Here is an 880,000-nt window from a genome sequence, read left to right as displayed (position 1 = left end):
TGCAAAAATATTAAAAAAATATAGCCCATGCTTAATATATCGTAAAAGTATCAGAACAGTAAAAAGGACTAATCCTCAGAATATTCAATCTCCTCTAAATGAATACAAAAGAATATTACAGAATCCTTTATATTATTACCAACAAATCGGCAGACCTATTAAACCCATGTTACCCCAAGCAACCCTCTTTATACAAAAGCACCTTTCATTTACAACTCAATTTCACTCTTCCCCCCGAATTACGATATCCTAAACGTTCGCTCTTCGCAGCCACCCGTCGTCGTCGTTTCGTGCATACATTAAAACGCACCTTAAGGGGTGCGGATACCGTTGCAAAATCGACGCAACGAGCAGGGGAACGAAACGAGAGATCGTATACGCGAGCCTGTTAAATCGTCGCGTAGACAAACAATTTTTAAGGGGTAGTTAAATCGTGACATTGTGCGTTCCTCGTCTGTAATCATTTGATACGACGGATGGGCTATTTCCGGTTCGTTCATCAGGGTGCGTTCTTTTTTTCTTTTACGAAGACCTTTTTACGCGATGCCACGCACTTTCGACGTATAAAAAATTTCGCGTCTTATTTAAACGTTCCCCAACGTCTGACGTTTCTTTCGTGTCCCCATCTCTAAGAAAGGAAACAGGGATGAAGACTAATATCGTTTTTACGATATAAGTTCGAGGGTGTCTCGCGAATCGCGAAGGGTTAGGCCTGGTACCCACCACTTTCGAATGAAACGGATTATAATTGATGCGATGGCTATAAATTTTCAAGCGTTTGGGGTTTTACGACGAAACGGGATATTGGCTGAAGGAGGAAGCGTCTATTAAAAGTATGCAAAGTTTCGAGCATGTTTGCACTGACATCCGGTTCCCTGTTAGACGACATTCCTATTATTCGAAGACATAAATTATGATATCAAAATCTTATCAAAATCCTCTAGAAAAGCACCGAAGAAAATGTCATTGCAAGTGAAATTCGATTATGTCTTGATCAATTATGATCCAAATTTACAAAATGTATATCTAAAATTAAATGTATAATTTTTTAATGTAAGGGTTTCATATACTGAAAGAATAATTTTCAAGAGAACAGTGTACAATTTAAATAATAATAATAATAATAGAAAATAGAAAATTGAATTGAAACTGGGCTCTCTCCATGGTCCGCCACCCGAGAGTTCAATCAGCAAACTACCAGCAAGAGATTCTCTAACAATAAGTTCAAATAAAGTTTCCATTCGATCATATTGAAAAATGAAGTACATCAACATTCCGTGGTGCATCTTTCACCGAAATCGTAGCCTCTCCAATCATCGTATCGAGTAGCTGTCAGCCGATAACTGTAAACCATTCAAGCACACCTGCCGCGCATCGAAACGTCACCGTACGGAATAAAAGTGGACGCAGCAGTGAATTAAGCAGGATTTACGCGCGACATTGGATTTATCTCGCAACGAGCAGCCGCGAGCAGTCACGTTAACTGATCGACAGCCTTCGAGTGATTGTCGAATAGAGGCGAGTTCGTTCGAATCGGGTATAAGCGAGTTCGAAAACTGCCGGCGCGGCTGTAAAACCGTGTCTCCGCGAGCGGAGTCTCGTCTTATCCGGGCGAGATAGCGAGCGGAATCTCGGAGGGAAACTTCTCAAACCGCGGCACGATTGGATAACAAACGTTTTATCGCGTTTAAATCACGCGATAGAAAGAGAGCGCGTGGCCGCGTTAAAGTTTAACAGCTTCTTCGGCAATAAATAATATTATGCACGCTTAACCACGCCTCCCTGTTCGAGAATAGAGTGTGCCGAGGGGGCAATTAAATAAAATGCGATACCGTTCGAGTTATGACTGGGAATCTTTTATGGTTTATGACCAACGCTGGATATTCCTTAAATCGGGGTATAAAGTAACTTTGCTCCGTTTAAAAGCGGCTTTTTCCTTCCACTGAAAAACGTCTTGGTGAAATTATGAATGCTTTTAGGATCTGATTCGAGCGATTGCTTTTTATTTTATTACCTCAGGATTTAACGAAGTTTGTCGAAATTGATTATTTCAGACATATCCGAATATAAATACAAAACCCTATGTGTGTTTAGGTTTATGGTTCTTCTTAACACCTATCACCTATCACAAATTTCGCCCTTACAGGCTTTTCTGCCCCTCCAAACCCCGCGCATTTTTAAATTTCATTTCTCTATTTTGCCATACTTTTACAACTCCTGTTTCAGGCCCTGTGTGTGTATGTGTGTGTGCGTGTGCGTGTGTACCCTTTTAGTCGCCTCTTACAACAGGCAGGGGATACCGTGGCGTATTCTAAGCCCCCCGAGCCATAGGGGGTTTGTTCTTAACATTGATTACTAATTACAAATAGCAATGAAGGTGTTAGATAAATTCGACAAGATCGCGTTAGAAATGGCTATTCAAATTCGAATACCTCCTTAAAGTCTCTATCTAAAAGGATCTCGAGGATGATCTACACCGAAATACGATGATCCTGATTCCGTCTGGCATAGAGGATCGTCTCTATTCGCAGACGATGCAATTCCACGGGCAAAGTGTCAGAGGGATGGCTCGTGTGACTCTCGATTACACGTTCCGTCATTACGGGTCGGTATTTTATCGTCCGGCCAGAGTTATACGGGGTTCTGCTCGTTAACCGAAAACTTCCAAGGGATCGTCTCGTTCAAATTTAAATTGAGAAAGTATTTTACGAGCGCGCGACAGTTTCACGGTAGCGTTGTCACATCTTGATGAACTTCCGGTAACGATCGCGGGAAAATGTCCCGCTCGTCGTAAGTCTGCCGCCCGTTTCGCGAACCGTTCTCGTTCAAGGGAATCTTTGACTAGCGAAATCGGCCATTTCCACGAGATTAATGAACGTCGATCACTTATTCGATCCATTTATTCCTGATTGCCGATTCCTCGCGCGATTATCTTCGACGATTGTTCGAAACGTCTTCGAAACAGACGATATCAACACCTGTGGATTTCGTGTGATTGATACGTTCTGATACGAAATTACTGCTCACTTTATGTCGTAGTTATAATATTGTCGTTAATCATCGATAATTGTCGCAACATTCAACGTGTCGAAAAATGAAAAATCTAACTACGTACATAATTGAAGCTCAATTATCTATAGTTAAGAAATAATCGTGACTGATAATATCAGACGTAACTTATATACATTACAACCTCGAAAAGGTTAATTGCCGTAGAGTCATCTCGTTTTACGAAGATTGCCGCGAATTGCAAGCATCGCGACACTTTTTTTTTTTCATTCTGATTTAAGGGTGATGGAACGAGCGCGACATGGCTCGATGGAAATATTGGATGGACGTTGGTTGATTAATGCTGGTACCGGGAAACGCTCGGTAATAATGCGTTCGCGTGTATGCGAAGCACCCGATGAGAATGGCGAGCGTGTAATTTGTGTGATTTTACTATTCGCGTTGGCGTTTTGTAATTGTGATTGATGACGAACGGCCACGTTAGGTGCTGGATATGTTTGTCGTACGAGTGGAGAATGATTGGTTTCGTGCCTGGACGAGTTATATCAATGAAAGTATATCATGAATCGTCAACACGGTTTTGATTGTAGAATTTCAAACTAACGGAAAGATTATTATATTGTTGCAAAGTGAATTTAAGAATCGTTACTCTTACAATTTCAATTTGATTTAACAACTTTAACACATTCACAAACATTTTTTTATTTTTCTAATAATAAATAGGGCCAAGAAGCTCAACTTATTGCTACTGATTTAATAGATTATCAATTTTTTAAATATTAAATAGTTTCTTTTTTATTGCGGATTATTAAATTTCCATACCAAAGGAAAGTTTTTTCCTAAGTACAACGTAATAAACGTTCATTATTTTTCAAATCAATTTATGTGCAACATTGTAAGAAGGGGATACGTTATGAAAGGGCTACATGCCTCTAATTTGTACGATTTTAATCAATATTTAATGGTGCGCTGTTGTATACCACGTAATCTGTCATCGGAAATGCATTACTTACAATGTTTCAACGTGGTTAGGGAAAGGCTTAATTTTCTCGGTAATTGGTGGCTCGATGCAATTTTGATTCGCGAACTACACGACAGCTAACTGCAACTCATAGATTTTAGATAAGGCTGTGCTAAGCATACAAAGACGACGAAGAACTTGCGTGTTTCGTGGAAAATGTCGCGATAACGCGTGGTCTACGCCTCTCGTGAATTATCGAATTACATGTATAATAAATGATATATCGCGTTAGGTCCGTTCGCGTTGGACCTATGCGATTATATAATATAATTAGCGATTGTGCGAGCACAGCAGACACGACGATTCGACAAGCGTCGTTGATATAGAGATATCACGTGTCGATCAACGACGAAAGACGACCTGTCGTGTCGCATCGACTGTCATTAAAAAAGTAATCGAACAACGAAAATGCATTAAAATATTATCCATTCTAATAGATACGGATCTTATGTATCGTGTAACGTGCTTTTACGAGCAACGCTTCAATATCTACTTATCGATGCACGACTGTTCGCTTTTTTTATTTAAACATTTTATTGTAAAAATTTTGTCGCTTTATTTAGAAGATGATTTTTGATTATAAAATGATGCAAAAAATAAATTTTTAAATAAAAAAAACAGCTTCAGGTCCCACCGAGATTTGAACTCGGATCGCTGGATTCAAAGTCCAGAGTGCTAACCATTACACCATGGGACCGTCGTGGTAGACGTTCTCCGCTTACTCTAAATTTATGATCGATTAATAAAAATAAATCAATAATGATATTATTCGTTATTTATTATTATATATTGTTACTTGTTAATAAAATATGATTAATAAAGGCATTATGAGATATTTATGTAGCTTTATATGATACCTGAAATGAATGTAAGCACTCTACATGAAAGAAGTATAAGTATATATTAAATGATAAAATTAGGAATTTTATTAAATATTGATTCAGTTCAATGAAAATTTTAATTTTATAATAATATAAAACTGAAATATAACATTTACTGAAACAAACATTCATTTCAACGATAAGAATCATTGTATTTCCGCAGAAATAAAAGAGATACAAATTATTCCATAAAATAAAGTATTCTCACCCCTACCTTTCCGCGTTTCAATTATTGTTAATTCAACCAACGCGTAGTCAGACCTCTCCCCCTTCAATTCAGCCCCGTTCAATCGGATATCAAATCCGACTGTAAGCTACGAACAAATCGCTACCATCCCGTTCATCCCTCGAAAAGAAGGAGGAAAAAGGAGGGAAAATAATGGTAATTTACAAACCCCTTCCCACATTCTCGACACTCGAGTCCCCACCCCATTCGAGGCCAGGGTGAAAGGAAGAGAGAAAAAAGCCTCTTGAGCTATTTCGCGAGTGTCGTCCCGAATCGGAAGAGGGGCGAACAATATATAAATTCAGAACACCCCAGTGGAGGGGGGGTTGGAAAGTGAACATAGATTTCGAAAGCATCGACAAGTAGAAGAGAGAAAGCAGGGGGATGAAAAGGAGGATGGGTCGTTGTTGCAAACCCCCTGCCTTCGTCGCGCCGGCGTGTCAACCCCTAATTGAACGGAAGCCGGCAATAAATATTATGTTTCTTTCGTGGGGCCCGGTTTTATAATGGCTCGCAGTCTTCGTACCTAGCGTCGGTACCGGAAGCGGATGTGCAATCAGTGTGACATGTGCTCGTGACGGGCCTCCACGAATTTATTTTCCTCGCCTCGATTCACCGCCGTCGTGAATCGTTCCACGGGGTTCAGCCCTGGAACGAACGATTAAAACAGAAATTGCCGGCCCACTGGAAACATCGTTCACCCTGTCCATTGACTATTTTCTACCACGAAATTAGGTGACGTCACCGAGACAAGCAGGTGGGATTTCTTTCGTCCACCAGTTGCTTTGAGAAACAAGGGTTTTCATTTCTTTTATTTTAACTTGTAACTGCGATGTCTCCCTTTCGTTTTTAATAAATAAATTAAGACATAAAAGTCTCAAAATAAAAACAAAATATGTTATTATTAATTAACCCATTACTCTTCCATCCCAATCACAAATAAATCGAATTCCGTGAACAGATTCATCCCCTTTCGGCCGAATGGAACATTAATGAAAGCCAAACGAACCTCGATCGAGGAGGTTCGTGTGACACAAAATATTCTTAACACCGATCGTTCCATGCCATCGATATGATTAATGAAAGGGAGAGAGCAGGAATGCGTGTACGGGTTCGGCAGAGGCATTCGTCAAAGGGAGCCGAAAGAACAGGTGAACCATCGACCCTTTAGCTTTGTCTTTGGTCGAAGCTCGAACAGAAAACACTCGACTCGCTCTCTATCCGATTCCCCAGCGTCGTTCCTCTCTGTGCTCAGCCCGGGCGTCGCAGGCTGTGACTTCCGGTTCCTTTCCAATAATTAGAAACAGCCTCGTCTCGCCGTGATAACAATAATGCCGCGTGCTGTGGCCCTCCGGGGGCAACGGTTCGTTCGACATCAAAGCGATGCGACCCCCTTCCAACCCCCCCTTCCAACCCCCTGCAACCCTCCGGTGCATCAAGGCATCGCTAATGAGATTCACTTTGCCTGTGCCGCGAGACGCTTCCTTCGTCTACGTTCGATTATTTTGATCATTTTGCCGATAGCCCGCGCGAACGACGCTCCATTCGCTCTTCTAACGCCTTTGAACACCGCTCGCAGATCCAGCTGCCATCGCAAGTCTTTTCACGCCGGTTCCTCGCAATTAAAAGCGATTTTTGAAAAGGTGCCGCGCACTCCACGCCGTCCTTTGTGCGCCCCCGGGAAACGCTTGAGTGTTCAAGGGATGGATTCCGTTCTCGAACTGAATAGAGCTGATAGAGTTTTCAGACGTTCCAGAATCGCAATTGTACGATTCGTAATTGAATTTCTTCAGCATCGTGAACTGCATAAACATACGTAGTCTAATTACAAGTGCGCCGTGTAATTGGTGCATACTTGAGATAAAAATTTCATCGTAAATTATTGCGAGATTGTTAATCGTATCGCCAAGTAATGATCGTGAATTACCCAAGTTTTTACGAGCGATCATAAAATTTGTAATTGGTGCGATAAAATACTAAAGAACGAAAGTTTCATTTAAAATGCAATTAACACATTGCTTGTGTTTTACAAGTTTCAAGAGAATTTAGCATTGAATTTGCTTCGATAAAAAACATTTACAGCCTTCGATAACCATCTTGATTAATTAAAACGTTCGTATTACTGAAAAGTTTCATGTTTCGGAATATTCTATATCGTCGGTCTTGCGATTCAACTTCCTTACCTTAAATTCGAAACGGATTTCATCCAAGGAATGATACGATAGAAATTTATCATTGACACTTAATGGGACGTGATTACGTTCTCGAATTGAATGCCATTTAGTCGAAGATTCATCGCTGTGTAACAACCACTTTATTAAAGATTTTATCATTGCACGGCATTAAGGTAACACGAAACGACCGTATACATTACCAATTATACGCACGACCGTCTTTAACCGTCTATAGATACGATTATACATTTCCGTTACATCGTGTGCTTAATTGGATCGATCATTTCTAACCGAGTAATTTCAGCCAGACTCTACTGTACATTAGCCATTCTGCTATGCATGCATACGTATCGGCAATCTGCCAACCAGGAACTATCTCCATGTTTTTCTTACATATTTAGAAAATTACGCTAAATCGATGGCTAGATCTCTGTGAGATTAATTCGCGTCTTCAATAAATATCCCGTTGAGATAGGTGCAATTACAAAGTTGCGATTGATGGAAAAGATACGACGGACTTCACAGGGTGTAATTAAATTGATTTATAACTCCTCGCTAGATTGAGATTAGGCTATTACATATATTTTATTAAATGTTGTCATGCAATAGTATTAGACGCATGGAACTTAATTTTAAGCTCCATTGAATTTACAAATTTAACATATCCTTTCTATTAGAGGATTCATTGGAATACTAGGATTCTAGAGGATTTGGGTATAAGAATTATGCTTCATATTTTATTTTATTTCCAAGTTGATTTATAATCTTAAATTAGAATCAATATTCCATTCAATCCAGTTCTTTACATTTTTTACGTTCGTAAATTCTCTAAATATATAATTACCATCTTGCGGAATTAAAATTCATAACACATGTATTTGAAAACATCTTCGAAGAATGAAAAAGAACACGTGTTAATCGCTTCTCGAGCACACGGATCCCACGTTACTTTTCCAGGCCGTTAAACCGCCTGTTAATTCCCGTTAATGCTTCCCGTTAATTACGTATGCATCTCGATGCACAAGCAACGAGCAGCGAAGCCGAAACAGCACGGTGACGAGTGCATTGTGATGCACCCTTACGCCGGCACGTGACCCGGGCCGGATTTTAAAACGCCCGGGAAAAAGAGCGCCGATGGATGGATAGGGTCATCGAAGGCTTCCTCGAGGCACACGAGAACCAGCTCGACGGGACGAATTAACGCTGGAAAATAAAGGCGGAACACGCGGGTCACGGATGGTGGCAAAATGGGCCGTGACTAACGTCCGCTATTCTCCCGACGCTCGATTTCGTTTCGAGCGAGCGACACGCTAGAAAATTGCTGGCCATATTGCACGAATTTGTTCGACGCGTGGTCGTGGTTATTAACGACGGGATGTCAGACAATTTGTGGCGGCACCCGGACGAGGAAAATTGAAACAGGTAGCCGACCCACCGGGGTTTATAAATAATATAATCGACGATTTTAATGGGGAAGGGAAATAGAATACTTTTGCCCGTTGGTTTGGTTAATCGCGCGAACCCGTTCAAATTATTATGTCCCGTCGCGATCTCCGCTCCCATCGATTCGTCCGTCCACCCAGACGCACCGACAATTATGTATTCATGGATATTTTAATGAACTATCCTCGAAATGGTCGTCCATCGCGAGCCGTTATCGCCTCGAGCTGCCTGGCTTCGATTCGGACGAACGATGATGGATGAAAGGGTGCACTCGAAACGTCGTTCACACAGGAAATTTGAAGGGTCGCATACCTTTGTGATATTTAAAAAGTTTCCAAAAAATAGTTATAATTTGGGTTTGCAATAAATTTCGAAAAATTCTAAATTAAATTATGAAACAATAATTTTCTGCAATTAAAACCTCTAATAACATTAAATTAATTTCACGTTGAAATTAACGAGTATTCATTAATTCACACTCGTGCAGCTCAAGGAAAGTGGGTGAAAGCAGAAGTGAAGCAGGCAAGAAGGAATCAGCCCCCAGCTTTCGTTCCCGGGAAACGAAAGCTCCCATGCCCGATCCCGCTTCGCGTTCACGCGCGTATCCGGGTTTCATAATTTTATCAACGAAAATCAGCATCGCGGATGTCGTGACAAAAAGCGAACGTTGACAGATGCCGCGATGCGGGCTCTATCTGCCGATGGCATCTGACCAGGCACGCCCATTTCGGATCGTTACTCTAGTTGCCGGTTATCGTTTCATTTTTGCCGCTCTAATAATAACAACGATACTCCTCGCGCCCTTCTTTGCAAGCTCACCCTGTATCCTTGCCCGCTCGTCCTTCGACTTGACCGCCCGTCGGGCGATTGTGCCGTCCTTAATGGTTTTCGCTCCTACGGTGTCGCGGAAAACGCGGAGACTGAGAGCAGGGAGGAAGTTCAAAGGGCAGAGTCGAAAGGACGGGCTTCGGTTTTGCTTCTTTCTGTTCGGTGAACCGCGCTCGAGTTATTAGCCTCGTCTTGATGGAGATGAATATCTCGGGGCGGCTGCTTTGGCCGCGCGGGACTGTTCGCGAGTAACTTTGTAACCGAGTCGAAGCTGAGTCACACGGGCTTTCGCGAGAAGTGTATAAAGGGCTCGAACGTCGAAGGGCTTTTTGCAGCACGGTTCCTTGGTTTCTGTTCGCGTTATTTTGATGAATAGAGGGACCGAATGGCTTACGAAGTTTGTTCAACGTCTTAGGAACGATGGCTCGGGATATTCTTCATGAGGGGGGAATTCAAGATATTCGGATGATTGAAAGGGTAGATTCGTGTAACGATAGCTACGATGCGGGAGTGTTGATGATAAGTTAATTGAAGGTGTTAAAATTAGGAATAAGAATGCTCGAAGATGACACATGAAATTCTTTCACCTTTTTATCGTAATTTCTATCTTCATGAATTACTCGCAATGAAAATGCAACTTTTTATTTACACATGTATCTCGCGAAATCTTCACCCTCGTAACAACAGACGGAAGAACATCGCGAAAGACGAGAGCAGGGGACAAAAACTGTCGATAACAATTGTCTAGCGACCTGACAAATGGTCCCTGGTATCAGGATGCTAGCAGTGGATTCTTGTAATTTTAGATTACACTTGGCTGGCCGGCGGCTATGGTTAACGCATGGTCGGCCAACCCCCTCGACCATCACGGAGTATCTTGTCCAGAAGGGTTAGATTAGATACGTCGTTCACTTCGGGCCATATATCTGTTCGACCCCGTCTTTCCATCGCTATGTCGCATGTGTACGCACACCTACCGTACGGTGTGCCCGTTTATTGACCATGCGTGTCCATCCCTGGCTGTGTGTTTTACTCGTACCTACGCTCGCTGGATCGGTCGTGTGCACGTCTGTCCACGCGAGTGTAAGTACGTGTGCGGGCGTATGTGCCGGTGGTGAGTTACGGGGCTGCGGACAGAGTGATGCATTGCCGTGGAACCGAGAAGGACTAGATCCCACGGGAATCGAACGGGAACCCTTACACCTCACACCATCGGCCAGCGTGACAGGAGGCCGGTGAATTATTGGAATATCGACGCCACCGGGCATTAAATGCTTCAATTACGATTATTATCGAAATGCAACGGAATGATGCGCGCGTGCACGCGATACTCGAGGCTGCAAACTGGAACTCGAGATTCATCGTTGCATCGCTACATGTCGTTTCGCGAAAAATTGATGACCGGCTAGGTTTACAACCAGAGGATACGAATTAACTTTGCAATTAATGAAATTTATACGACGTTGCTCGAATTTCCTCTACCATCCCCCCCCCCCCCCCCCCCTCCCTCTGTGAGATTAAAATATGCGACTGTTCCCGTTGACGTTTGTTTTTATCAGAGGTATAAAAACTCGGTCGGGTGTATGTAAATTTTCAAAAATCACACTCGGAGTATTTTTTATTTTTCATCGCCGTTAAACGAACCTTTAAGAGGCCGGTAAAATGCTCGACCGCGTATATACGCGGCTCGTAAATAAGCTGGCTGTACAAATGAAATAAAAAAAATTGTATCGCGTAATAAATACGGGAGCACGAAGCACGACTGCTAATGCAGATAAAGTGTATAAAAGAGCGACGGTTATGGATTCGCACTGGTTTGCGTTCTGGCACGGTAAAACTGTCCCCGGTGAAATACACCGGGGACCAGTATCGAGGGTAAACGTTATTGTTGCACCATATAAATCGCGCTTGATCGCGGAGGAGTATGGATCGTATATCAAAACTACTGCCGCCGCAGCGTGGTAATTTGTAGTCGGTAATAGAAGAGGGTAACTCTCGACGAAATTATTATCCAGAAAATACATGAGCTACCCGCAACTCCGTTTCGGGATACGTGTGTATGTATCGCGCGATACATCCTGTGAAAACGAACGTACCGGTCCAAGTTTTATTGCGGTCCACGAAGCCGTAACTTTGGAGGAAACCTTCGCAACCACCATGGTCTCGGAATTTTCGTAGGATAATTAAGAGACCGAATTAGGGGTATTGGGTAGATATCGCAATTATAATTATTAAAAGTTATTTCAAAAAAATTTTTCCATTTCTTAATGATCCTCTTCTCAAAGAACTAAAAGGCAGGGTCTATTGCTCGACTAGAGAGGCACGGACAGGTAGAAACGCAGGCTGGAAGCTCGAGCGAGAGGAAGATAGAGAGGATCGTAGATGGAAGAAGAGTCGGTAATAGAGAAGTTTCCGAGCGAGCTCGTTAAAACTAACTCGTAGCCTTTTCCCAATCGCTAATGCGTCCGTCCGGCCGCATCCAGCGGTACTTTATTTTTATTTAAAACGGCCAAACCCTCTGTAGCCGTGCTGGCTGACTGACTCTCCCTTTCGTTGCGTTTTATTTCATTCCGGCTGGGAAGCGATTCGTTCGATCGATTACCGCGATTCGAATAAAATGTAAATGGCACCGGTACGAGCGCGACTCGTGTGTTATGCAAATTTCGTTCGCTCGGTAATCACCGAGTGGAAGCTGATGTCTTCCTTCGCTACTAATGGCCCGGGAAAATGAAAAAAACGAGCCACTAGACCGAGGAGAGAATCACGTGAATACGGGACTGCTCGCAGACGATGACTATTCAGAGTGTTTACCTCTGAAACATACGTCTCTAGCTCGAGCGTGTCTGTGCGGGTGGATGAAGAGGAACCGAGCAAAACGAGCGTACGTTTCGTAGAAACGTTCTTGAGGGGTTGTCCCCCAGAGGGCACTTGACTTCAATAGTTTAACGAAATTGCCAAAGACACGTGGATTCCACCCGTCTCGATTTGATCTGATTCCCGTAGCTGCTACGATATTTATTCGACTCTGACCGTCTCGGAAACTGAACTCTATTCGAGAGCACTCGTTTTCCTTAGCTTGTGTTACGGATAGAAATTGGATTCTCGCTTGAAATTCTTTAGTTTATGTTTGATACTTTTTCCTTCTTTATTTTTTTTTTCCAAAGAAATGGATTAGGAGTAGATTCTGCTTATACTTCCATCCGTTTCAATGATTATTTCTGTACTCTATTTATCTTGTTAAGAAACAGGAATAAATTAAAATCTTATTCCCTGAAAAATATACTATCCACTTCATCAACCACTCGTCCATCCCAAGTCTATACATCAAGCTGCTGAGCAATTACAGGTCGAACAGAAAAAACCATTACCAGGATTCGGGCCAACAAATCGCAGGATCGCCGCAGTGTCGTCGCAGGAACACGGTCCGGGCTAGTACATCCATTACATTCCTGCCCAGTAATTTCCACCACTTACCCGTTGTAATTAATGCCGCTACGTCCAGGCCGCCTTCTATCGAAACAATCGACGCCCGCCACGATGGAACCGCGCGCGCACTGACAGTCAGCGTGACGGCGCGGCGTGGCGTGGCGCGGCGACTCGCAATCGTACGGCTCGGGGGCAGGGTGGCGGTGGATCGGTCAGAGGGATGTAGCTGCAACAGTGCCGATAGGCAAATCCAATGGCGAGGATCGGTGCTAAAGGGTGTCCGGTAAACAAAGACAGATCGAAAGACGAAGCCGATAGAAGCGAGAGGGGAAAACGAATGGGATGGAACGGGAACGGAGATGGTACGATCCGCACAATTGTGGCACGGAGGGTACACCGTTGTACGCGCGTGTTGGTTAGACACATGTCCGAATCGAAAGGACGCGAGGTGCATGCCGGTGCATTCATTGCACACCGGGTCCAGCGTGCGCCGAACGCAACGCGCTCGTCCAGTTCCGCAGGATGATTAATTAGTTGTCGTCCGTTCCATGCCACCGTGTCACTCTTGTCACGGCTTTGTCACTTCGCTGCAAATACCGTCGATGCAACCTCCACCTCCTCCCTCGTTTCTCCACACCCCCGCGGCTCTCCCTAAAATGCAAACACACTTGCATACGAGCGCGCGGGATACGGAACGACCCGCTGCAAAGCAAATTGCATTGTAACCAAGGCTGCAACAGGCGCGCCATTAATCAATGCCCGATCCACGGGGCTCGCGGAACGTTCTGCCAATTTTCAAGTTGCTGTCGCTTCACCAAAGATGGACACGCGAAGCTGCGTTGATAGCGCGCGAATAAATACGAAATTTAATGGGTTTAACTCTTTCGTTATTAGCCAACCCGTATTTAACAATAAGATTGAAAATCTTGAGAAAGGGGTTAAAGCATTTAAACTTTCTGTCACTTTTGTACAGAAATTCTTGCGCCATTTGTTTAGTGGGTCAAAATTTCAACGAATGGCCGACAAATTTTCTTTTTTGCCACTTCAAAATAAGTTGATAAAAAGTTTTAGTTTAGTTCCAAGGGTTGACTTTAGAGCGAGTCTACTTTTACCTAGTTAAGGTTGAGTTCAGCCGTCTATTGGTAAATGATCATTGAGTACTTTTCTACATTATCGTAGCGAAAGGATCAAGGATGCAATTAATATAGATTAAGGATGAAACCAGTGCGAGTTTATGTTCATTGAATGAGATTCGCGGAGAATCGCCGCGTGGATCGTAAGACGGCATTAGCCGAATTGAATTCGGGACTATCGTCGGTGCATGGCGTGCACCGAATGCACCGATGCACTCGGAGTATCGATCCATTGACTAAGAGGCTAGGGTTTCCGGTTACGGGTTCTATCTGTACGTTCGAGCAATCGAACTCCGAGTTCTAACATGGGAATGCTATACTTAATGAGCGGTAAATTGAATCATCTTCGATTGAATTGGGGAGAATAATTTAGCGAAGATAAATTGAATAAAACAATCCGGCATACAGTAACCGAATCTATTTTCTCTTTTCTTATATCGTTCTACTCTGTAAAGTCAAAAGAGTTGTTTTAATTAAATTAGCGCAGAGACGGTGATAGGAAAAAGAAAAGAGTTGACTATTTGATGGACAGGTTCGCGAACCCAGTTCCGTTTCCCTTTCTCCTCGGACACGGTTAATTAACCGAGCAGTTCCGTGGCCTCGGTTCGAGAAGAAGGGCCCGTCAACCTAAAATCTGATAAAACGAGCGCATCCGGTTGTCGGCTGTCGGCGAAACGAGCTCGCTCCTTCTCGCGGCGGATTTGCGAGAGGAAGCTGGCCGAAATTTCGCGCGATAAATACGTAAATTGCGTCGACGAATGAATCACGGCGCGCTAGCAGGATGCGTGAGCTCCTCGACGAATGGAAAAACGAGAATGCAGAGGGAAGTGTAGTTTCCGCTAGGAAACGAGCCAAACTGAAGATTCTACTTCGACGTTTTATGTTTTTTTTTGTTTTTTTTTTTGCACGAAAAGGAATGAATGGAAAAGAAAATCTTTAAAGTCGCCTTCGAGCGAGGATTTCCTCTTTGGACGCGACGGAGAATCCTATAAGCTCGTCCGACGATAATTGCATCGCGATTACTCGCCCCGAACCGTCGCTTCCTTTTTTGTCAAATCGCTATCTTCGTCACGTACGAGCCGACTGAAAAGCAGCGGGAAACGTATTTCGTCACGTCTCGTCCACGATAACCGCGGAAAAAGGAACGAACGGTGGTGAGTAGTCGAGGACGAAGCGGAAGCATGGAAATTTGATAACGCGGCCCCTGCTGTGATTAAAGTCCGTCCCGGTTTATGGGAAATCCGGGATTCGATGGATTCCACCGAATGAAGATTTAACCCCCGGGCTTTTATCGACAGTCTCGTGGACGAATCTTTGGATCTGCACGGTGCATCCATTTTTTTCTTATTAATATACATTTACCACCATCGAATATTTTAAATTATTAATCAAATTATACAACAAATAATATGTATCTACGTTTCTCATTACCCAAGCTCGATCGTAAATAAAGGGTTGAAAAGGAAACCTCTTCCTTACTCCTACATATTCAACTACCCTTTCCTAAAGCTTTCTCCATTCAAAGCCTTGAGGAACCTAGGAACCCGGTGACCCGAAGTCCTGACCTCGGTCGACCTCGTTCAATCGCGTATGCTGTCATTAAATGATCCGCGCGAGTCGCAGCGAGTCCTCTCGGCTTTAAGATCTCAAGCTGTTGCTAAGGGATTGATGGTGTTACCATGGCGACTGGTGAGGGCCTATTGTTGCACCCTGTCGTATCCCTCGCACCCTGCACCCCTCCTGCATGGCATATTTATTTGCATGTAATGTAGGTACCGCTCGTCTTGTTCGTCCACACGCACGTCACGGTCCGTGCTGGTAGCTGCGCTTGTGTAAGCGAGTGCGTGCGTGCTACGCGTTTATGCATCTATGCCAGTGGTACCAAACCCCTTCACGCGAACCCGGGGCAACGTCCTACCTTTAAAGACGACCGATCGGCGCCCCTGGCAAACTTTCGCGAAACTTTCAGCTCGCCAAGACAGCCTTTCAAAACTTCGATGGTAAATCGTTTCTACAAGTAGCCCGAATGATTTTACAAGGGGACGGTTAGAAGGGATTGACCAAGAAGAGGATGCTTGTTGACAAACGTTACCAACGAACTGGGTGAAAAGAAAGCCCCGAGCTCCGAGATCGTTTTTTTCTTTTGCTATGGAAAATTGGAGTTTGCTCGAGTGGTGCGACGCGTATCTCATGTTTTAATGCCTGTTATTATGATAGTTGGAAAACGACGTTGTTCCGTGAGGAAACGAACTTCGAAGAATTGCTTAAGAACCTGTACACCGGGTTAATAGGTTAATCCGTGAAGTTTCGCAGCTTTTTACGTCAACTTTCGCGCGATTCTCGTAATCGAAAGAAACTCGCGGATGAATTTCAACGGTAATAATCTGTCGCGATTTTACAATCGAACTTGTTTCGATGAATTGCTGCACTGGTGTAAATATTGTCGAGAAAAAGCCACGAGTTTTCCGTTACAGAATTCCTGTCTGCTCCATTGGACGTTGGATCTCGAGGAGTTGGACTGGTGAAATTGAATGGAATTTCCTGTTGAAAACAGTCGCAATGCATTTTCGTTCTAAAGCTTTTAGGGTATAAACGAAAAAGTAGTGGTCATCTGATTATTCAGTAATTAATTAATTCAAAGGAAGGTTAGTCGAAGAAAAAAATACAGCTACTTCATTCGATTCGAAAAATAATAAAGTAACAGTAAACGAAGGGAATAGAAAAAAGGGGGTTGTTACCCTCTCCCGCGATAATTACGCAAACAGTACGCGGGGATGCGGTAGAACACGATTCTGAAATGTTAGGAGGTCTGAGGCGTCGGGACGCCGGTTTCGTGGAGGCGAACATTAACGAGAGAACGCGAACGTAAATAGGGGAAAGCGCGAGCGAGGTAGTGTAACGCACGCACGAAACACGCGCATAGGATCATCCTCCCTTGTCTCTTGGTGGCGTCGCGGCGCCATTATCCTTCTTCCACTCGCTAGCCGAAGGACGACGACGTGGTTTTAATTACACGGGATGAAAGTGCGCACGCTGACGTCCTTCCTTTGCTCTCCAGCTCGCCTTTTAAACGGAGCAACGAGTGACACACATGTGTCTCTCCCTGCTAAGCGCTTCTCATCGTCGAGGAAAAAACGGGTCGATGATAGAGGCAAAGAAATATGCAATGTGTGTTAAGGATGCGTAAATATTGGCTGGCTTGTTTAACGCGTTAATTGACGCAATAAAAATAGCTGAATCTAACGAGACTTATTTTCACCCATTGTATTCAAAATGCTGATTTAATTGATTAAAATTAATTGATTGAAATAATTTGCTTTTTCATCCTTGCTATTAATCAATAGATTTTTAAATTTTCTTTATTCTCCTACTATATAATTATTGAATTAAACTAAATTCTAATTCTAAATTGATTTACCATCTTATTCCACTGAAAAAACTCGCTGGAATAAACAAGAAATCCTGTGGAATATTGTTACTCAGGTTCTGTATTCATGCATATGGTCTCCCTTCAGAAGAAAGCGAATTATTTCAAACGACAGGAGTGATTACCAGCCCACATATTCCCTGTACGAACAACAGACACGTATCCTTCCAGACGCTGCTGCGTCGTTGCGAGAATACGCGCGACGCGACGCGACGCCTCGTTCGATGATTACCCCAAGTTATTATCTAGATGCTGGACGCTTTTGTGCTTCGCGGAGGACGCAACAACGCCGTCATCGGTTTCCTGCCGATTCGTATTACAAGCTCATTGTACGTTCTACGGAGGACACCGCCGCCAGAAGGACGCTGGAAGGAACCTCCTCGAGGATCGTCATTTCCGGAGCGCCGTTGCCTCGCTCCGCTTTGTCCCCGTGATTATTCCTTGCATCGGTCGCATAATGGGGATGATGCACTCATTACCGCGACGTCGAGCAAGATTTTGCTTTCGAAGCGTTTCGAGCTGATACGAGAGTAGGAAATCACAGTCTCGAGAACGAATTTGCTTGAAAATAATTTACTTCCCTTAGAAGCTGTGGCTTGTTGCTCGTCTTGGTTCGACTAGCGCTTCGAGGAACGGATAGCTTTCAATTTTCGAGGATGAAAGGGGTGGTTTTATGGAAATGATGGAAGAAAAGCTTTTCCTGGAAAGTGACTCAGTTTCTTAGTTGAAAAATTTTCAGAGATAGAAAATTCCATCTTCAGAATTTCTGATTTTGTCTTTTTTTTAATAATCAACTATCGAAGAATAAAAACAAATGAAATAAATTGCTTCTTCCTTTCCAAAATGATTCGCAAAGCTTTCAATGTTCTTTCAGAAATACACGTTTATATCTCTTCTATTTGTTCATCCGGGTTGAAATTTTTGTTCTTAAAGCGATACGGCACACGGTCCGTGGAATTTTCATAATCTCTTTTGATACCGCGTTAATTATTCCTCGCGAAGGCTAAACAGAACGAGCCAGTCAAAAAGCTGCTTCGGCACGGCAACAAGGCCCTTTGTACCCCAAGAGAAAAAAAGCCGCTTACACCCCCTTAAACAGGATCGTTTCGCGTACGCGTTGCACGTAAACGACCAAACCCTCCGCCTTCCCAATGAAATTCTAACGAGCTTTTGAATAAACAATAAAACGAAAGAATGGCTGGCAAGAATTTCCTCTCGGTTGCTGTCGCGAGACGAACCTTTAGACAAGCTAAAAGAGCCGTGGCTTTACGAGACACCCTCTCGACTCCTGGAAACGATCTAGCTCCGTCAAAGCGATTTTCTTAAGCGCAAAGCGAGACCCGTTTACGCGTAACTCCGTTAAACTTAACAGCCGTCGGTGAGCGCGAAAAGCAAGCCGCTTACTTATGAATATTGCACCCGCGATACAACCCTTTCGACTTGCCATGCCTCGCGAGCGGTTCCAACCGTGACCGACCGTGATGAGCTGGTAAAGAGCACGGAAATTACCTAAATACACTGGCTGTCGCGATCTGGTAATATGTAATCTCAAAGGGTGAACATTCTTTGAGGGGATTGCGGATGGCGTGTCTTAAGAAATTCTTGAATTATTCGAACCTTATCTTGTTTTTCCTTTTTTATCAGAATAGTTGAGAATTTCTAAACTTCCAAAACTATTCTTCGCTGAATTTTCTTGCAAAATTATTTCTTCATCGCACGCGATGATACAATTTCTCGTACAATGAAACTAGTATAACACACGAGTGCAAACGTCGCGTACCGTTAAACGTATTAAACGTGTTTTTCATGAAAGCCGAGTACCGGTAGATTTCCATGGGAAAAAGGGAGAAAAGCAGAGGAAATCCTGTCGAGAATTCGCCGGGCGCAAGAGTGTTCGTAGTTCCGCGAGATTTAGCGATAGAACGTGACAAAGCGGGAACCGTTGAACACCGTACGGGGGTGGGGTAGGCGCGGAGGGTATAAAAGCATGGCTGGAAAAGAGGAAAAGAGATCCGGACTCGGTCGACTCGAGGGTCGTAACTTTTTCGCCAGGATTATAAAATTAACGTCGAGCGTCGTCCATCCCTCCCCCCGTGTTTCCCTGCTGTATTCCACCGACCTCCCCGGAGGGCCGCAATAATCGTGAACGTCAAATTTAACGTTTGCGCTCGGTCGATGCAATCCATTAGATATTGCTCGTAAAGAGGACCCGTATCTCGGACGCGCATGCACGCGTGTATGTACACTGTGGCCGAGCGTGAATGAATTTTTTTTCTTTCCAAAGGACGCTTTCTAACCGACCATCCCCGACCTTAAACGAATGATCGAGATAGGAATACACAAAACTTCCTTTGTTAATATTTCATAGATATTTCATGATACTTTTTGCCATTTTTCACAAAAATTTCTCTCTTTTCTTTTGCGAAAATACTACTCTCAATTGCAGTTTCATGTTACTCTACCGTTCGAAATAATCGAAAATCTATTGATCGTGTATCTCGAGTGTCCTGCTTGGGATTTGTCGGACGTACATATTTCGTTTGGCGTCCGCTTTCAATGGCTCTGATTCTGGTTTGGTTCGATTGCGAAACGGAGAGCTTTGAGCTACGCGTTGGGTCTTCGAGTTAATCGCGTTTGAAGATAATTCGGCAAATAATAAAATTATTGAATATTCGAAATTCTGAGTATTGAAATCATCTATCATAAAATCGTAAAAATCTGTGCGACAAATATTTGTACGAAAAAAGAGATAGAAGCTTTATAAACAACAGTGACGATAAAGGGAACGATCGTTAACGAGGAAACGAAAGACAGGCAACTGAACGTCGCGTCGGTTAAAAAAGCAGAAGCTGAATTGTTGCCGTTGGTATCGAAGGATCGTTCGAACGTACGGGGCTAGCCGGCAGTTAACCGCGTCAAAATCGTTGCTTGACTATCGCCTACGCCTTTCGAAGTGGCTGTAACCGTGGCAATCGATGCCTGGCTCGAGCGTGATTCTCTCGGAACAATTTCGTTTCGGGGCCAGGATCGTTTGCCGGTTACGCGAACACGTGCACCAGGCATATTCGACGCATGATATCACGTTCGATATCTTAACGATACATCTGCCTCGATATCGTGATCCGACTAGTAGCAATCCACGCGGATGTGTATCGCGCAAACAGCCGCGGCTGCGAACCATGGTCAAACACGGATCACGATAATACGGGAGTACTAAACACCGGCTGTATCGTTGCATTATTACTCGTACGTACACGCGTGAACACGCGCGGATCTGCCTGCCAGAGGAACGACTACCCCCTTGCCGATTTTGTTTCAGCCGGTTAAAAAGGCAAACGGAACGAAATTTTTAATTATGCATTCACTCTTTCGATACTATGGATGATTATAATCATCTTTGATCTGGCGAGAAAATTTTGGAATACAAAAAAAATTTTAGTGTGATAATTAGAAACAATTATACTTGGGTTAAATTCGGAATTGTTGAAAATTTCCACTAGAATGAAATAAAATAAAGTAATAACTGAAAGAAGGTGCGACAACAGTGGAGCAGGTGACCCATTGCGGTAACCGTAAGTGAATTTCCACAACGACACTCGACTTCGTACGCCGGTGGTTTTCGGTCTGGGTTACATGTAAACGCCGCAACCTCGTGCCACGAGAAACACCATAGGCACCGTGACCACATCCACTACGATATGCCAGGTTGGATGTCATAACGTTGTTAACACCCGTGATCGCTTTCAATCCGCGTAGTTCATCATCCCGTATCGATCGGAATAGTAGAGGGAAATGGGCGTAGGTGAAATTCGTGTAACATTCAGAGAGAGAATCATCGAGGGATCATCGTAGCCTGACGGATATGGAGCGATGGTTTGAAGGACCGGCCAGATGGGCATAAATCTGGGATTTTCACGCGGACGTTTTAATTTCGACCGCTCGTGTAGCGGTTGTATTTTCCAGATTCGGAAGCGGCTAATCCTTTTTCAACGTTTCGAACGATCAATTTGAAGCTCGCCATTGGAAAATGGGACTGGGATTCCGCGTTTTTTCCCCCCTGGGAAATAAATGCAAGTGAAACAGGTGTATCGTTTCTTTTTTCCTTTGATTCGATGTTTTGTTTGATTTAATGTATCAGTTTTGAAAAGAAAATTATTACTTGAAAATCGATGGATTGAAATATTGGTAATCGCTTAGAAAATTCATAGAACTATCGCAACGAGGTCGCCTTCTCGCGTGTGTTAATTTAATTTTCCATGAATCGCTGATGATCGCGGCGTCCGTTTCCCAATTAAAATAAGACCCGGTCGATTTTCATGTAAATTCGCGAAATCCATGACGCGTGGGGACGTTATCCAGGGCCGTTCAATAAATCGAGGAGTCGCAATCACCGTGGCTTTCAGGGCGGTCCCGATCCCTCGTCAAGGGGTGCGCGGACGCTTGTCCATGGAGATGACGATGATGACGACGACGACGATGATTATCATCATTGTGGCCCCGAGCCCGATATCTCGCCGCAGCCACGATGATATACCCCATTTTGGGGCTGCTCTACTCTCTCTCACTCTCATCCTGTCTCTTTTCTTTTCATTATATCATAATGAAGCGGCTCGGAGCAAAAGCAATTACCTGCATAAACCGACGTAGTCATTACGCGTTATTTGTCGGTCGCATCGACGTTCGATCATTATTACGGGATCCATTGGAATTAGATGAATAACGGCTATGACACTGCTAATGGTGAACGAGTTGGACCACGGGATCCTATGAAAATATGGAAAGATATCGTCATTTAGTTGGTTTAATAATTAAAATCTATAATTCAATAAAATTCTATCATCTCTATTATTTACCGATTTACAAATTCTAAACACAAGTTTACCCCTAACAAAGCAAATAAAAAAAAAATTGTTCCAGCGAAATTCAAACGACAAACGGAGGAGAAACTGCAGGGATGGGATTGAGAGCGCGGGGTCGAATCCGGTCGGAATCTCGCCCGGCGGTGGTCCGTTGGAAAAACAGCCGTTCCCGGTGGTAATAGCTTTAGCGGGAATTTTTGAAAAACAGCGGAAAGCCCGGCGTAATACGGCGTGAAAGGTCTGTAAAGCGAAATGGTGGCTGGACGTCGTTTGAAAGCGAGCAACACGTCGACGTGCGCCTGGCCGGAAAAGCAGGGAAATTTCGACCGTGGAAAATCCGTTGGCTCCGATGAGGTGGTAGAAGGGGCGGCGTTGGTGATGGTTAAAGGGTGGCTTTCACAGGGAAGGCCACTCCAGCGATGGTGCTCAACGGTGGACCGGTTTATGGGCATTGCGCTTTCGCCCATAGCGCAATCAAAGCGAGAATCGAATGGCGAGCGGAGCGGGCGAGCAATTTCACAGGGCATGAAACACTGACTTCATTATCCGGTTGTTAATCCTACGCCATGGCTGGATCTCGCGGCTGGTGTCCCTTTCTCGCTCGCGATGCCAGTTTCCGCGAGCTCGCGACCATAAACCCGAAAGTCGAGCGGAGTGGCTGAATTTCGCGGCATTTCGAGAAACTATACTGCACTAGGCACCGATAAAACGACGATGCATCGATGGAATATTTCTTTAGTTACGCGTAGAACAAACGATGAAAGAATTTTCCTCGACAATGGTCTGATTGTGAGTTGGTTGACCCCTGGCAGAGACTACTTTCAGCCCCATCATTTATTCATTACGATCAACGTCTCGACGACGATTTGGGGTTCGAAGCTTTCTTAAAAAATTCATGGATAAGACAGACGATTACTTCGGACTTATCACGAACCTTTGGACGTTCGATGACATTCCAGTGATATGATTTGTCTCTATAGTATTCTGAAAATCTTCAAATTGAAACTACTATACTTTGTATAAATAGGAACGTTGAGAATAAACGAAAGGTACAACAGTAAAATAAGGTACACACGTAAGAAACTCGTACCGCTCGAGGGGTGAACAACCTCTGCGTCTTCCTGCCAGCAATTTCGAATAACGAAAACACTTCACGAGGGTAGCCATTGATCGAGAGCAAAACGGTACACGACTAAGCCACAAGGCGAACGCAGTGGGATCAGGAAATAAGGAACGTGTTTACAGGCTCGCAACCGCAACGCATCAAAGGGGTTGCACGTGTATTTCCATAGCTCGAACACTTATCGATACATGTAGCTGTATATCCAAGCGTGTGCAAGGAACTAAAGGGGAATAGGGCGAGTTGAAATTATTTCCATGAAGAAGAAAGAAAAATTGCGATTAATAATGTGGTTTTATGTTAATATCGTTCAAAAGTATCAAAAGTCCAGTGTATCAATTGCTTGGAATAAAATAAAATGATTTTTTTGTTACCTCACTGATTAACTAAGAAAATAAGATTATTTAGCCGATGACCTGATATTAAAAATGATCGAAAGTAAGAGAATAAATTTCCGGTGTCATTATCCATTTTACCAACCCTGGAACACGTCATTCGATATCCATAATGATGTTTGAAGCAAAGGAAGCAGACTCGAGCGATGGATTGTTAGGGAACTACCGTGTCCCGACCTGGTTAGAAGAATCCGTCTGTATAGGAAGTAATAAGCGAGTTGAATGGTGGTGTACTCATAATGTACGGTGATCTCCTCTCCTTCGCCTCTCTGATCTCTCTTTCTCTCGCTCTCCATACACTTTTCCCTCCCAGCTTTTCCATCCCTCGTGGATTCCATCCGTCTCTTTCCGATTCTCAGTCAGTGCACCCTTTACTCAGCCTGCATTGCCCTCCCCCCTAACCTCTTTGGCCACACGGCACGGTGCACCCTTCCCACTCTCCCATATAAGACTGCACTTAACGCATTCATTGCGCCGCCCTGCTTTGACCGGATCAATGCACTCGAATGCGCTCGGCACGCAGTATCGTTGACGCATTGCGAAATCTCGATTCCGCCCGATACGATTTCAACCGATAACGCGTAGCGACGCGGAATTTCAGCCGCTCGCGACCCTCGCCGTCGCGATCGGTCGCGATTAATCTCGTTGAACCGGGAATGTGGAGGATCAAAAAGCCGCCTCGATGTCGAAGATAATTGACAGAAAATATAGAAATATAGAAATTCCTTCGAATATTCCTTCCGAATAGAAATAACGTACAGTGAGGTAAGAATATCAAAAAAGTAAATCTGAGATTGAGTCAAGATTTAGCATTGAAACAGAGGAGAAAAGCTTTCAGAAACTTTTCCCATGAAGAACGTCAACGCCGCTGGACGGACCCTAAAGAAGAAACGTTTCGCCGGTCAACCCCTGAATAATTAACCGTCTAGCATCTTCGTCCGCGTCCAACGACGTCGATAAGCCTGTCAAAGGATGACGAGGATTCAAGAGGACGCGGACATGAATCGTACAATTTACATAGGCTCGTCCTGTCAGAAGTACGATGCAAATAAACTACCCCTCTGAAAGGTGTAAAACTCGCGATCAGACGAGAAACGGGGTAGAAACGAAAGAATTCAGCCGCAATAAGAATCTTCTTGACTCCTGCCCGTTTATCCTCCTCTACTCGTTTCTAGTCAAGGTTCCACCTTCTGTTCGTCGACGACACCGGTGCTCGTAATGCGACACTACCACCATTACCGACCGCCATTACCACCGTTCCATTTTACTCTGCCCCTAACCCACCCCATGTAAAAATCCCTCTCTTCGGGATTGCATCGTGCATTCTCTCGAGCTGCGCTCCGCGTTCCGTACCACGAGGTTCAGAGTCCGTGTAAGGACCTCCGTATGTGTTTCACCAGGTCAGGTCAACGTCCTGTCCCTGACAGCAAAAAGGGACCGAGGAAGCGATGAAAGGGATGCCGGGAGGGAGGTTGCGGAAAGAGGTGGCGTTGAAGCCGGGGATCGAAAAGGGAGAGAATAGAGAAGAAGAAGGAGGAGGAGGAGATGATGGTGGGAGAGGAAAGGAGGTTCAATCCTCCTGATACGCTGCACCCCTCTCCCTTCAATGAATGCACTTCTTCCTCTGCAACGCCGCGCCTCGGTAAAGGGTGCACTCCTGGACTGAAGCCCTGTGTACCGTTCCGTAAGGGTTGCGATTGCATTTCGCCAGCCCATGGTCGACATCGCTCTACCAGGAAACTACGGATGCCTTCTCAGGGCCGTGATTAGAAGAGAATTTTAATTACGTTTTTTCACAAATTACAGATTGAAAAATGGAGAGAGGATTTTCGATTCTAAAAATCACCTACAAATGACTCTGTCCAATGAAAATATTTATCTCCTTAAAGTACTTTGTATTTGAACAGACTTTTATAGTCTTCAGCTATTAAGAACAATTGTAATTGTTCAGAGCGAAGAAGAAAAGATCCTAACTTAACGAAATGAATTCAAAGAAGAAGCTGAAAGGTGCAAGAGCCTAAGAACGAGGAATACGATCCTGGCAGCGACCGTTAGAACAGAAAAGATGGTGAACGAGGGAAATGAAAGCGAGTGCCGATCTGCGAATTGATCCGAACAAAGATTCCCCCGTGACGTGCCCTGCCCCGCGCTGGCGCGTTCACAACACCATCAAAGGGCCTTTCACAGGAATTTTCACCTTTGGATTCACGCGAGGCGATAAGTTTCCGCGCGCGAACGAGCATCCATTTGTCACGCGGAAAAGGCTTCGCTACGAGGAACTCTAGTGCTCATGCTCATTTTTTTTTTAATGACGTAGACTACCGCTAATGGGCAGGGATCATTGGTCACAAAGGAGAATATTAAATCACAACCCCATAGGGTAGCGGAATTATTTAGCTGGAAAATTCATTCTCAACGGGTTGACGTTTTCATCGACGTTTCTACGTTGATCTCTGAACTTTTATAGCGAATATGATTGTTGAGTGTAAATGAAAGGAAAAGCAACAAATAGAATGATTAATATTCTCCATAAACCTTAAAATAATTCATCCCTAATAATTTTCATTTATCTCATTCATTATACTCGCGTACCCTTTCATTAAAAACATTCGCCAAATTCGTCCATATTCCCGTCCATCCATCAATCCCTTTAATCATCCATACACCATGGCATTGCAATCGTTGATCCGTGTTCAGAAAGCAGATACAGTATCAATCATCGCAGGACCAGTTGCAGCAATAAATCGCATTGTCGTCGAATCAATTTATCCGAATCGTTCGAACCCTATTCGTTTGTTGCATCGAATCGCAGAAATCGTTGCGTCGTTCCATCGATCGCTTAACGGTTCAATTACCACGAATTTTACGCGAAACGCAGCGAATCGAAAGCGCGAAGTTTTCATAAAGGCGAAAGGATTCGCGTGTCGCTCGCGATCTTTATTATCGAGTCGATCGGTCGCGAGTTTCAAAGCTCGAATATCACTTACCATCAAGGGTATATTGCATTCCATTGCCGGTCGATTTTTCATTCAGTAACCGGACAGAGCCGGGGGAATATTCCGTGGATGCGAGGCGTGTGCGTTTTCCGCTCGGAGACGCCCGATATCCGCGCTGAAAGCTGGAAAATCGGGTACGAGTTGCAGCGTAGAATCAATCCGTGAATTGATTCGCGACGCTTCCTAGGAAGGCTGCCGCGCCTATTCACAAGATTGCTCCGAGTCCTCTTCATTCCCTCCGACGCCGCGTGTACCTCCTTTCTTCGACGCTTTTCACGAGAAACGTCGCGTCGTCCCGTAGCGATAAATTTCCTCGCGAGGATGCGCTTTTGTGCGAGCCAACTCGCGTACGTTCGGTAGACCGGCTCGACGGCGAGCCGACAGCTTCGTTGTCGGGGATTGGAATCGCGTGAAAAATTGCCGAAGGGTGAGGGTGAACCGTTCAACGATCAGACCGTTGCAAGGTGTTTTCGATCCCGTGCGGGATGAAGCGATAAGGCGATGCGAATATCGATCAAGCTGATTTCATTCTGGATCAACCTGAAACAGAATATTGTTTCGTTGAAGTAAAAAGAAAGATGTAAAAAGGATATAAATTGAGTGCATACAAATATAGGTCAATTAATTCGAAATATCAAGTATTAAATATTAATATTTTCACCCTCGTATCCTTCTATCCCTTTCAACTTTTCCATTGATTACATACTTTTTAATTACTTGATTACATTAATTGATAAACGCCGCTCTACATCGTCCCAAAACCACCCCCTCTCAATTTTACCCCATGCGAGTCCAATTAACTTCCACTTTTCCACCCCCTGGTTCAATACCGACACCTTGAACCCCATTTATCAACGGTACACGGGTTCCTTTCGAACTGTGCCCACTCGAAACGTCCCTCGCGACGCGTTATCCCCGAAATCTCATGCAAATGACCGAAATCTGACCATCTGCAACAACAGAGCACGCTCGAGAGAGCGATTAGAAAAGATTCGAGGCAACGGTTAAATGGTCGCTGCTGGTTTCACGTTAAAACCCTGCCAACCGAAAGCTTTCCATTCACCGCCACCCTATTCGACTTCTTTTTATCCAACCTCGCTTTTCACCGGCTCTTGGAAAGCGTCGTTATACTATAAGTTTCGAAGAACCTCGTCGCTCGGATTCAGCCGATTTGTCAGGTGAAAAAGATACGGGAGGAGGGCCGCAACAGGGGTGGTTCGTTTCGAGAACGATTCCAGTAATGACGTTCCTGATCTGTCGTTCCGCGAATAACTCGATCTTCTACGAGAAATCGTCGACGCGAGGGATTCTTCCAGCGACGACGCGAATCTCTCAATGCGAACTGCGTTAGGAAATTCGTTTATAAACGAAGCTGGAGAGAATTACCGGGGAAACGCGTCGATTCGCTAAGATTTCGCGGTACCTGCTGCGAGTTTAATGATTTTACGCTCCGATGATCGCTTAGCTGTCGAAGTGATTTCGCGTTTGAATGCTGAAATACGAATGCGAAGATTCGAAAGTACAGAAAGTCGTACTTTCCTCATATGTTTCTGATAAATTAAGATCATTCTTTACTGTTATAATAATCATACAACACCACGACCCAATTAATATAATGTAAATTGCTATCAATTCAAAGCCCATTCCGATCCACTTGAAATAACCAAGTTTCATCGATAGAATCGCAAACTCCCTCGTGTATTCAACGGTATACGAAATGGAAATGCGAATGTCATGTAGATTTGATGATGCAACGCATCGTGCAGATTTAGCAGGATTCAAAGTTAATGCAATTAAACTCCTACCGAAATTACACGATAGCAGGAGCATAGGAAGAGAACGTCTCGCGTTAACAAGTATCTGTCGGCGAAACTAAAACGTTCTCAGACTCCTAATGGAACAATGATACCGTCAGGATCATTTTCCAAAAGGAAACACCTACAATTTACACCTGAGGGTTCGTGCAGTTTTAACGGCGGGAAAGTCGGTGTCGCGTTTCATCCGTCGAAATTGTCTGCGTCGCTCAGCCTGTTCGCCGACAGGTTCACGGCATCGTTATCGCTAGTAGCAGGTTACTATCTTAATTAGACTGTTAACAGGCGAGGGGTCGTCTGCCGAGCGAGATCGCGTTTCCGCGAAGCCAATCTCGGGTGCACGGTTTCTAGTGAATCAACCGAGGCTCGCCTCTGCGGTTTCAATTTCCATGCGATCGCCTCACCTCGTCTCCTCTACTCTCGCTTCGTCTTTGATACGAAGGATGAACACGCGTTCCTCGCTACTTGGCTCGCATCGATGACCCGGGGCTACCGGTTCCGACGGCTTCAATTATCGAGCACCTTGAGAAATCGGGTAAACTCTAGTGATTCAATGTATCTAGGATTAACGAGCGGAAACAGTGCTTGGAAGATGAAGAAATGTGCCATAAGATTAATAAAAAATCCGTTAAATATTTTCACAAAATCGATTCAAATAATTTCGTTTACTTCAAAAGGAATTGCTGGAGCTTGATACGAATTTAAACTGTTCTATATAGAAACGAAGGAAACGACGAGGTGAAATTCCGGTATCGAAAATTTTCCGGATACCAAGCTCGATTCGCTTCCCTAATTTCAAATTGGACACACGAACTGATGACATTTGCATTTCCATCAGAAATTCGGAATCCGGTTTCGTTGCATCGCTGCCTCTCGCGGAGTACCGGCGGTCACTGATTAAATTGGAAAGTCGGGAAAATCAGTGCGTCACGTCTGGTCCGTTGAAATTAAGGGGAATTGAACGTGAAGTGTATCGGAAACGTGTTCCACCACCATTAAGTACATTTAAAGTGAACGAGAAGATAACTAAAGTGAAAATAATCAAGAGATTCAATGTTCGTTTTTTCGTTCTCACCTGATGGAAAGATACAACGTTCCGTCAAAATGTCGTTAGACTCGCGTGGAGGTATCGTGTAAACTGGTCCACGCGGAGGGAACTAGTTCGAATCCCACTAGTGTTAACGACGAGAGGCCATTGGACAGAAGATTTATGTCGCGTTTAACACGGCTGCGCCTTTTGTCGAGCCAGTGGCAACATCACGCCTTCACGACTCCTCGAGGGGTTACATCTATCTCTCTGTCATATCGGGTTAATACGGATCTCCACCGGTCGTGGACGCTTAGCCGTGCTTGGTCCACGATTTCGTGGCTAAATCGTCTCATTAACGGGTCTCGTGGGGGGTCCCGGCTCATTTGCATCACACTCGTCTTGGAACCGGTCCAGCGACACCGTGTTAACCCACTGAGACTGTTCTTACGACTGACTATTTATTTGTCGTGAATAATGGCGACCGACACCCTGGGAAGAATCTTTATATCCCTCTGTGTACCGATCCTTCTTCGAGAAATTTCTATGCTTCATATAGTTTCTTTTTTTAATTAACATTCTGATTAGAAATTTTCTTTCCTTGGACTGATCTTAAACCTTGCAACGGGCTGGGATTTCCAGACAAACTACCCCTGTTTAGAAGAATTTTTCAATTTCATTTCGCTATTCCATTGATTCGAATTCAACATTCAATCAACATCCCCCGGGTTACGCACCCAAAACGCGTTCCATCGAAACTCGCCCTCGACGAAGATAACGCCGTCGAAAAGGGTCGCCGCGAGGAGTTTCGTCCGTTTTCCGAGCGGAAAGCACGCGGAGAGTCGTGCGCGTTTCTCAGGTCTCAACCGCCGTCGGTGAAATTATATGCGGAATCCGTTCCCTATGGAAACGAGTTTCTATGGGCTCGTGCGAAATACCGGGTGTCTTGACAAGAGCAATTTATCATGCTCGATCTGTATTTGCATACGTCGTCAAAGGGCCCCGTCGCTCACGCCGGGGACATCGTCTAGTCGAGTGCCTTTTGAAATTCGCGTGTTTGCGAATACGGCCCTCCGCGTATCTCTCTGCATCTCTTTATTTCTCTCCTCTTCCGCGTCACCCTCTTCGAACCCCCGTCTACCTCCTCCCAGAATGTATTACAGAATTTCTCTTCTTATATTTAACCCTTTGTACACTGTCGATCTACATACGTGTTCCATGAATGTTATTAGAGGGACCAAGAAGGGGTGCACGTGATTAATAATTCTTTTTGACTTGGAGGAAACAGGATTTCTAATACTTTTGCTATTTATTATTATAGGTGGTATTTTTCTTTTTAATAAATCAAATTTAATTTTAGATAACTTGGTACCAGTATTTCTAATTAGCTAAATGAAAGAATTCCAAATATTTTGGGTGATGGATTCGTATCTGTGTTTTATGTAATAATTATTGCAAATAGGAGATCGAGCCAACTTTTAATTCAATAATCCTCCTCATGAATATCCACTGACGTCTACTCTATACACAATCGAGGACCGCTTTCAGCCTTCTTCGTTTCGGCATCAAGCTCACGGCCCGCTGAAAAGGCTGCACCCATCGATGATCCCTCATCACCCTGCGAGATCAGGTTCTGACGGCGATCAGTTAAGTCTTCCGTACACGTAACGAGTTCATATCTCGCGCATCGTTTGCCTCGAACAGAGGTGAATACCGAGAGCCCCTTGTCGGCAACGTTTTGCAGCCCCTTCGCACACCTGACAGATCCAAACTGGACAGCGAAAGAAAAAAGGGGATCTGTTTGGTGACATCACGATGGTCCAGGGTACAAAAGGCTCCGATGATCAGGTAAACTGATAAGCAAATTGAAGTTAACTTTTTAAATACTTCTTGTACACTACTTTTTTGTACTTGACGCGAAGACGTCAATTGAGGTAGGTTTTCAAAGATAATTAACTGATAGTGTCTAAGTATTAGTTTGCCAAGGATAAAAACCATTAGTAATTGTACAGCAGCTCAACAGAAAAATATTCAACGTAACAAATCGTTGCACATCACGTGGTAAATCATTAATCTCCGATCACCAGCTCCTGGCTGGCTTTCAAACCGTGACGCTAGTAGGATCTTCATCCTGCACCCTTCACTCCCAGGACTGACCAGTGTCCAGTTTCGTTCCCATTCAAGTGTCCAGAACGAATCGGTATTACGGTTGTCACGCCTCTACTCGCCGGAGAACGTGCTGCAGACTCCTCGATACAGATAAGTCATGGCCTGTCGTTCCTTTTTTTTTTTTTTCTAAAAAGAACGACGAGCCCCCTCGAGAGACATCAGTGTCACTAATCTCGCGACACAATTACTTATTTACATGCTGTCCTCGTAATGCGAACGTCTTTCCAGGCTTCGTACTTGAAGAGATTCAACGACTTGTCTCCTCCAGTCAGCTGGACTGACGTGCAAGTCAATTTTACGTGAAAGGAAGCGGAATCGAGAAACCAGCGCGCACGAGTTTTTAACGTATGAAGGGTTAAACTTACAGGGTTGTAACTTGTCAAGGAAAAATTCAATACCTAGTTGAATCCTTTTATAATACCTATCTGAGCCACCTAAGTTAATTTTAGCCAACTAATCTGATAAAATAATTAAAATAAATCTACCAATAATATCCTCACCTTTTTCCATCATCTCAAAACCCTTCAACATCTTTAACATCAAATAATTTGTGCTTCAACTGCAGCATAGGCACGAATCAATCTCGCATTGTCCACCCTTAAATCCGTTCGAGAATCATCCCTAAACATGAGTCCAGCGCTAGAGGCAACATTAATCCTGCAGACATCACGCGTTCGAACGATCCGTCTTTTTCTCTTCCAATCTCTCTCAGGACGAGAAGCACGAGTATAACTTAAACGTCGCGAAATTCGACCAATCATTACTCACCGTCGCGTATCTTTCGGTTCGCCCTGTTCGCCGGAAACCCTGTTGACCGGCGAACAAACCACCCCGTCGGGTCACGCCTCTCTCGAAAGGGAGACGGTTTGGTTCGAGGTACGACGAGTCCTCGATACAGATAAGTCATGCCCGTCATTTTTCATAGCGATGCTCACGGTACCAACGGTCACTGAAACGGCCTCGTTAACACGAAGCCGGACTTTTCCAGCGACGCGAGTTTTATCTCGCGCTTCCACCCTTAATTTGATTAATCGACCTGGATCTTGACCCCCCTGCTTCGGCATTAATCACCTTCCGGTCGTATGCATACATGGCCGGGGCATTAAAGCCACGAACATGGACGCGAACGAGAACCGAGCGCCATTTGTTACGTGGCCGCTTGTTTAGAGAAAGGTTTACACACTAGACTGGCTCTTTCGTGCTCGAGCGGGAATTAATGGCGGATTAATTCGACGATCCTTGTGAAAAGGCGCGAGGGAACGAGGTGCTCGCCTTCTTTTCGAGCTAGCTACGCTGTCTTCTTTCGGTTAGGGTCACCGGTGCACCCAGGGGTGAGAATGATTTGTTTGCGGAGAACAGAGTTTTGATGGTTCGTTTCTGGTTTTTGATTCTTGCGAGATGCTCGCGCGATCATGTTTCTATGATTTATGGGGTAAAGGGGATGGTTTGATGGAATAATTAACAACCAAGGAAATAAATACATATTAGTTAACACGTTGCTGGTAATCGGCGAGTATGAATAATTGAGAGAAAAATAATTAAATAAAAACTTTAATTTGTTAGTCTCTTGAGTCTACTTGAAGAACAAGTTCTATCAAAATGAACGAGAAAGCCGATTTAAGTGTTAAACGTTCGTTCTGGTTTCGAGTTTTATTCAGCCCATCCTACCCAAGGGTTGAAACTTCTGATTTACTGACTGTTTATACCCTTTCTAACCCCAAGCTCTGCATTATAACCGTATTTATCCTAATAGAGCCGCGTGAACTATAGTAACGTTTACCGACTCCTTCATGATTTATAGGACGTGTTGTACCTTATTAACAACAAAAAAAGTTGGAAACTCGAGGCGTGTCGCATGTTTTATGATATGCAATGTTGATCGTAAAATTTCAATTCAACTGACGTTAAATAAAGTCCCGCCTCTCGAAAGGGATCCTTTCATTGTCTTGTTGTTACCCCTTTTCTATTCAACCCCTTGTCGTTACCTGTATTTTTCAATAACATAATATCAGTTATTTATTTTAACAATAAAACCGTGAAATATCGGACAAATATAATAGTTAGTAATTAGGTAGTATGCGTAAGAGCAACCGGATAGAAAAAATTAAAGGGTAAAAAAAGTGTTTTGTTAGAGTCAATATGTATAATCACCATTTCATGAAACAGCAATTATAACAGGTGTAACCTTGTTAGTTTATTCACGTAAATTATTCGGATAATGTAACTTGATTTTAATAATTATGAATGTTGCAAAATCCAGAAACATTACTCTCAGTAATTAAAAGGCCAAAAACCTCGATTTTTGACAATTTCTGTTAGACGAAAAGGATGATTGAGTTATTAGGTAGAAGTCGAGAGAAAGTCGGTAAATCAGGAAGGACTCGGAGTACGTCAAGAGGGTGAAGGAGACGACTTGCGTGGAGGTGTACGAGGAAGGAACCCGGATCTCTAGTAACAGGATGTAATTATGATCGGTGAGATACGTCACGCATAACCCCCGTATTGACATCCACAAATCACGATGTACCGTATCTCGCTAGCTCCGAACCTGATCCTCAAACTCGGACGGTCTTAACGTGGACACTAAATCCAAAATTATGTACGTGGTCCGCCGGTAGAAACGTTTACGTGAATTCCCAAGAGAAACTGAGATATTGGAAATTCATAATAGTTCAAGAAATAAATGAATTAATCAAAAGAAACTGCATTTATCTTCCTTTGATCCTATACCATTCGAAAAATATTAATCCCCTGTACGAAGCGTTTGGAAATCGAATTTTCGTTCTATTCTGAAAATAGATGAACAGCAATGGGTTAAAAAGAAATCCTTCAAATGTTAACCAGTAAACGGAAACTGTCGTCGGCAGTAATTTCCTATGCGACCGGTCGTCACGTCCGGCTAGTAATTCGAACCTGCTCAATCCGGCCCGATAATTACATTTCGCGATATGCCGAATCAGTGGATACGCGAACGGGTTGCCGTAAGGCATCCACGGAACATCCGGTCCCTGTCGATCCTCTCTCCGTTAACCCCGGATCTACGTAGCAGTCGCAGCTACCTCCTGGCGGTCAGCCTTCGATTCGCGTTTCCATCCGCTCCACTCCCTCCCGATAATGCCCCGCTCGTTTCTGTCTGGGCTTTCGTCCGCTATTAGTCGCCGCATAACGGCGGTCCACGCGATCACGTGACTGCATCGGCGGGCTAACATCAAAGCCAAAGGCATAGTTGCACTCTGGGGACGGCCTATAACACCGGCCAGGCTGCACTTCGCCCCGAATCCGACGAATCTAACCCTCGATGCCTCCGGGCCGGCTTCCTACTTCGTGTCCTCGTCATCGCGGACCGTTGCAATTCAACCCTAAATTTTAGCCATTATGGCGACGCCGACGCGACGTCTTTGACGATAAATTATCCACCCTCTAAATTCAGGGACAAGTCTTTGAATCGATGTCTTAGATAAGTCTTTTTTGGAGAACCTTTCGATAGTTTCATGGGGGTTGAAATGGGACTGATTATTAATATTTTTAAGTAAATATATTCTAACGTTTTGTAATAATAATCTGTGTATGAGAGGTTCAATTGAAGATGGTCGATGATACATATGGATTTATCAAAGCAATTTAACTCGATATCGTGTAACATGGAAACATTAGCGCTCAACTGCCCCCCGATGTATCGTTTGCAATTCGATCGCGATCTGCGTAGCATCATGGAGACGCGGCATAATCTAATCAAAGTTCATAACACTGTGCATCCCTCGACTCGTTTCATTTAACGAGCGTGCTTCGATTCAAATTGGATGCAACAACGACGAAGGAGAAATGGATTCTTTTGTCGTTGTAATTTGATGGGCTACGTGAAATTATACGGAAGTAGAACTGGACGTAACATATCGGTTGACTCGAAAGACCGGAAACGAGAATGTATTTATAGCGGGGACACGAAACAGGGCAATTTGCAGTTCAAACCTGTAATCAGAAATTAATATGGAAAAAGGAAACGGGAGGAGCTTAACATAGACTTTGTTTCCTTTCCTGTCTTTTATAATTTCAAACATTTTTTTCATTTTCAAGTATTGTCGTTATGTTTCGAACCTTCGGGACACTAATTATTTGCGTTATTATTCAACAGTATATTTTGTAATATTTTTTTACTTTCAACATAACTATGGATATAAAATTGCTGAAAATTCGCTACAAAGGTTGAATGAAAATTTTTGTTGAAGAAATAGAATTCGGTGTACGTTGAAAACGCTCGAATAATACCGAAGCGAAGGATTCTAAAAGACGAATGTTTCTTCAAAGAATGGGCAAACACTTGTGAACAACAATGTATAGATCCAAACGGCAACCATATGTCGTCTCACGCATAATGCAAAACCGTCCCCGGAGAGCTGCTATTCTCTCTTGACCCAATTTGTACCATCCAAAGAACTGACCTAGCCTATCTGCTCGCATACTTTCCTTTCTGTTATTTCCTCAAACCTACGATCCACAAAAAAAAAAGAAAAGAAACCATGCTTTCAGGAAAAAAGAAACGTTCCGTCCAGGGAACAAAATATTTTCTACTTAAGAACCAATTATTTACCAAGTTTAACGAACCAGAAAAAAAATAACCGACTGCAACCGCCGCCAACAGTTAACGATCAATCAAACATATTATAAACCTATAATTTTTCATGAAATCCAAACGAAAATCAAACCCCCACGAAGCAAACCACCCTTGATGCCCACCGTATGGTGTTCTTTTGAAATAAAAAAAAAAAAAGAGGTAGGAAATGCGAGTACTCCAGTACGGTCGAATTCAACAAGACAGAAATAACTACGTGTCAATGTAAACTATATAATTACATCGGTGCCGATCGAGGCAAAGTGTCGAGCGTGCAGTTCGTGGCCGCTCGAGGATACCCGTAAACGGCGACACGACGATTTTCGCACGATTCCCAAAGCATGCTGAGGCGTGTATGCAAGCGCACGCGCGACTGAACACGATCGTTTACCCGTTTCGCGATACGAGAACCCTGCTACCCGTTGGAATTATGCACTTACACGCTTCCGTTTCGAATTGAACGCAAAACGGTATCGAGCAGATGAAGGAAAATAGATATATAGAAAAATTAGTGCTAGAGAAGAATAACTGTGTGTCGAACAAACTATGGAAAATATTGATATCCTATTTATACCGTCATCGTAGGAGGAAACTACGGAAGAGACAAACAACAGAGGTGTGTAAACTGAAACTGATTACGCAATAAAAGGGTGAAATAAAGTTGGCAAATGACAGTCGTAAAACTAGAAAAGAAAAGTGAGAATCGACGAGAGTATAAAAGAGACGTCGGTGAAGGAAGGAATAGGAACTGAGGGACGAAGAGGGAGAGAGAGAGAATAGAACAGGCGTTTTCGCGACAATAGGCAGGATGTGCGAAGGGTTACCATTGCAAATCACAATGGTGACCGCAAAACGCGAATGACAGGTTGAATAGATGTGGCTAGAGCAACGACCCCATCGCGAGCACTATTATTACCAGGATCTTTTTCTCTTTTATTTTCAGGCTATTTCTATGGGGAAACCGCAGCTCGAGGGGTGAGTTCTTTAATTCGATATAGACAGAGAAATTGGAGAGAAAAGAGGGAGAATAGAAATAGGAAAACGAAGGTGGCTTGTCTTTACGTGAACCGGATTTTCCTAAACGATGGGCGGGGATCTCGAGTGTTTGATCAAACGATTGAACTGTCGAAACTGGCCTGTTTCGAGGAAAATGGAATCATCGATCGTACAAAAGGTACATTCAAAATATATAGATTCCCATGTCAGGCACGAGCGTTCGTAAAGTCCTTCCTCTTTAATTTTCTTCTTTTTCTTCGCAGAATTCATGAGAAATCACTGGTGCAAAATGATCGACTTTCAGCATACATTATCGCGCTATTTGGACGAGTAATACCTGTTCGTGTGTGCGATATAATATCGTCTAATGTTCCTTCGAGTGGAACATCGCAGCCCGGAGCGACAGTGAAATATGAGCACGCCTCTTTCTCCGGGCACATACGACAATGCTTTCGCCAAGCACAGAGGAGAAAGCTCAGGTGCGATGGCGCTTAATTTGAAACGCTCTACCCCGGGAAATTCGATGCTAATCACCGGCTAAAAGTACCAAAAGCGACGAGGAAAATTTTAGTTCGTCTGCGTTTATTAACGCCATCGTCCTGTGTTAATTGCATCGTTTCTGATGAACTGTTCTGCTATGAAACGCGAAGATTAAATGCTGCAGATTACTCGCATCGTTTTTCACGTTCATCTCTCGTGTCTGATGTTATAGAAACGTCTGACAGACACTCTATCTCATACGTATAAATTACTGTGAAATCTTGCATTTTATGTTTCTAAATTCTTAAGTGTTTTTATGTCATACTATTATTAGCGTTGGACAAACGACGAATTGATTAAATTCATTTCTCGGCATAGTAATAACCGTGGAAGGATAATAAAATTGTTACGAGTTTCCCGGTAGAATTCGACCGATTCGTAGAAAGAGAATTCTGCGGCCGCGAAAGGTCGTCGGATCGTCGCGTCGTCTGGAAGGACGGTGCACGAAGGTAAACGTCGACGAAAACGGATACGATAATACCTGGTCGCACGCCATCCGCGTAGGCTCACGTGAAAATAGTAAAATCTGACCTTAAAATATTCGTCGTACCGGCAGGTACTTCGCTTGATTACCCACCAACACGTGCCACCAGATATAACGGCGTCTCCATTTGTCAGCTAGACACAATATAATGCCTCGAAATCGCCCTGTCGTTAATTCACTGTCCGCCATCACGATAATACCTTGCTTATATTACCTTGTCGACGCGATACCGTCCACCGAGCTAAAATTGTTCTCTTCTGTTATACGAACACACGATCCTCGATTAAATATCCTGATACCGGCTTTCGTGATTTTCCGGTCTGTACATTTATACGCGCTTTAGTAGAAAAGAAATTGTATTTATCACTTGTAACTACAATTTGAAAAAGAAAATAATAATTACCAATTTGAAAATTCAATAAGCTACTAAGTATATTAATAGGAAATTACCGTAAATAATTTAATGAATCGTGTCAACTATATTTTAATCAAATTTGCAACAGCTCATCAATTTCCTAACTGGACGATACTGTCGCTGATAATAACGATACATCTAGTACGAGCAATAACTCAGGATTAAAAGCGATCACAGCTATGATGATGACTAATCGATGAGTGGCTGAAAACTGATCATTAACCTCTCCGTTCTAAATGGATGATTCCACGACTTGACAGTGTCCGTGATTTACATCTAGCATCGCTTTTATTGCCTCGAGCGTGCACTCCTCTTTTCCTCATACTCGATATAAAATATTATTTTCACTATTGTATCTTACAACCACGGGAAAGTCCATTGTTGCCAATAAAAAAGGAAGATAAAAAAGAACAGAACTATAATTCAACATACTTTTTCGAGATACTTATTGCTTGGCTTTAATTAATTATCGACCGGTCTATGGAGCCAGCAAAACCGACCATAATTCTCTGTTCTGCAATCACTTTTACGAGCAGGACTACGCTTCTACTCTCATCCTCCCGAAACAGAAATTCTTTTCTTCGAGCCAAGTGGACTAAACGGCACCGCGAGGCAGCAAGATTTATCTGGGCTCCATTCGCGACGAGAAAACTCGTACGACGAACAATAATATCCAGCGGCTCAATAGAGAGCCGCGGTTTCTCCGATTCCTTTTTGCCGGACCACGAGAAATATTTCCGAGCGATATTTGCTCTATAAATATGAGACGCGCGCTCTGTGTGGTCGAAACCCGTACGGAAATCGACGCCGATGGAAATATTTTTCATAAAATCCTATATCATAGAAATATTGAAGAGGATATCAAGAAAAAAATTATTGAATACCTTTTAAATATAACTAAAGATAACGTGATTTCAATTGAGGATTCAAAATAGTAATTTCACTGAATAAGTAGATATTGAAATTTCTAAGAAATTCAATTATTTTTCAAATTTCCATGCAAAGGATATAAGTACACGTGTTATGCAAATGTTTAAAGCAAAGGCTCGTATCATAAATTTCATTCTATATTTCCATGCAAATGTTCATACGTAATGGCGATCGAATGTAAACTGCAGTCAAATAAAATCGTATCTTGTAAACTCCATAAAATACAATGTTGCAAATTGAAAGAAAGCGGGATTGGATTCTTAGGAACGCTACCTAGTATCATTTACTTGCACGACGAGTTTTGAATGGTTGTTCAGCATTCTGATAATCGGGATCGCAGCCACTTGGCGATGCAACGGCAATCGCAAATACTGGAAAACGGTTCCACGGCCGATCGTTGCAGAATCCAAGTCGCGTTTCTGAACGGTGTATGTTAATTTTGTGCGCTTGTGCAAGGCGTAAATTACAGGGAGGAACAGTCGTTGAATAGCAAATAGAAGGGACGAAGAAATTGTTACTACTTTAAGAGCTCGCTGAATTTTACCGATTACTTCCATTGATTTTTGAATATTATACCTTCGATTGAAATATATTTTAAAAGATAAAGATACTGTAAATTTCTATGATTCTTGAAACGATGAAAATTCAATATATGATTTGTATCAAGATCAACAGAAAGCTCGATTAATCACGAGCTCGTAATTCCAACGAAACAAAGGCAAAACGAAATCGATGGAAAGCACAGATGAGGCAAGAGAGGAAGGCAATATTTTCTGCTCCCTTTGCAGACTTATGGCCACTCGCGTTTTACAAATACGGATCCGACGCGGAACAACAACAGTTGCCGCAATATGAGACACAGCAGTCGAGGAGATAACAGTGATTTCATTAGCGCAAATGAACTCGCGTCACGGCACTCGGCCGCTCGTTCGTCTGATTAAAAGTCATAAAATTTTTCGGCCCGGCTGCCAGCGTGTTCACTTTCCTCGCTTTTCCGTTGCGCGATCACCGTGCGAGCCAACGAGCGATCGTCACGTATCGTTCAGGAATTTTGTTCGAATCGTTAAAGTAAGCTTTTCATTCGTGGGAAAGAAAATTTCTTTTTCAGAAATAAAATTGATACCGTCGAAGGAAAATAAATTTTTCAAAGAAAATAACAGAACGAACCGTTCTATTTCGCTTAACAATGCACACTTTACGACTGCGCGATGAGCGGAGTTGATTTTGTATTCCGATTGGAACGTCAGGTTTTGTGGAATTAGCGGCTGAAGCTTCTATTGAAAATAATTCATGAATTTCTTTTGTATAAGAATTGTGAGAATTGATTCAACTTTATTATCCTCTGATAAAATTTTAGCGACAATGAAAAAATTAAGAGATGCAAGTAAACGGAAGAAAGAAACCATGAAATTTCAGATTTTTATAATTGTTAAAATATCGCGTGCTTTCTACGTTCGTGGACAAAGGATAGAGAAGAATATAGCGAGACAACAACGCGGTCGTATAAATTAAGGAAACGTGACGTGCTCCTTTATCTCGGTCGCGTGATAAAATTTTATGGAAAGTTCATTTGCAAATGGCTCGAAAGAGGAACTGGCCTGGATGGAGGAACAAGAAAGAGGAGATGTCTGCGAGGAACAGAGGGAAACAGGCATGGCCGAAACCGCGTGAAACACTTTGAATAATTCCACGATTCAAAGTCGCCGCGGGAAGGATTTTATATTTCTCGCGGTTGCTGCACCGAAACTGCATCGACGGTGCCAGCCAGACCGTCTACATTTTTCCAGGTTCCTCTGTGTAGGCGTTTCTAGATGAGATTCCGTGCTGGAACCTCGTTTCAAAATATCGCATCGCGTCGGATCATCGGAGTAACAGTAAAAATTCTCCTTTCCCTCGTACGATTAATCGTGCATCCTCGAATTTGAGATTTCCCGGAACGTTTTATGGAATTTTGATCGACCGAGGGTGAACTTTAAACGACGTTTCAGTATGAATTTTAAAGTCGCTTTTGAATCGCGTTCGCTCTAACGTTATGATACTGAATTCTTTCTTTTGCAGAAAAATCAATTTGAAATTGAATAATCTCATGATTTTATAATTTTCATTAATAAAATGTAAATGAATACAAGTACCAGAAAAAAACAAGTCAGCTAAATAAACATCTCAGGTAGCATGATAGGGTAACAGTGTTTCGTTCCTAAGTATACACTCTCAGATCACACGTAAAAAAAATTCTTCATTTTTGTATGGCCTCTTGATATTATAAATTATTAATCCTCTGTGGGAAAGAAATAATATCTCTGGAATTTCTTCCAACAAAGATATCGTATCGCGGGGTAATTAACTGTGCCATAGTGGCCAGAAAGGGTGGCTTCTTCCTTCTCCCTATTACCTTTTCCCCTTTGGCAGCATACGGGCACCCATGGTGGGATAGGTCAGCACGCCCTTTCGCGCGTGTTAATACCATATTACCTTCTTCTACGGTTAATGGATCATTCCGTTATCCAGCCGCTATTTTGTCGTGCACGCCTAGGACACGTAAATATACATGGGATAATAGCTGGACGCGTGTTTACCAGTAATTCGGTGCAACGCATAATTGGCACATATTTCGAGGGGTAGGAACCCCCGGTAATCACTTTTCGTTAAGGTAAATCGTCATCGAGTCTTCGAAAATTTTTGTTAAAATTTCTTTTATCTACGCAAACTTTTCCACCTATATTTGCAACACCGTTTAAACAATAAAAACTCAAAGAAATCCTCTTATGATTCACGACGACACAGAGACGACCGCTGAATACCAATACCAGTATCCACACAAAAAATCGTCCATTAATACGATCGATCAGCAAGAGGGGAACGTTGGTGGAATCGTCAAGTGGAATTTCGTTCGATCAAAATGAAATCGCATCGGCAAGGCTCTTCGTTGCAATTTCGACGAGGCGAACGAGCGCGGCAATCGTCTTCTCTCTGTCTCTCCCCTTTCGTTCTCTGTTATCGCGATAACTCGTCCGCGATCCTAATTGAAACCGCGAAACCTAATTCCCGAGAGTGTCCAATATAGGTCCCCTCCGCAGCGCAAACCGTTCAACGGGTCAATATATACATCAACGTTTCAGCAACCTCTCTCTTTCCGCTCTCTCTACCCGTGGACCCTCCCGAATTTATTCCGAGGCTACTTTATTTGCTTTCATTAAGCGGTGTCCACTGGCTGACGTGCGCGATTACCCGAACCCTTTCGCGCAATTAAAAACGGATACGCGAGACGCGTAAAAATAGAACGACCGCTCGAAACGAGAGCCGACGAAAAACGCCGGGCACGATTTCACGCGTATAAATTACATCGTAAACCGGTGCGATTTCATCCAGCGTGTATCGATTTTCTAATTACTATCCGTGCGAAAATTGTAACCTTACGAATTTTAGAGAAACTCGCCGATGATATTACAATTTTTCTATTTTAGGATTCAATGTAAATCTAAATCCAAGTCTCTAACTGTTCCTTAATGTTGCAAAAACAACAGGTCATCAGTCAAACAGGTTAACGACGAGAAAACTTGAAGAAAAAACCTGACGTGCCCCCCATGGATGGTTGGGCCCTCAAAAAGCGTAATGATGAACGAGAGAGAAAGAGAGTTATTAACAGCACGGAGCTGAACTACGCACGAATGACGGTCCGTTATCACGATGATTCGCCCTCGAACTTAATTGAAAACGACGTAATTTCCATGAGTAGCGTCGGGTGCCCCTCGTTGCCGAAGGTCAGTGTGCGTGCGACCAAGTCGGCGCAGCATCGTGTCCCCGAAGAAGAGTCGTGGGGGGCTGCATGCGTGACGCATGCCTGCGACAAAAGGGCTTCCCGAGGAGCACGCAATCGATGATCTTATCGAGGACGCGGCTTTTACGCAACGTCGGAAATATGTATACCCTTTGGATCGTGATAATTAATAAGGATGCAAATGACCGGCCATTTTTGGGGAACATCAAGGTGCGACGAGGTGATCGGGTGAACTTTGATGGCCACTGTTGTCTGTTCGTGACTTCCTTCCATTTATAATCGCTACGTAAACATATTTCCACCGTCTCAGTTAATTTATGCAATTTTCAAATCATTTTATAAAAGTCCCCATGAAGGTTACAAAGAACCTTGTGATATAAATGATTTATTACGAAAGAAAAGATAACATTGGCAGATGATTTATTAGCCTTATTGTTAAAAAATCGAGTAAATACTTGAAATGGAGTAAATATAGACGTCAGATATAATTTATAACAGGTGTGAAAGGTGACTCGTTTGCAGCAGCTGTTGGACACACCTGAATCGTCCAGTTATAACAGTCCCTGAAAATCAATCCAGGGCACACACAGGTGACATCGAACAAAAAGATAAGACCTTACTGCAACCGATTTAAGGAGTGTCAATTAATACGGGAACATCGCCTAAATGAACAGTTACACATGATAACAAAATTGAGATATATCAATGAATGATAACAAGCCTTTCAGAACGTCCTCAACAACTTACTCATCCTATAATGTTTTCTCGCTACAAGTCTTCCGCAATTTTTTATTTTTACCATTGTTCAATACTTATCATTTCCATGATTACTCTGTACAATTAAACCTTAATTTACTTATCTTTTTATCAAAGCTACCATTTTAAATTATGAAGAAAATAGTCCCATTACTTTTGGATGATAGGAAGTATTAACAGAGCTTACCGATAGCCAGATAAGAAAACGCAGCCAGTTTAAAAACCGTTGCACCGATTTGCATCGTAAATCGCATCCGTCAAGGCTATCCCTGTCTCCATTCATCCAGCGATGATTAATCCTTGGTAGGCCGCCTACGGACACTTGGAGCACGGTCCTTCTTCCTCGTCATCAATTTTCTTCGATGCGGCTGTTCGGTTACGCAAACTGGCCTGGCCGCGGACTAATTACGTTATTACAGCCGTTCAGAATCGATGGCTACCATTCGTATCTCTTCAGCGATCGTTTCTTTCATGGTGCACGAAGTGGCGGCGCATCGCGGTAATAACGACCGCAACCCGGACACGATGAATCGAACGGCAGCACGAAACGGTGGGTAATTTGCATAGAGAAGAACATTAGTTAATTACCAGAGACATAACCAATGATTGGTGATCGAGCAAGGGCCACAACTCACGCCACGGTTAAGCTCGAAGTTATTGGCTGGATCATCGTTAAAACTCGAAATGTATCAGTCAGGATACCCCCGGCGAATACTGTTTCGCTCTGTAACCGCGATTTTAATCCCTTAAACATTGAGTTTTGGTTAATCTAATTGAGAAAAGGGGAAAATTCCTAGTAATTAACCACCTTGTAATCACCCTGTATAATCAACCCCCAGATGAAATCGAAGTTTCATCAGTGGCCAAGGGTAAAACGCAAAGTTTCCTCGGCGATGAGCAGTAAACGTCACGAGAGCTATCGATGCAACCGCTAATTATTATCCAGGACGGTGGATTAAGAGCGGCAACATGAAAATGAAAAAGTAAAATCTCAGCAGTAAATCCTTCTCCTCTTTCCTGTCCGTATAACAAGTTCCGCCTTTCGAAGGCTGTAGAAGCTCGATGAAACGACGACCAACACACAGCAGCTAGCCAATGTATCTTGCGACTTTTCGAGTTATCAACGGGGGTTTTATTAATGACAGTTAGACGGGGCAAGCCGGGTTTATGGACGGACATAAACTCTAAACTGATTAACAGTAGCCGGGTATGCCCGACGTTCACTCGGGATATGCAATATATATGCAATCGTGGCGAAACGCAGGGAAACCGAACTACCCCCGTCCGTTCTGCTGTGTCTCGTTAGCAATACACCCACGGTTTATAGTCCATCGTCGGCGAAAGTAACATTTGCCAATTAAATTGATGGATGTCTGTAGCGATGTTAAGCGCGACGTCATATCTAATTATAATAGAATCGAGAGTAAATCTGGTATAGAAGGACTAAATGGAGTCCTCCAATATTCTAAACACGAAGGGTATATTATATTATGAAAATGGTATAAGTAAAAGAAGGAATTTTCATTATCATCAGCATACAAATTGTACGTAAACATATGATCGAATCGAGGCTCACGAAATACGAGGGGGTGAATATGAACACACACCCTTCGAAATGAAAGGGCCAGGGATCAATCGAGATAAACGCGCCGCGGTCAGTGGCGTTGATAAAGCGCAATTAAATACATCTCGCGAGCCCTCTTCATCCACCCCCCCCAAACCACTGTCGGTTGTCGTCGTTTCGCGTAGAAAAGGGGAAAATCTCTTTCAGTCACTGTGAAACGCAAAGCGGATTAAGAGACGTCGCGAACCCTTGCGACATTTCATATTCCATCTCGTTGCTTGTCGCCCTTTTGCGTAAACCACCCCCAGTTGCTCTCCCGGTGTTCATAGCCGACTGGCGACGATAAACGCCGCACGAATAAATAATATCTATTAATTATGTTTGCCTGGACAGAATCGTCACATATCGATGCAGCGATCCGTCGAGCAGGCAGGGGTCGAGAGCAAGGGGGGGTGGTGAACGGGCGAGCAATAAACGGCGGCCGCGGTTTATCACGAAACGGAATTAAACGGTTTACGACTGGACCACAGATTAGTACGGACGGGATGGACGAATGCAAGGGTGGATCATGTTACCTCACCCCTTTCTACCTTTCGTTGTATCTATCGTTCTCTCGATATGGCATAGCCTCCACCACCCCCTTTCGTTGGTATGTACGTTTCAGCATTTCCATATCTTTTTCACTCGAATTCGAAATGTACTCGATGGAAGACAGGGAAAGTATTTTGAATAAAATATGGTTGAGGTCCGTGGGTTATTAACGAGACTGTACGATTTTATATAGGGCGAGGGTTGACAGTGATAACCCTGTTTTTCATGAATATGAATTTAAGACATAGTTAACACCAGAGACGATTCAATCAGCAAACAAGACATTCTTTATTAAACGATCTAGCTTTGGTTGGATGATCAGCGGTTCGAATAGTCGCACGGTGGGAAAGGAACGATTCCAAAGTATCTCATTGGAGATTCCAAGTACCGAAAAACGTCGGCTCACGAGAAATCTTCCGGGAAGCATCGGGGGTAACGAGTTTCGTGACGCGTCGACGGGAAAGAGAGGGAAGAAGTTCGCGGGAACATCGAGAATTACGGCAGTAAAACTAGATACGCATTACAATCCCATAAAGTCGCCCCGACGAGTTCGTCACAGACAATCAGACCGAAGTTTATGCCAATTCACCGTCCCTCCGTTGAAAGAGAGCCGTTTCTACACGCGATCACGAAGTCGGATCGAGAACTTCTCCCGGGTTTCTGATTTATTCAAAGACCATTTTCCGAGTTTCTCCATTCGCGGTGGAAGGAGTTCGATAAGAGAATTACGATAATTGGACGTGGCACTCTTGCGATCGATCTAACGAGATTCTCGACGCTTCGTTCTCTCTCTTCTCGCGGACAAGACCCAGGCAGATTTCGAACACACCGAGATACCCGCTTTAATGTTGAATTACCAATTCCTTTTGACTCCCCGATCTTACTTCGCGGCTAACTCGATTTCTTCGCCGCGACTGAACGGATCTTCCAGGCATTGGGACACCAATTGTGCTTCCAGATGATTGACGTCGATATGGCGAGATAATTTGGCTACGCGTTGAAAAAAATAAGGGAGTTTTCGAAGAGGGTTGCAATATTTTATCCGATACCAACATTTCTTTCGTGTGAAATATAGGAATACTAAAAATAAAGGAAATGAAAACATGATGCTCTCCATGCCACTAGAAAACATCCACCCTTTAGAAATTCCACCCTCTCTCTATCTCACTCAACAGAAAAGTCTAGTATGCTGGCTAAGATGTATCTCGCTTAAACGTGACATATTATTTCAACGGTCCTCGTGTTCCCATTAGTGTGGCACATGCTGATGGAAGATCGTGTGTATCTCTTACCGACGAAGAGAGCGAAGGGTGGTGATGGTATATTAAGTAGGCGAGGAAGGGGTGCGCTCGGGTGGCGCGACGATACGGTCGACCGAGGACGGAGACGGAGAAAGTTAGGGTGGATACCTGCGGGCAATCTACCTGTATTAAATTAACCCCCGTGAAGCAAACTGGCTCTGCCTCGGGTTCGCGTGTCCGGGAATGCTCGAAACCGAGGCACGGACACTAAGAATTCATTAGTCGACCACCCTTCGTTGCTTGCGCTCAGTGTGCCGCCCCCTCTTGGAAGATCGATGAATCTTCCAGAGGGAAGGCACGTCTAATTATTGTCCCACCGATCTGCGTGGAGGAAACTTCGATCATGACTGTGTAATTTTTCTATTCGTGACGATATGCTCGGAACTGTTCTAGGGTGATTTCTTGGAAGGCATTTAAAGTAACAGGGGTGAAATAACTGTATTTGACAATGAACCTGTTTCAGATGGTTTCCATATTTCAAAATTAAGAAAAATGGCAATTTTAAAAGGATGCAGTATGCATCTGTGCTTTCGTTCGAGCAAGTTGAATTAAATTTCGACAGATCGTATTTCTTCTCGTCGCGTGTTTGGAAAGGTTTGAAAGGAAAACGTTACCGCTAAGAATTCATTAGAGTTGACCACCCCTCTTTTATGACGGTGGTTAAGTTCGACATGAGCAACACCCTTATTGAGGATCAGAGAGCCGTTCGAGGACGCGGTAAATCGTCACAGCCCTAAGTACTCAACAGCAATTAGACCAATTTAAATTCATTTAATATGAGTTAGTCACTAACAAATGTAATTTAATCATTTATCTGTTTTAATCTATCAAAGGGGAAAGGCAAGTTTCAACAAATACCCAGTATAACGTAACAAACATGAACCCTTGCAGAGCGAGTATTTTAAACGAGTGTAAATTTAAATTTAATTAAGAATATAAATTATGATATCTTTAATAAATGACACTATGTACGGTCATTTTCACTGGGCTGGTTATCGCATTGAAATTTCTTCAACCATTTCGTCAACATTTCATTTCTTTATTACACAAATTAAGAAAAAAACGGCTCAATTAGCAGGTTAAATTAAGAGATCTAACGGAGTTCTAAGAATGAAAAGCAGTGGCTTGTGAGATGTATTGGCGATGAAATATCGTTGATACGAAATACAGTAGAAGTAAATACCGTCGAAAAATTAAACGACTTCAATGAGCCACGTTTCCGTTTCATTTGCTAAAACAAATCGTACACCGATTATCCGCGAGACTGCGATGAAAGTGCACTTAGCTGATGAGAGGCTACGCGGAGCGTGCACGCGATACCCGCATGCTTCACGCGTAATGCATAAAAGCTCCTTTTTACACGTGCCAAATCGAATTTGAATAAACACACTTTCGTGACTATTTTTACGACGACTTCTTTCATTTTCGACACGACTGATTTGATTTCTTTTTCAACTTTAAATCCTACTAAATTGAATAACGAAACGATTGCATTTTAAATAATCGCAATTATAATGTGCCTTAATATACACGTTTCTGAAATTTTTGGAATTCTACAAATAAAAATCTTCTACTGTTTCATTTAGAAGTACAAAAATTTTGATAAAAATGTATGATACTCGTCAAACTCATACGGTGGAAGAATTCAATTAAAAAGAGCTGAAAATTTCAATGACACTTGATACATTGATCGGATAAAGTTGTATTCAACGCGATCGATTAAAATATCGTCGAAAAGACTTTCACTATGAAATTCCCCTCGTTCAGCGATCGAATTTAAAAAAATCACATTTTACGCATATTCGTTGAAACGTATATAGTTTACAATTACTGTTGTTGAGGGCTAGTTTTCCACGACCCTTTTATTAGATCTATTAAGCAAAGGAGGAAGGAAAATAACTTCGACAAAATTGACGTGCACGCACATCCGGGGCGTATTTCATATTACAAACGAAAGAACAAGAAGAAAGGGTAGAAAGCTATCGGGTAGGTTCAAAGCCATCGTTAAGTTTTGTCTGGTCACGTGCCTTGTGGTGTTAACCCGGCTATTACCTCCGTACGCGATTGAAGAGCAGAGAACAAAAATACATACACATAATGGGCTTGTGCGTGATCGTAATTTACTTCTACGCGGATAATAAACCGGATAAAAGTGTCCCACGGTGAACTATAACGTGATTATTTCGCAGATCTATTTGCATAATCTATCGTTAGCGAAGCACGAATCGGTTCTCCTCTCCTGGAAAATGAATTATTGAACATTCGATGATTTGCTATATTCGAAGCCGAAACGATATTTTATGAATAAAATAATTTCTTCTTATTATACAAACAAACATTGTTCACGCCTGATCAAATATAATTAGTTTCATGAAAATGCTAATAGAATTGCTAAATTAGATTGTAATTAAATTGCAATCAATTAAACATAATTGAATATAATTACTTCAGATATCAATAGGGTAATAATGTTAATGTATTGATTTGTAAAATTCATATTTTCTGTACTACAAAATTACAGTATTATTCACTGAAATAAATATTTTCTTCTTTATATTATTGCTAACATTTCTAATCAAGCACGATATCTCGAAAATAAAAAAATTCCGTGACAAGACTTCCTTCAACGATTTAGTACCAATTAGAAAATCTCTAATACATCTTGGAGCATCGTATCGACCACGTTAAGCCGTGAATTACAGCATCTTCTTTGGAATGCCGTAACGACGTCGCATTAGCGCGTCGTAAACCCGTAGCGAGGATGATCGCGAGTCAAACACGGTTCTATCTCGTCGAAACGAAGGAGCACGCGTGATTAAGCGCGCAGCGTTATCCGCCTAACCCTGTAAACGTTGCTGATGGCGAACGGGGTTAGAAAAATCGCCGTTACGCCGCACAATGGTGCACTTTATCCGCGTAATTGACTCAATGACCATTTGCCAACGTGGAAGTTCATCGTCGTTTTCTCCTCCTCCTCCGCGTCACGATGTCGTTGTCGTTGTCGTCGTCTACGTCGTCAACTACGACGACGAACCATCGAGCTTTCTTTATCCGGCTGACCCACTCAGATTGCTGCAGCGCAAAAGACGTGCCACCAGATACGAATAGGAGGACGAAAGGGAGACAGTCTAATCAGAGCGATCGTACGATGAAACAAGAGAGAGAGAAAGAAAATAAGAAGAAGAGCGGGACGCAGGAGACCCGTAGAGAAGAGCGTTATTATTGCTCGCCAAATGACTCACCGTTCCGACCAATCAGCAGCGAGGAAAAGGCGATTCGCTATGCAAAAACGTCTGATAACGGTTATCTATCGCGCCATTCCCTCGCCGCTTGTCCTCGGGATTTATAACCAGCGCTGTTGACTAATGACCGGCTAATGAAATTCGATGCCAACTAGTTCGATCGATTTTTCTATCAGCTCTTCCTGCTGTTTCGAGCCGAGTTTATCTCCAGGAAACACGGGGAAACGCGATCTTGCTGCTTCCACGAACGCCACTTACGATAATGGCGAGAACTCCCGGCGATGTTTGCGCGTCTTCGCCGCGCGGAAATAGCGCGATAACTTCCATTACGCGCCGCGATGAATTGCGACTTTTCGCGCGAAAAGTGGGTCAGCTAGGATTAAAATTAACTTCTTAGTTTAATCATTTTCTTCTAAATTGAATATTCTATAAGCGATCGCTGGTATTAAGTCAGAGGGGGTTGAAAAATTGGAAATTCAATTTTAAGTTGAACAAACTTACAACAAGCGAGCTCGTTGTCTTCAATCGCTATAATTTAACGTCATAACCGATCAACCCTTCTCCGCTTTCAACTTTGTCGCCCTATGTTTCATTTTTCTGCCGGTGCGGGGGAGTGAATTCATAAAGAGCCAGTCCGCAGGAAGAAGGGTGCAACGGACGAGCTTCTACTGCGTGGAAGTTCAGGGAACTTTAAACCCGGGTTTATCGACTAATTTGGCCGAACGCAAGGACAGCCAGGGTCTCCGGAGACAGACTTTGCGCGATGGCCCGGCCGATTGGACGGTCGACTAGTTTCGAACTCGATAAACCGAGGTGAGAGGAACCGTGGCGAAGTTTCGATTCGAGCGTAGCCGAGTTTGTGCTCTGCTCGCCCGGACGACCAATGGATTTCGTTAAAATCAACACGGAACTCTACTCCAGTTTAATTCTATTAAACTCGTCTGCTCGACCATTATCGAGTATCGCGGTAATTAACAATGTATTCGATCCCTTTTGCAGAAGGATCCATCGAAGAACAGCAACGTTTCTTCGATAAATACTTTCATTCCAATAACGAAAATTTATTCTTCTGTAAATGCTAAGCTTTTCAAACACCCTGTATATCAACTTGAAAAGTGTAATAATTGAGTTACTGCGTACTGAACCGTAATCGTTTATCACGCGTAATGGTTAAGCGATGAGCATAATTACGCATCCCGATACTCTGGTGAATAATGTACGGACGATAAAGCTCGTCATATTTCTTCCGGTACGAAAGTGAATGCTAAATGAAACTACATGATTCTATATGTTTTTATTGCATCTTTTTAATCGTAACTTTTAAGAGATTAAATAAAATTTTAATCCTGTCATTGGCGATACTTTAAATTTAATTTCAGATACCTCTCGATTTTCATTTTCTCAAATTAACCATTTACACAGTATCCGATAACCCCCACGGTAGTCAACGTGTTAGAAGTTAGAAGCGAAGTGTAGGAACAAAGCAAGAATAGCTGTTAACGATTGAAGAACGTGGTAATTGCGTCATGAAAGCAAGAAATCGCACATGACTGCTAACAACGAATCCACGTGTAAGCCATGCGTGCGTTCACACGACGAGTTATTTTTCGTGAATCCTTCTATTTCTTGCTGTGTATGAACGTACTATGCAAAACTTATCGTGTCGCTCTGGCTATCTATTATTACTCGACACTCGAGGTTCGTTTACGTTATCGCAAAGAAAATTATGTTGCTCGAGCAAATAAGCCATTTCAGCATTAAGTAGACTTCTAAGTAGGTAATTAAGATTAAAAGATCTTTAAGCAACTCGTGGTAAAATTTATCTAAATGTCTTTTTGAAAATTCTTAGTCAAATAAAAGAATTTCATAAATGTTTCACACATTAAAATCAATTTGTTTTAATTGTAAATGAAAACATTGAAGCCACACAGTTTGTTTAAACAATTTGAAAGCTTACGATAGCACATGTATCATGCGTCACTCAGCGCGATTTTATTTACAGAATATTACCAGATGTTATTGAATATTGGCATTGAACATCATCTGGCACTGGCAACCAGTTATTGCTTTCATAAAAAACCGATCGGATCGTATGTTAGCACTAATTGCTTGAACTTCTTGTTAACAAACGTAAGATAAAATAGTTCTTCAATGTTCGAATTGAAATCTTCAATCGTTCGTGAAATGAAAAGATTTAAAATTGAATATATCGATCTTTTCGTGGTATCTTTATGCGCAATTAATATTTATTAGTTGTATTATGATTATTAAACACGCATGCTCTCCAACAGGAAGTATTCGCAGCCACGTGTTTCTACCTTAGTCGCGTCCCCTTCGTGAGCTTAATAGCGAACGATCCTTAATGACAGTTCCCGAAGCGAAGTTCGCTAGCACGAGCAAATGACGTTTCTCATGAACGCAAAACGATTTTACTTACGTGAGATTAGTTGCTGCGAAATAAACGACTAGAGCTGTGATTTATTTAAATGAGTCGTTCGTATGTACACTCGCGATCAAATAGGCTTCCACGAAGAAATGGTAATGTCCCAGGTGTCAGGGTTTTGGGGTTTCTTGCCCCCCTTCTACTGGCGACCCAGAAAAGATTGGCAATGTAATGAAGGGGGCCCTATATATTCCGCAGTTCACCAGAGTCCATAACTGCGACGCGCAGGTTGGAAGATGGTGGGGGAACGCAGCGAGCTCTCCGCCAATCGCTTTCCACTTCGTTTGGGAGTATCGCCAATCAGGGCGAAGATGCGCACTGGAGATGCGCGAAGAACGAAAACTGGTCTTTTCGCAGTTATGGACTCTGGTGAACTACGATATATATTGTATTTGTCTGTGACCTCCCACCACTTGCGTACAGACGTTTGCGAGAGAGAATTTTAATTAATTAATTACTTTGTTATTCGTACTTGTCAGTTATGCAAGGTGTTCGATGACAGGTGAGCATCTTTTGAGAAGACGGCAGCTGCGAATCGGCCCCGGCCGTGTCTGTTTACAAACTATTCAACGCTGCGGTGGTTCGTAGCCGACACTCCCGAGGCTGAGCCTGCGCGTTATGCGCGCTCTGATTGCGCGCTGGTTTTCGTTAATAGTTCAAAAACTAAGCCTTAACTAACATTTTGGAAAAGGAGAAAGTTGTTCAGAATCATCCCAGCTACTACCCCGTCAAAAGATGTCCACCTTGTATACTAAATTTTATAATACATAGTAATTAAAATATATCATTATATTATTTTCTTTCAAAATTACCTTCATTATCAATATCGTCAAAATTAGGGTTCTGAGAATCCCTGCTTCTCCTACTTCTCTATGTTCCCTAGGGAATTATGATTTGATCATGAATACACCTTCTATGATATTTTCTTTCCTTTTCTTTTATCAAAAATTCTAAAATGAACTATTTTAATTTTTAAGATTCGAATCGTTAATTTTCTAACATCAGAACATAATTTATATCACTAAATGTTGAATTACTAAAATATGCAAACTCTACTGCATCGATTACCAATCATCGTTCGATAAATGTCGAATCGTAGACGCGGGAACGCAGCTGCAACAACGTGCTTTGCAATAATTATGCATTTAATATCGGTGCATTGTCGAGGGTGAACAATTCAGTGTCTCCCCCTCGGCAGCATCGGTTTGTTTTGACGCTCGGTGACAATTCGAGACAAATCCATTAAACTATTGCCGGCTTTTGTGTTCCAGATAGGTCCCATTACATTATCAGTGTAAAGTAGAGGCGGCGGTCGGTTCGGAGCGTCGTAGAACAGCAACTAGCCGGCCCAGCTGTTCGCGTCCAATTAGCCTCGCTTGATAAGCTCAACAATACCGGCATTATTACAGAACAACCGAGCGTTTATACGTGCCTCGTAGCGCCGTTACATTTTGACGTTTCCATTAGCTGTCTTCTCTTCTCTCCCTCTTCTCTTTCACCCCCTTTATCAATCTTTCCCGTAGACTTTGCTGACTGAAACCTCCTATCGTGCCTCGGCGAACTTTTATTGTTCTCTTAAAGTCGCTTCATCAATTAATATATATTCTTATTCAGTTAAAACGTTTTGTTCCTTCATAAAGATAATAAGAGCTTGATTGGAAACATTTCTCTTCAGATTTTCTAACTATTCATCGTTGCAATGTTAACATATTGAAAAGCACAGTGGAAATGTATACATTTTTATATACAAATAAATTTATTATTTTCTATCACTCTGTCTTTTTCTTCTCGAAAATCTTCCGACCCTCTATATCCCTGCCCTCTCCGTCGACACTTTAAAAAATCCATTCGAAAGGATGATAATATCTTGTCAATGCGGACTGTTCCAGGGCGATCAGATTGACAGCGACCGCATCTGAATTGCAGATGCGTATCGGTGAAATTGTGCGGTTGAGACGTCGAAATATCCAGGAATACATTACGACGAATGCGACTGCATTATTACCTTTAAATTTCGTCTGTGAAACGGTCCCGTGATATATTCATGCGCGTCTTATCGCGAACTTGCGCCGACAGTAAAGCCAAAATCTCGAAACGTACTATTAAACTCAGCAGCACCGTTCTCGAAACGACGAAAGCTCTCAGACACCGCTCGTGCGGAACTTAATTTTCACGATAAACGTCTAGTCGATACTCGTTCGGCTAAGAGACAACGAACAGTGAGACACCATCATCGTCACAGCCGTGAATTTCCTTCTACGTACGTTTACCCGAGTACTTGGTAATCATTGGACGGAAAATATGGTTGAATCTTGGTGCGCGCGTTTCCCGGTTCGCGTCTTCTGAATCCACGCCAGAGAAAATAAAGAAAATACGTCCATGGCCTCGTCTACGTGTCCACCCACGCATACGCGACATCCTTTCTCGATACGGAAGCTATCACTCATCCTGCAGAATCCGTTATCGTTGTTCCACGCGAATCTTTCTGCCCTCCCGCGTCTTCCTCCTCCCATTTTTCTGCCTCGCCCTCGTGTCTTCTTCCATCGTCAAATAGTCCGTCGTTTATTTGTTAAAACGCTCGAAATGAAAAAATGTATATCAAACGCGAGAACGAGGAAAAAAGGCGGATGAATCTTGAATAGAAAGGTTGATGGAAATTCCGTGAAATCGAAGGAAGGATTTACATAAAAGCTTTCCAAGTTAATATCTGATGGCGCGCAGTGCGTTATTTATACCGGGCAAGTGAAATTACACGAAATAACATGGCGTGTTTACGTAACGCGTGCACCGCTCGTCGGTGCAATTATTGCACACGCACGGGAAAGAGTAAATTATTCCACGCGTTAACGACCGGCTGGAGGATATTCTATGCCGGACAACTCACCCTGTGCTTTCAAACTAACGGTGGTGGTACAGAGTTGGCTTTTTTTTTTGCGGGATTAACCTTTGCCGCATTTCTAGGAATTACCACACCGAGACGAATTCGTCGTTTCTCGTTTGCGCTGAAACGCGCGTATAAATGGATTTAAGAATACGAGGGCTATCAAGGAAGCGAACAAACGAATAAACCCTAAGTTTACGCGCCGTATATCAATTTCATTTAATAACGCTCCATTCAATTCGTATTTGCATACTAATAAACTGCGCACTTTTATCTCACCATAAAATGCGTTACGGTGATCATGGAATTAAACTGCGTCTACGGTATATATCTAAGGTAACACGTTATACGGCAACGTTATGAAACTTATCACGAAGAAAACTGTTATGTAACATTACATTAAATAATACTCTTTATGCAAATTATACTGTTATCCATAAAGTGTACCGAAAACGCCGTCTTTTTCGATGTTTTCAAAAAAGATCTGCAAAAGGAAATCCACTGAAAAGATTTCCCTCCGTGTATCACAGGAAAAATCGGCCTCCCTACAGATTGATATCCCGGATAATCGTGTCGCGGGTCTTCGAAAGGCCACCCAGGAGGGCCCGAAGGTTACCAACCCCTGACGAAACATTTGAATCCAGCGACTTAACTAAACCGATCTCCAAACACAAGGTTCGTACGTTCCCGATCGTGGCGAGTAAGCCGCGACTCTAATCGTGCTTCTCTTGTTGCGCCTCGTGCATCGGTTTCTTTCCTTCCTTCATTTCACCGCCCATCCTTGTTGCACGCGAGTACGCGCGCCACGAGCGAATGCACGTATCCTCGTTATCGTCTTACACACGCACGCACGTGTAGTACGAGACGTAGTACTACGCGCACCCCCTTTGCCCCGTTGCCCGCCGGCCGGATCGGTCAGCACCCTTCGCGATCGCCCCCTCAACCCGTTCCACGTATCCCTCCTCCGCGGCAGCTTGTTTTATCGCGGTCACGTGGTGCAGCGTGACGTCACGCGGTCACTAACCATATTATGTCCACGGCACTGACCTTACCCCGCCACTCTCTCCTCGCTCTCTCACTCTCTCTCTCTTTACATCTCCGTCTACACCAGGGACGGGCACCGGAACCGATCTCTCGGAGTAACGTGACACGTTGTAAGTGAAACAAACAAGAACTGTTGTTTGAGATACTCGACACCTTAACGACGTACTCTCTGCTATTGACAAGGAGAGTAACCTAACTTTGGATCGCCAGTTTCAACCCTTCTGACCCGACGCTTCGTAGAATAGAAATATAGTTACCCTGATTTTCGTGATTATAGTCGGAATAATTAGTTATTATACAAAATTTTCTTGCAAGTATGAGATAAAAGAATCGCGAATCACGATTAACGATTCCGTTCGGGCAAACAATTTTATAGTCATCCCTCTTCTAGAAAAGTTGGCCGTTCTTCGGGCGACATCCTCGTCGCGAAAGTTCGCAATTATTCGAGTTATAATTGTCCCGGCAACGGGAGCGTCGATCGTCCGCGCAAAGTCTGATAAATTGCCGATGTTGACGAGGAAGGAAAGAGAAGAAACGGGTAATCCGATCTAACGATTTAAGTTGTCGCCGAAGCTTGGCCGGCTTTAACCGAGTGCACGATGTAACTAGTAGACAGCCGTCTATTGGTTAACCGCTAGTTACGAGGGGGAAGTTTCCGCGAAACTTTGCCACGTTCTTGGACGTGTTACAGGGAACCCTGGTGTTACGAGCCTCGCCGAGGTTTCTTCGACGCGTCCTTACGAGGAAGGATTAAACTTCCATTTAGGCTCGTTAAAACGTATTTAACGCGGTAGACTCGCGGAAAATCCTGACCGTGTAATCCTAAGCGAGTCATGGATGGATGATCGCTGGATTCGATGGAGCCGAGAAAACAATTAAGGAAACGTTTAATCGTTTTTCCCGCCGATCGTGAGAGGAATTATCGTCGATCGCGATATACTCCGACCAGCCAGAAGATAATAATGCGAAGAGGGGAAAAAATGGGAGGAGAGTAAGAATTAGAGGGATAACGGGATATATGTACTATTACGTATACGGAACTATCCGAGGAGAGAATGGCAAAAGCGTAGGGTCTCGAGGTCGTAAATCTCTCGATTGCTATCGAACGTTATCGATAACTTCTGGATAAATGAATTTATGCGGCCCCCGTGTGCTCGTAAATAGCGACGCGGTCGATCGTCTTATTGCGACGATCGGGTGTCGTTCCTATCTATTTGCTGGTATCTGGCTCAATTGTCGCGATCGCGTGTCGATACTCGGTTCCCTCAACTAAACAACTCGTTTCAATTTGATTTTGTAAATATTTCTTGAAAATGAATCGCACGCGAAGTTGCATGACAATCTAACGATACGAGGATTATATAATTGTTTATCATCTATAAAAATGTTTTAGAGAAAATTCAAGGCCTCTCACTTGGTCACACCTTTACGATGCACCGCGACTGATCGAGCGTAAAAATCGACGGATAAAGGATAAAGAAACGGGAACAACTATCGCGACCGAAAGTGACCCTTCCACGTGGACACGTGTTCGACCACGTGTGTCCCGATCCACGCTCGTTACTTGTACCTTCTCGCGTTCATCCTTCTTTTTCTTCAACCCTCCTGAGTCACTCGCTTCGAGCTCGCCTCTTTTTACTCTCCAACTTTAGCTCGCGTGCATGCATACATATGTATGTATATATGCGTGACCACGTCCCGCTGGTCGTTTTGCTACCCGCGAGAAAGGGGCTTTTATTATTTTATTAGGAAACGGGTTTGTCCGTGCTCTGCGGAGCACGTTAGACTGGAAAATCGTATCGCATGATGTTGAGAAACTTTTTATTTTGAAGAACCTTAGATTTTAGAGTAGCCCCTTGGATAGGGGATGTTGAATAATATATAGAAAGTCTGACATGATTTGATTACATTTTTCACAATTGCATAGAATTTCTAACGGCACGTCTGTAATCGCACCGATATTTTCACACGAAATATGAGAACAATTACTGAAAATAGTGACACTAAAGGCTCGAACGATCCCAGCAAATGGCCCCGTTCTCGTTCGTCATCGTTGCCCATCGAAAATGCATTGGAAGATGCGCGGAAGAGATAGCGGAGGATCGAGTTCGTGTTCGTTGGAGGCTCGTTTTCGCGCTGACACACGATTGCTCCATTCATCGTGGCGAACGTATTACGGTAAGGTTCGGGGCACAGCGGGTCGCACGATGCAGATGTAATCGCGATATCTGTGTTTGTTAATGTAAATCCGACGCGCTACTGGCATTTATAATGCGAGTCGGCCGATGCAACGCGACTCGTTGTCTACCACGCGCCATACCACCCCGATCCTTCTTTCTAATTGTTTACGATCGTGTTCGTGCACGATATTAGTAAGTAGACGTCTCGATGCTTTTAGGGAACTGCTGCTTATTTTTTATCTTCACGGTGCGATAAGCAACCGAACGAGAAAGCGAATGCAATCGCGTCGACTTACGCACGGCTTGAGATATCGTTATGGGATTCGGGAATACGCGAAGGGTTACTCGATACAATCCTTTAATCGGCTCACTCGAGAACCTAATGTCGTTCGTATTTCATCGACGTGTCGCATGTACGTACGCGAAATTAAATTCCCTAGATTTATCGCGCGCGATCGATCGTGTACGCGATATTGAATTTTCCATGCGCTTTAGATCTTAACCGAGCGACTTCGGGATGAGATACAGAGTGCTTCGTGACACGAGGAATCGGGGATAAAATGATGAAACAACCGGTGCAGAGAATAAATTACTACGTCCAACTACATCGAACCTTTATTCCAACAAACCCCTTCCCTCCTTTCCCGATCGAAAATTCCCAATTTTCCTAAAATCTCTCGAGCGCTTTTTAACGCTCGACTCGAACCACTCGTTGGAGAACAGCTCGAGAACAAACATTCGAGGGAACTACTCGTTCCTTTTATTCCAAGCGCGGATATACTCGTCGAAACGAGAATTTAACGTTCGAACGAAAGTAGAAACGGAACGAATTTTAATTCGAAGCCAAGGGACGATATTACCATGGCCGTTTTTCACCGGTACTTCCAATTCGAACGCGATCAAAGCAAACAAACCAGAGACAATCAGATCGTGCTAGAGGAAAATTCGAACGTCTGGAATATAAAGGACTCGCGAGACGAGAACCGAGAGAAACCGCAATGCTACCCGGGGAGACACGGCGGAGAAAAGCCGATCTTAGGGAACGGACTGGACGATAATATACCTTGGATCAGGTAGCACAGACCAATCAAGGGAATTCCACTGATCCGGTGCGCACGACTGACGACCCATCGCGATTATAACGCACCGCGTGAGCCCGCTTTCATGGCCACCGAATTATCTACGTGTGCTAACCTCAGGTACAGGTTGTTTCAACAAATAATTCAACGCTTTCAATTTTTCATGTAATCTAAAAAATGAATGTAAATTATTACCAGAGAAATATGTTCTTGAAATAAACACATCAAATATTAATTACTTTCATGAAAGACACACAGTACCATCCCATCCATCCCCTACTTGAAATCTACCACCCTCTAAAAAGCTATTAACAGGAAAATCCTTGCGCAACTGGGAGCCGCGTACGTGAACCTTCTCCGAGAGTAAACAATATATCGAAACAGAGGATTTTATGAAACAGCCTGTGCACTATTCACGCACGGTATCCGTCAACAGGGTGAAGTGTGTGCGTGCACGTTGTACGGGGTTGTACAGTTATAGGTAACCCGGTCCGGTAATTGCCGGTACGTCCAGAGGTCCAGATGCTCCCCAATCAGCGGTGGTCCTCCACCTCTGGTTTCGCCTCCTCCTACAGCTATCTGCGCTCCTCTTACGCTCGCACACGCTCGTATGCGTGAACGTGCGTGAACGGAGATCCGTGACCGTGTTGAGAACGGCCGGTTAGTTCCTGACCATACGCATGGCAGCACCGTTTAATTGGCACTGGACACAATGGATTATGGAATGGTGCTGCCCTAGCTCGCGACCCCTCCCACCGCTGGTGGCCTGCACTTCATGTCAAAACCATTTCGCTTGTTTTACGTACGAAAGTGCCACCCTGCATCGATCCTACCCTCTCACTTTCATCCCTTACGCTCGGACCGCTTTCTTTCTCTCCGTCGATCGTTTTCTATTGTTTACTCCCTCTTGTTTCCCTTTGCTACCAGTTATCTCTCTGCTCTACACCTTTCATTTCGTTTTTTTTTTTTTTTTTTTTTTTTTCAATCCATCGCCCCGTGCTCTCTGTAGAATTTACAATGTAGTCTACCTTTCTACATCACACCCTCTCTGACAACATTTTCACGCAAATATCCTCTCGATGGACGGTTCTTCCTGTGGCGAGCGTTTCAGCTATTTGTGCGAATGGCACCGGTGATCGATCGACAGGAAACTTGGTAGTTGTCATAGGATAATGTGGATGTACAGTAAAAAATTTGTTCATAGAAATGCTATTTATCAAATGACTCGATGACTGAATAGGGATACCGATGATTCTTTCAGAGTGTAAGTTTCCGTTGCTTTCAATAATCAGAACAGTATTTCTGTTCCCTAGTCTCGCGTTCAGACGACAACGATCGTTACAATAGGAACGCGATGCTTTTCTGGGGGGCGGCTCTCTTTCGGTTCTTTCAGACTGCAATCTCGACGTATCTGTGCAATTTCGTCGGGATCAGACAGGGGGAGGCGATGAGAGGAAACGGGCAACGGGTACGAATCGTTATAGTTAGAAATTCCGTCTAATAAAACGCGCGTTTCACGGAGTCGATATCCTGTCTCGTTCGTGACGCGGAAATAACAAACAGATGCGAAAAATAGAAGTAGAGAAAAACCGGGGAGCGTTATCGGTGAAACGGTGCCAACAAGTTTGTCCCGGATACTGCATTTTCGATATCAATCACGTACGAATATACATAGACGCGCGGACCATTGGCGAATTTTTATTTTGAAGCGGACCGTTTGTACGAACTACGAAAGCGTGGCCATTTTTTAAAAAGCCTCGACCACCGGTTTTTTCCCCTGCTTCAATCTCTACCATTCATTTCTCGTAGCTCGCTCGGCTGAAATCCGATTCGCCGACGCACCGATGGAAAAACAGCATCAAAAACGTATCGTTTCATGCGCAAATATTTTTCATACTTTTTCCTAGGTTATATAAAGAGAAACTATTGAAGAATTTGAAATAAAAGAAGATGAAATGATTTATACGAACAATATATTCCCACCTTCTTATCGAAGAAAAGGAACGAAATCTAACGTCACATTTCGGAACGTCGAAACATTTCGGGGCGCGAAATCGAACGGACTTGTTTCGAGGGTTCATCGACGACAGTCCCGAAGGACTTCGTTTCTCCGGCATCGAAAAGCAGTAAGCGTCTTAAATTTATCGCCAGGCTATTCCCCGACGCCGCGACGCGTCGAGGCGGTCGAGGATAAAGGAATAGCAGCCGGAGCTACCCCCTCTGGAACAAGGGTGGAAAGAGGAGAAAGGGAAAATAATAAAAATAGACAGTTACGGTTAAAGCACGGTAGACTGACCCTCGACAATCGTCGTTAGCTATATTTTGAGAGTCTCATTACGCGATTCCTGAATCCCGCTGTTCCCTTATTTCTCTTAAACTCACCCCCTTCTACCTTCCTGTCTTTTCGCTTTTAACGCGAACCTTCGCCTATAAAACTCGCTCCTTTTCCTCTTCCTGACTCGTTACCGGACACGAACAGGAATTCCCACGGGAAAAGCGTAGGAGAGACCAGGATCGTTGCCGAAGAATCGTGAAAAACGCGGTCGAATCGTTTTCGACAAATCGTACGCGATCCTTTATCGTTGATCGATCCGATGGCTTTCATTTCCGGCAATAAAGAACAGGAAGAACTTACACGCATTTTCGTATTTTTAATTATTATCGTCATTTTGGAAAGGGCTCGAATGGGTGAAAATAATAATTATCATAATAACACGTGTACCAACGAATGCACAGATAATATCGGTCAATTATAACTGTTCGCACATGCCCGAGGACTGCCCGAAATGGAATCCAGCGTAGGATAATTTATTACAATACCGCGCGGTAATTATGTTGCTCCCGGGTGTAGCGCATCTCATTTTCATTTTCCATTTATTTCGGATAGCGTATTTGCGAAGAGGAAATAATTATCTGCTGATATCGGCGGATTTGAATTTAATTCCTTTGCGGAGGAATAATACTTGTCGAAAGAAAGAAACGTGTAAATATCAGTGGATGCGGACATCGGCTGTTTGCAACGAGGAACCGGGTATTTGGGAGTCTAGATGCAGCGTCCCGGTCGAGACAAGGCATAATTTAACGCGCCCATTGGCCAAGGGTGGACGCGGTACATAACTCGAGCCCCCGTTCCACTCGTTTCATTCGGGAAACTTGGCGCCCTCCTCACTTATTCCTCTTCGCCCTATTCGATTCTCCCTATCTTCCTCTCGATCCCTCTCTCTCTCTCTCTCTCGTTCCCTCCCGTCCGACCTCTTCCTCTCGCAATATCGTACGGTCAGACTGCGCCGGACAATGGATCGCATTCAATTCTATACCCGAACCGTATAGAATCCTGCGCTGCCGGCTTTCTACGACCAAACGGGGAAAGAAAAAGAAGAGGAAAATTGAGAGAAACGCGGGGGACGGGGAACGAAAGAGCGATAAAGACGGGGAAAAGAGGGAAAAAAAAAACATGTAGACCCTTCCACGGGGCACTCATGTGTCATTTAACTGAAATACCTCCGATGCGCCGAATTGATTTACAGTCGGACGCTCCACGCCAGCGTGTGGGTGCAAAGGGTGGGCTCGAGGGGGTTGTACGAATACACGAAGAGGGTGGCCCGGTCGGTGCCGATCCGCGAAATAGCTGGAGTGAGTCGTCCTGCTCGACGAAGAGTTGTGGGCATCGCGTGACGAAATTTATTTATTGCTCGACCAGGCAACCCGGGTCGTGCTACCCGGGAACAAGGGTCGAGATAAATATGGAACAGGATCTTGGCGGGATCATTAATCGAGCAGGTTAGGAACGAACGGATGATGAATCGTTCCCGGGGGATAATTAAAAATCACTTTCGGGAATGGAAGTAATGAAAACTATTATATTGTAGTTAAAGGCGTAATTGGAAGAAGGATTGACTACCTTCTACTCAGACTTCGTTCTTTCACCCTTCAACGAAATTTGATCGTTGTTTCATGGAGAAAATAATTAAATGATACTGACGAGGAAGATATCGGAGAATTTCAATTTACGACGATACGAAATTTCACCCTTTCGTTCAGGCTCGTTTCAGTTTCCACAGCAGAACAAACCCTTACGGGTCTTGCGGCAATGTAAACATTTCACCAGCGACGATATCAACGATCAAATATCGTTCCGCGTACCACGAGTGGCACTTGCAATTAACATTAGAATCTACAGCTCCGGTTCTACGGTGCAATCAATTATCTGCACTTTGAGCCGTCGGTTATTTGCGTTGGATCGAAGCCTTCGGACGATACACGTGTTCCACGTGTATTTGCATGCGTGCTGCGTGCTTCGACGAGACGTAAGGTGGACGAGAGAAGCTGTAACGCGATATCGACGAACGGTTACTAATCACGAACAAGAAGGATACCTCCTTTGGAAAAGAGCAATCGCGAGTCTCGCTTCGACAACGTTAATGGCGATCTATGTTAAGATTGCGAAATCATTGCAATTTACTTGTTGCCGCTGTGAAACGTGTGTAGGGAATGTAGTTACCTATGCGTCTTCTATATTATCCTGATTTATTCAATGATTTAATGGTGTAAGGGAATGATTGAAGTTGAAGCGTTCGCAGAGGATATGATAGATAATTTCAACATCGTTGCTGAAGATTAGAAGAGTATCTCGACTTGACAGACAGGTTTTAAGATAACTATATGCTCATGTAATCTGTAACGAAGAACACCTGCGCATAATGTGATTGGAAATAAAAGTAGAGATTTATCGGAATTAAGCGTTTAACTGGTACCAAGGGGTTTTCAACTTAAGGTAACTATGTAATTATTTTCAAACGTCTGTGCATAAATAATTAAATTATATGGCATGTTTCATTCTTTTTCACACACTTGAATTGCATGTTTTCTTGATAATAATGTATTATATCAAGAAGCAATTTTGATAAAAGGTATGGGTCGTTCTAAATTTTTCAAAAATATGTCATTTGTCTCAGAATTGTGTTTTACCTTTTATTTTAGTTATCCTTACAGTAAGTCTACCGCAATCTATCCACGCATCCGGGGTAGCGTATCCGCTTAAAACGCGGACATTACCACAAACTCAATTACCAACGAATCACGTGCGACTGGAGGACCAGATAGAGCTCAATAATATCAGAATCGAATGCCGGTGTAATCTCCATAGTTGACTGCACTCGCTCTACAATGTATACACTTGTAGAAACACGTGTGTGCACAGTGTAAGAGAACGGAGACCACAAAGCAGCAATTTCCTCGACACGGACGAGAATAATCGTCCAAAGTGACCACGATCGATCGTGCGTGGCCAGCTACGACTATCACGTCCGAACTCCGAGGATACGTCTCCTGGCTCGTCCCTGTCTTCTGTCTTTCATTGTAACAATTTTATATATCGTGTATATTGAAATCGAATAAAAGAACAATTCGCAAGGAAATTGATATTCGGTACGATGATTACGATCCTTTATATTTCTCGCTATAGAATCAGAAGTGACTACGACCCTACTAATGAACATCAGTAAATTGTTACATCCTCGAAGAACAATAACGAACTTGTCCGAGTCGCCGCGGATCAAGAGCAATAATGTCGAGGACAAATTTCAGGATAGTCGATACTGCGCTGAGATTCGTGAGATTCGAGTCAGGATGAGAACGTGAAGCGGATCGAAGGATCTCGCGGATCACGTGTACGCATGAATATAAGGCTCGCGTCGTTCGCCATATGTCGCGTGGGTCGCGTGCCTTCACGAGTGGCCATTCGTGGCTGTGTAATTACGTGCTCGAGGAATAATGAACGACTAATATTGTCGTCCTACCTCCAATCCCTGTTCTCCTTTCTTCGACAGTCACGACTTATCGACCTTTCGTTTTGTTGCCTTTTCAGCCCCGTTGTGGCCGCACGGGTCCTTTGATTGCGAGTACCTCGTGCACACGTACTTTTTCTTCCTCCATCTTTCTTTCATTATTTTTCCTTTCTTTCTTTATGTTTCTTTTTTATTATTATTATTATTATTATTTCCTCTGCCCATTGTCTCGACAACATTTTGTCGTCGACGGCGAACAATGATTAATACCTCGGCAGGGTTGCATTCGATGCACCCTGGCCCTGGAAACGGAGATAAGGATCTCCGTCGGACAGGTGAGGCGTGGGAAGCAGAGGTCTGCTAAACGAGGGTTCGAATCTCGACGTCCCTCAAACATTCTGACAGCCTCCTACAAATAATTAAACTCTTTGTCGTTGCGACTCGCCGGCGTAACCGCGCTTCACCCTTTTCTATTCGATCGCAGCAAGCCCTCTCCACTCTATGGATTCTTTTCGACACTGGATGAGTAACAGTGAACTTGAACGAGCGTACGCCATCTCGCGTTCTATGCCCTCTTTGTTGCCGTTTGATCCCTAATCGACGGTGATGAAATCATTTTCAACACGAAATTGCCTGCTTTTACAGAGGGGAGTGTATGACCTTCGAAACACCGATTGCACCCAAACGTTGTGTAATTATAGGTTGCTTCAAAATTTTTGAAAATAAGGGAGACTTCATGTCCAAAGTAAATCTTAATGTCTGATTAACTATTTCAATCCAACCCTCGTTCGAGCTCCAGGCTCTTACAATATTTCTTCAGTGTAACTTGATAAAAGGAGGTCGCGTGATTAATTAAACACTCTAAAAAGGTTCGCAAAGCAGAAATCATTGGATGGCGATTGATTGATAGATTTGATTGCGATACACTGGCAAAGTTGGGCAACGAGCCGAGCATACGGTTCTCCTCTGTTTCCCTCCGCCTCCGTTGAATCCAGTCGTCCCTCGGCCTCTTTCTTTCGCTGTTGAAGAGCCAGAGGATAAGAGGGAGAGCAGGGGAGGGTTCTAATTAATGGGCGGCACTGTGCTTGACATGTTTACTCTGTGCGCAACCCCTTGAGTCTTTCTCTCTCTCTCTTCGTTTCTTTTTCTTTTTTTTTTTTAGCGAGGGCGATACAATCCTTACCCCCCTCGTCTTACTTGCCTTCGTCTTTCTATCTGCCTCTCTTCCTTTTTTTCTTTTTTTTTTTTTTTTTTTATTTCCACGAGTTTAGTCAAAAGCAGCTCGCAAATACTCGCGCCCGCTCGCTCGACGAACGACCAATTACGCTGTCCGGAGAGTGGCGGCGAGAAACTTTAGAGTTCTGATTAAACACGCTGCTCTAATGGATGGTGCTTCCGACTGGAGGAGCTGGAAACACGTCATCCGTCGGATCGATCAACGCCGATCCAACTGGGAGGTTGCAAGTACGAAATGTAGCACTTTCCTCGATCTCTTCGGTTTTAGATTTACGGGCTCGGTGACTCGATGGAGGTGCGCGGGGTGAATCGAAAAGCAATCGTTCGTGACCTCTTTGATAGAGCTGAACTTTCTCCATTTGTCGAAAGCGGTCTTTTAACTGACAGTAGTGTAACTACGAATTTCTGTGTCGCATAAACATAGAATACAAGGGAAATAAACGAGACACGAAATTATATTATAATATTCTAATGGAACCCTCGACCTTCTTCAACCCCGTCTGTCCAATCATTTCCATATACTCCTCAAAATAAATTCACTAATGGATTAAACCATACCGTCGAACAATCAAATTCTCAATTATAAGCAACAAAAGACGTTGCCAAAGGCTTGTCCAACGATCAACCCTTTCCTCGTTGACAAGAAACAAGCAGACACTCGGCAAGTGCCATGACGGTGGGTTTTTATGAAACCTAAAAGTACGGCTGGCAGTAGCTTGGAAAACGTCAAATTAGAATTAGAGGGTAATCGTGGGAGCGGGTATCGTAGTTTAAGAATAATAGCCGGTCGTCGAGGCGGTTTAATGTCCGGGATGCAAAGCAACCGGCGAAACGATAAAGTGGAGGACGATACGGCCACGAGGATAAGGCGAAGACGCGAAGACCACGGAAAATGAGAAAGGGTTGGCTCTGGGTTTGTTTTCAGTTTAACAGCCCTCGACGCGGAATAAATTCCTTGGAAGGAAACCCTTTGGAGCCCGAAGCGTCACACGACGCGACGACACAGAGAGAATCGTCCTCGGTGTCTTCATTACTTTAATGGAGTGCGAGTGTCGGCTTGGTGTCCCGGAACAAGGGTGAGAGAGGGCCAAGAAACGTGGAAAGGGTGGCGACGAAGGAATCTTCGAAGGATGTTATGAAATCGGCAGGATAATAACCCCGTCGGCGAAACAGCAGGAGGGAACGGGAGGAGGTGAAGTGCTAATAGTCGAACAGCGACATTCGCAGAACGCTTCGAGCTGTTGCTTTTCTTCGCGAACGCTTAATCCGCCTCTTTGTCTCGGGCTACGCGATAATGTAAGTTGATGAAATGAAACACCCCCGAGGATAGGTAGGTCTACTCCAACGGGCTTGTTCGGTCAATAAACACGGGGGCCTTCGCTTGCGAATATTGAAAACAGGAAGAATACGACGAAGAAGGTGGAAGAAAGGGTACACAGATCGATGGAAAGGAACTCGAGCGAAGGCGATGTTATATAGAAACGGAAATACATGAGCTTCCGGTCAATAGTTCGCACTCCGTCCGGAATAGCAGCGAGAATATCTGTCGGTGACATATTGCTGGCATCGTCGTTACGCCGGAAAGTAGAGTGAACCGTTTCACCCTCTTTCTCGAGCGTTCTTTCTGCCTCCCTCGCACTCGTGTCCTACCATTTCACTGACAACCTCTTCTGCGAAAATCGTCTCCATTCGGATTCAAATGAGGCCTCGTTCACACCATGCCACGCGTCATATACCCTTCAGGCACTTGAAGTGGTTCGACGCGTCGAAATCGTTGGGAGAAAGGGGGGTGGAACTCCGATTCCTTCGCTGATACTCCTCGCTTTATAGTTATCTATTTTCTCGTCCTTTCCATCGAGATTATGCTCCAGCTCCGTATTAAATACACTTAAGTAGACGGGAAAGGAGATTCCTTGGTAGCTTCGTTTTTACAAGTTTTATATACACAGGGTGTTAAAAAATACTCTGAACACCGGTGGATAGATCGCGAAAAATCGAAGTGAAAAGTTCTGTAGCATTTTTCGATGAGATCAATAGTTTAGCCATATTTCGTTGCTACATGTCTTATAAAAGAAAATTTAAAGATTAACAAGGGGAACTACCCAAGTGTTACACTCACTTATTAATGAAACTTTGCCAGCTTGTAGAGCTCGTCGAGCTGAACACGCCTATACCCCGTTTTGTGGGCAGACAACTAATTGTTTAAAAGATATTAATAATTAAAATTAGTTACTACTTACATTGAGAAGTATGACAGACTCACACATACAACTCGCAATCTAGAGATCCACGGTCCAAATCCTTGATTCCCAACATTTTTTTTTTTTTTTTTAATGATAATTTGTCTCTTTTTGAATAACTATTACATAAAAATTATCGTAAAAAAAAAAAATTTTTTTGTGAACCAAGGATTTGAACCAAGGACCTTTAAATTGTAAGTCACGGATCTGTTCCGTGGTTAAACACATGAGTCGTAATCTAAAGGTCCTCGGTTCAAATCCTGGGTTACCGGTTTTTTTTTTTTTTTTTTTTTTTTTTAATAATGATAATTTTTATGTATTAGTTATCCAAAAAGAGACAAATTATGATTAAAAAAAAAAATGTTGGGAATCAAGGATTTGAACCGTGGATCTCTAGATTGCGAATTGTATGTGTGAGTTTGTCATACTTCAGAATGTAAGGAGTAACTGACTGTAATTGTTAATATCTTTTAAACAATTAGTTGTCTGCCCACAAAACGGGGTATAGGCATGTTCAGCTCGACGAGCTCTACAAGCTGGCAAAGTTTCATTAATAAGTGAGTGTAACACTTGAGTAGTTCTCCTTGTAAGTAATTTGTGAATCTTCTGAAGAGTGTAAGATATTTTCTGAAATTTCACTGTATATAATATTTACAAAGGTAAATATCCTGTTTCTTCCAGCGAATGCCATTTGCTTGGAAACTTTGTAAAGCTGGAATAATCAGTTTTAAAGCCTAACTTCCGCGATCGCGTTTCAGAAGTATTCTCCATCTCGTAAAATAAAAACTACAGTGTCTCGCTGAGAAAAATCAAGATACGAACAAGAAACATTCTGGCTACTTGGAGTTTAAAAAAGGACTGAAACTTTGTAGGTAATTGTATCGGTCATCCTGCAAGAAACCACCCCGTAAATATCTCAGCCTCCCCGTGGCTGTACCACTCTACCAGGATCATGTCGTTTTAATCCGTTCTTTACGACGTAACATCGCGCGAGAAACGAGCGAATCGGCGTGAAAGTATCGGGCGAGTAACAAGTGCATCGCGAAAAGGGGCGAGTATAAAACCGAAGTTGTAGCAACCGAAACGAGCCAGGGTAATAATTAACGAGGAATATTTTATTAAACGCGTAGCCAGATCGAGCGTCTCGCCGAGAGTAACGAAGACGAACGAACGATCCGCTACAGTATTCTGATTTCCGGGTTAATTAAGAGCATCGTAAAATGTTTTCAAGCCTGCCGCGTTACTCGTCGTCCAGCCAATTATTGTCTATCTTTTTTTTTTTTACGCGATCCAACGAGCTCCCGTCTTTTCGTAACGACGCACAGGACACCGTTGGTCCCTCCTTCCTAATGAATATCTAACGCGAAACGGACTCCTTTCACGAGGCCATAAAACGTACGTACACGGTTAAGGATAAAAGCTTGGATGGACTCTCGCGTCCAGGCGCTTTTCTTTTTTTCTTCTTTTTAATTCTCGTCTCCGTGGACTGGAGTCGAGTGGAGGAAAAGCGGGGAACGCGTATCCCCGACAGGAACGTAGACGCAGCCGTGAATTATTTAGTTAATTTCCGGTAAACTGAGACTCGCCTTGTCGACAGAGTTGGAGCGAGTTAACTGAACGCTCGTAGCTTTCCGCGAGAAGAAGAGGCAACCGTTCAGCTCCATGAAACGCGTACAGAGAGACGAAGAAGAGGAGGACGGAAAGGGAGAAACAGAACGAGACGGAAGGGAACGGAACGGAACGGAACGGAACGGAGCGAAGAGAAGAGGCAGCCAGTTAGCACGGTAACGGATCAGACCTAAGTACGTACTTAGTAGACCCCAAGCATAGCCGGAGGCGTCTTAATCACGTAATTGCTCGCGAAATCCCGTGCCAGTGTATCCAGCCACCCAAACCCACCCATCCCCCATACCGTAGCCGAAAAGCCGAGCATCCCATGGAAAGGCAGGACCCCGAACCCCTTTCGACCGTGGCAGCAGCCACGTATCCGCCAGACGGAGATAGTCGGACGAACTACAAAGTGAACGCAAACTGCTCGAGGCTCGATATCTTCTTACTTATTCATCCGTCGCTTCGCCTTGGCAATCGAAAATTACTCGGTCGCTTGGCTGAAACGACACGGAAGGAAACTTGGAGAGGAGGCTTTTCCACTTGCACGCGGGAAACGTTCCTCGGTGCTTTGCAGCCTTTTTCAGCCTGCGAATCTAATTCCAACGAACCGCCTCCTCGAGTGAAACCAGAGAGACAGAAGAGGAGGATATCTTAAATGACTGTTCAAGGAGCGTTCTGAACGAATTAAGAGGATAGCTCGAAAATGGCCTCAAGTGTTTAGCAAGAAAACATATTCGAATTACTCGAAATGATCCTACCATTAAATTATTTCAAAACTATCATCTCTATCTGATGATTTTCTGATTTGTTTCATAAAAATTCGTCTCTTCATGTATGGGAAGAGGTTTATGCGTTTTCGATGAAGAAACGTATCGTAGGGGGGTGGTTTTCGGAAATTATAGTCGCGATCACGAGCCGCCATTGTTTCTCGTTCCCTCGACGACGATCATGAAGAAGCGGTTCTGCTCAATATTCAATAATTCGTCGAGCAGCGAGCCACGATCCACCCCTGGGGTCGTTTCGCTGACCCACGGTCCCCGCCGTCTCTGTCGCATAAAATATAACCGAAACAAATCGGAAGTCGGCAGGCATTAAGTTCCGGTGGCCGGCACGAAATCGAGGTTAACCTTTTCCGGTTCTTCGAAGATGCACACCGATATCTCACGTTAATGACGCTATTAACGATAATGTCTTGATGGCTGCGCGAGTCTCACTATTATTCTTCAACGTGTGGAACAAAGAAACGGTAATTGCCACGCTTTCAACCTTCCCATCGTATCAAGGAACACGAGGTGGCCCTTCGATGGGAAATGAATAATGCCGCTATCACCGATGGTAATTTGCATGATTGCTATACCGTTGGCTTGTTATTTCCTGCAAGTTGCCTCGTAGAATTCTCTACGAGCTAACTAACCCAAACGTAAATTCAACGACAGAATTCTCTATGAGTTAACTTTCTCCTGGATTAATTTGCAAACTTCTTCGAATAAACTTTCCCCGTCTACCAATTTATCGAGTTCTTTGTGTACAGAGTATTTGCAACTGGAATACCAACGACTGACATTAATTTAATAAAAAAAAAAAAATAGGAAAACTTTGAGTTTTTCATTTCAATTATCCTCAACTATAAAAAATATGTTCAACACTGTCAGTGACAAAATCAAGACTAAAACGAACCGGCAAGACTATCTCTAACGCGACCGCAAGTTCCTTAAATAAAATTCTCCCCGGAAAAATGAGCCAATCGCGAACGTAACGAACCACGTGCTTCGCAAAAATAAGCAGGGAGAGAACGGGACCCCCGATTATCAGGATCCACGAGGCAAAAACGGTTCAAATATCCGAGTTTAACACGCAATAAAGCCGGTCGAAAATCGTCGGTGGCGGTGGCGCAAAAATAGTACGCTCGTCGAGCGGGTCTCGGCCGCCTCGAAGGAAAAATAATATTCTTGCAGCCGATATTCGTCGTCTACGAAAACGTCGAGGCCTTACATTCGAATGGTTCTAACGTTATTTCCGAGCAAGATTTGCCTGAAATTTGCTTCCGTGCCCGTACCAGAAGCCCATAAATATGTAATACCTCCCATATCGTACGGTTCGCTTTCCCTCCGCCCCCTTTCTCTCGCTGGTTCGCCCTCGACGGCTCACGGTGACTCCTCGCAACCCCTTACGTGTTTTTGCGGGGCTGTAGTAGCTCGCGGCAATATAAGGGGAAACACGGTAAATCATTTGTCCCGAAAGAAAACACAATGCAATATCCCGGTCGTCCCGGTCGAGACGCCACCGCGTATGTCTCCCCTTCCCTTTTCTCATCTTTCGTTCTTCCTCCCTCTTATTACGAATCTCGGTGTCTCCTCGTTTTCTTTTCGGGGTATGGAGGGTCACACGCCATAAGTCAACCCCTTATATCGCCGAAAATACTTTAAAACGCCGCATGCTTTCTGGTTACTCTTGTACGAAAGCATTTTAACTATTAATGAAAGAAAGGGAGCATAGATTTTGTTAAACGACAAGTGCTTTGTCTTTCTAATAATCTTCAGTATACACTTTGGAACTAAGAAATTCTAATCGTTCAATGGAGTCGAGAAAAAGGCGAATAACATCGGGTATCGATAGTACAGGACAAAATTGTGGCTGAAACAAGAGGGGTGCATTAGAGCCCTCGTAAGGTTGGCCAGCCAGCAGGAAACTCGACATATTTCTCCCTCTCGGTTATCGGCTAACCAAGGGAACAGAAAAAAAAAAGGGAAAAAAGAAGGAGAGAACGGTAAACCGCGATTCAGAAAGCATTTCTCGACGTAACCTAAAATAATGCCCGACAGAATCGAACAAAAGCATGAAATATGGACTGGGCCGACGTCACGAGTCCCTCTCGCCATCCGGTAACTTATGATACGCTTCCTCTCCGCACATACGAGGACGAAGACATTCTAACACGCTCGCGACACCGCATGCCCATTGTAATTTAACGGATTCTCCTCTCGTCGTCTCGTCTCACGACTTTTTTCTCGCTGCTTCGCCGAAAGAGATAGCAAGCTCCTCTTCCGTGGAGTTTAAGAAGAAACCGGCTTAAGATACCGGCAACCACGAGAAGAAACATGACAAATCCTCCGGTCGAGGAAGGGGCGATTTAACGACTCGTCGCAAACCAAGTGCTGCTATTTTCTGGATTTCTACCAGCAACATGGAAGTGAAAAACGAGAGAACACGGTGTAACGAGGTTAACAATGAAACGCGAAGTCGCTTGGACGAATGGTAGCATGAAAGTCGAGGAAATATGTTGAGCCAGACGTTTAACAAAAGAATCATGATTTTATAAAGAATTCATAGATAACTATACCGGACAAAATTCATTATTGACCCATGAATATCTAACTCTGCTCTCTAATCCGATCGATTCACGTTACAGAACCAACAGCTAGCGTTACGTTCAACCCTGTTAATCCTCTGTCTCTCTCTGCCTTTCTAGTTTGCTCTCTGCATAGGCGTAAATTATAATGCCAGGGCTTAGAGACCACCACTCTGACAAATTACAGGTTTGTTCTCCGGCCACCGGGACGCGCGTCGAAGATAGATTTCGTCGCTCCATCACCGTCCGTCTACCGGACCTCGCGAGGCTATGCATATTAATTCAATTTCGAGCTGCAACCCTTCTCGTCCTTTCAGGAAACTCTGTACCCCCCTTTACCTCCACCTTTTGCTCTCGTTTTTTTTTTTCCCCTCTCTATCTTCGTTTTCATTACTCCTTTTTGTGCGCTTTTTTTTCTTCAACGGTTCGGTTCACGTTTCGATCCGGTCCGTGGCTCGAAAGTTTTAGATTAATTATCCCCGGTCAACTCGGCGTATTGCATTAATCTTGTCGCGTGCGGAATCATCGACGTGGATGAGTAATGTCGCATCGCTGCCTCCTGGGTACCGGACAAATTGGGAGTTGTAATTACTCCTGGTTACGGGGTAACGCGATTTATTTTTAATAACCGGAGCACTGATCGATGTCGGTAGATTTTCAGCAATTTCGTCGAATCGATAATTTGTATGTACTTTTAGAATGTAATTGAATAATGGCGCGAGAGGGTCGCCTGGGGATATGCAACTTGCATTGCATCTCTGATGTACTCTTTATCAACTGTCTGGAGTACTATTCTTTAAATTACGTTTATATTCCTTTTTATAAAGAAATATTTACTTCGTTTTTACAGTAAAATAAAAATTTTCATGTAACACACTCACGTAAGTTTTGAAAATTTTATTTCAAGTAGAATAGAAAATCAACTATCGCGACATCGCGAAACTAAGAGTACTTATTAGACTCGAAGAATAGCGTCGAAATAAAGGCGAACACCGTCATTGTCAAGCGAAATGAAACAAACCCGAAGTGCTCTCGCTTAATCAGAATCGTTAAATGACGTCGAGATATTCATGCCGGACCAAGGAGCTCTAAACGTGGTCCCTAGTTCGCTTTCGCGCGACGCCGTTTCCGCTTCTCGTTTCCCAGACCGGCCACGGAATTAATTGCGACGATCGTGTCTTAATTGATAACGAAGAGCATTAAGATCTCGCGTAATGTCTCTTCCCAAAGGCGAGACGAGAGAGAGAGGGACAGCACGGACCAGTGTGAAATTCGAGGATAACGGAGACGAAGATCCTCGTCTCCAGCCAGACTAAGGGAGGACCATGAAAAGGGGAGGTGAAATAATGGCTTGCGCGGAAGCGTATTTGCATTAGTTATTCGGTTGACCCTAAAAACTGTCTGAACTGCACCGATGGTTGCTCGTAAGCTCGGTAATATCGCGAGGACGTCTAACGTCTTTGAATTTCATTTTCCATTTGAATTTGCGAAATTATATTATTACTTAGGAGACTTTCCATCCGTGACCATGATTTTCGCAAAAATATCATTAATGGTTCGTGGCAGTAAAAACGCCGAATTGTAGTATCGCGTTAAAAATTTCAGCATAAAAGAAGAAAAAAGTTTTATTACGACTTACCCTATGAATCGATGCTTGGAACGGCAGGGACGAAGCTACTTCAGGGCTGACCGCGGGCGTTTCAATGGAGAGGGTCAATCCTTTCGTCTCGTTGATCGCGTGTCTCAGTCGTCGGCAGACATGACGAATACGGCACGGTTGGTCGCACAATGTATCGGATTTTACGAGCGGCCACCTAGAAAAAGAAGAACAAGAGGAAGAAGCCGCATTGACGCAACAGGGAAGAGACTATGGAAAGTGGAAGTAAGGTCCGCGGGGACAGTTTTTATTACGTTATTTTGTTAATGCACTCGGGTCCGGTGATACGCCCGGTTCGCGGGCAGCTCGCTGACGAATAAATATTATGTCCCTATGGTCAGAAAATGGACCATCAAAGCTTTTTATGCCTTCCTTCTTCGACTGAAGAGTTCTCCTTTATTTCACATCCCCGTTTTTCTGCTTCCACTACGAAACACTTTAATGGTTTACGTAACAAACGTAAAATATTCCAACGCGAATAAAACTTGGTTGTTTTATACGAAATCTCAATTTCTTCAGTTGTGTCAACGGTTATTTGAAAAGTCTGAGAGAAAATGAACGATCCGCCTTATCGTTAGCCGTGTTGTACTTTAGGGTTGAACGGGGCGAAGAAACAGGAGTATGGAGAGGTTACTACCCCTCGGTAGGAAGTTAATAAAGCCAGCTAGTCGCGACGAGGACAATAAGACACTGATAAGGAGGAAACATTGTACCGGTCGGTATAAATAGGAAGCGGCTAGTTGGCGAACGAAGCCGTAAGCAGTTGCCTCACGTACGCAATTTTTGCCACGCCAGTTTACGCTACGGATCTTTGCTCGAATATTACGAGCACGGGCGATTTAACAGCGGCGAACACGAACTCTTGCTGCATGTTTGCACGAAGAAACGTAGGGGTTGTTGCCGGAAAGGTTAATTTTAGTCGCCCACCACCACGTTTTAACCACGGCCCGCGAGCGTGCCACGACTTTCGTCGTTTCGATCCTGAAAATGCTTCCGAGTAATTTTGAAAAGTGTTGCCAGAAATGAGAGAAACCAAAAGTATATAAGATATCATTTCTATCTTTAACGTTAGTTTCAATTCATTTTCTATTACGTTATCTTATACCGTTTAAAGAATCTGAAAATTTCATCCTAAAAGCACATGATATCTTTTACAAGCAACATAATGAAAGAACAGAAAAGATAAGTAAGATTGAAACGATAAAAAGGATGAAGGGTTTTAAAGGATTGGCCCGGAAAACAATTTATTTAATCGAAGTGGAAACCGGCCGAGAAGGCCGAAAGCCTGTACGGGAGGCCATTAAAGTTGCATATTTGGAAGAAACGTGTCCCGTTGCTGTCGAAAACCGTACCCTCGCGATTCGTTTACGCCAGAGGCTTTACAGCCGGCATTTAGAGTCGACTTAAGTACAGTCTTGTCGTCTCAAGAGCCGCCTCGTTTCACGAACAGCCTCGCGGAGGTAACGCGTGTCTGTCAATAAATACGCCTCGAGGTATTTTAACAGCGGCAATAATTTTCGTCGCACCATAAATCAGCGTGCAGCCGCGATGCGTGAAGGGCGCACCCTTCGCGACTTCTTCTCATCCACTTTTCTTTCCTTTTCTTTTCTCTTTTCTTTTATTTCCCTCGCTTTCTCGCGCCTACGAACGACTGTCGAAACGAGAATGCTTGGCAAACCAGTTCTTGTCCACAGGACAAATGTTCGGGCATAGTTCACGCCTCGGGACGCGAGATTGAATCGACGAAATTTATGGCAGAAAAATTACCTCTGACGTTCTCTTCTTCGCCCGTTGCGATACCAATCTTTCAGTTTTCATCCGGCGAAATCAGCCTCGACGGGTATTCTACCGTATAATGTGTAAATTTAAAAAAGAATATTAGCAGACCTAAGATTTACAACAAATATGACAGATAAAATAAAATAAGGAAGAACATAATCCCGATTAACTTCTCATACCGATCGAAATTGAAATTAACGACAAAGTTGATACGAATTATTAAGCTGCACGACGAGCGAGCATGCTCGCCGCTAATAACGTTATGCTTCGCTGAAAATCCCTGGCGATACGCGAAATTGAATTTCGATTAAAGAGGCTCGCGATCGCAACGCGAGACAAACTAAATTACCTGTTCCGAAGAAGGTAAAGTTAATTAATAACATCGTACAGGCTGCTCGATAACAAAACTTTGAAACGTTAGAGATAAATTGCTTACAGCTTGGTTCAACGAACCTTTGCGATTTATTATAAATAAAATGTTTCTCGGGCCTCGAAACACGACGAACGTGAAACGATACGCAAACACGTTAAGCTAATAATTTCATAGCAAACAGAATTATGAAAAAATCGGAGGATAAAAGCTCGGCTTGTGTTCGCCAGAGACGAAAATCGTTCGGTACCATTCGCATGACGATAATTTCATTTTAACGAGCAAACTGTGTTTGCTCCACCGCAGTCGTTTAACATTCCTAGAGGCGTACGTGTCGTATCGATTCAACGAGCGTGTATGTATGTACAGGAAGAAACCGTGACAGTAGTCTCGGTAAATTCCTTACCTGACTCACGGGAAGTACCTGTACCTATTTGCCGTCAGATAATATCGCAGGGAGCCCGTTGAATTGTTGCGGAGCTCGATCATATTTTAAAACTACTGTGCGCATTTCCACGCTGCTGTTACACGAACATTCGGATCACGATAAAACCGTGCCACTGATAACGGTTACACCGATTCGTGACAGAACAAAAAGGAAACGATCTACAAACTCTATCGAGCTGATTTATCGTCCTAATATTCCTTAAAAACATACTCAAACGATAAATAGATTACTGCTCAGAAATCTTACCCCTTTTGTAGGCAACCGGATGACCACTGAAGCTTCGATGTTCAACCTATGAACATCGAAGCTTGGATCAATCGTGACCGAAATTTACAAAACGCATAGAAGAATATTAACTCGAAGTTAAATGTAAAATTTTCAAAGGAACAGTGTGAAATTTAAGAAATGAGAATAAAATTAAAATGAAATTAAAATTCTTCGTGGTTCGCCATCGGAGGGTTAAAATATCTAGCGTAAGATTAAAATAACGATTAGCAATGTAATCTTTTCGAATGAAATATCCATCCGGGGGATAATTCGATTCTAACGGATCAACGGTGAAGTATTTAATTTATAAATGATCAATCAACGCGATTCGGCACGCTCGCGGATCAGTCGCTTACCGAAACTAACTTCCCTCGAACTCTTCGTCGGCACACTAACAAAATGTCGAATTAGGGTAGGTTAAAGTAACAGCGACGAGATTCGAACGGGCTAATGGTTTTTCGACAACGAACATGAAGAAGCATTCGTGGAAGATAATTCGACAGCCGTGAAAGCACGTGGCAGTGTCGTTAAGAAGCGCGTCGTCATGCATGCTGTACCTGCAGTCAAAAGAGAACGGTTTACACGCGAGCCCTTCTCGCATTTACATACAGCCGTGCACGATAATCGTCGGGATTTGTAACGACATCGTGTCCATGGGGAAAGACGATACATCATAATTCTACGACGAAAATCGAATCAATTCACAGCCGCCTACGTACTCGCCTCGATAAAACGCGAATGGAATTTCGCGTGAGTGATACAGAGTGTTAAAAAAGTAATGGTCGTGACTTGTAAAAATTGGATGGACATTTTAAAAAAAATTTAGCCGCGAAATTAATTAAGACTATCACACTTATAATACGATACAGAAATAGAAAGAAAAGAAGTTAAAAGAACAATAAGATTGAATATACATTGGTCAGATTATCGTAGAATATAATTGATTAAAATTTAACCATGAAAAATGAAGGGATTTCATGGAGGAAATCGCGTGAAAGGGTAGGAAGTTTTAAATAATACGAAGCATAAAGAGAGATTGTCAACAAGGCAGCGAAGGTAATAACGGTGAGCCGATAAAGCATAACGAGCCGTGCTCCAACCCGGTGCTCCCCCTTTTCCAATTTTTCAATTTTCATTTTACGTTTCCCGCCACGTTTTCCACGCGAGAGAGCACGAAAAAAATCCGCAAAGCAGGTCTCAAATTGCCCCGGCGGAAACCGGGAAAGTGAGTCATATTTCCACGTACGCGAAGACCCCTTCGAGCTTGTATTTTCGCGGTGAACAGAAATATCTTAGGACGTACGAGCCTGTGATAAACCACATTTACCAACAGTGTGCACATTCAACATTTATATTTCTATCATAATTCTGCAAAAGAATAGCAAATGTAGCTTGTGTGCAGGTGTGTGTATGTGTGAGAACATCGAGAAGTATTATAAATTGAAGATACAACTTCAAAACTCGAGCAATATAATTATTTCGGTTTTGAAGCGAAACACGTAAAGTGTGACGAATGAAAAATTGTTTGGTAGATATCAGGAAAGTCTCAAGAAACATTCTTTCCCGAGGCAAATGTGTAAAACAAATATGTAATAGCCTTTGGTATACCAGTTATCAATGATATAAGAAACAACGAATAAAATTAAAACAACAAAATCAGTATTCTTTTTCTTTTAGCATACATTTATTGTATTTTTGTAGCAAAAAACATGGAATGAGAAATTATGAAAGTTATGACAATCACGTGTACACCGAAATATTCAAGCATACAATCATACACCGTGATACAAGATTACTGACCCAATCTCAAAATTTTTCCACACAATGTGTCTGGATTAAAGATGAACAAATTATTGTGTGGAGCGCCCTTTTGCGAGACCGCTTTAATTATCTCTTGACTCATAATACCTCCAACAATAGCACAGACTGGACTAATTTGCGCGTATATATCACCCCTAAATTAATAACAAATTTTATTAACCGATGGCTGAACTAACAACTGATAGTTTTTTGGATACATACTCTAATAAATTATTTATCCTATTCTCAAGATCGTATTTTTTAATAATTTTGTCTGCTTCTGCCTTAAAATCCTCAGAACCTCTTCCACTAGGTAATGGATCTTTGTTATATTTCTCGCGATAATTGAGCAGTACTAAAGATAAAAATACATTGTGTGAATACCCTCCATATATGTTGTTGCTAAAGCATTTTACCTATACACTTACTTAATATCATATAATATATCTCTGACTCTTTAGGAAGAGAAGCCTTTGGAACATCTAAGACTGATTCAAAAGGCACAAAGGTATCTGTGTGCTTCTCTGTAACAGTTATGTTCTCAAATTTCTCTTTTTGCATAGGCTCACCACTTCCTGAGAGCTGTATTTTTTTAGTTTGTACTACATCCCTGCAAAGCAGAGTAAATTTCATCTTGTGTAAATTACTGATTTCTTAATGCATATCCTAATATTCCACTTACTCTGCATATTCATGAACTATTAAATCAGCAAAGGTATAACCCAAAGTCCCCCACACATCTCCAGCAAAGAACTTTACTTTATGCTTTCTGCATGCTGCATTAATTCTTTCTAATTGAGTAATTGTGCATTGTGTTGCACATACAACATCAAAGTTTCCAAAATACGTATCTGCTTTATCATCAACATTTGATGTGTCTGCTTCAATATTGACCATACTATTTAAATTTTTTGCTCTCTGTAGTGATGCTTCAGCTCTCTAAGAACATCATTTGTATAAAAACAATGTGCCTAATACATCTTAATTCTTTTACTTACATTTTTTCCAATTGATTCTTTAGGTGCTAAAAACTGAGAACATCGATCTTCAGCTGTTACATTTCTATGATCTAAAAATGTAACTGCTTTAACACCTGCTAGAATAATATCTTTTGCTATTTCTGCTCCAAAACCATTTAGGCCTATTAATAAAACCCTAGCCTCCCGTAAGCTGCAAATATTTGAGATTAAACATTAGTTTCAGATTTTGTAAATCAAGTATTTCCATTATACTTATCGTACAAATGTTATTTATCTTATTTTCTACTATTTCTCAGTAGAAACAGTTTGCTTTATTCAAATATTGCTTATATTATAGGTTAGATTGCAATATACTTGCCGCTTTTGTGATTCTAAACCCCATAAACGAATTTGTCTATCATATAATTCAGCCTCATGATCTGTCAGTTCAATACTTTTATTTTTATTCTCAACCATCTTCAAAATTGCAATAAATATCTAAAAAATCTACTGCCGCCAAAAGCCTGTCCTTAAATTTCACCGATACTTCACGCTTTATATAGCGCAGCCAACATAACAATATACAAATTCGAATGTATGGAATAAATGAAGAGCGAATCAATAATAAACGAATTATAATATTGAACAAAAATAATTAATATAAAAAGGGCTATTTTGTTAATTCTATATGTTAGACGATTAACAAAATAAGTACTTTAATTCTTCAGCTGATAGAAATATTTAGGTTGGAGAAACTGTGGATTAAATGACTGGGGGCGTTGAAAGTACTTGACAATTATTATGTGTGTGGATTGTGGGTCTGTTTAAAATGTTTCGTTTGAAACATATTAGGAGAAACCTTCTCAAATGTCAACATATGGTTTGACAAAGCAGTACTCCTCAACAACGAAAGTACAAAAATATTGCAAGTATAATTTTCAAGATATAGGTTAGGTAGCCGATGAAGAAATGTAACAATCACATTAATTTGATGTGATGTTTCCATAAATTATTGATATTTGCAAGAGTACGGTATACAAAACTCTGAAATGTAAGTGTTACTTCGCTTATGATTTACAATCTACTATCAAAACTTTCCACAACAAGTACTTATAAACAAGACTATATTCTTCACCTTAGCGCCCTCATATGTTGATAAACTATTAGAATAAAAAAATTATAGTTTCTAAATTTCATTGTTTTCAAATAGTTGCATAAGTATAGAACCCAGTGTATTATTATCTTTGTAATAAATACTAGTTAAAAAATTTGTAACTGTAATCTTAAGATATTATTATGTTTTGTAGTATTGTTTTATGATAAATGAGTTTGTATTTGTATGCGATAGCAAAGTTTATATTAAAGACAGATCTAAAGCCATTACAATTAATACATGAAAATAATTGTTTTTAAAAGAGCCTAGATAAAAAGTGCAATCAGAGGTGTTTCTGCAACTTATCAATGACTTTATGACCTGAATGTTGTGAAAGCTGACCTCTGAAAAATTTTGTTGATTAAAAAGAAATAACACTGATCTTTCTTGGCTATCATAATAGCCAAGTTTACACATTAATACAATATAATATTATATATCCAATTAGTATCAGTTATGATTTATTTACATTTAAGGACATAGATTTTTTTAGATATATAAATAATAATATTTTTTATATAAAAATAGATATATGAATTATCAAGTATAATGAAAAAGTACTGCAGAAGATATGAATATGCCTGAAGAAGAATATGTGGAGAAAACATTTGTATATAAATTTCCAACATGTACTACAGATCAAGAATATGTTTTGGAAATACCATTAAAAATACCATACCATGGTTCTATCAAAGAACTCATGCATCGTATAATGTCATCTTTCAAACTGCCATGCTATGTAGAATCAGATTTGCTAGTATCATTGGAAAAGACAGTCAAAAGACTGTCCTTAGAATTTTATGATGAAAAAGCGGAGAAGGCTCTTGAAAATGCAAAATCAGGAGCCTTAGATATTGAAGAGATAATCAAAAGTTGGGAAAAGATTTATAAGCAGAAGACAGTAGAATATGCTGATCCCATTGGAACAACTGATGAAGAACTATTTGCTGCTGCATATCATAGATTGGTGCATTCACCATCGTTAGAACCTATTCTTCAAGCTGAACACAAATTTGGAAGAGATGTGACTGAAGTTATTCAAATGAGAGATACACATTATGAACAGCTTACTCAAAAGTTAGTATCAACCACTAACTGCATAGTGTTACATCAATGTATCATGCATGTTCTACTAAATTTATTAAACTATGTTCAATATACTCAATGTCCTATGAATTTTGTAAATATTTTTTTACACTTCACCCTTCTTGTATTAAACTACAAAAGAAAGGTCAAGATATACTTAGTGTTAGGTGTGCATTATGTATCAATACATGTAATATAATTTATCACTTGCATTGACCTTTCTATGTAGATTATCGGTAGCGTCAATATAATGATGATTGGACTTAAAGAGTCAGTGAACGTGTTTATAATTCAAACGTTCAATCCCTGTTCATTGAGCAATTACAATTTTCAAATGATTTTAAACTTTCCGCGTTTAATCTGTCTGCAACGCATGCAATTGGCCTATTATCGTTTTTGGAGCAGAGTTAATTAACCCGTTGCTATTTTAAGAACACGCGAGAAGCAATGAGATCGTGGAACGTTATTAATTGAATTACAGACAAACGGAGGAGATGAGGGTCGCCGTGGAAGCTCTCGAGGCCGGTTCTACCGAAAAATCTATCAATGAAATGGCAGGACGACATTTCGAGGAACAAAGTTTATTGCAAGGCCACTGGGGTTCAAGAGTCGACGCTTTGAAATTGGAACAAAAAAGGCAGTATCGTAATTGGATCATGAGATTACTGGAAGAACAACAGACTAACATGCCGCCGACGCCAGTGTACGTCTATTTCTAACAAAACAAACGCGTAAACGAAACGAATATGATAATTATAGATTATGTGACTATTAGGGGTTCTCCGATGTTGTCGATGCCACCGTTACGTCCAGCCTTAGACAATTTTGTCCATAGCGAGGAGAAAAATATGGCTGATTATCCTATCCTCGAGGAGAGTTTCACCATTCATTTAGGCTCCCAAATGAAGCAAATGCATAATATACGTATACTAACCGGAGATGTATTAGATTTTTGTAGGACTAAAAAGAGCGAATCAGGGTGGGTTGACTAGAAGTACATACACTATGAACTGCGGTGGAATCGAATGAGAATAAATATCTTTCTTTCCTTGTCTTAAATAGAATGGATCCAACGCCTCAAAGGTTACAGACGGCTCTAGGATTATATTCCAATGATTTATGTGGTTTAGTATTATTGAACGACAATCATTTAGGAACTTATTCGGGAATAACGAAAGGTACCATATTAGATGATCCGTTAAAATTCTTTTCTGATCCTGAATAATTAAAACCATTCACACGGTTTCTAGAATTGTCTTCGATATGCCAATTAACGACAGAATTTCATTTCCTGCCAATTGATGAACAATTGGAAAAAATTCGGGAAGATGTGAAAGATGCAGTTGCTTGGAGGCAAGCGCGTCATAAAGAAACAAACGAGTCACAAGTATGAAGAAATGAATTTAAAAAATAAAATCTATTAATGTTCAGTTCAGGTTTAATTGGTACGTGTTATTTTACAGTCGAAAAAATCGACGACCAGCAAAAGTTTGCAAACCGGCGACGTTTATATTACAAGGCATTCAAATTTAGCGCAAGTTCACGTAATTTTCCATATGGTTGTGAACGATTCGTTGAGATCTGGTGAGTAATAAATATTTTTTTGCAAGCGATTGGTGATTCTTCACGACGATAAGAATTTTTACGCAAATTACAGGCGATATCAATTCGAGGCACCCAGCCATTTTAGGATTGCGAAACATTTTGAAAACTGCTTGCTGCAACGATGTGACCACACTGACCATTCCTGTACTCCTGGTCCACGAAATGACGGAGGTATAATTATTCCATTAAAGAAAATCAATTTTCTTTTCTAATTAATCAATCCATGTTTGGTATCTTTCAGGAAATGACGGTAGCTTGGTGCACAAAGAGAGCAGAGCTAGTTTTTAAATGCGTGAAAGGGTTCATGATAGAAATGGCTTCGTGGGGTGGTGCGGAATTGAAGAATCTACAATTCCTCGTACCAAAGGTGATTTCTTTCGAAAAACGAAAAATACTATGTCGATATTTGCTCATAGACTAACTTCTTTTTTCTAGGGGATGTCCGAAGAAGTATTTGGTACCCTAGCCACAATGTTACCAAGCATATTCCGAGTATCAAATCCACTGGTATTCAAAGCTACCAGCACACCTCAAACTCCGAAAAAGTGAACAATCGTCTTGCCATTGTTATCTTACACTGCGTTAAAATATTAAAATATTTGTTACTATGTATCACGCATCACCGACCTCAATCGCTTGCCGTGGGCGCGAAGGAGATACCATTCTGTTAATAAATGTCTGACTCTTGAGCTACTTTGTTTATATTACTTTCACACGACTGATTTTCCAGTAACTGATATCCATAATACCGCCTATTTATCGGGTATTTTGAAATCGCTCTCGATCACGAAAACATACTTGATATTTAGTTAAATTAATCTTTCAGCAATTAATCTTCAACATTTTTGAAAAATATTTAAAATTTAACCAAGTACAAACTTTCCTTTCCTAAAGAGAGAAAGAGAAGCAAAATGAAAAGAAAAGATGATTTTGAAAAAAAGAACATGGGTCAGTAATATAAAAGAAGAAGAAAAAACATTCAACTTTATATTAATTATAATAAAACAAGCATAGAGCGACGCATTTATCGTAGCTAGATACCTCGAGGAGCCTCGTTTATCTCGGACAGCTGTGCTTTTTTATTTTTCAATCACAGATACATTTGAACGTTTCCGTCGTCGGTCTAATAATTTGTTGTGCATCGCACTCGAGCGTGATGCAAGGTGCTAGCAGTGCATTGTCGTGTTATCCGAGATTAATTCTCTTCTCTTATACTCTGTTTTGTTTGTTTTTTCTTTCGTTCGTTGCCATTTAACGCCCGTTTCGACGCATACGCGGGACGAACGTCCGGCGATATCGTGGTACGAATATAAATTAATTGAAAAAATACGTGGCGATTATAACACGGCCCACGGGGGAAAAAAGTAAACATAAAGCAGAACGTACGTGTAGATCGGGGACGTAATCTCGTTTTATCGAAAAAGTGGTGCGTTAGCCTCGCGGATTCTGAACTGCTCGAGAACGGATTAACGCGGTGCGCGCCCCGTGAACCATCTGGAACGGTTGCTCCCTGATTTTTTTACCCATTTCTCGTCCAGCCGGTGTGCCATACGAATCACTGTTCGATGCAAGTGTTTTCTAAGTGTACCAAAGAAATCTGGTCCATTCGAGCCAGCGAAAACTAAGTCTACAGTGTATCAAATTAAAAAAAGAATTTGAATAAAAGTGCAACGTTAGAAAAGACCACATAATCTAAAACCATCGCTGTAATTTTTTTTTAAATTTCTAAGTAAAATAATCATGAACGAAGATTAATTATCCTGAAGAGGAACAGCAACTATAATTAACTCTTAATTACCATTTTCTAACAAAAGTGTCAAGGATAAAAGAGCATCGGGTAGTTGAAAAATTGTCTAAGACGAGATATCAACATCAGAATAAAGAAGAAAGATTAAAAACGATCGAGCAACTGCATAAGGATGACGAAGCCCCTCCTGCTCCCCTCTTAATTCGGCACTGTAATCGTAAGCAGAGTATGCCGCGGATGAATTGGTTGCCATTCCATCGGATCGTTGTGTGAGAAGCATAGTTGAAACTAGGCGCTCTCTGCGCGATCATTTTAACCGGAATCGGAATTGCAACGCGTTTATCCGTGCGACAGATAATCATCCGTCACCTGGACAATGTGGTCCCCAGCGATCGCGATTCTCCTCTTATTTGTTGCCTCGAGCGCGACAAAAACGGTAGGTTTCATTATTTCGACGAAACGATACAAATTTTAATTGCCGCAGATCCGCGCGATTTCTGTACGCCTATATTGGATCGCGTTACGGCATACTTTTGAATTTGAAACTGCACAACATGGCGTCCCTTACGGCGCGCCGAAGATTCGTATTTTCGCACTCTTTGCAATAACCTTTGATTGATCGTTGTTCGTTTCGATTTTACTTTATTCTAATTTTATAATGTAAATTGTATGTTTTCATTGACTTACCTTCTTGTTCCAGGTCGATTTGTCACATCGTGGATTGAAGAAGGAGGATTTCTTCATGGAGCTACAGACGCAGATCAATCTGGCGGATGTCACCGACTTGATCCTTCGGGAGAACGAATTTGATAGTTTTCTTGATTGTTCCACTAATCTTGCGAACTTGAGGACACTGGATTTGTCACAAAATCACCTTCAACGATTCTTTTTTCTCTGCAAAGACGAGTACAATTTGCAATTGTTGAACGTCAGTCACAATAAACTCGAGTACATCGACGACAATGCCTTCAACGACCGAATCCCGAAGCTCAAAATACTCGATCTATCGTGGAACAAATTATCGATTGTTAACGAGACCATGTTGGAACATTTCAAAGTAATTACCTTTTGAGTTTTATAGTGTATGAGAAAAAGAAAACAGAGTTCATTCAAACTAAACTATTTCTTCTTTTTTCAGATTTTAGAATATCTTTCGTTAGCCAATAATCCGATTAACAATGGAATCCATGAAAACGCGTTTTGGAACTTGAAGGCACTGCGATATTTGAATTTAAGCAATGTATCGTCGTCCCATTTTACGTCGGTATATTTCAAAACGTTATCTAATTTATCCACCCTAGATTTGTCGAATAATCCCCTAAGAATGGTCCCGTTGTTACCGATTAACCTAGAAGAGCTCGACTTGTCCGGCACTTACATATCAGGGTTCCAGGATGTCTTTTTACCTCAATTACGAGAACTCAAATTGAACAACATGCAAAATCTAAAAGAACTATCGTTTAACGATCTCGAAAATCTGACCAGCCTTGAGATACTATCCGTAGTTGGTTCAAAGAAATTAATCCATCTGAAACTGTTCCCCTATAATGGACGCATATTGCCACGACTGCAGCAGCTGTTGATAAACGACTGCTCTTTGAAAACTTTGGATTACAATATGTTGCCGATAATAAAGAGAACGGCACTTTTAAACCTACAAAACAATCCTTGGAACTGCGATTGCAAAATGCAGTGGATGTCTATGTCAAACTCCACCAGGATGCTTAGTAGGAATATCAAGTAAGTGAAAAGTGACTAACTTTCTCATCTGACTAGAGTCGGTAACAGAAAGCAATCGATAATTTTATCGACCTTAAACGAGTCTACCAGAGATGTCTCCGCTTACACTTTAAATTCAAAAATCTCTATAAAAACTATTAGTGTAATCGACTTTTCTTTGAGCAAATTTTTTATTCGCCAAGTAAATGTTAATGTGATATTAAAATGTTCCTCCCTTGCAAACTTAATTATACGTCCCCTGAAAGTAAGCGGTCCCTAATTAGAACCTGGGACAAAGACTCATCCCGGTTATTAATTTCTTAATTTCGCGTTACCAGATGCAGTGCACCCGACGAACATCGTGACAAGCTACTGAGCGAGATACCGAATTACGAACTGGAGTGCGACGACCAGGCATCAGTGTTCCATCCAGTTCTTTGGGCTTGCATTTTGATACTGGTCGTGGCGATTATCCTGGCGGTGGGTTTCTTCCTCCTGAAACGACCGCTCGGCCGTTGGGACATCGGGCGAAAAAACCGGGACACGGTCACCTACAAGAACGTGGACGAGTCCTCGAATGACATGGTGAGAATTCTAGCGGTCAACGATGCGATCGAGCGTAACGAAGAATAAACGAACGCGTCTCGCAGAAAGAACAATTGTACTAGAAAACGTATTAAACCTACAAGAAGAGTTACAATGAAATTTGTCGGGATGATCGAAATTTGAAAAAATTTCAAATTTTTATTTCAACACCGCCAAACTTCATTAGCGAAGACTCCATCTAAGGATCTCCTTATTATAATAAGCGACAGTTTCTGAAAAGAAACTCATCCAGCGAAGGGAACTTGAATTTTTCGTCAATCTTCCCTACCATTAGTGTCGGCTGATACAAAATTGGCAAGAAAATTGAAACGACGATCGAAAGTGGAAATATTAAAGGAGAATCGTGCTGTAAGGATGCTTTGACTGGAAATAATCTAATTCGCGACAAGATATCGGTTTGGAGGCGTCAAAGTATGGGGCGCGTGTCGTTGACGCCTTGAACTCTTCAGATACGGATATCTCGCGCGAAAAGTCAACGATATGAGAAAAAATCACTTCTCTCGATTAACTTTATATCGTCGTCTAGACTTGCGTCTACGATTTCGAGGCATCCCGTACTAATTTTCTACAACTTTTATTCCCCCTTTTTAAATATCCTACACACTTGGAATAGTCTTCATATAAACGCATTTAACGAGCGGCATTGTACAGCGAGAGAACATCAATAGCTTTTATTGAATCGCCACGTGTCGAAACACAGGAAAACACGTTGTAAACACGGAGGCAACGTTTAGTCACCTCTAGTGCATCCCTTAAACTCGAAACACCATAGGCTCGAGTACTCGAGCATCATCTGGTGTACGCAATAACAATGTGGGACCTCTGTGAATCGAATAAAACGTCTTTTTTTCTTTTCTTTCTCTTTTTTTTTTTTGTCGGCAAGTATCGCCGTACTTTTTTTTTTTCTTTCGAAACCCTTTACTACCTCCACTCGTTATAAAACGAAATGTCTGCGCTTTGAGCACAAAAGAAAATGGATACAAAGCAGCCGATGGCTCGTTTCCTCTGAAATGATTCGATTCTTCCTTGCTGCGTCTTCGAGCACGAATCTACGCATCGATGGTTACGTACTCTTTCATTTTTCTATTCAAAGATAGGAAATTAATTGAAGTTCTATATTTTGAGAGGAATTCGAGCCGAAGAAATTTTGTAATTTTAAAGAACGCACACGTTCAGCAACGGTTGTTTTAGTGTTAATTTTCAGAAAATGTGCAAACGAAGTTTCTCGAGTAACGTGGGAAATGGAGATTCAATGACACAAGAGAGTTCATCCTGTAGATGGGAAAGCAAAGTATGCTCGAAGACGTGTACTTTGTTCGAAAAGGGAGTGCGATATTGGCGAGGCAGAGGACGAGCAAATGGTGCTATGAAGATCGTCAGTTTCCATGACGTGCATCGTGATCGCGTGCGATGTAGCGATCAGCCTTTGTACCGAAGTATGATCTTCCTACGGGAAGCCTATTGGGTTACGAGCAGAGAGAGCCTTCCATATGGAAGAACACGTTGCTGCAGGAAAGTATGGTCAATGAGAAAATCACGGCGTGTGTCACCTACATTAGCACTTCGAAACCTAATCGCACAATAATACAAATTGTATTATCAGTTTCAATTCCTCCCCTTTCTCTCGCGTTCCGTTGTTTCTTTTACCAAGCATTATCTTAACCACGCTTGATAAGAATTCAGTAAATTGTTATTGAATGAATTTCATTACTACTCATTGACTTTTAATCAGAGGTATAACTATAATTAATGATTCGAGGAAAAAACATATAATGAATGCATTATAATTGAAACTTTAGTATACAATGCTTCGAACTCTTTCGAATGTTTCTGAAAAAATTTGTAAAATTTGAAATATCGCAACACGATACGAAGAAGATTTACCACGTTTAATGACCACGTGTAGTAAGATATTTGAAATTTTATACATATTTTATACTCTTAAAAACTCTGATATTCCATTATTAACAAACTGCCTTCGCGCTCCGAATTCTGACACTTGCCGATCCATTTTAATCTATAAATGGATATTCGAAAAGTTTATCTGGCTCTGAGCGATGATATTTTCAGCGCACATCGCTCGAATATTTTTCTCCTCGCGCTTCGATTATTCGCTCTTTTTTATTTATATTTTTTTTTATTTTTTCGTTCTCTAACCCGTTGAAACATCCTCGACAAATTAACGTAAACAATACTACATGAACGTTTGAACTTTATACGGTAGAACCTTGGTTATCTGAACGCGGTAGTTATCTGAATGTTAAGTGATATTAATAGAATAATGAATGATATGGATAACAAAGAAATCATTATAAGAATATAAAACATTTTCTTGCATTTTTCAGCGGTTATAGTATGGATATTAATAAAATAAATTTCAAATTATCAGGGTGGAATAGAAGTAATTTTGATGATGTGGTGCGGTTAATATTGATCTATCGATGGGGATTTTCGCGTGAAAATCGAGGAATCAAGCTGCGGGTGGTTCTCCGGGACGATAGAAGCGAAAGGCAACAGGAGATCGGGGGCCCTGGCTCGATTATACCGATCCGCGCTCAATGGAACATTGTGGAACTCCTTTTTGGATATTCCCGGGCGAGAGCTTTGCTCGGGATTGGATGCTGGAAGTTTTACGTCGCGGATATCGAGTGTCCGTAATTCGAGAGGAGCCGTGCGAGCCAATTTGCCGAGCCAACGGAAAAATAATACACCGCCTACCAGCAACGAAACACGGGAGACGTCGCGAGAACGCGGACAAGCGAATTTTAACGGACAACGCGAAACACGTGGGCAGCCCTGGGTTCCCTGGGTATATTCGGGAATATCGTGTTTCCGGCCAAGCAAACGCGAGATCCTCCCTTAAGACGCCTCGATAGCCCTGCCGATATTTTCGATGGAAAATAAGAAGAAGCTACGTTAAGGATAGATGATACTGGCCAGATAAGAATGAAGGCAGATTTTAATCGACGTGGATCAAAATGTCGAAGATTCATGATCGACCAACGAAGGGTTGTTCCCTTGGCTTTATAGAAAAAAGAAAATCCCTTGAAGTATTCGCTATCTAATGTTACTAGAAATTTTATAATTACAAATGAAAGAGTACGAGCCACTTCTAACTTCAAAGAATCAATGTTTAATGAGATATGATTGAAAAGCCCTGTTTTCTGATGCTGCTTGAAAGAACCAGATTCGCATAACTGATTAATCGAACAGGATGGAACTTCCAGCTTATTCAGCACTCGACGAAACGTATTTTCGAAATATTACACTTTCCATTACGATTCGTTAAGCCGCTGCTCTTGAATTAACTAAGCTGATCTGCTAATTACCGCACCTCCGATAGTTCGCTAGTTTCCTTTCGCCTCTCGTTTCCTCCAACGTTCCGTCTGCTGTTCGAAGCGACCAACGGAAACGCGAGTAAAAATTGCTCGAATCTAGATACCTTTTATTATTACTGACTACTAGATACATTTTATTACTGGGTTAGAGATTCAATTTTCAATCATCATAATATCTGATCTTTTAGTTTTGCAAATAAGAAAAAATTTCTGAAAATTCGAGAGATTCAACTATGCGGGGTAATATTAAGAAAGCGTGAACGACATAATGAACGGAGGTGATAAAGCGAGAAAATATGGGTCGGAAACGGGTCTGGTTTGGCGAGCGAGGGAAAGTGTAACCCCATGCTGGTTAGTGTGCGGCGATTTTTGGCGTTCCAGGGTCTTATCTGATTAAAGCCACATAGAAACACGGGGTTACGCGTGTAAGCTTCCCGCCTATCCATGGGGAAACGACGAACAAATGAATAATGAAAATAAAACCCACGATGGTATCGGTAAGCACCACGGGATTACACACGCATCAGCGCGCCCGCGATGAACTTACATTATGGAGTCCCCTGTAAAGAGAGCTTTCACGTACATACATACATACGTTACGAGTTTCACGCGCGCGCCTCACGACAGCAAAGAAAACAGACTTTTTTTCCCGTGCCACGTTTTAGCAGCCCCAGCACTGGCACGGATTTAAACGGCAAATCAGGGGTTCCGCGGTTATTTCTTGCTGCTACAAATGGCAGTTTTCCCTTGCACGACTTTTCAACCGGGAAATATCAATTCGATGGTTGTCGCATAGCTGACTGACAAGTATCGCAGGGTTATCCGATGAATGATCGATAAAAATCATGTTCGATCTAGGATTTATAGCTAGAATTTCATTTAAAATATTTTTGGATTTCAACAAAGAATCGATATAATTGCTGCCATTTGACGTAGAGATATTTCCCGGTTTTTGGAGAGGAAACTGATGCAGATCTCCTTTTACGGTGTAAATGTCGCAAAGGTTATAATGGTCGAATGCATCCCGGTTTTCCGGGATACTCCGATTATGCCAAGGTGTGAACTTACGAGGCCAGCGAATAGAGCTGCTGGTGAGTACAAAAGTAAAGTCCCCACGGGGCCAAGCGGCTTACGATCAATACCTCGATCCTTCGATCTCACCTAGTCTCGTCCGGCCGAAAGTGTCCATTCGACGGCGCACAATGCCAAATGGACGGAATATGCTTCTTAAATACCCAGCGGGCACTTCTTCGGGATGAGAGGCTCCCTGAAGCCCTCGCAATTCAGGCCGAGGCACGTTCCGAGCGCGGAATAATATCGCAACGCGAATCGAATTCGAATCGACCAGACGCGACCTGATAAATATGCCCGTCAACTTTTTCCTCCTTCGATCAAGACAACGTGAAATTTTAATATAAAATCTCTGTTCATCTTTATAAGTTTTTCATCAGAGATCCTCAGATCAAAGAATGACTGAGTAAATAATAATTTTTTATCATAAAACATTTCAAACCATTTGATTTTTCTAAGTTTGAAATTTATTTCTTATTTTCCCTCCCAGTTTTATTTTCATATAAATTGTTTATCTAAAGAAATCTCTCTAATATTCTCTACCATCCTCCCATGCAAATGTTACAAGAATTACTCTGTAATAAGCTCTGTTCGACTTACATTCGAACGAAAGGAAATCAGCTCGAACTGAAGAACACCGACCAAATATTTGACGATCGAACCGAGTCGAGCGTCGAAGTCGATGTAAAACAGCTACGCAATCTGTTCAAGGGAGAATAATACGGCTTACTCGAGGTATACAGTTACAAACGGCCACGGTACAGTATTTCGAAAGGAGGAGAGATGGTATCACGACTTCTGGCTCTTCCGCAAGCAAGAGGAAAACCGAAAAGCATCGGTCGCTAATCCGGGTACCTCAGCAATCGTCACGTTCCGCGAGCTCAACTACCCCCTCCTTCAGTTCAGCTTGAAACCTCAAAGGATCGTACACCTGAGCACAAGACCCTATCCTTCGTAATTACTTCCAGATGTGGTCGTCAGCCTTCAAGCAACGCACCCGACGACGAGTATATACGTCGACCGAATTTATTGTCGTTCGGGGCCCAACAAACTACTGGCCCTCGAACAAGGACCTGTCGAAACTCTGCTATATTGCCCGGGAACCTGCTGGAAAGCCAGCATTCAACCTCGTCGCGTGCAGTTTACACGGGAGACCCCGTGTACCCCGAGACCCACTTCAGATCGATAACTTTATTGGTCACCGGCGGTCGTAAACTTGAAATCCGTCCAAGGCGTCAACTTTGTGGCTACGGTGTTCCAGCTGGAAGTTCGACGACTTCTTGCGACGTCTTTACCGATCTCGATGTTTGCTCTTTGTTCATTTTACGGGATACAAGATTAATTTAGAAACACGCGAAAATGGGAGCTATTGCTTTTATATGAATCGTTAAGCATTTTTTATCTTACAATGAATTTAGATGTAAAATTTTGATACTGTTTCGTTTCAAGAATGTTTCAGTTCCATCGGTAGTTATTCAAAATTCAAAACATTTAAAATTCTCTCTCATCTTAACACATTAATGGCCGCACACATGTTGTGCGGCAATCGCAAAAAGCTTACGTTGCACCTGGAAAAGATGAAAAGTCTCGTACCTTTGATTTTCCTTCACCGTCCGAGTGGTTTATCTACCCTCCATTTTAGCCGCGCGAACTCGATGGTTTTATTACCACTTTGTCTCGCGTGTAAAAAATCATGACGACAGTAAACGGCTCTCCGCAACGAAGACTGAATGTTACGTTTAATTTCAGCCGGTCGTTATCCGGCGGACGGGAGAGATAGAAGTTAAAGGCAAAGAACGAGCTGCGCGGAAAAGCTGGCGGATTTTTCGAAGATTAGACAACTCTTTTCGCGTTTCCTGGAAAAAGGGAAGCACGTCGTTCATCGTGGTCGTTCGCAGCGTCGCGTGTTCACGAAGCGACAACGAGACGTTTTAAAAGGCCAGCCGTTTGTCGAGCAAAGATGTAACATAACAAACAGCCCGAGGAAACGTATTTGCCCCGGGGCGAGATCGAGTTCCCGGCCACTTCCTGCGCTTCTTCGGCGTGTTCTCGCCCCCGGCCGTGGCGCCGTTGCACTCGCCGACCTGACGTCGAATTCCGAACGTGACGAGTGCCACTCCTGAACGGCATCAGGAATAGACCTTCTCACGAGTGCATTTAGTCGCGAACGGTGTATTCTTTTTACTTTTCACTCGTTCCCCTGTTTTTTTTCTTGTTTTCCTCCTGTCACGCGGACAAAAAAGCGAACGCACGAAAATATATACTTGGAAACCGTAGACGACAGGGTTAAGCTAGGCGCAAACAAATTTTCAGTTCAACTGAAACAGCAAACAAGAAACGATGCTCTGTAATCTTTTATAATTTGAAGCAGAATAGAATACACTCGCTTCTAATAGGGGTGAAATTAACGAAATGTATGTTTTAATAGACGCTTTGGAAAAAACACATATTTCGTTACCCCAGAAAAATGTTGAAATACTTCAGAAACAAATTTGCACGCGTTAAAAACCCCTCCCATCGTTCGATTCGACGGTTGCATTAATTACCCTGAGCGAACAGAGAACGGAAGGGCGTCGATAATCCCGGGAAACAAAATCTGTCGCAAGCTCGCGTCGAGCTCATTAATATTCCCGGAAACGAAAGGATTGTCGGCGAGATGAAATAGCAAACAAGAATGAAAAAAGAAAAAAAAAAAAATAAATGGGAAGAAAAACCGTGGTGATAGGGAAAATATAGAACAGCGAGGACGGGCGAAATCAAGGGACGAGGAGGGGTGGAGATTGGCCGGCGATAATCATCGGTGCCGTCAATTTTCCTGGCGAATGTAAAATCAACGTCAGGTCAGCGAATTATGGCCGCGTTCTTTGTACATATTTCGACGGAAAATTCGAGTGTCAGTGCATGGGATAAAACGTAATGAGCCGCGCGCGTTCCGCTCGGTCAGGTTTGCGTACCATCGGGGAAATTATGCCCGGTAGTCGACGATGTTAAAAGCGCGATGTAAATTCGGCTACAACGTGTACGCAGCGACGCGATCCGACGCGAGGACACACGAACACGAGGACGGGATTCGACGCGGTGCTGACACGGGAAGGGCGGCAAGGAAGGTACTTCTGCCCGCTCATGATTGCGATAATGCCGAACGCAATATCGCGGCAAAATTTATCGGTCGCTCGAGCAACGGCACGCGTAGCGAACCGTGCGAAAAATAGTAATGAGTCGGCGACGAGAGGCACGAAAAAGCGTGATAATGAGAGGACGCGACGAGGAGACAGAGAGGAGAATGCGGGAACAGAGACGGACGAGCTGAAGGGAAAAGAGAAGCTGTTGAAGGGGGTAGGGATGCGTTCAGGGCAAAAAGATAATGGAAGTGTGTGGGAATAAAAATCGAGAGAGAAGAGGGGAGATAGAGGGAGAAAAAAAAGAATAGAAAGTGAAGAGGAATCGGGAGGACCGCGATAAGGGGGTAAAAATCGAAAGAAAGAATAAAAGAAAGAAGAATGAAACTGGAGGCAAAGGTAGACATAAAGAATATAAAATAACGAATTGAGGTGGAGAGAAGAGAGAGAGAGATAGAGGGCAAAGAAAAATATAAAAGAAACGAACGATCGAAGGGAGAATGAAAAAAGCGTGGAACGTTTAATCGACGCACGGGCAACCTCTTCCGAGGAATATCTTGAAAAAGACGCGTTGAAAAAGCCTGTCGAGGCGAGTCTTCTGCGTTTCAGATATAACGCGAACGATCAGATTTTTTCTGCGGCGACGTGGAAAAGCCTGCGTTCCTAGGGATGAACGCGTAACAATTTTTTAATAGATCCACTTTCTACCGAGATACGACGTGCTGTTTAAAATTTTGACAAAACTATTTTCGAAAACACGTCGTGTAAATATTTTCATCCCGTTCTATCAACGTTAAATAAATTTCAAACAGGAATACACCCTTAATTTCAAAGGACACACAGTTCCATTTTACGAAATAATCAATGTCGCGATCGTTCGATCTACCACAAGAAATAGAAATAGAGAGAAAAGAAAGGGAGAAAGACTTTCGTACAGACGAATTAACTGCTGGAAGAAGAGGGTTCAAAGGTCGATATCGTAAAAGGATCGTACGAAATCGTCGATGCAAGGGCCGCTAACGCATCCTGCCAGCTCGATTATACGATGCCCCCTTCTTCGACCGCAACAAGCCACGATATTATCTGGCAGAAGAAGGCGCGGCACAGCTTCTACGGGCAAGATAGCGGAATTAGTGGGAGCCTCGTTAACGACCTCATTAACCCATGGCTAGGAGTCGATGGAGGGCCGGGTTAGAAGGCAGCCAGCCCAGAAAAGTAAAACAAACAAATGGCCGTGGCGCCATCGCGCAGATGAGCTCCGTCAGACACCGGGTCCACCGATCCGAGCCAGCTTTTCCTTCGCCGAACGACGGACCCCTTCTGTCTCAAACCTCAAATTTCATCCTCGGCTTCCGAGGTTCCTCTGTAAACATACCGCGAGCAGAAACATCCCGGGCGCCACTTGCGACCCTCGACGACCACCAATACCCGAAAATCGACTTCTAGACTCGAACAACTTTTCTTGCTGTCTAAACGCTACCTACTTCCGTCTTTCGGATGCTTCTGTTAGCTGATCGTCGCCGATAAACCGTCAGGTTAAGCATTCGAGCTGTTCGACACGTTTACCGTGGATCTTGACGATATTTCGGTTGAATATTTCATTTTTAATTAATAATTAATCTTCGACAACGTATGTATACATCATCTAACTTGTTTAGCTAGATTTGAATGTAACTACTTAATTCCAAAGACGAAAGTAAAAACAGCCCTAATCGTACAAGGATTACCCGAATGTCCAATAAACAAGTAAAATAATCGGGTTTGTTGGCGGATTAAAGCGTACAAATAATTGTGAACGATCGAACGGACATTTCGAACGTGACGCTGAATTATGGTGTTGCTGGTTACTTACGCATCGTAGAGGGAAAGGGGAGCCCGAGACATATCGTTGTGGGATAATCCTCTTCTGGTTGCACGGACTATGGGGTGCCCGCTCCTAATATGGAGGCTTTATTATTTAACGGCATCCTAATGGGGCGTTGCTTACCCCGCTTCGTGTATTATTGTACAGGCTGGTGTGTACCAGGGTATTTCGAGTCTGGGGTCGAATCAGATTCGGCTTTATTAAAACCTTCTTTAAAGCTCATCGAGTCTATCTTTACTGTATCATAAATCAACTTCCCATTGTCTTATATATTTCAATTTTCCTTTTTCCAATTCCTATTAAAAATATAATATTTTTAAGAATACAAGTATCCTTATTCCAAAAATAAAATTCGATTTCAAAATCAAAAGCCTTCTGCGCTTAATATTCTAATCCTCGTACACTGGAGGCGTCATTATTCATTATGCGTCGCGCGAATAAAACGCTTTTCCTCAGCTTTTTCCTTTCTTTCATTTCCAGCCCGTGATTAATTTACCCTCGGCAACGAGCACCGCATGACAGTTCTCATTGCGAAAAGTAATAGGTGCTGCCCGATGGAATTCAATGAAAGAACTTTTGTGCACCGGCTGGTACATGCGAGGTCGCTAAAACGTGCGCGATAAGAAGAACGAGTGTTTCTCACCAGCCAACCGACAGACTCTTCCTTCAAGTTGCTGAAACGCTTTCGAAAGTGGAACAGCTCGAAACGCACGCGACGTATCGTCAAGATTCGTGAAGAAGAAGAAGGGAGAATTGTCGTGTGGCGAAATCATTTGTCTAGGAAACCAACGGAGGGCAAACAAACGACACCGACCGACCGATACATCGATCCGCGTAATCGGGGGTGGAATGATGGAACGGTGTAATACTCACTGCCTACCTGTCGTTATCGTGACATTCATCTGCTAGACATTCCGCGCCCGATATTCTATTATATTCCGTGCTGATGTAATTCGTCAGCCGGACGTCCGCCAGGATCGTTCGCGCGTTCTTTTATTATTAATCACCGGCGAAATTCATGCAATTACTATACGCGTGAAAAGCGTGCGGAGAATATTGGAAAATGTTGCATTAGATTTCGGAAGGTATTAAGTATAAATTGTAGCAAGTATGAAATAATAAGCGAATCTTCTTTAAGTTTAGATTATTGATGAAAATTTTGTTAATTAGACGGGGAATGTTTTTAATATCGTTTAACACACTTGCTAATCACGTGTATTTATTGATAACGATTGGAAGGGTCATCTGCAAACAGTTGTCCACCTATTATCGCATTATACCAGGTGCGTAGTTCGCTACAGCCTATGCACTGGAACAAACACGTATTTAGACCCGTAGCAACTAATGCGCGCAATCAGTGGAATTTATCCGTTACACGGAACGATTAATTGCTTACCATTCAGTGGGATTAAAGACAACAAAGTTAAAGTTAACAAAGAATCCACTATATTCCAAACTCGCCTGAAATCGCTTTAGCATTATCGCGTAAGCGCGTGAATTAGTCGGCATTTCAAATCAGAGACAATTATCTCAAAATACAATAAATACTTAAGCAGTACAATATATCTAAATATTTAAATATCTCAACATGCAAATATCCAAATATTTTAGGGCTATAAAAAATGAACAGTAAAACAAGTGGAACAAATAAATCATAAGGAGGTCAAGTAAATTTTCCTAATCGACCTATTTATCAGTAAATTTATAGATAATTGCATTTTCGAGAAAATAGAATCAATCATGTAGAAAAGCGAAGGGAGGACGAACTAATGAAAAACAATGAGGAAGATCGACGAGTTTCGGTTCCCATGGACAGTGAAAAGGTGAAGAATAAAGCCACCAGTCGAAGAATAATTGGGCCCTATAAGAATTTACCACCTTTCGATTTTCGATGGTCGGTCACTCTTTCTCGATGGGGGTCTGCTGGTACCTCATTGTCTTCGCTCTCTGTACCTACTCCATGTATCCTTGGGAATTCCCCTGGGAAATCCCCAGATTTTCGTCCTTTCCACGGTACAAATTCTCTGTTGCCAAAAGGAACATGTGTTTTGGATTAGAACGAATCACCTTCAGGAAACATTACACCTGATTTTCAACACCCTGCCTCGTACCCGAGGTACGCATCGGTTCGTAAATCTTTCGCAAAATACTATCTCTTATTGATTACCTCTGTTCCGTTACGGATCTACAAATAGATACGCAAATAAACGCATCTTGTATTCTTATCGCAGGGAAAAACAAGGTTTTCCTTCGAGAAAGGAAAATAAATCTTATAACAATGATAATATGATAATTTATAAAATAAAATATCATTTTTCATCGTTGAAAATATTTAAATAAGAAAATTTTTAATTTAATAATAACGCAGTAATTCCTAATATTAATGAAGTAGCATGGGATTATCTCCAGGTCAAAAAGGGATAATATCGATGGCCAGGAATGAAATACAATTTAGAATGACCATTTGAAATTGAAATCAAATTGACAGCTAAGCTAACAGAAATTTACATATATTGCGGCAATAGAATCGCTTGGTAATCTAGTTCAGCAGTGCTCTATTTAAATACTTTTCATATCGCAAGAAATCGACCGAGGAGTCTTTCGAAAAACTAGTAACCCTGCTTTTTCCTGTAATCCGGTTTAACTAGGGCCAATCGTGTCGATGGTGTCGGTCGTATAACGGAACGAGCGATTGCAAACGAAAGCAATTGATGGCATCATCGACGCCATCGGGATTATATTTCCTTCTATTTCGCCCCCGTGATGCGATACTAAGAAACTTATCGAGAATAAATATTTGCAGCCAATCGGTTCGTTCCTTTACTTTCGGAGTAATCGAAGAAATATTATCGATGTACCACCTCGAGAGGTTTTAAATAAAATCAACTGATGCGATTGTCTTTCGACCGAGGGAAAAAATCGTGTGAAATTTAGCGAATGTCTAAGACGTTGAACATTTCGGGGGAAGGAAGTTGACGCAGCGACCTGGATACGTCAGAGTTACGAATCAGAATATTTATCACGAGACCGAAGCTCCTGCGGCGGCTGTGCGTTCGATAAAACGAAGACGCCTTCGGCGCCGTCGCGCGTCCTCGGCTTCTCGATACGCGTGTACCTGTCGTCTTGACGAGAAATGAAATCTAGTCGCGTGTCGATAGAGGGCTTCTATCGCCGGTATCAAGAAGTAGGTTCTGTCGACGTTCCAAATCGGATAAACGGAGCAATGCTTCTATGTAGTAGCCTCTGCTAATCGATGAAAAACATCGAAACTTGTATTATAATTAACGAAGTAAATGCAATAAAGCTGAAATGATTGCATAATTATAAACAGGAAGAGGTACCAGAGGATTCATCTAGGAATGGCGTAGCCAATTCCCAATTTCCGTTTCGTTTTCTAAATTATATACCATAGATTTTCTCGGATATCATTTCTTAATATATGAAAGTTATTCGTTGAATTCCTAATCCGATACACCATGGTCCACGTTTCGTCAGTCCGTGTCACGGCTAACCTGGCCACCATCGTACCTGGGTTAAACTACCCCCGTGACACGACCACGCATCCTACTACATTCGCCTGTGTCGTGAAAGGTAACGAATCCCCAGACGAATCGTACAGAACGATACCATGAAAGAGGAAAATATCGCGCGAACGACATGATGACAAACAGAGCCGAAAAGCCGGTGCGGTATCGGTGAGAGTGTCGTCGAAAGCAGTTCGTCCATCGAGAGACACGGCAGCAGGAGCAACAGAAGTTACGGAACGGCAGCAGGAACAGCAGCAGTTGAATGTGGGGATCATGCTGGGTTCCCTCTCCTGCTTCTCCCACTTTTTGCACTCTCCGTCCCACTTTCTGCCCGACTCATTGATCGTTCTCTCTCCCTCTCTCTCGGCTCTCTCTCTCGGCTCTCGAGAGAGGGGGCGTGAGAGAGGTATCTGGCGGGAGCACAGGGATCCCTGGCAGGGGTACCGACGACGAGGTGAAGGGTGCGCAACGAACACGAACGTGAAGACTAAAGAAGGGGTGGGGGTAGAGATGGTTGAAAGGTGGGGTGCGAACGGTGGTGCTGGCTACGGTTGGAAGGGATAATTAAACGGACACAAACGTGAACACGGACACTGGTGTACGGAAGGACGAAGAAAGGTTACCATGGCTACGTGGATGGGATCCGGCCAATCCCGGTCTGGCTGGTAGGCGTGGCCTCTACATTGGCCCCCCGAGCTTCGTATCGTCGTCTCTTTTCATCCAACTACCCCTCCGCGGTGGAGTTGGCGAAGTCTGGGAGAAAGGACGAGGGTTCGAGGGAGCAGGAGTGAGAGAGGACGAGGTAGAGGTAGGTCGCAAGAGCCGGCGGGACTACCCGGTTGCAACGGGCGCGTACAAACGTATCATGCTGGGTAGGGCCGGTGCCGAGATGCCGGCTTGTAAACGAAACCAGTTTGCTATCCGATACGATCCAGGCAACAGCGGCCTCGCGTGATATCCCCACGGCCGAGGAGAACGTCAGCGTGCTGTTCGCCAGTGACTCCGAGGATATCTACCTGGAGAACGTTACTTGGGACCGGGAGTCATCTGACGCTAGCGTACGGGGGTGACATTCGGTACGCGAGGGAGGAACCGACGATCAACGCTCACTTTCGTTCCAAGGTTCACCTGGATCGCCGTGTGTTACTTCAAAAGGGAATTTAAACTCGCGCCCTAAGGGTCTTGGATCCGGGGTTGGATTAAGATTCGAATAGAACATTTAACGTTGTTGTCTATAGAAACTGGTGAGATTTTTTAGCCGTGTCCGCTCGGTTCAGAGAGTAGTTCAGTGTGGTAACCGTGAAGTGAGTTTCGTATTGATCCAGTGATCGACGAGAAGAGTCTGAATAATGATTAGCCTGACAGTCGAGTCAACGTCATGATGAGAGGTGCGAAAAGCAAACACAAATCGAGTCGGAGAGTTTCCTGAGTCCGACGATCGCGGTGACATCGATGCTCTGAGGAAGACAACAGATCCAAAGAGCACCGGGTAAGTGGATTCTGACCGGGAGGATCAGACGATCGAGCTAACAGAGATGTCAGCCGTAGCACCAGCAGGAACGGGTGCACCGGCACCCACCACCAACGGTCCGATCGTGCCTGCTCCAGTTTTCGCGTTGCCGACCTTATCGTTCACCGTCAGCCAGGTTGCCACCGTTTGCGAGACTCTAGAAGAAAGCGGTGACATCGAGAGACTGGCCAGGTTCCTCTGGAGTTTACCAGTTGCCCATCCTAACATCCAGGAGCTGAATCAAAGCGAGGCTGTGCTCCGGGCACGAGCAATCGTCGCTTTTCACTCGGGGCATTACAGAGAATTGTACGCCATCCTCGAGAGGCACAAGTTCACCAAGGACTCTCACGGTAAACTTCAAGCTATGTGGCTGGAAGCGCACTATCAGGAGGCTGAGAAGTTACGCGGAAGAGCGCTCGGACCGGTAGACAAGTACAGAGTGAGAAAGAAATTCCCGTTGCCCAGGACGATCTGGGACGGCGAACAAAAGACTCATTGCTTTAAGGAGAGAACCAGATCGTTGTTGAGAGAGTGGTACCTTCAGGATCCTTATCCGAATCCTGGGAAAAAGAGGGAATTGGCTGCTGCGACGGGACTCACGCCGACGCAGGTGGGAAATTGGTTCAAGAACAGAAGGCAAAGGGATCGTGCTGCTGCTGCGAAAAACAGGTATGTTCTTCATATTATTATCTATTTGTTATTCGATGAAACATTTAGGGGTGTAGAATAATTTTCAATCGAGAAACTTTCCCATTAGGGGGATGCAAAAGTTTCCTTCGTTCTTCAGACGACTTTCTTCATTCAACATTTTTTGCCAAAAGATTCTTTCTGATAAAAAACAGAAGAACTGAAGTTATGTTACAAAAACCTATAGAAACCTGTTCAACCTTCGACAAACTACCCCGAGCGAGACTCGACCACAACGACAAATCAAAATTATTTAATTTATCATAAATATTTAAGTCTATTGTTGCATCTAACTATTGACGAAAATGGCTGTTCTATTCTATTTAATATTTAAATTAGAAGATTTGGTTTTGAATTCAATATGACAACGACTGCCAAACCGATCATAGAACACCCACAATTATTTCACTAGTTTTATTCTTTAAACAAAGTTGTATTTGTATTGTTCAAAATGAATTTGTAACACTATCTAACTGTCAAACGATTAAATAAACTTAATTCATCAGTTTTCAACTAAAATTGAAAAGCATCTATAATTTCCAAAGACGATCCAAAAAAATTATTAATCAATATTGGCAATTCTTTTCGTAAAATTTAGAAACGGATAGTTTAAAGTGGTCTTTTGGTTTAATAACGAAACGTCTTGACGAGCTGTTGGTCGCAGAAGGACACGAAAGTTTTGTTCATTAAGTAGCGTTTAATGGAAGTTAATCGCGAAACGATTAGTGGTTTAGGTCCCTTTAGTCAGATTGTTGTGCTGTGTCCTCGGCAAACGAGCCTTTGTGCGCGGCCGAAAGTCCCCGCGCGGAGGGTCGCGTAATTTCATTTTGACGTCCGACGGAGGGTCGCTGCCGTCGGGCGAACAACGATTTTCGAATTACGTCTTTCAAATTGTATTTCGTCGATGCTTTCCTCTCCTTTCGCTTCGTGATACGTCTCTCTGTATGGAACGGTCCTATCCAAATCGACTTTGAACAACATCCCGGGTCAATTTAGTGGCCTCGCTTTCTCCGTTTCAACCAGGATACGAAATAACTTCTCCTACCAAGAAATACTTTCAAATAGGACTTATATTCCATTTTGCATTCGTTCTATATGATGAAATTTAACCCTTTCTCCGTGACCTGTTCGCAAATGAAGATCAATAAAAAACTTTTTAAATTGCAAATAATTATTTAAATTATCCCTTACTTTAACAAGCAAGTGTTTTTTACACCAAAGTTGACAAGTTTTTAATATTTCTCCCAATATTATCGACGAGACGAAGAAATCTTCCAGCCAGAACTCGTGTTACAACTTTCAAAATATTCCCGATTGTTCCGGCAACGGTGAAATAAAAGAAAGAGAGGTGATAATCCGTTCCACCCTCGATTAGTCACGACTGGTCATCATTAAGGGGTCGTCGTTCGGACGGTGTATCGCAGAAAAAGCGGGTGCACCACCTGTCGTTCCGATTCCAAGCACCTTGATCTCAGGTAACGTCTGGTGGCGGTATTGTTCGTTTATTTGTCGTCGGCGAATAGCGCCGGTATTATTTCCCTTATTGCAGGGAAACGGAAAGTGGGTTTTCCCCGGCTGTTTCATTGCGACCCTATCTTTTCCTGACGTCAACGGTCCCTCTTGACCACTCCGAAACACGGTCCCAAATTTTCATTGATTTACGAACCTTGGGAAAAACCAGCTACATACTTGCCTCTCCAGGGAGAAACAATACTGCTAATTGCTTTTACGCTTCTAGCGCGTTACGTCGCATATGTTTCACGCGTCTAAGGATACGAGGGTTGCAAGAAATAGTGAAACATCGTAAATTTTACTGCCACCGTAATCGGCAGATTTTTTGAAATATTTCGCCGGTAATAATATTAATAACACGGATAATATTGAACAGTAATGATAGTAATAATATTAATAGCATTAACCGAGGCTAATGTGCATCCGCGTTGTACTGTTATAATATTATTAACATTAATCTTATTTTTTCACAACCCCTGGTCCACAGCAAAAAAGTTAAGTTTGTCTAGAATTTTATAGATCTTGATGCTATAAGCAAGAAGCGCGAGAACTAGGGTGCTCGATGCAATTTGTGAAATAAGCTGTTAGAGAAGTTGACCGTTTTTACCGCCGCAATAATTAGTTTTAAAGTAACGGATCGTTTTGCTAATAACTATAGTGAAGAATCTCGTCTGTGTTTTTTTTTTTGTTGAAACGAGCAAGTTCGGTGGTCTCTGAAATCGTTGTCGACCTAGATTCTCTGTCGCGTACAGGCATCTGTAATTACTCTGCCCTGAATGAAGTCATTAATAGTTATTACCTACGTCTATGCTGTAATTGATATATCGTTAACGGCCGAGGATCGTCCGACTGTACCAGTCTAATTGATCTTGATGAGGCCGCGCAACGGGAAAAAGATTACACGTTTCAGTCTTGCACCGTCTTTATTCTGCATGCAGATCGTTTTCTTGCGTCGAAACGTGCGACGAACTTTAGTAATTTGCATCTGAAAGGAACGTTTCACGCTTTCTTCATCCTCCCCTTTCTTTTTTCTTGTCCGATAAACGTTTGCAACCGTATTATTTCTTCGTTACTTCCCAAGTAAATTCCAATTCGATTGAACAAGAACGAACTAAATCCTAAGTAGCAACAGCAAACCAACATCAGACGTCAATTTTTTGTAGTAACTGATGTACTCTCAAAGAACTCTCTATTTTATATACAATAACTTTCTTCATAAATTTCAACTTTGCTGCCAAGTATTCATCCCTTTGATACGTAACTTTTTACAGAAAAAAAAACTACCATTACAAAATTCATTCGGCTAATAAAATATGGAATTTTCAAAGTGTTAATAGATAAGAAGATTTAACAGCACGTTACAGCGATTGATCCTGGAAAAAAGAACACAACGATCAGAGCATATTCGTTGTGGTTTTTCAAAAGAATTGTAGATACTCGGATGACCAATTCTCTTTACTTTTCCGCCGATACGAGGACCGTGTATTCTAGTCAGGTTACCCAACAATGGCCGCACTGTACCTATCGTTACCCCGGCGTAACGACATTCCGTTTCTGGCCTCGAGCCACATTTTCCTGCACGTAATCCTGCGAATCCCCGGACGAATCCTCCTCCTCTTCCCTTACCTACAATTCAGTCATGGTACAAGAGCTTCGTTTCGTTCTCTCAAAAATATCGGTTTCCCCTATTGATAATGTTCAAATACTCTGTTCTATTCTTCACAAAATAATGGATAATTAATAATAAAATAGAAAAATATATAAATAAAGGATGGGAGAATTCTTAGATTTTAAGAAAAATTTAAAGATATCAAGAAATCAATTACCAAAAATTATCTACGATTAAAATGAAAATATTACGAAGAAGACTCCTCGAAATATCCATTTCGCGAACGAAAAGGGGACCGAAAAGATCGCTTCGTTACATGCTTCACAACGCTATCACGAGGAAATTCTCTCCCTTTCTCTCAGCGATGCATTTTCAACCCCGAACACACACACACACATACAGAAATAATACTCTAGCGAGTCTCTTCCGTCGTATAGCCGTCGTCATTTTGCTCAGGATGGGTTAGGTAGACACGTAGACAGGATACAGTGCCCGCCCCGAGGATCCTGCAAGGTCCTTTCAGGAACGTCGATCCGCATACTGCCAGCCTCGCGGTATATTTTCGCGGTCCAGCGAGCGAGTTATTCAATATGCTCAACCCCGAAAGCCCCGGAGCAATCTCCGTGCTCTCACGTACTGGCGTCTATCTATCTACCGTGTCCGCAATCTGTGTGCGTATATATACGTCCGGTACGAACAACGATGACATCCGCGTCTCTATGTAGAAGCTGTACATATCAGAAGGACGAGCCTGGGACATGTACATTCTGATAGCTGCTATTCTGTTCCGCGGACGGAATCAGTCGAGAACTTGCGGAGGATCTTCAAGTTTGCACTGTTTGAAGCTTCTCGATATTTCTTCGGCATTGCAAATAACTTCATCAGAGTTGAAAGATGTTCTGATAAGCTTAGAATTTTGAAAAACTGAGAACTCTAGGGGATGGTGAATTTTTCTATGTTGAACAGAAACCTTATACCTTTTGTTTTCGGTTTTAGAAGAACCTAGAGAACCTCCCCCTGCATATACTTTTATCTAAGGGAAGTTTATTGTACCAAATGTAACCAAAAAATATTGCTAACGTGAAATTGTTAGCTTCAAAATGTAAACACTTCGTATTGAACGACTATAGACACTCGTTACTCATAATAGCGAAAGGGTTAAATAAGGAGGTTCGATTTTCAAAGACATAGTCTATATCGATTCGCGTGTAGATTTTACAAGGGTGTATAAACGTGTCCCTTGAATTCGAACAGGGATTTCCAAGTGTGACACGTTACATCGAAGAAGGCGCAAGAAACGTGGGTAGGAGTGGCAAGTCTTTCCATAGGGACGGCATATAGGTGGGGATAACCACCTCAACAACGTTCCTCGCGTTGCCGGCTTTTCGGGGGTGGCTTAGAGCTCGACCGTGTTTCGCTTCTCCTCCTTCGCTGTTACCTTCGCTTCGGAAGTTATCAGATTTTGATAAAGTCCCCGGTGTATTAGAGAGCCGCGCTGTTTGCGTTTTCCACGCGGATCCTGTCTGGCTGCCACCTCGTTCGCTCCACCCCTCACCGGTACCGTGCTCCATCGGGATCTTGGGGATGCCAGTTCCTTCTTTTCTCTTTGTACCTCGACGAATTCTCGACTACTTTTATCGCGACACCATTCGCCTGGGTTAGGTGAAAGAAACTGATGTACACAGTAGAGGGATAAGTATTTTCCCCGTCGAGAAATCCTTTTGATGGAACTCTGAGGAACATCCCAGCCGTATATTTCGATTAGCGAACGATCGAGATAATGGGTCCGATTCGCCGCCGCGTAAACGCCTGAAGAATTCCACTTTAATTTTCAATAAGCACCGTAAAGAGACGCTGGAGGATTTACGACGTAGCGAGTCGGTTTCCTTCCACCGGCAATCATTATCTCGGAGAATACCTGTTCAGGCTCGTTCGGTCATGACCGACCGTCAGACTGTTGATCGTCCGTTATCTTGATGACCCTAAACGAGAAACGAATACGAGAGAGACGCGAATGTCATTGACGTTTTGCAATCATCTCGCGGCGAAAACGTGTCCTCTCCTTCGGATGATTTCTTCTTCTGCCGATAGTACGACAGCTGTTCGACGAAACGAACAGAGAATTCCTTATTTCAAAAAATCACGGATAACCCCGTGAAAGGGGTAAAAGGTCGGTTCACCCGGAGGTCTCTTCACGTTTGCTTTTCTTAGTTCACGGATTACACAATTTCTATCGACGATTAATCTACGGGATTGGTTGATTCTCGCTTAGAAAATCGTCAGAATCGATGCTGATGACCGAACGGGAATTAACCGGGGATAATGAGGAAAAATGTGGTAGGGAGGAAGCGTGCGATTTGCAAGAGAGTCAGCCGAAAAGCTGAGCGGGCATATCCCGTAGGACGTGGCGCAAAAACCGGGAGAAAGACAAAGGCAATGATTAATTCCACGTTGGATGTCCAGAATCATTAGCGGCAGACTGCCATGACACCTGCTCGCACGAGCCCTTCGTGATAGATTACCTGGGCAGCGGCGAACGAGAAAGAGAGGTGGATCGCGGTCAGGATCGTACCACGCCGGTTACTAATGATTCCGTATTTCGACATTCTGAGCGATATTCAGGAAGCCATGAAAAAGAACTACGGTATTACTGCCACACTCTCAGGGTGGTCACGGAATTCGCGTGGCAGCTTTTTGTCAAAGCCTGTCACGACGTAATGTGATTGATAGTCTGGCTGTGGCACGGTTCAACCACGAGGAATCGTGTTCTCGCGCCGCGAAATGAGATCGCAGGAAAAACGGTGAATTAATAAGACGAGAGGCACACAACGGTGTCGCAATTAAACGTACCACCAAACGGGATCAAGTTAACGCCATTTGTTAACCTGCCTGTATTACCCTTATTTCATCATTTTAATTTACTCTATTTTCTAATTTTATTTAGAATCATTCCGAACTCGGTTATACTATTCGTCTGAAAACACCCTGTATAGGAAACGAGAGAAATTGCCGGATGCACATCACAGAACGATTCCGTGTCCGAATCAATATCACCGTACGAATTAGTAGCTTGCGGTCCAATATCTCACCCTAATATTTCGTCCGTAGCCGCCCTCCTGAGCCGCGTGCACACACTCGCGCCCCCGTATGTTTCTATCTAGGTGGCTGCACCATGGGCGAAGGGGGAACCCCCATGGAGATCGCGTGAAAACAGTCACCGGCCGTTTCCTCTCTCTTGACGAAACAAAAAGCTAGCGTCACGGAAACAAGTGACAGCGGAACACACCATCATGTCAATTACCACTTTCCCCACTCTTCGACCTTGCTTTTGCTAACAGTCTACCTAATTACACGTCGATACGTCTTGACCAGGAAGGAAATCTTTCTTCCAGAAATAAGGGAGGGTGAATTGATGACGAAGGCGACGATAAATAAAAATATTAAAGTTTACTTTAAAAAAAAATTAATACCAACCACCGGTGGCTGTTATAGCATTCAATAAATTAATCATTCAAATACCACAGTGGAAATAAATAAATATTTGTCATGTATGATCGCACAGTTTTATTTTGGCATACCCTGAATATATAGGGGTCTTTCTGCACCCTAATATGATGGAACTGCTTTCACCAAAGTTCTACCTTGGAACATCCACGATCTTGTTTCGTGACGGGCACCTATATCGAAACAATATCGTCGATTTCATAAAACGTGAAATGGCTGTAGGATGGAATTGAAATCATTCCAACTGATACTCGAGCTCCTCGTGATATCTATAACAAGCCTATCGTAACGGTTTCAATTGTACCGCTGCTCGGAGATATAAGAAGAAAATACATTTCTCACGTATCGGTGATACCATTAATCAGGACGAAAATAGTTTGGTATCATCGATCGGTTCGCGATCGAAACGGATATAAATAATTCGGTCGCGTGATGCTTTTAATCGTGTTTCTAATATTAAACGCCGATGCAACATGCACGACCGACTGTCCGACGCGTTGTCATTCATGCAAAGATTAACTCTACTTGAACCAATGTTTCGTTAATGAGCGACGATCGACCTTCGATAACTCGATGGATCGTTCCTTGGATGCTTCTCGTTCCTCGGAGAACAAATGTTTTCTTATCACAAATTCGTAATAATTCTAACAATTGAAATTAGCGATAGAAATAAGGAGACGAAATTCAAACAGCATTAGCATTGTATAATACTAATGTAAAATAACAAACAGCAAGTGTAAATTTGAAAGCTAACTGACAATATCTTTAATAATTGGTACTTTAATGTACCTAACTACAAATGTCCATTTTACCGTGGCTGGTAATGTGTCAATAATTCACACTATCGTGTTCCAGCATAGCTGTATCTACTGCAGCCAGTCACGCATTAAAAACGTGTTCTATGTGTCCTTCCATTTGCGCACGCAATTGAATATCCTTTAATCTGTGTAAACAGTGTCGCAAAGATGAATGAATAACATACCCGATAAATGTATGATGCTACGATAATTCTTTGTTACGAAGCATGTTTAAAAATGTTTGCTAACTTCACTTAGTTTTAAAATATTCTAACAAAGTTTAAAATATAACGTTTAACTTCTATATCTCGAAACCTTTTTAATGCTCCGTGTATAAAGCAGTTTCATAATCTAGTAACTTTTGATATTTCCACCGGTTTATTCGAATTACCGATGAGAAAAGATAGCGGCGTTTCCCGCGTCGTCTGAGCGAAACTAATTCAATTACCCCGGAAAGCAGGCAGCTCCTTCCGTCGCGTTTCAATACGGTAGACTCGTATCCTACACACAAGCTGAACCTCTTATATTCGTATAAAAAATGCTGAAGAGAAGGAGTCTTTGTTACATCCATTCTATCTATATCTGTTCGACGAAGAGGATCCTCTCGCACCTTCGATCATCGTCGCGTTTCCTCCGCTCGGAGGATGATGATCGCGCGTGACCCGATCGGTTCATTCAACACGCGCCCGTACACGCTTCCTTCCAGCTTCCTTTGTTTTGTTACGCGAACAAATGACCGCCGGTTCACGGAGGGCGTGCTCTCCCTCCGCGCGAGAGAGGGATCATCGATCGTCACTGATCGTTAACCGTAGAGACACCGTAATTGCCGCTCATTAGGGGGCTAAAGGAGCGTATTATGCGCGCTGAAAAGAAGGAACGTCGAGGTGGATTGCCGAGCCGAGGAACACGGACGAGATGCGAGCGGCCGCGTGCGAGAGAGAAATGAGAAAGGAAGGAGTTGATGCGGATGAAAAAAAAGAAGGAAAATGAAAGAAAGAGGAGATTTGAAGCAGAGGGAGGGAGGGCCGTGGTAGGCGTTGAAAAGAGTACTCGAGGTACGTGAAGGGGCTCATGAGGTAACCGATACCCTCTCTCCCAACACTGCTTTGTTCCCGGACCTGGAAATGAAATATAGCGTCGAAACGCAGTCGCGGTCCCTCCCTCTTCGGCATCTATCTATCTACCGATGTTTAATCTCTCCCGGTGGCCAAATTCCAATTTGCTTTGTCGCTATAACTAAATTCACGAGTATCGCATCAAACTTCGATTCGATCAATTAGATAAGCACAGTATCAATTATTCCACGACCAGGTCATCCATTTGAAATACAATCCTCCACTTTCGATCTTCGCCCTCGATAATATACTCGCCGATAACACCATAGATCAGCGAGGATCCTCGCGAAGAGAACTCTGTAATCCAGTTCATGTTCCTCTCAGACGGCGGAAATGGAATATAAAATTCTATCGCGTGAATCGAATTCAAAGCCTCGTTCCCGCCACCGCACCGTTTCGAACTCATCCGTCTCGCGGTTCATCGACTTCTCGCTTTCCTGCCCGTTGCATTGCTGCAGCTTCGCGTTGGGATCCTTTGAAATCCAGTTGGCCGGCTCTAGGCAGGTGTCGAAGAACGCGTAACGAGCAATGAATCACCCCGGCACGCAGTATCGTATGATATTAAGTAACTCGGAAAGGGGTGCCGACGCACGACGTGGATACTACCTCCGCCCCGTTGCGTTGGTTCACCTCGGCTCTTGCCAACCGATCCGCTGAAACGAGCTTCGATCACCTGACACTGTTCATTACACGCGTGCCGCAACAACTGCTAGTCAGATAATTAACGATATCGAGCTACTCGCGGCGTAGAGGCAACGAAATCCAATAAGATCCCTGGACGTTCGTGTTTGATTTGCGAATACCCTTACCACCGGAGGAGAACGCGCGTTCGATGGCTACGAATCGAGCCGAGAACTTGTGTTACGCTAATCGATCGAGCTACAAATCAATTAACGTCACCGACAATAGGTATCAACTCGGTTGCCAACTAGGAAACTTCCCTCCTATCTGGCCGAGATCATTGGATCCTTTAAACGACTTTGGATTCCCGTCTAAAATCTTGAGCTTCCAATCGATCGACGCACAGTTTGTTATACCGTTTCTTGGTGTATACCCTTATAGTCTATTACCGTAACAGATCCGGCAGAAGTGCTTCTTTAGAAGAGAAATAAAAAAAGAGCATCTTTGACAGTCAGAGGACCTTCGTACGTAGCCACTACCACCTGTGATATAGAGTTCCAACGGTCCGTGATCAAGGTGTCCGGTTACCTGGTTCGAGCAACCTACCTACGTTGCTCTCCAAGGACTACCTTGTATAGGAGACGTATCTCCTTCTCCGTTCGGCTTTCTATCTCTTTTTTACTCTCGTTGCTGCTCCAGCAAGAGAGTTCGGGGGTGTATCGAATGTCCTGCCATCGTGCGGTCTCGTCTATGGTGTCCGGCTACCCCTCGCTCGTTTCACGGTTAATTAAGCGGCTGACAATCTGACCACGAGACGGTTAGCGGCCAGGGGGGCCCGCGATCTTCAGGAACTCGTAAACAGAAGGAATTCGTCGAGCATGAATGAAGACGAGAAGAAGGAGAAGAAGAAGAAGAAGAAGAAGAAGAACAACGATGATGTAGCGTGAGGAACGAGAACCAGGGACCGCACGAGATATCGATCATCCTGATTGCCGGCCCACCTTGCCAAGACCCGTCCACGGGGATCGTCGGCAATGTTTTTTAGAACTTTCTACCGAATACTATCCCGTCGTGTGTCCTGTCCACCTTAGCGCGGGATCAATGGGTGCAACGCGTACAAAAGGGGGGGCCACGGCGACTTTGGTTACCGGACCAGATCGGATAGATCGATGAACTCGATTCGTAGGATCGAACCTTGGCTCGTTTTTTGGAAACATCGTCGCGGTAGAGTAGCTCGCGAGGATAGCTTTTACGAGAATCGATGGTTACTCGCTTTTGTCGAACGAAAGCATGATATTTCGTTCGAGTTCGATTGAGAAGAAATTGTTCCAACGTTCTTCTCGGATTATTTCAATCTCGGCAACGCGTAAATACGTTCACAGCACTTAAACGAATTAATGATAGAGCTCGATCTCGCAAAGAAATTTGAACGATTACAACGAATAATAAAAATAACACGGTACCGAGTATGAACATGTTACGAAACATTACATACCACGCCTACCTACACGATCGGTAAACCTTTCATTAAAAATATCTTTCAAGTTGCTTCAACTTACCATAGGCTAGACGCGTTCAGGGTTTCCACGAGGTTCATCGAGCTGGATCGAGGAGAAACGAGAGCGGATTATATCGTCGGAGTATCGAAGGCATCGTCTCTCGTTTCTTGGCCCCACGGCTGATAGTTACACCAGGAGGCGGCCCCGGTACCTGCCAACAAACGACCAGTTGATGATTTAGCACATATTCCGAAGCGAGAGCCTCGTTCGCGTCTCGATCGCCTTTTACGTGTACCGGTACCCAGGCCGAGCGTGATTGTTTTATAATTAAGCCGTTACAGGATAAGGCACGGACGCGCGGGAGGCGGTTGTGATTAATTGTTTTCGAATTGAAAACCTATCGCTGTGCCGTCTTAATTTCATCGTCCTCGGCTAGAGTACAAGACGTGGAACTTATAGTCGTAATTACGCGGCCTCCTTCCCCTACCCAGACGCTAAAAAACTAATGAATAACAAACACACCGGTGAAACCAGTCTTCTCTTGTGGCTTTACGCGTTCCACTGGCCCCTCTACTCTTAAAAACATGGCCGCCACCAAGTTATTGAACTTTGTTCCTTTGGCTGCGAAGCTGAACTTCTTACGGCGGATTTCAGTATGTTATGAACGAATAAAATGGGTATTTTTGATTTTAAATTGAAATTTTACAAATTTCTCGATCGTTCACCCTCGCCTTTTCGTTGCTCGAAAATTGAGCATCAAAGTGTCATCGGTACCCCGTACGAAAGATAGAAACGTTTAACTCGATTCGTGCGGGATTTATGTAAATTCCTTCTAGAGTTTGTGAATTCAAGGCTGCTTTCCTTGCCCCGCAAAAAACTTTCTTCCGTTCGAGGTTCACCCCTCGATGAAGCCGAGGCGACGTCAGTCTCTGTCTGTCGTCGTGAAATTCGGCGAGTCTCGAAAGCGCGCCACATTAAACGGAGCAAATAGACGGTGCCGTGCGGCAAAAGGGTGCCGACTGAAAGGCAAACAGTTTAGCTGGAAACAATTGACTGCAGATTGAAGAGAGAGAAAGAGGGTTGACGGTAGGACGAGGGGGTGATAGGTACGGGAGAGACATCTGACGATCGATGCACGCGTCGCTGCCACGAGAGAGCGAAGTTACATCTGTCCGACGATGAAAATAGATTTTGAGAGCCGCGGCTTGGCTCCGGGGGGTCCGCCAAGGGGGAGGGACTTGTTAAAACACTCGTTTCCAGACCAGGAATTCGTGTTTCTCGTCACAATGCCACGTCGCTTTGATCGCGTCCGTTCGCTCGTGTGCGGCGGACAATCGTCGCCGGGACCGTACCACCGAAGGCAACACGTTTGTTTTGTAACATTTGTAAATTGAAAAAATTATCAACGGTATTATACGAGGTTGACCGATACAAAAGGGGCGGTAAATTGCGCGGGATTTCGGCACGAACCGGCTGCATATTTTATATCGACCAGTTTCATTCGTACTTAATGTCCCGTGTACTTTCCGCCTCTGCTCGCCGCGATAACACGGGAAAAAACCACTCCATCCGGCCGAATCTGACCGTACAATCGAATCGTCGATGTTTCGCTGCGCGGTTTTATTAAACAATGCTTCCACGCTGCAAGCTTCCACGCTAGAATGGTACACAGTGTTTCTTTCCCTTTGAAATTCAGTTGAAAGTTTTGCTGGAAATTTGGCACGATTCAACGAAGCGGACCGTACTAAAAAGAAAAAAAAAAAACCCTGCGACCGTCCAGCCCGACGAAGGATTCTCCACGATTTTCGTAGACTCCCCGGCCAAACAATAGGTGATCAATAAGAAAGAGATGTATCAAAAAAATTCCAACACCAGCCAAGAGGGGGTAGGGGGGGTGGAACAACCCCAGTGTTTTGTCTCGTCCGACCCTTTTAACGTCACTTAAAACAAAACACTGTATCGATTTGACCGCTTCTCCCCCTTCTGGCGAACGCACTCTCGCCGCTGGTGTGCCCAGGGGGACGCTCGATGCGCCGAAGACAAGTGACACTCGATTCCACGCTGGTCCTACGAGCGTGTTTTCTTTTTCTCCTTTTCACACTTCACCGTTCCACTTGGCCTTCCTTTTTGTCACCCCTGTCGAGCGTCGGTGTGATCCAGGGCAAACAAAAAGTCTGTCTGATAGACAGAGTCAAACCCGATGTAGTAGGACCTTGATAGTTGTACGAAAATGAGGGGGAGTTGAAATCGTTCTACTCTGATGTTTCTCTTTCGACCAACTTCTTTCCTCAATCTACTAAATTTCACGAATTTAACGGATTACTGAAACTGCTTTCAAAAGCCGGACCGTACGTTTCTGCAGTCGTGATTTTAATTCTATGATCAAGAGAAGGAAACAGGAAATAGCTCGTGTAAAAGGTAGAATAATCTATCACGATGGAATAAGCCCCGGTGAAATGATTACGTTACAGTGTAGAATTATAGGACGTCCCTTGGGTCGATGAATCTTTAATCCTCTTTAACTCGGCGACGCATCGAGCGAAGAACCGCCTCGAAATCGAACGGTAAATCGGGCTTGAAACGTTCGAGAGCTCTCTCTCTGCGATTAAAGCCGTGGTTTGGTTACGTCGATAAATTTAACGATTACCGTGTGTAAAGCGTACAATAGGAAGCTCGTGGAGTGGAGTCGAGAGTACATTAAATAATACGTCTTCATTACGCGTCGATCGTAGGAGTTCGCGTGGCATAAAAGAAGTACGAACGGGGGTTGGTACAGCCCACCGGGTAGTTTTTTCTCTTCCGTCCACGAAGCCGCGTGTCCTTTTTTCTTGCTCGGTCCGCGGCAGAATGAAAATTGAATGTCGGCGTCGATTCTGTTGCTTCGTGCTTTTATACCCTTTTCTCTCGTCCGCCCCCTCGCTGTCCACCGGTCCCATTATAAAGTATAATACCGGACTCGGTGTTTCCCAGATTATCGTCGCCCGACTACGACGCGATACCCTACGCCTCGCGTGTCAATTAGACACGGTATATGAGGTTACAAAGTATGCCAGGTCTTTGCACCGCGCTTACCAGCCTCGCCGAGCCACGACATCGTTTCCGATCGTTAGGCAAAGTGCTCGTAGAAAGAACCGATCCCGCCTTCACCAGTCGCTTCCTTCGAAGATACACGCGTTTACCTTACATCGGACGGTTCGAATTTCCATTATAAAAATCGAGAAGGTTCACAGGGAAAGCTCTTTCGAATACGGGTAACGTTGAAAATTTTGAGAATCCTGGTCAGAGAGCAAAGAGGATTAGCTAATTGCTTATTTCTAAATAAGATAGCCATGCTTCATTTATCAGAATCGTAGATTGAATCGTCAGACGTAACGTGGCTGAAAGACATTGTTTGTTAAGGATTGCACGGCGTAAATTAGAAATTCAGTCGGGTTTGTAAGTTCGATCGTGCCCCGATCCAAACTGTTTTCCTTTCATTCGGAGTCTATTAGAGGCGAGTGGCAGTAAATCTCAGCGTTCTCGGTGCTCCTTTTTCCTACGGTGGCTTAATTCGTGGCAGTGATTGCACGCTGCATAAATTACTCGATTAACCGTGGACACGTTGCTCTACAGGCAACGATTACACACGGTTTTCGATGCACACCATCGTCCCACTTCATCGAGGCGATTAATCCTCTCGTCATTTATCTTGACCCCTTTCGCAAAAAAAAAGCCCACCGTATGCGGCCTTGACGTGCACCCTGATACAATGATGTTGTTAGAAGTTTCAACGTGGATATTAATGCTTTTTAAAATACAAAGTTGTTATTAATGAAAGAATTTTGTATATTGAAAAATGATACAAAGAGGAATAGTCTAAAATTAAATTAAAAAATTTTTATCTTTTTTTATTCCCTATGTACGTAGAAATTTATGATATCATCACGAGATTCGCTGGAACGAGGTAGACTTAATAGGTTTTGCCACGACTCGTAATCGGTGACCCACGAAGGAGGCTCATTTTATCGCCGTACACCGGTTGATATTTTCAGCGTTACGAGTGGTAATGTCAAGAAACACACTTCGTAATGTTATTAACTGCAATAATTATTACATGTCGTGGCTCGCTAATGACTCCAACGTCCTAACGATTTCGACGTTTCACAATGCGCCACGTTCCACGATGATTTTTCCCGGTGAGCTTACTTTGTTATTCACGGCATGCGTAAAGTGTGGCGGGTAATTAAGAGTGCCGCGAAAGATTACAACCGCGACAAATAAAATGACCCACCGATGGGACTTGGTGGTAAAGTGACCTTCTAATTGTTCCGTTGCGCAACCACGATGCATCAATCTTACCTCGCCTGTCCTTCGGTCAGACCTCAAAACGTTGTTTTAACGGGAAAAAGATGCGTCGAGGAAGCGACTTTTAAAGTATCACTTTCAACGCGGCTCTGCCACGCTCGCTTCTACTACTGTGGTCTTTTGTGCCCGTTCAAAGGCCGTGGCTCTTAAACGGCCGTAAATCATACGTTTCGCCTTCCTTTTTATCCATCGAGGCCGCTGATTGTGCCATACATAAAATTACGATAAATTCATAGGGTTTCTCGTGCTGTCATGACCCGCGGCACTCGATTGTTCCTCGTTCCTAATGGCCAGAACCGCGAGATCTCGGTGGGTGGTGCCACTGATTGTCAACGAGAAACGGATTCACGGTATCCTTTCTCCGTTGACGAAATAATTGTACGATAAACAAATGGTATTATTTTCTCTTTCCTTAATTTATATCATTCAAGCTATAAAATTCTATGATCATTTGATGGAAACAACAAATTCAACAGTATATTATAGAAGACAATTGTTTGATTATCCTACGTGTTATCTTTGTTGAATATTAAATTAAAAAGGTAGAGAAACAATTGATTCTTAATATCCTTAACATTCCAATCTGACGTGTCTGATCAGCCTTGACTCGATCAGTATCTATTGTTGCAGTCATCGATGATTAACACGTCGAATCTAATATAATTGAATAAATAATAAATGAACGAAAGAAGATAATATTCAGTATTCCAAATTTATCCATAAACTTTTATACAAGCCAGTTAATTGATCTAGGCGAAAGTCGATCTAATTCATTTTCGTGAAAGTTCGAGTAATTTGAACGATTGACCAATCACGCAGAAAGCCACGAGACAAAATGAAACAAGAATATCGGGAAGCTGAAAATTATCCGGCTTCTAATTACGCACGGACGGTAAGTGCAATTTATATCCCGGCTAGAAGTAACGCAAGTGGACACGAAAACGCTATTGAACGAACCAACCGGATTATAATTTCGCTATGAAACTAGTTTGATTAATGTTCCACCGATCGCCGACAGCTCTAAATGCTACAGCCGAGCGGCGCGATATCTATTAAAACCCGATAGGAATTACGTGCCATTAATTAACTGACTCGTTGAACCTTTACATACATCTGGCTACACGATTTTTGCTTCGTCAGATATCTATCTTTCGATAGCTTGTCTTAATAAACACCGCGCATTGTGTAACACAGTTTAAAGCTGAACATTCGAACGAACGAATTCCTTCAGATTCATTGTCCTGATTGTACGAAATCTAAAGTTTAAATGAAATTCGAAGAACTCGAGGAACAATTTCGTTTCATGAAATTTTATTCTAAATAGCTTTTATCGTAATTGCCGTTTGATAATCTAAACTTTGAAATTATACTCCGTGAAACCATCTTGTGGTTCGTGATTTCGTCTCTACGGTTCAAGGATCGTTCAACTCTTGCTGGAAGCTTGATAAACGTCCGATTAGACGGGGGCACGCGTAAATCAAACGATGGTCCGTGTATATCGGTCCGAAGGGTGGCGCGAGATGAACGTCGTTAGTTCAGCAGGATGCTGTTTTGACGGTGTAACAAAGGACAGGCCCGGCCGAGATCAGACAAATGACCGTGGATCCGAGAACAAATGACAGTGGCTGTCCAAACGTGAACGCGGCTCTTTTGTGAACGCGCCTCATTACCGGCTGCTCGAAATTTTTCACATCCGCACGTCCCTAGCCAGCCGCGTTCAAGAAAAATTGATCGTCGCTCGTGCTCCGATACCGACCACGGCAACCTTCGATTCGATACAAATCTACTCCTCGAATCATCCGAATAATCCAAAGTAACATTCTGTCCGTGCGTTTGCAAATTGACACTGATTGATAGTACGAATGATAGGTGTTGTGAATTTCAGATGACTTTTGAAGATAGAAAATACTACATTTTAGGGATAAGTTTCCGAATGGCCCCACCAAAATTGAGAACTCAGAGATGTTCGGTATATAACCTAAATTGACTACCAGAAACCGATTAAAATTGCTTTCAGAGCTGGTAAGAAATTTTTGTACAATTTTGGGACTACGTACGCGCTATTCGATACTGCGCATACACAGAACCTAACCTAATCTAACCTAACCTTTCCACGATATCTCGAAAACGGTAAAACATCCAGCTCTGAAAGCAACTTTAATCGGTTTCTTCTAGTCAATTTAGGTTATATATCCTGAGTTCTCAATTTTGGTGGGGCCATTCGGAAACACAGCCCATTTTAGATATAATTTCATGAATATAATAAAAAAGATATAATAACTGTGATCAAAGTACTGAATAGCATTGAATTGAACGCTCTTCGAAACGACGAAAGTCGTTCGTTCAGGAAGTTAAGTGAAAGCGAGAGAATTGATCAGACCGGTGATTGCATTCCAAGTTGAAACAAGTGTCTTCGTCGTACAAATCATTGAATCTAAAAGGTTACTTATCGTTTCTTTTTATCTATACGAAGCAGTCGCCATCGGTTATTTACATTTTTCATTGAAAGTCGACGGTCTAGGCTGTGAAATCTCAGCCTTATGTTGCGACTCGCGGACTCCGGAGGCGCGAGACGAAGCGCATACATCGTGCTCGCTAGGCAAATAAGCGTCAAATGAAGCGTGCTTAAAGATCAAACGAGCAAGCAAACACGAAACAAGTGACGGGGCGTTAACGTGTCCCCGTTGTAAAAACATCGCAGCTACCGCGTGTAATGCCACGCTTTGCCTACGGGATTATCATTTCGACTAATCCCACGCTCCTAGGAGCGTCCGGAAGGGCAAACATAAACGTATAAAATCGAAAACAACGAGGGAGGGTGAAGTAAGAGGATAGGTTTAATCCTTCAGTCGAGGAAATCGTCATCTGCTCGTCGATATATCGCGTGTCACTTTGATATAGCCTAATACGGTGGCTCGAACGAAAACAAAGCAACAATCTTCTTATAATATGAAGTGGAAACGATACAGATAATTAACTCGTATATTAACCCTTAAAGGGTATACCTTCATTAGATAATATTATCATTTTTAACAAACCCTATTTATTATCTTTGCGATATTTTATTATTTCTATTATCCTTAACTCCGAGTATATAGAGGAGGTTGATTAGACAGGTTGATTATTTCTATGTGATCTAGCACTAAGTACCATTTGTCTAACAAAAGGCGCCTACTACCAGGTATTAGCCTTATTTGTTCAGAGTAGTCTAACGAAGAAAAAGGATAACCGTCTGGTAGTGATCGCGTAGAATAGCCTAACTCAGCCCATAGAATTCGTGTTAATCGGGTGGCGATGATCGCGACGGGGTTGCTTTTACTGTCGAGTCATCAAACAAAGATGGCCGCCGGTTCCCGTCGCGTTGAGTAGCCGTATTTGTAAAACAAAGAGGTGGCCAGCTACGAACGTTAGAGGCTGCCGTCCATTTACATAAATATGTGCACTTTCTGTGGATTCATCCGTGCCGCGCGATTCCTCATGGGGATTGATGCCTCTTCGCGTGATTAACTTGTCACGAATCTTTGTAGTCACGTCTCGAGCTATTTATTAGACGGATAAGGATCGACCATGATCGCGTTGGCGCGCGAGACCAATCGTCTGCTTCGTGTTCGATTCGTGAGGATGAAGATCTTCGGGTTGGCTGGCTGGTTGCTCGCTAAGTCAACCTCCCTACTCGGTGTACTCGATATCCTGAACGGAACCGGGTTCAAAGTCGATTCGTTATCTCTTAGATTGGTTTCTTCTCGCGCACATTTCCGAGATCATTCTTCTTGGCCAGTGAACGCTTGATCTTTTCGATTACCGATCCTGGATCATCCCGTCTAGGAAACGAGCATTTTTAATCGAGACGCTCGTCAATACAGATTCAATCAACCCCTTCAACACACTGGACCTAAGTAACCCTTTGGTTCAGTTAAGATTAGATCGCAGAAAGGGTGTTAAATGGAATTCGAACACTCGAAAATTTGTTTTGTAACATTATATTATATCGAGCCCTTCAGAGGATAAACTGATGAACTCTATTTTTGGAATTTTTTTTCTTAAATTTCACTGCCAACACGCTTGATTGATGCAACAAAAAATAGAAAGACACTTATATTTAACAAAGTTTCATTTTCTTATATTGCACCGTTGCTAAACAATAATGCCGACGGTGGCTTACCAAGAACGATAATTTAAACGATGACTCTCTGCTTGTTCGCATTCAATTACTAAATAATTGACGAAGAGGGTGGTAATCGGCGACAGGGGGAGAAAGAAGAAGAGGAACAGGGTCGAAGGGCTCTTGAGCAACATGCACGCGTCTTCTCATCCTTTTTCATCCTACGGATTCTCTCTCGCTCTTTCGATTCCCGACCATTTCGCAGTCGAGATGACGAGCGTGACTTATCTCCTGCAAATTATAATCCAATTTGCGATTATCGTCGTGCCATCGTGGACTGTACTCGCCTTTAGGGCCTTGCTGAAGGGCCAGATGGACGCCTCACCTCTGGCTGATTAGTAAGGGATAATTAACCGAGCGGGTGAAACGGCTTTCGTGACTATCTTACGTTCGAGGAACACGCCGGAAATCCTGATATTTCGCGGTTTGAATCGCATAAATCTTCGACTTTTCCGGATGTCCTGATGCGCGTTAGATAGTTGCGCCGTCATTGTTGCAACTGGGCTAGCAAAAACACGGTGAATGGCGCGTTTAACTCTCCGCATGTTCGCGAATCATCAATCAGATTTCAACAATGATTTTTTTCTCGATGCCACGTGAAAAAAAAAAAAAGAAAAAATAATATGATCGATCGAATATTCCTTGGATCGCTTTTGAAACGCATTTCGTTTCCTTCTTCTCGGATTTTCCTTTCTCGCATATCTCGCGAAACGTCTGTCAAATCTTGAATTCTGTTCGCACGAAATCGCGGATGACACGCGACGTCAAAGCGGAAAGCTGCGCCGCGTAACTAGCCGAGAACGACAGGTGGCTGTTCGCGGGCATTTCCTGCTTCTCATCCCGCGAAATTGCGGGACGCGTTACAGCCACGCTGAAATTCGCCGCTCGTCGAATACATTCGAGTGAATCAGGTTTAAGAACGCGTTAGTCAGACACGCCGAATTGAGCTATTGACATTCCTACGTGAACGATGCTGAACCGACTCGATTTGCCGAGAATTCAACCCTTTTTCTGTCTTTCTAATCGTCTTTGTTACACGGGATAATACTATCATTGCAGCGGTCACTTATCGCCGCAGAATGTTATTCGCAGTAGTTTACAATTATATCTAAAAAATAATACCACGATATTAAAGGTGTTTGGTAATCAAATAAAATAATTGGCAAAAAGTAAAGAATAAAATTTACTGCTGTAAGGTGCAACCGGTTTGAAAAATTTATCCGATACGCGTGTGACAAGAATTTCCTTTAACTATGATACAAAATGGAAAATCAAGAATGAAGAAAAAGATGAAGCTCATTTCCTTCGCTCTTTTTGCAAATAATTAGACAATCTCCATTACGCTGTTTGAGCTTGACACTTAACGAGGTCTCATTTACGTGAACGGCTGCACGCCTGTTAAAGCCGAGGATCACGAGAAGAAATCGCCGTCTCATTCGTTCGCTTTTCAGGTATGGCCAGAGACGAGAGGAATGAAGGTGAGCGAAGAAAAAACCGACGGATAGATGGCTTCGCGTTTCGTTACACGATCATTATAACCATCCTAGCGAGTCTCGTTTCTTATGCAGCCTCTGAATTATCTTACGATGATCATTATTGTTTAAAGGGTTGCTCATCATCCGGATAGTGGTACCGTTTCTTTTTCTTCCTTTTTTATCATCGACGACGAACCAGTAGCATTATTAAATTCGAAAGTAACTGTCTGAATGGGCGCCGTTAATTAATCTACCGATCAAAAATGATGTTGGTCATCGAATCGAGGATGTTCATAATATAAAGCTGGAATCAAATGAAAGAAAACGTGTAACAAACTGGACGATGAGTACGCTTCTTTATCTGGAACGAACTCCTCGACAGGGCAAAGTGAATATTTTTTACAATACCGCCGCGAACTGGCTCCGAAAACAGAAGGACCGCCAAAAAAGCGAGATGCTTAACAGCAAACGACCAGACAGGGCAGCAAACCGCTATTAGCGCCGGCCGTCCAGCGGATGGTCCGCGGCTCCGACAAAAAGGGCCACTTCCGAAGGCTGCAACGTCACATCCGCCATCGAAAATAGCCGCGGGCCCCTAATTTACGGAGAAAAGCGAGGTTTTCGACCGAGGAAACGATTCTTTAAGGCGATAACTCTCTTCTTACTTCGCGTTTACCCGATCTACATAAATTCGCGCATCGTCGTTTATCCGCTCTAGATACACACTCTCTAAATGAATACTAATTGAACCTCTCGAATAGTACGATAGATCTTTACAAAATATTGAAAACAATTTTCTTAGAAAATATATCACTCACTTTTTCATCACAAGTCTCGATTAGGGATCCAGGTAATAAATATCTGAATTTTTCTCCAATTTCCACGAATGCGATTGCTGGAAGGATCTAATCAACGTCCGCAGGACAGCAGCGTGTAAATGCCCGGTCATTGGACATCGAAAAAAGCGCGCTATTAATCCAGCGGGGATCGTTCTAAACCGGTTTTATCATTTTGTCGAATCGAAATTTCTTTAGCACCGCAAGCATGTCGGCTCGGCGACCAGCGTGACGCCTAGTTACCGTTCGCTTATTCGCGCACGGGAAAAATCGACGCGAGTAGCGTATCCGTACAAGGGGGAAGAAGGAAAAACAAGAGAAAAAGAGAAAAAGGGAAAAAGGAAAATACATAGCGGATAGTGGACAATGGGACGGAGCTATTTCGTTCTCGCGTTACGCAAAAGCTCGGAGCTGCTAATTCCGCGCGAGCAGCGCAAGATATCAGCACGGTTCAGCACCGCCCGGTTCGGCGCGTTCTAATTACAACGGAAATGGAAAAGCGATGAACGCGCGTCGACGGTATCGGAACACCGGTACCCCTTGTCCCACTGGTCGGCACGGAAAAAAAAAAATACACCCGCGTTCCCAGGCGGCTAGTTGCGTAATAATCGCGCGGATCGCGGGCCCACCGGCGAGCGAACGCGTGGCTATCGTTTAAAGCACGATTTCCTCCGTTCGCCTCTGTGTACTTCCTACCTGCACGGACCAACATCGTGCAATGCTCCGTATTTTTTTCGTGTAATAACACGGTGTAATTAGCGTCCGACAAAGTAGCGATAATTACCGGCGTGTTTTCAGACACGGCAGCCGTTTGCGATCCGCGTTAAAGAAGAATTTATGGCACCGTGGCTGGAAGGGTTAACGAAGCGAGGCTGAAAAGAAGCAGTCGACACCGGCATAGATTGAAACGGCCTTTCGAAAAGTTACCAGCCAAGGGACGGGGTTCGTTGATCGATTAAGAAATAAATCGGAAATCGAAAAACGTTTCCGTCGAGCGAAATGATCAGTTTTCCTCCTCGAATCGAATCAACGCGTACGCGAACGATTTTAAAACGTGAAACGTTATGGATCAGCGGTTCTCAATCGGTGATACGAATTTCTTTTTCTAATTTTAACTGGGATATTACTTTAGAAATATAATAACACGTCAAATGGTGTGGAGGGGTCACCAGTGACCACCGCTGCAAATTAGAAATAATTAAATGGAAGTAATAGAAAATACATTCATCAGCGACTGTATGTAAATAATTTTCTCCAATTAATAATTCATCTGAATCTTACTGGAAACAAACAACCCCTTAATCAATCGTTATCAAACTTCAACGAAAGAGATCATGAATCAGAAAGCAAGTACCCGTTCAATTAACAGGGACATCTTTTTCATAAAATTAATTATAAAGATACAAAGCCGATGAAACCTCAAACAACAAGATCTCGAACGAGTTACAGTTAATTTTGATGGGCCGGAAGCATCCACTGGACTGAACTTTGATTAATATCGTCAACGTGCGTACCTGTAACCGGGCACGTACAGCGCGCGTGAAAAATACCGTCGTTACTTCAGAACACGTTAAAATTAATCCTCGACCGGAGGGTAGAGATAACGGATTAATTAGCGAGCAACGTGCAACCGTGGGCCCGAGTGTTTTTCACTGGTCATTTTGTTGCTGTGTCCGGCAACAGCAGCAACAGCAGCAGCTTTTCGGCGTAATCGACCAACCAGATACGATCTAACAGCGTCTCGCACGCGCGCGTGTTCGTTTAAAAGCTGGCGAGAGTGTGTTTAGCCAGTGCAAAAACTGTAATGTACTGGTGGCGCGGTGCACGTGAAATCTGCATGTAATCCCACCACAGAGAGTTTCGGGGAAACGTCGACGTACATCGCGATGAGCCAGACAGATAATTTCACGAAACTTCTTCGTTACCCGGTGTGTTATCGTTTCGATCGAGCATCTATACCCTTTGCCGCCATTAAGCTTCTTCGTAAGTAAAAATTGTACGTGTAACGATGCTTCGACAAAGGGTCAGCTCGTAAACACCGACGATAAAGCTTGGCCTCGGTGTGTGACCTTAATGTTGCATTTCCACATGCGTTTCAGACGACCCCGTCGGTGTTAACGACGCGGTATCTGCATGCTGCCCTGTCAACCCGTTGCAAATGTCTTAACAAGGGCTCGGTCATTGCGCGAGGTGTAATTATTCGGGCATAGGCGCCTTGCAAGGCGTTAGCATTAACGGTAACGTACCGATCCCTTCCCAGATACATTCATTATCGTTCAGAAACCACTGGAAGATATCGTCAAAACCTTCGTGCAGCTTTTTCTTGAAAAATAGTCGCGTTTGTTAGAAACTCAATTGCTCCAGACGAATTCCTTATTACGCTCTAGTTGAGTACGCTAATTAACTCAAGACCGAGTCACGGACGTAACAATTCATTTCTAACGCTTTCTTTTTTTAATAACTTCGTTGGAATTAATCTTGAACCATGTATTTCCTTAACTATTCCAAAAGTTAGCCAAGTAGAAACAAAATGGAACTGCAGCGAAAGCTATCAGCAATTTATGCGCCTCCGGTAATAGAGTTTCCTTGAAACGCAAGGCTGACTCCTTTGTGGAATGCGTAATATATTTCGAAACCCCAGGTCTAGGTAAATTACGCGGTGTAGGTGTGTTAATATTTAACACGACGTTCACGATAACGTATCCTCGCGATGGATACGGGAGAATTGTTCGTTCCTTTGATGGTAAATGTCGAACTTTGTACAGGCTGTATTTTGGTCCAAGGAAAATCGACATGGCGAGCTTATTAAATTTGACACTTCAAGAAGCCGGAACATTGAAAAGGGGCCAGAAATATCAACGTACACGCGTTACCCCGTCGCAACCACCCCGTGGACGAGGCGTATCCTGACGCCTCGAGGGATCAGGGATTTGCTAATTTTACCCAGGACACGCGGCTCTGTGAAAATACTCTGCCGATAAAATAGTTCCTGCTCGACCGATTCCCTTGGGAAAATAGGATCGAGACACGTGGGATTGTATCTATTTCGAAAACCAAAGACAGAAATTTCTGCACGCTGACAATGGTGACTTGTGATGTATTTGAAAAATTAGATAACTTATCAAATAATTACCATATATCGAAGGGTTGCTGGAGCCCTGGTAATCTAAAAAGATTTAAATTTAAAATAATCGTCAAAGTCTGAGGATATTCCTATTCGAGTTGCATTTTATTGAAAAAGAAAACGAAATCGAAGGGTACGATTTTTCGGTCAAGGAGATTTCGATCGAGTCGGATTCATTGGAAGGCTGACGATCGCGTCTGCCGAAGGGGAGAGACGTTTCGAAGCCGAAGTCGAAGGCCGGCTCGGCCCGGCCCGTTCTCGAAGAAGTATCCTCGAGATCGGTTAAAATTGGAAAGGTCCTCGCGCGTGGGGTCAATTCATTGTTGAAGAGGCTATTCTTGACGCGAAATTGCCTGAAATTGGTTTACACGGACACGGCCGGCACGTCAGAAATTGATTCGCACTCCTTCTCTTCCCTCCCCTATGAGATACTGAATGCGTTTAATTTTTCTGCTCGGCTACGTTTATTCCCCACGGGTCGTCCAGCCTCGTTCTATTCGACGAAAGGGAGAAAAGGAAGAGAAGAAAAAGATTCACCAGCGATCTACCTTGGCGTAGTTTCGCGAAGAAAATCTGTTCGAAGGAGAGCGGTGTATTATTAATCAAGAAAATGCCCCGGGCAAATGTCTGAGAGCGAGCGTAATTTGGAAACGATAATGCAGCCTTCGTAAAGGTCGCTGATAAATATACGATGGCTGTCGTTGAATGTTCACGGTGTACGTACAGGGTGGCAATTTCCTCGTTGCTTCTCTCCCCATCATGGGAACAGAGAACAGAAGAAGCTCGCTCGAACGGAGCGATTTCGGGGGTGGCTGGTCGTCGTAATGTCTTTAATTCAGCAGTCGTCGAAGACGCCTCTGCTTTCGTCTCCGGATCGAGTTATCGTGGGGAATGAGAAAAATTAATAAAATGAATCAACAGACGACGCCGTGGGGGGCCTTTCTCTCTTTCTATCTCGCCAGTCTGCCTGCAGAAATTAGCTAAACGGATTCTTTCTCGACTCAACTCGATTCAACTTCTTGCTTGCTGGTAATTCGTAGCCGAGTCTAATCACGGTTAACTAATTGCCGCTGAATTCCAGCTTCTGTCTCATCCTCGTGTCAGCCACGATATAAATCAATGCTTGATTAATCAATTAAACACCGAGCAGTGAAACGACGCTTGTCCCTTGATGAAACTTATAAACAATTTTTGAGCAACAATAACTGTTATTATTAATATTTAAAATTAGGTCGGATAAATAATCTGTGTGCCCAAGTACCGTACGTCGCCGACTATCCGGACAGAGGGTTGACAAATTTCCAAGTCCTTATTTCAACCTAACTAATCTTTACATTTCCCCTCAATATTTATCAATAGAATATTAAGAAACAGAAATTAACTGCAAAAAATATTAAATGAAACGTTGCATTAACTCTTAGTTCGTAATGGATTAACAACATTGTTGGGATCGTAAAATGGATACGAAAGTCAATCGCATCGTCGAAATTAATATCTTGCTCGTTTTCCAGAAAGACGTTTCAGTCTCGTCCATTAATACCCTTCCTTCTCGCGAGTGAACCGCCGATGGACGATGGAAAGTCGGATGATAGCTTCGCGTTATTAGCCAGGATAATTAACACCGTCGTACTCCGTGCAATCTTACGTTAACTCACATCGTTCTAACAATCTGGAATTTCAGCCTCGTCTCGTGCATTATAGCAACAATTAGCTACATCACGGGGCAGATTTTTGACCGAGCCTTTTCCTCCTTGTGTTCGATCAAGCAGAAGCTAGCAAGCTTCCATATCGAACGCGGTTGAATTTATAACGAGCATAGTAGCCGGGCAAAAACGGCACGAAGCCGCTCTGTACCGCTTAATTGCTTAATCAGACGCAGTAAATCTTACGATACAGGCGTTTTACGAGCGATAAGACACGACACTCGCATCTCGTGCCACCATTCGTCTTTAATTTCGATCGAAACGAACGCTTTAACCGCAATTTCACGTGACACGCGAGTGTCACTCATTTTTCATACGATCTATCAGCGGCGAACTTTCCATGGAAGGTGTGTTTAATAAAAATATTCCAGTAATTCTAGCCTATAAACACGCTCCATTAGACCACTGAATGGTATGTAATTTGCGGTACGTGCATAGAAGATATTTTAATTGTATAATTGTACGAAGCGTAACATCATCGCGATATCGTGTCGAATTAAAGGTAACGAGATCAGCGTGAAAATGACGAGAAACAGATCCATCTACTATCGATCGAAGTGAAACTTGAATGGAACCGTTTCGTTTTTCTTTCGTTAAAGGCAGGCGATCTTCCGTAACACGAGTCTCGTTTGCGGTCTCGTTAAGGGAACACCCGGTATATTTAAGGGGGATAACCGTGACCGGTGATGTAACGCAACACTGTAGTCCTGATCCTGATCCATAAATGAGATGGTATCTCCGGCGCCCTGGACGCGACGCGTACATTTGACGCGTATATACCTGGCCGTGGTGCGTTACACGCACGTATGGCGTGCGTATTATGCTGCAGAAAGGTATCGAGTGACCCACGTAAATTCTTCGTCGCTCGAACGAGCCACGAAAAGTTATTTCCTATCCGCTCGGCCATCTTGTCTCGTTGATTCTTCTGGAACACCTTCCAGAGTGCACGGATTTTATTTTATTTCCTTCAACAATTTAATATTCTTCGTCGCTTAATTTCTGTTTATTTTTCTACTTGCCGGGGTTATCGTGCCAATAATGATACACGCAACAGTATATAGTTGTTAATTAGGATGAAGCTACTTATATAAAAATTGAAACGTTAACGTAGAATTTTCCTGGTTCGATGGAAACGATTATGAAATCGATAGTTGTCCGGGGGTAAAATGTGTCAAAGTTACACTTGAGGGACTTCAATAGCAACCGTTGAATATTTGATGCGTCAACCGTTATTAAGCGGACGTATTGTCCATTTCCGTGATAAAGTAGAAATTACAGATCAGAAGTCAGCATTACGGTAGAACGATATCGTTTCTAACCAGGGGCAGAGAATACAAAGAGTTACGGAGAAACGATGAGATCGTCGGCGATAAACGAAATCGACCGGTTCGAAACGTATTCGTCACGCGATTCGTGAATTATTTTCGGATATAATGGAAACGAATTATATCCCGGAAAGTCGTTCCCAACGTTGTAATCTTGTCGACGGTGAAATACGGAATATGTATATCCTGAACGTCCCGCGACGATTTTTACATTTGAATCTTGACAATGACGACACCCGCCCTCGGGCTATGAAAACGTTACCCCTATCGCGAGCAATGATATCCCCCTAGTCGGTCACTGGTGCATGAAACAGTTAAGCATCGACAATGTAAGCCAATCAAGGGGTGGATATATAAGGGGTGTATCACAGAGCGGGCCGCGGTAATCACTTGGAATTGCGTTAAATTTTTACTCCCTCATCCCGCCCCCACCCCGAGGGGTTTGCGTCTTAGTCTTTTGATGGTAGGATCGACAACCGGCTAACGATGAATTTAACTGTCATAATATCAACATCGCGATAGAATCGTAATTTCAGAAATATATTTTTCTATGCTTTTTCACCTCTTTCTATATAGAACTTTATTCTTCAAACTATCAGACAGTAAAAGGTTGTATCCAATTTAAGGCTCAGTGCGTTGGAAAGGAGGAACGGATGAAAGGTCCTTACCGATCGAGAATAATTCGCCGCGTTTACAACAATTTCTGTAACGTACCCCATATACCACGAGCTCCGGTTAGATTCCCTTTAGAGTGGCCTGGCAAAGCCCCACGGGGGTTTCTCGGATATTACGGGGCAACAAAATAATAACACGAAAGGAGAGGACGGGGGATGGAGGCCGGTGTAGCTGGTAAGGTGGCCGGGGGAGGTTTTAGGGCGCAGCGAGCAAAACACACACGGACGGCGACTAAAAGGCTTACGGGGTAATTTTGCCAAGGCTTAAGGCCAGGCCAATCTGATCCATCCCGCGTGTACACGTGAAATCTTACACCGAACCGTGCCGTACGATCTTCGTAACCGAAGGGACAAAAAAGACAACGGAAGAAACGGTGGAAAGGGGGAAGAAAAGTCGAGAAGTAGGTGAAACGAAGAGAGACGAACCGATGCGTGTAGCTCGTTTGAAAAACGATACATGGTTACCTCAATGGCCCGTCTCTGTCTTACTTTATCCTCTCCACTCTTTTACACGGTTCTTACCGTTCGTTCTTCTACTTATTTCATCGTCCAGCTCGGTTGCCCTCGCGGTGAACACGAGCCCCGGACTTCACGGGCTGTCGCGCAGAATTTGGCCGGCGAATTTTTTCCCTGGAAATGGTTAATTGAGCGTGCGCCGGTGCAAACGAGAGGTTATACCGGGGGCTATTTCCTCTTTTTTGCTCCCGTCTCCTCCTTCCTCCAAACTTTCTCGCTTCACTAACGCTCCTCGGACCTCCTTATGTTACGTCCACGGTAATAGGAATTAAGGGCTCCTCCTTCGCTCCGATTTTTCGGCAACTCGATACACTCCTGTTCCCGAAACTTTGTTGTCCCTTTACTTTCAGCTAACGTGCATTAATACGCGTGAGGTCATAAATGCTATTCGTTTATTCTTTTTTTCTTTTTCTTTCTTCGTTCACCCTTGAAGCACAATTTTTCATGGGGGCTGATATTATTTCTTGGCGGTTGTTTAGCCAGCAGATACACAATCGAATCGATGCGATTCGTTGCGGTACGAAACGCTACTCGCTAAAGCGATCTCCGCAGATAAAAGACAGGTACGGATGAATGGCGAACGAAAGACAGAAGAAGGATCGACGTGGAGGGTAAAGGGAATGGAAAGAGAGAAGGAGAGCATATTTCAGAAGCGAAACTTAATTTGCCCCGAAGTGTGCCACGGGACTCGAATCAGTTCGAGGGCTCTCGAACCTCGGAGAGCCTTTAAGCGACGGCGCGTGCCTCAATCGGATGCCATTGAAGTTCCTCTCTTTCTCGTCATGCGATAATTGAGAGACATCGATTGCGGTGCACTCGTTTCGCCTCCTAACCGATCCGCCCTGCGTTCGATATCGTTCGAAACTCGCCTTACCAAACCATCGAACAGAAACACCAGTAATTTAACACCCTGCTACGCCCAAGGTGTTCGAATCTTTAAGGTCAACCTAAATGAAGATCAGATTGCTGACACTTTTAATTGAAATTATTAATACAATTAAATTACCATCATTCTACTTAGACTTTTTATATGCCACGAGTGTCCACTATGAAGAATTATTATCTAATTTCGTTCGTTTCAAATAATTGAATAAAATTACTTTGTGACAAAACTTTGGCAAACATAAACTGCAAGATTGTAAAGTGCTTATAAAGGGATCCTTCATCGAAAGTGTACCAGAATAAGAATTTGTTTACGCCAGTCAATATTCCGAACGGGGTTGGTCGAGCAAATATTGTCCAACGGATTTCCTGAGAATGCAGGACAGAAATTAAAAGACGAGCACGAGGTAGGATTCCTCTTTTTCTGATACCATCTTCCACGTTACTTTGCCCAACGAAAAGAACCCCACGCATAGGTTTAGAATACGTGAAGAGGTACTTCATGGTGTTTGCTGGCAAACACCCTTCGTTCTCGCGTTGCCTCGATGGCGCCCTTTTGCTACCTCCTGAACGCCGGCCCATTCGTCCCTTTCACTCGCGCACACAAACGGAGTCTGATTACACATTAATTATTTACCGAGTGATTTCTGATGTATGTACCGAGCAGCTTCTCGAAAACGGTTCATTAAATTAAATGAGACGCCGGATTCTCATTGAGACCGGTGGCCCACCAAACGCCACCGTGCAAATATCTCGAACTGGCAAAAAAATGAACAAAATTCCATTTAACACGTCTGACGCGGACCGAGGTTTATGGTTATTACAAAAGAAAAGAAAGACGGTACATAGTAGCGTTACGCGAAGTGGAAGGGGAAAAAGATGTTCGATAACCATCTATAAGTTTCTCGAAGGATGATTGAAACGGTTAATTAGCCTCTCGGCTCATTAGGCTGATCGGTAATTGTCTTCCACGAGATGCACAACCACCGACCGACCACACGGAGCCTGTAATAAACCAGAGACGCCGCGTTTCTCAAGGAAAATTATCCTGTCTCGTTTATCTCGCTTGAGTGCAAATATTTTTTCTACGACTCGTTGAACGGACAACATTTCGGGACGCGAACTTCCCCGGGGTTGCTCGCGATGACTAACCGACCGGGAGTAATTTCTCCTGGGTAGTAAGCTGAAGAAGAGTCTACGGTACAGCCTAAAACAACGGGATTAGTCTCGACCTGGACGAAGGAACGTCCTCGTCGGAGGAGGTCGAAGCAAGGATTTAATTTCCGACGATTTTTCCCACGGAATGGTCAGGGTAGTAGATGCCTTTCTCGAGGACCTTCGCAAACACTCGAAACGTCTATACCGTTGTAGGAAATTATTTGTCGTTCCCGGTAAATGACCAGAATCCTCCTAAGACGGAAGAGAATGTCGTTGTAATGTTTTTGAGCTATCATTCCGGAATGTGCCATTCTCTTCGGCAGTCATTTTTTAGGCTTCCATAAAGAGGTTAATTTAAAACCAAGTATAGCTACCTTCGTTGCACGAAAGAAAATGAAAAGGAAGGAAATGACGAGACGAATGGTGGCATCTGTCCATTCGCGAAATTCTATTCTGAAATTATTCCCCTTCGAACGCGATCAGGCCTGTACGTCGAAACAAAGAACCGTAACGAAGAAAACAAGAGGCCAGCTCGTCGTTCACAGGTAGCCCATGATTTGCAATATTTTAATCCGGCCAAAGATCGGGAAGCGTTGGCCGCAACATGGCGTCCAGAACGAGAGAGGACGCCGCGGCGTTTAGAGTGGCCTCGTTTTCTAGGTCGATCGTGCTCTTCTTCCTGTCACCCCCTAGCAACTGCCCGGAGAAACCGGGCAAATGTTTGTCCACGAACAAAGAGTATCCATCGACTGTGGCGGGTTCACTTGTTCCGTTCTGTCGAGCCCGAAATCTCGATCTGTTTGAGCAGATTTTTAAACGTCCTCCCTCTTTACAGACCTAAAAACGACCTGTCTTCTCTTCCACCCCTAAATTCGCCCTCTTCCTTCTAACGTATCTCGTGTCTCGTAATGGCAATGCCAATATTCAACGTTTTAATCCCTTACAACGTCGTGACATCAACTGTCCAACTCCAATTTAGAACAGTCAAAAATAACTTTGCACTTTTTATTTAAGGGGTAAAATTTATTTTTCCGTGTAAGACGAACGAAGAAGAGGAGGAAGAGGTTTTTAAAGACAAACCGAGTAGACGAACGATTGGAAGGCGGTAAAGGGGGGCGAAAATGAGGGGTCGTAGGAAGAAAGAACTGAGCATCGGAACCGAGTCGGCCAAGAGGGCCCGTATCGTTTTAACGTCTCTATTAGCGGCTATTAAAAATGAGCTAGAGATGAAAAAAAAGCGGTGAAACGAGGACGAAGGATGGTTGAGGGGTAGAGAGAAGATGAAGAGAGACGAGGGGGTCCCGTTTGCTTGAAATCGCGGGCCCTCTGTTCACATGCCGTCTCCTCCTCGTCCCGGTATCCAGTTACCTTTTGTGGAGGCCTTGCTATAGCTCAGATTTTCGAATGATATGTTCTCCATTGTGTGCACCGGGTATTTAGCATGGCACGGGGTTGCTCTAAATTGTGGGGCCCGAGGGGTAGCGACGGAGGAGAGACTCGTAGCACGCATGAAAATCTACTCTCTCTTCGACACGGGGTAGATTCTGTTAAAATGATATCCCTCGTCACTTTGACGGAGTCGAGATAGATCCGATTCTGATATCAGGTTGAAATTGATCGTTCTGTTTTTTTTTTTTTTTTTTTTTTTTTCTGTGGGGGACTTGAGAGATTCGTAGAAACTAGAACCGAGGAGAAAAAGAAGGGCGAATGGCTTCGAAATTTAGAATGGGTGTCCTTTTACAAATTATCCTACATTTTTTCTGATACCATGAACATTTCTTTAGTTATTTACTATTTCTTTCGAACGATATAAATAATCGAAATCTGTTTGAAAGATGCTAAAGCGATGGCAATAAAGGTAAAATTCCCATTGTCGTTGAAGCTTCTCGATCGATGATCAATCGAGCCTTCCAAGACAGGGCAAGGACGACCATCTTGCGCGTAATTACAGTAGCTTCCGTCACGGTTTGAGCCCCGGTCGCCGTCCCCGTGCATAATACTTTACAACGCGCACGGGGGATTACAAAAGTGACTCGTCATGCGGCGTAAATACTTAACGGCAGGGCGCATCCTCGTCCGCGGCTCCTTGCACCTGATACTTTCCCCCGGGAGACGCTGATGAATTTCTTTTTTAATCATGCCACCGCCGAAACTACCGCGTCACCTGTGATACCTTGTCCGCGTTCTTCGACTTGCCGCACGAATTCGCCACGCGAATCCCGCGTCCGCGCGCGAACATATGCCGCGAATACGTTAATATTGAAAAATTCATCGCTATTTCTCGTTAATTACCTACGGGGAAAGAATTCCACCGAATTCGGATAAATTAATGCTGTACCAGCCCGACACCGTAAACCTTTAATGCCACGATATTAAGACGGTCTTTGAATAGAAGGAGCAGGATCGGTGGAGGTGCATTAAGTGGAACAAAACGAGAGGCTGGCACATAATAAGTCGCAGCCGCTCGTGCGGGTGTCTCGTGAAAGGAGCAAGACAAAGGAGAGCGGTCTTGAGGCATAATTAAAACGCGTCGAGTGTCCCGTTGATGCGAGACACGAGGGAAAAGAAGAAACAGCCATTAGAGAAGGGATGACGAGGAGGAGTATACGGGTTCGATTACCGTGTCCAACGCGTTTCAAAACAGGTCCACCACGTGAGAAGTGGACTCTTCAGCGACAAGCTTCTTCTGTGTCGCGCCATATTCTTTGGAATCGAATAAATCGTATCGCGAAAATTTGACGTCTCGTTATGTCGTTCGGTTCGTTCAGAGAAGAATACGATACAAAAATGAAGCAAATCGACGCGAATATTCGAAGGTCCGATGAAGACGTGAACGAGATCGGTAGCCGGGAGAAGAAGGCGAAGCTGAAACTCCACCGGGAGAGTGAATCAGCTTCAATGTTACCGGCTCCTCGGCAGCGTCCTCTTTTTGGGAGCTCGACGAGCCAACCTGCCGACGATCCGACGATTCGCCTTCGACGAGCGAACCTGTTCGAAATCACTCGAGGTGTTACCGTGGTAACAGTGCGGGCTCGAAACTCGATTAGCAAAGAAAATACGGGAGTATCTCCACGGTCCCGGCGTTGAATCGATCTGAAGCGAAGAGGCTTTTAAGGCGACCGCAACATCTCATTGTCTTTGCTAGACTACCGAATGATTCTCCTTTCTCTTAACCCTCGAGCGACAGGGAAACGTTTCCACCTTACAAACTATCAGATCATTTCAGAACTCTTTATCTACTTCTTATAGAAATTTCTTATCTAAATGCGCAGAAAGTTTAATTAATGGGAATGTGCGTTTTGGTGGTGCTTCGATGTTAATAGAATCACTTTGATCCAAGAACACGGAAATGACAAGAAATTTTCATATTAATTAACAATGTTAACATTGTCCGTTGATGGTCTTGAGATATCAAGTTGTCCTTGCTAGGCGCGTATAAAAATTCTCAATGGGTGATGGTAGGATGAATCACACTTTCCTGTCGACAAGTCGGGACATCCGTTTCGATCGGCCGTTCGTCATTTATCTCGAGCACAGAGGATGAGTCGCGTGAGAAGTTCACGGCATTTCTCTATCTATACGTAATCTCTCGAGTAATGAGCTGGATCTTTCTTTTGTACGAACCGTCGCGGGGGAATCGTCGTTACTCTCCCGTGAATTCTTGCTCGCACCTGGGAAGGATGAGCCCGCTTATTAATTATGACCGTACCGCGGCGATGACTGGAAACAAAGTGTCTTCACTGCCGGCGTACATCCTATTATCCCGTCTAAGCGAGGACGAATTGAAATTCTCATCGCGATCAACGCCTACGTTTATTCTACGACAAGCCATCACTGACTTGTTACCAATGATCGGTGACCCCTTTCGTTAACCTTTCGACGATAGATGCATATTATAGAAACTGATCCTCGGTAGACTTGGAAAATATTCACTTGGAAATTTTCTTGATGTAACCTTCTCTTTTACGTGTTATGTTTCAGAATGCAGCAGCAATCTGGCACAGGAAACGGAAATACACGACGTACTCTCAGTCCCGGGCCTGGAGGTAGCGATTCGGAGGATTCCGATATTTCTCTCGGTGCAACGTCGCCTCCGTCGCCTAGTTCCTCACCTCCGCCAACTCATCAACCATCTCCTGTTCCTCTCAGGCCCCTTGGTCCCCTGCCGCCTCCATCCTTAAATTTCCGCTTCGATCCTTCGCAATCGCAGTTTCGATTCAACCACGCGACGGCCTTCAAATTCCCGCCGACGGGCTTCCGGTTTGGACCGCACAGCCCGCAACACAATCATCCGAACATCTCGGGCGGTGGAATCTTCAGGCTGACGGAAACGAGCCCGTTTCAAGCTGTGGGTCCTAGAGGTGATCTTGGATCGAGGTATGATTTTTGAAAATCTACTCTTAATCGTACACCTTTCTGTTCAATTGAATTTTCCATGAAACTTTTCATAATTTTCTCAACATCGTTCCGTTACGATGATTATCAATTATGGTGAGCGTAATTAAGGGACATAAAAATTAAAATCCTTTTTCTTTATTTAATAATTATTGGATAAACTACCAGTTGAAAGTGTATTTCTTTAATTTCAGACTGCCAGATCATTTAGGACTACCACCACCAAGATTGCACCCTCACGAAGGTCTGCTCCATCACCCTCACGTTCAGCATTCGTTACCGGAAGGAATGTCCAGGATATCGGATGCTTCTCGACTCTCTGACGGCGGGATTTCTCGGCTGTCGGACAGTCTGTCGGAAGCGCACAGTCCACCATTAATGGCGACGAATCTGTCGGTGACGGGTCCGTTAAGGGTTGCAGTGCCAAGCCCTCACACGCCCTCCTCGCGAGGCAGTCCGCCAACGGGTCAACATACTCCGCAGGGTCAGTCTCAAGGCCAGGGTTTGATAAGGGTCGCGACGCCTCCGCCACCGAATCCGAAACCACCGCAAATTCACCGACCGTTTTCGCCAGCGTGATACGATAAGGAGGAAGGATCGAAAGAGATCGTCACGAGGGAAATAACCGGTAACGATCGGTCTTTGGTGTCGAGGAAAATTCTATCCAACGACGAGCATCAGTTTTTCGAGAAACGGTTCGAGGTGTTGTGAGAAGAACGTGCGAGCAAACGTTTTCGTCGTAAAGAATGAAACGGGGTTGGTACGTGAGAAGTAATTATTCGAGATCAAAGAACGCGATACTCGGATGTAATCAGCCGGAGATCTACGAAGGGGCGCGAGAAAATCAATCAACTTCTCGCGTTGGAAATCCGTAAGCTGAGGCTCGTTCGGTGAACTTTGTTCTTGCCAAACGACGTGAACACGATTTATCGATAAAAACGCTAATTAATCAAAGTCGTGTAATTCGATAGACAAGTGCCCGGATCGTTGCTGGCTGACGATGCGTCGTTGAATTGATCGGACGAGTGCAATTTTCTTCTGGATAACAAAAAATGCGAGTGTAAATAAATAGAAGATCCGAGGAACCGATTACGAACACGTGGACTATTTCGATCTGATTGAACACACCGATCCGATCCGATCCGATCCGATCCGATCCGCTTCGAGGCTAAACGAACTCAGTGTAGTGGTGTCTTTTGTAGTTTGTACATAGCGATGCTTCCAGTAAAATGTTCTTCGGTGTAATCGTTGCCTGAAACTGTTCGTCATCGTTTCGAACAATCGTGCTGCATGAGCTATCGCGAACGCTCTTTCAATTCGAAGCTCGAAAGAAAGATGTCTGAGCATAGATCGAGTCCTAACTTCGCAGATAATCTTGTTTGTCTAATAAATCGGGCTGAGACGACTTTCTATCGAGACCTAACGAATTTTACCGATCCGTGATGATATTCTACGGGCATACTTTCGACGAGACGAAAATCGCACAATATCGCTTGCTTGCAGATCGAACGAAACGAGGGAAATAATCGTCGGAAGTGAATTAATTCAAGATACAACTTCGCGAAACTCCCATCACCCCTTTAGTCTAAGTAGAGATTAGCGATTTGTAAATTTCACTAATCGATTCGATCTTTGACTAATCGTTCGCTTCGAAGGTTAAACAGCTACTATCTCGAAGATGCGAAGCATTATCGAGGAGCCGATCGATCCGATTCTGATACGTTATAGAGAAACGGTGCGAGCACGAGGCTTTTAACCCCTCTGTCTTTGTAGATACACACAAGCAAACATTGCATACAAGTTAGCAAAATTTCTTGTATAATCGGCTCCCCACCCTTATAAATATGAACATACTACGATCTACGTATACATAGGTACCTTACTGCTAAAGACTATTAACACACGGAACTATACATATATAAATATACATACACGAGGAGAAATGAAGCATTATTATTATTATTAATATTATTGATATTATTATTAATATTATTATTTGCGGCTGTACATACATTCACGCGAAAATATATTAACAGATTATTATGACATTACAAGAAACAGATTGTGAGTATTCAATTATCTTATGCCGAGAAGGGTGGAACGAAAAAATCAAAATTGTGGAATTATTTTTTAATAGTGGAGAAAATCTAGCAATCTTTCTTCGTTATTAGAAGTCACGAACAATAAAAAAAAAAAAAAGTTCTACCCCTATTTCGTTCTGCCCTAATGCTAAATTCCATCCCATTCCAAATATGTAATTACGAAGCAGAGTATCGTTTTCACAGAAATTCGCCATCGAACATTAACGAACGCGTTGAAACCATGTACGCATAGTTGACTCGCGGCAATTATTCGCGGTTGCAATTCCCCGGCGGGCGTGAATAACATTTATTAATTAATATATCGCTGTTTCCGGCGGACTCGTGGCCACCCTCTGATCGGTGTCTGGCTACGAGGAAACAATTAAAATAACTTCTGGAAAGAGCGAGGCAATATTCAGGTGGTAGCCTCGTCCTTCCCATAATTTAAGCGCCGCGATGCCCTCTCTTCCCCCACGGCTTGGGTAGAGTGCTACGAATTCGTCGAGTCACCGGGCTCCCTGTTAACGAACCCGAAAAGAAGTCGCCGTCGAAATACGGATCTTTTCTCGTCGAAGGTCAACGCGAACGCGCCGCGGCGTCCGGAGGGACAACGAACAGAGGATGCTAGGAACAGAGAGGAGAAGAGGGCGACGGGGAAGGTTATCGACACGGTTGCAGCCAGTTGAAGAGAGCAGGAGATACGTTGATAGAGCAAAGTGCGAGAGAGAAGGTTTGAGCAGAAGCCGGAGGAAGAGAGTAGTTGCGCGATAACGTGGCGTGGGCGGGTGTCGCTGACAAAATGGACCAATCGGCTGACTGGGTTGCCTTGTAACCGATCCCGTGGGTTAACCAGGAACCAGGAACATCGACCAAGACTCTCGAAAAAGCCGATATGCCCAGAGCGCACGCCTAAAACCGTCCTCGTCACCGACTCCACCCTGCTTGATGCTTCCACATGCGACCACTTCCACCTCTTTTCCCCCCTTTCTCACTTTATTCTCTCTCTCACCCTTCCGCTCCACGTGTCGCGATCTTCCTCTATCCCGTTCCGTTTCCCTCGTTCGTTTCGCGACTCCACCATAGTCTCTCACCGCCTAACAGAAACTTCTCCCGACAGCTGGGTGGATTCTTCGCGGGAAGATGGAGTCGTTAGGGAGCACCTAGAATGGAGATATTCTCTGCGGCCGGAGAACGAGTTTCACCCGGAGAGTTGCTAAATTACTTCGATCAAGTTGGACGTAATTGAAACTAGTCATTGAGAGAAACGTGTTTAGGGACGAATTTCGAGAGAGCCAATCGTTGTCTCGTTGCGTAATGCTGATCGTCGACTAACGATGATCGTGGACATTTGTAGTTTCTTTATTTTAGAAATAATATTATGGCGTTGGTAAAAATTGAAAATTGAAAAGCCATAGTTCAATTAAAATGAACATTAACTTGAAGTTGAACGTATAATTTTTAAATGAAAGACTTTCGTATATTACAAGAATTTTCAAAGGAACAGTATAAAGTTTAGAAAAGGAAAATAACAGGAAGTACAAAATTATGGTCCGCGATCTGAGGGTTAAAGAACAATGTTTTCTGGAAATAGTTCCTTCCTATTTAATTACCTATCCAATCACAACTAAATGACCGTATCGCAAGTGAGAACAGAATCCACCCACCTTGGTAGGTGGCTCATCCTCTCGAAAATACACAGTTGAGCGTTAAACGATGACGAGTTATTAATTCCTGGTTTCTCCTCGTTCCTTTAAAAAACAACCGTCCTGGCCTTCTTGATAAGCATCGTCTGCTATTCAACGAACGGAAGGCGGGGAAACCGTTGCGCAACAAACACGCACCGTGAACAATGCCTCTCGTTTCGACGTTGCTGCCCGTATCGGATACGTAGTCGCGAAAGAATTTCGTACGGGGAGAATGAAAGGATGAATGTCGCGATTATCGATACCCATCGGTTCCGTGTACCGTTTTCAAGGTACCATCACCAATATGTCGTAGAAAGGGCGGCCGTTCGGTTTCCTCTCGTTCATCCGGTGTCTACTCTCCTCGTCGCCCATTCGACGGCACGGTCTCGTCTTGCCGCTCGTGTTTTGACAGTTGCTGCTCTGACACCTCTGGCACATTCATTAGAAAGTGGTTCTCAATCCCAGGTAACCATATTTTCTAACCATTAAACAGCGGATGCGAGAGAACTATAGCTTTTAGATATTACAAGTCAACGAAAATATTAATTAAAACATTATCTAAGAATCTTGTTACCCGTGATTCTTTTATATTTGCATATTTGCAACTTAAATCGAGAAGATTATAATTACCGAGATACAGAAGCCGAATTCACTATACTCGTGTTTCATCAGAATCAACGATCCAAATATTACCGAAAAGGATAATGAATAATGCATCGTACGCGCAGGTGGAAAGTTACTCCAGTTCCCATATCGCACCATCTGAATACCATTGGCCTGTTTTTAATCCATCGCGTCGGGTGAAGGAGGCACGGGTAAAACGAGCGGTCGCGAAAAAAAAAAAAAAAATCTTCTTTTTTCGCGTTATCGAACGATCGGGAGGGCCGCGTGCTTTATCCGTTCGCGGCTTTATCACAGCCCGGCCAGATAAACGAAGCGTAGAAAACATGGCATTTAACCATCAGGGGGATAGGTCTAGTTGAGAGACTCTGATAGACATCCAGCTGTCCGGATTTAGATGTTAGGATAATACGGTGTGGTCGGGGCCTTACAACAAAATAATGTAGTCCATTCTGAATGGCGTAGAGCCGGAATGAGCGAGGGCGAGAGGTTACCAGGTTAGACAGAGAGGAAGTAATCGTGGACGACAGAGGGATAAGAGAGATAGAAGAGAACGGCAAACGGATCGGTGAAAAAGAGAAGAGAAAGAGTATCGACAGAGTAACCATTTCTCTAGTGGTTATTTGTAGACAGATTCGACACCGTGACAATGCCGCGAAAATCATAATGGGGGCCCACAAGGGAGCCCCACTATGGGAGGCCTTAGTGAGATTACGATGCCCACCAGGTATTTGTTGTAGGTCTTAGCCCCGGCGCTGGGGTGCCATGGAGAGGTGTGAAAGTGATGGTAAATCTTCGGTGGATCTTTTTAAAATCACTACTCACCATTGTTGCGGTAAGAAGTTTTTCAGGCTTTACGCTTTCTGTCCCCCCTCTCCTTTTCTTGTCTCGTGCACGTTCTATATTTTTCCATCTCCTCTTCCGGGCCCCGCTAGCCGAGATCATGGGCTCTTAGCTGCTTAAGGGTGCGAGGAGAACTTGCGAAGAAAAGGAAACGCGTCCACGGAAATCAGTATTGTGTTGCAAAGAAGTAACAGCGACGCGGAATGACCCGTCATAAGATGATTCATACTTTGATTTCTTGAACCTTTGCGCAACGTAAACAGTCTTTTCGCGCGTAGAATTTTACGTGGACCCAGAGAGTGTCCATTGAACGTGATCGTTTAAAAGGTGTCTCGTGAACCGGCTGTAACCCGTAATAAACCAGCCCCAATGAAAATTTCGAATTCGAAAATCGACGTGTCAGCTTTCAACGGGGGGGTCTCGTATCCGAGTTCACACGGGGTTAATGAGAGGTTAGATATAACTTGCCATTCTGGCTCATAATGCGACACCGGCGTACGTTTAATTTAAGTATATCCCGTGCATAAGATTTCAATGGGGGTGTGTCACGCGTCATCCCCCTCGGTCCCTTCTACAGGCCCGCAACAACTTCATGGGAAAAAGAAAATATTTAGCTAACTGAAGTAACTGGCCGTGAAATATTTTCGTCTCTCGGTGCACGATTGTCGGGGCAAACGTTTAGCTTAGCGAAGTGAAAAATAATGAATTTCAAATTCATTTACATGGGATACCCCTTATATTAATTTAGGGAATTTAATACGCAAACATATGGAAATATTCTTCGACAAGAAGATCTATAACGAAATTTGATTAATAATAATAGATATTAGTTTAAGCTTGCATAGGTGCTCTTCAAAGAGATGAAATTTGCTAAATAACGAGAAAAATTTTTCGAACATCTATGTCTGAAAGCTGTCACCTATCTAGAACCAGTATATATGGATATGTCAGGCGTCACTGCCCTTGCGAGGTACTAAGCCGCTTAGCACTATGGGGTTTATGCTGTATTATGTTCGATGGGGTATCTCCTAACTCTGTAGAACTTATATGGGAATCTATAGCCCGCCTACTGCATGTTATCTTATCCTTCGGCCGTACATATGCTACGAACGTAACGTTCTCCAAAGTCTAGAGGATTTTAGTTGAAATTTCAACCAACAATTAATCAATGATATAGAAAATTTCTTTACAAACATCATATATATGTTCAAATACGAACTTGATAAATTATTAAAAAAAACATTCCATTTATTTGAACAGGCGTACCACGGTTACGTTAGCCAATTAATTAGACTTTCATCACGTCAGGTCGATAATTTGTACGGAAAACAATCGTTCGCGTAGCTCTTCCTTCATCCCTCTCTTTTTCCTGCCGCGATTCACCCCTCGGCAACGGAACCGACAACATTTTCAGGAAGTTCCTGACGAGAGGTATTACGCAAAACTGTATCGGCTTTTCCGTGTTTTGATTTCACCCCGGAAAGCGACGGGACGAGAGTGGAGGGTAAGAGGAGGAGGTGGAGGAGGACAGATACTTAGCCGAGGACTAACAGCAGGCTGCGGATTAAAGGGGGTGAAATGTTATTATTGCAAGGGGTACGTCTGCGCCCGTGAGTACTAAGTAGCCCGGTTAAGTATGTTGTTTAAGCCAACACTGTAAGTAACCATCCCCTAGAGAAATTGCCGTGACGGCATTGCAGCCGAGTCTCGAAACTCTGTTCCGTGAAATACTTTGGCATCCAAGTGTCTACGTCCAGATGGCTCCTTCTAATGCCCCTCATTTTTAGGTTGGACATCGTGGAAAATCGAGACACCACGTCATGATACATGACGGTAAAGAAGCTCTCCGTCAAAGTATCGGAAAACTTCGACACCATTTATCAACGACCCACACCATTGCGCAAAAGTTTCGTTACATCTATATCTATTTATAACCCAATGACTTCGAGGTACAATTTTGTCCACTATAAATTAGTTGATAAGATTCTACGAACTTGGACCATTAACGTATCTCGCGGTTCACTTGTGAATCTTTCACACGGTCCCTCCTGGAACGACAGCGCCGTTAGGAAATCGATTTCTCTGATATAAGGAATTATCTGGCGCTTTCGTAATGCAGGAAATACATAAACAGACGGTGAGGACAGGTAAACGAAAGGTTCTCTTCCGGATGAAAGTTCCAAGTATTCAACGTGTCACCGTTAAACCGTGCTGAACGAATAATCTCGCCGGCAAATTGCAGCTTCTAAGGCGAGAAGCTTTTGTACGACAGGAAAATGACAAATGCACTTCCTCGGGCCGAGATTAAAATACGCTATTGCCGCTATTAGACCCCCGAGTTTGAGCCTTTACTTCATGATAGAACGGTAACAGACGTATAATTTCCTGGAAGCTTTGAATTGAACAACTCTCTCGCTCCGCGAGCCTGAGCGAGACGAGTGTAACCGGCTTTCAAAGCTTTGAGGGTGAGGAAGCTCATTAACGAGAGCTTTCTGTTCCTTCGTCTCTTGGGCCCGTTACTTCGACGCACCTTCTTCCATCCACTACTCGGTGTATCCTTACCGGAACACCCCCGAACACCAGTTTCCCTCACCCTTTTCTCTCTCTTTTCCACCCTGGCCACCCGAATTCCTTATTTACATAAATACGAGAGCTTTAATGGCCGTGAATTGCGGTAAATTTACCTCCGCATCGTAACGTGTGCAATTTTACTTCTCAGATATGTCTTCAAACGCTGTCGACTGCTTTAACTTCGTAGACGAAGAAGCGCCAGGAAAAATTGAAACGTTTCAATGAATACGTTTATTCGCAGTCGGAGACTGTTTTAAAATACCCTGGCTCGTTCTATCTACTGACTGGTCCGTTTAATAACCTTAATCAAACTTATAACGTATCGTTAAGAGCGCAGATCGGTTCCATCGATTTCTACGAATTTCATCGATAATCAACGCAATCGTTCGACAAAGGAGAGCAAGGGTATCGTGATTGTTGTCACTTTCTTCGGATGATTTGTAATAATAGTATAGGGGCGCGTCGAAGGTAATTATTCCTGTTCGTTACCATCCGACGAATCCAATTAAACGGTCGGCTCTCCGCGATGCTTGCACGTCGGGATGCTCGCGTACCAGCCTTCCCACGAACAATTGGCCGTAATGTTATTAATTTCGTGCGATCATGTCGGTCAAAGGAAAAACGAACGGATTCGTTATTCGTTGCCGACGATCCGTTACGTAGAGAGCACCGATTACCTGGACGCTTTCGATCCGTGAAACTCGCTGAAATGAAACGTGACGAACGAAGGATTCCTAATTCGACGTACGTGACTTCTGTCTACGTAGTCGAACGCTTTTTCTATCCGTCTTTCATCCCCACCCGTTTGACGAGGGAAAAAGTTTAAGTATCCCGGCTTGACTTAAATACAGACAACCGCGAAATAAAGGGCGTGGTTTTAACGCGCAGCCGAGGATTGGCTGTTGAACTTGGCTACCCGGTCGATACTGGCCGACTGTATATCTGCCCGACCTGTATACTTGATACTTATCCGGCAAACGTGTATGTATGTATATCTGATCTCTCGCTCTCGTTGATGGTTCAGAGGTGTTTGCCGCGCTGCCAGGATCGACAGGGTAAGATTCAATGGAAGAAGATAGGAGGACGGGGTGGGGATTTCTACTGTCCGGATCCACTGATTTCAATCCACTCAAACACGCTCTTCAAACAAAAATTCATATTATTCTAGATGTATGGTAGATTCAAAGTTTGAAAATATTCAGCGAGAAATGGATATCAGCAGAAATTCAAATTGAAACATTTTCACTTTGTTCAAAATTATGTTGGTTAAGGTTTCAATTAATTCATGCCACTTCAATTTGAACCTTAAAGTTTAATAAAAATAACTCCATAAACCTTTGTTAACATTGTTATATAAAATAGCCGATTGCTGGGTAGAGGAACGATGAAATTTTTCACGGATCAACAACATCGAGAAGATGATTTCGTTGATCGATTGACGCATAATCGTGCCTGTAATTAATTTCTATTGGGTTAAGCCTGAACGTTCCGTGAAAGTGATCGAGTATTCTTTTATTGCACGGTTATTATTGTATCGCGTGGTCTTTATTAATCTTACTTAAGAACGTCCGTTGCGTTAACGACGATTAGTTCTCGAACTATTATATCCTGGTGATGGTTGGAGCAGAAACGCATTTCTTTACATGGAAAGATGTTTGTATCATCGAATGGAGCAATCTCGAGCGCGTACACTAATATAGAGTACGAAAAAAAAGGAAAGTCTGAACGAGCCGGCTAATGATCAATCTTGATTTCTTAATGCGACATTAATAGTCGGTGATTAAAATCTTCTTAATGATACCGGGACCTTCGTGATATAAACTGTGTATTAATCTTGCGATTACCTCGCTATTTGCAACAGCAAACGGGGAGGATTCTTCTGCCGGTGCCGCTAATATGACGGTCAACAATTTTCAGAAAACTATATTATTATTACACGATATCCGTTACAATTAGCTCCATTATTCATTAGATTATTGAATATCAAATGATCAATTTCATTGATTGGGTACTAATTTGAAAGTTGAAATTTGATGAAAATAATCTTGAAAAACGAAAGAAAAATAGTGGTATGATCGCAAGAGATCATCCCGTCGATGTTCAACGATGGTGTCCCCATGTCAAGTCGACAAACGAGCGACCGGAAAACTTATATCGCCGCACAAAAGCGAGTAGGTTAGTATAATAACGCGATATCCATAATAAACGCGACCGGTATCCTCTCATTGAGGGCAACAATGCCTCTGATAGATGAGTTAATCGGTAAGTTCCTCCCCGGTGGGGCGAGGGGCCCAAGTCCGTCGTTTCATGTTTCATTGTGCGGCATCGTCGCTCGAGGACGTCGATGACGACGTCGTCGACGATGTTCATGTCGACAGCTTACAGGTTGCATTTCAACGTAACACCGGTGTATAACGCGCCAGGTATCGAGTGAAAAAGAAATAATCTTGTCGTGATTCCGATCGGTAACACGAAGCAATTGGCAATTTTAATTTTGTTATAATTTAACACTCTGATGGAAGTTGATAATTTTATCATTTACATTAACACTGTTTATGTAAAATTTTGAAGATCCTAGGTTCCATCAATCAAGCTCATGGACATCAAAGTGTCAGAGAGCACGGTTGAATGATTGAAAGCAGAACGAAAATCATTTCAAAACAGACTGGACCAAAATATACACTCTGCTTTTGAAACTGTATACTAACTAAGAAGACTGAAACATCACCTCGAAGGACTTAGGATTCCTATTATCCGGATCAGTGGCTGACAGTGATTCTCAGCTTTACCGTTCCCCCTTCATTTTTCCTCAATGCTTTCATTTTATCAGAGGGTAAGAACAGTTGGGAACTACTGATCGCTAGAGAGTAATTCATCAGAGAGGATGCTGGGACTCGTATACCTCCGCCTCTTCTCTTCTTCGACGTTTCCTATCGTTTCTCACTCCGTCCTTGTTTCTCTTGGCACATCCCTGTTGTATTCTGACGGCCAACGAGGTCAAGCCGGAGCCTGTGGTTAATTTGTCGCTTCTTTCTTGTCCTGGGGTTAAAAATGGTCGATCAAATGTCCAAAAAGAATCGATCCTCCGTTTCGTTGCTGTCCAACGAAGATCGTCTATCATTTATTATCGACAGACTTGTCTATATCGATTATCATTAAAATATCGATCGAATGGTTCGCGAATATTTCCAAGTGACGACGATGCAGAAGGAGAATTCAATAACGATAGCAAACGTTCATCCTCATCAGTGGAACTTCGCATAAAGCACGTCCGACTGCAGTCTAAACGATAAGAGGGGAAGGCAGAGGCTATATTAAGGACTGATTGACAAACAGGCTGACCCACATTTGCGAACGAACGCGAACAGCACGCGTTTACAACCGACTCCTTAAAAGATACATTTCGTGCGGATAATTATATGCCTGCCGTTCGAGGAAGCAGAAACGGCACGTGTCCGCTAATTCGTGAATTTCAGCCTGCGAAAGGCAACGAGGAATTGTTCCTGGAAAATACCAGTCATTTTTGGCAAATTACCCGGTCGCGTGGACGAGCACGGACACTCGTTGAAATCGTGATCGAACGATAAAATTCTTGCACGATCTGTCCCTCTGGGATGTGTTTATCGATACCACGCCGATTAAAAGTATTACCCGATGATAAATTGTTCCAGGATGTAATGTAATGTTTCGAGAAGCATGATATTCCTTTCATTATGGAAATGAAGCAAATCAATTTCAACTTTGCAGATCTCTCGCAGTAGATCCAGCCGTTCAGTGCACGGCCAACACCCCGGAAGCCTTAACACTCGGTTAAATGTAACAGCGTTAGGTGTGACAAACCATGGCGCGAAAGCCACGAGACTATCGTTTGTGGTGTAAACTTTCCCATCGGACAGTCGCGAAACCACGATTATCGCTTAATCAATTGTAACGCTCTTTCCGAACGGTGAAACGAATTTCCGCGAGAAGCGAAAGGATCGGTGATTGCGGAAGTTGTACAGGTCCTTTCACGAGAGCCTGGCATCGGCATCGTCCGGTCGGGCAAATTGCCTCATTCCCCGTGGAAGAAACGGAACGTTTTGTCCTGGCAGGCGTCTCTAGTCGATATTAACTCGAGCCACGGACGATCTGGAGCGTCCTGATGATTTCATCAGGCCCGTCTCCGCGGGATCATCATACTTTGTAACCGCGCGGCAAAAAGCAACTGGTCGTCCAGGACACGCCAGGAAATATATGCCGGTAATACGGCGTGGATTCAACGCGTTCGCGCGCAACGGGTGACGTATGATGATAGTGTGGCCCAGGAGAATCAAGATGGCCGTAATAATATCATTATCCCAGTGGTCTCCATCGGTCGTTCGGGCCCTCGAGTAAGACATTTACCGTAACGACCGGCCATTCGTTATCGAGCCTCGGCTTGCCTAACCTCTGTAGGAACCGCGACACCGACAGAATGCTCAACAGAAGGTCTCAGATAGCATCTCTGCTGATGCCTTTCTCGATCTTCGATGCATCTACTGACGCTTCGTCGTATCTTCGACTTGAAATTTCAAGATAAACGATTGACAAACTGCTGCATAACATTTTACATTTACGACCGTCCGATCTGCATATTTTGGAAGGCATCAAGGATGGATACAAAGTACACGTTCTTAATGTACACCTCGGCGCAATGTAGGTTCCTTTTGCTCAGCTGTTCGCCTTTTCGTCTTGAGAGGTACTTCCTCGCGTCTTAACTAAAGGAAGCCTAAATTGCAGGCAAGTATACAATGTAATTTTTCGTTACAACTTCCTACTATGAATGAAAGTATTGAAATTGTGACTTGGTAAGCAGTCGAGTGGACTAAGTTAACTGGACCCAACCAACTTCATCCGTTTCCACATATACAGAGGCGTCAGTTTTTCTGACGAGCCATAAAGCCTCTATCACCATCATCATTATCGCCATTACCGTGCATCCGCTAACAGTCGGTTGGATTCGAGAGCCACGCGCGTTGCCAGGCAGGTAGTCGGTAAGCTTCTTTTATCCCGTAGGGAAACGCTGGGGTACCTAGTCGATAGCGGTCGAAGCAACGTAAACGAGCGACATTTGTTTAGCGAATTTCACGGTGCATGCTGCATCCATCTCGTCTCGGCCACGATCGCGTCTCGTCAGGTCGTTTTCGTTGTCGGCTTTGGAGGTTAGCTTTAATATGGCGAACACCGGTGTGTACGGCTTCATTAAGGCCTTCCACGGTACACCGTTGGTGGCGCTAGTGATGTATATTAGCGATATCTCATAAGCGGGGAACGGGAATTAAAAGAAAAAGAAGGAAAAAAAAAAAAGAAAAAACAAGGGATACGAATAAGAGGAAGAAAGGCAAAAAGGCTGGTAATGACGTCAGCGTTAGGGCAGCTGCCTCGGTTATTAATTAAGAATACGGACAGACGAACGGAACAAGTGATCGTACTGGGCTGAAATTCGCCCAGGGGACTCCGGGAAATTAATCGTGCACGATGGATTTCGAAGTTACGAGACCGTGCCAGCCAAAGATACGAATACCTTTCGGCTACGGATCTACGCGTGCTAGCAACGCCGAACTTAATTACCACCGAATACGTGGCGTGAAACAGGCAGAAGCTAACACGATAGAAAGAGATCCAAGGAAAGGTGTCTCACAGCTGTTAATTACTTCCAAAGCGTCTAATGACGATATTCATCAAAAAATCATCACTAACACCTTAGCGGAACTGGTCGCTTCTGAAGTACAACCATTTTTTCTTTTTTTTTTTTTTTATTCACAACAAAATTTCTCAACGAAACGTCCAAGTTGAAAATTTCGAATTAGAAACAAGTCGGATTCTTCTTAGGATGGCGTCACAGAATCACGGCTGATTTCGTGAAACGGCAACTAATGAAAGCACCGCGGTTCCGTAGAAACAAGAGGAATCAAGCTACCACAATGAACGTAATCACGGGAAACGGTTGAAGTTTATTTCTCTGATAATTCATAGGATAAATTAGAATTCTAGCGTGATGAAGCGGCAAAGAGGAGCCGCGCCGGAGACTCTCCCGGCATCCTTTCTAGCTGGAAGCCAAACCATCTGTGGGAGGCACGGGCAGAAGTTGAGCGTGGCTCAAACTGAAAAGCGCCGCTGCTTCTCCAAGAATTATAATAACGAATGCTTAAATCAGCTTAGCCGCGCTAACTTCGCTTTTGCGACTACCTCCCATGTAAATATGGAAGTAGCTCTCTACAAAGTGGAAGAGTGGGAGCCGTCGGCCGATTGGATAGAGCCGGGAGACGGGTAGGGGGCTGCTCGACGGCGTTGCTGGTGAATGAGGTGGCAGCGAGAGGCGGGTGAAGGTGGAAGGCGGATGAAGGTGCGACGCGTGGAAAAGTCAGAGGGATTCATGAATCCCAGATGCGATGGATTAGACCCGTCTTTGCCGTATTTCTGTTTTCGAGGAAGACGGCAACCGGCTGCAGATTAATGCGAAAGTAGTGCCGTCGGCGAAGCTGTTGCTGCAGCCGCGGTTGGATTAGGAATTAAATAGCCATTAAGTATCCCTCTAACAGAACCTACCACCTTCAACGTGTAACGCGAGTTTTCTCGACGCGGAAGTGAGTTGCGTGCACGAGTGCCCACCCTGGGCGAATTCAACCGAAATACGTTTGAATTTCATCTCGGAGAAGAGAAAACAAGCGCCTTTTCTACCTTTGCCGATATGGCTCGAGTGTGATGATGAAATGCTTTCAAGAAAAATCTTGCGAATCCCTTTGAATCTTATTCGACCATTAAGGATATTAAACTTCCACGATTCACCCACTACTGATTTTACGATATTTCACGTATAATATTTTTCACCAATGTTTTTAACCAGTTTTTTTTTTTAAAACGGTAAAAGCAAAATGTCCCATCGTATTGATATTTCACCGTGTGGTTATTGGATTCCATTTGAGCACCTCTGATACGACTGGTTCAGCTATAGAGAGCTCTAAACCGAATCCAATCCTGATTGACGTGAGGGAAAGAAGAGGGGAAACTATCGCGAGGATTATCTTTGGCGCCACTAACACCACCTACGGACGCCCACGAGTTCTAGACGAACTTCTCTCTCATATTATATTCTAACAAGGGATGCTGGGTCCCAGCCCGGGGAACCACCTTGGTCATCGTCATCATCCATCGAGTAAAACAAAAGGTTAGCTGTCAAAATGGATCCCGTGTATCGATGAGATCTCTCTCATTGCACAGATACACTGATCCGCATTAAAAGAGCTCGACTGAAATGATGTTACGCCTACGCTTATCGAAGTATGACACGTATAATCTGTAAAGAGCCCCTAATAATGGATGAGTTGATCGAGGCGTTACGTTAGCTAGCATCGAAATATCTGATCCATCCTTATTTCTCTCATACCGTACCGGCCACCCTTTTGTCTTTAAGCTTCTCGAATTGTCCTAGCCAAGAATCTGGTCGTTCAATGATTGTCGGGACAATAAGACGTAGACACTTTTACGTGGGAAAACGTGTTCCAAGTTTGTCTGCCTCGAGCCAACTTGCCCCAGCATCGATGGAGAAGGATACACGGATAGAAACGAGCGAACAGGGAAGATAGAAAAGAGGGAAGAAACGCGTACGAGAGACACAGGTTACGTTGAAGTGGATTGTTTGTAGGCAAACACGACTCTGGCTCTTCCTTCGAGATCTCAAACGTGTGTTGGTCAAAAGGTGGTTGATACGTGTAAGTAACACGAACGAACGTACAGATGGAATAGTCACGATGACGATGACTGCGAGGACAAGAGGAAGGAGAGGGGAATGATAATGATGATGATGATGATGATGATGATGATGATGATGATGATAATAATGATGATGATGATGATGATGATGATGATGATGGCGATGGAGGTAGTGGATCGTGAAATAAAAAAGGAAAGAAAAGGAGGCACCACGCCAGGGATGAAATTACCAAGTCGCAAGTCACTCCTGTAACACGTTAACCCGAGACTCGTCCAGTCCCCGGTTACTATAAGTAAGACGTTCTGAGAGAAGGTGGGCTCCAGATATCCGATCGCTGGAATGTACGTAAGCTGGTGCTGTTTCTTCTGCTCGTTTCCAGTTCTCTTGTTACCCGTGTTACCTGCTGCCTGTTATCTTCCATTATCAAGAATAAAAACGCGATCTATCTATGCAAAACGCATTAACTCTGTGATCTTTCGCGTTGAATATTACAGCTACGTATACACGAGATCTAGCACCTTATCACATACGAACAATTACGATAAGATCAAGAAACAGCGATCCTCTGGACATCGTTGGTGAATTATTTAGCATAGTTTTATCGTAACATTCGATCAAAAGAAAAGTGTACCGCATTCCATTTTTTTTCTCTGAAAAATTTGGAACCATCAACTGACTAAGAAAATGACGCTCGCAATCGTCTCGACTATCGAGGGGTTGAAGGAAATGATAAAAAATTATCCGCTACTATGTTGCCCCTCTGGTTCGCGTTACGATCTTAACCGAGCGGCGATCAAATCGATTGTAATCAGAACCCATCGCAAAATCATCGAGGATCTGACTGGGTGTATGGCAGTAACCGATGAATATTAACCAGCAAACAGCGCTGGCCTGGCTGCTGTTGGAACGAAGCGTAGTCAGAGCGGTGAGAGTGGACCACGTTGGAGTATAGCGAGTGGCAGAGTAGGAGGGTACATATTCATGACGTTAACGAGCCTCCGTCGAACGTTTAATTCCGCCAACCGCCTGAGTTGGGTTAGGGTAACTCGCTCGGCAAACACGAGCCCTAACTAACCGTGCATCTCCTGTTCTCTTCTCGCTCCAATCCGTTCCTCTTCCCTCATTCTCTCTCCTCATTCTACCCCAACATCTTTCCTCTCTATCCCTCTCTTTCGATACCCCTGCCCTATGTCCCCTATTTGTCTTTCGACACCGCGAAAGAACAACTTCAACGACGATAGCAAGTGCGCTTGTCGCTGCTCCTGACGTTTATGAATGCAGGTATTGCCAGAGGTGTCGTAATCAACGACTAAATCCGAATGCTTTTCTCATACCGCTGTTTCGTTTAAGTACCATTTTATCAAATCGGTAAAGCTTCGTTGCAATCTCTGATATATTGTAAATAAAACATATAGAGTTGATAAAAAGGACGAGATCACCCCCTTGAAGACTTTCAATACACGTTCGCGATTGTTTCCGACAAAAGGAGCAAGCTGATTCCTCGGTGAATGAGAAGTAAATGGGGTTAACCAAGCTCGACGGTTGTGCGGCCTATTATTTCGTGGGTGGATACACACAATGAAGAGCGGGAATCTTTCGTGCATGTTCGCGGAAAGAAACGTAAACGAGAAGAAATTTCGTCTGTACGTGGCACGCGGCGATTCGATATTGAGTTTAAACGATACAAAAGATAGAAATGAAAAAGGAACAATCGAGGAAGACTTCTGGGTATTTTTAGATGCTCATCGTTCTCGCTAATTAATCAAAGGTTCAGTTATGAAAAGGATGAACGCGATGCCGAAGTCACGGTAGTCCAACACGACAACTTATGGTTCTTTCAAGAAGGAAGGTGACTCTCGAAAGCCGTGACGAGTCAACAATGAACACCGTATACGATCCATCCACAATGTCTGCCGAGCGTACATGTTACCGACTCGTGGCTCGGCTATTGTCGGATAAGGGTACGGAATTGAAATAATAGAAAATGAAAAAGCACGCCACTAAAAACACGAAACAATTATCGATATTATTTTCGATACGAATTCAACGGGTTCGATTGTACGCGCGGCGAAGAATGAAATTCGTTGGAAACTGAATCTTGCCATTAAGAATAACAACCGGGCCCCGTTCCACAATTAATTTATCATCGAGTCGACACGTTAGCAGAGCATTCAACGTGGAAATAGGCTCGCGTTAGTCCTCGGCTGGTTGCGAGTTATGCGTTGGTCATTTATATAAATAAGAAGCAGAAGCGATACCTGACTACCATCCGCTGGGTGACTCTACACTTTGCATTATTCTCGCACGACCAAGAATCAAACGTTGGAAGGATTACGAATACAGAAGAAGAGAACGCGAACCGTGTATTCAGAACACGTTCACGAGCGGTATCGTTAACGTATTTTTCTTCGGCCAACGAGCACCAACCTCGTACGCCTTTAATGAACGGCTACTGTCCCGCGCCACCACCATCATAATTGATGAAAGGAATTCCCATCACCGAAACGACTTCATTTCAAATCATAAACCCGGCTCCTTTCCGTGATACCATGATTCTCTATGTTTTAAAATGGAAAATCAAAAAAATTGCGATTAAGAAAAATTGAACAACTATCGCATGATAAATTAGCGAAGCAATTTGCAAAAGCATCTCGACAAGAGAAGCGAGTTGAAATTCCCTTGTCGAAAATTTGCCTCGAAGAAACGTGAGATTTTTTTCGAAATACTGGTAGAATGGTTGAAAGACGTCCGTTGTGCTTGACGAAACATATGCGGCGGTAGAGAGAACCGGGGACGGTAACAGGTCGTCATAACATTAGTCGAAGGCCTGACAAAAGATCCCTAAGCAAATAAACATTCTAACGAACCAGTTACTTAACCACGGGGCTGACCATCGTCCATCGTACGAGTGGAAGGGAAAAAAAAGGAACGAAGCAAAGAAAAACAGTGGAGCAAAGACAAACTGGTCCAGGAACCTGATGCTGAGACATCTCATTACCGGATGCTGTCGCAAGCTGCGGAAACATATTGGGCCCCTGTTGAACCAGTCTCAAGGACGCCGAAATTTGGCACTATTGATGACAATTAACGGTCTCTGATGACCCGGAAAGGTCGAGCTAGGGACCGGTTAAAAGGGGTGCTTTTTAAGCTTCGAACGGGATGAAATATTCATGGCTGTTATTACAGCTTACAGAAAATAGGTCTACCTTCTATTATTTCTTTTTCTCTTCTCAACTACTTAAAAGGTGTTAATATATTCGTACGAGCATTGTATGTTAGCGAAGATAAATTAATAGGAACTTGCTGGAAACGAAAAAGCAACTACCTTGGTTTCGAACAATAAAACAGAACACAGAAGAAAAGAGAGAAAAAAAAAAATAAATAACGCAATTCGGCATCGTATTCACCTTGGTCCATGAAAGCCTTTTGTGTCTGAGGGCTAGTTCGACTCTCAATTAACCCATCAGCTACCGAATGGCTCCCGCGTTTAAGTTACCACGAAATCTAAAGGTGTAGAAGTAAAAAAAGGAAGAGAGAGAGAGAAGGAAAGAAAGAGGAGGGACACGAAGTCTGAGACGAAGTGAAGCATCGAGAAGGGATGAAATAAAGAGAAAAAGAGAGACTGAAAGAGGGAGTGAAACGATTGAAAGTCTAGCCTGAAACCGCTTAATTAATTCAGATTTATCCGAGGCATGACGAGCCAAAATTTTATTCAATTCTCTCCTTTATACGAGCTTCCTTTCTTTCTCTCTTTCTCTGTTTCGAAGACGGAATATCTTTCGGTGGCCGCGCGAATCACGTAGACAGCTTTGCGAACGTGACAACTTCGTGATTATTATTCCCGCAATTAAGAAGGAGAACACGAGCTGGCCGAGGATGATCGCAAACTAAAATGCTCGCTGCGTCACCTCGACTATCATCCTTTTCTTTTCTTTCTTTCTTTCTTTCTTTTTTATTCTCCTTTCGAAAGAACACGTTTTGTTTTATTATCCAGCGTGACCATCGTCCCAAGGAAATCACTGATACAAAGCGTAGCCCGGTTGCGAGTCGGATTTCTCACGATAGCTGGACGTTCTACTGGAAAACTGAAAATACATACAATGGGTAGAACCGTGGGTCCGTAAAATATGTGAGAAGAGACGAAGGAAACAATTTTGCTTCGCGCGCTTCGTTAAAACTACTCCTTCCTCTTAGAAAAAAACTCATTGCTTCTCGTGAGTCATGTTACTTCAATGTGCAACGATTTTAACTATTCCGAGAATCATCCTTGATGTTCTACGAAGTATGAAGTTTCTTTATAAGTACTAGTTATACCGTGATATAAGTATATATTTCAACGTTCCACCCACCGAGGGTTAATTAAGCAATACAATCAATAATGTATAAAATTTTCTTTCTAATATTCTAATTCGTCTATCGCTAAAAAAAAATCTATAGCCCAGAATGAATTCACAGAAAATAAGATAATTTTGACCAGAGATTATAACCACTTTTAAGAAAGAAAAAGTTGGCTGGCTATAATCACTTTCAGCAACAAAAGGGTTAATTAAAGTACAACTTTTTCGTTGCAATAATACCCAAGTTTTTATAGTGCACGTTATTCGAGACCGAACGAAAGTTCGGCCCTCGTGCAGGTGGAATGCTAAGAACTCGTTTGGACATATCCTTAGCCTCCGTGCTGATTCTGCGCTTCACGAACCGCCGGGGGAGGGTCCTGAAGGAGCAATTAAGCCTGAAGTGTTTCCTGCAAGGTGTGACTCGTAGAAACGGACAGACGGGAACGAGAACGCCAGCCACCTGACACGAGAGACGACTTCTCTCGCACGTCAAACGGTAGTAATTCAACTTTTATTCGAGGAGGATGCAATATATTCATCGATGGGACGGCTAGAGGCTGGCAACCGATGCTGCTCGACGCCATCATCGACTCCGAACCGTAATTTCACGCGAAACTATATTCCGGGTATAATGAACAGATAATAAAACCGAACCAATAATTTTCATAAAAATTATACCAATAAATGAATATCAATGTCTTTAGATTAAAAACTGTATAATCAAAGATTCAGTGTTTTTCATCAACTATCTCCGATAATCATCCATGCGATTAAATTCATCCAGATCGAACGCGTGACAAGTCCCGAGAATTAATCCACGCCCTTCAGGAAGATTACGGATTTCGAGCAAAGTAAGGATTTCCGTCGGGGGATGAAGGTGGTGGATGGTTGCAACGCAGAAACGGCAATCTCCTCAAGTGTTTACTCTGTGTGTCCAACAACGCTCCCTTCCTTTCTCCCGGCTTCATCCCGAAAGTTTCCTCGAACCTCATCACGCGTCACACTTGCCTCGACACCCTTTCTCTTCTTTCATCCCGTCGGTGCTCGCAGCGTACGGATCTCAGCCGGCGCACGATCGGGTCGTTCATCCCCGAAATCGTCGATAAGGTGGATTCGTTGGCGAATTTCGCGAAAATCGCCGAGGGCGAGTGGCTCGACGAGGCGGCGATGTTTGCCGCCTACACGTCGAGTATTGTTGAATCACGGCCAGCCCCGTGAGGAAAGGGGAACAAATAAAGGGTTATTGTATTTACACCGAGGCTTCGAGCGATGGCCTGGCCACGTGTACTTCTTGCCGGTTGCAACCAACGATCGCGATCCTTGAATTTCTTGCAATCCATAGATATCTCGTGTTAAATACTAATTTTCAAAAATATAATCAACGAATCATTGGAAATATCTAATCGTCTTAGGTGTACTAGAATTATCGTGCTATCAGCTGACAAGGTAAACGCGAGCTACCTTCGTTGTATTAGCATTTCACACGGCGTAATGACTCGTTACTGGTGGACGCGTTGTTCTACGTCGTTTGGGGGGGGTTCGGCAGGCGGAAGCGGAGCGGAGCGACAGAGATGCGGTGGTCGGTAGCGGGTAGTTGGGGTGGCGGGTTACACAGCACTAGGAACGAGCCATCATGCCTTGTGATTACCCGTTGGCCCTGGGTAACGGGGGCAGGAGACGGCGCTGGGTGCAGAGAACATAGCCTCTCATTAGGACTCGCGTGGCGCGATGCGAAATAAGGGTGTATCGCCAGTCGGGAAAATTGTAAGTGTCGCGAGATCAAAGCCGGCTCTAGTAACGCGATATCGCCCCCGCATGATAGGGCCCGAATTACCCTCTCCCCTCTTTGTCCCGACACCCATCACCGCTCGACCCCTTGAAACGGCGACCTCATTCGCGACAGAGAAGCCAGCACTTCCTCCGTTTATAAGGCGGTAGGTGGGGCACGTAAGGAAATATCGTTGCTACGAAGGTGTCAACTGCAGCACAGACTCGTGTATCAGTCATTGCCGGCGAAACAGGGAGCAGAACTTTGTTCTTACTCAAAGAGGATTCGTGGTCGAGTGAACACGAAACGCGAAATTGCTTCTTTTTTTTTTTTTTATCAATCTTTGACAAACGATAAGCCTGATCTGGTTTCGTATGACTCGTTGGAATAATTGTTTTCCGGTATATCGTTTCGAAACGGATCGATAACCGTAGTTCGATTAATTAAAGATCAAGCAAAGTGTGGTATCGGAACGGAGCGTTGCTCTGCAACATTTCCATTTAAGTTCATCGAACTTCGCCTGTTCGACGAGCTTGTCCTTTGAACACGGTCAAAGAAACTACCATGAAACGGTATCGGAAGAAAAATCGATACCGCATTCCCCGTTGGCTACCTCCGAAGCGCCTAGAAGCGTAGTTCGCAAATTAAACCGCTACGGAGCAATCAGTAGGATTAAACGGCAGGAAACAACGCGCGCTCTCTTTCAATCTGTCTCCTCTGGCGTGCGATCAGATTAGATTTTATGAAATCTCCGTCTGAAATCTGGGCTGAATGCGTTAACTCCGACCAATGAACCAAGGAACCCATCGAATATAGCCAAAGGACTATTTACATCTGATTCGTACTAACGTACTTGATCTTAAGTCGATCGTAAAAGTTCCAACTATGATTTTCTTCGAGAAAAAATGAAAAAAATAGCATCGGTATCAGAATGCATCGATACGGGTTTCAAGAGGCCGTGGACGTGGATATACGTGTCGCGATAGGTAGAACCGTGCCAGGTAGCCGTTTTGTTTGCCGCGGGTGCACAAATCACACGTTTGCAAGCCGGTAGGCCTCTTGTCCGCAATTATAACCACGTACACGTTGTAATAACCGTGCACGAGCACCGCTTGTAATATATCCAAGCCACCCTGAGAGCGTCTTTGCCGTAGGAACGGCGTTACAATCGAGACGGACCTGTTCCTCGAGGTTCGGTCAACCCCGTTTTAGAGGCGACGCAGCACCTATATCATCGAAACGCCGCGGAACATAGGAGGGGGTTGGAACCGGCCAAAGGACCGATAGGATCGTGCTGCCGTGCGACGTTATTTACGATCGATAATTAGCGGTATCTATCGCTGGCGGCGCCAACTTCACGCCGTACTCCGCCCAGACCCAGCCAATGATATACCATACGCTCCGACAGAACTGCCAGAACTCTCTCGTTTCTGTGCTGCTGTTGCTGCCGATGCAGTTGCCATCGTTGTTGCTGGCTAACTTTCAGCTACGATCGACAATCGTGTTCTCGCAGGTTGCAAGTTTCTGCAACGAAGAAACGTTAATATTCATTTTATACTTGTTTCATTCATCGGGCAAACACCCTTCAGCGAACGTGTTAATTACTTTTCTATCTAACCGGAGAATTTGCCTACCGGATGTATTATACGATACAGGAAGAAGATTTCTTGAACCCGTCCGCGGCGATGACTAGACAACTATAGTAGATTATTACGTGGAATTGAGATAGATGGTTGTCTACTGTAGTGTAGAATTTTCCAAGAATCTAACCACTTATGCTCGTTCAGATTAGAAATTGTAATTTTTAAAGGACTACTGGTTTTACGCTGTTCAGCTTCGGATAACGGAATAATGAATTGAAATACGAAGGAAGTGATTCGATAGAGAGAGCGAGAGAGGAGGATATCTTACGTGATATCGACGGTTAACGGAATTCACTTTGTTAAATTCAATTAAGGATCGACGATAAGATGGCGATGGAGGTGCGAGCGTTGGTAACGCAGCCTCGATAAGCTTTATCAAACTTCCTACGAACCGTGGCGTTACAACGTGAATTTGAATAATTAACAATATTGCAATGTGTCGAGTCACTTGGCGGAACAGATGGCGATTAGCGGCGTACAAACCGTCGGCATTCGGCTCGCGCGAAGTTATTCGTGTACGAAACAATTAACACCCGTGCCATTGTATAGAGGGGATTCTTCCATTTTGAGTTCTTTTTTTTTTTTGTCCACGACGCGTTCGTTAATTTGACACTTCTCGGCACAACTGGTTTCGCGGTACACAATTAATTAAGAGAAAAATTAATTAAGTTAATGAACGCGAACAGGCTAGAGAAGGGAGCTGATAAATTGGTGAAGAAAATGGCCGGAAGGACGGACGAGCCGTAAGAGGAAAATGAAAAATAAATGATGCTCTATAATGGACAGACGCTTGAAAATAATTGCAGAAATTAAAGTCGAGTTAATAACAATGGCGAATCTGTGGGGACGTTAATTATCGATTGCTGTTTCGACCAGAATTTCTTTTTTTAATTTTGAAATAATTTTAAAAATCATCATGAATAATTTATTTTAATATATTGGCTATCTGCTGGTGCAAAATCAAAGTTTAAAATTTTTCTATAAACCTTGATGAAGCAATGACCATTCGAAAATTGTCAAAATCCATGATTGGTATGGAGGAAATGGCAAATCGTTCAGATTCGTCGAAATAATGGCGGGGTAGGGAAAAAAGCCGTGTCGATGACGAATGTTCGTCAACGTTGCTCGCGAGGGACCAACGATAGACGACAGTGTGGTGTAAACACATTTACGCGGTCAGAAACGAAACGGAGTCAAGAGCGCTCGACGGAAACGGAAGTGCCTGTCATAGCTGGATACATAAACACGCCAGGCTATTATATATTCACGCAACGGGTGCCGCGAATAATCCCTTAGTCGCCTTGAATTTCCTACCGGGATGCCTGAACAAATATCGCTTCCTACCTCGCAAGACCCGACGTAACCGTGGCGAGGTAAACACGACGCTTCGTGTTACCATTGTACAGATTTTCCTCGCGTCGAAACGTTTTCAATTGTTCCCAAAATCCTCTCTAATGTTCAAACGTCACTTGTCTATTAAAACCACGAAATCGTTGAAGAAGTAATTTTAACAATTAAAAAACTTCAAAGTAGGAGTTAACTTAATATATTCCATATTTCAAATGTTTCAACTATTGTTAAATCTTTCGGTTCGCCCGCGGACATGTAAGCAGCAACGCACATTATTCAGGGCCGTATCTGTGCCATGTGGTCAGCAGGGCTCTTGGCAATATTTATGCCCGCGTAACTGTCCGCCTACCAGTAAAGGGGTTCCTAAACGCATCAATTTCACGCCGTGGCGCGAAAAGGGCGTGAATATTTGAAACGGATATCCATCTTCGGTTACTTTGTTATTTGGCCGGTGTGCGATCGCGGAAAGGACCTTCGTTTCCTATTATTATTTTTTCAGCTCGTCTCTGTCTCGTGACCTATCGGTATCACTTTTCCTGCTCGTTTCGTGTGAAAAACTGTTTACGATTACGGAACACTCGTAACTCTCGTTATCTGAAACGATGTTTGAATCGTGCGAGCCGCAAATATTCCAAGTATCCTAATACTTATGGACGGCAGTATACGCGGGGCATGAAATCGTCTTCGCCTTTATCGACTCGCATTCGTAATCGATTCGAGGGCACGAATTTGCCTTACGGACGATTTGTTTTCTATTCATGGACAATTTGACGAGGCTGCTGCCGTTGCAGCAGCATAGCACCGCCAGCTTTGTTCGCAATTCGGTATAATGTCGCATGTATTTGGATCACGTTCCACGATATGTCAATATAAAGGAGTTACTCGTGGGTCTCTGCATACCAATTCAGGGGCGGAGCAGCTTGTTATCCTAAATACACGAAATCCTTTGGAGACGCTAGGTCCGCCTTCGCTTTTCCTTCCCCGTCCCTCATCGTTCTGCCCTGGCCTGCCACCCCTACGCTCCCTCCTTTCCTTACGTCCTGGATAATGCTAGACAAATTGACGATTCAATCGAATACTAAAGGATACACTGCGCCAATGCCACCGTCGCGTCGCGTCGTCTAAAGGATCAATTTAAGCGTATTATGGAAATAGACGATCGAACGTCAGAAAGGGGATCGTTTCACCATCGAACTGAGATGCTTCAAAATATTAGGAAGAATTTAGAAAATAAGAAACACCTTGAACTTTAACATACATCGACCGCCAATGGATTCCAATTTTATTTGAAAAATTGCATAAATTTTATTGATGTATAGAATTGATATAGAACTCAAACTTAACAATCTTACAATACCCTTAATAATATCAGTCTCCAGTATGCAAGTATTCACGGTTAAAAAGGGAAAGAATATTCATTCCGTCCCCACGGTTCTCGTTTCCATTTTTCTCGTTTCACGAGGCAAAGAAGAAAAAAAGGGAGAGCCGAGCGAAGAGAGGCCACGACCTATCTAATTTTTAACGCCGATCGTCTCACCTCGGAATATCGACGACTGAAGAGGGACAAGAAGGGGTCGACGGTGGATATAAAACAAGCGAGTTGAAAGGTAAATCGGGAGAGCCAGTGAAAAGAGATTCTTTTTATTTTTCTCCCCCTGACGCTCCGTTGCCTACAGAATCGCGAAGGGATGGTCGGAGACAGAGATTGGAAGACAGGAAAAAGGAACTCGCGCTTTATTCGAGGCCTTTTTTTACATCGATTCCGGCAGCATCTCGTCTCCTTCAGCTTCTTGCTCGAACCGTCACCGAGGGCTCGTCTATAAAATATTTGCTTTGGTAATGAGGCCATGGTTGAGCAACGGGGTTGCTGCGCCCCTGTCGAAAGGAGGGATTCGAACGGCAAATAAAAGAGTGACGAGTTTTAGTTCCGGTAACACCTTCGAATACTTCAAGAATCTCTGAAACGATCTATCCGATAGTCCTGCCAAGAAACTTCTTTCTGCCTCTTCTCGCAAACAAGGCATATGCGTCTTCGATTCTGACCTTTATCAGATAAATATTAGAAGACGTTTCTTTTATGTCGAAAAATATCATTCGTTTTATATTACATTATCTTTTCTGTATGTAACTATAAAAAGTAAAATTCAAACGACAGTATGTCCGATCGAATATAACATTCGACACACCTTTCATCCCCTATTTGCATACACGCTCGAAAATCAATTACTCTGCATCTTCGGCACGGCGCGGCGCCGGTGCCTGTTTCGGCTACGGTTTCCAAGCGAAACAACAATCGAGGGACGGGGCTTTCGTGGCAACGCGTTAACGCACAATACCGTAACGAGCTAATCACGATATCAAATTCTTTGTCTGTCAGCGCGGCATTTCGATGCTAAGATATCCGGGCGTAGAGACAGCGGGGGGTATGCTCTGTAGAAAAACGTTGGATGACCGATTATGATGAAGCGATTCTCCCTGTATGGACCAAAAGAAGAGACAACGGGTGAAGAAGGATGGAAACAGACAATCCCAATACACCTCCGAGCGAACCCTCTCATAATTGAAACACGCAATCTCGTGCTTACGATAATGCGTTTGCTCGCGCGAGGTCCGGATCGCGTTAGCGAGAACACCGCGTGTCGCGTCACGTTTTGTAATTTTTCTAATTAACACGTTTCGCCTTTTTATCGTTCCATCCTGGCCACGACTCTCATCATAACGAACCGACGCAATTGCAACTCTCTGAGAACGACATTAACACGTGGGATGAAACCAATTTCGACTGTAAACGTAATTAAACGATCGGCAAAAACCGTGGAGATCTTTAATCATTTTATAGCCTATGCTCTGATCAAATTCCGGTTAATTTTTTTAATACCAACTCGACAATTTCCTTTACGTAAATTCTATCGCTAACCTTATACTATATTCCATCAAGGTAAGATAAGCTCTTCTGCTTTCGATCACAAGACGCGACGATATGGAAGAAAGTTGGCGATATCGACAAGCCGCGTGAACAAAAGGAGATAGGATCCAGAGGTTGCGGTCGAATCGTGGTATCCAGGTAACGTGGTACGTGGCCACGGTGCCCCGGCTACGTGTCAGATCAATCATACACCGTGCATTCAGACACCCCGCTGGGATACAGGACAACTAGCCCCGCAATTCGTTTCTTCTCGTGGCTGCTGGCCTGAAAGAACGTGCCCGGAAACCTCTCTCTTCATCGTATCTGGCCCCCAACTGGTATCCACGTTCGATATGTTACAATAAAAGCACTATCCTAGCGCCGACACGTGATGACTCTATCGGACGGTCGAGGCAGACCCGGCCTTTTCTGAGAATCACGCGTCTCTCGTTCGCGTCTCAGGGCAAGGATGCACCAGTCATCGTCGGGACGTCATCGGCACGTTACATGCCCCCTTCTATCGAACCGTCCACACGCTATTTCACCGTCGAAAGTACCAGCAATCTGTTGACGTAAGAGAGAGACGAAAGGTACGACACTTCCCCTCCGCTAGGAACATCCTAAGGCACCGTTGCCCTACGGGATGATCGAGCTGGCGCGAAATGGATCTGGCATTTCGAACGCTGAACCCCTCTGTTCATCTTTGAATTTATCGATACTATCTGAATGATCCCTGCCCCCTCGTGTTTCCTTGCTCCGCTCTAACAATCTTAAGCGTTATAATTTAAATGAATCGCGACCAGATCAAATCTAGTGCTCGAAAATGAACAATCGTGTAATTTAATTTATTCCTTTCTAAGATGTATACAGTTCCACGTGAAAGCATGAAATCGATAAAACCGATATCGAACTTCTCTCTGTCGACCGACAGAAATAATCAAAGTAAACGAAAAGGGCACGTTACAGCGGCAGCTAATTTAACGAACGCGAAACGCAGACGTCGCGGAAACATTTTCCTCCGCGTAAAGTTTTCTCGGAGGAGCCGTTGGTTAAGTGGGTTCCGTGTTCGATCGCATGCAAATTAGATTTGGCGAATTGCAACTCGCGAGCACGGTTCGCTGCCGCTCGTCGATTCCCTCGAACCGTTCGAGGGTTGCTCGTGAAAAAAGAAAAACGGAGAACTCGTGGATCCGTGGCAGGTAAGAGCAAATCAATTTTCCACGACACGACCGCGCGTTACACCCGTCCATTGTGTTACGTTATTACAAACTCCCAGTACGTTTCTATCAGAGATACTTATCGTTACTCGACCGGTTTGTTCGACCGTTTGTTCTCTCGACTATTTTTCCCCCCTTCGATCGTCGATAGTGCACGTGACCGAGATTACAGGGTGCGCCACCCTTACAGACTCCGCGTCTGAAGTTTATTTAAATTCGGCATGGCCCAAATTTCACCTTCAAGATCCTCGTCATTTCACTTTTAACAAGTTGGAAATTGTCGAAAAGAAACGAGAACTTCATTTCAACGTTCTACATCTAACCCCTTCGTTTTGTTATTTCTATTACTTGTAATTCCGAGTAATTAACAGAGCATTTCTAATTAAATGTAATGTGAAGAATGGATTCTTAGAAAAAGTCTAATCTTAATTTGCACGTTCAACGATCTTTAGATACAAATTATGCATATTTCAACTTTCTTTATAAAAGAAGAAAGAATTATAGAAGAAGGGGTTAATATCGAACGAGTACGTTCACGATGCATGATTCCGATATGCTTTTCCTTCAAAATTGATCACCGACGAAAGAAAAACTAGTAATGCATTTCTGATGCGACAGAAAGTTACATAATTTAAATCGTAGTCTCGTAATTTGTTTGATCATCGCGAAACAATGCCAGATGTTCCATTTACGATCTGTGAATCTCTTATTGCGTAACGCTTTGGTTATTAACTCGCGTCATGGAAAAAAAGAAGCGTCCTTTAAAAGCGTCCATTAAATTGTGTCCACCGCGAACCGCAACAACGATCAACGATTTCATCAACGTCTCGTAACGACACGACGTTGCTAAACGAAGATGGTGTTTGCTCAGAAAGCGTCTTCAAGAACCGTGGAAAATCTGGTCGGCCAGTTTTGTCCCGGTGCTTGGAGAACACGTTTCGCCGAGCACAGACACCCGACACTCGATTTCTCCGACGAGAATCCTTAATTCCCGCCAGCCAGTGCCCATTTGCTCTGCGGTCGGCATTTGCAATTGCAAACGGCCATGCAAGTGAGTCCCTGATGCGTCCTGCGGTCAAACATCATCACCGTAGCTCACGCGCCCTGACGCAGGATGCACCTACCCTGCGGGACCTTCTAATATTCGAAATTGCTCGTCCTGGCATGTTTATTTGACGTCGGGGCTGCCGTACTCGAACCCCTTCCAATTTGCCGGCTGACATTTTTCAACTCCTTCTACCACGTCGCGACGTTCCTACCTTTTTTCTCTCTTTCTTCCTCTATCTCACCCCTTTCCCGAGTCACATTTCGCCTCGCTCGATCCTCTTTTACTTTACAATGGTTTTTCGTTAAGCAAAGTACGCGGTACACTAAACTTTATAAATAAAACAAATTTTTTTTTAAGAGAACCAACTCAAAAGTATGGAGAAATTTGGCTAATGACTGAAATTAAATTTTAAGTCGAGTTTCTAGACCAGGAAAAAATTGTACAGATCCTTTGTACAATATTCTCTTAAAACTGGTAGAATATTTTTCTATAACTTGAAGAGTTACAGTTATAAAATAAATGAATGAAGAATTAAGTTTTGAAAAGTTAGAAAGCGTAGAGTATCGTGTGCGCAATTTTAATTGTATGTACAAACAAGAAATCTTCCCAGACAATAGAATTAAACAGCTACCTCAGACAACTAACGCAACCATAGATCACTGCAACTTCAAAACCCATTAGTAAACCATAAATCTTTTCCTTCTACAATCCTATACACAGGGTATACCCGCTTCTGTCTCTTTTTAACCATACAAAAGATTTATCGCTAAAAGATTCGAGACAATGCATAGGCCACGATTTTTCTAACAAGATTATAGTTAACCGTGCATCAGCATGTTCACCCACGAGCTCGTAACACGCTGCAAAACGCTGCATTATGCATCGTGCACAACAGTGCGGATTCATCTAAATGTTCGCCGACGATAAATCGGATAATATACGGTGCTGCGTACAGCGATATCAGCCAACGTATAATTAACACGGTCTACACAATCATTTCAATTATCCTGCTAATTATCATCTTCGGCTTACATCATCGGCTGTGGCCGTGCGAATCGGTAAATCGCTCGATACTCCCGCCAATTCGAAGGGAAACGTTATCAGATAATGATCGCCTTTGGAATTAAGCTTTGCTCAAACTAACCGTAACAACTATGATTACAATGGACTTTTCTTTAAATAGAAAAATATTTCAACTTAAAATATGTTTTGACCCGCCCTTATAATTAGAATAGAATCATATTCTGATAAAATAATAAACCATCCTCAACCTAAACCAGAAACAGAGGACAGGTAATAGAATATCAACTAAGTCGGAGTCGAGAACATCTAAATTTTCCAGTTTCATATTGCAACGAGGTACAAGTCGATTAAACGAACTACACGTAGCACGTTGCATTTTTAATTCCAACATGAACCCATTGTTGAGCCACGCTCAATATCGCTGACGGATCTATAACGAGATATCGTATAGGCGCATCTCGGTCATTAAGCCTCGCGCTTTTTGCAACACTACCACCGATCTCTATCGGTACAAATGAGTGTCATTTGTACACGGCCCGCAATATAATCCAACGATGTAAACGCGTCTTTACGAGCAACCTTTTTTCATACATTTTATATTTTCCCTTCTTTTCTGTCCCTCCCTTCCTCGTCGCTGTGTATACGCGTGTAACAGTAGAAAATAGAAAGAAAATACAAGAGTTCGATTATAGCGAACGGAAGGAACATATTGTCCGCGAAAATAGAAAATATTAATTTCGGGTCGGCCACGTGACACGCTTTCTTTCAACCGGGCACAATAAAACGCAATATACCGTGTCGACTTCCAGACAATTAAAAGTCCGTTGTTGAAAATATTGACGCCGTTGGGGAGTGAACTGTACCGATTAATAATGAAAATGCGTTTCGTTCGAAACACTCGTTAATCGGAAATCATTAAGGAAATATTAATAATGTCGGATAAAACAATCGAACATCGGTGATAATATTTGTAAAAAAAAATCCTTATTTTATAATTAAAAGAGACATTTGAAGCATTTTTGAATGATATATTGGCACAATATTGAAATGATTAAAAGAGAAAGACACTAATTTACAAAAAGCATATATCAAATAGAATCTTCATTAAAAACTAGCAACTTATAATTAACGCTTGTCGAGTAACTTTACGGACTCATTAAATCAACCACAACCTTTCGCGATTAATTATTTTTCATCGCAGCCATTAATCAATAAATGAAATTAAAAATTTTAATATTTTGATAGGCAACACATAATTGTCTTATTGATGTAATTACATGTCGTAGGCAATTTGAAAGTCGAATCAACGCGTTAATATGTTCGGTTCCAATATGGCCGACTGGTGAAAATTAATTTCTGAACACGCGATTCCAACGACTACGGAAGCTGTCCGTCACGATCGGTCGCTTCGATACGTTCCGAGAATCCATTTCGTTGAGGTTAAAATATCCTATGCTCAGGGAACGAGTTAGCCCCGAAATGCGCTTACATTAACAACGGCACGCCAATTTGCGCTTATTAATTCGAATTATCGCTACCAAGTGGGTGTCCGGCACAGGATATTAAAACCTCTGACCTTTGACAGGATGAATCGTACCGAAGTTCGCTCGGCTGCGCTTTCTAACATGGCGCTGCAGTCGCCAGCTAATATATGTATGAGAAAATTTACTTACCCGCTAAGGACGACACGCTCCCACGATCAACAGGCAAATCGAAGCTTCGGCGTCGATGAATTATGAAATGAAATTAGATGCTGCTAAACGATCCACACAGGTACCCAAGAAGCGATATCTGCGTCATTAACCATAATATAACGATAGCGTCAATTAACCAAAATCGAATTTTTATCAATGTTCTAATAGTTTCTTGGTGAATACACACCCGAATCTACTCGCACGACACTATTATGTAACGCGGATTAACAAACGCGATGATTCGCGACGAATTTCCATTACTTTTCAACAGAAAGATATGAAATTTACGCACTTTCAAAGAAATCGTGTATTCACCTACCGGCGTGCTTCCGTGACTGACATAGAGGGCGAAGCGAACATGATATCCGAAACGAGCGCGAAAATAAATGAAAACCGGTATTGTTGATATCGTTGGACGCGACCGTTTCCTATTCATCAACGTAACCTACATATACAGTACTATACAATACCGAAACAGTAATGTTATAGCACTAATTAGTTATGAATACTGTAAATAATATCCGCGACGAATTTTCATCGCTTTTCAAGAGAAAGATGTAGAAGTTATGCACTTTCGAAGGACTCGTGTATTCGCGCACCGGTGCCTTTCCGTGACTGGCATAGAGGGCGAAGTAAACATGATATCCGAAACACCCGCAAAAACTAATGAGACCGGTGTTGTTGATATCGTTGGATGCGACCGTTTCCTATTCATCACTGAAACCTATACAGTACTATACAATACTGAAACAGTAATATTATTTCATATTCTCAGAGTGTTAATTAATTATAAATACTATAATTAATATTATATGCATTTAGTTAACAATTTTATTATTCGTGCACTTCAAACTTGGCAACGAATAATAATCCAAGATATTTTTAAAATAATTTATGAATAATAGATCTTTATCTAGAATCATTTAATAGATGATAATCTTTTCTCTTTATTCAGAACATGGAAATAGAATATTATTTTTCGAGAAAACGTTTCAACATAGACAAATTAATTTTTTTATTTCACTAAAATGTCAATTTATTTAAAAATTATTTGTGTATCAGATAGAGAATCTTCTCCGCTATACAAGAATTAATAATCTATGTTTATTCATTATATGTTAACTTTCGTTAAAAATATTACCAGAAACACATCGGTAACGCCATCTGTCGTAAAAAAGCGCAAACAACACGTTGCGGAGCTGGTTTTACCAACGGTGCGGGTTCGGCCGGAAACTCGTAAAGGTGTGCTTCCAACGTTGCAGGATGATAATAATAATGATGACAACAGCGACAGATGTAGGACGCGTTTGAATCCCCGCCCAGGAACGCCCTCGAGGAGGCTATTGGCCCGATAACCCTAGCCCGGGAAAAGGCTGCCATGGCCGGCAAAACCCGACGAACGATCCAATCAGAATTCGTGTCGGCCAAAACAAAAGGCACGCACCGGCCTCGAGAGGGTTGCAAGTCTGAACAAATGAATACCGTGAAACCCCCCGGGGGTGTCGCGACGATAAGGAGGACCGAGAGGGAGACGACGGATTCCGGACTTTTTGATGTATTAAACCATGGGCTCTACGTGACACCGAATGCTAAGTAGACCTTTGGAATAACCACACGCTGGATACGAATCGCAAAGAGTACCCTCCGTGGACTTTATTATTACGACTACCATTATTATTATTATCGTCATCGTCATCGGTGCCGTGCACCACCACAAACCTCGTGCTGTCTGTACTGTCACGCTCGATAAATTAAGCAGACAACTCCAGGGTGACCCGCAGCGTCTATGATCCCTTGAATTGATAAGATTTTCATCGGTTGTTAAGCATGTCCCCTGTTATCTCAACTGTTACGAAAACTTTTGTACCAGTTCAATATTCGACACGGTTTTACTAACATAAGTATTATTTAATAACTTCAATTTGAAAATTAATCATTTTTAAGTTTTCTGGGACCATTCTTTATGTAGGTATTTACAACACTACAAGCTGTTAGCCTTCCGTATTTACTCAAATTTGAAATCATTATTGTTGTTTATACTCCAGTATTTGACTAATAGTCTTCATTTGTTTCTTGAAGACCTATAATTTTATTTCCAATTGACTGCTGACGCGAGTTAATTAGACTCCGGAACTACGGGCTCCGTTATGGCTTTACACTTGAGGACTGTTTGAAAAGTGACTTGTCACGTCCTGTTCGGCTCTTCCAGCTACCGTTTCTTTAACTTTTGTAGAAAAATGTACGTTATCTTCTATTCTGATCACTATAAACGTTACTTTAACACTGAAAGGACGAAGGGTTCTGTCTACCTGTGTCATTTTGACTCTGGTGTATAATTTTGTTTCTTACTCATTTCTAAAAATTTTCTACGTCTATTATTTTGAACGCGTTAAATGACACACTAGATATGGACGTGAGTAGTCAGACATATTAAGCATACGATCGGTACTTTCCTAATTAGTAATAAAAAAATTTCTTCTTTCACGGCAAGGAAAAAAATATTGTTGAATGTTCCGATTATTTATCAGCGACGTCGCATTGGCCAGCGTCCGGCAAACGTGACGAAATAAACGTGTCCGTAAGGACACAGAGTGTGGAAATCAATTTGATAGACGAGTGTACGCGTGCCGAATTACCTCTACGTGATGTCGGACCGTTTCACCATTTTCGCCATTATATTAACGACGAGACGAACACGCCAGTCTCGACTTCCCAGCCCCACAATGGTTACACGCGTATCGTAATGTTACCGTGACGAACAATGGTAACATCGCGATCCAGGGCACGTTTCCACCCCGTGGCGAGGCAAATCGAGGAGGAGGCGGTGGCTACCACTGTACCTCGTTAATTGAAGTCCGCCGGAAGGCGACCATTTTCCAAATTTCATACTTTAGGTGGCTATCTTCCTGCATACGATAGCCACCCCCAAAAAATTCAATTCATTTTTTTTCGTTGAATAATTGGCTGCGCAAAATTTAAGAGTTTTGATGAGTCTGAATGGTGATTCATTGGAATAGCAAGAAAATAGTTGGCAGTTGTTTTCTTTTAAAAATTCAAAGAATTAATTTTTATGCTTGAAGAGTAATGGAGCGAAATTTCAAAATTTTTATAAGCTATAACGATCTTATTAAATGACACGTCTCATAATTGAAAGGTTACCATTTTTTAAATTTAATCGATACACGAAAAAATGATATTTTAATTGGATAATTAATAGCACGTGATTTGAAAATTGTGATAATCCTGAATAACCTTCCACTTGCTGGTACCCATCGAATATCCCCGCTAATTTTAGAGATACCCGCGTTACAACGGTCCAAAATGTTAATTTTGATGAAAACAAATTGACGGACGCATCGTTGACGTTGCCTATAATAATATCCACCGTGAACTCTTCCCTGTTGGTAAACATCGACGCGATTTCCTTGTATTTTACGCAAACGCGACACGACCACGGGGTGACTTCATTAAAAGTACGTGGCAACCAGCAAGAGTGGAAACATCGATTAATCTTTTTTTCGCGCTCGATATAATCCTTGACGGAACACGGCACTAATCCAGGCTCCTGTCATCCGTCCTGGGGTTCTGCTGTTCCATCCGACGGATGAGACGGATTACAGCTCGTACCAAATTAACCTTTGTCTCCTCTTGCTCCACCAACACCCCTCCGGCCAGCTCCGATATGTCGAGTTTACACGAAAACTCACTCAGCCAGGTCGCGATAACGCGAAACTAAAACTATCCTTGGCGACACAACAGGTGTCCATGGAATCACGATACGGATCGACAAATCTTCCGGTTTACATGGTACGCTCCGTCGAGTCCATTTGCCACGATCAATCCTGTCGTTTCAGCACTTCCACGCGTGAAAGTGGATCCTCCTGAGCGATCTTGGACAGTTCGAAGAAGATACCACCTTCGGCTATATACTTGTTACTCTTATTTTTAACCCAATAAAAGATTTATGAAACCAGTCGTTAAAGCTCTGCTAAACTGGCACAATGTTTCTGAAGAAACAAAACTCGAGTTTCCTTCAATCTTATCGCGATAGAAGGGAACCAGCAAGGACGGTTAACCGTTCGAACGTAAGTCCAAGTATTTCAAGAGATCTTGACTCGGATAAAATCCGTACCAGCGGACCACGAAGGGTCGAGGAGATCCTGAATAGAAAAATGTCCGTCCAGTGTTCATCGTGAACATTCAAAATGGCGTTGCTAGCCTGAAGGGGTGGTTACGCGTGGTATATTCCAACCCCTCGGTTCCAGCCCCTCCGATCCAAGGGTGACAAGCACGTAACGTTATGTAACCGTATACATGCCTAAGATCCTGGAGGGTTGGCAGAAAATCGGGCTTTGTCGCCTGGCCATGTGTCCCTAATGCGAATCCCGTGGGGGGTCATTTCTATTCTATTTCCCTTTCATAGGGTGTGTCGAGCAGTTCCCTAACCCATCCCATGCCACCCTTATCGTGTATGGTAAATGCATCACGGAGACCCCACAAGGGTGCTCTCTGCAGATTGACGTAAAATCAATGAACGAAGTCAATGGGTCTCCTGCTCGCTTATCCGAAGAGGAAGAGAACGAGAGGGTGAACGAGTATTATAGGGGTTGTAACACTTCGTGTACCCTGGATAATATGCTTGTTAATTACTTGCTATCGTGGCTGACAAAGCATTGGTAAACGGTACAAGGAATCGTTCTATTCTCCTTGAAGCTTTTTAATCGTCACAAAAATTTCGATTTTTTTTTTCTTAGTTTTTTTAGTAGATTAACGTTTAGAGGACGCGTTTAATAAATGCAACGCGTTTAATTGCAACAAAACTGTCACTTGCATCGTTAAAAATTTCACGCAAACGTGTAACGCGAAGTTGTGATCCTGTTTATTGGTCGTTCGTACAGAACAATGCTGGAGTGACTATTTAATTGTGCGATGTACTTTTCCTCCGTCCAATGAGAGAGAAAATCGTTCTCGTTAATGAAAGCTGCGAGTACAGACAAACGTAACGTTTTCACTAATTACTATAACCTTTCAGATGTATAACAAACTGAGCGGAAATGCAACGGAAAGAAAGTTTCAACGACTTAAAAGTTTGATCGAGGACGATTGTGTAATTGACAAGCCGAACGTAAATCTTCCAATTGAATGTACACATAACGACAGCTCGTAAACTAATAAAAAAAGTCGATGGTGAAGAATAAACAATTCTCTTTCTAAATAACTCTCATCAGCAAGGGAAAAAAGGAGAACGTCTACGGATCTCTCTCTGGAACGGTAATGGCTTGGAAAGTAAAAGACGCGCAAAAAATAATTACTTAATGGTCGTATTAAAATTAAATTTCTTCTTCGTTTTTTTTTTTCTCTTCTGTTACACTCCAAGGAAACGAAACGCGAAATATAATTAACGTAGAAATCATTGCATAATCGTCTACTTAAAACTGTACCTGTCAGCAATGAGAAAAAGCTGAAGGCTAATCCGAACGGTACGGGAAAGGAACGCTCCATAAACTAATTTCTACGTGGGTTTATTTATATCCATGGTGCGTGTAATCGACACTCGGCTACCGTGAGACGAAAAGAAGTGGTCTGAAACGTTGCCTCAAGATCTTGAAAGTCGAAGAGTCATCGTTGCTAACGAGACGCGCGGACAGCCGAGGTCATTATTGACGTTCTTCCTTCAAGAATACCTTCGTTCTTAGCGACAGATATTATCGCCATTGTCGACAATCTCGATGCAGATCATCGTGTCATAATACAGTACGATCGTTACCGTTAAATTGCTTGCCACCTTTCGAAATCACCAACACCTTACCGTTCCCTGAATTCATAAACTCACCAACACCTCTACGTTCGTTTCCTTTCTTGAATGAAGTTGAATGAAGGTTGGTGAGCGTGAAACTTTAACATAGTATTCTCAGAATATCATATATTTAATCATGTATTTATATTCGTGGGCTCTTGCGTTGTCATGCAGCAATATGTCTTCGCAATAATTGCACGCATAAATAAGATGACTGGTAAAGATTATTATTTTAAACGTTTTACCATAAAATTTAACACAGATACCACTGGTGTTAACCGTATAATTAACTTCAAATCCATAATTAACAATGCCTTTTTTATAAATATCAAAACTATAAACTTTAATAAATAATTGAAGATGGAGCGAAATTCGATACATGTTACCAGTCTCAGGTAATTTAAACTTTCTACGCCGACAGATTCAAAAGAAAAAGAGACGTGATTTAATAAACCATCCAGTATGTCGCAAGACGAAAGTGTTGACGATCGGGTCGCTACTTCCATATTTATATAAACGAAAATCTCTGAATCTCTTACGAGATCAGGAAAATGTACATTCCTGAACATTTCCTCAATCTGGCGAGGAGCGAGGAATCGAGATCGGTTCGCCGCAGCAAGGATCCGCTAGAGGATGTTCCGCCACTCGGCAAGTTTTCCGCGGAAATGAAATAAAAATGACGACGAAATGCTCTCTTGCGAACAGGTAATTCCCGGTATTTCACTCTCTCTTTCTCTATTTCCCTACCCATCTGACTGCTACACAAGCAGTCGCGGTCGACTCGATCGCCTCATCCCTCTGTCCTAGGCAGTCAACAACAACGGTGTCCCCATCAACCTAACCAACCCCCGTTCTCGCGCTTACTCGCCCGTCGCTGCCGGATTGCTTTTTGTTTCGTGCTTTGTGCCTCGTCCTTTGTTTCCGCGAGTCGCCGCGAGGAAATGACAAACAAATGAGCGCCGCACCTCTATAACGTCTACGTTCGTCGCCATGGCAATACGACCCGATGATCGGAGTTTTTAACTCGACGCCCACGACATCTCCTACCGTCCAGACATTTTTGTATACTTTAACCTTTCACTATCAAGCTGAAGACACTGGAAATCTCATCAGTTAACGACTTTGTTCTTAAGAAATCTTATCTACTATTTTCGCAACATTTTATCATCATAGAAAATTTCTTACCTTTAACAAGTTTCATAGTAACAAGCTGATTTACTTATCAGAATAACAATCGTGCTTGACAGACGAGATTCGTTATCCACTTTGGTAAGGAAAACAAAATGGTGAGCACCCCATGATTCCGTGCGCACTGTTAATGCTTGTACAGCGGAATCGTAAGGGAAACTGGTAGAACCATGGGGGTGGCATGGCGTGTATGCCATTCAAAGTCGACGAGTGAGCCATGAATTTTTCTCTCGGTGGTCTCCGTAACTATCGATTGTGTTTCAAAGTCGATTGTGTCTCCATTATGTTCGCAACCGTGAGAGGAAGAAAGCAAGAGAGAAAGCCAGAGACCCGGATGCTCGGAACAGAAATCCAAGGGGTGAGAAAGGGGAAAAAGAGAGAGAGAGAGAGAGAGAGAGGGAGAGAAGAGATAGAACCCTAAAGTACGGAACGTCCAATTGACTCCGCCATATTGAGTTTGGTTCTATGGGCTCTCGAGTACACAGGGCTCTTGGAATCGAGACACGTTATACGATGGTCCGCTTGTAGAAGGAGCTTCTAGGGTAACTTCGTTACGGGGTTTCTACGTGACCAAAATCCGGCTGGATATGGAACTGGCATACGTACGATACGTCTTTCAGATATCTATATTACTAGATATATCTGCTAATGTATTTCTCAACTTCAATCCGTTTTCTACTTACAAAAACGACCAAAAGCGACTCATTTGTGAAGCTTCAATTTTTCTAATTTAACCATAAAAACCTCTAGTTCGCCCTAAAAACGAACGTGATAGAAATACATCAACCGATTAAAAAGAAAACGAAAATTATAATTGTGCTTTTGTAAATTATTAAGAATATTGAAATTAGATCAAGATCATCACAGCAACCACCGTTTACCTACAGAAAATATCGCCACAAATTTATCGCCCAGAACTTAGGGGAATACCGATGGAAGCATTGTGCGACCCTGTTCGCGATATGTATCAAATTATCCTTATAATAGAAAATGGCGGCAACGTTACACCTACCAGGTGTTATACTAGGCGCCAAAGAACGGTCCACACTATGAGAACACAATGAATTATAATGCGCTCCGTGCCGCATACAATAATGTCTCCACAATACCGTTTTCTCGCTACAAAAGGTGTTGCTTTAATGGGAGTCCGGTTACACCGAAACCTTTTAACCATCGTCCTCGCATTTCCCGCGCGTGTAAACAGCCAGCCGCAACGACTGATCGGGATCTTTTCTTGAAAACACCTCTGTCCCAACGCGGTCAAAAACACGTCGGTTTCTGATATTCTGTATCGTTTCTATTTTCAACAGGGTCTCGACATGTATCGGCTACTTAAAATGGAGAAGCGTCGAAAATCTTATACTGAAAAATTTTGTAATTCGAGTAAATCGGTATCTTGAAACGATCAGAGAACTATTGAACATTACAGTTCGCAGTTGTCCGTAAAAGATGGAAATATGAATTGAAATTGAGGCAGCACAGTTTGTCGATACAGTTTCCGTCGGATGAACGCTGTTGCTGCTAAACCATACTCATGAGACGATAATGATTATGTACTTGCTTTTCCTCGTTAATTTTATTCGTTAAAATTTGTTTCATCTTCCCCAGTAATTAATTGGATATATTTGTGACGCATGAAACGATTGTATATAGATTTTTACACAGTTCGTTGCATGAAAAGGGACAAACAGGAGAAAGAGATAAAGAAATGACCGTTGAAGCAATGCCGGTTGGTTTGCATTAAAGCGAACTTGCACTTTAAGGAAGCACATTGGAGCGCAAATCAAAATGCAGTCGCTACCGGAAGAGTACTCGAGCAGAGTTGAAGAGCCCTTCGCTATTACTGTGGAGGACTTCGCAGTGCTTGACGAATCACTCACTAATTGCGTTCGTGACATGGCCCAGAACTAACAAATGGTTTCTTCGCCTGGAAAGTGTCGATTATTTTTTTTTCCCTCCCTCCCTTTCACTGCCTTCATCCGCCCCTCTGCACATCCTCGCGTCTTTTTAAACGGGAACATAAAAAATTAAGTCTATCATGTGTAAATAATGCGAAGAAAAATGGAAACATTGAACAGATTAATAATTTAACAAGGCATTTGAATTTTAGTAAGAAAATAATGGCTACTTTTCAAACGTAACGTCCGATAGACTGGCTTACTACTACTGCTCGTTCTATTGTCCTAATGGGGGATAATCGTAAGATTCTCCTTGAGAGTCTCATTACGAATCAAGGACCCCTTAATGGCTCCTATGAAACTCATTGGCCATTTAACACCGAGGACGCGCTGAGGAACGCTGAAAGATTGACGAGCTCGAGTGCGAATTTTCTCGTCAATCATTTAGTTCTCTATCCGCGACATCTTCCACTCGTAAACTTGCAAATTACACCGGAAAGTACTGTGATTACGAATCTGTCGAGGAACGTTCGTTCTGAGGAAACAAGTTTCATCGAGCAAACGTAGGACATTGAAAAATGTCACAAGTACCTATTCAACATTTAAACATTTATCTCGACAAAAAGGTAAATAGAAGGCGGTTATGCTATTTAAACTTAAATAAGCAAAGAATAAAGAAAATAAAATTTCAAATGTAACGGAGTTACGAGACTTTGGAGAAACGTCAGTCACATCCTACTTACAACTATATCGTATTTTCATTATCATCAAATTGAACATGTAGCACAGCGACGAATTTTAACAATGGCAGACTCACCATACTTGCCTACGTACGCCCCGACACCCTTTATACGTTCCCCTTGCGGAAACGCGACGTCTCCATGGTTACAACATTGAAACCCCGCTAGGGGATGACAAAATGGAGAGGCGCAATACTCGGCCTGACAAAAGCGAAGTAGAATCGAAGAACTCCTTTGGCTACGTGCTTGTATCAGAAAAGTCGAAGTGTACCCAGATACAGACAAGGTAACTCACGGAGTTTCGTTCTAATGCATCCACCGTGCTGATTAAAATTACTTAAAATGGAAAAAAAGGAGGCTCGAATCAAACCAATGGATGTCTTCATAAATGGATCAATGATTAAAACTCGTTCAAATTAAAGCATTTCACAGACAACGTTCGCTAAAGTAAAATGCAAGGCCATATTGCAACCAGGGTAGATTTTCGTCGTAACAAAAGAAACCGAGATGAAAATCATCTCGTGTCCGCACGATTTGCGTTAACACCGTTCAATAGCACCCACGTTGACACTATCTGTCATCAGACACCCTCAGACCGTGGGTACCGACGATAGGACATTGCGTTTGACAATGTTCAACGCAGCCAGCAAGAAAAAGATTGTATCTTCCCACTTCCTGATGCATGACAGTGTCCTCTTCAAGGTTTAAACCAGACTTCCAATGTTTTCAATAGCACGATCGTTCCCGTGAAAGGAATTAAAAACGAGCTAGAAAACAATACATAGATAGTTCGTAGATCCTGTGTAAACAAAGAAGGATCTTGGAAGAAAATGGCGACCCGATATACAGGCGTTTAATCCCGGATGAGACGACGGATGTGACGGTGGCAACGAAGGATGACGAAGGCAAAGCTGGAAGCGGGAGACGACGCAGACACATCTCTCGGATTACGTCTTAACAAGCTCTACGACGTTCATTTGTCTTATCCGCTGTCGCTAATGCGACAGCAGCTGTTGAAATGATTAATTCACCGCGAGGATGCTCCTACGCCTCGTACAACCGTACGCGGTCGCGTTGCTGCGCTCGCGCGCGACAACCGTCACGCTACGACTTTCCATTATGGTCCCCATTTCAATTAATCAACTCTCTTATCGTTACTATAAATACCGTCGAATGTTTAATTAAACTGTGGTCGAGATAGCATACGTTCAGTACACATGTTCCACGTGTATTATATCTTATAGTGATAATGCATTATAATTACGGCGCTGTGCTGTAGGAGGTCTTCAAACAAAATGTTTCTGTATATATCTTTAAAACTAAAGGATATCTTTACAGGACATTTTTAGAGGACATCTATAAAATTATTTAGGACAACAATTTTTGTAACATATTTGTAACAGGATTTATTGAAATCAGTAGAGTGTAGATGTCGGTATTCAATCGTGTTCCTAGAGAAAGCTGTAATAGCAGATGATGACGAGGAAACCTTAAGAAACCTCTGTACAGTTTGTCAAAACAGTGCTGGTGCACGGCATGAGATCTGATTCGATTAACTTTCGATTTCCATCATCCACCTGTTATAGATGAGGATCGGTCATTGTTGCCGATCGATGACTAATCCGCTCTGAAATCGTTAGTATTCGCAGTGTACAGGCGCTAACTGACTCGATTAGAGTTGGAGCTGGTCGAGAACAAAGGACCACCAGTGTGACAATTGAACTTCATCGTGCTGATATAAAGTTACAGATGCGAAGGGAGAAAATGAGAGGCGAATATATTAGGTCGACGTTCAAAATGGCCGTCGTGAAGCACAAGAAAAAATAGGGATGCGTTCGGTCCTCTCGCTTCCATGTATACCACATGCTGGTTCACTGAACGTCTGTAGGGGGAGGTTGAGAGATCAGGGAGAGCGCGTGCGCGAACTACGCGGATCGAAAGCTCCGCCCGGAGACTGCCTTTGTTTAATCTACGGTACCAACGCCCACGACATGTGGCCAGCAAACTACAAATTTCTCTCTCCATGGGATCCTAATCTTGGACTGCTATACGTCACAGATGCCGAAAAGCATACTACGAAGGGCAGCTCAATGACATCAAGTATAACTGTGAAACGAAGAAACTTTTCAATTTGCAATGATACTTTAAATAACTACAACGCGAAAAAGATAAAGTTGTTTAAACAGATGGCAATATAATTTTGTAAACTATAAATTTTACATTATATAAAAGAATAAATGATAATTTGCTAAGGAAAATAATAAACAATTATAGATACACGTCGTAATTTGTTGTCAAGGGGAGCTTATAGTTGTATGAAACGTAATTGCTTTAGTATAGTTCATTGTGTATTTTAATTAATTTAGAAGTTTTTTGTTTTTGTTGCATAAAGAAATGTCATTATAAAATTGAAATTATAAATACATATAATTGGTCAGTAAATATGTTTATAAAAAACAAAATTGTCACTCGGTAGCGTGGCCGAGCGGTCTAAGGCGCTGGTTTAAGGCACCAGTCTCTTCGGAGGCGTGGGTTCGAATCCCACCGCTGCCAATTTTTTTATTTAACTTTTTAAACAAATATAACTTTTATGAATTGTTATTAACTAATAAGAGTAATCGGTACAATAAACATGGAATAATAAGCGAATAATAAAAAAGAACTAAAGATAGTGTATGTTTAAAGATATAAGTATCTAATTTATACCTCAGTTGCAGATAATATCACATTATTGAATATATAAGTAGCTTAAGGCAAAATGTTGTATTAGTCTTATTTTGATGTTTGTTATTTTCAAATTAAAGCCCGCTTAAAAAAATAGTACCACTTACACTATCTAGCGGCAGATAGCAATACTTCACTGACTAAAAGTACAAAAAGACTGCGAATGCCTTTGTTCTCGAGGGGTCGTGATTTTGGAAATCTTAGACACCTTCAGGTGAAATTACGTCTGCATAAACAAAATTGGTAAGAGAGTCGTGTCTGTTTTACCAGTTCCTCTTCTACCACACCTGACACTTACAACCGAAAAAAAAATACACAATTTGGACTCCCGTTGATTCTATTTTTCAGCAATCATTCAAAATTGGTCAAAAAATTATTACAATAATTGTTTGACAAAAATATATTTTAAAAAGACGGCCATGAATCAAATATATTTAAAATTCAATTTTAGTACCATCTATACAAAAACGACTGAAACTACTCGATAACTTACTGATCGATTTTCCAAAACAAGGGAATACTAGCGCTAACTATCAGGAAGTAGCAGAAGCAATTTATTTGAATCTGTAGTCACTGCTCGTGGTATTATACCCAGTTGCGGGGCACCTTTCCCTCCGTCGGCTTAGATCGCCATTTTTCCTAGAGGGTCGCCGAGCATGCTCGACAGTGTACACTAGCGCTAACTATCAGGAAGCAGCGGAAGCTACTTGATAACTTGGCGACTACCGTATCATAAGTCGAAACAAAACACCGAAGTAAAGTTGGCGCAGAATATTAATATTTCAAAAAAGTTCCAAAAGCTATTATGTCCAAAGCTATTTTTGAAATATTTATGAAACTTCATTGTTATGTTTAAAGAAATGTTTTCCGCAGCTTTACTTGCTTCTTTCTCTTACTTCTTTTCAAGTCTTCTACCATTATTTATCTACGACATTTAACCTTCGTTTTGTAAAAGAAAAGACGGCTTTATCCTTGATAGTTCCAGTGCCATTTCTTTGTCTGCAAGATTATATAAATTCATGGTAGCATTGCATATAATGTGCGAACATCTTTTTTTGTTGAGTATTAACTAATTATATGTTCGATAATTGAACCTTGCAATATGCAATTAGATACTTTGTTTTTCAATATGTATTCATGGTATAAAGAACTATAATTTCTTCTGTCACAGTTGCGTACAGAGATAGAGTGCAGTATGCACTAAACAAAACAAGAAATAAGTAAAATAGTGCCATGATTTTTTTCATACATTGTGTTATTTTGTAAACTCTGTACCCTGTTAGTTGACTTAACATTAAATTTCTTCTGTATCAAAAATATCCACCTCTAAAAGCATGTATTAATAGCTTGCCATCTCAATATTAACCAGTGTGCAGAAGTTCATCGATTAATTTCTGTTGCACTGATAGACCTCTCCTTATAAGCATAACATAACTAATTATTAGTAATATACGTTTCTGGTGACATCATTTTTGTACAAGCATGATTCATTTCGTTGATAAGTCATGCAATTATGACTGGGAACTATTTTTATATTTTATTTAGAAGTATCCTCGATATGAATCAATATTTTTTTCCTGGATTGTTAATCATGTTCCACAAGATAAAAAAAAGGTAAATTTATTTACATATTCATCGGTATTATTTAATCGAAGACGCGATGATACAAGCGACGGCACTTTTTTTTTAATTTACATAGAAGAAAAGGTATGCAGAGGAGTGAATGCTCTTAGTTGTTCGTCTTATGCACAATGACAAAGTGAATGGATGAATCGAAAGAGGTAAGCGGCCGACGAAAGTAATGTGCAAATACATGCTTATCACGTACGCGTGTACGACCGTGTGTGGTTATACTTTATGCGTTCGAATCTTTGTACATATATAAATTCGACATTCGATACGTATTCTCGCTTTTGTCCATCTACGCGCATGAATTTATGTTTCGCTGCGTCTACGAATGAAATATTTATTGTTCTCCTATTTTCATTCCATACTATTCACAGCCTCTAAGCTATATATACAAAGATTTTATTTTTGAACCAATAAATTTATTTTGGTTTTCCATCAAAATTTTATTTTGATCCTCTTGATGCAAATATGCAAATTCATGCTATTAATCTATAGCATCAGTTTCTTATAAATCTTGGTAGAAAGAAAGACGAGACAATGGAAAGCCTTTTCAAGAATTTGAGCAGCACGATAAGCATGCAATTTTATTAACCAATACAGAGAAATTCGTACAGTGCACACACGGTATTGCGCTACTGAATACTGAAGCATCTGCGCACGTGTGAGTGCATTTGTATAGAAGTAGAGGCGCGTGTCGAGTTTGTTCTGAGTCTAGTGCGCAACCGGTCTGCGCAGGTCCCCGTAAAAAGCCGGGGGCGCGATTCCGTCGCCGCTCTTCGGATACCACGCGCGTTCGTTCTCTCAGTTTGTATTCAGTATCCACCTCGTGTCGGTGGATACGTTCGGTTCTTTAAATTAAATATCAACGAGCATTTGTTTGATAAAACGTGAAAACCCGTCCAGTCGTAGAAGCACGTTGCCAAAGTATCAGAGGTTAGGTGGAGACCGAACCGACGACAAGTAGTGCCAATTGTGCCGTTTGTTGACAGTGTTACCGAAACGAGGACCAAACAATATGCTGCCGCTAAAATTTGTCAGTCTACTGGTGATACTACTTGCCGCGCATGGTGAGTCGATTTTACATTCTAAAATTTTTCATTCGCCATCGAATCGATCGGTCGCTCCGTAATTGTAGGAACTTGTTGAGCGTATTTGGAGCTCGTTGAACTTGATCGGAGCGGCGTGTAACTTTTGTTCGTGGGTGTGCACGCGGGACGGCTGTTCGAATAGTTCGACGGGCTAATTAAATTTAGATTTATCGGTTTGGAGTAGACGCGTTGGCGTGGGTGATGGAGTAGATGCGTGCTAGGAAACAACAAAGCCAGATGATCGTATTCACCCGGACGATAATTTCGCATGCATCACGGATAGTTAACAGTTACTTCACCGTCCGCTCCCTATAAGCAGTTGCAACAATAGTTACCATTGTGGGTAGCATCGGCGAGCAAGTTGTAATCGTTGTCGCGGAAGGAACAATTACGTGTATTAAAAAAGCTTAATTACTCTTCCTCGTTAGTTTAGCGAGTGGCGCATTTACTACCCGGTAAACTCATAATTGCACGTACTCTTAACTGCAATATTAAGAACACAATAATTTATCTCTTAGATTCATATTACATAGATCTATTTTATTTATACAAATATAATTTTATTCCGTCTATCTTAAATATTTCATACATTTTGTATTGCTTTCTTTCATATAGGACATGATTTGCATATATTTTGCATACATGTGTCATAATATCCGCAGTATACACGTAACAACATATTTATATTTTTTTCTTTTTCGCCTTTCGTTTGCAACACTCTTACTTTTTTTTTTCTCTTTGATGTAATAATTGAATAAGGTAGACGATGGTAGGGTCCGCAGTCTAATTTTGTCCATGCGTTACTCACCACGCGGTTCAATTTAATTCACAACCTACACAGCTGTATAGTATTGAAATCAATTACTAGATGAAAAGAGAAGTGTCCAGCTGGCAAACGTTTAGGTTCACATTTAAACTGTAACTCGAATCATTCAAGGCGCAATGTAGAATCGTAGAAAGTATTTCGTATAGCAAGTATAGCAATTATTCTGGGTGCGGCTGAAGTAAGTAAGCAATTTCAATTAGCCACCATTTCTATTTTAACTGGTTACACTTACTGTGTTTTATTAGCCAAGAAATCGCACGAAATAATTAAACTTAGTTTATGTTAGAAAGCCTTTCTAGTATAATGGAAATTGGAAAAAAATATTACCAGCACCTGCGTACTTTATTATAGACCGTAGAGATGATAAGCGTTCGATATAAATTTTTCATTTGATGAAACGTTCGATTTGTTCGGCTCGTGAAAAGGTTGAATAGCGTTCGCGGCGAAAGATTTGTATTTTGACTCGCTTAACGAACCCGCATTCAAGTTGCACACGATTTCTGATGATACGTGTGTTCAATCGAGCCGCATACAAATCCTTGCTCCATTGAATAACATCAAGATTTCACTTTTCTACCCTCGCGGATCCGCTGACTTATCTTTCGATTCCAGTCCTGCCGGTAACGCTAACTAATTGTTTCATTAACATTCCCCGTAAACTGCATTCCTGTGCATATTCAACCGCGTGAATTTAACGCTCGATCGGCGTGCATTATACTCGGTGAACGCGCGAGAAAATGAACTTACACGATTTTACTTAAAAAGGATTTAACTACTTTACACTATAATCAGTGATCTATTCACTGGAGAAATAGTAAATTCAATGATTTGCCGGGGAGAAAGGCACGGTAAAATAATATAAATCACCCATTAACCTTGTAATTGAGATTGGTTGAATAATAATATTCAAGCTCGAGTAGTTTAAAGCGATAGAATTTCACTTTTATACCACTTGTATCACTTGTAGCTACACGATTGTTTTGCATAAGTCTACAAGATCAACGGGAAGATCCGTTTCTTGCATCGGTGGTCCAGCTGTTGGGCAAATTCCATTGAGGAAAGTATGCGAGCAAGAGAGAATGAGATGGTCTGGTATCGCGAAGAAACAGGCTGGTTCACAAAGAACCGGTGGCAGTAGTTGGCGGACGACTGCTGAATGGCCCGAAAATAAGATAAACGAAAGTAACACGGCAGGAGATGAAGGGAGGATAGGGGAGGGATAGGTGGTAGGGAACGCCAGGTGAACAGAAGATTCAGGTAGGAGAATGACCGGGGGGCAGATGGTTTCCTGGGATGAGAGAGACTGTTGCCTCGTGTCCAGCCTCGGTATTCACTGATTTCTGGTGAACGACGGCATCGTCGAAACGAGCCCTCTAACCGAAGGATGTTCCATTTTTTCCTTAATAATAGGAGCGGCTTCTTCTTATCCCTGATGCTTACCAAGGCCCAACTCGTTTCGTACGTGACGAACATTCCGAGTAGAAAGCCAGGCCAGCGTCCGGTTGTGTGAGGATACCGTGAAACCGACACGGGGGGGAAAAACGATATTACGTCGACGATACTCTTCAACGGACGGATCGACGATCAACGTCTAGCGCGTTGGAATCCTTTTATGATAAAATCATAGTTCAATGGTCCCCGAGATAAGCACTGATAAAGTGTCACTGATAGCATTAAAATACCGCATAATCGTGAACACCGAGAGCAGGAAAATCTGTGACACTTTAAGCTTTTCTATTTATCGGTCAATCGGTTGAGAACAGTTGGAAATTCAACGTACAATACGGAGCACGGTAGACATCCCTAGGGAAAAATGGCGAGGATTGGGTCCTTATTTTCCCTAGAGAAGCCTACCATGCCCAGTACCATGGCAAATGGTATCAGTCTATATTCATAGTGAGATTAGTCATCGATAGTTTGTCATTATACGTGACCGTGTGCTAATGTGCTCATTGTAATGCAGTTGTTCCATATACATACTTCTTGTTCCTCGTTTCTCCTATGACATTCAAAGTTTCTTGCTTTTTTTATTTTTTTTATCTCGCAATAATACAGTAAGAGGAAAAAAAAATACTCTTTCTCTACCTCTGAAACAACGTAATTGCATAATTTACGAGGCACTGCAAGGACCATCGTTTCTCTCGTCTCGTATTTCTTCTCTCAGCGACAAGAATTAATGCAAATTTGATAACCAACGTGATATGACGGCTCGATGAGGTAGCGACAGTCTTCATGATTGTGTAACAAGCTGTTTTATAATTCTCGAATTTCTCATTGTGTAGGCGAGCAAAGTTGTAATTCGAAAAAATTCGACGATGTTTATTCGTATCATAGGAGGATAATACGGTGTCGCGCGATGGAAACACGCGAACCTCTAACGGGTCAAGATATGTATATCGGCCAAGTCTGGTGTACATACGTACTGTTTTAAACCGCGCACGCCACGATTTAATCGGTACGGTTTAAATACACGATCATCGGAAATTAACGGGGCCAGTGGCGTGCGTGTAAGTAGTACACCACGAATACTTATCAAAGATTACGTCACGTTACATCCCGGTTTATCCGAGTAATTAACTAATTGAGCTTCATTGGAGGATGGTGGGAGAGGTGACGTATAGAAGAGGTCAGCCCGCATGAGAAAACACTTTTGGACGTCTACCTTTTGAGGAAAATATCTTTCGAGTTTCTTAGAATTTTCCCAAGAGAAGACCTACTGCAGACGAGAAAGAAGAAGTATTAATCGGTATACCTGCATCGCCCACTCGCGTAGCCAGAGAAACGCGATACCTCGACGCCAGATTGTCGGTATACCTTTTTCACGGGAAAAGGTTTCGTGATTTCAGCTGGTAGAAATTTCCTTTCCGAGAAATTTTTTCTTTCTTACCTAAAACTTTGAATTTTTTCACTTTTCTGGTTAATTGATTAGGTAAATAGGCGATCGATATACATATATATACACATATATTTTTTAGTGTACACAGTGTACTTATTTTCGAAAAATATTTTGTTTCATTCTTCACAGTTTATAACGTCTGAATCTTTTCTATAAATATGACACTAGATTTCTCGTTGTTTTTCAGACGGCTCATACACACCATGCTTTTTCCACTTTATGAATAGAACCGCGATAACGCCGTTCTTGTACTACATATTTACATAAGAATCTTATCTTGTCGCTCGTTAAACGCGTTCAAAAAAGTATGCTCTGATACAACGGGTAAATTAGCGGATCCGCGATTACGTGGCTTCAAATACTGACTTAATTCATCGAAGCAAAGGGAAGATAGAAAACGATTTCTATTCAAGGAACCGGCTTCTATTTCCAAAATAGATAACTAGAATCTTTTCCTATTATTACCCTTGACTCGTTGCCTAAAAACGTTCCGATAATGAATCTTACGAAATTTCCGCTATAATTGCGGCAACGAATCGTTCCGTATAGGATTTCTACCCGGCATACATAATCTTGGAATAACAGATATAAAATAAACATCAAAAACTGATTAAGCGTACCAAACAATGGTCGCTATTAATAACTAATCTTTGCCTAATTTAGAATTTTTCGAAGTTCATCAAATTCGAAGAACGGACCACCGTCATATGAATATTTGGGTTTTCCATTCCACGTCTGATGCACCTTTTTTCTTCGAAATATTTTTCTCTTATTTCGGTTATCTCGCACGAATCACATTGATTTCTCGATAATTAAACAATTCACCGTGGGTACAGAATGAATCACAAAGATATCATCCGCTTATTCCGAACCGTTTCCGTTGACGGATGTCGATGAATCTCGCGTTTATTCCGAGCCGAAGCGCGTAGCCGACGAGACACGATTTCGGCGTTCCCGATTCGTATTTAGGCCGTGCGGTGGATTTGTGCCTCGTAATTCTTCGTCTCGTAGCGAGATCTACGAACGGAGAGAGAGAGAGAGAGAGAGGAAAACGGTTCTTTTCAATCCTTCCGTTTTATTTATCGCCGAATACCTCGACTCCGTACTCTCGCGGTCTTGAAATTTAAACAGCTGCACGCGTGTTTCCTATCCAGTGAACACACATTTCCATTGTTTAAACGGTTACTTAAATTTTCATTAACCACGGTGTAGAGGAGAATCCCAGGAAAGGCAAAAGACATGAAAAGATCGTCAGAAAGGGTATTTATTATCCTTTCCACGAAGGATTCGTCGAAGGTAAAGGGAGCAAGGTCCATTAACAATCCTATCCAGCTGTTGTCCTGGAATCTTAATAGGCCGGACCCGTTGAAAAGTCGGTCCTGATGCTGGATTTACGAGCATCGGTTTATTTGCAAGGACAGCAGATAGAGCAGAGATGGCCGATGCATGGGAGAATGTTGAAAATACACACGAGAAGATGAGATTTCAGGGATAATGAATGATAAACGGGATCCGAGATTGTTCAAATAAACTCCGTTGCTAATATCGCAGCACCGTAACGATAACGATGACGTCGTTGCAAAATTACGTAACTAGTTGCGGAAATATCGTGTTATGACAAGCTAAAGATAGGGATGCTCGTTTTTACTTTTCATTTTTTCCGTTGCCTGAGAAATCACGTTTAACCATGGAATTTTCCATTCAATGGATAATCCATTGGTACCATTTCCAAGTTGATGGCATGCATATCCGGGAGCATAGGAGAAGAAGGGAATAGAGAGAAGAAAAAACGCCCACGATAATTTTGATTTCTAGTAATCCGATTCCATTAATAAACCGCCCACCAGACACGATCGTTTAGGGCACGGAACTTATCTCAACCATTTCGGGTATTTTTAGTCGTGTTTCTTCGTTCATGCGTGCCATGTTCGAGCATCGACGTGTGCTTTACGCGTGCTGCACATATGTGAACAACTTTTCTCTCCACCCTCTCCTTTCTGCTCGGTTCTAGCTTATAATATCTTATAAATAGGGATTAGCTAATGGTATGCGAAACAGTGATCCAGATTTTATTCTGGTTTCCGACCATCACCTTCTGCCTTCCGGTGCTGTTCACTCTTTTTCTCGCGTTTTATCCCATCTGACTTTTATTGTCGCGTTAAAATTTCTTATTTATCGTTTGCGGGGAAAGAACGAAAAACTGGAATACTGTAAAGAAGAGAATATCAAATGATATTATATCGTGGTCTTAGCCTTAGATGGTTAACCAGTTTTCAGAAAAATATATTTAAATTTTATGGAACGTCTCAATTAATATTAATAACTTATCTTCCTTTCAAATCATCCTGCTTAATATCTTGATGTATGTTTCGCATGTTATGAAACACCCTTACATCACAACGTCAACAATAATTCAACGCGAAGGTATAAAAGCGTCTTTCTACCCCATCGATCAAAATCGATCGGTCATTTTTTCGAGAACCAATCGACTTGATCTTAACGGTGTTAGAAGGGCGCGAACGTGTATCGATTTGAACGATCCTGAACTGGTTTTCTCGCGAGCAGGATTATTCGATCGGTCGAGCGAAAGTTGTCCAAATATTTTTCCTTGTTGATTTACGTGATCGTTTGTAATGAGTCACTAAACTCGGTACCATAACCTGGACAAAAGGGATGATTTGTGGCTGGAAACAATTCTATTTTTTGAACGTAAGGTAACGTCGATGTCGTTGAGACCCACGCATCTCTCCGAACGTCTGGTACACTGTCTTTAGCGCTTGGCGAAGATGAAATTTTTTACATAATTCAACGATTCCATAATAGATCGGTCGTTGAATATATTCCAGCACCTTTGCACGCGTTTCTTCGATTTCTGTTCAAAAGAATCGAAATTTTACTCGCTGATAATTTTCACATTCGAAAGTTACGGATAAGAGGATTAAGCTGGTTCTAAGAATTCTGTGAACAAATGGATGGCTGGGACTTTTCAATTGATCATACGGAATTAAATACGTTCGAGTGCTCAAGGCGAAACAAAGGTTAAATCGCTTGTTTGCGATATCGGAGTTTACGCTCCATCTTTGGTTCCCATCTGATCCGACACAGAGACGAAACACGGTCGCATTTTTTATGCAACTTGAACCCCGATATCTGTTTCCTTTCGATCACCATTTTAAAAAAGACGATCGCTATTTATACGTCTGTTCATCCTTGATAAATCTTGGTCGAGAATGTTATTAACGCGTTATCGCTCGCAAATGAAATAGGTAAACACTATTGATTTCAAAGAAATTTCAGTTTCCCAACGATAACACATCTAACTTTTATTATATCAATTTGAGTTATGGATCAATTAATAATAATCCAAGTTTTGTTGATTAATTTTTCAATTTCCATGAGAATAAGTATGATGAACTTCTCGCAGTAAAAAGGTTAATAAATAGAGTGTTAAGATCATTCTCTTTGAAGATAGCGCAATTAAATTTACTTCTGAACCATTTCGAGATGATTAGAGATTTTATTGCGGTTTAACAGCCATTACAAGATCATTATAAAAGCGAGTACCAATCGTTATAGAAATGTAGGTACATTTACGATCAAGGTTATCAGTGAACCGTGTTACTTGAAAAGTTTATGCTTGATAATCATCGGAATCAAGGACAAAATCATCGTTTCTGAACACTAGTCGAAAGCTATTTACTCTTTTATCACTAGAATCACTGCTTTTTCCATTTTTCCGTCCCGTTGTACTCGTTTCAAGAACAAAGTCTATTTACGTCAGAGGATTTGAAGCACAGTGCACACAGAACCCGACGTTGACAAATTCATTCTTAGCAAGCACAAAAGGCAAGGCTGGCCGCGGAGACGTTCTTCCAATAACTCAAAACGATCTACCTCTTCTCGGTTAGTTCGACAAGAATGGGTTACTCAATCGACATTGTGAGGCAGCGAAAGGCCCCCACACTGCATTTATTATAAATCATTCTCGACTCGGGCCTCCTCCCGATCCCAAGTCGCGCTCCTTTTTTCTCCGCTCCGGAGAAAGAATAGGTCACTCGAAACATTTTCACCCGATCTCACTCGACAGACCGAGGGAAAAAAGAAAAGAAAACTTAAAAGCAGAGAAACGAGATGAGGCATCGGCTTTGGTTCAGCTTCGGCATGATTTTCACCGGTAGGGAAAGGAATGCCAGTCACTGGCTAAGTCGTTGGACTACTAATGATACGTCTCGCTGTCTTCCTTCTCTATTTCCGTCCCGTTTCTTCTTCGAACAGAATTACAAATGTCGCGTTCTCGTTCTGATTGCGAGAAGATACGTCCGAGCATTACGGCTATAGTCCGTCCAATGAGACGAGTCAGAATGTTAACAAATTCACACGCTCGACGCAGGGCCGAAGCATTCTCGAGTGGAATTTTGATTTTTCACCCTAGTACTATTAGATTGATAGAATTTGGATTTTGAAACTTTTTTCTTAATCTCTACAATCTTCCTCGAACCATGCTCCCCTATACATACCAAGAATCCGTCCGGAAGGTCGGCGACGCACGGTACTTATTGTTAGCTAATTGTAAGACCTAAAATCCCCATTCTAAATCGAGCTCCTCAGCTGTCTCATCTATTCGGATATATTATAAATGAATTCTCTTAACTTCTGTTCCGTATGGTCAGCTAAATTTGTACCAAATTAACGATTGAATGGTTCGTTCCTTGAATGCAACGGATTCATTGATAGTTGAACGGCACGAGATATCGTGGGATGCTGTCATAAGGTTTCTTCGTCCACGCGAGGAGAGCGTTTCTCTTTCGCGGAACAGAGAGCCGTAACGAATCGCTGGCTACTCGTGTATCGTCGTCTGCGAACGATAAGCAAAGCAGCGCCATTACAGAGATATCGTTCAAGTAGTTCGTGTAATTAGACTCATGCATCATTCTACGCGACGACCCCTCGAACTTCTCTAACGAACGGATAAAAAGAAGAGAAAAGAAGAAAAATGATCGTGGATTGTATTTATACCACTGACACGAATACTCTATCGTGTTTTCTCGATAACCAGTGAAAGTAATCGCTCATTCTTCTTTCGAAGGAGTTAAACGAATAATCGGTTGGAGGACGGGTCGTTATCGAGGGAAGGCGAAGATCGATGAAGGAAAGTGTAATTACGATTAATTGGATCGTCTTCTTTTCGTGAAAACTGTATTTCACGTTCTCTTGTCGCTGGATTAAAATAAATGAACCGTTTTAACAGGGTTAATGGATAAAATTATCTGTGGTTGGCTTATCGTAAGCGGAATCACATGGACTCGTGTCGAGCACCTAACGCGGTTCCATACGAATCTCTAATGAGAATTTAATTATTCCTTGTGTTGTCTCGTGCAATATTTTCCAATAGGCACCCCCGATGCAGCATACTAATTAATTTCTAGACAGATTATGTTGAATAATTTTAAACGACCGCCTTACTGTAGGGAACACTCGAACGAGTTGTTGGGCGAGGCAAAAGAGCCGACGGTATCGCAATATCTAGTTTAGCCATAAACTTTGCTAACCATAAAAGCGATATTGCTGTACAAGAGACAACCTTCCGCGTCCTTGACATTAACGTGACATTGATGTGGCATTAATCACGTGTTAACGGTTTCTGCATAAAGATTCGCATACATATTAAAAAGCGCCGCTGATTCAAGCTGTTTTATTCGCGTGGATGTATACACGATTCGAAAGTGTTAAATCGAAGAAAGGTTTATTACAAGGAAAACGACCAGGCGGTACCGTCGTCACGGTATAATTTCAATTATTCAGATTATGATCACTCCAATAATTAAAACTTTCCACTTGGTACCACGCGAAATTAATATTAAATTAATGGTATTCAGAAGTTTCTGGAATTTTTTATTTTATTTATGGCACCGGCCACTGTTCCCCTCCATGCTGCTCAACATAACTTCGACAAATACCATAGAACATCGGTGCTCCCTAACGTGTTAATAATTCCTATTAACTTTAATTATTGCAATTTAATAATTTGGACAATTTAACTAGGACACGTTTATGTTGATTAGTGGTGTCATTGGAATGTCGCGTTTCGTTCGTTACGAGTCATAGTCATTCCCTTTGGAAACTTTGAATGGCCGTGGAAAGGTTTCATAGTCGGGGCCGATCGTGAATGTTCATTATCTCGTCGAGGAAATTAAAAAGTCATGCTGGAAACGCTAAATACAGGCGCGGCTCGTAAGGACCCTGGTCTTAATTAAGTCTGATCAACAGAGGGGAAGCGTGAGTGTTAAAAAATTTCTTTTCCTTCGAGATATCCTGCCGGTGGGCAGTCAGAGGCTACGTCAAGTCGGAATGCGCAATGCTTTGCCGGCTTATGCCGTATGTTAGTGGGTCATTGTGCTCGCCAGCAGTACGCTCGTTCAGGTAAATAAATTATACGAGAAGTGTAGTACTTTGCTAGCGGCAAATTTACGCGTACAATTTCGACGTGGCCCTCTTCTATTCCCTTCCAGCTAAACGGGTATGCATTAGGTAATGGGTTGCAAGAAAACAACGCGACACGTCGCGGCATTGTTTTTACGTTAAAGCGTGCACAACGTTTACAGGCTATTATAGCTTCCCTCTCGTTGTCTCTTGTAACGTCGCTGCAACCACTCTGCGAGCCTTGAGTTAGTTTACATAAAACGTTCCACTTTTTTCTTTCCTTCGCCTTAATGACAATACCGGCGTCCTCGATTAAAAACACTCGAAACACCGTTTTCCTGCGATATAGTAAACTTCGTCATTTTCACGCAATTTTCTAAAGAGCTTTCACGTGTGTACCTATGAATTCAGTCGCCGTGAAACCTTGTTGACACGATTCGATGACGTAAAAGTATTATGAAAAAGCGTTTATACTATTTTCATATCGAAAACATTGAAACGTTCTTTAAGCTTTTACCCTCGAACAGCAGAGCTTGGATCAATCGTGATCCAAACTTACAGAACATATGCACGGATATAAACCTAAATTTAAATGTACAATTTTTAAAGGGAAGAATATCATGTACTGGGGGAATAATTTTTAAAAGAGCAGTGTAAAATAATATGAGATATAAAATTAAATTGAAATTAGAGCTCTCTCTATGGTCCGTCGTTCGAGGGTTAACCCTTTAACTGCGGGTACTTTTAGCACAGCCGATCGCTCTAATTTTTAATTATATTATTGAAGTAATATTCTATTTTTTATTGTATTTATTTTAGTTTTATTTTAGTGGTATATAAGCCATTGCCGCTATTTGATATTAGCAAAATTGAACGCGTTGTTTATATACCACACCCGCAGTTAAAGGGTTAATATAGATTAAGTATTATGGTATGAAATTTCTATGTTATCAAATTGTCTTAAGCTTCAGATGTTTCGAAATCGAGCTAATAAAACGATTTCGTGGGAATCGTTCGAGTAACCGAAATATCTCGTGGAAGGAATGGTGGACCAACGTGGAGAGAATACGGAGCAGAATTCGGGGCTGCATCTAATCGAGAGTTGAATAGGTCAACTGGTGGAAACGTACGCGAGCAATTGCTGCCGCAGTAACCCTTTCATCTCGCCGTCTTCTCTCCACTGTTCGCCCAGCAGGCTTTCTCGATTACTACGCCTGCCAGGGCTGCTCTGTGCTGGCTTTGAAATCACGAAGCAGCGTGGCTGCTTTGACGCTAGGACCGTTATTAGGCGAGACGATGAGACGGTTTTCTTGTTCCCTTCGACTCGAGAGAGAGTAGTTACCGGGGTCCGATCCTCCGACTGCTCTTCCATTTCTACTGACGTCCGATAAATCGAACAGTGGAACAGGGGATCGTTTGTACGCGATTAAATTCGTCCGCTTTCGAATATGCTTTTGTTTTTCCTGATTATCCATTGTGGTCTTGGAACAAATTAACACGTTCAGAAAATCAATAATTTTTACATAATCTCCATCATCTTGACCGTGTCATCTTATGAAGGCATCCGCTCTGAGAGTGTTACGAGTCAAAAGAATACTACGTTGCACCCAAGTGTACTTTTACATAAAGGCTCGCTATGATTTCACATAATTAATCTCTCCTAGATGAGATGTTAAATATACACTCGAAACTGTCACGTGTTTGCGGATTGATTAATCATTAGAACGTGACTGCTTCTCAGGGAAGTTGGTTTCAACCAGCCTCTGTTCCTCGAATAGAATGAATTTCAAGTTCCCTGTTGCGCAAAACAGACGCGAGTCGTGGCCGCATACTTGCGCATACACTTAACGAAATACCATAGAAAGTAAAAGGAATTAACTGTTGATAATTGAGAAAGATCAGAAGGGAGGCTCGTGTGTGCTTATCTTTCACCACGGTCCAAAATAACGAGGAATATGTAAGCAGTAATTTGCTTGCTATCTCAAGACCTATGATTCGTGAAATTAATATTATTTACTTCCTCGGGTTTTTTCACGAATCACGAAAAAGCATGTTGAACACATACAACCACGCGTTTCTCTTTGGTTAAATATCCACTGCTGGTGACAAGTTAATTAATGGGAGAGCTGCGTGCGGTTCAACCCTTATTTCCTCGAGTTTTTGCACGATTAATGCAACAAGATATATAAAATGTAAAATCTACAGAAGTCGAAGAAGAATTTCGTAATTGATTCGATGGAGTAAAAAATTGACGACGATACGAAGGAATGAGATTAATGCTTGGATTCGGTGTAAAAGGCATAACGGCGAGCAGAATTTCGCGCAAAAAGAAACGCAAACCACGGAATACAGTGGGCAACAGATGGTGGGCAAATGATGTCATCCTATAAACTTGACGAGCAGCCGTTTGAATGTTATTTTCACCCGTCGACTGGTGGATTCGGAATTGGTCGCTGACGAAAATTTACAGTTTCCGCTTAAACCACCATCAAACGTCACCAGCACCACCACCATCATCGTCATCGTTTCCACCCTGTCCTCGTAGTATGTAGGTCGATTGTATTGTCATAAAATACTAACACGAGACGGTTGGCTTCACTTCCGCTCGTACGTACCTTGCCTTTTCACGTGTAACGAAGCATCGCGATAAAAATGTCATCGTTAAACTGTCCACCGTTACAATCGCACCGGGTACTCATAGTTACGCGAGATCCTTGGGAATTTTTTTTCTTCTTTTTTTTCTAATATTAGAAACTAACCACCCATTGTCCTGCATACCTTGATTACCGACCATTTGCTGGATTATCAGATTTGCCGACCAGCTTAAGTGTGAACATCCTCGTTCCGATGCTAAGCGTGAACATCCTCATTCACTTGCAACGCTCGATCAAGTGGGTCAAGTATACTCGAACCAGAATATGAGGCTGTTTAATGTTAGCCTAATTGCACCAACAACAGCCGAGCCGCGAACCATCTGGTTAAGTTGTTTTTAGGGAAAATCCAGTGTTAGAGAATTTGGAGGATGATTTCATAGATCCTTGAGCTTCTAATACTTCGGTAAAATGAGGTTGATAGGTCAATGGAGTAATAAATAATATTTTATTATTTAAGTATGTCTAATCGTGAATTAGCTTAAAACAAGCTAAGTGAGTTCGAACTTGGAATAAGTTAAAATTACTATGTACAATGTACTCTTTAAACCTTTTTCATCCCCTAATATTTCGTTACGGGAACAAATATATTAGACCGGCCATTTTGTCTCGCTTTCTCTTATCGAAGGAGAAGAGAATATTTATCGGTGTCGAGTTACCGATTCGCCACGCTCCGTAAAGACAAATCTATTTTCGAAGGACGCTCGTAATCATCGATCAAACGGAGCAGTCGAACCCCTCGCCGGCGATGATGTCACTGGGGTCGATTGTATATACGCTCGGAGCAAGTAATAATGAGCATTGGGATGATGATGTCACGGAACATGGTCGATGTACCCTAAATTACGAACCCGTCCCGGTTCACTGTCGCTCTCAGAGGCTAATTTTAAATGCGTGTCCTTGGTTAATTAGACGGAACCAGAATCTTCTCCAACTATCGCCAGTTGTGTGACACAAGTGAAAGTATGTGTATAGTGTACTGGAGAGTTACTATAATTCGAGACAAATGATAAGCGTTCTAAAGAAGATGCACCTCTTCATATCCTGCGATGACGTTAATTACGATTAAAATCCTTGCAATGAGAAACACTCTTGATAAACAGTTAATTACAACGGTTGAAAAATGAGCTCACCTTAGAAGAATTTGAATAAAAAAGAAACTGGTATGCATACCTGTGCTATGTGGTACAATAATTGGAATCATTCCTTCGAAACACGTAATCTTTATCGAGTTGGAAAATATGTATATTTACACCTGTCGCTGTCGTTCTCGAAGAGGTTTAATAGGGTGTTGGCTAGCCTGAACGAAGAATTCGATCCTATCTGTTGATAAATCAACGAGAAAGTTTATTTTGCAACAAGTGTTAATCTGCGAAGTAAAGGAAGTACTTACTGGATGGTTAGTTTATCTATCGGTGGTGCGCTGATCGGTCGCTCGTAACCCATTGCCACTAACGAATCAATATCGTTATAAACACAGGCATTATCCGAGGAGACAAGAGCAGTCAACCGTTCAATGCCCCGTAAAGTGTGCGTTGTAGTTTAATTAATACGTAACGGCCAGTAAATGTACGTTTGCATCGTTTCGTGGTGTTATCAGAAACGATTGCGTTACGCTAGTTTCACTTCTGCCGATAATATCCTATAATTAATCACCTCTATTTTTTTTCATTTTTCTTTTTTGTCTTCGAATACACGCCGGACAATCGACAGCCTGACGACGCATTTTCCATGCTGAGATTGCAAAATTGGGTTAGACAGAAGATTTCTTGCATTTTAATCGTTCAGGGATGAATCTTTCTTGACCAATCGATACTATTTTGAATCTTCTGAAAAATTGATCTAACACGTTAGATAGAAATGTAAAATATGTATACAGCCGATGGTGTTAATAAATAATTCAGTAGGGAAACGATGCGAAGGTCGCGACTTTAATTGCCAGCGTAACACAGTTTCTAACGAACGTACAAAAACTGAAATAGGAAGTGTCCCTTTCAATGGCGCGTTACTATTCAGATCACGCGATCGAGATTACAAACTGTTGGTTCGCAGAAGTGTATCAACCGTGTTCAAACGCAGGAGAATCGAGGGTGAGCAACTGCTTAGATACATATATCTTCATGGGTCGTAGCCTGAAAACCCCTAGGTTAGATAAGTGAATAGGTTGTGAGTCATACATTATTAGAGACAAGTTTTTAGGTCGTTTTTTTCCGTACGCTTCTCGACAACATTAACAAAGTCGGTGCCTTTTCACTTATATCAAACGATTACGCAGCATCATGAAGAACGGCCTAACACTTTCTTGGATATCCTTTCAGTAGGTCATTTTTATCTGCAATAAATCAAATCTATATTTTCCATGATATTCAATTCTTTCTAATCAATGACGACTCGTAAGCGATGAAAGAGTAGCAATAAAAATAAATCGAATCATCGAGATATATCTTCGAAACGATTTCTGTTTAGTTACGTTTGCAAAATGTCGGCCAAAATGAACCGGCCGTTTAAAATATCCTCGCTTGACGGACGCGGCAGAAAAATTACACCGTTGAAAGAACGACGGTAAACGCGTTCGCAATGTCAAATTCGTCCATCAAACTGTCGACGAATCGAGCGGATTACTTTTCGACATCTTCTGGGCGTGACGGTGAAAACCGGATATCGAGGTATCGTCTGGCACAGCCTTAAATTGTACAATGTTCTCATCGCCAGCTAACGTCGAGTCTGCCAGAAACGGTGTCGCAAGTTAAATAGATCCCAAATCCAATGAAATGGTTCGCGTGCTTTACATAGAAATCAGCTTTTAAACTGAGATCTTATCCAAAGGTGATTATGCTCTTATTTCACGAACCTGTTCGTTGCTTCACAGCGCGAGGCAGAATGTTGTAAGTAAATCTTTAGACTGTAAGGATTCTTATCCGACAAACGTGATCTTCGGGGAACGCGAAGGATTCGTACTTCTTTTTTCCATCGCTACGCAGACGATACGTTCTTCTATGCTGGCATACCACCGGGGTCAAGGCTGTCAAGTTCAAGGCCATCCAAGTGACCAAAAGGAGGAGCTTCTTATCTTTACTGGAACACATCTTCGAGGTAAAGATATATAAAAAGGAAAAAATTGACGAGAGATGAATGTTTTTATCAGTGACGTACAAACACTGGCCCATTTGTTTGTTACCAACCCAAGGACCAATAAACTCAACAGCTCTTTTGCATTCACGTGTACGTTCACCTCGTGGCAACGTTGCTTCGTAGCATGGTTGCCATGGTTGCCAAGCCCATCAAGGTCCATAGCTGCAGCACCCGCACATGGTGCCACACGAAGTCGAAGAAAAAAGCTCGAACCACGTCTTTTCTCGTCGTAAAGCTGACTGCATCGGCCAGATTTTTCTTCTATAGCTTCAGCAAGGAACTTTGAACGCTGAGGTTTGTTATCAGGGACCCAGGTGCTCTGGTTAACCAGCGGCAGTCGTTTGGGATCATTTTTTTTTACTTCTCTTGAAAGGGAAAACCGATAAGACCGGGGGTTGATTCGAATTCCAAAATCATGTTAACAATTTTTTTTTTGGTTTTGTTTCCAACGATCCTTGAACCTGGAGTTTATATCATCGGTTCGTTAGCATGGTCTCAGAAGGGCTCGCTGCGTTCTGCTCCACTTCCGAGTGCCCTTTATTAATAAGTGAATCTCTGCTTAACACGTGTATAAAGCTCAGATTGAATAGCAACATATTTTATAAAATAGTAGAAATTTCAAAATTCCCATCTTCTTCTGTAAAGCAACGAATAAGGGAAACGTTTGAACAAAGCAATCTCCAAACGAACGTTCTAACGGCAACACTATAGCGGAACATTATCGAACGTGTTCTTGACGGATTAGTAGGTTGATGAACGAGCTTGTATCCTCGTCGATTATCAGACAACCGTTTCACTTTCATTGGTTCCTGGACAGTTATTAATTTAACCGACTACGAGGAACAGGAATCCTCTCTTTTCTTCGAGCCATTTCTGTCTGGCCGTCTATAAATACTGCTCTGACCAAACTCTGTTTCGCGTACGCTCGACGAAAATCCATGTTCGTTTCCCCCTAGCGTGTTTCCAACTTGGACGCGAATAATCTCGTGTAATTGCGCCCATAGACTCCAACAGCGGAAGCTGACTGTAGCTCGTAAAATATCGGACCAGTGTTTTCCTCGGTCAGTTGGCTTAATATTTCCATTTTCCACGCCCGGCTCCCCTGCCATTGTATCCGTCCAGTTCACGGTTATGGTGTCGTCGAACTCTCTGTGCCAGCGCCATGGGAGGCTCACCAGAGGGGTGTCTTTTTTTTTGTTAACGATGCTAGAAAACACGAAGGTGGAAGAAAGAGACAGAAGAACGAGCTGATGGAATTCAAACGTTGTACGAATGCCAGCTTTGATTAGATCGGTCTAAGATGGCCACGACGATGATGATGATGACGTGCATTTCTTAAGACGACACGTAGAGAGGGCAGAAGGGCTCGGTGAAAGAAATATTACATCGTCGAAACTACTTCGTCGAACGTTTCATCGGTGGACTTGGATCCGAGCGATTGATAAAACGAAGATGATCAGATAAAAACAAAAGCGTGTCAGTTGGTTGCATCACCATAGCTCGATTCCATGAACGAACGTACGCTGAAGCTTTTCACGGTTAAACCGTGAATCATTTAACCGAGCTTTATGAATGAGTTTCGTCGGCGTCTTGTATATCAATATAAAATTCCGTTTACGAGTTGTACATTGTGTATCGGCGCATTATCGTAACGCGGATGCTACTTTTCGTTCCTCCATTGTTCCCTACTTATCAACGAGCCGAGTTCGTGGCACTTGTATTACGACACAGGAATGATTCATGCGTCTATCGGAACGTCAATCGATGAGAGACAATAAGGCCAAGAGGTCGCATGCTGAACGGTATTGAATGAAACCGATTCGAAAAATTTTCTCCGATAGCCACGATGCTCGCGTGATCTTTCTCGCGTGTACTTTCCGCGTTCTCGGAAACTGCGGCCCGGAAACGAGCGAGAAAACGGTGTTCTTTCATCGGAACACGGTTTTATAGGGTGGAAGAACGGTTTCACGAAATTCGAAGCCAGATGTTCGGGTGTTTTTGTCGTCACCCTACCCCGACACACCTCGACACGAGTAAACGTGTCTCATTCATGAACCGGTTGAGTAAGAGGATTCCACGGCTGGCACTTAATCAGACTGTCCCTTAGCATGTGATTTGACGCACATCATGCTTCGTGCTCGCTTCTGTTCAGCTCGAACCTCGAGACGCGCCAACAGATCGCCACTGTACCCTTATTGCCACTCTCGCTAATTAAGTATAAATTGCTTCTTGTGGATGCGTCGAGGGAACAAGACTTACCGCTATCGCTAAATCCCTGTACAAAGGATACAAAGGTCTTTGTCGTTTTGCGCACGTCGCGTAACTTCGCGTTCTTCTCTTTAGAGCGTGAAAGTTAAATATAAGGGATAGTCAGAGGTTGATCGAAAAGAGGAAAGCTCTTTAAAATTTCCATTAACAAGGGGAACTACCCAAGTGTTACACTTACTTATTAATGAAACTTTGCCAGCTTATAGAGCTCGTCGAGCTGAACACGCCTATACCCCGTTTTGTGGGCAGACGACTAATTGTTTAAAAGATATTAACAATTACAGTTAGTTACTCCTTACATTCTAAAGTATGATAAACTCACATATACAACTCGCAATCTAGAAATCCACGGTTCAAATCCTTGATTCCCAACATTTTTTTTTTTTTTTTAATGATAATTTGTCTCTTTTTGAATAACTATTACATAAAAATTATCATAAAAAAAAAAAAAAAATTGGTGGGAACCAAGGATTTGAACCGACGACCTTTAGATTTCGAGTCGTGTGTTTAACCACGGGGCAGATCCATGACTCGCAATCTGAAGGTCCTCGGTTCAAATCCTGGGATCCCGTTTTTTTTTATTTTTTTTTTTTTTATTATAAATGATAATTTTTTTGGAATAGTTATTCAAAAAGGGACAAATTATCACTAAAAAAAAAAAGGAAATGTTGGGAACCAAGGATTTGAACCGCGGATCTCTAGATTGCGAGTTGTATGTGCGAATTTGTCATACTTCAGAATGTAAGGAGTAACTAACTGTAATTGTTAATATCTTTTAAACAATTAGCTGTCTGCCCCCAAAAGGGGATATAGGCGTGTTCAGCTCGACGAGCTCTACAAGCTGGCAAAGTTTCATTAATAAGTGAGTGTAACACTTGGGTAGTTCTCCTTGTAAGTTTCTTTCTGTAACGGTATAGTATTGATTTTAGATTGAACATTTAAGCGTGAAATTAATTGTGGGCCTAAAATTTGAAATTTGCCAAAAACCTTCCATTTATAATAAATTATTCGTAGAAATATTTTCATCGAAACGCGTCGATTGATTTTCTCGAACGATTCACTTCAGTCTCCATAGTGAATCGAGTAAATAGATCTGTCCGTGGGTGGTCGAAAGCTACCAGCACACGGACCGTTATAGCCTTAATATCTAGGTATTGAAGAATCTGAGTGAGTCGAAGCCGATGAGGGTAAGTCGATGAGGGCGATCGTGAAGGGAGAAGAAAACCGAGACTATTATGCATTCACTGTATTTATTAACCGATCCCTTCTGTCAGTACGATTCCGTGCGCTGCAACACCATCAACGATGACTTTCACAAAGACGTACACTGTTTCAAAGGCATTTCGCAATATTCAAATGGTAAACGAGAGTCGTATGGACGTGGCAATGTTAAACCGAGTATACATACCAAGCTGCGTGCTTGGATTTATTACCAAAGAACGAGAGGCTCGCGAATATTTCAATGAAAGTTAACTGGCAAATAGCGTCAAATTGCGCGAGTTACTTGCAGGCCGAGGTCGAAACGTTCTTCAGCATTAAAACCATGCTCGCGATCACCTTGCGTCTCAATTCCCTCTTATCACGAGACACATTGAAATTCAAATCGTGAAATTCGACGAAATTAGCGTGGAACTTGAAGACCTTCTACGGTACAATAATAGTGTTCCTCATACGAGTCGTTGTAAAATGACCATTAAAGTCTAAAGCGACTCCGTCTGGAAAAACTGATCGATTAATCATTCAAAAGTACATCCACTGTCTTTTCGCTGGGTCATGAACATCAACTGGCTCGAATCTTGAGGCGTATCTTTCCGCAAAATTTATGACTGTAGAAAAAAAGCGCAACACGCACTTTGAACATCGTTCACAAGCGTCTCGATGTAATGTACACAGAGGAACGGTGGGAAGGGTGTGACGCAGCCGAAAAAGGTGAAGCCGAGATATGAAAAGGTTTTCGCCTCGTCGCGCCGTTGTTTACCTTGATTATCATGGACTCAGGAAATTTCAGGTGTAAGATGTTTACACGAGCCGGCTACGGCTACGAGATAATGCGCTCTGTTGCATACGTATGTAGGTACGGTGCATCGGTAGGGACAAACGAAAGATTGTACGGTATGAAATTTTATACAAGGCCTAACCTTGTACGAGCAGTGATTAACTGCACAGTTTTGCCGAGCTTGGATTCCGTGAAAGCGAACACGTTAGTGGATTTTTTTTATCTGTTGATTTTCCTTTCGTTTACACGCTGCCCGAGTATCCTGTGGCGCGCGACACCTCTAAAGGATCCCGGCTTTGAAATTCACCTGATCCTTGATTAATCGCCGGCTATTTGTCGCGAACAACCGACGAGGAAGCCGAGGATCGTGGCCAGATCTCACGGCCAGATTGGGATCGTGATTAACCTTCGAAGGAAAAGTATCAAGCGTTGAAAGAGTTTCCTGGTAAGATCAGATACGATCTATCTTGTCCAGGTAAACGGTCATGCTTGATTGAGGTAACTAAATAACTTTATTGGGATAATGGATTCCTTCGTATAATGTTTGTAATACGATATTAACAGTTTCCTATTAGGATCCCTGTTAAATCTATGCGACCCAAGTGTGCTCTCTAGCCAGGCTAGTGATCTTTAAAAATTCCAACGAAAAGAAAAGTATTCGGATAACTTTCTCATTCTTGAATTCGTATTAAAGTATTCGCAGCGATGCTCGGTGTATTAAGCAATAAATAATTATTACATTTTCTATTTTAAAAGTTGAATTATAATTGAATAGAAGAAAAAACGATAGTCTTATGTGACCAGGAACTGGGTTCTTGATGGTAATAAAATGGAATAATAAGTTAAAGGTGTGAAAAAGTAGAAAACCTTGATGTAACCAACCATCTGGTGTCTCGTGGGAATCGAGACTAGAAAATTCTCTGGCTATACTTCAGAATTTTCGTTCGTTCTTCGTAAAAAATATGATCGTTATGCAATCAGACGAAACGGTGACTGGTGCAGTTATCCCTCGGTATTCGTGTCATAGAGTGTGCGAGCCAACCTTCGCTCACACGTCCCGAGTCACGAACAAGAAGAGATCCGTTGTTTTCCAAGATCCTTCTCTACTTATCGATACAGCTGCAAGCTTTCGAAATTATGTCGAATATTACGTTCGCGAGCGTTGGCCAACGGAGGTGCACGACCCACTTTTCATGGATTCGTCCATCGGCAATCTGAACTTTCAACGGTATTTCAGGCTCGCGTGATTCACGGACAAGAATACGGTATCGTGTATGCAACGCGATAAAATTTCAAATATTCTCGGCACAGTTTGATAATTAGGCGACACCCTAAGAATGAACATTCGTGCGGTCACGCTACGTTCCGTTGAACTTTCACAGGGGTTACACGTGATCAGTGTTCCATTAAAGCAACGAAACGTCGATGTGTTTATAATGTCGAATGAGAACACTTTTTCGTTATGCTGAATTATGTATACCTACTTTCTTCTCTGTGATCGAGATAATTGGTTGGAACTTCATTTTATCGTGAACTCGTTAGTATTTGGATCAGGTTATTCTATAGAGGATGATGAAAACAATAAGGACTTATAAAATAAATACATACTTTTACCCATCTCTTTGAACGCTCTATACATTGATGAATTACACGATCTGGCGTTTCTGGTATGATAACTTTTAACCTTTTAAATCATACATGAAAAGCAACGGATACCGCACGAACGTGAATCATTAATAACGTGAATCGCCCCATTTCATTAACGCAAATAACAGACGAGACGCACTTTTCTTTGCCCGAACCATTAATTATATTTGCCGCTCCGTAAAACGAGTCACTTTCTTCGTGGAAACAAGCCCTTGGACGGCAAACCGCATACTTGAACATATCGGATTAACAGGGCAAACGGTATTATACACTATATAGAAATAAAACCAGACGAATCCATCATTGCTTCTGAAATACGATTTTTTGACTCGTAAAATTGTTACCAAGCTAATTTACATATATTTCAATTTTAATATTCAGATATAATAAATAACTACTTTAATTATAACCAAGAAAATCCATATAGATTGTCGTATTTTGTCAGATACGACAAAATTCATATGTGTAATAGAATTTCTATAAAATTTTGGATCAAAGGGGTTAAAATTGCCTTTCTTGAGCAGCAACCCTTTAACAATCCTGTATGTACATCCGTTTGTAAACACGGCTTGGCAACCTCGCCAAGTACTCCTTTTCTACCACGAAGGAACCTTCTTCGTTTCTCCACGGTTCCTGTTCCTCTTGATGCACCGGCTGCCGGTGCAGCGGTAACGTCAGCCGGTTGCATGTGCAGCGATCCAAAGATTCTTCGGTCGTTCTGTCGTTAAAAAGTGTAGAACGCGAGACACGGGCAACCAGTCGACACCAGAAAATTACTATGATTACATGGACGAGGTTCTCGATTTCTTGCTCGTTCAATCGACCGAGGCAAGCTATCGATACTTCAGCTGGGGCGTCTATTACGTACTAACGGGAAGAAAATAAGATAAGAATTAAAAGGTGCGTAAATGGCCGAAGAACTGCGATAGTTTCTCTAAACAGTTTTCCTAGTTCTTGGCGTCAATAACGCGGGTTGCAACGGTTACTGGAGCGATCGATTACAACGAGCTTATTACAGGGCAAATAAGTTAACTATCGAGGACGATTAAAACGAGACGATGGGGAATTACTTGAGCGGTTATCGCTGTGCATTATTTTCTCAGCGAACTGCTATTCAGTTCGTTTCTGTCACGGTTTTCGTTGTTATTTCCAACTGCACCATCGTTCAAATAAGATTCGATGTGATAAAATTAATTTTAATCTTAAGAACTTTCAAGGATCAGCTTTAAAACTTTCAAAGCTTCACTTTCGTATGATATTAATTTTATTAGCTTAGCCTTTAACATTTTCAATTATTATTTCTTAATTTCCATTGCATTTCTCCTATTTCGAAATGTAAATACTTGGAATGGAATAAACTATAGTCGCCTTGGTAGCAAAGGGCGAAGGCCAAGTTTTAGTGCTTTATAAATCACTATGCAATCCTTTCTGAAATGAGTTATTACGGTCGAGACTAATGGATTGTACCAGAGAAACAAATGTTTCACTATCGTTTTACAAATGCCAAGTGTCTCCATTTGAAAACACTCTTTCTGCAGCTACCGGCTTGACCCACCGGAGGAGACACGTATATACCTGTCGAGAAAAGCGATAGTAACGGGCGTGAAATGTTTGAAAATCCCTGCTGGTTGACCAGATAAAAAGAAAACGAAGAAAAGGATAAGGGTTCGCCGTAATCGGCGGGGTGCAGACAAATGAGGCCTCCAAGGTGTTTGGACCGAACATCTTCTCCGAATGTTTTTCCTCTTTGTTTTTCGCTCTACTTCAGCATGCATTACGATACACCTTGGGATGTTCGGTGTACGCATTACAGGCTGTCTGGAGTAGTGCTTTTACCGCCACGTGCTCGAGGATGAAGCATTATGAATATGCAGCCGTCTTGAGATTATCGTCAGCAGTCGTACGCGAGCATCGCTGCGCCTTACTTAGTAAACTGCCGCTCGTTTGAATGCCATGGGGCTCACCACTGGCTGACAGAATAAATTACAAGTATTCAAGTAATTAAAAGGAAACGATAAAAAAATATTAATATAAGCTTGAAATTGATAATCTAAGAATGACCCTAAAAATGACATAAAATTATAATATTTTTTAAGCACATTTGGGTGAATTGTAATTTTCTTGGAGCGTAAATCGGGATCGTGATCGTAACGAATAAAAGCGGCGAGGAGATAAGCCAAAACACGCAGAGCCGACAGATCCATGGAATACAACGAAACTGCATTCTCGCGAATTTAAAATGCTCGTCGGGATTCGATAGGGAGACACGGTTCGGGTACAGCATCGTTCGAGTACTTTCACTCGCGTGAGCCGACAACTTGGTACGTACAATCGTTATCTCGATAACGATGTAGATCGTGTGCTGGACAGTGCCCGAGGGATTCTTTTTGCGGCTTCGCTGTTCGTCTGTCGCATTGTAACGTTTAACAAATGACGCGACGCAACAATAGATGGACGGAATGCGCGAGGAGATCTTATCTGGTACACGGCTGCAAGTGAAACGTTTTCTTTCGCATCCTAAGTGCCCGTTTCCAGCCTTCTCCGTTTTATATTCGAGAGCATCGTTTTTCGGAATGTTCACCGGCTACTTTCACTCTCTTGTTATCAAACCGAAGTCCTTTCGGGATGCATCGAAATCGTGGGAGGACGAACCTCTATCGACGGTCGCATTAGTCAGGATTTGATCCACTTAAAACCACCCTTTGATACACATTTTCTAATGCTGTGTCATAGCTTTACCTTTGCATTATCTTTATGGTGTAGCGCCAGTTGAACGCGGGAATGGATAACGATAGATAATTTTACAAAAATTCTGGAATACTTATCAAAGACTTTGTTACATTATACAACTCCAAGGAAAAACAAATATTTATATAATCTGACAAGGGGAACTATCCAAGTGTTACACTCACTTATTAATGAAACTTTGCCAGCTTGTAGAGCTCGTCGAGCTGAACACGCCTATACCCCATTTTGGGGGCAGACGGCTAATTGTTTAAAAGATATTAACAATTACAGTTAGTTACTCCTTACATTCTAAAGTATGATAAACTCACATATACAACTCTCAATCTAGAAATCCACGGTTCAAATCCTTGGTTCCCAACATTTTTTTTTTTTTTAATGATAATTTGTCTCTTTTTGAATAACTATTACATAAAAATTATCATAAAAAAAAAAAAAAAATTCTTGGGAACCAAGGGTTTGAACCGTGGATTTCTAGATTGCGAGTTGTATGTGTGAGTTTATCATACTTCAGAATGTAAGGAGTAACTAACTGTAATTGTTAATAACTTTTAAACAATTAGCCGTCTACCCCCAAAAGGGGGTATAGGCGTGTTCAGCTCGACGAGCTCTACAAGCTGGCAAAGTTTTATTAATAAGTGAGTGTAACACTTGGCTAGTTTTCCGTATGAGTGCGATGAGTAGACGAAGGATGTTTATGCAGCTATAATTTATTAAAATATATGACGATCTAATGAATTATTTAGAAAACGGTAAAGAAACACGAGAAAACTATTAATCGTTGCTATTTATCTATTGTTTCATGGCTTAATTCTGAAGGTGATGAGATATGCAAAATAAAAAAAAAGTAAAATATACACAAAGAGGTCTTCTTTTATTTACGATAAAAATGCTGGGTAGAAATAACATAAAAATTGTGATTTTTATCACGAAGAAATTTGTCTTCTCCATTTTTTATCATTATCCCTTGGTAAACCACCACCCTTTTAGCAGTCTTGGAATAACTTTCGTGAGAAAGGGGAGGCATCAATCCTCTCTCTCTCTCTAGAAGCCTGCTAGGTTGTTTGTAGACTTTTCACGGTGTTCTGCCGTCTATGGGTGTTTTCAGTATACCCGTAATCGTTAAAACAGTCCCAAGCAAGGGTCTACATCACCTACGTCCGTTGACAAGCAGTCTTTCGTTTACTCACATGCTGGAGGATTTATTATCAGTGTCAGACCACAAGGGGTGGGAGACTAATTATCTTTCGAGGGATGAATGCCGAGGCGCGGAAAGAAACGATTCCATGGTTTACTCGGCTCAAAGACAGCTTCCTGTTGCCGAGGAATTTCTTTGTAACTATGGAGGAAGCGCTCGAACTGGAATTCGATCGACGGTACAACGTTCGACACATTTTTCGCGCTAAATATTTATATGTCGCGTATCGATGCAAAATGAGGTCACGACTATGCTAAAAACACACCGTCGTTTGCAACGTTTGAGTCCATTAATTTTTATACGTTCTTGGACTTTAATTACCCGCAATCGACGCTTATTTATCACCACCTACGTACTTTTCACTAAACAATGAAAATATTCCGCGTAACAATGCACTGGCACTTTTATAAGAAAAACACTTGCTAGAAAAAAATGGCAAAGTAAGAAAGTAAATGACTCAGGGAGAACTGCATTCTCTGGGTTAAGTATTTTTTGTCACGAGTGCAATAATGCATATGCATTTTAAAGCTCCATTATTCTTGTTGTAAGGACAACAATGCAGTTTTTTCTTCGCAAGTGAAATAATGCATATGCATTTTAATGTTGCATTTTAAAATTGTACCATTCTTTTACGCAATTAGAAAATAGATGCAACTTGCACCGACTGCATAGAATACTAAATGCAATCCTATAAATGCACTCGTTTCTCCAATATCATACCTAGGATGGCAGTTTGAAAAATTCCTTCTCTGGAATCCGTTGATGAAGCTCGGGCTTAAAATTCTGGGTTGCTCTCGTTGACTAACCATTTCAATTGCTTTACACGCTAATTACGTACACATGTACGTGTGCATTGAACTGTTACTTAATAATAAGTGAATAGCCCGTGACTCACGAAATGGAATGTTCTTGATCGGTAATAATAACATTATATTACTCGACGACGTGTAATCGTTATTTGTGCGTCTGATAAGTGGCAAACAGTGTCGACGAGAGGGCAAGTAACTTTAATACGAGTAAACGTGTGGACAAGATTTATGTCGCCTTCAGAGACAGATTTGTACCGCGTATCGTGGAAACACCAGAAGCATTGAAAGTGTTGTGATCGGTGAAGAGTAATTAATTAGTCCAAGAGAGTGTATCTAACGGACCCTGTTCTCCGGACAGGTATACATAGTTCAGGTACGTTTTTAACCTGCTGGGCCACCTGTCCCAAAGAATGCGTTCGTCTCTTCAGGCTGGGATTTGTAAAGCACCTGGCCATATTGTGTCATCGAACACTGAGAAGTGTATATACCTTTACACCATTGGCGTAACTAGGATTTTTCTGTGGGGTTGATCAGGTTCCTTAGCTTCAGTAACGGAAGGATCTTAGAATTCTTTAATTTAGAAATTTTTTAATTCTGCAATTTTAAAACTGTAGAATTTTAGAATCTTAAAATCGCAGAGTGATGAGAGGGCGAGTCTGGCCCCTATTTAGTTACGTCAATGCTTCACATTTTCATAGAGCTATTCAGTAATCCATCTTCCATCTTTCGTAGCTTTTAAGTTCCCTACTAAATTTTTCCTCAACCCAGTACTTCGCTATAAAGATCATAAGATAAAATTGGAGAATAATTCTTTTCTTAGTATCCCTTTTTTTCTAGTTTCTAAAATTCAAAATATAAAGAATCCAGTTTCATACCGACGTTAAAAAAGGAACCGATCTTTTGCGTCTTTTAAAGTTAGAAGGTGCTGTTCGTGATAGGAATTTTGCAAGCAGGTACCACCTCGACGGTGAATTGTAAATCCGTCTTCGGCGCGGTATTAAAATTAGCACGCCATAATTTGAACCCATGCCACTTATTATGTAAGGGAGGACGCATCTTTTGCTGTTAATTATTCAAATTTAACATCAGTATTCTTGATCTCTCGCTGTTACGGCCCCGTTAGATTTCGTTCGGTTTTACGTACGTGAGCACCCGGATCAAAATGCCGGCGATCCACATTAATTGCTATGATGTACGCGCACCTGTAACGGGCTAACGAATTGTCTCGCGAATAACGTTTAGTATCATTTAGCCAAGTTACTCGAGTTCGAGTCGCTTGAATTGTTAAGTAGTCGAGTAATTAACACGTTCGTTAAATTAGATATTTATTCTTCATAGACCATTTTTTCTAAAATAAAATAACAGAACCTTAGGATAAAAATTACAAAAGCGACGAATGCATTCGTATGCAGCTGCACAGAATGCAATTTACGGATTCGAGAAAACGGAAATTGAATTTTTCCAGCCCGATCTAGCCCGGCTCTGTCGAGATCGACTTTTGTTCTTCGAATATCCTTTGACCGATGGCAGGAAAAATGAACAAGTTGGTTCGAATCGCGTATCGATATCACGTTACAAATGCAACCCATGAAAAGTCGTTAAGAAAGGCTCGATGCAACTTCATAAATCATCGACGAGGCTGCTAGCACTTGACTTCGTTGTCCGCCTACTTGTTCCTTTCCCTGGAGTCGGAGAGTCGGCGTGGCTCGGTCGGTTTGGCGACAGTGCGGCCATTATTTCCAAGACGGCATACTGCAACAGGAGGATGCGGTGCATTGGGATCACGGGAAGACACCCAGGGCGTTGAACTGCCCGCGGCATTCCGCCCGTACTGCCTCTTCCACTCCTCTTTGCCCTCGGGAACGCATAGATGAATTTTTAGGCGTAGACGATGGATCACCGTACGAATACAGAGCAGCCTGTCCACGTACGTGTACACGTATATACACGCACACGCACGTGCTGTTAACTGACCACGTGATACTAGGAAATACTTGAAGATGCGTGGAACTTTGGCACACGTTACCAGAAGACAGTACGACGCTGCTCTTCATGGATCATTCGTCAACTAGTTCTAATCGCGAGTTATCACGCTACTGCATCTATTCATTGGTCGATTTTGAAATTTGATTTTATGACATAAAAGTAAATGAGAAATAGCAGTCATGATGTATCAATTTAAAGCTTCAAGTTTAAAGAAAATGGTTGCATAAGTGTCTTTTCGATATTTTTAAGAGAAAATCGCTGATGATTAATTATAGCAAACAATAGTCATAATTGAGTTAAAATCTACCAGCTTCTTTATAAAAAAGTAAAAGCATAATCGAAAGGAAGCACTGATTTTTCACATCACTTTAAAGGATAAATATAACTTTTCGTAAGGGAAAAAGCGTCACAGGACCCGTAGTTTGAGTGCAATTAAATATTTCAAGCATGCCCCAAAAGGAATACTTGGAAAATGGTGACATGCAGGCACGAAGAGGGTCGCCGGCACATTGAATATTTTAGCTGTTTCTGGGTCAGGGAAAATTATGTCAGCAGTGAATTAAAGCCGCTTTCGTTGTCGTCTACTCAATCGTGTCGAAGTTAAATAGTAAACACGCGATTCTACTGTGTTCACAAAAGACATTTATCTATTATCCGATATTACTAAAAATAATTTTCAAACATTGCTCTGCGGTACAAATTTTCGTGTACGATTTCAATCTGGAAGTGGAGTAATCACACGAAGGTGGGAATCCGTGATTCAATTTAATCCTTCGCCACGAAACACGGAAATTAACTGTCGCACGAGAGACCCGTTAGATCGAATCTCTTCGTGTCTGATGGACGAACAAAACAAAAAAATGGGCCAAACGGTTGAAAATACACAGGACAAAAAGTAGATCGATCGTCGGTGTGGCTCGCAGAGATTCGTGATAAGATTTATCACAGGACAGCACGATAACCGCGTTTCGTGCGTGAAAAAAAAGAAAAAGAAGAAGAGTCTTTCAACGGGAATTAAAAACTCGCGTGCTGAGTTCCGAGTACAATAATTCAGCTCATTAACATCGTATCCACTCTGGTCACGAATTAGGCCACAGCTGGATAAAGGGTGATCTTTATGAAGGAACACAGTGGTTCCTGTGTTGCCTCGGTCACCTGCCTGATCATTTTCACACAACGCTCCTCATTTACCAGGATCATTTTTCTGCTTGTTAGAGTACACGTGGAACTTCCGTGTGCTTGAAATTTCTGGGCTCGTCGAGCCATTGTCCCGGGAAACTTTTGTTAAGCTCACTGCCATAGAATCTTCGTTTTTTGTAAAGCAATAGAGGAGCACGTAACCTACACGTATAATAATGAAAAATTCCCACTGTACTTGAACTCTTGTACATTCTTTGTATCGATTCGACACATTTTTTATACAAACTATTATATTAATAGGTATTAATGGTGTTAATCATTACTGTTGGCGCCACACTATTTTGTTTTTTATTTTTAAAAAAGAATTTATATCGGAACCGGGTCATTTTTTAAAAAATCTGAAATTCTAAAGTACTTCACAAAGTCCTTGTTAAATTATGCAACCACAATTTTTTTTTAAATAAAAATTTATTTTTGAAGGGAATGCAACTATTGCAAGGGTGGAACAATTACCATAGTTTGAAAAGTGCATTAAACTTCAAGTATAATGTTGCTTTTACTAACGAAGTAATAATGTCCAGCCCAGAAGTGGGTTAACGTTATCATTGCGTGTACAGAGATTCGAAGGCAACGTTGGCCAACAAATATATAACAGCGTACACTCGATACAGGATAGTACGAACGGACTTGGTTAGCCTCGGGGATGCATTCGCGATAATACGTGGAACTATTACGGCTACTGAATTCCGGCATCGGCAAGGCAAGCTTGCTCCCATTTGCATTATCGCCAGAGGTCTAAGTGCGCGCATAATTTATATAGAATTACATACATGCAATATCGAGTTACTACTTTTATGGATAAAACTTAATTAACGGAGTATTCTAGCATAAAATTTAAAAAAATCAATATAGGTACCCCATTAGAACACCCCCTTAAACAGAAATTAGTGGTTTCAATAACAATCAATTAATGATTTCATTAGAAAATAATGAGAAATAAAGTAAAAGAAAAGGAGAAACTTTGTAGAAAGATTTTTCGTATCGAAGAATTTCATTCGGAGCAAAATAACGTCGAGCATATCGCGCGAACCTAATTAACGAGCAGGGTGATCAATTACCGCTTCTCTCATCAATCTCAGATACCAATCGAACCCACTCTCGTTTGGACGATTCACAAGAATTAATTGCAAAATCAACATCAACGACTGCTATCCGTGCAAGAAGGTTGAACGATTCGATAGGATCGTTTTCATAATTACAAGGTTCCAATAATTGATCAAAGAAATACATGTATTCGCATCTGGTGATGATCTTGAAATTTTGAATTTCTTTGAAAATATATGCATAAAATACAGAATTTTATTGGAACCCTAAATTATGAAATTTTTAAAATATTAATTCATACTGTAAAATAAAATTCTGCGCTCCAAACTTTTTATCATTTAACTTACCATCGAACAGGGACTAAAAATAAATTTCAAATCGTGCAGGGAAATAATTTTAACATATTCCAGGTCCGAAGCAAAACTTCTGTATCCGGTTGGAATAAAATCCCAAACTATTCACAGCTCGAATATACTCGAATTGGTTGAAACCTTGCAAGATGGAATTTCAAATATTCATCGCTACGTACGCGATCGGTGTACGTCGTTCTTTCACAGGAAATTTTTCCCTAAACGAAATAACATCGAGCACCAGAGGGGGTGCTTCCACTTCCTTTGTTGTGAATTCTACCGGTTCTAATAATAGGGCCTATTTCCACGAGCCGACTTGCTCGCGTGGCGGGTGTTAAAAATGCAACGAACCACCACGATATATACATAGAGAGAGAGATAGGGAACGTACATATAGGGCGTCACGCACCGCAGGCTTTTCGTCGTGCTTACTCGTGGGTGGAACACAAACCGCCACGTGAAAACAAGGAAATCGACGATGAAAGGGTCTCTTGTTCGGATCCTTCCATATCCGATTGGTTGCGTTGAATCGTTTGATGCCGGTCTGCATGACCGTGTTTTAACGGTTTCCCCCCATAGTACCTTCCTAGGACGATCAATTAAGGCCACCGTGTGCGTTCCTATTGTGTCTTTTATTTCCTATCATGACGTTTCGTCAAATTAATCAGCTTTCAGTGAAAGATACGTCGCTTTTCGTTTCGTCTCTCAACGTATATACCCCCCTATTGATGACTCACTAATTACAGAGTTCCTTTTTAATCTACCGTCTATTAATTAAAAGATAATTAAGTAGAAGATAAGAACGTTGAATTGGAAGGAACAGTTCTTGTTTATCAGAATCAGATTTTGGAGTTGAAACTTTTCATCAGTCTCCGATGAGACCGGTTAGAGATCGAAGTCTACGGACAATCAAGTGGAAGTTCAGCCGGAAAACGTGGATCGTTTGTAACTTTCTCAGTGTCGGGTCGATGGCCCCAGTAACAACGAGCCACGGCGGTTAACATCGAAAATAACGTACAACCCTCTATCCCAGATATAGCTAGCCGTTATTATACCAGTCCTTTTTGTCCCGTAAACGTTTCTGCGGACTTCCATTTTCACTTTAGACTTTAGACGGTCAGAGACGCGTCAATTTGTGCCTCCGCTTTTCGCCCTCCTAATTTTCCTCGGCTCACGAAAATGTCGGCTGTGTGACGCGCCCGCTCCGCACGTGGTCACAGAGTTCGCCGTGAAAGCTAAAGGGGAAACGTGTCGTGAAAATTGTCGGTAACCCACTCGAAAGTTTATACGACGAACTTCCTAGACCGTTGACAGGTTTAATTGGTGACGCACTCATATCCTTAAGTAGTTTTGTCACAAATTCTTAGCGCCTCTATCAATTAAGGCCAGATAGACGTGGAACGAAAGGGTAACGATACTCTCGACAGCGCGATTTCATGCTATCAGATGATTGACGATATTCCTGATATTTTTCTTCTTTCATTTCTTTCACTGTGTTTGTATCGATAACGCGCTATCACGTTTTATAAACGATCTCGGTGTTTATCAACATACGATGTCATTGTCGATTGAAGCTTTCCATAAGCAAATTAACTCTTTTAAAATTTATAATTCATCTATGATTTCAATGAATGTTTAATATAGTTTGATTTTTAATGAACAACATACAAATATTTGAAGTATTCTTCATCGAAGATGAGCATAGGAACACTGTATGAATGCGAAGGAATGACATGGAATCTTATTGTAATGCATGACCTGTGCTCGTGACTAATAGATTGTGCTATGAAACGAAAGACAGCGCGGGACTGCGAATTCCTTTCATCGCTGCTTACAAAGATCAGATGCGAACTTGAACGGACGCATTTCTTAGCGAAGACTTGTTGTTTTCTCCGAACTTTTTATTTCGTCAAATCGAGTCGTGTAAATGTATCAGTTTCTAATTGCAAGAAGAAGCCGGAAACATAATCTCTGCTGGTCAATATCAAAGCACGACCTTTTTACTCCGGGAACATTACTGATAGGAGGCTCTTTTATCATAGGCTTAACCAATTAATCCGCGTCTAAATCGGAGTAACATCGGAGTTATATGCTGCGGATGTGCTTTTTGCAGTATCGGGTATCAGGATGACGCGGACCCTCTATTCCGAGAGCGCATAACTTTCCCCCTGTGGTTTATGGATACCGTACCAATGCCTCGCCAGCCGATACGCGTTCATTGCAGCGCAAAGGCATGGCATGCACGTTTACTGCAGCTTTACGAGACCCGTCCTGCGTGGGATCGAAATAATTACGTCACTATTATAAACGATACCCAAGAAGTTGACGGTGACGATCGTCTCCGGTTCGCCAGGACGAAAAACAAACAGCGCGATAGGGGCTGGCTGTTGAAAGAGATTCCTTCAAAATCGTCTCCTCATCTATGTTAGACTTTTACCGATTACGCCATTCCAACGGTCAAATAAAGCCTGAACGATGATTTCTTTTGGTGTAGATAATCTTTTATATGGGCTTCCATAAAGAAAATGACGGGCGAATAATTCGAATTTAGAAAAGTTTAAACGAGGGTGTCTCTTTCCTTTGTAGTACCATTTTTTCCTAGGAAAGCTTTTTATGCTCACTGCTGTACATTTTGCGTATTTTCGCGTTATTGTTACTTATATACTCCTGTGGTTCATCAACAATACGATGAATAACAAAGTGAAAGTCTGTTTGATTTGATGACTGACTGCTTGGAAGTCTGAGATCATTTCTTATTTGCCGTTTCTTTACCTGACTGGGGCCACGACGTTACCAGATACCATGATGAAGAGCACTTAGAAGCGACTGGCAAATATTTGCTCGCTCTTAATGGCAAACCTTATCCGCGGGGAGAGTAGGGCCGAATATTAACGCGGTTAAATTTGAAGAGGCAGGATGTCGCGAACGTAAGTCGTTCCAGGTTGAAAAATTATTTACTGAATGCTTTTGCTCGGTGACTTTCGTTTGAAGAGATTTTGAAATAGCTTCCGTGCAGTCCACACCGGTGCTGGGGAGGAAACACTTTGAGACGAAAGAAATGAATTATTTCAAGATTTTTCCACAGCACAATATGATGGTAAAGGGGTGGTATTTTTCAATTCATCGTAGTGTTACTTAAATTCTCTTTCAAGAAACATAAAAATTCACTGAACTAAATTGCCTCTGAAGGACTGATAAAAATTCAATGACTTTTCATGAAATATCCTGTATCCTACGTAACAAAAGGATCTAAAAAATCATCAGCTCGGATGTAAGCTCATAAAGGAAGCAGCAAGATGAACACACAAACGTTCTTCCATAATTCAAGGACGTACAGCCGCGTAAATCTTGAGCATATTAGGAAAACGTAATCCATGAATGCGGTTCGTTTGTGTCGTCCTGTGAATGAGCTGGAAACTACGAGCAAATTCTCAAGATGTAAATGTGAACGACGGCACAATGGATTCGCCGTGTAAAGCGCAACTGGTTGCATAAGCGGAAGCGTATTCGGCTGTAGCTGCATAATATATGCACTGGAGTACGCCGAGGGTGATTTATAGCGGTGAAGAAGTACAGCAGGGGAACAAAGAGGTTGCTCGGAGATCTTTTGGTTAGGAAGGTGGACGAAAAACTGTACAAGCCTCTGGAGATTAAGATTTAAACGAAAGGAAACCAGCCCCCGCTTGGATGTTACGCGTTTTTTCTTTTTCCAAAGGAAAGGGTAGAGGAAGCGATTAAACCCTTTGCACTCGAAAGACTTCTTTTATTTTTATCCACTGTATTATATGTTAATTTTAATTTTAAAACTAATCATTTTATAGCTTAAATTATAAAAGCAATTAAAATTATAAGAGTAATTAATGCTGAATTGGTACTTATAATAGGCTTTTCTTAATAAAATTGAAATTAATCTAGTAATAAAAATTAAGAGGAAATTGAAAATAAGGATTATTCCTTTTAATCCTTGCTATAATTAAGAGGAAATGAGACTGCATTTCATAGCTTCTAATTCGGAGCACCGTGAAATTATCACATTTTATAATATAATCCGCAAATTATACAGTACCTACACGTTAAATAAAGTGAAGGATACTGTTAAATTATAAATTATCAAGTGATAATGGTTATCCATTTCATACGTGGGTGTTAGGTAAGGTATTGACAGTGTCATGCTGCTTCATCGGTATGTTGTATTATTTTATTGCCTTGCATTTATTATCTTGCCTTTGTCCTTGAAGCGAAAAACATTATCGCCGCTGTTACGTTCTTAGGAAATTAGACTATCGGTTTGTTGAGCTGGCATACTTTTTATCACAGAGATATTCGAAAATACATTTTCTTGTCTACATGATTAGGACGTTTGTTGATACATATTTTGCACGGAGTTGTGTAAGAACTTCGCATGAATCTATTATTAGATAGAAATGTCATGAAGGAAAATACGAATAGTCGTACAATATTTATATATGCAAAGAATCAATATACCTATATTTCATTTTCTCTGGAGATTGAGTTCTATTTTTTAAATGAAATTAAATATTTTCCTTAAGATTCGATATTTAATTAAAATTGAACTTGAAATGTCTTGAGCGCGTCTGATGCAAACCGGCGCAAACAGCTACGGATGAGACGATCTTGATTCACCAAGTAGACCGTTAAGATTCGTACCGATAGTGGTAAAGGTCAATGTTAGCTCAGGATCATAAATCGATGGAGACGCTGGTATTTCTTCAAGCCTTATTTACTCGTATATAGCCTGCTGTTATACCATATACGCAACTCGACTGACTAGTCAATTAACACAGTCCGCATCAACGAGGGCTGAACAGTTTGGCGCCGTAAAGGGTTCAATGGATCAATAAGATTCACGAGTTATTCTCACGTTCGAATAACACGAACCTTTGCAAAATCAAGTTCAAACCTTGTGGTTGTGCAGCCATGCACTTCGAAAGGTCAATGGAACTCTTTACGATCCGAGCCACGATCGGTATCGGGACATCTCTTTATCCTTCCTCCAAGGAGCCTCGCAAATAAGGCTTGCTTTTCCATATACGAAACTCGACAAACTGGTCGATTGAGTCTTTGTGGAAGTGTTCGTGTAACAGTCCTGCTACCTGAATGAAGAAAAAAAATCTGTCACCCAGCTTTCGATAAGAGAGACCATCGAGATTTATGGGAACAGTAAAAGACCGCTTTCGCGTTGAACCTTTCTACCCGATACCATTCAATGGCCGCTGTTTATATAAACCTTCCTTCTCATTCACCATTCAAGATCATTTTTAATTTTTTTTTTACCAACAAACATAGCACACTTTATTTATAAGAGAAGTTTTAAACATAACTTTAAGCATAACCATTTTGAACATAACTTTAAGAGGGTTTAGACTTTTACATAATTGTTACATAATTTTATTTATGTTTAATCCACTAACGTGGCAGGATGAGGTACATTGATTCGTAGCGTTATGGAGCCGACTATTTATCGAAACGAATCACGGCTCGTCGGCTTCATTGAGGATTCACGGAAATTCACCGCGTTCTTCGTGTCTGCTCATGATTTACCGAAGACACTCGCAAGTGGGTCAACCGTGACTAACCGTGTGGGTTTATTGAGTCGTGGTCGCCGGTTTTTACGATTTACATCTCGTTTATGCCGAGAAAAGTCAGCTACGTCGAGTACCCATCATACAGCCGCAGTGGGTCAAAGCTTGGTTTCCTGTTTCCTTGAAAATCAACATCAGGTTTGATTTCTTCGGTGACACGATGGTGCTTTAGGCAATTGAATAATTACTTTATTAACGTCGATTATCATCAAGGTAATCCGTTGATTTTTTACTCTCATTGTCAATGAATTTTCACCAAAATGAAACTTCCAAACAAAAGGAAGTAAGAACTTTAAAAAGTGTATAGGAACTATCCTGAGCAACAGGTGTGTCGGAATTCAATTGCCAAGATAATTAAGTGATCATTGTGACTAATTAAGATTTTCTAATAACAGTATACAAAAAACGTGGCACGTGGTCAAAATTCAACAAGATAGTGCAAATTAGTAAATCCACAATCTTTAAATATCTCCTACCGAGAAACACACCGTTTATTACGTCCTCGACTACTATTAATTCCTTCTAATTCCTAGAGTAAATAAATCTACTGATTCGTAAGTTGCAAGAATGGTAAAGTTTAAAACCAGTGAAATTTTCTCGTTGATTTGACGACCCACTTCCTATCGAGGGAAATTCATGCGTTATGTTGATTCAACAAATTATCAAATTTTCACAACAAGACATTATTTACTTCTGTGAAATGTGCAATCTTGTGTACGGATAATCTGCGAGGTTTGCCAGGGATTGAATTTCGTTTAGGTGGGTGTAATCCAACGCCGTGGGTGGAAAGCAACGACAGATACACCTCACAATATATCTTGACGCTGTTCTTCGAGCTCCTTTATACCGATGGTAATGAAGGAGATAATGCCATTATACGGAACGTCAGCCGTGTCAACGGAACGCACCTTTTTCGGTCCGTTTCCATTCAAAAATATCTAAAGGACGCGTATCTGATGGTCAATTAATCGTATTCATGGTTTACACCCTGAACCTCTGACAACCATGAAAATTCTATGCTTTAACCCGTTATGGAATTTTTGTATAAAAGGTGTTGAAATTTGATGACCAATACGGTCACGTAAACTTATTACCATTAATTTGTATTCATGAAATTTGTATGTACTTTTATGGTTCTCTTTGAATAATTTGCCATTTTTAATTTCACTTTGCTAACTATAGTATTATAATGAAAAACTGAAATTTTTATATGTCTCGCAAATTGCATAGTCAGGGAGTGCAGATAAACGTCAAGTTCGCAAGGTTTATAAGCAGATATACTTGAACCTTTATGCCTACCATGAAGATTCCTTCGCTCGAACCATGAAAAGACAACACGATCACCTTCTACCCGAGCCAAGTGACTCATCGTTTAACGACTGTTTAACCCGGACAGGCCGGAAGGATTCCGTCTGAAAGCGTGCATTCTCTGATGAACGAGGAGGATCGAAACGCGAAGGTTCCTCGGGGTACGTTTCTCGTGTAATTGCCAGGAATAAATCATGCTAAGGCGTGATTTTTATAGGTTCACGTTTGAGTTCCGATGCTTACGAGAGAGGTTCCCGGGATACGTGCGTAGGTTTCTCTGGTGTGTCCGCAACGATTCCCAGAAACATCCGTTCCGAACAAGGGAAAGTATTAGATGCTGCAAGGGGGGAAACGTGCGTAGGGTTAAATGTCTGCGTGACCGGATTACACGATCGATTCCGTGGTTCAAGTTCGTTGTTCTGCGAGGGCGAAATGTCGCCGTTGGAAGACCCTTGATTGGTTTCCCTCTCGTGTTTACTGCTATCGTGTTACCAAATCTCGCGTTTTCGAAACAGGAAGGGTAAGCAAACGTTTTCGTCCTCTACATTCTGAACAGATCTCTCATCATTTATACTTGCATCGCATGAAGGATTACTTATTTTTTATACAATTCTTGAACGATGTTGGCGCCGAAAATTAGCCATCAAATCTTAATTAAATTTCAACCCAGCGATGACTCAATTCCGCGTACGGTGAAAGACACTTTGGGTGTAACGAGGAACTGAAAGTAAGCACATCCGCGAGCAGTGTCGCCCGAGCGTTATGTGTAAAAACTTTCTTAATTGCTTAAAACGAGCGCGGTTCTCAAGGCCTTCGGTATGCCGGCAAACAGGATGTGGTAATTATTTGCTGGCCGCGTACTCATCTTGCGCTAGTAGGCGAATGTCAACAGTTTATCACTCTTCGTGTAAACGGTGACTACCTTATTCGTACGGATGATGAATATGAGAGAGAATGAATTGGAATTTACATTGGATGACGTCTATTTAAAGAATACGCACGAGGTCAAGTGGCTAGTTACTAAATCTAACGTGTCAATACTATTCTAACGTTATCCAAATAGAATTACAAAAATTTTAGAAACATAATAGAATATTAAAATCTCGCCGACTATTCTTGTCAGATTTTCTATTTCGAAATTCGCCATTCGATGTGCAACACCCTAATAGATTGCGCAATGGATGGAAGACGGTGCACCGCATGGAGACGAACGGATTCGAAATAATCCATGATTGCAGCCGGTTTCACCACACGCGAAAATAACCATGCGCCTCGTGCAAGGGATATAACGCCACGGGGCGAAATAGCAAAAGGGACGACATTGAAGTTGGCTAGCTGCCAAACGGGAAGATAACATAGGATCGCAGATGCTCCTCCTCGGTTCGAATCTCCTCAGAGGAAGATACGGTTTGCCCAGCAGAGGAACCACGATGATGCGAGGCCGGATTTTTACCAAGTCCAAAGGCCCGCCTGATTTAGACCCAGCTCCGTGCACAAACGCCTAGCCTCCTCTCTCCAGGAACCTCCGCTCCGATTTCGACTCGCGCCTAGTACACGGCTTGCAATAGACTAGGAAATAATTCACCGCACGGCTAAAGATACATCCAGTGGAATCTGAAGAGTAACCACGGATATTTTTTTCGCTGGCATTGATATTAGGTGGAAGGACAATGGAAACGCGACAGTGAAATGGATTATTCTTTCACCTTCTTCGAGGAAATTTATGTATTATGCTTTTATGGCCTCGAAGTATGGAATTCTTGAGTAACAGAATGCTAAGAATAAAGAATCAACCATTTTGTATTAAGAATATCGATAAAACGTTTATGTAGTAATCTTCGTCGAATTTTAAGCTTTAATTTGATATATCGTTTGCGTTGCTGTATCCTGCTTTTCTGTCATGTATTCGTGCGAGGCTTTTTATATTTAAAAAACTGCCTCGATTCGTTAGCCGTTAGAAGAAGTGGAAAGAAGAGGCTGCGATGTTTGAAATACTACACCGTGAGAATTAGATCATTAGTCATTGGTTCAGACTTTCGACGTTATCGTTCTGGTCGGAATTGTATTAATTGCTGGTTCATTTCTGCTTCCGGCCGAGTATTATCAAGGATAATTTTCTGTCGCTTCTAACGGTTGATATGCAACTAGCGCGAATGCTACACGCTGCGAACGTTTGCTTATTCTGCGTGTGGGTGAAGAAACAGTAATACGGAAGTGTGTTCTTCGGCTTTGGTGCTCGCTGAGGGAATCGCAGAAATGATTACGGATTTCAGAAAATCTTCCAAGAACGTGTACAAGAGGCGATTCGAATGGAACGCTGTAAAATGTTATTTGTCGCTATCGAACATCAGATAAGCGAAGGTATAATAATTGATTGAAAACATCAATCCGTCGCTGAGTAGGAACTTGTAAATCAACTTCGAAATTGCTGTTTCATTCGAATGTTAAGCAAATAATTCTATGAGTGTCTCTACAGGCACGAGCACAATTAAGTATGTCTATTTAAAGTATCCGTGAAATTTGAAAGTTACAATGAAATGCAAAATTACGAGATCCTGTATGACATTTTGATTTGAAATATTCTGGGATCCTGATTTATACGACGAAGAATTTTCAATGATTAGTAGATTCTAAAATTAAGAATTGCAATATTGGCAGAGACTTGAACGACCACGCTTTGACATTTTCTATGTCTCATGCGTAATCCTCATTCTTCGATTAACATTTATATTTCTTAAACGACTGGTGATAATTTGCTTTTCGACAAATAAAATAATAATAAAATTCACCGAACCGTATATGGTATAAAACGGCAAGGGAATTGGTGATGAAATTTCATTAAAAACGCATCGTTGTCCTGGTTATTTCGTAAATGCCTTACGGTATCGGTGACCTCGCAACTGTTCGGCTGCATGGAACTTTTAGGGGGTCAATTCGTCCAAATGGCACTCCCCGTTTTATTATCCGTGTTCCAATACCAAGAGACGTTGTATATTCCACGACACATGCATTGTCACTTGCACACCCACGACACCCACCTCGTTACGATGGTATTTTACAGTCACCCACGAACACGCTCGACCCCGGTTCCGACAATGTTTACAGACGCACACGTGTTAGCCGAAGCATTGGTGAAACGAGAAGGTTCTCTCTTGGAATAAGAGTGCGTGCCTCTTAGCAATAATAACCATTAAGGCGTGAGGGAATGCGAGAGGTGACGTCACCCATTCAACATTCGTGATCCATCGAACACTGTCAACCTCAGCCTTCGAAGGATAAATTCTGAATCTTAATATCGATGGCCTTTCGATACTTTCTTTGCTAGATGTTTTCTACCTTCGTAAGAATTCCTACCTTTCAACTTCCTCGAGTCGAACTACAACACTCTTAAGTCTAGTTCACAATGCTAGGGAATCGCTATAATACATAGTAGACGCTAGTAGTACAATCTACCATTTATTCTACCAATGTAAAATAAACTTAAATTCTATAAAATGGTGCTATTAACTTGTATACCTAATCTATGTACATTGCATTTTTGCTAACTCTAACATTCTATCGACTTACATAACTCCACCAATGTGAACTAAGGTTCAACGACTATAAACTATAAAATTGATTGCATTGCTTTTTTGCCGAGTCCTCGTTTAATGGTCTGTTAACGTTCCTCCGAAGTCGTCAAGTTGCCTAGAATATTTGTGAAAGTTTATTATCCCAGAGGTAGGAATATTCTGTTATAGGTTTTCTCTTTCACAAAAATTCTTGGAAATTAAGAATAGCCCGTGTCTAATGCTTCTTGAAGATTTTAATTGTACCGAAGGTTCATTAAAATCGAGGTAGGTCAATTAGATGATGTCTCTTATAAATAGCCTGAGGACCGTGATGACTTTCGACCCCATGGGGCAACTTCCGTATAGAAGGAAGGTTTGTCCAAGCAAACAGACATCGTTCTATGGGGGTGGAAGAGACGATCGATAAGGAGTCAAGTTGAAATCGTTATACCATGTATTCCACTCCCGTAAAGATTTAATTGTACCGTTCGGAAAACAAAGAATTATGGATGTTCGATTGTCTAAATCAAAATGTATATAATGAATTTTCACTGACCATTCGTCGACTTTACATTTAACTTGAACAATCACCGTTTGTCATTTTTAGATATCGTGCAAGTAGTCATACTTTTAATATCAACCAACTTCCTCTCGTCGATACATCGAGTGGTTTTTTTTTTTCATGGAAAAAATGATTTAAACATGTTATCGATTACACGATTTCTTTTCATAGAAACATGACAATCTGGCTTTTGTTATTCATACTCTTCCAGAAACTTCGTTACTTGAAAGTACCAATGTAAATGATTGGATTAACGAATGAAATCATCCAGTATATATAATTATGTCTTTAACGAGCAATAATATTAATTTAGAGTCTTCCTAATTTTTTTCAAAAATAAGAGAGCCGTGATGCAAGTAAGTTCTCAAGCATTTTGGGTTTAATGTCCGGATCAATGAACTGGCAGGTCGATAACCTTAAGAAATAGCAATAATCTATACCAAAGTTATACGGATGACTATAAAGGATTCGATAATTTTTCTACGTGATCGTGATTCGAAAAATTTTCGGCGTTATTGTTGTCTCTTAGGTCAACGTCCCAAGGAGTAATAATTTGCCCCAAATTTGTCAACGATCTATCATGAAAAATCAAATAAATTTCATGCACGATTATAATTCTCAAAACTATCCTTATTACGTAGGTAAAAGGCTCGATATAACGCTTCCTAAGAACAATAAATTTCATCCCGTCTGCTAACTGCTAACCGAACGTAATTTCACCCTGAAGCGGCACCCTGACATTTTGCAGACCACATCGACGACCACTGACGACGGTCTACCTGATCTCTCGAGTAACCAATTTACCTCCTCCCCTTTTGATTTGTTGAGGGACGCGGTTCTAACCGTGTTTCCTACCATTTTCGAGCGATGGTACATTTTCACTGATCTTCACAGTGACTTCGTTGCTCGCCAACTTCTGAGGAAATTAAAGTAAACTGATATACAGTGAAATATTTACACAGATTCTTGGAACTGTTTGGGAAAGGATCACGTAGTGTTATAAAATACACGGGAGTTTGTTCGTGAACTCTTAATCAGTGAATGCTCACCTTAAAGATAATAGGAAACACGATGACGTGTACTGTTAGAGGATGAAAATGCGAGCATCGAATCGGGTCCTTATTTTGGACATGTCGTCAGGATGATATCATCGTTTCTTACGCGTGTACCTAATACAAAATCGTTTTGCGGTTTTAAGGCACGTCCGTTATTCTTTCGTGTTAGTCACACGTGCCGGTTGAATCCCAATAGAAGAGACAGAACGAGCGAAAGAGAGGGAGGAGAATTTTTTCCATTTCGCAAGACCTCCCCGATGAGGCTGCATCGGTTTTACCACGTCGTTGTTTTATTGCGTTTACTCGAATGCTTGCTTTATGATGCATTGCGTAGTGCAAGCTTCTCTTGAGTCACCATGGACACCGGTTCTTCCCATCGTCATTGAGTTTCCCCTTTTTGTTTGTACGCCAAAGTGAAATGAAAGATAAGTGGAAAGATTTGAAATCGATAGAAAGATAGTAAAATAATATTAATTAAATTTCTATCAAAATTTAACAATTATACAAATCTCTGAATCGATTATTTCGTTCAATATCAGCAGTATTTCAAGGAAACATATCGTTTCAGTCCGACACACGAGATCGATGAAAAGGGTCTGCATGGTGGAGTATCCATGGTGAGAGTAAATTGAGCAATGGGACACCGTGGCGTCTTTCTAGACCGTTGCTAGGGAAGTCCGGCGCGGTGTCGTGATTAGGGGTTGCAAGCTAAGTAGGAACAGAAGCGGCATGCGGTGGTCAGCCATTAACCTAGATTTACAAGTCATTCTCTCCTTAATCGTACTTTTTCTTTAAAAATAACTTTATTCCATTTCTAAACGGTTTTTGATATTCTCTCTTAAATAACTTGACCCAGTTGCACGATTTTCTTTTTTAGTTACTTGATTACTTTACATTTAAAGCGTCGTAACGTATTAAAAATTCCCTTAGAAAGTGGCAAGCTCGCTTTTAAATTGAAGCTCATCAAAGAGCATTCGCGATGCCCTAAATCTGCAAGTCTTTCAGGACACGAAATTCGCGACGCATCGCCTCGCTCGAATCAGGCATACATTCAGCAAGGTTGTAATAAAAGGGACAGGTAAGATCATGAGAATCGACAAGGGTTCTGCAAATGGGAGTAGGTCAGATCGTGATTTTACCTGTCGACCATAGTTGTGCATAAAGATATCTGAAAGATCCAACGACACGTTCGGATTACAAGTGTGTTCGAGTTACGCCTGGCACGTCCCATTTTTCCCTTAATAAGGGTGTGGTTACTGGGTTCGAATCGAACCACGTATATAACCGTTGAACGATAAAGTCCAGCGTGTCTGAAAATGGGGTAAACTGGGTGTAGACACGCAGCCAAAGGGGTGCGGGCCTGTTATTTCGTTCGTTCTACCGTTTCAATCGTGCTTTTTCACTCGCCGTTAACTATGCACTAACGATACTCTCATAAGCCACGTGAAGAAGTGGGAAATCATTGTTGGAAACAGTGGTACGGGGCCGCGTATTATTAGAAAACGTTCTGCTCAGACACGCTGCTCTGAAATTAAACGTATGTCGTGCACTAGAAATCCAATTTTACGTCCTGCATATTGTATGCCCTTCGTTCAAAGAAATGCAGCTTTTCAAATAAAAACTGACTTAGAAATGGTTCTTCTTTGAATAGAAATAACAAGCTAAAGTGAACTAGAGCGAGATTCGCTCTAGAGCCAACCCTTTCACGATCATTTCCGGTCAGACCGGAAAATAAAAAAATTTTCGGCCATTCGTTGAGATTTTGACCCACTAAATACAATGCCGCAAGAATGTTTTCGATAATTCTTACTGTTTGGCCTGTACAAAAGTGACAGAAAGTCTAAAAAGGGGAACTACCCAAGTGTTACACTCACTTATTAATGAAACTTTGCCAGCTTGTAGAGCTCGTCGAGCTGAACACGCCTATACTCCGTTTTGTGGGCAGACGACTAATTGTTTAAAAGATATTAATAATTAAAGTTAGTTACTACTTACATTGAGAAGTATGACAGACACACATACAACTCGCAATCTAGAGATCCACAGTTCAAATCTTTAGTTCCCAACATTTTTTTTTTTTTTTTTAATAATAATTTGTCTCTTTTTGAATAACTATTACATAAGAATTATCATAAAAAAGAAAAAAAAAATTTTGGGAACCAAGGATTTGAACCGAGAACAGTCGAATTGCGAGTCACGGATCTACTCCGTGGTTAAACACCTGACTCGTAATCTAAAGGTCCTCGGTTCAAATCCTGGGCGACCGTTTTTTTTATTTTTTTATTTTTTTTTTATTTTTATAAATGATAATTTTTATGGAATAGTTATTCAAAAAGAGACAAATTATCATTTAAAAAAAAAATGTTGGGAACCAAGGATTTGAACCGTGGATCTCTAGATTGCGAATTGTATGTGCGAGTTTGTCATACTTCAGAATGTAAGGTGTAACTAACTGTAATTGTTAATATCTTTTAAACAATTAGCCGTCTGCCCACAAAACGGGGTATAGGCATGTTCAACTCGACGAGCTCTACAAGCTGGCAAAGTTTCATTAATAAGTGAGTGTAACACTTGGGTAGATCTCCTTGTAAGTGCTATAGCCCCCCTATCAAGATTTTCAATCTTAGATACGGGTTGGCTAATAATATTTCATATTATTCTTAATTTCAAGTAATATTTCTCTATTCGTGTTTTCGTACAAACATTCATTCTTCGCTTTTTTCAACGACCGGTATGTTGATAAGACGTAAGAAAGTAACGACGCGCTAACGAAAGGACAGCAATTCGAGAGTTTTAAAACGTGACCGTCGATCTCTGTGTACCTTGCTGTATACTGTTTGCCAATTAAATTCAATGCAATTCTTTTGTTGCAGCTTTGTGCAAACCGGCAAAGAGTTCCGATGATATGGAGTACAGTGACGATCAACAGACCGACGACTACAACGATGACGACGCCGACGACGATGATGGCGATACTGGTGCTTCTGATGAACCGCCTCAAATCATGTCCAAGCCGGACAGTATACACGTTAGGAATGGAAGTACCATTTGGTTGAATTGTCTTCTGAAGAATGCAGGTTTGTACCAAATTAAAAAACCTTCCTATTTTTCCCAAAGGCTGAGAACAATTTTTCAACTCCACACTCCGGAGTGAAGTGGATTTTCTGATCTCAGAAAAAGCCTAACGTAGAACCTCCTAATTATAATTATTAATCATAATTAATAATAGTTATTGAAACGCGGTTTACAGATAACTTTGCGGTCACGTGGAAGAAAGGTGACGAAATTTTGTATTACGATTCCAACCCTATGACCAAGGACATAGATAGGATCATTCGACTACCAAACAACACGTTGGTGATCTACAATGCCACTACCAACGATACTTCGAACGATTACGAATGTAGTATTCTGGTTAAACCACCTGTCGCGATCAAACATCGAGTACTGGTAGATTCTGGAAGATATCCGGTACCACCACCACCACCACCATCACCACCAGTCCAGCCTCACAGACCTCTGATACGTGTCACCCCTGGCAGGAAGGTGGAAGTTAACGCCGGTGAAAACGTAACCCTCGGCTGTGAAACTAGAATACAACCTACGCCTGTAATTAAATGGTACCACGAGGTAAGGAAACGAATGCGAATATTCGTTATGTTCTGACTTTTTCACTGTCTTAATATTATTTTAATCTTTCTATGATAGAACAAGAGGGTCCGTAGTAACGTAATAATCGATGGCAATCACATCATTATCACGAAGATTACCAGACACGACGGTGGATGTTATCAATGTCTGGTGGAGAACGGCTCGAAGAAACCACCTCTGGAGGCCATTAATGTTACTGTTAACTGTAAGAAAACTCGGTGAACATACCTCAACACTACGCCGACCTACTATTCTATATTTAAGATGTTGCCTCACCGTTGTAAATCAAACATTTAAAAAAGTATATTTGTTTTCGTAGACGCGCCCGAAATAGAGACAAAGGGGAAATGGGTGCATACCGGGCTCGGTGTTGAATCCCGGTTAACGTGCAACGTCCACGCTCATCCGCACGCTAAAGTAACGTGGTTCAAGGATCAAGAGCAGGTGATACCGAAGAAAGGCAGTATAGAGATCAAAGGGGAAAAAACTCGGCACGTACTGGAAATTATACATACGGAGAAGGAGGACTTCGGCGATTACACATGCGTGGCGGAAAACCAAATGGGACGAGCGGAGAAGACTATTTCCCTCACTGGTAACTTCCTTAGTCGATAGAATTTAGGTCAACGGGACATTTTAGATCACCAGTTACGAGCGTGACAAAAATATTTCTAACGAATCGGCTTCCATACTGGCAGTTATAATAATAACTAACGATACACGGTTATTGCAGGCGTCGTTAGTTTTTGCTTTAGCAATGATTTCTTTAATAGAGAATGAATTTTAGGTGACGATAATGTCGTGACTAAGGAATATACACGCTTAGTTATAAATTTATTAAAATTCTCCAGGTCTTCCATCTCAAGCAATCATTTCTGGGGGTGAGATGACAAAGACTGCTTCGGGATTGATTCTAAAATGGCAGTTGGAAAGTTATTCCCCAATTACCGAATACAAAGTAATTTCAAACTTCACTTATGTACGTTGAAATTGTATTCTTTGTATTTCATTATTATTAAGGAATTAATTAAATGATTATAGTTGGAGTATCATCGTGTGGGTGACGACAGTTGGACTGTTGCCAAACCTACAGTGACAAACGGTAAAGGGAATCAATTCACTGTTGAACATACCATCGTGGGACTTCAGCCTGGATCGTACGAAGCGATTGTTAGGGCTAGAAACGATTTCGGATGGTCCCAACCGTCGAAACCCCATGTATTCACAGGAGGTATGAAGATACACATTTAATAAATTTTAAGCTTTAAATTGATATACCGTAGGTGCAATTTTTGCAGTACTTTTATTTTCATCAAATTTAATTTTTTCTTTAATCATGTTACAGAATACGAAGATGAACAGGCAGAACATGGTAAGTAACATATAATCATAAATAATAATTCATAAATTAGATAGGTTTTTCGTATATGTTTCACTTGTTTTTAGTGAAAGGACAGTCATCAACTGCATCTCAGTTTGCGATAAATATTGCAACGTTATTCCTAGTCGTCTCGTCCTGTGCCTTCACAAGTCTGTAATTTACTGAACTTCTTAAACTATGTAGGTATGTATTCAATATGTACTTAATTTTCAGTTTTTGTAATTTTATAAAGTAGGTTTTTGTTTATAGGTAATTTGCTACAGCCAAAGCGTACACCAGCGGAAGCCATGGTGGGTTTAGTGAAAGATGAATATCTAGGAGAACTATGCATTGCTGGTGTAATATATTTTTTTAAATAATGTATTAGTTGTAATTGTTTTAGTTGCGTGGTAAGTAGCCCACGTATTTCATCGAACACAAGATGACTATACTAAGCTCGTACATTTGCTTCTTTCATTCAAGTAAAATTTGGTAATGATACAAAACAGAAAATCACATTACCATTTATGTATATATTGAGTAACAAACACATGTTTTCATTTTTAGTAGAAATTTTTTAAAAATTAATTATTCTGCTGATTGTTCGATAATTCTCCTAGATGTTCTAATATGTATTATTGAAAAAAAAAATAGCATTTTAATTGTGCTCTAAATCAGGAGTAACTATAAGGGATACTGTACTTTAAAATATATTTATATATCTATATATATTATATACATACGTATACATAATATAGTATTCAATGTATATGTAATAAGTTCAGAGATACATGATTATTATTATAATTTATTTTTGTATGCTTAAGATTATTAGATCCGTGTTCTATAAAGTTGCTTAGTGCCATGTACGCAAATTTATTTTCTCACGATCGTGTACAAAGTAAAAACGGCACTGATGAACGGTCCTTTGTATGCAAATGAAGGACATGTAGGTACCTAATGTGTAATAGTAAAGAAATAATGTTACTAAGGCTCGCCGTTACGGTTTATGTAGCAAATCAATTAAAATGCGTGGATCGGAAGCAAATATATTGTACAATGATATGAGAATTGTTTTGTTTTTTGCATGTAGGGTATATATGCTTTCGATCCGTATGACTACAATATTTTCATTTGAGTTCAGTGTAGAATGTTGTGCGTGGAAACGAGTGCCTGTTGAAGAGTGCAAGAATGATAATATCGTTTTCCAAAATAGCTTGGTAGCTTTAGTACAGACATGTCGTTACACAATCATTTATAAAGAATCGTTACAATCAATAGATTTACAAATAAACATGTACAAAAAGTAAAAGCCGTCGATCACAAGAAATATGGTTGCGCAGTTCTGTAAACGTTAATTATAGAAAGTTCAGTCACGCTTACTCCGATGCTCTGTACATGATACCTTTACTTTTGTATAGCGTCCGTTGCATTTATTCACATAACAATAAATCTGTTGCATAATTTTAGACATCTTCCAAACACTCTCTCAAGATATAATGTTCTAAACTATCTTCTAATACTATCTTCTAAACTCTAAAAGAAATACTGGAGACGTATATTTAATGTGGAAAAAATTGCACGTATTAAATTTCATCCTTCTTGCAATATTATACAGGGTGTTCGGCTAGAGGTGGGTATCCTTTGAAAGGGTGGTAGCTGGGATAATTTTGAATAACTTTTTCTTTTACCAAAATGCTTGTTAAGGCTTAATTTTTGAATTATTAATGAAAAATGCCGCACAATCAGAGCGCGCATAGTGCGCAGGCCCAGCCGTAGGAGTGTCGGCTACGAGCCGACGTGACGAGCCGAATAGTTTGGTTCAGTTTGGTTGCGACTATGGTCGAGTACGGTACTTATGTGTCTGAATCTGCGCGTTACATGCGTCGATTGTTCAGTGCTTTTTTATTAATAATTAACGACTAAATGACCAATAATGCAAAGTCACGGCAACAGCAGATTACTTCAATATAACACCGATACCAGATGAAGGCTTCATTATGAAACATTTGGTGGCGTCACACGTGAGTTATGAATTAATTGCAATATCAAACCGCCACTGAAAAGACAATTTTGACTCCCTTTAATTCTATTTTTTTAGAAAAACTTGTATTTTAAAAAGACATAAATTAAATATTTTTAAAATTCGAACCCAGCGTTACCTATACAGAAACGACGGAAACTACTAGACAATTACCGACTACCGTATGATAAGTCGGTAAGTAACTTCCGCTGTTTTCCGATAGATAGTGCTAGAAAAGAAACTAGGTCGGTAAGTTATTGAGTAGTTTCTGCCGTTTATGTATAGATAGTGCAAGGATCGAATTTAAAAAATATTTTGACTGATTTCCAAAAAATAAAATCAGAAGGCGTCAAAATTGTGTCTTTAGTCCAGTCGTTTTGTATCTGCGACCATTGCTTTACATTTTTCACTTTTATAATTTCGTCGCTAGATGACACCAAGAGTACCATTTTTCACGCACACAGCGATAAATAAAATATAAAAAATATAAAAATAAAATTCACAAAATGTTCCTAAGTTATTAACTTAATTATTTTAAAATAAAATCGTGTTACATTTTATTGTTGCACTAATCAATTTATTATATAAAGTTTAATTGGAGTTCTTGCCCTGTATCTCGTCCATGTGAATACAAAGACATTTCCCTCTACTAGCTCGTAAACATCAGTGTCGATAAAAATATATTTTTGATTTATACGAATATCTATATTTCAACGTGTACTGTTCTATAATAAAAAGTAAAAGATATGATTTCTATTTTAATATTCATAAATCAGAGCGTATATTTTTGCGTATACGAGAATTAAATTAAATGGCCCGTTTTATTCAGCAACAGATAAATATATAATAAAGTAAGACGCATTTTTAGTGTTTTTAATTATCTCTGCAAGATTTATACTTATATGCATTTAGAAGTATGAAACTGGATTTATATTGTTAAATATTAACTGCTCATATTATAATGTGTGTTTTAATAAATTGTTGTTAATTCATCTTTCGTTTAAAAATATAACGAGTGTTTATACGGTATATTTTCAGTATCCCGTTTATAATACTCTCGTTAGGGTTTGAAATTTAATACGGGACGCACGTGCTTTGCTTATTTTGCACCCAAGTGGTCCCTGAAATGTTTGTTATCCTCTTCTATTTGAAGAGGTGTCGTTGTATTGGCGATGATACTCGATCACTGCGATTGGTCCATCTGCAGAATACACTCCATATATTCTGACGAATTATACTCGTTTGTGGGGGTAAGAGAAGGAAGAAAGAAGGAGTAAAGGATCAACTTAGTCGACACAGTTCGTTTATCGTTTTCGTCCCGGCTCGACGTGTTGTGCGACAATATGGATGACACGAAAAAGATATTTTCCAAGCCGATTGAAAATATTGCAGAAGAGTATCAATTGACGATCAGATTGTTAGAACTGTTAAGAAACACGAAGTACGAATTAGTGCAAGAAAATGGACAACGTCGTTTAACCGCGCCTGAGATCGTTCGCGGAGAAAAGCAACGTGTCAAAGGTGCAGAGATCTTTCTCGGTCGTCTTCCACGTGATTGTTACGAGGATGAATTAATGCCCGTGCTTGAAAAGGTTGGTCGTTTGATGGAGTTACGATTGATGCTCGATTTTGCTGGTACAACCCGCGGATACGCGTTCGCGTTGTTCGAAAATTCAAAAATTGCGAGGAACGCGTGCGCTAAACTTGACGGTTATGAAATCAGACCCGGCCACCATATCGGCGTCGTTAAATCCATCGACAACTGTCGGCTCTTTTTCGGTGGAGTGCCGAAAAACAAAAGCAAAGAAGAATTTATGACAGAACTTAATAAGATCCTCGAGGGTATCACGGATATCTATCTGTATCCATGTGCACGTGACAAGTCGTTGAACCGCGGTTTCATCTTCGTCGAATTCAAAGATCACAGAACCGCCGCCATGGCTAGACGAAAATTAATACCTGGAAGAGTGATGTTGTGGGATCATGAAATTGCGGTTGATTGGGCCGATCCGGAACCTGGAGATCCTATTGACGAAGAAGTTATGGAAAACGTAAGAATTGAAACATCTTTCGAAAATTAATCACTTAAATAAAACTAAAATGCTTCATATCGCTATTTGAACATGAGCAATGGAATCATTTGTACACCGCCATTTTGTGTAAACGAAGTAATATTAAAAACTTTCAGGTAACCGCTCTTTTTGTACGAAATTTGAGTTTGGATACGCCACAACAGAAAGTTCGAGACACGTTTCAAAAACATACAAAAATTCCAATATTAAAATTAAAAAAAATTAATCATTTCGCATTCATACATTATGAAAACCGGCAAGCAGCACAGATCGTAATGGACATTATGACGAGTACATACATTATTTTCTTTTCATCGTTTTAATTATTTTTTTATCTTCACATATATACATGTTATTAATAAATAAAAATAAATGAAAATTAGGACCCAATAGTATCGCTGAAACAGAAGGCTGGGAAATACGTTGGGCGAAACCAATCGGAGCGACTAAAGTTCTGGAAAGGCAACGATGCATCGACGAAGCAGTGGCAAGAACGAATTCGCAAAAGTTAAATCAGAATCGGAGTAAACGCATGTTGGAGAAAAAATCGAACGCTAAACCCAACGTGGATCTAAATGACAACGAGGTCACTGATACGACGCCGATATACATGAATGTTTTACAAAATTTTATCAAAGAAAGGTTTAACGCTTTCTGTTCTTTTGACTGTTTACACGTGGGGAACACGATAGGTTATGCGTGCAAAGTAATTACTCGATTTCCATTTCATATTGCACAATATTCATCTTTCATACTTACTTATTTCATTTATGCTTGTTTTTGTTTAGATAACTATTTTTCAAGGCTCCCTTATTTTATTCGAATATCACGGAGAATTGATGCCGACCAAACAGAGCGCAATAGCTATTGCATGTACAAAGATGCACCAACTGGTCACCACTAGCTTAAATTCTTCTGGTAAGTCCATCCATAAGATATTTTATTCTCTAATCCTCGCCAGACGAATCGAACCCAGCGTTCAGGGTCGCATAGAAACCGGTGGTTGTAATTTGATACGTGATTTTTTTGACGCGCACAATGCTAGTCGTTTCTCGGAATAAGATCAATTCTTTCTCTTTCATTATTCAGGAAATTTCCAATGTGTTGTGCTCATTTTCTATGGTTTAACGTTATAACTCGTTTAAACATCAAACTACTAATTTTAGTATTATGAACAAATGTATTTTGATGGCGGATTCAGAAAGTTTACTTGTGGGGAGGGATATAAAATAGATTTTTAAACTTTTTTGCACGATCTGAAATTTGTTTATACGTAGTTTATTCATTAACGTTTTATCCGAGAGCAGCGTAAATAATTAAATGCATATGAATTACTTAGTCAGCTAAGGATAATGAAAAGTAAGTACATATGATTTATACACATCTTTTTATTTTTTTATTTTTTTTTTTAACAGTGTTACAGGGCAATGAACAATATTACATGAATCAAACAATAGGGATTAATCCTGTGGTTGGGTCACCAGTTAACTGGCACAATAATACACAATATAATTAGATACAATTTTTTTTTTAAGATGAATTTTTGAATTCGACCAACCAAAGATTAATAATAATTATTTACAACGTAGAGATCCGAGAGCATGATAAAACGAACGTAGAGAATATTTTTAGAAATTTAATAAAATGAAATTAATATTTTAAAGGAAATATTCGTACACTCAAAATAAAAGATTTTAATTAAATTTTAAAAATGAATTTTATAATATTTCACTAATTGTGATTAAAAACCACATGTTTAAAAATCGTAGTAATGGAATGTCAGGTTATACTTTAAATAATGAAATGAAATTTTAACTGAAATGTTTATAAAAGAAAAAAATGGATTGTTCATGAATATTGAATTTAGAAAATCTGATAATCGCAGGTTCTCTACGTTAAACGACATAGTTTAAGCGTTATTTTAATAATATTAATATGATTATAACATAGTTACATAAACAATATACTATTTACTATTAATTAATTATCATAAGTGAAATGTAATCTTAATTGAATTTTAAGTGAGACTTAAAAGTTGAGAATCATTTTTTGTTTTTGTGATAATACATCTGTAAGAATCAGTTTTATTTTTGTGATAGTACATGTGTAAGAAATGTACGAAAGATGTTACGTTTAGTTATTTATAATTATTTTATAAAAGTATAGCTCACGTTAAAGCTGAAATAAACAATCGTATTCAATCATTTGGTGTCTGAGTTTATTAAGTATGAAGGCTCAGCTCCGTTGTCCGAGGGTTAATAACGGTCCTTAAGAAGTAACGTTATTCGATCCTCGGGAGTTAATTTATAATCGGAAAGAGTACGATTATCCTCCAAATAATAACCTTGAATCCAAAGTCTCATCCTGTCGGGCTTCCAAATTTCGTTATTTCTTTCATATAATAATTCCGAAAGCTTTTGCTTCAGATATCCAATTGTTTTTGAATAATAAATTCTTAATTTTAAACGTGGACCATCGAGTCTGTATATCGTTACAGTCGGCTCACAATTGCATGATTTCATTTCTTGTAAATTTGGTGCAGTAGGTGATTAATATAATAATTTCAACATTTCGTTAATTAAATTTTTTTAATCATTTTGTTAATTTTCTGTGAGGGTTAGAATACACAGTAATATATATATTTTTTCATTTAATGCTTCTAACTTCTCGATGTAATTTATATCCATACACAGTAATTCAAAAATATTTTCATATAATTATCTTTAAATGATCGAATGATACTATGAATAATTAACGATCTGTATAAATACAGATAGTAAATTAATTATTCATACTCCAAATGTAGCATTGAAACATGGTAGCACCTAAACATATATGAATAGTTAAACATCGAAAGATACAAGTAGGTCAATGGTAACCCAGATCTACAAAACATGTATGGTTTCAACTAGATTTAAATTGAAATTTTCAATTTTTCAAGCAGACTCGTATAAATTGTTTATTTTGAAAATAACAGTTATTTATTTATAGAAAATCTACAGTTTTCACATAATTTAACGAATTAGAAATTTGTTAGTAAATGAAACGTCATAGCCAAATTATATAATACATTAGAAAACTAATGTCTAAAGGAAGGGTGTAAAATAAAATTTAAATTGTTCTTTGTCTCGACTACTCGTTGTCCAAGGATTAAATGGATATTTTGAAATAGAAAGGAACTCTCATAAAATAATTATTTAGTTGGTGGTGAAAATCTAGCCAGTGATCTTGACATTGGTTTTAAGACGGTCTCATAGTCCTCGAGTATTCTTCGCACGGTCTCGTTATCTGTGTTTCCGGTAGCATTCTTTGGTCTCATACAACGAACCAACTGTCGTGCTTTCATAGTGCAATCCAAATTTTGTTCTCTCATAGTAGTGGAAAATATTTGCTGCGTGAAGTCGAGTAGTTTTCCAACGGCGCAATCGAGAATTGTGTCTTTCGGTATTTCACCCTGGCCGCTCTCCGAGCAATCTTTGATGACGGCGTTCATCCACCCCCAATCCTCCCATTCCTCGTTGTATTTTACGCGTTGATTTTCCAATTGCCACATCAAAAGTGCACGAAATCTATAAATTACACAGAAAGAATACAATTGAACTTTCCACTAATCTGAATATTCCAACACAAGGTATCTTCTTATATCATAACTTGTTTCTTCTTTTTATTCAAAGATATTAAAACAACAAATAAATTCAATAAATATAGTTTATGAAAGGCTCGAAGAATAAGAAATATGTCATTTCTCGTGTTTCTCCCCAATTCATCAAAAGTTATGAAAGTTCGAGTTATACTCACCCCCAATTCAGTGGATTCTTTTCAAACTTCACATTTTTAAGGTTTGTTAGGTACGCGAACATACTGTATTCGATAGTTTTAATTCGGTTATAATCAAAATAGAAGTTTTCCAAATTGGGAAGAAGCTGGAATATTCTGTAGTCGATTACTTCGATGTAGTTGAACGATAGATCTAGGGTCTTCAAGTTGTAGGTGTTCACAAACCAATCTCCTGCCACAAATCTCAATCTGTTGTCCCATAATATTAAATTTTTCAACTTTGTGAGTCCTATGAATGCATAGGAATCTATCGTTCCTATGCCGCACCCATGTAAATCCAATGTGATTAGTGTTGCACCGAATCGTGCGAAAGCATGTCTGCGAACATTTAAATATGTTACATTTCATTAATTTCATAAAACAAAAAGTAGAAAGAATCAATCAACTGTTTTGATACTGGAACTTTAATTTTCATACCGCGAAAGAAATATTCGGAAAAGTTGTATTTCAAATTATAGAAAGTATTGATTTTGATTCTCGGGTTTCCTGCAATTCAATATTTCAATATTGTGATGTTTGCCTATTTTTTAAATATCTTACTGTTAATAAAATACAAAGGTTTCCTTTCATTTTGGATATTACACTTTTATGACATCCAATGCTAATTTATGATTTTTAATCATTTTACAACTCCATGACTTTGAAATTCAACTTTGGAAACTTTTAATTAATTTTTGCCATTTCGTAGAGTAAATTGTTGTTTCCTAATTCTATTACCTTTTTTTAATCACAAAGTGTTTCAAAGGAAAAGTTGAATAATTATTATCAGCAAGGTATTATAATTGTGTTTAATTATTAAAGTTATACGTTATAACGACATCGTTACGGAATGATATTTCAGTTTGTTAAGACATAATAATACTTTTTGTCCAAGCGCGGATTTTCACATTTTATCACATTTTTGCGTTTGCTACGGCTTCTTTATAAACGTAATGAAGATAAGTAGTCGCATTCATAAATACCATATTCTTATTTGAATAATACTTTCATGCTATTGCTAAGCACGACTTCAAGTGATGCTTTTAGAATTTCTGCTCTATGATGAGTCAGAAGCATTGTTTTTCAGAGAGTCGTTTGTTTAATTTCTAAAAAGCAAAACCATTGAAAACATTCGTGAAAAACACCCTAAAAGCAAAAGTGCAAAAACAAGGGATGGAGTCCAGTGTAATATGGAGTTATTGCAAGATTCCTTTGTGTGTTCATCTCTGTTTCGCGAAATTTCATTATGAATCATTTTTAGTACTCGCTATTCTAATTTATTAAATTTAATTAAAATTTCTCCCAGCGTGATTTATCTATTTCAAACAAAAACTTTTATTTTCAACCACTCTCATAAGTATCTTAAGTATCCTTTTCTAATTCACAAAACTATATTTAATATCCATATTTAATATCCATTAAAAGTTAGATAAAATTACTTACCCTGGTATGTGAGCTATCCTCGAATCCGTAATTTCAATACTGGTAGTATTACTCTTCGCTTTCTCCAATTCGAATAGGTTCGTTAAATCTGTACACACATACTCCACCGTATTAACACCTTGCTGGTTGATAATGGTTTGACACTTGTCCTGTCCGGCCACGGCACTTGCCAATAGATTGAAAATGAAAAACGCTATTAACAGATACTTCATGATTCTACGTTGGACAAAGAACAGCGTCGAGAACGAGCGTTTAATTAACTGAACATTCTTCTGATAGCTCATGCGATGCGCAACTGGATTGCGTGGGCGGAGTATCCTTCGCTTCTTGTTACGAATTTCCTCTTTCGATAAGGAATCGGTTTGCGCAGTTGATTGGAAAAAAGTCGCCTCGTAGTTTGAAGAATAAAAATTCTAATAAATCAAATAACAAAAGATCTGTGTAAAAATAAAAAAATTATTATTAATTATTGTTATCCTCTGATAACCAGGAGGATAAGGGAGGATTGTTATAATAAAAGAAGATACACGTTATGGTAAAAACAACGTTTATTGTCTTAGATTATATACACGAATACACAACCGAGACGTTAACATCAATAAATAATACATCCATGTATGTTGTCGAGAACGTTTAACAAACGTCGATAGATCGGCCGTGTAAAATCGCCTATCGGTTTGATCGCTCTGAAAATCAACAATAAATCAATATCATTTTTTATCGCGATTGCCTCAGAAGTTCGTTTCAACATGCACCCGCACTAAATAACTCACAACAGTTCAGTTCTTTCGAAAATAACTGTACATCCGTGTTTAGGAAGAAACGAACTTTCATGAGAACTTTGGCTAATTACGACGGTTATCGGGTCGATCGGTGATCAATAGCGTTCTTCTACCGATTTCATCGTATACAGCTACAGTTATTGTCATAGAAACAGTTCGTTATTTACACCGTAGAATGATCATGTGTCGCGCATCTATCGTCCGAAGTCGATGATGTTCATTGACCTTCCTCTTGCAAATCACTATAATCCGTCCATCGGGACGAGTCAGGATATGTTTGGAAATTCATGCGCTCGATGCAGGGCCAAAGCTCAGTTGTTTCCAGTTCTTCAAACGTTTCGGTCGAGGTTTGTAAGCCGTGAATTTGTACGCATTTACTGTCTCGGTCCCGTTGGATGGAGTAGGAATCCTCCTCGGATTTTACCGAGCTTTTTCATTCTAATAAATCGGTCAAAGTGAACTCTGATTAAAGGGTCATTTTTTCAAACTTAGTATAAAGGTAACTGTACAGAGGATATAATGAACACAATGGTAACTTTTGTGAGTATAGCCGTAGCCCATAGTTTTCCAACCCTTTTTAGCTCACCACGCCCCTCGGGTGCAGCGCCTGCTACTACTAAAATTTGCAAGTGTAATTGTGCGTGTAATTTCGTAACTTTAAAACGTGATATTGAAAATAAAGAAAGTAAAATACTTAAGTGTAAAAGTTTCAATGTAATTTTACTTGAAAAATTAATTGAAACTCTATCTAAGGCTAACAGCACCCCGTCGGTTTACCTCGGTTGGGAAACTATGGTGTAATTTGAACACAAGTATAACTCTCTCGAAGGTAGTTTGTTCGTACGTAAGAGTAGCTTTCGTAGGTAGTGTACACGCGATAGGAGCTTCCGTGTATCCTAGACGCGAGAGGGGGTGGGAAAAAAGGGTGATTTGTACTCTTCCGTACATACGAAACGGTGAAGCTTTACGAGCTACAGATCACTATCACTATGAAAGCGAGCATTAATCCTACGCAGTTTAATCGCGAGTGTCGCGAGGATGTGACGCTGTTCTGGACGTTCAGTTGTGTCGGTGCAAAATTCGCTGGCGCAGGTGCGGGTGCCGGATATGATGAAACTTTCGATTTTTTCGCGTTGCTGTCCGTCAAAGCGTTCGAACTGTTCCTTCGGAGCATAGGCGTTGTATGACCTATATTTCCACTATTTTTCGACAACGAACCAGCTCCTTCTCGGCCGAACAAATGGAGCTTCCCTTTCCTATCGGTCTGCTTTTTCGGCCCGTGTTTACCGATGAATTCCGTGTTACGTATCGGTACCGAAGTGGTCCTCGTTAAATGTGACTCTGGAATCATTTCATTAAAAGAATTCTCGAGTGGTTCGAATACTTTGTAAAATTTTCAAAGAGAATAAATTGTATTAATATGATACTTTGACGGTGAACGGTTAAAGTCAAGAGCAAACAGGCCATCCATCCTATACGTCCTATATTTGATAATGTAGAATGATAGTTACCTTGAAGTCTTATCGTCCCGTCAGCCTTGCCGAGTAGATTTTCCGCGGAACACGTGTAGCTTCCAAAGTCGTCCCTGTTCAATCTCTTGATAGTGAAATTTAATTGATACGCGTAGTCGTTCAACGTGACCTCCGACAGATTGTGTTTCTCGTCCGGCAATAATTTTATACCTGCAACGTCCACAGGATATCGGGGCGGAAGGAACAGTTTACGTTACACGATGAGTGCGATCATTAAACCGAACGCGTACTCGTGACAATGAGAAATAACCGTTGCCATTCGATATTGCTCAACTGATTCCTTACCGTCCTCTCTGTACCATGTGTTCAATGCTTTCGGCGATGACTCGACGTAACAATGAAGAACGACGTCGCTGTTAGCCGGGGCTGCTACTAATTCGTTGGACACTTTAATCAGCGGTTTAACTGCGCCGAGAAAACTATTATTAATTATGTAAGTTTGTTCGGGAAATTTTGAAGAGCGACTCCGCCACTTACAACGAACGTTCACGTAATATCTTTTGCTGACCGTCGGTGGTACACCATTTGACGCGATGCATAGGTACGACCCCATCTCCTGTCGTAGAATACCCCTTAGGTGAAGCTCTTCCCCTTCGTACGATTTCACTGTATCACGATGTTAAATAATTCATTAGAATGTAATTGCCGTGGAATGCAATAACGCCGCTAAATTAGCCACTTTAGTAAATGAAAGTTGAAAAACAAATTATGTCGAGCAATTAATGTAATAATTATTCTTGTAAAATAGAATGTATTTTATAGAGAATATGCAAGGATATGTACATGTTGGTATAATTACAACCAAACCTGAGCAAGTTTCATATTAATCATCTCACAATTACGTTTTTATTAAATTTAATACCATTACTCAGGAACCAACTTACTTCGCTAAGCTGTAATACGTTTGTATGAACCAAATGAGACCTTTGTAAGTGAAATATGTGTTCCTGAATTTTGGTTACGTTTGCATATTACATGTGCATATTCTCTCTGTATGAAAGACATACTTTTTTTATACATATAATTAAGTATATTAGTTGAATATGTTTTGCAGAAAGGTCTTCTCTCTTCTTCTTTTTCTTCTTCTTTAATTCGAAAAGTATTTCATTATGTTGAAATTCAAAGATAACATACAAAATCAAATTACACAATTCTCGAGTGGATAGACAGATTTTACAGTACTTTCATTCCACTTGACATTCTAGATTTCCTTTTCCTCTTGAATTTTCCAATCGATTTCATCTTGCTGTCTATGGTATTCCATTTTAATATCCGCGTTTCGATTACAATTTTCGACGAGCGATGACAGGAAACGAATTTAGTTCATTAAGAATCCAAAAAACAGGGGTGAGTAACCACCGTGATATAGGGAAGATATACATTTTAGGGCAGAATCACTGGCACGATATAGATTCTGAGTGGTAGACACTTTCGCGGTGCAGTGTACACAGCGAATATTGCAATCGGGTATGCGAATCGATGGGGTCGGCGAAGAGGAAATATATGTAAAGTCAACATCCATCACTCACTGTTAGAAAGGCTAATCGGCTGGCTGATTTTCCACAGAACGCGATGGACCCGACCGTACCACGTTTACGCGTTCTCTTACGTTCAACAAAAGCTTCCCTTTTTCACGTAACTCGCGTGGAATATTATTTTTCTTATCATTTCAAAAAATCTTCCATTCCATACACGTGATTTCATGCTCGTTTACCTGCATATTTGTTGAATTTAATTAGTCTATCGGCTAATTTGAGGGCATCAAATAAATTAGGCGAATCTAACGGGAGAAAGTCTTTACATGATGTTATAAAATATCACTTTTATCAAATAAACGAATTAAATGTTATTTGAAAAATTCATTAATTCATTAATTCTAGAATAAAATTGAGAAAATGATTAATGATTGTGTCGAAAAGAAGTATTTCTATCTACCGTTGATAATTCTTGAAATGTGATTTGTATAAATATTACCTCTTTGGACACCATGCTCCGTTCGAAGGGTGATATTTCGGCCGTCTTCTCGACGCCAAGTGACCGTAGGTTTCGGTGTCCCTGTGGCTCGACATCGTAATCGCAGATCACTGTTCTCTTTAGCCGTTAGATCAGCCGAGTCGTCCAAATCCATGATATCGGGCGGTATCACTACCTTCATATGTCCCGTCTGTGTAAAGATCGTTACAAGCTACCATATAGTATCATTTATCTTTCCACTGGAAAAAGGATCCGACCTCGTGGTCCAAGCTACGTTCCCATGGACATTTAAATCAAGCTTAGCCCGCGGATTCAAACCTCAACAAATGCGATTGCTCAACGGAGACTTGCCTTTAATCTGGCTTTAGGCTTCGAAAAAATACTGAGACAGGAAGTCCGCTCGTAACTACTAGCTTGTATCATATCAAATGGCCGACTTCGGAACATAGAAAAATCTAAAGATATCATCGAATTGTCATCAATTCACGTCAGAGACTTTCTACACTTCGAAATTGACCATTTGATATATACTAATGTTACCGAACGCAAAATAAATAACGCGTCGCTTTGTTTTACGTTCACTTTTTTTTAGGAAAAATAAAGGATCGATTTTTCATGCTTTCACGCGCCCTTTGATAAAATTTCGTCGATGTTATCTTGCCTCGATAGCAATATTTTTGACACGTCAAACGTTTAAATGTACAACGAGTTACCTATTAACTCGTGTCGTTTCGTTTGCATTCTATTGCCGCTTAATATTGAAAGGTTTAACGCGAACAATCAAATACTCTATACATCGAGTACAAATGAAAGTTCCAAAAAATTCGTTATACACCCTCATAAAATAATTCCTCGTGTATGTATGAAACTGGTTAGAGAAGAAATTTTCATTTTTTTACTGTAAGTTACTCAAGGTTCGAAACAAGATTATTGAAAATTTCATACAAAGTTAACAAAACAGAACTAAATTAATTTTCATATATAACAATAAGTGAATACGTTCTGGTGCATGTTTACGAATAGGTTAGTATAACTTTCGGTAAAAAGAGTATCATACACGTTCAGTTGGTGTACGCTACTACCTAGAGTTGACAGGGAAAATCATATTATAGAACGTGTTTAAGTTGACGAAGACCGTACCAACCTGACTCCTCATAGGATCCGTATTAACTTGACACATGTACGTGCCAGAATCGTTCGGTTGAACGTTGGTCACGTGCAGTTTCCACGTGTTATGTCCGTTATGAGTGACAGACAGGCGTGGGTTATGAGCGACCATGTGTGTATGAATGGCCAGAATTGCTTTGGAGTCCGACTTTATCCAGGCAACCTGCATTAATACAATCACGAACATGAACGTTCCGCCGTTTCAGCAACTGATTATAAACCGCGACTGCGACGTCTCTCTGTGTTACTTACAGTATACGTTTCTAATACCCGTTTTAGAATTAGTTCGTTATATGTTTTGGGTATTATGGTGTTTTCGATTCTGTACAAAATGCTCGACATACCACGTACAGTAAACTCTTGTTATATCATCACGGACGAAGTTATAGAAATAATAATACAACAAAAACTTATTCTGTGCAATACGTTCGGGTCCACTTACAAGGAAACATCGGGGACTGATACACTCCGATTTTGATGAAACTTTGCATAAATATTTATTAGACCTGTTTATGAAGATGACTGTAATTCGTTGGTGCCTGTCTTTCACTTTGAGGGAGATATCAACCCTTTTATCCGAACCGCCCTTTCTATATACGTGCTTATCAATCGTAAACAACAAAAGATATCAAAAAATAGTTGAAATAAAAGTTACACCGTTTCTTGAGGTCTATAAAACTGCGTAAAATTTTTCAAAACGGAGGGGGAGGGGTAATTCAATTTTGTAAAAAGGATGATTTAAAAAAAAAACTTACACGAAGCTTTATAGACCTCAAGAAACTGTATAACTTTTATTTCAACTATTTTTTTATATCTTTTGTTGTTTACGATTTATAAGCAATCGTAAAAAGGGTTGATATCTCCCTCAAAGTGAAAAACGGCCACCAACGAATTACCGTTATCTTCATAAACAGGTCTAATAAATATTTATGCGAAGTTTCATCAAAATCGAAGTGTATCAGTCCCCGATGTTCCCTTGTTAGGTAGATGTACCGAGATTTGAAATTCAACGAGGAAAGAAAATCACAATTATTCTTATGTTCCTAAACATATGCCCACCGCTGTATCTCTATCACCTTCATTTCTACCAACTGATTTATAGATGAAGAAGAGTTCCCACTCTTGAACGTACTAACAATAAGACCGATCGTCCCGGTCGTCGTGGTTCGTGCTTTAGTGTCTATTGAACGTTCCTAGTACCTTGGGTACTTTCTTGATTAGCTAGCAGTTAAACCTTCCCTGTTGAAACACCTCCATCCGGCACCCATCTTATTACACTCTTCCTCTTCGACTTTCCCTCGGGCCTTGCGGTCGTTACCGGATATGAATAATAAATTAACGAAACGTTTCGTTCGATGAAATTTTCACTCGGAAAGCGCGAACTACCGGCAAATTGAATATTTTAACTCGTACCATTCCTTTTTTCTCTCTCTCTCTCTCTCTCTACGTATCTCGGTCTTGTATTAAAAAGGAACGTACATTATGAATGCACGTGTAATATTAACGTTGAATTAATTACGCGCACGAATTATCTACATGAAACGATGCAGCAGTGGTTTTCTCGGCTATTTTTCCGTGCGTTCATGAATCTCACGGTAAATGCACCTGTTAAATTTCGTAACGCAAATATTATTCCGTAACACGAGAGTTACGGAATAAACTAACGATGGAAGGGATTCGCGTTACCGTATAATTTCATTGTCGTACTTCTTGCTTGAAACGAAATATGTTTCGTCGAAGATAACAGAATGTCGGCTATCGTTATTTACAGAAAGAAACTTGATAAATAGAAGAAGAGAAAAATCGAAGGTAGATGTTTTTTTTCTTTTTTTTTTTTTTTTTTTTTTTTAATGAACAAGCTACGATTATGACATTATACAATCGCGGATGCTCATTACAGCAAACGTGAACATTCGTTTGCTCGTTTCTACCTGGAACGTAATTGTTTACTTGAGAATCGTGGCACAAGTCAATGAACACTGTTATTGGATTCCAGGATTCAAATTCCAATCGGGTTTGTGCTTTACCACCCACCCTTCTCTCCCCACCCCTATTCGGTCTCGTTTGTACGAACATACTTCCTGGCCGCTCCGATCTGTCGTATTTCAAACGACGGTTCTATTGAACCGGTGAAAGGGCTTTTAAATCACGAACAAAAGCGGGTTTTGATCCAACGGCAATGGAATTTAAGGTGTGCATAAATAACGTTGATGGACTGCTCGCCGCTTCACTCGTCAGAATCATTCTACCTGTTGGCGGAATAATCTTTGCGCAAACAATCAGCTTCGAACGGTGCCCCGGCATTTGTTATATCTCTCACGTTAGGTGACATTGAATCGACGCGAGCCTATGTGGATTGTTCCGCCCGGACACAGATCGATTTTGCGAACGTTTAAAACGATTACCGTCGAGGAAATTTCGGAAAATCTTGGCCCGCCACCCGTGAAATTCCGACGGGAATATGACGCGAGCGTAATGGAGTCTTGGCAACGCGAGAGAAAATGATTTTCTCACTTTATTACGTTACAACACGTTCGGTGTATATGATAAAATTAATTCATCAAACTAGTAAGAAAAAGAAAATTAAATTATGAATTTAATATGTTGACTGTCGTAAAATTTCATTATGTTATTTACCATAATTTTATTGATTTTTTTTATTGTAGTTAAAATAATTAATTTCGAGAAAATATGAAAATTATTGCGACGAAAGAATTTCTTCTTTCTGTTCGGTTGAAATTGACTATTTTTTACGATCGTCCTTTGCATACAAATTGCGAGCGAATGCTAAAGAGCGGAGAGAAATCGTGAAAAGAAAGTAAGATACTGTTGAAGTGGTAAAATCAGGCCCATTCGTGGTGCACGTTATATTAGCGTCTCTGATTTATGTCCCTTCTTTCGGACTTCCTTTCTTTCCCCCGGATATTCCCTTCCTCGGTATAACATTCGGTTCCCTTATGCTTCCACTTTTCCTACTTCTTCTTCTTCTGTCACTTCTACGTCTTCCTTCTCTATCCTATGAATCCACCAGGACGAAATCCTCTGAACACGCGCCAAGAACGTTTCATCTCGCGATAGAAGCGATTGTCGATTCGAGCGCGCAATCAAACTTGGACTTCTTCTCGAAAGTGAATTACTCGTCAGGTCTGTCCCACAAGGAGTTTCGGACAGAACCGGGTGTGGACCAATGAAAGTGCACACGTATGTACTTTCATAATCGACACGGTACCTCTGTTTCATCCTATCATCATTTTCTTTAACGAGAAAATATCCAGATCTTATCGATATTTTATTTGAGGCTATTTCTTTTACAAAATCCGCCATTTAATATAATATGAGATCGTTATAAACAAAAAAGAATTAAATTAAAGAAGATATGGCAAATGAATCGTGATCTTTTTTTTTAAATTAATCTCGTTTGTATTTTAACGAACTAATTCGTGTATCTATTGTTTCCCGTTATAACGAATATAATCAAAAGGGATTTGCACGGATTGATTTGACATGTAAAGAATTGAGAATAGGCTGCCTTCGCATTGAATGACATGGATGTATGTCTCTTCTTTTTTCTTTTTTTTTTTTTTTTTTCCTCCATGTAAAATCAATAATTGCCAATTTTTATGATATCGTTAGTTTCGCGTAATATTGTTTCTGTTCGTACAAATACGATTCCAGTCCATTATCTACGATATTCGCAGCGTTGCCCTTAATCGACTTACTAATTACGGCAACACGTAGATGCAATTACCTTGTAAGATTGAAGATGATTAACGACGCAGGTGAAGGAGACGTCACGACCTTGAGTGACCGTATGGTTCTCCAGAAGTGCTAGAAATTCGGGCTGGACCTCGGACTTTGGCATCGCTTGACCTATGGCCAGGGTAATTAACGATCGTACGATTAATGATCCGGCAACTTTGCGTTTAATTAGTTTACCCTCTATTTACTCTAAAACAAGGAACCGCAACTTACACGTTGCAACTTTGGAAAAAAGAAAATCTACGCTTTCATTTATTCATCTGCTCAGAAGTCATAGTTCTATGACTTTCAACAAGGGGTGCGCATATGTACATCTCACCCTGTTTGATATAGATTTATTTATTTATATTTAATCTTTACATCTCTGTTAACGCGTAGCTTAAATCTAGTCGGTAGTCGTGCGCGTGTTGCTTTATAAAGATCCATGGTAACTGTTCCCAACCAAAGTTATGGGGTAATAATTCTTTTTTCCCTGTCACCCGTTCAGATTCGTTTCTGTTCCTTGTTGATGCGCTTTTTGTCGCGCGGCACGTGGATCTCGCGTTGGGGCGGAAAAAGAATGAAAAGAAAAAGGGGTCTTCAGGGTGTTTATTGACCGTATCATCGTGAGCGACGCAATCTCCCAACGCCTTATTAACCATTCTTACCCGACGTTTCACGGTTAATAGAAATCTTGTTGCATACAATATTGCATTTTAGTCATTTAGTCTGAATATTATTCATTTTTATGAAAAATGATTATTTTTGAAAACTGGAAAACTTTCTACGAAACATGAAAAATCAAGGTAAAAGTCCAGTACTTGGAAATTCTGTTCGGTGTAATGCATCAACGTCGGGATCAGAAGAGTTAAATAATAACTATGGTCGGTCATATAAGAAGGGAAATGAAAAACAGGTGAAATGTAATCACCGTGAACTATATACTCTTTTGTTGCGCGTAATTGTAGTACGACGAAGAGAAAGAAATTGGATATCAAATATATTTCGAGGGAAAAAGTCGGTTGTAATGTTTAGACGTGAACGCTGTTGTAATTTCTGGCTTGGTAGCTGCACGTGGGAATGCTTTTACGGAAGCTGGATACTTCCGATAGTGCTTTCAGAGGCGTTTTATTTGATTCTTCCCGAAAAGTGGAGCAAAGAAACGTGGCGTGGAGAGAAAGGTAGCGGGCAGGATGCTATTACGGATACAACGGGTGAGATTCATTCCTATCATTTTGCAGGGATTAAAAAACTTGTAACTTTTATCCGTCCGTGTTCCGAACGATTTCGAAACTTCTTTCTCGCTTGCATCCACTTTTCATGATCGACTGAAGAGCGCTCGAATATCTCATTTTGATACTTACCGAAACTTGAATACAGGAAGGCGGCGAGGAAGAAGCAAAGAACAATGTCCCGCGATGCCATACCATAGAACAAGCCATACGCCATACGTACTGTAACAAAAGATTCAAATTTCAATACAATTTATTTTTCATTTACTCTATTAATTACACTGGGGATTTAATAACGAAATGTCATATATACCTACACCTAAACAAACTTTTTGCCCGTAATGAGATGTTCTTTTCGAATATACCTCGTGACGAGAAATGTGTAATAACACGATCTATCAATGCGCAAAATCTCATTAAAATCTGACGGAGGACAGTTGGCGAGTTCTGATTGTCAGAAGGAAGGTGAGGTCAAGAGTTTCGCGACTTCGTCTACGGAAGCTAGTCCGGAGAAGGGGTCAAACCCGAATCGCGTGAATATTAACTCGACAGTTGGTCGCCACATAAACGCCAACCGTTGATATATCCCATCCTCACCCTCGTTCAGCCAGCGCCGCAATAATACTCGAATAGTGGGTGCCTCGTGCCTCTACTCTTCCCTTTTCAACTTCTACCCTCTGCCGAGTATTCTCACTGACACCCCTCTAGCCGAAACCATGCGATACGCACACTAACGAATCATCCAGGACACACGTCTGCTAGCCTAAACGTTTCCACCTGTGCATGTGTATCGTACGTATAAGGCCAGTCGTCAAATGAAAATTTCACTCGGACCAAAGTCTGCCCTTTATGACTTCGAGCCACGTTCTCTTTGCGTTGCCAAAAATTCCGCTTCAACTGACGCGTTTAACTTAAATAACCCCCTCGTAGACCAGAGTTAATATATCTACTGTTTACCGATCGATGATTAATTGTTTGAGAAGGGAAGAGACTAGATGATATCGCGATTGCTTTCTCATTATTAGAGAATTTATTTCATTTTTTCCGTCTCAGTGTATTTCTAGGATACAGAAATGTATGAATTATAGCTAGAAAAAAGGAAATTAGTAAGGTTTTGTCAAAATATGCTATGGTCGCCCGGTATGGATCTGTGGAGATTAAATTTCCTGAGCGAAACAGAGATGGTAACATCACCATTACAAACATTACGACACATTTAGAATGTTATTCAAGCAAAAATCAGCTGCGTCGTTGACCTGAATTTTTAGTCAAATGAAAGGATTCATTTTTTTTTAACTGAAATTAAGCTTCAATTTATTCGATCTTCCATTTTAAGCCAAAATTTCGTAGCTGATTGCACTGATAGCAATAAAAGGGTTAACGATTTATGATAAATTTCATTCTTGTTATTGGAATATTAAAAATGCTAAAATGAATTTGTTTCGCCTGTCTGATAAACACAGTGGAGGCTGATGACAGCGACGGATCCACGGCCTGTGTCAGACGGCATCGTGCAAAATGAAAGTGCACGGACAACTACGAAGTTATGTATATAAACCTTCAAAAATTTCGACCGTACTTTTCTCGTATGTATGTACATACGTACGTGTATCGGGGTGTAGGGAAAATTACCACACCATCTAGTCTGTGAACCACGACGCTCGACATGCATACATATTCACGTTAAACAGTCCCGCGAAAAGTGCATCGCGTTTCACTGGAACTCCCGCTTTTTAACCGAATATACGAGACAGTCGAGTGGTGGCCATCAGAGCCGGTAGCCACCTTTTTATTACCCTCTTCTTTTCCTTTTTTTTCTTTTTTTCCTTTTTTTTTTTTTTCGTTGTTTTTACAATATTTACAGAAGGCCAACGTCGTAACAGGGAAACAAGGCAGGGGAAAAAGCTTTTAGCGATTAAACTTTCGCACGGGGAATCCGAGAAAGGAAATTGTTGCGGGAAATATTTCGCGTGGACCGTGGCTGTAATTTGTGACGTTGCCTCGGTTTCGTGGATGAAAAGGAAAGAAAAGAAAACTGTTTAGGCTGCTAAAGTGGAACAATTAATCGCAGTGGAAATTGCAACAGCTGACCCGTTGGTAAATACGCGTTTCATCCTCATGCAGGTTGTTACGCTATTGTATCCACCCGCGAATAAATATTGTTGCCGATCGATCTGTCTTTTAATTAGTTTGCTCTCCAATTTTTCATGAGTTTTTAGTTCGACTGTACAGTGATGAGCAAAGATTTCGTGGACTATACCTTTCATTGATAATTTAATTCAGTCTGAATTCAAATAATTAATAAAAAGCACGTGTTGTCATCTTTTGCAAACTGCAATATTATTATGCGATCAAATTTTCGTCAGACTTTTGATGTTACGAAATGAATTTCCTCGCATAATATTCAGCGGTCTAATAATAATACTTTCGTTTGACAGAGTAATTATAGTAATTATTCGCTGAAGAGTTCCTAAGCTTGGCAGCGTTATTGTACGTAGGAACACGGATATTTTGAAGTACCCTTTATTTATACCATTTATATGAAACGTGAATATAATTAAACAGCAAAACAAGGTATCGCTCGATCTTCTGAATATCCGTCATTAACTGTACCATAGCAAATTAAACATCGAAACACCAATTTCCGCGGCGAGCATACATTTGCACGTCTATCCAAAGTGTATACACAGAGTATTATAAATGCGTGCAACGAGAATTGCATGCTATATTACCAAGAGAATAACAGACAACGAGTCTCTCTCTCTCTCTCTCAGGATTCAATGAGCCGTTCTGTTGGTCACTTCTGACTCGAAGGAAACTGGACGTGGTTTGAGTACCAAAAGCGTCTTTGATTCACCATAAACTCGGACCGTCTGAATATCGCGTAAAATGAACTCTCCATGAATAATTACCGGCCGCTTACCGATATTCCGCTGCACTCCGCGTTGAAGTACAGGAAGGGTGGAATATAGGAAGCATACGTACACCCTCCCGTGTTTCGAAAGTTCTTTGTACAGTTTAATACTCCGTACGTTTTCGCTCATTTCGACATTTTTGTTATTTGCACATTGAAAAGTCAAATCAAGAGCAAATCAGAGACGCAGATTGGTGGAATATAACCTGTTGTATTTTCGCGGAAAAATGACAGAGAGACGTGAAAAATCGGCTCGACGTGAATTTTTTATCCAAAAGAAGAGTCCCATTTATTCAGTGGAAATGGCAGATAAAAAGTGAACGTATTTCCATATACAAGGGGTAAAATTTTCAATGCGAAATTGTGTTTTTCAATTTAGCAAGATTGTAATCGTCTCTTTAACGTATAGGAAAATTGAAGCTTTCATAATAAAATACATATTCTTTTTTCTTTGTAGGGAAAATTTCAACTTTCTTGATACATCAATTTTTAATCCCATAGAACGTCTAGAAATGGCCGGTACAAAGGAGAGTAGCCCCTTAAGTCCGATAACGTTATCGAGTAAAATAAAATAAAAAATGTTTTACACGTGGGAAACGGTTGTTCCATTGCACGTAAAGTGCGTCTAGAAAGCTTCGGAAGTCTGTTTGGAAGGTCTTAAACGTTGAAGCTTAACCGACACCCCACAGCAGTAGAACAAGAACGCCCCGCGTAAGAGGGTACGAAGATATGTAGGCGAAAAAAGAAGTAAAAGAATAAAGGGTAACTTCGACTCTTCCTGCAGACATACACAGGCCTGGTTGTTTTGTTCCTTCTTTTTTTAACTCCATGTCTATCGTGTTCTTCTTTCTTCTAACGGCTAGCATTTTTTTAACCTTTTCTCCTCCACTATCCTGACTTGTGAAGCGCGAAAGGAAATAAGAGTCGTTCCATGGCATCGTCTATCCGTTCATTTTACCAGGTTTGCTGTCGGAGCTATTACTTACGAGTTTCCACTTTCTTCTGGTTTCTACCACCCTCTGTCTTTACGCCTTGTTCGCCTTGGTATATCCTTGCCACATATACTTAAAAACTGTACACGTTCCTGGCGTAGCACTCTGATCGAATCCTCGTCGTCGCGTCGGAAGCTTCTTAGTTCACCGGTTCCTTTGCATTCAGCTAATCTTCTCATCGGATTTACTTCCGTCGAGCTTCGACTTTTTGTCCCGCAAGAACAAGCAACCTTCGTCCTAACTAAGCAACACAAATCTTTCCGTCTTAACTGGTCGATGGCTCTGTTTTCTTTTTTTTTTTTTTTTAAGTTTCTTCCACGGTTAGCATTAGAGGATCGATCTTTTGCGGTCTGGGTAGGGAGGAGATTTCACAGGTTCGAAATTAGCAAATGGGATCCAAAGACCAGATGGGCAAGCGTGCCGGCAAAACCCGTGACAAACTGTTACTAACTCGTAATTCGATTCGACTGCAATTCGAGCACCACCCGATGGATAATGCCTACACACTTCTCCACAACCGTAGCACGCCTCCATTAGGCCAGTTTACATGGTACACTTGCTACCGCCGCGGCTAAATACCACATTCAAACTATCTAGCGAATCAGGCATTCGGTTAATACGACTTAAGTAGGTATCTCGATCGATTTTAACACTGTCTGCGATGTGGAAGCACCATTCAGACTGAGAATTGAAAACGTTGCTTAATACGTACCAGTTGGATACCATTGTTCCGTACGTGTGTGGAAGTGTACAAACTTCTGGATAATTGTTTCATGGGGTAGATTCCTGTTCTCGGATTGAAAAATTTCTACGAGTTAAGAGACCTTCCGACGGTCAATGTACATTGTCAATATAATTGTGCCAATAGAGCCGATGTTTATTGAAAATGTGTATTTGCTTCATACGTTCGTGTTGAAGGGTTATGTAAATAAATACTCGCGTAGAGTATAGCGTGTAAATAATTATATATATTTAGAAACGGTGGAAAGAAGACTTCTGTACAAGACGGGCGCACAATTAGAACTAAGCAAAATACGGCGACAGTCGCTGGAAATTCGCAGGCGTCTTCAACCCTTAATTTATCTGAAGTGCAATAAAAGTGAAAGGGAACAGATTTCGACTATTTCCCAACATCTGTAGGATGTGGAGTTTTTCCATGACATATACCTCAACAGTTCGATATTTGTTTGCAATACGTTTATAATAGTCGGCTGATTTATCGAACTTTCTTCTACTTACTTTTCAGTGATCGTCTCAACGATAAATGCTACCTCACAATTTTCCAAAAATATAAGATTAAAATAGTTCGCTCGATTTTATCACTTTCACAAACATTCCTGAAATTAATTACAGTTACTTTCATGAATATTTTAAACATTCTTTAAAACGGTATAACTGTTTGAAATCGGACGAAACTAATTTAATCGACTAATTCCGATGAAATTTTCAGCATGTGACATTCGGAATAATAGTGGTGAAAGTTCCATTATTGATTTTTCGAGGAAGACGAGTCTTTTTGAAATGTACTCGAGTCAATTAAATACGAGTAACGTAATATTCGCATTTAAGTGGTATCCGAGTATTAATTAAAGTAACTGTATAAACCATAAAATAATGAACATAACACCAAGTAATATTCTACGGATCTCATTTCGTGGAAGAAATTCCAAGAATCTGTTGAACGAAAAAGTTGAACAAGTTAATAAACGTGAAACTGACCATTTTTCCTTATACATGAAATTTAAAAAAGTATGGAAACCATCGTTTTGATAGGGTTGGTGGTAAGAGAAAATTTTATTCTATGCAAAATTTTAAACCTTATACAGGCTGCGTAGGTTCTTTCTAGCATATTCATTTGACCGCTTTCAGTGATCTGGGAAAATGCAACTGCAGTTGCACTTTCTCGCTTCCTTCCTCGCTCCTTTTATCCCCCATTTCCATGCGCCTCCTTTCTCCTCGTTAACGTACCAAAAGGCAGGAAATAACGATTGACTATCGATGAGTCTGACTATAGCGGAAGTAACAACTTTTCAGAGTTCAAACCGAATCGAATACACACGTTGGGCGGATGTTACTTCGAGCGTTATTAAATCTTTGCGAATTTAATACGTTCTCTGTGATCTGAGAACCACAGATCGAATGAAATAGGTAAAAGTAATAATAACGACAAAGTTTCCTGAAGATACCCTAGCTTGTTATTCCAAGAGTTAATAGAGCTAATTGCTGTTAGTCGAACGTTAAAGAACTTATTTCATTTGTGACTGTGTTAATGTTTCAATCGAGAATTTCGGGGTAATTGAGCAAGAAGGTATGTCATAGTTTAATTACGTTACACGAATTGTACGTCATTTCTATTAAATTAGGAGTATGCATAAGTTTCCATCACCGTATGATGTATTTTATTTCGTAATATTAACTAATGTACAAATGTGAGACAGAACAATTTAACTTATCGTCAGTTTATCAATTTTATTGCAATAATCATGTTTCGACAGGAAATTGGTGAAATATTAATAGAAATATTACCGTATTAATAATCAAATATTAATGCAATGTTAAAGTTTTATTGACGAATTGATACGTTTAACTTCGCTAGAAATACTACCCGATATTTTTCGGATGTCTGGGTCATATTTGACTAAGCTTCACCTTTCGAGAATTAATTAATAATAATAGAATACGAAATCGTACCAGTTTACGGGGAACTTGTTAGCGAACGAAGTGGTAATTTGTGAAAGAGGATCTTCCATTAGTGTTGTTGAGCACAAGTTACATCATGGACAGTGGAATTGATCAACCATTGGTCAACCTTGGGTAAATTCCAAGTTGAATTGTGGATACAATGGTGCCATTCAACGATCGGTGAGTGACATATTTTTGGTCCCCCCGATTCCCACCATGCCACAGGATAAATGATCCGAAACGACATGGGAAATGGTTGTATATTTTTCAAGTTTACACCGTGACCATAAGTACCAACGTATCAAACAGTACTCGTGTTTAAATCGATGACTTTTGTAATTTTATACCCTCTATTATACCTAATCGAAATTTAATAATCAAATTATATTTGAAACGTAAATTTAAGAATTACTAATTTTAAAATAATTTCAATTATTCGTAATACGATCCTTTTTTCAAATTAATTACCCTGCTTAATTAACGTTAATGTTACTTGAAATTAATTCATGGCACTAGCCACCGATGAGCCTCGCGATAATTAATATACCACGCTTCCATTACACGTGATTATGTCATACGATACGATATCAATATCAATCAATCGTATGAATGGTACCGATGGACACTTAGATTTTCAAAAGTTTAGCAACTTTATCGTCTATTAGCGAGCCGGCCGCGATAAAAGTTCGGTCACTTAAAAGAACGTTTGAAATTTCTCGTACGGTGATATCGTGAAAGTTTCTATAAGCCATTAAGGGTGGTTTAGTCAATGGGAAGAAAGTTTTGGTTCAATGATGCGGAGTCGTTTGACGATAGTGCGGTGTCGTGCTCCGAGAGAAAGGACTTCGACATCAGTTTGATATACCCTTTAATCTGCTATACAAAAGTGATACCTTTTTCTCCCTGTCCAGAAATAATTCACTTTTTTAGCTTAACCGAAGGGTAACGCGTGCGCGCACACAGAATGACGGTGGTGTATCGGTTTGTCGAACACCCTTCTCGTCCCTTAAAACTTCGATTATTCAAACTCGTGGCACGTTTCGGTGGGAAACGTAAATCGTGCCTTCGGCTGCGGTCGCATCGTGTCCCGGCTTCCTTTGTTAACGAAACAGGGCTCGGTGATGTGTATCGTTAAAATTTTAACACGTATCGTGTATCGTGTACCGTCTCACACGCGAAAAGTAATAATTAGCACCCTGTACAAGTACAAAAAGGGAAGACCAGGGCTCCTAACTTCCACACACAGAGAAAATTCTCGCTTTATTAAATTTCCCCCGGAACCGTTGATCCGATGGGGTATTCAAAAGCAATTTTATCTTCATCCTCGTTATTATACGGCTTGTAAACTAATAGCTATACGATAATATTTCATTCTATACAATTTAAAATATAAAAAAATAAAGATACATCCGATGTAGAATTTCTCATTGCGAATAAAATCGTCTACTACAGCCATTAACCATTGAATTAAGACCATAAGCGATTGACCCAGCTCGCTCGTTCGAGGGTTAAAGGAATTTCTTCCTAGGCCTAATTCATCAGAGAAATGAAAGATCTGTAACGATAAAAATGATTTCTCCTGATCTGAAATTGGATCTTCGAATCGGTGGTGGCATCGTAACTCTATGTACATACTATCGGAGGCATATCGATCGTACTTCTTGAACTTCCGGTATCCCGTGTATCGTTCGACGAAACGGAGAGGTACACGTAACATACCACGAAATGGCAAATTGACTATCGATGAGCAGAGACTGTGCCAGCCGAGTAATAGCCGCAGTTAGGTTTGCACGGGAAAGGGAACTCGGTTCGTGTGCTGCTCGCTTACTCCCCTGGAACGATGGAACTTAAGGATTGTGGTTTAAACTGTCTGTAAAGTTGCCTTCCACCTTGACTTCGCCTCCTCCGTTCTCTGCTACACCGACAGACCCTACTTTCGCAACCGTTTCTCTTTCTACCCCTATCTCTCACCCTCTTACACGCGCGAGACTCAGAAACGATTCTACCGAAGTTGCATTTGCTATGCAACTGTCACAGATATCGGTTCGCTACGTAACGCGGCAAATATTACACTATCCAAGCTGTTGGAGGGAAAATTCACTTATGCACTTCCGTCGCGCCATAAATTGAATCGCGGGAAATGAAGCACGCGATCGCCTGCAACAGGGCGGAAGAGTTTCATCGATGCGTGAGACGATCAAGGTCGATATAAAAGTATGTTATACAAGATTGATAGAATTACCTGAGAGATTTAGAACCTTTACAAAGGCCTGCCGCCTGCAGCTAGCTTGCCACGAATTGCGAGAATCTCATCCAGCCTGGACGTGGAATTTTCGCTTGGAATTTCGAACAGTCTGACGAACTCTTGCGCCCGTGACACGGGCGAATTCAACAAACGGGATTTTATTCCCTGTTTTCGTGGAAATCGTGGAAATTTCAGAGAAAAAAAAGGTATTGGGTTTCGGTGCACATACGTGATTCCCGAGCGAGAGGGTTAAATATCAAAATTGGGACCGAATTGGATCTCTTCGAAAACAATGCTGTATATAAAGAAATTTTATATTTTTTGAAAATCTACCGTAAAATAATTTGCATATTTTAAATATTAATAATTATTCGTCTTCAAGCTATCATTTACTTGATCGCAGAATCAAATCTTGTAGTTGAGGATTTTAATAATCTCTGTCGTGGAATGTCGATATAAAATCAATCCTGTTCCCACCTTCGCACCGAAATATTTGCATTCAACGGCTAATCTGGTGTTTATCGAGGAACAGGCTTTCGAACTGCTGCGTACAGCGGTGTTCAACGATGGCCCGTGTAAAGGACGCGAGGAGTCAAGATGTACCAAAACTATCGCACAGCTTCTAATCTCACTTGCAGTGTGTTTCTCACAGATTCAATTATGACACTGGTTAGGTTACCGTGCATGCATAGCGCTGCAAATTCTCCGAGAGTTCGAAGATCCTTCGGTTCTATGAGAATCCGAGTTATCTCGGCCGTGAGAAGCTTGCGGTCATTGTTAAAGGATCGTTCGTTAGAAGAAAATATTTACTCCTATCCTGGAATAACCGGTATTTCCACGACACTTGATTTTCCATGAATCCATCACTCGTATTATTAAAAATTTCTTTAATTAGCTACTTAGATTAATTTTTTTATTTGAAATATTATTATAAAGTATACAAGTTTGCTATAATTTGTGTGGTTAATTAAAATATATAACGCAGCTTACTTTATTTGAGCAATCAGACGACAGTGTTCAAATAAAAATTAAAATCAATTTAGTCGCGGTAATATAATGAAATGACGATTCGATCGGTCGATAAATATTTTCAACTGTGGTACGTTGCACGGGAGATATTTATAAACGTGGTTGCATTGATTATTTAATATTGCAACTCGTTCAAACAAATTCAATTTATTAATATAGCATGTTAAATGAACACGCGAAAATGATACAATACGTACGTTGTAAGGAATAATTTGATACATGTTATATTGCCCGATATATTATGCAGGCTGCTAGCCAGTTTTAAGTGCAGAAATAGTTTCACGAAAATTATATCTGCATGCAGCAGAATTCTTGCGGTTATTGTTCGCCGTTCATCGTAATAAATGTGCGTTATGTAATGCACCAACTATAACCGAACTAACAGTTTAATACATTATATTATCTTCAATTACACTTAGCAGATCAATAAATGCATTTTAGTATCGGAACGCATGGGTAAATTTTTTGGATTCAGAAATCAGTCTGTAACAAATTTAGCTATAAGTCAAGGCGATAATTACCTTTTTATCTTATTAGTGTAACTAGGATCTTTTCTCTGAGATGGTCTATTAACAGTGTAAAGTGCTGAGAAATTTAGAATATTAGAATTTGAAAATATGAACGTTTTGGAATTTTAGAATTTTTAAACCTTTTGATTATTAGAATCTTTGAATTTTGAAGTTTCTAAAGAAACGCATTTCGATTGTATTTGAATAAACTTGATTCAATTTTACATACAATAACTGTAGTGAAAAACAACAACAAGGCTTTGTTATTCTTAGACAACACGTTAATTCACAAAAAGGAGGAGACAATCGGGATAAAAAATCAGAGAATCAGGTCAATCCTCTAAAGACCACGAAACTTGTACAGAGCTGAAATTGGCACAAAAAAGCGTACATACCTAAAGAGGTTTAAAGGCGACAAATCTGGCACATGGTATCGCAGCACTTAACTAAACCGCGGAAATTCTTGTTTCACCATTTGCTGTAAACAACACCAAGCAATTCATGCAACATTCTAAAATCGAATATGCTTTTATCGCGTTCGTCTCTTGAAACTAAAGCCGGTTACAATGGATGCATTTTCTGACGATTAAATCTAAAATGTTCCATGAAACGTATGTACCTATTTTCATAGAAATTCATTTATTTCATTGTTCTGATGCATTCGTCAGAACTTTTGTTTGTAGAAAAAAAAAAAATACAATTTGGATAAATCCTTGATAGATTATTCAGATCTAAATCCTAATTTATTAAACAAATAAGTAGTACTGATTGTGAATGACTATAATCATTCTTAATAAGAAAAATGTTAAGAAGGAACAGAGCAGGCATAATAATTCTAAATATTTTGATACCAAAAAATCCATTGAATTTATCTACGTTTAATCCAGTAAATTAATTCTACGATCAACTGTATCAACACATCGGGAAATAGTCCATTATGGATTCTAATACAATAATATGTCAAGTACGGGGCAAATTATCGGCGAACCTGCTCCACACGTAATACACTGTCGAAGCAGACAAGTTGTGCCGGCGGTATCCGCCAATAATTGCCACAGAGAATCCTTGACCGAAAATCCGTATCGACGAGTATCCCGCCACCAATTACATTTTAACACTACATTGAAAATCTGTACTATTCTATAGATCTACAATAGTACATATATAACACGCTATAAAAGATTTAATCTAATACGATAGAATTAGATTTGGAAGTTCCCAGGGAAGTTCCCTAATTTGGAACCACTTGTCCTCAGACGTAAGAGACATGGATAAACAAGGCAGTTAATGAAACACTTCTTCCTTTATACTTCCTTTTAATTAAAGGAAGCTTATGTCGCACGCAACTGTACAATAATAGACACGGTAGGCTTCACCAGTCGTCTTAATATTCAATAATTACGCGATATGATTATTTGCTCACAACTTGGTTTCAAGGGTTGAATAAAAAGAATATTGAATAAAGCATTTTTTGATATAACGCATCGTGTCGTGGTAATTGTGAAGTAGTAATTCTGGAATGATAGATCCTCTCTCCCCTAAATCACCCTTTTTCCTAGGAAAGGTTATACAAAAATAGTTGTCTCGTTCAACCTAACTCACCCCTAACCCTCTACATAATGCACAACTTTCGAATATCGAGGGAAGTGGTGGGTCCTTCTTTTTTTAACCTTGCTACCCCTATAACGTCACAGGCCATTCTTTTACTATTTAACAGTCAATTTTGCACCATTCTTTGTACCTCGTAGTGCTATTGTGAAACAGCAATGGCGCGCAATCCACTTCGATCGTAAACATCCGCGTCTAAGCGACTGGTCGACGATCGGATTTTTGAATGGATCCAGACACGACGTCTGCGAACGTGGAGGCAGAAAACGTGGAAAAAAAAAAAAAAAAAAATAGAAAAAGCGAGAGACGGGAGTGATGCGCACTACAAGCGGAACCAACGCAGGAAGCTCATTAAGTTGCACCCCGCGGCTGGGACTGTGTACAGAGAGAGATACACCGAGGTGCCCCTTTTAACCCCCTTCGTTCACCAAGACCCCACCTGTTCGGCCTAGCCCGTTGTTTGCCCCGATACCCGACGCACATGCCTTCTACGCATTCAGTATCACCTTCGTTAGGCAACATTGAGAAAAAATTATGATAATGACGATCTCGCCTGAGGGTATTCCCGTGCTGCCCTTTCTCCGTTTCTTTTCTACCCTCTCTGTTTCCCCTTAATGCCAACTCTCAAGGGAACGAGCCGAGCCACACCGAATCATTGAAAAGTGTGTTGGGTTTAAATAAAATCTCGAGACAGCCAGATACACAATTAATTTATTATTCATTATGGTTATAAATAAGGTTTGGTAAATGATTCTTCTCGGTTACAGTGGTGAATCTCATTCAATGAACGACATAACAATGAAATATCTTTTTTTCACAGTATAAGGGAATGTATTTTAATTTATTGATTTTCCTGTTCTATTAGGTTATTGTGAATATGTTAAATGGCCGATTTCAATGCGCAAATTTATCACCACAGTGAATGTTTAATTAATTATTATATTTTTAAATAAATGAATTCGAATGAAATTGTATGTATTTCTCATAGATCACGCAACAATCCAATACGAAGAAGTCTAATTGGAAGATTGTATTTCCAGTTAGTTAACGAAGAGGTAATTATATCTAACTGTGTAGTTCTTATTTAATCAGACGCGATACGATTTCTGCGAAATTTCGCTATTTTCTACTCCTTTCTCGGTGAAATTGAATTCGACTAGTTACTCTTGCGTTACAACTTCCGTTCAACTATCGTCACTTCAGCCACCGGCTAGCTCCGTAACAGAACTCTCCTTTTGCTTTCTATTTTCTCTTTTTCTTGCATCCCTTTCTTCGTAGGAACGCTTCACAAAAATAAATCTTTCATGGGCGCCTATTATTGTTTTTTTTTCTTCTTCTTTTTTCGAGATGCGCCACTGCAATAATTACCGTTACCCGTGGATATATTGAATACCGACGATGTTGAAAGGTTATAGGAGCTCAGCAATAACATCTAATGGAGAACGGTATCATCAGTCAATCTGCTAGCACGGCATGTTTATTACGGGCACGAGTTACTGTCGGTGGAACAAATGCCCCTACCGAACGGGAAGCCACTCTACCCAAACCTGTCCATTATTCCTGTCGTTCACTTTCGTCACTTCCTCTATATAACCACCATCCCTCGTCACGACGATGCAACGTGTGCAATGAAAGGGTAGAGAAACTATGGTGAAAATTAGAAGGGAGCTTTGTTATAAGGGAAGTTTTCGATTTCCTCCCCCCACGATAAAAAAGGATAGGTGGGTAAGGGTAGGCAGGGTTCGTTAATTAATCAAGGATCATCGCGAAAATGTTTGTTTTAACCGGCGAATTTCCGTTTCTCATCATTTACAAATTCTCTTTATCCGTTGCATCGTTATACGATTCGAAACCTTTGGGAGACTTTGTTTCCGTGCGTCGACGAATCGTGATCGCGTCGAATCAAACATCGTAAAATTCGATGAAAATTAAAGTACCTTTTAATTGGAGAATAGCCAATTCCAGAGGAACGAGAGAAAAAAGGGCTTTGTATCTCTTCTACAACGATTTCGAAGCACTTTTTTTTTTTTATTCCTTTAATCCTTTTCTGTTTCAATAGTCAACAATTTTCTGCCACAATTCAATATCTGTTTCACTCATGCAAATGAGATACAACGCTAGTCACCCCTCTTATCCCATTTGCCGGATATACATCTGCTTTCTAATATATCTTCTTGACGTATTCCTTTGTTCGAATGAGCCTCAGTAATACGGTATATTGTTAACAAAGTAAGCATAATTCGCAACTCGCATCATAAAGATACATTGGCTTAAATTCAAAACCAATTACCGGGCTGGAAGGTTGAAACAATTATACAAGCACGCAATTGTAAATTATAGTAAATAATAACCAGTCGTTTCGTATGGAAAATATTCACAAAAGGTTTTGTTATTGTTTTCGTGAAATTTCAATATAGATTGAAACATTTGAAATTTAATGAAACAAAAAAAAAACATTTATCATTATTATTGTAATGTGTACTTTTATAAAAACTCTGTTGCTTTTCAAATTTAATCAGATATTCGTTTAAACAGCCTTTTATTATTGTTTCACTTGAACTCGTTAGTGAAGCAATTAAATATTTTTGTGAAATTATGTTGTTATCATTTGTTTTTATGAAAAAGTTTGAAAGGAGTATTTTATTTTTCATTAGATACCACTTTTTCTCACTTTAATTTTTACGCTGTCAAATTGAATCGGGCTTTATACATTTTCAAATCTACGATTTCTGATATGTAACAATCTAATACATTCGTTGCATTTACGTACGACCAGGTCCAGTTGCATTTATAAATTACCGACATCCAACAACAATGTAAATCGAGGTCAGATTTCTCGAAGAAATATTCAGAAATCTTCGATTTTGATCGTACGAAAAGGAATAAGATATCTGTTTCGCGTATATACCTACACATATACATACATACATAGGAACGAAGGAAATGAGATTTGCTATGCATAGAGAAATAAACTGAACCTTGTTTCCATTTCCCGTTACAACTGTATAAAATCCAATAGGCGTTCAACAGGGTACATAACAAGGTTCGAGAAAAAGGATTTTATCCAATTGTGTGGACACGCGAAACTCTTTCCTACCTGACCGTACGAAACGTTTTGCAATTAAAAAAAAAAAAAACAAAAAATACGTACCCGCCAATACCGATTACTGTATTTCACAGGTTCTTGAATTCCTGAACTAATTATTTCGAAAGTCGTTTCATTGCAACGCCGCGTGAAAGAGTGAGATAGGGGGGAAAAAAAGGATCGAAAGAGGTAAAACAGGATAACGGAAACGTCGTAGCAGTTTTATTTAATTCAATCTTGAAAAGTTTTAACTAAGGAAGACTTCGCAGACGTTGCTTTCCCTCTTCCTCATCTACCCTCTCCATCGCACCCTATTCCCTTCCATTCTATTCCATTCTATTCCATTCTATTCTCTTTCATCCCTATACCCCGAACTCTCACACGTACACTATCATCGCGACATTGCCCGAATTTTGAACATTAGTTTGCGAACCATTTAGCACAACTACTCGGTACCGGCGAGCGTAGCCCCGAATCACAGCGCATACATCGCCATACAGCTTAAACCGCAATGCTTAGTACCCACAGCACTCGTACTACGCTCATTGTACATTATGCTTCGCGGACCTTCATCCCTTTCTAAAAGCGTAACAACAGCATTGCCGGAGACATGTGCGAAGATAATTGGAAAAAATAACGACCGCGAACACCACTTCAACGACGAGACGAAACAAATTGAAAGGACCTTTCGCGGAATGGAATTTTCGTTCATTTTAAAACCCTTACCCAGAGACGAAATAATTAGAGAAATTTTCGATTCGAAGAGGAATCGTTATTTCGATAGTTCTGTTAGAAGAACCATTTCTTTATGTTCTATTTTACTTAAAAATGATTTACACACTTGTTCCTCAAACGTAACGTTTTTATAATCTTCTAAAACTATAAAAAGTATTACCCTTAATATAATTATCATTCGTTAAATTACCATAAATATTTGTATTTAAATAATTGCATTCTAACTATCCCAAGTTTTACATTGAAATCACTTGAAAAAGCAAGTTCCCTTGTGTTTCTTTCGGTTCAATTAAGAGTATTAAAACGATGCCCGAGTTGTACGAGTTCTTCATTTCCGTAGATGATTCGCGAGTTCAAAAGCGGTAGCAAGAAATTACTTGGGAGATATAAATTCTTGTAAAGAATCGTATTTCGGTCCCTCCTTTGTGGTGTTTTACATTTCTCGCGAGATTGCAAGTTAATTTAAATTCAGTATAAGGTACTTCACGCCGCGTTTACCAGTCGCGAATAATTGTTTCGTGCAATTATTTTAATTTCAAGAATATTTTATAAACTAGCAAAGATTCGTTTAATTATAATCATAGTTTCGTATTTTATTTATTTAGTTAATCGAAGAAGATTTTTCGCAAATAATATTAAATTTGAAAAGAGAAAAATATTTACTTACCGCGTATAGACGCGTGACGAAGTTTGATATTAGACCGTGTCAGCCAATGACGCGATGATCTGAGGGCATAACTGTTGCTCTTCTCGAGATGATGCTTGGGCCAAATGCAGCACGAATATCGAGGAGTGCCCGCGTACCGTACTAACGGACAGACGGTGCGCGACTGTGCGCCGAACACCCTCGCAATCTCCCTTTTATGGGCTTTCTCACGGCGCGTCCACCCGTACATCGACTCTCGTTACTCGTATATTCGACCCTTTAACCCCCGTCAAATAGTAAATTTTGCGGTTGTATATCCTATCGTGCACGCGAAATTGCTTTCCGTCAAGTAGGATTGCGTGTATGATTTAAAAAAGTTCGATTTTCATTCATGAATTTTCCGCATACAATGCACAATCATTATTTTTATGTATAAATGGAACATTGCGAAAGAGTAAAGCATAGAGAATAAAAGAAGAGAAATTTTTATTCTATAAAATTTGATTGGATACAAATAACGTAGTATAAAAACTATAGGCAGACTTTGTTATGGTAATTTCCTTTTAGCAGGCTCTTCGTGTACCCTAACTTGAAGCGTAGAACGTGGTCCACATTTCCACACATTACCATCCTTGTCAAGTATACTTGCACTTGCTGTAACTTGATACTGTCCACCACCGGCATTCATATTGTTATTTACATTTGTGGTGTTACTTGCACATGCAGTTGCATTTGTTCCCGGGCTTCCCAATGAAAGTAAAAATTCACAGGCGAAGAAATCACGGTGTGGCGTGACGGTTTGTTGTAATTCGTTGGTATTAGAATCCTGTAAGTGAAATGTTTGTTAAGTAAAGAAAAAATAATTCCACGAAAGAAATTATTGGTGTTTACCTTTTGATCTGAATTGATTTTTGAAGGAGGAGTGGTGGAAATAGAAATACAGACAGCAGCGACGGAGCGATATAGAGACGCGCGCCGGCCGTGCCGTAGTACTCCTTCGACTTTTAGCGCTAGTTGGGTACCTTGGGGTACGGATACTGGTTCACCGAGTACCCGTGGCTGTGGTGAAACCGATAATTTAACACTAGTCGCTTGTAATGCCTGGAAGTAATATCGGGGCATTGGTAATCTCATTTTTGATCCCGCTAATAACATCACTTGTGACACTAAACAGTTTATTCTTGAGTGACTGAGGGCCGATGCTTTATTTTCCCCTATATAGGTAGGCGCGAGACGGCGTAATTCAGTACAGCAGCGTGCTAATTGACGCATTTCTACGGTATCGCCGAAATCAAAATTAACCTCGCTTTGATGATATGTACGAATTCCCGTTCCCCCACAAACTCGTTCAATGCTGTTTGCTAACAAGCGACAAATTTCCTGCAATCTATGAATGATAAGTAAAGGAACAATATGCTGTATTTATTTATTTGGAAATTAATTGTGTTTTTATAAAGGATACGCTCTTATGTTTGCCAATGAACCGGGGTCGGCGTCAAAAGCTGATTGATAAAGCTTCTGATAGTTATCCGCACAGTTCCTCAATTCTTGAGCCGATTTTCTCAACTAACAAATATAAATTATTTTAATACTAAGAATATTTCTAAATACAACTAAGTATTATGAAAAAGTAAAATACTTGATTAGTAACACGTCCATATCGTTGGAGATCATCTTTCGTCGCAAGAATTACTGTAATTGTAATAGCAGGTGGTGGAGCTGTACACAGAGATCTAAAGGATAATCAAATTTATTTACTTATGCAATCCCTGGGATTCGTAAAAAATAAATGATTTTTGGATGTAATATAATACCTGCATGAATGTAAAAGTTGTATAATAGCTTGAAGGAATTCACAACGAAGTTTTGAGTACTCGCTAGCAAACTGTAAGCTTCTCAAAGGGGTACTAGCTGCTTTTAATGATGCACACGCGCTCGCGTAACATGCAATAGCTCCATTTAACTTTTCCACCGTTTGCACCCTTGCTTTGCTTTCTGCTTCCTCTGTTTTATCCCTATAAACAAAGTAAAATTGATTTATGAAGCATTACCGTTAAGAATAATATCTTTTATAAATAAGTTATACAAACATAAGACAACTCTCAGCTTTGGTGACTAGTTCCAAACCAGATATCCAAAAATGTAATTGTTCAGACGCTACTGTTTCCTTCAAATTCCTAAATATTTGCGTTGCTATTGTATGGTGACCGTATCTCGCAGCACTTCGCGCGATTCTATATTTGGCCCAACCATCAACATTTTTAATAACTTCTTCTACTGCTTCCAAACATTCTGTATTCCATTCATAGCCTCCTGCTACCATTTGAAATAATAGTGTACATAACATCACCTTTAAGAAGAAATTTGTATAGACGTTAGGTCCATTGAATTGTATATGTGGTTTCTGTTCATGACTACCTTCGAGTGTACATGTACAGTCTGTCTAAGCTTTGCCAATATATCTGGTAAAAGCGAGAGCAATGTATTTTCTTCTAAGCTTCCAATAGCACCTAGAGCTTCACATAAAGCAACTGCTTGTTTCTCACTTTGAGTACTTTCTATGTTTGTGTTAAACAGTGTACTGCCAATTGCATCGACAAATACTGAACAATGACTAGGCTGTGCTCGACACAATTTTACCGTCGAGCGCAAACAGACTTTTAATTGACGTAAATATTTATCATCTAAAGCTAGTAGTACAATTAAAGATTCAAGACAAGACACAACATCTTGTATCCCATATGCTGGTAAACCTTCTTCATAGCTGTAAATGTATGTATCATTTATCTCATTTCTCTCATAATAAAACCACAACAATAAATAATTATTTGATACATACCAGTAACACGCAACTCTAGCTAATATAGTAATCGCTTTTACTGCGATAAAAGGGTCAGGAGAATAACAAGCATTTAGACATAAGGATAACAGAGAATTTCCTTCTTCCTTGTTTGCATCACATGTTACCGCGCTTTGACTAAGTACCTAGATTAAATAATTTGAACGATTTAGTCGTAAATCTTCACAATATAAAAATTGCTGGCCATTACTTTAAAAATAAGTGATAACCTCGATCACATCTAACGTTCGAATAAGGAGATCTTTATTTCCAGCACCATCTTGTAGAAGTGTTGTAGTACTCTCTGAAATATCGCATTCATTAAATATTTCTTTTGAAGATATAAGATTATATAGCTAACATATTTACCTATTAGATTATCAAGAGCACCTTGTGGCCATAAATGAGCCCCTCTCCTAGCTAAAGAATGTAACAAATGTAAAGCATGGCGTTTTATTGTTAATCTTGGATCATCTTGCAAATAACGTAACAAAAGCACAACTTGTTGTGGAATATCAATTAATGTTGCAGAAGCTAGTGTGCTTAAAGCACTTAATGTTACTCTAACAAATTCCACTGCTGGATAGCTACCAAGAAGCTCCATACATAATTTATTTACCTTTAAAAAATTTATTTAATTAAACTAACAATTAAATAGTTCCAAAAGAAAAACTTTTTTAATATACATATACATACCATTGAAGCTGTATAAGTATCATGATGCATGTATTGTAAAATAGGGATAAGTTGTAACTTCATTGATGCAGGTGTTGCTTGACCCCTAATCATATCAGATATTTTGCTACACATAGAAACAGCAAAGAGCTTTGACTGTGCAGCAAACATTTGTGCAGCATATATTGCAGCTTCAACTTCAACTGAATCATGAGAATCTAATGATCTTCTTATACTATGATGAACCTATACAAATTATTCAATGCATTTACTTTTAAATTTCTATATAATTAACATATAATTCCTTACCTGTTGTCTTTCTGGTATAATACCAGCTACACTACCCAATGTACGTAATGTTAAAGCTCTAGCAACTGGATCATTGGAATGTATCACACTGTAAATACGTCTAACAAATTCATCAACATTTAAAATTTTATCTAAATGCTTTTCACTTTGTTGACATACTCTAAGGACCCAAACACGTAAAAAATTGCTACCGGTACGAAAAACCTCTGCTAATTTTAATAGAGAAGAATTGATGAGTATAGGAAAGGGATATTTTTCAAATAATCGTGGGAATCTCACTATGGCTTCACACTGTTCACCGATCTTTGTCGATCGTAAACCTAAAAGAATGTGTTTAATTACAATTTAAAATAATATTTACTAAACACCGCAAATAAATCAACAGGAGGTTAAGTTAGAAAATATAAACATACCTTTATCTAATTCTATGAGTGCCGTATTTGCATCTTGCTCCGGTTCACCGAGCCCAGTATCGTTAAATGCATTCATTCGCATTCCAATCATTTTGATCTTTACAATAAATTCATTAAATTAAAGAAAAGTAATCCTTCATAAGAAGAAGAAATAAATATATTCATAGCAGTGACTACAAATCCAAAAAGATTGGACGGGTTTTATTCTCAAAAGATCATGATTTCGGGATCCTAAGCACCCCCAGGTGAAGTAAGGTCTGCATACATGGAGCACCGTCGGTATAACAGTCGTGTCTGTTTTACCAGTCCCTCTTTTAGTTTTGATTCGACCACCGACGAGATACAGTATCTCGTCGGTGGCCTAAGTTTCAATGAAACTTTGACTGTTTTACCGACGCGGAATTCGAAGTTCAGCCTCGACGCTCGCATCTTTCCTTGTTTCGGAAAATCGATCGGTAAGTTGTCGAGTAGTTTCAGCACTTTTTGCATAGATGGAACAAGGATCGAATTTTAAAAATACCTGATTGATCGCGGTCTTTGTAAAATGCAAGTTTGCCAAACAGTTATTTTAATAATTTTTCGGTCTTGTGTTGATTTTGACTGACTTCGGTAAATTCTCCTAGGAAGACCATGAACCTAGGAACCCGCAGAAGGCTATGATTGTCAGAGCAAGGTGACGCTTTGGGAGAGGGCCGGGCGGTACTAATAATTTTATAATTACTTATAATTTTATAATATATGTATTAATAATTTTAGTACAGCATGTGTGGGAAAGGGTTGGATGTATATAGCTTTGAAGAATTACGTCATTTTTTATTTTAGTTATTTTGCTTGATATTAATAAAAGTTTACAAATCTATAAAATAAAATTCTAAGCAGTTCTGAAATTATTTTGCCTTACTCGATCCTCTGTGCGACGTCGTTTTAATGATATCGGGCTCACAGGGTCGGTTAATGGTCGTTTAGCAACATTTGGCAAGCCCAATTTATATTTGCGAATCGGTTGCGGTTTATGAACAGTTTGTTTTCTTAGATATAAACGTTCTTCTTCCTCTTGCTTCTTTTTAGCAGCAATCTCCTATTTTTTTATTTTAGAAATATGTAGCAAATTCTAATAATATTATAATATTAAAAAAACAAACTGTTACCATTTGTTTAAGCTGTTCATTTTGTCTTTCCTTCTCTCTTATGGTATCATCGAAACGTTTCCTTAGTTGTGCCCGAATTGCGGTTTGTAAATGTGGTATTTTTGGCTTTTCCAAGTTCTTTCTGGTGATGTGCGGTACACCCAGTAATTTCTTGCAGACCTGAGTTATATTAAAAACAAAGGAATCTATTTATTAATTACTTTCAAACGTAGTTTAATTTAAAACAGGCATGCAGAGTGGCAAGTAACTTTTATATATTACATCGGTATTTTTCTTCATGTTCATTACAGCGGAACTTTTTTCCTTATTTTTTTCTTCGGTATTACTATTTACTTTACCATGTTTAATGTCACTATTGTTATTATTATTGTTGTTATTTTGAGGTCGAGATTTTAAATATTTTGGAAGAGGGTTTGCTCGAAATACCTTCACCTTTTTCTCTTCTTCTAACATCTACAGATAAATAATTGATTAATAAATATTTAAAAGTTTTATTTCAAATTATAATTCTCATACCTTGTTAATGCGTTCTTGTTTACGTTGTTGATTATATTTATATCGCATGTCAAAAGTAAATGGCTTTATAGTAGTAAAGCCATTTATCTTTTGGGGTTTATTTATTTTATTACATATTTCATTTTTATCCTTTCCCTGAAACGTTCATGCAAATAATTAAAAATCAATTCATTGATCTAATTCATTCATGCGACATACCGTTTTAAGAGAGGATTTGTGAACCACATATTCCTCCTTGTTTTCCTTGTCGTTCTCATTGTTCTTCACCTCATCTGTGGGTACGTCGTGTTTTATAGTGGATAAGTGAAAATTATCGAGGTTTCTGAAACCAAACGAAACATATTTCTGTGATTGATAAAAAAAATTTCTTATTGAAAGATATTGATGAGTATAATAATTCTTACGCAATCAGTGAATTTTCGCCTTCGAACGTGTTAGGAAGATTTCCGTATTGGAGATTTACGTTTGGTGTGCTGACAATCACAGTTACTTTATCTAATAAAATAATAAAGTGAACTTAAAATCTCGATGATCTATTTCTTTTGAAATTAGTCCATTTTATAGCAATTTTATACACTTAAAATCTCGATGATCTATTTCTTTTGAAATTAGTCCATTTTATAGCAATTTTATACACTTAAAATCTCGATGATCTATTTCTTTTGAAATTAGTCCATTTTATAGTAATTTTATACACTGTAGGAGTTTCGGAATATAATTAATTCTGTTAAAATGTGATTAGAAAATCTCACCGAAGTAAGAATCTCCTACGTCTGCTGCAGAGCTAAAATCAACGAACTGCGGAGACTCGACCAAGTCCCATTTACTCGAATCTCTATATTTCTTCCAATGATCGCCTTTCAATGCTGAGTTACTAATTCCCTCTTTCCATAATTTTCGACTTGGTAATTTGAAATGATTCTTCGGATGTGTCAACGGCGTAACTGATTGTTCATATTTCGTTTTCGGTTTCGTCGACGTTAGCATTATTCTCGAGGAAAATTAAAACAAGAAAGCGCAGTTTATCCGAGTAAATTTTTTAAATATCAAATGCTTCGATTGTCAAGATTTTCTTTTAAATCACTTGCCTGAGTTTAACACGTTGACTGCCATGGGGGTCACCGGTGACCGGCATCGCAAATTACACGCACTTCAATAATTAAAAGAAAACGATAGAAAAATTATTATCTTCAATAGTATTGTTATTATTATAGTAAAGTATCAAATTAAAAGCTTGACATTTGAAATTTGAAAATTAATTATTCCTATTCTTAATAATTAGAGCTTTAATACGTCTCATAACAAATGCCCATTTTCACTGTGGCAGTCAACGTGTTAATGATCGAGAAACGCTTCTGCTTGAATCCTAACACGAATAACTATCAACGGTAATTTCTGTGTTTACATTCGAATAGGTCAAGCCAAGTTTCAAATTAAACGAAACACAACGATAATTCAAATAATAATTACGAGTAACGTTTGCACTGGTCATAAAAAGAAACGGTATTATTATTTATTAAAATGAAGAATAAAACAACGTTGTATATTTATACTTTCTGTTTAAAAAAGAGAAAAGAATTATCGTATTATGAAAATATTTCAATTTCAATGTAATTTAACATTGTTCTTGATAAGTGAATCCAATCCGCGATCATTGATATTTACACGTGAACATTACTATGGATACAGATGTCCACAACAAAGAATCAACCAGCGGTACTGAATCGTTCAACAAATTTTTAAAACAGATCTTTCGATATGATCGATCGTTGTTTCATTCAGAGATTAAAATTCTGTCAATGCGTAGCTGTTCACTTCTCAATAAAAAATACCTCGAAAAAGTTGAATATAGTAACAATATGACGTTATGTTTCACCGCATTAAAACACGGTGCATAGAACGTATATGAAGAGTGTTTAGACGAGTGCTTATGTGTTTCAATTAAAAGTAATATTTTTTATCGAATGTTTAAAGAAAATTCAATAATGCATGGGCTACGGTAAGTAAAAAAAAAAAATGAATACTTTTTAATTGTATTATATGTGTTAAGGTGTCAGGGTCGACGCGTGTAGATACAGGGGGTTGATTAAAATATATTCATCGTAAAAAATTTAACGTATACTTTTTAGAGCCGAACACAACGTTAGTGGTCTCGGTACGAGCCGATGGCTGGAGGCATTTTGGGAACCAGGAGCCAAATTATACACATTGCCAAATGGGGTTGATATGCTGGACGTTACCGGCAATGGGGATGCAAGGCTCGTTTGCGTCGATTTGGGGACGCTTGCAGCTAATTCTGCTAAAGTAATAACTTTTCATAATTGTCAATCCATTGGCAAATCTATTATAACTTTGTCGTTTCCATCAGATACGAGTTTACAAAGGTGGGGACCAAGTAACGGAGCACAACATGGTGAACGCACCTTGCGGATTAGTCGGTTTCTACACAGAAAACGGAGAGCCTCGATCATCTGTTTTGGGTGTGGGTGTTGGTTCCAGTGTGTTCATCTTCAAAAATATGAGACCATACTTCAAGTACACTTTACCTTTCATCGACGTGCATCCAAAAGAACGAGAAGTACGAATAATAATCTTCTTGTCAGACGATTGATCAATTTATTAATATGAAATAATTTTTCTTCACAGATATGGCACAAGGCAGGATTGGATGAGGAATTAAACATACTAACGTTAGCCAACGAGTTGGACTTGTTGTTGAAAGAGCTTGGAGCAGGATTCATCTCCCCTCGAACTTTAAAGTTTCTATCCATGGATCCAAATTTAAGACCGAGCTTCGTGGAACAATATAAAAGAATTCCTCTTATAAAGAATAACGCTTTGACCGCGATTTCTGTGATACGACGGGACTCGTGGACTAATCCAGCCAGTGGGTGCCTTGTGCTGGGCACGGAATTTGGAGAAGTTCTTGTCCTGGATCCTCGGTAAACATTTCTTCCTAAATTAATTTCTTTGTGACATATACTTACATATTTACGTATTTCAGAACGTTCTGCGTGATGGACAAACACTTGTTAAAATGGCCACCAGTCACCTTCGCTTGTACTGGTTTATGGACCGGTGATGGTAGGATTATAATTGTTGGAAGAGATGGTAAAATAGGTGCGATAAGAAGAGGTAGTCCTGTAAATCTTTGGGAAAAATTATCAGCGCCTGCTGTGTCCATTTCAACCCTCAGTAACGATGGGGTTGTGGTTGCTGCTATGGATGGCACTCTGGTTGGCTTCTCCAGAAAGGTATGCTATCATATATTAATTTTTAAAACATAAATTATTATAAAAGGAATGATGAATTTCTTTTGTTTTGTAGGGAATTAAACTCTGGCGCGTCCGTGTTCCGGGTGCTATTTTGGATTCGGTGAGCTTACCAGTGCCCCAAAGCGGACTCTCTTTGCTCGCTGTTAGTACTGCTGGGTATGGTATTCGTGTGTACGATGGGAAACACCATGTGGATACTCTAAAGATTATGGAACCGGTGTCTGCGATGAGGGTGAGACTATTCTCTTTTGCAAGTACCAGATTGCAGAAGCATCTCTGAAATGAATTAATTCCATTCGCTTTTTAATACAGTACGGTCGTATGGGTCAGGAAGAAAGGACCATGGCGATGGTCACCGTAGGTGGTGGTCTTTGCGTAAAGATTTTAAAACGAACCGCCGATTTCAGTGTTAATAATACAATGTCTAGCTCGGTATTAAACGATGGGTCTAAATTTTTAATACCAAAAAAGACGAGACTGTTCATGGAGCAGACGGTTCGTGAAAGATCAGAAGCCAAGAAAATTCATTCCACTTTTCAACAAGGTCTTCTCCGATTGCGATTAACAGTAGCGAACAAAGCGTTTGAGTCCTTAAACGAGGGTCAGGATATGGGTCCTCGTCCAATCACTATGGAGGCGACTGTTTTAGGATTGGGTCCGGATTATCAAATTCGCATCTTGTTGACGAATATATCCGACGAATTGTCTGATACGGATTTGTATATCGTTTGCAGAAGTGAAAATACCGACGTGAGACCACGAGTAATGGATGTACCTCTGTTACCCAGTGGTACTCCTATTCCTTTAGTCGTTCGTGCACTTTTGAAAGATATAATATCAGGGAGAGTTGAGATTCTACTTTGTAAGAAATCAAAGACGAATCCTGTAGCAGTGACGACTGTGGTTTTGCCAGCTGCAGAAGAGGATATTGAAGTTTAGTATGTTTGCTGTGAATTCAGGGTTGTACAGTGATATCTTCTATGTGTAATTTTTCAAATATTTTTTAATATAATATAATTGATCACTTGACCAATAATTTTTATGTTTCTGTAACAATATAAGAGGTATAGGAAGGATTGTTTATAAGTTTCCTCTTTTTATACAAAGCTTTCTTCTGAAATGATAACTACAAACTGTACAGTAATCATGACCATTTATTGAATATTAAATGTTAAATATTAAATGTTGATAAAACGTGTTACATATTTATGTCACAGTGTATGTTGAATAATATTCTATTGAGAGATATTTATTTAAAATATCGCGGTACCACTTACTTACATTGAACTGCCGGTAAAATCACCATCCCTTGTATCCACTCCACCCTTTCCTATTTATATGCAGTCTACTACATGACTACAGCTGATCGAAGGAAACCCATATATGTAAACTGTTCGGCTAAATACGCAAACATTGCGAACTAGTCGCGGTTATTTTTTGCCTGTGCAAAATGTACAGTTAACACAACATGTAGAAAATGATAGACAATTAATGAGAAGTGAATGGAGGCATCAGATCAAAAGGAGTTTTCATTTTTTTGTGATGTCAAAAAAAATTATCATGCTTCCAATATGTTATTTCGCAAGGCGATATCTTATGATCCTCCAGTTACACGTTTTTTTAATATTGCTTCTCTTTCCAGGTAATTTTTTATGTATTGCCTTTTATCAATATTTTAGCAGTAATGTTGGATGATAATATACTATTTTTTTTTTTACTAGTTAAGTATTAGAATATAATATATTGATATTAATATTATATGAAGATTGAATGAGAATTCTTTAAACATCATTTTTGTATCAATAAATATATATTTGTAGCCAGGGAATGTACTATGCCGGAAGCAAGCCAAGAAGGATTATTACATTCATTCAAAAGTTATTCGGATATTGCAATGTTTCATTATACGGTTCCAAAAGAGGTACTTAGAGCTACTTGGCAGTTTGCAGCATTTATGGATAGGCAAGATTGTCCGCAAAGAAAAGTGCATATGTAAATATTTCATTTTTATTATTTCCTTTTAAATACAAGATGTTATAACATAAGATTTATTTGTAATATTATAATTTTCAGATATTTACAATGGGGCAGTTACCCTGTGATATCTGTAAATAATGATACATTTCCTAATAATATGTATCCCAAGCGTAATCATACAGTTGTAGTTTCTGCAGTTACAACATTTGAACCAAAAACTACTGCAATTGTACCAGTTTATGGACCAGAAGCTGGAGATTGGTTTGTTGGGGCATATTTGTCTCATTGGGATGAAAAAGTTCAACAGCAGGTACATACCTATTCCTAAAATTATTATTTTTTTTAATAAAAACACTGCATTAATTAATGTTTTACATTTTAGGGGCTTGGTCATAAATGCCATTATAGTATAGGTTCTGTAGCTATATGGACACAGACCAACAGTATTGAAAATATACCTATTGGTTACCAATATACATTAAAAACAAAAGAAACTACTTCCTATTACAAGTAAAGAATATGATTACTGTATTTACTTTATGTTAATACTGTTAACAATTCCTGACATACTAAATCTTTTTCTAGAATATATATTCCATCAGGGACATGGAATTTTCGTGTACATATTTGGGGTTGTAATTTTACTGTGCATACTTCTCGTGGCATCCACGAAACTTGCATTAAAAATATGGCGTTGCAAGGACGCTCTTTACCTGTTTTCAATCATTCTGAACAAAATGAAATTGGAAATTTTACTATGTTAGATTCATATGCCTTTACAGAATCTTCTCCTTATGAAGATAGTTATTATTATTTGATGATTATTTCGGACAGCATAATTAAAATAAATGTAAAAGTTGTCACTTCAGGTAAATGTATCTACGGTATTCTCTCAACATTAACTTCGGTTTCATGAACCATTTCTATCAAATATTATTATTTCCAGAATGTCCAATTAGAATAACAGAAAAGTCTTTTGTAAGACAGTATTTAGATGCACCTTCATTTTCTAAAGCATTAGCTCAATTGCATATGAAGGATTTAACAAAACATTTACATCATGATGAAATCAGATATAATAAATCATACGGTGGTGTTGATCTTATGAGAAATGAATTTCGTGTATCAGATGAAGATTTAGATGATCCGTGCGTTCCAAGATATCAACTTGCTAGAATTAAGCACTCGCAAACATTTTCTGGTGTCTACTTATTACAGGTATTAATGTTTAATGCACATATTTTTACACTTTGTTGAAATATATACATTTTGCAGGGTAGAGAATGGTTAACTTCTTGGGTAATGTTAACTGATATACATCCAGTAGTAACACAATTCAATATTTTACCATTGGTAGATATTGGTGGTACACTTGAGATAAGTGTACATTTGGAAATGGATAAGGTAAAACAATAAGAATAAACCTTCTTTACATTTAAATGAACTATAATTAATGTTTATATCGTTCAGGTTGCAACAAGGCAGTTGGTTAAAGTTATACTCTGCATCCGACGTGGACGCGTTCCAGATAGATTTATAGGTAATATTGTATGCGAAGATCCAAGGATGTTAATGAATTTATCTTCATTTGAGAAACACGATGCAAGTTTGTTAATACCGTATCCACAGCCAGATACTTGGTATATTGCTTTACATGCATCATGTCATTTTAATGGGTAAGGTGATACACTGAGCAATATTGAAATGATAATCAGATATTAATAAAGAAATTATATTAACAAACTAGTAAACCTGTAAGCTGTGAAATGGAAGAGATTTTGGTATCATTGGATATACGAACTAGGCAATGCGTGTTTTCCGGAAATTATCCATGCAGTCATCATGGCATTTGTCAAGAAGTCCATAGAGATATTCTTTATTATACAACGTGCAAATGTTTTGAAGGTTCGATTAATATTTATAAATAATTGTTATCAGTTATATTTTTCTTTAAACATACTAATACGTTTTATTAATAAAGGATATAGAGGATGGGGCTGCACTGACGCTACTAGTGCCAATTCAGAGTCTTCTCTTCTTATAACTACAATGATGCTCACTTTAAGTAATGGTTTTTTCATACCTGCTATATATGTAGCTATTAAGCGCGGATTATATACAGAAGGATTAGTCTATTTGGCCACTATGCTTTTTTCGTCTCTATACCATGCTTGTGATCAACATGTTATGACTTATTGTGTTGCTAAATATGAAGTACGTAAATGGCTTTATTTTAACAATAGTCGTCTTGTAAATTTTCTTCAATTTACAAGCAAAATATCTGTATTACGTGATTTCTTTCTAGGTTCTACAATACAGTGACTTTTTTTCAAGTATATTAGCATTTTGGGTAACACTTGTTGCAATGGCTGAAATACCGACTCGGTTTGTATCATTGTGCCATATGTTTGGAGTTCTTATAATAGCTTTTGGAGTGGAATCCAACAAGACAAGCCTAACGAGTATACTGGTACCTCTAGGAATGGGCATTATGATTCCAGTAAGTAGCACAAGACAACTGTTTATTGCAATATTGTTTGTTACTTACAAATTTTTAGATGGGGGCATATGCTTATCGTTGTTTCAAACTGAAAAAATGGAAAAAGCCTAATCGAATATCTAAGTTATTAGCAGGTTTGATGTTGGCAACGGTGGGCTTATTGCTCTTTTCTTTAGTTGAAACAGAAGCAAATTATCAGGTATGTATATAAAATTGGAATATAAACTTTTACTGAAATAAACCAAATACCTTGCACACAATACCCCCCTTTTTTTACTTTATAGTATGTTCACAGTGCATGGCATATGATAATAGCCATTTCATTGATATTTCTTTTACCACCGTCGCGTTTGGAACAGATTGGTTCTTCCGATGCCAGCTCCTTCAGTGATGACAGCGAATTACTTGATTACAAAGATCCACCGAGTAGTCCAATTTTTACGGTAACAAGTGGTCAAGAAAATCTAGTTATTGCATCAAATTGAACCTTGTATTAAAAGTAAGTAGAACAAAGAAACCAAATACGTACTATTGTTTAAGTTACTTGTGCCAAAAGAGTGTTCTAATTCTCTAAACTCTAAGCAAATGGTAGATTACAGTATTATGATAATCAAAATTAGAAAGTGAATGTACATAATATTTATGTATAAATTTTATAATAGTTCCTAAGTAAACGTACACAAATGATTATAGGGTAATCTATGTTGAATTTTTCAATGTAATATAAATACTACTTAGAGTTATGAAACATAAATAAACTTACAAATGGTGCTATTCTATTTTTACTATATTATTTTTAGAATACATTCAGCAATACTAATAGATATATTTTTATATATTTTTTATTGTTGAAAGTTATATCTATTTTTCCACTCAAGTAATGATTTATTAAATTTACTATTAATATTAAAATCAGTAGTCTTCTGTGTATATTTAGTAGCCTTTGTTGTGTTCAGACTATAACTTTCGATAATATGCCTCCATTAATATATGCTCATAATATACATTTTATGGTATATTCGAACAACCATAAATGCAGATGTATTTATACGTTTTCGTATATATTTGTTACATAAAGTACTTAATATACAATACTATTTTGAAATGATTACATTAGTACTATTATTTATGTGTTTTAATAGTACAGCAGTGATCGTTAATTACATAGATTACCCTATATACATTGCCATAAATGGATTATATTTAAAACTACTCATTGATTGCATTTTATGTTTTACTTTATTAACATATATTTTTTTTATAAAGTTATATAATATATATATCATGTGGATGTTCTGTGTAATTACTATAACTTTGGGAAATGTAAAAATCTAATACAACATGTATCTTAATAAGGTAAAGAACCAAGTTATGAGTGTAACATTGTTATATCTATCTTTCACTTTTAGTCGTATTCAGAGTTGCTTAAGGGACCACAGTATATAAAAGGTACTAATAGCATATTAGAAAATGAAAGTATAAGTGCTGTGCCTAAATACAGATAAATTATTAAAAATTGTAGGATTGAAATTTTGTGAATTAAATACTCAATGTTTGCAAGTTCAGTAGTAATTAGTTCGATTTATGTCATGGATAAATGTTGGTATTGGTATTTTTAACGATTTCTATAATTTTACAGCAAATAAGAAATTAAATTTGCCATAGACATTACATACATATTTATTTAATGTTAAAAGTTCCCAAAGTTGATTAGTTTTAATGCAGAAGATACACTTTATGAAGAAATTGAAAGATTATATTTATGTGTAAATCTTTCAACGTTATAATTTTATTTTACTCATTTCATGTGATATCAATTGCAATATCTTGTTTATAATCACTATCTGATATAGTATATAATTACTATTGTTAATGTTTCGAATTTTTTAATAATTTATGTAAAATAATTTTTATATAGTAAATTACTAAAGTATAATATTTACTTTAGTTACTATTCAAATACCTCACAATGTGTAAAGTGCCATCTAATATTTCTCTTTCATCCTATGCCGATTATATTAAAAATTTTATTTTTACACTATTAAGAAAGAAGGCAGGGTGATTGATGAGAAGGAATTCGTGTAGCTCAAATCTTTGGAAGATTATGCTACAATACTTAGGAGTTTAAATGAGGAAAGAAGGTAGAACAATATGAACATTAATATACCAAGGTGAATTGCATTACAAGGCTGTTATAACATTCAGAACAAATATAAGTAACATAAAATTTCGTATTAAATAAACTGTAAAAAGAATAACATTCCAATATTTCTTTGGGTCACCTAATAATAATTGTTTTAAATTAAAAATGGAAGTAACATGTTAAAAGTAAATGTTATGAACATAGTACCCCGTCCAAAATTATAACAGTACAATTTTTAAACAACAGCTGATCTATATAGTACATGAAATGATTTTGTTATTCCACTTTTCTTATGAAAAATTCTTCATACATTCAGTTATGATTCCAATAGTACAGATCTTTATTCCTATGTTTCATTGTAAATGTTAAACATCTTTCTTCTCTCGTCAATTACATCTAATACATATTCACATCGTTGTAAGATACACCTAAAATTATGCATGATACGTCCTATTAGCGATACAATCGTAGTAAAATTATATTAAAAAAAGATGTTTAGCGTATCTAAATAAAATACTTTCAAATGAAGATCTATCATTTCAATAAATGTGTTTAAATAATTTATATAGTTTTACTTACTTTTCAGCGCCGTACTCTCCTACCCAATTCAATGAATTTATCATTATAGAATATTGACGTTTTAAATATTGGAATATGCATAACAATTTTACGTTCATAACAGCTTCTTCCTTTGATTCATTAATCGCAGTGGTATAACAATACTCGATTTCGTTATTAAAAATTTTCCATACCTGTGAATTTATACAATTACTAATATTATAAATTATTATTTTTTTTAATATTATATACCTGTATCCATTTATTTTGTAGAAGTTCTTTCAAACTTTCTCTTTTTTTAAATTTTTGGAAAGCAAAAATCGTCTCGACACCTTCTTCCACGTTCTTAACATCTTTAAATACATCGTTGATTAGATTTATTACCATATTTTCTAATTGCAGAATTATATATCGAAAGTTTTCAATCTTTTGAAGCCATATAGATTTTGTAACGTCAAATATAATATCCCGAACCGCTATAATTTCCTCTAAACTTTCGTGAAATAAATTTTCAATTTCTCTCCAATATGTTTCGTGATCTCTTCCTTTGACGCTTCCGATCGTTCCTACTTTATTGCATCTATTAAATATAATAATGTAAATTAAAAGTTTTCATTCCTCTAAATTTTATACTATTCCTTTAGATATTATTCCCCTAATGTATAAAACTCTTTCGAGGATTAATTTTAAGTACCTTCCAAATACAATTAACGCTCGACAAATTTCGATGACGTCGTTACATCTTTGCTTAAAAGCATCAATTTGATCGAAAACCTTATTATCATTTATACTCCATTGTTTAGTAAGATTGATACAAGGGACAACATTTGTAATTAACTAAAAATATTAGATTTCATATTAAACAATTCAGTACGTTAGGAATATTAACATACATTACTGTAAATTATTTTATAATTATCGCAGCAAGATATACACTTTTCTAGGTTTTGTATGCCCATTTCTGGATCACTTTCAAAAGCAACATTCAGCTCTAAATATTCTTTACATTGTTGTATTATCTGGGAACTGAATGCTTGACAAAGAATTTCTATCCTCTTCCTAAAATATTGAACTTTAATTATTATTTATAATTATTAATAAATCATCATTTTTACCCGCTTGAATAGAATGACGATTCTGTCCAAATGAATAGTATTAAGAGTAAGGCTTCTGTTACAGAATTTTCAGCGTCCTCTGGAATATTCAGATCTTTGCAAAAATTATTTAAGATGTTTAGATACATTAAATTTGACGAGGTTTCTTTTAATTTTGCATCTACGTGCTTAGTTAATTCCTCGAATTTGCTTGCCATAGGAGAACGCAAATCGTTCAGTAATTCGATGATGAATCGTACTTCCGGATTAAGAAGTTGGTCCCGCAGTTGGTTCAAGTTCGAATCTATAAGTAATGTATTTTTAAATGAAAGAATTTTTTCTAGCAAAACACAATTTTAATTAACGTGACACTGACGTTTTGAATTGCAATCATTAACTTTATCTTGTATATTTTTAATTGCTTTAGTTATTAATAATGTACGTGTTACATTATGCATTTGCCTAATCCAATACCAAACTATCTTCTCTAATCTTCCAACTAACTTTCGTTTTCTTTCGTCTTCGTCCGAAATTGTTGTCGTTTGATTTTCACCCAGGAAGAAGTAATTAATCTCGTTAGATAATTTCGAAAATATTTCAAGACGTTCCTTTGGCACGTATAAAATAGTCAAACCCATCGGTTTGTAAATTGCCTCGCTTAGATGTATAATAAATTCGTGCAAATTTAGAAGCAGATCGTTTCTTAGAACTGCTCGTTATGGAAAATTATAGTTGCGATATTATGACTTATATATATGTATGTATATAATTAGTTTCATTCGAAATAAAAAAAAATTATGCAAAGATAATACGTACAGTAAGTAAATTAATTTATGTAATGGATACATGATAAATACTCGTCGCTGTGAAGCACAGTTGGTGCATAAATATTTTCCATAAACTTTAAAATACAACTTTTAAAATTTCCATTAATAGTACCGAACGAGACGGTATTAAAAAAATTCTCTGGTGTATATACGTGCCACGATGATCTTAAAAAATATGTAAATCCTTTAGGAGCGTTTGTCGGAATATTTAAAGCTGCATGTAATTTGTTATCTTCGTAAAATGTGCTTAGCACCACGTGCGATGGATTCTCGAAGTAATCTCGTATTATTTCATCAGAACTTTCATTCCACACTGCATCACGTACAGAGGAGTGTATCGTTAAACTTTTTACATTATTCACCTGTGAACATATTCCGATGAAAAGTTTTCAATAGTGCATTTTGAAAAACGCGCCATAGATGTCATCTCAACGAAATTAATTATCATTGTGAGATGATCGCTTACTCAATTCGCTTACGAATATTATTATCTAATCTTGCAGTACACGCTATGTAATGTGAAAACAACAATTACTTTCGTAATACTTATTGCATTCCATCGATACAGAGGATACATTTTGGTATTCAAATATTATCGCATTTTAATATTTGAAATAATACTGTTACGTTAAATTTTATGTTTTAAGAATTAAGTATTAAGAAAACTTATACTAACTAAAGTAGTCAGATCCTCTTCATTGAATACTGGTTTTTCGGGCTCTAAGGAAATCTCTTCTTCGTCTTCGAGTGACTCTGGAATACAGTTAAGTATCTTATAATATTATTATATTTACAAAAAATAAAATTGTTTTTTAACACGTATTGAGAAATAAAAAATTGCATCTCTATAAATTCAACAATAATTTTGAGGATCTCTTTAAAATTTTTAATCAAATGATTGATAAGAAATCATTCAAAAGATCATAATATTTTAGAATATATGTAAAGTTTAATTAATTATCTTTTTTTTTTCAAATAAACTAATTATCAAACTTACATATAATTACTTTACCTTGCCGTCCAAAATCTTCTTCATCGGTATCCATATCTAAATATTCTCGATGAGGATCTATCATTTTATCTGACTTTTTGGATTCGTTTGGTTTTTGTTCTTTTTTGCTACTCATTTTTTTAAAAATAGTTTTTCTCACGATATAGTTTGTACAGTGTTATCTATTATTGCAAAGTAACTGTCGGCTCTGAGCTTGGTGTTAGTGTTATATCAATATGCGCTACTGAACACATCCTCATCGGTCGCTAAGAATATATACATATATATATATATCGGTAAATCATCATATGTAGGCAATAAAGTATTGGTGCTGGCGGCCAGATGTCCGACAGCCGAGCCGACCGGGAACAGGATTATAACTCGAATATGATGTCGGCTATTTTTTTGCAAAGTACGGAAACTAATTTTCAGCCACAATAGGGCATTTCGATTTTGATTAACCAAGGGTCCGAATTAGCCGCCGCACTCAAGCGCCTATATTGGGAGGGAGATGTCAAGGGCCTTAGGAATTCTTTGGGAACTCCTAATTGGCGGAGGCGAGAAACGCCTATTATCCGCTAGCTTTAAAACCGTGAACGCGAACAGAAAAATGTATGTTTCGACTAACAATAAGATTTGAACAGAGCCGGATCGAGAATGATCGGCGAATTATTATTGAAGATATTTAACTGTGTATGTATGTACTCAGAGTGATTTCTTTTCTGTTACCTCCGAATCCCTCATTCGCCCATACCATCCTACACATAATTACTTTTGTTATTAAATTTTACTGTTTGTGAACATTTACAGGTGCAGTGAATTATTAATAAAATTGGACACGATGTCAACATTATCGGAAGAAAAAATATTTATTGGTCCGTTTATTCATACCAACGAACAGGGACAATTGATTATCGTTGATGACGGTGTGATCTATGTTAAGGATGGAAAGGTATTAATGAATATAAGAAAGAAAATGTAAACTATACCTATATATTTATTACTGTTTAGGTTAATAAGATAGTAATAAATCCATTGAATAAATTAAAAAACACACAATGTGACAATGTGACTGTCCTTAGCAAAAATCAATTTCTAATACCAGGATTTATTGACTGCCATATTCATGCTGCTCAACTTCCTAATATTGGAATTGGGTATGATAAAGAGCTTTTAGAATGGCTTGAAACTTATACTTTTCCATTAGAAAAGAAATATACAAATGAAGATTTTGCTAGACAGGTATTTCAGACAGTTGTGGTAAGTTTTATGTAACAGAGATATCAGAATGATATGATAAAAACATTCATTATATCTTTAATTACAGAAGCAAACTGTAATGCAAGGTACAACAACAGCATGTTATTTTGCATCACTTTATACAAAAGCATCTGTAATACTTGGACAAGAAGCTGGAAAAGTAGGACAACGCGCTCTTATTGGAAAAATAAGCATGAATGAAAAATCTGATGATGGATATTATGAAAATACTGAAGAATCTATTACAAATATTAACAGATTTATAGAGGAAATTAATGAATTAAATGTAAGATACAACCTTCAATATTATATTTACTTATCTCATTTATATAAATTTCAGCTTTCATTTGTTACAGGATCCTCTTATTAAACCAGTCATAACACCAAGGTTTGCATTAAGTTGTGACATGACATTGATGAAACAGTTAGGAAAACTGGCAAAAGAAAAAGGTCTTCATGTACAGGTAGTACATAAAATCATATTTCTGTTTAGTAAATATTATATTTTGTGTATCAGTTATTTTAGTATATATAAAATATTTCAGAGCCACGTATCTGAAAACTTAAATGAAATAAAAGCAGTAAAAAACAAGTTTCCTGAATGTTCTTCATATTCAGCTGTTTATGATGCAGCTGGACTTCTAACTGATAAGGTATATAAAATTATTATACATAACATATGAAATGTTTAAAAAGTCTAATCTACTTTCAGACAGTATTAGCTCATGGAATATACCTCTCAGATGATGAAATAGCATTGTTAAAAGAACGCGGTACAGCAGTTATTCATTGTCCCTCATCCAATACTTGTTTGAAAAGTGGCCTTTGTAATGTTCAACATTTAAAAAGTAAAGGAATAAAAGTTGGTCTTGGCAGTGGTAAGGGAATATTCTAACATATGAGTATTTAATTTGAATAATCCTAATCATATGACTTATTTTATTTAAAGATGTTGCAGGAGGACAATGTTGTAGTATTTTAGAAACAATGAGGTTAGCCTTGCACTTATCAAACCATTTTTACCTTACTAAGAACAACTATAAGGCACTTAATTATACAGATGTATTTCATATGGCCACATTAGGAGGTGCAACTGGTATGGTTTATAAAATCAAATACAAGATTTTTGGGATATTAATATAGTAAATTTTTATTATTTCCTTTTAGCTCTTGCAATGCAAAATGAGATAGGCAATTTTGAGGAAGGTAAACAATTCGATGCTTTAATTGTAGATACTGGTATTGGACTTTTAAATGATTTACAAGACAATACCTTAATAGAAAAATTTCAAAAATTTATATATTCCGGAGATGATCGTAATATAATCGAAGTTTATATAAATGGATGTAAAGTTAAATAAAAATAATATACATTCAATGCATTTACATACTTTACATTTATTTATTATTTATAATAATTTATAAATAACATTCAATTTATAATATGCTAATTAATCACGGGTAATGCTTGTACGTTGTTTTAGAAATGATTTTATGCTTCTTGTAGCTTGTTCAAATGCTTTTTCAAAGCCGGCACTATCATCATCCTATAATTAAAAGATTAATTAAAACCTATTATTATACAACATATACAAAAATATTTAACATCAAATAATATTTACAAATAACGGGTCTCGTATATTTAATTCTCCATTCGGATCGTACTTTCCCAGGAGTTCAATTTTAGCTTGACTGTCTTCTGGTTGCATCTGACATAGATCATAAGCAATTCCACTATCCATTGCCAGTATCCAATCAAATTTATAAAAGTCTTCTTTTGTAATCTGAAAATATACAAGCTAACATATTAGTATCTATTTTTAATTTGAAAAGCAAAATTAATTTACCTGTTTTGCTTTGTGAGAATATTGTGTAATACCTCTATTTTTAAGTACAGACACAGCTCTAGGTTCTGGATCATTACCTACATGATATTGTAAAAGAGCAGCACTATCCACTTCCCAAAAATCGAGAAGATTTAGTTTTTTTATAAAATCATCAAATAATGCTTCTGCTATAGGAGAACGACAGCTATTTCCTATTCAAAGTTAAAGAGCTTGAAAAGTATTATGTTCGTTTTTATTTGATTCAAAGACTCATTAGTATTTCTTAACATACCTAAACATACCATTAATACTCTTTTTTTTTGAGACATGCTGCGGTTTATTACTTTCAAAATAATCAACAATTATGTTTATTTACAGCATCGTTTTAAGGTTATGTAAAAAACCTTGTGCAACAAAATATATGCATATCTTTTATGCTCACATTTATTTTTACAAAATAAATATCACATTATTTTAGCTCAATATTACAGAGGAGTGTAAGTACAATGCATTTTTGCATCATACCATTTGAAGAACTATATTGAACTCCCTGTTGTTTTCGCATTATATCCTATGCAAGTCTATTGATTTTTATTGTATTGATCATCCTTAACTTCTCATCATCGGCCACATACGGCAGAGAGATCCGCAGGAAAAATTTTGCTGACGACTTTATTTCATATGAACCGCCATAAAAATGTAGCGACCAGCGGCGCGCTCCGATGCGCCCTCTGAATGTCACTAGGTTAAGTTAGGTTAGTTTTAGTTTCTAGTCTATAGTTAGTTTGGTAAGACTGCTGTACAATTAGCAAGATGCAAAAAAAGCAAGCGTCTCACGCATTCAAAAAGCACAACGTTTAGAGTGCAGACACGGCGTAGGTGTAGTGCAATAAAGATACATAATTTTTATCGTGAATTCGTGTCGCTCTGCTTTACCATTTCTTTCCCGTGGGACCTAGTACCTTTTTTTTTTAAATTTTTTTATTAAAGACAAAAACTCCCTAGGCTACTCGAGACCCATTGGAGTGATTACAAATAAACCTTACATGTTTAGTACTACAATATAAAGATAATAGTTTAAAATCCTTACATATAATAGGTTATACAAATTATAAGGACTTTTCTTGGTGTTTTAAGAAGTACTGAATATGGCACAAAAGAAAAAAGTGCTTATGATTTGTCTAGGTATATTACAAAATACATATATAAACATAAAGTTTAAACAGTAAAATACACCAAGGTGATTTCTGGTTTACAGGAAATATTTGTCGTTCGCCCATAGCTGAAGCTGTATTTATTGATCAAATAAATAAATTAGACTTAAACGATTCATGGCAAGTAGAAAGTGCAGCTCTAATAGGATACCATACAGGTAAAAATCCAGATCATAGAGCTATGTCTACATTAAGAGAAAAGGGTATCACTAATTATTCTCATAAAGCAAGACCAGTAAGTAGGTTTTTTATAATCTGAAGAAGTATTTTGATAACTCTTAATGTATCTTTCTGTTTAATACAGATCAGTGAAAGTGATTTTATCAGATTTGATTGGATATTTGGAATGGATAAGAGTAATATTCAGGAACTTAATGATATGAAACCCAGTAATTGTACTGCTAAAATTGAACTTCTTGGAAATTATGATCCAGAAGGAGAAGTCATAATAAGAGATCCTTACTATGTACAGAATTATTAAATAATAAATATTGTAGTTTAATCTGTTTACCACAGTAGTTAAGACTGAATTATTTGTTTCAACCATAAAGCTAAATTTATAAAAATATTATTTACAGGATAGCAACAGTGCTGGATTCCATAAGGCATATGAACAATGTGTAAGAAGTATAAAAGCGTTTTTAGAACAGCATAAAGGTATTATCACAATATGACTAAATTATAATGTAAAATACAAATACATGTATATAGGTTTTTTGTTTTCAGATAAAGGATTGTGACCAAAATGAGCTTTAGAAATAATTTAAACTTACAATTATTTAAATATTGTGTATTAACAAAATAAATATTCATTATCCTTTTAATAATACGGAAACATGTCTGTGAGTGACGCTGAGACATTGTACGCATGCTCGAATACAAGGCAGAAAAATGTTATGTGTATTCTTACAATGATATTAGCGCCAGTGTTGGTCGCCGTGGGGTTTTAGTCGGTAGGAATCTGACATGCAAGATTTCCCCACGTTAAAAAAAAAAATTCTTTACATCCCTGCTTCCCGTACATCCCTGCACTCCTCACATTTGTACATCCCTTACAACTCTAAGAACGAGCATCCCTAACAATGTGGTTCTGGCAGAACTGGGTTTTCCATACTTACTTGACAGAGCCACATTCTTGGGGAAAAACTATTTAGCAAAAATTGTTTCCAATACTTCACACTGCACCAATATCTACACTAGTGAATTGGATAAAGAGATGAATCTTAACATAAGCATCAACTTCCTTGCTTCGGTATTCACAGCGGAATGCGTGGCACTATCTAGGGCCCTGGATATTGCAACCGACAACCCCAACCATTCTTTCGTGATATGTTCTGATTCACTAAGCGTAATACAGAGCCTTAAAAGCACCAAAAGCAATATTAAAACAAATAAGTATATCATAGACATTAGACACAAGATCCAATAGCAGTAGGTATGTACATACATGATTTTTATTTTATGATAATAAGCAACACAATGATATTATTAAAATAAATCTTTATTACATTCATGATTCATATCAGTATTTACAGATCTCAAGTTAAACATATATGTACATTTAACAGGTAATACTCTCTTTTTCTATTACATTCACATGTAATTAGAGTTCATAATTACCTTTGGAATAAACGTTATTCTACTTAATATTAACAGAAAAAACAATCCAAAATGATTAATAAATTACTTAAATAAATGATGTTAGGAAGAAATTTGATTACATAACATGGCTATGAATTGTAAAATATCAAAAAATAATATTTAGTTAGAAAAGAATATTGAGACAAATACATATAAAATATTGTTAATGTAGGAATATTAACGTGAGCTCGTAAGTCTTTAGTCACACCTAGGAAATATTTCACACATCATTATTGACTCTTGTATCACGTTTTATGTTACGTTTCATATAAAAAGGAAAAGTAGTCCTGGCTCACATCTATCTTGGAGTATTCCAACGTAAATTAAACAAATTTCAAATGAAACTGAATTATTCTTTCCAAAGTACATCCAGTCGTTCTTCGTACATTTTCATATCTTACACGTAGTTTAAATACTTCTCTCAGTACTATTTTCCCTTCGCATCATTTTACACTTATTAACGAAGAGAGCGATGTTTAGAGATATCTTCAATTGAATTCGCTTTATTATGTACCGATGATAGTAGAATTACTTAGCAAGCTTCAAAACTAATAAAGTAATCATAATGTCAAGATTCGCGATTCAAAATATCTTTCAAATCGTCCGGCAACGTATGAGTAATATCGTCTATTCTTTCTTGCAGTTTTTCTCGTACAGAATTGCCTATAGGTACTTCATCGATATAAGTCTTTTCTAATTTTTGTCGAATTCGAAGAATCATATCTACTAATTCTACCTCTTCCTTTCCTTGCACCCAAGTTTTTAAATCCTGTAATTAATCACAATCAAATTAGATGAAAAAATATAAGTTATAGGTTAGAGAAACTAACCGCTTGCGACAATGCTTCGAGTTGTATAACTTGTAGCTTCTGTGATAGCTCAGTATATCTACTATGAAACCATCCGGAAAAATTAGGGGATCGAAAAAATCGTCTGTACAATCCAACCCAATCTCCTTTTATGCCGGTAGTCAGTTGCGGTCCGGCGCTACTTAGAGTAGCTAAAAAATCGTCTGGATTAAATAATTCAGGTATGGGCGTAGCCTAAAATAAGTATGATTCATACAATATCATTTAAACTCCCCGTTACATGAAATACAAAAAAGCAAATAATTACTTTGAATGGTGATATGTCTTTTTGTAGTGGCATAAGACTGGCAATATATCTTTCAAGAGGTATCATAAAACTTTCAGTAAGTTCTATTAAATGACGTTTTAAAAGAGCTGTCTGCACTTCCCCTGGTCTTTTCGTCTGTATACCTCTAAATAACTTTTTCAATATAGCTTTATCTTTCTGAAGGAAAGGTTTATATTGCGTATAAACTCCTGGCTTTGAATCTAGCACCTTGAGATTCTCGGATTTCTTTATTTTGTACCTTTGATTTTCTAAAACATAAGGAATTTCAACGCTCTACTTGTACATTGTTTCATAGAACTTACCATTATTAGTTCCATTGCTTATTCTTATAATGTGAGGCCAATGCTGGAGAGTTTTAGCGAAAAACGGATTGGTTACACCTAATATTACAGCGGGAGGCGATGGAGCGTCTGTAGTGTATTCTTTAAATTCAGAATCATGAATTGTAAAATAAGGCCGATGATCGGCGCAATATTTTAACGGCGCTATTAGTCTGAAAAAGAATTTTCTTTAATAATATACACTTTCCAAATATTTATATAACATAGAATACTTACGCGATGAGTGCTTGGACCATTTCAGAGCAGCCAGTAGGTGAACCAGCCATAACAACTATCGGTTCGCTAAGTAATACTAACTCCCATAATAAATGTACATAATTTACAACACTAGCTAAACTTCTAAACATATCTCCTTCGTAAACGGATGTTAAAATTAGTCTTCGCGTTGCATGAAAATTTGGCGCATGATCCATGGCAGCAATCGTGGGTGCGGTTGCTTTATAGTTTTGATTTGGGATGTATGTCTATAATGTAAGTTAATAAAAATTAACGTAAAAGAGAACCAATCATTGGTAAGATGTGTTTTTACCTGAAATAAAACTCCTATAAGTGGTAAATGCACTACTTGGCCAGGTATTGGAGGAGGCCATTGATTAATTTCCCTTACTATAACTTCCATAACTGTGTTACCCAATTCAAAAAACTCAGGGGCAATTAAAGCACACAACTCGCCAAAGAGATTCACAAATGGCAGTTTTGTTATAATAACAATACTCTAAAATATAAATAATGTTACTACTTATACATTATAACATTTATTATTTTGTTATGTAAAATAAACCTTTTGGAAATATCCTCTTGGAAGGGATTTGTCTTTTACTTGACGAAAATAGACGTAACCCCAATAATAATCTTTATCACACTGCAAGAATGGAGGTGATCTTCTACCATATTCTTTTAAAGCTGCAGTCTCTTGCACCATAGTTCCATTCTGCCTTATTCTTACATGATATTGAGTATCCCCCATACAGCCAGAGTTCGAATCAGGAAAAGCAAGATAACAGACATTAGATCTCTCTTGTTCGGATAACTTGATATGAGGTGGATATATAGCCTGATAAATAAGAAAATATATTATTATTATAGATAATAACATTTAAATGAAAAAGAAATGTTAAATATAACAAAAATGTACCTCTATAGCTTGACCTAATTCAAGATCAAAAGTAACAATGCATATACAATGTACCCAATTATGAAAACATTCCCATTTTTCGTATATCATCTCTTCTTTGCTATTTACAATATCCATTATTTTAACTTTTGAACAGGAAGCAACTGACATTTTATTAAAATCTTCTATCTCAACCAAGTACACATATTATAGGAGTGGACTGTTTCAACAGCTTTTATTTAATTCATAAATTAATATATTAAAATAACTCCTAAAAAGGAATCTAGGATTCTGAAAGATAATTAATTTATCATTAAATTGTATTTATTAGTTTATAATATGTATCAGTATGAAAACTTACAACTTTGTTTATGGTACACATCATTCTGTGCTTTCTTGATTAAAAATTATCTTCTATGAAGCTTTCTCATCACTCTGAATAATCTCATTATTTCCAATTTTAACATACACGTATATCACCCTGTGTAATAATACTTAATAGCATGTAATCCACATTTGCAGTCTATTTGTTAATAGAAGCAAAGTGTCAGGGAAATATGCGAATTAAAGAATTAAAGAACTCAAGTATCAAAAACATGAGTGACATAACATAGTATGTTTATTTCATTGTTATTTACTATATGCAAACAACTGTTAATATGCCCACGTGTTTTGTGTTCCTTGATAATAATAATCTGCCAAACATGTCAATTCGATTTTTGAAAATACGTTAGAAGAAGGTGAACGCTCCTGAACAATGTTAACACCAGTAGGTTTCTTAACCAACAACAGCTGCATAAGTTCGTGTTCAAACAGACATAAATGGTTTAGTTTCGCTTTGTAGGAGAAAGTCTTCATAATGCTTATGTCTCTAACAATAATTATAACCTACGAAATGAAACATATACACGTTTTAAGAACTTTATCTCATCACATTCATTCATTTATTAAGATAATATTAAATTAAAGTACACTGCTTTTATTGTTTATGAAATCTGCATGGTGTTGCCTTGCAATTTAATTACAACAGAACTCCTACTTCCTTACGCCTAAAACACAAGTGTCTACAGATCCAATAAGATTGGACATGCCTTTGTTTTCAAGGGATCTTGAATTGGCGCAGAGCGCCATCTGCTGTATAAAACACTTCGCACTGCAACATTCTAACGCATGTTGTTGGTAATCCCTTTTATTTATTATTTGATCCCTTTTTATGGCTCTTACGCGAGCCACACTTCCAAGTTACTTATTACTTTATCCGCCTTCATGGGACACGGTTCACCCTTCCCAGTTATTTATTATTTCCTTTTGTCTTTGAGGGCCGCACAAGGCTTGACCCTACCCCCTTTCAGTGCATCCCTTACATTTCCTTACCCCCTTACATGTCTGTATGCCTTACAACCCTGAATTCTTTGTATCACTGCATTCCTCACATCCTTGCATCCTTCACATCTCTGCATCCTTTACATTACTTCATCCCTTACATTCCTTGCATCCCTTACATTCCTACATCCCTTACATTCGTGCATCCCTTACATTCCTGCATCCTCTACATCCTTTATCACTTGTTCCCGGCACTAGAAAGCAAAAAATTTGTACAAATTTAGTTCATTTTTTCACCGTCAGAGGGCGCTGATTCAACGTCGAAATTTTAGTTCACATTTTTGCTGCCAGAGGGCCAAAATTCTTGCTTGATTTAGTTCCCTTTTTGCCACCAGAGGGCGCTGATTCGGCGCCGAGATTTTAGTTCGCATTTTTGCCGCAAGAGGGCAAAAATTCTTGCTTGATATAGTTCCTTTTCTCGCCACCAGATGGCGCTGATTCAACGCCGAGATTTTAGTTCGCATTTTTGCCGCCAGAGGGCCAAAATTCTTGCTCGATTTGGATCCTTTTCTCGCCACCAGATGGCGCTGATTCAATGTCGATAATTTAGTTCGCATTTTTGCCGCCAGAGGGCCAAAATTCTGGTTTCGTTTAGTTCCTTTTTTCGCCACCAGGTGGCGCCGATTCAACATCGATAATTTAGTTCGCATTTTTGCCGTCAGAGGGCCAAATTTTTTTCAAAAAGTTCCGTTTTACAACAATTTTGTGGTCTCACAAGACTTTACTTACCTTTACTTACCTTTACTCGAACCAGTGGCCATAAATATATTTTTCATAACATATTATTATATTTGTAATATATTTATTATAAGGTTTGCAGAGATGTAAGGGTTGCGGGACTATAAAGGATGCAGAAATATAAGTGATGTTGGAGTATAAGGGATGCAAATATGTAAAGAATACAGGGATGTAAGGAATACGGTGATGTAAGGGATATGAAGGTGTAAGGGAGGAATGATGTGCAGGATGCACTGCTATATGGGATTCAATATACAAGGGATGCAGGGCTATAGTGTTTTAGGGGTAGTCCCCGCTGGCTCATGGAAAGCCTGCATTACCATCACCCCACAATGTTTCAGAAGATCAATCGGTAAATTGTTGAGTAGTTTCCTCCACTTGTGTATAGATGGCGCTGCGGTAGAAAATCGGCGTATACCTCCTTCTTCGACGTCCGAAGACAAACTGGTGCGCTTTAGCGCGAAACGGCTAATTTATAGTTGAATTTCTGCTTCTGCGATTGACTAGATGTAATTTTTTTATCAATGCTAAACTGCTATAGAAAAGCCGGTTTGATAAAAAAGAACAATTTATTCACATACAAGTTTGAATACAATCTATTATTTATACATTTTACAATTGGAAAATGAAACATGTACATCTAGAGGTAATCCATTTCTTTCGAATGTACGATGAAAATCTTAAATAACAACTCATAATAAACATCTGATAAAGTTGGCACAGAAGGAAACAACAATTTTTATTGTTGTATTCTTAATAGTATGCGTATATACATTACATGTAGTTTCGCTGTTAAAAACAAAAATTTATATATGTATAAATGTTACAGAAAGAGAGACAAGGATGTTGAACATCATTTAAGATCAACATGTTGGTGGAAGATATATTTCAATGAATAAAAAGCATAATCCTCTACGATGCTCAAGAATGTTTTCTGGTGCATAGTGAATAACAGCTTAAATATATTTCCATTGAATATACTTCAAATACATATAAAGATTATCTCTTAATGTTCGCCTATTTGCATAGAACTAAATAACGATATTTATTGACATTGATTTACTATAAATATCTACGATTAATGATATAAGGATCTGAATCGCGTATCCACATTCTTTCTTCATTTTGCTCTATCCGCGGTTTATCTATCTACTGGCATCAGACATCAGGAAAATAGACAACTGTAAAATTCTATAACATTTAATTATGAATCGCTCTTCCACTTATTCTCTGTTGCTTTTTTCATTCATGAGGTAATTGGATAATACCCAACTGTTTAAGAATTTATAAACAAATAGATAATTTCTTTGTAATATACATATCCTAATATTGAAAGAAAGTAATAAAACAAATTCTCAATATCTAATCTGATTTTTTGTAAAACTTACACGCACGCGATTTACATATCTAAATTCAATTATTATCACCAATTAAAATATGAGTAAATAATGTGATTACTGTAAGATTATGCCTATTTTACAAACGTAAAAGACTATAGACACAACGAACGGAACGAACTTACTAATGTATCAAGTGAAATATCAGACATTTATTTTACAAATCCATTACATGGATAAAAGCTTCAACATTCTTAAAGACCTGTTTTAAACAGGCTGCAGAAATATTAAAACCTCAATAAGAACTTCAGATATGTTACATTCATAGTATATCATACTTTCATGCGCGCATTCGGTTGCTTATTCGCATAAAGATTAAAATTACCATGGTACTACTGAATTTTGCACAATCGTTAAAAGTTAAGTAACACGTACCAACTAAACTTATTTAGACAAGACTAAAAGTGACAAGACTAACACAATTTACAATGTGATTTCTCTATCTAATATAAAACAAGCAAAATTAATGTTATTCTTAGTAAAATCAATTCTTATTATCATATGAAAATTATTTACTCTGAAATTAGGAACAGACCTACACAAATGCATTGTGTTATTTTCATGATACTTCTTTCCCGGGTGTCTTTAAATGCTTCTTAAGAACACACAAACTTATCCATTAAATATTACATCGGAGTATCAAATTGAGATTCGTGGATGATTAAAAATAAATTCTTCAAATGTACTTATTTACGTCGGTACGGTCTGTAAAAATGCGGTCGCAGAATTCAAAAGGCCCAACCGTTGCTTCTGCTTTCGTTGCTCCGTCATCTAATGATTAAACATGTTAACGGATATTATTGAAATATGATTACGAGCATCGGAGTAACTAGGTGGAGGCAAGGGTGCTCTGGTGTGTTCATTTGAATTTGTACCGCCGTGGGGTTTTAGTCGGTAAGAATCCGACACTACCCCCGCCCCGACAGGGCGGGGGTGTCTTATGCAAGGTTTCCCCACGTTAAAAAAAAAAAAAAAAAAAAATGATAGAGGCCAGGGTGGACCTGCCTTTCTCCTAAAATGTGAACTGTCTCCTTCATTCTAAAGTTTTAAAATTTTAAAATTCCAAAATTCCTAAAGGTCCTGGCCCACCACCACAGAAATATGTCCTAGCTACACCAATACTTATGAACAATGTTGAATAATTTACCTGATCACGAAGCTCGGTAAGTTGTTGTGATAAACATTTCACCAAACATTGCGTGGATTCCAACTGAGACTGTAAGCTTCTTAATTCTACTTGTTCACCCTCACCCTCGTCAGCTGCTAATGACTTGGCCCTTAATCTTGGAAACCAATCAAGATTCCGGTCCTGTAAAAAGTACACAGAGCTTAAAAGTTAAAGCACGATTCAATTTTTTGAAGCTCCATGGACTATTACCTTCACCATTGCGTACACGTAAGACTCAGGCCCTGTAAATTCAGTGGGATCTTTCACTTTCACTAAAACGATGAAATACAGATAATGCCACATATTGTGTTCGTGTTTAACGTGCTCCTCGAACGACACCGTCTTATTATCAAAGGATGATCTATTTAGTCCTGTAAAAGAAAAATATTGTAAATACTAACAAGAATGAAAACGTATAGATATAATTAAAATCAAATATATGTACCGCAAATAAAGCAAGTGTTCTTCAAAATCAATTCTTTTTGCTGTTTCTCTGATCTAAGATCAGCAAATGTATCAATGATAACACCAAAGATGAGATTCAGAACAATAATTATTACAATGAAGAAGAATAGTAAGTCGTACACAACTCTAGCAACAAACAAGGGTTCCTGAAAAATGATTAACATTAATATTAATGATAGTCATGTCTCACCCTTTTTTATGTATATACTTACAGTACTGGAAGGTGCTCGTAAAATATCTCCAATGCCACCGCCATTTCTTAAACCTTGGTTTAAGGTTGTGACGATACACATCACCAGTGAATCGCATGCTCGTTCCTTTAGTTCTCCACCAATATTAATTACTTCTGCTCGACTATCCTTTTCGTTAACTGTACAATTATAAAGGTATCAGCCTATGTATTGTATTCAATCAAAAAAGCCTAAGTTGCACGAGACAATGAAGAAATATTTAAAATACCTTCGCGAATATACCGAGATACAGTTTCTGTTGCCTCGCATTTTTCACTACCCGCAGCATCACACGTTTCTGTGCTTCCTTTGGTATATGATGCTACAATTAATATAAATAATAGATATAAATAATAAAGCTACCAACACTAGAAATACCATACAACATAATGTTGAAACAGCTACTTACACACAATATCTTCATCAACAGTCACTAAGAAGTCATCTTTAAAGAACATGAATCCAATGATAGAAAACATGTAAACTAAAATTAATGCCAATACAGCAGTGAGTATAATGGATCTTCCATTTCTTGTAACAGATCTGATTACATTGAGCAACGTTTCTTCCCGATATACTACGTCAAACAGCTGCAAAGATAAAAGTTTAATAATACATTGTTTTATTTAACATAAATAAGCTAATATTTCAATACTTACTAAAACTGAGTAGAAAAATGGATGCATACAAATTCCAAGAACACAAAATATAAGGTACGATATATGATACAGAAGTTCAACGTTCGTCACTATTTGTTCTAAGCTTTTCGTCAATGTGCCTTGATTACCTATAATGCTTATTAGATGTACAACTTTTAATACAACCTAAAACATATATTTATTATACACAAGGATCCTGTGAAAATATATGTTTGATCTATGGGTTGTAAATTTACCGTAACAAAACCGAGCAACCATAACGTTGGTTCCGGTCCTATAGAAAATATTAATCGTAGTATTGTTGAAGCTACCAGAGTTCTTATACCAGATTCCCTTGGTAGCGTAATGACGATAACACCTGATGAAAGCATTACTGTCCAAATGAGAGCGGACAGGTGTGAACTTAATTCTGAAATAACAAAAAAATGCTTATACATTCTTTCTTATTAAATTTCTATAAGGAACTTACTAGGCACAGAATCCACAAATGGGTAAAAAAAAGCTACAATAAGGTTTATGAGTACTGCACAGTTAAATAAAATATTGCTCCATAAAGACATGTAACTACTCATCCAAAATAGTACTGGTTGTCCTGTAAATAAAAAACAATATATTTAGATTGAATAACTTTAAAACTTATAAGCCATAAAATACCATACCCCTAAGTTTCTTCTGCCACTTCATTTCATTGAACATATCCTCTGTTCTTTCAAAGAAATCAGAAACTTTTGATCCCTGATCATCGCGTTCTGTAGTGTGTAATACTTTGATCTTTGTGTCTAGAGTAATAAGTTCACAGATTTCAGGAATTGGGAATACAATCTGTTCCAGTGTTCTATCATTTCTAACAATCTGAAAGGAATTTATGGTTTTATATATACAAAATTATTATTGAATGAATGTAAGTATGAATACTGCACCTCTATCTGAGCTGTATGAGTTGCATAGTATTGCAATGCTTTGTTAACTTTTGGATCTGCATTGCTTAGTTCAGAAGGCTTCAACATCGACGCCAACTCTTTATTGTGTTGTGCTAATTGGTGGCATAAAATGTAGATATTGTGTCCAACCTAAAAGGAATTAATGTTGAGTATCAAGATATTTTGATATATAAAAACTATATTACTTCTTTGGGTGATACTCCTTCTTCACCATCCGTCGAGGAATCATCAATGTCACCATCATCATCTAAGGATTCTTGATGAAATGCTCGACATGCAACATCGACTAATTGCTTTGGATTCATGTTATACATAATCCTCTCTGCGTTCTCACTATCACCTCTGCTCTCCATTATAGCTAGTAATAATTTACTAGCGTTATTCTTCAACTCTAATACTAAATCCATCCTAGTTTTTCCCAAAGGATTGATATCGTTCAAAATTAAGGCAGTTATTATATCTAATCCATTGGATTCGTGAGTTGCGATACAATTCTGATTATCGTGGCATGGCCCTTGACAGTATTCCGTCAATGTCTCCAAAGTCTGATTAATTAACGCAACATTCTGCTCATTTATGTACAATCCTAATAAGCCTAATCCACCAGTAGTTGAACCACAGATGCAGTCCAAGAACATGAGCGTTTCAGATACTAAATTAAAGTTGGTCTTGTTATTTTGATTACGCAGGAAATTCTATAAAATCAATCAGACGTTTTAATATTACCATATCATTGAAAGAAATATAGAACTTGAAGAAATTACCTGTAAATCACGATTGTGGTTTTCACACAATAGTTGCAGAAAACGTAATATCGGTTGCATTACTAAAACTTTTATACTCAACTGCCCCTCGTCCCTTTCTGTCGTTCCACCACGATGCCTCTCCAATTTTTCAGCTATCATATCTTCCAATGCATTTCCAAGGGCTGCATTGTTCGTTGCATCTTCACCGGATGCAAGATTTCGCACATTTGCATATGCTTGAACAGTAGACGATGCTGCTTGATTTAATTCTTCTCTCAATTCATCTGTTATCACAATTCCATTAGGTTTTCCTGAAGTACGTTTCTTTGATATTTTCTCCATTTCCTTGCTCTGCTCCTTGTCTTCATGAGCCTTAGCTGCTATGTCTGAAGTGTTTACCGAAACCGTAGATTTAATTTCCTGCTGTGAATCTTTCATCTTGTCATAAAATACCTATAAATTGCATTGTTTAAATTATTTGCTCGCATAAAATCTGCAATATAATATATAGAGAATGACTTGCTTTGAAAAATGATTGACTCAAATCGCCACCCATCAATTTATTGAACACGCTCTTCTGTATAATAGGATTTCCTCCTTCTAATAGTGCAATACCAAGTTCTATAGCTTCTACGAATATACTTGGAGAGTGTACGCTCTTAATTACTAATTCCACTACTAAATCTGATGCGCCTTCACGGTCAAGATGACTCTGAATTTCATGCAGCGTGCGGCCTGCACGACTTAATAGTTTGGCTGCAAAAGATTATACATTATTATCTTCTATAATTAATTTTTACAAAATTAATTTATACCTCCTGGTCCATGAGTGATTGGAGCTATATGAGAAACTCCAATTTCTATGTTTTCTGGTTTCTGAATAAAAGATTTCCCAAAGTAGCGAGTCAAGAGATTGTGTCTTAATGCATCTCCCTGTGGAAGAAGGAGAAGAAACACAAATTGATAAAATGGCATGCATTTTGATTAACTGAGATGTACCAATACATCGTGCGGAAAAAATTGATAAAAAATTCAATATGTTTGAAAGGGAGTACCAGTGCATCATATGTAATATCAGCCTAATTATTACTTTAATAATAGAAGTAATGAAACTGTGTATTTACATACTTTGTGCACCAAAGTAGTGTGAAAAATTTGTGCAATTTATAATCTGTTGATTAGATTAATTTATACATACATGTGTGAATAAAATAGAAGAGAACACTTAAATTATAAATATTATACTTTGAAAAATGCACAACATTAAAATTCAAAATTTGAGAATAAATGGAAAGAATTAACTAGAAATCACACATATAGTTCATATATTATGTGTTGAAAAATAATTAAATATTTGAGATCAGGAAAGTCAATGACTTTACTAACAGTACACTTGTAGTACCTTTACAACCAATAATATCAATATTAAGAAATTACATAAAGAACCAATATTGAAAATATAATTCTATTACTAAATTCTACATTGCTATCCCTATTACTATTGAAAATGTGTGTTATATACGTAGTAAGAAAGATCTACAGACGTATTGGTACACTCTATCTGGAATAAAAATATATATATATGTACATATTTAAATATTATACTATTTTCTAAACTCTATGCCCATACTGGAATTGTACTTGAAAAAATATTTTACACTAAGTAAAATAATAATTGAAAATTAATCAAAAATTATGATTCACAAAATCATAATTCAGTTGAAATCATTCAACTTATACAAATACTTACTTAAATGTCTAATTATTTATATTGAAGTAAAACAAATAATAATCTTCTATTTAAAAAGACGAGGTCACATACCTATATTATACTTATATTTATAAAGAAGATATATAAGATGGTAGCATAAGGAATGAATTAAAGTGAATATAATAAAATTCATCAAGCACATGCATAGTATACCTACACAACGTACATTATGTATTTTATTTAAGCAAATTTCATGAAATTTATGATATAATCTTGATACTACAAGCAGCTACTAGAGAATGTGTGGTTTGTGTGGTTTGAAAATATTTGATATTTCATAAACGTGTATATAGTTATACAACAATGAAAAATATTTGATATAAGATAATTTATACAAATACATAATAATTAACGATAGAGTGACGGTGAAATAAGTTCTCAGTAATATAAGTAAAATTCATGTTGCCAATTTATATACGTTGTGCCCACAAATTACCGTTCTTATCTACTTTAATTTTTACCCGCTCTTGTTGAGTCATTTGACGAGGTTCAGGCTCATCAACAGAGCCTGTTCCACTTTGTGACTCGTTCTTCTGTTCGGTTTCTTCTTCTTCCGAGACACCTTCGATCTTCGTTTGCAGCATGAAAACATCTTTACCTACATTTCTATTCTACTAAACCTACTCACCCATTGTTATTTTATGTTTTTTTTTTTTTTTTTTTGTAGTATACACTCATAAAGCTTATTATACTTTATCTCGTTTGCATTTAGAGTTCCAAATAAAAAGTCTTTTAACCGCGTACTTGTTAATCTAAAGTGTGCGGATAACATATGGGCATTTAGCTTTTCAACAAACATGTAAAGTACAAATAGATACATGTGGAGACACAAATTTTTATAAATTCAGGTTCAGCTAGAACTTGAAACAGTAATATATATTTAATCAGTTGTACGAGGTGCAGTGCTAATTAATAGTAGCAAATCCTAGTTTAAGAAGAGGCATGCTCTCAAAAGTAGTTCTGAATTTCTCATTATTAAAGCGCTAGTACTATCATGAAACATCATCTTCGTAATGGTACATAAGCACACATTATTGCTGTACTGAAATGCACTTTTATAAGCTTCGGAAAATACGAGAATTATTGCATATTTGTTCGTTATAAAACAGCCATTACCATCGCATTCCAAAATATTCATTATTCAGATATCAAAGCGATTAGTAAATGTTAAGCATGCCTAAAGGATTTGTCACTACTAATTAATATCAGTAACGTTTTGTCGGAAACAACTGAATGCCCTTTTCCACAATGTCGTGAATCTTTTTCATATGATATAAATGATTCTTGTAACTCCATGCAAAGCACGATTCTATAGAACTCACTTTTTCTCCATATTCAGGATCAATAGCCATCATTTCCCTGAGTGTTCTCAACACCTTCACGCATAATTTCTCTTCTTTCTCTTCTAGTAATTTTTCGGTATGCTTGATTAATCTAATGAACAATTGAAAAATTATTATTTAAAATATATTTAATTATAACAATTTATTTACCTTTTTATAAATCCACCATTTTCGCATCTTTTTCTAGCATCACTCGCTGCTGGAAACAGTAATTCTGGTCGGTAGAGTATGTCCACTAATAAGGACAATTCTGATTGAACTAGTGGTTTCAATTGCTCTTCCAATAATGATACTATATCTTGTAAGCCTTCTATGATACTGCGATCCAAACGCATTAGCTAAATAAAAATACATTGTTCAATAATGATCATATACATATAAGTATTTTTCCTATAATGTAAGTTAATTATATAAGCAAATGCTATGAAACATAATGATTGCTAAGAAACTAAAAAGATATTATTTTTAAGCATAAAAAAAATATTTTGATTTTGTTTAATCTTTGCAGTATATTAAGTGTATTAATCTTAATTGTACGGTTGAGTGCAACTTAGGCTCTCCCCTTACATTTACTCTTAATTCTCCTCTCACATTTACTCTTAATTAATTAAGAAATGCCTACGTTGCACTCGACATGTATCTTTGAACATTTACTACACTACTCATTTTCCTACACTATACTACAGCTATAACAAATTAGTTAAGTGCAGAGATTTGTGAATAATTTTTACCTCAGTTTTACTATCTTCCTCACAAATTAAATCACTCTATGTATTCAGAGATTATGTCAGTAATATTCATTATTATAACAGGTTTAATAGAAAAATTGATGAAATCCCAAATAATTTTTAATCAACGTTTATTATTACCTGACTTTGTGTGCGTTCTATTTTTGGTTGTTTTGCAGCCTGAAGCCATTTACTTGTTTGTCTACTAAGCATTGCAGCTTTATTGAACATAGAAGCAACTTGACTTTCCAAGTCTGTTGGTATAGCTATACCTCTGCCTTTGGCTGACAATGAGAAGAAAGTTTATTTTTTATTTATAAAAGGGTACAATTTTAATCTATGAGAAACGTTTACTCACCTACTTCTGACAATGTTCGTATACAATTTTCCACATTGAATCTTTGACCGGCATTTAGCCATGAACATTGTGAAACTTTAAAACCTGCATGAAGCAACTGAACGAAAATCGGCTGCCGTGTCTGTATTAAAAAAATTTAAGCACCATTTAATATTGTTATGAAACTACTAACTCAAGAAGCTAAAATAATCAAGTTAAAAGTATTATTTCCAAAGAAGAATATACTGTAACATCATTATCCTATTTAGTTTAAGTCTTGAGAATTAAGCATCTTTTACTAGATGCATTTATTTATTTATTACTAATTCTGTTACTTTGCATTTCATATAACACACTCATTGCCAAGCAATTCGTATAAGGAAACTTTTCTGTAGATATTAAATCACAGACTCATGCTGCATGAAATAAAAAAAGATAGATATAAAAGGATATCCCAATTATAATTAAATTCCTATGGTTAGTACTTGAGAAAGTTTAAATAGATAGCTTGTTTCATTCATTGAAGACAGTGAGTATGTTAGTATAACTTCCCATAAAGATATAGAATTTTAAAGAAGAATACTGTAAACCAATTTAATATCAATAAAGCACATTTGTGCTTATGTTCCTAATTATTTTTTTGTATATACCTGCGTTATTGAATTACACATAAACACATGTATTTACAATGAAAGTATTTACAATAAAACATTTTAATTTTAAGATATAACATATACCGTATATCTACACCAAATAATATTGTTAGAAACCACTTGTTTTAATTTGAAACTTCAAACCCAAATATTTTCTGATTTTATGTCAGATTTTTTCATATTAGTATTTCAAGTGTTATTTACAAGTGCTCATAATAGACAGAGCATTTTTTTTAAGTACTCACATAGCCAGTAAGATTATTATCAGTATTCCGGTCACTCTCCTTGATGCTCCAATAAAGTCTAGCCTCGTGAAGATGTTTCTATTAGTAAATCAACCCACCACCATATAGACCCAGCACCCAGACCCAGTAAACCAATGTTGATGAGTCAAAGAAGGCCAGGTGTTGCATGCCAAAAACACAGAACATGCCGCTGATGCAATCACCAATTACCAAGCACACATCAAAAAAGATATATTACCACTGTAGTATTAATTGATTATGTACTCTGGCTTATCATGATAAGGCAAATAAATAAATTGAAATAATAAATAATGAACAAAATAAAATATGTTATTTTTTAATCAAATACTAATGATCTCAAACGGTCGTGACATGTACTTGGTTTCTAAATAAATATAAATTAATGAAGTTCATCATGCAAAGCAAGAACCAAGAAATTATCAGATCAAATAAATGATAGAATATTCGGATAGGTTTCTGCGTTAGATTAAGTACATGTTAGTTATGTTACTTATATCTAGCATATGACTGCTTATTTTACTGTACTTGTGATATCTGAAAGTTTGATTATTATTCCTATAAGTACTTTTACAAAAATACTTATAATCTACAAATCGTAATAATTGTAACTAACTTAAAAATCTCATATTCTTTTCTACAAATTACCTCCATTTTGATGTACTTCAGTTAAGTAATGAAACAACGAATATGGAATTTTAAATTGTGTACAAACATCGCAGATTAACTGAATTTTAACATCTTTAAATATAAGAAAAATTATTTTCTTTATTAATTCATTCTATATATTGCACAAAAACTGATGAAACATAATTGATAAAATAAAAGTATAATCTAATGTAAATCAACATAATTAAAAAAAAAAAGCGTTATCAATATAAGTGACATTGCATATAAAAACAATAAATTTGTGCTCTGAAACTACATAAATACACTTAGAAGAAAAAACGTTCTTCCTTTTTGTTAATTAGTTACATCTGTAAATTAGTGTGCTTATATGTCTGAAAAACAAAGGTGCCATATCCACCATATAAATATTGATATTAATTTAAAAAAATTTCTATGACATATTTCTGCAGTGATAGAAATTATAATTACGCCAATTACATCATAAATTTGTTTGAAAAACTATTCATATAAAAATGATGAACTTATTTTGAAATAAGATTTAAGACTAATACAATACCTGCACTGTAGTACTTTGATCTGAGAATGGGCTGCTAAAGAACGTCGTAATGATATTCATTAGACAACCTGTCACATAATTTTCTAGAGCGATATCAGCGTGTTCACGATCGTGGGTAGCTGTTGCTATTATACCCATGTCTACGATAAAAGATTTTTCAAACAAGGACCACATATGATTTGAAGTATAAATTTCTTTCATTTCAACTTCTGTATCAATGTAACAATGATTGAGAAAATTGATATATGCTTCTTTCACCTGCAAGTACATATACATTTAAATAATTAAGTCATTAGGACCGAACTCCTAATCAAGGAACTTACTTCTGGTATACAATCTGGATGTGACACCATAGCAACGATATCATCTAATGGTAAAAGACTATGACACTTGATTTCGGTATTAACATTCTTCCCCATTGTGCAACAAGCTAATAATTTAACCAACTCTACATGGTACCTAAAATGTATATTAAAATAAAATATATGTAATAAGTTAGATTACTAAGATGTAAAACATACTTGAGAGGACTACTTTCGTCCATCCTATGTCTTTCAGATCGCATCATCTCCACAAAGTGATTGAAAGATGATCGATCGTTATAAAATACTAGAACATCTTCACCAGCTTGAACCAACTACAAAAACAATAATATTAATCAAATGCTTTAAACAAATTCATCAATATAAATATAATCCCTACTCACTTCTTGCATAACCATTTCTTGACATTTTCTAATAAATTGATTTTCAGCTTTTACTATAGTTTGAAGGAATTTTAAATATTGCACGTGTTTTCCATGAGTTTCTATGCAATGCACAAAGTGTTGTATCACCTTGGCATTTACTTCATTGCACAGTGTTGAATTGTCTTGGAAAATACTGCACACTGTTTGAGCCTCCCTTATACCGGGATTTAAAAACAAATCCAATTGTTTATGCAACAGAACCTGGTTCTGTTGATTGCCTAAGCAGAAGTTCTGAAGAAAATCGTGTGCTAATCGCATTAACTCGTTCATTCGAACATCTTCTTTAGTGTCAAATGGTACTTGTAATAAATCTAAGACAACAGTATGTACACCGACGTTTCGTAGAAGTCTTTGTTCGTGTTTTCGTGGTTTTATTTGACCACCAATCGTCTGTATGCATAATTTATTCATACGAATTAAAATTTGTTGTATCTTTTTATATTCTTCTGCCTGGTCTGCGTGCAATGGAGGACCAATGTCTAAATCTATTGCAGACCCTATAATCAACAAAGAATAATTTATTTAAAAGAAATAGATTAATTAATATTTTCAATTAAAATCATTATCAGAACCTTTCTTATTAGTTGTGGATAGTTGTGGTGGTGCTTTGCGAGGTGTAGCTCCATCGTCTTCTTCCTCTTTACTTTTCTTCTTTTTACCGCCATGTTCTTCTGTTGCCCTAGATTTGTACACCCAAAGCTCAGATTTTTCAACGGACTGCCGTAACACATCTAAATCTGATTTTATTTGTTTATAAGATTCAACATCACTGTCAGAAACTAACAGTTGTACCTGTTCATAAAAACCTTAATAAATTTTCCTGCCAAAAATTATGGCAATATGAGAAGAAAAAGAACGTACTTGTTTAAAAGCTTGTAAAACCTCTTGTCTTTGACTAAAATGTCTAAAAAGTAGATGCAGTGCTCCAGAGACTAACGGTGGATAATCGTGCATTGCCAAGTGTAATAGAACACGCAAAAATGTTTTACCACCTTGCCCATCCAAATCTAATGCCACGCATTCTTCACTGAATAAAGTGATTTATGAAATATTATTTCAAGGATATAAATAAATGATTATATGATGTATTACCTGCTACCAAATATACCCTCTGCTTGTGTGCCTATTAATTCCAAGTCTATGGTTTTCTGGCCAAGACTTAGATCACCTGAGGCTCTTTCAGTTTCATCAAATTCTTGTTTAAAAATGCTCAATAAACAAGAAATCCTATAGTCTAATCGAACATCGAGTATAAATTGTAAAATTTCAATTATCTTCAGTTTTGTATCCATCACCAAAGGGTATTCTTTCTTCAGGAGCGGCTTTGGTCTTGGTGAAGAATTGCCAGCTAATACTTGTCCAGCTGGTCCCAATGTCAAACTTGTCATCACTGCTCCCATGTCTCCAATACATCTTAATACTCCACCTTCAGCTATTAAAGTTATTACAAACAGTTTTATATAACGTTAAAATGTATCAAACAGTAAAAATTTTTAATGAGTTTGTAGGTAAAAATGAATTTTAAATGAAGGTATAGGAATTAAACATAGTAGGCATACTTTATCTTGTGTATTTACATTTACTAAGATATTTATGTTAAATATAGAAAATATATAGAAATTACAAAGTGTAAGAAGGTGCTATATTAAACCAAGGTGTAACAAAGATTACAAGGCAACATACATATATTATGAAATTAATAAAACCTAATTTTTAATTCATAGTTAATATATTACCTGCTTCCTTAGAATCCACAGAATCAGCTTTAGAAGTTGTTAACATTTATTAATTAATACTTCAACATATACTATACTTAACATGTCTATTTAATTAACTACATACAAATTGTTATTTAGTTAATACGACAACATTAGAGACTGCAATAGAGGGAAGGAAGATACAATGAGACTTCTCTTTTGTGCATACAATTAGAGAATAATAATACTCTACAGGGAATATCGGGAAATGATGTGTTGACTCTATACTGAACGAATATAAATTAAAAATCCACTTACAATCAATTTCACCAGTTGGAATCTTTCCGTCAGCTGAGTCATTTTCTGAAATGCAGTCCAAAATACTGAGCAACGTTTTCGTTAGTCTTAAGAGATCGCTAAAACTGTAGAATCCGAAATAAATTAAATCACGCGCTAATTTCACAACCTGGAAATATGAAAATATTAAATAATTGTATTTTTTTGGTGGAACAAGTATTTTGTACACATTCTTCCTTACTTCAAACGTCAGTTTATTCTGCTCTTGATCCGCAAAAGACCACATTTTTGCCACGACATTGCATAGATAATCTTCTACAAACATAATAGTCGCGCTAAATTTAGCGCGAACACCTTCCTTATTCTGATCTCTCATTCTGTTTGCATCATAACTGAAATCAATGAATACATTGTACCAATATTCTACAAAATATATGGTATTATTTTTACGTACTCATTAATACTCATTTTCGAAGGAATCTCAGACCATAATCGAGCATATTTAACTGGAGTCACTTGTTCTTGTGGGTCTCTGTCAACGTGGAGATGTAACATAAGTCTACAGAATGATGCTCGCAACTCGTATGGCACTGTCTCATCTTCCATACACCTGAATTTTTAATAACAAAATTTCATTGTATATTATGGAAACAGGCATTGATTCTAACATTAATTATACTTACTTCAGTATCAGACCAATATCCAAATGCGGTGATAAATTATTCAATGCTAAATACTGTCTATTTAAACACATATTGCTAAAGAGATTTAACTGATGCCTATAGTAATCCAATATCGCTGCATCTTGAACATTCCCCAGCTTTGCGCCCCTCGATAATTCACTTAAAGACATTGACTTCTAAATAAAAAATCTGTTAGAATAAATTTTAAATGCACATAGAAACTATAGTGATACTGATGCTAACCGTTCCATTATTCCATGTAAGAAAAACTTCAAATTCTTCCATCACAGTAATTCTTGGTTCATCATTTTCTTGCTTCTCGTCTAATTCTTCCACCTCGACCTGAGTTTTAACCATTCTAAAGAAAATGATCATTTATCAATACATATAAATAAAAAGGCACTCTTTTTTAACAGACATATCATTGTTTACCTAGTTTCTAATAGTATATCTTTATTCTTTTCACTCAGTACACTTTTACAAATTAATTCTTGAGTGACTGCGATCGCCTTCTTATTAGAAATACACAAATCTGACAAATAATCCAGAAACCTCGATTCCCAGTTATGCATATTCTTCCTAACAAGACCAACAAAGGTTTCAATTTCCGCTGCCGTTATATGTTTCTCTAACAATTTTCTATTATTGTGCAAAAGTGCGGTGATGGTGTCTTCCGCCAAAATATCGTATCCAATTTGTTTTTGCATGAAAGCAAAGTGTTTCGCTATGTATTCCTGCATCGCAAAGAGAAAATAAATATCGACCTGTCGATAATATTACGTGTAAAAATATACAGTACCTGATTTTTCCGATAATCTTGCTGGGAAAGCCTGAGTATTCGATAGCATAAACGAAACATATATTTATATGGCGCGTGTCTTGGATCATTCAACTCCTCTATTCTAAGAAATGGTCCCTCGCCCTCGGCAGACTCTAAGAACGGAGCCTACAAGAGAGAGATATCTTCAACATATAAAAATTTCAAAATGGAAATATAAATTACTCTACGGTACCTGAAGTATTTTAAATAACTGGCCAAGTATGTACTGTTCTCGCAATAATTTCTGTCGGTCCCTCACGGCGTTTGCGACAACTAAATCTAAAGCTTCAGATTTGTTCTGTTCATTTTCTAAACCAGCTATGAAGTACACTATATCCTGCAGTAGACTCATCACAGCTCGCCTCTCGTTATGCGAAATTGTACCCTTTTCTAATTTACTACTTATGGAGGCTAACACCTTGCAGGCATCATTCGCAAAATCCAAATCCCTTACTTCTACCGGAGATACGGATCTCAGAGCAAACGCTTCTTTATCTTCTTTGTTGATAGCACAGCCCACCTTTTAACACGATTATAATTTAAATTATATAATTGGAAGAGACTCAGGGTCTGTACATGATGGTTATTGAAAACTACCTTTGACATAACTGGCTTCTCATCATCTTTATCAATCGGTACACTCGTCGAATGGACCCAAGTATTTGTACATATATGGTGTAATCTAACAAAAGACGACTGTGGTACCAAACTGTCCCCTCTCGTTAACGTAGTTGGGTCCAATTCGAATAAAGAACTAATTTCATTGCTATGAGGTACTGATACTAGTCTGTACACTGGTCCTGGTGGATCTATAAGATACAATAGCAATGTATTATAAATATGATGAAGATTCATGAAACGATCACAAGTGTTAGGTAAAGAGGTACACGATCCCCAAGGAAGCAGGTTGATGCTACTCCACACACGTATATATCTATCTTACCACGCTTGCCTATTGTGGTCTCACGTGGTTCGTCGGTGTCAATTTCAGCAGCCAAATATTGCCCTGTGGCTAGATGCTTGAATCTAAACAGAGAGTTCCAGTGGCCAGCTCCTCCTCTGCATGGATCATGCTGGACAACCTGGAAAAAGAAAGAAAGTTAATAATAAATAATTTTCAAAGGATGAACGCTGATTTATGTACAATCTTCTTACTTCAACCTCCCATAAAGCTTTACTACTGGTAGCAGCAGTGGCACTAGTTCTCCCAGTGGTCCTTAAAAACACATGCTGTTTTTTCTTGTACTCGTCCATTGTTAGAAACTTTTCTTGCTCTGCATGGAATAATCTAACAACATCTCCACCCTTTAAAATCTCCTCCTGATTTTCCCTATGCTCCATAAACAATGTCACCTTCCAAGATGTTGCTGAATTGACCACATTAACTTCTTTGCAACCTGGATTATCACCGAGTTCATAGTTGGCAGCTACATGGAGACCTTGTCTGCCAGCATTAACTGGCTCCAGGATTACTTTGTCACCGACTACCACGCTATCACCGTCGCTACGGAGCTTGTAGAAAGGCATTATGTAGAGCCAGGAACCCTCGTTTCCGTTTGCATCTAAATACACCCTCATTGCGTTCTTCTCGAGGAGAGCTGGTAACCTTTTGTTGACAGTCAGGAATTTGTTGGATTTGAGGTGTAGCAGCTGAAGAAAGGAGCATTAGTTATATTACACTTGCAATAGAATTAAATGTGTAGGAAGGTATATGAATTTGAATTTGCATCAAATTTCAATGAAAATCCCAGAATAATAATCAGTATGAGGGGAAGTCCTAAAATAAGAAGGTACTTTGTAGTACATTAACTTTCACGTCTACCATAATTCCCTGACAAAGTGGGAAGCAATAAAGTAGCTCGATAGCCCGACGGAGACCCCAGACTACGTTATTGCATCAAGTTAAGTAGACGTCTAATGGTGTTCAGAGGCCCTGTGTTCCAAGCAGACGTTCTTTTGCTTCTGTATAACAGGCACACCGAGCGTCCCTTTACAGTGTAACGTTGTTCACCGTGTTGTGGACGATAAAAGCACCACGAATGTGATTAATAATTCGATCATTATACTTAAAACAGCAGGCAATCAGCAAGCATTGTCTGGGATGAAACTGAGTTTATAAGGTGAACCATGGAGTTGGGTTTTAATTCCCTTAGACATTATTTTCTTCAATATAGAATATAGACGAATAAGCCTATCGCTTTGTAATTAAATTTTATAACTTGATTTTATGATTTTACTACAAAGAGGAATGATACGACCAGAGGAAGTAGATTCTGTTAATTAGCAAGCAGTTATCGTTTCCCACTGCTCTCTGATTAATAGCACAAGCATAGTCAAGGAAAATGTAAATGTGAAAGAAAAGATTGAGTTTGAAAGATTGAAGTTTCATTTCACAAATTCAAAATCTTGGAATTTTGAAATCTTAGAATCTTAGAATGGCGAGGGGGCCAGGCTCTTACGTTAAAATACCAGCAAATTATTAAGTATACAAATATTTTTATTGTAAAAGTGAGGAAAAATCGACAGGGTATTACGAACCCTTCAATTGTTACTGCGTTTTTCTATTTTCCCCGTAGCCAGCAAGCTTTATGCATAAAAAAAGGGTATGCGTCCTTGGGTTCTAAAGCTAAGCCTGACCTTTTGAGGCGTGTAGCGCAAGGTAAATTGATTTACTTCGCGTAACGAGGGCAATGTAAAAATATATAAAAATACTCGAGAAAGAAAACAATCCCTCTCACCTGGACGACGTTACCATAGGATACCACGCTTCCAAGCAGTTTCTTATTTTCAGTCTCGTTCTGTTTCTTCTCGATTTCAGCGGCATGCTGAAAATTAACATCAATCCTAGAATTAAAAATAGTCCGACGATGACGATAATTGTTTATCGAAATAAACTCACGTGCAGTCTTTTTAACAGTACAGCATCTGTACCGCCTGCGTTTTGTTTTGCGGCCTTCCAGAATTGCTTCTGAGCGGAATAACGATTCATAGGACATATTTTGAAGAGACAATCTGAAAATTGTATCAAAGACCAACGTTAACGCGTTGTTACAGAAGATCGTAGATCTACGCCCTGTGAAGAGAACTGTTGTCTTTGACAGCGTAGATTTACGATCTTAGACGTACAAATGTTACCTCGGAACTTCTTCGGTGGATTTGATAAATCTCCTGCCTCGGGACATACCACGCACCTGTCGTCCACTAATCTAAAAATCAATTAAAATATTTCAAAGAATCTATATTATTTTAAAATCATTATATATTTAGGAAAACGTTAAATTTTTATATTAGTAAGCTTGTTTTATAAAAAAAAAAAAAAAAAAAAATTTGATACTCCTGGGATTTGAACCGAAGTCATTTCATCTCACTGCAATAAAACTGGTCGTGACGCGACCTTCCAAAATGCAATTAGGAATTGATAATTGACAATGTAAATCCGGAAATAGCGGTTGGATAAGAGTGGTCCAAATGGAAGGAGAGCAAGGTGTAGATCGATATTGGGGCAGGCCAAGACTTGCCCAGGAGCTTTAACCTTTCGGATACGGCGCATACTCGGTGCATAGTGCAACCGGGTGCATCCGATAGTAGCAACGTGACGCCAAAGTACATTATCATTACGCGGGAGTCACATCCTTTAATGTAATGACTAGCACACTAAAAAATTTCATTAGGTATTATTCTTATTTTCAAGTTACAATAGAATCTATGAAAAATCTATTATTTCACGAAATTTCAGAAACAAAAAGTACATCAAAAACACAATGGAAACTCTGAAACGATTCATTTTTCAATTGGAACCCACGTATGAAATGGAGCAGTATTTCAATATTTTCTGCAACACAAAACCTGGATGCCGAACAATAGGTTCGAGGGAACAGAATCGATGGTAAAAAGAGGTTTACAACCCCGATAGAAATGAAGCTACATATTGATCATGGAAATCTTGCCTGAGTGGTAGTCAACGGTAGCAGATTATTTCATAAGATATTCATAAATCAAGATACACGATTTGTTCTAAGGATTGTGAATAATTATTAGAAACGGAAAACTGTTCGAGGACGGTCAATTGCACCTTTTCACTGCCACAAACAATCCATAAGTACCCACCGTCGCTTGTTGTTGGGTCACTAATGGAATACAAAGATCGCTAATGAGATTGTATTTAGGCTTCTCATTCGTAACGCAAACGTAAGCTCCTTTTAACTACCTCGAAGGCTAATACGTACCGCGAAACGTAGTCATACAAGTTACTTGTGCTTCGAGAGAAATAGAAATGTTAAGAAATCAAGGAAATTTCGATGGAAGCAAAAGGATTAAACATTGAACCAAGTTGTAGCTTTAGAAGATAGGGAGAGTTAAAATTTTTTCTATTTTTGGAATTTGAAAATTTTTAATAATTCCCTCTCGTAGCTGGTACTTTTGTTTCGAAACAATCCTTATATGAGCATTGTATATGCGGCTTTAGAAACACAGTTTTCAATGGCACCTCACTTTAGCCATTGTCGCTTGTTTCGCGAGCTGTTAATTAGCGAACGAATGGTTTTCCAGATCATAAATTCGCAAATAGCAGTTCCATCGATTTTTCGCATGACCGAGAACGCAGGAAACGTGCCGCTGACCATTACTCATTGCCGAAAGATATATTTTCTAAGAACGATAGCGAATTGATTAAGAATTTATAAAATTCCATGAGATACCATCTAGGAAAACTACCACCTTTCGCATTAAACTAAAAATCAATATTGGAACTAGGGCGATTTTTTTGACAAATATAATCCCAAAACAAAGAATTTACTTATATAAGATAAAATCAATTGTTACTGATCCTCTCAATCGCTATGCAAACGCACGCCCGTTCAAATACTGCAAGCTTACCGTCAGATATTTTTTTTTATTAAAAAAAGTTCAAATTTTCACCCTATTTTCTGTGAATTTTAATTAAAAATAAAATTAATTGAAATAATAATTCTGTAAAATAAACTAAATTTTCATTTTTTTGCAGCTCAACAAATATTAATATAAACGATAGTGTTTCTTGTTTAGTAATAAATATTGGTTATCGAAGCGAGCCGATATTCGATTTGCGAGACCAGTTTTAATATCCCTCGTATAATGGTTGATCACAACTGCATCGAACCGTAAGAATTGAAGCTGTCGGGTCAGCGGACAAGAGAGATGCACGCGATGCATTTTCGCGAAAGGTACATATGTATAACAGAGAAAGGCACATAAACAGAGAAACGACCATAACGCGATACCCGATATTGTTGCCGGCGACCGCGTCATGTGCACGTATAGTGTAGAATGCAGCCGTGATTGCGTTCAGATCATTTATTGCAGCCGTGATTAATATTAACACCCTTGAGCTGCAACGGTGCACCGATGCATTTGTATGGAAATAAAGAATTAAATAAAGAATTTTAATTCTACTATCTCTCATATTTACGCTACACAAAATTCATCCTAATCAGTCATCCCGTTATCATAAATTCTTCTTTTTTATAAATCATGTAGTTTTCATCTAACAATTTTGATCAGGACAATTTAAAGCAATACCGATGTTGGATAATCGCGTTGATCGTCGATTCTCATCTTCTCAAGCTGTTTTAAGTGTATCACACGATCGCTGCACGTCTGTTTTACGTCAATGCTTAATTAGCGAGATTAGATTGCGTACGATAAGCGAGCATTATAAACCGTGTTTCATTTGCGGATAAGCAAAAAATTTGTATCTTAACCGGGTTTCTTATTTCGTTCCTTCGACGCGCGCGAGTTAACAATTAAACGATCCCCGACAAAGTTATTAATAAAATTATCGAGGGCGTGGAACGTGGTGATTTATTGATCAGCACAGGAAGCGCGCGATGCACAATGCAGCCTAATGCGTATGCATTTCCATATCTTGCTATCTAGGAAACCGATTGTTCTGAGAACAATTACATTTCTCGAGTGTCGAGAAATTAAATTTCATACCCTCGATCAGGTTTTCCTAGGAAAAATAGTGACATCTAGGGTTACCACCCTTCCCCGTGGGCATCCGCGGAGAAAGTGACAATGCAGCGCAAGGGGCCTCATATATATAGGCCTGTAGCGGACCAATTGCGCGCGAAAATTTGAATTAGCAAAGAAGCCAGATTTGATCGCGAGTGAACCGAAAGGGTTAAAAGGGTTATGGAAATTCTCTGGATGAATAAAATAGATAAAAATAATAATAATAAGAAGAATTAATAGAATAGTTTTGATATATTGTAAATTTTCGGCTGATCGATGTTTGAAACGCGATCGTTGGAAACATTAATTACATCCCTCTCAGCCGCAGCATCGAGCTGCTGCATCGAGTGCACTATTATCGAGAATGACAAGTGGCTGTGCAATCGGGATGCTGGCGGAGAACAGGAATTAGTAGGCATACTCCATTCAACGAGCCGGAGATTCAGTTTGACGAGCTGGTACCGGCTGAAATTATATCCTGCCACTATGCGCTGCCAGAATCGCTAACCGCAAGGCTCAATGTGATTCCTTCGTAATTAGCAACGAACTATCCTCGAAAATTTGATTTCTTAAGTTATATTAATTAACCTTTTAATTGGGCACGGCGAGTTGAATTAAAATTGGGCTTCTCTCCATGGTCCGCCATCGGCGGATTAACTCATCATGGAACTTCAAAGACGATCCATGTGAATTTGGGGGTTTTTTTGAAAATTTCTCCCCTAACTTATAATTCGAGTGGAATAGAAGCGGAGTGAAACGCGAACGATACGTTCGAATATACGTGTTCCGCAAGATACGTGACATCGTGAAAATTCGTGCGCGTGCATACGTTTGTCTTCGCTTTATCTGCCACAAATGCAACAAAGAGAGATAATAGCGAGTGTACAAGCAACGCCGAGTGAGATTCGATTGAATCTTATTTGAGATACCGCCACGAGCCGTGGAAAGCCACTAGAGTAGGCGAAGTGTGCCTACCTGACCCATTTTCAAAGTGGTCGAGAACCCTGCCATAATCAATTGCAAACCAAGTCCTCTTCAAGTAAGAACGTGAAAAGAACGAGTCTGTTTGTTAGGAATTAGAACTGTAACGAAAGCTAGAATGTTCTAATACGAGTGGAATTTGAATAATTTGGATAATAAGTGAAAATTTCAAATTATTCTGTTTACCAAATTCCACTTAAAAATACAACACTTCCGTGTTGCAAAAGGATACGCAATTTCTCAAAAGTCTAACTGCAATCTGTTTTTCCTGCTCGAGGATAAATTTCTTTCCTCTCTGATTTTTATTCCACCTTCGATTTCACCGCTTTCTCTCAACAAGGAAAATCATGGATCCCTGAAGATTAATTCAATAATATCTAAAAAAAAGAATTATTGTCCTCATGAAAAGTTACAACCAGCCAGAATCATAGAAAGTACGTTACTTTTTACCGATTGCTCTTTTTTCGCTTGGCGATGCTTTTCCCCGATAATGGCTTCAAAGATACACACATTAACGTCAATAGCAGATACCCTTTGAGCACACGATAGACGAGCTTGATTACAAAGAGGATCGCCTTATTACCTGGCCGTATCGACGTCCTATCTTTGTGTTGGCCGAAGTCAACAGGGCGCGGATAATACAAGCGGGCAAAGAATAGCAAGTGCGACACGTTAGAGCGAAGGGGAGAAAATTTATTCGTCGGAAGCGGCTCACATGGGCAGCTTGGGATTTCCTCCTAAGCCGATTAATACCCCGATGCTTTTCTTCGAGAACCGCAAACACCTTTCGAAACGATACAAACAATCGGATATTGATTCTCTACCAGACAATTCTTAATTGGTTAAAATATTGCCATATTTATGATACAATGAAAATAAATAAGAAAATATTATTTATCGAGTTTAAATTCACGTGGATCGTTCTTTTATTTTATTTTCTTTTCCTCCTTTACCCTTTACATGCGGAATTTTAACAGGTGTTATCGAAAGGGAGTTGGGAAAAATTTGTATAGGGTAGAAGAGGGGAGAAATTTTCAAAAAACCCCCAAAATTCAAGTGGATCGTCTTTGAAATTCCATGATAAGTTAATCCTCCGATGGCGGACCATGAAGAGAGGCCCAATTTTAATTTAACTCGCCGTGCCAAATTAAAAGATTAAAGAAATCGAATAGAAACTAGGAATAATTGTTGAGCTCAAAGGAGAAAAAGGAAAGATCTACCATTTCTCGAGAAGCATATATCGAAGAATCCTGATGTATTCTTTGCATAAACGATTCCAACGGAGCATGAAAATGGCTTTTCCACTTCCGAGGAAATCATTCATAGGTTTGATATAAAATTCAACGTGCCGAAGTACTCGTAGCCAAGAGTACTTGTTGAAGCAGGGACGTATTGAAGAATTCCCAAGGAAACGATATCAATGTTTGATTTGAATATCTAATCGTTTCGAGAGCGATATATAGAGAACGCCGAATATGCTAAGATTATTCTAGCTAGTCCCTTTTTCTGATAAACCTGAATGTTATATGACCCGGGAAATGGATTATCGAGGGTAAAATGGAAAAAGTCCTGACAAATGTTCGAGAGGAGCAGCAAAACGATCCTCGATTCCCTTGAAATTGAATTCTAAAGGAGATAAGGAAAAATGTTATTAAATGATCCGAGATCTCAGGTTCGGTTGAAGACATTTAATCTGCAGATGGTTAGAGATATTCGATTCTTATTGGAAAATATTTGCATCTCTTATTTAAATGACATCTGAATGATTCTGATATTAAAACAAAGATTTTGAATTAAATTATTTTACATTTTTCCTTCTTCCGTAAATCATGAAATAAAAAGGAGAATACGTTTCAATCACACTTCTAAGATTTCCTACCGTATTACCTGGGAGTACAGTTCTTTGGCCTACTTTATTCACAATTCATTCAAACATTATATTTCATGACCTACGGCCTTTCGAGACGCACGGTTCATTCAAAAATACACGAACTGCAGTAAATTGGACCACGTAGTCGCACAGTCTGCTTTGACCTTATTTCGGAGAATTAAGTGCCTTTTAACCCTTTGCTGTCCTCCACAGGTAGACAGGATCCTCTATTTACCCTCAGCTCGACATTTTAATTACCTCGATATTAATCTTCCCATACTATTTTAATGAAGAAAGATTCAGGTTTTGAAACTTCTAAAATGAAGGAATAAATTATTCTTAAAGATGATTATTCTCTACCAACAAAATTATTCATACTTGTTTGTAACATTGTTGTTTAGGATATACATAAATTTATTCTTCGAATGACTCACCGCTGAATATAATGTCAGTCTCGATTCTTCGCGATCACATTTTATTAAATTTCCCGTTTAACGTCCATTAGTTAATTTTAAATTTACAAATAAATGGATAAATATTTTATCGAAAATCAATAAGCGGAGGTAATATATTTAGAATAAAAGTAGTGTGAAGGATCAGGAATAAAGGGGTATATCAACATTATTAATTTTAATTAAATTTCTAAGGTAGTATAATAATTTTCCAGGCGATTTCGAGCGAGTTTCGTCTCAATCGAGTCATCGTGGCGTCAGCTTGAACGCTATGGAATCATGCTAATTAGTCAGAACGATTTAATGAATATTCAACTTACCCGAGGGTGGAAAGAAATCCCGATACGCTTCCTTCGGCGTAGAGGCTGACGATATCACCGAGGTGAAGGAAGCTCGCCGAGCCAAGGATCTCGCCCATCTTGAAGCTGTTGTTTTTCGGCTCTCAGGCAACCTCGAAGTCGGGGAGAATTCAGCCTTTCAACCGAGTGAATTATTCATGGCTACACCTACGGGGCAGAAACGAGATCGTTACTACTGTTCTCGCGAGAACAAATAGGGATTGCTTGATTCCTCTAAAGGGGATGGCTTTCTTTGGAAGAGGACTTCAAAGAAGGATGAATTTGATTTCATTTCATTGTCAATGAAACTGAATTTGTGACTGAACGAAGGATTTAATCAGTTATCTCGCAATTTTCCTCGTGTCGCAGCTAACGCTTTTATTGCTATCAGTGTATGCAAGTGCACAGGAAATTCGCTTACAATGCACTACGAACGTTCGTAGATGCTCGGCTAATCGTATATAGTCGTTTAGAAGTTCGAACGACAAGAATGAACGCAATTTTTTGAACTTTTTCGACATCGGGACAGCTCTGACAAGTCTGCAGAAATAGGAAACTCGACGGGAACCAATTTCCCTCGTATCGTTTTCAGGATAGACACGGCTGGACAGGTAAAAAGATGGCAATTTCCATGGTGAAATTGAGTTTTAGTTGACCCATTTTGCAAGGAACATCGCGACGGTCCATCTCGGAGGAGAGGAAAATCAAAGTTAAAATTGCTCGGTTGTAAGTAATAGCTGTTGCGGTTGTCAGTTATAATTCCAACCTACTCGAGCACGATTAATTTGTTGCATTCGGTTGATTGGGAAACGTGATTAATCGCGCTGAATTTCCCACCGTTTAGCGTTCGTTCTACGGCTGGTTAAATGATCGCCAAACAAGCGCGGTAATTAACGAACCATTAGTCTAATGATTTTCAGAGAAATTCATTTCGACGGTCTAAATACCAAAGCAATAGTTTTTGATAAATCTAATAATTTTCATTATTGTTCTAAGAGAATCAGATTTTTATAAGGAATTTAAAAAATCTTAATTTTGACGATATTAATATTAAAAGTAATTTAAAAATAAAATAATATAATTTTTAATTATAATATATTATAAATTTTACTATATAACTGAGAAATATCAATTCAAATTTTCCCGCGTAAGCGGTTATACGCTAGTGGTGGTCCGCCATTAGCCTATATATACGGGGTCCTCTCCCCTCCATTGCCATTCTCCTCGGGGATGCCCATAGGGAAGGGCGAAAACCAGGGACATTCGATGGTTTTATCTTATTTTCCTTTTTTAATTTTTCATCAGATAGTAAATTTAATTTCTATTATTGAGACGCGTTCAGATTTAATGAAAACGACCATTTAGCGTTTATTGTACCGTACCAGCTTCATCCGGCAAATTGCAGCTGAAGCATCATCGAGTAATTAAATCATTCTCTATCGTAACTAGTTGTTGTACCACTACTCGAAAGTCTTATAAGGAAAACACACGACCTTTGAAACACTGATTTTTCTATATCAGGTGTCTATACATTTTTCAATCGAAAATTAATTCCAGTTTCGTCCGCAAAGTTCCAAGTAAACTACTTTCTCCGTTAAAGTGGCTATATTCAGCTTCCTTGTATGTAGCCAAACGCGCTGCTTCATTCATAACCGCGACATTCTATTTCTGGTATTCATTCACAGAAAAACCCGCGAGAGTAGCAGGGACAAACAGTGAGTCATGAAAATAAACGTGTTTTTAATTTTCATTTCAAACAATCAGCATTACAACACAAATAATTTCATATGTAAATAATTTTAAAAAATGGAAGTATGTACTACTAAATTTTAATTTCACGTTTCAAAGTTTCCTAATGGATAATTTGACATTTATTTTTATATCAAAATAGAAATTACTCAGGGAATGTACTATTAGGAGTGCCTTTTATTTTTATTTTTATTTGAAATTGATATATCAATTTTAATTCTGTACAATAAGGAAAGGAAATACTACTGGGATATAACGCGTAGAGAAGAAAAAAGGGGACGCGCAGATGTTTCTTTTATTCTCCCATCGGATGTCCCAGTCATCGAACAATAAATTGTCAATTGACTAGCAATACGATCTAAATGAAACCGTACCAATGCATCAGCGTACTCCGTTAAAACCTCGAGCTTAGCTACTAGCCATTTATAATCCCGTAATATGTCTTTAGGTACCATCACTTTCCTCCGTGCCTTACCATTAACAATTGCCACATGATATTTACGAATATTTTCTAATATTTTTTACGTAAAGATATAGAAAATAATAATATAATCCTACATTCATATATTTTGGATAACCAATGACGCACCCTATGCGTCTTACAATATTAATGCATTTAACCGGATTCCAAGGTGCATCCTAAACATCTCCACCCTTTTCAACAATCTAGATATGCAAACGAATCGTATGCTTTAATTTACCGGATGCGCAATAACAAAAAGACCGGATCCAATTTCAAGAAACGACCGGCTTAATTTTCATACGTTACGAAATAGCATTGGTTTAACGTTACCTGCTTATTATGTTTCGTTTTTCCAAGGTTTTCCCGTACACAATATCTTTTTTTCCTGGTTAGATCTCAGGTTTCAAGAAGGGTATTCAGTATACTCGAAAAATTAATTCAGAGAACATATACAACACCCTCTATATTGATAGCACAGGAAAAATAAATATTTTCAGTTTTCAAAAAATTGGATATTATGCAAATAAAAGTAGGATACTTAATTTAAAAAAAAAATATCAGGAATTGGAGAGGTGATTCCAAGGACATTCCAAGGTCAACCTGATATTTATCAAGGAAGGATTATATTTTTGGTAGCACGCTCTTTGTAAAGTACAACGACCTGGTATATGTACTAAATCGTACAGGAAATACGTAATAAAATGGTAGCAAAAATAGAACTGTTCAAATAATCGAAATTCGAAATCGTTCGAGTTGGTATTATCGAACTGACAAATATCCGAGTAGCGTTTTAAATCGTTCGATTATTCAAAAATTACTACTCTCGATTTTTTTTTGGAGTAATTAAAGTATCTAAATAAAATTTGAAATTAAAGTATTATAGGAAGTAAGTAGGGTATATTTTCAAGGTACTTTCATGGCCTGCTTATAATCTTCAGTGACCTTGGTTTAAAGGTCATTGGACTTGCCTTAAAAGAGGCTATCACCCTGAAGAGTAAAAAATAGAAAGCTTCATTAAAGCCTGCTAAGGTCCTCGATTTCGTTTTAATGTTTTAAAATTTTTCCATTCATTTATATTATATTTTTTACTTATCTACAATTTTTATTTCACATTCTCGCATTAATTTCCACCGACAGGTGGTTAATCAAATATGTGTCGTCCCGTGTTTCATATGGCGAATTGGAAAGAATAATATGATTCGTCTCGGTTGTCAGGTACCGACGTGAAATTGCATTCATATTATCCAATATCGATATCGGATCAGCGGAATCGAAGTCGAAAAGGAGGAAGCGATTTACCACCCGCGCGATGTCATTAACCTTTGCGGGATTTGTCGGGCGTGCGTCGCTGCACACGATCCATATAACGCGATATGTCCGTTTTGCAACGAAATATAAAACTAATAATAGAAACGGTTCGTACGGACCGCTTGACGTAACAATGCACGCACTTATGCACGCTCCTCTTCCCTAATAATTCACCTGAAATGATATATAAATCGCATATACGTAAAGTCACTGGCCTTACGCACGAAGTTACGTGAGCGTTTTTGCAGTAAACGTCATGCAAATATCGTGCACGTTTCACGTGTGCAATTGTTATCGTCTTTAATTGTGTCAACCGAGCGAAAAACGGTCCGGTAATAGCAGCGATATTCATTGTCGTCTGGAAACGGAAGAAACGAACTTCATTTCACGCGTTCCGGTTTCCACCGTTTGCAATTAGTGCAACGGAAACGCAGCGAACGGAAAGAGAAATAAAACGTGCCGATTGAAATCGGTTAAATGGAATCGTTTATGCGAGCGACCGTTTAAATCTGACGATTCTATTAATCGACCTACTCGCGCGGAATAATAACGCGTTAGCTCTAGAGATTCGAACGTGAAGGAAATTAACTTTGCGATGGCTAACGGCTAACGTCAAACGGATTCGTTAAAAAAGCTCGTGGTAATGCAGTCAGCTGATGCCTAATAAAAGTACGGAAACAGAATTTAGACAGCTGCACGCATTCTTCTAAGATAAAAAGATAAATGTTTCTTTCGTGTTACATTGACAGATCTATTGAAGTAATTGATACGCGTCTCACGCACGATCATCGGAAACCGCGTTTTTACACGATCCCATCGTACAAAAACTAACCTATCAGGATGCAAAGAAACGATCAAATATTTTATATTAAAAATAAGATTTGTATTAAAGACGCAGAAAGTTTAGTAGGATAATAAAAGAGAAATAAAACGATAAATGAGCGAAGGGAAAAATATGAGAAAAGTCGTATGTACTTTGTACCATCGACATTAGTGAAGAAATGAAAAAAAAAAAAAAGAAACGTGTTTACTCACGTCCTCGCCGCCTGTACCGTTCCCCAACACTTCCAGTGCACTTCACGTCGCCGATTGAAATCGTTTCCGAGGCGGTATCGCACCGGTTTAAGAATGCCGGAACACTTGCTCGAAATATTTCAATGCGTTGACGATACTTCTTCTTTGATGCACGAAAAAATACGAAAATGTTGGCGATAGCCTCGTCAGTTGTTCGCGTACATACGTGTCACAGATACCGCGATCTTTTTATACACAGAATTTGAACGCTTACTTGATCGAATCGCGATAAATATTCACGAAGTTGTAATAATATTGAAAACGCGTGACTTGGTATGGTCACGAAGTATCACTAATCGCGCGTATGCATACACGACACTTTGGAACGCGACGCAGGACGACAAACGTCCGTACACCTTGGTGGTTCTGGCACGACTGGAGCACTGGAGTCGCGTTGGTTCGAGACTCGGCGGCAAAAACAATTTACCAACATATCGATCGACTTTCCGACGGTCGGTAAATAACTAGCGCTAGCTATGTTCAGTATTTACCGACTACAAGAAGCTTGATCGATAAGATGATAAATAGTTTTCAATACTTTTTAGTAGGTGGCGCTACCAGTTTAACCCTTTCGAAATCTCAGTCGGTAAGATGTAGAGTAGTTTGAGCCGTTCTTGAATAGATGGCACCACAATAGAAAAATTAAAAATGTAATCACTACGTTAAAACAAATGCAAAATTAATAAAAAAGATTATAAGACGCGAAGCGATAGGAGATAATAATCTCAACAACGTTAATCTTTTCATTTTATTGTACCAAAAAATTTCATCTCGTTCAATCATTATTAATTCAATATAATATATTTATCCTTTATATTTGTTATATCTTATTTATAATAAATATTTTGTAATAGTGTAGTGTTCATTGTTATTCTTTTTATTGTGTCGCCATGAGCCATGAGAACGTGGAATCAGCAAGTTCTTAATTACCGTTACTATACTAGCTAGAAAGACATTTTGTGATTTTTAATAAATTCATGAGATATATTAACAGAAGCACGCCGCATCGTTGCGTACTTGTTTCCTTTTTATGTTTTGCCTTTTCCTTAATTTTTTTTTTTTTTTTGTCAAAAAGTACGGGAATTTTCACCGTATTTCTCAGAAAACATTATTTGTTTCTTTCACTTTGTTTTGTTGTAGCTTCCGGTATGTTCAACGATGCGAACATTCAGACATAGACAATTCATACATTAAAACAATAGGTACCTAAGGAAAATTTTACAACTAGCTTAAGGCTCTAGTTCCCTTAAATCAGTTCGAATTAAAATTCAAACGAGGAACGTATCTCCGATTCTTCACAATTATATATTGACACATCTCGGAACAATTCGCGGTTGAATTATTTCTTTTCCATCGATTTCTGTACCAAGTTGTACCCACGAGTGCAACGTAGGCTCCCTTTGGATAAGAATAAAACCTCCCATCGTTTGCCTTGGGGAGTCTAAAGAGGACTTAACCTAGAAACTGTTTCCCCTATACTTTCAGCCTGGGAGATAATTCGAAACAATAACTCTGAGAACCAGGAGAAAATAAAATAACAAATTTTTTTTAAATTGAAGCGCTGATCGTTAAACTAGTCAATACTTTTATCACGATTCCATATTGAGCGTGGCGTCTTAGAACGACACCTGTACTGTTAACTAAAGGAAACCCAAGTTGCACGTGATTGCACATTATACACATCATTGTAAACCTCGTTTCCCGGTAATTGCGATGCAACGTAACTGATTTTAATGTACTAAGGCCTTAACGTGTCAAAGCAGCGGAGCTAATTATACAATAAGAAAATATATATACCCTCTACGGACACCAATAATTCGATCTCACGATTGTACGTAGAACGTAGACACAGCTCCGAGAACAACATTGTTTTACTAAAAATGTGAGCCGTTTATCATTGCGCATAAAATTTTTAATAAGCATTCCGAATGTCTTCTCGCTACGTTCCTCAATTATTTTTTTTTTTTTACCTAATCTCTCTCTGATAAAGCTTAACTTTGACTTTTAACGAGTATCTCGATTTCCCGTAAACCCTGCAGTACTCGTGCGACCATTCATTGATTGTTCTTCAACGGGTTTCTTATATGGTCTCCGATCATTTTGTGATAATTGAACTGAACACACATTGGATTAACAAGAATCATCATGATCTTTTTCGAAGTTCTATATGATCACTACTGCAGAGTTAATGACAATCGTGTTTCTTTTGGTTGTATGTTTCAGCATCTTAAATGTTAGTCTAACGTTACACGCTATGTGTCGAGAGTACTTCTAGTGATGTGTAACTATGTTAGGGCCATCTACGAGGTGCCCTAGGCCCTTAGGATACACAATTTTCCCTGAAGATAAATCTTGGGGCAGAGATAGTTTTCTAATCGATTTGCCCATTGCCAGCAGGGCAACCTCGTGAACAGCCCTGAAGGATTAAGCCACACACAGCTCGATCTACTGAATCCTTTCGAGCTGGATGATCAAATTTTGGACGACCGTAAAAATAGTGAATAAAGCGTGTTCCTTTTCTTTTCACTCGTAACCGAGGCTCACTATGATTAACCATCGGACGGTGGAGTCAGGTCAATTATGACCCGGATGAAATTTTTTAACAAGACTTTCAAGTATTATAAAATAAAGAGACAGTGTAAAATTTAGAAAATAAAAATCATTATTTAGCGACCCACCGTCGGAGGATTAAAAATACTTAAAACAAAATATCTTTCTTTCCTTCGTCGTTCCTTTCTTTCTTTTTTTTTTTCTTTGCTTTCACGTAAATCCATTATTGTGCATCACCTTCCACTTGATCACATATTGTATATATAATATTTATATAGATTTAATTACACAACTAGTTGCAATCGGCTCACAGACAAATTGGATAGGATGTTATTTCAACTTCCGTATATAGCGCGCTTACAAATCTCAAAATATCAATTACCCTTACTAATTCAATATTTCAGGCGCACACGCGGAGAATATACTTCCTCCCTTATTTTCTTTAACCTCAATGCTTCTCTTACGAGAACAGAATCATTTGGATAACAATTTTCGACACCATATACGGGGTGCCCTTTGCGGTGTGGTCGTCCCTTTTGATAATAAGTACAACACTCTCACGATAGAAAATAAGAAACATTCTTTGTGATTTTTTTTTCTTTTTATATCTATGCTGAAACATTTAACACATAACGTTGTATCGAACAAGTGTACGTGGTTCGGTGGTTCTGTATGTTACATTTAATGAATATCGATTTTGCGTTGTGATTTCATTCAAGACGCAGAAATGCAATCGTTTGTGCTTAACAATTTGTCGGTTAAAATAAAATACACAGAATGAATTTTCTGTACAAAATATCGATATAGTCGCAATTTCGATATTCATTAGGAATACGTACACAATTGTTCATAAACCCTTAAACTTAAGATGAACAACGCGCGTCGAGTCCTACCAGACTAGATTTACAATAACAAAAAGGAGAAAATAAAAAGCTTCGTGTCGTAGATTCGAGGAAATCTAATAATTAATATATTCTCCGTTAACGTAATAGCATCGTTGTTGTTTCGGTTATTTTGTGTAAAAACTAGCATCGATCCATATAGATCAGACGATTAACGATTAAGATCATTGTATTAGTTTTAATCAACCATTATTGCGGGATGCTTACGTCGGCATCGTCGTTTTAACATATTTCTCATTTATTTTTTTCCCCTTTGTATTACTTTTTAAATAACATCGATGATAGATTAGTATTACGAACGAGTAGCAAAAATATTGCTATTTCCTTATCTCGATGGAGAATATTGATCCGAACGGTGGGAATTAATTAAATCGCTCGATTGATTTAGCAACTAAATTCCAACTACACTTGCGTCTTAACGGCAGAGCAAGAATAATCATTCATTTTCCTAAATTATTGCAACCCTAATCGATACGATTTAAAAAACCACTCACAAATTTTGTGCGAATTAAAAAAGTATCCGGTAAGACGAGAATTTTCGATAGAATTATTCTTGCCCTGATAAAAGAGACAAGCAAATAACAAGATTGCAATTGTTTTATTTTTAAAACTTATAATATAGTGGAAAAAAATTTAACGAGTGATCCGGTTGAATTAGTCATGGAATAGAACAAAATTATACACTCACGATCAAAAGAGGCTTCTCCAGGGAGGATGGTGACGTCCCGGGCTCCCACCCTCCTCCGTAGGCATCCCCGGAGAGAATGACGATGCGTTGAAGGGGGCCCTATATATATAGAGCTGTGGCGGACCACCCCAACTTTTGCGCGCGAAAATTTGAATTGATGTTTACTTTGTTTTTCATACTTTCCGGTTACATACTAAATTTTATCATGTATAATGATTAAGAATTATATTATTTTCTTTCTAAATTAAAATATAGAGAATTCTTCCCTAAGAAAGCCTGATTAAATCGCGAGTGTACTGTTCCTTTGACTAATTAAGAATAATTAATTAAACGTTTGGGAACGAATGGCATTGCTCGTCACTGACAGCTTTTGGAGTTGTCCCACGATTTCTTATACTTACGAATTTGAATTCGCGTTATCGTGATCTTGCCTGTTTACATGAAATGTTGTGGTTCATGGAAAGAAAACAAATGAATTCTTTTTAGTCGATATAGCATTATTTATAACTGTAGATAACGACTCCTTTGTATTGTTTGTAATATTCTTCTGATTCCTGAAATAAGTAGTGCGACAGTAGAAGTACTTCGAAATTTCTGAAACATTCAAATATTCATGGAACAATGCTTGAAGAATAATTAATCTGATTGATAAAAAATGTTGCAAATGATATGTTAACAATTTGATAAAAGTATCACGATTAACAGGGGACTGAATTGATTTGTTTTATCAACTTTGGATATTTGTAGAGGATTTAAATAGAAGTAGATACAAATTCATAATGAGCAGAGACAAACAACATTTGCAAAAAAAATAAAAAATGATTATTAAAACTATCCTTTCAATTGGTTAAACAAAGTTCGGTTAGTAAAAAAACCATATACATAATAGCGTTGTGCGAATTATGATCAATAATAACATATAATTCATTCATAATCTTATGTTACATACATAAAAAAGTAATAACGTGAGATCTGTGAATACGACTTTGCCTCGATCACTGTAATCTACGAGAACGCAAATTCTTTTTATCTTTGAATCTTGCTTTTCCTTTTCTCTCGTTCGCATTGGCGTAACTAGACAAGGGTCATAAAGGAGCTGGCCCCTTCGAAATTTGGCTACTATTCTAAAATTCAAGAATGCAAAATTTCTAAAATACCAAAATTAACATTTGACAGAGAAAAAGAGTTCCAGTTACGCCAATGGACATTCACTCTTCCTCTCTCTCTTTCTCGCTGTTCATTTTGGTTTTCTCAATTAACGATGAAACGATGCTAATGAGAATATAATTAAAGCTACTACATCGACTTACTTCGAAGAATATTCTATGAAGAAAATATAAAGGACTAAGAGAAACTACTATCAGCTATATTTAATAAGAATTACAAAATTTTTCTAAATAAATCGCTTATTTTTTTTTTTTTTAATGTTTCTTGAAATCTAACGTAAAATGCGAATTATTTTTGTGAAACCTTCGAAGATTTATTTTACCTTCAGAAAACACGATTAAACGATGATGTAACAATGCCTGAGAAAAGACAACGTCGTATTGGTTTCACTCCATTTTAATAATCACCTCTCTAATTAATTAATACAATACTATACATTTCCACGAGTGGATAGAGCCACCATGAATCGTATCAATGAAATTATAAAAGCACATAATCGCGAACAATATGAATTTTTATCTTCAAGTAAATATCTTTATTTTTATTTTCCTAATTAAAAAAGAAAAAAATCTGACGATTAAAACGTGGACGCAGCTATCGTATTACGAATTTAATTAACACTTTGATGGCAGTATATTTTATCTAATTAATGACTTTCATAATTTAATTATATTTCTTGTATCGAAAAATTATATTTGAGAATTTTCCATTTAAAATTACTATATGAACTGATGTATAAAAATACTAAAAATTATTATTAATTAATTATTAAATACTGGTGCAAAAAATGATGTATAATAGCAGTATCAAAGTGTTAATAATTCAATTAAAATGTCACTAAATAAAAATGATAAAGATAAAAATGATACGATAGCCACGTCCATGTGTGAATAATAATAAATTGAATTGTTAAAAAATAGGGAGTGAACCTACTACAAAATACAAACGAGAAAATTTCGACTTTCATACCATATCGTTTTTCTCTAAAATAAAAAACACAAGGTTCATTATTCTGCGATCGATTTGCCAATTGATACGTTCGTTAAACGAATGCTCATCATTCACCTTTCTATGGAAACCCACGTATAAGGCACAATTTTCTGCCTGTAAAGGCACTAAAAATACCATGTGTTCTACGCTTATGGTTGATCATATTTTATACACCATAAAACCACGCAAAGGGAAAGAGATCAATTAACTGCTAAACGAAGATTATTGTGCACCAAAGATTTTGTACAAAATTCCCTCAAAATTCTTTCTCCAAAACTTCATAAAATAAAATTATGTAACCGCATAAAAATAAAAATTAAACTTCTAAAAGAAAAAAAAACAAATGAGAGTACACCCGCAATCAAATAAGGCTGTCTTAAAAAAAAAAAAAAAAAATTGGGACGTTCTGGGTACCCATCCTTCCTCGTGGGTGTCCCCGAGAAGAATGACGATGTAAGGGAGGAGGCCCTATTATATAGGTCTGTGGCGGACCATCCCTGGCGTATAAGCGTTTACGCGGGAACATTTGAATTGATATTTATTTCCTATTTATGTATCTCAATTATATACTAAATTTTTATATTTTATTTCTAAAATATCGTCAAAATTATAATTCTTAGAATTTCTACTTCCCCTGTATCACCATTTCCTCAAGGAAGACTGATTTGATCGCGAATGTACTTTAACCATACATATATATCTATATAAAAAAAAAAAAAAATTAAAACATTTCAACTTATTAAGAAATTTTGAATAATAAATGAGGGAGTATCACGAGGGTGTAGGGAGATAAAACGCATACAACTGTACAAACAATAATCGCCGTTCTAAATCAGACAGTTATAATAAAATATATATATTATATAAAGAGACATCACCAGGAGAGATTTTTCGCGTTAAATCGTGTTTCTATCCAAATTGCCGCTTCTACTTCCGTCCGCCGGATCAACGTCCATATGGTGCACTTCCGCCGTGGACGTACCATCTTCGTCTCTGATAATTCGCGATGAATTCGGTTCGGTCTGATGACAGAATGACGTGTCGTATTGACAGGGGTCACCGTTGATTCGTTCTCTTCCGTCGAGAATCGTTGAGCGTGCAGATTTCGACTGCGGTTGGGACAATCCGACATTAAGATCGTTACTTAAGCGACGTTTACAACGCAGACCTGTCTTCAACACTGTCGAAGCATGCCCCGGTTGCTGCGCCCTACGAGGGAAACGTTCAGGGATTGTGATAGAACAATGATAAGGAAGATGGACCTAGTACCCATTTTCCAATTTTTTTTAACTTTCTTTCATCGACAGAAAAGAAAAAAAGAAATTGTTCATGAGAAATAGAATAAAATGGGATAAGAATAACATCATCGACCCTGCACCCTGTGTTTCAGTATACCTTTATCTTCTTTTCTATTTACTGTCGAGACTGTCGTTCGTGAAGGCAACAAAAGAGTCGTTACTCTACAAGAATTTTTCATTGAAGTTCGGTAAAATGAAATTGATGCTAAATGTACAAGGTGTTCGAGAAGAGAGGTAATATTCAAGGTACTTAGAAAATTGTTTAATACATTCATTGCCATAGTAGAAGGATCCTAAGTTTTAACACTTTGTTGTTTTTAACTAGCTTATGGTATTATCTTATTACCTATATCAAATGATAATTGAAATTTAGAATCAATTATAATTGACATAATTCTGTTGACAATCCCTTAGGTAGTCATAGCGTTAAGATTAAAATATCCCTAAAGATATTTCTTTTAAATTCCTAATTATTTTGTTAATCTTTTCAGTAAGAAATGAAAATTATAAAATAGTCTTTACGATAGACAGAGAAGATATTAAACATTTTTCCTATCTTCTGGTAAGTACCATGTCCCTCAGATTTCCATTAAAATCTTTTCAAACACCCTGCACACGGTGCCAAGTGTAATTATTCTCGGCACGTGTACGAATAACAAAGCGCACTAAAACACAACGTAACACGAATTGCAACAGTTGGTAAACGAAATTTTAACAACGTTCCTTCAACTTCGATGCGCGATTTAAAAAGAAAGAGAGAAAATAAAATCCACAACGAGGAGGAACAACAACCAAGTGCGATAAAAAAAAAAAATATGAAACAAAAGCTTTAATCATCGTCGATCACAGTAATTGTTCAACCAGAATGCTATCCAATTTGGAATTAATAAAAAAATTTAAAAAAAAAGAAAAAAGAAAGAATCCTCTCTCGTTGAAAACTCCAAAAGCGATATTCTCTTTTTGTTCATCATCCATTTGCTGTTCATTTTTTTAAACGCTTCCTTTCAGTTTCGTTTACCTGCCGAATAATAATTTAACAACAATCTGGTCGCAGTTGAAACGTGTTCCCTAGGAAACGAAGTGACGAGAGTGCCATGTCGGCTAAACAGACGGTGAACACCGTCTGATGGTTCGAATGTAAGCATCTATTTGGTAGGACGAGCGATCGGAGTGTTTACAGGGAATCGAGATTAAGGATATGGGTACGGATGGTAAAATATTTGGTTACAACTCCATGTCCTGTGCTTCGTCCTCGCTGAAATCGCTCATCGAAGACTCGCTGTCGGACGAAACTCCGTTCTCAGTACCGCCGTTCTCCTGGTCCCTTAACGCCTCCTCCGTCGCGTATTTCCTCACGTAATCTAGCAACAAATCAACAAGGATATTGCGAGCAAATTAATATGGCCGGATATTCGACATGGAAATAGCTTTCCCCGAGCCAAGGTAATTTACACGTCGACCCCTTGGATCTCTGATCCCTCTACGCTCGTTCGAGTACATCTTCCAGCTAATATCCGGATAAATTGAAAACTTTTCAAGCGAGAGAAATAATTCTATGGTAATTTCCTTACTCTCTTAGCTTTCTGTTATATCACTTTTCGGTAGATAAAGAAAGAAGAAGGTAGACGATAACATACTCACCTGCTACCTTCTTCTTGTACTCCTCAGGTTTGTGTAGATACATGGCCGCGGCGTCGCCATTTAAGGGGTCAATTGGATTAGGATATGTTAACAATTGGGGCAGGAAAGACTCGAAAATATTCGATAAATCTGTAACAGAATAAAAAAGGTACCATCAGAATTATTCGGGTATCTAACCGTATGAAGTTGATTTTTCTCAAATAGAAAACAAATGGCAAAAATATTGTTCTATTTTCTTTCAAATGAAGGAAAAAGAATGCTACGTTTAAATATACATACCGTAAAGGGCAGTCCAAGCCTGGTTTATTACGTCTAGACACACTGTGCCAGAGACTTCGTCAATGTTAGGGTGGTACACCTTGTTCATAAAGCCGATCGAAGGAGATTTGAAGGGGTAGTGCTCGGGCAAGTGAACCCTCACCTTCCATATTCCACCCTCGTAAGGTGCTGTAATGTAGTCCAAATAGAAGGTGATTAATATTTCAATCTCATCGAAACTTCAATCTGCTATAAAAATTAATTTTCAATTGAACTCTTTTAAATTATTAGAGAATGAAATTTGTAGAGACACAGGAAACCTTTATATAGTCGTTTTCATTAAATTTTAAGCTTTAAATTGATATATCACAAGTGGTATTTTGTACTACTTTTATACCATCAAATCAGGACAGACACTCTATAGGAAGCTAATAGAATCACAGGAGATTGAAGAAATAAAACAGAAGTCAATCGTTCAATCTCCATGAAAGATTTGCACGATGGTTAATCGATAGCCACAACAAATGGAATATTGCATCAGTGATTGAGATTGAAAGCACAATTATCGATAATATTCCAGCAGCTGGGAATCATAACCGGCGATATAGATGAAGGAAACTAGAACGTTGAACGGTAAAACTCCTGGAACGTGATACTCTTTCTCGCTGGAAAAATGAACGGGAAATAGAGAAGGAAGGAAGGTTGACTTCTATTGTCCACGAAAAGAGGGAATCCATCAAACTCCGTGGCACGAAGGTGTTTTTAGATCGAAGAAGCTTACTTAAAGCGCTCTCCTTTCGCATAGAGAGCTTCTAGTATATCAAACAACGATGCAAATTCCAGGTAAGCTTTCCTTCACTTTTCCATCAGTTCAAATTACTCGAGACCTTTATTTTTAGATGTATTTCAAAAGGAAGTCGATGAAATTGAAAAATTCTACTGGCACTGAAATGCTCCAATAATAAAACTAAAGAATCAGAAGTGGCCACTTTAAAAAGAGAAGGTGACAAATGGAACGTAAATCGAACCTCTGTAATTTAAATATGGATGATCTTGAAATTTTTGAAAAATTGATCTAGGAAAAAAGTAATCATACCTCTACGTCTCCCTCTTGAAATATTATAACTTTGTCCTCTAAACTTTTTCCATAAAACCATAAATAAACACTTTATATAGCTTCAACCATGACTACAAATCTGAAGGTCCTCGGTTCGAATCCCGGTACCCTACTTTTTCTTTTTTTTAAATTTTTTTAATGAATCTTTGCTGTTTTTAATTTATAAAAATAAATAAATTATTTTTATTATTAATTAGTGACACTGCCCATTAGTAGCGAATACATTTAATTAATTAGATCTCAAATTTTTATTTTTTTAAACTCTTAATGATGATTCCCCTTCTGTCCCCGACCACCCCTGCTCACTCTATCTATTACACAAATTACTCTCTCTCTCTCTCGTGGTTTTCCGCCCGTCACGGTGCACCGACTTTTGCCTTCGCGAACATGCATACACACATGAGGATACAAGCGTGCATTACGCGCTTGCAGTAACGTGTAGGCGAGAAACGTGACCCACCTGTGCGTACACGCACGTGGAACACACAGACGAACGGATTCACGGTGAAAGTATCAATATCCACACGGAATCGGAGCTGCGGGAATGCACAAGCAACCGAGCTAATTCCTGTCCGGTGTGCAGTCGGTTCAGCGAACCAAGACTCATCCTATCGAGTCGACATGAAAAATAGGGACATTGTAAATTGACATCTCTGGACAGTCAAACAATAATTTCTTAATGGATGTTTGATATTTCAGTCTTGTATATAGAATCCTAAGGGTAAGTATTCACTTGAAAGTGGACACTGTTGACACTCGCTCTCGTGCGAGTCTTACTCTCAAGTGGGCACCTACTCTAAAGTATTGAGTTAGCAATTAAATTCGCGATCTTCATATTTTTCCCTATTGGATTATTTATTAAATTTCTCTTAAATTCGAAATTCACAAATTAATTAAGTACCTTGTCTCAATTTATTTCCCGGTACGTTTAATTGAACTATTATCGCGTTAATTGATATAATAATGAGACACGAGTTAAACGTGATATTTGTTTGATTATATCACGATCGTATGAATATAATTAAATAAATCAAAACTGAATAATTTTGTCCGTTTATCGGTGGGTTGTTTGGAACATTTGCATCGATAATCCTTTATTCAGTCGCACGCGTATCGTTTGCTGTTTAAATTATTTCTATGCGAAATTGAGACGAGGAATTATTTTGAAACTCTCGTATTTCGAATGATTTTAGAAGACAATATATTGGAAATTTAAATAGAATTGTTATATTTTTATTTATTAATTATTCTGTTTAGCAGAAATGAAATTATGCAACATTATACCTATATTTCTGTTAATCAAACGCATAATTGTAATCGCATTCAATGGTAGATTAATTAATTAACTGGCTGTAAATGATTTCAAGGCTTATTGATGAATAGTGATTATAACGGATTGAATGGTTGAATCCACAGACCGTTGGAGAACTACTAAAATCAACGAAATTCCATTGAAGTACCCTCCCATTTAGGGATTAGAAAACAATGCAAGGGAGGATTTGAACGGTAAATTCTGTTCACCCTTAATATCTTTTCAGATTTCAAAGCTGTTTTGCTCTTCATCTACCTGAACTTGCTTTGCTCATATTTCGTTTATTTAATAACACTTCTGATATTTTATTTTATAAAATTACATCCTGCAATTTAATCAACAAAAATGAAATCAAAATTAAAAATAGTACTTACTGATTTAACGTTAAAGTAAAGAACGATTGAAAACAAATTTTTAAATATTTTTCCTCAATCGTGTTACACAATTCTGAGGCTCGTACGTTTGATCAAAGGATACAGTATTTCGTTACGATGCAATGCAAGCAAGGGTTGCGAATAATGAACGCGAATCGAACACCGTAACTGAACCCGATCATTTCCTGTTTCTATCCAATTGAATCGTAATGGACCGTAGGATAAGCTCCCATTTGCAAGATAATCGAACTATATCTGTATTTCCTGTTCCCTCTAACTGGAATATATTCTCTTTTCCCTCAGTCGTCATACTCGAATTCCATTTATGATTTTTACGCGATGAAATTATGCCCGAACGAACACGTCTCTTTAATTCAACCTAAACGTGGGTCACGTTTGCAAATTTTTTTTTCCCTCCAAAGGGTGAGTCGAATCGTAGAAATGGAAAACGAACGCGTAGCAACACGGTTTTCCTGTAGCACGGCAACAGCAAGGAAAAACTAGGTCACTGGGCCAGGCTTGGAGAAGTTTCGTCGTATCGAACTGCATCCGCGCGACTCTTCAGCTCTTTCGAAATACAACCTCCGTGGGAGGGTGAAAGAAAAAAGAAAAGATATCTTGAGTAATTAAAGGGATTTATAAAAGAGGTAACCGTTGTTGAACGAGCCGGAGAGGTATCGTAATTGAGGACAGGGTGGTGGAAATTCGCGAGCAACACGCAACGAAAGTGAAACGGTTCGCTGGAAATTACGACAGAGATTATACACGGTGTACATCGAAATCTCGACGCGATTTCTAATGAAAATTTTTTATGAAAATTGATTAAATTTCGTTTTCTATTAAACGAGGGGTAACTGAAAATGAAAATCTACTTGTAAGAAGAAAAATTTCTTTATCCCCTTAATTTGAGATAAATGAAATGAAACAATCAACCGAAGGGTAGACACGGATAGGAGGATCGGGTGTGCGAGATTACCAAGGGTCCCTTATGCACAACATAATTTGCACTGTGACGTAGACAGCTTCTACGTGGAAACTGGGTCAGCTGGAAGCGTAGCAATTTAGACGCATCGAGAGAAAAAAAAAAAATGTGCTTTTACACGTATTCCAACTACCAGGAGAGAAGCATTTTCATGCTCGCCTATTGGATTTTCTTTTTCTCCATTTTTATACTGTTACCAGTAATTACCACTCCCGTGGAAATGAGATTTGTACACACGCATTACGATCAAATTTCTGCAACGTTAATTAATTGTATTTCACCCAGTACGGATGAAATACCGAGCTATTGATGTATAATATTTCAGGCATCGTTAGGTAAATTCAATTTGTATAATTAACGGTGGTATCTCGCGAGATTTTTATAACGTGAAATCATGTTTGTTTTCCACCATGTTCCTGTTATTTGTCCGCAGAATAAACGCCTGTATTGAATCCTGCATTCGCATCCGTGTAATCATGATATTTCCCTGTTATTGTAATAATGCAACGATGATTGCGTTCAATCTACATTCCTATAATTTCATGCAAATAGATTTGTTATTATCATATCGTAACGGTGAATACTATTCTCGCTAATGAAAAGAAAATTTGTGGAAAATGAACGACTGAACTGATGACAATTTGAAGAAAAAATAGCTTGGAAAAGGAAATGAATAAAACGAATAAGTAGACTTTGGCAAGAAATGGCGATAAAACGCGTGGCAGAGAAGTGGACGCAAATTAAAGGCAACAAGACGAGAAATTACGGTCTGGCTGAGAAGAAAACAATTCGCGGTCGTTGTGCAAACGAGATACTACCGGGATGATAATTTCTGTAATAGCGATGGTTTTACAAGAAAATTCGAAAAAAAAACAAAAAAAATACTCGGTGAATTAATAATTCGTGGTACGTTGATAAAGCAGAGGCGAGCGACCTTTTTTATCTCTGACAGATGTGCGTAATGCGTGCGTTAACCCTTTCGCCGTAGTCATCTGTGCCGGAAAATATTCGCGTACACTCGCGATCAAATCAGGCTTCCCCGAGGAAAGCGGCGATGGGGCGATGTTCCCATCCTTCCCCGTGGACGTCCCCGGGGAGAATGACAATGTGGCGAAAGGGGGCCTGCTTATATAGGCATATGTCGGACCGCCAATTGCATATGAATTTTTACGCGGGAAAATTTGAATTCATTTTTACTTTGTTATTTGTACTTTTCAATTATATACTAAATTTTTAAATTATTATTAATAATAATTATTAATAATTAAAAATTATATTTTCTTTTTTCTAAATTAATTTTAATATCAGGATTTTCAATGAAACGTAAAATTAATTGCGAACAAAGACCCTGAAATTACACCTGCTCTGCTTGTCAGAGGAAGAACAAGCTCTCCTCGGTTGGTCTTTCTGTTTCCATTAATAGTTCTTAGCCACGTTGCTCGCGCTTCGGATTCTATCCGCGGACAGATTCTTGTCGTATCTCGCTGCCAAATGCACCATAATTGCAGTTTAATTGATTCCCATCTCTCGACGGAGAGAACGAGTCAAAGTCGGTTGTCCGACTCGCAACTGCTTCCTCATAATCGAAAATGCACAACCGAGACCGTACAACGAGAAACAATAAACTCGGGTCTTTGGTTACGGCAACGTGGATCTTTTTGGATCCTTTTATACAATAACTCGTCTGCTATACAAAAGGAGAATCTAGTGGAAAGTATCTCCGGAAAGCCAGCGAGCTACGAAGTTGTTTAAGGTCTCAATTTAGAATTGTCGAGCGTCATTAGCAAGAGGATCCCTACTTGTAACTACGCTTTCCGGTCAAATATGTTTTCATGCACATTCGGATGCTATGGAGATTTCTGGAATGACTTTCAATCTTGGAAATATATTAGGAGAGACGGGGAGAGGTCGAGATTCCAAAATTTCAAGATTCCAATATTCTAAAATCCCCAAATTCTAAAAATTCTAATATTTTAAAATTGCAAATTTCTCAAGTTCTAATATTTTAAAATTCCAAGGTTCTAAGATTGCAAATTTCTCAAATTCTAATATTCTAAAATCCCAAAATCTAAAATTCTAATACTCTGAACTCCCAAAAATCTGAAATTCCAAGAGTCCAAATTTCTCAAATTCCAATACTCCAACATTCCCCCCCAAAATCTAGAAAATTGAAAATTAACTATTCGTTCCCTGAAAGTCGAAAATACTTGAATGAAAAACTACTCAATAATCGAACACTATCCCCATAAATGGCTTATCGCAATTTTTTCCAACACCCAATGGAGCAGCATCGGTGTCGAAGAGAATCTTGGGCGTATTAGAGGGCCGTTGTTAAAGTGGGTCAGCGTACGGAACACAGTGTATCACCGATGTGTATCGGCGACCGCTCATTTACAGGCATTTTCAAACAACTCTGTGTGCTTTGTGTAGTAAAACACGGATGGTGTAAGCGGCGGATGTACTGAGAGCATACACATGTTCAACAACGCCAGGCGTCACAAAGAAAAATGCCTCCGGTTCTAATGGACGAGGGTATAAATTAATTTTATCAAAAGCCCTACACAGGCCGAGTATCTGATATCGGTTCGCTCGAAATAATTGATAAGAAAAATCACGAAAGGTGGATGAAAATCGTTTACGCGGGTTTACAATGCAATTGAGTTTATTAAGTAACTCATTAAACTGTGATAAAGAACCAATAAAGATTGTCTACGTGGTACACAGCCAATGAAAATCATTTGCGTTGTAGTGCACCAAGAAATCGACGATATTTGTTTCTGTGATACATTCGTAACGAAACACTGTTAATCTTATCAGTTACCAACGTCGTTTGTATTCTTATAACTTTTACTTCGTATGCCTTAAAAAGAGACATAATTACTGGTAAAAGGATTCTAAAAACTTTCTTAACCTTCGGACTATGTATCACCGATATTTTTTTAAATTATTTTTCCAATATATGAATTGCAAAACAATTTTCGTACCGTACCTTTGGATTCCAATTGATTCAACATCCACCTCGAATAAGAACTCTATCGTAATAAGAGAAAAAATAAAAATAGAAAGATAGACAATTCACGTACTGATGATACAGGTTACGCAATTTTGCTGGTTGATCAAGTAGAAATAAAAAGAGCAACCACCGAGGAGATGCGTCTAAACAGAACGACTCTTATCGTCACCGCCATTCTCTCTTCCCATGTAATTTATTTCAAACCGTTCACAGTAATACATCGATTTATCTGGAAAACACGGAATGGTCTTACAGCCAGTAAGATCCAGTTGTTGTTTCCTTTAAAATATCGTGAAAAGTTGCAGAAACTCTCGACGTGACCGTAAAACTATCTACACGAATTTTATGGTTAAAGTAACGTCGAGTTTGCAAAGAAGCTTTGGTAAAAAGAAAGAAAAAAAATTGTTAAAAGTTCACACGATACAGCGCGATAACTGCAGGACGCATAAGGTGCGTCAACGATAGGAAATCATATGACACACATGGTGCGTCAAGAGTCTAGAACCCTAGAACAATTGTGCAGATAGTAAAAAGTAATAAAACCTTTTATGAATTTATTTTGAATCTAATTAAAAGTTGCAACAATGTACAAGAATAACTAATTAACGAGATGAATGAAAAAAAAGGTGATCTCTCGTCCGAGAAAAATATAATCAATCCTGTTTTCTTTGCTTTTGTAATTCGTTTCTAATTAACTACAGTTTCGAGGCCATACTCGACGATTATATTTTTGACTTCGATGGAAGGAGAGAATTTTTTTGCATCGAGATGCACCGCGTTTACGATAATTGTTGTAACACACGAACGATCACATACACGGTCATAATAATCGAGCAGCTTACCCAACTGTAACTGTTCCGAAGGACGCAATAAAAGCGAAGAAGCAATGAAATTAATTTTAAAACACTCTTTCATGCCACCGGCATTCCAGAATAGCGTTATTCCTCGATCGATCAATATACAAGCGAACAGAAATCCTACGGCACGTAAACATTCCTTGTTCACTGTACCGACCTAATTGTACCCGTACGCTACGATATCGATAAACCCTTTATACGGTAATTATCGATAGATCTTAAGCTTTAAATTGAATTTTAATTAACCGATATTTCGCGATAGTTTTATGTCATGAAATCGCGCCTGAATTTGAATCTTCTAAAATCAGCCTTCTTTTTTTATTTATGGAAAAGGAAATATGTTTCCGACTATTCGGTTAGGGAAAGGCCCGGGTAGTATGGGACTCGTGCCACCCACGCATAATTTCAAAATTAGCCCGCTTGATATGCAACAATGTGATAATTGAAAAACCGTGCGCGACAAAATTTAAATCACCTCGAGACTCATTTATCAAATGAACTTCTATCGAGTTTCCTCGTTACCGGTGCACCGTTAACCCGATCCATTACTTCCTGGTCTTGGTAACCTTGCCCTGCGAACCCACGAATAATTTATCACGATATATACGAACGGACACGAGTCGGAAAGAGGAATCATCGTTTCACGTGATTATATCGTACTATGTTCTCAGCATTTCAGAATCCAAGGTCTCGCGTGTTCCTCGGAACGGATACACTTTTGCAATAATAGTTACATGCGTTTCCATCGATCAGCTGATCGACACGATATCAATCAAATGTCTGACGAAGTGTTCCTTAGAAAGATATTTCTACCGAGACCAAATTGTGTTTTATTTTTGGTCATAATTGACACAGTTCCACAATTATTATATGTAGGAAATTATTAATTTGTATAACGAAGAAGCCTTCAAAAAATTCTACTGTTTCCAGAAACCTTTAAATTTTTCCATTAATTGTAATAGAAAACAATCTATTGAACTCTGATCCATGAGGGTGCTTATATTAGTTAATCTGTTCGTTAGTGACTTTAGCGTTAAGCCCAGATAATAATGATAAATTAGGGTATTCAATAGGGATAATTGTGAATGTTTAACCGTATCTTTAGTGTTAAGCCCAGATAATAATGGTAAATAATTAGGGTATTCAATAGGGATAATTGTGAACGTTTAACGGTATCTTTTAACAAATGATCAATAATTTGATTGTACAGCATGTTAGGTAAGCATTACATAAAATATCTGGTAAGTGATAAAGTGTACAAGGAAATGCAATAGAAACTCCTTCGTATCGTCTTTTATATTTGCAATGCGATACTCGTAAGGAGAGATTACATTGTTCTGAGATTGCTTCATGGTCGTTTCTTTTAGTTTTTCAATCAATGTTATGGTTTCTATTGCCATCAAATAAAAAATAATACACGATATCTCCTATACGTTGCCTTAAAATATTATCAGTTGAAAGAAATTCGATTAATTAAAAAAAGTATTTTTCTATTAAAAAAATTTATTTTTAACAAAGTTATTCTAATGCCGAAAATTTTCTATGTTTAATATGGAAGAAGATTTTCCAATCAACCTAATAGAACTTCTTTCAATCTCTGTAATTAGAAAGCAAGTCATTTTTCAGAATCATTCTAAATGTAACTATATCAATTTAGTAGCAAAAGGACTAGTTATCCATAAATCAGACACTGATTACCACTATGATTACCAAATCAAATTTAGCCAAATAATTAACAAAGAAAAGAAGGGAAAAAATACTTGCTCTCCTCAAAACACATAAAATATCCAAAGAAAAGGTGTAGTTCGTACTTACTGCCCCTTGGACCGTAGAATTTCACGGAAAATTCGTTTAATCCTCCTAGAATCGTCACCTCATGCTTGCTTTCTATTCTGTGAGTCGGTTAAGGAAGGTGAATCTGCAATAATATTTAAAGGAACACGGGGATCGGAGGAGGTAGGTGTACATTCAAATAAGAAGCGAAAACACGGGGGGTAAATATGTGTTTTGGCGTCGACGAGAAAACGGTGCAATGAACTAAGGTAGACTATTATGGGCGCGAAATCTTATCAAAAATCCCGATCGTTAGATTCATTCGACTTCCCATCAATTAACACGTTCGCTGCCACTCCGCCCACGCGATATCGAGCGCTCAATCGCCAGAGCTTAAACCAGGGATGAGCAACCATTTTTTAAAACGAGCCAGCTACAAATTTAAAAATGTGAAATTTAAAAATTAAAGTTAAAAAATCAATATTTTAATCTTAAATTTATTTAAACATCAGTGCCTATTTGAAAAAACACCATGGCAATATTTCCAAAAATTAAGTTAACACGCCTAGGGAATTTTTCAAAATCAAAATGTAAAATCTTTGAAGGGCCGTACGAGAAAGTGTGGCGGGCCCCGGGTTGCTCATCCCTAGGTTCAACAGTGCGGCACATTTACTACCCCAATCTTGCAAGAAACCTTAAAATTGAATTTATAGAGAAATAAATGAGTGATCTACTTCAATTGAAGATTATAATAACGGTTTCACGTGAAATCTGGGCGCAATTTGTCTCTAATGCATCTGCAGAGCTCTGCACATTAGAAAGTACTTAGATTTCTGAGCAATGCTCATGGAGTTTCTCCGAATACAATAACGCGCTCGATCCGAAGAAATAATCATTTCTTATTAAATTTTTAACTATAACTTTCTCGAGAATTCTTGCAAATAGCAGAAAAAGGAATGAAATCTGAAAACGAACTATCCTTCGTCGAGATCTGCGATTACGATTTATCACGCGCCATCGAATTTCAAGCCACGTTTGATTTTAATCGTTAGGTTCGTTTGAACGGAACTCATTACTACGCATCCAGGATCGACGGGTACCTACACGGCGTCGTTCCGTCGTGGATCGAGCAATTTTCACGCGAGATTGGCCCCGATACCGCGATAGAATAATTCGCGGGCATGCAAAGTGTCGTTGGAGGAATCGGGGTCGGAGATCGAGTACGAAAACAAGCTACGCAACCAGAAAACGATGCTGAAGAACGGAACCGGCTGACTTTGGAGAAAGTTCGGCAAACAATTATTTCCGAGGCGTGAGTTTGCCCGTCGAAATGAAATCGCGGCAGAAAATGAAGTAAAAGAAATAATTTTTATTTCCTACTGTAATAAATTTCATCGCTAATGAGAACATTTTATAAAAAGCCCGCTCGAGTTATTCTATACCACTGAAAACACATCCTTTTAATTTCCATCGAGTGGTAACGGAGCCGTGAGAGCCGCGCGATCGTTGAAAAGGAAAATCAAATTACAACGATGTGTTATTCAACGTACGGTAAACCACTTTCTTGTTTTGGCAAGCGGTTACACACACGAGGCGAGCGTTACTGGCCTCTCACCTGGCGCAGCTTCGAGCTTTGTTATACGGAAAGACCAGGCTACCGTGAACGCACTCGGTTCTCTTGTATATTCCCGTAGTAATGCCGTTGGATACGCATAAATCGAGGTGTACGCGCTACGTTAACCCCACCCCGGACACGCAAGTGAATAGAATCCAAATTAACCTGTACCGTCAATCGAAATAATTTTTAATTAGTCTTTCATCAAATGTATGATTAATAAAAGATAATTAAAATAGAGGCCCCATTCCAAGCTTTTCGTTTAATTAATTCATACATCTAATCAGAGAAATTCATTGAGATAGTAAGAACAGTGATTAACCCTTTGAGGGACACAATTTTTTTTCGAATTAATTATTGAAATCAAAAGTTATCTAAGGTTTTTGGGGTCGCTGATTACTATTCTGACGTCAGAATTGCAAAATTCAAAAATTTTCAGAGCTGTAGGATTTTTCGTTCAAGAATAACCGAATTTATTCTGGGGAAAAAAATGAATTTTTTGTGTTTTAATTGCTTACAATTATAAACACTTTCCATGAAAATTATATAACTTGGAATCCCAAGAGTCTAAAAAGTACTTTCATGTTGAAAAATCTGCAAATTAATTCTGAATTAAAGAAAAAACGAAAAATAAAAAGATGGTACAAACACGTACCGCTGCCCTTCAAAGGGTTAATGAGCAGGTTAAATTTAACTAAATCGCGCATCGGTCTTTTTCTCATTTACTCCCAGCAAAGACCACTAAACTCTAAAACGCGTCTGCGTCGCGTCTATCCAAATAAACAGCACGTGCGAATCGATGTCGCGTCTATCTGCGCAGATGGTACGATTGTTTAAAATATCCATCACGCTCGCGCCCTTGGATGTTATTTATTTTCGGAAAACGCGCCCCTAGATGCCCTCTTATCTTCGATGTTCGATAAGCCGCGTTTACATTGACCAACGTACCCATTGGTGCGCGTGCGAAAAATCACGCGAAAATTTTCGTCGAAGTGAAATAATTCTAACTTTGTTTCTAACGCGACAGGAAACATCCCTAACACGTACAAAATTCTTTCTTCCGTCGTTGGTCTTCGTTACGAATTCCAGGCACTGTAGTTACATAGAAACGGACATGGGATAGGCGTTGTGTACCGCTTAGATAATAGCCGTAAGAATTGCTTAGATAAGGAACGGCACAAAGCGAAACAGCCTCTTTTATAATGTATTCGAGAAACACACTGAAATGTACACTGATAGCGAAAGGTCTATGTAATCCTGGCCCGTAAACAAGGTCAAGTATTGGACACGGGATGAACTCGGCCACCTCTTCATTTTTCAATTTATCCGCACGTTCGCCAAGGTTTCCCAATTCGACGCATCGTGTGCGTCCTGATTCGCTCTGATACAGTGACGCACCATATGCGTCCTAATCTACTAATCCAAACTTGAATATTTCAAGAATAAAAATAAAAATATAGTACCAATATCTATGATAAAGAATCATTTCATGGTTTTCCCAATTCGACGCACTGTGTGCGTCCTGATTCGCTCTGATACAGTGACGCACCATATGCGTCCTAATCTACTAATCCAAACTTGAATATTTCAAGAATAAAAATAAAAATAAAAATATAGTACCAATATCTATGATAAAGAATCATTTTACGGTTTTCCCAATTCGACGCACCGTGTGCGTCCTGATTCGCTCTGATACAGTGACGCACCATATGCGTCCTAATCTACTAATCCAAACTTGAATATTTCAAGAATAAAAATAAAAATAAAAATATAGTACCAATATCTATGAGAATCATTTCACGGTTTTCAATATCCTCTAACAAAAAGGATAAAATCAACTGCTTTCATATCGAACCCGTTCATTTCAATACGCTATCTCCATACAAATCAAGTTGTTTTTTTTCCATTTCTTTGGGAGGTATAGAATCGATCGCGAACAAATACCCCGGGACGTTTATTAACTTCGATCTTTGATGTTTAGAGAATAATTGAAATCTCGAATAGATGGGACATCGTGGAGGTGGACGTTATTGAAATACGCGTCGTCGATATCACGGGTCTCAGGTAAAACTATATTATACGAAGAACACTTTTCGCGTGTGCTCGCGTGCTATCGAAGCCATTACGGTGAACCATTAACCGCCCATATCGAGAACCTTGTTAATTAGCCGCGTAATTGATTAGCTTGATTTCGACGGGCGGACAAGGAACCTTCTGAGAGGTCCATCGAGTATCGTCGATCCATAATTGAATTACTTCCGGAACACCACGTCTACGTGTTTCTCGTCTGACCACTGCATTAGAGAAATAATGAAAATTACACAGGGTTGGTCGAAACTTTAGATGCACCGTGCGCGGCTCGTTAAGCTTCCCCGAGGAAAATGGCAATATAGTGAGAGAGACTCTCCGATCTATGTACATAAAGATGAAAATTAGAATTTTTGAAATATTAACACTAGAACTGCCGGGGATTGATGCATACTTATTTTTAAATTGAAAATAATGTAAATTATTGAATAAATGAAGGAAGAAATATAACAAAAATACCTCGATAAAATTTATAATTTAATTATTACATTCCGTTCCCAATCGGGAACTTAAATTTCAAATGTTCTATAGTAAATTAAGTAGACAATACTGAAGACTCTGAGTTGGTTCCAAGTGGGAAGATTGCGCAATTTTCTAATAAAATTTTATTATTTATTTCATGCCTCATTTTTAAGTAAACTCGTCATAAAAATTCGCGCAATAGAGGGTTAAAATAAGGAACTGAAAATTAGTCATTTTGACCTCTTTGGTAGTTCTAGTGTTAACTTCGAAAAAAATTAATAATGTCCCTAGGAATTATTGCCATTTTCTAGTCTATTATTCGTCCTATTGAAACTGGACTAGAACAGATGATAAAAACAATGTTAAAACAGTGGAAGGTGTGTATAAATATGCGGTTGCAATTCTAGAAGAGGAAGCAAACCTTGTCATTCGTGTCATGTAGGCGTTCAAGGTGAGCCTTCGCGATCATACGACGAACACTAATAGATACGTTTTATAACACTTTAAACAGTGTTTTTTAACGCGGCTCGATTTGTGTCACAATATTATGCGACAACTAGAATCAAATTTATACAATCTGATTTATGATCATCGATAACCGTGCAACAAAAAAGGAACAGGTTCGATAACAAAATTGATTATTAATTCGCTCGCTTAATTAAAATGTTTCAAAATTTTTTAAATTACGATTGAAAGAATTTGAACAGAAGACGATGACAACGAACGAATTTTTCTTAAATTTACAAAACGAAGAAGACCGAAAATACAACTTCGGTATTCCGCATCGCGGAAGAAAGGAATTCTTGGCAAAGAAACAATTTTCCATCGAGCCCCGTAGAAAAATAACGAAGCAACCAGTCGAATTGGTCGCTAATGCATATTCCATAATAAAGCTAGGAAACGACTTTCGGCGTTATTTAAAATGGAAATATTTACCTAACTCCGATTTGCCAACAAGTTTATACGCTATAAAATTTCAAAACTTGTATACGTTCCCCTGTTTATTTTAACATCGCAGAGATCCTCCAATTTTTCCGTTCGCTTTATCCCCTTCTAACGAATCGTTTTTATTTTTGTACGCTGAAAACTACGACTGTTCCGTTTCAAGATACCGATTATTATTTTACGACTTTTCTTTCGAATAAGTTTCTAAATAAATTCCTAAAGGTACGAGAAATGATTCTGAACTTAAATGGAAATTTTAATTAAAAAGATACAATAATATTTTTGTTTCTATAACACTTGGATTAATTTTTTTCCTGTTATCAGTTTATTAAAAAAAACTTGTACTATACTTGTCCCAGTTTAATCTTGTGTTGAGATAATGGTATCGATATAATTTGCCTTGAAAATTTTCAATTTATCTAAGACTTTAAATTCGTATCACTAATTCTTTCTTCGGGAAATTTGAAAACCTGTTTATACCGAACGAACCGATGCGAATAAACGCATCCAATTCACTTTGCCCGACGAAGCGCTTGCAAATTTAATGTAAGCTTCAACAAAGACTGATCGATGGTTACGAGACACGAAAGGACACGGTATAAAGAGAGACTATCATCGCTCTAGAAAAACTGACACATTCGTACAAGAACGTCTGTACAAGAATGATAAGCGAAACGCGACGTTATATTACGCAAAAAATCAATTTCTTACGAATTAGGTTCGTATATGTATATTAAACAATGAACATTTAATTATAAAATTATGCACATTTACATAAGTGCGAATTTATTGGTATATTAATATGTTATTAATTAATATAAATATTAATTAATTAATAAGTATATTAATATGTGAATTTAATTGTTAATTATATAATTAAATCAATCTTTTTCAATTTTACAACCCCTTATGGTGGAAAGACAATAACCCCCATGGATTCACCTGTGTAATAATACTAGAAGTTACTAGAACTTCAAAATCAGTGAAGCAATTATTTTCCTCGCAACGTCTACCCCTTGCGTAAATGTACATTCTATATCAAAATGATAAATTTGTTCGAACGTTGATTAAAAAGTAAAATACGTCAACGATCGTTGACCAGGTTTATCGACGAAGGTATATCTCTAACCGAAATGGCCACCTCAGGCAAGAATAATGGAAATTATTAGTCACTATCGTCACGTGACTTATCAAAGATAATAATGTTTGGTGAAAAATAATCGAACGAGTCTATAAGTTGGCACCGTTACTATCTTTTGTTTGTATTTTTCATATCTGTTTGTAAAGCTTGCGTTTATTTTTCTGAATTATTCGGTTAATGTTGAAATATTCGGTAATTGAGACGGTGACGTCTCAATTACCGTTGGTCGCGCTTCACTCCGTTTCGAAGCAACGTACATATGTATATACGCTTCTCTTTGACGCGCGACTTTAAATATTTACGCTCGCTACGAATGTATAAATATAAAGAGTATCATAGAATCCGGGTATCGTTCGAATTCCTAAATCAAAGAATTCCATCGAAAGGAACGAAATGAGGAAGAAAAAAAAGAAAAATATAAAAGCTAACCTCTAAAAATCTGTGGTCGGGCACACTCGCGATGCGTTGAGGGAACAAGATAAAGCTGCGCACACACGAGCGCAGAAACGTAGGGAGTCAGCTGGTTTTAAAAACAGCTGTGTTCCGTCATCAACGAAACAAGGAGTTAAATATCTCTGGTCACCGTAAAATATCATTGACATTGCACCGTGTTGTTTCTCGTCGGCCTATAAACCAATCGGTTACCTGATAAATAAGCGATTCCACCGTGTAACACGCACATGCATACTACGTAGCTCTTGCACTTGCAACCATGTGCAGGCCTCTCTCGCATCCGATCGCAAGCACGTGCGATAGAGCGAAAGAGAAAGAAAGAACGAGAACAAGAGATCGCGGAGTAGGAGGGTCAAGAGGGTGGGGGGTTACGGGAGAAGGAGTCGGAGTGGGGGGGAGGAGACGAGGAAGAAGAAAAAAAGAAGACGGAGATACAAATAGCAAGTAGGAGAAATAAAAGTGAATTTCAAGGATACAATTTGAGAACGTCCGTGTCCATACGTCGTTTTCCAGCGCTGGGGGACGACATATTTATCGTCTGTTATCGCAGCAGAGCCCTTCGCAGCAAGTCCTTGAATCAGCTGAGCTCGATCGTCGTTTAGGAAGGGCCTCTGACTGCTACCGATTATTTATCACAGCAATACACACAACAATATCAGTCTTTCACCACTGTGATATAACACACTGTTTCACCCGTTGCGAGCAAGTTTATTGAGAAACAAAAAAAACAAAGACACGCGCGCGTGATGGTCGCTAGTCAGTCGTTGAATCTTCGACGCTCACCACGAAGGAAAACGACACCAGACGAATTTTGCGACGTCAGCGTTTGATGATGTTTTCTATGGATGAACGAGCGTAGGATCCGTCGATGTGTAGCGATATACAAATTGTATTCCTCTTTGTCCGAGCGGACCAAGCCAAAATCCTCGGGCTAGAGGATCATTTCACCACCACCAACCAATGATTCCCGTTCAGAGACTTTTACTGTTCGACACGTTTCTCGCGCACACAGAAAACAATTCTTTCCCCTAAACCTCCTCCGCCTCCACCACTATGAAACGCCTGTTCTCGTGCACCCCACTGTCAACTCACAGACTTCACCACATCTGATTCCGCTTCTGTACTGCTCTCTTGCTTGCTGCTACCTCTGTCTTACGTCTTGCCACTGGATGCGCGCGCACCATACAAAATCCCTGCTATCCTCCACAAATCACCAGCAATTCTTTCGTTTCACTAATATCACTAGAATTACGGCAAAGAATACGGCTAAACGTTGTTACGTTTTTTTTTAATTTTCTTTTTTTTTTAATCGCCTAAAGAAATTCAAACTGAATAACTAATAAAAATATTATTAATATTAAAACGTGTTCGTTTATGCCCTTATTTCGTGTTCTATTATTTCATACGAATTATTTTTTATTATGTGGCAATCAGTTGCACAAAGTATCCTATTAATGTTGTATTTCGTAACTAAAAACGTATTTTGATTTCGTTATGAATAATTTATACATGTATACTTGATGTTGAAATATTGAAAATTTATCACGCATTATGTATTTGCTAATACGAAAACAAAAGCATAAAGCAATTACTCGTGAAATTTAAAAACAAATTCGTTATAGAAAGCACATATTCATAAAAATCACTAGTACTTGGTAACACTGTAAAATAGTATCAATTGATGACGCGTATGCGTGGAATTTAAATTTAAATTAAATAGATAATGATGTTCGTAATACCTATACAGTAACGTACGGAATCGTTATAAATAATATATAAATACCTTTTAGAAACAACAATGCGAAATCCAGTATCTGTTAAATTTGATTAAACTTGACATTTAAAGTTAACCCCTTTCACACATATTATAGGAGAAATTATATAAACCTTCAATGGTAGAGTTATAAAGAATGGTCTTATCTCGCAATAATTATTCCAGCAAAAGAATAAATTGCACGAACGGTTTAAAAGAAATGGAATTACTCGGTAAATCGGACGTATAATAGTTCGTGTTTCACCCGGACGTTTAATAACGTTGAAACAAAAGACATAACTACAACGACACATACAAGTCTATGTTTCCATATGTAAAATTACCATATATATAACATATAGTGTTACATCATATTTAACAATTTAACAAAATTATTCTAATAAATTGGTTTACCTAAAAAATGTATAAAAATTTTGATTAATACATGAAAAAATGTTCCTATTACATATAATACCAAAATTCAATGATATAAACATGCATAAGAATTTGTTGTTGTTTTTTTTTCTTATAGCCCTAATACATTACATTTTATTTTTTTTTTTTTCACATCCACAAGTTATTAAGAAGATATCACAACTAATAATATAATACAAAATTCGTATAGAAGTTGCCATTCATTAATAGATTTCGTTAGATACGTCACAAGTAGAAAATACTAATCTTATTGCTGCAAATGTAAGTACTATATATAAGTAGCTAATGTGCACTAAATTGATTCTATGCAAATGTTACAAATTTATTACACCTTTCTGCTTCGATTCTACTTTGTTGCATGCATACCTTAGCTTCTAAAAAACCTGCATTAATGCATTGGAATTTGTAAACATTTGTATTAAATATATGTAATATAAAAAATGTATCTGAGGAACTTAATACTGTTAAATATAAGAATGAAGAATTGTTGGATGCACATATTCAATATTATTTAACTACAATTAAATGCACATTTATGAACATTAATTATGGATAAATGCCCAATATTGATATGTATTATAAAAAGACGGAATAGATTAAATATCGTTTAAGAAAATAAATATCGCCAGATTAATTCATTGAAGATGATTACTATGTAAGCATGGCAATGATATTTCCTTTCAATTATCAATGATAATTTAATGTTTGCGACGTATAGAAAAAATGTTATCCGGAAGGTAGAATATTTGCATTTTAAATGGAATGTGTTATAAAATTACTCCAGCTACACGTTACCCTATTTTAATTACACATGAGAATGAACGTAATGAAAAAACATTGTCTAAAGTGACTCTTTTTCATTCGTTTAATCTTGAAAATATTAAGTACCTAATTAAGTACCATCATAAAAAATTGTTAGATACTAAGTTGTATTATAAAAGCCTTAAAAAATATCATTTTTAATAAATAATTAATTTTGGTATTAAGAGATTACTTTTCAGAGTATTATCAGTCCTTGCATTCTCTATAACTATTGAAAAACCTTCATTAATTCATGGTTGTTGCATTGTACCATGCTATGATTAAGTACAAAATTGTTGATTGGTCGATTGCCATGCTTTTTTTTTATAAAATATGTATATTATTTACTCTACCGCTGCTTTTCGTGCAAATGCTGTCAAAGACAACATCTCATTTGGATCGGTAGATAAACGCGAAAATTCGATTTCTTCGCTAATACTATTTTCTGGAAAAGATTAAATTGAGATTAAACGAACGATATAAGGAAATAAGGAACTGATAAGTTGTACTAGAGACAAATCAAAATCATAGTGTTAAGTGTAAATGGAAGAAAATGAAAAATTGATATAATTACCGGATGGTTCGATAGGCCATTGTTTATGCGATGGTGCATATAGGCACAATAATGCTATAATATAAATATTCCACATTCCATATACCCCAGTGAAAAATGCCGATGTCATTTCCAAATGCAATTCATCATCCCATTTCCATTGTCCTTCTGCGACCTGCACATTTTTTGTACGATTAATTTTCACTTTCTACGGATATTTAAAATACAATGCCGAGTTAAATACCTGGCCTAGCATAAATCCAATAACAGTTAAGGATGCGCATAACAGTGTAGCGATCATGAGAAATTTAAACCGGTATATTACACCCTCGTAGTGTAAACGTCGTGCCGAACTCATACTGGGTAACGCAGCCCTTTTTGCGCTGATATTCATAAACACTTTCCATATCATGTAAGATAAAAATATTAAATACACACCAGCGGATATACCTGCTAAAATTATGAACGATAACTGTTTTTTGTTTGCGCAAGTCAAGGAATCTAAAATTTTACAAACCAGAAGATAGATTTTTTTTTTTGTCTACAAAAGGATACAGCAAATTTAGTCCCAAGATCCGTAACCCAAATTGAGTAGAATGGATTTCTTAATTGCACGCCGCGTTCACACATGTCGAATACAAATAATGAGAGGCACCCAATGCCCACCGCGGATAAATGACGCCAGTAACATTTTAAAGAATTTCTTTGATCGCCTTCCTAAACGATAAATAATTACAGAAGTGATATTTATACAAATATAATCATTTAAAGAATTAAGAAAGACATTAACTCACCTGTATCTGTAGAAGAGGAAATCACATGTAAAAAGATATAATTAGTACGTTGAAGGGAAATTATTTTTATACACTGATTTTACATTCTTACCATAAGATGTTCTCCAGCAAAGATGAGCCAAAAAGACAAGAGCATTGCATAGAAAACTCCCTGTTTAATATCGCCCAATAAAAGCATAAACGGCATATCATAGACGAGGGTTAAGTACTCCAAAGGCGCTACAAGAGATCATGTTTAATCGGGAATAATGAATGTATTGTATAACGAGGGTAGATAATACACGGCTTACTGTTTAAAAATGTCAGAGCTGCGCCTAAAGCTAAAAGCAAATATTCCAAGAGAGCCGGAGATCTTGAAAGCATATTAACTCGTCTCCAATACCAAGCAAGAACGCATATAACAATGGGAAAGAAAATGGTTTTCAAACTGACCCATACCCTCGTAAATCCGCCATTCTGATTGATAGCCTGCAATATAAAACGAGTAAAATTAATTCATAATTTCCTGGTAAATATAATATATTTTAAACATGTTGTATATTTACTATAAACCATAAATCACTTATATGTCCTAAACCCTGATTTATATTTTTATCAGTATCAGCCGGAAGACGGATATTTAAAAGATAATAATCATGAAATAAAGAGCCAAGTTCAAACAATGGGACCAGCTTGCAATTGTAATTATATTGCTCCATTGCCTGCAAAATAATTAAATGTAAATGTACCTCTTCCATTAAATATAATTACATTAACTAATTAATGTATTTACATCATCAATACTACAATCCAAAATTCTTTCAACCACAGATGCAGCATAAGGTTTCCAAGCATCATCCGGATCACCTTTGTTTCTGTATGCAAGTCTTGCATCTAATGTTATTTTGGTTCTAGGAGCTGTGGAAATGTAAATTAATACAGATGATTATGAAACATTTAGCATGCTTCTAATAAATTACCAATTTCTATCTGACTATGATAAACAATGTCCACTTGTAAAACACCAATCAGATTTTGTTGCCATCTAGAATAATCAAGTTGCATGTTATTTCGAGACAGAGGCGTCTAAAAAAAAAATGAATAAATGTTTAAATTTTAATTTATTTTATGTACCTCTTAATACAAAATTTACCTGAAATGTATAAACAACTTGGTAGGCTTGATGATGACCATCAAAGCTAACGTTCATATCAACAGGATTACAAGCTCCTCTTCCTCTTGAATAATACCATTTATTTCCTCCAGGTTCAGATTTATTTACACGGCTATCCTTGCAAAGGGTACCAAGTATAGTTTGGCTACTAGCAGGAGTTGGAGCTAAATAACAAGTGCACAAAGATATTTTTTTTAGTTTGTAATAATAAACTTCTGTAATTTACTTAAGATTTTTATCTTGAAATAAACATAAAACTAAAGTTCTAATACTATAATATTTTCAAACTCTTTAATGTTCTTTCACTTACCAATAAGTCCACCTATTAAAAAACAAACAATTTGTGCGATGATCAACAGTACGACGAGTACCGAAAGTTTTCTACCGCTTAAGTTTTCTATGATAGTTCCTTGCATGTTTTTTTTATACAGTTACAATTGCCTACAATATTTTTAAATATAAATGCAATGTTAGCAAAGGGGACGCACAAAAAGAGACGCGTTTGCCCGAAGAGTATATGAAGAGCAGTTTAACGTGCTTTTCGAGTAGCTTCGCTTTTCAAAATGGAAGCTTGCATCTTACCAATATTTGGAAAATTTCTTGTGAAATTCTCTAAAAAGATATCGCTAACCAATCGTTCAATGCTGCCAACGATAATTTGAAGAATTTTTGAAATATAAGAAATATCATCGTAGCCTTTAACATTTCATTAACAAAAGTTTGAATACACCGGAGTCTCTTAAACATTATCGAATGTAGCAAAGTGCATCATCGACTTTTTTCATTAAAAAATCGATTACATTATCTCGTTGATCGATAGAATAACCGTCGATTAATCGAGAGGAAAGTATCGATTGATAAATTAAGTATAAGATGCATTACATACTGCATTTTCAATCACTATTAGAAAATGCGTGACGTAGCGATGGATGCGAATGGGAATGGGAAGCGTAATCTTCCCCGAGTAGTTCTACATCAACGAATAATGAGTACCGATGTGAGTAAATGCTTTGTCAACTAAAAAGACAAGAAAACCTGGCGAGAAATACGTAACGATAACCGTCGTGGATCAAGTCGTTTCTAACCTTTCTGATAGAAGCATATACTGTTTAATGCCTGGATTGCCACAATCTGTTTACCAAATCACATGATACGTGAATAACGTCTATTATCCATTTTCTAAATAATAATTGTTGAAATTAATATACATAAAATGGTACATATAATATTTATGATTGTTTCTCATATTTCATTATAGTGAAAGAAGCTAACACCGATTTAGTAACATTTGCATGTCTTTTGTATTTTTATGTTTAGGAAACACCTAAAACCACAGATTTGGACTTTGTTTATGATGATGCGGATACGCATGCCAATGAAATTGCTGAATTATACAGCTACAATGAACAGTGTGAATTACATGTTAATCTTACAGTGAGTATAGGCATTTGTATCGTACAATGCATCAAAATAACAAAACATGTATTTGTTCCTAGGCATTCGAAGAACAAATGGAATCTTATAAATTGCGACCCTGGTGGCAAAATATGACAGAAGCTCAACAGAGATCTGTGATTTCCAAATTGTTAGACCAATTAGAAGTTTCTAATAAACAGTTGAGAATGAAAGCAGCTAGGTGTATCTTGTATTTAGCTCAAGGTTGTTGGGCTGGAGTACAGTCTGACAAAGAACAACAAGAATGGACTAGAATCAATGTAATGTTACTGTATGAAGCTGGAGTATTCCCAGCATTTGTTGAACTTCTTAATATGGAAATTGCGTATGTCCACTTTTATGTTAAAAAAAAAAAAGATTTAGTTCAACAGTATTTTCTTATGTACCTTTCCACTTTCAGGAATAGTAGCAGAGCTGCCCCTGCAATGAGAAAAATATCAGTTAGTCTTGATGATTCTGTTGATTTAAGGGTAATTCTGTCCGTTTTATATATCATAACCGAGGTAATGAGAGAAGAAATGAAAGATTTAGAGAACAGTATTTACAAAGATAACATTGAATCTTTTAAAGAAGATCTAATACATCCGTATGGAGAGGAATTGCTTATAGTTAAGCTTCTCGGTATGGTAACGTACCATTGCAGTGGATCGGCTCCACATTTTCCTATGAAAAAGGTTCTTCTACTCCTGTGGAAGTTAATCTTAGTGTCCTTGGGTGGTATTGATACACTAAGAGAATTGAAAAAACAATACCGCGAGGAAGCCGGTCTTGATACTCAGCAAGAAGATACTTTAGAAGTGGCCAAGACCATGAGAGCTAGCTCTCCTCCAGTTAGTGCTGCAGATTTAATAGAAACACAAAATCAGAAAAAAAGTAATCGATCTTATCGACGAGTACGTCATTGTTTTATTTTTATATTTTATTTCATTTTATTTGAAATCCGCCAAACTTTCTTATTTCATTGTCTCTCTTTTTTTCAGTGTCTAATGAAACAGAGTTCATTGGATGAACCAGGTCTAGGAATGGAATACGAAGGTGGAGAACTAGGAAATAATACTGGAAACAATGAAAGCGAAGGAGAAATGAATGTACTTATGAATCAGACTGGTTGGAATCAAAATTACTGTGAGGAACAAAATAATCAGCTACAAATAAGGCCTAGTACTCCACAGCTCACCAAAGGAAAAAGTAATTATTCTACTTCTTATGATAAACATTAATTATTTCGAATAATATACTTCTGCAGGTTTACCGTGGACGCCAAAAGTTAGACAAAAGGATGTGGACACTTTTCTTGAAGTAACAAGATTAAAGTTTGTTGGGTACAATTTAGAAGGGGATAGAGAAAGTTTGGCAGGATTGCCTCAACCAATCCACGAAGGTGTTAACACACTTAAAAAAGTAAGTTAAATATTCGTACATCTTGTGTTTACAAAAATCTCAATGCGTATTAATTGTAATAAATATTTCCAGCATATGTACACATCTTTAGCTGAAGTTCAAATACAGAAAGAAGAGCAAATGCTTAGAAACCCTATAACTACTCCAAGGTTTCCGATTCGTCAGACACCGACAGAAATCGTTTATCATGCTATATTGCCGTTTGTCCCACAGTATATGATTGCATTATTAAAGATTTTGTTAGCAACTGCACCAGCCAGTAAAGCTAAAACAGACACTACCAATATCATGGCTGATGTTCTGCCAGGACAAATGCCGTAAGTTCACAAATTAAAATACATGTATATATTATTTTGTATATTAATATACGTATTTCTCTTGATATAGCATGACAGTATTACAATCAATGAAACTCAGTATCGATGTAAATAGGCATAAGGAAATAATCGCTAAAGCTGTTTCTGCAATTCTACTTCTTTTGTTGAAACACTTCAAGCTGAATCATATATATCAATTTGAATTCATGTCACAACATTTAGTATTCGCTAATTGCATACCGCTCGTTTTAAAATTTTTAAATCAGAATATTCTAGCTTACATTGAAGCTAAAAATGTGTAAGTTTTTATCTAATGAGAATTAATCGTTTGTTTTAATCTATACAAATTTGATATAATATTTTTCTTATTTACAGTATTCCTATACTAGATTTCCCCATGTGTGTTATCGGTGATCAGCCCGAGCTGACTATAGAAAATCTTGAAATCGGGAATAACCAAACGTATTCGTGGAGAAATGTATTTTCCTGCATTAATTTATTACGTATACTTAACAAATTGACGAAGTGGAAACATAGTAGGATTATGGTATGTTTAATTATAAGAATTTCTTATTCATTCGTCAAGATGTATTAACGTTAATTATGTTTACAGATGCTAGTCGTTTTTAAGTCGGCACCTATATTAAAACGTACACTAAAAGTTCGGCATGCAATGATGCAATTATATGTTTTAAAATTGCTAAAAATGCAAACGAGATACTTAGGACGCCAGTGGCGGAAGACTAATATGAAAACAATCAGTGCAATTTATGCGAAAGTTAGACATCGATTGAACGATGATTGGGCTTATGGCAATGGTAATATCCTACTATTTGTCCGAACTTCCTTGTATAAATGTTCAATTTACAATTATTGTTTCATTTTCATCAGATTTAGAAGCACGACCATGGGACTTTCAAGTAGACGAGAGTGTACTACGTTCTTGCGTTGATCGTTTTAATAATTTAAGATATACTAATATTCCTAAGGACAAAGATATGGAACCTGTTGATACGTCAGTCACGTCGGTACTCGGTATGAACGTGGAATTAAGTGATGAGTTTAAACAACATTACGAATTATGGTTGCAGCAAGAAGTATTTCAAAGAAGTATTAATTGGGACGAATTGTTGGATTCATCGTCGTGTGAAATTTAAATTTTTAATAAGTGTAATATATATATACATTAAATTGATATTTTCAACAGTTCATAGACCTGGATGAAATTTTGACATTTTTACAAGTTACATACTATCGTGAAGTGTTCAGAAATGAAAAGAAACAAAAGACATTGCCATATCGTTATGTCAAAAAAAGAAAAAAAAAACTGAATTTTCATTTGGTTTTTACACGTTGAACAGTGAAAGGTCCTAATCTAATGAACGTTTAACGAAAAGACTAACGACTTTTCAAAGATAATTCATAAGAAATTGTGTCATGTTTTTTTTGTTACATTTGTTGTGTGTATTTAATTTGTGACATATTTATTGCTTCTGGCAATATTTTACTATTACTATTACTAGAGTTATAAGTAAATATAATAATCGTCTCTTATGTCATTACGATGAACTAAGATAAAATTTATTCGAATGTATCGTTCATACTCAACCATCTTAGGTTTCTGTAAATTAAATTTTAATAATGTAACAAGAAAAACTACGAATTGCATACCAACTGAAACTTCCCGTATTTTGTATAATTTTTATATGTACCCCCCCCCTTTTTCATTACGACAATGATAATATTTATCGTGATATAATGGTATTTACAAACATATATGAATGTTAACATGTATATCGTATATTAATTTAATTCGAAACTGCATTTTTTTAAAGAAAAATTTGCTAATTCTATATAAATCATGTACTTTTTGTTTATTACTTAATATGGCAAAAAATGCGTGTGAATTGTATGCATATGAGTAGTTGGTTTCTTTATATATATATATATGTATGATGCGTGCGTGTATGTATGTGTACAAGAGAGGGAGAGGGAGCTGAATAATTGTATAAGTCGTACAAAAATTTATCATACAAGAATCAATAAAGCACTTATCCGGTGCTTTCCTATCATGACATTGTTTCATTTAAAAAATCATATACGTAAAACTGTAGATTGTGTGAATTATACACTGAATAATTCAACTTTCTCTTTATTTATTGTAATGTATTGTAATGTATATTTAAATAGTTCCAGCGCAAGATATCGCATAATTTATGTTATTTCTTCTATTGTACAAAGTATTTCATGTGATTGGCATCATGTTTAAATCGTCAAAAGTAAATAAAAAAATGATGATCCACATGTAAGTTGTAATTTTTCAACTGTTTGCAAAATATTTAAACGCTTATCTACAAATTTATCTGTACACTGTATAAATATACATATATATATATATATATATATATATATATACACATATAAAATATTCTAATATTACCTAGTATAAGTTATATTACCTGAGATGATGTAAGTTAACAAGTGGAACAATGACATTCTATCCAAAATCACTTATAAAATGCATATCAATATATGCACACTGAATTCCACAGTTAATGTCCTTTTACATCTATTACTACACATTTTAACCAGTAAAACGTGTTTTTGTACTTTAAAACTCTGTTTCAACAAAACGGAAGAAATTCAATTGTTCAATAAATTAGTCGTATAAATTACTTTGTATATGGATATAAAATTTCAGAAGATACTTTGTATATATTGATATCAAAATATGGAATGATATGATCACAGATGAAGAACTGTAACATTGATTCCTGCGACTTGTATACTCTATGCATGTCATTCAATTATTACCAACTTTTATTGATTATGGTTTTATCCATTTGTAAGAACCATAATACTTAAAGTTATTTGATTTCGCCATTTCGTCTGCCTCTTTTGGTCCTCGCGAACCATACCTGAAAGAACAATAAATAAATGTATGAGAAACAAGTTGAAATTACAGGCTTATACCAGATAACGTACTTATAAGGAATCGGTTTAATATTTTCATTTTCAATTTGATGCAGTAACGGCGTGAAGATTCTCCACGCTTCCGAGAGCTCGTCGCTTCGCACGAAATGCATTTGCGAACCGCAAAATACATCCAGGATTAAACGTTCGTACGCGTCAGGAAGTTTTAAGTCCTGCAATGTATCAAATGTTAAATAACATTTAATCATTGGCGTTTCATTCCCTTCTATATTTCATTAAACAAACGTTCATCACACGTTCTTCAACTTTACATACTTTGTATCTAAAACCATACGTAAGATCCAGCTCCGTTTCCTCCATATCGAACGTAATACCAGGCGATTTCGTCATCATTTTAATGTATAATGCCTCACCGGGTTGTACTCTAATTACCAATTCATTTCTCTTCGCTTTCCCATCGAATATATCGCCAGGCACATCCTGATATTGTATTCTAACTTCTGCCTTTCGTTCGTTCAACGCTAATGAATAATACACACGCTTGTGAAACATGAGGTAATAGAAAAATAGATTCTTAACAACTAGAGATATTCTGAATTACTATTGTAAATGCTCATTATGCCGGCTTATTATGAAAACTTCTATGTCAAGTTCAAATGTAAATTATTAAAAGAAGTTTCAAGTTTTCTATGCTAATCTTTTATTTATGTGGTTATTTACCTTTTCCGCATTTAAGAATGAAAGGAACACCGTCCCACCGTTCATTATTAATTTTCAACACAGCCATGGCATAAGTGGGAGTATTGGAACCAGCTGGTACAGTAGGGTCATCCAAATAACCTAAACGTGCTTCAGGGTCGTCGGATTCAGGATCACCAACGTATTGACCTAATACAACATCCTCTAATTCCAAGGGTTTCATGCATTTCAAAACCTTCACCTTCTCGTCGCGGATATCATCCGGGTGGCAAGAAGCTGGTTTCTCCATTGCAACTAATGAGAGGATTTGCAACAAATGATTCTGCATCACGTCTCTGATGATACCGAATTCGTCGAAGTATCCACCCCTCCCTTGGGTACCAAAAGGTTCTTTGAAAGTAATCTGCACGGATGCTACGTTTTCCCTGTTCCAGGTTGGATTCAATATTCTATTTCCGAACCGGAGTGTCATTAAATTTTGAACCATCTCCTTTCCCAGGTAATGATCGATACGGTAAATCTGTTCTTCTTTGAACAAGGAGGCTAAATGATTGGATAATTGTTGCGATGTAATCGCATCCCTACCGAATGGTTTTTCTATGATCACCCTGGTCCATCCCCTGTAAGAAAAAAATTAAGTAGGTTATTATAGTTCAATTTATGCTATGGGAGCCTTTGAAACATAGAACAGCTGACACTTATGGTATAAAAGTGTGATAAAAATAACCGTACAAAGTCAAGGACAATTGGAATAAGCAATCAAAATTTACTTTTTCTTACTTACTTTTCTCCCATACAAACGTTTCTAATATGTACAGTAACGCTTTGGAATACACTCGGTGGTAAAGCGAGATAAAACAGCCTGTGAGTGACTTGATACCCTTTCTCATGTTTCTTCAGCTCCTCGTTCAATACTTCAAATCCTCTCTGCGTGTCGTACATGCCGGACACGTAATGATTTAACTTCCAGAACTCTTCGTACCTCTCCTCTTCGCCTGACTTTACTTTCATATACTGATGGCATTTTTCACGTAATTGTTTCACGGTCATGTTGGTCCTCGCGTAACCGAAGAAGGTGGTGGTTTTTGGTAAAAGATTGTCCCTAAACAGCCACCATAGCGTTGGGTAGATTTTCTTCTTTGCCAAATCACCCTATGTTTAATATAAATTGATTAGTATTCTAATCGTGATGGTGAAAGTGATTTTTGTTTGTAATTAATTCTTTAGGTGTATTAATTAAATTAAAAAATGAAAGCTATGCTTACAGAAGCTCCGAGTGTTACAAACACGTGGGGAAATGATCCATCGAAATGGATTCCTTCAAGGTGATCCATTTCTTCTGACTTTAAGGATTGCCTGATATAGCGCAGGCTTTCCTCCGTTGACGTTTCTGAAACAAGAATTCTTTGTTACCTTTGCTGATCAATAGAAAATCAGTATGATGGAAAGAAATTTATTTAATTTATTTTATATTTATTTATTGACACTCTGTACGTTATCTCTTAACATAGTATTGTATATCCAATCATTTTATCGGAGGGAATGTCATTAGAAAAAATTAAATGATATCAGTTTCAAAGATTTCGAAGTCATCTTATAATCGACGAATCAATATTATAATCGTCCTCCGACTGTGTAATCCGTATACAAATGCCAGCACAGCATAAATCCATTACAAAATAGCTGTTACAACAAATTGTCCACATGATTACTTTAAAAGCAAATAAAAACTGGAATTTCAAGTTTGCAGAGGTTTGCTCTTTTCGGTTGACTTTGAACTGTAAAGTTTCACCTTTTATGTTAATGAGAACCCATTGATGAATGATGGTGTAAACATCTGATGAATTTTTCTCTTAGATTTGAAATTTTTGAAACTGTCGTAATCGCATATGCATGTATTAATAATTATGTAATATCCAGAGGGGAATATATTCTCGTTCGAGGTAATAATCTGTTTAGTGATTAGGAGATTAACTCTGCTATCCTTCGTAAGCTTGTATAATATAAATGAGGACTACACAGAATCAATTATTAGGGTAATAATAACTGACAGAGATAATAATTTTACATAATATCTAACAACGATATAACGCTCAATATACAGGGTACTCCTGGGTTAAATGACCAAATTTAAAATATGAATTTGGGTCCGCAAAGTAAACAAAAGTTTCCCCTGGAAGTTTGCTCGCAAAGGCTTCGTTCAAGAAATATCTCGACTTGTTAAGTTACAAAATCATAGGAATGAAATATTTCTTTTGCCTTTGTTTTGGAGATTGAAGGTCGTTACAACAGTACCCTATTATAATTTACATAGATACTATATCTTTTGAATATCTAATTTTCATTTTTATTTTCTTTATTATTTCATGCTTATTAGAAATAAATTACTACATTAATTCTAATAAAATTATTATATCAATATTAAATTTTATATACTATATTGATTCTAATAAAATTATTATAATATCAATTTCAAAATCTGAAGTATCATTAAATACAGAAAAATTACATCGCGTTAAGGCGCTTCGTATTCGAATATAAAATTGTTCTACAAATCTTACGTAACGTTAGAAAACTAATCGTATCACGGTACGACACTTTTTGTACGGATTATGTAAAAAAAGCTAAACGCGAATACATGACAAGCGCGATTAGAGATAATTATTAACCCTTCGTTGCATTCTGTTACGAACTCACTATGAAAATATTTTCTTTTTTTTCATTATTAATGAAATTACTGGAAATATTTTCATTTGCAATTTTTTAATTTAAGTTTTTTACAATATTATATAAGTTAAAATAAAAAATGATTGTTTATCGTTACCAGTTGTGAGAGTATATTGTAAATAAAAAAAAAAAAATGTCACAATTCACTTATGCACGAATTTATTAAAAAAGAGCACAATTTTCAAAAGAAAATATTAAAATTAATTTACAAAAGAGAAAAGCACAATATATTCACCACAAATTTTTTTTTTTAATTTAACATAATTCAATTTATTAATATTATTGATAATTTGTCGACGAGAATAAAGATGAAATGAAACAATGAAAGATCCTCGTTTGAAGTACGAGCATCGACGATCTATCAGATCTCCAATTTCGTTAATCACACCTGAAGGACCGCCCTCTAACGATAAGAAAACGATAATCAGAAAAAAATATATTTCTATCGGTAGTATCGTTCAACTTACTCAACATGGTGTTGAAAAATTCTGAACTTGAGTAGCAGGAAAGTTTAGGAACGAAGCTGTCCCGGAAGAAACTCGAGGAAAAACGCGAGCGATACCTGATCACTACCGATCTCTTCAACCGTTCAACACCGACTGATGCGATCGACGCTTTGGACTGTTTCACAGCCTCAAAAAGATGCACGAACTTGAAACACAAGCACACCTGTACAAGCCACCGAAATATTCGTAAGTTGAGACCCCCTGAGACGACGAATAATTATTTCCGCCTTCTTTAATCCTTATGGAGGAACAGGGTATTCCCTTAATTACTAAAGTGGAGTCCAGTAATTTTTATCTTTCCAACAACAGATTCAAATGAATTTATCCTAGAAAGCATTCTATCGCCTAAAAATTTTCGAAAGATAATGATCTTTTCTTAAGTAACAAAAGAGTTTCGAATACATTTCATACAATTCATTGTCAGCAATGCCAGTGGCATTACGCATAATTACATAAGTACGATACCTGTAATAAAAATTTGCAATCAACACGATACCTTTCCTGTAAACTCTGAATAACTTATGGTTCTGAAGCTGTGACAAGAAAGAGAGTGGATTACGAATTAAATTTATACAGGTAAATAGGAATTTGTTATTAGAGTAGTCCTGAGAGCGCCTAATATTACCGAGGAAGACAGGTAGGAGGAATGGAAACGATTTGTTCCTCGGTATTCAAGGACGCAACATGATGCGAAAGCGAACGAATGTCTTATGTCGAATTTTTTTTTTCCTGTATTTACAAATCCTTTGTACGAGGCGAGCTCCGAAAAAGGGCCCCTTCGCATATATGACAAAAAAAAGTAGCTCAAATAAAATTTAGAAAATTAACATTAAAGCTTGTGTAATTAATTTAGATTTGCAAAATTGTTTTATGGGGGCCCTAGACAGGTGCCTAGTTTGCCTAGACCCAGGGCGGGCCCTGAAATTTCGGGGCTCCGAGGCGAGCTCCGAAAAAGGGTCCCTTCGCAAATATCACATAAAAAAAGTAGCTCAAATAAAATTTATAAAATTAACATTAAAGCTTGTGTAATTAATTTTGATTTGCAAAATTGTTTTATGGGGGCCCTAGACAGGTGCCTAGTTTGCCTAGACCCAGGGCGGGCCCTGAGATTTCGGGGCTCCGAGGCGAGCTCCGAAAAAGGGTCCCTTCGCAAATATCACATAAAAAAAGTAGCTCAAATAAAATTTATAAAATTAACATTAAAGCTTGTGTGACTAATTTAGATTTGCATTTACATCGATTAATATTAAAATCGTCTTATGGGGGCACTGGACCCTTGGGGCCCTAGGCGGCCGCCTAGTTTGCCTAGGCCCAGAGCCGGCCCTGCTCCATGACGCGTTAACGTTAACGCATAAACGCAGATTACGTATACACGTGACACGCGTAAAACGGCCACCTGTTAATCTCACAAGAGGCAATAACTTTGCAAAGTAACAAATGATAACGAGTTATCCAGCGCGAATCGCTGAGGGAAATCGAAGATTCCGATCGATCAATTTCGAATTGACTCTTGAACGCATCAACGCGTTCGCGATCTACAATCAACGAAGCTGTTAGATTGTTTCAATTGTAGGAATCGGAAATCTAAAAAAGTCTGAAAAGGTTGAGAACTGTGGAAAAATTGAATTTTATATTTTATCAATTTTCCTATTTTCTCCTTTTTTCAAGTTGATTGAATTGGCAAGTGAGCGGCTTATATCTAAGCACTTATGTGAACATTAATGACAAACATGATGAATGAAGAATGAAATGTAAATTTCAAATGAATATGCATTTTGAAATACGTTGGACGTACTGATAGTTAATGCATTACTAATGCTATAACGTATTTTGTATTATTAGTAATGCTTTGAGAAAATCACGATTATTATTTTATGATAACCTATGATAATCTATAGATAACTAGCGTACTATCTCAAGTGGCAGTAAAACTTAAAAATATATACATTTTTTTTTTTCAATTGATCTTGATAAAATTTATTTTTATATTGCTAACTATGTAATGCACTAACAAAGAAGGAACTGAAATGTGTATAGTTGTGATTTATCATTCTTCGATAGCAAAGATATATAAAAATTGAAAAATTACAGTACAATTATTAATACGTATATATTGATAATGCTTTTTTCCCGTAATGCTTATCGTAATGCGTGATACGTACAACTCACGCGATCGTAACACGGTGGTGGGACAAGATAGTAGATGTACGCGTATTTGTGCAATTACTCATCAAAGGTTTTATGATTATAAATTCAACTTTTTTAACATTCATTCTGTTATAATTTTATGGTAATTTACGTACATAGTCATTTGGTCCTTAAACTAGTATGATTGATGTCTTAAAAAATGAATGTGCATATGTACTTTCAAGGTCAGATCGTATTATTTTTGTGCACTCAGGTGCAATGTAGGCTCCTTTCAGTTAAGGGGAAAGGTAGGAGAAGAAACTACCCATCACTTACTTTCATAAGTATGTATATAGATAAATAAGAGATGGAGTGGGAGATTTTTTCTCCTACAATTGCCCTCAATTAACGGAAGCCTACGATGCATCCTTCAGCACGTGAATCAATCTGAAAGACCTACTTTCAAATTTACCTTGCACTGTTTTTGCAACGACAAGAACGTAAAAATGACTCTCGTTAAAATGATTATTTAATAACTAAAAAGTAATAGATACAGGTTTTTATTTAATAAATATGCTGTTCTTAAAAGTTTCATTACCCACTAATGCTAAGAATCATTTCTTATTAACGTTATCTTCGAATTGTTATCTTTTATCCAACCTTACAGTGAAATTGAAAATATCGTACGATTTTGTTATATAAATAGAATGTGTAAGAAAATTCGCGATAAAAAATGCTTTTGTTTTAATTATCCTGTCATTAACATTTATACAAAAAAATAAAAATAAGATTATAAGATCTATTCTTTCGGAATTATTTAATCGTGTCTTTGAACGAAGGTCGTTTGCACAATAGAATATTAGGAATATCTTTTTGACTAATAAACAATTGCAAGTGTACATTAAATATTTAAAACAAAATGTTAGTTAAGAATGTTTGAAAACTTACTTCTCATTTTGTCCATGATAAATACTTAAAGATTTAGAAAATAGAATGTTTAACAATCAGCTTTATAGACTGTTTCAGTAGAAGACTCGTGCCTTTATGAAAAGTTTGTTGAATAATGCAAAAAGCATTCCATGCAACGGCAAGATAACAATGAAATTTTCTTTTTAAAAAAATTGAGGTTAAGTTTCAAAATGCAATACGATGCGGCACGCGTAAACCGATGAACTGATATTTTAAAATCTTATTCGCGAAAATCCTCGTTTCGTCGAGTTCCCCGCCTCTCTTAGTTTCATCCACCAATCTCTTATGAGATTTTACTTTTACTTACTACACTAGTAAAGAATGTTTTTTTTAATACCAAATTTAAAACAAAGCAAAGTATTACACAAAATTTGTTCATTTTTTAAGTTATTAATACATTTTTTAAATTATATACGTATAATTTAAATTAAAAAACGTAATAATATTAATTGGGTAATACAGCGCTTTATTATTTTCTTAAAACGATTTACATATAAGTAATATTTTCAAAATGTTTGTCTGTATCAACAAGTATTTCAAAATTTGAAAAGAGAATGAATATTGGAAATTATCGTCACTGTTTTAGCGTTTTCAACAAAATTCGATACTGTAGCGCCATCTATCACGGTGTATTTTCTTTGGAATAAACATTATTAAAGGTATAGTGTTATTTAAATAAAGAAATTGATTTGAAAAATGTCTCGTATATAAATCTTTAAATATCTTTTCACGATGTATAAAAATATGTATTCATAATCATCGATGTATCATATGAAAGCTCTAAGATTAATTTCTTTTAACCTTAAATCTGTAGCGATCTAATATTGTTATGTTACAGAAAATGAGATTAAACGCGGTATATCTTGGCAAATATGCGAGATCACCACAAAGTGAAAAAAAAGTACCATTTAAGGAAGCATATCCTCTGAAATTACAAAATCGCGTTAGCGGAAGAGCACCAACTTCTTTGCGTAAATATTATATTGTACTATAATAATATATTACAATATTCACATACACAATGTTTTTCATGTATTTCAGAGGACAAATGTTTATTTGAAATGTCGCTACTATTTAATTGCTGGAAGGAAAAAGAATTTGGCTTTGGTGCTTGTAATGAATTTGAACTCAAGTTACAAAAGTGTTACAAAAATCTTCAAATAACTATGAAGAATCAAAGTGAACAGAGCAAGAAAGATATACCTACTCCTGAAACTAAAAATTTTTCAGACAAACAACTTACTTATCTTTTACGTAAATACCCAACTATTTAATAAAATATTGCATACAAAAGATTTAGCATTATTATTGTTATTGTATTTGTAATATTATGTGTATAACTGTTTGAATCCAACTCAGAGCGATCGCGCTGTTGATTTCATGTCGAAAAGACCCGCTACATTAAAACAAACGCGATCGCGCTGCCTGGCATCTTTCGACGAGGTTTTTCAACTACCCCTCAAACGAATAAAATATATTTTACCTTAATTATGAAGAAGTTCTCATTTCAGCCTGTCTACTTGTTTGTGCTTGTAACTGTTTCACTCTGAGCCTAGTGAAATAACCTGTATAATAAAATAATTTCAGTTATTTGTTCATAATATAAATTATATACAATTAATATACATACGAAATGGATAATCAGTGGTACAAGTAGATGTTACTTCTTGTATAGTATTCAACTGATGTTCAATTCTTTTTAACGCCTTATAATTTTCTATTTGTTCATCTTTGTAATAATAATATGTTAATAATAATGTAACAGCACAAAGTGTGAGAGCTATTTTTCTGTACATCCATGTTGTACTGATTAAGTTTTCCTGAATTATACATGATTTTATTATAAATATACGAAACATGATTAACTGAAAATATATTTTTACATTACCTTATCATTGGGGTGATGTACAACATTATCATAATACTTGACTAACATTCGTTCTATTATAACATTTAAACTTAGAATTGTAAAAAGTGTGATTCTGGCATCTACAGTTCTTTTAGAAGAACTAAATAATGCACATAAAATACAACCAATTGTATAATACATAATAGATTGAAACCAAGAAACTTCTCCAATAATCCAGTCTTGAAAAGTACGAATATAGGAAAAGATTTGATATAATAATTCTCTTTGATCCCTTGCTGTTTCTCTGCAATATAAAATCATTGAATTAATTAACCAAAAAGCTCTAACAGCACTTACATAAATCATAAACTTACTTAAAATCTTTGGCCATACTGTTAACACTTTCAGACGAAGATTTCAGTATAGAACCAAGTTCCTTTCCATGATCTAAAAGTTTATTCTGCATTTTGAGACTTTGTTTTTGACCTTCAAGCATTGCCCCTTGCATTTCTGAAGCTTCCAATAATTGTTCCTTCATTCTTGAAGAAACTTGATATAATCTGTAAACAGACAGAAGTTAATAATAATAATTATAATTCATATACAACAACCTACTCTTTAATGGTATTGTCAGTTTCAATTTGCCAAGCTTCATAGTTTAGATAAAAGCACATGTGTGTAGCATGTATATAGTATTCATTATATACATTAAATGCTCTGTCTGACATATTGCTAATGCAATATCTGTAAAACAAATAAATATATTGCAACAATATAGTATAACTTATTACAATATAGTATAACTTATTACAATAAAACAAAGTAAGTGCAATTTACTTGCGTTGATTTTCTGATTCTATATGATGACAATTGTAAGTTTCATGACCAGAATCTTCCAAGAAACAATTTGTTAACTTCAAAGCCATAAGTGAATGTTCTTGATCATTTAAATTACTACAGCTAGATTTCATTGCTTGAATAGCATTGTGCCAACATGTTCCATGATGGGACAAAGATGATTTAGCTGTAAAAAATCACATGAATTTTCTACAAAGAAAAATTGTTCTTTATTATAATAAATTATAAATACCTTTAATCATTTGATACTGTTTTTCACCCAATTCCCTCAATATTGCATTTCCATCAAATGCAAATAAAACCGAAATAGGAAGAAACAAATAAATAATCGTTTTATACTTTCCCACTGTTCTCAACATTGCCGATTAATATTTATTCTCTTGGCATTGAACGTAATAATTATACATTTCAAACGAGAAACAATTGACATATGTGCCTGATTTAAAATTTGAATTCAACAGGTAGTTTTAAACAATATGTGCAACAAAATAACACTTGATATTATACCAAAATAGAATGATGTTCCTTCTAACTCGAAAAATCACAAAACAAACAGCTTTTATTTAACTCTACCTTAATATTTCTCGTCAGAAATACCTAAGCGTCTCACAAACGTACTTTTGAGTTTGTAACGACCGCACGATTCAAAGCATTGCAGTAGCTTTTCAAATGTATTCAACAAAACTTTACAATTTAATTTCAAAAGCTTTCCAAACAGAAATACTTATCCCGGAATTTTGTTTTTTGTCTGGAACTGAATGAATCACATTTTTAATTTTATTTGAACGAGTTACAGTTGCTGAATATACAAATTTTTCGTTTCAGGACAGAGCATAAACTAACATGGCGGAGCGTCCGATATGCGCGCCACCGCATGGTCAATTTTTCTACCAATTTCAAACATCATTAAAAATCATTTAATCATTTTTTACCATAAACTACTTTTTTGCATTTAAATATTTAATAAAATAACGATTAAAGAATTAGAAAAAAGATTTAACCACAAGGCCATGACTTCGAACTTCAAATCTGCAATAAATTTTTCAATATCTCACAATTAGAACAAAACTAATTTAGTAATAACAGTTACAAAAATAAAAATTCTGGAAATTGCTTTCGTATTATTTTTTCAATAGCTAAAATAAATAACATAAAAGGTAAGAATGGTTCAATATATGCTTCGTGTAGAATATTTTAAGAATTAAACCTAAAGTATTCCAACAACAACAGTTTACGATTAATTTGAACGTATTTCATTTTACAAAGAATTCTTTGAAAGGCACCACATCATTCGGTGTTTTCTGAGTCTGAAAAAGGTTGTAAAAAGACAACGTACTCGTTGAGCACCGTTGGCAACTGGCCAGTATCTTTTTCCATTGAATTTGGACCGACCGAAAATAAGTGGTCGGTAACGAGACAGGACCAGTGACAGAGGTTCGATCTCTTCTTTCGCTTCTTAAAGACCGGTTTATCCTCGGATACAAAACATCATAGTATATCATTGTTGAAACGTGTTCTTCTTGCAGGCTAACTTCGAATTAATACGAACCCTTCCATTGTAACACCCTCTAAAACGAAATTGTGCATTGTTAAAAATAAGAAAATATTGAAAGATCGACTATCGTGAGAGCTGTCGAGGGTAAATGTTTAAGGAAAAAAGATTATACTAATTCGAAATAAGGCTCGCAATGAGTAATGGAAAAACACTGTTAACAAACGCTTTGTGTGTCATCGGTGATTAACTAATTTTCCTTAGCAAGCTCACACAAAGGATTTACAGTGAAACAAATACGCTTTGTTTCCTTAATCAAATATAGAATCGCGATTATGAAATACATACATAAAGGGGCAGGTTCTCATTCGGAAGGAAAATATTATTAGGGTAATCAATCGATCAGCAATACTCTGGCGGTTTGCCGAAGTACATGGCAGCGAATCATCCACGCCTAGTCTGCTTGACGTCACTCCTCTGAACTCTGTATCGGTGAATTAAAAATAAATGCGACCCGGAAAAGCAGTCAATGTCGCATAATCGAAATCCGATCTATTCCAGATACTCGAGCATTTCCTCTGACGAAACCAAACGGAGATGAGACTCAAACGTCGAGTAATCATTGATCCGATTAATTATCTCTTCGTTATAGCACGCTTTAACCGTTTGATTAGTCTTAAGCTTTCTAACGACAAAAACATAGAGAGAAATTTTTTAACGTATTATAATTATAGTACGAAGTTTTCTGGAATTTTAGAGTAACGGAAGAGTTAATGCGATTACATATATAGGTGAAGAAGTAAGATGAAAAAAGAAAGCCACTGTAATGGTGTTTCGTCCTAGAAAGTCGCTTAGAGGGAAGCCACTGTAGTGGCGCCTAACAGCTACAAGATTTAATCGACCAATGTCCATTCAGAGCCGAGAGTCGACTCGGAAAGAAAGAAACGAGTTTAATGATACTCTCCATCAGTTCCATGATCGTGTCGGTTGTACCGTCGGGGAATTTCCATCAAACGACGCGCGCACCTTGAAGATCGAACGTTTTGGCAGAAAGCCTAACTTCGCGTTTATCTTTCCGCATTTCACGGAACCTTCAACGTTCCGTCTTATTTCAACCCCTTTTATTTTTATTCTTATTTATTCAACGGCGTGAAACGCGCTCTCATTCATTTCCTGTTGAATGAGAGAAACAAACGAAGAGGAACATATTGCTCGTTCGTTTCAGAAAATAAAATAAATAAAAAAAAAAAAAAAGAAAACAAGTCAACAGCTGTTAACTGTCGTAAGCAGCGTTTATTTCAGAGCAGTTCTTTAGAAAAATCAGTTTTCGCGTTTCCTTGACTTTGGCGAAAGAACGCTTTACATACGAGATCCTCCTGTGTCTTTCCGAGGATTGGTATAGTGCTGTGTGTTGTACCTTAACACGTCAGATAAACGCTCTAAATCGTATAATAATTTTCCACGGTACATTCGTAGAATTGCTAGATGTACAACGACGCGTTCCCTCTATACGTTTCTTCGTTCTTGTATCCTCGAGGAAACTCGAGAACACGAAGAAGACAAGGGAGAAATAATACGTGAAGCTGGACGCAAGAAAACGGGAGCATGATTCGATTACAATTACGTTACCTACATACGACGCGTCTATGTATATCCGCGCCTGTAAAGAGATCAAACGTTGCGTTTTGTCGCTGATGAAACCGCATTAAACTTACGGCTACCGGTGCATTGGCAAACGATTAGCAAAATCACTGAATCATTTCGGATAAATGTATTTTAATTCGAATTATAATTGATTAATTATTGACCTGGGATGATTAATTATTAAGGGCTCAGGTGTTACCAAAGGGAACAAAGGTAATTTGTACATAACAAATTATCTGAAGAGCTGTACACCATTGGATAGATCATGGAAAATCGAAGCGAAAAGTTCTTTAGCATTTTTCGATGGGATCAGTAGTTTAGCCACATTTCGTGGTTGAAAATTGACCAATGAGCGCGCAGCTTGAGTGGCAAGACACGCGGAGTCTCCGCCTACTTGCTCTGTCGTCGCACCTCGACTCTCGGAGTGGCTCGACGCGGCAGAGGAGGCGCGTCTTGCTACTCAAGCTGCGTGCTCATTGGTCAATTTTCAACCACGAAATGTGGCTAAACTATTGATCCCATCGAAAAATGCTACAGAACTTTTCGCTTCGATTTTCCGTGATCTATCCAATTTTTTAACACCCTGTATACGATCATTTATTATCAATGCTCATCGTTTGTCAAAATACCTGTAGCCTAATAAAACTTAACTCATAAAAAGTATCATAATCAGAGAAGAAATAACAATCGAATATGATGCACACTTTTTACAAAAAAAAAATATAAAAAAGCTTGCGATTCGAGAGGGATGATTCGATTGATCGCTGCCGCTGCAATCGATCCACAAACCTCTGTTCGGGGAATTATATTCGAAAAGGGGTACTAAACTGAGCCGCTTGAACTCATTCCACTTGAAGGAACAATTCGTTTCTTTCTTTTTCATTGTTTTTTTTTACTTTTTATATACAAATCGAGGTACACAATTGAATACAAGACGCTGATAGATATTCGTTAGGAGTCGTTCGATTAAAATTAGACTGCGAGAAAAGAAACGCACGGGTTTCCTGCGACTTCGAGTATCATACAACCCGAGAATACGACAATGTAAACCTCCTACAAAATGAAAGACATAATTAATTACGCTCGTTTCGCATCGTTGCAGCGGCATCTGTCGACGCGAACGAATGAAACACCTGCGATTAAACGAGAAGGTTTTTCGATGCGGGTAAAAACGAATTACACGTAGAATATGTTAGAGGCCACTTCCTGAAGACAATTTCGCGAGTACAGAAAGCGCGCGTGTGTGCAGAAACGTATATCGTAAAACGAACATCATAAAAATCAGGGCAGGGTACGCTTGTCTATTTTGTACAATTATTATCTCAGTATTTTTTTTTTTTTATTGTACAAATGTAGTACAGGTGTTTCGATGATTATGAAATTTCAAACGGTAGCACGAGTGTTTTTTCATTTGGAATCTTGTTTGTACGAAAATCGGTATTGGACTCGCGTACCGTGTATTCTACCGTGTTTGAAATAAAACAAGAATATTGATTTCGTTCATGCATATAAAAAAATCCAAATTTGACGTCGTACAACAGGAAGTCGTTAAAATTTTACGATTTTATTAAACTGCATTATTAAAAAAAAGAAAAAGGAACGATCGGTTTACCAGCATGAAAAAAAGAATAATTTTAACCAAGATAAGTTATCCCCTAAATAAATTGCCGAAGCTCGTTGGCTTCGTTCGTTTCTGTATCTTGGAAAATCGAATCTATCCGCTAGAATACACAGCAGCTTTTTTTTCCCTTCGCAGTGAATAAAAATGCACGCTTCGTTAAACCGGAAATAAATTTCATGATACGCTATGGCGCACGATCAATTGGTCGTTCCTTACGGAAGAGAGATACAAGGTGAGAGACGCGGGGTGTTCGGAAAAGGTTGTGCGGAATTTAAAAAGAAGTACTCGTCAGAATAAATAGAAAAATTTTTGTATAAATTGAAAATAAAACACTTCCAGATCCATGTTTGAGTATTATTGATATTAACTGAGAGTTTCGTTTCAACGTTGAGAAATGTTGAATTTATTTAAAAATTTAATTTAAATTAAAAACACACCTTTATCGAACACCCTTTACACAAAATACAATTTTTTTTATAACTCAGAATAGAATGATTTTTGGACCCACGTTTTCTATTTACCTTGACGAGTATTATAAAATTTGGCACAACCTTTCTTCGCCACGTTGTTATACACGTCTCTGGGTTGAAAATCAAGGAAAAGAGAAGAACCGAAAAAAGAGGGGGGCGAGGACCTACAAGCTAACCCGACTTCCGTTTTCTTTTTTTCTCTCCTTTTGTTCATTCGACATCGTTTATCCTCGTTCCTTATCTATTATTATTTACCGCTAGTTCTCTTAAACAATTATTATCTCTTTCCTTTTTCTCAAATACGTATCGGGTGTGTTCGGAACCGTAACAATATCCACCTTGTGTGTCGGAAGGGAATTGGTCCTCGAAGAAGGGTCATCGAGGACGCGTCTGAAGAGGGATAAGACGACAAGGAGAAGAGGTTCCTTCGTGTCTGACTGTACGAATGATAAGGATTGTAGAGAGAGGGGGGGGGGGGGGAGAGAGCATCGATTCACCGGAATGGCAAGATCTGAAAGAGGGAAGGTCACGGAACGAGGTGGCTGCGTTCAACGAACTTCGGGCCAGCACGCCTCGTCGATCGATCCGATAAAATCTCCGTATTCTTCCACGAGATTAACCCTTTCCTTCGCAATACCTGGTCAAAAATTAAGTCTCAGCACTTTCGGTGCCATCCACGACTTACGTCTCAAATTTGAAAATAATCATTTTTATAGTTCTAATTATTCTATGCGTCCTATTTTAAAATATAAAGGCATCTTAAAGTAATCAGGGTGAAAAGGGGTTAAAATGCACCCTGATGTAACACGCGTTATGCACCAGGCGTATTACATACGCATCACGTGGTGGGGGTTTAATAAGAACATTTAATACGGTGTCATGGATATTAATAAATCATGCTTTTTTAAGATGAAGAGTGAGGTGAGAAGAAAATAAAAAGGACGCAAATGTATAAATAAATAAATTTGCGATATTCGTTTGAAGAAATGAAGAAATGCAGCGATATTCGTTTTCTAAATAAATTAGTGAATTATACTATTAAGTAGAGCATTGAAAGGTGAAAGTGGGAAAGTAAACGAAATAAAGAACCTCTACGTTGTTTCTACCTGGAGAAAACTTATTCCAGATTAGTAATTCGTTATGATAATTGCAGGCGATTACTAATTTGTATCCGCGATAAAGGCACATCGCAAATTCATGGCTCTGCGAACTGTACTTTTCCCTTATCTACCTCACTTCGTTGCAAATCGCTAAAGGAACTTTCTATTATTCATTCTATTTATGATGATACGATGTTTGAAACTTTCACGATGACTCGAATTAGTTCTGATTTTTTAGGGGGTTGATGCAGCGGTATTTTATAAAGAATATTTAAGACATTAAATACCGTAGAGAAAATGGACCTACGACAGGCTATAATTATAATTATTTCATTTGAATTTTTCACTTGCCAGCTTATGAAATAAATATAATATCAATGAACTTAAAATTTTATTTCAGTCTATATTAAATTTCTGGCGAGGGTCATCGATGGATAAACGATAAATTCCCACGGTATTTAACGTGTTAATATCCATCAATCAAATACATAGAAATGCAGCAGATCTATCAATATTTTGAAATAGATAAGATCGAAACAAGGAAAAAAAGGTGGATATCGGTTAGGTTTTCTTTCAGATAAATCTCTGTGTACATCTTCCAGACAATCGGAACACACCCTCGTTTACCTTGAGTTAAAGCCTAGACCTTGAAATATCCTGTCTCGTATAAGCCTACAACTACATCGCTTAAACTTCATTGGGCGTCGGGACGCGTTATAGTAAAAGGCAATTAATACAAAAAGAAAGGACACAGAAAAGGAGAGAAAAAGCTAATCACTTACATCGTACTTATATACACGTTTTGCGTCAGAAAATATTAAAAAAAAAAAAAAAAAAAAAAAAAAGTAAAAATAAAAATAAAAAGAAGGAGAAGGAGCCTGAATTAATTTTCTGGGCAATCTTCTTCGAGATCAATCGACAAATATACACGCGATAGGTTTGAGCCGAAGTTTGCACCGACAACGAACGTGAGTTAACGTTAATCACAGTAAAGCAGTGAGGATTGTGATTAGAAATTAAGTCAAACGTAAACTCTCGAGCAATTTGTCTATCTGTTAATTGGTAAACGCGGCGATAGTATACGTTTAACGTGTGCCTAGTATGCATAAGTGAGATGTGCTTACTGACAATCGTCACACGCGTAAGCACTTTGAACGAGCCATGGGAAACGAGTAGATTGGCAGAAAAATGAATAGGAAATTAATTGTAATTTGAAAAATATTAAATTTTGCGAAATTTTTATGAAATTTATTTTAAATTAAAGACTATCGTCGCACCGAATCGAAAGCGAGGAATTCTCTCAGCTAGAAATTAATTATCTAATAGCAAATTTTTCGCAACTGAGAAATTATTCCAACGACGCTTTGCGATTCCAACGCGACCCAAAATAGTAAGGAACAAATTTCTATTAGTATACTAATTCGTTATGAATAATAGCTACGCTTCGCCATACCAAATCATAAACGACGAAATTCTTCCTTAACTCAAATATCAACTCAGATCACCTATCCCTCTGCCAATATACTATTTCCTTGTTTCTGCAACGAGCACGATTATTGAAATTTCACTGGGGGGACTAGGTTCGTAACTGATACGTGCGATCGCTTGTACTTACGAGAAAACGAGAGCCGAACTTATATAGAGGAAGGTATTGGCAGTGGTATTTACGATCGATCTTCTTAAAGCGTCATTGAAAAAATTGAAATACGCCAAGATCGATCCAGCTATGCTTATTTCCTTCGCGTTTCTTCTCGACCAGCGGGGGACAATGTGCCTTCGCGTGTTTATTTAAAAAAAAAAAAAAGAAAAAAAATGAGAGAAATAATAAGAAAGATAATGATGAATGTTCGTTCTCTCGCGAGATTAATCAGACACACACGTTCGCGATCGCCGTTGTACAATTCTAAGATTCGTACGCGGTCGTATAATATAATCACATGATAAAAAGGAATTAAATGTAAAATTAAAGAGGGAGGAGGAATCGTGAACGATATCATCGTACATCGTATCGTGAAACGTTTCACGAGACCTATTCTCTTCTTCCTTTGCCGCTGTATTTCTTTTCTTTTTAACGCATTATTTATCCTGCTTCAGCTGGCTACTTCTCACTAAGCACGTTCATTTAATAATCGCGCTCTTCTTCGTTCTTGATTAGCGCGTCACGACATTACAGTACAATATATATATACGCACTTCATATACATATATATAATATATCTATATTTTATCTATGTTCATCGTAATGAACCCCAATACGTCTAAAATTCCATATCACAAGATATCTTGTTCAGTATCACGATTTTATAATAAACCTTCGTCTCACTGCCTTCATTTATTTTTCCTCTTCGTTTCTTCTTCATGGATCGTCCCTTATGATCGTTGCCTTTGATTGCCGTTTCCTTTTTTCTTCTTCTTCTTCTTTCAGCATCTGATCTTTCCACTCTTTAATTATATTGAGACGTTTCACCCGCGTTACAACCGTGCTTTCCTTTTTCTGATCGTTGCTCGTCCAACGTTCTCGGTTAAAACTTCAACGTCGACGTCGAAAACGCTGTTTCGTCCCTTTATCCGTTCAGTCAAAAACTAAAATTAGCGTGAATTCGCTTGTGCCAGGGTCGCCGACGAACTTACACGCTCGGATTTGAGCACGCGTCTTTAGTTTATTTATTTATACTTCGATACGCGAAGTAGCCGAGTTTCAGATAAGACAATAAACGCAAAATGATAATAAAATTATCAAAGTGTCGATACCTATCGATAAAAAAACTTTAGTCATATAAATTATCAGAACTTTTAAAATATTCGCAATATCGAATTTTTGTTAAAATAAATGCTTCGTGATTATTTTTTGTAAAGATGGCAGGGTTAAAATTCTTGTAATAAATGCACCGTATAAAAATGATGGAACACCGTAAAAATGCACAATAAAAGTTTCTAACAGATGCAGAAAGAAGGATAAAAAAATGCAAGATCATAAATTGAAACTTAAAGCTATTGGCAAGAATTAAAAAGTACATGGAATAAATTATTTAAAAATTACACTCGAGTGACGATGAAATTGAAAGGTGAGAAAGATTGCTGACAAGGGACTGAAGATAATTTTCCAGATTCAGATTCCACGAAACAAAAGAATCGAGTTGAATGAAGATCGAGGCTCGATAATCCTGGATTCGCGAAACTGAAGAAAGTAATAGTGATTTCAAAGTAGCGTTTCAGTGGAAAGACAAGACAAGTGTCCTTTAATCATGGAGAAGAAGAAGCAGCGGTTCGCGTCGATTGAAAATCAACGTTCCCCTTCTGCTAGCAACTGATAGCATTACCGGAGGAATCGGTTGACCTAAAAAGCTGCCGGATGACTCTATTCAACGAGGCGGCTGTGCTCCATGCCCTTTGATTATTAGATTCTTGTTCGCGTGAAAGGCTGCTCTCAGCAATGGCCTCGCTATATCGAATAAGCTTCGTCCTTAGACGTCGACCAAATAACCCTTTGACTCGAACAGAATCGATTCATCGAGACGGTGCACAAATCTTTGCTTCTACGCTTCCCTGGACACAAATAACCTCCCGCATTCCTTCCACGCTAAGAACATATAGATACGAACGTAAACTAGGTGTCATCGCTCTTACAACGTTATCACACAAATACTCGAGTACAAAAGTAAACAACATCGACGACGACTACGAGAAATGAATGCTGGACAAGCGTATCGGACAGCAACGCGATGAGGTACATGATTCGAGGTATCGCGAGCATATTGTTTTAAACAGTTCCTTCACCATCAGCAGTTTTACTAAAGATCACAGTAATACCTGGAGGTCGATTACGGGACCACCCTTTCTCTGAACCCTAGTCGAACGCTACCAGAGGTAGGAGGCACCAGACGGTGTCGTTTGGCAGGTAGCATTATCCTTGAATCGACAAGGAGGAGGACCTGTTACATCCGAGACCAGCAACGAAACATCATCGACGCGTTAGAGGAGAGAAAGAGTGGCCTCGTATTTCGGTGACTCGTCCCTGCTGTTCGATGATGTCCTCGTTAAACGTCAGTCGACTCGGCCGACACCGCGTACACGAAGGGAGCTGCGACTATCGTGCGAGGACCCATGCGATCCATGGGACCCGTGCGAGCCGTGAGATCCATGGGATCCGTGGGATCCGTGCGAACCATTGTTATGCGGTACGCTTTGCAACTGATGACTGTGCTGTCCGCTGCTGGTACTACTGCTGCAACCGTCGCCCCCGCTGCTACCACCGTCACCGGCGATCGAGTTCAACGACGGATGACTGCTGACCCTGGCTTGATGATTAGCCGAGACCGGCTGAGCTGGTCGGCCCGTTCCGTTCGTACGGTTCAGGGCCGAATATATGGTGCACATGGTGTGTAGGAACTCGTTCAACTGCTTCACCTTGTTCGTGTTCTCGGTGTTGTTAGTTTGCAATATGTTCGACTTGCTGGAACTTCGGCTACCGGTAGCCGAAGTTCTTAGCCCGGTGGTCGAGGGAGGTGGTGGAGCAGCCGCGGCTGGTAACGCGGGTAAAGCGTCGTGAGTAGTGTTCTGCGGAAGCTTTGGCAACATTCGACGTAACCATATGTGCTTCAAAGCTTTGCTAGGCGTCAGCCTTTGTTCCGGGTCCCATCTCAGGCAGCATCGTATGAAGTCGACGAAATAAGGATCGTCGCAGTTCAACACTTGCTTCAGCTTCCTCGAACCCGGTGGTCCGCGGCCTTTTCCTTTCCTAGAATTGCTACCGTTCACGATGATCGAACCGTTCGACGTGGTGGTGACGGTACAGTATCGTGGATAACCCTTCGAATTGATGAACTGCCTGCGTCGTTTCGCGGATTCCAGTACCTCCGGCGGTGGCATGCCTAACAGCTCGATGATACAAGCCATCTGGTCCGCCTCGTCTTCCCCTGGCAAAAGTGGGAAACCGGTGAACAGCTCGGCGAGGATGCAACCGAGACTCCACATGTCGATCGGCATCCCGTATTTTGCGCCCAGGATCACCTCCGGCGCCCGGTAAAACCGACTCTGAATGTACGTGTAGATGCGCTGGTTCTCGTAGCAACTCGAACCAAAGTCTATCACCTGGAACAGAATATACATCACGATTTTAACGTTACTTAATGCATCTAAGCTACTCCGAACTAGTGTTAGTTTTACTTATGGAACAACATAGTTGCAGAATCCCTGAGGCGAGTACACGAAGACCCAACAGTCTGCATTATATCGTGAATATCGTACGTGGTCTGAATGAAATAAGAGACACGTATCGTTTACAACGTACTTTGCCAACGGAACGTGACAAAATAGTACAGATCTGTTCACGAAGACAGAAGATAGAAATTGTTAGACTACGAGGGTGTATCGGTGTAAATTTGCATTACGTCAGATCATGAAGATGTTAACGCGGACGAACGAGGTTGTATAATATTTTAGAGAGGTGGCGGATAATTTTGTTTTCTACCGGCCTAGTTTAATATTTTGGGCAACGCGTAGCTAACAGAAACGCCGCGTTGGAGTTTATCCAGGGTTACAGTGGTTTCCTCGGGTTATTGGCGAGTGAGCAATAAACAATAATTAAAAAATAATTTCAAATATAAAAATGACATTTTTGTACCTTTTTCCTTTTCTAAAACCTACCTCAACCTCTACATTTCATTTTTCTACCAAAGCCAGTACACACAATGTGTACCAAAGTGCAGAACAAACTGGTCGATCAAGTTCGTAGCGGTATCGCGTCACCGTAGATAGAAAGTGACATAGCTGATCGATTGTGAAGGGTGCCGGGCCGGAAGCTTTGCGAAGGGTATGCTTTTTGACGGAAGTATTGGCCGGAGGGTCGTCCTGGTTCTACTAGAAAATAGCCGGCTCGAATGCGAGACTCTTCTGTCTGCTGTACACGCCTGTGCTTTTACCGTGAAATTGCTTTATAAAACAATGTAAACAAGCGTGAACAACCTATTACTGGTTTCATAATTCCTCTTATCGGATCTAACGTGTACTGGAAAATTAGGAATTTTCAAATTGCAATTAAGCATTACCGTTTGTTTCGTTGGAGCAAGTTTGTTGCGACTAATTACGAAAGCGCACGCGTACCGTCTGTTTTCAGCGAAAGGGGTCAGGAACCATCGAGCCCGCGAGACTCTCTTTACGATGCTCCGCGAAACGAGATACGAAAGGGGAAAAATGTTTATTCGCGGTTTCCCTTTCATTCCATTGCGGGAACCAGCGATAAAAAGAAGCTCGTTCCCCTAATTGGAATGGCTGTTTAGCTTCCCGAGGTAACAGGTGGTACCTGTACGATCTCTACTTATTCACGCGATGGTTAAATCTCAAGGAAAATCCATCGAGATTTTCCGGTTGGTTGTTGTCCGTCTGGGTCTCTCGCGATATCATCCGCCACCAGAGGCGGAATTATTTCCAATATCGTTGGACCGTTTCCAATAACATCGACCCGGTCGAAATTTGTTTTCGATATTTTACCAAACGTGAAACAAACAACCGGAAATCTCGTCTCTTTTTCCGATAGACGCGAAAAATCTTTTGTGTACGCTTCGGTCGGTTCGGCAAAGTTCCGGTTCCGGTACCCAGAGTTCAATTTCAGATAACAAGGAACCGACAAAACATTGTTTTTCAAGGAACCTATGATTCTGCGAATTTCTCGATGAAAATTCTCAGAAATCATGTTTCAAACGTGGCTACCTCGGGTCGCAGTATTATCCAACGACGACTAATTTCGTTATCCTTAATTACCAGGTTAACGAGGTAGAGAGTATTTTTAACGTCACCGTTGAAAAGAGTTTTTCGACGATAGGGTATAAAAAGGTTGTCGAGAGACACGCGTACAGGGTGGACACGTCGATCAAAGCACGGTCAAGCCTTTGACGTGTCCATAATCAACGGTGTGTACGGTAACGGGGAGAGTGTTGGCAGGGAAATTGATTTTTCTTTTTTATCGATCGAATTACAGCCGTTCCACGAACCTTGACCTTTGTCGAATTTCCAGCGCAGTCTGCAAATTACAGTGGTGGAAAATTTTTTTAACTGTACTCTGGAAAAGTGTCAAGGTTCCCTCGAAGCTTTTATTCAAAATACGTTGAAACAACACGACGGAGGAAGATCAAGGGAAAATCGATAGAAAATCGATATCACTGCGGAAACGTGCAATCACCTTGACATAGATTACAAAATGCGTCGTTTAAACAAAAACACATTGCGTAATATCGATCGTGCTATGTTATACTGCAATCTAAATAACGAGAATGCAATTCGCTTCGTAATGAATCATAATGGGAAGAAACAGGTAGATTGAGCTATTATCACACCACTCTTGTAATTAATTCAAGTTCTCTTAGATGGATATTAAATTTTACATTCCTCGTTGAAAATCTACATTAGCGATTAAATCAGAATTGCTCAGGAAAAATGGGAACATCCGAGGTTCCCATCCTTCCCCGTGGGTGTCCCCGAGGAGAATGACAATGTAGGGGAGGAGGCCCTATATATATAGACCTATGGCGGACCACCACTAGCGAGTAAACGTTTACGCGGGAAGATTTGAATTAACCTCTTGACTACAAAATGTATAAATTGTAAAATGAAAAAATATTTCTCAGTTTTATTCTAAATGTTATATATAATAATTAAAAACAATATTACTCTTTTTCTAAATTACTTTTAATTGTAAAAATTAAGATTTTGAAAATTCCTGCCTCGTCTATATTGCCATTTTCCCTCGGAAAGCCTACTTATATTGAAAATAAGTAACGATTGGGAATATTGGATAGATAATTCTCGAGAAGTTGGGGCATCGAGCACAGTTATCCCTTGGGAGACAATAACCATAGGGAACAATGACTCATAGGGAAAGCCGAAATGGCTACCTTCGTTACGTTTCTGGTTACTGCTTTCGAGTTACGATCGATAAACAGTTCCTGGCCAAGCCTGAAAATATTCCACGATAAGATCTGGAATCTTTTCTTTTTTTGCTAGCTCGTTAGCTCGTTACGTTGAAAGAAAATTGAACGAAAATGCTAATGGTCGGTTCGCGTAGCGCGCAAATGTTGAATTAAATACGTTACGTGTAAGAGGAGCAATTGCTTGGAAATAAATTATACCTATTCTATAAAATTCTACACTGACGTTGGAGAAAATTCAATAGAATTGTTAGAATAAATGATAAATTTCTTTTATGGATAATAATATAATTAGAGAAAAAACGTGTGTGCTTTGTTAAAAAATCGTAGTGCGTATCAGGAGGGAACAGCGAGTTTATTGTCAAGGTCGGGCATAACAACTGACCGGAAATACTTGGGCTGCCTATGGTTCGCCGGTGATGCATCTTCGGGAAACAATCGAGCCCTCGTATAAGGGATATCGAGACGAGCATCAAGCGTATCCCAGCATTTTAATTTCCCTCTTCATTATATTCATATCGGATGCTTAACCCTTTAATGATCACCGCAGACACTCATTTGCACTTCAATTTCATTTTAATCCTTCCGTTGCGTGAGATTTCAAAGTGAATTTCTATTAACAATGACTATTCTTTAATCTAATGCATTCGTTGGTAATGGGAAGTTCCGGTTAACGAATATAAAAAACTAATTTTCTATTCCATTGTTAGAAGCTTCGGTACAAATCTCGTTTAGAGTGAAAATTTAAAAACGCGGATTACGTGAATGAAGAAAAAAACATGAATGAAAGAATAATAACAGAACAGAAAGTGCGGAAGGTAAACGCGGAATTGTGTTTTTTCAAACGTTTTTGCGTAAGAGGCACATTCGCTGCACAATAATGTACACAAGAACGAAAGCTATAGATACGTATTTGCGTGGATATAAAATTCAATATTCAAATATCAATATTTAACGAGCCATAACGAAGTTGTGTAGAGCACGCGGGTGCTCTACCGCGGCTGAAGACCGGATATTGTAGGATACACGGATTGTTTCCGTTGTCAGTTTGCACTATTCTTTTGCTGGGATTTGTTCAACGAACGTGCTTCCTTTCTACCTTTTCCGCTTTAATATGCACGTAGGAACGATGGTCAAGTTGAAAATTGCGTTTAAAGCATAAAAGATAAAAGTAAAACGTGACTAAATGTGTTATGATAGACAGAAATCTATGTTAAAAATTTGGAATTTAGGGAATTTGGAGACTCTGAGAATTTGGGATTTGGGGAATTTAGGATTTGGAGAATTTGGGAATTTGGGATTTGGAGAATTCGGAAATTTGAGATTTGGACTTTGGAATTTGGAGAATTTTAGAATTTAAAATTTAAGAAATTTGAAAATTTCAGAATCTTGCAAAGGCTTTCCTTCAGAGCCCTTAAGCCAAGAATCACTGAAGTGGTACTGTATTGAACCCAAGGGTTAATTTTCCAGCCACGAAGAAAACACCCTAGTCATCGTTCTCAAGAACAAAGCCTTCCGCCACTTAGGTAGGCTTCAGGCTTTCAGAATCGCAAGATAAGTGAGCAGCCGATTCGTTCACGAGGACATATGTGATAAATGTGCATCCACGGCCACTTTATCTGTCCGTCCCATAGACACGAATTATGCAATAATTTCTCTATCGCGATAGGTAGAAGGTCGACGGTACGGTCAAAGAATAAGGAGAACACGGGTTAAAACAAGAGAGATACAACTCATCCCTCCGAGGATGATGCAAAAGTTGATCGTGCGTCAAGTGCAACGTCGCGTGACTAACGAAAATAGAAGGGCTGAATTACAGCGGTCGGATATAATTGAAAATTAATTGAACCTCCCTTGACAATGTTTTCCACGAGGCGGAAAATAAGAACTGCTCGAATAGATGAAGAGCTTCATCGAGTCTAGGACGAGGACAATTTCATCGACCCGTTAATTCCCCGCCCTCTTTTGTTAGCTATATAAATACCAAGGGGGTAGACTTTGCATGTGTTCAAGTTGGACGTGTCCTCTTTCAGTTAAGAATAATTCATTCGTTTTTATTTTTTAATTAAACACAACTCCGTGGTAGTTTCGAAGCGAGGATTCGTGTTTCCTGGCGGAACGAGTTCGAAGTCCGGTGAAATCGTACCGGTTAATAAATAATTCATTATCGTTATTACGTTATTTCCAACTGTTATCACGTTTCGCGAATTCTGAGCCGGTTAGACGTTGAACGTAATTAATTAACTGGATTGCATTTAACAAATGTCAAGTATTCAAAGAGGAGCTTAAAATATTTGCTCCGTTAAATTTAATCGCAGTGAAAATTAAACCACAATATTCAACTTTGGTTATTATGGATATAGGTGCGACTAGGATCACTGTTAAAATAAAAGAGGTTTCTCAGAAATTTAGAAATATTACAATTGTATTAAAGATATAATACGACCTATTCGCTTGAGACACCCTGTATAGGCTGCTACGTTATGGTGCACCAAGAGACCTGGGTTAGGACGAGCAATTCGTATCCAGCATGGAAAACCGGTCCAGTCTCCGTGTCGCGGAAGTGCCACAACCTGGTCTGCGGTAACGTTCCAAGTCTAACATCGGCTGCTCGATTAAAGTGAAACAATGAAGAGGCTCAATTCATTCAACGATCGATTCTGTTCAGCTAACACGCGAGAGATCGTTGAACCAGACACGAAACAATCTTTACAGTTCCAACATTGACTATCTCTCATTGCCATGGCGGTCACCGTGTTAACCGATCGTAGGTGTATACCGAGATAAACGAATGCTAAAAGTTCTTATAATGAAATTTCCTATCAAAATAATTTTAGAATTTTAGAATCATGGAATTTTAGCATAATGAAGGGTTCTACTCGCAACCCCCATTTCTAGAGGGTCCACCCTATTAATTTTTACCCTGCCCAGAAATAATGTTATTATATATAAGGCAAAAATTTATAAAACCAATCGCCAAAAAAAACACCCCTGCCTCATCGAAGCCCAAAAGCAGACTGGCTGGGCTCCGCGCGATGCAAGTGGCTTTATCAGCTGCACCTGGCCCGTTTATCTAGGGCTTAAGTAACGAGCCCTGTGATTGGCGGCGGAGGACTGATTAGACAAGCGCAGCTATCTGATTGGTCCTAAGTGTTTAACCGGTAGCACTGTTGTCGAAATAACATATCGTAATGTGACTGATACGAGTTTATACCTCCACGCGGGTAAAATTCGAAATGCGTCAAAATGACGCGTCCCATAAACTTATTATTAAACTGGTGTTCCTCTAAGGTCGTCTGGAAGTTAAAACCTCTAATTGTTTGGAGAAACGTATAATTGAAAAGCCATTGAGACGTCTGTTTTGTAAATAAGATGTGACTTAAGATTCAATAACCACGCGTGTATAGCGTTTCGATCGCTGAATGAACTCTCTACTCTCTTCATTGTTCGAAGGCTAATTGAGCTGCGCCCACTTGGAAGTGTCGTTACACAAAGCGATACCACTTCCGTGGCACTTAAATCGCGACATAAATGGACACGTAAACGCGTGCTTTCACGTTTTACCTATCATCGCTTCTCTTACAATTAAATTAAGGGTTGTGTCCAGGAGCGGATCGAGATTTCTTGGGCCCAAGGCTATCGAACTTTCCTCTCGGTTAATGAACTTGTTTCGAAAATTGAAATTCATTTTAAGTAAAATTTAAGTCCCGGGGCTGCAACCCTCTTAGACTATATCCTAGCGATTTTAGAATCGTCTGTACACGGGCTCTGGTTGAAATGGTTCTATTCGAGTGACGGTACCGTGCACGGAAGCAACCTCGATATTTATTCACGTCGTTAATGGAAAAATGGGCGAAAGCGTGAACGCGAAATTACAACGTTACAGCTTAACCAGATGCTCGTTGATATAACTACGTTTCAACATATTTTTTTCATGGAACGTTTGTTAACCCAATTCGAGCCGGCTCTATGGATTTCGGACTGTTAAAGCTCCTTAATTATCGACCGTTTAGCTTTTTATTCCACTAGAGGATTACCGGTGGTACGGAACGCTTGCGGAATTACGGCAGAAATAGTTCAGCGACCCCGTTTCAATGCATCGCTCGAAATAATTAGCCGCTCCTCTGCCCGAGAATCACTCGATCAACAAGGTGTCCATTGCTTCGAAAACAACACCGTTAATCCTTTCGTTATGGTGAGTTTCATCCTCCGTATAATCATAGGTAGGTTGTTGGCATGATTTAGTCAGATAAAAGTATCGCTCAATGGCACATGCGGTATACCAATTTAAAGCTTAAGGATTAAAGAAAATAATTACAAAATGGCTGATTCTTCGTTAGAACGTATGGTTGGAAATTAATTATGATTGCTTGATAGAACTGGTAACCAGTCATTTTTTAGTTTGTACAGTTATTTTCATTAGACTTTAAGCTTTTAATTGATATACCGCAAGTTCCTTTTTCTTTTACTTTTATGTCATCAAATTATGTCAGACTTCCAATGACCTGGTGTTATTGAAAAATTTGCTGAATATAAATATAGTGATCGTTATTCTTAAGGCTGCAACGTGTCTAGCTGGTGACGTAAAATTTCCGATAAACCTAGAGTCGTGGATTAAAGTCATCGTATCGACGCAGTCCGCTATTAATAGTGAACAGAGAAACCTATTCGTTCCCTATTTTTACGACCGAGCTCTGCCGCCAGTTCGTGCATCTTATTCGTGCCTACGTACCTCTTTCCTCCGACTGTTCGCCAATTACATTTAGGCTGTGCCTCGTTTAAGTATATTTATCCCGTTTTCCGCATAATTGCGGCTACCGCTATTTAAGAACGCGTCGGAATAAAACGTTGCGATACGAAGAATCACGGAAATGATTAGAGACCATCTCTTTCCTTCCTCTTCCTCTTGCACACGTGTGCCTACAGCGTGAAAGAAGCTCGTTACAACCTTAGAAAATTTATTATCGCGTGGCCAGAGAGGATTATCGTAAACCGTTTTACAATATCGAGAAAATTATAGACACAGGTTCTGACTGGTTCAAAAACGAAATGATGGAAAAATTTGTTATGAGAAAATTTGCAAAATTTTGAGGGTAGCAGTGGAAGAAATGAAATTTGGAAGGTTCTATATTTCTAAGTTTCCAAAATTACCAAATTTGAAAATTTGAAAGTTGGGAAATTTGGTGATTTCTGTATTTCCAAGTTGTCAAATTACCAAATTTGCAAATTTGAAAGTTGGAAAATTTGAAGATTTCTATATTTCTAGCTTTCCAAGTTTTCAAACTTACATATTTGCAGATTTGTAAGTAATAAATTTGTAAAATCATCGAGCAGTCCATCAGGGGAAACCTAAATTGGGAGAAACTGAATTCTCCCTCGTTCACCGAACTTCCAAGACAACTTTCCAAAAAGTACCCGCCGTCCCTTAAAACAACCCTCGATCTTTTTTATTCCACCTTCCATTGTCACGGGAAACTTTCTACTGAATAGTGGAGTCGTGGGCCAAAAAAGTTTCCAAGGAGGAAGAAAAAAAGGCGAAGAGGATCAAGTAAGTCGTCCTGTTTATCGGAAGAAGGGAAAAGCTGTCGTAGAAACGAACTCAAAAATAGATGTTGGGGAGCTAGCGTGTAACTTATATTTAGGACTGAGAAGTGAAGATGTACAATGTAGGTGTGCAATGGTTAAAGAGAAGAGACGGTAAGATTTTCTGAACAAACTCCCAAGTACAAGATAGAATTGATGCTATTTTTATTTTAAATTTGTGGTCCCCGACGACGGAACTACTTAGAAAAAAAAAAAAAAAAAAAAAAAAAGAAAAATAGAATATTTTAATTAATGGAAGCAATATTTAAATAGAACTGCAGTTATAAAAGGTTAAACGATAATCATAAAATTCATGATAATATTGTTCTTTCTACCGGACAGACGTCTGGAGATTACAAATGCATACTTGGATCGGTAATAAAACAATGAACAAGTCAGAGACCGATTGTTCTGACCCAATTGCGCATTATCGTTCGCTAAATAACCGATAAAGTATCGCAAATGGGAGTTTCATTTCTTAAAGGCTGAGTGAAAACTGTAAAATCTATTCTACCTTGCGTTTAATTTCAGAGAGATTACTTTTACATAGACATACATACGTGTATGCCATGGTCATCGCGTTGTTAATAATTCGAGACAATTATAGCAAAGTTAGAGCAACATGGAAGCTACGAAAGCGTACACCAGCTTCGTCAGCTTTGCAAGGTCGCGAGGAAAGTTCACGATATTGAATGCTAATTCTATAGACCTCAGGATAATGCAATACCTAAGTGCACCAGCTATAGTACGATATAAGTGTCTGAAAATTTATGCTACGTACCAGCAATTCGGTAACAGTACGTACATACTAGGGCCGCAGTTTATTGTGGAGGACAAGGACGCCGGGACCGCGTGTGATTGCGTTTGTCGATACACTAATCTCGCATTGTAGTACAGTTTCACGGTACTTCTATGTAATTCAACGTTCGTACATATAAACACGAAAGCCGCGTGTTTTGCATGGCCGAGGTGTATGAAACGAGCACGCCAGCCAGCCTGTCGCGCTCGTTCCTCTTGCGGTATCCGTGCTAATAAGTTTCTCGTCATTCGGTGCAGTAAACTCTCGCTATATCGCCACTCGAGTTGAATTTCATACACGCTATCGACTCTTTCTATATTAATTGAATTGTAATCCCTAACCAGAAATATAGTAAGAGTTTACTGTATAGATTATTAGCTAACCCGTATCTAAGATTTAAAATCTTAAGAAGGGGGCTAAAGCATTTAGACTTTCTGTGACTTTCTGTTGTCGAAAAAATTCTTGCGCCATTGTGTTTAGTCGATCAAAATCTCAACGAATGGCCGAATTTTTTCTTTTTCCATTTAGTTCCAAGGGTTGGCTTTAGAGCAAATCTCGCTCTACTTTTACCTAGTTTGTTAAAATCTAAAATATAAGGTGCGCTCACCTTAATACCGGCGCGCCCTTGCTGCTTCAACAGAATATTCTCCGGCTTCATGTCGCAATGAATGATCCTGTTCTTGTAAAGGGCGACGAGGCACTGAAGCAACGAGTGGGCGAACTTCCTAACCAGCTGCATGCTGAATCCACGGAACTTGTTCTTCTTAATCAGCTCGTAGAGATTAATACTGAGCAGTTCGAAGGTGATGCACATGTGATTGCGGAACGTGAACCAGTCGTACATATGAATGATGTTCATCGTGTCGTCCTTGTCCTGTTCCCTTAGCTTCCTCAGTATCTTCACCTCCTCCTGCGCCTGACGATGGAACCTCTTCTCGTTCCTAAGCATCTTCAAGGCAACGTGCTCCTGTTTCTTATGATCGTAAGCCTTGACCACCTGACCGAACGCCCCTTTGCCGATCACCTTGAGGACCTCGTACCTGTAGGCAACGTGGTCGTGATTCACGTGGATGTAGGAACCGTGTTCGTTGTCGTAGTCATTGTTGTTCGGTCGACCGATTATGCCCGGCCTCTTCTTCGCGTTCGCCCCGATGAAGTATATCTGGGGATAATCGAGGATCTCCTGATGCTCGTACGGCGTCAATCTGTTCTTGTAGATCTTGAGTACGGCGTCCGGGGTGGCGGTGATGGTCTTGGGTTTATAGGTGCCGGCGCTACCGCAGGAACTACCGTTCGGACGGCCGTTCTTCGGTAACGCGCTACTCGACTGACCGTCCGGCTGCGAATGCGAGTTATGACTGGTGTTACGTATGGAATTGTGACCGGAATTGTGACTGGAATTGTGACCGGCGGCGTGTGAGCCGAGGCTCAAGTTCAGACTGTCCGAGTTACCAGTCAGACTGAGCAGACTGTTGTTGGCGCTGGAACTTAAGCTCGGCAGATGAGTGCCAGACATATGAGCGGACCGGGTCAAGTAACTGGGCGACGACTCACTGGTCGACTGCTTCAGGGCTAACGCGCTACCCTTTAACGGTGGCAGGTGATTGGTCTCGCTCGACGTGATGTACGTCTGCGTGGAGATCGCGCTCGCGGGTACGAACAGGTTCGGTCTTGACAGGGACATCTCGTACGTGTTCGCCGATAGAATTAAGCTAGTCATTTGTGTCCATTTGACGATGATTTAGAAGCGTGTGTTTTTTGCCGGACAGACCGATCGGTCGAGCGACGAAAGAGGCAACCATCGAACGATCCAACAGATTCGTCCTTCGATATCTTCTCTTCGATATTTCAATTTTTTTCCATATATCCTTCAACCTGTCACCGTGTATTGTCGTTCGAACAATAAAAAAACATGTTGGTTCGAGGTTGATAACACGCTAGTTTGTTTTATTGCTATCGCTCGATATCTCTTCTATTGTTCCAAGCTTTTATTGTATACGTATATATATATATATATATATATATATATATATATGTATGTATAATAGTAAATTTGGTCGATCCGTTAGAAGAGCCGTCACATCGTCAGCGACGTCCTTTCGTTTTTTTCAATAAATTAAATCGACTAAAAAGCATTAACGCGATTTACTTTCAGTCTCGTTCTCGTCAGGGTCGAAATTTCACGAGCGAAATGCCTCGTCCGCCCACGTGGGACGTTAGCGAACACCTTCAGAGTTATTAAGTCTCCTAAGACGCATCCAATATGTCTTCGATGCTCGCTCGATAAGACTGCATTCGAATGGTTCGAATTAACTTATCATCGTTACGCTTACGTTTTTTATTCCTTTCGGTCATGCGTTCGAAATACAATTGAACGTCTAAAATATATTCGTGGTTCTCGGTGTAAATACAGCGGACTAGAAATTGTGACGATTCGCTGGGCGACGGTTAACGAGTCGTTCGTGAAAAGGCCCGTCTTTCCTTGTCCGGCGCTCTCGTCAGCCCTTCGAAACCGGGCGGAAAAGCTGAGCGAGAAAAATAAGAGGAACTATGAACCCACTGTCTGACGTCACTTCCGACCGTGCACAGCTGTCTTCTACGAGGGAGAGGTCCCTCCCCCCTCCCCTTCTCGAATTATTCATCCGATTCGTATTAATTCCCTTCGTCGCTTGACCCTACCCTCGTTACCATCGCAATTCAATGTTTCCACCTTCGTAGCTGCATGGAAACTACGTAATCCTTTTACCTTCGCGCGAAGTTTCGAACGTCTAATTTTATAATGTATCGCGCACGAGGGCAAACGCATCGTGCGAAAACTGTCTACTTCCTAACCACGGAGGTTATTGGCACCGGGCCGTCCAACTTGCACGACTTCTCTCCATCGAACTTTTTCCTTTCCTCTTCTTTTTTTTTCCCCTTCTTCCACAAACGAACCACTCAAGAATATTTATTCTACCGTTCGTACGTTAAACACTGTTATTCGATGTTTACGACGAACGAGATTCACCGACTTCGTAGAAGCATCGTCACTGACCAACGGAGATTCCCAATTGATAACACCATTTCCATGCGACACACTCGGCTCGTTGAAAATTTCTCGATTTTATTTTATTCAACACATCATTCGTAACTATAGAAGAAACCTTGTTCGAGTCTTCTCAGGCAGTTATTTGATTTTTCACCAGATCCAGCGGCTTCGTGTAATTATTCGCATCGTATCAATTCGATAAACTGTCGCACGGTCGTTGTCACCGGTGTCGAAATTTCTTCGGCAATGACATATCATGTCAACCCTGAGGAGGCTCAAACTCGAGCCACCCTATTGCCAGACTATGTGTTAGTGGATCTCTCACACGCTCGGTCGTGGACCCCGCACGCATGAAAATCGAAGCAAACACCGCGAACACGATGAACGTGACCGCACCTTGATAACTGTTTACAAGCGAAACGTTCACTCGGCATTAATCGTGCAAACTTGTTATTTTCAACGTTTTACTCATGCACAAGTGAATAAATGCAGAAATGGGTGGATGGTTTAAGAACGACAGATCTTTTTCACTCATGGAAACAAAGACGACACGAAACGAAGTTCGTCGCTTCTGGCACACTGACTGGCTGGCTAGCTGGCTGGCTGACTTCTCTCTCTTTCTTTATCTCTCTCTTTCTCTTGCTCCCTTCTCTCGCTCCCTTGTCTATCTCTCTCGCGTCGCCGCCATGTTTATTCTTTTTATACCCCCGTTAAACGTTGTGTCAGGACGGTTTAGAAGAGGTAGACGACCAGGCAAACGGACGAACGGCCAGGCTAACTAACTCGATACAGCACAATCGTCACGTGTATTTAACTTTCTGTTTTTAAAAAACAATGCCGATACGGTATAAGAGATTCTTCACGGTTAGGCGACGTAGCACGACGCTTCCGGTGATAGAGATCCCTCCATCGTGATTTCCACGAGATGCCGAGTGTCCTCTTGTTTCCACTGACTCCACCGCTGTATCTATAGATTTAGTATACAGGTGTTTTTGTTACCCCTTCCACTACGTCTAGCATGCGTGATTAACGAACTTGTATATGCTCGATTCTCAACCTAGTGGAAGGTAACGCTTCTCGTGTGGTGTATTTAATTTAACACTAGGTTTTCAATTCCGGCACAACTTTTCACAGAGAAATTCACACCCACTGATTCACAATGCACTCAAAGCGGGAGCATCATTTGTCTACTCATAAAGAAACGCCTGCTGCAACACCCACGCCTGCACTATCACGTTTACAGACGGTTGGTGCTTGCCGCACGCACAGATGACTACTCGTATTCCTGTTTCGAAGCCAAGGGGAGGCCATAAACTAATACGTACATCTAGATGGTTAAATCTTTCTCCCGCGTTAGTTCCTGCCTTTCCCGCGAAATCAAACCGACCGACATTATTGTATACCGCAGTTCACCAGAGTCCATAACTGCGACGCACAGGTTGGTAGATGGTGGGGGAACGCAGCGAGCTCTCCGCTAATCGCTTTCCACTTCGTTTGGGAGTATCGCCAATCAAGGCGAAGATGCGCACGAAAGAACGAAAACTGGTCTTTTCGCAGTGATGCACGCTGGTGAACTGCGCATAATATGCGCTCTGGTATATGCGCATAAATTTGCTATAATATAAATTATTCTTATCTAAATTTCTATTCTAACGATCTTTCTGATGTAAGGAAAGATTACTATTGAATAAAGATGGTAGAAATATTACATTGTTAACATTCATTCGACCTTTTCCTTTTTATCAAGTAATTTAGGATAAAGATTCGTTTTCCAAGAAAGTCCAAGAGATAACAAAGGGAGAAATGGTTGTAGTCGAATACAAATAACTACTGTCAAGCTTTCAGGGGGCAGCACATGTCAATGTAAACATATGTTATCGTCGTATTGTCTATCAGAACTAACCTAAGCTTTAAACAGTCAGAAACTGGCGATATTTTCACCCGTTCAGAATACTTTTGTAGGCTCACAGCTGATATCATTTTGAGTACGTCGTAGTATTTGAAAGTGGAATCAACATGAATTTAATTCCAAAATCGTTTAAAGAAAAACGTTCGTTCGGTGAGCATAATTTTGATTGTTTCAATTATATTTTCCTCAAATTTATTCTTGAGCAGAAACTAAACAAAATATATACAAGGTATTCCTTGGCAATGCTCAGCTTGTTTCACAATGTAATATATCTTAGTTTTATTGATAATTCAAGCTATATATTTTTGTTCCATCTTAAACAGAATTTCATTTAATAGTTAATATATTTCTTATAATTATTATAATCCTATAAAATATAATAAAGAGCAATATTTCTGTTATTTTTTTTTTTAACTACTAATACAATACTTATAATACATTGTTTTTCTTTAATTTAGCACAACGAGTTGCTGATGTAGAATTAATTAGAGAACGACATCCAAATAAGATACCTATTATTGTTGAAAGATATTATGGAGAGAAACAGCTACCTGTTTTGGACAAAGCCAAATTTTTGGTGCCAGATTATCTTACAGTAGCAGAATTTGTAAAAATAATTAGGTATATTTTTAAATGTTTTGTAAGACATTTAATTTGTCATTTAATTTGTATTAATCAATATTAATTAATAGACGTAGGCTACAGCTTCATCCAACACAGGCATTTTTTCTATTAGTAAATCAAAGAAGCATGGCAAGTGGTAGCATGACTATGGCACAACTTTATCAAAGAGAGAAAGATGAGGATGGTTTTCTTTATGTAGTGTTTGCTAGCCAAGAAGTATTCGGGCATTAGTTACATTGACATAGATAAAAAGTAAGTTTACATAATGTAAGTTTAATTCTTGTTAACATATTAATCTAGGCATCGTTCATTTTGGGTATTTTAACTTATAGGTGAAAACAAATTTTCTGGGAGTATACATACTACATGCTAAAAAGTTTTTAACACCTAGAAAGAATTTTAGATCTATTATTACTTAAATCTGCCTGCAATTGAATATGCAGAATTTTTGTGATCAACTTGCAGTACCTGCTGGAAATAATTAACAGAACGATGAAGATTGACATTTGTGTATAAAATCCTTATGGTGCTTTGGGCCTTCAGTATAAGCATCAACCATGTTTTATATAAGTTAAAGTTTAAGAGTAATTTTTTTTTTATGACAGTACTTTTTTCTTATTATTTTCAATGAGTATAAGCTACTAAAATAAGATTCATTTATTAATAGGTAAGGAAGTTACTTTTATAATTTTTAGCATTATTAATCTAAATTTGCTTGCTTCCATGCTCGTCTTATAAATTTTAAATATGTAAAATGATAATACTACTGTATGAAATAGTAAGTAGTGGCCAGTTACACTTGACATATATAAAAAAAAAAATGAAATCAAACATTATTCTGTGTTTGTTTGATATTTCATAAATTATGACATTACGTTAATAGAATCTATACTATGTATTATAACTTACATATTAAATAGGTAAATCGAACTTTTAGTAAGTACATGAAATTTTAGACGATAGAAAAAAAAGGAGTGTTTTAAAGTAATCTTACAACGGAACCCGTTAATGAAAATAACTTTTGCATCTAAGTCTATTCTTTTTAAAAAAATATCGAAACATTAACGAAAGTGTTCATGCATATAATTACACACTATGTAATGTGTACTGTTATGTGATAATATTATTATACTCAAATTAATGTTATTAAATATATTTGCATTATGAAATTCGATTGAATTGTAATCGTTCCTAAACGGAATATATGATATCCATTTAATATTAAATTAGTATCTTCTGCTATTTGATACTTATACTATATGACAATTAATATTCTGAATTGTGTCTTAAATTCGAAAATGTTGTAAGCGCACTTATCATTGATCTTCATAGAAGTAAATTAAGTAAGAAACAAAAGTACCTGGCATTATAACTAAGAAGTATCGGTGACATAATTTTGTAAGATTTAAAATTTTAGGAACAGAAAGATTTTTCAGTTTCAATTTCTGGTATGAATAAATCTTATTTACCAATGTAAATAACTGATAACAATTTATATAAAGACATTCTAAAAATATAATACTCTTAGGTTTATCACAGGATAACTGATATATTTTTTCAAGCAATATTTAACTTAATTTACGTGAAATCTTTTAGACGAGAAGCAACAAAAAAACAGGGCTTTCTGCAAATATTTTTAAATATCTAATAGTGATACAATAATACAAATAAGGTGATTAATTAATAAATGAATATTTCAACACTGATGATATTGTACTGATAACTACTATAAATATCGGCAATATTAATGGTATGCATTATTAATACTTGTATAATGAATGAATGTATAACATATATTATGTAAAAAATTATTTGCAATAAATAACTTTTTGCAACAGATACATTGTTTCCTACAAACTTATTTCATCTTCTAAATTAGTTTGTTAGCTTTATAACTTTCAAATATACTCTAATGAAATTAAATTGTACAGAATATATATTTCTTACCTTTACGATCGTTCTGCAAACTCCTCCATGTAAAAATTTAAATACAAACTGCTGATCCATGGCAGCTTCCTTTACCAATATGGCGGCACTTCCTTCAAACAGGTTCCCGAGTTTGCCGATAACTTGGCGCGACGGATAAATACTGCAACATAGATTTGAAAATCGTCAATCTGTGTGCAACCTCGTATCGATGGCGGTAAATGCAATGTCGAATGAGTATAAAGGTGAGCGGTGGGGTTAGGCACGGGGGGGAAAGAGGCAAAGAAAAGGTAAAGGTTAGAAGAGGTTATGAACTCTAACCCACGGATGGTTGACGAAGTCTAGTTGTTGCTATGATCTGTCCAAATGACGTGCGTTCAAATTATCCATCGTTGTTACTGATTTAGGTAAGTCTCTGTAATAATTGCTTGTTTACCTTTAAATTCTTTAGTTTTTGTTACCGTTTCATCGATAACGATGTATGAAATCCTGAACGATAACTCGCCCATATCGTAACAATCTGTGCATTCATTACTTTGCGCAATACACGGTAAAAAATATTTTCTTTTATTCATATAGAATATTTGTAAATAGAGGACCAAACATTAACGTGACGATTGATCATATTTTGACATTCGCAACTTTGTTGGTAGTAACATTGCTTAGTTAATTCGGTTAATATTTTATATTTATCTTTAAAAATAAATATTCAAGCGTTTTTATTATAGAAACATTACGAATACTACGAATGCGGAAAAATATAAAGAGAATATCAAAGAGTAGTAACATTGTTCCTTGTCTCTTTAGAAACAAAAGCGTTGACGTCATTAAATTCCTGCAAAGAGTTACGCTCTTGTTGAGAAATAAATTACAATAAATATTTAAGAAAAAAAAAAGAAGAATGATGCGCAATTAGCAATACAATTTAATGCGATGGGTAGGATTACGAGATAAATCTGTGTCGATGCGGTGATCGAGTAGGTAGGAGGTAACCTTCGGACCCACGAGCGACCTTTACCTGTGAAGTCCGGTCGTATAGAAATAATTACTCTAGAGTGACTATTCTTCTTCACTGATGCCGTTCCAAGAAATCTTTAGCTGACTTGGAATGACCATTCGAAAGGTTATAAGCCAATGTAATATACATATATTTAAAAGTTGCTAATTTAAGTTAGCAAAAGTAAAAATTATTTTTGATAAAATAGAACAAGTATTTCTCTTTGTTAAATATTATTTGTTTTCAATCATGAGATTTTAACAAATATTATTAGAAATGTGTTCAATGTCCCATAAGTACTATAACATCTTTTTGTGGAAAATTAGAATCCTTTTGTAAAAGAAGTATTCGTAATAAGAATAACGTACACCATAAGTAGTTACAATGAGTAATTTCTATGCGCGTCTTAGGAACAAAGATATGTAAAAGTAGTCGATAGTCTACGTATATTTTCGCTATTAACTCGTTCGTGTTTGACCTATTCTCGATCTGCGTTGCGACCTCGAGTCCCAACCGATAAGTCATCGCGGGCGTGTATTACGTGACATAACCTGTAACGCTCGTCGAGAGGCCACTATGCGGTCCTCCACGGCAAATGTTCTCGCTCAGGTAGAAAAGCAGGCAAGCGGGGCGAGAATGCACCTGGCCGGTGTGTCTTGGCGGTACACAAGAGAGTGACCTGCCAACCTGCCAGTACAGCGAACGGCCTGGCTGCGTTCACCTGCGCAAGGTTGCCTTTAAACTTCAACGTGCTTGTTTTTATGGCACAACCGTTCGAACATAGTAAAAACGATTTCGTGTGCTGCAACTGTGTCCGTTTTCTCGTAGCCTTTCGTTGTTGGTATTTATTTTCTAAATACGTGAATATTATTCCGCGCCTATTACCGCGTGGCTGGCTACGTTATATTTTCAGAACCGTGCGTGACCCGTGAGAGCGCCACCACCGACACACACGCAAATGCGGTGATACAGGTCGACCCAACAGGTAGTGTATTATGCGTACCGTCCTCGAACTTTAATTTCTAAGACTCTACGCGTTTCTTAAGGTCGACGAGAGGGAAACGTAAATAACTTCACGAAATGTTAATTATTTTCATCGGATAATAAAAATCTAAATAACAAAATCTAGCGTTTTATATATCTTTTCAATTGAATCAATCTTCTGAATGATGGATGGACTGTTTGTTGTATAACACAAACTTCCATTAAGGATACAGCTTATGAACAATAAATAATAAGTTATAAATTTGTTAAATAAAAATTTGTTTACAGTGACACGTGTCTAAACAGGTCATTGGCTTAAGTTTGAAGAAAAAACGACAGGTGTCATGTTACGTTCATGAAATTCTTGATTGTAAAACGGAATAACGTTGAATCCCGAGTATGACACTTCCGTGAAATTAGATATGTGTCGCATTATTGATCGTACGCGTATAGATATTTGTTAAGAATATAAAATAATTGATGTTGAACGTAAAAGCATATTTGGTAGTTTCCTGAGTTGAAAGTTTATCGTAATTAGAAAGGTTGAGAAAGAGAATGTTCGTACTGATGTGTAACGAACGCAAGGTCTAAGAATGTTAACTATTTTTTGAACAACGGTACAGGCACCATTTTCTCGTGTTACCGCACTGACAGCGGTGACGAAGTCTGATCACGAGCGTATGGAAATGGACCATTCGCTCTATGACAGCCAGTGTAGCATGGCTATGGGTATGCGCCTAACAACGTAGCAACCCATGAACCGAAGAACTCGGTACCATCTCTTTCACTTCTTAAAATGGTAGGGGGGGAAAGGGTTGCGGCAGGTAGGGGCGGGCGGCAAATGCTCCAGTTTTCATTTTTTATACCGTCCCGATGGTTAGGCCTTTAAACGATACATTCTGTTTGCTTAGATGAAATCGGCCTCTACACGATCACGATTTACCTGATCATACTCGGTATAATGTTATGCAATCTCTGTAGAAAAATATATCCTTCTTCTTTTCAAGTTATAAGCTGTATCCTCGTCATTGTAGAATTCTTTTAAAAATAATTATTTGAAAGGCGATATGGATAAATAAAAGTATTTTTAAAATATTGCGTCCTTTCCTTTGTCCCATTTTTGTAAACACGATTGACGAAATTTCATCGTTATTTCTGTCTACCGCATTTTATTCCATTAAACAAGCGAATACTGATTGTTTAGAAAATTTATCAACTACGAATCTTACGGGTATGAGTAAAGATTTTTAGGTAATTATTTCATTTGTTCTTTTTCCAGAAAGAAATGGACAGGGATCATAGGGAACAACGCGATCACGATAATTTAAATGAAAACGAAGAGGAACGAAAAGTAGGAATGGATTTTCGTAATTTATCTCGACACCATGGCGTCGATCACGTAGCTGATGTTGAAACTGAGGTGTTAATCATTTCCTTTTTAAATATCATTTGTAATATACGATTTAAAAATTTCAATTTTTAATTACAGAGGGATATGGACGTGGATCAGAACGATCGCACTGAAAGTCTACACGATGATAAAATAGATCAAAGTATTGGAAGAAATTTATATAATTTAGCGCATCATCCCGCTATGGTGGGTTTTTGATATATCAATTTATATGAAAATTGAGATTAAACATATTTAAAACATATTTACCTGTATAATATTTAGAGAGACATGGAAAGGGATCAAAATAATCATGTCGATAATGTGCACGATGATAAAGTTGATCACAAAATGGGACGAGATTTCCGTAATTTGGGTCCTCATACAGGCATGGTTCATTTACACTCTGGAATTGAGCATTTAAGTAATGTTGATGTAGAGGTAAAATTAATATTTTTTACAAATTTCTTATCTTACATTTCATTGTACTCACAGTTGGTTATTTTTTCAGGTAAAATTAGCCAGAGATGTTCGCGGTTCCTTAGGTTTGGGATTGTCTCTAGAATTATGTGTAGTATGTGGAGATAGGGCCAGTGGAAGACACTATGGGGCAATTAGTTGCGAAGGTTGCAAGGGTTTTTTCAAGCGTAGTATTCGAAAACAGTTGGGTTATCAATGCAGGGGAAGTAAAAGTTGTGAAGTTACCAAACATCACAGAAATCGTTGTCAGTATTGTAGACTTCAAAAGTGTCTTGCGATGGGAATGCGAAGTGACTGTAAGTTTAATCAACACAATATACGTTACGCTCAAACGTTCTACATTTAATAATTAAAACGAATCAAGCTTTCAAATCTGTATCAACATTGTAACAGTAATATCAGGCTTTGTCGTTGTAGCTGTACAACACGAGAGAAAACCAGTGTTGGGTGAATCGGCAGGGTCAAAAGTAGGAAATCGAAGTCCTAGAGTTAAACCGGAACCGCAGCAACCGGTATCCGAAACACCCCCAACCTGGGAACAACCTGAAAGCCCGAGTATGGAAGACCAAAGTAGCGATAGTGACCTCAGTGATGCGTTAACATTAGCGAGAGAGCGTTTACTTATTTCACATGCGTTGGATAGCATGGCCAAACTTATCGGAGATGTGCGTTCAATTTATTTTACATAATTCTATTTAATACGATGTAATATTTCATGTTTCGTTATACGCACAGAGTGTGAACGGTTCGAGTGAACCAGAAGAAGAATGGACCGGTCAGTTAATTTCCGAAAGACACACGTTATTCGAGTTAAGAGCTCCCAGCCCAGCACCCGCGTACTTATCAATACATTATATTTGTGAAAGTGCTGCCAGATTACTTTTTCTGTCGGTTCATTGGGCAAGAGGAATTCCAGCATTTCAAGCGTTACCGTAAGCGCATAAACAATATAAATATTAGATCATACGAGCTTGAATATTCCATATAATCATTTATGTTTACAGATCCGAGGTTCAAACAACGTTAGTACGTAGTTCTTGGGGACAGCTCTTTACTTTAGGACTTGCACAGTGTGCATATACTCTGTCACTTCCGAGTATTCTAACATCGATAATAAATCATTTACAAGCTAGCATTGCGCAAGAAAAAATTACAGCTAGTAAAGTAAAGTCTGTCACGGAACATATATGTAGATTACAAGATTGTGTTAGTTCGCTTCATAAATTACAAGTGGATTCTGTTGAATATGCATACCTTAAAGCATTGACGCTTTTCAGCGCTGGTAAGTAACCGATTAATATATCCTTCCGATGATTTATTAACGTTCAAAGTAATACCTTTTTATTAGACAATGTGCTGGCTGGTGTTTGGCGCAAGAAAGTTGAAGTTTTACAAGAAGCTGCCTGGACGGAATTACAGCAACGCGTGGGATCCGACAGATTACCTCGTCTTCTTTTAAGGCTCGCGCCACTTCGTTCGATTAATCCTAGAGTTTTGGAAGATCTGTTTTTCGCTGGTCTTATCGGCAGAGTAAGCGTAGCTAGTGTTGTGCCTTATATTCTTACTATGCAAGATTACAAAACTGAACCTGAAAGTCATATGGGGTGACAATTACTATCCGTGCAATGTAGGTCGTGACCTAGTAAAGTGATATATATGTATGTATATATACATTATATATACATACATTACCGTTGAATGCCTTGAATATTTTTATACAATGGAGAATAAGAGAAAGTATAACGAGGCAAAGTTAATTTTTATTTTTCGTAAAAATCTTATATGCCCCTTTCTAAAGGTGTTAAAACTCAGGGTAGATGTGTATTTTAACTTGTTAATCAGATGTAATATCTAGTTTACAATATTTTGATGTTTCAGAGTTTTTTTTTCTCTTATTTATTATAAATTTACTACGTTTGGTACAAAACTTTCCACAAGTTGCACCAAGGTAATATTAACAATAATATATGTATTTGTTTCTAAAAATGAAGTACAAAATGACATGGTTAATTACGTATTATATGTTATTAACTTAAATTGTTTTGAAAATATATGTTTGGAAAGTTTTGTACCTACGTATAACGTAAAAAGAACATGCAGGGCAATCTTACTATATTCTCAAGTAAAAGCAATTTAGCCCTTGAATGAATAATTTTGTATCGGAAAATTCTGATTTTGAATGAAAAAAAAACAACAGTCTTGTAACTTTTTCCAATAATGTCTTCGGTTATTAGATAAAGGAAAAAAGTCGAGTCAAGTATTGATTAATGAAAATCAAAATATTATTTTTTTATAGTCGCTGTTTTTTCCGTCCGTCAGAGAAGAAAATTATAACTTAGTTTTGATACGAATCAAAGCTGAAGTATACGTTTAAAGAAAATATAAATGATTTAATGTAAAAAAAAGAATATTAACTTTACATAAGTATTAGTACAAACAAATCGCGATTTTGTTGTAATTGAAACTATTTCTTAATAATTTCATAACTTTACTACAAATAAGACAAAACGTGTACATGTTTTCCTTATTTCCCCTAGAAATTAATCATGATAAATGATATATTTCTAGGCTGTGCTTTATTGTAGATAAAAAATAAATGGTATTGAATCTTTATCGTAAAAGAGTAGGATGTGCAATAGTATAATTGATGCAACATTCAAAAGCAGAAACAACCATTAATCGTAATTTATTTTTAATGAGAGACGAACTAATGAATTAACTCTACTATAAATGTATTATTAAGTATTATTTACTTCAAAAAAAACAAAAAAAAAAAACAAAAAAAAACGACAATAATAGTATATTTTTTATGAAATGCAGGAATACTTATCAGATTAAAAAATAAATGTATATGTGTTTACTTAAAGAAATGATGTACATTTTATATCTTACTGCTAATTGTAACTATATTAATCTAATATTAATGATAAGTACATATATTATTTGTATTTGTTTGATGATTATGAAAGAGGTAAATAACGTTAGTATTTTTAGGTGAAGTTAATAATCTTGTGTATTTAGCATCATTACTAATGTGTAGAGTATTGATATTTTTTTGTGAAAATATACTGAAAGAAATCGTTGAATATTTTTAAACTCGTCACGATTGTTAATGTTCTTAAAAATCAATTTTGCTAGTTACGAGATTTCCATAAACATTTTCATGATTAGTAAGCGTGTAGAATATTCTGAACAGTGTTTAATATATAATTAAAGATAAGTATCCTTTCTAATTTGTTAATCCAAAGATTAAACCACAATACATCTTTTTCTACAGATATTCATGTATATTATACTTATTGACTAGAATTTGATACAATTTATAGTAAATATGTATGTAATATTTTAATTAAAAGTAACTCCAATTTTATGTTCACAAAATGGCATAGTGGTGGATCAAATTAACAACAATATTTTGTTTTGCATCATTACAAGTGATGTTGATTTTAATACATAGAGTTGTTATTTGTACTTTAGAAAGGAACTTGTTATCCATTGCATCACATGTTATGTATGATGTATCAATGACAAACTATAAATGAAAAATATCTTTTGAAATTTATATATTCTATGTGATACAACTATTATGTATAATATGCTTAACGGACAATACAATTAAAAATAATATTTGACTTGAAAAGAAATGAAACTACGTGTAAATATAAAACGTGCCTGTATGAAAGATATTTATATTAAATATAATAATTTTGTAAGTCAGAATATGCAAGATACCTGAAGATTGTTGCCGCTTCAGTTTTACTATTATCAAAGAGTATGTACATACATGTTTAATTGTGGTATAACGTATAATTAAACAAAATAAATAAATAATTAGCATATAATAATGGTGTATCATCTTTTCCCCTATATCAAACATAAAATTAATAGTGGCAATTCGTACGAGTCTATACTGAGGGGCGATGGACCTACAACCTTTATAGATCAGCAGGGCCGGTCTTGTCATATGTGTGAAGGGGCCCTTTTTCGGAGCTTGCCTCCGAAATCTCAGGGCCACCCCTGTAGACCAACCACCACTGACTATTTAGAAAAGTACTTATGCAAGAACCCTAAAAGTTGTAGCATAGAGTCGCCCCTGCGGAGTGAGTCATATCCTAAGATTGCTTGTAGAGGCGCTTTGCCGCCATAGCCGCTTTATCCACTGGTGTTTGTGAATTGGTTTTTCGTACGAAAGTCAGAGTCGCTGAGCGGACTTGGGTTCAGTAGCGATCGGTCGAATGGACGGAAAGTATGGTTATGGAAAATCTCGCGTTTGTTTGAATGTTTTATGATCGAGTTTTCCGTAACGAAAACGTCACTTTCCAACGGCGCTATCAAATATTTCAACACTCGCGTAAAACCGGCTATTCCACGACAGGTAGACCAGGTATTCCAATCCGTTCGACCATTTGGAACGTGGGTGACACACCTCCGAAGAATTTTTCTTCTTGGCTGGTTTTTTTAACAAAAGCACAAAAAGAATAATAAATTGACTAAAAATATATGTCGATACTTGTGAACATTTTTAAACATATTTCTGTGTAAATATTGTGAACCAGTGTTATGACGTACCGTAACAAATATTATTCTTAAAAATCACCGAGTGTTTTCATAATAGTGAAAAAATAATATGTTGTAACAGTGGTGCTCTTTATTGAAATTGTGTTATTCTGTGGCGGGAAGTTGTTTTCGAAGGAGTGAGCGTCACCAGGTACGCTATATTACTGCATAATCATGCTAAAGGTTAATTTTATTGGTTCATCAATTATTTCAGTGTGCCTGTTCTTTAACGCGCTATCTTTTTTTGTTCACTTCATATGCTGCAATCGCTATTTTAAGTGAATCGTCCAAGTATTTTGTAAATTATGATAAAATATAGATGGCGAATTTGGCGGTGAGTACGAGTTTATGCAAATAGATCTTTGACGAGTCACTTTGTGTTCTGTTCCTCCATCATTGTGTTTATCCTGGCAATTTAACGAGATTTTTGTTGCGTTACTTGCATAACAGAAATGCGATTCCATCTCATTAGAAGTGTCGAACCATCCACGTGTACTCTTACATAAAATTGCTTCTTATATATATATATATTTTTTTTTTTGAACTAAATGGCTTTTTTGCACGCTTCTTGTTACCGAAAATCATCTCTGTCATTATTAAAGATGAGTTTCATTAGTTTTTGTCTTCAGTTTTCAGCTGGCATCTCTCTCCTCCGTGATTATCCTTTGGATATCGAGTTTTGAGTTACCATTCGAAAAAAAAAAAATTCTTATTTTATTTGACGACGCGGAGCTCACGGTTTAGCTCTAACAACCCCGCTACTGGCTGTGTTCTCTTCACTCTGAGAATTCTTTGGAGTTTCGACTTTCCTGGAAGGCGATGCTCTTTATCCTCGTTCAACGATTCGATTCGAACTTTTGAAAACTTAGAAAGCTACGCAAATGCCGAAATCGGCAGCCAAGTGGACATTTTGGAGGTCTCTGTCATATTTTATTTTCTCCTTTTTTATATACATCATTACCCGTCGTACATTTTTGTCGTTACAATCAGAGCAATTGTGCGTTGTTAATTAATTGCGCGTTCATTAAAACTTGCATTCTTAAAATATAATTTGCGCTGAATTTTAACGATTGAGTTTTAATGCTGTTGGTTTTTTTTTCTCTCATCAATCGTTTCCATTGTTTTTTTATCTCATTCGCATACACCGCGACGGCTGTATATGTTCGATTGGAAATTGTACTGATAAATTTTAAAATGCGCCAATCGCAAGCGTGGAACCACTGTGTGCTATAGGTTCATTGCAATCGATTAAAACTGGTTGTGTAATACGCAAAGGTGTACCGACACATACCAATATTCGTGTCTGTGTGTGTGTCTGCTATTATTATTTTATATAATTCGAAGAAATAATTCCAATCGATTATCGTGCAGAGTAAAATAATCCGATTTGATTGTAGCAAGCAACTAATTAAAAATTTAATTTTTGTAAATATCAGGATCGGCTCTGGGTCTAGGCAGACTAGGCGGCCCCCTAGGACCCCCCAGGGTCCAGGGCCCCCATAAGACGATTTTAATATTAATCGATGTAAATGCAAATCTAAATTAGTTATACAATCTTTAATATTAATTTTATAAATTTTATTTGAGGTACTTTTTTGGTATGTCATATACGCGAAGGGGCCCGCCTCGGACCCCCGAAATCTCAGGGCCGGCCCTGGTAAATATATATATTGTATAATAGAGTTTTAATTTTCGTCATTGTTTTACTAATTTCATACTTTTAAATGAAGAATAAAAATTCATCATTTTTTGCATTATTAAAAATGTATGAAATTTCTACGAGCATTATTAATTCAATCGTGTGAATTGAGTAATAGATAGGTATATTTTTTTAAACTCCGTCTCGTCGGTAAGTCTCAAGATAAAGCGCTGTTTCTTACAAGTGATAATACACACTTTTCGTTCGCCAATGATTTTTTACCTATACTGATGTCACTCGTCTTGCGTACTCAGAAGTGTCAGCACGAACTATACTATCATTCTAAAGTTTTCCTTATCAACCGTACAGTTGTAATTTTCCGGATTTCTCATGAAGTGTTTCAGTTTATTCCGAATATTATTTATATTGTGGGTATCGACGGTTCTATACCTATGGTAAGAGAGGGAATATCATAAAATGTGACTGACGATTAATTATTTTAGAAAGTGCAAGGGGCCCGTCGGCGAAGACCACGAGGATAATAAGAAAGGGAAACGGAAACGAGCCGCGGATACCGAGATCGAGCCAACGACCAAGGAGAAAGAAGTTTCGGCCGTGGAAACGAAACGGAAGACCATGGAACATCCGCTTACGAGATGCGACACCCGTGTACCAAAAGTTACACCGATCATCGACGACTACGAGATCAGTAATCACGTACTTGGACTTGGAATAAACGGCAAAGTTGTTCAATGTTATGACAAAAATACAAGGGAAAAGTATGCGCTTAAGGTGAGATAATGGTTCCTTCTTTTTTTTTTTCTTTTTCACAGAATCGGTCCTTGGTTTCGCTAATACAAGTTTGAAATATTTCAAACTATGGAAACAATTAATTCCTTCATTTTCCTCTTTCGATGGAAAGCTACAACAGTGCTCATATTAAAACACCACGGTTATGCGATGAGACAAGCCTCATTGAATTAACTATTATTTCCTCTTTCATTATGGATTGGTATTACGTAGAACTTAATTGCAATTTCACGCACGAATAGTAAACCATCATGTTCGAACGTATGATTACAAAACGAACGGATTGTTCGACAGGTGTAGATAGCAACCAAATGCGTTACGCGTGTTTAATGTATGTACGTAGCGCCATACTTTATGGAGGTATAAAACGCTCTTATCAGAAAGTACGTAGGTATTACACGTTTAAGTGTAACGCGACACGTCTATCCTTGGCTATATTTGGAACGGCAGAACAATGCTCCAAGGATGAATTCCCGATATCTGATGTTAAATGTCCATACCAACGCGTAATTAGAGGATCATCGATCCGCAATGTATCGATACCTACTTGGCGTGGTGAAGTATGATCATCGACTAACGATGTCCAAGCGAGTCCAGACTGCGAGTCATCCTCTATTTATACCCGGTGATTTCCCATTCGACCATTCTGACCATGCAATATATCACTGGAAACCGACTTGCCTTTTTTATTTTCTTTGTGTATCACCTTGAAAAAATTTCGGGGTTCCTCGTATGTTTGTTTTTGTTTAATTTATCGATCTTGCACCGGCATTTTTGTGGAAAAATTTCACTAGAGTGTTATTACTTCTGTACAAACGTATACAGACACGTGTATTATTATAATAACCCTTTATGAATAATTTGATTAGTATTTTGCAAAAAAATATGGTTAAAGAGGTAGATAAATAGAATGTCAATGACCGATTATGAGAATCATGTACTGTCCCTCGCATACACGTAACTACATGTTTCGGAAGTTATTTTTCTTATTATAAATTTCATTTTTTATAAATTTTTGTATGTGTTTTTTTTTCAATTGTTTCTTAGCAGGGTTTTAAAGCTACTTCAAATCTACTTAGCTTGTTTATCCAGTAATGATTTATACTTCCATCTTATATAAAAAAAAGTAAACAAGTAGGGTGGAGAGGAGGCGCATCTGACTAAATGGATAAGAATAGAAGTACTTGATAAGCTTCAACGAAAATATGTCATTATTTATGTAGTATTGATGATCTCATGCTTGCTAACATTAAAATGGTTAATATGTACCTGGAAAGATGCTGCTCTGTCGGTAATTCAGGGTTGTAGAATTAATAGCTTCCTAATCACCAGTCTGTAAGGATTAAATTATATGTCAACCAAACTATTTTAAATTCACTAAGAGTCAATCTAGTAATTTCACGCAATGACAACTGCAAGAGATTTCATTGTTGGAATTAAGCCACATAAATCAGCGAAACTAAATTATGACTAGAAGTAAATCTGATTGCAAAAGTAATGATCTTACTTTTCGAAATGTTGTTATGGCGACCCAGGGCCGGCCTTGTGGCGATCTTCAGGTACTTCCGGTGTAACAATACAATATCTTACTTTTGTATTTTACAATGAAAATTTATTCAGTGCACTGTTCTTTCAACATAGTCCTTAAGAATGTAGCATCACTACTGTTGTGGTCGATAACTCATTGTCAGTTGCAATTCTGAAACCAGGAACCGCAACGTTACGCCATTAAGAGGAAAAAAAATTTACTTTCAAAAGAGAAGAAATAACGGATAGTAGTAATGAGCAGTATACCCAATTATGTATAAAGTCCATAGATCAGTGGTGAATCAAAAAAAAAGTACCTCGAGGCATGCTTCAGGAGAAAGTTATCGAATCATATTTCCGCACACCTTTACGTAGTCGCAAAAAAGTCAATGTCTGCCGACGTCACAGTCCACCGGCTTGCAACCTAACTTCTTGTTATGAATTTATGTCTGTTGATTGATAAACTAATACTATCAAACAATCAATCAATAACACTGTCACTTATTTCTTTCTTGATTTTTTCGAGAGTACACGTTTCGTATATTTTTGTGATTCGACAATCCCAATAACAGGAAGTAGACGATGGAAATATTGACCGGATTTCGTTCCTTTGTAAATATTTTTTGCACTCGTTGCAGTTTTGTGAAAAAATAGTGAAAAATAATATTTTGTCATTACTATTATTATTATTAATATTTTAATTATAATTAATAATACGTTATTTTAATTCGGATTACAAAAGTTAGATTTTCCGTTACCGCGCATGCGCCATGCGATTCTTTTTCCGCGTTTAAATATTGAAGCGTGGGATGATGGAAATAATCTCATCTAGCTGGCTATCAATATTAATCCACGTATGTACATGCCACGTAACATTGTTAAACGCTAATCTCATTATCACGAATTGTCGATTATTTGTTGCGCATGACCGTTGATGCATTTTCATCTGAACAGTAACGCAACAGATTAACGTGGGAAATCACATGAAACTAGTTAACTCATCCGAGAGCAGAGTATTATTGTAACACGATATTTGTAATGTACAAGATAACCTTTCAGAGCAAATGAATTTCTATTTCTAAATTCTATTTTTATAGGAGATTTATCTATTTCGTCATTGCTATCGACACTGTTGCTCCGGGTAATTTCAAATCGAAACCGGTTTCACCTTCTTCGAGCTCGATTCCCGGGTTTTAATTATATTTGCATATTTTTAGACCGCGCGATACATCGGATGGTCTAAAAATATATTACTCAGCTGTGAGATACTTTTTTCCCTTCTTTTTTTCCATTTCACAACCGTAACACTTTCCAAAGAGATTTTGTTTCCAAATACTGCGGTGTAGAATTACAGACACTGCAGCGGCAAGACAGCTTACCAATGTCGTTCAATTAAACTACACTTATCAATCTCATATTATTACCTTACATTAAAAATGCTGGTTACGAACTGCTATAGAATGCAAGTTTTATCGATTTAGCGATATCGCGACGTCAGCTGGTTTTGGGTCATTCACCACTCTACATACCTACAACATAGTTATAAGTTTTTAGATGTATTATAAGCTTTTTCTTCATCCAAAGAAATAAAAATTATCTGTAGATGTACGAAGATGTAGATATTGCAAGTCACGCAGTTGTCGTTTCTCATGTTTATATTCATTTTGATCCTAACTGATTACGTCACTTCATTTATTCAAGGATTGACGTTAATTTCATAAAATTACGAAATTTTTAAAAGCTAGATAATTAAGGCTGAAAAGTTCATTTCTATGTATATTTCAAGAGGTTTCTTTACTATGAGATACATTTTTCATTTACAGGTATTGTATGACTGTGTAAAGGCACGTAGAGAAGTTGAATTGCATTGGAGAGCATCAAATTGCAGACACATAGTTCAAGTGAAAGATGTGTATGAAAATACATATAGCGGAAATAAATGTTTATTGGTTGTTATGGAATGGTAAGCTACATGTACTTAATTTTTAAGTATCATTATGGTAATGAGGTTGTAAATATTTAATAAATTTTTAGTATGGAAGGTGGAGAATTATTTGAGAGAATACAAGACAGACAAGATGGTGCCTTTACAGAAAGAGGTAGTAAAAATGAATCAATTAATAATTTTGTAATATTAAAAATATGTAGAGTATACAAATTCTTTATTTGCAGAAGCAGCACAAATAATGTATGAAATTTGTGTTGCTGTAAAACATCTGCACGATATGAATATTGCACACAGAGATCTCAAACCAGAAAATCTTTTGTATTCCAAACCAGGTATGTATTTTTACACTTTCTTAATTTTCTATTGTTAGATGAAAACATAACTTTAATAATATATGGTATATCGTTTTTTAGATAACACTGGAATATTGAAACTTACTGATTTTGGTTTTGCAAAAGAAACGCATTCAAAGGATACCTTACAAACACCATGCTACACACCCTATTATGTTGGTAAGTTGCGTTTAAAATTCTACTATCATTTTTGTAAGAGAGATGGTTAAACGAATGTCCTTTTTTTTTCCAAAGCTCCTGAAGTTTTGGGACCTGAAAAATATGATAAAAGCTGTGATATATGGTCACTCGGAGTTATAATGTACATATTGTAAGTGAATATTATTTCTAAATAACTGTTGTTATAAACTCACACAACGAATAACATTAATATTTTAGGTTGTGCGGTTTTCCACCTTTCTATAGTAACCATGGTTTAGCAATTTCACCAGGAATGAAAAAGAGAATTCGGCTAGGTCAGTATGATTTTCCAGCTCCTGAATGGTCAAATGTTAGCTCTGAAGCAAAAAATCTTATTAAGGGTATGTTGTGTACGGATCCCGCTCAAAGACTACAGATCGACGAAGTTATGCGCAACAAATGGATCGCTGTAAGAATCATATTTTGATACATTTTATAAATCTATGTACTTTTCTTATAAATATAAAATGTGTTACATTAATTATAATATAAAATATCACTTTTGTTACATAGCAATATACCGAAGTACCAGCTACACCTTTACATACCGGACGCGTACTTCGGGAGGGTGAAGAACTTTGGCCGGAAGTTCAAGAAGAAATGACACGGTCTTTAGCCACGATGCGTGTAGATTATGATACGGCTAATTTGAAACAATTAGATCACACAAATAATGCGTTATTAAATAAACGTAGACGAGCAAAACAGGCGAATGCTGTGCCACCCGCTGCTAATGCTCCAACAGCAGCATCCTAGGAAGACGCGACAAAAGCCAGAAACCGCTGGCGTATTTTTTTACAAAGATGTATAAGGTATAGTGTAATTATCATGAGAATTGTTTTTTGATAATTGGTACGATGTAAAATATAAATGATTACAATCGAAGTAATCTTGAGAAGAGAGAGAGATATATATATATATATATATATTAAAATTAAAAATCACAGAGAAATGGAAATGGAAGTGTTCCAGTAATTTCTAACAAATTGCATGAATTCGTGCTATTGTGCTTATGTACCACTTCTAAGAAGTTTTTCTTCAAATACTATAATGACTGTGGATACTTAACTTATTGAAAGGCACTACTACTGATACAAATTATGAAATTTGTCATTTAACTATAATAGTTTCCTATCAATTACTTAATACATATTTTATATGCAGTACTTTAATTTATCATGAACATTTATATCCATGTATTTTTGAATTTTTATCCACGCACAGTTAAGAAAATTACAAACTGTGACAGAAACGTTCAGTTAAACGATTATACAAAAATATACAATGTACTTTTAAGTGATAACATTGACTGAGGCTAAATACGTGAAGAAATTCTTATAATTGTCATAAGGTACTACTGACATGTATTGTCCTCATTGCTTCTTAGGCACTAAAAACATACGATAATTTTTAATTTTTCAAATAGGAAAATTTATAATAAATAAAGTTATACTTAGAAACAAATATATAAACTTCATTAAATGAATGTAGTAATTATATTTTTTTAGATGCATTATATAATAAAAAATCCTAATGAATGTAGAGGAGAAAAATGCCTTAATTAACCAGAGGTCAATTTTCAGTTATAAGTTCAACTAGAGCCATTAGGTATTTCAGTTAGGTGCATATTTAGGCGATATTTAAGAGGTAATTAAATCTCATATAACGTGTTACTGTTTCTTCAGAAACGACTGATATGTTATGAATTGTAAATATTATATGTATGAATTATTTTTTAATGAAATAATCATAATGATCGATTATATGTATAATTAATAGTCATCTATGTTAGGTATTAAAAATCTGTAATAGTTAAATAGACCTTATGACTGATAAGTAACAAAGAAATAGAGTTGATCAGGCCTTAGCTTGTCTCCACCATGCTATATTTAGTAAAACTATTTAAAAATTTTTAATTAATTGGTAATTTTGTTTTCGCAGTATATGTACCATTAAATAGCAACAATTTAGAATTGTGGAAACAAAATATTTTTTAGCACAAATATTGTATGATGGTTCAGCTCTTGTTTTATTTAAAAAAATATATATATAACTACTTATTAATTATTATTAACCATGTACAAAAACTTATGTGAATTTTAATTTGAAAAAGTAAATAATTTTGGAATATTTTCCTAGATTAAAATATATGTAGTTAAGCAATTATACTATAAAAAAAATTGTTGCATTGTTATACTTGGTAAAACTGGAATAGTACAATTTTTATAAATTAAAATGATTATAAATTATACAAAAATTAATACATATTTTTAATTCGAGCTGGACTGTAGTAATGAAGTATTTTTGTAATGAATTTATGTCTGCTGGTTTGCACTGCATTTATGAAACTTGACAATAAATATACAGAATGTCTTTAACTACGACATAGTCGATTCATTATTTAATTGTGATTCTGTGCTGTAATTGCAATGTATTACTTTGCTAAAATTGTATTATTTCAATTATTGAATTACTGTAATAATCTGAACAATCTCCAATTGCAAAAATTAAAATAAATACATATTATTCGTCTAATTTTACTTTTAACTTCGTTACTGAATTTAGATTTAATCAATGTGTAATTAACACAATATTGTATTCATTTTTACATTATATTTTTAAGCATAATTATATTTATCCATCTGAAAAACTCTTGAAAAATTACAGTAATATTCATAAAATTTATCATAATCAAACGTTTAAGATTAATTTCCACAATATATAAATATATATTTACATATAAAATATAAATAACTTAAGCTATCTATAACTAAAATAAACCTTGTACAAATATTTGTTGTAACTAATAATTTCAAAGATAGTACCATGATTCGTACATTATTCAGTAAAACCTGGCAGAAGGTATAATAAAACATGCAATTAGATTTACATAGTTTCAATAAAAACATTTGTTTAATTTATAAATTATGACGAACATTACAAAGACAAAAAAAAAAATGAAATGCTCTGAATATTTTAGGCGTAAAAACAAGTAAAAATCTACAATGATCACGATTTATTTTGTGCTCCGAATAATGTAATAAATCTTTATGTATATTTTTCTTGTATTTATGGACTGGAGTTATGTTCATTCAGATGACAGATAATTTATAAAGAATCATTTTACAAACTCGTTATGATAATATATCACAATTTATGAAAAAATATAATTATCTCTTATAGTAAACTTTTGTCCACTGTAAAATTATTTTATAGAATTTTAGCATTCATGTTCTGATATAAAAGAAATTTAATTTCCATCATTTAGTTGGTGATCTGTTTGCTTTTAGTATAAACAGTGAATAATATCGTTCACGTGTTATATATTTTGAACGTATCTATTATGATTATTCATGAGCAAAATATTATATTTGTATTGTACTAAGAAACTGTATACTTACTGAAATGTACCAAGCATATACAGTATTAAATTTCGACAATTTATAATGTTCAAACATTTCTGTATTAGTTAATTTTACTTCAAATAATTGCATTAAAATCATTTCATTTTTCATGTAATTTACAAAACCAAACACTGTATATTTACCCTTTTTAACCCGATCATTTTGTATACATTGTATACTTATATATTTAAATGAACAATTGTATGTGATTTTGCACATTAAATTACAACAGTCTATGTACAAACTAAACCTGAACTATATAACATTAAATGCTGTTGTGTACGATTTTTATTAAATAAATCCGGATAATGCTTTCGCGATATAATAGCATACGCAAGGCATTAAAGTAATATCAGATTAAAGTAAAGTACTTTATTAAAATGATCACTAACTTAATAAATTTGCTACGAAATATTGGAATGCAAAGGAATGACAAACTTTGGTCCAAAAGGAGACCTATACGTTATACCAACATCTGCATATACTTTGTTTGGCAGTGCAAGATTACATAAATATAGTCTGCCATTGTCGACGCTATGAGACAATGGTAGTCCACCAAGTAAACTAAATTTGCTAAGTATACCAGGTGTACCTGTAGCCGGAGGTTCGATAGCTAAAATAGGTGCTCTGTTACTATTTGCCCACCTCGCTATAGGTGTAATCATTTTAGGAGAATTTTCATCACAAAGTGCTACGAGTATCAAATCCACCACTGCCGGTAAATTTTTAACTTTTGTTTCTACCTTATTACCTGTCAGTTTGTACAGGGATAGTTCTTGCAAAAGAAAAATATCTTCAGAATTTTCTACAAACACGATTGTTTTAACACCGTGACTAGATAATTGTCTAGCACAGTTAACACCTGCCGCGCCAGACCGATGAGGTCCTGACAGTGCAACAACCGTTGGCCACTGATGCGCGTTATTCGGATTAAGTCGATGACTTCCACCTAATAGCTGTAATATTATTTCTGCACCCGCACGACCAAGAAGTTCGACCTATTTAAACAGATTAATTATATTTATCCGAGATATATATATATATATATTTATTTTCTTATTTTTTAATGTATTTTACATACTCTACGTTCCCAACTAATTCCAAGCCGATCGGCTGCTCCTATTAATTGACGGTGAAGATTAAGCGTTATACTAGGAATTATTAAACCATTGTCTGTTACATATTCCTTTTCTCCAGCACTAGGTACCGTTATCTGTCTAAAAACTGTGGGTTCGGCAACGATAACATTCTCATCGTGCCGATATCTTCCCCTATTATTTTCCGATTGCCTAACAATATCAGGCTTCAAAGAATTTATTTCTTGCCATACAGCCTGTAAAAAGCATTTAATAACATTTTTAAAAAACTATAATTTTTATGATAGCTTTTGATATTGAAAAACAAACCTCTTTATTAAATAATGCTAAATTCTTTTCAAAATCAAAATCTTGACTTAAAGACTGATCGATCGGTGTACCAAATGTGTGTTCATCCCTTTCCAGAGCCCTTTGTCTATGACTCAATCTTTTTTGTATTGGTTTATTAGCAGATTCAGCTGATAAAAATAAACTGTTATTAAAATTGCTTACTATTTCCCTAAATGTAAAAAGATTCTGTCTTCAATATTATACCTAATGGAACTTTTCCATTCGCAGGCTGTTCTGTAATAGGTTGAGCATTATTATCCGGTTTTTTATTAAAATTAGGCTGTGTCTGAGAGGATGTAGATTGAACAGAACAGGGAACACTTTCTGAGAACGACCTTCCAGCTCTTTTAGCAATAGGTCTCTTTACAGTTACTTTATTTTGTGTTTGATTAATATCATTTGTATTCGATGTTTCATTGATGGATATGAATTCTACATTTAATATATCCTTTGTACTGAAAATATAAGAGTAATTTTCATTTTCATTAATTTCATATTGGCATTTAATAACTTATTATTATTAGAAAACCAACAAAATTATAATACCTTAAAACAACTACTTGCGAAGTACTAGGTACACCATTATGAAAAGCTTTTGAGAGTATAATATCATCTTTATTTAAATCAACTATCTGTCCTTGGTAACTTCCAATTTCCTCTGTACACTTCACAGAAACTGTACAACCCACAAATTGTTCTGACATGCTGGTTACCTGTTTGTGTACATTAAATTTATCAATGAAAATTAATAGTCAGTGGCAAAAAAATAATGTTAACATAAAAAATAACGTCAAATAAATGATACCTGAAGTATGTGTTTTATAAATTGTAAATAAAAACTTTAAAAAATTAAAACATATCAGAAAAACGAAAGTTATACGAACCTATAATGTAAGTGATTAAATGTGAATATATTGTTAATAACGACTGGTTAGTGTGTTAAATAGTGTCACAATTAATTTAAGATTTTGTAGTTGTTTTGAAATTTAAAAGTATTAAACATATGTCAATATATTCATTAACGTACAATGCCCGAAACAAAATTCTTGTATATTTTCATCCCTACTCTAACCGCATGCCGCTCATAAGTACTGAATATACCAAACGAAAAGAATGCATACCTTGGTTCATACATACTTACTTACATACTATTGGTTTATCTTTCGTATTATCGATTCTTTCTAACAGAAAGTATTTAATTTCAAAAATTTGAATTTAACGTATGTTTTTCATTTTAGGTGAAAAAATTGAGTACTACTTAAAATAATTATATAAAGATATTTTACAAGAATCTCAATAGTAGTATGAAATAATAATTTAGAAAAATAAAAGGTTATGAAATACTGTACTCTACTATATTCGGCGAAACAAGCCGAAATGACGTTCCTAGCGTCCAATAACTAGTCAAGCAAGTGTGATCCCCACTTTACTACACTTTACTGCGTCCAATCGGTATTGTATATTAAAGTCTCTTTCACACGAAACTTTAATTAAAATTTGAATATTTGAACCTAAAAGCAAAACGTTTCTTACCAGTTCTTACTTCTTACAAGCTGATATGAAAGAGACTGAAGTTTCATTACCGTTCGGTCCAATATATCCTTTCTATATGCATGCATTCAAAAAGAGAGTCTTGTAAATGATCTTAGAAAGAAGTGAAATAGCAAATTTTATAGTAAATTAGATATAAATTAATATTTCAGTTAATATAAATAATTTTTATTTATTCATAAATCGTACAAAACATGTTTACTAGATATATAAAATATTCATAGAATGTTAATATACTTATTTACAGGAACACTATCCCTCAAATAATATTTTTCTTTAAGAAAAATAACTTTCTTTCAATTTAATTTATAATTCACTTAAATTGAAATCTTTGCACTTGAGATTCTTCATTGTATTGTACTTTCTTTTTTCTGTAACTGGTACATCAAAGATACTTGTGGAAAACTGTCTATAGTCTTCTACTAATTGATACATCTTATCATCTGTATCTGAACATGCAAGATCAGTTTCAATTACATTACACATATTATTTACATCATCTTCAGTAATTGAAAACTGATCAAACACTTGCAATTCTTCTTTCAGTACTGCATTAAAAATAGTAGCCTGCAATATTTATATGATGGTAAATATCAGGTATACAATGTTTAAAGAAGAATAAAATACGTACTCTTTTTGCTCTCTCTTGTAAATCTTTTAATTTTTGTTTCATACTTTCAAATTCTGCATCACTGTACTGTGTTCTCTGATACTTGTCTTCTTCCAGCAGAACATTACTTGGTACAGCAATATATTTATTTACAATACTCTAAAATAATTTATATTTTATTATCACATTTAAAAAAATATTAATATTAATGTGATTACCTCAATATTTTTTAAATGTGATACTATTGCTTCATAATATATTTTTTCTAATTGCTTTTGATTTGTCATAAGTACTGCTAGATTCTCAGAATTTAACTTGTATACTTCCTTAATTGTTTCACACATTTTACTAATTGTGGAATGAGTCCTTTCATGTACAATATTTTTCACTATAAAAGAAAAAAAATATTTATACCAGAGCAACGTTATTAAAATTATATTTATTATATAGTTATTTCTATTTTATTAATATTTCATTACGTATAAGAAAATTCTTATGGTAAGCAAAAAATAAATAAAAGGAACCAAATACACGAGGAACTAAAGGAAAACACAACATGTATAAATTTATATATATTAGTTCAAGGGCAATTTTTATTTGTTTCTTCTTTTAAGTTATAACGTAAGAAAATAAGAAGAGAAAAGCGAAGCGTTAGTCTTTGTGATTAACTCCGTTCGTAGGAGCCGGTGAAAGTATTCCAAGCAATGGACGAGTGTAACTCTAGTCATGATCATATTCACATGATACCAGAGTGCACCCGTCCAACGATTAGAATATATTGCTGTACATATTGAGAATGTTGTAAAATCTGAAAAACGTTCAAAAAATGAAACTTAAAACGGCGGCGCCTTACAAGTAGCGTAAACGGCTCTTGAATGAAAGTTAAACAGCTGCATTTCATATTCTTCTAATTTACGTTTCCGTAATTCTGAGTACGCCATATCGTTAAATCGTTTTAGATACACATAAACTGTACGACGAGTTGATTGAAGCACTCAATATCTTCATACTTCTTCGAAGCAACTTTGTTCCCTTCGATGATCACACCTTGACGTCCGTTGACAAATGAACATGGCGTCTATGTGCTTGCGTACGACAGCGTCCTTTGTCCCTTTGTGTTCCTTAAAGCATCTGAAGTTGTTAGCGGGATTTCAGATTATTTCAAAATTGACCAATCAAATACAAATCTTTTCCAATGAGAATTTTCTGTTCAGGTTACACCAGAAAATGATTTCAATTAAATACTTTGAATCACGTTATTTTATTTACATCAATGTATCAGCAATCATGTAGAAATATTTTATTAGTATAAGTTATGTAAATTTGTCTTTCATACACAGGACTTTATTCAGCAAGAAAATAGTAGTGTCAAATAACAGATTTTCCGTTCATACTGCGCAGATTTACTGTGGTTGGTTCTAAGTTTCCCATTATCATTTTCATGTCACATCCTGCAATATCAACTGTGACTGGTATTACAGGTATTACTCGTACCGACGGTAGTAAGGAGATTTTTGTTTGTGTAGGTTCCCTAGATATCGTCAAATGGCGCCAGCAGTGTCATTTTCAAAAGGCGGCGCAGTTAGATACAAAATTAAAAAAACTTGTAAAAATAAATTGAACGCACTTTCAGCTTGCTGGATCTATCTTTTCTTAATGATTAAATATTCCTTATTAACACTAGACTAAACAAAATAAACGGCAGTTCCAATTTATCAAAATGTTTAACGAAATAGCTGACATATACAAATTAATAACTGTGTCATATTTCCCAAGAATTGTTAATTGCTATATTCGCAATCTTTTCCAATAGATGGCTTTCACAAGATTTCTAAGAACAAGCATTTAGTTGTAGATTTCATTGAGCTCATTTTGACGTTGAGAACCAAACCGATAACGAACCTCCTCGCTTCTCACGATGACCTCTACTCTCGTGGATCTACGGACTAAAGCTTTAATCAGTAATACATTGTCAACTTCACTGAAAACGCTGAATTTACGTTCAAACTCGTGAACGATATTGGTTTATATCTTTTGATCAAAGCTGATAATCCTTTTCTATAATCCTGAAAGAACACGTGAATTTTGATACATTGCATACATATTATACTATTACTTATACAACTCGCATACATATACGTATATATTAAAATTGATAGTACCTTGCTTTATTTATTATACGAGATAAATAAATTTAATGCGAAGAAATATATAAATTCAAATAGTACAGTCATCTTGTTTTCCCTGTTTAACAATTATGCATACAAACGAGAAGATCGTTCATGTATCAATATTCGAAATCATTAAATTACATTTTCTTTCTTTCTTGTGTGGCTTTTATTTAATAATAAAAAGATTTCCAAAGTGGATTTGGGATCCTAAGAAATTTTTCATGCTGCAGCAACGAGATAGGCCCCCTCCTTGTTTGGTGGACAATAATTTAGGAATTCATTCACATGTAAAAATCAAGGTAAGCAAAACTTGTAAAATATTTTTTAGTTCAATGTAATCCGTGTAACACAATTTAAATTTTGAATAAAATTTATCGAGAAAATTGTATAAGAATTGTCGACCCCTGATAACACTTGACGACATAACTGTTCGATGTGCACATTCGATTTCGATCGATCAACATGATTATAGGTACATATTTTTAGTAAATTTTAAAAACAACTGTGTCAGTTTGTTTGTTTTTCTCGAGAATGATTGACTGTTAATTTTATTCTACGGACATTTGTGAGAAGTGTACAAATAAAAAAACTGCATTTATCAATAAGTGAAGTAAATGGATGTTTTATTAGAAATATTAAAAATGTTTGTTACTTCTATAGGGTGTGAAATTTCATTATGTAGAAGCTGGAGATAAAGATAAACCACTTATATTACTTCTACATGGATTTCCTGACTGTTGGTTGGCTTGGAGGGAACAAATACCATGTCTTTCTGTACATTACAGGTATAATTTATTTTTAATAATGTTTTAGTAAGAATATTAAGATATATAGCACAGTAGACAATATCTAGAATAACAACTTTCTTGATTATTTAGGATAGTAGCAATAGATTTAAAGGGATTTGGAGATAGTGACAAACCAGCAACTAAACGTTCTTATAGAATTGAAGTTTTAATTGAGGAATTAAAACAATTTATTTTAGCTCTTGGAGTAAAACAATGTAGTATAATTGGTCATGATCTAGGTGGACTTTTAGGGTGGTATATGGTAGCCTTATATGGGGACATGATTCACAAGTTTGTTGTAATTTCATGCCCTCATCCTAACTTTTATTGGAATAGAGTGACTGGGAATTCTGTATTTGATTTAAAGTAAGTCATTCATTTGCTGTTAATTAATAATGTATCAGTTATATATATCTTATTATTAATATTACTATTTAGATGGATGCATTTTAGCAGATTGCCATTTCTTCCTGAAATTGATGCACTCAAAGAAGATTTATCCATCATAAATGATGCATTTCAACATCTTCAGCTTGGTGAAATAAATACTGACAAAAACTACGTAGAAGCATACAAGTATGCATTTAGCAGAAAAGGTAATCTAAAAAAGAAATTATAATATTTTTTGTACACATGTACAGAATAAAATGAAAATTATTGTTCTCAGAGGATTGGACAGGTGCTATTAATTACTTCAGAAATCTTCCTTTCATAAGACTTAATACAGATTCTTCTGAACAAATTTGTACTAGAACCCTGCTTATAGTTGGAAACAAAGATCCACTTGTGTCAATAGAAAACATTATACAAAGTTCTGAGTACATTGAAAAATTTAGTGTTAAAGTAATTGCTGGAGCACAACATTTTCCACATCAACAAAAATCAAACATAGTAAATACAGCAATTTTAAAATTCTTAATGGGTAAGTTATTTATTATATAAATTGTACTTATGAATTGTGGACAGAATTGTTCACGTTTTTGAGAACATGGTAAACAAATTAATTTCTAGGTACAGTAAGTAACACAGAGAAACCACCACCCAAGAGTATTGTATCTTCTTGGTTTGGATCTCTAAGTAATACTGTTAAATATGGCAATCACATGTTTGATGCTGTTCATAAAAAAACTAGTGGTGTGGTTAATGTTTTACCTAGTAAAATATTAATATTCTTACCCAAGTAGAAATCTTCAAAATTTCAATTTTTTGAAAAAGCTACTGCAAGGCTTTTGTGTCCCTAGACGAAAAAAAGCATTTTCTACCAAATATATAATATTGCATAGTTTATAATTATGGATATTAAGTGATAATATGATGCATAAACATAAACAAAGGCTGACTTATTTTTGTTATATTACTTTTATCAACATTTATATGTATATTGTAAATAAGATTGTAATTAAGGAATCAGCTGTATTTTATGTAAAAGAATTCTAATTTTTTATATGAGTTACATGAATATACAATTTTATTTTCTTTCAACGAGAGACCCTATATCCTAGACTGTCCTAAAGGACGAGTTTTCGTTCGTTCTAATTTATATTAATGTTGAGTATTTTAAAAAGACCGCCATAAATTAAAATTTTTAAATTTCGACAATATCGCCATCTATACAAAAACGGCGCAAACTACTCGACGAGTTACCGATCGATTCCCAGAAACAGGGGAGCACTAGCGCCATCTATCGGGAGCTCGTTGAAACTACTTGCCGAATAGTTTCCGCGATTTCTTGATAGATGGCGCTAGCGCTCCCCTGTTTCTGGGAATTGATCGGTAACTCGTCGAGTAGTTTGCGCCGTTTTCGTATAGATGGCGATAGGGTCGAAATATAAAAATTTTAATTTATGGCGGTATTTTTAAAATAGAAGTTTGTCAAGCAATTATTTTAATAATTTTTCGAACTCGTACTAATCAAGAGATCAAGGTATGTTTAATCTGTAGTCACTGTTAGCAAAAGGAATGTTTTCTCATCGAAATAACTGCATTATTAAATAATGTATAGTGTATAGCAAAATTATTTTTAATAATAATGTACATACGTGATAAAGCTATTTCGTTTAAAATGTTGTACGCAGTATTTAGTAAACTACCCTAAAATATTAATTACAGCATCATACGTACCATGTTATAATTATATTTTTCAAATATTAAACTTAATTGAGTTTAATTTATTATATTTATAAGAATTTTATTTATTAAAATATATGTATAACAGTACAAAAAAATGTGAATTAAAAAGTATTATAGTTTCGTTGAAAAAGTTGAGCAATTTGAGCACGATATTATTTTCTTCCTGTTTGATAAATATATTACTTTGTTCTACTTCTTTTAGTTTGCTTTCTGTAACAATTATTTGAAAAATATTATTTAAGAATAGGTAGTCAATACAGTATTATTTAATATCTTACAACTTACTTTCCAAAATTTTCTCCATCCTCAATGGTTTCGGGTAATTCACAATTCATTGTTTCTGGCAAGAAAAAGCATAATAGAGCACCAAGTAAAGGTCCTACTCCAAATATTACTGGTGGTAACCAAGGTTCAATCTTTCCCTAAAATTGAATAATAACATTTAGTGGAGTATGATCACATTGCATGCATAAAAACTGCATGAATAAAAAATATTACCATAGTCGCAATATAGGGCGCAATCATACTTCCAATTCTAGCACAAACACTTCCTAAACCTACTCCAACGTTTCTAACTACAGTTGGAAATGCTTCACTGCTATATAAATATATTGTGGGAAAACTAAATGACATTCCTGCAAGTCCTAATGTAGCTAAAAATACTGTATAATCCGAATTTGTTATCACAGTCAGTGAAAGTAAACTTAAAGCAGATAATAGATTACCACCCATTAAAATTTTTAATCGCGATACACGGGATATCAAAAGTAAAACTACTATAGTGCCAGGTACTTCAACAGCAGCTAAAAATATCATTATACCTTAATAATTTTTATAAAAAGTTAAACGAAAGAACATTATTCTTCTTTATAAAGCTTACCTGATATGGCAACATTCACAAAGATATTACCATCAATGTAACCCATATACTGTGCTAATCCAAAGAAACAGCTACCGCAAACAAACCAATTAATACATATACAAATAGTTTTCAATCTTAGATTTGGTGTTCTAAACAAATGTGTAATATTGTATTTCTCCTTATTTTGTTTGTGACGAATTCCTCTATTACTTTCATATGTTTCAATTGCTATTTTAACATTTTCTACCGGTATTTTATTTCTGCCAGCTGCTCTCATTAAAATTTGTTCTGCTTTTGATAATTCACCAACAGCAAGTAACCATCTTGGTGATTCAGGTATAATCCTGCAACACATGCAAGAATAGTCAAGTTCATTTTGATTGAAACATATTAGTGTATAATTAGTTTTACATACCAGTAGTATGACAATAAAAATATTGATGGTATAGAAACTGCCATTTGAAAACCATCCCATGTACGTGTTAAGTATGAAATTAAAGGATTCATTAGGTGACCAAGTAAAAATGGCACATGGAAAAGAACCGACATAGTTGATCTCCATTCTACTCCTACAATCTCCATAACTGTAATTTATTACATAGTTCATTGTAATACTTATAAAAATTATATTGTATTTACAATTTGAATAAATTGTTTACTACTTACGTAAAACAAAGCTAACAAGCATAGTACCACCTGTAGCTACAGCAGAAATAAATTTGAATATTACAAATAATTCATACCATGGAACAATTGCACTTATAATTCCAGTTATTGATTGCAGTCCTATTGCAATCATCAAGGGTTTCTTTCTACCAATTCTGAAAACGTACATGTCACTCCCAGTAATCTCATTTTATATTTATAATTTATAACAACTCTTAGCATACCTATCAGCCATTATACTGAAGACTAAATTACCAACAAGAACTCCAAACATTATACAAGATTGTAAAAAATTTGCTAATTGCTCACGGTCACAGACCAAGTCCCACTAAAAAATTGTAAAGTTATATTTAACAATTTGTAAATTTATTTTAAATTAAAGGGTCATACTCACGCGAGTTATAATGCTATCCTTAAATATACGCTTGTCGTATTTGAAACTTGTACATTTTTCCATAGTACCATTTCCTACATCTATATAACATTTCATTATTGTAGATTCATTAGTCATTGATGTTGGTGCAGCACATGAAAAATTGGTCGGTGGTGCAAGAAATATAATTGAAAGTTGATGCCAAGCTACAGGAAATTTTACTAGAGAAAGTGCTACAGCAATGACAATGTGCCACAGGCCCATAACGCCCATAGCATTTTGAACAACATCTAATGGTGTATGATCTGAAAACATATTTTTTCGTTATTAATACTTGAATTTTCAAATCCTGTTGCTATGTATGTACTATTCGAATTGCAATTACCGCCACTTGATTTTATCGACAGATGGTAAGTATCATCAGTAATTAACTTTAATTTCATATTTTCAAATTCGAATAGCAACGTACAGAATAATTTGTATTTAAGAAATGCAGTAAATAATGTCTTTTATAATATCAAGGAGGAATAATATTGAGAGGAATTATTTTGTACAATTATATTCAATTAAAACTAATATAATTCATAATATAATTAATGTCTTTATAACAACTTTATTGAGTATCATTAATCGTGTTGCAAGAGTAACTTTATTTTTATAACCGAACAAGTTTCTCATACAACTTTCCAAGAGCAATAACGGTACCTATGCGACATATACATGTGCATTATTCGCATTACCGTAATATGATCTTGAATTGGAGAAACGTTCATTGTGCATTTAAAAATTTAAATTTAGTTGGTCATAAAATATAAAAATATGTACAATAAAATTCACACAATCTGAATTTTCAATATTCTAATTAAATTCGATTAATTTACATTTTGAAATCTAGAAGCTAGTTCAGTTATATATATATGGAAAACATATATAACAGCGCAGGCCGTTTATTAATAGATCATAGATAAATTATTAGAAACAAACAAGTAGTTGAAGAACTTCATACTGTGATTTTTGTGCCATGTTTATCTGTCATAATTTTCCGTAATGAACTGCATAATACCATAAAAATATTGAAACGCGGAAAATTTGATACGTTGACTTCGCTAACACAAAACATATTTTTGTTTTTCACCTTGGATAACAGCAGTAAAAGATAATCATTGTCATCGTAAATTGTCCACGGAAAAAAGAATTTGAAATGTTTACATATCATTCTAGATAAGAAAATCCTAAGTTGACAACTGATAAAATTGTGTCCCATTTAAACAAAATCACTTCAATTTATAGAATATTTGTACATAAATTATTTATTTACATTTATATTGAATAAAATAATACTTTAGTTAAATTTTTTATTTTAATTCTATGAATAAAGAAACGAATTTCTATATCTACCATTGTTAATTCAATTTTAATTTAATGTCAAACATCAAATTTCAATTGTTTTTTCTCGCATGCGTGTCGCGATGATGCAATTAAAGACGCGCGGATTGTACCACCAAATTAAATGTATATTTAGACTCACTCACATTTCAAATTCTAACACAAATAAATGGAGAACAATGCCAAATATTCCTACTTACCTCTCATCGCCTTTTCAAGCATTGTGTTTATAAATTTTGTTACTTTATTACTGTCCGTAAAATTACTAACAATGTACGATATCCAAATGCTTGATACCTTCGCTAACTGCCGTGCTGAAAGTCTTACACAAACTAAAAGAGCTCCAATACTCTATTCTTTATCTGTTTTATCGATCTAGAATGAAAGATTTCTGGCGAGATGAAAATCTCAAATTACCAAATACCTACCTTATCGATACTTTTGACAATCTTAATCACTTTTGATTGTTACCATATCACGTTATCTAATAACGTATGTTTTTAAATCATCGATTAAACCTTACCTATGAATGGATATGAATGAATAAATGAACTATGTTAATGAAACAGTCTGATATTCATTGTGCATTACATGATAAAAAATAATTACATTAGCGTAAAACAATAAATTAAAAATTATAAAAATGTATCTTACATTATGGTAGAGGTATTTATTTGTTATATGAAAAGGAACTGAGCAGTGTGTTCAAACCTCGTTTCGGTTGATCATTTTGTTCACCTTCAGGGCTCAATTTCCTCTTTTTCGATTCCGAAGATTCAGGCGTATTACGATTTGGGATCACCTCCTTTTCTTTGTATCTTGCCAAAGCAGCCTTTGTTAAATCTGCAGGACTTAATTCAGGAAACTCTTCCTGTAAACTTTTCTTGTTCTTAGCGTACCAACTAACAAATGTTTCTTTCTTCGGTGCATCTTTTGCTTGTTTCGCCTTCGGTTTTGAAACTATAAATGGTGCCGGTTTTTGTGGTTTATCCAATGTAATATCTAATCCAGCTAATCCTATTTTATTTTCAAGATAATAATTAATTTAATAATATATACATAATATCATGAAATAAACAGAATATAATGATCATACCTTTTACAGTTGGAGAATTTCCGCTCTTTAAAAATGGATTATTTCTTTTCATTGATAACGTTTCACTCATCGATAAGGGCTTAATTTCTATATCTGGCTTTTTAATAGGTAATAAGATTGTTGATGCATTAAGATCATTATCTAGAAGTTCATTGTCGCTTTTTATTTCTTCTTCATCGTTGTTCTTATTCTCTACTTCTTTTTCCTTTTCTTCCTCTTTTATATCAGCAATTGATTCTAATTTATTAGATAAAGCTATTCGGTTTATTCTTCGTGCATATTTAATTGCTAATTCTATAACCTTCTCTGATGCCATTTGTTCACAAAGTTCTACTGCTCGATATTCCAAATTGCTCTGGCAAGCGAGCTAATTGAATAAAATTATGAGATATATAAATAATTATTTAAATTCCGTACATGTATGATATGTAACATATTAAATATTAAACATACCGCAATAAGAGACAGCATTGCTTCATCTTCTTCTAATGGATCACTTCCCAACTTCCATAATTTCAATTCTTTTTCTGTCTTTTCGCTTTCAAATTCACAAAGCGGTGGAGTTAATGATATTTCTGCGATGACAGGACGCGGTGTAGTTGGGGGATAATGACTTCCTTTGCATAAAACGCAACGCGCCATACCGTGTTGCTCAGAAATTCCAATTATAAAATAATGATCTGCTTTACCCTTGGACTAATTTAAATTCATTATTATTATTCAAATATACATATAATGTGATAAATATTGATATTACCTGCCCATTCATATTACTAGCAACTTTCCACAAAGAAGATCTTTTATTATAAACTTTAATAATATCATCAGCATCCATTAAAACTGGAGATCCAAGATCAGAAAGTCCTAACCACATAAGTTCTGATGAAGGTGATAATGGGAGACATAGCGTTTGACTATGTAAGGTCAATCTACGAATTTGAATCCATAGTAAATTCATGCATTGATCACCTGACACTCCTATACAAATATTTTGTTTTCATTAAAAAATTATTAGTAAGATCAATAGAGAAATAAATATTACCTATCCCACTGTGATAAGCAACCACTAGATTATTTTTGAGTCCATTCATTGCCACCACAGGACCTGGTAAAGCTATCATTTCACGCTGCGTTCCGGCGACTGTAAAAATTCTTAAATATCTCTTAGACGTTGCAAGTGCTACGAAATTATCACCAGCAGCGATACATTGTCCTTCCTCATCTTCAGGAAGATTTAACGACCATTCTTTGTTTCCAGACCCCCAGCCTATTTATTCATTAGTTGTAGTTATCTTAAGTGAATTGGTCAAAAATAATTATTTCATATAATACTAACCTTGTAATGATATTACAACAAGTTTACTTTGTGTATCACTACTTGATGGACAATTTAGTGCCAATGCTTGGGATGATAAAGCTGCTATTGTATGCCTTAAGTAATTATTAATATGCATACTACGATGGATCGTCACGTCATGAAACTCTACTTCAATACTACATTCATCACCATCTTCAGAAGTAAAACATCTTACCATACCAGTATCATTCCAAACCTATATAAATTATCATTGTATATAAAATCTGTAATATACAGTTTTATTGATATTGGATTAAGAAAAAATTTACCATAAAACGGGATAGTAAATGTAATGGAGATGAGCCAGGTTGAAATGGTGGTTGTAAATGAATTTCAGATGGAAGAACATTTACATCATGTTGTGATTTTTCAGATGCTGCATCAGACTGACTTTTATCATCTTCATTATCTACTGATGCTTTAATTTTACTTAAAGATATAACATTTTCTCCATCATCATTATCATCATCATCTCCTAACATATCAGTATCATTATCTCTAATATCTCCGTTTGTTTCTACATTTAGCACATTATTTGTTGACTTATCATCGAATATCTAAAGAAAATATATTTGTTAAAATAATGGGAAGAAAACAGATTTTAAATATATTTACCACATCTACACATCCTAATTGACCCAAAGAATCACAGAATGCTATCTCATCTGGTTTATCAATATTCCAACATAATGCAGTAATTTTGGAATTTTGTTGGTGTTCAATATAGCCAATTAATTCCTTTGTTTGTGTATTCCAAACAATTATTTCTCCATTTACTGAACTAGCAGCTAATAATGTACCGCATTCAGAAAATTTACAAATACTAATTTCCTATATTATAAAGAATAATATTATTTCTTTTATATAAAATGTACAGATAAAAAGAACTTACACTTTTTATATTAATGCACTTTAAACGAAATAATTCCTTCCAAGAAGATCTTTCCACTATAACTATGTCCCTTGAAGATGGATATGCAAGACAACTTCCATCTTTAGGGTGAAATGAGGGTACACCATATGTTTTAGCCAAAAAAAATGAGTTACATTTGGGTACAATATTAGGCCAAATATTTATAGCTTTCTTTTGTTTAATACTCCATACACGTACTGATCCATCTGCACTTGATGATGCCTAAACAAATCATATTTTGTAATGGCTATTGCTATTAAAAATAAATCGCTGATTAATTAAATATACTTCACCACAAATTCTTCTTTGGGATCCAATGATAGACCCAATATAGGAGCTTCATGCCCTAACAGCTCTATGTTATTTGATGTACTAATATCAGTAACTTGAATTCTCATATCACTGTAACATATATTAAACATGAGTTTATTATATTAATTAAAAATCATTCAATTAATGTGTTACATACCAAGACCCTGATACTATAATGTTACTATTTTTTGATGTTGCTAATGCTGATACAGGGGCTGAAAACCTAGTGACTATTCCTTCTTTTTCAAGATCAGGATAATTAAGTATTTGAACAATATTATTGTCATTACCGACAAATATTTTTCCATTCTAAAATTAAGATATTTATAAGACATTAAGGATATAAATAGATACATGTGTAAATATATTTCATATTTAAAATACATGTATACCTTTGATATAACTGATATAGCCTGTTCAGAGACACAGCTTGCAGCTGGATCATCATCCATCAAGTTCAACCAGGATCTAACATCTCCATCTGATCCACAAGTAACAAGTCCTCCCCTATAGTCACAGGTACTTTTAAAATATTTATTCCTTCTGTTGTTTTACTTTATTACGTTAAACTCTTCTGATATAATGACACAATTTTAATTATGAATATCAATCAATATTGGTATTGAAAATTATAAACAAAATATATCTTTTTAGACATGCTTTCACTTACTTTTCACCCGTAAAATAACAAACATGCGTGTGTCCTTCAGGATGTGCATAACGCATGGGTTTCTTTATTAATGGCATCGTTTAATAATTTAATTAATAACTTTTCAAAACATTTATTCGTATATTTACTTTGCTAAATCTCTAATTATAAACTTCGGACTCTTTATACCCATACTTTGGCGCGCATTCTAAATCTTAAGTTCGATTAGAAAATATATAAATCCCTACGCATATTTCTTATATAAGATGTAAAGAAAATATATTAAATGAACGCTAAATAAATTTATTTAAAATTACATCTATAATTATATGTACAAAACGTTTAAATACATTCACAATACGATAAGAATTTGTAAAATCTTCGTAACAAGCTAGGGAATTTCTTAATTATATCATAGCCTTTTAAAGCACATGTTGAAACACTGCTTCTGCTGCTATATTCCGTGCATTTAGTAGCAGACGCAGCCTTTTCTAGGGTGACCGAAGAGGCAATGAGGAGTTTGTAAATTTCGTTATTATAAGATTTAAGTTTATATATTACAATCGTCATGATTTCAAAGGCTGCAGTAGGTATTGCTGTTGGAATAGCTGGAATATTTGTTGGATATTGCTTTTACTTCGATCAAAAGCGTCGTAGTGATCCAGATTTTAAAAAGAAATTGCGTGAACGTAAGTCAAGTCTTCGTTTCTATTTCCATAGAGAATTCTCTACACCATGTGATGTATTTTTAATGGATTTTGTATGTGATTCTATCTAAAATACTGATTGTTATATTCACTAATTGTTTTGATAATAGTGATTGTTAATGAAAAATAATTATCTTCGGAAAATTACATTTTACATCATTGTTAATATTCTGCAATGCACGTTCAATGTTTGTTTTAATCCTCTTAATATCTGAGGATGATATACACAATTAATTTATTCAATGTATATTGTTTCGTATTTATAGGTAGAAAAGCTAAGAAGCAAGCTCAAAAAGCTAATTCAAAAATTCCAGATTTAAAAGATCATGAAGTTGTTCAAAAATTCTTCTTCCAAGAGGTTAATATTATATATTTTAGTGTTTAATTATCCATTGATAATGTCTCTGTTAAATTATTCTAATATGTTTTAATTATTATAAGGTTCAACTTGGAGAAGAAATGCTTTCATACGGTGATATAGAAGGTGGAATTGAGCATTTAGCAAATGCAGTTGCTGTTTGTGGACAACCTACACAATTATTGCAAGTTCTTCAAAAAACACTGCCACCACAAGTTTTTCATCTTTTATTGCAGCGAATACCAGCTATTAGCCAGGTATGTGATAAGATTAATATTTTAATGGGGTAAGGAACGAGGAAAAATTTTGTTTCTTGTTACAGAAGTTATCTCAAACTGCAATGGCTGAGGAAGATGTTGAATAAAATAATACTAAAAATTACGTTGACTTTTAAAATAAAATCTAACTATTAGTAGAAGTGTATGCCTTCTTTTGATAATGTAGACATTTGTGTGACTTTAATCTTGTGAAACTTTCTAATTGTGTGGCATGTTTTCCTTGATTAAACTTCCATACTCCTTAATATTACATATTAATAATCAAGAATGTGATATACATTTATGTGCATTTAAATTTTAAATAGAAAAGTCTTTTATATTAATTTGTTAACTATGATGTTCATTTAAAAATTACAGTTAACTGCCGCAATGATAAGTCATACAAGTAAAATATTTTTGATTAAGGTGGCAATAAATATATAATACACAAAACTTAGAAAGATTTCTGGTGTCACACAAGATTTTCTTAATCTCTTTATATGACTGTAATAAATTGTTCATATTTGTTAAATGTGTAGCAATTTTAAGAGAGAACAGAAATGGAGAAAAATAATTGAACTAATACTAAAATTAAATAATGTGTTTGATTTTATAGAAATTTCAAAATGTATAATTTTATGCATTAGTAGTAGCATGTTGAAACATTAGGCTCATTCAATAAGGAATTCATATGAAATGTGATCAGCATTTACAAATAGCTACAGAAATGCAGTTATGTCTATATATTCTTAATAAATATATTTTATAGAATTTGCACAAATTTATGCAAAAACATGTATTCTACCTTGTGAATATAAAAATTGACATCCTTATAATAGATGTATTAAGCATATGTACATGACATTATTTTCAACGGTACTCACTAGCAAATTAAACACTTTATAATTATTTTTTTGTATAAAAAATGTTCTATTCTTATAAACTAAAGGCAATAAGAAAGAATTATATCTAGTATCAAATAAAAACGGTTTTTCTTAAAAACTGTATCATGTAAAAACAAAATGAATGTTATTAATAAAAGAAAAAAATAAGTTCAATAATATCCTATTGTTTTTACATGTAAAACAACTTTACATTGTCGATAAATACATTGAGGAATTAATACTTACTATCTTTTATTAAAAAATTATGGATATGAGATCTAGGTATATAAAGATCTTTCCACAGATTAATATATAATATATAATTTTTTATTTCCTTTCATTCCCTTTAATGTACAATAGTAACTATACTGTACACCATAACTGTACAGAATTTTTTCTTCAAACAATAAATTTTTTATAAATTATCCAGATGTAAACAACTGACAAAACAACAAAGTAAAATAACAAACTCAAATATAATTTATAGTACATATTTTCTAAATATATTTCATCATAATACTATGTATCAATATAGAACAGTTTTCTTGATAATGATATTTGTTTAAAAAAAAGTAACATGTACATATATGGAATAGCTTCAGTTATAACACTATTATATTTATGACCTTTATGCTATATTACACAATCATTCAAACAATGCAACAATATTTTACATGATTTTAAAATGAAAATACGGCAGTGTATAGCTTTCACTTAAACTGGTTTTACTATTGGCAACATTTGTTTGTGTGTAACTGCTAAAATTATGAAATAATGATATGACAAAATCGGTAAACACTTAAATTATAACAAACTGTACAACAAGGTATTATCGATTTTTTTTACACATCATAATATTTTGTACTTTTTACACTGATCAAATCTTACTATATACATTTTCAGAATGTTTTCATCATCAAGAAAACCTTATATTTCAGTACTATTCATCACTTCTATTTAACAGTTAAAATTTCATTTCTAGCTTCTTCCATAATATCGAGAGCATTCTTTTCTATAAGACTTTTTGCAAGATCTTTACCAAGTTGTTCGGCACCTGTAAGACTCATATTGCTTACTTTACCAGGTACAACACTGCAGTAAAGTTTCGGTTCTCGATATGGACATTTTCTGTTATGTAATAAATGTACATTTTTATTAATTTTCCGAAAAATAATACTTTAGGAACGAACACATCTAAGTTTACTTACTTCGGAGGTTCTCCATCATCATCTGGTATATAAAGTTTGCTTTTAAAGGTATCTTTAACAAGTTTCTGTCCATCTAAAGACCATACAGCACCAGTAATAGTTAGATTCTTATCTTCTAAGGTCGAGGAAACAGCGACTGGCGCTGAACATCCACCTCCCAAGGTTTTTAGAAACGAACGTTCACATACACATCTTAAAGTTGTGTCTACATCGTACAATGGTTCCAATAGGGACAATATTTTCCAATCTGCTTCCCGACATTCAACTCCTAATGCACCCTGCCCTACAGCATACAATGTACCTTCCGGTTCTAATAACTATAAATACCGGAAATAGATATAAATAATAATAAAAAAGGTAATAACAATTTTATATAAAGTTACAACAAAAATTACCTGACTTATTCTATTTTCCCAATTCATTCTTTTTAAACCAGCAGCTGCCAAAATAATTGCTGCAAAAGGTCCATTTTCATCGTCCAGCTTTCTTAATCTAGTATTTAAATTACCACGAATATTTTGCACTTTTAAATGTGGCATATTACGAGCTAATTGAGCCGATCTGCGTAACGAACTAGTACCAATAACACTACCTTCTGGTAAGGTAGATAATGTTTTGTCTTTGTACTTTTTAGACATAACAACTGCATCACACGGATCTTCGCGTCTGTAAATTTTATTTTAAATTTTAATTAATACAAGTTTTATGTTGCTCTTTTTTCTTGTGAATTAGATAGATGAATTGAGGTAAAATTTATTTGTATATCAAATACAAAGATATAACATATTTAAAATCATACAAAATAAAATATGTACAATGTTAATGTACAGAGATATTATAATTGACAAAGTATAGTCAAAATGTTTCTACGTAAGTAATATGCATTTCATGTATGCAATATATCTCTTTTATGAATATGATAATTTTATTGCAAATTTAAATTTTAAATCTGTAATCATCCATTTTGGAATAACAAAGCATGAATAGCATGTTAATATGTAGTTAATTTAATTTTATGCTTACTTTAATATTGCCCCTAGAACCATTCCTTTTGGTAATGATGTTGGTAAATCTTTTAATGAATGTACTACAAAGTCAACATTGCCATCTTCTAAAGCAAGTTCCAACTCTTCTGTAAAAAGAGACTTCTCACCAATTTTAGGTAAAGATTTATCTAAGATCTTGTCTCCCTTTGTGTTCATTGTAACTGCAAATTATAGTATTTAATACGTATTTAGTAAAATTTTATTAAAAGTTTTGCAAGAAATATTAATCGTTTTTCAGGAAAAAGAATTTATTTATAATTTTTCTTACCTATTTCAAATTTATTTTCTGGATTATATTCTTTTAAACATCTTATCACATAATTTGTTTGAATCAGAGCCAACTGAAATAATAATTACAAGTACTTCAGATATGTAATGTAAATTTTGCATTTTTATTAAATGTACAATTTTGTCATATTCTTTTACAAAATGATGGTTAAATAATTAGATCAACTAAAATACTGCTGCTTGTTGGAAATTGAATATTGCATATGTAAATATTCAATGTATCAAGCACTAGTAAAAAGTGCTGAGTAATGCACCATTTAAAACAACAAATGCCACTTCTAACATTTTACAAATCATGCATTACATCATTTATTCATGATATGAATTTTCTATTTGGATAACAGGATAAAATACGTATAATCATATTTCGAATTAAATTTGAATAAAATATTTTGCTTCCTGTATCCTTAAAAAATAATAGTAAAATATGTTTATCTAATTGTTATTGCTTCCGTTATTATTATTACATAAGTTTCTAAAAATGAAAGTATTAAATAAGAACAAAGAATATGACAAAAAACATACTGTCAAAAAAGAAAACGTTTTGTACATTTATGTACCTGGCTTTGCCGAGATCCTACTCGTATTACGTCACGTGTATCCGTCATCACAGCAATTTAAATTCCTTCACGTTCTGTATATTGATTACAATAGAATCTTATCAATGATTATTATTATGTAACAAAGTTACCCTATTTCGGAATGTGTCAAATGTAATTCTGTTTAAAGGACAAAAAGAACCGAATTTAGGTCAAAGACACGAACAACTTTCACTACATTGCTACACTTAAAAGTAATCTCCAGGATATACTTACAAGAACTTGAATTCAGTATTAATAAATATATAAAATATTTTGAATTCTATTAGATGTAGCAGATTTCACAGTTACTGACACTGCAGCAGATCGTGAAAATAATCAATTGATATAAAAGGTACTACATTCTTAAGACGCCATATTTTTAGTATGAAACGGCACTGGGGAACGTGATCACTGAAAGCGACCAACTGGAATGAATCAGAATGAATCGAGAATGGAATGCTGATACCGTTCCGACCAGTTCCGACTATGTAATCGCCAAGCGAAAGGTCTGACGGTGATTTAATGTTTTTTGAATGTGTATGTTGAATGCAATATTGAATACAATGGCGGGATATTTAAACAAGTAAAGTTTTTTCTTTTTAATTTCGCTTTTCAAACTCACATTTAATATAATTAATAATAGTTACATTATCAGTAACAATAATCAAATGTAATTTAAGTGTAATTAGAAGCTCTGATTGAATTATGGTGTGTGTAAATAAAAAGCAAGCAGTGACTACAGATAGTCACTGCTTCAGTGACTATGCAAGCTTATTAACTATAATACAATCAATCTCTACAGTTTTTGTAGATATAAAATTTCTTTATACGGTGCTTACAATATTTGCTTTGAATACTCAAAATACTTTGTTGAAAAAAGATATATGTGATGTATCAAATATTTCATATAAAAACAGTCACACCTCAATATGTGAATATTCCCTAAAATTATCTTTCATTATTATATTTATTGTAAAATAAGTTACAATAAATAAACATATATTGCAGAATGAATGTTTCTTTTCAAATACTGATTTATAGTAACATTCAAATAATACAAAACTCATGACTGACAATTTGAATTTTATAGCAGTTAATGTACAAATACTAAACACAACAAATCACATATACAATATTTTTTTAATGTGTATTGCACATTGTTAACAAAAGAAAAGAAAATTTTAACAAATATACAAACAAAAACATGTATATAAAACTGTTTTCACTTATACCAGTGATTTAATTGCTGCAGTAGTTCTTGATTAAAAATATATACTATCTGTGCATAGTACTCCATATATAAATAAAAATATTCAGATGCTAATTAAATACTAAATGATTAATTTGTACATATACACTTTTCTTTTAAATAAATTAAGCTTTTAATGTTATAGTAACATTTAAAATTATTCGAATAAAAAAGTAGTAAATTTAATTTACTGCATTAGCGAAGCCTATTGTAATATACAACCACTTGCATTTTTGGGGTCTTTAGTGCTGTGATGAATTTCATCCTCCTTGACAGGAGGTAAATTTTGTTCTTTTTCAACTTTTGCCGAAGTTAAGCCTGATAATGTTTTATATACATCCAAATTCCATACAGGATGATATGATTGCATTTGAAAATCGATAGGACTCACTAAACCGAATGTGGCTTTGGTATCTAATACTGGAATTTCTCCTGGTATTTTATGATGGTAACTATAAAATAGAAATAGAAATTAAATAATCTATTACAATACGTGTAGGTATAAAGTACTTACATTAAACCGTTCTCTCTGTTACATTTGTCGAGAGTAAGTTTTACTATAGGGGCTAATCTTTTGAATACAGCATGTTCATCTGGCTTTACTTTAGGTGCCGGACCATTTATTTTTCCATACTCTTGACATAATATTTTCGCCTTTTTTAAGCAAGCTTCACTTTCTTGTAAAGCTTTAATTGCTTCCCCACATTTATCCATAGCCAATAAATTTTCGCCACAATAATTATAAGCCTATAAAGATAAGCGAAGAAAAGTATAATTTAATTTCTTATAATTAATATTTCCAACATTTCACTTACATAAGATTGATAAAATGCTGCTTTAAATTCTAAATATTTAATCCATTGACCTGTTATTTCTGATTTAAACGAACGTAATGTATTAGCTGCATCCAGAAATAATTTACTTGTTTCATTAGCCAAAGCTGATATTAAACTGGCATTATGTTTTAGTTCCACTGCTCTTGCTACAGTCACTGTAATATATTGTACATGAAAATTAATAGCCATGAGGAAAAGTAATAATTATATGTTATAAATATAGGCAATAAACCTTCTTGTGCTTCTGCTGTACACTGATTCACGTATGCATTTAATATTCGTGGATCTAAATCACTTCCTAATGGTGGAGGATTTGCCAATTGTGGTAAAAATTCTGTTTGTACAAAAGTAAATATTCCTGCAGCCCTTCTTAGCATTGTATGTACATCTTTTGCTTCGTTCATATTTATGCTGAATTATATTTATATTGTATTATACTTTTTATAACATTAATTTTATATATTCAAGATTGATTATACTTACTCATCTTTAGCAGCTAACATTGCAGCATGTTTCATAAACCAAAGTCCTACATTTACACTCATATTAGCTGCTTCATAAACAGAATCAGCACTAGAACTATAATATGAAAGTGATATTTTAAATTATGCTCAATATTTATTCCTGTTCGCAGAATAACATATGTAAAAATTATATATTACTAAGTGTTTGTTCCCAATAATGTCTGTGTCCACTTATATATAAGAACATTTCTGAGTTTACTAGGATTTGGCCTGCCAACATGTTGATCTTGTTCTGCTACTGAATTTATCTCCCATATAAATCCATATAATAAACTTAAATAGCTATGAAAAGCTGGTTCTATGGTATCGCTGGAATTATTTGGATTTTTTATTACATCTAAAAGGCGAATTCTTGATAGTTTTAAATCACTGAAAGATAAGAAAGTTAGATAAATGTATTGTGGAAAATATTAATAATTACAGGTACCATATAATTATTTTTAACAGTAAAATCATTTATTTTATAGTATAGTATAATATAGACACTTAAAATATTAATTAAGCCCACAAAGAACAAAATGCGTTTTATTACATCTAATAAATATAGCTAACCTGCACAGTTTTCTTGTAGCATCAGTTGGATTAGCTATTTTCAATTCAAATTTTTGGTTTGTTGTTGCTTTTAATACATTACGATGAAACCAATGTGCCATGTTCTTAATGATTTAAATGAAATTGTTCTTATTAATTGTATCTAAACAACTACTTGAATTATCCAGTTTGACAGATAAGGCATCAAGGTAAAGCAGACAACACAACATACCTACACAATCATACTGTACTCAATGAAAGATATTCCACTTTTTGAAGATGGAAGTAGTAGATCGTGTAATCTTTCATACATTCTGATTACGCTTAGAAGGGTGTGACAAAGTGTTGATTGTTATATTTATTATTTTCTACAAGGTAATAATCATACAATAGTGTAGGTGTTGTTATATATTCATAAATTATCATCCACTGATGCAACGATTTTGTCATGACAACTTCTCACATTTGTGATTTAACCTATTTAGTTTTAACATAACATATACAATATAAACATAACATTATTTAAATAATTTTTGTGTTTCGATTTATTAGCACTATAGTTTTATGAAAAGATTTTCAATTTATTTATATTATATATATATATATATATATATATATAAAAAAAAATGAAAATAAGGCATTTACGAAAAATAACAGTATTTTATCTTCAAGTTAAGTTATTTATATTGAAATTTAATCTTAATGAATTATATGGCAGTATTTATGTAAAATATCATTGTATTTCTTTTAGATGGGTGAACCTACAGGATTAACAAATAGTGAAACACGTGAACTGTGTAAAGAACCTGATCCTGCAACGAATGGTTACTTCGTGCAACAAACAATGTATCGTATTAAAGATCCAAGAATATCATTACCATTTTATACCGAAGTACTCGGTATGCATTTATTACAGAAAATTGATTTTCCTGAAACCAAACTCTCTTGGTATCTTTTGGGATATGAGAATCCTAAGGAAATACCTACTGATAAAAGAGAAAGTATTGAATGGACATTTAGCCGTAGAGCTACTATAGGACTTGCTCAGTAGGTTTACAATTTAATGTATAATAAAGAATTGTTTAATATTATTATAGATTAGTAGTGTATGAAATATCAACATTTCCTTATAGTAACTGGGGAACAGAAACTGATCCTGATACCAAATTTCATAATGGAAATTCAAATCCTCAAGGATTTGGTAATATATTTTAACTATTACATAATTAAAATATATCAAATATAATAATTGAAATAAAATATACTTTTTTAATGCACAGGTCATATTGGAATTGCAGTACCTGATATTGAAAAAGCATGTGAAAGATTTGAAAGATTAAATGTTACATTTGTAAAGAAACTAAACAATACTAGGTTAAAAGGATATGCTATGATCAAAGATCCAGATGATTATTGGATTGAAATTATAAGTTCAACGAGTATTGCAAATATAGTATTAAATCATTAATGTTTATTATATGACATATTTTCTTTAAATACCCTCAAATTCTAGGTTAGATTTTAGACAATGAAAAAAGCTGTACCTCGCCTTTGCACCATTGTTTTATATTTTTGCCAATTCTTTATTACTTTTATAATTACTGTTGAGTATAGTTGGGAAAGTATCCCGCCACTGATGGACAGAACCGTATACATACATATAATTTATACGTATAAATAAGTACTTTATTATTTTTATGGTAACTGTAAAAAAAAATTGAAGAATCCATAGTATTAACTGTATACACCAGATGGTACCACATTAATGTTTATTGTAATATAACACTGTATTATCCGCTATAAAAATTGTGTTGTGTATAGTGTATTACACAGCTATCTGTACAAATTCAACGTTTGTTTTGAATAAAATCGGTAACAAGTATTAAGCGCTTTTTAAATATGATATAAGTAAGTTTTACTTAGTAAATCATTGAGGTTAGATTTGTCAACATTAAACGTTTATAAATTTTGATATAGATAATATAATAAATATGAAAAGTCATGCTTGTGCCATTATTACTAACTGTGGTCATCACACTGATATTGCCTTAAAGATTTACAGGTAAGTAAATAATGTTTAATATAGGTTTACATTATTTACTGACATTTGTCCATTAATATTTTTCAGTAACCGTGTATTAATAATTGCAACCCATTTCAAGAAGTTTGGATCATTAATAGCAGTAACTAAAGGATCTTCGTTTCATCAGTTTAATAATAGTATATTTTCTGCAAAGTGAGTATTTGTCTAATCATCCTATAATATATTAATTCCATATTAATTTGATGTAACAAGTATGTAACAAATATTTTAGGGTTTTGTTTGGAAGAGATGATATTGAAATTGTGGCAGCTGCTCGTTATATAGCAGAACAGATTAATTTAGATAAACCATTATTGATATCATTATCCTTAAAAAATTATGAACCAGATACTTTGAGAGCTATTGCTAATGCTCTAAAAGAATTAAAGTAATATTACTGTTATAAAACAAATGTGTAAATATGAGTTTGATATTTGGTCAATTAGTAATTGGTCCACCAGGAAGTGGAAAAACAACATATTGCCATGTTATGAGCAAGTTTTTGGAAAAACTTGGTAGAAAAGTGGCTATTATCAACATTGGTAAATAACTGATAAATGTTTTACTAATAAGTAATTTTGGTATTAATGATTTTTATAACATTTTTACATAATCAGATCCTGCAAACGAGAATATGGAATACACACCAACAGTTGATATATCTGAATTAATAAAGCATGAGGAAGTAATGTCACATTATGGACTTGGACCAAATGGAGCTTTAGTTTACTGTATGGAATTTTTAGAAGCTAATGTAAAATGGTTAATTACAAAGATCTTAAATCTAAAAGATCATTATATTATTATTGATTGTCCAGGGCAGGTACATGTACATATGTATTATATATTATGAAACATTTATATATTTTTAAGCTATAATTTAATGTTTTTCAATAGGTTGAATTATACACACATCACAAATCAGTCAGTATAATTGCTGAAAAATTAGCCCAAAATTTAGTAAGGTTATGCAGTGTACATCTTGTTGACTCTCATTATTGCAGTGATGCTGGTAATTATATTTATTATATTTCTTTCGTATAAATAATATACTAAAATGTGTTCATGTACCATTATTAATTTTTTGGGTTATAGGTAAATATTTGTCTTCATTAATTTTATGTACAACTACTATGCTGCAATTAGGCTTACCTCACGTTAATGTCATGACAAAATTTGATGAAATGAAAAAGTTCAGTCAGTGTCTAGATTTTAATATAGATTTTTATACTGAAGTACTCGACTTAAAATACTTGTTGGACAAACTGGACGAAAATCCATTTACATCAAAGTAAGTTTTAAATCTTACAATAAATATTTAGAAATGTTCAAAGTATGGAAACTTATGTATTACACGTTTTGCACTTTAGGCATAAAAAATTGAATGCAGCTTTTGTGTCATTAATAGAAGACTACAGTCTTGTCAGCTTTATACCATTAGATATTTCTAATCAAGCTTTATTATTGCAAGTAAAAAATGCTGTGGATAAAGCTAACGGCTATATTTTTGGTGGAAACGAACCGCAAGATGTTCAAACGTTACTTGCGTGCGCAGTGGGAGCAGTAAGTGAAACCGAAAAAACATCCACAATAGATGAGTACTTCTAAAGAATTTATTTTCTAAAAATAATCCATTTAATATTATTTTGTTCATATTAATATCATTTGATGTATTAATAAATATTTGGTCTATTTGGGAGGAAAATGCTGCAGTTTAATAAATATATTTTTATTAATTTATAAAACAACAAATTAGTCTTTTTGACTGACAAATATTTGCGTTAAACCGTCGTAATCATACACCCTCTTTAAAAATGTATCTACTAATTTTAATCCTGAAATGATCTAAAATATTACACATAATGATGTTAAATAGTATACTATTATCTTTTAAATGCCTATATCATTAAAAGTACTTACAATGATACCGCTACGTAATGGAATTAAGCATAAAGGAATATCTATTGATACTCCAGGTTTTAATGTTCCTATTGTTGTGTTAGATATTCCACACCATGCTATAGATTCATTCGATTCCAAGCTCAACATTAAATCCATACTTCTTTCCCTAGTAAAAACGATAAAGTTTAATAATTTGTCAAATTTCCCAATTATGGGCTATAGAAATAATGATTAATACTTACGACGTATTAATGATGTGACAATTAAAATTAACTGATTGTTCAAGATAAACTGTTAAAGGAATATCTTTCATAGTAACTCTTATATCGCCGTATTCAGGCGCCTAAAACGAATATAAAATATTTAGACGAATCGATTAATTAATTATAGGTGAAATAACACAATTTAACAAACCGTTCTTTGTAATTGACTTGTTTGTAATCTTCCTCTTTCTCCTAAGTTACTCCTCCACACAATATCAAATTTACCAATGTTTGTTGCATTATGCATCATTTTCGGATCTTTCAATAAACTTAACTGCGGTTTTAAGCAATATAAATATTGTCTACTGCAATCGGTATCTAATAAATTAACTAATCCATAAATGGATTCACCTTTTTCATTTGTATTTAATGTTGATACTGAAATGATTGTAATGATCACACGTGAGCTCAAAATCGGATTATTTAAAGTAATGCATAATGCACTTACCACTAAATAAATGAGATGACTCAAGTGAAACTTTCTCTAAACATATTGGCCCTGCTGTGAGATTTTGTATTTCAACTTCTAAATATACTTCATCTGACTTTAAACAAAAATTTTATCTTAATAAATCTCTCTAATACACAATTTTTTATACAAGGTTAATTATTACAAAAATATTACCTCTGCATTATAAAACTTTGTTTTTACATCTAATGGCTTAACTACTTGAAATTTAAAATATTTTCTAAACGATTGAGATATGCCTCCTAAATTTGTAGACGTATAAGTTACTTCACATACTAGTCTGAAAAAGGGGATCACTGCATAATAAACATACATTATAATATTCTTTAATTGTATATTCTTACATATGTGTTCCTATTTCTTTTACTTCGTGATGTATTACTTCATCAACTGTATTATCAGGTGCTAAATCTTTCATTTCTCCATTACTACCACAAAGAGGAATAATTTGAGTACTTGTTTGTAAATCTGCCTATGAAATGTTATTAAGAATGAATGATAACTTACACATATACAAAGTTTCTTTGTATATTAAAAACATAAAAAGATATTACTTACTTTAACAGTTACATTTTTTACTAACTGATTACTTCCATTATGTACACAAAGATAACTTGAAAATATTTCACCTAAATAAATATTCCTGGGAAGAAATATACACACAATTTTAATGTGAAATTGTTGATATCTATTTACATATACATACCCAAAACTTTGTGGTAATACCATAAACTGTCCTACTGCAAGAGTTTCCATTCCTTGTAAAGCAGTACAATCATTTTTAAGCTCATTATTTAATGTATTGCCAGGAAGGTCTGTTGAATCACATGTAACAACTACTGGACTTGCAAGTGTGGGTCTTGTTAATCTCATCACTAAAAGATAAAAGCAAAATCAAAATATAACTGTCATCAATGTCAATATTTAAATAATCATTGATTATTTCTCTAATTAAATTTAAAATTATGTAAGAATCATTTTTATTACCTTTCAATTCTAGCAAATGTTCACTTTTTGGTTTAGTTTCCATTATAAATATTTATAATAAAAAATAAATATTTATTGAAATGAAGTAACAGTAGTTGACATTAAATGTTTCCTAAGGAATATAACCTGTGGAGCACTTAACATTCGGCTCGATTCGACTGCTAAATCAATAATTGAATATATTAATCATCAGATTACTTTTCAAGATGATGTTATAACAGTTTTCTCACAATTTTCTGTTGTATAAAACAACGATGCGTGTATAAACTCTAATAAAGCATAAAATAAATGAAATAAATATGCAATAAAATCTGTTAAACTTCTAAAATCTCTACGAGAAAAGTTTGTAGCAAAACGAAATTTTGAATATTTATTGAATTATTTAAATACTTCAAGCATAAAATTAGGAATGATGTATTCACAACATTGCAGTCACAATATTAAAAACTGTTACATTAAACTTTGACATGTAGACTTTTATTGAAATTTCACAAGAGGGCGTACGCAATGCATTCTCCTGCATTGTTAAACGAACCTAATGCATTTGTAAACCAAAGCTTATTGCATCTTGCTTGCTAGGTTTGTTGATGCATAATTATATCAATGAAATGATATAATTATATGGAATGGCCGAATTGCATATAATTGGTAGGATTTTGTCTGCTAAAAATTTTAAACAATCACAACTTTTATGCAAGTGGAGCTTTCATGCTGGTAATATGACTGTTATCATATAAAATATTAATTACCTGTTTTTCACATGATACTGATTACATTTATTTTTGTAGGTAATGGATGGAAAGTTTTAAATGGTTGCGAAGAAGGGCAAACTCAAGAAAGCTGTGACTTATATATTAATGAACCAGTTTGGGATCATCCCATAGATTTACATTATACAACTCAGACCCTTCAAAATTCACCAAAGCTTTTACTGCAAATATTTTTTAGAGATGAACATGAAAGAATATTATTTGGGGCTTATGGAAGTTGTAACATTCCATTATCCCCTGGATTACATTTTATAGAATGTCATACATGGAAACCAATTGGTAGGTTGAACATTTCCTGAAAAGTATTTAATTTAATATTATGTTATTATTTGTATGTGTGCAGGTAATTGGAAGGACAGATTAAAAGATAAATTTTTGGGAATAACTTTACAACTAAAATCTCCAAATGTTTTAGTTAATTGCTTGGATAGATTTGAACTGCTTACAGAAAGCATGGGTACAGTTAAAATTGAATTACATATACTTACAAAAAATTTTGAGAAATATGGATGTCATTTATAAATGCATATTATATTGCCAAAGAATATTAATATGTATATTTAAAATGAACTTTATGTAAGACTACAGAAATGTTTACAAACATATTTATATTAACGTTTTTTTATCTTATGCTTAATCAATTAACATATACAAAAAAACTTGAAGAAATATTTACATGTGCAAATGAAACAGAATGTGATGAATTAACAGAAAAAGATATTTCACAAGAAACATTAAGCACCCCAATTGATAGCATTTATAATACAACTAGTGTTAATACAAGTACCACTACAAGTAGTTCTGTATATCCAATACAAACTACAAAGCTTAACATATCATCTATACAAAAATCTCACAAAATTAAATACAATGATAAAATAAAAAATCATACTATACATAAAGTACAGTCAACTATATGTGAATGTGATTTAACAGTGAGTTTATATTTTTCATGAAATTTTAATAATTATTACTATTATAATTTAATATCTTCATTTTAAAATAGGTGTCATCTTGCAACATTAATTGCTGCTGTGATAAAGATTGTAACGAATTCCATTTAACAACTTTTTCACATTGTGAAAATCATGCAGCAGAATTATATGACAAACGTTATTGTTATCACAGAAATTTTATAGAACGAAATAACACTCCATTTATACTTGAGAAACTGGCAAACAATCTGTTTTGCATTTTATATGACAATCTTCCACCAACATATAGCATTAATAATGATTTGGTAGTTTATATTTAATAATTGTTACTCAATTTTTATAATTCATGTCTTACTAAATTTTTCACTTTATGCAGAATATAAAAACAAACAAAGATTTAAAAGAAGCTATAAATCCAAATAGACTGACATGGAGATGGAAAGACCAATTATATGTACCTGAATATAACAATCCTAGTCTCTATAAAGATGATGACATTATATGGAAAATACAGAGCAATTATGTTCAACCTTTAGGTAGGTATTATTCTGGATATTATAATTGTAATTATCAATATGTTAATAATTTGTTTGTAATTCAATTTAGAAATACTGCAATCTGGATTTACTGAGTTATGTTCATTTAAGAAAACTGTAAAATATCTTCGTGAATGGAAAGAACAGTGCTTGCAAACTGAATTAATTAATACAAACGAATTTCTATTTCCTGCAGCATTTAATAATTTTACTGTTATTATATCTCCTCATTTATTAAATGAAACTTACATTAAGATATCAAATGAGGTATTTATAAAATTTATATGTTTTCGTGTACTACATACATATAATAATATTTAAAATTATTATTTACAGAGTTGCCCCAGAAACGTGTGCTTATCTGTAAATAATTACTATTGTAAATATTCTTGGAAAACATGCAATAATGATACTATATTAGGATCTTGTTCTAATGGAATATGTTACAATATTGTAACAGGTGTAAAGTATTTAATTATTCACAATGGTTCCATGGGAATTAATAGTTTTAATGTATATTTTAATATAGGAAATGTTTCTCGAAGTTTCTATCAACAGTTCGAAGTAAGTTATGAATGGGCAGACGTAGATAAAGAGAAAATTTTCTCTCTGAGCGGTAATCCCGGTTATATTTTTGGAAAACCATTAATTAGTGGTGTTTTAAAAATAAATAAGACTAATAACGTGGAAAGCAGATATATTAATTTTAATAAAACTAATGGTTATTTTACATTGCCCATAGCTACAAGGCATGGCGAATGTAATGATGTCAACAGATATGTTCTTGCTTTTGGGGAAGATGTTAAACTAAAATGTTCTGCATCTTTACAAACTAATAATTTCAGTACAGCGTCTTGTATAGAGTTACAAAATCGTATAATGTTTTTCGCATTGAAGGATTCTTTACTTAATGTCACTCAAATAAATCAATATAGTATTTATATTTCTAAGTCAGGTAACTTTTCCAGCAATAATACTGCTGATTGGGCACAAATATTACTTGATAGGATACCTCAGAATATTGTCACGGGACAATTAATTAATGGTCGATTATACTGTTCAGGATTAATAACATCTACACGTTTAGATATTTTGTACTCTGCTTTAGCAAAACCAAAAACTCTGACCAATTATAATATATTAGGAGTAGGTATTACTTTTTCAGAAGAATCTGATGTATTCTGGTCAAAGTGTATGACTGAAAACTGTACAGATATGTTAAAAGTAGATGTTATTAATTACGTTACATTTCATGACGTATCGAAGCCGTCCAAATACTATTTTGCAGGGAGTCCTAATTTAGATCTTACCTTACCATACGACTTTTTTTATCCGTTTTTAAGTAGGTCAAAATGTATTGAACCTAGTATATTTTTAATTATTATATTACTCATTATATCTTTGCACAATTTTTTGTATTGATCTCATGTAATTGTTATACTACCCACTATATCTACTTATTAATAATATTTAATGTAAGCAAATAGAAAGTTTGGTGTATTTAAAACAAATAAAAGGAAAAACTGTGTGATATTGTATATTTTATTATCTCTGTTTTGTAAAAACAATTCTGTAGTTTTAGTTCATTTATTAAAAAAAATATATAAGTACAAAATATGAATGTGAATTTCAAATTCAAATACGAATCTGTATGATTAGTGATACAAAATAGAGATAACAATTATCATGATTTCATACAATGATCTTTTTTAACGATTTTATACAACTATACATGCAGTAAAATTTTAGAATATTAAATGATTGATTAAAAATTGTATTGAGCGTATTTTTAAAAAATCATCCCAAAACAGAAGAAAATTCACTAATAGAGTTCTATCCAATGGGAAAGGCGTATTTAAATCATCCGCCAATCACAAGAAGCTGATTTCTTCTCTAAAATCTCGGTACGAACTCCTGCAGCTGTCGTGATGCACTATGGGATGTTGGGTTGTGCTTGGCTCCAATACAAGATGGCTGACACTTGTTAGTAGTGTATTTTCGTTTTATCGAATGTGCATTTTATAAAAAAATCAGTGCCTTCATATCCACGTATGGTGCATGCATGTTTGCATAACTAGTAGAGAAGAGGTCTTTCTTTTTTTACGGAATTGTTTTCTTATCATGTATTATCAGGAGACATCAAAATGTGCCGTGAAAGTGCTAGAGGCAGAATAATTACCCGTCACCAGCCATGTTCATATGTGTTCTTTTATTATGACAATTGTGATATAATTCTCGTGGAATATAGTGCCAAGGTGAAGTGATATCTCGCGTTATTGCGCTTCTACTTCATCACTGGTGTTTTGTAGAAGATTCGTTAAACTACGAAATAGATTAAATGAAAGGTATGTATTTACTCTATCCTCTTTGGAACGCCTATTCGCGAGTCATTCTTCAAACCTTTCATCTGTGTATTTTCTTTTTTTCACGATTGTCTTTTCTGTAATTTTATGCTTAAAATATCTAATAAGTACCTGACCTATTAACCTGTTATATTAAATAACATGATGTCATGTATGGTTTCTCAGTTTCTCTTTGACATATTCTATGAATTTTAATCGCTGTCACGCGTTGTTTTATATTTTCTTCGAATTGAATGTACTTAATTGTATATTATCCAATAATTTATGAGACTCTTATGAATGGTATAAATAAAGTCCTACATTTTAATATCTCTTTCAAATAATCATTATTTATATCAAAAATAGATTGTTTATTACATTTAACATAAAAAATAGTTCGATTCAAGTCAGAGAATAAGTATACTAAACATGGCAGTAACATTGGTAATGAAATTTTATCATGAGGTATTATTAGCTGAAGGGTAATTCATCATAATTTAATTTCTCTAAAATTTACAGTTTTGTAAATTGAGAACTTTAGTTTATTAATAAGTTAGAGAATAATCTCTTATTACTTGTCTAGCATAATACTTTTGGATAATTATATGATCTAAAAAAAAAAATAATTTCAATAAATTTACTTGACAGTAATCTATACTTAAGATTAACTCGAATACTTCAAACACAAATGTCAATTGTTTGCGGTATTTTATTTATCACGGTGCAATATTGTTGCAAAAGTGTAGCATGATAAATTAATAATCTTGAGATTGTTTTGAATGCAATAATAATCAAGAAAATTGATCGGAATATCATTACTGCGCACGATTCGTTCAAAATTCGCCGTGAGAGCATTCGACTCACGTCTGACACGAACCATGTAAATCACGAATGCGATATCGAAGTTACCACCGAAATACTAAACCAACCTTACGGTAAGCTATTGTTTTCAACAAATTTTAAACAGGATCAATAATTTCCACTCCGCGTTACATTTGTTAATTACGAGAAAACATAAAACGAGAAGATAAAAATATAAAAACTCAACAATTTGTTTTTTATTAGGAGAAGTGCGTGGGGTATTTAGGAAACATAACCTTATCCGCACATTATGCCGCGCTCAATTTAAAAATATTTTTTTATTATATATGATATTACACATTTTTTAAAATAATACTCAGTGTAAATAAATAATGAGAAATATATCTAGATAAAGCCTTTTTAAGGTAATTGATTTTTTTTTTTAAATCACTTAAATTGTAATTTACATTATTTAAATGATAGAATAAGAATAAAATCGTGTTGAAATTTTCTCGTCCTTGATAAAACTGGGCACCGAGTGCATTAACTCTGTACGCGATCGTATTACGGTGCACCACTTATACAGAATTAATTATCATTTAATTTTCAGCAATATTTTACCGTTTGGTACGTACATATACTTGGAAGAAATTTTCATTGTTATTAAAATTTGACACCATTACTAAATAATAATTGAAAATTATATTTAATTTTTAATGTCACAAAAGGAACGTTTTGCGTTATTAGAATACTATGATTCTTCGTTTAGGATGCAAAGGATTCAGCAATTAACTCTATTAATTAAGTCGGACATAAATAATTGAAATGTAAAACGGTACACAGCGGATGCGATGAAAAAATTATGGTACACATCCGTGTAACGAATGAAGGATCGGAAATATGTTTATGAAAAATGTATTATACAAGTGCAGAAACGTTGAATTTACTTATATTCGCTAGACAGATTTCAGTAGGATGTGTTCTTAAAATATTTCAGTCGGATAAGGGTTAAATATGCATCTAGTAGGCCAGTCTTATGCTATTTTAGAAGTAACTAGTACACTCTTGAATATTGCTCGATATCATTAAGAGATTTTTTTTTAAAGAGAAAAATAAAAATTAATTTTATATTTTAGGAGGAATTCTTGCTAATTAGTTGATTCTTACGAATTACAAATATTCTAATAAATTTATTCACATAGTTTTAAATCTATTATTAATTGTAATTATAACAAATTGTAATGTTACAGGATACTATTTTCATTAGGTATAAAAAGAAACTTAAAATGGCAAGAGTCACAGATTCCATGAAACGTGTAATCGTCAATGTTAAAACCAACGAACACATATGTAAAACGCAAAATTGTTGGTACCCATTATGGCAATAAATACTAATTAAACGCGTACGTGAAATATACTTGATTATAAGCTTGTGAAAGTAAACAGCTACGACAGACATAATCCCGTTGATAAGGGGGCATGATTATTTATTAACTTCGTATGCGGTGAATGATCAAACATCCTGTATTCGTTAAGAAGTAATTATTCGTCAAAGCGCAACGGTTGCTTCAATCGAGAGACAGTGATCAATTTTTGTTAGATAATTAAATTGTTTGTTTCGCGTAATTTTCCTAATTTCATTATATCTGGTAACGGCAACAGTACATTAGATTCTATTAAATCAAATAATGTTTTATAAACACAATAATCTTAATTCGTCTGTTATCGTATCGACCAACTGTAATGTTTTCAGTTAAAGATTAAGAAACCATGAATCATTGAACGATTATGCAACATTTGCAGGGAAGAATTTAGTTGAAATTGTAGATTTAGCAGAATATTTTTAGCCTCTTAAATTGACCGTTTACCGCTGCTCTCGCGATTCTACGAATCCTTAAATTTCAATAATTCGATCATTTTACTCTACTTTTAGCACGTGTAAAGTATAGAAAGTAACGCGAAATAAGAGAACAGAAATATCAATTAATTTTGTTCGATGCATTCGATTACCCTACTAAAAGAAAGTTGATATAATTAGAAAGTACATGAATTATAATTTTTAACTTTATTTTTTATTATCCTTTCAAGTCACTAATCAATTTTAATTTTCATATACTTTTCTTTTGATTTTATTTCCACGTAACGTTATTTTTATCGTTGCGTTTTGACAAATAATTGATAATAAAAAAATTATATTTATATGACGCACACGGTGCGTCGTCGGGTGTACCGAATAACCGAATTTTCCAAAACTTTTTTATCGCCCACCCTCTGCTAAACTTTTTCACTAAACCATCGGTGACATAAAATTAATGAAAGTATAATATTTAATCATAATAACAAGTAGGTAAGACAAAAAAGTAGATGAGATCTAGCTGAATTCGAAGATTTAGCGAGGATCCTCCGTCGAGAAAAAAAATTCTTACTGCTATGTTACGGTTGATATAACTTTTTTATACCTTTCCAAATAACCGAGATAATCAAGGTGATCGCGTTAGGCGATTCGCAACATAAATACGGGACCACTTATTAACAAAGATGTAAAATGAAATTTTTTAAACATCGTTAATTTTACTCTTCTCTGTAAACTTCTAAAAACGGAAAAACCAATTGTAAACAATATTTTCGCCGACTATATCATTTCCGTAAATACCGCGTATCGTCACTTTTTGTCTCTGCCGTTTTTACCGTTTCGATAATGAACAATCCAATGTCCTATCTATCATCTTGAAGATTGTATTTATTATTAACGTTGTTACGTTTTGCTTTTAGGTGATAGAGTCGTGCTGCAGCGGTGGCAGAGGTGAGGGGAGGCCAGGCGGAGATCGAAGAAGGGATGAATGGAACGGCGGCGTTGCGGCGCAGCGTCGGGGGCGGCGGGGGTGCCGCCGGGGGTGGAACCGTTGAACCAGCACCCGTTGCCACCCTCGTCGTCTACAAAGACGAGGCAGGATACGGGATGAAAGTCTCTGGCGACAACCCCGTCTACGTTCAGTCGGTGAAGGAAGGTGCGTGTTATCGTGTTAATCGCGATTTTAAAATCATTTTTCGCAGAATTGATAAAACACGGTGCAATTGAGCGTACAAGGATAGCATTCGACGAAACGAACCGGAATACCGTCTGTTTCGTTCGTTTGATCGTTTGAGAAGGTACCACGGTGTCTTATATAAGTTTCAATGCATTTAACACTTTTGCGGCTGATAGCTTTGTACACCGTTGAATATTAATGTAATCAAACGACGGACCGAAAGGATTGGAAATATTGAATTATTTATTAGATTATTCTATCATGGATGCTTTCATCAAGAAGAGAAATTATAAATTTTCAAAACAAAAAGAAAAGTTTGAAAGTTATTGTGAAAAGTTCGGTTATCTGGGTGGCCGTAAGTGTGTTAAATATATGATATTTTAGAATAGTAAAAGTATAAAAGACCATAGGTATATAATAAGATTATTTTGCAATATTTAAATTGTATTATTATCGAGGCTATTTGTACCTTGAATGTTTCAATCTGTTATATAAGTTAGATGTTTAGAAACTTTTCTCTCGTTAATGATTTTCTTTTTTTTTTCTCTCTTATGACTCAGACACTCCAATCAGTTAATAATAGAATTATGAACGTTATAATATTATTTTTCTATCTTTTGTTACGTCAGGGTGTCTGAAATTTTGTATGCACTCGAAGAAAACGAAAGAAAAAATGTATATAACGAGGAATTTGTGTTGATGAAATAGGAGTTGTTAGAATATTTTTCTATTGTCTCGTGAAAGAAAAGAGAAAAAAAGATGTTAAAAGGCAATGATGATGCATTGTAGGCGGTGCAGCCGCGAGAGCTGGCCTTCACGCGGGCGACAAAATAATCAAGGTGAGCTTATAATGAATTTATGTTATTGCAAAATAACGTTAAAACATTTCGCGCGATAAAAAAGAACAATAATTAATCGTACATAAATTTTTAATCAAAACATTCGTTGTATTTTCACGGGTTAAATAAATCAACTTGTCAACTTAAATATTTACATCTTCCGTGAATTTAAATTCACAGTAATTTACGCTCCTTTTACTATTTTTAACTATGATCGGTATTTTCAGGTTAACGGCGTGAATGTAATGCAGTCCACGCATACGGAAGTTGTACAGCTCATAAAGTGTAAGTTTACATACTTTCTTTCTTTTCTATGACCTCTTTTTTCGTCTCTTTCCTTTTTCTATTTCCAAGACTATGCTGAGAAATGTTTCTCTTAGAGACTAATTTTTATTATTTATTGCATGTGTCTGATATAATATATTAATTAAAGTATTATTAAACAATAAGCACTTTAGTTATACAACTTCGAATTACCATTTTACTAAATCTCTTTAATTATATCGTCAGAGTGCACTCCCACGCATGTACGAAGGGGAAACACTTTTTCCTTTGTACCCGGATTTTCCCGTCGATTGCTCATTTCCAGGTAGTCTGTCTGGAAAGTTTATAATGTGACCACACACCAGATGCCTTACACCTTTTGCAAGTTATTCTTATATCTTGTCATTGATGATCATAAACGATGCGTTTACTCTACTCAACTGTTGTAGGTTGTTAACCTGATTTCATAAAAATAGATCCATAATATATTAAGAAAATTATAGTATTAAGCTGTTAAATATTAGACTTTTATTTAACTCGATTTTTATAAATAGCGTAATTCAACGATTTTTAATTAACGTTTATTCGTGGCGAACCGTTAAAAAAGAAGTTAGATTTCTTATCTGTATCCGCGAAAAAGACATTTACAAAGATTGCGAAGGATGGTCGGCGACTTTATTCCGAACACACCAACATGAACGAAGCCACGGCGACGAGGTCTCTAGTGATGTAAGCAGAGTTTATAGCGGTGACCGTTCATAGAGTCTGTCCTCCTCTTTCTAACAGTTCAGGTAAAACACAATGAGCCCGTAGACGTCCTCTACCTTGCCTGAACTGTGCCGTAATTCCATTAAAATTTCGCAACAGTTTAACCTTTGTGCAAACCAAACAGGAGTTCAAAATTGTTATCCCCCTTTGTTCAATATGTCGATCAAAATATTGTTCCAAATAACTCAATCAAATAACTTTCCAAAGCATAGTAGGTGTCCTACTTAATCAGTTTGTAAAACGGTGGTTCTCGTACGCATTCGGATTTCGCTGGTCTAATGAATATTTAAAATCAATTCCGCAAGCACCACGGAGATCTAATTTGCATGGAAAATTGTAATTCGAGGATGGCGATTTTGAATTTATGAATATTCATGAAATTTTTAAGAATATCTCAGCTTTTCTTTTTAATTACTCTTCTAATTGGAACGGTCTTAAAAAAGGTGCGATAATATTAGAATCGATTTAGAAAGATGTTGCAGTATAGTCAAATGACCAGGCTCGGTCATACAGGAGAGATTAGTCGCGTGTAAACATAAGAATCTCGTCATTCATATTAATACACGCACCTGGGGCCAAGTTTCTCGGTACGGAACGTCTCACTACTGGCCGGATCGCCTCGGGTCGGCATCGTTTTACGCAGTTTCGCAGACGACACGGCTCCCGATGCGCGCGTATCGGGAATCGAAGCTTAAATCGGCGACACGTGAAACTGCTAGACGAGAAAATCGATCACCCTTCGAATACACGTTTATTTCGATTTGTGTCTATATGAAGACGCGAACCACGTACGACCTGAGGCAAGCTTGGAAGAAAGCTCGCGCTAAGCCTTACTCCGGTATTTTCGATCTCTACGATGCTTGCGATTATATAATTTCCATAGTTTCCATGATAAACGACACCTGTACCCATGTATCTTGTAAACATACGAGGAATCGTGATCACGGTGTTGCTCAATGTCATCCTCAATTTAAAGAAAAAATGCAAACATTTTGGAAACCTTGGCACGTTTTCAATGTGTTTGTTTAGGAAACATTCGTTATTCTGATACCAAGTTTTTTCTGCTACTGATGGTCCGAATGTATTTTCAAAATTAGAAAAAAAAGATGATACAAGTAGTGATGTGTTAATTCGATCAGACGTGCGAATGACGTAAGAAGAAACTACGTTGGCAAATAGTAATTTAAATATTATCTTTCTGGATACTTCAATTAAATATTTACCTTGTTTATCCTCGTCGTTATTATACTCGTTCGCTCTTATCGTCGTTGCGATATCCCTATCGTTATTGATCTAACAAACCCGGATATTTCGTTCACTTTTGCATGATAAGACTTGCGCTATATCTATTTAAAAACTTATTTCAAAATCAGCTAAAAAATTCATCATCGGTTAATTTTAATACCTCTGGAGCAGAAGTTGATTTCTTTTGAATAGAAGAAATGTATGTGGTATTTGTTGCATGCAAAGGAAATAAAGTGAAACCGATGGAGGTCTGAAAATTTTCAAAGAAAAATTCACAGTGATGACTGTTCGAGCGGTTGTTAAAAGAAAGGTGGAGGGTCAAAGGCGGGGGAAGGACCGGCTAAGGTATGCGAAAGGTGACTAATCATCGTCCTTGAACTTTTGTTGCAGCTTCGACGCAGGTGGTACTGACGGTACAGCAGAAGCCAGTTGCAACAAGTAGTGCGGTGACGACGGCCACGGGGCTACAGGTTGGCGTGACGGGTGGACAGCATCAACGGCCAGTCAGTTTATCAGCCGGCTCGACGATGGTCTCACCCTCGCAGCAAGCGACTTCCTTGCACAGGGCGTCGACTGCACCGGCGTCCGGTACACCCTGTAATGCACGCATCACAGGACCTCAACCTGTTGATGTAAGTTTCCTGCTAAAATGATATTTAACTAGGCCGCCATCCGCTTCGTGGCTGACGTACTGGAGCGCTATTGTAATTTAAAAGTAGTTTAGTTTTAATTAAAGAATGGTCAAAATTGATAATCTAGATTTTCAGTTAAAAAATCACAAAAATCCCAATCAATCGTTTAATAGCGGAGCTTCGCTCCAATAACATCTAGTACTTACATCAAAGAAACGATAAGTTTTTTAAACACTTCAAAATTTGAATCATTAGAATGCATTAGAATTGCATTAGGTTTACTGATAATGTATGTTGATCTTTGTTTAACATATCTCTGAGTTTGATATACAACATCTTGATGTAGGAATCTGTTAGGTTTACTAATGATATGTTTTATGTTTTTAGTTAGAAATGTTTAACTTCAAATATAAGAAGGTTTTGATATTTGCTTTTACTTGAAACAAGTTACATTGGTATGTAATATTTATCTTTTATCTGGTATACTTATTTTATTTATCTTGCTGTGGATTATCATAGGATTTTTAACTAAGCCAGGATTTTATAAGATATTCGGACCGTAAATTAATCATTTTCTGTGCTTTTGTATATTCCAGTTCGAGAAAAAACGGCAGCTGGAAACTCAGCGCGTTCATACATTCCAGCTTATGTTGGAGAAGGAACAAAGTTACGTTGACAAGCTTCGTAGTGACCTGGCGAAGGCCAGTACTGGCAGCGGTAATGTTAACGTTGTTGCGTTACAAGCAGAATTGGCAGGCGCCGAAAGGAGGGTGCGCACCCTACAGGAACAACTAACTGCGATTACTACCAATGAACAGGTCTGGTTTTTTTCCCAGTGAAACATGCTTTAATGAGATGCTGAAACTATTTTAAGGTTTCTTGTTTATTGCACTAATGTACTGCATCAATTTTATACCTGTAAACTAGTCATTTGTATAAAGGATGTTTCATCGACCGGGATGGAGTGCATCCTTGATGCTGTTTAAGATATAAAACTATTATCTTTAATTCTGATGATACGGTTCATTTCAGTTCCATGGAACATCCTGCATATTATGTCATAAATATCACGTTATTATTCATAATTGTATTTATAGAAACGTGAGTTCGTTTTAACGCTTAATTCATTAACATTTCTTATATCCCTATATATATATATATTTTTTTTGTGCCTGGCTTTAATATCAGTGTTTGGCAATTCCAGGCTATGCTGTTCAGTGTACCAAATAGTTGCTCGGCATGATATTAAGATGTTTATTTTTGTTACAACGTTTGAGTATAATTATTTTAAATCATTGATTGTGTAGCAATTTAATAATTTTTTATTATATATGATAAGATGGTACATAATGAGAAAAATTGACAAGACCTACATTGGGTTATCATACGTGTCCACTTTTTGAACTATACAGGTATAAGTTTTATATAAAGTATAATTGCATTGCAGTTGAAATTTTCAAACTCACTCATATAGGGATGTATTCAAGCTTCTGCTAACTTTATCTAACCAGCTTTTGTTGTGTCTTACAGCTTTGCTCATTGGTAACAAACACCTCATGTTCCCCGGGTTATTATTCACCCTTGAGTGGTAGCAGTGGTGATGTACCACCGCCTCTACCATCTCGTAAATCCTTGTCCATGCAAAGCCTGTCTCCGCCACCATTGCCTCCCAGACCTCCGCCTACTACAAATACGCACAACGTAGCCCAGTTGGAGCTGGAACGTCATCTGTTGACTCATGTAATGCCCTCAACCACCAGTCATGGCATACCTAACTCTGTAAGTAGTCTAGCTGCTAAGTTATTAAATGAATAATATATACGAATGCATGGTAAAAAGGAAGTATCACACGATAGTGTACACTTCTACGATTAACTAATTTTTCTGCTGAATAATTTTGTAGTTCTATCTTGTTACGTTTTTAAAGATTTCTATTCACGTTTCATTTTATATACTGGATCATCATGATACAGAGTGACAACCAAGTGCCGGTATTATGTGAAGATTTTGTTATGTCTTATTATGTCTAAATGTTATGTCTAAAGCTGTAATTGTTGGTTGAAGCGATATCTTTTAAATGTGATTGTAATTGTGATCAAAGTGCGATTTGATGAGCTTATGGTTATTCAGTATATAGATTAATACTTGTTTGATATATAGATATTTTTTACTGTTTTTGCGACTGCAGTGTTTTTATTATATGTACAAATTTATTGATAATATGCATACATCTTGCTACACTCTTGCATAATGAATTACACAATCTTAGATTATATGAATGTTTAATGTATAATTGTTAACAGTCTATTGATTATTATCTATTTATTTAATAAGGGATTATTCGATTTTCTTATAGCTTTCACAGGGTGCGAATTTGGGTTCTTCAAATTCACTGAATAAGCACCAACGAACAAAATCCAGTCCAGAACAACTGGGAACAACAAGTATTTCTCCATCAGAAGCTAGTAGACGTTTAATAGCATCCGAATCAATGAACGATCTTTCTCCTCCAAGGCATGTGAGGCATAGTGACATTGATATAGATGAATTACCTCATATCACTCCTCCAGGAACTCCACCCCCACCGTATCCGGTTGCTAGTCCAGGAAATGATACTTCTAATTCTACCATAAATGATGTAAGCATTGGAATCCTAATTTATAACATTGTTTGTAGGGATAGGTACTTAAAATTCTTCTTTACAGACAACATTAAACGAAAGCATTCCTGGTCTGCCCACGTTGCAACAACCGATCATGTCAATGGAGGATGACGATATGAGCGATCAAGAAGTTGTACGTTTATAATATAAAGGTTGCTATCAAATTCGAATGAATAATTGATTAAAATTGATTATAATTTTAGGGTCAGTTGGAAGATCATGGTCCATTTAAGTCTTTGTCCCGATTATGGGGACACCATGCGCATCTTGCTGTATTTATTAATTATGTTTTATCAAACAGTGATCCCTCCAGTCTGGTAGGTATTATATAGGGTATAGGGTAATAATTTTGTTAAGATATTTAATTTTATTATTCAAAATTATATAAAATTATTCATATTATTGTAGTTGTTCTATTTAGTAACGGATCTGTACAAAGAAGGCAATGCTAAAGAAATGAGAAAGTGGGCATATGAGATTCATTCTAGTTTTTTAGTACCTGGTGCAGTAAGTAGCTTAAAATTGATATATTTTTCAGCATATTTAAACATCATACTTGATTTTCAACTTTTTATATAGCCTCTCCGTCTGCATAATGTAGACGAAAATGTTGCACATGAAATAGATGATGTTCTCTTGAAAGAATCTGATAAGGAAGAGATTCTGCGAAAGGTATGTATTTCATTTTTCTTCAAATATTTTATTACCTTGTACTCTCCTATAAAACATCGCGTTTCTGTTAGATCTTTTGGAAAGCGCGTATACGCGCGAAAGAAGAACTGAACGAGCAACTTGCAGATTTTCAACAAAAAAGAATAGCCGGATTAGGTACGATATTTGGTCCGAGCGATGTCCAGTTAGATGAAAGCGCATCCGACAAGTCACGAGAGACGAAAATCATAGAAACGTTCCTCTTACCTAAGATGGATCCTTATTTGTAAGTTCACTCGTTTAAATTTATACAGTATTAATTTCTATTCCTGTATAATTCTTTATATTACGCCTGATGTATTATTCCAGAGTAGATATAGAAAAAGAGAATGTAGATTTGCGACAGTTCACAACAGCAGCTGGTCTGGCAACAATTTTAACAAAAATTTTTCAAGTCCGGCCAGTATCGCTTGACCGAGTACCTACATTTGTTGCTAAAGATAAATCGAATCTTAAAGTACGTTTACTCACCGGAAAGACAAGGAAAATGACAATCAGGGGACACCATTTTGTAGCTCATCAATACTTTACTATTACTTATTGCAATCATTGTCAACTTATCATTGGCGGAATTGGACCTCAAGGATATTTATGTAGCGGTACGTAAAATTGTATGATTAATCAATCGTTAACTGCTATGTTGACATAAAATAATTGTATTGGAAGAATGTAATTTTATACAAAAAGATTTATGGGAGGCTGTAATTTTCGTTACAGATTGTTCTTTAAGTGTTCACCGTCAGTGTGTTCGGGTAGTTGATGAAAATTGTCCAGGACCATTGGTTCGGAAGGAAAGGGATCGTATAAGCAAATTAATGGAACGTATCAGACCTGAAAGGAAACCTCCATCATCGCATCATCACCATCATTCTCAAAATCATATGCTTCATAGTAAGTAACTTAAATATCACAGAACATTATTATGTAAAAATCCTATTTTACTTTTACCTTTTTATGATGTATAATTGTTTGTTAATAGAATAAACTATTTCGTGATTACAGTTGATAAAACTAAGAGAAGCGAGGAGGACAGTGGGGCATTGACTGATGGAGAAAATGGTAAGTACATCCATTTTATTAAACCATTAAATATTTGTTTAAAACACACTCAGCTCATAAATGATTGTGTTAAGGACAAAGTTGATATAGCTTTTGTTCGACAATATTTATCATTGAACCGCGAATATCAGTAAGCCTTGACATTTTATATTTCTTAGAACACAATGATACATCTTTTTATATCAGTATTCTATATGATGTATCAAAATCATCTTTTATTTCTAAGTTTCTTTAATCCCAGAAGTAATAAGGAATAAACATCGCTCTTTTTTATTTTATATACATACATATAACACCGTCAAGCTGTGTTAATCAGTTCACAACGAGATAACTCGTCAGATGCCGTTAATTTTACCATAATTCCCAGAACGAAATCTACATTTTATTCACGATACACTGCGAACAATTCTGCGTTTTTTTATTCCTCATTAATTTCTAATAACAAGTAATTTTAATTTCAAAAGAACCAGGCCATCACAGATGTAGAGTAATTTTTGAATATCAAGTGCGTTCTTCAGTATCGAGACAAGTATAATATTTTAATATTAAACATACATTCAGTTCATTAACGAAGATCGCAGTTATCTCTGTTTTAAAATAATTGAATAAATTTGTAAGGAAAAAGGATGCTCGTTAAACGTATATTTCTCGCCGTGACGATATTCTTGCTAGACCGCAGAATGTTTTGTTTCCATATTGCATTATGGAGGCTTATAATTACGCACACTTGTATGTCGACGTAAGTACGTCTCGTTCGCTTCTTTTTTTTCCTTTTCGTTCACGTTATCCGCTATCTCGAAGTTTACTGACTTCATTTCGAACGAGGCGTTCCTCGACGAACGTAGGTCACGACAGCCATTGTTAGCAAGTGTTTGTCTCGTCGGAATTGTTTGCGACCATTGATAGTAAAATTTATTTTTCTCCTTGAAAAAGTATTTTGAAACGCGAGTTAAAGAAGAACCTGTTCACCGTTGTGTTCAATTTTCTTTTCATGAAAGAAGTTGTTTCTTAAGAAGATGAATTTATTATAGTGCTTGGTGATTTTCCTTATCAATGAGTGGTTCTTTTGATAAAGCGTATTCATTAGGAACGTACAGTTTTTTGGAAAATATATCAGCTGACAAAAATAATAGCTCTTGCTAAGAATAGTAATAACAGTGACTTGTACTGAGTATTCCAAAGTCCTTTCTAATGAGTTCACTATTGATACATATGATTATGTGCAACTTAGACTTTTTTTTAATTTAAAGATCTTCTTGTTCATATGTTAGGCTCTTCCTGGGTTCCAACAGAAATCTACATTGCACTCGACTGTACAATATTTCTTATTTCTACTTGTAAAACATACTGGTAAAGTCTGATCATTTATTTTTGGAGCACCCTGTGTATTCGATGACTAGTTTCAAATTCTAAGAATGGCAGTGATATCAACTCATAGTAAATTTATTATCCACAGTGTATTAATACATTTTAATTAGAACTGAATTTAATAGGTATAATTGTATTATACAAGTATACATTAATTTTATATGAACAATTATTTTAATTACTCTATACGACTTTGCACGATATTGCAAACGTTAGATGAGTTTTTCTCTAAAAATTGAACCATTAAAGAGAGCAGTGTCAAGTTGAAACACACAAGCGATGGTTGATGCTTGAAACGACGAGTGTAGGTGGTTTTTATCGAACAGTGCTGTTACAATAATCACACTCTGCGATAAGGAAGTTTCGCAAAACGTGTAGCTTTCGGTGTGGGCTAAACTTTTCTCTACTGAATTTGTGGAAGAGGAGAGGAAGGAAGGAAGAACGGAAACCACGGAAAGGCGGCTGAAACTTGGAATCACAGTAACAGAGATTTGTCTTCATATACAGGGTGTATTCATAATTTATTACTAAAAATCAAATTCAAATAATTCATTAACTTTATCCAAATCAATTCTCTCCAAAACATCTCCACCCTCTATAAAGTGGAAGACAAAAATCTGTTCACGTTCCAGTGTACTTTTCTTAAAATATCCAAGAGAAAGGTGTGAAAATCCTAAGAAGAAGCAGAAGAGTCTGTCGCCTGTTGGAGGATAGCTACCCTTTAAGAGGAACCTTAAGCACATCAATATCTTGAAGATCACCCCCCAATGTTCCCGGAGGGTTAGCTCGGAGGGCTTCGAAAATCAGGAACCACGCACACCCTGTACATTCGTACACGTACGCTTTCGAACGTGGTTGTAAAACGAGCGGGGGAGAGCGATCCTGGTGGGGTTTAACCGGAAACGAAACACACCAGTCTCCGCGAAAAAGAAGCGAGAGCAGAGTGCTTGAAGAGAAATTAGTGCCAGTTCGGTTGTTGCCGCGGGAAGAGTGGCAAGAGGTATCATTCGTGCACCGATCGTTCTTTATCTCTTTCACGGTCGTCGAAAGGTGTTCACATGGTCGAGGTGCAACAGTTGCGGGACCCCTTGGAGGGGGAACCGGATCGCAACCCTTACCCAACTACCACCAACCCCTCGCCGCTAGCCAGCTTTGTTAGCTTCAGGCTTTCCTCGGAGAGATGCAGGAACAGATTGAATCGGAAGCTGAAGGGTGATGGTAAAGATCGCGTGAATATCTAATGAGCTCGTTTCGATCGAAGAAGCTCCGCTCTGCTATTCCTCCTTTCCATCGCGTTTAATTTAAAAAAAAAGATTAATATTAATTGTGCTAATTATTAATTCGCGTTACGGAGATTCGTTTTATTTTTAATTTTAAAAAAAAGATTATCATTAATTGCGCTAATTATTAATTCGCGTTACGGAGATTCGTTTTATTTTTAATTTAAAAAAAAGATTATCATTAATTGCGTTAATTATTAATTCGCTTCACGGTGTACGAGTGGAGATTCTTTGATCTTCGAATCGAGCAGTGACGATAAGGTAGACGATTATGGATAACAGTAGGTTCGACAGTGGTGTTGGAGAAAGTAAGCAAAGACAAAGTGGCGAAGAAAACGAAGCTGAAAACGATCAAGCAAAGATCGGCGGTGCCGATGAGCAAAGGTTCTCTGGCCGGTAAAGTTTGGGAGACGTTCCACGCGGTGAGGAAGACACGGGAACCGAGCGAGATCATCGAAACGGCTATAATCGTCGGTTTGGATCGTCTTAATGTATCGACGTGTTGCGAGAATTTAAACGAAAGTGCGTTCTGTGATAAGAACGATTCTTCGGGAAAGTTTCACGATACCGGTGCGAAGGAAATTAGTGGCGCTGAGAAAGAGACAGGTTTGTTCTTAATCATTCTCTTTTCAAGCGATACGAGGAAGAAAAAATGAAATTTTCTAGTTTTTCTACAATCATCGGAGTTTCTCACGGTTGATTCTAGTTTAAAAGTTCTTTATATAGGCATCTTTTTTCCCTTTCCGTTGACCGAAATTTTATCGGTAATTTCGAAAGTTTCGAAGCTTCTCTCACGTATGGAGGAAAGTTTCTGGTACAGTTGAGGAAGTTAAGAAGGGGAGACTAGGAAGTTTTAACAATTTATTCCCATAGAAATTTCCTCGCCTCTGGTGTTGCTCGTCAAACGCGTTCATAAATCCTTGTTGCATTTATAAAAGCGAACGAGATGCAACGCCTGCGAATTTTATGGAACAACCATTTCCTTCTGTTTCGGGGTTGTTCCTAAGGGTCGTGAACAATGTAATTTTAATTAAGTCTCGGATGGCATTCTTTAAGTTTAACATAATCTATTATTTTACAAGTTTACAAAGTTTCATTTAAATTAAAGTCAGAGTATTTGCCACCCTTCCTCGTCAGATCTGCGTACCTCATAAACAGAACCTTGCGACTATACAAATACTGCGTGTCTAGACAAAATTAGATCAGAATGTACTGGAAATCGTACGTAGGTACCCGCGTAGACGAATTGTAAGCTTTTACAACTCGTGTGTATTTAAAGATGAGCCTGAAAGCGGTAGATGAAATTGCAATTGAAAATCTTCCATCTATTTCAATATTTCTAGTACAGATTGAAAAAATTCGATAAGGATTATTGAATATTTTGTTGCCCAAAATTTTAATTTTATATTTTTAAAAAAATTGCTATGGAAAAGCTTTAGATAATTCATATTTTTTAAATTAAAAATGAGTAGCAATTTTATTTTGGACATTGATCTTTGTAACTTATGTCATTATTGGAATCATTGTATCAGTGTATCAGCATAAGATGGTCAAAAGTGCCCTTGAAATCGATTTATAAAAAAAAAACAAAACGTTATTTTCAATCCTGTATTTCAACCTGGAGGGTAGTTAAGGGTAAAATAAAAAAAAAGAACGGTTTTTGCCATATTTTCCCTATTTGTTGATATTCAAAAAATCTGAAAAAAATTCCAGAATATTCTAAACGCGTCTCTTTATGATTGTGAATTTTTTCAGATTTTTTGAATACCAATAAATGTGGAAAATCTGGCGAAAACCGTTTTATCGATTTTACCCTCTAACTACCCTCTCGGTTGAAATACAGGATTGAAACTTGATGTATAACGTTGTTTTTTAATAAGCTATTAAATGGTGCATAGCTAAATAAAATCGATTTCAAGGGCACTTTTGACCATTTTATCCAGCTTTTGATGGTTCAGTTGTTCCTTCGATTTTATAATGACGCGTGTCCGTTGCCGTAACCGTATGCCAAGTATGCGTCGGTACGAGGGGGTAGGAAAATAAGATAGATCTTACACGGCACGAGTGCAGACGGCAACGACAACAACGAAGAAGAAAACGGGAAGGAGGGGCCGAGAAAACGGTTTCCGGCCTCCGCGACACGCGCCTACATCGTCTTAATCTAAAAATACTCGAGGCTCGAGCTTTTCCTTCGTGCATCCTCTCGGCATACCTACCCCTGCCGATCTATAACTATCTGTCTGCTTACGGGGTTCAAGAGCACCAATTCCTTTTTTCCCTATTAAAGTATTTTTAACATTGAACAATTTATTCGTCCATTTGAATTTTTCAAAGGTGAAGAAACATTTCATTTTCGATAAAATCTTCCATCATTTTGCAGAAGAAAGAAACAGTTTCAATTATTCGATAGTCATTCGATAACATTTGAAAACAAGCCACCTATTATCAGAAGATGATCAATTTTTCTCCAAACGAAGTTTATTAATCCCTTGAAAAATTCAGATTAATTAGAGAAGGATCGTTAAATTAGATGGAAACTTCGTGTTATTATTTTTACCATTTTCAATGACTAGGAAAGTAAGTGAAAAATGGAACAATTTTATGTCTGACCAAGCATGGACTATTCTACTGTGGCAGAGGTGTTAATGTTATTCTGTATTTTAATTTAGCTACTGACGTTCGATTCATAGTTAAATTCGACGGTACGTTCTTTCGATCGAATCGTTACCATTGACGCAACGAATCGGTTTTGATTTGTATGTTTGTCTAACTACGGATTAATGTAACCACCCTATCCCCGCACTGTCTGGCGGTCTGCTTTTACCTTGAGTCGCATTCCTTACCTGATAAGCCACCACATAAGATACTTGGAAGAATGCCAGAAATCGTGGCGTAGCCTGTGTGTTAATTCGATGCTGGCACGCATTAAACTGGACGAGTTCGGTAGAAATGTATTCCTTTCATTTCCATTATCATCGAGATAACGAGAGCAATACAATATCGTCAGCTATCGTTTCGCAGCAACATATATTACTTTTTTGGAAATTTATTAGATTTTATAATCTGTGAATAATTCAGAGAACTATTTCATTTTTATTTATTTAATAATTAAATAGAAATTATTCATTTGATTTATTACAGTAAATAAATTCAAGTGAATTTTACCAGTTAAGATACAGTTTCTTAGAAACAGTTAAATAACAAAATATTTATCAAATTTTAAATACCCGAGCTTAATGGACTCGTGAACAAATGAAAAACATTCTTTCGTTTTTTAATAGCAGCATGGGTATAATAGACTCTTATGCGGATGGAATTCGGGTTAATTTCACCGGGATACCACGTAAAATTAAATTAGTACGAACAATAAATTTCATACCACTGATTCGACGTCATGTTTTTAATACGAATATTTTCCATTATTTTTTACAAATATATTTTTGTTCTTTGCAACCACTTAATCGAATAATTTCGTTACAAAAATATGTAATAAATTAATTTTTTTCTTCTGCGGGAAGATATTAGCAAATATTGTTTATTACATTTATTGTAATTTCATTTGTAAAGAATGCCTCGGTTATTGAAGAGAAATAAGCACATAGGGGTATTGTATCGAAAATCAATAGTCTCACTTGAAACGTATCTGTGATGGCCTTTTTATGATGCATCGATGCGAATCGAAATAATTTAACCAACATCATAGTTACACGTGTCATCGTAGTTTTTTTTTTTTTGCACTATGATTTTTTTTTCTCCATCGGAGCCTCCCACTTGGAACAATTAATGAGTGCGTTCGTTTGTTCCGCATTTTCAGGAGAGCATCGCGGGGGCGGCGTAGCCGGAAACGCGCGTACCAGCAGCGAAAGAGGACGCATTTCCGGTTACAGCGGGGTCTCCGATCACGCCGATAATATGGACAATCCATCCTCGCGGGAAGATATTTCTGAAATGTATGTGTTCGAAATTTGCACGCGAAAGAATATTTCTATTCTCGAATTGCTTCCATATTTCCATAGAACACACGATGTGACATGTCTGTTTATTTTTCATTCAAATATTCAGTGATTTATTTTGCTTAGATGTTGTACAAATTTGTTCTTAAATTGCTTCGTTTAATTTCTTCTTTCTTATTTGTAAGAAAGCATTCATTTAATTTTAACACCTTACTAATTGGAAGCTTTAATTAGATTCTTGATGCTACCTGTTGTTCACTGGATATCAATTAATAAAATTATATAGCGTTTATTTCTATCATGTGAGATTTGTAAGGTGTTAAAATTTTAATATTCATTGAATTTTCTGTACACCATGAAAGCATACTTTTTTTTATTTATTTATTGCAGTTGTGTAGCTGGTTTCTGTTATAGATATTAATTTACGCTTTATTAATTACGATTACTTAGGGTGCAGCAAAATATTTCCAGTAAGCCAAAGACGTCAAACATAAACAGGTCTGAAAGTTACAAGGAGCGGATACATCACAAGGTAAGGATCAAAACCGTGCATTGTAAATATTCATTTTATAATTTATGTAAAGTTCGCATAATTTAAGAAATCTTAACACTGGTAATTGATATGTATTTTTAAGTATCATTGGAATTGTTCTCGTTACAGCGACAGCTACGAGAAAAGAGGAAGACCAGTGACCCAAATCTCTCCAAAACAAAGTGAGTAAATATTTTTATTTAAATAACTGTATAACAATTCACGTGTAATTATACAGAAATTAATGTTTATTTATTTATGGTAATTTAAAAACAATTATGTTGATATTAATTCACACTCTTATCAATGAGGAACAAATTGTTTTTCAAACTGTTTCTATTGCTCCATGTCACTTCATTACAAAATTGTGTAATTAGCAAAATAGAAACGCTACAAAAACGAACACTATTTGAAATGAATCTGGATTTCACAGTCGTGCACTGCAGAACGATGAGTAAAAAGCTGTGCATTGCAAAAATATTGTAAACACGAGTTCATTGTACAGAGCTTCGTTTTATCGAGGGTACTTATATATTGTGGAATAACAATGTTATTAATAATGAAAGAATTTGTGGAATTTAATTTCAGATTTAACTTTAAACTTTTATTTCAATTATTTGAAAATTGACTTTAATAAATTGAGATTGAAAAACAGTTCTGTTATCCCCGAAACAAAAACAGTAATAATAATAAAATTACAGTATAATTGAATATTGAAATATTTATTGAATCAGATTTTTAGATATGGATTGGTTTCGAGAAATCGATCTCCAAAATTTCCTATGTTTACACAGCTTGTTAGTAAAAATATTGAACAGTGAACCAGGTTTAGTGCATTCTGGCAGCCTTGAAACATCATCGTTTGACGTTTGCCTTCGAAACGAAATTGTTATAGCGTGTCTAAAAAGTTCCAGAATCGTAAACGTCCATAAATGTCCAAGAGTACACTTCTCGTTAGAGTAAAATTTATTCTCGTTCTAACATTCAAGATTATCTTCCGAAAATAGCGCACTCGGAAAGGCTCCGAATGAAATTGAACCATGTATCCAGCTTTTATCATTGCTTTCTTCGTTATTTATTTCTTTTTCTTTCATCGTGTCAAAGATTCCTTGCTTCGCGAAAAGAAAAAAAAAAAAAAACACCTCCCACCTTCGCGGCTTCCGAAATCATCCCGAACATCTATTTCCGGCTTTTACTCGACCCTGGAATTTTTCAGGCACACCGTGTATAGATTTTTGGCAGAGTCCTCGGTTTCTTCGACGGTGACTTTTCGTTCCTTAAAGATCCATTTATACGTAACTCTACCGTCGACGTATCCTTCGTCTCTCAAAACAGAATTGTTTTTTATTTGGAAACGAAATTGCTGGTTGAGCGATTCGAAAATTCCCTGGCAGTAAAATGAAAAAATGTAGACCAATAGTATGCGTTCAAGGCTTAGGAGCAAATGTAGGGGGAGGAGCCACCAGTTGCCCTAAGCCTTGGGAGAGCCTTGGGAGAGTCTGACCTAGAACCTCCTCCTCACCCTTAAAAAATATAAACAAACTAGGTAAAAGTAGAGCGAGATTCGCTCTAAAACCAACCCTTGGAATTGAATGGAAAAAAAAGAAATTTTGGCCATTCGTTGAGATTTTGACCCACTAAATTTTTTCCTGTACAAAAGTGACAGAAAGTCTAAATGCTTTAGCCCCCTTCTCAAGATTTTCAATCTTACAATAAATATTTGAAAAATAAAAAAATATTAAGTTTTAAATTTAAAAAAAATTTATTTAAATTGTTAGATACGGGTTGGCTAATAAGGCGAGAGATGGAACAGTTCCTTTTAACAAAAGGAAGCCTAACTCGCACCCAGGTGTGCTTTATATTTCCTGTCCGCTTTTCCTCCTCTGTGTCCATTTTCCTAAAAAATATGAAAGGGGAATAAATGGAAGGAAGGGGTAATCGTTGTTGACGGTACGTCGACGGGACATTGGCGGTACGGTTGCGTATAAATGTACTTTTAACGCTCTAGATCCGCGTCCACGTGCGAACGGCGCAGACTCGAATGGTTCGTTCTGTTCCTCTTGGCGAAGATGTATATGCCAGCCAGAAGGCCTTCAGTCTGACGTTAAACGTTCAATTTCGCGGATGGTTATTGCGTTGCCTCGACGATCCGAAACACCCACGCGTTTATCCGAAACTCTTCGCCCGTCGAGTCGTTTCGCGATTTCCTGGCCTCATCCGATCCACCGGTTGCTATTGCACTCTTAGAACGATCTATCGGGGTATCTTTTCCGCAGTATTCTATTTGGAAGTTAAATATTTGTATTCCACTGTGACTTACAAGAGTGATTCTTTATGGGGTGGTTTATGTAACTCAACGTGTTCTCTTATGGTTTCTTCGGTGACCGCGTTCAAGTTTCTTGATTGTTTTAGTTAGCGTCGGTATAAAAAAAGAAAATTTATACGTTATATATGTGTTCAATCGATGATTATTAGTTTTGTAAAATCAAAATTTCATTATGATATGATTTTGATTATCAAGGTAAGGGGATGAAATTGAAATTATGCTTGGCCATTGTAAACTGTAAGTGAAATTATCTTTTATGTATTAATTTATAAGAAACGCGATCAAGAATTATAAGATGTTGATAAAATCAACATCATTAAGGGTGGGAATGTTCGTGCACATTTCTGGTGATTTCAACGCCTTTCTTTGAGCGACGTACGTTCGAAACGCTTGAAAATCAAATTCAGTTACAGAAATTTTTAAATAAAATTCATTTTTTTAATAAAATTCGCGTTGATCTTGATGTCGCTCGTTTGAACCGCACTAAACAGACCGAGTTACATGATGCACACCGTTATGCCTTGAATTGCTTAATTGCAATTTTAACAATCCTCTATTGAAACGTTTAGTAATATGAGATGAAAAGTGTGGATCCTTGTAACTCTTCCGAAAAACAAAAAGAAGTTCACTTTGTTAATTTTTAAATTACTAATTTTCAAAGTGTAATTAGTATCACTGTTAAATCTTTCAGCCTGCTGGCTTAAATTACAAATTATGCAAAATTTAATTTGAAGTCCGAAAATCAAAATTTTCTCCAAGGAGTGAGAAATGGCTTAAATTCCGCGACATTAGACTCTTCCGAAACGAAAAAAGAAGTTGACTTCGTTAATCTTCAAATTGAAAATTTTTAAATTACTAATTTTCAAAGTGTAATTAGTATCACTGCTAAATCTTTCAGCCTGCTGGCTTAAATTACAAATTATGCAAAATTTAATTTGGATCCCGAAAATCAAAATTTTCTCCAAAGAGTGCGAAATTGCTTAAATACCGCGACATTAGACTCTTCCGAAACGAAAAAAGAAGTTGACTTCGTTAATCTTCAAATTGAAAATTTTTAAATTACTAATTTTCAAAGTACAATTAGTATCACTGTTAAATCTCTCGGCCTGTTGGTTTAAATTACAAATTATGCAAAATTTAATTTGAAGTCCGAAAATCAAAATTTTCTCCAAGGAGTGAGAAATGGCTTAAATACCGCGGCATTAAAGTCTCGTCGAAGAAACGGAAGAACGATGCTGACTTCCGCTTCAAATCCGACGAACTCACGATTGATCTCGGTGTAGATTGTAGGTCGTCAACCTCTTCGAGTGCCTTCGAATCGTTGATGCATTTTTACATTTTGAAAAGCCATACAGGATTATTGACCTCATCGAGCAACTTGCAAAGTTCACTTTTACTCGACCGAGCATGAAACTGCATCGCGCCTTTGACACTTGGGGTTCGATAAATAAATAACCCCGTGCCGCTTTATTTCTGAACAAATCAACTCGTTCCAGGTATGATAAAAATATTGAAATCTGCGATTTAATTCCTGATAGCATAGGTCTATTTATTTTTATACGGAGAAAATCCTGAAAAGGCAAATCCGGACGGATTTCGCTTTTTCTGTATTTCAAGCTCGAAAAATTGCATTTTAATCTCCCTTTCAAAACTGGCAACAGTAGAATAACCTTTTAATGATTAGAACGCGAGATACGCGAAAATTGTAGGCAGGCAACAAAAATAGAAATTTTATGAATCGCAGAGGATAAAAATCTATTTGTTCCTCAGATTTTCTAAAAAATGGAAACAATTCAATAGCGATGCTTTCAGTCGAGTATTTTATGAACGATTAAAATCCGATGGCAGAGAAACTAATAATATTGATAAATAATACAGACCTCTTTTTTTTCTCTCTCTCTCTCTCTTTTTTTTTTTTTTTAAATGTTTGATCATTCAAAATGAAATGAAAATTTATTATTTGGACGAAGAATTAAAATACGTATACCTTTTATTGTTTCTCGATAGTACATGGAGACGAACATGTCAGATTCTAATTCAAGCAAAGTACATTATGGTTAATTACCTTTTTATGGCTTTCCCTTATTCTAACAGTGATACGACACCTTTCGTTTTTTCATCACCGCCCAGCTTTATCCATTCTTCGCCCTGAGACATTCAATTAGTATCTATCAAAGAAAATTTCTAATCTTGTCACAATCGTTATTATAACAAATACATTATATTACCTTCAAAGGGAAAGATTGCCAGCGAAATTTCTGTGGTATGGTTAATTTCGATGACTTTGAAGATCTATTTGAGAGTAATTAATTCATTGAAAATTGTTCGCTCGGAAAGAACGCGTTTTATGTAACAGAGGGATAGATTTCTGCGAACAGCAACACTATATAGGGGTCACGTTCATAGCAATTAAATTCAATTGACAACGCCTAGAATACCTGTACAATGGTGCATAAGCCTTATCCTAAAAAAAGGTCCAATCCCTTTTTTCAATTGAATCAGTGCTGAAATCGTTTAGAATTTTTTCTATTTGAGATTTAATTCATTTAGAATTTTCAAATTCATTTTATAATTAATAGAATATTTTTGGCAATATTTCCAGGATTAATAAAAACGTTTCTTTCAGTAAGTAGTATAGCCTTGCATAAATCAGACATTTACCTTAAAAATGCAGAATATTTTATTTTAACCACAGTACAAATAAACGAAATAATACCAGTTTCTCGCGCAGGTGTTAATATTTCGTGACGAGCAATAAAAATTGGTTGCTAATGCACCTGGTATTAAAAGAAATCGATGCGCACAAATGGATAGAAAAAAAAAAAAAAGAAAATGATCCGTTTCTATCGATCCGCTCGTAGTACGTGTACACGCCTGTAAATGGGGACCAAAGCGGTATCAGGCCAGAGATAGATGTCTTGCCCTTTATTTTTTAAGCGATCGATACTTTCGAATCAATACATAGACTGTAGGCTCAGCTTCTTTAACAAGTTCCTTATTACAGCACGATTTTTCATTCGATTGCAAAACAGTTTAAATAAATTTTGCTCCATTTGAAATTTCGAAATTCTAAGATTTTATAATGGTAAGAAAGTCCACTCTTACCCCTTTCTATTTTCTTTTTCTTTTTTTTAACAGAAGGCACTATTAAAAAATTCGTCTTAATCAGGAATTAACTAAGATTTCTTTTTCTTTTTCAAATTAATTTTGTGTACGGTACGTCGATAGAAGCTTTCGTTGAGCAAACTGTTTGTTAAAGGGGGTGTCAGTGTACGAGGCATAAAATTGCTTGGATTTTTACTCTTCGGAAGAATACAGGTACCATTGATGACCGCGTACGATTGTATGCACAAGGCAGCGTATCAGCTGCAAGTCAATGTCGCATTCTATATCTAGGGGGTTGATTAAAGTGATGAAGGAGCGGCTTCGATAAGGCTTAGCTTGATCGACGTCGATTAAGTTCTCGTTTATAGTCGGGACGCCGTGGCACACAGCCACGCTGTTCGATTATTCGCGATAAATTAGATAGCTGGAAATCCAGGGAAAATTTGATCGAAATTAGTAGATATTTATTTTGATTTCTCCAAAGTATCTGGATTTATTGAAATAAATTTTATTTTAAGGAGAAATGTAATATGTTATTAACGCTAGATTGCCGGAGTGAGTCAATTTCACTCATTTACGATTTTATTGCTATATACAGTGGGTCACAAAATTATTCGCTCACCGTTTAAAACAGAATACCTCGTTTAAAATTGGACCAAATGACGCGAGGTTTCTCGAGAAGCTATACAAATTAATTTACTAAGATGTGCTTTTGTCGTTTTAAAAAATTACTTTTTTTGTGACCCACTGTATATAGAAAAACTTAAATAATTTTTTTAAAATCATGCTGGTTTTTAATAGAATTATGAAATGTATAGAAATACTAATTCCTTCCTCTCCTTACTCCTTAGTTCCAAAAATCCATTTGCGAGTCTGGCAATCTAGTGTTAAAAATTGGGACATCATAAATTCGTGAAGAATTAAAAAAAAAAGAGATCATTTTAGTCGCCCTTTAATAGTTTCGGTAAATCGTGATAGAAGGGGTGCGAATAATGTTGCAGTAACTATAATAACTCAGCCAAAATGCCAACATACTGCTAGCCGACTTTTACCGCGAAAATAACGCTTAACCTTTCGGTAGATACTTGAATCCCCTTAATTTACTAACTTCTTTTCGGCAGTATACTTAAGAAAATGATGCGTGGCATTTTTACGATCGTATTTTCATCACCATAGCTTACACCTTGCATAATACCATAATTATTATAGAAATTCTCATCGCGTACCTTTTTAAAAATTTAATTCTGTAAATTTCTTCACGTACGTTGCATCACAAAGCTGTTGAAAAAATTTGCAAGCTATTGAATCACCAGAACAAACTTCCTATATGAAAGTCTAAAAGGGAAGCAATCTCGTTGATTCTAATCAAAAATGCCTAAGCCATGCAAAAATGGAAAAAAAAAAAAAGGAATAACGTAACTACATTTCGCGGGAGAGTGCTCTTTGCAGCTAAAAGTCCCCTCGAATAAAAGTGTATCCACGGTTTCGTAGTAAAGGCAGCAGATAGCTGCCAGCTTTGCCGCACCGTTGAAGCCCTTTAGGGCTAAGGAGATATAAGAGAGATGAGACAACGCGGCTCTCGACGTGTCCGTCCTCGACCTAATTCTCGTGGCAACGAAAACATAAGTAGTCCAATATCCTGCACCGAACCGTCTTCACCGTTTGATCAGCCGAACGACATCTCGTCGGAGTGCTCGAGCGTAAACGAACGACTGCCTCAAATTTTCATCGACCCCGCGAAACACGATAATTCCTGTGTTAATGATCATCGTACAAGATCTGAAAGGTATTACAACTTATCATTGTTTCAACGATAAGAGTGTGAATTTTTTAAATTAAACGATTAATTTAATTAATTCTTCGTTGCATAATTTGTATGAAATGTGACCCGTTGTCCAAGAGAATCCTAACAAGTCACTTTATCCGTGGACCAACGTCATCGAATCCTAACTAGAGTTCGTATTATAGATATTGAAAAAGATTCTAAATGGCTGATGGCAGCCGGTACGGTATAAACCGTAGAATACGTAATTCGCTAACGATTGACTATAGGGCTGGTTTCAGTGACTGCGAACCAGCCGGCACGTTTCCCGGCAACTCGGCGGGCAGTTCGTCGAACAGCAGCCTGTCGACGAGAAGCCTGGACAGTCCGAGTACCAGCCTGGAGCAGGTGCACCCAGCTACGTCGGCGACGAACACGTCAACCTCGTGGGACAGCGATGTTGACGTCGAACCGGATCCTCCTGACTGGAGTCAGGGTGTCGCCGAGGACGTACTCGCTCGGCTCAGCAACGCTGAAAAGAAACGGCAAGAAGTTATCAATGGTTGGTTTGGTTTTATAACATTTACATCTTCCAAGTAGTTTAACAAGGGGAACCCACGGTTGTGGTTAATCGCTTTTGGAATGGCACTAAGTGGAAGTTGTAGTATACATATAGGGTTACAAAACCCTAATGGGTTTCTTCGTTTTTGAGATATTTTATAATGTAAAGTTTCTGGTATTCTCACATATTCTGGTATGTCGTGTAGGTAAATCTTGTGCTCAAGATGGTTTCGTGGCTGAAGTGGTAGAGCGCTAGCCTACTACCGAGACGGCTGGGGTTCGAATCCCAAACTTGTGGGATAATATTTTTTTTTTTCTTCTTTTTTTTTCCGTGTGAAACATTCTCACGGGCAAATATTTCCACGATACAAAAATATAAAAACACCGGTGAAAGATGGGATTAGAATAAGAAAATGTTAATTTATAAGTGCATTCGTAATTTTAATATGTAAGCGTTGCATCATTTTAATCGCTCACCATCGCTCGTTATTGTTTCAGAACTCTTCCACACGGAGCGATCTCATGTGCGGGCGTTAAGAGTGTTGTCGCACGTCTTTCACAAGCCGTTGCTCGAATCTCAAGTACTTCCGTTAGACCAAATCCAATTACTTTTTTCGAATTTAGACGAGATGGTAACGATCCATTCGCGGTTCAATCAAACGATGAAACGTAAGAAAAAGGAGAATCCGTGCGTGGGCGATGTTGGCGAGCTTCTGTTAGAGATGTTCGACGGGGATAACGGTGAGTCGTTCGAGAGGGCAGCGTCGACGTACTGCGCGAAACAGCAGGTAGCCCTGGACGCGTTGCGAGATCGTCGTCGGAAGGATCCAAAATTAAATTCGTTTCTGAACGAGATCGAAGCTAATCCGCTCTGCCGAAGGTTGCAGCTGAAAGATCACATATTAACCGGGATGCTACGATTGACCAAGTATCCCCTTCTATTCGAGAATCTGGCCAAGTACACGCCGGAGAGCAACGATAAGGAAAGAACCGCCGTTTTACGTAGCCTAGAACGGAGCAAGGAGATTCTAAGCCGCGTGAACCAGGCTGTACGGGAGGCGGAGGATTACCAAAGGTTGGCAGAGATCCAACGCACCATCGACAGATCCGCTTTCGACAAATTCGAACATCCGACCGTACAGGAGTTCAAAAATCTGGACATAACCAAACGTAAATTGATCTACGAGGGTCCGTTGCAATGGCGCAGAACCGAGCAGAATCGAGCCAAACCCGTCGACCTGCACGTAGTACTGCTCGACGACACGATATTCCTATTGCATCGACAAGACGAAAAGTACCTGCTGAAATTTATCAACACGAATCAAGCGAACTCCGTGCTCAGTCCAATTGTCAAAGTGTCCACCGTTCTCGTCAGGCACAATGCTGTCGATAAAAATTCTCTTTATCTGGTGAACACCTCTCAGAACGGAGCGCAGATCTACGATTTAGTAGCAGCCTCGCCCGCGGAACGAAAATTATGGTGTAAGCATATATCCGAGGCAGCTGAAGCGTACAAGGCTCGTGATAAGCAAGGTAGAAGACCTACGCCGCCAACTGCACTGGCACAAGAACCAGGACCCTCGATCGAGGACACTTCCTCCACGGAACACGACATTATTCCTGAGAAAACGGATCAGCAACCGGAACAAGAATTAGAAGCGACTGATTCCACGCCGAATACCAGCGTTGAACAGGAACCTGAAGTACCTAATGTTCCTGCACCCGAGCCTCCCACAACTGAACAAGCAAAACAGCAACAGCAACCACCACCACTGCCAACTGAACCTCCTTCAACAGGTTTTGCTATGTTTATATATTGAAAATTGTTTGGAACTTTAAAAGAAAAGAATATGTTTTCTTTTAAAACTTCATTTTAATGAATAATCTGATTTTTGTTCAGGTATAGGAGAACCATTAAGAATGGTTACTTGTACGCAAGCATCGTTAATAGATCCGCTTGAAGTTCACGTAGAAGTACCACCTGTACACGTTGCTGAACCAGTGTTTACACCTATAGGTACATTGTGTACTTTTTTAATTAGAAAAATGTTATCTTTAAGTTTGTGAATATTATTGTAATTAACGTTTCACATGGTTTTTAGAATGTCTCAGAAGAAAGGATGAGATAATCAAGCAGGCTTTAATCGAGAAACAGTTATTAGTAGCAGATATTTTGAATATTCCAAAAGAAGATTTTGAGCATGTGGCTGATATGGCATCCGAGCCATCAAGCATGGAAAAAGAACCTGCTGAACTCATACTCGCTGCTATTAGTCAAGGTACTTTTCAGTAGAATGTAATATTGAAACTATTGGCTTCACATTTTTATTATTAACATTTCTATTTAACATATAATTTTATATAATTTATTTTATACTTGTAGCGAATCAGTTGGTAGGAATGTTAAATTCCGCGTTAAATGTAAGCGAAACAGAAACTGTTCTTGCCTCGCGTGGAACATCAGCTTTAACTGCACCAGCTAGTTGCGAAGCGACCGGTTGTCCATCGCCACGAGTGCATCTTCATCCTCAACCAGCGATATCAATCGCGAGTTTACAACCAGTGTGTCATTCCTTAACTTCTCAATTGTCACAATTATTGGTAAGAAATTTTGCATCAAAAACAAATTAAAAAATACACTGAAGACTCTTAATCAAAAAATCATACTTGAAAACGTGAGATGGGTATATATATATATTTTTTAAACAAAATTTCTATATGTACTACACTTCTTGAATTGTAGGAAATTGTAAAAGAAAGAGAAGAAGAACGGGAAACGTTGAGGAAAGAATTACGTAGAAGTAGAGAACGTCTTCATGCTCTTGATACAGATATAAAACGTCGCGAATATTCTGAAACGTGCACTATATCGTGTCAAACACAAACGGAAACCGGTTAGTTCCTTATTTTGTTGAATTTATTAGAAGTAAACAGATCTAATAATTTATTGTTTCTTTGTTGTTATTTACAGGTGAAATTTTAAATAAGGAAAGCAGTATTGATGATACAACACGCGAAGTAAGAGGAACTTGTAATTTTATAACAAATGAATATAATGGTTTCATGCTAATAGTTTTTGTATGTTATTATAAATGTAATTTTGTTTATGTTAATAGGAATTTGTAGATGCACGGGGTGAATCTGAAACGATCGAAGAATCAGAGCATACAGAACATGAAATAGAAACGGAAGTAATGGGAGATAGTGTTGGTTGAAGCAACTAAGACATTGTACTAGATAATGTCGACCAGGTGCATTTCACGAGCAAGATCGTTTCTGAATGCTCATACTGGAAGAAATCAAAATTGTGTAAAAAAAAAAAACAAACATGACAAATGGCGAGTAGCTGTTTATGAAATACAATAATATTAGAGACATATTTACAGAGTCATGGGTCAATGATTAATCATACCTTTGCCAAAGATTTTATGTAACTGGATCTATATGACGTTGTTTCATGTGCGTCACGTTATGTCAATGACTGGAAATTATACATGAACTTTTGATTAAAAATAGTACGACGATGCAGATTTTAAAATAATACTGTGAGAAAACGAACTTTTTCAGCATGCATTATTTTAAATTCTACACAGTAATACTGTTCTAACAATATCCATTATTGTATAAACGTTGTTACATCGTATGTCCTGAACGACACCGTTTTACACATATTTCGTATGCAATATTAATTTGTACACTCGAAATTTGTTTCTTGAAATGCTTTTAGAAAAAAAAAGGATGGAAACGTTTCTCTAGAAATTACTTTGAAAATACTTAATTGTTAATGCATTTTATATTAAAAAGGCAAAAAAACAACATTTACATAAATATGTTATACACGTTTAGAACAATTCAGTTGTTCACCTGAAGAAATATACACGTTGTGATTTACAATTGCGTATTTGGAACCAACTGTGTTATTATATCATAGTTCAATAATTGTGAAACATAACATGCATTTATACAAAGGTATATAATCCACAAGTGCGTCGGTTTGTAATGACTGCAAAGATATGCAGAATAATAATTTTCGACGCAGCATTATTACGTAAAGCGCTTTTACATACTTTTTTATATCCCGTGACCAAATGTTCAGGATATTAAATCCAGAGGTGGCAAATGTCGATTGGTTTTTAAAATTACTAAACAGCATACTTTTTGTGTAATGCTTTCCTTATAGTATAAAGCGTGAAGGTAAATGCATACGAAAAAATAAGTAACAATTCTAATATTTAATTTATTTGCTGCTGTTAGATTACATTTATTGCTGCCCTTAGGTATTAATTTTCTAATTTATGATAATATCAATTTGACAATTACAGTTAGTAGACAAAAAATAAATGGAGAACTAGGTAAAAGGAAATTAATGAAAGCAAATAGAAAATACGTGAAGCTGTTAATACATTAAGATACAGTTGAGCTATATATCTTATTGTTAGTAATACAAATCAAGCTAATAATAATTTGGATGTAATAAAATTATTATATTAAACCATGTAACACCTAAAAGGATGAAAAACAGTTAAATGAGTGAATATCTGTGTTCAAATTAATACGGTGTATTACTTGACTATTCCATCGCTTATTTCATTAATTTTTTGTTTTTCTTTAAACATTTAATTGACTGTTTAAAAATATACCAAATACAAAATTATTTCAATAATATATAAGTTCTTTGTGTTCTGTCATAAGAGTTAATTGATTATAGAATTACGAAATTAACTAATTACGAAAATATACACTGATATTGCATGCAGATTTTTACGAACGGCATTTGCATTGAGAAATATTTCCTCTTGGTGCTACACTTGCCTAATTGAACAATCAAGTTCCTTTTCAAATATAATGGAATTTAGAAATAGAAATAAGAAAATGGAACAGAAATTTGTATACTATTTATAGAATCCTGAACATAACTGGTAACTTCAAAATTATTAATATTCGTAGATAAGAAAAACAATAACTGATATATAAAGAACAAACGTTGAAAAATGAATTTATAGCGAATAAATTACGTACAATCATAGGCGAAACACTGTAAAAACTATATTAAACGCAGTTTACTTAAAACTATTACAATTCCAGTAATGGATTTCTTCAATTATAGAATACAGTTGACATAAAAGAAATTGTACTACTCTTTGTAACAAAGGACTGATCGTGCAAAAAAGACTTACCTGTTTACATAAAATCTTTGCTACTACTAAATACTAATAATTCTCTACTGATAAAATACGAATTATTATAAATACATTACTATGTACATGTATAAAGTATTTAATAATATTATTAGTTGATATTATTATTATTAATTATTATTATATTATTGCATTAAAATACTTATTACATTGTAAATCGTAGAGTTTTAAATATTTAATCACAATATACCCTGACAATTTTAAGCAGTTATTAAAGAATTAGAATTGTTTTTAAAAACGCGACTTTAGCGCCATCTATGCAAGGACACCTGAAACTATTCAACAAGTTACCGACCTGTTATCCTATACCGACAGGACCACTATCGCCATCTATGCGATAGTGGCTCAAACTACTCAACGAGTTACCGATCAGTTTCCCGAAAGAGGGGAACATCAGCGACATCTATAAGAGGTCGGCAGGGGTCTACGAGACCCCTCCGTAGGCCTCGGCGAAGAGCGTCAGCGGTGATTTGGGGTCCCCGACACCCCTGATGCTATTATGTCGATATGCAGTATCGCTGGTACTTGGGGTCCTCGACACCCCAAATACCTTAATATTTATGTAGTATCGTTGGTGCTTTGGGGTCTCCGACACCCCAGGCGCTACAATGTCGGTATGCAGTGTCGCTGATGCTTGGGGTCCTCAATACCCCAGATGCTTCAATATCGGTATGCAGTGTCGCCCGTGCTTCGGGGTCCTCGACACCCCAGATACCATAATATCGGTATGCAGTGTCGCCGGTGCTTCGGGGTCCTCGACACCCCAAATACCTTAATATCTATGTAGTATCGCTCGTGCTTTGGGGTCTCCGACACCCCAGGTGCCACAATGTCGGTATGCAGTATCGCTGGTGCTTGGGGTCCTCGATACCCCAGATGCTTTAATATCGGTATGCAGTGTCGCCGGTGCTTTGGGGTCCCTAACACCCCAATATGATTTACAACACGGTGATTTCAGATGGCTTTGTATAGATGGCGCTAAACTGGAATTTTTAAAAGGCGATTTAATTTTTCAATTTAACTGTAATTAACGTTTTATTTGTAAACCAAGGTACTTTAAAGTATAATATATGAACTACAATAGATACATTTAAATTTATTTACAATCTTAAAACTTAATAATCTCACTTAAGGAGAATTTATCCTAATATAGGATACAACTGATGTTTTCTTTATCTCTTTATGCTTATTAACTAAAACTACTGCTTTAAACGTATTAGATATTTTCAAAATTCGTAGTAAATACATATAATACAGACATAAATGCTATTACTATCATTAACTTTGCTTCGTTAGAGGATGATCCACTTCTGTCTGTTCCTAAAGGTGAATGTTGCGACATTGATGCAAGTTGCACGACTATAAATAAAATACTATTTAATATATATGTTATCGACATATAGGTAGAAACTTGTAACCAGTTACCTGGTGCAGTTTTATCCTCTTGTATCGCGTTTGTAATGTAACTGTCTCTGTCCGCTGAAATAAATTATATAGGTCACGAGAACGTTGGAAACAGGATAGAATCGTTCTCAAGACGAAGAAGCGGTCACTTGTCTTTATTACTTACGAGCACCTTCCGTGGCGAATCGTATTATATCCGACGGTTTGCTCCATCCATGACGATTTTTCGACAAAACGAGCGCTTCGTAATGCGTTGCTTCTTCTAATCCCGTCAAGTTGAAGGAGTACGTGTGTATGAAACTGTTTCCATCATTGCCACTGGGAATGTACAAATTGTGCCATGGACCAGGAACACCGTTCTAAAAATATTTTAACATTTCAACAGCTACACGTCTCCTGAAATTTATGATTCCTTTAATTATTAACTGCCAGGGTCTTACCACGTATTTACGAAACCTGAACTCGTATTGAACGATGGGACTGTAACTGTAGACCTCCCAGACGAAATTGTACGAGGTCTTCGAAAGACTGTGCGAGGTCTTCTTCAAGACGGCAGGATTCGCTATGCCTGATAATTCGACCGCCGCTTCGGTGATCCCCAAGGAATTAGAAGCCCTGCATAGGTAGAAACCATAATCCGTCGTTCTGACGTTCCTTATCACCAAACTGTGATCACTCCCTGCGTTGTGCTTCACTATCCTCGACGAATACTTTACGCTTTTGTTGTTGAAGTACCATTCCACCTGGAAAGAATTTTTCATTTTAAAATTTTCAAGGTAGAGCTAGTACAGGAGATACATATACAAGCTTCCTAGGTCTGGGTCACATTAAAAGAAGGTGACAGACAGTACAATGACTCATACAAGTTCAATTCCATATGTACCAGGACGCTATGAACATTTGTCAGCGGTGAGAAGTCTGAAGGAATGCTGTATCAGCAACAAGCTTAACCGTAGCAGGTACTTTTCGCTAAGAGAAGTATCGTCACGTTTCTCGTGGATCGATTTGTCACGCGTTACACCCTCAAACGGATAACGCTGAGAAATTGTTCAACGTAGAGGGTTAACAAGGCTTTACCTAGTCCTTCAAAATTACACCGTCTCGTGTAAACTGATTTTCTAATTTATGGGTACGCACTCAAGGTGCTTAAGTGTTAATTTCCCAGTTGTTCAGCCTCTTCAAGGTAATACATCAACTGCTATGCCAAGTTCCACGAGGATTACGTCGACTAGAAACTTTGCTCTCAATAAATCCAAACTCGTTAGCCTTTTCCATCGAACGTACTTTGTAAGCAGAATTGATTTTCGCTGAAAAATCTCAGTGAAACACTGGTGGCAGTGGAACGTTTTGAAGGATAGCATCGACGTAAACGTAATAGCGTTCTTTTAAGTATAGAGTTCTTTAAATCCGCAAGCAAAACTGTCGTTTCAGGAAGTAATTACAACTCCAACAACGAAGATACTATCTCGGCTACGGTGAAAACCGGCTTCACTCAGCGCGAACTAGGTCCATTGTTGTTCGAACTGTTAATTACTAGCGTTGTAATTACATCGTCGGTAGTCTTGCAAAACTGCTCACCGTTGCTTCTGGCCAGGCAGTCACCTCGCAATGCAGCTGTACACGTATCCCAGGAGGTGCGTGCGCCCAGGTCCTCGTCATCTCGATCCTCGGCTTGTCTGAGGCGTTTCCCATCCGCAGATCAATCAATAGAAACATGAAAATAAAAATAAACATCATATAGTAACTGTATAAAAGAAATTTTCTTCGCAACAAAATTTCATAATGTAGGACAGTCTTTGAACCTATTAAAGCATCCGACGTTGTCAATTAATACAGTGTTAATCATGAAATTATTTAAGGCGATGAATCATTTAAGTAGAGGTTGAATGCTCGTCCAGTCAAAGCTCTCCACCTGTAGTTCAATGATTTTTAATAGAAATTTTTATGTTCATGAACAATCATCGTGGATAAACGACTTATCCGAATCTAGCATGGTTACTATTAATTCGTACCGGCATCTGATCGGAATACTAAAGAGTCAGCTTCCTAATTTAATTACGACCGTTTAAGCAGGATGGTGTAGGTTATTACTTCCGCACGCATGGGCAGGCATGCATAAAGTTGATTAACTTCGAACGTCGATGCATCATCAAGAAGCAGCACCATCTTTGAATACTCCTAAGGAAATCAATGTTATTACATGGGAAGTAACTCGTTGAAAGCTTCCTCGACGATGGATTAATTCATTAATACGTAAAGTTGATTATCAGGGCCGGCTCTGAGATTTCAGGAATCCGAGACAAAAGGGCCTCTTTACATATATGACATAAAGAAAAGTAGCTGAAATAAAATTGATAAAATTAACATTAAAGCTTGTATAACTAATTTAGATTTGCAAAATCATCTTATGGGGGCCCTGTTGATTATACAAAACTATATTTTTACTTACATCTGACGTACAAATCTATGGTGGCCACAGCGGATTCACCGACGTCATTGTTCGCCACACAAGTATAGCGACCAGCGTTACTAGGACTCTCAGCGTGGAATCGCAGACGTGATCTATCATACAGAAACGGTATCTCCCCGTCCTGTGAATGGACAAATATTTTCACTGTTCACCAAAGCTACGACACGTGACAGGCGTCGTTTTTCTTTACGCTTTCAGACGTATCGACATCGCTTACCTTATTCTTCCAGGATATGATGGGGACTGGAACACCTTTAGCCACGCAAGCCATGTCCACCTCCTCCCCTAAGTTCACTTCCAGTTTACCGGATTCTGGCACTGGTTGGACGCTGGGTGCATCTGTAAGTAATCATTTTAATTTAATTAGTAATTAAGGTCGAGAACGTTGTTTCAGTTTCTCTGAGTCGCTGAAATTTTCAATTTAATTACCAGAATCACCACGTGATAGATCGACGACGCACCAGGTGCGTCTTGTGTTAATTATAATTCAACTCAAAGTATTAAAACTAATTTACGTACCCAACAGATGTACAATTAAAAACGCTTTTGGCGATCTCTGAAAATGAAATCGGAATCACAAGTGGGTCTAAAAGTAAGAGGATCCGGCGCGAACGCGTTTGTTGTTCGACGGAAAAAGGATTCGGAATCTCAGGGGACACAAAAAACACCACCGAATTCGATTCCACAGAGGGACGGTTCGACGGTAAAAGGAACTGGAATCTCAGGGGACACTAGAAACACCACCGAATTCGATTCCACAGAGGGACGGTTCGACGGAAAAATGAGTTGGAATCTCAGGGGACACTAAAAACACCACCGAATTCGACTCCACAGAGGGATGGTCGGTGATTCTTTTTTCTTATTTTTAGCGTTGGCTGCGCGTTCCGCGAAATGAAACCGAAATCCTTGCGACTGAGAAAAACTCCATAGAGAATTGGCGGCGACGGAGGGAAATTTTCTGAATTTGTTTGCCGAATGACGTAGAGCTACGAGGTATTTTCGAGTTATCCATAATTTCACACCGACCACGATCGATAGTCGTATTTAACTTGCCTCTAAAAGACCCCTTTTTCTCTTCCACTCGTTCGATTTTGATCTCGGCACTGTTTTGTTACGTTTAATAATTGTCGGAGCAAGCAAGGGTGAAATTGGATTTTCTTCTTTTATCATGCACCAAATACGGCGTTTCGGAAACTGTTTTCAATGTTCGTATAACGAAAGTTTCGGTATAGGTGAAAATTAAGCTCGAAGCACGATTTATGGAGCATGAATTTGCAACTATTATACAGAATTCTGACGTACTCACACATTACTTCGATCTCGTGTACCTGCGTGGCGTATCCCCAGGGAGCTGGTCGCGAAGCTTGGCACACATACTCCCCGGTATCATTTCGTTTCACATGGGAAACCTCCAAGCTCCTGTTTGAGTACATTCTAACTCTTTCAGGTGGTACGTGTTGTGGTTCACCGCTGTCAGCCAAAAGGAAGCCGTCCCTCCACCATCTCACCGTCGTTTGCACGTTGTCTGTGAACGCACACAGGAAAATATGAAAGCCCCTCGTGATTCAATGGAAAAAATTCTACATTAATTTCAGGAGAGAATTTATCAGGATTTATTCGTCCGACAGAGATCCTCAATCTTCTTTCTTATCCTAATACCTTTTTCCAGCGACGAGCAGGAATTTTCGAGAATTATGGCATTAAAACGTTTCATTGTTTTAATGAAAAAATCATAGAAACGTTTTCTTACTTAAATTATTCCGTCTCTTTAATTATGGAGATTGAATCCGTGTCTTAAGATTTAATGAACCTTAAACCGATAAGTAGTTGAACACGTAACCGAGTATCTTTTGCCTGACCTAATTTAACGGTAATCCTAACTGGGATAGAAGATCGAGGCCGTTAGTTGGCCGTCCTGGATCCGTGGTTTGCGCAGCAATGCTAAAGGGTTGAAAGTGCTTAATACCAAACAGCTCTTTAATCCGTAGCCATTTCACGATCGCCGATCATTTTAGAGTACGTACGTGACCTCCTGTCCAACTTGCGACAAGCTAAAGTGAATAACTGACAGGCAATCTTGTTAGGCGAAACCACCGATGACAGCTCGATCGATTGTACCGTTAATTGTTTGCGTTCTCAGCCCGTGTTCAGTCGAATGAACGAGTTTCTTGTTTAGCAAAATTACCGACCGTTCGCTAAAATTTCAACCTTGTTCTAGTTTCCCTAAATTGCTTAAATTTGCAATTTAATTACCAGAATTTCCATGTGGATATAAACGTTTAAAATTCGACGACGCACCGGGTGCGTCTTGTGTTAATTATATTATACGACGCACCGGATGCGTCTTATGTTAATTATATCCACGACGCACCGGGTGCGTCTTGTGTTAATTATACCCTCGACTCACCAGGTGCGTCTTGTAAAGAAATCGGAGAATCTATGAACAACATTGTGCTACCAGCTTGCAAATATTAATAAGTAAATGAAATTAGAGAAATTTAATATAGAAAAGACATGGATATCTGATACCATTAGGAAAGTACGGAATCCTGATTGCATGTTGGAATTCTAATGCAGCTGGCAACGTGAAACGGAAGAGATCACTTTTACTCTCTTACAAGAGAAAACGATCACGGTGAGAGGTATCTAATGTTACACCATTGTTGCGGTTTACGAGACGCAACAGGTGATATTTGTTTGTAATAACTGGAAGGAGAGAATGATTCTTCTATACCGTTTATTACTTTTATACCTTTTTCCGTGCCTCCAATACTCGTTTCCTGTTCAACTCGTTCAACTCGTTCAACTTTAGCCCCCCTTGTTAATCGAGCGGGGCGGATAAGTTTGCAAATTGAATTTCAGAGTATCGGAATTTGATATGTTACTCACCGAGATCCTCGACGTAGCACGGGAGCAAAACCGTGTCATTTTCAAAAGTCTTCACGGTTGTTGGGTAACTTTTGAATCTGTTGTTCACCGCTGCTCGACTTCCTGTAACAACGGGGAAAATTTGATGAAATAATTGATTTAATATCTGGCGGTACACAAGATATAATTTTCCTACATATTTTGCGCTTCAATTTATCTTCCGACGGGCGCAATTTTCCCGTCCAGTCACTGCAGCCTGTTCGTTACTCTACACTGTGCCCATTCGCTTTCTATTTTCTCCGAAAACTACCGGTGTTACCGCGTTTCCCTGTGCCGTGAAAAGACACATGCAGATTCCTTATGCATTATGTATACGCAATTTTCGCGTCGGTGGAACGGCGACAGGTAAGCAAATGTCGCTACGATTTTCCATGCCGCTTGGTCACCTTTCAGTTTTCCCTCTTCCCAGAAGCTTCCTCGTTCGAAGGAAACGCGACGAGCGATTAGAGAGAGTAAGAAACAAACGAGACAGGCTGGCAATTTAAAATTACCGATTCCATGCCCGGTGGAAACTCGTTTTCACGCCCTCGGGTTGTTTGCGATTTCCGCAAACTATCTTCCATTAAATCCAGAACAAATGTGGAAACAGTTGAATTGGGAAAAGCAGGGAATTATAAAAGTTGTTCGAAAATCGAACACGTGCAATTCACTGCATGAAAATCCAATGGAAAACAGGAACTCGCAGACCCGTGTTTCAAGGAAAAATACAGAAAACGTGTCTATTTCTTTAAAATAAAACTTCTGAGAGCAAAATGCACCAATGTTTTCGAAATACGAAAGAATTTTGGATAAGGGTCGTATTTGTCTTCGAAAATAAAATGCAATAAATAAAAGGTCGACCGAGGGAAATGTATGGATTTTTGCTCACCTATGATAAAAATGCAGAGCATCCAAGCGAACAGCAACATTTTATAAAAACATGTATATACGTTCCACCACCCTCGAATCACGAAATAAACGGAAAAGAAGAAACGATTCAGAATGATGCCGTAGTACGCGCGAACTCTTCGACTTTTCACGAGAGACTGATCTTCGGTTAAGATGGTGATCGTGTTGCCACGATCTTAACGCACACACGTACGCGCCCCCTCACGCACACTTGTCACGCGTAATTATGACCAGTTGTCCATTGTACCAATCAGGGTGCTCATATTTTCACCCACGATAAACCCCGTCCATCGTCTCTGCTTTTCATTTATGAATATTTCAAAAATAACTCTTTCATAAAATGGAAATGAATTTACTTATGAATATTGCAATTGCGAATTTTATCCCGTGGAATCTAGGACTTTAATAATTTTATATTTCGAAGCTTTTATGGAATATAATATGAAATTTCTATTTGACGACTTTAATTAACGTACGATAGAAATTGATACGCGATAGAATAGATAGGATTTTAACAATTTTATTTTTCGAAGATTTTATGGAATATAATATGAAACTTCTATTTGACGACTTTAATTAATTAACATATAATAGAATAGATAGATAGGACTTTAACAATTTTATTTTTCCAAGATTTTATAGACTATAATAGGAAATTTCTAATTGACAACATTTTAATTTTAAGCGATAGAGTAGATAAAAATAATGGAATTGAAAGGAAAAGATATTTTGTTTGAATTGAGAACCATCATACCCTATTGTAACGCTACCACTATGTATAGTTGCATAGGGTGTCCATCTACCAACACCGAAGGCATTCTTCTATAATTTGTTCAATTTACGCACCGACACGTACCATACATGGAGTCATTCATCGAGTTATCCATTAAATCGTTAATCTAATATGTGAATCGACGGAGCGTTTTAAAAGCAATCGACAAACCGTGCGTACCCTCATTCATGATTGTAAACAAATGGAAATGTCACTGTCAGTGGTGCATCATTCAAGGAGACAATGCAACGATTACCATCGTAATTCTCAAAAGGTAATCGAATCGATCGTCCATTAAAAGATTTCTTTTCGTAAAATCAGACTTTACTGAAAATTTCACTAGAGCCATTTTCCGAATACGTCGAAAGTAATCCAGCGATATTAAGAGCACTCGTTGGGAAAATGAAAAAATGAAAGGAGAAAAAAAAAAAATAAAATTGGCAAAGCTGGAGCGAACGATAAAAAGGCGTCCACTCGGAGGTACTTTGAAGCGGAGCCACGAGGAATTAACAACAAAACTTCAGCATCGAGATTACGTGTAATCGCATTTTAATTTCCCTCTGCCGCGCTTCGCGAGTTATTGCCTCGGCCGAGACACCGGCATGAAACGTTCTTAATTATTTAACGTAGTTCACCGCCACAAAGTCGGCATTCGCTTAGCGAAATAAGAAAATTCATATTTCCATCCGGCGGACGTCCGCGCTCCACTTTCTCGGGACAGAGACAAACGAAATCAGTCGAAACGGGCGTTCGTTTTCAGAATCAGCCATGAGCGGCAGCTTGACCCCCATTCCGGCAGCAATTCCCAGGGATTCTATACTTCTGTTCGAGTAACATCACGGAAAACAATTTCCACGAAAATTGTATTAAACGGTTCATCGCTTCGCCGGACTTTTCTACCTCTTGGTAGCTTGAAAAATTCAACGTCCTTTATGATTTCTTTCTCCTATGTTTGTCAATAAAATACAGAGACGTTCACCTAATTTCTTCAAAGAACGTTCGACGTTAAACGCTCGACGAAGGTTGTGCTTTTACATTTTCTGTTGCAGATTAATAGAGCAGGAACCTATTAACAGACCTCCTGCTGCTGGCGATTATTAAGCCAAAACTAATTATCAAACCTTCGATCGATTATTCCTCCTCTGTCGCGACGACGTTAATATTCAAATGAATTCGTAGCGAGTGTATATTTTGAAAAGAATTATAAACGAAGGAACAAGAGTCGCTCCCGCGTAAAGGAGATATTGTGGTCTATTTAACGAGCATTGTTGACCCCCTGGTACGTCATCGGAGCGCATTGTTCGCGGATTATGCTCGGAGGATATGCATAACGAGCTGACGAATGTTTAGCTCGTTGGTATATCAGCCGGAGTGAATTTCACTCGGATTTTAACGCGACTAACCGACAGACAACCTGTTCGCAATGGATGCTGTCTAAAAATAACGAGAAATTAACGGGTGGTTTTGATAAACGTCACTCAATGCTACTATCCCAGCGAATCCAAGCAAACTGACAGATTTCAATTGTTTCTGTATTCGAATTGTTTCATACAGAAATGAAATTTAAAGGAAGAAATAAAATATAGGAGAATAATAATAGGAAATTGTTAAACTTCGTATTCTAATATATTTTAATATCTATTAATTAATTTGACTTTTATGCGAAGGGTTGCCTCTCTCTAGCTATCGGTGAACTAAAAATCAATACCAGATCGATGTACACTAGTGGAATTAATTTTGGACACTTAAATTTTTACTTAAATTTCGTGTTTATTCAAATTATTTAATATATAATCATTTATATTTTATATTCTAATTATTGTTTTCTAATTTTAGGGCATCGCCTTAAGAAATAAAGAATATTTTTATGCAAAGTGTCCAGAATTAATTCCACCAGTCTACCAATCTGTCCCCAATTTAATCAGATAAAACTACGCATCCATCAGGAAAAGAATGAAGTTTAAAGAATTGCAGAAAAGGAGCTCTTTAAACGTTAATACCCCCATAAAATAATGTAAAATTCAAGTAATTAACCGAAATTCCTTCTAACTTTCTTGCAGCGGGGACACGCGATCGTTAAACACACGGATACCATGACCCGACGCAACACGCGAGTAGGATAAAAAAAAAATGTCCAACAATAACCCACATTTTCTCAAAGCCAGGAGCTCGTCAACAGTCGATCTTAATTTACAATTCAAAGCTTTACTACCCCCGCTGATATTTTATGCAATGACACGAAAGTTTTCTGCCCGAGCGTGCACCGAAACCTTTTTACGGTCATCTGCCTCGGTCTGTCTTCTCTGGCCCGATCTTTTTTCCATGCAAATGCGATAAGAAAAAAAAGGAAAGCGTCACAGATCTATCGTCCGTTCGAAGCCGCTTCGCGCCGTCTTGAAATCGTTTAGAATATTCCGACGCGCATCTTTTCTCGGAATACTCTTCCAGAGAGTGGAGCTTAATGAATTTTTACCTCCTTTCCATTCGTCGCCGCGAAACGGTATTAAAATGCTGCCGCGAATAGCTCGATTTAAACGGGTTAATTCTCACGACCACCGTTTTCCGGCTGTCTTCGGACCGGATGGTAAATATTCATGAACGCAACGGAGCTCGTTCTTACAAAGCGTAGCCGCGCGAATATCGCTGCTCTCTCGCGTACCATTCAGCCACCGGTGACAAATTGTGCAAACCGCCTACGGCGACACCAGCTCCGGCTTTTCCTCTCCCTTTTCTTTTTTTTCCCTTTTTCCTTTCTTCCCTCTCGCCCCGAAAACAGAAGGAGCCGCTTGTCTCGCGCGAACGATTCAACGAACCGCTGTCCTGGAACGATGTTTGCGCGCGAATTTTCCAGCTTCCCGAACCGCCACCGGCATTCGGAGCGTGTCGTGATTTGTAAGCAAGGTATTTTTCGGCCCGAGCCGAGAAGCACAGTCGAGAGATGAAAAGAAGATTAACGGGACGGCACAGGGGCAAAGGGAGCTCTTCGTACCATCTCGCTTTCTCGCGAAGTCTCATTTTTGCGCATCGGCCATTAGCGCGCGATAATCTACTGTCGAGAGATGGAAAGAACGTTAGAGAAAGGAACGCGGGTACGATTGGTCGGAGTTCGGTGCGTCACGCCTCACGCACGTGCATCGTCGCGCGCTATTGGCCGATGCGATCGCACGCCAATCGCGTCGTCTGACAAAGAAGGAAAATGAGACTTCGCGATAGAGCGAGACGATACGACGTCAGCGTTGCGATGGACTTTAAACGTGGGGACAGGGCGGAGCGTGCAAAGTGCTCCCTTTGCCCCGCTAATATTCTTTCCATCTCTCGACAGTACGTACTCTTCATAAAAGATCAGAGGAAATTTATTAACTAGATAAGCAATACGAATGTCTCTCTAGCTAGCTGCAACAGCGACATAAATAGCGCTCCGCAATGCTTTTTCCCCGGGATGAAAGGGGCTGCTGAATTATGCGGTTAAAGCACTTTATTACGCTGTCCTTATCAACGGGATGATCGAAACAATTAGCCATTCGAAGAAGCTTTGCATGCACTTAGTCGGTCCGCAACGAAACCTCGACAAAGTGGTTCAGGTTCAAAGTAGCTCGTACAATCTGCTCTTATAAATAATGCACGCGAGATTGGTGTGCACTCTCTTCGATAATTTGGCTTTCATAGTTGTTCGAAATCGATCAACCGTCTTGTATCGCATGTACCCTAGAATTCTTGCGGTTCTCCTACCAAACGGCGAATTTCATTCGTACAACCGCGGAACGCGCACCCGGTATTTGTCGATCGCCTCTGCGTCCTTTGAGCAATCCACGAGTAACATTCGATATTTCCGGCGGAAAGGACGCTTGGAGGTATCCTGTATCGCCTTAAGCTTACTCGTGATGCGAGGAGAAGAGAAGCGAAAGGAGAAGTGGAAATATTAGGGCGAGAATGTAATCCTTTCCCTCTCTTCGCGTCGCTTGCGTTCGTGATCGTACGAATCCGTGTGAATATGCTTAATCCAACGCGAAGAAGACACTTTCAGAGAGGTTCTCAATTATCTGATACACTCGGCCAAGTGGCATAGAGGGCCTGTTAAGCTGATTGCAAAATCTGTTTACCAACGGGGTCAACGGATCCGAAATGTTTATGCCTTTCCGTCAGCTATTCAGCGTCTTTTGTGAAATTAATAAGCTTCGTATCGCGAACACTTCCGTATTATCTCCGAAGGATAATTCTTTTAGCCAAAGAAATGTGAGAAATATGCATTTGTCCAGCACCGTTGCGCGGACAATTGTACGTTGTCATCGCGACGGACCGTCCAGACGGTGGCTAAAAACTCTTGTGCTTTAATTAACGTTAATTTACCGAAGCACTAACCCCAAGTGTACCATCGTCGGCTGTGGCATGTTTACGGACGGCTCAAAGGAATATCTGCTGGTTAGGGTCGGAAATGGGATTAATTGCGCAGGTCATGCTGGCGCACCGGATACTTTTTACGCGCGATTCGTAAACGAACACGTTTAATTGTACCGAATACAATTAAAAACACCGCGAAGAGCGTACGAAAATAAGCGACACGAAGAGCTTATAATGAAGCCCGTTTAAAATGAATCGATACGTTTATTTTCTTTTCTTTGATAAATTTTTAGCTCGTCCCCCTGAATCAATATTGTCACAATGAATAATTACAGGGAGTCGCAAAAGTAGAAAAATTACTTTTCACTGTTTTTATTTCACGATTTTAATAAATTGCAATTTTTCAAAACGACAAAAACACACATTTTACTAAATTAATTTTTATAGCTTCTCGAGAAACTTCAAGTGATTTGGTCAAATTTTAAATTAGGTATTCTGTTTTAACACGTTGACTGCCAACTGCGAGATAATTCGCAAAATTTTTTTTTTCAAAAAAACATTCTATTTAAATTGACTTTCTACATCAGAATCATAAAAAGTACCGTGGCAGTTAACGTGTTAAACCATGTGCGAATACTTTTGCAAGCCACTGTATATTGAACAGTATCAATTTGACTCGAAGAACGCGGAAAGAAACTGGTGAAATATTTTCGCCAAAAGGAAGGATTAATTGTGTCCCTGGTGAATGAACGCGGTTGTGCCAGATTTTATCAGTGTTCCGGGCTAAACGTTTCGCTCCGTACAAGTGGCAACACCAGCAATATTTCCCGGTCGCATTACACGTACTACGTGCACCGTGTATCGTTTATTTCGTCGACCGCAATTCCGAAAGCACACGCAAAGCACGTAGATAAAATTGCGTATTAAATAAACGAGCCGGACATTTCGAGAAACGTAACACAGGCGCACGAACACCCTCGTTACTTTGAGTAATCAACGGTGATTTGTAAGGACCCGGGAACCGGTGAATACATTTTCGAATTTTTCACAGTCGAACACCGACGACGGACCAATTTGTTTCTGGCTAATTAATTACACCGCGCACAAAGTGTACTTGAGAAAATGGGACGCTTAACTACGAATGGTTAAACCGTGGGTTGAAAAATTCAAAAGAAATATTTTAACATTTCCAGTTACGTGCTATTCGCCTTGTTTACCGTTATATATTTCAGGGAGAACACATCTAACGATTTACCCGGTTCCCAGGTGATACTGGGCGAAGCTGAAACCGGGGCGAGCGATGGAAAAACTCGGCCCAGTTTTTCCTGGAAAATTCTGAAACGCGGGATGCAAACGCAGAGAGAGAAAAATCTGCGTGTATAAAAAAAAAAAGCCAGTGACGAAGGTCGAAATGATTCGGAGGGTAAGAAAATTAAATCGTAAAAACAGAAAACAATCGAGGGGTGTTTAAGATGTTCCAAGACATATTTTTCAATTAAACACTTCTGAACCCTTTTTTTAGCTTCCTGCGTATCAAGTCGGAATAATTGAATACTTCGTCGAGGGATGGACGTTGGATGGTACTTTTAATTATATTGGAATGTGCAATAAAAAAAAAGAGAGAGAGAGAAAATCTGATTGACCTCTCGAGTTACGTACGCAGCTGGTGATCGACGAATTCAGTTAGTTCGCGGTTCAAAAGTTTCTGAAGTGTAAAAACCGGATACGCCAGAGCTGTGCACTTCTACGCGTATCCTGTTACTCAATTTCTAATAATTCAATTAATAGTTCCTATCGCGGTTACGCCATACGTGTGTATTAATTAACGATGGTCGCGAGTGAACTGGGTGCTCTCCGAATTCTATACGCAATTTATTTAATATTATTTATAGCGATTGACCGGAGGTTACGTCATTAGCGTCGCACTGTATGACCTGGTGTGAAGTTTCGAGGATTTCGTACCCTACATTCGTGACAAGACGCATCAATCCCAGATTTAGATCGTATTACCAATCATATTAATATTATTGAATCCGTGATTAATTTATAATTTAATCGGAAAGACTTGTCACCAATTACGTTCGCTCTGTGTGTCTATAAAAAAATCATTCGTCGTGAATGAGAAGGAATTAAGAACAGAAAGGCCTGGAAACGAGTCTGTTGAATAAGTCAGTGGTTCATCGAGTTATGGTGGCCGGATGATTAATCCGACGCTTTGCGGTGGCCAACGTTTGCCAGAACAACAGGCTTACGACACAATAAAGGCGAGATTACTCTGGCAAATACGGGCCACTGTATTGTAATCGTCAAAGAACAATGTAAACACGGTATCTCTTTGTATTGTACGCCGAAGGAAACACAATGCTGATAATAAAGATAAAGAAATATTTTGTTAGGTCTCCGCCGCACGAAATGGTCGATTTACTCGAAAAATTTTCCAACGAGGGAAAGCTCGTTAAAAAAGAAACACTCGAATGATCTATGTTTTCTTAAGATTTGTAGGCGTTTAGTGGAGGAGGAGAGAGAGTTTCATCTCCCTGGACGCCATTAGCTCGGGCCGGGGACCGCTAGGTGGCGGAGAGATGGTCGGTGGATTCTCGCTAGTGGTCGCCCGGCGTGCAATCCAAACATATAGAAGTTCCGAATTGCGGGCAGGGATCGTCTGTCGTGATTCCCCCATCCACTAGTATTAAGTTAGGCTAAGCTACTTTAAGTTTATTTTTAAATCACCAAAGACTGATCCATGGGGTTTTAAAAGTAAAAATCATGTTAAGATGTTTTTTTTCCTCTCCTACAGATTATTTTTAATTGACAGTGAAAAAAAAATCATTCGACCATCGTTCGCTCTCTGTACAATTCATCATCGTTAGGTGGCGAAACTTTTATCGAACGATCCTTTTATGAATATCACGACTAATTGAATCTTCGATGATTGTTACTGGTTAAGTGGCGGTGTCGGAAAGTAACTGGAAAAGGTGCTATCGATCGTGGTAGAGAGAAGGGTGAACCTTCGTGGAAATCCTTGTGAGAATCACGTCCTTTTAGCGTCTTCGAGTGTCCTTTTTCGGCCAATTCCGAAGAGCTTTCAGTTACTCTTGGATTTTTCTTCGGTTATTCAGGGAATTGCAGTTGGTATTTCTCTATGTATTCGTACAGATGCGTTTCCTGTTGCCAAGCAACGTTTTATCAAAACATCTCTAACGAAGGATCGTCGAATGGAAGGGAATTTAATTAGCGCCAGCATCTCGACGCGAAAGAAATAAATACCAGGAACGACCGAGTGGCTTACTTCCGGCGCGTAAATCAGTAATTAGAAGGAAACAAAGTTACGGACGAACAGCCGTGAATTCCTTTTGTCCTACGGTTAATCCGTTAACGAGAGAGATCTCCGTGCGAAACGAATCTCGTCACGGTTCGTTGATAAAGGTCGAAAGGAAAGGAAGTGTTGTCGGGCTAACGCGGGGCAAACTTTAACGACAAGAACCGTCCCGGGCGGTTCGCATCTTGAACCGGAAGTAGGGTAGCCTCGTTTCGTGGATGCTTCCATAACTCTGATATAATTTCGTACGGGAGTTTCCAGTTGCTAATTAGTCACTCGTTTTCCTCGATTCCAGGACTAACGTGCTCCAGTTGAACGTCGATTTAACTCGAACTCTCCTCCCAACGGGCAAACTAATTACCCTATCCGTGTTTCCGGACGATGAAAATCGTGGCGGGGCAGCTGGAAAACGTTGGACACGGTTAACGTCACCACGAAGGTCCTTCGAAATAATTTAACGCTGCACCGAGATGGTTCTTGCTACAATTATGCAGAATTTATCCCCCGGAGAGCCACCATGTCGCTAAAATAGCACGAGCTTTCCTTCCACCAGATCCTTCCACGAACACGTGCTTCTTCCTTGATTATTTTATTGGATCTCATTATTAGCCTCGTTCAGAAGGGATCGAAACGCTTTGCTACTGTTCTTTTTTTTTTTCTAGACGATATTTTACAGGGTGACGATTGTGGAATATTACATTATTATTATTTTACATAAATATCATTAATTCTTAAATGAAAACCTACTTAAACCGAGTAAATATAATCTTTTAAATGTAGTTGTATATTAATAGTGGAGAAATATTGATTAAAATTTATTTAAATGTAAAAACCTTAAAATTGTGTCTCTATTTCTACACAAACACGAGAAATCTACTTTTTATATCATGCCTCTAATAATATGATCACCCACTGTAAAAACGATCATCGGTGTTCAATGTTGAAAAATGAAAAATTCTTGTTATATCGATTTTCTTTTCACATTGAGAAAATGCACGAACGAAGATGGAAGTAGAAATCTGATAAGAGTCAAAGTTGTTGATAGCATTAGAAGGAAAGTCGGTGAAACTCGGTTTCTCAAACGCTCGGGGGCAAAGCTCAAAATGGAAGCGAGAACAAAGAGTGGAATGGTAGGAAGTTTACAACTACAGCTTATTGGATTACAAGCTTATTTACGTTGATACCATTCGACAACGGTATCATCGTTCTTTTATTCGTCCTCTCTCGGTTTCTCCCTTTCCAGCGTCCTCGCCAACGATATCTAATGCTTTCCCTCTCGATCCATTCCATTAGTTTCATCCTTGGTGACTTTTCTAGCTTTACCCCTTATTTCTCGGTGTTTCCTTTTTATTTCAGATGCTTTCGTCGACTGCTTTCTACTTGGAAAGGTAAAATGTTCGGATCACAACGATGACCTTTCTTCTTTCTCTCGATTGACCCACTAACACACAAATTTTAACCCCTTCCTTCCTTCCTCCTTCGAGACGTTCCTTTCGTGCGAACTGAATTTCATAATTAAACGCGTTGATTACCGACCTCTGATGATACGAATATCGCTTAATCACCTAATTAAGAGATTGACATTTCGAACATCATAAAGTTATGAATCAGAAAGCAGAGCGTCTGATTAAGGATTTTCTGAAATATTACTGAATTTCCTGTTTCCTAATTAATTCGCGATGAAAACTAACGATCCGATAGGAGACCGAAGAAATTTTCCTAGTTTAAACCGTCTGGTACACCGGTGGGCAACTTTACCGTGCCATTTTCCAACTTTCACGCAGCTCCAATTCCATAGCCCACTTTTCCTTTCCTTTTCCTCTTCTTTCTTTCCTCGAGGTATATAACTTGACCATTAACCTGCTCACGCTATCGCATCTACCCACGAACATTGCACCCGCAAACGTACTTCCTTCGCCGCTAATATCATCGAGCAGAATTTTCTTTCGCGGTTCGATCAAATTTCTTTTTTTTTTTTCTTCTTCTTATTCCTCGCCAGGAAAGTTCGCGGTTACCGTTTCCTCGTATAAGCGCGAAGGCAATCTCGAGAGCATCTGGAGCGGACAGAGATTTTCGCGAAACTTTCAGGAAAGTATCGTCATCCACGCCTCGTCGTGGTTCTTGCTTCTAATTTTTCTCCTTCAACCCGATAGGCTCGAGTCGACGAGCGGTTTGCGAAACAACTTCGTCGAAACGATTCGTCGTTTCATATGCAAATTAAGTAGGGCGCAAGGAATTAGTTCCTCAAGACGAAAACTTAATCGCGCTGGGGTACCGAAAGGATAAGAGGATGATCGAGATATCCGTTTATAAATTCACGGAAAATTCACCGTTCCTTCGATGCATATTAAATAAGAGATTATCATCTGCTTCAGATTTGCGGACGTGAATTGAAAATGATGAAAGTAACGAGTGTTTCGCCTCCCACGAATTAATTATAGAAACGCTCCTCGAGTCGAACGAGCTGAGTAAGAAATAAAAAAAGATTCCGAAAGTGATCCAAGGTTCCGGTGGTACGTTTTCACATTTACATTTCTATCGCGCGACCCGTGACTCTCGATTATCGCTGACCGCTGTCCTGATTTTTAATGGATGCAAAACGAATGCATACATGCATAACCGCATGCAAATCGCGACGGAACGGTCGTGCTTCACCGATCGTTTGCGAGTTGAACTGAAAATCTGGATACCCGAGCGAAAGAGCCTCGTGGAATTAAGGAAATTCGATTTCACGGCGTTCTATTGTCCTATGGAGATTAATTTATCGTCGTCTCTTCGAATTTTACGTTAGAAGAATGTGGGGGTTGTGGGCGGAGCATGGCCCCCCGGCGCCTTGGGCCTTTCCTGTGATGGCCGTAAGGTGGACCGCTTGCGAGAAAGGATGGAGTTACGCGCGCGACACCTTGCGGCCATCACAGGAAAGGCCCAAGGCGGTGGGGGGCCACGCTCCGCCCACAACCCCCACTTCTTCTAGCGTAAAATTCCAAGGGACGACGGTAAATTAATCTCCATCGGACAATAGGAGCCCGTGAAATCGAATTTCCTGTGAATACAGAACTCAGGCGTCTGGGACAGGGACCGTCCACGTCAGCCCCACTGACGAGTTCTAGTGGACAGTTCCCGAGACGAAATGCCATGATTTTCCCGAGACTAAACGCCATAATTTTTCCAAGAATTTTATTAAATCGTTACATCGATGGCTATTTTGGCACGGTAACGGATTGCAATTAAAAGAAGAAAAAACGGGAAGATTTATCGAAGCTGGACACCTTTAAGACGCCTGGATAGTGGCTGATGTAAATGTAAATTGACATCTGGCAGCGATGGATGGTGCGTCAACGATACGCCAACGTCGAAAATTAGGGCTGATATTAATAGACTCAAAGTGAATTATTACTGTCCCATCGTATTCCGGCTCGGTGGAATTATGCGAGGACATTGTGCGCTCATTCGATGCCTAAATTTCAGCCGGCAATTGGCGACGAAAAGCTTCTCGTTGATCAAATATTGTGCGAACGCATCGGACAGTTTCGAATTGTCATCGGATACACAACGCGTTTATTAAAGGTCGCGTTTATCTCGAATTTCCATTATAGATTTTGGGCTTTAAGCCTGCAATATCGGAGTCTGGGTCAATCGAGGCCCAAACACACAACGCATATAACAGAGATATTAACTCTGAAAATTAAATATACAATTTTTAAATGAAAAAGTTTTGTAAATAAATACGAAGTTAAATTGAAATTAGGTCTCTCTTCGTGGTCCGTCATCCTCGTTTGAAAACTCTTCATACGTAGAGTATTTCAAATGAAAAATCAAGAAATTCATCTGACGTTATTCTTCATAATCCATTATTTAATCTTCGCAGAGAAAGAAATTCTGCATAAATTGTTAGCTCGACCGTGGATACAACAGTTGGAATTAATATTTGAGAGAAGTACGCGGTTCACCACGAAGGTTGAGAGTCTCTGTTCTGTGTTGGACGTTTATGACACGAAATTTGCTGCAGATATCCGTTTTCCTGAGAGGATAGGATCGCTGTATTTGCCTCTGAACTTCCATCTCTGTTACGGCAACCATAGGAAAGCCTACAACGGGATTCGCGTTGATAGGATAATAAAATTCAGCCGCGTTTGTGAATGGAAAATTTAACGATACTCTGTTTGCATCGTGATTAAACGTTGAAACGCGAACATACGGGGCTTTGTCACTCGATACCGGATGCGTTTACATCGTACGATCGATTACAACGTTATTGTTGGTTTCTTTTGGATCTCTGGGAAACGAGTAGTATAGCGATCGAAAGGTCAGACAATCTGCTAGCTCGGCTAAAAATCTCATCTAAGAAATTGATTTCACCCGCAGCAGCAAAGAATTTATATTTTCGTGCTCTCAAAGATTGAAAACCATCAGCGGAGAGTAAGTAAATAGAAACGTTTCGAGGAAGGGAAGATGAAACGAGCAGCTTCGGCGCAGCTCTACTTTTACGTATCGGGTTGATGCATAAGTCCTTATCATTTTGTCGGTCTATTAAAATCATTTTTCAGAGAAACACTCGAATCTTGGAAAGAAACTTTCCTTTATTCTCTAAAATCAATGACACATTTCTCGACTCAACCCGAGGCTAAAAGAATTCCGATTCGGATAAAAGGTGAAACTTGTCAGTAAAGGAGATGATTTTATTTTCTTCTATCGAGACGAAGCGAAGAATCGCGTTTGACGCTCGTGGTAAAAAAAAAAAAAGAGAAGAGGAGAATCGTTGTTTCACTTTTAACTTTTACCAGCTATGATTGATGTCAAGTGCCCTCGTGAATTCTAAAACCGTGTTACGAATTTCGCTCGTTATCGAGGCAGTTTCCGGCTAGCCGAGAAAACGACACGGTTTACAGTAACGCGAACAAATGAAACTGTGCAAATAACGTAACTAGGAGAAAAAGAGCGCGGGATTGTTGGTAGCCAAGGGCGAGCCGTGAAATATATTAATTATCGTTCCAATTAAAACTTCGACGAGATCCTTTCCATTCCGCAATTAATTGTTACACCTCGCTAAATTAATTAAACTTTCGAAATAATCTCGACGTTGTTTGTAGATTTATCAACGAACACGATCGATGCAAAATTTTGATAATTCTTTATAACTTTTTATTTCTGAAGTTAAGTAGTATAGTCGAGAATAGGTCAGGCACCCCTCTAGTTACATAAACGCTTCCAGCATTCTTCGTTTAAAATCATTTTTAGAAAAACAAATGGATAGATCAAAATAGGATATCTTTGTATATATACATAAATCAGTATCGTTTGATGATGTAAATACGACAAGCGTTTCTAGACGATGATTCGAATCACGCTAAATTTACCTGTTAGTTAGGGGCATCGTGGTAAAACCAATCTCCGTCCTCTATTCACGCAGCATGCGGCGCGATTGGTTCATCGTGTTGCATTTAACTGGCGGCTATATTTAGCCGAACGCTGATCGACCAATCCTTCATACAACAGTTTCATCGAAATTAACATCCAAGCAACGCGCCACCACCATCACGCGTTTAATTAATCATCCTCTTCCGACGAGTATCTGAAACACTTTTATTTCAACCGTTCGAATACCTCGAGTCAAGATAACTCTTAAGCGAACGTGTTAATTTGCTAGCAGAAAATTTGTTATTAATTCAATTAATTTTCAGGGCCGACCCTGGTCCTAGGCAGACTAGGCGGCGGTCTAGGGCCCCCATAAAACAATTTTCCGTCTAAGAATGTTTACTCGAATATTAATCGATGTAAATGCAAATCTAAATTAGTTATACAAGCTTTAATGTTAATGTTATAAATTTGTTATAAATTTTATTTGACCTACTTTTTTTATATATGCGAAGGGACCCTTTTTCGAAGCTCCCCTCGGACCCCCGAAATCTCAGGGCCGGCCCTAGTCCTGGACGGACTAGGCGGCGGTCTAAGGCCCCCATAAAACAATTTTGCGTCTAAGAATATTTACTCGAATATTAATCGATGTAAATGCAAATCTAAATTAGTTATACAAGCTTTAATGTTAATGTTATAAATTTGTTATAAATTTTATTTGACCTACTTTTTTTATATATGCGAAGGGACCCTTTTTCGAAGCTCCCCTCGGACCCCCGAAATCTCAGGGCCGGCCCTAGTCCTGGACAGACTAGGCGGCGGTCTAGGGCCCCCATAAAACAATTTTGCGTCTAAGAATATTTACTCGAATATTAATCGATGTAAATGCAAATCTAAATTAGTTATACAAGCTTTAATGTTAATGTTATAAATTTGTTATAAATTTTATTTGACCTACTTTTTTTTATATATGCGAAGGGGCCCTTTTTCGAAGCTCCCCTCGGAACCCCGAAATCTCAGGGCCGGCCCTGATCCTGGACAGACTAGGCGACCGCCTAGGGCCCCCATAAAACGATTTTCCGTCTAAGAATGTTTACTCGAATATTAATCGATGTAAATGCAAATCTAAATTAGTTATACAAGATTTAATGTTAGTTATAAATTTTGTATAAATTTTATTTGACCTACTTTCTGCGGAGCTCGTCTCGGATCCCCGAAATCTCAGGTCCGACCCAGTTAATTTTTAACGAAAGATGTATTTTTCCCACAAACTGAAATTTTTACCAGCTCCTCCTTTTACCAGTCTCCCCTGGCCTAAAAATCCATGGAGCACTTGATATCCGATTTTAATCGCGCATGCACTCGTTGATGCTGTTCCAAACGTGAAATTGGTCTGTCAGTTCATCGCGCCTGTTGCTACGACACAGTTTCTCCCCCCCTCTCTACCCTGCTCGCAGGTATACCTGTTACTCGGAAGAGCAACGGGCTTTAGTTGCTTTCGATCAGTGTCTTGGATCGGAAGTGTTCATTTTTCAGATACACGATATCAAGTGAATATTCACAGTTCGAATCATTCGTAAAAATCATCGTATCCATTTTAATTCGAACTTTCCATAATCAGCACACAGTGAGAGGCACACCGTACAAATGAATTTATAGTCGAGACAAAGGAAAAAAAGTTGCAACAATTATGGAGCGAATCTACATACAAAACCTGATCATGACATATACTTTATATCTCATTGTGTTTTGCATGATATTTGTATTGTACAGACTCTCCTCTTTCGTGCGATCTGTGCATCTTAAGAACTGCAGTAGTATAGTGTAGAATAAGTCAGACGTACAAAATATAAGACACTACTGTTGTTGCATGAAAATTTAATGAAGTTAAACTCTGTTTTTGTGTCATTATTAGCTAACTGTGATCATTAAATTTTATAATAATAAAATAATTTTATGATTTATTCACTGCCACAGTAGTATAATGTGAAATTAATCAGACAGGCAATTTATGTGACAAACGTGCATTGATTTATTTTCTTTAAATAACAAAATTTCAATTATATGAAAGGGAAGATTTTTTGACATTAATTTAATAAGTAATTTATTTGTAGACTTGGCACAGATTGAACTGAAAGAGTGATAGATGATAATATTACCTTCTCAAATGAAAGCAAACTGTCCGAATCGCGCTTTTCAGTAAAATTGACGATTGTTTTGATAAAAATGAAAATAATTAATCGTAATGCAATATTTAACTAGCCAGTCGTTACACAAATATCTTTATTCGTTTCAATGCTTTCCCGTTGCGACTGCTATGCAGCGCGAAAGCATCTTTTGTTAATGATACGAAATTCTCTGGGTAATTGCTTTCTAGGTAGAGCACGGCCTGGAGCTGACAATCCGGAGTTCATTTCAATCTAAAATTGGTTGGTAACGGTGAATGAAACCAGCAGTAGAATGACGATAAATATTCTAAATCCGTTTAAGTTTCCATCGTTATCAAACGAGCGTAACATTATCGCTACCTTCCCAATTATGTTTTATGACTTTGTTCGTTCATAACCAGCGCGATACCAGCCTTCCGTTTGACCAGATAGTTCCTCTTTCTACGTAAAACAGCCTCGTAGATCCTTTCTTCTTCGTACAAAAAGGTTCACGGTCATTTTTCCTACATACGTACGCGATACGATTGAAAAAGAAAGAAAAGGGGACAAGATTTCAAGAAAGGAGCAGAAACACGAAATATTAAAACAACAGGAAACTTTCGATATTGCGAATATAAATTTTAACGAATTTATATTTGCGATATAATTTTGATAGCGAAAAGAATTACTGAATGAAAAATTGAAATTTTTCTTTTCGAATTATCGACGTCAGATTAAATATAAAATTTTTCATTATTAGGGTTAATTAAGTAACAGGGTTTGTTTTGATGATACACGAAAGTCTGGTTACGCGTTGGTGTAAGAGAAAGGTACGGTTAGTTAGAGCGACAGTAGTACAGGAGCGGAGTAAGTCAGACATGCGCTCTTAAGAAGGGAACGAGCGGTAGTGAAATAGCTCGAGAGCAAAACCCACGTTTCAGTTAGTCGCGTGTGCTGGCACGGCGCGCACATCTTTGCCGAGGAGGCTCGATATTTTTTAACAATGGAAACTTTTCATCTCGTAAAGGAAATAAAGCTGGCCGAGGTTCGAATTTAACGGGAACACGCGGTATATAATTTCTCCGTGATTCTGACAGTGAAAAGATGAAGCGAGCGTCGAGATTCGGAAGGGACGGGTCGAACACGAATCACGGGACCGGTAGGAATTCACGAAAGTGCGCCGATAGCCTGACTTTAATGAGATTCGTGATGAGAATAATACGGGCTATTCGTTGGCACATTTTACCCCGTCCCCGTCGTCAGAAGCATTAAATGGACGATTTCTTTTAATTGTCCCCACTGGAACCGCTCGTAAATCTATCGTTAATCTACTTTTAATGTTCGTCTAATGGTCGAACGAAGACGAACAGACGTGTTTTCGACAGTTTTCGGACACGCCAGTTAACGAAGAACAACGATCGGTCCTATTAAAGGGAAACACCGTGTTCGTGCCGCTTTTGCTTCAAGCGATCCTGTCTCAATTACACAGACTGGCGAAATACACCTCTTCTCTTTAAAAATTACCAATTCCGTGTTGAGAGAGAGAGAAAAAAAAGAAAAAAAGAAAAAAAAAAGAAAACTTGTCCCGTTGCTTCTTTCCAAAGTCTAGACGAATATATCTACGCGAAGTACTCGTAAAAGTTTGTTCTGGCTGTGATCCAAAAAATCGAATAAGTATCTGTGTTAACAGCGGTGTTTAAAATCCTGTATTTCGGTGTGTCTCCCCGATATTGATGTAACAAACATCTCATAGCATTCGTGAATATTGCCGAGCGATATCGTTAATTGCCATCCGACAATTAGCAATCGAAACGTTGCTCGTTCAAGCGAAATAATGACGGAATCGCCGATACCATCAGTCAGCAACGCTCAGATCCAGACGCAAGATGAGAGGAGCGAAAAAGCGGAAAGGGCTATTCTTCTGGTAAATTATTATACTTGCTGTTCGATACTTTCGTTTATCTTATCATAATCGTACATTTATCGGGGGATATTAATTATTTGTATTTGAGGTCAGCGACTACGCATCTGTTCGACGATTACACGGTTTAATATTACTCTAATCGAGCAATATCAAACACGAAGAATTTGCTATTTTCCGATACGGAAAAATATGAAATTTATGTAATTTAGAAAAATTTTATTCAAATCTCTAATTCTCTTGTTCTATTTTCGATCAGATTAACGTAAAGTGTCGTTTATTCCATGCACGAGGAAACAATCGTTCGAATAAGCGGTTCGCTCGGTTTATCGTCGGAATAATCATCGGTCACGTAACAAATTGCTCGGTTTATGATCACGGCGATGTTTAATCTCCGGTTGTCGCGTATATCACAGCAACTGTTACATATCGCGGGAAACCGGGTTAATCGCGGGTTTCGCTTTTATTTTTCTAGCAAATTCAGGAGATCAACGGGCAAGTGGCCCAGTACCGTGATCTGCTGTTAAGCATCGGGAAACCGCGGGACTGTCCGGAACTGCGTGAGAAAATTCGGCGAGCACGACGGAACTGTGTAGAAACGTGTAAAAACACGTCCCAGCTTTTACTGCCACAAGTAGGAAAGTACGTATGCCATTCTATGTTTCAAGTTTTTTTCTTTCTTTATTATAAATAGAAGTACGCGTGCTTTTGACGGAAAAAAAATTGCTGCGTCAGCTGTATCGTTGACTCGTTTCACTGCGGCGACTAGTTTTTCTTCTTTTTTTTTTTCTTTTAGCTTCGTAAATTGTATTAAAATTTAAGATTGAAAACTTGATTTCGCTTGGACTTTTTTTTTTTTTCAAATCAAGGATGCAATGACGTACGATATTAGCGATGCAAATTTTATTTCGTGTACATTGGAATAATGAGAAAATTTCAAATCAAGTGTACTGAAATGGAAACGATGGACCGAAATAGGTTAATAACATATTTTTCATCGATAATGAAATAAAAGATCGATTTTCGGGGGGGGGGGGTGTGTATTAAACTTGCTAATCGTTGAGAAGAAAATTGAGAAAGCGTAATATAAAACGGAGGGAAAGAAAAGAAAGGGGAGAGCGAACGATTGATTAACCAGTTTATGTCAATTACTCGGAATCGAACGTTAAACGAAGACGTCATAACACACAGAGAACACTCGAATTGCTTCCTGTTAATGAGATTCCAATTAACGGGATGAAATAGATTGCAACGATAGAAAGCAAGCCACGATCGTGTACTTCCCTATTTTTGTTAAGGGATAACTGAAAAGAAGGATTCTGGAGGATGATACTGGAAAACGCGGCGCCTTAGCTCGGAAATCCCTAAATAAAAGCTATTGTCCCTTCTCTATTGTGCCGGAGGATTTATCAGACTTATTACGATCCTGTTTTTGTTCCCCAAATTACATCCCCTTAGGCGCGGCGCAAATCGATTTCTTAAGGGTAAATTGTTCGCTTTTCTTTCCCTACGCGATCGTCGCGATAATCTTGGGACAACATTACCAGCTTCTGAAAAAATAATCTATCGAACTTTCTTATTCTTTACCGAGCCTTTCGATTATCGTGATTGAGCCGTGTGTGAAACAGGCAAGGAAAAGGCACGGAATAATAGTATCAGAAAAGTTCTGTTACTTTGAAACGTGCCCGGCAAAGAATGTTATCGATTCCGGGGATTGCTTTCCTAGAAAGGTAAAAGTGACCAAGGTCTGGTCACCAAAGAACCCTCGGCGTCTTTGTGAAAAAAAGATTCTCCTACAGGAGTTCGCCTGTTCCGACGAGAAGTTAAATGTTTCACGAGTTTCCATTCCCTTCCAGGTCCTCGTTAATTCGTCTCCCCGTTGATTTACAGCGGGAAAGTTGCCGGAAACGGTCGGGCTTCTCGGCTCGTTCGATGCAAATGTACGTCGCGCAATTTTCCCAGAACTTCTTTGATAGAAAATCAAAGAAAATCCCCTCGCGAATTGGGAACGAGTCCTACGGTCGAACGGTCCGAATACTGCGCATTCGTTTATCCCGTCGTCCGGTTACATAATTTCGGTTAATTACAGATCGCGTGTGCCCAACGCTCGCATCCCTATTCACGTAACGTCGCTGCGTAATTTCTGTCACATTCCAAACGTCAAACACACGCTAATTGCGATTTAAACGTCGCTCGGACGGTAATTCTATGCAAATTAGCGATGTGCGGCCCGACTAATACGTCGCGTCGGGTTCCCGACTATTCGGGTCGGTTCGGATAACATCGGACGGACTCGGCCGGGTGTCCGATGCATTCGTGCAGTCGGGTAGCCCGGTCGGATAAAGTCGGGCAGACTCGAACGAGCTCCCGCGGGCCGCGGCCTAATTCTTTTATGTGGAATTTTGGAATATGATCATTTTTATGTGGTAAAATAATACTTGTGACGAATTTATTTGAAATAAATTTCATTCCATACCACCTGTATGTTCATTTTATACAAAATAGATTTCGAACATGCTTATTGAGTTGGGTCGCGGGCCGCGTCCGAATCTACCCGACTTTATCCGACCTGACCCGAAATAGAACACCCGGCCGAGCCCGCCCGTACGCGTAATATCGGGTACCCACACATCCCTAATGCGAATCGTGTCCGCGACGATGTTTGATTATTCGAATTAGGGGGCGAATTTCAAGGGGATAATCAACGACTTCCTGAAAACGCTTAAAAACCTGCCGTGTTTGATTCATCGCGCGATCAATTTTTACCAATACCTTCGTGAGATATGGCAGCCGTATCAGGCGCAATGTATCTTACGAAATCACGCGAGTTTCGTATCAGTTAAACGACACGCGACGCGGAACACTCTTCTTGTTTCATAAAAAAAAAAAAAAGGAAAGAGAAATTGGCAAGGGTATGTGGAATAAGCTGTATCCCTTTTACAACGCCTCGAAATGGCTCGAGAGATAGCGTATCGCGCACGATTTTCCAGAAACGTTTATTGCGAAAGTCGCCTTTGCGGCTGCAATCGAAAGCGCTTTTTTTTCCATAAATTACGGGCAACGAAACACGAGTCGTCGTTGCACGACAATCGACCGATCGTTGCCAGCTTTATTCCACCGTTAATATACGGTGTAACCGGCAATGAAATATGTAACCGGAAGTAACGCGGAAATGAAATTCGAGGAAGCTTTCCCGATAAGAATTGGAGACCGCGATCGGATGGAAAATTGTACGATAAACGTCTCTAACAGTCTCGAGCAGCTGGCATTAAACAGGCTTGAAATCGATGCCTCCTACTTTCCAGCGTTTTATTAGATTTTTACGATACTAAATAATGGCTTTCGACGAGACGACCGGTCGGGGATAGCATGGAAAACATCTTTCCCTTCGACTATTTGGGACAAGAAAGATACGTGAATAATGGATCCTTAAATTTTTCTTATTTATCATCTTGTATCTTAAAAACAGCGAAACTACCCCTCTACAAATTTACGTTCAGACAATGCCGTGGGTTATATCGTAACTCAAGGGAAAAGAAAAGAAAGTGAACGTGGGACTTGAAGAGCGATATCCGTTGTAGATTCAGTCTCCACGGTAGACTGTAAAAGGTTAAAAAAGAAGGAAGAAATTTTTCCACCCACCTAAGCTTCCCAGAGAACAAGCGTTTCTTTCGCGATCGCAATGTACCTCGTTATAATACCGTGATCTTATACCTTACCTCGAGAAGAAAAGAAAATAAATGGCAGAAAGTAACGCGGAAACAGCCCCGTGACGATATAAATCGCTCGGATTTTCTCTCGAGTTTACTGGAACGACATTAAATATTTCTCGTTCGACGAACGGAAGGATTAAAAGCGCCTCTTTAATACGTAAATCTTCTTTGTCCGACGGGGAACAATCGCGAAAAATCGCGGCTTGCCTTCGAGTTTCCTGAACCGAGAGGTTCGTTAAATTTTGGCTTTGAAACGAAGTAGATAACTAAATAAGGATCGGAATAAGCTTAGATCTTCTAAAATGCAAATTAGCTTCCCTTAGAATTAAATAACACTATTCATTTAATATTTCATCCCTCCTAGGCAAGTAGTACAAGTCAACGAATGAATCGGCCGAACGTTATCGAAAATTTTTAATATTCTGATTTCAGGACTACTGACATCGGTATACCCGTAGACTGCCCGAATTTAATGCTGCTATTCTACGTTTCCCAATTGTTCCTACGCGAACTGTTCAAAAGTGAGCGTCTGATTCGCAGTGTTCCGATGGACATGAGCGAGTACGGTAAGTTCACCAACCCTCTTTCCTTTAACTGGAAGATAAATTGAACGGCGTACAGCTTCGGCCGAAACATTTTAATTAACCGGAGCTTTGCGAGGAATCTCCTATAAAGCAATAAATTCACTTTCGTCGAAAATCCAGTTACACGAGACGCGTTACGCGTGACAATCGAATACGAGCTTAAAAAATATCGTCGAACCGGATTAACTTGTTACCCGGTTCGATATTTCCATCGGGAAAACGTCATTTTCTTTAGGTATAATAAAAAGCAAAGAGATATTGTCAGCGTCGTTTGTTACATCGCGATGGGCGACCGTAAAAATATTTTTCATTTTTTTTTCCACTCCCGTTTCAGAAACTCGAACCGGCCCATCAAACATCGGCAACGTGATCTCGCAGATACTTCTGTGCAAACAGATCACCCCGAACTTCTACGAGGAGGAGTTGGGCAGCATCAGAAAAGATTCGGAGGAAATTCGAGAATTGATCAACGAGCTGCAAGAGTTCATGCCCCAATCGGACGGCGATATAGGTACTGTCGTATTTCTGGTTATCATCGTTCATCGTTACGGAACGAATTTTGTTTCGCGACAACTCGCTTGCCTCACCGTCCTATCCACGATCGAATTTATCCCGGTTACTCGTCCTCGGGGATGATATTACAAACGCCATCGGTTATCAAAGCACAGAATATACACTATCGCTCAAAACCATTTGCCCGTCCATACTCTGTCGTATTTATGACACACGCGTCTAACTTTACTTTCGAAAATCTCATCCTCGGATGGCGGACCATGGGGAAAGACCTAATTTTAATTTAGTTTGGGTTGCAAATTTTGGGCTCTACCTATTTAGATAATTCTTAAAATAATAATTATGTATATTTTTAAATGACTCAAGCGTTTAACTATTCTCTTGAGAAATCTCACCCTCGGATGGCGGACCATGGAGAGAGACCCAAATTTAATTTAATTCCTGTTCAAAATTTAAGAATCCACCTATTCAGATAATTCTTAAAATAATAATTATGTATATTTTTGCTTATGAATGACTCAGACATCTAACTATTCTCTTGAGAAATCTCGCCCTCGGATGGCGGACCATGGAGAGGGACCCAAATTTAATTTAATTCCTGTTCAAAATTTAAGAATCCACCTATTCAGATAATTCTTAAAATAATAATTATGTATATTTTTCTTATAAAACTCCGCAGTCAGAAGGGAGCAACGTTTGCGATACGTTTTACTGTCGATCCCCCTGGAACGTAAACAGTGCCGTTAATTCGATTAGCAGTTTCTGCGAACTGGTCGCTCTATTCACCCCCTAATATCTCACACCCTCCCTCGATTATTCTTTCCATTCTTCCTTCTCCCTATTCCCGTGTTCCCCTCCGCCTGCACCCTCTTCTTCTCTATTCAACTGTCTCTAATCGGGTTACTTCGGAGGCCAAGGTCTGGATTTCAAAGGAGTACAATTTCTCCGTCTTCGTCTGTTCGTCTACGTCTTACCTCGTCGCACTTAAGTTGCCATTGATTCAACGGAACAAACGTATTACCTTCCGACAGGATAAAGCATCTAGGTATAGGGTTTATCCGGTTCGTCTTTCGGTCGACTGGTACACAGTGACCTTAATTATCCGTCGATGTAATGAGCGAATTCGGATGCGTCCCTCTGGTCCATGAAACGAACCACCGATATCGTCGTGCATCCGCGACCTTCGATCCCGTAACCGGCAAATTCGAAACTTCGAACGCTTATCAAGGGAATAGCGGGGGGGTGAGGGAGGGTGCGGAAGGAGGGCGAATCGGTGCGACAGGACGGAAGAAAGACAGGGAGAGAACGAGAGAGAGCAACGTTTGACATTGAACGGGAAACGGGTCAAGGTCGAGCGGAAACACAGACTTCCTTCTGGCTGTGTGTTACGGACGGGAAATTCACGCTCCAGAGAGAACGTACGCGGCTACAGAGGGAAATAAAGGGATAAAAACCAACAACAAGGAGAGAATCGTTGGACTCGTAGATAAAATTTCGAAAAAGGGCCGGCTCGAGTGTTGTGCACCAGGCGTGACGAGAGAATTCATTTCAGGGGGGAAAAACTCGGTGCTGAACCTCTTGGAAGAAACGAGGCGGGAATAAAAAGGAACCCGCGCGGTTTAGTCGCAATCGAATTCGAAGGAAACCAGCTTAGCGGACGCACGTGCGACTTTTAAGGGATTCTTTGAAAGTAGCTCGTGGTAAATTAGGGATACAAAGAGGGGTGGAATAAGCCCAATTGATTCTAGAATCTCAACGAAATATTTTCTACTTTCTTTTATTTAAAAAGACACTCCTCTACTTTTGTTATATTTCCCTGTATACCCAGATGATTAACGTTATGCACCGGTGTCTGTGCGTGCACCTGACGGATATGCACGCGTAACGCGCACAGGGAGGGCAGGGAAATAAATATGCACAGGCGGAAACCGCGAGATCATTATTTAACGTTAAACAGAGAGCGGGTCAAGGATAGACTGCGTTCCCTCTGTTCTCCGCGAAAACGTGAATTCAACGGACACGGAAAAAGGGTGGGAAATCGGTGGGTTTGAAAGGGGAAATATGCACGACCACCGATAAAGCAATTCGAGCCACGATTTGCGAAACAATTTAAACGGGCAAGGTCGGGGAAACCTTTAGCACCAGGTAAACTCACCAAAGCTTCCACCCATGTACTCGAAACACGCCGCGGCGCCTGGCCTACCCTTTATTCATTCTCGTCCCCGAATCCTCTGTTTGTCGCGACGAAATTAATATGTATGCACAACGGCCACGTATCATCGGCGTTTCGCGTCGATCGGGGTCAAGGACGAGAGGAATTCGTTTTTGTGCCAATAACGAGAACCGGAGATTACCATCTTTCTTTAGATGAAACCTCATTTTCAACGAATCTTACCCCAACGTTCTTACCTTCCCCGGTAATTTACCTACCAGCTTATTCGTAACAATGAGTCGTGGATTTTCGACCGGACGCCTCTTTGAAATTCACAGAAACGTACTTTATCGCCGGCGATCCTCGATGAAAACCTCTCGTGATTTTACGACCGATGCAAAAGGCGAACGCGAAAGGGGCTCAACGAGGAGACGTCTCGATTTATTGCGATCGCCGCATCGCACGAGTTAAGTCGTTCTTTCATCGCGCCCTGTCGCGGCTCGCATGATTTTCCCCTATTGCTGCACTTCCCTCCGAATTTCACCCACTTCCGCGAGACTAATCTCGAGGATCGTTCCGAGGGTACGAAAAATTCTTTCTACGACGCTTTGACCAGTGGAATTAAAGAAATTCGCGGCGATCGGGTAAAGGGAAAGTGGGTGAAAGTAATCTGGGTCGCAGAAGGAATCGCGCGTTATCAGAGATGATCGATACGATCGAGCAATTAGAAAAGAATTCAATAAAGTCGTAAGGGAAAATATTTCCCCCTTCCCGATTGGTCTCGTTAAGCCTTAGGTCGTTATCAATTATTAAGGTGCTATTTGATTTTTAATTTCGAGGGGAACGTTAAAGAGAATCGCTCCAAACAGAAGCGTATTTACCGGAGCTTCCGTTCAACGGAATTACCATCCATTAAATAATTACGCAGGCAACTTAGCCTATCAACGTCCGGGAATGTCAAAGTATCTTCTTCCATTAACTGAATTTTAACGAACCAAGTACAATAATCGACGTTATTAGAGACGAATAATACCATTGAGGATGACGAAGCTGAGATTGTTTCTTTCTGTTTCTGTTCACAGAAAAGTACCAGGCTCTGCATCACAGCGGAAACAGAGGAAATCGTGGGAACGGAAAACGAGTTCAAAGAAACCGATGGAATCACATCAATGATAGATCTAATAGATCAGTTAGACAATCGTCCTACTTGCACGAAGCTCTGAATCTTTTCTGTTGCACCGCGAGGGCCAATTACGTTTAACTTAACGCTGGAAGGAGCAAAAATTTCGTTCGCTTACGTGTTTATCGTTAACGAAAAAAATATGGATCCTTTGAACCTTCTGGTGTTAATCGATTTCATTTCGTCGGCATTCTAAGAGACTGCCAGCGTTTCGCTTTCGAGTAAGTCTGAGTTGATCACTGAGTTGTTCAACAAGCATTCTTCTTATCGTTCTACACACCGGGCCAATTTTAACCCATAGACTGGCTGAAGTTACCAATCGATTTGGTTCTTGCCACCAGTTCGTAAGTGAAACAGTAACCGAATAACCGAGATATAATTTGAATAATAGTTGTGGTAACAATGGTTTATTTGAATAATAGAAACTCGTGTTTCCAGACAAATGGATAGGAGCACGAAATCTGACTATTATGTTTCGTGATGTACACGAATGTACGTATAATTAAACACTCAGCGATGGTGTTGATAACAAAAATTTAATAAAAGTTTCGATCATTCGTTTTACGAAAGTTTCATTTGACTAAACGAAGTCATCGCCGGTCTAAGGATTAAATGTCCGTGAAGAATCTTGGATTCGACTAGTCTGGTAGACGATAAGAACCTGATACAAGCTTTATTTAGTTAATAAGATACAGATCTATAAATATAGATATACATATACATATTCTGCGAAGATATTTTTTTAAAGGAGCTTCATTTACAGAGGAATCGTTTGAAGTTGAGTATGAACCGAATTAATAATACGATCATAATCGTATCGATGATCGACCAATCAGTTTCGTGGAAAAATAGATGTTAAATGTATATCGCTCTTTGATCTGCACCGATTATCAATCAATGGTATTTAATGGATAAAAATATCAAAATTGCAAAAAAAAAAAAAAAAAAAACAGCCCCCCTTCTAAATGTTGTGCGATCTGATCGCGTACTAACACGATCATACCTACGCGTGTTCTTATATAGCATCTACCGAGGCACGAATTTTTCCGAACGTGTACTCGTGACTATTCGTGTCCTACCCCGCGATATTTGAATTCGATTAATAAAATCTCTGTGGAAAATGATGGGTACAGATGAAGAACGAGCATAAATATTTTGCCGACAGTGTACATTGTACAGAAAGCTAGAGAAATGCGTCAACTCGGAAAGTAGAAAGAGAAATGCCGATCAAATTAGACGTTAATGAATCCAATAGAGGACCAAATTGAACCACGCGCCGCTCGTTTGCGATAAAACTGACGCGAGAGAATTATTTTAACTATGAAATTTTCATGTTAATTAAAGCTTGACAGAAATATCCTTTGTTACTATTGTTATATTATCGTTCACGTGTTAATTAACAAAGAGAAGTAATTATAAAAGTCACTCTTATGGTAAACGAGCAATGCGCATATATACACGGTTTGTTTTAATGTTAAATACATATATTATTGTATGAATGTTTTGAAGAAAAAAAGATATACATATGAATGTATTCACATAAATGTATATGGTGTTAGTTTTATGACCATGCATAACACTAATACTGATAAAATACTAATTCTGGTTACTAACCTATTATTCATGATATTCAACAATAAATCTGGTACACATTTGTGCGTCCACAGATACAACAAAATGGTTAGCTTCTTAAATTACGTAGTATTGGTATTTACATTATATTAATGTTAAATAGAATGAAAGAAGTAAATTAATTAATTATAAAATAATTAACGACCAAAAAATGAGAAAAAAGCAAAAAGTATAACTTTGTGAAATTTCTTCGTGGTAATAATTTTGTGTATGTTGCGTTCAATTTATTTGTCGTATTAAATAGAACGATTCAAAGATAAATCAAATGTAATGAATAAATAATAGAAGAGATATCTGTAAAACTGTCAGCTGTGTCACATTAAACAAGGACGGATAACAGGAAACTACACATATCGATTGATAATCTAATTGATATTGCACAAAATAGCATGAAAGATAATATATATGTTATCAATGTGTGTAATCCTAAACGTGCTGTCCATATAATAAATGTTTCTACAGCTAATTAAATTGGCGGTACGAAAATACTAGGGATTGTTCATCCAACATCTTTACCGATGAAAAGTATAATTGTCAACTTCATCACGTTTGAAAAATAATAAATGGATCGCTATATATTAAAACCTCATGTTGAATTTTAATGTTTTAAAGAAATGTTTAACATACCTTAACAATGATGTTTGAAGAATACTCCATTTACAAAGTAATCAGCTTTAACGCGCCATTTTCGTGTTAGTTGGTACCAATTGTCGTTCAATATTATAACAACACATTTTCGCCATCTTACAACTGTCAAAATCACATGAATGCATTAAAACTTGAAACAGTTAACTTAGAATAAGAAATAAATGTAATATAAATTATGAAACAAATAAAAACTCACCTATTCACGAGCGAATCACTTTGCAATTTTATTCTACTTCCTAACTACTTTCTATTCTACACTACTATTCTTACTATTCTACACTACTTTCCGAACAAAATTTTGCGCACTTTCAACTTGCGCCCTCTGAAGATGGCGCTTTCTATCAAAAGGTATATATGTGTTCTCTACCCACACATATGAAATTGGTCCATCTTATATAATGGTAAATGTGTAGAACCACATTTGTCGTTCTCGGATTTTGTTAAAGTGCTGTTTAAAGTATAGAACCATGTCTTTCAGCAGAGTAATTGTAAGTAATATCACATTCGTAACTTATTACCTTTTATCAACCTGCAAGTAATACATAAATCAATGATTTTAAATCTTCAGTGGCAAAATTAAGTATTCTGACAACTCAATTATTGAACTGATAGAATGAAAACACTGAGTTCTAAGAACAACTTGTAAAATTAATAAAAAATATTTGTTTTTTAGGCAAGATCGTTCAGTAGCAGTTCCATTGCTCAACAAATGGTTAAGGTACATTTATTAACTCCATATTAAATGTAAACTTACATAACTTAAAATAATATCTTTGATTTATATTCTGATCATTATTAATTTAATTTCTGTACGATGTTAGCCACCAATTCAAGTATTTGGAGTTCAAGGAAGATACGCTACAGCACTTTATTCAGCTGCTTCAAAACAAAAGACACTAAATAATGTTGAAAAGGATTTATTAAAATTCCAAGTACGTATAATATGTATTGTATTTTATATAATAATGAATTAAAGTTCTATATTTTTAATTTCTCTACTATGATAGGAACTTGTAAAAACTGATAAGAAGCTACATGAATTTGTGAAAGATCCATCAATAAAACGAAGAGACAAAGCTGAAGCACTTAAATCAATTGCTGGTAAACTCAGCCTGGCTAAAGAAACTGCAAATCTATTGACTTTACTTGCAGAAAATGGAAGACTTGGACAAGTAAATGGTATAATTAATACATTTAAGATGTTAATGGCTGCTACCAGAGGTGAGGTTGTATGCGAAGTAATTACTGCCAAACCACTTGATGCTGATATGAGATCTAAGCTTGAGAAAGCTCTAAGAGGATTCTTAAGCAAAGGTCAAAATATCTTATTAACCGCAAAAGTTGATCCTTCCATTATTGGAGGTATGATTGTATCAGTGGGAGATAAATATGTAGATATGAGTGTTGCTACTAAAGTTAAAAGGTATAGTGAAATTATTGCTTCCACAGCATGAACAGTTTTTATAATATTCAGTGGAAACGAAAAGAATAATCTATGTATAGATGTTGATCTAGATGTTCATTAAATAACATGTACATCATTAAATAATAAATTATTCCAAATCTACTTGTTCTTAGTAGAAAATTGTTTTTCATTTCTTGAAATAATTTTATACACACTGAACCTTTATTCCATTTTATGGGTATAAATAATAAAAATTACGAATAAAGTATAATTGTTTTATTATCTAAAAGTGTGACTTTCAATATTTTTTCACGTTTTAAATTAATACGTAAATCTATCCATATAGAATAGTACATTTTTTTTAACATCAGCAGAAATTACAGTTTTGTTTGAAATTTATGTCTACATTTACAATGAAATTTACAATCTTCAGAGGATTACCATATTAATAAATCTAATACTGATTTGCAAAAATTTGTATTAACATTTATATTGTGATAAGATAACTACATATAATATCATTTTTACTTTCAAATCTATTTGTCACAAAAATTCAAATTGGAATGTTATATGTAACACTAATATCATAAATCCAAGGTACTTCTATATTATTTTAAATGTGTAACAATACACAAGTAATACTTGACAACAATAGATCATAAAAAAGTTCCTCGCCATTTTCCATTCAGGAAAATATTCATTAATTCGAAAACATTAAAATAAAAATACGATTGCAATATTTTACAGTTTAAATAAAATAAAAAAATATGCATATATACTCAAATAAATAGTATTCACTGAACATGATTTTCAGAATTATTATAAAAATGCAAATTGCACTGCAGCAAGACTAGAAAATGCGTTATTAAAATTTCAATTTTGTATGCAAAAACTTATACACAATAGTGCTTTGATTTCAATATATGAAGACTGTTCGTTAGATGTGCACAAAAAATGAAAAACACATCTATTTAAAACCTATTATTTTTCAAACTATAGTTAAAAGTTAATGTAATTTTATCTAAAATAATGTATTATTTTATCTTACGTTGTAACTATAAACATATCTTTCTTCACTAAAACCCAATCTTCGTCTTCCAATGTTGTTGACATTATAGACTCTGTTGATACAACTGAAAATATAAATATTTTCTGAAACCTGAAAAGGTACATTAGCAATTGACCTTATTATACTTACTACGAAACTGTACTTCTACATTGCGTCTATCTGTATCACGATCATTCGTATGTATTGAAGGATCGTTTAATTTATCCTGTAGTAACTTCTTCCTACATTCACCTAAATCTTCCAACTTCTTCAACTCAGTTCGGTAACTAACATCTTCGTCTCCAGATTCAGTTTCAGTATGATCACTATGTTCATTGTATTCATTTTGCTCATTTTTTTCTTCTGCTGAAGAACCATTGGAATGTATTTTACATTCGGCACACGTAGTTGAATCGATAGACTCGGACACATTTGAATTAGTAGCAGCAATTTGGCTACTTGTCATATATTTCGATAAATCGAAATCCAACACGTCCGCCAAAAGCTTTTCTTTATCTTCTACATCACGTTGAATGGATTCAAGATTTCTATCGGTTCTCAGTATGAAATCATCGTCGATACTGAGCGTTAATAAGGAAGAGTGTGTAGTCTTCGCATCATTAGCATTTAATTTATCCTTATTAAAAACAGACAAATCGTCAACATCGGATAACGACGAACAATTTCCATTTCCATTCATTATTTTATTGCGTGATTTTTTAAGTTTCTTTTCTGGAGTGAAGACAACGTCTTCAAATTCTTGCTGACTAATCTTTTCAAATATTTGCCTTCTATCGTTATACCTTTCATTCTGTTCTACATTTCTTCTTTCAGCAGGATCATTATTATCCGTTACCGTGTCACGATCCGATAATAATGAAGTATTTGAATTTAGAGGCATCGTTGGTGATTCTTCGAGAGCTTCTTCTGCATTTGCAATTGAAGTTGCATCGGTATCAGCCGTAACAATCGGTACGATACTAAAATGATATACATGATTTTAAATATGCAACATTAGTACACGAATAGTAAAAATAACATTTTATTTTAATACTTTACCCGACGGATTGAATAATATTAGTTGGGTTGATTTTATGAAAAGGGATGGCTGGCACTATTGTGCTTTCTTTCAATTTAGAAGTTAATTCTAATATACCGTTAGTAACCGGTTTACTAATTTCGGCCAATGATAAAAGCGGATCTATTGTATTTCTTACTTCTAAAAGTTAAATTTTTATTAAATATAAACAGACAGGAATTACAAGAAATGTTAAGGTAAAAATTGCTACCTGATGAGAACATATTAGTATCCGGACAATATGCAATACGTATGATGTTTCTTTCTCCTTCCAAAACAAATATTTCATCTTTTGTACAAGCAACATCAGTAACACGACGTAAATCTGTTACAACAGACATTATAGCAATGGTCTGTGGATTTACTACATATATAACTTCATCGCTGTATGTAATCAATAAATCTTCACAGAAAGGTAAGATAACACCGAACGTTGGTTCCCCACGATTTCTTTTAGAACTCTCTGGTGCAGGATTTAAAAGTTCCACTTGCGTATGACCAGATCGGACGGCATCCTTAAGAATATCTTTCGTAAGATCAATCAACAGTAAAGAACATTAAAATAGTAATATAGTTTTATACAAACTTTAAAGATCAGTGTTTTCAGAACAGTTCCAGTTTTGTCAGCCTGCCATAAACGTAATCCAGGTCTACTAGCATATATTACTAAATCTTGACTGTAATTTTGTCTACAACCAAACACAGCACCTAATTTTCCTAATCTAAAATATGTATATATTAAATCATCATGTATTACATTTCAAAAAATATCATACTGTTTTATTTTAATACTAACGTTTTTCGTTCTTTTTGACCAACTTGTGTTACTTTTCCATTCTCATTTCTGTTAACTAATATCGTACGTAATGTCGTCGAAACTAATAACAAGCCCTGCTGGTAATTCAATTGTACTACTGCATACTTTTCATTTAGTAATTCTGATGACTTTGACAAATGCTATTAACAAATTTGTAAGAGAAAGATATAAGAATATTGTAAGCAATGATATCAAGTTATTATTTAATTTTCTATATACCATATAAAAGTCAATTTCAGTAAGTACTACTAGACCATCTTGATCCCCACTAAACAACTTCATACCATTCTTAGACCATTCAACTGTTGTTACTGCACTATTATGCAAACCGCTTATACTGTATCTTTCTACCTGCTTTTTCTGCTTTGGTTTCAAACTGTCTGGTAATGAAGCTGGTGGGCTTTTAGGTATCTGAAATACAGTCACCACACCATGTTCATTGCCAGCAGCAACCATATAATCCACAGTTGATATTACTTGGATGCATGTGATTTTTGAATTAACATTCTGAAAAAATAAATAACATCAGTGACAAAATAAATAACATCAGTGACCCAATAATTAACAATGTTGTTTTAATAATACCTCGCATCTAAGTCTTTGGAGATCTTGTTTATCTCTATCAAACCAATATACTAATCCATAATTAGTTCCAATAGCTATGAATTCAGGCACAGCATCAATACAAGTAAAATTAATGTTATGTGTAAAAAGCCCAGTTTGAATCTTTGCAGGTATTTGTTCAAGAAGCATAGCCAGAGGTGCCCATTCTCGTAAAGGACCACCATCCTCGCGCATAGGAGTTGTCATCTTAAGTGTCACCTACATAACATAATTGTTTCATAAACATAATTTATATTGCAAATAACATAGTTTATAATAGCTTATAAAATAAATGTAACATAAAAAGTTTATACTTTTTTAAGTAACTATTTTTCTTAGTTAAAACTATGTACTATCACATTGCTTATTAATACCAAGCTACACTGTAATGTCATTATAGTAGAAATGACATGTAACAGTTACTTTTAATAACTCGTCATTATAAGTTGTAAAATATATTGAATTACTTCTTTATTAAACGCGGTTTATAGAAAGAGATATAATACTATTCGATTATATTTTCTTCTTTGCACTGTATACAGTAATCATCTTTTATTATGTATTATAATATCCCATGTAATGTCATCTCACAATACTGTAATTTATAATAGCAAGATTGTACGCATACGCCTTCACATACCATAAACCACGTCACCTATAGAAAAGCAAAAGGATAATTTTAACAAAAATCGTTATACTGCTTTTATTCGCAGTTAACATTGAAAAGTGAAAGTAATGCAAATTAACTTGATAAATACAACTGTGACTTAAGGAATATGCGAATCATGTTTGAGTTATTAGTTGATAAGTTATCAGAAAATAACAATTGTGAAGAAATAAGTTAATAAGTTTCATATGAAGCATAAAATTATTAAGAATTCCTATTAGTTATGATTTCATACATGTATTATTTAAATTTTAAGTTTGCATAGAATAGTATTTATTCATATTTCATTTGTGAAAAACACTATACAGTATAAATGATTAATGAGCAAATGCCACGACTGAGTTGCATCGAGGACGCGCGAGTTCCGCTATTAATATTTGTTTAAATATATGAAGTTATGATTATGTGGGAAAAGGAAGAATGTTTTCTTTTTTCTTTTTAATCACTTACGCTTTGGCTATGTTGTTCTAGTTAATTTTTATTAAATCATTTTCCAGTTTTTTCATGTTTCCAATTCTTCGGGACTTTTTAACAGTTGATAATAGATGGCGCTAAAAATAATTTTCAATTTGAATATAAATATGATTTTCTTATCAATAAAGAGCACCTCGCTAAAAAAGGACCAGGAAAGGATTCTAATTAATCTTCGTAAAACATTTAATACTATGTATAAATTATTAAAACTTAGCTATCTCTAAGTGCAACATATAGGTCTAGATTTTTGATATTTTCAAAAAGCGATTGCATATAAAAACAGAAGACTTTAATTTAAATTGAATATAAAGAATTATACAAAATAACCGAAGCAAAATTTATTTCATATATAAAACGATTAATTGTCTTATCATGTACAAACGATATTACTAATCACTTTTTTTTTATAACAAACAAAACAGCTTCACACAACATTAGGAAATGTGGGATTTACTAACGGGATCTCACAAAAAGTCATTATGAAATGAATTTAATTTAAACATTATACAGCCGATGACAAAAGTGTAATGCTTTCATTCTTACTGCCTGACTGGTTGTAAATTGTTATTCTTTTACAAGTATCTTATAATTATAATAATAGTATAATATTAATATTATATCAGACAGATTCACACAACGTTCGCAGTATGAAAAGTGTTGTTTTTTTTTGTTCCTTATATATTTTGTATTCCTTTTACGTTCCTTTCTGCTAATGTTTACGTTCCCCAATGACTAATACATGTAGCGCAAATACTTAGTAGTCGTTTTCGCTTAAACGTGAAAAATGTGTAAAAACGCGAACCTTCGACGCGACGACGGTATAGAGCATTATTTTGGGGAAGGGAATTTGCGTACTGTTTTTTCACTTGATTTCTCTCATTAATATTAATAATTTTGGATTTGCTGAAATACTCCTAATTCCTGTCAGTGGCTCGGAGCTTCTCTTCAACAGCTTCTTCAGAGGCCTCTGAAAGGTCTGTTGCCTGTATATACTTTTGCACGCCAACTAAGGACTTTTTCAAAGCGTCGAAAGAACTGGAGTACAACATCTTCTTCTTAACTTTAGCCGTGTCGGGACACCACGACATTAAGAATAACTTTTGCTTCTTAGATGCCTGAAAAATCAAAAGGAATGTCAATTGAATATCCCATCGATCATTTTTAACGTTATACAACAATAAAAATGTTACCTCGGAAGTACCCTGACACTGATGAGTATATTCGAAATCGAAAAGGCCATAGCGACATTCTCCGCTACCACCTTTCTGCAAATCTTCGAGGAAAGCGTCGTAAGCTGCGTCGCGAGGTCCGATAACTTCAACGTCAATTTGCTTCTCGTCTTTAATGTAGAAGATTACATATCGATGCTTTTTGTCTTTTTTAATCTCCTCGTACGTCGTCTTACAAACATCGGCTACTGTTACTCCGGATGCCTAAACAAAGAAAACAAAACAAAACAAAACATCATTATTATTAAAATTTGTAATTTCAATTTTTGCTGTTAAATACTTATTGTCCTAAGCATCACAGCTATACCTGTAGCGATATCCGATATATGATAAGATATCGACTCTGCACCGATAGAAAATAGAAAAATTTCTAGTAACCTGCAATCATTATCAGTACCGTAACAACGAATTGGGCGCGATACTGATTGTGAGTCACAAGATTGCATAATGGCTCGATAAAAAGCTTGTTTATAAAACTTAATCCTACCTGTTGAAACTGATATCGGCTACAAGCAACTAGTGACTCTGTACGATTTTATAAGACCAGTTAAGACAAACATTTATAACATTTTCAATCCTATCGTAAAAATTATCACAGTACGATTACGATCGTACTTGTGTTTGAAAATCCTTCAAAGAGCAGAAGATATCATTGTTTAATTTCTTATCTCCGCTTCGTTTCTTTAAATAAACAATATACATACAGTGGCGCGCAAAAATATTCGGACACCGTTTAAAACAGAATACCTCGTTTAAAATTGGACCAAAAGACTCGAGGTTTCTCGAGAAGCTATACAAATTAATTTACTAAGATTACAAATTGTCGAAATCGGGGAAAAAATAGTAAAAGGCAATTTTTTAACTTTTTTATTTGAGCCTGTAATTAAAATTTAAAATACGACATTTGTAAATTTACAATTAATTAAAATTTTCGAAAATCGCGACTTTTCACCTAAGAACGTGACTAGTTATGTTCTTAGATGAAATGTCGCGATTATCGGAAATTTTAATTACTTGTAACTTCACACTGTGTATCATTTTTAATACCAGGTGAACAGGCGTTACAAGCATGGAGCATGTTTCTGCACATTAACACGTACATAACACGCGTTGGAGAGTAAAGAGGAGGCCGTGCCAGTATCAACACTATCAGTATTACGCGCGTCGTGTTAAGTCTGCCCGTTTAAGCTTATTTCGCGGGCAAACGTAGGGGACGTACCGAAATAAAGTCTTCCCACGCACGAATCCGACTCTAAAAGAGATCCGACGTCCATTTCTAAAGTTATCCCTTGCTTTTCGGGCACGTGCCACACGGTACAGAGCTCCGTCCGCCTGCGTCTTTCTTCCACTCGGTGGAAATATGTGAAATACCATGACCATTGGCGAAGCCAGGTGGGGATTAAAGAAGGGTGTGTCCAACACCCTATCCCCCATCAGAAATTATTACGATAAGTAAAAAAATATTAGGAGTCCGTGAAAGTCCCGCCAAAATTCGAACTGGAACCTCAGGGCGGTAGCTAGTCACGCTACCCCCCTGCGTTAATAAGTCTGGGGATTTCAACACTCCACTAGATATTTTTTGGCGCATTCATTAGGTGAAATTATGAATAATAAAAAGGTGAAGGATTTAATTAATTCCAGAGAAAAATTTTAATTACGCCAATGACCATGACGCGACGCTCGGTTGAAAATCCTGTATCGAGGGGAAGGAAGTTAACACATTACCGACGGGGCATTTTCATATTTCAATAAAACGAGGATTCTCGTTTCCTGTCGGTAATGCGTTAAAAGAGTGGTAACGCGCCATAGACGCGCGACACGCACGCAGAGTGAAAAGTTCGAAGTGGGATAGTTATTTTTGAAACGGCTTTCGTCTAGGATCAACGTTCATCGGATCGAAACTCTATTCAAATTGAATATATAAAAAGAAACATCCTTGTATTTCCAAGAATCGCGTGAAAACGGAACAGATGTGACCGTGGTAAACAACAAGTTGCAAAACCGCTAAAATTAGTCGCATAAAATGTAATTCGATATTTGAAGTTAAAACGGATACTTTGCCAGCGCATGTGTCACTGTATTATTGTAAAATTTGTTATTCACTGAAATGATCTTTCATGCTTGTTATTTGTAATTATATATATTATATTCGAACAGTTTTGTCTACCCTTGGAATAACGAACGTAAGGGTCGGATCGGGGTGCAAAAGGGTCGACGAAAAGTGTAACGTGGTTGGAGGACAGCCAGTGGATGGAGGATGCAATCCCTCGGTCGATATTCTGACACGATGGGGGATGCCGGTTAGAGCCAGACTTGGCTCCCTCTAGGGCGTTGTTGTAAACGTCTCTTGTGTGTGGCACAAGGTCAAACGGAAGATGATTCACCGACGAGGAGCGACACGGTCGATTGTTCGACTGTCGAGAAAACTGGTCATTTACACGTACAATTTTATACACTGCCGCTCGGTCCGTTAATTGAAACCAACAGGAAAAAGAACAGCAAATATTTGGCGCGTGTCGCAAAATAAAGAAAAGAAAAAAAAAAAAAATGTCGAAGGAACATGTTTACCAGACCTTGAATAAAAACTACCATCGAACAGTACGGCTGTATTTGAAATCCACTGATTTCAGCTTTTAATTGTTTAAATATCTTTTATCTCTAACGATAATTTGGTGTTTAATACGTGTAATAAAATATGTGTTTAATGAGTGTCTGAAACGTTAATGCGAGTGGGAAAAAAGCGATACGATGACGAATAAGAAATAGCCAGTAAGATTAATCATAATAACGTCGAAGATAATCAGCTTATTCACCACATTCGCGAAGGCGTCAGTGAACTTTGAGAGTCACTGGCCTGCAAGAACCGACCTCCTTACGGGCTCATTGAATTTTTCCCTCTCTACCAGAACTCTTGTAGTTCACTGTCATCCGCAAAGCGTGAGAGGGGAGGGAGGGGGGTTAGTTTCGCAAGGAAACCCAGCTCTTCATTACCAAGGATACCGCGTCTATCGGTAACCAGCATAAATATTTAAAATGTATTCGGAGAATGGTAGTTACTACTTGTGCTAGTTTCGAACAGTTCATTCTCTGTCGCCAATTTGCCGGAAACGAAACGCGACTGCTATTTAATGAATTCTTCCGGAACTTTGATAACTGTATCGTGTATACAACTAATCAGTTTAAAAGTTAAATTATTAATTTATCAAATGAAATTTAATGCCAACACATTTAAATAGTTTACGTTCGCTCATTAAATAACAGCGAAATCAAACTATTCCACACTGAAACGGATTTATTAGTGTCGTAAGCACTTTTCGTTTATGCAAGTTCATTCCACATTTGTATAAACACGACTGATAATGATACCGTCTGTATTTATCTATTAACTAAATGGAATATAAAGTAATAGGTAATGTATGTTTGAAAAGATAAAAGTGAGCACCGATGCAGTCGGCGAGATAGTAAGCGATCGATAATAAAATTCGATATTTCGACATCTTTAAAGATTGGAAGGAAATTTCAATCTGGCATAACGTACGTTTGTTATATAAATTTTTGGCAATTACAACGCAAATTCGAGAAATGTTTGAGCTCAATACGAAACTGTACGACGATAATAGTACTTAAATATACTTTATAAACTCCGATGAAATCGGTGCTTAACGGGTAGAACAAAAGCAAATAATATTTACTCAGTTGATACTACTAAAATTGTATTTGAAAACTGTACTCCACATGTTACTACTATTACCGAATAATTTTTTAATGCTGAAACTACGTCAAACGATTTACAGTAAATCGGAACATGTGGTGCGAAAAAAGAAATTTGGAAAAATGAATAAAATGAATGTTCTAAGGAACAAGCACCTTTCTAATTAAATACTTCAAACAATTAAAAAGAATTTATCGAAACAATTACCGTACAACGATACGTTGTAACGTAACTGGAAATTGCTACGTTTCCACGACATATAATTTTCTCCCGTCACCGATCACAATAATTGCTCTTCGAAGTATTTGACTGTCGTATCGCGAAACTGGAAATGAATCATCCGTTTCCTGGAAGCAAGGAATCGCGATTGGCACATAAAAATGCACCCAACGTGAAAAGTCTGCCTCCCTCGTTCGTTGTATTAAAAGTATGAAAATCGTTTGCACAGGCAATTCCAAATAAGCCAATTGAAAGTAACGAAATCGGTCGATTGGTGTGGCCAAATGAAGAAAGCCGTCGTTCTCGCGGCGTATTGCCGGGACAGAAATGGCGACCGGCGCGTCTGCTTCGGCCATAACCACAAAGTAAGCCGTTTACCGGTTCCCGAAGGATCGGCGACATTTTTTTCAAAGTAGATACATGCACAGTATGATATTTACCATTTTGTGATGTCGTAGCCAGTAAGAAGATTCACGTAAACAAGCACTTTAACCTACACTTTCACGAGAGCCTCGGTCTGGTGGAACTGGATAGGCGCAGTGTCCAGTCGCGGGGGTCGCGGCTCATGAACGAACGGGAAGGGAGGCTCCTCTCTCAGCTAGCTATCTGCGAATCCTGTATCCCTACGCCTGCGCGCGCGCACTCTGATTAACTCTGTCTTGATTGGCCGATTTGTGACTAACAAAAAGTCGTGATCGGATATACAAATACTTTTCTAGAGAAAATCCAATAATAAATCGTATATTTCAAACGCTCTATACTTTTTATGATAAACCAACGAATTATAATCGGTTAAGCATGAATATTCCTTTCAAGCCGGTAAGATTGTTCCAGTGCGCAAGCGTTGTGTGATGCGGTCATGCCGGTCGTTTATATACCATTTAATTTCAATTGGAATACGCTTTTCTTCTAGGTTATCTTAAAAATAAGAACGTTCGATAAGTTCCTTGATACCTTAACATAGGCATAAAATAGATTTGAGTAACAACAACGTGTTATTTATGTGAATTAATCATTGATGCGACCTGCCGGTCTTATTGACCAATCATTGTAAGGGACATGGGGAAATTACCTTATATGGGCAGCGGCATGCAAGCGACCGCATACAGACGTCGCGCGTCGTTCCGTGCGCATGCTGCATGATTTGCGTGCGCACGCCGCGCAATGTAGTTGACAGTTTCAAAACACCCCGAAACGTGACAGCACAATGTTGAATCAACAATAATTTCAACTCTATCGGTAAAAATTCAAAAGTCACAAATACAGAATCATTGATAATCTTTGATATCGCAAAATTTTAATCCTTATATGTACTCGAATAATGTACTTACAGGAGTAAACTTGGTCGAACAAATATAACATAGAAGTAGATTTATATCCATATATGTATATTATTGTAATACTGTTGTCAATTACACAGTTTTAAAACATAATTCATACATTTCAAGATTATTCTTAGTACAATTAATCTTATATTATTGCTGTAATTTTTAATGTACAATGTAATTAAATAAGCTATTTTATGAGTACATTGTAAATGAAAAAATATTGAAGTTTATATACTACCTTTAAAGATCGTTATACCTTAATACATGCTAGGAATAGTAAAAATATATTAAAGCATATTTTTTAATGTATTTTGTTTAATATAAAAATCGAGTGTTATAAATAATGTTTCTCAGTTCAGTTCCTAGAAATATCTCTTGTTCACTTTTTCAAATAAGTAAACTATAGTCACACAAATAAGAATATGAATTTCTCTACAATTTTTTAATAATATACTGTTTAGATACATATATATACAATTTTGGCAAATTTATGGATAACTGCAAATACATGTTTCACTCCAATAATGGGATAATAATCATTTCTACTCAGAGTTACAGGTGTTATAGTTTACCAATTTACATAAATATTTCTGATTTTTATGAAGTATTCTGAATAAGCTACTACATCTTGGATAAATAAAATTTTATATTAAAATTATATACTTCTAGGCAAATATTTATTTATTTTTATAAACATTATTTTACTTTCTAAACGAATTAATATTTCACTGTTAATTTAAATGAAATTAACTTTATATAAATATAAAAACTGCATATTTCTTAGTACAAAATATCAAATTTTATTTACTCAAGATATGATTATGGGCTATAAGAAGAATTAACCTCGTGAACAAATTGAAGATGCAGTTAATATCTAAATTCGAATAGATATTAACACCAATTATATTACCATGATACAATTGTTAAGTATTTACTCTACTTAATAGATCGGAGATAACAATAATTATTGGATACTAAGCTAAAAAGAAGTATATATTTAAAAATATTTTTATCGTTATTTCATGTCTTATACGTATATATATAATCACATAAAATGATGTAATATATACATATAAGAATGTACCAACTTAAATTATTCGAACTATTTAGAGAATATGTACAAATTTTTATAGTAAAACATGTTTTGAAGCTTCTGTAGCCAAATTATATTGGCGGCAATATGCAGCATGTGTAACATTATTAGAACACTGCAAAGAATTAAAAAATACCTATAAGTATGATAATCTTCATTATGTTCTCATATAAAGCAATTAACTATCGTAAATATAACTTATAAAAACGTATAGTTTTTATATATATTTTTTTTGTCATGAGGTGGTCGCTTACTAATATTTATTTAAACATACAGAACACGAAAAGTTATAATAATACACGCAAAATCATGATTAATGTATTTATGATCAATAACTATTTTCATGATTGAAATTACTAATTCGATATTAAAGGATGATAAAAAGTCATATTATTGAAAGAGGAGATGAATTCAGTTACGAAGCTCTTAAATAATCCAAATTGTAATACTTTTTCCTGTTTAAGTACTGCTAGACAGCGTTTCTTAAAAACACAAATGTTTTAATAAACGTTGAAACTGTATTCTTTCGTAAAGAATACAATAATTATGACATTGTAACTAGAATTATATGGTAGGAACCACCTATATCCTTTCTAAAAGAAGGAGTCATTATTTATAATAACAAAAAAAAAAATTAACGTTATATGAGAACTATACATAAGCTAGTTTCTCAGTCAACTGTTACAAGATTTCACTCTTATCTTTACAATTAATCAAATCACAAAGAACGGATTTTCTTTTTTCTAGAGTTAACAAACGTTAGATGAGTCCCCGCTTCTTTTTATAATCTTCTAAATTCAAGGACCGTCGAGGTCCTGTATCTTTAATATTACTAATAGGTTTCGGTAATACACTAACGGGATTGTCTGAAAGAAAAAAAAAAATACATGGCACACATGTTTCATTTCTGCAAAATATGTTATGAAAATATATTTCATCGATAACTTACTTGGAATTGGAACTTCCAAATCTATTGTGATATCAAAATCATGAGCATTAAATAAATCTTCAGTACTTTGCTTCTTCTTTGTTTCCTGACCATTCTCTTTCTCATTATTTACTGCTATCGTTTCAGTTTGTTGAGGACTTGCTTTGTCATTTACCGGAACAGCAGACGATACATCTTCATCTTCAGGCTTATAAACCATTCTTGGTTTTGTACTTCGCCTTGTAAATGGGTCGTCTACTTTTTTACCTTTATTAGCTTTTACTTCCTCCTGTTACGTAAAGAATAGATTAATTTCATAAAATTAATACGTTTCAATTTTCTTATACTTAACAGAGTAAGATAGTTAATTACCATGATTGCCTTTTCTGCTTCTTCAACATTCTTTTTCCGATTACGATCGTTAATATAAGATATACTAGATATTGTTGCCGTGCGCATTTTATCGAGCTCAGAAGCACGTTCTTCGAGTTCACTTAATTCTTGATTAAGCCGAGTGGCAGTTTCGTCATCTCCTCTGCAATTAGCTGCATCTCTTTCTCGCATAAGCTGTGCCTTCTTCATCGCATAATTATATGGAGTTTGCTTAAATCTTTCCTTTTCTCTTACTATTTTTTCTATATCTTCCTCTTTGAATTCGTAAACTAAAGCTTCTTTAATGTCTTTCAATTTTTGTTCAACTTCTTCAAACGTGGGCATTGATATTCCTTGCAGAGCGCAAGTTTCTTTCCATTTGAAAAATTCAGATTCGGTAAATTCTTGATTGGATACAAATTCTAATCTAAACACGCGTTCTTGTGCCCCGTGCCTTAGTTTCAAACCTTTATTCGTTCTTGTACCACCAAGTTGGTAAATTTTGCCAGTTTCACAGACACCGCTAATTTCAGCTACTCTGTACACTGGTTTCCCATTGTTATTACCAATACCAATTCTAACAAAGCAGCCTTGTACTACTCTATCGAAGAATGGAAGATGTACAAATCTTTCCATTTTATGACGAGATAATCTAATTTTATTGAGATCTTCCTTTGTACTAACGTATACTGGTTTCTTCGGTTTTGCTTTATTACTGGTGACAGACCTGTAAAATAATACATCCGATTATTACGTAACGATGTTATTCGTGTCAAACAAATATCTTTAATGAGATAATAAAAAATACTGACTTTTTGTCAGTGTCGGAATCAGTATCCCTACTGTCACTCGAAGACGATCTACGATGAGATGCCGGCTTAGCAGTTTCTTCATCTTCCGCACTATCTGATGAACCACTGTCATCAGAATAAATATCAGATGCTTTAAGCTTTGTTTTATTTGCACCTCCTTTGTGATCGTCTTCTAATTCTTCTTCTTCAATATCCTTTGACTGTTGTTGCTGTTGCTCTATCCTCTGTTTCTCTTTCTCTTCTACAAGAAAAGAAGAAGATAAAATAATTACAAAATCAATTTTTCTTAGAATAAATATTGTATTCGAATTATTCACCACATTACCTCTTTCTTTCTTCTCTTCTCGTCTCGCTTTTAGAAGAGACATTGCATGGAATTTTTTATCTTGCTTTTCTTCTATCGTCTTTTTACGATCTTTACTTCGTTCTTTAGGATCCGGTGCTCTATCGAGTTTCCTTTCTTCAACACCCTTTTCTTTCTTTCTTGACTCTTTTTGTTTTTTCAGTTCCTGTTTCTTGGCCATTCTTAATTTTTTCTCAATCTCAAATCTTGTTTTCATAATTTCACGTTGTTCGATTCGTTTAAAAATCTCTTGTTCGCGTTCTTTTTCAGTCATTTGAGCAAGTCTTGCCTGATCCTCAGCATCTCCCATTAATTTGTCATCATATCCATCATTAAATTCTTCTTGGCTAGAGTCAGACACACTAGCATCTGAATCTGAAACCTCACCTGTAAATATAAAATTACTTTATAGCTTTATGATATCTTTAATACTTTAATATTTTGAAAAATTAAAATAAGTAATTACCTTCTTCTGGTTCAGAGACCTTTTCAGGTTCTTTTTCGCTAGCACTTTCTTCACTACTAGACTTTGTCATCTTACGTTTATTTCTCTTAGTGGGTACTTTCTTCTTTTTATTTTTACCAGCTTTTGCACCCCAATCATCATCAGAATCTGATGTATCTGAATCATGTTTATTATCTTTTTTAGTGGTTCCAGTCTCTTCATTAGATTGAGAATCATCTTGGGCTTTGCCTTTCTTCTTTTTAGCAAGTGATAATAAATCCTAATTGAAGTTCACAGATACATGATTAAACTTCAATCATTTTATACATGTATTATATTAAACAAATTCATAAAATGTATAATACAGAAAATACAACTACTAAAAAGTAAATTTCAAGTAATTGAAGTAAATGTTTTAAATAGAAAATTCTGTGGGTCTATCATTTGAAATTTAACAGGTTATGTGAAATAATCTTCATTCATACATCTTCTATATATGATTTAGATGTATTGGAATTTATTCAACTTGAATAAAATTACTACAGAAATCTGTCTATTTACTTTTGAAATATAAAAAATTAATCAAAAGTATAAAGTGGAAGTAACATAACATGAGATTTTTATGTAAGGTTATATCATTTACATTATCCAAATCCGTGCCACTTTCCGACGCACTGCCACTACTATCAGAATCTATAAGAGCCTGATTCTTTCTCTTTGGCATCGTCACGTAAATTTATTAACGGAGATCGTGAAAATTGCACGCCCTCCTAACAAAGATAAACCTAACGTCATGCAAGATACAATAAACTAGGAAGACCGCGTAGAACCGAAAACGTTAAACACTAATACCAACAGTGGTATTACAATACCCCACTCGTTCCAGCAACCTAAGTTTTGCGGTTGAACCACTAATCGTGTGGTTTATTTTATATAATTATTACACATTCTTGTATGAAAAGTGTAACATATGTTGTCCTAAAGTATCTAATTACTATTTCATTATTAATACACAATGCTCAATCCTTTTGTTTCTAGTAATATTTTATTTCGCGCATTGGTAGCTTTGAATGTTGACACTTTTTGCCGTCAATGGCGTATATTAGACGCACCTGTGTCGATGTGTCAGAAAATTTTATACTATATTGGATTGTATATGACGTTACCTTCAAAAAGTGAGATGTAATTATAGGAGTGGCATTTACGAATTAATTGTAATAGATAGTAGTGTTGTAGATAACGTGACCATTCTAATTACGGATGTTTAAAATTGGAATATTTAGTGGCTGTGAATATGGAAGTAGAAATGAATACATCAAAAGGGGTTGACACTCAACTTTCGACAAGCAATTCGGCGGAATTTAATAACAGCATTCGAAAAGACACTGAAAGCATCGAGAATGTTGAAAATTCGTTGTCATCCCTTAAAAATGTAACGATTGATAGCGAGAAACACGATGATACTACTATATACGCACAACTGGAAGATTCAGAAATTTATGTAAAAGATCTGGAAGATAATCGAATATCAACGAACGAAGAGGAAAAAGTATGTACTGAAAGTGAAGAAAAAGAATTCTCAGAGGATGGGAAAATTTTAAAAAACGATTGCAAGACTGAACAATTAAGAACAATGTCAGAAAATTCAACTGATGGATTCGTGTCCCAACCTCCATTAGCTTTTACAATTGATTTTGGGAATAAGGAAGTTGATGCAACCAAATATCAAAATTTATTTGAAAGATATAATGCTAGACATAAACGAAATTTATCTACATCCAAGGTTGGTTTTGTGGCCTTACATGAAAACATTAAATGAAGATAGAAAGATATTGTCTACATAATGGCATGGTAACAGTATAAATAGTGAATTAAAACTGCATAACTAATATTGAAATTAAATTTTTAGGTAGAAATAAATACAAAAAAACCTGGTACTTTGGGTTCTTCAAATTTAATGCAAAAACAAAAAGTTTCTAGTACACATTCAGAAGGTTATTTTAGTAGCGAGGATGATACAAAACGAAAAACAGATCAACTGTCAGAGAAATTGAAGCAGCTGGGTAATTTTATTATCTTTTAATTACAATTAAATCCCAAGAAATTTGGTTTTTATTAAATCACTAATAATTGATGAAAAGAATTACGTTGGTAGCATGATATATATCATTAATTATACAGTTAATTGTTGCTAAAAAATTAATTTAATGGTTCAGTAACATTTTGTTAATAAGGCACCTGTGAGCATTAGTATAATATAATAATTGTTTATAATGAATGTATATTTACCATACAATTTTTTAAATAATATTTGTTTTTTTATAATTATTGAAGACCAGTTCCTTTTGAAGAGAAAATTGTATGTAAAAGAAGACTATATATGTAATGTATGAGTCATGATGAAATCATCTTTACTAAGCTTTTTAATATTCTTCACAAGTATCTTTGATATGTTCACAGTATGTAGGCCGGCAACCTTAATGATTTTAGTATCACATATAAATTGGTATTAAAACTTAATGCTGAATTAGATTGAATACATATTACTTATTTCCTACTTGTTAACATTAGCATTAACATTATTATAACAGGATATTTATAGTTTATTACGAAATTTTATATGTATAAAATGTTATTTTTAGGTTCAAAATCATCTAATGTTTCTAAAAAATCTGAATGCACTGTAAAAACATCAAATTTTCAAAACAAACAAGATACAATGTCTAGATCTTTTGAGCAATCAAGGCAAAATAAGTTTTCCAATAAAAATCTCTCTTTAGAACTTGGCAATGTAGACAAAATAAATGTCACACCCCATTGGTTACCACAAAAATCTGCAACAATAAATGATTTAAGTCGAATTCAATTAAATAATTATGATGATGATACTGAAAAATTATATACAAAAAATATTGATGCTGCAGATGACTATGAACATTCATCTGATGTCTCAGAAAAAGTTTCTAATATCAATTATGTTAAACGTAAAAGCGTTAATACAAAGGAACATAATTTGTCCAGTGTTAGTTATACAATGGAAGTAAATCCAGATGATCCAAATGAAACAGATATAGATGTTTTTAATGTTAGTAATATTGATGGAGGATCAGATGGTGCTGTTAGCGAAGCAGGAACATATACAATTCACAAGGATTACACTGATGAAGAAAAAGCAAGAATGGATATTGACAAAGTATTTAGCGTTGGTGTTTTAACTGCAGAAGAAAGAAATGAAGCATGTATTCATAGCTTTAAGGTAAACTAATGTTGCATTAATTATTTACCGATTATCTATGAATTCTTTAAAATGTGTTTCTTTTAAAGATGTGTGTTTCAAGAGATAATAGTACATGGATATCAGAATGGGCGACTCAAGTAGCAGAACATAATTCTCTTCCACCTGCAATTGATGGATCAACTAGTTGCACTCCTCCGTTAAGTCCTTCCAAGATACCGTCTCCTATTCATAGTACATCTCAAAGACTGGCTCGTAGTCGCTATGTACGAAGTATTTCATATCTGTGGTACTATGTATAATATCAGTAATTATATATATGTAATGATGAACATTTTTAGGAACAGAAAGATGGTAATTTAAATTCAGAATCGTATCTCAGAATAAGGGAAAGAATTGGTTTAATTTCGAACCAAAGTACACTTATTGATTCTGGCGGAGAATCAGATGACGATACCAGTAATAGTTATAATACACCGCCACAAAGTTCCCAACAAACACCGGTGCACGGTGCTTTGATAAGAAGAGGAAGTTTGTCTGAATCTCTTTTTAGAAGAATTAACACCAGTGAAGCTAGGAAAAGTATTCGCAAATATTTAAATTTGAACAAATCAAAGACTGAAAATACAGCCACTGAATTAAGTAGTCCGTCCAAAGATTTTACTTCCCTTCATTTAGGAAGACGAAGTAGTTCCTTGGACAGGTAAAAAACAATTTTTATGCACAAAAATATAATTTAAGTGTAACGATTGTAAATTATGTACGAACGTTATTTTTTATAATATAGGAGAGAATGTACATCTAATGCAACAGAATGTAATACGTCCAAAAAGAGCGGTGTGAAGTATTACCAAGATGATGAAATTAAATACCCAAATAGTCCCGTTTTGAGTCGTCTAAGACCGTCTACGCCAAAATTAACTAATAGTCCAATTGTTGCACGTAAAACAATCACGCAAATAGTTAATTCGCCAGTATTAGAAAGAACTAAACATTTAGCAAAATCTTCCCCTCAGGCTAAAAATATTGGGTATTTCACTTGTGTTGAAAACAGGTACGTATATAGAATAAAAATTACAAATATTTTGTTTACTATAATACTAAAAGTCTTTTTCTTTGAAGTCCATATATGTTAAGGAAATCTAATAGTACTGCAAGTTACCAAGAAGGAAACGTTGGCTTTAATAATAAGGAAATGTTAATAAAAACTGACAGTGTTCTTCAAAATAGTCCAATTCTTCAACGTAATTTAAGTATCCAAAGATCTTGCAGCAACGCAAATATTAGAAATGTAAAATCACAAAGCCAATCATCTCGTCGTAGTAGTTTCAACAGCAGTGATATTGATAAAACATCTTCGGGAGGAGTATACGTTGCTGCTTCTGATAGCAGCAGCGAGGCCGGTGAACAACAGGCAAAATCTTCATTAGCTTCAGTATCCTCTGGAATTAAATTAAACCGAGCTTTTAGTATCAGAAGAGCTAGGTATTTAAATAATATGGCATCTGTACTAAATGAAATATTGCATATTTCAAATTACGTTTTGTAATGTACAGATTAAACTGTGAATCTGATACTACACCAAATACTACACCAGAAGAAAGGCGTAGAAGAGCACAAAGTGAAGTTAAATCAACAGCTATAAATAAGCAACAAAATTATCATAGAAGTCGTGCGAATAATGTGAATCCGCATACTAAAGAATCTTTAAAAAAATCAGAAATTACAAAACCTAGAGCTGTATCTATATCAAGAACTGATAGTACTAGACTGAGTATGAGAGTGCCAAAATCGACGCATGTAAATATTTGATATTTATGAATTATATTTTTTTAAATATTTTCTATTACTTTTTCTTTTTCTAAATATGAGAAATAACTTCAGTAATTTTCAATATTTTATAGCATACTTCCGGCATACAACGTCCTAATCAAAAAGCAACTAAGGATCAGAAATCTGGTAGAAGTAATTCAACATTAACTTCAAAAGAAGTAGAATTCCAAAATTGGAAAAGAAGAAAGAGTTATGACCCGATGAAAGCAGCTGCCGAAGGTAGAAAGAAATTAATAGATAATTCAAAGAAGCATCACAGCACAGAAGACAGTTCAGGAAAGTGAGTATATATTTTCCAGGTGGTGATGAACTTCGATTTTTAATTTAATGATTTTTAGCCACGATAGTTCCGTATTAAGATCGGCAAGTTTCCATGGAACTGGCGGTGCTCTTTCATTAACCAATGAATGGTCCGACAACGAATTAAATATTGCTCAAGATGACCATCACATACCTCCACCGTGTAGTCCACAGTTGGTAGGTGTATTTCTGATGAAATAAAATTTACTTTTATTGAAGATAATTGTTAATGAATTTTTAATACACAGGAAAGCGACAGTGACTTAGAAACATCGTATTACTTACAAACAACACAAAATGTAGTATCAGCTATGTCAGCTCGTATAACAGTTTGTCGTTCACCTTTAATAGATTCAGATAATGAAAGCGATGAGGATACTAGTCATAGCTTACATAAAAATGTATCAAAAGCATTACACGAGCATACTGATACAGAAAGTAGTGATGATCGTCAGCCTAATGTACACAGTGTTGCCCCAAACACTAAATATAACAGAGCATTTAGGTAAAAATTAACATTTAATTAATCGATACTATTAATTAACACATGCATTCTAAGAATTCATTTATAGTTTACGCAGAGCACGATTAGACTTACAACCTACTAAATTGCCTACAAATGTAAATAAAAATAAATCAGTCACACATGATACTCGAGAAAAATCTGAGCCTGTAACAACCATTAGCAGAACTGATTCTGGACGTTTCAGCATGCGATCAAGTAGACCAAATTCAGTATGTATATTTTTTCATATAAATTTGTTTATTGCAGTGTAAATTGTTTGTGAACATTTCTCGTTACAGGGATCTAAGATAAAACCAAAACCAAAATTTATAGCGCCTAATGCAAAAGAGGTAGAAATGCAAAATTGGAAACGTCGTAAAAGTTATGATCCCATGAAAGCAGCAATGGAAGGGAGAAAAAAGGCAGGCTTAGCAAAGAAAAATGCAAATGCCAATCTTTCCCCAAGGTTAGCACATGTTCTTATCTATTAATTTAAAAAAATTATACGAAAGAATTTTTTATCCGGTTAATATAAAAAGTATTTCACTATGTTGGTAGGACCGATAGCGATCGATAATCTAATGATAGAGACCATCGATACAAGCAAGTGGTACGAAAAAGACTTGTTTGATTTTGCGATAAACATTTTTTTAAGAGGTGTATTATAAAATGTAACTTTTATTACTTTTTATAGCCTCTTGAAGAAATCGTATTGCAATAATGCTGCTTTTTGATTTTAGTTTTTATATTAATCCATTGCTAATGCACTATTAATCTATGAATACTATGGATGTTTCATATGATGTAAAAAGTACATTATCCTTCTATGCGTACATAAAATTTTTATCTTTTGCATAAAAAATGTATCTAAAATCCATATTATTCAATTGTTATTACATAGCAAAATTTATAATTATGCTTTAGTGAAGCAAATTATGAAAATGATTATTTATTTTTATTAAAATGATGTTACTTATAAATTAAATAATTAGAAATTAAATCAACATACAAACTTGAGTGTGTGGATTAAAAACGTCAGGCTAGTTTCGTTGTGGCTTATTAATGTGGTACAGCTAGATTAATTTCTTATTTTTTGATTTGTTTCATTTGCATGATCTGAGAAAGAACCAAGCATATTAAAACATTTTTATCTGCACAGTTTTTGAATATCTATTTCAGAACTTATAATTGCTAAAATATTTAAACAAAGAGATAGAAAGTTTACAGATACTATTGTAAATATTGAAAAATTAACTGAATTTTTTACAGAAACTTCCGTTATACAGGAACAGAGCACCAGCATGTTAACATGTTATATACAATAATGTGTTTAACTGGTTCTTTCTTCATACATGTAGTTTAAGAAGAATATCTGTTGCTTTGTTTTTAGTAATGTTGCAAGATCTCGCAGTTTCCATGGCTCATCTGGATTTGGAGTTAGCGATTGGAGTGAAGAGGAGCTGGCTATATCTGCAGATGAAACTACAGTTTATTAAAGGGTCAAGTTATCGGTAATATTGTATAAACGAATCTAATACAAGAATTTTGATTACAACAATTAATGTATATAAAAGATAAGAAAATAATTCTTACAGAATTGCTCCATGAATAGTTCTATACACTTAGATTTAAATTAAATGCAGAAGAATGTTAACAAAAAGTCTTTTCTATATTAAAAGATTCTATTTTTTGCAACTTTTAATAGTAAGAAGCTATAGATATGACTGTCAATATTGTTCTAAGTTAAAATATCACTGTTTATGATTGAATATTCTTATATTTTAGCTTTTTCTGTCACAGTGTAAATTATCTGTTGTTTATATGTTGTTTAGCATCGAATACTACGTGCATAGAAAAAGAAGGAAATGTTAGAATCTTCTGAGAACTAATGGTAAGAGGAAAGTAATCGTTATATTCTTAGGGCCTAAAAATATTGAATATTAAGTATACAAAGTTATGTATGTACATAATTGGTTTGATTGTGATTGGACCAATTATATAATAACAGAGGTATATCAATATTTCTGCATCTTAATTTTCATTATGTGATTGTTGTCCACTATAATATTTTTCAGAAAAATTTCAAAAAATAATTTTTGACTGTATTACATGCTCTCTAGTTTGATCAAAATTGTTAGTTTTTAATAAATACAGAGTTATTGTCCAAGTATGAACTAAGAAAAATTACCATGTATTAATATATACAAGCTGTTTGTGTTTCAAGATAAGCGTTAACATATACGAAAAAAATGCTATTTGCTCTTGCAATGTGCAATAAATTAATATAATTATTTTTTATGTTCAATAATTTAATAATCAATGTGATCATAATATGCTTTAAGATGCTAGTATGTATTAAAGTAATATTTTATTATTGTCCAATTTAATTATACATCTTTCCATTAATTATGTAAATATTAGGATACCATTTAAATTAATTATTCAAAGAGATCTGTATTGTATACCCGTGTAATGAGATTAATGCAATTTTAAGCATTAATCTGTACAATAATAGTATCATGATATTGAGCTCATTAATGTATAATGATAATATTATCTAAGATAATATTGTAAAGAATTTAATGCGCATTTGTTCAGAAACTTATATTGCTTGATTATGCAATTTGTTGGTATATTATAAATTTATCAACCATTTCAAATTCTATGACATTCAGATAAATTAGCGCTTATGTTTGTTCTGGTTATAGTTAATTGTATTTTTTACTGTATGATTTTTTAAAATTTTGTTTTATTAACAAGCTTATTAAATTATTGATAAAATTGTTTGTTAAATGCTTTGAAAAATATCTAGTTTTCTGAAATATATAATTGCATATCACTGACAAAAGTTATGCAGTGAAAAATATACATACAATTCATACAAGAAAGAAAAATATTCAATAAAATGTAATGTTGATCAACACTATTAAAAGTTCAGTTTTAAGGAAATTTTGTTACTAATAATTGTATGTTTTGCACTTCTTTAGTATTGCTATCATCATTGCCAGAATGCACTTGTACATATCTCATTTTAATAATTTGAGATGCTGATTGTATAGTTTAATTTAATTTTCAAAAACCCCACCTATCTGTTCTATTGTTAAATACATACATTAAGTAATGTAATTTAGTTTTACATGACTTATATTTTTGCTCTTAGATTGAAGATGTTAAACTTCTTTTAGGTCTGAATAATTCTTCCATAAGTGGTGCAAAACGACTTATATAATAAGGCAATATGTTTGTACATTAAAAAAGTTTTTAATGTCATACTACAGGCATCTATGACTATAAATGCTATGTATCATTACAGCTTGTTTAGACATGAATATTCATTTCATGTTCTTCTTTTAAATAAAAGTGGGCTTCCATTGTGAAGATCATTGTAATTTCAAAATTATTATTTTTTCTATAAAGTTAATAAGTATTTAATTTTCTACATATACAGATTTTACATTTAACTTGCAATATAAGAACATAAAAATTAATAATAGTTAATATTTCAATTCATAAAATATATTATCATATTTGAAGAGATAAAATAGATGGAACATCGATCGGTAACTCGTTGAGTAGTTTGCGCCGAATGCATTTCAAAAACAGCACGTGAAATGTTGGCGTGAATGTCCTTTATTGTATGCTTTACATTAGATTTTATAGATATTGTGATATTAAGAGCCAACGAATTGAACAATTAAAAAACGAAAATGAAGATACCTTATAAGGTACATTATTTATAAGAGCTATAAGTATTATTATCTTAATATAACCTTAAAGATTTAAATGCAGTATAATGTGATTGACGCAACTATTATATTTTTCAGGCAAATATAGATGATTTTGTAAATAATTCTAATGATCAGTCATTAGAAAATGCTTATAGTTCTAATGATGAAATTGATCAAGATACAGATCAAGAAAATGAAAGAGGAGATACAGAAGAAGAAGAAGAAATGGAAATGAAAGAAGTAGATCCCCAAAATTTTCTTGCAACATCTGATAATAAAAGAAGAAAAATCACAGATGATTTTACAGATACTGTATCAAAGAAAAAACCAAAATTAGACAAAGATTTATATAAAGCACCAACTGTTGAAGAATTAAATCAGCTCAGGGAAACAGAGAATTTATTTCATTCTAATTTATTCAGATTACAGATAGAAGAAATGTTAAATGAAGTTAGAATCAAAGACAAATATAAACGTTTATTTGATGTTTGGTTTGAAAAATTTGAGAAAACTGTACAATCAATAGAAGAAACAAAAGAATATCAAGTATGTGCTTTAATTTCTTTAAAAGTTTAATGATTAGTATAAGATGGTATTCTAATCTATGTGTTCAGTTTTCAGATCCGGAATTACAAGAAATGTTAGATGTGCATATACCTATGCCCAATGTACCAGAAGACACAAAAGGCACATTCAAATTTCTTAAACCATCTGACATTACTGTTATAGGATCTTATGTTATTGATGCTGCAATTAGTCCAAATATCACTATAGATTTAACAGTCCAAATGCCTTCTAAAATGTTTCAAAAACAGGATTATCAGAATTATAGATATCTAAAAAAGAAAGCAATATACTTGGCATGCATAGCATCTAACATTACTTCTGATATTGCTGAGCACAAAAAGTTTATAGGAGATAATTTAAGGCCAATTTTAAAACTAGTTCCAACTGGGAAATTAGGTACAAAAATCACTGTACTGGTACATATATCAGCACAAGAAGGAAGTTTTAAATTAAATAGATTTTTACCAGAAAAAAACAGTATTAGACCTGGATGGTTTTTTAACAATAGCAATGGTATGTTTTAAATGTGTTATATTTGTTTATATAATTATATTACTTAAATACATATTATTATAGATACAGAAGATTTACCACCAACACCACATTACAATTCCATAGTTCTTCATGATTTAACAATGAGAATAAATTCTGAAGACATGAAAATGATCAAAGAATATCCAAACTTAAGAGATGGTATTATTTTGTTGAAAGTATGGTTGACTCAACGTGAATTGACAAAAGGTTTTGAAGCCTTTGATGGATATATTGTTACAATGTTCGTTTTATACTTATTATCGATTAAAAAGTTGAATACATTTATGAGCAGTTATCAAATAGTTAGGAATGTATGGAATTATTTAGTGCAAGTTAATTTACATGAAACTGGAATAACAATGAGCCAAGATGAAGACAGTAAAACGAGAGTGTTAAATTATCAAAAATATTATGAATGTGTATTCTTAGACAGTACTGGTTACCATAATATTACAGCTCATGTATCTACAGCTACTTATAAATGGATACAGAGGGAAGCTGAATTTTGCTTAAATCATCTAGACAGTGCACATGCTGATAGTTTTCAAGCACTTTTCATGAGAAAAGTACCATTCTATAGAGCATTTGATCATCTTATCTGGTAATTAATTTTGAACGTTATAATATATATATGCAACTTTATAAAAGAACAATGTTTAAAAAATATGCAGGTTTAAAAATACTCAAGCAATAAGAAAAATGGTAAATGCTAATTCAGAAGAGAATGATAAATTAAATTATGGTCCCAATTACCGAGCTCAAGCAATAAAAATTGTATGTAACATGTTAAAAGAAGGATTAAAAAATAGAGTATACCACATTTGTATATTACCGAATGAAATTTCGGAATGGGAATGCACAGTGAACAATGACAATGACATTGGACAAATTTTTATTGGATTAGAATTAAATCGCGAATTTTGTTTCAATATTGTTGAAAAAGGACCTGAAGCAAATTTACCAGAAGTGAGTAAACTGTTTTAACGTAAGAAAATCATCATAATTTTATTTTCTATAATGAATATCATATTTTAGGCAAATGAATTTAGAAAATTCTGGGGTGATAAATCAGAATTGCGTCGATTCCAAGATGGATCTATTCGTGAAGCAGTAGTTTGGTCAAAAGGCAAAACATTATCTGGAAAAAGACTGATCTGTAAAAAGATTGTAATTTTTCTATTAACCAAAAAATTACGATTTTTTAGAAATCATTTCATTTATATAGCAGATGAAATGGAAGAATTATTAAAATTGCGAAAGGTAATGATAGAAATTTCTGTACAATTTTTTATTTGAATAAATAAAAAAAGGTATTGTGTAATGTTTAGGTCAAAATAACACATTTTGCTTATGGGACGGGAGAGGAAGCTGCATTAAAGGCGATAAACACACTTAATGGTCTTGAAAAAGAATTGATGTCTCTTACAGACATTCCTTTAGCCATACATGGAGTTCAAGGAGCCAGTGCAGTTTTTCGATACACGGATGTATTTCCACCACTGTCGACAACTTACCGACCCAATAAACGACTTATTAAGACAAGACAAAATTGTTTAATATTAGCAAACGGAATAACTGCACTTCCTAAATATGTTTGTCCACTTGAAGTAAGCCTGCAGTTATCAACTAGTGGAAAGTGGCCAGATGAGTTAGAAGCTTTCAGAAAAACAAAAGCTGCTTTTCATATACAAATTGCAGAATGCCTTAGAAAACAATATAACTTAGTAACAAATGCAAATTTATCTCACGTCGACGTATATAAGGTTATTACATGCAGCTGTTTAAAACAGAATACGTTTAATTGATTAAATTTGCACAATTAATAATAAATGTATCATTTCAGGATGGATTTGCATTTCGGTTAAGAGTAGCACATCAGAAAGAAATTGGTTGCTTAAAGCAACAAGTAACTGAGGATGGAGTTATACAGTACAAAGATAATGATGAATCAATTGAATTGGAAAATAAATTATTTGAATTACCAAAGTTGACTAGTGCCTTACATGGGTAAGAATAATTTTCATAAAAAATTTCTATTTATTTATTTACGCATTTATATACAACATAGAGAATTAAAATGATACTATTTACATGGTAGATTGCATGTCCAACAACCATCTTTCGGAGCGACTTGTTGTTTAACAAAACGCTGGCTTTCTGCTCAATTATTGGATCATTCTCATATACCAGATGTAGTAGTTGAATTACTTGTAGCTTCAATGTACTTAACTCCTGCGCCGTATGTGCCTCCTCAGATGCCTCAAGTAGCATTTTTGAGGCTATTAGAAATTTTTGCAAGGGGCCATTGGAATACAGATCCTGTTATCGTTAATTTCAATAACGAAATGAGTAGTAAGTATTTAAATAATATCACAAATTATTATTTTTATTCTTCATAACGTGGTGCGTAATTATAGAAGAAGAAATAATAGCGGTAGAAACGCTTTTTGGATCATCTCGTGTTTCTCTACCACCCCTGTTTATATCAACCCCTTATGACCATCAAAGGTCGTTATGGACTAGAAAAGTACCAACTACTTTGATCTTGAACCGCATTACCACATTGGCAAGACAATCTTTGAAATTGTTTGAGGAGAACTTTTTCACAAAAGCTCTGTTGGATTACAAGCCTTTATTCAGGCCACCGCTCACAGAATATGATTGTCTAATACATTTAAAACCAGTTATGGTTTCGAGGAGAGTGCAAGCAATTGATCTTGATGAAGGACACCCACTTGTTGAGTGGCATCCTTACAAAAAGCACTCAAAACAAAAAATACCGGTTGTTGATTTCGATCCTGTACAGTATTTCCTAAGAGAACTTAGGGTAAATTTTAATAATTTTACGTATAACAATTTTTTATGCAATTCTATGACTATAATTGATCATTAAATGTTTTTATTTTTAGGATGGGTACGATGAATTTGCTTTGTTCTTTTATGACACATACGGTGGTATAACAATAGGAGTATTGTTCAAACCTTCAGTGTTAGGAGTTAAAGAATTTAAGGTATCAAATATCACTGGTCGAAAATGTAACGACGATGGTCAATTAGTTTTAAATATTTCGTCAATAATTCAAGACTTTTACATTCTCGGAGGAGATCTGATTCAATCGATTGATGTTCGATCAAAAAGGTTTTCCTTAACCTGAATAATAAAGGAATTGTAATATAAATCTATAAACATTAAGTTCTGTAAAATATAAAGAATCCGTATCAGCTATTAATTTCAGTTATACATCATAAAATGAATTTTTTATACTATAATTTTATAGTTAAAATTACGGATTAATTTGCCTTGAGATCACGATTACGAATAAATAAAGGGTAACTAAACAAGTACAATATATTTATTTTAATAAATATACATACACAGATAAAAAAGATGGTAGAGTGTTCTTCAGTCCCATATCGTAATAAAATATAACTTTTACCAAAATAATTTTTGTCAATGAGTTAATATCAACGTATTTTATAACCTGCTATATATAAAAAAATATTATAACAACTACTTCATCATTAACGATCTTATTTCTGCATTTAGTTTCATAATAACTGTATCATCAATTGTATAGCTTCCGGTCTTTAAAAGGGAATTACGTTCTTCGAGTAATGCCTGCAGTCTTTTATCACATTCTTCCGATTTTTTAAACGTACTTTTATTGCTATTCTGTAAAATTTTTGAATCTACAGAGGCCGGCGTAAATACTTGGCAGTATACGTCGCTGTCAGTAAAAGATGGTTTAGGTTTAATCACATCAATTTCTTTTTGAATTTCATTCAATAAAATCTGGTCATTTGTCAAGGCATTTGTATCAGTACACAATATCTCTTCTAGACTATATAAAAGTGTAATGCGTTATTATAATTTTACTTATTACTGCGTTGTATGCAGAAATTAAATACTTACTCCAAGTTTTGCAATTCTTCTTTACTATTTTTTATCTGAACTTGTCTAGCTTCTTGATATTCTCTTCTCATACAATGCATTTCACGAACTGCCTTTGCCCATTGTTCTTTGAAGAAATATTTACTTTCTTGTGCATTTTGTAATTTTTCTTCGAGTATTTTTAACTCTTGTAACAAATTTGCTGTTTGATCCTGCGTTAAAGAACCTTTTTGATAAGATTCTAATTCTTCTAATTGTTTTGTTAGAAGCAATTGTAATCTTTCATTCTCAGCACTTAATTGTTCAACTTCCCCTTCTAGAGTCGTTTTCTTCTTCTCAAGAATATCGATCTATAAAGTATTAAAAATATACAATTCTTCAATTATTATTCAAATTACATTCTCTTACGAACCTTTAATGTAAGTTCTTTTAGCATCGCAAAATGTGATTCGTTAAGTTGACGTATTTTTGTTTCATATCTCCATTGTAAATCTTCATTTGTTTTAATTAATCTTGTTTCCTTTTCAAGACTTTGTAATCTCCGCATTCTTAGGTCTTCTGTAGCTTTATTTAAACTGTTTGCTAGCATTTTACATTGTTCGACGCTGCAAGCAAGTTTTGCTTCTAAATTTTCTTTCTGTTTTTGCCACTCTTGACTCAATAAATTTAAATGACGATCTTCTTTCCTTTTCAACTAAATCATTTTAAAAAATTACCATATATCTTACACGCAATCAGATTTTCATCTATTCATTACAATTGTGTATACTTTTACCTCAACTTTAAATATTTCCATTTGTCTTTCTTTCCATGTTTCTAACTCATCAACAATTTTATATGCTAAACTATCATCTAAAATAGGTGGTCCCAAATATTCACCTAAGGTGGAAGTATAATTTATACACGTTAAAAGAGACAAAAGTAAATAGTGTGAAAGTTTTTAAAATAAAAAGCTTACTTTGTACTGATCTTTTGATCCTATAATACGGACCATGATCCTCTAAATTCAACAAAACATCTAAATTACCAACATTGTTTTGTTCCATATCATATAATGGTACATCACATAAGTGTTCAGCCTAAAAAATTGATTGAATCTCAGTAAGCCTATACAACTGCAAGATATTTTTTTTTACATCATATTACCTTATTTTGAGAAAATAATTGTTTTATATCAACAATACTTTGACATACACATGTCTTAGAATTTCCTTCTTTTTTATATATACTAATCTTTGGTGGGAAAGACAGTAATAACTGTTTGATTTCATCTATCGCTGAGATAAAATGTAACTTGCAACCTACATCTTGCAATTTTATTTTTTCTCCTAATGAAAATTGCACATTTGAATGAAATGTTGATACAATTTCAGTCTTTGGATGATGGAGTCTGTTCGAAAGAATGTATGTATTTAGTTAAAAGATATTTTTTAAACGATAAAAAGCTGAATCAGTAAGTACCGAATTTCTGCATTTGTTATTGCTAATGCAGGAGATGTTAGTTTTATTGCTATTAATAAAATATTCAAACAATAACAGTGATATGCTTCTACACTTTTAGAACAATCATTGATATTAGACAGTAGTGTATCAGCTGATTGTGAAAATACAGCTTTAATTGGCTGACTTTGAATAACTTCACAGCTCAATGATTGTTTATTTAGACTGTTATATGCATTTGTGAAGTCGATCATGTGAGCTCCAACAGAATATTTTCCAAAATCACCACCAGGATTTCTATGACAATCTATTTCACTTCCATATGATTTCTAGAATAACAGTGAAGGTGAACATTCTATTCTTCATTTTTGTAACAGTATACAATAAAGAAACTTACAGTTTGTTTTAAATTAGATTTCAGTTCTTTAGCAGAATTAGAAATAATAGAATCACTAATTACAGTGTTAGGAGTTTCTGTTACATCTGTTTTACCTCCTGCATACTGCAATTTTAGCTGTAAATCAAGATATGAATTTCTATATTCTGCATCATTACTTTTATCTTTTCTATATAAGTAACATCTTTGTTGTAAAGTGCTATTACTATTTTCTGTGATTTTGAGAAATTCTTCAATATTATCAGTAGGAATCAGGGGTTTCAAATTTACTTCTGATTGACCTAAGATGTTCTCTTTATATTTCAAATATATAAACAAAAATGGTTTTTGTTGTAAATAATCTTTTAGGACTCTTAATGAACTTCTGATCCTTATTACAATTTTCTCATTAAGTGTCCAGAGCTGTCCATAATCTTTCTTAGATCTATTAAAGTAGATATCATTTTCCAATATTTTACACCAAAAATATAAATTATTATTCATATCTGCATAATAATTTGGTGGTAATAATGAATCTATATTTGTTGCAGATATAGCTGTGATATTCAACAAAAACAATTCATGACAAGTGTTTAAAGGACCCAATTGGATAAGACGCTCATCACAAAGCAAACAAGGAGTTATTTTAGGAGATTCAGGAGTTGCTTGGTGATATTCTTCACTATTTTTTAGCTGTAATTTTATACACTAAATAAGATTTTTGCAGTCATGTGCGTTAATATAAGACTTATGTATTGGTAACAAATTGTTTACCTCTAATTGAGAATTTAATGTTGTAGGTTCTTGATGATGAATACTTAAAGCCAAGAGTAATTCAGGTTTATGGACTTTAAGCTCACCTTTTAAACCTAATAGCGTATGCCAATTAGATTTCACATTAATGGTATCAGTTTTAGAAAAAACTTGTGCAGCTCTCAGATTAAGTAGAAGATACCCTAATTTTTCCTTATGATCGCTGCTTTTAATAGCAAAACATTCTAGCTTTAATGGAACTTGTCCGGATCTCATTCTATAAAATGAAGATTATGCTTTAGAAATAATTTATAACAAGTATTTTATTGTATTAACGTACTTTCGTAATCTATTTTTATCAACTTCCCAAACCAAGTCATGATTGTACTGAGGATTGGGACTTGGTTCTACAACATCAGTTTCTAAGGAATGTCCATTAAGTGTTGCAACAACTAATGTAGGTAATAAAATTTGTTCAAAACCTTTACCTAAAGTTAATAAAATAAAAGTAATTTGTTAAAATAATATTTCTAACAGGAGGTTAACAGTAACATAAAATTTACCTTCTTTTATGTTTAATATAATTCGAACATCAAAACTTATTGACGTTTCCATTATATTATAATATAATTCACAAAAATACTAAAAATAAATCCCATAAACATTTAACGAATATTAAAGAAATCAGTAAAATTCGAATTGATCTCTATGGAAACGTGGAACTTAATGTCATAACATTTCCATTTAAGATGACAGATCAGTTAAAGGAATGGTATCATTTCGCATACAAAATATTAAAAAATATATTATTTATTAAGAGAATTAACATATTCTGCGAATTTCGCAGCTACAGTTATCATTATATTCTTTCCGCTCTGTTTGAAAATTCAAATCAACGCCATAATCATAATTATGTCATCGAACAAACATAGATAGGGAATTAGTTGCGCATGGTGGCCTGGTAACAAAGTTGAATATTTATCGAGGGTCAACTTATAAATTATTCCAGCATATAATAATCCTGAAAGATTCCATACTTTCAAAAATAAATTCGAATATATATATGAAATGCATTTAAAACATTTGTAAACTGTGCGAATCCGTGACGTTTGCAACGGAGGGAGCTAGTATCGCGAGGCGACATTGCGAATGCGACATGAATATCGTTTCAGATTGGCAGCACTGTCGGCCTCGTAACAAATCTCACCCATGTCGAGTCGAGCGCGAGAGACAGAAGCGTGAACTTGTACGTGATCGTTTGTCCGCGTTCGACGGATCTTTCAAATAGCGTGCGTGCAATCGGCGGACGGTACACGATTAAAAAGAAGCATATTCGTATAATCAGTTCGGAAAGGAACGTTTTAGAAAATCTGGGACGTTGAGACCGTGAAGGACAGCGGTTAATCCGGGCCTTGTGTACAGGCACACAATAGCCGATCGGGCATACTGGTGACACGACTGCGGATTTTCCTTAGTCAAGAGAGAACATACGAAGCTCGTAAAGTGCATGTGCTTGTGTGCGTGTCACTGGAAAGAGTTCAGAGCCGCTTCGGCGGCGCTCCCAAAACTAACCGCAGAATCGAGTCTGCGGTGGTGAGTCGTGGTTTTATCGGAGCACGATTGAGTACGATCGCGATCGCACGCGGCGGGGTCGTTTGTAATGGAGGAGGTTTCGGAGTGTATTCCCGTACGACAGAACAGTCTTGGCGATGCACGCCGTATCGACTAAGACGCGATATTTATCTTTAACCGTTCCTCCCGGCCGGCCGGGCAAAAGAGGCAGGTCGAAATTGGTATGGAATCGTCCAGGGTCCTCGACACTTAGAGAACACTCGTTCCCGTCTGTGATAAACCACTAGCCGCATAGAAGGAGATAGAAGAAGGAGATAAAGGAAGAGAATAAGCTGGTGTGTGTTTCGCGCGTGTTCTCGTCTGCCCTCTTCATCTTGTATTAAGTGTAAACATTTCCTGAAATCCGCTGCTAGGTTAGGATAGCATGGGGATTGATCCCCTGAAGGCATCGACCGACGAACCGTGACACCTGCGACTCGCCGTACGGTGTTCTGTGCGTGCATTGCTTGTGTGTGCGTGCGTGTCGTGTCGTGCGTGCCTTACGTGTGTATGCATCCTCCCAGGAAGCCGTTGGAGTTATATTTCCATCGGCGACCGTCCAAGGGAAGACGACCAAAGAAGAAAATATGTCAAGAATGGGGATCGATCCCCGAGAAAACGTACATCGTCACCGTTAATCGACCGGACATACGTCGGGAATTTTCTTCGTCGTTCAATCGAGACTTTCTGTCACGTTAAACAGAACTGTCGCGGATACTCTGCCACGACAGAGGACACTGGCAACATGCAGAAAAGAGACGGTAGGGATACACGCGAGAAGGAGCTCGCTCGTAGCTCCGAGCGCGAACAGGAAGCCGCGAAGAGAATCTCTCGCGGTAGCGGTAATCCTGCCAGATCCAACGTGCATTCCTCCAGGCATAGTGTCACTTCGTCGTCCAATGTACTCATGGTCGGGCCCAACTTCCGTGTCGGCAAGAAAATTGGCTCTGGTAATTTTGGAGAACTTCGACTGGGTAAGTTATTTTCTTTTTTTTCATTCTTACTTTTTTTTCTCTATTTTTCTTATATACCATTTAACGACCCCGAATGAAGTTGGTCCACGCGAACAATAAATAATCCTCGTTCGCCAGTTACACTTTTTTCTTTATGTTACGTGTAACGGACAGATCGGGTCAACGGTTAACACCCGCGCGTGAAAGTGGCTTCTTTGACGGTAGATCGAACAAAATGGAGCCACTCATAAAGTAGCTCGAAAATTTCTTTCTAACCTTTCGGAACTGTCGCGCCGCGGTAACGAACGGAACCTTAAAGCGAATTTTCATTTCGATCGATCTCAATGGAATTCTTTTCAGCTGATCTCTCTGACGGGATCGTACCTTCCGGTTTTTTTTTCTTCTTTTTTTTTTCGTAATATCCGTCCGACATTTTCACTCCTTCCATTTTAATCCACGGGTTCACGTGTTCGGAGACATTTGAAAAATCCCGTCGACGAACATAACTCGCTGTAAATTGGCCGATGACGTTCTTTTCGTATTTCGAATGCATCGTTTATCGTCAAACTTCATGACGTAATTCAACGATAATTTTATATCATTTATCTATGTTCGAAGCTTGTGATTTTCTTACTCAACATGTTTACTTTACTTTTAAATGGACTGCTATAACTCTCTGTAATTCAATGACTTTATTTATATTTTTATGAAAGAGAATAAAAGTTTGTAGATTGCGAACAGTAACTTGAGAAGGTCCAAGCAAAATGGTTAAAGTTGTTAATTAGCGGCCGGTCGATACGCGTTTTCGCAAATTATCAAAGTATCGAATATTTGGCGAGCAAAGTTAAAATCGACACGTCAACTAGTTTGTTATCCCGCGTGATTCGAGTTAAACGAGTTCTCCCGGCGAAACATTTAGTTCTACCAAGTTTCAATGTTTTATGTATAAGGTTATAGCAAAGTAACTTTTTACTCGTTTAAACGGTTAGGGATAAATTAAAATAATCGTTCCTTCAGGGCCGGCCTGCAGATTTCGGGGGTCCGAAGCAAGCTCCGAAAAGGGCCCCTTCGCATATATGGCATAAAAGAAAATTTATAAAATTAACATTAAAGCTTGTATAACTAATTTAGATTTGCAAAATTGTCTTATGGGGGCCCCGGACCTTGGGGGGCCCTAGGCGGTCGCCTAGTCTGCTTAGGCCCAGGGCCGGCCCCGAGATTTCGGGGGTCCAAGGGGAGCCCCGAAAAAGGGCACCTTCGTATACATGACATAAAAAAACAGCTCAAATAAAATTTATAAAATTAACATTGAAGCTTGTATAACTAATTTAGATTTGCAAAATTGTCTTATGGGGGCCCCGGACCTCGGGGGGCCCTAGGCGGTCGCCTAATCTGCTTAGGCCCAGGGCCGGCCCTGAGATTTCGGGGGTCCAAGGGGAGCCCCGAAAAAGGGCACCTTCGCATACATGACATAAAAAAAGCAGCTCAAATAAAATTTATAAAATTAACATTGAAGCTTGTATAACTAATTTAGATTTGCAAAATTGTCTTATGGGGGCCCCGGACCTCGGGGGGCCCTAGGCGGTCGCCTAATCTGCTTAGGCCCAGGGCCGGCCCTGAGATTTCGGGGGTCCAAGGGGAGCCCCGAAAAAGGGCACCTTCGCATACATGACATAAAAAAAGCAGCTCAAATAAAATTTATAAAATTAACATTGAAGCTTGTATAACTAATTTAGATTTGCAAAATTGTCTTATGGGGGTCCCGGACCTTGGGGGGCCCTAGGTGGTCGCCTAGTCTGCTTAGGCCCAGGGCCGGCCCTGAGATTTCGGGGGTCCAAGGGGAGCCTCGAAAAAGGGCACCTTCGCATACATGACATAAAAAAAGCAGCTCAAATAAAATTTATAAAATTAACATTGAAGCTTGTATAACTAATTTAGATTTGCAAAATTGTCTTATGGGGGCCCCGGACCTTGGGGGGCCCTAGACGGCCGCCTGGTCTGCCTAGGCCCAGGGCCGGCCCTGCGTTCTTTACATTTAGTTTTTTGATACACTAATTTTCTAATTTTCCCTACCGATCACAGAGGACAACTTGAGCCTTCCTAAGCGTAAATCGCGTATCCTTTAACGTACATAACGGTAGCGCTACTGTAGAAGGCACAAAGGTTTCGGCCCTCAAAGGGATCAAGTAGGTAAACCTTGCTACCCAAGAAAGCGTAACCATCCAACTTTGAAGGCTGAGCTTTGTGAATCTCACCTTCTCAACGTGTCGTTCGATTCCAACTTTCAATGCTTTCTCCGTGCAAGGGTATAACAAAGAACATTGACGAAAAGCTTGCACTTTTTCCCCTATGTGTTGGAAAAAGATCGAAAAATTCGATACACGAGTCCGCTGTAAAAAAAAAAAAAAAACAGAAAGAAACTTCGCTGCTGCTCTGTGACGCTTTTCTTCTTTTCTTTAAAGAGACACGGTTCACACTTACGAGCTTTAGACAGTATCAACTGTGTAAATATTGCAGAAGTACCGTGCCTATGTCAGCAAGGTATACACTTTACCTGGAACTTTGAACACAGTGCTGTACACTGTCGTTCAAAGATGTTTATATGCCCAATAAATATCAGAAAATTCAGAAATTTTCTTGGGAAAAATAGGGGAAAGTTGTAGAAAAATTTTACTATCTTAGAAGTTATTAGAAATGATTCATTCTTTGAATTCTATCTCTAGGATTGTCTTATCTTTTTCATACTTTTCTTTAGTACACGATGGTTATATAAAAGTATTAGAAATTATTAAACTATTTAAATTAAATAAAAATTCTGAAATTTAACACTATCACATATGGATTTTTGGAACTAAGGAGTGGGGAGGGGAAGGAATTAGTATTTGTATACATTTTATAATTCTATTAAAAACCAATATATATTTTTAAAAAAATTATTTAAGTTTTTCTATATATATAGCAATAAAATGGTAAATAAGTCAATCTAGTGTTAACGAATACTTATTTTATATCTACGATTGCATTCTGTTCGCGTAACAGTTTAATAAGTTCCAAATCTAGCCGAAGATTTATGAGCGATAGTGCACTTACATCTAAAGGGAGGACGAGTAAAAGTGTCCGCGTCAGGTTCTCTTTTTTATTGTCTAAAATCGTACGATGCTATGGTAAATATAGCCTGCATCGTGGTACGTGTTTACGCGTTATCGGTTGAATTATTACCCAACTGCAAGTGGTCTCTCCCGTTGTCCCTTATCGCCGTATCGCGCACAGTTGGCTGATATTTCAGAATTAAGACTCTGCTGTTCAACTTTCGCAAGCTGTCTATTCGACGTGTTAACGCTTTCGTGATTACAGGCTCGAACGCGATTTTTATACCTATAGAAAGTCCAAGAAAAAATATCTTGATACTACGTCAATGATCGTAAATCTGTTAACAAGAATTACTATCAATCGATAAAAATTGATGTTCGTTACGAAAAATGAAATAGAATACGAATTCATCGCGAAGTGTAATTGTAACTCGGGTGTCGAATGGTCGAGGTTCGAGCGAAGAATACAGATATCGCGAACGGGCAAGAATGCTTAAAGCAAACGTTCTTTTGTAAACGCTACTAATTAGCGGGTCACCGGTCTTCAGATATCCGCTCTGCCAATAGTCGCTTTCGTCGAATATACATAATAATTTTCGAGTTTGCACGAGGCTGCTTGTTAGTGCAACCTCGCCTCTTCCTTGTGATTCATCTCCGAAAGATCAGCCGCGTGTGAATCCCCATTTAGTTCTTCTGCCTGGACGGTTCCTTAAAATCCCTCTGACAAATTCAGACCGTGCTTTGCCTTCTGTTCGAACGCTTCGCCGCTTCTCGAACAACATCCTTTCTTTCGTACACGCTTATTTTTAATGCCGTTTAAGAATTTTAGTTTCGAACCTCTTCTTTTTCAAGTATCGTTAGAGATACATTCAGTAGAGGTACTTTAATTGCACGCGTTGGCAATGCAAATTATTCATGGCTAATTAAAGTGTTTTTTTTTTTATTCAATTTTGCATATCTAACACCATTTTTATCGTATTGGTTGATTGGCAATATTGCATTAGAATTGAAATTAATAGAAATTTTTGAAATCTCTGACGCAGCAGGTGCGTCGTGTGTTATCTATATGAAGCAATAGAAGACGCACCAGGTGTGTCATATACTATCTATATGGGGCAATGGGCGACGCATCTGGTGCGTCCTGACATTATTTAGAAATCTAAATTATCAAAATCATCAAAATCTTTTCTTCTTATTCAATTTTGCATACCTAACACCATTTTTATCGTCTTGGTTGATTGGCAATATTGCATTAGAATTGAAATTAATAGGAATTTTTGAAATCTTTGACGCAGCAGGTGCGTCGTGTGTTATCTATATGAAGCAATAGAAGACGCACCAGGTGTGTCATATACTATCTATATGGGGCAATGGGCGACGCATCTGGTGCGTCCTGACATTATTTAGAAATCTAAATTATCAAAATCATCAAAATCTTTTCTTCTTATTCAATTTTGCATATCTAACACCATTTTTATCGTATTGGTTGATTGGCAATATTGCATTAGAATTGAAATTAATAGAAATTTTTGAAATCTCTGACGCAGCAGGTGCGTCGTGTGTTATCTATATGAAGCAATAGAAGACGCACCAGGTGTGTCATATACTATCTATATGGGGCAATGGGCGACGCATCTGGTGCGTCCTGACATTATTTAGAAATCTAAATTATCAAAATCATCAAAATCTTTTCTTCTTATTCAATTTTGCATATCTAACACCATTTTTATCGTCTTGGTTGATTGGCAATATTGCATAAGAATTGAAATTAATAGAAATTTTTGAAATCTTTGACGCATCTGGTGCGTCGTGTGTTATCTATATGAAGCAATAGAAGACGCACCAGGTGTGTCATATACTATCTATGTGGGGCAATGGGCGACGCATCTGGTGCGTCCTGACATTATTTAGAAATCTAAATTATCAAAATCATCAAAATCTTTTCTTCTTATTCAATTTTCATTATTTTACGCGCAATCAGCTGACAGAAATATTCCCGTTGATTTACGAACGATCGTAGACAATGCTCGGAATATCCTGGAATAAACGAATTAGCGCGGTGTCAAATGCACTCAGTTAGCGGTTGTTTACTGGAGGAAAAAGACCGCGGTTGTTAATAATAGTTAGGCGGTCTAGCGCAATTATTCCGGGCGATTTTAATTTACGAGCGACAATAACTGTGGTACGAACGATTTAGCGACATTATCTCTGGATAAGTTAGCGGTAGGAGAGAGCGTTTTAGAGCTTTGTCGTCGATCACATGAGTCATTCTTAATATTGAAACGTTCTCGCGCGATTGCATAGGCCGTTGTCTCGTTCGCGCTTGTTCCGCGAGATCCGACCGCGACCGCAACAACATCCTTTCCATTCCATTCGCTGAAACACCGTATCGATTCGCGCCAACTGGACGGTATAAATAAAATCCACGATATAGCACTTCCATAATTTAGAACCTTGCACAAATTCGAGCCACGATGGTAATAAAGTCTGGAGGAAAGTGTCGTTACCCGCGGGGGCGTCGCGGAAATCCTTCCCGAAAGGATCACCGATATCGAAAAGTAAAAGTATCTAAGAAGGAAGCTCGATAGTCGAAAATAATGAAATTTAATCGATTCCGATCTCGGATGATCTACACTAGTGGAATTAATTCTGGACAGTTTTAAATTTTGACTTAAATTATTATTCAAATTATATAATATTTTATTTTCTAATTTTAAGGGGTCGCTTATACATAAAAAAGTCAGTAAAAAGACCTTTTACAGGCATACTTTTAATGTACAATAAAAATTTCAATTTCAAATATCAAAGGAGGTAGAAAAAAATTAATATTTCGTTGGATATCCTTTCATCCTGTGGTTGGGTATTTCACGTCATGCAACGTTCCGTGTTGCCAGGCGCAGGAACAAAAATGACAACACGGTTTAGATTTTTTTTAAATTAAAATTTTCAAACATTTACAAATGAAATCGCGTGAGAATATTAAGAATAAACATTATAGATTACAATAAAAATATTACGGTATCAATTTAGCATAGCAGAATATACATTTCCTGCGGAAATATTTTTATTCAAAGTGTCCAGAATTAATTCCACCAGTGTAATTATGAAAGGATTCATCGTGATATCGTGGAATCGGTGATCGAATCGATCGGTTAATGCCTTACATTCGAACGATTTCATGGGTCGCGATAAAGGTGTATTAATACCGGTTGTTCTTGCTCGTGCACGTTTGTCGTTCGACTAAGTCAGCGAAGTGTGAAGCGTACGAACGTTTCTATCGATACTCTAGTTTTGTCCTCCGGACAATTGTTCGATTCTCCTAAGTTACAAACGGATCGATGGAATCGTTTTCCGTGATTATCCGCACTAACCGATCGATCCGATCACCGATTCTACGATATCCCGATGCATCTTTCATAATTACATAATCCGAGTTCGGAATCGAATATCGATCGGAAATGAAATTTCATTACCTTCGACGATCGAGCTTCCTTCTTGGATTTTCACTTTTCGTTATCGGTTATCCTTTATTCGATCTACCTTTTCATTTATAAAATTAGCTTAACGAGCAATCTAATTAATCTCAGTGATTACACTTACAATTAGAATCTTACAAATATCACGACGAGATTTAACGCAGTTTCATTGTGCTCAGTTTATAGATGATTAACGAGCAATTAACCGTTCATTATCTTAATGCAACGATTATAAACAGCGACACGCTACCAGTTCGTCCGCTATTCCATTAATACTAATTGCAAGCGAGTACTTTGAATTCAGCATTGCGCTCTACCCACCCATTCATACGTTCGATCGACGATCGGTTATTCTTCGTGGATTGGTTGACCGTTTCATCGCAGCTGACATTGTCACGTGATATTTATCGTAATTTACTAATACAAATGCACCCTCTCTCGTATCGTCATCCTTGGATCTAGTTGACACTAGTAAAAATCAATCGCTGAGGCTGATCGTTAAAAGAGTAGAGATTTCTTCTCTCTCGTGTATCGCTCTTGAATCGATACATAAACGCGTCCTCGAGTTATTCCACGCGAACACGCTTCGCTAAGCGATCGAGGCCGATGCAGAATATATACGTGTATCGCGAAAGATAGCCGAGTTAACCGGCGCGAAAGCGGTGGAAAACGCTTTTGGATACGGTTTGGAAAGCAATTTGTTCACGGTGTACACGACCGATAATGGGACAATTATCGAAGCTGGTACAAGGCGAACGCAACAATTGACCACGTCTCGGCCGGATCGTCCTCGGGAAGTGCATTTACGCTTGTCCACAAGCGACCAGTCACCGACCAGGAAGGTGATAAACTGATAACAGCAGCCAGTGCGATACGCGTTAATAGCGCCACGTGGCTCGAGAAACTCGCAAAGACGATCGCTTTTGCATTCCGTGCCGAACCAGTCACGACTCCGATCACCGTCTCTCCTCGATCGTCACCGAGCGATAAACCAGAGCAATTACGTCTTTATAACCGTCCGAAAGTCAATTACTCCGGCTCGTTGATGAAAGAAAGATTCAATCTGGTTCAAATTCAAATAAATTCGTTACAAGTATTATTTTTCCACGTAATAAAAATGATCTTATTCCAAAATTCCATATAATTCGCTCTCTAATTCGAATAATCAAACATCGTCAACTTCTTTCCGATTTGCATTAGGATACCCGATATTACGGGTTCGGGCTGGCTCGGAAGAAATCGGGCTGGCTCGGATAAAATCGGGCAGGTTCGGACGCGGCCCGCGACCCAACTCTCATATACATATACGTAATTATTTAGAAGTTGGTCCTCCTCACCGATTTTCGTGACCTTGAAATATGTTGTCAAGGCCATCATTCTGAACAACTTTTCTCTATACATGTTACCGCCGCTCGGCCTTACTTTCCGAGATATTTGCAAAAATCTTTAGTTAAACTTAGATTACGAGTACACTGTATTCCGGGAGAAATGGAGACTGAATGGTGATTGAAAGAGTGATTGAAGTGGTTTGAGGTTAGGGTTAGGGTTAGGGTTTTGTGTTTGATTTTTTCACGTTATAATTACTCTTTCTTTCACTTTTTATATATTGTATACCTATTATTCATTTTGTGTTTTGTCAGAAATCAGAAACATTTCGCCCATCATGTCGAAAAATGCCATTATACGCTCATTAATATCATGTTGACGTCGGAATAAGAACTCAACTATATATTCCACGTAATGAGACATACGAGTTCCATAACGAGGAATATTAGCTCTCGTATCACGCTATGTACGCGGTAAACCTAAACCTAACCTAACCCGAACCCGAACCCTAACCTCAAACCACTTCAATCACTCTTTCAATCACTATTCAGTCTCCATTTTTCTCGGAATACAGTGTACTAAAGACCGAGCGGCGGTAACATGTATAGGGAAAAGATGTTCAGAATGATGACCTTGACAACATATTTCAAAGTCACGAAAATCAGTGAGGAGGACCAACTTCTAAATAACCATACTTATTAACGCTTGCAATAAGCATGTTCGAAATCTATTTTGTATAAAATGAACATACAGGTGGAATGAAATTCATTTCAAATAAATTCGTTACAAGTATTATTTTCTCCACGTAATAAAGATTATCTTGTTCCAAAATTCGATATCAAACTTATTGAAAGTATTAACAAGTAAATATGAGAGTCCGAATCCGCCCGACTTCATCCGACCTGACCCGAAACAGTCGCGCTACCCGACATCACGTATGTATCGGCCGGCCGATTTTTTCCGAGCCCGCCCGAGCTTAAAAGCGTTACGTTACGTTTCCAAACGTCATATGGTTCTCTTTAAACCGCGTTCCCATTGATTTCCGCTTGGAAGCTCGTGTGAAAAGTTATTTGCGGATCGCACGTGCCGTTACAAACGCGTGTTGCACTTTAGTATTCGTAATAAGCTGCAACTTTAAGCTCCTACACCCGTGACCCAGCAAAGTTGTTGTCCTTTTCACGAGTGATAACATAGCCGGCTGGAAAACTCGATCAGCTGATGCTGACGTCATTGCGATGGTGTAAAGTTGTTCGAGTGCAGCATATCCGACGCTTTACGAATCATACTGGCATCGATTCGATTAGTTCGATATTCAAGCCTCTTAGAATGCATCTTATCAAGCCGCCTCGTCGATTTCATTGCGTTTTATATTCTAGTCTTCAAATGTCATCCTTTCGCTATGATAAAATATTAAGGTCTTTCGGAGCAAAAGGGTTAAATTCTAAAATCTTAATCTTCCAATTAACGAATATCGCTGTAATTACATTTCAAAATGATGGTTAAGTTAGTAAGAACCTCGGCGAGGTAGTACGGGAACAGGAAGTACGAAATTCCAAACCGTAGGCCAGAGAAGTGGCGTAGGTAAAACCGACCTTCCGGTCGGTACCTGAGGGGGTCGATCGCGGCTCTTACTACGTTCCCACGGTCGCGTCTAGAAAAATTGATCGAACGCTTTCGGTAAGAACACGTTTCGAATTCAGTCACAGTTTATTAACAGAGTCGATTATAGGGAGTCGTAACGAAATTCAAATTTCTCACGGAAATTTCCTGTTTTCCCTGTTTAATTGCTTCGCTCCGATGGAAACTCTGTCGTTCGATTCTCCGTTTAATTTATTCAACCTCTATAATTACGTAACTTTACGAAACTTTCCGCTCCGCTCGGAGAAAGCGTTTATCACGACCGGTAAACAGAAGGCAAAGAAAACGCGTCGATTTCCTTCAACCTATTTCGCCCCGTGTCTCGTCTCTTCTTTTCATTCGAGGAAACAGCTGCGAGCAATGTAACCCTTCGCGAACAGACGTTAAGTTTCCTCTGTTTCAAAGTATCTCTCGTACGAGGCTCGACGTTCGAAAAGGGTTAACGCGTTATGTATCTAGAATCAATTCTCTCAAAATTCCTTATTTCAAAATATAAAATATCTCCTCCGCGATCCATTTTTCAAACACGGTAACGTCCAAGTTCTCGGTCAGCTGATTCGCTCTGACCGTTCAGCTGACTCTCTTAATTTCCCCCATAGCGAGCGCTTGTCGCTGCAATTTTCCAGCGTGTCCACTCGACGGCCCGTGACCGGTCCATTCGCGAGGGGGATGGGTTCGAATTCGAACAGGCTCGTGTTGCGCGCACACCGTCTCGTCGGAGGGCAGGTAGCGAGTACCTGTCTGCTTGGTCGACTCGAGTGACTCAGGAGAGAAGCTGATGACTGCAAAGTGAAATGAACTCGGCCCCGGATCCGGCTAGACTAGCCGGGCACCGTATAACGTCCTTTTAACACCGCCTCGTTGCTGGCTCGTCCGTTCGCTTCGCACCTTTCCCTCTCGTTCTCTCTCTCTCTCTTCTCACCTGGCTTGTATGCCAGCTCGGCAACGGAAACGCGATATATTTTTAGACAGCCGCTTCTTCGGCAACTCGGACTTGACCCACGCGGAATTAACGATGTCAGCCGCGTGTTCGTACGCCAATCTACATGTTAACCCGCGCCCCTAATTGCTTCTTGATCACCTTCCCGCGCTCGTGAGCCGCGAAAAATGGAGATTATCGTTAGAGGATCGTTAGAGGATCGCTAGAGAGTCGTTGATGAATCGTAGCCTTGCCAAAGGCTCGTTAAATGATTTCTGGAGCATCCTTACGGAGTTAGCGAGGAATTAAGTATCGGAGAGTTAGAAGTTCGCTAAAAGATCATAGGTTTGTTAAAGCACCCTTACCAGAACTCCCTCGGGGATTACTCCAAGATAATCAAAGCTGCGAGAGCTAGGAACAGAAGTCTAGCACCACTTACGTAAGCGAAGGGATGGAAAGAGATGAATCGTGTACCCTGATTGTCGATCAACAATAAATTCAGTATTTTTGCTCCCATTTTCCACGCGTTTAGGAAAAACAGCAGGACGAGTGTTCTCGTTGAACACGACTGTTTTTCGAGTACACGAGTAACGATTCATCGAGATCCGAATTTTGAACGACAGCTATATTTTTCATTTCTAGCTATAGAATCCTACTTAACACTTCGAGCATTTGAATTTCAATAGAAATCCATCATTCATATTATTAGGAATTTTTTGACTTATTTAATTGGAAATACTATATTAGATACTTGAAATTATGGGTGAGGTGATTGATGATAATAAGATTTGCGGAGGCAAAAGTAATACTTAATAGAATTTTTAATGTTCAATCTTTGTCACACCTTCGTTAAAAATAAAATATACCCAGCTATATATACTAAATAAATAAATATACTCGCAAGGAGGTTCGAAAGCGCGACGCTCATAAACTTTCCCTAATTAATCGTCTATTTTGAAAAAATATAACATCTCAAGTTTCGCAATTACGTAGCCGATTCTGACTATTTATATCCAGACCGTGTTTCCAAACTTTAATAAACGAACTGGTAATGAAAAAGCGTACTGTTCCTTGATCGTTCTTTGGTCTGACTCATCCTCGGAGAAAATACAAGGTTTCTTTCGAAGTTTTTGTTTCCGAGTGATTGCAAGAAAGTCCGAAGGAAGGGGAAATTGTTCGTCATACAGCCATTTAGGATGTTCCGTAACCCAGTTAACCGCGTCAGGCTATGTTTCGTATTCTTTCGGAATTATTTCTCCTATCGAGCGCCGGCGAACAGAATTGCTCCGCGAGTAATTATCGGTTTTCTCGCGTGTATCTCGATTTTCACCGCGACACCTGTGACATATTCGTCTGTTAAGGCTGGAAAGTGTGTATTAACGTAAGGGGATTGGAATGGAAACAGCTGTCGCGGTGGCGTGAAATTAAATGAAGAAAATTTGTAACGGATCGTCGGATTTATAGGAGATTATTAATATTTCTCGTAACTGTACGAAATTAAAACGGATATTTTCGTTTTCCTTCTTGATTATTATGGTTGCTCCATTTTCCTCGAATACCGGTTGCGAATTATCCGGTGCACGTGTAAAAGGAAAGGCGTCAGCAAACGGGCGATGGCGTCAGAACCGATGCAACGAGCGTGGCGAACAATTCCCTTTTGCTTTTCGCGCAGTTCCGCTGGTTAACTTGCCCCTCTATCAGACCCGATGCTGCTGACAATGATTTATGCCTGGCCACGCGTATTGGCAGAGATTCCGTGGTTTCCTCGAGGCTGCTTGTTTCCGCAGGGAATCGTTGCTCTTCGACCCGTACCTTTCGACGTTTAACGTTACCACTGGAATAATTCATCCTCGATAATTTCGCGAATCTGCATTCCGAAAATTAACGGGATAAATCGGATAAAATTCAAAAACTCCCAGATTCCACGATGCAATCGTCGATCTTTTAAAAAATATCAAAAATTCAAAGGGTTTCAAAGTATAATCGAATTGCTTGTAATGGTTTGTTGCAATTCAGTCACCAACAAGAAGGCATCAATTTTTCTGTGGCCAATTGACTTTCAACGTTTCCACTGGAATAATTCATCCTCGATAATTTCGCGAATCTGCATTCCGAAAATTAACGGGATAAATCGGATAAAATTCAAAAGCTCCCAGATTCCACGATGCAATCGTCGATCTTTTAAAAAATATCAAAAATTCAAAGGGTTTCAAAGTATAATCGAATTGCTTGTAATGATTTGTTGCAATTCAGTCACCAACAAGAAGGCATCAATTTTTCTGTGGCCAATTGACTTTCAACGTTTCCACTGGAATAATTCATCCTCGATAATTTCGCGAATCTGCATTCCGAAAATTAACGGGATAAATCGGATAAAATTCAAAAGCTCCCAGATTCCACGATGCAATCGTCGATCTTTTAAAAAATATCAAAAATTCAAAGGGTTTCAAAGTATAATCGAATTGCTTGTAATGGTTTGTTGCAATTCAGTCACCAACAGGAAGGCATCAATTTTTCTATGGTCAACTGACTTTTAACGTTTCCATTGGAATAATTCATCTTCGATAATTTCGCGAATCTGCATTCCGAAAATTAACGGGATAAATCGGATAAAATTCCAAAGCTCCCAGATTCCACGATGCAATCGTCGATCTTTTAAAAAATATCAAAAACTCAAAGGGTTTCAAAGTATAATCGAATTGCTTGTAATGATTTGTTGCAATTCAGTCACCAACAGGAAGGCATCAATTTTTCTATGGCCAATTGACTTTTAACCTTTCCACCGGAATAATTCATCCTCGATAATTTCGCGAATCTGCATTCGGAAAATTAACGGGATAAATCGGGTAAAATTCAAAAGCTCCCAGATTCCACGATGCAATCGTCGATCTTTTAAAAAGTATCAAAAATTCAAAGTGTTTCAAAGTATAATCGAATTGCTTGTAATGATTTGTTGCAATTCAGTCACCAACAGGAAGGCATAAATTTTTCTGTGGCCAACCGACGTTCAAGCTAGTCTCGTCTAATACATTCCGAGAAGCTTTGCTATTACCGCAGACTACTTGGCACGCTGGTGTCTCTTCTTCTTTATGACATAATCGGAGGGGGAGAGAAGGCGAGACGTGGCTGGATTTATCGTGCAGAGGTCGTTGCAAATACATAACGTTACGTTACAGAAACGATTACGCCCGTAATAATCTCGGGAGGCAAGTGGCGGAACGTGATGGGAATGCACCGTACCGAAGGTGTGCATTAGAAACAGAAGGAAGAGGTTCAAGAGGGAGGAATGTTATCGCCGGCCAGTCGCATCTGCCGGCTTTGATTGAACCGCGTTCGAATTAGCGAGTTAAAAAAGGATTCTGCGTGAAAGCGAATGCGAATTCGATCGAGACTAGGTGGTTTCTTACGGTCGTTATTTCATTTCACTACCATTTTACTTAATTAATAAATTCACCGAGTTAACCCAAATTTTCATGTCGCTACGTCATTACTTGTGTTCGGTTGTTATCAGCTTCCAGGAAGTAATTTTGTATGTTCCTGTTGTTTAAAGCTCTGCTTAAAGGTACAACTGATGGGGAAGAAAAAAAGTGGGTCATTCGTGCGTCGAGCTCTGATTAACCCTTTGAGGGCACATTTTTTTCCCGAACAAATTATTTAAATCAAGGGTTATCTAAAGATTTTTGAGGGTCGCTGATTATGATTTTGGAAAATTCAAAAATTTTTTCCGAAGAAACTGACACGTGAAAAATTCTGAAAAAAAAAAAAAACAGAATGAAAATTATATAACTTGGAACCTATTTTATAATTAAAATTATATAACTTGGTTAACTGAAAAAAAAGTTCAAGTTTCTCCCTCTATTCTGATATTTATCGATGCGATCGATCGTTTCGTTTTTGTTTCATACGTGACCCGCATCGTTGCACTTTCGTAGAATAATTCATAGAGCAATATCTCGAAGTTATTCTGAAAAGATCATGACATAAGCTTTCCTTATCTAGGAGGATCTTCCAACAAGATTCTTATGAAAGGGAACGTACAAAGGAGAATTGATATTCTGAAATTATTCAGGATTTTACAATTCATTTTACGACTTCGGCGGTGAAATTTCAAAGGATTCATACAAATTTGCAATCGATTCAAATTACACCTATTGAAAACGCTCTCTTTAGTATATTGCAACATATTGCAACGACTGAAAATTTTCTTATCTCTTGTAAATTGACGAAGTAACGAGACGACCTTTATATCCATAAACAAAGTCAAAAGTGGAGGATAAATATTCTTTACGATCAACTTTCTTGATAAGATTCTTTGTTCCTGTTACAAAGCGTAAAGGGTTAAAGAGAAAAATTGCACTCGTCGGATGCATCTATCTGGTGTGTTTTTTGAACGAGGAAATTACCTTACGAAATAACCCGTTCGTTTCTGCTTTGTTGCTAAGTGACCCTGATAAATAAAACGATATTTTCAACGTCCTTGTGAGTCACGCGAAATGATATCTGCAATTTTTGTTGCATCCGCCCGATGCACCTGGGCGTATGCAGCCGCTTAGCCGAAACGCGGTCCAAAAATAGGGCTCGATTTGAAATATTTTCGTATCCCGTCTCGCGAAACCCACCACCTTACTATTATTAGCTCGTAATAATAGAAGCTTCCTCGTGTCAGTCTTCTTTTTTTGTCCTTTGCTTCTCATTCAGAGATACTCGGTTCATTATCACTCGGTTACGATAACAATCGGTACGAGTTGAATAAAGCGATCATAGATTATGAATCACCGACGATAGTTAAGTCCAATAGTAAATTATAACATTTTTCTGCTTTGAAATAATTAAATATAAATTTATCAATATTTTTATCGAAGCTTCATAATCAGCTATCAATTTTTAATTTAATTTATCATCGCGATTTCTGGATATAATCGTTTATATTCCAGTGTTCATTAATCAAGTACACAGGTACTTATCATTCGTTATCAGTTCAGGATAGGAGCGTTTGGAGTACTTGGGCGAACAATTAAATATCCGACTCGTGGCAAAGTTCTCGCGTACGAAGGAGCGACGATTTCGCGGGAAAGGAAGCGAACAAAAGCGGCTGTTTTCGTTCGTTCGTCGTCGTAGCTGTTGTTCGCGTTGTCAACAGGCGAATCGCATTTTGCACACGCACGCACACCGCTCGGAGAGCACATAATACCGAGGTCTTCGTCGATGGCCTCTTTAGCCAAAGTCAGCCTCGGCTTCTAAACTCTCGCGCGTACAATTCTGGCTTTCGAGCCGCGAGATTACAAGTATTTTATAGAATTACCCGCGGAAGTAATCGATCCTTAATTATTTAAAAAAAAATTAAGAAACTAATGGAACACTTAGTATATATGACGCGGCATAACCAGCTGATGTTTAACGTCCGACGAGGATAGACAGCTGGTGTACCCGATGTAAACTTTGCCTTTCGTTGATTCAAATCTCCTCGCATCCTCTCGACCTTCGAATAATGTCATGGAAATGGAATCCTTCGAGGATTCCGAGGAAACCGATGAAGCAACCCTCTCGTTATTATTCAACTTTACTTTCTATTCGCATCGGTAATCAAATCAAAGCTGCGATATTAGATTATTAAATTTTTGATGATCTTCCATATTTCTTTTTATAATCGTCCTTGGGCTACCACGAAGATTGCATCAGGCTTATCTTCTCTTTTCAAATCCGACACCAGATTCACTGGTATCGATCCTGAAGATACACCGAGGTCAAGAACTTCGTTAGAAAGGCACGGTGACGTTAGAACGTAAGGTCAAGCGCAGCATTGTATGTACAATGTTACTTCTTCAAGTAGTTTCCACGTCTTCGACAGGTTTCATTCGTTCCTTCGACTGTCCTGTTCTTTATGGACACCGGTGTTGCACTCTAGTTTCCTTTTAACTAAAGTGTTTTAGATCAGATCTAATTAGGGAGGAATTAGATGATTTAATTACACGCGATTCTCGAAGAAAGAAACATCGAAGATTAATATTTGATGATTTCAGTTTTATTCGAGGAAATCTTTTAGTTTTACTCTACTGTGGAATTTTGCGATGGTGAGGCGGAAACGATTGCCCTCCACGGGTCATCCTGACCCTATAATAAATTATCTTGATTTAAACTAGAATATGTCCACTATTCTAAATTACTTTAATTATTTCTTTGATTAATTATTCGATTATACAAAATATGAGGTCAGATATCTCCACAATAAGTAAAATATTAATTAGTTACTTTCAATGAAGTCCAGCATCGTCAGCAATTAGAGAAACCAATCGATCACTTGATGCTTTCTCTTTTGTTAATTGTTCTTCCTGAAAATCCGCTGTTTTCTTTGCCCTCGCTTTCGCTCTGTCGTTCAGTCGTTAACTCCGAACTCGAGGCACTTTTCCACTTTCGAGTGCAACGAGTTCGACCATCTGCAGCTCGTTAAAATCTTCAGATCTCGGTTTTATCGGCTTCTTTTTTCATCATCGTGTATCGTTGCTTCGAAACAGGGCCACTGGATCTTTATGAAATTCCTTCTTCAAACTTTGCTCGACAATTTTGTTTTCTCCCTTTTTTTTTTTTCTTTAAATAAGATCGCTATTGTTCTTTTTGTACAGAAAGGTCCGTCTTTAGAAACGTAATTTCGAGAGGCACTTAACGGGCCAAAGGTTCCGGCAAAAGTTGGTTTCTCTCGCGAAATTTTATCCGAAGAAAAATAAGGTCACCACGAATTCGAGATGAAAATGTCAACATCAGGAAGACAATTTCTTCCACGCTACGTTTTCTCGCGAATGGAAATATCTGCGGTTACGTAAGCGTCTGTGCGTTCTGCTTTCCCGCAGATTTCTCGGTATTTTTCATTGATAAAGATCGTTCTAAGCGTAATCGCGCTCTTTCAAAGCACAATCGTGTTACCGGAGCATCGTAATGCCTGAATAGACTTTCACTCCGAACCATTGTTCGTTGCGACTGGCAATCAGCCATTTTGTATCAAGAAGATTAATGAAACATTTGTACAGCCGTTTTCATTAAACTTTCAGGATTAATTCGTAGCGGCACACGCGTTGTTTCGTGGAACTTTTACGTCGTGAAATTTTAAAATCAATCGAGGATCGATATTGAGTATCGTTCTTGTATGGGATTTGACGATGGTAAGGCTGAAATAAATTCTGGCTCAATTGGAATTAGGTGAAGGATTATGGTTAACTAAATTCCATCGAAATTACGAGAAATTACACGTTATTTCGTGGAAATTTTAAAATCAATCGAGGATCGATATGAACCATCGTTCTTGTATGGGATTTGACGATGGTAAGGCTGAAATAAATTTTGACTCCATTGGAATTAGGTAAAGGATTATGGTTAACTAAATTCCATCGAAATTACGAGAAATTTCGCGTTGTTTCGTGGAACTTTTAATTCGTGAAATTTTAAAATCAATCGAGGATCGATATGAATCATCGTTCTTGTATGGGATTTGACGATGGTAAGGCTGAAATAAATTTTGACTCCATTGGAATTAGGTTGAAGGATTATGGTTAACTAAATTCCATCGAAATTACGAGAAATTTCGCGTTGTTTCGTGGAACTTTTAATTCGTGAAATTCTAAAATCAATCGAGGATCGATATTAACCATCGTTCTTGTATGGGATTTGACGATGGTAAGGCTGCAATAAATTTTGACTCCATTGGAATTAGGTGAAGGATTATGGTTAACTAAATTCCAACGAAATTACGAGAAATTACGAGAAATTACGACAAAACTACAATTAACGACTGAAATACAAACGCCGCGTAAACAATGAACGATGCATCAAGACTGACCCGTTCGTAAGGTCTTCGCCTTCAGGCTTGCTGACCCTAGACGGGTCACCATGACCCTGTCGTAAATTATCTTAACCTAAACTAAACGTATTCCTATGAGAAAGAATGTCCACTATCCTACACTTGTAATAAATATTAATCTTCGATGTTTCTTTCCTCGATAATCTCGTGTAATTAAATCGTCGAGCTCCTCCCTAATTAGATCTGATCCTGCCATTCGAACACCCATCGTCTTATCAATCTGCATTTAATTAGCGTCACTGCCGCTCGATTGCAAACACAATTAAGGGGATCCGAGAAAACCAACGTTTATATTCGACTCGTCGACGGCTAACGAGAGAGGAGGATCAGTTAAGAAAGGAAAATTAAGCTTCGTTCCTCTGAAACCTGATAACCACCAGCGCGAATCCCGTCATGGACGTTTGAAATTGAAAAATATGGAAATTCTACGCGGAATTTCGATATCATATTTCGAATCACAATTTCGAACGAAACGCGATTCGTGTATTTGTTCGCGAGGATTGTAATATCAATCTTTGCTCCTCTAAAAGTATTCCAAAGCGAATGCAAAACAAGATAATAGCCTGGTTCCCGACTTCCTTGGAAGTTCGGTAAAGTTTGTTTCACTGTTGGAAAAGTTAAACATTCAATGGAGAGAATCAATCATTCCGTAAAAGGCAACGTTTGCACAGGAGATTTCTGTTTAACATTTCCACTGCTTTCAATTTAACATTCAGCGATCAACACCTCGAGTTGGATAAAATTTAATAATCGAAAGAGAAGGAAAAAAATTGAAGAAAATCCATCGTTCGACGAAGAACGTATAATTTTCTTTCATCGATTCGCAGGGAAAAAAATCGATGGACGATCAATCATGTGTTTCATTAAGACTTGCAGATACTCGTCTTGTATTAATATTTCATTCGGTTCTTTCCGAGCTCGCGTATCAATTATGCAAACGAATTGTACACACTTACGTCTCGTTTCGATGTTAATTTCAAACGATTCCGTATCATCTATGTGTGCATAAATAATTGAGGCTAATGGCCGGAGCGATTTGAATTATTAGGTAGCGATCGTTCCTCGTTCGATTATTAATCGGCCCCGTTCGAATGCCCGGCTCATTTGAACGTTTGATAATTTATAATCTTCCCCCGCTGCGAAATTCGAAACATTGTTTGCCGGGAAAAACTTTCGCGTTCTCTCGACAGCTGGGAGATTGCGAATTACCAAGTTCGAGGTATCTTAAATTACCTTGATTGCAGATTACACGGGGAAAGAGTTGACGAAAGTAGATTACCTGGTAATTTCGTTTAATAATTTAACCGTCTGACATTTCCTGACACATTTCCCGGTATCTTATCAACCTTTAGCTACAATATAACCGACAGAGATTATAGTATAATTTACAATTCGTACCAGATGGATAATCGATACGAAAAGTTATATCACTCGCTTTAATCGCTCGCAGACGTTTTTCAATTAGATTCGCCTGCAGCTGGCAATTTCTCTTAATGGACCTCCCCGACCCGTAGGAATCTCCTCTCGAACCCTAAGCTATTTCAATGTCATCCCTCTCGAGCATACCGAGGATTAATTATTTAGAAGCTTGTTAAACCTCGATAAACGTTGCTGGATACGCGTCGATATTAATCCGCTTCTCCCTCGAGTAAGATGGACAGTTTCTGAGATAGGGTTGAACGTACTATACAGAGATGAGAAGTTGACCGGTGGGAGGGTACAGGGGCGAAGGGGGTACTTCGCACGCTCCGCCCCCACGTTTGATCCTCGCGTTCAAAGTTCACCGCAACTTGTTTTGTCGCGAAGTCTCATTTTTCTTCTTTGCCGGGCGACGCGATTGGTGGACGATCGGCCAATAGCGCGCGACGATGCGTGTGCGGGAGGCGTGGCTTATCGACGCATTCCTTAACCTCGTCAACTTCTCAGCTTTCTGTAGTACTCGTCCGGAAATACCCGACGAATGATGGAAACTCTAAGGGAGGAACGACGTTCGTCAAGATTTCGAAGGAACGAAAATTCGATGACGAGGAAAAGAGTTAGAGTAGCTATCGAAAAGTGGCTCTCGTAAACGAACTTGCCGTTCGCCGTGTATTCTTTTCCTGCGACCCAGGGCTCTTGCTAGCTGCACGTGCTGGTACCCTGACCTACATTTACACCTACGTCTAAGCCTGTGTCTACGACGGTCGATCGTTTGACCGTCCGGCGCCGATTGCCTGGCAACTGGGCGCTCTGATTTAATATTTTTCAAATCCCCCCCCCCCCCCCCCCCCCCCCCATTCCGCCCTCCACTCGTACACTAGGGGAATTAATTCTGGACACTTTTAAATTTTTACTTAGATTTCGCATTTATTCAAATTGTTTAATATATAATCATGTATATTTTATATTCTAAAGTTTAGATTTTTTTAAATACAAATTTTCAAACATTTACAATAAAAATATTATGGTATCAATTTAGTAGAATATACATTTTCTGCGCAAATATGAAATAAAGAATATTTTTATTCAAACTGTCAACAAATGTCAACGTATCAAGGGAGGTAGAAAAAAATTAATATTTCGTTGGATATCCTTTCATCCTGTCATTGACTATTTCACATCATCCGACCTTTCGTGTTGTCAGGCGCAGAAACAAAAATGACAACACATTTTAGATTTTTTAAAATTAAATGTTTAAAACAATTATAAATGAAATCGTGTGAAAATATTAAGTATAAATATTATAGATTATAGTAAAAATATTAGCATAGCAGAATATACATTTTCTGCAGAAATATGAAATAAAGAATATTTTTATTCAAAGTGTCCAAAATTAATGTGTATTTCCCTCTTTCGCGCTGTTTAACGCTCCGATGTTCTTATCGAACCTGTTGCTTCCGTTATATCGACCCGGGGAGGAAAGAAAAATGAAAAGGAACATTATCGAAACGGTTTGATCGATGCGCCGGGTAATCGTCGTGATTTTACGTCACCAGATCTGCTTACAATTTAGATATGTATCCCGAAGCGCATCGCTTTCTAAATCCGTCGATAGGTCAAAATGGCACGCGACCACGATAAAACCGTCGGATATAATAGAAAATTTATAACACAGGAATGCCCGAGGGTAATGGTGTTAATCTCCTTTAGAAAACACGGTCGCTGGGTTTACAGGGTTTATTACTTTACTATTCGCAAATAGACCGAACAGTTACAGCTCCGAAAATTTACCAATCATAAATTAGAGGATCGTACGAGGGGAATCAGTAGAGATGTGAAGATGACAAAATTTATTTCGCGCGCGATTTGTCTACAAGATGGTTTAGACAAGAGTGAGTTTGCGAGCACCAGAAAACGCTTTCCCCAAAAAGGGAATTCGGTGTTCTTGACGGAGGGGGAAAGGGACTTCTGACCATTCATAGATTGGCCGTCGGGTTGGCAAAACGATATGAATTATTGTTTTATTACCCATTAACCAAGCTCCAACTCAGGACGAATCCTCCAACCAAAAAGGTTTATTTTGCAATGACTTCTTCACTCAGGGGGGGATATTGTGGCGTCGAGGTCGATAATGAAGAAAATGTCGACGCCGCCTTAATTAATCATTTATTTTTATTAACAAAATTCAAATAGCTTTTCTTTCAACATTCATCAAACTACAAAGATGTGTTAATTTTGATAAATTTCAATTCCAATAAATAATTATAATTAAAACTTCAAAAATGGATAGAGTCCCAAAAAGTCTTTACAGCCTTTTGCCTTTACCTCCTGGTCGCGACATAAATTGAGAAGAAAAATAGACATGATATTTTCCATTTTCGGTGTTGCCTTCGTGTCGAGGAACGATGAGTGCCGTTAAGCGGTGCCCGCACGTGCTATCCTTTTTAATTAATCGTTTCATTATACATTTATAGGACGAATATCTTTCACACTCGAGCCTATATCCAGGTCGTCGGCTCGTTTTTTCTTTTCTTTTCATTCAGAGTTTCGTTTGATTTTCACGGAATAATACCGTAGGATTTTTGTCTAACGATTTTCTTGTGTTGCTCAACACTTCTCTTTGTCAGGTAGCTTGTCGGGAAAAGCGATTCCCTTATTTCGTATCCCCTTAACGATTCCCTTATTTCCCGTAATTGCGAATCGTTAATCAAACCGGACACGGAAGCATCCTCGCATCTTCTTCCAAGATTATTTTCATTAATTGCACAGCAAGGTAACGTGGCTTTCGAAGCGCATCAAAGCCCAGCGATAAAGAAGAGTAGCCGCAAAGAAACTGGGGGAGAAGGTGAATCGATAAACTTCTTTCTCCTCGCCTTTTATATTAAAGAGAAACAATAACGGAACATCATTAAAATACGCGTCTCAGTTAATGAACTTCTTCGCGCGAACTGTGAATTTCTGCCTCGTTCGCGGAAAATGTAAATATAAAATTCTTCTCTTTTTTTTTTCCTTTTATAAATAAAATTACGATGTTATCCAACGGAGAATCGCGACGATGTTGATTACTCTCCGCGCCGGTTATTGATTTAATTAAACAAAAAGTTGGCAAATGGGGTCTGTTTCGTCGTCTCGGTAACGTCACATCGCGACATTGAAATTGACTTTCGAGGAACGTTAAAAGAGGCCACGGAAGATCGATAAATCGAAGTTGAAGAAGCCCTCGGGGGTATCGCGTTCAACCGGGTTACAAGCTCTGTTGATAGGGCGAATAATTACGGTAATGCGAAGTAACAGGGATTAACAAATGCGTCCCTTCCGGCATTTACTTTATGTGTACACTTTTCGCCTACTGCATTTCGACCATCCATTATCGTCCTGGTAACAGTGCTTGATTCCGATCTCTCACTTTCTCCTCGTTCTCAGACGATCACGATATCGTTAACTTTACCCGTGTCTCGAAGCTCTTTGATCTCTCGTTCGATCGTAAACATTTGTTTCTTTTGTCCGGAAAAAGTTGCGTTAACCCGTTCGTAATTGTGCTCGAAATTTGGAACACGATGTATAATAATGAAATTTTTAATGGGAGATTGTGCAGATAGAACAATTAACAGTATTTTAGAACGATGCTTTTTATGAAATTAGGGATTTGAATATTGAATAAGAAATGAGAATCTCTTTGATCTCTTTCGATCGTAAACATTTGTTTCTTTTGTCCGGAAAAAGTTGCGTTAACCCGTTCGTAATTGTGCTCGAAATTTGGAACACGATGTATAATAATGAATCTTTTTAATGGGAGATTGTGCAAATAGAACAATTAACAGTATTTTAGAACGATGCTTTAAATGAAATTAGGGATTCAAATATTGAATAAGAAATGAGAATTTATTTGTTTGAATTCCATCTCATCGATACATCGCACCGTCGAGACGGGCCAGATTGAACCTAATTAGCAGTGCATCTCGTTATACATGCATTAACGTGAAATCCGATTTCGCGTAATGCATAATTTACAACGAAACACAATTTTGTCGGCGACGTAATATCTTGAGAGACGAAAAGAACCAGCTAGTTCTTCCCTATTCGCGTGCACAGAGCGTCGATCCATTGGGAGTTTCATTAATTATCCGTCGAAAGTGCATCGATGGCTAACACGTTGACAAGTTTCATCGTGAATTAGTTAACAAGTTGCGCGAAAATTACTGGGTAACCACGTTTCGATTGAAGTTACAGAGAGTTCCGTCAGTCGTGTATTTCGTCTCTCTGGTACCTCAACTATTCCCGATCAAACGACAAACTTTACCATTTAATAATTGCAAACGATTAGTTACTCGATTTCTATACCGATTAACCTCTCTTATTTCCCGCAAACAGCGGTTTTCATTCGCTTTGAATGCGTCGAATTTCGATAACGCGATATCAACGACTAATTGCTTTAGTATAAACCAGTTACCACTGTTACTAATTGGATCGGTTTAATTAACCGAGCATGCGTTTCGACGATCTATTCTATCGTAGAACCTTTCACAATACACGCTTTGTATTTTGATCTTTGTAATGGCTTCGTAAGCGGCGATATATCCGTTCTTCCAGCTCATCGTGTATGCGTTACTTGTAACGAGCTTCTTCGATCGTACATGCATACGTGTCGATATCCGCTTAACAAGCAGAGTAGTAAAATTCTCATTTAACATTATTTCTTCTGATATTTTTTCAATTCATTTTTACTTTCAATCGATTCATTGGAAATCATCCTCTGAATTTTAACGACGGTACGTAATGTTGGAAAATGATCTATTTCCACGAAATTTGTTGGTTCTCGAATGGCGTACAGTGACCTGGCCGAGAATCTCAACAATTATCGAATGCATACGGATACACTCGTAACGGCACTCTAGCAGGTGCTTCGTCATCAATGAGATTACATCGATGCGAAGAAAAAGTCTTTGCTCAGCTCTCTAAATCCTGTTTACAAGTACGATGCAAAACGCGATTTATGACGTTAAAGAACATATATATATATTTTTTTAACTTCGTTACTATATCGTTGTCCCTCGATTATCCAATTAATTCCGAGATGTCTCGAACGCAATTTTATTTAAACACTGCCGAGTTGAATTGAAATTGCTGTCTTGTTCCACGGTGGGGCCATTTTTTTTCCACGCGTTCAGCGTATCCCAGAAGCGCATTGAACCAGATGATCCTAAGGATTCAGTTCGAAGATGTTCTGGGGCTTCGCCAACACGTGTTCTGGCAACTCTTTCAATATTCCTGAGAGACCGTTCAATGTCCTATCATTGAACGCTTCCTATTTTCCTCCATAAACTCCTGGTATCTCGTCTCGAGTAAATTGAGCTACAGCTTCGCTTCGATTCCCTCTGCGAGACAGGAATCGAAATCAGGAAAACGAAAGCGTGGAATTTTGATCAATTAAAATTATACAAGAAAAAGATTGAAATAGATAATCCAAGGGCGAAGAAAAAACGTCCCTTTTATCTCTGATCCGGTGGCAGTTGCTTCGGGAAAGGCTGCAGAGGTCGAGGTACCGTGTGAACGGGGCTTCATGTGCCGCAGGAAGAAACGCTAGAACAAGAGGCAAGGGAAGAGAACGATAGAGATGAAAAAGCGGTTGGAGAGAGGGGAGGGAAGTGCAACGCACAAAGTGCAACTCGGTCTACAGCATGCACCGGAGACTCGTCTCGATCGTGACACCTGCGCGTCTCTCTCCTTCTCTTTCACCTTCCCTCGTTCCTTCCTTTTTCCCTCTTTCTTCTTCATCGTCAGGCCGCAAGTTTACGTTGGTTTGCGGCATTGCCCCGCAGACAGCTGTCCCTGGTAACGGTCGAAGGGATCCTCGAAGAGGGATTCTCAAGGTTCAACATCGGCTGCCACACTTTCGAAATACTTTTCTTTTCTGACGTAGCAACAAAGTTACCACGGGTTTCTAAGAATCACCGGTTTTTTCATTCCGCTTTGTTGACCCTACAGGATAACGAACTCCCGCGGATGTTCAATCTCGAAAATTGCTTCGATTTTGTTAACAATATCTGACGTCAAAGTTTCAATTGACGCAGCGGAATGATGTAACGCGAAACGATGCGAATTCTAAGGACCTTTCAATTCGAGGACCCCTCATCCTTTGTGATACAGATTTAGTTGCGACGTTTTGCAAACGGGTAATTATTTAATCAATTTCAAGAGACAGATTCCAAGATAATCTTGGAATTAATTTACGCCAGTATCAGCTCGTGATTGATTCCCATAGAATCGTTGGAAAGCCTCCCTATTGCTTGTCAGCAGACGCAATATTCAATGGCGGCGCATCCAGAACCGACAGTGACGCGCGAAACAATGTCACAATCGATCGTGTTCCCTCTTTACCGATGAAAATGGCCATTAGGTAAAGACCCGTTTTCGGATACTATTGTGCCATTATAAATATTGAATACAATATTCCTCGAACAGTTTCGGGAAATTATTCTTCATAATTTTCACTGAAACTCTCCTTACCGATGAAAATGGCCATTAGGTACCATTGTGCCATTTTAAATATTGAATAGAATATTCCTTGAATTATTCTTCGCAATTTTCACTGAAGCTCTCCTTACCGATGAAAATGGCCATTAGGTACCATTGTGCCATTTTAAATATTGAATAGAATATTCCTTGAATTATTCTTCGCAATTTTCACTGAAACTCTTTTTACCGATGAAAATGGCCATTAGGTACCATTGTGCCATTTTAAATATTGAACACGGTACTTTTCGATCCGTTTCAGGAAATTATTCTTCGCAAGTACGAAGAGAAATTAATTACCATTACACGCGTGACGAAGCAACGTTCGATTGAAATATGCGTCTAATCAAGGATCGTTTTAAATCGACCCTCGTTAATCGCACAAGTAGATCGTTCGTTAGAATTGGTCCATGTTGTTCCTTTTGGCGCAGACAGGAACGCTTTGTTACATCGGCGCCGTATCGAGTTTTTCGGGAGGACTTGTGTTTTTCTGAATTCAACCGATCGCAAAAATCCAATTGTACGGGAGATTTACCGGTGGACTTTTCGCAATGCCTGCCCTCAGGGCGGTTCGGTTTATCGGAGGATCTTCGAATTTCTACCCTAAACTACCCCATTCTTCCCGATACGACCCGCAACCTTGTTTCCCCGGTGTTTTACGTGGAAACGAAATTCCAGCGATTCGCGTCGACGACGTTTCTTTCCTCGAACGATGTATCTCGGGGATGATAGTTTTCTTTGAATCCTTCTTTCGTCCGAACAGTAGCGCGTCACGAATTCTCGGAGATCATCGGATCGTAACGAGAGCTCGTTAATTCTTATTTATTTTAGAAAAAGCCCGTGGAAGGTGAGGGAAGGAATCGAGTTACTTTCTTACGGAACGCGCACCGTCACTCCCTTTCGAACGGTAGAACTCGTTCGTACTTCGAAACGAGTTACGCATTGTTGCGGACAGGTAACTCTCTCAGCTCCGATTACCCGCGAAAAAGTATCCACGTCTGTCGATAACGCACGGTTCCCCATTTTAGATTCTTCTTATTGCGAAATTTTTTCCAAGCAAACACGGTAGACCGTAGATAAATCGCGTCGGTTGATTTTCAGTTAAAATAATATTGACTCGCGGTTCGCTTTTCATCCTCGTTCATCGCCATTACGCGTCGATGAATTTCAATCGGCTCGTTTATTAACTTCCCTCGAAATGTTCACATTTATGATTTTCATCGAATCGCCATTAATATCTCTAAAATAATGTCGAGCTTGGGAATTGAAAAATTTATCGACATCCGTGTCGAGTTGCTTCGTCTAAAAAAGATGCAATTACCGAAGGGGACAACTGTTTGCGAATTCGATTTCCGGCTACGCAGTTCCGGTCGCAGTTTCGAACCGGATCGAAATAAATGGCACGTGCGTGGTTGCGGGGTAGGAAAAAGCGCAGAAGAAGAAGAAGAAGAAGAAGGGTGATAAAGGGGAGAAAAGAGAACGGGCCGAAGTGTGAGCAACGTCCGATATGGAGTGGCACGCGTGCGTCGTTATTGCGGGTGCAGACTGTGGATGGAGAGCGGACTGGAAACAGAAGAGGGGCCATCGATGAAGAGTGTGCGAAACGGGCTGAAAAGAGAGGGGAAAACAAAGGGACGCGTCGATCGTCGGGCAGCAAGGGTTGGATAGAAAAAAGAGACAGACGAAACGGGAGGAGCGCGCGTTGAAGGAGGAACGGGGTATAAGGGTTGTACGAGCAAAAAGATGAGATTAAAAGAAGGGTGGGGAAAAAAAGAGGGTAAGAGAGAGAGAGAGAGAGGAGGGTGGAATAGGCTGTGGTAGGCGGATCGATGGAAGCGATGTTGCCTCGCTCTCCGTTATAACGCTCTACTTCGATTTTCTAGTCGTCGGAAGGCCGGGTCGAGTCGGTTCCTCGGTCGTCCAGTCGGTTCGTGCTGGTTGCTCGATGGCTTTTGTAAGGTAGCACGCTTCGACTGGGTTACAGGGTTAAAAGTGTCCGTTGCGCTACTTCTGCACCCTCGGACGCGTTTCCTTTCTCACCTGACGATTAATCGCGACGCTTAATGACGTGGCACTCGCACAAAACTGAAATTCTTCTTTTCAAACATTTTTCAGCATCACCCTTATCGTCGCGCGAAAATTCAACCCTTTCCCTCATAGCGAACCGCCACGCGCCTCGGCCCACTTTTCTTTTTTATCTCCCGTCGCTGCCACCGCCTCCCTATTCTCTACCTACTACCTACCTACCTACCTACCTACCTACCTACCAACCCACTTCCTTCTCGTCGTCTGCTTCCTTCGGGTTATCGCAAAGTCGAACGCGTCCGTGTAACACGTGCATCTCTCTTCCGGCCGTCTCCAGTCACGTTAGAACATAATTTTCCCTTTCACCGCCTACTTCTTTGTTATACCTTCAACGATACAGAACTTGAGTAACACCGATGTCGCGATCATCGATAATTCGATAACCAATGATTATAATTCTACGAAATGGAAAAGTTTCATCTCGATCTTGTTCATTCGATTTCTTCGCTGTTCGTTTTCTCTCGATTACCCAGCGATCGACTGGCATAATATCGAGGCACCGTTCGTTATTATTACGCTTTCGTGTCGTGCTTGAAAATAGCATTAGCGTCGTCGGCAGCTCGGGATATCGATTTTCCGCAACACGGTCAGGTTGAAATTCGAAATCAAGCCCCGTGATTTGTACGCGAGTTTGCGATTTAGATGGAAAAACCTGCGCTCACGTCGATCGAAGTCGCGTGAGCTCCGAATTGAATTCATTCTCCCGTAAATGACCTAGTTTTACTAATTGGTCTGACCAAATTATTTTCAATATTTTCTTGCCAATTTTACAACGCAAATCATTTTTAATATTTGAACAATTACTCCCGAGACGCTCTAAGCCGTCGCTAAGTCTAATCTCTTCTTTAACGAGGTCGTTTGCGCACCTTCGAAAATGAGAATCGTAGACGCCGTCTTGAGTGACCCACTTCCAGCGGTATCCTTTTTCTTTCACGTAATCTCGTCATTGTTATGCATTTTGATATTGTTTTTCAACGAAACGGGTGTAAATAGAAGGCCCGTTTTGAATACTTAAATAAGAGCCGCTCTTTTCCCTGTTTAGAAACAGTCTCCAACGTCGGCTCCGATTCTCTCGTCGCGTTGATTTTTGTCTACCCGCAGTCTCGTTTGCACCGGTAAGACAGGTTATACCCAGCCAGAGACCGACAACGTCCCGATAAAATCCTTGCAGTAGCTTTACGCGGCCCGATTCGATCGCTCATTTCTTCCATGCGAATCGAATCACAACTTGCACGGGATTCGTCACGCTCGTAACCCCGTTTATCCCGACACTTTCTCGATCCTTTCCCTCCTCCTACGATTAATCGCAATTCGATGCAACTGCAACGATGTTACATTGGTATTGGATTAATCGGATAACAAAAATGAATTTGAACTCTCAATTTTGGGGGGGCTATTCGGAAACACAGCCATTATCTTTAATAAAGACACTATTACTTTTTATTAATTGCTTCCACCCATAAATACCAAAAATTAGCAGCGATAATTAAAATATTTTTAACAGAGTTTTCTTCACTCTCGTAGCTCTTCTTATAAAATGTTCAATAATAATTATTATCGCCTCTCAGCGAGACGATACCAGTCTACTTCGGAGTTAATCCGTCTCCGTGACGCTTTCCATCGCGTGGCAAATCCTTCTCGTCCATTCGCGTAATTAGCCTCGCTTGTTCGGCTAACGCGGCAGGATCCGATTCAGCCAGAGTTTCCCTTCTGCGCGCGTAACGCGCGTACGAGTTTTCCGGAATACTTCGCTTTCGACGGGTCGCTCCGTAACGGCTTGTCGAGCCGCAATCTCATTTATGTCGAGTTTCGCGGACCTGCCAGCGGATTAACGTACAAAGGATACAGTGTGTTTCAGCTCTGACCAGTTAGAAACTTCTCACCCAGCTGTGCCACTGTTCGTTAACGAATTACCAAGGCGAACTAAGTTATCGGCTTAACTGTTCACTATTTTTTCCTCTGCGAACCGTAACCCAGGGAAGTAGTTTAACGAGAACGAGCAGAAAATTATTTAAATCTCCTGTTACCAAGGGTGCGGCGTCTTTATCAGAAATCGTTGTCCCGTCACAAATTCGACCCGACACGGAGCTTCGTTGCATTAATTACGCGAAAAAGCAGCGACTAATTAGACTCACGGTTCAACGACCTTAGCTTTCGGTAAGATCGTCCGATTCATCTCCTTCTGACTTATAAAGCGTCCTTCGTCGCGTTGTCGATACACACGAAAAGACAATGATACTTTCAAAGAATCGATGCTTCAGTTTTGCGTGATCACAGGTAGAAAACGCGCGTCGCAATCTGCCGCACTAAGAACCGCGAAACGAACCGCATCCGTTATTCGTTGCCGAACGATTTGTCGATACGACAAAAAGTACTTTGCCGTCAGAGGGAAATGTAACTCTCGTGACTGTGAACTTTTCAGAAGAATCAAATTCGTCACGGTTCACGAATAGAAACGCTTGTCGAAAGAGCGCCTCTTCGAAGCTCGCGATTACTCTGATGGGAAAACAACGATGAAAGGTCGTCGAAAGTTTCTTCTTCTTCGAGACGAACGTCTCGAACGTTTTGAAAATCGAATTTTTTCCAATAACGTCAGCGAATAGAACGGAATATTGGTAATCGCTACGAGGAAATTACACGGAATTATTCGAACACTGGTAGACGATTTCGAGCGTACCGGTGATCGCGTGAGAGAACCGTACGATATTTCGCTGATGGTGATCTATGCGAACGGAAGAGTTACGATCGATACAATCTTTCCAGGGGAAAACATAACGTTAACTGGCCACTGTATTTTCCCCGCGATACGTCGCACTGTTCTACCACCCTCGAAGAATACCTTCGCCTTCCCGATATACTGAATTATCTCCTTCTATGGTGCATCTCGTTGACCTCTCTATGACCTTCCATTGTGAATGCAGAATTGCGAAACGAAAGTTCCCCTATCTAATGCAGCTGTTCCAGATATTTCTTGCGCTAAGCGACTCGACTATCTATCTTCATTAACCCTCTAATTATTTTCAAAAGATTTTTTAAATTTAAAAAAAAAAGAACAATTAAGAACGGGTAAAATAGAACAGGGCACACGAGAAGGTTTCGTGTCGTATCGCGTTCCACATCGGGAATCGTGAAAAATTTCCGAGTTCACGCGATTCTGACTCCCATCATTTTCGACTTTAATATCCGCCACACATTGACGATCCCTTTGTTTATTGTCCAACTCGGGATATCTCTTTTTTTTTCATTTCAAACACTCGCTGAAGAATTACTTCGATCGTAGGAAATATCTTATTCAGAAAGCTTTGGACGTTTGCCAGGATTTTCTTTCGAACTTCCGGTGACGCGTTCACTTTCTATCGGTCGTCTTATCGTTGCTTTGTTAGAACCTTTTTAAACCGTCTTAACTCGTTTCGCTCCGTTCGATCGAGAATGATATGAAATTTTTTATTTAATTAAAGAACTTTAGGGAAGCTAGCTTTTTATCTCGGTTTTATCGAATTACCGAATACTTTGATCAATCGAACGATTGCACGATGTTCTCGATTCGATATCGTCAGCTGGATTCTTCTTTGGTTTCCCTAAACCATTTATTTCGCGGCAAGCTCAACAGGCTAGCTTTGTTTTCGAGCATTTTATCCGACGCGATTTATTAGATTTTCTACGCGGCTCTGCGAAACCTTTTCCAACCGAACGGAACACGCGGCTTTTCTATCTTAGCCGGCTTCTGTGTTATTCGCTGGTCCAGTTTGCGTCGGACGTTTCGTCACTGATCACGTGTTTCCTATGTGGAGAATGTTGCCAGTTTCCAAAACTCTTAATTTAAAAAGAAAAAATGGAAGAGTTAAAAATAACATCATTCTTGTTATACGAATTTATTTGACAATTTTTTACAAATTTTCTCGGGCCACTTTGTATGCAGATTTATTTGCAAGGAGAATATTCTATCGAAGGAGTATCGATGTCTCGAGATTCATTTGGTTATTTACGAGGAAGCCTGGATCGATCGGTTTTTCGCACGACCAGTTCGATCAGACGAGGGCGCAAGGAATTTTTCTCGCCCCGAGCATTTATCCATCGCTTCGCTGGACCTTTTATATTTCCTTTTATCAGTCAGTTTGAACTCCTCTCTATAAAACTACCTACCGATCAAACAGAATAGCTCGCTTTTCATATTCCACCTTCATTTCAAATTTGTACGATCAATTCCTTCTGCAAATTCCAACACGATTTTTCACCTAACATCTTCCTCCTTCCCTAATTGGATCTACAGATATTAGCTACATTTTACCTCGAGAAAGTAGATTATTCCTGGAAAAAGTATCGTTGCAAACAGGATTAGGATAAAAATGTTAATTGAATTTACTTGTTTGCTGAGGGTATTTGGCACACATTGTAGCATATTTTTCTTAAAAACAAACCTTTTGGAAATTAAGAAGTTATTAATACGGTGGTACAAACCCCGTATCGCGGGGATTGGATGAAAGGGATACGGTTGATATCAAACGCCTTCATCCTTTACGTTAAATTATGCCAGTCATCAGTCTTTGTTGTCAAGTTGTCGCGATATCTCGACGAGATATTCACGTGGCATACCTTCATCGTGAAAGCAATTTCTACGCGGCTACAACTGCAAACGCATCGTCTAATAAGCTTACTTCGAGTCTAATTATCAACCGCGTACACTTGATTGGGAGTCTAATTATCGGTGCGATGCCGCGTCACAAAGGGTTCTGTATACACGCTCTCTCTATGGACTGGGTCAAAGACGCGAAGCGTCATAGGGATCGAACAAATGCACGGTAAGTGGCAATTTCGATATACAGTGGTAACTCGCTTTTGTCAAGCATCAAACTCTGAAAACAGGGTGTCGGCGGATGAAAATTCTTGTTTTGTCAGGGAAACAATGGCTCTTTTCGGTATTATTATACTTGACCTCGATCCGCTAAACTTATCGACATTTTATACCGATGGCGGTCAAATAAACGTTATATTTTTTTCAATTTATTATAAATAATACAGAATTTAGTAGGGGCAATGAAAGAAAAAATAATTGTCGTGTATTAATTAGAAAACATTTATTTTTAAAGTCTGAAAACCGGTCATTTGACCGCTCTGGTAGGTTTAATGTTAATTTCAGACCATTCCTAATTCCGATACAGATCGTTTCGTTCTCGTTTATCGGACACGATGCTCGATACTTTTTCCCATGAAAATATGGAAATAAATTTCCATCTTGGACGGCGTCGTTTCGTTATTATAGTTAATCGAATTTCTTCCCGGCCCGACAACTTTTCGCTCGAATAAACGGTTAAATTGAATCACACGTAACGGGGTACGTGGGCCGGGTTGTAAGAAGGTACACCGGGATGTAAAATACAAGCTCCACGATATAATATGCGAGCATTAATTTGCCATTAGCAGAGACGCGGTGTTATAGGAGGAGCATTAATTGGCACCGTGTAAAACGAACCGATCGTCGATCGAATTCTAAACGTGTTTCATGCGTTAACGATTTACAAACCGTGCGAGAAAACAAACTGGACACTGCTCGTTTCGTAATTTCTGATTTATGTAATTGGCGACGATCGTGGAAGCTCGAAACGAAAGCTGGAGAAAGCGAATCACGTTCGATCCTTTCAGCGAACTTAATATTTTCTATCGGAATTGATTCAGATTTATTAAAAATAAATGAATTAACGCGTTTACGATTGAAAGGATCAAGATTGCGCGTTCGGGATGACTCGTTGAAATTCATGGTTTATCGAGTGAAAAATAGATGCGGACAGCGCGGAACGTGTCTAACACAACGTTCATTTAGGCATCATTGTGTATACGCGTTCGGTGGCGAAACGCGTCTGGAATATTTCAGGGAATTCATCGTCCCGTCAGTGGGTGTCGGCCTATTTTCGAGAACAAATCAATTTTTCCACGGTATTTGGTGGCGTTATAATTATCGCCGTTTCCTGCTCACATATTTTTCATTGTCGTCCGTCTCCTTCGTAGAAACGGATCGACTCTAAACTATTTTCTTCGGGAAAAGGATAAAAACTTGACCTATGTTACTCTTCTCTCCTTTCGAGCACCGTTATTTCGGTGACACTTTAAGTCTCACACATCCGTGAATATTCTCAAGTGAATTTCCACTTTCATTTCCATATTAAACGTTCTAAGTAAAAAAGCGTCTTATCGACGCACGGTCGAAAGTTAAAAAATTATGTATGCCTTCTTTTTATCTCCGTACCGTATTTTTACTTCGGTTTATCTTCGCTTTATTATTGTATCAAATTCCAACTACCTCAATGTTTAACCCTTCACTGATGCGATCTTGTTTTTCACTTCTGACTTGTCATTGTAAATATTCTCAAGTTATTATTAATATTATCGAGAGGTCGGGAGATAGCACCTTTTGAGTGCGTTTTAATTATTTTTTGTAATCGACCCATGATTCGTTAGGTAAGAAAAATAATAGATCGTTAATTAAGGATTCGAGTTTCCTATCTATAAATCGTAGAAAAATTCAGGCAAGTCCTGAAGATTAATTGTTTAATTAAATATACCTGTTTAATCGTTTGCATCCGGTTTCTTTCCCTTCGGTCGGCAACTGCTCCGTTTCCGGAACGAGAGAAACTTTAAGTAAGCTTACTTTGCATTTTATGCAACGAAACACGATTTCTTTTCTTCTAACAAGGGAACATCGGGGACTGTCACACTCCGATTTTGATGAAACTTTGCATAAATATTTATTAGACCTCTTTATGAAGATAACTGTAATTCGTTGGTGGCCGTTTTTTACTTTGAGGGAGATATCAACCCTTTTATCCGAACCGCCCTTTCTATATACGTGCTTATAAATCATAAACAACAAAAGATATAAAAAAATAGTTGAAATAAAAGTTATACAGTTTCTTGAGGTCTATAAAGCTGCGTAAAGTTTTTCAAAACGGAGGGGGAGGGGGAATTTAATTTTGCAAATAGGATGATTTAAAAGAAAAACTTACACGCAGCTTTATAGACCTCAAGAAACTGTATAACTTTTATTTCAACTATTTTTTTATATCTTTTGTTGTTTACAATTTATAAGCACGTATATAGAAAGGGCGGTTCGGATAAAAGGGTTGATATCTCCCTCAAAGTAAAAAACGGGCACCAACGAATTACAGTTATCTTCATAAAGAGGTCTAATAAATATTTATGCAAAGTTTCATAAAAATCGGAGTGTATCCGTCCTCGATGTTCCCTTGTAAGTTAAACGTTCGACATGGAATAATTGATTATCGCAATCGCTCGACGTTCGATTTCTCTTCAATTTTGGAAAGTTTCGAAGATCCTAAGATGCGAATTTATGCGACTTGTTGGAGAGTCACGTGTTACTCTCGCTACAAGTCGCGACAAAAGTTTCGTTCGTGTACGGTACACCAATCACGCTCGTCTGATGCGGCACGTGAGGTCCGTGGCACTGATTCATCGTTGTGGTACACTCGTCAATTACATTTCCGCTTAATCCATTCGCGATCCGCACGGTTGCGATTCGAGATCTCGCTTGCAATTGTCGTCCGTGCGAGTTCGCGTGAGTCCGGTGGCTCGATCGCAAGATTACTTCCCCGATTCTTATCTTTTCGTCAACAGCCATGCCCTTCGCGATGATTAGACGCTCGAAACTTTGCGATATCAGTAAGTGTCTACCTTTTATGAAGTAGATTTCGAATCGGTTCTAAAATCACACATTTTTAATTTTCAAACTCTTTATTTTCCTTAAAACAACGCCTACAACGACGCCATCCTTTCATCCTGTTTCAACCGTCCACGCTTCTTCATTCGGCCGCGATCGGCCAAGTTCTGACGATCTCGGAATCGAACAGTCACCACTACAGCGTGGACGGTAATAATCGGTGAAAATTATACCCTTCCAAAATTAAAATTGTGAAATTCTGCATAAAAAATTCATACTCGTAGCGCATGTGTGATAAATCGTGCTCTTTCGTGAGAAATCAGAGTCGTTAAGATTATTCCCTCTTTTTCCTGATAACACTATTCTCGCTAATTTACGTATCAAAAATTCTTAAGCCATTTGCATCGGATGACGGAATAATCCGGCAAATTTTCTTGTATCGTACCACCGGTGACGTCACGTTCTCTTAAATTATGCAAAGTATTATTACACCGAGTGACCTACTCCAATTTCACTTCGGATGAATGAAATAACGTTTCAGGTTGAAATCAATGCCGAATCGCATTCACCGTTGTGTTATGATAATTTCAATTTTATCAACGATCAAGTTTCCTTTCTATAAATCATAGTCGGACATTTTTGAAATAATATATAAAGCGAGGGAGATTCCTATCTGCGGTTATTGAATGTCTCGTTACGAAACTAGGAAATCGTTCGCGATGCTGAGCAAGGAACGGACGGCGTGGCGAGAATCGCCGAAAACGTGGACAAAAGTCAAAAAGTGAAAATCGGAATTCTTGAAATCTGTTTATGGGAATTTGTTCATAAGGAATGTGTGCATAATGTTCTTTATTATTACCATTTAGCAGATATGAGCCTTCAAAGTTGATGATTTTGTGAAGTCAATTTCATCGGGCAAAGTTTAACATAATGCTGTTCGTTAGTTTTTAACTATTATTAGTGTTCTTTCGCTAATATTGCCACTTTATATGATCCTTTTTGAATATAATTATGTAAGTTGCACAACAAAATGGACATATTTAATGTTTACGTAAGGTAAAAGTTGTGTTCTACACGGATCTACACGTTCAAATTAGGCTTAAATTAAAGGTGGAAGTTTCCTGAATAAGGATCTGTAAAAATATCTTGCCGTAATTTACGGTCTTCTGAGTAAACATTACATTTCTATTTCGTCCTATATCACAGTTAGAAATAAACATTTTGTTGTGCAACTTACATAATTATATTCAAAAAGGATCATATAAAGTGGCAATATTAGCGAAAGAACACTAATAATAGTTAAAAACTAATGAACAGCATTATGTTAAACTTTGCCCAATGAAATTGACTTCACAAAATCAACTTTGAAGGCTCATATCTGCTAAATGGTAATAATAAAGAACATTATGCACACATTCCTTATGAACAAGTTCCATTAAACAGATTTCAAGAATTCCGATTTTCATTTTTTGACGTCTGTCAACGTTTTCGGCGATTCTCGCCACGCGTGCAAATAGACAGCTGAGAAATTTGTAAGCTGTCTCAATTAGCGGTTCAAAGAGTAAACTCAAAGTTGCGCTTTCTTAACGGTTTAATCGTTCGACCGTACCGATTAATTTCGATGAATAATTGGAAAGATCTTACGTTCCCTTTCCAGGAGGGTGAAGTCTGATGTCAACCGATATCGCGTGTCGCGAAACGAACAGGCTGTCCTCCGCGTATAATTATTTAATTAGCGACAAAGTTTCGAGTTCATTATTTTCGAAGTAGCCGATGCACTTTCATTCTCGAACGGCTCCTTTATTCTCTTTCTTCGGGATACGGTGAGAGGTTCCCTTTCGTGACGACACCACGATTCTCGTCACGAAGCTGACGTTTATAAAGAGGGTATCTTTGTCCTCGCTGGAGTAACACGCATACGAATTTGTCTGACGAGTTTTCACGTAGTCTCGAGCATCTTGAAGCTTCAGACTTTCGAACAGGAGTGTTACGAACATTTTTTGGTAATTTATGCAGTTAGTTTTCAATTTTATTTCGCTATCACCTGTTGACACTGGAACTACCGAACGTTTGATGTACGCTTATTTAATTTGATAATAACGTAGAAAATTAAATAAATAAAGGTTGGAACATTAGGTTTCACCTAAGAACGTTTCATCGATTCTTTATTTCGACAATAGCTAATATTTGAACAAAAATATTTTGATAAAATTTATAATTTAAAATAAGAAACTTGAAACCAGTCATTTGACTGGTTCGGTAGTTCTAGTGTTAACACATTGAATGCCACTGTGAAATTGGGTATTTTTAGTGGGACTTATTAAAGCTCTAATTACCAAGAATAGTAATAATTAATTTTCAAATTTCTTTGTACCATAGCAATATTACTTAAAAAAATGTTTTTCTATTGTTTTCTTTTAATTATACAACCGTGTGTAAATTGCGAAGCCGGTGTGACCCCGATGTTGTTCAACGTGTTATTATATAAATGAAAAATTATGGAATATCGCTTTGCGGAGGGTGATAATCGGTAACCATAGGTAATACCACAACGACCGCATACGTAGTTAGCCCGCAAATCTGATCAATTGAATTTCTCACGGTGAAGAGCAATCAAGGGGGAAAGTCGTTCGATATAATAGTGATCGTACGAAATGGAAGCGAATGTAACGCGATTAAGGTGACATTAACGTCTTTTCTATATCTCAGCTATAATTACGTACATTGGTATAAATATATATAAAAAGAGAAACACCGTTGTAATTGGCGTTCGAGGAATCCCACGTTTATTAATATTTAGACTAACGAGCTGATATCGAGACACACCCAGGCTCCGATATCTGCAATTGCGTAAAACGGTTGCAACGAGTATAATTAAACACCTTAGTGTTCGTTCTATCCATCGAACGCGAATTAATCCAATTTTTATATATAAAATTAAACAGTAATTACAGTATTCAAAAGAAACAGGATTTAATCATGCAAATTGATAAGTTATCAGGTGCCTTAAATTTGATATAATTGAATAATTCGGAAAAGAAGCAACTACCAAGGCAGTTAACCTGTTTATAGGTTGAGCATTAACTTGCGTAAAAGAAAAACGAACTATCGATTAAATTATGTAAAATTGCTGCGATCATGGAACGCCCATAGACCTTTTACTTTTCCGTTCTGTTGCAGGGAAGAACCTCTACAATAACGAGCATGTAGCAATTAAAATGGTGAGTTCATTAAAATTTGAGAACAGTCACTTTCAGCGATAGAGAACAAAAAAAAAAAAGCAGGACACGAGGAAATCGCTTAATTGGCGTTAACAGTTTGACTGAGAGTTAAAGTTAGCCGAGTGCCGAGAGAGATCTCGTTCGAATCTCATTACGAATCATTAACGTGACAGAAACTTTTTTCCGTCCAGGGTATTATTTTAAAACCATTGCTATCTCTTTTTTCTGTCACTTTTGTAGGAACCAATGAGGTCGAAGGCGCCGCAGCTACACTTAGAATATAGGTTTTACAAATTATTAGGTACACACGGTGAGTAAAGAGAGAAATTCATTCGAACGGTTAGAGGTGTGCGAGTATTCGATTTATTCGAGTACTTGAATTTCGAGTCAAACAATGATCGGTCGGTCGAATCGAGTCGAGCGCTTGAATTTCCCGAATTACTCGAGATCGACGAACTATTTGAAACAAAAGCGAGCTACTTGAAAAATTGAATTACTTGAATATTCGAGTAATTCAATTTTCGAGCGCTTGAATTTGCCGAATTACTCGAAATCGACGAACTATTTGAAACAAAAGCGAGCTACTTGAAAAATTGAATTACTTGAATATTCAAGATTTACTTGAATATTCGAGTAATTCAATTTTCGAGCGCTTGAATTTGCCGAATTACTCGAAATCGACGAACTGTTTGAAACAAAATCGAGCTACTTGAAAAACTGAATTACTCGAATATTCAAATAAACCTCGAATATTCGAATAGTTCGACTTTTTCGAGTAACTCGCTTTTGTTTCAAACATTTCGTCGATTTCGAGTAATTCGGCAAATTCAAACGCTCGACTCGTAAATTCCGAGTACTCGCACACCTCTATTCACGGTGAATGATCGATAATGAATTTTCTATTAACTTTTCTTTCGATCGATCGACGGTGTAGAAGGTATACCGGAGGTATACTACTTCGGTCCATGCGGGAAGTATAACGCTTTAGTGATGGAACTTCTCGGACCGAGCCTGGAGGACCTTTTCGACCTATGCGGTAGGAGGTTTACCCTGAAGACCGTTCTCAACATCGCCACACAACTTGTAAGTGCAATCGATGGAATATGAAATCAATGTTTGAAATTACGTACAACGATAAATGTAAACTTGATGAAAATAGATGAATTAAAATTTAAACAGTTATGTCTTTACATCGAAGCTCACAACTTATCCGGTAACTTAATACGTAGATAGACTTACACAGTCGGTGAAAAGTTTCTTTCCCTAGTACATTAATACCTCGATTATTTCTACAGCTTCATAGGATAGAGTACGTTCATAGTCGACACTTGATCTACCGTGATATCAAGCCGGAAAACTTCCTGATAGGACGAAGCACAACCAAACGCGAGAAGGTTATTCACATCATTGATTTTGGACTGGCCAAAGAGTACATAGACTTGGAGACGAATAAACACATACCATACCGGGAACACAAAAGCCTGACGGGCACGGCGCGTTACATGAGCATCAACACGCATCTTGGAAAAGGTAACTTTTATCTTCGCTCCCTTAACGCTGGAACTACCGAACCAGTCAAGATGACTAATTTTAATTAAATTCTTATTTAAATTTTTTCAAGGTATCTTTGTTGAAATCTACATGTACAGTGGTACCTCGGTATACGACCTTAATCGGTTCCTCCTTTCCTTAACTTGTATGATCAATCAGTTAATAATCCATCAACTCCGAATGTATTTGATTATTAATTTAACTTTTCCTCCGAGATAATTATTTAAAAACGACGCAAAATTCACAAAAAATGTGTGTCGTATACCAAGTAAAATTTGTCACGTCCAAACAGGACGTATTCCGAATTGGACGTATTCCAAAGCAGACGTATACCGAGGTACATACCGCTGTATATATTAACCGCCTGCCATGTAACGAGTTACACTTGTGACGCACCTTACAGTTATAACGTGACAAAACTGAACCTTACCTGTGTTATAATTAAATTTGAAGTACAATTTCAATTAGAATTTGCACAGCCGGCAATCTCTAAATACAATATATGCATAATATTTCAATTTCCTTGATTTACCTCAACGTTACAGCGTTGAATAGTTGGCTTTAGCAAGTATGGCAAAGGGTTAAATTATATTTCATCAATCATTTATTTAATTTTCTACATTATTTTCTAGCGTTATCACTTTGACAGCTGATACATCAGCTCTTGATATTGATACACATTTACTGTAATTAATCTTTCACTCCGGTTTATCGTTATCGATATCAATTATAATTACAGAAATGATTAAGGAAGCTCTTAAACGAAAACTTTTATTACACTTACAAATGTCACAGGTCGTTAAAGCGTTTAGGTAAACCAGGTCCAGACCATCTTGAAACTTAACCGCTGTGCGGGAGGTCTACGTTCGGAGAAAGTTGTAAACCGAACGGCCGTTGACGCGTCTGCGTTTAATCCTCTGATCTTCGTTGACTATTTAGTTAGAATATATTCTTTACTAAGCAAATGTGTTTTTCTATTCTCTTTGCAATTAGAGCAGAGCAGAAGGGACGACCTGGAGGCGTTAGGACATATGTTCATGTACTTCCTGCGCGGTAGCCTTCCTTGGCAAGGATTGAAAGCTGACACGTTGAAGGAACGATATCAGAAAATCGGCGACACGAAGCGGAATACACCGATCGAGGTACTCTGCGACGGTCATCCCGAAGAAATGGCTACGTACTTGCGATACGTTCGTAGATTGGACTTCTTCGAGACGCCCGATTACGAGTACCTGAGGAACCTCTTCCACGACCTCTACGAGAAACGAGGTTTCGTCAACGACGGCGAGTTCGATTGGACCGGCAAGACGATGGTGCGTGATCCATTGATCAAGTGATCGATACGACACTTGTGTCTTTTTTTTTTTTCTTTTCTTTTTCCTTTTTTTCTTTGTATCTCTTCGCAATGCACGCAAGAAAGGAAGACAGAATGATAGGAGAGTTCAGGATGGTTCAGTTTACGTCCTGGGACGAAGCAAGTATCGCAAGAGTCGATATCAAATCTACATCGGAGTTCTTTTCGTTTCTTTTTTTTTCCCCTACTCGTATATTCACTCGAATATCCAGACGATTATTCGATTATGTAAATTAAAAGAATTTTATCAATTGTACACGAACGTGATTTCAATCCGGATGAATCGTTTCGAATAGAATATAGAGAACGTTTCGAATCTTGAGACTCTTGAAATTCTTTCCGTTAGATTTGAAATATATATCAGCTACTCTTGCGTATCTTAATTCGCATACGTTGCATATTTCACACGCGCTCTAGTCTACTATGAATACAGTATCTCTCGAGCGAAGAGTTTCAAGACTTTTAAGGATCGAATAAAATTCGAAGCTGAACCGTGCTTAAATTGCTCGAAAACTTGCAAGATTTCTCGAGTATCGTTGTTATGTCACAAGAAACTCCTAGATATCGTCTCTTCGGGGTAAGTAAGTCGTCCTTAACGTCGTCTTCACTGTCGTTTTAGTGAAGAAAGAGAAAAAGAAAAATAAGAAACAATCATATTTCACTTGATGATCTTTAACGTTTGCATGCTGCCCCCAATGTACCTCTAGCCATCCAACTTCGAACAACTTAGAGCTCTCAGGATGGCTCCTCCTTCTCATGTTGGCAAGACTAAATCCGATAAGGTGGGTGACACGTTACGCGAGGCTCGCATATTTGATATTCGACCTGTACGCGTTGTTCGATAACGCCTGTTTAATGAGAAACAAACTTTTCGTTAATGACAAAAGGATGCAGCTGCACCGACTGTATAGTTTTATCTGAGAAGCGTAATACGTGCTCGAAAATGTTGCTGTAAAATGCACGGAACGATACTGGGAGCTTGATAGAAACTTTATTTCATGAACGAAAAAAAAATAAGAGAAAAGCGTGAAAATCTTATTTTTCACCTCGTTGAAACACGATGTCGCATCTTGCTTCGACCGAGATTCGCATCAACTACATCCACCAGTACTTAGCACCGCATATTTTAAACCTTCCGCCCGTGTTACGTTCGATTCTTTCGTTTACACTCACAGTAAGATTTTATCAGGATATTTATACGGTAGTATCGCCAGTGCATGCCGATCGATAATCCTTTCCTTCCTACTTGCTAAGTATTTTTCTGAACCCTTTCTAAAAAAAGATGATTGAACAGCTTTTGCAATAATACGATACAGACTTCTAATCGCTTAAGTACGTAATTATACCTTTAAGTAGATTTATATCGTTTAACCCTAGAACGCTTTCTTCTTTTCCAGACGATCTTAATACTTATATTTGTGTGTGATTTTATATTCCTTTATCTCGATAAAGAATGTACCTTCCATTCTCCCCTGCAGCGTCGAAGAGCAAGTGTTTGAAAATAATTATCTTGAATTATCGTCAAATTATTCTTTCATTCCCGATTCCAAGTATGTCATAAAGAAATTCGTCTATCTTTGCATATATATAAAGTAAACGAATATGGTAACGAGAATATACTTTTATAATGGAATATTTGTGTGTTTCGTTTTTTCAGTCTACGCCTGTTGGATCCTTGCAGACTGGACAAGAAATTATCGTATCACCGAATCGTGATCGGCATCCGTACAAGGTACGCTGATAAATATTTATAACATCTTTTCTTTCTTTTATTTTATTTTATTTTTTTTTTTTTCCGAAGAAAACGAGCATGAATGTGTGAAGCTTAGCTATTTCAAATAACAGCATGAGTATATATACACCTAATCGGGTATACGGAATAGATTTCTTTCTTTATTATCATTTTTCTTTTTTAATGTGATTTTTTTGATAATTTTCGCAAAAACTTGTCGAAATGAGTTGAAACGATAATTGGGAAGAGAATATTTACGCAAGCCGTGTCGATTACATTATCTTTCCTCGATACACCTGAAAGATTCTTTTATATAAACAATTTTGTTTCTTTGCGAAACACGGAAATCCTCGGTGTATAGGAATGCGATGATTTTGAGGAGGACGTAGTCCTCGTGTTGGATGAGGTTAACATCGAAATGCAAGGGAACTATGTAAGGAAAGAAAATTTTGTAACGCGTCTCCTTTTTTTCTTTTCCACTCGTCTTTACTTCTTCATGCATGCTTTTTATCTTATCGAAAGTATTCGACTAAAGGTACACGTAGATAAAGTGATATTTTTCTATAAAATCAACCTCGTTCCACGTTAAGGTTCAATGCATGTATGAAGAAGTTACTTAGAAAACAACCCTTTCTTCTTTCTTTTTTTTTTTTTTTGCCATTCCTCTAGTATCATTTTGACAATCAATTTTAATGTAGCTAGTCGTAGTTTATCAGTACCATGGTAAATTGTAATTTGTCCAACGAAAATGTAAAGAAAACCGTTGATTCGTGATGTATTCCCAAGGAAACTCATTTTGGTATCACATGCGACAAGTGTACGAGGTCGTGTCCGTTGAAGGATACGTTTGTTAATTTTTTGTACCGTTGTACCGTTGGACGCATTGAAACTTGGAGAATTTAGTGCTTGTTCCTTTAGGATGTGACAGGTCCAGGGGTGGGAGGCGGGGGTGGTAAAGGGGTGGGAACCACGTGGCCAGATACTGTGAAGCAATCAGGAGCTGGTGGTACATTGACACCTGCTGATAGGCACGGTTCTGTACAGGTGAGTGGACCTAGCGATCCTTGTGTCGTCCATTATCTGTCTACTCTTATCTATCCAAAGAAATCATTCTTTCTTTTCGTTGCCACGTGTTCTGTCTGTAAATTCCATTTGGTCGAAATCAAAATTCCATATGTTTATAAATATTAATAGAAAACAATTTTTTTTAATTACATTACTGGCCAATAGTTATAAATCATTAATTGGAAAATTCAATTAAAAAAAAAGAAAAAATAATAGGATTTAAAATAAAAAATCAGAAGATTTTCAAAGTAAATATTACAATGAATCCCTGCCCGTTTTACCTACTCTCTCCCCTTGTTTTCCATTGTCTTAGCCCAGATGATGGCCAGACGCGTCAGCAAGTAAACTGTTCGCTCTATTTCTAGACAAAGCATCAACGGATTATATGGTCAGTTCGAAGTCGATGCGAATTGGTTTGTCGTAGCATGCGGACGTTTGTTTCGTTGATCGATTTATACCTCTAACTCTGTTACTTCACTAATTCCACCAAACCGTCACATAATCACGTTCTATCTATTCCCGGATTAAACCGCGCTTTATCCGAGCCTAGTAAAAGTATAACTTCATGCGTTGTGTTTTTAACTATAAGAGTAATTTGTTTAACCGTGAGTTGATTAGCCATTACCATGTTTTAAAGTTTCACTTCGTTTTTCTTATTAACAAATGCCTCGTGAATACAAAGTGCCGCTTGTCTCACGTAAATTATATCGTCTTATTGTTAGTCCTTTGTCAAGTAGAAACTTCTACACGTGTATATACAGGGTGTTCGATTTTTTAAGGGGGGTGATTCTAGGGATCGAAATAAGACGAAAATCGAGAAAACCTGAAACGCTATATCGCCTCTTTGTTTCCAGATTTTAGGCGCTTTTTACTCGAATTTTTAAACGTTAATTACTGGAAATCAAAGCCGCATACGCTATTTCGTCATTCTTGATTTTCATCCCTAGAATCATCCCTTAAAAAATCTTCCACCTGTTGTCGAACACCCTGTATATAAATATATAGTTTAGTAGAACGATTGTACATGTAAATATCTTAATTTTACGGTATACAGAATTCCATCGATCGTTATACTTAATTTTCTTCTGATATAATTTCAAGTTTCATCGTTTACACGTTTGATTTAATTACTAATGATCGATCGTCTATTTAGGTGGTGTCTTCGACGAACGGAGAATTAGCCAACGATGATCCTACCGCAGGACACTCGAATACACCAATAACAGCGCCTCAGGAAGTGGACATGGTGGACGAAACCAAGTTAGTATTACAATCATTTTCATTTCTCTATCTAACTGGTAGATTCAAGTTTTCGTCTACACCTTGTATATGGTTTTTAACTCGTTAATATTTTAAACAGACGAAGGATATTGAAATAAGAAATAGAAGCTAACACCTTTCGTAAATAGTGCATGCATTAGAGATATGCATCGTAAACGAACGAGATTGTATGCACTAATGCGGTGGAAGATGAATAGTAACCGTCTAATCCAGGGGTGGGCTATTGTTTAAAATGATTGCCTTCATTAATTAATTTTGCATTTCAGAAAGGTATAAATTGTACCATAAAAATCAGTAAATATAAATTCAATAAAATAGTGGCAGCTTTATTCAATTTATTTAAATACAAGACGAATTCGGTCAAGGCGGATTTTTCTGACCGTCTTAGCAGGGCGCAATTTGTCCACCCCTGGTCTAATCGATCAAATAATCGTGTCACTGTTTCGATACAATTTCAAATTCATCGTTTATTTTCATGCATGATAATAGATGTTAAATATCCTGTCTATCCTCTTTCAGAAAGAAATGTTTGCTGACTAAAAAGCGTTGTAGTGGATGCGGAAAGACCCTACGTCGAAGTTTCTATCCTTCTACGTCCAATGCCGATCCTAGAACGATCCCTGAACTTGGTTTATTATTCCGACACAACTGGCCATTACGGAACTTCCTTTTATGCAACATAAAGACAAAATATAATGTTCGATAATCACCTGACTGTACACGTATCATTTTATAGAACCGTTCTTCCTTTCCCCCCGCCGTTAGATTGTATACTTTGATCAGTATTAGATAATTTGGAAATTATAAATCCTTAAGAGGAGCGTACGATCTTCGAAATTTTCTCTACATTTAAAATTTGTAAATTTTGATAATTCTGAGCGCGGACCTCATAGAAGTTCACGGTTGAAATGATCGTGCTCTCCTCGTTTAGAATTATTTTATAGAACCGTTCTTCCTTTTCCCCCGCCGTTAGATTGTATACTTTGATCAGTATTAGATAATTTGGAAATTATAAATCCTTAAGAGGAGCGTACGATCTTCGAAATTTTATCTACATTTAAAATTTGTAAATTTTGATAATTCTGAGCGCGGACCTCATAGAAGTTCACGGTTGAAATGATCGTGCTCTCCTCGTTTAGAATTATTTTATAGAACCGTTCTTCCTTTTCCCCCGCCGTTAGATTGTATACTTTGATCAGTATTAGATAATTTGGAAATTATAAATCCTTAAGAGGAGCGTACGATCTTCGAAATTTTATCTACATTTAAAATTTGTAAATTTTGATAATTCTGAGCGCGGACCTCATAGAAGTTCACGGTTGAAATGATCGTGCTCTCCTCGTTTAGAATTATTTTATAGAACCGTTCTTCCTTTTCCCCCGCCGTTAGATTGTATACTTTGATCAGTATTAGATAATTTAGAAATTATAAATCCTTAAGAGGAGCGTACGATCTTCGAAATTTTATCTACATTTAAAATTTGTAAATTTTGATAATTCTGAGCGCGGACCTCATAGAAGTTCGCTGTTGAAAAGATCGTGCTCTCCTCGTTTAGAATTATTTTCTGTCAATCACGTTTCTTCATGTCCTGGATGATAAAACGTTGTTACTATGAGAGATTTGGATGGAGAAAGCAAGCTCTCTCGATTTTGTCGCCGCTTTGGAATGTTTTGTCGTGGTTTGCATGTTGGTGTCATAGAATAAGGCGATGAAAAAGAAGACGACTCTAAGTCCTATTAGTGTTTGCTTTATTTGCAGATGCTGTTGCTTCTTCAAACGGAAGAAGAAGAAAAGTGGAAGACAAAAGTGACTGTCTGTTATCGTCGATCTTAGGGGGGCAGTACAGTGTGCGTGTAATAGTACATGTGATGTTGGGAAACGTGTCGCGGCAGTGCGAATCGGTGGAATAGAAGATGATAAGGTGGACACAGAAGCTGCAGACGATCCGGAAAGGGGGCCCGTTACTTTGCTACGTGCCGGAAGTCGGCCCGCTTCTCAGGATTCGGTGGTGAACACCATCGTCGCAATGTCGTCGTGCCGTCGACCTTATCAAATGAAACAACAACCAGACAGCCATCGTTATTACTGCTACTACTATTGCTATTATTCTCATTATTATTATTATTACGATTATTATTATTATTATCATCAGGATTAACTTTGCTCTTCTTCTTTTTCCTCTTGATTATTATTATTATTATCATTACTACTAAGATTATCCTCTATTATTATTCTTATCATTATTATTTTATTATTCTTATTATTATTAGGATCGTACGATTTATCATTGTCATTACGTGTACGATAATCGCTTAATGGTTAAACATCGTTGTCAATGTCGATGTTACCGATTGTAAAACACTGTAAACCTGTCACTGCTGATCGGATTGTTTAGCGGCCGGGAAATCGGTTCCACCTACGTGTGTAAGAATTAGAAGAAGGAATTGACGTGCCGATGGTGAAAGAACGTGTTTGTGCCTACGACTCTCTCTCATCTTGTACCACACACTATGGCGGTCTTGAAACAACGCCGTTGTTAGTTCGTTGTTACATGTATTACGATGCGTGTATTAAATCGTAAATCAATCCAAGCTGAGATCTCATTTTACAAAATAAAAGAAAAATATATCAAACTCTCCCGGATTAACGAACGTACCGTGTTCCCGCTTGTATCGAAGTTTAAACGTAAACAGAATTTTTCAAGTCCGATCGACTGGAAAGGCATGAAACCGAAATGATAAACACGTTTAATTTAAGATCGTTTTAGTATTCTTGATTCTTTTTCCTCAACGATCACGAGTCCATAATTTAGACTTTCTTAGAATGTTCTTTTCCTCCCAAAGAGTGTATCAATTGTTCAAACGAATGGTTCTTTTTTTTTTTTTTTATAGAATTTATAACAGTATTAAAGCTTTTTTCATTAGATAGCTGCGTACATCGCGCTGTAATCACGCTCACCGTATTTTAGTTAATTCCTCGTCTTCTTTTTTTAAACTAATTTTATTTTTAACAACGATTTCTTATGCCCACACTGCCTATCGTTGTTCTACGTAAGCACAGAATTATATACGAAACTTGACTGTACGTAATATATCCGAGAGCTATTTTACTGCGAAGCTACTTTACATTTTCGTTGATCATGTATCATTTAACGAGCTTCATCGAAGCGGCTGTACGAGTCTTTTAAGAAGAGAATCGATATTTCGGTTTCATGCCTTCCGTGCAATTACCTTGTAATAAAAAAAAACGAGTTACACGTCGCAGAAATATTTGAAATCACATTTTATATAACATATCGAAACGAGGAAGCAAAAAAAGAAGAATTAATGTCCGTAGATCGTATTATCTACTCGTGAAAAATTGAATAGAACTTAGATCAACAATTGTATACTGTAATTGATACAGTTGATCCGTGTTCTACCAGAAAACGCGATGATTCAAAATCATTTCTTGAATCAACCGTCTATTGCAGAGGAATTTCTTTTTTTATCCTTGGAACACGCGTGTTAACACATTTAGATGAAATTATATTAGAAATGTAACGAAATGAGAACCAAAGTATGCCTGTAATTGAATATATTTACGTCAATATAGGTTTTTGATTTTAAAATTCAATCATTTTACCATCCGCGTTATAAACAACAGAATTTCCTTCGAATGTTAATTACTGATTGCTAAAACAGAGAAAGATGAACTTTGCGAAGTGTTACACAAAAATTCCTATGGGTGATTCTCAAAAAAGCACTCTAGCAATGAAGAGATACTTAACGCGAAATTGAAGAAGAAGAAGAAGAAGAAGAAGAAGAAGAAGAAAAAGGAGAAGAAGAAAAGGATCTTTGTCAGCCCTGCCGATTAAACGAACAAGAAAAAAAATTATCAATCCTACGAAGTTTTGTTACAAATTTCCAACGATCTCTGTCAAAACTATAACTGTTAGAAATCTTTCGATAAATGTTTTTTTTTTTTTCTTAATACTCGAACGAAATCTGTCGCATATTCAAGGACTCGCAATTGTTCGTTTATTTGCAGACTGATAAATAACAAACTGATCGAAGCACGCGTTAATATGAAATTCATTACATCTCGAAGTTAGAATAATCCCTGATGGTACATACGTGTTTAGAACATAAAACGATATAGAATTTATTATGATAACTATAACGCGTTGTCACAAAACGTCCTTTTATTCTTTGCTAATCGTTTATTATCGAGAACATGGATATACAGAGAGATAGCTTTTCTAATAAAAAAAAAAGAATGACAAAAAAAAAAAATAAATCATGTTCATATCTACAAATATTACCGATAACGTTATACTACACACATAGATGTACAAAGAAGTAAAAATGGTTATTATTCGAAAGTAAACACATGTATCGCCATAAGTATATCAGTAGATGCAGCCGTAAATGTACTGTCGTTAACTGATAAAGGAAATAACGATAATGAAAGTTGAAACTGTTACGCTAATATCTTTATGTCTTGTTAGATCGCCGTTGACTGATAAATGAGAACAAAAAGAAAAAGAATGAGCGAAAGAGATTAGAGGTAATAATTGATGTGTACAGTTTTTTCGTCGTAGAATAAAATCTCGTCCACTTGAAGAGAGAGAGTGACCACGAATTTGTAACAAAACGAACAATTAGTAATCAAGAAAATTAAAGAAACAAAAAAATCCGTTTAATCGGCTAGTCGGCACAGATGTTATTCTTCTTGCAAAAATACACATATTAACTTTTTGCAATCAGAAAAGTTTAATTATCAACGCGATACGATCTGATCGATCGTGTTACGTCCGTCATCATTACTTTTTATTACGGTACAGAAATTTAAGGGGAATACATTTTATGAAATTTTTATAGTAAAATTTCAGCGAACGCGTGTTAGTTAATTTTCGACCAAAACGATTAACGCGTTGATTACCATTGTAAATATTAACTTTCGTACGGCGGATTAGGTTTTCTAAATTTTCTAAACTTTAGTCTTTATTTTTCAATATACGAATCTGTTTCGTATTAAAATTTCCTTTGAATTGTAATTGATTCAGCTCCGCTGTTCGAAGGTTCATTATTAATTTTTTATTATAACGCTTCGGTTTGCTGTTTCGAATTGCTAGTGTAATTTTAGTGGTATTCTTTTAATTGAACAGCCGTGGCAATCGACGCGTTAAAGAGACGTTGTAGGCGAAAGAATGTAATTCGTGAAAGTAGAGGGCGAGCCTTAAATTCGTCGTGTTCGATGGTCCGAACTTGTGCTAATTACTCTGGCGAACGATTTCGTACCCCGCTACCGAACCATACCGATACGCACCCTGTTAATGTATCCGTACACGTTGTATCCGATAATTAAATGGTCGACGATTACGAGGAAAATGAAAAAGAAAAATGATGAATCGATGTACTTAGAGAGAGCGTATCACGAAGCGTTGCGGCATGCTTCTGCACACCTGATATCACGCTGTAACTAGCCGTCGGATGTCTTCAAGTAATACGCTTAAAAATCGAGATAAAAGCTGAACCATTAAACTCTCTGGATTTCCTCTCTCTCGTTGTATCTGTATCTTCCCACTGAACGCGAAAACCGGGAGCATTGTGTTCCTTTTTGTAAGCTTGCCAGAGCAACTGGTCGTCGAACAATCGTCGGACGTTCAGGTTTCTTGTACAGTGGCGGGGGGGAAAGAGCGAATGAAAATGCGACCAGTGTAGGAAAATGCGAATCGAGAGAAAGTGGAAGAAAGGCGAATCGAATGGGAGAATGAAAGAAATGTTATAGAGAGAACAATGGTCAGAGGGAAGGACGTTTATTCTTTAGTGTGGATTAGGGATGTGCGGCCCGACTAGTCGGGTTGGTTCGGAAAACATCGGGCGGGCTCGGGCGGGCGTACGATACATGCGTATAGTCGAATAGCCCGACTATTTCGGGTTCAGTCGGGTACAGTCGGGCAGATTTGGACGTGCTCCCAAATTATCTTATTCCAAAATTCGATATAAAACAGATTTTGCACATGCTTATTGCAAGTATTAACAAGTACATGAGAGTTGGACCGCGGGACGCGGCCAGCGGGAGCTCGTCCGAATCAACTCGATGGTACCCGACCGAACCCGACTGCACGCGTGTATCGGACGCCCGAACCCGCCCGATTTTTTCCGAGTCCGCCCGAGTCCGTAATATCGGGTATCCGCGCATCCCTATTGTGGATGTTTTCGCGTCCAGAGAGAGAGAGAGAACGAGCCTTGGTGTTATTCCAATACTTAAACTAATGTTTCTTGTGTTGTCGACGGTGCCGTCTGTATGATCTCTTGATAGAATACGAAACGTACATGCATTCAAATTCCATGATTACCGTCTGCAGGTTGCGACGAAAGCCCTGGTACAAGCTGTACTTACTTGTATCACGTTTCCGCCACATCCTGTTCATTAGTTAACAAATTTCAGATTTGAAAGATAGTATTTGTGTAAGGGGGAAACACCTGTGAAAATGTAAGAATGATTGTATGTATGTGGTGAGGAGGGGGGGGGAGTCTTGTGAAAAGGAAAGACTCCATATTTATGAAGCTACCCTGCCACGAGTCGTTGGCATGATTATGCTGCAACTATGTTGCAATTTAGCTTGTAGTTTTTTTTTAGTCGACTTTTCATGCGTCACCAGTTTTTAAATACAACACGACTGACTGCTGGTTAAGTATGGTTGTGAGCGAACAAGAAAAAAAAAGAAACATTTTTCTGTCCGACCTAGGATGAGATATCTTTTTTTTTTTTTTGGAATCCTTTATTTTATTTTTCTTTGTTCTTGTACTCGTTGCACGGGATGGCTGTTATCCTCGTCCGAATGACGAAACGATCCCATTATTGACGATGAAACGACGAGTTCGAATGCGATTATTTGTATATTTGTAAATTGGTGCGAACAGATCGGACCAAGATCACCGTGTGTACGTGTCTTTCATTTCCTCGCTTTGAGTAAGTTGCAATACAAAATGGCGGATTATTCGCGAAGGATGCGACACGCGAATACGTCGTGTCGTGACTCGAATTGATCGCAAAACGATGCATAGATGATACGTGATACCTTTTTATGATTTTCTGTACCGATATTTTCTTTTTTAATCGTTTCTTTCGTCACTCTCACGTATCACCTGTGAAGTTTTGGGATCTCTTCCAAGTCGTTCCATTGTATCTCCAACTCGTTGTCTTTCGTTGTGAAGCAACTAAACGTCGAATAATACATTTTTATTTTTTCTTTCTCTAAATGTTCGCTTCGAAACGATTAGCGACGTTTAATTTAAATGAAATTGCATTGAAAACCGTGTAACCGATGTGTCGTGCTTTCATTATTATACCGATGTTTTCTCATCCGCGACACCGCAAACGTGATTTAGATAATGTATTGCCTTTTAGCGTTTTAACTATTATAGTTTTTTTTTTTTTTCTAGCGTGTATCCGTTGCTAAAGGATTATGTAGCTTGTGTTCAATGATTATTTTGCCACTTGTATGGAATTGGCAGCTCATGTGCATTACAGAAAAAAAAAATAGTGTGAACCATGTAATAATGAGTGTGTGAGATTGATGCTGTTATAGAAATTTTGAGATGTTTATCGATATAGCGAGGAGGAGACCGATGTGCTATCAGACGAAACAGAAAGAAATCGAGTGCGTCGATTAATTTTGTAAATAGAAGTTTATTGGAATGGATAGATTGTACGCTAACGATGGACACGAGAGAAAAGTTAATGAGAATTGTGAAATGTTGGGTATCGAGGAGATGTATCAGCTTCAAATTATATAAACATTATACATATTATATATGTGTATATATATATACATGAACTATATCAGTAATGGCGATTAATGACATTAATAAGCTGTATTATTATGGTAATTAATAACTGTCAGACGATGGACAGTGACCCGACTAATTTTATTACCACGTAATCTTAATAATGTCAGCGAAACGTGGATGTGTTCTTTGCGACGAAATCGGACGAAGAAGCATGAAAATCGTAATTATTCCATTTGCTAATTTATAGAGACAATTTAAAGATATCGAATATGCTTCGAAGTGTTTTTTGTCCATTTCGTAACATGTCTGTACTCGGAAGATACACTCACACATACATATATATACATACATACACGAGAAGAAAAACGGATGTCCGAAGTTTTTTGCGAGGATATTCTACATGAATGAAATGAAATTGTTCACTTTTAACGTGCTTTTTGTTATAATATTAGTGGATTCGTTTTCTTTCCACTTATGAAACCAACAACATATTAAAGACGAAAAAAAGAAAAGAAATAAGAAATTAATGTACATAAGAATTAAATTGTTTGAGTACTATTTCCGATTGATTCTGTATTTACGCCAGTAAGCGTAAGAAAGGTGGAGAGCGGTTTACATCCTAATGTTGAAAATACACGAGACTGAAAGACGTACTGGACCATAAAAAATTTCAAATGTTACATTCACAAATGATGGAGTATAATTTATGAAAGTGAAACAAGTTTTTCATTAGTCTTGTCGACAAATGTGCACCACTCTCCCCTGCATTTTTATCGTACTTGTAAGCTGTGATCGAAATCCTATCTTTCAACTCATAATCATTGGCTTATAAACTGTTATTTATCAATTAATATACATATAAAACCGTCTGATAAAGTCGCTTTAATAGAATTGAAAAAAAAAAAAAAAAAGACATTGATATTGCGCGAAATTTTTCCCTGTAAATATGTGTTGTGTCTGCACACTTAGAAAAACAAGAAAAGAGTTCTTATTGAATATCATGGATGTTTTCTTTTTTGATTTATGTAATTGTTTTTCCTTCTTTTTTTCTTTACACGTTATTGTAATAAAGAATTGCATTCAGAGCTTCAAGTTAAATTAATGCAGTAAATCGAAGGGGTACAAAATATAAGGTAGAGATTTAAATATACATTTCTTATAGCAAAGTAATTATATTTCATGTTTTCTTTTTAAATATATCAACAATAACTTCAATCCTCTATTGCTGTACTTTCGGGTTCTATATTTCTTTCAGCCATTTTTAAAATTGTATCAATATTAATTAATTCCCTATGTTTTTCTAGCATTTCTACTAAAAATATATGATCGTGTAACATGTAATAGGCAGCACCAATGAAATCCACAATCAATTTCTTCATGATATTTATATTTTTTAAAGCCTTCATTGTTTTAGCTTTATTTCTGAAAAATGAAAAGAGAAATTAATTAAAAATATCATTAATTGCTAATAATTGATTAATTATTAATATCATTAATACAATGCCATATGAGGATTTGTTTCTTGTAATTTTTTGTTGCAAATTTCCTCTTGCTCCTTTAAAAACCTTTTATATTTAATTAATACATATCTACATTTGACTTTTAAATCAATTTGTTTATTTCTTGCTTCATCTATATCCTTTAGCAGTGACAATGCAATATCATTAATGGAAAATATTTTATGCATACAGGCATAAATTTTTCTGAAACAGAATACTGAAATTACTAAGCGTTATACTCTACAGACTTATATTTTAGATTTTATTCTTTCTTACTCTTCCATATTAGGATCTCCTTGTTTGCCTGCTAAGATATCTCGAATAGTAAAGGAATGAAAACATAGTTTAGTTTTCATACTGTTTAAGAAAACATATGATGTAGCATCATTCAATTCTGTTATCGTATCTGCTATATTATCCTCTGATTCATTGGTTTCTGAAATAATATCAAATGAATTTCATACAAACAAACTCTTTCTTCGGATAAATATTTATATAACATACGAAATTCACTTTGTGTTTTAAGCATTAATAACCTGGCATTTAAGGCCTTTAAGGTTTTTCGTGTCTCTCTAATCCTTTCTTCGATCGGTTTGAAATCATTCAAGGAAACCGCGCCAATAGGGAAATTAGAGATACTTTTGCTCAAACTTACAACAGCTTTCTCTAAGTTATCAAATCCTAACATGTTGTATGATTTTCTTTTTCTTCTGTATTAAAATTTATATTATGGTACCGGGAAGGAAGTTATATACAGCCAGTATATATTTGAGCAGCGTCAAGGAAACTCCTTTCTTTTATACAAACTGTCACTCTTATTTAAATGAACCATGTTACGGAGTTTTGTAAACAACACTGTTAGCACCCCCTACCGATGACATGCCGTGGTTCTCAAAGAATCGTAAATTTGTGCCTTGAAAAAGAACGATATCATCTTGGGGTGTTAGGGACCCCAAAGCACCAGCGATACTGCATCCCGACAATCTGGCATACGGGGTACCAGGAACCCCGAGGCACCGGCGACACTGCAAACCGACAATCATCTTGGGGTGTTCGGGACCCCGAGGCACCGGCGACACTGCAAACCGACAATCATCTTGGGGTGTTCGGGACCCCGCGATACCGTCGATGCTACATACCGACATGTCATCTTGGGGTATTCGGGACCCCAAAGCACCAGCAACGCTGCATACCGACAATCTGGCATCCGGGGTATCAGGGACCCCGAAACGAAGTTAACTACATTCAATAACTAAAGAGGTAGAATATCATCTTGGGGTATTCGGGACCCCGAGGGACCGACGACACTGCATACTGATATATCATCTTGGGGTATTCGGGACCCCAAAGCACCAGCGATACTGCATAGCGACAATCTGGCATCAGGGGTATCAGGGACCCCGAAACGAAGTTAACTACATTCAATAACTAAAGTGGTAGAATATCATCTCGGGGTATTCGGGACCCCGATGGACCAACGACACTGCATACTGATATATCATCTTGGGGTATTCGGGACCCCAAAGCACCAGCGATACTGCATACCGACAATCTGGCATCAGGGGTATCAGGGACCCCGAGGAACCGACGACATTGCATACCGACATATCATCTTGGGGTATTCAGGACCCCGAGGCACCAACGACGACACTGTATACTGACATATCATTTTGGGGTATTCGGGACCCCGAGGCACCGGCGACACTGTATACTAACATTATGCCATCCGGGGTGTCAGGGACCCCGAAACGAAGTTAAGTACATTCAATAACTAAAATGGTAGAATAATTTAAGTCAATTAAATAAATAGCTGAGAACAGACATTACGAGCATTAAATAAATAACTCAGAAATAAAATTGGGTAAATAAAATAATAACTCAGTTGCTTTTTTCAAATGATTTATTTACCAAAGTGCATGAAGTGAATACAAGTTTGTCAAACAATTACAATAATAATTGCTCAGTTTAACAAGAAACCTACTATAATTTAATTAATATAGTTCACTCACAGACATGTTACCGCGTTATTAAAAGGAAGGATTTGCTGTATTTATCTTCTTAGCTTATTGAATAAACTTATTAGGAACATGAACGTGTTGATTCTATTACATCTGTGTGCCTTGCCTATTACTTTATCCTTTTATTTATTATTTTACCCCTATTTTCGGGCCCCGCGTGGACCGCCCTCTCAAATCATTTATTATTTTATCCCTCTTCATGGGCCTCGGCTCAACCTTCGCAGTTATTTATTATGTTTTTGTCTTTAAGGGCCTCACGAGGCCCAACCCTTTATCACTGCATCCCCTACATGTCTGCATCCTTAACATCCCTGTATCCCTTATATCACTACATTACCTATATTCCTGCATCCCTTACATCTCTCTACCCTTTATATCTCTGTATCCCTTACATCTCTGTACCCTTTATATCTCTGTATCCCTTACACTCCTGAATTCTCCCTGCATCTCTTGTATCCTTTCAACCCTTATGATAACTATATAAATAATATACTTATGGCCACTGGTTCGAGTAAAGGTAAGTAAAGGTGAGTAAAGGTAAGTAAAGGTAAGTAAAGGTAAGTAAAGGAAAGTAAAGTCTCGTGAAAAATAATTTTAAATTTAAATTTTTGCAAAATTTAGTTCCCTTTTCTGCCGCCAGAAGGCGCTGATTCGAGGTCGAGAATTTAGTTCACATTTTTGCCGCTAGAGGGCCAAAATTGTTGCATGCTTTAGTTCCTTTTTCTGTTCCCAGAGGGCGCTGGTTCGAGGCCGAGAATTTAGTTCACCTTTTTGCCGCTAGAGGGCCAAAATTGTTGCATGCTTTAGTTCCTTTTTCTGTTCTCAGAGGGCGCTGATTCGAGGTCGAAAATTTAGTTCGCATTTTTGCCGCTAGGGGGCCAAAATGTTTGCATGATTTAGTTCCTTTTTTTACCGCCAGGCGGCGCTATGATGGGATGCTTACAAAAGGATGCAAGGATGTAAAAGCATGCAGTGATGTGGTCAATGATTATATGCAATTAGAAACAAGCTTAATTTTTAAATAAATAATAGAAATGATGACATTTGCAGACTTAAACTTAAGCTCATGGCTTATTAATCAGTGTAATTTTATGGGTAAGAAGTAATTTTAAACGTTCATAAATAAACCAACAAATTTAAATACTGTTACTTATTTTAGGTTTAAAAAATCCAACGCCAATTCAGCAGAATTGTATTCCAAGAATTGTAGCAGGTGATGATTGCATTGGTTGCGCAAAAACTGGCAGTGGTAAAACGCTTGCCTTTGCACTTCCTATATTACAAAAATTATCTGAAGATCCCTATGGCATTTATGCACTCATTTTAACACCAACCAGAGAACTTGCTTTCCAAGTATGTAAAATAATATATTATAATGCACAGATACTTTATATTTGCCTAGCTAACAATAAATATTTATATTTATAGATTGCTGACCAATTTTCAGCAATAGGGAAATCTATTGGTTTAAAAAAATGTGTAATTGTCGGTGGTATGGATATGGTCATACAAGGTTTAGAGTTATCAAAACATCCACACATAGTTGTTGCAACTCCAGGAAGATTAGCTGATCATTTAACAAGTTGTGATACATTTACTCTAAAGAAAATAAAATTCTTAGTTTTAGATGAAGCTGATAGATTATTAGAAGGACATTTTGATGAGCAACTGAAAGTTATATTTGATGCATTACCTAAACAAAAGCAAATGCTTCTTTTTAGTGCAACAATGACTGATACCCTTGACAAAGTAAAAGATATAGTATCTAATAAGGTATTGTAAAATTTTATGAATGTTAACCAATTAAGACATAACAAGCTATCTTAAATGGTTTCACTAATTATTTTTAGGCTTTCATTTGGGAATCTGAAGATATATCTGGTGTGGCTACAGTAAAGGAACTTGATCAACGTTATGTGCTCTGTCCAAGTGATGTCCGTGATTCTTTTCTGGTAGAAGCAATCAAAACATTTAGAGTAACAAACAAAGATGGATCTATAATGATTTTTACAAACACCTGCAAGTAAAATGAAATGTGTAGTATTTGATAGATGGATGAATGTAATTTAAGCATGATCAGTAAGTTATCATTCTCTACCTTTTAGGAACTGTCAAGTACTGTCTATGATGTTAAATGATGTTGGATTTAAAAATGTGGCTCTGCATGCAATGATAAAACAAAAAGATCGTCTTGCAGCACTTACTCAGTTTAAGTCAAACCATATAAAAATTTTAATAGCTACAGATGTTGCGGCAAGAGGTTTAGATATCCCCACAGTTGAATTAGTTGTAAATCATATTATACCAAATGTACCGAAAGAGTACATTCACAGAGTTGGAAGAACAGCTAGAGCAGGTAAAGGAGGTATGGCAGTTACCCTAATAACACCATCTGATATTAAATTGCTACATGCTGTCGAGGATGCTATTGGAACAAAATTGACAGAATATAAAGTCAATGGTAATACATGTTTTTATGTTTGATTTTTCAATCAAGTAAAAAGTAAAAGCATATTCATAGCACATAACACATATTTTATAGATAAGGAGATAATTACAATCCTGACACAAATATCTGTTGCTAAACGAGAGGCGGAAATGAAATTAGACGAAACAGACTTTTATGAAAAGAGAATGATTAATAAACGTAAGAAGCTTATTCTTGAAGGCAAGGATCCTGATAAAATTGAAGAGATTTTAGAAAAGAAAAAACGTTACAAATCGAAAAAGAAAGACATTGATAAAAACGAATAAGTAAAATATAATTAGATCTTATTACTTTTGAAAGTGTACATATTACAAAGATTAATACCGTTTTGAACTATTTTTATAACTACATATTCATACTTATTATATAAAAGGCACGTATTTGTATCACATACTGTGCAATTCTGTACTCTATAAAGATTAAGATAATTGTAAATAAGAAATAAGTGTTGATGCATATAAATTTCTATTTTCTAAATATGAAATTTAAAAAATAAGTATAATTATAATTCATCCATATATCTTTTCGTATGAACACTTTAATTATCATGATTTTGAATTACTATATTTTTCATCATTGCACAGTTGTATTTTCATTTACAGCCAATAAAACACAGCCCAAAACAATTAAGTCAAAAGTTCTAATTAATTATTAATACCCATTTTGACGCTTGTTTATCTTGAAATTCATTTCTATAGAAATTAAATACGTATCAAATGATTATATATTTGATAAATATAATGCTATATTATAATATAATTGATTAGACATAATATATCACATTCATAGATGTGATCTCATTCTTTCTTCATTTTTAATTAAGTTTAATTTATTTAAAAAGGCATACAACTCAGCAACATATTCTTTTGGGTACTTTTGATAATGCCCAACATGTGGAGAGTTTTCAAATATTTTAACATAAGTCTGAAATGTATTTAGGTGAAAATAATAAATCAAAATCTTTGTTTTATATATAAATAAGGTCTTACCTTTACACCCAAAGTATCCCACGTATCGCGTACTCTCATGTTACTAGTTACCGAACCTACAGGGTCTGTATTACTCATGAGAAATAATGCTGGAGTATGTACCAAATTTGTATGAAATAATTGACTAGAACGTATATAATATTGAGTAGATTGCTTGTAAAATGTTTTTAAATGATACCTGTAAATTATTTTAATATACATGTATTTAAAAGGATTATAATTTTGAAATATATATATTGCAGTAGAAGACAAGCTTACTCCATATATTTTTGTAGCATATTTTGTAACATCTCGTTTTTTGGAAATAATGCTCGTGGTGTGCCTATTGACAGTTCAGATACATCAGCCACGCTATCCCATACTTGACCAACAATTCTATCAATTATATTACTATATTTCTCAGGGTCACTCTTTATTAAATCTAATACTTCTCCCCACATATATGCACCCACCGAAAATCCATGTAATAGTATTTGTTCATAATTTGTATGTTTTACTAAGAATTCTAATAGATCTGCAGCAACTAGCTAAAAGAGAAGTTTGCCAAATTAAATCATAATAAACTTGATAGTTAATAGTTTTTATTTTCTGTACTTACCCTGGACCCTTTCGTAGGCCACATTAGTTGCCAAGGAGTAATTGATATTACTACAATATCAAAACCTTGTTCCTTGTATAAATTCATGTATTTCATAACATGTCTACGTTTTGATAATAACCAGCTAAGTAAAATTAACAGTGGTCTATTTTTCACATTATTATATTGCTGAATTATTCCATTGTGATTTTTAATTCGCTTATCTTGTACAATATGTTCAATATTCTTTGTTACGTGATAATTGGACACTTTACCCACCAGTAAAAATAGAGCCTAATCAGGAAAGATAACAACTATTAGAAAATGTAATGTTAGAAAGACAAAGTGATAATATTATAAATTTACATTACCAAATCTTGTTTCGGCCTTAATAGCTGTGATTGTCCATAAGAAATTAGTGGTGCTCTTGCAAGGGTAGACAGCAAAATTCTCCCAACAATCATTGTTTAAAGTAAATTTCTATGTTATATTTAAAGAATTTGTTGGGACTGATTGCTAGCAGTAATAATACAATACCGTCAAAGCTTTATATTATTAATACTTCAAATAGGTTAACAAAATATTGGTGCATTAAGTAAAAATAAGTACATGTACATATACATACTTGAACATAACAATATGTATAAATTATTACTACTTAGAAATTACGATTTACTTTAGTTCTTTGCATCTTGGTTATTAATGTTCCTTTACGTACATTTGGGACTGTGTGAAAGAATAAAGTACAACCTGATAGTTACTTAAAATCAATTGACCCTTCTAATGACATTTTTATCCGTTAATATACTAAATTGTCTTTCCCTCTCTAACAGCTCCCTGTCATTCGCTGTCATTCGCTTGTATACATATACACCAATGAACACATCCGCAAATAAGTTGCCAAGCGCGAATATCAAATTTCACTTACACGTTCACTTTTTATTTTTACATTATTTCAAAAGAACACACGGCAAATTACTCAAGAATCATTACATTTTGCAATATTTCGGTTACTTAATGCACACAAATTGTTAAAAATCAGTATAAATAGGAACTCTCGAATTTAACTGAGCAGGATGATATCTTTTATTAAAATAATATCAATGGTAAAAATAAATCAAAAAAAGGAATACAAGAATTCCTTATTATAAAGTTTTAAGTCACTGCTTAATTGTACCTTATTTCTATTATCAGTAAACACAAATACGAATATAATTAGATTGTATAAATTATTGTTATCAGTTACACGACATTTTAATGTATGTGCAATAAATTGTAGTTCAAACTTAATTCTATTCGTATATGGCTGGCTGACGTTATCAAGAGATAAAAAAAAAACTTACAGCCGCTTAATGATTGAGTGTTCCGCTAGCTACTGTAGCACACTGAATTACATATACATCTTCTCTTACGATAAACGGACTGATCTTTGAACGATTCATTTCACGCACATAATCCTCTATGAATTTGCATGTTATCAATATAAATGTATACAACTATGTTGCAAAATATTTGCATTTCATGAATATGAAGTTCATTTTTTACGTAACAAAATGTACTGACATTTTCGTTTGCTATATCGCTAAATATTTTTAAACTTAAAACAGACCAAAAGTTTTTTATTCTTGATAATTACCTATATCTTTTTGATAAATAAAATTTTACATTCTTTTTTTTACATTATAATTATATAATTCTATGAAAAAGAAATTAATTTCACTGTATTAGTATTAACATAATCATTGAATCTCTTTTCCATATATAGTAAAGTTTATTAATAATGAATCAATTACAGTGTCATAGGGGAAAAATTACTTTTAAATATAATATTTTACAACAGCTACTTGTAGAAGTTTACTACACGTTTTATTTAATACTTAAATGTTAATTTTATGGCTTCTAAATTATATTGGGTACAATGTCTAAAGAAATTTGCTATGATAGTTTGTGGCAAAATATAAATTACTAAATAATATGTACAACTAATAATCAACAGGTAAAAGTATTTATCCTAATGGAAGGACAAAAATATTACATTAATGCTTAACAAAAATTAATTTAGTTATTGCTTGTGTACAAATGATTAATTTTTGAACAATGTTGCTATTACAAAAATTTTCTTGTACAAAAATTATACATATTATGAAAAACCGAGTACAATATCTTTGATTTTACTATTTATTGCAGAAGAATATCATAAAGAATGTTTAAGCTTTTGCTGTGGTATTGTATTTTATTTACAATTATAGGCAACACTCATTCTGCATGCTGCTTATTTTTAGATGTATATGTCATGCTTCAAACGAAAATAGGTAAATCATATAAAATGTACGACTGAATAAATCATACACGTTACAAATTTTGATAAAATTTCATTACCACATACATCAATGTATATTATTACTAGTTGTATTATTATTTGAAATTTATCTGCTATAATGAAGTAATGTTCCTTTTATAAGGTATTATCGTTATTAATAATAATAAATTACTTAGTTTTATATTATATAAAACACATAGGATATAAATACATTTTATACTGTGTATTTATATTGCTAAATATGATAAAACATATCTTTCTTTAGTACCAGAGGAAGAAGAAAAGAAAATTGTGTATTGAAAAAAAATAAAGGGATTTGTTTCAAATATAAAATATGAATTATTTTATAATCAAAGTAAAGTTCAAATTTATTGAAAGTTGGAAAACAATATACTAAAATATATTGCTATCAGAGAAACAGTAAAACAAAATTAAATGGCATCATTGGTTCATGCCGTGTAATACCATTCTTTTCTTCTTCCATAATCTTATTTCTACATCGAATGCGCATATGTGCGCTTGTGTATATACGTACACGTATAATAGTTAGTTTGTATAAAACAAATTTTCATAATAAAACATGAATTTATAAATTAAATAAATTACAACATATGTAGAAGGACAATACATGTTCAGACTTATGAATGCTTGTTAAATTTTATAAAACTGATGGTATTATATAATTATCTTTACATATTCTTATGTAATCTATGAATGGTAAGCATTAGTTAAAAATTAACATACTTGTAGTGTAAAAATAAAAATGTCAACATATATGAAATCTTACTTATAGATATTTGTGCATGATTGTAAATAACATTATGTGGGAAAGTAACAAGTTTCCATCTAAATACTGATATTATTCGGCCTCTGGAAGCTCGTCAATAGATACTTATAATTCCCTATAATTATATAATTACATGAAATTGGCTTTTAACGATGTAATTTGTTATTCTGTACGAACATGTACATCGTCTCCACATAAATCAAGAGAGTTCATTTGTATGGTATAAGTATAAAGATAATGTTACTAAAAACATTAATTATATAATTAATTTTTCTGCTGATAACTACTTAACTAATGTAAAAATATAGGCCAGTCTTTGACAACCACATGTTTAATAGAAACGTTTTTATGTCATTCAAAATGATTTCTCAAACTTACATATTCCTGTATAAAACGAGGGATGTTAACAATTAACTTACCCCCAAGAAAATATTTTATATGCATACTTTTAATCATAAATATTAAGACGAAGCATATATTTGTAAAAAAATATTTCTCAAAGCTGACCACATTAAGACACAAAAAAAAAAAACAGTAAAATGGTAAAATTATTAAAAATTTATACAATTTTATATCACAAAATATTGTCTACATATCTTTGAAAAACAACAACTTAGTAAGATTTGAACAAAACCTTAACTATAATATGCTATTTTGTTCATAAAATTTTTGTGAAACAAAAAATGTGTTGCACAAAATCAGTAAAAATATATGCAATAATAATACGTAATTCGATAACATTTCAAATTATGTAAAAATAATGCCGTTTTACCCATTTTGTTCTCAAGATACTAGTACATATGAACAAAGATTCTTTAGGTACACTTTAACTAATGAAGCTGATTTTATACTAATAAGAACAATAGAGAGTATTACATTATTTTTAATATTTTTGTTCAAATGGCAGTATTGACAAAGTACAATTCCGTACTTTGTTTAATCTTTTCTTCTCTTAACAATTGGCAGTATGCACGTTGAAGAATTTCAATATGCTTAATGCGTTATATGATTTAAACAATTTTTCTTGTTGTTATAATTATAACAAAAAATTATGGAAACTTACTACATATAGTATATAAGTGTAAGTTCAGTGCACTGAAGTGTAAATTAGTTACACAATTTGAATCGTACTCTTCTTACTTACCCTCGTATCGATTATATCATTAATAAGCTTACAAAGTAACTTTATCATAAGTCACTTTCAAGTTGTGCGAAGTTATATACAAGTCTCTAATACCAGATGATTTTGAGCTGTATCTCAGAAGGCTTCGACGAAACTTGCTGGGAAAAGTCCTGTACGACCAGTTCTTTGCTGAGTACCCTTATACCAGCCATCATCACGCTTTTTATGTACATAAATAATGTCTCCCACTCGAAGTTCTAATTCAAATTCACTGTTAGGCGGATATGGCACAATACAACGGAATCTATATACTCGTTCTCTGAAAAAATAAATTTCAATTAATTGAAAATCAATAAAGAATATAATAAAAATTAAATATATATCATACCGTTCACGAGAAGGTTGTTGCTTTATTTGTTTTCCCATACCAGCATCTAAAGAGTTACTTTTACGGTGATGGTTTCCTACCGGTGTACACGCCATTCCACCAGATTCGTTGGATCTGTTAATGATAAGAATAAACGAAAATCAAGATGTCTTTTAACTCGTTACGAATATTTAATAACTATATACAATAGTTATACGTTAAACGCATGTGTATTTAACATGCAATGAAAATATACAATTGAAAAGAAAAAAACAAAACAAATAACAGTAGCTGTGAAACTAAGTACATACATACAACAGGCACAAAATCTAACACTTTAATGCTATCAATGTAACTGTGCAATTTTAATGTTTCTAAAGTTTCATTAACATACTTACCTATGTATAGCAAGATTATATATATATATATATATATATATATATATATATATATATGTAATTATAAATGTTAATATGATTAGACATGTACATCACACAATTATTACACACAGGTTATTTGAATAAAAGATAACAAACAACTTCTATTTTACGTATCAGCTGGATAGATATATTAAGCTAGATAATTTTTTTTATTGTAATCGTTAATTTTTTTCACTTATTCTGCTCGTCAACCATGTATTTGATATTTATAAATAACAACTAACCTCTGGAAGATTGAGACCGATAAAGATGGTCTCTCCTTGTATTTAAGTCTTTGTGAAGACGTGACGTGTCCCTGCACAGTGCCTGGACACAAACGATGATGGTTGTTTGAAGCATTTAATTCCTGTGTAGCTCCCACCTGTAGCAACTGACTTGGACAAGATCCCGATCTAATTTTAAATATACCCACCCACCCCCCGTGTAGAATTAGACAAATAATTCAACACGTGCAGTTCGCATTGCATTAAACAAAAACAAAAAAAAAAAAAGAAAAAAAATAGGAAGTGAATAAGAGAAACAATTAAGAAGTTACACTATTTTGCATACTATGTATAATTGACTTCTTCAATTATATCTGTGTGGCTAATACTAAAAATCATGCAGTGATTTTAATAGTTATGTAACACATAATAAGAGTACATATACAACAGTACACATATTTTACATGTAAGTACATGAACATGTAAATGATTCTGAATAACGAAACATGCGGCTTGTTAATAAAACATCAAGTATGCCATTAACATGCAGATTATTCAGAATTATTCTATTTTAATACTTTAATTGTAGCATAACTTTAACGCGTTGAATTAACAGATTACAATTGCATAAAGCACAAGTTTTTTTTCATTGTTGTAATAATAGAAGAAAAAAAATCTTACCGAACGTGTACTGGGTTGATGGAGTTACCGTCATCGAAGACAGGATTATCCATTGAATATGTAGTAGGAGGTGGTGACTTGGATTTTTTGATATTCGTTAGTCGACGCATCAAGGAAACGCACTTATCTTTCTTTTCTTTTTGCTAAAATTTGAAATTGTTATAATTACTCGCTGGTACGAATAAAATAAAAACATGTGAATATACCTTCTCAGTATTTTTGGATGCAATAACAGATCCAGCGGAAGGAGAAGCAACTGCGCGTAAAGTATTGTTCGGACTTTTATTCATTTCATTGGTGATGGAAGAGGCGGTGGCAGTGGCAGTGGCACTATTGCTGATACCAGCGATAGTAGTTGTGGTGGTTAACGATTGCGGCAAAGTTACCTGTTTACCAGGAGAAGCTGAAACGCAGAAACACACTTTACACATACTGAACCAGTACGTTTTAAATAATTATTACATACAGATATTTGATGACATCACAGCGCTGTGACTACGTCCAAGAGGATTAACAGGATTTTGTTCGTTACACCGCGATGGGCCATTTTCTTGACTCTGCGTTTGACTTTGACCGTGCCAAGATGATGACACCACCGAGGATGGACTAATAGCTCGTGGTGGCAATTCTGGAGGTAACAATGTACGTGGATTATAAGGTTGAGGAGCAGGTCCTTTATTTTTGGTATATGTCACAGTCATTCGTGACTCGGTATTATTTTGACTCGTTGATGATGAAAAATTTTGTTGCTGTCCTGTACTTGGCGATCCTCGGCATAAGCCGCGTTGACATCTATAAAAATGTTATAATTTAAAAACGAGAAATTACATATTTATACTATAAATATTTTACATACTTAGCAGGTGCAACATAGTTTCCAGGAAAGACTCCACACTTTTGTGTACGATTCGAAGTCCCCTTGAACCATCCATCTTGACAACGTTCTGTTACCATATAAATGCCACCTTTTCTTAACTCTAGTTCATCTGCTTTCTGAGGTTTATACGGATACAGTGCTATATATGCTGCTGGTAAATTAGAGTTTCCAGGTGTAGTAGAGGATAAACTTTGCGATGCTTGTGCAAGAGCGAGATCGCTGCTACCGCTTCGTCTATGCCGGAGATTGTGATCTGCAGCACTGGTACTGATCTAAAAAAAAAAGATAATACAATGTAAATATATATTCAAAGATTCCAGGTATTGCTATCACGAAAAAGAATAAGTTAACACCTGTGCAGGAGAAAATGAATCGTTGTTGCAACCATTATTGCTGCTACCAACAGCATTATCTACCGGAGGGCTAAGTATTTCGGCGCTGTGTCTATGATGTGGATGAGTCTGATGACCAGTATTGATAGCAGTAAAGCTGTGACGCTTAACGTTATGTCTATTTCCAACTGCGGGAGGAGATGTTGCCGGGCTACTGGGACTACTTGGGGCAGTACTAGAACTGCTAGATGTAGTAGAACTATTCGGAGTATTCGAAGTTGTAGTTGAAGAACTACCGCCCGATGACACGTTTGAAATTGTGTCAGAAACTGTTAAAGGATTCATTTGTCCCTGTTAAAAGATACATTTGTCTTAATATATATCGAAAGAGTGATTTCAACTTATACAAATTAAAAAATTAATAAATAAGCTGTAATACCACAAGTAAGGGCCGTCGTAGATTCTGTTGTATGTTACGGGAATGGTCGGTCGGTATTAAGGGGGTAGTTTCTTCGTTTGTTGGAGTAGGAGGTGCTACTCTCGATGGACCCGGCTGAGTGCTGGTTAAAAAGAATATAATTAGATCAATTTAAAATTGAAATATTATGTTTACAGCATAAATGATAAAATTACTTTGTTGAAAGTTTCATTAACGCTCGTGCTACACTGTTCAGTTCTACAAATGCCAATGGAAATATGCCAATTCTATCCAAAAGCTTGCCTTCCGCCCAATTTTCATCAACTCTTCTAATAACACTAATCACTTCACCCTGTAAAAATATTTCTTGAAGAAATTCTAAAGTATTTCTTACAAATTATGAAAAAATAAATATATAAGGATACATTTGGATACCTTATTAAACGTAAGACAACCATCTTCATCATCATTAGTCATTCTAAAATCATAGAGAGCTTTGCACTGAGGTACATGTGGTGTTAATGGTGTCATTACCTATGACATTAATGTAAACTTATTATATTAATAGAATACTTTTAATGTTCTTTTGTTTTATTGAAGCTCTGAGATATTTTTAAATACCTGAATATAAGATAGAGGGAAAACTCCATGACTGTTAGCACTTTCTCCGAAATACCAGTTGTTATCAATTTTTTTACGAAGGATAACAATGTCACCCTTCTTAAAAGATAAATCCCTGAAACATAAAGTAATTAATGAAATAATGGTTCCAAGAATGAATGGAACAATGTTTAAGGGGATCATAAAATTACCCTGGAACTTTAGACATGTAATCGTAAATTGCTCTGCCATACGTTTGACTGTGTAGTTGAACTTGTTTAGCTGTAGCACTTGCATGTCGAATTGGTTCGCTTGTGAACGCATTAGGAGTAGGATTAGTAGTTACACTGGTAGTTGATGTAATCTGATGACCGCCAAAAAGTCTTTGAGATCCTGAATTACTTTTAGTTACAGTTTTTGTTGATTTAGGAGCAGCATTGCGCATTCCTTCTAGAATGCGCATAAGCAATACATTTGGAGGTAAATCGTCCACTTTAGCATCAACTAAAACGCGACATTCGGGGCAACGCAATTCGCGATGAGTATTGACTATTTCCTCCAAACATTTTTTACAAAAAGTATGTTGGCAGGGAAGTACTTTGCTCGATGTATCTAGTCGCTCGAGACACACCGAGCATTCTAACAAATCATTCAGAGTACATTCGTCCATTCTGACTTTTGGTTTCAAACGTTCACTTTCGGTCTTGCGTTTGTTTTTTTTTTTCTTTAATCTTCTCGTTTATTTCCGTTTATGTGGAACGTACTTCTTCCTGCTTCTCGGATCTTCCCACGCGTCCTGGTTTTGGTGCTCCCACAAATTGCCATACACCTGACGTACTTCACGACTATACAACAGGAAACACCAAAACTCAGATCAGCGTAATAGTCCACCGATAAGCCCAGCACGCATAAGAATTCATAGACATGTTACTTGATCTTTTTTGTAACTTTCCAACTACTCTTCCATCTTTTCATTCTTCGCAAACGAAATATTCTAAGGCGCGTCAGTATGCGCGCTGTCATTTCAGTACATTTCGTCACACACATACAGAAGCATATCGATCAATCGGACCTCGTCGATTACAGTCGATTTTAAAACAAGCCAACACTGTTACACGATACACATACACACCTACTTTTGTATGCATATATTGTGCAACTAAAAATGTCACTATGAAGAAATGTTTAATATAAACGAATAAAATGTATATACTTGCATGTGATAAATTATAAATATAAACAATATATCGTTATTATTTGAATGAACCTTAGAGAAACGCTTGAATTTTCGTTGAAATTGAATGAATTAAACTTTTCATAAAATTGCAGGTATAGCACTTATAAAAGGATCGCTGATCTTATATTTTATAGATGCGACTGCAAGGTGTGCATCTAGAAACACTCAACAACTTGAATATTGCCAGTATACAGTGTTACTAACTTAATATTAGTAATTATACTAGTTTGATATAGATTATATTCAGATAAAAATTAGCCATTCAAAATGATCATCTATTTTTGAAAATAATAATATGTTGCATTCTAATACCTCCTTATTAAGTTATTATGTAATTAAGTTTATTATATAACAATCATATATTAAATACTGTAGCAACTAAAAACAGCGTATTAATTATTAACGCTTATGATTTGTTATAGAATTCTGTTATCAATTTTCATTAAAAGTATTGTTTTTATATAAACAGCAAGTTTTTAATACAATTTAAGTGGAGTTAGTACTGCATAAATAAATTGTGTTATATGAGGAATAAATAAGTAACAATACTTTATATAATTGACACTTTTGTGCAAAAAATTCTACTCAAAATCCCCAGACTAGATAATTGCAAACTTGGTTGATGATAAGTGCGCATGCGGACTAAATTGCATATAAGCATGACGTCATTTGCAAAGTGCCTGTGAGATAAGAGTGGGGAAATTTGATGTACACGTGTGCGCAAGTATATGTGCTTTTTGGTAGTTGTGCGGCTGTCTGGTGTCTCTCAGTGATTCAAGTGTGTGCCAGTCGGTTGAGAAGTCGGCGCCGTTGTATGCGTATGACTGCGGGTTGAGATAACACGAGTGAATTTGCTAAAGCAAGGGTTGTTCTGTGTGGTCGCACTGAAATTACTACAGCCCATGTGCTCTGCTCGTTAAAATGCTTATCAAAGAATTGTAAGTTATTATGATTTTTTTCATATTTTCTTTAATGTAACGCGGGAGATGGTTACTGGTCGTACATTTAAAACCGATTCTCTGGATATGGTTACTAATCTTTAACAGCGGGTGGGATTGGAGGGGTAAAGAGGGATGCTCTTTCATCCCTTGCCATCCGTGTAACCGAAATTTTGTTATGACGTGAACAATTTTATTTTCGTTTCAACTGATAAATAAGTCTACTCAAAATGATCGTTCGATTTACGTTATTATCTATCACTCGATTCTTGGTACCTGGTGAATAATACTTAATTTCATACTTGAGTGTACTCAAGGCCATTACTTATAGATATGTAAATCTTTCTTTTTTCATTTATTTAACTGATAGATCATAAATGTATTTTATTTATTTCTTTTGTTACAGCCGTGTCACTTTGCCTCTTACAGTTGAAGAGGTATGTATTTGATAAACAGCAAGGTCTTATTATAATGACCCATTTTGAAATGTGTTGTTTCATTAGAAAAAGAAAAACTAACTGAGATTAGCTTTACATCAGTGCAGTGTAATTGGCAAAATTTGCAACTCATTTAATTGACATTTATTTTGAAGCATGTGTTTAATTTCAATGTTATGTTTTGAATTTTACGTTCATCATGTCTAAGATATTGTCAGATCATTAATTTTATCACATTTATCTTCAGTCACTGTTGTGATGTAATAAATGTTTTTCTTTTATCTAATTCCATCAAATTTGATTTTTAATTATTACTTTAGATATTCATATATTCATTATTGTTAGCTTCTGTGTTTTGTAAATTTTGCTTACTTTAATGAATTTATATTATCATTAGTTTATAATAATGCGTATAATGTATCATAAAATGTGATTTGCTTTATGGCAGTATCAAGTGGCTCAGCTGTACTCTGTAGCAGAAGCCAGTAAAAATAATACTGGCGGTGGAGAGGGTATAGAAGTGCTAAAAAATGAGCCATTCACAGATTATCCTTTGCTTGGTGGAAAATATTCTTCAGGTCAATACACGTACAAGATTTATCATTTAGCTAGTAAAGTGCCTGCTTTTATCCGTATTATGCTGCCAAAGAACTCCTTGGAAATTCATGAAGAAGCTTGGAATGCTTATCCTTATTGCAAAACTGTTATAACCGTAAGTATAATCTGATGATATGAATATTCCTTGTTTTTTTGTAATTTTCTATTTTGTATATTTACACCTTATTATTTTCTGTACAGAATCCTGGATACATGAAGGAAAATTTTGTAATTATGATAGAATCATTTCACATCGATGATGTTGGAAATCAACATAATGTATGTATAACAATTTTAAAAAGTACATAATTCTAATAATGTGCTTTATATTTCTCATTTCTTAATTTGTAGGTTCATGAATTACCTCCTGATAAGTTAAAAATGAGAGAAGTGGTACATATAGATATTGCGAATGATCCAATTGCAAGTGCTGATTATAAAGAGGATGAGGATCCAACAAAATTTAAATCTGTAAAAACAAACCGGGGTCCGCTTGTCGGTAAAGAATGGAAGAATAATGTTCAACCTGTGATGACATGCTATAAATTAGTCACTTGTGAATTTAAATGGTTTGGTCTACAAAACCGTGTCGAAAGTTTTATTCAGAAAGCAGAAAGGCGTCTTTTTACCAATTTTCATAGGCAAGTGTTTTGTTGGATAGACCGTTGGTACGGTTTGAGTATGGAAGATATTAGAGCAATTGAAGAAAGTACGAAAGAAGAATTGGATAGGGTAAATAATTTTTTAAAGTTAAATTAATGCGATCATTGATCACAGCGCATTATTAATAAAAAAACGTATTTAAATTTTTCAGCAAAGACATCAAGGAGAAGTAAGGGGTATGCGAGCTGATGATTGAGGCTTTGACAGCTTCTGTTATGAATGGTTAAATTAATTTCCTTATACATCTTAAATAAATTCACATACGTTTTGTCATAGGCGATCCTGCAGGATCGGGACAATTTCCAGAACTTAAGTGTCTAGATTCAGTGTCTATTACAATTACTTACAATTTTAATTTATTTACATTTACAAACGTTTTAGATAAATATATCTACAGTCAAAGATTATAATATAGCCAATAATGAGAGAAAGAACTGATAAGTCAGTTTAATCTATATGATGTAAAAATATATAAAAAAAAGAGTACAGTTCGATAAAAATCAATATAGGTGGAAAAAGATGTAACTGTTATTTAACACCATAGTAGTTCGATATTAAAATTTATGAATAAGCTGTTCAGAATGCTTACTATATATAAACAAGAATACTTAACACAGAAATCGCGAGTCTGATAATAAACCTATAGCTTGATTTTAGACTTATTGGTTTTTACTTTGAGAAAGGGAACATCATGGTATGATCTACAATTCTTTAAGCCCAGTTATACAATGTACAATAACCCCCAAAAAAAAAAATTAAACGAAAGTATTTTGGCACTTTTGCGAATGAAAACTAATTTTGTGGTAATTTACTAACGTTCACTATTACTATCAGATGAAATAAAATAACAGATGATTAGTAATTTATAGTAGTTATACTTCTCTTATATTACATATTTTTGATTCAAGAATAAAAGGTATAAAAATACATTTGAATCAAAATCAACTTGATAAATTTTCAATTATTACACTAACATCGGTTTGTGAAAACAATTATGTAAAGTCAGTATCTGACATATACACGTACACAAACACATACCCACATTACACGTGCACATACAGAGAAAGAGGGAGACAAATACTTAGCTGTGAAAGTTGGTGAATGCTGAAAGGGTACATTATTGTATATAAAAAAAACGGCATACAAAGAAATTCAAATTGAAATGTTATAAATACCTATATATTTCTTTGCATTCCAATAGATATCTGTAAAACAAATTAAACCTAACTATAATATCATATCCAACATGTTCGCTTATGCAAGAAAAAAAATGATTAAATTAAAATATAGTTGGAAAAAGAATTGTAATTGTCGTTTGCACAAATTATATGTATATTGTTACCTGTTAAACTAGGATATATTCTGTAGCATTTAAGATAGTTTTAGAAGTGCAATCTAGATAAAGTAATTATTAATTTTTCGAGATCGCAGTGCAAAGAGTATCTGACATTTATGCTGCTCAGTTGTGAATTTTAGCATTTAAGTTTCATGTGCGATCTCGTCAGGTTTCGATATTAATGGAGATTTTTAAATAAAATCTCACTGTGGGCAGTGTTTATCACCTCTATGCGTTAGAATTACTTTAACAGACAGTCTGTTAGCTATATAACCCCATAAGAAGCAGGGTAGGAATCATAGGTAGACATTCCTATAATGCTGCCAAGGAGTTAACATATGTATATATGAATACATGCATAATTGTATTTTGCATACTTACATATATACATATATATTTTGTGTCATAAAATATCATTATGAGAAAAAGAAACCAATAAAACTATAAGTCATAGCGTATAAAATTTATTGACTTCTTTCTCGTATAATGAAAAAATATATTATATATGTATAAAAATCGAAGAAAACGTATAAAAAATATTTGCCCGTACACAAAAATCTTAGTAAAATAGTTACATCTGTTACATTTAATAATTTCAGTTCAGATTGTATTCTTTAACAACGTTTCCAGCTATAACCAGTCTTTGTATTTCTGAAGTACCCTCGTAAATTTCAGTTATACGTGCATCTCTGTAATGACGTTCTGCCGGCATATCGGTAACGTAACCCATCCCACCTAAAATTTGTATACACTGATGACTGCAAAAAGTAGCTGTCTCGGATGCCGACAACTTTGCCATGGCAGCTTCCTACAAACAAAAGGTCATCAGGCATTATTTACTCTCGTATAATCATATTTTCATTATACCTTTGTAAACGGTTTGCCATTGTCTTTGAGCATAGCTGCACGCCATGTTAATAATCTTGAACTTTCTAATTTCAGTGCCATATCAGCAATTTTTTGCTGAATTGCCTGTAACTTGATAATAGGGTTACCAAATGCTTGTCGTTTTGATGCATACTCAATTGCACAATCGAGCGACGCTTGAGCTATACCTAAAGCCTGGGCAGCAATACCTATCCTGCCAGAATCTAGAAATCATATAATTTAATTACTATACTTTCAAATGTTGCATTTATACACGTATATTTATTTGCTCCATACCTAAAGTCATCATTGCTATTTTAAAACCCATCCCTGGTTCTCCTAACAAATTGTCATCTGGCAATTCACAATCTTCAAAGTATAATGAACAGGTGCTGCTACCACGAATACCCAATTTATCCTCTTTTTTACCAACAGCAAAACCTTTCATTGGCTTATCAACAATAAAAGCACTTATGCCTTTATGCTTTTTGGATTTATCAGTGGTGGCAAATACAACAGCTGCATCTGATTCATATGCATTTGTTATCCATGACTTTGTACCGTTTATTATATAATTAATTCCATTTTTTGTGGCAGTAGTAGAAGCAGCACCTGCATCACTACCATTACCAGGCTCGCTAAGGGCAAAACATCCAATTTTTATACCAGTTGTAAAAGGAGTAACATATTTTTCTTTCTGATTCTTACTGCCAAACTTTTCTATTGGTCCCAAATACAGGGAATTATTTACACTCATTATAACTCCTGCACTGGCACAACCTCTGGATATTTCTTCCAGTGCAATAGCATATGCCAAATAATCAAGCCCGGTGCCACCTAAACTTTCAGGGACTGCTATGCTCATTAAACCTAATTCTCCCATCTTTTGTATCTGATCTTTTGGATAAAGATGTTTCTTATCAATTTCTGCAGCTATTGGCTTTAATTCTCCTTCGGCAAAGTCTCTACAAAAATATTTGCATAATTATACAATTCCTTATAGGGAAGGAAAATGATGTATGTACAGAGGTGCCCAGTTAGGCGTCCGCAATTTTTGCCCACATAAGAGTCCGTCGCTATCCCCACCAGTTCTTGGAAACAGAAGTTCCACACATGCCGAAGCTTTCACGCATGTGGAATCGTAGCTTTACAATCACGGATTCGGAATAACAAATGACGTTCGAATTGACCGCCGCATTCGCATGTATAGAATATAGGTATCCTACTCGAACTCATCTCCTCTCCTTTCTTCGGTTGAATTCGCAGAAGTCACCTTCCCATTTAACCCTTTGCACTATGCTGAAACTCGGAAAAAGCCAGGCCAAACACGGGCGCCCGAATGGTGAGGATAGGAGCCGAAGCGGCGCAGACAGAGTGTCGGAACTTTGAAACATGATATTTTGCGACAGAGTGCGAGAGAGACTAGTTCGAAATCTCGATTACGAGTCAGACTCGTCAAAATAGTGCAAGGGGTTAAGCGTCCGTATTCGGTCCTGACTGTGAACGCTTAAGTGGGCACCATGTGGAATTACAAATTATAATTAAAAAAAAAAAATAATAAGTACTTGCATGTCTTTTGAAGCATTACATGTGTCTCCGGTAGCATAGAAAGAGCAGTAATATTTCGAGTAACAATATTAAATGCAGTAGATACATTTTGTGTTCCTTATTGAATAAACAAAGAAAATTATATCAACAGTTTTGTTTTATACATGAACATGTATTTTTTGTATAGAAACTTACCAAATAATCTGATTTTGTACATTTTGATCAACTGTGAGAACAATAAACTCTCAAAACTCTTCAACGTTTATTAATATTGTATGTACTATGTACTACATAGATGCCCACTTACACTTGGGACCGAATACGGACGCTTAAATGGAGGAGATGACTTCTGCGAATTCAACCGAAGGAAGGAGAGGAGATAAGTGCGAGTAGGATACCTATATTTTGTACATGCGAATGCGGCGGTCAATTCGAACGTCATTTGTCATTCCGAATCCATGATTGTAATGCCGCGATTCCACATGCGTGAAAACTTCGACGGACTCTTGTGGGCAAAAATGCGGACGCCTAACTGGGCACCTCTGTTATCTACAGATACGGATGCGAGTAAACTTTGCGATAGCATCTGGTTGCATCTGGTCACAATGCGGTATAAGTAAATAAAACTCGTATTATGTGAGATCTACGAAACAGAATTATTTTTAAAATAAAAAGTTTCAATGTCTAGTTTATTAATATTAATAGCTGTAATAGTTTTTTGTCCGTATTAAAGATATCTCAAATTGACTATATTTAAATTTTCAAACCAATAATCTTATTTTTAAAAGACAATTTTTTTATCGGCTAAAAGCATATGAAATTTCATAAATTCTCGCATACAAATTCTGAATAGAAAAAAGTACAACTATTTTCCCGCGGTATCTTCAACAGCGACGGTAACAATCAATATGTTCCTGTGGATAATCTTAAAATGTGCATGCGCACATTCGCGGCGCAGCATTTCTGTTCGATAATAACTGGTTTGTCCCTTCAGTTTCGCACAGTGAATATTTTAATTGAATACGTATAACTTTGACGAGTTTATATTCTATTAAAAAGCCGTGATGTCGAGTAGCAAATGCATTAAACAACCACGCAAAAGTTATGTAAAAGAACAGCAAGAAATGACCCATTCGGAAAAGCTACGATTGATAGACGACGAGTTGAACGCATTTTATAAGTAAATTTGCATTTCTTATTTTAAATATCATTGTATTCTTTCTTATTTCTGTAATATTTGTAATTTCATGTTTATTTACCAGAATTTATGGTTTCATCTAGAAAGGATTTTTACATTTTTTTTTCTATGTTTCAGATATTTTGCAATGTTTCAATCAATTTATAAGAATTATTTTAATTTCTTTATATATTATATTATAAAATAAAAATGCAGTGTTGAAAGTTGATCGGCATGTTATGGTATTATATTTTCTTTTACTTTTTGTGTTGCAAAAATGATGATAGTCATAAGGATGAACAATTAAAACTGAATTTTGTAGGTATTGCCAGCAGGCAGGCTTTACAGAAGAGGAGATGGACATTATTTGTCAACCATTGGTAGCTGCAATGCGGCGTTCTTGGTTGCAACTTGTCTTCCGTGGTACAATTGTGCTGATAGTTCTTGGTACATTGGCTTGTTTAGCAGCACAACTTGATTTTGTTGGAACACATTTTACTGCAATCAGTCGTCTCTTATTGATCAAAGTTTTACCAATTTGGAATTGGCAACCTTTATACTATGAAAATTGTATGATCAACAATCCCTTCTATAATGATTATATGATAACAGAAGAAGATTGTGTGGTATTTATCAATATGTACTTTTCATAGATGAAATAGTATTCAGTTTGATAATTAATTATATTTTCAGACTTGTGAGGCTTTGGAAACTATAGATCGCTTGTCAGATGTGAGATACCGCAATCTAGTTGATAACTATTTAAGCCGTGATGCACCTGCAATTATTACAGATGCAATGGATTCTTGGGCAGTCATGAATACAGATTATTTCTGGTTTGATAACATTACTCATGTAGGTAGAAGCATAGCAATAGGTAAAAAGATATATGTACTCCAAGTAGTATTACTTTTATGTTACTTTACATTTTTGAAAAAATAAATTAAGCATATTAGTTGGAAAATAATTGATTTTTCATATAAATAGCTCTACTTGGAGAACGAGCGATTAATGGAAACGGTACCCTGCGCTTTGACCTCAAACTTAAGAACTGGTTCGTCCGATTTGGCAGCATTTTTGCGCCGAGTACATTCCCCAGAGGTCGCTAAGTGGTTTGTTCATTGGCAAAACTGCGAGATCAATGCGGTAAAAGTGCTGCGAAAGTATTACCAACGTCCGTACTTCCTTTCGAGTACAGTCTCACCGGCGCATTTCAACTGGGTACTTATGTCGTCGGATTATAATAGTCCAAGTTATAAAAAGGTTGAACTAGATACTGGTCTCATTGCCCTGGCTCAGTTGCGAGGAGCTACGCAACTTCGTTTGACTCCTATCAATCCTTGCAATAGCTCTTGTCCAGAGTTAATAGCAGATCTGCATCAAGGTGAAATGCGTAAGTCGTCTCGTCTCATTCTATAGTAAATATAGTATATTTTACTACGCGGGCAGTGGCGGCTCGTAACTAAAATTAGTGGGGGTGCTGCTCCAGAAAATTTGTAGCCTTTATTTTAAAAAACAAATCTTTTTCATAAACTAGGGGATGACTACTGACATTAAGCTTAAGGATTATATATTGTACAAGTATAAAGAAAGAATTAAAGAAAAAAATTATATTAAATGTTATCGATAATATCAAGTGGAAATAGGGGTGCTGCAGTTCTACAGTGCCTATACGCGAGCCGCCACTGTACGCGGGTAATTTAAAAATATAAAAATAGATTATCAAAGTGATTAATACAACAGATTTTTATTAATTTTAGTTGTATTTACCACTTTTATGTGGACTCTGGAGTACGCGCCAATGAGAGGATTGGACAACATTGCTATCTTAACTGAGACCGTCTGGGAAGAGGATCCATAGACGTCCGATCATTGTTTATTTCCTTTCGTAATATTGTACTAGTCTTTGATATTCAAGATTTGTGTATTGCGTCATTATAAGTATGCCTATACACACTCATTCTATAGAGTGATAGGACGCATTAAATAAAGTACAATTAATCATCCAATTCTTATACAGACTTATTTTTATGAAGCGTTCAGTCTAATATAACGAAAAGGATCATGATCAGGATACCAAAAAGTAACAACAAACAAGATTCGTTTTTTATTAATTAATTGTTTATAATAACATTGTGATTTTTTGTTGATTTTTTTTTTCTTCTGTGTAGCAGGTTTTTTTTTGCTGATATTTCAGTTGGGCTAACAAGGAGTAGATTGTTATGCACCGATCCATAGAAAAAACAAAGCGCAAGATTACTCGATAACAAACGTAGCTGGCGATTCGACATGCTTAATCGATGCGGTAATTTGTTATTATTAAAAGTTGTATGAGTGTATATAATCAATTTCTGTTATTTTTTTTTTTTCCTTTTTGCGCTACCATCTGGTTTATACAATCTTAGGGTATTGATGCAAGAGAAAGAATGACATTAATTGGCGCCTAGCTACTAACATCATCAAAAGTTCGTCCTCTTGCTGGTTCCGTCTTACACTTTTTTCTCAACCTTCTGTTTTTTCTTTTGACCCTTTCCTACTTGTCTTTCATTCATTCGTTCGTTCGTTCATTATACATTATATACATTCGTGCGCATGCACATTCTTTCTCTTTTATACTTCTTCTTCTTCTTCTGTCTCTCCGTAAAGTGTTTTCATGGAACAAAGTGTCTACAATTTCGAACGGGGTTTTTTAATTCTTGTATGAGATTAATGCTCGTTGCTAACAGCTGTTGGGATATCGTGTATTATTTAGCTAACCGTTATCTAGATCGAAACAACGCGCGTGTACGTCTATTTCCCTTAGGATGTGGAAAACACTTTTCTGAAAGAGAATTTTCGTTTTTCAGACCTAACACCCTTATTATTCCAGTTTTTTCTTGATCGAATCAAAAGAATTTTATCGTACGCTTCAGACGGTCTTTTCATTCGCCAATGAAGGATCAATGATCCATCTCGATCGTTTTTTTCATTTTTTATTTTTTTTTATTTAGGATATTCGTTCGCATACGTATCATCCTCAGCATTTGCTATTCGTGTTTGCATTAGCTGTCGCGGTATCAAAAGATTTTTTTTTTTAGTTTTTTTTATACGAATCCATTCAACGACTAAATTTATAATTAATGACAATATACAAGTGAGATACCTACACAAAAATGAGCGTCGACGACGAACGAAATGATCTCCGGATATTCAAAGAGAATTTCATTTTCTCTTGTTTTTTCCCCTTTTACACTTTTTTTATTTTTGGTTTCCTTATACGTCGATCATAGTTTCGTTTGAATTTCTTACGGCGTTTAATTTACGTTCAGTCTGCGCTTGCTTTGATCGCCACGGTTTTTTATACAATTATTATTTTGCCGTATCTTCGCTCTCGGTGAACGTTTAAATAAAAACATTTGATTCTAAATATTTTATCCGTTAGCTCTTAATCATTGTTCGACCGTTGCATTGCGTCAGTTTATTGTTCCTGTTGTTTAAATTATTATCTCCTAAGAAGATTTTTGGTCTGATCGCAAGGAGAAGAGACAGAAATTAAGTTTTCGACGTTGCGAGACACACTTGTAGATGATTCTTATTTTTTTTTTTCTTTTACTCTCTCGCCTTTACTTTTGTTTGCTTTTCCATTAAGACTACTTGCGTTTTTCTTACGATACATCTAACATCTAACGATAATAGATGAAAGTTCTTACTTTTCCAACGTGTTTCTCTTTCTTTTGTACAGGATGTTTCTAAAAAAAGATGCTCTCGGTGAAAAGGGTACTTACAGTATTGCCTCGGAATAAGCAACGCGTTCGGGACCAAACAGTTGCTTATTACGGAGCAGGTATGCCACACCTGTCTAACCTGCGGTCCGCGAGCCACTCGTAGCTCCTTCCCCCACCACACAGCTCGCGTTCGGCTTTCCCCACTACGCAACTCGCGCTCGGCTTCCCCCACTACGCAGCTCGCGCTCGGCTTCCCCCACTACGCAACTCGCGCTCGGTTTCCCCCACTCCTCCAGTTGGTTTCCCGACTCTTCCAATATTTGCCCCACTACTGACACTACTGGATGGTGGGGGAAGTCTGAAGCGGTAAGAGTGGGAGCAGTGGCTCTTTTGCTAATTAGACAGGCCTGCTGTAATTGTTAATTCCTTCTGACAAAGGTAATCCATTCTGCGATCTTAAACTTCATCGATTTCCTTTGCCAGCAGGAATTCTCAGGTTACATCTGTTCTTGTAACATCCTGTACATAATCAATGCAGCTACGTTTTACAGTGATTCCTGATATCTTTCTTTCTTTCTTTCCCTCCTCGTGTACGTCCCGTTTACGAATTGCTTTCAACCCGTTTCACTACGTGCTTTGTTGCAATCGCTAATGAAACAACGGTGAAAGAGAAGAAAAGGAAACGAAAACGTTTAAGAGATGAAAGATGAACGATTACAGATCCTCTAAGTAATATATCGGTTTAACACGTGCGCTACCATCTGAACGGTGCTCTCGATTTTTGTCAGATTCAATCAAAATTCGTCCTCCCTCTGTTTTCATCGATTTTCAATTTCTCACCGTATCGATTAATCCCTCGTCGATCGAGCTCGATCAGATTATCGGTAGCGAACGTGTTAAGTATACATGTAGATCTTAAATGTCACGTCAGTCTTTTTTCTTTTTTTTTCTGTTTTTTCTTTTTTCTTTTTTAATTCTTTTCCCTTTAATCGCCTGAATCAATGTTTCCTATTAGATATGTTTTAACAGCAAAGGTTCGTAGGAATTTCGACATTTATCCGTGAGTCAAAGCACCCCTGGATCATTCGGGGCGAAAATCGAGGGGGGAACAAGTTGATCCATTGGAACGTTTACAGTCAGCAGGGCTAGAACGATTCGTCTTTCGTTTGCATTGTAGAATTGTCGAAAAAACCATCAATGGAAGATTATAGATATCCTAGTAATATTGTACTATAATATATAATATATATATATATAACGTTCGCACAGTATCGAATTCATAATACCATTTTCATTATTTTTTTTTTTCTCTTTTTTTTTTTGAATTCGTTAAAAGTCGATTTCACGAATCTCTGCTGCTGATAGATAACTACACGCGACCCTACATTTTTACGTCCAATGGATGAATCAATCGTTTGGTAAACATCGTCGAAAGAATCGTATCGAAAGCGCATATTATTTATTCGTTCGGGCAGATTATTTTTGTCACTTTTTTATCATTTTTTCTTTTTTTTTTTTTTCATGGTTTTTGATTCAGGCAAACTATCGAGTTCTCGACGTTCGCGCGAAATACAGGTCGGACAGGATCGACGCATTCTTCTGTGAACTTGCAATTTCGTGCGTATCATCGAACACGACGAGCAAGCATTACAATTCGTGGATTTAGCGGAATTCTTTCGTTCGTAAAGAATTGAAAATCTGATTATACAAATATATATATATCCTACAGATTACGAGTATATAACGAACATACGAATCGTCGTTATATTTTTCAATCGTTAATAAAACGAAACATTTTCTCTACGGCTGAGTTAGGAAGCATAGCTCTATTCGTTAGTGATGGGCTGATTACACGTATGAAATGAAAGATTTCTGAAAGTTTACACGGGTTTTGGTAGGCTTGAAAGTCTTATTATAAAAACTTTCGAGACTCTTAAGGCTTTCGATACTATCACGTTGTTACATTTAAAAGAGTTTCAAGAATTTTCTTAATGAATCGATTGAAAATTTACGAAATAGATCATTTGAATACCCATCACTATCTGTTACCCTACGACCAACTTTAGCCGTTACATAAATTCATTGCAAGTAGAGATTAGTAGAGGAATTAGTATTCGGATGAACGAAACGAAGATAAATAACAAGAAGAAGCGAAGAAGTTTTATCAAGCAACGGAGATACATACGTACTAGGGATGCGCGGGTATCCGATATTACAGCCTCGGGCGAGCTCGGAAAAAATCGGCTGGGCTCGGGCGGCCGTCCGATACATGCGTGCAGTCGGGTAGCTTGACTATTTCGGGTTCGGTCGGGTACAGTCGGGCACAGTCGGCCTGATTCGAACGAGCTCTCGCGGGCCTCGGTCCGCGACCCAACTCTCATGTACTTGTTAATACTTTCAAAATCTGAAAATCTTTGCGCAAAATCTGCTTTATATGGAATTTTGTATTAAGATAATATTCCGAAATAGTCGGTCTACCCGACTGCACGGATGAATCGGACGACCGCCGAAGCCCGCCCGATGTTTTCCGAACCGACCCGACTAGTCGGGCCGCTCATCACTAGTACATACGTACTTACGTACGTAAATCGTTTATCTAGAAGTCATAATGGACGCATAGATAAGTAAACGTATTAAAACGTCTCGACAGAAACAGGAGAAACGTATCGTCATTTTCAATAACCGAATTGGTCTCTCGAGAAGGTGTTTGGTCCATAGTCATAGTATACATTGCTCTGTAACTCTTGCTCGTTAAGTCGTCACGCGATTTATCGTGATCGATACTATAAAATGAACAAAATTTCACGATTATGTGCAAAATTAGGTAACGGTACTACGATGGGTGGTTCAAACTCCTGGTCCAATAAGAGATTTTTCGTACGCTAAGTTTACAGAAACAATTGTAAAAAAAAAAGAAAATACAAATAAAAACCCAAACTAGATCTTTGAGCGATTACAAATTCTACTGGATTATTTAATAAATAAAAGAGGGCCGCGCGTTTCACACCCTTTTCTTAATTAATTAATTAATTAATAAATCATACAATTTTTGCCGCTTGTTGCCGCATCTGTCGACACTCAATCAACACGAACGGACGAGAGGCAACTGTCGGTTCTAAACAGATATATCCGCGATATTTAATAACAATTACGACGAGTTTCTTAGTAATGATTCCCAAAGTATGATTCTGGCAAAATGACTTTGAAGTTTTGTCACGTTTCCTTTCGCCTTGCTAAGGATTCTTTATATATATATATATTTATTTATTTTATTTATATTTGTATTTATATTTATATTTATATATTTATATATTTATATCACGGCGAAAGAAAAAAGAACAATTGAAGGTAAGGATACTTTGTACAAAATACGATACAAGTAGCGATGTAACAACACTTTGCAATAGTTAAATATAATATGTATATGTACGTGTTTACATAAATATACCTATACAAACACGTACTATATGTACGTACACATATATCTATATATATGTACATACATCTGTATATGCATATGTATATATTTATATCTCAGTTTATTTCGTAACATATGTAATTCTATGATCTTCCATATGTCCCCTACCCCGGTTAGTTTCATTTATCGAATCGAATTCATGTCCCATCACCTTTTGTTTATTTATATATTTATATATTTATATATATATGTACGCCGTAGTTCAACGTTGATCCACGAGTCACTGTATTATATAAATCCTTCAATTACATATATTAAGTATGCAGTTTCATTTCTCGTTTAGCATCTGTTTTGTAAAATATCTTATTGATTCGTAATCGTGCTCGAGTACGACGAGGAGTTATACTTTCCCATTATTATTTTTTTTTTTTTTTTGTAGTCTTTTGCGAATTATCCGTTCGCGTCGCGCTATATCTATTCCATTTTTCTTCCTTGCCAATCGTGAAACGTAATCTCAAGTGACAAGTAATTTGAAATGCAAAGAGAAAACAAGTAGAAATTAGAATTATTTTTACTATGTACCCGCTAATCGTTTTCTATTCAGGGTGTACAGAGGGTGCAGCTTTAGACTCGTGGTATAATTACCAGCTCTCGTTGCGTTTAGAAGCCTTTTACAAGTTTCTCAAACTTGGAACTGAACGAGTAATTTGCTAAACTAAGGAGTACAAAATTTTACATTCTCTTTGTGTCTCTGTTAAGTTCCTTGCACTTCAAACGAACAGAATCATTATCTTTCGATCTTGTTTCTGTTCTTTTTCTTTAGTTTCTTATAAAATCCATGACGCAACGAAGCATTCTTACCTCGCTGTTTTCATATCACAAAGCGTATTCTTACTGTCTTTTTTTTTTTTTTCTTTTTATACACATAGATAAAATATTATCAAGCTAATAAATATCTATATAACAAGAACGATTATCTCATCGAACTAATTGATAGGTGATTTCTCTTTGTAATGCTCTGATTATGAGATGATATTCGATTACTCGCGTCCCTGAGCAGGCGTTGATACTGGCTGCATTTCACAACTATTTATCCACTATTTCATTCAAATCAAAACGATGAACATCAGTTCATCTGTTGAATAAATTCTCTGTTTTTTTAAGCAAATTTTACACGGTACAGTTTGTTTCATTTCAATAGACGCGAAGGAATAAATAACAAAGTAACGCCTGCCTGAATGTGTTTGTTTCAATCTTGGTACCTTAACTCTTTGCACCCCAAGTGTACCTTCCAAACACAAAGTATCCTCCTAATTGAAATACGAGGTAGTCGCTTTTAGTATACGGCAAGGGCCTAACGAATGAGTTAGGCCAGGCCTGTCTAACCCGTGACCCGCGGGCCACTCGTGGCTCCTTCCCCTACCACGGACCTCGCGCTCGGCTCCCCCCACTCTTCCAATATTCGACGCGTATCCCTAGTCCTAGCTGCCCCACTACTGACACTACTCGATGGTGGGGGAAGCCTGAAGCGGTAAAAGTGGGAGCAGTTAGACAGGCCCGAGTTAGGTGACTGGTGGGAGGTCACCAACCCCTATATCAGTATTCGTTGGTTACTAATTTTCAAAAAGTAGTTAAAACGTAATCGGAGTTAACGTTCGATATCTGGAAAAGTCGGAGTGCAAGGGTTAATTCGTTACGGGACAAGCATTCTATTAGGTGAAATAAAAAAAAGAAGAAGAAGACGATGAATAATCGAAAGAAGAGAATTGAACCTAGTTCAACGAAGATTGTTTCTTTATAACACCCTGATCCCTAACGAACTTCTCACTCGTTAGAAAAACTCTTAACACCCTTTTTCTCCATTCTACTCCGCAAAACACATGGACTCACGATCGAGGAAGATACGAAGGACTGGTAATCCAGTCCTTGTTTGCGAATCAAATAACACACAGTCGTACCAGCAACAACAGCAGCAGCAGCAATGGTAGCACACATTCGCGGATTACGTATATCGTTCAGGGATATTCGCGAAGACTCGATCGGAGGTGACGCGTTCGTACGTTCCTGCCTACACGGTTCATCGTAATACTGATTTAGATAGCTCTCGGCGAGGAGACGAAAGAGCCAGGATAACGCGATAGGAGAGAAACGGATAAGAAGCTGGCGACACGAGGAGAGCGAGGGTAGCTCACTTGCCTAGGCCAAACTTCATGAAAATTAGTTCTTTCCCTTTGGACAATATATCGCCGCCAGCACTTGCACCGGCCATCTCCGTGAACTTTTGCATCAAATTCGGCCCTGTGCTCTGCTGCTGCTGTGGTTGCTGTTGCTGCTGGCCCTGCGTCGCGTTCGGTTGCGTCTTTGCCTGTGGAGTAGGCAACACGGTCGGTATTCCTCTCATCGGTTTGTTGGTACTCTGACTACCCTGCATCGAGGAACCTTGATTCTGTTGCGAGTACGGTTGATTCTGTTGCTGTTGCGGCTGTTGCTGTTGCTGCTGCTGCGGCTGCTGAGGTTGTTGCTGTTGGAATTGTTGACCCTGCGGTCCGAATCCAGTACCTTGTTGCTGGTATCCTTGATTCTGTTGCTGGTAACTTTGATTCTGTTGATTAGCCTGTTGCTGTTGATACGGTTGATTCTGTTGCTGGTAGTCTTGCTGTTGTTGCTGCATATGCTGTCCAGGACCCTGCATTCCTCCTGGTACATTACTACGACGATTGATCACGCCTCCCCTCCCCTTCCCCTAGAAATGAAAGCGACGAGGAAATTAATGAAACAAAATTTTCTTCGGCATAAAATAGATCGTTTCCTTGATTCGTTATACTGGTTCGAGAACAACTTTATCGAGCAATCTCCACGTAAAGGTCTGGGTTTAAGTTTAAGTTAAGTCGTGTTGATTAGAGGATGCTTCTGTGTTCTGAAAAATTTCAAGAAACTTTCGTTTTTCGTTGAAGAAACTTTGAACGTTTCTCATGCGATGCTCGCTAGAAGATGTTTCATCTAGATAAGATCGATCGGTTTTATTTCAAACTTTTCCTACGTCCTACTGTTACGATGTTTCGTGATAAATAATGAGCCTTGATGTGTATAGCGTGGTGTACCGCGAAAAGGAAACACGAGAATACGTAGTTAACTAAGATAACAAAATAAGATTGATCTATCTATATAATCCGACGACCTGATCGTAATGAGCCTACGTTCGATCTCTATGAAACTAATTTTACGAAACGACCGAATACGAAATGAGGAGATAGACGGAAGTATTTCACAGAACGAGGAGTAAAATGAAAACTAACGGAAGCAGAGAAAGAGAATTGGAGAAGACGAAATTTGTAATAGTTTAAGTTAGTGCTAAAGCATGAGTTACATATTGAGCGTTCGTGCAATTTAATAAATGTATGCACATGCTTGCAGACACTGCGATGTATTAAGTCGTTACAAATGAAATGACCGATTGCTCGTATACATCATTTTCCATTAAGAATATTAATAACAAAGTTTACGTCATTTGATATGCAACAACCTAATAAAAGCTTAAACTACTTTGATAATTCGATTTCATTACTGTCTTCTGTTCGTTAAAATGTATCTGAAGTTTCTATGTAATAATATGTGATAAAGTTGAAGTAGCCTATCATATTCGAATCCATGCAATAGGTTTCCTTTATATTCTCCTTTGTTTTATGAAAGAATAAAATTTTGCTAAATCCATATACTGTCGTCACATCGTTTAATCGTCCTGGACTGTGAGGAGACATACCTGAATCATTGAAAATATCTTTTAATCCTTTCACATTCTCACACTGGTATAATTCAATGATAAAACGTTTCGATTCTATTCTATTTATTATAAATATGAACAAAAGAAATAGAATAAAAGAGAAACGGGAGGGAGAGAGAGAGAGAGAGAGAGAAAGCAGCGAGAAAAATTGAAAGCCACATCGAAAAGCAGAAGTGAAAAACTTCTTGATAGAGCAGTGGACTCACCTGTTGTTGAAGGTGGGGCGGTACGGGACCTTGTTGATGGGCACCCATGGGTGTGGGCCCATGCTGATTGGACGTGGTTACAGTTGTGTAGCTGTGGTGATTCGCTTGTTGGTACGCTAGATGCGGTGGATTGTTTTGTTGATGTTGGAGTTCATGTTGTTGGTTGTTCATTAGTGATGGTTGTTGTTGTTGTTGTTGTTGTCTAGAGTCTAAGTGACAGACAGGGACAGACACAGGCACAATGCAGGCATCTAGCAACAGAGAAGAGAACAAGACCGTGTTGTCATTCATGGCGCATTTATGTATGTCTCTTTTTATCTTTTATTTTTATTTTTTTTTTAAACAAGACATTTAAACGCGTGGCCGAGTATGCCGAGTAATGTTCCATTCATCAGCTGATTAACATGTCCTTTAACAAATTCTTTTTTTTCTTTTGCAATCAACGATATTGAGAAAAAGAATTACTCGGCAGAACTTGGATTCGCGCGTACAATTCAATTCTTTTATTTTTCACGCGAGTTCGATACGCATCAAGACACGAAATCTGATAAAAAAAAAGTGTTAATTTATCTTGATCTTTAAATGGCCAGCATGACAACACGACACGAACGACAATCATGTGACACGACGACCATCGACCAATTCAGGCACACAGAAATAGATTATGTTGTTATAGAATACACGCAGTATAATTATATAGAGCGTCACAAAATAGATGGGTACCGCGAAAAACTGGAATCGCAGACTCTTTACGATAAAAGATATCGAAGAGTCCTTCGACATTTTGTCATCTGAAGCTTTGTTTTCGAGTTCTAAATGATTAAAAATTAGTATTAAAAATTAAAAAGGCTTCAGATTACAAAATTACAAAGAACTTTACAATGTCTTTTACCATGGAGAATTTACAATCACAGTTTCTACAATGAACATCTGTTCTGAAACGCTCTGTATACATACACGTATACATATGTACATATATATATATATATATATCTGTTACATACATGCATATGTGTATATAATATGTATATGTATATACGGATATGTGTATGTAGACAGCGTAAAAATAACGCGTATAATATATATGTACATAATAGAAGAAAGATAGACATGTAAAAAAAGTAACAGAGCCGAAAAGTGCTCGGAAAGAAAACATACGAGTATAATACATACGTAGATACGTACATATTCATTTGTATGTACATATATTCGATAGAAAACACTGAAAGCAGCTTAGTGTTTCATTGTAAATATATATATAGATAGATAGATAGACAGGTAGATAGATAGATAGATAGATAGAAATATAGAAATCGCTTTGCATGTGATAATACACGTGTTCCTAAAAAGAAAAAAAAAAAATGGAAAATAAACTTTGCAAATACAAAATAACTTTCACACACTGCGCGGACGTCTCGATCGATATTTTGATATAATCTTGTCAATCGACTCTATATATCCTATTTTCCTGAATGCAAATACACCGGATAACTTACTCGAATGTACCTTAAGTGTTGATAATTTTGCAAGACAAGTGTACCCCTAAAAATAAATATGTAAACTCTGCATCGATTGATAACGATTAAGCATTGCTAGATCGTTCGCTCATGTAAGTACTCGTGTGACCCTTCTGCCTGTCGTCTGGCACATCTAGTTTCGTGTCTTGTGTTGCTTGCCGTTTCGTACTTTTTTATTTTTATTTTGATTATTCACACTGACGTCTGGTCGACATCCAGGATTTTTCTTTCTTCTTTTCTTCTCATTATCATAAACAGCGCCAGTGTGAACGTATTTCAACTCCTCGAGCCAGTTATCAGGCGTTCTTTATAATAAAAAATTCTTGAAACTGGTATCATCTTCGTATGGAAGTACAGCATTCTCGATCTTCGGTTTCTTTTCCTATTGCTCGTTCAATTTTGTCGCTTGAAATTTAGGCTTCCTGTTATATCGCTTACTTGGCTTGAGGAGCTTTGATTACGCCACCATTCGTGACATTATATAAAAAAAAAATTAAAAAAAAATAATGAAACGTTAATCAGTTTGTTCAGTTTTTACCTTTGCCTCGTCGATGACCGGGTGGAGGAGGTTCTCGAGGCGGGGGAGGCGGTCCTCTCACACCGGGTCCTTGACTTTGACCAGGTGCTCTTCTGCTCCCTGGTGGAAGTTGCCCTTGGGGCGGTTGATCGCGCGCTTCGGTTAGGAAGTTACTCGGTACTAACCCGCGAACTCCGTTCAGTTCACCCATATAGAATCCATCCTCGCCCAGTTCGCCATACACGTAGATCTCGTTTCCGGTTTGAAATGCCAACTCGACTTGCTACGAAGTCAATATACACGATAATTGGCAAATTCATATACATAATAAGAAGAAGAGTAAAGGAAGCGAAAGGCGTACTTAACTAGCTGAAAAGAATATGAAAAATTAAAAGCACAGAATCTTACAGAATCAACATTCGGAGATAATTCGTGGGGATCGTAATCGTAGAGCGCTATCATCTTCTTCACAGGCATATTCGCATAAATATCTCCCCATCTTCCTCTTCTCCCAGGTTGACCTTGTCCAGGTTGATTCTGATCTTTGATTTCTTCAACCATATTGTGAGGAACGTATCCTCGTCTACCGTGACATTCACCCCAGTAGAATCCATCTGCGTCTTTTTCACCGTACACCTAACGAATGAATCGATAAGCCTAGATTCGTTCGAAACACGCGACGAGTATTCAATTATTGAAAAAGACCTTGATGGTGTCTCCTTTGGAGAACGGTAATTCCTCTTCGCAGGCGTCCGGATTTGGCGACATAGTTTTGGGATCGTAATCGTAGATGGCAACAAACCAGCGCGTTCTCTTGTTCATTTGCTGAGCACTGCTCGATGGGTGCCCCGCGCCACCCTGAGCTTGTGTCCCTCGTCCACCGCGGTGGTAGCTAGGAGCTCTACCTCTCTGGTTTCCTGTGCGGATAAAAGAGATAATGAAAGTAAAATCAATGTAGTACATTATTATAGAAGCGTGTATAGTGTGTGTATGAAAGAAGAAGAAGAAATTTAAGAAGTCTCCTCAGCTAACAAAGATAGTTGCAGTCCGTTGCGACGATTTCCACGCTGTCCCTCGGATCTATAAATTATTATAACACCTTTTTCTACGATATATCGATACGCACCTGATTGGTCGTAATAAGGATCTTGTGGTCTACCACCGGGCCCAGACATTCTTCCGGATCTATGCGTCCCTGGAAGACCTTGCTGTCCCATTTGTCCGTACCGATGTTGTTCGCCGTAATGCATCGGCATCCCTCTACATCTACGGGATGGATCGTCTTCTTCGCTGTAATTCGCTTCGCTGGCGGAATCCTTGGTGATCTCTGGAACCCCTAAGCGGCAGTAGCGACATGTGCAAAATTTCAAAAGATCCAATGGATCATGTCAGAGAGAGAGAGAGAGAGAGAATGTTTTATAAATTTATAAGAAGAACTCTTACCCATCTGGGACATGCTCTGTCCAGGATAAATTTCTTTGTCAGACAAATTTTCGTCCGTTTCGATGATCACTTGGCCGTGAGCGTCGACCCTGGTGACACCGTGTCTCCTCATATGAGAAGGTACAGGAGCCGTTGGGTATCTCTGATCTACCCCAGTCATGCGATGCGGGTCCTGTTGTCCCATGCCCGGCTGTTGCTGTCCTTGATCTTGCATGTGCGTCGAACCATGCTGCAAATGGGTCGTGGTCCCACCGCGAAGAACGCTACAGGGAATAGCAGTGGCGCAACTATCGCCCGACTGACTTTCCCTGCTTTTGGTTCTAACCGTGATGTGTTTCGGATTCAGTCCCATAAGCTTGTGTATGTCGACAAGAGCGTGGTCACCGGTGGGGCTGTCTACGTCCGTGACCTTTTTCCCATCGGCGTACACCGCGTAACCGGTGACGGCCGAACCGTTTAGGGCAACAGGCTGCCAGGTCACTAGCAAAGTGCCGTCCTGCGGTCCAGCCTCCACCTAAAAACAATATACCACGATCATCATTCCGTTACCGTCGCACCGGCCGTACTGTCACGTCCACAAAAACATAGACTCGATGGTGTTCCCCTTGGTAAAGAGGAAAATGTAGGGTTATCCGACTGGTGGAAGACAGTGTCCGTGACAGTAGAGAACGACGGATGAGATTAAAACGGTTATTAACCTGGATATCGACCGGAGGATCGGGTAGTCCCTTGGGTAACGTTTTAAAGTGGACGTGACAAGCTAAATTATTAGCCGCTTGAGTGTTTTGGTCCTCGAAATGCGTCGCTCTAAGGTTCTTCGCTTTCACTGTCACCCTGTAGATCGTCGAGGGTGCAAGGCCGGTGATCGTATGCCTATAAACTCCAGGCTTCACTGTTCGTACTTCCACATTGTTCACGCAGACCACGTGCTGATGATTGCTGTTACTTGGCATCCAGGATATGACAGCACTGGTCGCGGTTACGTTCGATGCCTTCACCGCTGTTGGACCCAATGCGACGTCCTTACCGATCACCATCGTGCATGCCGCATCGCGCGACGTTCTCCTCGAGTGTGTCACTGAACGCACGCTTATTCTGTGCGGCTACATCGTCGATCAAAATCGAATTAAACTACTTATCATAATCGATTCGTTAACGTTTTAATCGTTATCGAAAATAAATCGTTAGAAAATTATCGTGAAATATGAAAGTTTCTTACGAACCCTGGTAGAATCAACCCCTTCGACCAACGCCCTGGTCCTCTCGGTTGCTTTCACGGTAACCTTCAGCACCCCGTCCACGTAGACGTGATAAGATTCCAACTGATGAGTGTTCTCTGGCGCCGTCCAACCGATTAGGACGCTCTTGTTCAGCTGCCGCTCGAGCGTCAGGTGCTGCGGCGCCGGAACTAGGTCCGAAAACAGGTAGACTTCTTCAGGAAAAAAAAGACAAGACAAGCCTAGCTGTAACTAATACTCTTTCGCTATCTAATTCTCTAAGCCAGCCTAAGACCATCCAATACTCAACACAGTGCAACACCTGGTTCACGCTGTTCATCGAATTATATTTGCCTCTGCTATCAAACGGAACAATGTTTAACCGCTATGAATGGTAAGGTGGCATGCATTCGTTATATCGGAAAGGTTTCGACGAACAGGAATTCTACGGGTGTCTGTTTAAGCATCTTCTTATTGCCAGGATGAACAAGCTCGATGAACAAACAGTGTCGTACGTGTACCTTGTTGGATCACACTTTGCGTTACTGCGAAGAAACATTCTACGTACTTAGTACAGCTAGGTGAAGAAGGTACCAAATACAAGTTTAAATTACAAGTGATTAAGGGAAACAATCGTTATTCACCTGTTAACCAGGGAAGACGTGTAATCGCATATAAAGTCTGAATTAAATGAAACAACTCGTTTCTGGTTCACCCAGTTAACAGGTTGAACTGAGAATTATCCAGCTTTTGAAACACTTAGCATTTCAAAACACATTGAACAGGTTTAATCTAGTATTCTAAACTTAATTACAACTAACTCGTACATGAACATTCTCTAAATTGAATTACGTATCCGAACTTTCGTGTACTACGTGCTTTGTTTCGAGCGATAATCTGAACTAACGGTATGGAAATGTACTAACCTGGTGGCTCCTGTTCGTCTTCCTCAGCGATGTTATCCAATTCCGCGTACGCGGACAGTTCCGCCTGTCGATTCCGGTTTCCTTCTTCCAGAGCTGCTAATTCAAGATCGATGTCCTGCAGATAGCACTGTAATAACAAATTGAAACTGTGACTTTTACTGATATTATTTAGCGAATAAAATAAATAATAATTGTTACTGTAAATCGAAGACGGGATCCTCGCGTTCGTGGCTGGCTTTATCCGTTATGCCATCACCAGCTCGTTATTATCCCTACTTGTACGACATTTCTTATTGAGTCTCGGGTTCCTGAACCCATACTACTTTACTTCAAAAAAGACTATTACCTTTTGCCAAATTTACCTTGTCAAAATATATAACTCACGTTGCTCACTTGGGGGATATTTGTTGATGCTGAGTCGTCGACGTCCCTGAGGCCAAGTACAGCTTGATGAAACTCGAGTAGATCGTCGCCGACGAGTTTCTGTACGAAATTAGCCGGAACGAGGCCTCGTCTACCGTCGAGGGTCTCAGCGTCGAGGAAACCATCCTCGTCCGGTTGTCCCCAGACGAGAAGATAATCGCCACCCTGGACAGGCAGCTCGGCTTCCGGGTTCTCGTTCGGCGAGTGTTGAAACGGCTCGTAAGTGAAACGTGCTATATAAACGTAACATCTTCCCTTCCCGGGTATGTCCAGCATGTCCACTTGACCCTCGGGTACGATATTGTCATTGGTCAGTCGATCCAAGGGATTCGATAGTATACTACTCGGTATTTTTGGCATCTGCCTTGGACCAAGAAAATGATGACCGGTCGTTGCCGTTGCTGTTGGCGAGGTGGCGCGTAAACTTTGCTGAATCTGTTGTATGATTGCCTGCTGTTGAAGTTGATTCGCTTGAGACTGCGCGGATAATTGTTGCATCGCTTGGAGAGGATCGCTTATCGCTTGCAACAAGCCTGTCGATGTTGTACCTGAAATAAACCGGCACGATTTCTTTATTAGAAATCCTCGAAGGGCAGGAAGAATGAAAGAAAAATGAAATTTGAAAAAGTATTTTCACCTGAGCCCACGCCAGACGTCCCAAAAGCATTGGTCCCGACGGTCGAGTAAGTCGATCCACTAGTGGCAAAACAGCTCTGCACGTTCGAGAAAGGAAGAACGGTTTGGGGTACGCTAGTTAGAGGGCCCAAGGTAGAATGATAGGAGCTAGTCGAATAGGGTGGCAACGACGACAGTGTCGTTTGAGGGATACTAGTTTGCGGTACAGAGTAATTATGATGAGACAGTTGACTGGAGTAGCTGCTACCCGCTCCTGTACTGTAGGTTCCGTTTGGATGGGACGTAATGGATAAACTTGGATACGTCGTTGCCTGCGCAGAGAAAATCAATACTGTTTTAATATATATCAATTATAGGTTGTTAACCCTTTCGCTGCCACGGTGGTCCGATGGGACCAGGTAAGTTCTTCGTCATTATAAAATTTTTAATATGAAATTTCTGGCCCATTGGTACATGTTCAAAAATTCGCATAGCAGCGAAAGTGTTAAAGTAATTTCGTACCTGTTGACTTCCGTTCAATTGAAAACTTTGGGCGGTCTGAGCGGGCTGCGTGTAATGAGGTATCACGCTTTGACTCGACGATGTCAGGTACGTTGTAGAGGCCGGATGTTGCTGCGGTTGCGGTTGTTGCTGCTGGAGCGGCTGTTGATAGGTTTGCGTATGAGGATAACTCTCCTGGTACTGACTGCCCGTGAAATGGGTGTGCGTTTGTTGTTGCTTCTGCTGCGTTTGCAGAGCGGTTTGAGAATGAGAGCTCGGCAACTCCGTGTGAGTTACTTGGGGCTGCTGGTACTGTTGGATCTTTTGTTGGAAAACTGGCTGCGACTGGCTGGTAGAAAGTGACGGTGCCGGTGGAATCGGTTCGCTGTAGTGATACGGAGGTCCGTTAGGGGTTAACGGTGGACAACCGGGCATCATCGGAGTCAGGGGCATCGGTGAACCTGCGTACTGTATGAAATTCTCAATCGATACTCTGCTATTGAAAAGATAAACGAAAAACAGAAATATAATATTCTTCGCTTACGTGACTCATTTGAGTCGGTATTCCCAGGCTCAAAGCATGCGGATGGGGTGGATGTTGATGTTGACCGAGATTCGGAAGATTCTCCGAGCTTGATCGCAAAATACCCTGCGAAACTAAGGGTTGTTGCGTGGTTATGGTTGCTCGTGCATGCTCCAAATCGTGTACCATCCTGCTAGCGCTGGATTTGGGAAAAATCAGATAAGATTAGTGGTCAGTTGAGCGACTGGTCGGTATCGATCGTCTGCCGATGAAATGTTAAAACATATTGAAAGACTAGGAAGAAATTGGAAGGATAGAAACATACCTTTTATCTTGTTCTATTTTCGCTATTATTCTGTCGATTTCCGAACCAGCCGGAGGCCAAGTAGTCGGAACCGTCGAATGACCCACCATCGGCCCTCTGCTACGCGCTCTTCTCAAGCTCGTCAACTCCAGAGATAATTCCTCGTGTCTGACCATCTGCAGTTCCGTCTTCTTCTCGAGTTCCCTTATCTTCGACTGCAGTGCCTCGACAGATTCTGGACCCTGATATCGGCCTGCTATCTTTTCGTGTAGCTGATTCTGTGTTTCTGCATGTTGCCGTTCCAGGTCCGCTTTTCGGGCCTCCGTTTCACGCATTTGCTGAAAATATCCAGTTTTACAATGTATTTCAACGATTGCGTGAAATTATGAAAAAATGAATGTTTTTTCAAAAATGTACCGGGATCTAGTTCCGTTTAATATTTACGACGGAAGGTAGATAACCAGCTTGAATAACCCGAAGGGACGTCTAGCTGGAAGCATGATCCATGACGAGAATCATCCGCGTGACATTAATAACGAAGAGAGCTTTTGTATTCCGAATGCCTCCGAGGTACGTACAATCGAACTTGCTCGTCGCAAACTTGTTCCTTTAATTCTACCGAGCTTTTACAAAAATCTTACAAAAAGAAGAAGAAGAATGAAAAACACGCTACCGCGGATTATCTTTTTAATTAAAAGTGAATCTTTCGCGTCTGGCTGAAAATTCGCTTGGAACATCAATATCCATCCGCTGACGAACATCTCGTTGAGATACACTTTTGCTGACCCTCAGAAACGACCTTATTCGCGTGATCCATCGCGATACACGGATTATTACGTGCACACCTTATTTGTATACGTAATTAATTTTCTGATCGATGTATCAATATTGTTTAACAATCGTAAAGAGACAAACAGTAGTAGTTCGAAATCGAAATACAAAAATCATAAGTTGGTATCCTCAATTATCCAAAGAATAATAAACTTCTCTCCCAAGTAATCCTCACTGTCAGTAGTAGTGTCCAAAATTGGTCAGACTTGGGACAAAAATTTCTTTCCTTCTTCCATGAGAAAACTGGTAGAGCAATGAAACAAATTTCTGATTAATATACACGAATCATTGCGTTTGTCTCTTTGGTTATCGAACGATCCTCGTGTTTTAAATGATACGTGGGTCGGCAAATTGTATGTATGTTTAGAAAGCAGGCGAACCACCAGAATGTTAAAGGTAATAAACCCTTTCGGTGATAGAAAATATAGAATGAAAGATAGACTAGGTGAAACTTACCTCGAGGATAGACTCAAGTACCGGGTCCTGCATGATGGTGGTATTCGTGGAGGTGGTAGTCCCGACAGCAGATCCGGTATCCTGCAGCTGCGGAGCCTGAGGTGCCGTGGAAGCGCCACCTCCAACACCACAGCACTGCAACATCCCTGAGGTCTGAAACCCTCGCCCGTCTTTATCACGGCCAGTCCCTATCGATCTACCGTGTATCTAGGAGCTATCTTAATTAATTGGCGGCTTTTGCGGGGCCCGCCAGGCTGCACACGACGATCCCACGATTAGCTGTGCGATTCTCTCTGAGTGCGAAAAGGAACTATTTTTCTTTCCTCCCTACGATAACCTACCCCCTATTCCTAACGTGTAAATCAACTGTAAATAATCGCTTTCTTTGTACCTATAGCCGTGATTAAATAAAATTATTCCTTTATTATTCGCATTCAATCCTCTGTCCATTGGATCCTTGTAATTAACCCTTCTTCTTATTTCCAAATTTAGTTCCATGCGCTTGAAGTTTAGGGGACCCTCGTAGTCCAGAAAGGGTTGATCACCCTTTCCTTGTAATAATCTCGAATTTTTCGCATCGATCACCGATGGTGTCGATATCAGTTTACATAAATCTAAATGATTCTTATCGCAGAGATAAGATTGCAGCTGACGTCTACGCGTTAATGTACAGAGGATTAAAAGGAAATTATTGTACAGAGTCCGGGACGAGATAAATCGTGATTATCATACGAGTATTGAAATCATTTTCGCGTCGCGTAAGCGAAATATATTTGAAAACTTCGATTTATTTCTTATCAAAGGGTTGCGTCTGCTCGTGAAATCAACGCGTCACACACGTCGCGTATCGCACGGTAACGTCGCAACGATTTCCCTGATAAACGACACGTGGAGGGTGGCAGTTGCGTGAAAGCAATCTTTTTCAAACAATGAGTGTACACGTGTAAACGACGATATTCTGAATTAACGATCATCCCGTTGGTAAATGAGAGAAATTTAATCGATCGGATTACCGGCAACAGGTTCTTCGGGCAAGTTCCGATTGAAATACACCGGACACGATCGAAAGTCGACCTTCGTTCCGTTCAACACTTTACACTTGAGCGTCAACTGTCGTCTCTGGCGACATATTTTTATCGGGTTTATCGATGCGTTCAATTATTATTTCCCTCGCGTCGTCGGGAAATTTTTCTCGAGAAACAAGATCTCCTTCGAGAAACCGTGAAACAGGGAACGTGAGAATATCTTCCCTTACCTTCTTTCTTTCATGAATTTTTCAAACGCACCGTTCAAAGCTAAGACAACTCGTTTGAAATTAATGATCAACATTTGTACCACGAACCGCTTCGTTTAAGCAGTCTAATAGGTTTCTTTCTTACATCATTGCCGAGAAATATGCTGCCAGGGGCTTAAATTTTGCTGACAAGACGACGAAGTATTATCGTGAACCGATAATACAAGAGAACTTGTTAAATATATTTTTATCCGTCAATGTGTTTCGTTTTAATTACGATATCCTTGAATAACTAAAGTTCCAGCATCTCTGTTGATTAAAAAGTGTTATTGAATTTTCAACCGGAGATTTATTAATCTCACGATTGCAGTAGTTTAATCGTGTCGCGATCTAATCACCGTCAGACGAGACATCTTAATCCGGTGAAGAATTTCAGGCGCAAGTAAGATCTAGCCAACGACATCTATCTATGATACGTAAGAAATTGAAGAACATTTTCTTCCCTTTTCATTCAATATATTCTACTAATATTTCACAGAATAAAATGAAATTTTAACTTTGAATAAGGTCGAAATATTATTCCTCCGTTTATAACGATCAGACGGTACGATCTACAGGCTGAACGTGCGCTATTACAAAAGTGTTTTTCAGCTTGCTGATGACACACAAGTGTCCATTATAACCGAAAACGACAAAGCTCAAGGTTTCAGCCGAGCGATTCTTCAAAAGAATAAAAAGTAAAAGGCTTGCTACTGTTAAGGGATGAAACTGAAACGTACCGATTAATCCAACGAACGGAACAATTGTCGATGTACAGCGAAAGAAAGGAAAAGACACCGGTATACACGCGTAAGGAACAACGCCGAAAGAACGGACCAATGGCCTGGCTGTTCAAAGAAGAAGACACTCGGTTTTCGTGGTTGGTCGAGGTACGATGAAAAATTCAGAAAGGAAACAAATGAAAGTGACCTTGCGACATTCCGGTTGAAAAAGAAGGGGTGCTCGCACTGTTCGAAACGATAGGCAGAAAAGGAAGGAGAGATTCCAGAATGAGTTTCCGTTCGTGGGCACGGGTCGAGTGGCACGGCACTGCTTATTGATCTCACTACTAATGGTACGTAGTATACATATACACCCGGTGCGCACGGGACACCACTGCACGGGGATACGTAGTGCAACCACTGTGTATCACTATCAACTGCCTATCGCTATCACCCACGAGTAACAGCAACAGCGACACAAGCAACCCTTTAAGCTTCACGAGTTCCATCAGAGATATATGGATGCAACGATTAACCGTGCCACCGTCACCGTTCACCCCTTTCTGCTTTTTCTCTTCATTGACAATCTTCGAGTCCTCTGGCAACTATTTCTCCCTTATTCCTTTCCACGTTTACGTGAAATATTTCTCTCTTGTAGCTGCGACGATACCGCGAGAAACGATTTACCTTACACCGAAGGGTGAAATTTTCCAGTGACATTTGTCAATCCTCGAGGGAAACCTTCTGTTCCGACACTTTTTACAGGTTGAACACTTGCAACGTGTACTAGAGCGATAGATTTCTTTCTTCTCATTTCTCTCACGCGCAGACACATTACCCAGGCATACCCTTCCGCTCATTCGCTTTCTCACCCTCTCACGCTCCCCGGTTACTTCTTTCCTCAGTCGAAACTAACAAACCTTTCCTTTTCTATCATACGATCTTACACAATCTTTCGTTCCGTTTTTGTTAATCACGGTCTCTGTCTCGCTTTCGTTTCTTTCACGGGGTTGCACGACACTTACGATAACCGAGTCGAAGGGATTGTGGCAGGCCAGGGCTGCTGCTGCTGATGAGCGAATTTCACGGGACTCCGCGAGCTTTTTCACTCGGCTATCATCCCGTACAAGCCCCAAGATCTGCTCGGCCGTGGAAGGCAGGCGGCAGGGCTGCTGGAAAATCGGAGGAGGAGGTGGTGGTATATTCGCTTGTCCAGCGGAGAAAGGGGCAACGAGTGGGAGGTGGGGGGTAGAGACGACTCTGGCGGGAGTATGCTCGCGTAGAGGGGATGTAGGACCGGGAAAAAGAGAGAAAGAGAGAGAGAGGAGGTAGCGAAGGGTGCTGCCGCTGGAAAAGCAGCCAGGTCTGGGGTAAGGACTCCCGTCACCACCAGATATGGGTCACTCAGCGATCGATGCCGATATAGAGCCCCTTCGCTGGTAGGGATTCCTTGCGATCGCTTACTTCATTTCTATTTCTATCATACGTTAACCTAAGTTTTCTTTTATCGATAATATCTAAAAACGTTTGGAAAAACTAGCTGTATTCTATCGTCAATTTCGATTCCATCTAACGATGACGGTTTTGTTATAAAAATAGAGGTTCGAATGATGTACGAAAACGCTAGTATAGATCGAGGAAAATCAAAGATGGCGTATCGTGATAGCTAGCTCGAGAACGCGCGATACACCCTGGCAAGTCTAGTGACTTTACAGAATGGTTCGTCTTGTGGCTACGCGAGGGTGTAGCTTTCACAAAAGACCAATCAATACGCGGGAGACGATCCACCAAACTTTCTCTCTCCTTTTACTCCTTCGACTGTCTTTCTTCCACTTTCTCCCCTCCCAATCATCTTTCACCCTTTTTCTCTCGTCCCCTCACATTTTCACTTTATCTCCGTCTTTCTTTCCATTTACTTACCCAGTGTGCCTATGTCCATCTACACTCCACCCCTCTGCGTCTATTTTCTTTCCCTTGCTCCGCTATTCCATCTATAATTTTCTCTCATTCCGTGTTAGCCTTTCAATGAAACAATCGTCTACACGCTAAAAACGAAACAAAAATGAGAGAAAAAAAAATTAAACCGTTCGTAGTACGAAAACGTATTTATGAAAAACTGAAACGTACGAGGACTTTGTGATCTGTCAATTAACCAGACTTTCTCTTTCTATCTTCTCCCCTCTTTTCACCCTTGTGATCCAACACGATATTCGTGACCGTACCTGGGGATCGTAAATGAACGTACAACAGAGCGATACAGCCGACAGAAAATTGCCGGTATCTATATTTGGTATCCAATTATTGGTTTACTCTGCGCGAAGTACTCGGAACTGACTTACGTAGTCGAAGAGACGTAGAAAAAAAAAGAAATTTAGGGGCAAGAACCGTACGATAGGCACGGCCCTGATAGAAGCGCAGGCGTCTGTGCGATTGAGTGACGTCACGAGTCTAAGGCACGGGGCGTTATACGCTTATCAATGAACGTACGACGCCTACGGCGGATACCTGTTCTCTAGTGACTAACACCCTCCCTTGCCCACTCTTCCTTCTACACCCCATGTACGTTCTGTCCTACGTTTTGCTCCATTCTACGCCTCTCTGGCTGACCAAACACCGGCTCTTTCTACTTTCTCCTTCGAGCATCCCATCGTACACGAATCTTCGTCGATATTCTTCAAATTTAATTGCATTCCTTCCTTACTTTCACGGATATACCTCGTATACGGAGAATAATGTAATTCTCAATTTTTCTGTTAAAATATAGAAATCATCGTTGCATAATTAATTAACATTTGAGAATAGAATAATATCATTGAAAATGGGTTTTCTACATTCTACAAGGGAAGAAAAGTGCTTGGAACGTTGCACTGAAACCTACCATTTCGACGGATACATTTTACAAAAGTAGAACAACAACCTTCTGATACTTTGGCAGCAGTGAATCTAGACTATATATATATATATATATATGCTTTGATCTTTTTTCTTTTTCTCAGTCTGTTCGTGTAAAGTAATATCCATTATATTAATATATATATTCGTCATTAAAATTTCATATTAACCTCATCACAAGTATACCTTTAAATACATGTTCCCATACCAATAAACAAGGTTATTCCAATTAATTTCTTGCCCTTCGTGCTCTTCGTCAATCTTTCTTCTTTTTATTCTATCTCTGTCTTTCGCCTTTTTTGCCTGATTTCTTCTCTCTGTAGTTGTCCTTTTCCCTCCTCAAGCTCCATCTTCCATCCCTTTCTATACATCGATACGATTTGTAAGCCTGCCAATAACAGTGTATTTAATATGATAAAGCTCGATAAATATAAGGGTATAATTTTGACGATGAAAACCTTGAGCTTTCCGTTCATATATGTATATCTACATTTAAAATGAATGAAAAATTTCGAACAAATCAACTGCTCCTCTACTTAGAATTTTAATAAAGTTGAAAAATACTTTCCGATTTAAGGTTGATCGTTTCTCATGAAATAATTAGCTTGGAGTAGCGATTTTCGATGAAATATTTTTACCTGATTCAATGCACTATGCAGCAATGAAGAAGTACAAATTTTGAGATGTAAAAACGGTGAATTTCAAAAACTTCGTATATGATGGCGTCCTCGATTCTCGCGCCATATACTGGTAGCAGGAAGAAGCAATATCTTCAACAGCGCCATCTTTATTAGGGTGCCCTGGGCCTGACGCCCTCGCCTCGATGCACCCCCATTTTGTTTTGTACAGGACGAGACCGGCAACGCGTCCTTCACCTTCGTCGCCATCTTGTTCTTCACAAAGCTTTGTTTCAATAAAAATCTCTATCTCAGCAAATCGTGAATAATTTATATTTTTTCTAGAATCTAAAATTTAATGTTAATTTATAATCATCCTTACTAATTGCTATCCTGCACATTATTATTTTTGGCCGTGGTGTCCACGCAATCATATTTTGCGCGGTCCCTAAACATGGAGTCGAAACAACTGCGCTTGCGTGGTTAAATACCTCGACAGCAGCCGCGTCTGTTTTACCTGCACTTCGTCAACTCGCATTCGTATTGTAACTTGTAAGGTTAGTTACGAACGATAATTAGAGGAACAGGTCTGTTACAACTACTTTGCTACTTTTTTACATACGTGGCAAAGAACACATCTCGTTCTCCAAATATTAATATTTTGATAATTATCAAAACATTAAACAAGAATTAATTGGTGCGTAGTCTACACCGCTAATACAAAACCAAAGGATTTTATTAACGAAAGTATCACTTTTTTTTTTTTTAAGTGAAAAGAATCAGAAACAAAATCTCTTGTTTGTTACAAGATGCTCTGGTCAATTGTAATACTACTCGTTATCGGAATCGTCGCCGCTCAAGACTGCAAAGGATGCGTTTCTTTGGACTCTTATTCCTTTGATAAGGTATTTTCATTTCTATTAATCTATTTTTTTAATAAAAGTATAGACATGGTTCATTGAATGAAATTTTTAAATGATATTGTAATTTTTTAAAACAAAAAGTGGTAATTAAATCGTTATGTTCTTTTGTTTTTCCGTCTCGTTGATAGCAGTTTGTTGCCACGGTTACGAGACGCCTACTCGAGTCATAGATTCGTTAATATATATATAGAATGTAATATGATCATCGGAATACTTGTAATTAATAAAATGTTTATAATATAGGTAATATCAAAATTTAAAGCTGCAGTCGTTAAATTTGACGTATCATTTCCATACGGAGAGAAACACGAGCAATACGCGCAAGTAGCCGCCGCAACAAAGGATGCTCCCGATCTACTGGTAGCGGAAGTCAGAGTAAAAGATTACGGAGTTAAAGATAACTCGGATCTTGCCGCTCGTTACAAAATAAAATCCGAAGATTTCCCTGCAATTCTTCTATTCTTACAAGGGAAAACGGAACCTGTTCCGTTTGTTGCTGAAAAAGAATCCGAGTTTACCGCGGACAATATTAAACGGTTTATTAAATTAAAATCTGGCGTGTATTTTGGTCTACCTGGTTGTATAGAACAGTTGGATAGACTGGCAGACGAGTTTAAGTCCAGCGGTGAAAAGGACAGGAAGGTAATGTTCACTGTAATAAAATAATAAGATTTATAAAATTATTGTAAAAGCGATTTTACATATTGTAAAAGTAATTCTTTATTTCGTAGGAAATATTAAACAAAGCAAAAGTATTCGAGAAAACGCTACCTGAAACACAACGAACTGCCGCTAAAGTTTATGTTAAAACAATGGAAAGAATCTTAGAAAAAGGAGACATCTTTATCCAGACAGAACAGACAAGAATAGAGGGTATCCTGAAAGGGAAATTGTCAAATCAGAAGAAACGCGCAATGGAAGAGAAACGAAATATCATTCATTCATTTTTGCATAGAGATGAATTGTGAAGAAGTTACCATGACACGGTATTACAAATTTTATCACGTGTGCTTTTTCAAAAATAGCGTCGTATTAAGATTCAGTATTCGTCAATCGTTTTAATCGTAATAATTTACAAACTCGTTTCGTGCAATTTAAAATCGACAATACATGGAGCGAAAATATCATTAGTTTTTAATTTAAACATTCCAGTATTTTATAATAATATTTAAAAAGCAGCCGAACAATTAAAAAGTACATTTTTAGATTTTTGTAAGTGAAACGTAGTCATAAATGGTTACGTCGTCACGTTAATTATTTCAAGTTTTGTATCAAAACAGAAACACGACTGTATTATACATCATAAGATGCATTTAAAATAAATTTAATAAGATTATAGTCGAATAAACTCAAGTATTTGAAATTAAACTGCTATTTTATTAACTTTTTAATTTCATTGAATTTAATATTCATTTAATGGTAATGTAAAATTGATTAAAAATTCATAAATAACACAACGATCAAACATTTAAGCATATGCATGCATTTACGTTTATGTTGGAATGTGCACTTATAATTAACACCTTTGATGCACTGAGATGTAATTTTTTACTTGTCTTTCTCTATATCCTTAACTTGTAATTGTTCAAGTTCTTTTGATACTTTATCCAAGCTTTCTCCATCTTTGGTTTCCTTTCTAAAATCTTCTACTGTTTCAGTATCATTGTTTTGAACCTCTGAATCTGCTGCTGCCAATTTTTTAGCTTGTTCTTCATTGTCAGTACTTTCACTATAACTTACATCACTAGAAGGTTCACTATCACTCTCAACATGTTTTTCATCTGCATTATTTTTACCAGCATATATTTCACATTCAGATCCTACTATCTTCTTTGCCTTTTCAAATGCTTCCTTCCAAACAGTTGCATCTGTAAACAAGAGTTATGTTTAATTACTCTAAAATATATACCTTTTCGTATTATAACAATATGCTTACTTTCTGCATTTGCAAATCTTATTGCAAGAAGTTCAGGTTTAAGTTGTTCATCTGCATAATCTGCGAGTACGCTCCATACCCATGCTCTGTCACTCCCACAATTAGGCTTCAGTTCCATCCAAGGTGTTACAAAATGATTAGCACAAATTTTAAATGTTTTATCTCTACGCATTACAACTCTCACTGTGTTTTTTATTTTATGCCTTAATAATTTTACTTCCCCTGTTCCACGTTCTTTCCATTCTGCTGGATTACTAGAAGAATCATAGCGATACAATTTTGCTCTCCTGCAAATAAAACAATGGTTAATATGTAATACATCTATTAACTTAATGCAGCAATTGATGACTACTGCAACAATGAATTTACATTTTTATCATTTCTACTTCATCTTCCTCATTGGTGGATACTTCTATTAATGGTAAAGAAACTATTGGTTCAAACTGTAATTCTTCTTCATTATTATCTTCTTCGTTGTTTTGAGTTTCACAGTTAGCACCTTTCACATCAACATGGTCTCCATTTAGCTACGAATAAACAGAAAATAATTAAATTAAAATAACCTACTTCACGCATCATTCGAATAAGATATTCAATAATCATATTAACATGTAACTGTTTGCAAAATTATTAAGAATTGTTAAACGTTTACAATGAAGTATATTGTGCTTTGTTTCTAAACAGACGCGGTAATATAACCTATAGCGTCATTTTTAAATTTTAAACATGTAACAATAAACGATCATGATTAATGTATTAAATAACATTAAACGTAAATAACGACAAAAATTATATTTACCACGTTTTCTGGCATTTTTTACGAGATTCACAGATGAAATATCGCAATTAGTTACTGAATACCGCCAACTTCGACTTGTTTGATACGAACCGCGATATTACGTGATACGGTTCCATGATAATTTATAGATGTATTTAAAATAGTAACTATTTACTACGACCGTTATTTATTAAATAAAAATGCGGATTTAAAGAAGATTAAAATGAACTGGTTAGTAAATTACAATTATTTATAAATATATTATCTCTAACTTAATTAAAATAAATAAGATTCTTAAAATACAATAATTATAAAAAGCTAGGGACTTTGAGTATCAACTTGTTTGTCACACAATTTCCCTATGTTGTAGAAGCAAAAAGCTACAGTTTCGTTTATATTTTAACTCAAACAAAATATATAATTATTTTGCAGATCAAAATTACTTATTTCCTTATCAAATATTAGGCGTTTTTAAGAATTGAGGTGTTTTGTAGGCTCAGGTGTAGCCATTGTAATAATTGGCACTACTGAAATTACTAGTGATCTTCATGAAAGTTACATGAAGCATGTTCGATAAATCGAATAGTCGAATCTTATCGAACAGTAAAAAGCTCGAACTGGGAGGGGGCAAAAGGGAGTGGAGTGCGCGGTTGTCCGGGCAGCCATTGCGGGTACATTGTCCGAAACCGCGGATACAATTGAGTGTTGTGTGCCACGCAAGTAAAATCCAAGAAAATCAAAGGTCATCCCTAAAGAAAGGTGCTGCGTGTAAAGCCCGGGACGCGCACAAACCCCCGGCCCGATGGCTGAATCCGACAAACTGAATATTGACAACATCATAGCTCGGCTCTTGGAAGGTAAAGTTACTGTTTGCCCTCTTTGAGGGGGGGTGTGATGGGAGGAAAGTGTCGCCCGCGTCACCCTTTGTTATACTTCCTCCATACTCGTACTTCCTCGTAACTAAGTCGACCACTTTATTACAAGTATCTTACCATTTCATTTTTTTCTCCTCCTACTTCTATTTCTTATCTATTTTCTTGATCGATTACGCAACTTTCTCTAAATACAATCAAGCTTAATAACTACTTGAACCAACAATTGTTTGTTTACACGAAGTGAAATTTATAATGCCCAGCAGAGATATTTGTATTTTTCTGGGCGAGGTTCCCGCCTGTACCGTTACCGATCGGTGCTATATACTTCAGGATTTTTGGTACTGACTTCCACTGCCATGTATTATTTACTTCTTAAACGCCTTAAGATTTTATCTATAACCCCTTGGAATTTTTATAATTTATAGATAACAGGAAAAGTAAATGAGTATTAGGTGTGGCAAATGGATTAAAATTTTGTCAATTTACTAATAGGTATATTTTTCTTAGATTCCAGTGTCCATTTATGCTTAATTACTAAAATTTCAGGATATACTACTGTTGCATTTAAATTTAGATAATTTACTCTTCTAGTGCGGGGAGCCAGGCCAGGAAAAAATGTGCAGTTGACAGAAGGAGAAATAAAGGGGCTATGCTTGAAATCGCGTGAAATTTTTTTATCACAGCCCATTTTGTTAGAACTGGAAGCACCGCTTAAAATATGTGGTAAGTTGCTATTATTCTGTTTTCTTTTTTCAATTATTGTGTATTTTTTGTTTCATTTTAAGGTGATATTCATGGGCAATACTATGATTTATTGCGACTGTTCGAGTATGGTGGATTTCCACCAGAAAGTAATTATCTTTTCTTAGGAGATTATGTTGATAGAGGAAAACAGTCTTTAGAGACAATTTGTCTTCTTCTTGCCTATAAGATCAAATATCCTGAGAACTTCTTTTTACTTCGTGGAAATCATGAATGTGCATCTATTAACAGGATATATGGATTTTACGATGAATGTAAGATATCCGATCCCGTATTGATCGCATTTATTCCATGTGTTTCATTTCAACACATTTACACATTACATTTTTTCGTGTCGCATAGGTAAACGTCGATACAATATTAAATTGTGGAAAACATTCACGGATTGCTTTAATTGCTTACCCGTCGCGGCAATAGTCGATGAAAAGATATTTTGTTGTCACGGTGGTCTCAGTCCGGACCTTCAAAATATGGAACAGATCAGACGTATTATGCGACCAACAGACGTACCTGATCAGGGATTGTTATGCGACTTGCTATGGTCAGATCCAGACAAAGATACAATGGGTTGGGGAGAAAACGATCGCGGTGTGTCATTTACATTTGGGGCTGAAGTTGTTGCCAAATTTTTACATAAGCATGACTTTGACCTCATATGTCGTGCTCATCAGGTATGTATGTCATTATATGTACAGTATTATTAAATTTAGCTCGTTATCCGATTAACTGATTAGTTTCTGAACTTGATTATTATTTATCTACTATGTAACAATTGAAAGATAACAAAGTTATCACGCTTCTTTAATCAGAAACGTTACAATTTGTTGTGCTATAAAGAGAATTTTGTGATAAGTATAAGCGAAAATTTGTAAAAATTTTAGGTGGTAGAAGATGGCTATGAATTCTTTGCAAAAAGACAATTAGTTACTCTGTTCTCGGCACCAAATTATTGCGGCGAATTTGATAACGCAGGAGCTATGATGTCCGTAGATGAAACTCTTATGTGTAGTTTCCAAATTTTGAAACCAGCCGATAAAAAGAAATTAACGTATGGTGGCCTGAATGCGAATAGACCAGTTACTCCCCCGCGGGGTGGTGGAAATAACAAAAGCAAGAAGAAGTGAAATCCTTAGATTTGTTTCTTATCTTTTTTTTTAAACGCAACGTTTTAGAATTTCAAAATAACTCCCTCAGAAATCTACCATCTTTTAAGACATTAAGTTCTTGTAAGAGAAAAGATGTTACTGTTATTATTTGTCTTAGTATCGCTACTATTATTATCAATGCTGCTACCATATTACTTTCGAATTTATCATGAATTCCGTTCAGCTATACTTATAATGACTCTTTAAGTAAAAAGAAAAAAAAAATGAAATCCGGAGGGGCATTGCTTGGTAAACGAAAAAAAAAAGAAAAGAAGAAAGTTTTTCATTAATAGAACGGTTCTAAGTAAAAAACAAATAAAATATTATTAAATGGATGTCTAGAAAGAAATTAATTCATAGTTTGATGATTCAATAGTAGATTAGAGATTCGTGAATTTTCTTTTTTAATTTATTTCGATTTTTATAGTTCTATATTTTTATTACTTGTATCTTTAATTCCTGCAAATATTATAAAATTCTTACAATCAAATTTTCAGGTAAAATTCATAGCAAACTTATTCATGATTATTCACTGTAATATTTTCTTTGATATTTTTATAGATCAAACCATTTAGAACGTTTGCGATATCGCTGATCAAAATAACATGGTATAATACAATTGATACAATGCCAGGGACAATTTTATTATGCCATTCTTCGCTGTCGTGACATGCATTGTTACTGAGATTATTAATATGTAACGTCAAGCATATAGTGGTTTTGAACAATAAGTGTCTCAAATGTGATACATAGTTTTTGGCTTTGTTACACTTCTGTAAATTGCACAAAATTTGTAAACGACATACAGATACAATTTTCGTAAAGGAACCGTTTTTGTAGAATGCGCTTTTGTAATTAAATTTGTATAAATCATGAAAAAAAAAATATTTTAGCTGTTTAATGAAAATCGATTTTAATTCATATTTTTAACAAGAAGAATGAAAACCATAAAAGATTTATATATACGTATATTCCTTATTTTAACCTACATCCTACAACACATTTATGATGCTTGAAAAGCGTTCGCTTACATATTCCGCGAAGCTTCTCTGGATTTGATTCAACGTACTAGTGGTTACTAATTTTCGGAAAAGAATCATAATAATAGAATTAATATGCAATTGAGCTGTAAATGTACATAATACAAGTAGCGAAGTTATTCAAATATGTATACATATGATTCAATGAACGAAGAGTGTAAGAAGAAACCCCGATTTCTAAGGATTTCATCGTATAAACGTTAACGATCCCCATTTATTGGGAATAACTTCATTAATTTCACGAGTATATAAATATATATTATTGATTTTCTTCATTCTCTTGACATACTTTCCTTCATGCACCATGTAGATCATATACCATATTCCCCAGTGATGTCACTATAAATTACACATATGACAAGAAATCATAAAGTATCATGCTGTAAAAGATGGCACGAGAAGAAAAACATCGATTATGTCTGCCTCCCTTGTACTTGTACATTAATTTCTATTTTATAAATAAAACTCACAAAAAACATCCACTCATTTTTTTTTTTTGTTTTCACTCATCTTTTCAATATATTCTTTTTTTTTTTACATAGCCATTGTATTTGCTTTTTAATTTTCTCATCAATATTTTATATGTATATACCTGAAGATCCACTGGTACTATTGTTAATACTATTGCGATTAATATTAAATAATAAATTTGTAATGCAATGTGGACTTCTTTAATTGCTCGCAGATTAGCTCATACCGAAGCTAAACTATAATAATAATCTGATTAGAATTGTGGTTGAACATAAGTTCGCTGGCAACATTTTTTTCAGCTCGTTATAATTCTCCTCATTTAGATGAAAGTGGTAGAAGTGTCATTTTTTATACGTCAAATAGATGACTCATCGTCCAGCAGGCCTGAATATCAAGTAGGAGTGGTCTGAAGAATTGCTGAATTAATTCTGTTTTAAAAAATAAGAATGGATAGATATTACTCGCGAGCAGTTATTGAGCTCCTTCGTATCCGATTATACAAATTTATTCGTTTTTCCACGATACATTTTTCCGACTATTTTTTGACTAACAATAAGTATTTTAGCGGCTTAGATCAACATGGGTTTGTATCCGTGCTGAAAAATAGATACGATCCGATTAGATATTAAATAGTGCTGACAATTCTAAACAGGGATGTTAACGAATCTGTGTTTGCTGCGAGAAAAAAGGTTCAAATTACTAAAGAGGAAGTGAAGTTGATAGGGGTATTGTGAAATTTCATATATTGCCGGCACTATTACTAATACTTCATATTTAAAGCAGACTTTTAGAGGAAGATACATTTTTAAAAGTAACAAAGAAACTTGCGAAACTACTGATCGCGAATAACTACAGGAATTGGAATATGTAACGATTTCAGATAGATGTTTGTACTTATAACATCCTTCTAGTTAGGGTGATTAAATGTATCAAATGAATGAAGAACTTTTTATTAACAAATAAAGCTGTTCTTCTGAATTAATGTTCTTGGATTTCCTTTCTCTTTGAGATTGTTTGAATTTTCATATAAAATTTTATTAAAAAGTTCATTAATGAATGCATTAAATTACTATAAAGCAAATAATTACAATTAGGAGGGGGGTTCTAGAACCATTTTATATTTATCTGTTATATTAACAAAGATTGATATTACATCAGAACGCTTTTAGTAGTGGGAATTAAAATTGCAAACGTTAATTACTTTACTCTCTAACTGGATGGAATGATTACAGAAACAAAAAGGCTGGACTTCTACCACACCTGTTTTTTAGAAATTAATCAAAATCATCATAAGACCAAAAAATCATTAAAATAATTGTTTGACAACCTTGTATTTTAAAAAGACCGCCATAAATTAAAATTTTTTAATTTGGATCCTAGCGCCATCTGTCCAGAAACTGCGGAAACTAATCGACAAGTAGTTTCCTCGAGTTCCTGATAGATGGCGCCAGTGTTCCCCCTTTCGGAAAATCGGTCGGTAACTTGTTGAGTAGTTTGCGCCGTTTTTGTATAGATGGCGCCAGGGTCGAAAACGAAAAATTTTAATTTATGGCGGTCTTTTTAAAATATAAGTTTGTCAAACAATTATTTTAATAATTTTTTGATCTTGTGATTTTTACTGATTTATAAAAAAACAGAATCAAAGCAGAACAAAATTGTGTTTTTTCAATTACAGTTTAATTTTCCAATTTATTTATACTTAATCAAAGGCTTCATAAAGTGCGTAACAAAACAGTGGTTGTATTGGCATAAATATTCAATTGGTTTACTATACACCGAATACTCCGGTTAGTAACACTGTGCAAACAACATAAACATCATCAAAATGTATTAAAATATATTGTAAAAAGTTGTATACAATAAAGAATTTCAATACCTTTTAATTAAGTCTTGAAGCATATATGTAGTAAGATTAGTAAGGAATACTAAGATATTATGTTTACATTGCGTTCCATTCAACCCTTTGATTGTAAATTTGTTTTGTTTCTTATTATTTCTACCTGAAGAAGAATACATCTTAGAAGAGCATAGATGAAGGTTGAATCCAAACGGTTTCTTACCTAAAATTCAAAAGAGAAAAGAATCTTAAAAATAAGAAACACTGCTGAAAGGAAATTAATTCGCTCGATCGTCGCAAGGTATCACAGAAATCATCACCTCATTTTAATCAATTAACCCTAGTGGTCCGCAATCAAGCGTATAATACACAAGGAAAGGTTTCTCATTCCCTTGCGAGGCTGAAGCTCGTGCTCTATTCCCCCCAAGTGTTTCTTCCCGTACGAGAAGACTCCGCCTTTTGGCACCGGATCCAAAGGAAGAGGTTGCAGTCAGCGTCCCAAGTGAACCGAAGTTAGCCTGGCGTGGGTGTCCCGCGTAGGAGGATCCTCGAGAAACCCCTCCTTCCTTGTACAAATGCTTCCCTGCCTCTCAATCCTCCTCTCCACTATCCCTGAATCGGTTTACCGTCAGGAAACCAACAGAAATGTAGAGAAGAAGGAGGAGATTCTCCCTCGTGAAAAGAGAGAGGGAATATATACACATAGGAGAGTGATGTCTCGATGATAAGCCACGAGGTGTGTAGTCGACTCGGGGGAGTTCTTTCTGATTCATCCGATTCACGAGGCGAGCTTTAAGCTCTTGTCAGCGTCCGGATACCGAGGTGAGGACAAGTCCTGTTGACGAGAGGTGTGAGAACCCGTCGACGATGTCGAGCATCCTCTGATATTCCGCCAGGATCTCGAACCTCGCTGATTGCGACGACTTAACGACCAACCCCGGGCCAAGCGAAAGATAAGCATTCTCCACCGATTTCTCTTTCTTCCTGTTATTTCATCGTTGACAACGAGGGATGTAATTCCGTATCCATATGTCGTCCCATTGTTTCGTACTGACTAAAAGGATTGTATACATCAAGACGAAGCTTCGAGTGTTGATTACCCTAAGGGGATGATGTGCTTTACGTTATAAATATAAAAACAAAGTGACGGTGATAATGATTATGTAAATTATGTACTTACAATTAAAAAGAATCGTAGATTGAGAAGGTCTTAAAAGATTGATATAGTGAATTTATTAAGAGAAGGGCAAAGGATCTTGTGTATGCGGTTTAAAAGTTTGCAAGGATGCAACAGCAACATGAACAGAGACACGATATCGCTGCCGATTGTTGTTACCAACAATGGGCCACGCATCATCCGGGTCAGCATGGTCAGTCCATCGCCAATGTGCCATCACCTATGCAGCAGATGGAAGGTACTCTTTAAATTTAATAATATTTATTTATAAATTTTTTTAGAGAAAAATAAACAGTATTAAATATATATTAATTTAATTATGAGTTATATTAATTAAAAATTTCGAGGTTTTATAAGAAAAAGTTAACGATTAAACTTGAATAACGTATATTAACAAACAAATTCGTTTGCATATTAGTACGATATATTGTAAAATAGATTTTAAGAAATCAAAGTGTTATTTCAGCCTGTTTGCAATCGGCAGGAAGAGCGAAACGATCGCGTAGCCCTCCGAGCTTACCAAAAGCATCGCTAACACCGCGTGTTACCAATTCGTCGGTCTCTTCGACGGCTACCATCGAATCTCGTAACGACAGTAACAACAACAACCATCATCACGGTGATCATCATCCGAACGAGAATGGCGGTAATTCGACGGAAGAAATCAGTTCGAAAAGGCCTCTTCATCCTGCTCTGGTCGGCGCTGGAGCCGCGCTCGAGGCGAAACCACTCTGGGAAGAATTCCATCAATTAGGAACTGAAATGATCGTGACCAAAGCTGGTAGAAGAATGTTTCCTACTTTTCAGGTATTATAGAAATATTGCTACTCTGTGATTTTCGAGGGTGTAGAAAAAAAAATAGATACCTACCGGTACATAGAACGTTTAATGGGCAGAGTATAAAACGAAGAAAATGTTGACTTTACAGTGTCGATTTTTCGGCTTGGACCCCAATACCGATTATTTGTTAGTGATGGACTTCGTTCCCTGCGACGACAAAAGGTACAGATACGCTTTCCATAGCAGTGCCTGGGTGGTTGCCGGTCGCGCAGATCCTGTCTCTCCTCCAAGGATTCACGTTCACCCTGATAGTCCAGCCAGCGGTGCACACTGGATGAAGCAGCCGGTTTCGTTCGACAAGCTGAAACTCACCAATAATCAACTCGATGACAACGGGCATGTAAGTTTGACAATTGATGCTTTACCTCGTAACTTGTTAAAGCGAAGCTCCAATCGTTTTTCTCTATCATCTTCAACTTTTCTGAATGTTCTTCGATTTATCATAAGATAGTACGCACCTTTTGGAAGGGAAGTTGAAAATTGTTTTAACGTAGAGTAATTCATTCTGAGAGTGGCGTAAAAAGAGGAACACCTACGTAATAAAGTAGAACGAGGGATGCAGAGAAACGTTTGCGACAGTATCGCGTTCCACGTGTTTGTCGTTTACGGACGAGTTCGCCTTAATTGACCTGAGATACGAGCCCGTCTTCCCCGAGAAATTATAAGGGCGATGCACGGTAAATTTCTTAGCTCGATTCCTTTCTTCCCAGGAGAATCGTCGCACAGATCAATCCTCTGAATCTCTTTGTATCTGAAAAATAATATACAACTTTATAATTTACTTGCCAATTCAACTAAAAACTAGGTGTTAAAATATCCCCTCGGAAATAGGAAATTTCAGTTTCTCTGAATGGAACGTTTTAAGCTCAGCTTGGCTCTGCACCGGTTACAAAGCGCGACAATGAAGCATGGTTCCATTAGAAGCTATTATAGTCTTACGAGTAATTAGTAGTAATAATTGTTTTAACACGTTCTTCAGATTTATGCCTTGCTCAGGGGATAAAGCTTTATCGAGTTACGAATGAGTCAATGACATTGTTTTCTGATCGCATAATCACTTCTCTCTGAATTCTCTAGAAAATTGAAAAGTTTCGGCTCGCGCGTACAAGTTCGTTGGCATATAAACTTGAAAATCAGTTGAACGATCGCTATTGCTCGTATCGGAACTCTATCATTAGCTTTCGTCGTATTTCGAGCAGCACACTCCCACTTTGTGTACTCTTTAGATCTTCTCCTGTCCGCGCCTTATTAATCCCGCTCTCCTGTCGCCACGAGTAAGGAACGGCAATAGAAACTGTACCGTCCGTAAAGTAACGTAAACATGTGTAATATAAACGAAGCCCTGGAAGCCTGGGAAAGACGGGCAAAGACTTCAGGGTGTTTACGACTTTCGAAAGAATTACAAGCACCAAAGAGCACCAAAGAATTCTCCATACCTTGGAAGTTACAAATGTCTCGTTAACCCTTTCGCTGCGACGCGAATTTTTCAACTTGCACCAGAGCGGGCCAGAAATTTCATATTAGAAATTTTATAATGCCAGAGAACTGCGAGATATATTAAAATGACGGTACAATTTTGCCAATAGTATATTTTTCTTACAATTAGCGGTGGTCATCAAAAGACAAGCGCCAGTCCCATGGGACCATTGAAAGGGTTAACAAAGATTTAAGACGACGGAGAGTTGTAAACCCTTTCGCTATTATAAAAAGCGAAGAATTAGTCGCTCTTTGAGATGCAAAGAGAAAAATGATGTTTACCGAACAGTCATGTTGAAACGTGAAAATAAGAAAATCAATTTGTTACGCTCTAGTTCGCGTGTCGAATCTCAAGAAGCTTTGCGTTCCGTCTTTCTCAACCCTCGTCCCTCTTCATTGTGTCCTAATGCACCTGCGGTTGCGCTAAAAATAATCGTCCCTATGTATCCGTGCCAAACTCAGCGGTGTCAAGCACCATTGCAAACGAAATGATTCAGTGTTAAGACTTATTGGCATACCGATTAATGAATTTGATCCGGCTTCAGTCACTAATCAGCGGGAGGACGGTGCGCGAATCTTCGGGATCAAGACGCTAGTCGGAAGATGATGTCACGATTTGTCCTCTTAGGATTGCTTTCCATCCGGTTGCTCTTGCTCCTGATTTACCTGTTTCAAAAATTTCACGATCAGCTGGTCGTTCAACGTATCGTCGATTGTTACAAATACAGGCGAAACGTTTACGTCGACAGATTCATTTGACGACTCGTAATATTTATAGTTAGTACAATTTTCATAATCCTTCTTGAAAGACGAAGGTTTCACGCGTAAATTATTCGATGACAGACACGTAAACCTACCACTATTTTATTCAAACGCATTTTCTTGAACCCGTTCGTTTATAGAGAGAGAGAGAGAAACTTCTTGGTGGTTTTGGCTCGTGTTCCGTTTCAGAATTTATTGCTTTACGCGCAGAAAGAATTTTGACTCGTGGACCCTTTCTTTCACGTGCCACGAAACAGTTTGTTCCTTTAATTGCTCTTGAACAGACGTGCCAAGCAGGCTTTGTAAAAAATTGGAATCCAACGTAGTGAAATACTGGACGATTTCGACTTTTTAATTGGTGCTTTATCCCCTTATGTTTTTCCGCATGAGATACATAGGAAGATAAATATACCGATTACAAAGAAACCTTGGCGTTTCTAGTCAATTGTCCTTCTTTTAGTTAACGATTAGCTCTCAATGAAGCGGAACAAATAAAGAAAAAAAAGAAAAAGGAAAATCGCGTGTCGAAATTCCTTGGTTGCCAGTGTCAGGCCACACGCACACTTTTCCGTATTGCGAGGATGACTCTTCTTTTCCTCCTTCCATTCCCCTCTATGCTCTTCTTTCGATGTATCCAAAGAGACACATGCCTCGGCATATGCCAGTAAGTGTGCGCGGGAGGAAGGACGAGGGTGTCGGGTTGCCGGAGTAGGTCGCAGGGTTAGTTTTTACACTAATTAGTCACCGAGTCTCTTGTGGCTGTCAAACATCGTGACCGCCCCCCTGCGGTGGTCCTTCCTCCAGAAAAAGGAAGGTCCTCACGTGTGTTTTTTTTTTCTTTCTATTCTTCTTCCTCTTCGTTTCTTCTTACCCCCTTACGAGCACTATCTTCCAATAACGATTATAACAGAGGATCGTCGAAAAAACTTGAGATGCTTACATATTTCCAAGGACAGATTTTTCCCAAGACTCTCTGTAAATGTTTATACTACAAGTTTCTTTTAGAAACCGTGTTTATCTTTTTGACACTACGTCGTCAGATATCTGATATCAATCATTTCCATTTACCGTATTCTGTTTCAGATAATCTTAAACTCGATGCACAGATATCAGCCACGTTGCCACGTGGTAGTGGCACCCTCGCCACCTGGTTCAGCCCCGGATCCTCGCACAGAGAACTTCAAAACGTTCACCTTCCCTGAAACCCGGTTCACCGCTGTGACCGCCTACCAGAATCATCGCATCACGCAGTTGAAGATCGCCAGCAATCCGTTTGCCAAAGGTTTCCGTGATTGCGAGTCGGACGAGTGCGATTCGGTCGCTGTTTCCAGCATGCAAAATCCTGCGAAAAGACCAGCCACGGGAAGTACCAGCGTGCTGTCGTCCAGCTACGTGAATACCATACCTGCCGTACAAATTCCAAGCATATCGAGCCAGGAACACCATCAATTTTACGGTCCAACGGCAACGGGACCATGGGCTTATCCTGGACACCATGGACAACCAACTGCACACATGAACTCCGTCCATTATCCTGCGCATCCTCATCATCCTCATCCGGGAGCGTCTTTATACGGACCGCGATAATTCGGGTTTCTTTGTTGCCTGCGAAAATTTATGCGAACGTTTCAGTGGAGTTTCGTTTCCCTTTGTGAATTGTGATCGTGATAAGATAGGTACATACTTGTATGATAGCAAGGTGTATCCGTTAAAGGGAAAATTAACACCTTATCATCGATAGGTTTTTGAAAAATTTTGAGAAATTCCTTTCTTCTATTGGTTTCAAATATGTTTGTAATTGCAACTTGGTTCCTGGTGTTTTTACATTCTCGAGGTAGGTGTAGGTCCCACTGATAAGGTGTTAAAATTTGATACCAAAGGTAGCCTGAAACAACGTTTACCAAAGAGTAAGTATTATACGAATTAAACGAGTCGTGCCTTACCAAAGACTAAATCACATGGAATATTTTCGAAAGTTATACCAAAGATGTCGATTAATCTTAAGTATCTAGCATAGAATCAGTTAAATTATATTCGTATCTAATGCGTCGTTGTAAGTAGAATTTTAAGAGCAATTTATTAAAAAAGAAATATTTTTATCGCGCTTCCTTTAACAGCAGATCCTCCGATAAATGTTTACATCGTTTATTTAAAAGCTACGTGTTTCTGATAAATAGCTTCGAATGATATTAAAATACTTATGACTAGGTGAGAATTTATCGGGGAATCTCGTAACGATGAAAAGGAAGAAAACTTTTGGATACCACCGTTGTTCACGATGATCGAATCGCGTGATACAAATCGGTTTGTGTCGTAGGTCCGTGGTTGAACGGTCGAAAAAGAAAGTGCCTTTTGTAGGAGCAAAGTGCATCTATTTATACAGGGTGTCTGAAATGCCAAACGAGCCTAAAACGTTCCCGAGCCAAGACGGGAAAAGTAAACGCACCGTGACAACCCATGAGAGAGCTTGGCTACTAAGTGCCTTAATAAATTATCCCCCAAGTATCGTGTGCCATTGTGTTTCGAAACTTTCCTCCCTATTAAAACTTACGCTTCTCTCTGGAGAATCTAACTAGTATTAAGCAACTCAAGAGCGCTTCTAATTACACAACTGTTGCTGTACGTATTCAAAGAGAGAAAAAAAAAAAAAAACATGAAAGAACGAAGGAGAACTTTGTGAAATAAACGTGAACCTGATGTCAAGTGCTACAGTTTAAAGTGTAACCTTTTATACGACCTCTTATGAATTTCCCGTTTCATTTTCTTCCTTTCGACTAGCATTACAGAAATCATAATTAGGTCGAAACGAAGACGATCAAATGTTAAGGATATTTTTCATTATCGAGCTTACATCGTGCGCTGTCTCCGGGATTTTTCAGAAGCATGCAGTTAGAAACGACAAACTAATGCCAACAAAGTGAAACGGCATGGAACTCGAGCAGCCAAGCTTGTCGGTTCCTAAGCGTAGAAAAACGGATGAACCGACGTGTCTCGTGATTGATGGCGACGCGAAGAACCTCGTTGTGTAAACATATTATGAGCGTATCCTTAATGACTCTCGGTGGAACTATCTTTCCTCGTGTATGCTACGAAACGTTTTGCAGTCGCTCGCTAACTGCACTACAGAAATAACAAAAGAAACACGAGATCAAAGGGGTTCGAGTAACCATTCATGTTGAAACTAGTTCTCTGCCAATCTTGATTTAATACTCTATATCAGCCTTCACCTATAATTCCTCTGAAAATGATAATCAAACTTAACGCTTGATAAGTAAGAACCTAGAGAGATTGAAATTTCTGTCGAGTGCTTTGTCAAAGGGGAACGGATGCAGTTTCATGACGCTCAGCACGCGCCTACAAAGAAAGTGGAACTTTCTTTTAACCGAGGGGTTGGCAAGGGCAAAGGTGGTGAAGAAGAGAAGAAGAAGATATCTCGTGTTTCGAGGGAACCGGTGCGAGCTGCAGACTTTTCGTCTATAGAGAGACCGCGGTTATCGGTGACGCGTGACGGCGCCGGCAATAAAAAGCTGCCGTCGGCCTATCTTCGCTCATTCTTTCATCTTCCTCGTAGGTGCCAGCCCTATGAAAGTTAACCCCTCGACGGGGTTGAGTTCACTTCGCGCTGCTGGTGGCACCTCTGTTCGCGAGAATCAGCTGTCCTCAAAGGGTTCGGGACCACGAATACGTTAGCAAGTAATGAGCGACGAGGGAGGAGAAAAATATTTCAATTAGCTAGTAAATTCAACCTGAAAATATACGGTACAAGTTAACTGGGAAAAATTAATATATGAAAAATTGTTAAATATAAAGAATTGAAAATGAAAAATGTATACCTGTTCTTGAATAATGGTAAAGAGTACAATTTCAACATGTGACCATACCCTTTATTTTGCTCTTGGATCCCTGCAGGTTCTTGTGTCCCATTGAGAACACGTTCAACGACCTCCGACGAAGTATCTGGAATTTGTCACTTTTCCATCGTTTCGCTTGCTCTTCTGACCACCCAAATACAAGCCCCTTGAAAGTCTATCCAATAAACAGTGTATCTTCTACGATATCCTGGAATAAATAAAAGTAGAAAAGAAATGAACGATAGATAACGGTCTAGAGAAGGCAACCGTTTAATAAATCTCGCCAATTTTCCGGTAGTAGCTTGTTGGTCGCGGATCAAAGACCGACAAATGAATCGCTCGGAAGATGAAACGGAAAAAAAAGGTGAGAAATAGAAGAAAAAAGAAGGGAAGAGCGTGCATCCGTAAACCGAAACATCTCGGGGTGAGGTCTTGCGTTATCCCACGGGCCATGAATCCGTCATCGCCAGCTACCAGAGGGAATACCGCGTATACGGTGCGACGACTGCCTCTCCGCTTTTATAGTTTCCACGCACTTTGATACAACCAAATAGTTTTTCAGCTTTCCACCGAATCTTCAATCTCTACAATAGAATCTACGATAAAACAGATCTATTCTTCAATTCCATTATAAAGTTGGATCGTCATTATTTATCTAAAAAGAGTTCACTTTCTGCATAACGTCAAGTAAAATTAAATTACAATAAGAATAAGTTCAAATTATTAATTAAGTAAGAAGGAGTTTACATTGTAATAAAGAAAAACTGTGATTTTAGTCTTTAAAAAAAATGAGTTTCTTAATTCATGAGGAAGATAACAAAAAAGATATGTATGTAGTTTCCTAGAGTTTGTCACATTTGTGAAAACAAAAAGAAGATTTGTTATTTCGAGAAACAGGGAGAAGCTTCCGTTTCGGTGCAAAGCTCTGAAAAGAAGAGAAACGCGGAGATCTAGAGCCGTACGACGGTGGTGTATACGACGAGCAGAAGTTCATATCCTGCGGTACCAGCCGCACGAATATGGCCGCAATGACAGATTTACAGATTCCAGCCATTGGGTTGGTCGCTTCTTCGGGATTCTTAAAGCGTACGTTCAACGAGCGAGATGCGCCTTGGATGGCTGAGTGCGCGTCAAATCGCACCTCCACTGTTTATGCTTTACGTCTGCAACCTTCATCTCTCTGTCTACTTCTTAAACTTCTGCGTCGTCACCGTCCTTTTCTTCGTCCGGTTTTATTTAAATATTGAGTATCCGATTCAAATCTCCCGTCAACTGTATTCGTTCTATAATTAAGTCGAAAAATTTAAATCAAGTGAAATACAATTTCACCGCGTATCTTAATTAATAATAAATATAATTAAAAATTACCTAATCGTGCCATGCATCTAATAATTTAGGAAAGGATATATGTTCAAAAGTTACAGGACGAAATTTATAGCATTACCGTTGCAACCTAACGATATAATTAACGTTAAAAAGTGACGAGCATAGTCGTTAGCCAGTGCTACAATCTTAGCAACAACAAAATGACCGTAGGTTATCGTTTGTCGACTCATCCTCCTTAATTGCACGACGACAGGTGACTTGGAACAAATATGATTTAAAATTGGGTTTCATCGTAAATTTAACTTCGTGCCAAAATGGCAAACGCTTCTGTTTTTCTCTTCTCCTACGCGCGCGCCATTTCCTGCACCGAATCCACCTTCAACGCGCGAGATATTTAATTTTTTTCTTTTTTCATTCATTAGACTGTCTTCTGATCCTAGAAATAAAATTTATTGGAAATACATCTGGTTAAGAGGAAGACAGGAAGAAGGACGGACATGTCTGTTAGTGGCACGAAAACTGTCCAAGCAAGCGAAGTATCCGAAGACAGACACTGACCGTGAACCGCGAGACCTAAAAGAAGTTTACCTTATGTCGTAAATAGAGGGACGTCTTTCTTGACTCGCGTACGAGGTTGACAGCGCCACGTGCTTCACGAACCGCCGTGAATTTCAAAATTAACTTTCGTCTTCTAACTTTTACCTATAACAATGAACAATTTTAGATAAACGACAAGTAAGTTTAAATGTTAAGAAATGCATGAATAATACAGGAACAATGAAAGCTGTTCTCTTTTCCCTCGCACAATGCCTGAATGTCCGCGACGGAATAACATTGATTATAATAACAATTAAAAGAACAGTTATACTAAGTTCTTTCCGTTGAAATTCAAATCTATCGATTCTGCGAAAAAAATCGAGGGAAAAGAGAGAAGTAACACGCGTAAGGTGGACCTCAAAAGATTTTCGCCGTAACATAGTCGGCAGGCATATCCTATCTCGCCGCTGGAATCCTCATATGTCTTTCATCGTGCCTTTCCAACACCTCGGAGGCTCTCGGATCATTTTGCTCGGTCTCTCTTCCTCTTTTCTTCGGAGAGCTCATGTCTCAAGCCGCAGCAATACGAGAAGGCAATCATATCCCATCCCACTGTCCCAGCTCGACCAAAATATCACTTCGGCTACTTACTGAGTGGCCAAAGCCAGGGCCGTGTTTGTACGGTACAACAACCACCCTGTCGAAATATTCAACTAATTATTCTATTGTATTACGCGACATTAACAATATTTAATAATTCTGATTTTTCGTTTAATTTCTTACCTGCTATGCAATAAATATATTTCACCATGAAACCTGTTGTTGCATTCGAAATCTGTAATTATATAGGTTAAAAGCTTTATAAATCATCCGGCATGCTAATCTGAAGTATCTCATAGTAAAATGGATACCATATGTAGTATTCTGCAACAGGTTACTATTTTATCACTTTGGTGTGACGATTACTCTGCAAAGATGCGTTATTTCAACCTTATTAACGTTTATATATTTCCTGTTCAAATAATAATTGACTTTTAATTAGCTTTATTATACTTACTCAATTGTTGAGAAATCGATGCAACGATACGGTAATAATGCGCGGGAATTTAAATAACTGTCATTTGATTAGTTTCCCGCAGTGAACGTACCGTGGCACCACATGACATAGTTAAAGAGAATGTTACCGTTACCATACGTTGGTTAGATCTAATTGTGCAAGTGGTGTTTTCTTTCAATTTTGCATGTGTATATTCGCATAGATTTTAATTGTGAAAGAAATTATGGAAACATTGTAAACAATACAATTCTTCTGAAACATAAAAATGATTATATATTAAAAGTATAATCTTCAAACGTAGAGACAAAGGATACCTGGAAACGTTTTACTATCTAACCTTACTTTCCTAAAACGTAAATATAAATTGTATTTATTTCTATAGCATACCAGTTTTAAAAGATATAGTTTTGTTTAATGGATAGATTGTTAACTGTTGTAATTTTATGTATGCTCAAAATTGTTCTTGGTTTTCTTGTAATTGTTATAGTATTCTGTTTATAGATTCAACAATGAATTCCCCAGGATCTCAAGCTTTAGAGGCTGCAAAAAATATGAAAGATTTGACAGTATTTAAGAAACCGGTAGGTGTAGTTAAAAGGTATAAAAAATTGCAGCCAAAGATTTTAGACGAGGATTCCTACATAAAAAGAATGGGAGAAATTATTCAAAGGGATTTCTTCCCCCATTTGGATAAACTACAAGCACAAAATCAGTATTTGGATGCACTGGAACAGAATGATGTGAAAAAGATGAGAGAAATTTATGAGAAGTATAGTTCAGGACGACCGGCCACTGAAAGACCTGCTAGTCCAGCAACATTTGAAACACCTATGAATAAGGCTGAGTCAGAAGATGAACAGTTCAAATCATCAAAAACATCAGAAAACATACCTGCCGATACAACTGCAAAAGATAATGATAAAACAGAAGTTAAAACTGGATTGGACGCGTATTTGAGTACACATACAAGCGAAGATAATGCTAGTTTTGAAGAGATGATGGTTGAGGCTGAAAAAAGGCTCAAGTTAAAATTTGCTTGGCTTTACGAAGCTGAAGAGAATTCAAAGGCATTAACTAATGGTAATAATGTAAATACCTTGGCTATTGAAAATGGTGATGAGAAGCCTAATCAGTTGGACAGTTGGAGTTACAAAAATAAAAATTACATTATGTATGTTCCTGATGGTGTTGAATTAACTCCCGATGAAAGGATAGATCTAGCTAAAAAAAGACAAATGGTATTGCATGAGAATACAAGGTTACGAATCAATCCATTCAATGAGCAACAAAATAAAGAAACCATTAATGAATTGGCAAAGAACCAATCAAAGGCTAATGATGGTAAGATTGGTGTTGATGGAAAAGAAATTGTTAGAAACCCAACCCCTAGGGTCAATGGATTTAGTTTTGTGGCAACTCCAAGTCCGCGACCAGGAGAATGTGAAAGTCCTTTAATGACATGGGGTCAGATTGAAGGTACACCGTTTAGATTAGACGGTGGAGATACCCCTTTACTAAGAACAAGTCAAGGACCATCGTTTAGAATGGCAGAACCTCCAAAAAGAGAACAGCTTGCGCTGCAGTTGGCGGAAAAAGCTGGCGAAAGGCACAGGGATAGAAAGATTAAAGCCCTAGAAGCAGCAAGAAAATCGTTAGCAACGTAGGTGTCTTGATATTTTTTAATAAAATATTTAAAATTATTTGCACTAACATTTACCGTTTTTTTTGTTATAGACCATCCCCAAGATCAACCATAGACCGTCTGAGTACCATGTCCCCAGCAGCTAGAAGATTAGCTACTCAGAAACTTCGTATTGCAAATACACCAACGCCGCGAAGAACTCCATCTTCGAGGACACCTTCAATAGGTATTAGAACACCCAATACTCCACGACTGAGTACACCTTCCAAACCTGAAAACCTTGAATCTGGGAACACCAGTACGCGATGCCTGGGTCCGGTACTTACCGATAATTTACTTAATTTACCTCTTCAGAGGCAAAGAGCAGCTGATTTTTTTAATAAGTAAAGTAAATAAAACTATATCTTTATTTCAATACTGTGTATTGTGTATATTGTTGTAAATATATTAGTATATGGTTAAACGAATAATATGAGTTTATACGTACTATAAATATTAACTGTGTATATCATATCATTCATATTTTATAATAAAATCTTACCAGTAAAGTTATCTCTTGTAATGTTACACATATTGATCGAGGAGGTCAAAGTATTTCTGTTCTTTGCTTTAACAAAAATATCAAAGTAATGCGGAAATGACGGCACATCACGTACAAAATGACTTTTATACAAACACGTTTACTATACTTCCTTTAAGAACAGGAAGTGTTTAAAATATTTTTAAAATAACAGGAAATATAATACATTATGAATTGCGTAATCTATATTCGAATTCGGTATCCTTTCATATATATAAAGCAGTCTGAATAAGGGACAATGCAAAATAAAGAAGATATTCATCAATATGAAGTCGATTTTGAAGATTCTTTTCATTTTGACGACATGTTCGTTACTCATCCACGCAACCAACCAGCAATGCACCTGTGGAAACTTAGGAGAAGGTATCTGATTAAGAAAATTAGTTTTTGCAATACAATTAATATCTATTTTAAGATCACTTATTAAAGTTTCTTTGATTACAGGTAAAAATCCATGTTCCTGTAGTGATGTAGTTGTGAAAGCTGCACAACTACCAAAACCAACATATTATGCATTACCGCAACAAATCAATGATGCTGCAGCTGCACGTCATAGTATATCATTGAGTACATCTCAAAGCACCATTAGCTCTAGTGCACAGGTTGATAGTAACTCCACTCCTTGTAGCAGCAGTAGTTTAATTATTGAAAGTAATGCAGATACTGTAACAAATGGTAAGGTTGATTCCACCAGCTACAGCAGCAGTAGTTCTTCAGATACTTCTGGATCAATAGTTGCTTACGACAACGTTGCAACCGCGACTGATACTATCACTCAAAGTCAGTCTGGTGGTTGTGGTTGTAGCAAGCAAATCATAGAAACTTTGGAAATTGATGATTCGCAGAGTTCCAATGGCGAAATTGTACCCAGGTACTTGGCAAAATTTTATCATTTTGAATAATTATTTGTGGTACTAATATTTTCATTTACAGTTTCCCACCAATTGGTGACTTATGTTATCCACTTCCGGTTGATTCTCGTACTGGTAAGATAATAGAAAAAACTACGAAAGTAGTGCCAGCATATCCTGGAAAAATTGTGTGCCAAAATTGTATGTCAAGTCGATTAGCTCCTTACCAAATTTGTATAAATAGCCTTACCGGAGAAATTCTAAGTACAAAGATTATATCCAGTTCTTCGGACGCAACAAGTAAATCTGGCACCTTGATATATGAAAATTCAAATTCTGCAGTCAGTGGCTTAGACGCATTATCCATTCCTTCAGAGACAATAAGTAAATCTGGCACCGTGATATATGAAAATTCAAATTCTGCAGTCAGTGGCTTAGACGCATTATCCATTCCTTCAGAGACAATAAGTAAATCTGGCACTGTGATATATGAAAATTCAAATTCTGCAATCAGTGGCTTAGACGCATTATCCATTCCTTCAGAGACAATAAGTAAATCTGGCACCTTGATATACGGAAATTCAAATCCTACAATCAGTGGCTTAGGCGCATTATCCAGTCCTTTGGATGCAACAAGTAAATCTGGCACCTTGATATATGAAAATTCAAATTCTGCAATCAGTGGCTTAGACGCATTATCCATTCCTTCAGAGACAATAAGTAAATCTGGCACCTTAATATATGGAAACTCAAATCCTGCAATCAGTGCCTCAGGCCCATTTATTCAAATTGCACCTGGAAAAAATGGAGTTATAAGCAGATCCAGATCATTTAATGGACCCACAGTAACTTTACGTAAAAATGCAAATTCTGGAGTATTTGGTGGCGTGTCTTCTACACCATACAAATTACCTCTAGTATATGCTAATTTAAATTCTCCTAATAGACAGAAACAACGTTCTAGAATAACTTTAAGCCGTAGTTCTTCAGACTGTTTTGATGACTCTGCTACCACAGGTTTGTTATAAATAAATATCCTTAAATAATTTTATAATTATTTAAATTTACCAACATAAAAGTATATACTTTTTCAGGTGGAACTGAAGTAGATTATTCGTATCCAGCAATACCAGCAGATGCGGTATCCCTTACTCTTGCGTATAAAAATCTTCGAGCTCCAAACGTAATTTACAGACAGGGGAAACAATTTATACCTGAAGATAAACTATCCTTTGGACATAGGACGGTGCCAAATGAAGTGAAAACTCAAACAAAAATTTCAAACATCCCAGAAGAGAAACTTGTGACGGTTGATAAACCTGTGGTAGAATTAAAAGTGGCACCTGCAAGAACAGTTGTTATTGGTTCCTATGACGAACGGGAAGAAGCTAAACTTGCAGAACTTGAAGCATTTGAACGTGAAAGCATAACTCAAGAAGAAAATGTAGATCGCATGTCAGAAAGCCTTCTTACCTATAAGTAAGTTTGATAATTAGTAAGAAACAAATGTTTACTGAATAAATTTTTGTATACTAAGTAATTTTGATTATTTACAGGGATCTGGGTTATGCACCAGTAGGTACAACTTACACACAATTTGCAAAGTATAATGGAGCAGTGGGCTACAATGAAGAAATGAGCGACAGTGGAGAAGCACCGTGTGGTCCATTAGGCCCACCTCTATCAGATTATGTTCCAGGCAGAGTAGTAGTTCAACAAGAAGTTGTACAAGATAATGCTGAAACTTCTTTTAATGGGGGAATTAATGAAAGTATGGAGATTAGACAATCTACAAGATCTGGATTATGCCCAACCTAATTTTTTAAGTAATGTAATATTCAATCCTTTTGGTTTCAAAAATAAAATAAATATTTTGATGAAAGGATTTAAAAATATATGTACTGTAAAATATACTCAATGATAATAAAAATATGAATATATAAAATGCCTATATTTCATTAACTTGCGCCCCATATATTATTTAATTTAATAAAATAAAATAAAATAAAATAAAAATAATATTAGCAAAGTGTAATTATTATTAATAATTTTTGTCTGATATCCAAAAATCTATTACATATAATTACGTGTTCCAAATGTATAATTTTTTAATTCTAATGTACTAAATAATTAATATTAAATTTGATTTGAATACTTTATCTTTAAATTGAACGTTATTTTCAATGGATTACCTAGAAAAGGATAGAACAAGGATTCTTCTCTCTCATGCTTCAACTGTATTACAAGATTTACGATATTCCTTCAACTTCCGTGGTTTAAGCGAACCTCTCAACACTTCGTAGAGCACTCTCTCAAGAGAGGAAAGGGGAATTTTTGGTACGAGCACCACATGGCAGAACATGATGATTGTCTTGAAGGGAACGTAATTTATGTATTTCTATGCACAACGCGTTGCTATTTAAAGCGCTATCGTATTCATCATTAAGGGCCCTTTTTTTTTAGCTCTGTGCACAATTCTTTTCAGTCGTTATTTCCCTTTTCTTCGACTTTTCCTATTCGCTTCAAATTCTATCACTTTGCACTGCATCATTATCATAAATATTTTATTTCCTATAAAATGAAAGAAGTTAGTATCAAAGGTAGAAGTAGATATTAACATATTTATAACTCCTAACGTAATACATATATTTTCAGAAGCTTTAACTTCATTTTTTAATTAACAAGATTCCTTTTCTTTAAACGTTTCTTCTTTTTTTGACGGAACTTGTTAACTACATACATGGAACGCTTTAGGTAACGATCCATCGAACATAGGAATGTTTATAATCGTTGTAATTTATGAATAATACTGCCTCAATAATAACACGTTACGATTTTGTATAGTGATTGATACAAGACGGTTATATTTAAAATTCGTAGCGTAACGGTACGTGTGTTTCATCCGCTTTTTTCATAAACACATCCGTGTAGCTTACAACTTCCGTGAATAAAAATTTTTGCACTTCCGCTCGAACACGTCGGAGGATTGCGAAATTTTTAGGCGAAAAAAGAAAATAATCGTTTTCTTACATGTTTTGTTTACACGTATTCTTAAAAATTGCTTAATACAAAGGCGACAATAAACAGGAAGTGGGTGCTTCCGAACATATATTAAGAACGTGAAATCATTGACTGGAGTATTTGAACGCCAAGATCTACAGTCATGAATTTCGATACGGTAATCTCCATTTTCATCGTTCTTTTGATCGTTACTTTAAAATGTAATTGTAACTGTATCAAGGATAGAGTTGAAATAGTAACATACGGTGAACCTTGCGTTGAAACACGACAATTACCAATCAAAATTGAGGTAGAATTTTATATATAGTACGTAATTATACATATAGAAACACCTAATTCTGTTTAATAATTACAGGGTCCCAAACCACCGCGACAAGAAGAAAAGATACCAGTATCGTTGAATTTTAAAGTTATTTCGGACATGTTCGTAGAACCACGTCGGATCGAATACCCAATTGAGATAGACACCTCATGTAGTACTCCATCACAATCGGAAAGAACTATCATGACAGATCTTCTACGGGGAAAAACTTATACGTACAATACTTATGTTCCTCCTGCTTCTTATGAGCAACCTGAACAGAAAATTTATAATTATGACGTTGAAGTTCCGATCTCAATAAAAGAGTAAATATTACAACAACTTAATTACAATAGAATCTTCACTTCCTGGATTAATCTTATTTTTTTGTTGTTTTAGAAACATGGAAGAATATCAAGAGAAACGTGTCCAACGATTGAAAGGCCTCACGTCTCGGATTGATCGGATATTGGTTCCTGCTTGCGAAGTTTTGCCACCATCGTCCTCATCGCAGTGTTAGAATAGAGTGTTTTTAAATTCTGTAAAAAGTGGTATGGGAAAATAAAATGATATTCAAAACAAAAGTGCAACTTAATTAAGAGATTAATCTTATCCTATCTTTTTCTCGTTTGGCGGAATAAAACAAAATTATTGTTTAACGTTTAAAGCGAGAATTCAACGCATAGAGTAAATAAGTAAATAACGAATACGTGCCATTTCATAAATTCTTCTTCAACCTATCTAGATGATTAAAGACAATTAAAATAAGGAAGATCATACTTTCCATCGACGCTATCTTAATGAGTTTGATTCTTATCGATGAATTATCTCAGCTGTTGCTCAAATTTCGCACGACCTGCGTGCCGTTTTCTAAAATCATGTATCAAACTTGCGAGTATATTAAGCTGTCCGAGATGGTCAACGTTAACGAGTTCTTCTCGATCGAAAAGATGAAGAACATGAATCTTCTTAGATTTCTCTTCTCAGTAGTATTATGTACTGCTATCACAGTTCTCGCGAAAGAAGAACAAAATGAAACAAAAGTATCTAGTGATAAATTACAACACTCTTCGGTTGAGTCCAGTCGGAATGATCTTCCTAAAGTTCTACAAGTTTTACAGTTTCCTACGACTGTGACGGATCAAGTGACAGAAAAAATATCGGTAATCCTTCGTTTACTTCTATTCGCAGCTAATTTTGACGCTGTATTAATTCAATATTCCGTTCTTCTGTTCTATTGTCACAGGAGCCCGTAATTGAGAAATTACCGGCAACTACGGATATTAACAATGAGGCTATGCAGGACCATTCGGCGACAATCGAAGCAATGGAAGACATCAACCAGGTAAATTTGTAATTAATTATTTGATTACCTCCAGGGCCGGTCCTGAAATTTCGGGGATCCGATGCGAGCTCCGAAAAAGGACCTTTTCGCATATATAAGATAAAAAATAGTACCTCAAATAAAATTTGACGCAATTCTTAGACGCAAAATCGTTCTATGGGGGTCCTGAACCTTAGGACCGACCGTAATTATCTCCAAATGGGAATATTCCCTTGAACAAATTTACTAAAAGAAGTTGAATTTGCCCAGAATGTCACAACTGAAGCGAGCATCCTGCCGAAACGTCATGCGGTTACTTCAGTACCTGAAGTACTGTCGGAAAGTGAATTGACTATTGAAGAATCATACTCGGCTCCAATGACGTTGGAACAGCTGGATAGTTATTCCTGCATCGAAGAGGCTTCAACCTTTGGCCATAACGAAGCACCTGGTGTCCTGATCCACGAAGTTATCTGTGAATTACGGAAACTCTGGCATTACATAGTAATCGCTGCTCAAAATTTGAAGACTGAATTTCAAATAGAATTACCAATCGAAACGGAAGAAGCCATCATCTTGTTGAGTGATCTTCTATTGAACGCAGCTATAATCGACACCATAGACCAAGGTATATTACAGTTGCAAGTATTCCTAGAAAATCCGGAGAATCTGAACGGTTTAATCGACGCTATTGAAAACTGCGTACCAATGTTGCAAATTCAAGAAACTGTGACTAGATTGAGGATCGTTGTTGCAAATTTCTTCGTTCATCTGCAAGGTTTGGTTATTTATTTCGAGCCTCACCAAACTATATATAATTATACCGAATTCTTCAGCGGATTCCATGAGAAAATATGCACTGCAATAGAAAACATATTAGGTTTCTTTGGTATAATACTAGAAGGGGAAGTGAAGTTAGTATCAGAATTTATTTCGACGGTGAGATTGTTGTTGATGAAATTTTCACCCGAAAAAGCCTTCGAAGAAAACTTAGCTATCTTAAAGGAATTTGTCGATGTTCTCTCTAAAACTTATGAAGAACTCCACGTTTCTGAATCTTCTGAATCTATCATTGAGAAGGTGCATACAGGGATTTCCACTTATATCTCAACTTCCATCCCAGAGAATTTTAATATTCCTATTGTACATTTTGTGCTACCAGACAAAACTGTTGCTACTATATCGTGTTTCTGGCAATTAATCGATGAAACTTCTTCAGATTCTGTAGCAATTTCATCGAATTACGATGTAACACCAATTTCTAAGATAGATAATATATTAAGTGTTCTTGAGGCAGAAGTGAAATTCATCTCAGACCTGTTTTCATGCGTGAAATTACTGTTCGAAGAACTTTGTTCTGGACATACTTTCGAACAACACTTAAAAATTTTAAAAGAGTGCATCGATAAATTGGTAGAGATTTATAACGAATACAATGAAATGGATTGTTCGAAATCTATAATTGAAAAGATAGAATCATTGATTTCTACTTTTGTTTTAACTCTATTTACACAAGATTTTGAACTTCCCGTTTTACATTTCAACTCACCAGACGGAAGTCCTGCTGTTTTAAAGTGCGCCTGGCAAATAACGACTGAAACTTCTTCAATCTCTCCATTAGTCCCATCAGAATTTAACTTGACGCCAATTGTTAAAGAAGATGTAAAAATTGATCAAACAAAATTGTTACCAGGAAATATTGCACAAGATACAACTTCATTCAAGTCATCAGTTTCGATACAAAATGCTGACATTTCGGCACCAATTCCAATAAATAAGCCTTCTGTATCGCCTTTAACGGTTGTTATCGCATCAGAGAATGTTCCATTAAGTTCTCCAATTGATCTCCCAAATGTTCCATCGCTTTCAACGGAAAGTGTTTCCAGCATTGTTCAAAAAGATTCGTCACCGACATTGCCAGCTGCAATTATTCAACCATTAGCTTCTACTACGAAGTTACAGAAACCTAATTATGGATCGTCAAATACAATTAGTTCTTCTGCCTCAGCTGTAAACGCAATTAGGTTACCTACCAATCATAGTCCAATTGAAGATAAGCCTTCCCAATATAAAATAACCGGAAGTCCTCAAGAAGATAATACAAAATATTCTATAGAATCTTCGTCTTTGACTGTGAACAACAATGTTCCATCTTCTTCACCGAAGGTGCAAGTAAATACTGAAACTGTATCTTTATCATCAACTTCTTTACCTTTAGCAAACAAAAATTCTTCTCCGTTGAGAACAAAGATACGAAATGTACAACAACCGCCACTTTTTCTATCTTTTCCTGAAAAGCCAGTTGATTCATTGACGAACAATCCTCCAATTTTCCCAACTTCTCCTGAAAAAGCTGCTGATTTCTTAGACTTCGTTCCATCACCTTCTCCATTTTCTCCTGTAAACCCACTTGATCTTCCAATTGTTGGTCCACCAATTCCTCCATCTTCTCCTGTAAACCCAATTGATCTTCCAAGTGTTAATCCACCAATTCCTACATCTTTCCCAGTAAAATCAGTTGAGTTTTTAATTACCAGTCCACCAATCCCAGCATCTTCTCCTGTAAACCCAGTTGATCTTCCAAGGGTTAGTCCACTAATTCCTCCATCTTCTCCTGTAAACCCAATTGATGTCCCAAATGTTAATCCATCAATTCTTCCATCTTCTCCTGTAAACCCAATTGATCTTCCAAGTGTTAATCCATCAATTCCTCCATTTTCTCCTGTAAACCCAATTGATCTTCCAAGTGTTAATCCACCAATTCCTACATCTTTTCCAGTAAAATCAGTTGAGTTTTCAATTACCAGTCCACCAATCCCACCATCTTCTCCTGTAAACCCAGTTGATCTTCCAAGGGTTAGTCCACTAATTCCTCCATCTTCTCCTGTAAACCCAATTGCTGTCCCAAATGTTAATCCATCAATTCTTCCATCTTCTCCTGTAAACCCAATTGATCTCCCAAGTGTTAATCCACCAATTCCTCCATCTGCTCCAGTAAAAGCAGTTGAGTTCTCAATTATCAGTCCACCAATCCCTTCTTCTTTTGTAAATCCAATTGATCACTCAAGTATCAATCCACCAGTTACCTCATTCCCTCTTGGAAAACCAGGTGATCTCTCAGGTAATAATTCGCCAATTCCTTTACCTCCTTCTGAAGAACCATCTGATTTATCAAACAACAGCCCACCAATTTTCTCATCCCTTGCAAAACCAGTTGAACTCTCAACAAACGGTTCACCAATTTCTTCAGTTCCTCTTGGAGAACCAACTGATTTATCAGATAATTCACCAATCTTTTTAGCTCCTGTGAGACCTGCTGTACTTTCAAGTAACAGTCCATCAATTCCTCCATATCCTTTCGGAAGACCAGCTGAACTTTCAAGTAACAGCCCATCAATTCCTCCATATCCTTTTGGAGGCCCAGTTGATTTCTCAGAAAACAATCCATCAATTCCCCCATATCCTTCTGAAAGACCAACTGAACTCTCGTTCAACACTCCACTGGTCCCCTCATATTATCCTGGAAAACCAGTTGATTACTCAAATAACCCACCAATTTACTTAACTTCTCGTGGAAAATCTTCTCCTGGAGAATCTTCTCCTTCTGTACTGTTTCCTGGCGAACACGAGCCGGATGTTGTAAAGAACTACAACAAACTTTTCAGTCCCTTAACTCCTCCTGGTTATTTGATACCAGCCTCAGACATAATTCCAAATTTGCCACGTTATCAACCACTTTCCAATTCTTACCCTGATAATCTGGAATCTGCAGACGCATTTTTCAGAAGTCTTTATTCTTACCTTCAATATGGTAATCCTGCTATAGCACCACCACCAAAAGTGTCCAACAAAATTTCCGAACTTCTTAGACGCGATTTCCTCCATCTTTACCCGTGACGACGGTAAATCCTAACATTTGCTGTACATCTGTATTCTTATCCTCTTCGTCGGCTTTCAATATCATTTTGAAGAATAAGATGAAACGGTCGCGATTTCCCTTGTATTCGTGAACTCTATTTTGTTTAATACTCTGTATATTGTCGCTATATATTATAATCGTTAACAATGTAAAATGTATTTATTGTATATTAAATTATAACTATATTTATGTAATTGTATAACTATACGTACGGTTAAGATTATTTATTTGTATTTATAAATAAAAAATGTAATTTATTGAAAGACTACGAATGATTACTCGTCCTTAATCCGCTGACAATGCGAATTAAAAAATTTTATTCGCCACGATCGCGATGATGAAATTAAAAGCTTGCAAATTGCAATTTTACGACAGAAATTAGCCAAGAACGAAGACCATCATTACAGTGATATAGACAATCGTTTGCAGTATTCCAGTTTTCAGAATTTAGTTTATCTGTCAATTAGACTCAAGAAAATTGAGCCTTGTGAATTAGCTACTTGTGAAAATTACGATTGACAACAATTATACGATATCCTTACATGAATCAGCCAAGAATGAAGGCCAACATTCTATTGTGTTTTATGATTCTGTCGTTACTTTTTCAAAATTTGGTTTGTACTAAGGAATCAGCCAGTTCCGAAGAGTCAATAGAAATTCCACCAAGGAGACATCTCCAAAAAATAAAAATTCAGACATCTCCTTTGAATTTCGTCAGAGGAATTTTACGCAAGTTTCTGAACTTTTAAATCAGAAGGAAATTACTTAAAACGTAAGAATCAAAGAGCGAATGCTATACAATAATTTATCATCGTTTAAAACTTGAATCAATCGATAAGGAAAATTAGAATTCTTTGGAAAGAATTATGTCTATGCGTGCACGTGATTCAAGGATGAGCTTCGAATATTTCTAAACAGCTCAGGGAACAAAGATACGGGAATTACATAATTTCCGGTAAAACAAAGATAATCTACTGTACAAAAAAAATAATATTCGTGATGCAACACACAATAATTAGTGTGTTACACACAACAAAAGCGACTGTTTAAGTAACCGAGTAATTCATTTTTACTTCGGTATAAAGAAGAAGTGCCAGAAGCTGCTCGACCAGCGATAGAGAAATTGAAAGTAACCGAGAGGCATAGGGGCCCAAGTGTTTATTAGTGTGATCTTTGATCTTAATTCGTTTTATCGTAGTAGCTGCTCCTCGCACGAGACTTAGTAAAGCAGTTTGCCGTCGTCTTCCTTACTGAAACTATCATTATTTGGCTGCACTTCAGACAAAACCAACGACCAAAATCATGTCTCGATTTCTTTTCTTCGCTGTTCTTCTGGCATGCGTATTCTACGTGCTGCAGGTAAATACAAATACATTAAATAATTAAATTAAATCTTAAACTTAATTCGGTATTGTTATTTTACAAATTTTAACATAAAAAGAAGTTACACTGTTTAAATTCTAAGACAATACCTTTTAATTCTAAAGTATTTTACACTGTAAAGTGTTCGTTAAAACAGTTTACACGCATCCATTGGCAACAAAGAAGAAAGTGGAGCAGAAAATTTAAATTATAAGTTGTGTATACACGTGGACGTATCAAGTTTTAATTTTCGTAATTTTTCCATGTTATTCAGGCCGTTCCTGTGCCAGACGATCCCCAGCAACCTGCAACAAACGATTTAGATAATTTGGCGGCGGAAGCGAAGAAAATGCTCGATGGGGCCAAAGATTTATTTGCAAATGTAGACCTAACCGAAACTATGCAATCAGCGAGAGCGTATCTCGGCCAAGCAGGGGAGAATATTCGTAAAGAACTAGAGAAGATGACCGAGAAAGTTCAAGGATAATTTATTTAATTTACACACTTATAAAGCTTGTAATTTTTAATATGATCTTTTGGGCTATTCTTAATGGATTTATTATGAAATTATGTTTAGAATATGTACATGTATTAAAAACAATATCAACTTTGACTCGAGCACCAAGATAAAAAAGAATGTTATTTCGTTATAATATAAATTATGCGTGTTTTGGTGTATCAGTGATTCATAGTTATGTAATGTATCTGCTTTGCTGAAATATTCTGACAATAAAATTGTACGTGCACATGATGTATTTGTTTTCGATCCTTTTATCGTTTAAATAATTCCAGAAATTTAGAAAAAAATGAATTTATAATTAATTAGCATCTAATGATAAATCAATTCCACGGTTCCATTACTTATACAAAATAACGATAAACAAGCTTCCGTGAAATCCCCCACTGAAACCATGTAAAACATAAATCATAATATGTAGGAAAACGGATAATCTCTATAAAAATTGATAATCTAAATAAAATTGCCACTGATTAACACAAATAATATGCATAATTGCAGAGTGAAACGAAGAAGGAGCGAAACGTAGCGTGAAAATCGGGTGAAAGTGTATAAATATAGAAGTAATAAATATACATAGTAGAATCAAAATGGTCATGGGTCAAGGCTTCTATTGACAAGCACATGTAAAGATAAGCAGCTGTACCATATGGACTCTGAAGAAGAGATTTCATAGAATCAACAAACTGCATCCGGATAAGTTTTTCCAGAGGACCTTGTCCCCTTGACGTAGCTTCCTACAACTATCTTTTATTTACTAATGAATTTCAATGATCAATAACATTACTAGATATCTTCCTACTTACTTAATCAGAGATCCATCGTCATTTTTTATAAATAACTGATTACTAGGTTTCAAACCTGACTTTCCTTTTACTTTTTCGAAAATAAAATTAATAAAATCAAAGAAGGAAGTGATCTGTTGGGAAAGATAAATCTGTTTATTATTTAAAATCTACAGACAGTAGAATATCAATAATGAAAATGAAGAATAAAGGAACTACATTATACAAGAAAACTTATTGATTACCTTTTGAATATGATCAAGAATTTGACAAATCTGTATTTAAATCGTGCGATGTTGTTCTGGTCTGAGAAATAATGACCCAAAATTGATAATAATTGTAGCATCTTTCGCCTTGAACTTTAACTCAACCGTATCAAACTAAAATCAATTAATGCGCTTTAATTATTTTCGAAAATATAAAAATGTATTAGCAAGTGAAACGAAAAAAAAACTGTAAAAATATAAGAAGCAAAAAAATAATACCCAATCATCCATACATGGGTTGATAGAAATTTAAAATAAAAGTAACAGGAATTCGACATAAAATTCTCCGAGTTATGTTTCCGAAGCGTTTAAAGCGGGAGGCGAAAATCATGGACTCATTGCCGTCCAAACGAGATAGTGGACACTGGTGCCCTCGTGCACCCTCGATAAGGATCGCCTATAAAAGTAGTAGCTTGTAGCGGCTCGAACCATCAGTCACTTTCTAGTTGTATCACGGTGAATTTCCTAGAAATAAAATCAAGATGAAGAGCATTCTCGCGATCATCTTAGCCGTTGCGCTAATGTCAGAAGCTAAAATTGCACCGGGAAGCACGAATTCTCAAGGAACGCCAGAACTTCAATTGAGCGACCTAATCAGCCAGGCTCAAGCAAACATCAACGCGCTAGCGAAACAGATCCAAGAACAGTTGAATATACCCGATCAGGAAACCATTGTCAAAACGGTCAAGGAACAAAGCACCAACTTCGTCCACAATATTCAAGATTACGTGAAGAACATTACCGAAGAGGTAAGAAACTTTCTAGAATTACTTAAACCGCTAATGTTTTCTATCTTATGATATTACGTAATTAATTTTCAAACAACGATACCCGGATCGACCTCCAGGACGTATGCAACGATACTTTGACTGATAGATTAAATAAATATAAAATTTAATTGGATACAATAAATTTTTATAATTTCTAATCAAATTTAAATTTTATGTTTCAATCAATTTTAATCATCTAAAAGCATTCATTTCTGTTGAGATAGCAATAATTATAGTAGCTTAGATAAAATATGTAAAATTAGGCGCTTAAAGAGTTTCATACGTTAAAAAATAATATATACAGAAAATTAGAATTTTTATAAGATTCGAAAAAAGAAAGATGCGCGCCAAATGATTAAGTAAATTCAAAACAGTTGCGATATGTAAAAGAAGAGATCGATTGATTTTGTGCATCTTTCCAGGTGAAAAATAAGAGTCCTGAGCTGGAACGAGCATTGAACGATGTTAAATCAAAGCTGAATAAGGTCGTCGAAGATATCAACAGCGGAATACCGAATGCTCAGCAACAGGTGAATGAATTACAGGCCAAATTCCAACAAGGTGTTCAAACCGTGCTGAAGGAAACCGATACTGCCGCAAAATCTCTGAGCCAACAATCTGAAAAAATTCAAGAAGACTTTGCTAAGTTTACGAAACAAGCGGTCGACATTGCTGTGCAAGCGACACAGAATCTAAATAATCAACTTCAACAAGCCGCGGCTCAGAAGAATTGAATAAATTGTAACTATTAATTGCGTAAAGAGACCAAAAGAAAAACAAAAATTTTTCAAAAAGTATTTCCTTACGATTCCATTACAGCCGTATCATGACCTATTTTTATTTTTAAATTTCATATTATATATTTATAAATTAAATACGTTTTATAAATTACCTTATCAATAATAAAATCTCTCAAGGATTAATCTATCGTCTTATAATAACATTGGAACAATTTTCATGTTATCATTAATCAGAGCCGGTCCTGAAATTTTGGAGGTCCGAGGCGGGCTCCGAAAAAGGGGCGCTTCACATATATGACATAAAGGAAAGTACCTGAAATAAAATTTAACTAATTTAGATTTACATCGATTAATATTCAAATTGTCTTATGGGGGTCCTGGACCTTGAGGGGCCCTAGGCGGTCGCCTAGTCTGCCTAGGCCCAGTGACGGCCCTGCCATTAATCGTTATGAAGCAATGCTTTGTTTGTCAAACAAATTACTCAATTATTAAGAATATTTCACTCCTGAAAATATATTATACAATATGTCAGTTTTTATTTCGTGTCAGCATATATCTTCTGCACGAAAAGCATTTATCGAAGATACATATGTTTATCGAGAGTCTTATAAGCGTTAAATACTTTCCAGACATTTAATTAAGTAGCTGATCGTTCAGAAGATCGCGATTCAGTTTTTCTTTCATTTTTAATAGTTTCCAGTTTCAAAACGTAAAGACATCGCAAGTAAATAGAGGGAAAACGGTGACCCGGAAATATTATTTAATACTTCACTGAAAGCTCGCGATATAAAAATTCCCATCATTTATATGTAATTTAAATGCAAACGTTTATTATAAAGAAATGAAAATATTGTGGCTATTACTTTTCGTGACATGGATGGTAAGTAGTCTAAAGTGTATGGCTATTTTGAAGACATATCGTTATTGAATTTTTTGTCAGATAATAACGACGGAAACTGGCGAAATATTTGCTAAGGAACAGAAAGGTATCTTGAAAGAACTTTCGAACGCTATATCAAACAAAGTTGATCGCTCTAACAGAGAGAAACAAATAAACAAAGGATTTGAATGGATACTTCAATGTGTAAACGTACTAGGACAAGTGGACAATTTCATTTCCGACAGAACGAAGAACATCGTTCACAAATTACACTTAATTTATAACGACAATGATGAAGATACGTACAGAAATCTGAATTAACTTAAATGATGTTTGTTGAAATTAAAAGTTTTTATAAAAAAAAGAATGTTACTGCGATACCTTATTGTTATACTAAATTTTACAATGAATTCACTAAGAAATAAAACATCTTTTTAAAATCAAAAAACGTTTCAATTGATTTACAAACTTACCTATATTTAAATACACATTATTATACACGTCAGGTCTTGCAATTTAAATATAATATAGTTTACAAAGTATATATTGTTGAATTATTTTTAATAACAAATTCGCTTAGACAGCGAACGATATAAAGGGCCACGATTAAAGATGCATTTCCATTAGAAAATAAAGCGGAAGCAACGATGAAAATAGGTCCTTTGGCGGGGAATTGCGGATGATCTTTACCAGAATCTCTAGTAATTTCTCACTAGGTGGCGACTCTATCCGACAGTCACCGGGATCAGGTTGATCGGGCGACTTGTGCTAAGTTTTATCCTTTACCACATGTTGATTAATTAAATAGAAATATAATATCGTGGCCAAAATCATTATTTCGGGCTACCGTTATTCGTTTCTTAACTCCGGCAACGCAAAGTTCCATATAGGTGATTTCCTGCGTAAACGGAACGGAGTTACGTCACGCATTAGCAAGATATCGTGTGTCGGAGCAGACCGTGTTCCCCCGTACGTCTCCTCGAATACAAAGTGTTCCTGCTTTCTTTGCTTGAACTCGCGTGTCTGTCAAAACTCGAAAGTCACGCGCGCACTAGACTTTCTCAAACGAATGTTTCAGATAACCGTAGCATTGACGCATAACCTATAAACGATCGTGACTGCGAAAAGTGATCGTGAATGTTGATAGTTGTTACGGCCAGTACGGCCTCCTGTCAGTCGTTTCGGGGGTCGAAAGAGATTTGAAAATTAAAGCCTCTGCTCTATAACGACTAGTTCTTGAGATTAAAAGGAAACGAATCTTTAATATTTCCCTAAATTGGGACGTTTCGATCGAAGAATTTTTTTGACGTTGAGCAGTCACCGGGAAATTAGTCAAAATTCCGGTCCCCACTAAAAAACGAGAAGGTCCGCAACAAACCGGCGGCAGAAATCCACCAACCACTGGCGAAGAATCCTCGTCGGGTGGCAAAATGAATAGCAAAAGAAAGAATCGCTCTAATACTAACAGGTACTATTTTCCAATATTTTTCATTTCTTCCTTTTAAATTTTCTCCTTTTCCCTTTCATTTCATTTCATAATTATTCGTTTCAAATGTATTTACAAATATTTTTTCATTTATAGATCACCACGTGCCCGTGGTCCACAAGAAAGATGTGTTGCTGCTGAAGGTGTATATAATAATGCTCATTTCATGCATGCAATAACCAGTCATGTTGGCAACATTGTACAGGTATTACAAATATATATATATAGATGGTAAAGAGGAAGTTACATTGCTATTTAAATTTAATATGTTCTTTTAAACATTTATTTACTAACACATTTGTGTTATATTAAGTATAATAAATATTTGTTACCCTATAATGCGTGTTATAGTTTATTTATATTATTACAGATTCAAACATTAAATGGTTCTGTATACGAGGGTATTTTTCGTACCTTCTCCAGTCAATTTGATGTTGTACTAGAAATGGCGCATCGGGTAGAAGGTTCAGGAAAAATAAGCGTAGAAAGTGTAGTAGAAAAATTAATTTTTAAACCACAAGACATTATCACTATGTCTGCTAAGGATGTTGATCTAGATTATGCTATACGTGACACATTCAGAACAGATACTGTTATTAGCAAATACAATGGTTTAATCGGCGAGAAGGAATTGGAACCTTGGGATGCCCCTCCAGCTACCATGAATGGAGATGATTTAGAATTAGATGGTACTACTGTAAGTATTTCAATTATGTAAGAATACAGGAACAAGATTAAGTATGTAAATGATATATTTCAACGCATACATATGTATATAAACTGAACTTTAGAATGGATGGGATGCTAATGACATGTTTCGTAAAAACGAACAAAAGTACGGAGTTCAAACGACATACGAACCTACTTTGGCTGCCTACACTTTGCCACTTCAAAGAAAGGATACAAAAGATTATAAAGAACAAGAACAGAAGGCTGCGGAGATAGCTAACGAAATAGAGTCACAACCAAATCATAAAGCAAGATTAGAGCTTGAGAATGGTGATGAAGAGGAAAGATTTGCAGCTGTGGTGCAGTTTTTTTTTTTTGCTATTATCATTATTCTGTAACAAAGTGTGGAGTTAGCTATCCTCTATTAATTACAAACAATTTTAGGTGAGACCAAATGAAGGTAAATATATTCCACCTCCACTGAAGAAGAAAAATGGGAATAGCGGAAAAATGATGAGATCTAGCGAACCTCCGCCTTCACCAGGACCAGCAACCACTAATAAAAACGTTTTTAATCAACAACCTCCGTCCACTGTAAATGTAAACATTCCTCCGTCATCCAATCTTCCCATCGGAATGCAAAATGCTCATCCTTCGGTACAACATCCGGTATCTATAAATCTGGGATTGCCACCTAGTGGAGTAGTAGTTACGTACAATAATCCTCCGCCGCCATTTGTACCGTCATCGGCAACACAACCACCACCGCCACAAGGTATTGAAGAATAATACTTATATTGCTGTTCATTAAGAAATAAGCTCCGAAATAATACATGAATTCATATTTATAGTTCCTGTGATGCAGCAAACACAACCGCAATCGCAACCTGCTCCTGCTGTACCGCAAGTAGCTTTTCAACCACAACAACAGCAGGTACCTTCATCCAAAATAAATACAGAAAAGCGTGAACGTCCTGGCAGACAGCAGGTGTATCAAGCTGATAAAGCACCACCGGCACCATTCCCTCAAACAAATGTTACCTCTTCTCATCAACAACAGCAACAACAACCTTCGCATCAACAGCATAACCAATTACAGCAACAAAATTCGGTTGAGGGACAACGCTGCGAGATAGTTTCGCATAAATCAGATCATAGGAAGGTAATGTTTTACTGTTGATCACATTTTGAAGCATTGTATTTCAGAAATAATTGTACGAAATACATGTATTGTAAAAGGTTCCAACACCACGTGGCAGAGAAGAGCAACATTCAGAACTACGACAGTTCGCTTCAGATTTTAAGTTAGCAGAAACACCTACGCAAGAAACTCCACCCGTTACAAGAAAACACCAGCATCAGCAAGATTCTCATTCTTCGCCTCAAATTAATCAGTCACATCATCAATCACCTCATCCACACACTACACCACAACAGCCACCACAGCAATCACAACAACAGCAACAACACTCAAATCCGCAGCAACAGCAGCAGCAGCAACAACAACAGCAGCAGCAACATCAAAATCAACCAGTTCAGGAGGAACCTGTAGTTACAAGTAAACCACCACCAGGCCCATTATCTGTACGGCCCACGAGTCCTTCCCAGCCACAGCAACAACAACAACAACAACAGACACCTACAAGCACACCTACTGCATCACAAGCTTCGCAAGAACCTGCTGTTGATAAAATTACAACGGCTTTCAAGAAATCAACTTTAAATCCAAATGCTAAAGAATTTAATCCAAATACTAAACCGTTCACACCGGTAAGCTACCAAGTATCCGGATAAAAAATGTAAATGACAATTGCATAGTAAATTTATAACGTAAATTATAAAAATGTTTTTAGCGATCGCCGAGTACACCAACGCCAAGCAGACCGCATACTCCGCAAACTCCACAATACACTGGAGCAACAATGCCTGCGACGGTAGTTATGCCAGCGTATGTAATGACTAGCCAACCACCTACTGCATTCAGTCAACCACAAGCTCAACCTATGACAAGGTTCCGGAAGGGTCAGTATCTAGGTATCCGCGTCTTATTTCCAATTGTCTATTTACTAACACACGTATTACAATGTTGTCTTAAAAAGCCCAATTATTGTTTTTCCCTAAATCGTGTTTTACTACGATCATTTCAGTACCAGTGATGCACGCGCAACATCGCACGCAAGATATAGCTTCTCAAATGCAAGTGGTAGCGGCAACTGGACAGCCGTTAATGGCACCAGCTCCTTTACATCCACCATTCCAGGTGCCTTATCCTGGCCAACCGGCATATCAGCAGATGGTACGCATGGTTCAGGCACCACCACCACCGCCGCCGCATATGGCTACACCTTATCATCATCATGACTCACCAGGACCACAGGCTCCTGGTATTCAGTACATGGGTCCACATACACATCAACATCCACACGTTGCTCAACAACCACCAAGCCAAACTCCCTCACCAGCAAATCCTAATCAATCCCATACACCGGGAACTTACAATCCTCCTGGTACTCCACAGCCTACCTATCCTCCACCTCCTCCTCAAGGCCATGCTCCGAGTTATCCAATAATGTGTCCTATAATTCCTCCTCATATACCAATACCACCGCAGCACATGCAATACCTACCGCCGCAACCACCTCCGGGAGCGCAGCAAACTATACCAGTGATTTTGCCGCACAATCAGTAGCTGCTATCAGAAATGGATGATGGACGAAAGAACTACTAGTATTCTGCAGAGGTAGAATAAGGTTTACAAATCCAAGTTACTTTCATATCATTAAGCACTTGAAATTTACCTTTATTCTTCGTAACATTACATCAGTATATCTGTAAACAAACGTAAAAAGTTATCTCCTTATTTTCACATTGAATATCGTATTTTCTTAATAGCAGAGAGTATCATTCCAGATAAAGTAACAAATTTTTTAATATAATCCAACAACCTTTACAAATAGAAGATTATAATCGTGTCAAGTGCTGATTATCTTGAAAGTGACTTTTTTTTCTAGATGGGTTAATTAATTATAGAAAACCCACGATGATATTTAGTCCCTCAAATTATACTTGAATTTTATTCAACACATAAATTACCACCATGGAAAAATATAAGTTATCGATTTAATTTAAATGCAATAAAATACAGTTTTTTTTTTTTAATTGATTTATAGTAACGTGTGAAATGAATTGGCAATAATGATAAATTACAAAAATGAAAAAGCGAGGGACAATGACTATTAAAAGCTGCAAAAAGTATTCGAATTAAACAAAAAATTTCACATTTGAGTATCGTGTAGTTTGCACTACTTTGTAAACATTTATTAAGCCAGAATCCAACCATTTCAAAGTTGGTGCAGAGTGCTATACTACAGGCTGATGAAATGTCGGTCTTTAAAGATTCGAGTACTCAAAACTGAAAAAACAAAATCATGAACATCACGCGAATAAAAATCCTTTTTTTTTTTACACGAAATGATTATTGGAATGATGTAAAAAAATAGAACATATAACATATTTTTCTGCCCGCGCTTTCATACTTGATATTTCACCGCGGTGAACAAGAAGCACAGAAACAGATCAATATAACTTCTAACTTTAATTAAAATTGCATTCGATTATGCAAAGTTGAACGACACAACGGCAAAACAATTGAGATAAAATTTCAAATTTCGCAATTTGTTGACGATAAATTTTGTTACGAGATGCTAATACATCAAGTCTTCGAAACAAACAATGAATTAGAAAAAAAATGTATAAGAAAGAACGGGTCCGACAAGGTACGTCGTTTAAAACGATTCGCTAATTGTCGTGACAGAAAAGCATCTGTCTATGAAAGAGGTACAAATGTTCAAAATTGTATTATTTTTAGTTGGTAGTTAAAAACACAAATCTCTGATATTAACACGGTATATGTATGTGCATACATATATTGCATAAATCAAACAGGTAATAAGTTATTTAAAAAAAAAAAAAACCGTAACAATAGGAATCGTTGCTTCAATTATATCTTATTTTTAAATTCTCATCTTAGCGTTAAAATATTTTGAAACTGTATATTACTTGATTTACGTAGATACCGTGTAATCTATGTATCTTTTTAAACGAATTTATTTTTCTTATAAATAATATATGTTATAAATTAAAAGAAGTAGACATACAAAGAGTCAAAGAAATGTAGAACAAAAAATGACAGAAATATTTTATTGTCCGAGATAGATCATGAGGAATTCATTATATCAAATACTCAAAACTGTTAATGAGATAATTCTGTTGATTGTGTACCTCTTATGTATAAATGAAATACTATCAGATGCTGTGACATTGAAAAAGACAAGTTGAATTACGGCCTTAGACCTAGTCGTGTATATAAGAGAAATGAAGGCAAGGACGATCCTTATTTGAGAGATAGTTGAGTGTGTGGCATCGTTAGACACAAATTTTATATCGAAGAGATTTAAAAAAAACATCAAAATAAAGTCAATGCGTTAAAAGCCAATTTATGTGATAATTTATTAATCCTTCCTGACTAATAATATCCTGCGTATGCAATTTATACCTATGGTATTATTCGTTCAACGAGAGATCATACCTGTTTCGCGCGGTTTAGGGAAGCCCTCTACTTTTGCTTCTATCTTCCTAACACTTCGCGGTCGTATACACGGTAGACAAAAATATATGAATAAAGGAAACAAGTGATAACGTTGGAGGTCGAAGAATATACTGAATATAAGACCACTGGGTACGCTGCTCGGTGCCATCAGAATTAACCTGCGCAGAACGAATGAAAACCCGGCGTATGACAAGTACGATCTCTGAAGTATTGATAATTAAAACTGAGGTGGCGCTTAAATCAGTTTCTGTTCGGCCTAATTTTCGATGAAACGTTGACTGTTTTACCGACGCGGAATTCGAAGTTCAGCCTCGACGCTCGCATTTTCACGAGAGAATAGTATTACTATCGGTAGAATGAATTTTGTTTTTTTTTGCGCATGTTGGTTCTAATTGGTTTTGTCACGCTCCGCTACTAAGGAAACACGCAAGCGCCGTATGGCTATATGTCGTAAGCCACGCTAGGCAGAAAGTATATCCGGTGATCATAAACTTGTGAATTATGATTCACTACCTCTATCCTATAATAAGCCGTTCCTATATTAGTATATTTTGTCCACCGTGTATTTGGCGGATGCAATGGGAAGTAAATCATGGTGGGGGAACTTTCTGACAATGAGCTTAGTCGAGCTGCGCGAAATGATACTACTTCCTCGTGAAAAATACAATACATTGATAAAAACGTACCAGTACAGTAAATAACATTATTGGCCATGTAACTTATTATTTTATAATTGAATGTATATTTTTAGCAAAACATTGTAGTATATTGTAAAAAAAGATATTAGTAAAATGGCAGAGAAAACAACAGTGGGAGGTATTCCAGTTGAATGCTTAACTGGAGAATCTGCTGCCATTTGGTCTGGCTGGCGCATATTAGGAGATAGAGAGGTTGTCAGAGAAGCATCTGCAAAAGGCACACATATTAATCTTGCTCATAAATATTTAGCATGCAGACGAAATTGTTCTATCGAAGATGCTCAACATTATTTCAATAAAGAAGTAGAAACTTGGATTATAGAACTTTTGAATAAACATCAGATTTACAGGGCTTCTCATATTTTAAATAATATGGTATATTAAATTTATATTATTATATATCATCTGTTATTGTTTGTATTTAATACTTTTTTTTTATAGAAAAAAAATCCAGTCGAATATATATTTGATATCTGTATAAGCTGCAAAGATTTTATGTTAAGAGATTATTTAGCAGAATATCTAATAAATGTTGAACACTTTCAAATTGAGTATTTAAACTCATGGAATATTATAAAAAGTATTATGCAATTTGAACAGAAATATATGTAAGTTTCTCCATAACTATATTTTATTAACTTAAACAGAATAGAAAACTAAGAAGCATAATTTTTCCAGGATTGAACATAATTTAAGCTCTTCCTTATCTATAAAAAAAATTATAAAATTGCCTGAAATTATAAAACAAACATTATCCACTGAATTATATTTTTCTATGCCTGAAGATATTCTTTCTACAAATATAACTAATAATGTACTATGGAATTATTTGCTGTCAAATAATAAAATTGAGATGATAAAGTTTTGGATTGATAATTATTATGGTGGTAATGTAGTAGAAGAATCAAATGCAATTGGTGAAGAATATAAATCTTTGTTCATTTCTTTAAATATTACATCAGAAATGATTGAGATGATTGATTCTTCAAATGCTAGCCCTCTTGTGAAGGATCTAGCTAAAAACCAATTGTGTAGGTATGTCTTTGTCTGTAAAATACTGAAATATCTATACATGTTTATATAAAAATTTATCGACTTGATTTCTAAATTCATTAGGTATGGAATATTTTTGGAAAAAGAACAGCAAGATTTAAAACTAATGTTATCTCGTATTTTTGGTAATGCACTGACACTATCAGAATTTAACACAATATTATCCCATAAATCATGCAACATTGATAGAAATGAATTTATACAAAATGTTGATAAGGAATTGTGTCTTGCACACTGTTTAAATGAAACAAATACTCAAGAAGATAAAGTTAAACTTGGAGAATTATATGATACATTAACAAAAATGTGTGAAGGACAAGGAGATTGTCAAGATGTGTTGATAGAAGGAATTTTTAAGACAATTTATTATCTTTCTGATAATGTAGATGAATATTTAAAACAAAATTATTTCATAGTTTTAGTATTAATATTTTCATACTTGTCTAAAGAAAGCATAATAAACGAAAATGAAAATACAGAAATAAAAACAAGTATTTTAAGAGATATATTTATGAGTAAAAATGATTTAAAATTAGGCGCTTATAGTATTTCATATGAAGTCCTTCAGAATACACTGAAGCACGTGCCAATTCTTAAACGTTTTGTGGAGATTAAACCAAAAAAGGAAACCACAATGTATGATTTATTGGATGGTTATAAAAATTTAAATGTAAAGCGTCTATTTAAATGGCGTTTTGATGATGAATCAATGCCTCACTTTTCAAACGATGCTCTTGTTAAAAAATATGGATATACAGAAGCATTAACATATGAATATTATTTGAAAGAAGCTCGTCCTAACATGGCTATATTTAGTTTAAAATACTCCCAAGGAAAATTAATTGGAAATATATCTTCTAGAAGGTAAAGAGAACTATGTTATACTTATATTGAAAAAACATTATAAATTTAACACACTAATTGCAGGAAATACAAAGCTGCTCTGTATGCACACCTTTTTGCTTTGCAAAATTTAGACAAACCAGAAATATTATGCACTTGTGTCTCATTTATTGAAATGTTAGGTGTTGACTCAGAAAATTTAAGACTCCACATAACAGCAGCAAATTACATACAAAAAGAACTGAATATTTCTATTGGTAATTTTTTACATCAAACATTTGACAAGTATCAAAATTATAAATATTGTTCAGTATATTATTTAATCCACAGGAAATTTATTAGAAAACATAATATACAAAAACGAAGATGACTTGAAAATTGTTATGTCACATTTTGAAGACAGTTTTAAAAAGAATTTTACTGAAAATATGATTGAAGATAGTCAACAATTTATAAGTATATTAAAAATATGGGACATTATTGTACGATTCGCAAGAGTGCATAATTTTCCTTTGCCAGTCAGCTTGTTAAAATTTTTAGCAAACCAAAATCATTGGTTCGAATTTACTTTAGTTTGTGACGTTTTTGCTTATCCGTTAAACCAGGTAATAACTTCTAATTAATTTCATTTCATTGAAAATTTTATTGAAAAAAAGACCATATACTATGTTGATTTTAGGTATTAGAAAATGCTAAATGTTTCGAAGATGCAATTTTAAGAGAGCATTTGTTAACTTGTTTAAGCAATACACATCTTACAAAATGTCAGCCAACTGTTTGTAATGAACAGAAAATGAAGTCACGAGATGTTAGGCAATCACTGTATTACAAAATTGGAGTTAAACAAAGTGTAAGCAGTCAAAGTAATATGTGCATGACATATTTAATAAAATATAATAAATAAATATATTTTTAATTATAGGGATCTTCTATTTCTGAGTCTACAGCATCAGCAGATTCTGCAAACACTTCTGATTCACATAGTTCATGTGAATATCCTATACATGACAATATTTGTTCTCCAGATGACGATTTATGGTTGATTATTTTGAAATGTCATCAAAGTCCAGATCCACCGGGTGCTTTAATAAATGCTTCTCGACTAACATTACGACCTTTTCTCACAGTTCTAGCAACATGTTATGAGGTATATCTTATGTTAATACATATGCCTTTTTGTAGAGAACTTTATTCTGCTTATATCATTAAAATTCATTTTAGCCATCATCAACAGCTGCATATTGTTATTCGTGGATGGTAATATCTACTGCAGATGAAGTTATACTCTCTAATTACAAAGAATGTTTAGAGCAACAAGTATGGTCTGCAAATCAAGTATTTAATTTATTAATTAAAATGACAACATGCAGATATATCAGTACCCTTAATAAAGGATATAAAATTTTTATGCCTGTAAGTATATTTTATTTATATTAATAACAAGAAATTTTGTATTAGTAATTTCATTGAAATTATTCAATTATAGGAGAGTCCTTTCAACTCATTCTTCGAATTCCTTGTGCAATGTATAGATTATGGTAACTTTGAAGAGTGCCAACACTTACTGGATTTTAAAACCCAGTGTTCAAATTTAAAATGCAATGTACGTTAAGCATTGATAACATGTTTATATATGTCTATGTCTAGATAAAGTAATGTAATAATTACATATTTCTCAGAAAGCTATGGATTGGGATTGTTCTGATATTACCTATTTAAATAATTTGCATTGGGTCGCGAGCGTTGCAATTAACTGTGTTATTACAACACTTGCTTACGGTCTTAGAAGTACACATTTACAAACAAAATTTCTCAAGATATTAATCAAATGTAATTTTTATGCAGATCTTCCAGGTACTAAAAGATTTCTTATTACCATTTATTTATTGTAGAGAATCATATTAATCTTACAACAATTATTATATATTTTACAGTTTACAGTCCAAATTTGCAATGTCTTCTACATGTTATAAAAATTCTTCAAACAACTAACGTTACTCTAAATTTCACGGTATTCACCGTATCGAACGATGTGGATAATTTTAATGCAGAAATTCAAAGATGTATTAACGATTTGTTAAAAACTGAAAATTACAATAGTGCATTAGAATTATCGAATGCGGCAGGATTAAATTCCTCTGATATAATTTTAGCTCAGGTATTATCTCAATATGTCCTTTATAATCATTTTTTTCTGTTTCATAATAATGCATTGGTTATATTTACAGTATCGAAGTAAATTTAAATACTACATGCAAAAAAATGATAGCATTGACGATAAATTTTGGAGTGAGTGTGCACGAAATTTCGAAAAGTATAATGTTTCATGTGAAAAATCAGCGGAGTTTTTTATAGAACATGCCGAGAAAGTTGTTTCTCATAAGGAGAGGTACGTACATCCTTTTTATAAACAGAAATTTGTATTTTGATTCAATTAAAATGAATAATTGATATAAATTTTTTAACAGATACGAAATATTAAGACTGGCTTTCGAAAAATTAAAGAATGTTGAAACAGAACAACAAAATATTGATGCTTTAGAAGTAGCGATGTGGAAATCATGTATATTAGCTGGACCTGAAAATATACAATTAGATAATGAGTCTCGTACTTTCAATAAACTGAAAACAGAATTATTATCAGGATTAAATAAGTTGAAATTTAGTTGCACTCTAAATAATTCACATGAAAAAAATGCAGCCAAAGAATTAATTAATAAATTAATTGATTTGGGAAAATTAGATACTGCACTAAGAATAAGTACTATTTTTAATTATAAACATAAAGTAAGTATCGTTAATTTTGATGTAACAAACGTTTGTATTGACTATATGTATTAAATATTCTACTACTTGCAGGATTTACAAATTCTGATGCTATGTCTGAGTTTGGCAGAAGGTGAAATTTCACCAGATGAGTTAACTGTTGAACAAAAAAATTTGTTGCAAAATATAAATAAAAGTAAGCAACAAAAATATGCCTTGAGAAATCGTTTACGAAGACTGTCTTCATCTTCTTCACGTAACTATTATTTTTATATTTTTTCTATAATAAATTATTAAATGACTATAACATATTAGTAAACAAAAGTTTTTATACAGTAACTATTTCAACCAATACCAGTGAAATAAATAAAATAAAAGATGAAAACATTCATAAAGTACAAATAGAATGTTTATTAATTTTACAAAAATCACTTGAAGCTTTAGAACATGGAGTAAATACATGTCTTAAAATTGTATTATGTTATAAGCTAGCAATGCAGCTAGGAAAAAGTTACCAATTACTGTTAATGTTGAATAATCCGATACAATTTCTACAAGAAATTACAGAAAGTGATATTGAAGATAAGTCTGAGGTTATCAGTGATATCATTTCTGCATACAAAATAAGCAGCGATACTGTGGCAATATTTTTAGCTGAGAATATCACTGTAAACATTAGTCATGGTGTAGAAGGTATGTAGTTATTGAACATGCTGCAAACTTATATGTGACTATTATAAGTTTCTGATTGTTACAGGTGGATATGAGGATAACATTAGTTTGTGGGGATACTCTTTGAATACAAATTTTCGAATAATTATGGAATTATGCAGTGATGTTTCCCTTCTTGGTTGGCAGCTTTCAAAAACTGCAAATAAATTACTTGGATATTTTCATAGTGAAGTAAGAAAAGGTATTATAATAAGCATAATTGCCATTGCATTCATGTGGTATTTAAATTTGTCTCACAATCTTCCTTTATTGTTCAGAGTCAACTCTAAGGACTATTGTAGAATTATTAATACGAGCTCATGACTGTTTTACAACTTCTTGTAATATGGAAGGGATAGCATCAGTACTACGTAAATGTCAAAATCTTGCAAATGTTTTACAAAATCTTAAATATTGGGCATTATTGGTATAGCCTCATATGATAAAAATAAAGAATAAAATTATTATCGTAAAATAATATATAATAATTGTATAACATGATTTTAGGTGCATCTAGTAACAGGTGTTGGTCGTTTCACAGAAATGAATTACATATTTCAAATATTAAAAGAAAACGATCAGTTTGAATTCCTGCTTGGAAAGGGATTGGATAAAGTATGTTTTACCGTTTACTGTTTGTATAATAATTTATATATAGTATATAAAATTAGTAATTCATTATAGCCAACTGGTCTAAAAACAGCACTTTTGGAATTCTTGAAACGTCAATGTCCTGAAAATAAGGATCTTTTTACATTGGTAGCATTACATTTTCGACTATATTACGAAATTGCACTAATGTGGGAAAATGAAGCAAAAGATGTAATTAAATCATTAATATTAGATGCAACAAAGGATCAGGGAAAACTACCAAGTACTGCTCAACATGAAATAAAATTGACCAAAACCGAGAATGTTCAGAAACAACTGCAATTAGCAGTAACTAATTATACTCATGCAACACAATACTATTTACAAGTAAGTCGTTTATTATATTAACAAAAATTTATTCATAATATCTATTTATATTATGTGTTTATATAGGCTAATAAATTAAATTTTGCGGGTCAGTGTTCTGATCAGGAACAACTAGTTGCTCTACAACTTTCATTACTTAATTCAGTGGCTTATAATCAACAAGTAATCTCTATACTTAACTTAAAGTCTGAAGATATAGACAAAGTGTTATGTCACATTTGTAATTTTTCTCAAGCTCTTATTGTCACACATGCCTATAATCATAATGTAGATTGGGCTAATCTAATTTATAGTCACTGTATACTAAACGGGGAAACAAAATATTTAAAAGATTATATAGTCGTGAACAAATTAACTCCTGCTCTTGTACAAGATTGTGCTCGAAGGTAAAATAACTATTAATTTAAAAAAAAATCTTTGTCTATTATTATAATCTCTAAATTAATTTCAATCAATTATAGATATAGATTGGAAAAAAGCATTACTCATGATATGACAGACAATATGAAAATATTAATTTCTGAATTGTCAGACGTGGAATGTAAATATGTGTTAGCCAGCCAGTTAGGATTTAAGAATATTGTAGAAACAATGCTCAATAATCCTATGATAGCTGCATACCTTAAAGATACAGTGTGGAAGAAGGGATATAACGCTACCTAATTGCTTTACATTTAACTAATTCCAACTATTTAAAAAGACAAGTACCAAAATGTATATAAATTTTTATTTTTGTATAAATAAATGTTTCCTTATATTATTAATGTATTTATCCGTTTTGTGTATTCAAAATTACATTTGATATAATAATACAAATTTTATTTATTTATGTGCCTATATAAAAACAAAAGAAGTATTTCTCCCACTTCACAGTTTTACGCAATATAAAATACAAATTAAAGTGATAACGACCTCAAAAATGTGTTATAAAAAAATCGAATGTCATGGTAACTCGGAAAAAGGGGCGATTCTTAAATTAAATGCATACATAAAAAAATATGAAAGAAAATTCGGAAAAATATCATCATCAAAATTTTTATCACAGAAACAATTAGGATTATTGAATCTCATTCATAAATTAGTAGAAGCTATTGATAAAGAAGATACTGATAAACAACAAGGTATCAATCAATTCATATTATTCTCAATCGCTATTTACAAATTCTCTAACTTTATTCGTTGTATTATAGCATTGCATATACTTAAATCATCTAATGAAGCAATAAAAGAAACGATTATCACGTTTCAAAATTCAATGAAATTGTACAAAGATACTATGAAGTTTGAATTTGCAAAAGTGGACTGTTTAAGTACAAATCGACTTTTAAATATTAATTACGCGTATATATAATTTGCAGATATTATGTACTTTTTAAAAATAAGTAACTTTAACCATTGTGTTATTTATTTCGTTATTATAATTTAAAAATTTATCTACAAAATATAAGAATTTATTTAAAACACATTTTTAGATATTACAAGTTTTCTCAAGTACCTTCACTCGATCGACGTTTTATTGAATTCGTACTTATGTCAGATACGTTGCCTTTTCTTTTTATATTTACGGTTTGTGACACAGAATTGTTCAGTTCCTTTTGCAGATTTTCAGCCACATGAAAATCGCAATGCTCCTGATACTTTAATAAAGGTATCATTCGACAACACTGTACACACTGTTTAGAAGGCACTTCAATAAAATTAGGAGATTCTTTTCTAACGAGGAAACTATAAATATCACCAAGTTTCTTTGCTTTTGAATCATTTGTCTTAGATCTATTTTTTCCCTTTGTATTTCTTACTATAATTTCTTTCGCATTATCCTTCTTATTTTGTGATTTTATATAAAATTTTGCTTCTTCTTGTAAATCTAAAGGTAATAATGCAAGTACACTAAGGTCAATATTATTCAAATCAGGAAATATATCTTTTAGTTTTATGGTACTTTGCCCATGATTTATATTGTTATTTATATTTATGTTTGAGGATGGTTGCTTTTTCTCATCCTTACTACTTGTAGATTCATTATGTTCTTCAGTACTACTGTCTGAAGCGTTCTTATGATTATTCTCACTTTTTTGTACATTATTTTCATTTAAATTTTCATATTCGAAATTAATATTCGTATCTTCATTAATTTCAATCATTTCAATGTCACATGCATCTGTATCTTTCGATTTGGTTTTTTCTGAATTAAAAATATTCATAAAAAATGATTCTTTGAAATCATTTTGATCTAACGAATTGTTAAAATTATAATTATTCAATTTCTTACTTCGCTCGTTTAATGACATAATTAAATTATTTAATTTACTAGAAGTAGGTGAACTGTCTGTTTTCTCATTACAAATTTGTTTATTTAATTTTAAACTATTTTGAGAATTCTGTATATTTTTAACTATACTATGTGATGCGTTATTCATTTCATTAATTTTAAAAGTGCTAATGCATTTATTTGGTTGCAAATTATTCGTTATTTTAGTAATACTATCTTCTGTCTCCACACATTTTAGTTTTACATTTTCTGTTTGATTATTTATGTCCTGGGTGTGTTTTGTCTTACTTAATTTAAAGAAGTTCCTAAGATTTTCGTTGTCTTTAGCAGGAATAAATTTTCCAGCTGAGATTCCTAAATATGCTATTGGACATTGCGTTGATTTAGATATAATTTCTACACAGCGAATTGCCATTTTTTCTGGTTTATACGAATTTAAAGCGCACGAACGTGATTGAGATACAGTACTTCTGTTTTGATAATAGTGATAGCATATTGTAAGTAACGTTGCACGTCGTTCATTTTCCTGAAGATCTTGTTCCAAACGTTCACAAACTTCTGCTGACAACTCACTAGCCCAATGTTTTAACTGCAAATAAAATATATGTATATATTTCAACCAATTTTGTTTAGATAAATTTTAGTAGGTAATTTACCACATCTAACGAAGTAATAGCCAGTTTTCCTGGAAACGTTTTGCATGCTCCAATTGACTTTGATACAAGTCGTGTAGTGACAGGCTCGTTGTCTATACCTCGAGCAATATTAAATAACCATAATCTATATAACGGAAAAAAACAATAAAAAAGCAAAAAGCCATGAATGTTATTTGAAAAAAATATATTATTATTTGAAATATTTTATTTATGAATGTTATAACATAGAAGGCATACCCCGTTTTGTCATCAAAACGTTTTTGTAAATATTGCAATGAATACTGCAATAAGTCACCCATAACATTACAATTAAGAGATTCAATAACAACATCTCCAAACTTTCCACCAAGATTTCTAACTTTTTTTATAGGTAATGTTGAATAAAGTTTTGACACTGCATTCAAAGGTAAAATTGTCTGTCTATTCGGTTTATGCAATCCACATGCTAATTTAGCTAATATCTAAAAATACATCAATTATCTAAATGATAACATCAGTTTTAGAAAACAGTAATATTTCACTTTACCTTATTGAATGAAATACCAGCAGAACATTTGAATCCTGTTTCTTTAAATATGTCATTTCTTAATTCTTCAACTATCATTCCAGCTAATGCAAGTTTCTGAGTTTGTACATCTTCAAATTCTTCAAAAATATTTGTAAGCCAACTATTTAGTCCTTTACATCTTTCCTCTAATATCATATATAACATCATATACTCAAATTTACTAATAGTAGCAAAACTTTAAGATAATTTGCTTTACCTTCATCATTATTTCCAATTTCTGAATATCCCACTACAAATGTATTACAAAGCTGTGTTGTTAAACGCTCTTGAGAAATAGAGTTTGTAGACATTTTTTTAACAACAATGTCAGTAATATCTAAATATGCTTCATCCACACTAGCTTTTTCTATTATATTGCAATGTTTCTTTATGACATCAACAACCTCACGTCCAGCACTTCTATATCTACATAAATATTCAAAAAATTGTTAAATTATACATATATACGTAAAAAAATTTTCTTATTTTTTTTATGTACCTAGATGTATCTGCTTTTCCACGAAGACATGGTACAGAAGCTAAAATAAGATCCGAACATTTTTGTTTGGCTTCTTCACCTCTCATGTGTCTAGTAACCCCATATTCTCTTGCCTCATAATTAACAGCAATTATTCTAATTACACAGAGTTAATATATTAATAATTTACTTATGTAGTTGTAACTTATATTGGTTTAAATCTTACCCTCCTAACTGCCACTGATTATACTGAACAACAGCAAGTGGTTTTCCAGCATATGCTGGTTGAAGTTTTGTTTCAACTTGACAGAAGAAACAATCCATATCAATTAATACAACAATTCTATCATTATCTGTATTCGCCATTATAAACAAATTTAAATAATTATATTTGATATAGAATAGAGGTTAGAGATTCTTATAGCGTTCTAATAATTTTATTTATTAAAATTTTATATATATAAAAGTGTTTATTGTTTTTATTCGTACAAACATTGCCTACACTTCTTTAAAAATAGTCAAGTTATGTTATAAAATAAATCATTGTAAAGATTCATAAACAATGGTTTCAGCCGCGAGTTCTCAGAAAGCGCCGGTGATTCAAACTTGTAACTTGTAACTTGTAACTATACATTTGTCGTTCCTAAAGTTATGATATCTTGTAAAAGTGAAGTTATAATAAAAAGATATCTTCGATCATCATTAAAAGTTTCATTTTATATGAATAATGTCAATAAATTATTTGCTCTTGTTAATAAAGATCGGTAAATAATATGAAAGATAAAAAATTATCAGTATTGTATCACATATCAATATAAAATAAAAGTAATTCTAATAATACATGTTTTTGATATATATTTTAGAACACATTTTATTTATATACGTATATATATTATATATGTATGTGTTAACCGTTACATTTACGAACATAAAATACTTCACAAATTATTGAAAATACAGATCACAGATGTCTGTCAAGTTTGGGAACACCTCATCTGGTATTACAAATACAACATAAACTCGTTTTTTGCGAAGTTTTATTCGTTTTTTATTTATAAGTAACTTACGCGGTTTGAAGTACTTATAGTTTTATGACAATGCCAAGTAAAAAGAAAAAATATAATGCACGTTTCCCAGCGGTGAGTATCAAAGTATTATGTGTAGCATGGAAAGATTTTCCATAGAAATATTTATGTTTTACATAAACTATGATTGTTATTTTAATAAAAGCAGTGTAGTAATTAATATACAGTGATTCTTAAGCCGTAAAAAAATATGAAATCTCGTAGGTGTAAGTGCAAGTAAAATCTTTAAACATGTACATCTAACCTATTTTTTTATACATAGGGTCGAATTAAAAAAATTATGCAAACTGACGAAGAAGTTGGGAAAGTTGCACAAGCAGTACCGATCATAATTTATATCCTTTTAAAATTATGAGTAAGAAATAAATAAGTCATTTAGTATCTTAACACTTAAATGATTAATGATCTTTTTTTGTAATGACGATTCCTTAACTATTTGTATACCTAGAACATTAGAACTGTTTGTACATTCACTGCTTACAAAAACTATGGAGATTACAAGTGCCAAAAATGCTAAGACTCTAAGTCCATCTCATATGTGAGTATAATCCTTTAAAAGAAATTGATTCAACTACAGAAACTCATATTTATTGACAATTATTAAGTTATATTTATTTATAGGAAACAGTGTATTTTGTCTGAAAGTCGTTTTGATTTTTTAAAAGATTTAGTAAAATCATTACCAGATGTATCAGGACCTGATGAAGAAGTGCCTACACCACCGTTGACACCTGCTCCAATAAATACAAATCTGTCAAATACATCTGTTTGTGCACCTGTAGTACGACATTCTGAAGTAAGGTAAGTAATCTAATATATTATTTTTCATTTTATAATCATAAATATATCTTCATATTTTTATAGAACTCAAAAACAACAAATGGGATTCAGTACTGAAGTAAATTTAGAAAGTAAAAATTCAAAAGATAATGGAGGAACAGGAATACACAACTCAGGTGGTGATAATGAATTAACAATTAAAGACACGTCTGTTCAACAAGTTCCAGAATTTCAAATAACTGTGCCTGCGTCATTTCAAATTAGTCAACCTAACTTTTATACAGAAGTTAATCCTATGAATTTAAGTACAAATACACCTGGTGTAAATGCATATAATCAGCCAACATCAAATTTTGCTCATACTGCCACTCTTAATGAAGACTATGATACATAGTCATTTTTCAATACTAGGATTATAAATTCACACATTATTAAATTTGAAACAATTACAGAAGTGTTTAATAGAGTGTCACAAATTTTTGTTCAAACTATTCATCATTAATAATTTAGAACATATAATTTGCATTATTCGAACTGTTTAGTTATTTATATATGCTTTACCAACCATCAAGTTTTGTATTTTTATATTTGTTTCATCAAATTGCATAATTGTTTCGTTTAAACTAGTTAAATTGATGTATTTGGTATATATAAATATTTTGTACTGTTGTACTTGATTAATATGAAGCAGTTATATTTTTAGTATATTACTTTAAAGTATATACATTCGTGTATAGTAAGTGTGAATATTTGAGTTCACACAACTATTGAATACTACAAAACATACCTATATTGCTAATATTCTGGACATAGTTTCTTTCACTATTCATATATTTATGCAGGTCCATTGTAAATTTGTGTAGGTACAAACACTTATTGTTAAGAACGTAGTTAGATTTATATTTAGTAACTATCAGATTTTTTTTAAATGTACCTCAATTACTTTATATATATACATATATATATACATTTTAGAATCTTTATTATTTGCAATACAATGTATACATAATAAGCTTTATAACTAAGATTTTTTTACTACACATATATGTAAAGTATGCGATTTTTATAAGAAAAAAATTAATATGTAACAAAATATTTGCATCTTAACATTTAACGAATTTTTTTTTTTTAAATTGATATTGTCGAATATTCTCATTACATAACGCGCGATGTCTTATTTTTTCTTTTACTCATTAGAATTTATATTTTATATTTCACATAATATTTCACGACATGTTGCAAAACTATTATACACAAGTGAACAGTATATTTTGACTAAAACTGTTGAATGGTTCAAAATTCAGTATGTAAAAAATACAATCGGGTAAGACCAGTCTATTAAAATTTATAGAAACTTAAATTTTAATACTATTTTATTTACACAGAAAAATTTGGCATCTACTGTCATAATTGCAAAATGCAGTTATGAACAATATTTGGATGGAGAAGATGTGTTAGAAATTAATATGAAGAATGCACATACAAAATGTATATTTAGTATATTAATGTTTGATTTCATAGATTTGTAATTATGAAAGATGATTTAGGTAGTAGATGTGATATTCAAACATAATAGAAAAGTCATTTAATTATTAAATGTACATTTTGAGATAAATGATCTATCTTGATGTGAATTAATGAAAAAATTAGTTTATATGCATCTTATCAAACTGTACATATAAAAATTTTATTAAGAGAAGGTTTTTAATTACTTTCAGAGAAAAGAAAACCAAAATCAAAATTGTTTTGAAACAAAATAATTACTATTTAATGTATAAAGTCTTATTTATTTATTTATTATTATAATAACAAAAATTCAAAAAAGTAACATATTTGTTTCAATTGAAAACTGTAAGATCAATTAAGAACTTTCTCATTTGAAACTGGTATGTATGTACATTTATATTATATCATTGTAAATAAATATGCGTAGAATTATTCTAGTAAATTCATTAGTTCATATGAAAATGATGCATCTGTAAATAGTTTTAAAATATTGAAAATAATATAAATATCGTAAGATTTTGATGCCTTAAAAGCAATAAAAAAGACAATACGTTTAAATACATTTTTTATAAAATTCTATTGAATATAGAAAATTTACTCAGGAAAAAAATAAATGAAATTCTTATTTTTTCATTACAGTGAAACTTATAAACAAATAGAAGACATTTACTGTAATAATATAAATAATACGGTTTTTCATTATTTTATGCCTCTTACTAAGATTCTTTTTTATTATTTAAAACACATTAAACCCATCCTAAACAACGCATATTTTATAGATTTATAACAAAATAAAACAGTATTTCATAAATATTTTATGCGTACTTAGTTATTGAAATACATATATAGAATTACAAATTAAAATTATAATTATTCAACATTCGATACTTACCTAGAGAAATTGAAATTCGATATTACTAGACAAATGGCATTTGTGGGCATTTGTTTTTATAGTTATATAAATATAAAAAGAATTTCTATAAATTTTATTTAAAAATTCTTCATATTGATGTCCTTATGTACATAAAATTAATTGAATTTATAACTAAAAATATATGATAAATATTTACATGTCAAATCTTAAAAAGTATTTTATTGTTTATTTAGTATACTTCAGGCAAGAAATAGACTTCCTAATTAATACAATGTATATATATTATTTTCGAGTAATTTTCATAAATCTATGTTATTAAGTGTTTCATATAAACAAATTTAAAACTCATTCCAAAAATTATTAACTCGAAGAGTTTTAATTTTTGCATCATAAAGAATATACGTACTCGAAATCGTATCATGCTTCTATGTATTGTTTAACATGACAAACAACTCTGTGAAGAAAATTTGAAGTTTGACGTGTTCTTTATTTGTTTATAAAGAACTATAAAGAAATGAAGTGATAGTGAAATCTCACTTTTTTTTTTAGGTAACGTAATTCATTTTAATACGTCATATAACAAAGGCTTTGTTCTGATGATTCATACCTCTTCCTTGTAGTCTGAAATTTGTTCATTTCCTATTCAGATTTGTCACTAATAAACTTTTTACAATAAACCTAAATGTTTCACGTCTTATATGTAATTTGCTAGCATTGTCAAAATAGTTATAAATCATACAATTAATTCATAATATTATCTGTTTATGTTTTAACCTTAACATTTATTATTGTTTAATATTTGTAAGAACTTAAATAATTATTATTACTTTGTTACTACAGTTTTATAAGTTATTTTAGTGCTATTAGAAAAATGTTATGCATTTTGTACAATATAATATAATTTTACATCACAAGCATGTAAATAGTTACTGATAATTAATAAGTGATATTTTAACTTATAAATTGATGCATTTTATTGTAATTTTATTTGGTTTATACAGTCATATAAATGGTTTTAAAATGTCAGATGTTATTTAATATTAAGATTTCTGTTGTGTAGTAATTTATGGCTATTTGCTTAGTGTAGATCCAGTATATAGCTTATATATTTGCTTATTAGGTGCATTGGAACATAAGTAGTACTGCTCATCTGTTCGAGTACAAGTATCTCTATGATGTTTTCGTCAGGTCTTAGCTGCAATTTGTCCTTTCCCAGTTGTCTGGGTTATCCACAGGACAGTGAAGAATTAATACCAAAAATGGCTCGTGAGCCAATAATTCTTAATGTCTATGATATGGTAAAATGAAGGGTTTTCTTAATTCTTATCAATATATACTTTTCAGTATATTAAATTTTTCTGTTTTTAGTATTGGATAAATGAATATACAACACCAATTGGATTAGGTGTCTTTCATTCAGGTGTTGAAATCTATGGAACAGGTACATATACAATATATATATAATACATTTTTATCTATTACCAAAAAAGAATTGTGATCTTAATTCAACAAATGTAAATACGTTAATAGAATATGCATATGGAGGCCATTCTAAACCAATTTCTGGAATTTTTGAAATTACGCCAAGAGTTGCAGAAGAATTAGGAGAGCAATTTAGATATAGGTAAGTTTACTAATATGGGTATAAAGAAATTATTCATTTAGGAATAAATTGATTTTTCATTATAGGCAATCAGTACACATTGGATATACAGACTTTACAGAGGAAGATGTAACTAGGATTGTTACAGAATTAGGGAAAGATTTTAGAGGTGACCGTTACCATTTAATGAATAAGAATTGTAATCACTTTAGTAGCCAACTTACACTTGTATGTATACAAAGTTATAATACAGTACTTAGTTTTGTTACTTAGTGTCAACGAAATGTTTTTATTTTAAATTACAGATTTTATGTGGCCAAGAAATACCTGGTTGGGTAAACCGTCTCGCATATTTTAGTTCTTGTGTACCATTTCTTCAACGTTGCCTACCGAAAGAATGGCTAACACCCGATGCGCTTCAACATTCTTTAAGCCAAGTCAGCCATGAAAGTACGCCTTCTGAAAGTACGTCTTCTGATACCTCCTTGTCGCTTAGCTAATTTTGCAAAAGGGAGAAATCTAAAATGCAGTAGGAGTTACACCTTTTAGAAAATTTATGCAACACACGAGGGAAGTTTATCATGACAGTAAATTTATCGCCAGGATCGCGGAATCCAAGAAACAAAACCGTCGAAACGAGGTACAAATTTGATATTGTACTCTGAATTCCACTGGTGATTAGTAATAGAAAAGGAATGCCTTTCTTGCAACATGTCATCTCTTAAACATTGGACGGCACTTACAGCGTCGCGTGTGTTCTTTGTTGTATTATATGGTTGAAATTTAATAGATATACAATTGATAGATAATTATGTATAAATCAAAACTGTAAAGAGACTGGGACGTATTTAGTTATTGGTATTCTTTTCTTTTTTCAAGAAGTTCTTCGTAACTAAGGTTTTATACATGCAATACCTTTTATTTCACATTACTTTTGCAAATTGATAGATATTAATTATACATTATTCATTTAATCATTATTTTAGAAATATTCTGTGATGCATTTCTAAATATTCAGTAATCTAGTACTTTTGATTACAATAGAATATTATCATTACATATACATGCGACACCTCTTTGTACAGCTGCCATTAATATTATTAGGAAATTCAAATGAGAAATGAATTTAATATTGATATTCATACGTAATAAATAACCAAGTTATATATAACTTATTTTTCATGTATGGTTTAATGAAAATATGTTCTGTCGAAATAGTTTTATAAAAAAAAAACATATTTATAATTTTATAATTAAGCTAGTCCAAATCAATGATCTTGTACAACAGGTATATTGACTTCTATGAGAGTATTCTTAACTTTGCACGATACAAAATTAATTGCAAAAATATCATTATTTTCGAAGTTCTTTTCAAGCTGTAAACCAATGAGTGAATTAGTGAGATTGCTAAAATTGTTATTGACATTAAATTTATAATGTAACATATTAAAGAAAACTGATAAAGCAATTTGAATATGATATAAATACGTGAAAAGAAATGATATTGATTGTTTTATATTTGTATAATATAACGCAAAAGTCGAGTAAAAATTAGTGCCAATTTGATTTTTATTAATTCAGTCTTTAGGAATACTATTAAGAAGTTGTGTTACATACAATTCAGATTGATGTTACCAATCATATGTATGTTATATTTAATATTAACACGTAAACATTCTTCATTGAATGAGTTGTAGCTAAATTTAAGATATATATGATAATTACAATATTTTATCTAAAATATTTTGTCTTACATATAAAAAAAATTGTAACATTAAAAATGTTAAGTACATGATATGTTATATAGTACACTGAACAAAATTTCTTATCATTATATTTGCAAAAATGGCATAAAAAATAAGTAGTCATTACTAGTATCTTATAGATCAAAGCATGTTTTATATTTCTCACTGACACTTATATTGATACAATGTTATAAAATGAATAATTACTTTCGTGATATTTAGATCAGTATAGCATAATAAAATAACGAAATATACAAAGCACAATATACAATATAAGTACAAAAGCTTGTATAATTATCGAAGTAATCTTTTTTATAATGATATTTAGTTTTTTGTTTCAGTAAGGTTTTTCGTCTTACTGACGTTTCTTTTTTTTAAATAATAAACATTCAAATAAGTATCCTTTGGTCTTCTTAATTGTAATATCTATAAACTTAAGTGTACTGTATACACGAAATTTAATAGTTTTCCATTTTAATTGTTTAACATAATTTATTTAAACTTTAATCATTAGTACAAAATATTTGTAATTAATAAGCATGTTATACTTACATATAAAATCAAGAAATGTACGTACAAGCCTTTCAATTTATTAATACACTTCCTTTACTCAAGACAATAAATTATTTTTTTAAGGGATAATGAATTTTAAAAGAAGTATATATATATATATTCTTCCAGGACGATTTTACCAAACAAAATATAAGACAGAAATGATAAATATTATAGAAGATATTTACGAGGAAATCTTATAAACATAAAAATTTGGTTTTCTTTCTCCATAATACCACGTTCATTCTATAATTTACAACAAAAATACATTATTCAAAATACGAGTAGTTCCTTGCAATTGCTTTTAATAAATATCGTAAATAATGCACATATTAGTTTATAAATAAGTTTCATAATATAGAATACACTAAACTAAATTGCTAAAAAAAGGGATTAATAGTCAGGTCATTACATGCACTGGTATTAAACCAATGGGATACATAAATCATTATTAATTGTTACAGAAAGTATTCTAACAATTCGTAAAAAAGTAAACTATTGAATCATACAATCTATATATGCATACATATTCTTCTATTCTGGTGCAGAATGCCAGTCGTATATTTTGATTATACATAAAAAGAAAATTATAATTAATAGCGTGGTTTTTACATGTTATTAGAAGACATATTTAAACTTCCACCGTCGTATGTGCACACCAAAAGAAAAAGAGAAGGAAATAGATTTAAAGGGTCTAAAATCAAATTCGAAACTGCGAGTTCATTTAGAAATTGAATTATTTACAGAATAGAAAATCAATACTATACAAAGTGACTATTTCTTCGTATGTTCTATCCATTTATAGATAGACTCGATTCGAATAGAAGGCAACAGAAAGATAAACACATGTATCTTTGATTTTAGAACCCTTAAGTAACAATGGCAGATGAGACGACAAATTAATGAATTCCGTTGGTAAGTACAATAATACGTACATTACTATATAATTTATAAACATATCTCGATTACATTTCTAGAATAACTCTAGAATTTGTTTTTTAAACTTTATTTTATTCCGGTACGGACACCAATATCTGTGCTAATACATTCTTCGTTCGATAACTTTAACACTTTTCTTCTATTAACGGTCTTTTTTTAAATATTTTTTAAATATAAGAATGTCAAACCTATTGTAGTTGATATATATTTTATTTATAATATATATGTTCAGGTCGTTATTACACAAATGTGATGGAGATATTTCAATGTTTTTGTTTCTTTTTTTTGGCATTATACGCACATTAGAATTGTCTTAAGTAAACTTTGACGTCTATTAACGATGGATCTTTCAAAGAGTTGGAATTTCGATTATTTATGTATATCCGACATTGTTTTATGAAAATAAAAAAGAATTCCAAGGAATGTAGCATATCAATATTTTACCGTTGCAATATTCCATAAACGTCTTGAGATTTTTTTAAACTTTTTTTCTTTTCCATTAAAATTCATTATAAATATATGAAAGTTTAAATGCAATATTATATTCAAAATTATTCTTTACATGCACTTTGTTTTCGTGTACTGAAGGATTGGATCAATATTGTAGTAATTGGCTTCTTGTTATACTGTATGACATTATTTAAATTATTGAAGATAAAGATGTGTCTCCAATCTTCATTAATTTCCTGTATAATTATCAAGCACCTCGGGATTCTTAACCATTAAATGTAATTTTATACTTTAACTACTGGCATAGAATCCTGAGACAGTTATTTTGTTCTACCAACTCTTTTTCTTTTCTTCTAGTATAATTAGTAAATTTATATAAATGTACATGGAAAATGTATATATTCTATACATTAAAACATATAAAACTTGTTATCGTGTTTTCATTTTTATCGTAATTTCACTTGTTTTGTTCTAATCTTATATCTATTAAAAAAGTGAATGTAACTGATTAACTATTATGTGATATTATGTTTTGTCTGTAATTTCAAAACAATTTATAATTTCTTGCATTTGTTAATTTTTAAATGTATTAATATAAAAGTATTAAAAACGTTATAGTACACAACGTGTCTTGAAGCTGTTATACAAATATGTTAATACAAACTTAAAATTTCATTTTTGAAGAAAAAAAAAGGATAATGATACTTTATCGCCTTAGTTCCATTTTCGATATTATTCTCAGTCATTATGCATTGCACTTATAAATATATTCGGTCATCAGGTTTTTAATACATATACGCTTTTTTTAAAATGAATCTTGTCACTTTAGTGATAAAATAAACAAAACGGCACATTTTTAAAACGAAAAAACAGGTTTCGTTGCAGTAAGGATAAATCAATATTTAACATTGTTCCTTTCTTGTCGAAAATATAGTACTTATACGTTGCATAAAAGTATATAAGCCATCTTGCTTAATAACTACTTATTATCAGCGGGAGTTTCCAGTACATTGCACGATTATTTCTACTATTCACACGCTGAATAATATGGTGTACCTTACTGCATTATGACGCAATAAAAATGGTTTAGTCATAAGGCATCAGATCGATTCACTTCCTTTGAATTTGTTTATGCCGTTACGAATGATTAAGTATACGTTTTACTTGAAACTATTTTGTTTTATATACCTACATTGAAAAGTAGGTACGATAGATTAATTAGGTTAATCCTTTTATTGCTAGATAATTTGACTGAGATTTCGATTTGATTAACTTAAAAACATTTAGTCATGACGATCAAAAGTTAAAATTATGCATAGTCTGCATTAAAAACTCAAAAATAGAAAAACGACACCCGCTTCGATAATATATGGCATCGTTAAACTGACTCAATGATTTCCAAACACATTATTTACAATAATTTATCGTTACGTTAACTATAAATTGCCTTGTTAATTATATAACTTATTATGTATAAATCCTTTAAAACCAGAAAGTTATTGCAATGTCGTGTCAGCACTGGTTTTTACGTATTCATTAGATCTTTGTATCGAACTAACTATTTATGATGTGCAACCTTTCAATTCAATTGCATATACGAATATCATTCTCGTTTGTTATGTTTCTAATATGGTTAACATATTGTACAATATCAGGAGAATATATTGCACAAAATTAAAAGAAAGAACAAAAGAAAGAAACTGATAACTTTCCAGTTGAAAAATCAAACATAAATATTATTGTGTGTAAAAGACAATATCATAGATACTGTAACCCTACTAATTAGGTGGTGCACATAATTACAGTAACTTACTAATATTATGAGAAGCGTTAAATAAATTTTTATGAATCGTATGAAGATGAACCATGATCGTGAGCGGGACTTGGTGGCGTTGATGGATTTGAACTGTTGTTTGAAGCTATTGAATGTCTAGGACTTCCACCAGAGGTGTGTTCCTATATAAATTAAGTTTTATACGTTCATTACGAGGATATTTTCTTATCATCACTTTTCACGTTTGATTAATTAACATTTATGTAATAAAAAAAAAAAAAATAAATAAAAACAACAGATACCTTGTCGTGTAAAGATGGAATGCTACCAACAGAAAGTGGAGTATGCGATCGTAGGTGCACAGATTCCGAGTCAACTTGGTCTACAGGAGTACGTGGTAACGAAGGTGGAGTAGCAGTTGGTCTTTGAGGCGCCGGTCCTCTACGTGAAGACGTTGAACCTACAGAAAAAGCAAGACCAAAAAAAAATGATTTGCATAAAATATTGAATGTAAGATTTTGTAAAAAAAAAAAAAAACAAAAAAAACACATAATTAAGTGTATACCATTATGTGGCGAATAACCTGAATTTCTAGATATATGAGAACTAAGACGTCGAGTATCAGAAGGAGGATGCCTCGGCGGCAATGGCGCTGGTTTACTTGGCGTTTGAAGTGCTGGACCATACAACTATAAACGATTAATATAATATTAGGAAAAATATTATATTAAAAGTACCCACAAAGATGTATTAAATTTGTTACTCTTTGCTGACTGCTATGAAGGTGAGAGCCACTATGATGACCACTATGCTGTTGATCAGCTGTTTCAACAGTAGTAGGTAAATCTAGCAACCGTTGAATCTAAAACCAATTATAAAACATGTATGTATATATAATATATCAGTGAAAATTAATAAAATCTAAATAACTTACCTGTATTCCATTACCTGGACCCATATGACTGATATGATTGAAATTCGTCGGAGCAGATATCATTTTTGAGCGTCTGTCAGTAGGACGAGCAGCTCTGTTTCCTTCTCGTAATGAAAACCTTCTTCGTGGTCTTGTCATTTGTCTACCGCTCGCATCTAGTGGAGTTAAATTCAGTAGTTCTCCTATGATGTTAAACAGAATACATTTTATAACGTTACAATGATTATAATTAATATAATCTGTAAAATGTACTAACGTTGATGTAAATTGCTCAGAAAAATAACATGTGGCATGTCGTTGATAATGCAAGATGTTAGAGAGCCTGAAGTATTTAGTGGTCGTGCTCGTTTAACATTAAGCGTTTGTAACCAGTCTCCAGTTGTACAGTCAAACACGTCAATGTGAGTTTCACTATAAACTAATAAGTAACCTTCACAATAACCTGAAAATCAAAGTTACATTACATTCCAGACTTAATTTTAATGTATACTTAGAAGGATACTTACTAACTGCTGTAGGAACAGCAGGGTACATAATTTCACGATCTCTGCTTTTTCTGCCTTGGCTATCGACATAAACTGCCAATGTATGGAAGACTAATAAGAATTCACCACGCGGTAATTCAATACAACGTAAAGCATCCACAGCGCTGTATGTGAGAAAACCTAAGAGCGTATTCTCAGAATGGACCAATGCTAAATTATATAAAAAAGAAAAATGAATATGGTTGTCCGTACGTTAAATCAATTATTCATTTAATAAGGTTTATACACACAAATAGGGTGATGGTCTCCTAAAATGCTGTAGATAGAAAAGCCGGAAGGATAACCAACACAGAATCGACCTTCAGAGAGAATTTGCAAAGTTTGTGCGTGACATGATAACATTAATTCACGTATACGTTTATGACGTGTTTTGGTACGGGTTATTTCATAGATAATCACTTGCGATGCATTCTAAGTTAAAAAAGAAAAATAATTCGATATTAAAAACAACAGATGTTGATTACATTAATTTTTAAATATTATAGGAAGAGAAATTTTCTACCTGCTTTTTGATGGCAACGCACAAACAATAAGTTAATGGGCTACGGCGTACTACTCCTGTCGTTAAAGTAATGCATCCTTTAGTCTCTGCAACTTTAATCCATTCGACCTCGTCTCCATCCAATGCACGTACTGGAACCAGCCGCACATGACGTTGTTTTCCACTTAAAACTACAATTAATTGTTCTTCCGTTACATATTCCAGTAAGTATATTTTCTTTCCTTCACCGACCCTTGCAATCTCTGAAAGCATAATATAAGTTAATTACAATAATGTTTAATTTCTTGTATTATTAGCTGAATATATAAAACGTAACGTACCACTACGATCTAAATCTAAACAGAAGAGACCTTCTTCTGTACCAATGACTAGACGATCCGGATCAATAATTGCTCCTGACATCACATTTTTAATAAGCGCCAATGTATTATCTAATAATTCTTTTGCTCTAAAAATCTGTGTTGAAAAAAATGAACAATATAATTGTAAATTATAATATTTTTCCACAAGATATCCTCAGTTATTCAATTTTACCGTTGTATTAGGAAGATTATTTTTCTTTAGTATTCTATGTAGTTCACTCAAAGCAACTACCCATTTTGTTTTCTCACTTTCAGTGTCTGCAAGCATTAACGTGTGATTCTTTAAGCCAGGTGGTTCTAGTAAAGATGTTGTTATCTAAATAAATGAAAGAAAAAAGAAATGTTAATGATGAAGTAACTACGGTAATGAAACTATAGCAATGATATTAATTCTGAGAATTACCCTAAAAATGCAAGGAATGTCTTTTTTTGTAGCGTGTATGACATCCGAATCTCGAACAGAACTAACGCTAAATTCTTCATCCCGCATGTCTAGGACTTGAGATACATACACAGATGGTAATGCATTACGATCTGGTGAAATGTCGTAAAGAAATAATTTGAAGTCACAGACAACCACAAATTGACGAACCCAACCCTTTTTTACTCCTCCCATTTTTGGCACTTTAACATACCCTTCATAAGCTGTACCTATTCCCCGTGTTGGATCAATACCCAATGGTCGTTTTGCTGTAAAAATATGATTTATCATTACTTAGCTAAAGTAATTAATACTAAAACATTAATAATAAATGAAATAAGATTTACTTTGATCATGTGGCACAGGACACATAGGTGGGACCTTATCGCAACAAGGCATGTGACATGCAAAACCACAAACTTCGCATACTACTCCTTGCCTCGTTAAGCCCACCATCAACGAAGTACAATGATTGCACTTCGTAGGCGCTGAAAATGTTCTTACTAAGAACTGATGAGATTTTGGTTTTGGTTGAAGACTGGCTTGCCCGTGAGATGCGGATGATTTATTCAATAGCTCATGGGACAACGGTGACGTTGGATCCTATAAATATTATAATTTAATAAATATTGCAAGTTTATATAAAGTGATATTAATTGTTTAAAATTAATCCTTACAATACTTAGTTCAGATAAATTGCTTTTACTACTGGAAATACTTGGTGCCCGATTATCTTCAATATCAGCTTCAACGCTATCTGCGCTTCCGTGACGTGTACTGCTTGCAGTTTCTTTCAAAAAATGTTCCAAATATGACATTTGAGATGTAGGACGTTCTAGAACTGAAATACAGAAAAAGGGTATTAGAAAACCAACATAATTCAATGAAATAATGTTTGTTTAAATGTATAGAAAATTGAAATTACTTTTGGCGCTGTTAAAATTAATGAAAAAAAAAAAAAAAAAAAAAAAAGAAAAGAAAAGAAATACTCATAATACTTTTATCCATAATCTATTAAGATACAAAGTGAAAAATTATGCTTTTTTTCTATGAATGTGTACGTTTAAATCATTGCAAATTTCATAACAGTCTTTCTTAAATATTTTTAATGTAATCACTCCACTGCAATTTGCACCACACAAATTCTGTTAAGGTAGTAATCGTTATTGTGAAAAAAAAATAAAAAAAATAAAATAAAGGGTTGATACTCGGTCGTTCACCAGCAGAAATAGCAAGCATACCAAACAATCTAAAGGCGAAAACATTCAGACACAACATACCTGTTAATTTATGTAATTACAAATTTGAGTAATTATCAGCTACTAAGAAAGATTAACAAACAACAACCATCACCTAAAAACGATGAAGAACTACTAACACTAGCCTTACTTGGGGAACGATTATTTTTTAACATACAAAGAAACACATAATTGATTCTGATAGTGATTTACATTAAAATCAACACAGAGCTATGTTTTAGATATGATCAATCTGATATAAATTTAATGCTTTTTTTTTAAAGATATTTCATATTATTGTACTGTCTTCTTATTGTATCATTAATTAAGAAAACATAACACTGTGTTGTAATAATTAGCAACCCAGCTGACTAGTCAATCAAAATCGCGTTTTTTTTTTTGGCTGCCACTTCATTTACCGGGTGGCGATACGATGGCGACGGCATTCTGACTGATGAATGTGTTGACGGGAACAAATCTAGTTAATAAGCGACATGTCGTGACGCGGGGAGCACGCATTACTGGTAGGGGTGATGACGGCTGATGTACGATGATGCGTTGGGGTTTGGTGCTAACGATGTTTGGAGATTTGCTTGACGTTTTGCTGGATAGGACAGCTGTCACAAATACAGTTTGAAGATGAGCAACAAGAGGCCCCAGACACAGCTCGTTACGCCAATAAACAGAGGCACTTTGTAGTCTAGAAATCAGAATCGCATACCGTACCGGACAACCGAATTACTATGCTGGATAAATATCCCAATAGCAACGATCTCTATTATTGGTAACAAGTAGTTATAAATATCTTACATTGTACGTACAATGTTGTTTCTATTTCAAATATGAATTACAATGATAGAAATGTTCCAGAATATAAATATGTACAGTGAACAAAAGAATGTCACATTAAATTTTGAGACTTAATAATCTCAGAGAACGTTACATTCCATAATTTAAGTGCCTTATGTTTCATCCAAATAACGATTGAATACATGTAAAATAACTTATATATATATATACATATATATTGCACGTAATGAGTGTGATACCATTAAAAATACATAATTTCTTTTCATATATTACTAAAGAAACTTATATGCTTAATTATGAAGTTTATGTATTATGTGTTGCATTTGTATATTTTTATCTATATTGTAACAGTACAACAAATCTAAATATTTATATATACAAAAACAAAGAAATCGAATAATAAAAAAAAGTAATAACAAAAATTATTCACACACCGACTCATACCAGTTCCAAATAAATCCATTAGTTGAAATCCAGTGTCTACTTGCATAGTTTGCAATTGGCAATAAATAACTAGATGGTACTCATACTTTTTAAAAGCACTACGTTTTTTTCTTCATTAAAATCAAAAGAATTGTTAAACTAAAGTTATCACTATAAGTGGTAATTCTCATTTCAGCAATAATATAAAAAAACTAACATAATACATAACTGTCAATATTTGCATAAATATGCATGTATAAAGAATCATATAAATCATTCCAAAGATTATAAAAAAATTGCACTGTTTAAATATTAACTGATAACATTGGGAAGTGTATATACTGTATCTTAAAATCTTATATCTAAAGAAATTTGAAAGACATTTATGATTCCTGATACAAACTTCATACGTTCTTCAATCTACTGATTTTTTACTATAACATGCAAATTTGTCAATAACATATCTACGTATAAATTTATATATGAACATTTTTTGCAATAACATTTAAACTGTTCTGAACTAGTTTTATTAAATATCCTCAAATATAATATATAATCATAAAAATAATTGTTACAAAAAATAAGTTACATTTATAAAGAACATTATTATTGCAAAAAAATAGTGACTAGATAAATATATATTTATCGCTTAAACACTGCGCGAGATAAATCAAAACGTTTGTAAATTACATACATAGTATAAACCGCAGCAGTTTGTATAATCATGGTCGATACAAAATTTTTCGAAAAACGCAATAATTTAACTTTTATGAAATTTTGTTTGGTAACATTGTCAATTGAAATGTACTTACAGCCATCGCCTGTGTCAAGTCTTGCTTGCAACTCTTTTATTTGCATTTCTTTGCGTTTTATCTCGTGTGTAAGCGTATCGAACCGCTGTCTAAAATCTCTCAACTCTCTGTAAACACATAAATAGAAAAATATTTACTCGTAGAATTAGAATTTTATACACGATTCATGTTTATGGTAATTACTTTTGAGCAGCAATTAAATCTGAACGTGTCTTGGTAAGCTCTTCAGATATTGCCTGCTTAGCTTGAATTTCGCTTTGCAAAGAACTTTGTAAATTCAAAAGTTCCATTTTATCAAGTTTCTGTGATCTACGATTTCTCCAGTTTTTATCCGCCATTGTGGAACCACTTCCTACACCTCCTACACCTCCAGAGTGTTTTAAAAACTCTAATTCTTCCGTCATTTTTGTAGCAAGTGCCTGAAATTAATGAATTACATAATTATAAAAGCTGCTACTGCTCAAAACTTTACATAAATTTAAAAAAAAAGAAGAAAAACAAACCTGCAAATACCCCCTAGCATCTTTCTCATCAGATACCCATTGAATAATTTCCGTAATCTGAGCTTCCCACTGTGCAATAGCTTCTTTTTTATTTCTTAACTCTTCATATTCTTCTTCTAATTGACGTCTTTCACCTTGTATTCTATTAACACTATCGGTAAGAGTACTAAGTTCTAACATAAGTTTTTTGTTCTCTTCGACTAGCATAATTTTTTCTCTTTCATGACGTCTACTCAATTCATTGATAGTCTCCTCGCTATCGGTAATGTTTTCCAATCTTGCAGCATCTAATTTCTCTTTCGTTAATTGAACTTCCCTTTCCAATAAATCCCTTCTTGTTTCAGTTTCGTGTAATTGTTCCTGAAGGCTGCGAATCTCAAGGTTGAACCTACTTTGTTGTTGATTCAAGTTTTCATTGTACTGAACTTCAAGTTTTTCGACTTCTGCTTTTAATCTATTAATTTCCTGCGTTGCTAATGCATGATTTGCGCTCACATCATTTCCCATAGACCTTTGTCTAATTTTTTCCGTTTCTTCTTGCATCTGCTTACAATATTCTTCGCTACGCTCGCGTAATTTTCTTTCCTTACTTGTTTCCGCCATTGCTTCTTCTACTCGATTTTCAAGCTCTCTACGTAATTTCTCAGCCTTACGAATATCGTGTCGTAAACTATCAACCTTTTGCATTACAACCTCTAATTCCTCTTCTTTATCTCTAACCTGTCTGGACAACTTTTGCTTTTGTTGTCTTAATTCTGACAATTTGTCTGTGACTTCAGTATATTCTGCCATTGCAAGTTTGCGTTGGGTTAAAGCATCTTTTAATTCCTTATCTTGAAGTTTAAGTTTTTCTTGTGCATCCAATTTATCTTTAACAGCTTCTTCCTTCTCTAATCGAAGCGACCGTACTAATTTTTCTAATTCTCGTAATTTTGTGATATCACCGTTATCTAAGTTGCGTAATTCACGTGGAACTTCCATTGACTTTAATTGCGATTCTAACTCACAATTACGTTTAGTGAGCGTATTTATTTCATCTTGAAGTTTTCTTGTTGCATTATTGGAATCTGGTGATATTCCCGGCGAAGAATGACTCAAACTAAGCTGTTTCTTTAAATCCTCGAGCGTTTGCGTTAATTGCGCATTCTCTTTCTCGAGTATCTGTACGCGTTTGTCCTTTTGAGTAACAGCAGATAAACAACCCAAATCCGATATGCAACTGCCTTGAGTAAAACTAAAACCAACGAACGGCAAGTGAAGCGCAGAGAACGCAGAATTTGCTGCTGGCGGTACAGCATCAGAACTGCGAACATCTGTATCATCGACATCGAAGTTTGATGTATCAGTTGGCGAGGAAACTTCAGGAATGTAAGGTGCGGTACTGTCTCTAAGAGTTTCCCAATTTACTCCATCAAACCATGGGTGTTTCTGCGTTATTAAAAATGTATACAATTTATCTTTTAATTATAAATATTACAAGTTTTGTTAAGATAATAAAATATCAGATATTACCTTAAAATCATCAATTCCATTTTGACCTAATCTAAATTCTGAGCTACATATTAATTTTCTCATTAAATCCTTAGCTTCTTCAGAAACATCATACATATCATCTGTTGGAAAGTCAAAGCAATTCTGAAATTTAACAAAATGTTCATAAGTATGTAGATAATGTATATTACATCAAGTGAAACAATTTTATTACCTTATGGTTCATAATTTTCCCATAAGTTTCGACTAGAGATTCTGCATAAAAAGGTGTTTCTCCATACAACATTTCATACATACATACTCCTAAAGACCACCAATCACACTCAGGCCCGTATTGTCCCTGTCCATCTTCCATTGCCTATAATTCATAGAATAGAGATATCGATTAAAATTAATTAATTAAAATATAGATATAACGCATAACGAAACATAAAAGTGCGATTTTACCCTTAATATTTCTGGTGAAATATAGTCTGGTGTACCAACAGCAACATTACTTTGTACAGTCCCGTCTTCAAACAATCGTAAACAAGATCCAAAATCTGCTAATCTAATGTGTCCATTTGCGTCTAATAAAACATTATCAGGTTTAATATCGCGGTGTACATAACGTAAGTCATGTATGGACCCAATAGCTAGAACCATTTCAGCTATGTAAAAACGAGCCATATCTTCAGGAAGGCGATCCTCAAATTTGCTCAATAGTGTTAACAAATCTCCACCACAGTAATAATCCATGACCAAATACTACATGATTAATTCAAAAGAAATAACATGTTTTTACTCTTACAAGTGATAATAACTTCTATTACATATATATAAAAATAGTACCAAATTATTGTCATCTTGAAAGGCATAATGAAGATTTGTGATCCATCTACGATCACCGTACACCAGTACATCTCGTTCTTCTCTAAAGCATGCAGTCTCTGCACGCTTTAGCATCTCCCATTTGTTCAAAATTTTCATCGCAAATACCTTGTCCGAACCGCGCATTCTTACAACACATACTTCTCCAAATGCACCTCTGCCAATAACTTTTACTATCTCAAAATCTTCACGTGCCAATTGCAAACTCTTTATGCAAGCAGCCACAGGTTTTACTACAAAAATAAGAGATGATGTTAATCGGACCGATAACTAAATTATTACAGAAAACCTCAGATGTATACTGGTCCCTCGGTTTGCGCAGTCTTTTTTCCGTGTGGTTTGTTTTTAAACGAAATTTTGCTTGCCTCTGTAGAAATGGTGACCCGGTTTACATTCAAGAGCGGGTTTCGTTTTGTTCTTGAGCGCGTAAATGAAAACTTGCGTATAAAAGCGAGAGACCAATGTATTATATGTAATATATACCAAATTCAATAAAATCTGAGACAGTCTTCTCACGCCGTAAGGAAGAATTGCAACATTCATCATATAAGACAAGTAAAATATCAATGAGTGTCTCAATGGAAAATGTATGGCCAACTCTTCCCTCCCCTTGTGCAGGACCATCGATAAAAAGAGATTCTAACTGGCGTAACCTGCCTCCTATGCCTATTGAAAATAATTTTTATTTAAATTTTGGTTATATCTTGTAGAAAAATATTTATATGTATTTGGTAACATACCATTGATCGCAAGTCCTTTCGGCATAATATCAGGAGGAGGTTGATTATATTGGTGCTGCGATGAATCTGACATGTCTCTTTTTTGATAAGGTTGTCCCTTACCAAAATCTTTGGATATTACTTCTGTTGTCCTTAATAATATTATTTAATAATATTTCAAACCACCACATTATGATGTGATGAAAATCCTAAAATATTTTATATCATTATAACTTTTTCTATATGTACATACATACATACATACATATACAATCCAATTGAAATTAAGAAATTTCACTTTATAATTATAATCTATAACATTCAATTCAATCATTATACATTAATAACATGTAACTATAATTACATTATACGATATACTTAAATGCATTTAATTAAAAATAACATAACTGCATGAAGTTATATGATAATTATAAGTAAAATAACTTAATTTTTTAAAATTATCTTAAATATTTAAAAATATGAAAAAATATAATAAATAAAGCTGTATAATTGATAATTTACCTTAAGAAGATAATTTCCAATAGACATATCTAAATTGAAACACTTTCACTGTTTAAACATTAATATTGTTTACAACCGTGTAGCAGTCGTTTTCTGACCATGTTATTAACAAATTACCATCACGCGTTAAACTTTTCTTATACCCTTATGCAAAGAATGTCAAAAATCAATTCCCTTTAACTTTGCGTGGTATATATGGTCCACACGCCACTAGGTGTAAAACAATCGAGTTTCATTTAATTCATCATCGGCCATGGTGCCGGAATTACACACGTCGGAAATTACGTAACTGCTATAAAGATAGCCAAAATATTTGGCGAAGAAAACACGCAACAAGAGAAATACGTGTAAATAAAACGTACAGACAAAAATAGTGCAATGGGGTAGGGCTCCGCATTCGCGATCAACGAATTCAACAAAATCACCAAGACAACTCCTATCGTAGAAGTAATTGGTATTCCATAGGAAAACTATACAGTACTTGTTTAATGTAATAACTGTTAGACAGAACTTAGATAAATGTTAAAGCCCATTGTCCCAATTTCTGGTTATAACCTCGTTGCGGCACTACACTCTCATTCCGATCAAATTTGTGACGTAAAATTCCTATCACATGCAAGAAGGATGTTTTGAGTGAAAGGCTTTTTCTTTGCCAATCCGGATCGCTTGTTCGAATGATTCAGGCATATCTGCCAAAACGACGCGCCTCGTTGTTATACTGATTTAATTGTTTATTATGCGCACCATTTGATTATCACAAAACATCTTGCATGGCCACCTCCAAACCCCCAACAATTTGGTTGACCCCCTGGCAGGCCCCATATAGAAAAAATATGGTAGTCCTACGTCATTGAAAGTACCCATGACAGTTTAGCATATAGATAGGTTCTAACTACCATATGAAAGGTGGAAAATGACAAAGCGAGTTTACAGTAACAGTCTCTCCATTCATCGATTTGATCACTTGAATTTTTATTAAATATTTGAAAAATAATTCAATTTATTATATGTACATACATTTGATTATTTTTAACAATGATAACATAGTGGTGTAGAACGTTGGCAAAGCGATGATGTCAATACAAATTTCTTAAAAACAAATTCTCTGAATCCTAAACAAATTGAAATAAAAACTTCTATTATTTAAGTATGAAATGCATAATTCTCACATGTAAATTTATAAGTAATTATTTTTATAAAATGTATTTGAAAATCAAATGATTTTAGTTCCTATTGTGTGATAATACTGTGATACAATTCTTAAATATACACACATATTATCAATCAGATTTCAATAAAATTACGCTTTATTATGTAGATTATAGGTTTATGATATAATTTTTGCTACAAAAATAAATTACAAGATATTATTTATAAATTTATTTATGTACACAATTATCAAAATACAAATTGTACGACAAATAAGGATCTGTATAAATTTTGGAGCGCTGCAATCGATGCAGAGTTGCCGATCATCTCCTGTATTTATTATACGACTTTTTGATTTTGATTACTTTTATTATGAAAAATTAAAGAAAAGACATTTAATGAATATTTAATAAACTTCGATCACTATTTGAACACAATTAATCTAATAATTATAATAATTCACACTCAGTACATTGTGGAATGTACGAGGAGGAGCTACTGTGTTACGCAGCTCTGCATGATGCCACCCGAAAAATATCTAATAAACACGAAGAATTCGTGTCTTATTGACTATCAACGTAACATTTTACCACTTGACGTAAGATATGAATTGTTTAATGGAAATACATCTACGGCTAAAAGATATAAATCCGTATTTCTTATTTTTACTCGGTAGCATGTATACGTGGCAACAGAGCAAAGTTGTTGAGTGCTCTGTCACTTCCTAGTCAAAAGAAATTCTTCAAGCACAAACAATAATATATTTACAGTGTTAAAATAGTGAAATACGGTGTTAATCTAAAATAGTGCTGTCAAATATTCCACTGACATATTTAACTGTCTGTCACGATATTGATAGAGAATCTTTCTGTGTGTATATTAACGTATCAGCAAGCGTCGGTTTATGTATTACATGTGCAACCTGTATTAAACTCTACGGTTACCGTTTATTGAGTGTATCTGAGAATAAATACGATTCAAAATTTGTTAAAAACATGTTGTACATTAATTAATTAATTAATCGAAGTGCATAAGAAAAATATACGCATACACCTTTGTATGAATGAATATGTAAACATATATATATGTATGTACACACACTTCTTTGCACGTATCTACGAAGGTGTTGGAATTTACAAATATTTCAAAAAGTCGATAAAAGCAAGAATCAATTATACCTGTAAGTTTTCATCTATTATATTTTTTATTTTTAAATTCAAGAATTATATTTTTATAGTATTTAGCATGTACAATTGTCATAACTAAATTTTTTTTTATATAAACATTACTTATAATGCAAACTGTAAGTGTGAATTTCTAAAATGTTTAATTTTTTTTTTCTCTATTATGTTAATACAGGTACGTTATTCCAGTTGAAATATTTATGGCTTCTATAAATACGACAAGCTAATGTTGACTAAATTTCATTTTAAACTTACACGGTATTTCGTCTCTTGGAGCATTTTATATATTATGAAGATAACCTGATGGAAAAACATCATAGACTATGAGGAGAAAGCATCAAGAATATTGCTACTAATGGTGCTTTGGCACTGTTATTACTGTCCTCCTAATAACACAATGGAGGAGCCAGCAAAGAAGAAACAACGTATTGAGAATAATGAAGTTGAAAGAGATACATTATCAGATATTGAGCAGCTACAGAATAGTTTGTTAGCGCAATGTTTATGTAACGTACCAGAAAGCAGTCTACGTAAACCGTTCACTAGTGCAACAGTGGAATCTGCTGATGGCACTTTTCGATCTTCGATATTATCAGAATGGGAACCTGATCAAACATTAGAATTTATAAGTGCTTTACAGCTTTTATTTGATTTAGCTATTAAACAAAACACTAGAGGCGTTATGTGCAGAAGAGTGGTAGATGTTTGTGATGCGCTGGCGCGAAACGAGCATGGGATTATAGATCAAATAATTGACCTATCTTCTACAACAAACAAATTTATATCATTTGCTGCTAGCAGAGTTCTTGCATCATTTTTTATTGTAACAAAGGAAAACATTGAAACAGCATGGTTAGAGAAACTAACTCAATCTTTGGTGAATACTCATTCTCCGAGTCAAATGCTTTTTACCTTAGATGTTGTAAAAAGAGTTGTAGAGCATAAGGACTGCGGTATGCATCCCCTTGAAGATACTGAAACTATGGTGACACCGTCGCACTGTAACACGATATCAGTTTCAGATGCAGAAAGTTTTGATAGTACACCTGTAAAAGCAATGTGTGTCAAAGCATTAGAATCCAAATGGACCATCCTAGTATCAAAATTTGATGCCATTCTTAGTTCGTATACACCTCAGCACGAGTCAGTTGTCATTACATTTCTTGACTTATGGGAGTCAATTATTTCTGTAAAAGCTAATTTATCTGTTATAGATACCAAACTTTTCTATTCTCAATTAGATAATTTGGTTGTACTATTAAATGCTAGTGTTCCTGGTGTCATTTGGAGACATCTTCTTGGATTATTTAACGAAGTACTCTGTTATGGAAGTACTTTAGCATTGCAAGATATACTTCCAGATGAACCTTGTTCTCTTGCACACTTAATTGTACGTGCGGTAAAAGATTGGAGATTATTAGATGCCTTACCATACAGGCATGGTTCTGGAAGATTTGGAGGAGGTTCCGGTGAAGGAGATCGACCCCTTCTACAAAAAATTGTGCTTTTAGTTTTAAAAAGTGTTGCTGTGACAGTTAAAGAGACACGTAGCGATTCCAGTGATTCTTCGTTGGGTTCAGAAGCAGAAGATCTTGATGCTGATATGGCAGTTATCGAGAGGAGTATAAGAGAAGTTTTAAGGCAGCTCGACCAATGTGTTAAAACATTAATGCCATTCCATCCTGAAATGCCTTTGTCGCAATGGGTTGTGCAGATGTTTCATGATCAAGACGATTTTTTGATCGAAGGCATGGTATGCTGTTTGGATGTAGCAGTTGGTTTGTTTTACAGAGGACCTCCACAGAATGATCTTGGTCATATGCTTAGTCCCACTTTAACTTTTATACAATTTATACACGCGGTATCACATGATCCAGATGTTCTGTTAGATTTACTTGTTAGTAATGAAACCTGTTTCTTATTATACTTATTGAGATTCTTGAAATATGTTAAAAGAAATTGGACAGAGTTCGTCTCATGTTGTGGAAGAGAATTAGACGATACCATGACAATATTAATAAGACTTCGTTTAGCAATTGACAGATTAGTATCTAAAGCTTTGTTTCCTTATAACATAAACCCAGTTCTACGTTTGTTAGAAAAATGTGAGTCCTTCTATGAAGGCAATATAGAAAACTAATTATTTTGGTTGTATCATGAGATTTGAAATTCAATTCATTAGATTAATGTACAAACTGTAAGAATAAAAATATTTCACATCTGGCTTATTTTACCAGCCAGAAAATAATACTGTATAGCATTGTTAACTTCGTTTTGATAAACGACTGAATTACACTATTTTCGTGTGTAGTACTGAATGCCTAAATTAATATTAGAGGATTCAGAAAAAAAAGCAATTTTATTTATTATATTTAGCAAAATTTTATTCATTCAGAAGTATTGTTGAATTTTTATCCAAGAGTAATGTATTGCATTTCATAGTTGAAGTATAAATGGGTTAAAGTAGTACAAAGATTAGCTAAAATTATATGCTTCAAAATGAAACTGCACTTCTATGGTGCTATGAGAACGTATTTGCCAAAGCACCATTGGAAATAAATTTAAATGTATACTATTAGAATAATATTTATATGTATACATAAACACTAAATGTACAATTTGCCAGTCAAATAGAATTGTGTAAGCTGGATTCTGATGTACACCATTTTATGTACTAAATGCTTTTGTACATTATATTAAATTTGTAATTAAATTTATAAAAATATATTTGATCACTTTCCAAAAGCTTTTATACAGGTAGTTAAAAAAAAACATACATGTAGAAAAAATTAAAAAATTTTTAATTGTAAAAGTGCAGAATATTGGAGTTAAACAACTCAGTACATTAAATTATAACATTGGCTTTTAAGTTTCATACTAGATGCATTAATAAAAAAAGTATAATTTCGCTCGTCTGTTCCTTAACTGACAATTTTAGGATAATTTTAAGTTTTTCTATTCTGTCCATGTAATTAAAGACAATTGTAAAAATCAATAACATTAAAATCAAACATTCTGTCATATTGGCATGATTGTATAAATTACAATATTGTAAAATATTGGAGGTATGTAAATGTAAAGCTACTGGCAATTAGATAAGTTGCTGACATTTGAATTTATGCCAGTATTAATAAATTATTAGATTTGAATGGCAATAATTGCTTCTAAATTAATGTTAAGAACAATATTTGCCATGATTATTTTGATATTGTTAACAAATTTAAAATATTTGTATATATCAATTGTAATATTAATTATTCATATGTTAAGATTAACTTTGTAAGTATGATATATGTAATACACTAAAAATCTACATATTTTTACTTTTATAATCATGGAGTCATTTTTTTATTTCCCCTATTGTAATTATTCTAACAATAGTTGCAAATTATAATGTTAGAATAATGTTATTGGTATTATATCAAATATTCTGTAAAGTCGGTATGACATTCGTGCCTGTTTTACCACACCTATGCATGGTGCATCTACTTTATCGACTATAGCAGAGTGGATCTGAATGGATCACTAAATATGCACGCTTGCAACACGAAGTCTTCCCGACTTCCCGGTGTATGTAATACGTGTATTATTCATATATTTTTAGATTCATGGATTATTCCATTTATTACCACCAATGTAAACACGTGCCACCCCTTTAAAGTGGGAAGTCCATATTCTTTTTGTAAATTAGAAAATCATGCTTTAACATTTTGCATAAAATTACATTTATTTCTGAAAAATTTCATTAAAAATCTAACATAAATAGTGCCTGTTAATTTTGTTCCTTTTACGCTCATATTTATTACTATAATTCTAAGATGATAAACAAAACATTGATGTAAAAAAACGATGTAAGTTTCATGGAAATTATAGTAAGAAAGAAACGTAAAATCCTTTCAAACTTTATTTAAAAAAATGTTAGTATTGTGTATTGTACAGAGTGATCTTCAAGATGCACATCTAAAGAGCTTTTTTTGACAATATTACACTACGAAATTTTATTTATATTGTGAATCATTTAAATTAAAAAATTTAAGAAATAATATTATTACACTATTATGACAACGTATAATCTAAGCAATTTATGGCACTTCCAATGATATATAATTTAAATTGAAAGAAAAAGTATAATTAACAAAATGGAAGTGTGGTGGTTTTCTCGTGTGGTAGCTCATTATCCTTATAGCATTTTGACAGCAATATTCATATTTTCTTCAACATGCTTAATTGTTCCTTTGGCTGTCAAAAAGTTCCCAGATTTCTCTGATCCGCAACTAGTAAGTAAATATAAATAACATGCAAGAAGTACATGTACATATTCTTTATTACTTTATATTTTCTTTATTTTGTTAAGGGCTTTGAAGCAAGAGGCACTATGTTAGCACAACGACTGATTACTTGGCAAAATTTATTGGAAGCAAGTAAACCAAGAGGACAATTGATTGATAATCCTTTAGAATATTATTATTATGTACAGCAACTAAATCAACAGGTACTTCTATTAGGGATTACATGTCAGTATATTATATTAATTGTGTATATAATATGTTGTTAAAAATATTGTAGTTATATCTTGTCATTATTTTATTCACAACTGATATAATAACGATATTTTAGAATTTACAGAACCCAGTTAACATACAGAATCATACTTGGATTAACCAAGGTATTGTTAGAAAGAAACCTAAGAATAAAAGGAAAGGAGGGAAGAAATATCTAAAAGAAATAACTGATAACAAACAGAAAACAGATGAAGGCACAGTTAAGGACAAATGGGAAGAGCTGATGGAATTAAAAAATAAAAATAGATTAGATATAGTAAAAGAATACAAAAATGAAGATTATGTTGACAGTGAGAATTTTTTTTGCAATCTACCTTCTTCTGCCTATGCAAGGGTGGTTATTGGTAGAGATTCTAAAGACACAAATTTATGGTCAATGGAAGGTGTATTAGCACAATGCCATATTGATGCAGAGATTCGTTTAAATTCTCACTTTCCATCTTTATGTCAAATGCAAGGGGAACATAACAATGTGGCAGAGAAGTGTTGCAGAAGTTGGTCACCAGCAAATTATGTTGCATTTTTATCTAATAGAAGTTCCTGCTTAGGAGTAACAGAAAATGATCTGAATCGTGTAGAAATTCTATTACAAAGATGTTCTTATTTTTATCAAAATCATCATTTAACATCGAATTGTGCAGAAGATTTAAATTGTCAGAGGCATGTCCCAGCTGAATGTTATGCACATAATGCAGTTTACCATTTACTGCATTATTTATTAGATACTGACTTTGTTTTAAAGCATGTAAGTATATTGATGAAAAACATTATTACAAGATAATATATAAAATGTTTACTAATATAAAGTTCTGATGTTCCTATAACAGAAACAAGACTCTCAGAATCAATTAAACTCAACATTGAAATATGCAATGATATTTTTGCCAATAGCTGCAAGTTCAGCCACTTTAGATTTTTATAAAGAATTAAACAATGGTGGCTTATCTTATGGAAAATTTTGTGTTAAAGGAATGCAATTAGGTTTAAAAAGTACATTGTTTGATCAATTGTTGGTATCAGATTCTATTCTGTTGCTTACTGGTTTTGCCTTTGTAACAATTTGCATATGGGCATATACTAGTTCATTGTTGTTAACTGTCACAACAATTATTGCAGTAATTTTTAGTCTTGGCATTTCATATGCTTTGTACACTTTGGTTTTACATGTTAAGTTTTTCCCATTCATGAATTTATTAGCAATCATTGTTGCAGTAGGTAAGAATCTATAAAGTAATTAAAAATATAATTTATGATAATAAAATATAAAAAAATATATAATTTTATTTATTTTAAGGAATAGGCGCAGACGATGCATTTATATATTGTAAAATTTGGGAGAAAGGAAAAGGACAAAAGATATCAAACAATGGATTAGTTAAATTAGTACAAGAAACTATGAAACATGCTGTTCCATCTATGTTTGTTACGTCTCTAACTACTGCAGTAGCATTTTTCGCATCAATTGTTAGTAACGTTACTGCTATCAATTGCTTCAGGTATAAATTTGAATCAATAGTAAAATAATTACAAACATTTACTATAAATATAATATGTTACTAATTACATAAACTTTTAGTTTATTTTCAGGAATGACTATTATCGCTAATTTCTTTTTGATGATTACTTGGCTACCAGCATGTGTAATTGTGTCAGAACGATTTAGATTAGGCGCTTTATCTCCTGCACATTTTATAACTCGTAAAATTATCCGACCTTCACGATTATTTAAAGATAAAATAACAAACAATTTTAACGCTACTCTTACAAAAACAGTTATTAATTTTCGATGGTGCTGGCTACTAAGTTTGAGTATCATAGCAATAATATGTTGCATCATTGTTTTTCAATATCCAGGCTTACAATTGCCAGATAGTGTTGATTTCCAATTATTTGATAGTTCTCATCCGTTCGAAAAATATGATTTAATATATTCCCGAAAATTCTGGTTTGAAAAGCACGAATCAGTAAGTATAAAAAGATTTGAAAAATCGTTTGACAACATTTTTCAAAAATTAATAAAGAAAATTTATAATTTCAGGTTGATAACGGAGATGTATTGCCATTAAGATTTGTATGGGGTATAAAACCAATTGACAATGGTAATTATCTCGATCCTGACTTAATTGGTACACCAGAGTGGGACGAATCTTTTGATGTATCTCATCCAGAGTCCCAATTATGGCTTGAAAAATTCTGTCATAATTTAAGAGCTCAACCTTTCTACCGTGAGACCTTAGGACCATTACTTCCTAATTGTTTCATCGAATCGTTAAATAATTGGATGCGGAGACGTTGCGAAGATCCTATTGATTCTCGTATTAATTATATGCCATGTTGTGAGAAAAGTAGATTTCCATATGATTCTACCGTTTTACAACGATGCGCGGCCGAAGCTAATGCAGAATTATATCGTACACCTTCGCACTTGTGGGTTCGTAATGGTGTCTCTGCTGGATTAAAATTTTTAAACGAACCAGTTCTCACCCGATTACAAGTATCGAATGAAACGAATTTGGTAACAATGCCAACGCCAAAAATTAAAGCTTTGGTCGTCGAATACGACAGTGTATATAACTATAGTCTTTCATTTTCAAGTATGGATCAATTTTTTCATCAGGTACACATTCTGCTATGTTACAATAGTAATTAAAAGTATAAAATTAATAAAGCATCCATTTAAAAAAATTAAAAAATGTTAATAGGTTGAAAATTGGATGCAAGATCAATTAAAAAGCGCTCCAATTGGGATGCGTGGCGGATGGTTTGTTAGTAGATTGGAGTTCTATGAATTACAACGAACATTGTACGAAGGTACACTTTGGGCAATGGGGGTTTCGTTAACCCTAGCTCTTATAGTATTAGCATTTGTAACATTCAATCCTCTTATAAGTTTATACGCGATTGTAACAATTGGCGCCGCAATTATAGTAACAATTGCTGGCTTAATTCTTCTTGGTTGGAAACTAAACGTTTTAGAAAGTGTTGCAGTATCTACAGCTATAGGTACATATCAATATATGTATAATTTAATATTTTGTTAATTGTATAATGACATTTATATTGTTTTTAGGTTTGGCTGTAGATTTTAGCTTGCACTATGTAGTAAGTTATAGGACATGTGTTTCTAAAGAACGAGAGGATAGAGTTAAAACAGCTCTTACACAAATGGGTGGTCCAACTTTAATGGCCTCCCTTACAAGTGGTGCTGCTGGTGCTCTTATGTTACCTTCCTGTGTACTAGCTTATATACAAATTGGTATGTTTTTGTTACTTGTGATGGGTATAAGCTGGATATACGCTACCTTTTTTCTATGCCCAGTATTAGCAATAATAGGTCCGTCATCTCAGTTTGCTCAGTTTCAGTACCCCAGGTGAATGACTTTGATTTCAATGTACAATCCTGTGTTGTAAATAGAATCTTTCAGAAATTAACTTGATTATAATAATTGTAGATTAAATCTGTTACGGAATTATTTTGGTAAAAGAGAATCTGGAAATGTGCCTGATGCAAATACAGATAATAACAGAACTAGAAGAAAGATTAAGGGAAGAGGAATGTGGTCAGAATCTACGTTAAGTACATCTAGTACAGTATGTCAATTTCACTGTAACGAAATAGAAACTTTTACTACAAGACAACCACATTCACCATCGTTACCTCCATCTCCAACATCAGCGTTACTTCAATAAAGAGAAGGTCAAGTAATAAAATATATTTTAAATGAGAAATAACTATAATACGATATATGCTTCTGTAAATGTTAAATTGAAAAATTTACTTTTTTATATATAACTTATATTCTATATAGAGCTATGATCATATGCGATTAATGTGTCATTGGCTGTGTCGAAATAGTTTAAGATAATTATTTGTATATTTATTATTAACATTCATTGGGCTTCCTATGTCAGTTATGCCAGATACATGTATGTACATGTTTATCCATTGTGATACGAGCGAGGCTTAAAGTGCCAAGTATATCGCAAATTCTTTTATATTTTATAATATCTTTGACTTTCAGTTTTTTAGAAGGTTGTAAACTGTATTCTGTGTTTATGACACATATTATCGACAAAGTATTATACTATTAGACTTGCATTTATATATTTATAAATGCATTGTAGCTTATTTTTTATAAACAATTCTTGTTTTTTACTAAGATTTTTGTATTGTTATACTCATATTTAGTTCGATATAAAGATAGGTACTTTTTAAAATATGTAGGATAATGAAATCAATTACTCATTTATTACCAACAATATTATTTTATTATATTTTATATGTTAAAGTAAAATCTTGTAGAAAGCACAAGATTTTGCTCTGCATTTAGAACAAAACTATTTATGTAAGTGAATATATTTATTTTAGTGTAGATTTACAAATTTAAAAAAAATCAAATACTATATGTAAACAGGTCTACAGTTTTCAGACACGATGATTCCTTTCATTTCATTGAACAACTTTAAGTTTTGAAATTCATAAAAAAATGTGTGCGTGTATGTGATCTTAATTAAATATAAAATAAATAATGAGGTGTACTGTTGTATGTAGTTTTGTTTAGGATTATATTTATAAATTATATGAGGTACACATTGAAAGAAGACTGACAAATTTTTATAATTTTCATCAGCAGATTTTCTAGGCATTTGAAAACATTTTTCTTTCTAGTTTGGTTAAAATTTTATTTATTACTTACACTTTATTTATAATAGTTTGGAATTATTTCTAAATAGACTTTAGTTAATTACGTTAATTTCTTTTAAATTAACAATTTATCCTATTTACTATTTTTTTATTATTTAATAATGCATTGGTAATTCTTAAGAAAAATTAATGATTTATAAATAATTGTAATATTAAAAGTTATTACTAGTAATATTGAATGAGGTTCAGCCTTCACAAGTATTTCATTATTTAAAAAAAACAAAGGTACAAATTCACAATTTATGTAGTACAACTTCATGCTTTCAGAGAAATAAGAATCTATGATGTTAAATTGAGTCTTATTAGAAGTATCAATATAATATATCATGCCTTGGCGATCTTGAATACATTTATATATGTATCTGTATATGTTATACGTACATTATAATATAGTGCGCTTGTTATGTATGTTAAATAACTATTTCATGTTAATCCGTATATTTATTAATTGTTTTATCCAGTAAAATCTATGATAAACATGTAAATCTACAGTATAAAGTATCCTAACATCCAGCATCTCTAACATTCAGTATTTCTAACATCCAACATCTCTAACATCCCTGCATTACTTACATCCCTACATTCTTTTTATCCTTACATTCTTTTCATCCCTACATTCTTTTCATTCCTACATTCTTTTCATTCCTACATTCTTTTCATTCCTACATTCTTCTTATCCCTACATCCTCTTCAGCCCTACATTCTTTTCATCCCTACATTCTCTTCATCCCTGCATTCTCTTCATCCCTGCATTCTCTTTATCTCTACATTCTTTTCATCCATACATTCTTTTCATCCCTACATTCCTTACATTTCTGCATCCCTTATAATAAATATATTATAAAGACGGCTTCGAGTAAACATAAGTTAGTTCCTTTTTTCGCCGCCAGAGGGCGCTGATTCGACATCGAAATTTTTAGTTCACATTTCTGCCGCTAGGGGACGCTGTTTTTTCAAAATTTTCGCGAAATTCTCGAAAAAATAGCGTCCCTAGCGGCAGAAACTTACCTTTACTTACCTTTACTCGAAGCAGTCTTTATAATATATTTATTATAAGGGATGCAGAGATGTAAGGAATGTAGGGATGAAAAGAAAGTAGGAATGAAAAGAATGTAGGGATGTAAGGGATGAAGCGATGTAAGGAATGTAGGGATGTAAGGGATGAAGAGATGTAAGGAATGTAGTGATGAAAAGAATGTTGGGATTTAAGGGATGAAGAGGTGTAAGGAATGTAGGGATGAAAGGAATGTAGGGATGTAAGGGATGCAGAGATGTAACGGAACGAGGGATATAACGGAATTCCGTAGGGGGCCGGGGCTGGGGCCCCGGTCTCCACTACACGCGGCCCGAGGAGTGCCGGCATCGGGTGTGGCCCCTGATGTCGGCGGAGTTTGGCACATGGCGGAGGGTCAAAGGACCCTCCTTACTGCCCTAGTGCAGGCCACCGTGGTGGTTTTAGTGGGTAAAAATCCAACACTACCTCCGGCCCCTCCCCAGGGGGGTTGAAGGTGTCTTTCTGAAGATTTCCACCACGTTAAAAAAAAAAAAAAAAATAACGTAAAGGGTATTTAAGGAATGCTGGGATGGAAGGGATACTGAGATGGCCTTGGCCTATAATGAGGGACAAAATTATATAAATAACTGGAAAAAGTAAAATAAATGGGGTCCTCAGCTGAGACCCAGAAGAGAGATATAATCATAAATGTTATTCCCCTTCGATGAGCTTATTTAATAAGCAAAAAAAAATAAATGAAATAAATTAAATAAACTCTAGAAAAAAATTGTACTGGTTGTGCCCTCTTCATACGGACCTGATATTATCTAGGGGTGTTAGGGACCCCGCTGCGCCAATGATGCCCTCAACGTATCGACCTGATATCATACTGGGGTAGTAAGGACCCCTGAATGCCCGTGACTATCTTTGCATACCAATAATTTAGCATGCGGGGTGCCAGGGACCCCAAAGCACCAGTGAGTATCTCTGCATACCGACATATCATCTTGGGGTGTCAGAAACCCCGAAGCACCGGTGACACCGTTTGCATAGCGACATTTTGGCATGCGGGGTGTCAGGGACCCCGAAGCACCGTTGACACTCTTTGCTTACCGACACTACGGCATTCGGGGTATCTGAGACCCCGAGATACCGGTGACGATGCATACCAATATTATGCCAACGGGGTGTCAGGAACCCCAAGCAAATAGCGAAATATAAGACCTAAAAACGAACAAATCGTGAAACTCACTTGTTCGGAATAGTGATGGGTTTGACCGGATCTAGTGAAATATAAGAACGAAAAACGAACAAATCGTGAAACTCATTTGTTCGGAATAGTGATGGGTTTGACCGGATCTAGCGAAATATAAGAACGAAAAACGAACAAATCGTGAAATTCACTTGTTCGAGGTAGTGATGGGTACGACCGGATCTGTAGCGCATGCGCACTACAATTATTTATTATAAAACAAACTTATAAATAATTAAGAAATTATTCACTCACAAACAATGAAAATGATATATTTGTAAATCACAAACGATTTCCAATCATTACAGTTATCACTCATTACAAAATCTGTTTATTATAAATAATTACTAAAAAGTTTCGGCTCACATCATGATTGAAATAAAATTACTAATTACAAAAGAACCAATTTGTCACAAACGTTAGAAATAGTCTCACAATAAATCACAAACGATTTACAAACGAAATACACTAAGAAAAATTAAAAATAATCATTTTATTATTCCTTCCGCCTAGCTTCATTATGTATGTATGTACATAGGTCCCTGATTGTGCCCTCTTCATACGGTCCTGATTTCATCCAGGGGTATCAGGGACCCCGAAACACCGATGACGCTCTTTGGATACCGACTTAATGTCATCATGGGGTGTCTGGGACCCCATGCGTCATGACCCTTCGAAAACAAAGGCAAGTCCAGTCTTTCGCCTCTGTAGTTAGTGGTGTAAGGTTAGATATGATGTTTACAAATATTTAATAACAAATTTAAGAACATACTTATATAATTGTATAAATATATTGTAGAAAAATAAAATATTGTTTCTTTATATATGTATTAAGTAATACAAACAGAAATCATGGGAAAAGAGAGTGAATCTGATACCTCAAAGAAGAGAAGAAAATCAGTCAGTGGAAATTCTGGAGTATCTCTTAAAGATGGAGATATGTATAAGGTGAATTAATACAATAAAATTCCATTATTATAATCACAGATACTGTTATTAATGGACTATTGTTATCATAATTACATGAATGCATGACAAGAATTAAAAGAAAATACATAAATAGATCTTTCTGTGAAGTGTACCCTTTATATTTTCAAAATATATTGTTGCAGTGGATGAGGATTATAATTATCGTAATTGTTTGTAATAAATTAAGTTTAATAATGAACATTTTTTCTCTTGTGTTTAATATCATCAACTGCTTACTGTCCTGAAACATTGCAAGTTCCAAATTGAACATAATAAGCAGATTCTACTGCATTACAATAAACTTTTGTGAAATATTGAGTTAAATATATTTTTTATTTAGGCTATAATAAGTTATGAGGAAAAGGAAGCTATGGAACGTTTACCAGAGAACGACTCAGAAAACTTTTTATCAACTTGTGACAGTATACGTAAAGCGATGAATAAAATAGCAAAGTTGAAAAGCTCCAATGATCCAAGTGTCTGTATTTTTAATATTGCATTCTTTAAACATTACATCAGCTTTTTATTAATGGAAATTGTGTTTTATGTAGACCAAAGATGAAATACATGAGCTTCAAGTTCAAACGTCATTAGCATTTATTGAATTGAAGAAATTAAATAGAATGGAAAAATTTCGTACAAAGTTTGCAAGAGATTCTCTTGTATCTTCGAAGAGCAGTGTCGACAGTAGGCATTTACATTTACAAAATTTGTTATATGAAGTGATGCATTTGAAAAAGGAAGTTATTAAATGTCTACAATTTAAGTAAGTATATCTTATTCTAATTTTAATATAATAATCATAATGTATTAATGAACATCCTTTGATGTGTAGATCTAAAGATGAGTTAATACAACTGGTTTCAGAAGAAGAATTTTATAAAGAAGCACCTGAAAGTATTTCTAGACGGGTATGATGGAGATTGAAACTAATATTTAATGATTGTATAGTATTCATTGATGTAACTAATGAGTAAAGTTCAGGGTGGACCTGCCCCTTCTCTAAAATGTGGATCAGCTGTTAGGTCTCCAAGCTTTATTAACAGTGTCAAGTATTTAATATCTTGCATTGTGCAAAATTTTACGAGAAAATCTTGGAATTTGAGAATTTTTAAATATTAGCATATCAGAATTTTAGAACCTTTTTGGAGGGGCACCACTCTGGCCTTTACCTAGTTACACTAAAAAGAGCATTATAAACAGTAATGTCTCTAATATAAAATAATACATTTAGGATATAACAGTAAGCAATCCTCATCAATTGAGATTAGCACGTTTAGAATGGGAATTAACACAAAGGAAACAGTTAGCTGCATTATGTGATGAATTGTCGGAAAATAAGAAAGCAGTAGCGTTAAGTATAGATTCTAAGCAAACCAGGCTTGATAATCTTGCACCACAGCTTCGTTCAATACTAGAAGTAAGTGTCATTATTTATACTTGTAATTATAACTGTAATTATAATTTAGTGGTAATAAATTGAAATCTAAGCTATTTTTCTTTTAGGCAAGTAAGCCGCTACAAGAAAGTCTTGGTTTGCCATTGGATAAAATTAGACAAGAACATTACAAAGCAACGTTACTTCCTTCACCATTATATGTTCTTTATGCAAAAGCATCTGCATACAGAGACGCATATGGTATACTTTGTATCAGTGATGGGCGACTGTGCCCGGAAGTACAAGTGATGTGTACAGGCGGGCACTGATGAATAATTAATTTCTTAACTTAACAATTTTTATATTTCTAAATTTCCAAACTTCTATAATTTTAAATTTGAAAATTCAATATTTACTTGTGTTTCACAACTTATTACAGCACGTACCGCGCACGCCGGTGTTCATGAGCTCTTCAGTGGGTACTTGATCTGCCCATCATTGCTTTATACTATTAAAACGTGTTACGTTCTAAGCCATGTTTCTATATAAATTTTCTCCACAGATAACTCTATAACGGTAAAAGTGGAAGGTGACGAAGAAGAAGCAAAGCGTGCAAATAATCAAGACGGTTTGCAAGAATCTGACTCTGATCCTGAAAATGTCTCTGAGAATATTATCGAAGAAACTCCTGTGCATAAAAAGCGACATCATAGGTTGTCCAGAGAAGCCAGACAGGAAGAAAAAAGGACTAAACTAGTCCAGAGACATCCTTTGCACGTAAAAATTGTTATTAAACTGAAAAGTCAGTATCGCAAAAAAATTATTAATCCTAATAAAATGAAATATTTTTAAATATTAGATTTATTTTCAGATGAAACAAAGCTTACGTTACAGTTCTTTTATATGATGGTTTTGAAAGTTGTGACTGTGGAATCAAAATTGAAAACTGAAGGAGTTGGGAGTACCAATACCGGGTACATAATTATTAATACAGTGTAATTCATTTATTATGATCGCTTTGGGACTTGCAATCTTTGAGAACAATAATCGGCTAATAACATTAAACAGAGGATAATTGATAACATTATTTGTGATTATAATAACCGGATTCCACTGTAAAAGTATTTTTTATTTCATTTGAGCTTTTAAATCAATTTATTTTAATAATAGGGATATGTTGGTGTCAGAATCAATTTTACGTGAATTGTATCCAAGAGATTTGGGATTAGAAAGTCCAAATCCTGCTAACTGTTATCAATTAGGTCGGCATAACTTAGGACAGTTTGCATCACTTGGATTAGGAATTCCATATAAATGGGCGCAACGGATGGCAGGATTGCATTTCATTTCGCCTGATTCACGTGAACAAGTGGTAAGAAATTTTCTATGTAACCATTAGCGTAACTAGGATTTTGTCTAGGGTGAACCAGATTCTTTAGTGTTATTAACAGTGTCACGTATTTAACATGTTTGGCAAGCACATGCTGGTTCTCACTTAGTTATGTCAATACTACACATATATTTCATTGATAAATACTCTAAATGATAATATTATACAGCCTACAAGTTCTGAATTAACACAAGACAACGTCGAAAGCGTACTGAGAGAAATTAAAAGACGTGTGAAAGCAAGATTAGAGTTGTGTACAGAGATTCGACAACTAGAATCTGGAAATTTACCACCCTATAGTACTACTAATGATGTACCACAGAAACTTAGTACAATTTTACAAAAATTCACAACAATCTCCTGGAATAATTATTCTAATTCCATTAATCGTGCTCTCGAACAACAGGGATTAGTATCTTCATTGGATATGTTTTATGAAGCTGTACTTCGCAGAGGAAGTAGTAAGTAACAAAAATATTATAAAATTATCTCATTAACCCTTTACCTACTAGAAACTTATTAATAGGTTTTTCGATGCTATGTTGACAAAAAACCAATTAATAATCTTTTAATTATCACACATTCATAATGATAGATTAATAAAACTGAAAACTTTTTTCTGTACCCAATTTTCTTTTAGATGAATTAATAACAAAAATAGCCATAAAAGCAGATTACCCAAAAATAGCCCCAGTCTTTAGTATAAACATGAATTCAACACTACCAGTACATGGAGATATTTTGAGAGATATGGAAAGGGAAGTAAATGTCATGTGGACAAAATCACCAACACTGTCTGCACAACTTCAGCGATTAAGAGCCTGTTTTGATATTTATTTGGAAACAGAAAATATCGTATCAAAAGAGAAAATATTTTTCCATGCTGTTAAAGGTCGCACTAGAGCTAGACCGTATAAATATTTAGAATTAGGTGGTGGAATTTTTATTCACCGTTAATATGATTTCGTACAAATCAATATATATAAATAAATACACTTTTATTGAAATGTATCAGTTTCTAAACATAGACACTAGAATATATGAAGCATGAACACTAAATTGACCGTAAGACGCCTGAATACTTGCTGTGCATGTCTGATATAGACGAAGCTCAAAGCTGCGCTAAGGTACAAGAGAAAAACCACTCCATCATATCAACCACTTTCCTCTAATGTCGAATTAATTGTTGTACGAATTAATTGATAGTGGGAACACAGAATATCTGATGATGGGGACCGTGCAGGAGCTGGCGCAGAGGCACTTTGCCATCTATTACTTAGCCTATTTAAATCAGAGGTGAAACAATGGGATACAATACTGGTATATTGGAGACCGCTGTAATGTATCCCTGTAATTTATGTGTCAATTTCTCATTCTCTGCAGATAATTTGTTACTTTTCTTTTTTAATAAAATATTATCTACTTTAATGTAATTATATTGTTCCCAAAATTTATTGATTTTGTAGTACGATTTAGGTAACTGAAATATTTTATGTATTTTAAAATGCTATTTGGATAATTCAATTTGACGCAATTTCAAAATTTAAAATTTTCTGAATTCCGAAATTCCAGATATAAATTCCAAAAATACGAAAAGCATTAAACGCTATTAAACATTTAACACTTACATTATTGTCAAAAAATTCAGTAGGTATTGCATCCTGTGTAAAATACCTTTTTGTATTAAAAGATGTTGGTTCTAATACAGAACAGATTTTAACCATTTCCAGGACCATAGAACTCTTTTCCATGATTTGCTGTAAATACTGTAAATCGAGAAACAAAAGAAATATTACTAACTCTTCATAGCATTATGGGATAAATGAAAAAAGAAATTGAAATACGGAAAATTCACATCTTTTGAAATAATGATAATTTTTCAAAAATTTTGTTACATTTTCTGATTTTGTGTTTGTCAAGGATATTCATTCATTCTTCAATATAACATCTTAACTAGATAATAATAAATAAAATACATATAATAAGAAACTAGAAGTTTCATTTTGTTGAAAACAATATAATTCTTTTACCTTCAAAATTTCATTGCTGGTAATAATTAATTTTTTCCTTTTCGAAGAATCAATAATCTGCATTATAACAATCTTTTGTTTAATATCTTTGAATTTTTTGTTTATATCTGTTGCTTGTGCTTCAAGTATTTCTATGTGACTATTTCTTTTCATACGCGTTATCGCTATATTGGATTTCAAATTTTCAATGGCATTCTGTAATTGCAAACATGTTTTTGGATATTGTAATATTAACATTTGATCAATATTGTCTTGTTCTTTTAAATACTCATATTGTTTATTTTTGCTCTTAGTTATTCGTTCATATTCATCTATCATTTTACAAAGACTCTCCCACAGATTTTCAATTTTAAAAAAAGAACAATTCACAAGATCTGATGTTAAGTCTTCCTTCTATAATTGAATAAATTCATTTTAACTATCTATAAATTTTTATGCTAATATTATATTAATATTATTACCAAGTATGCTATGTTAAGAATGTTCACAGCATTTTTTATTTTCTTTGTAGATTGTTTTTCATTTAAACTGATAATCTTCTTCTGTATGATATTATAAATTTCTTTACAATTTTCTTTCAAATAATTTTTCAATTCATTTAGTTCAATGATATTGTTACATTCAATATTATTCAAATTGTACATATCATGTAATATTTTTAATTTCTCTTTGTATTTCCCTGTATCATACGAAGATAAATAAAATTATGACTAAATTATAGATTCTAGAAATATTTTTATAAATACCAATTATATTATTGATTAACATAATATGAGACTCTTGGAGCTTTCTATGGTCTGCATCAGCTGTTTTTAATTCCTTATCTAAACAAGATATTGTTTCATTTTTTATCTTTAATGCTCTTTCAAAAGTTTCAGAAACATGTTTTATATCTTCATAGAATTCTGTACATTTTATTTGTCGCAGAATGTATCTCCATTTTTCATTGATTTTTGCATCGTTCAGTTTGAAAAATACTCCTTCACGTTTTAGCTTATTCTGTTAATCAGTTATATGATATTAGTTATTTATCAATATTTTGTTATATGAAATATAGTCTCTTACTTTGGTGAAAATAGCTATCAATTGCTGTTTACGCCTTTTTGCTTCTAATTCAAATTCAACACGATGTTGCATGTAACGTGCACGTTCTTCTTCATTCATTCGAGCAAATTTGTTACCTTTACCCTTCTTTCTCTTTATCATTTTTATATGACTTTGTTATTTCAGCACGAAATAATAATATTCAATGTATTTATTGTTTAAGATACACTTGTAACAGAAGAACAAGGGATAACAATGTATAAAAGTGATTGCATGTTTGATCAATATGTATAGCACATGATAAAAGTTTAAGAATTCAGATTTCATGGTTTTAAAATTAAAACGTCAATGTTTTAAGATGACAGAATTAAAATCTTTCCAATTTTTAAGATTTAAAATTTAAATTTCGATTTACAAATTCAAATTTCAAAGTTTCCAATTTAAATTAAAAAATTGCAAAACTAAATGCTTACTCGAATCAGAGAGCAAATAATATGTCTATGTGTGTATATGTGTATATAGTATATTAATATTATATTTATTCCGAATGATTTTTATACAAAGTAAAGCACATGTCTATTTTGCATAACTTATTTAATAAAATGCACAGTATTTACATTTTACATAAGATACGTTTCTTTCATTTAGCAACTGTCTGAAACTATATCCCCATTTCGCAATTTAGCCAACGAATAATTATTAATTACGCACATAGATGTTATACTTATCTAAACATCACACTGGCAATTCGTTTACGATTATTAATTACATTTCTTTATAAACTACCAGTATACTTTGTACATTACCATAATATTTACATATAAAAAACGTACAAAATTGAAAATATAATTTCATTATTTCTTCAAAAAATTCGGGATATGTAATCACCTAGAAAAAGGCTGTAGAAAATGTATGCTAGCTATGTTGCAAATATATAAAATTTTTGAAATCGCTTTGAAAGATGAATCGCATTATCTATTCTTTTTCTTTGGACTATATAGTAATGAAGAATATGAAAGACCAGCCGTTGCAACTATAACGCATAATTCTATCATCTGACGTCATATGCTTAATTAATTATTTTCCTGCTTTCCTTTTTTTTAATTTAATATCTTTGATTTGTAATTTAAAAATTGTGCGTTTAAATTACTACCTTTACATTTTTTTAATTAATTTTGTTTCATTCGTTTTTAGTATTTTAATATTAAATGATTAATATGTACTAATCATGCTCAAGAAAATTTAATTTGCATGTAGAATACCCTATTTACTATACACATATAGTCTCTGCAGAAATATGCATAAATGCGTTATAGTGAAAACGATCATACTAAATGCTATTACGTATTTATTGTTATATTGAGCGTATCTTGAGGTCCTGACGGAATGTAACAAGTTGTGCTATCTTTTATATATTATTTGTATCAAAATAAGATTCTTTAAGAATACTACTGTCGTCTGTGCGAAGAATTGACATTTTTCAGACTTTGCAAAAATTATGCTGCAGCATTTGGAACTTTCATACTTTGTAAAATTTGTGCGGCAGAAAATAGTTATTCTGTTATTTAGAAAATTGTATAAAGAGCTCTGGATTCGTATATCCATGGAATGTTACGATTCAATAAAAAACTGTAAATGCTAGAAAATTTACAAATATCCAAAAAGTACACTTCGAATTTCGCTTCATATATAAATGTGCTTATTGTTATTTATACTATTTCATTCTCTCCTTTTTTTCTTCTTAGAAACTTTCAAACAAACGATCAACAGATATCAATTAAATTTGAAAATGATAAATATTTCAAACGCATATAACAATCAACAATAATTAAATGGAAACAATTTTCATAATATAATCACTTAAAAGTATTCATTAATGAAAAACAATGCAAAAATAGCCCTACGAATTTTTCTAGTAGTATCTTAGAAACGTTCTCTGTGAGGACGCATCGAAATTGTACAACAGAAACAAAATGGATCGAAGAAGTAGTGGAAATCCAAAATGTCACTGACATCAGTTTAATCAGTGGAGCAATTGGGTAGGGGCTAGGGTGGGCCTTGCTCCCTATCATTCAAACCTTTTGAGATTTTAAGATCCTAAGCTTCAAAAATTCAAAATATCAGAATTTGAAAACACTGGAATTTCAAAATATTAACCACTTGATACTATTAGTAAATCTAAGTTGTCTGATCCATCGTAGTTACGCCAATGACTGCAACGTTAAGGTGTTTTGCCTGTAGATGAATGTATAGCACCGTACAAGTGACTCGCGTGCTTGCAACACTTTTCCAAAACTTTATACCACATGTATCGTATAAATTTTTACAATTGTCATATCTACAATTCTACCATTCTATATTTATCCTTCCTCCTGTTTTCTAACTTAACAAAAATTTAACCATATATTTTAATGAGATTCCAATAATAAACGTCAACGTTGTTCAATCAATAAAAATAAAAAAGAAGGCAAATTAAATTTAAATTTCTCGATTCATTCACGCTTTTATGTTGAAAACTATAAGCACTAAACTGTTTGTGCAGATTATTATAGTTTTCTTGTCAATGAGATATTGTTCTTCCTAAAACGACAAGCACATTGAATGTGAAGCGTGGCTTAGAGTTCTAGTTCCTCAGCAGTGCGAGAAAGTCTGTGATTATCGATACGTCTGCGCTGACTACGTCTAACTGCATCTGCTCTTCGGTAAGGTTCCGATCTAAGCCCAAGAAGAATGTCTTCCAGTGCACCGTTGTAAACCTCGTCCTGCTGCAACAATTTCTTCTCCTGGACCAGTCTTGTTTTATTTTTCAATTCATTTATCACAGCATCCTGTAGAAAATCATATAATATTTATTAATTATTTGTTCGTTAATAAAATGGTACAACATAAGTGATCAAATAACAAAAATTAATTTTAGAAATATTATACATTAGGTATCATTGTTGATACTGGGAATATTTAATTCGATAAATATTTTAAGAAAAACAAATTCTGAAATGAAAACACTGAATTAGTACATACGTATCTTATGATAATAGTTTCATTTATGGATTTTTGTGTTACCTATAATTAATGTTATATAAGTCCGGCTTAATATTCTATTTAATTGCTATTTCGTTAATTCATATGCATCTAACTTATAAGACTTTTGGCAGTAGCATAGGAAAGTGCATTGGCGTAACTAGGTAGGGCCTAGGGTGAAATTTCACAATTCCAAGAAAAATTCCAAAATTTAAAAAAAAATTAAAATACCAGAATTGCAAGATTTTTAAATTCTAAAATTCTAAGATCCTCCCAGAAAATCTTATCTTAATAAAAAAAATTATGTATCTATAATTTATTACGTGAAATTATGAAAAAGAAAAATTAATTGATATTAGTTGGTAAAATTAAGGGACCTCTTTTACCTCATACCGAAATCCTAGTTACGCCAATGAGAAAGTGATAATAGAGGACTTCTCTCAGGCAACATCAATGCAAGCTCTAGAACACATGCCGATGCATTTTTTAATTTTTTGTTAATGATATGAATCAAGTGAATATACCATCATATTAAGAAAACAGTTCTTTAAAAACGTGAATGTATTAAAAAAATTCTATCTTTAAAAATTCATAGTATCTTCAATCATTCAAATTTTTGCGCCATTTATTAATTGCATTTTAAATCCTGAGAGGCGGGAGAAATGTAAATAAAATTTTAAGGGTGCCAAATTAATTTAAATCTTAATTTATATAATACAAAATAAATTTCTATTAAATATTACTATTTTTGGGCAATAATTACAAAGCAGTATAGAAAATAAGTATTATAATAAAAATATATGAAAGAACCGTTTTCAAATGTGGTTTAAAGTGTATCCAATAAATGCCTGGATAAAAAGCTAAACCTACATGTGTGTTGTCTAAATGCAGTGTATATGTGCGAATAGCACTTGCCAAAAATATGTCATTAGAAGGAAGTGAGTGAGGAGAGACTTACATGTTGTGAATTGTTTTCTATATTGTTACGTTCTGAGCTCCAGTTCATTAAGATGCCGATGTAACAGACTCTTGTTCGTGTTACAGCAAAATTTCGGTGACTTTAAATCCAAATAAATATGTAACAAATAAGAAAAACAGACGTTTGTGAGATACTTTGTCTGTTCTTGAAACGGAAAATAGAGCATTTCTTGTAATAACGAGAAATCATAATTATTTGATAATCCCCGCAAAATTATATCATGCTATCTCACAACATGCAGCGAAAACAAAGACTTTGAAAAATTACAGTAAACTCACTAGGTGTGTACAAAAATTCATTTAAAGGGGAACTCGCTTAACTGGCAATATACAAAGGCGGCGATATACCGAGAGTTTACTGTAATTTTCTCACGAGCAGTTTTTCAATTAGAAAAATTATTTCCCAACAAATTATACATATATATATTTTTATGTCTTTCCTCCCTTAGTATTGACAATTTAAAAAAAAAAAAAAAAATGAAAAAAAAATTATTGGCATGAATTATTTTAGTGATAGTTGATGTTCTTTTTTATTTTGTTTCGTATGAATAATTTAGAAATGTTAAGTGTCAAGATTTGCAAGCTTTTAATAAATAATCAGCCATGCAAAATAATTGAGAAATAAGCATGTACATAAAGCATGTATGTTTGACATTACACATATTGTAAGTACAAACGTTAAGGAAAAATTAAAGAATTTTTATATTACACGGTGATTATTTTTTCTTTTCTTTTGTAAATTATAAGGAAATGTCTATTTAATACTATCTAATTTATTTACACACTGGATTATATAATGGATCTAATATTCATATTTTTGTTGCAAGGGCATGCATATTGAATGTTTTGTTTATAAATTGATTTGGAATAAAAAGTAAAAAGTAATATTTTAAGAAACACTTGTGGAGTTTATAGCATTGATGTTGAGAGAAAGAAAGGAAGTGGGAATTTAAAAATATATGAAATAATTAAATTTAAGTTTGTCCTAATCCACCCTCGAAAAAATTCTAGTCACACCGATGATAATAACTTAAAATTTTACTAAAAATACTTTTCCGAGTTTTGAAGATATTAAAGAAATTAATATATTTTAGTAAACACAAAATTGAAATAAAATAACAATTGAAAGAGTAAGAGTAGAGTCTGCTAAATGCAATAAAATAAATGGAAATTTAATAAATAAGCATATAATAAAAAAAATATCAAGATGCGAGTACTGTATTCATAAACATAGAAATAAATTTTTAAAATCAAGCTTGTTAAATGCATAGCGTGCATAACTTAGGTAAATATAATTGATTCTTCCCAAAATAAGCGAAAAAAATAAATGAATAAATATAGTATACCTGCTGCTTCTTCTGATTTATTTTATTTCGTTTAATTACATCTTCTGAAGCGTTCAAAGCTTCTGCAGCAGCAGCTTCTAATCTGCGACGCTGTTCATTTTCTTGATCCGCAGCCTAAATAACATATATTTTTTAATTTTATTAATTATACTTATTAAATACTAAACATTTTACCCATGACGTTTGTTTATTAATCTTTAATTAACTAATCAATAAATAATTAAATTCAACAAATGGCTATGCCTGTTCAATAATTTACCTTAAATGCCCTTGCGAATCTAACAAGAAGCGAGAAGAATGTATTAGCATCGGCCTGTCTGGGGCTTTCTCCAAAAAATTCAACGCATTCCCTGAATGCTTCACCAGCAGCGCGAGCATCTGATTTTAGACGTCGCAACTTTTCTTCGGAGTTATTCAAGAAATCTCGCAGTACCGTGTTATGTTTCTCTTTACCACGAAGTTCGAATTCTTTCCTAACAAGATCCATACCCTTTTCCAGCTCGTGGACATCTGTAGTTATATTTTCTAAGGAGACTGAAATTAATAAATGAAAGAAAAAATTGATTTCATTTCTGAGGGCTAAAGGGGGGAGGAGAATTGTTAAAAGTGATTATTTATTATTTAGTATGTCATAATTCATATCTGTCAATCTCTAGTAAATGTTATTAATTTTACCTGTCGCTGCTTTGTCAATATACATAAGCTCGGATTCAAAATTAATCAATTCCGGAAACTTGACACGTATGGTTGCTACAATATAATGTAAAAGGCACATCCTCTTATCGGTGGACTTGGTATCGAGTAATGTGTCTAAACTCTGAAGTTTGAATCCATAAGCAGGACCACGTTTACTGCTGTTCAAGTAATTCCCAAAGGCAAGAATGATCTCTAACACTGCCCTTAATTTCTTCGAACTTTTAACCGTACTTGACGCAGATATTACAGCGTGTATTTGCGGAGTAATCAGATGTAAATTATCGAAAAAGTTTCCTATATAATTCATGATAGACAACTTGGTCGATATTCTTTCCACTTTACCCAACTGCATCAGAAACTTGTCTTCTTCTGTCAGAAGGTTAACGTTCTTCTTTTCAATAATATACTCCCTGTATGCCTTAATCTGCAACGTAATAAGATTGTAATTAAGTATCATAATTTTCAACAGGCTTGCACGCGAAATTGCCCACCGGGCAGTCGGGTGCTTGCGCGATTATCGCGATACCAGTAATTACGTCCGCGGGCAATCTCAAGTGCCCATACTCATTTTAATACTTGTTATGAATGCCCGCTTAAGTTTCATAGTGAAACAAGTACCTCTTGATCCGTGGGAACCATGCGCTGCAGTAGCTCCACATTTTCCAGCGAAAGTATCTTCAAATCAAGTGCGTTCACGGCCATGATAACTTTCTCTACAGGCATTTCCATTTTTCTTCGAGATATAGCTACAAGTGTAATAAAGCCAAACGTATAATCGCATAATTTTATATAAAGCAAAGAAGTGTTATAATTTCATATTGAACATTGTACCAATATTTCGTAGTCTGGTGTGCTCCAAAAGAGACACATTTTCTGGTTTTTTGAATCTTTTACTAGGGAAGCTTTGAAGACCGTCAATTTCATTGGTGCCATTGGCAACGTGCCCACCCATTCCAATCTTAAACCGCTCTTCGAAATCGGAGAAGTCTATGTAATTGTGCAGTCGGTCGTCGTCCAATTCGTTGAAGATTGTGCCTCGAACTTGATTCGGCTTCAGGGCAATCCAATTCAACGTTGGAAGTTTATATTTCGTTTGGACCTATAAATGAGGAACGAAGAACGTTTGTACAATTATCTACAATGTAGGGTTTCCTTACTCAATAATTATAAAGATATTTACCTTTCGTTTAATAGTCATCGCTCCGTCCGGTGCCTGCATCATGCCCGCGGGTGGCGGAGGTATAGGGGCAGGTGGTGGTAACTTGTGATCGCCTGGTGAAAGAGGCGCCATAGGAGGTGGAGGAGGGCAGGGAGGAGGAGGTGGCGGAGGTGGTGCAGGGGCAGGTGGAGGAGGTTGCGCCATTATCGGCGACGGAGTCGAATTCATTGTAGAGGACGTGATATTATCCGAGCTGCTCATTGGACTCGTTGCAGATCCATTTCGAAGATTGGCTATTTAATTATATTGAAAATATTATTCATTAATTTTCTACAACAGGCAGTATTTTTAGCTAATACTTCTGGCTAGTAAAGGGTCCAAGCCTAAATATCAAAATGTTGAGAAACGTACCGGTGGAACCTTTAGTAAGAGTGCCGGTAAGAGTCTCCAGTTCAATAATTTTGTTTTCTAGAACGCTCTGCCTTCGAGCGGAATCCTGTTTCTGCCTCTTCAGAGCTGTGAGTTCCTCTTCGGCCAGTCGACGAGCCTCCACAGCCTCCGCGTATTCTACTTTCAACGCGCCCAATTCAGTCTCTAGTTCGGCTAACTTAGCCAGGGATTCTCTTTCCAGTTCTGCCATTCTATCGTGCGCCTAATATCCCAACAGGTGTGAAATAAATATACCAAGTTATATGCTAGTATAAATGAAATTTTTTTAATTATTTAAAGAATGACACGACACACTTACGTGGCCAAGTTCATCTTCTAATTCAGCTACTTTTTCTAACGCGGCAGTCTTGGTTTCGCTGTCCTCCATCAAGGCAGCTACGTCGAACACATTATCCAGATACGCAGAAATTTGAACCTAGGGGATCATTAAGTCAAAATCAACACGATTCTTAAAACTTTTCTTTCAAATACAGACCATTGACACCTTGTATTGTTATCATATGTATATGTACAATTAAGAACAAATGTAACATATTTTATGTTTTTCAATATTAGCATTCAAAATTATCGTTTTACTTGACACAAGACAGATTCAATTTATTAATATTGAAAGAAACAAATAAATCAATTAAAATTGATCGAATTGGCTTGGAAAAAGAACAAAAACGTGTGATGATTTAATTTATGTTTGTACAGTTGAGTGCAACGTAGACTTCTCCTGGATAATATTTTCAGCACGGATGGCGTCATAAGACGTCGAACCTGACAAATACGACGAACGAGTCAAGGGTTCAAAATGTAAACTTAAATATTTCAAAAATACATATATACGCGAATAATGGGGTATATTTTCTTCTAGACCATCATTTTCTCTATGGAAGTCTATCATCTTGATACGAACGGTGATTCACTAACCTGGAGGTCTTCGCTCTCGGTATGCCTAAGTTTCTCGAGATATTCATCTAATCCAAGCTTGGTAAACTCGTACTGCAGGTGTACTCTGAAATTCATGTCCTCGACCGAGTGAACAACGATGTTCACGAACTGCATACAAGCGACCATGAATTCTATGTGAAAACTATCGTATTGGGTGAAGTATGCCATCAGCGTTGTGAATCTTCGCCTTTCCGAGCACACTTCCTTGAAGTTATCGAACGCGGACAGAATAATCTCGTGTCCACCCTTCACAAGACAGATAGCGGCTAACAATTCCAACACTAGAGCCTTCGTTCTAAAGAAAAAGAAAAAAAAAAAGTATTTTTCTCAATTTAAACATCATAGAAATAGAAATTAATTTTTCTCACGTTTTTTACCTTAAACTTTTGTGCATCAAACTAAGAGCGATGCAGTTAATTGCTTCTCGATGTTGTATGACCATATTAAAACCGTACTGGAAAAAATTCATTAAACCAAATAAGGCTTTGTTTTAATTTTTGGAATTTGGGAATTCTAGAAGTTTGAGTGAAATTTTTATCCTGAAATCTCTATAACTATCAAGTTAGTGGACGTTACAAACGAAACGTTAAACCAGCTTCTAAATGGGAAGGGTTAATAGTACCAGTAGTCCTTGTACTAATTCTTCTACATACACAGATTTCATACCTTGTTATTCATGATGGCACGCATGCACAGTATGCAAACGTGAATGTCATCCTTCGCTTCGCCCATATTTAGACGTGCCACGTGCCTGGATCTCCTTTTAACACCAGGACTATCCTTGAGCTCGTGGATTGGTGGCCTGAGACAGCCGTTATTTAAGGGTGAGGTGTCACCAGGACCAGCTACAATAAAAAAAAAAAAAAAATCAAATTATTAAATGCAACTTTCAAAATTTCAAAACTTCAAAAATCAACACTTCATATGTAGTTCTGAAAATGAAAACTAACAAAATTATTTTTATACACAATTTTAATGATACTGTTATTAATCAAAATTACCAGTTTGTAATTTCTCTTCAGAACTGGCATGCGATTCCAGGAGACGTTGTTCGTGTCTCATCATGAGTAACCTGAAGCTGAGGTAGTCTATGAGGGCATCAAGCCCCTGATTTTCTTCGTCCAGGAACTCCCTTACCCACCTGAAACATGATTTATTTTACAGAATAGATTATTTCAAATTTTTTAAATACAATATAAGAAAACTTACTCAATGTGATTCGTGCGTAAAGAGATCTCCAAATCCCTTAATACCTGCGTCGACGTCGATTCTCCGACCATTTTTCTTTTCTGAAAGAACGTGAGAAAACGATACGTCTGTATAATGATTAGTATCCGTTGTTCCAAGTTTCTCACGCGAAAAACGAACAGAAAATAAACGGACTTTTTCTTGTACAAAAACCAAACAAGTACAGTCAACCCTTCTAACACGAATACATAATTCGGTCTCTCTTAAGCGAAACCTTATTTGTTCAGAATCGTGTTTAAAGGGTTGAGTGCATATAATATTTAAAAGCGTATTTTTCCCGTTAACTGTACCAATTGAAACAATTAGAGAACCGCTTACAATACGCTATTCTGTTCCAATTCGCGTTACAACAGAAAAGGGACGAAAATACGAACACATAAGGAATATGCGTGAAATAATGTAAATTCAACATACTCGATGGCTTCGTGACGCTTTCGGATCTAGATACGTTCGTAATTTTGCTAAGTAATGTGATGGTGGATCTTTTGCTTGTACCCTTTCCTGAAAAGAAAAAAAAAATAATAATAATATTATTAATATTATTGGAAGATTTATAACTAGAGCCAGCCCTGACACTGGATTTCTGGAATTTTTTATTTTGAAATTTTGGGAAACTTGGGGATTCTGGAATTAAAAAAATCAGGGATTTATAACAGAGCCTCCTGGAAAGTGGGGCCTGGGGTTGCAGACCCTCTCAGACCTCCTCTTAATCACCTTAATTAGGCACTGACGATATTAGTAAGTCATGGAAAAAAATTTGTTGAACCTCCTATTAGATAATTATGATTGTGCCACTGTTCGAATTAATTTCATAGATACGTATTTCAAGTGTACACGATACATGAAATTGTTCGATCCTTTGAAGGGACGCGTATTTCGAGCTACAGCGAGGATTGAAGCGAACGCCTTTGTAATCAGGGTGTGTGCAATTCCACACTCGGTGGTTTTAATGGGCAAGGCACTATGGTAGCTTCCTCATTGGCGTAACTAGGATTTTTGTATGGGGTGATATGGATCCTTTAGCTTTAAAGTATCAAATGTTTCATACTGTTTAATTCTAATTTAATTGTTTACAATAAAAATATTTATTTTTGCTAAGATAAAATCTTACGAGAGGATATTAAAATTTTAGAATAACGAAACTGGTCCACATTTTATGGGGATCTAACCTACTCTAAACCCTGTCTACTTACGCTACTGAACTCCTACACAAGCACACCGTAGAACAATATCCCACGGTTTTCCTAAATGCGTGTCTGGCTGCGTGAATGCGTGCCTGTGCCACTAATTTGGCTAATTTCACGCATGTGGGTTCATTCTTCGGATACACTTTCATCTCGCGTGTACAGTTCTCAAAGGATCATCGTTACTTCTCTGTAATTCACACATGGAACGCGAAACGGTAAATTCCTTTCAAAGCTACCTCTCATCCTGGTCATTACTATAAACGTTGATTCAACGTTGTGTCATTTTAATTGATACCGTTGCCAGACCAAATGTTTATTGCTAAGATGTTCCATAATTAATGAACAAGAACGTACAAATTCTTAATTAAAAAAAAAAAAAAAATTATGTTGAATTTCAGAAATTATTTTAAAAAATTCGAAGCTGTGTCCTGACCACGTGTGTACACGTTCCTCTGGTGAAGTAGGGATGCTGTACTTTTTTGTGGCCCGCTTTCTTGTATCGTATAATAGCACGGCTTGCATTACATCCGTGTCGTGTTACCCACATGCCCTACAGGCGTATTCAAAAATCGGGACGGGCCATCGATGACCCCAACAGGCAACCCTATCGCCTCAAGAATATCCTATTTCATCAACAGATTCTGGTGCAACGGCATCTCAGAGGTGGATAGAACTGGCAGAAAGTATCTATTTATTTATTGAAAGCTTCACCTAGGATCATTGGAGTGACTGGATTTTTTTTGAGACGAGACAGGGCCGTAGTTTTTAAATTTGGGGGTATTTTAAAATTCTAAGTTTTAGAATTCTGGAATTTTTTATTTTGAAATTCTGAGGAATTTATTGGAGTGACTGGATTTTTTTGGGACGAGACAGGGCCGTAGTTTTTAAATTTGGGGGTATTTTAAAATTCTAAGTTTTAGAATTCTGGAATTTTTTATTTTGAAATTCTGAGGAATTTATTGGAGTGACTGGATTTTTTTGGGACGAGACAGGGCCGTATTTTTAAATTTGGGGGTATTTTAAAATTCTAAGTTTTAGAATTCTGGAATTTTTTATTTTGAAATCCTGAGGAATTTGGGGATTCTGGATTTTTTTATTTCGAAATTCTGGGGAATTTAGGGATTCCGGATTTTCAAAAATCAGGGATTTTAGAATTGATAAATTTTAAAATCTTAAAATTTTTAAATGATAAAATGAAGGGTGGGTCTGGCCCCTAGTTACATTAATATCCGAGACTCATCCTTGCAATAAAAGAATTGTTAACAACCACGTATCCTCAATTCAGACGACTCGTCAAATCCATTTTATACTTTCCACCATTCTTTCTAGCTCACAATGAGAAAAGGGAGCGATTTCCACTCGAGACGAGTTCCACCCTAACTGCTTGGCTCTTCTCTGTTTAACGAGGCAAGTGGTCCACCTAAACCGCAAAAACCTTGCCTGAACTCTTTACAGGGACCCTTTTGTAGCTTTTTCTTCCGCTATTCCGGAACAGAGAACTGACTTAATGCATGCGATAAACCATTTGGCTGCAGGAAGCTTTTCAAAAGATTCCCCCTTACGTTCACGTTTAATAATATTATTTCAGCTACCATCGTTATCCTCAACATTATTATGAAATTTGTACACCAATTAATTCCATTATGATCAAGTAAATATTTGTTGTTTAATTAATTATACACATAATATAGTTTATATTTTTTTCGATCACGGTAATTATAATAATATTTCAAATTTATCATACTAAAAGATACTTTTATTGTTAATATTCTTCTCGCTCCTATAGCAATAAATTTTTAATTTTCATATAAATTTAATTCTGACCACGTAATAAATAAGCATATCATTTTTTTAATGGAAGATTTGGTACCGTACGGACAAAATGATTGATTAAACGAAATAAGTCGAGGAAGGATCGTGGGACGATTTATAAAGCACGGGTCGTGGACCCGCATTCATTGGTCGGCGAGGAATTGAACGAATACGAAGCGGGCAAAGATCTCAGAATAAGATGATTAACAATAAGTTCGTCAAGTTAAAGGCCGATTACGTCATTCTTATGATTCGTTACAATGCCAGTCTGGTATCAATTTCGCGAAGAAACATTTGTGAATGACAGTATGAAAAATTTCACGTACCGTACGATGTACTTTCATTCAAGAGTTCATTGTACTTTTTCAGTTTAATTATTATACGGTTGGAGAAGTTCATATTTTCATGGCATTATACATGTGTATATAGAGAACATTCGACGATATAAATTTTAAAAATTTTGCTTTGAAATTTAATTTCTAAATTTTATACAAAGCTGCTGTTAATGGATGCTGCATACTTACTTGATCGCATATGATGTCCCATTTTTTCTCGTTGTCGTACTGCTTCAAAAGTTTTGCCTTGTCCGGAGGTAAATCCATTGAAGCCTGAAACGCACAAAAAGATCCAAGTTTCACTTTAATGTCTGAGCGTGTATGATACCGAGCCATGTACCATGACTCTCTTTTCTCTTCTTTTTATTCTGTTTCTTGGCAAATAAAAGCAGCCTGCAAAACACAACGGTGATTCAGGAATAATTCATAGGAAATAATTAACTTGTTTCCCTTTGCCTTATAAGAACAATGAAAATTGTCTTTATAATTGTTGGAAAATTGTTGTAAATATTTGTAAAATAATGTGTATAAATAGCTTTGCGTCAACAATGTACTTTGCGTTATATAACTAGGAATAACTAAAATACTTTATTCTACCTTGAAAAGCTACAATTTTCTGATAAGAATTGCTTGTTATCTTCATTTTACAATAATTAAATCGCTTACTCACAAAATTGCATTTTTTATGATCCTATTTCAGTTGGGTCTAAAAGTAAATTATTTTCAATTTTTAAAGAAAACTAAAGCTTTCGTTCAATAAATATTGCAATTAATTATCGAACCAAAATGAATAAATAATTAATTTCCCTTTGTAGATGGTACACCGCTAATTAGTCGAATATGCAAACGCTGTGATCTCATAGTATCCCTTCTTGTTTGAACTGTCCTCGTTAGGGTAATGCAGTCATCAAAGGTCGTGGTAAAAGAACCGAACAAGTACCTGAGAGCTGCTGACTTTATCGAGTGGCTTTCATTTTCATCGTTTCAATATTTTTAATTTACACACCTGATGAATAAATTACATTAGCTAATAATGTTTACAATCCTACAATCTAAATTTCTTTCCTTCTTTTTCAATATTTAGATACACTTATTAGGTGTAGAAATAAATTCCGTGCTTTATCTTTATTTTTTAAATTATAGTAATTTCAAATATTAAAATAATTCTTATCCTTATCATATTTTCGCGCCAATTTTCAAGTTCATGGAAGCGCGGAAAAATATTCGAATGTAAATGTTCGCGCATGCGCTGTCCCGGTACGGGGCAATCCTAACCTAGACGCGCTTAAAAAATAAAAATAACAAAATAATAATCTCGTAACATAAAATAAAATAGAAATTAAATAGTAGAAATCGGCAACTATAGAAATAACAATGTAATAATATTCTACTCTAACAAAAGTTAAAAATGAATACGAAATTCACCGTCTAGTTGGACGGGTGACTAGTCACCGCCAGTGCACAGCGAGCGTCAGACGTTGAGTGACAGGTTAAAAAAGGGTTTAAAAAAGGAGTAATATTAAAGGCACCGAATTATAACGATACGAGTGAAAACAAAGATCGAACACGTCAGTGATAAAAACGAAGGTTGTGAAAGCTGAGTCAAGAATAATATTCTTAGTTATGATGTATAGGTGGTCGTGGTTAGCGACGAGCATAGTCGACGAATAATTATCAAAGAGCGGATGCGGAAGCCACGAGTGCATGACATCACTACTCGCGATACATATACATTACGCATACGGTGCATCTACTTGAACGGTGAATTGTACGATAACACGATGAACGCGCACCACGCGAAGAATTACATAAATCGCGATTTGTAAACGACCTTCTTGTACAAACTTATACTTTTAATACGTAGGATGAATACGACGCAATTTTAAAAAGTATGTTTACGTATATTTTGTGACTCATAAGCTTCGTTTGAATATCACTGATAAGATGTTCAAATGGAAATAAAGAAAATTGTATTTACCCTGGACAAAATGAATTTGTTCAAAGAAATGTACAGAAAAGAAATGAACTTTCTCTGGATAGGAAAGTAACCGGGTCAATAGGTCAAATCAAGTCATATAGATCTTAAGATAACAATATCATTCGACTAGTTATAGCTTCGGAACGATGACTTTTCCTACGGTTCTTTCCTCGTTAGAGAAAGCAAACGCACGTTCTCGTTCGTTGATCAGAATGAATTACAATTTCCAACGATGCAATAGAAGTTCTACGAAAACTGTACTCCTTTTGCAACAGCTATTTACGCGTTCCCAGTGAATAAAGAAAAGCTGTAATTTTCCGGAGGCGAGGCGATGTTTGCACTGTTACGGTTTCTGATCATTTGGAACAACTCCAGTTTCGTTTCAGTATGTTGAACACTGTTTTTTTCTTTTTACCAATTAATAGAAACTAATTTTTGTCTTTTTGAAATACGATAATAAATTTCATTTTCTACGTTCGAAAACAAACTTTCCAATGATTTAATGTAACATTTCGCAAGAAATTACATGTGTATGTACATAATATTATTATGCAACGAAACTTTTCTTTTTCAAGAATAATTAGTATAATATTTTCCGATATTTACTAATTAATATTTTGATAATAAAAATGCTGTTTCATAAACATTTGAACGGAATTTATAGAATTTTAAAACTAAGGCCAGTCGTGTGCCGCAACGTTCAAACGCCGAGGACTTAACACGCGATATCGCGTGATCGTCACGGAGACACAAAGGTGTTACAGTAGACTGAAACAAAACCAGTGTTACCAGATTCGCCGCGCTGGTCGAGTTAAAAGCTCCTGTTCGTAGCGACGTTCCCCTTAATTCTCAGCGAAGTGCACTTAAAGAAGCAAACAGGTCGTTCAAGCAAAATGTTCCTGGTATCCGAAAGTCAAGTGATCGATAATATGGAGTGACACATCGAAAATTACCCTCCTTGGAAATTGTCGATACCGACTAGTCAGAAAGAAGTCATTTATCATTCGACGTATTAAAAAATATACTAAAAAGAAAAATGGGAAAAATAGAAGAAAAATTTTTTTTTTCTAAAGTTGAAACAAATAAACTCATTAACACCAGAACTATCAAACCAGTCAAAATGACTGGTTTCAAGTTTCTTATTTTAATTTATAAATTTTAATGACGTATTTTTGCTGAAATTATATTGGCTGTTGGATGAAGAATGGATTATATATTTAATTTTCTGAATTATTTTCAACCTAAAAATTAGTTCTACAATTGGAAGATTTCAATTTGATTAATTCCCTTTTTATACCAATTTCAATGACACAAAATTACCATATTTTTTCCTGAAAATAATGTTCTTGGGTACACAAGGGTAGCCTGGCAAAATGACGCTCAGATTCCTAGCATAATAAACGACGAATACTTGGGTTACATTTGCTCCGTATTGCATTACGGGCCGAGGAACCGGACTGTCTCTGAACACCGATGATTGCGAAACGATCTGTTTGTCACGGTTCAATGAGCGACCGCGGCTGATACAGCCAAAGACGATCTCGGGGATCGATTGAAATGCAAGAACTTGCGCCTAGCCAGTGTCAAGTATCCGCATCGAAAATTTTTTAAACAATAGCTAACTTGTTAAAAATATATCTACGTATATCCTGTGTCGATTTTACGTAACCACGTAAAAGGGCAATTATTTAACGATCACCAGAAAATGAAATAGACAAGCAGACTAAGTTGCTAGTATTACATGCAACGCTGCGCCGGAATAATGAGACGGGTGTTTCCAGGCCAAGGGTCACCGGAAACGGAGATTAGAAAGGGCATCGAGCATCGTGCGATGCTCGAAAACCAACAATTTTTACAATTCATTCAAAGAGATTTTAAATAAAAAGAAAATTAGGGTTCTATAAACTCATAGTAAAAGGTTGTACGATCAAGTATACATATGTAAATGTTTCATGCTCGTATCTGGAATCCAGTCGAGCTATTAATTTACTTAATACAAGATTGAAATCGATACCGTGATACTAATATGCCTTATCTCCAGACGATAGTTTTCTTATCAGAATCATTAATTCTTACATTTGTTCAACGTATTTATTGCTATCCATTAAATCAAACAGCAGATTTCGGGAAATTTAATTTCTCAGATAGCCAATGCTTTATCGTACATCGGATAAGAGGGAAAATAATTACGTTACTTAGAACTTAATTTCATCGTCGGTGAATGCTTAAAGAATTATCGCAAAGGTATTACGATAAAATTTAGAAAATATTGCTTCGTGAAACGATACAAACGGAGTGATACGTAAATGGAAGAAAAAGGAATTCCAGTTGGTGAGGATGGTGTACCATAACAAGACCGCAATCTATCAGTTTAATATCCCATAAAAGCTTCATAGAAACGGCGCCAGTGCGGTCGACACAAAAAGCAATTCACGAGACGATGAATCGTGGAAAGTGCCTCTTCCGAAGGTTCAATGTTCTCCTGGCCGATTGTATTTTATCTGACGATCAATGTCAGATGCTATTTCAAGGTATGCACACGAAATTGTCCGTAGGGCAATCGAGTGCCCGCGCGCTCCTCGGGAGCCCGGGGAAAGTACGCTGGAAATTTAAACTTCTTTTAATGAAATATAAGTATGGAGGAATAGAATATTCAATCGTTTGTATTTAAAACGAATCAGGAAGCTTACATTGCATCAGAATGTACCGAAACGTTCGATCCACCTCCGTGGGCGATTTTGCGTGGATGCACCATAGCACACGGGGGAACCCACCACCATCAACACAATCAATAATCAGATGGAGTATATATATCGAATGACAGAAATCCTCGTTGGTTTCTGCCCACTCGTTTCTTTTCTCCTTGGCCCAACATACGCGTTAACGAGCTTCACAGGGTGGCTGATGCGCCATTAATATTTTCCAGTCGCTTCTAACAATAAGACGTACATCACTTTTATGAATTTAACATTAGATTGCCGGAGAGAGTCAATTTCATTCATTTACGATTTTATTTAAATAATTTTTTTAAAACATATGTTGCTTTTTAATAGAATTATGAAATGTCCCCTCCCACTCCTTAGTTCCAAAAATCCATATGTGCAATCTAGTGTTAACGAGCTAGGGAAAAAAATTTCAGGTTTATTCGTTTGATATACCAGAGGAACTTATTGATTTCTTAGATGGAAAAAAAAAATGGAAACACGTCTTACCCTTCCATCAGCTAATATTACCCTGTCCAAAGTTTGCTAATGAAGTTCTATTGATTACCTAACTGGATCCGCGACTTGGGTTTCGCGTTAGCTAATGTACACGAGCAAACGTTGCGTTATTTATCCTAATATTTATTATTGTTCGCTGTAGGATCGTTGTCGCTTGCCAGCGACTTTCTCCGATCTTTCTGCTTGGTAAATTTTATCTGATCCGAGGAATCAGATATCAGGACATGTCAGGTGTCGTTCCGCGTGAAGCTGCGAATATCTACATGTCGGAAGAATGAATTCGCGCCTTTATTGTTGCTAGTTAACAATATTTTTATTGGAAGTTTAGTGCAACCGTGTTGAACGTATCGCGTAAGAAGCAGGAGAAAGTATTATTGTGAAATGATGATTTTGATGAGGAAATTAGAAAATCCATTGTTTCCTTTCTTTTTTGTAGAAATTTGTGCAATTTCATTTCAGTGAAATTTGTATGTAAATAAATTTTACTGGAGTTTAACAGTGTGTGGAATAGTAAGATTGAATTATATAGGTTCATTAAATTATCCGTGAAATACAGGCGGTAATTTACGTTTCGTATCTTCACGGATCACGTTCCTTAATTAACACCATCATTTGCAAAAGTGGGCCGCGAATGTGTGAGAATTTATCGAATCTCCTGGTTTCCTTTTTATCTTTCTCTCCAATTTCGCCCAAGTAAATTGGAGAAATTTTCTATGTCGAATCATCCTTTTCAGAATTTGCAAACAAAGAGGATCTAACTGTTGTATTGTACTATTATTCCAGGATCCTCTTTATGAAGAAAGCTAATTGTTAGTAGATCATTTGTTTTCTCAGGAAAGAAATAGTTATTTTATTAGATGTATACATATTTCTACACTCTTCATTACTATCTTTTGTATAAAAACTTGAAAAGACAATTTTCATAAAATGAAAATTGCTGATTTTCCATGAAAAAGATTAAAAATAACAGAAAATTAAATTTGTTATAGCAAGTTTATGATTCTAAGCTGTTCGAATGCTGCGTCACTCCGGAAGGACCAATGGCCGAAGGACGAAAGGAACATTCTATTTTTGGTGAAAACGTGCATCCGGAATCTACGGAAGTGACATTTCCTTAATCATGTCCCAACTTCTAGGAACCATTTGTCCAGGAACCTAAAATGGTATAGAGATACTTCGTACACCCATGGCCAATTTATAATAACAATTCTAACTTTTCTATTTATTTATTTTTTTTCACAGCACTAATTTTACATATTTAGCTTGATTCCAATTTGCCACTAATTTATTCACTAAATAACATTAAATCTCATAACTTGATTCAAATCAATTATCCTAAGTTAATAAAAATTCTACAAAATATTAAAAATAAAAATTCAACAGGGTACAATCACTAGTGACTCCCACGCCATTTAACATTTTAATGAATAAATATACTAATTAATAGAAAATAACAAATGGTAATATAATTGTACAAATGAATAGAAAGTAACGTTCGTTCGATTTCTCAAAGGTGTCTCACACAGGAAACAAACTTTCCTTTGAAAAATCTATATTGCGCAGACGTACAGTATCCCCCATCTATTTTCGTCCCTCTTTCTGTGCAATATTTATAGAAGGAAATAGTAGAGGGGAAAAGACAACTGTACGACCGTGCACACTATATTGGATTTAATTAGGTTTGTTGAACTTGCTTTTTACTTTGTAATTGCATTCGAACGGGTATCGCGGTAACAAACAGAAATTGGATACAAAGTTTAATGGTAGTCACAGTGGTTAATCACTAGAGTTTGGATTTTAAATGGTCATTTTAGTGGCTATTATAATTTACAATAAAAAATAGTCGATAGCCATTAGTATTCAACTCTCGGATGGCGGACCATGGAGAGAGCCACAATGTTAATTTAATTCCGTATTTCATATCAGTTTCATTTTTTAAATTTTATACTGTTCTTTTAAAATTATTCTTCCAGCATATAAAACTGCTTAAATTAGAAATTATTAAATAAAAAAATACAATTTCAATCATGTAATATCGGTTTTCAATTCAGCAAGGTAATTTCACCGTAATTATTAAATATAATTAACTGCCTTGTTTAAATATAATAAGTTAAGTGTATCAGGTAAACGATGCTTGTTTGAGAAATTGGAAAATTACGAAATTGATGTAATAAAGTGTAGGTAAACGATATATGATCAAGTTAGACGAGATAATCGGTGTTGCTTTGAAGGCTGTAGCAATTCACCGTAGATTGCTCAAAGGGTTTCCTAAAAAATTTCTAATACACCTTGTCTATAGGGGAACTAGTGATATTCACGCGTTAATAATCCGATTAGTATTGATATCCTATCCGGTAGACTATACATTTTCGGATATCGATATTGGAGATGAATCCTTTAAAAATAGACAAGCCACCCAAAAAAGTAATCAATATGCTGAAACCTAGTTAAAGGCTAGGAAAAAATATATCATTTTATGCTTTAGATTATTAAAATAAAATTATTTTGTATACTTATTTCTTTCTTATTTTCTTATACATTTCCATAAAATAATTTCAGAACAAATTTCATGATTATACTAATTAAAATGACTAATAAATATGCTAATAAGTGAATGATTCAACTACTTTATAGCGGAACAATTATTACATTAGATAAGTCCATACATCAAGAGCAAGTTGCATGCTCTTACGCTTCCACAATTATGATTTTATTACCGGAAGGTATTATACATATTTATTACCATCCTCCTCTAGCATTTCTAAGAACCACGTAACGCGATGCAATGGACTTTTCATGAACACAGAGAAATTTCATTTTACATATGTTTGTTTTGAGTAACTAGTAGAACCAGTAGATTGAATAAATTTACATAAATTTTCGTTCAATAATCGCGTTGCGTTTGAAATTAGATGTGCATCAAATGTATCGAAGAAAAAAGTACGAAAATGTTCATCGTTAATCAAAAATATGTTTCACGATGGGTGGACTCGTCGCGATAGCAAAACGTGTGAATAAAAGTGCATAAAAGTTTGCAGTGTCTGTTTTAAAACGACGGTCATACGGGGTTATTATACCATCTCGTTCTTAACTGGCTTCGAGGGACATCGAAAGTCTCGTAAAGCTGAATGAGAGAGCGTCGTCTAAAATTAAGTGATAACGTCACGTGCACTCGTGCCGACTGCATAGTGACATCATCTTTCGCGAACTCACGCACGATTACGCATTTTCTTTTCCTTTTATCCGCTGCCACGCCCCGTCTCTGCTTCATCGTTCCTCTCGTTGTTCTTGTTTAATTTTCTTCAAGCAAATTCTCCGTTTGCTCTCGCAAATGTTCATCTAATTCTCTCGTTCTGCGCGTAAGCGCAGCGTGAGTCGAACCAACCACCGAGTAAAATTTCCAAGGATATTCAAAATAAATTCAGATTTACAAGGTAATAAAGAGTGTATTAAAATAGATAATGTAAGATGTAACTGGTAGAATTAATTCTGGACACTTTATTCTTGATTTTTTTTTATATAAGCGACGCCGTAAAATTAGAATATAAAATATTAATGATTATATATTAAATAATTTGAATAAATGTGAAATTTAATTAAAAATTTAAAAGTGTCCAGAATTAATTCCACTAGTTTAAGAGAATTTCTAGTCAACTTTCACGGGACTAATGATCCAGCCAGATGCGATAATTAGTGAGTTAAAGCGCGTTAAGTGATCTCCGGAGAAGCACTCGGCGAGTCATTGCGGCTAGCTACAAAAGACGACGAATTAACGTATCTGTGAACTTGCGCTTATTTTAATCCGTACGCTCCTGAAGAGGATCTACCGCTTACTCGAACTTTTCTAATTATCTCTATTAGATTCGAAGCTGTCGAATTTCATTCGAATAAAAATCTCTGGACGGCCCTCCATTTTCCAGGAAAACCGTCGCGAAGGTTACGCAACGAATGGGAAGCTTGCGGGATATTGAAAGCTTTAGGGACGTAGAATGGATGGGGTTTCCACCATTTGGGATCGCTGAACTTCAAGGAGAATCGAAGGTTAGGGGAGGTTATGGCCCCTGACGGCGACGAGCTAGGGGACGTGGAAACGCGTGTACCTAGAACGAGGGTGAACCGAGGGTAGAACAAGGGTGCATAGACTGCATGGAGCCAGCCTCGTTACCAGGGATGCAACCCTTCCTGCAAAACACTGCTTTAAACGCGGTCCATCAATCGATTCGATTTGCACTCAGAATATTTAATTATTTATCTTATAATTTATGTACTATAATTTTATTATAATCACCTGTGTATCATTTTCAGATAAACATTTATAATGATAAAAATATTATTTATCGAATTATAGAAGGTGAATTATGACAGAGTCATGTAAATATTAGGGACCATTTTCTTGGCGTGATCAGGAGAGTACAAAAGAGTGAATGATAAAAATGTGAAATAACTGTGGCAGTGGGATTGTGTCCCTAACACCGGTTAGTGACACACCTAGGATTCTCTGTTGTGGCAGCCGTCGAACTACCGAGCCGACATCCTCACCCACGTTACGCTTGAATAAACCTATGCACAGGGTGTCCGATACGAACCTATCCACCGAAATATCTCCTTACACGTTAAATGGTAAAAGTACCACTGCAAAATAGCACATAGATATTAAAGTTCTAATTATTAAGAATAGGAATAATTAATTTTCAAATTTCAAATGTCAACCTTTTAATTTGATACTTTACATTATTAGTATAATAACAATACTACTGAAAATAATATTTTTCTATCGTTTTCTTTTAATTATTGGAGTGCATGTAATTTGGTAACCACCCACGGCAGTCAACGTGTTAATATTTAAAGGGTCGCACACGTTTGCTCATTATAATTTATCGCTCTTAATTATTCCTGATTTATTTATAAAATTGTCCGAGTAACGAATGGCATCATCACCATAATCATGTGTGATGAATCATAGGATTTAATGGCGAAACAATTGAACAGACGGATGTGGTAAGACTGCATACTCAAGACACATACTTTTCTCAGGCAAACACAATGATCCTGTATCGTCTAATTGTTTCGAGAAATTATTATTTTATTTTTTAGTATGATATAAAAATATGATGTTTATAGTTACGTTGTAGAAATTGTTGTTTCAAGGGGCTAGATTCTCAATGAATGACTCGGCTACGATTCTAAGGATACTTATCACGGGAAAAAAGGTCTATTGAGAACGGGTGGACTGGTCCACACGTGTAGGTGTTATTGCACGCGCATATGAGCTATCATAAAGAACACAGCAGGGCAGCAGATGTGCATGGTAATCGCAGGAAGACGATCGTTGCTAGAAGGGCTCTGCATTTGCAATCTTGACGAAGAACAATTGCTCTTTGAACTTTTCGCGGTACGTGTCGTGTAGGTGTCTTTTAGGATCGTCTTTCGTGCCAGCGTAATAACAATTTTCTTAACTCGAATATTTAACACTATACATTAATATTAGAACATTAATATCGTTGAGATTCTTATGAAGTAAAAATAATTTCATTCTCAAAAAATCTATTATAAATTATTAGAAAAAAAGAAAAAAAAAAAGAAAAATAAATTTGGAATATTGAAGAATAATTGTGCAATTTAGAAATCACTCAAATATCTTTAGAAAGAGTCTATCACTATTTAACCCTTCAACAGTCTTGATCAGTCGCGGCTCTCTCCATGGTCCGCTTAAATACTTAAATTAATTTCAAGTATTTTGTTCGTAGATTACAGAACGAATAACCCTTTTTCCAATTTGGCAGACCAATGACTGCCAGTTCACGGTCAAACGACAGCGGTTAGGCGCCACTGGCAAATGCACGCGTTTCAGCGTGAAGGTGGAGGAACCTTTATTTATGCTGCAGAAATAGCTCTATTCGCACGTGCGCGCCATTTGGCCATGGGCCATTTCGTGCTCCCCACTGCACTAACTCTTTGTCCTTTTTCTCAAAGATGATAGGTGAACATTGTTAACCCTTTCGTCTTGTAACTACAAATCTCACTGGTGACACAATTACGATGCAATTACAACAAAGTTACTTTTGAGTGCGGAATAATCGAGCAATTTATTTACATGATCTTTTATGAGGAAATTAAACGAACGTTCACCTTACTACGCGATGTACAGTGTATACTTGATCCACTACTGTATTTATACCTAGAATCTATATCTTTTTACGGTTGTATTACCAGTTTCGAGACGTTCTCAACATTACTATGGTCATGTACACTCGCGATCAGGCTTCCCTAGGAAAAATTTTTCTCGCCTTTTCCCATAGAAATCCCGAATGAAAATGTAGAAAACGGGGCCCATATATAAAAATCACATTATTTCGTTAACAAATTACTTTTATAATTAATATCATTGGAATTAAGATTCTGATGATTCCTGCTTCCTTTACATCGACACATTTCTATAGTCATAAAAATGATTCTCGCCTTTTCCCATAGGGACCCCAAAGGAAATGAAATTTTCCTCAAATGAAAATGAAATCCCCAATGAAAACCTAGAAAACTGGGCCCATATATAAAAATCACATTATTTCGTTAGCAAATTACTTTTATAATTAATATCATTGGAATTATGATTCTGATGATTCCTGCTTCCTTTACATCGACACATTTCTATAGTCATAAAAATGATTCTCGCCTTTTCCCATAGGGACCCCAAAGGAAATGAAATTTTCCTCAAATGAAAATGAAATCCCCAATGAAAACCTAGAAAACTGGGCCCATACATAAAAATCATATCATTTGGTATTTAAATTAAATTTAATGTTAATATCATCAGAATTAAAATTTTGATGATTCCTGCTTCCCTTACATCGACACATTTCTATAGTCACAAAAATGGTTCTCGACTTTTCCCATAGGGACCCCAAAGGAAATGAAATTTTCCTCAAATGAAAATGAAATCCCCAATGAAAACCTAGAAAACTGGGACCATATATAAAAATCACATTATTTCGTTAGCAAATTACTTTTATAATTAATATCATTGGAATTAAGATTCTGATGATTCCTGCTTCCCTTACATCGCCATTTTCTCTAGGGAAGTCTACCGTGCCCCGTACTGTACGCGTACACATAAAACGTCTGCATGTTCACAAACAGCCGTTTTAATTCAGCTGTGCGCACAAATTGCACAAAGCTGTCTGCCTGCGATCCGCGTTAAAAATACACCGCCACTGACGGTCGACACGTTTTCCAGTCTGTCGATAGTGAAAGCATTTCTGCGTTGCTTTCGTATCTTCCTACACGCGGTTATGTAATCGTCAAAACGCTTTTTCCCCTAGATTCGCCAAGCGTTTTACAGTTCCTGTGATTCATTCGATTGCACCATCAACTGATATACAGTAGAAGTTTCGAAAATATGTCACTAGTAAATAATTTAAAAAAAAATTCATTTTCTTTAATTTTATTTTTCAATATATTCTAATCCCACTGCCAAATTATTTTATGTATCGTATATAAAAGAAAATTAATTTCCTGATTTAGCATTCTAGGGTAGTTGATTAAGAGTTAATCAAGAAATTCCCTAATTTATTACCAAAGATACACCAACATGAGAAACACTGCTCCAAGACCCCTCTATATATAGAAACGCCGGTTTTATCTTTTCCTGTGGATATTTTCAGACAGAACTCCGCCCTTGGACATTATATTGTTTAGCTCCAGAGGGTCGTGTTATCAGCATCGACATTTTTTTTTATTTTTCGCGTTCTGTATTCAATTCCTCAGCGTGCAGCTGTACTATACAATCGTGTATCACGGTGTGATCCTATCGATCATCGATCTCGATCGATATCGTACAGTAGAGAAAAATCACAAGAAATAAGAAAAAGGAATGAAAATTCCTGCGTGCACAGCAATATATCAAATTCATGTTGCAATTTAAAGAAGATCAATGATCCAATTTTTAAAATCAATGTAAAATTCAAAGCACCTCGGATAATTTATGCTCTACTGTATTTTTCAAGTTTATCATAATTAGAAGATCCTAAACAAAAATCTAGGAATTTTTGAAAAATCTCCATATGGAAAAGGAGGAAATTCTGAATTCGAACATTTGACCATATCGCGGTGGTTTGGCAACGTTCCAGACGTATTGTCACCGATGGTAAGAGACGGCGAAATAGTGAGAGAGGATGAACGAAGAGAGAGGAAAAGAAGTGGGCGTCGGTCAGCGAGAGCGTTTGCTTCACGATTGTGAGAATGTTGAAGATTCTCGTGTGGAGCAGGAACCCTTGAAGAGGATCGTGCTGTTGCTATCAAGCGAGCAGGTACACGTAACTTCTATAAGCTAGCTAGCCTATGCCTCTGTTCCGACAGCCCTTCAAGAATGCAGCAGGATTCGAGCTCGGTCTCCAAGTTGAATTTTTATAAATTGATTAGAAGATCGTCTTCTGTCTGGTACTTGCTCCTGATGTTCCCAACATCAGCATTAGAAATATAACTACCTCCATGTAACACAATTCTGATCGAAAGAGAACGACGAAAAAAACGTGAGCAAAAAAGTTATTGCGGCAATTTGTACGTTGTAATACCTAATTTCCCTTTCACTTTGCTGCCTCATAGCTGCACTCGACAGATCTGCATTGTCGAAAGTAACTTGAGGTATCCGTAATAATACTAAAAGAAGCGATCATTTTTAATGTTATTTCCAAAATAATTGCATTAATTTTTATCAGTACTGGAATTCTTGGAATTACAACTTTTCCACACGTGTATTCGTTACAGTGTAATTTAAGATATTTAAAAAAAAAATATCAATTCAATGGAAATATTAAGTAAGATAAGATAGTTATGATGTATATAACATACGATTTCATTAATTTTTTTGAAATATACACCGATAAACTTGAATCAATAATGTATTTCAGATAATTGCGATTATAAGAAATTGTAGGAAAAACACAAGTGACGAGATAAAGAAAAATTGAAATTTCTTCAATTTGAATGAAAAATTGATAATTGTAAATTTCGATCCAACACCCTGTATATGAATTAAAATAGTATTGATTCAATATCGATGGAAACTCATTAATAGTGTTTATTAGAGCAACAGAAAAAAAATGAAAAGGACGAGCGTTGACTCGCTGAAGACCCCTAGACGATAAGCACTTAGCTTTAATTAGTAACTTTATCGACGCGTTCCGCACGACAATCAACGTTTTTACGGTTGAATGACTTGGCTAGCCAAGCAGCCAGGATTACGTGTTAATAGGTGAAACTGTTTCTTCCTACAGATAAGAAATTGATGCTCGACAGAGTATGTTTTTAACACCTTCAATCTTTATCATTGCACTAATCGTGGATCCGTATTATCTTTTTTTTAAAAGATAGCTTCATACGTTACAAAATCGAACAATTAAGGTTTCATCTGTTGAAAAGGTCTAGCCAGTCTAATATTACTAATTAATTTCTCTAGTTCCAAGATAGAAACTCCGATAGCATTGTAACCAACGGGTAAGTCGAATGTTTATTACAAACGCTTCCAGCAGTATGATTTACGAGGAAGCTATTACAACGATGCACCATACTTCGTTATCGAGCATCAGGTGTAACGCAACAACAGTTAGCCGCACCTTTAGGTCGGACGTGTGTAAAAATACGGGTTCAAGTAACTGTTGCAGCCGTATCAAATTATTTACTATTTTGTTATGATACAATAATGAATATGGAAAATATCTAACTCCAAGTTTCTCACCCTACTAACGATAACTTTAATTCAAGTGAATTATTTTATCGCCTCTGTTAATTAACCCTGTTACATCAAATTATTTAAAATACTACATAATCTACTATTGTGTTTTCCATGCTATGGGGCAGCCCGCGAGCAAAGTCCCGGCACAAACTCGAACCTACCGTTTGGTATCGAGTGAAAAGCCCGCGAGCAGCCCGGGCGCCCTACGGGCAATTTCGTGTGCAGGCACGCTATAAAAGCTTATTATTAAAATTAAAAGAGCATGGTTGACGGTAGTTAGATGGATACGTACAATGGGGTACATTCACGATACCAGAATTATCGAAATTATTGATTTCAAGAAGGGAGACTAAGGAGGTTGGACATTAAGACAAAGATATCTTTGGATGTGTAGAGTGGAGTGAAAAGGATAACGAATCGAATGATCGTACGTTAATGCGAGCCGTAAAGGGGTCTCTTTGTTTACGATACGTTCGTAGTTGCCGCGATGCTCGTTTGGATGCACAATCGAATCTTATTTGGTGAGAGCCGCTTCTACGTAGGCGTACGTATCTTTCTATACTCGGTCTCCCTTTCGCTCGGTGTAAATTCTCGTATTTGACCAGACATTTTCGACCCGGTGGAAAAAATTAACGAACGTCTCTAATAAATATTGTTAATTAATAGTAAAATAATTCAACCTACAAATTTTTTGAATTTCCCGGGTTTTATAATTTATTGAAACGCAAAGCACTTAATTGATACTCAATTCATTTTATTTCATTAATTTCTCTATTTTCTGTTAATTTAGCATACGACCGGTTCAGGTGTAATTCATTCTTTCAGTTTATGCAAATTGCACGAACATGTGAACCCAGCTTAACAAACACACTTCAGAAATAAATAAAAACCGTGTGATTCATTTGCAGCCAGGTTCATCTGCATTGCAGACAGGGCGGATCCAGAAGCCTTAGTTGGAAAGGGCGAAATATGCTAATTATACATATTTTGAATCTCATTTCGCAGGATTTGAAACTTAATTACACCACGTTTATTAATGCTTTTATCAAATAAGAACTTAAATTATGTATGACTGATTAAAAAGTAAATCAAAAGAAATTTTACTTTACGATATTAATTAATTTTTGTAATAAATTTCATAATCCTTGGAAGACCTTATGTTTACCACTGATAGCAGCTAAATATAACCACTATCGTGGAGTCATTTCAGTTTAATTATTAACAGGTCACACGTGTTGATACCGATCAACTTATTAATTACATTACATCTGTTAGTATGATAACGATGTTGTCTCTAAATCAACAAAGTACGAAAGTGCAAGATGCATATTTGAAAGGCATATTACACACGTAATGTGTATATTTTCAATAGTTTCTATTATTTCGTAATCTTCCACACGTTAATCCTGCCGTCAAATTTCTATTGCGAGCTAAATCGACGGTTGACGAGCAACGTGATCAGCGCGATTCAATTATTATCCTATTACCTTCACCGTTCACACATATCGGCGTAAATGGATCCTTTGAAAGCTTCTCAAAAGATAGCTTTGTAAACGTCGTTTGTATGCGCATCGATGCACATTTCTCTGAAATATCGTAGCCACTGGCGCATTTTAACGAACAGCCACAATACATCCTTCTCTGCCTCATAATAGCATAATTAACCATCGGTCGACGGATACTGGGTCATTCAAGACCCATCGTTACAATAAGTTAAAATTGTGAATTCATGAATGTTTTATTCAATACAATATTCAATACGAATTTTAAATACTAATAATGTACTAATATTCCTAAAATTGTGAAATAATGTGAAATCCTAGTTTCATTTGTGAGGTTCGATCTCGGACCTTCAAACGTGATAATCTATCACGCTACTTCGCCCCAAAATAATATTATTATATACTAATATTCTAAAAATTTATTCCCGAATATTGGGTCACGTTTAACCCAGTATCCGCCGTGCGTGTAACTACTGTACTATCCGTTGTTCGAGGATTAATAGAAAATTGTCAATCGTAGAACATAGCGTGAGTCATGGAATCCTATAGTACAGTAGACTCTCGTTATATTGCCACGTGAGCGATTTAACCTTCACACGGATTTTCAAGCTCTTCCACCATCGTAGTTTAAGAAAAAAATGAAAGTTTGGAAGCTTGAAAAATTGTCCGCGGTAATATAATGAGAGCGTACTGCAACTGCACTAGGTCATTAAGAATTACGAATGCGTCCTAACCCCATACGTACCAGTATACTGACAGTTCCAAATCTTCACGGATCACATGCCGGATGTGTGTATTAGGGCATAAGCAAAAAGTGTATATTACTCACCAGCACTTTGGTGAAGCGCCTCTCGAGTTCGACGGCGTCAGGCATCGGTTGCCTCGGCGCGCTACGGACGCTGCCAGTCCGTGCGTGCGGTCCACCCAAACTTCCCATGCCGAGGCTTGCTTGACAGGATTGATGAGGCGCGCCGCCCTTGACACCGCCGATGAACACCTCGCGCACACCGCCATCGCTCTCGCCGGCACGGCTCTGTACGATCCCCATTATTTCAGTCGTAACACGTATCCTGCGCCGTTGCAGCGGCTAGCACTGTCACACCAGGAGAAACGTCAACAGCCACGATCGTGACGGTTCATCTTCCACAGACCGGAAATCACTTTTTTTAACGTCGATTAGAAGACGAATCGAACCGGTCCGCGCCGGGCCGTGCAACAGGTACCAAGCCGTCCATTGCGGACACAAACTGACGAACGTGCGCGAACAACAACACGATGTAAACCTCTACTATCCACACTGCACGAAGCACTAGCTGCGTCTGCCAGGCCCGCTCCTCTGCGACGCATCACAGCCACTACGCATGCGCCATCGTGCGTGCCTGCGCCATCTGCAATGCGCGGTGAATTTGAAATGAGATGTGTGTAGGGTTGGTAGCCGTGGTGGTTTGTTGATAATTTCATTCCAGATGGAAGCACTATACATTAGAGTGTGATAAAATTGTACAATTTATATTATAAAATAATTAATTAGATTTAAAAACAATTGTAGATAAGATAAACTTAATTTAACAAAATCAATTGTTATTCAAATTCATATATCGAGTTAATAACTATCGATAAATCGATATATAAGGACGCCATTATTTCGAGATATCGATCTACTATCTAACCTCCAAAACAGTATGGCGTCGTTTTAGTGTATTGGTTAATAAAAAGTATTTGTAAATATTTGTAGATTGTATGAAACAAGACTAGTGTAAATCAACATTGGAAAAATGAAAAAGTCTCCGTTAAGTATGCCGAGTAGCAGCAAACCGAAGCAGAATTACAATTGGAAGGTACACGATCGTAAAAATAGGACAGGTTATAACTATATTAAGAGTGATAATTATCAGTGTACTTCTCCAAATCAAAACTCTGGGAATGATTTTATCCCGTTGAACGCCAGTTCACCATTGCCAGAACGAAATTGGCGTGGTTCTAGAGGTCGTAATCACCGTAATTCAGGTAGTGGTGGATTTAACCATTACCGGAACAATTATCATTCAACCCCAAAGTCGAATTTCAATAATTTGTACTCTCCTTACAAGCACTCTGGTAAACAATTCTATGGTCAAAAAAAGGTAATTTTATCATTTTCTTATGGTCACTAGTATAAGCAGCACAAAATATGTTGGTTTTCTTATATTTAGGGTTATCAAAAGGACGCACGTAAACAGGTAGATATATCGAACTACATAGATAGGACCTCCTTTTTGGAAGATCCTTGGGCAGAATTGATGAAAAAATTAAATGACTCCAAAGAAGTAAATGACTCAGAAATGTCGCCTACCTTTGAACCCTTGCTCTCCTCAGAATCAATTTATATAGATTCGAAAAATGAATTGGGGTTAGACGATACAGATGTTAGCAGTGTATCCAGAACAGAAAGCTCAATAGACATAAACCTTGAGAATGTAACATTCGGTCAAGAGTTAGTAAATAAAAGCAATGGCAGTAATAATGATAGTGTTTGTGAAGATTTCCAAGAAAATGGAGTTCATTCTGCTCCTACAACAAATGTGATTCAAGATCTTATATAACAGTAAGAGAGTGCTTTTAAGGAAATTACACTGCACAGTACTTTATATCTAAATTGTACATATTAACACTTAAATGTACATAGGAATTTATGAAACAGTTCTGTTATATGAATTGACGAATTAACGAAATTTTTTTTTTTCAAAGATTATTATAGAAGCATATCACGTATATGCATGATATAATACTTCTTTCAAACGATATTTTCACAAGAAGGCTGTGAAAAGATAAGTGTAGAATTATATATGTGCAATTCTTTAGTATGTACTAAAAGAGGTACATATATGTCAGAATACAAGGGAACAGTAAACACCAATTTTTCACCGATAGATTAAGCGGCTAGAAACTGTCGAAGCATCTAAGATCCAGCTATATTTAGTTAAGATTCAACTATATGAATTAAATTTAAGTTATCTTGACTAATAATTATATGAGTGCTGATTTATATTATTGAATACCCATCATTAATTTTAATCTTATAATATCATTAGTCCATGTATGGCATAGAAATGTACGAAGAGTTAATTGTATATATTTATATCAGGCGTGCATACGAAATTAAGTATGCATGGGATCTCATTTGACGGCGTGGAGGTACCCGAGACAGAAGCCTGTCCCCTTGAGCTACTTGCTGTACACGTCTGATCTATATTAACGTAACATAAGCGTAGAATTGAATAATCATTAATTACGTGCAAACGCCAGCAATTCTAATTTTAGGATTACCTTACGTTCGTACTTTTTATTTTAAATGCAATGACTTAAAATTTGTTTAAACTGCAAGATATTTTATTTAAAGCTAAATCAACGTTGGAATATTGTAAAATTAAAGCAGTGGAATAATAGGTTTAAATGATTGTTATCTTTGAAAAATGTTTATTTCCAATCTTTACACATTTTTTATAGCGTGTTTTAGCAAGCGACGACAAAAGTGTCCTACATGTTTAACATGCTACCTTAATGTACAAATGACGATTTGGTACAAAAATTTGTATAATTTAATGGAGAATCGTATTTATTTCCACAGTACGATTTTATATGATCGTATAAAGCATGTCATTGATGTTTTAACCAATCATTGTATGAATAATCTGTACAAAAGAACTATGTGTAAATACATGTAAATTATGGTAATAATCATTTTAATATTCTGTAAGCATTAGTCAGTTTCTTCTACATTTTCATTCCTTGTAGATTTTTGTTTCATTTTGCAAAATATAAAGATAAGCTGATTCTTCATATAATTTTTTTCTAATTAAATTTTGTGATTGCACTGTTCGATTATTTTTATTAAATACAATTTGAGTTTGTTAATGAAACATACAACAAAAGAAACAGCTCTTTAATTAATCTAATCGGGTGGCCTTAGATCTCCAACTTTGTGCTTTTCAAGGTAAGGCTACGATACAATGGCAAGTAAGATCGTGTAGGTACATGAATAATAGATCGTTAGTCGAAGTAATCAATATGAGCTACGTATTTTCTGGTACAGAACTTTTCATTTCGTTTTTGAAAGATTGTAATTTCCAATTAGCACACTTTTTTCCATGCACAATACCGAGTACGGCGGGCTTCTTTAGGAAAAATGACGGGAAAGAGGAATTTTCAAAATTCTAATTTTGAAGATATTAATATCGAGATTAATCAGATGTTTGCCGACATTCGGCTTATAAGATTTACTATGGCTGATTTCAAAATATAAACCGTACTATATTGCTTTACTTCCTTTGGTTTTTATTTTGAAATTAAGAGTGCATATTTGTTGCGCACGTGTTCATGCGCAGGTAAATGCAAGGCATACGCGCTTGCGCAAATTGGGATGTCCATGCGCATGCGCGTGCAATGGTATATATACGCGAGTGCAAGTGCAGTTGCATCACTCCCTTTATCCATCACTCCCTTACGCCCGATCCAACGAGAAAAACAAAATTTTTCTTATCATACGGTTTTATTAAAAATTCATGTTTGTGTCGCAGACAATTCATGTTTCTTAACAGACAATCATACATGATATATTTACATGCAACTATACGAATTAAACTGAGAAACTTTATTTATATTTTTCAACGCAAAATTTCGTTTCATGGTTTTTCTGCTTATTTATCACTTTCATTGGTGTAACTACAATATATAGGATTTTTGTCTCAAGGTTTATTATGTTTTATATAAGATTTCATATTTATCTCGGTCCAAATATTAATTTTTATTAACTGACAATTTTTTTCTGTCCCTTTTTTTTTCAATAATATTTCACTGGGTGTGGGCTCTACGCCAATGGCCAATTCTAATCTGTAATAAAGTTATATGGATTTGAGTCGTACCTTTCTTCGCCGCTTTTCCATCACAAACTTGTAAATATTTCATGGAAAAGTTGCGTAACTAGGTGCAAGCGTCGCCGATCAAATGATCGTTTGATGCAGTATTTACTGATTTGCGTTAGATCAACATGATCAAAATTCTAATCTACCGTACATGTATATATACAGAGATTTAATATGGTTGTTTTAACACTTGGACTGCCGTGTCATCCAGATACGAATAACAAATAACTTTTAATGATACAAATAAATATTTAATACATTCACTTGCGTTTTTATCAAGAATTATATCTAAAATGAATTGATTATAATCAATCAGTGTCATACACGCACAAATTAAAAATAAAATTACTGAGACAAGTTTACTATGGCAGTCAAAGTGTTAAAACGTACCTTTTACATTTTTCTTTTTATACTCTTCTTGCAAAAGTTAATTAATCTGGGATTCCTTAAGACTGACCCTCATGTAAGAGAATATGAACTCTTCTTTACAATATTTGGTCTCTTTGTTTAAAGCTATGGTTGATGCAGATTGGAGGTAATTGAATCTCTCTTTGCTCGTTACAGGTCTCATGCTGTAATATACTTTTCAATTCTATTGATTATTATTTACAAAAGATGAGTTTCTGGTAATAAAGTTTGCACTGTCTATTTCGTTGTATAATATAAAATTTCGAATCCTTTCTACATGACATAGCGTACTAATAATTTGAAATAATGTGGATTCGTTTTTTAAGTGTTTGAACAATAACTTTCATGTAACAATTATGTCAGTTTGTTTATTCAATTTAAGAAATAAGTTATCAGCATGAGCCCCGTATGATAATTATCAATATAAATTGAAATTCAAGCATCATTTCATAGAGATTTGATATTTCTGTACAATTGAGAATAAAAATAATATATTATCACTTATTTAGCCCATTGATTAAATTTCTTCACTACGATGTACGTACGATTATAGGAGATATTTCATAGATACATACATCATACATTCATATATATATATATATATATATTATTATATGTATATATAAGTCTTCGTTGACTGTTAGTCACTGTTTTTAAAATTCTCCATACATCATTCAATTTTTTGTTCGATGGTTCCTGAAACTCGTACTGTTTCATTTTTCTTTTAATCTTGGACAGAAAGATATTTTTTTATTTTAGAAATATATTTAAGGAAAAATTGTATAATATTGAAAAGTTTCAGCTGTTATGTGATACAGATATTTAAAAAAAAAAATTCTTTAGATACAAGAAATAATCTTTTGAAAATTTCTTAGATAACACAAATAACATATTTTCAATTTTTTTCTAACTAGTGGAGACCAACCCCAACCCTTTATTTTTCTAGGTTTATTATTGAAATTCCAATGATATGTACAAATTAATGAACCGTACGAATCGCAAGATTCTCCGTCGAAGAAATAGTTAAGCTTTGGATTTTATTAAAATATACGACGAAGTTGGAGAAATCGTTCGTGTTCCGATTCGATCGTGTGAAAACACGTTGCGTTGATTATGAATATTTACATAGATACTTGAAGCGTAGGAAAGTACACGAGCAAAGTCACATAGTAAAGTTCCAAAGTTCTTTGCCCAACTAATTTATAATAAATGAACAGCATTGTATGTTGGCTTGTTTAAAATTTTACATTTCATATTTTTCAATTTCATTATTTCAGTGTTTATATTTAAATTTAGATTTTATGTAGAATTCAAATTACATTGTTATGGGCCAAAGAAACCCTGTCATAGAGCATCGGTCTTCAAAGGCAATTAGGCTTAAAACGATTGATATCTTTACTATGTACAATGAGTTCCATCGAAGTTGGCGCACTAACACATTCACGCCGTGTCGGTGAGCCGATGGGCGAGGTGCCGACGATGCGGTGTGAATGTGTTAGTGAATGTGTAGCCAACTTCACTGCGACAACTTCGATGGGACTCAGTGTACCTTGATTACGCTCGTGTCTGGCGCAATGAGTGAAACAATGAGAATGTAAGTACGAGAATCATCGTGGTGATTGTAAGTGCCTAAGGTTACATTATCGATTTGCTTTCGTATCTAGTATAATGTGTCATCTATAGATACGTACGACGTGTATTACTCATCTACTTTAGGTCCGATTAATACGTGCGACAGGATTCTTGGCCGGGCACTTGCAACAAAGAAATTGACTCAAGATTAGTAACTTCATTAAGTATCCTAATATCTCTATACTCTGGAATTGAAATTGCTATAAGAATCAGCAAGTTAATATAAGAAACAAAATACATTGATTAATTTGTAGTTATTAATGAAACTATTATTACTGATATGTAATGGCATTTAATATTGAGAGAATATATAATTTGATATCTTTTTTCAGCAAACATTTGATTTTAATCACCGGTATCGATATTTAAATATTGATATTTGAAATGAAAGTTTTTATATTTTCATTGGAAAAATATTACGGAAATTGAATTGAATTTTATGAAATTTCTATTTACATACAAATGGTATCTCTTACGTATTTAATCATTCAAAGTTTTTTTCTTGAGCATTTGATGATATTACATTAAATACATTTTAAATTTCATGCTTTCAATTTATTATAAAATACAGTGTAAAAAAGGATGAGATAATTTTCATAAAATAAATAGTACATATACACTTTGTAATAGAGAGGCTGCTTTTGCTGCACTTTTACAAGTATGTATTTGGTCCCCAAAATTTGAGAGTATCATATTAATATATCTATAAATGAAACTAAACATTTTGAAAAAATGAAATTTAAAAAATTTAAAATTAATTCACTGTTTCTTCTGTTAAAAAATTGATCATTGGAATGAAGAAATTATGGCCCCCTTTGTTTATTGATTGGTCCAGAAATGTGTTTAACAAGGTACTCGAATGAAATTTTACTATTAAACTAGTTGACAAGCTCTTAATTCATTCGATGTTCGAGATAATACGGGCAAGTACTTGAATCTGTCGCACATATTTCACAATCTATTGTTCCCACGTAATAATGAACTCTGATAACCGATAATGATCGTGCAAACTCCAAACCCTCTCTATAGTTTCTAATTATATTTTTAAAGCGAGTTTGCCTTTAGAAAAATTTCAATTAAATTCATGAAAGCTATAAATTTAAAATTATTAAAATAATTTTTTTTAAATAATAAATTTATTAAATTAATATCAATATCTCTGACACTGGAAATTCAATTTATTATCAGTCTAACAAGTTAGAATAATTGATTTCGATTAGAGTTTGAGAATTTGCACGTTTACTTAACGTACATGGATCTCCTAATGGTACTTTCGTAAGTCGTTGCTTAAAATTTACTAAACGGAAGGACGAACGATTTGCGTAATAATTTACCTCGAGGTTACCACTGTGTCGTATTACGTTAGCAGAACGTGCAATATTGACTCTAGTCGATTTTTCGTGTTTGAGCACCGATAAAAACATATTTACCCTAAATTACACGAATTCAAATATGAATGGTGCCAAATTCCACGAAGGATATATTCCATTAACCCATTAATACCCAAACTTGTACATATTTAATACCATAAATATTACAAATGAATATTTATAGTATCATAAATATTAGAAATACTTATTTGCCTTAACACATTTCTTGCTGGGTCGGTCGTGATATAACCGGTTTAATAATTTCCATGTATCTTGAAAATGAATGATTTTCTTCCTCTGGAAATTAATAGATTAATGAATAATTTCCTAATTTCCGATTCCTGATGTTTTCTGTTACATAAACATTTACATATTCTGCTGAAAAAATAGTCACCCATATTCTGTATAGCAATTAATCAACTGTATGAAACTTAATTAGTTACATAGAGGTTTGCTGAAATTAAAATTCTAAAATGAAAGCAGAGTTCGCTTTCAAAATCGAAAATTCGATGTTCTGCTATTCTTTATTAGTTTGTTAAATGTTATTGTTAATTAATGTAAAATAATATAAAACATTATTATATATTGATTAGTTTGAAAAGTATTGTAAGATCTTTATGAAACTGATTCTCCACAAATCATATGTGTATTTCAATTATTATTTTCTTTCAAAATATGCAGGTTTCTTTCTTGGTTTGTGAACATATTTTGCATTAATAATTTGTTCTTTGTTCGGTTGTTGATATCTTGTAATACATGTTCCTCAAACATAAATAATCTTTGAGTAATTAATATAATAAAAAAAATTTTATTTTTTATAATAGGATACTTTTCTATTGTCTCGAGAAAATTGTAATGTTACGAATTAAATAATTTTTATTGTAATATTAAATTTTCAGAATTGCAGTGTAAATTTTTCACTATCGTACATCTGAAATTTTGTTTAATTGAGTTTCCATCGAGACAATAGAAAAATATTCAAAATAGCAGTCCAGAGGGTTGCAAACAATTCAAGAAAATTCACATCGATTGCCGGTAACAATACCGCATGGAAGCATGAAAAGAGAAAAAGAATAATCGGAACATCGTACGATTAAACACGTATCACTCGAAACATCTATTATTTTAAAACCGGATACGGTGGAATAAATATCGCATACGAATCAACATTCAGAGTTATTAGGGTAACAGAGTTACTGTTTTAAGTAGAATCATGCAGATGTTCAGTTCATCTGCTCAATTGACATTGTATAATACATTATGAGAATTTCATTTCACCACCTTACTGGATCATAATTTCCATAATTATTAATGATAATTCCTTGCAATCTTAATTGGTTTAACTCCTTGCCTTATAATTTTGAATCACATTCGTATCACAGCTGGGGGTCTGCTAAACCTGTGAGTTTGAAACTTTCAAAAGAATTTTAATTTACTTTGTTCAGATATACAAATCATTAGAAACCATTAGAAATCATCAGAAACTATGAGTAATCATTAGAAATCGTTTCTCGTTCAAAATGATTAAAAATCATTAAAAAATCATTAGAAATCATAAGGCAAGGGGTTAAAAGCAATCAAAAAAAAACTTCAATTTTGAATGTTAGTTTGAAAAAGATAAAAACCTTCGCATCAAGTGATTTTATCCATAAATATGTTCAATTCTCCCATCAGGAAAACAAATTTTCGTTTAGAATCATTTAGTTCTGCTTACAAATACCTTTGGACCCACATACTCCACGTTTCTCACCTGGGGTCAATCGTCAAGTTCGAACGCAAAAGAATCACCTAAACTTCGTTTCGAAGACGATCTCGAGAATCATCTTTGCAACTGAAAGTTTTGCATCGAGCTTACCCCTTCAACCCCTTTGGTTGAGCACAAACTCAACAGCTTCTGAAGCATGACGAATCATCATCAGACGAGGATTTCCTGAAGGAACTCCTCGACAAGCAAGTCCTACAAATATTCGTCCACCCTGTCGTTTTCGTCCGGCGGGCTGGGTTCGCTTACGCTGAGTATCGGCAGACCGAAATGTTGCACCTCGATGCTCGACTCGGGGGTGCGTCGCGCGTAGTCGCAGCTCTTCGAGTGCCGCTCGATCCCTCCGCGCCGGTGATGATGATGACAACGGGTCAGACGAGCGTCGGAATCGCAGGATCGCCGATAACACCTGAAAATTATCAAGGAACGCGTTTTGCTAATTAATTGGAAACTAATTATTTCTGAAAGATGAGTGATGGAATCGCAGGATCGCCGATAACACCTGGAAACTATCAAGGAACGTGTTTTGTTAATTATTCGGAAACTAATTATTTCTGAAAGATGAGTGTCGGAATCGCAGGATCGCCGATAACACCTGGAAACTATCAAGGAACGTGTTTTGCTAATTAATCGGAAACTAATTATTTCTGAAAGATGAGCGTCGGAATCGCAGGATCGCCGATAACATCTGAAAATTATCGATGAACATGTTTTGCTAATTTATCGGAAACTAATTATTTCTGAAAGATGAGCGTCGGAATCGCAGGATCACCGATAACACCTGAAAATTATCAAGGAACGTGTTTTGCTAATTAATCAGGAACTAATTATTTCTGAAAGATGAGCGTCGGAATCGCAGGATCGACGATGACATCTGAAAATTATTAAGGAACGTGTTTTGTTAATTTATCTGAAACTAATTATTTCTGAAAGATGAGCGTCGGAATCGCAGGATCGCCGATAACACCTGAAAATTATCAAGGAACGCGTTTTGCTAATTAATTGGAAACTAATTATTTCTGAAAGACGAGCGTCGGAATCGCAGGATCGCCGATAACACCTGAAAATTATCAAGGAAGGTGTTTTGCTAATTAATCCGGAACTAATTATTTCTGAAAGATGAGCGTCGGAATCGCAAGATCGCCGATGACATCTGAAAATTATCAAGGAACGTGTTTTTTTAATTTATCAGAAACTAATTATTTCTGAAAGATGAGCGTCGGAATCGCAGGATCGCCGATAACATCTGAAAATTATCAAGGAACGTGTTTTGCTAATTAATCGGAAACTAATTATTTCTGAAAGACGAGCGTCGGAATCGCAGGATCGCCGATAACACCTGAAAATTATCAAGGAACGTGTTTTGCTAATTAATCAGAAACTAATTATTTCTGAAAGACGAGCGTAAAATGTCCTCTGTATTTCAAAAAATCCTTTGGCACATTTGGAGATAATTTATGCAGAAGATACCTGTTTTAACCATTTCAGCAACGAAAACTAGGTCACGACCAGAAGCGTACATTAAAAGAGACGCGGTCGTCAATTTTGTTTTAGAATTGTAATTTTTATCCGAGTCGGTTACCTACAGGGTGTTATATGTTGGCGCAGCCTTGAAAGGTTGCTTGGCGTGTGACCAAGTTTCGAGGGTAGCCTTTAAGAGGGAACGATATTTACAGGGTAAATCGACGTCAACCGTGTATATTCATCAATGTAGGATGAGTGGGATCCAGATCGTTTGAAGGTAAAAATATCCCTGGTTTCTTGTGAATTCATAGGTGAATGCATTTTACAGCTGGCTCGTCTCCTGCTGGAGTTTCATTTAGAAAGAAGGAACGAAAAACTTGATTTTTTTTTTTATATCCTTACAACATTTTCCTCAATTATTTCGTAGATAAAAAATTATAAAAAATATGATAATGTTTTATGTGGTTGTATCAAACCAGTGTTAACAAAACAGTAAATGGTAATTCAAGGCAAATAAAATGAAAGGAAATTTGAAACCCTTTAACCATTCACACACGTGGAGAAATCGTCCTCGGGGCACAGTTGGAGAATACCTACATAGGCAATGTTAGGCAAGGGTTAATTAAACTTGTACTCTGGAGAAACGCCGTGGGCTATCGCTGGTCCATGTAGTATGGAAACGTGTTAACAAGATAAGCAGTGGACTGTTCCTGTACAATGCTGAAATATTTAGCCACATTTTGAAATAAAAGAAGTAAAATGGGAATTTTGGAAAAAAGTTATTCAATTTACTTGTCTGTTACGCCAGTGAAAACGTGATTAAAATTGAAAAATTAAAACAAATAAACTATTGTAATTAATAAAAATTTGTTAAGGGTTAAGAAAATGAAATGTGACTATAAGAAAAGGAGCTTTGATAAATTCTTTCTAAATATATAAAAATATTTAAATTTATAAATTAAATAGATAATTAAATTAGAGATAATTTAGATAATTAGAGATAACGAATTAAAGATAATTAAAAGGGTTCAAGAATTTCTTGTATTGATCGCTATATTTAAATGGTACGCTATTTGGACGAACTATTCCAGGTATTTAGAACAATGCATATAGAAGATTCCTTACCGCTCATCCATGGAAGCGGGTTGTCGTACAGGACAGCGAACATATTCGTGACTGCCGCCGGCTCGCCATCCCCCGAAACGTCGTCCGACGAACGATGATGAAGACGTTATCGGAGAATCCCTGAAACATCCACAACAATCCTCTCTACCACCAATTTACTCCAGATTTTATTTCCCTTTTTATACACCTCAAATTTACACAGTTGAAATATCTAACCCCATCTCTCGTAGCGTGTTTGCTTAATAATTGCGGAGGCAAAAATCCCCGTGAGGGTGAGTCAGCATCATTTTCGCGGATTGCTAATAAATTACCTTCGAATAGGTAGTTCCATTTGATATATCGCGAGTGCTTAATGGAAACAGCATTAATTTAATTAATTTCAAGTAAGGAATAGGTCACAAGGGTATCATGCAAATTTCGGATAATTAAAAGAGAATAATAGAAAGAATACAATACATATTGTAGGCGTTTAGTGGAAGGGGAAGGCCAGTATTTGAACAGCCATTACTATTAATGATGTAAAATAGTAAATAGGAAGCTTAAAATTTGAAAATTAATAATCTGTTATTCCTGTTTTTAATACATAATAATTATCTTATAACAAATATCTAACAATTTCCACTACGAATTCAATGTACAAAGGGGTGTTGTATTTCATGTTATAATTAAAAAAAAAATATATATATATATATATATGGTATTGTTTAATTATAAATGAGAAGAACTGTGAACAAAAAACTTCTGACGTTATAAAAAGTATAAGAAGTTCAGAGACAAGGGTGACGACCCTCCTCTTGGGGTGCGTGATAAAGTGGAAATGTCACGTAAAAGGGGATGCCGCTATATAGACGCACGAGTTGAAGATTTATTTTCTATAGCAATTCTTCGGAAAGGAAATAAAAATGAGGATGAGTTATTGTGTATTAATCTGAAATATTCTATTTAGTGAACACACCCCTTTTATATTTACTCACACACCCTTTTCTTTATCCGAATTCTGATGCTTTTATTCTCAAAGATTTTGTTTAAATCTAATTTCAAATATAAAGCTGTAACATTAACATAAATATTACTTTTCTTGTTGGTCAAAATATTACTATTAATATTATTTTTTATTCGCGAAGAAAATCTTCCAACTTGAAAATTTCACCCTACAGAGTTAAGAGACAAAGTTTTTGATTTAGTTTCTACAACTTTTCAGCTGACTTCTGATTTCAACAGCTTCCACTACTTATATGCATAACTTTGAAACTTTCTTTTACGTTTCTTCTATTCTGATGATGATATTGTCTTCTTTTTTCTCGGAATGAGTTGTATTTCTTGCTAACTTTTGAAAGCTTTTAATCTTGCGGATTTATGTTTTAGTTTCGGTCCCTGGAGAAAAAGAAATTTTGTCTAGAACGCTTCAACTAAAAAAACGAAACGGACTAATAAATTTTAATAATAAACCTCTGCCTAAAGCAACGTGGTGGATTTTATTTTTCATTTAAAGAATTAAAAAAATGTTGAGAAAATATTTTCTAAAAGCATACAGATCTTATCATTATTTGATATTTTACAACATTATTCCATAAATCGCGGTCTTATCACGAATTCACCGTATATTAAATTAACTTAATTAACATAATTTAAAATTAATTACGCGCATTCCCTACTAAATTCCGCAATTTTGCGTGCTAGCATGGGACATACAACGCTTCCACTTTAATTAAATTCTGAAAGAAGATACTGAAGCAAATGGAACATGGAACAAGTGTGAATAGCAGAAATATATTTCTTTCGTTATCCTATCGTCACGAATTAACGAGATTTATGTTTCACCTACGTACAGATGATAACGGATTACAGCGGTCGATGAAATGAAAAAGTTAATCGAATGAAGCGAAGAAGTGACGTATGAAAAATTGATACATCACAGAGAGAAATTAATCAAGTAAATGTCCCTTGAAATCCCAGAAATTCGTAAACATTTCACAGTATTTTATGATACATTTTCATAAAATTTTATCTCTCTTTACGCTTTTAATTAAATGTTTGGAAACTCGACAAATTTTCCTCTCCTGCCATCCAGATTTAAAAAATTTTTAAATATCATGCGATGAAAGATTAGAATTATTGTTTCTTTCATGTAAATTACCTTGAAGACTGTTGTTGATGATTAGGGTCAAGCAAGGATACTTCAGGATTATCTTTTGGACCGCTTTCTAAGCTGCCCTGCCTCTTCGATTCTAAATCCTCGTATTTTTCTTCTTGTGTCGGCTTTAAGAAGGACTCTTTGTCGCCATCGATGCCATCTTCCTTTGAGATACGTTGATCTTGTCGATTCGTCGATGCCAACGGCAAATTATCTGCACTGCGAACCTTCCGGCACAATTTCGACGTTGAACCGTGCCGTCGTAAGAATTCCTGAAAAATAAATCACCGCTCGTGTCAGGGAAACGATTTTTCTCAACTGATAATATCGAGTATAACTGTATTCTTATCGTTTCAGGAAACGCCGCGAGAAACGCTTATTTACGATTAATCAGGGTAGATGTTACGGGTAGGTTGTTTGAAACCGTTGCCGTTAAAAAATGCAGCAATACCGTGATTACTGAGCGCGGTCCATGTTACCCAGGAAATGAATTTAACGACTACCCTGCAACTAAACCACGATGTTATTGATCAACTTGTGAACTACACTTCACCTTCGACCGCCTTGAACTTTAACGTTTGACGTGTCTATTTTGTACGGTCTCATTCGTGTTCGTTACTTATTTAAATATCCACCGCATTGCTAGTTAACGCTTTTAAAATTTCATATTATGCAGATAAATGTATTAAAAATTATTTTCATTCCTTTATTGATCAATGATTTTAATCTGTTCCTATTTCAACCATGATTACTTTAGAATCTTCCAGAACGAAGAATTAATTACTTAATTACTTTTTAAATTAATTACTTAATTACTTAATTTTATATACACAGACCTCGAACTCCAGAGTTGCATCTAATTATCGCTGTTCTGATTTGAATTTAAATATTTAATTTTCGCGGATTTTCAAATAATTTCGATGCTATTTGAACTTCAATATAACTGACTATGAATCGACGAGAAGATTTTTGTATTTGGAAAAATTTGAAAATTTGACATAACACCATCCCCATACCTTATCGCTGCACCGTGCATGCCAGTGCCCAGGAGCTCCTCACCGGGCAATGGATCTGCCCGACACTCGCATAAGGCATTCTTTTTTATACCTACAGTAACGTACCTGGGACAGGAAGCCGGCTACGTCGATGGCGCTATTCACCCTCGGCCTGGATGTTCTCGGCCACCCTAAACCACCTCCGCTGTCCAAGGAGTCCACGTGATGGCTCGACCAGTGCAGATGCTGGAAATTCCACACCGTACGATTAGATCGTCCACCTTACGACCCAATGGAAAATTGCATTTCAATGTGATTTCTCCCCAAGCGTGAATTTTTTTTCCATGCCAGAGACAGGAAATAGAGAAAACTTTGGTACTCGCTAAAAATAAAATTTGATGCTGATGGGTTTTTATTGTATTTTAAATCTCAGGAATTATTGATTTGTTTAGTATTATATTTTAATACTTTTTTATGCAGAATATTTCAAAGAATAATAAATTTTACTTTAGGAGAATATATGGCCATATATGAATCACTCTGTACACCTAAATATTTCATGAGGCAAAGTTTCAAAAAAGTATCAACATTAAAAAACTTTCCTTCGTGTAAACACGTTTTGAAGGTATTATATGTACAGTGAATTTTTCATATTTCATGCTGTTCTCTTATCGGAGAGATAAAAAGCACCGCAAAAATCAATACAAAGATGTACGTCCTGTTTGCAGAGTTGAAGTACTTCGTAATTGGATTCTGAAATGAAATAATGTTAGTTATATTTAAAAATCAAATGAATTTATTGAAATTTAATGAATTCCTTTAATTAATGAAAAATTGATAAACAATACTATTTTTAGCGAGTATCCTTTCTAATAAAGAATCATTATAGAACATTTTTAAAAAACACAATTTATTTATATTATCTGAAATTTGAAAATAATTTGCTCAAAAAAAAAAAGTATACATATAAAACTTTCTGTAAATTCCAACATTTCTCAATTTCTGAAAACTATTGTATCATGTGCCATTCTTTTGCAGTTAGCAATAATGATCGCAAATAACACTTTCATCGAAGCAATCAATTATTACATTATCCACAAAAGCATCGGTCACACGATGACCATCCTGACAGTATAACCGATTGTTTCAGCCTTTGAAAATGATTAATAAGCATTTCAGGTGAGCTAAGCATTTATCTTTGTGATACAGGTGGTAATCGTGACGTGAAAGCATCGGTGTTTCGCAGTGCTTTTCAACATCAACGGGTGTTTTAATATTTTGAAGGAAGAAAAAAATGTCGGTGCCTGAAAATAATGTAGAAATGAAAATTGTGCTGAACGTGTGCTAGTTACCTAAAAATCTTGAAAACCAGGTCAGTTAACTAATCAATCTACGTGTTTTTTCTTTTCGTTCGCACGATTGCTCTTTTCCAGTGGACTACATCACAGAATTTAATTAGTCTTTACTGACCAAAGGGTGGACGGTCAATCGAATTTAGCACGTCTATATCCCGACGCTAACGTCCGAGTTTCCTGTCTATAGTAGATTCGTGATCTCGTCGAGATTTGGGTCAGGAAGCTATTACTCCGACGACTTTGAGACAAGGTATATATTTAGCGAAGACGTAGCTCTCGGAGAGCAATATTCTTCCTATAAACGTCGGATTACCAATCACACATGATTTTACGGTGCCTTCTTCGACGGGCCTTTTTCTACTTCCGCAATAAACTTCTGGTTGAACGATTTTTCTCATAAATTTTTCATTACGGTTAGGGCGATGACGGTCGTTTGAAAAATAATTCTAACAAAATTTATTGCGAATTTAAATAATTATTTCTTTTTTTAGATATAAACTACGAGTTAATAATATATCAAATTATCAGAAACTATATAATTTTATTTTTATATTTTATATTTTCAAATAAATATTTGTTCTAGTAATTAATCATCTCGTTAATTGAAAATATATTAAATTAAACGGATAAGTGGATAAATCTGGAGTGGTACAAATCGTGAAACGCCACTAGAAAAAGCACTTTCGAAAGTATATAGCACTCGTACATCCAAGTGCAATTCGTTAATGCACCTAGCACTCGAAGTGAATCAAGCATTGGTGAAAATTTAATACTGTACCCCTGTAATTCCTCTTATAGTAGATTCTCGTTATATCTTTAAGCATCCTTTTCAAATGAGATCTTGGAAGTTTGCAAAATTTTCTATCTCTTCGCTTTCGTTCGCGGCGATATAAAGAGAGCCTACTGTATTAAGTACCGACCGTTTCCACTTTTTCGCTACTAACACGACAGGTGCATGTGTGCACCATAAATAATTGGTATAAAGAAGAAATGATTTATCTTTCATTTCCAATTAACGAACAGGGTAGGAGATGCTGGATAGAAGAGGACTGATGATTCGAACAATGGATCGGTTGATTATACAGGAGTTCATTAATCGTCCGCTTTTAGGATATGGAAATGGCCTCTCTGTACGCATCGAACGTTGACGAGCGCAAATCAAGTTTGAAAGCTGCCATCAGGAGTTAAATCGAAAGCAGGATTATATTCCTAGCGATAGAAACCTAACATGTTCTCAACCCGAAGAGATTTCCTTTATTTTAGGTATAATCACTCCTCGATGCTATTGATGGGATATTTCAGCATTCGCCAAAAATATTAGAATTACCAAATGGGTCAAAATTACAGGTTTTAACATGTTGACTGACACAGTGAAAATGGGCATTTGTTACGAGACGTATTAAAGCTCTAATTATTAAGAATAGGAATAATTAATTTTCAAATTTTAAATGTCAAGCTTTTAATTTGATACTTTACATTATTAGTATAATAATAATACTATTGAAAATTATTTTTCTATCGTTTTCTTTTCATTATTGGAGTGCGTGTAATTTGCGATGCCAGTCACCGGTGACCCCCATGGCAGTCAACGTGTTAATATAATTTCTAAAATAAAATAAAAATAAGATTTTTGAAGTAGCTTAAGGAGATCTTGAGTATAGTATTTTAGAAACTGTCGGCCATTCGAGGGTTGAAAAAGCTGAGATTATTAGCGAGGATTAATTATATATTAAACGTTAGAGAAAAATGATAAAAATATTTTAGGCTTGCCAATTTCATAAGCAGTGCATAATATCCCGTGTTAAAAAATTTAAATAATTGTGATTGAGGTAGCATCGAACAGCAATTTGGCGTTAACATGCAATGGAAAAGCATTTAATCAAAAGCATTCTTATATTGTGGTACTACGTATAACACTTAAAAAGCTGATCGAAGCTACAAACCATCATTCTGAGCTTATACTATACAAACATACATATGTAGATTTTCTAATATTTTTTTATGTATATCTTAATTTTTATTTGATTAGTACGATTTTTTTTTTAAATTTTTAATTTACCTACCTGTGGCTCTATTATAATTACTATATGTAATAGAAGATCATAAAATTTAACATTAGTGCTAATGTTAAATTCATTTTTTAAGAGTAATTATTTTTTTAATTTCTCCATACCTATTTTTGATGATATTGATTAATTATAAAAGACAATTATAAACGTTGGCAAGCCTAACTGATTACCAGACAACTATTAGACCTCTAAAATTATACAAATTCCATACCTATTAAAAACTCTTAAAATTCTTGTTTTGCGCTCTCAATGATTCATCGTACGTTCAGAAAGGAAAAAGATTCGATTTTATCTAAAAATATTTACTTACACCTAAATAAGTAAACTGATAAAATATAAATATAAAACAAAAAATTAATTGCTTAATACATCAACGCGATCGTTTATCCTGAAAACGTTACGTTCTAAATCGACCGAAAAGAAGACGAGACAATTTACGTGAACGATCGATTCGCGTTTAAATCGGTTACATTAACTCTGGCTATTGCCCTACATACGTAATCTATCATTATCACACAGACGATTTACGTTGAAATCGATGGAATAAATTTAAGTCGTTGTTTTTCTACATCTTTATTAATACGGTGTGACCGAATACCGTAGATCTATCCCCTTAGAGATATAAATTTTACACTTTTAGGAATCCACGATGGACTTGAAGAAATTGTCTCGGGTTCGATGTGTTAATTAAGTGGATTCAGTCGGAGCTAGAGAAAAATTACATAAAGGAACAAACACCATCAGACATGTACAGAATATGTATTATGATCGGCGAAGATAAATTAAAAAGAGTATTTTTTAAAAATTCAATATCAAGTATATTGATATTGAGTTTCCAGAAATTTTAAAAAATATTCTGTTATTCATTACAAAAGAGATTTTTAATTTCTTAATAGGGGATCAACTGACCTTTTCGACAGTAATTATCATAATTATATCCTCAATTTTAAAGGGGGGTCTAAGGGGGGCTAGAGCCCTGGGCTCCACTTTCTAGAGGGTCTCCTATAGTAAACCTTTTATTTACTACGTCAAAAAATATTGAATGAAATTTTTTTTACTACCACTCTCGAGAGTTCAATTGTCTTAAGGTTCCAAAAATATTAATTTGGTCCTCCATACAATTAGTCGTAATTAGAACTTGCCTTATCAATCCTTAACTGTAATTGCACATTTTTCTTTCAACTCTCCCACATTGAAAGGGTTGGAAACCTTCGGTAAACATGATGGACCAGCAAAAATATTAACATATATCTTCACCGATCAAAGTGTGTAAACAACGTCACAATATGTTTTCTACAACGTGTGTGAAATCACAGGCACGCCGTGATGTCAGACAGAAAATTGGATACAGAGACGAGAGATAGAACAGGACGAAAGCTTGTTCGCAGTCAGTGTTGAAGATACAGTTTGTTTAATACGTACAGAGTGAAGAAGAAAAGTGGAAGAAGAAAGTGAAGAAGGAGAAGAAGAAAATAGAGATAATAGGCAAGTACCGATGGTCACGCGTGGTCGGCCCTGTGGAGAAGAGCAAATTGGCAGCCACAGTCACGGGGCTCTCGGGCTCTTCTTGGATACTGAAAGCACTGCTCCAACACGCAACAGCCCCCGCCCCCACACTGCATCACCATATCCGACAATGTGGTCATTACCTTGGAGATTTTTTACAATGTGGACCGTAGATTATTTTTAAGTTTAGAAATGATTTTGCGATGGATTAGAGATAAAGGTTCGAAGAGACAGAAAGAAATTGATTTCATTAGAATCCGTTGATTAGAGATTGAATCGAATGAATTCGTGGTAGGGGATGGATGATTGTATTAATATTGATCCGTCTGAATTTTATCTAGTCTCTCTAAAATTTCAAAATTTCAGATATTTTGAATGAAAAAATTTCAGAATGTCAGAATTTCCAAATTGAAAAATTCTAAACATTAAAAAATTTTATGATTATAAAATTCTAAAATCCTCTCGTCAAATCTTACCCCATTAAAAAGTAAATCTATCCTCTTATCTCTAGTAAATCTTATTTATCCCTACCTATAAAATAAAAATGAATTATTGAAAGTTAATGGGAATTGAGAATCATTCCCAGAAGCAGGCGAGAAGCTCAGTGAAATGCAGTTAGAATCGATCGATAGAATAATTCTAACATTTTACTCCTGTAAAATGTCCAATAGGATCAAGAGAAACGGTTTGCCACTGAATTGCCACTGTTTATCTTCAAGTTTATATTTTTAAATGATTTTACAATAAGTGACTGCCACGAAGTATTAATAATGATAATTAATACCTTGAAATACTCAGGTAGTAATTAAAATAAAATTTTTATAATTATAATTAATTTCCACACCTAATACCATTTATTAAAATCAATCATTAATTAATTCTCATAAAGTGTAAATAGTAACATCAGTTTCAAATTTCTTTCTGATACATGGTCACCATGAATACGTCATGTAATTTAATATAGTAAAGGTATAAATTCTACTATGTCGCGAATAGAATTTAAGGGAAATATATATCTCTCGGTTCAATACACGAACCGAGGTGATACGTCTTTTTGACGTACAGCTTTCACCGGGAAAACGTTCGTTTCCATCGCTTCCGCGATTACGTGTGCCGTCCAATTAAATTCTAGTAGCATCTGATTAAATCGATATCCTGACATGTTCGTACGATTCTCGTTTCAATGCATTAGATTCGACATGTGAATCGGTCAACTGATGTACCGATATCAGAACCCTGACACGGTTTACGTATAACTGATAACGACTTCCACCCTTCGAACGTATTTGAAAAATGTACAATTGTTTAGATAGCCATTGGCGTAACTTCTTACCCATTCTAAAATTTTCAGATTTTTAATTCCAAAATGACGAAGTTTCAGATATGTAAAATTTCAAAATTCAAAAATTTAATAATTTTGAAATTAAAGAATTCCAAAATTTTCAAGAGACCTGGTCCATCTTGCTAAAAAATTCAGGTAAAATTTTAAGATTCTTTAATTCCAAAATTACAGAATTTCAAAGTAAAACTTCAAAAATTCAAAAATTCAAAAACCTCAATAATTTCGAAATTAAAGAATTCCAAAGTTTTCAAGAGACCTGGTCCATCTTGCTAAAAAATTCAGGTAAAATTTTAAGATTCTTTAATTCCAAAATTACAGAATTTCAAAGTAAAACTTCAGAATTTAAAAATTCCAAAATTCAAAAACCTTAATAATTTCGAAATTAAAGAATTCCAAAATTTCTAAGGGACGTGACCCACCCTGCCCAAAAATTCTGGTCACGTCAATGTACATAATCATTCGAAAGTTGATAACACTTGAAACGTCTATCCATTCGTTAATTGGTAATTAGTCTTTGATCAACTTGGAAAATGTTTTCGAGGAACCTGCGAAAGCAAGCTCGACTAACAGATCGTATATCAATGTGATCTGTTTGCATTTAGCCAATGACAGAATACCGAAGGTAGCAAAGAGTCCAGTGTAATAATGCGTTACCTGAGAGCAGTTGTGTTGAGTCGGGTGTTGCGTGTATGCAGAGTTCGCCGCTGTGCATACCCCGGTCCCTGGAACCTTCAACTGTTCTTTGTAATCAGGTTGGTATGGCAGCAACATGCGAATTTTTCCCCAGCGGTTGAAAAATAACGCTATCGCGCCCGCCCAGAAGATCAACACCAACACCACGATGCCCACTTCTACACCACGAACCTGTAATTCATGTGTTTGTTCCCTTATGCACAAGGAAATTGAGATTCTACTCAGTACGGGAAGTTTCTTTATGGAAAATGAAGACATAGGGGATAAAGTTCTCCACTATTTGCTATAATACCATACCCCATCCTGTATGAATATTTAAAAGGAAAAAGATCATTTTTAAATATTAAATGTTATAAAATTTCACGTCAAATTATTTTATGTAAAATTATTCAATTTCATAATTGGAGAATTCTAATTTGAAGGTTTTAAAATTCAAATTAAAAAATTCTAGAATGCAAATTTTTAAGGTTCAGCATACAAGGTATCCAAAGGTATTAATAATTAATTAAAATTTTGTTTTAATAATCGTCTCAAATTTTAATGGGTAATTCATGTTATTTCACATAATACAACCTACTCCAATGCATGTCTCGATAAATCCTTACAGAGTAATAATCATTCGAGTCACGTAATGTTCCGCTTAACGTTCTGAATTATTAAACAATACCATCAATGTTGCTACGTAAACACACACGAATGCTTCTATACATGGTTACTCATAAAATCAAACGATAAAACAGCAATAGAACGTGTATACCGTTTTACATGTCAATAAAGCTGCTAGTATGCTGCAACTCAAACAGTATAGTTATACTGCAACTGCATTGTCCTTTATCTCGGCAATTTCAACCAGTGCAGCAAAATGTATATATACATAGTGTCGTAAACATATTGAATACAATTTCAAAATTACAGAGTCTCAACATTCAGATTTTAAAACATACAAATCTCAAAACTCGAATATGAAGGTTTGAAAATTTGAAAATTTTTAAAACACGAATTTACAAATTTAATAATTTTTAAGCTCAAATTTCAAAGTTTTAAAAGCTGAATTTGGAGATAAGAATGGGTTTGACAAGTATGTCAAGTTTTTGCCGTGAGGTAAGTTATATTTTTTCTGATAACCTAACCTAACCTATGTATCTTAAGAAATACAAGCGATCCCCAAATTTTATCAACAGTTTTGGATTCGAGGGTCAAAAATCCATAGAATTTACCTCGTTGGGGCCCTAATTGTAGACATTTACCAATTTTCTTTGAATTATGTATATTTAAACTTACTTGAATGTAGGGTTGCGGTTGTTGAGAAGAAGGTGGCGGAGGTGGAAGAGGGCCATCAGTTACCGCTGCATCCTGTTGAGGTGATGTTCTTGGCGGCTCTGAAACATGTAACGTCAAATAATAAATGTCTTTGACTATATTGCTCGTCATTTAATAATGACTTTCTGCTTTGGTCACTTAATATTTTAAATTCATAGTGTTACTCTCGAAGAAATTTTGAAATAACCTCAAAGAGACCTGGAAACGTCGCACCTCGTCTGATCTCCTGTTCTCGTCAATGTTAAACCACGTAACCGGAAGCTGAAAACTTACCTAGCGTACGGAAGACGATCGGTCGACTTCGAAACTTTTTGCCAGCTCTGACGGCGGTGACGACAAGTTGATACTGTGTGTCAGCCCTAAGGCCGCTGAGTGTAACCGCTTCGCTGTTTCCTGCGACCACCGCCACCACCCTGTAACTAACCATCTTGCCATTATGTGTCGGGTTTTGTAGCAGAATCTCGATACTTTATTCGAATCCTTATATTTGAATGCTTAAAAACATATTATCCTCTTTAACTTAATTTTTCTAAGAAATATGAAATTTCATATTCTTCTCAAAAAAAGAACCATTTCTATATTCATTTTAAGAGATGAAAATAGTTAACAAGAAACTGTCAAGAACTCAATATCTCCTGTACGTGGTACTCAATCTCCTTCCCCGACATTTAATTTCCGGGAAAGATTATTTTCTCTGCAAAGCAACCAAGATAAAGAGAAAATAAGAGTACGGAGACGATGCATAATGCGATTTGAAAATGGAATCTCGTTAATGGTCAAAGGTTACGAGCAATACAAACAATAATGAATGTGATACTAATAAACGTTTACCTAGAAATTGCATCTTTAATATCACCAGAGTGTAATCATGCTTTTTTGCTGAAAAATGAATTCAGTGCACAGAAGAGCGCCTCAAAAAATAAGTAATAGGGAAAGGTATGATTAAACGAATTAATTTACATTTGTATGCAATTTTGAATTTATAATTAGGAATGGTAATGAATAATACACCTAGCATTTGTTTATATTTTGTACAACATGGAATTTTCAAACCTACTCGAGAAACTTTAGCACATTATTACTCTGTTTACTAGCAGGAACGTCACACTGTTTATTTTGAAATTATACGTACAGTGCAATTAATAAGATGCTTTGTGACTCACTTTTAGGTGCTTTTCTACAGAACGTATGTTTACGGTGCATAGATTTGGAAAGCTGTGCACTGATTTAACTTCTTCATGGATATCAACACATTCGTTCATAGATTTGAGTACAGTATCGGGCATAGTAGCCTTTCCTAGGGGAAATGGCGTTAGAAGGAAACTAGGGAAGTCTACCATGTTCAGTGCTGTACGTATTTAGGTTTATACTGATATATTCAGAGCTAACTAGATACAGTGGTTCGCACAGATATTTGGACACCACAGTAATTAAACAATTATTATTACAATAAATACTTGAAGCGGGCGTGTAATTTTTCCTAATGTAGTGGTATGTACCTTTATTTATAGGCAGAGAGAAATGTATTAATGCACTAGAGTATGCAATTAATAATAGTGGTGAAGATTATTTTGTAGGAGATGACGAATGGATATTGATAATATAAGATAGATCGTCAATAAGATTCCGAGCAATTTGTAGACCTCTAACACAGAACCTTGAGTTTACGACCCGCTTGTTTACCATTGCTTCGAAAGTGTGATAAATAAACAGAATAGTTGACCTGGAATAAAGTGTTTCTTTGTACTAAGGAAATGTTGATCGAAGAAGTGTTAATTAAAATGGATATAGGTACGTAAAGTTCTGCGATCGTGTCAAAGTTTCTCCTGCACCATTTCTAACAATTAAAATCTGTTTATTATCCGAACATTTTCCCAAGGGAGAATTTCATGCTTATTATTATTTCTCGTTTATTATACAGCCGGTGTTGCTCATTAATAATTCAAAAATTAAGCTTTAACGAGCATTTCGGTAAAGGAAAAGGTTGTTCAGAATCGCCTCAGCTACCCCGTAATTGCTTCGTTGCTTTTTTAAAAATAGAGTTAATACGCTTTTGTACCTTGTCGATATTAACAGGATAATGAGTCCATCCTTGAAGAAGTTAAAACGTTCGGTGCTGATTACTTAATAATTAAACGGTAATGTGAAATGTTGCTACACTATCCTATCGAGGATTCTCGTTAAGCGAATAATTTTTTATGTTGATATTATAATACATCGTATTTGTTAATAATGCTTGCAACTTTGATAGAAAATCTGTATACCTGTCATTGTGTTTCCTGCGCCGCAATAGGAGAAAGCATCAATTAATATCAAGTCCCTCTTAATACTTGACACTGACAGACTGTGATACCAATTGATAAAACAATTCACATAATTCAATTCTAATGTATAATTAACTCCTCACTATTCGCTACGAAAGCAAGGAAACCTGTACTATTCATAAATAGATGAAATTTTAAGAAAGTGTAGAATATAGGCACATACGTGTATCATAGTGAAGTAGATAAAAATATTTTCCAAAAGCGTCGTTTTACACGAACTTATTAATTCAGTATATCAACGTAATTATAAAAATGGTGAATTTTTATCTTCCTTTCCCTTTAAATGAGAGCTTGGAAACACGATAAATTTTCTACTCCTATTTTCGTTAAATGAAGTCTTAAGACGTCATTCGAATTGATCGTATTAAATGAATTTTCGTTTCTCCTCAATGTTCTAACTGAATTCATGAACTGCCTGGAGCATTCGTACTTGGTTTACTACTTTGCTGTCCATATTTGTCCCGCTATAAAATCTAGAAGGAGTTTGCACAATTTAAGATTCTTAGACTGAAAGTTACCTAATGTAAACGTCTCTTCAATCGTGGGTATACGTTGATATACCGATTTGAGAAACTTGTGCATGTGATTCTTTAAAGTTTCATCGCGCACAGGTGCAGTAGGAGAAAGCACATATGAAATATCGAAATCCGGAAACGCACCTGGCATCTGTTGGCTTGTACGTGACGTCGTATTTCTCCACTTGCTCCACTTGGCTGGTGCTCCAAGATACGCGGACAGACGTTGGATTCAGGAACATCACCGTGATATTTTCTGGAACTCCTGGAATACCTGTCACTGAGCCTGAGAAAATAAATAAATAAATATTTATAAATTTGATGATTTTAGAATTTTTCACTGGGAACGTTGAAAAATATTCGAGCCTTTTTAGGTAGATCTATGCATAATAAATATACAATATTTTGTAATAATAATAAATTATAGTGGAATTTATTTATTTTCTTTTAATTTAGGCTCACCGACAAAACCAGCTCCTTGCAGGAATAGTATAGTGGCCCAAAGGACCATGCCGCCTAAATGGCGGACCAGGTATGGACCGCGTATTCTTCCACACACGTGTTTGTTTCCACTTCGGTGTCCTCTCAGAGACGTGCGTTTCTCTGCCTTGTATATAGCTCTCTGATAGTCTGGACATGCACCTCTCTGATGACTGGGGCTCATTTAGCATCCTCTGCCGTGCTGCATTCTTCTTCCTTCATTACGCCATAACCACTAGGAAAAGGAGAATCCAAAAACTCATAAGTAGTTTATTTCAGGTACGTACAAGAAATTGCCCATAGGGCATCGGGAGTGCCCAAATGCTCGTGTGATGCCCCGAACGCCTCTGCCTATTTTTATTACTTAGAAAAACATTATATTTGCAAGTGAAAGAGGTATTAATGATCTCTTAGAAATTTCTTAATTAGTATATACATACCGTTACAGCAGGATGATCCTTCAGGATCTCCGTGTAGCACATTGTACTTGCATCTCGTTGTTCAGATGACACTTGAAGAAAGTCATTCCAATGGTTTCTGTAACAGAAATCAATCATTTTTATATTATTTTATAATTTATAGAATACAATAGCCTCCCTAATACAAAGTCTAGTATAATTATTTTCACAATATTATATACAACTAGGTAAACAACAAAATTCCTAATTATATGGGTAAATTCCTATGGAAAATCAAACATTACCCAAGTAGGGTTCATTTGGTAATGAACGTGTTAATTAGACTCGCCTAAGGCTAAGTTTACACGGGGCAAGTAGTCGGTCCAGTAGTTCTCGCCCATATCAAGGGCCAAGGAAGAGGGAAGGTATTTAAACGGACTATCTTCCATGCCTGGAGGGCTATTTGCCCAATGTAAATTCAAGCTAAAACCGGCGTGCCATCCCGTATGCGCTAGGTGCATCCTTTCCTCTCTGCCATCCCAGAACTTCCTGCGAGGCACGCACAGTATTGCACATAAATTTAGCGCCGCTGGTGCATTGCACGAAGTCAAGAACCTCGGTTACCAGATGCATACAAAGGGGAATCAATGTAAACCGCAAACCTCATTTGTTGCTCGAAGGCATGCTGCCAGCTGGCTGGTCAGTTTAGGCTTCGATGTTTTCGTTGGCACAGCGCGCTCGTGCGCGTGGCACGCAATCCGGAAAGGTCAACACCCACCCAATCCACCCTCCTATTAACGATTTGTATCGCGTTCACACGCAAATTGCCATCGAACCTACCGATTGTTATCGTTCGCTTGCTAATAACTGGTCTATTTGGAAGTAGCAGCTGTTTCTCACCTTGGTATCGGCCAATTTCCATCTTACTTTGTCTTTCTTATCGTAATCGCCTTGTGAGTACAGAGAACATGTTACTGTCCCAAAAGTATCGCGATATGATAGTTTGACTTTTGTTCGACGCGTTCGGACCCCGGGATAAGAGTTACAAATATTAAAATTAAAAAATTTCTAATTTTCAAAATTTTAGAATTCTATAAATTTGGATTTTCAAAATTTCAATATTCCAAAATTTCCGGAATTTTAAAATATTAAAATTCACCATATTTTCTAGATACCTTCCTAGAAAATAACACAGTAAATAAATACTGTTTATTCGGAAAATTATATTCAAGAATTTCCTGCAATATTACTTCCTAAAATAAATTAATAATACATATTCTGTACAATATTTAGGAGATACTTTGAATAATAAATACGTTAGAATCAATACTCAGCTAGCATGTCCTTTACTGCTGTCAAAGAGGCACAACCACAAGGTTTTCATTTGATTCCTAGATTGATAACATCTTGAGAGTTTTGAAGTTTTCACAAATGAAATACTTAATCTTTTAACAAATTGTTTGAATGAAAAACGAGAACGATGCAAATGAAATTCTTGTCTGAACTCGTAAAGATTTCAATTACATTATCGGTACTTTCTTCACCTGTATAGGTACACAGACGGTTAGAAGAACGGAAACAGTTACGGATTCTCTGCATTGCGGTAAATTCCACTTCGTCCGAATACGGACATTTGATAAGATCAGGGAAATTCCAAAGGGAAATTTAAAATTCCTAGTAATACGTATCTTGAATAAAATTGCATGTGAGAACACGACGAACCAAAATAATGCTATATTTTAAATTTTAAATAAATGCATATATGAATATCAAATTGAATTAATTATAATTAATAATAATAATATGCAAGGTTATCAAAGTTGCATGCATAATTTTTACACGAAAGGATTTATTTAATAAGAGTAAAATTTAGAAAATTAAAATAATAAGAAATACAAAATTAAAATTGGGGCTCTCTCCATGGTCCGCAGTTTAATGGTTAAAGAAAATTTGCAATATTTTATAAAATAAAATTCATAATTATAAATATTTAAAAATATAAGAATTTCACAGTAGATTTTCATCTGTTACACAATATTTGAAAGGCATTGTGCCTAAATTTACAAATAAAAGGCGGATGGAAACGGAGGGCACTTAAATGTAAAACGGAAAGACATTGATCGCTCTTTCCGGCAATTTTCCCCTCTCGTCGACTTTAAGGCAATTACTGAAATTAGACCTCCTTTTGTGACAGCTACCTCTTGAACAATGAATCCATTACATTTCAAATGTCAATGGCTTAATTTTTAAATTTCGAAACCATCTTTTTCAACAAAATGTATCAAAAAGCTCAGGTCTTTTATATTCATTCTTCTCTGTGAAGTACATTCACATATTTAAGTATCCATTAGTAGGGATTAAAACTGTGTTTCATCATTTTGTCCGTCACTGTGTATTTATCTGCAACTACATCTCAATTTAGATTTGAATTATTTCAACAAATAATCTGTTTTTCTAAAAACCAAGTGTTTCTCCGAGTAACGCGCGATTCGTTATACAAGTCTCAACGGATTAAAATATACAAAATTCATTCTTGGTCGTGCGCAAGCACACCGGCACGGAATTATTTACACGGTAAACAAAGGGATGTCGTGAAACAATGCTTATGAAAACATTGCGTCAGAGAAATTACGTACGATGCGATACTTCGCACCGAGTGCTGTTCTGCTGTCTATATAAAACTTCGTTATACATTCGCAATTAATCCTTGTTTCAACGCCAACGGATTGTTGATACACGGAAATTAATGCAGCATTCTCTGTGACAATTATAACAAACTGTAGAGAATGCATTTAATCTTAATAATACATTTTGCAGCAGTTGATTAAAGCATTCATACTTTTAATTAATTTACTCGGCTGTTTCATTAAGCACAGTATGTGGTTGTTTTGTGACTGATGTAGCGATCGTTTGAAGGGTCATTTCAATCAATAAAATTTTGAAATTTTTGAAATTGAGATTTTTGAAAAATTTGGAAATTTTGATGTTTTTTAATTTTTCCTTAAAAAGCATTTGTGAGAAATTTCTGCAGTCATTTTAAATAAATTTAATTTTTCAATTTGATGTTCTGAATAGTTTTCAGTACTTTTATCTCATCAAACTGCGTCAGACTGTTGACATTCCGAAATCGGAAAATTTATTTTCACAGAACTGTGAATGGAATGTTTCAAAGAAGAAAAAACATTTGGCGTCAGCTGCGAAACCTTCCTTTTTCCCCTGTCGATTTATTCAAGTTGCTTACGGTATTCGGTTCAGGAATCCTTTGGGATTTCGTTTTATGCTTCCCAGAAGTCTTCTGCTCTAACTTGGATCGAAAAAGTAATTCCCTTTTGACTGAGTCAGGGCTAAAATCGAACGTAAATTATACAACTCGACTGAATTGCTTTCCGAAACTTTATTCAAGCATCTGAATTAGTCCTTGGATAGGGAACTATAACGAAAGGGGATAATTTAACTTTAATTTTAGACTCCATCGTTTCGATTTTTTCAAATTCTTAACTATTACACAGAAGAAGTTATTTTTATATAATTAGGTAAATTAAAGTATTCTTTCTTTTTGAATAGAAATAAAATTTTATTTTTATAGAAAACGCAATTGGAACGAAGCTTTTCGAAGACACACTGACTTAATACCATTATCTCTTCCGGTCACTCAGAGAAAGCTCAAGCTTCACTTTCTACCGGAAGTAATCTGCCGTGGTCTGCACGACAGACAAATAAAGGATCTCCTCAACATTTCCGTTCCTTAATCGTCCAGATTTTACTCTTTCGGCTGAAAGCACGGCCGATGCCAAGGAAACGTTTAACCAACTTGTAAATGGCTGACTTTCGCTTTCTTTGGTATTTCTAGCCATGAAGCTCTTCACGAAAACTTGAAGAGTACACTTGAGTCATCTTGTGTATAGAGTGTTTCAAAGTTTCAATTTCAAACCGATAAAATTCCAAAATTTCGAGATTTTTAAATCTTGAATTGGAAGAAAAATAATAAAGTCCATGTGTCGATTTCAATTGTAACAAATTTTAATTAAATCACTGGGGCAATTTCAATTTAATTACTCTTTTATAGGACGTTTTTATAAGGAAACTTTCTTAAGTACCTGTATTAATTATAGGTATTCTAAAGTCACTTGTACACATTGGATAACACATTATAAAATTGCATGAAAACCCTGGTTACCTTAAAATCCTGTCACCAAGGAGATGGCACGTGTAACCACTTACACAAGATACGAAAGCCTCGTTTCGTCATCAGGTTTGAAGATTAGTTTTCAAGTACAGCTTATTGAACAGATAGCAGGTACTTATATTCTTTTCACTTAGATTTGCTGAACCACTCAGCAAATTAAACAATTAGAAAGTTTAAATTTGATGTAAGTAAAGAGGTCGTTTTACCTCTTTCTTTCCCGCCAATAGTTTTGTTCTCAGGTCTAAATCAGGACTTTAAGCTTCGTATAATAATTTATAGTTTTATAAATCAAATTGTATGAATCTTTTCATTTCATAGGTATTCCGAGTCTGCAGCTGTTAGCTATAATTATCTCGTCTTTCCAATCATTGGTATTGACAGTGTATATTCTGAGCCTCAGCTTGGATAAACTTACTTACGTAATGATCAAGTTTACATGATTGGAACGTAGGTAAATTACATGGAATTGGACAATTTACGTAATTCGAATTTTATTAATAAAACAGGTCGGTTATTTTTTAAATAGCAATTATTAACCCTCGGACATTACTTCTATAAATTTTCTTCAATTTTAAAATTTTCCAATTTTCCAATTTGGATTTTGAAATTTGCATTTTCGAATTTTTATGAGATTAATGCAGTGTTAGAATTGAAGGAAACCTTTTAACACAGTTTAATTATAAAGAGACACAAACATCCTCAGTACAAAATTAATTTCACCCACAGTTAATTATTAAACTATTATAAATACACACCTGTTTCCACTTTTATTTAAATTAATTTAAGAAATATCTTTTCAATGTCAATGCGAAACCTATTGTTATACTTTAACAATGGAAGATACCGAAGTACAGAAGATTTGTATGGACGCTCCGAGGCAGCACCATTTACTGGCTTCTGCGTCTCCGAGTGCCCTTCTGCGCGTACTTTTTTCGTTCGGCACCAGAAGAAAGTGCTATTTCTGCTGGCGGGGAAAACCACTTCCCCGGGAGATATGCAAGGGTATGGTAATGGAAGCTCGAAGAACTCGCGCGAGAGCTGACGTTACGAGAAATTGCGTGCTTGTATAGCTAAGTTTTCTCCGGAAATAGGAGGAATAACTTCCCTCGATTTCGATTCCGATGAAAATACCGATTCCTCCTTAACGAGTGCTACTCTGTCGAAGGAATAAAATAGATATTGTAGCCTACACGGCTACCGGGGTCCGGGCTGAACGAAAACAGTGAATACCACTAGTGTATGATTTAAAAAAAAGTATATATTTCACTGAGTATTGATACAGAGTCACAACTCGTCTTATCACTAAAGGCTGGTTCAGACGCGGCTAGTACATAGTTTAGTCGAGTGGCGAGTAGTTTAGTGTATGGACACTAGAGTTTAGTCGAGTAGTTTAGTAAAACGGTTTAGTCGAGTCGATCCGTTTCATTGGATTTCTCTGGTCGAGTAGGCTTCCCCCACCACTAACTAGGCTTGCCCCACCACTAACTAGGTTTCCGAACAGACCTGTCCGGACCCATTTCTTTAGTCAAGCGATGTATCTTGTACTCTCGATTTCCAAAGCTCAACTGTACTAGTCCGGACACTTTTCTATGCACTAAACGGTTTAGTAGTAAGTAGCTACTCCCCACTCGACTAAATTACTAGCCGTGTCTGAACCAGCCTTAAGAGGTCCGTGGCCCTTTTTATCTTCGCGGGAGGTCTTAGGCCAGTGCGAGTGGTAGGGTAGGAGGGTCTTTCGCGCAAGCGCACTGGGGTGGTCAAAGTAGCGGAGGTGCACGCACGTAAGGTGGTGAGGGCGCTAGCCTGGTGGCCGCTCGGTACACTACCTCTCTTAAGGCTGGTTCAGACACGGCTAGTAATTTAGTCGAGTGGGGAGTAGCTACTTACTACTAAACCGTTTAGTGCATAGAAAAGTGTCCGGACTAGTACAGTTGAGCTTTGGAAATCGAGAGTACAAGATACATCGCTTGACTAAAGAAATGGGTCCGGACAGGTCTGTTCGGAAACCTAGTTAGTGGTGGGGGAAGCCTACTCGACCAGAAAAATCCAATGAAACGGATCGACTCGACTAAACCGTTTTACTAAACTCTAGTGTCCATACACTAAACTACTCGCCACTCGACTAAACTACTAGCCGCGTCTGAACCAGCCTTTAGGAGCAGAGACCCGTCTTGTCCATAAAACGATAGGTCCGTGGCCCTTTTTATCATCGCGGGAGGTCTTGGGCCAGTGCGAGTGGTAGGGTAGGAGGGTCTTTCGCGCAAGCGCACTGGGGCGGTCAAAGTAGCGGGGGTGCACGCACGTAAGGTGGTTAGGGCGCTAGTCTGGTGGCCGCTCGGTATACTACCTCTCTTACGCAGTGCGCTACAATATGTTTTTGAAGTCAACTTGTAACGTACCAATGCTTCATCATTATCTTTATTTATCTCCTCGACGACTTAAATGTGGTTCGAAACTCGTAACAAATATAACTTCTCTCCATGGTTTTCTGCCACAGAGGGACTATAAGTGGAAGAAAATAAGTTATACCCTGTATAGATCGAGTGAAAGATCTCTGGAGGATGGTGTATCATGCGGAATGACCTTGGTGAACTTTTCTTGCGGAAAAATTGCATGGATATTCCTCGAAGCACCCTCAGAATTTTCTTTATGCAACGGGCAATATGAAGGTGCAGTTTACTGTCTGAACGTGAGAACAAAGTAACCTTGCGTGGAATATACCTGCCACTTGGGGATACTGTTATTATACCCCCTTTTACTACACTTGCTCCACCCTTCGAGGAATGAGTGCAAGTATTTTGAAAAATTTTTGAAACTTGGGAAGAGAAGTTTGGAAACCTTGGATAATTTGGGAAAGGATATGGCAGGGTAAAATGGTGAAAAGTGTCCTTGAGCCGATTTTATTGAGCTATGCAACATTTAATAGCTTATTAAAAAAGAAACATTGTACACGAAGTTTAAACTCTGTATCTCAACTGGGAGGGTAGTTAGAGGGTAAAATCGAAAAAATGGTTTTTGCCATATTTTCACTATTTATTGGTATTCAAAAAATCTGAAAAAATGCACAATCATAAAGAAACATATTTAGGATATTCTAGAATTTTTTCAGATTGTTTGAATACCAATAAATAGGGAAAATATGGTAAAAACCGTTTTTTTTAAATTTTATTCTCTAACTACCCTCCCGGTTGTGATACTGGGTTGAAACTTGGTGTATAATGGTTTTTTTTAATGAGCTATTAAATGCTGCATAGCTCAATAAAATCGGCTCAAAGGCACTTTTGACCATCTTACCCTGCTATACCCTTTTACTAGTTTAAAATATTTGGAAAGTTTAAAAAAACTTAAATACTATTGGAATATCTGGCTTGCATCACAGTTAAAAATACTACATCGTATGCTATTTCATAATACCTGTATCATATTTTTATTACTACTAAATTGATTTTTTTTGTAACGTCCATAAATATTCCAGTGGGGTGCGCAGGGTAATTCTGAATATAAAAAAACAATTTACAGGCATATTTCCTTAGAAAAATATATTGAAAAAATATGATAATATTTTATTCCGCAGAAAAGTATAAGGAAAAAAAAGTGGCACAGTTCGGGCTGATGATAAAGGGTTTCATATGTGGTAGGATGGAAATACGTGTGCAACGAACTGTTATGTGAATTTCGCCTAAGGGTTAGAGGGATTTTTATGGATCGCATAAATTCACGTTGTACGATCGGTCTTTTAGTTTCTTTGCTGTGCAAGCCTGATCCTGTCCCTTGAGTATACACCTTGAACGGTGTCAATCCAAGCCAGAGCAATGCTTTCGTAGAACATTTACGAGTGACAACTAATCTTCTGTCCCTATATTTTGTTTACCCCTGACACGTACCCCATCAAATCTGGTATTACGTATGCAGCCTCGGTATTACAAGATAAAGATCTTGTAAAGCTTCTGGCTAATCCTTTGATAAGTTCAAAGCACATGCATGCATTGAGTATCTATCTTCAAGTATTTTTTTTTTTTTTTTTTTTTTTTTTAATAAAGCATATATGTTATAGTGAAATCTGAAGATTTAAAGAATTTTGTCACCTCCACTCGTCATTTGCATAGATAAATTACAATATGATCCAGATCACCTATACTACCTGTATTATGTGATGCATATTTTATACACCCACCCTTCCTACAGATACATTCAACACAATACCAATAATTTTTCTATTTATATTATAATGTTATAAATTTTATAGTATTCCAATATTTTCTTTTATGTTATAAATTTTATAGTATTTCAATATTTTTTTCAAAATTTCTTTTAACCTTCGAGGACGGACCATGGAGAGAATCCAAATTTTAATTTAATTCTCTATTTCATATTATTTTCATTTTCTAAATTTTCACTCTTTGGTTTGCGATTGATCAAAACTTTGCTGTTTAAGGGTTAATTATCCTGAAATTATATTTTATACAAAATAAAAGAAATAAAATAAGGAAGTTATTTATTTTTATATCGTTGAAAGTACTATAGGATTCCAATATCATAAAACTGATCACACAATAAATATTACAGAATCGTACCGACATTAATCCTTAAAGAACGAAAAGAAACAAAGTAAGAGGAGCATGTCAAACAACGTGTATCAAGTCCAGTATTGATTACTTATTTTCATATTGCGCTCTACTATCATTATTTCCCCGAGGGCTTGTAAAGTTACGATTCCTAAACGTGTCGAAAGAATTCCAGGAAGAAGAATGTATGAATTGTCAAGCCCAAGGGCGACCATGTTTTCCTGAAAGATATGGATGTTCTTCTGAACGATTGTTCCTTCATTGATCAAACAACTTTTATCGACATTTTTCATCTTTTTAGGAGCATTTTTGTTCGTCATCCATCTGAAAAGTATGCACGGAATGAAATGGAACTGAGAGAATGTTAAATCACTGGAAATATTGAAATTTATGTGTACAGATGTCTTGAAAAGGAAGAAAACATAATCTAATTTAGAAAGTAAATAATTTTGCAAGATTTTTCTTTCTCTTATTTGCTGCTAATTTGAATCATTCTAATTAATCATTCGTTACTCAATCTTACCTTTTTACGTTGAAACCAAAATTGTGTCTTAAAAAACATTAAATTATTATACTAAATTTTACTATTGAAAAGGAAGAAGTCAATGGCACTTTGAAACGTTGATCAAATTACATAATATTGCATCTGGTTGATTAAAAGCGGTATTACGAAAGCAGCTATTTAACCAGAAATTACTCGTCACGATCAGAATTTCTAATTCACTTTCACGTCATATACGTCGAGATATGTTACATACGAGACGTTTACATCGGTGTACGTAACAATATTACCATAATTCACCGTAACCTTGTTACTCGCACGAGCAACTATGTATAAACTTGTTTACTTGTTTAAAATTTCAAGAATTTGAAAAATAATATGCAAATTGTAACAGCAACTTGCATGGTCTACATTTTCAAGTAAATTATCTACATCGAACAAGAACTCGTTTGTCTTTTAACTTTCCCAAGTAAGTAAATTTTAATGCTAATCCGACACGGTGTCGGCCTAGTTGTCGTGTGACACATGTTATCCAACATAATCGCGTAGAGGCAGACGAGGTCGTATACGCTTCCAATACTTACATATGTATGTACATACGTTTTAAAGTGGACACTACGTCACAGGTGACCAGAATGCTTACGCTCGTTTTCCTTACAACAATCAATATTATCGATCCGACTGGCATGAATGTCAATCCGTGTCACGGAAACATATTTTCTAATTTATTCCCTTGTTTCATGAGGTACATATTACTAATCATGAGAAAAGACAAATTTTTCATCAGACATTTGCAACAATAATTTATTCCATATATGTATATATATATACATATTACTAATCATGAGAAAAGACAAATTTTCGCACGATGAAACAAGGGAATAATTTTTCGTCAGACATTTGTAACATTAAATTATTCCATAATGATTTATTGAAGAAAAAACTAAAATTTGTTTAAAATTTATTTCTTCTATAATAAAAACAGAAGCAATAATTCTATTTATAGTTAAAAATATTAATAAATAAAAATTCAAATAAATAGAAAATCTAATTAAATTAATAGGAATAATTTTTGCAAATGTAGAGAAAAAAAAATTTCATTATGGAATAATTTAATATTGCAAATGTCTGATGAAAAATTTGTCTTATATACAGGGTGTTTCGTTTAAAACAGTCCACCTAAATATCTCTATCTCTGAAAATACAAAAAATGTTTCTGACGTAATCTAAATGGTATCAAAAGACAAATCAGATGGAAGAACCGTTTTTTATAAATTGTAATTTTTTAATCGTTTTTTTTGAGGTCACTCGTGTTTAAATTGTAGAGTCCACGGTCACTTCAAGGTCGTGCTATTAAACATGGATAATATTTGCTATAACATACAACAACAAAAAATGTGTGTACATACGTAAAAAACACGAGTGACTTAGAAAAAACGATTAAAAAATTACAATTTATAAAAAACGATCCTTCCATCTGATTCCTCTTTTGAAACCATTTAGATTACGTCAGAAACATTTTTTGTATTTTCAGAGATAGAGGGAATATTTAGGTGGCCTGTTTTAAACGAAACACCCTGTATATATACAATTTTATAATCATGGATTTTCTATCTTTAAAGAGTTAATCGATCATGAACGTATTGAAAGCAATCGGCGCGAATTAACCCTCCGCACAAATGGAACAATGATCGCCAAACGTTACTGACCTTAATACGTCGGATTCGCAACGGATTCGTCTCTGACGGACCGCAATTTTATATCTCACTGATTCGCTTTTATATTTTTGTTCAGAAAGTGTCGATTGAAACGCGGCTTTCAAAGGAAAATGGCACGAGGACAGCTGTGCGCCGATTTTAAAGGAGCGTCGCGGTTAATTTCAATCTTTTCAAAGACCCCCACGCACGGGCAAGCTTTCGAACAATCCCTTTTTGAGCAGCGCGATGTCTCATCAGCGGTGCATTAGCACGAAAATTGAAATCTCCCTCTGCGTTCCGTAAAAAACGTGGTTCGATTGTAACGCGACATCGTCAATTCCGCAATTTGTTCACGCGATACCGCGTGATTGGACATTTATCATCGACACACGCGATATGACGTGAGGGGACATTCGAGTAGATGATATCGCGCGGGCGACAATAAACGCGACTTTTTCAACCCTGATTGTTCCAAAAAATCAATGGAATTTTATTTGAAAAGTAAAAAATAAAATTTACTCTGTAACCTTGAGATGACCTTGGTCCCAAAATTCTAATTAATTCAATATAATATTAAAGAAGTGCTTTCTATGTTACCATTATTAGTAGCTGTCTGAAATCGTAATTGGAGCGATAACTATGATAAATGACTATTTCATGAACACATAACAGTTAATTAACAAAATTTCATTTTTTCCCACCCTGTAGTGCAGTCAGGCTAACTTTCCAGGGGACTAAAAAAGTTTTCTCCCCCCGTCATGCGTAACTGACAGGAATTGATGAGCTGCTTCAACTAGGGGAGAGCCGCAAATGAGGATCCTTTGTTTTACCTCGAAATTGTGTAAACAATAAACAACGGTGAAAGGGATGATTCATAAAAAGCGTTGATAGGAAAGCCCGAAGTTCGGTATTTGATTTGAAGGAGTCCATTAGTAGATAACAAACTTTGGTAAATTATGTAACAATTGGAAGTCTCGAGTTTCGGTTTGATGTGCCATAAGTGGTATTTCGTTATTCTTTATATCATGTAATTGTACTAGAATTCTTACGTTCCGAAATTGGATATTCGACGAGCAAGAACATTGTACGTTGCAATCCACAATCAGCCATTTTGTATTAGAGATATTTACGGGGGATTTGTATGGTCATTTTTAGAATATTTTAAGCTTCAATGTGATGTGCTATAAATAGTATTTTGAGATACTTTTATGTCATCAAACTGTGTTCGACTTTTGCTGTTCCATAATCGTTCATTTGACACGTGAAAATATGAATTTCTATAAAATTGTAAAATTACATGAAATTTAATTGGAATTTATCTAGTAATTTTACGTTCTGTTCTATTTTCTGATTTGACTATGATCTCATTAAATATGCAATGAATATTTTAACATATTAAATATCATAATTTTATATCTAATGTACTTGAATAGTACATGAACAAGGAAAAGAGACTTTTTAAAAATAATTTTACAAGTATATTATTAAAAATAAAAAATAGGGAATCGTTAAATTGTCGCTTATATACACGTTCAGCTATAAAACATCCTAGAATAAAAAGAATATAAGATATAACATAGGTTGAAGACGAGAAAAAGATCTCCTCTGTTCAAACTCACCTTCGAAGCGTTGGAATCCGTAGTGGCGGTTCTTCTTTTCTGGAAAGCTTCTTGCGGAAAACAAAACCAGGACAAGAGACCAGAAAAATGAGAACTTGTATTCGAGCACTGTCACGTTTTTGTATTGGATCGTTGTTTCGATCACTTCTTCTATTCACTAGAAACTATCTCGTCATCACGAGGATTTCGATTGTTATCACTGAAGATCGATTATTGCTTCCTTTCTATTATAACAGTTAGGGATTTCTGAAATTGATGATTTAATAATTCAGTTTGATTGTATGTATGCAAAAGTTTCGTTTTGAATTGCAAAACACGTTGGAACTTTAATTATTAATAATAAACATCTAATGTCTCTAAGAAATAAATTAATCATGCATATTAATAGTGTACTTTAATTAAGTGTAGTAATAGTTACTAATAATAAATTCTGATTTATCCTTCGGTTATTAATAATCAAGTCAACTGATATAATCTGTTTGCTATTAATAATAAATTCTAATTAACTCTAATGTACTATAAACAAACTTTACCAACAATCAATAATAACAAACTGAAATTCTAATTATTCAAATTTCAAGTATACACTGTATACCAATTCCGGGTCATTTTGACACTAATACTGAATTATTTCTTTTTCTGTGTACAATACACGTTGGGTTAAACTAATACTGCATTCATTGTACAAACGTTATTCATCCCCTATTAATACCCTAAATTATATCTAAAACTGTTTTAATCCACGATTAAATCTACTAAAAAATGAGAAGATCGCGTGCGAAATAGAAACAATACTCCTGTTTACGTTCAAATAAAAGTGACTTCGCGAAAAAGAACTGCATCCTTTAAACGATGAACCTACGTGAGACCGTTTCGTGTCACATGCGATGGCAAAATTTCAGCGCACCTCCCTGACCAGGTGGAAAAATGTTATAGGTCAGCTTCCGCGAAAAAAAAAAATGGGAAATGTCAGAGAATTAATCAAATCACAAATGCCCGACTTACGTCGTTGACACTGGTTCTAGGAAAATGCACGAGAACTCGCGAAACGAGAAGGTTTCAGAATTGAACCGAACCGATATTGCTTCACGAATTAATTGAACGTCACTCGCTAGATACTTCGATGTCGAACGTACAGGTGAATCGGTGTTGCACTTTTTTGAAAATACACACGGGAAAAACCGTGGACGGAGGAGAAATAGTACGCGCGCGTAACGCCTGCTACGGAGGAAGCGGAAACACTGAACGCTAGGGGTTTGCCGCTCGTCAGGCGGCCTCGACTAGGAGCTAACCATAAGGTTAACCAGGGCTGCTGGTGGGGTATTGGTAGGGGATGGTACGCGAGTGTCGGAGAGTCTCACTGCATGGAGCCACCTGTCGAGGAGTAACGTTTATTAGAAAACAATACAGTAGGATCAACTCCTAATCTTGTTTAGATTTGCAATTATCTATAACGATAACTAACTGATAACATTAATCCTTGAAATCCAAATTTACAAAACACATACAAAGATATTAACGTAGTTAAATGTACAATTTTTAAGAATAATTTTTAAAGGAATAGTGTCTTTAGAATTAAAATTGGAAATCTCTCCATGGAGTTTGAATTTTTTAATTTTTAAATACTGAAGTGTTTACATTCTGGTTTAAATGTTAATTCTACGTTTAGTTAACATTTTTACTTAAATCATACATAAATGCATATATTTATTAAATATTTACAGTTTTAATACAATATATGCATTTGGAAAGATACTTTATGGATGACTTTCTAATTAACATCTATCCCATCAAACAGTCCCTTTGGCGCAGAGGATAGCGCGTTGGACTTCTAATCCAAAGGTCGCGGGTTCGATCCCCGCAAGGGATGAGTGTTGTTTTGCATATAGTGACATAAGTCCTATTACACTTTTTTTTTTTTTACAATAAAATGTATCATTTCTGTTTCATCTAAAAAAATATTTATATAATAGGATGTGTAATTGTTATAATATTTTAGATACGGAATATGAACTATTTAAAAAATCAAAAGATGTTGATGAAACAATTTTTAATCCTTTAAACAATAGATATTTTCAAAAATCAGTATTACATTCTAAAAACTGTAAAATGGAAAGTTAACGTACTAAACTATTCTCCTAATTACAAGGCAGTTGAATTATTGCTTCCATGCTACTTGATAACTAGTTTTGCAGAGTGCTTTACTGCCAATTAATATTGCAAACTTTGCTTCCCTTTCTTCAATGTTCCACTTCTTATATGAAAGTAGTGATAAGTTTAAGTAACTCGTAAATAAATTTGAACATTCAATATTTTCATTCGGAACCTCTATAAACATTTTTTACTTCAAAATAAAATACAAATTCCCAAACGTAATATATTTAAATTTAAACAAAATAAATGACCAGCTTGGAAATAATGGTAGTCTCATATAATTTGATGACCTAAAAATATCATAACGTAACATTTATACAATACTATGTGAAAATTCTTAAAACAGAATTAATTCACATTCGTAAATACACACTCCACTTAAGCCCATCACTATTTAAAGAGAGCAACGAACAAGTCTACTCTTTAGAATAAAAGCATGGCTCGAAGCATTTGTATGTTGCGCCGGAAATATACTGGAAAGCTCAGCGCGATAAAATGTTTCGTGATATATTCAGGAGGTCCATTTCCTTCCTGTTCTTGTAATCGAAAAGAAAAAGTGAGGGTGAAAGAACCTCGAGTGGAGGTTGTCAGGTCAGGTTAAGAAGGCACTCATCTTTATTGAACCCAAATACATAAACGCGGAAAGGAGAAATCGGATTTTATTTTCTTCAACAACCATTTGAATCATTGTTAAACCACGAGCTGAGTGCATTTCGACATCAAGTTGAAATCGTAAAGTGCACCCCTTTTATTGAAATTGTGATAAGATTGAACTCGTTTCTTTTTTCTTTTATATATACTATAGGTAATTAGTGACACAGTTACAAATTAACAGAAAGAATAAAAGTTTGCATCGTCGTCAGCAAGAAACAAAAGAATTTCATTTGTAACGAATATCGCAACAGCGATCGTACGCCTCCACGTTCGAAGAACTCTGGTCGTAGGAACTTACCTGGTGGGTTCGTAGTAGCCTATCAGAGGGATGGGTTTAAAGAGGCCGCGCGGTATAGTCTCGGCTCGCGTGTGCCCTGACGCGTAAAGCCGGTTAGTCGGTCTCGATCCTTCGTACCGGTCACAGTTGTCAAAACGCTCCGCGCCGAATCGTTTGTTCCTGTGTGTATTAACCTTATTTAAATTTTTCAGTGAAAACCACAGTGTATTTGAACTACGCAAAAGTATAAAGTGTATACTGTTTCTTTTTTAAGTGAATTTTATATTCAAAGTGTGTAGGTAGCTGGGATTTACACATAGCGTCTTCAATTTCATTTGGAATCAGGTACGTCGACTCTATGTTTATAAGAATTGTGCGCATGCGTGCGTGATTAAATATTTAATGCGCAGTTCTTTACGTGATTACCGCGAAAATTTACAAACCATCGAATGTCAATACTGGGTAATCATAATATAATAAAAATTCAGAACTTACTTAACCTTAATCTCCTCTTCAAAGTTAACAATATATCTCTGATGAGCAAGCAACAGAGTATAAGTCAGAACGATCAGTTTTGTAGAACACCACTCATACATCTGAAGTGCAATGTTAGGTTAGGTGATCGTTTTGAACATGAAAGTTGACGAATTATGTTTTATTAGACTTACAAAATATATACCATACCCGATTTGGAAATGTTCTTCTTTTTTTGAAAATAACTTTTATGAATAGTGTAAAATTTAGAAAACGAAAATAATATTAATTGGAGCTCTCTCCATGGTCCGCCGTCTGAGAGTTGAAATAATTTCGAATCACTAGCGCTTAAAGACAACGAATGTAATAAACTCGTTCTCAAGATAGAAGTCACTAATTACCTGCGGTATATGTAATCTAAAAAAGGTTGAGACAAGTAAATAAAAGTAGTTCAATGACATATACGGCAGTTAGCGCGCACTCTCTGCGGATTACAAAGGTATTTATATGGACGCTTATAGGTGAACGGTATTTACAATGAACTTCCAGAATAAATATTATGATTCCTTAACTCAGTTGAGGTTAAATGATCGTTTAATAGGTTTCGTGGTATAATTGCGTGTAATTATCAGAGTGTAGAAGCTATGAATATTTGAAAACTGAAATTACGAATGTGTAAACGAGAATTAATATTAAAACATTTATAAAGTAAGAAAATTTTATTAAAAAGTAGTCTATTTTGGTAGTATAAGTGAATCTATAGTATATAACGTGTTGCTGCAATAAGTGTTATCGAAATGCTGTTCGAGTAACAATATATTTGTCTACTGTAATTCGTGTTTTACGCAAATTTGAAGTTCCGGTTTCCACGCTCGTAACACGAATGTAAATTACACGTTGCCCAGCCGTGGGATCGATCAAAATCACGGCAGAAGATTAATCGCCAGAGTAAAGCGATTACCGTGTCGTGAAACGGTGAACGATTTTCGTTTCTCCGAATTATTACTGCCAGTGTTCCCAATCTATAGATTTAATGCAACTGTAGCGTAACTCTGGATCGTGTTATCCTTCACGCTTTCGAGACTGTATGTCAGTGATAAATGAAGTTCAATTGCTAATTATAGCGGTATTGCCGTTTATGAGCTGAAAAAGATTTTTTGCAAGTAAGATACTGCACAGTATGTAGCGTTAAAGTGATAATGCTTGATCTTCATATAGCTCTGTAGGGACCTTCAGATAATCAATATATATTGTCAATATTTCAGTATGATGGATGTTATTGAATTTGTGAGGGACGAGATTGACGTGTTAGTAATATTTTGAATACTGATGAAGTAGCTCGATTGAAATTTAAATGTAATATTTTATGGTATTGATAATAGAAAAATAGGAGAATAGGGAAATTATTCTGAATTTTTAATAGGAAAATAAGAAAATTTCTAATAAATGAATGGGAATGGATTTCAAATTTCTAATAGAAAAATAGCAAACTTTCAATTAGAAGAATATTCCAAATTTCTAATAAATGAATGGGAATGGATTTCGAATTTCTAATAGAAAAATAGGATACTTTCCAATAGAAGAATATTCCAAATTTCTAATTCATATTTTGCGAGAGAAATTATATTTAATTCAAAAATTGGCATTGAATCTAGTGGACCATTGTGCCATGCCCATCAGCTCACCCCAATTCATACATGTAGAATGTGCATTGGTATGGAAGCCTGTGTTGAAAAACGCAGTGCTCCCACCATGGCACCCCTAAGATTAAGCGATGGAAATAATGCATGAAAAATATAACACAGCACGTAGGATGTAAACGAATGAGTTTTAGAAGCATCGTTTATCAAATATCTGGAGTTTTCCATAAATTTATTCTTGTTTCTCTCAATTCCCTGAGAATCCTCATAGCGTATGAATTTTTTCCCCCAGTATTTTTCGTAACGTCTGCAATTTCAAAATTAATTATTTTGTATATTTTAACGTAAAGAAAGTTTTAATTTCGTTTAGCTAATATAATATAGTTTCACGTAGAAGTCGAGTATTAATATTTGTTTCCGTCACTGTATACCAAGCATAGGCAAACTTTGTCGTGGAGGGCTACAAATTTGTCCCACGTCCCTGGGTTTTACTACCCCTAGTACATATGCACTCTTCGTCCTTGCTACCGCCATAGCAGCTGTTGGTATCAGAAAATCAAACTTTGACGGATAATAATTCAGTGATACTAAACTAATTTAAACAGAGTTATAAATTCAACCTGAACGAAAGTTTCGAACTCTGTGCACCTGAATTCCATATAACTTCATTTATTAAATACCAAGTTATTAACAGTCATTACCGTCCGTTCGGTTAGTTCCTGATTACCCTGTCAGCTACCATGCGATACAAACTCAATCAAGCGTTACTATAAATAAAATTCATCTCCTTGAGATAAATACTAGTTTCCGTTAATTACTATGATTTAACGCTGAACACCTGGCCGGTGTGTTTAAATTTGGCCTAACCCAAATTGCCGTGCGAAAATTCTCAAAGTGTAATCAAGTACCGTAAGGAAAAACGAATTGAACTTACCGTTAATCCAACACTAATTTTACTCTTTATAACAGCATTAACTGTTTAACTAATTAACTCTCCAACAGGCGAAGCCTGGCTCAATCGTGACACGAACTTAGAGAACAGAAGTTGCAACAACATGATCTATATTTTATCGACACAAAGCTCATTGTATATTTATATTTCTTCGTCCTAATATAATGAAAATTTTTATATAGATACTTCGTATTATGCTTTGTTTAAATAGGAAACCGAAGAATTCATCGTCAGCAAAACTCCTTAATTACTGTACAAAAGAAACAGAATACACGCCGTATTCGATCGAATAAATAAATAAAATATAAAAATCGAGATAACAAGACGTTTCTACCATCTCCGAAGAAATCTTCGCGGCAATAAATAGATTCTTTGAACATACCTGTTTAAAGTACTAGCAGTTACATTTTCACTTTCGAAGCGCGGACCATGGAGAAAGACCCAACCGAGTCTCCCCAGGACACCGTCTCCTCGACCCACGATTTCCTCGCGAAACTCCGTCGAAGCAGCCGGAACCGAGAATCTTACGACGATCTGACGAACCTCGAGTCGGAATTACGTCGAGCTTACATGTCGAAAGAGCTGGAAACGCAGCTGTTGGAGCGTCAAACCGAGCGTTACATCCAAAACATACGTAAACAACGGACATCGAAACAGCAGCTGTTGGATCAACAGGCGGTCCACGAGGAGGATCTGCAGCGACAGATCTCGAATCAAAAGAAATCCTCGGAATACAGAGCCGAGTTGACCTCGCAGATGGAGGAGAAGGAGGAAGAGAAGAAAATGATGATGGAGGAGGCGAGAATAGAAAGAGAGATGCTGACGGAAGTAGACCGAATCAGGGAATACACCGAGAGGAGCAGAGCGGAGGAGACGAAGATGGAACGGATGGAAACTATGAAGAGAGAATATTTGATCCACGAAGAGATGAAGGAGATTCGTCGTCAGGAGGACATGGAAGCGGAAGCGATAAAACTTGAAGAGGACCAGCAGTATCTGAAGGAGTTGGACGAACGTAAATTAAAAATGAAACAACTTATTCAGGAGCAACATGAAAGAAGGGAGAAAATTATTCTTGAATTAGGAAGAGTGTTGATGTGTAAAGAAATGGAGAAAAGAGAAAGAGAGATATTGATGATCGAACTGGTGACTGAAGATTTAAAACGCGAATTGATGATTAAAGATGAAGAGGAGAGGGCCAGGAGACAGATGATGAGGGAGGAACTAGCAAATGATCTTCAGGAGCAAATTATTTTTACTGAAGAATGTAAAATGCGTTTCGTGGAGCAAGACAAAGCGTTTGCCGAAGAGATCATGAAAAATATCATGGAAAATGAAAGAATTGCTAGGCTCACTTATAATGCCAGAAAAAGAATGCAGGCTCAGTACAAGGATGATCTAGCGAGGTTAATAGAGACCCGTCGTATCATTCGACAGAGGGAAATCTGTAAGATGGAGGAGGAAGCTAAGGACGAGGGAAAGAGGGAGAAGAAGAAGTTGGAGATGGTTCACGATGAAAGGAAGAGACTGTTGGAACAACACGTGAAGAATATTTCCGAGTTTATTGATAAGGCGGCCCTTACTCAAGAGGAAATGAGAATTGTTAATAAACCATGAAATTTATATAATGACGGTATAAAGATTTAAATGCTGGAATGTCTTTTGGGGCGTTCTTAAGGATTTTTTGCATTTTTTTTTAGAATTTTTTAGAGCTCTAGAGCAATCTTAGAAAATTTTATGTTTCTTAAAATTTTTTAGCATTCACAGGGATTTTTGGGATTTGTTTGAACTTTCCGATAATTTTAGTGATTTCTTACATTTTTGTTGAAGTGTTTGAGTTTTCTAAAAATTTTTTGGATTCCTTATTATTATAATTCTTATAAATATATTAAATAAAAATCAATTTCTATCAAAATAATTGTAACAACTGTACTCTTATTTTTAATTAATATTCATGATAAAAGTTCAATCTCCCACAATAAATTCCATCTCCTATCACGATTTATATTCAATTTATCAAGAAAGCTAATTAATTCCCACGAGTTCATAGACAGCAATAAATTACATTTTATTACCACGTGAACTTCAATTCAAATTCAAATAACTTTTATAGTGTTCTTAGAATATGGCTACACCCATGCCACTTGTTGGCAGGTGTTGCCAATTATATTGGAACCTTTCACTTCCGGTGGATGGTTTCGGTCGAAAAACATCCCAGGGCTCGAGTTTAAAAATATAACTAGATAGACAATATAACTAATAGAAAAAGGTACATATAACTAAAAGAAAAAGAGAAAAAAGAATATTCAAAAAGAATAATTATTTGACGTTTGCCAGTAACGATACACCGTTACTTTAATTTACAACGCTCATTCGTTTTCTTCCTGCGTCAGGGTGGAAGAATCAAGTTTCTTGGTCGTTAAAACGAACGGTGAATATCTCGTTGGGAGTATTTTTACTATTCGTCCTGTGGACTTACGTAAGTTCGTGTTCTATAAACGTTTCTTTATTTGTATAAATCTAATGAAAGCGTAAGTATAAATGACGATGACACATTGAGTACCGTATTCATTTCATTACCTATTACTACTAATAGATTGCTCGTACCACCCTCGTTACCTATAGTAATCAAAGCCTCTTCGTTCGTGTATATTATAATTATTATTTAGAATGTAACTAACTTATTAATTCAGAGAAATCATTAACTATTTCAATGATTCGAAATTGACCATTTCAATGACCTTCTATATAACTCGTTACAGCGCTGTTTTTCTTTTTTCTTATTCCAGTTAGTAACTTTACCTGCTCACGAATAAATTGCCTTGAAAAGCAGAAGAATGTAAGAAACGAGTAAAGTTGGAAGTATCTCTCTTTTTTCCCTTTTATACCGCGTAACTGTTCCTCCGGATGAAACGATGGAGAAACAGAAACACTTTTCACGTTGCACGCCCTCCAATTATATCGCTCGTCGTACAAGGAAAGAGATGTTTAAAGTTGGAAAAAAGATGTAGTCGTTTCGAGGATAATTCTATTTACAAATACAATTACATATTATGACGATTTAATTTTATTGATGTAATTAGACTCTATCGCTGATGTATTCTACAGAGAACACTTTCGTAAAAGAAAATTACTTTCTCCATGAAATAATAACTTTTAAAAAGTTACACACTGTTAGTCGTGCCTTCTACTCTACATCTCGTTATCTATTCAATCTCCTTATGACAAATAATATGGTGACACTGCTCATCCATTGTGACGTTATGGTTCTATTGTGTGCCATTGTGTGGTACCTTGAGGATACCAACAATGAGCAGAGCTACCGTAAGCCACGCATTTATTCCATCCTTATTCGTCCTATTTTACAAATAGATCGCTTTGCAATACTGTAAGCTCTTGTTATCCACGCTCTCTTTGCCCTTCTTACACTTCTCTTCCACGCGGATCTTTCGTACAAACCTATGTCCATTCGCGATACATCTCCAATTGTACCATTATACATTCGCGAGATTTGCATACGAACTCATTAGCGTAATGTATGGAGGACAATAGATGGTTGTGATTATTTCTTACTAACGCGTTCACGGTTGCGATGGGACTTAAATTAATTTTCTCAGATCTGGATGTTTAATTATGGAAGTTCGAAAATAACGCTCTAATAGTTAAGTCGATAATGAAGTTATAAAATATCCTCGATTTTCTTTGGCCATTGTTTAGAAGTCTCGAAATCGTAGGCTGTTTATGCATCATTCTTATTATACAAAGAGGACTTCATAAGTTGAATCGGGAAGCCCTTGTTCGCAAAGGCGCCAAGGCGGTCTCGGTCTCTAAACCCACGTTCGACGAAGCCGTGTTTATGACTAATATTCGTAAACGTATTAAGTAACCGTTCACAATGGACGATCGATCTGCATAAGTTATGCGCGAGAAAGTTCATTCCTCCGCCTACTGCTGTTACCTATGCAGAGTGGTGCGTCTATGTAACGTAAATTGCCTAGCTCGTGGACGTCGTGTAACGAGATGTATAATGCGGTACACGTAAGTGTTTAGGGGGTGCAGAAACAGGAGATTGGAAAATAGGAAAGATCTATCAAACTTCCTGTCACGATTGCATCTCTAGACGACGCGACGCTTTTCTATGCGCGATACCATCGGCAAGAAAAGTGCAGAATTTTTAGATAGTTGATGCGTACAATAGATTGATTTAAAATTAAGAAAATCATTTTTGATCACTTAAAAAATCTATAATGTAAAATTCTATAAAATTCTATAATGAAAATTACTTCTACAAATTATATTTATTTTTATTGCTCTTCGAGTCACTGTACCTCATTTGTTCGGGTTAATTAGACGACAAGAAGGTTGAATAGTTACTTATAGTTACTCCTTTATTAACGATCAATTCCGTCAATATTGCCAGGGTATATTGACGTGATCTAATTACAAATATATTGGATGTCAACCTTGACCTATAGGTAATGCATGGAGAATTGCTGAGTACACTTGAGGGAGTACATGCCTAACAATGTGTTAATTACTTAGTGATACGATATACAAACGTAATAAGCCACAAAATTACAATTAACAATAAATTCTGGAATATATTTCATAATAAGACACAAGACAAACAATAAGCTTTATTCCTTGACAAAATATGGTGCTCTCGTATAATGTCCATAAATCATTCAATTTTGTTTGAAACATTACAATACCTGTACATGCCAGTTTCAAAGATTTACGAAGGTGGAACGGACGTGTCGTTTCAATTTTGACCCCTATAAAGTAAAGTTAGGAAGTGAGATATTTACGAGGACACGCATGGCTTGATATACGGTACAGTACCCCAAAGGATGACGGGGAACAGTGGTGAATTATACGCGAGCGAGGACCATGACGATGCCGTGACGAGCACAGCTGTCTGTCAGGTGTGCACTACGATCCCATTATATTCGTACAGCAATGTAGACCAAGCGTATCTTTTTTTTTTCTTTTCTTTAACCCTTTTATAGAGGAGTCTGGGTCAGTCGTGACCCTACAGAAAATAATTATATTGTTACGTGTGGAATAAAATATTTATAATTTAGGAGAACCTTATAGAATTTTTATAAAATTCCTAGAATAATTGATTTTTTATTTCAAGAATCTCTATAATTTTTTTTCATTTCTATAGAATATTAAATTAAAAAATCTCCAGCCACAGAGGTATAATTAAGGAGGATGAATTCTTATAGAAATATTCACATAAAATTTCATTAGATTTTATTTTAATAATTCTTATAAAATTTCTAGAATAATTTATTGTTTTATTTCAAGAATCTCCTTACAATTTTTTTTATTTCCTTAGAATTTTAAATAAATAAGTGTGGAATTAAAAAATGTGCGGCAAGAGAGGTTCCGTAGTGTAGCGGTTATCACGTCTGCTTTACACGCAGAAGGTCGCCGGTTCGATCCCGGCCGGAACCATTATTTTTTTTTTCACTTCAATTTTTTTAAAATTCATTTGAAAGTAATAAATTTATCATTGGTACAATTTATACTGCATAGCGATTACGTTGTGACAAGCGACTACGTTATAGTCACTCACCGTAGCGAATAAGGTGAAAGTATGGTAAAAGCAAATATATTTATTGAATGACAAGTCAATCGTTTCTTTTTCCAGATGTCCACGTGGCAGGGAAATTAACGTAGGCTGCAATGTTGGTGTGGTCGCTATGAACGAGAGCCGGTGCTACGCCGATTCGCCCGTGCTCGCTGAACATCAGCCATTCAACCGGAATGGGAAGGCAGTCAGGTGTGATTATCATAAACTCAGACCCGTACTACCGTATTTTATATTATGGATTCGCGTTTAATTGCTCGCGACAACGAGGGCGTGGAGAGAAATCGTGTGCACCACGTTGATTTATCGCCAATAATTGAAGAGTAGAAACACGAAAGTATTCTGCAACAACCATCGACTTCCCATTAATTTTCACCTCCCTATTCATCCACTTCTTTTTTACCAATTTAACACATACTTAAAGGTGTTGCTTATTTGGAAAGACGGCATTCTTCGGTTCTTCAGGTTACCGAAGATCCAGTTAACCCTTTGACGAACGATCATGAAGAGAGCCCCAATTTTAATTTACTTGTTTATTTTATATTACTTTCATTTTCTTAGATTTTTCATTTCTTGAGATTATGAGACCAGCAGGGAACATTATACTTATTGCTGCTAATTATAGCTAATTATTGCCGATGGGTTAATTTAAGTTGAATAAGAAAAATGTAGACGCTTTAATTATTAAGGTGTATTTAAATATTTATTCCAGGGGATCGAAGAAGAGCGTGCTATTTTATACCACCGATTACGGGGATGAGAAAGAAGATTTAGGACTGAAACTTCAACAACGATCAGTTTCTTTGGTAATTTTTCTACTTTATTATTCCATCTTCTTTTATTAATTTTGATATTAAAATTGCATTTATACTGTATAAAAATTTATATAAAAATGGTAATGGTCATAGGTGAAGAAGAAAATACTATACCTCTAAAGTTGGAAAAGTAAATATTTAGATAAAATTTTATAAAAGTTTTTGCCATTTTATAGTGAATTGGGAATATTTTCTTTTCGTGTCTTGTTGAGAATAATTTCCTGCTTACACTCGAAACCCTCTGATAATAATAATTGAACGTATCTTGGACGAACAATGGCTATCTCAATATAGAAAGTTATTAGCATCGGTAGAGAAAACTGCTTTGTCATTGGTTCCCGCTGGCTGATCGTGCCGGTTCAACGCAGTTAATTGAACCGATTAAACGCAACCTTGCTTCGCCACGGGTTGTCTTCACTTTCGTTAATCATTAGTAGATCGTGGGTGTGCTGGCCGAGGAGAGTACGCCGTGAGCAGGAGAAAAAGAACTTGTAATCATCTTCTTGCTAGTCCAGTCTTACTACTCCCCCATACCCGGAAGACCCCATATCTAACGGTTACTATAGAGATAATGTATACATCAACTCCCACCCTGAAAATTAATTAACAGCGTCCAACGTGTGGAATTAGTCATTTCAGAAGATCCTTATTAAAAAGAATAATTTTGCAAAATTTTGCAAATCAAACACACGTTACTGAATTAATAAACTTTTCAAAGTTTATTAATGATAAGTACTGTGCACCGATGACAAGATGTCCCATGAGAAGCACGCATTTGCATTTGTCTCATGGGACATCTTGTCATCGGTGCACTATACACATTTAATATTTTTAATAAAATTTTGACCATTTCCTTTCTGAACATCCGACTACTGTATAGATTCTATATTACAGAAAAGAATCAAGTTTCACATTCTTCTGTCTTCCGTTTCACATACCTGCAGTTGCTTTCGAGGGTTATAATGAGTACCTTCGGAGGCGTTGAGAAACGACCGCAAGATTGCCCTTTATTGGCTTCAAAGAATGCAATGTCTTCACCCTAACCCGATAACAGGCTGAACTGAATTAAAATTCTTATTAAATCTATTTTTCTTTATATTAAAAATCTCTAGCAATTCCAAAAATACCGAAAATTTTAAAAAATTTTAAAAATTCTCTAATGATCCCATAAGTGTATCATCTTCAGTTATGGTAGAAAAATAGCGATACTATTATGTTTGAAAATCTCTCAAGTGACAATATAATGAAAGTCTACTCTTATCTATTATGTTCAATATTTTCCAATTATTACTGGACTCAGCCTCGCAATTTGATCCATTTATCTTGCGATTAAATTTTAATAAACGAACCCTTTAAGCTACATTGTTAGAAGCAAAATGGTTAACGCGTTATTCAATTTCAAGGAAAGGAACGAAAGGATTTTACATTTCTGAAAGAGTCGCTCGAGGCGAATGGCGTGCGACTGCAGCTCCGTCGAGCAATTACACGAGAGGCCCGATTGTAGGGCTCGTGAGAATTACGATTTCTCGGCCTCCTTGGAAATTCTCACGACCATACGAAACCTCCTCATGTGAGGGATAGTTAGCGTCCATATAAGTAGAATCTTCCTTATCCTGATCAATAAAAATATAATCAATTGTTTGAAAAGAAATTTTGAGACCCCGAGGGTGTTTTGTGTTCCTTGGAATTTTTTCGACAGTTCCTATGGATTTTAGGGATTTTTTTGCGATTCCTAGAAAATATCAATCAATTATTGTTTTCATAGTCTAACAAAGGTTTTAAGATACCAGCAGTAATTGTAAAATTGAAAAGAATGATAGTTTCTCACGAAGAAGAGTTAGTGCACTAACTGCTTGAAAACTGAGGAACTCGTAAACTTCGAAATACGACTTTCGTCCGTAGAACCGGGAAGTTAATAACAGTATAGACGGCCAGAATCATAAAGCTCCAGGGTGGAAATCGTAGAAAGTTCATGGACAACCATAAAATTTAGTGGCAAGGATAAATGGATATACCTCCGTTTCTAATATCATAAATATCAAAAAGTGAAATTTAGTATCTAATATTATCGGGAACTTGCTGATCTATTTACAAATTGATGATAATTGGTTAATTAACAACAGGTTTCATTTACCTCGAATTGGTAATAAATTCTCAATTCTACTTGTCACCAGAGCAATAAAATATTACGGGTCACCTGTTATTTCGTGGTCAATTCGAACGGAGATATAAAATCCTTTCATCAGCAGCGCTACAAATGGAGACGTAAAACACGATCATAAAGAAAAGGAACATTATGTTTCATATAACGTTGTGATCATTGCTTCCGCCATTGAAAGTATTAATAAAACTCTGACAATGCAAGATTTTAATGTTTCAAAATCAGAATTTCAATCAGAAAATTTCGGGATTCAAATTTGAAGATTAATTAAAAATTTAATTAATTGCTCTTCTGTTATAGACTGCTTTGCACACCGGGGCTGGTTCTCAACCACAGTTACTGGAACCAAGAATGGCGCAGTTAGAAACATTAGAAGCAAAGGTAATAGAAATATTTCATATTCAAATATTGCACTACTGCCTAATTAATTTCTATCTTTAATTTTGGTAGAAAATTACAAGTATATTCAATTAATACTTGCCCCTAAAATTGTGCATACAGTCTACAAAAATTCTGTCCTACTTGCCATTGCAATTTCATTTAATTGCCATCCTCCATTGTTCCACAGCCTTCTTCTTCCTTCTCTTTTTTATTCCTTCCTGAAATACTGTCGAAAAAAAGGGCAGGTATATGGGAGCGGTTTTTTTAACCGGTACGCGTCGGAAGAAAGCGAAGGCGATGTTTCGCGGTTATTGGCGGGTCGGCAATAGCCCCCGGCTTTTTAAGGCTGTCCAACTAGTGATTTATATGCAGATGCGTGAACCAAACTGTGGGCCCTTCACTCGAGTTTCGGTTCCACAGGCCCATGAGCGCGGCATGGCCTGCCATTAAAGCTGCTCCGCATCCACGTATGGCTGACCAATGGCGCAGCATCCTCGAAAATTAAATAAAATATAGAATAAAGGTCTACGATGAACCATATTTTATATATAAAAAGATCTGCGATGAAACCAGCCACGAATCCGTGAAAAAGCATGGGGGCACCCGGGCAACCGGCCACCCTACGGGCAATCTCCTGTTCACACCTGCTTTTCTGTTCCTAAACAATTATTCTTGCTTGAAAGACACCCTATACAAACAGCACACCATCGTGTCATCAATATTTTAACAAGATTTGCAATGAAATAGCCACGAATACGTGAGAAAGCATGCGGGCACTCGGGCAACCGGCAGCCCTACGGGCAATCTCATGTTCACACCTGCTTTTCTGTTCCTAAATAATTATTCTTGCTTGAAAGACACCCTATACAAACAGCACACCGTCGTGTCATCAATATTTTACCAAGATTTGCAATGAAATAGCCACGAATACGTAAAAAAGCATGCGGGCACTCGGGCAACCGGCAGCCCTACGGGCAATCTCCTGTTCACACCTGCTTTTCTGTTCCTAAACAATTATTCTTGCTTGAAAGACACCCTATACGAACAGCACACCATCGTATCATGAATATTTTAACAATTCTGATTCATCAATTCGATAAGAAACATGTAGAGACTTTTTATGGCGCCCATGGTTAGCCTGCGATGTTTTATCGTGGCGTACACCGTTCAGCTTGTATTTCCAAAGCTACGATTAATGTCCGTTGTCAGAGCCGTTGAAGCGGTTTTGACTTCTTCGAGTAACTAGTAAAAATTCATTCGGATGTTTACGCCCGAGTGGAGCCGTGTTTTGCCATCCCGAAGGGTTAACAGAAGCAAAAAGTGAAGAAGGAAGGAAGAGAACAGAAGAGGGAGCGTGATGCGCGCAGGGGGCTCCATATGAATAATGAAGAAGAACCACCAGTCGAAGAGGTTGCATCAACGTCGATAAGATATCTTCTTGCTGGCATTCGAAGATGTTCCTCGATGTGGACGATGATCCCTGCTGATGGAAAGAATTTTTCCATTTAACCCCTTCGTGTTACTTTAGCGAAACTTTCATCTTGATCTTTAAATTTTAATTCCTTTTAAAAAGCAACTGAAGATTTTTAAATTTCCTGGAAATCCTTAGGATTATTCAGACCCCTCGTCATTTCTTTAGGGATTTTTTCCATTTTTCATAGCATTTCTTAAGAATGCTAAATTAAGAATCATTCGGTTCTTTGTATTTCTGGTTACAAATACTGAGAAAGATACAAAGGAAAATAACAGTACGCCCTTGGGTCCAAACACTGAAACAGATTTGGCCGACGAGATTGCAGATCCAGGAGTCAGTGCCCTTTACTGTCCGAACAGCAGTATACCCCAGGCAATTCTTCCCTTTAACGTGTCGAAAACATTGCCCTTCAAAAATTTCATTCTCAAACATTCTAAATAACGATAAAATCAAAATAGTTCAAACAACAATATATGTCACTCAGAATAATAATGGTGTATCCCTAATATAACGAGAGTCTACTATATATTACATCAATTTGAGGCTTAGCATTTATTAAAAATTATCACACGAAATTTTTATCAATATTGTTGCATTCAATGACATTTATGCAGCGTGTGGCTGCAAAGGAGGGTCACCAGGATTACCTCGGAAAGCTTCTCCATGCAAATTCCACAATAAATTTCCGCTTCCTGCGTATACACACCAGCCAGCTATCCTCGTTCAGGGTAACGTGGCTTACACGTGGCAAAAATTCAGGGAATGCCGGTGCCAGGATCACTTTTACTGCAGAGAGAAAAAGTGTTAGATCGGATCAGAGGCGTCTCTATCATCTGGTTATTTCAGAATCATTTCTTTTTACGTGATTCGTGAAAAAGAAACGAAGCTGCATAACTTCTGTAGAGATTCGAGTCCACGATAACTTGGTGGATAAAAAATGCCAGATGCAGGCTGGTGTGTCCCTTTTATCGACACAGAGTATCTTTGACACTGTGCCATCGTTGCGAACTCGTGTTTATGGAAATAGGGAGTTTCAGGATGGAAGGGAATCCTTGAACTCGCAGGCCTTTTGTTTTCGACCACGTTCAGACGAACGCTTAGAAGAGATTATGGTTTCTTCTTGGAAAATGAATAAAATAGCATATTCGTAGAAGAAGGAATAATTGTTGTTTATAATTTAGATTTATTAATTAAAATTTATATTTATTTTATCATTTCTAGAATTTCGAAATTTTCAAATTTTAGAATTCTAATAATTTTCTACTACATTTTTATTTGTTTTATTAATGGTCTCATTCCTATCTGTTTGTTTTCGACCACGATCAGACGAACGCTTAGAAGAGATTATGGTTTCTTCTTGGAAAATGAATAAAATAGCATATTCGTAGAAGAAAGAATAATTGTTGTTTATAATTTAGATTCATTAATTAAAATTTATATTTATTTTATCATTCCTAGAATTTCGAAATTTTCAAATTTTAGAATTCTAATAATTTTCTACTACATTTTTATTTGTTTAATTAATGGTCTCATTCCTATCTGTTTGTTTTCGACCACGTTCAGGCGAACGCTTAGAAGAGATTATGGTTTCTTCTTGGAAAATGAATAAAATAGCATATTCGTAGAAGAAAGAATAATTGTTGTTTATAATTTAGATTTATTAATTAAAATTTATATTTATTTTATCATTTCTAGAATTTCGAAATTTTCAAATTTTAAACTTCTAGAATTTTAGAATTCTATTAATTTTCTACTACATTTTTATTTGTTTAATTAATGGTCTCATTCCTATCTGTTACACTACTTTCTCCCTTTTAATTACTTCAATTGACACTTCTGTGGTGATTTAGTAATGAGCAGACAGAGACGAATAATTATGAGAAGAAGCATTTTCTTTGCTTTTGTTAACAATAGAAAGTAGCAGGAGTCTAATAAGAAATTTTATAATCGGCCCTCGTTGCTTCACTTTCCAGCGAAACAATTTCTCACCCTGGAATAACGTCATTCTTAGAACGAAGGCGCGAGAAGGAGTGAGAATTGTAATACCTTCCTTGTCGGTATTGTTTAAAGAATGAATACATATGTGAAAGATTTAAAGGAAATTAACGAATTAATTAGAAAAAAAAAATATTTAATGTTTCAATTTTCACCTTTTTTATATTACAAATTAAGGTTTCTTTACGAGTTACCGTTTCTTGGGTATTCGAAGTAAATAGGATTACACAGCTATTTCAGTCCGAAGTTTCGTCGTATAACCGTGAATCTTTATGTCGTAAATCTTGGTTGGAGATAATCTCATGAGCGGACGTCGAGTAGCCGGCGCGAAAAGGCTGAGAAAACGAGGAACACGATCTGGAATGGACGATGTCGCTTTAGAAACCGCCCGCTTATCTTCTGTTAGCTTGAAAATGAATGTGAATGGACTTAGTAGATTCTATATACATTCTGCATCAACGAGGATACTTGCGAACAAGTAACAGAAACAGAAGAATTTCTTCAGGGAAACGAATCAAGATTTTCAAATTTCCTGACGTCAAATTTCAATCCTATAATAATTAGAATTTTGTCTAATCTTAATTGAACATTCGTTAGTTCGAATAATAGCATTCGTGATTTTCATGAAGCAATATTGAAGCATTAACCTTCGTCCTTTGTACGAAACGAGTGCCACGGTACCATGGCCCTTGAAAATATACCTTACCCTTATGGCACGGGTCAGTGCTTCTTTTCTTCAATACCGTACCGCATTAAGGAAGATGCGGTACGAGACTATTGTGAACAGAGCATGTCTCGGATGAAACAACGGACCACCCGCCGGGCTAGGAAGAATGATAAACCGGATATCCTTAGAGCTCGGTATTATCGCTTGAACAGTGCATACATTCTCCACCTTGAAGTTTTATTCTTCGTAAGTTACAGAAAAGTTAATGATTTTTATTGTGGCATAAACGTGGTATTATAAGAATGCTAATAATAAGATAAAAATCCTGAGGGTTTTATGAGAAATCCAGAAAAAAGTGCAGAAGAATCTCCAAGAATTTCTATAGGATCCTAAGAATTCTTAAGAAATCTCAAATCCACCACAAATACCTAGGAATTTTATAAATCCACCTCAACCCCCACAATTCTTAGAAATTGCAAAAATCCTTAAGAATACCGATTTAATACAACGAAGGGAATATTATATTTTCCTAAGAACTGTCAAAGGGTTATAAGGCAGTAAGTTATGAGGATGATTTGAGGAAGGATCGAAACCGAGGGTATATTCAACGACACGCGTCATGAATATAAATTTATCGTTCCATTAAACCTATGATTTGTGAGGATGTCTGAGACGGGATGTCCCGAACTTAATGGACTTCCACATCGGTACTGCACACGATGCTCGATGGTCCTTGAGCAAGCGAGCACTTCGTCTCTCCTCTTGGCATATACCGTGGAGAAGGTCAATGTCGGCCTTGACTGGGCTGCAAACATCCAGGAGGATACTGTAAGAGACCTTGCACGCCCAATGGGTCCCACACGAGACCACCGACTAGAATTTGTTCGGTGAAGATATGCAAATTGGATATAGTTTTTTCCCAAATACTCCATATATAAAATATTATACTGATAAGATAAAAAGGAAATTTAAAGAATTCTTAATTATTCTTTTGTTTAAGGATTTCTAAACTTACAATGACAATTGAAAAAAATAATATTTCTAATTTTTCAGGAAATTAAAACCTGTCTACAACTCTAATTTCATCAAAATTTTGTTTTTCTAGATGGCCAGTATAGAAGTTTCTTTATCTACAACGCCGAGACGAAAAAAGGGTGGCAGCATTTCCGGTGGAGTTACCTCGCCAGCTGGTCATCGAAACAGAGATCATTACAAGGAGTTAGATGCTCTTCGAGTTGCATTGCGTGACAAGGAAAATATCATCCAAACGTAGGATATATTTTGCAAGCAAAAAGAACTTTTTATTAATTATAGGATACGTCTATGAAGTTCAAGGAATAAATAAATTAAAGAAAAAATTAGATTTCTAAGAGAACAATTTTATTCCTTTTTAGCCTTGAAGGCTCTCTCATAGTTCCTGCAAATATAAAATTGATATGTTTAATAAGGGGGTAAATCTACGTTGCCAGAATGTAAAGTAGATCATTGTATTATGCTTCAGATTAAAAGGGCAGCTATGCAATACTCTAAGCAACCGATTAGCGTTACGCAATGGTGCACCACCTTTGACAGAGGCTGACAGGAAGGCAACCGAGGAACGACTTCAAAGGTTACGACGTGACGCGGATAATAAACGATTAGCAATAAAAAACTTGAAACTTGCGCTTGAACGACTGAACATTACTGAGTAAGTAAAAAAAGAAAAGTATAAATATATATATCTTCAATAATTGTCCTTTAATATTCTTTATTTCTAGATCATTATTTTTCTTCACGACTAAATATTTGATTTTATTTAAAATAAATTTCAATTTTTTAATCTTGTTACAGTAATATTGATGTTCGAATACAGCAAGCCGAGTTGGAATACAGACTCGGACGAGAAGAACTCGAACTTTTGACCCTCCGCGAGGAGAGCAGAGCCCTTCAAGCTGCTCTAGAATTGGCGGAGACCCAAGAGAAACAAAAGAATGACACAATATTTAGGTACATCTTTGAAAATAATAAAAAATCTTCCCTTAATTATAATATTAAGATAATTGTAACTAAATAAGAGCAAGGGTGCTCTTGTAAATCACCCTTATTACTGAAAAATCATTAGGATAATTAAAAAAGTATTTTTCAGTTCTTCCAACTTTAATAAATTTCAATTCTTTCAACTGTGTGACCACTGACCACACTTTTGTATTCTTTCTCTGTTAATTAATAATTAGGGAGGCTTACCTGGAAATGTTCCAAAAACAGGTAATTATCCTAGTGTAAAATGAAATATATTATTTCCAGTTGTATTTCTGGTTCTACACAAGTTACCATTCACGCTGTGGAAGTTAGCGCAGATCCAAAAAGTCCTCGTTTTGGGGCTGGACCGAGGGAAGACACCCCAGGATTGTACGTCGACTGGGCGGTCGAAGATTCAGGTCTATGCAAAGGAGACAGGTTCGAATATTTTTCTTCCTGTACAATATATAAATTTCATTCTCGTGAATATACAAACATGGACGCGAATAGCAGAACGGACGGGGTCATGCGAAGTCGCGGGTGCAATTAGCAAGGGTACACGGCGAACTTCCGGTGCTGCTTCACGCTACAGTGACCCGTTGGGAACTAAATGTATTGTTCTCTACTGATAGCCAGATTACGTGGCGTAAGCACACTGTGTTTTGCATTATCTGTCGCGATGGAACTGAATCCAATATGTACTTACATTTGTGTAATTAGGATCATTTTTCTTGGATGAATTTTGAAAATTTTGGAAATTTTTCAAATTTGAAATATTGAAATTCTGCATTAATTAATTTAAAATACGCATTAATTTAAAAATTAATTTAATTAATTTTACTGCATTAATTTAAAAATTAATTTAATTAATTTTACTACATTAATTTAAAAATTAATTTAATTAATTTTACTGCATTAATTTAAAAATTAATTAAATTAATTTTTCTAATTTAGAAATCTAATTAAAGAAACAAATATTTTTCAAAATACAAGAATTTCGTAGTATATTGATAAACGTGTAAAATAATGCAAGTATTAGAACAATATTCAAATACTTTCCCAATTACCAAGTACAATTAGAATTCTCACAATTTCTAGAAAGCGCACATCTCGACACCCATTACGGTAATGAATCAATCTCCCTTTGTCGGTGTTAAAGTTTCACCCAATTAAGCGTTAATATCTCGCTCGTAAAATTCAACGCTTTATCGGGTAACATTGTCTTCAGGATCTTGGAGGTGAATGGAAAGTTAGTGGTGGGAGCTGGAAGGAGCGACTTGGCGAGGCTGTTGGCCGTTGCACCCGACGCGGCACAAATCGTGGTCCTTCGAAAAGGCGAATCCCTCGCAGCGTTGCGAACACTGCGATCAGATAACCTCAGGTTGACTCACAGGATCGGGTATCTCGAGGAACAGGTTAGGGATCTCCTGGCACCGAGCAGGGCCGAGGTACCCGCGGATCCTCCGCCGACTCGCCAGGAACAAGTCCAGGTACACAAACTTTGGTGAAAGTGGCCAAATATGGAACATCATTTTCTTTTTTTCGAAAAGTCAATTAGAACTTAGCGTTAGTTACATATTTAAGCTCATACAGTAGACTCTCGTTATATCGCCGCGTGAATGATTTTCAAGAATATTAGCGCCCCTCTTGCACCCTTAAGATCTAAGGTGATACATTTTTAATTTCCCTGCCCCTCTAAATGAGAGGTTGAAAAATTGAAAAACTGTCCTCCCAATATAACAAGACTACTGTATTTCTATTCAGAGCCGGCCCTGGGCCTAGGTAGACTAGGCGATCGCCTAGGGCTCCCCAAGGTCCAGGGACCCCATAAGACGATTTTGCATCTAAGAATGCAAGAAGAGGAATATTTACTTGAATATGCAAATCTAAATTAGTTATACAAGCTTTAATGTTAATTTTATAAATTTTATTTGAGCCACTTGGCATGGTAAGTGGTTATGGATCACTGATCGCGACTATTTTGAGAAAGATTCCCAAAAAAGGGGAGCCTATCTTTCATCGCGGATATATGCAAACTTCTATTCGAGTCACTGTACTGGAAATCTTTTCCAAATAACAGTATATCCCCCTCCTAGTACGTTCTAAGCAGATTTATGATACGTCAAGTGATATCAAGGACGATGGAGTATGGCGGTAGATTCTGGCGATTAGAAGGATAGGTGGTCGTTGGAGACGCCAGAGTTCTTCGTTTCCAGATCCTTCGGCCCGATTTGGATTTAAATTACAAATATTTTGCTTCGAAGCTTCCGGGTGGAAAATACTGCAAAAGTACCGTCGACAAAGTTGACCATAGTTAACCTTATTCTGCATTCCGGATAACGTCACTTTTTCCATAGGTTTTTCAAAAAGGACCGCAAGTAACAGCACTGGTCGCGAATCTACCAGGACTCAACGTAAGAAACTCGATGGAGCTGCGGCAATGTTTACCGACAGTAAGAAACAGACACAGTGATCACTCAAAGCGTGCGATGGACAAAAGTCCTAAGGAACTTGACTTCTCCTCGGACAGTATCTCCAATGGCTATCAGAAATCCAGGAATAAACAGAAACACCAAGGATTTCAGTTAACCAGATCGACAGCGAGTTTAGATTGCAAGCAAACGCAGATACAATCACAATTGCGTAGAAAACCACCGAGGGTTGAATCAACTATGGAACAATTATCGAAAAATAGAAAGACCGGATCTCAGTTACAGTCTTTGGATTTTGATTCTGAGCCCACTTATTATCGCTTGCAGGTATTGTATTAATTTTAATTTTAATTGCCTTCCTATGAGCCTCTAATATATTGCTTTTTATCATTTTTATATTTTTAAATTTCTAATTTTCAGATTTTCAGATTTACAAATTATAATATTACATGAACGTTCTGCAGAGTCCATAGGAATATTATTTCGTTTTACAACTTTTTAGAAAAATAAAATAATCTATGACTCGAATTTCCAATTGAATGCTAGGATCGAAAGCGTTAATATTATTTAAGGAACATCTTTTACTTTTTCATTATTTCAGGACTCTCAATCAAGAGCATCAGAGAATTCAGACGCATCGATGATGTACAATTCTCAGGACACAAAATCAAGACCAGCACCGCCGAAGAAACCGCTTCGATTGTCTCTCCATCGTGCAGCAAGTCTGCAGTCAGTAGAAAGTGCACCACCAACTTCCGTCCACGATGTGACCAAAAAACCAACGAAAAGAAATCACAAAGGGGATCCACCCGAGAAAAGTCCAAGAGCTGATAAAAATGGAGAAACAAATGGTCAGACACAGGATTCGCAGTCTAATCCACCTCAGCCTCCACCGAGAACACCTTCAAGGGCGGAATCTTGTCAGAGTGCATTACGCTGGCCCTCCCCTAAACCGAGACCACATTTAGCATCCGTCCCCATGGAAAAATGGTGTTAGTATTTTCGCTGCCGTATAATTCCAGTCAGCGATTGCGAATGTGTTGACGTAATCCTGAGGGATAAACTGAGTGCTTGCATATTTATATTTTTACTAGTATTATAGCGTCGTTGAGCTGAAGCTGTTGAAGATCTCCGTTAAGATGGTATGTTTGTAAATATATAACACAATATTTTGATACTTGGTATTTAAAGAAGACTGAAGTATTTTGAATTAAATTTAGTAAGTATTAAGGATGTTTCAAGCATATTAATTTAGTATAAAATATTTTGGACGTGCAAATCTTTTTCAATAATTATTGGCGTAATTAAATAGGGGCCACGTTGGACTTGCCCCCCAGCCCCCCAAAGTTTCATGGATTTTAAAATTGCAAAATTCTAGATTGAAAATCCAAAATTCTAAATTTTTAAATTACTAAAATTACAAAATATTATTTAATTCTTTTTTCTGGAAAAAAAAATTAAAAGCGTCAACGTATGAGCTTAGGTTACATGAATATTTCGTACAAAGTACGTGAAACGTACATATATCTATATACTCATTAATTTAATGTATTTACCAGGGGAACTTCCCAAGTATTATGGATAAGTATAAGCATGTTTTTTTTACTTTTATATGGTAGAAATAATTTCAGTATACGTAAGCGTTGCAAATAGAATTTTTTTTGAAATTGCTAGTCGAAATGAGTACTATTATTTCTTCGGGTAAAATACTTTGAAATAAACAATTCTGTAATAGAAATATAGAAATAGTTTTTATTTTTAAACAATTACAATTTTTATAAATATTATTTTTAAGATTGTTTTGCTCTTTTACAAAGCCGAGCCAGAAGACTGTTCAATTGCAGTAAACTATTAATTCCGTCCACTATTCCTAAATGTGTTATTCCAATTTCCTGAAATTGAAGAATTTTAATTTTGCATGATATAAGTATTAATTGTTATGTACATACCTTTACAAAATCCAGTTTTAAAGTTTCATCTATTGGTATATTTTTACACACTCGGAATATGTTGCTAATTAAATCTTCCGCGGCATATCCCATTCTCCATAAATGCTGCATTACCTATTAATATTAAAACCTAATTATTGTATCAAATAAAAACTCCTAAAATTATTAATGGTGCAATACCGAGTATTGAAGCTATACAGCTGACACAAGGTATCTTACCATGTATGCTTTCGAAATATCACCCTGTGTACAATGTTCAAGCATTTCTTTGACGAGTAACGGGTGAGGTTCGTCGCAAACCTTAAAAACATTTTCGCTATTTACATGACCAAAACCATTATTCGTCGACTGTAGATTGTTCAGTGCTTGTCTCATGTCACCTTGTGCAGTAAATACTATTGCTTCTAAACCATCGTCCGTGTATGAAACCTGTTCAGATATATAATTCATCAATGATATAAATTTCAGTAAAAATTTGAAATTAAAAAATTAACTACTCCTATTCTCAATACTATCGACCGGGATCCGAACAATCGAATTTTCAATACCAACGCTTATCGATCGAATGACAAGTTCCAAAGTAGTGTAATGTACCACTAATCAACCCCAGTATTCAATCTGTTAATGATACAAAAGATTCTTGCATACATTTTCTTTCTCACAAACTTCAAGTATCTTTGCCAAAATTTGTGCATCTGTAAGCTTCCCATATCTCAACATAGCACAACGTGACTGTATTGGTTCAATAATCTTCTCACTGTTATTACAAGCTAATGCAAATCTTGTAGTATTACTATAAATTTCCATTGTTCTACGTAGAGCTTGCTGAGCTCCATCAGTCATACTATCAGCCTCATCCAGAATGATTATTTTATGTTTGCCTTTTTCTAGATTTACCTAATTTAAAAAACAAAACACCTGAGTATTATAAGTTCTAAGAATTATAGACTAGATATAAGGTAGATTTACCCTTTTCTGTGCAAACATTTTGATCTTATTTCTGACAACATCTATTCCTCTGTCATTTGAGGCATTTAATTCTAATACTGCTTCTTTAAAGGCTGGTCCTAAAAGGATACGTGCTAGACAGAGGATTGTTGTTGTTTTTCCAACTCCTGGTGGACCAGCAATGATAATATTAGGACAGTTGCCATTCTTGGCAAAGACAGCAAGCCTTGACACCGTGTCTCCATTTCCAACAATATCAGAGAATGTTTGGGGCCGGTACTTTTCAATCCTACAAATGTAGTAAACATAACCTCAATTTTTAAACCTTACTCTAAAATGAATTATATTATTCTTTATAATACTTGCCAGGGTAGGTTTGCAAATTTAGCAACTCTTTGATTCTTTTTTTCATTGTAACCGCTTGTTGATGGTAAAGATTCAACATCCATAGGTTCTTCGACAACGTCCGTGCCACCCATCTTTTAAATTCTAAGAAAACGCGGGAAAGTTCGATCCTGTTTAGTCTAAAAGCGTGTAGTAATAAGGGAAAACACATTTGTGTGATTTTTGAATAAATGGTAAGAAGTTAATTGTCTTATCGCCAAAAAGAGTAAAATTATTCAAAATAATTATTTTATTAGTTATTTCAATATTTATTACATCAAATATTAAATAATTTGTGTCTTTATTTCAAATATTCATATATGTTATTATTTCATAACCTAGAAGTCTGTAGAAAACTCTATTAGTAAGAATATTAGTGCTGGCTAAAATATTATTTGAAATAGTAAATAAACTATTCATTGTCGTAATTAGGATTTTGTTTTGGAGTGTGTCAGATACTTTAGAAGTTTAGAAATTTAGAAATTTCGGAAATTTAGAATTTTGAAATTCTGACAACTAATAGACGATATTACTTATAATATTTATGATACCATAGAATTTCAATTTAAAATATTAGGTGTATTTATTCATATAAACATAAATATATATTCTATTTATTCTTTAATTTAACAGGAAGGATTTGACAAATATCATTTAAAATTCAAAATATGATGACTTCCATGAAGATGGCGCTTGAGTCGGTCGATCACATCAGCAGTCAAGCGCGCCCCTCTTTCCTAAGCCTCTTGTCATTGGCTCAGGGAATGAGATTCCAATATGGCCGCCGTCGTGATATCTGCACGAGTCAGTGTCGCGGAAATGTTTTGAACTCGTTGAGTAATCGCGACAACCGGTCGACGTCCAACGCATAGGTTAGTAAGAGTAACCAAACTTGACGTATTTTCATTTGAAATCGTATCGTTGAATTCGTGTCAATAAAGCGTGTATCCGTTTTGCTCGTACGGTTGCTCTCAGTATACAGTATACAGTGTCCGACCGCAGTATTCCCTTCGATGCAGGTATAGGTTACCTGCTTTCTTCTTAATCCGTTGTCCCTCTCATTTTCGGCTTACCAAGTATGATTGTATGTCTGATGCGTGTACGATTTCTTTATATGTGTGCGTGTGTGTGGATGCTTGAACGTGTGCGTCGTAAATTTTATCTTTTCGTCGCGCGTGTTTTGAACGGGAAGAAAGAAGAATCTTTGACACATTACGCCATGCTGTCTACCCTCTGCGTACGGAACAGTTACATGGAAGCAACGTTCGGTAAGTTCTTACTTTTCTTTCATTTTTAACCTCTATCAGAGCATTCGGTAGTTCGAATATTTGTCAGATGTATTTTTAAAGGTTACTGTCTTACTACAAGGTTATAGTGTATTAGGTGTAGGAATAAATTATTGAAAATTGACTTCAGGTAGTCAGTACAGACATTTGAATTGAAGTATTCTCCCGCTCTTTTGACGTTTTGTACTTGTTGTTAGTTTACATTACATCGCACCATAACCTTACAAAGAATAGTCAGCATAGACAAATTAATGAATTCATTGTCAGTAAACAATGTATTTGGCACTGTATTATTGTTTTCGTTTAATGTAGGGAGAATTAATTGATATTATTGAAGTTCAGAAATTTCGAAATTCGAGATGTTGAGAATTTTTAAATTCTGAAAATTTAAATTAAAGATTCAGAACTTCGAAATTTGCATGTTGAAATTTTTAAACCTAAAAATTTGAGTTTTGAAACTTTGTATTATCTATAATAATGGAGTTGTAATAAAAAAAATGTTCTGGAAAGAACAATTTTGATCTTAAAAACCAATTATGTTCTGATTAGTCTGTAGAAGGTTGAAAAAAAAATTTAGAGAATTGGGACTTTTGAGTGACATATGGCCTCTTTAAATATTCATTTATTTGTTTAAATCACGGTAACATTACCTGGCAGATGTACAGTTAAAATCAGTTGACAAATGTTCGAAGCAGCTCGACGAATTTATTGATTCAAAACCGCCAAGTTTCTATCGCAACTGTATTCGTAAGATGCCAGAAAAAATGGCGAAGAATTATCAGTGATATAGTAGAATTTATGTATAGATTGTTTGAGTGTAATCTGTCTTAATAACTAGGAGTCGACGTGTTGATACTAATTATTGATATATTATTGGGATACTGTTGATAATATTATTAAGGTTAATGGGAGTGTCTAGAGCAGAATGTACAGTACCGAGCACGGAGGCTTTTCTAGGGAAAATGCTGATATAAGGGACCACTACACTCTAAAATATTTCAGAGTTATTAGACATGAAAAATAAATTACATTTTGTAGTTTCAAAATATCGAAATTTCAAAGTATCAAAATTAAGATGGTAAAATTTTAGAATTTCAAAATTAAAATTTTAAGATTTTTAAATCAGGTTTCACCTCACCGCGAAAAATTTAATAATTTTACGCATTTTCTTCTGAATGCGTTGTTCTATTTATTTCGGTATGTCGATAATCATTTCCGCTTGTTCTTGATATTCGACGTATATTGGATACTTTGAAAGTACGTCATTATTTATTTCTGTTTATCTCGCTTCCTTTTAAACGCTTTTTGTTCCAGTGATATTAATACAAAATACAAAATTAAGTTCAAATTGGAGCTCTCGTGGTCTGCTTAATTTTATAATATTTAATGATTAAAAGTCATATTATTTTGTTTCTGAATCGTTATTAATAATCATATCATAAAAATTAAGATTTTAAGAATTTCTGTTACCCCTGTAACCCTATTTTCCCTAGAGAAGCCTACTTTGCTCGGTACTGTACAATTATGATTATATATTTTCTCGACAAATGTAATACAAAGTATTAAGTATTTCGAAAAGAATTTTTGTTTTAGAAAATGATTAGTTTAAAAAATTCACTATCGTGGAATTTCTAATATTCTAATGCTATTGTTTAAACCGTTACTCTCCCTTCCCGCCACACTGTAAGATTATAATTACGGTGCATTTTGCGTCGCATAGAATGTGCTCCATATTCGCCCTGAAAGCATCTATTCTCTGCTTTTCACCGCTGACACATTCCATCGCGAATTTCTCAGATTATATCGAATAATTACAGAATTCTGGTATCATTTCTGTACACTTCTTACATCACAGAAGCTCGGAAATTGGGCTACCACCGTTCATCTAATTTATCTTTGTCGAAACATTGAGCAATTAAATGTCTGATTTTGAGGTTTCTATAATATTCAGATACCTTAGAATGTAGCAACTTATCTCAGCAATTATAATACTTAATTAAAGTGTAGATTAATAACGCTCTGTATACAGCGAATTCAAAGAAAATATAATATTATCAATTTTAGGGGCTAATTAAAATAATACATGAAATTCTCACTTGAATAAAAGAAAGGAGAGATATTGATGAGATATATCTATTCCTTTATTACATTTATCGATTACCTGCTTATCTCACAAATGTTCATTTAATACCGCCTATTGTAATCGAATGGAATAATAAACGATAAATAACCTTTTATCGGGCTATCGATGGATCATGTGTGCATGATAAACAGGGAGCGATAGATTTCTGTGATTGAACGTTCTTTAGAAAGATATTTTAGAAGCTGAATGAACAGCTTGTGAAATTATATTAATGATATCCTTTATGATTCAGAGAAGTTATGCCAAAATTTCATTAAATCCTTTCAATTTATATTAATATCATTAAATCTGGATCACAATGCCAATATTGTCTTCAGGATTGCTTTTCATTAGCATACAATAGATAATAATTATATATTATGAATTTTCCTTACAATTACAGTAGAGGTTTCGAAAATATATCAATACACCTTGAATTTGAATAATTAGTGTTCTCTCTCGGTAGAAAATCATTAGTGTAGGAATTATGAAAAAAATGCGGATTTCCTCTCGGGATTCGAACCCCGATCCTCAGGGTGGTAGTCACGTACGCTACCAATTATAACAATATGTACTATTATTGCACCTTACCTTCTACACTAAAAGAAGTTATAATAGATTCCTATTATAGAATTCAATTATTATTAGAGTGGAATTAGTGGGGTATCTTAAAATTACCTAGGAACTTAGGATTCCTTTGGTCTATAAATAACGATTTATTGCAATTGCAATGTCTTTAGAATGTCTAGACTCTGTACCTAAAAGAGGAAGCACGTGGTCCGGCGCTTTCAAGGGGGGAGAATAGTTAATAAATTTGAACCTCTTTGTATGCTAATTTTGTCAGCCGTATATATACGTGTTTGCTCGCTAAACTTGGTATTGTATCTTCACTGTATAATAACACCCATTAACCCTTCGTTGTATTGTTTCGCAAATACGCCACGAAATACGTAGTACAGGGTCACTTTGACCCGTAACAATGGGTACTATAATATGTACTATTCGTGTTGGGTTAAAAGGACCCTTAAGTTGGAATCATTTTTTCCTTGAACCTTTCATACACGTTTAGTCATTCTTGGAAGAAGTTGTAATTAGCATAAAAGCTTCTTGAGGATTGTTTCACACTTTCTAATAGTAGAAGGAACGGATAGATGGTAAGCAGCCAAATGACGATATAGATTGAACGAAATCTTTAGTTGCACAATCCTTGCGACCGAATCTGCAGATCAACTATCTTGGCGCTATTTCGCATTGCGCCATGTACACTTTCGATCAAAAGTTTTTAATATTCTTCCCTTTTTGGAAAAAAATTAATTTTCTAACCGGTATATTGTAGTTTCATATAAATTGCATATTGCACTTCTAGATAATGTTGTTGGGGTAAAGGGAGACCTAAATTTACAAAACATATATAAGTATATTAATCTAAAGTTAAATGTATAATTTATAAACGAAAAAGTTTTACATATTAGAGGAATAATTTTCCGAGGAACTGGAAATTAAATTAAAATTGGGGCTCTCTCCGTGATCCGCCCGAGGGTTAACCACCCACCCACTCACCTTTAACCCTAAAAAGACTCGTCAAGCTCGCCATTTAGAAAATGTTGAATATATATTATTTTTCTCATTTAAAAAATTTACAAAAAATCATTTATTTTTCCCTGTGTCTTCAAGATCGGTACTAGGAAAGTAATTTTGAAATTTGAACGCAAAAATTAAGCTCGATCGTGTTAACAAGATATTGCGACACGATTTAATTAAATTAAATGAACTGTACACCTCTTTGCAGCGCGTGTTAAAAGAGGTTGCTTACAATAAATTATTTTTATAATTATTTATACCTATCACCTTGACCTTTTTCTTCAATGGGAAGGCAATACGGTGGAGGAAGACTGCTTTATCTCTCGCATTACAAGGTTGTTTATTAGGTAAACTTGCAGTGTACATGCAGTTGGGTTACGCTCGTGTGCTCGTAAAAATTGAACACGTGTATCCGTGATAAATAAAAAAAAAATACTTAAATTGCTGTAGGAAAAACGATGAATTAGCTGAGTATCTCCATCCCTACATGTTAATTAAAATAGTTTCTATTACTCGTGTAATTAAGCTAACTGCTTCAGCTAAAAGCAAAAGTAGCTTTTTTTTTTAATGAAACTACCAGTATTAAAGTAATGAAAAAATTAAAAGTGATAATAATTAATAAATAAATGATTGAACATGTAAATGTTTAAAATTTTTGAAAAGGAGAAAATATTAATATCAGTGTTTAAAAAAAATGTTATTTATTATAAAATTATTTCTGCTATCAAAAGTGTATATTTATTTTAATAAAAAGGGTAAATAAACTTAAAATATCTCGCAACGTATTGATTTTTTTTTCTTTTTTTATTATAATACTTCAGTATTTGTTTAGTTTGTTGATGGATCACTGTGTTCTTCAGAATCATTCTATTTAATATGTAGTGATCATTTTATTAGTAATAGAAAATTAGGGAGATACTTTGCAATTCTTCGACAAGAAATTTTTGAGACCAACTTACATTCGGTTAGTAGTTGAATTTAGTAACCTCTGTCTATAGCCTCCTATCCGGCAATATAACGAGAGTTTACTATCTGGAGGATGTGTAAGATCATCCCATTTTATATTGCCACGTTCCTTCAGTTTAGTATCTCATTCCAAATTTATCGAGACACGTTTCGTCCATTATTCTTGATAGACCAGGGATCATCCTCTCTGGATGGGTACACGTGTTCCACGAATATTATATTTTCACACGGGCTGAGTCAGTGTAGGAGTAACGTAACATTGTTTACTGGTTAAACGTGAATTATGAAGTGGAAGCAGTTCTTCCCGGCGGTTAAACAGCAGGTGGAGAATGTAGAAACGACAAATGATTATACTTCACCTTGTACTTCTTCCGTGTATCTATATTCAGCCCATCCGGCCGCTCTGTTCACCACTATTGATCCATTACAGCTACGTGCAATGCTGGAAGTAACTTTTACACGCGGTCCGAAGGTAAAACTGGCCAAAGATTTTTTTTTTTTACGATGAAATTTCAGGAAGATTGTTAGGTTCGAAAATGCCATGAATTTTGGGTATCGTGTCCATAAGCTTCGTTTATCTATTCATTCAATTCGCATCAGTTCGTATCAGAAAGTAAATATGATCAACTAGGCATCGATCTGGATTAATATCTAATATTATAACTTGTAATTAACAAAATTTAAGAAGAAGATATTTAAGTGCGTAGATTCAGATGCTGTACATTTTATTTAATTTTCACAGAATTATTGATGAACTTATTTTTTCAAAATTATAGAATTATTGATGAATTTATTTTTAAAAATTATAGAATTATTTAACTTATTTTTTCAAAATTAGAGAATTATTGATGAATTTATTTTTCGAAATTATAGAATTATTGAACTTATTTTTTCAAAATTATAGAATTATTTAGCTAAAAGTGCCTATTCTTAAGATTGCACAGTATCGAGAATAATAGTCTTCTCTAGGGAAAATGGCGATATAGAAAAATTTGTGAAACTTTCGAGTCCCATTTGGAGGACGGAGAAAAGATAGAAGTGTATCATCTTCACAGGCTAAAATGATAGTAGAGCAACATTACTATGCCTGAAAATTTCTGCGAAGGTCAAATCGCACATTTTTCTAAAGATAAATCCAGTTGGAAAAACATCCATCTTCCATTAAGATTTTTTTTTTCCATTTTTACCCAATTGTTACATAGAGGAATGCTTCGTTGTATTTTATAACTCCACGCGTCGACAGTGTTTCTACGAGGCTCTGTACAATTTAACGCTAGCTTGGTCACAGTTTCATCGAGATTACTTCATGATTTCCGGCACACGCGATGACGCACGGAAACTGATTTGTAGTTCGAAGAGTGTATACTACCGACCTGCCTATCGGGACAACGTATAAGTAATTTTAAATAGCTCTTCCACCGCATTCTTTATACGCCGCAAATCTGAATCCATTGCCTCCCCGATTTGATCGTGTTCGTTCACGCTGAAATATCATTTCGAGAAAATCACTGTTATTACGATAGTATTTCGATTGCTGTAGGTCATCGCTGATAATGTCCACAAATTTATCGAATATGAGCAGAATTGTCACATTAATCTTTTGAAGCTATCTGATATAGAGGGTGTGTCACCTAAGGCTGTAATGGGCGAATCACGTGCCTACTGAAGGGCTCACGGGCATCGGTGTGCCCGAAATATCAGATTTTCCGATTCTCAAACTTGGTAATTTTCCAGCCTTCAAATTTTCAAATTAAATAATTTAGAAATGTAGCAGTTCAGAATTAAAGCAATTAAATTAAATTAAATTAAATAGCAATTTAACATTCAGAGTAGAAATATCGAATTTTTATTAAATTTAGCAATCTGGAAATTTAGTACTGGCTGCGTATATAAATCAACAGATAAATTGATACAAAGCTGTGAAAATGGTTTTATATAAATATTGATATAAAACCGACCTTATAAACGATGTTTTCATAGCATACGTTTTAATTAAAAAATTGATAAACGCTCGCATCGAGAACATACACGTCAAAGAATAATAAATTAAATATAGTATTGGAGTTTGGGGTAGTTAGTGAGATTAATTAAATTCTCTCATAAATATATGATTTTGTTATAAATTTTTGTATTAAAAGGATGCACTATTTTTTTTTTTTAATGCGCAAATACTAATTGCTAATGCCTTAGTTTACTAGTTCGTTGTTTTTCATAAGCATTAATAAAAGTGGATGTTTAATATTCATTCGTTTAGTCGTAGGTACGTAGTATGCGAAAAAATCAGTACACTCGACATTTGTCCTTCACAGGCGCACGAAAACTTGGAAAAAAAAAGGTATTTCAAAAGAACGGGGAGCCCAAATAATCAATATTGTTTTCTACAGCGCCATTCGTGAATTTGAATAGCAGCTTATTTTCGCGGGAACTTATTTACCGACTAAGCGCATAGTCGGCAATGTAGAACCCTTTAAATCTTCTTTATTGACCGTGTTAGTTCTAGTCTTTCCTTCCAGGTGGAGCCTCTGTATACTTTTTCAAAATTTTTTAGTGCAGTGATTCTCAATATTGACTTTTTATTAATGAAAAATTTTATTTGAAAACATTTTTAATTCATATTTATTTTTATTACTTGTATAAAACGTATACAAAGGTATTAATCTAAAATTAAATGTAAAAGGGTTTCATATATTCAAGGAATAATTTTAAAAGAGTAGTGTAAAATTTAGAAAATGTAAATAATATGAACTACAAAATGAAATTAAAATTGTCGGTCTTCTTATATTCCGTCCTCTGATGGCTAAAGTTAACTTTCCATTTGAAACTTTTGAACAAAGAATTTCATTCATTCCATGAAGCTGTAGAAATCACATTTTCTCGTTAAAAAAACAGCTGAGTTTTATGTCTTCGGTAGATCTTTATTTGGCATTCCCGAATCACTTTAATGCATATCTATGTGTGCAACTTCCTGTAAAAGGAAGCAAAAAACTGAAACTTGGCACAAGTATGCTCGCCCACTGCAGATATAATCTGATCGATTCGGGAGGGGCATCAAAACATATTTTGCAATCCTTTTCATGAAACGTCTATAGAAAATTACAGTTGAATTGAAAGGGACGACTTTTACGATTATATTTTATCATCAAATTAATTTGAATAAAATTATATATTCTAGTCATTCAATTTTCATTTTGATATTCTAACATTGAATTTGAACTTAATAATACAAAAAACTAACATCAATCAAACTGTAAGATATATAATTTCTTAAACGACAGTAATTGTATTTGTACTGCAATATTTTCTCTTCTAAAGTGTTCGATTTCATACCAAGAGAATCTTTTTATAATAATTCTTTTTGTCTCATTACGTTACGTGTTCCGAGCTCGTTCGAAAGTTCCAAAGTTTCCTTTTATTCGCCGCCAGCATTTCTCTTTCGCAGAGCATTGTTATTCATGGGACGTACTTAGGTACCGCAGTGTTACGCGCGTATACCATACAAATAAGTGATCGAGGCATACGGGAGAAACGATTATAATGGGTCGGCGTACATATAGAGGAAATGGTGTTCCTTAACCCCGGTATTCTCGCTGACGCTTTCGTTTCACGACGTTTGAAACGTGTTACGATTTAAAAGAATTTTCTTTTCAACAAATAAATCTATTAGCACGCGGCTAAAAATTTGACGAACTCCATTTATAAAACATTTCCAGTATTTTATTCTTTCTCTTATCGCATCACGTTTATCGCATCTATAAAAAAGTATCACTGGTACCTTGTCATTTTGACACGTACAATCCAGCAGCCCACCCCTTAGTTGGGGTTCCTGCGGTCGGTATGCTCTGTATAGAAGCAGCAACCCTTCGGCAGTCAACTAATAAATTGCGCTCCACCCCAAAGAAAAGCGGCTTTTGTTTCCATTTCGCGAGATTACTACGACTGTCAGGTTGTCGTTTCCCCGCAGCCCATTTGTCCTTTCCTTCTCGGATCCTTTTTTGCATGATCGTCCTTTTCGAATAAAAGGAAAAACATCAATTCCTCATATTACTCCTTCATCATGAACTTAATTCGAATTTAATCGTGACTTATGGCTGCATCACTGGGCAATGAATTTCTATGAAATGAATTATTCAAAAATACTTGGATCGCTGAAGCAGTGATTCGAGTTATATTTGAAGTAATAATATTTTTTTTTCTAAGAATAGGAAGGATTATATTTATTAAATTTTCTTGGATCATGAATTCTGAATTTTTCAATTTTTTAATTTTTAATTAGTAACTTTGAAAGCTTGTATAATTATGTTGAAATTTCGATATCTCATGGGTCAAAATGACCCTTTATTCCGTTGAATATTTTTTTAAGAAATAGACACTTCGGATGATCCTCTTAATATCCATGCGTCAAGTGTCGTCAGCCACGTCCTATTCAATTAAAATCATGCGAAAGTAGAATTGAGTGTATTCGGGAGTGGGAAATTGGGGAAGAGGTTTGGAAACGCTTAACGAGCATCTTCGTTGCGTGGCGAGGGTAAATTGGGAGGGGCGTTGTCGTGGAAAAAGGTGAAAGGAGGGGGATGACGAGGTGGCCGGGAGTCGGCAGCGGAAAACCCAAAGGGGTGCCAGGCGCCGGCGTCAGGGTAGCGCGACGCAATGCGGGCAGCGCGACGAGAACCAGAAATCCGGATACCTAACCTTCGATCAGATCGAACTACACTAGAATTCGGTTATTAAAAATCACGGATAATGTTATCAACCGTCTATACTCATTACAATAGAATCGATAGAAAATTAATTAAAAATAATCCGCTTTTTTTATTATGAAATTCATCATTGGCACAACTATTTCTGTTGAGGTAAAATTTTGCGAGAACTTAGAAATTTGGAGTTTGAGAATTTTAGAATTTTCAATCTCAAAATATTGTGGTAAATAAGGGTAATTAATACGTTCAGATCTACTTGGGAATATTCACCCAAATTTTATCCGAGTCCCACGTGCTTTCTTCTTATTTTCAAATTACAATATTAATTTATATTCTTAAAAGAAATATTTGTTTTTTTTTTATAATTTCTAGAAATTTATTAGATTTTAAATCAAGAGAGGAATTATTGAAGTAAAAAGAAAAGTCCTATCAATTTGCATTTTCGAGATTTTCTTTTAAGAATTATCTTAATCATAGTCAGATATTTGTCTCCTTTTGAAAAAGTTACGTTTTCCTGAAAAAGAAAAATGAATGCTACGATTATTTAGAGCGCGGCGCGATGTTTACTCGTCCTCGTTTTGAAACCTTTTTACCTTTTTTATTTATTTTAAAGCAGACACAGACGAGCCATTAATTTCGTTACCTGACATGAAAACTACGCTTTACGAAACTTTGGTTGATACACGAGTTGCTAGCTGTAATTAAAGCTCAATTATATCAAGCTGTCATGTTTTTATCTTTAATTTCGACGCTTTTTCATATTTCGTGCTTTCATTTTTTAACATCTTTAACCATAAAATGGTGAAATTACTTAAATTCATTTACACAATGTTTTAGAATTTTAATAACTTTGGAATCTCAGATTCTTGAAATTGCAGGACTTAAAAATTTCAGAACGTTGAAATCCTAGCATCTTGAAATTTCAGAACCTTGGAATTTGAGGGGTGAAATTTCAGAGTTTCGAAAAAGGAATTTTGGAATCTTCTTTCATTCGGAAAACTTTCCGGAAAACGTACTTAATGACGCGAAACAAACAAGTAATAACATTATTGAGTTGGTATTTTAAAATAAATATATTAGTTAAACATTTTCATGGCTCTCTCGCGTGTTATTTTACAAAATTCTCCACGTTAAACATAGTTTGAACGAGACACATAATTCAATACATGCCAATGCATATTTGTCGATATTTATTAATATGCAAATCGAAAATTGATTGAAAGTAGCTATATTTTTAGGTGTTTACCCCGGATTCCTACACGATCGAACGCTAGCTACTTTAGCAAGCGATTGAACGGAAAATTTGCGAAGTAAGGAGAATTGAAAATAACAGCTTTTAATCGTCTAAAAATGATTTTATTCTGAAAATTAACATAAAACACTTAAATGATTCTAGCCCTAAGATGAAAGATCCATAGTAAAAATCTGATAGTAATTTAATCTTTTATTTTAAATGCGTAAACAATTAAATATTAAAATCACAAATACATAGCAGTAGTCGTCAAAGGGTTAAATTTCAGCAGCACAAAAAAAGAAGGGGTAGTTTGCCAAAGAGAAAAAGAAAAAGGTGCTAGGACATTAATTACCGTGCTCCATCGAACAAACATCATAGTTATCGACAATACTTGTGGAAGAAAACCTTGGCAGAAAACCAGAAGTTCGCATTTCATGAAATGGAATGGTTACAAGAACATCGATGCAAGACTAGGTGCTAACTAGGAGAGTGGAACACCAACGAGGACCCATTGAGAAGTTTTAACGAGTTGTAACTATAGATACGATTGAACGTTTCTGAATCTCTTTTATGGAATTCATTCGAACTAGTATTTTATTTTGTAGAATATAATCTGTACGTTATAAAATTTATTTTTTGCCGCGTCAGGTTATCTTATTTAATAATTCTTAGGATTCTCTACGACAGAATTCAAGAGCTCGGGTTTAAATCCTGGGGAAGGAAGTTCCCGAACCCCTGTCATAATTCCTCGACAGTAATGAATCTCGAAATGTCAGAATTCCTAGAATTCTGGAATTTCAAAGTCACCTAAGGTGCCCGAATGTTGCCAGAGTTTTGGAATTTCAGTCTCTTAAAATTTCTAAGTGAATTTACAGAATTTCAGAATTCCTGGAATTTCAGAATTTTTTAAAATTTTTAGAGATCTTAGGATTTAGGAATCTTGGAATTTCAAAGTGAATTTACAGAATTTTAGAATTTTTTAAAATTTTTAGAGATCTTAGGATTTGGGAATCTTGGAATTTCAAAGTGAATTTACAGAATTTTAGAATTTTTAAAATTTTTTAGAGATCTTAGGATTTGGGAATTTTGGAATTTCAAAGTGAATTTACAGAATTTTAGAATTTTTTAAAATTTTTAGAGATCTTAGAATTTAGGAATCTTGGAATTTCAAAGTGAATTTACAGAATTTCAGAATTCTTAGAATTTTAGAATTTCTTAGAATTTTTAGAGATCTTAGATTTTAAGAATCTTGGAATTTCAGTCTTGGAATTGCAGAATGATAGAATTTCGCAATTTTAATTTTTCGAAATATTAGAATTGCAGTAATTTAAAAGGCATCGAAATATTTCTGAAACCTACTGTACCTTTTCCGAATTCTCTGTCAGGCAGGAAATCAAATAAGAAGCGGCTATTCCGGTCACTGTAAATCCCAAACTGCACCAAGCATTTCCTGCCGACGATTTATTTCATGGTAATTTACTTCATTCTGGTGTGTTTACCGAAGCACGTGTTACTGGTAATCACGACCGTAAAATTAGAGCCTTTCGCTTCACTCGATTGCACAATACTTTTTTTCTTTTTGACCGCTTTGTACGGCTGGTTCTTGTTACGAATAAATAGAATAATGGTCGTTTCGCCATGTACCCTACGGGTGGTCTGAAATTTATGAGAAATCCAATTAACTCGTGCGAGAGTGAAGCCATTAAGATGAATGTGTAATTATAACTAAACTGTAACGAAGCATACAAATATTTATGTCGATTGATTTTGGATTAATTTGTTAATGGTGGATTAATGAATATAAGGATTTTTGTTAAAAATATTCACTAATAAAATAAGATTATAAATAGATTCCATAAAATGTGTAGCTATCAAAGTCTTAAATTCTTTGAGCAATATTTTTTCACACAGATTTGAAAAATTAATTTTTCAGGAAATATAGATCCATCTAATTAATCTTGGAAAGATTATACTTGAAAGATAATAAAGAAAATGAGTAATCGTCACAGTATAGTTGTCCATCGCACATTTTAGCACTTTTATGAGATCGTAGCCCGAAGCTTTATTGAATTTAAATGAATTCATTTATATGATAATTAAAGGAAGATTTTTCTACGTTAAAAGTGAGGCTATCCAAGTCCAGAAAACCATTGAATGATTATTAAATGTAATTAAAAAATCCAATTATTTGATAATAATTAAATGTGTATATTTCATGACTATTTATTTTGTTACATTTTCATGCATATTTAACAGAATTTTTATTATTCTTACGTTGGGAATATTCAGGAGCTCTGGGGATTTGTTAAATTCTTGGGGACTCCTCGACGTTCCTTATTGCATTTTTTAATATCTTACAGTAGATCTTATAGATCGTCGAACTTTCGATGGTTTTCTGAAGGGAATTAATTGAACACGTCACAAGCAGATAATTCTGTACGAAGCTGTGCACGATGCCGGGGAAATCAAAGTTTGCGCTAACCGAATTCCGGCATAAATTACTGACTGGTACTAATTAACCAATTATCAGCTCACGTAAAGATAATTTGTCACCGGCCTTGTCGTGTACGCTTCCTTCCGCTATTGGAATCGATTTCGCTGTTTAATTAACCGGGCTAATTTAAATTCGTCCACGATTGATCTCTTCTCATATATCCTGTCCCTAACCCGTGTTACCTTCCTTGCTTCCCTTCCAGCAAAGTTGTACGGTATCCCTAAGTTTAAAAAATTGATGTCTTATATTAAATGGTCGATTTTGAAACATTAAAAGATAAATTTTTTGGAATTTCAGGGGTATCCTAAACAAATTTTTTAATTTTTAGTGAATGTTTCCTGTGAATTCTCAGGAACTTTGAGATACCTTGAAGTTTTTGAAATTCCTAGAAATTTTTACGATTCCTTGGAACTCCTGAATAATCTTAGTGAATTTTTATATATTTTGTTTTATATTTCGCAATTAATTACACACTAGTAAAAATAAATAATTAAAAGTAGTAATTGAATGAAGATTTTTTTTTTTAAGTTCATTTATAAGGATTGAGGATTGGTAACGACGAATATTACAGAGTGATTCTATGGTAATTCGCTCATTGTATTGTACGTGAAAAGGGTAAGAGATAAAAAGAAAGGAAGGGTTAAATATCAAATTTGTCAGAGACAAAAGGGTTCATTGTGCGACAGCCCTGGAAGTTCTAGAAAGTAACTTATTCTTAAGATAATCGTCATGCTTTTGTTCGTTTCAATAGAAACGTACATATTTAATTAATTCATTAAATAGTTACAGAGATTTATTTTTTAAGTAGGTCCAGAATTTTTTAAACAATGAAATTACTTAATGGAAAAGTTTCATATAATTTTTATCTATATTTCATTGTTAATATATAGAAAAATAATATTTTCATTGTTATATTTTAACTAATATTTTATTATTGTTTTTTTGTTTCAGACATGTGGTTCACTACTCGCAGCATGCATCGATTAAACCCAACAAGGTATTTATTATTTATTTCACACTTAAAATATTTTATTATGAAAATCT

General features: G+C 36.8%; 83 protein-coding genes, 7 long non-coding RNA genes and 4 other non-coding genes across 212 annotated transcripts in view; 52 read left to right on the top strand and 42 right to left on the bottom strand.

Annotated features, from left to right (window-relative positions):
* Window positions 1-4,655: 4,655 nt before the first annotated feature.
* On the bottom strand, window positions 4,656-4,727 carry TRNAQ-UUG (transfer RNA glutamine (anticodon UUG)). The gene has a single exon. It is a non-coding gene; the product is annotated as a tRNA-Gln (tRNA).
* A 32,126-nt stretch (window positions 4,728-36,853) lies between these two features.
* On the top strand, window positions 36,854-39,420 carry LOC117600434 (uncharacterized). The gene is made up of 3 exons (XR_004580466.2): window positions 36,854-37,173; window positions 37,501-37,731; window positions 37,817-39,420. It is a non-coding gene; the product is annotated as an uncharacterized LOC117600434 (long non-coding RNA).
* Window positions 39,421-81,202: 41,782 nt separating this feature from the next.
* Aos1 (SUMO1 activating enzyme subunit 1) lies at window positions 81,203-82,862 on the bottom strand. Its single transcript, XM_034315866.2, has 6 exons — window positions 82,663-82,862; window positions 82,323-82,494; window positions 82,007-82,263; window positions 81,753-81,934; window positions 81,547-81,679; window positions 81,203-81,479 (listed from the first exon to the last, which is right to left on the bottom strand). The coding sequence occupies exons 1-6, from the start codon at window positions 82,758-82,760 to the stop codon at window positions 81,317-81,319; spliced, it is 1,005 nt and encodes a 334-aa protein (XP_034171757.2). The 5' UTR covers window positions 82,761-82,862; the 3' UTR covers window positions 81,203-81,316.
* Window positions 82,863-83,031: 169 nt separating this feature from the next.
* Window positions 83,032-86,813, top strand: LOC117600428 (FERRY endosomal RAB5 effector complex subunit 3). Its single transcript, XM_034315862.2, has 10 exons — window positions 83,032-83,334; window positions 83,965-84,513; window positions 85,004-85,225; window positions 85,298-85,501; window positions 85,585-85,700; window positions 85,773-85,909; window positions 85,986-86,106; window positions 86,180-86,298; window positions 86,369-86,494; window positions 86,563-86,813. Exons 2-10 carry the CDS (start codon window positions 84,008-84,010, stop codon window positions 86,674-86,676), a joined length of 1,665 nt encoding a protein of 554 aa, XP_034171753.1. The 5' UTR covers window positions 83,032-83,334; window positions 83,965-84,007; the 3' UTR covers window positions 86,677-86,813.
* A 757-nt stretch (window positions 86,814-87,570) lies between these two features.
* LOC117600430 (uncharacterized) lies at window positions 87,571-91,055 on the top strand. Its single transcript, XM_034315864.2, has 4 exons — window positions 87,571-88,310; window positions 88,575-88,931; window positions 89,013-89,614; window positions 89,932-91,055. Exons 1-4 carry the CDS (start codon window positions 88,251-88,253, stop codon window positions 90,224-90,226), a joined length of 1,314 nt encoding a protein of 437 aa, XP_034171755.1. The 5' UTR covers window positions 87,571-88,250; the 3' UTR covers window positions 90,227-91,055.
* A 12,380-nt stretch (window positions 91,056-103,435) lies between these two features.
* Optix (optix) lies at window positions 103,436-142,779 on the top strand. Its single transcript, XM_034315863.2, has 3 exons — window positions 103,436-105,297; window positions 140,153-140,548; window positions 140,761-142,779. Exons 1-3 carry the CDS (start codon window positions 104,654-104,656, stop codon window positions 141,143-141,145), a joined length of 1,425 nt encoding a protein of 474 aa, XP_034171754.1. The 5' UTR covers window positions 103,436-104,653; the 3' UTR covers window positions 141,146-142,779.
* A 42,399-nt stretch (window positions 142,780-185,178) lies between these two features.
* On the top strand, window positions 185,179-185,260 carry TRNAL-AAG (transfer RNA leucine (anticodon AAG)). Its single transcript has one exon. It is a non-coding gene; the product is annotated as a tRNA-Leu (tRNA).
* Window positions 185,261-187,822: 2,562 nt separating this feature from the next.
* On the top strand, window positions 187,823-237,875 carry LOC117600386 (neurotrimin). 4 transcript variants are annotated; one of them, XM_076692660.1, is made up of 10 exons: window positions 187,823-188,127; window positions 234,269-234,472; window positions 234,646-235,025; window positions 235,104-235,251; window positions 235,366-235,641; window positions 235,898-236,004; window positions 236,088-236,277; window positions 236,392-236,418; window positions 236,493-236,606; window positions 236,663-237,875. In XM_076692660.1, the coding sequence occupies exons 1-9, from the start codon at window positions 188,076-188,078 to the stop codon at window positions 236,582-236,584; spliced, it is 1,476 nt and encodes a 491-aa protein (XP_076548775.1). In that variant the 5' UTR covers window positions 187,823-188,075; the 3' UTR covers window positions 236,585-236,606; window positions 236,663-237,875. The 4 variants fall into 4 exon arrangements, with proteins under 4 accessions (XP_076548775.1, XP_034171668.2, XP_034171667.2 ...); XM_034315777.2 differs by having other exon boundaries at window positions 236,493-236,610; XM_034315776.2 differs by having other exon boundaries at window positions 187,824-188,127; window positions 236,677-237,875.
* Window positions 237,876-238,024: 149 nt separating this feature from the next.
* On the top strand, window positions 238,025-242,426 carry LOC117600389 (RNA-binding protein 47). The gene is made up of 6 exons (XM_076692661.1): window positions 238,025-238,430; window positions 239,637-240,480; window positions 240,618-240,792; window positions 240,885-241,207; window positions 241,290-241,419; window positions 241,917-242,426. Exons 2-6 carry the CDS (start codon window positions 239,773-239,775, stop codon window positions 242,015-242,017), a joined length of 1,437 nt encoding a protein of 478 aa, XP_076548776.1. The 5' UTR covers window positions 238,025-238,430; window positions 239,637-239,772; the 3' UTR covers window positions 242,018-242,426.
* A 788-nt stretch (window positions 242,427-243,214) lies between these two features.
* Window positions 243,215-246,039, bottom strand: LOC117600391 (uncharacterized). Its single transcript, XM_034315781.2, has 3 exons — window positions 245,761-246,039; window positions 244,300-244,656; window positions 243,215-244,070 (listed from the first exon to the last, which is right to left on the bottom strand). The coding sequence occupies exons 1-3, from the start codon at window positions 245,970-245,972 to the stop codon at window positions 243,695-243,697; spliced, it is 945 nt and encodes a 314-aa protein (XP_034171672.1). The 5' UTR covers window positions 245,973-246,039; the 3' UTR covers window positions 243,215-243,694.
* Window positions 246,040-246,321: 282 nt separating this feature from the next.
* On the bottom strand, window positions 246,322-272,806 carry LOC117600388 (lachesin). Of its 2 annotated transcripts, XM_034315779.2 has the most exons (9): window positions 272,652-272,806; window positions 256,318-256,407; window positions 254,964-255,085; window positions 251,193-251,378; window positions 250,049-250,238; window positions 248,552-248,680; window positions 248,360-248,479; window positions 248,054-248,224; window positions 246,322-247,883 (listed from the first exon to the last, which is right to left on the bottom strand). In XM_034315779.2, the coding sequence occupies exons 2-9, from the start codon at window positions 256,400-256,402 to the stop codon at window positions 247,507-247,509; spliced, it is 1,380 nt and encodes a 459-aa protein (XP_034171670.1). In that variant the 5' UTR covers window positions 256,403-256,407; window positions 272,652-272,806; the 3' UTR covers window positions 246,322-247,506. The 2 variants fall into 2 exon arrangements, with proteins under 2 accessions (XP_034171670.1, XP_034171669.1); XM_034315778.2 differs by having other exon boundaries at window positions 248,360-248,680.
* Window positions 272,807-273,116: 310 nt separating this feature from the next.
* INTS7 (Integrator complex subunit 7) lies at window positions 273,117-277,034 on the bottom strand. Its single transcript, XM_034315772.2, has 13 exons — window positions 276,867-277,034; window positions 276,454-276,773; window positions 276,166-276,390; window positions 275,839-276,088; window positions 275,700-275,773; window positions 275,470-275,615; window positions 275,049-275,394; window positions 274,721-274,980; window positions 274,445-274,645; window positions 274,270-274,363; window positions 274,093-274,196; window positions 273,522-274,017; window positions 273,117-273,456 (listed from the first exon to the last, which is right to left on the bottom strand). Exons 1-13 carry the CDS (start codon window positions 276,955-276,957, stop codon window positions 273,178-273,180), a joined length of 2,886 nt encoding a protein of 961 aa, XP_034171663.2. The 5' UTR covers window positions 276,958-277,034; the 3' UTR covers window positions 273,117-273,177.
* A 626-nt stretch (window positions 277,035-277,660) lies between these two features.
* On the bottom strand, window positions 277,661-279,517 carry LOC117600089 (uncharacterized). Its single transcript, XM_076692777.1, has 6 exons — window positions 279,283-279,517; window positions 278,935-279,025; window positions 278,860-278,875; window positions 278,399-278,467; window positions 278,015-278,173; window positions 277,661-277,944 (listed from the first exon to the last, which is right to left on the bottom strand). Exons 1-6 carry the CDS (start codon window positions 279,515-279,517, stop codon window positions 277,738-277,740), a joined length of 777 nt encoding a protein of 258 aa, XP_076548892.1. The 3' UTR covers window positions 277,661-277,737.
* Window positions 278,490-286,767, top strand: LOC117600384 (post-GPI attachment to proteins factor 6). 2 transcript variants are annotated; one of them, XM_034315773.2, is made up of 13 exons: window positions 282,982-283,447; window positions 283,626-283,797; window positions 283,879-284,092; window positions 284,165-284,292; window positions 284,368-284,651; window positions 284,729-285,000; window positions 285,058-285,186; window positions 285,253-285,458; window positions 285,530-285,687; window positions 285,764-285,996; window positions 286,088-286,282; window positions 286,341-286,481; window positions 286,567-286,767. In XM_034315773.2, the coding sequence occupies exons 1-13, from the start codon at window positions 283,297-283,299 to the stop codon at window positions 286,765-286,767; spliced, it is 2,484 nt and encodes an 827-aa protein (XP_034171664.1). In that variant the 5' UTR covers window positions 282,982-283,296. The 2 variants fall into 2 exon arrangements, 1 of the variants encoding a protein (XP_034171664.1); XR_004580446.2 differs by lacking the exons at window positions 283,879-284,092; window positions 284,165-284,292; window positions 284,368-284,651; ... (6 more) ...; window positions 286,341-286,481; window positions 286,567-286,767 and adding exons at window positions 278,490-280,529; window positions 280,660-280,834; window positions 280,899-281,108; ... (1 more) ...; window positions 281,535-281,784; window positions 281,858-282,037 and having other exon boundaries at window positions 282,118-283,447; window positions 283,626-283,763.
* On the top strand, window positions 286,660-294,531 carry DhpD (guanine deaminase). 3 transcript variants are annotated; one of them, XM_076692664.1, is made up of 9 exons: window positions 286,660-286,781; window positions 292,706-292,847; window positions 292,907-293,155; window positions 293,223-293,441; window positions 293,512-293,619; window positions 293,701-293,808; window positions 293,868-294,033; window positions 294,105-294,251; window positions 294,323-294,531. In XM_076692664.1, the coding sequence occupies exons 2-9, from the start codon at window positions 292,737-292,739 to the stop codon at window positions 294,514-294,516; spliced, it is 1,302 nt and encodes a 433-aa protein (XP_076548779.1). In that variant the 5' UTR covers window positions 286,660-286,781; window positions 292,706-292,736; the 3' UTR covers window positions 294,517-294,531. The 3 variants fall into 3 exon arrangements, with proteins under 3 accessions (XP_076548779.1, XP_076548778.1, XP_076548777.1); XM_076692663.1 differs by lacking the exon at window positions 286,660-286,781 and adding an exon at window positions 292,210-292,307; XM_076692662.1 differs by lacking the exon at window positions 286,660-286,781 and adding an exon at window positions 292,453-292,592.
* On the bottom strand, window positions 287,430-292,212 carry LOC117600394 (uncharacterized). The gene is made up of 10 exons (XM_034315784.2): window positions 291,917-292,212; window positions 291,581-291,657; window positions 290,924-291,266; window positions 290,454-290,786; window positions 290,099-290,381; window positions 289,877-290,042; window positions 289,678-289,820; window positions 289,236-289,563; window positions 289,005-289,177; window positions 287,430-288,853 (listed from the first exon to the last, which is right to left on the bottom strand). The coding sequence occupies exons 1-10, from the start codon at window positions 292,029-292,031 to the stop codon at window positions 288,772-288,774; spliced, it is 2,043 nt and encodes a 680-aa protein (XP_034171675.2). The 5' UTR covers window positions 292,032-292,212; the 3' UTR covers window positions 287,430-288,771.
* A 12-nt stretch (window positions 294,532-294,543) lies between the features above and the next one.
* Window positions 294,544-295,678, bottom strand: LOC117600392 (low molecular weight phosphotyrosine protein phosphatase). Its single transcript, XM_034315782.2, has 4 exons — window positions 295,274-295,678; window positions 295,003-295,193; window positions 294,778-294,939; window positions 294,544-294,702 (listed from the first exon to the last, which is right to left on the bottom strand). The coding sequence occupies exons 1-4, from the start codon at window positions 295,308-295,310 to the stop codon at window positions 294,607-294,609; spliced, it is 486 nt and encodes a 161-aa protein (XP_034171673.1). The 5' UTR covers window positions 295,311-295,678; the 3' UTR covers window positions 294,544-294,606.
* A 165-nt stretch (window positions 295,679-295,843) lies between these two features.
* Window positions 295,844-297,556, top strand: LOC117600393 (low molecular weight phosphotyrosine protein phosphatase). Its single transcript, XM_034315783.2, has 5 exons — window positions 295,844-296,166; window positions 296,240-296,430; window positions 296,500-296,661; window positions 296,774-296,852; window positions 296,922-297,556. Exons 1-5 carry the CDS (start codon window positions 296,130-296,132, stop codon window positions 296,933-296,935), a joined length of 483 nt encoding a protein of 160 aa, XP_034171674.1. The 5' UTR covers window positions 295,844-296,129; the 3' UTR covers window positions 296,936-297,556.
* A 122-nt stretch (window positions 297,557-297,678) lies between these two features.
* LOC117600385 (protein DENND6A) lies at window positions 297,679-301,644 on the bottom strand. Its single transcript, XM_034315774.2, has 9 exons — window positions 300,790-301,644; window positions 300,450-300,719; window positions 300,096-300,368; window positions 299,844-300,029; window positions 299,531-299,778; window positions 299,276-299,466; window positions 298,953-299,221; window positions 298,667-298,879; window positions 297,679-298,605 (listed from the first exon to the last, which is right to left on the bottom strand). The coding sequence occupies exons 2-9, from the start codon at window positions 300,597-300,599 to the stop codon at window positions 298,405-298,407; spliced, it is 1,731 nt and encodes a 576-aa protein (XP_034171665.1). The 5' UTR covers window positions 300,600-300,719; window positions 300,790-301,644; the 3' UTR covers window positions 297,679-298,404.
* Window positions 301,645-303,341: 1,697 nt separating this feature from the next.
* LOC117612041 (Inositol 1,4,5,-trisphosphate receptor) lies at window positions 303,342-333,294 on the bottom strand. 4 transcript variants are annotated; one of them, XM_034340689.2, is made up of 46 exons: window positions 332,869-333,294; window positions 328,296-328,481; window positions 321,817-321,887; window positions 321,581-321,693; window positions 321,420-321,506; window positions 319,837-320,331; window positions 319,625-319,763; window positions 319,279-319,490; window positions 318,875-319,201; window positions 318,661-318,807; window positions 318,294-318,595; window positions 318,105-318,219; window positions 317,862-318,037; window positions 317,633-317,788; window positions 317,420-317,570; window positions 317,200-317,347; window positions 316,277-316,616; window positions 316,046-316,211; window positions 315,757-315,976; window positions 315,143-315,681; window positions 314,958-315,073; window positions 314,760-314,895; window positions 314,437-314,694; window positions 313,233-313,310; window positions 312,356-312,476; window positions 312,139-312,281; window positions 312,001-312,036; window positions 311,420-311,607; window positions 311,249-311,360; window positions 310,388-310,495; window positions 308,971-309,088; window positions 308,679-308,911; window positions 308,174-308,608; window positions 307,595-308,104; window positions 307,389-307,538; window positions 307,128-307,320; window positions 306,938-307,060; window positions 306,705-306,877; window positions 306,469-306,633; window positions 306,219-306,399; window positions 306,039-306,131; window positions 305,792-305,949; window positions 305,560-305,725; window positions 305,325-305,485; window positions 305,094-305,255; window positions 303,342-304,717 (listed from the first exon to the last, which is right to left on the bottom strand). In XM_034340689.2, the coding sequence occupies exons 2-46, from the start codon at window positions 328,391-328,393 to the stop codon at window positions 304,637-304,639; spliced, it is 8,400 nt and encodes a 2,799-aa protein (XP_034196580.1). In that variant the 5' UTR covers window positions 328,394-328,481; window positions 332,869-333,294; the 3' UTR covers window positions 303,342-304,636. The 4 variants fall into 4 exon arrangements, with proteins under 4 accessions (XP_034196580.1, XP_076548504.1, XP_034196585.1 ...); XM_076692389.1 differs by lacking the exon at window positions 312,001-312,036; XM_034340694.2 differs by lacking the exons at window positions 310,388-310,495; window positions 312,001-312,036.
* A 630-nt stretch (window positions 333,295-333,924) lies between these two features.
* Window positions 333,925-359,764, bottom strand: UbcE2H (ubiquitin conjugating enzyme E2H). The gene is made up of 5 exons (XM_034340729.2): window positions 359,010-359,764; window positions 351,872-351,948; window positions 342,423-342,590; window positions 342,144-342,272; window positions 333,925-341,863 (listed from the first exon to the last, which is right to left on the bottom strand). Exons 1-5 carry the CDS (start codon window positions 359,060-359,062, stop codon window positions 341,727-341,729), a joined length of 564 nt encoding a protein of 187 aa, XP_034196620.1. The 5' UTR covers window positions 359,063-359,764; the 3' UTR covers window positions 333,925-341,726.
* A 775-nt stretch (window positions 359,765-360,539) lies between these two features.
* wls (Wnt ligand secretion mediator) lies at window positions 360,540-364,586 on the bottom strand. The gene is made up of 12 exons (XM_076692397.1): window positions 364,333-364,586; window positions 364,002-364,186; window positions 363,829-363,934; window positions 363,642-363,766; window positions 363,415-363,570; window positions 363,160-363,337; window positions 362,961-363,088; window positions 362,870-362,875; window positions 362,631-362,792; window positions 362,320-362,547; window positions 362,097-362,250; window positions 360,540-361,967 (listed from the first exon to the last, which is right to left on the bottom strand). The coding sequence occupies exons 1-12, from the start codon at window positions 364,436-364,438 to the stop codon at window positions 361,867-361,869; spliced, it is 1,635 nt and encodes a 544-aa protein (XP_076548512.1). The 5' UTR covers window positions 364,439-364,586; the 3' UTR covers window positions 360,540-361,866.
* An 11-nt stretch (window positions 364,587-364,597) lies between these two features.
* On the top strand, window positions 364,598-368,489 carry Strip (striatin interacting protein). Of its 3 annotated transcripts, XM_034340697.2 has the most exons (11): window positions 364,598-365,019; window positions 365,340-365,456; window positions 365,519-365,802; window positions 365,878-366,370; window positions 366,458-366,665; window positions 366,724-366,878; window positions 366,951-367,195; window positions 367,266-367,493; window positions 367,571-367,742; window positions 367,809-368,013; window positions 368,087-368,489. In XM_034340697.2, the coding sequence occupies exons 1-11, from the start codon at window positions 364,933-364,935 to the stop codon at window positions 368,350-368,352; spliced, it is 2,460 nt and encodes an 819-aa protein (XP_034196588.1). In that variant the 5' UTR covers window positions 364,598-364,932; the 3' UTR covers window positions 368,353-368,489. The 3 variants fall into 3 exon arrangements, with proteins under 3 accessions (XP_034196588.1, XP_076548505.1, XP_076548506.1); XM_076692390.1 differs by having other exon boundaries at window positions 365,519-366,370; XM_076692391.1 differs by having other exon boundaries at window positions 364,598-365,238; window positions 365,519-366,370.
* Window positions 368,490-368,635: 146 nt separating this feature from the next.
* Zw (glucose-6-phosphate 1-dehydrogenase Zw) lies at window positions 368,636-380,839 on the bottom strand. 5 transcript variants are annotated; one of them, XM_076692393.1, is made up of 8 exons: window positions 380,097-380,839; window positions 379,844-380,030; window positions 379,622-379,750; window positions 379,381-379,566; window positions 379,046-379,310; window positions 378,788-378,977; window positions 378,641-378,722; window positions 372,093-372,218 (listed from the first exon to the last, which is right to left on the bottom strand). In XM_076692393.1, exons 1-7 carry the CDS (start codon window positions 380,221-380,223, stop codon window positions 378,646-378,648), a joined length of 1,161 nt encoding a protein of 386 aa, XP_076548508.1. In that variant the 5' UTR covers window positions 380,224-380,839; the 3' UTR covers window positions 372,093-372,218; window positions 378,641-378,645. The 5 variants fall into 5 exon arrangements, with proteins under 5 accessions (XP_034196605.1, XP_034196603.1, XP_034196604.1 ...); XM_076692394.1 differs by lacking the exon at window positions 372,093-372,218 and having other exon boundaries at window positions 378,581-378,722; window positions 380,097-380,300; window positions 380,438-380,838; XM_034340714.2 differs by lacking the exons at window positions 378,788-378,977; window positions 379,046-379,310; window positions 379,381-379,566; ... (1 more) ...; window positions 379,844-380,030; window positions 380,097-380,839 and adding exons at window positions 368,636-370,113; window positions 370,181-370,341; window positions 370,445-370,650; window positions 370,850-371,448; window positions 371,613-371,980 and having other exon boundaries at window positions 372,094-372,218.
* On the top strand, window positions 377,999-378,431 carry LOC117612056 (small ribosomal subunit protein mS37). The gene is made up of 2 exons (XM_034340733.2): window positions 377,999-378,128; window positions 378,199-378,431. Exons 1-2 carry the CDS (start codon window positions 377,999-378,001, stop codon window positions 378,429-378,431), a joined length of 363 nt encoding a protein of 120 aa, XP_034196624.1.
* A 3,550-nt stretch (window positions 380,840-384,389) lies between the features above and the next one.
* Window positions 384,390-405,031, bottom strand: LOC117612043 (dual specificity tyrosine-phosphorylation-regulated kinase 2). The gene is made up of 2 exons (XM_034340700.2): window positions 401,103-405,031; window positions 384,390-391,282 (listed from the first exon to the last, which is right to left on the bottom strand). Exons 1-2 carry the CDS (start codon window positions 402,213-402,215, stop codon window positions 390,236-390,238), a joined length of 2,160 nt encoding a protein of 719 aa, XP_034196591.1. The 5' UTR covers window positions 402,216-405,031; the 3' UTR covers window positions 384,390-390,235.
* A 391-nt stretch (window positions 405,032-405,422) lies between these two features.
* Window positions 405,423-407,852, top strand: LOC117612055 (microtubule-associated protein 1 light chain 3 alpha). Of its 2 annotated transcripts, XM_034340731.2 has the most exons (4): window positions 405,423-405,582; window positions 405,891-406,053; window positions 406,125-406,308; window positions 406,389-407,852. In XM_034340731.2, the coding sequence occupies exons 1-3, from the start codon at window positions 405,540-405,542 to the stop codon at window positions 406,285-406,287; spliced, it is 369 nt and encodes a 122-aa protein (XP_034196622.1). In that variant the 5' UTR covers window positions 405,423-405,539; the 3' UTR covers window positions 406,288-406,308; window positions 406,389-407,852. The 2 variants fall into 2 exon arrangements, with proteins under 2 accessions (XP_034196622.1, XP_076548511.1); XM_076692396.1 differs by lacking the exon at window positions 406,389-407,852 and having other exon boundaries at window positions 406,125-406,310.
* A 349-nt stretch (window positions 407,853-408,201) lies between these two features.
* Window positions 408,202-413,755, top strand: LOC117612044 (orphan steroid hormone receptor 2-like). Of its 7 annotated transcripts, none has more exons than XM_034340704.2 (10): window positions 408,203-408,389; window positions 409,893-409,964; window positions 411,243-411,383; window positions 411,453-411,560; window positions 411,639-411,794; window positions 411,865-412,129; window positions 412,236-412,498; window positions 412,569-412,765; window positions 412,838-413,115; window positions 413,182-413,755. In XM_034340704.2, exons 3-10 carry the CDS (start codon window positions 411,249-411,251, stop codon window positions 413,439-413,441), a joined length of 1,662 nt encoding a protein of 553 aa, XP_034196595.2. In that variant the 5' UTR covers window positions 408,203-408,389; window positions 409,893-409,964; window positions 411,243-411,248; the 3' UTR covers window positions 413,442-413,755. The 7 variants fall into 7 exon arrangements, with proteins under 7 accessions (XP_034196596.2, XP_034196595.2, XP_034196598.2 ...); XM_034340706.2 differs by lacking the exon at window positions 408,203-408,389 and adding an exon at window positions 408,414-409,816 and having other exon boundaries at window positions 411,247-411,383; XM_034340703.2 differs by lacking the exon at window positions 408,203-408,389 and adding an exon at window positions 408,414-409,816.
* Window positions 413,756-415,975: 2,220 nt separating this feature from the next.
* On the top strand, window positions 415,976-423,774 carry LOC117612049 (MAP kinase-activated protein kinase 2). 4 transcript variants are annotated; one of them, XM_034340722.2, is made up of 10 exons: window positions 415,976-416,541; window positions 417,020-417,306; window positions 418,533-418,821; window positions 422,190-422,329; window positions 422,401-422,465; window positions 422,539-422,646; window positions 422,728-422,826; window positions 422,902-422,977; window positions 423,046-423,256; window positions 423,361-423,774. In XM_034340722.2, exons 2-10 carry the CDS (start codon window positions 417,272-417,274, stop codon window positions 423,601-423,603), a joined length of 1,266 nt encoding a protein of 421 aa, XP_034196613.1. In that variant the 5' UTR covers window positions 415,976-416,541; window positions 417,020-417,271; the 3' UTR covers window positions 423,604-423,774. The 4 variants fall into 4 exon arrangements, with proteins under 4 accessions (XP_034196613.1, XP_034196614.1, XP_076548510.1 ...); XM_034340723.2 differs by lacking the exon at window positions 417,020-417,306 and adding an exon at window positions 416,605-416,724; XM_076692395.1 differs by lacking the exon at window positions 415,976-416,541 and adding an exon at window positions 416,605-416,724.
* LOC117612057 (uncharacterized) lies at window positions 418,827-421,960 on the bottom strand. 2 transcript variants are annotated; one of them, XR_004583293.2, is made up of 4 exons: window positions 420,634-421,960; window positions 420,347-420,538; window positions 420,109-420,172; window positions 418,827-419,999 (listed from the first exon to the last, which is right to left on the bottom strand). It is a non-coding gene; the product is annotated as an uncharacterized LOC117612057 (long non-coding RNA). The 2 variants fall into 2 exon arrangements; XR_004583292.2 differs by having other exon boundaries at window positions 418,827-419,646.
* A 1,025-nt stretch (window positions 423,775-424,799) lies between the features above and the next one.
* On the bottom strand, window positions 424,800-429,164 carry Edc3 (enhancer of mRNA-decapping protein 3). 6 transcript variants are annotated; one of them, XM_034340719.2, is made up of 6 exons: window positions 429,028-429,164; window positions 428,225-428,391; window positions 427,883-428,133; window positions 427,658-427,806; window positions 427,333-427,584; window positions 424,800-427,249 (listed from the first exon to the last, which is right to left on the bottom strand). In XM_034340719.2, exons 2-6 carry the CDS (start codon window positions 428,380-428,382, stop codon window positions 426,656-426,658), a joined length of 1,404 nt encoding a protein of 467 aa, XP_034196610.1. In that variant the 5' UTR covers window positions 428,383-428,391; window positions 429,028-429,164; the 3' UTR covers window positions 424,800-426,655. The 6 variants fall into 6 exon arrangements, with proteins under 6 accessions (XP_034196610.1, XP_034196607.1, XP_034196609.1 ...); XM_034340716.2 differs by lacking the exon at window positions 429,028-429,164 and adding an exon at window positions 428,800-428,993; XM_034340718.2 differs by lacking the exon at window positions 429,028-429,164 and adding an exon at window positions 428,820-428,993.
* A 291-nt stretch (window positions 429,165-429,455) lies between these two features.
* Window positions 429,456-430,929, bottom strand: LOC117612053 (uncharacterized). Its single transcript, XM_034340728.2, has 4 exons — window positions 430,693-430,929; window positions 430,058-430,227; window positions 429,861-429,998; window positions 429,456-429,796 (listed from the first exon to the last, which is right to left on the bottom strand). The coding sequence occupies exons 1-4, from the start codon at window positions 430,778-430,780 to the stop codon at window positions 429,536-429,538; spliced, it is 657 nt and encodes a 218-aa protein (XP_034196619.2). The 5' UTR covers window positions 430,781-430,929; the 3' UTR covers window positions 429,456-429,535.
* Window positions 430,930-431,698: 769 nt separating this feature from the next.
* LOC117612051 (epoxide hydrolase 4) lies at window positions 431,699-434,181 on the top strand. 2 transcript variants are annotated; one of them, XM_034340725.2, is made up of 6 exons: window positions 431,699-432,309; window positions 432,671-432,795; window positions 432,889-433,164; window positions 433,252-433,394; window positions 433,466-433,720; window positions 433,810-434,181. In XM_034340725.2, exons 1-6 carry the CDS (start codon window positions 432,097-432,099, stop codon window positions 433,980-433,982), a joined length of 1,185 nt encoding a protein of 394 aa, XP_034196616.2. In that variant the 5' UTR covers window positions 431,699-432,096; the 3' UTR covers window positions 433,983-434,181. The 2 variants fall into 2 exon arrangements, with proteins under 2 accessions (XP_034196616.2, XP_034196615.2); XM_034340724.2 differs by having other exon boundaries at window positions 431,702-432,309; window positions 433,237-433,394; window positions 433,810-434,177.
* Window positions 434,182-434,978: 797 nt separating this feature from the next.
* LOC143306090 (organic cation transporter protein-like) lies at window positions 434,979-438,551 on the bottom strand. Of its 3 annotated transcripts, none has more exons than XM_076692403.1 (9): window positions 438,416-438,551; window positions 436,851-437,134; window positions 436,681-436,784; window positions 436,457-436,611; window positions 436,206-436,374; window positions 435,809-436,134; window positions 435,427-435,731; window positions 435,214-435,350; window positions 434,979-435,138 (listed from the first exon to the last, which is right to left on the bottom strand). In XM_076692403.1, exons 1-9 carry the CDS (start codon window positions 438,435-438,437, stop codon window positions 435,108-435,110), a joined length of 1,533 nt encoding a protein of 510 aa, XP_076548518.1. In that variant the 5' UTR covers window positions 438,438-438,551; the 3' UTR covers window positions 434,979-435,107. The 3 variants fall into 3 exon arrangements, with proteins under 3 accessions (XP_076548518.1, XP_076548517.1, XP_076548516.1); XM_076692402.1 differs by lacking the exon at window positions 438,416-438,551 and adding an exon at window positions 437,570-437,624; XM_076692401.1 differs by lacking the exon at window positions 438,416-438,551 and adding an exon at window positions 437,215-437,287.
* A 49-nt stretch (window positions 438,552-438,600) lies between these two features.
* Window positions 438,601-442,788, bottom strand: LOC117600513 (WD repeat and HMG-box DNA-binding protein 1). Its single transcript, XM_076692400.1, has 14 exons — window positions 442,564-442,788; window positions 442,286-442,400; window positions 442,051-442,202; window positions 441,875-441,983; window positions 441,561-441,803; window positions 441,284-441,499; window positions 440,938-441,225; window positions 440,648-440,864; window positions 440,354-440,578; window positions 440,069-440,289; window positions 439,765-440,007; window positions 439,312-439,678; window positions 438,870-439,232; window positions 438,601-438,738 (listed from the first exon to the last, which is right to left on the bottom strand). Exons 1-13 carry the CDS (start codon window positions 442,638-442,640, stop codon window positions 438,886-438,888), a joined length of 2,820 nt encoding a protein of 939 aa, XP_076548515.1. The 5' UTR covers window positions 442,641-442,788; the 3' UTR covers window positions 438,601-438,738; window positions 438,870-438,885.
* Window positions 442,789-443,005: 217 nt separating this feature from the next.
* On the top strand, window positions 443,006-444,865 carry Tom20 (translocase of outer membrane 20). Its single transcript, XM_034316054.2, has 4 exons — window positions 443,006-443,231; window positions 443,516-443,607; window positions 443,691-443,864; window positions 443,930-444,865. The coding sequence occupies exons 1-4, from the start codon at window positions 443,111-443,113 to the stop codon at window positions 443,969-443,971; spliced, it is 429 nt and encodes a 142-aa protein (XP_034171945.1). The 5' UTR covers window positions 443,006-443,110; the 3' UTR covers window positions 443,972-444,865.
* A 408-nt stretch (window positions 444,866-445,273) lies between these two features.
* l(3)02640 (porphobilinogen deaminase-like protein l(3)02640) lies at window positions 445,274-448,363 on the bottom strand. 2 transcript variants are annotated; one of them, XM_034316049.2, is made up of 7 exons: window positions 448,106-448,363; window positions 447,851-448,009; window positions 447,271-447,343; window positions 446,980-447,163; window positions 446,352-446,622; window positions 445,957-446,273; window positions 445,275-445,876 (listed from the first exon to the last, which is right to left on the bottom strand). In XM_034316049.2, exons 2-7 carry the CDS (start codon window positions 447,896-447,898, stop codon window positions 445,702-445,704), a joined length of 1,068 nt encoding a protein of 355 aa, XP_034171940.1. In that variant the 5' UTR covers window positions 447,899-448,009; window positions 448,106-448,363; the 3' UTR covers window positions 445,275-445,701. The 2 variants fall into 2 exon arrangements, with proteins under 2 accessions (XP_034171941.1, XP_034171940.1); XM_034316050.2 differs by lacking the exon at window positions 448,106-448,363 and having other exon boundaries at window positions 445,274-445,876; window positions 447,841-447,998.
* A 948-nt stretch (window positions 448,364-449,311) lies between these two features.
* On the bottom strand, window positions 449,312-451,173 carry LOC117600506 (BRO1 domain-containing protein BROX). The gene is made up of 7 exons (XM_034316046.2): window positions 451,033-451,173; window positions 450,619-450,849; window positions 450,440-450,535; window positions 450,189-450,367; window positions 449,936-450,111; window positions 449,635-449,867; window positions 449,312-449,572 (listed from the first exon to the last, which is right to left on the bottom strand). Exons 1-7 carry the CDS (start codon window positions 451,131-451,133, stop codon window positions 449,326-449,328), a joined length of 1,263 nt encoding a protein of 420 aa, XP_034171937.1. The 5' UTR covers window positions 451,134-451,173; the 3' UTR covers window positions 449,312-449,325.
* A 72-nt stretch (window positions 451,174-451,245) lies between these two features.
* LOC117600510 (Glyoxalase 1) lies at window positions 451,246-452,479 on the top strand. Of its 2 annotated transcripts, none has more exons than XM_034316053.2 (4): window positions 451,246-451,386; window positions 451,763-452,058; window positions 452,145-452,212; window positions 452,292-452,479. In XM_034316053.2, exons 2-4 carry the CDS (start codon window positions 451,763-451,765, stop codon window positions 452,477-452,479), a joined length of 552 nt encoding a protein of 183 aa, XP_034171944.1. In that variant the 5' UTR covers window positions 451,246-451,386. The 2 variants fall into 2 exon arrangements, with proteins under 2 accessions (XP_034171944.1, XP_076548470.1); XM_076692355.1 differs by having other exon boundaries at window positions 451,300-451,405.
* Window positions 452,480-453,002: 523 nt separating this feature from the next.
* LOC117600512 (proteasome assembly chaperone 3-like) lies at window positions 453,003-453,486 on the top strand. The gene is made up of 3 exons (XM_034316055.2): window positions 453,003-453,073; window positions 453,140-453,247; window positions 453,327-453,486. Exons 1-3 carry the CDS (start codon window positions 453,003-453,005, stop codon window positions 453,484-453,486), a joined length of 339 nt encoding a protein of 112 aa, XP_034171946.2.
* Window positions 453,487-453,493: 7 nt separating this feature from the next.
* LOC117600509 (GPN-loop GTPase 2) lies at window positions 453,494-454,702 on the top strand. The gene is made up of 5 exons (XM_034316052.2): window positions 453,494-453,636; window positions 453,712-453,917; window positions 453,992-454,106; window positions 454,190-454,385; window positions 454,465-454,702. The coding sequence occupies exons 1-5, from the start codon at window positions 453,516-453,518 to the stop codon at window positions 454,700-454,702; spliced, it is 876 nt and encodes a 291-aa protein (XP_034171943.2). The 5' UTR covers window positions 453,494-453,515.
* A 96-nt stretch (window positions 454,703-454,798) lies between these two features.
* LOC117600507 (trafficking protein particle complex subunit 13) lies at window positions 454,799-456,856 on the bottom strand. Its single transcript, XM_034316047.2, has 10 exons — window positions 456,716-456,856; window positions 456,435-456,603; window positions 456,287-456,371; window positions 456,073-456,200; window positions 455,885-456,008; window positions 455,708-455,804; window positions 455,411-455,637; window positions 455,239-455,339; window positions 455,015-455,162; window positions 454,799-454,939 (listed from the first exon to the last, which is right to left on the bottom strand). The coding sequence occupies exons 1-10, from the start codon at window positions 456,756-456,758 to the stop codon at window positions 454,847-454,849; spliced, it is 1,215 nt and encodes a 404-aa protein (XP_034171938.1). The 5' UTR covers window positions 456,759-456,856; the 3' UTR covers window positions 454,799-454,846.
* A 437-nt stretch (window positions 456,857-457,293) lies between these two features.
* Window positions 457,294-460,471, top strand: LOC117600091 (tectonic-3). The gene is made up of 8 exons (XM_076692776.1): window positions 457,294-457,429; window positions 457,504-457,764; window positions 457,829-458,001; window positions 458,067-458,420; window positions 458,492-458,725; window positions 458,797-458,956; window positions 459,027-459,223; window positions 459,293-460,471. Exons 1-8 carry the CDS (start codon window positions 457,342-457,344, stop codon window positions 460,376-460,378), a joined length of 2,553 nt encoding a protein of 850 aa, XP_076548891.1. The 5' UTR covers window positions 457,294-457,341; the 3' UTR covers window positions 460,379-460,471.
* A 433-nt stretch (window positions 460,472-460,904) lies between these two features.
* On the top strand, window positions 460,905-491,531 carry RhoGEF2 (Rho guanine nucleotide exchange factor 2). 5 transcript variants are annotated; one of them, XM_034316089.2, is made up of 27 exons: window positions 460,905-461,301; window positions 464,872-465,107; window positions 465,918-465,967; window positions 466,195-466,252; window positions 468,635-468,876; window positions 469,473-469,694; window positions 470,407-470,655; window positions 471,233-471,514; window positions 471,582-471,671; window positions 471,742-471,855; window positions 471,947-472,045; window positions 472,118-472,210; window positions 472,282-472,475; window positions 472,559-472,848; window positions 472,967-473,140; window positions 473,252-473,308; window positions 479,771-479,906; window positions 480,360-480,441; window positions 480,571-480,623; window positions 487,937-488,196; window positions 488,694-489,992; window positions 490,096-490,212; window positions 490,298-490,474; window positions 490,579-490,796; window positions 490,939-491,089; window positions 491,167-491,213; window positions 491,312-491,531. In XM_034316089.2, exons 2-27 carry the CDS (start codon window positions 464,936-464,938, stop codon window positions 491,408-491,410), a joined length of 5,025 nt encoding a protein of 1,674 aa, XP_034171980.1. In that variant the 5' UTR covers window positions 460,905-461,301; window positions 464,872-464,935; the 3' UTR covers window positions 491,411-491,531. The 5 variants fall into 5 exon arrangements, with proteins under 5 accessions (XP_034171980.1, XP_034171977.1, XP_034171982.1 ...); XM_034316086.2 differs by having other exon boundaries at window positions 487,925-488,196; XM_034316087.2 differs by lacking the exon at window positions 460,905-461,301 and adding an exon at window positions 462,116-462,233 and having other exon boundaries at window positions 487,925-488,196.
* A 2,932-nt stretch (window positions 491,532-494,463) lies between these two features.
* Window positions 494,464-529,656, bottom strand: LOC117600027 (neurotrimin). Of its 2 annotated transcripts, XM_034314947.2 has the most exons (11): window positions 529,554-529,656; window positions 529,337-529,459; window positions 500,157-500,258; window positions 498,574-498,792; window positions 497,485-497,606; window positions 497,247-497,388; window positions 496,376-496,473; window positions 495,238-495,540; window positions 494,964-495,156; window positions 494,819-494,872; window positions 494,464-494,752 (listed from the first exon to the last, which is right to left on the bottom strand). In XM_034314947.2, exons 4-11 carry the CDS (start codon window positions 498,698-498,700, stop codon window positions 494,610-494,612), a joined length of 1,182 nt encoding a protein of 393 aa, XP_034170838.2. In that variant the 5' UTR covers window positions 498,701-498,792; window positions 500,157-500,258; window positions 529,337-529,459; window positions 529,554-529,656; the 3' UTR covers window positions 494,464-494,609. The 2 variants fall into 2 exon arrangements, with proteins under 2 accessions (XP_034170838.2, XP_034170837.2); XM_034314946.2 differs by lacking the exons at window positions 529,337-529,459; window positions 529,554-529,656 and adding an exon at window positions 501,064-501,230.
* Window positions 517,976-528,034, top strand: dcma (decima). Its single transcript, XM_034314948.2, has 5 exons — window positions 517,976-518,938; window positions 519,411-519,577; window positions 523,081-523,214; window positions 523,567-523,743; window positions 526,980-528,034. The coding sequence occupies exons 1-5, from the start codon at window positions 518,849-518,851 to the stop codon at window positions 527,156-527,158; spliced, it is 747 nt and encodes a 248-aa protein (XP_034170839.1). The 5' UTR covers window positions 517,976-518,848; the 3' UTR covers window positions 527,159-528,034.
* Window positions 529,657-529,689: 33 nt separating the features above from the next.
* On the top strand, window positions 529,690-530,942 carry ATPsynO (ATP synthase subunit O, mitochondrial). Its single transcript, XM_034314949.2, has 4 exons — window positions 529,690-529,845; window positions 530,031-530,075; window positions 530,179-530,289; window positions 530,365-530,942. Exons 1-4 carry the CDS (start codon window positions 529,825-529,827, stop codon window positions 530,809-530,811), a joined length of 624 nt encoding a protein of 207 aa, XP_034170840.1. The 5' UTR covers window positions 529,690-529,824; the 3' UTR covers window positions 530,812-530,942.
* Window positions 530,943-531,133: 191 nt separating this feature from the next.
* On the bottom strand, window positions 531,134-535,773 carry LOC117612003 (uncharacterized). 5 transcript variants are annotated; one of them, XM_034340590.2, is made up of 10 exons: window positions 535,426-535,773; window positions 534,949-534,963; window positions 534,291-534,527; window positions 533,925-534,212; window positions 533,685-533,845; window positions 533,475-533,610; window positions 533,100-533,403; window positions 532,870-533,029; window positions 531,961-532,790; window positions 531,134-531,895 (listed from the first exon to the last, which is right to left on the bottom strand). In XM_034340590.2, exons 2-10 carry the CDS (start codon window positions 534,949-534,951, stop codon window positions 531,807-531,809), a joined length of 2,208 nt encoding a protein of 735 aa, XP_034196481.2. In that variant the 5' UTR covers window positions 534,952-534,963; window positions 535,426-535,773; the 3' UTR covers window positions 531,134-531,806. The 5 variants fall into 5 exon arrangements, with proteins under 5 accessions (XP_034196481.2, XP_034196485.2, XP_034196480.2 ...); XM_034340594.2 differs by lacking the exon at window positions 534,949-534,963; XM_034340589.2 differs by lacking the exon at window positions 535,426-535,773 and having other exon boundaries at window positions 534,949-535,091.
* Window positions 535,774-535,923: 150 nt separating this feature from the next.
* Window positions 535,924-541,210, bottom strand: tsr (Cofilin/actin-depolymerizing factor homolog tsr). Its single transcript, XM_034340596.2, has 3 exons — window positions 541,050-541,210; window positions 536,640-536,882; window positions 535,924-536,564 (listed from the first exon to the last, which is right to left on the bottom strand). The coding sequence occupies exons 1-3, from the start codon at window positions 541,050-541,052 to the stop codon at window positions 536,364-536,366; spliced, it is 447 nt and encodes a 148-aa protein (XP_034196487.1). The 5' UTR covers window positions 541,053-541,210; the 3' UTR covers window positions 535,924-536,363.
* A 1,509-nt stretch (window positions 541,211-542,719) lies between these two features.
* Rtf1 (RNA polymerase-associated protein Rtf1) lies at window positions 542,720-546,749 on the bottom strand. Its single transcript, XM_034340595.2, has 7 exons — window positions 546,574-546,749; window positions 545,952-546,210; window positions 545,468-545,872; window positions 545,143-545,383; window positions 544,331-545,057; window positions 543,980-544,247; window positions 542,720-543,896 (listed from the first exon to the last, which is right to left on the bottom strand). The coding sequence occupies exons 1-7, from the start codon at window positions 546,652-546,654 to the stop codon at window positions 543,790-543,792; spliced, it is 2,088 nt and encodes a 695-aa protein (XP_034196486.1). The 5' UTR covers window positions 546,655-546,749; the 3' UTR covers window positions 542,720-543,789.
* A 277-nt stretch (window positions 546,750-547,026) lies between these two features.
* Window positions 547,027-555,163, top strand: LOC117600262 (uncharacterized). 4 transcript variants are annotated; one of them, XM_076692420.1, is made up of 16 exons: window positions 547,049-547,105; window positions 547,214-547,713; window positions 547,840-547,993; window positions 548,573-549,186; window positions 549,255-549,431; window positions 549,507-549,868; window positions 549,953-550,219; window positions 550,288-550,650; window positions 550,722-550,965; window positions 551,070-551,278; window positions 551,337-551,475; window positions 551,547-551,803; window positions 551,871-552,033; window positions 552,103-552,269; window positions 552,362-552,413; window positions 553,194-555,163. In XM_076692420.1, exons 1-15 carry the CDS (start codon window positions 547,051-547,053, stop codon window positions 552,378-552,380), a joined length of 3,690 nt encoding a protein of 1,229 aa, XP_076548535.1. In that variant the 5' UTR covers window positions 547,049-547,050; the 3' UTR covers window positions 552,381-552,413; window positions 553,194-555,163. The 4 variants fall into 4 exon arrangements, with proteins under 4 accessions (XP_034171310.2, XP_076548535.1, XP_076548534.1 ...); XM_034315419.2 differs by lacking the exon at window positions 552,362-552,413 and having other exon boundaries at window positions 547,027-547,112; XM_076692419.1 differs by lacking the exon at window positions 552,362-552,413 and having other exon boundaries at window positions 549,513-549,868.
* A 184-nt stretch (window positions 555,164-555,347) lies between these two features.
* Window positions 555,348-560,859, top strand: Mat89Ba (nucleolar protein 6 Mat89Ba). The gene is made up of 11 exons (XM_034315420.2): window positions 555,348-555,528; window positions 555,628-556,077; window positions 556,146-556,611; window positions 556,675-557,233; window positions 557,304-557,598; window positions 557,668-557,892; window positions 557,961-558,395; window positions 558,476-558,639; window positions 558,731-558,984; window positions 559,050-559,459; window positions 559,542-560,859. The coding sequence occupies exons 1-11, from the start codon at window positions 555,511-555,513 to the stop codon at window positions 559,785-559,787; spliced, it is 3,522 nt and encodes a 1,173-aa protein (XP_034171311.2). The 5' UTR covers window positions 555,348-555,510; the 3' UTR covers window positions 559,788-560,859.
* On the bottom strand, window positions 560,144-563,792 carry rha. Of its 2 annotated transcripts, none has more exons than XM_034315421.2 (11): window positions 563,657-563,792; window positions 563,434-563,581; window positions 563,115-563,370; window positions 562,362-563,033; window positions 561,986-562,293; window positions 561,671-561,914; window positions 561,483-561,603; window positions 561,300-561,403; window positions 560,937-561,218; window positions 560,546-560,874; window positions 560,144-560,474 (listed from the first exon to the last, which is right to left on the bottom strand). In XM_034315421.2, the coding sequence occupies exons 1-11, from the start codon at window positions 563,706-563,708 to the stop codon at window positions 560,144-560,146; spliced, it is 2,847 nt and encodes a 948-aa protein (XP_034171312.1). In that variant the 5' UTR covers window positions 563,709-563,792. The 2 variants fall into 2 exon arrangements, with proteins under 2 accessions (XP_034171312.1, XP_034171313.1); XM_034315422.2 differs by having other exon boundaries at window positions 562,362-562,478.
* Window positions 563,793-564,307: 515 nt separating this feature from the next.
* On the top strand, window positions 564,308-619,271 carry gish (casein kinase I gish). Of its 9 annotated transcripts, none has more exons than XM_034315435.2 (11): window positions 564,308-565,678; window positions 604,821-604,861; window positions 605,102-605,171; window positions 605,796-605,944; window positions 606,157-606,391; window positions 607,406-607,725; window positions 608,474-608,548; window positions 609,424-609,498; window positions 610,417-610,542; window positions 611,717-611,823; window positions 612,364-613,563. In XM_034315435.2, exons 1-11 carry the CDS (start codon window positions 565,450-565,452, stop codon window positions 612,548-612,550), a joined length of 1,614 nt encoding a protein of 537 aa, XP_034171326.1. In that variant the 5' UTR covers window positions 564,308-565,449; the 3' UTR covers window positions 612,551-613,563. The 9 variants fall into 9 exon arrangements, with proteins under 9 accessions (XP_034171326.1, XP_034171327.1, XP_034171320.1 ...); XM_034315436.2 differs by lacking the exon at window positions 612,364-613,563 and adding an exon at window positions 613,585-619,271 and having other exon boundaries at window positions 564,310-565,678; XM_034315429.2 differs by lacking the exon at window positions 608,474-608,548 and having other exon boundaries at window positions 564,310-565,000; window positions 565,408-565,678.
* Window positions 619,272-620,595: 1,324 nt separating this feature from the next.
* On the bottom strand, window positions 620,596-622,011 carry LOC117600270 (uncharacterized). Of its 2 annotated transcripts, none has more exons than XM_034315445.2 (4): window positions 621,638-622,011; window positions 621,401-621,560; window positions 621,125-621,328; window positions 620,596-621,047 (listed from the first exon to the last, which is right to left on the bottom strand). In XM_034315445.2, the coding sequence occupies exons 1-4, from the start codon at window positions 621,810-621,812 to the stop codon at window positions 620,837-620,839; spliced, it is 750 nt and encodes a 249-aa protein (XP_034171336.2). In that variant the 5' UTR covers window positions 621,813-622,011; the 3' UTR covers window positions 620,596-620,836. The 2 variants fall into 2 exon arrangements, with proteins under 2 accessions (XP_034171336.2, XP_034171335.2); XM_034315444.2 differs by having other exon boundaries at window positions 620,600-621,047; window positions 621,629-622,010.
* Window positions 622,012-624,079: 2,068 nt separating this feature from the next.
* Window positions 624,080-626,049, top strand: Dbp45A (putative ATP-dependent RNA helicase Dbp45A). The gene is made up of 6 exons (XM_034315437.2): window positions 624,080-624,237; window positions 624,302-624,495; window positions 624,571-624,915; window positions 624,993-625,165; window positions 625,248-625,603; window positions 625,685-626,049. The coding sequence occupies exons 1-6, from the start codon at window positions 624,177-624,179 to the stop codon at window positions 625,894-625,896; spliced, it is 1,341 nt and encodes a 446-aa protein (XP_034171328.2). The 5' UTR covers window positions 624,080-624,176; the 3' UTR covers window positions 625,897-626,049.
* Window positions 626,050-626,148: 99 nt separating this feature from the next.
* On the bottom strand, window positions 626,149-628,785 carry l(2)k09913 (transmembrane protein 53-like lethal (2) k09913). 4 transcript variants are annotated; one of them, XM_034315442.2, is made up of 6 exons: window positions 628,374-628,504; window positions 627,568-627,712; window positions 627,218-627,490; window positions 626,878-627,146; window positions 626,620-626,797; window positions 626,149-626,554 (listed from the first exon to the last, which is right to left on the bottom strand). In XM_034315442.2, the coding sequence occupies exons 2-6, from the start codon at window positions 627,658-627,660 to the stop codon at window positions 626,414-626,416; spliced, it is 954 nt and encodes a 317-aa protein (XP_034171333.2). In that variant the 5' UTR covers window positions 627,661-627,712; window positions 628,374-628,504; the 3' UTR covers window positions 626,149-626,413. The 4 variants fall into 4 exon arrangements, with proteins under 4 accessions (XP_034171333.2, XP_034171331.2, XP_034171332.2 ...); XM_034315440.2 differs by lacking the exon at window positions 628,374-628,504 and adding an exon at window positions 628,540-628,785 and having other exon boundaries at window positions 626,150-626,554; XM_034315441.2 differs by lacking the exon at window positions 628,374-628,504 and adding an exon at window positions 627,873-628,289 and having other exon boundaries at window positions 626,150-626,554.
* A 2,120-nt stretch (window positions 628,786-630,905) lies between these two features.
* On the bottom strand, window positions 630,906-636,726 carry POSH (SH3 domain containing ring finger posh). 4 transcript variants are annotated; one of them, XM_034315423.2, is made up of 13 exons: window positions 635,557-636,726; window positions 635,366-635,480; window positions 635,180-635,278; window positions 634,960-635,096; window positions 634,766-634,886; window positions 634,348-634,677; window positions 633,974-634,266; window positions 633,584-633,909; window positions 633,324-633,520; window positions 633,118-633,260; window positions 632,458-632,625; window positions 631,815-631,928; window positions 630,911-631,745 (listed from the first exon to the last, which is right to left on the bottom strand). In XM_034315423.2, exons 1-13 carry the CDS (start codon window positions 636,012-636,014, stop codon window positions 631,562-631,564), a joined length of 2,685 nt encoding a protein of 894 aa, XP_034171314.1. In that variant the 5' UTR covers window positions 636,015-636,726; the 3' UTR covers window positions 630,911-631,561. The 4 variants fall into 4 exon arrangements, with proteins under 4 accessions (XP_034171315.1, XP_034171314.1, XP_034171316.1 ...); XM_034315425.2 differs by having other exon boundaries at window positions 635,180-635,222; window positions 635,557-635,816; XM_034315424.2 differs by lacking the exon at window positions 632,458-632,625 and having other exon boundaries at window positions 630,906-631,745.
* Window positions 636,727-637,300: 574 nt separating this feature from the next.
* vib (phosphatidylinositol transfer protein vib) lies at window positions 637,301-639,989 on the top strand. Its single transcript, XM_034315198.2, has 6 exons — window positions 637,301-637,519; window positions 637,926-637,956; window positions 638,405-638,668; window positions 638,755-638,832; window positions 638,905-639,285; window positions 639,368-639,989. The coding sequence occupies exons 1-6, from the start codon at window positions 637,503-637,505 to the stop codon at window positions 639,410-639,412; spliced, it is 816 nt and encodes a 271-aa protein (XP_034171089.1). The 5' UTR covers window positions 637,301-637,502; the 3' UTR covers window positions 639,413-639,989.
* Window positions 639,990-640,994: 1,005 nt separating this feature from the next.
* Window positions 640,995-643,302, bottom strand: Arc42 (Activator-recruited cofactor subunit 42). Of its 4 annotated transcripts, none has more exons than XM_034315179.2 (5): window positions 643,163-643,302; window positions 642,985-643,084; window positions 641,717-642,384; window positions 641,420-641,643; window positions 640,995-641,360 (listed from the first exon to the last, which is right to left on the bottom strand). In XM_034315179.2, the coding sequence occupies exons 1-5, from the start codon at window positions 643,182-643,184 to the stop codon at window positions 641,148-641,150; spliced, it is 1,227 nt and encodes a 408-aa protein (XP_034171070.2). In that variant the 5' UTR covers window positions 643,185-643,302; the 3' UTR covers window positions 640,995-641,147. The 4 variants fall into 4 exon arrangements, with proteins under 4 accessions (XP_034171070.2, XP_034171073.2, XP_034171072.2 ...); XM_034315182.2 differs by having other exon boundaries at window positions 642,989-643,084; window positions 643,163-643,208; XM_034315181.2 differs by lacking the exons at window positions 642,985-643,084; window positions 643,163-643,302 and adding an exon at window positions 642,482-642,621.
* Window positions 643,217-646,513, top strand: LOC117600149 (uncharacterized). 13 transcript variants are annotated; one of them, XM_076692488.1, is made up of 8 exons: window positions 643,217-643,356; window positions 643,523-643,577; window positions 644,027-644,147; window positions 644,467-644,770; window positions 644,838-644,999; window positions 645,132-645,537; window positions 645,905-646,227; window positions 646,316-646,513. In XM_076692488.1, the coding sequence occupies exons 2-7, from the start codon at window positions 643,529-643,531 to the stop codon at window positions 646,003-646,005; spliced, it is 1,143 nt and encodes a 380-aa protein (XP_076548603.1). In that variant the 5' UTR covers window positions 643,217-643,356; window positions 643,523-643,528; the 3' UTR covers window positions 646,006-646,227; window positions 646,316-646,513. The 13 variants fall into 13 exon arrangements, with proteins under 13 accessions (XP_076548603.1, XP_076548602.1, XP_034171082.1 ...); XM_076692487.1 differs by having other exon boundaries at window positions 643,523-643,583; XM_076692489.1 differs by lacking the exon at window positions 643,217-643,356 and adding an exon at window positions 645,682-645,839 and having other exon boundaries at window positions 643,456-643,583.
* A 5,159-nt stretch (window positions 646,514-651,672) lies between these two features.
* Rbp (RIMS binding protein) lies at window positions 651,673-670,515 on the bottom strand. Of its 5 annotated transcripts, XM_076692482.1 has the most exons (23): window positions 670,413-670,515; window positions 670,052-670,316; window positions 669,600-669,801; window positions 669,400-669,518; window positions 668,649-669,271; window positions 668,442-668,566; window positions 667,209-667,693; window positions 664,527-664,661; window positions 663,261-663,577; window positions 662,957-663,134; window positions 662,434-662,880; window positions 661,934-662,243; window positions 661,258-661,844; window positions 660,874-661,000; window positions 659,954-660,162; window positions 659,429-659,833; window positions 658,731-659,244; window positions 658,414-658,623; window positions 657,993-658,204; window positions 657,696-657,923; window positions 657,309-657,570; window positions 655,254-655,504; window positions 651,673-654,009 (listed from the first exon to the last, which is right to left on the bottom strand). In XM_076692482.1, the coding sequence occupies exons 7-23, from the start codon at window positions 667,239-667,241 to the stop codon at window positions 653,455-653,457; spliced, it is 4,980 nt and encodes a 1,659-aa protein (XP_076548597.1). In that variant the 5' UTR covers window positions 667,242-667,693; window positions 668,442-668,566; window positions 668,649-669,271; window positions 669,400-669,518; window positions 669,600-669,801; window positions 670,052-670,316; window positions 670,413-670,515; the 3' UTR covers window positions 651,673-653,454. The 5 variants fall into 5 exon arrangements, with proteins under 5 accessions (XP_076548597.1, XP_076548598.1, XP_076548599.1 ...); XM_076692483.1 differs by lacking the exon at window positions 670,413-670,515 and having other exon boundaries at window positions 659,954-660,138; window positions 670,052-670,269; XM_076692484.1 differs by lacking the exon at window positions 670,413-670,515 and having other exon boundaries at window positions 659,954-660,138; window positions 661,267-661,844; window positions 670,052-670,269.
* On the top strand, window positions 670,452-672,650 carry wbl (endoplasmic reticulum protein 29-like protein wbl). 3 transcript variants are annotated; one of them, XM_034315202.2, is made up of 4 exons: window positions 670,452-670,587; window positions 670,801-670,935; window positions 671,197-671,595; window positions 671,685-672,650. In XM_034315202.2, the coding sequence occupies exons 2-4, from the start codon at window positions 670,840-670,842 to the stop codon at window positions 671,919-671,921; spliced, it is 732 nt and encodes a 243-aa protein (XP_034171093.1). In that variant the 5' UTR covers window positions 670,452-670,587; window positions 670,801-670,839; the 3' UTR covers window positions 671,922-672,650. The 3 variants fall into 3 exon arrangements, with proteins under 3 accessions (XP_034171093.1, XP_034171094.1, XP_034171092.1); XM_034315203.2 differs by having other exon boundaries at window positions 670,487-670,727; window positions 670,840-670,935; XM_034315201.2 differs by having other exon boundaries at window positions 670,487-670,727.
* Window positions 672,310-673,848, bottom strand: LOC117600153 (ran-specific GTPase-activating protein). Its single transcript, XM_034315199.2, has 4 exons — window positions 673,689-673,848; window positions 673,259-673,416; window positions 672,890-673,176; window positions 672,310-672,821 (listed from the first exon to the last, which is right to left on the bottom strand). The coding sequence occupies exons 1-4, from the start codon at window positions 673,701-673,703 to the stop codon at window positions 672,502-672,504; spliced, it is 780 nt and encodes a 259-aa protein (XP_034171090.2). The 5' UTR covers window positions 673,704-673,848; the 3' UTR covers window positions 672,310-672,501.
* A 438-nt stretch (window positions 673,849-674,286) lies between these two features.
* Window positions 674,287-676,727, top strand: LOC117600151 (serine/threonine-protein phosphatase PP1-gamma catalytic subunit B). The gene is made up of 5 exons (XM_034315197.2): window positions 674,287-674,524; window positions 675,134-675,265; window positions 675,328-675,558; window positions 675,647-675,975; window positions 676,186-676,727. The coding sequence occupies exons 1-5, from the start codon at window positions 674,470-674,472 to the stop codon at window positions 676,426-676,428; spliced, it is 990 nt and encodes a 329-aa protein (XP_034171088.1). The 5' UTR covers window positions 674,287-674,469; the 3' UTR covers window positions 676,429-676,727.
* A 3,167-nt stretch (window positions 676,728-679,894) lies between these two features.
* Window positions 679,895-685,874, bottom strand: LOC117600159 (uncharacterized). The gene is made up of 11 exons (XR_013063501.1): window positions 685,737-685,874; window positions 685,458-685,657; window positions 685,121-685,394; window positions 684,148-685,040; window positions 683,809-683,956; window positions 682,351-682,565; window positions 682,180-682,272; window positions 681,845-682,115; window positions 681,495-681,705; window positions 680,118-681,194; window positions 679,895-680,020 (listed from the first exon to the last, which is right to left on the bottom strand). It is a non-coding gene; the product is annotated as an uncharacterized LOC117600159 (long non-coding RNA).
* Window positions 681,078-685,639, top strand: LOC117600148 (T-box transcription factor TBX10). Of its 2 annotated transcripts, none has more exons than XM_034315184.2 (4): window positions 681,078-681,212; window positions 681,459-681,781; window positions 681,903-682,154; window positions 685,136-685,639. In XM_034315184.2, the coding sequence occupies exons 1-4, from the start codon at window positions 681,083-681,085 to the stop codon at window positions 685,637-685,639; spliced, it is 1,209 nt and encodes a 402-aa protein (XP_034171075.1). In that variant the 5' UTR covers window positions 681,078-681,082. The 2 variants fall into 2 exon arrangements, with proteins under 2 accessions (XP_034171075.1, XP_034171074.1); XM_034315183.2 differs by having other exon boundaries at window positions 681,079-681,212; window positions 681,441-681,781.
* A 5,061-nt stretch (window positions 685,875-690,935) lies between the features above and the next one.
* LOC143306098 (splicing factor ESS-2 homolog) lies at window positions 690,936-692,973 on the top strand. The gene is made up of 3 exons (XM_076692486.1): window positions 690,936-691,176; window positions 691,325-692,483; window positions 692,558-692,973. The coding sequence occupies exons 2-3, from the start codon at window positions 691,333-691,335 to the stop codon at window positions 692,850-692,852; spliced, it is 1,446 nt and encodes a 481-aa protein (XP_076548601.1). The 5' UTR covers window positions 690,936-691,176; window positions 691,325-691,332; the 3' UTR covers window positions 692,853-692,973.
* Window positions 692,974-693,291: 318 nt separating this feature from the next.
* On the top strand, window positions 693,292-695,714 carry LOC117600092 (uncharacterized). The gene is made up of 5 exons (XM_034315084.2): window positions 693,292-693,408; window positions 693,490-693,916; window positions 693,979-694,913; window positions 694,991-695,375; window positions 695,453-695,714. Exons 1-5 carry the CDS (start codon window positions 693,312-693,314, stop codon window positions 695,712-695,714), a joined length of 2,106 nt encoding a protein of 701 aa, XP_034170975.2. The 5' UTR covers window positions 693,292-693,311.
* A 1,191-nt stretch (window positions 695,715-696,905) lies between these two features.
* Window positions 696,906-697,745, top strand: LOC117600158 (uncharacterized). The gene is made up of 3 exons (XM_034315209.2): window positions 696,906-697,206; window positions 697,273-697,544; window positions 697,618-697,745. The coding sequence occupies exons 1-3, from the start codon at window positions 697,060-697,062 to the stop codon at window positions 697,736-697,738; spliced, it is 540 nt and encodes a 179-aa protein (XP_034171100.2). The 5' UTR covers window positions 696,906-697,059; the 3' UTR covers window positions 697,739-697,745.
* A 5,823-nt stretch (window positions 697,746-703,568) lies between these two features.
* LOC143306099 (uncharacterized) lies at window positions 703,569-704,574 on the top strand. The gene is made up of 2 exons (XR_013063500.1): window positions 703,569-703,820; window positions 704,098-704,574. It is a non-coding gene; the product is annotated as an uncharacterized LOC143306099 (long non-coding RNA).
* LOC143306100 (uncharacterized) lies at window positions 704,355-705,752 on the bottom strand. Of its 3 annotated transcripts, none has more exons than XR_013063502.1 (4): window positions 705,611-705,752; window positions 705,371-705,505; window positions 705,147-705,259; window positions 704,355-705,087 (listed from the first exon to the last, which is right to left on the bottom strand). It is a non-coding gene; the product is annotated as an uncharacterized LOC143306100 (long non-coding RNA). The 3 variants fall into 3 exon arrangements; XR_013063503.1 differs by having other exon boundaries at window positions 704,355-705,083; XR_013063504.1 differs by having other exon boundaries at window positions 704,355-705,077.
* A 51-nt stretch (window positions 705,753-705,803) lies between these two features.
* Window positions 705,804-707,084, top strand: A4 (apolipophorin-III-like protein). The gene is made up of 2 exons (XM_034315205.2): window positions 705,804-706,140; window positions 706,584-707,084. The coding sequence occupies exons 1-2, from the start codon at window positions 705,874-705,876 to the stop codon at window positions 706,893-706,895; spliced, it is 579 nt and encodes a 192-aa protein (XP_034171096.1). The 5' UTR covers window positions 705,804-705,873; the 3' UTR covers window positions 706,896-707,084.
* A 1,400-nt stretch (window positions 707,085-708,484) lies between these two features.
* LOC117600144 (uncharacterized) lies at window positions 708,485-713,398 on the top strand. Of its 3 annotated transcripts, XM_034315176.2 has the most exons (10): window positions 708,485-708,750; window positions 708,860-709,249; window positions 709,364-709,472; window positions 709,638-709,964; window positions 710,059-710,295; window positions 710,381-710,711; window positions 710,788-711,098; window positions 711,176-711,706; window positions 711,790-711,970; window positions 712,084-713,398. In XM_034315176.2, exons 2-10 carry the CDS (start codon window positions 709,212-709,214, stop codon window positions 712,623-712,625), a joined length of 2,607 nt encoding a protein of 868 aa, XP_034171067.2. In that variant the 5' UTR covers window positions 708,485-708,750; window positions 708,860-709,211; the 3' UTR covers window positions 712,626-713,398. The 3 variants fall into 3 exon arrangements, with proteins under 3 accessions (XP_034171067.2, XP_034171068.2, XP_034171066.2); XM_034315177.2 differs by having other exon boundaries at window positions 708,485-709,249; window positions 711,790-711,958; XM_034315175.2 differs by having other exon boundaries at window positions 708,485-709,249.
* A 1,378-nt stretch (window positions 713,399-714,776) lies between these two features.
* On the top strand, window positions 714,777-722,363 carry SPG11 (spatacsin). 5 transcript variants are annotated; one of them, XM_034315161.2, is made up of 23 exons: window positions 714,793-715,227; window positions 715,297-715,618; window positions 715,685-715,851; window positions 715,922-716,278; window positions 716,360-717,160; window positions 717,224-717,396; window positions 717,470-717,744; window positions 717,819-717,989; window positions 718,062-718,286; window positions 718,361-718,552; window positions 718,626-718,742; window positions 718,819-718,993; window positions 719,074-719,297; window positions 719,368-719,528; window positions 719,608-719,926; window positions 719,999-720,161; window positions 720,242-720,598; window positions 720,663-720,818; window positions 720,895-721,043; window positions 721,124-721,231; window positions 721,301-721,594; window positions 721,661-721,980; window positions 722,056-722,363. In XM_034315161.2, the coding sequence occupies exons 2-23, from the start codon at window positions 715,337-715,339 to the stop codon at window positions 722,255-722,257; spliced, it is 5,388 nt and encodes a 1,795-aa protein (XP_034171052.2). In that variant the 5' UTR covers window positions 714,793-715,227; window positions 715,297-715,336; the 3' UTR covers window positions 722,258-722,363. The 5 variants fall into 5 exon arrangements, 4 of the variants coding, with proteins under 4 accessions (XP_034171055.2, XP_034171054.2, XP_034171052.2 ...); XM_034315163.2 differs by lacking the exons at window positions 721,661-721,980; window positions 722,056-722,363 and having other exon boundaries at window positions 714,779-715,618; window positions 720,895-720,987; window positions 721,301-721,440; XM_034315162.2 differs by lacking the exons at window positions 714,793-715,227; window positions 715,297-715,618; window positions 715,685-715,851 and having other exon boundaries at window positions 716,140-716,274; window positions 722,056-722,360.
* Window positions 722,364-722,762: 399 nt separating this feature from the next.
* Window positions 722,763-726,241, bottom strand: DNApol-eta (DNA polymerase eta). The gene is made up of 7 exons (XM_034315178.2): window positions 725,774-726,241; window positions 725,569-725,703; window positions 725,287-725,495; window positions 725,049-725,215; window positions 724,760-724,983; window positions 724,523-724,646; window positions 722,763-724,455 (listed from the first exon to the last, which is right to left on the bottom strand). Exons 1-7 carry the CDS (start codon window positions 725,911-725,913, stop codon window positions 723,082-723,084), a joined length of 2,373 nt encoding a protein of 790 aa, XP_034171069.1. The 5' UTR covers window positions 725,914-726,241; the 3' UTR covers window positions 722,763-723,081.
* A 227-nt stretch (window positions 726,242-726,468) lies between these two features.
* Window positions 726,469-729,132, top strand: NC2alpha (negative cofactor 2 alpha). 2 transcript variants are annotated; one of them, XM_034315142.2, is made up of 5 exons: window positions 726,469-726,686; window positions 726,895-726,967; window positions 727,077-727,170; window positions 727,254-727,433; window positions 727,497-729,129. In XM_034315142.2, exons 1-5 carry the CDS (start codon window positions 726,639-726,641, stop codon window positions 727,804-727,806), a joined length of 705 nt encoding a protein of 234 aa, XP_034171033.1. In that variant the 5' UTR covers window positions 726,469-726,638; the 3' UTR covers window positions 727,807-729,129. The 2 variants fall into 2 exon arrangements, with proteins under 2 accessions (XP_034171033.1, XP_034171034.1); XM_034315143.2 differs by lacking the exon at window positions 726,469-726,686 and adding an exon at window positions 726,707-726,832 and having other exon boundaries at window positions 727,497-729,132.
* Window positions 729,133-730,107: 975 nt separating this feature from the next.
* On the top strand, window positions 730,108-733,529 carry LOC117600550 (deubiquitinase DESI2). Of its 6 annotated transcripts, none has more exons than XM_034316170.2 (7): window positions 730,108-730,341; window positions 730,913-731,090; window positions 731,161-731,233; window positions 731,323-731,416; window positions 731,482-731,623; window positions 731,701-731,860; window positions 731,945-733,527. In XM_034316170.2, the coding sequence occupies exons 2-7, from the start codon at window positions 730,965-730,967 to the stop codon at window positions 732,058-732,060; spliced, it is 711 nt and encodes a 236-aa protein (XP_034172061.1). In that variant the 5' UTR covers window positions 730,108-730,341; window positions 730,913-730,964; the 3' UTR covers window positions 732,061-733,527. The 6 variants fall into 6 exon arrangements, with proteins under 6 accessions (XP_034172061.1, XP_034172062.1, XP_034172056.1 ...); XM_034316171.2 differs by having other exon boundaries at window positions 730,109-730,341; window positions 731,999-733,529; XM_034316165.2 differs by having other exon boundaries at window positions 730,109-730,341; window positions 731,929-733,525.
* Window positions 733,530-733,769: 240 nt separating this feature from the next.
* On the bottom strand, window positions 733,770-747,857 carry gek (serine/threonine-protein kinase gek). 2 transcript variants are annotated; one of them, XM_034316162.2, is made up of 24 exons: window positions 747,008-747,857; window positions 746,507-746,694; window positions 746,250-746,432; window positions 745,728-745,999; window positions 745,344-745,643; window positions 745,111-745,254; window positions 744,918-745,040; window positions 743,406-744,833; window positions 743,086-743,321; window positions 742,903-743,009; window positions 740,297-740,460; window positions 739,967-740,222; window positions 739,602-739,888; window positions 739,371-739,514; window positions 739,157-739,292; window positions 738,837-739,078; window positions 738,565-738,745; window positions 738,296-738,484; window positions 738,046-738,231; window positions 737,790-737,971; window positions 737,619-737,717; window positions 737,439-737,544; window positions 737,158-737,315; window positions 733,770-737,037 (listed from the first exon to the last, which is right to left on the bottom strand). In XM_034316162.2, exons 2-24 carry the CDS (start codon window positions 746,577-746,579, stop codon window positions 736,924-736,926), a joined length of 5,310 nt encoding a protein of 1,769 aa, XP_034172053.1. In that variant the 5' UTR covers window positions 746,580-746,694; window positions 747,008-747,857; the 3' UTR covers window positions 733,770-736,923. The 2 variants fall into 2 exon arrangements, with proteins under 2 accessions (XP_034172053.1, XP_034172052.1); XM_034316161.2 differs by having other exon boundaries at window positions 733,771-737,037; window positions 737,421-737,544; window positions 747,008-747,856.
* Window positions 747,858-748,491: 634 nt separating this feature from the next.
* On the top strand, window positions 748,492-752,534 carry lin (protein lines homolog). Its single transcript, XM_034316164.2, has 3 exons — window positions 748,492-748,754; window positions 748,833-749,336; window positions 749,516-752,534. Exon 3 carries the CDS (start codon window positions 749,696-749,698, stop codon window positions 751,478-751,480), a length of 1,785 nt encoding a protein of 594 aa, XP_034172055.1. The 5' UTR covers window positions 748,492-748,754; window positions 748,833-749,336; window positions 749,516-749,695; the 3' UTR covers window positions 751,481-752,534.
* A 292-nt stretch (window positions 752,535-752,826) lies between these two features.
* LOC117600038 (protein dispatched) lies at window positions 752,827-757,686 on the top strand. The gene is made up of 10 exons (XM_034314960.2): window positions 752,827-753,617; window positions 753,695-753,832; window positions 753,958-754,647; window positions 754,730-755,117; window positions 755,197-755,398; window positions 755,479-755,866; window positions 755,941-756,519; window positions 756,605-756,905; window positions 756,973-757,273; window positions 757,355-757,686. Exons 1-10 carry the CDS (start codon window positions 753,480-753,482, stop codon window positions 757,590-757,592), a joined length of 3,363 nt encoding a protein of 1,120 aa, XP_034170851.1. The 5' UTR covers window positions 752,827-753,479; the 3' UTR covers window positions 757,593-757,686.
* A 3,902-nt stretch (window positions 757,687-761,588) lies between these two features.
* On the top strand, window positions 761,589-765,966 carry thoc5 (THO complex subunit 5). Of its 3 annotated transcripts, XR_013063522.1 has the most exons (12): window positions 761,589-761,801; window positions 762,163-762,300; window positions 762,374-762,588; window positions 762,658-762,733; window positions 763,057-763,242; window positions 763,329-763,461; window positions 763,763-764,002; window positions 764,060-764,174; window positions 764,371-764,572; window positions 764,760-765,051; window positions 765,231-765,717; window positions 765,797-765,966. XR_013063522.1 is itself a non-coding variant. In XM_034315271.2 (11 exons), exons 1-11 carry the CDS (start codon window positions 761,706-761,708, stop codon window positions 765,545-765,547), a joined length of 2,010 nt encoding a protein of 669 aa, XP_034171162.2. In that variant the 5' UTR covers window positions 761,589-761,705; the 3' UTR covers window positions 765,548-765,966. The 3 variants fall into 3 exon arrangements, 2 of the variants coding, with proteins under 2 accessions (XP_034171162.2, XP_034171163.2); XM_034315271.2 differs by having other exon boundaries at window positions 765,231-765,966; XM_034315272.2 differs by having other exon boundaries at window positions 761,592-761,801; window positions 764,072-764,174; window positions 765,231-765,965.
* On the bottom strand, window positions 765,876-768,031 carry LOC117600205 (dynein regulatory complex subunit 2). Of its 2 annotated transcripts, none has more exons than XM_034315289.2 (6): window positions 767,686-768,031; window positions 767,367-767,619; window positions 767,082-767,299; window positions 766,621-767,013; window positions 766,219-766,356; window positions 765,876-766,070 (listed from the first exon to the last, which is right to left on the bottom strand). In XM_034315289.2, the coding sequence occupies exons 1-6, from the start codon at window positions 767,824-767,826 to the stop codon at window positions 765,876-765,878; spliced, it is 1,338 nt and encodes a 445-aa protein (XP_034171180.2). In that variant the 5' UTR covers window positions 767,827-768,031. The 2 variants fall into 2 exon arrangements, with proteins under 2 accessions (XP_034171180.2, XP_076548656.1); XM_076692541.1 differs by having other exon boundaries at window positions 766,621-766,815.
* A 185-nt stretch (window positions 768,032-768,216) lies between these two features.
* Window positions 768,217-798,589, bottom strand: Frl (formin-like protein). 3 transcript variants are annotated; one of them, XM_034315270.2, is made up of 18 exons: window positions 798,090-798,589; window positions 781,022-781,105; window positions 777,913-777,999; window positions 777,460-777,566; window positions 777,252-777,391; window positions 776,917-777,095; window positions 776,628-776,704; window positions 776,230-776,545; window positions 775,613-775,729; window positions 775,276-775,516; window positions 774,886-775,157; window positions 774,537-774,804; window positions 774,324-774,451; window positions 773,685-774,129; window positions 773,269-773,543; window positions 773,010-773,123; window positions 771,644-771,743; window positions 770,350-770,492 (listed from the first exon to the last, which is right to left on the bottom strand). In XM_034315270.2, exons 1-17 carry the CDS (start codon window positions 798,306-798,308, stop codon window positions 771,669-771,671), a joined length of 3,144 nt encoding a protein of 1,047 aa, XP_034171161.1. In that variant the 5' UTR covers window positions 798,309-798,589; the 3' UTR covers window positions 770,350-770,492; window positions 771,644-771,668. The 3 variants fall into 3 exon arrangements, with proteins under 3 accessions (XP_034171159.1, XP_034171160.1, XP_034171161.1); XM_034315268.2 differs by lacking the exon at window positions 771,644-771,743 and having other exon boundaries at window positions 768,217-770,492; XM_034315269.2 differs by lacking the exon at window positions 771,644-771,743 and having other exon boundaries at window positions 768,217-770,492; window positions 777,460-777,539.
* A 201-nt stretch (window positions 798,590-798,790) lies between these two features.
* On the top strand, window positions 798,791-799,999 carry LOC117600209 (uncharacterized). Its single transcript, XM_034315294.2, has 2 exons — window positions 798,791-799,383; window positions 799,453-799,999. Exons 1-2 carry the CDS (start codon window positions 799,036-799,038, stop codon window positions 799,840-799,842), a joined length of 738 nt encoding a protein of 245 aa, XP_034171185.1. The 5' UTR covers window positions 798,791-799,035; the 3' UTR covers window positions 799,843-799,999.
* Window positions 800,000-802,976: 2,977 nt separating this feature from the next.
* Window positions 802,977-844,296, bottom strand: LOC117600202 (uncharacterized). 9 transcript variants are annotated; one of them, XM_034315275.2, is made up of 13 exons: window positions 838,485-838,913; window positions 837,623-837,978; window positions 825,096-825,192; window positions 824,638-824,890; window positions 824,320-824,461; window positions 823,601-823,615; window positions 821,610-821,755; window positions 821,298-821,395; window positions 819,978-820,187; window positions 813,178-813,297; window positions 812,060-812,328; window positions 809,923-810,042; window positions 802,977-807,742 (listed from the first exon to the last, which is right to left on the bottom strand). In XM_034315275.2, exons 4-13 carry the CDS (start codon window positions 824,837-824,839, stop codon window positions 807,529-807,531), a joined length of 1,536 nt encoding a protein of 511 aa, XP_034171166.2. In that variant the 5' UTR covers window positions 824,840-824,890; window positions 825,096-825,192; window positions 837,623-837,978; window positions 838,485-838,913; the 3' UTR covers window positions 802,977-807,528. The 9 variants fall into 9 exon arrangements, with proteins under 9 accessions (XP_034171166.2, XP_034171168.2, XP_034171169.2 ...); XM_034315277.2 differs by having other exon boundaries at window positions 837,623-837,868; XM_034315278.2 differs by having other exon boundaries at window positions 837,623-837,846.
* Window positions 821,614-824,409, top strand: LOC117600214 (uncharacterized). Its single transcript, XR_004580419.2, has 5 exons — window positions 821,614-821,751; window positions 821,928-822,272; window positions 822,506-822,762; window positions 822,848-823,127; window positions 824,272-824,409. It is a non-coding gene; the product is annotated as an uncharacterized LOC117600214 (long non-coding RNA).
* LOC143306107 (uncharacterized) lies at window positions 839,334-841,339 on the bottom strand. Its single transcript, XR_013063523.1, has 4 exons — window positions 841,203-841,339; window positions 840,729-840,887; window positions 839,749-839,950; window positions 839,334-839,572 (listed from the first exon to the last, which is right to left on the bottom strand). It is a non-coding gene; the product is annotated as an uncharacterized LOC143306107 (long non-coding RNA).
* TRNAR-UCU (transfer RNA arginine (anticodon UCU)) lies at window positions 839,420-839,492 on the top strand. Its single transcript has one exon. It is a non-coding gene; the product is annotated as a tRNA-Arg (tRNA).
* sprt (PDZ domain-containing protein sprite) lies at window positions 840,886-862,641 on the top strand. Of its 3 annotated transcripts, XM_034315273.2 has the most exons (11): window positions 840,886-841,052; window positions 849,433-849,564; window positions 850,085-850,178; window positions 852,649-852,729; window positions 857,971-858,134; window positions 858,367-858,552; window positions 858,696-858,851; window positions 859,149-859,301; window positions 860,092-860,353; window positions 861,221-861,622; window positions 861,897-862,641. In XM_034315273.2, exons 2-11 carry the CDS (start codon window positions 849,485-849,487, stop codon window positions 862,290-862,292), a joined length of 1,974 nt encoding a protein of 657 aa, XP_034171164.2. In that variant the 5' UTR covers window positions 840,886-841,052; window positions 849,433-849,484; the 3' UTR covers window positions 862,293-862,641. The 3 variants fall into 3 exon arrangements, with proteins under 3 accessions (XP_034171164.2, XP_076548652.1, XP_076548651.1); XM_076692537.1 differs by lacking the exon at window positions 849,433-849,564; XM_076692536.1 differs by lacking the exon at window positions 840,886-841,052 and having other exon boundaries at window positions 849,447-849,566.
* On the top strand, window positions 849,164-849,236 carry TRNAV-UAC (transfer RNA valine (anticodon UAC)). Its single transcript has one exon. It is a non-coding gene; the product is annotated as a tRNA-Val (tRNA).
* Window positions 862,642-863,039: 398 nt separating the features above from the next.
* On the bottom strand, window positions 863,040-864,697 carry RfC4 (replication factor C subunit RfC4). The gene is made up of 6 exons (XM_034315293.2): window positions 864,559-864,697; window positions 864,214-864,481; window positions 863,893-864,141; window positions 863,464-863,673; window positions 863,245-863,358; window positions 863,040-863,187 (listed from the first exon to the last, which is right to left on the bottom strand). The coding sequence occupies exons 1-6, from the start codon at window positions 864,669-864,671 to the stop codon at window positions 863,086-863,088; spliced, it is 1,056 nt and encodes a 351-aa protein (XP_034171184.1). The 5' UTR covers window positions 864,672-864,697; the 3' UTR covers window positions 863,040-863,085.
* A 588-nt stretch (window positions 864,698-865,285) lies between these two features.
* Nca (neurocalcin homolog) overlaps window positions 865,286-880,000 on the top strand; it is a 64,178-nt gene continuing 49,463 nt past the window's right edge. Inside the window, exon 1 of one of the 2 annotated variants that reach the window (XM_034315295.2) lies at window positions 865,286-865,448. The gene's annotated coding sequence lies outside the window, so the exon portion shown is untranslated. The other variant, XM_034315296.2, reaches the window with a different exon arrangement.
* The window catches only part of LOC117600211 (neuronal calcium sensor 2), a 51,554-nt gene continuing 37,156 nt past the window's right edge, over window positions 865,603-880,000 (top strand). Inside the window, exons 1-2 of the mRNA XM_034315299.2 lie at window positions 865,603-865,844; window positions 879,908-879,953. The gene's annotated coding sequence lies outside the window, so the exon portion shown is untranslated. The remainder of the gene's footprint in view (window positions 865,845-879,907; window positions 879,954-880,000) is intronic.

The sequence above is a fragment of the Osmia lignaria genome, chromosome 15, assembly GCF_051020975.1.
Source record: "Osmia lignaria lignaria isolate PbOS001 chromosome 15, iyOsmLign1, whole genome shotgun sequence".
Classification (NCBI taxonomy): Eukaryota; Metazoa; Arthropoda; class Insecta; order Hymenoptera; family Megachilidae; genus Osmia; species Osmia lignaria.
The sequence above is the reverse complement of the archived record's forward strand: the minus strand, read 5'-3'. Positions and strand labels throughout refer to the sequence as shown.

What these genes read in the sequence shown, in the direction of transcription:
- Aos1 (XM_034315866.2), bottom strand. Translation starts at nt 82,760, where the DNA reads ATGGTTGAGAATAAAAATAAAAGTATTGAACTGACAGATCATGAGGCT. An exon ending in GGTTTAGAATCACAAAAGCG is followed by an intron (nt 82,495 to 82,662) that starts GCAAGTATATTG and finishes AAATATTTGCAG; the next exon opens with CTTACGGGAGGCTAGGGTTT. An exon ending in AGGATAAATAATTTATTAGA is followed by an intron (nt 81,480 to 81,546) that starts GTATGTATCCAA and finishes TTATTAATTTAG; the next exon opens with GGGTGATATATACGCGCAAA.
- LOC117600428 (XM_034315862.2), top strand. Translation starts at nt 84,008, where the DNA reads ATGAATATGCCTGAAGAAGAATATGTGGAGAAAACATTTGTATATAAA. An exon ending in AACATGCCGCCGACGCCAGT is followed by an intron (nt 85,226 to 85,297) that starts GTACGTCTATTT and finishes TGTGACTATTAG; the next exon opens with GGGTTCTCCGATGTTGTCGA. An exon ending in TTATTCGGGAATAACGAAAG is followed by an intron (nt 85,701 to 85,772) that starts GTACCATATTAG and finishes CACGGTTTCTAG; the next exon opens with AATTGTCTTCGATATGCCAA.
- LOC117600430 (XM_034315864.2), top strand. Translation starts at nt 88,251, where the DNA reads ATGTGGTCCCCAGCGATCGCGATTCTCCTCTTATTTGTTGCCTCGAGC. An exon ending in CCTCGAGCGCGACAAAAACG is followed by an intron (nt 88,311 to 88,574) that starts GTAGGTTTCATT and finishes TTCTTGTTCCAG; the next exon opens with GTCGATTTGTCACATCGTGG. An exon ending in ATGCTTAGTAGGAATATCAA is followed by an intron (nt 89,615 to 89,931) that starts GTAAGTGAAAAG and finishes TCGCGTTACCAG; the next exon opens with ATGCAGTGCACCCGACGAAC.
- Optix (XM_034315863.2), top strand. Translation starts at nt 104,654, where the DNA reads ATGTCAGCCGTAGCACCAGCAGGAACGGGTGCACCGGCACCCACCACC. An exon ending in GCTGCTGCTGCGAAAAACAG is followed by an intron (nt 105,298 to 140,152) that starts GTATGTTCTTCA and finishes GTTATGTTTCAG; the next exon opens with AATGCAGCAGCAATCTGGCA. An exon ending in AGAGGTGATCTTGGATCGAG is followed by an intron (nt 140,549 to 140,760) that starts GTATGATTTTTG and finishes CTTTAATTTCAG; the next exon opens with ACTGCCAGATCATTTAGGAC.
- LOC117600386 (XM_076692660.1), top strand. Translation starts at nt 188,076, where the DNA reads ATGCTGCCGCTAAAATTTGTCAGTCTACTGGTGATACTACTTGCCGCG. An exon ending in GAAGACTATTTCCCTCACTG is followed by an intron (nt 235,642 to 235,897) that starts GTAACTTCCTTA and finishes AAAATTCTCCAG; the next exon opens with GTCTTCCATCTCAAGCAATC. An exon ending in ACCCCATGTATTCACAGGAG is followed by an intron (nt 236,278 to 236,391) that starts GTATGAAGATAC and finishes ATCATGTTACAG; the next exon opens with AATACGAAGATGAACAGGCA.
- LOC117600389 (XM_076692661.1), top strand. Translation starts at nt 239,773, where the DNA reads ATGGATGACACGAAAAAGATATTTTCCAAGCCGATTGAAAATATTGCA. An exon ending in CGTAATGGACATTATGACGA is followed by an intron (nt 240,793 to 240,884) that starts GTACATACATTA and finishes AATGAAAATTAG; the next exon opens with GACCCAATAGTATCGCTGAA. An exon ending in CGATAGGTTATGCGTGCAAA is followed by an intron (nt 241,208 to 241,289) that starts GTAATTACTCGA and finishes GTTTTTGTTTAG; the next exon opens with ATAACTATTTTTCAAGGCTC.
- LOC117600391 (XM_034315781.2), bottom strand. Translation starts at nt 245,972, where the DNA reads ATGAAGTATCTGTTAATAGCGTTTTTCATTTTCAATCTATTGGCAAGT. An exon ending in AGGATAGCTCACATACCAGG is followed by an intron (nt 244,657 to 245,760) that starts GTAAGTAATTTT and finishes AAATGTTCGCAG; the next exon opens with ACATGCTTTCGCACGATTCG. An exon ending in AAGAATCCACTGAATTGGGG is followed by an intron (nt 244,071 to 244,299) that starts GTGAGTATAACT and finishes TGTAATTTATAG; the next exon opens with ATTTCGTGCACTTTTGATGT.
- LOC117600388 (XM_034315778.2), bottom strand. Translation starts at nt 256,402, where the DNA reads ATGGCGTATGGCTTGTTCTATGGTATGGCATCGCGGGACATTGTTCTT. An exon ending in CGGATCCTATGAGGAGTCAG is followed by an intron (nt 250,239 to 251,192) that starts GTTGGTACGGTC and finishes ATCTTTACACAG; the next exon opens with ACGGGACATATGAAGGTAGT. An exon ending in CACATGGTACAGAGAGGACG is followed by an intron (nt 248,225 to 248,359) that starts GTAAGGAATCAG and finishes TGGACGTTGCAG; the next exon opens with GTATAAAATTATTGCCGGAC.
- INTS7 (XM_034315772.2), bottom strand. Translation starts at nt 276,957, where the DNA reads ATGATTGGAATGCGAATGAATGCATTTAACGATACTGGGCTCGGTGAA. An exon ending in ACTCATAGAATTAGATAAAG is followed by an intron (nt 276,774 to 276,866) that starts GTATGTTTATAT and finishes ACATTCTTTTAG; the next exon opens with GTTTACGATCGACAAAGATC. An exon ending in ATACTTATACAGCTTCAATG is followed by an intron (nt 276,089 to 276,165) that starts GTATGTATATGT and finishes AATTTTTTAAAG; the next exon opens with GTAAATAAATTATGTATGGA.
- LOC117600089 (XM_076692777.1), bottom strand. Translation starts at nt 279,517, where the DNA reads ATGCTAACGTCGACGAAACCGAAAACGAAATATGAACAATCAGTTACG. An exon ending in CGTAGGAGATTCTTACTTCG is followed by an intron (nt 279,026 to 279,282) that starts GTGAGATTTTCT and finishes TTATTTTATTAG; the next exon opens with ATAAAGTAACTGTGATTGTC. An exon ending in ATGAACAGCTTAAACAAATG is followed by an intron (nt 277,945 to 278,014) that starts GTAACAGTTTGT and finishes ATAAAAAAATAG; the next exon opens with GAGATTGCTGCTAAAAAGAA.
- LOC117600384 (XM_034315773.2), top strand. Translation starts at nt 283,297, where the DNA reads ATGAGAAGTGAATGGAGGCATCAGATCAAAAGGAGTTTTCATTTTTTT. An exon ending in AATATTGCTTCTCTTTCCAG is followed by an intron (nt 283,448 to 283,625) that starts GTAATTTTTTAT and finishes ATATATTTGTAG; the next exon opens with CCAGGGAATGTACTATGCCG. An exon ending in GCATCATGTCATTTTAATGG is followed by an intron (nt 285,459 to 285,529) that starts GTAAGGTGATAC and finishes TTAACAAACTAG; the next exon opens with TAAACCTGTAAGCTGTGAAA.
- LOC117600394 (XM_034315784.2), bottom strand. Translation starts at nt 292,031, where the DNA reads ATGAGTAGCAAAAAAGAACAAAAACCAAACGAATCCAAAAAGTCAGAT. An exon ending in TCGTCATTCTATTCAAGCGG is followed by an intron (nt 290,043 to 290,098) that starts GTAAAAATGATG and finishes TCAATATTTTAG; the next exon opens with GAAGAGGATAGAAATTCTTT. An exon ending in TACAAAATAAATGGATACAG is followed by an intron (nt 289,178 to 289,235) that starts GTATATAATATT and finishes ATAAATTCACAG; the next exon opens with GTATGGAAAATTTTTAATAA.
- DhpD (XM_076692662.1), top strand. An exon ending in TCTATGTTAAGGATGGAAAG is followed by an intron (nt 292,848 to 292,906) that starts GTATTAATGAAT and finishes ATTACTGTTTAG; the next exon opens with GTTAATAAGATAGTAATAAA. An exon ending in AGGAAATTAATGAATTAAAT is followed by an intron (nt 293,442 to 293,511) that starts GTAAGATACAAC and finishes CATTTGTTACAG; the next exon opens with GATCCTCTTATTAAACCAGT.
- LOC117600392 (XM_034315782.2), bottom strand. Translation starts at nt 295,310, where the DNA reads ATGTCTCAAAAAAAAAGAGTATTAATGGTATGTTTAG. An exon ending in AGTATTAATGGTATGTTTAG is followed by an intron (nt 295,194 to 295,273) that starts GTATGTTAAGAA and finishes AACTTTGAATAG; the next exon opens with GAAATAGCTGTCGTTCTCCT. An exon ending in ATTCTCACAAAGCAAAACAG is followed by an intron (nt 294,940 to 295,002) that starts GTAAATTAATTT and finishes GTATATTTTCAG; the next exon opens with ATTACAAAAGAAGACTTTTA.
- LOC117600393 (XM_034315783.2), top strand. Translation starts at nt 296,130, where the DNA reads ATGGCACAAAAGAAAAAAGTGCTTATGATTTGTCTAG. An exon ending in AGTGCTTATGATTTGTCTAG is followed by an intron (nt 296,167 to 296,239) that starts GTATATTACAAA and finishes TCTGGTTTACAG; the next exon opens with GAAATATTTGTCGTTCGCCC. An exon ending in TAATAAGAGATCCTTACTAT is followed by an intron (nt 296,662 to 296,773) that starts GTACAGAATTAT and finishes TATTATTTACAG; the next exon opens with GATAGCAACAGTGCTGGATT.
- LOC117600385 (XM_034315774.2), bottom strand. Translation starts at nt 300,599, where the DNA reads ATGTCAGTTGCTTCCTGTTCAAAAGTTAAAATAATGGATATTGTAAAT. An exon ending in TTATAGGAGTTTTATTTCAG is followed by an intron (nt 299,779 to 299,843) that starts GTAAAAACACAT and finishes CTTACATTATAG; the next exon opens with ACATACATCCCAAATCAAAA. An exon ending in TCGAAGCATTGTCGCAAGCG is followed by an intron (nt 298,606 to 298,666) that starts GTTAGTTTCTCT and finishes GATTAATTACAG; the next exon opens with GATTTAAAAACTTGGGTGCA.
- LOC117612041 (XM_034340689.2), bottom strand. Translation starts at nt 328,393, where the DNA reads ATGGGCGAGATCCTTGGCTCGGCGAGCTTCCTTCACCTCGGTGATATC. An exon ending in ATTTGTGGATTCTGTGCCTA is followed by an intron (nt 306,878 to 306,937) that starts GTAAGTTCCTTA and finishes TTGTTATTTCAG; the next exon opens with AATTAAGTTCACACCTGTCC. An exon ending in TGTTGATGAAGATATTGTGT is followed by an intron (nt 306,132 to 306,218) that starts GTAAGTAGCTGT and finishes TATTAATTGTAG; the next exon opens with CATCATATACCAAAGGAAGC.
- UbcE2H (XM_034340729.2), bottom strand. Translation starts at nt 359,062, where the DNA reads ATGTCGTCCCCCAGCGCTGGAAAACGACGTATGGACACGGACGTTCTC. An exon ending in GACACGGACGTTCTCAAATT is followed by an intron (nt 351,949 to 359,009) that starts GTATCCTTGAAA and finishes ACCGACTCACAG; the next exon opens with AATAGAAAGCAAGCATGAGG. An exon ending in GGCTTGGACTGCCCTTTACG is followed by an intron (nt 342,273 to 342,422) that starts GTATGTATATTT and finishes ATTCTGTTACAG; the next exon opens with ATTTATCGAATATTTTCGAG.
- wls (XM_076692397.1), bottom strand. Translation starts at nt 364,438, where the DNA reads ATGCAAGGAACTATCATAGAAAACTTAAGCGGTAGAAAACTTTCGGTA. An exon ending in TTTAATAGGTGGACTTATTG is followed by an intron (nt 364,187 to 364,332) that starts GTAAGTGAAAGA and finishes CTTGTTATTTAG; the next exon opens with CTCCAACTCCTGCTAGTAGC. An exon ending in TTGGATTTATGCTAGGCCAG is followed by an intron (nt 362,251 to 362,319) that starts GTATTTAACTCG and finishes AAAAATGTGCAG; the next exon opens with GTCGCAGAAGGACAATGGAA.
- Strip (XM_076692390.1), top strand. Translation starts at nt 364,933, where the DNA reads ATGCGTGACGTAGCGATGGATGCGAATGGGAATGGGAAGCGTAATCTT. An exon ending in AACGAATAATGAGTACCGAT is followed by an intron (nt 365,020 to 365,339) that starts GTGAGTAAATGC and finishes TTTTATGTTTAG; the next exon opens with GAAACACCTAAAACCACAGA. An exon ending in TACATTGAAGCTAAAAATGT is followed by an intron (nt 367,494 to 367,570) that starts GTAAGTTTTTAT and finishes TCTTATTTACAG; the next exon opens with TATTCCTATACTAGATTTCC.
- Zw (XM_034340712.2), bottom strand. An exon ending in CATTCTTAAATGCGGAAAAG is followed by an intron (nt 370,651 to 370,849) that starts GTAAATAACCAC and finishes ATTATTCATTAG; the next exon opens with CGTTGAACGAACGAAAGGCA. An exon ending in CGTATGGTTTTAGATACAAA is followed by an intron (nt 370,342 to 370,444) that starts GTATGTAAAGTT and finishes GATACATTGCAG; the next exon opens with GACTTAAAACTTCCTGACGC.
- LOC117612056 (XM_034340733.2), top strand. Translation starts at nt 377,999, where the DNA reads ATGAGATTAAACGCGGTATATCTTGGCAAATATGCGAGATCACCACAA. An exon ending in AAGAGCACCAACTTCTTTGC is followed by an intron (nt 378,129 to 378,198) that starts GTAAATATTATA and finishes CATGTATTTCAG; the next exon opens with AGGACAAATGTTTATTTGAA.
- LOC117612043 (XM_034340700.2), bottom strand. Translation starts at nt 402,215, where the DNA reads ATGACTAGCTTAATTCTATCGGCGAACACGTACGAGATGTCCCTGTCA. An exon ending in AAGGGCGCGCCGGTATTAAG is followed by an intron (nt 391,283 to 401,102) that starts GTGAGCGCACCT and finishes ATTCTGTTCCAG; the next exon opens with GTGATAGACTTTGGTTCGAG.
- LOC117612055 (XM_034340731.2), top strand. Translation starts at nt 405,540, where the DNA reads ATGAATTTAATTCCAAAATCGTTTAAAGAAAAACGTTCGTTCG. An exon ending in TAAAGAAAAACGTTCGTTCG is followed by an intron (nt 405,583 to 405,890) that starts GTGAGCATAATT and finishes TCTTTAATTTAG; the next exon opens with CACAACGAGTTGCTGATGTA. An exon ending in GAATTTGTAAAAATAATTAG is followed by an intron (nt 406,054 to 406,124) that starts GTATATTTTTAA and finishes ATTAATTAATAG; the next exon opens with ACGTAGGCTACAGCTTCATC.
- LOC117612044 (XM_034340705.2), top strand. Translation starts at nt 411,249, where the DNA reads ATGGACAGGGATCATAGGGAACAACGCGATCACGATAATTTAAATGAA. An exon ending in CCAGCATTTCAAGCGTTACC is followed by an intron (nt 412,766 to 412,837) that starts GTAAGCGCATAA and finishes TTATGTTTACAG; the next exon opens with ATCCGAGGTTCAAACAACGT. An exon ending in ATTGACGCTTTTCAGCGCTG is followed by an intron (nt 413,116 to 413,181) that starts GTAAGTAACCGA and finishes CCTTTTTATTAG; the next exon opens with ACAATGTGCTGGCTGGTGTT.
- LOC117612049 (XM_034340721.2), top strand. Translation starts at nt 418,420, where the DNA reads ATGAAGTGTTTCAGTTTATTCCGAATATTATTTATATT. An exon ending in GGAGTTATAATGTACATATT is followed by an intron (nt 422,978 to 423,045) that starts GTAAGTGAATAT and finishes TTAATATTTTAG; the next exon opens with GTTGTGCGGTTTTCCACCTT. An exon ending in TGCGCAACAAATGGATCGCT is followed by an intron (nt 423,257 to 423,360) that starts GTAAGAATCATA and finishes TTTGTTACATAG; the next exon opens with CAATATACCGAAGTACCAGC.
- Edc3 (XM_034340715.2), bottom strand. Translation starts at nt 428,738, where the DNA reads ATGAAAATATACAAGAATTTTGTTTCGGGCATT. An exon ending in TAGCATTATTTAATAAAGAG is followed by an intron (nt 427,585 to 427,657) that starts GTTTGTTTTTCA and finishes TGCTTTTTACAG; the next exon opens with GCTGTATGGCAAGAAATAAA. An exon ending in GAATTAGTTGGGAACGTAGA is followed by an intron (nt 427,250 to 427,332) that starts GTATGTAAAATA and finishes CTGTTTAAATAG; the next exon opens with GTCGAACTTCTTGGTCGTGC.
- LOC117612053 (XM_034340728.2), bottom strand. Translation starts at nt 430,780, where the DNA reads ATGGCGTACTCAGAATTACGGAAACGTAAATTAGAAGAATATGAAATG. An exon ending in AAGAGCCGTTTACGCTACTT is followed by an intron (nt 430,228 to 430,692) that starts GTAAGGCGCCGC and finishes TTTCTTTTATAG; the next exon opens with TGAAAAATATTGTACATGAA. An exon ending in CACATTTAAAAAATATTGAG is followed by an intron (nt 429,999 to 430,057) that starts GTAATCACATTA and finishes AAATTATTTTAG; the next exon opens with AGTATTGTAAATAAATATAT.
- LOC117612051 (XM_034340724.2), top strand. Translation starts at nt 432,097, where the DNA reads ATGCATACAAACGAGAAGATCGTTCATGTATCAATATTCGAAATCATT. An exon ending in ATTCACATGTAAAAATCAAG is followed by an intron (nt 432,310 to 432,670) that starts GTAAGCAAAACT and finishes TTACTTCTATAG; the next exon opens with GGTGTGAAATTTCATTATGT. An exon ending in AATTCTGTATTTGATTTAAA is followed by an intron (nt 433,165 to 433,236) that starts GTAAGTCATTCA and finishes ATTACTATTTAG; the next exon opens with ATGGATGCATTTTAGCAGAT.
- LOC143306090 (XM_076692401.1), bottom strand. Translation starts at nt 437,272, where the DNA reads ATGAAATTAAAGTTAATTACTGATGATACTTACCATCTGTCGATAAAA. An exon ending in AGGATAGCATTATAACTCGC is followed by an intron (nt 436,785 to 436,850) that starts GTGAGTATGACC and finishes ACAATTTTTTAG; the next exon opens with TGGGACTTGGTCTGTGACCG. An exon ending in CGCCCTATATTGCGACTATG is followed by an intron (nt 435,351 to 435,426) that starts GTAATATTTTTT and finishes ATTCAATTTTAG; the next exon opens with GGAAAGATTGAACCTTGGTT.
- LOC117600513 (XM_076692400.1), bottom strand. Translation starts at nt 442,640, where the DNA reads ATGCCATTAATAAAGAAACCCATGCGTTATGCACATCCTGAAGGACAC. An exon ending in ATTTACTATCCCGTTTTATG is followed by an intron (nt 440,865 to 440,937) that starts GTAAATTTTTTC and finishes TAATTTATATAG; the next exon opens with GTTTGGAATGATACTGGTAT. An exon ending in CAATGCTGTCTCTTATTGCG is followed by an intron (nt 439,679 to 439,764) that starts GTATGTTTAATA and finishes TTATTCAATTAG; the next exon opens with CTCGCTTGCCAGAGCAATTT.
- Tom20 (XM_034316054.2), top strand. Translation starts at nt 443,111, where the DNA reads ATGATTTCAAAGGCTGCAGTAGGTATTGCTGTTGGAATAGCTGGAATA. An exon ending in TAAAAAGAAATTGCGTGAAC is followed by an intron (nt 443,232 to 443,515) that starts GTAAGTCAAGTC and finishes TCGTATTTATAG; the next exon opens with GTAGAAAAGCTAAGAAGCAA. An exon ending in AAAAATTCTTCTTCCAAGAG is followed by an intron (nt 443,608 to 443,690) that starts GTTAATATTATA and finishes AATTATTATAAG; the next exon opens with GTTCAACTTGGAGAAGAAAT.
- LOC117600506 (XM_034316046.2), bottom strand. Translation starts at nt 451,133, where the DNA reads ATGGCACATTGGTTTCATCGTAATGTATTAAAAGCAACAACAAACCAA. An exon ending in GCTACAAGAAAACTGTGCAG is followed by an intron (nt 450,850 to 451,032) that starts GTTAGCTATATT and finishes CTTATCTTTCAG; the next exon opens with TGATTTAAAACTATCAAGAA. An exon ending in CAGCATTTTATCAATCTTAT is followed by an intron (nt 449,868 to 449,935) that starts GTAAGTGAAATG and finishes TTATCTTTATAG; the next exon opens with GCTTATAATTATTGTGGCGA.
- LOC117600510 (XM_034316053.2), top strand. Translation starts at nt 451,763, where the DNA reads ATGGGTGAACCTACAGGATTAACAAATAGTGAAACACGTGAACTGTGT. An exon ending in GCTACTATAGGACTTGCTCA is followed by an intron (nt 452,059 to 452,144) that starts GTAGGTTTACAA and finishes ATTTCCTTATAG; the next exon opens with TAACTGGGGAACAGAAACTG. An exon ending in TTCAAATCCTCAAGGATTTG is followed by an intron (nt 452,213 to 452,291) that starts GTAATATATTTT and finishes TTTAATGCACAG; the next exon opens with GTCATATTGGAATTGCAGTA.
- LOC117600512 (XM_034316055.2), top strand. Translation starts at nt 453,003, where the DNA reads ATGAAAAGTCATGCTTGTGCCATTATTACTAACTGTGGTCATCACACT. An exon ending in ATTGCCTTAAAGATTTACAG is followed by an intron (nt 453,074 to 453,139) that starts GTAAGTAAATAA and finishes AATATTTTTCAG; the next exon opens with TAACCGTGTATTAATAATTG. An exon ending in AATAGTATATTTTCTGCAAA is followed by an intron (nt 453,248 to 453,326) that starts GTGAGTATTTGT and finishes CAAATATTTTAG; the next exon opens with GGTTTTGTTTGGAAGAGATG.
- LOC117600509 (XM_034316052.2), top strand. Translation starts at nt 453,516, where the DNA reads ATGAGTTTGATATTTGGTCAATTAGTAATTGGTCCACCAGGAAGTGGA. An exon ending in TTATTGATTGTCCAGGGCAG is followed by an intron (nt 453,918 to 453,991) that starts GTACATGTACAT and finishes GTTTTTCAATAG; the next exon opens with GTTGAATTATACACACATCA. An exon ending in TCATTATTGCAGTGATGCTG is followed by an intron (nt 454,107 to 454,189) that starts GTAATTATATTT and finishes TTTGGGTTATAG; the next exon opens with GTAAATATTTGTCTTCATTA.
- LOC117600507 (XM_034316047.2), bottom strand. Translation starts at nt 456,758, where the DNA reads ATGGAAACTAAACCAAAAAGTGAACATTTGCTAGAATTGAAAG. An exon ending in AAAGAAATAGGAACACATAT is followed by an intron (nt 456,009 to 456,072) that starts GTAAGAATATAC and finishes CCCCTTTTTCAG; the next exon opens with ACTAGTATGTGAAGTAACTT. An exon ending in CATTACGTAGCGGTATCATT is followed by an intron (nt 454,940 to 455,014) that starts GTAAGTACTTTT and finishes GTAATATTTTAG; the next exon opens with ATCATTTCAGGATTAAAATT.
- LOC117600091 (XM_076692776.1), top strand. Translation starts at nt 457,342, where the DNA reads ATGGCCGAATTGCATATAATTGGTAGGATTTTGTCTGCTAAAAATTTT. An exon ending in CAAGTGGAGCTTTCATGCTG is followed by an intron (nt 457,430 to 457,503) that starts GTAATATGACTG and finishes TTATTTTTGTAG; the next exon opens with GTAATGGATGGAAAGTTTTA. An exon ending in TATGTGAATGTGATTTAACA is followed by an intron (nt 458,421 to 458,491) that starts GTGAGTTTATAT and finishes ATTTTAAAATAG; the next exon opens with GTGTCATCTTGCAACATTAA.
- RhoGEF2 (XM_034316086.2), top strand. Translation starts at nt 464,936, where the DNA reads ATGAATGGAACGGCGGCGTTGCGGCGCAGCGTCGGGGGCGGCGGGGGT. An exon ending in CGTTCAGTCGGTGAAGGAAG is followed by an intron (nt 465,108 to 465,917) that starts GTGCGTGTTATC and finishes GATGCATTGTAG; the next exon opens with GCGGTGCAGCCGCGAGAGCT. An exon ending in TCAAAATCATATGCTTCATA is followed by an intron (nt 473,141 to 473,251) that starts GTAAGTAACTTA and finishes TCGTGATTACAG; the next exon opens with TTGATAAAACTAAGAGAAGC.
- LOC117600027 (XM_034314946.2), bottom strand. Translation starts at nt 501,103, where the DNA reads ATGTTGCTGTTCGCTTGGATGCTCTGCATTTTTATCATAG. An exon ending in GCTCTGCATTTTTATCATAG is followed by an intron (nt 500,259 to 501,063) that starts GTGAGCAAAAAT and finishes CCGTTGTTACAG; the next exon opens with GAAGTCGAGCAGCGGTGAAC. An exon ending in TCAGGTTTCGTAAATACGTG is followed by an intron (nt 495,157 to 495,237) that starts GTAAGACCCTGG and finishes AAATATTTTTAG; the next exon opens with AACGGTGTTCCTGGTCCATG.
- dcma (XM_034314948.2), top strand. Translation starts at nt 518,849, where the DNA reads ATGACGGAATCGCCGATACCATCAGTCAGCAACGCTCAGATCCAGACG. An exon ending in GATGGACATGAGCGAGTACG is followed by an intron (nt 523,215 to 523,566) that starts GTAAGTTCACCA and finishes CTCCCGTTTCAG; the next exon opens with AAACTCGAACCGGCCCATCA. An exon ending in CCAATCGGACGGCGATATAG is followed by an intron (nt 523,744 to 526,979) that starts GTACTGTCGTAT and finishes TTCTGTTCACAG; the next exon opens with AAAAGTACCAGGCTCTGCAT.
- ATPsynO (XM_034314949.2), top strand. Translation starts at nt 529,825, where the DNA reads ATGTCTTTCAGCAGAGTAATT. An exon ending in TGTCTTTCAGCAGAGTAATT is followed by an intron (nt 529,846 to 530,030) that starts GTAAGTAATATC and finishes TTTGTTTTTTAG; the next exon opens with GCAAGATCGTTCAGTAGCAG. An exon ending in TTGCTCAACAAATGGTTAAG is followed by an intron (nt 530,076 to 530,178) that starts GTACATTTATTA and finishes GTACGATGTTAG; the next exon opens with CCACCAATTCAAGTATTTGG.
- LOC117612003 (XM_034340590.2), bottom strand. An exon ending in TGAAAACACTGATCTTTAAA is followed by an intron (nt 533,404 to 533,474) that starts GTTTGTATAAAA and finishes GATATTCTTAAG; the next exon opens with GATGCCGTCCGATCTGGTCA. An exon ending in TACTAATATGTTCTCATCAG is followed by an intron (nt 533,030 to 533,099) that starts GTAGCAATTTTT and finishes TTTAACTTTTAG; the next exon opens with AAGTAAGAAATACAATAGAT.
- tsr (XM_034340596.2), bottom strand. An exon ending in AGTGTCAGGGTACTTCCGAG is followed by an intron (nt 536,565 to 536,639) that starts GTAACATTTTTA and finishes TTGATTTTTCAG; the next exon opens with GCATCTAAGAAGCAAAAGTT.
- Rtf1 (XM_034340595.2), bottom strand. Translation starts at nt 546,654, where the DNA reads ATGCCAAAGAGAAAGAATCAGGCTCTTATAGATTCTGATAGTAGTGGC. An exon ending in AAGCAGAAAAGGCAATCATG is followed by an intron (nt 544,248 to 544,330) that starts GTAATTAACTAT and finishes TTTACGTAACAG; the next exon opens with GAGGAAGTAAAAGCTAATAA. An exon ending in TTTGGAAGTTCCAATTCCAA is followed by an intron (nt 543,897 to 543,979) that starts GTAAGTTATCGA and finishes TTTTTCTTTCAG; the next exon opens with ACAATCCCGTTAGTGTATTA.
- LOC117600262 (XM_034315418.2), top strand. Translation starts at nt 547,051, where the DNA reads ATGTGTCAGAAAATTTTATACTATATTGGATTGTATATGACGTTACCT. An exon ending in TATGACGTTACCTTCAAAAA is followed by an intron (nt 547,106 to 547,213) that starts GTGAGATGTAAT and finishes TGGAATATTTAG; the next exon opens with TGGCTGTGAATATGGAAGTA. An exon ending in CATGTATTCATAGCTTTAAG is followed by an intron (nt 549,187 to 549,254) that starts GTAAACTAATGT and finishes TTTCTTTTAAAG; the next exon opens with ATGTGTGTTTCAAGAGATAA.
- Mat89Ba (XM_034315420.2), top strand. An exon ending in GTTTTTTAACAATAGCAATG is followed by an intron (nt 556,612 to 556,674) that starts GTATGTTTTAAA and finishes ATATTATTATAG; the next exon opens with ATACAGAAGATTTACCACCA. An exon ending in AATTATTAAAATTGCGAAAG is followed by an intron (nt 557,893 to 557,960) that starts GTAATGATAGAA and finishes TGTAATGTTTAG; the next exon opens with GTCAAAATAACACATTTTGC.
- rha (XM_034315421.2), bottom strand. Translation starts at nt 563,708, where the DNA reads ATGGAAACGTCAATAAGTTTTGATGTTCGAATTATATTAAACATAAAA. An exon ending in CATTAAATTCTCAATTAGAG is followed by an intron (nt 563,034 to 563,114) that starts GTAAACAATTTG and finishes ATAAAATTACAG; the next exon opens with CTAAAAAATAGTGAAGAATA. An exon ending in GAAGAATTGCAAAACTTGGA is followed by an intron (nt 560,475 to 560,545) that starts GTAAGTATTTAA and finishes ACTTTTATATAG; the next exon opens with TCTAGAAGAGATATTGTGTA.
- gish (XM_034315435.2), top strand. Translation starts at nt 565,450, where the DNA reads ATGCAGAAAAGAGACGGTAGGGATACACGCGAGAAGGAGCTCGCTCGT. An exon ending in AGCATGTAGCAATTAAAATG is followed by an intron (nt 604,862 to 605,101) that starts GTGAGTTCATTA and finishes TCACTTTTGTAG; the next exon opens with GAACCAATGAGGTCGAAGGC. An exon ending in GCAAGACTAAATCCGATAAG is followed by an intron (nt 608,549 to 609,423) that starts GTGGGTGACACG and finishes TCGTTTTTTCAG; the next exon opens with TCTACGCCTGTTGGATCCTT.
- LOC117600270 (XM_034315444.2), bottom strand. Translation starts at nt 621,812, where the DNA reads ATGTTAGGATTTGATAACTTAGAGAAAGCTGTTGTAAGTTTGAGCAAA. An exon ending in GGAGATCCTAATATGGAAGA is followed by an intron (nt 621,329 to 621,400) that starts GTAAGAAAGAAT and finishes ATTCTGTTTCAG; the next exon opens with AAAAATTTATGCCTGTATGC. An exon ending in ACAAATCCTCATATGGCATT is followed by an intron (nt 621,048 to 621,124) that starts GTATTAATGATA and finishes TTCATTTTTCAG; the next exon opens with AAATAAAGCTAAAACAATGA.
- Dbp45A (XM_034315437.2), top strand. Translation starts at nt 624,177, where the DNA reads ATGATGACATTTGCAGACTTAAACTTAAGCTCATGGCTTATTAATCAG. An exon ending in CCAGAGAACTTGCTTTCCAA is followed by an intron (nt 624,496 to 624,570) that starts GTATGTAAAATA and finishes TTATATTTATAG; the next exon opens with ATTGCTGACCAATTTTCAGC. An exon ending in GACAGAATATAAAGTCAATG is followed by an intron (nt 625,604 to 625,684) that starts GTAATACATGTT and finishes CATATTTTATAG; the next exon opens with ATAAGGAGATAATTACAATC.
- POSH (XM_034315423.2), bottom strand. Translation starts at nt 636,014, where the DNA reads ATGGACGAATGTACTCTGAATGATTTGTTAGAATGCTCGGTGTGTCTC. An exon ending in TACATGTCTAAAGTTCCAGG is followed by an intron (nt 635,481 to 635,556) that starts GTAATTTTATGA and finishes TTTATGTTTCAG; the next exon opens with GGATTTATCTTTTAAGAAGG. An exon ending in TGTGATGTCATCAAATATCT is followed by an intron (nt 633,521 to 633,583) that starts GTATGTAATAAT and finishes TCTGCGTTTCAG; the next exon opens with CTTCTCCTGGTAAACAGGTA.
- vib (XM_034315198.2), top strand. An exon ending in ATTGCAAAACTGTTATAACC is followed by an intron (nt 638,669 to 638,754) that starts GTAAGTATAATC and finishes TTTTCTGTACAG; the next exon opens with AATCCTGGATACATGAAGGA. An exon ending in ATGTTGGAAATCAACATAAT is followed by an intron (nt 638,833 to 638,904) that starts GTATGTATAACA and finishes CTTAATTTGTAG; the next exon opens with GTTCATGAATTACCTCCTGA.
- Arc42 (XM_034315179.2), bottom strand. Translation starts at nt 643,184, where the DNA reads ATGTACAAAATCAGATTATTTG. An exon ending in GTACAAAATCAGATTATTTG is followed by an intron (nt 643,085 to 643,162) that starts GTAAGTTTCTAT and finishes TTATTCAATAAG; the next exon opens with GAACACAAAATGTATCTACT. An exon ending in ATGCTTCAAAAGACATGCAA is followed by an intron (nt 642,385 to 642,984) that starts GTACTTATTATT and finishes ATATTTTTGTAG; the next exon opens with AGACTTTGCCGAAGGAGAAT.
- LOC117600149 (XM_076692487.1), top strand. Translation starts at nt 643,529, where the DNA reads ATGCGAGTAAACTTTGCGATAGCATCTGGTTGCATCTGGTCACAATGC. An exon ending in GAGTTGAACGCATTTTATAA is followed by an intron (nt 644,148 to 644,466) that starts GTAAATTTGCAT and finishes TGAATTTTGTAG; the next exon opens with GTATTGCCAGCAGGCAGGCT. An exon ending in TCTGCATCAAGGTGAAATGC is followed by an intron (nt 645,538 to 645,904) that starts GTAAGTCGTCTC and finishes TATTAATTTTAG; the next exon opens with TTGTATTTACCACTTTTATG.
- Rbp (XM_076692482.1), bottom strand. Translation starts at nt 667,241, where the DNA reads ATGTCACTGGAAAATTTCACCCTTCGGTGTAAG. An exon ending in GACGTCTGGCGTGGGCTCAG is followed by an intron (nt 661,845 to 661,933) that starts GTGAAAATACTT and finishes GGTTTATTTCAG; the next exon opens with GTACAACATCGACAGGCTTG. An exon ending in CGGTCATCGACGAGGCAAAG is followed by an intron (nt 655,505 to 657,308) that starts GTAAAAACTGAA and finishes CTCTGTTGCTAG; the next exon opens with ATGCCTGCATTGTGCCTGTG.
- wbl (XM_034315202.2), top strand. Translation starts at nt 670,840, where the DNA reads ATGCTCTGGTCAATTGTAATACTACTCGTTATCGGAATCGTCGCCGCT. An exon ending in ACTCTTATTCCTTTGATAAG is followed by an intron (nt 670,936 to 671,196) that starts GTATTTTCATTT and finishes TTTATAATATAG; the next exon opens with GTAATATCAAAATTTAAAGC. An exon ending in GCGGTGAAAAGGACAGGAAG is followed by an intron (nt 671,596 to 671,684) that starts GTAATGTTCACT and finishes TTTATTTCGTAG; the next exon opens with GAAATATTAAACAAAGCAAA.
- LOC117600153 (XM_034315199.2), bottom strand. An exon ending in GAAGTAGAAATGATAAAAAT is followed by an intron (nt 673,177 to 673,258) that starts GTAAATTCATTG and finishes TTTTATTTGCAG; the next exon opens with GAGAGCAAAATTGTATCGCT. An exon ending in AAGATTTGCAAATGCAGAAA is followed by an intron (nt 672,822 to 672,889) that starts GTAAGCATATTG and finishes TCTTGTTTACAG; the next exon opens with ATGCAACTGTTTGGAAGGAA.
- LOC117600151 (XM_034315197.2), top strand. Translation starts at nt 674,470, where the DNA reads ATGGCTGAATCCGACAAACTGAATATTGACAACATCATAGCTCGGCTC. An exon ending in CATAGCTCGGCTCTTGGAAG is followed by an intron (nt 674,525 to 675,133) that starts GTAAAGTTACTG and finishes TTACTCTTCTAG; the next exon opens with TGCGGGGAGCCAGGCCAGGA. An exon ending in AGCACCGCTTAAAATATGTG is followed by an intron (nt 675,266 to 675,327) that starts GTAAGTTGCTAT and finishes TTTCATTTTAAG; the next exon opens with GTGATATTCATGGGCAATAC.
- LOC117600148 (XM_034315183.2), top strand. Translation starts at nt 681,083, where the DNA reads ATGCAACAGCAACATGAACAGAGACACGATATCGCTGCCGATTGTTGT. An exon ending in GAATGTTTCCTACTTTTCAG is followed by an intron (nt 681,782 to 681,902) that starts GTATTATAGAAA and finishes TTGACTTTACAG; the next exon opens with TGTCGATTTTTCGGCTTGGA. An exon ending in AACTCGATGACAACGGGCAT is followed by an intron (nt 682,155 to 685,135) that starts GTAAGTTTGACA and finishes ATTCTGTTTCAG; the next exon opens with ATAATCTTAAACTCGATGCA.
- LOC143306098 (XM_076692486.1), top strand. Translation starts at nt 691,333, where the DNA reads ATGAATTCCCCAGGATCTCAAGCTTTAGAGGCTGCAAAAAATATGAAA. An exon ending in GCAAGAAAATCGTTAGCAAC is followed by an intron (nt 692,484 to 692,557) that starts GTAGGTGTCTTG and finishes TTTTTGTTATAG; the next exon opens with ACCATCCCCAAGATCAACCA.
- LOC117600092 (XM_034315084.2), top strand. Translation starts at nt 693,312, where the DNA reads ATGAAGTCGATTTTGAAGATTCTTTTCATTTTGACGACATGTTCGTTA. An exon ending in AATGGCGAAATTGTACCCAG is followed by an intron (nt 693,917 to 693,978) that starts GTACTTGGCAAA and finishes TTTCATTTACAG; the next exon opens with TTTCCCACCAATTGGTGACT. An exon ending in TGATGACTCTGCTACCACAG is followed by an intron (nt 694,914 to 694,990) that starts GTTTGTTATAAA and finishes ATACTTTTTCAG; the next exon opens with GTGGAACTGAAGTAGATTAT.
- LOC117600158 (XM_034315209.2), top strand. Translation starts at nt 697,060, where the DNA reads ATGAATTTCGATACGGTAATCTCCATTTTCATCGTTCTTTTGATCGTT. An exon ending in AATTACCAATCAAAATTGAG is followed by an intron (nt 697,207 to 697,272) that starts GTAGAATTTTAT and finishes TAATAATTACAG; the next exon opens with GGTCCCAAACCACCGCGACA. An exon ending in GTTCCGATCTCAATAAAAGA is followed by an intron (nt 697,545 to 697,617) that starts GTAAATATTACA and finishes TTGTTGTTTTAG; the next exon opens with AAACATGGAAGAATATCAAG.
- A4 (XM_034315205.2), top strand. Translation starts at nt 705,874, where the DNA reads ATGAAGAGCATTCTCGCGATCATCTTAGCCGTTGCGCTAATGTCAGAA. An exon ending in TGAAGAACATTACCGAAGAG is followed by an intron (nt 706,141 to 706,583) that starts GTAAGAAACTTT and finishes GCATCTTTCCAG; the next exon opens with GTGAAAAATAAGAGTCCTGA.
- LOC117600144 (XM_034315176.2), top strand. Translation starts at nt 709,212, where the DNA reads ATGAATAGCAAAAGAAAGAATCGCTCTAATACTAACAG. An exon ending in ATGTTGGCAACATTGTACAG is followed by an intron (nt 709,473 to 709,637) that starts GTATTACAAATA and finishes ATATTATTACAG; the next exon opens with ATTCAAACATTAAATGGTTC. An exon ending in ATACTAAACCGTTCACACCG is followed by an intron (nt 711,707 to 711,789) that starts GTAAGCTACCAA and finishes AAATGTTTTTAG; the next exon opens with CGATCGCCGAGTACACCAAC.
- SPG11 (XM_034315161.2), top strand. Translation starts at nt 715,337, where the DNA reads ATGGCAGAGAAAACAACAGTGGGAGGTATTCCAGTTGAATGCTTAACT. An exon ending in CATTAGTCATGGTGTAGAAG is followed by an intron (nt 720,599 to 720,662) that starts GTATGTAGTTAT and finishes TGATTGTTACAG; the next exon opens with GTGGATATGAGGATAACATT. An exon ending in TCATAGTGAAGTAAGAAAAG is followed by an intron (nt 720,819 to 720,894) that starts GTATTATAATAA and finishes TTTATTGTTCAG; the next exon opens with AGTCAACTCTAAGGACTATT.
- DNApol-eta (XM_034315178.2), bottom strand. Translation starts at nt 725,913, where the DNA reads ATGGCGAATACAGATAATGATAGAATTGTTGTATTAATTGATATGGAT. An exon ending in AATCAGTGGCAGTTAGGAGG is followed by an intron (nt 725,704 to 725,773) that starts GTAAGATTTAAA and finishes CTGTGTAATTAG; the next exon opens with AATAATTGCTGTTAATTATG. An exon ending in GGAAAAGCAGATACATCTAG is followed by an intron (nt 725,496 to 725,568) that starts GTACATAAAAAA and finishes ATATTTATGTAG; the next exon opens with ATATAGAAGTGCTGGACGTG.
- NC2alpha (XM_034315142.2), top strand. Translation starts at nt 726,639, where the DNA reads ATGACAATGCCAAGTAAAAAGAAAAAATATAATGCACGTTTCCCAGCG. An exon ending in ACTCTAAGTCCATCTCATAT is followed by an intron (nt 727,171 to 727,253) that starts GTGAGTATAATC and finishes ATTTATTTATAG; the next exon opens with GAAACAGTGTATTTTGTCTG. An exon ending in GTACGACATTCTGAAGTAAG is followed by an intron (nt 727,434 to 727,496) that starts GTAAGTAATCTA and finishes ATATTTTTATAG; the next exon opens with AACTCAAAAACAACAAATGG.
- LOC117600550 (XM_034316169.2), top strand. Translation starts at nt 730,965, where the DNA reads ATGATGTTTTCGTCAGGTCTTAGCTGCAATTTGTCCTTTCCCAGTTGT. An exon ending in TTCTTAATGTCTATGATATG is followed by an intron (nt 731,091 to 731,160) that starts GTAAAATGAAGG and finishes TTCTGTTTTTAG; the next exon opens with TATTGGATAAATGAATATAC. An exon ending in GGAGAGCAATTTAGATATAG is followed by an intron (nt 731,417 to 731,481) that starts GTAAGTTTACTA and finishes TTTTCATTATAG; the next exon opens with GCAATCAGTACACATTGGAT.
- gek (XM_034316161.2), bottom strand. Translation starts at nt 746,579, where the DNA reads ATGTCAGATTCATCGCAGCACCAATATAATCAACCTCCTCCTGATATT. An exon ending in ACTTGACACAGGCGATGGCT is followed by an intron (nt 740,461 to 742,902) that starts GTAAGTACATTT and finishes TCTGTATTTCAG; the next exon opens with TTCTAGAACGTCCTACATCT. An exon ending in AGGTTATTCGCCACATAATG is followed by an intron (nt 737,316 to 737,420) that starts GTATACACTTAA and finishes CTTTTTCTGTAG; the next exon opens with GTTCAACGTCTTCACGTAGA.
- lin (XM_034316164.2), top strand. Translation starts at nt 749,696, where the DNA reads ATGGTGCTTTGGCACTGTTATTACTGTCCTCCTAATAACACAATGGAG.
- LOC117600038 (XM_034314960.2), top strand. Translation starts at nt 753,480, where the DNA reads ATGGAAGTGTGGTGGTTTTCTCGTGTGGTAGCTCATTATCCTTATAGC. An exon ending in ATTTCTCTGATCCGCAACTA is followed by an intron (nt 753,618 to 753,694) that starts GTAAGTAAATAT and finishes TATTTTGTTAAG; the next exon opens with GGCTTTGAAGCAAGAGGCAC. An exon ending in TGCAGTATCTACAGCTATAG is followed by an intron (nt 756,906 to 756,972) that starts GTACATATCAAT and finishes TATTGTTTTTAG; the next exon opens with GTTTGGCTGTAGATTTTAGC.
- thoc5 (XM_034315271.2), top strand. Translation starts at nt 761,706, where the DNA reads ATGGGAAAAGAGAGTGAATCTGATACCTCAAAGAAGAGAAGAAAATCA. An exon ending in CTGAAAGTATTTCTAGACGG is followed by an intron (nt 762,734 to 763,056) that starts GTATGATGGAGA and finishes TAATACATTTAG; the next exon opens with GATATAACAGTAAGCAATCC. An exon ending in TGCATACAGAGACGCATATG is followed by an intron (nt 763,462 to 763,762) that starts GTATACTTTGTA and finishes TTTTCTCCACAG; the next exon opens with ATAACTCTATAACGGTAAAA.
- LOC117600205 (XM_034315289.2), bottom strand. Translation starts at nt 767,826, where the DNA reads ATGATAAAGAGAAAGAAGGGTAAAGGTAACAAATTTGCTCGAATGAAT. An exon ending in TGATAGCTATTTTCACCAAA is followed by an intron (nt 767,620 to 767,685) that starts GTAAGAGACTAT and finishes ACTGATTAACAG; the next exon opens with AATAAGCTAAAACGTGAAGG. An exon ending in TTCTTAACATAGCATACTTG is followed by an intron (nt 767,014 to 767,081) that starts GTAATAATATTA and finishes ATTCAATTATAG; the next exon opens with AAGGAAGACTTAACATCAGA.
- Frl (XM_034315268.2), bottom strand. Translation starts at nt 798,308, where the DNA reads ATGGGGATCGTACAGAGCCGTGCCGGCGAGAGCGATGGCGGTGTGCGC. An exon ending in TGAAGAGAAATTACAAACTG is followed by an intron (nt 777,096 to 777,251) that starts GTAATTTTGATT and finishes TTTTTATTGTAG; the next exon opens with CTGGTCCTGGTGACACCTCA. An exon ending in CACCAGACTACGAAATATTG is followed by an intron (nt 774,452 to 774,536) that starts GTACAATGTTCA and finishes TTACACTTGTAG; the next exon opens with CTATATCTCGAAGAAAAATG.
- LOC117600209 (XM_034315294.2), top strand. Translation starts at nt 799,036, where the DNA reads ATGAAAAAGTCTCCGTTAAGTATGCCGAGTAGCAGCAAACCGAAGCAG. An exon ending in AATTCTATGGTCAAAAAAAG is followed by an intron (nt 799,384 to 799,452) that starts GTAATTTTATCA and finishes TCTTATATTTAG; the next exon opens with GGTTATCAAAAGGACGCACG.
- LOC117600202 (XM_034315282.2), bottom strand. Translation starts at nt 824,839, where the DNA reads ATGAGCCCCAGTCATCAGAGAGGTGCATGTCCAGACTATCAGAGAGCT. An exon ending in CATCAACAACAGTCTTCAAG is followed by an intron (nt 810,043 to 812,059) that starts GTAATTTACATG and finishes TGGATGTTTCAG; the next exon opens with GGATTCTCCGATAACGTCTT. An exon ending in CCCGCTTCCATGGATGAGCG is followed by an intron (nt 807,743 to 809,922) that starts GTAAGGAATCTT and finishes GATAATTTTCAG; the next exon opens with GTGTTATCGGCGATCCTGCG.
- sprt (XM_034315273.2), top strand. Translation starts at nt 849,485, where the DNA reads ATGAACGAGAGCCGGTGCTACGCCGATTCGCCCGTGCTCGCTGAACAT. An exon ending in AAGGAAAATATCATCCAAAC is followed by an intron (nt 858,135 to 858,366) that starts GTAGGATATATT and finishes ATTATGCTTCAG; the next exon opens with ATTAAAAGGGCAGCTATGCA. An exon ending in AAGAATGACACAATATTTAG is followed by an intron (nt 858,852 to 859,148) that starts GTACATCTTTGA and finishes TATTATTTCCAG; the next exon opens with TTGTATTTCTGGTTCTACAC.
- RfC4 (XM_034315293.2), bottom strand. Translation starts at nt 864,671, where the DNA reads ATGGGTGGCACGGACGTTGTCGAAGAACCTATGGATGTTGAATCTTTA. An exon ending in AAATTTGCAAACCTACCCTG is followed by an intron (nt 864,482 to 864,558) that starts GCAAGTATTATA and finishes CTACATTTGTAG; the next exon opens with GATTGAAAAGTACCGGCCCC. An exon ending in AAGTTTGTGAGAAAGAAAAT is followed by an intron (nt 863,674 to 863,892) that starts GTATGCAAGAAT and finishes ATATCTGAACAG; the next exon opens with GTTTCATACACGGACGATGG.